The 1,153,433-nt window shown below is 45.7% G+C and overlaps 8 protein-coding genes, 3 long non-coding RNA genes, 1 other non-coding gene and 2 pseudogenes across 15 annotated transcripts; 7 read left to right on the forward strand and 7 right to left on the reverse strand.

The window, feature by feature from the left end:
* Nucleotides 1-13,207: 13,207 nt before the first annotated feature.
* On the reverse strand, nt 13,208-20,675 carry LOC119164597 (uncharacterized; annotated as a pseudogene).
* A 40,604-nt stretch (nt 20,676-61,279) lies between these two features.
* On the reverse strand, nt 61,280-243,044 carry Gdi (GDP dissociation inhibitor). Of its 2 annotated transcripts, none has more exons than XM_075882729.1 (7): nt 242,823-243,044; nt 150,515-151,056; nt 143,343-143,474; nt 126,847-127,006; nt 91,452-91,563; nt 88,673-88,872; nt 61,280-63,883 (listed from the first exon to the last, which is right to left on the reverse strand). In XM_075882729.1, the coding sequence occupies exons 1-7, from the start codon at nt 242,973-242,975 to the stop codon at nt 63,743-63,745; spliced, it is 1,440 nt and encodes a 479-aa protein (XP_075738844.1). In that variant the 5' UTR covers nt 242,976-243,044; the 3' UTR covers nt 61,280-63,742. The 2 variants fall into 2 exon arrangements, with proteins under 2 accessions (XP_075738844.1, XP_037270791.1); XM_037414894.2 differs by lacking the exon at nt 242,823-243,044 and adding an exon at nt 188,501-189,133.
* LOC142784063 (uncharacterized) lies at nt 117,421-118,679 on the forward strand (annotated as a pseudogene).
* Nucleotides 243,045-243,813: 769 nt separating the features above from the next.
* On the forward strand, nt 243,814-965,486 carry Cadps (calcium-dependent secretion activator 1). Its single transcript, XM_075882731.1, has 31 exons — nt 243,814-244,497; nt 258,188-258,462; nt 258,523-258,670; nt 268,758-268,838; nt 268,901-269,070; nt 288,811-288,819; nt 311,901-311,924; nt 319,831-319,921; nt 328,935-329,308; nt 345,299-345,365; nt 401,024-401,132; nt 401,189-401,380; nt 401,440-401,576; nt 401,643-401,830; nt 438,649-438,687; nt 478,564-478,665; nt 511,469-511,532; nt 540,128-540,251; nt 588,266-588,274; nt 591,796-591,822; nt 626,344-626,447; nt 682,193-682,349; nt 696,362-696,503; nt 706,847-707,002; nt 759,545-759,695; nt 789,791-789,865; nt 807,970-808,053; nt 851,807-851,932; nt 888,250-888,354; nt 904,398-904,543; nt 959,856-965,486. The coding sequence occupies exons 1-31, from the start codon at nt 244,105-244,107 to the stop codon at nt 960,046-960,048; spliced, it is 4,062 nt and encodes a 1,353-aa protein (XP_075738846.1). The 5' UTR covers nt 243,814-244,104; the 3' UTR covers nt 960,049-965,486.
* LOC142784064 (uncharacterized) lies at nt 431,729-559,049 on the reverse strand. The gene is made up of 4 exons (XR_012888589.1): nt 558,817-559,049; nt 553,659-553,740; nt 539,726-539,883; nt 431,729-431,926 (listed from the first exon to the last, which is right to left on the reverse strand). It is a non-coding gene; the product is annotated as an uncharacterized LOC142784064 (long non-coding RNA).
* Nucleotides 860,830-861,615, reverse strand: LOC119169744 (uncharacterized). Its single transcript, XM_075882598.1, has one exon. It carries the CDS (start codon nt 861,457-861,459, stop codon nt 860,830-860,832), a length of 630 nt encoding a protein of 209 aa, XP_075738713.1. The 5' UTR covers nt 861,460-861,615.
* An 8,206-nt stretch (nt 965,487-973,692) lies between the features above and the next one.
* Nucleotides 973,693-979,815, forward strand: LOC119177264 (putative nuclease HARBI1). Of its 2 annotated transcripts, XM_037428708.2 has the most exons (4): nt 973,693-974,134; nt 974,210-974,349; nt 974,802-974,970; nt 977,440-979,815. In XM_037428708.2, exons 1-4 carry the CDS (start codon nt 973,925-973,927, stop codon nt 978,115-978,117), a joined length of 1,197 nt encoding a protein of 398 aa, XP_037284605.1. In that variant the 5' UTR covers nt 973,693-973,924; the 3' UTR covers nt 978,118-979,815. The 2 variants fall into 2 exon arrangements, with proteins under 2 accessions (XP_037284605.1, XP_037284604.1); XM_037428707.2 differs by having other exon boundaries at nt 973,693-974,349.
* On the reverse strand, nt 979,800-983,224 carry LOC119177265 (uncharacterized). Its single transcript, XM_075882730.1, has 5 exons — nt 982,822-983,224; nt 981,661-982,727; nt 981,184-981,246; nt 980,948-981,010; nt 979,800-980,480 (listed from the first exon to the last, which is right to left on the reverse strand). The coding sequence occupies exons 2-5, from the start codon at nt 981,740-981,742 to the stop codon at nt 979,813-979,815; spliced, it is 876 nt and encodes a 291-aa protein (XP_075738845.1). The 5' UTR covers nt 981,743-982,727; nt 982,822-983,224; the 3' UTR covers nt 979,800-979,812.
* Nucleotides 983,225-987,790: 4,566 nt separating this feature from the next.
* LOC142784066 (uncharacterized) lies at nt 987,791-991,641 on the forward strand. The gene is made up of 2 exons (XR_012888590.1): nt 987,791-988,096; nt 990,298-991,641. It is a non-coding gene; the product is annotated as an uncharacterized LOC142784066 (long non-coding RNA).
* A 6,979-nt stretch (nt 991,642-998,620) lies between these two features.
* Nucleotides 998,621-1,008,536, forward strand: LOC119166657 (uncharacterized). 2 transcript variants are annotated; one of them, XM_075882733.1, is made up of 3 exons: nt 998,621-1,000,136; nt 1,003,939-1,004,231; nt 1,008,115-1,008,536. In XM_075882733.1, exons 1-3 carry the CDS (start codon nt 999,656-999,658, stop codon nt 1,008,325-1,008,327), a joined length of 987 nt encoding a protein of 328 aa, XP_075738848.1. In that variant the 5' UTR covers nt 998,621-999,655; the 3' UTR covers nt 1,008,328-1,008,536. The 2 variants fall into 2 exon arrangements, with proteins under 2 accessions (XP_075738848.1, XP_075738849.1); XM_075882734.1 differs by lacking the exon at nt 1,008,115-1,008,536 and adding an exon at nt 1,006,568-1,006,704.
* Nucleotides 1,008,537-1,009,659: 1,123 nt separating this feature from the next.
* On the forward strand, nt 1,009,660-1,017,240 carry LOC142784065 (uncharacterized). Its single transcript, XM_075882732.1, has 2 exons — nt 1,009,660-1,010,751; nt 1,011,177-1,017,240. The coding sequence occupies exons 1-2, from the start codon at nt 1,009,957-1,009,959 to the stop codon at nt 1,011,402-1,011,404; spliced, it is 1,023 nt and encodes a 340-aa protein (XP_075738847.1). The 5' UTR covers nt 1,009,660-1,009,956; the 3' UTR covers nt 1,011,405-1,017,240.
* A 4,021-nt stretch (nt 1,017,241-1,021,261) lies between these two features.
* Nucleotides 1,021,262-1,026,267, reverse strand: LOC142784067 (uncharacterized). The gene is made up of 2 exons (XM_075882735.1): nt 1,026,104-1,026,267; nt 1,021,262-1,026,015 (listed from the first exon to the last, which is right to left on the reverse strand). The coding sequence occupies exon 2, from the start codon at nt 1,026,005-1,026,007 to the stop codon at nt 1,024,664-1,024,666; it is 1,344 nt and encodes a 447-aa protein (XP_075738850.1). The 5' UTR covers nt 1,026,008-1,026,015; nt 1,026,104-1,026,267; the 3' UTR covers nt 1,021,262-1,024,663.
* Nucleotides 1,026,268-1,040,447: 14,180 nt separating this feature from the next.
* On the reverse strand, nt 1,040,448-1,041,807 carry LOC119183504 (uncharacterized). The gene is made up of 4 exons (XR_012888546.1): nt 1,041,243-1,041,807; nt 1,041,086-1,041,162; nt 1,040,852-1,041,029; nt 1,040,448-1,040,693 (listed from the first exon to the last, which is right to left on the reverse strand). It is a non-coding gene; the product is annotated as an uncharacterized LOC119183504 (long non-coding RNA).
* A 60,925-nt stretch (nt 1,041,808-1,102,732) lies between these two features.
* On the forward strand, nt 1,102,733-1,102,805 carry TRNAK-CUU (transfer RNA lysine (anticodon CUU)). Its single transcript has one exon. It is a non-coding gene; the product is annotated as a tRNA-Lys (tRNA).
* Nucleotides 1,102,806-1,153,433: the final 50,628 nt, after the last annotated feature.

Below are 1,153,433 nucleotides of genomic sequence, written 5' to 3' on the forward strand. Positions count from 1 at the left end.
AGGATTCCTGCAGGTTGTCCCGGTTATAGTTTACTCGGCCACGGGCGAAGGTGAGATCGGGGCAAGTGTCCCTGCACACACTGTTGCCGATCCGGGTAGGGAACGCGGGATCCGTAAGCAGTTCAAGCTGAAATTTTTCAGTGGCAGCCGCAAGCTGTTTGCCTTTGACATCCAAACGGTTGTAACCCCAGCGTTCGTCGAGAGCGTTGAAGTCGCCGAGCAGTAAGAGTTCTTTTCCCTGGGCCAATCGGCAGGCACCTTGGACGAGGGCATGGAAATCAGTGTTTTTTTGCTTTGGGGCGCTATATACGTTGACAATGATGATACTTCGCTTTTCTCCTTTCTTTTTTTTCCTGAGAACTAGCTCCACAATCACATGTTCTATGTTGGTGTCTGGGATATTGTCTAAGCCAACTGCGGTTAGCGCTTTGTCAATCAGGATGGCCGCTTTGCCCTTTGTTTGACTATTATAGGACTCATAACCTGAAAATATGGGTGGCGTTCCGGGCTGCTGAAGCGCTATGACATCAGGCCGAGCAAGGTGTGTGTTAATGTACTGTTGGAGGAGGCTCCGCTTTCTGCGGAAGCCGCGGCAGTTCCATTGCCAGACTTTAAATGTTCACCAATGAGTGGGGCTGTGCTGCCCATGGTTAATTCGTTGAGTGGAAAGGCGTGGGTATCAGAATCTCGGCTTGCGACGCCGATGTAGGAGTGAGGGTGAGGGCGCTGGGTGTCAATGCGGGGGTAGCGAGGATTTCGGATGCACGTGATTCCAATCCTAGTCTATGGTAACCTTGATCTGTCGTGGCGTGCGAGCTACGAGTGGCCCTCTTCCTGCGTATGTTTTCGCCTGTTTCAGCAATTTGCGCCTCGAAGCGTGTCTCGAGAGAGTCGAGGCGTTCTCCGAACTGCGTGAATACGGCACTGAATTGTTGCGATAGCTGCTGCGCGAGCGTTGAGAGCATTTCGCGTAACTCTTCGCGTGTGACTGTGGTGCCCGACGCAGCAGGAATTGATAGCGCCGTTTTAGGGGTCTTCTGTCTCTTGGGGGAGGTTGGGGGGTTTTTTTCGGGGGAGTCGGGCGGCGATCCAAGACGTGCCATTAGGGCATGAAGTTGAGAACTGTCCTTTGCTTGACGTGCCCTGACGGCCGCCAGCTCCTGTTTGAGTTTTATGTTTTCCGCGAGAAGGTGTTCGTATGCGGTGGACAGGGTATTGAGTGGAGCGATGGGAGGATCTACATTTGCTGACCAGCCCACCTTATTGTCGGCACCGGCTGATGGAGTGGGATTGGGCTTCTCATTATGCTTGCTGGAGGCGTGCTGGGACTGTTGACAGGTGGGTTGCTGCTGCTGCTGCTGCCCCTTGGTCATCTGGTTCTTCGGATGTTGTCGCTGCTGTGGTTGCTGCTGTTGGCCAGGTTCCACAGAAGGGAGGGGCGGGAAGGACTGTGACCTCGAGCGTGAGCGGGAGTGGCTGCATGAGGTCTCGTTTTCCTTGCTGAACCACCTACGTTTGGGAGTGGGTGAGTTACGATGGGGGTTGCGACCCCTGGCTGGTGCTGCTGGTTGAGGAGGTGGCCGTGGGCGCGGGGCCTTCAGTCTCTGAGAGCACTCTTTCGCGCCCGTTAAGTGGGCATCTCCACACAAGTGACATTTGGGAGCACAGGGGTGACCGTCAACGCGGTTGAGGATACCACACTGCCGACACACGGGAGTGTTTGGCGTGGGGCATACGTCTGAGCGGTGCCCCGGTTGTAAGAAGACTTGGCAGGCTTGTCGCGTCGGCTTGTACGGATGGCAGGCCACCTCCCCACCGTAATACAGTACATATCGGGGCAGAAGGGGGCCTTCAAAAGTGATCATGGCAGATTTGGTAGCACCAAGCATTCGTGCACTGTGCACTGTCACTCCCTGCGTGCGCACGCGGAGGTTGGCGGTGAGTTCTTCCGGAGTTGTGCCAGGTGGTGGTGGTGGTAAAAAACATTTATTTCAGAAAAAGTTTACTAGAGAGTGCCGACGTGGCCCATCGGCGTGCTAGAGTGGCAAGACCCTATTCCGGGACGCCAGTGGAGCTGGAAGCTGCCCGTGCGCGCTCCACCAAGGAGCGTTGTGCAGCCAAGGTAGAGCAGCCGAGCAGGTGCTCCTCCCAAGCCTCTCTAGTTGGGATAGGAAAAGGGGATGAGAAAGGGACGGGATTAACTGGGCACGATCCTACGACGTGATATGTGTCGGCGAGCACATGACAGGTCGAGCAGGTGCCATTGATTTCCGGCAAAAAGTGCCTGGCGACCGCCGGACTGATAAAGGTGTTCGTCTGCAGGCGGCGTAGCAGTCGTTCGTCCGCTTTCTCCAAACCGCGTGCGGGGTCCGGGTAGAGGCGGCGCGAAGCCCGGTAATAAGCCAAAATTTCGCGAAAGCGCGTCAGGTTGGTATTGCCAGATTCCGTCTCGGGACATGGAGGGGCAACGGCCCGGACAGAAGAAGCGCAGGCAGCGGCATTTGCCGCCTCGTTGCCGGGCAGGCCCGAGTGGCCTGGGGTCCACACTATACGAATGGGATGAGGGTTAAAGCGCCAAGAGGCTGCCTGTAGTAGGCTAGCCGCCAGCGGAGCAATGGAACCCTGAAGGTACTGAGAACAGGCCGAGCGCGAGTCCGTCAGGATGGTGCGTGAGGCAGGGTGAGAGGCGGCCAAAGCTATGGCAACCTCTTCAGCGTGCGTTACTGTGTCTGCTCGAAAGGAGAGGCCATCTACGTGTTTGCCCTCTGTAATCACGGCAGCCGTGAAGTGACCCGAGGGGGAGGGACCCGAGACGTCCACGTAGAAAACACCAGGACGATCGGAGTGTCGCGTATGAAGGGCCGCGGCGCGTGCTAGTCTACGGCCAGGATGGAGGTCAGGGTTCATATTACGGGGTAGAGGTTCTACCCATAGCTTTTGACGCCAGAGCTCTGGTACCGGCTGCAGAGGGTCTTGGTCAGATATCGGGTTAAGGCCAAGTCTGTGTAGAAGACGGCGCCCTGAAGGCGTCTGTGACAGTCGATTGATTTGGTTAACGCGATGAGCTTCGCGCATCTCTGCAAAGGTGTTGTGTACACCCAGAGCCGTGAATCGGCTGTTGGAAGTTGCAATAGGTAGGTCCAGAGCGCGTTTGTATACTGAACGAAGAAGGACGTCCAGCTGGTGCTCGTGTCGACGACGCAGGCGAAGGTAAGGCAAGGCGTAGAGGACGCGACTGGTCACAAACGCGTGGGCCAAGCGGAGGGACTGAGACCCGCGGAGGCCGCCGCGCTTGGTAGAAACTCGCCGTATCATGCGGCTCACCTGTTCGCTGGTGCGTCTGAGGCCTGCTATTGTGCCCTTTGGATCCAAGGACGATGTGAGGTGAAGGCCAAGAACCCGAATATTTTGCAGTGACGGGACGGGCCCGGACGGAAGAAAAATTTGAGGCGGCGGTAGCGGAGAGACTGAAAGAAGGGCCGATTTAGCTGGAGAGCACTCCAGGCCGCATGAACCTGCGTAGGTGTCCACCAGAAGGGCAGCATTTTGCAGGCGTTCTTCGATTTGCGCTAAGGAGCCGGTGTTGGTCCAGATTGTGATATCGTCCGCATATAGTGCGTGTTGTATTCCCTCGACCTCGCTTAGAAGAGAGGGGAGGTTCATCATCGCCAGGTTAAAAAGCAGAGGAGACAGGACTGCCCCTTGAGGTGTACCCCGCGTGCCTAATAAGTACGGGCCGTGTTCGGTAGAATTAAGGCGAATGAAGGCGGTGCGATGTGATAGAAAGGCGCGAATGTAGTTGAAAGTCTTCTGCCCGCAGTTAGTGGTAGACAGGTTAGTGAGTATAGTGCTGTGTTTGACGTTGTCGAACGCCCCGCGGAGATCGAGAGCGAGCACGGCTTTATCGTTATGGCGCATAGTAGTCGGCTCTATGATATCGTGTTGAAGCTGGAGCAGGACGTCCTGCGCCGACAGATGCGGGCGAAAGCCAAACATCGTGTCGGCAAAGGTGCTCCTGGCCTCCAAGTAGGCGGAAAGGCGTTCGCGAACCATGGTTTCCATGAGTTTGCCTGCGCAAGACGTAAGTGATATAGGTCTCAGTGCCTCAATACTAACGGACTTTGCCGATTTGGGAATGAATGTCACGACCGATGTGGTCCATTCTGTTGGAAGCGGAGAACCGTCCCATATCGAATTTATAAGCTGGAGTAGCGAGAGGTGTGCTTGGTCGGGAAGATTTGCCAGGAGCGATACTGTGATTCCGTCGCGTCCAGGGGCCGTGCCCCGTCGCATTTTCATGAGTGCAAATCGTAAATCAGAAAGCGTGTATGGGGCGTCGAGGTCGGTGTTAGGGGCGCCGGCATACGTATATGCTGGGCCTACGGGATCAATTGTGCGGCAGATGTAGCGGTCACAAAGTTCTCGCGCGAGTTCATCCGTAGTGCCCTGAAATGCATGCAGAACACGGTGGAGCTGGCGTTGCGTTTCTCCCCTGGTGGTGGAGGGATCGAGAAGGCTTCTAAAGAGTCGCCACGCACTCTTAGAGCTCATCTGGTTTGCAGCCTTCGAACAGGTGTCTGCCCAGTTAGCATCAGAAAGTTGTGCGGAGTATGCGGCCGCCTCTGCAGTGAGCGCCTCAATGCGAGAGCGAAGTTTCCGATTAAGTTTGTTGCGTTTCCAGCGCCTTATGAGCCCGCGGCGAGCGTGCCAAAGATGTAGGAGGTGTGGATCGATTGCAGGAGTCAAATTGGAGGTTGCAAGGGTGCGAGTGTTCGCTTGTTTCATATGAAGAGCGTATGATGCCCACGCTGCATATTCGGTCGAGGAGAGGCCGGCGGGGAATGGTTGCATTCTGAACTGAGTCCAATCGGTGAGACGGGCTTGGCCCCAGTGTTGGCGCATTTTCTGCCGCGGTGTGAACGAAATGCGGAGTAAAAAGTGATCGCTGCCTAGGTTTTCGCCTAAATTTTCCCATGTAGCATCGCGGATGTGACGGGTGAGGGAGAGGTCGGGGCATGTGTCTCGCGTGACCGAGTTGCCGGAACGTGTGGGTTGTGCCGGATCGGTAAGAAGCGTCAGGCTCAGCGACGAAATGAGCTCCTTGAGCTCTCTGCCCCGGGCCTTCTCGTAGTGGTAACCCCAGTGAGGGCTGGGGGCATTAAAGTCCCCGACAATCACCAGTGGTTGTCGGGCCGCTATACGCAGTGCCCGATGGAAGAGATGCGCAAACGAAGCCCTCGAAAGGCGAGGGGGACAGTACACGTTTAAGATATGTATTGATGGTTGGCCCCTCCGCTGAGACAGCACTGATATCATGCAGTAGTCGTAAGGAAGATCCAGATCGAGGTCGATCTGTATCGCCGTGTAAGCTTTATGCACGAGGAGGCATGTGGTGGTGCCGCCTACATAGGAGCAGTATCCAGAAAGGGATGGAGCAGGGCCAGATTCTTGGAGCGCCAAGACGGCCGGCTGAGAGCCAAGTGAGCTGAGGAAAAGGGAAAGATGTGAACGCTTTCGCCTGTTCCCGAAGCCTCCAGGGTTCCACTGTATGATCTCGAATTTAGACGCAATGTTTGAACGAGACGTACGATTGGTAGCCATCTTGACTGTCCTAGGTTTTATATTTGGTCCTCCATGTCCCGCTCGGAATCCTCAGAGGCAGGGAGGGGCACGGAGGCCGGATTGTCCGACGGCGGGGTGGTGGTAGCCACCTTACGACGACGCCGTGGAGCTGTACCCTCACTGCTCACCGAGCAGGAGCGGGAACGCGATGCCTTGGGTTGAAGCTGGGTGATTGCCCAGGCTTGAATAGCCTGGGTAACCTCTACTACTATGCGTTGAACCGAGAAACTGGTGAGGAGGTGATTAATCGAAGCTTCGACGCGCGTGAGGCGTTCCTCTACGCGCGGGGTGTGCTCTTCGCTAGGGAGAGTTTGGTTAGCGGGCAAGAGAACCTGAGGTGCCCCAGGAGCCTCAAGAGCTTCTGGAGTAGATGTGGCACCGGTTCCGAGTGCTGCTGTAGTACACATGGCTGCTTGAACCGGCGGTTTAATGGGAGTGGACTTAGCGCGAGGACTAAGCTTGGACGTAGCTGGCGTAGCCGCCTGGACAGAGGAGGCAATACCGGATGGCCTTGCAGTACACTGTTGTTGGGGTTGAAGTCGCTTATTTAAGAGTTCGAGTTGTTTAGTTAAAAGAGAATTTTGCTTTTGAAGTGCCGCAACTTGCTGGCGAAGGGCCGCAAGTTCGGGAGAAGGAGGATCGACAGAAGGGGGTGAGAGAGGCTTAGAAGCAGCTTTCCCTGCCCAACTGCTCACCTGAGGTACCGCCGCCGGTGCTTCGAGCGGTGGGAATGCTTGAGAGTCGGCGTGGAGTGGTGGAGCCGAATGATGCAGGTTTGTGCTGCTGTCTGGCTGTGACGAACATGAGGTGGTCCCTCGAGGAGATGTTGAGGGCTGCTTGCGTTTCCGATGTTTTCGGTATTTTGCCGTGCAGCCACTGGTCCCAGTCTCATGGGCGCCGTGGCAGAGGAGGCACTTGGGGTGGCAGTCGTGGGCATTGAGACCTGCAGGTGCGGGGGTTCCACATTTAGCACACTGGGTTGGTGCGGCGTGAGGGCACTGAGGTGGTCGATGACCGATGGTACCGCACTTGGTGCATACAGGGACCGTTTTCTTGTAAGCGCGGATATACGTCGCCACGCAGTGGTAGAAGAGGAAGCGGGGTAACTTCGTGCCCTCGAAGGTCACCACCGCCGCCGCGGAATCTCCGAGTTTGCGGACCGCAAGGATAGTACCTTGAGGCCAATACAGTTCAGACTTTATCTTTTCCGGGCTTTCAGCAGGGTTTACATTGATGACGCCCTTGCATGTATCCCCTGGTGCCTTGGCGTGGCCTCGAACGGGCAGCTGCTGATCCCCCACTTGCAGCTGGAAGTCCCCGAGGAGTCGCTGTGCCATAGGCAAAATGGTGGTGCTACAGACCAAGATGTTCTGTTCCCAGATTGGCCACACTTGAATTTGCGTGGTAGTCCGGTCGCCGAGGTAGCTGCGGATGGCGTCGCCCGCGCGATCGGCCGGGACAAATGTGCGTAGCTCGCAGGGAACGCGAGGTTTCAGTACTACGATGTAGTCGTCGCGAGAGAGGCGAGGAGTTTGACGCGGACGCCACTTGCGTTGCTTCGCTGGCTGCGAGGACGGAGCAGAGGTAGGCACACCACCGGAGGGATGGCGCGCCGGCGTTCCTTGCAAGGCCGAGGAATGGTGGCCCGCTGTGGCGTCTCGTTGTTGTTGAGACGCAGACTTCGATTTCGCTTGCTTGCGTTGCCACAGTTTCACCATGTCGTCGAGGTATTCATCTTCTGATGGCATAGTGTTTTCGGAGGATGAAATCTCCATGGACAGCATTTGGCTTGAGGTAGGATCATAGCCCGTAACCACGTTAGCGGCCGCCATCGCCGGGCTGAGAGCCCTTAGCGAGGCGGCGTTGTAGCCGGGAGTGAAGGACGTCCCTCAAGTTGTCAAAACTGGACCCACCTGGACGAAGGTGTTGTCTAGGCGAAGCGGAGAACTTGGCGGTGACGATAAATCCAAGTTTCAGGGGTACCAAGGTGGATGTCCGCAGAAATAGCAGAAAATCTACGGAGGCGATGTGGAGTGCGTCCGTCACCATCGAGCGCTCCAGTTGTGCCAGGGTCTATCCCATGAATAACTCCCCGCAAGGTGCCCTCAGGGGCCGCCACATAGGTATTGAATTCGTAGGTCTTCCTCTCAAGCGTGAGGGTGGTGATTCGACGAAGAATTTCGGCCGTCTCAACATGTGGTGTGCTGGCAATGATGATGTTCGACCCGGGGCGAGTACGTATAATGAAATGATCACCAGTACAATGTTGTCGTGAATTGCCCGCCAGTGCTACGGCTCGGGAGATTTGATGCGTAGTGAAGTTCCGAATGGCCAGGCCCTTTTTCGGGCGCATGATGATCTTTATGTCCGTGCGTGGAAGCGGCGGCAGCTTCCGTCGTAGCTGGCGCGGCTTCGTTACGGGTGGTGGTGTTCGCGCCGGTGCGACGCCGGCCGCGTCTGCCTGCGCAGCAGGAGCGCTCGCACCCGCAGCTGCCCCGGCGTTGACGTGGCTGGGCGGAGTGCTTGCAGGGCCGGCCGGCTGCATCAATTCCGCTCGAGCTTTGTCGAATTTTTTCTGGCGTTGACGCTGGCGACGGGAAATCGCCAGTTTCCAGTTGGCGTCGGTGTCGCTCGCCGGTCCCAGCGATGCAGACGATGTAGGATGGTGCACGGCAACTTCATCTTCGCTTCCCGAGGTGAGCTCGTCGAGGTCGAGAGATTCCGTGTTAACATGGGTGTCGTTGGGGCTGAATGCAGGTTCAACGCATCCGGTAGTAGTCACGTCAGCAGTTGGCGTAGTGCTAGCGTCCATATTGTTGTGGAAGGGGTCCCGCCGTTAGGCCTAGTCACCCGTACTCGCACAGGCGAGCTGGGTCGACGCTTAGGCCCAGCGCTCACATGGGTTCTTCTGAAGGCGATAGAGCAAAATGGAGATGCTCTACAGCCTCGGGAAGGGTGTGCGGTTCCCAGGACAGTTAAAACTTGATGATCCGACACAGTGCCGGCGACGATATTGAAGTAATTCGGTCAACGAGAGCACACGTTCGGCGGAGCGCATGCGACGCGCGTCCGCTCGCTCCGGCGTCCAAGCGCGTCTCCAGGAGTCGCCGTAGCGCCAGACGCTACGGCGACTGTATCTCGGATGGTGAACGCGCCTTGCGTTCCAGTGGGACATTCTGTTCCCCGACGGCCGTCGAACGCGCTGTTCGCCACCCGCTAAGCCGGCGCGTCTGTTTTCCTTTAGTGGGCGCAAGTCCGCCAAATAAACGGATCTCCTTCTATTTCTACTAACCTCCCGGTCTCCTGTCTTCGGGCTACCCTCACTCTTACGTGACAATACGAAGGGGTAGACACGGTATGCAGTGCGCGTGGAGAGGAAGAAGAAACTGACGAACACTTGATAATGTTCTGTAAAGGGCTCAGGATAATGGCGCAGAGTTTTTCAAAGCACTGAGGCTTAGGGACAGGGAGGGCAAAATAGACTTTAAGCGGGTAGAAATAACTAGAAGGAGGTCATCTGATTGGTGGCTAAAGTCAAGGCACGTGTGAAAATTAAACCCTTCACTGCAAAGTACGAATCCTCAACTTCACTATATAAAGGGAAAAAAAATATATCTAGTTTTTGATTCATTAAGTATTACGTCTTAGTGGCACTAGCCACCGCCCAATTTAAAGGGCACAGCTATATTCATCCATCTATCTAGGTAAATCCCCTATCATTTACGTTACAAAGGAAGGAAAGCTTTCCTTCCTCCGTGATTTACGCAGACACACAAACTGTGACACAGCACTGTGTGTGTGTGCGCGTCTCTTTTTGTGTCCTTGTGGTGGTGTGCTATTCCCTTATAAATGATGAACCCCAACCAACTAGCCCGGCAACGTATCTTAGTAAATCTCTTAAAACTTCATAGAGTAGCAACACTCTCCTCCTCCGCTATCGTTTCTCCTCAGTCTCCTCTCCTTAGCACTTCTTGTTTCGAACGTGGCGCTACCTGCATTGCTCTTGCGTAGCAGACGCTCTATCACGGCGAGAGCACTTACTCGGCAGGCAGCGTGCTGAGGGCGTTCGCGCCAGCCATCTAACTCACCCTAAAAATATCTTAATGAGTGTAACGTTGGCCCATGACAGCACTGCTTAGTGCCATGCGCTACGCCAACGCCTCCTCTAGAAGATGCCTGCCGCATGAGAAGAAAAACGACTGCCACACCCTTTCTCTCCTTCATTTTAGAATGTTCTCGGTCGCTAGCGTCACCTGTGGTGGACGGTGCAACAACGCAACACTTTTGCATAGCCTCTGAAATAGTGGTGTACAAATGCAGGTCTCAAACAACTCTCGACTGGCGCGCCCCTATGGGCCGCCAGTGAAAAATGCTTAGCAGACGACGTTCGCGCAGCGCGCAGAAAAAAGCGCGCGGCGTGCGGCTCCGCTTGATAATTTTTTTTACTTAATCCGAGTAAATGAGCCCTCATTGTTTTCCCGCTGCAATACCCTGTGAACATCTCTCTGTCTTACCATCATGAGGATATACCACAGGTGGAATCTGTTAAATACCTTGGAGTAATTTATCACACATCGCTTAACTGGCGACCTCATATCGAATATATCACCGGAAAAGGTGTGCGGGCCATTGGCATATTACGTAGGCTAAGCAACTACCGCATAGGTATGAGAAGAGACACATTGGTGTCTATCGCATGTACGTTCGTCTCATTTTGGAATTTGGTTGTGTACTTTTCTCTGGAGTTCCAGCTTACAAGTTGCGGCGTCTAATTCTTCTGGAAAGAGAAGCTTTGCGCTTATGCCTTGGCCTTCCCAAAACAGTTGCCAACAATGTGTTGTATCTCGAATCGAGGGTCCCTCCGCTTTCTTGTAGAATTCACCTTCTGACTGTTCAGACATTCTTAAGAATTTATGAATCACCATTACGAAATTCAGAAACGGCCTTTATTTCCACTCCGGAATCATTGTTTGCTACTAGATGGCCGCTATTTCACACGCCACAAATTATATTTGTGCAAAATTTACTGGAGCCTCTAAACGTACGTATATGCGACATCATGCCGAGTCATGATAATTTAGCCCCGGTGGAAATTCAATTCGACGACATTTTTCCTAATAATGCCAAATTACTTCCCCATAATATTTTGGATGGTTTACTACAAGATCACCTGCGCCGTATTACAACGAACGTTATTATTGCTACAGACGCATCTCAATACGACGAAAAGTCAGGGGTTGGTATTTTCAGCCCGATTTTAAATTGGATTTATTTCCTTCGACTACCCGATTTCATACCCGTTTTTGTGGCTGAGTTTCTGGCAATGGTGCTCGCCTTACGCAAGTTAGATACAGCAATTACATCAGCTGTCATAATAACAGATTCCCTATCTCTCTGGGCGGCACTTTCTGTTGGTGCCGATAATCACGTAACAAAGGCGTTCCGTGCACTGGTACATGCGCATTTGAGAAAAGTACGATTAGTTTGGGTGCCTGGACATAAAAGTTTGTTTTTAAATGAAATAGCCGATTCCTTAGCTAAGTCGTCAATCAGCGAACCAATTCTACCGCTCTGTCCATCATCCGCTTATGTGACTGCTGCTCGATTCCGCAGACGTACGCTTATGCAAGTCTTTAAAGGTTGTGGTGTACACGTATCCCGAAGGAGTACGGCCACCAGCGTGGGTGCGGTCTTAGCGAGCCGCAGGGCACGCGTTAACCGTCGCCGTGGCGAGAACACGATACTGCTCAAAGTCGCAACACTATATTGTGGCAACACCAAACGCAGTACAGCCCGTCGCAAAAAGGCGCGGCGGGAAAGCAAGTAGGCTTATCCACGCCACGGGCACAAAGTACTACACAGGGTGCCACGAGCACGTCTACACGGTAAAGGTGATCCACGGAGACACCGGGACCAAGGCCCGGTTGCTCGAGCGAGGGCAAAGGCGCTCGCGTTGGCTTCGAAGGGAGACGGGTCGGCGTAGCGAGGCCACGCGCTAGGACACCGTACCGCCCTTCGGCCGTGCGTACGCAGCGGGGCAACAAATGGTGAGCGTTCGAATCGGGCGCGAGGCGCCGTCAGCGAAGCCCGACGAGCCCCGAGTGACGGGAGTCGGCGGACGGAAAAGAATGCGTGGCTCACCATTTGCTGTCTCGGAGAGTATCTGACCGCTCCCGACGCAGAGCGCGAAAACCTCTCGGGAGTCCCCGCGCGCGGCGCCACAGTCAACATCCGCTTCCGGGTGAGGGAGTTAAACGTCACTCTGCTCTCCCACTACGGCAGACAGCAAAGGAGGGCAGACATGTCGGGACATGAGAACGCGCAAAGCCCGCGCAAAGGCAGCGGGCTCGCCTCAATTCCCACACCCCCCCTCTCCTAAATTTGCCCCTTACCGGTCTGCAAAAGGCAGCCGGACGTCACCCATGCAGTTAAAATGACACTGCTTTGAGCGACAGCTTACCTCAGTCCAGCCCTGCTACTGCTGCTAAAAAATGATTACCAAGGAGAAACAAAACATAAATAACGAAATAAACGCATGACACTATAAAAATAACTGCGGAAGGGAGCACAGAAAAGTGGGACTAGTGTTCGGGGTGCTGAAGCGGGATAGCGTCCACTGCGCGGAGGGGTCAGAGGTACGGGAGGGGGCTCACTGATGGCTTGTTGCTGCTCTTGATAAGCCGCGAGTCCGACGAAAAGCCGCTTCGGTTGTTCGGAGGCCCCGCATTTCTGGCTCGATGACGGAGCTGGACGTTGCGGGAAGCCGGGCCTCTCCAGTGGTCAGGGAGGCCGAACCAAAATTGGCTGCGAGGCGCCCTGGCGTTGGCCGGTAGCATATAGCTGCTTTCAGCTGGCTTCGCGCAGGAGCCATGGTGGGAAAGGCAGCAGGGATTCTTCGACGACGGCAGAGAGCAGAGCATAGCGAACACCACCTAGACTTTTTTTCAGGCCTCCGCAAGACTACGTGACGTCATCAGTGTGAGATCTGCCTGGAAGCTGGCTTCACTCAAATGACCGGCACACGTTTACGTTTTGTCGTTCCGCGGCCCAGTTGCACTCGTAGCATTTTTTTTCTCTCAGAGATGTACACCTAGAAGCAGGCCCGTGGCCAGGGGGGAGGGGTTAGGATGCCCCCTTCCCTCCCCCCCACGAAATCCGGATGGAGGGGGCTGTTTTACTGAGAATAAATAGTGAAAATAGGAGTTTGTCAAGGACTTCAACAGGTGCCCCACCATCCGAAAAATTAATTTTTGGCTACGGGCCTGCCTAGAAGGAATTTTTGTTAGCAACAGGTGTAAATGTTATAGACCCCGAAACGTTTTTGATATTTACACCTATATTTACAATTGAAGCAGAACCTTGTGATGAGCTCATCGTGCAATGGACAAGTTCACACCTAGCAGCAGAGCAGTGGTAACAGGAAACGAAAATAAGTCTATTGGCTATAATATCACACGTGAGAAAGTGTGCCTCAGTGAGTTATGATTATACTGAAGTAAGGCGCGTTATCTGACTCGTTGGTTTATGTAACGTTTTTGAAGGCATTGGAGGGTCTATTTTGCATTTCAGTAAATGGACCAGAAGATTTGTGTGAAAACAAGACAGCATGTTTTATTATATAAAATGCTTTTAAAAACAAACCAACAATAAAATAAAACCATTGAACGAGGATTCATGCGAAGTTTTTCACATACGATATTTTCATAAAAAGTAAAATAAAGCAAACATGACATTACCTGTAAAATCTTTTCGACACTTAGTTGACTTATTTTCAGTAGATGTAATTGAACACACACGAAATGGGTTAGATATGATCTATTTAAATCTTCAAATGATTCTTCCACATAACAGCTCAAGAGCCAAAAGAAAGGCAATGTTCACAGCAAAAGGAAAAAAGGTGACAATACTTTAAAAGAATTGTGGAGATGAAGCTTTTAACATATTTAAAATAATCTTGTAGAAGGTGTTGAAACTGGGAGCTCAAACGATTTGGCTTTATAAACACAAAAAACAAATCATCAGTCATGTGCGAGAGATTACGCCTGGAGTGTCTTCAGTTTCCCTTTAGCTGCTTTGGCTTCAGACAGCTTGTTGTTTTCTCGTTTGCAAAGGTTGTTTGACAAAGTGTTGGCTGCTGCACTAAGTATGTTCCCCATCACAACATGTGGCGTATGGCCCTTGTCACAAACATCAAAGTCTTCATTCCACTCAAGGAAGAGTGTTGTAATTGAAACAAGCAGTTCTTTCTGCTTTTCACAGGCATAAAATTTGTCTGCATGTTTTTCACTTGTCAGTTTCTCGAGAACAATATTCATCATCAGTACGGTGTTCACAACGATGGCTAGGGGAAACTTAAGTCCACCTCTTGTGATACTCGTTATGAGCTCGTCTGCCTCAATTGTAAGAGTCCTACTCTCAACAACTAGATTCTCTTTACAGAATGCACATTTAAGCTTCTTGAGTGCAGCATGTACGCAATAACCAGCGACATAAGTTGTAGCTGGAAGTGAGTGCTGCTTTGCAGCAATGTCCTCTTCTCCAACTACTATCTGGAATTGCTTTAGAGCATCACGAAATTCATCAGTGGAGGCACATAGAGGAATCTCGTCACTCTCTGGCAGCTCGAGGACCTTCCGCAGCCTCAATTTGTGCTCCGCTTCATACATCTGCCATATGGAGATATGGTACTGTGCGCCACTTAACTGTCGGTACCTGCCAAACCTGTCTTCAAGGCAGTCCGACTGGAATTTCCCCAGTAAGACGTACCTGAATCCAAGCTTTTCAAAACAGTAGCTTGTCACCTGAACAAGAGCAAGAGACGTGTGACGCAATGCATTGTGCGTCTCATGACTGAAATGACCAGTGTCATGCTTGAGGCTTTTCCAGTAGTCGAGCCGACTGACTATTTTGTTCAAAAACTCAACTTGGGGGCAACAAACTGCCTTTATGGGCTCTTGTAAGTCATCTCGAAGGTGCCTCCCTTTATCCGGCGTCTTAACATTCACTATGCGCCACCACATTACGACAGTGCTGATAAAATTGGCCGTGCTTTTGGCATGCTGCAGTTCTGCTGCTTGTGCACTGTTGAGAGCTGCGATTGTGAAACTGTTGAACATCTTGAGAACAAGTTTCATGTTTTGTCGCTTTAAGTTCGAAGGTTTCAGTGCCTTCAAAGACAATGTTGGAGCAAGTCGTACAAGCTCATTTCTTTGTCTTTCATGGAGCTCTAGCAGCGTGTTGAATGAAGCTGTTAGCACGCACGGCTTGTCAGATAGTTCATTGATGTCTGGAAAAAAACATACATTTACCACTGTCACGCTGGTTAAGCCAATTGTTTCGTATGCATTTTAAAACATTAACAGAATCTAAAATAAAAAAACAGTGGTCCTGATTGGTCTGATGGATGCTTGTAGACCGTATCAACCTTCCGTGGCTCTGAAAAAAATGACATTGCTTTCCCATTGATGGAGTTGTTGTCTGAAACAACCGCGATTACTCGAAAGCATGTTGCCTCCAGCCCATTAATGAGCTCACGAAGAAATTGATGCAGCTGTATTGCATCTATTTTCGCCACTGGAAGGATGTGCACTACGTCTTTGCTTGACGACAGGAGGCTTTGAATCATAAACACATATGCAGTTTTTGCTGCGTTTTGACTGTTTGTAGCCATTCCTACTAGACCACCACCTTTGTAGTCAATGTAGGGCTGCAGATGAATTTCGTCCATGACAAGCGTCACAGTTTTTTCATGGTCATCCATTCCTACGGCCAGCCTCTTTGCATACGACATAAATAAAGCATCTTGTTGCCGAGAGCATGGGTTCACACGGTATGACCCACAAGCATCGTCTAATTGTGTCTGGATGTGGAAGTTTCAACTTTGATGTGGACCTAATAAATCTGTACGCATGTGGAGATATTGTGAACGCAAGGCTAGCAAATACCAGCAAGTCCACAGGGTATCTCGAAGTTCTGCTCAGTAAAATGCCGACTTGCTGTTTTACGAACTTGACAACTTCCACTTTCCACTCATGTGGGAAACTTTGTGACGCTAGTTCATCCAGTGTTTTCACTGTCTTCTTCATGACAATCTGCAAGCGTTCTTCGCTGTCGGAGAAGTTTCCTGCCAAACTTTGCACAGCAATAAGGACCTTGTCGATTTCCCGCAGATCACACAAATAAACAGGAAGCACGAGGGTCCCAAGCTTGTTAAGCTGCACGTCACCAACGAACACTTTCACAATCAAATCAGCTGACACTGTCACAGAAAAACGTACAGTTGGAGCTTCTTGAGAATCGAAATTTAGGAAGAGGACTTTGTCGTGAGTAACAAGTTTTGTCCAGAAGGTGTTTGTCTGGAAACTTGTCAAAGCGGTGAGCAAGTCTTCAAAAGTTCTGATGTTATTCTTTTTCTTCTCTTTGTGAGCTTCAGCGGACTGCCTTATTGCCTTCTGTAGCGATTCTCCCTCTAGACGAAGTCGCTTCTCTTCAGGACCTTCCCGGACAACAGTAGTAGGACGAGAAAGATACGAAGGGCAGTTTGAAAATAGGCTCGGGATAGCACCAGGCTTGAGTGGTCTCAGCTGGAGAGGAACTTCAAGTACTCGTCCGGTTTTCTCATCTTGATAGGTCCACGTGGTCACAAAATCACTTGTATGAAAGCGCTTCTCACACACCTGAAAAAAAAAGAAAAATTAAACAGAGCTTATAGCACAAAAATCAAGCAAGAAAAAGTTAGTGGACATTCGTCAACTACAAATCAGAAAATGTGGCTGTATTATTAGGCATTATCATAGTAGCAATGCCTTGTTAGGCGGCCCAACAGGCGAGCGCTGTTTAATAAATCCAACTCTCATAGGATTTGATCAGGCGCTGCAGTCCATTTAGAGCGACTCGGGTCATCAGCTAGGCGCGAGATTGCGAGGAAAGTACCTGTTTGTCAAAACTGGTCACGCGAAAATAAAAATTAGGCAAACAGCACGAATACTAATACTGCGTGTCTCATGTCCTTCGTAATATATGCTGGAAGTGCCCCGAAGGCATAGCTCACAAATAATGAAAATTGAAAGGTTTTTAGTTGCATAGCTGAGTGAGTTTACACATGCGTATAGGCACCTGCGACAAGTGAAAGAACGCACTTACCACAGTGTAGTTTGTGGGCGCAAAATCCTTGCGAGGGATCGCTCTCGTCCATGCGGTTCTTTGGTCGGCGTCCATCGGAAACCGATAGACGCGCGCTTTAGGTCCATGAGCATAGTTAGAGTTGCACACCGGTGCACAGCAGCATCCAGGCATATTGCGTAGTTTACCCAACCATGCTCACACAGCACAAGAAAAAGAAAAAACAGCGTGAGCGGTAACAAAATGCAACTAGCCTACAACCACATCCTGTGCTGCTCTGCAGACCAGGATTGCGTCCGAGAGCTTCTGAATTGCTCTGAATTTGCTGCACAGCCGGTGAGCCCGTTTATTCCAGCTCATCTTGCATGTACGAAGGGCATAGTCCGTGGGGTGGATACGAGTCTGGCACCTCGAGAAATTCTTGACTTATTTGCTGTAGCTGGGGCAGTTTCAGTCTATCGATGCACCCGAACGACCGATAAAACGAAATCGCCTACTGAAGCAGTTATAGTAACCTTTGCAGGAAGAGTTAGGCCAACAGAAATTAAGGCATGACCACTAATCTACAAAGTAGAACCACTTTCCCCGAAACCTTTGCAGTGCTCAAAATGTTGGCGATTCGGCCACAGCATGAAGGATGCAGATCACAGGCTAGATGTCGTCTGTGCGGAGAGAGTCATGACAGCTACGATTGCAAATCCGATGACCAGATGTGCTGCTTGTGTAATGGAGCGCACCCTGCAGACTCTGCTGAATCTGGCGCAAAAGAAAGAGAAATAGGTGTTCTAGAAATCATAGAACGCAGGCGTTGCTCTAGGAGGGAGGTGGTAGCAGAAATGCATGAAAGATCGAAAGGTTACGCAGGCATAACATCCCGGCACACAGCGGCAATGGATGCATCGCTCGCAAAGTCGATAACTGAGGCTATTGAAAAGTCCACTGAAGAGGCAATGCAGCGACTGGCAGCTACTCTTTTTGAAGCCTTGGCTGATATGTTAACACAACAGCTGACACAAATCATTGGTACAGTTTCAGGGCAAAATCGGGATTCGCACGCTCTGTTGATTTCAAGGGGTACAGAGGAGGAAAATCAGACAGTCAATCATAGATCTATCTCTCCGAAAGCAGGACCTTCAAAAAAATAGAGTTCAGGCTGAGTCAGAACCTGTAACAGATGATTCAGGAGACTTTACAGATATGGACACAGAATCTCTAAGAACTTTGAAACGTAACAGATCTCCCCCTTCTAAAAAGTCTTCTCAGAACCCAAAATCCAAGAAATACTTGTCAAAGAAAGACTTCTTTGAGAACCTTTGGAAAAATGATTTCTTGAAAAAAGATATTCTCGATCAGGCAGTTTCTTCTGCCGGTATAGCATCAAAATAGGTTCCCTAAAAATTCTGCAGTGGAACTGCCGGTCTATTTGGTCGGCAACTACAGATTTACAATATATTTCTTCGCAAATTTCTCCCGACATAATTGCCATTCAGGAAACCTGGCTTGGTAACGGTAAAAAATTTTACATAAAAAATTGTCGATTAATACGACTGGATCGGCCGAGTGAGGTGGCGATCTGGCTTTCTTAATATCAACTAAATTTAGTCACAGAGCCAAGATATCGTATCAGTGTATGGATACGAATTACGAAATTCTGGTGTTAGACATAACACTGCCAGACTGCACGCCTTTCTCTTTTGCAAATGTATACTTTCCTGCGGGATTTCAAGACACGAGGTGCCTCGATGTTATGGTAGCTTCATGCAGAAAAGAAATGGTACTGTGTGGTGATTTCAATTCACACCATGTGTCTTGGGGCTTCAAATCTGATGTATGCGGAAGACGTTTGTGGGAATGGACGCTCGATAATAACTTTTTCTGCTTGAACTCACACGTTGCTACATTTGTAAGAGGTAACTCTAAATCGACTATTGATTTAACATTTTCCAGCTCCACTTTAAGCATATCCTCGTGGAATATATTAGATTGGGCTACAAACAGTGACCACCTTCCCATTACGTTTGAAATTAAGTTCCCGAGGTTTAGTTTGGCAGGGAAAGTTGGCTCATTCGTAAATTATGCTAAACTACAAAAAGACTTAAAATCTACGTTAACATTGCGCGAGGAAATGCAGGAAGACCTCAGAGCTATGAGTCTATGTGCGGTGTTGAAACGATCACTAAAAAATTCAACGTTTACTGTAAACTCGAACACAGTGGGATTTTTTAGCCCGTGGTGGAATCTAGAATGTGTCAGGGGGTATAGAAAGCGAAAAGCAGCTTGGAAAAAGCTGTTAATTAACCAATGCCCCAAAAATTGGAGTGATTATAAATTCATGGCCGCCGATTTTAAGCGTCTAGTGCACAAAACAAAAGAAGACTATGATATGAATAAATTTTATTATCTGTCTAAGTCTAAAAATAAGAAAATGCTTTTCAGGTTTTTACATGCGAGAAAAATGATTCCACATACAGAAAGCAGTCATTCCAACATTATGTCTCCTCGCGAACTCTCTGAATTCTTGGAAAATATTGCTAAAGGCTTGCAAACCAGGTTTACGACAATTATGCCAAAGTCCATGGTGAAATTAAGGGTGGATTGTTATTTCCAGGAGGTATCATTAGCTGTACTGGCGGATGTGATGAAGAGCTTACCGCCCGCTGCTCCCGGACCTGATGGGGTGACCTCTACAATGATTAAAGTGCTATACGAAATATCGCCACATGAAATCCATAATATAGTTAATTATTCACTGAAAAATTCTTGGATTCCGGCCGATTGGAAGCTTTCCAAAATAATTCCGATACTTAAGAAACAGGGAATGGAGTTTACTCTGGAAAACATGAGGCCTATTTCATTGACATATAACCTGGTCGAGCTTGTAGAGAGAGTCTTAAATGCCCGCATATTAAATTACATCAATGAACATACAATACTAAACCCTAGACAAATTGGCTTTAGATCGGGATACTCCATTTGGTGTGCACATGTGGATTTGGAAAGTCGCATACAGCTGGCTCGGCATCGCCGCGAATAATGTGCACTAGGCACTCTAGACTTAGCTAAAGCGTACGGCAAAGTGAAATATCCTATCCTAATCCAGCAGATGCAAGACTATCGCTTTCCAAAATATATAACAGCATGGATTACAGAGTTTGTGAAAGACAGAGAATTTTATTGCTTCTTGGATGGATGCTCTTCTAAAAAATATAAGCAGACACGAGGTGTACCTCAGGGCTCAGTATTATCTCCGGTGTTATTCAACATATTACTAAGTTCCATTCCAGCTCATCAGGATATCCAAATTTACGTATATGCAGATGATATTGCTTTCTTCGCAACAAACAGTGATCTGAACTCATTGTATCAGGCATTACAGAATTACATGAACATGCTAGAAGGATGGCTTGACAATATCCATCCCTATCGGAAAAAAACGAATGGTGGGCATGGTGGAAACCACCACCCACCATTATAGTGGATTAATGTAGTGGGTGAATGGTGGGAAACGCCCACCATGGTGCATGGTGGGTATGGTGGGTGCTGCAGTGTCGGCAACACTTGAGCGCGAAATGACGTCAGAATCACCGTGACGAGCTGCCACAAAAAATAAAAAAGAATTCTATAAAAACGGTATAAAAAAACACCCGTCCCGTAAAAAAAAAAAAAAACAAGGCACCACGGAGGATCGAACGTGCAACCTGCGGATTCCCATTCAAAGACGCTGACCACTGCGCCACACCAACATGACGATTATTGTGTGTTAAATACTTAGTTAGCATACAAACCTAAGGCTCAACTTGAGTTATGTTTGTCGTGTACACAACATAGACAAGATCTACACCTGCTACTCAAAATTGCACATTTATTAAACACAAGCAACTGCGGCCTGTAACGATTGCCACTATGTTAATGGCACTAGTGCTATTTTTTTACAATTCACAACTTCAAGAAAAAAAAAACAAGTTGGACTGGGGAGCAGCAACAGTTTGCCGGCGGAGTCTGCCAAGTTTAATATCCGTTTCGCGCTCGTTCTAAAGGGCGACATCTGCTCACGCTTTATGACGCTTCTAGGCTCATTCTATAGATACGCCCGCCTAATTTATTTGATTGAGTATTGGGATGCTTTTCGCACAGTGTAGAGGGCGGTCGCGCCAGCGCAATGCTGTAGCTCTTTGGCTAAAGTAACAACTACATAACGGCTTGGCCAAAACGAATGCAGTGTGCCAGAAACATTACGCTATCATATTGGTTCACCAAGCACACGAATTGCCACGTCTGAGTTCTCGTACAAGAGCTAGAGAAGTGCCGGCGAGTGCGACCGGCGGCTGTCGGTGAGAAGACACTTAATTACGTTCTCTGGGAGTGCTTTAATCGCGTCGCATCGATGTTTATTGCTTCTTGAGTGGACACCACACACAATGAAAAATGCTTCATTTAGGTTAATTGATGTCATACTGCTGCGCTGTACTGTCGTACTTAATCGTCGTAATCGTGTATTCTGAAACCCGGAAGCACGGAAAACACAATTGTACGGGCCCGGTCAGTAGGCCCAACCTTTGGTGGAAATCATGGTGGTAGAACATGTAGTGTACAGATCCCAGCTTGGTACACTATATGAATTGCCCGCTGTATAAGCCCACCCATTATCTGCTTACTGCTTCCCAGCATTATCGCGATGGTGGGCAGAGCTTCTCAGCTTGGTACAGCATGTGGCCCACCGTAACAAGCAGCACCCATCATCTGCTTAGTGCTTCCCACCATTATCGCAATGGTGGGAAGAGTTTCTCAGCTTGGTACACCATGTAGCCCACCATAATAAGCACCACCCACAATATGTATAGGGCTTCCCAGCATTATCGCAATGGTGGGCAGAGTGTCCCATTATTGCCCACTATCTAGCCTCTGCTTTCCACCATCATTTTCACTTTACCCATCATCTGTACACCATGCCACCCAGTATGTCCCGGCATAACCACCATATTTTCCACTACGTCCCACCATAGCCATCATAATTTCCACCATGCCCACTATTATTTCCACTACTCCCACCATGTTTTCCAGTATCCACCATGGCAATTTTTCCGATAGGGATATGTCATTGAACGTCAAAAAAGTGCGCTTTTGCTATTCTCTTTTAAGAATCGTGTCAACATTTCCCTGATGCATCGTACCGAGCTCATTCCCCAAGTCAATTTCCTGAAATACCTAGGCATCGTATATAATAGGACGCTAAATTGGAAAAGCCATATAGACGAGGTTGGCTGTAAAGCGTCACGTGCCTTGGGGTGGTTACGCAAATGGGGAAACAGAAAAATAGGATTGCGTAAGAGTTCATTGATAATGATTTACAACATGTATGTGTGGCCTATTATAGAATTCGGGTGTGTATTATTTTCAGGCAGCGCGGCTTACAAGATGATACAATTAATATTATTAGAAAGAGAAGCTTTGCGCTTGTGTCTTGGACTCCCAAAATTTGTGGCAAATAATGTTTTGTATGTGGAAGCGCGCCTTCCACCTTTGTTAACTCGGTTTAGAATACTTACCGTTCAAACTTTCTTAAAAATATACAACTCGCCTCTGCGACAAGCTTCATACGTTTTTATTCAAGAACCAACCGCATTCTTTGGAACACAGTGGTCTATACTACACTCCCCTCAGATTAGGTTCGTCCAAGCGTTGCTAGAGCCTCCCAATGTAAATATTTATCAGATTTGCATAACGAAGACACCTAATTCAAAACTTGAAATTAAATTTGATGATGTATTCCCCTCTAATGCGAAACAACTGCCCCTTCAATATTTAAATATTCGGTTAAAAGATTACTTGACTCATCTGTCCATAAACAACATTATTGCGACGGGTGCATCCGTATTGAACGAAAAGGCTGGAATAAGCATCTTCTGTACTTCTCTCGACTGGTCTTTCTCAGTTAGATTACCAGATTACACGCCTATATTCCTCGCTGAATTATTTGCTATAATTCTAGCACTCCGTAAACTTCCTGCAAGCGAATCAGAAGCGGTCATACTTACCGATTCTCTGTCACTATGCACTGCACTATCTACAGCAAAAAATTTGACATTATTGAGTATGATTAGCAGTTTATTACCAGAAAACCTGAAAAAATTTCACTTGCTATGGATACCCGGCCACTGCGGGATTTATCCAAATGAGATGGCAGACTCGTTAGCCAAAGCATCTTTAAGCGGACCATTTTTACCTATTTTACCTGATTTCGCCTACGTAACAGCACTCAGATATAGAAAGGCTTGTTTGCACAAAGAAATAGAAAAATTATCATTGGATAAAGTCAGAGACTTCGTACATCTAAGATATTGCTGGAACAAACAGTGGTGTGTATCTCGGCAGTTAGAAATTACAATCACCAGATTACGATGCAGAATTCCGCATCTGAATTACTATTTACATAAAGCTGGACTAACAGCATCTCCGTTGTGTCTCTTTTGCAAGGAATCGGAATCAATAGATCATTTCTTTTTATCCTGTCAACGTTATGCTTATCAAAGGAAAAGATACCTGGTCGAACCAATTGAGAAGCTAGGTTTAAAAATAAGCGTGGAACTGATTTTATCCTTCGGAGGGATTAAATTAGGTTATAGCCACAAGGAGGTTTTCTCTGCTGTGTGCGAGTACATAAGGGCAACAAAGAGATTACCCTCTTAGCCTATTGTTATTATTTACGGCTACGAGACTACCTGAATTAGCACATTTGATGATCCTGCCACCCGGTTCTTGGCCGATCCCCCTTTGTGGGCGAGTGCAAGCAAAGCTGAAGGTTCATCATCATCATCATCAACCACAACAGCCAGCAGAGCAAGCGAGCACGTAAGATCAATGTGGCCAGACGCACTGTCATGCGCTGCCAACTTCGCTCGGCTGTGCACAAAAATGTTCAAAACGTGAATAAATTAAGTAAATAAGTACACCATTTGAAAGATAGAATATTGCTAAGCTTTTTTTGTTAGACAGTAGGTAATAATTTTCTACAGTTTGCCTACTGAAAACTTGTTTCGAAGCAAAAAAGATTGTCTGTCTATTTGGCGAACAGAATCCGCAAGCCATTCCGACCTCAGCCAGTCGAGCGTTGCTTTCTCACAGATCTCACAGCAGTGACGTCACGTTGACGAGACGGAGGCTAGCCGAGGCCTTGAAAAAAAGTCTAGGTGGTGTTGGCATAGCCAGATGGTCTGACATCAGAGGGTCAATGCCACCCCCCCCCCCCCAGCACCTCCAGTGTCCGCGTCGATGGGGGAAAAGCCATGACGCACTCTTCGCGGGCTCGCACCGAAGCGTCACGCACCCACACACGCACAGAAACACGCACACACACACTGCCGACAGCTGCGCCAGCGTAGGCGCAAAGCGTCCTTCGTCTCTCTCTTCCGGCCAGCACCGACACTCAAGGTCACACACAGCTCCCTTCGCGGTAGACGAAATGAACACGGAAAAAAAAGTAACAACAGAGCAAAATGACACTCAACATCTGGCAAAAAAACATAAAATACAAATAACACTTATTATTAGACAAAAGAAACATAAAATACACATAAACACTTAAAAAAACACTAACAGCAGACAGGGCGGGGTCAACTTCTTTACGAGAAAAGGCCGTAAAGAAGCTAACCTATACCAGAGTCCCTATACTGAGGCTAGACAGTAAACTGAGGGCCTTCGGTTGCGGAGAAGTCCGCCGTCCGGCGCGAAATCACAAAGGTGACCGCTTCCTCAGATTATACCGGTGCGGGGTCCGAATGCGGTCCGCCGCTCCGGGTGTGCCTCGTTGCTGGCGCGAAGTGACGCAGGGCTCTGGCGCGAGCTCGTCAGACCGTGACACACAGGGTTTCAGGTCTGCGATATGGGCACGACTGAGTTTTCCCGTATGGGGATCTTTCAGCAAGTACGCGAGTGGAGTGCAAGCTTTCTCCACTCGGTACAGACCAAGCCACTTAGGAGCGAGCGAGGTTGAGAACCCCTTACTGGCATCGCTAAGAGCGTGGTTGCGCTTCAGGACAAGATCGCCCACTTCAAAAACTAGGTCGCGATGCTTGCGCTCATATTGGGCCTTCTGCTGAGCCCTGGCCGACGCCAAACTTTGCTTTGCTTTGCAAAAAGCTCGACAAAGTCTGTCCCGAAGTGCCGACGCGTAAGCAGAGCAGTCTGCCGGCGCCTCCTCGTCCACGAGCTGGCATTGAGTGGCGCTAGTCACCGGATTTGCCAACTCCCTTCCAAAATTTAAGAAGGCGGGCGAGAAACCAGTTGAGCGACTCTCGGATGTTCGAATAGCGAACGCGAGCTCACTCAAATGGTCTGCCCAGTCCCTTTGACTTTCGGCAAAGGCCGACAACATCGGTTTGAGCGTACGATTGACGCGCTCCGTCAAATTGGACTGGGGATGGTACGGTGAAGTGGTGCAGTGATCAATTCCGAGGGAACGGCACGTGCCACCAAACACCCAAGCGGTAAAATACGAAGCATTGTCAGTGATGAGCCTTTCCGGGAAGCCGAACCGGCAAAACACTTCCTGCAGCTTCTCAAGCACCGCTCGCGCTGTCACCTTTCGAAGTGGGAAAAGTTCCACCCCTTTCGAAAAGTGATCAACGACTACCATCAGGTGAATGAACCCCTACTAGCTTACTTCTGGGAAATGGTCCCATTAGATCGCAGATGGCCACTTGCCACGGACGCTCACTGACAATCGGTTTCATCAGACCGGGCGGTTTGCCACCCCTTGATTTCACCGTTTGACAGACGCGGCAAGAACGGCAATAGCGAAAATTGTCTCGCTTCATGCCGGGCCAGGTCACAACGCGGCTCAGTTTTGCAAAAACTTTCGAGCCACTCAGGTGACCGGCCATGGGTTCGTCGTGAGAGGATCGCAACAGTGCGGCTCTCAGACTTTTGGGCATAACCACCTTAAACGGGTCTATGGACTCGTCAGTAGTGGCTTTATAATTCAGCAGGAGCCCGTCATGGTCCAGCAAATATGAAGATGCCGGGGACTCAGCGACGCACGCTGGTTCGAGCCCCATATTCGCGCCCGCTGCAGGACAAGCAGCGTCACGGCGCTCCATCTCTCTGAGACCGTCGCACATTTCGCGACAAAACGGGTCACTTTGCTGGGTCTTCAGAAGCTCTTATCTGCTGAAAGCGATGCCCATTCTCCCAAAATGGGGGTGTCTGGTATCGCGCCCACTCAGGACCGCAGCAACAACCACTTGAGTCGGCGTTACGGGTTCGCTCTCGGCCTTGTGGCCTTCGAAAAGCTCCCCCGCTCGGCCGCTTCGCGGTGCGCCGCTTACCTGGTTAGCAGCCAAGGTTTGTCCGCATGGGGACTCACCCTTCACGCCGAATGGCGGCGAAGCTGCTGTTTCACCCCCGACGCTTGCAAGTGCTAAGGCACCGCTAGCCGTGATATGAGCACGCTAGCGGCTGCCCATATCACGGCTAGCGGCTGTCGCACCGGGATCAAGGTCCATCGCATATCACGCTGGCGGCTGTCGCACCGGGATCAAGGTCCTCGGCCGACAGTGGGGCACGAGATAGCGCATCAGCTACCACGTTGGTGCTCCCCTTTCGATACTGCACCGAAAAGTCATAGTGCTGTATCAGGAGAGCCCAGCGCGCCAGCCTGCCGGCAGGCTCACGGAGCCGCATCAGCCAGCTGAGTGCACTGTGATCCGTTTGCACTACGAATTTCGTCCCATCAAGATAGACGTCAAACTTCCGCAGTGCAAACACGATGGCGAGGCACTCCTTTTCGGTCACGGAATAATTTTTCTCCGCAGAGACCAAGGAGCGGCTGGCAAAGGCCAACGGCAGCAACACGCCATCGTATTCCTGTAGGGGAACAGCTCCTAAACCCAGATCGCTAGCATCAGTTTGTACAACGAACGCTCTGGTCAGGTCGAAGAGCTTGAGCTGCGCTGTCTCCGCTATGGCGTTAGACAGTCGGCAAAACGCCTCCTGCTGCTCAAGTCCCCATTACCACTCAGCAGACTTACCCAAGAGTTTGATCAAGGGCGCCTGCAGTCGGGCACAGGACGGAATGAAAGAACGGTAAAAGTTGATCATTCCTAGAAAGCGGCGAAGGCCACGTACGTCCTTGGGCACGGGAAATTCGAGAATAGCTCGAAGTTTATCCCGATCCGGCTGTATGGAGCCTTCGCCCAGCATAAACCCGAGCAACTGAACACGGGTCTGCGCTAATTGAAGCTTAGCGGGGTTTAATGTCATCCCGGCGGTCCTCACCCTCTTGAGTACATCGGCAACATGGGCCAAGTGCTCTTCGAAGGTTCGTGAATAAATCACGATGTCGTCGAGATAGCACATGCAGTATGACCACTTTGCTTCCCCGAGGACGCGGTCCATGAGTCTTTGAAACGTCGCAGGAGCATTGCAAAGACCAAAGGGCATACGAGTAAACTCGAACAACCCTCTGTGGGACGTGAACGCAGTTTTACACTGGTCACGGTTACCCATCCGGATCTGTAGGTAACCTTTAGAGGCGTCAAGCGTGGTAAAGTACCGTGCACCACCCAGACGTTACTTACGATGGAGTTTATCGTGGGGAGCGGATAGGCATCCTTACGAGTCACTCCATTGAGAAGGTGATAGTCGACGCACAGACGATGACTGCCATCTTTCTTAGGCACCAACACAATTGGAGACGCCCAGGAGCTAGACGAGCGGCGAATAATGCCAGCCGCAAGCATGTCATCTAGCAACCCATCGATAATCTGCCTTTTGGTGAGACTGACGGGCCTGGGGTTACACTTCAAGGGAAGCGCGTCACCAGTTTCGATCACATGGCTCACTAAATCGGTGCAGCCAGGTTGATCGGTGAAGAGCTCGTCGTACTGACATAACAGTGTCGACAGACGAGCCTTCTGTGCCTCATCCAACTGAGTCGCGCAAGCGACCATAGGATGTAGTGCCTCTTCGTGTCGTGTTGGTCGATCCACGCAGGAGTTTCGAGCCGACGAGCACGGAACGCCAGGCTACGACCCCGGAGTTGGCGCACGACACGGTTCGTGCCGCACCTCTCGTTACCGAAGGGGACTGTGAGAGGGCAAATGCGTTGAGCGGGGGCTTGACCCCGAACTCTGCGCAGGGCACGTTTCCGACGCTTCTGCCGCAAAGGCGACGGTAAGCGCCGGCGGGCTGATGAACAGCTTGAGTTGGCAAAATGGGCCACCACGATAGTCGCCATTCGCAATGTCCACAACGATACCGGTTTTAAGGAGAAAGTTCCGACCGAGAATCACTGGAACATTGAGCCCTGGAAGATGAACAAGACGGCAGTGTCTCATTCGATCTCCCCATCGGACAGTCAACCTTGCAGCGCCTGCCGAATGGGCCACGCCTTTCGCAAGGGTGAATGTCGTTCGGCTGTCCCGCAAGGGCACTGAATGCTTCTGCAAGTGGGACAACACCTGTTCGTCAAACAACGAGGTGCTAGCGCCCGTGTCCAGCAACGCCGAAAATTCACGGCCGGCAATGGTGACCGGAATGAACGGCGCGTGCTTATCAGCAAGAAAAGTGCTTGCCCTGCACGCAGAGGGAAGAAGCAAAGGTTGGGTCGGTCGTGCATTCACGAACGACCCGGAAGCACGTTTCCCTGCCTCGCAGGAGGCCTGGATCCGGTGCATTCCCTTGCTATGTGCCCTCTTTCACGGCAGCGGTAACAGCGCACTCCATCACGGTCTGTATTCCCAGACGGAGCAGCTTCAAGCTGTCGTGATCGGCTCGCTACGTTATCGTAAGATACGTTTCTGCGAGCCGCACCTCCTACATTACGTTGGGTCGGAAAGCGTCCCTGTATGGAGGTTTAAGGTGGTGCAGCACAGACTGCCTGCCTTTCATGTGTGTAGGGATCAAGAGCGCGATCGCACAACTCCCACGCACAGCCGGCTGCAGCCGCAAAGGCGGCGCCGAGAGGCTGTTGCCGTTGGGGGAAGGGTCATGACCCCTCTCCAAGCGCAGCGTGGCTCAAGGGCGTCGCTGGCTGGCGGCGGCGGGCGATAGGCACGCGCGGCGAGAATGTCGCCTTGGATGCGCTTCGCCTCGGCGGCCAACTCTTCCAAGTCCCGGAAGCGGCCGCCGCGCAGGTATGCCGAAAAAGTCGGATGTACCTGCCGTATCACCCGTTCGACGCGTTTCTCGTTCGAGGCTCAGCGATAGAAATAAGTTCATCCATCGCACGTACATACTCCTGTAAAGACTCCTCAGGAGCTTGTGTACGGAGCTCGAGCTCTCGCCGCATCCTACTTTCGTAGTCAGCGGGTAGGAATTCGCGCAAAAAGACCGCACGAAACTCCTCGAGGGTTGCTGCATGGTAACCGGTAAGCCGATACCATCTCGCCGCCGTGTCAGTCAGTGCAGCTGGAACAACACGTTCGAGCACCACCTTATTATCCAAACCCATCGCTCTCTGATAACGTGACAGAGAGTCGAGGTAATCTCGGGCGGTGAGCTGATCACCGCATCCGCTGTAGGTTGGCAAAGGCAACATAACAGCGGGGTGACCGCTTTTCGGACCAGCCGAAAGCGTTTGCACAGCTCCCGAGAGTGCTTGGATCATCTGCACGGCGTTTTGCAGCAACGTCTGCGTCATCGCACCGACTTCGTAGAGAACCGTTGGTGCGTTAGGGGCGCGGTCGAGCGAAGGCGAGCAGTCGCCCAGCTCGATCAGTGGGGCGGTTTCAAACAGACCACCGCCCTGAGCGCCATTCCCAGAGCAAAATAGGCTCCTTGTGGGATTGGCCTGTTGTCGAAACAAAGGCGCACTTGGTGCGGCCACCATCGACAATTCAGGCGCCTGCTCAGCGTGCGTTCGAAGTGTCGGTTGCACGGCTAATAGCGGGCAAAAGTCGGCGAGGGCCAAGGCCTGCGCCCCGTCAATTCCGCAGGGAACCGACTGCGAGCGCTGTGCCGACGAACTGCCATGCATGCCGAAGGGCGCATTAGCAGTCGGAGGCGCTTGTGCGTAACGTTCGGGTAGGGCAAGAGGCCCATTCCGAAGGGACGCGCCATCTCCAAAGGGAGCAGCTAGGCGCCTCGTGTCGTCACCGCAATAGGGGGTGCCGACACGGACGGGTGCAGAAGGGTTCCCGTCAATAGAGGCAATGGCCTCCTTGTGCAACGCGGCATCCGCTAAAAGGGACAACGGACAAAAATCCCGCGAAGCAGCCATGTTGCGACGAGCCCGAATCGCGCAGGCGAACTGATTCGCTAAGAGCAGTCAAAAGCTAGAGCTTTTGATACCCCGTTGGGCGCCAGGGTGGTGTACACGTATCCCGAAGGAGTACGGCCACCAGCGTGGGTCCGGTCTTAGCGAGCCGCAGGGCACGCGTTAACCGTCGCCGTGGCGGGAAACACGATACTGCTCAAAGTCGCAACACTATATTGTGGCAACACCAAACGCAGTACAGCCCGTCGCAAAAAGGCGCGGCGGGAAAGCAAGTAGGCTTATCCACGCCACGGGCACAAAGTACTACACAGGGTGCCACGAGCACGTCTACACGGTAAAGGTGATCCACGGAGACACCGGGACCAAGGCCCGGTTGCTCGAGCGAGGGCAAAGGCGCTCGCGTTGGCTTCGAAGGGAGACGGGTCGGCGCAGCGAGGCCACGCACTAGGACACCGTACCGCCCTTCGGCCGTGCGTACGCAGCGGGGCAACAAAAGGTGAGCGTTCGAATCGGGCGCGAGGCGCCGTCAGCGAAGCCCGACGAGCCCCGAGTGACGGGAGTCGACGGACGGAGAAGAATGCGTGGCTCACCGTTCGCTGTCCCGGAGAGTATCTGACCACTCCCGACGCAGCGCGCGAAAACCTCTCGGGAGTCCCCGCGCGTGGCGCCACAGTCAACATCCGCTTCCGGGTGAGGGAGTTAAACGTCACTCCGCTCTCCCACCACGGCAGACAGCAAAAAAGGGCAGACATGTCGGGACATGAGAACGGCAGAAAAGGCGGCAAAGCCCGCGCAAAGGCAGCGGGCTAGCCTCAATTCCCACAAGGTTCAGCACTAACAAACTCTACAGATAATCGCCGTTTATTATATCCCTGGCGAAGAGACTTTTGCCGCACTCGAAAACAAGAAGTAGCTATCACAAGGCTGCGTTGCCGGGTACCAAATCTAAATTGCTATAAACACAGGTCTGCTCAGGCACCTTCGTCACTGTGTGCATTCTGTGATGAACTGGAAACAATAGACCATTTTTTTTTACCTGCAGGCGGTTTAACACATTACGAAAAACCCTATTAGAAATACCTTTACGTGGTATTGGTATGGACGTATCTCTGCCTGTCATTTTGTCTTTTGGAGCTTCTATTTCTGGTTTCTCTAATGCGACAGTATGCGCGGCCGTACGGGACTGTATTGATGAAACTAATAGGTTGACTAATTAACTAGTTTCATTAACCCTAACAGGTCCACATAATTATATACGTATAAAATCAGATTATTGCTCTATTCTAAGAATAAATTCGTTTATGTAAATATTTGTATGCATTACATTAAGCACCACACTTTCCTAGGCTATCAGTAATCTTTCTGTTAAACCTCCATCATTCCAAATCTGAACAGTAAATTTTGAAACCACTCGATTCTTGGCCGATCCCCCACAGTGGGTATGCGCCACTAACAATAAGAGAACAACAACAACTACTGCAGACAAACATGCAAATAACTCGTATTATAGCGAAATTGAACGCAATAATGATAAATAATAGTTTTAAGACAGTGTAAAGTATTTTACATCGTCTTTTCAACTGTTTTTGTCGTTTCGTGCGAGAAATCACGACAGCTAGCAGACGTACATTGCATTGCAGGGCGAGCGCTAGGGGTGCGCACGCTTGCATTACTGGTAGTACTTGCATTTTTTTTATTTCGAAAGGTTTGTGCCTACTACTTGTGTTGTGCGTGCGTCCGGTTCAACCATATACACTCGGACATGCGCTATTGTTGCGTGCCAAAGTGCAGGTCTCGTCAGCGGCGAAAACAAGACGGTGTATCTTTTCATGAGATACCGGCTGAGAGCACATCACGCGAGCTATGGTTAACGGCCATTTCAAGAGAAGAGTGGGTGCCAAACAGTACCTCAAACTACTCAGTGGTATGTAGTCTGCACTTTCTTCCATCTGACTTCAAAGACGGTTGCACAAGACGACTTCTAAAACCGGGTGCTGTTCTAAGCGTGTTTTACGACCCGACTGGCGAGACTGTGGACATCGAAAGGGTCGCAGTAAAGCGGGATAGAAGAATACGGAAAAGAAAGCGTGAGCCTTCTCTGAGCAACGCCGGCAGCCACGACGACAATGATACCGCAGCCTTGTCGACAGGAGGAAGCGAGATGTAGGCAAGTTGTCCTAAAGCTAACGAGTCTCCAACAAGCGAGAACACGAACCTGAGTGACCCCGTGCAAGAAAGTACCAGTTTATTGAGTGGCAACCACGATGTAGGTTTGCTCGCCATGGCAGGGCCTGTAGTGGTGACGAATTTAACATGCACCCAGGATGCAAACAAGCAAGATGTGCTTGTCGTGGTTGGCACAAAAAAGAGCGCCAAAAAATAGTGACCCTGCCCTACAAGCGCTCTGTGAAGACTCAAACAGCCTCAAGCACGTCTTCATCGCATTTTTTTGTTCAGCGCAAGCGATGGCGCGAAAAGGAACACGCTCTGAAAGCTAAAATTGAAAGTCTGCGAAAAACTACGCCCACAAGAACGAGCTTCAAAAACTTAAAGAAGAGTGCTCTGTAAGCGCATTTTTGGAAGTTGTGGCCGATGCCGAAGAGGGAAGCACAAAAGCTGTGTTACTGTTAGATCAAATGAAGAATTATAAAAGAAAGAGACCGCCGTGGTCAGAAACAACGATTAGACACTGCATTGTCATTCGACATTTTTCTGCCAAAGCATATCAATACATTATGTCCGAGAAATTACTAACTTTGCCATGTCACACTACTCTTCAAAAATATATGGGCAGCAGCTCTGGAGAAGTCGGTTTCAGCGAGCTCGTTCACCTGCGCCTCCAAACAGAACTGGAACGTTTAGACACGCCCCAGTCAAAGGTTTGCAGCCTCATTGTTGATGACATGAGGATACAGCAAAAACTGCTGTATCACAAGCAGCGGGATGACTTTGTTGGCGACGTGGACATGGGTCCTGGATTGGAACAACTAACTCCCAAATCAGGAGAATATCTGGCGAACTCGCTTTTGTGTTTCCTTCTGTGTGGCCTATGCGCCAGGTTCAAGATACCGGTTGGGTATTTTTTTACAAAGGGCTACACTGGTCAGCAACTTGCTCTTGTCATAAGCCACATGCTAAAAAAGAAAGCAGACGCCGGTTTTCACGTTGTCCGCCTTGTGACAGATAATCGAAAGATCAAGGTGGCAGCCATGGACATCATGTGCAATGGCGAGGCAGCTATAAGGCCGCGTTCACACTGAGCATTCCGGCCGCCGAAAGTGCTCCGAATCCGGTTCGGCGGCGGCGAGATCCGCCGAAAGGGCCCTTTCCGCGCCGATCGCTCTCGGACTGATTTTCGCGGCGTCTGCTGCCGAATCGGTCACCGCGGACCAGTAGGAGCGCTAGTCAAGGAATTTTGAAAAATGGCGGCGAAGCCCTACTCACTTGTTATGCTGCAGTGCACGTAACTGAATGTTGAAACCAACGGGAGTTTAACCTACTCTGTGCCTACTTCGCCTCGGTATTTCGTGAAAGAGGTGACCGAGCTTGCTGTTGGCGCGACCGACCTTGTTGCGGTCTTGGAAAACAAAACGAATTCACCCCGCGTTCGCCCTGTCGTAGATGGCATATACGGCGGCGCGGGGCGCGTCCAGTGCGAACGACGCTGCATTTCGGCGGCAGGGGAATTTCGGTCGCTGTAGAAAGCGGATGTTTCAGTGTGAACTAGGCTTAAGAGCTCCACATACCGCCGATTCTTCTGAAAAAATCTACCTCTCCTTTGACCAGAGACATATCATAAAAAATGTCAGATCTCAGTTCTTGGCAAAGGACTTCGGTAAAAATAAGCAGGTGTCATCAAAGTATGTTAAACAATTGTATAGGATGCAGAAGCATTCTTCAATGAGGCCGGTGAGATTTTTAACCCGCAAGTGTCTACTCTTCAAATATCGAGAAAATGAGCGTTAGGCATGCTCTTCAGTTGTTCTCGGCAGCAGTGACCGCAGCTGTCAGCTATCATAAAGACCAGGCCGGACACATCTGTGACTTGGAGTTCGCGTCAGCGGGCCCTACCATCGAGTTCATGAAAATGATGCAAAAATGGTTCGCCCTCATGGACGTGAGCAACTTCCAAAAGTATATTCACTGCAACAACGAAGACTCTCGGCCGTTCACAGACGTCGAAGACCCGAGGCTTGAATGGATGGCTGTCTTCCTCGATTACATCGAAGATTTGAAGAATGAAAGTTTGGCAGGAAACTTTTTCAGTAAAGAGACGCATCATGCCATTGTCTTCGCAACTAAATCAAACGTGGACTGCATACGCCGACGTGGTGTGCTACCGCCCGCTGCCGTGGATGGATGGATGGATGGATGGATGGATGGATGGATGGATGGATGGATGGATGGATGGATGGATGGATGGATGGATGGATGGATGGATGGATGGATGGATGGATGGATGGATGGATGGATGGATGGATGGATGGATGAATGGATGGACGGACGGACGGATGGACGGACTGACGGATGCGGCTGTACCCTTTAGATCGGGCGGTGGCTAGCACCATCAAGCCGTAATACTTAATGAACCAAAAACTAGATTTATTTTTTTCTTAAATAGTGAGGTTGAGGATTCGTACTTTGCAGCGACGGGCTCAATTTTCACTCGTGCCTTGACCTTAGCCTGTAGCGAGAGAGGAAGATGGGACGGCGGCCAACGTGGTCGTGTCGTTCTCTCGCCACTTTATTCCACGCCTGAAGCGGAGCCGCGTGGCTTTCCACGTCCGACACACCAAGGTCGCTAGCTTGTTCTAATCCTCGCGCAGCTCGAGCTAGCATCAGCTGCACGAGAGGCGCGGCGCGGTCATTGAGAAATGATGATGATGATCATGCACTACAGGGCTCTCCCCTAGCGCTTTGCGCGATTTGAAGTGTATATAACAAAGAAAGAGAGAGACTATATACATGAACGACAATCCGCAAGGTGTCCGTTTGGGAAGTCCAGTTTGTCAACGTGTAGTGACCATCGGGAACCAGTGGGTCTCTGGTGGGCGACACTGGGAGTTGCGCAGTGGACGAAGAAGGAAGCGTTCGGAAACTGTGTTTGCACGCAAGTGGGTGACAGGATGACCAGCTGGGGCTAGCTGGGAGCGCACAGGGTGCCGCGAGTGAGCATTGCAGGTAGAGAGGCGTTCAGGGTGAGGAGACGACGGGTGCACAAAAGCCGATTTGGCCCCTGCGCGCGAAGCAATTAGAAGTGGCGTAGTGAAGTCTTGCAGATCACCCATCGACAAGCAACGGCTTTGACAGTGCTTTCGCGGGCGTGCACAGCACTGGTGCCGATGTCGGTACGCAGGTGTCGTGACGTGAGTGGTATTTGAATATGAGTGGACTTGACCGCTTACGTTGGCAGTAAGTAAGTAGCATTGTACACGTTATGTAGAGGTGAATGACGTATGCGGCTTGTAAAAGGGTGTGCCTACAGTCCAGTTATACGCCAGCTCACCTACGGTTTCCGTCAAAAACTCAGTAGGAGGCGTGTCATGGGATCCAGCAGATATGGACTCTGGAGGAGGCTTAGCGGGCATACCTTGACTTGGGGAAACACCTTCAGTAGTCGGCGCATGTCGGTTCGTGCGCAGGTCGGTACGGAAGATGGGTGCCTGTATGCCAGGCGTGAGATGTTCGGTCTGCTTTGACATAGGCAGACCAGGCACGTCGTCCTCGGGAGCGTCGGTCATAGTCGCAACATCTCGGAAGTTTGGCCGTGGTTGAAAGCTCGTGGCTTCAACTTCGCCTGCGAGAGACCGCGAGGGCGAGGATGGTTGCTGCTGGCAGGACACGCAGATCATTGAGGTGAGTGGAGAGGCACCTTCGGACATTGTCGACACTGAAGCCTTTGCGACCGGGGGGTGAATAGCAGGTGTGACGATGTCCGTAGTCATGGTAGACACCAGGGCGTTCGGTGATGTTGCCGTCATAGAACCTGACGTGTCAACCGTGTTGTAAGCCATGGAGGTCGGCCGAGACGAGCCGGTGGTAAGCATGCCTGCAGTGTCATCGGCCGAGAACGATGAAAACACAAACCTCATGGCTGACTGGTTGCATACAGCCCAAATGTCGAGAACCTTGGCGGATGGGCAGTCGGGCGCAGGACACGCGTCGCTAGTGGCCAGACGAGAGGTTAAGTCTCGTTTATCGGACGTTGTTGAAGGCGAAAGCTTCGAGGTCGGGAAGTCAATAACGGGCGAAAGGTCACCTGTGCCAGGCTCCGAGGCGGGCGGCAAGGTGGTCGTCATGGAGTCTGGTGGGGCCATGGTTGGTAGCACACGTTGCGACGCAGTGACAGCCCCAAAGTCGCGGGTCCCTGGAAGCGGTCGGTACGTGAGGCCGTTGCGGGCGAGCACCACAGTGCAGAGGGCATCGTAAGGCTGTGGGCTGGTGCTTGAAGTGGCAGCGAGATGATGCAACTCTACCGGAAGGGCATCATGAAGAATGGCGTGCATCAGCGGCTGGTCCGTGACGCAATTCAACGCAAGAACGGCATCGAGCTGCATGAACCATACCTTGGGGGTCGATTGGAACGGCGGCACTGGCGGGCAGAGTTGCGGGAACATGGCAGCGGGCCGCTCGGCGAAGGGCGTGTTCTCCGGGTCACCAATGTAGCGAGAGAGAAAGACGGGACGGCGGCCAACGTGGTCGTGTCGTTCTCTCGCCACTTTATTCCACGCCTGAAGCGGAGCCGCGTGGCTTTCCACGTCCGACACACCAAGGTCGCTAGCTTGTTCTAATCCTCGCGCAGCTCGAGCTAGCATCAGCTGCACGAGAGGCGTGGCGCGGTCATTTTGAAATGATGATGATGATCATGCACTACACGCCACCAATCAGATAATCTCCTTCTAGTTAATTCTACCCGCTTAAAGTCTATTTTGCCCTCACTGTCCCTAAACCCCAGTGCTTTGAGAAACTCTGTGCCATCAACCTGAACTACAGGGTGAAGCCCTTTACAGAACATTATAAAGTGTTCAACAGTTTCTTCTTCCTCTCCACACGCACTGCATACCGTGTCTACCCCTTCATATTTGGCCCGATATGTCTTTGTTCGCAGTACTCCCATCCTGGCCTCAAACAGTAGAGAACTACCCCGAGTATTATCATAGATCCTTTCCTTGGCTATTTCCTGCTTAAATGTTTGATAGATCTCTAGTGCGGACTTCTTGATCATGCCAATTCTCCAAATATCGGTCTCAGCTTCCTTCACCTTCTTCTTAAGCGATAATTCTTTTTGGTTTGGCCCCCTGCTGTTTTCCAAGTATTTACCAGTCAATTTTCTGGTTCGCTTCCGCCATTTTGTATCGACATTCTTCATGTACAAGTAGCTGAATACCTTCCTAGCCCAACGCTCCTCCCCACTTCTCTCAATCGATTCTCAAATTTTATCTTGCTGCTAGCTTCCCTGCCCTCAAATGATGTCTATCCCATGTCACCTTGTACTCCCTGATTTGGTGTATTCCCGTGAGCTCCTAAAGCAAGCTACCTATTCCACGTTGCTTGCTTAATTTCTTATCTTGCTTGAACTTCTGATCTCATGCACAAGACCGCATTGCCGAACGTCAGACCAGGAACCATGACCCCTTTCCATATTCCTCTCACAACATCATACCTATTGTAATTCTACAGTGCCCTGTTTTTCATTACCGCTGCATTCCTGTTACCTTTAGTCGACACGTATATTTCGTGTTCCCTTAGGTACTCGGCCCCATTGTTTATCCATACGCCCAGATATTTGTATTGATCTGTTATCTCTAGCGTTACCTCCTGTATTCTAAGCTTACTACCTTCATTGTCATTAAAATCATGACTGCTGATTTTTCCTTACTGAATCTGAAATCTAACCTATCTCCCTCATTACCACAGATGTCCACCAATCTCTGCAAATCTTCCTTGTCGGCCGTTAGCACTATATCATCTGCGTACATCAATGCTGGTAGTGCCTGTTCAATCAGTTTTCCTTGTTTGGCGAAAGAGAGGTTGAAGCCCAGTCCACTTCCTTCTAATTTGGCCTCTAATCCTTGTAGGTACATCATGAATAACAAGGGTGACAGAGGACACCCCTGCCTAAGCCCCCGTTTCACCTCTGAGGGCTTAGATACCTGTTTTTCCCACTTTATAACTATTTTGTTACTTTCATGAATATTCTTTGAAAAATTTGTGACTACATCTTCCACGCCTAGTGTGTCCAGTATTCCCCACGATTCCTCTTGGACCACGCAATCGTACGCTCCCTTGATATCCAAAAATGCTAGCCATAGTGGCCTGTGTTCCTTTTCTGCTAATAGTGTCGGTCGTGAGCGCCACCGCATGGCGCTTGCTCAAAACTAAAGGCCGGCCAACTCCACTGGGAGCGCGAGCCATTCCTCAGGCATCTTTCTAGAGGATGCGCTGGCTACGCGTACGTGTGATCACGATCGAGTCACTTAGCGTTGCAGTGACCAGATGTTAACTTAGTGCGCATCGCCCCTTAGTATGTATGTTCTTACACGTGAAATTGTGATCATTAGTGAGAACCCCCGTTTTTTTCTTGGCCCATCGTTTAGGGTATCTTTGAATAAGTTTTACACTGTAAATAACATCGCTAATACGTTCATGCGCAGCGGCTATGGCTTACCTTTCTGTTAGCTGGCGCGATAGCACCCGATGGGACAGTGAGTCTGTCTTTGCTTACTGAGCGCATGGGTGGTGCAAGCTTCACCGTATATAGGGTACACAATATGTGCAGAGAGCATTCACAGTGACTCATGCAGTGGAAGCAACAACTCGCGTTGGAGACGGCGATGTCGCTGACGGCCAATTTTAGCATTTGGTGAGGCATCTAAGGCCTTAATAATGCGATTACTTCGCGAGAGCTCCACTCGCAGATATAATTTTTTACACGAAATGACAAATAAACTATCACGCGAAATGACACGTATGTGTAAGGTTTCTAAACGACGCACCCAATGACTCGAAGGCATGCACGCTGTACATAGCTGCAGGCCCTTGCATCGCCAGGTCCCCGGATGATCGGTCAACGTAAAAAGGCCAGATAGAGAAAATCGCTCTGAAACATACGAGCGCGCAACAAAATCCAACGGAAAGTACCAATCTAAATGTGAGTAGCCGCCCTCCAGTTGTGTTTATTCAAAACAGCAACGCGAAATCTCTGAAGTTCCGCAATTACAATTTCGAGCGTCTTTCCGCGTACATTCTAAGCGCACAAAGCAGTACCATGAATTCAAACCAGTCGGCGCATAATGACGAGCAGTACACGTAAGCATGTATTGTTGACAAAGAAAAAAAAACAGCCCCCGCAGAAACATGAATGAAACCTGAGTGAGAGATCGCGACGTCCTGCGCAATTAACTGCGACTTGTCCACGGCGTTAGAGCAGGCATTTAATTGAGCATACATCAAACCATACTCATAATGAAAGACGCGCCACTTACTTCGCAAAGTGGATTCAAAAATTACCACCTGAAATCCTAATTTTCGATTCTACGTAACCACGTCTTTCATCGCAACTTGTTGCGCTTAACGGGCAGTTTGAAAAAGGACTTTCGGCCATCAGTAGACATTCTGGCAGCACAAGGCGCAACAACCGTTCACGGCAACGAACAGCGACGTGATTTTTGGATTGAAAGTATTTCCCAGCACAGCGCACACGGAAGGGCTAGTTCGTATCCGTCAAAACAGATGCGCTGCTCACCAAGGAGTCCACGCCTCCAAAGCAACTCGCGAGCGATTGTAAACAAACGATGTCTGCGAGCGGTACCAAGTAAGGGCATCTGGCCAATACCGACGCGGCGCCGGCTTCGGAGAAGTCAGAGGAGGGGCAATAGAGAGAGGGCGCGTGATTAACCACGTACGTCCGTACTTTACGAAGTTTTCGGGGCTTTAACATAAGGCTCAGCTCAGTCGCGCATTCCGTCTCCATGTTTTCCGTGCACGTGTAGCGTGGTTCGCCGTGTCACTGCTCTTGGTTGACGGTAGCCCTGCTTCCCACCAGTACCCCAGAGAACACTTTTTTCTTATTGGCAGCCATAAATAGGCGGTGAAAGGTTTGCACCAGGTCCAAGGAATGGCTTCCTAATCCGGAAATTGCAACCCTTGCTTTGATTAGAGGCTACCTAGCCCGAGTCATGGCAGAAAAATTAAACTTCCAGGGCTGCATAGCAGCACAGAAACCGAAAGGAAACACGCCTGTTGATAGACTGATCGCATATCAGGACAGGGGAGGACTCAAGTACCCCACACAAAAAAAACTCGTAGCCCTGTTAATAATAAGCCTCAGCAATTAAGTTTGTAAACATCGTTCTTGACTATAGGAAACAAAGTGTAAGGCCACTGGAGACCAGTGTGGAGCAAGCTGTAAACGTTTTGATAGACCTCTCTGGGCCAGTGGGAGCTAGCAAACGCATGTCACATCGGCTCCGTCGATTTGTGAATGTTTCCGGAAGTTTTTCGAACTCTACCCTTGAAAGTGACACACCATCGGACAGATCAAGTCATCGCGAACCCACGGATACCAGCTTTTTGGGTGAGCGTGAGCTTTACGAGCTATAAGGCTCGTAAACTGCAAGAACTATACGAGTGAACGTCTAGGCCTAACGGTGGTTGGGCCTGGCGCATACCGCGTCTAACTCGAAGACTGAAAGAACAGCCGAGATGGATGTAGACGAGGCAGGGACAGGGGAAGCCACGGACCACAGAACTGAACAAACAATAAGCGTTTCCACGTGTGAAGACGAAGACGCTGACAGCGTTGCAGATGGCTGGATTGAAGTTACACGAAAAAAAAAGAACGCGCAAGCCAAAAGAAGGCGGTGAGACAAGAAGACGCCCATTCACCAAGCCCGATGCGCCAAGGCCACCGAAGCATTGTCAGCAAGGTTCTACGAGCAAGCAAGATGCCCAGACTGCCCAGAGACGATATCAAGGTAATTGTTCGACCGAGGGACGGGCTGAATATAAGGAGCACGTGCGGCGCGAGTCTTGATGAGGCGATACGCAACAGAGCAGGAGTGGGCGACGACGAGATGGTCACGAACTGCCCCAACCCCACGCAAAACATTTTGGTGATAAGCACACCAGAGGAAAGCACAGCGACGAAAATCGCCAAGATGAAGGTTTTCACTATCAAAGGAAAGAGGTACGAAACGAACGCGTATGTATCGGTGCCTGAGAATATGGCAAAAGGAATCATACGCAATGTACCTCTTAAATATAATCACGATAGCTCGTGGAAGCACTGGTGAACACAAGAAACCCCTCTCTAACGAATGCGAAGAGGCTCGGTAGTACGAAAAACGTGATACTGCTCTTTGAAGGAAACCGAGTTCCTTCGTGGGTTTGCTTCAACAGCGTTATGATAAGAGTATCTCTGTACCGGAAACAGATAGACTTCTTCAAGAAATGTGGCAGGCTCGGCCACAGACCTGACGTGCGCCCAAGACCAGATATCAAACTGTGCCCAATTTGTGGATTAAACAACCCCATCAATGGACACGAGTGTACGCCCCAGTTCTGAATATGTGGTGAGGCGCTGACCCACGGCTGACCGGATGTGCAAGGCCAAATACAAGGTGCCGCACATAGTGAAGCAGAGAAGGTGGAAGGCCAGGTTCAGAGACTTTCAAGAGCGTACCCCGTCACCATCGGATAGCAATGCTGGTGCGGTGGAAGGAGGCCACCCTAGTCGCTCGAGATCCAGAACCCGCTCCCAACAGGTCATGGGTCGTTCAACCAGATCCGGATCCCCCTCGCAGGTAAAAAGACGGAGCAAAAGTCGTAGTACGAGCAGAAGTCGAAGTCGGAGCAGAAGCCACAGCGAGAACCGACACCACCCCCAACAAGACATAGCCTTGAGGGGCCACACCTGGCGGGAAACAGAAAGGGCCGCGCAAAATCACCTGGCGTGACATAGACACGGGAACAAAGGCGGACTCCGCACAGGGGCACCCTCTCTCTGGCCGCCCGTGGGCAGCCGCCAACCCCGGCCTGGCAGCGAGGATGGAGAACATGGAGAAAGAGCATAGGGAGCTTAAACACGAGTTGGCCAAGGGCAGAAAGCAGAATAAAAAATCAACGCGGAAAATTGAGGAGCTACAACAGACGCTGAACGAAATCCTCAAGGAATGGGAGGACACCCGCAGAGACCCCATCCTCTGGCGCCTCCTCGTCCCATGGAGCTGCCGATGAACGCGACACAACTTCAGGAGTAGGAGACAGGGACACGGTCATGGGCTGTGGAGGTGAATATGAAGCGCCGGTGGCGGTCGGCTTTAAACGTAAAAGCCCAAGCGATTCTCAACAGTTTGAAGGCGCTGAAAATCACACGCAAGAACCGAAGCGGGCACGACCGGCACGCCGAAAGATAGACGTTATCGAATAAATGGTAGACAAACTAACCAACAAGACAAAGCGACTGTTTGAGACGCTCCTCATTCGGCTGAACGAGTCTGACGCCGAAAAGAACAAACAGTATGCCGCGGTCAATAACCAACTTGTGGCCGTGAATAAGCGCATCGAATATCTGGAACGCGGGATGGCGCAGTTGCAGCAACAGGGACAAGGTTACGACAAATTGGGAGGGGACGCATCGACCATTCTCAACAGAAGCAGCAATGTCAACACCACCCACACTGAAAAAGCAGGGACGCACGGACAGTCGCGTTCCCGCAACGCCTTTGAATAGCAACCATGGCTGCGTCCCGCAAGTTTGTCAGCAGACGCACCGTCTGGATATGGAACTGTAAGGGCTTCAATAACAAAAAAGCTACAATGGTGCAATATATGAAAACTCTCTCGAAAAGCAAACTTCACGACGTGATTGCTTTGCAAGAACCTTTCGACCGGGCTCAGCTACCAGGCTATGTGACATGTGGCTCTCCGTGTGAATGCACGCGGAATGACGTAAAGGTATGTACCCTAATTTAGAGAAGGACGGCCTTTATCGACCATTCACTTGATATCAGCGAGGAGTCGGACATAGACCACAACCTGATTGAGGTCGTGCCCTGCATTGGAAGCAGGAAGACCGGCCTATTCGTGCTTAACGTGTACAGCCCCCCTTCAAAAAGGGGCCTCACGCATAACTTTGGCGCCCTTTTTCGTGAAGCGATGGCGAAGGCCGCCTCCAGTCCCCTCTTTATCTGCGGAGACTTCAATGCACCGCACACGCAATGGGGATATGGAGCCGACTCACCCAAAGGGAAGAGGCTAGCCGAACTGATGGACGACCTTGGCTTGGTTCTACTCAATGAACCGGCATCGCACACCCGGATTGGACAGGGCGCGTGCCGCGACACGTCCCCTGATCTCTCCATTTGGTCAGACACAGGCGCGATCCCCTGGTCGAACACCTTTAAGAATCTGGGGAGTGACCACAGAGTCCTGTGCACGACAATGGGAGAGGATAGAGGCAAAATGGACGGCTGCCAAAAAGCTAGTCATGGACTGGAACAAGTTTCGAGAGCAAAGAGAACGAGAGAAGCAGGAAGGGCCGATCGAGGATATCGGGGAATGGTGCAGGTAACTACTCGCGGACGTAGAAAAGGCTACAAAAGAAATAGAATGGCCAGATAGGCGAAAAGAGCCTGAAGGTGGCGACAGGGCCTGCGGAAGCGTCGACGACAGCGTTCCCGAGCCGTCCAGGGTGGACAGCCGGCTTGCGCATCTTGTAGAGGCCAAGAAATCTATGCAGTGAAGAGCGAGTCAGCAGAAACTGAACAGGAAGATACGCAAGAAGACTGCCGAGATCAACCGAGAGATTGAGGCCCACTGCTTTCGACTGTGCGAACAGGAATGGCAGGAGCTGTGTGATACGATGGACGGAAACATGAGTGCAGGGCGCACATGGAAGATTCTCAGGCACCTGCTGGATCCAACCAGCACTAGAACGGCGACTCGTGTCCAGATGGCCAAGCTGCGACACAAGTACAAAGACGACCCGCAGGCCTTCGTGGAGGAGTTCATCCAGACGCACCTCACTCGCCCGGCAGGCGAGAGTCACATGGAATACTGTGGGGCTCCCAACGAGGAACTAGACGCGAAATTTTCCATGCAGGATATTAGAGCAGTCCTCCAGCTACTGAAGACTAAATCGGCGCCCGCTCCTGACAAGATCACTAACCAAATTCTGAGGAACCTGATTGATGACGCCATCGAGAAGCTACGTCAGTATATTAACGCATGCTGGAAGAAAGGCCGTATTCCACAAGAATGGAAGACAGCGGGTGTCATACTAATACCCAAGCCAGGTAAACCGCTTGAGGTTCGAAATATGAGGCCGATATCTCTGATGTCCTGCGTCGGGAAAGTCATGGAGCACGCGTGCCTCAACAGGGTGACGACGATTCTCGAGAAGCGGGATGCCTTCGGCACTCACATCATCGGCTTCCGCAGAGGACTTTCAACGCAGGATGCTATGCTGCAAATCAAGGAACAGGTCATTAACGCACCAAGCACGCACGTGCGTGCCCTGCTCGGGTTAGACCTCAAAAGCGCCTTCGATACAGGAAAACATGCTGCCATTTTGGATAAGATCAGCCAACTAGGTCTTGGTTCAAGGTTCCACCGGTACGTGAGCAGCTTCCTTACCGGACGCAAGGCGACGGTGAAGGTCGACGGTGCCCCACCACGAACAGTTGACATGGGGGTGCGGGTACGCCACAGGGCTCAGTGCACTCTCCTATGCTTTTCAACCTCATCATGATCGGACTACCGGAGCATCTCGACGCAATAGAGGACAAAAATCACACGATCTACGCAGACGACGTGACCATGTGGACCACAGCGAATACGAGCGTTGGTGAAATGAAAGAGAGAATGCAGCAGGCCGTCCGGGCCGTGGAGCGGCACCTCGAAGGCACGGGACTCGTCGCTCTCCTGATAAATCAGAAATACTCCAGCATAGACCACGCAAGAAAGGACCTCACCCGCAGGCTGTACTGGACGCCCGTCTTTTGGGCATCCGCGTCATGACGAAGGAGGGGACCCAAATACCAACGGTGTCCAAAATACGAGTGATCGGCCTGTGGCTAGAAGAGAATGGTGCGAACCACGAGCTGGTAGCACGACTGCAAAAGAAAGTGGCCGCCGCAACGCACATTGTGCGTCGGGTAGCGAAAAAAAAAGAAAAGGGCTAAAGGAACGCAACGTGGCGAAGTTAATACATGCGTACGCGCTGAGCCACATAGCGTATGTCACCGCGTATGCCGACTGGAACAGAAGTGAAACTGAGAAGCAGAACGCAGCGATTCGTCGAGCGTTCAAAGTAGCCCTGGGTGGGCCCCAGTACACGAAAACCCGTAGGCTTCTGGAGCTGGGTGTGCACAACACCCTCGACGAGATAGCAGAAGCGCAGAGGATCGCGCAGCTCGAGAGGTTGTCTGGCACAAGAACGGGAAGACGCATTCTCGATCTGCTCGGGATTCGATATCATGATGCGCGTGGACTGAAGGAAGCATTGCTACCGGAAGTCAGGGACGCCATACTGACAGAAAACATCCCCAGGAACATGCACCCCGTTCACGACTTGCAACGATGCAAATGCAGAGCTGCAGCAATCCTGAAGGCGCATGGAAGCCAAGAGGGTGTCCTCTTCGTCGATGCGGCCAGGTAGCCGGCGGCGGCGATGGGGGACACTCGGAACCCCCGCCGCTACCCTGAACGAGCGAGGCGAAGTCGAGGCGCTAACACTACCACCACTGCTACTGCTACGACAACGACTGCAGCGACAGCGGCAACATCAACAGCGAGTCCGGTCAGTGGCGGCGGGACCTGCTTTCTCTATGGCAGTCCTGGATACAACAGGAAAGGTTCGGGTCACGGCATCAGCACGGCTGCCATTATTCGAAGCTGCAGAAGAAATGGCCATAGCTTTAGCGGTACTCCACAGCGGTGCAGACGACAGCCTGATTAGAAGCGATTCTAAATCAGCAATTTGGAGCTATATTAGAGGCTGGGTGTCCGAGGAGGTGGCACGCATGCTTAACGCCAGAGCTGGGGACTTCGCGTCAAGCAAGATTACTGACAAGGCCCTCAAGTGGTTTCCCGCTCACATGGGGGACAGTGGAACTATCAACAACAGCCGTAAAACTAGCAGCAACAACGCCAACAGCCAAAGAATAACCGGCATCCCGCCCAACCATATCGAGCGCGCCCACCTCGTCGCGAGGCAACTTACCCGCCGCGACGCAGCCACCCAGGGAGCAGCCACCAGCGTGGTTGGGAGGAGCACCGGCCGAGGCACTGTGGTGGCCACAGGCACTGGCAATGCAAAAATTTCCCCCCCCCCCACGTCCGTTGCTGCAGCAACTGAAGTTGGTGCAGAAGAGGCGAGACAACAGAGGTGTGCCGACTGCTATGGAGAAGAATTTCCTGCCACGTACCACGACGTGCTTGCGCACTATAGGAAAGACCGGAAGAAATTTCCGCAACCCCACGCGCGCCTGGACAGGTCGCAGGCGGTGGACCTGAGAAGGCTGCAGACGGGCACGTTCACCAACCCCTACCATCTGCACCGCTTATGGCCCACGCTGCACCCGTCGCCTGGCTGCCGCCCGTGGTGCGCGCACGAACGGGCCGATATGGCACATATACTTTGGCGATGCGAAAGAGATGAAGATAGGCCACGAGAAAGAATGATGTCAACTGAGGGACCCACCGAAATTGGGCACCTTGTTGAGCGATGGCAAGCCGCCTTTCTCAGCGAGGTCCTCGAAGACCAGGTGTGGGCCGTCCAGCGGACCAGGACCGTCGCCGAGGACCTCGAAAGATGTTCCTTGAACGATGTGTCCCTGGCAGCCTAGCCCCGGGCACAGCAACAACCGTTGGGCGAATAAAGTTTATTCAACTCAACTCAACAAGACCTCCCTGTCCTGAAATGCGATAATGAAGACCGTGCCCACAGGAAAGACTTTCTTGAACTTCTCTGCAGGAAGGTCATCAAGCTACTCTTAATTAATCATGCAACGAACATTACTGACAAAACTGTGTGATCAAAATGTATGCTAAAAGCAAATGTCGCGAAAAGTTGACAAATTTTAGTGTGGAATGTTGTGTATTTGTTTTGTCACTGTTATTTTTTTGTGAACCGAGAAAATATATGAAATCATTTGGTTGACTATGCATATTTTTTCGATGCCACTCAGTACGGTAGCTCAGCTAGGTTTTGTCATTTCCGTCAATCGTATGGGTTCTATTATCAATGCTGCGTCAGTTAGGGACTCAACTCCCTCAAGAGCCGTACAGTTGGCTGTAGCCCTTGCCCTTTTGAATGACAGTAGATCGCTAATCTTCACCGACTCAAGGTCAGCAGTCAAGACTTTCGCCTCTGGTTCCGTCTGTACTGAAGTATTTAAACTACTTGAAAATAGGACACTTTCTCCACATACCATTACCTGGTTTCCTGAAAATCTCGAACCCCCACTGGACTTTCAAGTAAACCTGAATGACATTGCTCACTCCCGGGCGCGCGCACTAACCCTCCACGCTCTGGAGGACGTAGGTCCGCAGGTAGGCAGTGAGATGTTCAGGGACGCTTTACTTACATTCAGTGAAGTGGCTAAACACTACCAATTGAGTAGGCGGTCATTTGCTCCTCCGCACAACAACTTGTCTAGACCTCAGGCCATCACGTTTAGAATGCTCCAGACCAGGTCCTATCCAAGCCTATTTTTCCTCAGCGTAGTCTCCTCAGAGGTTCTTGACTCTATGTTAGTGACTTAGCACATATGCTCTGGCAGTGCCCCTCGTTACGGGGCCCAAGTCGGCTTACAGAAGAAGATTGGGACTCTGCTTTACGAAATTCAGAGTTGCTACCATAACTACGGGCTGTCCAGAGAGCCCACGATGCGGCGGTGAGGTTAGGCCTCCCCGTTCCTACGTGGAAGCGGCCCGCGACGTTGCTCTAAAGGAGCAGCGTTTCTCAGGATCCAATAAAGTTCTTTGTCTGTCTGTCTGCCTATCACAAATTAGAGAAATAGAGAAGCATTATTACGGGAAACAGCATGGAGGTTTGCCTTCAGCAGCACACGTTGGGTGCTAATATAAGATTCGTGATAATAAAGCGCCAGTTTTCAAAATTCGCAGCTAGATTGATTGAAATGTTAACTTCTAGGAGGCATCTTCAGCACCTAACATGAAACGTAAAGAACATCGAATGAAGAAAAAATGTTGGACTTGCCTGTCCCAACTATTCTTGAGCTCGTAGGTACTGCTGGAATGAAATATGCCGAAGGAATCTCTCAACGCATGATCACAACGACACTATTTCTTGCGTCAGGAGGGCAATAGCTTCGTTGTAATTCCTCACACGGTTTTCAAACGAACGCTACAACAAATCGCAGAATGATCGCAATCAAATACATCACAGACATACACAGCCTCACAGGTGAAGTCTCACGCAATCCCAAAGTCGTAGTCCTAAAATCCACTTGCGAGACACAAAATGGCATAGTTTCTGCTACTCGAGCACATTAGCATTAACACGTGAAAACTGTGCGTTGTTTACAAATTTCAAATCTCTAATTGGCACAGCCAGAGCATCACCGCACCTCCGTCCAGAGCAGACGACAGGCCAGCGATAGTGTCAGCCGGTGGCGCTACACCACGGCAAGCATGCGAAGCGCGGCGTCCCGCGGGCTTCCATTGTTCGGCATATGAACTGAGTAGCATCTAAAAATAGAGGAGGCGCTGGCCTGACGAGTCTGTCGAGGAAACAGTGCACAACTTTTAGGGGCGAAGCTCCTTAAGGCGTGGGTCTATCCATCCTCCGTCGTTGTCGTACGTAGCCACCGGGATGCGAGATGGCGGTACTTGGAGTGTTTGGTTGGTTATATAGTGGTTGGTTATATTCTGAGCATTTCTCTCTTACCCGATTGTATGAATGTGGTCGATTGTTGAGTAGCCTGTTCGAAATCCTGCTTGTTCCTTTGGTTGATTGAATTCTAATGTTTTCTTTACTCTGTTAGCGATTACCTTTGTAAATAGCTTGTATACTACAGAGAGCAAGCTGATCGGCCTGTAATTCTTCTAGTCCTTGTCATCTCCTTTCTTATGTATTAAGATGATGTTAGCGTTCTTCCAAGAATCTGGTACTCTTCCCGTCACGAGACACCTCGTAAACGTACAGGGTGGCTAGTTTTTCTAACACAATCTGTCCTCCATCTTTCAGCAGATCTGATTTTACCTGATCCTCACCAGCAGCTTTGCCTCTCTGCATGCTCTCCAAAGCTTTTCTGACTTCTTTTATCATTACTGGTGCAGTTTCATCTGGGTTAGTACTGCTAGTTCTTATAATATTAAGATCGTGGTTGTCCGGCTACTGTGCTGATCTCTGTAAAACTCCTCCGCTATTTCAACTATCCTATCCATATTGGTAGTTATTTTGCCTTCTTTGTCCCTTAGTTTATACATCCGATTTTTGCTTATCCCAAGTTTCCTCTTCACTGCTTTGACGCTTCCTTCGTTTTTCAGAGAGTGTTCAATTCGCTTCATGTTATTCCTTCTTACATCAAATACCTTACGCCTATTAATCAACTTCGAAAACTCTGCCAGTTCTATTTTGTCTGTTGTACTCGAGACTTTCGTGATTTGAGGCTTCTTAACGAGATTCTTCGTTTCCTGAGAAAGCTTGCCAGTGTACTGCCTAACTACCCTGCCTCCAACTTCCACTGCACGCACTGTAATGATTCTCGTCAGATTATCATTCATTGTATCTACGCTAAGGTTGGTTTCCTCACTAAGAGCCGAGTACCCGTTCTGAAGCGAGACTGAATTCTTGTACTTTCTCTCTTAGTGCTAGTTCATTGATTGGCTTCTTGCGTATCAGTTTCTGTCGTTCCTTCTTCAAGTTTAGGCAAATTCGAGACCGTACCATTTTATGATCACTGCATCGTACCTTGCCAACCACTTCCACGTCCTGCACGATGCCTGGGTGTGCACTAATTATAAAGTCTATTTCATTCTTATTTTCGCCATCAGGGCTCCTCCATGTCCACTTGCAGTTTCCCTGTTTTCGGTAAAAGGTATTCAAAATCTGTAAATGATTGCGTTCTGCGAATTCTACTAGCAGCTCTCCTCTGGCGTTTCTAGTACCGATGCCATAATCTCCTACTGCGTGCTTCTTCCCTACCTTTGCATTAAAGTCTCCCATGAGTATAGTATACTGTGTTTTTACCTTACTCATTGCCGATTCCATGTCTTCATAGAAGCTTTCAACTGAAGAGTCATCACGGCTTGATGTAGGCGCGTAAGCCTGTACTACATTTTGTATCTCTTGTTCAATTTAATTAAGATACCTACCACCCTTTCATTAATGCTATAGTATTCCTCTATGTTGCCAGCTGTTTCTGTGAATTAGGAACCCCACTCCCAGTTCTCTTCGTCAGCCAAGCCCTGGTAGCAAAGGACGTGCCCATTCTGTAGCACCTTATATGCCTCATCTGTCCTAACTTCACTGAGCCCTATTATATACCATTTAACACCCTCTAGCTCCTCGAATAGTACAGCTACACTTCCCTCACTAGGTAAGGTTTTAGCTAATGTTCCCAATCCGCCCGATTGTCCATTTTACAACGTCGCCTCTGAACAAGCTTTCGGCTTACCTACACAGGACCCTCTCGGCGCTCGTTGGAAAAAGTGAAACGCACTTAAGGAATTCCAGTAATTTCATTGATAAGGTACGCGACATGGTACTAGATGACAATGATGTTCTAGCATCTTTTGACGATTGGTCGCTTTTTACAAGTGTACCTGTTGGTCTGGCAATCGACGTGTGCAAGACAGCCCTTGAGTCAGACCAATCATCGTCGGACAGAACGCCCATCGATGTTCCTGATCTGTTACGGTTGCTTAAGTTCTGCTTAGAGAACACCTTTATATTCAGGAGCAAATACTACAAGCAGGTGCATGGCACTGCAATGGGATCTTCTGTGTCCGTCACAGTCGCAAACCTTACCATGGAGGCTGTTGAAAACCGGGCTCTCACTTCATTTGCTGCCCTGCCCAAGACTTTCCTTCGATATGTGGATGATTGTTTCTGTGTTTTGCAACGGGATGCCCTGCCAGTATTCTTGGAACAGCTAAATTCCGTGGAAGCCGCGATACAGTTTACCGTGGAAGAATCAAACGGCTGCCTTCCGTTCCTTGACGTCCTCGTGAAACGAGACGGTAGGCGCCTGACTTTCAGCCTGTACAGAAAAGAAGCACACACCGGTCGTTTTCTAAGCTTCAATTCTGTGCACCCATTCTGCCATAAACATTCTGTTGTGTCTACACTCATAAAGTGCGCTTGGAGGATTTGTTCTAAGGAAGAAGACGCAGTAGAAGATGAAAGAAAGCATTCTAGAGAAAGCTATAGCGGAAGCAGCTCTTTCGAAACCATAGGGTCACTTAAGATTCTCCATTGGAATTGCCGATCAATCCATTCTGCATCTACGGATTTGGTATACTTGACTTCTAAATTCGCTCCTGATATTATAGCATTACAAGAGACATGGCTATCTGTACATAATTTGTTCCATTTAAATAACTTCCAATCTTTTCGATTAGACCGTCCATCGAGAGGTGGGGGTCTAGCTCTCTTTATTAGTAATAGAATTAGTATGAAAGTCAAATGCTCATACAAACATATGTCGCCAGAATGCGAAATTTTGGCAGTAGACATTACACTGCCCAACTGCACTCCTTTCACTTTAGTTAATATGTATTTTCCGGATGGAGTACAAGACACACGAAGTTTGGATCTAGCTACAAAATCGTGGTGCAAAGACAAAGTTTTAGTTGGAGACTAATTCCCACCACACGAGTTGGGGTTTTAGAACTGATCTTAGTGGGAAACGCTTGTGGGAGTGGACAATGGCCAATGACCTGAAGTGCCTCAACGTCAGAACCCCCACATTTATTCGTAATCACTCCAGGTCGGCCTTAGATTTAAGTTTTGTCAGTTCAGCCATTACTACTTCTTCTTGGAAAGCGCTGGACTGTGGCACCAACAGTGACCACTTACCGATAAGTTTTGAAATTTCTTGTCCGATAATTCCATCTTGTTCAAATGTAAGAGTATTTGTAAATTACACTGAATTTAGGAATGACCTGAAGTCAGCACTGGCTTTTCACTCGGAAGAGAGCGATGATAAAAAAGCACTGAAAATAAACGCAGTCATTAAACGATCCTACAAAAGAGCCGAATTTACTGTTGAATCCACAAAAAGAGTATATAGCCGTTGGTGGAATGATGAATGTACAAGAGAGCACCGACGACGTCAGGCAGCTTGGAAGCAGCTCTTACATAATCAATCCCCACAAAACTGGGCCGATTATAAATTCATTGCTGCGGGCTTTAAAAGAACGGTAGCTCAGGCTAAACAAGATTATGACAGAAGACATTATGAATACCTGTCGAAGCCTAAACATATGAAAGCACTGTTCCGATATATGAGAGCTCGGAAAATCTTGCCATCACCAGTTAATGTAGCTTGTGATAATCTGTCGGCACAAGAAATGACCACTACCTTAGAGGCAATCGGTAAAGGTCTGGAAAGCAGATTCACTTCAGTAGTGCCAAACAACTGGCACAAGTCTACGACAAAGTCTGACTTTGAAGAAGTGACACAGACTGAAGTATCCAACGTGATTAAACATTTACCCTGTGCATCTCCTGGCCCAGATAGAATCACAGTACCCACGATTAAAATTCTGTTCAATTTATCGCCTCGAGACGTCGCCAATGTTATTAACTACTCCTTAAAAAACTCATGGGTGCCGCAGGATTGGAGGATAGCAAAGGTGATTCCTATACTAAAAAATCCGGGTGGAGGATTTAACAGTCGATAATATCAGACCAATCTCTCTAACATCTAACATGGTCAAACTAGTAGAGAGGGTCCTACATAGCCGAGTAAGTATCTGGATGGCAGACAATTTAGTAATAAAACCGAACCAAATCGGCTTTCGTAGTGATTTCTCAATTTGGTGTGCCCATGCTGATTTAGAGAGCCGAATACAGCTCGCGCGTAAAAGAAGGCAATACGCTGCTTTAGTAACGCTTGACATAGCCAAGGCGTATGACAGTGTAGAGCACTTCATATTGTTAAATACGCTAGAGAGATTGAACTTCCCACAATATTTTATTGAGTGGGTGACAGAATTCTTAAAATCAAGAGAATTCTACTGCGTCAAGGATGGATGTTCCTCATCTAGATTTAAACAAACGCACGGAGTTCCCCAAGGAGCAGTCTTATCTCCAATATTATTTAATGCTTTAATGAGCACAATTCCAACAGATCAAGAAGTTACTGTCTACATTTATGCTGATGACATCGCACTCTTTGCTGCTGACTGTGGTATTTACTCATTACAACTTAAATTACAAAGATATATTAACATGTTAGAAATTTGGTTGCAGTCGATTTCGTTATCGTTAAATGTCAACAAAAGCGCGCTCATGGCGTTTCCGCTTGCAGAACCAATTTCAATTTCAATTCTATATAAACAGGAACCCATCAAGCAAGTAGACTCTATAAAATATTTGGGAATCATTTATAATGACAAACTTAACTGGAGTCCACACATAGAGTATATAACTACCAAAGCACAGCGGGCTTCAGGCTTACTACACAAGCTAAGTAACCGGAAATATGGGTTACGGAGGCACACCTTGATAACGTTGTACAAGATGTACATGCGCCCCATCATGGAATTCGGCTGCATATTATTCTCGGGTGGCCCTGCTTATAAAACGACACCTCTAGTTCTCTTGGAGCGAGAAGCACTGCGAATGTGTCTGGGACTCCCTAGATTTGTGGCTATCAACGTACTGTACCAGGAAGCGCGCCTGCCTACACTACTTTGTCGATTTCGAATTTTGACCGTACAAGCATTTTTAAAATTTTATAGCTTACCGGCAAGATCATCTCAATATGCTTTTATCGCAAACCCAGACGCCTTCTTTCTTGCTCATTGGCCACGGTTTCACACACCTCAGATAATGTTTGTACAAAAAAATCTACAAAGTATAAATGTGAACATTAGAAATTTAATTGAGACTAATGACTCGAATTGTCATGTTATTATTGAGTATGATGATATATTCCCCCAAAACGCCAAATTACAATCCCTCAAATTTTTAAATAACATATTATTAGATTACTTGGAGCATGCAAAAACTAAAAATATAATAGCCACAGATGCTTCCGTAAATAATCAAAAGGCAGGTGTAGGCATTGCCTCTGATCTGCTTGACTGGTTCTTTTCAGTGAGACTGCCTGATTTTACTCCAGTTTTTGAAGCGGAGCTCTTGGCGATTATTTTAGCTCTTCGAAAACTTCCATCAAATCAAAACAATGCAATAATAATGACGGATTCTCTTTCAGTTTGTGCAGCTCTGACAGCTTCAGAGAACTCTCGAATTCTAAGCACATTCAAAACATTAGTACCGCCGCAGTTGAGACTCCCGGGATTACTATGCGTTCCGGGTCACTGTGGATTAAGATTAAATGAATTGGCCGATTCCTTAGCACGAGCCGCACTTGATGGGCCAGTTTTGTCCATACTGCCAGATGTAGAATATGCTAGATGTAGAATGGCTTATGACTCTCAACTCTAACAAATCTAAATGCATGTCAATAACCCGGCGATCTATTTCTCCCCCCTGTACCTACAGAATTAACGCCGTTCCCCTCCAGCATGTCTCTTCATATAAGTACCTCGGCGTTTACATTACCAACAATCTATCTTGGCACACGCATGTTACCTACATCTGTAATAACGCTAACCGAACGCTAGGATACTTACGCCGCAACTTTTCTCGCGCTCCGCTGTCCCTCAAAATTCTATTATACCGATCACTAATTCGCCCAAAGCTTGAGTACGCGTCCGCTATATGGGATCCCGTGCAGCAAAATTTAATTAACGCGTTAGAATCTGTTCAGAACCGCTCAGTTCGGTTCATTTGTTCTAATTATTCCCGTACTGCTAGCATATCAGAAATGAAATCTAACCTTGACCTACCCAATTTAACTGTCCGGAGGAAACTGGCGCGACTGCATTTTTTTCATAAGATATTTTTTCACAATCCATCAATGAAGCGAGACCTCATTTCACAACCGTCATACCACTCATCGCACATTGATCATCAGCATAAGGTTGCCATTCCGTTTTGCCGCACCAAATTCTTTTCAGCAGCCTTCTTACCGAAAACAGCCGCTGATTGGAACCACCTTCCCTCTTCCGTTGTATCAATAACAGACCCTTTGTTATTCAAGACTGCAATTTCTCAGCAATGCTTGTAACTATACGCAGTTTCCATTATCTATCTTTGTCTTGTATGTGCTTGAATTCTTATACATTTTTAGTTGACTTATGTTGCCTTCCTGATTTGTGCATCTGATACTTGTTTCTTTATTTTGTCTTTTTTCTTGTGTGTCATATATGTTGTACCCACCCCCTCTGTAATGCCCTACGGGCCCTGAGGGTATTCTAATAAATAAATAAATAAATATCACGGCTATAAGATATCGAAAATCAGCAATCTCCACTGATACGATAGAAAAAGTAATTACATGGACAGACTATAACCACCTCATGTTTCCATGGCAACCCCACTGGAGTCAGTCCAGAAAGCTCGAAGTCTTAATTACTAAATTTCGATGTCGTGTCCCCCCCCTAAACCTGTATCTACACAGAGCTGGTCAGACAACAACACCCCTCTGCGCATTCTGCGGAGAAATGGAATCATCATCATCATCATCATCATCAGCCTGACTACGTCCACTGCAGGACAAAGGCCTCTCCCATGTTCCGCCAGTTAACCCGGTCCTGTGCTTGCTGCTGCCAATTTATACCCGCAAACTTCTTAATCTCATCTGCCCACCTAACCTTCTGTCTCCCCCTAACCCGCTTCCCTTCTCTGGGAATCCAGTCAGTTACCCTTAATGACCAGCGGTTATCCTGTCTACGCGCTACATGCCCTGCCCATGTCCATTTCTTCTTCTTGATTTCAGCTATGATATCCTTAACCCCCGTTTGTTCCCTAATCCACTCTGCTCTCTTCTTGTCTCTTAAGGTTACACCTACCATTTTTCTTTCCATTGCTCGCTGCGTCGTCCTCAATTTAAGCTGAACCCTCTTTGTAAGTCTCCAGGTTTCTGCTCCGTAGCTAAGAACCGGCAAGATACAGCTGTTATATACCTTCCTCTTGAGGGATAGTGGCAAACTACCTGTCATAATTTGAGAGTGCTTGCCAAATGTGCTCCACCCCATTCTTATTCTTCTAGTTACTTCAGTCTCGTGGTTCGGCTCTGCGGTTATTACCTGCCCTAAGTAGACATAGTCTTTTACAACTTCAAGTGCACTATTACCTATCTCGAAGCGCTGCTCCTTGCCGAGGTTGTTGTACATTACTTTCGTTTTCTGCAGATTAATTTTAAGACCCACCTTTCTGCTCTCCTTGTCTAGCTCCGTAATCATGAGTTGCAATTCGTCCGCCGAGTTACTCAGCAATGCAATGTCATCGGCGAAGCGCAGGTTACTAAGCATTAATGCTTAGTAACCTGCGCTTCGCCGATGACATTGCATTGCAAATGGAATCACTAGATCATTTTTTGTATTGTCGCCGCTACGAGATACTTAGAAAAAGGTTACTAGTTATGCCATTTCGGAAAATAGGCCTTAGATTGACGGCGGAAACGGCGCTAAGCTTTGGCGCCTCAGCTTTGGGACATTGCCACAGGGATGCTTTCAATGCCGTTTGCGATTATATTCAGGCAACCAAGCGTATACCTTTGTGATCTTCAATCAAAAAAAAAAAATATTTATTACTCTCAAGGGCAGAGTGAAGTAAACGCAGCTGAGTGGTAAACATAACACCTCAAATCTCAAAATTGCTCAACTTGATTTTTTTTTTCGTTTGCTCTTTTTTGTTGTTTTTATTTTTACATTAGTCTTATTATAATACCAATTCATTGCACATAGTTAAAATGATCTCAGAAAAACTGCACTACACTTTCTTGGCCAATCCCCCTGAGTGGGTATGAGCCAAACCTTCCAGGGAAACAAAACAAAACAAATGTTGAGTCCGTTCGACGGGAGCTGGCTACTTGCGGATACCCGCTTTCCTTCATGAACTCGGTGCAGCGACAACTGCAGCGTCCGGCTCAGTCACACACCATTGCTTCAAGAAAACGCGCATCGGTGCCTTACGTCCCAGGCTTCAGCGAGACCCTCGCTCGGGTATTGCGCGGCTACGGCGTCCAAGTGGCTCACGTTCCGACACGAAAGCTCCGAGGCCGTCTTACAAATGTCAAGGATAAGTTGGACAGACATGATTTTCCCGGCGTGGTGTATAAAATTCCTTGCAAAGACTGCGAATACGGATACATTGGCGAAACGGGCAATTACAAAAAAAAAGAGGGCTCCGGGAACATTTTAATGACGTCAAGAACAAGAAAGTAGCTTCTAACGCCCTCGCAGAACATGTTGCGTCTACTGGGCACGCTATTGACTGGGATAAAGCCTGCATCACTGCCACGGAAGAAAAGTTGTTACCACGATTGTACATGGAATCTCTGGCCATTCGAACTACTGCGCACACGTACAGAAATATTGGGACACTCCGCCCCGTGTACGCGCGATGTCTGCAACACGTGATGAAACATGCATAAGTAGAGCGCACTATGCCATTCGCGGTCACTGTGAACAAGGCTTCCGTGTGGGGAGCCGAAACGTCTTTTTAAGTTTTGTGTATTTCACCTTGGTCGGCGTTTCTTGTTATTTTGCACTACATAAGGTTCTAGCGTTAAACGTTCCAGAGATTCTTAACACCTTCTCCTGCATTGCAGATCTGACCGCCGCCGTGGTCAGTTGCTTTGCAGCTGCTGTGGACTGAGGGCCTGGAGATACCACACGCCAGTTACGGCCCTCTTCAAGCGATGCAGCAGCCTCCCCCCCCCCCCCCCTCAAAACGAAGCAATGGATGCGATGCCGTGATGTCCAATTTCCGAGTGAAATTTTTCTTGCCATGGTCGACACAATCCTTGAAGAAAAACTTTGGAAAAGATTTGGTACAAACCTCCTTCAGATATGTGGACGAATATTTAATTTTTCTGCAGCTTTCCGTGAAAAATAGAAAAAAAACCGGCAGAACTATATGGGTGTGGGCTAGACTTCACCTGCGAAGTTCCGCAACAGAGATCGTTGAGGTTCTCAGTAATATTAATGTTTTCAAATCATGTTTGCTGGGAATACTAACCACGAAGTCTTAAACCCTTGTTAAACTATGCTTCCTGCCACACAAAATTGGTTAAGAGAGCGATTGCTCGGTCAAGTGTAAGTGCTAGCTTATCTAAGTCAAGCCTACATAAGATGACTGACAGTGTAAGAACGCAGATTAACAGACTTCGTTCAGCGGGATTTCCAAAATCTGTCATTTCTTCAGTGTGCAAAACATTGCTGCAGACAATCAAACAAAAGCAAGAGAAGCCAGGAGAAACAAAAAAGCAAAAGAGTGGCTGTCATTCCAATACCTCCTCAATATATCTCATGGTTTGAAAAAAGTGGGCTCGAGATATGGTGTGGATGTGCTATTATCAGCCCCGTGCAAAGTAAGCCAGATTTGCAAATTGACAGGTGAATGCCTCTGTGGAATTACCATAAAGAGTTGGACATGCGTAATAAAACAGGTACAAAATAAATTTATAGAATGCGCAGTTGGTGTTGTCTACATGTTTCCTTTAACGTGTGGTCATTGTTATATAATTCAAACTGAACAATGCATAATAAAGGGTTGGGAGAGCACATGAACGATTTATGCAAAGGGATAAGTTAAAACCTTGTATTGCACTGTAAAAGTGAAGTAAAGGGTGACATTTTGATAAAGGAAGGATATAAAAAGCACGATGGGAATATGTGGTGCGCAGTTTTTTTGGACACGCTCCGACAAGGGAATGTCTTATGCGTTTCACGAATGAATAATGTATGAATATGGTTCTTTCCCTCGGCCGAGCAAACTGAGACAAGAGAGAGGCGGCAAGATTATTTCGCAGATGGCACCCAGGAATTAGTTCGACATCGGTGCAAAATTACGAAACCTTCAAGGAGACAGGCACGTTCAGAAAGCAGCGTCGGTGCACAAAAGGTGTTACCGAGTCTTTTAAAACAGACATTTTTGCTTACATGGTAGTGCATCCCCAGGCAAGCGTGTGCGCCGCGAGTGCTGAGACCAGCGTTTCCAGCAGTAGGTTTTGGCGCGTACTCGAGAGCGGAGAACTTCACCCACACCATGTTGACCTGCATCACAGCTGGAAGACGGATTTACAAAGCCGTCTTGACTTCTGTAACTGGATACTCATACAGGAAGAAAGTAAACCCGGGGACTCGCTCTCTGGATTTCGTGCTGACCGGTTGTGCCCCCGCGATCTCCGTTGACAGTGCAGCTCTGGCCGACTGGCTCACCCTACGCCATCTCCTGCCGCCGACAAGCGCTCTCTCGGAGTGGTGCCTTGGACTCCCGCGATCGTGTCCATCTATCCTATCTTCTCCTTACTTCCGTATGTTGCTGTCCCTGCACCCCGCTCTCTCCTTCCGACTATCCCGCGTGAGCTACTGTTGAGGTGTCACACTCTGATGCAGACAGTAACCAGGCTCACTTTTCTTTAATAATCACATAAAGGTAACCCTGGCTTCCTAAAGAACATTATCTGGTTTGATAAAGCTTGCTTCTCGCGCAATGCCCAAGTCAATGTTCACAATGGTCATTACTGGAGCGCTACAAATCCACACTGGCTGTTGCAGTCACAACACCAGGTGCAGTGATCTTGCAGTGTTTGGTGCGGCATTAACGAAGGAAAAATTATTGGCCGGATTTTTTTCGATGGGACACTCACCGCAAAATGCTATATCAGCGAAATACTAAATGGCCCACTGAGTGACTTCACCTGCAACCTCCCTCTAGCACAGCTTGGGAATATCTGGTTCCAGCAAGACGGAGCTCCTCCACACAGCTGCACGTGGACTCGAATGTGGCTTGATCAAAAATTTCCTGAGAAATGAATCGGCTGTCTTCAACTTGTAGAGTGGCCCGCAAGATCCCTAGGTTTGACTCTGCTAGATGTCTTTCTATGGGGGATATATTAAAGACCACGTCTACGCCGAAGCGACAACGCCCGCAAGAGTGATGTCTAAAATAACAGATGTGTGTCGCTTTATAACTGCACGAATGCTACGAAATGCGAGAGAAAATGTCCTGACTCGATGTGGATTGTGTATAGGGGCTGATGGAGGGCTGTTAGAGCACGCTATGCAGCTGTCCACGTCGTCTCAATAAAAGCAATTTGCCATTACGCTGATCCCTTTCCAACACTTCGCTTTCCTACATTACAAAAGTTAGCTATAAGAGCACAGAACAATTTTTTATTCATTCTGTTTATTTGTATGCACTGCACTCTAACAGAAGAGTACTAAACATGAATTTTTAAATGGAGACGAAGTACGAGCAATAAACTTTTGAACCCACAGTCAATCGTGCCGTATTCCTTGTAAGTATCCAGTTGAGAAATCACACATAATCGATCCAGATATGACCGGAAAAAAAAAACTTCTAGAATAACTACCCTTGAAGTTTTTATATCCTTCTTTTATCAAAAATGTCACCCTCTGCCCCACCATCAGGTTTATCTTTGGCTTGAAAAGAAAAAAAAATGTCTGCAATGCGCTGAATGCTGCCTCAAGCCTCGTAGCGCAATGCACGTGGCAGCCACCTTTTCGTCGAAGTTTAATTTCTTTGTTTCTTTCACCCCCCCTTCCTTTTAATCGTACCATCCAACCATAGCTTAATGTCCATCGTAGTGACCAACAGCTTGTTCAAGCGACCTTTGTGCGTGAGAAGCCTTTGCTAATTCTTTCAACTTACATTTGAAGGCACTCAAAGAACCGTGCGTTGGGCGGCAATCACATGATATTTTTTTTAATTTTGGCGTATTTAAACAAACCCCGAAAAAAAATTAACCAGCGTTGTTATCTTACCGTGACATGAAAATTTTTTTATTTCTGGATGAGAGCTGCAAGTTTTGTATGAATTTTTTTCTCTAGCCGGTAGTAAAAAGTTAATTGAGCAATCTTTATTAATTACCATGCTTAGAGGATAAAAAAATATTCTGACGTGCTGCATACAGCTGAGACCAATACTGCGCTAGCTGGAGATGCGTAGCACTCATATTAAATTTTTTTATTGCTTGGTACTTTTTAGCTGAAACACCCTGTATACAAATTAATACTCTTCTGGGGTAATCGACCATGGGAAAAATTTATTCATCAGGTGTAAAACTGGTACTTACAAGCGTGACAGTACAGTTGCTAGGAAGCTGCATGTAAACACTATCTGAAAACAGTGGCAGTTTCTGCAAACCTTCAACATGTTTTTCTATTGAAACTGAGCGCCGACATTATTCCTCAAAACATGAAGCTAAATAACGCGATAAAATATGAGCAACTACACAAAAGGAAATTTAACAGAACAGCTGCGGCGGTATTCTCGGGCGAGCGCATTCGAGATATTTTGCGACACTTTATACTAACTTAAGCATGCGCCCACAGGAAAAACAGGCTGCCAGCAGTTATCCCGATGCGTCCGATAGAAATTCCAATTGTGGAGGCGAAACAATCATATCTGTTGAAAGGAATCGCTTGAGAATGCAACACGAAATGCAAGTACGCTGTTGTATACGTTTCAGAAGCGGGACATGCTTGCGAGGAATGCTGCAGAGTAATTGTGGCCACTTGGAATTTTTTTAACCTCCTGCACATGCATTGTCTTGCTCTTCACTTCTGTCGGAGTGCGGGTACCGTGACCGAGAATCGAACCATCTTCGAAGTAAGCAGCGTGACACAACAACAAACCTCATCAAAACGTGTACGCTGGAACGCAGGCATGGCGTTGGCGATTCTATTTAAAAAGGTCATTTTTTAATTGCTTTACGAACATCATTGATGCTGCTTCCGTCATTTACTTTTCAAGTGTGAGACAAGCAAAAAGTGAATGCTGGCAGCGCAACAGCATTCGAAGCGAGCGCGTGTTACGTATACGTGTGCCACAGCAAGATTTGAAGAGTCCGTGCCGCGACGTCATTCTAGCCTCCCACCAGGCGGCGCCACTCCCACTTCTCAGGGCTAATGAGCGGTTATGTTATAGGTGGTCTACACTGTACATGAGCCTCAGCTATTTTCGCTTCCATCGAAAATGCAGCCACCGCAGCCGGAATTCGATCCTGTGACCTTCGGGTTAGCAGTCGAGCACCTTGACCACTAGACCACCGTGGCGGGGCTTTTCAAGGTTTACAAGGAGTACCCTAGTATTCAAAAAGTTTCAAGGGGCTGTGCGAACCCAGAGTGTCTTTAGGCACGCTGAGACATTAGCCACACAAGCATCATTGAAATGTGGTTTCAGTACACTAATCAGTGGAAAAAGTACATGAGATATTCGCAGCAACTGTGTTCTTAACTTAGGTGAATGTACATCTTCAAGATTCTTTATTCTTCATAATAACTCTCCTCTAGTGCTTAACCCCCGAAGGTACAATGAAAAACAAATTTACAAAGCATACTTCTGCTGGCTGCTATGTTCAGTATGTGTTACAAGCCACTTGCAAATGGCAGCAATGCCTGCAAATGTCGCAACAGCAGGTGATGGAACTTCCGTGACTTATACCTCATATGTTTAGTCCTAAGATGCCTGAGAATACTTCTGCATGCACATCCAAAAAAACTATTTCACCAGGAATTCAATAAGCAGGCTTGAAAGTTGCACATATTTGGAAGCATAACAAACAGAGTTGAAGGCATTCAATGTGCTGTATTAACCAGACCAATATGGCACTGCGTGACAAATGCCATGAGGTTGATCAAGCCATTCAAATTAGCTTTGTATCATAAGATGCATTGCAGAGGAAGTTTATAGACCTTATCCGCTGACCATTGCGTACATGGAAAGTTTGAAGCAATGCAACTATAGACTTCACTAAAGTGCATTGCTATGGTACATTGTTAAAGCCAGCTATTGTAACATAAACCAGACCCAAGTACAAGGAATGTTTTTTTTTTGTTTAATTTTTTGCTTCATACTTGTTCCGCTGTCTGAAACAAAAAAGAGAGAGAGAGAGAGAGAGTAGGCTGGTGCCCATACCAACATAGGAACTACAATCACATGACACAAGGTAAAAAAAAAAAAAAAGAAGGGGGGGGGGGGAGCAGCGGAGATGGAATAATAGTACAAAAACTTAAATTAGAGCGCAAAAATAAACATGCCAGTAGCCCTGACCCAGAGCAGCGAGCAGTGAGCAACGACGACATTGCCAGACCACTGTCCCTTACTTCCAGACCAGTCGAGTTGTAAAACGCGAAATTCGAAAAAAAAAAAAAAAAAACAGAGGGCAGTGTGGCTCTTTTTCACACAAGAAGACAGAAGGGCAACTGAACTAAAAATCACAGGTGACGCTGAGGCCCTTGCGAAAAGTACCCCGACCATTTTAGCTGGAAAAGCCTGATGAGCAAGAGTTCTAGTGGCTGCAAAAACAGCTGCACATGGGTGTGCTGTTCCTGCATGGTGCACACTGTGCAGAAGCAAGCACTGTGCGCACTGCTCACCATATGCAAGCTACACATTCACACACTTTAGGAAGGGTCTGAAGGCAAAACTAAGAGACTGGTTGTCCAAGCGGTGCCTGCAGTAGTGGCGGCCATCTTCTCTTGTATCTACTCTTGCTCGTCGCCAAGGTCGTGTTTCACCTTGGAGAAGTCAAAGTCCTCACCCGTGCCACGGCGGAAAATGTCCAGGACATCGAGGCAGGTCGTCTCAAAGTGGGTTGTCGCATCGTATGACTGTGAGATAAAGATCTGAAAAAGACAACGAACCCAATCACAAAGCAGGAAGACTTGCACATTCCAGCCAATAAGTCACAGTGTCACATCCAGGTTTGACGAGTACTTCCGGCATACTAGAGGCTTTTACAATGAAATGTAAAGATGAAACCTGTTGGCGTTCCCTCAATAAATGTAACAGACAATGAGTGCAGCTATCTATGAAACTAATCTCTTATGACTAATGTACCACTCTCTCCGCAGGCTCCGGCAGAAGATTAACATGTTTCCCGGCCCAGAGTTTCAGTGTCTATATACCTCGGTAATATGAATCTCTCAGGTGTGACTGAAAAAAACGAAACTATGGACCATCTCCCCAAAGGGAACACCAATGGGATGCGAAGCAGCAGCGGTGCCTACGGAGTTGACCCGGTTTAAACGGGTTCTCAACGCGAGTGCTGGATTTGATTGATATGTGGGGTTTAATGTCCCAAAACCACTATATGATTATGAGAGACGCCGTAGTGGAGGGCTCCGTAAATTTCGACCACCTGGGGTTCTTTAACGTGCACCCAAATCTGAGTACACGGGCCTACAACATTTCCGCCTCCATCGGAAATGCAGCCGCCGCAGCCGGGATTTGAACCCCCGACCTGCGGGTCAGCAGCCGAGTACTTTAGCCACTAGACCACCGCGGCGGGGCGACGCAAGTGCTGGAAGAACGGTTTGAAGCGAAACTCGGTGTAGCGTTTACTCGAGTAAACGTTTGTTTGAAATGCAAAGACACGAAAGGTGAGACACGTTGAAGACGCTTGCGCTCTGCTTCCTTGGCTTGCATCTCGTCGGTGTTACTCGCCCGCCGTCTGTATTCTTGAGCGCGATCTGCGTCCTCGACTCGCACCTCAATGGTGCCGCTGGTCTTTCAGTGCCAATGCTTGCGTTCAGCTTCCCGCGCTCAAACCTTGTCGGAGTTGACTTTGCTAAGTCTGGCAACAGCTAGAAAAGGTAAGCGCACACTAGCAGGAAGCATGCCACGACAGTGTTCCCTCCCCCGTCGGCGCTGAAAGATTCTCGAGGCGACCGCAGCGCGTGCACCCGCGGCTTCTCGCCGACAGATGGAGAGAAGTGGCCGGGTAAGACTATGCCCATGTGACAAGTGGGCTCGAGCGTTGAGAGCAGTGGACAGGGTGAAGCGAGCGAGATGACACGTGGTGAGCGGCAACAAGCTAGGGAGAGAGTGACGTCAACGTGCGCGAACTACGAGGGAAGGCGTGACGTACTTGGCACCACCCTAACACCTGCAGCCAGCAGAGAGCGATGCGGATAAAAAGACAGCATTACACAGGCTAGTCAAAGAGCTGCTTCACATCTAATATTCATACCTGAAATTCGTATCAGAAAAATATGAAATATTAGCATGCGACAAAAGAAAGCTGGTGCATGTTTCCATTCATTGTTTCTCAGGGCCGCAGCAACCACCATATAAATTTTGCATGCTACTTGCTGTGTCAAGCCAATCAAACGCGAGTGGCATCATAAGCATGGTGTAAAAATTAGTTAGGTGAGCACACTGCGCCTGGCGGTGCATCTAGATTGTGTTTGTTGCCTGGGCTGCTTCGGCTTGATGCAACAGATGGCGCTCACGGAGGGTGGGTCAAGGTGCTTGCTGGGGAGCAACTCCGATCTGCATGGAGGTTATTCCTGCGGCGCCTCGTTGTTTATTACGCTCAATATACACATGTACACAGAAGTCAATAAATTAATACACTGTGATTCTGCTGCAATGAAATTGATTTCCTAGTTTGGTACGTAGCTTATTTGCTAACAGTGTTTTTGTAATATAAATGCTCCGACAGCAGCAAGCGTTGGCCTGGAGAGCGGTCTTATTTTGATGCGACAGCACTAAAAAGAGTCTTTCGCTGAAATTCTAGTGTCGGTGTCGGCATCTTTAATTCGAAACAGAAAAGCAGCATTGTATGTGAGTGAAAATTGCAGGTGTTTGCAATAAGGACACCAGCCTGTGTGCAAAGGCATGCCATAACTATTAGTAAAGCGATGGTCTGCATGCGTTTGGGCATGTATGTGAGTGCATGTGGGCCTGCGTGTGTGTGTACGCGTGCCGACATCGCTGTTGCATTCTGTTTGTTTAGCAAAATGAACGAAAAACTTCGCCTTGACAACAAAATCGACATGTTACCCTTGCCAGTCTTGCTGTTAGCGTCACCCAGATGACTCCACTTCGGCCTCTGGCAGTGTATGCTGCATGGTATTGTGGGAAGAACTTCACTGGGTCCTGAAGGTCGACCCTGGGTTAACCCGTACCACACCCATGTTGGTATTGTCGGGCCAGAGCCAGCAGCCATAGTCCGCGCTATTTTATTAAGTCACGCAAACAGGCACTTGATGAAGTGCTCCTCAGATTGAAAGTGAGCGCACTACCTAGAACAGTATATTTTGTGCAGCTCGTCCCTTACGCCGCTGACGCGGGATGCAGACATTCATATTTTACGTTCGCTGAGGCATCTAAGGCTTTCTAAGGCCTTCGCCTTGAAAATGGTGTTGTGTCGCAAGTACTGTGCTCGGAAATGCTCCTGCAATGTACCAAGACAGTGACGATGAAGTGCTAGAAATATCTAAAAACGAGAAAATCTGGCCTGATGGCATCAAGCATGCCAAACTAATTATATTCACATGAATATAATGAATGTATAAAAACACAGCTGCATCACAGAAATAGTAAGCACAATGATTTCTCTTCAACATTTAATTTTTCTTGTCCTAAAAGGCATAGATGAGGACGTTGAAGAAATGGCATCTGAATAAGAAACAAGAAATTACTTTTTCGACATGATGACAAAGCAACAGCAGCACATGGGCCCACACTATAAGCATCCTCCTCTTCACATGGAGGAGGCCTGTTGCGGCTGAAGTCGAATAGCTGCATGCGTGCCTGTTCATTCATCGTCGCCATGCTGTGGAGCCCCTGTCTCCACGCGCAATGAATTTGCCGTGCTTTCAGTAGTCATGCCAGGCACTTCAGATGACGAGTTGAACCTTTTGGCACCCATCGCTTTCGAGAAGTCTGCAGTAAAGCCAGTCGTTCTCGCAGAACTTTCCCGATTTATCACTGATCGGTCAGGTATTTTGGGCAGCCCCAGTGAAATGGCAGGCACAGCATCCCAAGTGAGTAGAGGTTTCTTTGGTGCATGCAACAAGTCGTTTCCTTTGTATTCTGCATGACATGTGGCAGAGATTGCTTCTCCCGGGAAATGGTTCGCGCTAGGCTTGTGCGAATATTCGAATGCTTCGAACGAATCGTTGGGTGTTCGAATTCACTTTCATTCGAATTTAATATTTTCGAAGTATTTGTAATGAACGAATAGGTGTATATTAATCCGCATGCCACCGCCTGTAACAGTGGTTTTACTGCAATGTAGAAATGCGAAACCGTGAAGCACCTATACAGGAGAAACTTGCTTTGCCGCAAAGCCCCCTTTAAATTTAAAGGTGCTTTGCAACACTTGGTGAATATGGTCAGAAAACGGTGCCGATTGGTAGTCAAGGCTACGGAGAATACGTGAGGCAAATAATATTATAGCGCAGCACGCAGCCTGTAATTCACAAAAAATTTTCAAAGCTAAAAATTGCTTTCTTCCCTTGGCAAATGACACTATAAGCTCGAAAATCACTTGTCACAGCCATTAACTGATTTGAGCATGGTGCGCTAGTCGTTACCAGGGCTGCAGCTTGTCCATGAGTACGTACGCGGTCACACTGAAAAGCCGCGTATCCGAAAAAAAAAAAAAAAGAGGTGCTCAAGGTCACAGAGTGCGTGTGACGTATTTTATTTCACGGTGACATTCCACTCTGCTGAACTTCCAGCTATTTTGTCGGGACGAAAAGCGAGAATGCAATTGCAGCACGCAACAAATTTTTGAAACTCCGCTCGTACTGAATTTATTTTAGATACTTTGAGGCGGTAAGTTTGTGAGGCAATAAACATGTTTTCTGGCTCTGGGCTACTTGAAAAAGTGTTCATCCACATATGTTCTGTGCAGCCCAGTAGATTTCTCTCCCACTGCGTATCCAAACATACAAAAAGCTCAAGCCTCCTCCTTTTTGGTCACCACCCTGGTGATTAAGGCCCTCCCGCGCAAAAATAGTATGTGTAGGGAGGTATTTGTCATTTCGTAGGTGGGTCTCCATTATGCCGGCTATTTAGAACTCTATGAAATCTTGTCCTTTGTCCAAGATTTCATAGTTCCTACCATTTCTGTTCTCGTCTGCCCCCCCTGCATGTTCAGGTAATACAGTGACTTATCGTTCCCTTTGTTCCACCGTTGTCTTCTTTTTTTTGCTCGACTGTGGTTATCGACTGTGTGAGGATGAGATTCAAGTTCCCTCCTCATTAGTGTTCTCTTACCTTGTTTTCTTTCTAGTCCTTTCGATCCCCCGTCACCTCCCCACTCTACACAATGTAGGATGTGGGCGTTTAGTTTCTCTTCATTGCATTGTGCCTCCGCCAAGGTCTCCCCGAGTTTTGTGCCCATGCCATGTGAGTGATGGTTTGCTCCAAAGCTTTCATAAGCAGGGTGGCCGCATTTGCGCCCCTGTTTCTCCCACTCCTCGTGTAAATAGCATGGGCTGGTCCTAAAAAAGCGCCGATTTTATGCCCGAGTCGCTGTCCCAAGGCCGCCACCACTGTCTCTCCACTGTCGAGATCATTGTACAACTCTTTGTTCGGTACCCAGTTGGTGCTGCCAAATTCCACATAGTTCCTTCATTTTTGCATTCCATTTCGTGCACTCGCTTGTAGGGATGAGTTCTCCGAGGTCCATTCTGGGACACAAGGAACCTGTGTTTGTCATTTCCTTGCAGCCATGTATGTAGCCTGTCATGTAGACTCTGGGCTAGGCTTTCTGTAGGGGCATTGGCTGTGTTTAGCTCTTAGGTGCCTGTATGCAACACAATCATTATCTGCGCCAGTGTTGCCAGATGCCATCGAGCAAGCAAGCGAATATTCTCCACAAAAGAAGCGAGAACATGATGAATTTTTTTGTTTTTGAAAACTTTAAATAGTAAATATCATTAAAATAAGAAGGAGCATTCAAAAGATCACCTAATGTTTTTTACAGTAAAAACATCTGCAGCTGTAAACAAAAGCAGATAGTTAATTCTTAACATTGTCTTCCGGGTAGCCTCCATTCAGTTGAAGGCACGCTTGCCAATGCATGATTAATGTTACTTGTCGATTCCCCCAACATATGCTCGAGTTCAACACTCAACCGTACATGTGGACACGTGCGCGGCCAAATCCTCTAGTCACCTAAAGAACGGGGGCACTAAATTTGCCCCATACATTGGCTTAGTAGGACAGGGAGGCGTTGCAAGGAATCTGTGCCCCTTAATGGGGAACACGACAAGCGGCTGAATTCTCGAAGCTATTAAGCAAACACACAAGCAGAACCTTCTCTGCACAGGGCACTCAAAGAAAATGAGAACACCCTGCGAGTGTCTGTGATGAACAAACTAATTGACCTTAACTCATCGCGGTAAGACTACTTACAAGACGACGACAAAAATATATGAAAAGGTGCACCTTATCCTTAAGTGCAGCTACGTCCAAATATTATAAGCACACCACGCAAAATATGTTTGGCAAGAAAAGAAAGTCAGCACATTACAACTTCATAAAGCGCTCTGACGATCCTACTGAAGAACTCAGCGTGCTGGCATCCTCAAGCGAAGGCCGCGGCGACTTTGGACGACAGTGAGCCTCAGAAGAGCGAGCTAGGACGTCGCCTGCCGATAGTGATTGGAGAAGCACTGTTCGGCATGACACAAGGATCGTTCCGCAAGCAGAATCCCTTCACCGGCAGAAATGATCTGGGGGGAAACTAACAATTTGCACAAACATCAGCACTGAAGAGGAAATCGCACATGTCAGCGAGCATCAGCAATGTTGCGGCGGAGATGGAGTTGTGCCTTTTTATTGTCAGTGACGTGCACTTTTTTCTCGGGCATAAAGCACACACTGTGTGGCGGCTACACGTATTTGCAAATACGTCTTGCACTCAAAGTTCACGATGGTGGAGCAGGTACCAGATGAAACAATTAAGTAGCTTGGGCATTGACAAACGAAAATTCGCTTCAGGTGATAGATCTGGTGTGCAACGATGATTCAATGGGGTACTTCTTTTCTGTCGATGTGGAGGACCACTAGGGGGCGTCGAGATGAGCGGACGCCTACGCATCGGCTCCGCCTTCTGCTATACTTCTTGCTGGTCTGCTGAGTTCAATCTTCCCTAATTTTTCACCAACGTTTTCACTAAGTTTAGGGGAACACCCGGATGCCAATTTTGGCCCGGGCCGCCCCACTTTTCTCCCTTTTCAACCAACGTTTCGCCTTCACTCACTAAGCCTCGAGTAGGCCCAACACGGCTACGAACCCCTGTGCTGGCGCGTCCCGCCCCTGCGCTGTCATCATACCCGAAGCCATGTTGGAAGGAGAAACGATCACTGAAGAGGAAGCCAGTGTGCCTGGCTGGATCGACGATATCCGACGTCGAGCAAAGTCTTCAACTACTACCACCGGCAAGCCAGCCGGCGCCCGCATTGGTGCCCGGCGAACCGGAGCTGTGACGAGGGTTGCAGCCGCCAGCCGACTCCCCCCGCTCCCAACGGATCACCAACGTGTCATCGTCCACCCCGGAGGTGGCCTGGATGTTAGCAGGTGCAACAAGCTTAAGTTCTTGCAAGCTCTACTACTCGCTGCACGACTCCCGCCAACGGCGGCAGAGGAAGTTATTGTTTGCACTAACGACACACAGAATATCTTTGTGATCAGCACGCCGAACCTACAAACGGCCGAAGCGTACGCCAAAGTGCAAGGAATTATTCTCATGGAGCGAGAACATCCAGTATCCGCTTACGTAGTGGCGTCTGGCACCACCAGCCGAGGCGTAGTCCGAGGGGTCGACACTGACCTCTCAGACTCAGAGCTACAACGCCTGTTCGTCTCATCACATAACCCCACGTTAATGGGGGTACGATGAATCAAGGATACAACAACCATCATCCTTCTCTTCGATGGACTTAAAATCCCCAATTATGTGCGCTGCGGCATGCTCCTGCTGCGTTGCACGCTCTACAAGCGACAGATCGACACCTGTCGCAACTGCGGCCGCGTCGGGCATCGACAAGACGTCTGCCCTACCCCATCTGAGAAAGTCTGTGAACACTGTGGTATCAAACCCACCGGACCTGACCATGAGTGTGTGACATTCGAGTGTGCACTGTGCGGCCAGGCCCACATTACGGGCAACCGCACATGCCCAAATCGCTATCAAGTCTCTTACGTCATTCGACGTCGTCGCCGCCGCAGACGCTGGCGTAACAACAACCAACAGACCCAGGGAGACTCGGCCACGCAACAGCCGACGCCCAAGCAACCATCCCCGACTCCACCGACGAAGCACCTGCCTACCACCACCAAGAACCCGACTGCAACGCCTACTTGGGCCGATCGAGTCACCGGTAAAGGTGAGACTCGCGGTTATGCGCGGTCGGGTAACTTGCCACAGCATGAAAACGATGAGATTAGTGAGCTTAAATGCGAGCTAGCGTTGCTGCGCAAAGAAAACGAAGAATTCAAAGCACTCATTAGAAACATGCAGCAGCCGAGTGAACGCGCTGTCGAGACGCCGACGCCCGCCACTCCGGTCGTTGAATGCGCTTCCGCTAACTCGTCGAATGCTAATGGCGCTGCGAAGCGTCGCGCGGCCGAGGACCCCCCGGACGAGCCCGTTACGATGTCTAATTTCATGGAGGCACTTGCCCGCCTACGCGCAGACATTGCAGCAGACCGCGTTGCTGATATGACTCCACACACCCTCCGGCTCACCGAGCTTCATGCGCGGTTACAAATACTAGAACAGCACGCGGCGGTTCGTGCGACAACCCCTATGCAGTAATCATGGCTAGCACAAGCAATCTTGTAATTTGGCAGTGGAATTGCTTTAGCTTTCCCAAATGGAAGGCAGCCTTGCAACAATTCATTCAATCTAGTGCCAATCGGCCTGCCGTAATTCTATTACAAGAAACGCTAACCGCCAAGCCCGTTTTGCGTACCTATCACACTGAAGCGGACCATCGAGCGGGGACGCGTGAGATAGCCACGCTCATCTCCAAAAGTATGCATATGTTCGCCATGAGCTTCGCCCCGATCTCAAAGACGAACACATTATGATAGAGTTAATTCCAAACTCAATGCTTAAACAGTCAGTCTTTATTCTCAATGTATATAGTACAGCCAAAAACAAACTACATTTCAGGGCCTCTTTCAGCGAGCGAGCAAAATTGCAGGAGACCATATGTTGATAATCGCTGGAGACTTTAATGCCACGCATGCCGACTTTGGGTACCCCGGCTCTTCCCGTAAGGGCAATGCCCTGGTAGAGCAAATGCACACATATAGACTCACTCTCTTAACCGATCCCGATTCCGCTACACGGGTAGGTAACTCGATTACGTGTGATAGCACCCCGGACCTTACTATGGTTAGGTGCGCGGGAAAATCCCCGTGGACTAACCTGGGTGAGAATCTGGGAAGTGATCACTATATTATACAGACGATCATAAACGTATCTACACACAAACTGCGGCAGTTTCGCATAACAGACTGGGATCGCTTTCGAGAGCTTAGGAAACGCGACGACACTCAGTACGAAACCCTATCAGAACTCCTTGCACAAATAAAAGAGGACGTTGCAAGTTCGACTAAAGACGTTGAAACCGAACTGGAGGTCGAGCGCTTGGATAGCCGGCTAGCTCACCTACTCGAAGCTAAGAAATCACTACACGCAAAATGGCGCACGCAAAAGCTCAATCGCAACCTTCGTAAAAAGATAGCTGAGCTTAATCGTCCAATCGAGGAACATTGCCGTAACCTAGAGCGTCAGCAATGGGACGAAGTGTGTAACTCGGTTGATGGTCAAATGCGAAACGGGGCCAAATTGAACCTGTTGAAACACCTACTGAATGACAAACCGTCGAAAGCATCTCAACAATTCACGATAGCCAGACTAATACACAGACTCAAAGTCTCGGGTAAGACCGACACTCAAATCCCCGACAAGCTAGCTACGCGTTACCTATGTACCGAACCCAGCTCCCCACCCGATTACCCGCCTGCCCCGGATGATACGGAGGAGGATCCCTTTGCATTCCCCTTCACTTGCGCTGAAGTTCGGGCTGTCATCTCCGAACTCAACTGCCGCTCAGCCCCTGGCCCGGATGGCATAAAGAGTAAGCTTCTCAAAAACTTTGCCGAGGAGGACACAAAAGTTCTGACCGAGCACATTAACATAATGTGGGAGACTGGCAACGTTCCGCCTGAATGGCGTGAGGCAACCGTCATACTTATCCCTAAGCCGGGTAAACCGTTAGCGCTAGGTTCACTTCGTCCCATCTCGCTCACGTCCTGCGTGGGTAAGGTGGCCAAACACGTGATACTCAATCGAGTCACAAAATTTGTTGAGGAGCGCCAGATTCTACTGATCAACCAAATTGGCTTTCGTTTGTCCCTCTCCACGCAGGATGTTATGCTGATGCTCAACTATGAGCTCATGGATAAGATCACCAGAGACACTAGAGCCATTCTAGCACTCGACCTCGAGAAGGCATTCGACCGCGTCAAGGACTCTCATATCCTCGACTCGATTCGCGAAGCAGGATTAGGCACGCGTTTATACAATTATGTTAGATCGTTCTTGCGCAACAGGACGGCTACAATCCAACTCGGCTCGATGGGCTCCAAGAAATTCAAACTGGGACCAAGGGGCACACCCCAAGGGGCCGTGATCTCTCCGTTCCTGTTCAACCTCTCCATGTGTGCTCTGTCGCAACAACTCTCACAGATCGACGGCATCAGTCACGCCTTCTACGCAGACATCATCGTGTGGTGTACGAGCGGCAGTGACGGCCATATCGAGGAGCGACTGCAAGACGCGGTAAACATGATACAAATATTCTTACGGCAGGCCGGTCTTTCGCTATCAGCAGAGAAATCAGAATTACTTCTATACCGCCCAAAATACAAGGCGCGCAGAGACGCATGCACGGGGATCAATGTCCTGACGGCGGATGGTACACCCATCCCCACGGTGGACCAAGTTCGCATACTAGGCATGGTAATTCAGGCCAACGGCCATAATGACGTCAGTATTTCTCATATTTCCAGGAAGGCCGAAGCAATGGCTAAATTAATTAACAGAGTAGCTAACAGGCATCTGAGGAGAATCTCCGTAGACTGTTTCACGCTTTCCTCACGAGCCACATCAACTATGTGGCTCCCACCCACCTGTGGCAAAAAGGAGACATACGCCGTCCCGACGTGATCATCCGCGGGTCCGTTAAACAGGTGCTCGGGTTACCTGGCAGCACCCGTACGGTCAAGCTCATTGAGCTAGGCATTCATAACACATTCAACGAAATCGTAGAAGCTCAAAAAGTATCTCAAATTGTAAGGCTGTCTTCCACTGCAGCTGGGCGACTGTTACTAGCCCACCTAGGGCTCAAACCTCCCGTATCCCAAGAATGTCCGCAGCAGCTCCCCAAAGACCTGCGCGCAAAATTAACAGTGTTCCCGATACCCCGTAACATGCATCCCACATATAATGTTGGGAGACGTCAGGCACGGACGCGAGCCCTACTCAGTACCGCAGCCGCTATGGAGGATAACGTGGCCTTCGTAGACACAACGCAGTACAGCTCTATGAACCACTTTGTCTCGGTGGTTACAACACTCAAAGGCGGACACTTGTCGTCTAAGACTTTATTAAATTCAAACGCTGATCGCGCCGAGCAGCTCGCTGTGGCACTAGCTCTCGCTGCCACCGATCGCATCGCCATTTACAAGGATTCGCGCGCAGCCGCATGGGCCTTCATGATGGGCTCAGTTTGTCGGGAAGCCACGCGCGTTTTCTCTGCTGCCAATTGGCCAGGCAAAAAACACATAATCTGGTTCCCGGCACACGTTGGCCGAGACGTACACGGAACAATCCGTAATGCCAACAAGTTGGCTCACTCCCGGGCGCGAGGTCTCGCATTCCACGCCGGGAAGAACCTCTCGAAGGCTGAGGACGTCACTTGTTTCATCAGAGACCCGTTGCTAACTTTGAATGAAATTTGCAAACACTACCAGTTGGAGCGGCGGAAATACTCACTCCCGCACACACACTTAACAAGACCTCAGTCCATAACTCTAAGACTCTTACAGACAGAGGCGTATGCATCGCCTCTAACTTGCTCTAAATACATAGATGGCATAGATCGGGGTGCCAGTGCTGTGGTCATCCCAAATGTACTCTCCAACACATGCTGTGGCAATGCCCTGCGTTGCGCGAGAACAGCCAGTCTCCCTCTACGGAGGCGGACTGGACCTGTCTCTTCACAAGCCACGACAAAAGAGACCAGCTTAGGGCCATCCAGAGGGCCCAAGACATAGCCGCGGAGTTTAACGTCCCCGTCCCGTCGTGGGAGTGGCCCACCGGTGTCGCCCACTAAGGGGGATTGAGCTCCGCCTCCGGATAATAATAAAGTTCTTTGCCTGCCTGCCTGCCTGCCTGCCTGCCTGTCGATGTGGACGATTTGTTTGATGCTATCTCACATCAGAAATTGTTCATTGCGGTGAAAAAATGCTTTGAAAGAAGAAATGGGGAAGTGCTGTTTCAAAATAGAGCTGAGATTACTTGAGAACTTCATGTCCCTTTTAGAATTTTATTTACACCACAGTTCTGAACTTTGACAGCAAGATGTATTTGCAAAAACGAGGGATATGCACTTGTTCGTACGCAGCACCGGTCCTTTGCATTATCTTTTTGTCAGCCTTGGACACGCATTTGAAGAGTGCTTTTCATAGTAACAAGGCGCTTGCCATGTGTAGGTACGTTGACGACTCTTTAGCGGTTCTGAGGAAGCAGGAAGGTATTGGGGCGCATGGTGTTGACCTTAGTGCATTTAGCACCGACGTGCACGAGATCTTAGAATATTTGAATTTGTTGGGACAAGGGTTGTCATTCACACATCTTCAGCAGAAGGGCAGTTTCTGGATGTGAAGCTTACAACGCCTCATTCGCACGTATGTGGGGCTGCGCTCCTGCAAACCATTAACAAATTTACTCGCGTAATCCTTGCACTCGAATAATTCTTCCACCCCCCCCCCCCCACATCGGCAACAAAAATATGATTTTTTTTCCCTTGAGTAATTATCGCACCCCCGAAAACTGCCGCAATAATATCGTCTGCTCGTTCCAGCCGCTGATGATGATAGCGCATACCATTTCTTAAGCATCAAGCGTACTATTATTGCACGGAGATTCAATCCAATCCAAGCCAAGCCAAAATGGCAAGTGCGCGTTGCGGCATGTTTTGTATGTTGTGTTGGTAATCTTGCCACGTTATGGGGCGATACTCAAGCTACACGGCTGCTTTCAAGCTGAAAGTGATAACTAAACAACGGCAACAGGGCCGCCGCCGGTAGGCCTTTTGGAGTCTGCGAGTTTTGTGTTCGCTACTGGTGACGGCAGCTGAAAGCAACCAGGACGCGTTGGGCCTGCCGTGTGCCTAAAACTGGGATTGATGGTAAACTGTTTCTTCAGAAGGAAACTGAATGCTACCGCTATGCCCGTAACGCCCACAAGCTTTGCATATGGTATTCTAATTCTCAACTATTTGCTAGCACTTTTTGTGTCTCAAACCTTGCTTTGTGTTGAACCTGTGCTTTTATTGTTAAGGTAAATTTTTAATTAGTACTTCACAAGGCTTGCTGTTAGTTGCTGGCATGAGAATCCCAATTTGCGGCCACTTCGTTTTCTTTTTTGCTCTGTACGTTTTCATGGAAAGTTTTCACCGCGAAATTCTCGCACCTCCCAACTTTGCATCGGTTTTCCGCCAAAAAAAAGTGCGAGGATTATGCGAGTAAATACGGTACTCTGGTTTGACTTGGCTCATTCAAAGACTGTGAAGCATGCATTGCTTCCACAGCCTAGAATCCCCCCTCCAAAAGTGATGCCCACATGCAGTCACCGACAGTTTTTTATCAGCAAGTGCAACGGTTGCAGTCGATGATTTGTGGGGTTTAACGTCCCAAAACCACCATACGATTATGAGAGACGCCGTAGTGGAGGGCTCCGGAAATTTTGACCACCTGGGGTTCTTTAACGTGCACCCAAATCTAAGCACACGGGCCTACAACATTTCCGCCTCCATCGGAAATGCAGCTGCCGCAGCCGGGATTCGATCCCGCGACTTGCGGGTCAGCAGCCGAGTACCTTAACCACTAGACCACCGCGGCGAGGTAACGGTTACAGTCGTCAGGTTGTTATGACGCTATTTGGGTGGCCCTGGCATTTTACAGAAGGTAAAATTCCAGGGCCGGGAGAAAAAAAGACACACCAGCGCAAACACGAGGTCTGAGGTGACCCTCTACATCCACAAAGTAGCATATAACCTCAATAAAATTGTGACAAAGCACAATGTGTCAATCGTCTTTTCGGTGCCGTGCAAGCTGTCCAAGCTGTGTACTTTCATTCTTGATGAATGTACACAGAAGACAAATTGTACACAGAAGACAAAGCACACTAGACATTAAGATGATTGTGCGGTGGGAGTAGCATATAAATCGCCATTGAGCTGTGGCAAATCATATATCGACCAAAGTGGCAGGTGTGTTAACCAGGTGTCAGAGAGCATGAGCTGACGCTCTCAAAGTGCGCACATCTTTCTGCGCACTGTGCAGTGTTTGGCTGTGTGTCTTTCATTGATAAACTGAAGGTGCTGAGATGCAGCAGGGAAACTGTTGCCCTTGAACTGTTAGAGGCGTTTCACATAAAATTGAAGGGTGAAGATTGCATCTGCCAGACGTCAGTGTGTTTGCGGGAGTGCGAATTTCAATTGTATGTCATAATATTGATATGAGCAGCCTTATGATGTGTGCAGCCACGGTTGTGACAAACGATCTGTATGTTTTCTTACAATTCTTTCGTGATTAGATACGTTGGTAGTGAGCATGTCTACTTGTTTCCTGTGCCTCGTAGTTTTTTTCGCGCTCGACTTTTATGTTTAAGATACTACATCCCTGGTGGCTGTTCGTTACTTGGCTACATGAATGTGCAACTCTTTCTTGTTACATCTACCGTAAAAACCCGCGTATAGCCCGGGGTTTTTTTCTAGATTTTAGGGTGCGAAATTTCGGCCCCGTACTATATGCGGGTCCCAAGAATTTTCGGCCCAAATTCAGTTTCGGTTTCGGCATAGCGCGGTGCTATCATCATCATCAGCTGTCTGCGCGCTTCTGCGCTAGGTAGTGTTAGCGGCGTTAGTCTTAACTGGTCAGTTGGTCAGTGGCCTTTGCTTCAACTTGGTGCCCATAATGACGGCCTCGATTTTGCTCCTGTGATTTTACGCCATGTCAGGACCGCGCAGGCAGTACTCTGCTGCTTTTAAAAGAAAAGTTATCGCTGCTGCCGAAACCATCGGCAACTGTGCCGCGGAGCGGCAGTTCGGAGTCAACGAGCGGAGCATTCGCGGTTGGCGGAAGCAGAAGGAAGCCCTCTTTGCATGCAGCGGCCAGCGAAAAAGTTTCCGCGGACCAAAAAATGGAGCATTTCCTGACGTGGAACGAGAACTCACAGACTTTGTGCGGGAGCAGCGAGCTGCACATCTCGCTGTCAACATCGAGCTGCTACAAGCGAAGGCAAGGGAGATCGCTCGAGACAAAGGCATTCAGCCGGAGGATTTCAAAGCGAGCAAGCATTGGGTGTCTCGCTTCATGCGCCGCGCTGGGTTCTCCCTACGTCGGCGTACGTCGATCTCCCAGAAGCTACCAGAGAGCTACGAAGAGCACCTCGTGGCTTTTCAAAGGTACATAATTGTGTTGCGAAAGGCAGTCCCCTTTCAGCTGGGCCAGATCGGCAACGCGGATCAGACGCCGGTCTACCTGGATATGCCCTCGGCGCTGACGGTGCATCAAAAAGGCTCCAGGCAAGTTATCGTGCGGTCGACTGGAAACGAAAAAACGCGGGTGACTGTAATGTTATCCTGCACGGCTGACGGTCGCAAGCTGCCACCCTACGTGGTGTTCAAACGAAAGACGCTGCCGAAGGGGGAGAAGTTCCCGAAAAATGTCGTCGTCCGCTGCCAGGACAAGGGGTGGATGGACGAATCGTTAGTCCTTGACTGGATAAAGTCCGTGTGGTGTCGACGGCCCGGAGCACTGCTGGGGCTCCCTTCGATGCTTGTGCTCGACGCGTTTCGGTGTCACCTGGCCGACTCCGTAAAGCGACTGCTGCGCGACTCCCGCACCGAGCTCGTCGTCATCCCGGGAGGGATGACATCACAGCTGCAGCCGCTTGATGTGTGCCTTAATAAGCCATTTAAGGACCATGTCAAGCGCCTGTACGTGGAGTGGATGAGGTCCGGAGAACCAGAAGTGACCCCTGCCGGACGGCTGAAACGGGCCTCGCCAGCGATGCTCTGCTCGTGGATAGTCGAGGCTTGGGCCTGCATTCCAGAGGCGCTCGTTTGCCGCGCCTTCAAAAAGTGCTCCATCTCCAACGCGCTTGATGGCACTGAGGATGATGTGCTGTGGGAGAACATTTCCGACAAGGGAGCTTCGGAAGAGAGTGCGTCCGACGACGAGGATGAATGAAATGTCAATAAATGCATTTTTTCCATTTTCCTCGGACTATATTCGGGTGAAAACTTTTTTTCTCACGTTTGCTATCCCCGAATTACACCCCGGACTATATGCGGGTCCGAGCTATATGCGGGTTTTTACGGTAAATAAGTATGACCCTTGTTTGTTTGTGAGGATTTCTTTTCAAATCTTGAATTCTTGAAGCGATTTCTCAGTAACCAGAGCTTATAGAGTTGTCTGTCTCGTCGCAGTGCAAAGCCACATGAGTGGTTTCCACGAGGGTAGAAGCTAATTTCAGCATTTCTGTGTCACATGTTTTTTATTGTCCATTTATTAAACAATTATTAATGAGCTGTACAATCTGTACAATGAGCTGTACAAACAATTTAATGAGCTGTACAATCGCTCATAGTTGTCATTTCAAAAAGGTATTCCTACCCTTGTGAAGCCTATGCTTTCTAGTATTCAGCCAGCCATGTGTGTAAACAATATTTTCATGCATAGTTTTTTAACTGTTGTAGCTGGAAACTAAGTAATTTTCAATCTCATGTAATTTGGTAACAAAAATCAAGAGATATAATCAATAGAACACTTCCCCCTTAAGGGGGGACATGGGTCTTGGGGTTTTCTCATCTATCTTTGAACCAAATGTGGCAAAAGTTGGCATGCTTACTCACTTTGTTCTCCAGATTCTAAATAGGTTATTTTATTTTTTCTATAGCTTCATTAGTTCATTATTTAATTAGGATAACAATATATATTGTTTCCACTACAATAGAAAAATAACCACCAGTCCGAAATTTACAAATAGCATAGGGATCAACACTAGAAAGCACAAGCTACACAACATAGGAAGCACTTTTTTGATTGGGTCATTATCTTTTTTTTTTTACTTTACAGTACACTAACCTTCATAACTCTGAATGTGGCCATTGTGTGGCCACACAAAAGACTAATTTAAAAACTTGCATAAAGAGAAATCAAAATCTGCTTCCTATGTTGTGTGCTCCAAACATACCATATTGGGGGTGCGATAATTACCCGAGGAAAAAAAAAATCGTATTTTTGTTGGGCGATGTGGGGGGGGGAGGGGGGGGCGAATTATGCGAGTGCGAGGATTACGCGAGTAAATACGGTATAGCTTCATGCTTGTGGGAATTGAGGCTGGCCCGCTGCCTTTGCGCGGACTTTCCCGCCTTTTCTGCCATTCTCATGTCCCGACATGTCTGCCCTCCTTTGCCGTCAGCCGCGCTGGGAAGGGCGGAGTGACGTTTAACTCCCTCACCCGGTAGCGGATGTTGACTGTGGCGCCGCTCGCGGGGACCCCCGAGAGGTTTTCGCGCGCTGCGTCGGGAGCGGTGAGTACAGTCCGGGACTTCAAACGGTGAGCCACGCATTCTTTTCCGTCCGTCGAGTCCCGTCGCTCGGGGCTCGTCGGACTTCGCTGACGGCGCCTCGCGCCCGATGCGAACGCTCATCTTTTGTTGCCCCGCTGCGTACTCACGGCCGAAGGGCAGTACGGTGTCCTAGTGCGTGGCCTAGCTACGCCGACCCGTCTCCCTTCGAAGCCAACGCGAGCGCCTTTGCCCTCGCTCGAGCAACCGGGCCCCTTTGTCCCGGTGTCTCCGTGGATTACCTTTACCGCGGAGACGTGCTCGTGGCACCCTGTGTAGTACTTTGTGCCCGTGGCGTGGATAAGCCTACTTGCTTTCCCGCCGCGCCTTTTTGCAACGGGCTGTACTGCGTTTGGTGTTGCCACAATAAAGTGTTGCGACTTGAGCAGTATCGTGTTTCCCGCCACGGCGACGGTTAACGCGTGCCCTGCGGCTCGCTAAGACCGGACCCACGCTGGTGGCCGTACTCCTTCGGGATACGTGTACACCACATGCTGCAAAAAAAATCATTCTGCTATCTGTAATAGTTTCCGATACATTGCAGGAATTTTCTATGCTCGTCTGCCGCAAGGCCGCTTATCAGTTAGGTGACTGTACTGACGGCGACTTGCGACCGTCATCCGTGATCCGTCGAATAACACGATGTTTTGCGGCTGGTTCAGAATGAAATACCCTTAAATGTCACGAACCAAAGTTGCTCCCTCGCTCATCAATTCCGAGGCTACACGAGTGCTGAGGTTTTACAGTCGAGCCCGTCTATATCGAACCCGTTTATATCAAATTATCCCGTATATCGAACAATTCCTAAACACGGTAAGTTTACATTAAGAATATATAACAAAAGTTACTGTTTTATCGAACGAAAATAGCAACGACAACTGATATATCAAACTCCACGTGCCTCAAAAGTGCCCCAGCAAAATGGCTTTCCCTCGCGGTGACGGGAAAAACTGCCGGTGCCATTCTAGAAAAAGTTGGTTAGACCCGGTTATGCGCGGGCGAACACCCCCCTCCAAGAAATGATCCTGGTCCGCTCGCAGCGCTTACAGCCAATCAGAGGCCGTAGTGCTTACTCCGAGGCATGGAGGCGGTAGAAGTGAGCGCCATTTTTTCTTTCTTTATGCTTGTGTGCCTGCTGCTGCCGTTTCAGCGCGGTCTGTGGTGTTGCCTGTTGGTGCTCTGTGAACTGTATGGCACGCTGTCATCATGGCTTGCGCAAAGAGGCAAAATCTGCAGTTCGCCGCAAAACTCGAAATCACCAATCGGGTTGAGCGCGATGAAAAGAAATCCGACGTCGCCGCCGCGTACAAAATTCCAAGGAGCACCTTGAGTACTATCCTGAAGAACAAGGCAGACAACAGGGACAAGTTGGACAAAAGGCCAGGTGCCCGTGGCGCCCGACGTGTGCGCGCTGCTGTGTACGAAGATGTTGAAGCGGCCGTTTACAAGTGGTTTGTGGGCGTTCGGTCGCGAAACATCCGGCCTTGTGATCGAGCAGAAAGCCAGGGACCTTGCTTTTCTGCCTAGCAGGAATGATTTCCAAGGCGGTTCAAGCTGGCTTCAGCGGTTCGAAGAACGGCGCGACATCATTGGCAAAGCTGTTACAGGTGAAAGCAGAGCGGCGGACCTGGACAGCGTAGAAAAATGGCTTGAGGAAAACTGGCGAGATATCGCAGCAAGATATAGAGCCCAAGATATTTTCGATGCGGCTGAAACCGTCCTATATTGGCAAATGTTGCCAAACAAGACACTTGTGTGTTGTGGCGACGATGCAAGCGGCGGCAAGGCAAACAAAGCTCGTGTGTCCGTGCGGTTGGCAGCTAATTTAGACGGATCGAAAAAGCTTCGACTTCTGGTAATTGGGAAAAGCACGGCACCGCGGTGTTTTCGAAATGCGCTGTCGCTTCCAGTTACCCACCGAGCAAACTCAAAAGCGTGGATGACTGGGGAGCTTTTCAGCAGATGGCTATCGTCGTGGAATGATGATTTGGTAGGCGAAAATCACAAGGTGTGCCTGCTGTGATGAATTGTTCATCGCACCTACTCCATACGACCTTCAGCAACAACGAGCCGAGTTTTTTGCCCCTCGAACACTACGTCTGTACTGCAACCACTGGATCAAGGCGTTATACGCGCAATGAAAGCCGGCTATCGGAAGCGCCTGGTGGAGAGGCTGCTGCAGAACCTTCATGCCGGCAGGGAGCTTAAGATCGACTTGCTCGGAGCTATTTCTATGTTGAGTAGATCGTGGGCAGATGTTAAGAAGGAGACGATCCAGAACTGCTTTAGGCATGCCAGCTTCCGCATGCCCGGTGGTGACACCCCAAATTCTGACAGCACTGAAGACACCACAGGTGTTTCCGCCGAAGTTTGGAACGAGCTGGCCGAGTTCCCGGGTGCTATCAACGGATCGACACTCGACGAGTTCGTCAGTGCGGACGATGATGTCCCCATCATGGGCCAATTACAGGATGAGAATTACATTGCAGACGTCGTGCCGACCACGAGTCAAAGCGACAGCAATATGGAAATCGATGACGGCCCATTGCCTACATCCTCCGAAGTGATTAGTGCACTTGTGTTGGTCCGGCGCTATTGCTTGAATGTGGAAGGTTGCAGCCTCAGCTGCTCCGACTCGACAACGTGGAGGCGTGCGTGCTGTCGCAGGCATAGTCGTAGACACAGAAAAAAACCCGGGACTATTTTGTTCCACAGTAGGGCACGCAAGTAAGCCACCATACTAATAAAGTACTTTTCTTATGGATTGTTATGTGTCTTTGTGTCAAACCTATATCGGGCCTATATCTAATTATGCCATATATCGAACAAATAAACGTTTTTTTGGCGAGTTCGACATACCGTAAAAACCCGCATATAGCTCGGACCCGCATATAGTCCGGGGTGTAATTCGGGGATAGCAAACGTGAGAAAAAAAGTTTTCACCCGAATATAGTCCGAGGAAAATGGAAAAAATGCATTTATTGACATTTCATTCATCCTCGTCGTCGGACGCACTCTCTTCCGAAGCTCCCTTGTCGGAAATGTTCTCCCACAGCACATCATCCTCAGTGCCATCAAGCGCGTTGGAGATGGAGCACTTTTTGAAGGCGCGGCAAACGAGCGCCTCTGGAATGCAGGCCCAAGCCTCGACTATCCACGAGCAGAGCATCGCTGGCGAGGCCCGTTTCAGCCGTCCGGCAGGGGTCACTTCTGGTTCTCCGGACCTCATCCACTCCACGTACAGGCGCTTGACATGGTCCTTAAATGGCTTATTAAGGCACACATCAAGCGGCTGCAGCTGTGATGTCATCCCTCCCGGGATGACGACGAGCTCGGTGCGGGAGTCGCGCAGCAGTCGCTTTACGGAGTCGGCCAGGTGACACCGAAACGCGTCGAGCACAAGCATCGAAGGGAGCCCCAGCAGTGCTCCGGGCCGTCGACACCACACGGACTTTATCCAGTCAAGGACTAACGATTCGTCCATCCACCCCTTGTCCTGGCAGCGGACGACGACATTTTTCGGGAACTTCTCCCCCTTCGGCAGCGTCTTTCGTTTGAACACCACGTAGGGTGGCAGCTTGCGACCGTCAGCCGTGCAGGATAACATTACAGTCACCCGCGTTTTTTCGTTTCCAGTCGACCGCACGATAACTTGCCTGGAGCCTTTTTGATGCACCGTCAGCGCCGAGGGCATATCCAGGTAGACCGGCGTCTGATCCGCGTTGCCGATCTGGCCCAGCTGAAAGGGGACTGCCTTTCGCAACACAATTATGTACCTTTGAAAAGCCACGAGGTGCTCTTCGTAGCTCTCTGGTAGCTTCTGGGAGATCGACGTACGCCGACGTAGGGAGAACCCAGCGCGGCGCATGAAGCGAGACACCCAATGCTTGCTCGCTTTGAAATCCTCCGGCTGAATGCCTTTGTCTCGAGCGATCTCCCTTGCCTTCGCTTGTAGCAGCTCGATGTTGACAGCGAGATGTGCAGCTCGCTGCTCCCGCACAAAGTCTGTGAGTTCTCGTTCCACGTCAGGAAATGCTCCATTTTTTGGTCCGCGGAAACTTTTTCGCTGGCCGCTGCATGCAAAGAGGGCTTCCTTCTGCTTCCGCCAACCGCGAATGCTCCGCTCGTTGACTCCGAACTGCCGCTCCGCGGCACAGTTGCCGATGGTTTCGGCAGCAGCGATAACTTTTCTTTTAAAAGCAGCAGAGTACTGCCTGCGCGGTCCTGACATGGCGTAAAATCACAGGAGCAAAATCGAGGCCGTCATTATGGGCACCAAGTTGAAGCAAAGGCCACTGACCAACTGACCAGTTAAGACTAACGCCGCTAACACTACCTAGCGCAGAAGCGCGCAGACAGCTGATGATGATGATAGCACCGCGCTATGCCGAAACCGAAACTGAATTTGGGCCGAAAATTCTTGGGACCCGCATATAGTACGGGGCCGAAATTTCGCACCCTAAAATCTAGAAAAAAACCCCGGGCTATACGCGGGTTTTTACGGTACCCGGGTTCAACTGTAGTTTCCTTTTCACGTAAGAGTGCCACTTTTTCGAGCAGAGACTGCGACAACGTTGCGAATACGTCGTTAAAAGCAGTGTACGAGTTGCCAGTAGCCTCTGTTGTGGGGGCGGTGAGCACGTTCACCGCGAACGGATTGACTTTTTGTTGTTGATCGACGCGCGGCATACTCTTTTCTGACGACCCGTTGCGCAGTTCAAGGTCCTTTCATCAGGCCGGGGAGAGGGGGGGGGGGAACCACGGCATTGGCGCGTTTAGCAATAAGACTGCGCTTCCGTTCTGCCCCTACAAAGATTGATATCTCTTGTAGAGCTTCACTTCTGCTTTTTACTTGCCGTCCTCTGATGAGGCTGCAAAACACAGCCTTTTTCAGTAACACTGCCGGCAACCAACGGGCTCGTACACGAGTTAGGCCTACACCGGTGACCGTGGCGAGTTCATTATCCTTGTCCTGAGGCATAGCGAGACTCTCTCTGAAGTTCACAGCGAACGAACTACTGCCACACCCGCTTCACAAATTACTGTAGCACGGAACTTTACTGCCGCAGGCAGTCAGTAGCACCATGAAAAAACGACGCAGGTCCGTGCGCGTCACGATGGTGAAGCAGACGCCGGAAATGCCGCTTGGCCAATCGGATGCCTAGGTTTTGTTACGTGCCCCACGCAGCCAATAGATTCATGCGCTGGTGCTTCTCGATGACGCGTTTTTGCTAAAAAACCATAGAGCAAGGCGAGCCATCGGTGGCGGGAAATTGAAGATGAAGAACGACCCTTCCAAAAGAGACCAAGATGAACACGATAGCTTGTAAGTAACGGCAACAGTTAGGCGTGGAAAAAGCGCAATTTTAGCGTCAGTTTGCGCTCTCATTCATTTCACAGTGATGTTATAAATTGATTTTGTGCCAGAAATAATGATGCAAGGAGCTAGAAACTTCTCAAATAGGTGCAAAAAAAGGCACAGATTCTGAAATTGTCAGATTCAAAAAGTAGATTTTTTTTTAGATTTTTCGCCTTCCAAAACCAGAGTCCCCCTTTAAAAAATGCATGGCCTCGGCTAAACATTATTGGATGCAACACTTTCAGTGGAAACCAGTCAGAAGAAAAAAACAACATTAAATGCAGCTTTGCCTGAAAGAAGTGCAGAGCTTTTCTTTCATTCCTTCTCTTACTTGCTCCCTCTTACAATTTGTATGCAGTCGAGCCCACATATAACGGCCCCACTTAAAACAAACAATATCCGCGTGACCGTGAAAATGCACATTGGTTCAATGGCACAAAATCGCACTTACAACAACCCGAGTCGGCGCTCTGCGGACTTACCGGGAAATCACTTTCGACCACAGACCAGGCATCAGCGAGGTGCCCGTATATTCTTATTCTTGAACGCTGACCCTGCCTCAGCGCCCCTCTAGTTGCCACTCTCCCCGACCGCTTTTTGTTACACACCCCTTTGTCCCCCCCCCCCCCCCCCCTCTACTCTGAGCACCCGCCATCGCCAGACGAGGCCCGAGCGAGTTTTCACGCTGCCACCGATCTTTCGAAGATCGGTCGGCCATCTACCCTGTTTTCGATCGCTGGTACTGTCGCTGGCACTGCCGGCTTAGAGTGACTAGACCCACCATCGTCGGCCACCGACTGTATATGATCATCTGCGCTAGTGCATGCGCATATGCTACCCCACTAACTCTGATAATTTGCGATTCGTTTCCTGTTTAGCACTTGTTCTCGCTCACTTCGCACTCTGCTCAGCATGCCCTCCACACGCGTGCGGAAGCGCGAAAACTGCTGTTAATTTGTGCGGTTCGAATCGTGAAATATCAAAGTTGGTGAGGCCACGCATACCCGCCAGCGCAACAGAACAATTTTTTGACCACGGCCGCCGATTCTTTGAACACCGCCGTGCGCACCGATCCAGGAGGCCGTGCTTGACTTCTGCGCGTGCAGGCACTCGAATTTCGAGTTTTTCTATGTGCCAGTTGCGTGTTTCACGGACCTTTCAAGCAAGCTACCCAACCTGCCTCTTTCCTGTATATTTTGGTTTTCAAGGTCGCTCTCCCACCGCATCCTCCCCTCTCTTCACTCTGTCGCAACTCCTTGCTCTTCTGCTTTCGCAAATCTGCGCTCCTCTTGATCACAACCCCGTCGCCCGTCTCCGCCGCTCCGCGACGCCCGCCACGCTCGCTCGAATTAGTTTCGTTTTCTAACTGGAAACGGGCCCAGAGCTGTCTTGCTCGCTCTTGGTGTGCGTGTGTGGTCATGATGGCCGACGGGAGGACTAGCACGCTTTTTCCTGCTGCTCAACAAAACGTCGAAAGTGTGACCGCTTGGCTTGAGCGTAATCCGCGTGTTGGGTGCCGTGTTGCAGAGTGCTTGCTCATAGCTGCTGACCACCTGGCAGCCAACTTGCCGCTGCGGGGGTCCTGGTATTCAGCAGAGATGGTGAAAATTTCGTGGGTGGTGGTGACAACTACAGGTACGCAAAACTTTTTGCGAGGAAGACTTCGATGTCGGGCTCGATGCCAAGTCTGAACCTTCCGAACAGGATCACTCCAGCAGCGATTTGTGGCAGGGCGTCTTCGACTCCAACCTGGAGAGTGGGTGGGACATCTGTTGCGATGGTTTAATTACGGCCGATGATGATGCCGACACTGCGGAACGGTGCTTGGATTAGGGCATTGCGAATGAAGTACGTGGCGAGAGCGGTTTGGCGGAATTAGATTGCGAGAAGGACAAGAACTTTGGAGCCAGTGCCTCATGCAGCTCATGCCACGGGCCTCGGCGAACAAGCACCTTGCCGTTTTAAATGAACTCGAGACTGCCCTTATTGCTTCTGCTCTTCGAAACATGAGCATCACAAACTTTTGAGCAAAAAATGTTTGTGTTTTCACTTGCAACGTTTTTAAAAGATGTGTTTCATTTACTAAGAATTTCGAGATACAGCGAACGAATGCCACGTCAGGCTCAGGTTCGTTATAAGCGGGCTCGACTGTATGTGGTTTGTGTTGTCGTGTTAGAAATAGCAGTAATGTCCGCACTTAATGACATCATCAAAGTGCTTGAACAACGAGAGGAAGGAAGACCTCTTTGTCGCAAGAGTCTGCATTAATGTCGCTCGAAGAAGACTTCTCCATGGCATGAGTGCACTAAGCAGCAACGACCGTTAGGCTTAGTGCAGTAAAAAAAACTGATGTACGAGCCAAAAGTGATCATCACCTGACTGTCGGCACCCAGGTCAGTGGGTCGGTAAACGTCACTGACGCTGACAAACTTCTGCGCCACGGGTCCCAGAAGGTCAAGGCCCGGCTTGATCTCTGCCTCTGGGTTGTCCGTCTCAACTGTGGTGCTCACCATAGCAATGAACCAGCCCTTTGCAGCCACTTGGTGCGTGTGCGACACCAGTGACACGTAGATGTCTGCAGACAAAGAGTTTTCGCAGCCTCATCAAAAGAAAGGCACACATTCAATGCAACCACAAGAACAATGAATACAATCGAATTGGAAAGTCCCCGCTTCGAAAGGCTTCTTCCGAACAACCCCACCTGTTTGCCTCCCTTCCATCCCATACACCGGGAGAATGCATGCTTGCATCACTGACGACCGCATGCTAAGGCCAATCGCGACAGCTGTATTTGGTTCATTTCACAAGTTGAGGTTTCGACATCTATCTGTCGTGTTTTCAGTGTGCCCTTGTGATGGGCTACAGAAGTTATACACACGACAAAATTCAAGTTTGATATGACCGCAGATACAGCACGAGAACAGAACGACGACAAAGGGACAAGAAGGAGACGTCTCGGTCTTGTCCCTTTGTCGTCGTTTTGTTCTCACGCTATATCTATTGTCATGTCATACCAACTAGCCCAAACTGCCACACTTCAAGCTTGATGTTACAATAAAGTCCGTCAAAAAAAAAACAAAAAAAAAAAAACACCACAGCGAGGCAAGTGCATGAAGTTATTTCAACATGTGACAATCGGTATGGCAGAAAGCAGAAAGGTGCACCTTTGCTAATAAAAGTTTCTTGCCATTGAAGAAGACCTTTTCAATTGTGAGGAAAAGCTTAGGTCCTCCGGTATCACTGTGTCGTGGGACCTCCTCTCTGGCAGCCTTGCCAATAAGAGCTTCAAAAAAAATGGGGCATTCAAACACGCTCTACAAAATAAAAAACGGCGTGCTTTCGGAGGGTGGCAACAGTGGCCGCAACGATGATTCTCATTTGAACCTGTCGATCAGAAATTTTGACAAGATGCGCGTAACCGGATCTGGCTGATAAAGAGGAGACATAGTCTTGAAAATAAAATTGAGGTATTGCAATGAAGTGGGGTGTGTACGTGTCTTTACCACTCCCGCTTTCAAAAATGTAAGTAGTTTTATTCAACTCAACTATTTATGAGATTATAAGAACATAGGTGTAATTAAGTAATTTATTATGTCTCATTAAAAATACTTTCCCTCAATATTTCTTAGTTCTGCTTAAAATATAACTGTAGCAATATAAATATGCTATTAATATTGTTATTGACACACATCTAAAGACTTGCCATTGCTGCATAAATGATGCATAATTGCAAAATGTAATTAGCTCACATGTTTTTTCACAGACATTGATACGTCCAATGTGGTCACTAAAATGTGGCTACTAACAACTAAAATAGGCCATTGCTTAGAGTCACCTGGAAATTGTCCCTTGGCTGCTTGCCACTCCAGTTTGCATGAGCAGTTCACTAAGGCCACAGGCTCAAAATAACTATGATTCCCAAGCTCTCATTATAAAAGAAATCACATTAAAAAACACATCCTTGCCGCATATATGAGCTTTCACTTATACCATTAAAATGCACGTTCCTCAAGATAAAATTATGAACAACTTCTTGAGTTTACACATCATGTTTTTGGTACTTCTGACAGCCAGATTGAGACGAAATTTTGCCCAGATAGTCTGTATTTGAAACATGTTACCTATAAAATTATTATGAAAAGTAATTAGGCACTCAGTGCTTAATTACTACAGTTAATTGCTACCCTCTCACATTTTTCACGCAGATCCTGCTACTAGGTTTAATAAAGTGGAATGCTGGGCCAGTAGGCACAACATGACTTGAAAATATACCAGTGCACAAGGTGGAAGGAAAGAAGCACTTGACAGGAAAGACACTCAACGCTAGTGTTTCCACCTTCAGCGGTAGGGTGGGTGTGGGGGAGGAGGATCATGATTCAAGAGTTGGGGGAGATAGAAACTTGTCCCTTGATTTAAAAAAAAAAAGTTTCCAAAAAGGGTGAAGCAGTTAACGCAGCATGCCTTAATTCTTATTTATGCACCAGTACTGCTTTCTCTATTTTCGAAACATAGCAGGTGTTAATACAAATCCTCAGCACCTTGAAAGAATGCAATTTAACAAAATACATATTTATGCAATTCTTTGTTCCTATTTCTCAGCACCAAGTCGGAAGATACCCATCAAACTCATTTCAAAAATGCACGTTCTGCAGAAAAAAAAAATGAAAATTCTGAATTGATCCAAGGGGCACAAAGCTTAGCAGATCAAATCACCGGGTATGATGTACAGAAATTGCAACCAAAGATATGGGTTCTAGAACACTGGAACCGCATGGTGAACTATATTTATTTATGAAGGAGCATGACACGATTGCAAGTGCGCCGATGTCTGAGAGGGGTTGCAGCGATAAAACATGCGCATGCGAAGAAAATGAGAAACCTGGGTCATAGTGACACAATAAAAGCAGCAGTGCTTAAAAAAAAAAAAACTGATTCTAACATAGCTATGCCAAACAGCCAACACATATTCGAGACAAATGAAATGAACAAACATGACGCAACAACACTCACCTTCATGTCAGCACAGAATACAACAAAGCGGCACTTAAAATATTTATAAACAGTCAGCTGACTGATATGGGCAGTGTTTTCTTTCGCATACTGTGAGTACATTACCAGCATCAAATAGATATGACCTGTGCAAGTGAGCCTCACCAGAGTTTCGATTGACCTGCTTCTGGGGGATGATGATCTGGCAGGAAAGCGAGTCCTTCGTGTTGGGAATGGCATGATTCAGCAGGCAGATGCACCTCACCACCTGGCCCACCTGAGCAATGGAAGAACTCTTTTGTTCACTCCATAGGGAGTTGACCTTAAACTCCTTTTCAACTTTTCAAGTTGAGCCCTTTTGCTGAAAGTCCCCGAAAACTCTCATGTCCAAATGGGCAGAGGCGATTTTGCACGATGATCTCTTTAGTATTGACCTTACAAAAATAAAAAAATTGGCAATCCAATTTGGATACAACAGAAAACAGTTAAACATCGATATACCTATGTCCAGAAATGTGGTTCGTTGGGCTAGTTGGTCAAACATTGTAAAAGGCAAAAACAGCGCGAAATAAGGGGCATTACTCGTATAAGTGAACAGTCTGTCACGCTAAGTGAAAACGAGTAACTAGTATCTGTAGAGTTTGTTATTGATTTGCATGATATGTGGGGTTTAACGTCCCAAAACCACCATACGAGCATGACAGACGCCGTGGTGGAGGTCTTTGGAAATTTCGACTACCTGGGGTTCTTTAGCGTGCGCCCAAATCTGAGCACACAAGCGTACAGCATTTTCGCCTTCACCGAAAATGCAGCCGCCACAGCCGAGATTCGATACCGCAACCTGCGCCAGCAGAGTACCTTAGCCACTAGACCACCGTGGCAGGGCTGCCAAGTTCATTATGCATTTGAACAATTGTGACCTTTTCGATTGACAGCTTTTGCTTATTGTACATGATAAAAAACAGGTTTCATGCATCATGTTTTCCTGTCCACTTTCTTTACATTGCATTCATGCAATAAAACATTCAGTTACTAGCACTTGTTTCGTGTATTCCTTCGGTGTGTGTAGTTGATTTCACCCTGTTCTTACTTGGGGTGTGCGAATATTTGAAATTTTGAATATTTTTTTCAAAAGTGCTTGCTATTCGATTCACACTGCAATTGTACTGTTCGTACTTCCCAAAGCCCAATACAATCGACGTTCAACAAGGTGTATTAGAAGAATTTCAAGTATTAGAAAAATATTCTAAATATAGTGAAGAAACATTAGAAAAACACTTAGATTCACAGTCCAACTTCAATATTTGAATTCTTTACACCCAAAATTTTGCTATCCTCAAAGCTCTATTTTTTACTTTTTACAATAGTCAAGTCAATAAAATCCCCAATTCAGTTCATTATAGCAAAACCACATTAAAGGAACCCTGAAATGGTTTTGAAGATTTTTCAAACACACATTGGGCCGGTAAACCAAGTTCCAAGGATAATTTATAGACCGATTTGAGCTCTCTGCGTAAACTGTGTAATTTATTACAGTGCTTTAAAGCTGTGAATCGCTGCAGATCGCTTCAGATCGCTGAGGCTCGGCCTGATGCGTTTTCAACCACCCATACACGAAGTGCCATGCTCCGCCCCACTGACATCGATTGGCTGTGGAACGTGCAGCACAGACTACCGGTATCGGATCGGCGGCGGGATTTACGTGTGTGCTGTCTCACGCCACATCGTGATGCAGGCGCTGTGAAGGTGAAGCTTAGCCCCGGGCACTCAAAGGAAGAGTTGAGGGGCAGTTGAGGGTGAAAGGCGGAGCGGAGGAGGTGATACTTTCTTAGTACTCGTAGCTCCCTTAATAATGGGTGTTTCGATTGAACTCTGGTGCCAATGATTTGCTCCAGTACTGGTCTTGGTCTAATCAAAAACGGAATGGGAAAAAACCGTTTCAGGAACCCTTTAAAGTGAAATACACCTTTTCATGCAAGGTGATTACCGAGTAGGAATACTTCGGTAATTAACCAAAGGATTCCTTTTTCTAACTGAAAATATTGAAAGAATGTTTGACCGATTTGGCAGCCTTTTTTAAAAAAATTGAAATTTTTTTATGTGAAAGAAGGTCAATTTTGTTGAGCCTGACACTATTTGATGCAGCGTGGGTGCGTCACACGTAAATATGAAATAAAATTCTAACTGAGAAATAACCCAGGAAGTTTTTTTTCTTTTTCAAACTCGCTCTTTGTGCTGCACTAGAAGCTTCAAAAGCGAAGTCAGCAAGACTGTAACATTACGAAACGGAGTGGCTAATTACTTGCCTGCTCCTTGAGATATCGAGCCTCGCTACTTATAGGCTGGTGTTAAAGGTGAACATACTGCTACTGCCAACATCTTCACGCCTTAAACAAATAAATAAAAAGACTGTCCTGATAATTTGGGTTCAATAAGGTTGCGCTCAGCAGCATTGGTTGTTGTGCTAGAGGAAGGCCGGTCATGAGTTCGTCCACTTGATTGATAGACCTGTTTGAAAGCTGCGTTTTCATTTTCCAAATGGCTTTTTCTCCAAAAACTGTGGCCCCAATGACCAGCTTTCTTATTAGTAGTCTAGCATAATTTTCGGTGAAGCCTCGTTGGTTTCATACATTTCTCCTGTTTTTTTTTTCCTTGTGCTTCGCATGGTGGGCATAAGCCTTCCCGGGACAGCCCGAAAGTGCTCTCTTCCACCCATCCCGGATCTTCAGAGATGATGTTGCGGTCAAAATGGAAGGGAATAGGCTGCTGTGACTTACCATCTGCAAGCTCATGAGTTTTAGCTGGCTTCCCAAACCATGTGTAGTGTCGAAAGCCTACATTAGGTAACTTTAGTTATGTTCCACAGTCATCAAGAGATGGCAGCACCTCTGACATACTGTCACCAGAATAAAGGAGCTCTTGTGTGGCACGGGTTGAGTGTGTTCGTTGTTCTCAGTCATGCCGTGTTGCCGACACTACAGTAAAGAGTACAAGCTTTTCCCTAGAATTGAGGACAAAGGTGAAGTCTTTTGTTGCCACCACTGCCTTGTCAATTTCGACAGTACTTTTCTTTTGAACAACTTTGAAAAAGAACTTCTTGGATGAGCTCGACATTCCAGGTTGGGAACTTTCTTCGGTCTTGTAATGCAGGCAACCAAGCTGAAACCTCACATCCTCTGGATTGGAGGGGACGCCAGTAGCTCTGTCAACATCAATGTTCTCCATGTTATCAGACACGTCACTACCAGTTCCTGACACACGGGCCTCGAAATTCACGGTTTCTCCAAGTTTCAAAGGTTCCCTTTAGCGCTGTAATGCCCCTGGTTCAAACAAGTGTGCAGGAATATTCGGGAAAATTCGAGGAATAGCACCGGCTTTGGTGTCCACCTACCCACTTAAAGCGAACTTCTCGGATAATTCTAGCAACAATCCAAGGAGTTTGTGTATGAAAGGCATCTTCACATGAATATTATACAATTTATATCAGCTGTGCCAGCTTTGAGGCTTGTAAGCTCACCGATTGAAAAGCATAGCAGGATTGTGGCTTTAATTCCCGCAAGACTTCCCGTGTAGGCTGTCTATTTTCCTTTAGCTATTCAAAAAGAAGCAAAACAGTTTATTATACAATCGAGCCCACATATAACGGCCCCACTTAAAACGAACTTTCCCTTAAAACGAACAGTATGTGCGTAACCGTGAAAATATAAATTGGTTTAATTGCACGAAATCGCACTTACAACGAACGCTCCCAGCGCCGCTGATCGGTTACAGCAAACAGAGTCGGCGCTCTGCCGACTTCCAGGGAAACCACTTTCAACCACCCATCAGGCATCAGCAGGGTGCCCATTACATTCTTATTGCTAAACGACGACCCTGCCTTTGCGCCCCTTTAGTCGATCCTCTCCTCGACCGCTTTTTGTAACCCACCCCTCCGTCCTTTGTCTCCCCGCTACTCTGAGCACCCCGCATCGTCAGACGAGGCCAGTGTTTTTACACTGCCACCGATCTTTCGAAGACCGGTCGGCCATCTCATCTGTTTTTGACTGCTGGTACTGCCGTTGGCATCACCAGTCTGGAGTGACCAGACCATTTGCCAACATTGTCAGCCACAGACTGTATTCGATCGTCTGCGCCTAGTGCACGCACATACGCTACCCCACTGACTCTGATAATTTACGATTCGTTTCCTGTTTAGCACTTGTTCTCTCTCACTTCGCACTCGGCTCAACATGCTCTCCCCCGCACGCGTGTGGAAGTGCAAAAATGGCTGTTAATTTGCGCAAAACAGATCGCGAAATATCTAACTTGGTGAGGCCTTGCAAACTAGCTGGCCCAACAAAAAATTTTTTTTACCACGGCCGCTGATTCTTTTAACACTGCTGCGTGCACAGATCCAGACGGCCGTGCTTTGACTTCTGAGCGCGCAAGGACTCTCAAGTTTTTCTACGTGCGAGTTGCGCGTTTCGCGAACCTTTCAAGCAATCTACCCAACCTGCTTTCTTGCCGTGTGTTTTGGTTTTCAAGGTCACCCTCCCACCACATCCTCCCCTCTCTTTACTCTATCGCAACTTCTTGGCCTTCTCTCGCAAATGTGTTCTCCTCTATCGATCACAATCCCCTTGCCCGTCTCCACCACTCTGCGACGCCAGCGTGGCTGGCTCGAATGAGTTCTCTGACTGGAAATGGGCCCAGAGCTGTTCCACGCGTTCTGGCACGTGTGCGTGTGTGGTAAGGATGGCAGACAGGAGGACTTGCACGCTTTTTCCTGCTGCACAACAAAACGTCAAAAGTGTGATTGCTTGTCTCGAGCGTAATCCGCGTGTTAGGTGCCGCGTTGTCGAGCGCTCACTCATAGCTGTTGCCCACCTGGCAGCCAACTTGCCGCTTTGGGGGTCCCGGTATTCAGCTGTGGAGATGGTGAAAATTTCGTGGGTGGTGGCGAGGGCTATATGCGCGCGAAACTGTCTTCACAAGGCTGACTTCGTCGAGGTCAGGCCCAATGCCAAACCTGAAGCTTCGAAACAGGATCACTCCGGCAGCGATTTGTGTTGCCCACCTGGCAACACAAATCTGTTTGCTAGCTTTCGTGGATGCCAGTCTTGCAACTTGGGCGACCTTTTGTTCTTCTATTTCTCCAAAGGTGTTGTGGCCAGCCAGTGAAAATATTTTCTGTACTGGTGTTTTGTGGGAAACCCAGTACCTTTTTCATGCTCTTGCGAATCATTGATTCTAATCTGGCTTCGTCCCATCTGCTCCACTTGTGAGCCAGGGCAATGTAGTTGATGTAGCTCATTATGAGGGCGTGGAAGTGTCTCCGAATGTTCTCCTCGGATAACCCCCCTATTTGTTCGCCACCCTCGTGATTATGTTGTCATGGCATTAGCCTTGGCTGTGATGCGTTTTAAAGTGTAGGCGTTACTGCCATCCTCCTCAGGGAACATAACGAGGATTCTAACTTTCTTTACAATCAGGATAATGAGGTTGTTCGCTGTGGTTACAGTCGAAACCCGCAATAACGAAATCGCCGGGGAAACCGAAAAAATTTCGTTTTCGTGAGTGTGAGACATAAAAACAGTGATACGGCCAGCAGAACGAAAATTTATTGCCAGAAGTCGGTAAACTTACTTTGCCGACCCTTGCCATGCAACAACTTCAAAGCTCTCCCTTCGCACTGAAAAAAGTGGTCCATTACTACTCCGTCGTCACGTGCGCCGAAGAAGGAGTGAAGGGTGCCCAGCACATCCAAAACAACCCGCGGGTTTGGTTTCTTTGCGTGCGTCTCTTCTTGGTCCTCGGCGTCGTCAGCTTCGCGCACGCTTTCCGAAAGATAATGGCCTTGTCGGTCACTTCCTCGTACACGACTACGTCGTCATCGGCGCGAATGAACGCATCAACGGTGAGTTCATCTGGGATGTAGATGGCTCGAAATTCCCCCCAGGCTTTGGTCAGGGAGAGAGGCACTGCACTGCCACCACTCTCGCCATCAAGTGCGCCTTCGTCCAAATCTTCGTCTAGTGAGGCCGAAGCGCAATTCGTGCGTGATGCTTGCACTATGGTGGTGAAACAGGCGTGATCATTTGCCATGGCCTGCTGCAGTGTCGCTAGGCATGTTGCGGGACACAGACCCCATCGCCGATTTAAGGGGGGATGTGGGGATCGTTTGCAATTTTTTTTTGTTTCTTGGCCTAGGTTCATGACATTTGGTATACACACTAAAAATCACATTAAAAACATGAATGCGAAATTTCATAAAGATATCTTTACTACTTCTCATTTTGTATAATATTCTTGAATTTGTCACTCGTGGAGAGTCTGGCGCTGCAAGGAAGCAAGTTTAAGTGCTGGAACAACTTTTAATGTATGTGTACATAATGCTTGTAGCCGAAAACAGTTCCAGGTTTTTTTTTTTAATGCCCTAACAATATTCTGTTGAACATTATTTGCTTATGCATATGCTTCATCAAGTCACGCCTTTCAGTAATTGTGAAATTAAAAAAAATGGGAGCCTAAACTAATATTCGAAGACTGCCTTCAGTAATGGCAAAGTCTACGAGTTACAATAAAACAAACAATAAAAATCGGTCCGGCCTTAGTTGTCCAATGCTTTCTACGAGCAAGGTGGTAGGAAAAAAAAAAACATCACGAAAAATGGCTTTTAAAGTTTTGCAAATGTTGCACCTTTATTAAAATGCCCCAGGGCTATAGTCTTTGGCATCACTGTGAAGAGGCATCTTCTTGGACCTCTGTCCCTTGGTTTCTTCACTTTTACGCGCTTTTTTGAGATGCAGGCAGTCTTTTTCTTGAGCCCTCTGGAGGGCCATGGAACCAGAACGCACACCCAATGTAACACACGTTTCCGAGTACATACGCATGCAACCTGAATTATATTTCATTACTACCTTGTTTACCGCTGTCTCTACAGCAAAAAGGGAGGCATGCTGTTGGTCCTTGGATAGTAGAGACCAAATCACAGAATGCAAGCTCTCAGCTGCATTCTGCGTCTTCCCTCCTTTACACCGCTCAAGCAGCTGTGTGTCTGCAAGGCGTTCATACACTGGCAATAGTGCTTTGGCAACTCTGCTGGAAAGCTTGTACTTGGCTGGTTATGCATGTCCTTGTGCCTCTGCAACTCTGTGTACACCAGCTCGTAGGACCAAGAGGGCATAGCTCATGGTGGGGACCGCGCTAAGAGAGTCTCGAACGCTCGATGCTTGCGCCTCCACCGCTCCCGCTGATACGTAGTGAGTCTCCAAGTGTGCCTGAATGGTGCAATGATCGGTTTACAATGATCGGTTTGCCGTAAGGAGGCTTCCGCTTTCGTTTTCCAAATGCGTGAGTCGTCGAAAACTTCTTTTTGAACGAGCGAGATTTCATAACAGCGTGCGTGCAACAAGTGTAAAAAAACGTGCACGAAACGTGGTTTTCAATGCAGAAAACCGTGGCGGCTCCTCCTTGTAGCGTGCCAGCCAATAGGAGGCCTCTTTCAGAAAACGCCCCTCGGATTGCCCGTGTAACCACATGCTTTTTTTTTTGCACGTTTCTTCTTATCTGGTGACATTTGGAATGCGTGAAAGCGGGAAGGCGAAGCGTCGACGTTTCGAAGGATACCATGATGGCGGCGATCGGTGGCGCAAGAGATGAACACTTGCTTTGTGAACATTGGTGTTTTTGTGCGATTTTGAGCCTCTTCTCGCCGACAAACTTATTTTTTTCGGGCATTTGAGGATGATTTTCAGCCAAATCGGTTTAGTACGGCATAGAATAGGCACTGCAGATGCCGAAATGAGCGATTACCAAAAAATCAATTTTTTTTTCACGATTTTCGCAATCTCATCCTCCTTAAGTAAACAAGAATGGCGATACCCATGCTAGCGCAGCAAAAGCAGACGTTTACAAATTTTGAGTGCGCATGACACGCATACGAGCATATTTTCGACAGTTAGCCTTTGGTGGGAGGGTAAAATAAGGCCCGCACCGTGGTAGAAAATTCGTTTGCGGGATCGCTGTCCAAAAACATTTCGTTGCCGCGAGATACGAAATACATGGGCTTCTATGTACGTTCGCCGGGGATCTGGAAATATTTTGTTGCCGCGGGGATTTCGTACTCGCGGGGTTTCGTTATTGCGGGTTTCGACTGTATTGAGATATTGGGAAAACCTGCACCGATTGTGGGCTGGTAAAGGAGCAGTTCTGATTTGATAGCCTACAAGCAGAATCCTGCCTTGTGAAGAAAATCATGAACAACCCTGATCGCTGTTTGTAATTGCTCTTCGAACTGAGTGCAAAATTCCCACTTCTCATACCTAGTAGATAGCACAGTAGAATCCCACGCATCATTGGACAAATATTTAGGCATTCATTTGTGGGAATCTTGAGGCTAGCCCGCCGCCTTTGCGCAGGCTTTGCCGCCTATTTCTGCCATTATAATGTCCCGACACGACTCTCCCCTCTTGCGTAGTCTGCCGCGCTGGGGGAGCGGGGAGTGACGTCTAACCCATCTCACCCGGTAGCGAATGTCGACTGTGGCGCCGTGCGCAAAGTCTCTCGGGACGTATCGCGCACACGCGTCATGAGTCAGTAAGATTTTTCCGGGACAGCTTACAGAGAGCACGCATTACTTTTCCGTCCATAGGCTCCTATTGTCTGGGGCTCATCGAACTTTGCCAACAGCGCCTCATGCCCGCGGCAAACGCTCACCTTTTGTTGCCCCTTGCGAATGCTAGGCTGAGGAGCGAAGCGCTGTCCTAGTGCGTAGTCAGACTACGTTGACCCATATCTCTTCGAAGCAAACGCGAGCGCATTTTTTCCCTTGCTCGAGCAACTGGGCCCTTTGTCCCGGGGTCACCGTGAATCACTTTTGCCCACGGAGACGTGCTTGCGGCACCCCTGAGTAGTACTTCTCGCCCATGGCGCGGATAAGCACATTCGCTTTCCCGTCACGTCTTTTGCAACGGGCTCTGCACTGCATTTTGGTGTTGCCGCAGACAACAAAGTGTTGCGACCTTGAGCAGTACAGTGTTCTCGCATCGGCAACGGTCAAGGCGTGCCCTGCGGCACAGCGCTCACAGTCGGTTCCCGGGGCGCAGGCTTTGGCCCTCGTCGACTTTTGCCTGCCGTAAGCCGTGCAACTGACACTTCGAATTTACACTAAGAAAGGCGCCTGAATTGTCGATGGTAGCCACATAAGGTGCGCATTATGCTGGACAGCAGGCAAATCCCACAAGGAGCCTCTTTTGCTCTGAGAGTGGTGCGCCAGGTGGTGGTCTATTTGAAACTACCCCACTGATCGAGCTGGGAGGCTGCTCACCTTCGCTCGACTGTGCTGCGAACACACCAACGGTTTTCTACGAAGCCGGTGCGACGACGTAGACGTTGCTGCAAAACTTCGTGCAGATGAGCCAAGCACTCTCGGGATCTATGCAAATGTTTTCGGCTAGACCGAAAAGCGGTCACCCTGGTGTCATGTTGTCTGTGTGAATGTGCAGTGGATACGGTGATCTGCTCACCGCCTGAGATTAGTTCGACCCTCTGTCACCTTATCAGAGAGCAATGGGTTTGGATGATCAGGTGGTGCTCGAACAAGTTGTTCAAGCTGCACTGACTGACACGGCGGCAAGATGGTATTGGCTTAATGGTTACTGTGCAGCAACCCTCGAGGAGCTTCACGCAAGCTATTGGGCGAATTCCTACCCACTGACTACGAAAGTAAGATGTGGCGAGAGCTCGAGCTTCGTTCACAGGCTCCTGATGAGTCTTTACAAGAGTATGCACGTGCGATGGAGGAACTTTACTCTATCGCTGAGCCCTGAGCCTCGAACGAAGAGTGCGTTGAACGGCTAATATGGCAGGCACGTCCGACTTTTTCAGCATACCTGTGTGGCGGCGGCCGCTTCCGTGATTTAGAGGAATTGGCCGCTGAGGCGAAGCGTATTCAAAGCGAATATCTCCCTGCACATGCCTATCGCCCGCCGCCGTCAGCCAGCGATGCCCTTGAGCCGCGCTGCACTTGGAGAGGGGTCATGACCCTTCCCCAACGGTGACAGCCTCATGGCGCCGCCTTTGCAGCTGAAACCAGCTGTGCAAAGGGCGCTGAGCAATCGCGCTCTTGATCCCTACACACATGAAAGGCAGGCAGTCTGTGCTGCACCACCTTAAACCTCCACACAGGGACACTCTCCGACCCACCGTAATGTGGGAGGTGACGCTCGCAGAAACGTATCCTGCGATAACGTAGCGAGCCAATCACGACAACTAGAGGCTACTCCGTCTGGGAAAATGAACCGTGATGAAGCGCACTGTTACCGCTGCCATGAACGAGGGCACATAGCAAAAAGAGTGCACCAGATCCAGGCCTCCTGGGAGGCAGGGAAACGGGTTGGCGGGTTGTTCGTGAAGGCATGAGCGACCGAACTTTTGCTGCTTTCCTCGGCGTGCATGGCAAGCACGTTTCTTGCAGATGCGCACGCGCCATTCATTCCAGTCAGTATTGCCGGCCGTGAATTTTCGGCGTTGCTGGAAATGAGCGCTAGCGCCTCGTTGTTCGGCAAACAGGTGTTGTCCCACTTGCAGAAGCACTCAGTGCGCTTGCGGACGACATTCACCCTTGTGAAAGGGGTGGCCCATTCGGCAGGCGCTGCAAGGTCGACTGTCAGATGGGGAGATCGAATGAGACGCTGCCGTCTTGTTCATCTTCCAGAGCTCAATGTTCCAGTGATTATCGATCGGGACTTTCCCCTTAAAACCAGGATCGTTGTGGACATTGCAAATAGCGGCTATCGAGATGGCTTATTTTGCCAGCTCAAGCCGTTCAATAGCCCGCCGGCGCTTACCGTTGCCTTTGCCGCAGAAGCGTCGGAAATGTGCTCTGCGCAGAGTTCGGGATCAAGGCACTGCTCAACGCATTCGCCCTCTCACAGTCCCCTTCAGGAACGAGAGGCACAGCGCGAACCGTGTCGCATGCAAACTTCGTGGTTGTACCTTGGCGTTATGCGCTCGTCGGCTCGAAACCTCTGTTTGGATCGACCAACACGACACGAAGATGCACTACATCCTTTGGTCGCCTGTGCGACTCAGTTGGATGATACACAAAAGGCTCGCCTGCCGACACTGTTACGTCAGTACAACGAGCTCTTCACTGATCAGTCGGGCTGTACCGGTTTTGGGAGCTACGTGATCGAAACTGGCGACGCGCTTCCGTTGAAGTGTAACCCCAGGCCCATCAGTCTCGCCAAAAGGCAGATTATCGGTTGTTTGCCAGACGACATGCTTGCGGCTGCCATTATTCGCCGCTCGTTTAGCTCCTGGGCATCTCCAATTGTGTTTGTGCCTAAGGAAGATGGCAGTCATCGGCTTTGCGTACACTATTGCCGTCTGAATGAAGTGACTCGTAAGGATGCCTATCCGCTCTCCACGATAAAACTCCTTCGTAGGAAACCTTGGTGATGTACGGTACTTTACCACGCTTGATGCCTCTAAAGGTTACCTACAGGTCCGGATGGGTGAATTGTCAGCAGTGTAAAACTGCGTTCACAACCTACAGAGGGTTGTTCGAGTTTACTCGTATGCCCTTTGGTCTTTGCAATGCTCCTGCGAGGTTTCTAAGACACATGGACCGTGTCCTCGAAAAAGCAAAGTGGTCATACTGCATGTGCCACCTCGACGACATCGTGATTTATTCACGAACCTTCGAAGAGCACTTGGCCCATGTTGCCGATGTACTCGAGAGGGTGAGGACCGCCGGGATGACGTTAAATCTCTCAAGGTCCAATTAGTGCAGACCCATATTCAGTTACTCTGGTTTACGCTGGGCAAAGGCTTCATTGAGTCGGATCGGAAAAAACTACAAGCCATTCTCGATTTTTCCCGTGCCCAAAAAGGTAAGTGGCTTTCGCTGCTTTTTAGGAATGATTAACGTTTCCCGTTCCTTCATTCCGTCCTGTGCTCTACTGCAGGCGCCCTTGCGCAAGCTCTTGGATAAGTCTGCTGAGTGGCAATGGGGACCTGAGCAGCAGGAGGTGTTTTGCTGTCTTAAAGCTATAGCGAAGACAGCGCAGCTCAAGCTTCCACAGACCTGACCAGACCGTTCGTTGTACAAACTGATGCGAACGATCTGGGTTTAGGAGCTGTTCTCCTACAGGAATACGATGACGTGTTGCAGCCGTTGGCCTTTGCCAGTCGCTCCTTGGTCCCTGCGGAGAAAAATTATTCCGTGACCGAAAAGGGGTGCCTCGCCATCCTGTTTGCACTGCGGAAGTTTGACATCTATCTTAATGGGACGAAATTCGTGGTGCAAACGGATCACAGTGCACCCAGCTGGCTCCCTGAGCCTGCTGGCAGGCTGGCGCGCTGGGCTCTCCTGATACAGCACTGTAACTTTGCAGTGGAGTATCGAAAGGGGAGCGCCAACGTGGTAGCCGATGCGCTGTCCCATACCCCATTGTCTGCCGTGGGCCTTGATCCCAGTGCTACAGCCACTAGCAGTGCCTTTTCACATGCAAGTGTCGAGGGCGAAACAGCAGCTTTGCCGCCATTCGGCAAGAAAGGAGAGTCCCCATGCGGACGAACCTTGGCTGCTATTCAGGTAAGCGGCGCACCGCGAAGCGGCCGAGCGGGGGCGCTTTCTGAAGGCCACGATGCCGAGAGTGAACCCGTGACGCTGACGCAAGCCGTTGATGCTGCGGTCCTGAGTGGGCAGGATACCAGACCACCCATTTCGGGAGAATAGAAATCGCTTTCAGTAGAGAAGAGCTTCTGAAGGCTCAGCAAAGTGATCTGTTTTGTCGCGAAATGGGCGAAGGTCTCAAAGAGATGGAGCACCGTGATGCTGCTTGTCCTGCGGCGAGCGCGAATAGGGGGCTGGAACAGCGTGTGTCACCGAGTCCCCGGTGGATTCATTTTGCTAGACCATGACTGGCTTCTGCTGAACTATATAGCCATCGGCGAGAACTCTGCGAATACGTTTAACGTGGCTATGCCCAAGATGTCTGAGAGCCGCAGTGTTGCGATCTTCTCGTGACGAACTCATGGCCGGTCACTTGAGTGGCTCGAAAGATTGCGCAAACTGAGCAACGTTGTGGCCTGGCCCGGCTCGAAGCGCGACATTTATCGCTATTCACGTGCCTGCCACGCCTGACAAACGGTGGAACCAAGGGTTGGGAAGCCCGGTCTTATGAACCGATTGTCAGCGAGCGTCCGTGGCCCATACTTGATGAAAGATCGCCTTTTTAGGAAAACTCAGCTGTGCCCGATTTGCAGACCTGAAGTTCTTTGTCACGGTTTGACAAGCTCGCGCCAGTACCCTGCGGCACTTCGCGCAAGCAACAAGGCACACCCAAGGCGGCGGACGGCATTCGGACCCTGTACAGGTATAATGTGAGCGAGCGGTCACCTTTGTGATTACACGCCGGACAGCCGACTTCTCCACAACCGACAGCCCTCAGTTTACTGTCTAGCCTCAGCATGGTCAGCGACTTTACGGCCTGTTCTCGTAATGAAGTCGACCCCGCCCGGTTTTCTGCCTGCATTTATTTTTTTAAGTGTTCATGTGTTGTTTATCTTATTATTATGTGTTCATTTGTATTTTATGCTTTATGTTTCTTTCTGCCTAATATTGAGTGTCATTTTTGCTCTGTTTAACTTTTTGTGTTTTATTCGGTCTACCAGCGAAGATAGTTCTGAACGTTGGTGCTTATGCGTGGAGAGAGGGACGAAGGACGCTTTGCACCTTTGCTTGTGCAGCCATCAGCGGTGTGTGTGTCGTGTGTACGTGCACGATGCTTCTGTGCGTGCCCAGAAAGAAGAGTGCCCGTCGACGCTTCATTCCATCGACGTGGACAATGCAGGTGCTTGGGCCCTGACCTGCTGACGTCAGACAGTCCGACTGTGCCCTGCTATTGGCAGTCGCCGAAAAACCCTGCTGCCCCTTCCACCTTGGCTTCTGCACGAGGCCAGCTGACAGCAGCTAAATGCTGCCTGAGAACGCCAGGATGCCTGCAAGCCGATTCCTGGTTGCTTCCCTAATCCCTGGGAAGGCCCGGCTTTTCAGCGAGGTTCCCTCGTTCGTCCATCGAGAAATGCGAGGCCTCCGAACCACCACTGACACGGCGTTTGTCGGACTCGCAGTCCAATTGTCCTCGTGAGCCAAGAGCCATCAGTGAGCCCCTTCCGTGCCTCTGACCTCTCACACGAGCATCACACCCAGCGGACATTGTCACGCTCTTCCGCCCCTCTGCGCGGTAGACGCTATCCCGCCTCAGCATTACGAACTCTAGCCTTATTTCCTTCGCTTTTTTTTTCTTCCACAAAAAATTTTATAGTGTCATGTGTTTATTTTTTCTTTTTATCCTTTCATAATTTTTTTAGCAGCAGTTACAGGGCTGGACTGAGGTTAGCTGTTGCTCATAGCAATGTCATTTTAACTGCATGGGTGACGTTCGGCTGCCTTTGCAGACCGGTAAAGGGCAAATTTAGGAGAGCTGGATGTGAAAATTGAGGCTAGCCCACCCCCTTTGCACGGGCTTTGCTGCCTATTTTTGCCATTATCATGTCCCGACATGACTCTCCCCTCCTTCGTGGTCTGCCGCGCTGGGGGAGCGGGGAGTGACGATTAACCCCTCTCACCAGGTAGCGGATGTCGACTGGTGCCGTGCGCAAAGTCTCTCGGGATGTTTGGCGTACACGAGTCGGGAGTGAGTCTAGTTTCTCGGGGACAGCTTACGGTGAGCACGCATTTCTTTTCCGTCCGTCGGCTCCTATTGTCCGGGTCTCGTCGGACTTCGCCAATGGCGCCTTGCGCCGGCGGCGAACGCTCACTTTTTGTTGCCCCTTGCGAATGCTAGGCTGATGAGCGGTGCGGTGTCCTAGTGTGTGGTCAGACTACGTCAACCCATATCTCTCCGCAGCCAACATGAGCGCACTTTTGCCCTCGCTCAAGTAATCGGGCCCTTTGTCCCGGTGTTACCGTGAATTACTTTTGCCCACGGAGACATGCTCGCGGCACCCCTCTGTAGTACTTCTCGCCTGTGGTGTAGATAAGCCAATTGCGCCTTTCGCAACGGCCTCTGTACTGCGTTTTGGTGTTGCCGCAGACAATAAAGTGTTGCGACCTTGAGCAGTCGTGTTCTCGGACTGTTAATGCATGCCCTGTGGCTCGGTAAGATCCGACCCACGCTAGTGACCATACTCCTTCAAGATACGTGTACACTACACATTTCAAGCCTAATCTTTCATGGGACCTGCACATCAACTCCCGTTACTGCCAAGGCTTTCAGGTCACTTTGATATCTGTGCCAGAACTAGCGGTACTTGCCAAGAAATGTAGGACAACTCTCCTACAAAACCATTGTTCATCTGCAGTTAGAATACACTTCGTCATTGTGGTCTCCTCATCAAATAAGCTTGAGTCTGTACAAAACAGAGCTACTCATTTTATCACCTCCAACTATCACCCCCATTTCAGCATAACGCAGATCAAACATGACGTAGCGCTTGTGCAATTGAATGTACATCGTTCCATTGCTTTTTATCATTCTTCTATAAATACCACTACCGCATCAGGCCATCCCTCTTTCCATTGGAAGCGCCCACACTAATGTCACGTCGCTTACATATCAATATAGCAATAAACACATAAATGGACAAACTAGCGCTATCGATTCATCTGCACTTCCCCGAGCCATTGTTTTATAGAATGGTCTCCCAAATGAAATCGCATCTAATAGTAACCATCAAGCATTTCTTGATTGGTTGCATAAATGTTTTTTTGAAATAGCATCATATCATCACCAAGTCATACTGCACTTTTATTTTTTGTACTTTTTTGCTAGCATGTGCCATAGGTGTGTTTTTTTCTTCTATAAGTCATGCTGTTGCTCTGTAGAAACATGCTTTTTCCTGTATGTATGCATATATATATATATATATATATATATATATAGAGGCAGTGGCCGTAGCGTTGCATATAGTCCAGTAGATCCTCCGTGAGCGGTCACAACGTGGTTTATTTCGACGTTTCGGCCTAGAGTCTGGCCTTCATCAGGATAAAGGCCAGACTCTAGGCCGAAACGTCCAAATAAACCACGTTGTGACCGCTCACAAAGGATCTACTGGACTATATATATATATATACATATATAGTAGCGAAGCCTCCGAACTCTGAAATGGGTCAAACTCTTGAGTACCTCCTAGTGGGGCTACCCAACAAGGACGCCGCTCGCGCTCTGAGAGCCCGTGCTTGGCCGTGACTGTCGCCATGGTATATTCTCGCTCGTTGCCGGCTAATAAACGCCTTAACAATTTGGTGGAGGTGCTGCGATCATCGTCTATGTCTTTGGAGCTACGATCACGTACCCTGCCATCGACTATGTACCACGACGCTTCTCAGCAAACGCCTCCTCCAATGCCACCCCCTTGTCCCGGTGTCCCCAGAATCCGCGATCCACCCATCTTTACTGGCGCTGATGGCACTGACGTGGAGGACTGGCTCGCCATTTACGAGCGCGTGAGCGTCCCCAACAAATGGGACGAGGACGGCAAGCTGACCAACTTGGTATTTTACCTTACGGGTGTTGCCAGTTTGTGGTACAACAACCACGCGTCCGATTTGGCCACCTGGTCCGATTTTAAGACCGCAATCATCGTCTTCGGCCGCCCTGCTGTTCGCAAGCTGCAAGCCGAGCAGCGCTTGCGTGAATGTGCTCAGGAGGCTGGTGAGTCATTCACCAGCTATATTGAAGACGTCCTGGACCTACGCAACAAATCTAATCACACCATGTCTGAGTCTGACAAGATCCGAAACATCATGAAAGGCATTGACGATGATGCCTTCACGATGCTGCTCGCCAAAAACCCCGGCACAGTGGCTGAGGTCATTACACTGTGCCAGAGCTACGAGGAGCTCCGCCGGCAGCGTTCGATGACCCGACGCTCCCCACCCCGAGCTGCAACGCTTGCTGGCTTGGAGGCCAGTTGTGACCAAGTGGCGTTGATGGCAGACCTAAAGTCCTTCATCCTTAAGGAAATCGCGCGTCAGTTCTTGCTCCTGCCCTTTGCCCACCAACCGGCTGTTCAACAATTGCCTACTACCCTTCCCCCCCCCCATCCGTCCAGCGATTGAACAGGAAATAGCGGAGGTAATGCCTGCGTACCACACCCCACAGCCTCCGGCTCCTGCGCCCCTGAGTTACGCGCAAGTGGTCGCCAGGCCGCCCCAAGTCGTTCCAGCACCCGCCCCTCTGACTTATGCCGAAGCTGCCGCTCGACCACCGTCCTTTGCAGCGGGTATGCCCGCTACGTATGTTGACGTAACCCCTCAGCCTCAGCCTCAGTCCACCATGCAGCCACCGTTCCGTCCAGCGGCCCTTGCGACATGGGTGAGACCTACCCCGGTGAACAGATGGCGCACACCCGACAACCGGCCCATCTGCTTTGCCTGCGGTTACGCCGGTCACGTGGCCCGTTATTGCCCTCGCGTACAGCTGGCGCCAATTTCTTCACCTGTTGCTGACCAACTCAGCCGTCCTTATCACGAAGAACCGCCGTCTATGCCACCTCGATCTCGACAAGGTCCATCTCGACGATCGCCGTCTCCACGACGTCGTTCCCTGTCCCCCATGCGGCCAAGTGCGACTGCTCATGAGCGGGAAAACTAGTCGTCACAGTCCCCGAGGCAAGGACTGCGACGCTATCGCAATGTGAAAGCCCTCAGAGCAGCCTCTCGAATGTCATTGACGTGCTTGTGGACGGTGTTTGTGCATCGGCTATTATTGACACTGGAGCTGCCGTATCAGTTATGGACGAAAAACTCTGCCGCTTACTTCGAAAAGTGACAACGCCACTTTCAGGGTTGTCCCTCCGTACTGCAAGTTTGCATCGTATTCATCCTACAGCAGGGTGCACAGCTCGCGTTGTCATCCAGGACGTTCTGTATGTCGTCCAGTTCATCATCATTCCGGCATGCTCTCATGATATCATCCTGGGATGGGACTTTCTCTCCCGCCATGACGCCGTCATCCATTGTGCCGCCGGCGAAATTGAGCTCTCACCCTTCTGGCATTTGACGCCAGAAGACAGTCCCTCGACACTGAGCAAGATTCCAACGAAAGACGATACAATAGTGCCTCCAAACTCGACGACGGCTGTTATACTGCGCCGGTCTCTCCGACACCACTGCACTCGTTTCGCCATCTGACCGCGCTTGCAGCAGGAAAGGGTTGCTAGTACCTTTCGCGACCGTGCAGGTCAACCAGGGCAATGCTGCTATTTTTGTAACCAACCCGTCCCCGTACACTGTTACCTTGCTTCGAGGGGAATGTCTCGGCAGAGTGAAACCAGTCGACGACGCACAAGTCCTGGACGTACCCGATGACACGCGCTGCCCCAGGTCGCGTACCATCAATGCTGTTTCCACTTCTGATTCGTCATCTGCTGATGTATTTGGCCCCTCCATCGCTGACAACCTTACGGCCGTACAGCGTTCCCAACTTCTGGACCTGTTGCAAGAATATCATTCTTCTATCGATGTCGGGCGAAATTCTCTCGGTCGCACGTCCGTTGTTACGCATCGCATCGACACTGGTGCCCATCCACCTTTACGGCAACGTCCATATCGCGTGTCGCCTCCTGAACGTCGAGTAATTAATGATCAGGTTGACGATATGCTCCGACACGACGTTATTCGGCTCTCGGACAGTCCATGGGCATCTTCTGTTGTTCTTGTTGCGAAGAAAGACTGTTCTGTGCGGTTCTGTGTGGACTACAGACTGCTCGATAAGATCAATCGCAAGGATGTTTATCCACTGCCACGCATCGATGACGCGATTGACAGCCTTCATGGAGCCCCTTTTTTTTTCTTCTCTCGATCTGCGCTCGGGGTACTGGCAAGTACCCATGGCTGACGACGCTCGACTAAAGACCGCCTTCGTCACGCCAGACAGCTTGTACGAGTTCAACGTCATGCCGTTTGGTCTATGTAATGCACCTGCGACCTTTGAGCTCATGATGGACACCGTTCTACGCAACTTGAAATGGTACACGTGCTTGTGTTACCTCGACGATGTCGTCTTTGCTCCGGATTTCTCCACGCATCTCCAACGTCTGAAAGAAGTTTTCGCACGTGTGAGCAACGCTGGCTTGCAACTAAATCTGAAAAAGTGCCGCGTTGCGGCACGGCAACTCACCATACTTGGGTACGTCGTGTCCGAAGATGGCATTCTTCCTGATCCTGCCAAGCTTCACTTCGTAGCCGAATTCCCCAAACCTGCATCTGTCAAAGAACTGCGTAGTTTCGTGGGCCTGTGCTCATACTTCCGACGCTTCATACGAAACTTTGCCACGATCATATCACCGCTGACGAAGCTCCTTCGAAGTAACGGGCCCCTCAATTCGTGGTCATCCGAGTGCGACGACGCGTTCGCGAAGCTCCGCCATTTGTCGACGTTGCCTCCCATTATACGCCACTACGACCCTACAGCCCCAACGGAGGTGCACACGAACGCCAGCGGAGTAGGCCTAGGCGCTGTCCTGGCGCAGCGAAAACCCGGATTCCCTGAATATGTCGTAGCATATGCAAGCCGTAGGCTCACGAGAGCCGAGACAAACTACACCGTCACAGAAAAAGAGTGCCTGGCGATAGTCTGGGCCCTTACAAAGTTTCGACCTTATTTGTATGGTCGCCCATTCGATGTCGTCACCGACCATCATGCACTATGCTGGCTTTCATCATTGAAGTATCCCCCAAGCCGTCTCGCCTGTTGGGCTCTTCGCTTACAAGACTACGACATCCGTGTGCTATACCGTAACGGGCGCCAGCATGCTGACGCTGATGCCCTCTCAGGCTCCCCTCTACCTCAAGACAGCGTGCCCTGCTCAGTAACCTCCATTGCTGTATCTGCCATCGATGTTGACATCCTCGCTACCGAACAGCGAAAGGATAATTGGATCGCCCCGCTGATCGACTTGCTCTTTGATCCGTCTGCAACACCATCCACGCGTGCCTTGCATCGTCGAGCTCACCATTTCGCCATCCGTGACGGCCTCCTACACCGACGCAATTATGACTCCGATGGCCGGCAGTGGTTACTCGTCATACCCCGCAGTCTGCTGTTGGAGATATGTGAATCTTCCATTCTGATCCACAATGTGCGCACTATGGGGTATTCAAAACTTACCACCGCATTCGACAACGCTACTTCTGGAGCGGGATGCGAGCTTGCCAAGACTTTTACGACACAAGAGCAAGAGCGGCAGAAGAATATTCGTGATGGCTCCACCACTTCTGAGCCCACGTTCCTTCCTGATGCGCTTGTATGGCTCTCGATCCCGACCTCTGTAGCTGGCCTCTCTTCCAAACTACTTCCCAAATACGAAGGCCCTTACCGTGTCATCGAGCGCACCTCACCCGTCAACTATCTGATCGAACCCGTTGAAAAATCTTCGGACATGCGCCGCCGTGGGCGAGACATCGTCAACGTGGAGCGCCTGAAGGCTTACTATGACCCGCTAATAGTAACAAGCTATTAGGTCGCCAGGCGGCTCCCTCTTCGACCCCGGGGTAATTGTAGCGAAGCCTCCGAACTCTGAAATGGGTCGAACTCTTGAGTACCTTCTAGTGGGGCTACCCAACAAGGACGCCGCTCGCGCTGAGAGCCCGTGCTTGGCCGTGACTGTTGCTATTGTATATTCTCGCTCGTTGCCGGCTAATAAACGCCTTAACAAAATGTGTGTGTGTGTGTGTGTGTGTGTGTGTGTGTGTGTGTGTGTGTGTGTGTGTGTGTGTGTGTGTGTGTGTGTGTGTGTGTGTGTGTACATGTTTCCCTTTCGTCATTAGTTTTTTGTGTGCTTTTTTGCGAGTTAAAATTTTTTTCTCCAACTTAATTCACTGATCACTTCTTATTTGTTTCCTTGTATTTATTGATGTATTTCTTTCTATTTCCTTTGCATTTGCTCTCCTGACTCAAAGCCCTTTGGGCTCTGTAAGGCATAATGAATAAATAAATTAGGGCAAAGTTCACACTACCATTAAAAAAAACTACATAGTTTTCCCTATGTTTTGTTTGGCTAGATTGTCTGCTGGCTTAATTGGTTTCAGCAAAGAACTGAGCCTCGCAAACTACTATTCACCTTATGTTGTACTTATTTGCTTGAAAGCATGTCAACTTCTTTTCGAATACAGTCGAATCTCATTATTTCGAACTTCCGGTTAATTCGAACCCTCGATGAGGTCCCGTCAAAGCTATGCATATTCCAATGGGCGAAAACACCAGTTAATTCGAACGCCCAACCACTTCCGATGGTTAATTTGAACATACTACGCTCCGAAACTTCTCTCCGCACCCTGCCCAATCCCACCGCGGCACCTGCGAGACCTCAACGCTGCCCGTGAAGGAAATGAAAAGGAAAGAAAAGACTGCGGTGGAACGTTTGCTGTCTCTCAAATGCCGATCTGCGACGCGCCAGTGTCGCGCTTCTCCCTTTTCCGTCCCTGTCACGTAAAGCCGTCGCTGGGTTGAATGATTGCGTGGTTGAAGGAAAGAAAAAAGGCACTATCTTCTGCAGCCCTTGCCCTTGCAGGAGCACGGCTCTGCACCTTGAGGGGGGGGGGGGGTCTCTCACGTGCTGGTGCCACCCTTCCCCTTTCCCTTCCCCGCCACGTAACCTTTCTCTGAAATTCTCTCCACGTGGAGAAGCTCCTCCTTTCTCGCCACGTGCTGGCCATGCTGCGGCTGTGTAGCGGAGAGCGGGAAGCTCTGCTACGCAGCAGTCACTATTGCAGTCTTTAGAAAGTGTCGGTGCTGGACATTTTCGCGCGCCACTTCTTTTGCCAGGAGGATGCTGAAGTTGAAGAAAAAAAGGTTTGCAAGCTGCGTGCGAAATTGATTGACTCATTGCAAGGCAAACGTGTGCAGATGCGCGTCACCGACTACTTCAATTAATAACATATGTCTTGTGAATTGTGAATAAATGTAAGTCTCCTAAAACTTCCTCCTCGTGTGTTAGCTCAATGCACATGCGCCACTGCATGGAGAGCCCTCCATTTATGTAGCTTTCCTTAATTCAAACTTTTTTTATTTCAAACAAATTTTTGGGCCCCTTCGTGTTCGAATTATCGAGATTCGACTAACTTGGTCTGGTGCTTCAAAGCCTTGTTGGCTGATCTCATGGTGACTTTTCTTGTATTTATTGTATTTCTTGTATTTGCCGGCTGTCTAATGAAAAATCATGTTAGTGCATCAATGCAGGACGTCTGCAATGTTGTACAAAAATGGCTGGTCGAATCCCAGGTCGAAGAAGGCGTTTGATCGCGCAGATGTCAGGAAAAGAGCATCTACGACTCGCCATGAGCGGTCGTGCGAAGAATTTGTGTAAAAAGTTTTAGGTCCATGTCCCTTTGACCTGAGCTTTATTGGTGCTCCTATAGTTCACAGTTTGTATGAACTAGAGTGGCTTCTACTGGCGTGACCTGAAATTTCATTTGTGTATGTGTGTGTGTGAGTGCAGGTACTTAGCTACGGAGAAAAAACCTGGAGACTTACAAAGAGGGCTCAGCTTAAATTGAGGACAATGCAGCGAGCAATGAAAGAAAATTGTTAGGTGTAACCTTAAGAGACAAGAAGAGAGCAGAGTGGATTAGGGAACAAACGGGGGTAAAGAATATAATACTTGAAATCAAGAAGAGGAAATGAACATGGGCCGGGCATGTAGCGCTTAGACAGGACAATCGCTGGTCATTAAGGGTAACTAACTGGATTCCTAGAGAAGGCAAGCAGGTTAGGGGGAGACAGAAGGTTAGGTGGGCAGATGAGATTAAGAAGTTTGCGGGTATAAATTGGCAGCAGCAAGCACAGGACCGAGTTAAAGGGGCACGACGCGGGGATCAGATCGCGAAAATTGCAAAAAAAAATCTATTTTTGGAAATCACTCATTCAGGCATCTGCAGTGCCTATTCTATGCCGTACCAAACAGATTTGCTGAAAACCAACCTTAAATGCCCCCCAAAAAATAAGTTTGTCAGCGCGATCGGCGAGAAAGAGGCTCAAAATCGCACAAAGACACCGATGTTCACAAAGCAAGTATTCATCTCTCGCGCTATCAATCGCCGCCATCTTGGTATCCTTCGAAGCGTCTATGCTTCGCCTTCCCGCTTTCACGCATTCCAAACGTCACCGGCAAAGAAGAAACGTGCAAAAAGCAAAAAAAGCATGTGGTCATACGGGCAGTCCGAGGACCGTTTTATAGAACGGGACATCCTACGGCAAACCGATCATTGCACCATTCAGGCGCACTTGGAGACTCGCTAAGTATTAGCGGGAGCAGTGGAGGCGCAAGTATCGAGCGATCGAGACTCTCTTCGCGCGGTGTCCGCCACTCAGCGGAAGCTGTCCTTGGTGGGCCGGCAAAGTGAAAAATTTCCGGGACACCTGGAGATAAATTTATACTTATGCAAGTTGTTGCTATCAACACAATGCTGGCTGACACTCTCTGCCTGAAATGCCGAAAACATTCTCTGGGCGTGAATATTGAGACAAGGCTGGGTCTGGCAGTGAAAATCGCACTGTCATGATGTACTTGTGGCAGCATATCCCACTGGTCTCCTCAAAGGATGGTGACTCCAGAGCGTTTGATGTGAACATTAGCTCAATGCAAGCAATACAAACCATTGGCAAGGGACAGACTGCTCTGAATGACTTGTGGGCCACCATGAACATTTCTCACCGCAGCTTACATCATAAAACCTACCATGGTCATTTGAAAAGGTTATTCAAGCCTACAGCTGAGGTGGCTTCAGACAACGTATTTGCAGATGCTGTTCGTGCTGTCAAAAGAGTGTACACAGAGATGGACGTTGGTTTTTCTAAAAATGTCACTGTTGTTTACGACGGCACCTGGATGACAAGTGGTGATCGATCACATATTGGAGTTTGCTGCATAACCGAATTCCATAGAGGGCTTGTGCTCGACAGAGTTGTTTTATCTAATTTCTGCCTCTGATACGATCTAGGACCAGCAGAGGACGACCCTGTGTATCCCCAGTGGAGGCAGCACCATCAGTGCCAAAAAAACAGACGTTGGATCTGGTCGGATGGAAGCGGAGGCCGCGCTACAGCTTTTTGGCCGCTCGTTGGCCAAGAATGGTCTAAGGTACTGCAGCAGTGTGGCCTGTGATGGAGACAGCCGAGTTTTTCAGGCATTGAGTGAGGAGCAGCCCTATGATTTACACGAATAACTAAGGAGGACTGTATAAATCATGTGAAGAAGAGAATGGGCACAGCGCTCTGCACTCTTGTCAGCAAGGCAAGAAAAGGGGAGCCACAAGGTGGAAAAGGAGGCCTCACACAAGACCTCATCAAGAGGCTTACCAATTATTATGGAATATCCCTCCGCAACAACAGCAACGATGTGGTGGCAATGCACATTGCCGTAATGGCGACGTACCACCCCGTCACATCCACAGATGAGAGTCCTCACCATGAGCTATGCCCCCCTGGTCCTACGAGCTGGTGTACACACCGAGTTGCCGAGGCACAAGGACATGCACAACCAGCCCTCAAGGACAAGCTTTCCAGCAGAGTTGCCACAGCGCTGTTGCCGGTGTATGAACGCCTTCCAGACACACAGCTGCTTGAGCGGTGTAAAGGAGGGAAGACACAGAATGCAGCTGAGAGCTTGCATTCTGTGATTTGGTCTCAACTATCCAAGGACCAACATGCGTCTCTTTTCAGCGGTAAACAAGGCAGTAAAAAAATATAATTCAGGTAGCGTGAGTATGTACTAGGAAACGTGTGTTACATTGGATGTGCGTCCTGGTTCCATGGACCTCCAGAGGGATCAAGAAAAAACTGCCTGCGTCTCAAAAAAGTGCATAAAAGTGAAGAAACCAAGGGACAGAGGTCCAAGTAGATGCCTCTTCGCAGTGATGCCAAAAACTATAGCCCTGGGGCATTTTAATAAAGGTGCAACATTTGCAAAACTTTAAGGGGAGACGCGGGTCGAAAAATCGGTATTATTTTTATAATTTTCGATTTTCTGTTCTTGCTTGTTTTATTATCATTGAACATCCTAGTTTCATGCAGCAAAATATAAGAACAAGATTTGTGCAAGAAGTTTTAAAAAAACGCGTCTGAATGACTCGTGGTGACGGCAAAAATCACGAATGCAGCCACATTTTGGCCATTTTCGAACTGCCGCTACTCAAAGCACGGGCGCCGGCCGCCATTGTTGATATTTGCAAAAATTGCACAAAGCCTTCCTCTTTCGGCAGCTACGTCAGTCGGTTTCGTATTTGCATGTGAAAATATAATAAAAACGTTTTTCCGCGCGTCTTCCGAGCGCTCCCGCTGTCACGTGACGTGAAACCAAGACTGCCATTGGCTACCGCCATGCTGTCAGACCCGGCAAGCCCCCTACGCCAGCAGAAGGCAGCACCCCTCCCAGCGCAGCACAGGCAAGCGCGTCTGATTTTATCAGCGACGCTTTCAACTTCGTGAGCGCCTCAGAAAGAAAGTTGGCAGCGTTCCAAGATGAAGAGATTGCCGAGGGCGGGACCGGTGCAGGCCTCGTTATCTGTGAAATTGAAGCGCTGACCCGGCTCGGTTCGTGAGCAGAGGGTGCGGAACGTGCGGGAAATGCGAACTTGTGGTGGTGGAGGTCGCAAGCAAGCGCAAGGGCCTTGCTTCCCTTCTAGAGCTCCGTTGCACAAACGGGGCGTGCCCAGCAGCAGCAGTTTCGGCTGTGTATTCGTCGGAACGCACTGGTGCCAATGGCTGTGAAGGGTCTGACGCGGAGCGGTGCCGTGGAAGCCCTCGCGATAGTTTCGCCATCAATGTGAAAGTAGTGCTTGCTGCGCGTTCGATTGGTGTCGGACACGGCGAGCTGACAAGGTTTTGTGGCATTCTTGGCTTACCAAAGCCACTTCACCATAAGACATTTTACAACATTGCCAAGAAAGTGCACACTGCTGCCACCAAAGCAGCCTCAGACAACCTAGCAGAAGCAAGACAAATAACCGCACTACAAACTGATCGGACTGACGTTGCTGTCATGTTTGATGGGACTTGGCAGAAGCGTGGGCACAAGAGCCATAATGGTGTTGGCAGTGCAATTTCGTTGGACACTGGCCTCTGTCTGGACTATGAAGTGTTGGCAAACTACTGTCAAGGCTGTAGCAGCCACAAAGCCCTTGACAACGAAGAGGAAGAAGTATGGCAGGCCTTCCATTCTCCTGTGTGTGAAAAAAATGTGGACTGCACATCACATGCCATGGAAACACAAGCTGCACTACGCATCTGGAGCAGGACGCAGTCCTGTAACATGCAGTTCACCACATTTCTGAGCGACGGCGACAGCAAGGCATATGCTGCAGTCTGTGAAGCACAGGTTTATGGGTCGAAGGCAGTGACGAAAGAAGACTGCGCAAACCATGTTGCCAAACGTCTTGGTACTGCGCTTAGAAAGCTGAAAACACCACTGCCCCGTGGGCAGAAGCTCAGTGACAAGACCATTCAAAGGCTGCAGAACTATTATCAGATCGCAATAACCAGCAACCGGGGCAGCGTAAGAGGCATGTTCTGTGCGATTTGGGCCTCGTATTTCCATTCGTGCTCCAGCAATGAGGCAAACAGCCACAAGTATTGCCCCGATGGGAAAGAGTCATGGTGCAAACAAAAGAGAGCCCTAGCTCTGGGAGAACCTGCTCCTGAACACACACCCCCTGACCAAAGCACAAGGCAAAGCACTGCTGCCAATTTATAAACGTTTGACAGATGCCAAACTGCTTGTCCGCTGTTTGCAAGGGAAGACACAAAACGCCGCTGAATCCTTGAATGGCAAGATTTGGATGTTGTGCCCGAAGAGTCGTTTCGCATCACGCACTGCAGTGGAGACTGCCACTGCCATTGCAGTGCTGTGGTTCAACAGGGGCCACTCCAGCTTCGAAAAAGTGCTGGAAGAACTGGGAGTCCTTCCTTCAAAGCAGCTGGTCAGACTCAGCCTGGAAAGTGATCAGAAAAGAATCCGGAAGATGTCTGTGAAGCTGACTGCTGAAGCCAAGTCCCATCGCCGCAGCCAGGTGAAACGAGCCCGTACCAAGGACTCTGTTCGCAAGAACCGTGAGGGCGAAACTTATGCAGCAGGAGTGTTCTAGTGTTCCAAGTCTAGTAATAGACATGTTGAAGTACATTTAAACCAAGTTTGATTTAATTTCAGCAAGAATTTCGGCATCCAATGTTCAAATAAACTTTCATTTGAGGTTTTCTCAAATTGGTGTTTTTGCTCATTTTTAAAGTTTGTGCACACAATTTTTGCCTCTTCTACTTCTTGGATCCCAATGAAATTTTGCACAGATGTTCTTTGGGGTGCATAGAGTGCGGGAATCTTGTTTATATGTCTAGTCTCACAACATATTTATTATAGTTCGAAAACAGAATGCCAACAGACAAAAGAGAATGACACCCTAATTTTCATTATTTTTTTTTTAATAAGAAAATGCAGATAAAATTATTTCACCTAGATATCAGCATTTTGTGGCTTGTAATGAACTACCGAGTGTGTTTTAAAATGCTCTGGCATAATAATTACTAAGAAAAATTGTGTGCACAAGAAAGGCATTATTTCACACTAAAATATATTATAAAAATCGAACTACTATAGCTGTAAAAAAAGTGATTACATATATCATAACAAGAGCTCAATTTACACCAACTGTGCAAATTTCAGCCCTCTAACTTCATTATTAAATTTTTTTTTTTCGAGGAGCGTCTCCCCTTAAAAGCCATTTTTTGTGATGTTTTTTTTTTTTCTACCACCTTGCTCGTGGAAAGCATTGCGCGACTATGGCCGGACCGATTTTCATTCTGTTTGTTTTATTGTAACTCGTAGACTTTGCCATAACTGAAGGCAGTCTTCAAATATTAGTTTGGGCTTCTATTTTTTTTAAATTTCACAATTACTGAAAGGCAGGACTTGATGAAGCACATGCATATGCAAATAATGCTCAGCAGATATATTGTTAGGGCATTAAAAAAATCTGGCACTGTCTTCGGCTACAAGCAATATGTACACATACATTAAAAGCTATTCCAGCACTTAAGCAAGTTTCCTCGCTGTGCCAGGCTCTCCACGAGCGACAAACTTAAGAATTTTTTATACAATTTATTAAAATTTGCATTCATCTCTTCAATGTGATTTTTAGTGTGGGTATACGAAATTTCATGAACCTAGTCAAAGAAACAAAAAAGTTACAAATGATCCCCACATCCCCCCTTAACTGGCGGAACATGGGAGAGGCCTTTGTCCTGCAGTGATGATGATGAGTAGATTTTAGTGGCGCAAGGGCCAATTGATGGCCAAAGAGCGCCATTTCAATTGACTACAGATATGAACAATGATATGGTGCGTGGCTGTAAAGGGGCCTTAAAATTCCTCGCTCTAACGCGGGTTAAAACATGAAAGTAATAAAATTATGACAGTGGCGTGACATATGTGTGGTGATAGCTGATGGCAAAATTGTCTTGATAATCAAACCATGATGAAGATATAGTCACCGCAGCGACGACCACACTATAGAGGTCGTGCTATGGATGACCTCGAAATATCGGGTGAAAGCTTTGCACATCTTTTAAAAACCTAAAAAGTGTATGCAGTTTAAAAAGCGGATCCCTACCGATGAGCATCCCAGGGTGTAGAGGGAGCTGCTGTCGGTAGGGCAGTAAAAAGTGCTTTTTTCTTAGAGCATCTAGCTCATTGCACTGGACGAGAATGTGGAGAACCGTAAGGGGGTCTCCACATCTCTCACAATATGGTGGATCACCGGTGGACAGAAGAAATGAGTGTGTGGAATGTGTGTGTCCTGTTCTAAGCCTTGTTAGTATTACTTCTGTGTGTCGTGATTTTGATAGTGGCGGCCAATAACCTAGTTGCGGCTTAATAGCATGTAGTTTATTATCTGTGTGATTATCCCACATCCTCTGCCAATACTCCCTGAGCTTTCGTTTTATGAAAGGTTTTAAGTCAAGTGCAGGGACTGGTGTTGATGCATTGGCAGTTGTGACATTGGCGCAAGCAGCCAGATTGTCGGCCAAAACGTTTCCTTGTATTTCACGGTGCCCTGGAACCCAGCAGACAACGACATGCTGTTTTGATGTGTAAAGTGTGCACAGAAGTGAGTAGAGTGACACCAGCACGGGGTTCTTGTGTTTTTTAGGAGTTTTCAGGGCTTTGACCACGCTTAGGGAATCTGTGTATATTACCGCCTTTTGTAATTTTATCTGTTTAATGTGTTTTACGACCGCCAGTATTGCGTAAGCTTCTCCTGTGAAAATGCTTGCATTAGGATGAAGAACGCCAGCCTCGGAAAAGGATTGGCCTACCGCTGCATATGACACAGAAGTGTTTGACTTTGACGCATCGGTAAAGAACTCGGGGCATGTGTATTTATGTTGTAGTTCTAGGAAAAATGTATGTATGTGTGCAAGTGGTGCGTGCTTTGTGACATCAACAAAAGAGATATCACAGTCTATAAGCTGCCACTGCCACGGTGGCAGATATGTTGCAGGAGCCATCAAACTGGGTTCAAGAAGAGGCACACCCGTTTCTTCGGCCAGGCTCCTTACACGCAGCGCGTAGGGCTGCCTAAACGAAGGACGGTTCTCGAACAAGCCAGAACAAGACAAATCATTAATTATGAAATGGGAAGGGTGTTTCTTGTCTGCCTTCACCTTCAAAAAGTACAGAAAGGACAAGGAACATCTTTGTAGGTGGAGCGACCATTCATTCGAATCCACGTACAGGCTCTCCACAGGGCTGGTGCGGAAAGCACCCGTAGAGAGGCGAATGCCTAAATGGTGGACAGGGTCGAGAATTTTCAAGGCTGATGGTGTTGCCGACTGATAAATTATAGCACCGTAATCTAGGCGTGTGCGTACGAGGCTTTTATATAAGTTAATTAAACATTTCCTGTCGCTACCCCATGTAGTGCGTGACAACACTTTCAAAATGTTCATTGTTTTTAAGCACCTGTCCCTTAAATACTTGATGTGTGGGATGAAGGTTAGCTTAGTGTCTAATATGAGACCAAGAAACTTGTGCTCGGTCTTCACTGACAGAGGTTGACCATGCAGGTCAATGTCTGGGTCAGGATGGAGGCCCCTCTTTCGGCTGAACAAGACACAAGTGCTCTTTTGCGCGTTGAGTATAAAACCATTCTCGTTTGCCCATTGAGATACCTTGTTCAACCCTAGTTGAACTTGGCGTTGGCACATTGAGATGTTGCACGATTTGTAACCAATCTGCACATCATCGACATATATGCAGTAAAAAATATTTCGTGGGAGAGACAGGTGCAAGGAATTCATTTTAACTATGAAAAGTGTGCAGCTCAATACACCTCCTTGTGGCACTCCTGTTTCTTGGACAAATACTCGAGAGAAGACGGTGCCAACTTGGACACGGAATGTACGATTGGACAGGTAGCTTTCGATAACTGTCAGCATTCTACCCCGCACACCTAAATGTGACAGGTCTCGCAATATGCCGAAGCGCCATGCAGTGTCATATGCTTTTTCCATATCGAGGAACACAGACAGAAAAAATTGCTTATGAACAAAAGCATCGCGAATTTGTGCTTCGATACGGACAAGGTGGTCAGTGGTGGACCGAGCCTCTCGAAATCCACACTGGTATGGGTCAAGTAGGCCATTAATTTCAAGGAAGTGCATCAGGCGCCTGTTAATCATTTTTTCAAAGACTTTGCAAATACAGCTGGTTAATGCTATTGGCCTGTAGCTGGAAATTGAGGCCGGGTCCTTGCCTTGTTTTAGAATTGGGATAATGATAGCTTCCTTCCAGGCTGAGGGTAGCTCGCCAGAAGACCATATCGCATTATAGAGAGAGAGGAGAGCTTTCTGGGTTTCAGTGGGCAGGTGTTTCAACATTTCATATGCCACACGGTCCGGGCCTGGGGCAGATTTATTGCAGCAGGCAAGTGAGGCCTGCAGTTCAGCCAAACAGAAAGGTTCGTTGTATGCCTCATGTGTTGTGGGCTTGCGCTCTAATCTCTGTTTTTCTATTGCGGTTTTGTATCGTCGGAACGCTTCACTATAGTGTGTTGAGCTGGAGACCTGTTCAAAGTGTGCTCCGAGAGTGTTTGCCTGGTCTTCCAAACTCTCGCCTTGGGTGTTCACTAGAGGAAGAGAATGTGCTCCTCGTCCTGCCACCTTACCAACCATACTCCAGACTCTCGACTCATCTGTGTATGAGTTAATGCCCGACACAAATTTGTGCCAACTTTCTCTTTTCGCCTGTCGGCGCGTCCTCCTTGCTTGCGACATAACGTTTTTAAAGTTTACAAGATTCTCGGCTGTGGGCGAGTATCTAAGCAACCTCCATGCCTTATTTTGTTTTTTTCGAGCATCACGGCACTCATTATTCCACCATGGTACTCGTCGTTTGCTTGACGGTCCACATGTTTGGGGAATACATTTTGTTGCTGCATCAACCAAGAAAGCTGTGAAGTAGCATACAGCATCCTCTATGCTCAATGTCGCCATGTCAGTCCAAGATAATAAAGTCATTTTTTGAAACTTTTCCCAATTGGCTTTGTCGGTGAGCCATTTGGGAACCTGTGCAGGACATGTATTTGTTATTGATGTGCTAATAACGATAGGAAAATGGTCACTACCATATGGATCATTAATGACTTCCCATTTAAGTAGAGGCAGGAGTGATGGGGATATTATGCTGAGGTCTATTGCTGAGTACGTATTGTTAGCGATGTTGTAATATGTTGGCTCTTTCCGATTCAGCAGGCACGCACCGGAAGAAAACAGGACCTGTTCAATCAGGCGACCTCGAGCATCGCAGCGAGAGTCACCCCATAGATTGCTATGTGCATTGAAATCTCCCAGGAGAATATAAGGTTCTGGAAGTTCCTCTATGAGGGACTCGAATTCATGCTTTTCAAGACGGTGTTGCGGAGGTATGTAGAGAGAGCAGATGGTGACGAGCTTATTTAAAAGAACTGCTCGAACAGCCACCGCCTCAAGGGATGTTTGTAGTGGTAGGTGTGTGCATGCAATCCCTTGATTAACTATAATGGCAACACCACCGGATGGCACTATGGCATCATTCCGGTCTTTCCGAAAGATAACGTAATGACGTAAAAAGTTGGTGTGTTTAGGTTTCAGGTGTGTCTCTTGTACGCACAGCACCTTAGGTGTATGTTTGTGTAAAAGTTCATGGATATCGTCGAGGTTTCTCAACAGTCCTCTGACGTTCCACTGTAGTATTTGTGTCATTTTAATGTAGTGTGGTGCTGTGTGTACAGAGGTGTTGCGTTAGTTTACAGGGCCTTTTGAGGGCCCCGTGATTTGAGGTTTTTCTTTTTTGGCGCGCTCTAAGGAGTTGCGCCTATCCTTCGGCGTCTGAGGCGCCGGAGGAGTGGGACTTGTATCCATCACCTCTTGTGAGGTGGTGGATGGTGCCTGCTGGGCAGGCACATTCACTGAACTTTTGGACCTAACTGCCCCTGCAGTGGTCCCAGGTTCGGCAGACACCGGGGTCTGCCGGCCCTGTTTGTCAGGTGGCGGAGCAGTACAGGCTGCTCCAGCCGGGGGCGCTGGCGGCACGACCGCGGCCACACACTGTGTGACATTCGCGGGTGCCGAGGCATGTGGCGCGGCGCCCCGGCGCGTCACATCTGCAAAGGAGGGATAAGATGGGTTGTGTATTGCGAAACGTTGGCGTGCTTCTTGGAATGTGAGATTGAATTTAACCTTGAGTTCTACTATTTGTTTTTCTTTTTTCCATGCGGGGCATGATCGTGAGTAGGCAGCGTGATCTCCTTCACAGTTCGAACAATGAGATGTTTCTGAGGTGCAGTTGTCTGATATGTGTTGAATGGATGCGCACTTTGCGCAAGTGGCACGCCCTCTGCAACTCTGCGATCCATGACCGAAACGTTGGCACTTGAAACATCGACGAGGGTTGGGAATGTATGGTCTTACACGAAGCTTACAATAGCCGGTTTCGATTGATTCTGGTAGGTCACTTGTTCCGAAGGTAATTATTACGTGTTTTGTAGGGGTAAGTTTGTTGTTGCGCCTTATTGTTATTCGTTGGACTTTGACCACGTTCTGGTCCTGCCAACCTTCGAGCAGCTCACTTTCAGAAAGCTCAGTAAGGTCATCATCAGAAACTACGCCACGGACAGTGTTCATGGACCTGTGTGGGCCCACCGAAACAGGGGTTTCCCCAAAGGCTACTAGCTTAGACAGCTTTTCATACTGGGCTTTGTCACGTACCTCTAAAAGAAGATCGCCACTTCCCATCTTTGTCACTTTATAACCTGGGCCTATTGCTTCTGTGAGAGTTTTGGAAACGAGGAAAGGTGAAATGGCTCGGACTGTCTTGTTTTCGTTTTGACTGTGGATTACATGGTACTTTGGGAATGTCGGCTTTGGTGTGTTTAGCAGGAAAGTATCATCGGTGCGCCACCTTTTTAGGGAGCGATCAGGAAGGAGGGGAAAAGCTTTTGCCATAAAAATACTATAAAGTTCGGCGGCGATGGTGGCCACCCACCACCGAGCCCAACAAGGGGACGCTACAAGGTTAACTAGTGAACACTTGGAGACGCCAGCCATGCATCGCCGCTATAACCGAATATAACTACCCAAGGTTGGGTAACTACACAGGGTTAACCCTCGCCGCCAGGAAATTCGGAAGTAAACGGAAAAGAGAAGATGACAGGACAGATAAAAAGTGAGAGATAAAGACGAAGATGTAGGAAGAGAGATAGGAAAAGGCGACTGCCGATTTCCCCTGGGTGGGTCAGCCCAGGGGTGCCGTCTACGTGAAGCCGGGGCCAAAGGGGTGTGTTGCCTCTGCCGGGGGGCCTTAAAGGTCCAATCACCCAGCGTCAGCTCAACCCCCAAGATCCCCTTTTCCCCGGACACGGCAAAGCCACGCACGGCTAGGCGTGGGAGGGAGCCGAAACTCCCCCGTTAGCTCGGGTCCGTGGTGTCGCTACACACCAAACGCCTACTTGTGCAGGCGCCCCTGCGGGGGTTTGTCCTGCAGTGCCAATTTTCACTGGGCCGAACGCAAACGACGCGCGTGGACGGCGTGGTCGGCATGCTTACGAGAACTGTAAAAACGCTAAACCACTAAGCTACACGTACTGCAGTGCACACAGTACATGATTTAGATTGACTAAGAAGTTTATCGTTGGTAGCCGTCATCCCGCTCCCATGAATTTCGATGCAGACATCATCGCACTCCCGCCAAATTCTTAGTAATCACTGCATGACCTACTGAGGCTCTTAACGCAAATGCGCAAAATCCTAAGTTTTTTCACAGTGACATACGTGAACGAATAATTTTGAACATCGAATATTTGAGGAATAATCAAGTTAGTTTGAACATTCGAAATTTCCGAATATGCAGTTATTGAATTGAATACGAATATTTTAAAGTTTCCCATATTCGTACACCCCTACTCGTTAGCGTGAATGCGCGCTGCTGAACGGTTCAGACAGCGACAGATCGGCGAGTGGCAATGACGATATCACACAAGAGTGATATCGTCAGAAACGAAAAATTGGTGAACACAAGCTTTATAAAATGCGTTGCTGGACGAGTTGGTGCACGTGTAAACATAAAAGTTGAGCAAAAAAAAAACGACGAAGCGCAGGAAAGCAAATAGACAGGATAGAGCGTGCAGCCATAGATTGTGATTTTGTCAAACCTGCCCGTTAGACGGCACACATTACAATATGGCGGCCCCCTGTAGTGAAATTTTGAAAATGTGTATATAAGGCACATATGTAGCAGAAATTGCTTGAACAACAATTGACATGGTAGTTGAATGCCATAAGCTCAGCATTTGTTAGTTGGTTTGATCGTGAATACAGGTCACTAGCTTGTTTCAACAACATTTACAAAAAAACAAAATAAAGGTCGACCTATATTGGAATAAATACGATACCATAATTCGTTGAAACAAATCTATCAAATTCACATTACAGTCAGAGTAACAGACTTGGCGCTCTAAAAAATATACCAGCCAAATTTAAACCGGCTTGAATCTTCAAAAGACACCCAATCATGCCTAAAGCACTAGTGGCAAATCGGCAAGCTTCATCAGAGAGCGGGCTGTCAGTACCGTGCCAAACTTAACTTTGCTGGGATACCGAAGACAGCCTCCTAAAGAAGCATTCCTGCTCCGTGCTCTGGCCTCCCATCAACCACTCATGCTGTGCACCAAACTGTCTGATCCATGCACATTGCAATCGCTCAAGTGATTCAGTCAGTTGTGCAAAAAGCAAGCAGTGGAATCTTCAAGCAACGAAAATATCAAGCATACAACCACCTTAACTCCACCGTCAGTTTGGGCAATGTTTTAAACTGAATGCCTTAATTCTCAGATACATGGATCTTTTCTGTATTGCACATCTGTGGCCTTTGAAAGATATTCCTTTAGTTGCAATGCATAGACACCAAAGATTCTAAGCATACCCCAAAATGAGCACCATAGGCGGGTTCCATATCTCACATATGTTTGAAAACAGCCTACCTTTTCCACTCGGTCTGGCACATAGGAGGGGTCACAGTAGACCTGCTTGCAGCGTGCCGTCTCACTCCCGGACCGCACGCCCACTACACGGCCATTTTCCAGTACAATTTCGTCTATGGGCTTGTCCAGCATGTACGTGCCCCCATAGATGGCACTCAGCCTGCAGAGAACAGCCAGGTGAGCATCAAAAGAAAGCAAGGGGTTCTAAACGAGTTAAATTTGAAATGCTTCACCAGTTGATTGCTTTGACTTTCCGTTAAGGCTGCCAATTCAAAACTGCAATAATCAGAGTCACCACAGCTGAATCGCTCGTATCACAGCTTCTAACTATAGGGTTTCATATGCCGATCAGCATACAGCCACAACCGAAAGTCTGCATTGCACAATGTGAAGTTATTGAGCAGTGAAGCATCTTAAAAAAAAAAAAGTTTTCTTGCAAAGCCAATGCACTGAATCTGAATGCCATATAAAGCAGCTACAGTCGAATCGCGATAATTCGTACTCGAAAGGGCCCGAAAATTTGTTCGAATAAAAAGAAGTTTGAATTAATAAACAACAAACAGAGGGCTTTCCATGCAGTGGAGCACGTAGATTGAGCTAACACACGAGGGGGAAGTTTCAGAAGACTTACATCTATTCACAAATCACAGGACATCCGTTATCAATTGAAGTAATCGGTGATGCGCGTCTGCACACGTTTGCGTTGCAGCAAGTCAATTTCGCACGCAGCTTGCAAAGCATTTCTACTTTGGCTTCAGCATTCTCCTGGCAAGAGAAGTTGCGCGTGGAAATGTCGAGTGCCCACACTTTCTAAAGACAACGACAACGAATGCGCAGCGAAGCGGCCGCAGCATGGCCAGCACGCGACGAGAACGGAGGAGCCTCTCCACGTGGAGAGAAGCAGATCAGCAATTGCGATAAAACCAACACTCCACAGCAGCTTTTTGTTTTTGCTATCTTCGCGTGTGTTGTTGAAAGGAGAAGGGTTACGTGGCAGGGACAAGAAAGAGAGAAGCATGGCACCAGCGCGTGATTGACTCCCCTCCCTCAAGGCCAGAGCCTTACTCCCGCAAGGGGCGAGGGCTGTAGAATATAGTGCCTTTTCCCTTTCCTTCAACCACACATTCATTCAACCCAGCGACAGCTTTCTTTTTTTTTTTCCTCTCTTTGGTGGCGTGCGGCGTTGGAAGGAGAAGGGTCTTTATGTGGCAGGGACGGAAAAGGGAGAAGCGTGAAGCGTGACACGGGCGCAGCGTGACACGGGCGCATCGCAGATCAGCATTTGAGAGACAGCAAACACTCCACTGCAGCCTTTTCTTTCCTTTTCATTTCCTTTGCACGCAGCGTTGAGGTGTCGCAGGTGGTGCCACGGGATTGGGCGGGGCTTTGACGGGACCTCTTCGTGACTTTGAATTAACCGAAAGTTCGAATTAAGAGTGTTCAAATAATGAGATTCGACTGTAACTATCTTGCATCTGATCGCGCATAACTGCAATATGCTTATGTAAGGAAATATCAGAAAGTAAAGCAGTTTTGGAGATTGATGAAGTACGTACAGCGTAAACTCGAGACGGGAATACTAAAGAAGAGACAGACAAGTGTTGATCCCCATCTTGAGTTCGCCCTGTACTTATTTCATTATGCAAAACCAACTAGCTCACAGTTTCACTCTACCAACTTCTTGAGCTGTCTCATTTCAAGCAAATCTATGATGTCTGTTCAAAGCACACACACCAGTGCTTGCCATTCCAAATTTGCACTAGCTATTCAAATGATGCAGCACCCCTTTCTTGCTCTTGAGCTATTCGATATGCGTTCATTTTCGGCCTGATGTAGTGCACACGGAATGAATAATTAGAAGCATGGGACAAACGCTGTTCTTTCATGCTTCTTCGCACTACGAAAGCCTAATGTAGTTTGCTCTCTGCCTGAGAAGCCATTGACAGCATAATACTGCACGTGCCTATTGTGCACAAAAAGTCACGACGTCACATACGACTGAGTGAGTGCCTGAGTATGAACTTTATTGAGGTCCCATGAAATAAAAAAGCTGTGCCGAAAGCCCCGCCAATCAATCCGGCGGCTCCGCCTAGGTCGGGACCGATAGACAGATTACTTCGGCGACGGCCCTCTGTACAGCCTTGAGCCGAGCGATGAGCTCAAGGCTTCGAAGAGACCCAGGAGGACTGGTCGAAAAAAGTCTGTACCCACGTTGGCAGGGCACAGCCATAGAATGTGGTCGAAATTGTCATATTCGTGACCACGGTGTCAGCATACAGTAGAGAAGTTAAAATTGATCCTGCTAAGTGCCGTTGGTGTAATTTATGTACGAGTCAGCAATGTCTGTAAGTGATTGCTTGTGCTCTGTTGAGCTTTCTGTGAGGAGGAAAAGTTCATTGTTCCAACCTATGATGAGAGGCGAGTTTGTGATATGCGGTAGAGATTCCTGCAGGCTGAATTGAAATGAGGGGACGGACCACAGACACGGAAAGTGAGTTCCCACGCCAGGTGGTGTGCCCGCCCGTTTGGGTTGCAGCCAGAAATGCCAGAAATGTTTCCTATGTGAGCCTGGAACCATGTAATGTGAGAGAATGAAAAACTTTCTTCCTTCTCATGGTCCGAGATTAACAACTATAGCTCTCTTCGAAGAGACTAGGGCCGCTGAAAAGCTTCTTATAGCTGTTCTAGAGTCAGAGTAAACGGCTAATATCTGCAAACGTGCAAATAGCAGAAAGAAACGGAGGCAGAAAATCTTGTTTGTGCATGCCAATGCAACAGGCAAGTCTATCAGTCTGGCACGCGTGTATGTAGGCAAGTCTATCTGTCTGGCACGCGTGTATGTCTACATGGTAGATTACATTTCTCCTTTAGGAAAGTTATTCAGTGGTTGACTCATACATACATTACCGCTATTATCGACATATACCATGCCTCAATCATCAGACACGTTTCTTCACTCCTGAGGGGATACAAAAGTTCGCATTCATCGAACTTCAGTCTGCACTTACACTTTTGACAATGTAAACAAAGATTAGAAGATGAGCCAACGATTAGTAATCTCTCATACCCTTATAATCTCCTATTAACAGTTAATTGGTCTGTCCTACATAGAAGCGGCTGCACCTAAGAGGAACCCTATACACGTATCTGATACGTATATGTGCTTTTGCAAGCAGGCTTTTATGCTCTGACCCCTCTTAATGAGGTTATTCGTCTCCTGGGATAGCTTGCCAATATCCTCTCTCACTACCGTACCTCCAACTTCCCCTGCACTCTGCATAATGATACTCGTCAGATTATCATTCATTGCGTCAACGCTAAGGCTGGTTTCCTCGATAAGAGCAGAGTACCTGTTCTGGAGCGAGACTTTGAATTCCTGTACTTTCCCTCTCAGTGCTGACTCATTGATTGGCTTCTCATGTATCAGTTTCTGTCGTTCCTTCTTCAAGTCCAGGCTAACTCGAGACCGTACCATTCTATGGTCACTGCATCGTACTTTGCCAAGCACTTCCACATTCTGCATGATGCCTGGGTGTGCACTCAGAATGAAGTCTATTACAGCAAAAGCTGTTGTGAGATCACTTTTCAGGTCACGCGCAGTTGCATGTTGCCTGCCGCCGCTGCTGCCAGTGTCCGTAACCACATCGCGCAAAATTTGAAAAAAAAAAAAAAAAACTTGCAATAATGACACAGTGGGGCTTGAACCCAGGTCCGCGGGGTGTGAGCCCAATATTCTACTATTGAGTTATACACTTGTCCCACGGGCGTCCGCAAACACCGTTCAACTCCCTCGCCCTTACGACAAGGAAGGTGCGGCCCGTGACACACCGTCACCCTTAGGCAAACGAAGCATTTCGCAAAAGACGTTCGACAATCTCCCTTTGCAGCGAAACGAGGTACTCTCGTCCCCAGTATATGCAGGTCAAAAAAATGTTTTGAGCACTAAATTGCCACAGTGAGAACAATGATACATTTTGGCAATATTAAACATTCTTTTGTTACAGTACTCATTCATAACATGTGTTTCTTTACATATATATACGCCCACCAGAGTGCAACTGCTCTTCACACTGATGCCTTCCACACCGTGCCTCGCTTGTCGGGCGCTGCCATATAGAAATATTTCGTCTGTGCGTGCGTTTGTTGTCGTCACCGTGCTTGTGTTTGCCCGTGGAAGGAATGACTGACAGCGTTGCATCATCGTCACATGCTTCAACGGCTGCAGGGGTAATGAGACCTGACCTAATTCAAGGGTAACTTATTGGCTAGAAAAACTAGTCATCGAGCACGGTGCAATTGTTAACATAGCGTTAGGCACAAGGTGGCCGGCATCACTATTTTTAGCCAATGCATATTCATTTGAAATAAGTTTTATTGCCATCTTTGCATCAGGCCTACTTAATGTTGTGTTTTTTTTTTAAACTACGTAACGAATATTCCACCCCCCAAAAAAAAGCAACTAGAGGTGGCATTAGGATACTTCTGCGAAAATCAACAGTGCTGGCAGAGCACCCTCGCTACAACTATTGACAACGTTGCCATTGCTGTGTGACACTGCCACAACTCCATCTCCGTCGAACTACCTAGGGGAGATTTACGTTGACGGAGTTTAACAGGCCGTGTGACAGGGGTATTACGCCTGTGCTTGTAACTTGTTGTCAAACTTGCCTTCGGCAGGCATGACCTAGCACCAATGGCACAGTGGCACCAATGGCATGACCCAGCACCAATGGGTCTGCTGAGTGCCAGCCCAGTATTCTACCACTAAGCTACTCTGGTGCTTGTGACTTGTTGTCAAACTCGCCTTTGGCAAGCTTGATGTCGGGAAAGCAATCGCGTTAATACGACTTGTAAAGCATTTTACAACCGTGAAAGAACAACCAGTCGTCACACAATACGAATAGCGTAACGAGTGGGCCGTCCAATGCTCCAACCCATTACAAAAGCTTGTTCTTGTTTCCCTATCAACTGTGGCGCACACCCACTTCAGCCATAATTCCTCATCGTCGAGAGCCACTGCATGGACAATTGGAACGAAATTCCTTGCAAGTGTTTAGTGGGTACCACGCTTCTCAGAAGAATGATGAAAAATAGCAGAGCGAATGCCAGCCTACTACCTAAAAGTTTATTATTAATGCCCTAGTGGGTATCAAGCAAGTGTGCTTACAGTAGTTATTAAATTAGTGTTTTGAAAAAGCTCTGAAAGGCCGCTCTTCTAGCTTTCGCTGCGACTGCGCTGCGCCTACCGCGCAGGCCTGGCATTTGTTTTTTTTTCGTTCTTACTTTCACCATTAGGGCTCCTTCATGTCCACTTACGGTTCCCTCGTTTGCAGTAGAAAGTATTTAAGATCTGTAAGTTATTGCCTTCTGCAAATTTTACTAATAACTCCCCTCTGGCATTTCCAGTACTATGCCGTAATCTCCTACTGCCTGGTCTCCAGCCTGCTTCTTTCCTACCTTGGCACTGAAGTCTCCCATCAGTACAGTATACTGTGTTTTTACCTTACACAGCTTATTGTCGATTCGACGTCTTCATAGAAGTTGTTTGTAATGCCAGCGGTTGCCGAAGTGGACGCAGAACAGAACGTGCATGCGTCTTCTCTCTCTCTTTGTTCCCTCTCTGCCCCTTTTCCCCCCTCCCATGATACAAGTTTCAAGCGGTCAATAAACTCGTCTTCTGCCTGGTGAAACTGACAAGTTCATGTCTCCGGCGGCGTCTCTGGCCCAACATAACAGTGGCGACGAGTATAAGCAACCCACCGAAAACGCTTATGCCGACGCTGGCCCGGCGTCCCTGGCCCTTCAGCGCTGACTATACGACAGGAGCTCTGCAACGCAGACTCAGCACGGAACCCAGTGACAACTATGGCGCATAGGCTCCAGAGTTTGACCAAGAAACAGATAAGTGGAATGCTCATCTTGTTAAAGTTGATGCGTATTTTGAGGCCATTGAAGTTACCAATGAAGCTAAAAAGAGGGCATTGTTGATCGCTGTGTTGGGTCAAAGACGATAGAAGTCCTAAGCAGAAGAGTGGCACCGCATCTGCTGAATGCTCTTAGCTACAGCGAAATAGTAGCAACGCTGAATAACTTTTATGCCTCAATGCCTAACAAGATCCCGGAGAGCTTCAAATTTTTTTGACTGTAAGCAAGAGAAAGTGGAGTCCGTCAAAGTGTTTATTGTTGAAATTAGAAAGATTGCCCAGAACTGCAATTTTTCGTTTATATTAGACCGAATGTTCAGAGACAGGATCCTATGTGGCATTCGCTCGAAAAGTTTGCAAAAACAGTTACTAGCAAAAAGCGACTTGACTCTTGAAGAAGCAGAAGCCCTTTCTTTGGCTGCGAAAAGCGCAGAAAACGGATAGTTCACAGCAGATAGATAAGCACACTAATACTTCGACAGTTCTGAATGCTAGCCAACGGTGCGCGACCATAAGAAAGGAGCAAAGGAACGCACCACAGCAATGCAAATGCTGTGGCAAGTACGGTCACAAAGCTGCTACATGCTTTCAAAAGAGCCGTCGATGCTACAGTTGCGGTAGACGAGGGCACCTGGCTCGCATGTGTACAAATACAGGCGGCACCAGAAAAATGCTAGCTCTGACTACAGGAAATGCAGAACAAAGTGATGAGAGTGACCCTAGCGCATCGCAAATCTGGTCTGTCACTGGCACTGAGCCCCTGGTTTCGCCCAAAAGGAAGTTCGTCGGATGGAATGGTGTCACCATAAAGATGGACGTGTACACAGGTTCTCCTGTCTGCATAGTTCCTAAAGGAACGTATGAGGCACATCGCAACCTTTGGCCCCAGCTGCAGAATACCCATTTAAAGCTTTCTTGTTACTTGGGCAAACTGCCAGTGTTAGACACATTGGCAATGAAGGCAAATTATATGTCGGCGGAGGTCGACTGTAACCTTACCATGTTAGATAGTGAAGGTCCCAGCCTTTGTGAATGGGACTTATCGGAGAAGCTTGCAGCAGAAGGAACGAGGGTTCTGCACGTCACTATGCCACCGAGTGTGGCAAGCCAACAGAAGCCAGCAGAAACTGGTGCCATAATGGCAGAATATGCAGACTTATTCACAGAAAGTCCTGGATCAGTAAAGGCCCACCAGCTAAGCTTTACATCAAGAACACGGCAGTCCCAAAATTTTGCAAAGCTAGAAAGGTTCCTTTTGCGCTGCTAGAGAAGGTATCTGCTGAGCTAGATAAACTAGTCGAATCTAACATAATATTGCGGGTACCATTTGCAGAATGGGCCACACCAACACTACCGGTATTGAAGAGAAACGGCACTGTGCGCATTTGTAGAGATTTTAAGGTAACATTAAACCTTGTGTGTGAAATGGAGCGATACCCTTTGCCAGTCATTGATGACATTTTCGCGGTTTCGCGAGGCGGAGAAAAATTCAGCATCTTGGATCTACGAGACGCTTACAGCCAGACTGCATTGGACGAGGATTCGCGGGAGCTGGCTGTCATAAACACACAAAGGGTTGTTTTGCTACAACCGGTTGCCCTTCGGAATTGCCCCTGGAATTGCTTCAGCACCGGCAATATTCCAGAGAACGATAGAGTCCATACTACAAGGAATACCCAGGGTGCAAGCATACTTGCACGATGTTTTGATTGCGGAGACTGCTGACAAGCCCTACGTAAAGCTTCCGACAGGTTTTGGAATGATTCAGAGAATACGGCATTAAACTTCGCGCCGACAAGTGCCGGATAAACGAGGCCTTGGTGGTTTATCTAGGTCACCAAATCGACGCCACAGGGTTGCACGAAAAAGAAAAGTTCTCGCAATCCGATTGCTCCAAATTGCTCTCGCCACGTACTTCAATCACAATGCCCTAATCCTTGCACTGTTCCGCAGTGTCGGCATCATTATCGGCCGTAATTGAACCATTGCAACATATGTCCCACCCGCTATCCCATGTCCGAGTCGACGACGCACTGCCACAAATCGCCGCTGCAGTGGTCCTGTTCGGAAGCTTCAGGCTCGGCATCAGGCCCGAAGTTGGCCTCGCGAAAACAGTTTCGCGCGCATGTATCCCTAACCGCCGCCCACAAAATATTCATCATCTTCACAGCAGAATACCGAGATGCCCAAAGCGGCAAGTTGGCTGCCAGGTGGTCAACAGCTATGAGCAAGCGCTCCACAACGCGGCACCTAACGCGCGGATTACGCTCAAGCCAAGCGGTCACACTTTAGATGTTTTGTTGAGCAGCAGGAAAAAAAAAAGCGTGCTAGTCTTCCCGTCGGCCATCATGACCACACAGGCACACCAAGAGCGAGCAAGACGCGCACACGTGACACACATGCCAGAATGCGTGGAACAGCTCTGGGCCCGTTTCCAGTCAGAAAACGAAACTAACTCGAGCCAGAGTGGCGGGCGTTGTGGAGCGGTGGAGACGGGTGAAGGGGTTGTGATCAAGAGAGCAGAGCAGACTTGCGAGAGAAGGGCAAGGAGTTGCGATAAAGAGAGGGGAGGATGCCGCGGGAGGGCGACCTTGAAAACCAAAACACACGGGAAGGAGGCAGGTTGGGTAGCTTGCTTGAAAGGTCCGCGAAACTCGTACGTAGAAAAACTTGGAAGGAGTGCATGGCCGCCTGAATCGGTGCGCGAGACGGTGTTCAAAGAATCTGCGGCCGTGGTCAAAAAATCGTTTTGTTGCGCCGGCGGGTTTGCGTGGTCTCACGAACTTGCGATTCGTTCTGCGCAAATTAGCGGCCGTTTTCGCACTTCCGCACGTGTGCGAAGGCACGCTGAGTTGAGTGCGAAGTGAGCGAGAACAAGCCCTGAACACAAAACAAGTCGCAAATTATCAGAGTCGGTGGGGTAGTGTACGCGCGTGCACTAGAAGACGCAGAAAATTGGATACAGTCGGTGGCCGACGATGTTGGCAAATCGTCTAGTCACTCCAGGCCGGCGACGTCAACGACAGTACCACCGATCAAAAACGGGATAGATTGCCAACCAGTCTTCGAAAGATCGGTGGCAGTGTGAAAACACAGGCCTCGTCTGGCGATGCAGAATGCTCAGAGTAGTGAGGGGACAAAGGACGGAGGGGTGCATAACAAAAGCAGTCGGGGAGAGCAACAACTAGAGGGTCGCAGAAGCAGGGTCGGGCTTAAGGGGGGTCACGGGTTGTGGAGACCAAAAAATTGCAAAAAAACTCGTCTTTTTTTTTATTGCATTTTTGAAATCTACAGCTACTAGTGCACTTATATTGTGAATTTCATGCCTATAATATCAGTTTAGCCGCTAGGACCCTTTATATGGCGCTTTCTAGCTAAATCTGAGCCGAAATCGACGTTGAAATCGCACATTTTCCGTGAAGCGCCCCTGCCCTTTCATGTGTGCCAGCGCTTGGTCTCATTTGAGAGAGCTGTCTTTCGCCTGCAAATTCCCGCCAAAATGGGTCCAATTCAACCATTGGCAGCTTGTAAAATGAGCGGCAAAAAGATGTATCAGAGTGCCTTCCTATTCGCTACTTCGCGCACGTGACTTGAGCTTGCCTCCCTATTGGTGGAGGCTCCTGGCTTCGTCTGCTCCGGGTATTGAGGCGCGAGTCTATGCGCGCCATTTTGCCTCAGTGTCAGCAGAGAAGTTTCACGATGTCAAATCCTGAGCGCTAATTCAACACGCGGCACAAGTTTGGTGCGAAAAAGGTGCGAAGGCCAAGGAGGAGCCCATTCCCAAACATCGTCGAAAGCTGCCTCCGCATGTCTGCCAAGCCTTACTTCCCATTTATGAGGCTTGTCAGACAGAAAGCTGTTGCAACGATGCCAGCGAGGAAAAACCCAAAATCACAACGAATGCCTGCATACAATGATCTGGGCACTGGCACCAAAGGAGCGACATGCTTCGCTATTTACGGTGGAGGCAGCTGTGGCAGAAGCTGTGCTTAAGTTCAATGCAGGCAATAAAAAGGCATCAGAGGCCATTATGAAAAAGCTGAGACCCCAGCTGGCAAAGCCGCAGCCGCATGGTTGAAAAGGATCGACGGCGCACGGCAGCATCAGTCAAGAAGCAACAAGCAACGGAGAACCAGCACCACTCCCTGAAAAAGCGCCACACAGGGACTCATAGTCCAAAGGACTACATGCCTGGAGCATACTGAGCATTTTCAAGTGCAGTTATGTAAATGAATGAGCTTTATTTTTTTTTCTCAGTTTTCTGAAAACATGCTTTTTGGTGACTTTGTTAGTTTGTCGGGTTGATATCATGCAATCTAGAACAGCTAGAGCAATAATTTTTTCACTGAGGTAAAGCCCAATCTGTGTATTACAAAGTGCTGAAAGCAGAATTTCCATTTGCTGCCCATATAAATTTAGAAGGTATTAAATTTCTTTGTATGTGATAGCCATGACATGACTCCTCAACTTTCATCATCTGCAGAATCACTAGTTTTTCTTTAACTTGAAATCTGCTTGCATCATTGCACTTATTGTTAATTGCACTGTCTAGCTATGCAATAATATTTACTTTTCGACAAGTACTTTCTTTTCTATTTCTCCAAAAACAATAGAGTGCCAGCATTGTGTATCATCTAAATTAATTGACCTACAATAGATATTTTTGCATATTTGAAATCAGCAGGAGAAACTACACAAGCATGTATCATGTTCGGTCCACAAATACAGAAAATATCTCCACACACCATGTCCCCCTTAACAATAAGAATGTATGGGCACCTCGCTGATGCCTGATCGGTGGTCGAAATTGGTTTCCCGGGAAGTTGGCAGACCGCTGACTCCGTTCGCTGTAACCAATCAGCGGCGCTCGAAGACGTTCGTTGTAAGTGCGATTTGGTGCCATTGAACCAATGTATATTTTCACGGTCACCCGGATATTGTTCGTTTTAGGCGAAAGTTCGTTTTTAGTGGGGCCGTTATATGTGGGCTCGACTGTAGCAGAGCCCTGAACAGTGTAAGTGTACGCGGATACAAGATATACGCTTATCAGAGGGCAAAGGAATCGTTTCATTTCGAATTTGTGGTCATGGCGCCAATGTTTTGCACCGTGAACAGCAAAATACTGGGCGAAATTTCACTCACGCAAGTGAAACAGGCGGCAATAGGCGCAAGTTCTGGTATATTTCCGTTCAATCCGGCTCCGAGACAAGCGTGAGCGGATTTTGTGGGCTGCGGCCGAGGCGGAGACTGAACGCCAACCAGGAGGAGTTAACTCTGATCATGGCACTTAACGGGGGATGCGGGTCCTAGAATGGTGAAAAATGGCCAAAAAATCCATTTTTTTTAAATCCTATTTTTAGAATTCTTATACCTATACGCATGTGTTCTCAATTTGTGAACGCAAAATTAGATCAGTAAATGGGTTAAAATTGGTTATAAAGTCGCCAAGGGAGTCGCGAAACGCTCCTCGAAAGGTAAAATTTCTTCGAATTTCCCAAGCGCGCCACCAGCGAAGGAGCTGGCCAATCGCTGCCACCTTGAGCCTGTTTTGAAGCTGATTTCATTGTGCACATTTTGCCGCCCTTCAAAATGGCGCCTCTTCAATGGCATGGCTTCCCTCGCCTTTTTTTCTGAAGCTCCCTTCCCAACCACTTATTTGACGGAGTGCGCACGCCAGACGAGCCCCCTGTTTCTCGCTTTCCATTGGTTGATGTAGCCAAGGTTGCTCGCGCTTTTTTTTTCTGTAATTTGCTTGTCGGCCACCGGCTCCCATTCCGCGCGCGTTGTTCGTCTGCTTCCTGCTTGTGCTATGCGACCGACACACCGACTTTCCGTCTTTTGCTGGCATGACTGGAGACACTCGCCTAAAGAAGAAGACGCCCCAAGCGTACGGCAAGAAATGAAGACGTCCGTGGAACGCGCCGCAGAAGAAAGCGGACATTGTGCGGCCGAAGCGGTGCAGTCCGACGATTGCGTGCAGCCGCGGGCACGTGTTGTGTCTAAAACGGTGCACTCTCCAGGGCTTAGCTGCAGAACCTCCTCGGATAGTTACGTCGTCGGACCATCTGGCACTTCCAGCAACATCGAAGAACGCAACTTGCTGCCAAGTTTGCCCGATGAGGTCGAAGCGGTGCATTCTGACGATGGCACGCAGCTGCGGGCACCTGTTGCGTCCAAAACGGTGCACTCCCCAGGGCTCAGCTGCAGCACCTTCTCGGATTGTTACATCGTCGGATCATCTGGCACTTCGAGCAACACCCAAGACCGCATTGACACGGCATTTTATTCCGTGGACAAGTCTGCTCAGTGCGCCAGGAATGCGGCGAGCTTGAAGGCATCTCTCGAATCGCAGTGCGCGACAGAACGCAAGTTCAAGCGGCTAGATGTTGATCTGGCGGATGACGGAAAAGGAAACTGGACAAAATTTGGCATTGTTGACCTGGCAATGATAAACTCGTCATTTCGGCTTGTCGTCTGCCTCAAGTGCGGTGAAAAAAGCGTGATGTTTTCGAAGGGCAAGAAAGAGTACGGGCTGTGTTCGAAGCTCGTCACATGCAGCAGTTGCGATTTTCGTGAAGAGCGGTTTTCGTCCCCCCATGTAGCCGACGAGACCGACGCCAAAATAAGGCCATTCGAAGTGAATTTGCGTGCCATGAAGGCCATCAATAGCATCGGCAAGAGGGCAACGGCTCTGTCAGACTTCTTTGCCGTGATGAACATTTTGCATCGAGGGCTCCCCCACAAGACCTATCAAAGCCACATGGCGTTAATGAAGGAAGCCTGCAGTGCGACAGCTGCCGAGTGCAAAGTAGCGAGCATTGCTCATGTCAAAGAGCTCTATGCAGAGTTCGGCAACGCGCCCGGCAACATCGACGTTATATATGATGGCACTTTGCTCACACGCGGACATAAGTCACATATATGCGTTAGCTGCATTATTGAAATGTACAGTGGTCTACTAGAGTTATAGACCATATCGTACTGTCGAACTTTTGCCTCGCTTGCACCAAAGGACCCAAGGAAGGAGAGGCAGGACATTCTGCATGGCTCATCCAGCACGCCCCCGCTGTGCCAGAAGAATGTTGACTGCAACGCTGGCCAGATGGAAGTGGAGGCAGCGCTACGCTTGTTTGTGCGGTCACTTGAAAAGCACAAGCTTCGGTATAGTACAACCATGCTGTCGGACGGTGACAGCAAAACATTTCATGCTCTTACCGAAAATGAAGTCTACGGTTATATCAAGGTAGCCAAAAAAGAGTGCATCAATCATGTGCACAAGCGTATGGGAGCTGTTTTACATACACTTGTGAAAAAAAAAATAAAAATAAGGCTCAAGGTGGCTCGCTAGGCGGTAAGGGCAGGCTCACGAAACACAAAATCAAGATCACCTCTTACTATGGCTATGCCTTGATAAGTCACAGGAACAACGTTCCAGGCATGCAGAAAGCTGTGCTTGTGACTCTGCAGCACATGTCATCTACAGACAAAGCACCAAAGCATGACCTCTTTCCTGAAGGCCCAGACTCATGGTGCAAGTACCAGAGAGCTGTGGCGAAGAATTAGAAGCCCCCACCACACAAAGACAGCTTGTCTGATTTTGTGAGCGAGGCACTACAGCTCGTGTTCAGGCAGCTGAGCGACAAAGCGCTCCTGGAAAGGTGCAGTGATAGGATCACTCAGAACTCAAGTGAAAGCCTGCACTCTGTGATTTGGCAGCAGCCCCCTAAAACCCCGCATGCATCTTTGCGGAGCATTGAGAGGGCTGTTGCAGAAGCCATAAGCCGCTTCAACCAAGGCATAACGAAGAGCTACGTAGAAATTGCCAAGAAGCTAGGCTACAGCATGGGCTACAACCTGGTTCTTCGCGGCCGCGAAAAAGACAAAAACAGGCTGCAAAAATCCCAGAGAAAGCATCTCGGCAGCAACACAACCAAGACGAGGCTTGCACGGCGTCACAAGCCAGCAGGGGACCTTGCTTATAGCCCCGGTATGCTGTAGCATGGTCCTCATGCAAACGGTGACAATTTCTTGTAAAATAAATATTGTGTGTTTTCAGCCTGAACATTGTGTAGGTGTACTGTATATGCAAGGACAACATTATTGTTCAATTTTTGGGCATTCCTTTCACTTACAACTCACTGTACTGACCAAAATGTAAAAAAAAAAAAAATCTCCTGCTGCATCAATGACCATGTCATAGTTTTGGAACAAGCTGTGACCAATATTTTGGGAGGCTACAGTCATAAATTTAGCATGGTCATTATCGTATAACATAGAGCTACAAAACGGTGTGATTTATATTGCCATAGCTTCACTTTAGCAAAAGTTACAGTAGCTGGAAACTTCGAAAGCATTTTTCTCAGTTCGTTGTTTTTGCACATTTCACTCAGCCTTACGAGGGTTTTTCCCATGTTATATTTTAGTGAAACTAACAAAGTTGGTATCATTTTGTTCATCTTGAAATGATCCCTGGGGTGATGCTGTTTTCATTTCTCTTGAGACACTTTACAAATTACAATTAAAGATAATTATGAGAGAAAATCAGGGTAAAATATTCATAAGTGTTTGTCCATTTTCATGCTTATAAAATGCCTTCAAATGGAAAAAAATAGTATCACCCCTACAGCAAGTCTTCAGCATTGGAGTTATGCATTTGCTTGTTCATTTTTCTAAAAGTAAATTGCCAAAAAGCCCCGTAAGAGATAGGCAATTAATTAAAAATCAAACAATAATATTACACTAGGCAATATTAAGGGTTGAATTTTAATTAATTATTAATTAATTAATTAATTAATTAATTAACCAATATAGCTATCATGAAACAAATCATAGATTTGAAATAAGTGTGAAAAACTACCTTAGATAGTGAAGTTTCGTTGAGATTGAGCCAAAAGTAAAGAAAGTTTTTAGGACCCACATCCCCCCTTAACTCCGGACACATACACGCACAACCTACGATTGCTGACCAACTTCATCTTGTCTTAAATGTGATGCCATACCAACGTTGTGCCCCCCCCCCCCCCCCCCCGTCCCTCCCTCGCCCCAACAGATGCCACACATGTGGCGCAAAGCAGACGAAGCTAACGATCGAAGAGTTGATGTACGGACGAGCATATACGTCACGAAAACTCGAGTGTGCACATACTACCACCTAGTGGAGCTGCTCATAACATGTCGTAGTGTCAGGGTACAGTAGGAACCGAAACTAGCTTTTAAAAACACGCCGTAATTAATTTTTCAGGGCGCACTCACTCTTACCAGTACATTTCCTACGCACGGCCTATGCAAAACCATGATAAGGGGAAAATTCCGTGTCTTAACAAGCCGATATAATAATGAGGCACACCGTCCTATTATAGGAGGCTTTGACCACCTACGGTTCTTCAACATGCACCGACATCACACACAGTACACAGGCCTCCAGCATTTTACTGCCCCTGATTTGCAATCGCTGCGGCCAGGATCGAACCAGAGACCTTCGGGCCAGCACCTGGGCACCGCAGCGGATCCCATAAAAGTGGACGGGGCCAAAACAGATACCCCGCTTTCAACCAGCAACGCACTGAGGGTCATTGCTAGGTACAAGTCGAACCCCTTTATGAATGTCACCTTCATTGACATAGAAGTTGGTAGGAAAATGCATACTGCATGCGTGACTATATAAGAGACTACCTACATAGAAGTTGGTAGGAAAATGCTTACTGCATACGTGGTTATATAAGAGACTACCTAGCTTAAAAGAGGCACCTGATACAAAAGACGAGGATACCTCCCTGCTGCTAGTCTTTTTATAATTGTACCTGTATCCCGAGAAGTAGAGAATACTTTGCCATTAATTGCCGAAAGACTGTCTGCTGTGGCTTGAATCTTATGTTGAATTCCAATGGCGGAGTCGGTGCAGCCGACCGACTTCGCGAGCGAGCACTCGACTCTGGCGTAGAGCAAATCCTCCAAATCCGCCATCGGAACACAACCCGCCCTGCTGGAGCAAGGCGGAAGCTGCCGCGTCACCCAGGATACCTTGCGCGTGGTCTTTTCCGCTGTCTGTTTCCCACGTGGTTTACCAGCATCGCCGCATCGTTCGTTTGCTTGTTCAGCGCTAATCACCTGTGTGGAATGGATATCACGCCAAGCGCGCAACAGCTATTGTCCACGACGTCTGCTGTCGCTATCGAGTAGCAGAAGCATTGCCGCACGCTTTGCCGAGGTAGCCGAGCCGTCCACCATTATCAACACAACTCGCGCCACGCCAGACGCGCCCCCAAGCAGACAAACGTGTTAAAGGAAATGCGTCACGCTGAGTTCCGGTCCACTCCACCGATTTCGGCGGAGCAGTTTTTTCTGCTCCACGGAGGGACTCCCGCTCTGAATCCCCTCCGGCTCTCTCATTGGAACTTTTGACTCTCGCTCTCACTCTGTCATTGGAACACACTTGCTCTTAAAGGAGCAGAAAAACTTGCTCCGACTCCGCCATTGGAATTCAACATTACATTAGAGTGAAGCGGCGGACTGTTGCCAAAAAATCCCTTCCCACAAACAGCCACCTTTGTGCAAATAAAAGCCACTGCTTACCTGGCAAAGCCTTGCGGCAGCTCCCCCAGGCCGTAAAGCGGGTAGAGGTAAGGGGACTTGCCATACCGGGCCAGGGAGTCGCTGTACAGCTTGATCCTCCGTATCAACTCCCCACAGGGCCTTTGCAGGTAGCTGAAACACATTCACACCACTCAACGAACTGGGATAATGCACAGCAATCAGCCAAGATCTGCTGCATACACTATTGAACTGTCTGGCTTTTGAGATAAATCAAGAGTCCTCACATATCACTGACTTGCCATGCATAATTAGACATATAGCATGCTAATGAAACATACATTCTGGTATGCATATATGAATTCCCGACCCACCATTTATGTCAGCCTTTACCATGTCATGCTATACAGATTTTCGTAATATACAGAGTTAATGAAACTGTTACGAGCACACCAAGACTGTGGCGCATAAATCATACCATATGCGCCATGTATATCATGATTTTCATGGTACAAACAGTCATTTACGCCCACCATACAGCCATGTTGTGCCATACCGATTCAGGCATACAGTCAAATAGTGTTTCAGTGAAAATGGCAGAAAAAAAAAAAAAAGAAGTTTGTCGTGGAATTTCACTGTAGCGAAATTTTATGTATAGGCTACAAAATTTTAGAATATTTGATTACCACGTGGCTTCCGATCCGTGCAAGCGTGCCCATTTTTTATGGCATGATCCATCTAATGAAATTGCCTTGAAAGGCCTTAGACTTTCACTTGTTAATCATAGTGGGATAGTCAGAGGTGAAGTGGAAGTGCCTCAGACAGGCTGGCCGACGTTTTGATAGGAGGACCTATCTTTGTCAAAGGCACCTTGTCATCCTTGGCATGTTAGTTTTAAGGAAGTTAATAGTGATGTGATCTCTTGCTGGTGGCAGATGCCCTGGTGGTGGCACATGTCCCCTGAAAAGAAAAAACTATAAAGCAGAGGAGTGCAGTCCTCGCTTCAAGTTGGGTGGTAGTGATTCAAAATGTTCTCAAAGGGAAAAAAAAAAGAGGGCAGAGGAAAGGAAAAAAAGGGGGAAGAAAGAAGAAAAACTCAAAGTAGGTGCAACGTGCTGCAAAGCTGTGTCCGCTAAAGACACAAAAAAAAGCAAAGACCTTGAAAGTTCAAAGCCTGCAGACTGTCGCCGCGCCCGGCTACCACAAAGGGTTGCCGACGATAGCCGCTTATGCTTGTTCCCGAACAACTATGAGTGGGACGCATTACAAGAAAGCGGTTACAAAAAGGGGGGAGAAGCAGGCAACGTCCTTTTAAATGCCAAGACATCGAAGGTAAGTGATACCGGATGGGGTCAGAAGAGCACGTGTCTAACGGGGAAGGTCTTTGGCGATAATATGCTTTCCGTATCCTCGCAGGTTGGCCGCTCAGCGGAATTGCCTCAATAATTTGGCAGCATGTTGGCTGAGAAAAGGGGAAATTGAGAATGCAAAGGAAATGAGCATTGACAAGAGAAACACAAGAAGAAAGGGGGAAAAAAAGACAGGGTGGGGTAGATGGGAAGTTAGGGCTAACAGACGAGAAAAGAAAAGAAGAAAAAAAAAAAAGAATTACGGAGGAGACTCTGGGAAGTTTCTGGGTTGACAATGACCGATGCACGGCAGGAGTGTTTTAGAAGTGATGAAAGAGGAAAGAAAGCTGTGGTTGAAAGGTTCCAGAAAATAAAAACTTCGTAGTTGTATATAGACACAAGCATATCTATAATTAACCCATATACCGTATTTACTCGCATAATCCTTGCACTCTTTTTCGCAATCCGATGCAAAGTATGCGGGTGCGAGAATTATGCGGGGAAAACTTTTCACGGAAACGTACAGAGCGAAAAAGACGCCGCAACTCGCGATTCTTATGCCAGAACAATAAAAGCACAGGTTCAATACAAGGCAAGATTTATTTGAGACACAAAAGATGCAGTCAAATAGTTGAGAATAAGAATACCATATGCAAAGCTTGTGGGTGTTGCGAGAGAAGTGGTAGCGTTCGCTGCTCAACAGGAGTCCGCAAAAAGCAAGAGAAGGACGTCAGTATTGGGATGATGGCTGTTTAACAGAACTGTCAGTTGCCTTCTGAAGAAATAAAGTTAATTATCAATCCCAGTCTTAGGCACACGGAAGGCCCAACACGTCTTGGTGACTTTCAGCTGCCGCCACCAGTAGTGAACACAAAACTCGTCTAGTCTGAAGGCCTACCGGCGGCCCTGTTGCCGTTGTTTAGAGCATGATCAATCACTTTCAACTTGAAAGCAGCCGTGTAGCTTTTGTATCACCCCATAACGTAACAAAAGTACAGTATCACCCCATAACCTAACAAGAGTACAGACACAACATACAAATCACGCCGCAACGCACCCTTGCCACTTTGGCTTAGATTGGATTGAGTTTCGGTGCAATAATAGTACGTTCTATGCTTAGCAGATGGAGCCAGATGGCGCACGCTATCATTATCAGCAGACAACATTATTGTTGCAATTTTTGGGGATTCGATAATTACTCGACGAAAAAAAAATATTTTTGTCGGGCGATGTCGGGGGTGCGATAAATATGCGAGTGCGAGGATTACGCGGGTAAATACGGTATGCCTTGTGTCCTACATGTAGGACGCTGAAACTTTTTAGTGTAACTCCGTTTTTCTTTTTTTTTTGTAAAAAAAAGCTAGCGCCTTCAAAGGTGTGTTTATGATGCCCTGTACTCGTCACATGCAAGCCTAGATGACCGCAGGGCTACAAATAGCCACAGGCTTGCAGTCACAAAACGGCTGTTTCATGTGCGTGTAGCTGAGCACCATACCACGGAAAAAACATATGTGATAAAGAGACAAAGTGTTCTCGATGCTGCTGATACTTTTGTCGATTGTCAGTTGTTGGGTGTGCAGCAACTTTCGTATGATAGTGATAGGCGCTAATGCTTTTTGCTCACGGTGTGTCAAACAATGGTGCCCTACATATAGGACAGCTCCAAAACCATTGTTCGAATCAGATTTCTTAAAAATAAAAGTCTTATTCTGTTTTCTGGGGTCCTCAAAGCAATCATTCTGGGGAAATAAATTAGCTTTGTTAATTTTTCTCAGTTTAGGCATATATGGGTTAAAATTGAAAGAGAATATTAGTATAGTACGATATGTAGGTTAGGAGCGATTTCATGTAATACCAGTTGTGCATTTTGAAGGCTGAAGGTATCTTGCCCCTGTGAATATTGCCGCAATTATGTTATGGCTATCAGCGATTCCAAATTTACACGTGCTACATTGATTCTTGATTGGTGTAGAGACACATTTCTGTATCAAATATGATTCCATGTATTTCCTCTCTCGTGGTCAGGGCACGCCTTGTGCCCCCGCAGCCGATGGGGGCTTCTGTGGGCTGTGCTTTTAACACAAAAAAACGGTGCCAAGAGTGTACCTGGAGCGGCCGTGTTCTTTCTCTTACACCAGTGTTTTGTAGTGTTACGCAAGATCGGGTCTGAATGAGTTGGCTGCAAGCCTCACTTGCAATTTGTCCATTGCAACATTGCAATTTGTCCTTATCACATTCATTGCTTCACCTTTTCCGTGAAATTGATTTTGTGCAATCATCCCTGCCACCGACTTAAAGTGCACTTGACAACATGTGCATGAGTATACATAGCCACAAAGCTTCTTGAGACACAGCTGGATATCTAGCGGCTAAGCAAGTTTAGCAGGTTCTGTACCGTTTGTTATAAGTTATTTGCGTTCATCTGTACCTGTGATTACGTTTCGTGCATCATTTGTGTGTGAGAAACACGGAGCACGTTTCGATCTACTTGCCACTCTTTGCATGACATTCCGTGACCTTTGTGTGACCTTTGATCACTGGTTTTGCAACACTATCATTGGTGTCACTAGCCTGGAGTGATCAGACCATTTGCCAATGCCAACGGCCATCAACTGTACCCAATCGTCTGCAGATCTGCATCTGCGTCTTGTCTAGATCAATGTCGTATCATTCCAGTGGACGCACTTGCAATACCCCACCGACTTTGATAACTGGCGATTCGTTTCAAGTTTAGGACCTGTTCTGACTCACTTCGCACTCGATTCAAAATGTCCTCCGCATGCGCTCTGAGCGTAAAAACAGCGTTTACATGGAACGAATCACGAATTATCTAAAGTCAGGTGGGCTGCGCAAATCCACCAGTGCCACAATGCGATTTGTGGTGCCTCACTCTGCCTGTGACGTCCGGAGCTCCATCGGCTTATGCTCTTATTTTCGTCGTTTTGTGGAAAACTTCGCCGACGTTGCTAGGCCACTCATAGACCTACTGAAAAAGGATACCACATTCTTATAAGCCCCTCAACAGGCTGAAGCGTTCACCGCTCTTATCACCTACCTAACTACGCCGACCATACTTGCCCATTTAAAACCATTTGCTGCCACAGAGGTTTCCACCGTAGCCAGTGACCACGGTATCGGCGTAGTTCTCGCTCAGCGGCGCCGCAGTAGGCAGTGCGTTATAGCTTACACCGGTCGCCTGCTTTCTCCGCCCGAGAGGAATTATTCCATCACCGAGAGAGTGTTTAGCTTTAGTTTGGGCCGTCCCGAAGTTCCGGCCATATTTATATGGCCGCATGTTCTTAGTCGTTATGGACCATCACGCCCTCTGCTGGCTCACCTCTCTGAAGGACCCGAGTGGACGTCTTCGGCGCTGGGCTTTGAGGCTGCAGGAATGTTCGTTCAGCATCAGTTACAGGTCTGACTGTTTGCACAAGGACGCAGACTGTATTTCTTGTCATCCGGTGGATCTTCCTGATCCCATTACGCCTGATTCGAGCAGCTGCGTAATGGCGTTTACCGACATCAGTGATATGCACACGGAATAACGTCGGGATGAGTCGGTATGCACTATCATAGACGCCATCCAGTCTGACAGCAGTGACGCTGAATTCCGTATGTTCGTGCTGCATGAGGGCATCCTCTACCGCCACGTCAGCACTGAAGGCCCTGAGCTTCTGCTTGCCGTTCCTCGTCATCTACAACCTGCCATACTTGAACAACTATATGACACACCAACGGCAGGACACCTCGGCGTTTCCCGCACAAACGACCGCGTGCGACGTCTGTTCTTCTGGCCAGGACCGTACTGCAGCGTGCGTCGATATGTCACGCCGGAAAAGACCTTCGTTGCTGTCAGCTGGATATCTTCACGCAATTGAGGTCCCCTCAAGACCACTCCATGGTGTCGGGACTTGACCTTAGCCATTTTCGACACTGAGAAATAAATGGGTCGCCTTCGCCACAGATTATGCGACCCGTTACGCGATAACAAAGGCCATGCCAACCAGTTGTGCCACTGACGTCGCAGATTTTCTTCTTCACGATGTCATCCTATACCACAGTGCACCCCGACAGCTGCTTACAAGCCGAGGTCGCTCTTTCTTGTCCAGAGTTGTGCCAAACATGTGCCACAGAGCACAAGCTAGCTACCGCCTGCCATCCACAAACTAATGACCAAACTGAGCGTCTCAACCGCATGCTCACAGAAACGCTTTCCACGTTGGCCTATGCGACTTTCGCTTATAAATCCTCTTGCATGACTGCACGCGATTTTCACCTTTTTGTTTTTTGTATGGTCGCGACCCATATTGCCATTTGAAACCACCTTGCCTCACGTGCCATCTGCTACCACGTACACTCGCGAAGCCATTGATCGGGCTCACATGGCTCGTCAAGTTGCCCATTCTCATCTCGCCAGGTCACAGGATGTGCAAAGAGCCCACTACCACCATCGGCATCATGATATAAAGTTCGCCCCTGGTGACCACGTGCTCCTGTGGTCACCGTGTAGGTCTCTCCGAAAAACCTTTGTTTTTCGCAGGATCCTACCTAGTCTTATGTCAAGTTAGCGACGGGAACTACGAGATAGCGCCATTGCACTCAGATACGTCACCAAGTTCATCACCTGTTGACATTGTCCATGTTTCCCACATGAAGCCCTACTTCTTTCGCACTTCTCCAGGCGCAAAGGTCCTGTTATGGCGATGAAGTAAAGGAAGACGAAGGGCAGAAGTAGCCGACAGGCGCACGAGTCTACCAATCAGCCGTTGTGACTCTTCCCTGTGGTTTTCCCCTATAAGTGCATCTTGTGCAGAAGCTACCAACCCCGTAACAATATCAGCATTTGAAGAAGATATTTGCACTCCTCATGTCAAGGATTATATGGGAAAAATTTCATCCTGATCTGGCCATCAAGAGCACCAAAAACACACGAACTTGCCCGAAATTGCAATCAAAAATTTTAAAGGGGCCATGACACTAGATTTTCAATTGAGATTTGTGTTATATGAGTTATTCCTTGAGCATTCACAAATGAAATGGGGATATTTTAGTGCATTTGGTTGAGCACTTCATTTATTATCGAATATTTTTACAAACATGGGAGTGGGCTGAGAGTTGGACAACACTGGCGCACTCGCAAACTGCGACTTAACAAGTGGCTGGCTGAGCGACCATCTGCATTTTGGCTAACAATATTATTCCCTCGTTACCTGCCTGTGAAAGCGAGATATTTGGGCTTTCTTCTGCTTAGCATTGAATTTGCAGTGGCTGCAAATGTTGCATAAGACTTGTTGCACGTAGCGGTGAAGATGGTCACGTGCAGCTGGTCACATGAATGCTTTAAACAATATGAAACTGCGACAAGGAGACAAAGAAGGCATGTCATCAGCCTTTGTATCGTGATAAGGACCACAATACACGAGAGCTCTACGAGGCCAATGCGATTAAAAAAAAATATCTTTATGTCAGCTATCCATCAGTGCTGCTCAGGAGTTGAGAAGTGCAATATCTGGACACTAGATTGTGGATGATTGTTTGAAGCATTTACGTGACCATCTTTGTCAATGAGCTTATGCTGTCTTTTCATCCTTGCTGTATTATATGTCGTCTTTCACTCCATAAAATTTTAGTCGAGAGTCTGTGCACGTGCGCTCTATAATATTGTATGCTGTCTTGCAGCTTAACCATTGCAGAAGTTACGTCAAACAACTAGCCTAACTTGTTTCAATATGTGCTAGAGAAGGCTGCAGTGAAGTAGGAAGTGCCACAACAACCTGCAAGCCTGTAACCACTCTGTTCGTAGAAAACCTATCGATGTATATGACAAGTGCGGCACTCTACAAAAGGGTAATAATATTAGCTCACTCGTCATCCCGGTACAAGGCCAGCGCATGTCCTGTGAAATCGGCAGTGTCCTTGTCTAGGCCAAACTTGTCGTACAGCTGGCATGCAGTGGTGCTCTGGTGGTCCACGTCTTTCCATGTCTTGGGATCGTCAAAAGCGTAGTCCTGCACGGCCACAAGGAAGTTGCGGAAGCGGCGCTTCTCAAACATGCCCATCAGGCTGGACGCGAGGGCCTCCTTCTCGTCGGCCGGCACCTTGTGGATCTTGCCCGCTTTATAGACGTAGCTGCCCTCGACCGACTTGAACTCGAGGTAACGCGTCACACCCGTGTGAATAAGCAGCTTGACCAGTTGGCCGTTGGCCATCAGGAACTTCGGCACCAGGTCCACGTTCCAGTCGCGAGAGCGGCCATACTCGTCCAGCTGGCTCGCTGGTAGGTTGAACTTGGTGAACAGCTCCTCCAGTGGGGTGATAGAGGCAGACTCGCCCCCGTAGTACTTGTTGCGATCCATGTGCAGCACTTTCTTGCCACTCACCGACAGCATGCCACTCAGGATACACTCCTGCACAAGGACATGGTGCAAGATCTTAATTGTGAAGTGTTTCGATTATGGTGTATGCCATAGTAGAGTGCTCAAAAGTACAAGGGTCTAAAGTGCGCACCTCCAAGATGCATTCGTCAGGATTTGATCCTGCCACTTCTGGTTCAACCACTAGACCACTGTGGCGGGTTATCCAAGTTACGGCAGATAATCTAATTTATTATTAATTCAATACTGTGGGCCTTTTCAGGCCTATACAGTAGAGGACGTACAAAACAAATAAGACTTCATATTGCAAAATAGAAAAAGGAAGATAAAATGATGATTAGATAAAAGTTGATGATTTTATTGTTTTTCTTAGTATTGGGGGAGTGATTTATTCTAATTGATTGATTGATGTGTGGGGTTTAACGCCCCAAAACCACAATATGATTATGAGAGACGCCGTAGTGAAGGGCTCCGGAAATTTCGACCACCTGGGGTTCTTTAACGTGCACCCAAATCTGAGCACACGGGCCTACATTTCCGCCTCCATCGGAAATGCAGTCGCCGCAGCCGGGATTCGAACCCGCGAGTGATTGTATTCTAGATATCATTGGCCACATCATTTCAGTGTTTCGAGCACGCTGCTCCCATTTCATTTCACACATGAAGTTCCCCAGGAAAATTTCATTAGGTCTCTAGACCTCACACTTTCGTTTCATCTACATGTTCACGTGTGCGGGAAGTAGAGTCCAAGTACTAAAAAGAACCTTACGCCTTATGATTCCTCCCACTCCAAGCTGGTCAAAAGAGGTATTGCCAATCTTTGTCGAATGCTGTTACTAAGTGTTGTAATCATAAAATGCAAGACAGCATGGTCGAGCAGCAAAATATACTTTTGTTCGCTGGCTCCCCGAAATCATTGATAACCTCTGTTGCTGAATATGTGTTTAAGCACCTCAAAGTAAAACAAAAAAGTGATGGTGGTGTTCGAGGAAAGAAGAACTTTGTGGTTATGTTGTATGTACATGGCGTATTACACAGATTGAAAAAGGTAGCGGCCAGGGTTGATGTAAAACTGGCACAAAAATGAGTATTTGCGACATAAAACATGTCAAGTACTGCGAGTGTAACAAATGTGGTGTATTGCATCCCTTTAAGTTTTGACAAGTTTTACGTTGGACAATCTGGTCGATGTGACAATGCTTGGTCGAGGGAGCATGAAAATCTTCTACTCTCGGGCATGGTGGTAACTTGCCGTTGCCTTACAAGTTGTGTGGGTGTACGCCGTTGTTCGATAAGGTTACAATTTTAGGTAAAGCTAAGACGAAGCGAGAACGGGAAATCATTGAGGCATTTCATATCTGGAAACTCGGTCCGGACAAATGTGTTAGTGCAACTTCGCTTTGTCTCGCCAGGAAAGAATGTTTGTTTCTAGCACCGAGGTGATCTGCTTAGATTAGCTGGTTTTGTTTGTTTTTTTCTTATCTGTGCATGCATCGCTTGTATTTCGGAGGAAGGGTTTTTTCGTAATAAACGTCAGTTGTTAGAGCCACGCCTCTGCCCTCTCTTTCTACCGCTCTGCTTTTCCCCCGCTTTCGACGTTTTGTGGTTTCATTTGTAGCTAACTAAAAAACCTGACCGCGGCAAGAAGTCACAATGGTTAGTCCTTGAGGGACGTCTGCACAGATGTGATACTAGAGAGGCATGCTCAAGGTAGGGCAATATCAGCAGTGCAGCTGCGTCTCAAAGTGCACAGGTGCTAGCTAAAGAGGTGGGCGTCGATTTTTTTGGTGGGCCGTCGCGGTGCTCCCGACTTATGCACTAGAAAGCACTAGCGATGATGATGATGAAAAACATTTATTATAAAAGAGAGAGGTACGGGGCCAAAGCATGACCCCGCTACATGGTTGGCATCCTTAGTCCGGGACACCCCATGACGAGGCCCCTACTCGCGCCCGTCTCACCAGAGCCCGTTGAGACTCTAGTGATGAGCAGTTGAGAAGGGCAGTCTCCCATGCCTCTCGGGAAGGGGTAGGGGAAGGGGGTAGGTGGGGATTTTTCGGACATGCCCATGTCATGTGGAAGATATCACACGTCTCCCCACAGTGTGGGCACCGCCCATCTGTGTTCGCATCGAAAAGGTTTAGGATTGCAGGACAGAGTAGAGTACCTGTCTGCAGGCGCCTTAGAGTTCGCTCTTCCGCCTTACTCAGCTTCTTTGCAGGTGCCGGGTAAAGGCGGTGAGTGTCGCGATAATAGCTCAGACTTTCTTTGAACCGCAGCAGCGGTGTATTGGCCTCCGAGTCATAAGAGCCAAGGTGAAGAGCCCGGTGGGTAAGCGCTCGGGCGGCCGCGTCAGCGGCCTCATTACCTCGTAAGCCCTGATGGCCAGAAGCCCATACAATGCGATTCGGGGCTTGATCAGCGAGGGCCCGTTTTAGAATTTGGCTGGCTAGGGGGGATATCTCTCCTACCAAGTAATGAGCACATGCTTTCCGGGAGTCCGTGATGATAACTTTCGAGTTGGGGCCCGCAGCAGCAAGCGCTATCGCGACTTCCTCAGCGCGCTCTGGATTTTGTGCTCGGAACAAGAGCCCATTGACATTCTTTTTCCGGTGAACTACACAGGCCGTGTAAAATCCCGTGGGCGAAGGAAGGCCCTGCTATATCTACGTAGAATACACCAGGTCGGGAGCCGTGTTGCCTCCCAAGCGTCCGAGCCCGCGCCTGTCTTCTGCTTTCGTGCGTGTGCTTATCCATGTTACTGGGGAGTGGAGAGACCGAGAGCATATGCCGCCACAGTTCTGGAATACGCTTCGCCTCCTCTGCAGTGCAAGTGTGCTGTATATGTAAGCGGTTCAGCAGGCGGCGCCCGGGAGCCGTCTGCACGAGCCGCGTATTCTGATTCATAAGGTGGGCCTCCCGCAACTCCTGGTAGGAGTTGAGCACACCTAACGCCCTCAGTTTGGCGTTGGAAGTGGCCACCGGGAGATCCAGAGCTCGTTTAGTAGCCTTACGAATGATGGCATCTATTCTTTCGCCTTCTTGCTTGTTAGTGCGAAGGTATGGGACGGCATAGAGGATCCGGCTAGTCACGAAGGCATGGGCGATGAGGGCCCATGCAAGCAGTGCCAGAATTTGCCAGCAGATTTCAAGGACAAGCTTGAAAGGTTTTTGCGAAGAAAGCCTTTGAAGACGATGGCATAGGTGACAGCCATATAATAAATATGGATGAGGTGCCACTTACGTTTGACATCCCAATGGAGAGGAGTGTGACACCAAAAGGTGACAAGGCCATCAAGATTACCGCCATGAAAAAGCGCACTTCACGGTGGACTGCCACTTTAAAGACTTATTGTAACCCCCAGCTACTTTACGATACTTACGTGCTTGATGTCTGCCCCATAGAAGGTGTACTTAAAGTGAAGCAGTCTCTTTCCATGGGCAATTGTAATGCACATGGTTTATTTGTATTAATTTGCACACAGTGCCTTTCACACCATTTTTGAATATTCTCTAAAGATTTGCCAAGTGTCACCTGGTCTTCCTCTGTGCTAGCAGAAGAGTATATTACGCATTCATCTGCCAAGAGCCTCATTGTAATGCCCGGTTCCATAGCTGCGTAGGTGCCATTGATGTAAACAAGGAGTGTGCTGATCCGCACAGTTGAACTCGGCATTATTAAGAGAAACATACTGCTTGCGATTGGCGAGATAAGCAGCAATCCCAATCCCGTGGACTATTTTCAAGTCAACACCAAATGACTGGTCAATGAAAGGACTACAATATTTTTGGCATACCAAGACATCTTTGCCATCCTAGAACTTCAGATATCGGGATATTTGCCACGAATACACCACAAGTCTTGATCTCGAATAGTCACATAAAAAGGGACTGAAACGCTTTTTAAGCTACCCATTGAGTGCTACCGTTTTAAATGTCAAGGCTCCTGTGAACATGCAAGCCAAATACAGTTGATATGCACTTAAATTGTTTTGTGAAGTAAGCAAGTTTGTTGCATCGAGATATTTTTCGATCCTTGCAACACAAAGACTTGAAAAGCTATCACAGTGCTGCTAGGCCCACACCTCTGAGAAGTCCATGGGTGCGGACCAAGGGCAGTCTGGACATGGTACTTAGAATGCTGCATCAGGTGACTTAGATTTCCGAGCAGCCCAAAGGAAGTGCTGAGCTGAGCAGCATTCTTGTTTTCCTTCGATTTTCTTGTTCTCCACAAGAAAGTGAAAAGGAAAAAAGGCACACACAGAGGAATTACAAGGAAAGAAGGCAGGCACAAGTGAATGCTCTACGACGAAATCACAGCCAAATATCTTGGTAGAGACGCCTACGCTTTGAGCGTCATTGATACTCGGGGCGTCCAGCTCGCATCTGCCACAGTACGCACTTGAAGCCCAGAAACTGCAGAGGAGGTGGCAATTGCCCTAGCTACCACAACGTGCTTGGATGCAGCTGTGATATTCCTAGACTCTCAAGCAGCCATGCGAAACTACAGCAAAGGTCGTGTGTCTACCCAAGCAATGCAGATACTAAAGCGCCGAAGCACTCCGATGCCGTTCACCTGTGTGACATGGGTTCCTGGGCATGAAGGGCTGGAGGGAAACGAGGCAGCTCATGCCCCGGCCCGCGATCACGCCTATCGGGCTACCCCTTCCCGCTTTGACGCCAGGACTGTGTCCGCTGAGGCCGAGTGTGTACCTGACAATTACTTTACAATACTGCAACACCATAGGCTGGAACGTAGAGAGTACGCACCACTACACTGGAAGCCGAACAAAGAGGACAGCACCATACTGAGAAGACTGCAGAGCAACACATACACACACAGCATACTAATGCACCGATTGCACCCTACATTACATGAATATGTTTGCCCGATTTGCACCGTACCTGACACGTTGGCCCACCTGATCCTCGTGTGACCATGCAATACAAATACAGATCTATCGCCTGCGCCGAACACCTGCAACACTGGTAAAAAAAACGAACACCTTCTCAAAACGTGGGATGCCAAGCTCGCTTTGGGGGACCTGAACCAACAACGACGTGTCGTCGCCAGGGCCAAGGAGGCAGCGAGGGCCAGAGGGTTCCTGGAATGAGGAGACTTCCCACCTAAGATGAACGCGGAACCTACACCGCTATACCGTTTCGAAAATAAATGTTTATTCCTTCCTTCCTTTCAGCTGACACTCCAGGTGTGGAACACCATTACTTGAAGTTCCTACCTTTGCAACGTCTATGACCTTGTAGACTTAAACGAGCACTTTTAAGAGTTGTTCGGCGTCACAGCAATGCCCAAAAGTTGGCTTTGGCACAGTGGGGTGCTATGGGGTGAAGCAGATAAATATTCAAAGGGGCCGATATAACAGCACAATGAGGTGATATATCTAACGAATAAGCACCACAAATGCTCAAAGGCATAATGGCGGCAATGAAGCAAACACGCCACGAAGACTTAATCGCTTTATGATAAAAATCTTGAGCTAACTGCCTGTGGCGCAGCTGATGTACTGCACGCTTTTAATCACTCACGCGTGCTGCCGTTCGCGCTGCCTTTCTGTGCGACGGTGCCTTCACGAATGAAAACAGCTCGCCATCGCCGCACCAATGTGCAATCAGGAACAGAGTGGGCATCAAGAACACTTATTTAAAACAAACACGTGCGTATGAAAGCGCTCCGGTAGGAACGGCGTCAGCTGTGTAGGCAATGTGCGACACACAACTAGAAACGATCGGTCTCATGAGGCAGGAAGTGCTACTTTTTGCCGGAGACTTTCGTACAGCGGAGCATCCTCTAAGTGCAAGTGCAAACAAGCATCGCGGAGGTGCGGACAAGTATTCCTCTATACTGCTACATCTTGTATGTTCTGCATCAACATTTACACACGCTCCATGCAATAAATCCGCACTTATTCCGCGTTTTGCTGGTACTGACAGCGCTCATCACGCGACACATATTTGCAAATGGACGTTGGCAGGCCCTGAATGTATTTACGACAGCGTGGTGTGCATCGAAATGCCTGATAAGTGTACTCTAGGAGGCATTGAACTTATTTCAAGCGGGGCTGTGGCGATTTGATTACTTGAGCGGAATAAAAAGTCATGAATCTTTTTCTCGGACGATTTTCCGGTCCCTAAAAAGTTAAAAAAATCTGGCATTCACTGCATACCAACCATCCATGGTCCCAACAGTGACATTTGGCCCAGTTTTGCTTGGCTTGGCTCTGGTTGTGCCTTACGCAGGTGCACCGCACGATGTCATTTTCAACAGGAGAACCACAAGTAGTTTAGTTTCAGAAAGTTGGAACATATCCTTTGGAGTAGGTTGAGCACAGACTCGCTGAATTTTGAAGATATATAGCAGCCTGTAGCAGCCAGGACAATTTGGCGCAGTTTGGAGCAATCGGAGCAGTTGCACCAGGTGTCAATACCAGCTGCACATTTTGTATGTGGTGCACTTTTCTTGAATCAAGCATCAAAATGAATTTGAATCTAGTTCCGGGAGTAAAACGCATAAATAATCAATGGTGTTGAAAAGCATGCTCGAACAAAACTTGATATCAAAATCAGATAGAAATCGGCGCTTTTGTAACTCGGCCTTTTACGAAAAACTTGGTTAAATAATGTCTGACGGCTAAGTTAACCATTCATTAGGCATGACAATAATTTGTGCCCTATGGGTTTCCCTGTGCCAGGGAAAGATCAGGTTTCATTACATCGTTTAACTGCACATACAGCCCTTCTTGAACACTCAAATGCCATTCAAGCTCCTGTGAACATGCCAGCCAAATACGTACAGCACTGCATGCTGAAGGAAATTTGCATTTTGAAGACGGCCAAAAATCACTTCTAGTTTGTGGGACATTAACAGCCACACGATCGCAAATGCATCTGGATAGAATTCATATTCACTGCTTTGAGTTCAATAACACGAAGAAACTCTTCCAAGTACTTGCCATTCCAATCAGCCATAGTGTGCTTACTGCTCGCTTTTCCAATCAGCCATAGTGTGCTTACTGCTCGCTTTTCTCTATGTTCATGAAAGACAGCATGTGGTCTACAACACCAGCGCTATTTTAAAGAGTATGCGCTCGGGTGGGTCTCATACTGAACTTACTATGATAGCATTTGCCAATACAGATCATTAACAATTCAATGGTGTGCTGGTTAGTGCAAACTTGCTTTCTTTCATGTGCATCACAATCTAGATGTTTAGACATTTTTTTTTAAAGCATGGCCTCCTGAGATGGCATGCTCCTGTTGAGTTTCTCTTTAGTCGTCTTAATCACTGTGCTTTCCAGCAAAACCAACGAGTATTGCCTCGCGCGCTCAGCTACCACGAAAGGGTGCATTCACTGCGGATTTTGGTGGCGGTAGAGACCGCGGCAGACAGCAGAGTGCACGGGATTTCAGCATGCTCAAGGTTATTTTTTCTTTGTACGAGCAATAATCACTGCCAGAATCTTCTGGCTGCAGTGAAGACAAGTATTTTTTTTACTGCATTCCTTTTGGTCCACTTAACAAAGAAACACATGGCAACTGCTCAGTTTTCCCGATATGAAGAAGGTATCACTTTGTGGCAGCATTACTCGTTTTCATTACGGTCTGTTTTGTCTCGGTGCTAAATACCCCTCCCTATTTTGTCAATGTATGAGGCTGTGTTTGCACACCCCCTCCATAGGAGACTATGTGAGCAGCGGGCCTCCTCCCATGCGCACGCCTATAGTAGTGAGGTGAGTGACCTTGAGAGACCTCCGCCACCTACGTATCGGCAAAGCATCATGGCTACTACATGTTCCCTTTTCAGGTGCTTGTGCGGCCCGGCGAGAGCAGACGATTATCAGCGTGACGTGTGTCACAGCCTTGCGTCTCCATGTGACCAAGCTACACTGCTACGTCACAGGCCAACTTGGTGCTTAAAAACCGAGAACTGTCCACATAAAAAAAGACAATTTTAATTTATTTTTTGAGAGAATAAATTAATCTTGGTGCATGTATTATGCTTCCTGGTACTACATAGCCAGGCGCAAATGTTGATGCCACAGCTAACACTGGAGAGCCCTTTCATTGCCCCGAGAGAAGAAAGAATTGTTCTTTAAAGCACTATTGTTGTTCACGACTGTCTTCTGAACTCAAAGCGAGTGTTTACATGAAATGTTCATATGAAATTATGAGGTAACTTAAAGGCCCTTTAGCCCTTCGAGTCCACCTGAGCGAACTCTGATGGATTCAGTGTGAATCTGCTTACGGCTATCGTAAAGTGGCTATGCTGTGCAACTTTTTGAATAGATATAGTTTCTTCTGCGGCAACTGCATTTCCGATGGAGGCGGAAATGTAGGCCCGTGTGCTCAGACTTGGGAGCACGTTAAAGAACCCCAGGTGGTCAAAATTTGCGGAGCCCTCCACTACGGCATCTCTCAAAGTCATATGGTGGTTTTGGGACGTTAAACCCCACATATCAATCAATCAATATAGTTTCTTTTATTATTATTTTTTCAATTACAACTCGAGACAGCTTATTGGGGCCCATGCTTTGTGATTGCCAGTCTCTAGGTGAGGTCGCTTGGTAAAGGAAACGTTTCCGCAAGTAAGAAATTCACTTTTTCATGGTGCCATGGTACAAACTGGTGGTAGTCTATTTTCTTTTCGTTTCAATTCTATGGCTGTTTCATAAGAGTTTGAAAGCATATGGCCCGTGTGTGGGGCAAAAATGGCAACACAAATATGCACATGCTATATACAGAAAAAAGGAAGGACAAAAAACACCCTGAATGTGGTATTCGAAAGACCACTGTTCTTTCAATCTGTGCATTACAAAGCTTTTTTTTTTTTTTATGCCAATGAAGTCGTACGTTCATCACGTGACAGCACTGATTGACGAAGGTGCCAACTACTCAATTATGCAGCCGTGGTGGTCTAGTGGCTAAGGTACTCGGCTGCTGACCCGCAGGTCGCGGGTTGAAATCCCGGCTGCGGCGGCTGCATTTCCGATGGAGGCGGAAATGTTGTAGGCTCGTGTGCTCAGATTTGGGTGCACGTTAAAGAACCCCAGGTGGTCGAAATTTTTGGAGCCCTCCACTACGGCGTCTCTCATAATCATATAGTGGTTTTGGGACGTTAAACCCCACATATCAATCAATCAATCAATCAATCAATCAATTATGCAGCAAGAGCTCACCAACTGCCTTCCGAAGGTTAAGATGCCATGGACAGGATGCACATGAAAAACGCCAGGCCTGCGCGGTAGGCGCAGCAGAGTCACAGCAAAAGCTAGAAGAGTGGCCTTTCAGAGCCCTTTCAAAACACTCATTGGGTAACTACTGCAAACACACCTGCTTGGTACCCACTAGGGCATTAATAATAAACATTGGGGTAGTAGGTGGGCATCCGCTATGCTATTTTTCGTCATTCTTGTGAGAAGTGTGGCATTTGATAAACACTTGCTCAGCCACGCAGTGGCTGACGAAGACGAGGAATTAAGGCTGTAGTGGGCATGCACCACAGTTATAGGGAAACAAGAACAAGCTTTTGTATTGAGTTGGAACATTGGACAGCCCACTCGTTATGCTAATCGCACTGTACGACGACTGGTTGTTCTTTTATTGCTTTAAAACGCTTTACAAGTCATATTAATACGATTGCTTTTCCGACATCAAGCCTGTTTAAGGCACGCTTGACAACAAGTCACAAGCACCAGTGTAGCTCAGTGGTAGGTTACTGGCCTGGCATCCAGCGGACCCGAGCCACACTGTCGTGTAAGTTTTTTTTTTCCCCAATTTCGCGCGATGTTAGGGACACCAGTGGCGGCAGCGGACAACATGCAACTGCACGTGACCCGAAAAGTGTTCTCATAACAGCTGTCACTGTTAAAGTAAAAGGCTCCCATGGGTAAATGCACTGCTCGGCTCTTCATCTAAATGTCATCCCTTTTGTCCTTTATTCCCTCTATACACAGCATACGCACATTTGTACTGGCTTTCATGCAGTATGCATGCGGCAATATAATTTTGAGCAATGCCGTAGTGGAGTGACCACTTGGAGCACCTGCACCTGAATCTATGTACACAGGCCTACAGCATTTCACCTCCATAAAAGTGCGGCCTTCATGGACAAGATCAACAGTCGTCTGCAGTGGCCGCTGTTGTTTCAACAGATGATGACCGCATGGGGTGCCTTCCCAGAAAAGCATGACATTTGAGCTTTGCCTTCAAGAGTAGAATACACCGAATGCCTCCTCAATTGCTGGCTCTTAAAGAAACAAACAATTGTGAAGGTAACATTGGCCATCTAAAACTATCGTAGAATGTTTACTGCCAGAACAGTTAGTTAAGTGCCCACTATGTCATTATGCTCCCTTTCTGAGAAACAGCAAACTTTGCATCCGTAGGGAAACACTTGAAACTATGTTTGAGTGCTTCATAGTGCATAGGTCTCTAAAACACCCACTTGCGGTGTATTCAAATATTTTGATACCTGGTGCGATTCTACGCTTCTATCGCGCATTATTACACACGTTAAAGACATGTGTCATGCCTGCGTTACGACACATTTATGACACGCGTCAAGGAGAGTACTTCGGCAACATGACATGCCTATAGTGTTCTTTACCTATGAAGTCTCGCGCACAGTGGGGCTCTGTGGTAGAACACTCGCCACATAGACAGCCTGGTTTTGATTCTCACTGAAATCGGAGTTCTCTTTCATTTCTTTCTTGATTTTTCGGTTACAAACAAGATAATTTTTCACTCATAACCAACGATGCCGATGTTAACACCAAGACCAAAATTTCAGCAAATCAAGCTTTTGCGTTAAAAAATGGTGCATGGACAGTCGTATGCAGCCCAGGGCACCAGCGAAAGACAGATGTGGTGTGAGCAACTACATCGCAGGCCTTGACCGAAAAATAGAATTGCCCAACTAGGTGCAACTTGTCATTAGAGAGAAGAACAAAACCCTGCCATAACTCCTCCACCGCATGCGCTCTTTCCAGTGCCAGAGAGTTACCAGCAACCATTAATGAAGTCAATTATCAAACATATGAGAATTTCGCAAGCCTCATTTTCCTCAAAAGTAGTGGATCTGGGCGAGTCTTTCATTGTGGCTATAAGCAAAACTGAGCGAAATGAACAAGCACTGAGAGTGGACACAACACAAGGGCTCACTAACCTTTACTCTTTTGTTACCGCAAGAAAATTAATACTTTTCACATGTCTCGGGAATCAAGTTTTCACCAGCTAGCAAAGTACAACAGCACACATTGCAGCATACCAAATTATGCATAATGAAATGCTCTTTCCAAAAGATATAACTTCTAGCATAACAAAACTAGTGTGACATGTATTTGTAAAATGTGATTTTTGTTGCCACACAACAATACAAAACATATATAGGAAGATAAATGACCTAGTAATAGAATTAAAAATGTTCTTCACAACATTCCCTTTACTGTAGACAAAAGAAAATCTGAACCAAGGTCTAGCTTCCATGCTGATAACATGCGATTTTCATGCCCTTTCTGAAACAATGGTCTTGCGCGATCACTTAAGCTCGATGGCAAGTTGTGTTCCACAAGAAATCCCGTCAATAGGCATTTCGTGCTGATTGTGTTGTCATCATAGGTTTTTTGGAAGAAACTACCGATGTTGTCCTGCCCTTCCACAGCCCGAATGCATTTCTGATGCGTTTGTGAGGTAATATGTCGGCTCTGCCACCGTACAAAATGCTTACACCACAGGCGGGTGTGATATGCAGAATCCATACAAGCCACTTTCCGCGAAATCACGAAGCACGGAAACTCAGTTGTGTGAGAGTCCAGAAACACTTGCAAGTATTTCTTTGCTTTTGAAACCACCATCAACCACATAACTTCCAAAGCAACGTAACAAACACAACTGACGACTAGGGGAGTGGCGTAGGCCTAGCGTATCCCACAAGGCAGACAGAAGCATAAGTTGTGGTCGCCTTGTTTCGATACGGTGGTGACCGAATCTCGCGACCACTGACCTTCACCCAGATGGGCGGTACTACAGTGACTAGAATATACTAAGCGGTACTCTATGGTATGGTTACAATGAACTAGAAGTGAAGCGGCGAGTACTGTTTCGTAGCACCGCAACTATCGCAGCAGAAAAGGCTGACGTATGCGCGTGATTAAAAAAAAACTGCTCTCCTGTGCTGGTCCCTTTTCAGGAGATTTCAGACAGCATTCGTACAATCTAGAGATTAGCTCAAAATTTGGGAGTCTCCTAGACAATTCGGCAGAGTTGGCAACTACGGAAATGTGAAACCGATCACTCCTTGCTCGTCGTCATCCGCTCGAGCTTAAGAGGTTTCATAACTTTCCTTTTTGAGCACCAATTCACATAAATCTTGTTTCACTCATTACTACACACTTTCCAGTGCTAAATAAGGCAGTCACAAAGGGCCCTTAAAGACACTAGGTCTTACAAGGGCCAAGAACAACTCCCGACAACACTGGGCTGCCAATAATTCAACGTCCCAAAACCACTATATGATTATGAGAGATGCCATAGTGGAGGGCTCCGGAAATTTCGACCGCCTGGCATTCTTTAACATTCACCTAATTCTAAGCTCACGGGCCTCAAGCATTTCCGCCTCCATCGAAAATGCAGCCGCCGCGGCTGAGATTAAATCTCGTGGCCTGTGGGTCGGCAGCAGAGTGCCTTAGCCGCTAGGCCGCTGTGGTAGGTTCGAATGATTAAAGTCGTCTAAAAAGAAATTTTGCTAACCTGGCGTGTGATTGCAGGTTGAACAATGATGCAGTTACAAGCTGCCTTCTGTACACCATGAAAACTTTTCAGCCATGAATTGGTCATGGTACTGCAGAAGAAAAAAATCCCACAGTGTCTTGCAAAGTGCCTTTTCAACCCTCTGGTCTGCAATAACCAAGTCATGTGAGCACAAGATGGTAGAGAGTTAAATCACACATGTCTAGACTAAACGAAGCCATCCAGAAAGAGTGCTGTTGCTGGCCCGTTAAAAGCTTACGTGCGAGTTAGCCTGATGATTCTTCACCAGAGAGAGAAAACCAATGGAAAGGCTAAAATAGGTGTGATTGCGCTATGGCATTGGATGTGGTTTCTGCAGCAAATAAAGTAGGCGATCTCTGCACAGCAGTGAGAAAATGTGCAGAAAAGGTCTATTGACTGTCTCAAATGCAGCATACTAATCTATTTGTGCCACTCAATGTCTTGTACAGCATGATGTGTGGAAGTGTCTACTTAAAATAATCAGAGTAATATGTAAAGTCATGTTTCAGAGAGCATAATGAGAGGCCATGTCTGCTTGATGCACATAGCAGTTCATTGCAGACAAGACTGCAGGTGCACCAGGACATTTTCTCAGACCAAACTTTTCTTTTAGCACCGCCCCAACCAATTGGCTGCAAAGGCATACAGACACAGCCAGTCATGGGCACATTACCAGCAAAAAGTAACACTGTTACAGTTACCTAAGCCAAAAAAGTAACTCTGTTACAACAGAATCGAGAGTTGGGCTAGTTGAATATACATGGTATAACTGTCGTTTCAGTGCACAAAGAAACTGTTGCAATTCATTTCTAGTACACATGGCATTAAATCTTTTGCTCACGTCAATGTATCGAACCCGGCCACGCTAGCTCCAATGATTGCTTTATGCGTTTGCAAGGCAAGGGCAGCTTCTTGGCACATTAGCTATGGAACCTGTCCTCCTGATCTGCAAGCCACGTGTAGATGGCTCCAACCCCATAGGACATTCAAGAAGTATGTGCCAGATTCTACGGTCCGAATAACTGTGGCAAGTAAGGAACTACAAGGACTGGCTGAAGGTGTCGTGCAGCACGATGCATGGTACTCGCTGGCAGCCGTTTTACAGGGACTGGTGCGTCACCGACGACACGGCAGAGTATCTGGCGACAAGTTCTTCCTCAACTTTCAAAAAAAAGGAAGTCGTGTGCGCAAGCTGAAAAAGTCTTGAACCTTAGCGAGACAACACTTCCTGACAAGCGCCTTGATGTTCTTGGCCTCGGTCCCAACTTTCGCTTCAAGCAGTCACTCAAGCGGGTGGACAAGTTGGTGTTAACACGGACCGTTTCCAGGCAAGTGGCGGAAGAGGAGCGGCTCAGGTGCATTTCAGAGTGTGTTGATACCATTGCTAAGACTGAGGAATGTACATGGTAGGAACAGAATTTGCCCAATTTGTAAATTTCTGGTATGTACCAACCAACAACTTCTTGTAGCTGACAAGGAAGATTCCTTGGTAATTATGGACAAGGGCAACTTTTCGGAGGCTGCCTTGAAAGCGCTCGACAAGAATTTTGTACATGCAAATTGCAAGAGTTCACAGGTCAAGAAAAGTGCTTGTTCTTTCCTTTTGACATGAATTTTGAGCGGTTAGCTTCTGCAATCAAATCTGCTAAGCGATCTGAACTTGATATTTTTTTTCTGTCAAGACACACAAGCCAGATATGCCTTTCAGAGCGACTGTCTGAAAAAGATGTGACAAAACTTTTCTAGATACCTGCAAAATGATTTGGAGAGTCTTTCTGTCCTGGATCCCTTTCATGTCAGTAATTCCAAAGCAGTGGTTCAGTTTCTGAGCACGGATAGCTAAAACTGCCATAGCGCTTTTAGTATAGACATTGAGAAAGCGCTTGTCCTCTGTGTTTCTTTATGCGCTTAAACGACAGTTACAGCAACTCTGTTACAGTTAGATTTTTCTAAAGTAACTTGTTACAGCTACCATGAAAAATTCATAACGCACCAAATTATAGAACTTTAGACATACACAAAGCAACAGAGGGTGTGTGATGAGTGAAGACAGTGTCCATGAAGTCTATTCCTTATATTTTTCAAGTTTAATCAGCCCACCCTTTTTTCGCCGCCGTACCTTCACACACATGATCACGAAATCCAAGGACAGCATACATTGGAGAATCGGTGCGGGATCACCCACAAGTATGATGCAGGGCGGCCAAATGGGCAGGAAGGGACCACGAAAAGAAGGGTTGTTCAAATCCACCATGCGATAGGTTCTTACGAAGCTCGAACACTGTTGGACTGAGCATAACTGTGACCCAAACGAAGCGACGATGCCTGTTCGCGTACAAAAGCGAGCAGTGAAGAAACTTCTGGATAACGTTCATTCGCTATGACGCATCAGCTTGCAAGAACAACCAAGGCCCTATACTCCAAGGACATGTGGGAACGGTCTGATGGACATCCACTCGTTATTTTTGTTGTTGTTGCTAGCGTATACTGAGGATGCCACAGGTTTATGGTGAAAAGTCCAAAAATTTGAGAAGAAGGTTTGACACTTTTGGCTTTCAGCCATTTCGCGCTTCTGTTTTCAGCACTGTGTGAAACAGCATTTGCTCGAAGAAGCAATACTTCACCGACACACCAACAACAAAGCGGCAAGCTCAAGTTACAAGGAGGTCAGATAGCCTCTTCTCTAAAAGAAAAAATAAGAAACGTGAATTTGGCAAGCTGATCAGTAGCAATATGATTAATTTACCACATATTGCTTACAAGTAAACTTCAAACACCGTCTTCTGCATGAAAGATACTGACCTTTTCTTCCAAACTGCGAGTACAGCCCTTTAGTGGAAAATTGAAAGGTTGACAGAATATTCTATTGAAGACAGTTAAAAAAAGTGAGGAGCATCAACCATCAGTCTTCAATGAGTGCTGTTGCTGGATAATTGTTTATACAAAACCGGAAGTAACTACCTACTTTCTGCTACAGTTACTCAGCAAAAAAAAAAAAGACAAGCTCCTCTAATTTTAAGGTAACTATTCTTTGGGACAAGCTTCTGTGGCAATGAAGGGAAAGCTATGGGGATGGAGCTACTGCACATGTACTACTCCGCGGCTAGACTCTTTTAGAATGATGGTCATGTTCGAATAATACCACAGTATAAAACTTGCTAAATCTATTTACACAGCTATTCATGAGTGAATTCTACACAAGCTCCTTCAGCAAGTCGTCGGAATAGCTGGAGGGCAACGCACACTCACCTAAACGTGAAGACGCCATTTTGACTATGAGGTGCAACTTTCAGATGTGCGAAACGTTAAATTGCACTTCAGAAAACAAAAAAAATTATATCTCCTTGGTTCGTTCAGCGTCCCTTTATAAACAGCATCACATAGAAAATAAAAGCATCACATAGAAAATAAAGTTTATAATTTTCGCGCTGAAAACAAACACATTTGTGGGACTGAATTCTTTAGCGGTAGCACACGCCCACTTTGGTTCCATAGCGTTCCCTTCATTGCCACAGAAAGCTACAGTCACAAACTACTGAGAAAGGTAACTAGTTATTCGTAAAGCATTACCGTTAACTAGTTACTGTCCAAGACTGGAAACAGCAACTAGATTTTAAAAAAAGAAAGGTGCAGTGGTTGCATCATTCTGAAACACACGGGCACGAGCCAGAACGCTGTTTTGAGAGTTTTAATTTCATTTTCCAGAGATAGATCATTCAGTGAATACATGAATAACATCTGGGTTGATAGCATTAAGGTAGTTTGGATCCAAGTTCACGGATATACATATACAAAACCGCAACCGTTTACCTTTCTTTTTTGTCTATTTTGGGACTAGTAAATATACAACTATGTGCGATTAAAACACATAAGAATAAAACACATAAGAAAAGAAACTGAGGATCGTACTATATCTGAGCATGCCAAGGCACCACTGCATTTTGTGGTGTCTTTGTAAAACAAGAAAGGATGTCAGGGTCCGTGACCGTGAATTTTCATATGGCACTGACCGGTGTTAAATGTCCGAAATAGATCTTTGTTTCTGATGTAAATATTGCATACCGAGGAGTGTTGGCCTGATCGCAAGTAATTTTTTTCCTGGATTTCAAGGCTTCTCAACAAAAACCTGCAACACAAAGACCAACAACTTTGGTGCGATTTGTCTTGTGGCACCACCATCTTAACTAGAAGGCTACTTCTAGGGGCCCCTACAACACGCCACACTTTTTTTTCATCAATCAGCCATGGTACCAAATACATATGGCAGGCCATAAATTCATTAGTCAATTGCCCTGTAGTATAAGAAAATTTCCTCTTGTCCACATCAGTTTTTTCGTCTCTAACCAAGAGCGTCATCATGTGCCTTGCAAGATCACACACAGATATTTTATGGTGCTTGAATAAAAAAAGTTTCAGCTGAAAGTCGGTCGACGTGTTATGGCCACTCATTATCTAAGGGACCCCGAAGTAGTTTTCAAGTTTTGCCAACGTTTAGACTACAGCATCGTCAAACAATTCCCAGGACAAGTTTTGCAACACGCCGGGTACCAAGGCCACTACCGACAATTATCATAGCCTCCTTCTCCCCTCTGCCTAGCCTCCTCAACTCATTGATTGATTGATTTGTGAGGTTTAACGTACCAAAACCACCATATGATTATGAAAGACGCTGTAGTGGAGAGCTCTGGAAGTTTTGACCACCTGGGGTTCTTTAACGTGCATCCAAATATGAGCACACGGGCCTCAACTCCGAAGCAGTGTTGTGGAATGGGCACTTCCATTCCATACCGGGGAAATGAAGCTTGCCATAACTCCATTCTTTTCAATTCCTCGGAATTAAAAAACTTAGCCTATTCCCACTTTGCGAATGACCAGGCAGGTCGATTCGGTACCTACAATTCGTCAACACAGGGGAGGCATATCTTGATAGCATTAAAGAGCTAAGAATGATTGTCGCAACATAAAGCTGATGTCATAAGATGCATAAGAACTGCAAAACTACGCTAAACACGTTACCACGGTCGAGAGATAGTGGCTAGCTGAACTATTTCGTGCAGTACAACCACACTACAAGTTCCTGTAGGGGCCTTTCTCCTACTACCTATGGCAGTTGCATGGTCAGCGCAATTTTACAAAAAAAAATATTCAATTTATAGAAAATGCACTTATTTACCTATTTCGAGTGTGTTTTACTCCCTCGCAGCTAGCAAAGCTTGAAACTTTTGCCATTACTAACTAGGAATGCTTCTTTAGTCTTTTTAACTAGCTAATTGCTAAGCCACATACGTTGCCAGATCTCTCATAAATACCACCGTATATCTTGCAGTAATAGTGACATTCTTAAGAAAAATTTATACCAATCCTAATTTTGTCTATTACTTTGGAATAAAAATTTCATGCTAAGTGATGACACATATATAAAGGGCAGACCATGATGTCTACAAAATGTTCATTATTTTTCTAAATTATATGGCTGCTAAGCAGTACGCAGAGCACAAGTTGCCTTCAAAAGGCTGCTACAGTATATATAATACTGGCCAAGTCTTGATATTCTATGTGTGAATTAGCATGTATGCGCTCTTCTGCGATTTGTTCATGCCTTTACGTGATGTGGTGTGTACTTTCCAGGGTAATTACAAAAATTAATGGCCCCTAATTAGCCAGCATGTACACTTGCACTTCGCTCATTACCTATATAACATCTGTAATTGAATTATCTTGACGTGGCCATGTACACTCCTCGTAAAAAAAGTTTCCGCGCCACACTTCCATACATATACATAGGATAGAGGCCTTGCAACTTTTGACCCTACCCCCTTCCCACCATCCCCCTGTACATGTACATATAAACACCCGTTCACTAAAAATTCAGTACTTTATTCAGTTTGAGTCAGCACTATCTACGTAATACTTTGCAAACTTACTAGGTGGTTAGTGCTTTTTCTGACAAGTAAATGGTTAAGATTTAGTTAAAGAATAAGCAGGCCTTTTTTCTAAAGATGCATGTTTAAACAAATCATGTTTTAATAATATTTAAGCTTAAATGCGTTAATGCTAGAATGACGACTTGGCAAATCGTCCGCGTAAGGAATCAGAGAGGCAACCACCTTCGTTACATGGATCGCCTGCTTTGACTGGCTACCCGTACCAATGATTTCAAAAGTCTATTCACTCTCTGTACAGTTCATCTTGTACAACAGTTCATCACACACACAGCTCACAGTTAATCGTGTACGAATGAGTTTCAGGCAAAGGCACCCATATGTGTAGGCATGGGGAACAGTATTGCAAAGAGAAAAAAAAGGGGGGGGGATTAATTTGTGGACGGGCTGTGCGGAAGCTCGTATATAAATGCTTGCAGTAAACACAATCATCGCACCAGCGTCAATATGCATCACAACATAGATAAGCACTTTTTCGAATATGCGTCCGAGCCGCCAAGAACAAAGTGAACGATGGGGAGACAGCAGGCGGCTGAGGCGCCACCGACGAGGGGCAAAACAGCACAAGGTGCAAGGTGTGTATGCTGCCACCGTATAGTAGAAGTGTGCACGGGCTTTGGGTAGTCCGAAAGTCCGAGCCCGGCCCGCAGGCTAGGTTTGGGCAGCCCGACATCTTTTCACCTCGAGCCCAGGTTGGGCTCAGGCTTCCTTGTTTATTCATCGGACTAGGCTAGGGCCTGGTAAAAAGCCAGAGTCAAGGCAAAATTATAGATAATGTGCCGGATTTGTGCTTCTTTATTTGTGTGCTTTCTTTAGAGGGTAGAAGTACACTTTTTTTTTGCGTCCTGCGAAAATTCGGCGCATCACATCACATCACATCACTTTAATACCTTAAAGACCCCCATGTAGGGGGTATTACATAAGGGGTGGGTTACAGGTAAATGTACACAGGTTTTCAAATGAAAATGTGCGTGGTGACCTTCTCTTTAAATGTTGATGGACACGTGATGGCTGGAAAATATTCAGCGAGCGATGCGACATTGATCACGGTACGCCTAACCAGGAGGAAGATAGCAAGAACATGTGTATACACTGAATAACCAGGCGCATTCTCTGAAACAATTTCGCGATTTTGGAAAAGAAAAGAAAACAACTCTCCAAAACATGCCAAACTAGCAAGAAAGATCTTGGCGATACCAGCTACAAGCACCAGCAGTGGGTGCAGCTTGCAGTGCTGCAGTATACCTTATGCAAGAATGACTCTCTCGATCGCAACCCGAATCCATGGACAACTTTAGTTTCTGCTCCATAATTTGTGAATGTTTTGTACTCAGGCAGGCTCCACATTTCGTAACAGTGAAAAAAACCACAGCATGTCCACCGAGTGAATGATGATGAGTGGGGCGAAGCGTCTGTCAGTGCATGCGTCTGATCGCTTTCGAGAGTGCAGACGGCATACGGGTAACACTGACGAGACGCGAGCCAAGGAAGCTGAGCGCAAGCATCTTCGCACGCACGCCGCTCTGCTTCCTCCATAGCCCACCAAATATCCGCCACGTATGGCGACTATCGAGGAGACAGAGAGGCACTCGTTCTCCGTGCACTCAGGCAAAGAGCACTCCAATCGGAGAGTAGCAGTACTTCAGAGTAACACCACAGAGTAACAGACAGAGTAACGCCATTTTGGAAATGATACGAGAAATGGTCATCCATTTCTTTTGCCTTCTTTTCTTTCTCAACTTTTCTCTGTTACACGTGATCAGTGACAAGGTTATACTAAGAGGAACTTTGCCCCTATGAAAAGCAGCTGCATGGAAGGACGGCACATTTTTTTCATTTTTCTGTTGCCAAGGGCTTTCTGCGTCACTGATCGAGTCGAGCCGGACCTTGGATACGACACGCCGGGCCAGGCTGCCTCTTCTCCGGCAAGCATCGAGCCCAGGCCGGGCCGAGCAGCGATAATGCGACCTGTGCACATCTCTACCGTATAGTTCCACAAGACGGATAACATGGAATAGAGCCGTGGTTAAGCAAAGGCTAGAGAAAAAATTTGGAGCAACACAGTCTATACAAGGACAGAATTGTACCTCTTGAGTTGCTTATAAATGTACCCTGCTTGTAATCAGCCAAGCCATTTTAAACTATTGCTTTATTGCTAAATTCCAGGGTCTGACCAACTAATGTTCGAAGCTTGAAAAGCAAGACATGAACGAAAATGTGCTCTGCTTTGAGAAAAAGGCGTACTTCCATTCCCATTCCATTTCGTGGAAAATGCACTTAATTTCTTTGATATGCCATTCCTCAAGCTTTGTAGCCATACCATTCCCAGATTGTGAAAATGCAGAACGACCACGGATTCATTACGATTCCGGAGTGGCAACTCCGCAACACTGCTCATGAGACACGCTGGCAATCGCAGTGCTCTCATGAGTACACTCGACAATTCTAATTTCGCCTAGTCTAGACGCCCACGGGCGGCGAGCAATCGCGGAGGCCATCACACCGCGCTCGGTAGCATGCACACCGTCTGGCAATAGAGAAGATCATGGAGTGATTGATATTTGCTCGGACCGGTGTAGCCACCCTACCAGCAGATTTTATTCCACAGTCAGCTGCCAAGGTGACGTCGCATTATCAAAGCATGTCGTTCTGTGAATAGACTGCTGAGAACGCATTTGGATGAGTTGCAGCAATGTGCAGTGACTTGCAGCTATAAAGCATTGTAATAAATTATATAGTTTCAGTGATGGCATGGACAACTTTCTTCTTGGAGCAGAGTGTGGAGCAGAAAAAAATGCCATCTTAAAACAGCTGTTGATGCTTTCAAAGCAGTTAGCAAAATATTCCTATCAAATTCTGGAATTTAAAGCCCAATTTCTAAGTATCGTAAATATTTATTAAACATAGTGCATACATATAAAGTTGCTCCAAATTTTAATACGCATATTGCCACATGGTTTGCTTGGGTGAGATCGAAGAGTGAAAGAGGACAAAGACGATCTCTCTGAGCCGCTGCTTGGCTAGTCGACTCAACGAGCCCATTGTATCAAGTTTGTCGTGAGTAACGTGACAAGACTGGTGGAGGTGCGGGGTACAACGTCTCACGATCCACCCGATGCACAAGACCCCGCCCAGCAGCTAAAACACAAGCCCTGCACCCGTAAAAACACTGCTGTTCATAGAATAAGCCGCCGCCAACGAGGCCTACCGCCTGAGACACCAACCACTGACGCAGCGACTATGACTTCGACACAAGATCCCGTGCAAGCTCCGACACCTTCCACGCCGATCTACTGCACCGTCCAGAACCCGCTCATGCCTAGCCCCTTTCACGGAGAGCAGCATGAAGATGTCAACGACTGGCTGAGTGAGTTCGAAAATGTCGCAGCGATCAATTACTGGGATGATGCCGCGAAGCTCCGGAACGTGTACACTTGCCTAAAAGACAATGCCAAGATGTGGTTTTTAAACAGGGATGATGTTCTGACATCTTGGCGCGAGTTCCAGCGTCGCCTCCTGGAGACCTACAGGAGTCCCGACCGCCGCGAACGGGCGGAGCGTGCACTACAATCACGCATCCAGATGCCCAACGAGACCACCTCGATTTACGTCGAGGACATGAAACGGCTTTTCAAGCGAGCGGATCCTGCTATGGCAGAAGAAAAAAAGTTGCGTCACCTCATGCGTGGTGTGAAGGAACAACTTTTTTTGCTGGTTTGGCGCGTAGTCCCCCCCAAAAGTGTTGCTGAGTTCCTTACTGACTGAAGCAGCAACAATGCAGCGAGTACTGCACCAACGGTCTGCCCTGTTTGACCGTCAAGTGAATGCTGCCTCAACTACCGAAATTTTCGCTACCCCTGGGAGCAAGAGCCCCGAATGAATTCGCGAGATCATCCGATCTGTCGTCCGGGAAGAAATGGAAAAGATGTACGGGACAAGGCAAATCGATGTTGGTTCTATCACCAGTGTCATCCGTGACGAGGTCCAGCAGGTCCTGCATGCCCATCGTTTTCCACCCACATTGGTTGATCCGGAAACGGCTCCTGTGTCTACTGACAGTCGCCTTCGTACGTACGCGGAAGCCTTGCGATCTGCCACTCCTCTTTCTGGTCAAGGAGTCCCGATCCCTCCAGTGCCGCACGTCCCGATCCAGACGGTGCCGCACGTCCCGATCCAGACAATGATGCCGTCAGTCGCGATTCAGTCAGCACACGCTGATTTGGACATCGATAGTCGCCGTGCACCTACGCGCAAGTCTGATTTTTGGCGTACACCAGACAGACGATCCCTCTGCTATCATTGCCGTGAGGTTGGTCACATTTACCGCGAATGCCCATACCGGCAACTTGGACTGCGCGGATTTTTTCCGTCCCCCCTCGTCCCCGAATTGGTCAAAGGCCAAGGAATATCGAAGGGTATCTCGCCCAACAGCGTGCACCCTTTACACGACGACAATCGCGGTCACCATTTTCAAGGAGACCCGCAGCCACTGGGCTACGTTTCGGGGTGACGGCATGGGAACGCTCCTTGAGCCCTTGTCGGGAAAACTGAAGGCAGCGGCCTTCGGGGGCAAGGTCGCTGGGACTCAAAGTGCGGAAGACCTCCCATCGACGCTTGCACGCAACGCCGAAGGCATTTCGTCAGAGAATAATTGCAGTACCGAAGAAACGCCGACATCCACATCTGAACCTAGTGACCGTGTGTGACTCGACATACCTGTGCTGATTGATGGTCTTCAGGTCAGTGCATTGGTAGACACCGGTGCAGACTATTCGATTATCAGCGGGAGGCTAGCGAAAGATCTCAGGAAAGTGATCACGCCGTGGAATGGAACGCGAATTCGAACAGCTGGAGAACACGTTGTAACACCGCTGGGTCGCTGTACCGCAAGAGTGAAAATTTGTGCGTCAACGTTTGTGCTCAGCTGCCTCGTTCTTCGCGACTGTTCGTGTCAGCTGATTATCGGCATGGGCTTCCTTCAGGAATACGGTGCCATCATAAATCTCCGTGAGCGCATCGTGACCTTCTCGACTCAAGGTGCAACAGATCGAGACGCTGATAACTGCCGTAGACCTGCGCTGTGTGTTGCAGACGACAGTGTGACGCTGCCACCTCGAGCAACTGTTCCCATTGAAGTCACTTGTGAAGACTTCTAAGACGGCGACGTGGTGGCTGAAAGCAACCTATCACTTCTGCTGCTCCGAGGTGTATGCGCCACCCGAAGTGTTGTGCGCGTCGGTGACGGACAGTCAACGATACTAGTTACGAACTTCAATTACAAGCACCGGCATCTTTTCCGCGGAACCACCCTAGCTTATGGAGACCCTGTTGCCTACGTCACGGAGCGCTTCGCGTCCGAGTAAACGCATGAGGATGAGGAATTTCTAGACCGCATCGACATTAATTCAACGCTGTCAGACGAGAGAAAAGCTGCACTTCATGACCTTTTAAGTGAGTTTCGATCTTGCTTCGCCTCTTCTTCTAAAGTCCGTCAAACACACCTCACGAAGCATCGAATTATTACCGACGATGACGTCCGCCCCATCCGGCAGCAGCCTTATCGCGTTTCTGCCAAAGAACGCGAGGCTATTCAGACACAAGTAAAAGAGATGCTCGATGACGGGATTATTCAACCATCCAGCAGCGCTTGGTACTCGCCAGTCGTTCTAGTAAAGAAAAAAGACTGAACGCTGCGATTCTGTATTGACTAATGAAGCTTAATAGCGTCACAAAAAAGGACGTCTACCCGCTTCCATGGGTCGACGACTCCCTCGACAGCTTACGACGCGCGAAGTATTTTTCGTCCATCGATCTAAAGAGTGGCTATTGGCAAATTGAAGTGGATGAACGATACCGAAAAAAAACGCTTTTGTGACTTCAGACGGACTTTACGAATTCCGAGTTCTTCCCTTCTGCCTCTGTTCTGCACCAGCCACTTTTCAGAGGATGATGGACACAGTTCTCGCTGGCTTGAAGTGGCAAAGCTGTCTTGTCTACCTCGATGATGTGGTCATCTTTTCCGAGAGCTTCGAAGAACATCTGAAGCGTCTGGGAAAGGTTCTGGAAGCCATTCGCACAGCTGAACTCACGCTGAAACCTCAATAATGCCATTTCGGCTATGAAGAGCTGAAATTTCTGGGACATGTCATTAGTGCGGATGGAGTGCGACCTGATCCAGACAAAACTGCTGCTGTCGCCGCCTTCCCTGTTCCATCAGATAAAAAAGCAGTACGCCGTTTCCTCGGCTTGTGCGCGTATTATCGCCGGTTTATCGCCAACTTCTCGAAGATAGCTGAACCTCTTACGCGACTCACCCGAGATGACGTGCCCTTTACTTGGGGTGCAGAACAAGATACAGCGTTCACAGAGTTACGACAGAGAATGCAAGCAGCCCCTGTTCTTGCCCATTTTGATGAGGACGCTGCTACAGAAATTCATACAGATGTCAGCAACGTCGGACTTGGCGCTGTCCCTGTGCAACGAGATGGCGGCGTTGAGCACGTGATAGCTTACGCCAGTCGTACTCTTTCTCGAGCTGAGACCAACTATTCTACGTCAGAAAAAGAATGCCTCGCAGTCGTGTGAGCGACGACCAAATTTCGGCCTTATCTCTACGGTCGTCCCTTCAAAGTAGTGACTGACCACCACTCGCTCTGCTGGCTGGCAAATCTCAGAGATGCATTCGGCCGTTTCGCACGGTGGAGTTTGCGTTTGCAGGAGTTCGATATTACGATTGTGTACAGGTCAGGGCGCAAACACGAAGATGCCAACGCCCTTTCTCGAGCACCTGTGGGGAACGCTGTCAGGGGCTCCAAAGATGATGCCTTTTTCGGAGCAGTTAGCGACTCCGAATTTATGTCAAAGCAGCGGGCAGACGACGAATTACACCCAGTCATTGATTCCCTGGAAGGCTGCAACTCTCAGGTCCCTCAACACATTGCTCGCGAACTGTCCTCTTTTTGTCTAAGAAGAGGCATTCTTTACAAGAAAAACGCCCTTGGTAGCGACAAAGTCTTCCTACTCGTTGTTCCTACCGACATGCGTGATGAAATCCTCTTTGCGTGCCATGACGAACCCAGGTCAGGACATTTGGGCTTTTCGCAAACTCTCGCCAGAGTACGCCAACAGTATTACTGGCCGCGACTATCAACTAGTGTACATCAATATGTGAAAGGCTGCCGTGAGTGCCAGCGCCGCAAGACTCCGCCTGTGAGACCCGTGGGCATGCTCCAACCGATCGCACCACCACGGACACCGTTTGACCTCGTGAGAATGGACCTTCTCGGGCCCATCCCTTTGTCGTCCTCTGGGAACAAATGGATTTGCGACAGATTATCTTACTCGTTATGCTGAAACAAAAGCATTACCCCGTGGCACGGCCTCTGAAGTCGCGCAGTTCTTCGCGCACCAAATCGTCCTACGGCATGGTGCCCCGTCATGCATGATTACGGACAGAGGGACGTCGTTTACAGCACGAATGATGGAGGACATTTTTAAACTGAGCTGCACAAGTCATCGAAAAACAACTGCTTATCACCCGCAATCCAATGGACTGACAGGATTAACAAGACCATAGTGGACATGCTGTCAATGTAGTGGACGTACAACACAAAACCTGGGACTAGATTCTTCCATACATCACGTTTGCTTACAATACGGCAACGCAAGAAACAACGCGATTTCCGCCTTTCCGACTTGTTTACGGGCACAACGTGCGAACCATGCTCGATGCTATGCTTCCGTGCGACCAAAGCAATGAACTTGCTCAAGACGCTGAGCAATACACTCAATACGCCGAAGAAGCTCGTCAGCTAGCTCGCATAAACACCAGTCACCAACAAGATGCAGACGCACGACGTTACAACCTCCGCCATCGAAATGTCACCTACCACCCTGAGGACCGAGTGTGGGTGTGGATCCCTGTCCGGCGACCAGGCTTATACGATGATGATGATGATATATGGTGTTTTTTGGTGCAAGGGCCATTTGATGGCCAAAGAGCGCCAGTTCATGAGACAAGGAATGTGGATAATGATTGTGATTAGCAGCTGTATAAAGGCCATAAAATTCCCCGCAGTGAGGCGGGTAAAAACATACAAGTAATAAAACCATGACCATGCCGTGAAATGTGTGTGTGGTGTGAATAGGTGACAAAAGTTGGTGATAATGTAAAACGATGGTGGACATGTATGGCATTAGCACAAGTACCTCACTCGTTCATACCCTTGCGTCCAAGGGCAAGTACCTCACTCGTTCATACCCTTGCGTCCAAGGGCCGTGAGGCAAGTGCTTTCCTGTGTAGTCACCGCAGCAAAAACCTCCCTGGAGAGGTCGTGCTACGGGATGCCCGGGTATATGATATGAAAATTATGAATTTCTTTTAAAAACGCTAACAATGATTTATGACTAAAAAGCGGTTCCCTACAAACGAACATTGCAGGGTATAAAGGTATATGTTGTCGGTAGGGTAATGGAAAATGCTGTTTTCTTAGAGTTTCTAATTGTTTACATTGGATTAAAACGTGAAGGACTTTTGATGCCTCACCATGTTTGTCACACAATGGTGGATCGCCACCGGACAAAAGATGTATGTGTGTCGTGTATGTGTGTCCTATCCTGAGTCTCGTAAGTATTACCTCTGTATGACGCGATTTTGATACTGACAGCCAATGACCAAGGTGTGGCTTAATAACGTGTAGTTTGTTTTGTGTGTGTGTTTCCCACTTGCTCTGCCAGTAGTCCCTGAGGTTTCGTTTCAGAGACGGCTTAAGATCAAGGGCCGGGATTAATATGGGTGTAGGGGTAGTGCTTTTGTGGACGGATGCAGCGAGCTGATCCGCCCTCACGTTGCCTTGGATCTCACGGTGCCCTGGCACCCAGCACACTACAACATGTTGTTTGAGTGTGTAGAGTGTGCACAAAATGGAGTAAAGTGAGACAAGGACCGGGTTTTTTTGTTTTTTAAGACTGTGCAGAGCCGTTACCACACTGAGGGAGTCTGTATATATTACTGCTTTTTGTATTTGTAATTGTTTGATGTGTTTAGCTGCCACAAGTATCGCGTAAGCTTCCGCTGTGAAGATACTTGTGCGTGGATATAGAGGGCCAGCATCCGAAAAAGATGGGCCGACAGGCCTGTTTTGAAACAGAATGTAGGTCGACATATCATTAATAGTAGAGTATGTGAGGTGCTTCTTGTCTGCTTTCACCTTAAGAAAATATACAAAGGACATGTAAGTTTTCTGTAGATGAAGCGACCATTCATTTGACTCAACGTAAAGGCTTTCTACAGGGCTGGTGCGAAAAGCACCCGTAGAAAGGCGGATGCCCAAATGGTGCACGGGGTCCAGCATCAAAGCACTTTGAGTTGCAGACTGATAAACTGCCCCATAATCTAAGCGGGTGCGAATGAGGCTTCGATACAGATTCATGAGGCATTGCCTATCACTACCCCAAGTAGTAAGTGACAACACTTTTATAACATTCATGGCTTTTAAACATTTTGTTTTTAAATACTTGATGTGCAGTACGAAGGTCAACTTGTTGTCCAAGATTAAGCCTAAGAATTTATGCTCGGCTTTGACAGACAGACGTTGCCCATTCAGTCGAATGTCAGGTTGAGAGTGCATGCCTCTCTTTCGAGAGAACAAGACACACATGCTTTTTTGTGGGTTAAGTCGGAATCCGTTTTCATCTGCCCATTTGGAGACCTTGTTTAAACCCAGCTGAACCTGCCGCTCACACATTGCCAAGTTGCATGACTTGAAGCCAAGCTGGACGTCGTCGACATATGTACAATAGAACATATTGCGAAGGATGGACAAGTGCAAGGAATTCATTTTGATGAGAAAAAGTGTGCAGCTAGGTACACCACCTTGTGGCACGCCTGTTTCCTGGACAAATGTTTGGGAAAGAACCGTGCCCACTCGGACACGGAATGTCCGGTTTGACAGGTAACTTTCGATTATGTGAAACATTCTTCCGCGCACGCCAAGATGGGACAGGTCTCTTAGAATTCCAAAACCCCATGTTGTATCATAAGCCTTTTCGATATCGAGGAACACGGAGAGAAAATATTGTTTATGGACGAAGGCGTCTCTGATCTGTGTCTGGTTACGAACAAGGTGGTCTGTGGTGGATCTACTTTCTCGAAACCCGCACTGAAATGGGTCGAGCAAATTGTTTGTTTCAAGGATATGTACAAGTCGGCAGTTTATCATTTTTTCGAAGACTTTGCACAAGCAGCTTGTAAGTGCAATAGGCCTATAACTTGAAGCTAAAGAAGGGTCCTTGCCCTCTTTCAAAATTGGAATAATAATAGCCTCTTTCCAGGAGGTAGGGATAGTGCCAGAAGACCAGATAGCATTGTACAAACAAGGTAAGGTTTTTCGTATTTCGGCTGGTAGGTTTTTTAACATTCCATACACCACACGGTCAGAACCTGGGGCAGTACTGCAGGAGTTTAGAGATGTTCGGAGCTCAGCTAGACTGAAAGCTTGGTTATACGCCTCGTATCTAGTGGAATTGTGTTCGAGTTTCTGCTTTTCTATTCTTGTTCTGTATTTTTGGAAAGTGTCAGTATATTGGGACGAGCTGGATACTTGTTCAAAGTGTGCACCGAGGAAGTTTGCCTGATCTTCCAAGGTATCACCCTGAGTGTTTACGAGTGGAAGTGTGTGTACTTGTTTTCCTGCTATCCTACCGACCATGTTCCAGACTTTAGCCTCCTGTGTGTATGAAGTGATCCCTGACAAAAACTTCTGCCAGCTTTCTCTTCTGGCCCGCCGACGCGTTCTCCTGCCTTGAGACTTTATTTTCTTAAAGCTCTCAAGGTTTTCCGCTGTCGGCGAGTTGCGCAGCAACCTCCATGCCCTGTTCTGTTCCTTTCGCGCATTATGACACTCTGTGTTCCACCATGGGACGTGTCGTTTGCCGGGCATTCCAGATGTTTGCGGTATGCACTTGGCTGCTACGTCAGTTAGAAAAGCTGTGAAGTACTGCACAGCTTCATCTATGTTTAACCTACATATGTCTGTCCAACTCAAACGTGTAGTGTTGTGGAACTGTTCCCAGTCTTCTTTGTTTATCAGCCATTTGGGAACATGTAGAGGACATTCATATGTTGTTTGCGAACTCAACACTACAGGAAAATGGTCACTACCATATAGATTATTTATGATTTTCCATTTCAGTAGAGGTAGGAGTGAAGGTGATACGATGCCGAGGTCTATAGACGAGTAAGTTTTGTTGGCAACGTTATAGTATGTTGGCTCTTTCCTATTCAACAAACAGGCACCGGAAGAGAAATTGTTCAATGAGACGACCTCGTGCATCACAGCGAGAATCGCCTCACAGTCCACTATGTGCATTTCGGTCTCCAAGAAGCAAATAAGGTTCGGGCAGTTCGTCTATTAAAGACTGGAATTCACGTCTTTCAAGACGGTGGTGGGGAGGTACATACAAAGAGCAGATGGTGACGAGTTTGTCTAAAAGTACCACTCGAACAGCCACCGCCTCGAGGGATGTCTGGAGTGGTAAATGCGTACACGCTACTCCTTGGTTAATAATAATGGCTACGCCACCGGATGACGCTACAGCATCATCTCGGTCCTTTGGGTATGTGACGTAAGCACGTAAAAAAATTGTATTAGAGGATTTTAGGTGTGTTTCCTGTACACACAGCACTTGAGGTGAGTGTTTGTATGAAAGCTCTCGGACGTCGTCGAGGTTTTCAAGCAGTCCTCTGACGTTCCAATGTATAATTTGTGTTTCCATATTGGAAGTAAAGTAGTGCTGTGTATACGTTAAGGGAGTGACTTGTTTAAGCTTAAAGGTCGAGCTCAAATAACAGGGCTACTATCAGGCCCTGTTATGAGCTTTTTAGTTCTCTTGGCGCGCTCCAGAGAGCCGCGCCGCTCTTTTGGCACCAGGGGTGCCGCCGTATCCATTGCCTCCTCGGAGGCACTCGATGGCCGCTCATGCGAGCTGGTTTTCGAAGCTTGGGCCTCGCCTGGCGAGGTGAGGCCTTGAGACCCGAGGACCCTGGAGTCTCTGGTCTCTGTTCAATAGTAGGCGGAGTACACTCAACTACTGCCGCCTTGGGGGCAGGCGCCACAGCCAATGGCTCGCTCTGCGCAGGCCGAAGGAGTGGCGAGGGCTGGTGCGACGCTTCCCCCTGGCGCGCCGCATCAGCATATGTGGGGCCATAAAATGGCGACTCTTTTTCTTGCTTCTTTAAATGTAATGTTTTCTTTTATCTTTAAAGTGATGATCTCTTTTTCTTTTTTCTAGAAAGAACAGGAACGTGAGTACGCGGCATGATTACCGCCACAGTTCACACAGTGTGCAGGTGCTTCGCAGTTGTCGGGCGCATGGCCCACGACTCCACACAGAGCACAAGTTTTCCGGCCACGACAGCTTTGCGAGCCGTGGCCATATCTCTGACATTGGAAGCAACGGCGGGGGTTGGGAATATATGGCCTCAAGGTTGTCTTTGTGTACCCAGTCTGGTTTCCGGCAAATCGCTCGAAGCAAAGGTCAGTACTAAGTGTTTGGTTGGGATTTCCTTTTGATCTCTTCTGATCTTAATACGCTGTACGTTTGTCACGTTCTGGCTCTTGCATCCTTCCAGAAGTTCAGGTTCGGTCAGGTCAAGCAAATTTACGTGCGATACGACCCCGCGAGATGAGTTCATGGACCTGTGTGGCGTAATACTGATGGGTGTGTCTCCAAACGTTGTGAGTATGTTCAGTTTATCGAATTGGTCTTTGTCACATATCTCAAGGAGTAGATCTCCGCTGGCCATTTTGGTAACCTTGTACCCGGCACCGAGAGTTTCGGTTAAGCACCTAGCCACTATGAAGGGGGATACAGTTCTGGCTTGCTTATTAGTTTTTTCGCAGTGTATAACGTGGAAATGAGGAAATATCTGTCTTGGCCGGATGAAAAAAATTGATATCTTCGGTGCGTACCCGCTTTGAGGAGGCACGATCACTAAGTAAAGGGAATGCTTTGTGCATGCTAATTGTATGTTGTTCAGAAGCGTTGGCGGCCACCCACCACGGAGCCCAACAAGGGGACGCTGCAAGTTTGCGGATGCTGAAAGCTTGCAGACGTCAGCCGTACAACTCTGCTATAACCCAATGCGCCTAGGCCAAGGTAGGCTATTTGCACAGGGTTAACCCTTGCCGCCGAGAAAATTGGAAGTAAGCAGAAGAGAGAAGTAGACAGGAAAGCTAAAAAAGTAAGAAAGACGAAGATGTAGGGAGAGAGAGATAGGAAAAGGCGACTGCCGATTTCCCCTGGGTGGGTCAGCCCAGGGGTGCCGTCTACGTGAAGCCGGGGCCAAAGGGGCGTGTTGCCTCTGCCACAGGGGGGGGGGGGGGGGGGGGGCTTAATGGTCTAATCACCCAGCGTCGGCTCAACTCCCAGGATCCCCTTTTCCCCGGACACGGCAAAGCCACGCACGGCTGGCTAAGCGTGGGAGGGAGTAGAAACTCCCCCGTTAGCTGGGGTCCGTGGCGTCGCTACACACCAAACGCCTACTTGCACAGGCGCCCCTGCGGGGTGACCAGGCTTACCCGAAAAACTCCAAAGCCGTTATTTTGGACCTTACAAGGTTCTTAGACGAGTCACAGTTGTTACCTACGAGGTATTTCCGGACGGCGCAGCGTCTTCTCGTCGACAGCTTCGACCCGAAACCGTGCATGTCGTTCGGCTGAAGCCCTACTTCACACAGTAGCCCTTGTGGTTTCACATGCTACGACATGCCTTGACTTTGCGTTGCTGCTGCTGTTTGCGTTCTCCTGTGTTTTTATGCCTTTTCTTTTTGCGCTTGGCGCAAGCGTTGACGAAACTTCCTCATTTGCGCTGCGAGTACTGGCACTCTCCCTCCTTTGGTTCTCTATATCTGCGTGTGTATGCCTTCATTTTTTTTTACTTACGAGCATCGAGTCGATGCTTTCAAAGGGGGGGGGGGGGGGGACTATTGCCACATGGTTTGCTTGGGTGAGATCGAAGAGTGAAAGAGGACAAAGACGATCTCTCTGAGCCGCTGCTTGGCTAGTTGACTCAACAAGCCCATTGTATAAGTTTGTTGTGAGTAACGTGACAATTAAGCTAGTGGATGATCAATGAACACTTAAGAAGAGCTACATGTATTTAAAATACCAGCAATTGTGGTAGAAGTAATACAAAAGTGATAAATCTGGGCACTACACAAAGGTACTACATGCAATTGCCACCAAAGCAGCAAATGTGTAATCGATACAATATCAAAGCAATGTTATTTTCATATTTCACCACAATAGCCACCATCAAAAATTTCAAAAAAAAAAAAACATCTAAACATGCGCTTCATATGCCAGTTCTTATGGCACAAGTAAGGTCAAAGCAGTGGTCAATGTATTAAACTGCACATCAAGGCTGTCATAGTTAGTAATCAGTAAGCTATTGAACTAATCTTGTACCCCTGTCACACGGGCACTTAAAAGTCTTAAGTAAGCGGTCTTTTTCCGAAAAGGAGTTCCTGACAGCAGACACACGGCACAGAGCGAACTCTTTTTCAGAAGCGGTCTTTTTCGTAAACGAAGTTCGTCGATCTCTTTTACGTCTCCGAATGAGTAGCCTCGAAACCAGTGGGCGCCAGCAATTTTCGAGTGGTGCAAAAAAAAAGAGCGAATGCTTATTTTTCTGTCACCAAAACTCTTTGTAAAAACAAATTTCATATCCTGCAGAAGGTGTAATGAACTCTTTTAATGGTTATTTCCTTTTCTACTCTCGTAAGCAGCTACAACGCGTCGGCAATATCACGTGGCGACGCTCGGTCTCGCACCGCGCCATTTTGCACAAGCGAGGAAAGCGTGGCAGTCGTGTGTTTGCCCGTCATTCAAGTGGTCAAGCTTGTATAGGGTAATGCCGACTCGCTTGTCAGGAGTGATGGTTTCACGCATGCTGGTGCACTGTCTTGCGAGCTCACTGCGCAAGCTCTCCACAATGAAACGAAAGGTGGACGGGTACACTCGTCGAAAAGATTGCATGAAGTTCTGCTCAGCGAGGTACAGTTCCCTCGAACCACCTCTCGTTTCGTCTGAAGGCCCAGATCGATCGATCGCAGGCCTTCTCCGACAGCTCCAGTGCGCACAGCAACGAATTGAACAGCAGTTGCTGCTTGATCCTCTCCTTGGCGGCTTTTGCAGGGTCTGCCTCGCTTTCCAAAGAGAGAAGGCAGGCCGTGAGGCTTGCAATCCTCACTTTTTCTTCTGTACGGTCGCCCATAACGTGTCGAGAGCAGCGAAAAACAAATACGGTAAATAAAAGCCCAGTGGTGCCAGACGGACTTGTGCACGTCGCTAGTTATGGGAATGCTTCCTTAACTAGTGCAACAAACTTTCACGTTGGTGTTTCTTCATCTCTTACTCTTAAATTTATTTGAAGAAACGAGCAGTGCAACAAGCCTTTAATTTGTACATCGTGATACACCGTTTAATTTTCATTGCTTTCTCTTTTAACTACTAGCGCCATGCTTTTGCTAGCGTCTTCGAACGAAAACTCTAAAAGGAGATCGTTGCTGCCGTGTGTCTGCATCGTAACACCTTTTTGTTAAAAGTCTTTCAACTTCGTAAAAAGACCGCTTACTTAAAAGACTTTTTGCGCGCCCGTGTGACACAGGTACTGCATGCATTTCGCCAAAATAGTCTGCCTGTAAGACACAAATACAAAACTAAACCAGACATATATCGACAATGCTAGTACGTGTGCAATTATCAAAATATCCTAGCAACCTCTAGTATACATAGCATTCTGTGATGCCACTTCTGCCGTTGTTGCCCTCTCCCACCATGCCCAGGTACCTACCTGGGTATCTACAGCAGTTTGTGTGCTGCAGCACTGTTTGTTGCAGGCTTGTCGTCTGTTGCTGTGCGTAATGTTGGAAGGGAAGCAGTGTGGTTTTTTGTTGTCACACTTTAACATGCTCAACAGATCAGGAAGGTTTCGCTCGACAAGATGTGCGACACGTCGACCTATACAGAGTTTTCATCAACAGCGATGCCACCGCGCAGTCCGGGAGCCCACCACAACCTACAAGGGCATATTATCTCGCTTTCGCTACAAATAGCGTGGCCTAAGAACAACTGACAGCTTTGAAGTATCTCAAGCTGCAGTTTTAAGAGTAGATGAGCAAAGCAAAGCTGCTCTCATCGAAAATGAGTCATCGCGCAGAGCTAAGCAAGTTAACAAGATATATAATACCAATAATAATAATTTTATTATAATTCTCCAACCCACCACACCGAAATAGCTCGTTCAGCGCAGCTCCCAAAGAGTTTTAAACAACACTGATGTTGAGGCTCTTCGATTGGAATTTGTGGAAGCAGCCAAGGGAAAAAAAGTTGTGATGTAAAGACTTGGGCAAGATGCGTACTGTGGTAATGCCAGTCACTTTTTATTTTACTTTACAGTGCAGCTATTTTACTGTACAGTGGAGTCCCTGAAAATGATGGAGACTGTTTTAGGGAATCAATCGACCAATGTACCAATAGAACCTGACCCCCCAACTTGAACCGATCAGAATGTTAATCTACTGGAGACTTATTTGCGCTATGCTTCAAACCGCGAATGAGCAAAAATTTGTTCCACATCTGTTTTCACAGTTTGTTTCAATGCAGTAGCCAAATTCCCACGATCATCATCATGATTTCAATTACCTCCCTGCCGCGCTAATTGTGAATGCAGTGGTCGCGGACAAGTTTTGTAGGTAGAGTAATCATGGTAAAATATCTGTTTTCAGGTATGCGCTTGAATATAGCCCTTACCCTTGGTGAAGTTACATCTGAAGATGTAAATATCATTAAGGTTTTCCAAGTCGTTTTTTTTTTTTTTAAATCGGCGCCAGCCAAACACGTGGGTGCTTTTCGGAAAATCACGGTGTGAGTTCTCAATTTTATGTAATAACTTTTGGCAGAGATACTTTAAACACCCAACGTACTGCTGCCTCTTTGTCAGCTGCTAAATCAACTTGCCTCACCAGCAGCTAACAATTGCTCAAACTTGCACCGCAAGGCAAAACTGAACGGGCACAAGCACGAAGAAAATATGGCAGTGGTCGGCAACATAAGCAGTATAGGAACGTGGGCATGACGGTGCCACATTCCAGAAGTGACAAAGGGGTTCTTCATGACGTACGTGCACACCATGTATACAAGCTGCATACTAAATGTTGGCATAGATTGTTTTTGTTTTCATTTAGGCTCACTGGATGATCACACCACAATTAAAGTTCACTGTTTTCAGTATTGCAGTGTCATTTGGAACAGGTTCAGAGCAGTTACTAACGAATATTACACTTTGGAGCAGCATTTCTCTTTTGGAGCAGTTTGGAGTGGAGTAGCACGTCCATCACTGCAGTTAACGCAGAGCTCAAATCAGTCTGTAAATGACCCTTTTAAGACTTGGTCCAACCAGCCGAATGTGTTGGTACAGAAAGATCTAAACTGGGTCCTTTTAATTGTCACTTGTTTTCAGCTGTTTTGGTGATATTCACTGTGGATGGGTGCAGTGTTCCAAGAAAATTATTCCTCAACCTAAGCCTCAGTCAAATGCCATACATGCAGATTTTCCGTAGGTTAGCATGCCTCTTTCTCTCAAGAAATCAGCAGCACGTTTTTTTTTTTTGTGTGTGTGTGTGTGTGTGTGTGTGTGTGTGTGTGTGCGTGCGTGTGTGTGTGTGCAAGTGTAGAAGCATCGGCGAGTTTGGTTTCATTCACGACAGCTTATTTCACTGCGCGCGACCATAGAACAAAAAAAAATAAAGTAAAGTAGAAAAAGTCCTCCGACTGATCTTTATTTCGCTAAATATACTACAAATAGAGAGAGAGGCAAGGGGTTAACACGGGTCCACGATTGTTCTACAACCCGGTCAGTGCAAGGGACACAGCTGTCGCCGAATCTGTCTTTTCAGCTTGCGACCTGTGCCTTGCGTCACACGTACTACAGACTGCAGTCCTGCAATGAATGCCCCTGCATCACATCGCGCACGTTATTTTGGCGCTCACGCAGACGGTCGCTAACACACCCGCCAGTCTAACCGATATATCCACACGTCAGTGGCATCGAATAACGCCGCCTTTTTTTCTACCAGTCTTTACCATGCTCGCATGCTGTTAAATAGGCCTTATTTTTTTTTTTTTTTTTTTGCAGGTGGGCCTTTGAAGCCGCATACATATGGCACGCAACCGACCCAATGACCACTGAGTATAAGAATGCGTGCCCGAAACGCGAGTGCGTCCAGAACAGCCACGGAGCACGAGCGCATCTGTCACGCCGCGTCCCGTCAGCTTAGCGAGGCGGCGAGAGGCCCCGTGTGGCCGTCGACTCGATCGTTGGGAGAGAGCCGCTCCAATGGCCTGTCTCCAAGCAGCTGTCAAATAGTCAGTCGACGATCGCGCTAGGCCTACGCACTCGCAGCTGCCAGCCGGCACACCTGACAAATGTCGGTCAAGCTACGTGGAGCACTCAGAGAGGCGCTATCGTATTTCAGAGTAGCCTGCCAAACGAGCGCCTCTTCGGGTCTGCTCGGACGGTATTCTTTGTCCGACACGACGGCAGCATTTGAAGCTAACCGCACGGCCCCGCCGTCAGTGGCTAGGTCTGCAAAGGGGTGTAGCACAGCCTCCTAGGCCTAACGAGGGGAGCCGGCACCTCGGGAAGCAGGAAAACACCCCACCGATTTAACATCACACGGAGCTCACCTTCAGCCCAGTGCCTAGAACAATGGCGTCATACTCTTCATCCATGGTTACAAGAAGGGCGGGCGGCGCACGAAAAACAAACACTGGGCACACGCTCGACGACGACAACCACTACCTGCGACTACTGCGCCTCGGACAACGACGACGACGGACGGTCACAGACGGCGTTGAGGAGCGAGGGCACTAACTGTCGCCACTGCTCATAGCACCTGCTGCGACAAGTCGTTCATCCGCGCGCATCACGAAAGTAGTTCGAGCATTCACTTTGATTTTTACCTACCATACAAGAGTTTCGGAGCGCACAAAGAATGTATATGCGTGATATTTCTGGCACAGAGAAAAATCCCACCCGCCATATTTTGTAGTTCTTTGTTTGTGTGTGGTTTTGTATTGTATCTTCACCAGCTGTTGTGAGAGCAACGTCGGCCTGTGAACATATGAACACCGGTAGTTTTGTAGCACTGCGCTCAAGCGGCATCGTCACAGAACACCTACCAGTTTGGCATCGTCACAGTCGTCATGTTTGGCGAGGCCCAGAGTATCCTAAGCGTTACGTTGTTTATTAAATGCAGCAACGCGTGTATGCTTGCTAGCCAGTATTTGTGCACAACCTAATAGATGATTGATAATATTTCCTCCCTCTGACGCACTGGTAGGAGTGTGGCAGCTTGGGCTAGTTGGTATGGCATGACGATAGTTATAGCGCGAGAACAAAACGACGACACAGAGACAAGAAGGACGTCTTTCATGTCCTTCTTGTCTCTGTGTCGTCGTTTTGTTCTCGCGCTATAACTATCGGCACTGGTGGGGTCACGGTAGATACTGCGAAACGTGCGCTTGTGGGAACGTCGCTCGCAAAAGACAGAAATAGTGAATTAAAATATTGTCAACGTTACATGTAGTGGTGCCAAGCAGAAAACACCCAGCTGCGCAAAGCCTGAAGGTTCAGCGGAGCTGGGTGGCCTTCCTTGCTCCTATTTTTTTTCTTTGTCTCTCTGTTTAATGTTGTGCTTATTTCTTGATGTCCTTACGTATTTCTGTTACACGGTCGATTGATCTTTTATCTACAGTAATGAAGTCAAAAGAACATAACCAGTCAAGAAGATCAGGAACGAAGCTTGGTGCGAAATCTACTACCGGCGCCATCATCTAGAGCATGCAGTTTCATATCCGTTGTTCCACACTGCGTTGTTTATACAATAATACCGAGAGACAAGAAGAAAAGAAAAACTATTCCATGCCTTGAGAGGCATCTGGCGCTGATATATCACAGAATGCTGCGATCGTGAACCCCCCATCATGGCCTCCGAGATGGCGAACGCGCAGCGGGTTTGTCTTCGGTCATCCCATTGTGTGAAACAAGAAACTCTGGCTGTGTTCCAATTCTTAGACAGCACGTAGACAGTCTATGCAGACTGCTCAGAAAACAGCACCGAGCAGGTGTTCTGTGACTGGTACTTTGCAGTGAATGGTTTAATTTTCCATCGTGCCTTCACTTTAGCCACCAATCAGATAACCTCCTTCTAGTTAATTCTACCCGCTTCAAGTCTATTTTGCCCTCCCTATCTCTAAACATCAGTACTTTGAAAAACTCTGCACCATCATCCTGAAGAGAAAGAAGAATCCGAAGTGTGCGAACGCTTCCACTGCGGCTGTCGCAAGTGTTAGCTAACTAGCCATCAGCGGCTCCGGGCCCTGACGGTGTTAACTCGTTCATGTTGAAAATGGTGCATAAAGGGTGCCAAGAATACCTATTGGTATTCACACTGAAGCCCCGGAAGCCCCACACAAAAGTGGCTCCTGCGCTGCACGGAAGTGACGTCACTTCAAATATTGTTACCTAAAGCTAGGTAAATGTGTAAATTGTTTAAGTGTAATGCGTTAAACCTACAAACATTTTACTAAACAAGTGTTTAATGACTCGTTAGCCTAGGTTTGTTATTCAAATACATATTACAAGTATCTTAAATACAGGGGGCGCCATGGACGCTGCGGCTGCGAAATGTAAACACTGCGAGATAGTACCCGCCGGGCCGCCACTGATCTCCAGCACCCGCCTGCGATGTGTTAGGTGGTGAAAACTCCGACGAAATCGTGGCCATGGCCTAGGCCACTCCCAAGGAGGACTGGAGTGTCGTCGTTGCTTCATGTGATTGCTGGAAGCTTAGTTGAACCTGGTGGTTGCAGCTAGCGCGGCCGTCCACAGCGCTGCAGCTTCATCAGTATGATGTGCGGATTACAGTTGTTGGACTTACTACTGAAGTGGTTCTTAAGAGAAAGGAAGAGAAAAGTGATGCCCGTTATTGTCTGCTTCAGTGAGCGACACCGCCACAGAGCTCACAAAGGGATGGGGGTAAGGAGGGATAAAAGGGTAGAAGTAAAGGTATAGGAAAGAGGAAGAAGAAGCAACAACAAACTGAGGGGATAGGAGAGACAGGAAAGATGGAAGAACGGTCACTGGAGTCCGAGGACGGGGTACACTTGCGAGAGATGTTGTCGGCGTCTGTAGATGGCGTAGAGCAGGTCCAGTAGGTCAGAGCTGCGCTGTCACCGAAGACAGCCGGCGACAGGAGGTGACGTAGGGCCAGCCCAGTCGGCCAGAGCTACGATGACGCCGAAGGTCGCGAGCGCGCGGGCGCACAACCGGTCGGCACGAAATCCAGGGAGCGACTCGACCAAAAAGTTACTACATTTTCTAGATTGCAATGCCAAGCGTGGTGTTGTCAAAGGTGAAAGTGTTTTGCTGCCTTGTTTTGCTTGTCGCGAAGGACAAGGTCGACGATGAAATAAATGCTTTCGCACAGTTCACGTGTGACTGACCGGACGCACATGCGTGAAACCCCAGTGCGTCGGCGAAGTGTTCATACGATGGATGGAAACAACTTTATTGTAATGTTCTTACGAAGCCTGTGATCTCCGAAGGCCAGAGCTACTGCATTGCCGTCTGTTTTGTCAAGTTCATTCGTTCAAGCTCATTCGTTGCTACGTGAATGCTCCCGTGCTGTCACAGGCCGCGCGTGTTATTGAGCAAGGCAGACAAGCTGTTTTGTAGTTAGATAGGCTAACGCCGTCGGCACTTGCCCTTGGGCATTGTTTATCAAGTGCTGATCGCCTAGAACATTGCGGTGACACGTCAGTATTTTTAAAGAAAGCGTCCTGCCGGTTACCTCGTCAGGTGATGGTACACTGAGCGACATAAAAAAGTTGCCCGAGACTGCGTTGCAGTGCACCTTTCTGTCATCAAAACTTTGATAAACCGTGGAAATCAACATTCCTGACACCTGTGCCGAAGAAACCAATGGAGCCAGCTGCATTCGAGTTTTTTTTTGCGTCTCGCCGATTAAGAGCACTAATTCGCAAAACACTTCATCATAATAAATATAGTCAAACCTGCAAGAGTCATCGAAGATCCAATATTAAAGCGCCTGTGGACAGGACCACCACCAGCAGCAAGTCGGGCTAATGAGGAGGCGCAAATGGTAAAACAATACATGCGTGAACAAAAAAAAAGAGAAAGTATCGATAACTGCACTGGGACTTGAACGACCGACCTCACCAATTGATGTGTTGCTTTACCAACTACGCCACAGCTGCCCTTTTTTCTTTTTTTTTTCTTTAATGAATGACATTATTACCAGTAAAGTACACAGAACATACTTCATCAGAAGTCAGGCAAACACACACAAGCGTCAAGAACGGGAAGCCACTCCGGAACGGGGTCAAAAGTCTCGACAACACTGCGCACTTGAGCAGCTGCTTCTCGGAAGACAGATCTCGTCGACCGTGGTGGCTCGGCGTGTCTATCGATCATGCGACTTTTCCATAATGAATAAAGTGTAGTGGGGAATTCGCAAGGCACTGACTAGTGGGACCATCTCTCTCGGAGTGCGAAGCGGGAGTGTGTGCACGAGCTGTAGACGCTGGACGGCTCGAGCATTTCTGTTCCTACCGGCTGCCTGGCGTCTCTATTAAACTCCCTTGCAAAGTGGTGGAAGTGTGCTGGGTACGCAAACCTGGAACTTCGAAGCCGGAAGCTGCCCACTGCATCAACAATGCCTGATCAGACGACCGAGCAAGGCACCCCCCTGCAGAGCACGGCCCAATCTCAACTGGTCATCGTACCTACCACCCTGCGCCAACGGGATCCCCCCTTCTTCAGCGGCACCGAGGCACCGAGGACCAAGATGTGGAAAACTGGTTGCAGCTGTTTGAAAAGGTGAGCGCCGCAAACAAGTGGGACGACCCCTCGAAATTGGAGTACGTCCCATTTTATCTCAAAGACGTCGCCAGCCTGTGGTTCACAAACCACCGTACGGAATTTACCACTTGGGCCGCGTTCAAGACCACCCTTGCAGCTGTGTTCGATCGCCCCGCAGTGCGCAAGCTGCGTGCTGAACAGCGCCTACGCGGACGAGCGCAAAGGCAGGGCGAAAACTTCACTAGCTACATTGAAGATGTTATCGATTTATGCCGGCGCTTTAACCCTGAGATGACCGAGCAAGAAAAGATCAGGCATACCTTGAAAGGAATAGACGATGATGCCTTTCAAATGTTGCTGGCAAAGGGCCCAAGTACCGTATCCGAACTTGTAACCTTGTGCCAGAACTTGGAAGAGATTCGCAAGCAACGTGCATTAGTTCGGAGGTCAACGACAGCAGACGACTCTCTCGCTTCCCTGGCCGTCAGTGGTGACAGCACCCTGCTGGAGCAGATAAAAGTATATGTACGTGAAGAGGTCGCACGACAGCTTTCGTGTCTCTCGTATCTGCCGACCACCGAAGCACCAACGAACCGTCTAACGCCGACAATCAGACAGGCTATTCAGGAGCAGGTCTCCGAGGCGTTGCCATTACCTACGCCTGCCTCTCCATCAACACCTGTTGCCGCACCACTGACTTATGCGGCCGTCGCGACAATGCCTCCGCCTCGTCTGCCATTGTACACGCCACAACCTGTGCGACCTTCTACCGCGCCGTTTCCAGCTACACAGCAGCATGCTGGAAATCCTTGGCGCACTGCTGACAACCGGCCGATATGCTACTTTTGCGGGATTCCAGGTCACGTTGCGCGTCTATGTCGTCGGCGCTTCGCAGCTAATACACCAAGATACCCTGACTACTCGTTTCGGCCTTCATGCCACGCGCCTCACGTGTCACCTGAAGTCCACGAACGCGATGCGCAAGCTGCTTCCGGCACCCGAACCTCCGCTTCTCGATGTTCTACTTCCCGCTCACCTTCCCCTTCACCAAGTCGTCGTTCCGTGTCGCCTATGCGTCGACGACCCACCTCCATTGAGACGGAAAACTAACTGCCGCAGCTCCGGAGGCTCGAGCTGCGTCATCGTGTAATTGTTTAAGTCCTCGCCTGTCTCCCGCCAATCTTATCGATGTAATCGTCGAAGGTGTACGAACACTTGCACTCATCGATACCGGTGCCGCGATATCTGTGATTAGCCAAAGACTCTGCCGCTCTCTTCGTAAAGTGACGATGCGTTCTCCCGTAGTTTCTTTGAGCACTGCGAGCGCCCAACAAATTGAGCCCGTCGCGGCTTGTACGACAAAAGTGGTTATTCGAGACGTGTTGTACATCATTGAATTTCACGTGTTGGCTTCATGTTCCCACGATGTCATCCTAGGATGGGATATCCTATCACGTCATCACGCCGTCGTGGACTGCGCTCGGCCCGGAGTGGAGCTGTTACCGCTTCGTGATGCGCCTTCTGTTGATGCGGCCGTATCTAGTGTGGCTAACCTTGTCGTCGCGACGGACATAGACCTTCCTCCTTTCAGCGCCCAGTTTGTCCCTGCCTGCTGCACTTCACTTTCTGACGCTACCGTCCTATTCACGCCATCTCACATCTTTGGTAGCCGCCATCACACATCGCTGCCATTCGCCGTTCTTGCGCTTTGTAAAGACACTACCGGAATATTTATTTCCAATCCGAACTCGTGCCCCCTCAGTTTGCGCTGCAACGAGACGCTCGGCCACATTCAGCTTATCGATGAAGGTACTATCGTGCCTGCCGATTTCTTTGACACCAAGCCGAATATGGAACTGAACGCGTTGGTTCCTCACTTTGCCTCGAACAGTGTGTCCTCCGATGCATTTCATCGTTCTATTGACTGCCATCTAGCCCCGGCTCAACGAGAGCAGCTTCTTACCCTGTTACACGAATTCAGGCGTTCGTTCGACTTTCCCCAAGCGGTTCTAGGAAGAACGAACGCAATTGTGCACACAATTGACACAGGAATGAGTACTCCTTTGCGCCAGCGCCCCTATCGTGTGTCTCCGGCAGAGCGTCGCGTAATTGCAGAACAAGTAGACGACATGCTACAGCGTGGAGTCATTAAGCCTTCTTGTAGTCCTTGGTCTTCACCAGTTGTACTCGTCAGAAAAAAGGACGGTTCGATACGGTTCTGCGTAGACTACAGGCGCCTAAACAACATTACGAGGAAGGATGTTTACCCTCTTCCCCGCATAGACGACGCTCTCGATTGTCTCCTAGGTGCAGAATTCTTTTCCTCGCTTGACCTTCGCTCAGGCTATTGGCAGGTCCCAATGGCTGAGTTTGATCGTCCAAAAAACGGCGTTCGTCACACCAGATGGTCTCTATGAATTCACCGTAATGCCGTTCGGACTCTGCAATGCGCCCACCACATTCGAGCGAATGATGGACAGCATTTTACGCGGTCTCAAATGGAACATCTGCTTGTGCTATCTTGATGACGTTGTGGTCTTTTCACCCGATTTCACTTCGCATCTCACTCGTCTGCGTAAGATTCTACAGTGCCTTACAAACGCCAGGCTTCAGCTTAACCTGAAGAAGTGTCACTTCGGGGCTAAACAACTCACCATACTTGGTCATGTCGTCTCGAAAGCCGGCATTCTTCCCGACCCTGACAAGCTTCGTGCTGTTGCCGAATTTGCTAAGCCGACTACTGCTAAAGAACTACGGAGCTTTGTGGGCCTGTGCTCCTATTTTCGTCGTTTTGTCCGGAACTTTGCATCCATCATCGCTCCACTCACCAAACTCCTTGCTGGCCCTGCAGATCTTTTGAATTGGACAGAAGCCTGTGACGAATCCTTCACAACACTGTGCCAACTCCTTACCTCACCACCCGTACTGCGTCATTACGACCCTACTGCGCCGACCGAAGTACACACGGATGCAAGTGGCGTCGGCCTTGGTGCAGTACTCGCGCAACGCAAACCAGGTTTTACGGAGTATGTGGTCGCCTATGCCAGCCGCGCCCTCACTAAGGCAGAAGCCAACTATTCTGTTACTGAAAAAGGGTGCCTGGCGATTGTGTGGGCGTTAAACAAGTTTCGCCCCTATTTGTACGGCCAAACTTTTGAAGTAGTAACAGACCATCACGCACTCTGTTGGTTGGCTTCACTGAAGATCCTTCTGGTCACCTCGGACGTTGGGCACTACGCCTCCAGGAATTCGACATACGCGTCGTCTACCGATCGGGGCGAAAGCACTCTGACGCAGATGCGCTTTCACGATCCCCCGTGAAATCTGATGAATCAGAAATATCAGCCCTTGACCTTCCCCTCTCCTCCGTCAGCGTCACAGACATGCCATCCGAACAGCGGAAAGACCCTTGGATTGTCTCGCTCTTGAATATGCTTTCTGACACATCAACTTCCGGTTACCCTCGTGCTCTTTGCCGCCAAGCAACGCATTTCGCCATACTAGATGGCCTGTTATACCGTCGCAACTATCAAGTGGTGGGTCGTAAATGGCTGCTAGTCATACCCAGCCATATGCGCTCTGATATCTGCGAATATTTTCATGCTGAGCCTCAACACGCACACGCCGGTGCGCTAAAGACGTATGAACGGATCCGCCAACGTTACTACTGGCGGGGTATGTACACGTTTGTACGCAAACACATTCGCTCATGTTCCCTGTGTCAGCAGCGCAAGACATTCCCTCATTCACCCGGTCAACTGCAGCCTTTACCATGTCCTGCACGCCCATTTGAACGTGTTGGGATTGACCTATACGGCCCGCTACCGTGCTCTGTTGGCGGTAATCGATGGGTGATTGTGGCTGCCGACCATCTGACAAGGTACGCCGAAACGGCAGCGCTACCTTCGGCTGCATGGTGCTCGTGACGTTGCAGCCTTCATCTTGCATCGGTTTGTTCTTCGTCATGGTGCACCACGGGAGCTCCTGAGTGACAGGGGCCGTGTATTCTTGTCCGAAGTTCTGCAGCAGCTCTTACATTCATGCCGCACGGTACACCGCACATCAACAGCCTACCACCCTCAGACGAACGGCCTGACGGAACGTTTCAATACAACTCTCGGAGACATGCTCGCTATGTATATTGATTCGGACCACTCCAATTGGGACGTTGTCCTTCCTTTCGTGACGTATGCCTACAATACGGCGATTCAATCAACAACGGGCTTTTCTCCATTTTTTCTTTTATATGGTCGTGACCCATGCAGCACACTCGACACAATTCTGCCATACAATCCTGATGCCTCCGAGTTCAGCCCAGTTTCTGAAATGGCAGAACATGCCGAAGAGTGTCGTCAGCTTGCACGGTCCTTCACAGCCGATAATCAAGCCCTCCAAAAAGATCGCCACGACCGTGATCTTGTTCAGGACACATTCCCCGTCGGTTCTCTCGTGTGGCTCCGACTGCCTTTCCACTCTCCTGGACTGACTCCCAAGTTTGCACCGAAGTATACGGGCCCTTACCGCGTCATACAGCACCCTTCTTCTGTGACCTATGTGATTGAACCGCTCAAGCCATCCACGGACAAGCGCCGCCTTGGTCGTGAGACGGTCCACGTCAGTCGCCTCAAGCCCTGCTACGACCCTCCTGTTCTCTCGTCACCTTGAGTCGCCAGGATGGCTCGTCTTGGTCGCCGGGGTATTGTAGTGGGGAATTCGCAAGGCACTGACTAGTGGGACCATCTCTCTCGGAGTGCGAAGCGGGAGTGTGTGCACGAGCTGTAGACGCTGGACGGCTCGAGCATTTCTGTTCCTACCGGCTGCGTGCCTACTACCTGGCGTCGCTATTAAACTCCCTTGCAATAGTCCTAACAACATAAACAGGTCGTAAGGAGCACTATCAGTCAGACTCTTTTTGAACGGAAGGAACCTGAAACCATGGGCTGTGATTGGAAGTTCTTTTCTTAACGTTCTTTTTAGAATGTCCCAAAAATAAAAAGCATCACGACAATGAATAAAACAATGCTCTATAGTCTCAGGTTGGTTGCAGAGTCTACAATTCACTGTCCAGGGTACGTATATTGATTTTTCATTCAGCCACGTTTTCACTGGCAGCGTGGAAGTGTGCAGTTTAAAGAAAAATGTTTTCGCTGAAGGAGATATACACATTCTACGTACACGAAATAATACATCGTGACCAGACAGAAGCGAATATGGCTTTCGATAAACAGGTTCGGGGAAAAGATTACTCACAAGCGCAGCGGTTAAATTTGTTCTGTCAATAGTATACAAATACTCTAAGGTAAACCTGGCTTTCAAAAAACTGACAGTATCAACAATTTCTTTTAGGAATCCCCGCAACGGCAATTCCTTAGCAACGCTTGTTGTGACATGAATAAAAGGAAGGTGGTAACATAGACGGTTACGAAGAACCGCTAATAGAAATGGGTGGCACACATCCTTGAGGTAGAAAAATCTTTCTTTATTGCGCCACAGCTGCTGATCAGTTTGAGATGGCAAACATGCCGGTTTTGTATTGTTGTCACGCTAAACCTAACTAACATTTTTGTTCATTTTTTTTGTTTGGATGTAATTTTAACGGCTTTTATCGTTATGTCTAGACGTACTGCTAGACTCTCCCGACTATTCAAACAAAGCGCCTGACTGGAAAATGCATGACGTCACTTCCGTGTGGCGCAGCAGTCTCTGCCTATAATAAAGTATTCTTTAAGTACGGCATGGCTCCCATTTGAGTGGAAAATAGCAAAGGTGATACCAATACTGAAAGCTCCGGGTAAAGGATACGTTTTGGATAACATTAGGCTCATTGCGTTAACCTCAAACTTGAGGTAATTGAGAGAATCCTGAACGTTCAAATAACAAATTTCATCAATGAGAGAGAAATTCTGAATCCATCCCAAATTGGCTTCAGATCCGGATGATCCATATGGCAGGCCCATATAGACCTTGAATGTCGCATAAAATTAGCTAAGCGTGAAGGAAAATATGCGGCGCTCGCCACTCTCGATATAGCAAAGGCGTACGACAGCATTGAGCATATAGTGTTAATCAACCAGCTGCACATCCTTAACTTCCCAAACTATATACAGTCATGGATAGCAGAATTTTTGCGCGACAGAACGTTTTATTGTTACAAAAACGGCATCTCGTCTTCTAAATATGTCCGCCCTTTCCCCGGTGTTGTTCAATATCTTGATGAGCAGTGTACCTCGGCACCAGGACGTCCACACTTATGTATATGCGGACGACATCGCATTCTTTTCAGCAGCAGAGGACATTCATAGGCTATTTAAAATATTACAGACATACCCATATCGGCCATAGAAATGTGGCTTGATAGCTTACATCTGTATTCTGGTTATACAGTGCTTACATCTGTATACCCCAAATTCTGGTTATACAGTGCTTTCTAGATGATTTAGATGTTCAAATTGATGCTGTTCCTTTAATCAGTACCATTCACAATGCTATTAAATTACAGTTTGATGTGTAGTGACAAATACGGGCTCTAAGAACGACGAAGAAGACGTTTGTTGTGGTGTCCTCACATAGAAATCATGGCATCTAAAGCACAAAGCGCCTTAGGAATTCTTCGTAGACTGAGCAGCCGCCGATATGGTCTACGCAGAAGCACAATGGTGATGATCTATAAAATGTACATGCGACCAATCCTAGAATTCGGGTGCGTATTGTTCTCAGGTGGCCCTGCCTATAAAATAAAGCATCTGGTTATGCTGGAACGAGAAGCCTTGAGATTGTGTCTAGGACTTCCGAGGTTTGTAAGAAACAATGTTTTGTATCAGGAAGCACGATTACCTACATTACCTTGCCGTTTTCGTATCCTAACGGTTCTGACGTTTCTGAAATTTTATAGCTATGCGCCAAGACGATCTGAGTATGATTTTATAAATGACCCAGACAGCTTTTTTCTTGCCCATTGGCCACGCTTTCGAACACCTCAAATTGCTTTTGTCCAGAAACAACTATAGATAGGTTAAATGTAAAAATTCGAGATGTGATTGCTGCGCAGGATACAAATCAAATTCTTAAGATTGAATTCGATGAGATTTTTCCCTCTAAGCCCAAATTACAATCCTATAGGGTCTTAAATAGCTGACTGCAGGATTATCTTGCACACGCGGAAACGAATAATATTATAGCCACAGATGCTTCAGTATTGGATGAAAAGACAGGTGTAGGTATATACTCACATTCGCTTGACTGGTCTTTTTCATTAAGATTACCGGATTTCACCCCAGTTTTTGAAGCTGAGCTGTTGGCGATAGTTCTAGCGCTGCGAAAGCTACCTTTGAATGCCGCTAATGCGATCATAATAACAGATTCCCTGTCAGTATGTACGTCGATTACGGCGTCAACAAAATCGATGGCCTTAAAGACGCTCCTTATGCTAGTTCCTCCTCAGCTGCAGCTACTGAAATTAGTATGGGTACCCGGTCATTGCGGCTTAGAAGTAAATGAAATCGCCGACTCTCTAGCACGAGCAGCATTGGAAGGGCCAGTACTATCAGTCCTTCCCGAAGTGGCCACTGTAACGGCGACAAGATACAGAAAGCTTGCGCTCAGTGCAGACGCTATGGAAGCAATATTGTCAACACCAGAATTTACTCACTTAAGATTTCCATGGAAAAGTCATTGGTGTCCTACAAAACAGTTGGAAACCATAATAACCAGATTTCGATGTCGTGTCCCCCCGTTAAATTTCTATTCACATAGGGCTGGTCTGGCGATATCACCACTATGCAACTTTTCTTCAGAATTGGAAACAATAGAGCACTATTTTTTATCATGTCGCCGATACAAATTGCTCAGGAAAACATTCTTAGCCCTCCCATTCGCTAGCCTGGGATTGAATTTCACTATAGAAAACATACTTTCCTTTGGTGCTTATGATCTGGGCTTCAGCCACGAGAACGTTTTCTACGCAGTTTGCAAGTACCTGAATGAAAGTAAAAGAATTAAGCTTTTAATTGCGTGATTTTTAATCATGCAAAAAAAATAATTCCAACGAACACAAGAGCATTGTTTAACCATGCTGATTCTTATTGAAGGTAATGAATAATTGTCTTATCTGCACGAGTGACAAGCAACAATTGCACTCCTTTCATTCTGACTAGGGTGTCTTTTCTTTTTTCTTTCTTTTTTCTGGTGGGTGGTTTCGATATTAAAAAAAAACTTACTTAAGTCATCGATTCTTGGCCAATCCCCCGGAATGGGTACGAGCCATGTCTCTGGATTCATCATCATGATCATCATCATCATCGGAGGCTCATGCTGCTGCAGCTGCTGCTGAAACCGCTGGTTGCTGTCTCGATGCTGTTAGGCCCAATAAACGGTTGCTCTCGTGCGTCTAGCAGTATTCTTACATTTGGTGAAGGTGCTGGTTGTCTCAAACTGGAACTCCGTTCCCGGACTCTACCTCAGCCCCTCGCCTCGCCAATGCCTGACAACATGACCCAGCCCCCTGCAGTGATAATCCCATCTGTCACCTGTTCCGGAATGCCACGACAGCGAGATCCAGTGATTTTCAACGCGACCGACGACCAAGACGCCGAAGACTGGCTGTCGCAGTATGAAGCGGTAAGCGCCCACATTAAGTGGGATGTGTACCAGGCGGGCCACCGCTTAATAAATCGGGATGATCCCACCTCACCTGGCCACCTTGAGAGAGGGCGCGCGCGCGGCGCGGCAGCCATCAATAAACAGTCCCTTGCTAGCTAGCGTCTCGTGTGGTTGTGTCTTGCTGAGCGCGTAAAGCAGAACATGGTGTCAGAAGTGTAACAGTCGAACCCTGCGCTGAAGATGGACTGCCTACCACCACCCGAGCCACTTGTACTGACAAATACTCCGGCCGACAACTGGAAAAAGTTCCGCCAACGAATCGAACTCTACTTCAAAGCTACTGAGACCAACAAGAAACGGACGCCAGCACAGAAGGCTGCCATCTTTCTACACGTCGCGGGCCCAGAGGCAATTGAAGTGTTTAACACCCTACCTCTATCAGCAGAACAACGAGAGGACTATGACTCGATCGTCAAAGCCTTCGAAGACTACTGCACGCCTCGGTGCAACGAGACATTCGAGAGGTACGTTCTGCGCAGTCGGCAACAACAGGATGGTGAACCTTTCGAACAGTTTTTGCGCGACATTCAGTTGAAAGCACAGACTTGTAATTTTGGCGAACTTAGGGACTCGATGGTGAGGGACCAGATAGTGTGCGGTATCGTCGACAAGAAGCTACGTGCACGCCTGCTTCAGGAGAAGGACTTAACCCTAGAATCAGCTGTAGAAATCTGCAAAGCCGCGGAACTGGCCGCAACGCAGAACCGGGCTCTTGAAAGCGAAGCGAAAGTGCAGAGAGTCGAAAAAATTGCAAACGCTGCCGGACAGTCTCGTACGAGCGGACAACGTCGACGCTGTGGCTACTGTGGCAAGATTCACGGACCAAGACGCTGCCCAGCGTTTGGAAAAACGTGCACGCTGTGCAACAAAAGAAACCATTTTGCAGCTTGCTGCAGGAGTAGACGCGGCGTTCATGAGTTAGGCGTCGCTGCAACAGAAGATGCACTGGAGGAGTCCTCGGACGCTACCGATGAAGACATTCAAGTTCTCACGGTACAAATCAGAAACGTGTCCAAAAATCAGGATTGGACGGTGGCAGGGGACCTTGCCGGGCACCCGACAGAACTGAAAGTGGATACAGGAGCGCAAGCGAACATATTGCCGTACTCGTACTTTCGCAGGATGCGTTTGCCGACCATGGTGCGGCCATCGACCACAGTACTTACTAACTACGAAGGAAGCAAAATACATCATTTGGGCGTTATCAGTCTGCCACTACGTCTAGGAGAGCAGCAAGAGAATATCAGTTTTTTTGTGGTCAAGAGAGGCAAGCAAGTCCTACTCGGATTGAATGCAGCAGAACGTTTCGGGCTGATTTCCCGCGTTCACGATGTATCTTCAAGAAGTGACGTTAGCACCGACTGGGTCACCGAGTTCCCGGAGTTATTCCACGGTCTGGGCTGCATCCGTAGACCATATTCGCTGGCAATGAAGGATGATGCGCGCCCCACGATCATGCCGCCGAGGAAAGTGCCACACGCACTGCGAGCGCCACTTAAGCAGGAGTTGGCCCGGATGGTCTCGCAGGGCATCATATGCAAAATGGAAGAGCCGTCAGACTGGGTGAGTCCACTTGTTCTTATTATGAAGAAGAATGGCCGCATGCGAATATGCCTAGACCCGCGGTACATTAATCGAAGCCTTAAACGCGAGCATTATCAGCTACCCTCACGTGAAGAAATAGAAGCAGAGCTGGCAGGAGCGGTGATGTTCACCAAGCTTGATGCCAATAGCGGGTTTCACCAGATCCCCTTAGACGAAGACACTTCAAAGATCTGCACCTTTAGCACGCCGTTCGGAAGATACCGATTTTTGCGCCTGCCATTTGGTATCGCGTCCGCCCCCGAAGTATTTCAGAAGGCAATGACGGAAGTGTTTGAAAACCTGCCGGGCACACGCGTATATGTCGATGATATTTTAATTTGGGGTGCATCAAAAGAGCAGCATGATCAACGCCTGCGTGCAGCACTGATGGCAGCGAGAAAGGCTGGCCTGACACTGAACAAAGAAAAGTGTCTGTTCGCGAAGGCCGAAGTTAAATTCCTGGGAGATTGTATCAGCAAAGAAGGAATAAAACCCGATGCTAGTCTCATTGAATGCGTTGCCAACATGCAAAAGCCGTCGAGTAAACAGGAAGTTCAAAGGTTTTTAGGTATTATGAATTACTTTGGCAAATTCATACCTAATCTCTCAAAAAGAACTGACGCCCTTAGGTCATTGATAAAGAATGATGTTGAATTCATATGGGAAGTTCACCATGACAAAGAATGGAAAGATCTTATTAAGGCTTTGACATCGGCTCCAGTGATCGCAGTTTTTGACCCATTGAAGCAAACGAAACTCTCAGCTGATGCATCAAGCTTTGCAGTAGGTGCTGCTCTTCTTCAACTCCATGACCAAGATTGGCGCCCAGTGGGTTATGCTTCAAGGGTGCTCTCAAAGGCTGAAACAAAATATGCCCAAATTGAAAAGGAAGCGCTGGCCGTGACGTTTGCTTGTGAGCGTTTCCGGGAGTTCGTACTGGGGTTATCAGTGACAGTCGAAACAGACCACCGACCTTTGCTTGCTATTTCACAAAAGAACCTGAGTGAAATGCCGCCACGATTGCAGCGCTATTTCTTGAGGCTAATGCCTTTTGATATCAAATTGCAATATGTTCCTGGGAAGCATCTGCTAGTGGCGGACACACTGTCCCGAATTCCAGGAACCCAACCGAGTGACGGAGAAAGCGAACAAGACGTATGCATCCATGCGACTCGCGTGCTAGCCAGCATCGTAAGTGAGAACACGAAGACTGAACTGACCTCTGCAATCCTGGCGGACCCATACCTCAAGCAAGTGGTGGAGGCACTCCAGGAAGGACGACCAGTCTCAGGCGAACTAGCTCCATGTTTGTCAGAACTGTCATATGTTGATGGAGTGCTTTTGCGGGGCAGCAGGGTGGTAATCCCAAAGAGTCTGAGGCGATCCATGCTGCAACGTCTTCATGAAGGCCATTTGGGAATGAGCAAGTGCAAAGCCAGAGCACGCCTTCTGATGTACTGGCCTGGGATGAATGCTGACATCAAGTCACTCATTAGCAAGTGTGCCACATGTCAGCACTTTGCCTACCGGCAACCTTCAGAGCCACTGTTATCGAGGGAAATCCCAACGCGGCCGTGGCAGCGAATTGGTGTCGACCTATTTGACCATGGGGGCAAGCGTTACCTGGTTGCGTACTGTGCCTACTCCAACTACCCAGAAGTGGAACAGTTGCCTCAGTCAACAAGTCAGGTCGTAGTGGACACACTAGGGACCATGTTTGCTCGCCACGGTATACCCATTGAAGTCTGTACCGATGGAGGACCACAGTTCACATCGCGAGAGTTTAGACAGTTTGCAGTAAAATACGATTTTACTCATACCATATCCAGTCCACACTTCCCCAGGGCCAATGGTCTAGCTGAGAAAGGGGTACAGGTCGTAAAGCGCCTCTTGAAGAAAAGTGAGTACGCTGGCGAGGAGTTCTGGGTTGCACTGCTCAATTATCGAATCTCGCCCCTGATAGACGGACGCACACCAAGTCAGCTCCTTATGGGACGGATGCTTCGGGGACGACTTCCAGACTTCTCATCGGCTTCGACATCGTCAGTGCGGAAACATCCACAGGATCACGGCAAAGGCATACCTCTCACACCTCTCTCCGAAGGGGACGTCGTCAGAATAAGAAACGACAAGGGGTGGTTTCCGAAAGCCCGAGTAGAGAAACTTGCTGGCCCTAGATCTTACATAGTCTGTACAGATGAAGGCCGGCGTTATCGAAGGAATCGTCAGCATCTAAAAAGGACGCCCGAACACTTAGACCCACTGGATGACAAGGATCTCGCACCGATAATCCCGTCGCCTATACAGCATAGACAACATTCAACATCAGATACAGCGCCCGATTTGACAACAGCATCCGCATCACGAAAGGAACGACATCCGTCACAACAGGCGCCTGCATCGGATGCTCTACTGAACCAGTCAGCTGCACGTGCACCACCCATTGCAAGTCAACCATCAAGGGACCCCGACGTGGTCCCGTCCCAGCATAAGGTCACTTGCCAGGCACAAGAAGCAGCCGACTCGAGTCTCAGAAGATCAACTAGGCCACGTAGAGCACCGACGCGCTTTGCCGACTACATCACCTAAAGAAAAAGGAGGATGTACCAGGCGGGCCACCGCTTAATAAATCGGGATGATCCCACCTCACCTGGCCACCTTGAGAGAGGGCGCGCGCGCGGCGCGGCAGCCATCAATAAACAGTCCCTTGCTAGCTAGCGTCTCGTGTGGTTGTGTCTTGCTGAGCGCGTAAAGCAGAACAGGATGACACAGACAAGCTCGCTTACCTCAATTTCTATCTCGCGGGTGTGGCAGAACTGTGGTTTAACAACCACAAAGTGGAAATACCTTCTTGGCCTACCTTCAAGACGCGCTGCGTAGAAGTCTTTGGGCGACCCACTGTTCGCAAGCTCCGCGCCGAACAGCGCCTGCGCTGCCGCGCGCAGCGCTCAGGCGAGACCTTTACCTCGTATATTGAGGATGTTTTGGACCTCTGCCGTCGTATCGATTCAGAAATGTCTGACACTGACAAAATACAGCACATCGTGAAAGGTATCGAGGACGATGCCTTTCACATGTTCGTTGCGAAAAACCCGCAAACCGTCGCCCAGCTCATTCAGCACTGTCAGAGTTTCGATGAGCTGCGGAGAGAGCGGATTTCTACTCGACGTCCAACCCTCGACACGACCTCTACATCTGGGTTAACCATTGGCGCTGTTTCCTCCGAACAAACCACGTTAATGCAGCAAATCCAGCAGTTTGTCCGAGAAGAAGTTTCGCGCCAATTGTCTCTTGTGCCGTACGCCCCGACTAGTGAGCACATGCTGACCCCAACGCTCTTCAAGGCAATCGAAGAGCAAGTTTCTGGCGCCCTGTCTCTCACACACAATCCTCCGCCTATCTCCGCCCCTCTCATTTAGGCTGAGGCCGCCAGACGATCGCCGCCGTCGCTACCAACCGTCACGGATCTTGCTAGACAGCCCCGTCCCCTCTTCGCAGCAAGTCCTTCCTACCCGTCGCCACCCACCTCCTGTTCGCCACCCCACACCACCATCAACAAACCCTTGGCGCACTCCAGACAATAGGCCAATTTGCTATTTCTGCCAGCTTCCTGGTCATGTAGCACGCTACTGCCGTCGTCGAGATTACAACTCAACTGCATGCTGGTGAGGCGACTTGCGACTCCTATCGTCCAGAGCCACCACAGCCGTCTTCATTCCACCCCACGTCGTATCAGTCGCCGCCACGTCGCCGCGGCTTCGCCAGAAATCGGTCGCCTTCACCACGGCGCCACTCTATTTCTCCGATGCTTCCTCGATCACCACCCGTCCAAACGGAAAACTGACCATCGCAGTTCCCGAGGCAAGAGCTGCGCATATATCGAAACCTTCAAGGCCCCCGTTTTTACCTGCTAATGAAATAACTGTGCATATTGATGGTGTACCTGCGAAAGCGCTCGTTGATACTGGTGCTGCCGTGTCTGTGTTAAGAGGTGAACTGTGCCGCAAGTTGAAGAAGCTTACGCTGCCACTTTCCGATGTCTCTCTCCGCACAGCCACTGCGCATCACATACAACCTTCTGCGGCGTGTACAGCTCGACTGGTCATCCAAAATATTTTGTATGTAGCCGAATTCGTTGTGTTTTCCCCATGTTCACACGATATCATCTTAGGCTGGGACTTCCTCTGCGCTCATCATGCCGTCGTTCACTGTGCGCGTGCCGAACTTGAGTTGTCGCCGATGTGTGAACTGCCCCTGTGTGAAGCGCCGACGTCTGAAGGACCTTCTTTCAAGTCGCTATTTTCCCGAGTCATCGTAGCCGTGAACCACCTTACGACCTACGCCGAAACTTCGGCGCTTCCCGAGGCCACTTCGCGTGAAGTCGGCCTGTTCATTCAGCACAACCTCGTCCTTCGGCATGGTGCACACCGCGAGCTTCTCAGTGACCGTGGGCGTTCTTTCTTGTCGGAAGCTGTAGAAGCCCTCCTACGCGAATGTAACATCGTGCACCGAACAACGACCGCATACCACCCCCCAAACCAACGGGATGACCGAGCGATTTAATCGCACGCTGGGTGACATGCTCTCCATGTATGTTTCTGATGACCATACGAACTGGGACCACATACTGCCATTCGTTACTTACGCTTACAATAGCGCAATTCAATCGACAACTGGATTCTCCCCATTCTTCCTTCTTTATGGTCGGGAACCTTCACCGTTCTTGGACACTATCCTTCTGTATCGCCCAGACCCTTCAGAATCGACAACATTGGCCAAAGCCGCCACATATGCCGAAGAATGTCGGCAGCTAGCACGTTCGCTAACAACGCACGATCAGGCGCGCCAGAAGCACTCGCATGACCGACGCTCATCCCCTTCGTCATACGCGCCTGGGGCAATCGTGTGGCTCCGCGTGCCATCGTCTGCCCCAGGCCTTTGCTCAAAGTTGATACCCAAGTATGACGGTCCGTACCGGATCCTGCGCCAGACTTCACCCGTCAACTACATAGTAGAACCTATTCAGCCACCTACAGATCAACGGCGCCGCGGGCGCGAGACTGTGCACGTCGAGCGTCTAAAACCTCACTACGACCCACCAGTCCTGTCTGTGCCAGGATGGCTCCTTTCGCACCGGGGAGTCAATATAGTGACAAATACGGGCTCTAAGGACGACGAAGAAGACGTTTGTTGTGGCGGAGGCTCGTGCTGCTGCAGCTGCTGCTGAAACCGCTGGTTACTGTCTCGGTGCTGTTAGGCCCAGTAAACGGTTGCTCTACCCCTTTCTATATTTCCGAAAAATTCAAAATTGATGCCGCTCAGTTTTTTAGAAGCTACATTAAGAGATTACCTGGAACGCCGCCAATACAAGCAGTCATAGCAACTGATGCGTCACAAAGGGAAGAAAAATGTGGAATTGGTATTTTTAGGGGCGAAGCTCCTTAGGGCGTGGGCTGTGCGTCCCCTGTAGCCTGTATGTAGCCACCTCTAGTTTAGTTCTTGCAGTGTTCACTAGATGGCGGTACCGTCCCCTGTATGTAGCCACCTCTAGTTTAGTTCTTGCAGTGTTCACTAGATGGCGGTACCGTCTCCTGTATGTAGCCACCTCTCGTTTAGTTCTTGTAGTGTTTACTAGATGGTGGTACTTGTAGCTGATGATGAAAAGGTGCAAGATGTTATAAACTAGAAAGCGGTACTTGTAGTTGATGAAAGACGCGAGATCTTATAAAATAGGAATGATGTCACATATGGCGCGTGTCATTGGCTGAAGGCAATCGTTCGATTTAGTGCGGCGACGTACGCTAAAGGGAGCGTTGTAATAAAATCCGTTCGCTGTTGGCGCGCGCTTGGAGTCGCCGGATGGATAAGGCTGCACAGCGGAGAGAGCGCAAGGCGGCAGCAGCGCGCGCTCGCAGACAGAATCCCGATGTGCGAGCGCGCGAGGAAAGGGACATCGCAAGCCATCCATCGTCTAAGAACAAATAAAAGTTGATTTGTGTATATACACACACAGCGTTTCTCACGTCTTTACATGATGATCGACTGGGCGAATTACACGGAAGATTCACAGTTTACCGATGAATCCCTCCGGAGCTTCGCCCATTCATCATCATTCACCCCGTGAATCTGCCGTAATTTTTTCTCCTGCCCTAGACTGGTCCTTTTCGCTTCGCCTTCCCGATTTTGTGCCCATATTTGAACCAGAATTTTTGCGATAATTCTAGCTCTCCGTAAAATAACTGCTTCAGTAAGAGCCGCAATAATTTCAACACATTCACTATCACTATGTGCCTCCCTTACTGCAGATGAGAACTCGCATGCTGAGAATGCTTTCAAAGCATTACTTCCCTCGCATCTCAATCTGATCAAACTGGTCTGGGTTACTGGACATAAGGGCATTTATATTGTTACGCATGCCTGGGAAGAAAACGAAGATGGGTGAACATGCTGGCTGCCCCAAGCTGCAGGAAGAAAGAAGACGACGACACTGCGATCATCAACCTGTCGGCCGCTCCGGCGCTTCTCTTCGCGACCAAAATAAACGGACCCCTTCAACCGTATAAGTCCTGGTCCTCCTTGTGCGTAACAATATGAATGAAATTGCAGATGCGTTGGCCAAGTCATCTTTAAATGGGCCTGTTATTGATGTATTACCGGCATCTAAATTCTTGATAGGCGCTAGATTAAGAAGGAAAGTACTGTTAGAGGAATTTTCCACGCCTTCACTAACAGCCACACCAGAATTCAAGCACTTGTTATACCATTGGAATAGTAAAATATGTCAAACGCGAGAAACGGAAGTTGCAATCACTAGACTGCGCTGTCAAATTCCACAGCTGAATTTATATTTACACAGAGCTGGTCTGGCAACCTCCCCTCATTGTCGTGTTTGTGGAGTAAATGAGTCAACTGAACATTATCTCATTTATTGTAATAGATTCTCTGCCTTACGTAAAACACTTTAGGTACCGTTTGCCGCCTTCTCGGAATAGATTTAAATGCTGAAAATGTGCTTTCTTTCGGGGCTTTGTGTATAGGCCACAGCGACGGGAAGATGGTTGACGCATTGCAGGAGTTCGTCAAAAGTTCAAAGAGGTTTAAGTGTTGAAATTGTTGATCGGTAGATTTTGAAATTTCCAAATTCATATTAAATCAAATACGACACTTTATTGCATTACACTACAGATTATTTACAATTCAACCATCAAATTCGTCTTGTTGCATCTTTCTTTTATTTCTCGTCAATGGATTAATTATAATCTGTTATTAAAAAAGAAATTTACGAAAACTATCTGGTTCTTGGCCAATCCCCCAGCGTGGGTATGCACCACATCGCCAAGGATTTTGACTTGACTTGACTTGGCTCCTGCTTTATTCAACGTTTTCATGACGCCACTTTGCGATTTAAACGTGCAACGACTTCCAGAAGACACAAGGACTCTGCCGACACGATTTGGGCGCAGTGAGTGCTTGCTTCTTGCATTTTATTTCGCCTTCGCCATGGTCGCTCGCCCGCCGACAGCTATAGCCCTCACGAGTGTCTTCTTTGCTCCAACGTGCGCGTGCTCGCTCGCGCACCCCGTAGCTGTACTGTCTCGCTGAGCGATGGAGTACCAAGTGACAGGGGAAGACATTGGTCCTAAGGAAATCACGCCAGACCAAGGCTGCCAGACCGCCTCGTGTCGCCGAGCCCAAAATGAAGGCTCCAAACGTGTGCCGTAATATAGCGCTTTGAAACGCAACAAGCACAAGCCCCGCAAAAGAGAAAATGTGAAGAACAAAATTATTCGAGCAAGCCGAATGCCTCAACTCCCAAAGAACGACATCCACATTATCATTAGGCATAGATGGGGTCTTAACATCGCTAGGGTTGGCCCAACGACAATCGCTGAAGCCATTTCGACTTCGGCAGGTATCAGCCAATTGGAACAGCAAGCTGATACGCTCTGCCCCAACATTAAACAGAATATCTTAGTAGGAAGCACGCCGAAGTGAGAAAACGCTAATCGCTACGTGCGCGTTAAAGAAATCCGCATCGCTAACGCGCGCTCTATGCGATTGGGAAGGCTATCTGGGTGTGTTCCAATACTCATCGTAGACGGCTGAATAGACAGCTAAATGTACGGCGGCCATCTTAAGTCCCATTTCAATTTCCACGTTGCCGGCTACGGTAAAGGCTACTTTGCTGTCTAAACAAGATGGCGACTAAGCGAATTGCTCAGGTATACCAAATCTCGCCATAATGGTCGTCTGCACACAAGCAGACGCTTCTCCAGAAGCTCAATGTGAGCAACGTTTAATTTTTTCAGACTTTAACACAAATTAAGCCAGAAAATACAGCTGTTACGTTTGTTTATTTTGGCTTTCTCTTCTCGACGCGAGATGGCGCAGCGTCGCGTAAAAGCCGTGAACAGGCACTACCAGCATTGATGTACGCAGATGATATAGTGCTAATGGCCGACAACAAGGAAGATTTGCAGAGATTGATGGACATCTGCGGTAGTGAGGGAGATAGGTTAGATTTTAGATTCAGTAAGAAAAAATCAGCAGTCATAATTTTTAATGATAACGAAGGTAGTGAGCTTAGAATACAGGAAGTCACGCTAGAGGTGACAGATAAATATAAATATCTGGGCGTATGGATAAGCAATGGGGCCGAGTACCTATGGGAACATGAAATATACGTGACGACTAAAGGTAACAGGAATGCAGCAGTGATGAAAAATGAGGCACTGTGGAATTACAATAGGTATGATGTTGTGAGAGGAATATAGAATGGGGTCATGGTTCCTGGGCTGACGTTCGGCAATGCGGTCTTGTGCATGAGGTCAGAAGTTCAAGCAAGATTAGAAATTAAGCAACGTGGAATAGGTAGGCTTGCTTTAGGAGCTCACGGGAATACACCAAATCATGGAGTACAAGGTTATATGGGATGGACATCATTTGAGGGCAGGGAAGCTAGCAGCAAGATAAAGTATAGAAGCGATTGAGAGAAATAGGGGGAGGAGCGTTGGGCTAGGAAGGTTTCCAGCTACTTGTACATGAAGAATGGCGATACAAAATGGAGAAAGCGAACCAGGAAATTGACTGGTAAATACTTAGAAAACAGCAGGTGGCCAAACCAAAAAGAACTATCGATTAAGAGGAAAGTGAAGGAAATGGAGACTGACATGTGGAGAATGGGCATGATTAAGAAGTCCGCACTAGAGATCTATCGAACTTTTAAGCAGGAAATTGCCAAGAAAGGGATCTATGATAATACTCGGGGTAGTTCTCTACTGTTTGAGGCAAGGACGGAAGCACTGCGAACCAAGACATATCGGGCCAAATACGAAGGGGTAGACACAGTATGCAGTGCGTCTGGAGAAGAAGAAGAAACTGCCGAACACCTGATAATGTTCTGTAAAGGGCTTCACCCTATAGTTCAGGATGATGGCGCAGAGTTTTTCAAAGCACTGGGGTTTAGGAACCGGGAGGGCAAAATAGACTTTAAGCAAGTAGACTTAACTAGAAGGAGGTTATCTGATTGGTGGCTAAAGTCAAGGCACGAGTGAAAATTAAACGCTTCACTGCAAAGTATCCCTCCAACCTTACTATTTAAAGAAAAAAAAAAGAGATAAATCTAGTGGTTTGTTCACTAAGTATTACGGCTAGGTGCCGTTAGCCGCCGCCCGATCTATAGGGTACAGTCACATACATCCATCCATCCATCCATGCATTTGCGTTCAATCCTTGCGCTCCGCAAGCGCTGCGAAGCCTGTAGGAGGCCGAACCGCGCGAGGCCAACTATCATTTTTCTGCATTTTCGGAGAGTTTCTTTACATAATGCTTCATTGTATAAGAACTACTCGATTGCTTTCACAGTACTGGCGCTCTGTAATACCAAATGAAGATAATTTCGTACCATACATTTCACCATCCACTACTGCACGCAAAAAAAAGAAAAAAAAGACGCAGACCCCACGTAGCTTGGGAATCAATGCTATTCAAGGTGACTCTTGTATTTTTTATCAAGTGAGACATTATGAAGTGGCACTAAATATAGTGCCACAAGACAGTAGTGGGATTTGGGCATAAAGCGGTAGAGGGTTCCTGGCTGAAAGAAAAGACTACGAAGTTGATAGAGACTAGTTCCAGCCCGCCAGTGCGCCAGGAATTGTCATCGCGTGTAATCGTTGTAAATATCTGTAAATATACGTTTTCTTGTAAGATTATTGGTGGAGGTGCTGGGTACGCCTACCTGGCTTTTCCGGCAAACCAACACGGAACTTCGGAGTGGTCGCCACCTTCATTTTTCTGCAATGGCTCAACAGGCTCACCCACAAGAGCAACAGCAGCCGCAGCAGCAGCAGCACCAGCACCAGCAGCACCAGCAGCAGCAGCTGCCTCCTCTGATTCTCCTGCCTCCGCGAGACCCCGGAACCTTCTCGGGCACAGGCAAGGACAAGGTGAATGTTGAACATTGGGTCGCTTTGTACGAGCGCGTGAGCGAATACTACAGGTGGGACCCTACGTTGATGCTGGCCAACGTTGTATTTTACTTGCGGGATACGGCGCTCCTCTGGTATGAGACGCATGAGTCGGAGTTGACCAGCTGGGACGTTTGCAAATTGAAGCTTCTCGAGTTATTCAGCAGGCCATTTGGGCGACAGCAGGCCGCGAGGAAAGACCTGGAATGTCGCGTGCAGACATCGACAGAATCGTATTGGGCCTCTGTCGAAAGGTGGACGAGAACATGAGCGAAACTGACAAAATCGCTCACATATTGAAGGGAATTGCCGACGACGCCTTCAATCTGTTGATCGTTAAAGATTGCGCCACCGTCGACGCGGTTGTGAAGGAGTGTCAGCGCTTCGAACACGCCAAAAACCGTCGCATAACCAGCCAGTTTGCGCGTCTGCCTAATACTGCAGCCACTTCGACCTGTGAAGACAGCCCCAAGTTCACGCAAGCTACATCGTCCGAAAATGTCACCCGAATCGTTCGTCGCGAACTCGAAGCAATGGCTCCGGCAGCCATCGCCTCTGACGGTCCTCAAGACAACGCATCCACCGTCTCCCTCATCCAAGCCGTCGTTCGCCAAGAAATAGCAAATCTCGGCATCCCACCTGTTTGCGCTGTTCGCACCACCGAGAGCTCGACTTCTGTTAACCAGATTCCGGTGTACCCTTCCCGCTACCGGAACCCTGCTGAATGGAGAACGTCGGATGATAGACCGATCTGTTTTCACTGCTCTCGCGCCGGCCACATTGCACGCTACTGTCGCAATCGTTGGTCATCCAATTCATCTTGGAACACTGGGACATGGCGTCGCTTTGAAGGCACTTCTCGCCGCTTTTCGACTCCGTACGATCCACAGCCTGCTCCTACTAACGTTCAGGGCCGAAGGTTCAGCCGGTCACCATCACCCCAAGGCCGCCGATCTCTCTCGCCGATGATTTCTCGATCCAGGTCCCCTGCACGACCTGGGCCCTCAACCTCGGGAAACTAGACCATGCAGCTCCCGGAGGTGACGCTGCATTAACGACCCATTCTGCAAATCCTCTGTTGACGATTCCTACACGCCGCAATATTTTGGACCTTTTGGTGGATGACGTTACCGTTACAGCCCTCATAGACACTGGTGCACAAATTTCAGTCATGAGCGCTGCTCTCTGTATTAAACTGCGAAAAGTGATCACGCCTCCTAATAAGCGTGCAGTAATGCTTGCCGATGGGAGCACATCTGCCGTTCTCGGCATGTGTACCTCTCGCGTGTGTATTGCTGGGCGCCAGACCGCCGTATTGTTCACCGTGCTTGAGCAGTGCCCACATAACGTGATTCTTGGTCTCGACTTTCTCTCTGCGCACTCCGCCCTTATCGACTGCTCGACGGGTCTTCTTCAGTTGGAACTGCCTTTTGACGCCGCTGTTGCCCATGACGCTCAAAGTCGCCTTTGTACCACCGAGTTCCTGCATCTTCCGCCGCAAGCCGCGACTTACGTGCAGCTCGTGTGTGATCCGCCTGTGCGCGATGGTGAATATGTCGTTTCACCTATTACCGACGTTGTGCTAAAGCACTCCATTGCTGTCCCGCGCACCGTGGTGAGAGTATGCCACAATCAGACCCATCTGTCTCTTTTGAACTTTGGTTTCTCCACGCATGCGCTGCCTGCTGGTATTAAACTAGGCATCATGTCGTCGTTGCAAGAGTGTGATATTTCTGAACTGTCGGCTCAGCAACCTACTCCGCACGTCAACTTGCTCACTGCGCCCAACCTGTCAAGCATTGACATTGCCAAAATGATAGTGCCAGATCTTTCGCCCTCCGAAGCACAAGACCTCCACCGTCTGTTGACATCCTATGCGGACATATTCGATCTTGACAACCGCCCTTTAGGCCAGACATCAGTTGTGACCCATCACATCAACACCGGCGATGCCAACCCAATTCATCGCCGCCCTTACCGCGTCTCCGCTACCGAACGCTCTGTCATCCAGAAAGAGGTCGAGAAAATGCTCGCCAAAGGCATCGTCGAACACTCATCTAGTCCGTGGGCATCCCCGGTCGTGCTTGTCAAGAAGAAGGACAACACATGGCGGTTTTGCGTCGACTATAGACATCTCAACAAGGTCACTAAGAAGGACGTTTACCCTTTACCAAGAATAGATGACGCCCTTGACTGCCTTCATGGCGCAAAGTTTTTCTCGTCCATTGACCTTCGATCTGGTTATTGGCAGATCGCTGTTGACCCACGGGACCGAGAAAAAACAGCATTTGTAACCCCCGATGGGTTATACCAATTTAAAGTAATGCCGTTTGGGCTTTGTAATGCGCCGGCCACCTTTGAGCGCATGATGGACTCCCTTCTGCGCGGCTTCAAATGGTCGACTTGCTTATGCTACTTAGATGATATAATTGTTTTTTCACCGACGTTCGCAAGCCATCTAGAGCGACTGTCCAGTATTCTCCAAGTATTTCGCAACGCTGGTCTCCAGCTGAACTCCTCCAAATGCCGTTTCGGCCGTCGCGAAATGACTGTACTTGGTCACCTCGTTAACGCATCTGGGGTACAGCCCGATCCGGACAAAATTCGCGCATTGACTCAATTTCCCGTGCCCTCTTCTCATAAGGATGTCCGGAGCTTCCTTGGTTTGTGCTCCTATTTTCGCCGCTTCATCCGAAATTTCGCCGCTATTGCGCAGCCTCTCACCGAGCTTCTTAAAAAAGACGTCCCATTTACTTGGAATTCGCCTCAGAGTGCTGCATTTTCGGCGCTCATTGCAGCCCTCACGACTACGCCAATATTAGCCCACTTCGATCAGACTGCCCCGACAGAAGTTCGTACGGACGCGAGTGGCCACGGAATTGGTGCTGTTTTAGCTCAGCGTCAGCATGGACGTGACTGTGTCATCGCCTACGCCAGCCGCCTTTTATCCCCTTCCGAGAGGAACTATTCCATCACCGAAAGAGAGTGTCTTGCTCTTGTTTGGGCTGTCGCTAAATTTCGCCCGTACCTCTTCGGCCGCAGTTTTACTGTTGTAACTGATCATCATGCACTCTGCTGGCTTTCCTCGCTAAAGGATCCCACGGGACGTCTCGGTCGTTGGTCTCTCCGCCTCCAAGAATACACCTTCTCGGTCGTGTATAAATCTGGTCACCTCCATCAAGACGCCGACTGCCTGTCACGGTATCCAGTGGATCCACCAGACGCCACAGAGAGAGCTACGGAGGCTTTCGTCTTATCAATATCAGACTTTCTTGATATCGCTTCTGAGCAACGCCGCGACCCGGATTTACTTCCCATCATAGAAAGCCTCAGTTCCGCTACTCCACCCACTTCTCTGAACTTGTATTTCCTTCATGAAGGAGTTCTCTACCGCCACAACATGCGCCCTAATGGTCCTGACCGCCTTCTCGTCGTGCCTTCCCATTTGCGTGTAGATGTTCTCCGACAGCTTCACGATGAACCTGCCGCTGGTCACCTGGGAGTCACCCGCACTTATGATCGCGTCCGGCGCCGTTTTTTCTGGCCACGCCTATATCGCTCTGTGCAAAAGTATGTCGCCAGCTGCGACCTTTGTCAACGTCGAAAACGACCAACATCGCTTCCAGCTGGCCTTCTTAACCCTATTGAGATCCCTGCTGAACCATTCTACCGCGTAGGGCTCGACCTTCTCGGGCCATTTCCCACTTCTGCATCCGGGAACAAATGGGTTGCTGTGGCGACTGACTACGCGACACGTTACGCGATCACCCGCGCTCTTCCAACCAGCTGCGCTACCGATGTCGCCGACTTTCTGCTACATGACATCATATTGCATCACGGCGCTCCTCGACAGCTCGTTACTGACCAAGGCCGATACTTTTTATCTCGCGTCGTCCAGGATATCGTACGTTCCTGCTCCACGAACCACAAGTTCACAACGGCATACCATCCACAAACTAATGGACTTACAGAGCGCCTGAATCGCACTATCACGGACATGTTGTCAATGTATGTTTCTCCAGACCACCGTGACTGGGACGCAACGTTACCCTACGTCACCTTCGCTTACAACTCCTCCAGACATGACACCGCAGGCTATTCCCCGTTCTACCTTCTTTATGGACGGGAACCCTCTCTGCCTCTTGATACACTCCTTCCCGCTGGTTCAAGCTCCCCTGTCACATACGTCCGCGATGCAATAGAGCGAGCCGACGCAGCACGACAGATTGCCCGAGAACGACTCATGCTTTCTCAAGCCTCTCAGAAAGATCGATACGATCGTCACCACCGCGAAGTTTCGTATGCACCAGGTTCTCTCGTACTCTTGTGGACCCCATGTCGTCACATCGGCCTCTCAGAAAAACTTTTATTTCGCTATGACGGACCATACAAAGTCCTTCGCAAGATCACCAACCTCACCTACGAGATACAGCGAGTCGTCGACGAAGCGCACTCAATGCCACCACCATCCACTGTTGTGCACGTCGTCAGACTGAAGCCTTATGTGTCACCCAACACTCCCCTTTCGTGACAAGCGCCGGGTCGGCGCTTTAACGCCGCGGGGTAGTGCCACAAGACAGTAGTGGGATTTGGGCATAAAGCGGTAGAGGGTTCCTGGCTGAAAGAAAAGACTAAGAAGTGGATAGAGACTGGTTCCAGCCCGCCAGTGCGCCAGGCATTGTCATCGCGTGTAATCGTTGTAAATATCTGTAAATATCCGTTTTCTTGTAAGAATATGCAAAAAATTGGATAGTCGACATTAAAACCAACATTGGCGTTTCACGAACATTTTGGCTCTTCTTACAAACTATTTCGAAGACTCTAAGTTAAGGGGGTGATCGTGAGGGCACCCAGACGTAAGTGATTAGATAGATAGATAGATAGATAGATAGATAGATAGATAGATAGATAGATAGATAGATAGATAGATAGATAGATAGATAGATAGATAGATAGACAGACAGACAGACAGACAGACAGACAGACAGACAGACAGACAGATAGATAGATAGATAGATAGATAGATAGATAGATAGATAGATAGATAGATAGATAGATAGATAGATAGATAGATAGATAGATAGATAGATAGATAGATTAATAGATAGACAGACAGACAGACAGACAGACAGGCAGGCAGGCAAGCAGGCAGGCAGGCAGGCAGGCAGGTGGACAGATAGACGGACGGACGTACGGATGGATAGACGGACGGATGGACGGGCGGACAGACAGACAGACAGACAGACAGACAGACAGACAGACAGACAGACAGACAGACAGACAGACAGACAGATGAATGGACAGGCAGACAGACAGAGGGACGGACGGACGGATGGACGGATAGACAGACGAACGGACGGATGGACAGACGAACGGATAGATGGACAGACAGACAGACGGACGGACGGATGAATGAACAGACAGACAGACGGACGGACAGATGGACGGAGAGACAGACAGATGGACAGACGGACAGACAGATGGATGGACAGATAGATAGACAGAGACAGACAGATAGATAGATAGATACAGACGGACGGACAGATGGACGGAGAGACAGACAGATGGACAGACGGACAGACAGATGGATGGACAGATAGATAGACAGAGACAGACAGACAGATAGATAGATAGATAGATAGATAGATAGATAGATAGATAGATAGATAGATGCTCAAAGTGGTTGCAGTACGCAAAGAAATTAATTTTAAAAACCATTGACAGTATAACCACCAGAGTTATTTTTTAAAATGTGCTTTGTTCTTGAGAGCAAGACTTATCACAGAAGACCCTAAAACCTTTACCTCTTAGCCTGCATTCCATTAGGATTCGAGTGAAAACAAAGAATGATAGCATGCCGATGAATAATCTGACACTCGCCGCATAGGATACTCATAACGTTGTTGTGCGATGATGTTTATTCAAACAGCGAAGTCGTAACGAGGTCGCGACGGAAAATGGGCGTACGGCAAGAGAGAGAATAAAATGAGGGAAAGGCCGGGTGGTTAACAACCAGAAAATGGAACATCCGGTTTGCTACACTGCACTATGGCAAGGGGGAATGGGGAAGAAAGATGGGAAAGTGAAGAGGGAAATAGACGCGCGCAAGAAAAAGGGGGGGGGGGGTGGCTGGGGTGCTATAGTCTATACAATAGACCACTGCCACGCAAAAAGTTCAGTAAGGCCTTCACTGATTTTCTGTGAGCACACAAATCATGTCGCCTTTCAAGCACTGATTGTTCATACAAAGGTCTGTCGTCTAGGCGAGCTAACGTAGCAGCTAGTACGGCAAGACTGGCAAAGGTGGCACAGGTTCTCGTGCAATCAGAGCAGGGGGTTTTGGCTCTCTTTGGAAGGCGCATAAGCGTTAGTGCGTATGCTCCACTACAATACCCCCGAGGTGAAGAGTAGCCATCCTGGCAGCTCAGGGAGTAGGCACAATGAGGGGGTCTTAGTAAGGCTTGAGATGGTCGACGTGCACGGTCTCGCGTCCTCGACGGCGCAAATCTGGCGATTGTGTTAGGGGCTCAGCGTAGCGTGTCAGATGATCGACGCCGACAATAATCCACCGGTTCCCAGAGCCACTATATGGGAGGGGGCCATAGAGGTTGATACCCACGCGGTAGAATGGGTGAGCCGGGCACGGGAGCGGCTGTAACATGCCAGTAAGGTGCCGCGGAGGTGTGTTGTTCTGTTGGCAAGTGGTGCAACATTGAACGTATTTCTGCACAAAGCGATACATTCCTCGCCAGTAGTATCGTTGGCGCAGCCTTTCGTAGGTTTTCACGACACCTGCGTAAGCACTTTGGGGATCTGCATGTAAATTCGTGCAGATGTCAGAACGCAAAGGAGTTGGGACAGCAAGGAGCTACTTCCGACCACCAGGCATGTAATTGCGGCGGTACAAAATGTTGTCTCGCACGGAAAAGTGGGCTGCTTGTCGGCGTAGCGCTCTCGTGGAAGGGACAGCAGACGGATCGGTAAGGTAGTCGAGTAACAATGCAAGGCATGGGTCTTTACGCTGCTCCGAAAGCATGTAAGTGGTGTCGATTGGTGACAAGGTTGTAAAAAGGGGTGACAGAGAAGCCACATCTGGTGTTAATGGCGATCGCGAAAGTGCATCGGCATCCGCATGCTTGCGACCGGAACGATATACGACACGGATGTCGTATTCCTGCAATCGAAGTGCTCAACGGCGCAGGCATCCTGACAAGTCTTTCAAGGAGAAAAGGCAACATAGAGCGCAGTAGTCTGTGACCAGGTCAGAAGGACGGCCGTGTCATGATATGCGCGGTAGGTTCATCTGGTGCGCGATGTTTGTGAGTTTGTGCTGTGCCGTACGCCGACGAAGATGACGATGAGACAAGGAAAAGGCGGAATCGTGTCGTCAAAGTCAAGCCAAGCCATGGAGAGAGGGAAGAGGAAGACGACGTCGAGAAGAAGGATCGGAACGAAACAGTGCCAGGCTGAAGCGCTCGTCAGGTCGTGGTCCCGAAGCCTACCTGTGCCTGCGGTCCGCACGAGCCTGGCTCCCTTCTACCGTGTGATCCAGCAGCCGGCGCCGGTCCGTTGTACTCGGATCCGGGCGGTTTCCAGACCTGGGCCTACTACTGGCTGTCCGGGACGTGCTTGCCACACATCGACTCTGCCTCACGCTCCGCTCCGACCATGCCTGAGGCATCGCTGATGTCGGCGTAAGACGCAACGCAACGCATCGACTCATCTGCCTTCGACGTCACACGGTGAAGTGTTTCAAACCTTGTGTAGTGCAGTGGGGGACTACGCTAAGCGTCAGACCTTGTCTTTCGAGAACGTGTGTCGTGCTCGTACTAAAGGCAGTTCTTCGCTGTTGCCATGTAACACGCCAAGCTTCTTTATCGTTTTTTTTTCTTTTTTCGTGGCATTAAAGCCTTATAACTCAAGTTGCAAATGTCTTCGTCAGTCTCGACAACGATTATTTAAGTTGCCGTGATTGCCCGAACCTTATCCCTCACAATTGGCGTCCGCGTGACAGGACGAAGCCGTTTGCACTGGGTTGAAATCTATAGGGAAGATGAGTGAGCAAAAGCTTATAACGCTAGCGGAACGCATGGGGCTTCAAGGAGCCGAGCTAAAGACGTGGGTAGACGCGCGGTTAGAGCGGGCTCATGAGGAATCTGTGCAAGCGCGTGAAGAGCGTTCCGCGGAAAGGCAGGCGGCGAAGGAACGTTTGGAGATAGAAGAGAGAACTCTTCAACTGCGAATTCGACTAGCTGAGGTTGAAGGTAGCCGAGAGCCAACAGCGCGGGACCACGAACCTGAGAGGAGTCAAAGCCGCCCGTGCTTGATCAATCCTCACAACCTGATCCCAGTGTTTGACGAGGGGCGTGACGATCTCGATGCGTATCTCAAGAGGTTCGAACGCGTAGCAGTTGGTCAAGAGTGGCCTGAGGAGAAGTGGGCGACAGCGCTTAGTTTATGCCTCAGTGGGGAAGCATTGAAAGTCTTCGGTCGTCTGTCGCCAGAAGACTCAATGGATTACCAGAGTACGAAAGTGGCCTTGCTCCAGAGGTTTCGTTTCACAGCCGAAGGCTATCGCGAAAAGTTTCGGCAAAGCAAGCCTGAAGACGGCGAAACTGGTAAACAGTACGCCACGAGATTACAGAGTTACTTCGATAGATGGCTGGAAATGTCGGAAACGGACGAGGACTTTGCATCCGTGCGCGACCTCATTGTAGCTGAGCAGTTTCTGAATAACTGCCACGATCGCCTGGCACTTTTTCTAAGGGAGAAGAAATGCAGGACGGTAAAAGAAATGGCAGAAGCAGCTGATACCTTCTTGGAAGCCCAGCGGCAAACAAACTTGTTGGTATTTCGTACCAAGTCTGCAAACAACATTCCCAAGGAGCAAGAAGGATTTACTTATACCCAGCCTCCTCTTAGATGTTTCGTCTGTGATCGACCCGGCCACAGAGCATCTGATTGCCGCACGAAACCCCAACGAGTCTTCTGTGGGCACTGTCGGAAGCCCGGCCACGATGCAAGAGCATGCCCAAGCAACGGCGGGTCAAAGAAAATGACATCTTGCATCGTGTCTACTGACCAGAAGTCCGAGACGCCCCGATGTGCCGATGATTCATCACAGGATGAATATGTTGCTAGTGCACTCCGAACGCGCACCGCAACAGCTACACGAAACTTGCCGGTGTTACAGGGAGAAGTGTTTGGACATACTGTATCAGTCTTGAGGGATACTGGAAGCAACACCCTGGTCGTGCGACGTTCCCTCGTTCCCGATGATGCGCTGACGGGTACTACCGCCACTATTTTATTGGCCGATGGTAGTTGCATCGAGGTACCGGAAGCAGAAGTACGGATTCTATCGCCCTATTTCACCGGAAATGCGATAGTCAAATGCATGACGTCGCCACTTTACGATGTCATTGTAGGAAATGTTCCCGGCGCCCGTGACGCTAATGACCCCGACTCAACGTGGAAGGAGTCAGCGAGCCTGAAGTCGGAAACTAATCAGGCATTGAATTCTGAAGAGAAATCCAAGGATGGATGCGGGACGAAGAGCACAGTCATGGTTGGTGTTTCAAGCAAAGGACATCGCCGGAAGCTCACGACTGCTAAATTTGGAAACTTAGAGGTGACACAGGAGTCATTTCGCCAAAAACAAGAGGAAGACCGGTCGCTGGATGTTTGTAGGGCGAAAGTCGACACCCTCATCCGCGGTAAAGGAGCCACATACCACTCATTTATGTTCGAGAAAGGAATCTTGTACCGCGTTTACCACTTGACTCCGGGTAAATCAGTTCAACAAGCGGTGGTTCCAAAGGCGTTGCGTGTCCATGTGTTGCACTGGGCACATGAATCACCGATATCTGGTCACCAGGGTATCAAGAAGACGAAGGACCGAGTTTTGGAGTCGTTTTATTGGCCCGGTGTACAGGAGGAGGTACGAAGATTCGTAAAATCATGCGACGCATGCCAAAGGACATATCCCAAAGGCAAAGTAGGCAAGGCGCCTCTTGGACGAATGCCTTTGATTGACACGCCATTCGAACGTGTGGCCGTTGATATCATTGGACCTCTGACGCCGATTTCAAAGAAGGGTAATCGGTACATTCTTACCCTTGTGGATTTCGCCACTCGGTACCCGGACGCGGTGGCTTTGCCCGCAATTGATTCGGCAACAGTAGCAGATGGACTACTGGAGATGTTCTCTCGAATAGGATTTCCACGGGAGATCCTCTGTGATCAAGCATCTTGCTTCACGTCAGGCCTGATGGAAGAGGTGAATGCTCTGCTTGCTAGTCGACATTTGAGCTCGATGCCTTACCACCCGATATGCAATGGCTTGGTCGAAAGGTTCAACGGCACTTTGAAACAGATGTTGCGCAGGTTGTGCCAAGAGAAGCCGAAGTCATGGGACCGATTTCTTGCGCCTCTGTTATTCGCCTATCGAGAAGTACCTCAGGCCAGTATGGGCTTCTCGCCGTTTGAACTGATCTACGGCCGGCACGTCCGAGGACCCCTGGATATATTGAAGGAACTCTGGACAGGGGAAGACCTAGAGGAAGATATCAAGACTACTTACGGATACGTGCTTGATCTGAGAGAACGTCTTGAACGCACCTTGAAGCTGGCTCAAGAGAATCTCTCCCGAGCTCAACACTCGCAAAAGAAGTATTATGACCGAACCTCCAAAACCCGACAGCTCAAAGTTGGTGACCGGGCTCTTATATTGCTCCCAACCAGGGAAAACAAGCTTCTTATGCACTGGAAGGGGCCATTTCCGGTTACAGGAAAAAAGAATGACCACGACTATTGGTTGGACCTTGGGCACACCACGAAAATGTTTCACATAAACATGCTCAAGCGCTACGAAGAACGTAGGTGCTGATTATATGAGCAGGCTACAGGTGTAGGTGCTAGCTATACAACATTAATGTAATAATGTACTATATGCCTAGGGACTCTCACATACAGACTATTCTCGTGGTGCAACAGTTCTGTACATTTGTTTGTCGTAAGTCCTGTCTCCCGCGCACTTTGGACAGTTTTTTTAAAAAAAAGAAAAAAAAAACTTTTGAAAGGGGGGACTTTTGTCATGATATGCGCGGTAGGTTCATCTGGTGCGCGATGTTTGTGAGTTTGTGCTGTGCCGTACGCCGACGAAGATGACGATGAGACAAGGAAAAGGCGGAATCGTGTCGTCAAAGTCAAGCCAAGCCATGGAGAGAGGGAAGAGGAAGACGACGACGGGGCGTTCGAGAAGAAGGATCGGAACGAAACAGTGGCAGGCTGAAGCGCTCGTCGGGTCGTGGTCCCGAAGCCTACCTGTGCCTGTGGTCCGCACGAGCCTGGCTCCCTTCTACCGTGTGATCCAGCAGCCGACGCCGGTCCGTTGTACTCGGATCCGGGCGGTTTCCAGACCTGGGCCTACTACTGGCTGTCCGGGACGTGCTTGCCACACATCGACTCTGCCTCACGCTCCGCTCCGACCATGCCTGAGGCATCGCTGATGTCGGCGTAAGACGCAACGCAACGCATCGACTCATCTGCCTTCGACGTCACACGGTGAAGTGTTTCAAACCTTGTGTAGTGCAGTGGGGGACTACGCTAAGCGTCAGACCTTGTCTTTCGAGAACGTGTGTCGTGCTCGTACTAAAGGCAGTTCTTCGCTGTTGCCATGTAACACGCCAAGCTTCTTTATCGTTTTTTTTCTTTTTTCGTGGCATTAAAGCCTTATAACTCAAGTTGCAAATGTCTTCGTCAGTCTCGACAACGATTATTTAAGTTGCCGTGATTGCCCGAACCTTATCCCTCACAGGCCGTAAAGGTACGGGCGAAACTTCGTCAACGCCCAGATTATCACCAAGCACTCCTTCTCTGTCACTAAGTAATTTAATTCAGCCGTCTTGAGAGCATGACTTGTGTATGCGAAGACATATTCAGCTTGGGTGTCTTTTCGTTGTGCCAAAACTGCACCAAGACCGATGCCACCTGGATCGATGCGAATTTCTGTAAGAGCTGTGGGGTCGTAGGGATGAAAGATAGGTGGAGACGTCAACAGGCGACTCAGCTGACGAAATGCTGGCGTCACATGCAGATGACCCTGCAGAGATGCCTTTGCTGGTGGAAAGCAGACTCATCAGAGGTGCGATGATGGACGCAAAGTTATGCACGAAGGGACGATAGTAGGAGCAGAGGCTGACGAAACTTCTCAGGGCTACAGCAATGCAGGCTTTGGGAATTCGGTAACAGCTCAACGCTTGTCGGGATCTGGAAGAACGCCGTATTTTGAGATGACGTGTCCTAAGATGGTTAGCTTCCGTGCTGCAAAGTGGCATTTCTTGGTGTTAAGTTGTAGGCCTACAGAAGTTAGACAAGTCAGAATCTCGTAGAGACGAACAAGGTGTGTCGGGAAATCAGATAAAAAGACTACGATGTCGTCCAGGTAGCACAAGCAAATTTTCCACTAGTGGGCACGCAAGATGGTATCGATCATGCGCTCAAATGTGGCAGGCGCTTTGCAGAACCCAAACGGCGTGACTTTGAACTCATATAGGCCATCCGGCGTTACAAAGGCTGTTTTAGGGCGATCACATTCAGCCATTGGCACCTGCCAATACCCAGAACGCAGATCCAAGGATGTAAAGTACTCGGCGCCTTGTAAACAGTCAAGAGCATCGTCTATTCGTGGTAGCGGGTAAACATGTTCTAAGTTCCCAGATGCGCATTGAGCCACGCAGCCTCCTATCTGAGTATCCCTTTCCACTCCTTCGTCCAGCAAAAAACAGACAGGGCTTCCTTTCCGGTCTAGGAACAATCGGCGGTATATAAGCATCGCACGCGGAGTGATGTTATGACATGCGCTGTCCATGTGGTGAAGATGGCCAGCTTGTTTCGTCTATGCTTCAGCAGTGTGCTTCGCTATAGCACTCATGAACTTTTTTTCGCGGAAACAGGATATGTTGTGCGTACAAAAGTACTTAATTTGGACTTTATGTGGAGAATGACCGGATTGATGAAAGCCTGTAGAACGCGTCCATATAATTTATTTATTTATTTATTTATTTAATACTGCCAACTTGCTTTACAAGCCATAGGCAGGAGTGGATTGTACACAAAAGAAAATGATGAACAATCTGTGAGAACGGTTCCAAACAAATCTGTGGAATAAAACTAAAAACAGTGTTGAACAATCTTTTCAGTATGTGAAACAAGAAACAACAGGTTCCAGTAAAACACACACGATAATACAGTTGAAAATACTGGTAAGAAAATACATGGACCACAGGGTGAAAAAATGTTTCAGTTTAGGACAAATAAAATAACTACAAGGGGAAAAAAAAAAAAAAAGAGAAGAATGTGCAAAAGAGCGCATGTTCACGCAGTAGTCTGCTCGACAATGATAAGAAGGGTGTAATGATTTTTGTTTCAATGTCGCACGCCATCTGGAAAGCGACAGACGCCACAGGAAACATGTCGGTCATAGATGAGCGAGAGCGTGCATAAACGACGACATGGTTGGGCTGACATGGTTGGGTAATTCTTCTCGCAATAAAAAATATACAAATACCATTTATGCAGGCTGGTCTTTGTTATGGAGAGCTGGGTTTTCTTCGCTGTAAAGAGTTCGTCCATTCAGAGAATAAAATTTCGGAGCCTTTTCCTTTGCTTTCGTCCTGAATTAGACCGGACTACTCTCTGTTTACTGCAACTCTTGCACTCTCTTTGACATTTCTACCTTCATAAAAGATGTGGAGCAATGCAAGCGTTAAGCATTGAATCTATCAGAATTTCGAGCTTATTGCCTACACACTTCTCGTTTACACTTGTGCAATCGGAAACGCACACAATGCAGCGAAATCACAAGTTGATCACTCATAATAATCCTGTGAGACGCGAGGCAGAACTGGGGTGGCGGGTGGCGAGTGAATGGCAAAGCAGGGTAGAAAACAATTTACAACTCATATTTCTCGTATATAAACCATTCTTGTGTATGTGCCCTAACCATGTCACGTGAATCATTATTCTGGCGTCAAGAAGGGCGCTTAAAGAACGAGAATTGCCAAGAGAGAATAACACGCTCGACTGTGTATCTTCAGAAGCTGTTTTATGGCTCCTACATCGACAGCGCATGTAAACACGTAAACAAGAGGGCAGTCCCGACACCGTGAATGTCACTCTCACAAATCTTAAACCTGCACGCTTTTCGAAAAATTAATTTTGGAATACCAGAAAGATCGAGTTTCACACCAAAAAGCGACGAAGGCCCTTCTTAAGATTTGCGTTCGACTCACGTCGTCGAACGTTTGTGATGTTTTAGTGTGTTTGTGTGTTTTCGCTCCTGCCAGTCCCGCTCTCTTTCTCTAATTCTCTTTTCCTTACTTTTCTGTCTCCCGTTTCCCCTTCCCCAGTGCAGCGTAGCAAACCAGACACTTGCTTTCTGGTTAACCTCCTGCCTTTCTTCATACAATCTCTCTTTCTCTCTTAAACTTGCAGAAAAGAAGCTGAAGTGATGCATTTTATGCCGAAATTCTGCGCTCGGGCAAAAGTAGGACAAACGGTGGCGCACCGCAAAATATTGTGCGGCGGCGGCGGGGGCGGCGACGTGGTCTCTCTTGGAACTTCGGCGGCGGTGCGAACGGCGTGAGCGAATATGGGCGATGGCGACGGCGTGGCGCGGCGGCGCACAGCTCTAGTCCCAACAAAATCCCCCTTGAGAAAGTACCGCCCACAACATCGGTCGAAAAAACTTCGTTCCAACAAAGAACAGCGTTCTTTGCGAGGCAAGGCATCTTTCGCCGAATACTGCATTTGAAATATTGTTTCGGCCTGCTAATCAACATAAGTGTTCTTTAGGGGCGAAACTCCTTTCGCCGTGGGTCGTATGTACCGTGTCGACGTAGTTGTCGTAGTAGCCATTTGCATTGCATTGGATGTTAATAAAAACGGTGTCATACCATATGAACGGAGTGAATGATGAGTGGACAAAGCGTCCGTCAGTCTGTCCATGCTTCCATGCGTCTATCCGTCCATCCTTGTGTGCATACATCCGTCCGTCCATGCGTCCGTTCGTCCACACGCTTTGCCCACTCATCATCATTCACCTCGGGGATATGCTGTGATTTTTATCGGCTATTTGTGCGATGCTTCAAACTGGAGTTGTCATCAATATGCTGAATTCTTTTGTTAGAAACAAGAAAGTTTATTTGTTTAACATTTCTATACAAAGTTATGGGAGGGAAAGTTGCCTTAAATGTACCTTGTTGCGTTCAGCCAGCCACTACTAAGAATACCCGCCTAAAACATGATCAATCCTCTGCACCCATATTTGCACGAAATAATGCTTACAAATGCAGTTATTTTCCCAGAATAGTTGATGACGGAAATTTACTGCCCCGTGAGATTTTTGGGCTGACAATTTTTCTATATCGCTGTGTCCAAATCTGTTCTCCAACATGCGGAAGACAGAAGGCTTCGGGAAACGAAACAGAGGTCGAGACAGCTGCTGTAGGATGTGCCACGAACAAATGTGATCCGTCGTTGAGTACGCTTAGTCCATAGTTGCATATAAAATTGGCCAAATCCCTTCCGCGATAATTCGTTGTAGTGCTACCCCAGAGAGGATGATGTGAATTAAAATCGCCAATCACAATATGTGGCCTTTGTGCTGCTTGAAGAATGGTCCCCAGGTGGAAGCAGTCCATCTGTGCGCTTGGGTGTATGTATCCTCCTATTACTGTGAATGTCCGCTTTTTATGTGTTATAGTCAGGCTCACGTAATCATTGCTGGTATGCGACGTGACTTCATGTCTCAAGAACGTCAAATCACGGCTTATACAAACGAGAACTTTGCTCGTGCGTTGATCACTGCGGGACCAAATCTGGATATATCCAGATATACGAAAAGTTGAAACCATATTCGGTTCACATATAACGATAACAGGAAATCGATATTTAAAAACCCATTGTCTGAAGTCTGACAGACGGCCACGTAGGCCACGAGCATTCCATTGCATAACAAGCGACTGGCGCATGCGTTCTTCGAACATCAATGAAATGTTCACTCACTGAAGAACCAGTAGAAGAGGCTCCAAAACCTCAAGTAGCTGCACAGCCACCTTAGCAGCGGGAGTGTTTAGGCTGCTGAGGATCTTGCGCATCAAACCCATCAAATTTTTAAGCATATCCTTGGCATCCACGTTGTCCATCTTCTTGTTTTCTTCATTGGGGGTTGGGGCACTATGTGATGATGGCGCTACCGTAGGTCTTGACGTTAGTGAAGGCCACTGAGTCTCCGACGTGGTGAGAGCCAATGAGTGGTTTTATTGTACTTGCGTGGAGTGTATTGGCATTTCAGTTTGGCGTGCAGTGTATTGGCATAGCCTAAAGTGGCACACACATATTGATAATATTTGCTCTAGGGCCTCACAAAAATTGTACATATTAAGAAAAAAACTGCAGGGTGCTAGTATGGAGGTAAAACTTCTTGCTTTTAAAACTTTCATACGGCCGATACTGGAATAAGCCAGTATTGTCTGGAGTCCCCACCAACAAGTGCTTGTAAATAAACTTGAACACATACAACGACTTGCAGCTCGCTTTATATGCTCGAGATATAAGCAGAACGATTCAGTCACAGAAATGCTACAACTATATGATCTAAAGACGCTCCACAAGCGCAGACGCAAAAATATATTAAAGTTTCTTTTTAAATTGTTAGAAAGTGAGTTTAAATATAACAGAAATGACTACATAGAACAACCTGGGTAACGAAGCGAGAGGGCAAACCATACACGAGTACTGCAACCTTATTTTGCCCGAACAAAGGCGTACAGTCATACTTTCTTCCCCGATGTCATTGAAGGTTGGAGTGGGTTACCGAGTAATATAGGCAATGCGGGTGATGTTAATGAATTTGTGCATTTACTTCATTTACGTTTATGTGATTTATTGTAAATATTATTACGATTGTTATTCGTTGAATTGCGAATCAGGGTGTGTTTTTCGTTTGGAATGCAGAGCTTTCACGGATTTGTATATATGTATACCTGCTTTATCATTGGGGGATGTATAGTTATATCCCCAATTTGTTTGTAATGTGTCGTACCTTTCCTGTAATGACCATCATAGAGGGTTGACAGTATTTCTAAATAAATAAATAAATATCTAATAGACAATATTGTCCAGGAATGTATAGGAGAAATAATTTACCGAATTGTATAGTAAATGTGAAGAAAGAAAAGTGGATGAAGAGATAACTTGGCAGGAGCAGGAAACAAACCTTCGGTTTTCGAATAACGCGTTCGATGCTCTACCACTGAGCTACCACGGCGGCTATCCCCTCAGCCACTTTATTGGGTATACATGTGAATTTAAACATGGATGGATGGATATGGCTGTACTCTTTAGATCGGGTAGTGGCTAGTGCCACCAAGCCGTAATACTTAATTAACCCAAAACTATATTTATTTTTTTTTCCTTAAAAAGTGAGTTTGAGGATTCGTACTTTGCAGTGAAGAGTTTAATTTTCACTCTTGTCTTGACTTTAGCCACCAATCAGATAACCTCCTTCTAGTTAAGTCTACTTGCTTAAAGTCTATTTTGCCCTCCCGGTTCCTAAACCCCAGTGCTTTGAAAAACTCTGCGCCATCATCCTGAACTATAGGGTGAAGCCCTTTACAGAACATTATCAGGTGTTCGGCAGTTTCTTCTTCTTCTCCAGACGCACTGCATACTGTGTCTACCCCTTCGTATTTGGCCCGATATGTCTTGGTTCGCAGTACTTCCGTCCTTGCCTCAAACAGTAGAGAACTACCCCGAGTATTATCATAGATCCTTTCCTTGGCAATTTCCTGCTTAAAAGCTCGATAGATCTCTAGTGCGGACTTCTTAATCATGCCCATTCTCCACATGTCAGTCTCCATTTCCTTCACTTTCTTCTTAACCGATAGTTCTTTTTGGTTTGGCCTCCTGCTGTTTTCTAAGTATTTACCAGTCAACTTCCTGGTTCGCTTCCTCCATTTTGTACCGACATTCTTCATGTACAAGTAGCTGAAAACCTTCCTAGCCCAATGCTCCTCCTTCATTTCTCTCAATCGCTTCTCAAATTTTATCTTGCTGCTAGCTTCCCTGCTCTCAAATGATGTCCATCCCATATCACCTTGTACTCCCTGATTTGGTGTATTCCCGTGAGCTCCTAAAGCAAGCCTACCTATCCCACGTTGCTTAATTTCTAATCTTGCTTGAACTTCTGATCTCATGCACAAGACCGCATTGCCGAACGTCAGCCCAGGAACCATGACCCCTTTCCATATTCCTCTCACAACATCATACCTATTGTAATTCCACAGTGCCCTATTTTTCATCACTGCTGCATTCCTGTTACCTTTAGTCGTCATGTATATTTCGTGTTCCCTCAGGTACTCGGTCCCATTGCTTATCCATACGCCCAGATATTTGTATTTATCTGTTATCTCAAGCGTGACCTCCTGTATCCTAAGCTCACTACCTTCGTTGTCATTGAAACTCATGACTGCTGATTTTTCCTTACTGAATCTAAAATCTAACCTATCTCCCTCATTACCGCAGATGTCCATCAATCTCTGCAAATCTTCCTTGTTGTTGGCCATTAGCACTATATCATCTGCGTACATTAATGCTGGTAGTGCCTGATCAATAAGTTTTCCTTGTTTGACTAAAGAGAGGTTGAAGCCCAGCCCACTTCCTTCTAATTTTGCCTCTAATCCTTGTAGGTACATCATGAATAATAAGTGTGACAGGGGGCACCCCTGCCTAAGCCCCCACACGTGGGAGCCTAAGCCCCCACGTGGGAGTGTCAAACAGCGACACCAGTAGCCATGGCGGCGAGTTTGGCACACTCTTCATTGGCCTGTTTGGCGTCACTTAGCATGTGAACATAATCCGAGCTGGCAGCTGACCAATAGTCCCTCATATATAACCTAAAGACACCAAGTCTACTAACACGAGACCCTCGTTAATGAATAAAGGAAAGACGTACTTTCCTAAGGGATCGCTTTTTGTGTTTTCACACCATAATAATGACATCTAACCGCCAATAATGCAAAGAAAAGTATAGAGGGAATTATTATACCGTATTGCAATATAAACGGGAATAAACATAAGTGGGTGGAAAGATAACTTGCCGTGAGCAAGGAGCCAAGCCTGTGACCTTCGAATAACCCCTTCGATGCTTTACTACTGAGCTACCACGGCGGCTTTCCCCTGAGCTACTATATATTTTATTTTTTTTATTTATTTTATTTATAAATACTGCGATCCTTCAGCTGAAAGATCATGGCAGGGTGGGAAAAAAAATGTTCGAGAATCGGTACATACAAAAAAATAATGAAAACACAATAAATCGTACGATTTGAATATACAAGGCGAAGGTTCACAAACGCTTATTTCAACAAATTTTTCGAGTAACATAACACATAATAACGTAACACGTAGAATACGGGTTATAGACTAACACAATAATTACAATAAAACAAATAATACAATGCAATGTGTAGTGATGGTTTAGGCGATGCTGTTTTCAAACAATGACAGTTTCTTCTGTAAAACGACATCATTTGTCAGGCTATTCCAGTCATTAATAGTTCTAGGGAAGAACGAATACTTGTGGCAGTTAATCCGTGAAGGTAAAGGAGTTATCGTTTTACTATGTCGCTTGCGAGTTGCGTAACCGGAAGAATACCGAAGAATGCCTGCATTGTCAACATTTAAATGACCATTTATTAATTGATAGAAAAACTTAAGCCGGCAAGTGCGGTTTCTGTCCACAACGGGTTGCAGACCGCTTTTTACCAATAATTCAGATACGGATGTTCTACCGTAGGAGTTATAAATAAAACGTAAGCCCTTGTTCTGCACTTTTTCTAATTGATTAATGTTACGTTTAGTGAATGGATCCCATATTATTACAGCATATTCCAACATTGGACGAATGAGTGTTTTATATGCCAACATGCGTACAGACGGGGTAGAATATTTTAAGGATCGCTTTAGAAAAAAAAGTTTCCGTAGACATTTACCTGTAGTTATATCGACGTGTTTGTTCCAGTTTAGATCATTAGTTATCCATACTCCAAGGTACTTGTATTCTACAACTTCTGTAAGATTGACGCTATTTGTGCCGTACTGATAACATAAAGGATTTTTCTTTAGTGTTATTTTCATATAAACAGTTTTGTTGTAATTAATTGACATTTGCCATTCCTGGCACCAAGAGACGACCTTGTTGAATTGATTATTGAGCCTTATCTGATCTCCAGCAGTTGATACCTTCGTGTATAATACACAATCATCAGCATAAAGCTTTACACTTACAGAAAGGTCATTCATTATATCATTTATATATAATAGAAAAAAAAGAGGTCCGAGGACCGAGCCCTGAGGTACGCCGGAATCCACAGGTAGTTTGCTGGAACAACTGTCATTAAATGAAACAAATTGTTGCCTGTTTTCAAGATACGCTCGTATCCATACTATAAGTTTCGGATTTTTCAAGATATATTGCAATTTATGAAGTAATTTTTTATGTGAAACTTTATCAAAGGCCTTTTGGAAGTCCATAAAAATGGCATCTAGCTGTTCACCTTCATTTAGTGCGGTAGCAAAATCATGGATGGTTTCAACCAGCTGTGTAGTGGTAGAATATCCACGTCTAAATCCATGCTGCGCTTTTGTTAGTACTTTGTGTTCATCAAGAAATGTAACAATCTGTTTGTGAATTATGTGCTCGAGAATTTTACAAGCTGTAGAGGTTAACGAAACTGGTCGATAATTCTTTATTTGAGTTTTATCACCTGCTTTGTGTAGAGGCTTAATTCGGGCAATCTTCCAGTCCTCGGGGAGTACACCTTCGTTCAAAGACCTAGTATATAACACACACAAATATTTCGCGCACCACTCTGCGTACCGTTTTAAGAAGGCATTCGGTATCTCATCTGGTCCAACAGATTTCTTGACATCCAGATTTAGCAATAAATTAAAGATACCCTCTTCAGAAATAGTGACATCTGATATTGGTGGTAGGTTCGCATCGAAAGGTGGGAGATGATTATTATCTTTTGTATAGACGCTGTTGAAATAGTTATTAAAGGCCGTACAGACAGCTTTTTCATCACTCTCTAATTTTCCATCTAAAAGAAATACATCGGTAGAGCACGTGCCCGGAGTGACCTCTTTCCAAAATTTTCTTGGACACGTTTTAATAAATGACGGCAATTTTTCGTTAAAATACTTTTCTTTGTCACGAAAAGATTTTTCTTTAATTTCTTCACGTATATTGCAAATAGTTGTTTTTAAATTAGGACTGTTAGCCTTGTTCGACCTTTTTTTTAACCGTTTCAACTTTCGCTTCAGCTGTAACGTCTCTCTTGTTATCCAGGGATTGTGATTCTCTACTTTCTTTGTAATTAAAGGGATAAAACGCTGCACACAATCTTCAATCATTCTCTTAAAGCAAAGCCACAGATCTTCAACGCTACGATTACTTACATTGAAATGATCATATTCAAAGGCCAGAACATCAATTATAGATTCATCATCTGCTTTTGAAAAATTGGGAAATTTCTTCACCATCCTCTGCTGACTAAGTTCAACTCCCTTTAGCTTTAGTACCACAGCCTTGTGATCCGATATGCCATTTGTGACGCTGCACAACATGCTTTCTTTTATATTGCCACTTACAAGATATATATCTAGGATAGATTTCGTCCCCTGATCTATTCTGGTAGGGTCGGTGACTATTTGCGTCAAATCATATTGAAACATGATATCGGATATTTGAGTATCCGCAGCTTGACATGGGTCTGATATAAACGTTTCCCAATTCATATTTGGCATATTAAAATCTCCCGCTATGATTAATTTATCTTCGGTTTTTACGTGACAATGAAGGTAATCCTTAAGCTTTGCGATAACATCAAGGGAAGCATTTGGTGGCCTGTAAACGACACCAAGAAGATATTTAATATTGCCAATATACACTTTACAGAAGATGCTTTCTATGTCTTGAACGTCTGGCATTTTTACGACACGTGTATTATTCCTAAAAAGAATAGCAACGCCCCCTCCCCTCCCATTTCGATCCTTACGGAACACTCTGTAATTTTTCGGCACAAACTCACTATCAAAAACATCATCTCGTAGCCATGTCTCAGTTAGTAATACAATATCTGGGTCATGTGCTAAAAGCATGCCTTCCAACTTCTCAGCCTTATTAACAATACTGCGGCAATTTACATTTAACACCACTAAGCATCGTTCATCTAGTTTCCCCGAACCTTAATTTGGTTAGATAACTTATATCTTGTATTCTTATTATCATCCCAGCAAAAAAACTTTCCATCAATGCTTATTTTGTCAAAAACTAACTTCACTTTAGATCCACTTGCACGCTCGCGCGACGAACTTTGCCACAACTTTTTTCTGATATCACGTACACGAGCGGAAAAGTCTTCACTTATCGACAGCTCGGTGCCCTTCAGCTTGGAACACCTCTGCAGAATAGCTACCTTGTCTCGGTAATCGAGTATTTTTATAATTACTGGGCGTTTTTTGCCATTCTTTTTTCCCAATCTGTGACATCTTTCTATGCCCCTGACATTCACTCCCAGCTTTCCCTCAAACAAGTCCTTTTTTATTGTTTCAGTAAGGTCAGCAGTCGTTTCATTAGCTTCTTCCCCTAGGCCAAAAACAATCAAGTTATTTCGTCGACTTCTGTTCTCTAACTCGTCAATTTTTTTGACCACGAATTCAAAGTCTTTCTCAAGCTGTGTTGCTCTTTGCTTTAAGTCGTTTACATCTGTTTTCAGTTCAATCAAAGGTTTTGTCTGTATTTCGACGGAACTCATCCTTTCAGTCAAGCTAGCAACTTCTTTTTCGATTTTTTCTTGTTTTGATAAGACACTGTTCATCATATCAGTGATGTGTTTTCGTCCTGAAAGAAGCTGCTGCAGTATTTCTTTATCTGAAGGGCCTGGGTTTGCTTCAATATCCCCGCAAACTAACAAATCCACGCCAAAAGCACAAATGCATGAAAAAAAGCTACCAAGTGGGCGTGGCAGCAACACTAAAAAGCGGTTTTCACTGCGGTAACATGGCGCAGGCAAGTAGGAACTAACCTGCACCACAAAGACGAATGGTTTGGTGAGCATTTCGCCCTGAGTGCCGCTGCCTGGCCCACTGAAGTTCGACGGAGGTACGTGGCTTCTTATAGCCGTTGGAAGGTCCGAGGTTGCTGACGTCACCATATATTCACATGTATGGTATATATGTGAATTTAAACGTGGAAGTGTCAGTCAGCGTCGGCAGTAGCCATGACGACACTCGTTAGCATCGAACGCGTTATTCCAAGGCCGTAGGTTCGGTTCCTGCTCACGGCAAGTTATCTTTTCACGCACTTTTCTTTCTTCACATTTACTGTACAGTTCGGTCTAATAATTTACCCTATACTCTCCTTTGCATTATTGTCTGGTACATGTCATTATTATGGTGTGAAAACGAAAGAAACAATTCCTTAGGTATACACTTCTTTCCCCTAATAATTAACGAGGGTCTCGTAGTGGCAGACTTCGTTTCTTTAGGTTGCATACGAGAAACTATTGGTCAGATACCAGCTCGTAATAAGTTCACGTGCTACGTGACGCCAAACAGGCTCCTAAAAAGTGTGCCACACTCGCCGCCATGGCTACTGGTGGCGCTGACTGAATGGAATGGAATGAAAAAACTTTATTTGAATGAAAAAACTTCACTTGCGCTGACTGACACTCTTACGTTTAAATTCACATACCCAAAAAATGGATGGTGGGAAATACCACCCTGGTAGCTCGGTGGTAGAGCTTCGAACACGTTATTCGAAGCCAGCAGGTTAGGTTGCTGCTCACGACAAGCTATATTTCCATCCACTTTTCTTTCTTCATATTTACTTTACAATATGGTGTAATAATTTCCTCTATACTTTCCTTGGCATTATTGTCTGTTAGATGTCATTACCATGGAGAGAAAACACGGAAAACGAGCCCTTAAGTATATACACTTCTTCTCCTTATTCATTAACAAGGGTCTCGTACTGGCAGACTTCATGTCTTTTGGTTGCATATGAGGGACTATTGGTCAGCTGACAGCTCTTAATGAGTTCACGTGCTACGTGACGCCGAAGAGGCTCAAAAAGAGTGTGCCACACTCGTCGCCATGGCTACTGGTGGCGATGGCTGAGTAAATTCACATATACACCAAAGCATTGGCTGGGGGGATAGCCGCCATAGTAGCTCAGTGGTAGATCATCGAACGCGTTATTCGAAGGCCACAGGTTTGGTTCCCGCTCACGGCAAGTTATCTTTTCTCCCACTCTTCTTTCTCCACATTTACTATACAGTTTGGTGTCATAATTTCCCCTATACTTTCCTTGGCATTATTTTATGTTAGATGTCATTACTATGGTGCTAAAACACGAAAATACGAGCGCCTAATTATACTCTATTTTCTATTATTTATTAACGAGGGTCTCGTACTGGCAGACTTGGTGTCTTTTGGTTGCATACGAGGGACTATTAATCAGCTGCCGGCTCGTTATAAGTTCACTTGCTACGTGATGCCAAACAGGCTCATAAAGAGTGTGCCACACTCGTCGCCATGGCTAATGGTGGCGCTGACTGACACTCCCTCGTGTAAATTCACATGTATACCCAAAGCATTGGCTGAGGGGATAGCCGCCGTAGTAGCTCAGTGGTAGAGCATCGAACGCTTTATTCGAAGGCCGCAGGTTTGGTCGCTGCTCATGACAAGTTATTTTTTCACCCACTTTTCTTTCTTCAAATTTATCAAACAATTCAGTCAATTATTTTGCCTTATATGCTTTCCTTGGCATCATTGGTTGTTAAATATCATTAATATGGTGTAAAAACAGGAAAAAGCGAGCCATATATACTTCTTTCCCTTAATAAATAATCAGGGTCTCGTAGAGAGAGAGAGAGAAATAGACTTTATTGGGCTATCCTGCGTGGGGAGGGTTCCGCACCCTCCTGTCTATTTAGACCTCAACGACGGCAGGCCCAGCGCGAGCTACTAGGAGTTTGCTCCGTTCGCTTTTGCTGAGCCAGGGCCGCGTCAAGCCGCTGGATGGCGTTAAGCTGCGCCTCGTGATCGGGCGAGGCTATGTGGTTCACAATGTCCGGTGGTAGTACGTCGGTGATCACTCCCCCTGCACACGCGTCACACCCCCACAGCACATGTGTCAGCGTTGCCAGTTCTCGCGCACAGATACTGCACTTCGCACTTTCGTAGAGTCCGGGGCACACGTGTCGGGCCAGGGCGGGCGTGAGCACCGTGCCGGTCTGTAGTTGTCTCAGGAGGACCCCCTCGCGCCGCCCCAGCCTCGGGTGAGGCCCGGGAAGCGTTCGGCGGCCCTCTCGGTACCACTGAAGGATGCTGCCGTAGTCGAGTAGTGGGTCCGAGTCCGGGGGTACGGCTTCTTCCGCGTCCGAGGGGCGTGGGGGCGCCGCACGGTGCGCGAGCTCGCGTGCGACGGCGTCCGCCCTTTCGTTGCGGTTGGCTGCTCCGCCCGGGATGGCTCCGACGTGGGCCGGGAACCACCGTAGATGTGTCGTGGTCGACTTGCTTCTCGGCAGCAGGCTTGCTGCCGGGGTCCCAATGCTCCCGCGGCCGAAATCGGCGATGGCCGTGCGGGAGTCGCTCAGGATGGTGGTGACTTGGGGAGTGCCGTTTAGCGCCAGGGCGATGGCGGCTTCCTCCGCTTGCTCCGCAGACGTTGCTCGGACGCTGCAGGCGTTAAGCAGTTTGCCGTCCATGGCTCGGACAACCACCGCTACGTAGGTGTGCGGTCGGTATTGATGCTTGGCGGCGTCTACGTACACCGCCGTCGAGTCACTGGCGTGAGTCTCTGCCAGCGCTCTCGCTCTTAGAGGCAGCCTTGCTGTCTTTAGGTTGTACACGAGGGACTATATATTGGTCAGCTGCCAGCTCGTGTATATTTCACGCGCTACGTGTCGCCAAACAGGCTCATAAAAAGTGCTGCCATGGCTACTGGTGGCGCTGACTGATACTGCCATGTTAAAATTCACATATATACGCAATACATCTGCTGGGGGGATAGCCGCACTGGTAGCTCATTGATAGAGCGTCGAACGCGTTATTCGAATGTCGCAGGTTCGGTAACTGCTCTCGGCAAGTTATCTTTTCACCCACTATCTTTCGTCACATTTACTATACCATTAATATAATTTCCCCTCTACATTCCTTGTCTATTAGATGTCATTATTATGTTGGGAAAACACGAACACGTCTTTTCCTTATTCATTCAAGAGGGACTCGTTCTGGCAGACTTGGTGTCTTTAGGTTGCGAACAAGGGACTATTGGTCAGCTGACAGCTCGTAATAAGTTCACGTGCTGCGTGACGCCAAACCAAACGCCAAACAGGCTCATATGTGCCCCACTAGCCGCCATGGCTACTGGTGGCGCTGACTGACACTCCCACGTTTCAATTCAGATATATACGAAATAATGTGGCTGAGAGGATAACCGCCATGATAGCTCAGGGGTAGAGCATCGAACGCGTTATTCGAAGGTCGTATTTTAGGTTGCTGCTCAAGGCAAGGTATTTTATCACCCACTATTTTTTCTCCACATTTACTATACAATTTGGTCAAGTAATTCCCTATACTTTCCTTGTTATAATTATCTGTTAGACGTGATTAATATGGTGTGAGAACAGGAAAAAACAAGCCTTTAAGGATACACTTCTTTCACATAATATTTAACGAGGGTCTCGTACTGCCAGCCTTGTACGTGTCTTTAGGTTGCATACGAGAGACTACTGGTCAGCTGCCACCTATCGTAATAACTTCATGTGCTATGTGACGCCAAACAGGCTTATAAAGAGTGTGCCACACTCATCGCCATGGCTACTGGTAGCGCTGACTTACACTCCCACGTAGGGAGCCTACATGAACGGCCGTTTTTAGGGTGGAGACATCTTAATAAGTGCCTTCAAGAAACTCAGCCAAAACCAGCGGGCAACGGGGCACGCTGTTGCCAGCTTCCACCAAATTCAGCATAGTTTTCTGTGCGCCGCCACTTTGGAGCCAGCAAACACACAACACCTGGGCTTTTTACAGCGGCGGTTCTCAGGGTCGTGTAAGCGACCCAGTTCTCAAAGTGAACAGTGAACAGTGAACTTTATTGACATCATGTACATAGTACACAATGCCGGAGGCCGGCAGAAAAAGCCATCGCAAGGATAGCTTGACGAAGCTGCGGGCCCCTGTTTTGGCACCAGCGTACAACGGTGTTCTCAGTACATAAACAGACAACAACAATAACAACAACAACAATAACAACAAGAAAAAAAATATGTACTGAACAGATAAATCACTTAGTACAGGACCCGAAGGAAAATGTGAGCCCACTACAAATAACCACGTCTTGCGTACAAACCATACACAAAAGAAAATATACACCAACGGATGTACTAAATAGCTCAGTACATATAGATTACCTTCATAATACATGCATACAGATTAACATAACTTTTTAATTTACATAGAGTACACTATATATATATATATAATTGCACAAATCATTCAATACACGACCGAAAGAAAATATGAGAAAATATGAGGTGGTTACAAATCGCCATGCCTAGCGTACACCGACATATTCTCTATAGCTGACACTAATAGGCATGCGCGAGATATTATATAGTGTCAATGTAATTATTTGCAAGAAAGGAACGTATTGCATTGAAAGTGTTGGTTTCCAGCTGAAAGTTAAATTCATATAAAGCATTTAGTAGCCTCGAAAGTCTGTTTCCTAACGTATGTCGCCCATATGTTGTTCTACAAGTTTTAACAGTCCAAATTTTGCAGTTTCGCGTTTTATAAGGCTGACAATTTCTTTTAAGGTTGGCAAGTTCAGTCAAGAATACATGTTTCCCCTTTAATTCTTGTTTATAGGCTTTCGTTAATCTAAAGTTGTAGATCTTCTTAAAAGGCATTACATTATACTTTTCAAACAACGGGTAGGTGTGAAAATGTGAAGGCACGTCCTCTACAGCACGTAGAAATCTTTTTTGCAGACAATACAATTTTTGTATGTTTTATTGACTAGTGGATGCCCAAACTAGATGGCAATAGTTAATTCTTGAGGAAAATAAAGAGTTGTAAATTAATATCATTACATGTCTCGGAAGGATCAGGTGATTCCGGTAGACTAGTCCCACTATTTGATATAACTTACTTGATATTGTGTCGATGTGCTCGTTCCAAGAAAGGTTTTCCTGGAAGACCACTCCTAGTGTTTTAATGTTGGGTACAATATCAACCGGGGTCGAATTCAGCAGTATTTGTTGCGTCAATGTTACCTTCTTATTTTTACTTCTGAATATTACAGATTTGGTTTTGCTCGTGTTTATTTTAAAATGGTTTTTCTCAGTCCAGCTATTTAGGTTTTACAATACAAAATTTGCTTCACCAACTAATTTGTCCGCCGAATTTCCTCGTAAAAATATGCTGGTGTCATCAGCATAAATAATAAATTCAGCGCTAGGGCTAATGCTGACCACGTCATTAATATAGATATTAAAAAGAAATGGTCCCAAGATGCTCCCCTGTGGTACACCAGAAGATAAAGGCAATAGATCGGAAAAACAGTCGTCGATATGAACCCTTTGTTTCCGATGTTCCAGATAAGACGTAATTAGGTGCGCAGCATTCCCTCGAAAACCGTAACGGTCAAGCTTTTTAATTAGAATTTGGTGATTTATGTGATCTAAAGCCTTAGAGTAATAAATAAACAGCCCAAGAACCAATTCTCCTTGTTCTAGCGCTGCCAAAAGTGACTCTTTTTGTTTTAGCAATGCGAACTCCGTACTAAGTCCTTTGCGGAAGCCAAACTGTGAGGTGTTTAAGAGACTGTGCTTCTCTTCAAAATCTGTAAGACGATTTAAAATAACTTTTTCTAACACCTTTGACATGACTGGCAGTATAGACAGGGGACGGTAATCTGCCATGTCGTTTTTGTTTCCTTTTTTGTGTAAGGCTGTTACACGGGCTACTTGCATTTTACGGGGGAAAACAGCCTGGCACAAACATAGGTTAAAAAAAGTGAGCACACGAAGAAATTCGCAGCCCACACACAAACACTTGCGACATAATACTGAGGTTACGCTGACACAAACGCAAGCGTGGCAACAGCTCAGACTAGCGAGCGCGTCTCCGTACGAACGCGCGGACGCGTCCCGTTTGTGGGCTTCCTACTCGCAATGCGTGGACGCAGCAACGACAACTTCGGTTATCTACTCATTCACGAACACCGCGAAACACATATACGCAGGAAAAAACAGTGAACCAAATACGCAGTACTCACAGAGCAAATACGAGACGCACTGGTGGGCTCCCAGCCATCTCGCTTCACTTGAGCCAGCCATAGTTGTCGTCGGCCAGGGCTTGCTGGGAAGCGGAACATTCGCACCCCCTTTCTGTTGTGGTTAGTGCAGAGCGGTACGCAGCATCCAGGCATTGTAAGGCTTCACCGGCAGCGTTTAACACGCTACCGCAACGTTCGACGCCGTATAATTGAGAACTAAACGCAACCGGGCGTAGACGCAGTGCGGGCACCAAGATGGGGCGACAGCGCGGCGTTGCTGTCTGGCAACATTGTGTTTTGACGGGCGGCGGTGCGTTGGCGGCATGTAGTGGGTCAAAGGCTGACATCACCCTAAAAACGGCCGTTCATGTAGGCTCCCTACTCCCAAGTGCGAAGTGCATGAAAAAATAAAAAAAAACTTTTATTTACTACTGGACGATGTCTCTATATATATATATGGAATGTCCATTCAGTGTTCATGTGTAACGTCCTGCAACCTTACTCGGCTGAGCTTTTTATAGTTGCGGGTACATCTAATCTTTGTTTTTCGGATTTATATGGATATCTTAGAGATATTTACAATGTCGACGAGGAACATACTATCGATTTCTACGCAATATTTATGGTTCTTTTGGATGCTTGCAGCTGGGAAAATGTGTAGATAAGGATCCAGCTGGAGCTGTAAACTTTTGTTATTTTGGAAATAAATGGATGGACAGTGAGGTCCTAAATACTTATTTTTCGCGCGTGAGAAATGCACGTGATATATGTCCTCGCCCTCCTCCTCCCTTACCAAGATTAAAAGGAGATCGAGAACACATAAGAAAATCGCAGAAGGGCACCTAAAGGTGAACTTCTACGCGGTAGCACCAAATTATTTCAATAACGTGCGAATAAAAACTCTGTCGCATTGCGCGCGTCGTCTAAATACAGCGCTGCACGCGCGCGACCCAGAAACGCATGAGCGCAGAGCGCATGCGCGCACATCTGCGCGCGACGTCGTCGCTGGCGTGAGGGGGTGCGCGGTGCGCTCGTCGATACAGCCGTCTTGGGTTGAAAAACAAAAAGAGCGGCAATAAAGGAAGTTCGCTGGAAGAATTACCCGTGGCGCCGGTGCACCCTTCGGCAGGCGTCGCAGTACGAGGTAAAACACCAGCAGCAGTGCTGCGCGCAAACAAATGCGCCGCTAAGCCTTGCCCGGAGGACGCGCTAACGCCCCTGCGAAGCGCGCTTCCACCCAAGGAACGGGTGCTGCGGCGAAGCCGACCTCCTGCCGCACAACATGTTGGAGCCGTCGTCGTCGGAAGACGAAGGCGGCAGCGACAACGAACCGGTCGAGGATGAGGTCTCGTCGGAGGCGGCCGCCGTGGTTCTCGAGCTGCCGCGCAGCGTGAGCGCCTCTCGGAGCCTGTCGCCGGCCGCCGAAGCGTCGCCGTCGGCCCAGTCGCGCTCCAACAGTCTGGCGCGGCCGTCCAGCCCGAGCCCGTCGCTGGTGAGCGAGAAAGACGAGACCGCCGAGCGAGAGGAGGAGCTGCGCAAGAAGAGGCTCCAGCTGTACGTGTTCGTGCTCAGATGCGTCGCGTATCCGTTCAACGCCAAGCAGCCGACCGACATGACCCGACGTCAGACCAAGATCACCAAGCAGCAGCTGGACACTATCCAGGCCAGATTCCAGGTAAGCTCCACATGGTCTACGTTTGCAGAAAGCGACCTATGCAGCGCTCGCCAGCTGACTGGAAATGTGAAATCCCTTATACTGCGCTGTTTCCGAAGGAGAAACGAATGTACATGCTTGCCGGTCGCACCAATGTGTGCTCGTTTTATTGAGAATGCTTTCAGGGCTGTTTCGTAACTTGAAGCATGTAAGCTGCCACAGGCCACTTCGATCCATTCTCCGACCCCACAGTGAACCGGTTCGCGGCTCGAGAAGTTTTGAAATTGCATGATGTATAGGCACACCACCAAAGTAACAATGAAGAGCAGTGACTATAGGTTTTACCTGAAAGGATGTTTGCAACAGACGTCCGTTTTGAAAAAAAAAAAAAAAACTGCTGGATTGGTAATTAATTATGAGGCATAAGCACAGCCCACATTATGTAGTCACAGCATGTATATGTGGGGAACCACACGAGAACGTTGTGGTTCAGTATATTTGTGGAGGAGGAAGATGGAGTCTAATAAATTTACATCGATCTTCGTACAGCCATCACATTTTCCTGCGTTATACGATATATGTGCTCGACATATATATGTACTCGACAGTTCCTATGCCCGTGTGAATCTGCAGATTTAATTGCACCTGTAGCCATTTAATTAATTCAATTTTCATTTATTAATTTATTTGCAACAAATGCTGCTGGAGACCAGAGGAAAAAAGCCAATCAATCAGGTTGAGGATGTTCTGGCCACCTTACACGAATGCAGGCAGCATAAACGGTGCTTACAAACAAAAGAAAAAAATTCCCACATATAATATTGCACCTGGCTCAGCTGCACGCAAGAAAGAAATGTGGTTGAATATACAACGTAAAGAAACTTGCAAAATTTTTTATTTTGACAAACAATGGTAACAAATAGACACAGTGTTTGAAAACAAATTTATGGTAAGAATTTTGGGAGAAACGGTTTCTGGAGTTTTTTAAATGAGATTTGTGTCAGAATAAAGAGCTGCTCTTCACAACTCGTCGAGGGGCTAAATGATCCAATGAAGCATGGCAGCAAACCACCTTGGCAACTAGGTTCTCCCACGCGTGCCTTTAGACTTTTGAGGAAGACTTCTAAAGTTGTGTCTCTACATTGGCTATCATGTGCAGGAAAATGTGGACCAGCTTTTCAAAAAGACTTTCCTCTTGAAATGAATAACATATGGTTTGGAGGATGCCACTGCTGTGCCCTTGATTCGAATGCTAAGTTGCAGCAGCTCACTCGTGAGCCGATGAAGCCAAGCTTAATGGTCATCGGCTATGCCCCGTCCCCTTATTCTAAAGACAAATCATATATGCCTAACCTGTTGGAAAGCACCATGGTTTACCATGTGTTTGTTTCGCTTCAAATACTTGTTTACTAGCAAAGCCTTTTTTCTTTTTTTGAAGGCCTGAGATGCTTATTTTTTATATTTGGACTGTTAGGTATATATAAACACCCAAATTTTTAAATAGTAGTGGGAAAGCAGCAGATGATGGAGTTTGAGTTAACGGGCTTTTAAATACATTGAAAGAATAGAGGACCAACCAAAAAATTGAATTTTGTTTGAATTAATCAAAACTGGATAATCAAAGGTTGAATTATCATGAGTCTACTGTAGTAGAAGTTATCATTCACATTGCATCTGACCAAAAAAACTTGGCCTTATGTTTACACTTCTTGCATTCATGTAGTAGATGGAATCTCTTTAACGCATGCATTATTAAGTGGTAGAAGCGTAAGATTGCACCAGGCGCCCGAATATGTGAAATGCGCAACAAGTGGGTATTTTAAAGGCCCACCGATTACAGAGTGCTCAAACATATGTTTGCGTGTGGACTTAAGCACGCATAGAGAGCCCTTTGTGAATTGGCGTAGTTGGCGCTTAAAAATTGTACTTTATAGTTTTAATTGGCACTTTCGATAGACATTCTACAATAGTTTGAAAAGCCCACTGTTGCACGCACAGTCGTTCGTTACCTCACGGCATGGTTGAGACATACATCGAGACCGAAGCTAGTCTAGATATTGAGAAGATGGTTTAGACAAGGCCCAGTTACGCTATCGCGGTCTACTCTTGAAGGCGAAGCTCAAGCGTCGTCCAAGTTCTGTAATTGATGTGTTCGTAACGGTTGTGTAAGTTTTTCACACAATATATACACAATACTCAATGTCGTCACCTTGTTCATATCCGCCAACTGTTTCTGCATGTAATAATAACAATATAAGCGAATAAATAAATAAATAAATAAATAAATATGGAATCGAATGATAATTTTCATTTGCACAACAATTTGAACTCTCCTGTAACGGGCAAGGCTAGAGAGGAAATTTTCTCATGATCGTCCGTCTGCTAATCCATCACCGCAGGGCGGAAGAGACTGGTAGCTGTTAGCTTCTCAAACTGCCTGTGGTAGTTTTTTATCTTGGTCCTGCCACTGTGTAACCATGTTTACAAAGAAAAAAAAGTGAATAAATAAGAAAATGGACAAGTTGTGTGAAGCGGAGTCGCCAGTCGTCGCCGTCGGAGCCCGGCGCAAAGCAAATCAGCGTTCCTCACTGTAAATAAGTGTGATCCTCCTCGGTGTGCTTCATACATGACAAATGCGTTTTCGTACAAGAAACTAGGCTGTGTCAGAAACAGCCCGAGAAGTTACGTGTGAATATAGCGCACCATTTGCTGTAACTGCTGTGATCCTCCTCGGTATGCTTCATACATGACAAACGCGTTTTTGTACAAGAAACTAGGCTGTGTCAGGAACAGCCAGAGAAGTTACGTGTGAATATAGCGCACCATTTGCTGTAACTGCTGTGTTGGGGCTGGCTGGTCCCGACGAAGCAGAAGAAGAACACGGCCGACGGAGACGTACGCGGCCGGCGGGGACGCCGACCAGCCCGAACACGCGGGTTGGCGCGAAACGCTGAAGGAAAGAACAACACCGCACTCCACGGTTACCCAACACACACTGACTTTATTTACAGTCGCCATGAAATCCTAGATGCCAGAGCGGCGCCCCCTGGCACCCTCACATGTCATTTCGAAACCGAAACCGAAAACCCAGAATACAACAGTAACTGCTTGCCATCGCCGCCAGTGATCACAACACGCGCGCCCCAGGCCGCGGAAGCAAAATTGGACTGCAGCGCCACTAGTTCTTGCGACCGCCACCCGGCCCGCCTCTTTGGCGGAGCTTTCAGACTGAGGTTATTCTAGGAATGTTGGGATACGTGGTGCTAAGCTTTTCTCGATGCATTCGTGGATGAACTGACATTGTTTCAATGGCAGTAACAATTCACGTCCGAAGTCCAGTCCAGCTCACAGTCACTTTGCGTCTATGCTTATGTGAAGCTCCGCATCGTTGGTAAATGTCCAGCACCACTGACGGAACTCCAAAAAGTTGAATACCTCTTGCACAGAATTTGGTGCGCTAATACTGCCATGAGCAAAATAGCGCGTCTTTCGACAGTGTCCAGCATATGCACTCAGCTGGACAGGGCGACGCAGCACAGACAAGTGGCAAAGGAGTTGCACGATCATCTTGAGCAGCCTTTTCGTGGTCGAAGTAGCGAGAGTACACATGCCAGGCCCTTCAGCAATACCTCCAGCTCTTTATAGTTCAAGACTCTACCATGGGTCTCAGCCTTGTCCTACCAGTACTCCCCGTAGACATTGCGTAGCAGATCTACCACCTGCAGGAAAGGAAACTCAGTATTCAGCTTTGTCTGAGTGTTACGGTGTCACCCCTGCCTTCCATTCTGGACAGTTATTGAGTGAAGCTGTTTGCTTCAACTGTCATGAAAAGTGTTATTCAGCATCGTAGTGCCTAGCAAACTGAAAAGCTGTTATACAGCAGCCAGTCATGACTTCCACATCACATTTTGCAGCCACTCCTGTATTGCATGTCAGCTCCTTGGAAACCATCCAAGGCTTCCAACTGGAGTACTCATTCTTCACAGCTAACATTTCATCCTTAGGCTCCTATGATGCCTACCCAGACACAGGATCCCAGATAAGCTTGCTGTCCAAGTCCACCATTAAGAACCTTCCACTCATGCCCTGGACACATGAGCTCTTAGCAGTTGTTGGCGGTTCAAGCGTGCATCTTGAAGGCACAGTCTACCTCAAGATCTCAGTGGGCCCAATCACGAGTCTAGTAGGAGCAGCTCTAATCAGCGACAATGTCTTACTGTTAATATACGGTAAGGATTGTTTTTTTGACAGTAATACAGGACTAGTGTTTGAACCTCCCAATCCTTCTGAACTCCGCCATCCAGCCACGAGTACAGTCCTACCTAAAGCTGTATTCACGTGCCTACTGTGTAGTGATTCTTTGCTAGACTTTCCTTGCTCGATGTACTGAAATGCCATGTTAATTGTTGCTGCAGAAGGCTCCTGCGAACCTTTGAGCCAGAGCCAGCCCTCACAGCACAGCTACAGAAAATCGCTCGGAATGCCCCCGAGTGAAGCGTATGTTACTCACCTCATCATCGACTATTCACTGTTTGAGAATGACGACAGCTCATGTCTCTTAGTGCAACATGGGAAGGGCACAAAGAAAAAAACATTTTCACAGGAAAAGCCGTCAAGTGATCTTCTGCCAGTGCCCCAGACTACAGAGGTGGCCTTCCACGTGTCCATCATTATCCCACCCAAAAACATTTCAGTCCCTAAAGGTCTGCGAGATGTGACTCAATGGCACCACAGTTGCTCAGTATTCTATTCTGCCCAGCAAAGATGCTGCAGTGCTGTCAAACTGTTGCACGATGCCGACATTGCCACAGCCAACACCTGCCCCTGTGCCCCTGTCATCTGCTGTGGCTGTCACAGTAATGTCCACCATGGAACCATCGCCGGCATACGTGCCACCACAGCAAGTTCCTTCCTTAACTTGCTCCTTTGCAGCTTGCCCAAAAACGCCGGAGCCGACCTCTGTCGCTGCGCCCCCTAAGGTACAAAAGGACACCAAAAAAAAGTGGTCAACAAAGTTGTCTAATGCCTGGAAGTCTATTTCCAAGTCTCACTCTTCGAATGGTGGTGAGAGTGCCTCAAAGGCTGAGAAGAGTAGCACAAAGTTGGGCTCTTCGAACCGCAGGGAATGACGCAATAACCTTGAGCGCCACAAAGACTGGGAGATGCACAGTCACAAATATAGCTCCGAGAAAGCAAGCGCACACACCGAACCCCCGGAAAAGAAACTGGAGATTTTGAGCAGTAGGATAGCAAAGTCATCTGAACATAGCAAGAAAATTTAAGAGCAACCCTGGTAGAACAAAACATTGCTGCAACATTGTCATATTGTTGCCTTTCAATGTTGCTAAAATGTGGATAATGTCCGTCTTTAGCAGCATTCCCACAACATTTGCACGAAATATTGCTGAATTATTCTATAAACATTGATAAAACATTAAGTAATATATCAACAATGTTGGGACATGTTTTGCACACCACTCGGGCAAGATTGCTGAAACAAATAATTTTACAAAAACACTTGTGTACAGACATCCTGCATCTGATTGAATGTAGTAGTCATGTTGGACCATTAGGTATCCCTGCATTGGCTGTCTTTTAGCAATCAATCAAAGATTAGCAGGAAAAGACATTGCATGGAACACTTTGTCTCCGAAATGAAGGTCACTAGTAATCTAGATAGTCCAGTGAATTTTCCCTGGTGAGCTCATCTAGTGACTGTTCTCTGGCGGGCACATTTGCAGGATCTAATGTCTTTCGGGTGCTAAAAAAAAATATTTGTGCCCCATTAACATGTCCATGTTTTTGTTTTTAAAGAATACCTCCATAAAAGGTAGCTAGGCATCGCGCATTTTTCAATCAACTATTAATATCGCTCGTGGGAGGGTAGCGCTAGTGAACATGGACTAAAAGAAAGCACATGGAGAAAAGTGCTCTAGCAACTGGTTTTTATTGAAGATCCGCCTTACATATATACATAGATTTTTTGGCTATGTGACAATTTCATCACACTGAAGAACAACACAACCACACATTTTGCCCCTTTGATGACAATGGTTTTGGCTACTGTGATTTTCTCAGTGCACTTTTCTCTGTGGCAGCTGATTATGCTACATAATAAACAACAAAAAGTGTAGTGTGTGGAGAGGTGCCCATTTCTGACTGAGCTACATTTTGTTTGTGCTCCCGCAAGCGATCATTGATGCATTGGCCCATTTGGCTCACATATTTCCGGCCACGTCAGTGGTAAACTGTCTACCATGCCTTCAGTACATGGCAATAAAAAGATTTGGGTGCTTTTTCAGGCACTCTTTTGGCTTTTGAATGGCAGGCTCGTCCAGCTTATGCAGGTAACTTAGCTTGTCGGGTACTGGAAAAAAAAAAAAAACACTGTTATGGCAACTTGATCTGCTACTTGCTACTTTGTTCATCCCATGCAAGACCTCAATTATTAGATACAGGATTTCCGCCACCTTCTTTATCCTGGATGTGGTGGCAGGTTCACCATCTGAGTGCACGAAAGCACATCAAAGTGCGCTACCCAAAAGAGTGCAACCCGGATGGTGAACTTCCTACTGGATCCAGGAAAAAGGAGAATGTGTCAGTAGGTCCGTACGTACACAAAGTCTCACACGGGCTAAAGAAGCTAGATGGTCAGAGTGGTGTAAAGGTTGTTTTTTTTTCAGCACACGATAAGCTAAGCCACCTGTGTAAATTGACCGACCCTGCCATTTAAAAGCTGAAAGGGTGCCAAAAAAAGCACCAAGATCCTTTCGTACCATGCACAGAAGGCCTGTTATTTACTTTACTACTGATATGTTACGGTAAATGCATTGGCCAAATGGGCTGATCTATTAATGATCACTTACGGGAGCACAACAATTCGTTGCTTGGTACGGAAATGGGCACCTCTTCATACTCTGGAATGATTGTGATTGTTAACTTGTTAACTCAAAATGTAGCGTAATCAGCCCACAAAGAAAAATACACGCAGAAAATCGCAGAAACAAAAACCATAGTCAACGAAGGGGCGAAATGTGTCAGCACACCACTGATTGTGTTGTGAGAAAAAGAATTGGCAATCTTAAATTTCTTTGGGCACTGAAATTGTCTCATGCCCAAAAAAGCGCTGCATATATGTACGGCGAATTTTCAATAATAGCCAGTCCCTACAGCGTTTCAGTCTGTGTGTCCATATCCCTTCTTTTAGTCTGTGTTTCGTGGCGTTACCCTTCCAAGAATGATTTTTTATCTCGCCAAAGAAATGTCACCTTTACAATGCAAACATATATCTTTTCGAAAAGTTGTGTACAATTCATAGCCCTATTCAATGTGCACCCAGAGCAGTGTAGCTCTTGGCATGAACGATACTCATGTCACCAGAAGTTATGTTCGGGCGCCTCTTGTACATGTTCAGCAAGCCCCACCGTCTCTCACGAGAGGAGACTTCCCTAATCAAACTTCTCACCCTCGACCTCTTCATATTCCCGCAAGACATGTCACTGCGATGCTGCCAACGAAGCAGGATCACAGAACAATGCACCAGTGTTGCGGAGTTGCCACTCTGGAATCGGAATGATTGTGGAATCATTCCACATTTTGCGACTACAGAATGGAATTTGGAATGGAGTGGGGACAACGCTTGAAGAAATGGAGTTGGAATTAAAAGCATTTTGCTTGGAATGGAATGGGAATAGAATGAAGTCTTTTTCGAAAATAGACCACGTTTTTGCCCATGAAGTTTTTTCAAGCGTCATAAATTAGTAAATGAAAGGCTCAAATCTAACAATAAAGCAGCATTTTTAAAATGGCTTGGTTGATTACAAGCACAGAACATCTATAAGCAACAAGCCTACCACAACTCTGTCCTTATAACGACCGTGTTACTCCAAAGTTTGTCTTTATTCTTCGCGTAAACGCGGTCGAGGAGAACTACAGTGGCAGCATGCACCCCCCCTCTTCACCTTTTACGCCGTGTCATTTTTTTTTTCTCTTGGCAGCGCCCCAGCCGCCTGCGGTCTCCCCACCCTTCACTCCTTTGAGCTATGTCTTTGTTGGAAACTCTGATGCATATTATAACCAACACTTATTTAAGTTGTGATGCATATTAACACTGGCGCAATGCTTTCGTTCACTGCAAGCTTTCGTATACCAACCTGCGTGCCTTCTTACCTCATACTCCCCCCCCCCCCCCCCTCCGCTTTTGCAATACTGCCCCGCCTGTCTAGACACATCAGTGCATTCGGCCAAAACTCTGTCGGTGAAGGTCTGTAGGACAGCTCAGCGCACAGTCATACATGATGAAATGTATGCCCTGCTGCTTTGTAGACACAGAGAGAGAGAGAGAGAATAAACTTTTGAAAGCATCAGCAAACCGCCTGAATTAGGAAAGCCCACGTAAGCACGGCCAGGGTGGCACCTCCTTGAGTCCTGACATGACGATTCGAGTCGAAGAGAACCCACGTTTGATTTATAGGGTGGAGGAAGGCCTGCGTGGAAAGCTGCCACCGCCACCGCACCTTTTGGCTGGAGCAGCAGCACTACCATAATTCACTACCACACAGGCTCTTGCGTCCAGTGATACGCGCTCGAGCAGCTCATTTTGTGCAGGGCAACACATAGTTAGGTAGACAGCAATTGTTTTACCTAATTTTTTAGAAGCAACCGTTCAAAAAGCTGTAATTCGCAATTGTGGTTCTGAAAACATTCAATGAGGCAAGCCTGGTCACCAAAGAACTATAGTTAACAATTGCAGAACGTGTTCGTAAGATGAGGCATTCGGGAGATCAAGCCGAGGAGATGAGGCGTTCCTGAATCTCGAGCAAATAGCTGGCCATCCTGCATTCTCACTGCTCTTGCGTGGGATCATTTCATTATTATCGATATTTTTTATCTTTTTTTCACAACTTCGCTCTGTTCCTACGAGTCGGCATATATCCGTGTTTGCATTGCCAAACAAAGAGGACATTGGGGAGGAACGTATTTTGGTACACCCTTAATTGCTACTGCTGTAATATCACATTCAAAAGTAGTCATGTAGGCCTTAGTGCATGTTCTATCGAAGTGAAAGGCCACAACACAATCTCTAGGTTCATCTTTAGTTAGCCAAAGCCAAGGGTTGGCGTGGTGTAAAAGTGGGAACAATCTGCCAATTTGTAACAGAGAAGCCAAAGCATAATTTAGTGTACAAACAAATGAATTATCCCAGCAATTACTGAAGGGAGAAACAAATTATCTCTGCAAGTTGGTTGACATTGACATCTCACACGAAAGTGGAAATACCGAATGTACTGCCTGCTTTTTATCTCACAAGTCGTTTATGACCTGACACACGTAAATAACCTTTGCGACAAGAAAGACATTGCATATGCGTGTGCAGGCAAACACAGAAGGTCCTCCTCGCCCCACCCATGTTTGCGAGGCGCGCTCTTTACAAGCGTGACTGCTGACGAGCAGTGCAGCTCATAGTTTTGGATTCGATGCAAAGGCAGAAGCGGTGGTGCACTGTTTCTTCTAATACTAGCAGATCTAGAGGGTGTCGTGCCCCACTAAATGAATTTTAATAAATCCAAATTTTTTTTTCATATTCACGACCACTCCACATGCTTTACAAAACAGGTCAGCCTTCTTGAACATTACTTTTGTCAGCGCAAATATATGCTATCGTCATTTCAGCATTAGCACATTTAAGTTTAAACATTACTAAAACATCACATTTTTTTCAAACATGCTCACCATGCAAATACTAATATGCAGCGGGACAACCACTCCTATGGAAAGCAGTTAGTGGGTTTTACAATACGAGATATGATACCAAGCTACTATCTCTCTGCTTTTTAACATGTTTTGCGTACTTCTGCAGTTCTTGATGCATCTCGTGACACCAGCTTTATTATTACCTCAAAAAACTATCAAGATGCATTTCCTACATTGATGAATTATAGGAATGGAATTGAGCTGCCTGGCCATTCTTGTAATAGGAATAGGCTAAGTTTTTTTTTTAATTCTGAGGAATTAAAAGGAATGGAATCGCAATAAGCCCTAATTTCCCAGAATGGAACTGGAATGGAATTACGGTGCCACTCTGCAACATTGCACTACACACACTTAATAAAGGTGCTGCATCAACACGTGCAACGAACTCGCTTGGTGGATTCCGTGCTGTACGGTTGTGTCGTCCGCAGTCTCTAACGTCGATCCGTGCACCGTCCGCGAACTTCTGGTGCCGTGTAGCTCACGTCGAGTGGTGCCTCATCCTCGGGCTACTTCAATTGTGTCCCAATCTTTTCTTTTACTCAATCTTTTCGTCTCGCTCTATTCTTTTTAATTCCTCCTTATCCTTGTGAGCTACTGCTGAGGTAGATGTAGATGTAGAGCCTAGATTTGTGGCTCACAACCGCCCTGGTGGATCGGCCAAGAATCGGGTAGCTTAACAAAAAAAGGTATGTATATATTTATATACTATCAAAAAGAATAATAACGCAAATATTGATTTTTTTGCAAATTATTCATGAGAAAAAAGTTGGATGAATTAGTTCTCACTGAAATAACAATAAATGATTGATATCAAAGAGAATTTTCCTGTAGCCTACATTGGTTAACTGAGAACCTTTTGGTATTGAGGTTATTCAGTAAATATCTTCTACTGTTCAATTAAATCTTGCACGGCCTTGCACACTTTTTCATTGCTGTGCCCAAGAGTATGTGCACCTAGAGATAGTAAATTTGATGTTGTCAAAGCTAATCCAAGAATTCGTAATGGCATTTCTAGAGATATCTTTTTTAATGTTCAAAACTTTTGACAAGAGGTTTCGACTGCTGAAGTGTCGCACTTAGCTGCAGACAGTTGCAGGGGTCACTTTTCTCTCCTTTCTCCTATTTTAAAACCACTCCCCCCCAACGCGTGCTAGACAGGTACGTGAATGAACCTCAAAAACCTCAACGCATGCGGTAGCGAACTGGGTCAGCGATTTATATACATACATATATATAGTTGCACTGTTAAGAGCATTTCCTTGACACAATCATGCCCCCATTTCAAGTTTTTCAGGTATACATGCGGGTATCGATTCACGGTGCACAAAGTCGAATTGTGTCCGCACGACGTCGGTGTTTTCGGTGTCTGTTTAGCCTAAGCAGCTGCCCTTAACCGGGTCACAATTTTTTTGTGTAACTACCTGTTCGCGGAGTATGAATAACAGCTCGGCGCTCTGCGAGCTGCATGGCACTCAAGGAGTTCGTGAAAGTTCAGACAGTCAACTGAGAGAACTATAAAATACACCAAAATGAGGACTTACCACCCTCCCCATGCTGCAGGAAGCTATCATAGAAGACCATCACAAAGGTCGTACTTGCACAGAATGAGAAAAGTAGCCAGCACTGCGGGCGCTTCACAAAAGAGCTGAAAAACGTGTTTTTGAGCGGCGGGCGTACTGGTCAGCCCTGTCGGTGTAGTAGCTGACGCCAGAGTGGCGTTGGGTTGTGCTGCTTTATTAGTTTGGTGCAACGTTTAATGTGGGCATTTGCTTGAAATATGTGCTCATGGAAAATTTTAGATAAAAATTAATGCTCAGCAGTTGCTTTTTACTTGAGAAGCATGGCCTGCTGGGCGAGTTGGTAATCTATCTTAACTAAGTTATGCAAAAAAAAATTAAGTACAAAAGGTAGACACCTGGACACAGCGCACAGTACGCTGTGTCCAGGTGCCTTCTTTTTGTACTTTAAATTTCTTCACGCAACTCAGTTAAGTTGCTTTTGTTGGCTTGAGCTAGTTTGTTCTTAGTTGGCTGTACATTCGCCTCACGTCATATCCGAGATGGTGTCACAAACTTTTGCTGCGCGCAAACAGCACAACAATGTCCTCTACGATGTTCGTAAGCTGATTAAAAAAAATGTCATTCAACAAATTACACGAACAAATTATTCTCAAATGAACACGTTATAAAATATGTTTATGCTTTATGACGCATAGCGGATAGTTTGCTTAGTTGTCAATTAATAAATCATTGAATATAAAAACAAATCTCAGAGGCAGTGCTACATTGGGAAGGCATTTGTGTTTTCACATCACAAATGCCACAACAGGCTATAATAATTTAGGAAAAAAAAAACCATGGCCTCAATTTTTTGCATGCTGTGCCTTTTAAGTGATGAACCTGAGGATACAATCACAGTTGCATCGTGTGCCGTATCACGAGCTCGAATCAGGGAAGTCAGCATGCTAACTCGTGGTGCTGCGGTTAATTTGGCAAATAGTTATCTCATTAATTAATCGCTTCTGCTTGAGTACATGTTCGTGAGTGATGGCAAGTCAGGAAAGTTGAAAGATAAAAAAAAATGCATGCGATGCACTTGAAGAAAATATTGTGATTGCGGCAGAGAAATTGTGAACCTTTTTTCGCAGCTTAAAGACACAACTTGCTGTTTTAACATATCGTGCAGCATTTCTGTGTGCATACCTTTCTTGCTAACTGCATAGGCACATGTTTCGATGTGATTTTTCAAGGTTCGTTGACTGAATAATGTTGCCGTAGTATCTATTACCGACATTACGTTAACATTGCTTAGTAACATTTCATCAACATTGGCAGAAAGAAATGTCAACTTTTTGACAGTTATGACTGTTACAGCAATGTTAATTACTTGTCCAACGTTGTGCAGCAAAACACAACATTCGAAGCATTGCTCTTATGTAGTAGCAAAATGTTGTGCTATCAGGGAAGGAGGATTGGCTTTCACATGAAATACAACCACCACCCTGATGACTCGCTTTCTTGCTCCCAGCCATATGAACATTGCCATTGCGGGCCAACATTGTACATTCTTCACTTTATATCTCCCAATCAAACAGGAGTTTGATCTAAAAAGTGGGGCCAGATGGGAGCGTACAGCCTCTCCAAGGCAGTCCTTACTTTGCTAGCTGCCTGATACATGGCAGCGCCTCATTGGCATTTCCTTTTCTCGCATCTTCGTCTCCTAGCCAGAGTGAATGCAAGAGCTGGGGCCAACTGTGAGCTCCTTGGACACGCGAATGTGTGTTACCTTGCCAGCCCTTGTATAGCACTCTCACGCACAGGTTCTTCGTGTTCAGTCGATAATCTGTCTCATCCGCCATGCCTCTGTCTTCGGCCTTGGCCCAGGCCAGCTCTCACAATGTATTGTTGAATAGCATTAATTCTATCATATTTGGCCACAATGCAGTTAATTCGAACAATCTTAAGAGGGCGCCAAGATTGAATCACCACTATAGTGTGATGCAAACGAGCAAAAGCGATGTTTGTGGACCTTTGAAACAAGGTGTCGCTATCTATGTCACAATCATCATCAGTGCAAACCTTACAGTAATGCCGGTAACAACTTTCGGGTAAGGCTAGCGTGTTTCAGGTTAGTTAAGACAAGGAAGTCTTTAGCCATGGTCACAATAGCGACTTTTGCAATTCCACTTATGCAAAATACAGAATTGATGTACTTGAAAGTGTATTGAAATGAAAGTGTATTGATGCAATAGACAATTGTTTAAAGTTTTCTCATTAACTTTTCATAATTTTGCATTGAGTTATTTAGGCCTCATGAAATTCTAGGAGCTTTAACTGTATCTTTTCTAAGGCACTCTATATAGCTCCTTGCCGGGACCGCCACATAGTGTTGTTTGTCGACTCAGTTTTGACACCAATTTCCTCATCTATTTTGTTGAGTCAGCTGAACTTCTGTGCAGGCATTCCTCAAAGGGGAGACGCAGATAGCGGCGGACGAGGCATTCCAGAATGCGGTGCACAGCTACGTGGAAGTGTTCCTCAAAAGTGAACGAGTCCAGCGCATGGTGGCCAGTGGGGCCTGCTCCGCGCACGATTTTCGCGAGGTCTTCCGTGCCAACGTTGACAAGCGTGTGCGCAGCCTGCCTGAAATGGATGGTCTCTCCAAGGAGACCGTCTTGGGTTCCTGGATGACCAAGTTTGACGCCATCTTTCGCGGGGATGAAGACACCCGCAGGTAAGCTTGCGCGCAGTGCTGGTGCATTTCCTGCTCCTCACAAGTGTCCCTTAAATGCAGCCGAACGCAGCAGGGTCGTGCGGGCACCCTGCTACCACACGGCCTGGCCTCTGAGCTGCTGCTGTCCAAAGAACAGCTGTACGAGATGTTTCAGGGGGTGCTCAACATCAAAAAGTTTGAGCACCAGCTACTCTACAATGCTCTACAGGTATATCTAATTGCTGCTCTCACTTTGGCTTTTGGGTCTTTTTTTTTTTATTGTGCCAACTTGTCTTACAGCAGGGAAAGACAGAGCAACAAGCGTTTGAAATGCTGTTATTTTTCATCTTTTGCCCACTTTTTCGAGTTGGCAAGTCAGTGGCAAGTTTTACTTCGCAATGATTCACATCTAATTGTATGCTGGGGTGTACAGCAGTGCTGTAAAGTAAAATCTTGAAAAGAAATAGTTGACAACCACCCATTTGGAGCACGAAGCCATCGGGACGCATTTGTCTTTACTCTGCCGAACCTTCTTAGTGTGATCTCGCCGCCTCCGTATCAGTTTTATTCACTCCATCTACCAATAGAGCAAATCTTGGTGCTAGAAATGGGGCACTGAATGTTACAAATAAGTTCTGCTATCTTGCAAGGTCTTGGAAGTGTTATTAAAGGAATAGTTGGCGACCACTTGTCCAGTGCGACACGACAAACAAATAGTTCTGTATTTGGGAATGCAAACGATGCAAATATACATGAGGGCGAAAAGAAAACAACACGGACAACTGCTGACTTTAAAATGAAATTTCCATGCACACAGCAGGTATATATTGCCATGCGCATTTCTTATTTTATCTTTTGATCGATTTTGTTTTCGACCCCAAAGTATGGGTCAGGAATGCTCAACGCAAACTTCGCATTATTGTTCGAGAATGTTCGCGATCATGTAGATCATCCTGTTAAGATTGCCCGCTAGACGCGAACACTCGAGGTTATTCCGTAACGCGAGGACCAGTGATAAGGCTAGAATATTCGACGACACATGTATAAATGCCGTCGCACATCACTGCATGTCAGTTGATTGACGGCCAACGCTTTGTTCACCACTATCAGTGCCCGTGTGCTGCTGTAATCTGACCTACAGTGTCCTGGCCACAGCTATGGCCGAATAAACAGTTTCATCTAAATATGAGTCTGCTCCCTTTGTCCACGTCATGACAATATGTCCTGTGAAAGTTCATCAAAACAGGCAATAAAGCATTGCATGAATTTTCGGCATAAACATGTGCTTCTCTAGAAATGACAATTCTTTTTGTGACACAGACAAATGCCGTGCTGATACGTGATGGCCTTCATGCGCTCTCTGGGTGGCTATTCTTACTGTATCGCTTGCTTGTTCTTGCTGTCTGCAACCATGGGTCTGTGAACCAAACCTGAATCAACCAGCCTGAATGTGTTTGTGTTTGCGTGCCTTATACCGATGTCACTCTTTTGATTCCTCTCAGACTATTGCAGTTACTTGGTCGCTGCTACATAAGCCATATTGCCATCACAGAGTAGGATCACCAAGAGGAGGGAGCGATCGCCTTGATCACAATCAGGCCTAATCGCAAATAAAAGTGAACTTAAAGCAGCACTTGATCTGGATCGGCACCGATCACGATTCAAAGTGCTTGTCGGACAGTGGTATTGCCTTTTAGGATGAATTATCACCGGAAAGTTGAGCTTTCGTTCACTCTGTGCAGAAGAAAAAGCCCAAGTTTGTTGCCAGTGCAGCATGGGCATAGTTGGTTTTTTGCTCAAGAACCTGTTTTCAGGGGTGGAAGTGGACCTCAGTGTTTTGGAGCAGCTGAGGGAGCAGGAATAATGCCGTTTTGGAGCAGCTTTGGCGCAGTAAAAGGGGAGTTTTGAAGCACGCTCGCAGCACCAAAAGTTGTGTTTTGGAACAGCGCGAGTTACTTTTTAAGCTGCTTTCTAGGGTCAAACTTCATTTTCAATCAAAACTATTGCTGGTAAAAAAAATTCCCATTGTTTTTACTAAACATTCAGTACTAATGAGCTTTCCAGACTTCTCACATGTGTGTGTGTGCGTGTGTGTGTGATAAAAAACATGCCCATTTCATACTCAGCCAGACACTAAAGGAAAGATGTATTCTGGGCAGTAAAAAAGGCAGAGCTTTTACCGCAAAGGCAAAGCAATGAATGTGATAGCAAGAAATTGGAATGTTGCACGAAAAATGGCTAGCAGATCAAAACGTTGCTCACTCACAAATGACGCACGAAACGTATTCACATGTACAGATGAACGCGAATAAGTGTGTCAGTTGTTACTTCCCTGTGTCTGAAAAGTGTGCCCTTTCCGCAAACGGAGACTGTGCAACGAGTGCTGTAATCTTTGTGCACCCGGTAACTACAACAGAATCGTTCTGGGGAAAGTCGAGGCATACGATTCTCCCCACCAGGAGGTAAGGGATCGGACACGTAAACGTCTACCCCCACCCTTGCATCAGATGAACGCACCATCGTGACCCGGTGGCGCAACGGTAGCACGTTTGACTCCAGATCAGATGAACGCACCAGCGCGCGTTGCCGCGTTGTGACGATCTGGCGATGCACGCTCATTGCGCCATCTCACTGGTAATGCTGAAAAAACAACAGTTTTCCCGAGATCACCAGTGGCAAGTGGTAGATATTGCCGCGTGCATAGCTGCATTTAGCGGCGAGATAGCGACGACAACGAAGAACGCAGATTTGCTCGAGAGGTGCAGCGCAGCAGAGTGAAGAAGACGACAATCTTAGCGGCCTTCTCTGAGAGCGTCTCGTACAAGTCCCACTGTTCGTGTTTTTAAATAAGCCCCCTGTAATTTATAACCCGCGACACTGGTGGAAGTGCTGGGTACTACCACCTCATGATCAGCGCCCCTGTGAGAAGTCCCGAGTCCAGCCCTACGAGACAGCCACGCGTGGAGACGCCTGTGCACCGCTCAAGCCGTCGCCTTCAAGGTCTTGAACCAGAATTTGGCCTTTTAAAGGGAACAACACTTCCGACAACCACCCCTACTCAAGAAATGGCAAGGAGTCCTGCACAGGTGACGGTCCAGAATATGCGCATTCCTGAACCATTTCATGGCCGGCCGAACAAAGATGCGCAAGACTGGCTTGAGCAGTTCGAACGGGTAGCTAAATCGAACTACTGGAGTCTCGATGGAAAGCTCTTCCACGTATACTTCGCCCTTGAAGACGGCGCGAAGACGTGGTTTATAAACCGGGAGGCAACATTGACGACATGGGAGGAGTTTTGTCGCCAGTTTCTTGACACCTTCGGTAACGCGGACCGACGCGAAAACGCACAACGCCTTCTTGAAGGACGCACCCAACAGCTGCATGAAAGCGTCGCAATGTTTGCTGAGGATATGGTGCGCTTGTGCCACCGCGCAGACCCCAACATGCCCGAGGCTCGAAAGCTAAGCCATCTCATGAGGGGCGTCAAAGAGCAGCTATTTGTTGGTCTTGTGCGCAATCCGCCGACAACAGCGGACGAGTTCACCAGGGAGGCCACCGCAATAGAGCGTGCGCTACAGCAACGGTACCGACAGTCTGATCGCCCGGCCACCGGCGCCACCGCACTTACCGAAAACGACGAGTTTTCTCTACGCCACCTGATTAGACAGATTGTGCGTGAGGAGATCGCAAAGGAGAACGCAAAATACACATTGCAGTTACAGGCGCCCCCGCAGCAGGAGTCCACGGTAGCCTCCGTCGCTGAAGTCGTTCGCCATGAACTTCGACAAGCGTTTGCCTCTCCTCAGCAATATTCCGCTCCACCGCACCGTCCAAACTCGTGTACCTATGCAGACGCTGTGCGTCGTCCATTGGCTCCAGAAGTATCATACCAGCTGAACGAATACAGCTATGCAGACGCTGTTGGTCGACCCACGCCCATGCCAGCGCCGCAGTACCTCGAACCGTATCCTGTGGCAGTCTGGGCTCAGCAGGATTCTGTCAGACCCTATATGCGGAAGACCGCCATATGGCGCACTGCGGATCATCGACCACTCTGCTACAACTGTGGAGAGCCAGGGCACATTTACCGTTTTCGCCCTCATCGCCGAGCTGAATACCAGGGTAGTGCACCTACAGCTACGCGCCGACAGTTCGACGAAAGCTGTGCCCCCATCGACGACGACCAGGCTGGCAGGCGGGAAGGCTCTTCTACCTTCCGGACGCGGTCACCATCACCGGCTCGCTTTGGTTCACCAAGTCGCCGTAGTTTTGCTGACGTCGTCAGAGGTCGGTCTCCCAGCCCACGGCGGGGAAACTGAAAGCAGCGACCTCTGGGGGGAAGGTTCCAAGCCGTCGAACTGCCGAAAATCCCCCACTGCTGCCGAAACACATGAGAGACGACGATGAAGACTTCGCTGAGAAAACTGTGACTGCCGACCTCGCTGTGACGATTGACGGCGTTGAAGTGACGGCCTTAGTCGATACGGGTGCAGACTTCTCCATAATGAGTGAACGATTGGCAGATGAACTGAAGAAAGTCGGGATGGAATGGACGGGCCCTTATATCCGAAGTGCTGGAGGCCAGATAATGACTCCCACGGGAAAATGTACAGCAAGACTCACTGTTGAGAATGTGGCTTTTGTAGCCACATTTCTGATCCTACTGCAGTGTTGCAAACCTATGATACTGGGAATGGACTTCTTAAGAAAGTACGGTGCTGTGGTCAACATACGCGACGGTGTGATCACATTCGCCGCTGACAAGTCTGTGACCACTGATCCAGATCAAGAACCCAGGGTGTTACGTGTGGTCGACGACGACGTCTGCGTACCACCACTGTCATGTAGTCTTGTTTCCGTGTGTTGCGCCGTGCATTGTAATGAAGACGCCATAGGGGAACGCATCACTGACCTTCTTTTTCACCAAGGCATCGCCATCGCTCGCGGTATCGTCAGCTTAGTGGATGGGCGCGCAGACGTGCTTCTAACCAACTTCACGAATTAGCGCCGGCACATCGGTAAAGGCACGGCTGTGGCGTACCTCGAAGAGCTCGACTACTCTCACGACTGTCTTCTAATGCAAGGGGAAGCCACAGCTCAATCACCTCCACATACACCACCAGTTGATGTCGGTCCGAGTCTAACACCGACTGAAAGATGCCGTCTTATGGAGCTGCTCGACCAGTTCAAGGACTGCTTCTCATCGACATCACGAGTAGGTCGAACGCCTCTGACTAAGCATCGCATAATTACGAAAGACACAGCAAGACCGATCCGACAGAACCCATATCGCGTCGCTCAGAAAGAACGTGAGGTAATCCAGCAGCAAGTCAAGAAGATGCTAGAGCCCCGCCGCGATGGTCTAGTGGCTAAGGTACTCGGCTGCTGACCCGCAGGTCGCGGGTTCGATTCCCGGCTGCGGCGGCTGCATTTCCGATGGAGGCGGAAATGTTGTAGGCCCGTGTACTCAGATTTGGGTGCACGTTAAAGAACCCCAGGTGGTCAAAATTTCCGGAGCCCTCCACTACGGCGTCTCTCATAATCAAATGGTGGTTTTGGGACGTTAAACCCCACAAATCAATCAATCAAGAAGATGCTAGAGGATGACGTTATCCAACCATCAAAGAGTCCTTGGGCATCGCTAGTGGTACTCGTGAAAAAGAAAGACGGCAGCTTGCGTTTCTGCATCGATTATCGTAAGCTGAACCATGTTACAAAAAAAGATGTTTATCCATTACCACGGATCGATGACTCTTTGGACAGGCTACAGCATGCGCGCTACTTCTCGTCAATGGACCTTAAAAGTGGATACTGGCAAATAGAAGTAGATGAGCGCGACCGAGAAAAGACCGCCTTCGTGACGCCAGACGGGCTTTATGAATTCAAAGTCCTCCCTTTCGGTCTATGCTCAGCCCCAGCCACGTTTCAGAGACTAATGGATACCATTCTGTCCGGCCTGAAATGGAAAACATGCCTTGTGTACCTCGACGACGTGATCGTTTTTTCGGCCACGTTTGAAGAGCATCTAAAGCGGCTACTGTCAGTCCTTCAAGCCATACGGTCCGCTGGACTCACACTCAAACCGGAAAAAGGCCAGTTCGGCTTCGAAGAACTCCAGTTTCTGGGACACGTGACCAGTCGCGAAGGTGTGAAGCCTGACCCAGATAAAACAGCAGCCGTCGCAAAGTTCGCAAGGCCTGTTGATAAGAAAGCGGTCAGGCGTTTTCTGGGTCTCTGCGCCTACTACCGGCGATTTATAGCAGGCTTCGCACACATCGCCTCTCCACTCACCCGCCTTACAAGGGAAGACATCGCATTTGTATGGGGTGAAGAGCAAGAAGCTTCATTCAACGAGCTGCGACAGCGTCTACAAACTCCACCTGTCCTCGCTCACTTCTACGAGAATGCACCAACAGCCATCCATACAGACGCCAGCAATGTGGGCCTAGGTGCTGTTCTTGTCCAATGCCAAGATGGTGTGGAGAGAGTGGTTGCCTACGCCAGCAGAACATTGACACGCGCCGAGTCCAACTACTCAACAACGGAGAAGGAGTATCTGGCCGTCGTTTGGGCAGTTGCGAAGTTCCGCCCGTACTTATATGGCCGCGCTTTCCAAGTCGTAAGCAACCTTCACTCTCTTTGTTGGTTGACCAACATGAAAGACCCATCTGGACGTTTAGCACAATGGTGCTTACGGCTCCAAGAGTACGACATGGCCGTAGTTTACAAGTCCGGAAGGCAACATTTAGACGCCGACTGTTTGTCAAGGTCACCGATTGAATCACTGGCTATAGAGGATGATGATTTCCCAGGTTATTTAGGATGATGCAGCTATCATTTCTCGGCAACAACAAGATGATCGGGAGCTCAACTCGCTTATAGAATTCTTGAACGGACGAGCTGCCAGTGCACCAAGAGTGTTTTCGAAGAACTTATCGTCATTCTGTTTACGGGACGGAATGCTGTACAAAAAGAACTTTTCATCAACAGGTAGAAGCTATCTGATGGTAGTTCCTGGAGCTCTCCGCAGCGAAATTTTACGAGCCTGCCATGACGAAGCCACTGCGGGCCACCTCGGTTACACAAGAACACTGACACGCATCAAAGAAAAATATTACTGGCCAAGAATCGCAGCAGAGGTTAAACATTACGTCCGAACATGCATTGACTGTCAGCGGCGCAAGGTACCACCTGTCAAACACGCTGGGCTATTACATCCTGTGCCCGTGCCAGAAACCCCGTTTTCTCAAATCGGAATGGATTTGCTGGGCTTATTCCAAACATCGGACAGCGGCAACAAATGGGTTATAGTGGCGACGGACTACCTCACCCGATACGCGGAGACCAAGGCAATCGCGAGTGGCACTGCAGCTGAAGCAGTCCAGTTCTTCATTGAGAACATTGTTCTGAGACATGGTGTTCCAGCTGTCGTCATAACAGACAAAGGTACCGCGTTTACAGCCGAGCTTTTGCGCACTGTGCTTACGCTCAGTGGCACAGCGCATAGGAAGACGACAGCTTACCACCCACAAACTAATGGGCTTACAGAAAGACTTAACAAGACAATCGCTGACATACTTTGCATGTACGTCGACGTAGAACACAAGAATTGGGACCGAATATTGCCGTACATCACATTCGCGTATAATACGGCGCGCCAGGAAACAACAAAAATGACGCCGTTCACACTAATTCATAGCAGAGAAGTTACGACAATGCTTGACGCCATGCTGCCTTACGATTGCAATGACTCAGGGACAGACGCCGCAGACTTCACCGAGCGTGCCGAAGAAGCAAGACAGCTTGCCCGCGTCAGAATAATGAACCAGCAGCAACTTGACGCCCAACGATACAACCTTCGCCATCGATTCGTTATTTATCAACCAGGAGATAGAGTCTGGGTTTAGTTTCCTGTACGACGACGAGGCCTCTCAGAGAAACTTCTACGCCGATACTTTGGACCCTACAAGGTTCTGCGCCCTCTTAGCGACGTGACGTACGAAGTCGTGCCCGACGCCTCCTCCTGTTTCAAACGTCGCCAGCATCTGCCTGAAACAGTGCACGTGGTCCGCATGAAACTTTACCACTCTCAGTGATGTAAACACTCGATGGCCGCATCACTACCTGTTGAGCGTCGAGACGACGCTCACTCTGGCGGGAGGGTAATGCCGCGTGCATAGCTGCATTTAGCGGCGAGATAGCGACGACAACGAAGAACGCGGATTTGCTCGAGAGGCGCAGCGCAGCAGAGTGAAGAAGACGACAATCTTAGCGGCCTTCTCTGAGAGCGTCTCTTTAAGTCCCACTGTCCGTGTTTTTAAATAACCCCCCTGTAATTTATAACCCGCGACAATATAAATAGCTTGCTGTTTTAACTTTGACGGATGTACTCCTTCGTGGCTCAGTGGCTAGCGCCTTGCACTCACAAGCAAGAGGTTAGACGCTCGATTCCACGTGCCGGAGTCTTTTTCTGAAATATATTTCAATCGTGCGTTTTCATATATATATATATGAAACCTGTAATAGTTTCAAAATGTAAAGTTTCAGACCCTGTAATAGTTTCAAAATGCTCCTTGGCGTCGCCACTGCGCAAATTAAGACAATAGTGCGAGAGTGGCAGCCCCGTGTGATATTTTTCGCACTCTGGCAAAAAGGAAGAAAATAAATTCTGTTAGGTACTTTGGCGGACATCTGTTGCGGTACTGTATTCGTTTTGTGGTGGTGTTTGGGCAAGTCAGGAAATGCGCATTTGCACTTGTAAACGCACATTGCCGTTTAGTGCACGATCGTGTCGTGCTCCCACCTGGCATAAATCATCCGAAGTTTTACTGTATTACACTCAAACCTCGATAAAGTGAATGGGGTTATAACAAAATATTGTTTATAACGAAATAAATACAAAATTGTTTTGCAATAGATATATTGTTAGGAATAGACCTTTAGGCCGAATTTTGGCATATAAGGAAAATATTTTCATGTAAGATGCAACTTTGTTACAATGAGGTTTGAGTGTACTAGATAATGAACGGTTACTCACGCTGGTGCCACCACGTTCGCAGGGTAACCACGGCGATCACAGCAATAAGAGCTCTTTGAATGAACAAAATTACAATGTGATCGCACTCCACTGGATATGAATGCAACTGCGTCCTTGGTGTATCCAACACTCAGTGTTGCTCATACAACGATAATAATTGGCTAAATTTGGCCTTTTACACTTCTAATTGACAATTATCACGGAAATTGCCATTTATGCGCAGCAGGTCAGATGGGTGCAGAATGGTGCAATTGGCGTAGCACTTGTACCCCTGCGTTTTAGATCCGTAGCATAACTTGCGTTGAGGTGCTTTTTCCCAATTGTTGTTAAGGAATCAATGTTGCTACCCGTGTTGAAACTTCTACACACCCAAAGCAGGCGAAGTATAAATGCATCTCCACTACACAGTTCTGTTTAAAAGATCTCTTGTCTTGGAAAACTTCCAAGTGGCATTACAGACTGTGAGCATAAGTCAAGACTGCTCGGCACATACACACAGGGTGCGCAAATGATTGCTTGTAAAGGTGCATATTTGCCACATCCTAAGTACAAAGTATATTAATTTTCTCGTTTAGTAAACTATGGCAGGAGGTTAGATCAGGTTAGATTCTATAAATCCCTGATGGATTTATGGAACCCCTAGTATTTGGTCAGTGCAGGCAAAGACCTTTGCTTTTCCTGTAAGGCTGAATCTGCCAAAATGTCAGACCAGGCAACCATGCAGCCAGCAAGTGTATCAAATGCCTTTGTGTGTGCACGCACTTATACTGCTGCAAGTGGAAGCAAAGCTATGAAGTTAATTTGTCTAAGCTGATAGTAGAGCCATGGTTGCACATGAATCAGCAATCATGGTACAAAAGGCAAGACTGATAGGCTAGTTGGTAGTGTATAATTTAGGCAGTAGTGCAAACATGAACAGATGGGGTGCAGTGTTAACAGCTCACTCATACTTAAATCTACATATAGTGTTTGTGTGTGAGGTATACAGTGAGAGAGAGAAAGATCATTTGTAATAAACACTAAGTTAGCACTTTGTGTTATCTTGCTTTAGCCATCCGTGGGATTGTTTGAGCTACTGCCTGAATTCTGATAATGATATGCACTGGAAATGCACCCCCAGATTTGATCATAGTCACTTTGGTGGATGAGCAAGACCGAAGCACCGAATTACTAATTTTTTTACAGCCTCGGTATGTGTTTTTCTGTTCCACATAATTAGAACTGACAAGTGATCGAAGTGCAGTTTAAACAAAAATTCTACGTAAATCTTTCCTTTCAGTTGGATTCCGCTGATGAGCAGGCTGCTGCCATCCGGAGGGAACTGGACGGCCGCGTGCAGAAAGTGAACGAGATGGAGAAGGTTTGAGAATGGCTGCTGTGGGGGGGCCCAGTGAGTACAAGCTGCTCTGCTACTCTGTGCAGAACCGCAAACTGATGCCCAAGTTTGTGCTCAAGGAGATGGAGAGCCTGCACGTTGAGGAGCTGCGCTCATCTATCAACCAACTGATGCTGAACTTAGAAAGCCTTCCCGTCTCTAAAGGAAGCGCCGAGAGCAAGTATGGCCTCCAGAAGCTGAAGCGCTACAACCACAGGTAAGAACACTTCCAGTTTCTTCTATTTCAGGTCCACATGCAAGTTGCTTGGCACTTCTTCTGGGCCTCCCTCAGTGTGACACTCTCTAAATAACGTGTAAACACCGACTCATAATGACATACCTGCCAACTCTTCCAATTTTCCTACAAAATGTATGAATTTGGATTGCGCTTACAATTTTACGAGTCTTGCCTGAAATTTTATGGAAAATATTTTATTTCCTATAAAAAAATTAAATTATAAAAACGGCGTGGCATCCGCGATTAGCTACAGCGCATTTCCATAGCTAGTCACAGAGGCACAAAAACAGCATTGTGCTATATTCCGCTACCAGGAGAGAACAATATGTATTCGTGTTATCATCGTCACATACCTGTCAAATCTCCCACATTACCCGAAAGACTCCCGGATATCGATTGTTTCTTTCGTTTGTACGGTTGCCATGAAAATCTCTTGGAAATCAAAATTTCTGTGCAAGATCTAGCCGCGTTTGTCAAAAATGCTGGTCAGTCTGTTCCAGGTGTTTTGCGAGCCCACCGCATTTTGATATAAACGAATTTGAAAGGCGTTCATCTAAACGTAATGCAGAGTTATAGTGCCTAGGCACTATAGTAGAGTCTCAGTGATGTAAAATTGTAGCATATACGAATTCGTGAAATTTCCAGCCAAATTCATGTGTCCATTGGGCCAAAATTAAAATGTTACAAACAATTTTCCTAATCGGGGGGTGTGATATGAACTTCGGTACTGAAACCATCAAACGAAGGCCGATCGAGAGCAGTGTGCACGAAGCTTCGAAAGTACATGTGCCACCACATGCACTCTCTTCCACAGTGCGTGTGGTTGTCGTTGCCACAACCGCTTTAGACGAAACCGCGGTCGTTCCCAACGATCATGTATGGCGACGTCGCTACTGACGTAACTACGAAAGTGTGCACGCGACCAACGCTCGACAAGTCAAAGCAACGCTGCTTTCCGCAAACTCTGTGGACAAAATCGCAGCAGTTGCCATCATTGACAGCATAAAACGACTTGGTTTTGAAGGCACGTGGATTGAAAATGCCGCAACCGCCGTGCACAAAACCGCAGTCGCGGCTACGCGATCGCGATCTACGAGCTTCGAGGGCATGCGAATGACGCAGCGGAGGATTAAAGGCGGTAAAGACGTAAAAAAGGCTGAAAGTGTTTTGGAATCTCTGTCCAAAAGAGTCTAGTAGCGAGCAAAGCCAAAGCTTTGACCCGCGCTTTCGCGGCAGCCAGCTGCGTTGTCCTGTTCGTTCACATGTGATGACATTCGCGAGTTATTTTGCAGAAATAGTTTTTTTGCTAGTTGTTTTGATGACGCGAAATTTCGGGAGCATTTGTGCTTCCCCTTTGAAAAACTCACCTTAGTGGGAAACCCTACCCTTGTGAGTTCAGCCACTCCAAGCCATCATGAGACCGCAACACCGCTGTTTGCGCTTGCATTTGGGACCTCCCCCCCCCTCTTGTTTTTTGTGATGTGTTTTTTTTTTTTGCAGCTAAAGTTTTTTTTGTGCCGAAAGGGGGGGAAGTATGGCGGCAAAATAGGATTATGCTAAAGGCAAATCCATCACAGCTACAAATAAAAAAAAAATCGGTAGCCCCCACCCCCCTTCCTCGCTCGGGGTGTTTCACAAATTTCTCTGTTGACAGGTTGGCAGGTATGCAATGAATGCAGTGTTGTGCTACGAGCAAGGTTGGTAACCCTCTCCCGGTGTGAGGCTAATGTTTTGCCTCTTGTAGATCTCATCAGCATGGTGTGGAACGACATTACAGTAAGCAAGAGCGGCACTTCATGACTGGCGCGAGCTCGGCTAGCGCGAAGCAGAGAAAGACGAAGGCTGAGTGAGAGCAGCCGGCCACCAGCTAGGGCGTTGTGTCTCCTTTCTCTCTCCTTACGTGACAAGGGCGCAGTTGTTGAAAGGCATTGACGAACCCGAGCTCTGACACGTCTTTCTCACAAACACCGTGCCACTTTTTCGCTGATGGAGTCCGCCAGACAGCTGTCGAGGCAAGTGTCAATCTCAGCAGCAGCAGATGGCATCCAGGCCTCCATCATGGTTTCAGGAAACTTGTCCGGCGTCGCGATACTTGCGCCAACCATGCGCACAGGCTCCTCTTGCCTAGGAGTGATGTACATGCCTCCTTGACACCTGGCAACCTGTTGGCGCTTTAAGCACCATCTGTGGATGGCATCCAGGCCTCCTTGAGAGTTCAACACCGCTTCACCAATGTCACTGTTCACGAGACAACACGCAGGTGCCGCTCCTCTAGGAACGCCATTTACAGTTTTGGTTCTGTCTCTCCAGCCGGATCATCAAACAGCGCTGGGGAGCGGCAGCACACCATCGCGCAATTCCGCATCATGACCAGCACCTTAATAGCGTTGAGCTTCCACCTCTGATTTGCAGCCTTTTCTGAATTGTATGCCATCGATGCCATGCTGGGTGGAGTCGCAACACATGCCTTCGAGGCCAGCTCACCTGAGAAACGATGCGAGCTCCGGCGTTCCCTCACAGAGCTCTGAGAGCAACTGTGCTGCTTGGCATGGGCACAATCGGGATTCTCGCCCGCCGTCCTGCCATCACTGGCTATTTGGGCAATACCAGAGTTTCATGGTTTTCACGATGACGTATCCGGAGGGATTGAAAAAGCGAACTCACTCGGCACTCTCTATGCCTGGCCAAAAAACTGAAGATGGGTTACTGTATTTACTCGCATAATTCTCGCACTTTTTTTGGCGGAAAACCGATGCAAAGTTGGGGGGTGCGAGAATTACGCGGGAAAACTTTACACGAAACCTACAGAGCAAAAAAGAAAACGAAGTGGCCGCAAATTGGGATTCTCACACCAGCAAGTAACATCAAGCTTTGAGAAGTACTAATTAAAATTTACCTCAACAATAAAAGAGGTTCAACACAAGGCAAGATTTATTTGAGACAGAAAAAGTGCAAGCAAATAGTCGAGGATTAGGATACCATACTCAAAGCTTGTGAGCATTGCGGGCATAGCGGTAGCGTTCGTGACTCAACAGGAGCCCTCAAACGGTAAGGGTAGGATGCCAGTATTGGGCTGATGGCTATTCAACAGAATCGTCCGCAGTTTCCTTCTGAAGAAATAAAGTTTACCATCAATCCCAGTCTTAGGCACAGTGCAGGCCCAATGCGTCTTGATGGCTTTCAGCTGCCATCCCCCGTAGCGAACACAAAACTCCTCGACTCTGAAGGGCCTACCGGCGGCCCTGTTGCCGTTGTTTAGTGCATGATCAATCACTTTATACTTGAAATCAGCCGTGTAGCTTCAGTATCGCCCCATAACTTGACAACATTACCGACACAACATAGAAAACACGCCGCAAGGCACACTTGCCGCTTTGGCTTGGATTGGATTGAATCTCCGTGCAATAATAGTAGGCTTGATGCTTAAGAGATGGCATCAGATGGCGCGTGCTATCATCAACAGCTGGAATGAGCAGGCGAGACTATTGCGGCAATTTTTGGGGGTGTGATAATTACTTTAGGAAAAAAAATCGTATTTTTGTAGGGCGATGTGGGAGTGCGAGAATTATGCGAGTGCGAGGATCACGCGAGTAAATACAGTATTGCCATCGACTGCCTTCGCGGTGCCGCCAAGGCATGGCATGGTTATAAAGGCATACGGCAGCAATCTTGGTTGGAATGCTGTGCCAAGTAGTAGTAGTAGTAGTAGTAGTAGTAGTAGTAGTAGTAGTAGTAGTAGCAGTAGTAGCAGCAGCAGCAGCAGCAGCAGCAGCAGCAGCAGCAGCAGCAGCAGCAGCAGCAGCAGCGGCAGCGGCGGCGGCGGCGGCGGCGGCGGCGTGTGAGTGTGATAAATGTGTGATAAATGTGTGATAAATGTGTGATAAGGCTATCACACATTTGAATAGGGCGGGCTCGTAGAAAAGTATGCATGTGTTGTGATGATGGTGATAGTGGCAGCTCACAGCTGGGCATTATTTTCGCTGCTAAGTGTAACTTTTCAAAAACCCTATTCGTTATTTTGAAGTGTTGTGGAGATATGAGGGGTTATTCTAAATCATTTGGTATTTTGAAATTTGTAGTAGTGAAGCATTTTGACATCAACTGATGAACATTTGGAGGGGTATTTCTGAAAAAGTTGTTAATCTGAAGAAAATCGTTGATCTGAGGTTCAATATAAGGAGATTTGACTGTACTTGGTACATGCTTAAGTTCGTACTTACTTTAACTCAAAGAGGGCCACTGAAATGTCAAAAAGGAAGAAATCGAGAGGCACAAGTGCAGATGGTGACGCAAGGATGGCTACCAACAACCGACATTTAATATTAAAAAAATGCCTTCTCCTAAATGCGTGTTCAGCATGTGAAAAAGCACCCTACGAGATCTCTTCGTCCATTTGCAATAGCCTCCAAACTGCAATAGACTGCAATCTGCAATAGACAGTCTACCATAGCATCGGGGCAGCGCAATTGTTCACATTTTGTTGCACCCTAGTTATCACAGGTGTTTGTAGATTTGGGATGTATACAGCGTGTCTGTAGCGGCAATTTCCAGCAATGAGATTCATTGGTGCCGAATAGGGGGCGTGATGTTGAAGCCAGTTGTACAAACATTATTTTACGATAGGATATTAGGGCGAGAGTTGGCAAGTCTCCTAGTCCAAAGCCTCACTGACCTGTGCCAGAACAGTGACTGTCTTGCCTAGCGTGGTTACTTCCACGTAGTGATTGTGTAATGCAGTGAACTGGGTTTCAAATTTTTCATGGTCTTGCTTGTGAAGTTAGGCTAGTTGTAATGATAAAAAAATTAAGTTTTCGCTTTGAGCCATGGCTAATAGGGTGAGTTTTTACAGGCCCATGCCCATGTACTGTATTCACCGATTGAAACGGAACGATTTAGGGCTAAGTAACTCATGTATTTTCATTTCCACCATGATCAGTTCAGGTCATATTAGTGCAATTCCTACTCGAACGCATCTGTGGGATGCTGAGTCAGTGAAGGATGGATCCCAACATAAAACGTAACGATGTTTATTAACGTAGTAGCAACAGCAGGACAAGCATGCCGATGTTGCGCTTCGAATGGTTGGAGAAACAAACATGAAACCTAGCTAGGTAGCATGGTGATGTAAGCCTCCGGTGAAAATGCGTGGCGCTGTCTTTTATCGGAAGCGTGTTGCAGCAAGTTGCTGTGTCACGCCGGGCTAATCAGTGATGAGACAGAGGCTGTGTAGGTCTGTGCGCAGTGGTCGCCACACATTTTTCAAGACCAGATTCACTGTGGCATGATTTCTAGCACTAGCTCATACCAGTCGTTATGCAGTCGAACAAAGATATCCAAGACCAGATTCGCTGTGGCATGATTTCTAGCACTAGCTCATACCAGTCGTTATGCAGTCGAACACAGATATCCAAGACCAGATTCGCTGTGGCATAGTTTCTAGCACTAGCTCATACCAGTCATTATACAGTGGAACACAGATATATCGAACTCGAAGGCGATCGAAAATTAGTTCGATATATGAAAAATTCGATATAAAAAAATACAGGCCCCGAGAGCTTACCTGTAGCAAACCATCACCTATAACAGACGCATTCCAGAATGACAACTAATTCCGCACACATGCCACAACAGAATGATTTATTTGTGTGAAAAAAATCGCTTATCTTGGCCTGCATCTTCGTTTTTGAAATGAAGTTCAAGATGCTACTCTTATCAAGGCTCAGGTGCGACAGCCCGGTTCCCTCCATGTGGCCGATACAATGGCGAATGACACTGAACACTGCCGCCACTTCAGCGGCAGAGTACGTGTGTGTAGCCAGCCCCTTGTTTAGACGATCTTTTTTGTCACATGAGCTGTCGGCCTGGGCATCCTGCATCCTAGGTCCCTGCAGCCGGAGCTACTATGTCCTTGTCATCGAGGCTGGCAATGACCTGGACATTGGAGTCCGCTTCCACGAAATTGTCTGCAGACACTTGGTGTAGAACTGCTGCCGGGAAGCAGGACGACAACTTACAAAACGCATCGTCATGCGCTCGTGTCGACCTCTTCACCGGTTTTCGCAAGTTCCACCATCTCGAAGCCTGCCTTATGGAAGCAGTTGACCACTGTGTCAGTCTTTACGTCTCGCCAGGCATTGAAGATCTCCGCGGGAGAAAACATTGCGGAGATTTCTGGCCACTTCCTCGTTATCCATTGAGTTTCCTCGATTTCCAGGTCCCGGACTTGCGCCCGGACCACTCGCTGGCGGCCGGCGGACGCCTTGGTTCATAGGTGGCTACATCACGTGCACGTGATCCAGAAGTCCTGAGTCAGCACGAGCAGCCTCGGGCCATCTGCGCGCTTGATGCTGTCTGCATCCGCTGTGACGTCTGTGATGCCGTCTGCTCCCTCCATGATTGTGACACAGGCCACAACGCCCTACCCAATTTCAACCTTAACAGCGATTACGTAGTGAACTATACTGATTTCCGTTGTGATGCAACTTACTGTAAGTGAACTACTCGAGCGCGCACGCATCATAGACCCGCGTGGTCATTCCACTGCTCTTTCCCCTAGCGAGTATAACGCGTGTTTGCCCGACCTTCGAGAAAACGTAGATGCTCGATGTGGCTCAGGACATCGATGACAAGAACTGGGTGCGCAAACAATGTGAAATCCAGAAATATGCATGAAGCCAATAGAAAAACAAAGAGAGAGCAAGAGTGCATCCTAAATTTTTCGTGTCTAACATGATGGCTGTGCAGGCATGCGCACCACACTGTCGTCTGTCTGCTGCCCGAAAGAAATCGTTCAGACAGTGCGAGGCCACCTGCAGGCTGCCAGCCACGCAAAAAACTAACATGCGTCCGAGTGATCTCGGACCAGTGGGTGGGGCTTCCGGTTGGTCCCTGAGAAAAACTAATGTATTGCCGCCGTCCGGGGCCGTCCAGAGCTGCCCGGGATGTGTAAATCGATCAAGCTCACTGCTGGATGTCCTGGCTGCTGGCAGCTTCGCTTTCACCAGAAATGGCTTTGCCAACAATGTTGTAGCACTGCTTAAATCAATGAAGCCACCCGGTGTTGTCGGTGAAGTTGTTTCACCAAGTGCAGCGGCAAACCATTTGGCCTTGGCCATCAGTATCCGGCCATCCACCAGAATGTTCTTCGCACGCACTTCTAAAAAACCAGGCATAGAGTGCTTTTTCTACTATCTCGTGGGCAGAAGCGCACACATGACAGGCTCCTGACGTTCGCTGCCCCGCCGTCTTTCCCTGCTTTGTTCTTCAACAAAGTACTCAAAGTGATCCATGGTGTACCAAAGTCGTCCATGACGGTCGAGCATTTCTCACCCGCCTCCACACGCTAATAGCCTTCAACTTCGCTGCAAAGTCAAGGGTCTTGCGCTTCTTGACGCTGGCCATAGCTACACAAGAAGTCAACGATTCAAGGAGTCCGCAGCAGCCTCGCACACCACACACGAAAATAGAAATGCTGAACTTGTGGTAGTACATAGGCGGCGCGACAACAGTGGTAGTGGTTAGAAGAGGAAGAAGGCACCTAGTTACCGTAGCCAGGTAGGGAGCTTGGAAGCAACAAAGCTCTCGCGAGGCAATGGCCACCTGCGAGAGCAACAGCGAGAGGCGGGAACTGTGGTTGGCTGATCAAAACTCGCAGAACAGAAACAAAAAAATGAAAGAAAAGGCGAAAAGAGGTGGACGTTGGCTCCTTCGTTCCTGCTCTCTGAGCCAACGGGTACGCGGAGAAAGCATGAGTGAGAAAAAGAGAAACGAAAAAAAAAAAGCCATTCCGTAAATTCGAGATTGTGCAGTCTGAGTCCTCTCACCCTTACCTTTGTTCGAGCGTTTCGGGTTTTGGAGGAGGCAAGGGGCCGCGCAAAGGTTGCCTGGTGCTGTGAGTGCTAAAACGCGCCTTCCAACTCTCGTGCGAAGCCGTGCTGCCCCGGATATTGCAGGGTACGGCGAGTGCCGAAGCGCACCTTCCAGTTTGTGTGGCTTTCGATATATCCGAAGGTGGGTAAAAATACCGTTCGATATAAACATGCCAATTTCTATACATTTACAAAGGAATTTCAAGGAGATGACTTACGAGTTCGATATATCCGAAAATTCGATATATGTGGGTTCGAAATATCTGTGTTCCACTGTACTCCTAAAAAGTTTGTTGTGTTGTTTGAATGCGTGGGTACCACTATACAGTACAGTTTTTTTCTAGCATGCTGTCGTCCAGCCATTTCTAGGGGGAAGTTACAAAGAATCTTCATACAGATTTCTTCCTTGGAGAGGGAAAACAATCCTGGCTCGAGATTGAAGGTACAGCAGATCCAAAGGAGGTCCTATCCCTAACCAGGATGAAAACTCTGAAGCTTATCTTTGTGCTGCAGTTCTTTTTTCATTTCACTTGCTTTACTTCATTCTTGCTCAGAACTGGCGTGCTATAAGTAAGTAAAGTGTGGGATTGGGCTAGTTGGTATTTTACATTTGAACTGCTCAGCGCAAAAATTTAGACTACGCATGCTGAAGTGGTCTTCGTCTTTTCTATGTGCGTTGTCTAAATTTTGGCGCTGAGCAGTTTAATTGTGCTGTAAATACTTTTTGTATTTACATAAAAAACGAAAGGAAACTGTTTCTGTCAGCGTGCCTTTCTTCAAGGCTTCTCTAGTTTTAAAGAATGTCACTTTTTGTCTTTTGACTGTGGTAGTGGAAGAACCCTAGCAAAAATCACCTATAAGGGGTGAACCAATAGCCTATCCAATTATCCAACGTATTGGTCTATTGGTATCCTATGGGTCTATAAATGGCATTGTGGTCTATTAGACCTCTATTTGTCTCTTGGTGTATTTGTCTATTGGCTCTCTATTAGCCTATTGCATATTGTTCTATTGGCGTATTGGTCCTGTATATGTCTATTGGCATTTTATTTGTCTATTAGGGCTGTATTTGTGTATTGGAAATTTATCGCAGCCTGCTCCTTAGTTGGGAACTCTTAGCTTTGGAATAAAAATATAGGGCATTTGAGGACTGAAATACAGCAGCGCCTCTATAAAACAAAACAGACCCAATCGAAGTAAGGCCTGTACCACATTTCTACTTAATAGAAGAAAATTTCATCAAATCGGCAATCTTTCCTGAAACAAGCTTTCCGAGCATGCTGTTATTTTTTGCCGAATGTATGCCACTGCACCACTTCTCCAGGTAGTGCCTGAAAAGAAAAACGGATATAAAATGCCAGGAAGAAGGGAGGAAATATTTTATAAGTGCTACTCAAAAGAATTGTGCATTAAAAAAGTAGAACCAGGATGAGGGAAGTTCCGGTGAGCTTGCAGTAGCTAACAGCTTCACACAGAAGGAACAAATATTTGTCACATCTGTGCAGTGGATTTGATTATGCTTGTGTCCCAGAAACAAAACCTAAGTCGCTTAGGTGGACCCTTGACACTTCTGGGCAAGGCGAAACGGTACTAGCACTAAACCGATTCCAGCGTCTGAGCTTGGGAGTCACACAAAAAACTTCACTGAATAAGCGCCTCTCTACTGAAACCATGTATGCTACAGAATAGAGTTCAGTGAGCATGAATGCTAATTAATTATGGAAGAGCCGCACCGGATTTTTGTTGGTAATAAGCTTAGCTTATTCCCTATTCCAGAAGTGTACTATTATGATTGAACAAAAACATTGCATATTTTATTCTTTTTGAATTATAATGAAAACAATGCGCTAGTCAATAACGTGCATTTATGCCAGGGTCTGTATATGCTAACAGCCCACACACACAATGTTCAAAAGTGTTGTACTGGAGAGCGGAAAAACTACTGGAACAAATAACGCACTTTGATGGCTGACAAATACACGAATCAGAAGCACAAGAAAAGCAACTTCTGCTGGCTGACAAATATATAAAAGAGTTCACTTACCTAACAGCCGCAGGGTATGCGCTCGGAAGAACACACCTTTGTGGGCATCATAGATTGGCACCGGTACCATTCATTGCTCTTTAAGTCTGAGGCGCTGCTTTTAGTACTGTTACTCCTTTGACGTTCATGACTAATCTAGCATCGCTGTGGCGATTCCATATGTGCCTATTTAACTTTAACATACTTTTAAATCTATACAAGCACCCAGCACGACCACGCCGTCTGACACACTTGGCTCACAACAGCTGTGGCTGTGGCTGGCTGTAGTCAGCTCCTACGCATGCTTGCTGGCTTGGACACTCGTGCCCTGGTCATGCCACAAAGACAAGAGTTTGTTTTCTCACTTTTTATTGCAATATTTTTCTTTCATCAAATATACTCAGCTGCAGACAAATTAAAAGATTGTAAAAAGCATAGCAAAGTGAAATGTCGGTGGCACAAATAAAAATAAAAAGTAAGACATACAGCACCTTCTAGCGACATTGTAGTCTTTTTTTTATTTCTTCAAGCCTGTATCACATTGCAGCATCTTTCGAATGTTCGACATTTCCTGTTTTAATTTGTGCTGAGGTCTGAATAATGATTTCTGCATAACTATCCCATGCACCGGTGACATTAGTTTGTCTAACTGTAGGGAATTCGTGCACCCCTGCGGTACACGAATTCGCGGGCCTCTGCAGCGATCGTGAACATCGATGTTCACTTTTCAAGTGCTCGAACGAGCTCGTCTACGAAATTACAATGTACAGGGGCGATGGGAAGGTACATGAACAGCGCTGGTCGCATTTGTCTTCACCGTGCTCTTAGCTTGGTCACGCTAGTCTCGTTATTATGCATCATGAATGGCTTGTCTTTTCATTACCACAAAGGCTACAAGTGTTCAAGAAGTAACATGACCAGCAGAGCCGGGATACATACTGTGCGCATTAAAATGTTTTTTATTATTATTTTTCAAAGAACGGTACCCGCCCACCGGCTGAAATGGATGTTGTATACATTATGGGTATACACATTCAAGCAGGCCGTGAGAATTTTTACTACACACTTCGACTTCGGCTATTTGGTGAATAGTCGATTTTTCTACCCCGTTTGCACTTTGAAGGAAAGCAGTACACTGCTGCTTCTGCACGAACATCGTGATCCCCTGCGGAAACATTACCTGCAGTCACGTTCTTTTTTCTACTCTATGATATAGCTTTCCCTTCTGTGAAAACCTATTTTGTGGGTTTATATGGCCCGCAAACATTATACTCATATTCTTGAGCGCAGAATGAAATTATGCAAATTCACTTTTTCAACTCTATAATATAGCTTTGCCTTCTGTGAACACTTATTTTGTGGGCTTATATAGCTCACAAACATTATAATCATATTCTTGAGTGCAGAATGAAATTACTCAATTTCACTAGGTGTCAAATTATTTTGGTTATATTTATGAAAATACAGTGCGATATTTTGGATTACACATATATTTGACACTTAATTTTGGTCATATATTGAACATATCAAAAACTCCCTTTTGATTGAATTGGCCACTTAGTGAAATACATATGAATGGCCTCTTAATACCATGCATATAACCTTACATTTAATTGATTCTGGTGGCAATTCACACCAGCTAGTTTTATAAATCACAAATAGCTGCTATTTGTTAGTTATATACGCAACAAATATGTCTCACCTATTATAGCCTACGAGTACCAATACGCACCAATAGCTGTTGCCTATAGGTACCAATACATATTTATTGGTCGGATAGGGGACAAATAGCTGTTTCCTATTCAACCCTAATGGCCCCAGTACTTGTCTATTGGTTCTATAGGTGACAAATATCTATAACCTATAGGCACCTTGTTGGTCTTATCGGTGACAAATAGATGTGGTCAATTGGTATTTATTGGTGCCAATAGAGATATAACAGGACGAATAAAGTACCAGTACAGCTCGCATAGAACCAATAAGATTTTTCTATAGAACCAACATATTTCTCTATTGGCATTTTTGCTAGGGAAGGTAAAATGAACTGTTTGTGAGAATGCCGTTGAACAGAAGTGTGCTTTCCTTGTGCAGAGTGGTTTCTTTCGGCTCTTGACAGCTTGTCCAAGCATCCTAAATCTTTAAGGAATAAGCTTCTGTTGAAACGAATGATTTGAGCATTAATGGTGGTTAAGAGATTATATGTTCCCAGCTGGGGACAACTTATAATCGCAGGTGCATCTTGCTGTTGCTGTAAAACAAGTCTCATATAGCTTGTGTTACAACATACCTGTATTACCTCCCCGCAGGGGCGCCTGCGCAAGTAGGCGTTTGGTGTGTAGCGACACCACGGACCCGAGCTAACGGGGGAGTTTTGACTCCCTCCCACGCCTAGCCGTGCGTGGCTTTGCCATGTCCGGGGAAAAGGGGATCCTGGGGGTTGAGCCTACGCTGGGTGATTGGACCTTTAAGGCCCCCCGGCAGAGGCAACACACCCCTTTGGCCCCGGCTTCACGTAGACGGCACCCCTGGGCTGACCCACCCAGCAGAAATCGGCAGTCGCCTTTTCCTATTTCTCTCTCCCTACATCTTCGTCTTTTGTTCTCACATTACATCTTTCCTGTATTCTCCTCACTTCATTTCACTTCCAATTTTTTCTGGTGGCAAGGGTTAACCTAGTGTAAATATCCAACCTTGGGTAGATATATTAGGTTATAGCGGCCATGTACGGCTGGCGCCTGCGCCTCCTTCGCGTCTCGCAGCGTCCCCTTGTTGGGCTCGGTGGTGGGTGGCTGGCATGGCCGCCGAATAAGCTATCAAATTTATGGGAACCCCTAGCCTTCTCACAACTAATCGCCCCTCCAAGAGGTGGCGCACCGATGCAATTTTTGAATTTATTCCAAACAAAAAAGATAACTTCCCGAAGTACCACATTATCCGCTGTGAAAGTACAGAAAAGAAAGCTAGAAGCATTTCACCTTTCCTTGTGTCCAGATGCCTTATAGAAACGCTGGGCGCAGGCTACAAGGCCACAAAGACCGCCAGTGGTGACCTGTTACTTGAAATAAAAGACAACGCACAGTACCAGAGACTACATAAACTCACAGCATTTGGGGATCTACCTATCACAATCACACCGCATCGAACCATGAACACAGTGAAGGGTGTTGTATCAGATGGAGACCTGATGGACCTCTCTGATGATGAACTTCTAACAGGCTGGAAAGAGGAAAATGTCATTCAGGTGCAGCGTATCAAAATAGGAAGAGAAAATAAGGAAATCCCAACGAAGCACATCATACTAACTTTCGCATCTAGCACCCTCCCCACTGAAATAGTAACAGGATATCTTAAACTGCCAGTTAGACCATACATATCCAACCCGCGGCGCTGCTTTAAGTGTCAGAGGTTCGGGCACGGCTCCCAGAGCTGCCGAGGACAGCTTACCTGCGCGAAATGCGGCACCAAAGGTCATACCGCTGACGATGACTATCAGCTACAAGTCCACTGCGCAAACTTTGAGGGTGACCATCCTGCATATTCCAGGTCATGCGTGGCGTGGAAAATGGAAAAAGAAATTATTAATACAAAGTTTAAATTGAACATAAGCTTCCGTGAAGCGCGGCAGCGCGTTTCCCCGCATTTTGCTGGGAACACATCGTATGCCGAAGTGGTGCGAGGGGAGTCAGCACCACTTCAGTTTTCGGCAATGCTTTGGACCACGCCCAGCGTGCCGAGGCAAACGCCACAAGCCCCCATGGGGGGAGCAGCCTCGGCTGCCCCACCCTCCTTGAATACAGCCCCACCGAAGGCCCCTGTGAACCTTGGCAGCAGCCAGGGCACCACACAAACTAAAGAGGTCCCCTCGACCTCCAGCCCGGTGGGGTTTAAGGCTCCGTCTGTCACGTCGAAGCCTACAACGAAAACAACAGTATCTGTTGTCTCTCCTGAGGCGATGGACACATCAACTTCACCGGCGCAGACTGCGCCAAAGGAGCGGCGGGGTTCCCTCGACCGCTCTAAAAAAGACTAAACGGTAATTACAGGGCCTTCTAAAGGCTCTGTAAGATAAGTCACTTCTCTCTTTAGACACCAGCCACACTCATTTCGTACACACAGCACTTCTTTACTCCTATAATGGAGACACAAATTATACAATGGAACGTCAGAGGACTACTTCGAAACCTCGACGATGTCCAAGAGCTTCTACACAAACATTCTCCAAAAGTGCTGTGTGTACAGGAAACACACTTAAAATCCAAGAATACAAATTTTTTGCGTCAATATGTTGTCTTCCGAAAGGACAGAGATGATGCTGTGTCGTCTGGTGGTGTAGCCATTATTGTTAATCGAGGAGTAGCATGTAGTCATCTACCACTACTAACATCCCTAGAGGCAGGGGCTGTTCGAGCAGTTCTATTGAATAAGCTCGTCACCATCTGCTCTCTATACATACCGCCACAACACCGCCTGGAAAAACATGATTTCCAGTCTTTAATAGATGAGTTGCCAGAACCTTATTTGGTTCTAGGGGACCTGAATGCGCACAGCAGTTTATGGGGTGACTGTCGATGTGATGCACGAGGTCGTCTCATTGAACTGTTCCTCTTTTCATCAGGGGCTTGTCTGTTGAATAGAAAAGAGGCAACATATTATAACCTTGCAAACAATACTTACTCCTCCATAGACCTCAGTATCGCATCTCCTTCACTTGTACCATTACTTCAGTGGAAAGTCATAAATAATCCATACGGAAGTGACCATTTTCCTTTAGTTTTGAGTACACCAATAATATATGAATGTCAGCCACATGTTCCCAAATGGCTGGTAAACAAAGCCGACTGGGAACAATTTCAAAAGATTACACACTTAAGTTGGACCGACATATGCGGATTAGGCATAGATGAAGCTGTGCAGTACTTCACGGCTTTTCTTACTGACGCAGCAGCCAAGTGCATTCCACAAACATCTGGACTGCCCGGCAAACGCCACGTCCCGTGGTGGAACACTGAGTGTCAGAATGCGCGAGAGGAACAGAATAGGGCATGGAGGTTGCTGCGCAACTCGCCGATAGCGGAAAACCTTGAGAGCTTTAAGAAAATAAAATCTCGAGGCAGGAGATTGGTCAGCAGGCCAGAAGAGAAAGCTGGCACAAGTTTTTATCAGGGATAAATTCATATACACAAGAGGCTAAGGTCTGGGACATGGTTCGTAGGGTAGCCGGAAGACAAGTACACTCACTCCCACTCGTAAACACACAGGGTGACAGCCTGGAAGATCAGGCGAACTTCCTCGGTGCACACTACGAGCAAATGTCTAGCTCGTCACACTATACTGAAGTTTTCCAAAGATATAAAGCAAGGATAGAAAAACAGAAACTAGAATATAAGTGCACAAAACACGAGGCATACAACGAACCTTTCAACTTAGCTGAGCTACAAACATCACTAAACTCTAGCAGTAATTCTGCACCAGGCTACGACCGTGTCACGTATGAAATGTTGAAAAACCTGCCGCCTAAAACGCGAAAAACTTTACTCTCTCTATACAATGCTATCTGGCTTTCTGGCACCATCCCTGCTTTCTGGAAAGAGGCTATTGTTATCCCTATTTTGAAACAGGGCAAGGACCCTTCCTCAGTTTCAAGTTATAGGCTCATTGCACTAACCAGCTGCCTTTGTAAACTTTTTGAAAAAATGATAAACCGCCGACTTTTACATTTCATTGAAACACACAATCTGCTTGACCAGTTCCAGTGTGGGTTTCGAGAGGGTAGATCCACCACCGACCATCTGGTGCGTATCGAGGCACAGATCCGAGATGCTTTTGTCCACAAACAATACTTCCTCTCAGTGTTTCTCGATATCGAGAAGGCTTACGACACAACATGGCGTTTTGGCATATTAAGAAACTTGTCTCACTTGGGTGTGCGCGGTAGAATGCTTTCCATAATCGAGAGTTACTTGTCCAATCGGAAATTCCGTGTCCGTGTGGGCAGTATTCTCTCCCAAACATTTGTGCAAGAAACGGGAGTACCGCAAGGTGGTGTACTTAGTTGTACACTTTTTATTATTAAAATGAATTTCTTGCACCTGTCCATCCCCCGCAACATGTTCTATTCCACATATGTCGATGACGTCCAGCTTGGCTTTAAGTCATGTAACCTAGCAATGTGTGAGCGGCAGGTTCAGTTAGGTTTAAACAAGCTCTCCAAATGGGCAGAGGAAAACGGATTCCGGCTGAACCCAGAAAAAAGCACGTGTGTCTTGTTCTCCCGAAAGAGAGGCATGCACTCAAAACCCAACATTGAACTGAACGGTCATCGTCTGTCTGTTAATGCGGAGCATAAATTCTTAGGCTTAATCTTGGACAACAAGTTGACAATTGTACCACACATCAAGTATTTAAAAACAAAATGTTTAAAAGCCATGAGTGTTATAAAAGTGTTGTCACGTACTACGTGGGGTAGTGACAGGCAATGCCTCATGACCCTGTATAGAAGCCTCATTCGCACCCGCTTAGATTATGGGGCCGTTGTCTATCAGTCTGCTACTCAAAGTGCCTTGAAGATGCTGGACCCCGTGCACCATTTGGGCATCCGCCTTTCTATGGGTGCTTTTCGCACCAGCCCCGTAGAAAGCCTTTATGTTGAGTCAAATGAGTGGTCGCTTCATCTGCAGAGAACTTACATGTCCTTTGTTTATTTCTTTAAGGTGAAAGCAGACAAGAAGCACCCCTCATACTCTACAATTAATGATTTGTCGAGCTCAACTCTGTTTCAAAACAGGCCTTCGATGAGGCAGCCCTTCTCAGTTCGCCTGAAGAGTCTAGCTGAGGAAACTGGAGCCTCACTTCAACACAGTTTAATGGCTCCTGTAGCATACCCGCCACCGTGTCAATGGCAGACTATAGACTGCGATGTGTCTTTTCTAGAAGTTACAAAACATGCGCCTACTGCCCATATCCGAAAATACTTCCTGGAACTTCAACACAAATACACACGTCCTGAGTTCTTTACAGATGCCTCTAAGTCCAACTCCTCTGTGTCCTACGCTGCTGTTGGCCCTTCTTTTTCGGATGCGGGCCCTCTACATCCAGGCACAAGTATCTTCACAGCGGAAGCTTATGCGATACTTGTGGCAGCTAAACACATCAAACAATTACAAATACAAAAAGCAGTAATTTATACAGGCTCCCTCAATGTGGTAACGGCTCTGCACAGTCTTAAAAAACAAAAAAACCCTGTCCTCGTCTCACTCTACTTCATTTTATGCACACTCTACACACTCAACCAACATGTTGTAGTGTGCTGGGTGCCAGGGCACCGTGAGATTCAAGGCAACGTGATGGCGGATCAGCTTGCTGCATCCATCCACGAAATCAGTGCCACTACACCCATATCGATCCCGCCCCTTGATCTTAAGCCGTCTCTCAAACGAAAGCTCAGGGACTACTGGCAGAGCAAGTGGGATAGACACACACAAGACAAGCTACACGTTATCAAGCCAGACCTTGGCCATTGGCCACCAGTATCAAAATCACGTCTAACAGAGGTAACACTAACAAGACTCAGGATAGGACACACATACACAACACACACACATCTTTTGTCCGGTGGCGATCCACCATTGTGTGACAAATGGGGTGAGGCATTAACAGTCCTTCACGTTTTAATCCAATGTAAGCAATTAGACACTCTAAGAAGACAACACTTTCCATTACCCTACCGACAACATATACCATTACACCCCGCAATGTTTGTTGGTAGGGAACCACTTTTCACCCATAAATCATTGCTAGTTTTTTTAAAAGATGTCTGTTTTTACCATGTAATATACCCAGGCATTGCGTAACGTGACCTCTCAAGAGAGGTTGCTGCTGCAGTGACTACGTTTGAAAGCACTTGCCTCGCAGCCCTTGGACACAAGGGTGCTGATGAGGCACTTGTGCTAGTGCCAAATATTTTTACATATTTTTATTATCAAACCTTTGTCACCCTTTTTACTATGCATATCACGCCACTGTCATGATCTTAATACTTATGTTTGTACCCGCATTATCGCGAGGAATTGTAAGGCCCCTATACAGCCACGCAACTTATCATTGTCCGCATCTCTACTCATCGAAATGGCGCTCTTTGGCCATCAATTGGCCCTTGCGCCACAAAGCGCCACACATCATCATCATACCTGTATTACCTCTCATTTTTTTTCTGACATTTCAAGTAAACGTGGGCACTGAGTTTGGAATGCTGCCAAACGCGGCAGTGCTGTGCTGCGAAATAATATTAATAAAATGCAGCCCTCTCCAGTCCTGCCAGTAGCCCCATTGTTGGTATCACCAGGATTGTCATGTGAACAGCAAAAGGTGTCTCGTCTGCTGCATTTTTGCATGGTGTGGTGGAACACTCTGCTAGGAAGGGGGACAAGCTAGCGAAGGAAAAAGAAAAATGAGCGAGGGCCACGTATCGATCATATAAGTCTATTATGGCTCCACATGAAAAAAAAAACACCAGGCCTGCACAGAAAGTGCAGCGCAGTCACAGTGAAAGCTAGAAGAGCGGCTTTTCATAGCCTTTTCTAAACACTCATTGGGTAACTGCTGCAAGCACACTTGCTTGATGCCCATTACAGCATTTATAATAAAAATTTTAGGGTAGTAGGCCAGCATTCGATATGCTATTCTTCGTCATTCTTTTGAGAAGCGTGGTATCCGCTAAATTGTTGCGAGAAATTTTGTGCCAATTGTTCATGCAGTGGCTGACGGCAATGAGGAATTATGCCTGAAGTGATATGCACCACAGATAATAGCTGAACAAAAACAAGCTTTTGTAATGGGTTGGAACATTGCACGACCGACTCATTACGCTATTCGCATTGTGTGACAAGGGCTTGTTTTTTGTTGTTTTAAAATGTTTTATAAGTCGTAATAATGTGATTGCTTTCCTGACATCTAACTAAGGCACGTTTGCCAACAAGTCACAAGCACCAGCGTAGCTCAGTGATAGAATACTGGGCTGGCGCCCAGCGGACTCGCGTTCGAGCCACATTGTGTCATTGGTACTATGTTTTTTTCCTAATTTCGCGCGATGTGGTTACAGACACTGGCGGCGGCGGACAACTACGACACTGAGTGAGACCCGAGCTGTGATCTCGTAACAGTTTTTGCTGTAATTATCATCCCTCTTGTGCAATGCAGTGTTTGGTTTTGAGCTCTGGGTGGTTTCGGGGCTCCTGAAGTTGTCCTTGTGCACGTTTTGAATGGGCACCGCAAGAAGTTGTTTCCGTTCGTTTTCTCTGCATTTTATTGTTTGAACAAAGTGTGTGATTTGTGGCATCATGGGTTCACTTTTACTTCACCAGTAATACTGTGAAAGCTGCATCTTGTCGGTTGCACTTGACATGCTATGCCATGTTCTGTTCAGAAGCAGAAAGACTTATCACTCCAGCATTTCATTTGAACGCTGTCTCGAGGTTCGTGAAATACGGCATCCATTTCAGGGTACTAATGCCAGCTGAATGTATTTCCCCTGGCAGCACAGCAAAAAAGCCAAAGAAAGCATCCATTGCTTGTGTTAAGAAGCTACAGTATGCCCAGTAATGCAGAGCATGGATGTTTGATGAAGGCTGTGCACAGTGAGGAAGGTGTGTACCGATTAGTTATCTAAAGGGATGCATTTTATTATTTGGTTAGATATTTTGCTGCAGTGATGATTGTTCAATAACTTCTCTGTGTAGTGTAGCTTAGCATTCTGCTAATGAATGAGATGAATGCTCATATTTTAATTCTTTCTCTCTTCTTCTCGGGCGGCCAATGGTAACAACGCTACAGCCGACAAAGGTAAGCCCATCTCATTTTTACTTGTCACCTTTGAGGATTGTAAATTGAGTGCACAAATTTTTCTCTTCAGGCAACAGAGCACCAACACTGTAGCTTATGATTCCATTGCAACTACTTGACGTTTCAGCTGTTTTGTTGTTGCATGCAGACATGAAGGGTTTATCAACTTGTTCCTTGATTGAAGCTGTTGTGTATCCTTAATCTCTGCTTTCTTTATGTTGTTCTTCGCAGCCATCTAGTCTAACCTGAGTGCTTCCCTCTGTTTCTTGACAAGTGTTCGTGCCCTGTAATGTGATCGCAAACTTGGTTCCGACATTCGGAGCTTCCTGTCTGCAATTTCTTGCATGGCAATACTCTCTCAAAGCCAAAGGAGAAGCAATACAGGAGAGATGGAAAAAAAAAGGGACACAAGTTCTGAGAAACACAGAAATGCCCCAAATTATAGGAGTAAAATTAGGGCAGCTTCCCACTAGTGATGCCAAGCATACCTAGAGATAGCCTAGATATAACCTTATGAGCCCATGAAAGTCAAGTTGAGCCTGTATTTGCCTTTCTCTTTCTTTCTATTCACTATTTCTTTTCTGTCTCTGCCATTGAACATATTTATTCTTTAATCAATGAATGAATGAATTTATTTATTCAGATACTTAAAAGGCCAAGAAGGTATTACGAGATTTTGCAATGAATGGTGTACATAAAAGAGAAAAAAATATAAACACTAAGCAATAAAATAAGAATAGATGAACCAAAGTAAGTAGCAGCAAGACCCTTTGACAGTATTACATGCAATGGCTGAAAAAACAAAGCAGTTACAGCTTCATAAAAGGCAAGGCTTGAAGCACTCAACTAAAAAGATCATCAGCAGTATGAAATGAAACAGGGCTACTAAGCTAAACAAAGCAAGAGAATAAGCACACATGACACAGCATAAAACAAATTGCAGAATAAACTGCTACACAAAGAGACACAAGTGTGAACCAGCTCCAGTGAGGCCAGCATAGAATTAATCTTTTGGTTTCGGTTTTCATGACACTAGCTTATTTTTGTTAGAAAGGAGGCACACACGTCTCGATAACCAGGAGTGACTTTAGACTTTTTACAGATGAGTCATGATTCACAGTGTCTGTGTTGTCAGCAGGGTGAACATTCAATTCAAGAATGGCTTCAATTTTGTGCTGGTGATTGAGTCGCAAAGGTATGTGACCGGCTGGCCTGATATTAAAGGTATTGTGGGACGTCTGATTGAAAATAAGCTGTTTACAAAAGAAAGTTCCTTTAAACACTTGTTCTACCAGCGTGCCTGAATATTTGAGTGGTTACAGTGCTCCCACGCAGATCGTGGGTACCTTTGTTCGAATTTTATTTTGTTTAATTTTTTTCCGCTTGCTTCATCCAATGTGTTATTAGAAAATGCATGGCGACGCCATCACTCGGCAAGGTTTTTCCATGAACTGTTTGACCTCTGGATTCGCTATTGAAAGAGAAGTTGGTCAATTCCACGGAAGATCGAAAGACGTGGTATACTTCATGTCTCCGGTTTTCCTTGTAATTTTGTATATTATGCCCCTATGACCGAATAACGCCAAACCACATTTTGTTTTCAAATAAAAAATGTTTTAACCAAGGAAAATCTGAGAAGCATAGCCAGCTGAGAACGGCTGTCTTACGAAGAGTGCGTTTTCGCAATTTCGCGATCATGCTAACTGCAACGCAAGTTACTATATATCACAAATATATTTCTGCGTAGCACATGAATAGCTCACTTAATGTTTTCTAATTCTGGCCACTTAAGTATTTTTAAATATTCACGAAAATTGCAGTGCTGTAGGCGCGATTTCTGCTTCTGTGAATGCCATAACTTGTTCATATTTACAGAATTGATAGTTCTTTTTGTCAATAAATACAGTTAAACCTCGTTATTTCGTTATAGCCGTAGCGGGAATTTACCGCAAATATTATGCACTGTACTTACCCCAAAAAAATAGCGGGCGAAATAGCATCCTGCCGCACGGTAGTATGCAACAAAATAACCGCATTCCCAAATAAAAAGTAAAAAGTCATGCACCTGTTTTAATGCACTTCAAAATACACAGCTTGCATTTCAGGCAGACTTAGCTGCAAAGAAGTCCGTAATTGGACGTTGATGCATCTTTCTGATGCGAACGATGGCTCGCTCAGCTGCGGCCGCAATGTTCAAGCCATCTTCGCTGTCCTCGTGAGCGCCGAAGTAGCGGCGTAGTACGTGCACCGCGTCTAATGCCTCCGACGCCGTCGGCACGTTTGTCTCCTGTTCGTCGACAGAGTCATCGTCACTGGTTTCGTTACGATCACTGACAGCACGCACAATATCGTCATCCAGGAGCTGCTCCGTTGCCACCACTTCCGAGTCCGCACTCACATAGTCGCAAAACAACTCGCTGTCAGGCACGACACCGGCGTCACAAAGTGCCGTCCATGATGCAGCGACTTCGTCTGATGTGGCCAAACCGTCCGGCACAGGGCTCGTCTGATGGCTCATCGCTGGCGTCTGGTGCGGCGGCAAATGAGGCGTGTCGAAAGCAGTTTGCGATCGTGGTCGCTGTCACACTCATCCACGCCGCCTGAAGCATTTCGAGCGCAGCGTACAAGTCAACATCGGTGTCTCGCTTCATCCTCATGTTGAGCAGGAGCTTGCCTATCACACGCTTGCGGTAACTTGCCTTCAGCGACATAATCACGCCTTGGTCAAGCGGCTGTATTTTTGCTGTGCAGTTGGCAGGAAGGAACAGCAGCTCGATGTTTTGAAGCACGGCAGCGGTATGGTGGGCGGTGCAGTTATCTAAAACAAGGCACACCTTGCGGTTCGCCTTTGCCAGCTTCTCGTCCCATTCGCAAAGCCATTTTGAAAAAATCTCCCTGGTCATCCAGGCTTTGCGATTGGCTACGTACTTGACTGGGAGCTGCCTCTTCCCCTTAAAGCAGCGAGGGGATGCACTTTTGCCATCTACGAAAATTGGCAGCTTCTCAGAGCTGGTCATGTTTGCACAAAGTAGCGCAGTGATCCGCAGCTTACTTTGTTTGCCGCCATGGCACGGCACGCCTTTGAGGGCTAACGTCTTGTGCGGCAACATCTTGAAGAAGAGAGCGGTTTCGTCTGTGTTAAAAATATCCTCCGCGCTGTGTTTTTCTAGCAGCCGTGCGATGTTTTCTTTCGCCCACTTGGTAGCCTCTGCTTCGTCGACAGATTGCGATTCGCCGCAGACCGCTCTCCCGACAATGTCGTGGCACTCTTTGAAGCGTTGGAGCCAACCTGAACTTGCTACGAAGTTGTCATAGCCCATGATGCAGGCAAAGTCTCTCGCTTTTCTTTGCAGCAAGGCGCCGCTCACCGGCAGATTCTCGGCCCGCGTGTCCAAGAACCATTTAAAAACGGCCCTTTTGACCGCTTCAAAGGCAGGTGCCCTCATCCTCTTAGCGCTTCCTTTCACGCCACGTGCAACAGCGTCGATGATGGACTCCTGCTTGCTCAAGATGGTTGACAGTGGGCTCGTCGATACGCAAAAGTCTCTTGCCATGCTGCCTTTCTTGGTTCCCGATTTGACGGCTCTTATCATAACCGCCTTCTTATCTAGCGTTATGCGCTTTCGCTTCCCGCCTGGCGCATTCATGTTGCTGGAATCACGAGCGCAGCATGTTAAAAGATAAGGCGGAAGCGGTCGAAAAAGAGAAGAAACACGCACGCAAAAGCAACGGGGCTCACGTTGGCGAGCGACAACACTTGCAGAGAAAGTGACTGTGAAGAGGAAGGGGCACAGGGGCTCTCTTTTGCGCTGCCCTCTAGGAACCGGTTACTCAAGGGGAAGGGCGTATGTAAGATTAGAAATCGCCTCAGCGCCATGAGAAAGGGGAGAGGGAGAATATAAAGAAGACACAAAAGAAAAGAAAAGGACGAGACGTTCGCGGAGCTGCGGAGCGCTCCGCTGTCGGTGGTAGCCAAGCGGTGCACGTGCAGCGACCTCTCCTCCGGAAACAGCGCGTGCCGTCTTCTTGGCGCGCGTTGCTGGAGGGCGCGTGGCGGGAGTTTTGAACTGCTAAATACAGTTCTCGCGTTGCGCACCGTCTCAAATTCGCGTTGTGCACTGTCGTGGCATCGGCTGAAAATTTTACTTCCTAACAAAATTTGTTCGTTATATCCCATAACAGGCAAATTTTGCCTCATTGAAATGAGGTTTTGAATATATTGGTTTGTATGGGGACTTTCAAGGAGAATTAGGATTTGCTCGTTATATCCATTATTTCGTTATAGCCCGTCTCGTTGTAACGAGGTTTAACTGTCCCCTTCATTTGCATTCATGTAGTATTTTTTGAAGTAATAAATTTTGCTGCTCAAAACATCAAGAAAACAAAACTGTTGGTCAATTTAAAAATTTGTATTAAAAAACCTTAATTCTTAGTGATGCGAAAATTCATTTAGATTGTTCTCAGAGGACTGTACTATTATATTGTGAAAAAAAAAAAAAAAAACTTGTTGCATCATTTTCATTAGAACAAACTTACTTACTTTTATTGTGTTCTCAGAGCTTGTTCTCGTACGAATAAATGACACCTCACAATAACACGCTTTTTTGTTCTCTGATTTTCTGAAATAACAGGAATAAGGTATTGTCCACTGGTGTGAAGTGTTTCCTAAAAAAAGGAAAACGACCGCTTGAATGAAATGCATTTGAGTATACTTCTTAACAAATATGCAAAAAAAAATAATACGAAAAAATCGGGGACAGGAAACAACACAAACACGAGCACAACCAATAACTCCTCTGTGGGTATTTTTTATCCCCATGTTTTTACATGAAATCGTTAAAACGGAAGTTTTCCAACTTGGCCGACGCGTTGTTTTGTTTAAGTGCATTTTAGTTCGTGACATTGTTGCAATGCTGATAGACGTGCAGCATACACCATTTCATGTTTATCTATTTGCCTTTTGTTTCAGTAAATGTGCTAATACAAAACTAATGAAGCTTCACGAAAAACCGTATAGATGAGGGTTACCTTCTGACACTGTTATAAATTACGAATCCACAAATGGTAACAGTGTCGGCCCGCAAACACAGCAGCCCAACTTGAGGACTACCGCCACGCATGCATCATCCTGATTTGCCGCTCTGCAGCACAGAATGCTTGGGCTTAGGTTGTGTAGGTTACATGATACATTATATTCTTTGGGCATCGTAGCCCGATCAGTTCCCCGGTTTCGCACCGTATTTATACAAATCGTGTGGGAGATCGAGGGCCTGCGCTCCGTGCTGGCTTTAAGTAGAGTAGTGTGCATTGTGCGCGAGCACGCCACGCTCGACAGCTTAATACGGTCAGCAATCGGAGTGATTATGCAATTACAAGGCATGTCGAAGAAAACTGATGGAATCGGTGGACCTGCCTGTGAGGTTGACTGCTTCTGAAAATAAAAAAACTCTTTACACCTGTGAAAGGTATCTTGTGAAGGTATGTTTGACTATGCAAAGCAGGAGATATTCACATAAATCATGCTTCGTTCATTGCCAGGACTACTTTCATTAAAGTTTATGTAATTAGCATGTTTTGAGCACTGCTAAAGGCTTATGGTTTGAAAATGTACAATTTTGTGCTAGCAAAACTCAACTTCTTGACAACTACTTTATAGAAGCTAGTTTCCTTTCCTGCAGAGACCTTGCATTTTATACCAACCTTTTTGAATTCAGGGACAGCACAACATATGACAAAAACATCCCAGGGATAAATAATTCTGTTCTAGACGAGCAAAAAAGAAAAAAGGGCACGACTGGAGGGGCTGCCTTTGGACTGAATGGAAGGAACACGAGCGAAGACGCAGACTATTCAAATGCATTTTATTCAAGGGCTGGTTTTTTCTAGAGAATGCTTAACGCTAGCAGACAATACATTATTACTGTTATTTCGTAAAATGGGAGGCAAAAAAAGCATACTGCAGTCAAGCCCGCTTATAACAAACCTGAGCGTGACGTGGCATCCGTTCGCGGTATCCCGAAGTTTGTAGTAAATGAAACACAGCTTTTAAAAAAAGTTGCGAGCGAAAACACAAACTTTTTCTTGCCCCAAAAAGTCCGTGATGCACATGTTTCAAATAGCAGAAGCTATAAGGGCGGTCTCGAGTTCATTTAAAACGGCAGGGCGCTCATTCGTCAAGGCCCGTGGCATAAGCTGCATGAGGCACTGGCTCCAAAGTTTTGTCGTTCTCGCAATCTGATTCCTCCAAATAGCTCTCGCCACGTACTTCATTCACAATGCCCTAATCCGTGTACGGTTCCGCAGTGTCGGCATCATCATCGGCCGTGATTAAACCATCGCAACATATGTCCCACCCACTCTCCCAGGTCGGAGTCGGGGACGCACTGCGACTAATCGCCGCCGCAGTGGTCCTGTTCGGAAGCTTCAGGCTCGGCATCGGGCCCGACTTCGACGAAGTCGGCCTCGCGAAAACAGTTTCGCGGGCACGTAGCCGTCACCGCTGCCCACGAAATATTCGCCATCTCCACAGCTGAATACCGGGACGACTGAAGCGGCAAGTTGGCTACCAGGTGGTCAACAGCTATGAGCAAGCGCTCTGCAACACGGCACCCAACACGCGGATTACGCTCAAGCCAAGCGGTCACACTTTCGACGTTTTGTTGAGCAGCAGGAAAAAGCGTGCTAGTCCTCCCGTCGGCCATCATGACCACACACGCACACCAAGAGCGAGCAAGACAGCTCTGGGCCCGTTTCCAGTTAGAAAACGAAACTAATTCGAGCGAGCGTGGCGGGCGTCGCGGAGCGGCGGAGACGGGCGACGGGGTTGTGATCAAGAGAAGAGAGCAGACCTGCGAGAGAAGGGCAAGGAGTTGAGATAAAGAGAGGGGAGGATGCGGTGGGAGGGCGACCTTGAAAACCAAACACACGGGAAGGAGGCAGGTTAGTTAGCTTACCTTTACTCGCACGTAGAAAAACTTGGAAAGAGTTGCATGGCCGCCTGAATCGGTGCACGTAACGGTGTTCGAAAAATCGGCGGCCATTGTCAAAAAATGGTTTTGTTGCGCTGGCGGGTTCGCCTGGCCTCACAAACTTCGATATTTCGCGATTCGTTCCGCGCAAATCAACAGCCGTGGAAGGCATGCTGAGCCGAGTGCGAAGTGAGCGAGAACAAGTCCTAAACACGAAACTAATCTCAAATTATCAGAGTCGGTAAGGTAGCGTACACGCGCGCACTAGACGCAGACTATTGGATACAGTCGGACTATCGGATACAGAGGCAGGGTCGGTGTTTAACAATAAGAATGTATGTGCACCTCGCCAATGCCTGATCGGTGGTCGAAATTGGTTCGCCGAGAAGTCGGCAGGCCGCTGACTCTGTTCGCTGTAACCGATCAGCGGCGCTCGGAGACGTTCGTTGTAAGTGCGATTTTGTGCCATTGAACCAATGTATATTTTCACGATCATGAATATTGTTCGTTTTGAGTGAAACTTCGCTTTAAGTGGGGCTGTTATATGTGGGCTCGTCTGTATTGTATTTTCTTTGTACTGAAGGTGTCATTTACACTGTTAAAAACACGCTCCGAAAACACAATGAAAATTTGTGAGTTTGTTTTGATGAAAATGATGCAACATTTTTATCCAGAATGTGATAGCGCAGTCCTCTGAGAAAAATGAAATAATTTTGAGCAATATTGAGAGTGGGTTTTCTTGATGATAGATTTTTAAATTGACTGACATTTGTTTTCTTATGATTCGAGCAAAAAAATTTATCACTTCAAAAATTACTGGACCAATGCGAATGCAAGGGACAATTACTCACATAAAGTGCTATCTGTGCTGTAAATATGAACTAAGTGTATGCCACTCACAGAAGCACAAATCGCGCCCCAAAAAACGAGTGTTTTTCAGAAACACAGCATTATTCGATTATTTAAGTATACTTAGGTTGCCCAAAATTAGAAAACATAAAGTGAGCTATTTCTTCATCACTTCTGTTTCTGCTATGCAGAAATATATTTGTGATGTACAGTTTGTGTTGCTGTGATTGTGGTAGAAACATTTGGTAAAAAAAACAAAACAAAAAAAACAAGGGACGTGTCCAGCGACCACATCATAAGAGGATGGCACCCACAAATAATAGATTGGGATCCCTAGTACGGGACCCCATTGGCGTCGAACCAAGGTCTTTTGAACCTGAAGGTTAGAGAAGCCAAGCAGGATTGCCTCCCACTCCTCCCGGGTAGGGTTGGGTATAGGAGGCATAGCAGGGTTGCATGGGCAGGCCCACACCATGTGGTGTCTGAATATGCCTCCCCACAGTGTGAGCAGCTGCCGGAAAAGGCAGGATCGAAATGTCTGAAGGCTGCCAGGCACAGTACAGTGTTTGTGAAGAGTCCAAGTAAGAGCCCCTCCTCTGCTTCATTTAGGCCTTTGCATGGGCGTGGATAAAGGCTGTGATCGAATTGGTAATAGTCCACAATTTCACGGAACGAATACAGCGAATCGAATTCAAGGCCGTCTTGATCGGGGGAGGTGAGTGGAAACGCTCGGTGAGAGAGCATGCGGGCGGCGTCGTCGGCTGCCTCATTTCTTTCGAGCCCCATGTGAGCAGGCACCCAGACTATATGGCGGGGTGCAGGGATTCCCTGATAGTCCAAATGTTGCAATAAGCGGTAAGCCAGGTTCGCGACACAGCTGTTCATGAGTTTTCGACAGGCTCCTCGAGAGTCGTAGATGATGGTTTGGGACCTGGGGTAACAAGCAGCCAATGCAATGGCGACTTCCTTCGCGTGGATTATATCCCGGACTAGAAATGTGAGCCGCTTAGCTGTTTGGTTCTCATGTACGACAGCGGCTGTGTACCAGCCCCCATGGTGTGGGATGGAGGCGCCCACGTAGAACACACCAGGTTTCAATCCATAATAGCGGGCCAGGGCTTACACTCGCACCAGGCGCCTGTCATTGTGGTCTTCTTTTGTCATATTGTTTGGAAGAGGATGCACGTGGAGGGCACATCTCCATTCGAATGGGAGTTGAACGCGATCTTCCAGGATGTGAATGTGTTGAATGTGTAGGCCGGCTAATGGGCGTCAACCCGCTACCGTCTGTGAAAGTCGAGTGTACTGATTTGTGAGGTGGGCCTCTCGAAGCTCCTGAAACGTATTCATCATGCCCAGGCCTAGAAGGCGCTGGTTAGAGGTGTTCATGGGGAGGTGGAGGGCTTGCTTCACAATTTTGCGAAGGATGACTTCAAGTACATCCTCGTCTTGCTCCCGCAGGGTATGTGAGAGAGTAAAAGATTATACTGGTTACAAATGCATGTACCAGCCGCAAGGCATCTCTGCACCGTAGCCCCCCACGTTTGTTAGAGACTTGGTGAACCACGTGGCCCACCTGGTCGCCCACCTTTTAGAGTTTGGCAAATGTGGTGTCTGGCCGTCTGTTTTGATTAATAAAGAGCCCCAGTACCCAGACTTAGTTTTGTTCAGGGATTAGACCTGTCTCCAGTGGGAGTTCAGTTTTGGCCGTGCACTTGGGGGAGGGGCGTATGTGCACGAATTTGGATGGCGAGCACTGAAGGCCACACTGGCGGGCGTAGTGGTCGACTATGCTCCCGACTTGCTGCAGGTTCGCCTCAATGTCTCCGTGTGCCCCCTGCGTAGCCCAGATGGTGATGTCATCAGCATACAGCGCATGTTGTACACATAGCGGCAGTTTCACCGTGGCCAGACTGAATAATAAAAGACAAGCACAAGGAACTAACCTGTAGCTGCAGAATACCACTGCTAGTGGCTGAGCAAGTAGTATAGATGTACCCGTTTTCTGTGCACTACATTTTGAAGGAAAAAATGGTTGCACGCAAATGAGATAAAAAGGACAACTTTTTACTAACTTTACTTTTCGGCCACGTATAAGTTTATTCACTCTCCTGGTAACAACAGTAATCATGGTGTCATGCTCGACAGATTACAACAGGGCACACAAGAACATTGTTTTGCAATTCAATGAAGAAGCTCAAGTTTGGCTCTTGGCTTGGCTTTCATCAGTTGCTATCATTACTTTTGACCAAAATTTTGATGGCTTGGAAATTTGCAGCCCACATGCTATGCTGGATGTGTGCATTCTGTTTGTTGATTATCGATAATTCATGTTCCTTGCACAAACGGTGATGCACCGTCTGGTTCGCACTACATAGGACTTTCCACACGAAAGCGTAGCTTATAGACAGTGCCAACCGCACATAAGGCAGTTCACACCTTCTTTCACATCTTTCGGTTTCCTTTCAGCCGAAATTTTTTCCCGCAGAGCCTTGCTAGCTTGCACTGGGCAGGAAAAAAAAAAAAAAACCACCAGCACGTTGTGCCTGCTCGCTATCTCCTTCAAATCGTGAGACGTGCAGTGCACGTAAAGCAACACTTCGGTGGGGCTCTTGTATTGCAGCCCAGGTGTCTCGCCTGAATGTGGAGCTCTTGATTTGCACCCCGCCGCGGTGGTCTAGTTGCTAAGGTACTCGGCTGCTGACCCGCAGGTCGCGGGTTCGTATCTCGGCTGCGGCGGCTGCATTTCTGATGGAGGCGGAAATGTTGTAGGCCCGTGGGCTCAGATTTGGGTGCACGTTAAAGAACCCCAGGTGGTTGCAATTTCCGGAGCCCTCCACTACGGCGTCTCTCATAATCATATGGTGGTCTTGGGACGTTAAACCGCACATATCAATCATCGAGCTCTTCATTTGCGGGGCTCTCATTATTGAGCTTTGTGAGCATTATTTTATATCTTGCATTAGTGACTTTCATCTGTGGCCGGTTGGTTTTTGACTGCATTTTTTGTGGTTTAGGAAAGAGCATGCAACCTCACTTGTTTCTTCTCATGTTCATTCATTTCATCAATTGGTAGGTCCTTCTTCCTGTTGTAGAAGTTTGTATTTGTTTTCAAGAGTGGGTCTGTTTTTATTCTGGCTACTTCTGGGATGGCCCTTTTTTCTTCTGTGGTTGTTCTCAGATTCTTGTGTTTGCTGGCTTGTGAGAAGTACATTCCAGTTTTTTTGTTATTTAAGAGAGATTGGCATATTTTTATAGCGTTAGTTACTCCTTTTCACAGAGAGTAGAATTCGTTAAAATGGCATCAATGAAAAAAAAAAAAAAATGTCGAAGAGCACAAGTGCACATCTCCGATCAAGTCTATCTTGGACTATGCCCGCATCTTTGCATAGTAACAAAGCTACGACATCATGACAGCTAAAATCTAATCTATATTTATTGAAAGTAAAGGGAGTGTCTTTAAGCCACTTCATGTCTATACAGTAAAACCTCTATAATTTGAAGTCACTGAGACCATCATAAATTTTCAAATTAAGCGGATTTTCGACTTGTCAGAATATTCAAAAAGTGGGACTCAAAAAGTTTGAAATTATTTGAAGTATAATAAGGGCTGCAGACGTTTGCTGCGCTGGCTAGTTTGCAGCTCCAAGGGTTATTTTTTCCGGCAATACAAAGTCACTGTCTTGCCACAAAAGTAGAGGGGGAACGTGCCTCGCTGCTGAAATCGCAAACAAACAAACAAACGCTATCGTGATCAACTAAATGCGTTCCTGAAAAAAAAATAAGACATCTTCACTGCAATGCAGTAGTGACACGAGGGCAGCATGTCGCTTGCTCCTCGCTGCTTCAGCATGTCATTATGCGTCCATTCGCCCATTTTTTCTAGTGAAATGTAGAGTTTAATCATGAAAAGTGAGACGAAATTCGCGATGTCCTGGCAGGAAAATGTGATCATTAAAGCTTTTGAACCAAGTTTCCAAAGTAGGCGTAGCGGGGAAGAACTCCGCCAGCAGTGCAGGTGCACAAATTGCTGGAGCAACTAGCAATCGGAGGTTTGTCTACATTTCGAATTTTGCCAGGCTGTTCTTTATTATTTTTTATCTTCCCTGAAAGAATGAATAAATCGATGCGCTTATGCTGCAAGAAGCATGCGACATGCTGCTTGCGTGTCACCACTGTGTTGCAGTGAAGCACATCTTGTCTTCCGCAGGTGCACATTTTAGTTGATCATGAGACCATTTATTTTATTTTTGTTGTTGTTTTCTTATAATTTTGCTTTTCGTGCTGGAAGTATCGAGGCTGTGGTATTTTAGCTGCCACTCAGTAGTATCGCTATAGTACGTTGCCTAATGGCTCTTAAGGGCTGTTGTTTCCGTAGTTTTGCAGCGAGAGTGGGATCGGCAATTGGTACACTGCACCCAAAGTTTTCGAATTAACCGGACTGGTGCTGACTGCCACTTTAAATTATGCGCTCATACTTACATTGCAAAATATGGGACTGCTGAAATACTTTGAAGTAAGTGGGATTTCGAAATAACCGAGTTCGAGTTAACGAAGTTTCACTGTATTTGTCTTCTTAAGAGGAAAGAGCCCTGTCATGTTCTGCATGAGTATTGAAACTTTGGCAAAATGTACTACAAGGACTGTTTTTAACTCGTGCTTTAAGGAAAGCATGTATAGTCTATGTTATATTACTGTACTTACTCGTGTAACGAACCCACTCGCATAATGAAGCCACCCCCACCTTCTTCCTTAAAAAAGGAAGACAAAAAATCATTTTTAATGTATCAGTTTATTTTATTTCGGTATGATAGCCAGTGCCATTGACGATCGAAAAAAATGGTAAATCAAGCCATTATATAATATAAGGATGCAATAAAAGTCAAGACATACTCCCGCAACCATGCTAAATGGTCGCAAGCAACAAGAGCGCGAACGTCAATCAAAATTTGAATGTTTCGCCTTTGCGGCAAAGCACCATCTGTCGAAGGCAGGAGAAACCTCTTTGCTGATAGCGCCACGCAAGCACAGCGGCACAAAAACAAAGAAAAAAACAAAGGGCGTAACCTCCAAAATGGGCGCGGTGCAGACTGTGCGCCAGCCATCTCGGAGGCCATGCAAAGCAGAACTCCACCCACTGTGCAGACTGAGCATCGTGCACTCGCAATGTCTACTGTAACCTTTGTGCGCCGTCATCCAACGCTGCGTTCTTGTTGGGTTTGTCGTAAACTTAGTTGAGACACCCGCTGCGCAGGACGCGTTTGGTCGGTACGCTAGGTACACGACTGGTTACAAACAGCATGCGCTGGAGCATTGAAACCGAGTGGCTAGACGACACTTGGGCATGGATCCGTGCGCTTTAGTTACGGGAGGAAACAAAAAGAACTTGGGCTACAAAAAAAAGATTCATGACACGAAATTTTCACTGTTACAACTGCCGTGACTTTTTTCTCCCACTTAGTGAACCCTCCTCCCAAATTGGCATCAAATGTTTTGAAAAAAAAAAAAAAGGCGGGTTCATCGTGCGAGTAAGTACGATAAGTTGTTTCTGAATGGTCACTCTCAAATATTTATATGCACTTACTTCCTTCTGTTGGCATTGAGAGGCTCTCTCATTTAATGGTGGCCATCACAACTAAACTGAACCAGGTTGTCATGAGCCACCTGCGAGACTCTGGAACCCTCTCTGGTACCGATACCGTGAAGGTGCAATGCTGGCTTACTAAACTTGCACCGTAGCAACCAGGGAGACGCAGCCATTATTCAGGCTAGCATGGCCTCAAGGACCTGTATGTATTTCCAAACACAGGTGGAGGAATTCACAGTTAGAAAGCTTGCCAGATTATGCCTTGATTAGCCGAAGGTTTTGTGAATTGTGCCTCGGAAGGGGCGCACGACGCACCACTCAAATGTGCAAGAATTTACATGGGACAACTGAGGCAACAAGCGTGCTTGTTAATTGAAGATGGAGAAGATGCCTGCTCGTTGCAGTTGATGCTAAAAAAGGAGCAGGGTAGTGTGCGAACCTTCAGAAGCTTCTTTCATTAAAAAGAAAAAAAAGTGTAAGCAGCACTTGTGTTCCTGTATGTTGGAAGGTAGATGTCTGTGCCAGCTTTTTTAACACGAAAGTGTTCTATGCTGGGGCCCACCAAGACTTCAGTGACTTATTTCTGTCTTGGAAATGATGTCGAAAAAATACGCATAATCAGAAGACAGAAAAAAACGCCAAGCCTGTGCGGAATGCACAGGACAATCACAGTGAAAGGTAGAAGTGCGGCCTTTCTGAGCCTTTTTAAACACTCTTGGGGTAACTGCTGTTTTGTGGGTTACAGATCAAGGTCCTGATTCATTTATCAAAGCATGTGCTGCTGGTGCTAATTTAGAACATGTCAGGATTAGAGTTTATGAAAAAGGTAAATAAATCGTGCATTGATTTGCAGGAGCTTTTTGAACGGGTTTGAATTGTGCTGCTTCTATTTTGCTTTGAGGGTGCTTTGTTTTGCTGAGCACAGGATGATCGCTGAATAAGAGGTGCGATACTTTTGGCTTTGTGAGAGACAACATGATGTAGCGTAGGGATCATTATTTAGTTTTTACTTGGAGTGCAGTTTCTATGACATGAATGGAAGTGGACTGAACATTTGAATATTGTGCCTGATCATTATGGTATCTAAGTGGCATGCCATTTATGTTTACTGCTTGTTGTGCAAAGCAGGATTGGAGGCTGTACAATACTTGAATATTCCCACAGTAGGCAAGCACCTGATTCATGAAATGCTATAAGGAAGAAAGAGAGTGCCCGTTTGTTGTTCTTATTAGTGTGCCTCCTTCGAGCTGTGTCATCACATAGCAGCAAATGGGCCTGTTGTGTGTATATAACCATGAACCAGCTCACACGGCTTCTACATATGGTGAGCCTGAGAAGATGAAGTGGGTGGCCCAAAGGGGATTAGCATAAATCACGGGGTCCACTCCCCTCCCCTTTTCAGGCATGGTATGTTTAAATTAGTTGACAGTTCAGTATAGGCGATTCAACTTCTTTATAGCCTGTTTATTTTGTAGTGCATTGATTTGCCTCCTAAACCGTGTAAGGTTTTCACACCTGTTGCTCATCCAGAAAACTATACAATTACACCGTTTAGGAGCCCATGCTCATTTTTATTGGTACTACAATTAGAGGCAAAACAAAAAAGGCAAGATTGGATTCACCATGCATAGCATAGAAAGCCAGGACCATCTCTACTGTCCTTGCATGAATTTGTGCTCTGGTCATTTTCTGTAGGATGAAACCGCTAAAACCTTTAGTGCACTCATCTGAGCTCATCTTGCCACAACCTCCAACACAGAACCAAATAGTATTTCTTTTCTTTTTCTTCTCACAATGCCTCTTTGATGTAGCTCAGTTGTGCTTTGCATGGCCCAACTCAATTGGTTCAGGATTGCGACTTGGTATAACTATTCAAGAACTGAGAATTTTTCTTCAAGGTAGACAACAGGGTTCCATTTCGCACAGCCAGTACTTCAAGATGAATGTCTCCTTTTTATTACCCATTCAACATTTCAGGAAGATGCAATATTGCTCATTTGAGCATTGTCACAGCATTCCTTTGCCTGGTATGTCGCAGACAGGGACAACATTTCAACTTGACACAGATGAGCCCACTATGGAGGTGCCTTGACTTTTCATTGAATGCAGCATTGTGAACTTGCACGGTGTAGTTCGTTCTGCATGTCTCCCCACACCAGTGTAGATATTTCATTGCAGTTGGCAAGGTTGAAACTAGTGGCATCCTGTAGCATGACAACATGCTGCTTTGATGGTTGCATGAAAATGTGGCCATTGAACTTGCTGACCATGTTCACCAGAGTGAGAAGCTTTGCTCAAGCGTGCTTTCGCTGATGCACTTCCTGCGCTTAAAAAGAGATGCCTTGAAATTATGCTGGACGTCTAGTTTGCTGGTTGGCACAAAAATACCAGTGAATAAGATAACGTTTGTACTAAATGTGGCTGAGATCTTGGATATTGCTCTGACATGTGGTCATATATAAAAATCTCTTCTTTAAACCTGCATCCGGCAAATATACATTAAAAGGTATACAATTCATACGCCACAATGTATCGATTGGAAAACACGGGGTGGCTGCTGGACTTGTATATTTCAAGGCTAGAAAAAAAAAAAAAGAAGATAAACTTGCTTGTCAGAACATCAGCTCCATCCAGCAGTGTTTTCCAATTTCTCCTCTTCCCCTTCTTGCCTTTGTTTTATCATGAGATGCATTCACACACAGCTCTATACAGGTATTCTGCCCAAACTGGTTGACAAATAATGTAAATGTTTTATTTATTGACAACAAATATTTATCTTCATAGTTGTCGAATCGATACTTTAAGAAGAAAAAGTAGTATGATAGCGAAAGAACTGGCCATTGTTTAGAGCAGACTGGCAATGAAAAGCTGTTGTAAAAAAAAAAAGCAACTGGGACAGTGTAAAACTGTAGAGGTGGCAGCCCTACTTGAATACAAGAATTCAATACCATTGGAAGCACAATATTTAATTATAGCTTGTATTGTCTTCTTTTTTTTAATATGAGAAATAGCACTTGAACGAAAACTATAGAAACATAACTTAAGAAGTTCATGCATTTTCACAAAAAATGGTTATTTCAGTTTCGTGAACTGCGTCTCTTTGAACATCTAAAGCAGACAAACTGGGTATGTGATATTTTCAGCATACATTTACATATGTAGGAGTATTTACAAGAGTGTTACAAAAGTCTCGGCCATGAGTTAATAAGGCTGTGCATTATAAATAAATTTTGTCTGCCTTAAATTTTTTTACTAAACTCGGGGCAACTCTCTGTGGCAATGAAGAGAAAGCTATGGGGGCGGAGCTACTGCTCATGTACTCTTCTGCCAAGTAGCCTGGTTTGGTTCGCGTTTTGAATCACGGCCTAAGCCATCCCACTACACACAATTTTATAGTCTGCTTACACAGCCTTTTGTGAGTGAAATTACACACAAGCTCCTTCGGCGAGTTGTCGGAATAGGTTGATGGCGACGCACACTCACCTGAAGACGAAGATGCCATTTCGACTTTGTGGTGCGTGTAAAACATGAGAAATTTTCAGACGTACAAAAAGGCGAAATGACTCTTCATAAAGCAACAACAAATACGAATATCTCCTCAGTGCATGCAGCGTCTTTTTATAAATATACAGTAAAAAATAATGTTTTTTTTTATTATTTTCAAGCATAAAACACGGACGCATTTGTGGCACTCTACACTGGTGGCACACACCCACTTTGGGTTCGTAGCCTTCCCTTCATTGCCACAGAAAGTTGTCCTCGAGTGCACTTATCTTGCATTACTGCATTGCAGAGTTGATGGGCTTTCAGAGAATATTAAACTGTGCGAAGGCACAAGTGGGAAACATGCAGAACAGCATGAGTGCAGGACTACTTATTCTGGTAAGCAAGGAAAACCTGGAAATCTTGCACAAACTTCACGAATGGTTGGACCGATTTCACTGAGTCTCATGCATGTGCAAGGAGCCAAAAAAGTCGAATGTCAAATTCCTGAGTAGAGGGAAATATGAGTGTGCAACATGGCTTGAAGAAAACTTAACAGATTGACTGATCAGTAAATATAAAGGTGAATATGCCATAAAACCACATGAAAACCAAAAATTGGTAACTTTCTTTAATTGAACCTGAAAATATTACAGTTGACAAAGTCCCTTTCTGGGTCCGATTTTCAACAGAAATTGGCAGCCTCCTGCAAATGGGTCTTCCAATGCCCACTGCAGGGTTTTTGATCGACATTGAAAACATGTCTTACTCAACCGTGCATGTTGGTTTGTATGCCACTATTGGGCAGAAGGACCTTTCAGGATGCAGTAGGGGTGAGCACGGAACATTTACTTTCACTGTTTCGCTTGAATTGTACAGCTAATGAAAAACATGCGCACACTGCTAGAAATAATATATATCTGTCGGTACCTGGTCAGCAGGTTGAGCATGTAATCTTTGGGCAACATGTGAAAATTAACAGTTACATTTATGATTACCTAGTTATACTTTCTATTTGCACTTGATTAACTTTGTGATGTAGGTAGATTGCATACTAAAAGTGTTTTAATTAGTTACGGGAGATTGTTCACGGGGATAATTGTTTGTTCATATTACAGTGGAATATCGGTAATTCAAACTCGAAATTGCCTGAAAATTTGTCTGAAATAAAAGAATTTCGAAATAGTGAAAGCTAAATGAACAGAGGACTCTTCATGCAGTGATGCATGTGCATTGAGCTAACACACGAGGGGGAAGTTTAGGAAAACTTGCATTTATTCACAAATCACAGGACATCCGTTATTAATCGAAGTAATCGGTGATGCGCATGTGCACACGTTTGCCGTGCAGTGAGTCAATCAATTTCACACGCAGCTTGCAAAGCATTTTTTCTTCGGCTTCAGCATTCTCCTGGCAAGAGAAGTTGCGCGCGGAAATGTCCAGCGCCGACACTTTCTAAAGACGACGACAACAACAGCTGCTGCGTAGCGGAGCCTCCCGCTCTCCACTACGCAGCCGCAGCATGGCCAGCACGTGACGAGAAGAAGCAGATCGGTATTTGAGAGAAAACCAACACGTCGTCGCAGCTTTTTTTTTTTGCTCTCCTTGCGCGCATCGTTGAAAGGAGAAGGGTCAAGCTCCAACCACTTGCACGCGTAGGCACGCGTACAACCTCAGTACCGAGCAGCTCCACTGCTTCTATCGCGGTAACGACACTGGTTTTCGTGATCTTCGCAGTTTGAAGCCCCAACGCACAGTGACATATCATCCTCGGGGATTTCCCATTACGACTCGGGTCACATGCCACGAGCCTTTCTTCGACCAATCTCGTACGTGAACGTGGCGTGTCAATGCACCATCGGGGGTCTCACACACAGATGTCGCATCCCAGTGCCTGGCACGAGTATCGTGCCCACTTGTGGCAGGGAAGGGAAGAGAGAGTGTGGCACTGGCACGGGAGAGACCCCCCCCTTTCAAGGTGCAGAACCGTGCTTCCGCAAGGGGTGAGGGCTGCGGAAGATAGTGCCTTTTTCTTTTCCTTCAACCACACATTCATTCAACCCAGCGACGGTGTTCTTTTTTTTTCCCTCTCTCTCTTGGGCACAGCATTGGAAGGAGGAGGGTCTTTACGTGGCAGGGACGGAAAAAGGAAAAGCGTGACACAGGTGTTCTGTGGTGACACGGGCGCGTCGCAGATCGGCATTTGAGAGAGAGCAAACATTGCACCGCAGCCTTTTCTTTGCTTTTCATTCCTTCCGCCGGCAGTTTTGAGGTGTCGCAGGTGCCACGGCAAGATTGGGCGGGGTGCTGAGAGCATTTTCGGAGCGCGGTATGTTCGAATTAACTATCAGAGTGCTTTGGGCGTTCGAATTACCGGGCGTTTGCGCCCATTGAAATACACATAGCTTTGACGGAACCTCATCGTGAGTTCGAATTAACCGGAAGTTCCAATTAAGCCTGGTTGAAATAACGAGATTCGACTGTGCAACCCAAAGACAAAAAAAAAATGTGGTTTGTTTAAAAGTGCACTTTCTAAACTTCTTAAAGGGACCATAACATTGTCACCCGCCAAAATTAGGGTTTTCAGGGAAATATAGAAGAATATATATTGTGCCTGTACTTGTCCTTAAAATGGACTGTAAAAAGATATGTCATTGTGAAATGAGCCCTCGAAATCGCCGGCTCTAAACCCCGCTCACTGCCGTCAACCGCCAATATGCTATGGAATGTGTGATACATGCTCCATGGAGTGGAGCTGTCATCTTCTACCTTCAGCAGCTGCAAACCATTCAGTTTTTGATGTTGAACTTTAGAAAGCTTTAATAGCTTCATTGCACATTCAGCTGACCACGAAATAATATCGTTGAGCACAATACAAATGCTAGCAAAACAAGCAGCTTGTTATGTCACGGCTCCCACCGGTGTTGTCACACTCTAGAGTTGCTCGCGTGTGTTTATAAAAATGCTTGTTACAAATGATCAAGTTCTCAACTAAATGCACTGGAACATTACCAGCTTGTTTGTGAACACATCAGGATAATCAGGATAATGCACAATATGAACAGGGATGCAACAGCTGCGCCGATTGCGCCAATTTGATATAATTTCCCATTTTGGCTCCGAGCTGTGCCAAAACAATGAAATTTGCCAAAAATGCGCCACATTGCCCCAAAGTGCCCGACCAGCCTCAAAATTTTCTTCGCTGCGCTAATTTCAGGGAGAAATGGAGACCACATTGGCCACCTGTAGTTCAGGCGTGCGCACCCTAACCCTAAACCACGGTTCGGCCAGGACACTCGCAATGTGCGATTGACCAGATCAAGTAACAATGCCGCGGGCCCATCGGTCCGGTGATCGTAGCAGATATCTGTCGACGTGACGACACAACTTCAAGACAAAAGTGCATTGCTGTAGCCAGCAACATGTTGCGAGAAATACGAGTTTCCTAGTCAGCAAGCGTGCCTATGGCATGTTAAAAACTGAAGCTGGATGCATATGCTGCTGTTAGGCACTCGAACCAACTCGGATGTGCGGCAAACGCCAGCGTTTAGCGGCCACATAGTTGCCATAGCGACGGCGCATGCGATAAGTATCTTGTGCTAGATATCCGATAGATATCTAGTCAAACGCGCCTTGCAAGTGAGCCAAGAAGTTGTGCCCAAAACTTAACCCCATGGCGAAAAGAAAGGGGGGGAAGTGTAGTGGTTCGAAATTTTTTGGCCTTGTTCTAACTTGTGCAGAATGCCACTGAAGTCACCTTCACCTATACATCGGTGGCCTGCGGAAAAGCGTTATGAGATTTGGAAGGGGCTGTTAGCACTAGTCACAGGACACATCACAGTTTCTTCAGTTACTGATACGTGTATATGCCACATACTTGTGAGTAGAGATATGATCAAGTCAAGTTTATTACATATTTCAGATTTGGTTACATGGTTATAATAGAACAGAAGGAGGTATCAAAGTTTCAGAGCAACTGTTGCCATAGGAGGTCCCCATGGCAACATGAATGGGGTAATTACAAAAAAAAAATGGCCCTGTATCTGCATGTTAATCTGCAAATGTCGTCGAAAGACTATAGTCTTGCGTCTGGAGAGATTGCACAAAATGTTTATTTGATGTTCTGCGCAAGAAAATCGGTGAATGGTATTCTGGAGGCGCTGCGTTTGAGTGCCTCGAGCGCGCAGCGGAGGCAAACGAGCGCACCAAGTCATGTCACACGTGAGACATGAGCGCTATGTAGCAGTTATCTTAGAAAACGAAGCGTGTAGCTCTAAGACGGGCGTGCACGCCCGTCTCAGATGTGATAAGGTATAGAACGCAAGGCGACGGGTAGGTGCCACCACCGTGTCATCTTAGCAAAGCATAGGAAACACTTCCCTTTTCGTGCAAGCGTTACATGGTCAGCGCTGAGTGATCAACGCTAAGGCCCTTAGAATAACTTATGTATGCCTTTTTTAGTAAAAGACGCACATACAGAATATATACGTGTTGTTATGGTGCCTCAGATGTGTGCGATAATTTCTTTTTAATTGACAATCACACAAGTATGAACGCTCAACCTTGAGCAACATCTGTGGGCGCTGCTGATGGAGTCGGCCGTTTAGGGTATCCATCCGCTGGTGCCATTTAGAGTGCCTAGTACCGTTAAGGGTGAACAAAGTGACAAATGGACAGACAGACAGACAAACCAAAGTTTTTCCTCGAGGGTCCCCAAGAAAGATCTTCTTTAAAAAAAAGTACAGCAAAGGGTGCGAATTTGTGAGCAATGACCAACGAGCCTAATTAACAGTGAAAATGTCTAAAAAAGTTACTGGCAATCATTTGGAGCATTGTATGATATTTCTGCAGCCCTAAGAAGTCAAATAAAACTATGCGCCAGTTTTTCCTCAGTTTTACGAATCTCCCGAGTCTGTCAAAGGGTTTGACAAGCGTGGGAAATGGCCATGTTGACTTTATCATTGTTTTGCTGAGTGAGGTGGTATAGCAGTGCTAATATTCACTCTGCATGACTTAGGTGATGTTAAATCGTTTCCACTTATTTTTTTTCTCTGTACATACTTCTTTTTTATGCTGTTCGTGATTTGGTCTTTCTTGATAAAAAATGAATGAGTTTTTTTTCTCTGTAACCTGCTCCAAATTCTATTTCGGCTGTTGCACCCCTGTATGAATGAAAATTTGGTGTCATGGTTCCTTCAGGAGGGCAAATGTAACAGAAGCTTGCAAGTCTGCACTTGATAAATCATATGAACATAGAGTAGAAACCAGCTTCAATAATCAAGTTAGGCATTTTCTTTCATCTGGTTATCCTTATAGCTTATTGGGATGTGTGTCTGTTATGGAAACTGAAAGTCATGAAACGAGAATTCTCAGAATGATGAGATGAAAGTTTTGCTTTACCTGTAAAGAAAAGTTAGAGCAGAAGTTAGAGAAAGCAGTAAGTGGTTTTCAAGAAGCAAATTATACAGAGCATGTTTGTCATGTGGGGTGTTCAGTTCTCTAGAGGCTTGTACATTGAACAGATGGGAAGAAGAAGGGAACAACAGAGGTGTGCAATGGAGGCACTTTGGCTCAGCATTGTAACACATGCAGAGGAAAAGATGATGGCAGAAAAAAGCGTCCTGTAAATTCTGAAAGCAGAATGTCGTTGAGGGACGATATAGATATCTCACATGCGCAAAGATAAATGAGATTGGTCTCACAATTTGGGGTGTTTGTGTGGCCGCTATCTTGGCCTTTTATAGCAGTGTTCTTATATTTATCAGCACATGCAAGGTTCACAGCTTGGCCACGTATCCATGGTCCTTATTGTTTTTTTCTGACCAGAAATGTACAGTTATGCATGTGTGGTGTTTCTTACTTCTGCGTTTGCATGTCTCTTGGTGAAGTTTAATAATTTTGAAAAGCTGTGAACCAGCTAGCCTGTCAAAGCTTTACTGAATTGAACAGCAAAAAAAACTAACAATTTTTGAGAATGCAGCGAAGGCACTCACAGTATAGGTCTCGTGTTCCTTCTTCACTGCAAACGACATGGATCGACATCATTGAACACTGCCTCTGATGGGGTCAATATTTCATGCAAGTTTGAACAAATCTTATTAGAAAAATGGAAATGCATCAAAAGTAGCACCCCCTCAACAATTAATTGGCGCGCACTTTTCTCTCTCTCTTATTGCTCAACTCTTGATGAGCAGTCATCGAAGGTCTTCAGTCCTAAGGCAGGTAGAATCTTTCTGAGAGTTCTCTGCAAAGGCATGCATGTGCAATGAGACACAGGGCCGTGTGTAAATGAACATTGCTGCGACCTGTTTGCCTGCCGACAATCACATATTTCTGGATAATCACTCACATGTACGACATTAAGCCAAGTTTGTATGCTTGCTTTAGCCATCATATAAAAGTTTTTGCGCCATGGAATGTGCTTTGATTTTGCTTGCCTTGCTTGATTGTGTGCAGCGCAACCCAGGTGGAAGTGATGCGTGACTGCTTGACGAAGTACCTGCAGGCACCGCTCTGGATGGTCGTCTATGATGCTGTGCTGCTTGCATGTTCTGCTACGTATGCATGCCTCCTCCTGTCCGTTTTTAATTTTTTATTATTTATTTTGCTCTGGCAAGCCAGCTTCTGCCAAGGTCATTGAGATGTGGCCAATTGAACGTAGGCATTAGTCAGTGTATCAAAACAGAATAGGCAGCACGGCACACACTGAAACATCAGTATAACAGTCACTTGACCATATTTTAACTCAGCGCACGACTACGCAGACACAAGAGAAGAAGGGACAAACCACAGTGCTGACTCGCAACTGAATTTTTGTTGGAAAACATGAACAAAAAAAAAAGAAACACTTGAACCTTCAGAAGGGTTTTTCTCTTTTTCTCTTATCTCCAAGTACTCGTGCGCTGAGTTAAAATATGTTCAAGTACTGTCGCCACCTGGCACAGCTTTCAATCCTTCTGCAGTATAAGAGTCGTATTTGCCACAAAAATAACTTGGTTATATTCAGTGTACCGCCTGTTTGGCTGATAAACAGGCTGATAAAAAGTGTTCTACGCTCGCAGCCATGGCTGCGGCTGGCGCTGACTGACACTCCTCCCATGTTTAATGCACATATAAACCCTATAAAGTGGATGAGGGGATAGCCACCGTGGTAGCTCAGTCGGTAGAACATTATCCGAAGGTCGCAGGTTTGGTCCCTGCCCACGGCAAGTTATCTTCTCATCCACTTTTCTTTCTTCACATTTACATTACAATTACCTCATATATAACATCCCCTGTACTTTCCTTGGCATTACTGTTTGTTAGATCTCACTAGTATTGGTTATATTTGAAAATTCATTATAAACACTTATCAGTAACATTGTATCGATGACAAGACTGTTCTTCATTGACCTCGTTATAACCGATGAATTGGTATATTATTTGTGTTCGTTATATTGAAATTTTAGTGTATGTTATTCTGACCCCATGAATCCTATGTAGCAGCACCTTAGATTTGCATGAGATACTTCTGATACATGAGAAGTTTTTAACTTCTTTCTCAGTCGGTGAATAGGGGGCACAAGTTTTCTCCCTTCCTTCGAGAGGAAGCTCCCGTAGTTACTTGCACGTTGGAGCGAGCTGCCACACAGCTTCCTCCCAATGTAAGGGACGAAGCTTGCGCACACGCTATCGGTGTTCTGTCGAAGTGGCGTTACACAACTCTCGGGCCCGGTCTTCACCGACTGAGAAAGAAGCCATCAAGGACCTTTGAAACAATACCTCTATTGCCATGCTTCCTGCGGACAAGGAAGACGCAGTCATGATACTAAAAAAAAGTGAGTACGATCAGATACGTGGCGATACGGAAAGATCCCACGACAAGCCTTCCAACCAAACTGCAGAAGGTACTCTAGAATATTTTCCAATTCATATCGCCTCAGCAGAAGCATCTTTACTCGCGTAATAATCTTTTCTGTGCACTAACGTATCTGCACCCGCAATTTATGGTCTATATAATATACACAAACCAGGAATTGTGCTATGGCCCATTGTCAACTTTACATGGTCACCACTGCACCGACTTTCGGGTTACCTTCACGAAGTGTTAAGCCCACTCACTGGAAAAACAGCTGCACACATTGCCAATGCCTCAGCTTTTGTGGAAAGAGTGCGCGGCATTGCCATTGACAAAGACGACATAATGGTTTCCTTCAATGTTACATCGCTCTGTGCTTCAATCCCTGTCGACTTGGCCGTAGCAACATGCCAAGATGTCCTGTTGGCGGACGAAACTTGCACGGAGTGCACACTTTTGGAGGTAGTGGGCTTCTGCGAGGTAATAGAATTTTGTTTAAACAGCACATGCTTCAGTTACCACGGAACTGCCATGAGGGGCTTCCGTCTCTATTACTACGGCAAATTTGGTCATGGAGGTCACTGAACAGAAGGCACACGCCGACTTTGCTCCCAAGCCCGAGATATTTGTTTGCTATGCCTCTGCATTGTCAAGAAAAATGACACCCCACGGCTCCTACGTTTTCTCAACTCTATGCAGTGTACTAGAAAATATGAACGTGACGGCAGGCTCTTTTTTCTCGATGCTGTACCTGAACTGGTCTTTCGTTTGCTGCGCACAGGAAAGCAACACATACCGGATACTACCTGAATTTCAAATGGTGCCACCCAGCCTGCCACAAACAATTCATTGTTTCTAAAAAAATGCGAACACATGACACGATCACAATCGGGCTGCTGGGTTTTCTCGATCGGTCATTACGGTCATTGCTGAATCACTTCGGCAGAAGTTTAAATGCGGAACACGGGAAGCAATGACTGCTACCCAGCCCTTAAAAATTAGGCCACAAGTTGTGCCATATATCCATAAGTTCTCACACAATCTCAAGAGAGTCGCGGCCAGGCACGGCGTACCGATGGTGTTTTTCGCACCCGAAAAAATAGGAAGACTATGCCAACGTGTGTGCGATAGGAAGAAGTGCGGCTGCGAGAAGAAACATGAGAGGGCCTTTGTCAAGTGTTTTACGAGGGTCGTGTACTCTGTACCCTTATCCCGCGGAAAAGTGAACATTGGACAAACCGAGCGGTATATTAATGACGATTAAGGGAACACGCTCAAAAATGAACAAAACGAGATGACAAGTATGCGCACCTGGTTGCGCATGTCATCTCATGTGGTTGTGACACATGATTCTCTGAGACGAAGATTCTATGCAGAAGCGCAAGTAAAACTGCACGTGAAGTGTTAGAGGCCTTTTTCATTGAAAAAATTAAAGATCACTGTGTAAGCGCCCCTTCGCTATCGTTGTTACCAAGCGAATTCCAGTTTATCGCTCTGAGGCAATGACATTAACAAACTGTACGTATTGATAATGTATGCTGTTGGCCTTCTATGGTGTTAGTGCGCACATGTGTCTTGTATATATTTAAGCCTTCGAGCTATGAATGAATCAGTTGGAAGTGAGTGCTGTGTGTGTTTGATACCTGAGTGGGTGCGTGTGTGAATGATTGTGTCATGTGTTCGCACTCGAATTAACTTTTAGAAATGTTGTACCAGCTAGCCCAACAACAAGTTCTTTTACAATCCGCTGTCTCTTCTCTGGTGTGCTCAAGTGTCGATGTAATGACGAAAGAGCGCCAAACAGTACACCGAGAACTAATGACAAATAGGTACCCAAAAAGTTTTATTAATAAGATTGTGCCCTCCATCCCAAGCCATCCCAGGGTGGGTCGTTTTGAAGACCCGCCGGCATTCCGTATGTTCCTGGGGTCAGCAAAGCACTAAACCGTATCTTTTCAAGATATGGACTTTTGCGTTGTGCACATGCCATAAGACAAGCTTAGGAATTGGCTTGTGAACGTGAAGGATCACCTAGACAGCAAGCGATAACCCGGTGTTGTCTACAAGGTGACATGCGCGGACTGCAGCTGCAGTAACATTCGTGCAACTGGCAACTTCACTATGAGATTAAAAGAGCACCCAAAGGACGTGGGCAACAAGAAGAAAGCGTCAAACGCCTTGGCCGAGCAGGCCTATAATTGCAGTCATTTTATCGATTGGGGCAACGCTGCTATTATAGCCAAGGAAAAGAATTAGACCACGAGACTACTTTTGGAATCTGCTTTTATCCAGGCGATTGAGAACACTATCAACAGGACAGACGGAAATGTACCTGCCAGCTACACCCTTTCATCAAGTCACATTTTAGCATAAAAAGCGACATACAGCTCTTGCCTGAACAGGGAATCCGTATGGGTTCCGAAACGTCTCGGTGTTTTTTACCTTGACTTGGTCCGTGACCGCATATACATCCTTGTAAGCACATCATATATCATCTTGATTTTTGTACATGCATTAAAGGGACACTAAAGTCAAATAACAATTTACGTCAGAGTGAAAGCTCAATGTATGACAAGATCTAAAATGACAATATTTTCAACAACAGTGCCCTACTTACCGAGAAATTAAGGTACATGCACAAGAACATAAGCACCGCAGTAGGACACTTTCAAAATGATCCTGATGATATCAGATGGGCCGCCTACAATTAATCTCTAATAATCGATCTAACTGCACTAAATAAAGAACCTTCCATGCATCAGGAGATGCAATAAAATGCTGCTTGTTCATTTATGTTTGATTCATAGAAAAAAAAGAACCGCCAGACGTTACTATGGGGAATGGTGCGAGTGGTTCAAAAATTCAATTTCGTGCGGTTGCACGGAACAGGTAGTGCCATCTACCGGGGTGCAGTTGAAACAAAAGCGTCTGCAATCTCTAAGCCAATGGCGGGAAATTGATCAACGGACGTTGTTGCTGCTGTGGCTCCTGCTACTTCCGGTCTGCTGCTACTAGCGCAGTAAAGCCGGGCAACGTTGTGCATGGCAACAGTGACGTGAGTCGGTCCGGTCGGTCCGCTTCTTGAGGTGGGTAATTTGAAGTGTGCTAACCCGATGCGGAGCACTCAAACGTGATTTTATTTCAAAATAAGCCCTTCCTTGGCACGAAAGTAACACTACAAAGTTTCTGGACTGTCATTTCAACAATCAACGTTGACTTAATAGTTGGCTCTAGTGTCCCTTTAGAGAGCAGTGTGCAGCTGTAGGATTTGCTATAAATCGCTATCATCCACACCGGCCATTTTATGTGCTTCGTCTAAGTGAACTTTTTTTTTTAAGAAATTAATCATATGGTCATGTCATGCCTTTCCTCGGGTTATGTAAGTAAGCGGGTGTGGCAATAAACATTACGTCGTCCTGTTGGGTTCAGTGCTATATTTTGTGCTCCTAGGACACGGGCATGTGTTTTGTATTGATTCGTGGCAAAGGTGACAGCATGTGAGTGAAGCACATGGAGAGAAGGCTTCCAACAAGAACGGTCCGGGTCACCAAGTGCTGCCATCAAAGCAAAATGAACGAAGGATGTTACACGTCAAAGGCTACCCAAGCGACACTACCACATGTTTTTCATAACAATCAGTTCACCCTACTTAGACTGCCTCAAACATTTCCGAGGGGGATTATTTAGTTACTAGTGCCACTGACGATGCTCTTACCCAGTGAAAGCCCACAGCTTCTACAGTGCTGACTTAGGTGACCAGTGGAAGTATCTTTAAAGCTAATATTTAGATGCCATGTATTTCTTCCCACATGATGGCGAGAAAAAATAGACAACTCCTTTGCCATATGGAATGAATGAATTCCTGTGCTTCGTATCAAAAAAGGCTGGAGAGCTTGTTGGGTGCAAAATATAATGCAGCCTTTGCCTGCTGTAACTTGGTGCGACACACTGTGTGGCACCTCTTCCATGGCTGCAGAAAGCGTGCGAGTGGTTTGAGGAAACTAACTTTGCTACATGCAGACTAAAGGTGAGAGCTAATTACAATCTCTCAGTGTGCTGCACGTTCATTTTATACGATTCCTTATTTTTATCCCAGAACTGGAAAACTTGTTGAAATTTAACCACTTTGTGCCAAGATGGCTGACTAGCCTCAAGTTGTTTTCATTTACAAAAAATATTAGCAAGAAATAGAGGCTGCTTTGGCCTACTGCTATGTGGGCACTGTCATCCAATCTAATCAAAAAGCACAGACTTCACTACGAAAAAAAAAAAAAGGACATGAGTTCTAAAATTTTGTGGCTTCCTTCTATCATGTGCAGAGTGCCCGTTAAGCAATGTTCGCCACTGTCAACCGGTTTGTTATGAAAAAACTTGGAAAAGGCAATTAGTGCTGGCTGTCATGGGACACAGTGCATTGGGTTCCTTAATTACCTATACATGCATGTGCTGTGTATGATCGTGGAGGTCGAACAGATAGCTGGCAATCTTTCAAAGCTCTGTATGACAATTCTGTGTTCCCAAGAAATAAGAAGCAAAAACAATAAAATCTGCCACTTTTTTTATTGCCACCTCGGCTCTCTAAAGTTTAACATTAAAACTGGTTAATTTAAAGATCTAACACTACATGACTGCACAGAGCCCAGTCATATGTTGTGTTAGAGCTTTAAATTCACGTATAGTGTTAGTGTAGCATCACATGTAGTCCTATGTGTGTCAAATGTGCGTCATATGTAGCGAGTTTTTTTCTGGTGATTTGCGGAGGACTTTCAAGGTTTGTAAACACTGTGTAAAGGCACCTACCTGCACCACAGAAGACTTGAAGGAAGTTTTCATAAGCAAGGTGATGGAAAAAACCTGTCCGAATTTATAGTGCACCAGAGTTAGGAAGTCGACATTGCACTACTGTTGTTTTGTGCGAGAATAATGTCACTCAAAACTGATGCGATCAGAAGAACAACATACACAAGATTCCTTTGGTGATCCCAGGTTGAGGATAGGGATTCGAGGTAAAGGAATTTTTCACCTTGTCTCTTTTTTGCTATGTGCCTCATTACTGGGCTGCTACCTTGGTCATTTTGCCTAGGACTTAAAAAAAAAAACTGAGTGAATGTCACATGCGCTGTGCTTCCATATTGCTCTCTGCTAACTTCATCACATGTGGCAAAGACTGATGAGGCACATGTCTGCTGTGTACAGTATTCATAGATTGGAACGCTGTCAAACCTTTTTGTAGTCGGTCGACTGCTGTGAGCAGTTGCTTGTGACATCAGTGTCGAAGTCACTGTGAGTGTGGTGTTTAAAGGCAATGCTGGCTTTGATGTTTCGAGTTAAAGTTATGCAAATATTATGCAGACTGTAGGTGCTGGATGCCAAAATATAAGTATTACCGACCCTAAATTTTTTAGTTTTTTTCTGTGAGTACCGTACACTTACTTAGGAGGTTTGGACATTGCATTGTACATCTTCTGTGGATAGGATACACATGCTAGATTTTAATGGGTAACGAAACCATCAGCTTTCACATCATTGAACTTTGAAAGCACAGGTACACAAAAAGTGTTACATGTGAATTTAAAATTTAGCATGGTTCTAGCACTGTCGCGAAGCTGTAAGTCAATCATTGATAAAACATTCCGAGGCAAAACATCGTTGGTATGCTGTCACGAGCTGGCTTGCCTGCATGCATAAATGTTATTGCATCTTGGATCACATGATTGTGTAGCCCTGTATAGCAATTATTGTGACAGTTGAGTGTTAGTGCTTTTCACTCTCGAAAATTCAGTTTTTTGCCTGAATTCAATCAAATGCTTGTGTTTATCTTGTGATGCTTGACATTTTGCGGGCAATTTTTTATGAATGGAGGCCATGCACTCTAATTTTACATGTTAGGCAAGTAGAATGTAAACTTTGCTCAGACGAGTTTTTATAAAGCTTTTGATTGAGTGATTTGTTTTTATTGCTGCATGCTAACAACAACTTGAAACATTCCATGTGCACTGCGTGTCTTTTATTATCATGAATCATCAAAAAATGCATAATGAGATATGCAGTTCAATGCCGAGCAGTGGTGCGGGCCGTAACAGGTGCTGGAAAGGTGTATGTAATACAACGTCAGCTCAAATGCACCTTGCCACTGCTATATCTACATGCTACTCTTTAATTATGCTGTAAAGCGTGACTCAGGGTGAAAGAGGACACACACACAGCTCAGCAGCACTTGCAGCAAGTGTACCTAGCTTTTATTCGTACTACGAAAGTGTGGACTAACCTGGGTGCCCCTGTCGCAGGAGCCAGGCCTCCCTTTCGAAAGAAGGTCTGGCAGAGGACACTGAGACGACCTTGTCAAAACTGGACATTGTGCTCTCGTTCACACTCGAGGTAAGTGGTGCTCCTGATGAATATACGCCATCTTGATGATGGCCTTTTAAATTTTGTAACGAGCAGGCTAAGTAGGGCAATCGGGAACAACTGATAAAAGCTATTGTGATTTTATTTAATAAAACTTATAAAAAGTTGCTAGCACTAGGCTGATGTGATTTAACTGTGTGAAATGCAGGGACAGATTCAAGCATATCTTCATTGTCATCCGAGGGAAATTTTATCTGCAAAAATTTTTGGATGCGAGGTAGTGCAAGCAGAAATGATGATCATCATCAAACTACCATAAGATGCTGACATTGGGCAGAACACTGGCATCTACTTCCTCACCTCCATATACATGTGACCGCCACGACACACATTCGAATCCGCGGCGTTAGGGTCAGCAGGGGAGCACCTATAGCCACTGGTCCACCGAAGTGGAGGCGAAATGAGGACCGATTAGTGAATAGCACTTCGAGGCTATTCAAAACAAAAATAAAAATAACAACAAGCTCTGATTCCGTTTGCATGTTTCATTATTTTTTTCAGCTTTCAATCATTACACTGATTTTGAAAGGGCAGTGCAAAGACACAGGGAAAAGAAAAATAGAGACAAAGAGCGCCATCTTTCTTTTCCCTTTGTCTTTGTGCTTCTCTTTCAAAGTGATATGAAGCAGCCAGCCCAAACCAAAGTACTCTTCATTCATACTACACAACAGAACACACAAATTGCACATGCCAAGTAGAGTAATGTCACATGCAACGCCCTTAATGAGGTACCGTTTAAAATGCAGGATACAATCAGGAGACGGGACATCTTTCATCAGTTTTTCTAGATATGACTAGCATTTAACGGAAGTTCTGATGAAGAACGTATGGTATGCGACGTCAGCCCACCAATTTGAACATAAAAGAGTGGCGTTCGTTGCTGTACGTCACTCCCTAAATATTGGGGCGCACACAGGCGAGAAGGGTAAGGCATTCATTGGAAATTGAGCGTTTTTCCACGACATGTAATTTTGCAAAATAACAGGAATGATCCGGAGTGCCCAGTGCACAATTACACTTGTCAGCTCAAAATGCCCGAACCTGGTGAGGGACCCTTTAAGGTGTTTACCGATAGGGGAGAAATTGGTCCTACACGATTAGACCTAGCATCCTCTCTTCTGGGGTATCAGTGGTCTGTTTATTTGCTCCTGCGCTGCCCTTCTCAGCCGCAACTAAACGAAAGAGACCCAAGAGAGTGTTAATTGAAGGGTGGACACTTGACGCACAATGCTAGACAATAAAACGAAAGACCACATACTGCGAATAGCGCGGAAAATGCATGCCCATGTTCAATCATTGGTACTTTTCTGCAGTCTTAAACAATATCATTTCTTGCTTCTTGCCATTGATACAAGTCACCGACGTCGTTGTATTGGTATATTTTAATTTTTGTAGAAGTTTATTGTGCTTATAATCTTGAATTTGGGGGCCTAAAACAGTGTTTTACCTGCCTGTCTTTGGCGCCTAAAACACACTTATTTAGTGCCTAAAAATCCAGCCTCTAATCATCATACCCTAGGTTATAATTCAGACTAGCTTTATTTGTTTACATGTAACCTGCACTAAAAATTGGGAAAATGTGCCTTTTTTATTGTTTAAAAATTGGAGTGCAGGTATATGCAGAAGTTATTATATGCATTTTAAAATTTTTCCGGGGTTAAAGTTGAAGTGTGGGTTACATGCAGGGGTGGGTTATATGCAAGAATATGCAGTATTTTGGGCCTTCATTATTCGATAGGGAAACCCATGGAACATGTCGAAAACAATGTGCTAAATAAAGCACATTGAACAAGGGAGGAAAGAATTGAAAGTTTAGGAGCTCTTTTGTCTTATATAGACCCAATATAAATGAGAACTAAGATGTCAAAGGTATGTTATCAGAGTTACTTCTAATGATACCCCTATACTTTCTTTGGCATTGTTGTCTGCTACTTGTTTGTGTTGTATAAAACAAGAGAGTAAGAGAAGCTCTCGAAGCCTAACAGGAAAGCCTGAAGGCTTTTATTACCATAGTGATTATATAGACAGTCTTAGCTGGTTTTTGCCATCACCACTGCTGTCATTCATTGTATAGGTATCTAAATATATGAAAACTCGAGAAAGAAAAAAAAAAGACACCTGCACTCGGCACTCAGCTCTTGGATGCGTAGGAGATAAGCATGGGTTCATGCACAGATATGCGCTTATCTCCCACGCATACTTTGCCCTGTGAATGGGGGGGGTGGTGGTTAGATGCTAGTGCATGCGCGCTTATCCTTAGGTGAGGAAAATTGTGTGCTTTCGACTTTCACCCAAACAATTTCGTTAGTTGCTGGGTCCACAAAGGTCACTTTGCTCGCTGCACAGGCTCTGTTTGTGAAAATAGTGCGCTTATCATACACAGCGAAGTACTATAACAACTGGGACGCTTGTTAGTTTGCACTCATTTGTACTTGTGATTACGTTTTGTGCATCGTTTTTGTTTAAACAGTACGTTAAGTTTCATGCGGTAAACATTGTTATTTCGCTCTTGCCTTGTGTATGTTGTTTTTTAATGACATTTTTGCGTGAACAGCATGCTGCATGTTTCGATCTGCTTGCCGTTCTCAGCGTTACATTCCAAGTTGTTGCTATTGCACTCATTGGTTCGCCTTTGTGGCGAAACTGTGACTTTTCATTTATTTTGAATGTTTCATGGCATTTCACAGGATCCTTGCTTTAAAATGCACCATAGTGGTGTACCATTTGGGAACTGCACCAAGAACGATTGGTGGCCGCATTTTCAATGAAGCCGAAAATGTGCGAGGCCCGTGTGCTTCGATTTAGGTGCACCTTAAAGAACCCCAGGTGGTCAAAATTTCCGAAGCCCTCTACTACGGTGTTTCTCATGATGATGTGGTGTTTTTGAGACGTCAACAATTATTGTATTATACTATGAAATGATGAGTGATCTAAACCTAGCCGCATACTTTGTTGCTATTGTCGCGGGGTCGTGACGTGAACGAAGGGAGCAGACTTCACGTCAAAGAAGAAACTGTTTATTCAGGCTGAACTTGTGTCCACGCAAAAGAAAAGTAAGACACCCGCACTGATAGTGGCGAACAGAGCGTCGGCCTTGGATCAACTGGCAAGCGGCGAAGCGTGTCGGCATTTATACACTTGCCATCGAACAATCTTGCAATAAAGCTACCAGAGACGTAGGTTTCACAATAATCTGAAAGGTTCACGAAGTGGGCATAATCTTAACAAAACGATCTACTACAACCTCGAAGCTTCTCTAACACCGTAGGCGTGGTTTGCGCTGAAGATAGTGTAACGGTACGATAACGAAAGTTGAGGAAAGGAACATGGCATTGCCCCACTCTGAAAAAGGTATCGTCCCGATGCTTTAACAGAAGATGAAAATACAAAAAATAATGCAAGAAAGAACAAGCAATAAGTTGCGATACAGCAATAACTGTTGGAGATCATTAACGCGCATGAAAGCGCGCGACATGGACGACTTTAGGTCGCGATCAGTGTTGTTGAGAATTTGTGATGCCGTTGAGGACAACCTCGTAATCGAGTAGGCCGAGACGTCGAGTTATGCTGTATGGTCCAAAAACCGTCGCAGAAGTTTTTCACTCAGTCTACGTTGGCTTATCGGCGTCCATACACAAACACGTTCACCGGGCTGGTATTCCGGGAAGCGTCGTTGAAGATTGTAACGGCGGCAATCCGTCGTCTGTTGGTTCTTGATGCGGAGGTGGGGACTTTGTCGAACCTCTTCAGTGCTGAAGGTACTCGCTCACATCGAGGTCTTCTTTGTCGGTGACATTGGGTAACATGGCGTCGAGCGTCGTTGCCGGGGTCCTTCCATAGACCAACTTATACGGCGTGATCTGCGTCATTTCTTATACGACGGTGTTGTATACGGTGGTCGCATAGGGAAGGATTTCATCCCACATTTTGTGTTCGACATTGACGTACATGGCCAGCATGTCGGTGATGGTCTTGTTTAGGTGCTCGGTGAGTCTATTGGTCTGTGTGTGGTATGCTGTCATATGGCAGTGGCTTGCCTGGCTGTATGCTAAAATCGCTTTGGTTAGCTCAGCGGTTATTACCATACCACTGTCGGTGATAAGGACCTCCGGAGCACCGTGACGCAAGACAATGTTTTCGATGAAGAATTTGGCTACCTCAGATGCACTACCTTTGGGCAGGGCTTTTGTCTTGGCTTCGTGGGTAGTCAGTAGCTACGAGGATTCATTTGTTTCCGCAATTCGACGTCGGAAAGGGCCTCAGTATGGCCATCCCAATTTGTTGTAACGGTCGGCGAGGTGGTTCGATTGGCTGAAGAAAGCCTGCTGGCCTTGTCTGTGGTGTTTTGCATCGCTGACAGTCTCAGCAAGTCGTCACGTAACAATCGACATCGGTAGTAAGGCCTGGCCAGTAGTACCTTTCTTGTATCCTCGCAAGCGTGCGGGAAACACCGAGTTTTCCTGTCGTCGGGTCGTCGTGTAGGGCCTCAAGTACTTCTGGTCTCGCCGCTGACGTAACTACGAGGAGGTGGTCGGCTCGAAAAGGCGAGAAGTTCTTTAAGAAAACTCTGTTTCACAAGAAGAACGACTCCTGTCCTCTCTTGAAAACATTCAGAACATTCGTACTGCTGCCCTCGAGGTATTCCACAAGGCTTCTGAGTTCCAGATCAGCTTGCTGTTGCTCGGCACGTTGTCGGCAGTTATTGTTCCTAAGAAGCTGTCCTCATCCAGGCCGTCAGGCGGCGGTAATTCGACCGGGGCATGATACAAGCAGTCGGCGTCGGAGTGTTTTCTTCCAGATTTGTAAACGACGGTCACGTCGAATTCTTGAAGCCTGAGGCTTCACCGTACGAGGCAACCCGAAGGATCTTTCAAGTTAGCTAGATAACACAAGGCGTGGTGGTCTCTCACAACTTTGAAAGGCCTGCCGTAGAGATAGGGGCGAAACTTTGACGCTGCCCATATGATGACAAGGCACTCCTTTTCTGTTGTGAAATAGTTGGCTTCGACTTTGGATAGCGACCAGCTAGCATAACTGATAACTCTTTTCATGCAGTCAGTCCTCTGCGCAAGGACGGGGCCGAGTCCTACGCTGCTTGCGTTGATGTGTACTTCTGTTATGGCATGTTCGTCGAAATGCGCAAGTGTCGGTGGTGTCTAAAGGTGCCGTTTAAGTTCCTGAAATGCTTCCTGTTGTGCCGCTTCCCACCTGAATACGACGTTGCTTTTTGTGAGGTGAGTTAGCGGCGCGGTGATCTGTGAAAAATGTTTGACAAAACGCGTGTAATAGGCGCACAATCCGAGAAATCAGCGTACAGCCTTCTTGTCAGTGGGCTGCGGGAAATCACCGATGGCGTATGTTTTTCGTAGGTCGAGACGGGCTCCAGACTTGCTAATCACATGTCCTAGGAACAACAGCTCCTTGTATGTAAAGCAGCCCTTTTCTGGCTTCAGGGTTAGTCCAGAGTTGTTGATAGGTCAAAGTACCTCTTCAAGGCGCTGGAGATGCTCGTTGAAGTTCGAGGAAAACACGTTGGCGTCATCCAAGTACACGAGGCAAGTCTGCCATTTCAATATCCAGCCAGCACGGTGCCCATAACGTGCTGAAAATCACAGGTGCTGAGCAAAGACCAAATGGCATGACCTTAAACTCGAAGAGGCCATCTGGTGTTATAATTGATTGATATGTGGGGTTTAACGTCCCAAAACCACTATATGATTATGAGAGACGCCATCTGGTGTTATAAAGACCGTCTTCTCTCGATCAATCTCAATATGCCAATAGCTCGTCTTGAGATCCATCGAAGAAGGGTATTTCGCGTTGTTGAGTCGGTTTAGGGGACCGTCTATACGTGGAAAAGGGTACGCGTCCTCCTTCTTTGTGATTTTGTTCAGGCAGTGGTAATCGATGTGAAAACGTAGGAGGGTCCCGCTCTTCTGCTTCACTAATACTTCGGGTGACGCCCACGGACTCTTGGACGGCTGAATGATGTTGTCACGTAGCATTTTGTCGACTTGTTTTTTCCCGGTGTTGCGTTCGTGCGTTGGGACTTGGCACGGGCTTTGTTGAACTGGTCGGGCACTTTCTTCTGTTATGATGCAATGTTTCGTGACTGGGGTTTGTTGAATTCTCGATGACGAGAAGCAGTCCTTGAATCGCAAGAGCAGGGACTTGAGCTGGTGTTGCTTGCACTTCGAAAGACTCAGGCTGGCGTCAAAATTTGATTGGGGTCCTCGATTCATCGAAGCAGCGTAGGCAGCATCGAAAAGAGCGAATCAATTCCTGGTCTCCATGAATTCATCGATGTAGGCGACCGTCTTACCACGGTTGAGGTGCCTGTATTCGTGGTTGAAGTTTGTCAGCACCACGTTTGCTTTGCTGTCACGCAGCGCAGCCATACCTCTTTCGACGCAAATATTACGGTTTAGAAGAAGCTGCTGATAACCCTCGACGACACTTCAAGGCTTTTGGCCTTTTCGCTGCCAACGGAAATGACGACGCTGGAGAAAGGTGGCACGGTCACCTGCTCTTTTAGCACGTTCAATGCGTGATTCCTCGGTGTTGTAGTGTTTCATAGCATGTTTTCTGAGCTTAGTGTGATTGACTCAGATCTCAGGTTGAGGAGAGCGCCGTGTTGACTTAAAAAGTCCATCCCCAGTATCACCTCCCTGGAGCAATTTTGCAAGATTACAAAGCTTGCAGGATAAGTCTGGTTATTGATGGTGACTTTTGCTGTGCACACTCCGATCAACGCTTTTAAGTGACCTCCAGCGATCCGAATTTCAGGGCCTTGCCATGCAGTCCTCACATTTTTCAGCTTCGTCGCGAAAGGCCCACTGACGATGGAATAGTTGACTCCAGTATCGACGTGAGCATTGACGAGGTGGCCATCAAATATTACGTCGAGATTGCTGGTTCGTCGTCGTGCGCTGCGGTTGGGTCGTGGTGTTGGATGATGGCTACACTTATTTGTTCCGCTGCTTCCATATTGCGTCGTGACGTCTTCATGTTGCGAAGGTTCGACATCAAGACCCTTTTCGTCTTACGGCAGGCGCTTTCGATTTTGTTGCGGCGTCATCGTCGTTGGCGGCAGAGGATCTTCGATAGTTCGTTCTAGAGCAACTGCACCTTCATCGGTTGCTGCCCTTAGTTTTTTGGGTAAGGGCTCAGAGATCGGCCCAGAGCAGGGCCGGTGTAGTGCCCGTGGTGCGGTGAGGCGCAGCGGCTTTGTTGGAATGTCAACTGCCCTCCCGTGCGGTAGTCGGCGATGTCATCCGGTCGTTTGTCGCATTGGGGACATGGTGTGTTGATGCTGAAGCCCCGTAGACCATTATGTCGGTACTGGCAACGACGGTAGGTGTGCCCGGCCTCGCCGCAGTGGTAGCAAAGCGAGCGGTTGTTGGGTGCACGCCAAACATCGGTTTTCCCGCTGGTGAATATCGGTGCGCTGTCCCGCTGGGGAACGTCAGGACTTCGGTGGTGATAGTTGCGGCGGTAGCGTCTGGCGACGGAAGTGCGACGGAGCGGCATCCTGGCATGGGCGTGGAGGAGGGGGGTGACGGCGGGCTGCAGCAGCAAAGCTCATTACTTGCAGCTGCGGCTCGGGAGACTGAGAAATGCTCAGTGATTGCTGGATCTCCTGGCTTACAACGTCCGCTATGAAGTCCACGTGAGGGTTCGCTGAAGGAAGCAATTTTCGTAGCTGTTCTTGCACGATCGCTAGGATCGTCTCATGCAAGTTGGTGGTTCCTAGCACTTGGATGTCGGCGTAGCCTTAGACGAGAAGCTACAGTTGTATTGCCGTGTCCGCATTTCGAGCGTCTTCTTTGTCGTAGATGTTTTGGAAATGAATTTGGCGACCGTCTTTGGAGGGTTCCTGGTCTGCCCAGCAAAGAGTTCTTGCTTGACTCCTCGCATGAGCAGACGGATCTTCTTCTCCTCGGATATGTTGGGGTCAGCGTGCGCGAAAAGGTGGTTCATTTCTTCTGTGAAAATGGTGACATTTTCATTGGGCAGCTGCACCCATGTCTCCAGCACCGCAGCAGCCTCTTCTTTGCGAGTGCCACCACTCGGTCATAGCTCTCTAGCTATGACCTCCGGGACTTCAAACGATGACCCTTGGAAAATCGGTGGTTCCCTCGGTGGCTGCATCACGATTGCGGGCTGTGACGCAGCAGTCGTCATCATTGCCGCGATCAAGGTCATGGCCTTGGTCTTCCGAGCCTTGTCTTGTAGAGGCCCGTACTCCGGAGGTAAACCTTGCTGCCTGTGGCTTGTTCGGTGCTCGGCTCACGACGTGGGCTCGGTTCATGGCTTGACAGGGGTGTCCGGTACATGAACGAAGCAGCACCTCAACCAGATGTCGCGGGGTCGTGACGTGAACAAAGGGAGCAGATTTCATGTTAAAGAAGAAACTGTTTATTTGGGCCGAACTTGTCGCCACGCTAAAGGAAATCAAGACACTGGCACTGATAGCAGCGAACAGAGCGTCGGCCGTCGATGAACTGACAAGTGGCGAATCGTGTCGGCATTTATACCCTTGCCATCGAATATTCTAGTATTATTGCTAACGGCAACGTAGGTTCCAGAATAATCTGAAAGGTTAACGAAGTGGGCGTAATCTTAACAAAATGATCTACTAGAGCCTTGAAGCTTCTCTAACACTGTAGGTGCGGTTTTTGCTGAACATAGTGTAACGGGGTGATAACGAAATTTAGGGAAAGAAACGTGGCACTATTCTTTTGGTGGGTACTTGACTACCGTAAGATCTTCAGCCAAAGAAACCTCTATGACGATTCAACCAGATTCGGAAGGGGTCCTTGCTCGATCACGGAGAAAAAGAAATTCTAGATGGCGGAGCCATTAAAAATGAAAGATGTACAGCAGTGGTTCTAGTGAAATGCTTTAATGCTTGCATTCACAAGTTAGCGAGCGAAAATGGTAGGAGGGTGCTTGCTTTGTCACCTCTCGTTTTGTCTTGCAGGTGGTGGTGATGGAGGTGAAAGGGCTTAAGTCGTTGGCTCCGAACCGCATCGTCTACTGCACCATGGAGGTGGAGGGGGGTGAGAAGCTGCAGACGGACCACGCTGAGGCCTCCAAGCCAATGTGGGACACCCAGGGGGACTTCACCACGGGACAGCCGCTGCCTTTGGTCAAGGTGAAGCTGTACACCGAAAGCCCGGGCTTGCTGTCCCTGGACGACAAGGAGCTGGGCAAAGTGCTGTTGCACCCAAACCCCCTGAGCACCAAGGCACCTGAGTGGTACCGCATGGTGGTGCCCAAGAACGCCCAGGATCAGGACCTGCGCATCAAGATCGCCCTGCGGATGGACAAGCCCCAGAACATGAAGCACTGCGGGTAAGCTCCTTGTCTCACTTGCTAGTTCATATTATGCAAACTCTCGTGCCCGTTTTAATTGTCTGCAGTGCAGACCAGTAGCCTGTTGCATGCTCAACACTGTTGTATAGTTGACAACATGGTCAGGGTAACTATCGTGAGCTTGACAGCGCAACACTAGAAACACAGGACAGAGAAGGAGCAAAAGAGAAAGAAAAAATGGTGCTTGCTCACAACTGTTCTTTATTGCAAAAAAAGTGAAACATATATATATATATATATATATATATATATATATATATATATATATATATATATATATATATATATATATATATATATATATTAAAATAGAGGTGTTGTATGTTGAAAAATGTTGAGACGCAGCTTGGCAAAATATGCTTTATCAGGCAGGTCTGGCTAATGGCGAGCGGCGTGCGCGAGCTACTACTGCAGCCACCGATCATCGTCGTCTTCTTCATTGCCAGCAGAGCGTCCGTTATTCAGATTCATTAATTCATTACAACTACTCCCCGCGAAATAAGGAGCCATCCTGGCGACCTATGGACAAGTAAACACGGGAGGGTCATAGCAGGGCTTAAGTCTCGAGACGTGGACAATTTCCTGGCCACGACGACGTTGGTCAGAAGATGGTTCCAGTGGCTCAATGAGGTAATTCACTGGTGACGTTTTTTGTAGCACACGATATGGGCCGTGATACTTGGGGACCAACTTGGTAGAAAGGCCAGGTGTAGCAGAAGGGACATGCAGCCAGACGAGTGAACCTGGATCGTAGGAAGTAGTGTTACTTGATGCGTCATGGTGGTGCTTTTGGCGTCCTTGGTCTTGGGTTGTGAATGATCTGGCCAGTTGGCGGCATTCTTCAGCGTATGTAGCGGCTTGAGACAAAGTCGTGGACTCTGAGGAGTCAGGTTTGTACGAAAGAATGGTGTCCATAGTGCAAGAAGGTTCGCGTCCGTAAAGGAGGAAAAAAGGAGAGAACCCAGTAGTGCTTTGAATGGCGGTATTATAGGCGAACGTGATAAATGGGAGCACTCGGTCCCAATTGGAGTGATCTGACGAGATATACATAGACAGCATGTCACCAAGGGTGCGGTTGAAGCGCTCTGTCATTCCATTGGTCTGGGGATGATAGGCGCTTATAGTGCGGTGAACGACGTGGCACTCACGCAGCAATGCTGTGATGACGTCTGACAAGAATACGCGACCACGATCGCTCAGTAACTCCCGAGGTGCTCCATGACGTAATACGATGTTGTGAAGTACGAAAGTCGCAACGTCTTTTGCTGTAGACGAGGGAAGGGATGAAGTTTCGGCATACCGCGTGAGATGGTCGACGGCAACTATGATCCAGCGGTTACCGTCAGCAGTGTTGGGAAGGGGACCATAGATATCGATGCCGACGCGGTCGAATGATCGGGATGGGCATGGTAAGGGTAACAAGGTACTGCTGGCGTGATAAGGGGGAGTTTTTCGTCTCTGGCATGTCGAGCAGGCCCGAACGTATTGTCGTATAAAACGGTACATGCCACGCCAGTAATATCGGAGACGTATGCGAGAATAAGTCTTCAGGAAACCTGCGTGTCCACATTGGGGGTCGTCATGAAACGTGGAACAAATTTCGGATCGCAGATCACGAGTAGCCACTGACGTCCACCGGGTGCGTAGTTGCGTCGGTACAGCACGTCGTCGCGAGTGGCGAAGTGCTCGACTTGCCGACGCAACGAGCGAGAAGGGGGGGAAGCCGTCCGCCCAGCCAGGATGTCTGGAATCGAAGCAACCCACGGGTCCTTGCGTTGCTCTGATGGCATGTCGGCGATGGTGACGGCAGTGGCATCACAGGTTAGCCTTTCGCAGCAGTCCGGGTCAGGGAGTAGAAGCGAACGGGATAGAGCGTCTGCGTCCGATTGTTTCCGGCCGGAGCGATAGACCACGCGAATATTATATTCTTGGAGGCGTAATGCCCATCGGGCGAGGCGACCGCTTGAATCTTTCAGTGACGACAACCAGCAGAGGGCGTGGTGGTCAGTCACGACGTCAAAAGGGCGTCCGTACAAGTAAGGTCGAAATTTCTCTATCGCCCAAATAATGGCCAGGCATTCCTTTTCAGTGACGGAATGGTTGATTTCGGCTTTGCTAAGAGTTCGGCTTGCGTAGGCAACGACGTACTCTTGGAAGCCGTCTTTCTTCTGTGCAAGAATAGCGCCTAGCCCGACACCACTAGCGTCTGTGTGGATCTCTGTGGGTGCCGATGGGTCGTAGTGTCGCAGAATAGGCGGCGACGTGAGTAGGCGGCGCAGTTCATTGAAAGAATCGTCACAGGTGGCAGACCAGGCTGAAAGGTCTCTAGAGCCGGCGAGGAGCTTGGTCAAAGGAGCGATGATCGTCGCGAAATTGCGAACGAAGCGCCGAAAGTAAGAGCACAGGCCTATGGAGCTTCGGAGCTCTTTCATGGTGGTCAGTTTGGGAAACGCTGAAACGGCTGTAAGTTTGGCGGGATCAGGATGAATGCCGTCTTTTGAAACCACGTGGCCAAGGATCGTAAGCTTTCGAGCGGCGAAATGGCACTTCTTCAGATTCAGTTGCAGCCCCGCGGCAGAAATACACGCGAGGACTTTCTCGAGGCGGGTTAAATGGGTTGCGAAATCAGTTGAAAAGACGACAATGTCATCTAAATAACAAAGGCAAACATTCCATTTGAGGCCTCGAAGGATAGAGTCCATCATTCGCTCGAAAGTAGCCGGCGCGTTGCAGAGGCCGAAGGGCATGACTGTGAATTCGTAAAGCCCGTCGGGCGTGATGAAAGCTGTTTTCTCGCGATGGGCCTCTGCCATGGGTACCTGCCAGTATCCAGAGCGCAGATCTAAAGAAGAGAAAAATTCGGCTCCCTGTAGGCAGTCCAAGGCATCGTCAATGCGTGGCAGCGGATAGACATCTTTGCGCGTGATTCGGTTGAGACGTCGGTAGTCCACGCAAAACCTGATGAATCCGTCCTTCTTCTTCACCAACACAACTGGAGAGGCCCAGGGACTGCTTGACGGTTCGATTATGCCACGTGTCAGCATGTCGTCAACCTGTTCATTAATGGCACAGCGTTCGGTAGTTGACACACGATATGGACGCTGCCGTAATGGCGTCTCTTGACCGGTATCTATACGATGAACAACAGATGACGCTCAACCTAAGGAAGGCTGATTGTGGTCAAACGAGGCCCGAAAACGCTGTAGGAGCTTGATCAGCTGTTCCTGCTGCCCAGGCGTGAGGTTGCAATCAATGGACTTGCGGAATACATCCATAGGTTCATTAGCGTCAGCTGCGGGTGTAATGGCACAAGTCAGTAAGAATGGCTTGTCTGGACAGATCGGGTCTTCGAAAATACAATTTAAGGTCTCGAGGCTCCCCAGACACTCGCCGCGTAGCAGGATGTATGGGCAAGCAGAAACATTGCACGCATAAAGTACCGCCGAACCATTGGAAAAGTTGATGATGGCAAACGGGAGGACGATGGTTCGGTGTTGCACACTAGCTATAGTTGGTTGGAACAGGAGCGTCGAGTTAGTGGCAGCAGGGGAAAACACAGGCACTAGGACGGCGGACAACGGCGCGATGTGGACGTCAGCTGCGGCAAACACTTTCGAGGGACTTTGGTGGTCGATGTCAAGGCACGGATTCGTCAACGTGAGTTCAGCACGAGCGCAGTCGACGAGGGCCTGATGGGTAGAAAGGAAATCCCATCCTAGTATGACGTCGTAAGATGAACGTGGGAGAACAACAAAGTTGACGGCGTACCAAACATCTTGAATAAGAACGTGTGCTGTGCACTGAGCTGTCGGCGCGATGAAATGGGAGGTGGCTGTACGCAGAGCAAGATTCGTAAGCGGCGTTGTAACTTTTCTCAAATCGCGACACAGTTTTTCACTAATTACAGAAACGACGGCGCCTGTGTGGACAAGTGCACGTACAGCAACACGTTCTACTAGCACATCAATTTCGTTGGGCGGACAAAGAGGAGGTCTTGGAAAGTTCGACGACGACGCAGTTCTTGCCTCCGGAACTGCGGCTGTCAGTTTTCCTCTCGAGCGGGGCTCGTGCGCCGAAGCATCGGGGAGACAGATCGGCGACGGGGTGGTAATGACCGGCGAGAATCGACAGGGCGTCGTGGGGACAATGAGTTGGTGATAGGAGAAGATGGTCGCTGGGGATTCTGGGCAGCTTTGTAATTTGCAGAATTCCCATGATCTGGAGGCTGGAAGTTGCGACGGCGACAGTAGCGTGCTATATGTCCCACGAAACCGCATGCGAAACAGATGGGTCGGTTATCCAAGGTGCGCCATGGGTTAACGACAGAAGGTGCAGGTGGTGAAACGGGATGGGGTGCCGTGTATGTAGGCAGCGTCGTAGGGTAGGAGGACCCGGTGCCCCGGTATGCGCCAGAGACAGGTGGGGCTGGGGGTCTAGCAACGACGGCAGCGTAGGTCAACGGCGTAGGGACGGGTGGCGATGGAGGCAGTGCCTGCGTGACCTGTGTCTCAATGACCTGGCATAAACGTGGGTCTAACGAGGTCACTGGCGCGGATGTTTCGGCCACAAGAGAAAGCTGACGCGCAACTTCTTCACGAATGAATTGTTTTATGTGGGGCAGTAAGACGGTGTGATCAGGAGTGACGTCGTGTGCGAGGGCGGAAACTTCAGCCGTATCTTCTGCGGCCCTGCGCGTCGAGACACGCTGCTTACGCAACTCGTCGTACTCCTGACAGAGCTGGACAACATCGGTGACGGTCTGTGGGTTCCTAGCGACGAGCATCTGGAAGATGTCGTCATCAACTCCTTTGATGATGTGCTTGATTTTGTCGCGTTCGGTTAGAGATTCGTCGACGCGCTTGCAAAGAGACAAGACATCTTCAATGTAACTTGTAAAGGTCTCATCTCTGCGCTGGACTCGACTACGGAGACGCTGTTCCGCGCGAAGCCGGCGCACTGCGGGACGACCGAAGACCGCGGCGATAGTGGTCTTGAAGACGGACCAGTTGGTGATTTCGCCTTCGTGGTTCTTGTACCAGAGGCTGGCCACATCAGCGAGGTAAAAGCGCACGTTTGTGAGCTGGTCGCAGGCGTTCCACTTGTTGGAAGCACTTACGATTTCGTACTCCACGAGCCAGTCCTCGACGTCTTGTTCGTCGTTGCCGCGAAAAATTGGTGGGTCGCGTTGCCGAGGTACGCCAGTACAGTAGACTGTCGTTGGTAAGGCAGCTTGAGAAGGGCCAGGAGCAGTCATGGTGAACGGTGAGGGTAGCGTCCGATTGCGAAGTTCCAGGTTGATGGGAACCCCGGCACCTCCACCACTTAAAATAGAGGTGTTGTACGTCGAAAAAGTTCAGACGCAGCTTGGCAAAATATGCTTTATCAGGCAGGTCTGGCTAATGGCGAGCGGCGTGCGCGAGTTACTACTGCAGCCACCGATCATCGTCGTCTTCTTCATTGCCAGCAGAGCGTCCGTTATTCAGATTCATTAATTCATTACAATATATATATATATATATATATGCATGTATTCCCTGACGAAGGCCGGTCCCCAGCCGTAACGTTGGCAATAAAGCATCGTTTTTCATTTGCTCGTCCGCTTCATCTGATTGCTTATAACTTAACCGAATCCAGGAAGACTTTCAAGAAATATATATATATATATATATATATATATACACACGTACTGGCAGCTTACGTCACAACATGCGCAGAACAAGAGGTGCACAAAGGCAGCTTTGTCACACTTATGGCGATAATCAAGAGTGGCCTAAATAACTAAATTATTTTTCATGCAGTGGGACGGATGGTTCGCTTATGCACATGCTACCCCTAATCATTATGTGATAGGCCTCAGCGATTTCTCTTGTCAGTTGGTTAGGATGCTTGAAGATGACGGTGGTTTTCTAAAAAATGGGACTACAACCACATGACCTGCAATGTTCTGGTAAATGAAGTCGTGCCACCTTTCGAAGAAATAGCTCATGCTCTCTTAAACGAACATTCACACATCGTTTGTTTGTCCCACGTACTCTCTACCACAGGATAATGGAGTCAAATACACAGCTTTTTTCATGCATGCGATGTACTTATTTTTATGATTCACAACATATTTTTCTTTGGCCTGTTTGTTCTTCAGCGCATTATCAACCATGGGGCAAATGCGAACTACCTTATTTTTGGCGGAAAACAGAACGTCGATGCCACACCTGAAACGTACATTTTTACTCTATGCGCCAATTTGTGTACATAAGGAAAAACCGCTATTTTTATTTTTTCATCACGTATTGTTTGAACTCCTGTGTGTTTCACGAGCTTAACGCTCTGAACCATTGACTCACACACCTTGTCAGGATACCCAGCATCTACTAAGCGTTTGACCTGGTTATGAAAAGCGGAATTCAACACATGCACACAGGATTTTTTTGAGCGAGGCATTTAAGATTGTCTTTGAAATCGCTTTCTTTACAATCTTAGAGTGGCCAGACTTGTAGTTTAAGATGGGTTTCACGGGTCTGGGGTCATATTTCCCACACACTTGATTTTTACCAAAGGTTAGCTTTAAGTCCAGAAACTGTAGCTTACAGATTCTTGATGATTGATATGTGGGGTTTAACGTCCCAAAACCACCATATGATTATGAGAGACGCCGTAGTGGAGGGCTCCGGAAATTTCGACCACCTGGGGTTCTTTAACGTGCATCCAAATCTGAGCACACGGGCCTACAACATTTCCGCCTCCATCGTAAATGCAGCCGCCGCAGCTGGGATTTGAACCCGCGACCTGCAGGTCAGCAGCCGAGTACCTTAGCCACTAGACCACCGCGGCGGGGCAGCTTACAGATTCTTACCGACTTCATGAGCAAAGGCGAGGTTTATACCATGCTAACTGAACAACTTGAGAATTTTATCAATGTCCTTATGGTGAATGTCATTGTGGAAAAAAAAACACAAGATCATCGACATAATGAAAAGTGGCACTGCAGCACTTACTGAGGTGACCTAAAACAATGTCACTAATGATAGGGGCCACGCACGACCCTATGCAGATGCCAGACTTTTGTACATTAAGACCCCCCTGCCAGGACACAAAGGTACTCTCTATGTAATACGACAAAAGTTCAAGAAATGATGCTAAAGAAATACCGCAATCATCAATGAAAGATTTTTTATCGTTGTAAAACACTATGCAGTCTTTTATGCATTTTATAATCTGGCATTGCAGAAGGGAATAAGATAAATTTTCAACATCTATGCTGAAGGCACTTCATAAGCTCATCGAGTTATTTTTCAGGTACTCGCACACAGAATCAGAATTCGAAACGTGGAAAGGGTCAAAAGGGTGTTCAAAAGCGTGCAAGGTTCTTCTGCAGAAAATGCGAAACATCTAACTGCCAGCTACCTTTTTCTGAAACTATAGCCCGGAAAGACATGTCTTCGTTGTGCGATTTCACCAAAAAGAAAACCTGTAACTCCAGGTTTTTCGCCCTCTTTACCCTGGCCGCCAAATGGTGCAGATTCATGCCTTCTAACATAGAAACCGCTTGGTGTTTTACTTCTGTGGCCTTAACAGTGACATGCCTGAAGTTTTTCTTAATTGCTGCCTCGCTCTTCTGTGAATACGCTTTAGAATTCATAACGGCGAAATATCCTTTTTTGTTGGCTACTAGTACATGCAGTACGAACTTCGGGATGCAGAGAACGGATGCTGCGTCACGCTCAGGTTCGTTATAAGCGGGCTCGACTGTATTTGAGCCTGACGTTAATCGGGCGTTAAGCGCGGGCGCGGCACGTGTGCGCCGGGAAGGCTCTCTCCTTCGTTTGTCGGTGCCTGGTAAGCACGTGTTTCCTTCGTCCGCATCCCCTTTGGAAATTCCCGGACTGTAGCCTGCCTGGGGGTCTTGGCATCTCAGCAGGCGTGTTTACTTAAGTGCTAGCTTCGGTACCGTACGCTAAGCCAACAGCGGTGCCTAGTGTTTGAAGTGGTCGCACCACACCAAGCCGCACTTGCTGTGGGCCTACGCATACGAGCTTTGCCCTAACTCTCGTGACCAGGCCCAGTGGCCATCGTGAGAGTGCGCAGCATAGCCGCGAGGGACCTTTTCCCGACCAGCGTGTCAAAGCTCGCCATTGCCAGCTGTGACGTGCTCGTGGTTTCCTCTTATTCTGAGCGTCCGCAGCCTTTGCTCTCCACGTCCCGGGAGCGAACGTTGTACTGTTGTTCGGGGTGCTGCCAAAGGCAATGAAGTGTGTGTATTTCTGTTATCGAACAATGTCTGTTTTGCCACGCCGCGCTCAACAGCTTGTTAGTTGAGCGCGTTCGGAGTGGTGCTCTGCACGCGAGTAGGTGACGGAGTCGCGACCCTGTGGCTCGCTAAGCGTGAACCCGCGGTGATCATCCGCTGCGGTGAGTAGCAAGGTCACCACACTGGCGCCCAACGCATGACCGAACCCGCGACTCTGAGATTAAGAGTCTCATGCTCTACTGACTGAGCTAGCTGGGCTGCCTAATGACTGCGGGTCTCCGAACACCTCCAGAGTCTAAGGTGGTGTAGGGGTCGGTGACTTCTTAAGTTGTCGTCACCACAACGCATGTGCACACGCACACACACCTCTGATGATCGGGTCCCTCCAAACGCGCCCCGCAAAGGAAGACGCAGAGCGTCCTTTGTCCCTCCCCACGCTAAAGCACTAATTCACGGTCCCCTCCTCCAGCGAGCAGAAAAAAAACAACACAAAAAACATCAAGTAACATGAACACTCAAATGAATAAACAGCAGCAACTGGGCGGGGCTGACTTCCTTGCAAGCACTGGCTGTAAAGAAGTTAACTAACTGAGAAAAGACAGTAAAAATGAGGGCATTCGGTGGCAGAAATAAGCCCACCGTTGGCGCGAAATTACTAAGGTGACCGCTTCCTCAAATTATACCGGTGCGTGGTCTGAATGCGGTCCGCCGTGCCGGGTGTGCGCCGTTGCTTGCGCAAAGAGCCACTGGGCGCCGGCGCAGGCTCGTCAGGCCTCGACACAAAGGCTTTCAGGTCTGCGATGTGGGCACGGCTGAGTTTTCCCGAAAGCGGGTCTTTTAGCAAGTACGCGAGCGGAGTCCAAGCTTTCTCCACTCGGTACGGATCAAGCCACTTAGGAGTGAGCGAAGGTGAGAAACAATTGCTCGCGTCCTTAAGAGCGTGATTGCACTTCAGGACAAGGTCACCTACCTTAAGTGGAGAAGCGTGTCTTTGAGACCGAAAACCGCTAAAAAATACGATTTTTTGAAAATACTGCATTTGAAGTCAATATCCGAAGTTAATATCAGGAATGAAAGAAGCCTCCACACGTATCCTCAAAGAACTTCAGCTAGAGCAAAACTCTATGAGCGATTGACGGGCAGAAGAGAAGGATTCTCGTCGGATCATGTGTGTCGAGCGAAAGCGTTCAGCATCTTCCTGGTTCCTGCAACAAGTAAAGCGGCGGCAACGACAAAAGTGTGACAAAGACTACCGCCCTGGTGCTTTCTGAGGCATTTATGTGCGAAGAGAAGCATTTTTTTTGTGTAGAATTCCTTGAATACACAAAGCTTTTGTTTTTTGCCATTTTCTCAGTTTCAGTTTTTTGACCACCTTTCATTCTTCTTACAAGCGCTTCTCAGCTTTGGTACACTGGAATTCGATAACCTTTGTCTTGCTGAAAAGCTGGATGCTTAGTGAGTGCAAGAAAGTGCCACATGCAACTATAGGCCACCATACATTTTTAGAAAAAGTAAGTTACAAAAATTATTATTCCTTGATAATGGAAGGATGAACTTCTAAACTTCGTAACTTTTGTTGTAGGAAAGCTTGAGCCATGAAACTTGCTTTTTGCACTCTTTGCTGATTGTAGAATGCAGTGACATTTAGTTTAGCAAGATCTGTACTGCCAATTTACTGAAAAAGGTGATCAAAAGAACTCTTAATTAATGACTAATTAAAAACAAAATGGTAAGAGGTACATAAAAACAACTGAGTTCATATTTGACATCTGCACATGTAAATTTACTATCTCATAAGTTTTCATCACCCTAGCTTAAATAATAAGATGCCTGATGCCTAAGTGCCTCTTCCCCCCTTAAATGAAAGGTGGTGATGTTTTTGGACATACTGGGCTTTTTGCTCGGCACTGGCCAATGCCAAACACTGCCTCGCCCTACTGAGAGCTCGACAAAGCCTGTCCCGAAGTGTTGAAGCGTAAGAAAAACAGTCTGCCGGTTCTTTCTCGTCCCCGAGCTGGCATTGTCTGACACTGGTCACCGAATTTGCCAACTCCCTTAAGTTAAATAAAGCGGGAGAGAAACCGTTAGAGCGACTTTCGGAGGTTCGGATTGCAAACACGAGTTTACTCAAATGGTCTGCCCAGTCCTTTTGACTTTTGGCAAAGACCGCCAACATCGGTTTGAGCATACGATTGGTTCGCTCCGTCAAATTGGACTGGGGATGGAAGGGTGAAGTGGTGCAGTGATCTATTCCATCTATTCCTAGGGAACGGCACGCATCACCAAACACCAGACGGGTGAAATACGACGCGTTGTCCGTGATAAATCTTTTCAGAAAGCCGAACTGACAAAACATTTCCTATAGCCTCTCTAGCACCGCTCGCGTTGTCACTTTCCGTAGCGGAAACAACTCCACCCATTTGGAAAAATGATCGACTACTATCAGATGTATGAACCCCTGCTTACTCCTGGGGAACGGCCCCATTAGATCGCAGTTGGCTTCTTGCCACGGATGTTCACTGATAATCGGTTTCATCAAGCCGGGCGGCTTGCCACTTCTTGATTTCGCCGCTTGATAGACGTGGCAGGAACGGCAATAGCGAAAAATGTCACGCTTCATGCCAAGCCAAGTCACAACCTTGCCCAGTTTCGCAAAAAATTTGGAGCCACTTAGGCGACTGGCCATGGGCTGGTTGTGAGAGGTTCGCAACAGTGCGCCTCTCAGACTTTTGGGCACAACCACCTTTAAACAAGTCCTCGGACTCCTCTTCGATGGCTATGTATTTCAGCAGAAGTCCATCATAGTCCAGCAAGTATGCATCCGTGGGGCACCGAGCAACACACGCCGGTTCCCGTCCCCCTGCGCCCACCTCACTACCAGCAGCGTCTCGGCGCTCCATCTCCCTGAGACCGTCGCGACAAACCGAATCATCTTGCTGGGCCTTCAGTAACTCTTGCCTGTTGAAAGTGATTCCCCTTCTCCCTCAGAACCGCAGCCATCGCATCCGCTCGCGTTGGCGTCATGGGTTCTTTTCTCTTCGCTCCCCCTCTCGCCCACTTTGCGCCGCGCTGCTTTCCTGGCCTGCGGAATGGGTTTGCTCGTCGGCACACTCACCCCTTTCTCCACTCGGTGGCTTTGTCGCCGTTTCGCCCACGTCACTCTCTTGCGCAAAGACACCGCTAACGGTTGTCGAACCGATATCTAGGCTCCCGGTAGACACTGAGGCACGAGATAGCACGTCAGCTACCACGTTAGTGCTCCCCTTTCGATACTGCACTGAAAAGTCATAATGCTGTATTAGGAGAGCCCAGCGCGCTAGCCTGCCTGCAAACTTATGGAGCCGCATCAGCCAGATAAGCATTCTGTGACCTGTTTGCACGACAAATTTCGTCCCATCAAGATTGACACCAAACTTTCGCAGCGGAGAGGAAGATCTCCCAGTTCACGCCAGGGAAACTAAAAGCAGCGACCTTAGGGGGGAAGGTTGCGAATTGCCGAAGAGTCGAAAATTCCCCATTACCGCTGCATGAAGCGCCGCACATTTCGAATGAATTGACTAAAGACGAGATCGTCACCGCCAACATTACACTTTCAATTGACGGTCACGACGTGACGACACTGGTCGACACTGGTGCAGACTTTTCAATAATGAGTGTGAATCTGGCCGACCAACTCAAGAAGGGAAAAATGGAATGGACGGGGCCGCAAAGTAGAGGAGCCGGAGGCCAGCTTCGGTATCAATGAGTGGCCGGCAAAGGCCAACGTCTGCAACACACCATCGTATTCCTGTAGGGGAACTGCTCCTAATCCCAGATAGCTTGCGCCAGTCTGGACAACAAAGGGTCTGGTCAGGTCGGGGAGCTTGAGCTGTGCTGTCTCTGCAATGGCGCTAGACAGACAGCAAAATGCCTCTTGCTGCGCAGGTCCCTACTGTCACTCAGCTGACTTACCCAAGAGCTTGGTCAAGGGAGCCTGCACTCGTGCACAGGACGGAATGAACGACCAGTAAAAATTGGCCATTCTGAAAAAGCGGCGCAGGCCGCGTACGTCCTTGGGCGCGAGGAAATCGAGGATTTCTAGAAGTTTCTCCCGGTCTGGCTCAATAAAGCCTTCGCCCAGCGTAAAGCCAAGTAACTGAACTCGGGTTTGCGCTAGTTGGGCCTTTGTGGGATTTAGCGTCATCCCGGTGGCTTTCACTCTCTCGAGCACATCGGCAATGTGGGCCAAGTGTTCTTCGAAGGTCCGTGAACAAATCACGATGTCGTCGAGGTAGCACATGCAGTAAGACCACTTTGCTTCCCTGAGGACGTGGTCCATGAGTCTCTGAAAAGTCGCAGGAGCATTGCAAAGACCAAAGGGCATACGAGGGAACTCAAATATAACCCTCTGTGAGACGCGAGCGCAGTCTTGCACCGGTAACGCTCATCCATCCGGACCTGTACAACACTTTTGGAGGCATCTAATGTGGTAAAGTACCGTGCATTGCCGAGGTTTCCTACAATGGAGCTAATCGTGGGGAGCAGATAGGTATCCTTACAAGTCACTGCATTCAGGCAGCGGTAGCCTACGCACAGGCGATGACTGCCATCTTTCTTAGGCACCAACACAATTGGAGATGCCCAGGCGCTGGACGAACGGTGAACAATACCAGCTTAGAGCATCTCATCCAGCAAGCCGTCTATTACCTGCCTGGTGGCGATTACCACTTCTAGACCCCACAATACGTAGTAAAATGTTCACAGCATGTGGTAAAACACTTGTGAACACACACAAAGTAGAAATTAAATTCCTCATAATAGCTCTCGCATGGCTGAGCAGCGAAGCTGGGGCTTAATGGTGGTGTGTCTCAACTGCGTTGTTGATGCGGGCTAGCTGGTTTCAGCCGTCCCGCATTCTCCACTTGCAGCACGCGACGCTCTCCCATAGAGTTTTGGCAGTCACGACCAGTAAAAGTATTCATTGACTCTGACAGGAATATTCTTTTATAACTGATAACTCGTTATATTAAGGTTTGAATTATGCGGTTTGATAGCAGGGTGTGCTTACAGTGGGTCACTACTTTTAGGTTTGTGTTCTGCTCTTGAGCTGTATGATGCACCACATTTTTGTCCTGCTACTGTGTTTTTGGCAAAAGGAGATGGCAGTAAGACCATTGTCATTGAGACCATCATCATGATGGCAATTACATTTGGGAAAGAGCAGTGCTTCTCTAGTGAATGAGCTCAAAGACAAAGCTCATATTGTCACCATTGAATGAATGCATATTGACACGTTCATTCATTGTATTACCATGACAATATTGTATTGGGAACCACGTGGGCTAATTATTATCAGATTTGCTTGCTCCTCTGGCTTCATGCCAACCTCCTATAATGCACTTCGAGCTGCATATGGCAACTATTACTATGTGCACAAGCTGACCTGACCACAAAGCTAGTCTTCTGCAAATATTTGAGCACTTCATATATTGCAGTATTCAAATTCACTTTGATTCAAATTTAAATTATTAGAAAATTATTGCAAATTTCAAAGGATTCGAAATGAACAAATATGTGCATATTAGTCTGCAAGTATCCCCCCTGTAAAGGTGGTGTACTGCTGTTGAGAGGTGCTGTACCGTGAATTATGGGGAAATCTGCTCAGCCACGAAGCCCCATTTTAAGGTTACGTGACCATATTGCGCTCACATTGATTAATCGATTCTTAGGTTTAAAAGCTTGCTACCTGTGCTTATATGCTCTAAGTAAATTTTAAAGCACAATGTATTCTTCAGCCTATCATCTCCATTCTACCAAAAGTTGCTTCCAGAATTCCTTTGAACCAAAAAGAATAACATTTGCGCATGTCTTGTTTCACTTAAGAAAGAGCATTGTGCAGGTTGTCATGACAAATATGATCATTTTTCCTGACAATATGTGATATATATATTTTAGGGGCGAAGCTCCTTAAAGCGTAGGTCTGTCCAGCCTTCGTTGTTGTCGTACGTAGCCACCGGGATGTGAGATGGGAGATGGCGGTACACTAGATGGACGCATAGATGGATGGACAGACAGGCTAGCAGACGGACGGACGGACGGACGGACAGATGCGCATAGTGGGTATGTGCCACAGGGGATGCGAGATGACTGTACTTAGAGTGTTCACTAGATGGACGCATAGATAGACTGACAGAGAGGCTAGAAGACTGACAGACAGATGGACAGACGCGTGGACGTACCGACGGAGGGACGCATCTATGGACGGAAGCAAGAACGAACGGAAGGACGGAAGCAAGGATGGGCTGACGGACGCTTCTCCCTACTCATCATCATTCACTCTGTGGATATGCTGTGATTTTTTTATTCGAAATGTCAGAGTTTGCTGATGGAAAGGAAAATGATAGGTGTAACCTTAAGAGACAAGAAGAGAGCAGAGTGGGTCAGTGAACAAACCGGTGTTAAGGATATAATAGTCAAAATCAAGAAGAAATGGACATGGGCCAGGCAGGTAGGCTGGATGACCGCTAGTCATTAAGAGTAGCTGAATGGATTACCAGAGAAAGTAAACACACGAAGGGGAGACAGAAAGTTAGGTGGTTCATTGAGATTTTAAAAATTTTGGCAGATCTCACATACCTGGGAATCGGCGTTTGCGAAGGATGTGGAGGGAGGTGACCGTATTGCAATTTTTTTATTGAGCGACACGTCATGAAATGATGCTAAATGTCATTAAATAATGCACAGGCATATGTTGAAGAGTTGCATATGTTTATATAACCAGTTGTTTGCCTTGTGCAATAATGCCAACTGGAACATGCGTATTAGCAACACCAGAAGCTGACATGAAGTGCTGATTCTTGCAAAGGTGCTGGCCCTGTACACTACAACATAAATCAACTTCAGCGCATGGCAACTAACTACAATTGACGTTAACCCGACGTGACGGCGGTATCAAAGGAGTACATATGCAATGTTTATAAAATTGGGTAGGCAGCACTGTCACCGCTATTGACGTTTCATGAAGATTAGTGTCTATTCGAAAAGTACTTCTGAGACCTGGTGTAGCTCTGTGGCAAAATGTTTCATTGCCACGCAGAATGCTTGCGTTTGATTCCAGCTGGGAGCCTGACATTTATTCTTTGCATTCGTCGGATCGACACTACCGATGTCAGGTATTTCTTAACGCTCTTGGGTTAAAATTGCCCATGTGTGTTCTCGTCGTTCCTGGGTAGATTCTAAGTGTCTATCACCTATGGCACATACCCCCATACAAGTGGCACATACTCGCTTGTGGGTATGTGCCACTGCCTGGCTGGAAGTGCTTGACAAGGTACGCGACCGGATTGTGACATTACTCATGTCTTGACCAGCGTGTGATATTCGTCAAACCATTTTACCCTCCCTTGCCGATTTTGGTTCATGCCAAGTTAAGGGGTGACCACGAGAGCACCCAAACGTAAGCAGCTAGATAGATAGATACGCTCAATGTCGCTGAAGTTTGCTAAGAAATTCTTTGCATTTAAAAGTTCGCAGGTATAACATGGCAACGGAAAGCACAAGACCAATTTGATAGATGTATCATGGGAGAGGCCTTTGCTCTGCAGTGGGCCTAGTCAGGCTGATGATGATGATGGTCTAACCGAATTTCCATTCACTTAGTGTTTGAGCCAAACCTAAAATATTCAATTTGCACAAGCCTACAGTAAACAATTGATGGTTGTGATGCTTTCTTCTCCTTCCTCCAGCTACCTGTATGCACAAGGCAAGCAAGTGTGGAAGAAGTGGAAGAAGCGCTACTTTGTTCTCGTCCAAGTGAGTGGCTGGATTTAATATTGACAATATAGGACCAATAGCATTAACATCAAATGTAGTGAAACTTATTGAAAGGGTCCTTCATGGTTGTGTAATAAGATTTGTAAATGACCAACAGCTGTTTAGCCCCAGCCAAATTGGCTTTAGATCTGGACATTTAATCTGGAATGCGCACGTAGACCTCGAAAGTCCGGTTCACATTGCCCGGCATAAAAAACAGTACGCTGCATTAGTTACCTTAAACATCAATAAAGCATATGATAGTGTCGAACATTCTGTGTCAATAAATTGTTTACGGTGCCATGGACTTCCTCCTTATATTGTAGCATGGGTGACAGAATTTTTTAAAGGAAAGGGAGTTTTACTGCATCAAAAGTGGCTTTTCTTCCTGTAAGCACAAGCAGACCCGAGGCGTGCCATAGGAATCAGTACTTTCACTAGTATTATTCAACATCTTGATGTGTACTATTCCTATTCGATGAGGGGTGCAGACTTATGTTTATGTGGACAACATTGCTGTTTTTGGTATGGCTGCTGATATAGATCGCCTTTACAAAACTTTACAGTCGTATTTCAGTGAACTCGAGAAGTGGCTAGATGGACTGCAGTTAAGTCTTAATACCAATAAGTGTGCTATTCTAGTTTTTCTGGTTAATGACCCGGTGAGAATATCTCTGACTTACAAGCTGTAGGATATCCCACAAGTGTAATCATTAAAATACCTCGGAGTAATATATAACGAACAACTAAACTGGCAAGCTTATATTAAATATATCACAATAAAAGAAGCATGGGCAATGGGTGTATTGCACAGGCTGAGCAGCCGCAGATCGGGTATGAGAAGAAAAGCACTTTTGATGGTCTACAAAATGTACGTACGACTGGTATTGGAATTTGGCTGTGTTCTTTTTTCCGGTGTGCCAGCATATCAGCTTCCGCCACAAGTGCTATTGGAGCAAGAGGCTTTACGGCTGTGCTTAGGCCTTCCAAAATATGTGGCGAATGCAGTATTATGCTTGGAAGTGAGAACACCACCCCTGTTAAACCGATTTAATCTACTTACAATGCAGACTTTCTTACGATTGTACGAAACACTGTCTAACCATACTCAAATAATTTTCATCTCCAATCCCGATGTATCTTTCTCCGAGCACTGGCCTAGATTCCGCAAGCCACAAATCATATTTGCACAAACATCACTCGATTCCCTGAATGTATAAATTCATTATGTGCGTCCTTTGACCATGGAACCCAAATTCACAGACATTGTCTACCACAATATTTTTCCGAACCATGCGAAATTATTACCTAACGGAATTTTAAATGGAATATTAAAAGAGCATCTAAGTAATCTGCCGACGTATGTGGATATTGCAACATCATCATCATCATCATCAGCAGCCTGACTACGTCCACTGCGGGACAAAGGCCTCTCCCAGGTTCCACCAGTTACCCCGTCCTGTGCTTGCTGCTGCCAATTTGTACCCGCAAACTTCTTAATCTCATCTGCCCACCTAACCTTCTGTCTCCCCCTAACCCGCTTCCCTTCTCTGGGAATCCAGTTAGTTACCCTTAAGGGGAGATGCGGGTCGAAAAATCGCGTTTTTTGCGAAAATTTCCACTTTTGAGATATTGCTTCTAAAATCACTTTTGATCATTCAACTATCATTTCCCCAAAGGTCATAGCTGAATTCAAACGAGAAAGTGGTAAAAAGTCGATCTGCGCTAGTGAAGGTAGCTGCCGAAGTCGCGAATTCACGCATCCGACGGCTATTTTTGAAAATCCGCCACTCGGCAACACGATGACGTCCGCCATCGGGGTTTGTTCGGTGGTGTAGATCAAAGGAATCTTCGATTTGGCTTGCACTAGTTCAGAAAAGTGCAGGTGCAGAAAAAGCGGTGCCAAGCGGTGCAGTGAGCGTGCAGCGCCGGTCGAGCAAGTGCAGGTGCAGCCTCAACCACGCCTCGGCACTAGCCGACACTAGCGCGCGACGGCTACAGCCAAAACGAAGGCGTGAGTTGACGTGAGTGCAGGCCGGAGAACACCTTGTAGTGTAAGCCTAAAATAGCCGCCTCCGCCGCCTTGTCCGATCAATACACGGCCGTGATGGCACTTCTTGTGACTGCGATGGAATTGCTGGACTCGAGCAGCGACGACGATTCCGTCAGCGGTGCCGTTTGCAGTGACTGCGACGATGAGTACGACGATGCGTGCATCTTGGTCGCGTGCGCGTTGGTGCGCGACGATGCCAACCGTGTACCCGGGTACGAAAGCATTATCGGCAGGTACCATGAGTATGAATTCAAGCGCCTCTTCAGGCTGTCCAGGGAGACTTTTGATAGTTTCAGGGCCAAGTTCAAGACTTCAGCCTTCTACCCAAGGGCAGTGCAAGGCCGCCAACAAATCAGTGCCGAAAAAACATGCCTCATAGCGCTTGTGTACCTAGGCTCACAAATATCTATGTACGCCATAGGCGACAAATTCGATGTTACCGAGTCGTCTGTTCATGTTTGTGTGACACGGGTCGTTCACTTCTTACACGCTATTAGCGATGAGATAATTTGCTGGCCTAGTAGCGCGGAAGTGACCCGCATAAAGAACGGCTTCCTCGCCAAAAGTAAAGGCAAGGGCCCAAGAAACACCATCGGCTGTATCGATGGATCACACATCGGGATACTCACTCCAAGCGAATCTACGCAGTCTTACTTCAACCGGAAAAAGTGGCCTTCGATAATCCTGCAAGGAATCTGCGACGACAGGAACAAGTTGCTGAACGTGTTTATTGGGTTTCCAGGTTCGGTTCACGACGCCCGTGTCCTGAGGGAGAGCCCCTTCTTTGCACGCGCAATTCAGGAATGTGAAGACAATTATATACTGGGTGACAGTGCATATCCACTGATGCCATGGCTCATGACCCCATTCAAGGACAATGGAAGTTCTTTTCCTACGTGGAAAAAGAGCTTCAATAAACGACACAGTCAACAACGAGTGCTTATTGAGAACACCTTCGGCCTGCTTAAACAGCGTTTTAGGAGGCTCTACCTTGTTGATGCAAAAAGTGTGCAACAGTGCTGCTATATAGTTATGGCTGCGTGTGTGCTACACAACATGTGCAACGATGAAAGGGACTTCCTTGAGGAACTTGCAACGCTTCCCCAAGAAGAAGATGTGGGCAATGATGAAAGTGCAGGAGATTTTGATTGCAGTCTGCCAGGCTACAGTCAGTCTCTGCGAGAGTTCATTGCAAAGGAACAGTGCTAGAAGTTCATCTTTGCTTCGCGATTTATTCAGTGTGCAAATGTTTTGCGAAGTGGGGTGCCGCGTCTAGAAGCAATGTTTTTTTTTAACAAATTAGATGGAGTAGACACTGCTAGTGTTATAAAAGTTTATTGCCCATATTATAACCCGTCCTTATTTGAGAGTACGTCGATCAACCGATCGAATCGCTGCATGCGCTCATCATGCCGCTTTGCCTTTGCCTCTTCCCATTTTTTTCTTTCCTCCAGTTGTTTCACTGCTGCCTCCTCTTGCTTAGCTCTCGAAGCTTGCATTTTTTCTAATGCCTCCAAGAGCGGCGTGACTTGGGACCTACTCTGGCGCTTCCTTTTTGGCGTTGTGCTGCTCCGAACTTTGGATGCTGTGTTGCACTCGACTGGGACTGCTGCATCTTGAGGTGCTTCAGTGATGCTGGTGCTGTTGAAAGTAATTGTACAGGTGCCATGTCATTTCCAGGCTACAGCACAAATTAAGTAATTTTTACTTACTCTGGACTTGCACTAGGCAGGATTGTTTTTCCAGGCTCCAAGAGCAGCCTTGGATTTACACTATGTTCTTTTTCCAAGACTTCTGCCAGCTCTCTGTAATGCCCCTGACACACGGGCACCCTGAAGTCCTTTAGACAAGGGGACATCTTTCGGAAAGGCGTTCGGGCGCAGTGACACACGACAAAGGAGTAACTACTTTCTGGCAAAGATCCTTTTCGCAAAAGCAGATCCCGCATCTACTTTTCTGGCAGGAAGGGAGTATTCTCGCATACAGTGTGCACAATTTATCAATAGAAGAAAACGTGTCGCAACACTGCGGTGCCCTGTCAGTATTTTTTTGCGCTGAGAAAATGTTTTCATTTTCAGCAGCAGTGCGATTTGTTGAAAAGTGAAGGCCTATAGTCTGTCCATACTCTCAAACGCCTGCATTACGTCACTAGCACGATCATGTCAGGGTTGGCAGCGGCAGTTGCTGTGTCGGCGACGTAGTATCTTGTAACAATAGAGTCTGCTCAGTCGGTGAAGAATAAACCGCGCGTCCAGTGGACTGAAAAGGAGACCTGGGCGCTGACAAAGCTATGGGAGGACCAGTTGGACGCCTTGCGAGGGCGAAAGCACAACGGTGGAGTGTACCAGGCGATTGCTGAGAGCCTCACCGACGCCGGTATTCCGCGTACACGGGCGCAAGTTCACAGCAACATTGACAACTTGACACAGACATTCAGATAAGAAGGTCACTCACGCTACGCGTTGTCGCACGCGTCCCGCTTGCTTGTTTAGTGTGTGTTAAGATCGGGCCTGTAAAATCCGACATGCATGGGCACCTCGCATATCGAGGAACGAAAACAAAAACAGCAAAACACCGACTGTTCATAGTTGCCAGACGAACTTAGGTTGCTGCTAAAAACGCAAAAAAAAGCGAAAGAAAATTACAGGTAGCCACCAGACAATAAAAAAAAAACGATTTTATGCTCCGGCGTCACTGAATGTGATGTACATGCGCAGATTCTTTTAAGTATTTCCAACCTTGCTGCTTCCACAAACAGCGCCATTTTTTCTGCAGCGTTCTTCTGAGGTACTGCTTAAAGCAGTAGTCCGGTGCCGTGTGTCATCAGCACCACTCCTTTCTGCAAATGGTCCCCTTAGGCGACAAAAGGGGTTTACTTCAAAGTACTTTACTTTTGCCCGTGTGTCACGGGTATAATAGACACTATGAGAATCACTGAAGATATGAAGACACAATCGTAACTTACTCTTCATATTCACAGTTCACACGGTGGTGACCTGAAGAATTGTTGTCTTTTTTTGACTTTTTATATGCTCTGTCCAGCGACTTCCATTTGTTTTCCACTTGTGTGGCAGTCACGTTGCACAAGAACTCCGTATTGATGGCCTCAGCCAACTTCTTCCACAGAAGCCTTCTTGTGCTAAACAAAAAAGCAAAGCACAGTTAGTAGGAAAGAAGGAAGCGACGTAACGTGACCCAAGTCTTGCAGTAGCACATGAACCTTTCCTTAGTACTTCATATGTGTAGCTTTCAGGGATAATTGCTAGGGATGTTCGATTATTCGAAAATTTTGGATAATGAATCAAACAGCACTGTATTCGGTTCCTAAGTCGAATCGAATTGCACATATTCTAAGTAACAAATATTCTTTTAATAATCGGCACTGGCGGGAGAACCCCAAAACAACGAAACAGCTACAAGTCATTCTTTCAATCCCTAATGTGACCTGTACGCAGCCCAAGCTTTTGCAAGACTACCTACACTATATTGATTGTCGAATGAATGCGCTTCTGAAAGCTCCATTCTTGCTCAATTTTTACTGCACTTTAGCTGTATCGCATTTATCAGCTCCTGTCTTCGTCTTGTAATAACCAAAGGTGGGAACTACGAGTGCTTGCAGCTTCACGACTAGCAACAGATACAAGTTTTGCGTTTGCGTAAATTGTTCTTGCAGATGTAAATTTCAACGCCCATTGTTATCCGCTTTTAGTGCGCAGGCCATGTTGTGATGACGGGTTGATCTGCTCCGTTACATATTTAGTTGTATCTGCAATGTTTGGTTGTAAATTGTTTTGTTTTTGTGTCCCAATTTTATTTAAAGTGAGGTGACAAAGTCTCACGTTGATAACGCTAGTCAATGCCGTAGTTGAACCTACAATTACAAAATGTTACGAATATTCTAGTTCCTGCTGCATACGAGATTACCTTAGTTTTCGTAATTGTGGTATTTTGAGTAGATTCAAACTGACTGTAATGGCCTTTGTCGAAAGTTTGTGACTATTTGTTTCAAATAAAATGTTCTGTTCTAAGGCTGTTTTGAAAATGGTCTACTTACTATTCAAACAGTATTCAATTACTATTTGTATTCTATTTGGTGCCATTACTATTTGACTCTTACTTGATTAGGTTCCGAAATTCACTATTCACACACTTCTGATAACTGCGAACGTTCTTTTTGTGCGGGAAGCATTATGTTGGAGAAGTTGAACATTGTGTAAATCACTCTTTTGGATCATAAAGCTTCACTAAGGAGACAGCCATATTCTAACCTGTCTTTGCATTGTAAAACATGCAGCTGCGCAACCTTGTTTGCTGACACGACGGCGCAGTCTAGGTTCAAAGATAGGGTAGCACGTGTCAAGAAGCATATCTCTTTTAACAATGAGCTGCACCATCTTGAAAAGTGGCAGTGCGAGAGAAATGCGGACAGACAGTGAAGACACAAGGACTGCAGGGCGAGACTTGCTAGAGATGTGCCTCAGAATAACAACATGCAATTCCCTCTAGTGCAAATTCTCAAGGCAGCACTACACTTGCAACATGGCTTGAGCTTGGAGGTGCTGCACCTTTTCGGCAAGACAGCGGTTGTGCAATGCCCAACACAAAAGCACCGTCGCTGTTTTTGAAGATCACTTGACTTAATGAAACATTACGAATGCCTTCGTTGTGTATATATGTGCGTGACTATACATACTGTTTGTGTGTATATGTAAACGTATATGTCACAGTCAGGCGCATAGCCAAAATTTTTTTTCAGTGGGGGGGGGGCAGTAAAATGTAAATTGCTGGCAGTAAAATGTAGGCAACAATAACCATCGCCATTGTGAACTTCATGCGCCCTTATCTTGTTGGTGCTTGCCTAGAGTGAAACGGAATAATAAAAAGCTGCAAATAATTTTGGACATAGGATGACATACCGAAGTGCCCTGGTTTTTCCCACCAAGTCCTTCATTTCCGAGTATTTGGCGATGAAGAACCTTGTTTTTCGGGCGCTCCAAAGCTCTTCCACATCTTCAGCCGACGCGGCTGCTGCTGGAAATGCGGCTAAAGCCCCATCGCTGTCAACGTCGCCGTCGCAGGCAGGAGAAGGCGTCGGCGGTTGTGCCGGAGGGGGGTCATTTTCACGATTCCCTGCCATGAACCGCAACGTAACGCGCTTGCCGTCTGCAAGGGCGAAAACCAAGATTAAAAATACCGACATAGCATAAGCAATGCTACGAGGCTGTTTGCTGACCGACTACGACTCCTGGCCGCTAACCACGTTTTTTGGCAATGCATGCAGCCTGACTTACCTGATGCCTCATAGACGTAACCGTTGGCGTCCGTCATAAATGACCCGTCGGGATTGTGAAGTGCCTTAACTTCCTTTTGAACGCCCTGAACAACTATTTGCAACGTCGTCTGCTCTGGCCTTGGGGGGACGCCCGCCATGCTGCACTACTCTGCACCTGCTTTGGAGTGCGTGCACGCCGGTACAGAACTCGTCAGGAACTAGGCTTACACCTAGACAAAACGAGGGACCCAGTGCAGAGGGTGCGACAGAGGGCGCGCGCTGCTCCGGCAAAACGAGGACGAAGGTGCTGCACCCTTTGTACCGAGATCACAGGGCCACACTTGATGGCCCTGTGATCTCGGTACTACCAGAATCGGAACACATAGTGTCGATCAGATATAGAAAATGGGCTATTTATACGGATATTATGGAAAATATTACTAAATATACGGACTATCAGCACCTAACATACCCCTGGAAACCTCAGTGGAGTCAATCTAAAAAGTTAGAAGTTATTTTAACCAAATTTCGATGTCGTGTCCCTCCATTAAACTTTTACTTGCACAGAGCTGGTCTGGCGATATCCCCCCTGTGTCCATTCTGTGAAGAAACGGAAACAATAGAGCATTACTTTATAACATGTAAAAACTATTCATTAATTAGGAAAAGACTTTTAATTGTTCCGTTTCAAGCAGTAGGTTTAAATTTAACTGCAGATAATGTTCTAAGTTTCGGTGCCTTTAGCTTGGGACATTGCCACAGGAGCGTATTCGATGCTGTATGCAATTTCATTCGAGAATCAAAGCGCATGTCATAATAATGCCTGCTTATATATATTTCTGAAGACACTTGTCTAATTTTGAATGAAATTTGCATATTCATTTGATTGTGACCGGGTGAGATAAGCTCGATTGTCTGGTCTACTCAAAATTTCTGTCTTCCACTGTAGTATTACCTCACCTTTTCTCTTCTTGATTCAATCTTCAATTATTTGTTTAGTTTAATATTCCTTTTTAGTTAATTATTATTTTCTATTACATCATTAGTTTTTTCATTAAGGATAAACCTTTTAATATATCTCATATAGGATACTTCTAGATTTCATGGCCAATCCCCCATAGTGGGTATGTGCCAGTGCGAAGGGGCAACAACAACAACAACTTTGAACTGGTTCAGCCGGTGCAGCCAAAACGAAGAGACCACAAGGCTCCTTCTAGTGTACAGGCGTCCCCCTAGTTTCGTATTTTAGTGAGGAATTTCACAAAACAGTCGTTTCCAAGTCGGTTTGCAGCCAAGCTGCAGCCGCTTCGCGCATCTCTACCGGTCACATGGTACGCTACCGAGGCCGCCATTGGCTACATCTGATCGGCCTCGCTCGCTGAGCGCTTGCGACGATCGGCACTTGCCGTGCGTTTCTACGTTTTTCCGAGTTCACCATGGATAACTCGAAGAAGCGAGACTTCCGAGCACGAAAGTTTGCAAGCAAGAACAAGTACCAAGGGCGTCGACGTAAACCGAAGCGCAAAGCAGCGGTAGAAGAATGCGAGCCGCGGGCCACTAGGCCTAATCAAGGCAGCGGGGATACGGCGGCTTGCGGGAACTTTGACGAAATCGACGCCGCGATCAAGTTCATCAGCGCATCAGAAAAAAAGATTGAACAGTTCGAAAGCGAAAGAACGAAGAGTGTTTGTGGCTCTGTGAGCGGAGTATTTTGTGACATCGGCGCACTGACATCGATGGTAAGCCGTGCTGTTTGTCCAACATGCCACACCGCTGGACTCGTCGTTCGCGACACCGCAAGTAAACGTAAGGGCCTCTCTTCGTTCCTCGAGCTGCACTGTGATAACAGTGAGTGTCCTGAGTCAGTGGTTTCTGCCGCGCATAGTTCGCGGCGTGTTCTGCCGGAAAGACAGCCCACCGATGCCGGTGATGACTGGAGCTACCGAAGCGGCAGCTCGCGTGACAGCTTCGCTGTCAATGTGAAGGTAGTTGTGGCTGCGCGTGCAATAGGCATTGGGCATGAACAGCTGTCGCGTTTTTGCGCTATTCTTGGACTGCCAATACCTATGCATCATAAGACTTTTATTGCAATTGGCAAAAAAGTTCATGCTGCAGCTACCAAAGCTGTGCAAGAAAACCTGGCGAAAGCGCGGATGATAACTAAAGAGAAAGTGGATGGGGCTGATGTTGCTGTCATGTATGATGGCACATGGCAAAAAAGAGGGCACAAGAGCCACAATGGCATCGGCACTGCTGTGTCTGTGGACACTGGTTTGTGCCTAGATTTTGAAGTGCTATCGAATTACTGCCTTGCCTGTAGCCGGCACCAGGACTTGGGTGATGAGGAAGAAATATGGCAAGCATTCCACACACCTGTCTGCGAAAAAAATACAGAGTGCTCCTCTCATGCCATGGAGACTGAGGCAGCTTTGCGCATATGGGGCAGGACATCCTCATACACAACACCATTGCGCTTCACCAAGTTCCTCAGTGATGGGGACAGCAAAGCTTATACCGCTGTCGCTGAGGCCAAGGTATATGGTGAAGCTGTTGTGGACAAGGAGGAGTGCACAAACCATGTGGCCAAGCGTCTAGGCACTGCACTTCGGAAACTGCCAACAAGACTTCCACGAGGGGAAAAGCTGACAGATGGCACAATTCAGAAGCTGCAGAACTATTACCGTATTGCAATCACAAACAACAGAGGTGATATTCTGAAAATGCATCGTGCCATCTGGGCCTCATATTTCCATTCATCATCGAGCAACACAGCAGGCAGCCACCGATACTGTCCAGAAGGGGCGACTTCCTGGTGCAAGCATAGGCGAGCTGAAGCGCTTGGGGAGGCCCCACCCGACCACACACCAATCTTGACCAAGGCTCAAGGATTGGCTGTGCTTCCCATTTACAAGCGGCTCACAGATGAAAAGTTGCTGGTGCGTTGTATCCAAGGGAAGACCCAAAACGCTGCAGAATCTTTGAACAGCAAAATCTGGTTGTTGTGTCCGAAGACTAAGTTTGCCTCCCGGACAACAGTGGAAACTGCAGCTGCTATGGCCGTGTTGTGGTTCAATAAAGGACATTCAAGCTTTGAACACGTGCTAGAGGAGCTTGGTGTAGTCCCACCAGATCAACTGATCACCCTGGGCCAATCCCGCGACCAGAGGAGAATCGAAAGAATGTCTGCGTGTGAAACAGCCGAGGCAAGGGCCCATCGGCGGAACGTGGCAAAGAAAGCGCGCCTTGATGACTCCCTTCTCAAGCGGCGAGAAGGATCCACATATGGAGCAGGACAATTTTAGGTGCTCTAGCTGTGTCCCTTCTATGATATCACCAAGTTTTGTGCAAATCGCACTGTGTAATCATGAGTAAACATATTTACAACTTTCAAATGCATTTTTCTCGATTTCCATTTTGAGGTAATTCTCTCATCTTGTGCACAATCTTTTTTAGGCATAAAATAGTCCTATCTTGATGAAATTTTGCACAGAGCTTAATCAGCCACTCTAGAATACAAGTATCTACTTTAGGTTGCATTATACATCACAGATTTTTTGTTACACAACTTGATACACTGATAGAGAGATGTAAAATATGCATTTAGTACTTTTAATTTTTTTTTTTTAATGTAGCAAATAAATTTTCTGTTTGAGGTACTTTTCTGTATTGTACTGCTCAAGTGCAGCAGAATGAGCCATTTTGCAATTCTGTGTGAAAATTTTTAGTAAGCTTTATTATGTGCACAAAAAACACTATATTTTGATATCAAAGTTGTAGTAACTCCGGAACTACTATAGCTATCAAACAAATAATTGCAGTTATGAAATCAGCACTGCAAGCTTTACTAACACCTAAAATTTCAAGGAGCTGGGTTATGAAATAAAAAAAAACCTTTTTCGAGTAGCATCTCCCCTTAATGACCAGTGGTTATCCTGTCTACGCACTACATGCCCGGCCCATGTCCATTTCCTCTTTTTTTATTTCAACTATGATATCCTTAACCCCCGTTTGTCCTCTAATCCACTCTGCTCTCTTCTTGTCTCTTAAGGTTACACCTACCATTTTTCTTTCCATTGCTTGCTGCGTCGTCCTCAATTTAAGCTGAACCCTCTTAGTAAGTCTCCAGGTTTCTGCTCCGTAGCTAAGTACCGGCAAGATACAGCTGTTATATACCTTCCTCTTGAGGGATAGTGGCAATCTACCTGTCATAATTTGAGAGTGCCTGTTGAATGTGCTCCACCCCATTCTTATTCTTCTAGTTACTTCAATCTCCTAATTCGGCTCTGCGGTTATTACCTGCCCTAAGTAGACATAGTCTTTTACAACTTGAAGTGTACTATTACCTATCTCGAAGCGCTGCTCTTTTCCGAGGTTGTTGTACATTACTTTCGTTTTCTGCAGATTAATTTTAAGACCAACCTTTCTGCTCTCCTTGTCTAACTCCATAATCATGAGTTGCAATTCGTCCCCTGAGTTACTCAGCAACGCAATGTAATTGGCGAAGCGCAGGTTACTGAGGTATTCTCGATTAACTCTTATCCCTAACTGTTCCCATTCTAGGCTTCTTGCAACAGATGCATCGCAAACTGAGGAAAAGCTGGCATAAGAATATTCTGCCCTCAACTTGATTGGTATTTCTCGTTATGACTGCCGGATTTTATCCCAGTTTTTATAGCTGAATTTATCGCCATAATATTAGCTCTCCTAAAGTTACCCAGTTTAAATAGAGCAGTAGCAATCATCACTGACTCATTATCTGTGTGTTCTTCTCTCTCTGCATATGGTGAAACGTCTCTCTTAAAGCTTTTCAGAATACCAGTTCCCGCACACCTACAATGTCTCCACTTATTTTGGGTACCAGGACACTAGGGTTTGCTTTTAAACGAAAGCGCTGATTCATAACAAAGGCGACGCTTTTGATGCCAATCATACCGGTTTTCCCACAGACAACATACATTACAATTGCACGATTCCACACCTTAACTTTCAAAAAATGCTTATCGGATCCCGTCATGACAGCTTCTCCAGAATATAAGCACCTATTATTTCCCTGGAAAAGTGAGTTATCACGGTCGGAAATATCGGAAGTGGCCATAACCAAACTTCGCTGCTGGGATACCTCCCTAAACATTTACCTGCGTAGAGCATGTCAAGCGTTGTCTCCCCTGTGTATCTTCTGTAAGGAGGAGGAAACAATCAGTCATTACTTTCACTTCTGTCACCGCTATACGTCATTGAGAAGAGAATTCATAGCACAACCTCTTCGAAACTGGGGTCTGTAAATATCCAAATCAGTTGTTCTATTATTCGGCCCCTCTACTCTGGGCTACAGTCACACGGATGTTTACTACGCAATAAAGGAATTTATCAGTCAGACTAAAAGAATATAGAGCTAAATTCTTCATTTTTTTAAACGTTTAAATATTATTATTCAGTAATTATTTGTTGTGAAACCTATCCCTAGCATATACGAGTAGTATTGCGAAGAAACAAAGAAAAAAACACCTAACAATCGGCCAATCCCCTGCATTGGGTAAGAGCCATGAGATGAGGGAAAAAAGAAGATGAAGAGTCTGTTCCCACAGTGCCGTCATGTGAAGTTGATTCCTTATTGCGGCGATGCAACAGATCATTTTCAAGCAATCCCAGAGCTATCTGTCTATGGGCGCGAAGCAGTATGTAAGCTGACCAACGAGCAGCCGTTGCCCACTGCTCGTTGACACTGTGGGAGCGCAAAAAAAAAAAAAAAAAGCGTCACCTCTTGTTGACTATTAATAAATCTTGAATAGTACACATGTCCTAACTCATCTGCATGTATCTCTAGGCATGATATGCAAAAGAAATGATGTAGTCAGTGCAGATATTACTAAGCGAATGTATGCAGAATGCAAAATGTCCTATCGCGAACAACTTAACATTGATTTTAACTATTACTTCTTCACAAGCCACTGCAGAGAGGTGTTAAATGATAATAATAATAATATCTGTGGTTTTACGTCCCAAAACCACGATATGATTATGACAGACAGCGTAGTGGAGGGCTCCAGTAATTTCGATGATCTGGTGTTTTTTTTTAAGGCGCCAATCAACAGGTCTGGACTTATTCTCACACTTTCCAAAGAAGCTTGGCAATTCGTAGAGTAGACCACAGTGATCACGTTTTTCAAGTATTATGGCACTGCGTGCTGCTCAGAGCCTCCATTTTGAAAAACAATGCCTGCGCTCCTTTCCCACGCCTCACCGATCCTCTTTTCACGTGCAGTGATGCAAAGTTTCCGAATGGTGACGTTATGTAGCACGCAGCTCGTCAATTGGTCTAAACCAGTCACGACGATAAGCTACGCCTTCCCATCCCTGTGAGAAAGAAGGGTGGCAAGTTCACACGGAAATTTGAAATTGATGTTCTAACCCCTGTAACTTCCTTAATATAGCACGTACTTGCAAAATTTTTGCAGCAGCATGTTTTCAAAGCAATAGTGCACATAGTTGTTTTTATAACAATTCTTCGACTTTAGGGTTGTGTACTGGCCCTTTAACATGCACTGACATTGCACACTACATGGATCTCTACCGTTTTGCATCTATCAAAATGCCACTAATGCGGCTGGAATCGAACCCACAAGCTGCCGAATATTGTTCCACCGAGAGGTACTGCAGGGGGTTGTTACAGGGTTTAGGTACAGAATGAATTACTTGATTTAATTGATAAGTCGCACTGTATAAAGAACTGAGCATATTCTAAATGTGTTTTAACAAAAAGTGATGGGACTAGAACTCATTCGCGAGGTGCCCTACTCTGATAATTTGCAGTTTCTTGGTACATGAATTGCAAGCATGTTTGAGAGCAGTATAGTCTGGGCATAGCGAAACTGTTGTTTAATTTTGTGTTGGTGCTTTATTGTGATGTCATGCTTCCGCATGAAAATGAAAAACAACAAAGAAAAATCATGCTTGATCCCTCTATGTTAGATATCGGTCTAACACAAAAGTAAAACATCTGCTTACAGAAGTAGTTTAGTGCTTGCTGTACCACATTGATATAAGGGAGCCTGTGCGATTGGTGTTCGACAGGTAAGCACCGTTTTTCGTAAATGCATCCACGTTGACACTGAGTGATACATCTATATACCAACGACTAGCTTCCATTATTAATCATTGATTACTAATTAAACGTGCCCTCGGGGTCATGGATGCCTGTAACTCTGGTAGTAGTTATTAGTTGGAGTGGAACCAAAGAATGCCAGAAGAGTGTGGCTGATTGGACGCAAAACTTGGGTCGCCTTCTAGTGGCATGTCAGAGTTATTGAACGCCACTGCCATATTAGAGGGAAATGTAACCTGCGTTCTGTCTTCCTTCTTGGCTGGCCACAATTTTTCGTATGGCGAGTTTAAGCGGAGTACGCGCAGTTACATCCAGATGAAGCAAGCACATTGCTCTATGCATTGCAGTACTAGCTTTGGTATGGATAGATTCTATGACAAACGCCGACGCTTTGGTTAAGGTCGCCACCTGGCTGTGTGTTGAAGCATTGACAAAATTGCACTTCTCCGATGGGAGACTCGCCAAATAGGACAGACCCGTAGAAACGACGCATTGAAGGAATTCATCGTGAAATTCTACAGTCATGATGCATTATTACGTTTTGTGAAGGGTACTATGAGAGGGCTGTGGTAGATATAAATGGCATGTTTTTAAAGCCCACAAAGTGTGTAACTGTGCTGCAGTCGACAGCATGCCCGGCAGCTATTGTGGCCGACCGAGAGGTCGTTGGTTTGATTCCCGTTGATGGAACTTTTTTCTTAGTCTTCTTTTAAGTCATTTTTTTTACTGATGCCATTTTCATGATGGACGTACGTTACTGAAATCTTGGTGGACCTCGGCATAAAACACTTTAGTTTTAAAAAAACATCAGATGAGCTGTAGATTCCAACTGCAAATTGCGATGTCTTGTACCCATAATTAATGAAGAAATTATAAGTACTACAATTATAAATACACATGGATATAAGAAATCGCATGGGTTGAGGAAGGAAGGAACCACGTGGTTTGTGTTTGCTGCCTCAAACAACCTTAATCACTTTTGTTCCGTATAGTGGACAAAATGTTGCAAACATGGCAGAGAAAAATGTGGTCAGAGGCATGCCATTTTTTTGTTAGTTGTTGTGTAGGAGTTAAATGCAAATTTCTCTTTCTTATTTTGTCCCCATGTACATCGGCCAGACTTGTGGATATATTTATTCAGCGAGCATCGAAATTCATTGAATGAAGCATGTCTCATCTCACCTCACTATGTCACATGCGAATATAATCCCAGCTTTGGAAGCACAGTAATTTTGTTCAATCACTCTAATGAAACAATGCAAGAAGTTTTGGAGGCATATCATGCCACAAAAAAGAATGCCGCACCATGTGTAAGCCTACCTTCTTCGTCATTACAAGACAAGGAATTGAACTTTATCAATCGAATGTAAACACACGCCTTGGTTGTTTTAACTTTTTGTGCCTCTTTATGACATGCGCGCATAACCTCCGTTCTTGCACTAATGTTTTTTTGTTTTTTTTCAAGCATCCAGTAAGATTTTATCAATAGGAAACAGTGCGAAAAACGAAGAGACACCTGCAACTGTGTTTCTTTTTGTCTTCTTGTTTTTCACGCTCTTTGACAAAGATGAAGCTGTATCAACAAGCTTGAACCCAATAATCGGCTTTCGGCTGTTCGTGGGCGTTAGGTGGTGTGTGCATGTATTCTCTTCCTATTTGTGCTTCTTTCATTTTTGTTGTAAGTATTGGTCCAATCTGTATGGTGCCAACGAAGGTTAGCAGATTGTTCAAGAGTGGAAGCTTGGGCTACTTGGTGCGTAGTCATACTGGCAAGTTTTTTTAGCATGCGAACAAAAAGACAGTGTTTCCATTTCCTCTGTTCTTTTTTCCTATGTTCGTACGCTGAAAACAAACTTGCCAGTATGACTCATTGCATATATGGTGCAAGGGACACGCACGCTGTTTAGTGATTGTATTCTATTTTACTAAATTTTGAATCGTGAAATTTCTGAAAATCAGAACCTCACATTGTACTCGTCGACAGTGTCAGTGGTTGAATCCTGATTCATTCATGATTGATACACTGCTTTTGCACTTCATAGACAACAGAACTGTATTCTTTTAATAGGCACTGCGGCAAAAAAAAAATAAAGAAAGAGAAAAAGAAAAGAACAAAAATGTGGCGCTTCTGAGCCACTCAGCTGCTCCAACAAAGGTATGGGTAGAAATCGTTGTGAGGCTGTTGCAGCTAAGCACCGAAGTTTAGAAGCAAGCGATCCCGCATTAATATGTGTCATTTTGCCAAATTCACTGTGCCTAGGAAGTCTTGGCATGGGGCAAGTAGAAAGCCAAAGCGTGAAGCCCAAGTGTTAATCATGGTGTCTGCTGCAGCCTACGCACTTTTGCCATGACCGCTTGCGCACCTGTTGGTGCCGCTTTTATGCTTGAAAATATTTACTCAGTAGGTGCATTTAGTTTAAATTGTTCTGACTTTTCTAGTGAATTTAACATTTGTCGCAGTATTGTTTCCATGGCACCAATGAAAAAAAATACACAGGGCAAACATTACCTTTGGCAGAGGGGCGCTGCAGGGCCTCTTCCAGCTTTGTCCCGTAAAAGGGCTTGTCGGTAATTCATCGCACTGGAAAGCATACTGGAATGTGTTGGTTTATTGCTGCAGCTGTTTTGTGCACTTACGAGGGTGCAGGAGACGGGGGTAGAAGAGGAAACGAAAAGAAGGCGTTCACACTACACATGTGACTTGTCGGGACTTGTCCACAAAAGTAACCATAGTGACTTGTCCATAAAGGTAATTTCACTAAGGATGTGAGCAACAGAGGGACAGCTGACTTGAGCACTGCCAGTTGTCTAATGTGACCAGCTTCAATGATTACGATCGTGCCAACGTATGGGCATACAGCTTTAATCCCTGCAATATACAGGATTGAAACAAGACAGTTTAGAGCAGAGTAATGCACTTACTTTCATTTACACTGTCTCCAGTTTGGGTCATACAGTCGAGCTTACATATAACGGCCCCACTTAAAACGAACTTTCACTTAAAACGAACAATATCTGCTTGGCCGTGAAAATATACATTGGTTCAATGGCACAAAATCGCACTTACAACGAACGTCTCCGAGCGCCGCTGATCGGTTACAGTGAACGGAGTCAGCGGTCTGCCGACTTCCCGCTAAACCAATTTCGACCACCGATCAGGCATCCGCGAGGTGCCCATACATTCTTATTGTTAAACGCCGACCCTGCTTCCACGACCCTCTAGTTGCCGCTCTCCCCAACCCATGGAGGAAGGAAAGTTGTTTCCTTCCTCCATGCCTCCACTGCTTTTTGTAACGCACCCCTCCGTCTTTTGTCCCCCCGCTACTCTGAACACCCCGCATTGCCAGACGAGGCCCGTGTTTTCACACTGCCACTGATCTTTCGAAGATCGGTCGGCCATCTAACCTGTTTTTGATTGCTGGTACTGTCGTTGGCGTCGCCGGCCTGGAGTGACCAGACCATTTGCCAACATCGCTGGCCACCGACTGTATTCGATCATCTGCGTGTAGTGCACGCACATACGCTACCCCACTGACTCTGATAATCCGGAATTCGTTTCCTGTTTAGCACTTGTTCTCTCTCACTTCGCACTCAACTCAGCATGCCTTCCGTGCGCGTGCGAAAGCGCAAAAACGGCTGTTAATTTGCACGGAACGAATCGCGAAATGTCGAAGTTCGTGAGGCCATGCAAACCGGCCGGTGCAACAGAACGATTTTTTGACCACGGCCGCCGATTCTTCTAGCACCGCCGCACAAACCGATCCAAGCGGCCATGCTTTGACTTCTTCACGCGCAGGCACTCTTTCCAAGTTCTTTTTACGTGCGAGTTTCGTGGACCTTTCAAGCAAGCTAACCAACCTGCCTCCTTCCCGTGTGTTTTGGTTTTCAAGATCGCCCTCCCACGGCATCCTCCCCTCTCTTTATCGCAACTCCTTGCCCTTTTCTCGCAAGTCTGCTCTCCTCTCTTGATCACAACCCCTTCGCCTGTCTCCTCTGCTCCGCGGCGCCCGCCACACTGGTTCAAATTAGTTTCGTTTTCTGACTGGAAACGGGTCCAGAGCTGTTTCACGCGTTCAGGCATGTGTGTCGCGTGTGCGCGTCTTGCTCGCTCTTGGTGTGCGCGTGTGGTCATGATGGCCGACGGGAGGACTTGCACACTTTTTCCTGCTGCTCAACAAAACATCCAAAGTGTGACCGCTTGGCTTGAGCGTAATCTGCGCGTTAGGTGCCGCGTTGCGGAGCGCTTGCTTATAGATGTTAACCACCTGGCAGGCAACTTGCCGCTTCGGGGGTCCCGGTATTCATCTGTGGAGATGGTTAATATTTCGTGGGTGGCGGTGACAGCTACATGCCCGCGAAACTGTTTTCGCGAGGCCGTCTTCGTCGACGTCAGGCCCGATGCCGAGCCTGAAGCTTCCGAACTGTGGCGGGGATTTGTGGCAGCGCATCGTCGACTCCTACCTGGGAAAGTGGGTGGGACATCTGTTGCGATGGTTTAATTATGTCTGATGATGATGCCGACACTGTGGAACCGTGCACGGATTGGGGCATTGTGAATGAAGTACGTGGCGAGAGCGATGTAGAGGAATCGGATTGTGAGAACAACGAAACTTTGGAACCAATGCCTCACGCAGCTTATGCCACGGGCCTCAGCGAACGAGCACCCTGCCGTTTTAAATGAACTCGAGACCGCCCTTATCGCTTGTGCTCTTTGAAACAGGTGCATCACGGACTTTTTGGAGCAAGAAAAGTTTGTGTTTTCACTCTCAACTTTTTTTAAAAGCTGTTTTTCATTTACTACGAACTTCGGGATACAGCGAACGGATGCCGCGTCACGCTCAGGTTCGTTATAAGCGGGCTTGACTGTATTGGCATAATTTTTGTTCAAACGTGTCGATCAATGTCGACATGGAGAGACTATATTGCTCGCATTACTTGAATCTGCGAGTACCATACACCTAACATAATATTGCCACTTGGTGTTCTGTGCCAGGGAACAATATGTGTATAAGTTGAAGAGAACACAATTTTTTTAAGGCTTAGTTTAGGACCTGCGAAGTGACAGGCTTGAAAATATCGTAACTAGTAAAAAAACAAATAAGAAATATCTACAAGCCCACATATTTTGTTTGCTGGGTGCTGGATATCTGAGCAATTCTATATATGGCTGTCATGATGAGAAAGATAAATGTCGCTTATTAGTAGCACTAGGCATAAATCTATGCAGACTTTGAATGAAAATCTTATTGTGCCATGATGCGAACAATGATTTTAAAAAGAAGACTAGCAATTCTATGAAGGAACGACAATTGGACGAGTTGTCGGTAGGTAGGCCAGACAAAAAGGTGTGTTAATATTAAGATAAGAGAACATAATACGGGTGTATGTAGCAGTGTCCTATCGTGTATGGCTGTGCATTGTGAGCAGTCTAGATGTAAACACCAGTTCAGTGTAAGTAGCATAGTGTCGCAACATCATAACCAGAGAACTCGTGAGATTATCGAGACTTGGCCCTTACAGAAAGAAATAGTCATGCATCGGCTTCTCATCTGTACTTTTAGAAAATAAAGAAATCCTATTCTTGAATGGGAAGATGAATTGTTGTTTTTGTGTATTTTCATAGGTGGCTCACACCGGTTGTCATGCGTTTACATGTGGTTTTCTTATCTGTGTGACGTCACGCATGAGTATTTTCAGTCAACTCCCAGTAATATGAAGTTTATGGGAACCGCAAGAAGCTTCGAGTTAACAAACTTCAAATAAGGCAAAATGGACAAAAAAACTGCACTTTTATTGATTTAAACCTGACAGTTCTCAAAGAAAATAGTCTGTCATCTTCTCTTGCTGAACGTGGCTGTGACTAGCAAGATTTCCAAGCACTACACATGTCGAAGTGCTTTTTCAGCATTGTCCACTTCAACAAAACATAAAAACTGCAGTGCAAGTGTCAGACCCGCAACAACATCGGTAGTGCTCGGTGGCGGTTTGTTTTTACGTTGTCGTCTGCTAGCCAAACTATTTGCACAATTTTTCTGTTCGTCAGTGCATGACGAGTGACTGCATGTATCAACGTTGCGGTCCTTGGCAACGAATTTTTAAAATCTGATATCACTAACATTGGCCCCAAAACAACCGTGGTCGAGTTCACCTGCTCGCACTTGATGGAATTTGAAAGTGAGTTATGGCGTACTTTTGCGTGATGTCTTGCTTGGCGGTGCCTCCCTGATCAACTTCTTTCAAGACTTTCGACTTTTGTAACCAGGTGAAACGTTCGGTAGCTGCCAAGAGTTGCCATTATCCAATCTCGCCACTACAACGCTCAAAATCAGCTGTGGAAACATGTGCGGAATCAACCCGCATGTGCGTCAGCGGGCAGTTGGTTTATCATGCTATGTTTGACCAGCGTAACTAGAAGGAAATGGAGCGAAACATGCTAACACACCAGTGCTGTGCATGTGTTTGAGCGTTCTTTTCCATCAGTGTCCAGTCGCGCAGTTCTAACTTCAACCAGACTTAACCCAGCATGCGGCTGAAGCACTCGACACGTCACAACAAAAGACTGAGTTACCTGATTCCATCAATTCGATGCCTGGCATTGACTAAACAAGATGGCCACTTCATGAACCGTGGTGCTGTGGGCGGTGGTGATAGCGACAACAGCGCGGTCTGACAGCTCTCTTGGTGGCATTTGTACATGAAAAATTGCCATGTCTATTGAAAAATATGGTTGCCTCGAGGCTCTCAAATGAAAAATTTCTGATTAACCAACATTATAGGCTTTTAACTTCAAATTATCGAGCATTTTTCCCTATAGGTGTGCATACAAAATTGATGGGACCACTTGTTTACTTCTAATTAACTGAAAATTCCAATTAAGCGACCAAGTTATCAGGAGTCGACTGTATTGATGTTCTGTGCATGTGTGTAAAAGTTCAGTTGACAGTCGGCGCTTGTGTTTCATGTTTGTCATGAGTAAGGAAAAGATGAAGACGACGAAGTGGGAGGAGAAGCTCGCGGAACAGGCACGAGCGCATGACAGAAGTCGTAATGCAAGAGGAATACGCGATGAGCTGGCATTGCTTGCATGGCTAAAGAAGACGACGGTTGCATCGGTAGCTACGTTCTACCAACAGGTGCAGTGGACGTTTGACTTCAGAGGCCGCGACACTGGCACTGCGTGGCGTGGCCGTTGACTTCGGTGACTCTTGGGCGAGGCTTCTCAGAGATGCTGCTGCATCTTTCAGCTGGTCCGGACTCACTCGTCGCAGTCCCCCTTCGAACATCCACCCGAAGCAATCCCCAGGATACTACGTTGTCACTTCAAGAGGACCAATCTCATCCTAGAACTAACGGACCACGACAAGGTGCCACGTCACCGACTGCGACATAGGACAGGCTTACGGCAGTGCAACATGACCATGATACAACGTAGCGACGATTTCAACAGGATCGTCGGCAAAAATGGCGTCGAACAAAGCAGTGTGGATGTAACCATCGACAGAGCCAAGTAAGACGCTTCCATTAGGCCTACAATTAGACGATGAGGCCTAGGTGGCCAGACTGAAGTTAGGGAAAGCAGTTAAGACTGCAGTTAGGTGCAGCTGAAACTGTTCAGTTTACTTTTAGAGATCTTGTCAGTAGTATTCTTGGTTTTTCACTGTTTGTTGTTTGTTCATTCAGTGTTAAGATTTGTCTTCTAGTTTTTGTCCTTGGTAGTTAATAAACTATGTTAGCTGTGCCGACTAGCATCCTCACGATCTATCTCCACTAACACTCGCCTCCGAGAACGTGACACTTGTGTGCATCCACCTTACCTTGTGGGACTGATTCTGTAGTATCAATTCTATGAAGTCATTAACTGAAACACCTACTGCATTTTGAAAAAACAGCTGACCCGACACTGTCAGTGCATTTTTCACTTCATTGAAACTTAAAAAGTGCCTTACCATGGTGAAAATGATTCCCATTCCCAGCTGGATTATGGAACCTGGAAATCATTCCAGGCTGAAAACTTTAGCTGGGAATGGAAAATTTTTCCAGCCTGGAAACATTTCCAGGTTTCATAATCAAGCAGGGAAGGGAAATATTCCCAGCTGGGAGGGGAAACTCCTCCGGTTAGGAATGGAAAATTTTCCAGGTTCCATAATGCAGCTTAGAATGGAAATATTCTCAGCTGGGAAAGGAAACTTTTTAAGCAGAAAATGGCTTGTTGCAAGCCTTGAAAGAATGTCCAGATTTTTACCTCACTGCTATTGCATACGTATTAGCATATAGTTCCTACAGGACCTGTTCATCCAGATCACTGAACGCACAAAGAGAAAATGGCTCTGTAACTTCAAATTCGCCAGATCCCATCTACCTGAGAATCGACTCTATGCGAAGCATGCAGAGGGACGGTGACGATGTTGCAATTTTTTTATTGAGCAACACATCATGAAATGACGCTAAATATATGTACAAATGTTACACGCACAGAAAGATGTTTATAAGAGTTAAAAATGCTGATATAACCAGCTGTTTGCCCTTGCACAACGATGCCAACTGGAACATGCGTATTAGCAACACCAGAAGCTGATATGAAGTGCTGATGCTCGCGAAGATGCTGGTCCTAGACACTGCTACATAAATCAACTTCAGCGCATGGCACCTAAACACAATTCATGTTAACCCAATGTGAGGGCTATATCAAAGGAGTACATATGTAATGTTTAGAAGATTGGGTAAGCAGCACTGCAACCACTATTGATGTTTGACGAAAATCAGCATCTATTTGAAAAGTATTTCCGAGACGGGGCGTAGCTCTGTGGTAGAATGTTTCATTGCCACGCAGAATTCTTTGTTTCAATTCCAGGTGGAACCCTGACTTTTATTCTATGCCTTCTTTGGGTCGACGCTACCTATGTCGGGTATTGCTTAACGCTCATGCGTTAAAATTGCCCATGTGTGTTCACGTCGTTCCTGGGTAGATACTAAGTGTCCATCACCTGTAGCACATACCCGCATACCAGCAGCACATACCTTCTCGTGGGTATGTGCTGCGAGAGCACAAGAGCACCCAAACGTAAGCAGCTAGATGATAGATAGATAGATACGCTCAAAGTTGTCAAAGTTCACTAAAGAATGCTTTGCATTTAAAAACATTCATTTGAACGCTTGTAGCAAGTGCTGAAACCTATCTCGAGATGTGGAATAAGTTGCTTACATCCTTGTACGTCACCTGAAAAATATATTCATGCATAGTGAGCGCACATTAAAACCACAGTGACAGAACGCTATTCTAGCAAAAGTATAACTTCACCAACCCACATGAACAGCATCAATAGAGCTTTGCAAAGCAGTACAATACAGCTTTATCATACACCCGAAACAACAGCCTGTAAAGCAAAGGTTTTCTTTAGGAAAGATCTGATAGGCTTTGCGGTTTAAACTGCAGGTGCTAAGCAACAATTATCTTTTATCGACCCTAAACTACTCTGAGCTTCAAATAATTCACGGGCACATATGTAATTACTGGTGATAGTTGAAAAGACGCATGCACACCATATGGCACAAGCCTTGAACGATGATTGATTGATATGTGGGGTTTAACGTCTCAAAACCACCATTTGATTATGAGAGACGCCGTAGTGGAGGGCTCCGGAGATTTCGACCACCTGGGGTTCTTTAACGATACATGGATATTTGTGACAAAGTCGCTTTGCCCAAACCCGCCTGTAATTCATTTTGCGCAAATAGAAAGATTGCACACAAACATTTGGGACAAACGTGCATTTATACTTGAAATATATAGGTGCAAAACTTACCTTCAAATGATAGAATCACAGTTGACATAATTCATGTCTTTCGATCAGCGCTCAATGCAATACATCGCACACAGTACAGCCGTAAAAATCACTTGAACATACACTCACCACTCATAGCACTTTCCAGAGATAAAACTGAACTATTTCATACAACCACCACACGGGTATTCCTCTAGGAAAATCACTAGACTAGCAGACACCGAGTGCACACATGTGCAAATTGCTCTACGACTAGCCGCCATTTGTAATGATTCATTCAGTGTACTGGACCACTGTCGCTGATGATGTTGTGTTTAAAAAGAGAATATTACTTTTCGGGAGTCGGACGCGACGCACGAAGAACACGACACGGCGCTGAAGCACCGGCCGACAAGAATCTTAATTTCTTGTCAGAGAGGCGCATGTAAATAGGCCGCAAGGCATCAACCACATACTCCGGCAGGTTGTAGCGATGATTCGGAGGAGTCCCCTGCTTGGCAACAGCCTTGTTGTACTTGCACCATGGCTCTTCACCAGTTGGGCAGTGAGAGTGCTGAGGGCTTGCATCAGTAGATTCTATGTGATAAAAGGTTGCCCAGACAGCATTATTCATGGACTCAATGCTTCCTTCCTTGGTTGCTTTGTAAAGGTGGTGGTAGTGGTTAGAAGATGTGAAAAGGCACCTAATTTCTGCAACCCGGTCGGGAGCACGGCGCAGTGCCTGTTTATAAAGCCCATCCATAATATGACGTGAGCTTTGTGACCAGCTCGCCTGTCAGTTTGCCCTTGCCGCCAAGGCTTGGCTTTCCTTCGGCCCTTTGTTTTTGCACGAGGTTTCGAAGTGCTGTGCCCATGCGCTTATGCACATGGTTGACACAGTCCTCTTTTTCTATTGGCACGAAGCCACATACCTGTGCCTCCTGCAGACTGTTGAAGGCCCGGCTGTCTCCATCACACAACATGGTTGTGTAGCGGAGCCCATGTCTCTTCAATGAGCGACCAAATGAAATTTGTGCTGCTTCCACCTCCATTTGTCCTGGCTTACTGGAGGTATTCTTTTGGCAAATGTGACCAGCTAGCCACTCGGCATACCTTGGGTTGTCCTCCTTCGGCCCTAGCTGGCAGCCCAAACAAAAGTTCGATAGGACGACGAAGTCGAGCACATCACCCGTGAATAGTTCAATCACGGTCCCTACACAAATATGGGATGAGTGGCCCCTGGTCAGCCAAGTCCCATCAAAGGAAACGGCGATATTTCCAGGATTTCCATAGTTTCAGAATACACCGTTTTCACGGTGCTTGCGCAGTCGTCAATAACGCGCGCGGCAGCCTTCTGCGCGGCAGGGTGCATTTTCAATTTCACATAATCCTGGTATGTCTTGGTGTGCAGGCCTTCTCCGTGAAAAATTTAGGGCGGAAAAAATATCGTTGAGCGCAGTTTGCCCGTTTCCTGTGCTCATTGCCGCGCGAACCGCGAGCACGTTAATTTCGAAGGGGCCGTGCGCTGCGTCCCCCCCTGCTTTCGGCGAGCTCCATACGGTCCTCAGTTTACTGCACTCGTCACATGTGAGAACAAGTTTCGCGGCTATGCCATATTCGCGGTCTTCCTTGGAGATTCTGCCAGGCCCACCAAACACACCGTACTTCATACTGAAGAAGTTCGTTGACCAACTCTAAGCTAACGACGGTGAACGGCGTACCAGGCGTTGCGGCTCCATCCGAGTCTCGAAAAAAAGACCGCTTGCGTTTTGTGGCAGACTTCGATGAAAGATCTTGCAGAACATCGCTCGCACGACAGTCGATGGCCACTTTTTCAGCGTCGGAAACCAGGGGAGTACCGACGCGCACAGCTCTCGTGTGATCTTGGGACGCGGCTATCGCGTCCGCGATCGCGGGTGCCGCGGCGGTGATAGCGCTGGTACAGCCTGCTTCTTCAGAGTTCTCGGCGGCAGAAAGTCTCGCTGGTGATAAGGTGCGGGCTCTCGGACGCCGTTTTCGCCTTTTTCCGAACGCATGAGCACTCAGGAACTTCCGATGACCGCCTGTCATTGCACCGAATGCACAGCCGTTGTTAGGCCTTCGCAGCTGAATCTTCCAGGGTCCATCCACAATGCCCCCTCACTGGGTCCGAAGTTCGTGGTTGAAAAGAGGAGGCCGCCGGAAAAACTGTTGTCCATGGTGAAGCAGCTTGCTGAACTCTTCCCTGAAGAGGAAGCTTCCTGTGTTGTATTCAAAGGTGTAGATGTCATGGTATCCCGCGTCCTAAACTTTGTAAAATGTGTTTTGGAGTATTTCACGAGTAATTCTTTGTGCATTGCCTGCCAAAAAGAAAGAAGGTTTCGCTGTTTTGCCTACAGCCACAGTTTGTGCTAAGGTAGACGAAGCCATCTCCAGTGTTTTTAAAATACATGATCAGGTCGCTCCACCCAAGGTTAAGACGCAGGCCAAGAAACTATGTAGTAGGCTGAATCTGAAGTTAAGGGAAAGTATTAATGACAGCAGACGATGTCACCTTGAAGTTCTCTTCAGCGCTAAAACCCACAAACCAGATGGTTCCTTTAAGGGTAATTATACCAGAGAATGATACATGGCAGAAGTCAGTCCCTTTGTTTTTTCAAGCCAAGCTTGCCTGTGTGCCCGTGGATGTTTCTTTCTTGTTTAGGAACTCCACAATCAAGTAATTGAATTCTTCAATTACCACGCCCATGACAGCTACGAAGCCTTTTCAGTTGACATAAGAGACATATTACTCGATCCCTCATGGTTCTCTGTTGACTACTATTGAATGTGCCATAGATGATTACGGTGCCACGTGATTTTAAAATGTAGCATTTTTGTCAACAGGTTAGTTTATACAGTCGAACCTCGATATATCGAACGGCGCGGCGATCAAGAAATAGTTCGATATATCCAGAATTCGATATTAAAAAATCACCAAAAGATGCGTCAACAGCTTGCTGAAAACGACCAACGAACCGTTCGAGCGTGATGCAGTAAATACTCACTTGAAGATTCAAACATAGTATTTATTGTGTTGGTTTAAAATATTGAAAAAGAGTAGCCTGCTTTTTGTTGGCCATGGCGTGTTTGACGATTGCGTCCTCAATATAGTCCAGGCGATCCATAAGTGATAGGCCGGTGCCTTCAATCGCGCCGCACAAGGCCCAAGGCAGCTACGACCTCAGCTGATGTCAGGAGCGGGGCACCATCAGCGCTTGCGGGATTCACCTCGGCAGAGTCTTCATTTGGCTGCTCAGCAGTAGCTTCGGCGACAATCTCCACATCCGTGAGCTCCGCTGTTCGGAGTTAGGCCTGTCGCGCACCACAGCGCGCGACAGGCCCAACTCCGAACAGTGCGCCACAGGCCTAACTTCAAACGCACGAACACTGCGAGCACAACGACCGATGCCTGCCAATGCTACGGGGGAGGAGCTTGCGACAAGAGCGCAGTGTGCCGTTGGCACCATTGAGACTGCAACGACTGCAAGCTGCAAGGCTGCGGCGTAAATCCGGGTGTAAGCGCGCACATGGCGCGCCCATGCCGGCTCGCCTGACTGCTTTCCCTTTCCCGGCGGCAGCGCGAGCCAACGTTTCTAGACTAGGTAAGTTGCAAAACTGAGCGATGTTGCGCGGCGCCGCCGCTGCGAGCGACAAATATGGCGCTGCTGTCGCATCCAGATTCACTCACTGCATGCTCGCTCACAGAACATCTAGCTCGCTCGTGTCACTCCCGTAACCTCCATCGCTGTGCATGTTGCAGTGCGTCGATATCTGTGGAGGCTTCTTTCTGCGTTAACATTTTTGTGCTTCAGAGTGCCCTGTTCTGCTTTGTATGTGTTGCGTGTTTTCATCATGCCCGGATGTTGCGTTCTCGGCTGTAGACTAGCTACAGAAAATAAGAGACGCCACGACATTTCTTTTGTGCCCACGTGTACTTGAGCAGCGAGAGGTATGGGACCACGCTATTCCTCGTGCAGATAAGAAACTGCCTCAGCACCTCACGTGTGTGTGATATGCACTTTCATGAAAAGGACATTGTGAAGACTTTCACTCACGTCATATGATAAGAAGGTACAAATCGCAAGAGAAAAGTGGGACCTCGTCGAAGGATGCGTTCCACGAATATTCCCGAATTTGCCCGCTTACCTTTGTCGCGGGGCCCGCGACAAAAAAGCGAAAGTTGGGTATTTTCCGGAATATCATCGGCGAAAAAGAATAGACTATCTCCGAGCACTGAGCTCGAATACAGTGAAATAAGTATCGACATGCCGTCAACTAGTGGCGTCATTTTGCTTCAAGACATAGAAAATGTTATGTTGCATGCTGGCGGAAAGTTGTTGAGAATGGCGAGACAAGACGTCTTGTGGTGTTTCTAGGGCTCAAAGAAAAAAAAAAGAGCGCTATTTGTGGATAAAAGCATTGTCGTCGCAGAAGACATGACAGTCACCATTAGCAGCCGTCACCATCACTTAGCCAAGTCGCCTGGTAATGCAGATACCATCACCCAATGGGCCGAACTTCTGGAGGACATAGAAAAGCTGCAAGTGTGTTCATGTTGTCCCAATTGATTGATATGTGGGGTTTAACGTCCCAAAACCACCATATGATTATGAGAGACGCCGTAGTGGAGAGCTCCGGAAATTTGGACCACCTGGGGTTCTTCAACGCGCACCCAAATCTGAGCACACGGGCCTACAGCATTTCCACCTCCATCGGAAATGCAGCCGCTGCAGACGGGATTCGATCCTGCGACCTGCGGGTCAGCAGCCTTAGCCACTAGACCACCGCGGCGGGGCATGTTGTCCCAATGCGCCAGCAGGCAGAATCGTGAGTAATTACTACGAAGTGCTCACCGATACCCCAAAGTGCGGTCTCTGCTCGAAGCTTTGGCTGCAGCTGTGTTAACAGGTTTCATTAGAGGAACTCCAGAAAAAGTAGAGGGAAGACATGCTCAAGAAAATGGCCGCACGCGTAGCTTTTTGACGGTCTAAGTTGCTAAAGAATGAGCCTGACATGAAAAAAAAAAAGCTGACTACATAACCAGACAAAAGCCACAAGATTGCGCCACATTGTTGTAATTTAGTTTCAAGCCCAAAAAACACAGCCACAAAAGAGGATGCCAGACATTGTAATTGGGTTTTTCGCGTCTAAAAATCTATTGCGAACATACACCAACTAGCAACTAACCGACAGAATCGTATGTTATGCTATATATATCAAGCATTGTTTATTGTGGGCAGTTCAGAAAACCATAATTATACTGTATTTGCCTTACACCACTAATATTACGCAGTATTAAGTTTCTGCGGCAGCACAGCAAATCTCGATAATATACTGTTGGTAAGCTCTTTCAGAACAGCCGCCACGGCGTCTTGCCAGGACGACTATGCGTTTTCGTCTGCTAGCGGAAGCTTGTTGCGCCGCCAGCGCCACCAAACCGGAAGCTGTCCCGGCGCCGTGTGCCGAGTAGTCTGACGCGGGGAGTTTTGCAACTTACCTAGTCTAGAAACGTTGGCGCGGGCCGCGTCCGAGGAACACCTCCTGAAAATTCTTCAGGCCTGCGCCCTCCACCGTGACGTCACCACCAGCCGTCCTACCAGTCCAATACTTCCTGACTGGTTCCGTCGCACATTCCCGAACTTCCACTTGCTGCAGTGGTAACGGCCGTGCTGCACGTGTTTTTTTCGCGAGTCTGCCGAGCCATTTTCTTTGCGTTGTGCGCAGTGAATTTTACTGCCGGAATTTTATTGCACGAAGCTTCTGACATGCCCAATAAGTGCTGTGTGCCGGCATGTTCAAGTAATTACAAGACCGGGAAGAAAGTTCAAGTATTTTTATTCCCCAAGGATGAAGTGCTAAGGAAGAAGTGGCTCAGTGCTATTCCAAGAAAGGATTTCTTCCCTACAGAAAACCACAAGGTAAGAGCAAACTGGATGTCACCATTGCATCACACTGATGGTGAAATTATACTCATTGTAACCGTTCGCGAAGTGCTTGTGCAATGTTTAGACGCATTCCGAGGTTCGCTGACACTCTGCGACTGCTGTTGGTATGCAGGTATGCGCATTGCATTTCACCGAGTCATGCCTTCAGAACAAGTCGTCCTACACGGATCCTATGACAGGAAGAGTGCTATAGGTCTCACTGAAAGTACCACGCCTGCGTTCAGGATCAGTGCCCACACTGTTCCCAGGATGTCCTTCGTACTTGTCGAAGGATGACCCTTCTCCGAGAGAATGCCCGGAAACGGAAAAAATGCGCCGAGAAGCGGCCGACCTCGCTCGTGCCATCGCAGAATCGGAGGCTTCTTATCGTGATGAAGAAACGAAATGCTGTTTTTCCTCGCTTCTAGAGCTTATGGAATGTTTGAAAAGTGCACCTGTGCCAAATGAGTGGATTGTAATTCACCGCACAAACTGTGCCCTGTTTTTAAATATTGTTGATGAGAGCATGCCGATGTTGCGGTTGTCTGTTACTGTTTTCAGCGACCTGAGTATCAGTGTATGTTTTCATGGTACCAAATTAAGCCGTATAGGTGATTATGTCGTGCCAGGAAGCATTGGGAATGTGAATGTCCTGTCTGCCATCCTGAGTAGGCTTCAAAGCATCCTCGATGAAAAATGCTTCTCAGAAGGTCTTTGTGACGTAGTCGTTAGCCTTCTTGAGCAACTTGAACGAGATTCCATTGACAGCAAGAAACGTATCAGTCGGTTCTTGCGAGAACAAGTGGCGTTGCTTGGAAAACAACGATTGCAGTATTCCTCCGAAAGTATGGTAATTGCTTGCATATTGCATACCCTATCTCCACACGCCTACAAATTTCTGAGGGGTTCAGGTTTTTTTGCCAAGCGACATCCCAGTACTTGTCGAAATGTCTGCTTTTCGTTTCACTTGTCACCTGACACTGAGTCAGCCAGTGAAAATTTTCTCAGGTACATAAAGCACAGATTCAAGCAATTGCAGCCGCATGAAAGTGCCGTGGGTCTCATGCTCGACGAAATTCACACCCAGCCTTTCTTCCATTTTAAAGGTGGAAAAATTTTAGGGGCAGCAGGAAACAGTGAAGAGGCCGCTACTTCTGCTCATGTGTTTATGGTGCAAAGCATGCTGAGTTCTTTTCGCGAGGTGGTGCACATTCTGCCTGCACGAACAACGAATGCTCACTCTCTTCATGCTGTCTTGAAAAATGTAATCATTGGCCTTGAGGAAATAGGTTTTAAAGTTCTTGCAGTAGTTTCAGACAACGACGCAATCAATCGCAAGGCACTCAGTACGTTTTCAGATCCGCCAAAGCTGAGCATCGTTTACCCAAATCCAAAAGACGCAACAAGACCTATGTTTTATGTTGTGGATTCTGTGCACTTGTTGAAATGCATTCGAAACAACTGGATAAATCAAAAGAATCTCGAGACAAACCTATATTTTCCTATGTTTGATCTCTCAAACAACAGTGTCCATCCCGACTGCATACAGCGGGCATCATTCAAAGATCTTCGGGAGCTGCACAAGCTAGAGGCTTCTCAGCTTTTGAAATACAGCTATCGCCTTTCGTCAAAGGCCCTAAATCCTAGCAACTTCGAAAGGCAGAATGTTAAGCTAGTACTACAAATATTCAATGCTTTTGTAGCTGAGGCACTGGATCACCACTGGAACTTTCATGCTTTATGGCATGCCAAAGAAACTGCAAATTTTATCAGGATAGTTCTCCGCTGGTGGAAGATTGTAAACGTTAAAACACCTCACAAAGGCCATCACCACAGAGATGTTTATGAAGAGCCAGTTTCGTGCCTGAGTGGTGACCATAAGCTGAAATTTCTCGATGCATTTGTCACTTGGCTGGATGTGTGGGAATCCTACAAACACGACAACGGCATTCTCACGCGAGAAACTCAATCTGCTCTAAGGCATTCCACCTATGCAATACTTGAATTCACCAAGTATTGCCTTGCTGAGCTTCGTTATAAATATGTCCTGCTCGGCAAGCTGCAGACAGACGGCCTCGAAAACCGATTTGGCCAGTACAGGCTGGTGGTCATTACCACATCAGCATTAGGCAGCTGTACGAGAGTGAAGGCAGGATTCGCCTACAAAATACTCTTCCTATATTGAGCAGTGACGATTTCATTGATGAGGCTCTTCCATCGGCAACAGCCACAAATCAACAGGACTTCAGAGTTACTGTCAAACCTGAAGACCTTGACAGCTTAAGCCCATGCGTCGCTGTTTTTGCTTATGTTGGAGGCTTTTGCACTAACTCTGTGGTAAAAACGTTGAAGTGCAACTACTGTCAAGAGAATCTTGTTGCTGACAGCTGCGAGGCTGAGTGCGATGGTGATGCTAATTCTTTAATAGCAAGTCTCAATCGAGGTGGCTTGAAATTTCCGAATGCGTGTGTTGTGACAGTAGTGATGCACACTGAAGTTGTTGTTGCAAAGTTGCTGCAGAATGAAGAAAATGCCGCGTACTTTCTACAGGCACGAAATCACAGATGCATTGTTCAACAGCTTGTGAAGGAAAGCTTGCCAGCCTTTGAGGGACTGGTGACTTGTGCGAATGGGCACGAACCAGATTTGGTGATAAATATGTTGATAAAATGTGCGACAAATGTTCTGCTAAATAATTATTGCAAAGAGAGGAATGACGCAGCCGCCGTTGCTAAAGCCGATGCCAAAGCTGTTGCAAAAGCACGGAAATTGAAAACTGTTGCTCCAAAATAAAGTGCTCATGTATCATTTGTAATTTTCATTAGTATGTTCATTTATTTGTGTTTTTGATCATTACTTCATGCCCCTGTTTCGTGTGTACATGTTGAATAAACTAACTCTTACTACAGGAAGTTTCCACGTTTGACAAGTTTCTTATAATTAACAGTACCCTTTGAAGGCATTCAGACGCGAGAGAAAACAATATTGCTGAGATACAACTGGTTCACTGCGAGAGGAGTGCCGGAAGCTGCGCGCTCCCGCAGGACCGGTCGGACGGCAAGTGATGACGTAGCTGACGTCATGTCACGTGAGGCGCAGGCCTGAAGAATTTTAGGAGGCGTTGGTCCGAGACAGTTGTCTGCGTCTTTTTCCTTATATACTTTCCTCCTCAATCTTTACCTCCCACTCCCCCTTCCCCCGCACAAAGCCATGTAACAGCTCCGCGCTTTTCTCTTCACTTTCCTCATTCAAGAACCTCTACCGCAAGGCTGCGGCTCGCGTACGCCGCAACGTTAAAGTGGCGCTCTCGGCGCCATCGATGTGTGCAGCATTCGTAAACGCCCGCCGCTGTACCGCTACTTTCGAGAGTTGCGGGAAAGCTCGCCACCTGTCAATGAAGCGCGGGCGGTTTGGGGTGGCTGAGTTCGATATATCCATTATATGTCAAACTTTGTTCGAAATAAAAAATCAATAATGCATACGATTTCCCGTGTGATATAGGAACCGTTCGATATAGGCAATAATTCGATATATCCGTGTTCGATATATTGAGGTTTGACTGTAGAAGTTTCATCTTTTTACCTTTCGTCCACTTTTATCTCTTGGGACAACTTGTAGTACTTGCAAAAAAAGGCGTGTGCATCAGCTCGTGCATAGCACCCATTCTTAGCAATTTGTTTTTATCTGGTCTTAGCATTGCCTTGTCTACAACCTTAAATAACACCCCAGAGTACAAAGCATTTCGTTTTATCGATGACTTCTTGTTTTAATTTGACTGTACGCTTGATGACAGTAAAACAATGGTTGACAAAGTGTTACCTGCGATTAAGGAATGTCTTGCACCCCTTGAATTTACTTGCGAACTTCCCGAAGAGGGCTCTACCCGGTTTTTGGACATCCAGTTGTTTTTGTCAGAAAAGCACACATGCTGGTAGTATGAGCCATGGGCAAATAAGCCTCTTTTTTCTTTTGTCTTGGCGCACTCAAAGCTTATAGAGAGAGGAATCCCAAACTTGCATTTTAGAAATGCCTTGACCAAATCATGTCACCACAAAATGGCATCCAGTTTCGAGACTCAGAGCAAGCGTCTCCCCCGAAGCAGGGTACCCAGGTATGCTGCAAGCTTCTGTAGCCAAACGCGTCTTGAAAGTTTTGAACCAAGAAGACAGGCAAAAAGTTTTGGAATGTTTGGGCAGCGGAATAGGTGTGATCCCGTATATGCACACTATCACGCATAACTTGAAGAAAGTGGCCCAGCGGGCTAACGTATGCGTAGTGTTTTCAGCCCCCAAAAAACTAGGAGAGCTTTGCAAGTTGGCTAGCCGAAGTAATGTCATATGCTTAGTCTGTGATGCAGTTTTTCACTTCTGTGTGATCATTCGCCATGCTGGTCGTTGTCACTGGCTGCACTTGCTGCTGCTGCTTAGCCTCGGTATGGAAAACATTATATTCTGACTTTGTCTTGAATCATACGTGCACCCTGGGTTTGTTGTTGAGTCCTTCTTGCCATGTCAGGAGTTGGTGTGCATAATAACACGACTGATGATTGAAAAGAAACGATTTAGTAACAATTCAAATTGATTAGATTACTGGTTCTTCGTGAGCATGGCCTCACGTGTCTTCTCCTGTTGCCTTCTGGTGGCTGCTCTCAAAAACTGCTAATACTTCCATAAAATCATTATAGGTGGCACTAGCTGTCCCTAGCGAGTGTCTCACAAAAGCCAAACATATTTCGAAATGCAGGCTGCGAGGTACCACTAACAACAACTGGTTGCTGTCAGAGTTGCACTCGCGGAACATTGAGTCTGACGGTGCTTCGCTCAAGCGGTTTGTAGTATTGCATTTTGAAACAGCCCAAATATGACAGAAGGACACAAGCAACCTTACTACTGCACTGTTTGGTAGTGTCGATGGATCAAAGAGCAAGCCTTTCATCAAGGCAATCCAAGGGTCCTTGCACTACTCGGAGACGATGCTGTCAAAATCAACAGATAACACAGCAAAGTGAAACAACGAGCAAGGTTGAGTGTCCTCATCCAAGGCAGAGAGCCAGAGGGCGACGCCATCCAAAAGTTGTCATCTGCTGCTGTACAGCACGCAGATATCGTAGTCCTGCAGGCTAAATGACCAATGGTCATTACAGCTGGAGGGACCTTTCAATGGTAACAGCTAAAGGAGCGCGTAGTGTCCCACGACAACATTAAATGAAATACCAAACAAATACAGCAGGACCTCAGTATGAGTCTAAATGATCGTGAGACATTTCTTTTTCTAGTGGAGTAATTGCTCTTGGCTTTGGTAAGCCTTTGTTTTGCATAAACCTCAACATAAACAGGAAAACCTGGCTTGTGCTGCACAAGAACAGCACCGCGTTTAACACCACTGACTGCGGTAAAGGTTCGCTCTCAGTGGAACAAAATTAGGGGAGATGCCAGCAGGCGACTGAGTAATGTGGGGTCGGGGATATATATGTCCTAGCAAGTGATCCTTCAACACCACGAATTTGTGGGCTAGTTCATGTAAACTCATAGGGCTTTTTCAGTGCATAATATGACACCACAAGAAAGAAGACGGGACAAGCACTACTGTCAAATGACATCATTTACTGCGTCACTCCACTCTTTATACCAACCAGAGCGTACACCATGCGCTACACATGATAGCACATCCAAAAAACTAAATTCAGTGCTAAACAAGGTTATGGAAGGCACATTAATGCACTGCCGACACAAGGACTATGTGAAATGCTTCCGATAGTTCTCAAGTGGAGGTGGAACGGCTTTTGTTCAAGATAGTAATCAGTCTAAACAAAGCTTGATAATTGTACTTTTCACACTGCTGAGCCAAACCGAAGCCTATCTCAGTCGGCAGAAATTTCTCATGTTCATGAGCTTATTAATGCAATGACCTGACTGACCCACATACACTTTGGTACACGAAAGTGGAATTTGGTAAACCACACCTGTGCTGATCTACAAACTTGATGTGTTTGTTTTCATTCATATGCCATGCCTCAATCATCAGACACCTTTCCTTATTCCTATGTTGGTACAAAACTGCACATTTATCAAACTTCAGTGCTTGCTTACCAAAAGCTTAGAAGGTGTGCATGTGGTTATCGACCTCTGATATTTCAATAACCTGTGGTTAACTCAGCTGCCCATCTGTCCTACAGGACAGATGAGCAGCTGAGGCAGCTGAGGACAGTCGCCGACTAGTGGCATCGGAGAAGAAACATGAGAATGCTGAAAACTTCAAGAATGCTATGAAAAGAAAGTGCACCAAGGAGAATGATGATGACTACATTCCTGGTGGCTTCTAACATGGTTAATACACCGATTCACACCTTTTCTTGTTAAATATAAGTGCTGAGCATGTTCCTAAACTTCTTTTCTCGTTTTCTCAAAACAACATTTTTCATCACACCCTAAGTCATTGCCCACAGTATCTTTTGATGTAGCAGTCGGGTTTTGATAATTCTTGCAGCATTTGAAAGCTTATACATTGATTAGTGCAAGAAAACAAAAAAAATGTAATATTTTTATTTATAATAGTGATTTAATTAACAACAAACTTAAGCAACAGTTTCAGATTTCTAATGAGTATACTTGTCAAGGCCATAACTCTGGTACCAATGAAGCTAAAAATAAAATTATGGTTTTGTTGCACTCCCTGGCCTTCATAGAACGCTGTCATATCAAATTTGTAGCAATATTTTATGAGGAAGATGTCAAAAGGCTGGGCAGAATGCAAGTTTATGTAACAGTCAGTATTTTAAAATCTAAAAGTGATAGCAAAAAAACTAATTGCATATTCGTTTTCAGCTGTGAAAAATACATATTGTATTAAAATTTAAGCTGGAAATACTGAAAATTAAAACAACATTTTTCAGACCAGTGTCTCCCCTTAAGCGTACTTGGCGTGTTAGCATTTGGTTTTGGGAGGCACTTCGGATAAGACAAACTCATGATTGTGGTCCCTTCGAGTTCATTTTAAAGGGGTTCACTGTATTTGAAATTTTTTGATTGGAACATAAATTGTTGAAAATTTCCAAGTATTTGAAATGAACGAATAAGTGCATACAAATCCACATGGAAGCTCTTGTGAAGGTGGTTTCACTGCAGTAGAGAACTGCTAAGCTGTGAAAACACCTTTTCTGGAAAAATCCACTCTGCAGCGAAGCCCCAATTCAAAAATAACCTTTTGTGGTTCGTCGTCAGGCAGCGCCGACAACGCCGCACGGTTGTAGCAGTCCGCTGTAGGGCAACACCTGACGAGTGTGTTCCTTGTTTAAATTTTGCGATTTACTTTCTGCAAGTCGCGCGCATTTTTTTAAATAGATGAAATGCCATCTCTCGAGAAATGAGTGAGCTTTGTTTGTTGATGTTTACTTTTTTTTACATTAGGATACAGCACTATGTTCAGCACGGAACCTAGAGCGCATCCACTCGCACGTGGTTCGTTGAGGAACATGTTCACGTTTTCACCGCGTGCGTTTTACGGTGGCGCTTTTAGCAATAGCGAAGATGACTTTAGTGAGGAAGAAAGTTACGTGTCCCCGTCAGACAGTGATGACAGTGATTCTACTAAAGTGAGCGACGAAAAAGACGATGCCGGCGGCGGAGACAACACGTCTGTTTACACACAGGGGAACAGTGCGCGACTACGTGCTGCAGACTGGAAAGTTCACTTAGATAATTCACTGCCTGATTTCACTCATTTTTTCTTCACTGTCATGAACCCAGGATCACAAGTAAGCGCTTCCAATCACAACAATGAACTTGATTATTTTCAGCTGTTTTTTTACCGACCAGCTGATAGACAATATTGTGCGCAAAACAAACCGTTATGCGCGTGAAAAAGTTTAGAGTGCCGGTGAGCTTCCAAAAGAGTCAATTTGAAAGCACTGGGAAGTTGTGACTTTGACAGAATTCAAAGCTTTTTTTGGTGTAATTATAAATATGGCCTTGAATCCAAAAGCGGAGCTGAAGGAGTATTTTTGTCATGATATTGTAAACAAAGATGCCCTTCTTCCCGCACGTCTTCTGCCAGAAGAGATTTCTGCAAATTTATTGGATGTTGCACGTTGCCCCATGCCATGATGCCTCTTCAGGCTGGCCGCCAACTCGTGGAAGCAAAATCAGGGACATTGTGCAATACATCGACGCGAAATGCAGAGATCATTTCAGAGCCGGCCCCAAGATTTGCATCATCGAGAACACTGTTGGATTCAAGAGCCGTGTCTCTTTCAAATGCTACAAATCCACAGAAGCCAGCTTAATGGGGCATGCGTATTTACGCACTTGCCGGCTACCAAACAGGGTACATTTTGGCATTTGAGCCCTACTACGGCAGCACAACAACTGACAGTCTCAGCCGCCCCGAGGTGCCCTTCACCTGCCGGATTGCTCTGCACCGGCTTTAGAAAGTGCAGCAAAATATGCCGGGGAGTGGCTACCACCTCTACACCGACAGATTTTACACTTCGCCAATGCTTGCCGAGGAGTTACTAAGACAGAAAATATTGATACATAACAGCCGCTAAACACGGCTTCATGAAAGAGGAGGACGAAGTGAGTTTTCGACAAGGTCTTTGTTCCAAGGCCGGCCAGTGCATGTTGGAAGACGAAAAGGTTAACCACGTCTTGAAAGGCATTGCTGACGATGCTTTCAACCTGCTCGTTTTTAACAACGTCTTGAGCATCGACACCATTCTTAAAGAATGCCGACGTCTCGAACAAGCTAAAGCCCGCCGGGTAGCCCAAAGCATCGTGCGCCTTCCGAACACAGCGGCCACTTCTTCGTGTGATAACGCCTTCCACCAGGCCCCTCGATGTGACAACCTTACACGCATCATTCGTCGAAAGGTCGAACACGCATCATTCGTCGAGAGGTCGAGGCAGCACAACCGGTAGCCACGCCATTACCGACGCCTGCGCCTTCCCCGACCACGATCTCTTTGATACAAGCAGTCGTTGGTCAAGAGCTATCGAATGTCGGCCTACATCCTGTTCTTGCTGTATGCTCTGCTCAGCCTTCTTATCGTCCCCCTTCTGCTCCTCGCATACAGCGCAATTCGTCCGAATGGCGTACTCTTAATGACAGGCCCATATGTTTTAACTGTCGACGCGTTAGTCATATCGCTCGTCACTGCCACAGCCGCTGGGCTCCACTGTCCCATTATGCATCTCAGTATCACGCCACTTCGGTTCACCAGTTGTCCCCATCACTTTTTCCATCAACGCCGACCACATTTTCCCGCTCCTGCAGCACCTCTGAGCACACCTCGCTACGACCGGTCACCGTCCCCTGCTCGTGGTCAGTCCCGGTCGCCCCCACAATGCCGTGCTGCCTCCCTGACCCATTCTTTGCTCCTCCGACCGGAAAACTAGGCCGTGCAGCTTCTGGAGGTGGAGCTGCGTTGACGACTTTCGTAAGAAATCCTCGCTTAACGTTAACGACGAACTGGAACTTTTTGGACGTTACTGTCGACAATGTTCGTGTCAGTGCATTGATAGATACTGGCGCGCATGTGTCCATTATGAGTGCTAACTTTCGCCGCCGACTTAAAAAAGTTGTCACGCCCGCCCTCAACCGAGCTGTACAAGTCGCCGATGAAGGAACTGCCGCAATTCTTGGCATGTGCTATGCGCAAGTGTCTATTGGGGAGCGAAGCACTGCGCTCATGAACTCATTCTCGGTATGGATTTTCTAGCCACGCACTCTGCCCTCATAGACTGTTCAGCTGGTTCTCTTCATCTCGATTTACCCCTCTTTTCCGACCCGACCAGCCCACCGCAAACCAGCTTCTGCTGCATTGATTTCACGCGCCTCCCGCCTAACTCTGTCACACATGTAGACTTATCCTTCACACCGCCAGTACCTGGTGGTGATTACATGATGGCCCCGATTCCTGCCGTGATGCTTACGCATGGGGTTGCTGTGCCGCATATGGTTCTGACGATTGTGAAAAACCGCACCTTCCTTCCGCTGGTCAACTTTTCACTCACCACCCAAGTTCTACCACAGTGTATCCCCCGGCCTAAATTACCGCTCTTCAAGATGACCATGTCGAGCCTTTCAGAGTTGACTATTGCTGCAGCTCAGTCAGTGGTGAAACTCCATTACGTTCTTGGGGCGCCGACATCGAGCGAATGGTGTCATCGGACCTCACGTCTGAGCAAGCTGCAGCACTTTGCCACGTTCTTGAGGGCTATCGTAGCATTTTCTACTTTGCCAGCAACTCTTTAAGCCAAACGACCGTTGTCACCCATCGCATAAATACTGGCTATGCAACTCCCATTCACCGACGCCCCTACTGTGTCTCTGCATCGGAGCATGCAATATTACAACATGAAGTCGGCAAAATGCTTGTGATAAACATTATCGAGCCTTCATGCAGCCCCTGGGCTTCTCCAGTCGTCCTTGTTAAAAAGAATGATGGAACATGGCGCTTTTGTGTTGATTACCGTGACCTCAACAAAATTACAAAAAAAAGACGTTTATCCTTTACCTCGCATCGACGACGCCCTCGACTGCCTGTACGGTGCTACTTATTTTTCAACTATTGACCTTCGGTCAGGGTACCTGCAGATAGCCGTCGACGAGATGGACCGCGAGAAGACCGCATTCATCACTCCTGATGGCCTTTATCAGTTTAAGGTGATGCCCTTTGGTCTTTGCAATGCACCAGCCACATTTGAAAGAATGATGGACTCATTGCTCCAAGGGTTGAAATTGTCCACCTGCTTGTGTTACTTTGACGATGTTATTGTCTTATCGCCCACATCTGACTCGCATCTCGATCGTCTGTCAGCTATTATGGACGTTTTTGTCGAGCCGGACTCCAGCTTAACGTCTCCAAGTGCCACTTCACTCGTCGTCAAATTTCCGTGCTCGGTCACCTTGTCGATGCCCAAGGCGTGCGTCCAGACTGAGAGAAAATTCGCGCAGTCACAAACTTTCTCGTTCCGAGGACCATAAAGGATGTCCGCAGTTCTGTAGGGTTGTGCTCATATTTCAGACACTTTGTTAAGGACTTTGCGACCATTGCACACCCCCTCACAGACCTCTTGAAGAAAGACGCCTCGTTTAACTGGGGCCATGACCAAGCATCATCGTTTTCACAACTTACAACACTGCTTACAATGCCACCAATCTTGGCTCCCTTTAATCCATTAGCCCCAACCGAGGTTCACATGGACGCCAGTGGACATGGCATAGGAGCTGTGCTATTTCAGCAACAACGGGGACACGACCGTGTTATAGCCTACGCAAGTCGACTGCTATCTCCAGCCGAGCGCAACTATTCCATCACGGAGCGCGAGTGCCTCGCCCTTGTATGGGCAGTCGCCAAGTTTCGTCTATACCTGTACGGGCGCTCATTCCGTGTTGTCACGGATCATCACACGCTCTGCTGGCTAGCCTCCCTGAAGGACACCTCGAAATGTCTCGCTTGTTGGGCTCTACGCCTTCAAGAGTACTTTCTCTGTAATGTACAAAACAGGGCGATTACATCAGGATGCGGATTGTTTATCCCGCTATCCTGTTGACGAAGCAACCGATACTGACGCTATCACGGACGTTTTTTCCGTGTCGCAGCTTTTGAACATTGGCGAAGAGCAACGTCGGGATGCTTCTTTACGAGCCATCATTGACAAACTGGAGTCAATGCCTCGCGACCAGTCCCTGCGAATGCTTTTAATGAAAGACGGGATCCTATATTGCCGTAACCTTGATCCCTTCGGATCAGACTTACTTCCTGTCATCCCAGCCCACACCTGCTTTCCACTGTCCTGTATCAACTTTATGACGCTCCTATGACGGGCCATTTGGGCGTTTCTCACACATACGATTGGGTATGACGTCGGTTTTTTTGGCCTGGACTTGCCCGCTCTGTTCGACGCTGTGTCGCCGCTTGTGAGCCCTGTCAGCGTCGTAAAACGCCATCTGCCCTCCCAGCCAGCAACCTTCAGCCGATCGACGTTCCCAATGAACCTTTCTTTCGAGTTGGTCTCGACTTGTTGGGCCCTTTTCCACTTTCCGCCGCCGGAAATAAATGGATTGCTGTTGCTACAGACTACGCGACGCGGTACGCAATCACACGAGCACTCCCGACCAGCTGCACTACCGACGTTGCAGACTTTCTGCTGTACGACATAATATTAATGCACGGTGCTCCACGCCAACTTCTCACCGACCGTGGCCATACGTTCTTATCAGCTGTCGTTCATGAAATTTTGAGGTCTTGCCATACCAAGCACAAATTTACTACTTCGTACCATCCCCACTCAAATGGCCTCACGGAGCACCTTAACAGGACCCTAACCAATATGCTTGCCAAGTACGTTGCGCCAGACTACCAGGATTGGGACATTCATTTGTCGTATGTGACGTTCGCCTACAATTCATCTCACCACACTGTTGGCTATTCGCCCTTCTATCTCCTATATGGCCGGGACCCAACTCTACCCTTAGACACTTTACAACCTGCGGCCACTGACTATGCCGGGGAAGCCATTGCCCACGCCGACCACTTGCACCAAGTCGCCCGTAACTGTCTACAGGCCACACAGGCGCACCAACAACAGCTCTACAATTCTCACCATAGGGACGTGCACTTTTCCCCGGGTTCTCTCGTGCTTCTCTGGTCCCCTACTCGGCGTGTGGGACTGTCTGAAAAACCGTTGTCTCCCTACACTGGACCATTCCGTATCGTTCACCAAGTGACAGGTGTCACGTATGAGATTGTTCCAACCGATCCAACAAAGTCATCGTCAGCTTTGAGCGACACCATTCACGTGGCTCGGCTAAAGCCCTATTGCCCCCCTTTCGACATCATCTGCGTAGATTTAGCACCGGGACGGTGCTTCTACCGCCGGGGGTTATGATACATAACAGCCGCTAAACACAGCTGCATGAAAGAAGAGGACGAAGTGAGTTTTTATTTGATGCTGGACTGGCGCTATCTTGCTTATTGAGTTCTGTGCGCTGTAAATAGATCATTGAACAAGTTACTCGTAACAATATTATTGACATGTACCGTGATGTCGAATCGCAAGCAAATGCCACAGTAGGTCAAGAAGAAGCTAAAGGAAGGTGAAGTGGCAGCTTAGAGGAAATGAGACTCCTGCATGGTGCTTGCTTCGAGATACAAACATCAAGTCACCATGCTTAGTTCTGCCCACAATGTATCTATGAAAGAAGTCACAAGAACACAAGCAGTAGGAAAGAAAGTGACGATGAAGAAACCAGTGGTTATATGCGACTACACAGAAAACATGGGTGCAGTTGACTGTGTGGATCATTACTGTGCGAGCTACGCATTATGTCGCAAGAGGATGAAATGGTGGCGCAAGCTTTTTTTCTGAATTCTGGAAGTTTTTGTTGTCAGCAGTTTTATTTTGAGGTGCATACAGCTGCAGATACATGGCCAACACAAACAGCGACACCTGCAGTATCGTCGCAACCTCATTCAACAGCTTGTGGGTGACGTGAGGGCTGGAGCGCGAAAGCGGGGCCCCTCTGCCTGGAACGATTGTGAAGAAAGGCTAGGTGGAAATAGCCCCTTTATCTACAAGCTCCCAGGGCGAAGCAGCAAGGACTGCGTCGTTTGTAGCGATAGGCAAACAAAAGGAGGCAGGAGTGAAACTGTGTTTTTCTGCAAAACCTGCAGTAACAACTCTGGCCTGCACCCAAGAAAATGCTTTGAGCGGTATCACACACTGCCTAAATATTGCTAAGGGAGTTGCCTGCAGAATGCAAGAGCAAAAATAATTATCCTGTGAGTTTCTCTTCCGCAGTTTGTGTTTTTCTTTGCGGCGCCAGAAACTGGCTAAATAGTTTTGAAACGGTAGAGACGGAAAGTGAGTGAGGGTTTGGGACTACAATGGGTTAACTGAACATATATTACCCCCACATTGATTTCAATATCTTTCAAGCTTAAGGGGTCCCTCACCAGGTCCCGTAAGAAATTTTAGTTAGACTGTGGCAGTTTTTGTGTGTCCGATGAAGAGCATTATTCTACAAGAATTTCTTTAATCGTTTCATTACGAGCTGAGAAAACTGTTATTTTAAAGTGGCGTGATACTATGAAGGGAGCAGGCGAACTCGAAACCTTTGCCACTCACCCCACATAGCCTTTGCAAGCCAAATACTTTCCCTAGCCTCTCCAGCATCTGAGAGAGAGGAACATATATGTGCACGTCGGGGAATATGCGCATTACGAGCACGAGCAAGCTTGAGCCCTTGAGCATGTTGGCAGCATTGTTTTGCTGAACAGCATTATTATTGCAATAGCAATTATATGGACACTCTCGACTAGATTTTGCCGCCGGCGTCGGCGTCACCGTCACTTATCGTATATGTATATGTATCTATATATATGAAAACGCAAGAAAGAAAAATAATCCAGAAAAAGACTCCAGCACGGGGAATCGAATGTGGGACCTCTGAATCGTGAGTGCGAGGCCTTAACCACTGAGCCACAAAGGAGCACTTTCTTTAACATTGAAACGGCAAGCTATTTAGATCTACCACTTACCGCTGGTGACGGGTATCTCGGGGGTAACTATTATGTTTTCAGCATTACCAGCAAGAAGGCGCAATGAGCGCACGTCGCCACATCGTCAGGATGCAGCGGCATGCGCTCTCATCTCTCACGCGTACTTTGCTTCGTGGGGAGGGGGCAAAGTGGACCTCACACGTGCACTCATCTCGTGGTGGGGACAATTGTACGTCTTGGCTGGCCTTGGCACCTTTCACTGGAACGATTGCATTTACCTGGCGCACAAAGGTCACAGCAACCGTTGCACAGTCTCCGTTTGCGAAAAGGGCGCGCTAATCAGGCACAGCCAAATAACAACAAAGAATCTTGTTCGCGTTCATCTGTACGTATGAGTACGTTTTGTGCATCCATTTATGCGGGAGACACGCCGGGCACGTTTCTGATCTGCTTGCCATCCTGCGCGTGACCTTCCAATTTTTGCTATCGCGTTCATTGCCTTTGCCTTTGCGGCAAAGCTGACTTTTTTGTGGTCTATTGTCTTGCCGATCAACAGGCTTGCAACTTATTATTGAGCACGAAGACTGCGACATGTCATTGGCACGAGTGTGGCGGTATTGTGAGCCAGTGTTGCATCAATGTGTACTTGGATGTGCCAGAATAAATGAGTATAGTGATTGCTCGAACGCGGCAGAACATTGCTTTCATTTTCAGGGCAGTGCATGCTCGATCTGTAATGGTGCATTCAGACGACGGACCGAATCCGAATTTGTCGTGCACGCGGACGGCTAATCCGCGGATGATCCGCCTGCAGGCGCATCCACACGACGGACGGTGTCCTAGGAGAAAACAGCCGGATTACCCTCGACAGCAGGTTCGGCGTTCACCTGCGCCCGCTGAAAGCAGACCGGTTTGAGAGTATTCAACATGGATGCCCGCAAGAAGCGACGCTTGACTGCGATGTCTGTCGCGTTGTGACAAATGAACGAGGAGTGTTATTCTTTCAGGAGGAAAGGTAGATGATGGCAGAATGTTCTTTCAACTACATTGTTCCTCACTTGTAGAACTTTTGAACGCGTCCCCCATCCTTTTTTAGAAGCGGCACGCCGCCGGTTGCAAAAGTTAGAATATTTCACCACGATGACGGCTAAGAATTTCGCGTGTCAAACGACGGCGGCGACATTTCCCGAACCACCAAAAGTGATTTCTGCGTATTTAATCACCTGAGAACAAAGCCCCCGGAAACTAAGTAAACCATGCTCAAGCGTAGATGATGCCGACTAGTCATGCAGCTATCCGCGAGCCATGGAGGACATGCCACGAGCAGACGAAAAGTGTACTGGTTGCCAGAAACCCCGAGCTAATCCGCTGAAGTATCGGCTTTCTCCCGCCAAAATCCCGATGTGAGAAACAGGTCGGGTTCATCCGTTCGCGAGCCGCGCGGACGAGTCGCAGACGAGGGGAATCGCTGATTTGAGGTCACGTGACGCGCCGTCTGCCCCGCCACATCCGGATTCGGTCCGTCGTCTGAATGCACCATAATCGTGGGGTAGTGCATGGACATGAACTAGGCGTGTGGGAATATCAAAATTTTCGAATACGAATCGAATACAAATACATAGCTTTGAATATGAGTTGAATATCGAATAATGGAGAGGTGCAATCTTTTTTCAACCAGTAATATTAAAATTCTTTATTTCTGCCTTGAAAGGGTACAGATAGTGGAGATGCAGAAAAAGTTGTCAGAGACAGCTGGACGGTGCCGCGACACTCTTTTGCTCAGCAGCAGCTTAAAGCAAGGTTCACTAAACAACAGTATTAACATAGTGTGATGGGAAATTCCAGAGAAAACTTGAATTTGCCATTCTTGAAAACTTGAAGTGATTATAAATTATAGTGTAAATATTATTCACACTAAACACACACAGAGATGTTTAAAAAGAATAAAAAGAGAGAATAGCTGAGAGAAACAAAATCTACATGGTAACATACATAGCAGGCCATGCACTTTTTGACGAACTGAAAAGATCGAAACCACTTTGTAGATATGATTGAGTAATCTTTTACTGAATCATATATTTATACTATAAACAGTAAAATTGCTAATATAGTTAGTTATTGTGCACAGAAATAATAAAAAATATCACTATCTGTACTTCCCAGAAAGCATAAGACTGTAATAATTGAGCTTGTGACCGAGATGTCTTGGTTTCAATCTCCATGCTGAACAAACCTTTTGTATCATTTTTTTATCTATGGTACCTTATTACAAAAAAAAGAAAGAAAAGCTTTCATACTTGCTACTATGACTAGTGATTATGAGGCCACTGGTTTGATTGTGTAATAGTTAACACTCGTGTATTTAAGTCTAAGCAATTATTAAAACAGCCTAGGTGGTCACAATTCATCAAGGTTCCCACTTTATCAGTGATGGCTTGAAAGACCCTGATTTTATAGTTTTCTTTTCAATTTTCTTCTCTGTTTTCATATCCTGTCAAGCCACTAACAGAAATAGGAGTACTTGGGGCATTTTTCAACTAAACAGCAATACTCGTTATCTCGCTTGCTTCCGTTGCCTTTCTCGAAGACTGCTCGTTTGCCGTGTTTCGATCAAGAATGCTGTGTTGTGCTGATAGCTGCACGATCGTGACCGAGGTGTACCGGGTGCACAGCGATTACGCAAAGTAAGAGCGTGAGATAGATTAAATATAGATATGTGGGTGATATAAAGGTGCCCCAAATGCACCTTTTTGTTACAACTCCTGGCGGCTAGGGCACTACTTCACCACGTCACGACCCTTTTCGGTGCACTAGCTGCCGACAGCAGTAAACTAACATTGGCAAAAGAGCAAGATCACAGCAACGATTTAACAGAGGGTCGATTGCAGAAGACATTACCGCGTGAGCGCAATGTGCATGCAACAGATTTTCAAAGGCGCTGTCTGGAATGCAGAGAAGCTACGCATACATTAATCTCTCCTTCACGTTAAGTGCGCTGCCATTACCAACAAAGAACTATATGTGATGACACTATCGTAATATTACCGAAAGTGCATGGTCTTTTCTATGTGTGCCATGGCATGGAAAAACACTTCAGTTCATTCGCATGACCATATCTGCTACCATGAAATCATTCCTGAACTATGAAGAGAGTATACATGCTGAAGTGGTGGCACAGCTGACAGATGACTCGTCAGGCTTTGACATGTGTGCGTATGTTTGTACGCATTGGTTACTTAGAGAAAACTGGCGCGGCTATACGTGAAACGCGTTCCCATCGTACGTCAAGCTGAGCGCACCCCTAGCTGGTTGCGGCAGTGCATCCTCTACTAAGCTCACTCCAGCAGCGCCGTGCCCTGTAACATATATATGTGCATTTGCCCTTGCTCACCGAAATTTTTTCTTCGTGCTCGCTCAGCACGGGACTGAGCAAAAGTTTGAAGACTGAAGAAGTGTGAACACTGAAGGCACTAGGGCGCGGCAGTACGCTTACATGAACCGTAACAGTGCTATACTGCTAGGCCATACGTACTGGCATGGAAGCAATACATGATTTAGATCGATTGACATGTTTATCATTGATAGGTTTGTTGCGATAACAAGCCGCCGCATTTGTCGATAGCCATCATCAAGCTCTTGCAAATTTCCATGCAGGCATTATCGCACTTACCCTGAAGCCGTAGTAATCACTGCATGATCTACTGAGGGTCTTATTGCAAATGCACAAAATCGTTAGTTATTCACTGTGACATATGCAAATGAATATTTGTAAACATTGAATATTCGAGTTAGTTCGAATATTCAAAATTTTCAAATATGTGGTTGTCGAATCGAATACGAATATTACAAATGTAATATTTAACGAATATTCAAAACTTTTGAATATTCCGTGTCCATAATATGAATGCATGCGAAATGGAGGCACATTAGCCCCTTATATCGCTGCTATTCCTGAATAAAAAAAAAAAGAATTCCTGAATAAAAAAAAAAAGAACACACGAAAAATGCGCACATATTGTCACGGGGTCCTAACAGACTCCACGTCGAAGAAGAAACTGTTTATTCGGGCCGTACTTGTGGCCACGCAAAAGGAAAGTAAGCCATTGGTACTGATAGCGGCGAACAGAGCATCAGTCGTTGGTCAACTGACCAGGGGCGAAGCGTGTCGGCACTTATACACTTTCCATCTAACATTCTAGCATTATCGCTAGCGGCGGCGTAGGTTCCAGAATAATCTGAAACGTTCACAAAGTGGGCGTAATCTTAACAAAACGATCTACTACAGCCTCGAAGCTTCTCTAACACCGTAGGCGTGGTTTGTGCTAAACATAGTGTAACGGGGCGATAACAAAACCTGAGAAAAGGAACGTGGCATTGCCCTGCCTCTGAAAAAGGCATTGTCGCAATGCTTTCACAGAAGATGAAAATACAAAAAATAATGCAAGAAAGAACAAGCAATAAGTTGCGATATAGCAATAACTGTTTGAGATCATTAACGCGCATGAAAGCACGCGACATGGACGACTTTAGGTCGCGATCAGTGTTGTTGAGAGTTTGTGATGCCGTTGAGGACAACCTCGTAATCGAGTAGGCCGAGACGTCGAGTTACGCTGTATGGTCCAAAAACCGTCGCAGAAGTTTTTCACTCAGTCTACGTTACGTTGGCGTATCGGCGTCCATACCCAAACACGTTCACCGGGCTGGTATTCCGGGAAGCGTCGTTGAAGATTGTAACGGCGGCAATCCGTCGTCTGTTGGTTCTTGATGCGGAGGTGGGCACGTTGTCGAACCTCTTCAGTGCTGAAGGTACTCGCTCACATCGAGGTCTTCTTTGTCAATGACATTGGGTAACATGGCGTCGAGCGTCGTTGCCGGGGTCCTTCCATAGACCAACTTATACGGCGTGATCTGCGTCATTTCTTATACGACGGTGTTGTATACGGTGGTCGCATAGGGAAGGATTGCATCCCACATTTTGTGTTCGACATCGACGTACATGGCCAGCATGTCGGTGATGGTCTTGTTTAGGTGCTCGGTGAGTCTATTGGTCTGTGTGTGGTATGCTGTCGTATGGCAGTGGCTTGCCTGGCTGCATGCTAAAATCGCTTTGGTTAGCTCAGCGGTTAATACAATACCACTGTCGGTGATGAGGACCTTCGGAGCACCGTGACGCAAGACAATGTTTTCGATGAAGAATTTGGCTACCTCAGATGCACTACCTTTGGGCAGGGCTTTTGTCTTGGCTTCGTGGGTAGTCAGTAGCTACGAGGATTCATTTGTTTCCGCAATTCGACGTCGGAAATGGCCTCAGTATGGCCATCCCAATTTGTTGTAACGGTCGGCGAGGTGGTTCGATTGGCTGAAGAAAGCCTGCTGGCCTTGTCTGTGGTGTTTTGCATCGCTGACAGTCTCAGCAAGTCGTCACGTAACAATCGACATCGGTGGTAAGGCCTGGCCAGTAGTACCTTTCTTGTATCCTCGCAAGCGTGCGGGAAACACCGAGTTGTCCTGCCGTCGGGTCGTCATGTAGGGCCTCAAGTACTTCTGGTCTCACCGCTGATGGAACCACGAGGAGGTGGTCGGCTCGAAGGGACGAGAAGTTCTTTAAGAAAACTTCGTTTCCCAAGAAGAACGACTCCTGTCCTCTCTTGAAAACATTCAGAACATTCGTACTGCTGCCCTCGAGGTATTCCACAAGGCTTCTGAGTTCCAGATCAGCTTGCTGTTGCTCGGCGACGTTGTCGGCAGTTATTGTTCCTAAGAAGCTGTCCTCATCCAGGCCGTCAGGCGGCGGTGGTTTGACCGAGGCATGATACAAGCAGTCGGCGTCAGTGTTTCCTTCCAGTTTTGTAAACGACCGTCACGTCGAATTCTTGAAGTCTGAGGCTTCACTGTTGGAGGCGACCCGATGGAGCTTTCAAGTTAGCTGGATAACAGAAGGCGTGGTGGTCGCTCACAACTTTAAAAGGCCTGCCATAGAGGTAGGGGCAGAACTTTGACGCTGCCCATTTGATGGCGAGGCACTGCTTTTCTTTTTTGTGAAATAGTTGGCTTCCGCTTTGGATAGCGACCAGCTAGTATAACTGATAACCCCTTCTACGCAGTCAGTCCTCTGCACAAGGGCGGCGTCGAGTCTTACGCTGCTTGCATCGGTGTGTACTTTTGTTTCAGCATGTTCATCGATATGCGCAAGTGTCGGTGATGTCTGGAGGCGTCGTTTAAGTTCTTGAAATGCTTCCTCTTGTGCAGCTTCCCACCTGAATTTGACGTTGCTTTCCGTGAGGTGAGTTAGCGACTCGGCGATTTGTGAAAAATGCTTGACGAAGCGTCTGTAATAGGCGCACAATCCGAGGAATCAGCGTACAGCCTTCTTGTCAGTCGGTTGCGGGAAATGAGTGATGGCGGCTGTTTTCCCGCGGGTCCAGATGGACTCCAGAGTTGCTAATTTTGTGTCCCAGAAACAACAGCTCCTCGTACGCAAAGCGGCACATTTCTGGCTTCAGGCTTAGCCCAGATGTTCCGATAACTTGAAGTACCTCTTCAAGGCGCCATATATGCTCGTCGAAGCTCGAGGAAAGCATGACGACGTCATCCCAAGTACACGAGGCAAGTCTACCATTTCCATATCCAGCTAGCACGGTATCCATAACGTGCTGAAACGTCATAGACGCCGAGCAAAGACCAAATGGCATGACCTTAAACTCGAAGAGGCCGTCTGGAGAGATAAAAGCCCTCTTCTCTCGATCTCTCTCGTCAATCTAAGTTTGCCAATAGCCCGTTTTGAGGTCCATTGAAGAAAAGTATTTCCCGCTGTGGAGTTGGTGCAGGGCGCCGTCTCTATGTGGAAAAGGGTACACGCCCCTCTTTGCAATTTTGTTTAGGCGTCGGTAATTGACACAAAAACGTCCGGTCTTTCTTCTTCACTTATGCCATGGGTGACACTCACGGACGCTTGGACGGCTGAATGCTGTCGTCGCGTAGCATTTCGTCGACTTGTTTCTTCACGGCGTAGCGTTCACGCATCAAGACGCGGTACGGCTTTTGTCGAACTGGTTTTGATATGGGGGGTTTAACGTCCCAAAACCACCATATGATTATGAGGAACACCGTAGTGGAGGGCTCCGGAAATTTCGACCACCTGGGGTTCTTTAACGTGCACCCAAATCTGAGCACACGGGCCTACATCATTTCCGCCTCCATCGGAAATGCAGCCGCCGCAGCCGGGATTCGAACCCGCGACCTGCGGGTCAGGAGCCGAGTACCTTAGCCACTAGACCACCGCGGCGGGGCTGTCGAACTGGTCGGGCACTTTGTTCTGTTATGATGAGATGTTTAGCGATTGGGTTTGTCGAATTCTCGATGATGACAAGAAGCAGTCCTTGATTTGCAAGGTACTTGAGCTGATCTTGCTTGCACTTTGAAAGACTCGGGTTGACGTAGAAATTTGGTTCGAGACCTCGATTAGTCAAAGCAGGGTCGGCAGCATCGAAGAAGGCAAATGAATTGCTCGCCTCCACGAATTCGTCGATGTGGCCAACTGTCATACCACGATGGTGCCTGTATCTGTGACCGAAGTTTGTCAGCACCACCTCTGCTTTGCTGTCACGCAGCTTAGCTATGTCTCTTGCGACGCGAATCTGACAGTTTAGAAGAAGGTGTTGATAACCTTCGATAATGCCTTCAAGGTTTTCGGCTTTTTCGATTCCTATGGAAATGACGACGCTGGAGAATGGCGGCATGGTGACCTGCTCTTCTAGCACATTCAATGCGTGATCCCTTGGCTTTTGTAGGGGTCAGCAGCGTGTTTTCTGAGGTTACTGTGATTGACTCAGACCTCGGGTCGATTACAGCGCCATGTTGACTTAGAAAGTCCATTCAAGTATCACATCCCTGGAGCAATTTTGTAAGATTCCAAAGCTCGCATTATAAGTCTGGTTATTTAAGGTGACCCTTGCTATGCACACTCCAGTCGGCATTATTAAGTGACCTCCAGCGGTTCGAATTTCTGGGCCTTGCCATGCAGTTTTCGCTTCTTTCAACTTTGTCGCGAAAGGTCCACTGATGACAGAATAGGCGGCTCCAGTATCAACGAGAACATTGACAAGGTGGCCGTCGAATATTATGTCAAGGTCGCTGGTTCCTCGTCGTGCGTTGCAGTTTGGTCGTGACGTTGGATTACGGCTACGCCTATTTGTTCCAATTCTTCCACGTTGCTGCGCCGTGACGTCTTCATGTTGCGAAGATTCGACGTCAATACGCTTTTTGTCTTGCAGCGGGGGCTTTCGATTTTGTTGTAGCGTAACCGTCAGCGGTGGCGGCGAATCTTCTTTAGTTCATTGTACAGCAACCACACCTCCATGGGTTACTGCCCTTAGTTTTCCGGTTAAAGGCTTGGAGAGCGGCCCAGAGCAGGGCCGGTGTAGTGCCCGCGGCGCGGTGAGGAGAGCGGCCTGGTGGCGGCAAACCATAAGTCGTGGTGTCGTCTGCACTCCCGCGAGATAGTCGACAATGTCATGTGGTCGTTCGTTTCGTTGTGGGCACGGTGCGTTGATCTCGAAGCCCCGTAGGCCCATCTGTCGGTACTGGCAAAGGCGGTAGGTGTGCTCGGCCTCGCTGCAGTGGTAGCAGAGTGGGCGATTGTCAGGTGCACGTCAAACATCGGTCTTCCTTGGTGCGCTGTGCTGTCCTGCTAGTGAAAAGTAAGACATCGGTGTTGGTGGTGGCGGCAGTGGTGTCTGGCAACGGAAGTGCGATGGGGCAGCATCCTGGTGTGGGCGTGGAGGAGGGGCGTTACGGTGGGCTGCAGCAGCATAGCTCATTACTTGCAGCTGCGGTTCTGGAGGCTGAGGAAGGCGCAGCTATTTCTGGGTCTCCTGGCGTACTGCGTCTGCGATGTAGTCCACGCAAGGCTGCGCAGAAGGAAGCAATTTTCACAGCTCTTCTTGTGTGATCACTCGGATTGTCTCACGCAAGTCTGTGGTTTCTAGCGCTTGGATATCGGCCTAGCTTGTAGACGAGAAGCTACGGTTGTATTGCCATGGCCGTATCTCAAGCGTCTTCTCTAGCGTAGATGCTTCAAAAATGAATTCAGTGACTGTCTTTGGGGGGTTCCTGATCAGCCTAGCGAAGAGTTTTTGCTTGACTCCTCGCATAAGCAGACGGACCTTCTTATCCTCAATTATCTTGGGGTCAGTGTGGCAGAAGAGGTGGTTCATTTCTTCAGTGAAAATGGTGACATTTCTACTAAGCGGCGCCATCCGGGTCTCCAGTAACACAGTAGCCTGCTCTTTACGAGTGACGCTGGCGAACGTTTGCAAGAATGCGTCGCAGAAAAGATCCCACGTTTGAAGTGCAGACTCCCTATTCTCGAACCATGTCCTTGCTGCGTCTTCCAGATAAAAGTAGACGCGACGGAGCTTCTCTTCCGCGTCCCAGTCGTTGAGGGCGGCCACTTGGTCATAGGCCTTTAGCCAGGTCTCCGGGACTTCAAACGATGAACCACGAAAAATCGGTGGTGCCCTTGGCTGCCGCATCACTACCGCTGGCTGTGGCGCAGCAGTCGTCATCGTTGTCGCGGTCGAGGTCATGGCCTTGTTCTTCAGAGCCTTGTCCTATAGAAGCCCGTACTCCGGAGGTAAACCCTGCTGCCTGCAGCTTGTTCGGTGCTCATGGCTAGCGTTGGTGTCTTCTTCGCGACGTGGGCTGGGTTCATGGCTTGACGGGTATGTCCGGTACATGAACGAAGCAGCACCTCTGCCAGATGTCACAGGGTCGTGACGTGAACGAAGGGAGCAGACTCCATGTCGAAGAAAAAACTGTTTATTCGAGCCAAACTTGTGGCCACGCAAAAGGAAAGACACTGGTACTGATAGCGGTAAACAGAGCATTGGCCGTCGATCAACTGAAAAGCAGCGAAGCGTGTTGGCATTTATACATTTGCCATAGAACATTGTAGCATTATTGCTAGTGGCGATGTAGGTGCCAGAATAATCTGAAAGGTTCACGAAGTGGGCAAAACCTTAACAAAACGATCTGCTACAGCCTCGAAGCTTCTCTAACACCGCAAATGCGGTTTGCACAGAACATAGTGTAACGGGGCGTAACAAAAGCTGAGGAAAGAAACGTGGCAATATTTTCTTTGTGTGTCTCATTGTTTCTGTCAAGTTCCATTAACCTATTCAAGCAACGAATTGCACAAACTACTCATGTGTTGAATACTTTTCGCGTGTCACGTGCTACTATTGGCGATGTCAGAGCTCAGTCGATGTAGAGGGCTGACGTCATAGTACTACCGTCTACGTAGCTATGCCATCCCCTCATTCTCTAGGTGCGAGCACACGAGAAGGAGGGAAAGCTATGCTCAGCTTAAATCCGACCGATTTTGGAGGCGTGCAGCATTGTCAGTTTTGGCAGACATGATTGTGAGCTCAAAATAGTCAACTCAATATTGTCAAATCTTGTGAGAAACCCTTTAAAAGCTTTTTATACCGGCTCATATGCTCTAAGTATCATATATTTTAAAAATGAACATATTTTACGGGTTATCACTTGCATTCTACCAAATGTCAAATCTTGCTACTATTCAAAGGCCTTTGCACTTCCTTTAAATATAAAAGAATGGTATTTGCACTAGCCTTGTTTCAAATGAAAAGAATATATATATTGTGTAGGCTAGTTAGGTCATAACAATTATGTTAATTTTTTTTAATTTTTGGAATTTATCTAGATTTTTCTCAGGAAAAATTATTGGACCAAAATCACTATTTGCTTCAAACCTAAAATTCATTATTCGCACAAGCTTAGTCATGGTGAGTTTTGATAGATTGTAGTACTTTTACTGCTGATTGTTTTGCCAGCGCATTCAATGAAAAATCTTTATTAACAGTTTTTAACCAATGGCAAGTTGTGAACATGAGGAAGCATCGCACATTTTTGAAAAATGTGAAGCAACGCTCTTTGCACTTTTTATGTCAATGTGCTCCTGTTCTGTCAGTTGATGATTGACTTCTCCCATGTTTCCAGGTTTCACAGTACACGTTTGCCATGTGTAGCTTCAGAGAAAAAACATCCGTGCCCACTGAGCTGCTTCAACTGGATGGCTACACAGTCGACTACACGGAGGCACTCACAGGTGGGCATTGCATGTCCAGCCAACCAGGTAGGAGCAGTTGTTTCATCCCTGTGCAGAGCTGGAGGGTGGCCGCTTCTTCTTCAATGCTGTGCGGGAAGGGGACAGCGTGGCTTTTGCGAGTGAGGATGAAAACGAGTGCCACCTCTGGGTAATGGCCATGTACCGGGCCACGGGCCAGTCGCACAAGCCCACACCCCTCATCCAGCCACTGGCCAGCAAGAACTCCACCATTTCACGAATGCAAGGGGGTAAGCGTCACCTGGCTGCTGCCCCTTCTCCCTCCCGCTCACTCCCCCTCCCGATGCAGACACGGAGCGGGCGCGCAAGCACGGTATGGACGAGTTCATCTCGGCCGACCCAAACCGCTTCGACCACCACGGCCTGTTCCGCATGCTGCAGACTCTGACCCTGGACTACCGACTGGGCGACCCCTACTGCTCCCTGGTGCGCTCGCCCCTCGCTTGCTGCCGCTCTTCCATGGATGCAGCTCTGTTTCCTCTTCTGCTGCAGGGTTGGTTTAGCCCTGGCCAGGTGTTTGTGCTGGACGAGTATGCAGCGCGCTACTGCGTGCGCAGCTGCTTCCGCCACCTATGCTACCTGCAGGACCTGCTCACTCGTGCCGAGAAGGGCCTCATGATTGACCCCACACTCATACACTATAGCTTCGCCTTCTGCTCCTCACACGTCCACGGAAACAGGTGGGTGTCACGCAGAGAAGAGCTTGGCCTTAGGTCCCATGGCATGGTCCTATTGTTTTGTGGTTTTTTTCCTCAGCCGCCCCTTGTACCTTTTGTGATTGCGGCCTCCTTTTTTGCTTAAGCTGTGCACACTGCACTTATGTGTGTCCCTGCCGCCGCAGCAGCACTTGTCTTCTCAGGCTGGTGACAATGCGCAGATACTGCAGTCCGGTAGAAAAGAAGGTCTCTCTAGGCATGGGTAGTGATGACATGCATGATCACACGGCTTGCACGAGGCATGAATGTAGGCCCAGTTGTAATGCCAAGCAGAGCTTTAATTGCTACCCTTGTGTGGCAGTTGCACGGCAAAATAATATAGTGGTTTTCCTCCTATCTAATGGTGATTTTATTTAAAAAGAATGGAAATGTTTGGGAGATGGTTTTCAAGAACTTCTATCGAGTGCTGGAAGAAGACACTGCCGAGATGGAAGGAAGACAAAGAAACACAAGATTGAAAAGTGTGATTTTATTTTCATGCAAAGCAACCTAAGCCTAGCATTTGCTGTCATTTTTCCTAATGCCTCTGCAATTGCCTGCCTTGTTTTTCTTTATGGCAGTCTAACACATATGCAGCCTGAAGCAAAGGTTGGCACCAATAAATACCTGATTTTCGTGCAGTCACAAATAGAAATGAAAATGACCTGTCTGAACATTTCATTGGCACTACCTTTGATAAGGGGGTTGACTTTCACGTGTGAGGTTCCTGAACAAAACATATTATTTCCAAATTATTTTGGTCAGAAGCACCAGCTAGGGAGTGTTAAACTGCCTGTGCTAAATTATGTCTCCAGTCATTAAAAAAGAGCAGCTGCTTCACCTGTCTTTTTGGCAGCCAACAATGTGAAAGTGCTAGCAGACCGGTTCTTCATAGCGGGTGTTCCGAATTTCGCCATTTCATCAGTGTGTGAAAAGTGCTTGCAGAGAGTGAAACAACAGAGCCAGGAGAAACAAGTAAGACAGGAAAAAAAGCAAAGAGTGGTTTTATTTCATATTTGCGACATATATCTCATGGATTAAAGAAAATTGGGCCTAGATTGTGTTGAAATGGTTTTATCAACCTCGTTCAAGGTTTTTTAACTTGGTAGACTGACGGACAAGTGCCTTAATTAGTGAGATGTCGAGTATAAACAAACAGGCATGTGTGGTAAAAAGCGAAAGTAATCTTGTAGAATGCTTAATGGGTGTTGTCTACAGATTGCCTTTAACGTGCGAGTGCAGTTACATAGGACAAACAGGATGTTGCCTAAATAAGGTTAGGTGATTAACTCATCAGTGTGTGTGTGTGTGTGCATGTATAACATTTGTACATATCTTCAGTGTCATTTCATGATATGTCTTATTCAAAAGAAGAATTATGCGGCAGTCATCTTTCTGCTGCATGGCTTGCATACTATTAATTACCAGCCCAACCACACATCCACTACCCAACAGAGGTGGAAGAGCGCTTTCGTATCCTAGAAGTCTAGAGATATGCTCTGCACTTTCGCCCTGTTCTGGCCAACATGACATGTAACCACCACAGTGGCATGTGCCTTGCGTGGGTGGAGGCACCGGCCTGCCACTATGGGAACAAACACGGATTATTTTACGTGAATGCCTGTAGCCCTCACCAAGGGGGGATACACGGTCATCCACAAAAAAGTTGCAGTGAATGGCGTCAGATTCAGAGCACTAGACATAACACATGTGGAGGAGGTCACCATCACGCTAGCTGCCTCAGACCAGGACTCGCGCGTCATCATTACAAACATGAGAAGGGCTTGCAGAAATATGTTCAACACAGGTTTGTCCTACACCTGGCGTTCCGCATCAGTACTAAACAGCAGTTACGTTGGGGCCCCCATATTCCAGAGTGACACTTCACAACCTTGTTTTCTGTTATTATTATGTATCTTGCTCACCTTGCTTGGACTTTTCATCTGTAGTATTTTAAAAATAAATTAAATATAGAATAAAAATATTATTAAGACAGTTGCAGAGCATGAAAGGTACAGCGGTGGTTTAACTGCGTCAATTTGCTAGAAATGCCTTTGTCGTGCTGCACACATTCGAGCACAACTTGTGCCAACTGCGCCGAATTTCATTGGTCCATCTGTTAACATGGAATTGGACCGCTGATGACCCAAAAATAGTCTTGGTTGCAACAAACATTTTTGCAGCTTTTTCGTAATGCCGCCAATGCCCTCTACTCTAACCATTCCAGCGATGCGCTTTTTGTCATTTTATTCAAAGTAACCAAAGTCTCTGCACCGCCCCGTGTGTCTCTGTTGTTTAAAGTTTGCCATGTCGTAATAGCCTCTCTCATTTGTTAGGGAACTGGCGATAACTCATAGCAGTGATTTTTTTCGTTTGCAAGTTGCCCTGCGTACCGAAATGTACCCACTGCGGCCAAGCCACAACAGTTGTCGTCAAGTACTGCAGATTGGGGGAGTTGCTGCATTATAATATCGTACAGTTAAACCTGCTTATAACGAACCTCTATATAATGACTTCCTCGATATAACAAAGTTTTTCTATTCCCTACCGTTATTCCAAAGAAGCACCTGTATTTGCAATGTTTACGTAACAAAAGTAACAGCGAGAGACATCTTTGATATAACGAATTTTCTCCTCCGACAATATTGGAATTTCGTGCCAGATTTTGTCATTTTCGCCCGAGCATGCATTTTTTGTGGTTGTCTTGTGGCGGCAAAGCGCAAATCAGCGGCGGCGTGAACGGCGTGCTCGTGGCCTTGACGACTCGCGGTCAAGAACGAGCGCTCCTTATTGCACGCGGGTGTGCGTGAGATGAGCAGCCAGGCTTGCGCCCCTCGAGCCGGCTTTTCCGCTGTTTTTGCCGACGTGGGCGCATGAGCAAATGTGCCTCTCCCTCCCTCCAAACCAAAAACATAAAAAAAAACTACTTTTGCGTTGGCAGTGCTTTTACTTAGTGTGACATATGTGGCGCCGCGCTGCCTGTGAGGGCGCTTTACCGAATAGTTTTCCACAGTGCCCATGTCGTTCACTTTTCGTTTTCGACGTCGTACACGCGTGCATGATGCTGTCGCCAACAAGGTTCAGCCTTGCTTTTTTTTTTTCTTTTTCTTCTTTTAAAGCGGACAACCGTGTCATGGATACTGATGGATACTCTGATATCACAGTGACGACAGACCTTCGGAGGTCGACTCGTCACGTGCTTTTGTCTTGCGCCACGCCGCGAGTTTGCGGGACTGTAGGTTTCCCGATTAGCTTCGGTACGAACAATATGGGGTGTTGAATGTAATTTAATGAATGCGGTAGGAACAAATTGTAATGTTATACGGAGTAAGGATGGCAGCCAACTCTTTTGGAACCGGTACCACGGAAATTCTACAAAACCTACAAAATGCTGGTGTAAGCAAATACTGCTGCTCCTGGGAGAGGTGCTCTTTTCACATAGTCTCCTCACGTTGAAAGCGTACTAATATTTGCTGAGATAGCACATGCGCCAGCAATCACCACTGCGCTCTTGAAATCAAAGTTCACTGTTGCTATTTGAGCAACATGTTGTGTAGGGGTTGATGTGGCCACGACGACGACAAAGAAAAAGAGCAAAGCATCACAGTACGGCAATGCTGCCTGCGGCAGCCACCCATGACTTGGGCACGGGGCGCTAAAAATAGGAAAGTTTCGCCTCGAACAACTGTTCGTCACCAGCTGATGTATTTACAACTATTTACACATACGCCTCATATGCACTCTATCGGTGCACACCACAATACATTGCTGCGTGGGAGGTGCCACCTCGCAACGATAACCAAAAATGAAACTAAACCAAACAGTACAACACAACACCATCTGCCCCTCGAAAGAAACACAAGAAAATACAATAAACCAGTATACCCAGCATAGCACATCGAAGAATACACAGTACATAGAACAAGCACTTTGGTCAAGAAAGTTACACTTTATACAAGAACTTCCAATTAGTCTAAAACATAGTCCGCAAAGCGGCTAGGTGTGAACATGGATGCCACATACAATTGTCTACCGAGTACTGCGAAGGGATGTAAAAGTGATGAGCAGAAGTTTGAGGCGTTGAAGCTGAATCCGTATGAAAAATGATGATACGAGAGGCATTCTATATGTTGCCATCACTCAACTGAAAGGCAGTTGGGCTAACCTGTTCCAAGACTTTGTACCTGCCTCAATATTTGGGATGCTTGCCTGGCACACGAACTTTGACTGTGTCACTGACTCGAACTTTCGGAGGCTTAGCACCACGACGATTGTCCACATAAAGTTTCATTGCTTGTTGATGGAAAAGACTCTGGTCAAAGTTGGTGACTCGGGGGGAACTGGAGTGTCGCGATGTAAGGAAACTTTGTTGAGAGCAACTCGAGGTAGTCTACCATCAAGAAGTTGAGCAGGAGACACTCCTGTGGTCTTTGCGGTGAAAACCTGTACGAAGCCAAGCATTCAGTGAAGACTTGCTTGAGGGGCGCTTTCCATATAGTGCAATGTGAATGTGTTCCTAATACACGATTGAATTTGTTCATTCGATTGAGGCTAGAAGAACGACGAATTCACATGTTGAATGTGTCATTGTGAAAGAAAAGTCGCAAACTGGAGAAACTGAAACTGCGGGCCATTGTCTTTGACAATCAAGAATACCTTCTCTGTTGAAAATAGAAGACAGAAACTCGATAAAAACTTCAGAAGTTACAATATGCGTGTAACAGATTTTAGGCCACTTGGAGAGCGAGTCAGTGAGGGAAATAACGAATTGAGCATTTTATGGAACATTATGCAAGGGACCAATGCTGTCCATACCAAGCTTTTGCCAAGGCCGATCAGGCCACGGAACAGGCTGCAAAGGAACAAATGAAGGTTTGGCAGGCTTATCTGCCACCTGACATATGTGGCAGTTGTACACAGCATGTTCAACCTGTTTCTCACAAAGGGTCTGTTTAGTGCAAACACTGCCAGGTTGTGACTCATGGGCAAGCTGAATAAGCTTGTGCCAGAGAAAAGCTGGTAGAATCACCGACTCACCATAAAAAAGCCAGTCTTCAACACAAGACAATGCATGTCTGACACTGAAAAAAGGCAACAATTCAGATGAAAGAGCACTTTTAAAGGCCATCCTTCATGTACTTACTGTAAGAACTTGAGACAATGTCGAATCAGCAGCAGTGACAGCCTTAAGGTCAGCTTTGGTAATGCAAGAAGTAACTGAAGAAATAATTTCTTCATCCCGCTCTTCAGTAACCGGTATCTGAAGAGGGAGACACAACAAGGAAAAACAAGGCATCTGGAATGACCTTATTTGCACCCTGGCTATGCTATACACTGAAGTCGTAATACATGAGTCTTTAACATCGCCAAGAAATGGGAAGGGGGCGGCGGTCTTCGGATCCCGCAGATAGAATAGCAACGAGTGCTTGATGATCTGTACACAAAGTGAGGTCCTGACCCCACAAATGAACGTGCCATTTTTCACAAGCAAAGAGACACGTAAGAGATTCCCACTCTCCGGTTGAGTACCCTCACTCGGCGAGGCACAATGTGCGAGATGCAAAAGCAATTGTGATCAGCTCATCACTTAACTGTTGTTGAAACATGGCTCCTAGTCCAACATAGTGTGCATCTGTTGTGATGATGATAGCAGTGATCCCACTCCTGCGCCAACTGTGGCAAAGTGCACCAAATCAGATTTACTGTGTCATTCTGATAATACCAACGGAAATTGTGCCAAACAGTGCCAAAGTCGCATTTGAGAGCGTCTATCATTGGCAATAGCCACACGGGCGTGTCAATTCATCTGCACCTTGTTCTCGGGGCCAACAGAGTCACAATCATGTACCTGTTTTCTTATGCTAAATAAGCAGCGGTCGTGCGTTTCTTCAGATCCTAGATGTTACGCTTGGTGCCGACGCAATTCTGTTGTGCAAGTCTGCTTAACAGCGCAACACACTCTTCGCTGGGGCTCTTGATATCTAGTCCAATTGCTAGCGTGAAACTATGTTGGCAATTTATTGGCGTACGTCGTCCGTTCCAGGAACGCTGATGATAGCTCATTTGAAGAGTTGTGCGGCATGTAATAAAGCATTCTTCACAAATAACTGCTAGCTTGTCACCAGAATGTCTGTCATGTCTATGTCTGGACATCGCGGTCTAATTTACTGAGTTTCGCGTCCGCAGAAGAACATATGAATGGTGAGAACCCATTGACACTTTTCCTCTAATAAATTTTATCTATGGATCAGCCTACAGAATAGCTTTTTCGTCATTCCTTCTATCAGCATATCCGTGTTTTTAATCGCTGTGGTGGTAAAAGCCCCTAAACGAACCTGCCCTTTCGAACTCGAAGTTGCTAGGGTCAGAATTGAAAATCCTCGCGTGCTTTCTTTTTAAGTGTCATCTCTATAATAAAAACATGCCTCCTAGTTGTAGCAGAGGCAATTCGGTTTTAATACGTGCAGCTTTCAGAAGTGAGGCCATCCCTGGTGTCTCTGGTGTCGGAAGGCCTATAAAGCTACACCTTGTTACGCGTCCGTCTCTGGCTTTCCAGGGTCAATAGCTGGGGATAAAAAAAAGAAAAAATTGAACACCACGACATCGCATTCATTGCTTCGTTTTGAAGAGAGCGGGAGGGGAGGCTGCTGGGTCGCTTGAAGGGTGCAGTTGCTGGCGCGCGCTATCTCGAGGCATAATGAGACTGCTCGTGAACTTTCTGTGTGACTAACAGCTACCTCGTGTTCAGATAACTGACAGAACAAAAGCATCGGCAATTATAGAGTGATCATTGTCCTTTTAGCCAGCGTTCTTTTGAGTCACGCGATATCAGATCTAAAAGATATAATTTGTTAGTTTCACTTACACTCTTAGTAATGAATGCGATACCAACAAATTGTATTGTTATACCATATAAATGCCTGATGTAATCTTTGAGAAGCGCTAGCGGCAGGGTTTCCATTTCCAAGGTCTGCGCAATCACAGAAACTAGCTGCACGTGTGGTTTCGATATCCGCGACTTGGGTGACTATAGACGCCCGGAACATCTCTTGCACGCCGATGCACGTGCAGATGAAATCAGACATGCCTAGAGCACCTGGCCGGCCACTCCAGCTTGCGTTTTCTTCAAAAATATGTAAAGAAAGACGCCGTAATAATATCAAACATGGTCATACTGGGGGTTGAGATCTTGTCCTATAATGTAAGCATTAACAGAAGCTTGTAGGTAACGTGAGATAGAAGCCGCAGCCAACAACAGTGTCGACAGGCACGCGCTCCGCTGCTCTAGACCAGTGTGATTCTATCTGTACAGCACGAACGGCACGTACGAATGGATCTCTGAAATGACACGATGATGGTGTGGCTGCCTTGTGATCAAGGCTCAGTGCATACCCTTATATGGTCGCTCTAGAAAGCAAAGCACTTTTCGCACAGTCTGTTCGTGTTGAGAGTAGAAGGTAGGAGGGTATACCAGCCGTAACGCATGCGCCAGCGATCACTCCTTTAAAGTCAAAGTTTATAACAATGCTCCCCCCCCCCCCCCCCCCATCGCAATCCTAGCTCGGTCCTTCCTGTCTCTTGGACATGGGCGGTGCATTCTCTGCTTAAGTAACAATTGATGAGAGGCCTTACATGCAGGATGATTTTATCGTATCCGCCTTCAGTGGAAAGGAGATAGATCGGCTGTAATTTATCTCTGCTTATTTCTGCTTTAGCTGTGTTCTCTTCTTTAGACGCGTTCGTAGCCCACGCTTGTGCGCTTTTACCCGCGTGTAAAACACGAAGCGCTGGGAGATATTATCTATTGGGACAGTACACAAAACATGATGGCCAATGGCATAGCCAGGGGAAGGGCCCATCGGCAACGTGCTCCCCCTCCCCCAAACCTCCGAAATTTTTTCGCCATGGCATATATAGCGCAAAATGACCTTTTGCCTGCTACCCCTTAAGAGCAAAGTGCAACCCCTCCCCCCCCAATAAATGTTTTTTTAAAATTCTGGCTACACCCCTGGAAATGGCAAAAACCAGCAGAGAATATCCATATAGTAATCGCTATTTCATTAAAAACAAAATGGATCTTGCCTTTGAGTTGTCATAGATGTATGCAATAAGGTACCTTGTGAGATTTTTTTTTATGCACAGCTTTCTAGAGAACACAGTAGGGGGTTTTTGGAGTATAAACAGAACGCCCTAGCCACATAAAATATTTCTGGAAAAAGAAAATGAAGTTTATTAAATTGTGTAATTGTAGCACAGAGAGAGAAGACTGCCGGAGGAGGTTGGCTTTCTGAGACTAGCTGAATGACGTCATATTACACCCAGCAGTCTAATCAGTCATGAAGAAAAAGGAGCTTTTTTATTCTTGAAGTCATCATGGGGAAATGCACTTGGGACTGTGTGAGTCTCTAGCATTGTACGTCACAGCATTTGTCTACGATATCTGCTGATAACCACATAGGTGTATTTATATTATTATGGCGTGAAGTACAAAAATTTTATTCAATGAGTATTCTGTTTATTTGCTACGGAAATAATCACTGAACGAGTTTTTCTAGAATGTTCAACAGCGTGACGCCATTATTCTTGCATCATCAACTGAAATAGAGAGTGCTTCTAAGATTGGCTAAGATTGGCTCCTTCAAATTTGCAATTGATCTAAATATTTCTAGTTCTTCACAAGAGCCTCAGAATAATTTTTTATGTCCTTGAGTGTAAATGCAACTTGCTTCTTCCCTAGGATTTGAAGTTAGCTGCTCTAGATTGCTACAAAATGAGAAATTTTGCTGGTTTAAAGTGTACCATAACAGAAAATTTTGCTGCTTTAAAGTGCTCCAAAGGAAAAGTTTTGCTACTTCAAAGTGCTCCAAACTGATAATTTTGCTGCTTCAAAAATTGCTCCAAATCAGAAGACCTGGGTGGCATCACTGTGATAAGCAGCTTCTGATTGAAAACACTGATAACTGGCTTGGAGGCCAGGATTGACCTGATTCTAATGAAGCTCTGTTAAGGCTCAGCCGACCAAGCTGTCCTTGCCTAGGTAGAAGGTGCAGTGGTTCAACCACATCTGCATAATGTGGCACAAACTTTGCATAGTAACCAATAAGACCAAGAAATGACTGCAACGATTTGGCACTAGTAGAACGGGGTGCATTCAAAATGGCCTGAACTTTTGAATCAACAGGAGTTAAGCTGCGGGAACCCGAAAATTGCAATTCACTCACAGCAGGAATACATTTGTTATTAGGTTCATACCGCATTCACTTTTTTTTTTTCACTAATAGGGGAAAGAACTGCATGTAAGTTTGCATCGTGTTTTTCGTGATTTCGATATGTCGTCTAAGTAGCACAGTGCACCTTTTCAACCTTTAAGTGTTATAGACATCATTTTCTGAAACACAGCAGGTACAGACGCGAGCTAGCCCAAAGAACACGTGGCGAAAATGAAACAACCCATCGTGATAAACAAATGTCTCTACTGCAATAAGTTCCACTTGATGATAAGTGGACGCAAGGTCCAACTTTGAAAAGCATGCCACTCCAGACAGCTGTTGAAGAAGCTCTTCGATGTGTGGGAGCGAGAACCCGTCAACGAAGATTGCCTTGTTTGGTTCCCATAAGTCCACGTAAGTCTAAGGCAGAGGGAATCATTCTTTTTCTTTACCACGACAAGTGGAGACACCCTGTTGGAAGCGAAGACAGGCTTGATGATTCCGCTCGCTTGAAGATGGGACATTTCTTCAGAAACTTGCTCACGGAGCAGAAGAAGAAGGCGTTGAAGCTTGGCATGAACGGGACACACATTAGGTCGATGCATCACTTTATGCACAAAGCCGTGCACACAACCCAGTTCAGTGGTGAACACTTGACGGAATTCACTGGGTGCATTGGCTGGAAGATCAGGTTGCACGTCGACTTGGGCACAAGTCATGGAAGCACTGAGAATGTTTATGGATAATGCATTGATAGCATCACGACCAAGAAGGGAGTTGCCATGTGAAGTGACGTAGAAAGTGACAGATGCAGTATGACTGCAATACTCGATTTGCATTGTGAAAGATTCAAAATTAATTATTGTTTCTTTGGGATACTTCTACGGAACAATGTGTGAAGCGGAAAGCCTAACGTCTGAAAAATGTCTATAAAAATCAGCGACGCCAATGAAAGAGACGGATGCACCATTGTTCAGGAGAAAAGTCAGGGGAATATTGCCTACGATTGCTAGAATGGAAGGCACAAACATTGTGTGGCAACCAGCCACACTTAGGACGGTGACCGTATTTGCTTGGCCGTTGCAGGAAGTCAGAAAACGGCTGCATCTTGACGTCAGGCCGAATTGCATACGGCTTGATGACGTCCGCGTTTACCGCACGCCAGACAAATTCGGTTCCGAGCCGGACATTGAGCGAAACTTCCTAAGTGGCGAACTGATCCACAATGGAAGTTAAAGGCAGGCAGCAACTGTGCAGAAGAATGTTGCATTGAGGTAGGAGCTCGCTGTTGGCTTTGAAAAGGCAAAGTTGAAGGCGCGGACGCGCCATTTTCAAGGCTTCCTCGCGGCACGAGGCGGAAGGGCAGCCATGTTGTGCGCCGCGTTGAAGCTGGGACGAAGGGGAGCCATCTTGGCTTTCTCACCAAGACGAAGAAGGGCCTCCATGTAGGTGCGACCCGGGAAATGAATGGGCACCATGAGGTTATGCAGCAGAAATTCGCTGCACAGAACGCGGAGTGAACTGCTCCAACTGATTGCACAAGTTCATCGTCTCGTGCAATTGAGAGGGCTTCTGAGAGGGTAATGGACGAGCCTTTTTGAAGGAGCCTGCAATGGACATTTTGTGAAGCGATGCAAATAAAGAGTTGCTGCCTGATCATGTCATTTTCGAGCGTGCCGAACCCGCAGGACATGGCTAGCGACCGGAGACTAGCTACAAAGTCTACAACGACTTCACCAGGGAGATGACGCCGCTCTTGGAAGCGGAGGTGCATAACCTAATCGCAGGACGCATCTTTTAAATGGTTGTTGAACAATGCGACTGCGACTTGGAATACATCAGCCGATGCAGGCATCCCTGACGCCTTGGCAAAACTCAAAGTCTGAAAGAATTTCAGGCTGGTGGGGCCAAACACGTTAAGCATCAGGGCTTTCCCCCGCTCTGACTTGTGGGCGTCTTCACAGACAGCATCCACGTATGCTTAGAAAATGAACTTCCAATCAGCCCAAAGGATCAGGGGATTCCCGAACGTGGAGAGAAAAAGTGGTAGGTATGGGAGACATCATTGTGACCAGGAAAACTCTACACCAGTGGTTCTCAGCCACGGATGTGTTGGAGACCCCTTGTGGACTGGTGGAAGTGATAGGGGACTTCTTGCAGCGAAGGGGAGGAAGGGGGGAGTACGTAGGTAAATAACACAACTGGAGCGTGAAACAGATGCCTTTTATCGCTACCAAAAACATCAAACAAATGTGCCACATGACTTTATTTTGGACAGTTCATCAAAACGTGGCGCAGTCACGTTTAAAGAAAAATGTGGTTGAGTGTTTCCCTGATCATAGAAATGGCTTCGCTGACCCTCTAGGGTCTGCGGACCCCATTTGAGAACCACTGCTCTACACCAAAGAGAAAAAAAGCCCAACATGAAATGAGAAACGCCAACGTGAAAAGAAAAAGAATGTTCGCAGCATTCATGAATAAACGCGGAGTTGCTCGACGAGGAAAAGACAAAAAAAAAAAAGGTGCGAAACGGCGACAGCTATGGAGAACGAAGGAGCGATGGTGGGAAACATCGAAACAGCGTCGCAGCAGAATGGGGTTATTGAGGCAGACGGGAAAAAATCAATCAATCAATCAAAGAACTTTATTTTCACCAAAAAAGCAAATATTTGTGGTGAAAAAAGGTCACCGGGAAGAAAGCTGTTCAATAACAGCTTGACAGACAAAGCCTTAGCAACCCATCAGCAGTAAAACGTCAGTATTTAATCTTAGAGAATCAAAGAAAAATGCTAAACACTTCAAGTATGCGTTACAAAGTACAATGTGCAAACCAATACAAATATGCACGCACGTGTTATAGACATAGACATATATGCAGAGTATATGAATAATGAAAGAAAAACAACTTGCAAAATACGTGTATATTCCAATGTTATGAAAGGCAGGTTAGAATGATTTCATAAACAGGCCTCTTATTTTTTGGTGCGGAAAAAATTATCTGTTCGTTGCATTTCCAAGTAATTTAATGTTGTTGGGGTGGTGTGTCGGATGCGTTGCGTTCTATAGTACGTGTGTGAGAATGGAACGTCTTAAGGTGGTTGATATCGGACGTGATAAAAAACTTCGTTTTGTTTCAGGTTCGCGAGTTGAAGAAATGCGTCCGATTTTTCAAGTGCTGCCTTTTTATAGCAGCTGAGCAATTTGAAAGTATAAAGATCTGATATTTTAACGGTCCGATACTGTTTGAAAAGAGGGGTGGTGTATTCTAGATAGGGAGCATGTGAAATCATTCGAACCATTTTCTTTTATTACACACTCAGTTTTGACATGTTACGGGCTGTAGTTTTACCCCACACCAGGAAGCAGTAACTTAGATTGGACTTAAAAAGTGCATCATGAAGAAACCTTTCCATTGTAGATGGTAGTATGTGTCGATGATGGTTAATTAGTCCTACGTACCTAACCAATTTCAATGTAACTGCATTTACTTGGTCATTCTATGACATGTGCTCGTGGAAGACGACGCCAAGTATTTTAACGCATTTTTCAATGTGAATAGCGAACGGACCTAGGACAAGCTCCTCAGGTACTACAGCCAGTGTTCCGCAAGCACGATATACAACATACTTAGTTTTGGCTTCATATAATACAAGGCTGTTCGCCTTGCACCAGTAATTCAGCTTCGCGCTGAACGTGCTTGCTTCAGCTTGAATGCTACAGAGTTCCTGGCCTTTAAAAAATACGTACGGTGTAATCATCAGCGTAAATGATGAACTGACAAGTGATGTTTAATTTTATGATATCATTTATGTAAAAGAAAAGTATTCGGCCTAAAGTGCTCCCTTGTGGTACTCCACAAGAGATACGCCTCATGTGTGATTTGTGAGTGCCTGATTCGGTAAATTGAAGTCTACCGTGTAGGCAAGAGGGAAGAAGTTGTGATGGGACTCCCCGAAATCCATAGCATTTCATTTTCTGTAAGAGAATATTATTATTGACACGGTCAAAGGCTTTGCTAAAATTGAGATACAGTCCAATTGTCAACATTTTCTTTTCTATGTTTGCTAATATGAGCTCTTTTTGAAGCAAGAGTGCATTCTCTGAGGAGCGATTTTTTTCTAAATCCGAACTGATAGGTAGTTAAAAAGATTGTATCTTTCACTAAAGCTCTCGGCGTGGGTGTCAATAACTTTCTCAAGGCCTTTCAAAAACACTGGCAATATTGAGGCTGGACAATTGCTTGAGAGACTATTTCTGTCTTCGCCTTTATGAATTACTTTGACTCTAGCAATTCGCATGCGACTTGAAAAAACGCCGCTTGGCATAGCCTTGTCAAATATGTTTGCAATGACAGGAGCGATTAAATCTAGTACATACTTAACAGGTTTATTTACTAATCCGTCTGCATCAGGGCTACGGCTGTTCCGAAGGCCGGAAAAAAGAGTAATCACCTCAGAAACAAAAGTAGGCTGAAAAAAGGAAGACTGTGGTCACCTTGGAACATCTACTGAGGTAACTGGGCAAGTACCAGTGCTTCCTATCTCTACAAAAAAGTTATTGAAACTGTTCGCAAGTGTTTCCCTGCTTAGTGTCACATTGTCAACCACCATTCAATCAACGGTACCTGATACTGGCTTTCTATTCAAAAGATTATTTTTTTTTTTCCAGACCAGCTCACTCTTTCGTAGGCAGTCCTTATAAAAAATTGTTCTAAAATATTCTTTCTTTGGTTTCGAAATGGCTTTGTTCGATTTGTTTCTAAAATTTTTAAATTCATGCAGCTTTTCGCTGTTGCGCATCATAAGAAACGCCTCAAACAACCTGTTTTTGTCGTTGATTAATTTAAGCAAGTCTCTGGTGATCCATGGTTTGCGATCCTTTTGGCACTGGAAAGTAAGCGTAGTAACACTGCTTAAATATGTTCAGAAACTTATTGTACATATTATATACATTTACATTTACCTCACTCCAATCAATGAGCAAAAGTCTTTGTCTAAAATTTTCGAGTGTATGTGTTGATATATCTCGGTACGTTTTCTTTTCATTTCGTTTTTTTAGGCGTTGATTGCTTTTGAAGTGATTGGCAAATTGATTGTTTTGCATGATTGGCAAATGATCGCTGAAGTTGGAAACTATGACGTGGGAAATTACTTTTTCAGTGACAGTGTTTGTGATGAAGAGGTCAAGCAAAGATGTAGATGCAGTGGTAACACGAGTTGGCGTAGTGATTTCATTGCGGAAACCATTACATTGCAGTGTGAGTAGCAAGTCAATCGCAGACACTGAGTTTTTTAACATATCAATGTTCAAATTCCCACCTATAGTTGGGCTATATGCATTGCTGCTCGCAAACAAGAGCAGTTTGTCGAAAAAAACTAAGAAATTCGCGTATGTTACCATGTGGTGGTCAATAAACAAACGGCAACATTTGGGAGTTTTTCCTAATGCACAAAATCTTGTAGTTTCCCGTGGTAATTGTGTAGTCATGAACCAACTGAAATCCAGAAAAACTAGTTTGCAAGGTTACACCACCACCTCTAGTTTATTTTTCTGATTTAAAAAAAAATGTTTGTACTCGGGTAACACAAAATGCTTAGTTGCATTATCGTACCATGTTGCGGTAAACATAACTACATCAAACGTCGTATTACACGAATAGATAAATGTCAATATGTCATCACTTTTTGATCTAATTGATTTAGCGTTGATGTGTAAAAGTTTAACCAAGTTATTGGGTTTTATTTCTGCTGTAATTTGCACACTGTGCACTGGGAGAATCGCACTGTTCATCATCGTTCAGACACAGCAGTAATGCTTAGAAAAGGTTGGAATGTTACGTGGTGATCTTATCAATATTGCTTTCACGCTGAACTAGCAGGACAGGTGACGTGTCAGTTTGACGAGCGTAAATGGATCCGTTTGTAGACCATGCCTATTTCCACCCACATTTGTGCTAGCACGCGGTCATCTCTCCCAAACGTTTCTTGAGATGTGGGCAGAGGTGCTTAATAATTTAAATTGGTGGGTCTTCGGGAGCTTCTCCTGTGGATGACAGGCCAAGATGATTGTTAGTTAATCGTTTCTTTCGTGCTTTTTACAGCACTTGATCACGCTTGCTCCACCTTTGAAATTGTACGATAGTGTTCATGTTCTTTTTGTCACGGGTGTTCACTTGGTGGTATACCTCTATATCAGCACTTGTGACAGCTTCGCCAACGGTGTCACCTAATCTCTTCGGGAGTTTTGGAGTGCTTTCATTGGGACTTTGCAACACGCCCTTTATTTCCTAATTTCTGTTTCTAGAATACTGTTAGACTTCGACCAGATTTTCCTGGCATTCACCAAGATTCTTCTCAAGGAGGCTTACTCTAATGCAGTCCTTCATTTTCTTTTACCATAGCTTTGTTTTCAGCAACAACAGTTGCAACCAGACAATTGGATTCCTCAAGGCTTTTATTAGGGAAATCCAAACTTTTTTTTAATTTCCTGCAGCTCCCCATGAACTTTGCGTTTGTCTGTGCACATACTTCTTTTGATAGTTTCTTTAAACGTCCTAAATTCAGTTTTGAGCTCGTCCTTGAACCCCTGAAGAAGTCTTAAATATTCTTTCGACATAGTGGCAATACAGTAGCGCTAATTCAGTACGATAGTACACGGTACACTAACACAATACACTGATACAGCAGTAGTGGCAGTGGTGGCAGTGGCACAACATCAAGAAAGCAACCATACAAGTGAAAACAGTATGGTTCTAACCTTCCAAGAAAGAGATTACAAAGGAAACTGTTCGTACTTCACCTCGACGCTATTGTTGTGTCGGGGTTGATGTGGCCATGACGCTGATGAAAAAGAAGAACGAAGCGCCACAGCACGCCGATGCTGCTGGCAGCAGCCACCCACGACTTGTGTGTGAAGCGCCGAGGGAAGAAAACGTCTGCCTCGAACAAATGCTCGTCACCAACTGATTTATTTACAACTATCCACACACGCCTCATATGCACCTTAGCGATGCACATCACAATACATTGCTACCGTGTGCGGTGCCACCTCGCAGCTGAAACCGAAAAGGAAACTGAACAGAACAGCACAACACTACACAACAGCTCCCCCCTACCCGCGTTTTAAATGTGAAGCATTTCTTTCAGAACTTCGGCGACTTTTAGCGTACCTGTCTGCCTGCCTGCCTGCCTGCCTGCTTGCCTGCGGTTGGTCTGTCTGTCAATAAATCAAGCCGTCTACGACTCTTAGCTCTCCTGGCCGCTTCGATAATGGGATCTATACCAAAATTGGTATGGCATAACAAATTGGAATGGTGAGTGTTATGTCGCTGTCCAGATACTACAAGGAAGCCAGATAACGCAACAAGAATGATGGTTTGTTGAGCAGCTTGTATATATACTAAATGCCTGTGACGTTGTTATGACGTGCCTTGATAACACTGCATCGCGCTGACACATCATCTCTCCCCTTTTAAAAGCCATAGTGTTCAGGTGGTTTCCGTGGCCAACTTGATCTTTGCAGGAGTGGTGGTGTTGGGAAGGCTGATCCTGTCACCGTTTTTTTCGGGCTTTCTTGCACAGCTTTGGCGGTACCTTCGACTGGTTCCTGCTTTTGTTTTCTGCCACGGTCACTGTCCACCGATTCTGCTCGATGTCTCAGTTTATCTAGATGCCATCGGTGCAGTTCTTGAGCACAATCCACAGTCACCATTCTTGAACCTTGGTGGTCTTGCACTACTCCTGGAATCCACCTTCGACTTCTTCCAAAACTGCGCATCCAAATCGGGTCACCTTCATTGAACTTTCTTGTCCTTGTTGTTGCAAACAATCAGCATGCTTTTCTTTGGGCTTGATGCTGTCTATCTTTGTTCTGATCTGGTAACCCAGCAAACGTTTTGCCGGTGACTTCCCATCTTCTTGCAGAGTTCGGCGGTATCTGCACAAAAATTGATCCAATCTTGTTATCAAGTCAAATCCCGGATTTTTTTTTAATCCTTCCTTGAGCGTGCGCACCTCTCTCTCGGCTAAGCCACTTGATTGCGGATGATAGGGTGCTGTTGTTATTTGCTGTATATTGTTACGTGCCAAGAACTCCCGCAAAGACGAGCTCACGAACTGTGGTTCATTGTCTGACATGAACGTTTTTGGAAGCCCGAACCAAGCATATATTGAACGAAGAGCTCTGATGGTAATTTCAAATGTGGTAGTTTTCATTGGCACCGCTTCAATTTATTTCGTTTCCGAGTCTACGATGACCAAGACCATGTGGTCGTCCACTGGCCTGGGGAAATCGGCATGCAGCCAGCTCCAGCTCTCGCCGGTTGCTGGCCAGGATACAGGCACCTGAGCAGGCGGCGTCGCGGAAGCCTATGCACAAACATCACATGATTTGACCAGTCGCTGAATGTCAGAGTCTAGTCCCGGGTACCAGAATAGCGTCCTGGTGATACTCTTCATGGCAACTATACCGGGATGAGTTTCATGCAGCAGGCTTAGTGAGCGTCTTCTTTCCGCTACGGGTACAACAATGCGATGGTCCCAGTACACCAAATTGTGACTTACGGTCAGATCCGTCCTTCTGTTGAAGTATGGCCGGCACTGCTCGTGGTGTTGGGGTCGGAACCGCGGCCATCCCTGTAAAATCCACTCTCTGACCTGTTGAAGAGTAGGGTCTCGATCGATCATTTGTTTCATCTCTCGGACGCACATAGCTGTTTACTTTATCGATTGGGCAAACAAAACATACTCCCGTTCATCGGAATGGCCTTCCCGTGGCTTTGTAACCGGCAGAGGCAACCGGCTGAGGGCATCTGCGTTTGAATGTTCACTGCCCTTACGATACTGCACTGTATAGCTGTAGTTAGAGAGAAACAAGGCCTAACGATGAATCTGAGTGGCTGCCATCGGTGGTATCGACTTTCTTGGATTTAATAACCCAGTAAGAGGTTTATGGTCAGTCACCAAGACAAACTTATGACCGTACAAGTAGTCTTTAAACCGTGAAACCCTGAACACAAGTGCTGGGGCCTCTTTTTACAACTTTGAAGAATTACATTCTGCCTTTGTAAGTGTTTTCTGGAACGGAAGCCAATCGGGTAATTAACACCATTGACACGATGGGACAAAACTGCTCCAACACCTACTGGGGACGTGTCGCACTCTAGCTTCAACGGCTTATCAGGATCAAAATGGGCCAAAAAAACTTGGACGCTTCTATTGCCTCTTTAACTTTTCGAAACCATTCTTTGTGCTCCTGCTTCCACTACCATCTGGCCCCTTTTTGGAGAAGCATGTACAATGGTGCCAGTGTGGTCACTAGGTTCAGCAAGAATTTGCCGTAATAGTTCACAAGACCCAAAAATGCTTTCAGCTCACTCACTGATGTCGGCTCCGGCGCTTCGCGATTGGCCTTGATGTTCTCGTCTTTCGGTCGAAGTTCGTTAGCGTTGATACGATGGCCTAGAAAAGGAATCTCGCCTTGTCGAAACCTGGATTTTTTCCTTGTGCAACCGCAGGCCATATTCCCATAATCTCTGAAAGACTTGACGCAGCCGCGACATGTCACTTCGTTTTTCCCCGACATTGATATCATCCAGATACACCTGTACTCCTGGAATATTGCTCAGAAATGCATTCATCCATCTATGAAACATGGCTGGTGCGAAACTCACACCAAAAGGCAACTGTTTGAAACAGAAAAGACCATTTCGCATGTTCAATGCTGCTATTTTATGGAGTCTTCATTCAACGGTAACTGGTTGTAAGCCTGGCGTTGGTCCAACGTTGTGAAAACGTGCCCGCCGTTCAGCTTTGCAAAAATGTCGTTCACTCGCGGCAACAGGTACTGCTCCGTCACATTGGCCACGTTGACAGTCATCCGAAAATCTCCGCAGATTCTGAGCGACCCATCCTTCTTTAGTGTTGCCCACTGGTGTTGCCCACTCGGCAGTTTTCACGGGTGTAATGACGTCTTGGGCTACTAGCTGATCCAGTGCTTCTGACATCTTGTCCCGCAAAGCGTAAGGTACGGTGCGGGCCTTGAAAAACCACGGAACTACTTTGTCACCGGCGGTCCCTTACAAAGTCGAACAAAGACAGCAGCATATTTGCTGAGCAGGGCCTTTAGTTACGTGTTGGCTTCATTCAATTTAATTGGGTGCACGCTCAAGACGACGTTTGTCAGCATGGAAACTCCAATTTCATTAAAAGCCTTTATCGTGTCTCTGCCTCATAACGATAGTCCCGTGCTGTCAACCACTATGTGTCACCGGCGGTCCCTTACAAAGTTCAAGACCGCGAACAAAGACAGCAGCATATTTGCTGAGCAGGGCCTTTAGTTACGTGTTGGCTTCATTCAATTTAATTGGGTGCACGCTCGAGACGACGTTTGTCAGCATGGAAACTCCGATTTCATTAAAAGCCTTTATCGTGTCTCTGCCTCATAATGATAGTCCCGTGCTGTCAACCACTATGACTGTGCCTTGCATATATTTGTCGTCGCATCTGGCTGTCATGAGTAGCTGTCCAAGCACTGGAAGTTCGCCCAATAGGCAGGACAGTTTTAGCTGCATTTTTCGCAATGGCGGCCACTTCGTTTTGTACTTCCGAAACACCGATGCTGAAATGATGCTTGCAGGTGATCCAGTGACCACCAGCATTGTCAGAGGAACGCTATCCCAGGTTACTACTTTGTAAATGGGTTTCACCTTGCCGATGCTTGCTTCTTAATGACAAAGCCTCACTATCATCCGAAGCCTGAAAGCCTCACTATCATCCGAAGTTGAGCAGTCTTCCGCTGTCACTGCTTACACCCCTTGCCGTCGTACATCCGCATGTGAGCTCTGTCGGTGACCCGACGTGACTGACTGACACGTTCGTTTCAAGTGGCCTCGTTTGCCGCACCTGTGGCACACCGTGCGCAGGTGTTTACAAGCCTCTGCTACATGTTTCTCGCTACCACACCAACCACAGCGGCTGCGAGTATTCAGTTTCGGTCGCAATTTCTTAGTACGGTTCCTCTGGCGTGCGAAATTTACCGCACCTTGGTCGGTAGAATGCATTATTTTGGGCGTTTTCTGTGGTGTCTCAAGCCGAAATAGCAAAGCATTCTGCCTGTTTTAGCGTGAGCTTTCGTTGCATCAATAAATGTCGCCTGACGTCTTCATCGTGCACGCCACACACAATTCGGTCCCTCAGCATGCGCTCTAACAATGTCCCGAAATTGCACTTCTCCGCCAGCCGCCTGATTTCGACAATGAAGTCCTGAACAGACTCACCAGCCTTTTTTGTTCGCATGAAGAAGGCATACCTTGCCGCGGTCTCGTTGACATGCGGGGTGTAATGTTCTTCCAAATACCCGGCAACTTCGTCGTAGCTGAGCTCGTTGACTTTCTTCGGGTGGCAACGCCCCTGAATGACTCCCACTGCACTGTTCGTTAGTGGCGATATCAAGAGTGCCCGTTTCTTTGCTTCGCCTGCGATGTTATGAGCTTTAAAGTAAACCTCCAAACGAACACGATATGATGGCCTGGTATCATCCACCCGTCCTAATTCGGCCGGCTGCCCGGCACTCATGATTGCGTGGGTCTGCTCGTAGCCATTGTTATGTCGCTGTCCAGATACTACAAGGAAGCTAGATTATGCAACAAGAACGATGGTTTATTGAGCAGCTTGTATATATACTAAACGCCTGTGACGTTGCCGTGACGTGTCTTGATAACACTGCATCGCGCTGACACATCAATGAGCATAAATGACTAATCATAACATGAAAATCATGACATGTATGTCATGATTGACATGTCATGGTCTTGCTGCTCTTGTGGTGGTTTTGTTTACATGACATATTGCAAAACTGGTACGGTTTGACATGACTGCATGGTGAACGTAAGTGACAGGCCCTAAGAAGGAAATCATGACATTCACGTCATGTAAGTCAGGACTTCACGCCACGCTTATGGTGCACTCGTGGTCATTTCGCTAGCTTCACATATACGATATTCGGTATTACGAGGCATGAATGGATGACAAAGGTATCTGACTGGTGCAAACATGATAATCATGAGATGCTTGTCATGTAGAGAATGACTACATGACACGCTCATGATGCACTCACGGCTGTTTCCCTGGCTTTACATATACCAAATTTGGTATCACGTGACGTGAATGGATGACAAAGGTATATGGCTGGTGCAAACATGATAATCATGACATGCTGTCACGTACTTATCTTGGGAATGCTTGCATCGGATGGAATTGAGAAAGTCGAAAGACTGGCGTGGCACAAACAACACACACTTTATAACCCAAATGATAAAAGGCAAAGATTGAAAGTGAAAACGAAACAAACACTCGCTGACAAAATTATCCCATTAACAATAGGTGGTATTCACCTCCGAGCAACCCTGTGCTCCTACAGCCTACGCCTAGGCATATACGCACAGCATGCAGATAATGCAGGGAAGGCACTACTTCCTGCTGCCATGACTAGGGCCGTGTACACTGTGTGTGCCTCTGCGTGATACTAAAGTTGAGCCATTTTTTTTGCGCTCATTATTCGTTATCATGTTTGATTGTACCATGTTTGTGTGAAGCCATCACTCAAAATTGAAGGGTGACGAGCCTAAAAATGCAGCAAAGCCGGTTATATTTTATTCCTTGCCGAACATTATTCGTGATCATGTAGCTATACGCTGGAGGTTGCGGCGAAGCGTCATGGCGAGTGATTCAGCCCTCTTCACCAGGCTGATTTTAACAAGGCTGTTGGGTGAGTTCTTGAGAGTGGTTCACCTGCGAATGGAAACTCTGTTGAGTTTGGATTCTCACAGCTATGAGTAATTCAGACGCGTACGAAACGCGAGAATAACGAAATCACAATAACACAGTAAGTGCAGTCAGTTTTAATGCTGTGGCAGAGACGTCTGCGAAAAGTACAACACATCGGAGTACTTAATGTTGGACTACCCATATTAATACATGCACTGTACACTGCGAGCTTGGTGTCTCTTCTCTTAGTAGAAGAAATGTGGAATTATATGGATGATGACGAGGAAGACAATCAAAGACTTCCATCTGATGCACTAGAAGTATCTATAGTTCATGCATCGTACACTGCTGAGCGGCGGACAGTCGCCTTGTATGGTATGTGGCAGGCTATGTTGCGAGAAAGCTTTCACTTAGTAATAATCGTGATGAGTTTGAAAACACTTGTCTTGTTTCCTGGGTTTGCGGTAATGCCTTACAAGTAACACCGTTACTGTATATTAGCACGTTACTTTTTCCTGGTAATTTAGCAACTAAAGTACTCATTTCCATGTAGGTATAGAGCTGTTGTCTAAAATCTACAAGTGTTAGTTGTCAGGAAGCCATCACTGTGGTAGTGCTATTTATTTGTCAGTCCTGTTTTCAAAATGATATGTGCTTCTGCTGCTTTGTACAGGTCACGGAAAAGTTGTTGAATACTTGAGAAAGCGAAACTCACCCGAACGCCTGCCTTCGCATAAACGTGGCAATTTTCGGGACACCTAGATGAAAGGAGCAAAAATTATTTATGCTGCAAATATAGTTTTCTGAGGGACTAAATAGTTTAAGAATTTCTTTATTTGTACAAGAATGTATGCTGCCAAGATTACTGTGAATTTGTTGAGAGATCACGGATGATTTTTTTTTCGGAGAGGGTTGATGATGAAATCTCATTTTCTGCTTGCTGTGAAAATGAGAAATTAATTTCACATGTGCCACAATGTTCGTTATAAACCGTTATAAACCTACGGTAAACATCATGCCACTGCATGCATTATATAGGTCGGGCATCTTGTTCTAAGTTTCCTAGTTATATCAGTAATTCACCTGAAATATTTGTTTTGTGCAGAGCCTTCATCTGAAGTGTAAACACGAGGTGTATGTAATTGTGATTTTGGCTCCCGCAGCGAGGGCACAGAAAAGTAACGTGCATTATTTTTCTCATGATAACGGTATCGCGTAACCTTTTTTTGTAGATAATGTAGTGTGGTAATTCGATTCTTTTTCGTAAGCATTAGAAGCAACATATTAATTTACTTTTCAAATGTAACTCATTGTGATGAGTAAAGGAGAGGCACAAGGTGCGTGCTGAATATGGAGGCGTGGCCACGGTGTGCGAGGAGAAAAGAGTCGCCCGAGTGCACGCGCACCAGACACGTAGGTGGAGGAGATTGGTCAGAGACAGGCTCATGGCATGTGACCCGAGCCGAGAAGAAAAATCCCAAGGGGTGAATTGGCACTGGGTGTTGGGACGCCAAGCTGCGAAGATGTGGGAAACGAGCGTAGCCACCGCGACGGAAATAGTAGAACCACCCAGTTCTGAGGATGTGAACGAAGAGGCTCGGGGAGAGGTCGTAGATATTGGAAAAGTCGAGTGAGGCTGCCCGGGCTTGCCACAACCTGTCACAGCAGTTTCTGGGTGGACTACAGCTCCTCCGCTTCGAGACAGAACGTATGTAGCCCGCACCACAGTCAAGACGCCATTAACGAGTTAGGCATAGTCTAACTGAGCCAGAGAACGCAACGAAAACCAGAACTAACCGGCAATGAGGTCGAGTCGCTCGTTCAGCGAAAAAGGATGACGGCTGTAGGCACTTTGGAAGACGTCGACGACAGAAGCGACGATCCGTCAACATAGCAAGGGGCAACGAGTTCCAACGAGTTGCAACGCGACGAGCCGTAAGAACACTTTATTGTTGACGCCATATTAGGTTAGAGCTAGCAGCTAGGGCTAGTAATGGATTGGGATCGAGCCACAGACGATTTAGGTTTGCCCATGTGTGCGAATGGTTATTGAGAATTATTAAGCTATTGATGACTATTGGGTTTTTAAATAATATTGAGTGTTTTTTAATGCAAATTTTATGTATCTTTCTTCTCCATTTTGGGTGATAAAGTGTGCTTGTATTGCTACACTCGTGTCTCCCGTCTTTCAAATCCATCCTTCGCAAGCGCTCTTCAGATAAAATTAATCATGACATGCTGAAGCGTGTTGTTCATAGTTATTTTCAAATTGCAGTTTAACGCCGTAGCTAGGTGATGACATCATTGCTATGTGATGACATCATATGGTCATCCAAGAGTCCGTGGGCGTCTTCTGTGGTGTTAATGAAGAAGAAGGATGAAACATTACACTTTTGCTTCGACTATCACCACCTCAACAAGATTATAAAGAAGGGACCCTCTCCCAAGGATAGTCGGTGCCCTTGGTCAACTCCACAATGCGAAATACTTTTCATCTATAAACTTCAAGACGGGCTTCTGGGAAACCGAAATAGACGAGAGAGACTGAGAAAAGACTGTCTTCATAACACCAGACGGCCTCTTCAAGTTGAAGGTCATGCCCTTTGGTCTTTGTGCGACACCTGCGACATTTTAGCATGTTATGGACATCGTGCTAGCTGAATTGAAGTGGCACACTTGCTCCGTGTACTTGGACTATGTCGCCGTGTTTTCATTAAGCTTCGACAAGCATCGCCGGAGCCTTGAAGCTTGTGGGATCTCAACAGAGGCACGCTCTCGGAGCACGCGAGCACAGTAGACGCGATCGAACCAATTCAAACAACACATTCATTTAACTGTTTTTGAAATGACAATATCATCAGCCAAATCGAAATACATCACTCAACATGCTAGAACAATTTTACACAATACTCCAATACACTTAACCAAACATAAGAAAAATACACAAGGTACGACGAAGGCGGCACCGCCAACACTAGACTCACCACAAAGGCCCACAGCAGACGACCTCACTACGAGGGCCATCGGCAGACGACTCGCGGTGCCGTCCGCCTATCGACCTATCGTGGGAGATAACCGTTTGCGCCAACCGCCACATGCCAAAGGGCACTGCAGATATTTTGCCTCCAGCCAGCCTCGCGCCAGGCATCACTGCGAGCACTACTGCACTAACCATGATGATGATAATAGTGGTGATAAATGTCCGCGAGTTCAACGCCACCTACCGCTCGCTAGTTGTGAACCCTAAATGCGGCCTACTCGCGGGCCATGTGGACACCATAAGGCGCAAACGACCTTATAGGGGGTAATAGTGCTCTTACAAGCTGTACTTCAAGCAATAAAGACCTCCAGACTCATCCTGAAGCCAAAAAATGCCACTTAGCATACGAGAAACTCTTGTTCTTGGGTCACGTGCTAAGCAAGTCAGAAGTACACCCCGACCCACAGAAAACAACTGCCATCGCTGCATTCTCGCCACCTGCCAACAATAAAGCCGTAAGTCGTTTTCTTGGCCTATGCATCTCTTACTGGTATTTCTTACAAAACTTTGCCCATATCGCCGAGCCACTTACAAAACTAACAATAAAGTGGGAAATGCCCTAGGAGAAAGCATTTCAAGAACTAAAACGACACCTGCAGCTGCTGCCGATACTTGCGCACTTAGAAAAATGCAGTGACACGAAAATCCACACTGACGCAAGCAGTGTAGGGCTCAAAGACGTCCTAGTGCAGAAGATTGATGGACTTGAAAGGGTCATTAGTTATGCAAGCTGGTCGCTATCTTAGTCGCGAGTCAACTTGTCCACAACAGAAAAGGTGTGTCTTGCCATCATTTGTGTTACAACTAAGTTAAGCGGCAGGCCTTTCAAAGTTGTGAGCGACCACCATATTCTATATTGACTAGCTAACTTGAAGGGCTCTTCAGGTCACATGGTATGATGAAGTCTACGACTTCAGGAATCCAACATCACCGTTGTTTAGAAGAAGTCGGGACGAAAGCACTCTGATGCTGACTGCCTGTCCCGTGCGCCCGTTGACCCACCTCCACAGGAAAACGAGGACGGCCACTGCTTCTTGGGAAACCTAAGTGTCGATGATTTTGCCAAATGACAGCAAGCCGACCCTTAAATCAAGGGCTTAGTAAATTGTTTCGAGGGCAAGACTGCCATTATTTCAAAGGTATTGAAGCGAAGACTGGTGCCATTTTTTTTTTCACAAAACAGCATCCTCGTTAGAAAAAAAGAACTCACCACATTGGGCCAACTACCTCATTATAGCGCCTTCGAAATTACGTGCAGAAGTTCTATTTGCTCTGATGGCTGGACGCCCTAAACTTTTGCGTACCCTGGCGAGGATACAGAAAAAGTACTAATGGCCCTGCCTCTCGCTGCGAACGCTTCTCGCTACGTAAAAATCTGCTGACATCATCAGCGATGAAACACACCTGTTGTAGGGGTGCCCGCCGCTGTCAGTCGGTGATCGGTGAAAGAAAGGAGGCGACGGCAGTCCAGGCGATCGGCAAGCAAAAAAAGCCCCGCCGTTAATTTTTTAGCGGTTTAAGTAGCAACTGTGACGTCAGTACCACGTGTTTCCATACAAGGGCCAGGCACGGTGAATCGGCACGTCATGTAGGATCGCGCTTTCAGCACACGGGAAACACATTCCAGCACATCTCCCTTTTGCAAAATAACAATGGTTTTGCCCGTCGAATATAGAAAATTCATACACGAACAAAACCCAGTACCCTTAGCGGTAATGAACCACGAACAAAAGCTTATTCATCAATACCGTAGCGAACCGGTCGCTTAATCACTCTGCCAGACCTGGTCACAGTCACGGAAGCGGAAGGTACTGACGTCGAAATCACGGCCTCAGAATCTGTAGGCACTGAAGCACACGTTGAGGCGGCGGGTGGCGCCCTTTCCATCGAAACAAGTTGGCTGACTCGCTTTCGTTTGGGAACTCGTAGCTGCCTTCACGCTTCCCCTGTTGTGGCATGCGGTTCAGCATTCGTCTGTTACGCCACAGCGTAACCCCATCCTCTGTTCGTATTATGTAGGAACGGGGAGTAGCGGCTGTCGCTAGCACAGTTCTTCTGGCTTTCATATCCATTACTCAAACAGAATCACCTGGTGTTAGTTTATTCAACTTCCTGCCTCGGTGGCGTTTGTTGTAGTACTGTGCTTGCAACTTTTTGTTGGCTCTGTCTTGGTCGCAAGAGTAAGCAGTGGTGGCTGCACTGGATCACGGAGCTGCGGTGCCATTGGAACTCTTGTTCGAAGATGCCGGCCCATAAGGATTTCCGCCGGGCTAGAGCCGAGGACGCCTGGAGTTGCCCTGTAGGCAAGCAGAGCCAAGTATGGGTCCTTGGATTTGAGTATCAGGCGCTTAATCGTTTGAACCATGCGTTCTACTTCCCCATTAGCCTGAGGGTACCCAGGGCTTGCAGTGACGTGACCAAACCCGTAATTATGGGCAAACCTCTCAAACACGGTACAAGAAAACTGTGGTCCATTATCTGTCATCACCGTCTCCGGAATGTCATGACGTGCAAAAATGCTTTTTAGCATTTTTATAACCACACCAGTTTTCGTTGAGGGAAGAAGAGCTACTTCCAGATAACGCAACAGATAGTCGACCACGATAAGGTAGTGACAGTTGTTGACAAAACACAAGTTGAACCCAACTCGTTCTCACGCGAAACTTGGCGTTAAGGTTGAGATAAACGGCTCACAGTTCTGGGTGACGAACCACGCACAAGTAACACATTCATTTACTTGCTGTGCGAGTTGTTCGCCGAGGCCTGGCCACCAGACTAGTTCTTTCGCCAAAGCTCTTGTTTTTGAGATGCCCTGATGCCCATCATGGAGCTTGGTTAGTACTTCTTTTCTTAGGCATTGAGGTACTACCAATCTAGTCCCTTTAGCAACATGCCATTGCATTCGGCAATTACGGCACGTTCCTGCCAGTACGGAGCTAGGTAGCAAGGAAGTTTTGGTTTTTCTGGCCAGCCTTAGTGACACAACTTCAGCAAGGCCTGACAAACAATCGTCTTTTGAGGATCACGTACTCTGTTGACAAAATTGTCGCCCGTTTGAAGCCCTTGAACACAAGATTTAACAAATGACGAGACTTCTGAGACGGTCAGTTCACCGGCAAGTTTATTTGTTTTCATCGGCGGTCGTGAAAGAGTGTCCACCGTAATCAAGCTTTTGCTGGGAACGTACATAATTTCAAATTGATACCGTGTCAACCGCATTCTGAAGCGCTGCACTCTTGGCGTCAACAAATCGATAGGCATTTTACCGAGCAACGAGACAAGAGGTTTGTCGTCTGTTTCGAACGTCAAATCAACACCTTGTATTTATTCGTCAAATCTTTCGGCAGCCCATGTTAATGCTAGTGCCTCCTTTTCGACTTGCGCATAGCGCTGCTCGGTCTTGGTCAATGACCTTGAAGTGAACGCTATTGAGCGGCGCTCACCATTACGTTGTTTTTGGAAAAGAACGGCCCCAAGACCAAATAAGGAGTCATCCGCTGAAAAAATTGTGGGAAGTCGTGGATCATTCATGGCCATACACTTTGCCGACCAGATAAGAGCTTTTAAGCTATCGAAAGCTGTGTTCTGAGATGGACCCCAACATCATTCAGTCTCTTTCTGCAAAAGTGCCCGTAGTAGGGCAGTGATTTGCGCTAAGTTCGGCAAAAAGTGGCCTAGGTGATTGGCCATGCCGAGAACACTGCGCAATTGTGAAATATTCGAGGGCGGATTCAGCTCTCTGATGGCTCTGAGTTTAGCCAGATCAGGCTGTATGCCTTCTTCACTTAGAAAGTGACCCAAAAAGCTCATGCTTCGTGCTCCAAATACACACTTTGCTTTGTTAAGCGTAACATTAGATTGGACCAACCTAGCTAAGACATTCGATAGCCTAGAATCATGTTGCTCTTTGCTGTTGCCAGATATGAAAATATCGTCCATCAGGTTAACGATACCAGGAAGACCTGCCAGTATTTCAGACATTCTTCTTCGAAAGTACTCTGGGGCAGAAGTAATACCAAACGGCAACCAAGTGAAAGAGTACCGCCCAAACCAATGAATGTGGTCAGTAGTTCTGAGGCCTTGCTGAGTCGCACCTAGTGGAATTGTGAATTTGCGTCTAGTTTGAAAAACCATTTCGTGCCGGCAAGTGAGCCTAGTGCTTGGTCTATAGTAGGCAACGTATACCTTTCTCTTAGGACAAACTTGTTCAACTGCGTACGGTCGACCCAGATCCTTACGTCTCCCGAGGGCTTTTGTACGGGAACAACGCTGGTACACTATTTGGCTGGCTCTTCGACTGGCTGAATTATGTGCCTTTGTTCCATCTTATCCAGTTTCCGCTTCACAGGTTCCTGAAGCAGTATAGGAATCCTGCGTGAGGCGCTTGCTGCAAATGGAACTGCGCCTAGTTTTAGCCTGATTGTATACTCCCCGGGCATACAGCCTAGGTCGTGAAAAACCTGAGGGCACAAAACCTCGTATTCAGACTTTTTCTCAGCGACAGAGTCAGCGAACTTAAAAACTCCTAATGCTTCCTGAGCTGGGAACCCTAGCAGTACATGGCGCAAAGGACTGATGACATAACATGTTTGGTGAGAAGTTTGCCCCTTCCAAACTATATCTGCCTGAAACTTGCCCAGAACATTTGGTTTGAGTTGTAGTGAATTGCAGCATGATTGTCAATGCACAAATTCATCTGTAGAACCAACAATAGGATTTTAATGCGTTCCACTGCATTTCTTGTGCAGAATCTAAAGCAGACTTCAGGCAGGTAGCGGCACTGGCTCTTTTTTGTTCACCTTGTTTTGCCACCCAGGAGTTGTGCTTACATGGAAAGGACAAAATGATTGCAACCAGAGTATTTACCCGACTGCAGTGATCTGTGTCATGATGAGAGTGTCAGTTCACCATAAGCCTGAGAAAGAAGACAAGTTCTTTTTGCTGCCACACTTGGAACATAGCTGTTTTCTTGAACGGTGAGTCTGGACTTGAATGACTTGTGCGTAGATTTGACTGTCCTATTGCTGAAACCAAGTTGCAGTAGATGAACACCCTTGAACAGTCAAACCTGGATATATCGAAAGAAATATGCCTGCCTTATTTTTTCCAGCCATGTTTGCTCCTTGCAGAAAGAAGGAACTTCTTCCATGCAAATAAAGTATCACTATTGTCCATTCTTTAAGCATGTCAGAGGAACGTATTCGTGCTCCTCTTTCTAGTGACAAACTTTGCTGCTGGTATCCTTGCTCTTTCTGAACCATTTAAAATTTGATATGACTTGCCCATTACATTGATTGGCCTGCAGGAAAACATTTGCCGGATCATTCTGTATACTCCCGAAAGGCAAAGAAAAGATTAGCTGTAAGTTCATCAGCCCATTGCACTTATTAAGAAGAAAACATTCCGATAGAATGTTTCGTGTGCGGGATAACTCAATATGTCCTTGTTTGACTGTACTACTTAACTTTGATGCAACACATGATGCACATTACAGCTCAAGCTGACAAATGTTAAAAAAGAAAAGCTTGCCACTGTATTTCTTAATTTAGAACCACAATCGAGAATGAAGTGCTTGTGATTAACATGATATTCCTTGCGTTAATGAAAACCTTTGCTCTATTGGTTCACTTTGCCAGCAGGGTGTTTACTTGCACAATGAACGCAACCCCTTGTCTACAAACAAGTCGAGTTCACAAAGAATCTGCCGAGCCACACGAATGTTTCCTCACAAAAGCATTATTCTCTTCACTCACATTCTATTGTGAAAAAGCTTCAGGCAATTTGGATGTTTTTTTAGTACACTTACTGCTCTTTACAAAGACTTAATGGCTGTGAAATAAACTCGGCTAGGAAAAGATTTACTACATGGGCACTCTTTTTTTTTGCTGCGTTAACAGTGATGTTTGCTGCACTGGCAGAAAAAAGGAGGAAGGGAGGCAAACTGTTTATTTTGTGTTCAAGGTATAGGCATGCATATCACAATGCGCACGACACCAATATTCTTTTAATATCGGTCACCATGGACCTATAAAACATACACTGTAATCACAAAGTGTAATCTTCTCAGGCAGAATTTTTTTCTTACTTTTTTTACATTCTTTTAGTGCTACAAGAGCCGACAATGGCTGGGACAAACACTTCAGGTGGCAATACTATAATGAATTGATAAAGGCAAAGGATAACAACAAAAAAAAAGTGCTTCTTACATAATCCAAAGCCAAGTGACAAATGAACACCATGGAAGTCAAGGACCTTAAGAATGCTACATGTGATTAGAGGCCACAAAAGAACATAAACATGCACTTTTGGTTGCCACCAGTGGAAACACAGGCTTCGTCACTGCCATAGTCAAACTCCATGTATGCCTTTCTATGTGCTGCTACGGCATCATTGCTGCTTTTATGGACGAGCTGTAGAAGTGGGCAAGCTGTCAATGAAGCTGATCTAACGTTCTAGGTGCAGGAAACACTACATCAACACTGTACCTTTTCTGCGCTTAGAATGTTTCATCAGATCTATTCGTTAACCACCAAACAAAAAAGGCGGAATGCTCAAAATGTCATACAAATGTGTTGACCCAATGGGTTTCAGCTGTTGCTTATCACATCCCTTTATTATGTGGGAGAGTATACAAAAGCCAGGTGGAACAATGCCTCAGTGAACACATGCACAGTCCAGCTGTAAAAAAAAAAAAAAATGATGGTCATTTGGATTTTTATTGTATGACATGTGGCTGTACTGGCCGATTTGAGAATGTAAAATTCATGGCAAAGGCACGTTAAATGACTGAAAAGGAAATTATTGAAGTGTATTTTATAAGGCAATACAATGACAAATACATGCCATCGATCAAACCCGAACACCATGTGTATACACCTTAGAATTACACCTTGTTTGTACACATTGTGGTTTTGTAGTTCTAGATTGTGGTGTTTGCCAGAAATGAAGTGTTGTTTATGGCTGTGCCTGCGGTACCTTTGTAAAGGGTTAATGGTTTTGTGCATATCGTGATTGTGCAGTGTCGCAGGCTTGTATATATTGGCTTCGGGAAGTGACAATAAGCAGTAGGTAGTTGCGATTATGTTGTGAACTCAGGCCTTGCACACACAATGATGACTAGACGAATACATAGAAGGCTTTAATACAGACGTGGGATCGGACTGACGGGCAAGTACACATTCGAATTAAATACACTCGAATGTAGCATCTTGCTATAGTTCACTCACTGCATGTTGGGAAGCACAACGACGATGTTGTTGCGGTAGATCCAGGTGGTAGCCAGGATGGAAGCCCAGCACCTTAGGGTCCCGGGCATTGCCTAGCTCAGGACAGACTGAGCCATGGCTCGGTCACACCAGAGCACACCAATACCAGATAAACAGTTGTCGGTAAAGTCAGTTGGCTGGCTTTACCGGCCGAGAATGCAGGTCTTGCCCATGCAGCTCACTCGAGTGCCATGGCCGATTCTCTAGCACAAGCCCCATGCATCAGCTTCTTCTTTGCCGTCTCGCCCTACACTCACGCGCAATTTCCTGCGCACTTTGTATAGGCTTAATTCCTATCAGAGTAGCCTGCACTCTTTCCTGTCTCTCCTCTCATTTCGCATTCAGCTCGTGCAGCAAGTTCAGTTTTCAAGTATGAACCAACTAGTCTGCAAAAAATATTTTGTCAAAATAGCCTTTTCTTTGCTTTTGTGCATTCTTTTATTCGACTGAGTTGTTGGTTCCTGGGCTTGTATTGCCTTCTGAGCTCTCTCGATAGCATGACGTGTCTGGGACATTGCTTTAATTTTATTGCCAGTGTATGCTGAGTATATCTCATGTGATAGGCTGGACATCAACTACTTGCACAGCTCGGCAAATCGTCTGTGTAGCTTACTTCCACCTGTAGCAGGAATCTTTTTTTTCAGGTCTCCTGGTTGCCATGGTGACAAGGTGCCTGCGTAGCTGTCATTCGTTACCTCCACATATTTGAATGGCTGTCATGGCAGATGCCAGTATCCCCAGCAACCGTTTTGTCACTGTTTGGCTCTATTTAGGTCAGGAGTCAGTGTGTAAGCTTCTTGACCTCTCCCGATCATTGAAAATGTTCAATCGTTGTGATTAAGGGCTCGCAACGTCAGGTTGACAATTTCTTTAATCTCTTGCTTTTGAAAGCAGAACGGCCGTTTTCATGGTTGGGACAGATCATGGGCTCATTGCAGCTTTATTTGTGCTCAGAAAATATCCAAAGCTTAGCGTAGCTGCCGTATTTACTCGAGTCTAGGGAGACCTTGATTTTAAGCCAACCCCCCAAAAGTTCTAATCCGTAAAAAAAAAAAATTATCTCTAATGCAGGCTGACCGAAACAGCAATGACAGCATTCACAAAGAGATAACATTTATTGAACATTAAGATGAAGCAAAGCAGTTGGTTCATGATGCAAATAGCTCGAGAAACATACAGCCGCTTGTCCTGTTCTGTGGGTATTGTCGCCGTTTTTTTTTTTCGTTACTTCTACTTATTTGCATCATAAAAGATGCCGCGCTTGCCGATGCCATGCTCATTTCGACTCGTTGTCGCTGCTTCCCTCGTTGCTGACTTCTTTGTCGCTGTCTTCAAAAAGTGCCATCAAGCGCATTGGATATGCCGCACTTCTTAAAAGGGCACACAATCAAAGTTACTACGATGTCGTTTAACACTGCAGCAGCAGCCCCTCCAGCGATGCACATTTTTTTTGTTCACTCCAAAGTCTCGCCCGGCTTGAATGTTGGACGACGACTACGGGGCTAGGACAGCTTTCCTTCTATAAGCGGCATTTAATGACACCTGTTGACACCTGTTTGCTGCCATTGAGCTACGCCGCAGACGACCCACTCAAAGTGTGACTAGAAATGTTGGTGGTGGTTGTGGTTAGAAGGAGAAGAAGGGGCCTAATTTCTGCAGTGCAGTAGAGAACACAGCGCAGTGTCTTAGAAATTTATTTACTTATTTATTTACAAATACTTTACAGGCCTTGCAGAGGCATTGTGTAAGGGGGGTCAATACGAACTAAGAACAATTTAGTATGACATCAAAAACAGAGTTGGTACACAGAAGTAGGAACAATGTAGAATAACACAAAAAACAAGCGGTGATAAGTGCTGCAAAATAATTTCTATACACAAATGAATAAATTTTCTAGTCTGTTAATTTCTAGTCAAATGATTTAGTTCTTCTAGTCAAATAATTTCTAGTACAACAAAACATAAAAACAACAGTATCACTTTTCTGATGAAATGAAATTGAAAAAAGAAAAAGAAAATGGTGTTGCAGAAACCATGACAGAAAATGGACCAGCTAAGATTCATCAGAGAAATGGATGATGAGACGCTCGTAAAATATGTTCTGATTATGCTGAAGGACGATACTATTGAGAAGATCGTTCCACAGTTGTATGGCACGCAATGACGAACGGCTCACCTCAACACTTGCCAAAAGGATCAAAATGGCGGCCTTAAGTGTGTACTTTTATTGGCTCTCTTGAAAACATTGGTGTTGGCTGCATGGCTCGAGTGGCGCTCGCCATAACTATTGCAAGCGGAAATCACAATGGAGGGTGCAGACCTGTGCTCGGATAAATGTAAGAATACATGTTATCACGGAATTGCATCAAAATAGGCATTAATATTGTGTTTGTTTTTTTTCTTTACTATGGTCCTTCACTGAACGCGGTGGAGAAATGTAGCTCAGGGACTTTTTCAGCTTGAAAACTGCAATGCCGATCAAAGAATGCTCCGAACATCACGATGCTGGAGGAAACATGCTGGGGACGCTCCAGGCACAGTTGTTAGATTGATATGTGCGGTTTGATGTCCCAAAAGCACCATATGAATAAGAGACACTCTGTAGTGGAGGGCTCCAGAAATTTCGACCATCTGGGGTTCTTTAGCGTGCACCCAAATCTGAGCACACCGGCCTACAGCATTTTTTCCTCCATTGAAAATGCAGCCGCTGCAGCCAGGATTCGATCCTGTCACCTGCAGGTCAGAAACCGAGTACCTTAGCATCTAGACCACTGTGGCGGGGCACTATTGTTTGAAGATGCTAAAAAAAAAAAATCTAAGAGCATTGATATATATAATGCCATCGCAAAAAGAAAGATCAGTAAGGCTACAAAACATTATAAGAAGCGTTCGCGAGCTGCCTCGATTCGCACGTGCCATTTCCTCTTCAAACACCACATTATTTGTTACCATCGCAATGGCGTCCTCAATACATTGGACATAATGAGTAATATGCATGCAAGCTTCCTTTATGGTAGGGCTTTCAGTTCATTTCATTGGGCAACCTTCTGACGTCACAGAGTGAGGGAAGCATGATCAGGTGAGCCCGCGAAAATTGAGTTGAGGGTAAGCATTCATTTTATTGTATTTTGCTATATCTACGCTGAATAACTTTGCATTGCGTGCCCTTGTCGCTGCCGTTCTTGTGGCATTGATTTCTTAAGCCTTCAGTGTACGCAAACAGCTAGAAAAAGATGTAAAACAATGAGGCCGTGAAAAGTGTTGAAGAGCTCCTTTAAGATGGTACTTAAAAGTCAGGTGTTGGCTCAGCTACCAACAGCTACAATACCGTCTAGGTGGTACTATTTGTGCACTACTTTTCTCAATGAAAAATGGCGTGTTTTTTGAAATTCTTGAATCTAAGCCAACCTCAGAGTTTGATACAAGGAAGTTTGAAAGGACTGTCGGCCTAGATTTGAATAAATACGTACTTGCCTGGTTTCACCATAAAAAAAAGAGGGGGGGGGGACATGTCTTAGTTGGCATATTGCCAACACTCTCAAACAGTGGTGAAAACACATTGAAAGATGCTGACCAGACTTGAATATTTTGGCTCTCACATGGGGCCTTGTTCACAATGCTTCATTGTCAAAAAGGTTCTCGTGTGGGTGTGGGAATGTCAAAGCAATTTGTGCTTCACCAGTGTTGCATCCCAACCATATCAGATTTCATCAAAACCTTGACATGAACTCCCAATTCGAGCTAGAACACCATCCTCGACAGCTGGTGTCTCAGTATCTCTGCAGTATGTCGAAGACTTTACTTCAATGCAAATGCACGAATGTATAATAATGATGTCGAAATTTGCATCCACTTTGCATACAATGGTTTGCATCATTCGGTGTGTAAAAAAAATTCTGCTCAATAATGTCATGCTTAATTTTGGAACCCAGCCAGTTTTCATGCCAGTATAGTGCAGCCTCGATTCACCTTTTCTCTTATCCTGCCCCTTGTGAAACGTTCATTAAATGCCCGCTAAAGGTTCAAGAGCACTCATATGATCACTGGCGGAGATATCCTAAAATCTCGTTGAAAAAAATTTCGCTCGATGCCTTCACATTTCTGTGGACTGCATGCCTTCCCATCACACTAGAAGAGAGTGCAGAGCTACATGTTTGTCCATTGATGGTAGGATGTTGTCAAGAATGCTTTAGATGAGTGGCATTACTGCTATTCTGTAGCGATAAACCAAGTTTACCTAGTTTATTAAATGAATTTCTCTTGTGGCTTATAATTTTGAGGCAGTTGTTGAGTTTCTTGCAACACAGCATATATCGATATAAAGAAATAATTTCACCCCATCACAACATTAGTCTTTGGCAGATCACACAGGAATAGTGGATATATGTGTAGTAAACTGAGATGTGGCGTTCATTGTGCGAGTAAATATGCCGACTAAACAAAAAAGAGCTGCGTGTGGTGCATTTGTGAAAGTGTGAGTGTAATCAGAGGACTGACGTTGGCTTCACGTTGTTGCCGGCATAAAGTATCGCCCCACCAGCTGGCCTGGTCGTTACAGACGTGAGGTATGTCACTGTTTGGCTTTTTCCTGGTGCATGTATGTTTGTTGGTCAGCAAGGAAGCTTGACATGACCGGAATAACGCCCTCAATATTTTAATGCTTGTCGAGAAGTAAATTTATGTTGAAAACGGTGAAGCAAGCCATTATAATATATGAATAATGGCCTGGAGATGACATGTTGGAAGAGGGCATGCATGTGTGTTTTGTGTATCCTGCCAGTGCCTGAAATTTTCAACAGCAAAGATGCCAAGCGAGCTGGCATGTAACAGCAAAGTCACTTGGTGCACCAGTGAACCCCTGCACCGTCTTCTCTGTCATTATACACAAGTGAGATTTGGTCCTCTCATGCCGCCAAAAAACGCCGAGCTACTGAGAAGCAAGAACCATGCCAGGATAATTTCAGCCAATGCCCACCATTTTTTGAGCACGTGGCAAAACTATCGTTGAGGAACGAATTCGGAAACCAGAAGTTGAATCCCTCTTGATTGCGCTGTTCCTAGCCAATCATGTTTAGGCAAAACACACTCTACAGTGAAACTCGCGACACAGGAATGCATGGCATAGACTTCAAACAAAATAAGTCTGCTTCTGAGCCAGTGCTCAATTTTCATGATGAAAAACGAAATGAATGAACGCCAACCAAATTGAAAAACTGACATGTCATTTCTTGGTATTTTAAGCCATTTCAATCAGTTTAGCGTTAATTCATTTCTTTTTTTATCTTGCCTTTTCTTGACTAGATGACTAATTTTCAGACTATCGACACCAATTTTCAAAGAAAAAGAAAGAGTAGAGAAGCTAGGGGATATTTGTGCCACAGAAGAATAATTGCCTCCTTGTTTCCCTTCTTAAAAATTATCATACTATCATGAACGCTGTGTCTTGCTGATAGTGCACACGCTGTTCATGACCATCACGGTGACGATGCAAGATAACGATACTTGAGCATTATAATTGCATGGCAAAGATACACCCAAAACACTAGACTTTTTCTTTGAGTATAGGATACCACAAACCAAGCCAGAAAGCACAGTGATTCGGCAGAGAAATATTATAACATTGACCAGGGTTCAACTGTCTACTAAAACTGTTATACCGAAGAATTCTGCTGTAGAGCTGTGAAATCCCTGCGAACATAAATATTCGTGGTGCGTGTCCACAATGACTGGCATGCGCTGTTGCTATGTGTATGCTGTATGTATAGGTTAAACAGGTAGCCTGCAGTCTTAAGTTGGAAACATTATTTCTTCATAGATGCAATTTCAAGGTCTATTGGCATTGTTAAACACTGCCTCTTTGCTGCAAATTGCATGATGGGTGTCTCGCAGTAGTTCTTTATACCATTATTGTGTTATAGCTCTGTGAATACCTTTTTTTTTTCCTTCCAAGTCATTCTGTCAAACAGCACATGAAAAGTTGGCAATACGTCGGTTAAATGCAGCTAATTTTTTTGTTCACTAGCAATGCCAGTGTTTACTTTCTTGCCCAACTGACAGGATAGTGCAGTGTGCTCAGAAAAAGTTCATTTGTAAGGCAATAATTTCTGGGTATAGCTGAGCTAGTTGGTAGTGTGTGTTTGCATGTACATGAAAGCCTACTTGTTGCATTATATACTCCGGTGTAGAGTTGTGGTTTAGCTCTCTTGCGTGCCTCCTTGCAAGAAAGAAAGAATACGTACTCACTCATTTGTGTAGCCAGTATATTGGAGAATAAAAAGTGCCAGCAGTACAACTACAGACAGTTTCCAAAACCAAATAAGAACATTGCTTTCACCCTAAGTGCATGAAAAGATTGATATCATCAAGCAGCGCATGTACTGCACAATTTGCAGTTAGTCTTTTCAGTGGCCGAGAATGCGAGGTCACAAATTATGCTTGTTCCTGCAAGCTGCTGCTCATCAAGTCCTTTACCCTCTCTCTTTTTCGGGAGATCTCAAATAAACTCTGAATAAGCACCACTGACTGGTCCACGACTGAGCAAGCGCCCCTCTACCAAATCTGGTCAGATTATCTTTCACCATAGAGGGGATGCTTGCTCAGCATTTTACAGTATGCTTGCATACAAGAAGTGCGTGAGTCTAGGAGTATCTAGCAGCCATCATCAATGGCCGCCTTAATAGGCGGCCATTGATGATTATGGCACGCTTGATGATTAATTATGGCACGCTAAGGTGCATGCCCACATGCTTTGTTCCTCGGTCTGCGTGCGCCGAGGTTAGAAGAAAATAAAGCTCAGTTCTCCTCTGGCCGTCGGCCTGGACAAGTTCCTTGATGTTCGCTCGCAACCACACGCATGGTTATAGAGGACCTAACCTTGGTCTCTACAGGTATTTTTATGACACTGTGAGAGTGTAGAACAGGTATCAGTTAAAGGCCAACTGCACCGCTGTGTTGGCCTAGTTGCTAAGGTACTTGGCTGCTGACTTGCAGGTCGCTGGATCGAATCCCGGCTGCGGCGGCTGTATTTTTGATGGAGGCGAAAATGCTGTAGGCCCGTGTGCTCAGATTTGGATGCACGTTAAAGAACCCCGGGTGGTTGAAATTTCCGGGGCCCTCCACTACTGTGTCTCTCATTATCATGTTGCGGTTTTGAGATGTTAACACTTTTGTGACCGTGAGAAATTTGGCTGTTCTTAGGTAGTCCAGAAAACTTTATTTTTTTATGGCACCCAAAGTTACTGATGTTATAGTTTATGTTGTCAAATTGTACAGCTACGAGTTATCTTTCAAACACGGTTAGTTTGAAACCACAAATTTATTAACATTAGTACCAAAAAAATCATCAAATCAAAAACATTGTAAACATGAACAAAGAAATTTTATAGAACCATCTACACTACTCCGAAAAGGCTAAGCATAAAAAGAAATCGAAATATACATTTTAAGCACTAGGAGCACACATAATTATCCTGTAAATAAAAGCGCTGTAAATACAAAAGCTTTTGTGTACATAAAATAGCATTGCATATAGTGTCTTCTATGCCGCTGCGCAAAGCAGTTTGGCGATGCGGTAAAACACAGGTTTGCTATGCATGTTTCACAGAAACCACTTGCTTTCTGTTCAACTTCTCTTTGTTCATACCATAACTTACAGTTCTTGATATACATATATATATTTTTTGGCTGATGTCGTTAGCTTTGAGGAGCTTTTCATGCAGGAGCATCAAGATTGACTGTGGGGCCTCCAAGAACCGTCTCTCTCGCTGTACGTCGGCTTCTCAAAAGTATGCGTCCAAGCACATATTTGTGCTTTCGCATAGCTCTCCAATAACTTGAAAAGTAAAAAACAAAAAGTCGACAGTGCTCGCGGAGCGCCGCGCGGCACTACGTGACACGGTTCCAGGGTTCACTCCCGGCTGCCTCCACGCACGAAACTGCACTCTCTGCGCTTTTATTGTGCTTGCCACAAGGCGACAGCGGCGGTGTTCGGCTGTGTCTTTCCTTTCTCCTGGATGTCTGGCTGGCATTTTGCTGGTTTGGCACACGATTTCCTGTTCCCTGTGGATGAGTATGCGATGGATGTTAGTTGGTGTTGCTTTGTGGGCTGCACAAACCTCTCACACAAGACGCAGAGTGTTTGCTATAACGACTTTCCACATTACAATGCCCTTCGTGAGAAGTGGATCAGTGCAATCAGGCGGGACAGCTGGTAACCGAGCAAAATGGCACGCGTGTGTTCTGATCATTTCCCGTCGGAGTCCTATTAGGGCAGCGTTTGGCCAGCATTTTACCAGCGTCTGTCCGTCCGTCCATCCGATCGTCCGCCCATGTGTCACTCAGTCCGTGTGTCGGTCGTGTCTGTCTGTCCATCCGCCCGTGCGTCTGTCCGTCCATCCATCTGTCTGCTTGTCTGTCTCTTCATCCGTCCATCTAGTGAACACTCCAAGTATCGCCATCTCATATCTTTTCATCATATATTCATCATATACGAGTACCGCCATCCAGCAGACATTCCAAGGACTAAACGAGACGTGGATACCAACTACTACTACTAATACTACATTGTAGTGTACACGTATCCCGAAAGGGTATGACCACTAGCGTGGGGTCGGTCTTAGCGAGCCGCAGGGCACGCCTTAACCGTGGCCTCTGCACGTGCACGTTCGAACAGCTATGGTGCCGAGGGCAGCGTAGCAACAACACAGTACTGCTCTCAACAGGTTGCAACACTTTATTGCCTGCGGCAATCAAAAATGCAGTACAGAGCCCATTGCAACAGGGGTGGCAGGAAAGCAAATGGGCCTATCCACGCCACAGGCTACACAGGGTGCCGCGAGCACGTCTCCATGGGCAAAGGTGATTCATGGGGACACCCGGGACAAGCGGCCTGTTCGCTCGAGAGACTCCAAAACTCTGCTCACGTTGGCTTCGAAAAGTACGGGTTGGTGTAGTACGGCCATGCGCACAGACACCGCACCGCTCTTCGGCATAGCGTTGAAAAGGGGCAACGAAAGGCAAGTGTTCGCCATGGGCAGAAGGCACCGTTGGCGAAGTCCGGATGAGCTCCAAACAAAAAAAGCCAACGGTTGGTAAAGAACTGCGTCCTTACCCTTCCTTGTTCTGGAGAGATCTCAATCACTTCCGAGACGTGCGTGACACGTCCCGAGAGAATTCCCACACAACGCCACACTTGACATCCGCTACTGAGTGAGAGGGGTTAATCATCACTCCCGCTCCCCTACTGCAACAGACCGCGGAGGAGGGGAGAGTCATGTCAGGACATGAGCACGACAGAAATAGGTGGCAAAGCCCACGCAATGTGGCAGGCTAGCCTCGATTCCCACAGGTGCACGACCCACGACATAAGTAGCTTTGCCCCCAAAAAGGCGAGGTAACAGCATCATTTGCGTCAGAGTTGCCGCTCTCGGACAGTTTTGATGCACTGTCAGTCTCGGACATGTTAGTTGACGCTCGGTGCGTTGACCTCTGCTCTGAGCTAAACTCCGAGCGTCTCTTCGGCCCGGCATTCACAGTTTTCATACTCCACACAGGCAGGACCAGCATGCCTTGTACGGTGTCCAGTTCCAGGTTCCTAGCAAACGTTACGTCATACGTAGACTTGCGCTTGGCTGGGTTTCTGTATTGGTATTGCGCCTTTTTGCTTATTAAAATTTATTGTTACGCTTGCTGAGCATTTCAGCTATCGAGCGCGTGACAAGAGTGTCTCTGGAACTCAGAACCTGACATGGTCAAAAATTTCCGGAGTTGCCCCTTAAACAATCTTTTACTGTGTGAACGTGTGCCAAATAACAATGTAATGACAGTGGCTGCTGCTGTCTCAAATATGCTAGTTGTTTATGCGTGTGAACATTCAATCATAATTGGTAGTGCTCATCTGCATTACAAAATTTGCATAAAGACTCGTTATACATGCAATCTGACAACAGATTTTTAGAAATGTGGAGGTATGTCTGCATACTCTTCCAGTTCAGATATGCTTTGTGGCATCCTTTTGCATGCGAGGCCAAGTTGGCCTATCAAGTGTCTCTCACAGAGACCCACGAGAAGGCCGCCTAAGCAACGCGCCGACAGCATCCAACAGTGACCCACAGGTATGCATGTTGGTGATGCTGCAATTTTTTTATTAAAAAGTTTTTTGTTTATGGCAAAGCTGGGCCAATACCTTCTAACAACAGCACTGCATGCTGGCACAGCTTTTTGTAATGGTAGCTTCATAAAGGCACACAATAAAGAAAAAGTACTTTTCTTCTCATATTAGTATCAATGCCATGACGTCAATTTTAGTACCAAATGCCATGGCGTCATTGATTTTGATAGTCTGGTGTGGTTTCTGATCGGTAAACGAAGTACATTGTGCCTTGAAGTTGTTCTAGACCTAACATGTCAAGTTACAGGAAACTATTATTGACATTACAGTTCTCAGACTGGAAATAATCAATCTAAATCAATTCACTGCCTAACTCTAGTGTCCCTTCAATGAAACAAGTGGCATTTCCTAGTTTCTGTGGCATCGGGTGCAGCTGCACCCATCAAACGTACAGGCATGCTGTTTCTTGGGCGAGTTGTAAACTAGGTTACATCAATCAGCTTCAAAAATGATGTAGGCTCATGCTTCCTTAGCACACATTTACCATCATTGGGCTGCATACTGTCATGTGAGAGCACTTTGCTAAAGACACTACATTCGATGAGCCAGTTCCTACTTGACAAGCCTTACGAAAATTATTATTTTTGTTTGCTCTGAATGAGTATAACTGCAGGCTAATAATTAGCCCATGTGTTGTGAACCGGGTAGTTGATTATTTTTGTATAAAAGTAGAGCATGACTGACTTGTGATAAATAAATGTCTATAGATATAGATTATAAACTAAGAGTAAGTACTAAAGAGCGTTAAAATCAACACACCGCTACCATCCCTCATGAAATAGAATGTCAAGTGCATCGGAATGATATTGTGCTCATTGGACACATTTATAGACAGTCCATCATAATTTGCACCTGAAGTGTATATATGCGCTTCCCTAGGCATAAATGCATCTTGATAAATGTACAGCAGACTCTCAGTAAACGGAACTACTGCTTAAACGAAACCATTATCTGTGCACTGCTAGGTTTTGGGCTTGTATTCTGCATCTAGGTTCACCTCTTAGTAAACGGAACTCCTGGTAAATGGAACATATTTTGCTGGTCCCTTCAGGTTCCGTTTACTGAGAGTCTACTGGATATGCATTGCGACCAGATTGTAACACAGTTAAATAACACATGATGGTCAGGGAAATATAAAATGTTATACTGTCAATATGCCCTCCAATAAAAGCAGTAATAAACGAATGTGTGGAGATACTGGACTGGAATATGTCGGTGCTCCTCCCTGGAGCAGCACCTCCAATCGGATGCCGCGACCATTCCTGTCCTGGATACTCCTGGTCATTGTTCTCATTGGGAAGCCTAAGACCCAAGGCCTTGGAACTTCTTCAGCCAAGGACCCTGTTTGAAGGTTGAGCAGCCTCAGATTTAATTTAATTTAATTTAATTGAGTTTATTGTGTAACAAGGTTGGGAGGAAACCAGACAAAAAAAGCTGCACTGAGCAGCTAGAGGGCAACCTGGCCACCTCACACACTGAGCAGTTACAGCAGTTGAAAGCATGCCCTATACCTAATGCATTGAAAGCATGCCCTATACCTAATGCATCAACAGAACAGCAAGAACAGTAAACAAACACGGTAAGAAATACTGAACAGAGGTGTCGTGTAAACATTTGAAAAAAAAAAAACTAAGAAAAAATAATACCTGTAGTGTTGAAGACTGCAAAAAACAAGAAAAAACAACAACAGATGGCCCTATGGCAGCACAAGCAATCATACAAATATTTCATGTAGGCTTTTTAGCGACAGAGTGGATACATTGAGACCATTTTCTTTGTGTAACTGATATAAATTGATCGGTGAACAAAACTGTAACATTTGGCCACCGTATGCAGTTCTGTATTTGTTGACAATCCAAGGTTCTTATTGACGACATTTATAAAAATAATTATGTTGCTCTAAGGATGCCAGTTGTATTAGAGAGCCATGATTCTTAATTTTTCTCAGTTTATACATGCGACAAAGCCTATATGTGTACAAGATTCAGTTTTTATGGTACTAAGCTTTGTGAACAAAGGAGCAGTATGCGAAAGATATGGCTCCCTGGAAACAAGGCATATGGCGCTGTTTTGTAGTACCACGAGTCGGTGAATTTTTTCAGCTGTAGTGGTCCCCCAGACTAGTGTTCCTGAAACTTACCACAGTGATGACTTTAGTGCTAACGAGGAGGGACCCAGCTCTGGTGCTAACAACTGCATAAATACAGGAATGGGCTGCATACTAGCACCAGCCCCCGTAGAGCTATATATTAATTAATTAATTTAATATCTGGGGTTTCACGTCCCAAACCACGATATGAATGGGGAGGACTCCATAAATTATTCGACCAACTGGTGTTCTTTGATGTGCACTGATATTGTGCAGTGCATGGGCCTCTACCGTTCCGCCTCTACCGAATGCGCGACCTTCGAGTCAGCAGCCAAGCACTGTAACCACTGATCCACCACGGTGCCGCTTCGGAATCGGCATGACCGGAATAATTCCACATTTTAGCAACACCAGAATGGAATTGAAGCAATGCTTGAAGGAATGGAAATGGGAATACGCTCGGACCTCATTATGACAAAGTTGCATCTTACGTGAAAATAAGTTTGTTATATAAAAAAATTTGTTATAAAGGTATATTTCTAACACTTTATCTATTGCAAGACTACTTTTTATTTTCTTTATTATAACCATTATTTTGTTATAACCATTATTTCGTTATATCCGGGTGCATTATATCATGGTTTGCGTGTAGAGCTCATTTTCGTCTACACACTATTTTCCAAACTTGATACATTAGTAAGCCAGAGCCTCGAATCTAATAATATAGCAATATTTTTAAAAATAGCTTGGCTGATTACAGGCACTGTACATTTATAAGCAATGTGCTGACTACAATTCTGGCCTTATAGAGATTGTGTTGCTCCAAAGTTCATCTTCATTCTTCGCATAACCATGGCTATATGTTGTTAGTGTCCGTAGTGCGGAACTATGGCGGCTGCATATCCCCCCTTAGGCCTTGGCCGCCCGCTGCCTCCTCAAGCATAACTTGTGTGTTTTTGCATCTTTCGTCGTTGGCGGCTCGGACACATAATTTTCAAAACAGTTCTTCATATTCTGATGTGTATATTGGCGCTGGCATGATGCTTCTTTTCACTGCAAGCTTTCCTATGCCAGCTTGCTTGCCGCCTCACTTCATACTCCCCCTCCAACCCTGTTGCAATATTGGTCCATCATTCGTTTTATTTATTTATTTATATATTTTGTTTATAAATACTACAGACCTATACAGGGCTATAGCAGAAATACTAGAAGCAGGAAAGAACATTCAAGAAAATAGCACAATTGGTAAAGCAAGAACACTCATAAGAAATCTGTACTTATTTATTTATTTATATAATTTGTTTATAAGTACTACAGCCCTATACAGGGCTATAGCAGAAATACTAGAAGCAGGAAAGAACATTCAAGAAAATAACACAATTAGTAAAGCAAGAACACTCATAAGAAATCAGTACTGAAGAGGAAGTTGGTTATACGTTGAGAATATATGCATTAGTTGCAACATAAAGTCTTTTAGTGGCAAGCCACGAATGCTACCAGGCATGGCATTCCAAAAGGCTATCGCACGTGGAAAAAAAAACTGTATTTAAAAGCCTTGGTACGTGCAAAGGAAGTCGTTAGGTTCAAAGCATGAAAACTGCGTGTACACTCTTCATCAGAAAATGTGATACGGTGAACATCAAACAGGCCGGAGTTAATTATTGCGTATAAAAATTTCAAAGCTTCATATTGGTATCCTGAGGGTTGTGATGGAGTGTTCAATGATTGAAGAGTTAAGGTCAGTGAAAAGTTGCGACTGTAGTTGTCATAAATGAAGCTGATATATTTCTGTTGATTATTATCAAGTGAGCCTATTTCACATTGTTTGTAAGGGTTTACAGTGTTTGTGTGGAACTACATGATTGTCGAGGGTGAAAACAGATTGGAAGTTGGATTGAAGGCATTTGAAATAACAACAGGGTCATTAGTTACAGAATAAATAATTCTAAAACAGGTACTGCCAGTCGTGCTCGGAGGTACCGATGTCCAGAACTTACGTGGATTTGATCTGAGCAGTAGGGGAAGCTGCACTGAAAAATAGAAGTTCTTAGCATTTTTAGTGGTAGTGTGAAGTTCTTGCTTGGCTTGTTCAAAAAAGGCACGAACCTTGGGATTAGATTTTTTAGACTTGCATAGTCGACAAACACATCGAGATAAGTGCAAGATATCGTGGTTAAACCGAAGAAGCTTCTTATTTATCTTTTTGGTCTTCAACAGAATATAACGACTGATGCATAAACTCATTAGTGAGTCAAAACAATCAACAAGCACATCAACATGACACTCAGTGCTGATTAATACAATGTAATCAAAGTTTTGTGCTAGGGTGTCAGTGATACACGTGTCATCAGCCTTAGTGAAATCGCGTTAAGTAGTATAATTGCAACATTCATGCAGAGCAGAACAGTTAACGTGCACAAGAACTGCGTTGCGATCAGAAGTACCTTCTAAGACTTCATCCGAAATCTAAATGAGCAAGACTCTCACTAATATAAACTAAATCAAGAATGGAGCTTTGTTTCATGCACTACTTGTATTATATTGATACAAGCCATCATTAACATCAAGGAATGCACCATAAGGGCGATAAAGATGACGATTGAACAAACTTTCGTGTTCTTGCCACTACACCATCTTGGTTCAAGAACACTGTCTACTCGGTGTATACTCTGTAAATATATTTCTACCCTCTGTCTACTCTCACCCCATGACATTTTGGTGGAGGTGCTGGATAACAAGACGGAGCTACGCAGCGGCCGACGCTTGGTTTCTTTCGTGATGGCACAAGATGGTCTGGCTCCAGCTCCTGCAGCGGCCATCGCAACGACGACAGTTGTTCTGCCCCAGCTGAAAAACCCTGGCACGTTCTGCGGGACCGACAATGTCGACATTCAAGAATGGTTGCCACTGTACGAGCGAACAAGCAGGAATTATCGCTGGAACGAAAGGCTCATGCTAGTGAACATCCTATTTTACCTGAAGGGGACAGCGAAAGTATGGTTTGAGAACCAAGAAGCGGAAATTGGCAGCTGGGATGCGTGCAAGAAAAAGATTCGTGCACTGTTCGGCAAATTGACTGGCAGAAAGACAGCGGCCAAGAAGGGGCCGGCATCTCGCGCTCAAACGTCATCGGAGTCGTACCTGTCTTACATACAGGACGTGCTCACTCTTTGCCGCAAAGCAGACGACGGCATGGACAAGTCCAAGAAAGTAGCGCACATATTAAAAGGCATAGCCGATGACGCGTTCAATTCGCTAATTTGCAAGGACTGTGACACAGTAGATGCCATTATCCGAAAGTGCCAGCGTTTTGGGGTGGCCAAAAGCCGACGTATTTCCCATCAGTACCGCAGCAACATGGTTATGCGAAGACATGCCTGTACCACAGGCACCGCTGAATGCAGAGCACGTCACAAAGACCATTCGTCGAGAACTTGAAGCTATGTCTCCTGCTTCAACTTTCTCTCGTGCCTGTGAGTTCAGCTCCCAAATGGTGCCTTTAGTGTATGCCATCGTTCGCCAAGAGCTTTCGAACGTTGGCCTGGAATCTGTGTGCACCGCCACGACCTACCGACCGACTGACCGCCGTCCTCCAGTTTCCTACGCCCAAGGCCAGAGGCTCCCAGCGCGCTCTCGCAATCCGCTGAGTGGAGGACTGCTGATGACTGACCCATTTGCTTTTACTGCCATCGTATTGGTCACGTGGCCCATTATTGCAATAGCAGGTAGTATTGGCGTCAGCCTTCCTATGGCTACAACCGTCGTGCAGAGGCAGATGATGGCCACTTCGGAACTCGCCACGAGTCGCCTCGGCCAATCGGTGCGGATGGTTCGTCGACGGTGCTTTGTCGGTCACCATCCCCTCCCGACCACCAGTCCCGCTCAGCGCTGTCTCGTCACCCATTGTCACGCTCACCCCGATTTCGCCGTCCTCCTTCGCCGACTGCACATCTGGCTAAGGAAAGCTAGACGATGCAGCTCCCAGAGGTCATGCTGCATCGACGATTCGCCAACCAAATCCTCTGACTATGCCGACACGACGCAACCTCATAAACGTTAAAGTAGACAATGCACTTGTTGTTGCCCTTGTAGACACAGAGTCCCAAACTTGGATGATGAACTCAGAGCTTTGCCACCACCTTAAAAAGATTTTAACACCGCCCACAGTGCCGCTCATCCAAGTCGCCGACGGGGGAACTTTTTCTTTGCTTGGAATGTGCTCCGCATGTGTTAGTGTTGCCGACCGCTCCACAACTGTGCTTTTTGTCATGCTTGAGAAGTGCTCTTATGAACTCATCCTGTGCATGGACTTTCTTTCCGAGCACTCCGCCTTAATTGACTGTGGAATAGGCTTGCTTCAGCTTGACCTACCTTATTGCTATGACACTCCAACGACACCTCAACCATGTTTGTGTTCTGTCGAGTACGTTCGCCCAGCGCCCCAAGCCGTTACATATGTAACCATGAGGTCTTTTCCTCCGGTACCTGACAGCAATTATGTGCTGGCACCGATTTTGGATGTGTTATTAGACAGAAATGTTGCCCTTCCTCATACTCTGTTGACGATTACAAATAATGTGGCGTCACTTCCGATACTAAACTTTAGCTGGTGCGCTCAAGTTGTTCCAGATGGCATGACTTTAGCCAACGTCTCTTCCATCAGTGAACATTCTGTTTCTGCATTTATTGCAAGCGCTCGTTTGCCCGCTACAGCATCCTCCTCACAGAGCTCCACTGATGCCGACCTTGACAAGATTTTTTATTATTTATTTATTTCATCATACTGCGGGCCGAGTGCCGGCCCAAAGCAGGAGGTGCATACATATCACCGACATCAACGTGAACAAGCGTATCCAGAATTTACACACTCAAAAAAAGGTTGAATAGACAGACGAACAATTGCATGTGCAAGCGGCACTACAATAACGCGTTCATAAGTAAGGTTACAAAGTGGACGCAAATGAAAAGGCGCATAAAACAACCAACACATCAGACAAAAAAAAAAAAAAATACACTGGAATCATATATTCACTAACAAATATTCCTCTAGACAGTGATGAAAGTCGTGTGCTTGAACGGCGAACTCTGGTAGACTATTCCATTCCGATATAGTTCTCGGAAAAAAACTATTATAAAAAGCAACAGTACGAGCAAATATAGGCTTCAATGCATGGGTCGACGTGTGACGCGTTCTTGATGTCAACTGCCCTAGAAATGACGGTGGCGTTATATTCATCCTTTTGCACAGAATGCTCTGCAGGAAAAATAAATGGGCTATCTTCCTACGTGTTTCCAGGGGCGTAATCTGATTATTCTGCATTAGCTCTGAGATAGCCTCGTGTCTCTTATACTTTCCAAAAATAAAGCGAACTGCTTTCCTTTGAATTCTCTCGAGCTGGTGAATGTCTTTTTTTGTATATGGGTCCCAAAGCGCACATGCGTATTCCAGTTTTGGCCTTACTAACGCTAAATACGCCAAAAGCTTGATATTAGAAGGCGTGTCCTTAATTTTGCGTCTAAGAACGCATAGTTTACGAAACGCCGAGGAGCTAATATCTGTTATATGAGCCGTCCACGTTAAATCGTTGGTCAGTGTGACGCCTAAATACCGGTATTGCGTAACCTGCGGAATCACTGACTGATTTAGGCGGTATTCGAATACGCTTGGTTGCTGTTTTCTTGAGATGCGGAGTAGCACTGACTTTGAAGCATTTAATTGCATTTTAGAGTCCCCACACCACTGATCTATTTTCAACAGTGATTCCTGGAGAACTTCGTGATCGTTAATTGAATTTATTTCTTTGAATATAATGCAGTCATCTGCAAATAACCTTATGCTAACTGATTCCGGTAATATTTCTGTTATATCGTTTATGAAAATAAGAAATAGCAACGGACCGAGCACACTGCCCTGTGGTACTCCAGACAGAACTGCCAAAGTAGGTGATAAACAGCCATTTATGTCTACAAATTGTGATCTTTTTCGCAGATATGCAGTAATCCAATTAACAAGGTATTGAGGAAGCCCAAGAACACTTAGTTTGTGAAGCAATTTCGCATGTGAAACTTTATCGAATGCCTTACAGAAATCTAGTAGGAGCACATCTACCTGTCCAGATCTGTCTAGTATTGCTGCGAATTCGTGGACTGTAGTTACGAGCTGAGTAACAGTCGACATTCCTCGCCTAAAACCGTGCTGATGCTGAGACAGAATGTTATTCATTGTTAAAAAATCAAGAATTTCACTGGCTACAATGTGCTCAAGAGACTTGCATGATGTACATGTGACAGACACTGGTCGATAGTTTCCTACAATGCATTTGTCACCTTTTTTGTGGATAAGCACTACTCTGGCATTGAGCCAATCCTCTGGTACATCCCCAGACTGTAATGACACTTGGAATATTCTCGTCATGTATTCTGCTATTTGATCAGCATAACGGTTTAGAAATACATTAGAAAGACCATCTGGTCCAGCACTTTTTCTAATTTTTAGATTACGTAGCATTTTCAGAACACCCTCCACCGACACCACGGGAACATCTCCGATAGAAGAATTGGACACAGATGTCGCTGTAGTGTCGCTATCGTTAATAAATACGCTCTGAAAATATTCGTTAAAGCACTTGGCTATTACCGTCTCATCCGTCACTAGTTCTCCATCAAGTTTAACTTCTTTTACGCAATCTTTACGGTTGGAAAGAAAACGCCAGAACTTCTGTGGATCGTTCTTAATGTACTGTGGGAGTGTGGTCTTGAAATACTTTCCCTTTGTTAGGGCAATCTTAGCGGTTAAGGAATGTTTAAGCTCTCGAAATGTTTGTGTTCCGGTCTTATGCTGCTTACAGAGTCTTTTTAATTTTCGTTTGATCTGAATGATCTCGCGGCTGATCCAAGGGTTGCGACACCCTTTTCTGACTCTTTTCATGGGTACAAAGTGTTCCGTACAATGATTTACAACTTCCTTAAACCTCTTCCACAAAAAATGAACATCTTCAAAGTCATGGTATACTAATTTTCTTTCCATATAATCAATAATACTTTCATCATCAGCACGTACATAGTCACGTATGTACGCTAATGAGGCAATTCTAGCACTAGCAGCATGTGGAGCACTCCAGGAAAATAACAGTAACCTATGGTCTGAAATGCCGGGCTCTATGGTAAGTGTTCCGTTTGAAAACTTTTGACTAATAAAGAAAAGATCTAGTACTGCGTTTTCTCGAGTTGGTTCCTGTACAACTTGGTCGAGGTTCATTGCTAAAAGTATATCTAATACAACATTGCAGGTTGCATATTTTTCCGATCTAAATTGCTTCCAATCTATGTCGGGCAGATTAAAATCACCAGTAATAATAACATTACGATTTCGATGCGGCAACAGGAAATCATACAATTCTTCAAGAAATGAATCAGCGGCATCAGGTGGCCGATAAACTGCGCAAAGCAGGAATGTGAAACCCAATATTTTTACATTTAAAAATAAACTTTCATGGTTTGGAATCTGGTCCATGAAAGTAACAGCTATATTTTCTTTCGCTACAACCGCAACACCACCACCTCTTGAAACTCGATCTCGTCTGTACAACTTGTAACCTGGTGGTACAATTTCGTCACTACTTATTTTGTCTGAAAGCCACGTTTCAGAGATTACAACAAGTTGTGCATTGTAACTAAGCAGCAGCAATTCTAGTTCATCTATTTTATTTACAATACTTCTTGCATTCAGAGAGAGGATGCGCAGTTGCTGTGGCACCTGGCATAGCTATCTGTCATCCTGTACATCAGCCATTTGCTTTAACAAAACACGTCCGTTTGAGGCATCGCTCCAGACATAGAATGAATTATCAATACGCAGCCTGTCGTTCACTAAGGAAACCTTCTTTCCGTTCTCTTTATCTGTTTTAGCACTTTGCCACAAGTTCTTTCGTTTCCTTTGCGTTTCAACAGAGAAGTCGTTTTGAAGGAATATACGACTTCCTTTCAACTTCCCTGATTTACGTAAGACTTCTTGTTTTTCCAAGTAATTTTGAAAGTACAAGATGACTGGACGGTTTGATGACGCCTTTCCTAGTCTATGTATTCGCGCGACAGACGAACAGCAAACCCCAAGCTTGTCTTCAATTATTTCCTTAATAACTTTCTGCCTGAGCGTCTCGGGTGTTTCGTCTTTGGTTTCTTAATTCCAAACACTACAAGATTAGATCTTCTACTCCGGTCTTCCAGTTCCACCAACTTTTTTTGGTGCGCTCTCATAGTTTCTTGAATTTCCCCTAGGTTTACATTGGAGCTAGCCATAGCATTAGTCTTCTTTGTTACTTCCTTAATTTCTTTTTCCACTTGCGACATTCTGTCCATCAGGGACTCTATGTTTTTATCAGTTTCATCTAGTCTTTTTATGACGTCAGCCAAGTCGTTTCGTATAGCCTTCTGTCCGTCTATAAGCGTTTGAAGCATCTTAGCGACATCAGGACCAGGGTTTTCTTCAACGTCCCCGCAGAGCAAAAGTTTACAGACATGAAAACACTGCAATAAAATTCTCAGAAGACTATGTGGGCACAGCACAATCAAAATGCATCGATCGTCACTCTTGTATGAACAGTAATAACTAACCTGAAAGCACAATAAAGAACGCATGTTCAGAGCTCTGCCGACTGCGGTTTCGCCGGGCCCACTGAAGTTTTCGGTCATCAGCGTCGGGTATATAAGCAGCTTCACTGGTGACGTCACTCCCCAGGCTCCCGTGGTGGCGCTGACTGGATCCAGTGTTATGCGGCGGTAGCTGTAACCTGCACTGTCAGTCGCTGTCGTGATAGCCTCTGTAGCTGGTCGTTGCGTGTCCGAAGTTGGTGCCGCCGATACGACGGATAGCAGTAGTGCCTGAAAGCACAATAAAGAACGCATGTTCAGAGCTCTGCCGACTGCGGTTTCGCCGGGCCCACTGAAGTTTTCGGTCATCAGCGTCGGGTAAATAAGCAGCTTCACTGGTGACGTCACTCCCCAGGCTCCCGTGGTGGCGCTGACTGGATCCAGTGTTATGCGGCGATAGCTGTAATCTGCACTGTCAGTCGCTGTCGTGATAGCCTCTGTAGCTGGTCGTTGCGTGTCCAAAGTTGGTGCCGCCGATACGACGGATAGCAGTAGTGCCTGAAAGCACAATAAAGAACGCATGTTCAGAGCTCTGCCGACTGCGGTTTCGCCGGGCCCACTGATGATCGCGCCAGATGATCGAAGAGATGATCGCGCCAGACCTCGTCCTATTACAGGCAGCCGATCTCCGGCATATCTTGGCATCCTTCAGGGACATCTTCGGCTTTGGCGACAGCCCTTTAGGTCAGACGTCAGTTGTTATTCACAGGATCAACACTGGAGACGCCAGCCCAATCCGACGACGTCCTTATTGCATGTCACATGTAGAGCGACAAGTCATCCAACATGAAGTTAATAAAATTCTCACAAAAGACGTCATTGAAACATCTTGCAGTCTATGGGCCTCACCAGTCGTTCTAGTAAAAAAGAAAAATGGCAGCTGGCGCTTCTGCGTCAACTTCCGTCACTTAAACAAGGTCACGTGCAAGGATGTCTACCCGCTGCCACGGATTGACGATGCCCTCGACTGCTTGCACGGGTCTGCCTACTTCTCTTCTGTCGACCTGCGTTCAGGATACTAGCAGATTTCCGTCGACGAATCAGACCGTGAAAAGACTGCATTTGTTACGCCGGATGGATTTTTCCAGTTTAAGCTTGTGCCCTTTGGCTTATGCAATGCTCCCGCTACATTTGAGAAAATGATGGACTCCCTGCTAAGGGGTTACAAAGTGGTCAACGTGCCTCTGTTATCTCGATGACATCATTGTATTCTCACCATCATTCGAAAGTTACCTTAGCCGTCTGTCAGCTGTTCTGGAAGTTTTCAGAAGGGCAGGCCTACAGCTCAACTCCTCCAAATGCCGTTTCGGCCACCAAACAATCACTGTGCTAGGCCATCTTGTCAGTGCTAAAGGCATGCAACCTGATCCTGACAAAATTCACGTCATCAAAGATTTCCCCACACCACGTTCTCCGAAAGATGTACGGAGCTTTGTAGGCCTCTGTTCCTATTTCCGGCGTTTCGTCCACAACTTCGCCGACATTGCCTGTCCCTTGACACAGCTACTGAAGAAGGACACGCCGTTTTCTTGGGGTCCCCAGCAAGCCAATTTGTTTCACCGACTTACTGCGTTGCTCATTTCCCCGCCCATCTTGGGTCATTTCGATCCTTCAGCGCCCACTGAAGTTTGCACCGACGCCAGCGGACACGGTATTAGCTCTGTCCTCGCCCAGCGGCAACAAAGTCAAAATCGTGTAATCGCCTACGCAAGTCGCCTCCTCTCCCCATCCGAGAGCAAGTTTTTCATCACTGAGCGCGAGTGCCTTGCTCTTGTGTGGGCAGTTAGAAAATTCCGACTATACTTGTTCGACCGCCACTTTTTGGTCATCGCGGACCACCACGCCCTGTGCTGGTTGTCCTCCCTCAAAGATCCTTTTGGATGCCTGGGTCGTTGGGCTTTAAAGCTACAGGAATATAGCTTTGACGTGGCCTACAGGTCTGGCCGAATGCACCAGGATGCCGACTGTCTATCTGGCCGTCCCATCGATCCCCCTGATCTGTCAGCGCACGATTCTGATGCCTGTGTCTTCGCCATTTTTGATTTCACTGACATACGTAGGGAACAACTCAGTGACGCCAATTTGCGATTTCTCATACGCCGTCTAGCTTTTGACACCTCGGATCCTTCCTTTCGCTTGTTCACGCGTCATGACAGAATTCTCTATTGGCACAATAAGCACCGAAGGCCCAGAACTTCTTCTGGTAGTTCCTGCAATGCTCTATTCCACTGTGCTCGAACAACTTCATGATGCCCCAACTGCTGGGCATTTCAGAGCAGCCCGCACGTATCACCGCCTACGGCGTCTATTCTTCTGGCATGGCCTTTACCGCTCTGTGCGCCTATACGTTGCATCTTGTGAGTTCTGCCAGCGCTGCAAGCATTTTTCATTAGCACCACTTGGCCCACTTCAGCCTATCGACATTTCAGGAGACCTGTTCTACCGTGTCGGCCTCGATCTCATTGGACCATTTCCAACGTCTCTGAGTGAGAATAACTGGGTAGTGGTGGCTACAAACTACGCGACACTGTTGCCATCACGCGAGCGCTACCAACAAGCTGTGCTACTGATGTGGACTTTCTCCTTCATGACGTTATTCTCCACCATGGAGCGCCGCGATAACTGCTGACCGACCGTGATCGTTCATTTCTCTCTAAGATTGTGGACGACATTCTTCGCTCATGTTCCACATGTCATAAGCTCACCACTGCCTACCAACCGCAAACAAATGGACTCGCTGAGCGCCTTAACCGCACACTGACAAAAATGCTGTCCACGTATGTCTCCGCAGATGATCATGATTGGGATGCCACTTTGCCTTACGTGACGTTTGCCTACAACTCGTCGCGACACGATACCACTGGCTTTTCTCCCTTCTATCTCTTGTACGGCCGTCACCCCACTTTGCCTTTTGGCATTTTTCTGCCTTCGCATACTGACACTCCTTTCAAGTACACTCGCCATGCAACTACTCGGGCTCGAGCGGCCCGCCAGATTGCCCGGGATCACCTTTCTGCCTCGCAGATCTCTCTTAGAATCGCTACGGCAGCCGTCACAGAGCTGTCTCTTACTCCCCAGGATTGTTGGTCTTGCTCTGAACTCTCTCCCGTCACGTTGGTCTGTCCTCGAAGTTCCTCACTCGCTACAACAGGCCTTAAAAAGTCTTGCGCCAACTGACCAAGGTCACCTATGAGATCGCCCCCTTGGACACTTCATCCTCATCGTCTCTGCCGTTTACTGATATTGTACACGTCTCTCGCCTCAAGCCGTACTTCTCTGCGCAAAACCGCATGCTTTCTTAAGCGCCGAGACGGCGCTTTCACCGGCGGCGGCTGTATAATACAAGCCATCATTGACATGAAGGAATCCAGCATAAAGGCGATGAAGTTGACGATTAAACAAAAGCTCGTGTTGTTGTTGCCACTCCGTCATCTTGGTTCAAGGACACTGTGTACTCCGTGTACAATCTGTAAATTTATTTCTACCCTCTGCCTACTCCACGGTGTAGGAAGGGGCAATGACTGATCGTCTTGAAGGCGCAGCAGAGCAGCTTCATGGAGAACTTGTTCGGGTTCGCCTTTTTCCTACCAGAGGGCGCTAGGAGTACCGGGGCCATGCGAGTCGCGAACTGCTAACGGCCACTTCAGTTCGCTTCGACACGAGGCCGTCTTTTATATTGAACGTCTCAGTTTTTTGTAAACTATCCGCAATCTTTGAAAGTTTTGGTTAACCCTATGAGCTTATACGACGTGCGTGTGGCCATGTAAAAGCGATGGGGAAGAAGTGTTTTGCCCCACGCTGCAACATCAGGATACAAGTCCTGTACCGAGAAACTTTCGCTGTTTTCTGCGCATAGAGATGAAGAACGTCTTCGGGTTTGGAGGAATGCCATTCCACCTAAGGATCGAATCCTACAGTCAACATACCACCTCTGCGAACGGCACTTCGAGCCTCATTTGGTGAGCAAAACCTGGGAAGCGGTCTACAACGGCAATATTTCATGTCGAGCACCCCGGAAAGCATCCCTCTCCAAAGATGCAGTGCCCAGTATTTTTCCGCACTGCCCAAGCTTTCTCTCAAAAGAGAGAAAACAACGCAAGAGGCCAGCCGAGAGACATTACGTCAACGAGACTTTCAAGAAGCACCAAAAGCAAAGTCAGGAACTCGGTGGCTCACTTTCTCAATGCTTTCTTGCGGATCCCCACGAAAGTGGTGCCACTGCTTCGGACATGCTCTTGCATGATTGTACCTCGGCACCCCTCGCAGCGCTGTCAACTTTTGATGAACTGTTTGAAAGCCCAGCATGCGTTGAGCTTCCGTTCACAACTTCGGGTTTTCACCGTCTGCAGGTTAACGAGCTTCGCAATGTTGTGTTTTCTGAATTGCGGCGCGTTCGGGAACCGCAGTGCGCTGCTGACACAAGCCACCTAGTGCCGTGGAAACTGCTTGACATTAATCAAGACATGCAACTCAGTGTTGTTTTGATGGGCAAGCCGGTTTCTCACGAAGTACTGGGTTTCAGCCTTGAGGTGTCAATCATTGACGACGTCACAATTCTACTGAAGAACCTGGAGAGCTTCCACCTTTGCGGTGGCGGTCTAACGGCAAAGGAGTATCCCCATGCACAACTGGAATGCGGATTTGTTGATGTTTGTGGATGGTAGAGGCACAGGAAGTGTGCGCAGGTTCTTTCTGCCAACGGTGCCTGCCAGAGGTGTGCTGGCCTGCCGGACACTCTGCCGGTTCACCAAAGGAGGGCACTGCTCAGGAAGCAAAGAAAAGGAGCCCGCACAAATTTTTGGATGTCTAACTTCCGTAATTATGAGAAGGTGAGAGTTTTTTCACTAGCACAGTATGCGCTAAAATGAGCCAAGGATCGCTTGACAAAAAAGGTAAAGGGGCTGCAGCAAGCACTGGAGACAATGCAGGACAAGTTTGTTGCCACTTCTAATGAATTCCTGCAAGAGGAGTTGGACAAACTGCTTGTCTCAAATGCACAGCTCATGGTCATTCAGGAGTGCATCGCAGCTCCTAAAGCAGCAGGCAAGAAAAACCGCCGATACACGGAGAGTTGGCTTCTGTTGTGCCTGCTTTGCATATTCGGAGTCCATCTACGTACGCCTTTTTAAGGAATAATGACATCCTACCATTGCTGTGCGTTTCCACCTTGCGAAAGTACTTGTCAGCCATCTGTGTGAAGTCTGGGTTTAACACCAGCTTCTTTGCAGCATTCAAAAATAAAGTGTTGACTAAGGACACATTCCAGCGACACGGTGTGTTGATCTTTGATGAGATACAGGTGCGAAAAGAGATGCGTGTGAACTCAAAGACAATGACACACACTGGGTTTTCAGACTTCGGCTACATCCAACCGGCTGGTGAGGAACTTGCCGACCACCGACTTGTTTTTACATTTCGTTCATTTGGGGATAAGTTCTCGCAACCAATCGCAGTTTTTGCGAGCAAGGAACCCAGAAAAGCAACCGTGCTTGCTCAGCTTGTCCTGAAAGCCGTAATTCTTCTAAAAGAATCGGGTGCGTATGTTGGTGCAATTGTTTCTGATGGCGCAACTACGAACAGATCTATGTGAAAGCACTTTGCAGTGAGCGGTTCTCTAGAAAACTTTAGGAACTCGTTTGAGCACCCGTTGGATGAATAAAGAAGAGTGTACGTTTTTTCAGATGCTCCACACTTAAGTTTGCCAGGAACCGCCGTCACGCCCAGAAGGTGTTGACCACTCCCAAGGGGAAAGGGGAAAGTGCATTGGGCACATTAAGACACCTTGTTTGTTGAAGACGGAAACAACCCTGCCTACTTGAAGGTGTGCCCTAAACTGACGTATGCTTATGTCAACCCGAAGAACACTTTTAAAATGAGAGTGAAGTTTGCTACACAGGTGTTCAGCTGCGGCGTTGCTAAGGGTTTAGAGTTTTACTCAAGTAGGGCTGTCCCAGGCCTACATGACGTCACAGCAACAGTGGACTTCATTCAGCGCACAAACAGCCTGTTTGATGCATTGAACAGGCAGGTGCCAAAGGAAGGTCTTAAGCGTGGCTGCAAGGACTTCAGTGTCCTGGAATCGTCATTGAAGTGGCTGAATGAGTGGGAGCAAATGATTGTTGATGGCAAAATACCTAACACTAGTTTCCTGACGCAGTCGACAGCTGACAGCTTTCGCATGTCAATCATGTCTGCTCTAGGTCTTTCGAACTACCTGCTAAATGAGTGCGTATTTACATATGTGCTCAATGGCAAAATGAATCAAGATGTCTTTGAAAGATTTTTTGGCATCATTCGGCAAGCCGAAGGCCAAAATGAGCACCTTACAATGCCGACCTTTTTACAGCTCTACAATATGCTCAGTGTGTATAGTCTGCTTAAACCACCCAAGTTCGGCAACTGTCAAACTGAGCTTGGGAAAGAGGCTCCATGCTTAACAGTAGTAGAGCTCACTACAACCTTCAAAGATGAGTCTCCGGGGGAAAGCAAGCTCCAAGAACTTAGGAAGAGACTTAATGGGTATGTTAGTGAGGAGCTAGAGTGGGAAGCTATTTATGACCACTCCTATGCCTTGGCTGAAGTTGTGGACTGCATAGTTTACTATGTTACAAGGTTTGTGTGCCAGAAGTTTCTGAACAGCACAACGTGCGAAACATGCAAACTTGACCTTGCGAGACCTATTGCTCACTCGCAGATGCCTGAAGCAGCCCTCGTGAACTGTAAGAGCCTTGGAAAGCTCATTCATCCCACAACTAACATATTTGTCTTACTTCGCGCAGTAGAAGTAAAGTTTCAAAGAAATTGCATGCAAAGGAATGCTTATGAGCTGACCATTAATCATAAATTAGATAACAACTGGCTCTCATTCCCTTGCATCACCCACGCATTATTATGTGGGCCTTCGGATGAGGCAGTATTGTAGGCAGAGAAAAGAAAAGAAAAACAAGACAGACAAGCTGTGAAAACTGTCAATATTCTGACTGCACAAGCGTCCTAAACAGAGTATTTGGCTTGGTGTTTGAATGTGTGTGATTTCCTTAATGTTTCTTGTAGGGTACATTTTTCTGTAAAACAGTGCAATAAACATGTAGATGTGCGAACAAGCGTATTAGGCATGAATAACTGTAAAAACATGTTTAAAAAAATAACAACGCAAAACTGAAGTAGATATCTGATTCATGTGTGTGCCCGAGTTCTGCGAAATTCGAATTTCCTTCGTATGCTGAACTAACCGTGACCGTGGTAGATAGCATTGGTGCATTGCAACATTTAATTGCCACTATTGCAGTTTAAATTACTTGCAAAGGTGGTTGCGTCTTTGCGAAGAATTGTTGAAGCTACAGTCGCTGTCGCATCCCAAATAGCATGCATGCGCTTCTGCCTTGAAATTCACATACCAAGTCGAGACGTCCCTAAGAGCGTCGGTTCTTTCGAAACAGCATTTTCGTTTGAGGCGATCCTAAATTCATGCCACCGAAATTCAAGCGCGCGCTTTATACGGAACAGTGCGAGGCGCATTTCATGCCTGTGGCAACTGAAGACTTGCAGTACATAGCCCCTGTTCGCGCAGCGCCACCTACGAGCGCACACATTCGCGCCCAACCAAGTTTCGCCGCGCTCGCTCACCGCGTTGAGTCACCTCTCCTTGCTATACCGTGGCCCACTCTCACCCCGTGACAATATTATGCGAAAACGAAAAAGTAGCCAAATCTCTGCAGGCATGGTACTAGAGGTGGAATGCGTAAATGACGGCCAGTGAATACCAGAAGCATTGAAGTCGCCTAGAAGGATTAAATTTGTATTGTCAAGGTGATGTTTGGGCATAAAATGTGAAATATTGTTACGTAAAAATGACACGTGGCGTGTCTATTTAGAACATATATTGACACTGATGCGTATAGCATCAACTAAGATGGAGGACAGCACGCTCAATCGACAGACCACTTCCTCGTTGTTGTCTTCTGACGGCTGATATGTCAGCTTCGTAGCATTACCCCCCCCCCCCAAGTGCTGAAAGCGCGGTCTAGGTGCACAATAATAATGGTTTTCAGTAGGCAGGTGGTAAGGTTTTTACCTGCTGACGTGCACAACATCACTGGGTGTGGTTGCAGGCAGGCTTGTCGTCTCAGATGCAGGAATTATCTCATAGGTGACGTTGGTTTCCTGGCGGATAATACGGTAAGGACCCATGTAGCGAGACAACAACTTCTCTGATAAGCCAACTCGACGAACTGGGCACCACAGGAGAACGAGAGAACCGGGTGAGAAGCGAACGTCAACATGCCGGCTGTCGTAGATGGCTTTCTGGGTGGCTTGCGAAGCCGAAAGTCTAGAGCGGGCGATTTGACGTGGGTAGTCAGCACGAGCAATAGCGTTGCGAGCATATTCGGTTGACGGCGTTGTAGTGATTGGAAGTAGGATGTTGAGTGGTAACGTCGGACCACGGGGCAAATAAAAGGTTGAATAACCAGTAGTGTCGTGGCGCGAAGAATTGTACGCGAAGGTCACGTGAGGTAGCGCCAGGTCCCAGTCATGGTGGTCGGAGGACACATACATCGCAAGCATGTCCGTGTGGGTGCGATTTAGCCGTTCGGTAAGGCCATTTGTTTGGAGATGGTAGGAAGTGGTCAACATGTGCTGCGTCGAGGAAGAGCGCAGAAGATCGTCGATTACTCGGGACAAAAATGCGCAGCCGTGATCCGTTAGTAATTGGCGAGGAGCGCCATGGTGTAGGATGACATCGTGGAGCAAAAAGTCCGCAACGTCAGTAGCGGTGCTGGTGGGGAGCGCTCGAGTGATAGCATTCCTAGTCGCATAGTCTACAGCAACGGTGACCCACTCGCTGCCCGATTTCGACTCAGGAAAAGGACCGAGAAGATCTATACCAACACGGAAGAAAGGTTCAGTTGGGATGGAGATCGGTAGAAGAAGTCCAGCCGAAGGGTGCTGTAGGTCGCTTCCTACGTTGGCATTTATCACAAGAGGACACATAACGGCGAACGAACCTGGCGAGACCGCGTCAAAAGAAGCAGCGACACACACGGTCATACGTCCGAGATACATCCAGATGACCAGCAGTTGGTTCATCGTGAAGCTCGTGCAGCACGGTTGAACGCAGATGTTTCGGTACGACAAGAAGGAGCTCAGGGCCATCTGGCTGGAGGCTACTACGGTACAGCGTGCCATTCAGAACGACGTAAATGCGAAGCGACGCGTCGTTCGGAGCAGATTCGAGACGGTCAATAAGTTGTCGCAGGGAAGCATCACGACGTTGTTTATCACCAATCTGAAGAAACTGTGACATTGGCGTGACGCAGAGGCTAGGCTCGATGTCTGATTCGTCGGGCTGATCAACATGGTAGCGGGATGAGCAATCGGTGTCCAGATGTAGATGTCCAAACTTATAAGCAACCGAGTAGGAATACCCCTGTAGGCGTAATGCCTAACGGCCAAGTCGTCCAGTGGGGTGCTTCAGAGAAGAAAGCCAACACAGCGCGTGATCATCTGTGATGACACGGAAAGGGCGGTCATACAAGTAAGGACGGAATTTCAAAACCGCCCAGACAAGGGCGAGACATTCCCGTTCTGTTATAGAGTAATTGCGTTCAGACTTTGAAAGCAGACGGCTTGCATACACCATTACACGGTCGTTGTCTCGTTGAATTAGCGCCAAAACTGCACCGATTCCGTGACCATTGGCGTCTGTTCGCACCTCTGTGGGAGCATCGGGGTTGAAATGTGCAAGAATAAAAGGTGTCGTTAGAGCGGTGATTATCTGAGAGAAGGCGTCAGCTTGAAGAGGGCCCCCAAAAAATGGGACATCTTGTTTGAGAAGGTTGGTGAGTGGCCGTGCGAGTGCCGCAAAGTTTTTCACGAACCGGCAAAAGTAGGAGCAGAGGGCCACAAAACTGCGAACATCATGGACAGAACTGGGACTGGAAAGTGTTATAGCGTGTACTTTTGCCGGGTCTGGTCGTACGCTGGCAGTGTCAAGAAGGTGACCCAACACGGTAATCTGTCGAAGACCGAAGTGGCACTTGTAGGAATTGAGCTGCAGGCCGGCCCGTCGAAATATCGGTAGAATGGTCGAAAGGCATTCAAGGTGAGTTGCCAACGTAGTTGAGAAAATGATCACGTCGTCCAAGTAACACAAGCATGTGGACCATTTAAATCTTTGTAGGAGCATGTCCATCATTCTCTCGAAGGTCGCTGGAACGTTGCAGAGACCGAAGGGCATGACCTTGAATGGGTAAAGGCTCTCAGGGGTAATGAAGGTGGTCTTTTCTTGATCTGGCTACAGCAATTTGCCAGTAGCCAGATCGGAGGTCGAGAGATGAAAAGGTGGTGCCATGGAGGCAACCGAGGGCATCGTCAATGCGTGGTAGAGGGTACACGTCTTTTTTAGTAATTTTGTTGAGGTGGCGATAATCAACGCAGAAATGCCATAAGCCATCTTTCTTCTTTACTTATATCATGGGAGATGCCCAAGGGCTCGATGATTGTTCGATTACGTTTTTTGTAAGTATTTTGTCTCGAACCATCAGAGGGTGGTATAGACTACATGTAATTAAAGTATTCTTGTTTATCAGAAGCTTGCACTAAACTGATTCAACTCCAGGGGGACCAGTGGGGATTGAAATGGTGAAATCTGAGTGTGAAAACAAGGCAACACCACCTCAGTGATCCCACTCTCAGTGAGCCACGCCGGCGCATCAATAGATATGCACCTTGTTCTCGGGACCACCGAAGTCACAACCATGTACCTATTTTATTATGCTGAAAAAAACGGTGGTCGCACGTTCGTCTTAAAATCCACGATGCTATGTCTGGTGCCGACGCAACTTTGTTGTGCAAGTCCGCTTAATGGCAAAATGCGTTCTCCATAGGGGCTCATGACGTCTAGTCCAATCGGTAGCGTGAGACTGTGGCAGCGGTGATTCATTGGCGGACGTTGTCCTTTCAAGGAATGCTGCTGATAGCTCGATTGAAGAGTTCTGCGGCATGTAATAAAGCATTCTTCACAACTAATTGCTTGCTTGTTGCCGGAATGTCTATCACGTCCATGTCTGAACATCGCGATCTAATTTACCGTGCATCGCGGCTGCAGAAGAACACGTGAATGGTGGGAAGGCATTGACATTTTTCCTCTAATATACTTTATCTATGCATTATAATACAGAAAAGCTGTTTCGTAATTGCTTTGATTAGCACATCCCCATTTATAATCGTTGTGGCAGTAAAAGACCCTAAAAACACTGCACTTTCAAACTCGAGTTTAGGTTGCTAGGTTCTGAATTGAAAATTCTGACGTACTTTCTTTTTAAATGTCATCAAATAATAAAAGCATGCCTCCTGGCCAGAGCAGCCGAAATTCTGTTTTAATGCGCACAGCTTATATTGAGGCCATAAACATGCCTCCTAGTTGTAGCAGGGGCAATTCGGTTTTAATACGTGCAGCTTTCAGAAGTGAGGCCATCCCTGGTGTCTCTGGCGTCGGAAGGCCTATAAAGCTATACCTTGTTACGCGTCCACCTCTGGCTTTCCAGGGTCAATAGCTGAGAGTTGAAAAAAAAAAAAAATGTGAAAATTGGACTTTAAGGCATCACATTCATTGTTTCATTTTTAAGGGAGGGGAGACTGCTGCGTCGCTTGAAGGTTGCAGTTGCTGGCATGTGCTATCTTGAGGCATGATGAGATTGCTCGTGAACTTTCTGTGCGACTAGCGTCTACCTCGCGTTCAGATAACTGACAGCACGAAAGTATCGGCACTTATAGAGTGATTATTGTCCCTTTAGCCAGCGTTCTTTTGAGTCACGCGATGTAGGATCTAAAGGATACAGTTTGTTAGTTTCACTTACACTCTTATCAATGAATGGGATACCAACAATTTGTATTATTATACCAAATAATATGGCTTGACGTCATCCTTGAGAAGTGCTAGCGGTAGGGTTGCCATTTGTAAGGTCTGCACAATCGCAGAAACTTGCGGCACGTGTGGTGTTTGATATCCGCAATTTGGGTGACTAGAGACCTCCGGAGCATCTCTTGCTCTCAGATGCATGTACAGATGAAATAAGACTTGTCTGGAGCACCTGGCCGGCTGCTCCGGCTGGTGTTTTATTCAGAAATACGTAAAGAGAGATGCCATAATGCTATCAAACATGTTCATACTGAGTGTTAGGCCCTTGTGCTGTACTGTGAGCATCAACGGGTGCTTGTAGCTAACGTGAAATAGAAGCCACAACCAACAACCCTGTCGACAGGCACGTGCTTCTCTGCTCTAGACCAGTGTGATTCTATCTGTACAGCATGAACGGCCCGTAGCAGTGAATCTCTGAAATGGCACGATGATGGTGTGGCCGCCTTACGATCAAGGCTCTGTGCGTGTCCTTATATCGCCGCTCTAGAAAGCGAAGCACTTTTCGCACAGTCTGTTCGCGTTGAGAACACAAAGTAGAAGGGTATACCAGCCGTGAACATCGCGCGTGCCAGTGGTCAGGTTCATAACAACGCCTCCTGCCCTCGCGTTCGGACCTCCTTCCTGCTCCTTGGACACTGGCGGCACATTCCTCCCTGCTTCAGTAACAATCGATGGGAGGCCTGGCACGCGGGGTGATGTTATCACATTCGTCCTCAGTGCAAAAGAGATAGGTAGTTTTTTTATCTCTGCTTTAGCCGCGTTCGTCGCCCCCGCCCGTGCTATTTTATCCGCGCGTGAAGCACACATTGCGCCGTGGGATGCTATCGATTGGTACATTACACAAATTATGACGACCAGTGACGTAGCCAGGGCGGGAGGGTACATCGAGAATGTACCCTCTCTACCTCTGAAATTTATTAGGGGTGAAGCTCCTTATGGCGTGGCTTGTGCGTCCCCGTTGTGGGTAACCGCCCCTGATTAATTCTGGAACTAGCCATAAAAAGCGGTACTTGTACTATATGCTGAAAAATGCAAATAGTACGCCACTAGAAGGCGTTACTTGTAGAAAAAAAGGATTGACGTCACAAGTAGGAAAGAGGAGAAAGACGATCGGGTGACTATGATCGCGTGGTATTGGGTGGCTCCGTACGCCAGGGCGCGCTCTATAATACAATAAAAGCACCGTTATGGCGTGCACACCCATTCAGACGCTCGGCAAGGGAAGATGAACAAGGCTGCTGAGCAGCGCGCTTATGGTGGCGGCGGCTTGCGCTCGAAGAAGGGGCTTTGACGTGCAGGTGCGCGAGGCAGAAGCACGCCGCGAGGACTCTGCAGTTCAACAACAGGAGGCCGAAATGGCAGGAGGAGAGTAGCAGCTTCGCCCCACTCTCCATCATTCACCCTGTAGATATGCTGTTATTTTTTTTCTTTATCATGGCATATATAGCGCACAATGACCTTTTGCCTGCACCTTCCTCCGACCCTTCAAATCCAGGTGCAACCCCCCCCCCCCCCTCTCACAATTCTTTTTTTAATTTATGGCTACACCCATGGCGATGGGAAAAAGCAGTAGAGAATGTCCATATAATGGCTATCTCTTTAAAAACAAAATAGCTCTTGCTCTTAAGTTGTCTCAGGCGCATGTATAAGGTACCCTGTGAGTCTTTTTAAGCACAGCTTTCTAGAGGACATGGTATGGGGTTTTCTGAGTATATACAGAACGCCCTAGCCACGTAAAATATCGCTGGGAAAAGAAATGAAGTTTGTTAAATTCTGTAGTTTTAGCACAGAGATGAGTTATGAAGTAGGTTGGCTTTCTGAGACTAGCTGAATGATGTCTTGTTATGTCCAACACTCGGATCGGTCGTAAAGAAAAAGAACCTTTCTTATTCTTGAAATCATCTTAGAGAAATGCAGTTCGAACTGTGTGAGTCTCTAGCATTGTGCGTCACAGCGTTTTTTGTACCATATTTTGGTACCAATTAGCTAGAGCCAAGGGTGGGCATGGTGTAAAAGTGTGAACGGTCTGCCAATTTGTAAAAGAGATACTGAGGCATGAGTTTATGTACAAACAAACGCATTATCCCAGCAGATGCTGAAGGCAGAAACAAATTATTCCTGCACGTTAGTTCTCACTGATCGCCCTGTACAACTCTATGCACAGCGTGGTCTTTGTTTCACAAGCAGTTTAGTACGTGCCACATTTAAATAATTTTTGTGACAAGGAGGACATTGCATGCCTGCGCAAAGGCAAACATGGAAGGTTCACTCCATCCATGCTTGTGAGACGCACTAGACAAGCCGGAGTGCTGACAAGCGGCGCATCTCAGTGTTCCGCATTTGATGCAAAGTCACAAGGCACCCGAGCGGAGCGCTGTTTCAACCAGTTCTAAGAGATGTCTTTTTTCTCGATAACGAAATCTTAGCAGCAATGCTGACTATAGAGGTAGTTGGGGCTGCTTCATGACATTTTCGTGCAACACACTGACCAGAAAGAAATAGACACCATGAATGCTAACCCACAACTATTTTACTAGAAAGTGTGAAATGCACTTTTATCTCCGAGAAATGCAGACGCCCCTGCGGTGAACCCGAATACCAACGAGATAAAATTAAGTACCCATATTCAAGAACATGTCATCAAATAAACAGGAAAAATAAAAAACGACAAGCAAGCTTGAGACTGACCTCGCACACCTACAGCAAGATTACAACACCTGCTTTTATAGTAGTCAAATTCCTTACTTAACATCGTGATCGAACCTTGGCTTATATACTTTTCTCTCATGTTTATTGTATGGAATGTTTTAATGAATGTTTCTCACTGTCGGCACTCTACAAAGCAACTCGAGGAAGTGCTTTAGGACGTTTATATATGCACTTTTGAAGCTATATATGTCGGCATCTTTTACTGTTTAAATAATAATTTTTGACAAACAGAAAGCACAATGTAGTTGACGTTTCTCACTGTCGGCACTCTACAAAGCAACTCGAGGAAGTGCTTTAGGACGTTTATATATGCACTTTTGAAGCTATATATGTCGGCATCTTTTACTGTTTATATAATAATTTTTGACAAACAGAAAGCACAATGTAGTTGACAGTTGCTGTCTCTTTCCAGAAAAAAGAGTGCTCACTCCCCGTGGTGGAGAGCCCTAATCTGGCTTTTTGCTTGAAGTGTAGTCAGTGCTAAGTGCAAACTATGCGAAATATCTTTTTAAGCCTGTGGGATGTCGCATTGATGGTACGATGCATCTCAACAGGAAACATAACAATTGTCAATAGTATGGTAACAGTAGCGCGGCGAGCATGCTGACGCTGCGCTCGAACAGTTAAAAACCAATTATTTTCCGAGCTTGCCAGCTTGGGTTTATAGCCACCAGTGACGACGTCAGCCTGTAGTAGTACTACTTGTTATCGGACGTGCGTTGGGGCATGCGGCCTAGTCACGCCGGTTTGTGTGCAGTGTGTCGCCACATCAACCCCCCCCCCCCCCCCCCCGCCCCCGCGTGTCCAGAGTCCTCAAGGTTTGTAGAAATTTGGTAAAAGGAGTGGGCTGCGACCTCGGCAGCTGTGGATAGATGCCTGTGGATAGAGTGGCGCTGCCCGGTTTGTTTGCAGCAATGTATCAAGCTTGAGCTGGTCAATCGCGATGCGGACGTTGTTTTCGTTCAGGCATAGAGTGAAGTTTTTGTCGTCGCACTGCAACACCAGGTAGGGTCCTCTATAGGGTGGCTGAAACGGCCTGCAGATTGTGTCGTCGTAGAGAAAAGCATGTGTGCTTGATAATAGCTGCTTGAACACACAAGGTGTTGGTATTTGCTATGATGGGCTGCAGGTGATGGACGTAAGGCGGTGATGGTGCGTCGGTGCCAGGCAATGAAGTCTGTGGGATCAGACGTTGTAGTGCCGGATGGCAGTGCTACGAGAAATTTTTCGGGAGATAGAGTGGTTCTTTGTAGACTGGTTCTCCTGGTGTAGGGCGGATGTCCGACTTGAAGGTGGTGTGGAGACCGAGGATGACAGCTAGGGTGGCCTCGAGTCAGCTTGAGACCGGGTGGCACTTAATGACGGATTTGAACTGTCGGTGGAAATGCTCGATCGTTCCGTTGGCGCAGGAGTGACAGCTGGTGGTCCTCAAGCGTTTGAAGCCCGAGGAGCCTGAATTGGTGAGACTGAAACTATCATCCTTGGTCGGTGGTTACGCATCTGGGGCCACCGAAACAGGCAATCCAGCCGCTGAAAAAGGCAGAGGCGATGTCTTCTGCGGAGATTTCCTCGAGGGGCCATGTTTTTGGCCATCGATCGTAACAGTTAATGGCGGTGAGGCAGTAGCGGTAGGGTTGAGCCGAAGAAAAGGGCCCTATGATGTCGAGGTGGACATGCTTGAACAGACCAGAAGGCTGAGGGAATATTCCAAAAGGTGACGTTAAGTGCCTGGTATTTTAGCTCATTGGCAGTGAATGTAGGAGCGCGCCCAGGTTCGACAATCACGCTGCATGATAGGCCAGACATAGCGGTCAGCCACGAGGCGTGTAGAGGCGCATATGCTTGGATCACCGAGGTTGTGGAGCTGGTTTAAAAGACAATGGCGATGAGACAGGGGTGCGTAGGGCCTGCTTTGTCCTTTTGACATGTTGGAACAAATTGTTGTTGACGATCCTGGAATGGAGACTTGTTACAGCTGTAATGAAGACGTGTCCTTGAGAAGTTCCTGTAGTTTGGCATCTGTGGTCTGAGCACTGGCGAGAACGTTCACTGTTATCTGCACTGGGCTGATGGCTGCTACATGTGAAAGCTTGTCTGGGACCACGTTGTCTTTTCCGCTGACATGTTGGATATCAGTGGTTAATTGTGATGAACGACAGTTAGTTTTGCTGAACATGCGAAAGTTTGTTGCGACGTTGAGAAGGCGTAAGTAAGAGGCTTGTGGTTGCAGTTCTGTGTTTCGAGAATATGGCAAAAGTGTTGCAGTGCTTCATATGTCACCAGAAGTTCTCTGTAGTAGGCTGGAAAACTTGTCATGGTGGTGGTCATAGTTTCATCAAGGGAATCGGTGGTTGAAGGGCTAGTTTTTGGAGTTGCGAGTTTTTTGTAGAAGAAAGTCAAGGGATGCCTAGTGTTGTCCACACGTTGCATGAGGGCGGCGCCGATTGAGAAGCTAGATGTGTTCGGGACGAGTCCCAAGGGAGTGTAGCGACGTGACGGCTTCTTACGTAAACGTACCGTCGTCTCAGGTTTAATGAAAGAATGAAGGCATACGACTCAGGGAGGAAGTGAGCTGCCGAAGTAGAGCAGCGGCCGTGGCATTCCGCCAGCCAGAAGCATGCGAACATTCTAGGCGCCATGAGCCTAGGGCACTTGTCATCTTTTTTCTCAGCCGGCTGGCTGCCACTGATGCTGTGCTACAGGAGCGTCTGGAGAGGGATGGGTAAGAGCGTGGCAATGCAGAGGGGGCTTTGCATTCTTCTAAGGTTTCCACTAATGCCGGTGTCCACGTGACGGGATGGTTTTCTCATAGCCCAGCTGAAACATTGAGGAGAGGAGCCTGGTGTTCGACTGCATGGGGCAACAAACGCCTGTAGAAGCTCAGCATGCCGAGGAAACAGCGAAGGTCTTTAGCGGTGGTGGGGGGAAGGTAATTTTGCAGATCAGAGATGCGTTGGGGCAAAGGCCGCGTTCCCTCAAATCAAACTTTGTTGCCAAGCAAGCGGATTATGGAAGTGCCCAGTGTTCTTTTTGGGATATTAATGGGTATACCGTGGTCATGGCTTGGCAATGTTGGCAATGAAAAATTCCAGTGAAGGTCGCGGCGTAGGCTCTTGAGCTGGATGCGCAGGCGCTGCGAGCCATAGGTCTTGATTGTGGACTGGTTCGCCGCGCTGAGTTCGAAAAATGTTGGTGGGTGAGGACCTTGAAGGTGGGATTTCGGGTAGCAGCAAATGTCCGAACCGCTGCTGACCAGGTGACGCTGCTTCGTGATTTGGTCGGTTACGAAGATGCGACGGCTTCCAGGTTGGTGGCTTGCAGTTGTCTCCAACAGCTGCCATTAGTGTATCTTTTTGGCTGAGCAGGGTGGTCAATATTGCCGGGCTCTGTAACCAAAGTGCCAATGGTAGTAGCACCACTCGTGCTCAGAAGGCGGCTGTGACGAGGCGGTGTTACATTCACTGCTTTGTGATTGGTATCACTGATTTGTTAAAAGTTGTTCACTGACGCATTGCTAAGTGCAGCTGAGTTGTCGATTGATATCGTCAATACTGTGCACAAGCTCCGTGGTGCTCAGGGGAACGGCGATAGCCTGGATGGTGGGTGACAACTGCGGCAGAAAGACATTGATGACGCAATCAGCGATCTCTGCAAGGTCATCGAGAGGTAGCCTAAGTCGAGCCTGCATAACTGTCTGGACATGTGGTTAAAGTCGTTGAAGCCAGAGTGCTTGCAGAAAAGAATCCTCAAACTTTCATGTTGCCCGTGAGAGCACGCATGTGACGGAAGAGCTGTAAAGGTTTGTGCTCAGCAAGCTATGCGATCACCAGCTGTCACACGTTCTGTACATCTGTGGTTGAAATGCGAAGTATGAGCTGTCTTGAGGCGTTCGTAAACGTTGGCCAACGGTGGGTTGATAAGATATGACTGACCTCGTTGCTCTAGTGGGCATCCAGGTTTGCGATGACGTAATTGTGGCGGGTCCGATCGTGTGTTATGCCTGCCAAGGAGAACTGGGCTTCAACTTGGGCGAACCATACTTAGGGCGATTCCGCCCAGAATAGGGGCAGCTTGACAGTGACATGGCCGACGTCCAGGTTGGCAACAGCCGTGGTAGCAGCAGTGCCTGTGTTGACAGCAACCGCTGGAATGGAGCTTTGGAGGGTATGGCCTAAGTCGTTTGCAGCAAAATCATGGTGCGAATATAACTCAGTGGTAACGCACTGCTGCTCAAGCACCTGTTGCTAGGCCTGCAGTTGCTGTGCAAATTGTTGTACTTGCTCTCTCAGAGCAGAGAGGACTTGGTGGTGCGGTTAAATTGATTTACGAGTCACCAGATGTGGGATGCTGCGATGATGGAAGGACGTATCCTAATAGAAACATAACTGTTTATTAGTGCGGTGAGCATGCCGATGTTGCGCTCGAATGGTCAGAAAACGAGCTTGGCACCTTGGATTTATAGCCTCCGATGATGACGTCAGTCTTTGGTGACGCTGTGGTGGTGCTGTCTCTTATCGGACGTGTGTTGCAGCATGAGGCTGAGTCGTGCCGGTTTGTGTGCACTGTGTCGCCACAAGCCTGTTTCACATGCGAGCGACTGAGCGGCGATGTTCGCAGCAATGAGCGACAGAAGGACGCGCAGAAGCGTGTTCGTCTCACATGCACCGCTTTTGAGAGGCGTGCACTGCTTCAGTACACCGCGATAGATGGGGAAAACACGTGAAATGCGGGTTCCCTTTTTCTCAGTCGCTCTTAGTTGCTCCAGCCTTCTACATTTGTGCTCGATTTTTGTGCGCCTAAATCTTGAAATATGAAGATGTACGGCGTATTGAAGTGTGATTATAAACAACTTCAGTAATCAGGTTTATGAAAGACGATAGTCTTTCTTGGGGTACTCAGACGCAAATATTTTGGTCTGTCCATCTGTACATTTGTCTTTTTGTCTGTCGTAACGATACCTCAAACTGCACCAAAGGATGCCCCAAACGGCCAGCCCCATTCGCAGCGCCTACCAATATTGCTCAAGTTTCAAGTTTCATACGTTTGCGATTGTAAATTAAAAAGCAATTATTGCACAAATCTGAGGGACCATAACAACATGCCAATATTTTCTATGCATATCTTTATACTAGAGAAGGCATACATAAGTAATTTTAAGGACCAAAGCGTTTATCACAATGCAACTCGATGCTCAAAAAAGGTAAGTGTTTTCAACGCTTTGCAAAGACGACATGGAGGTGGCGCCTGCCCGTCGCTTTGCGTTCTACACCTTATCGCCTCCAAGATGGGCGCACACGTCTTCCTTCGTTTTCGAAGATAACTGCTGGATAGCGCTCGTGTCTAACGTGCCTCAATGCGCTCATTCGTCTTCACTGCACAGGTCGCGACTAACGCAGCACGTCAAGAATACAATTTACCAATTTGCTCACGCAGAACATCAAATAAACGCTTTGTTCACTCTCTTCAGATCCAAGACTCGTCTTTTTGACGACATTTGCAATGAAACATGCAGATACGGGGCCAATTTTTTCGTGTCCATCTATTTACCACCTAAATGTTGCGGCACGCTCGTAAACGTGACCAGGTAAAAGCAAACTAAAGAGTCAGCTTTTGAGGTTCACAGGACTGTCGGTGGCCTTTGTTCTCAAAGGCTCGAAAGTGGCGGTGCACCGTCCGGACAGGCGTGCTATTGTGGGTTGGAGAAGGTCTCTGTTTTTAAGAGCACTCCAGTAAAGAAGTGATGGCATTTTTGTCATGTGGCCATACAGAGGAAGAAAACTGTGAAGGCGTTGGGCGAGAGTAGTAAACAAAGACAGCAACATGTGCGTAGTGCTGTAGTGTCCCCCTGTCCGAACCTATATTGGTGCCGTCGCGGTTCGACGAGAATATAACAGAACAAAATGATATGTGCGAACAACTTGTTTGCTTTGATAGAAGCACCGTTGAGAACGATAGGCACAGAATAAGGGAGAACAGCTCGATGCAGCAGATGTCATCTGCTATCCCTGCAGTCACGTGCTCTCCACGTCACTGCTTCCCCATTGGTTGTTCTTGGGCAGACGCTCTGCCACAAGTAATTTTTTCCAACCCTCGCTCAACCCTCCAACCCAGGTCTAGAGAACGCCATGTTCCAGCCTGCCCGAGCCCGGCTTGGTGTTTTTAAATATAGCCTGTACCTGGTGCGGGCCAAAAAGGTTTGGGCCCGGCTTGTTTCAGCCAGTCATTCCTTCAGCATAAATGAGGCACTGTTCAATCTTTGGTTATTGAGAACATACCTGCCGCACACAAAATGTCACCTAATATATTTTGGACGATCTTTTGTCATAAGGAATTCGTAAATATGTTCAGGAATTCCTTTTAAAAGATGATTAACTTTGTCCCTTATTTGTCATCTGAGGATCCAGGGTTTTGCATAAGTTGAGTACTTCCTTGGTGTAAATGTCTCCCTGTGAACTTTCCTTGTGAGAGAGAGCGAGGGCTATCCTGCCTGTATTTGTCGCGCTACAGAAGTGAATGCCAACTATCACAACAAACAAGCTCGCTATATCAATCACCTTGATATATTTAATTATAAATGCACCCAATGCGATCTTGTCACTGGTACATTCACTGCTGGGACTGGGCCAAGCCAACTGAAAACCAACAAGTTACCTGCTGGTTCCAGCAGCATGTCAAGAGAAAACCACTAACCTTCTGAAAGCAACACAGAAAACCTGTAAGCACTCGACTGGGACCAGTACAGTCAATGGGTTTCCTGCTGGGACCAGCATAAAACCATTAGGCACCCTGCTGGAACCAGCGGAAGACCAGTAAGCACACTGCTAAAACCAGTACGACCACCTAGAAACCAGCAGGTTAGTTGCTGATTCCACCAGAAACCAGTACAAACCAGCAGCTCTCAGCAGATGGCCAGGGACCGTAGTGCTTAATAAAGAAAGCAACAGAATACCAATAAAAAGGGTGTAAGACAAAGAGATGCGATCTCTCCAATACTATTTACCGTGAGCTTACAGTAATCTTCTGAGACCTAGAATTGGAAGAGTTAGGGATAAGAATCAATGGAGAATACCTTAGTGACGTGCGCTTCGCCGATGACATTGCATTTCTGAGTAACTCGGAGGACGATTTGCAATTCATGATAATTGAACTTGACAAGAAGAGCAGAAAGGTAGGTCTTAAAGTTAATCTGTAGAAAACGAAAGTAATGTACAACAACCTCGGAAGAGACCAGTGCCTCGAGATAGGTAGCAGTGCACTGAAGTTGTAAAAGGGTACGTCTACTTAGGACGGGTAGCAACCGTGGAGCGGATCTGCGAGATTGAAGTAACTAGAATAATAAGAATGGGGTGGAGCACATTCAGGAAGCATTCTGAAATTATGAATGGTAACCTACAACTAACCCTCAGGAGAAAGGTATATAACGGCTGCATCTTGCCGGTACTTCACCATGCAGCAGAAATATGGAGGCTAACAAAGAGGGTTCAGTTTAAATTGAGGACCATGCAGCGAGCGATGGAAAGGAAAATCATAGGTGTAACCCGAAGAGACAAGAAGAGAGCAGAGTGTATCAGGGAACAAACGATTGTTAAGTACATCATAATCGAAATCCAGAAGAAGAAATGGACATTGTCCGGGCACATAGCACATAGGCAGGATAACAGCTGGTCATTAAGGGTAGCTGACCGGATTTCCGGGAAAGGAAGCAGGTGAAGTGGAGACAGAAAGAGGGGCAGATAAGATAGCGGGTTTGAAGTGGCAGGAGCAAGCACTTGACATAGTTGACTGGTGGAACATGGGAGAGGCCTTTGCACTGCAATGGGCGTAGTCAGGCTGATGATGATGATTATTATGATAATGAAAAAGGGAGAAGGGTTGCGATTTTGACATCAAGCTGTGCCGAAAACAAAAATTTTTTTTTGCCCGATTTGTTGCTTTAGCATAGCAATATGTTTTATTAATTGCAGAAAAAATAAGTGTTTTTAAATCTTGTGACATTCAGTGTACAAAAGCAGCATGTTTTATGACATGCAGTAACAGCCTTGTTACTTGTGTGCATGATGACAGCATGAACACTGTGCTTAGTGAGGGCAGCATTCTGCATTCACTGCTGGCATGAGTTTCGCATGCATGCACACTAGAAGTGCCCTAGTGTTATCACTGGATGACACCCGCGAGGCTGCTTTTCTTGTCAGCGCTGCAAGATTCCTTCAGGATAGCAGGATTCGTCTGCGGCATCTCATCAGCTTGTCACACCTACTTTATATGAACACTTGGTCTAGCTGATTTTTCATTGAATACTAAAGAAGAGACATAGGGATTGCATTTATTTTTTTTCTGTTCAGTGATGCTTATCTTAGGAGTTTATATTCAATGCTAAACTTTGTTGTCACTACTAGCGCCTTGCTTACGTCTTGCACCCAAGAACAATGTATACCTGGTCCACCTGAACATTTACTTGCAGAGTACATCAATGTAGCAGTAGCCTTTGCATAAGCTTGGTACAACCTTTTCTATGTAAACAATTCAGTTAATTAAAATGACATTCGAAGCACCATTGCATCCAGGCTTTTAATTCTGTTGGTGGTAATCTGTTTGGCGGTAATCTAATTTATAAAGACAACAAAAACATCTGTGATTCTCTTGATGTATGGGGCACAATGTGAGCTACCTTGTTTGATTGCTGTAAAGTGTTGTGCAAAGTACTTGAGATGTGGAATAACGTACTGACTGCAAGGTCAACAAAGGCAGATATCTTAATTATGAATGGGCAGCTATAGATGTGAAAGCAGCCTGCACTTACATCTGTGTGGTCACAGCATGCTGAATGGAACATGTGCTATTGGGTGTGCAGCGAAGGCATATTGCACAAACGAAATGTTTGATCATTGAATGCCTCCAATCCTCAGGCCAGATGGCATCGGAACCGTCACTGTCGAGGAGAAGGACATGTTCGCTCAGGTCAGGGAGCGATTGCGCATTCTTCTGGAGCACCAGATTACCCACTTCCGGTGAGTGCTCACTTTATTCAGTAGGCCATGTCTTTTGCTATGTTCCAGAAATGAACATTGCACAGATGCTCAAAGTAGCCTTGTTGTGTTGCATTGAATCTTAAGGTGATTAACATACTGTGCTGGTGGCAGCAGTGCAACACTAGTTGGCCGATGTGATTTGCTTATTAAGTATGCTTAGACCACTAGCTCGCCTAAAAAGAAGTCCTTCTGGCCACAGCGAATACAAAAGCATTTGCTCCTCGCTTTAAGCAAATGTCTCATGTTGTAAACGTCTTTAGATATTATGTTCCTATAAAGTGAGAACTTTACTTATGATTTTTAATGCACGGGCAGCATTTTCCTTGGCCTCCACTTAAGGCAGCTGCAGACAAAACACAAGAATTAAAGCTTTATTTACCTCCCAAAATGCTAATGTACACGAGTGTTGGTGGGGCAGCTGCATAATGGCAACGAAACCAGGCGACATGTTTATGCAGCATCTTGCACTCAGTAAGAGGTGCAACTTTGATGCAAGGATTTTTTTCAGGCAATATAAGTGTGTAAATTGGCCTTGTTGGTTACTAATAATTGCAGTGGGTTGTGCAAATGATGCACGCACACAAATCCACAGCACGGTTCTTGTGTCTTTATTTTGCATATTCATCATTTGAGCTTTCTATTAATACAAAAAAAAAGGGTGTTGACAAAAGGGTGTGAAACATTTATGGTATGCGGAGTGTCTTTAGGTGCATGACAGTAATCTTGATTGACGCCATGGGTATTGAGAAGTTTTTTGTTGAGATGTTTTTGTGAGTAGTTGTCGGTCCAAGCGCCCTCAGGTTTCAGAGCACTAATCATTTGCGTGCAAAAACAGGAAGTGACATTCGTTGGACACCATGTGCTCCGAGAAATACTTTTTGTAATGACGAGAAGTAAGAGACAACGCCTGTTCAGCAGCTGTTCTTATTCTGACCTTCGTCGTTCTCTTCCTTCAGTCTGCCTAGCGCGTGCCCTGGCAGTAGTGGGGCTATCTTCTTTACACTCAGCCACGCTGCAGCACTGCATGGCAATCAAGCTCCAGAATTGTTTCTGGTGGGTGAAATTGACACCTCGGTGGTCTGTGCCAATCATACTGCGACTTCATTTCGAGATTGATCAGAAGTGTCTCTGGTGGGTGACTTAGGATGCGACGTAATGGACGTAGGACGCTTCCTAGACACCTACACCGCCTGAGTGCAGCGATGTGGTATTTATGCATGTGTGCGTGCCGAGCTGGAAAATACATGCACAACACAGAATGTGTGTGAGCGCGGAAAGACTGCAAGATGTGATCATGGTGCGACACGGCTGCATCTTGCTTGCTGTCCTCGCTCTCCATTGTTCTGCGATCAGGGCGGCGGAAAATGATGTTTCCTGGCTTCGTACAATGCCTGTATGTGTGAACGCAAATATTGCTCAAACTCACTCCGACGTCGTTGAGTATTCAATTAGAATGCCGTTGTTTTGGTGAAGCTGGTCACTGTCCGAACAATTCGTGGTGATCTGTGTAGTGACAACAGGTTGGTTGTGACCCGTGCGGTGTTCAGGTGGTACGCCGGCAGCCGGAATGGCACTCTTGCCATTCTCAGAAAGTTCGCACGACATGTCAAAATGGCCAATGTTGGCTCTATTGGCCCAGGGCACAATGATGGAGCTCGCACTCTTGGCCAATGACGGCCGCGAAGTCTGCAAAAGTGGCATCAACTGGTGTGAAAGGGTCTCCCTGTTACCCACTGTCAAATCTGGTTGCAATGGCTGAAGGTCTATGCGGTTATTGAAATTCACTTGGAAGTCTGATGCCTGGTGTGGTATTAATATAGGGGTTCGGATCATCATGTCTCGATGCAAAGACGAGCTGTGGGCCTGCAACTTTGAGAGCTCTGACTTGGAGGTAGTGTTGATCGATGGCAAGAAAGCTTGTGAGATGGTTCTCAATGTGAAATATGATATCGGTACTGCAGTAAGTATTTTGTTGCCTGTTTCCATGCTCACCGCAGGTTGTTTTATCAATAGGTCATCAGATGTATTGCAGGGTACAGCTGCACAGTTGAGGTGAATTTCTGGAGCCCGTCCTCGATAGTGGCGAGGTTGTAATGGGCGGTGGCAGTGAGATCGGAGTCAATAAACGCAGTGATGAGCTTGGTGCTCCTGTCTGCCCAGGACTGCTGCTTCATGCCTTCATATCTGTGTCACGCTGTGGCAGCACTTCGGAGGCAATCTGTGGCCATGCCCCACTTCTGCTTTTTAGTCCATGCGTCCATGCGTTGCGAGCTCTGAGAGCGTTGGTGGTGGTGATCGAGTTGTTGGCGTCGTTCTGGAAGCCGCGGAAGTGTGGGAGTTCAAAGGCAGCCAGTGATGGCAGTACGGCTGACGAAACTCTGAAGCATGTCAACGCAAGCCAGCTGAGTTGGTGGGAAACCTCTGTGAGGGTGTACCAGAGCTTTCTGCAGTTATCTGGTGAGCCTTCTTCATGTTCTTGTGAGGCGGCTGCAGCCAACGCCTCATCGATCACGCGCAGTGCTGGCAAGGCTGCTGGGAAGAGCACTGAGGTCGACGCTGTGAAGATGTTGATTGTGACGCGGAGTCACGCGATGGTTCGGAAAAGCTTGGCAGGGCTCTCAGGCAAACCGAATGCGGGGTCGACGTCAAAAGACATGGAGTACTCTTTCATTAGCGTATCACTGCGGCGATATCCTTGGCCGAGAGTACTTAGATGGGCTGGCACCCCTGAGCGACTGATGTGCCAATAAAGTACCGAGTGTGACGTCGCGTGCCAATAAAGTACCGAGTGTGACGTCGCGGCGGGAAGTGTGGGCATTGGTGCCTGGCAACAGGACGCTGCATCTTGTGTTGGCAGCGGCACTAAATGCAAAGGAAGCCTGAATGACATCCGTTGAAGGCTCACTCTTTGGAAGGGTCTTGCGACCGATATCTGTGTCAAGCATACGTGACGTTCCCGAACAAATGGAGCCCGTACGCCGTCTCAGATGCAAGGGGTAGGGAGGTTCCTGTCAGGTTGAAGAGGCATTGATGCCGTTCGCAGATGGTTCGATGGGTAGGTTCTGCAGCAGTCAGGCCGTGGAGTCCATAATGGAGGAAGGGTTGATGGCATTCCAGGTTGGAGAGACCCACGCTGCCGAGGACCCCCGAGGACACGTACTGGTGGTTTCAGCCGCAAGGTTTAGTTGTCGGACTGCGCCATTGTAATGGCGAGAAGTAAAATATGTAGTGAAGAGGAATGCCCACTACCACAGCGACATTGAAACATTGGCGCGAGACGCGAGATGGGGCTGTCTGGTTGCTGCTGCGACGCTGCCCGTACACTCAGCTTGCTCTTGCTACTTCTGTACCGACGCTGCTACTGCTTTTGACCTTGCACTTACATTATATTTTGATAGAGAGTGCTGCGGTCTTCCCCAGTCCTGGTACTGCGTAGCCGAAAGCTGCCGTTCGTCATGCCTGACGACGCTGTCTTCACAACCCCACCGGCTTCGCCACGCAGGGGCTGTCCCGGTGCCCAGCTCTTGCGAGAACCCGACAGCTTCGGCGGCACCGATGAGAAAGACGTTCAGGATTGGCTGGAATCTTATGAATGAGCCAATGCTACTAACAAATGAGACGGTCCCGCGAAGCTTGGTACTGTGATGTTGTATTTAACGGATGTTGCCAAGCTATGGTACAGAAACCATGAGGCGGATATTCTCACATGGACGACCTTCAAAGCCTGCATTGCAGATGTTTTTGGACGCCCTGGTGTGCGCAAACTTCGCGAACAACGCCTACGAAGCTGGTCCCAACAAACTAGTGAGACATTCATTAGCTACATCGATGACATCCTCGACCTCTGCCGGCGTGTCGACCCGACGATGGCAGAACTGACAAGGTACGACATATCATGAAAGGCATTTCCGACGACACCTTTGCTGCTCTCAAAGAACCCTGTCACTGTCTTTGAGCTCATCGAGTTGTGTCAGAGTTTCGACGAGCTCCGACGACAGCGTCTTCTCGAGCGACGCCCCAACGTCTCGGACGACACACTCTCAAGCCTAACCACCAACTCTGACCTTGAGCCCCTGCTATCGCAGATCAAGGAGTTTGTTCGTGCTGGAGTCGCTCGTCAGCTATCGCTGCTATCAACAGCCGGCCAACCATCATCACCTCTGCCAGCAAACATTCGCCAGGTCATCCCCAGGAGCAAGTCTGCGCAGCTCTGCCATCTGCCCGTGACACTTCACCGTTGCCGACCCCTGTTACTTGTGCCGAGGTAAATGCACCTCTAAGCTATGCTGAAGTGGCCGCTCGACCACCTCTTCAGACTTTTACGTCACTGCCATCAACCATGCCGCCGCGACCCAATCTTCAGTTCGCTCAGCCAAGGTCGCTGCAGAGTAGTGAACAATGGCGTACACTCGACAGTCGGCCAATATGCTGTGCCTGGGGCCTACCTGTCCACATAGCGCGACACTGCCGTCAACGCGTCCCTGTCTACCACCAGAGCTACCACCAGAGCTTCGAACCTGCCCCTTATGTGCCACAGCGCCCTTCGTTAACAGGCTCTCAGCCCCCCGACCAGTTGTCATCGTACGCCGACCACCGCTCTCCTGTTGACCGCCGCTCGTCATCACCTCTACGCCGCTCGCCATCACCGATGCGTCGTCGTCCTTCATCGTCGGAGCGGGAAAACTAATCGCCGCAGTTCCAGGGGCAGGAACTGCGACACCCGCAAAAAGGCCAAGGCCTCTCTCTTCACCGACGAATGTACTGGACGTATATGTGGACGGCGTTGCCGCACTCGCTCTTGTCGACACTGGTGCTACAGTTTCAGTGATTAGTGCCAGATTTTGCCGCTTGCTCAAAGAAGTTATGATGCCACAAGCAAGTATGTCGCTTCGTACAGCAAGCGCAGAGCACGTCACGTCAGCCGCTGCCTGTACTGTTTGCATTGAGATTGACGGCCTCATCTATGTCGTCGAATTACTAGTTTTGGATTCCTGCTCCTATGACCTCATTTTGGGCTGGGACTTCCTCTCCACCAATAGGGCCGTTATCGACTGCTTGTGCGCTGAGGTTGCATTTGAAGTGTTTAGTGACGCTACTTTACATGACGCTGGTGAAACACAGGACGAACTATTTGTTGCTGAAGACGTTATCATACCGCCGCACTCTTTTGCCTTTGCCATGGTGTCTTGCAACGCGCTCGCTGAGTCAAGTGCCCTTTTCACGCCATCTGCCATTTTCTTTCGTCGCAAGTCTTCGCCGCTACCTCATGCCCTTTTGGAACTTCATGACGGTGTCAGCAGACTGCTGATCTCAAATCTTCTGTCATGTACTGTAACGCTACTTCGGGACGAGTGCGTCGGGCGTGTGTACAGTCTCGACCCTTCTGCAATTATTGACATGTCGTCTGGTTCTTTCGCCAAACACAAAGTCGCTGGATTGACCTGTGCCTCTTCGCCGCAGACTACTAGACCTGACATACTGAGCAGCTCCATCGCCGACACGTTAACCGTTTCGCAACGTGCTGAGCGTCTACGACTCCTGAACAAGTTCCGTTCTTTCTTTGACTGCCAGCATAGTCCCCTCGGCCGCTGCACATCAGCTGTGTGTCACCGCATCGACACGGGCACCAATGCACCACTGCATCAAAGACCCTATCGCGTGTCCGCGACAGAGCGGCAGGTTATCGGTGACCAAGTAGCAGACATGCTCAAGCGTGGCGTCATCCAGCCTTCGAATAGCCCTTGGGCATCTCCAGTTGTTATCGTTAAGAAGAAGAACGGCTCAATTCGCTTCTGTGTTACAAAGTAACTCGAAAGGACGTTTACCGCTTACCAAGAATCGATGACGCCCTTGACAGCCTCCAAGGTGCGGAGTTCTTCTCTTCTATTGACTTACGGAGCGGCTCCTGGCAAGTCTCCATGGCGCCTGAAGATCAGCTTAAAACGGCCTTTGTCACACCTGATGGCCTTTACGAATTCTGTGTCATGCCTTTCGATCTTTGCAACGCGCCCGCAACATTCGAGTGGATGATGGGCAATCTTTTGCGTGGCCTGAAGGGGAAAACATGCCTGTGCTACTTAGATGATGTGGTTATATTTTTGCCAGATTTTCCCACGCATTTCCACAGGCTAGATGAAGTACTACAGTGCCTAACTGACGCCGGCCTTCAGCTGAAACTGAAAAAATGCCGCTTCGGCACAAGTCAGCTTACGATCCTCGGCCATGTTGTCTCTAAAGACGGTATTCTTCCTGACACCGCCAAGCTTCAGGCAGTTGCAGAGTTCTCTAAACCCTCATCTCTGAAGGATAAGCGCAGCTTCTTTGGCCTCTGCTCGTATTTCCGCCGCTTTATTCGGAATTTTGCAATGATCACCGCCCCATTGACTGAACTTTTACGGAATGACTCGAAAAGTTATGCTTGGTCACCCACCTGTGATGATGCCTTCAAAAAGTTGCGCCACCTGTTAACCTCACCGCCAATCTTGCGTCACTTTGACACCACTGCTCCGATTGAGGTACACACCGATGCAAGCGGTGTCGGACTCGGCTCCATGCTCGCGCAGCGCAAATCGGGATTCCAGGAGTACGTAGTCGCTTACGCAAGCCGTACCCTCAGCAAAGCGGAGAAGAATTATTCTGTTATAGAGAAGGAGTGTCTGGCCATTATTTGGGCCCAAGGTAAATTTAGACCGTATCTTTATGGTAACTCTTTCGACGTAATCACTGATCACCATGCACTTTGTTGGTTATCCATGTTGAAGGATCCCTCCGGCCGTTTAGCTCGCTGGGCTTTGCGGTTGCAAGAGTTTGACATGCGTGTTGTCTACAGGCCTGGCCGACGTCACACTGATGCCGACGCCCTATCGCGTTCACCTGTATCATCGGAAAGCTCTGCCTGTCTATCTGCCATGGACAAAACGGTTGCATTTCCAGCAAACTGCGACATGGCATCTGAACAACGTAAGGATGACTGGATCAACGCTCTTCGGCGATTCCTTTCAGACCCGTCGACTTCTCCATCTTCTTGAACATTGCGCCGTCAAGCGGTTCACTTTGAGATCCGCGATGACCTCCTTTATCGCAGGAATTACAAGTCTGACGGCCGGAAGTGGTTACTGGTTATACCTCGCCATCTTCGTGCTGCAATATGTTCAGCTTTCCACGCTGACCCTGAGTGCGCACATGCGGGCATCTTCAAAACATACGCTCGCCTTTTCTCCTGGTTTTATTGGCGAGGCATGTGCACCTTTGTGTGCAAGTACATTCAGTCATGCCCGCAGTGCCAACGACGGAAACCACTGCCTCATCACACCTCTGGTCCGATCCAGCCAATCCTTTGCCCAGCCAGGCTTTTCGACTGCATTGGAATGGATCTGTACGGGCCTCTTCCATTCGCGGCTTCCGGAAACCGTTGGATCGTTGTCGCTGTCGACTACATGACGCGACACGCAAAAACAGCCGCTTTGCCTGCTGCCACAGCACGTGACGTATCATCTTTTCTCCTGCGGAACTTCATTCTCCGTCACGGCACACCACGTGAACTTCTCAGCGACAGAGGACGTGTGTTCCTTTCTGAAGTCGTCAACGCACTCCTTGTCGAATGCCGTATCATTCACCGGACTACCACCGCCTATCATTCCCAAACAAATGGCTTGACGGAAAGATTCAACCGTACCCTTGGCGACATGATATCTAAGTCGATTCCACTCCGATATCCACTCCGATTGGGACCTCATTCTGCCTTTTGTGACATACGCCTACAATACTGCTCCACAAGCGAATACAGACTTTTCGTCATTTTTCCTGTTATATAACCGAGACCCTTTTACCACACTAGATACCATTCTGCCCAACCACCCCGATTCCTGCGAGTCCACACCCATCTCTGAAGCTGCCCGCTGCGCTGAGGAATGCCGTAAGCTCGCCCAGTCGTTCACAACCATCGACCAATGGACACAAAAATCTCGGCGTGACGATAACCACCCGTACGCTAACTTTGTTCCGGACACCCTTGTGTGGCTTTGGGTTCCAGCTGTCCCTACAGACCTTTCTTCGAAACTTGTTTCAACATACCAGGGACCCTACCGCGTTGTCTCGCAGACTTCACCTGTTAACTACATCATCGAACCCGTGATGCCATCCACAGACCAGCGCTTTCGGGGTCGTGAAACCGTTCACGTACAGCGGTTGAAGCCATATTACGATCCACTCGTACTTTGTTCTCCGTGAGTCGCTGTTTTTCTGACGGGGGACTATATGTAGTAAAGAAGAACGCCCACTATCGCAGCGACATTGACACGTTGGCGCAAAGCGCGAGCTGGGACTGCCTGGTTGCTGCTGCGACGCTGCCCGTATACTCCTCTTGCTCTTGCTGCTTCTGTACCGACACTCCTACCGCTTTTGACCTTGCATTTACATTATAGATACAACGCCTGTTCAGTAGGCCAGCTGTTCTTATTCTGACCTTCTTTGTTCTCTTCCTCCAGCTTACCTAGCACGTGCCCTGGCAGTAGTGGCGCTATCTTTTTTACATTATATAAAGAAAACAAGACTGTAATACTGCTAGTTTTTTTAAGCTTCAGGAGCTCTATGGGACTGCCGTAAAAGTGTGGATGGTGTCTGCTGTTCTGCCTACATTGAGACACTGATAATAGGCGGCCGGATGATAATGACAAGACACATATTGCCATGATATTTTCTCATTTTATTTATTTATTTATTAGTTCCTCAAATGCCCCATAAGGGGTATAACATGAGGGGTGGGTATAACTAGTACATGGTGGTTTCTATTGATGCCTTGAAGAATGTATGGCTGGAGTGGTGCACCACGTAGGCAGGAAAGTGATTCCAGTTCTTTGCAGTCTGAACGAAAAATGGTTTTGTGTGGGCGGTAGTGCAGGCTGCTGGGGGATGAACTGCTTTTGCGTGGTCAAAGCGGGATGACGAACGATGCAAGGGTACGATACTAGCCTGTTGACAGAGAAGGTGATAGACCTTATGGTAAAGACATAATCTTGCAGTTTTGCGGTGCTGCTGAAGGGTTTGAATACGACGACTTGACTTGAGTTCGGTGACTTTGGTGTGATAAGTATAGTCCAAAAAAAACAAACCTCTCCGCATGATTTTGTATGGATTCCAGTGCGGATGAGAGGTTAGTTTGATGTGAGTCCCAAATTGAGCAAGTGTACTCAAGTTTTGGTCGAACAAGTGTCAAGTATGCTAGTAGTTTTACCTGAGGAGGAACGAAGCGCAGAGTATGACGTGGATAGCCAAGTGCGCAATTAGCCAAGTTTGTGATGTTAGAGATATGAACAAAACAAGGAAGGTTATGGCAGAAGTTAACACCAAGGTATTTGCATGATGAAACTGTTCTTATTTCTGAGCCACTTATAATGTATTTAGTAGAAATGAATGATTGACGACAATGAAAAGTTAGAAGAGATGTTTTGCTTACGCTTAGAGACATTAGCCATTTGTTACACCAAGATTTTATGAGAGAGTTCAGACTGTAGGGTGAGGATGTCAGTGTTGTTAATTATAGGACGATAAATTACACAGTCATCAGCAAAAAAAAAAAAGGTTTTTAAAAGTACAACCATTAGGTAAGTCGTTAATATATATTAGAAAATGTAATCAGTGCCTTGTGGCACGCCAGAGACAACAGGAGATAAGAAAGATGTGTGTTGGTTAGTGTATGCGAATTGTTGACGGTTAGATAAGAAGTCGCTGAGCTAATTCTAAATAGGAGGGCTGAAATTTAACTGGAGAAGTTTTAGAAACAGCCGTTCATGAGGAATCTTGTCAAATGCCTTGTGAAAATCTAGGAAGAGGGAATCAATGGATATGTTTGGATCAAGGTGAAAAGATATGTCATTTATTTTATTTATTTTATTTTCAATACTGTTAGCCTTATCCGGCTGTTACAGCGTGGGACAGTTTACTATACAGAAAAAGTAAACGAGAACAGCATGCGAATATACAAACAGCACAGCACAAACAGCTCAGTGCAAAAAAAAAAAACAATTCAAGTATACACGGCCTGAAAAACATCTATGCAGCAGCTTTGCAGTTATACATAAGAATATCGATATTACACACCCAGCGACTGCAGTTTTTTGTCAAAACTCTCAAGCAAAACTACACCATGAAATATTGCCGGGCTTAGTTTATTTCAGTCTTCAATTGTCTACACCAAGAAAAAATGCTTGCAGACATCAACTCTGGATACTAGGGTCGCACAACATAAGGGTGAGAGAATCGAGGCGATACTCGGCATGAGGCCTCAAGTAGAGTCCGGAATCGATGTTTAGCATGCCATGATACAGTTGATAAAAAAATTTTAGTCTTGCTATTTTTCTGCGAGAAGCTAAACTTGGAAGGTTTGCCATATTAATCAATGCAGTGACGGATTCAGTCCTTCTGTACTTGTAAAATATAAAGCGTGCTGCAAGAATCTGCACTCGCTTGATCTGATTTATTAGAGTTAGTCGGTACGGATCCCACACTCTACCCGCGTACTCCAGGGTGGTTTTAACAACCGTAGTATAAAAGCCTTAACTCTTTCAAGCACTGAAGTTGGTATTGCTTCAAATTTGGAATTTCATTGCAAAAGTTATGATAAAAGGTCACAAATAACACATCGCACACAGAAAAAAAAAAATTACGACTTGTAACAAAGTTCCTAAAAGGTGGTCACCGCTGATGACCACCGTGCTGGAGGGGTCTATGCTCCGCACATATGTAACAAGTGGCCGTTTTCATTGTAGCAGCATACTTTGCGGTTTGTACAGAGGTAGTCACTGTTTCACGGAAAGAAAAAAGTTTTTTTTCTTTCCGAAAGCAGAGTGGCATGCTGCATGTCTGACACATTCAAGTTGTTCAAGATGGGTGTGCTTTCGTGCTACAGTTTGCACACCTTCGTGGTGAACATCTTGTTGGCTGATGGTTAGATGCTGTTGTACGAATGGTGATGTCTACAAAGGGTTTGAATTTCTTTAGTTTGGCCCCTGTACCAACAGATGACTCACGTTTATCTCTAGGATCTATAAGAGCTTCGGCAGTTGTCTGTCGGACTAATTTCTTCTAAAGTCTTTCAAGGTCATTTTTTCGGAACCAGCATGCTCCTGAAAAATAATGTATGTGTTGACAACACTGCGGTCAAGAAAGTGAAAAATTATCTGGTGCCACCACTTGCGTGATTTCAGATCCGTGTCATACTGCACCTTCATCTGATCAAACTTGTCAACAAAATTCATGTTCTTGTTGTATTCTTGAAGTGCTGCAGGGCAGTTCACTTGGTGATGGCTCGGCCTTCCTTTTTTCTGTTTACTTGAACTTCGTCAGCTGGGTCGTGGAACTTTTACAACAGGTGAACTGTTCGCTTGTCTCGCCACTTTAAACAGCAGAGTTTGTCATTGCTCACTGAGTAGTCAGTGTCTCCCCTCTTCATCATCTTATCGGATTTTAGATTAGGCAAGTGCTTCCTGCTGGCATTTACTGTGCCGCAAGCATGTATCTCGGCTTCTGCGAGATCATGTATCTCGGCTTCTGCGAGATCTTTCAGCAGGTAGTAACTGGTGAAATAGTTGGCGAAGAATGCGTGGTGGCGCTTTCCACCCACATCATCAAGCAGTGTCTTTACAACACCTGCACCCAAGTCTCTTTTAACACTGTTGTTAGACTTGCCGGTATAAATATGAAATTTGAGATTGTAGCCTGTACTAGCACAGAGCATCCAAACTTTTTAGCCTCTTTTCACCGGCTTTTTTGGTATATACTGCTTCAGAGAACTTTGACCTTTGAATTTTATCATAGATTCGTTGATTGTCAAATTGTGTCGGCAGGTAGTGCTGAGCAAATGTAGAAATTTCCGACAAAAGTGGGCGTACCTTGTACAGCTTGTCAAAAGCTGGATCGTCCCTCTCTGGCTGCAAACAGTTGTCATTTAGGTGAAGATGGGGCAGCAGCCATTCAAATCTGTTCTCAGTCATGACTTTTGAAATGAATGGGTGATTCAAATCAGGTCCGCTGCTCCAGTAGTCACGATAGCTGGGACTCCTTTTCAATACCATCAGCAAGTTGAGGCACAAGAAAGCATGCATTTCTTTGTCCGTTGTGGGAACATAGCGCTTCTTTTTTTTTGCTGTGCATAAATATTCGTCTCAAACAATCTTGTCAATTCACCCAGGCGTCCACAAAGGGCTGAAAATGCCAAATGGGGTAATATTATTGATAGCGAGTATGTCAGGTGGAAGTCTGAAGTCACGTGAAAACATCAGCAGTGGAGACATCTGATACTTAGTGCTCCACACGAGAAATTTTTGAAGTGCGAGGGTAGTTTCTTTATCTGTTTTGGTGTCTGATGAGTCACCACACATTCAGTTACTTGTGTAGTCACAGATTCTTTTTCAGGAGAATTATTGTGGTTATCCTTTTCCGGGTTGAATTCATCGTCACTTCAGCTGTCACCTCCAGCATAGCTGTCATTGTCGGACAGAATATTTTCATATTGAACTGAAAGAAACGTTTTGAGCGAAAAAAGTTATTCTATTTTGAATTTTCTTTGCTTAGCCAGAGAGCTCTCCTCCCATAGCCCTTTCATGCATGGTGGTCATCATAGATAACCACCCTGAATAAAGTCGATGTACAAAATTATACTGATCTGCAGTGCATTTTTACTAGCACAGCCAGTAAAGAGTACCCTTCCTCTGCGTATTACACTAAAAAAAAGTTCATCTGCAAGCTAACATACCTTTGCACCAGTAGAATCTTTCAGGGTCCAGCACAAAAAACGGCATTATCAAACACCTTAGATAAACTTTATCAAACACCTTAGATAAGTCTAAGGCAATAACATCAACTTGTTCTTTCTGGTTTATAGCATTTGCGGAATAATGTATTGTTTCAAAGAGTTGTGTAATGATCAATAAGCATTTGCAAAGACCATGTTTCTTGGAATAAAAAATATTCTCTTCTGCATACTGGACCAAATATTTGGTAATGATAAGTTGAAGTAGCTTACATGCAGTGCATGTTATAAAGATAGGATGGTAATTATTTACTTTTAGTTTGTCTCCAGCTTTTAAGATCGGAACGATGCGGCCTATCACAAGGGCGTTTTAAGAAAGGCATTCAGTTTTCTATCGGGACCAGAACTTTTCCTCACATCTAGATTAAGCAGGAGTGCTACAATTCCTTCTTTAGAAATTATCACATCACTTGTTCGTTCTTTGTTTACTTGAGTGTCTTTAACAGGACATTCACGTTTGGTGGAAAACACAGTGACAAAGTAGTTGTTAAATGCCTTAGCCATTCTTACTGGTTCACTACAAACTGCGCCATTGACTACTACGCTTTCTATCTTTGATATTACACTTTCTATCTTTGATTTTGAAGAAGACAAGTACCTCCCAAACTTTTTGGGATTGTGAACCATGTAATCAGCCAGCATAGTTGAAAAGAAATGAGTTCGTGCATGTTTCAACTCTTTCCGTATTTGCACGCTAAGGCCTGAAATCGTTTCAGCTATGCGAGGAATCTTTTTGCCTGCGCGCCGCAGTCAGCCCTTTAAATGAATAATATTGCGGGTTACCGACGAGTTGTGCCGCTCAACTTTTTTTATTTTTCTAGGAACGAAGCGCGATAAGCAGTCTGATACAAAAGATTTAAGGTACTGCCACATTATGTTGGCGTCTTTATCCCTCGGAAGCATGTCGAAACCTACTTCCAGGGCATTCAAAATTGACGTGTCATCAGCGCATTGAAAATCGTACACGGAGGCAGTCCGAGCTTTGTTTAGTGTTTCATTCATCACTCTGAAAGCAGCTACTACTGATTTGTGGTCTGATATCGCGAGTTCAATTGTGACGTCATGCCTGAAAGTTTGTCTGACAAAAATATTAAGTTTAGAGTTGACTGACAAAGGTCCTGTATTCGGGTTGGACTATCGATTACTTAAACAAGACTACAAATAACCATTAATTTCAGCATTAGTTCCGCATGCGAGCGATTTGAAGAACCTGGAATTCTATTACGCCAATCATTACCCGGTAAATTAAAATCACCCATAAAAATTATTCTGCTTCTTAAATTTGTGTTTGCATTTAAATAGGCATCAATTTTACCAAAAAAGTCTAATGAACTTCTTGGTGCTCTGTATACAACACCTATAAGTATTGTAGCCTCGCTAAGGAATAACCTACACCAAATACTTTCATGTTCATCGATGTGCGGTAGCTATTCATACTTCAATGTGTTTTTTATCAGCACAGCAACACCACCGCCTTTGCTCCTCCTGTCCTTGCGAACAACGTTGTAGCGTATGGAGTATACTTCCTCGCTGCTAATGTTGCCGTGCAACGAAGTTTCTGTTATTCCTATTAAATGAGGGCCATGTAGTAAGGATAAGTATTCTGGTTACTCCTAATTATGAACAACTGGCACGTTTATGCTTTTGGCATTAACATTTATGAGCCTTATTTCACGTGGATTTTTATGTCATGCACTGTCGCGAGATAATGAAGGGGAATTTTTAGGTAATCGCTCACGTGCCTGGGCGTGCAGATCCTATGTGAAGGCCGTTTCATTGATATATAGTTTGTGGTTAACAAGCTTGACTTTCGTGCCAGCCTGTTTATCTGATTGAGCAGAGCGCCACAGTTCTTTTTTTTTTACCTTGCGTTTCAGATGAATAGCAAGTGAAATACATATGCCAGTTTTTTTCAGTTTTCAGCAGTTATGAAAAATTACTTCTTTTTCCTTGTGGTTATAAAGCTTCAAAATAACCAGTCTATCTCGATTCTTCCTCTTTTTTACCAGTCTGAATTCTTTCAACTGAGGTTACGCGGACGCCGAGAGGATATAAAAAAGTGCCCTTCACTACTGAGTCTCTAATTATTTCTTTTGTTTAATTAGGACTTTCTGGCACTCCATAAACAATAACGTTGTTTCTCTTAGTCCTCTCCTTTAAGTCAACAATTCTTCTTATTTTGCTGTTTAATTGTATCTTCCATGTTGCGTACTGTGGCTTCGAGGCCCTCTAATCTTGCACCCGTCACGGACACTTTGTCAAGTTTTTGTTAAAGTTACCAAAGTTTAGAATTCATTTGGGTCTATGATTCGAAAATTTGCTGTAGTACTTCTGTGGAAGTGCCTGAATCAGTCTCAATATCTCTGCAAAGAAAGACTCTCAAGCAAGGCCACGGTGGGCTTGTCATATCAGCACAGTTCATTGGGAGTGGCAGCATAATTAAACACAGAGAGTTAGATTTAAATGAAACAGGGGAGATAAAACCAACCTGTAAAACAATCCATGCGAGTTTAGGCGACATGAATGCAGAGCTGCTGCCGCTCCCACTGAAGATGAAATGCCACGGTGGCTACTTTATAGGGTCCGGAAGGTCAGGTGATGTGCCTCCGCCCGACAACGCCCACTTTCTTGGCCATGTGACAACATCCACTCGGAATCGCAATGCTGAAGAGCTGCTGCAGGGCACGCTGCTTTGTCCGCTTGACACATTGAATGGGATGATTAGCGGCAGGATATGTAAAACATTTAATGCGAGTTTAGGCGACATGACTGCAGAGCTGCTGCCGCTCCCACTGCAGATGAAACGCCACGGTGGCTGCTTTATAGGGTCCGGAAGGTCAGGTGATGTGCCTCCGCTCGACAATGCCTACTTTCTTGGCCATGAATGAATAAAAAAAGCGAGTTGAGTTTCGTAAGACATGCCCTTTTGAAACTCGTACTGGTCAGGATTGAAGAAATGGCAAGAGACTAAAAAATTTCCCGCTTCAGAAAAAATTATATGCTCCATAAGTTTGGAAGAAACACTGGTGAGGGAAATAGGACAATAGGTTAATACATGAAGAATGCTTCATTGTGAATGCTTTATTGTGAGAGCCTGGTTTTTTTATAGCGGTAGCTCGGCAAAGAAAAGCTACGTGGGGTAACATCACGATACAAAAATTTTAGGCTAACAACAACGTCGGGCTACAACAGTGTCATATTTGGCTTAAATGAGGCCGTTATGGCTGTGCCATGGACACAGAAGCACACAGAGGTTATGCCTGTGCACGCACAAATGCAGGCCGGACATACCAGTTCGTGTTATAAACATTGTAAAGGCCGCATGGTAGGAGGATTTGCTTCATTGCTGTGAAGCTGTGCACAAAACATTATCTGTTATACAGTCGAACCCTGCTGCAACAAAACTGAAGGGACACGGAAAAAATTTCGGGGAAGCGAAAATTTCGTTATAGTGAAATCGAAAAAATTAGCTGATCTGAACTAGCAAAACAAGGAAATGTTTATTCTCAAAATTGAAAAAGTGTCTGCTGCTTTTTATTCTATTCCAGCAGCGTCACGATGAGATTCTCACTCATGAATAGAGAGGCCATGGTGAAAAGTACGCTGAAACAATGACTACAACCACTTCAGTGAACGAACCAAACAGTTGCATTAACATGTTAACAGCAGCAGCCGTCCGCCGTCAAAACGCCGAGATGGCAGCAGGGTATCGTGGAGCAGCGACTTTTGCCCTATTTTATGCCATTCTTATCATCCATCACTCGCGACTAGCTGATTTTGTTGATAATGCGGACGAACAGTCGCTCTGATTAGTTACCACACTGGCTAAGTGAGAACAATATGATAAGCATTGGAATCGGAAAAGGTTTCGTTCCACGGTTGCACACAGTAGCTGCGTAAGAAAAAAAATCATGAACTGAGCGACTGAGCTTCAGCTTCGGATCGCCTGCAGCTATACAATAAACCCAATCTTTAACATTTCGATTCATTTTCAGAACCTGCCAATACGTCGACGAAGCCTAAAACACGCGTTGGCACCACCAGAAAGCACTGCTATTCAGCAAGCATGGGCGCTGTTATTGCTTGATAGCATAATTTACATCTGCCTCGTAACATTGTGCTCATTTTAATGTGACAATTCAACCACCTTCCTTATTTGTGCTTCACATATAATTGATCTCTATCTTATTTTACGTGGGATCTATAAAAATTTTCTTAATGGCTGGACTTCAAGTTTGTCGCCTGAAGCTCACTCAAGGTTCTCTTTTTTGTTTCTGAATGTTTGGCATGATGCGATACAATTGAATTCTGGTGTCCATTCTACTGGACATAAAAACATTCTCGCATTGCGAGCAAAATACTGGTTACAAAAGCTACCAATTTGCCTTATATTTTCTAGAGGACATCAGTCAGCTCGCACAATTCAAATTATTTGAATTGCACGTAGAGATTTCCTAAAATTTTGTATACGTAACCGGATGACGCTCATTATTATGTGAAACGAATGATGCTCATGTTCTAAGGTGCCCCCATCAACAAGTTGGGCTGACGGAGGAAAAACATTCACAATTATATTGCTCGCCTGTTACAGAATTGCAAAAGTGGTTTCAGTTCCAATTGTGGCTCCGCATGCTTTTCTGTACCGCCTTTTTTGGTATGTCCAGTACACTGGTCGCTAGGACGGAAAGAGATTTAATGATGTAGTACTATGATAAGCATTTAAGCTTAAAAAATTAACCCATGTGAGGGCAATATCTTCATTTAACATTGAAGGGCACTTTGCAGCAGTACAGATTTTTTCCTTTATATGTTTTCCTGGTCTAGCACTACTTTATTGCAGTTAAACCATCTTTACTAGAAATACATGCAAACTAATTTACATGTAAATGGGTGCTTTCAGGGCTTAGAAGTTCTCTACTGCAGTGAAATTGCCTTTGCAGGAATTTACATGTAGATTAATACACATGTATTTGTTCATCTCGAATACATAGAAATTTTTAATAATTTAAATTGGAATCCAAGTGAACTCAAATACAGTATAACCTCATTACAACAGACCTCCACAGTGAAGAAGATTTTGTTCTGCTGTAAAAGGAATATGTAAAGCTTAATTACTGTTACAATAGACATTTTGGAAAAACTGAATGGGCCTTTTATAACCGGAGAGGATCATGCGTCTTGTCGAATTATCAATGGGGAATAAAAAAGTTGATTTTTGAAAATTATTCTTCTGTGTCTGTGGCTTTTTTTCTATATGATTTCAAGTTATTTTCACTGAAATTTGCGTATAAGTGCTGTAAAAAATTCTTGCGCCTGCTGAGGTAATGAAAATCATTGTGGAAGTAAAAAAAAAAAAAAGGCATCTGTCATAAATTTATAGCTTTGCGACGGCCCAACCGCCCACCACCATTCTGGACTCATCCTAAATGTACTTTGTAAGAAGCATTCCGAGGTACTAAAAGCAGATGTTAGAAATTGTTCAAATTTATGCTCATTCTGGATACGCCTACAGAATAGCGTCGTCTGCTTCTTGTGGATCACGAGGTCGCGGCTGTCGAAAATCACACTACTTCGTGACATTTTAGCGCTAGTTTTGTGTTCACGGGTTAAGGCAGCTTCAAGCGGAAGTTTAGTCGTCCTATTACGATCCTGCGCAGTACTCATCGCGAACATCGCACGGGCACATCTTGAACCGATTGTCATATTGTTGGCTCATTGGTGAGAAGGTTCTGCTTATTAGCCTTTCAGACCTTGCTACGAAAACCACCATGGGACAGATTTTTGTGCTTGTGATTGAGTATGTCGTACTTAGAAACATCGGGCACTGCGGCCATGCACATCGCAGCCGTGCTTTCTGCTCGAAGTCGTCACTAGGCACAACTGCGCCCCGAACTTGGCAGAAGAAACCATCGCACTAGCGGATTTGTGAAAGTTAAAAAGCGATAATGTGTTTCGTCGCAAGCAACAAATCACATCGGCCGCTGGCTCTTTAGAACCACGAATCTTGAGCATTGGTAGCGTACCCCATCTATGCTCGCCAAGCACCAACGGCGAAGAACAGTGGTAGCAGTGGCCACCACTGTTTGTCTGCGCCGCAACACTCAAAATCAAGCACACTGCGCACCAATTTTTCATTGCCATAGCTAGGCATAACTCATCGTAAACGGATCAGAGATATGTGGCCTTCCTTCTTTAATCAGTACGTCAATGTCCACGACCTTATTCCAGTTTCAAAAGTATGGCAAGGGATGTTTGAAGTCAGAGGTTATTGAATTTGGGATGTTTTCGGTAGAAAAGTCCACTGTAAAGGTGTCCTGACCATCTTGCTGGCCTCACATTTTAGTCAATTATATCCGAATGTCTGTTGTACCAGAATTCGTAGTAAATGAAGCTCAATCAACGATACAAATAGGGAGGTCGGCATAATGCCACTAATTAGTATGTAGTAACCGAATGTCTGTTGTAGACGGATTTATGGTACCGAAGTTATACTGGACACAATAAAGAACCAATAGGCACCCTGCTGGAACCAGCAGAAAACCAGTAGGCACACTGCTGGAACCAGTACAACCAGCAAGAAACCAGCAGCCTAACTCCTGGTTCCATCAAAAACCAGCAACTCCCAGCAGAGAACCAGCAGAAATTTTCACCTGGGTGTATTGTAATATTCGTTCGAATATTCAAAGCATTCAAATATTCGCACAAGCCTACTACTTGCACAACTGCATCCAATGGCTATGAGATACAAAGGGTTCATTCCTTAATAATTTTTTGCAAGTCTTGCTATGTTCAGCTAGACTTCGACGAAATGTGAATAGAGGTTAACAGAGAACTGCTCAACAACCTGTGATTTGCAGATTACATAAATGGGCAGGCAACTTTTTTTTAAGTACCCCTTGAATTTTTGGTTGGCAGTACTGTGGTGAAATGCCGAAAGCTTGAAAACACACCAACATCATCGGCCACACGCAGGCACCTTTGGCCTGGAGAATCTGTCGGCCCACTTGCATGACATAGGTGAGCAGATTGGCAGGTTCTGTGGCTGAGTTGCCTTTTAAAGATAATATCTGTCTGTCTGTCAGTGTCTGTCCCACAATTCAGCCACTTGGCGAAAGTTAAAGCCTGTGCTCAACCCCCCCCCCCCATCTTGATCTGCTGGCTGCATTCACACGTGTGAACATTGTCAATCAAAAAGCAAATATTACAAATATTTCAGGTGCAACATAAATACCAAGTGTTAGGCAGTGTGTCTTATTATTTACAAAATACATAGATACATAATTCCAAAGATCAAAGTGTTTAGTACACCGCACTGAAAGTGTGACACTGGGAATGAAAATGTGGGTGTTTCTTATGCTTTACTGAAAAATTTAGGGGCTTACCAGTAGCTCTGCATTCTAAAAAAAAAAACATTAGTTTCGGCATATTACTGCCAGATGATGCCATTTCTCACATGGCTCCTCTAGACTCTAGACAAGCGCCCCACAGAACAATGGGCTGCAAGCCTAAGTGACGCTCCTAAGCTTAAGGTACTCCCTTTTTTTTTACGAGAAGATGCTCGCTCCTTGTGGAGTGCCTTATGTAAAAACGCAAATGGGTGAGCAGAGAGCAGAGAAAAAGTTACTTAAAAAAAATTGAGAAACTAACAGTGACGCACTCCTCAGAAAAATCTTTCGCTTTTGAAGGTGGACTGACACAAAATTTCGTGGCCTGCGAAAGTGGACTCACTGAATGGAACCTGAAGGGACCGGGAAAATGTGTTCCGTTTACCAGGAGTTCCATTTACTGAGAGGTGAATTGGGGTGCAGTATGCGGGGATTTAACCAATCATATCAGAGGCAGTTGTTTCACTTAAGGAGCAGTTCCGTTTAACAGATTGCCGTTTACTGAGAGTCTACTGTATATGCATCATCTGCAAAATGTCAACAGCGAATAAAGCTTAGACAGTGTTTTACAGCAATTTTGAAGTTTGAATTTTGACGGTGTTGACATCATCTAAAGGGACCCCTTCACGCTGCAGTCAATAAAAGAAGTTAGTGATGTCATAGCTTCCATTTTATTGCAATAGCAATCATATAGACAGTCTCGGCTGGATTTTTGTCGTTGCCACTGCCGCCGTCATTCAACGTATATGTATACGTACGCATATATATAGGTACATATACGAAAACTCAAGTTAAGAAAGAAAAAGCCGCCCGAGCTTGGCCCTGAGCTAGTCATGATGCGTGCTTATCTCCCACGCGTACTTACGGGAGGGGGGGGGGATAGATGCTTGTTTGCTCATGCTCATCCTTCGATTGGGAGAATCGTATGCCTTTGGCTTTCACCGGAATGATTGCGGTGGTTGCCGGGCCCACAAAGGTCATTTCGCTCACTCTACAGGCCCCGTTTGCAAAGAGAGCGCGCTTTTTATACACAGCCAAGTATAGCGACTGGGACACTCGTTAGTTTGCACTCATCTGTACTTGTGATAGTGTTTCGTGTGTCATTTCTGTTTAAACAGCGCATTAAGTGTCAAGCAGTAAACATGGTTAGTTCGCTCTCGTCTTGTGTATGTTGTTTTCGTGCGTCATTTGTGCGTGAGCATCGTGCTGCACGTTTCGATCTGCTTGCCCTTCTCAACATTACATTCCAAGTTGTTGCTATCGCATTCATTGCTTTGCCCTTGCTGGAAAACTGACTTTTTTTTTGCTGTGTTTGTTCCTGCTGTCTACACTTTTCGGCAACTGATCGTGAATGCGTGGCCGTGGCACATGCGTTTAAAGTATTGCGTTCTGTGGCACTGCAGTTTAATTTACTATTCAAAAAGAATTGTTAATGCAGACCGTGCGGAAGTGCATCACAGTTTTGTATCCTGATGTGGTCGAGATCTCCACACGCTAGGCGGCGAAAATTGCTTATGGCGGCTTGCGTATTTTATAGCTTTTGTAGCTCAAATCAAAACTGAAACTGGTCGATAAAGAGGGTCTTGTAATTAATTATCTGTCGCGTGCTGCAGCAAAGGGTGTGCCGTGTTAAGACTAACAGGTCCCCAGCAACAAATTGTAGTGAAAAAAAAAATGTGATGTCAAAGTTTTTGTGTCAGTACTTCTTTAAGTAAATAAGAAGTGTACATGTAGAGCTTGTTTTTTTTTTTTGTTAGACACAACACTGATGAGATCCAACAGACAATCATGCCAAGGAAAGTATAGGGGATGCTATTGGAAATGTATTGTAAACGTGAAGAAAGGAAAGCGGACGAAAAGATAACTTGCTGTAGGCAGGGACCAAAACTGCGATCTTTGAATAACACGTCCAATGCTCTTCTAACTGAGCTACCACGGCGACTATTCCTTCTTCCACTTTATGGGGTGTATATGTGCATTAAACGTGGGAGCGTTAGTCAGCGCTACTAGTAACTATGACTGCAAGTGTGGAACATCTACCTGTTTGGCGCCATGTAGTAGATAAATTTATTACGATCTGGCAGCTTGCCAATAATCCCCTGTATACAAGGCACCTAGTCTGCCAGAACGAAAGCCTTGCTATGAATGAAGGAAAGAAATGTACGTTTAAGTGCTCATTTTCTTTGTTAGACACAATACTTATGAGATCTATTTTTTATCATAAAAATTTTTATCATCTCGACATCAATTTACTGTGATTAATAATTGTGCTTCTCCCTTTGCTGATGTAACATCCGGAGTCCCCCAAGGCAGTCTTTAGGCCCTTTACTCTTTTTTATTTGCCATAATGACCTACCCAATAATATTTCCTCAAGTATAAGACTATCCACTGATTACTGTATCATTTATAGTAAAAAAAAACATCTCCTGATGATCTTGATATCCTGCAAAATGACATTATCCTTATAAATATGTGGTGTAAAAAAAGTTGATGGTATTGAACTCTGAAAAATTTACTCATTTCTTTCAGTCGCAAACAATCGAACTGAGACTTCTCCTACGTCACTAACAACTCTGCCATATCTCGTGTTCAGTCATTCAAGCATCTAGGGATAAACCTAACTCACAATCTCTCATCACGCTCCCACATTACTGCCATCTGTGCTAGGGCATCACAAACCCTTCGGTACATTTGCCGTAAGTTAGCATTCGGTACATTTGCAAGTTAGCATACCTGACGTTCATTCGCCCACAGTTAGAACTTGCGTCATCTATTCGGTCCACTCACTAAGATTTCTTATTTGTTAACTAAAAGCTTGTACAAAACCATGCCATTCATTTTGTTACTAGATAGTATGAGCACAAGTCTAGTGTTACGAAAATAAAACTCGAGCATTCGTTGCACCCTCTTCAGTTTCATTAGGGCGTCTCCTTTTTGTGTCTGTTTCAGAAATATATTCATAGCACCAGGCCACATTCCCTTCCTTTGAGAACCGCACTGTGTATGTCTAGGCATAATCAGGAAGGTTTCGAGCGCATCTTTGGCAATACAAGAGCATTTAATGATTCTGTGCTACCACATGCCGTAAAATTTGGAACGATATCCCTGGCGATATCATTTTGATCTCTAATTGCAAAGCCTTCCACGACAGTACTACCGGCTCGGAAGATGCGTATACCCTCCTGCACACTATGATTTAACAAGACGTGAGGTCATACAATGGCGCAAACTACAGACTGGCAGCTTCCCACTCCCCCTCTTATACAGTAGAATTTTTCTGAAACAGATAGCGCCAAGGTGCAAACATTGCTCATATCCGGCGATACTCACACATATGGCGTTAACGTGCACTCATTACAACACAGACAACACAAACACCCTAGAGGCATGGGAGTCTCTCTTGCATGCTACCAAGCCAGAAGACCAACGCCGGCTCATCCAGCGCGCGATGGAGGCTGCGGTATCCAAGGAGAACCCTGCAAACCTCCTCTGAAATAGCGCAACCAATCTCTGTACTTGTACCATCCATTTTTTAGTTTTTTTTTCTGAGAGATATAGATATCACCATCACCACCATTGCCTATAAGAAGATTTCATGCCTAAATAGTCATTTCTGAATTTTTTTTTTTCAGAAGTGTTACCTCATACTGTCATGATGAATCAGATGTACCAGGAGGGTTTATTAAGCCACAGAGTAGCTAGCTCCAGGACGATGCGTCAGTCGTGGCTGGCTCTCAAGCAAAGAAGAAGCACTCGATCTTCTTTTCTCCTCCAGATTGAGAGCGCTCTTGCTGTCTACCCACTAGGTGTGGGTGGCATTATCCCCCTTTCGAAAAGAAAAAAGTGCCAAAAGAGGGAAAGAAAAGTACATAGTACCACCCCGATGCTGCAACATAGGCATATGAAAAAAGAAATTGGAGATTCGGATAAAGCAAAAGTAAAAATTAAAGAGCGTGCCAATATAGGAAAAGCCAATAAATGAAGGATAAAGTTCACAAAAATAAATAAAAAGCACAAAGAGCGGTATACGGTAGAGAAAAAGTTACAAACAACGCCCAGTAAATGTTTTCATGTGCAACACATGAACGACGTCCGGCCTCGGTTGTGTCCTGCTCCCTGCCTGCGGTATTGAGTCCAGAACCACTTCATAGTTCAACACTTTATATATATGGGCCAAAGTACTGCCTTAGCAACTTTTCACTAACGCTATGGTGGCGGACGGGCGTCCACACCCAAACTTGGTCTCCGGGGTTGTAGAACACTTCTCTGTGGCAGGTGTTATAGCCTCGTGCATCTGCCTGCTGTTGCTGGCCGATGCTGTCGCGCGAGCTGCCGGGCTTCCTCAGCACGCTCTGCGAATTCTTTAGCGTCAGTTGCCAACTCGTCGTCGTCTTGACACGGTAGCGTAGAGTTCAGCTTGGTCTGCACTTCGCGGCCATAGAGAAGCCGAAATGGCGTGAATCGCGTGGTCTCTTGCAAGATGGTATTATATGCGAAGGTCACGTAAGGTAAGATCCGGTTCCATGTTTTGTACTGTACGTCGATGTACATTGAGATCGTGTGTGCGAGGCTCTTATTCAGTCGCTCGGTAAGTCCGTTGGTTTGCGGGTGACGCAGTTGTCTTTCGGTGTCTGGTGTTGCTTAGTTTGAAAACTTCATCCGTAAGCTGCGCCGTGAATGCCATCCCTCTGTCAGTTGTTATACTGGAAGGAGCACCACGTCATAACACGATGTGGCGCATGAAAAATCGTGCTACCTCAGAAGCCGTAACTGATGGGATCGCCTGCGTCTCAGCGTAGCGTGTCAAATAGTCGGTCGCAACGATCGCCCATTTGTTGCTGTCCGCAGACAGGGAAAATGGCCCAAGAATGTCCATGCGAACGGCGTGCAAGGTGCTTCAATGGGCTGAAGCAAACCAGGTGGCTTCACAGATGGTTGCTTTCGGCAATGACTTTCCCGACAGCCCTTGACATACTTCTTGACGCTTGCCAAAAATCCTAGCCAATAGTACTTCTCGCTCACTCTGGCAAGTGTCCGTGAGTAGCCCAGATGACCGGATGTGGGTTGGTCATGGCAAGCGAAGAGGACATCGTCTCGCATGTCTCCAGGAACTACCAGGAGGTAAGCACGTTCCTTCGAACAAGCGTTCTTCTTGTACAGCACACTGTCTCGCAAGCTGAACGATGTCAGTGAGCGAGATTGATGACGTGGTATGATTGCGCCCTGGCCTATAAATGATCGATGATTGGACGAATCTCTGCGTCATCTCACTGCCGTTTGCTCAAGTCTGATGAGCTAATAGCGCCCAGGAAGCCTACGTCTTCCTCTTCGTTCTGACTGACGACATAAAGGGGTGCGCATGACAGTGTGTCAGCGTCTTCATGTTATGGACAATGGTTTCGTCAAATATCTGAAGTCGCAAGCTCCACTGTGCTAGTCGTCCTGAAAGGTCACGCAGGCTTGCCAACCAACAGAGGGCGTGGTGGTCTGTCCCTATCTTGAAGGAACGGCCATACAGGAACGGGCGAAACTTGGTGATTGCTCACACGACTGCGAGGCACTCTTTCTCTGTAGTAGAATGATTTGCCTTGGCACGAGATAGAGAGCGGCTGGCGTAGGCTATCACTCTTTCGATGTCATCTTGAGGCTGAACGAGCACTGCACCGAGACCTGAACTCAAACAAAGGCGCTCGCAGCGCAGTCTTGTTATCGGTGGACAAATCAGGATTGATATCATCATTGACGTGTCTGTGGTATCCACTAGTTTTGATGTGAGACAGTTGGTGACGTTTGCTACTTCGTGGGCAAACGCTATCAAAGTGCCATGGAAAAGGTGTCGATGCTCGTTGGTAAAGTTGGTAACGAGCAGTTCAGATCGGCCATCACGAAGGTGTATTACACTTATAGCAGCACAAATGCTCTGGTGCAGGAGGTGATCTAAGTTTGTCTCGGCCACCACATCGCCATTGCCCAAACCGCAGCATGTTACGTTGACTAGAACACCTGCTCGTGGAGGAAGCGTGACGCTCTGTACAGAAATACGGAGTACGTCGACACGCCTTCCGTCATCCTGCACGTTGATTGCTCGCTGGGCTGAGAACGTGAGGCGGCACTCTTTCAGATCAATGATAGCTCCATTTTTCTGTAGAAAGTCAACTCCCAGATTGACGTCAGGGGAGCATTCGCCTAGAACAAGGCAGCTTGCTGCGGATGTATATTCTTGAATCTGTACTCTAGTTGTGCAGGCGCCCAGTGGAGAAAGGACGTGGCCACCAGCTGTCCGAATCTGCGAGTTATGCCATGGCATGATTACTTTCTTCAGCTGCATTGTCAGTTTCCCACTCAATATGGAATAGTGCGCGCCAGTGTCCACTAACGCATTAACTGCACAACCATCAATTGTAACTGCTATGTCGAGTGAAAGCGGGATATCTTTGCAGCAGCAGGTGATGTCGGAACAGTTTCTGTACGGTTCTGCGTGAATAGGAGATCTTCACCGCTTTGACCTTCAGCGTCCCCGCTCCCAGGTGTCGCTTTGGCTAGTTTTTACGGCATGGGCTGGGAGACCGTGCGGTAGAATACCGCTGGGGCGGTGATGAAAATCGCCTCGGTGATGGCGAGCGTGACTGGCACCCGGCAGACAGTGGTGCATGCTGCTGGGAGAGGTAGTTTTCGATGTCGTGTGGTTGCTGGCCATAACGGGGTGGTGGCAAGTATGCAGAGAAGCCGCGATGCCCAAGACGGCGATATGGGCACTGGCGGTACAAATGATCAGCTTCTCCGCAGTGAAAGCACGGAGGCCGGCGATCAGGTGTGCGCCAAACATTAGACTTCCGAGGAGACGTGTGCCGATCGTCAATGTACTGGACCGGTTTCACCGAACGATGGGCGACAGAAGCGCCACGGACAAAGGGCAAGGGCGGTGACGTGTACGTGTCTTCGTAGCACGGTATGTGCTGCGCTGACTGAAGTGAAACAGTAGGAACAGGATGAACGAACAGTGACAGCGATGCAGCAGGGAGTTTCAAGACTTCCGCGTAGGTTTTCCCATGGCGATATTCAGTAGGAGCTGGCGCAGCTGTATCAGGAGGCAAGGTGTCCCGGAGGGCCTGACGCAGCTCATCCTTGATCACAGTTGCAATAGAGCTAACCGTAGGAGGAGGTGTTGCACCAGTCTTTTGCAACTCTTCACAGACTATATTACGGATGAGTTCATGCTGGCAGTCATTGCTGGTTCCAGTGGCGGTGAAAATGTCGGCAGTGGACATGCCACTGACTTGCCTGTCGTATTGGTTGGATCGCTGCTGTAGCATTTTTTTAATTGTCAGGGCCTCGGACAAGAACTCTGCGACCAACTTCACAGGGCTTCGCACGCAGCCGGCAAAAAGCTGCTCCTTGACTTAGGGCGCATCAAGTGACGCAACTTCTTGTACTTCGTCATTCTCGAATTGGCCTGTCAGAAGAGGGGCGTCATGTCTTTGACGTACGTGGTCACAGTTTCGTTTGGCAACTGGATCGGGCCAGAATAGTTCGTTCTTGGCGATCAGCGCTGGCATAGGCCTGCAGAAGTCTAAGAGAGCCTTTGGGCCATGTTGTCAGCTGCTCCTCTCAATTTTGATACCACATACGTGCCCTGTCTTTGAGATAAAAATAGACACGACCCAGTTTCACCGCGTCGTCCCACAGATTCAAGGTGGCTACTTGCTTGAAGTCTGCCAACCAGTCCTCAACGTCCCCTCACTCTGTGCCATGGAACGTTGCTGGTACCCAAGGGCATTCCAACGTATAGCGGTTCGACGTCAAGCTTACCGTGCCAGTTGGCGAGGTTTGCACCGAAGTGGTGGTCATATTTATCGACGTGGTGGGAGCAGTGTCGTCAACTTCCGGAGGCAATCCCCTGATTCGGTGGCTGGTCTGATGCACGGGGGTGTGGACTGGCACTGGACTCGTATCACGGCTCCCTGGGGGGTCCGCATCATCTCCACCCAGCACCCAGACTCCACCCAGACTACTCAGCATCTCCACCAGTTTGTCACGATGAGTCAGAAGTACTAGGGGGTTTATTAAAGCACCGAGTAGCTAGCTCCAGGACGATGTGTCAGTCGTGGCTGGCTCTCGAGCAGAGAAGAAGCAGGCGATCTTTTTTCCTCCAGATTGAGAGCCGCTCTTGCTGTTGACCCACTACGTGCAAGTGGCATTATGTTGCGTAAATATTGTGTAACGCTGTATTATATCACATTTTAATATTGTAAACATTGCCAATTTTTGCTTTGTTTTTCAATCATTGAGTATTAATGTTAATTCAGTTTGCTTTTTTGCCACTTCATGCATGCTTCTTCTCAATTTATTTATTTTTAATACTTCGGTGTTACTCTCCCTTTTCTGGCACTCGATTAAATTGCAGTATGTCTGTGCACCTTTCAGAATGTATAGTTGAGGTTTCGTATTTTTCTATATTTATCATATGTCATACGTAACCATGTATCGCCCCCTTACACAATGCTCTGATAAGGAGCCTGCAAGGTATTGTGAACAAATAAATAAATAGATGCTCGACAAAATATTAATGGGGTACCCGCCACAGTAGCTCAGTTGGTACAGCATCGGATGTGTTATTTGAAGGTTGCAGGTTCGGTCCCTGCCCACAACAAGTTATCTTTTCGTCCACTTTTCATTGTCCACATTTACATTACAATTACTTCTAATAACATCCCCTATACTTTCCTTGGCATGATTGTCTGCTAGATCTCATTAGTATTGTGTCTATCAAAGAAAACAAGCACTTAAATGTACAATTCTTTCCTTCATTCATAGCTAGAGTCTTGTTCTGGCACCTTGTATACAAAGAATTATTGGTCAGCTGCCAAATCGTAATAAGTTCATGTGCTATGTGATGCCAAACAGGCAGATAAAGAGTGTTCACTCGTCGTCATGGCATCTGGTGACGCTGAGTATTTGCTGCCACGTTTAATGCTCATATACACCCCTTAAATTCGATGGGGGGATAGTCGCTATGGTAGCTGAGTTGGTAGAGCATCGGACGCGTTCGAAAATCGCAGGTTCGGTCCCAGCCTTGGGCAAGTTACCTTTCTGTCCACTTTTCTTTCTTCATATTTACATTACAATTACTTCTAATAACATCCCTTTCTCTTTCATTGACATGATTGTCTGTTAGATCTCATTTTAGTCTTACCCCTTTAAAAGTAATGTAATATTATCTCGAGTTTTACTTACAAAAATTATGATATGATTATGAGGGACTCCAAATGGGGAAGGGCTCCTTATATGTTTTGACCATCCGGTGTTCTTGAACGCACACTTACATACAGTAAACTTCCGTTGAAACGAGCTCTGTTAAATTGAATTCTTGCTTAAAATGAGCAACACGGGATCAAGTCTGCGTTTGGTTTCCCATCGACTCAACGAACGTTATAGTCTTGATGGGGGCATTCAGGTGAACAAGAAAAAGCAAAGTAAAAATGCAACCTTTGTGGCACAAACACTCAAGACATATTGAAACCAAATTTTGACTTCGACGGAGAAAGTGAAATAAGTGGAAAAGAAAAGTCAGTGCATAAAGCTGGTTTCTCCCTCACCCCTAGCCTGTAGGTGGAGAAAGTGCCGGCTTCATCAGCAAAGAAAGCAACAAAAAGCGTTCATCCTTTTGTGTTCTCCTCGAATTCTTCAGTTCCCCTACTGAAGTACAGGGGAGAACAGGGGAAAATGCAAGATAAGAGGTGGGGGGGGGGGGGGTGAAAAAGGCCAAATGAAAGTGAGAACGGGAACAAACATTTTCTGTGCATTACAATCCCATGGAACCAAAACTACATATGGGGCACTAGAATTCCCATCAGAGGAGTTAGATGCATTGTCATCACCATCACACAATGGTGCCGGAGCACATGTGGTGGTTTTCCAGGAAATGCAGCAAATTGTGATGCTCCATTTTCATTATTAGAGTGCGCAATCAAGGAAGGTAATATTTCACACTAAATATAACTGCATCGTTGTCTTTCTTGTGTGCCCGAGGCTTGTGATTGTGAGTAGCATAAAAAGAGATCTTCAGATGCATGTCGTTCAGAAAAAGTTACTGCGGGCTGAAAATAAGAAAATCTTTTGCTTGGGCATATAGTAAATTTTAGGTTTCAAGCGAATTTAAAGCAAATAGTAGTTTTGGTCGTATAACTTCAAACCAGATTTGAATACTGTATATATCACATATTATATAGAAACAGGTGCATATTTGTCATGACTAAACTAAGCTGCGCAATATTTTTTGAAAGTTCAAACAAGGCCTGTGTAAATGCCATTTTTTATGTATTAAAGGAAATGGAAACAACTTTGAATAGTAGCAGGATTTGACTTTCCATAAAATGTAAGTGATAGCCTGTGAAATAGGTTGACTTTTAAAATTTGCTATACTTGCTATAGTATATGAGTCAGTATAAGGAGCTTTTCAACTGAAAAAAATTAATTGGTGAGAGGGTGACATCTTCATGTAACCTTGAAGTACAGCTTTGCGGCAATTCAGATTTCTCCTGATTATGTGTTTTCACGGCTTAGGTCCACTTCAGAGCAGTGAAGTCATTTTTGCAAAATGTTATATGTGAATTAAATTCAACTAATATGTGCTTAGATAGGTGCTTTCGCTGTTTAGTACTTTTCTAGCGCAGTGAAACCACCTCTTTACAGAGTGTGACATGTTGGTTGATGCATTCATTTGTTCGCCTCGAATAATTTGAAATTTTTAATCATTTCGATTCGAAGCGAATTCAAATACTTCATTGTTTGTTCGTACTTTCAGAGCATTCAAATATTCGCCCAAGCCTAGAAAACATCCAAAGCTCAAGAATAGCTTGCAGACTTGCCTGAGCGACTTGGCATATATTGGCTTTGTCAAGGTAGCAGTATGCAATAGAGGTGTATCCAAAAGCAATAGCAAGAAGGTGAACAGCCAGAAGAATAAATTTTCCATTCTTTGAAGGAAAGTTGTGCTGTTTCTCTTTCTTTATCTTTTTCTGATCAACGAAATAGGGTCGTGCTATAGTTTTAATGTTAAAATGTGGGAGCAATTTATTCATGAACATATTTATTAGGAACTCATGCGATTGAGTACTTGTTAAATTAGTCTAATTACTCTACTCGTAAGCATAGTTGTTGTCAAGTCGAGCCAAACAAATGCTTTTTTTTTTATCCTCTCCTCCCCTTTGTAAATATACTTTATTAAGTGTTTTCAAGCAACATATTTTGTTGTACTTGGCATGTTAACGTTTGGTTTTGAGGAGCACTTCTGATAACATGAGGTCGGGCTATGATTAGCAAATGATCATGGTTTCTTGGAGTTTGCTTTAAAGAGAGTATACTGTACACTGCTTTTAAGAGTGTGTCTGCAAGAATTATTGTTGGACCATGTTCGAAAAAATTCGATCTGGAGGGGGTACATATGTTCCAATGTGCGCTGATTGAAGTCGGCGTCGTGTTGTGGGGTGAAAGCATTTTAGAAGGAGGTGATTCCGGTTATACTCTACACCTAAATATGTGACGTGCATTTTGAAGCATCTGCTGTGAGCACATCCTTGATGAGAACACTTGGGAATTTCACGTTGTAGGTGGGCACTATTAAGTCTGGGTGCTGTTTCTCCAATAAACTAAGGACTCCTAACGCCAGAAAGGAGCCCTTGAAAGTGAGAGGCACAGAACACGTTGGGCAGTGGTGCGTGCTGTAAACATGCAAAACAAGGATGCTGGTGAAGCTTCTGGTGTTTCTTGCAATCCAGAGTTATCTTCAGAGGAAGGAGCTTGATGCCCTGCATTCAAGGAGTGCTCGGAGTTTTGTAAAGTCGAGCTTATGATCAAAGAAGTGATCTTCTTGAAAGCTGATGAAATTCCGGAGCCCTCCACTACGGCGTCTCTCATTGGTGGTTTTGGGACGTTAAACCCCACATATCGATAAATCAATCATGATCGACAGGGACGTGGTTTTGATGAAAGCACTGTTGCGCTCATCTCAAAGAGAGGGCCTGTTCTGTGAATATTGAATGGAAATGGTTCAGGAAACCAACACTTACAAGCTGAAAAAAGTACCACATTCCCCAGCTACATTGATAACCTAAAAATGTGCATGGACAGTCATAGTAGTCTTTTATTACTTCTACTTTCAACGAACGTCACTATGCCTCTCAACTTCAATGTCTTGTGGTTCATCAAGTACTGCCAAGTTTTAATTACAGTATTTCTCATCCTGAAGTGGGTTTTAGCACCACTAAAAAAGTGATATAGCAGTCTAAAAACTTTCATTAGGAAATAGGCAAGCCATAGAGCTGCTCAGCTATCAAAGCACTGATGGAAATAGCTATGATGCACCTTTCACATCTACGAACTGTTAGCACGTACTGATAGGCTGTTAATTCAGCTCTTACCTATCAAGCAATGACTGGCAAACTTGAAGGCCCCAGTCTAGGAAATACTTTGACTCATTCGTAGTGTATTCATAAGACGCAACAAGTGTTCTACCTCATGCCGTACTATGGTATGAAGTGACCTTTGGATGGCAGGATGCAGATTGAGGTTCGCAAATGTTTTGTGCAGATACTGTTTTCCCTTCGGGAGGCCGGAGGGTGCCCTCAAGGCCACTTTGTCCCTGCTAGAAAGGGTGAGTACTTCAAGTTATAATATTGCACACATAACACTCCAACAATCCACAAAAGCAGGGATGTTGATGATCTCGAAGAAGGTCAAGTATTTTTCTAGATTATTCTGCTTTATATCGTCGGAGGTGCTGCCAGATATTATTTTCATTGTGTGTCTGAATGTACTCAAATAGAAAACAAAGCAAAAGCAATAGTTTATTGATTCTAATTTCACAGTGCCACAGTATGCTTTTATCTGCTTCAGTGTTACATGAAAGTACTGCTTGCATGATGTCAAGGGTTGCCTCTCATCCTTCAGCCTACTCTATAGTAAGAAAAAGAGAAGTTTGCTTCCTTGCTACACTTGCCGCCCATGTAGCAGGAAGTAAATCAGTTTATAGACTCTCATCTCGAAAATATTTAAAGAGAAAGAATGAAAAGAAGCAAAGGTGGCACATGTGCATCTGTCATGTGCAGGTTTGGCTGACGTAATGATGATAACATTCCTTTCTTCTTAATAATCCTTGGGCTCTGCCAGATTCTCCGTGCGAGAAGAAAAGCTGTAGCTGGTGTGGGACTTCTGCTTCGTCCAGTGTGACATTCTGCGACCTATTCTCATGCAGTGAGCATGGCCAATTGGTATGAACCCATGGCAGTAAGCAGTGGGAAAAACTAGATGACGCACACTGGAAGGAAATGGCAGGAAGTGATGACACTCAACTGAGCTTTTTAATTGAAGGTAAGGCATACAGTGCCTAGCCATATGATGCATACACAAAGAAAATATCAGACCCTCTTTTCATTCATACACCAAAGCACACACATGCCACATATGAAATTTTCTTATCGTGATGTGTCACTGAGGCAGGACCAACAGTTAGTGTGGCCTCAACAATTTCTCATGCTTTTTGGCTTCTGTGTTTGCCAAAGTGGGCCAGTTGGTGATTCATGATCAATGTATACTGCGCTTGTTGTTATCTATTTATTGTCTGTGTATTTATGGTCCGTGTTCTCTACCGTGCAGTATACATTGATCTATGTTTCTACAAGCATGATGTAGAACCAAGAACAGGAGCGCACCCACACTGGCAGCAATTTAGTGATAAATGTGAACTTTGATGTGCCTTTCGGGGAATCGTGATGCTCCCTTAATCCAGTTGCTCATAAGAGCACTGCTCCATCAACACCTGAACAAAGCAGTAGCGGCAAGATATGTAGCAACGGACATCTTCACAGTACAATCAAGGTTTTTGAATTCTGTAAGAAGTTGGGTAAGCGCGCCCGGTCGCAGCGATGGGAAGCAGGCCCTTCTCGTACCCCGCGCAGCAGGGGCGCTGCGGTCACATTGAGATGGGTGAGTGAGCGTCGTCTGCTATGTCTGTCATACGGAACATCGGGAAAGCTATTCTCGCATCAATTAAGTTTCGCTGAAGCGTCTATAGAGTAAACTTTTATCAACTGAGCAATACTTAATTGTAAGGAGGAGCTGCACCTGTACCTAATCAATATTACATTATTCTGTGGATTCATTAAATAAGATTCATCCATGCATGTTGTTTAGGATGAATCCCCGCAGGGGCGCCTGCGCAAGTAGGCGTTTGGTGTGTAGCGACACCACGGACCCGAGCTAACGGGGGAGTTTCTACTCCCTCCCACGCCTAGCCGTTCGTGGCTTTGCCGTGTCCGGGGTAAAGGGGATCCTGGGGGTTGAGTCGACGCTGGGTGATTGGACCGTTAAGGCCCCCCGGCAGAGGCAACACACCCCTTTGGCCCTGGCTTCACGTAGACGGCACCCCTGGGCTGACCCACCCAGGGGAAATCGGCAGTCGCCTTTTCCTATCTCTCTATTCCTACATCTTAGTCTTTTCTCGTCTTTAAATCTGTCCTGTCTTCTTCTCCCTTCCATTTACTTCCGATTTTTCCTGGCGGCAAGGGTTAACCTTGTGTAATTACTCAACCTTGAGTAGTTATATTTGGTTATAGTGGCAATGTACGGCTGGCGTCTGCAGCCTTATGCTATTAAGTGCTTCAGCGTCCCCTGGTTGGACTCCATGGTGGGTGGTCGCCATTGCTGCCGAAAAAAAAGTACACTACTATGGGAACACCTGCATTTCCCCGTCTCCTAGATCGTCTTCCGCCTAAGAGGGGACGCACAGATGACATATCAATTTTCAGCCAACCCAGACGATGCTTTCCCAAATTCCATGTTGTGCACAGCAAAAACCCAACAAAACAAGCCAGAGCCATATCTTCATTTCTTGTTGCTAAATCTCTGACTGAAGCCTTTGGCCCAGGATACAAGGTTACAAAGATGGCTAGCGGAGACCTCCTTGAGCTGCCTGAAAAACACCACTATGAAAAACTTGGCAGTCTCGTAGCATTTGGTAATATCCCAGTATCCGTTTCACCTCACAGATCAATGAACACCTCACGCGGAGTTGTTTCAGAAGCAGACCTTCTTGAAATGTCTGAACAGGAACTGCTTGAAGGGTGGAAAGAGCAAAATGTCACAGATGTGAAAAGAATTGTCATCAGACGAGACAACAAAGAAATACCTACCAAACATTTAATACTCACCTTCGCATCTAGCACACTGCCTTCATCTATAGACACAGGCTACATCAAACTATCTGTCCGTCCCTACATTCCCAATCCAAGACGGTGTTATAAATGTCAACGATTTGGTCATGGCTCGCAGAACTGCCGGGGTCAGGAAACTTGTGCAAGATGTGGTAGCCACGGCCACCCATCTGATAACTGTGTTACTACGCCCCACTGCGTGAATTGTGATGGGGAACACGCCGCGTATTCGCGTTCGTGTCCTAACTGGAAGAAAGAAAAAGAAATCATCACTCTTAAAGTCAAAGAAAACATCACATTCAAAGAAGCAAGACGAAGAGTGTCGCCATTTTACGGCGCAACATATGCTGATGCGGTGCGTCAGGGGGCAACGCCGCACCAGTCCTCGCCACTCCTTCGGCCAGCGTAGAGCGAGCCGACGGCTGTGGCGCCTGCCCCCAAGGCGGCAGTAGTTCAGTCTACTCCGCCTCCTAGCGAATTGAGGCCGGAGACTCCAGGATCCTCTGGTCTCAAGGCCTCACCGCACCAGGCGAGGCCTAAAATCCGAACCACCAGCTCGCATGTGCGGGCACCCAGTGCCTCTGAGGAGGCAATGGATACAACGGTACCCTTGGTACCGAAAGAGCGGCGCGGCTTCTTGGAGCGCATCAAGAAAAATAAAGAACCAACAATGGGGCCGGACGACCGTCCTGCCACCTTAATTAACAAGCTCACTCCAACACAGGATACTCTCTGTACACACAGCAGCATCTCTTTTTTTAATATGCAGACAGAAATATTACAGTGGAACATCCGAGGCTTTCTTCGAAACCTCGATGACTTACAAGAACTCCTCCATGAACACAATCCTAGAGTGCTGTGTGTACAAGAGACACACTTAAAACGAACAAACACAAACTTTTTACATAACTACGTAATCTTCCGAAAGGATAGAGATGATGCCATGCCACCATCTGGTGGTGTAGCAGTTTAGTTAGTTAAGGTATAGCATGTACACAATTACCCCTTCAGACTTCCCTCGAGGCGGTGGCTGTTCGAGCAGTTATTTTTAAACAAACTCGTCACCGTCTGCTCTTTGTATATACCTCCACACCACCGTCTTGAAAAACTTCAATTCCAGTCTTTAATAGACGAACTACCTGAACCTTATCTGGTCCTTGGGGACCTGAACGCGCATAACGGTCTGTGGGGTGACTCTCGCTGTGATACACGAGGTCGTCTCATTGAACACTTTCTCGTTCCATCAGATGCTTGTCTGTTGAATAGGAAAGAGGCAACATACTATAACCTTGCAACAAAACTTACTCTTCCATAGACCTCAGTATCGCATCTCCTTCACTTGTACCATTACTTCAGTGGAAAGTCATAAATAATCCATACGGAAGTGACCATTTCCCTTTAGTTTTGAGTACACCAATAATAAATGAATGTCCTCCTCATGTTTCCAAATGGTTGGTTAACAAAGCCGGCTGGGAACAATTTCAAAAGATTACACACTTAAGTTGGACCGACATATGCGGATTAGGCATAGATGAAGCTGTGCAGTACTTCACGGCTTTTCTTACTGACGCAGCAGCCAAGTGCATTCCACAAACATCTGGACTGCCCGGCAAACGACACGTTCCGTGGTGGAACACTGAGTGTCAGAATGCGCGAAAGGAACAGAACAGGGCATGGAGGTTGCTGTGGAACTCGCCGACAGCGGAAAACCTTGAGAGCTTTAAGAAAATAAAATCTCGAGGCAGGAGAATGCGTCGGCAGGCCAGAAAAGAAAGCTGGCACAAGTTTTTATCAGGGATAAATTCATATACACAAGAGGCTAAAGTCTGGAACATGGTTCGTAGGGTAGCGGGAAGACAAGTACACTCACTCCCACTCGTAAACACACAGGGTGACAGCCTGGAAGATCAAGCGAAGTTCCTCGGTGCACACTACGAGCAGGTGTCTAGCTCGTCACACTACACTGAAGCTTTCCAAAGACACAAAACAAAGATAGAAAAGCAGAAACTAGAATCCAAGTGCACAAATTACGAGGAATACAACCAACCTTTCAGCCCCGCCACAGTGGTCTTGTGGCTAAGGTACTCGGCTGCTGACCCGCAGGTCGCGGGTTCGAATCCCGGCTGCGGCGGCTGCATTTCCGATGGAGGCGGAAATGTTGTAGGCCCGTGTGCTCAGATTTGGGTGCACGTTAAAGAACCCCAGGTGGTCGAAATTTCCGGAGCCCTCCACTACGGCGTCTCTCATAATCATATGGTGGTTTTGGGACGTTAAACCCCACAAATCAATCAATCATCAATCAACCAACCTTTCAACTTAGCTGAGCTACAAACATCACTAAACTCTTGCAATAATTCCGCTCCAGGCTACGACCGTGTCACATATGAAATGTTGAAAAACCTGCCCCTCGAAACGCGAAAAACTTAAAAGAAGTAATTATTACTTTGAAACATGTTTCACATAATTTGTTCAAATTTTAGGCCAGCTGCAGTCTCCATTTGTCTCCTTTTCTAACAAAACAAGAACCACTGCGATAGAATAAGTATGACCAGAGATATTGTCACTCCAAAACTACACCATGATCGAAAATTCAGTTTTGAAAAAAATTAGAAAAAAAGCATTTCAAGTCAAGTTAAAAATAATTATGGAAATCTTTTTAACACTGCAGTAATCGAGGATGATACACGGGTTCAATCAGGCAACATGAATATTTTACAGCAATCTCAAATAAAATTAGGGCATCTCAAAATTTACTTGTAAAACCCAATAATGACTTCAAAAAACATTTTTTATAAATGTTCCTTAATACTATGTAACTATATACTAGTCCTACTGCACTTGTCAATTCACCACCTTTCAGACAAAAAAGGATTATTCGGACTGGTTGACCAGAACCAGAGATATTGTTGCTCCAATATGACACCATTAGAAATGCCATCTTGGGGAAACAGAAAAAAAAAATGCTGTTGAAACGTTTTATTGTGCTGCCCCTGCTGCGACAGTCCCATCAGCGGGAAAATATCGTTCATGGCTTACTGGTCGTTCCCACTGTAGAGAATAGTACGCGTTAAAGAATTGTTTATCTCAAATGCATTGCACGACTTTTCATCATCGACTCTGCGCGAGTTCTATGCCGTCGTTACTCTGCCTCAACAGACGCACTTCACTATCAGTTTCTTAGCGAGGCTGTAGTCATGGTCACCTGTGACTAGTTTCACGCACCGGCCACATGGGGAAGCAGCGAGCAGCCCATTCACGATCTCCAAGTCTACCATCACATACGAAGCTGCAGTGTCCGCGGTGGTGACCGATGAGGCGTAGCGTCAGTCAGAACTGTGGTCTTTTGCGCTGTCGATTCAAGTTGATCAAGCATGACCTGCTCATGAGCTCTCACTTTGGCTATGTCGGTGCTCGCGACAGCTCTTGTGTGAACTCACACACGGCTACAGTCGGTGCAAAGAATGCCGTTGTTCTCGGGCAGATAGCTGCCAGCTGCATCATTGCGGGTCGCTTGATGATCGCTTGTAGAGTCAAGCGATGGCATGCCCTTATATTGTGTACCGCTATCACCTGTGACGACTATGTCAGATGCCCTAGCACCGCAAGCCGCTTGCTCATCTGCAAAGAATGCCGTTGTTCTCGGGCAGATAGCTGCCAGCTGCATCATTGTGGGTCGCTTGATGATCGCTTGTAGAGTCAAGCGATGGCATGCCCTTATATTGCATACCGCTATCACTTGTGACGACTATGTCAGATGCCCTAGCACCGCAAGCCGCTTGCTCATCAGTTACAGAGCGGACCGCAGTCACCTCCATCGCTGTTATTGGGCGCCCAAGTAACGCAGTCACTTGCTGATCAGTTGCACGAACCCGTGATATTGTGCGGGAAGCTCGTTTTCTAATTATGGCTCGCCTTAGGCCTAACTGATACACCGAGTGGCAAGGTTCTGTTTGTCATTGCAGATAGAGTTACAATTTTGTGAGAAACTCTATGGGGTTGCATAGAAGTGTGCGCCAAGGAGTCAATGCATGGCTGCCGACAGTTTTCGCAGTGCCGCTGCCGCCGATGTGTTCTGTCGGCCCGATCAGCGCGCCATTATTTTTTTTCATGTTTGATTAACCTTTTTATGAGCAAACCTGCCTTTCTATGACACTTTATTCTCAGCAGTACATAGTCAGCTTTTTTTCGATTCTGCCCGCTTGGCAAATTCATCATAATTGATTCGCTTGCAGGTTCATGTTAAATAACTGGACGAGAAAAACTTTAGTGCTTCTAATGAAGTAGAAAAGTAATGTTGCACTCATAACAAATGTTAATTTTAAGCTAGTTTCTAGCTCTTGTAGTTGAGCGAATTTAGGTTGGTGACAGCACTAACGGAGTTGTTTGGCAAGGACCACCAACATATCATGGCTGACGACTGAGTCTATGTACTCCATCTCACACTATACGTGTGAATAAAAGGGGTGAAGAGTCAGTATTGGAATAACAGTCAATATGGCTGTGAAAACGAGTCAATGCTTAGCAGCAGCTCAAAAGTGAAAAGGGCGCTAGTTATTGCACAAGCGCTTCCATGGGTTATGGAAACAGTACTTCTTATATATTGCTAAGCACTCTAAACGAGCAAGAGCTAGCAAATTCTTTGCATATGTATTCATAAAAGGTTAGTTAAGGAACTAGAACACAGCCTTTAATGAAGACAGAGGACAACACAACAGATGAAATATGCTCTATCAAACAAACGATTCAATCAATAGGGACGAGATGGTGATCACCATAAACGTGTGAAGTACTGCGCAGGACATGAATGCAGGTGGAAAAAACTCTGAATGTGAGGGTATAATGTCTTGTTTTTCTTTTGCTTTGCCATGCACTCGCCAGACAATCAAACCAAGTAATCTGCGTTTTTACTTCGCCTGTTTTCTACCTCGGACTAAATTCGACCAACTATATAAAGAAGCCGATTCGTCACAACCGTGTTTGAAACAGGACATCACCAACGTAGCTTGTCGTGCGAGTTGCTTCATAATATTCGGAAGAGGAAACTAGCGACAGGCACGAAGACAGCGAAGGAAAACAACCGCTGGACTTCAAACACAATGTTTATTGCAGAAAGCCCTTCACACACGCAACCCAGCAATGCATTTCTGAGTTATTTCACAGTTGCACAGATAACAGTGCACCAGTGTCGAAGAGTTACTAGCAGCACACTTTCATTAAACACCAAAATATCAATGTGCACCCACTATATATGTAGCGACGCGAATTCTTTGTCTGTAAAGAAAATTTTAGGGATTATTTATCAGTACATGGCACTTTGCCATGTTTTGTCTAATATTGAAGGCTTTAAAAACTTTGAGTCTTGTCTATTCCTTTGCTAATGACGCTTACTGATTTGAAATCGGGGGTACTGAGCCTTTGCAGCACAGAGGTAAGTATCCACCAGTGCCTGTAGGGAGTAGGTAGATTGTGGTGTTTACGCAGCCTTTCATTGAAGCTGATCAGATCGTCTAATCACTGCAGACACGGCCGCATATATAACAAAGAAATTTGGAAACTTACGTATGATCTGCGTTGTAAAGGCTGTAGCTGCGCTGCTGATTTCAAATCAGCGTATAATAGCAAAGGAATTGAAAAATGAGATTAAGCATAAAAGTTGCGAAGTCTCTTGCAATAATAAAAGAAGGGGCAAAGTTGCATATGTATAATATCTAATTTCTCAATTTGCCTCACAGGTAAAAAATTATGGGTCTAGTCAATGGGTGCACTAGGCGTTTGTATTTCGGAGTATTATGGAAATCGGCGGTTTGCAACATCTTGACATGCTCCTTGGCATTGTATTGTTAATTCTGCAACATTACTTGGCTCAGATAGCCTATTTATGCATGTACTGACTGTCCATTCATGTGCAGTTTTTTTTTAATAAACATTTAGTTTATTAAGGTTTATTATTATTCAGCAGTTGTTCTGCCTGGTTCTTTTGCTGTTTTCTGTATTTTTTGTTGTTTTATTGTCATGCGAGTGTAGCAACCATCCTCACAACCTTCCTCTTCTCCAGATGACTTGCCATTACGCGCATGTGCAGAATGTCTCCATCAACAAGTGGCATGATCTATTGCACTAAATTTTATTGCCCAAGATCTATTGCACCATTCACCCACGAATTATACAGACAGATCAACCTATCCTTTCAGCATGTTGTACGAGAAAGACAATTTGAATTGTATTTAGGGTAGTTAATCTTACGAGCAATTGAATAGTTCATAATACTGCTGAATAAAAAGGAAACCTCGTATATGGCATACATTACGAAACGGCATTCGACCCTGTTGAGATATGTGAGTGATTCTGGTCTAGAGTTTGTTGAAGTGTTGTGTCTAGCTGTTCTGGCATCGAAGACTCTGAAAGACTGGATCGTGGCAGCTGGTAGACTGAAGGAAACTTTAAGTTTATTTACAATAATTACAGGGCAAGCATTTCACTACATGATGAACATCTCATGAAACCAGACGAAGATTTCGTGTCCACATAGCCCACGCCCGCCAAGGTCAACGTCATTGACTAGGGCGTGGCCACCACACTTCACCCGTAGCACCTGGTGCCTCTTGATCTAAGAAGGCGGGTGGGTCATGGGTCTCACGCTCGTTGTACCGGGCCGAGTACTAGGAAGACCGCTGCTCGCCATGCTTAATAAGCAGGGATGGTTGTCATCCCCAGTGATGCCACTCTCGTCAAAAAGGGTGTTGTGGGCGGCAACCATTGCAGCAAGTAGTTTTTGTCTAACACCTTACGGTGTCAAGCTGCATGGTGCCTCACTTCCTGTGTCCGAAAGACAATGCACATTCTTGGGCGGCTGGCTGTCAGCAGGTCTGCAGTTTTTTGGCAACCTGTTTGCAGAACAGGTGACACCACTTTGTTCTTGACTCAGGTGCCGTTTCTAACGAGTTGTTTTGTTGACAATTACATCTGTGCAATAACAGCTACTCCACTTAAAAAAAAAAAAGCTGTAAAATTCTTCCTGACACACTGGCATTATAAATATACTGTTCAGTAACCCCCTCCCCTCTATTTTTTTACTCCGAAGAACCCTTAGTAGAAAGAAGGTGCATTTTTGGGGTTCACGCATACCTACAACATCACGGAGGGATTAGGTGGCACTTGGGGAGCCTTTGTTTAAAGGCTGCTGTGTTGAGTGGAAACGACATATAAGAAGTTAAAAAAAAGAAACAGGTGGGACATCAGGTACCCGTGAAAGAGGGTACAGCAGTAGGTGAGTGGCAGTACACAATCTCTTATAGTGTGAAAAAAAGCTGCCAAATTCTCACGCCATGCAATGCTTTCATGATTTTGTTGTCAAAAATCGGAAATCAAGGAGCAGTTGCACTACTAGCCGTTTAATAGATTGGCCGAATCACTCGCAAATTTCAGGAAAGAAGTATAAATTTAAGGGCTCATTATTTTGTTAGATGTCATATGTACACATACCATTTCCTAGTGGTAGGAGGAAGAGGAAAGGAAAGACAGGAAGGTTAGCCATTCCTTGCGGTAGAGTCTGCATAGGATAGCCGAAACGCTCAAATAACATGAAACGTCTGTCACATACGTGGGGGAGACTCGACTGCAGAGTGAGCGGTTGCTCACCCGTTTTTAATGATGCCCAGAAATGAAATAAATGCGAGAGGGAACTTGTGGAATCATATCAAATGCCACGAAATGGGAGATGAAACTTACTGAAGCATATAAAATGCAAATAAAGAAACATATAGTCCTGATCGCATACCTTTTATAGTGTTATCATGAAAAGAGGCTGATCACTTTTTTAGAGAAATGTAATTTAGGATGTATCATGCTCTGTGTTAATTTTAAGGTCTTTACGGTGCACGAGCGTGTTGGTTATTATCGAATTGTGTCATGCGCAGTGTTTTCATCTGTACTAGCTGCATCACGGGCAGCACATGTGTGTCTTGGGCATTTCCTTTCAAACCGTGCTGCTTCATTAAAGTGTTAATAGTCTCAGCTTGTGTGTGCGTGCGTCCTTCTAGGCTGGGTTCGTCGTTCTTTCAAACGATATGGCAGCAGCTTACCTACATGAATCTTGTGAAACATATGCTAACATGTTATAAAAAAAAAAGTTATGCACTCTTGTGGAATTAAGCAATAAACACACATTCAACATAGTCGCGTACCGTGGTGGCATGGTGTTTTCATGCGTGCTCGATCCCGATCGCGGTAATCGCATTTTGATGGACACTAACTGGGTGGTCAAAACTTCCCCAGAAATTAATAATATACTGTGTATGACTTGAGATAAGCGCCCCCTCTTCCTTTGCCCAATTTCTTTCTTCAAATTTTCAATATGCATGCTCAAAAACAAAGCAGTTATCAAACATTTGCCAGTTCTCTTCTAGTAATATCATAAGTCATATCCTGCTGTTAGTGTTAAACGCACTGAATTTCAGGTAAATAACCAAAGGAGACATAGTAAAGAGCTCTTTGAACTTGTATTTTCGGTTTCCATGCCACTGGCGCCGGTGCCTTGTGACGAAAATTGGCCGTGCGCCGCCGCTGATTGTTTTTTTTCGGCGTGTGCTACCGCCGCCGACTTGGAGTGACATCCCACGCCACCACCGGTCCAACCCGCCTCGGCGCACAGCTCTAGCGTTACACAAGTCAATGCCAGACTTGGGGACCAGTGTTGTCAGACTGCTGCTATGTTTACTGGTAGAGTTTAAGCTTTCCTGTAATGTTTTCCCATCGGCTCTTGCTGTTTTTCAAGAGTACGTGGTGTTCTCGTGTCACTAGGGTGCCAGCAACGTACGTGCCGCTTCGGGGTTGTCACTATATTGCCAGTGTCCGTGATGAGCACGAGTTGGCTGGGTTACCGCACAGCTACGGACAGCTGCACACAGCAACGAAGGTATTCGTACTGCGGTGATAATGATGTATGCTGTCCATGCTTTGTGTGTAGTTTTGTGACACCGTTTAGTTTCTCCTGTTAAATCTGTCGTTGCGCATGGGTATGGTGGCTAGAAGGGGACCAACACAGCCAGCAGGGGACAGCAGAGGGCGGAGCAGTTATTTATGTCAACAAGGGGTGGCACATGTGTAGCTTCTTAGATCGCTCTCTCCGGTCAGAAGTCTCCTAGCACGTGTATGGCACGCGTACCGTGTGCGTCTCTGTTGCTAGGTTTGCGTTAGTTCGCACTGTTGTTGGTGAAATTGTAAAGCATTGCTAAGGCGTGATTAACGATGAGCAAGCCTACGAAGCCTGCGACGAGCAAGCCTGCAAAGTTGGAAGGCTCATTCACACACTACTGCAGCTTCAACAAACTGAGAGCAAATAGCATAATGGACTTGATTTGAGTGCTAACGAAATCTAAACTGATCTGTGTTTGCTGCGAGCAACATTCCACAGATTTAACTGATAGCCTGATCAAGTTTTATATAATGACAAGGCTGCATTTTATAGTAAAGGTGGAAAACGTGGCATGAGAAAGCAAGTGGTGGCGCTATTTAAAGCTTCTTGCGTTCCTTATGTTTTATTACATGAGTGGATTTTTTATTACCCTTGATTGTTTCAAAACTGCCTCTTGCACAATGTTTGTGATGTACAAGAATGAACACGTAATTTTGAAGCCTTTGCACTGTGTCACTCGAGATGAAGAAAATGCATCAAACATGAATTATTCATATGAAAGATGAGAAGTAAACAGCCCCAAAGTTAGTAAAATGATATGCTGTCCTTAAAAGCTACATGGTGTTTAAACGGTTCACATAGACTACGTCCTTTCATAATTAAGAACCTTTTCTGACTCCTGCACCTATGTTTGATACGGCACACATAAATTAACACACAGTATAAACACAAAGTATGCTGCCTCCTACGTTTGCGTGGCAGTAGAAATCGCTCATTGTTTTGGCTTTGCTGAAATCTGTGCAAAGTTTACTGCACCTATTAGAATGCGCAGCCGGATTCAGATCCTTAAGCAATCACCTTTAAGATTTGAACGTGATAGCTAATCATCCTGTACATAGCGGGTACTTCAACAACTTCGTGAATTATTTTTATCGTATTATCTTATGCGAGAAGTTTAAAGTGTAAATTACGATGTAATTGTTAAAGTTGAAACTGATTTGTTTCAATGAAGCTTTTGCATATGACTGTATATGTGTAATGGATAGCATGCTTTAAACAACGAGTGATTATGTGCATGAAATCATTTCGAACTTGCTACGCACCCACTACGTGTGCTTAAGAGAATACGCGCAGTAGTGAGTGTGCCTTTTGTAATGGTGGTCGACTTCAATTCACGAAGCTTAAACTGTACAAAGTTCTTATGATAATCACATGTCCTGACGCCCGATGGCAATGTACACTTGTGCCAGGTAATATATACATGTTGTATTGTGAAGCCTGACGTGTGCAGAATGCATGGGTTTTTAAAGCGTGAACGTTATTTTCACTGCATTCCGAAGCAGACGCATGGCTGTGTGGTATGACCCCTACTTGCCACGCAAACGGCCCGGGTTCAACTCTCACTGGGACCCGGTAATTATTATTTGCATCTTTCATGATTTTTTGTTCACACACACAATGATTATTTTTCACTCACAAGCACTGATACTGACTCCAACGTCGACACCGATGTTGAAATTTCTGCTAAGTGAGCTCTTTAGTGCTATCACATTAAAATTCATTGTTTGAACGCTCTTGAGGTTCCTACCATCTCGATCGCCGTGCGCTTGGAAGCTTGGCAGAAGGGAATCCGCAGCTGCCGACCAATCTAAGCTGCGACGGCAGTGCCGCCGCTGCTGACAAGATTCACTGGTGCAGCCCGCAGCCACTGTTGCTCCCACCTCCCCTTCTAGCCACCATAGCCAGGGTTCCACACTTTGCCGATTCCCTGCTTTTGAGTTATGATCGAGTCTGATCTGTTAATATGTACTATAATGGAATGTACAGTGAAAAAAAGGGGCTCACACTTCAACAACACACACAATCAAATGACCGTGTCAACGGACCACACAGACACAATGGACTGCACAGGAACCATATGGGAAAGCTGGAACTGCAGGGGAAAATACCCCTAAGTCTGGCAACTGAATGATGCAACACCAAACAGAACCTTGCCCAGAGTTCTCCAGTCCTTTAGGCACGTTCGTCATACAGCTATGGTTCGTAATCTGATGTGCACGTTTGAGCTGCTGCACGAAATAAGACCATCTGATGTAAGTCTCAACACCTCTGAAATGTACATTTTTCATTATGCAGTTGTGGCACCTGATGGCAGTTCAGTGGCATAGTTGCTTGAGCTGTTGTGCCTGACACCCCTCCCTAACTTTTCTGTATGAAAGCTCCGTGGTATCTTCTTATATCAGAAGCAGAAGTACTGTGTTATTCTCAACACTAGTATGTTGGCGGGGTCAGAACATGTCATCGAGTTTTGAAAGCTGACAGCTTTGCTAGATTTTCTGTTCCCAGTATTGTCATGGTTCACTTGCTGCCAGTGCAGTGTATGAAGCCTTGAGAAGGCTCCACAGGAGTATGCCAAAAAGTGACCAGCTGAAATGCTCCGTTGCACAGTTGCTTTCATGACAACTATAGGGCTGCATGTTTTTGGATAAATCCGAAAAATGCCTATAAACTCTTGCTGGTAATATTTCTGACAAGAGTCATCTGATTTTCAAAGCTGAGAATTATCAGCTGAAAGGAGCGCACCTCCATCAGTAACATCGATCTGGTAATATATGACTGCATCTATTACAACAAGCTTCAGGGTTGTAAACTGATCAAATGTATGTGTTTTGTATTTAAGTATACAATGAAATTTTGGTAGAACGAACCCCACATTAATGAACTTCAGATTAACAAACTCTTAAAAAATCCTGCACTGACTGCTAATAGTTTCAATGTAAAATTATTTCAGAACTACATACTCCAGAATACCGAACTAATGTGAATAACGAGTGTTAATTTAGTTCCGGGATATATTAGCAACGCCTTAGTACTATGAACTAATGTTCTGAAATCTGTTGCTACCAGCAGAGCAATACGCAAGCTGACGACAAAGCGAATGAACGCCTTGCTTCTTAAAAGATGCGCGACGGTGCGGAGGGGAAATAAAAAAAACGAAAGAGCCACTTACTTTTCTTTCAATTTATTGAAGCGGCGACGCCGCAGGTTTAAAAACGCATAGGCGAGGGCAACACGGGAGGCCAAGGTCAGCAAGGTAGAGGGCAGAGTGGGAGTCAGGCCCGTGGCATGTTGCGAGCTTCGCGTTCGTGCCGTGAGGTGTCGCCACCATCAAAACGACAGGCCGGTGATGGCAAATGACTGCCATGTAAGCCTTTTTTTTTGACAATTTTAAACTTCAGAACGGTATGCACAAAAAACTGTTTTCATTCAATTTTAGGCATTTAGAAGCACGCGTGGTGCGAACGTTTGGAAAATTGGAAAGTGACACACTTTAGGTGGCAGCGCAGACCAGAAAACTAACAGTCGGGCCGCATTGCTCGTGAAAAAGCACATGAATATATTAATTACAAAAAGTTGCCAAATACTGTTTTTGAGGTACTACGACATCTTCAGCTAGGGAAGTCTGGAACGTTATCAGTGTACCTTTACTTACGGCAGCGAACGTTTTGTGGATTGCGATAGATATAACAGCCAGTGCTGGACAGCTGTGCTCCTGGCATCTGTGTTGGAGCTATGCGTAGTACGTACCTTGTTTAAACGCTGATGCAGGCATATTGTTCACTGCTGTACATTCCAAAATGTTACTACATGGCCTTTATTTCATGTATACATCAATTGACTTCCAATAAAGCTATTTATTGCTGCAAGTTTGTGTGATCAGCGTTGTCAGTTCGCTCGGCCTGTATGCGGCATCACTCACTTATTAAAGTGGGTAGGCAAGATACATGTAAGCTTCTAGTAAGTAGTTTACTGCATTGTACTATATGTAAACGAGAAATTGAGACAGGGAGCTGCTCCAACGAGCGCGGGACAGCTATGACGCAGAAGCAAGAAGCAGACGATGACGGTGTCGTTTGCTATGCGAGCGGCCAGTTGCCATATCAAAACGCCCTGGTGCTTTGAAACCCATTTTGTTTTATACGCAATATAAGTTATACAAACAATATTTTTGGTTAATATTTGTTCAAGAAAGCTATTTGAGTGCACAAGATAATAAAAACTTGTTCAGTTGTCAGTAAAATAGTGATTTTTAATATTTGTACAACTGCCGCTGCAATCCAGACTTCGCCATCAACGCGTCTAATTTTCGTCTCCATTGGCTCTATGAACATGTCACTCCACTGTGGGAGTTGTGGAGCAGGAAGCATGGGTGCGGAAAACCTGAGGCAGTCCAAACTAGCCCAAATCGCCATTCTTCCTGAGACAGTGAGGGAGCAGGAAACGAAACTCGAGGAATTTTCTTTTGGAAGAGGTGATGACAGCCGCGACGCTTCGGGCTGTTCTTTTTTTGTCACTTCTAAATTTGCTCTAGGACTAGGAGGACTTGTTTGTCAGTTGTGTTCAACGCTTTTCAGTGATTACTTATCGTGTTCAGAAAGCAAGTTGGCGTTCGCGCTGCGGTGCTACTACGAATGAGTTCATTTTTGCTTGCGACAAAGAAGCGGAATCAGTTTTTGCAAAGCGAGAAAGTGGGTATTATTTGGCAACTGGAAGGCAGAAAGCAGGCTGTTGTGACCAAAGAACCAAACTGCACCACAGGAATGTGGATGAGCTGGGGGCCTTCGTGCTGCAAAATTCGTGTTGCACGCGTAAAAAAAAAAAAAAAAACACAGACTCTTTAAAGTAAATGTGCATTTTCTGGTGTTCAATTGTGCATTAGTTTTTTTTCTCATTAAAAACAAGTTCAAAGACCCATCGTTCAAACGGTAAGTGGTTTTGGTCAGTGGAAAATAAGTATTTATGGTTAATTTTTCGGCTTTCAAATAACGACCTTTCAAAATAACGAACCAATTGCTGCGGCCTCCTAAAGTTCGTTATCACGAGATTTCACTGTATGTGCTTTTATGTATTTATTCTTTTACAATCAAACCTTCCTGACATAACGGAATGAGTTCTGAGTGTCCGAAACAGGGACAGACGAAAAAAGAGAGAGCACACCACGAATGCTGACTTGGAACTGAATTTATCTGAAAAAAAAGTAACCCCATTAGATGGCGCACATGAGGGCACACTTGTGCAGATGACTCGCAAAAACCCATGAAAAAAAAATTACGAACAGATATGACACCAGCTTTCTGCAAAAGATCAAGTTCACTATCTAGCAGATTAAGGGAAGGTTGGATTACACAAGCCCTACCTTTTTTTTTAGACAAGCTCTGACAATTTTTCGATTTAGTTTATCGTTATGTCTAAAATGACAAAAGTGTCTGAAAGCGTCCGCATTCACGGCAATGTACCACACTTCAAGTATACTTAGTTAGTTCAGCTATGGTTTTTTTAATAAGATTTTGAAGTATTATGAAGATATAATAGTAATAATTTCTTCATTTTTTTTGTCAGGGAGGTTAAGGAAGCTGGCAAAAAAAAGCTGAGATGCAGTAAAGCATATTCGTTGAAAATAAAAGTATAAGAACACATTGAAACAACTTATAATCCAAAATTAAACACCAAATTTCGTAGAATTGGAGGTTTCGATCAAATAAACTCTTGATAGATGCTGGACGTTTCCACCCCCCCAAAAAAAACACTGCATTAAATGAATTAATAAAACAGGTTTATTGTGAAATCCGGCTAGTTGCTGGTCTGGGCCAGACCATTCATATGGAGGATGAGACTTTGTCTTCCAATAGCCTTCCTGGCCTGCTCGATAGTCCAGGTTTGGTCTTCTAGTTCGGAGCTGAGCAGCATTGTACGCCAGTGATCCCGGAAAGGTTCTGGGGAGTCTGTTTGCTTTTCGGGACATCCCCAGAGCATGTGACTTGGGGAGGCCGCTTCTACTTTACATGCTTTACATATCGAGTCTGGGTAATTTGCTGGAAACATTCTGTGTAGCAGAGCCGGGCTGGGAAAAGAATGCAGGGCTCGGAAAAGAATGAGTTATTAGTTTGCGCTAGTCTGTTGCCTGTTTTTGATCTAATTTTGGGTGAGGTGGAGGGAAAATATGCCTTAACTCACGATAATACTTGGTATGTTCTGTGTAGCTGGCGATTCTGCTTTTTAATACAGGTTCAATTTCGGCAACAGCATCTCTCGACGAGGGTACCCCTTGGGCTGTGCGGCGGGTTTAATTTCGTGACAGTGCATGGACAGTCTCATTCGGGTTGTTGGTGGCCGCGTTTGTGTGGGCCGGGAACTAGATTAAATATTTACATTCCTCTGAACTCAGCAGTTTTTGGTTCCTCGCAAGAATTTTCAGGGCACTTTACGAAATGCATTCGTACCAAAAATTTCTAATTGCAAACTCTGAATCGCTCAGAATGAAGGTATGTTATGTGGAAGTGAGAGCCATGGTGATGGCCACCTTTTCAGCTTCCTCAATTTGTGTCGTAAAAACAGTAGAGGCATTAATGCAGTTTCCGGTCACGTCTACAGCCGCTGCAACATGCGCTCTCTTCTTGTACAAGCTCGCATCTACGAACAGAGACTTTTCACTAGTTCTGTGTGTCTTCAGCAGCGCTTTTGCTCTGTGGTGTCTGCGTTCTGCATTCGTAGTGGAGATCATATTTCTAGGTAGCGGGTTTATCACGATTTTTAATTGGATGTAGGTGGGAATGTCGCTTTTCTCACCATGCTGGACGTGGTATGTGATACCCAATTTCACTAATATGTTCCTGCTCGTTTTCGTTGCTGACAGCCTTTATAATTGTGAGACGTGCTGGGCTTCGGCAATCTCATCTAGCGTGTTGTGAAGGCCTAGTTTCAGGAGTAGCTCATTACTTGCATATTCTAGGACGCCCGAGGCTTGTTTGTACACTTTTATGATCAGGGCATTAATTTTGTTGCTCTCTGCGGTGTGCTAATTATTGAAAGCTACTACGTAAACAACATGGCTAATTACAAATGCCTGTATTAGGCACATGACGCTGGCTTCGCCCATGCCTCGGTGTCTATTTGTAACCCTGCGCACTAACTTCATAGCGTTGGCGACATTGGTTTGTCATTCAATAAAGTGGAATGCTGGGCCAGTTGGTCGTTGTTTAAATGATCGACTCCAAGAACATGCGACGTCCTTGAAGGTTCTTGTAGGTGTCACGCACTTGTCAGTGTACTGCAGGGATTGTAGGTGCAATCTGCCGTTTGGCAGCACAAGAATTCTGGGCAAATCTAAACACAGATTGACCAGAGAAATCATGGAAGCAGAATAGATTAGGGCGAACGCAAGTACGTGTATCAGTGTTCCTGCGGTAGCAATAAATGAAAAAGAGGTAACTTTTTTAAGCTGTTGAAGTAGATAAACGTGTACCTTCTCTTCTTTTGAGGGACGAGGGTGTGGGTTGCGGCACCTTGAAGTGATAGTTGGTCGCGCCTGCGCATTTGTGTTCTCGTGAAATGAATGTTTTCTAATAAGAGTTCAGTTGTAAGTTGAGCGTCTTTCTTGTCAAGTGCTTTTCCTTCTACCTTGTGCGCTCATATATTTTCACCTTTTGGTTTGTAGCTTGTGGATGGTTTTCCTATTAATTTCCTTAGACTCAATGACCAATCCAAGGACTCTTATATGCTGAACTATAGGTATGATTTCGCCATCGGCCGTGCTGACTCTAATCTCTTCGTATTCGCGACTACCTGCGTACGATTTTGGCGGTCTGCCTCTAAGCGTGGGTCTATAGAGAAGGAGCGCCGACTTTTCTGGCAAAGATCAAAGGCCGCATTATCAAAGGCTTTTTTGAGATCCTGCCTAAAGATGGCCCGGGTCGATCTGGATTTATGGCTGAGTACTTGTTGCTTAAGCCAGGATTGCGTAGTGGTTAGAACATCAGCCTTGCATGCAAGAGGTCCGTGGTTCGAATCCCGATGCCACGCAGTTCCCAACCGGATTAAAAAAAAAAGTCTGCGTGGTGATGGAACTGCATTAAAAGACCTGGGGTGCGGCCTCACCGGTGACCACCGCCGGTAATGCACTCCCTCACCAGAGAAAGATTGACCAACCTGGTGCAGTATCTGGCCACTACCTTCCACGTGCATACTTCAATTAACTCACGGCCCTCAGTCCCCAGCGGCTACGAAGCAACTGACCATGGCGGCGGTCAGATCTGCAACGCAGCAGGGGGTGCTAAGAATCTCTGGATCTGGACAGGCCGCCATTGGAATCTCAACTTGGCAAAGTTTATCGCTAGAACCTTATCTAAAGAGGCAAGTCGAGCTGTACTATTCGAGGAGCTAGAGGGTATTAAATGGAATGTAATAGGGCTCAGTGAGGTTAGGAGGACCGATGACGTCTATACAGTGCTACAGAATGGGCACGTTTTTTGCTATTGGGGCTTGGCTGACAGACAAGAACTAGGAGTGGGGTTCCTTATCCACAGAAACTTAGCTGGCAGCATAGAGGAATACTATAGCATTAATGAAAGGTTGGTAGGTATCATGATTAAACTCAATAAGAGATACAAGATGAAGGTGGTACAGGCTTATTCACCTACGTCCAGTCATGATGACGCGTCCGTTGAAAGCTTCTATGAAGATGTGGAATTGGCAATGAGTAAGGTATACTATACTATACTGATGGGAAACTTCAATGCAAAAGTAGGAAAGAAACAGACTGGAGACCAGACAGTAGGAGATTATGTCATTGGTACTAGAAATGCCAGAGGGAAGCTGCTAGTATAATTTGCAGAACGCAATAATTTACGGATTTTGGACACCTTCTACCGAAAGCGAGGGAACCGTAAGTGCACATGGAGGAGTCCTAACGGCGAAAATAAGAACGAAATCGACTTTATACTGAGTGCACACGCAGCCATTGTGCAAGATGTGGAAGTGCTTTGCAAGGTACGATACAGTGACCATAGATTGGTACGGTCTCGAATTTGCCTAGACTTGAAGAAGGAACAACAGAAACTAACATGCGAGAAGCCAGTCAATGAGCTAGCACTGAGAGGGAAAGTACAGGAATGCAGAGCCTCGCTTCAGAACAGGTACTCAGCTCTTATCGAGGAAAACAGCCTTAGCGTTGACGCAATGAATGATAATCTGACGAGTATCATTACGGAGTGTGCAGTGGAAGTTGGAGCTTCTGTAGTTAGACAGGACACTGGCAAGCTGTCCCAGGAAACAAAGAATCTCATTGAAAAGCATCAAAGCATGAATGCTATAAGTATAACAGACAAAGTAGAGTTGTTAGAGCTTTCAAAGTTCATTAATAAGCGAAAGATATAGATTGTAAGAATGTATACCATGGAGAGAATCAAACACGCTCTGAATAATAGAGAAAGCGTCAAAGCAGGGGAGAGAAAACTTGGGATAGGCAAAAACCAGATGTATGCACTAAAGGACAAGGAAGGGGAAGTAACTATCAATATAGATAGGATAGTGAAATAAGTGGAGGAGTTTTACAGAGATCTGTAAAGTAGCCAGCACTACCATGACCTTAATATAAGAACCAGCAGCAACCCAGATGACACCCCACCAGTAATGATAGAAGTCAGAAAAGCCTTGGAGAGCATGCAAAGAGCCAAAGCTGCTGGTGTGGATCCAGTAGAATCAGATCTGCTGAAAGATGGAGGACAGATTGTGTTAGAAAAACTAGCGACCCTGTTTACGAGGTGTCTCCTAATGGGAAGAGTACCAGAATCTTGGAGGAATGCTAACATCTTCATAATACATAAGAAAGGATATCACAAGACTTGAAAAAAAAAAAAAAATACAAGCCCCGCCGCGGTGGCCTAGTGGTTAAGGTACTCGTCTGCTGACCCGCAGGTCGCGGGTTCGAATCCCGGCTGCGGCGGCTGCATTTCCGATGGAGGCGGAAATGTTGTAGGCCCGTGTGCTCAGATTTGTGTGCACGTTAAAGAACCCCAGGTGGTTGAAATTTCCGGAGCCCTCCACTACGGCGTCTCTCATAATCATATGGTGGTTTTGGGACGTTAAACCCCACATATCAATCAATTGAAAAATTATAAGCCGATCAGCTTGCTTTCCATAGCATACAAGCTATTTACAAAGGTAATTGCTAACAGAATTAAGACAACATTAGAATTCAAGCACTCAAAGGAACAAGCAGGATTTCGAACAGGCTACTCAACAATCGACCACATTCACACCATCAATTAAGTAATAGAGAAATGCTCAGAATATAGCCAACCACTATACATAGCCTTCATAGATTACGTGAAGGCATTTGATTCAGTAGAAACATCAGCATTCATGCAGACACTGCAAAATCAGGGCTCCGACGAAGCATATATAAACATCCTGGAAGAGATCTACAGGGGATCATCTGCTATCATAGTGCTTCATAAAGAAAGCAACAGAATACCAATGAAGAAGGGTGTTAGGCAGGGGATAAAATCTCCCCAATGCTATTTACCGCGTGCTTACAGGAGGTTTTCAGAAACCTAGAATGGGAACAGTTAGGGATAAGAGTTAATGAAGAGTACCTTAGTAACCTGCGCTTCGCGGATGACATTGCATTGCTGAGTAACTCGAGGGACGAATTGCAACTCATGATTACAGAGCTTATAAGCCTAGAATGGGAACAGTTAGAAATAAAAGTTAATGGACAGTACCTTAGTAACCTGCGCTTCGCCGATGACATTGCATTGCTGAGTAGCTCGGGGGACGAATTGCAACTCATGATTACGGAGTTAGACAAGGAGAGCAGAAAGGTGGGTCTTAAAATTGTTCTGCAGAAAAGGAAAGTTATGTACAACAACCTCGAAAGAGAAAAGCACTTCAAGATATGTAATAGTGCACTTGAAGTTGTAAAAGACTATGTCTACTTAGGACAGGTAATAACCACGGTGCCGAACTATGAGACTGAAGTAACTAGAAGAATAAGAGTGGGGTGGAGCATATTTGGCAAGCACTCTCAAATCATGACAGGTAGATTGCCACTATCCCTCAAGAGGAAGGTATATAACAGCTGCATCTTGCCGGTACTTAGCTACAGAGTCGAAACCCGGAGACTCACAAAGGGGGTTCAGCTTAAATTGAGGACGACACAGCGAGAAATGGAAAGGAAAATGGTAGGTGTAACTTTGAGAGACAGGAAGAGAGCAGAGTGGATTAGGGAGCAAAGCAGGGTTAAGGATTTCATAGTCGAAATCAAGAAGAGGAAATGGACATGGGCCGGGCATGTAGCACGTAGACAGGATAACCGCTGCTCATTAAGGGTAACTAACTGGATTCTTAAAGAATGCAAGGGGGTTGGGTGGAAACAGAAGGTTAGGTGGGTAGATGAGACTAAGAAGTTTACGAGTATAAATTGGCAGCAGCAAGCACAGGACCGAGTTGAATGGCGGAACATGGGAGAGGCATTTTTCTTGCTGTGGAAATAGTCAGGCTGATGATGATGATGACTTGGTGCTTAATTTGCAGCATGGCGTCTTGTGTAGACAAGTGCCATTTAAAGCCTAGCATTGTATCTAAGTAGTGACCATTATCCTCTAGGTAGTTGTTCACTCTACAGAGCAGGGCCTGCTCTATTAGCTTTCCAATGCACGACATCAACGAGATAGGCCTGAGGTTCATTATGTTGATTGGTTTGCCTGGTTTAGGAATTAAGATTGTTGTGGCTTCTTTCCATGACTCGGGTATCTCGCTGCTCATCCAGCACTTGTTTATATACTCGGTCAAAAATTCTATATAGTGTCCTCGTCTAAGTTTTGGAGTATTTTGGTTCGTTACATTGTCTGGCTCTAAAGCTGATTTAAGATATAATTTGTGAAATACCGCTCCTATCTCCACCGTGCTGGTCTAGCGTTGGATTGGCGTCTCCTGAGTAATCTGGGAGTTGCACAGATGGGGTCTGTGGAACGTATAGAGCCTTTAGATCCTCGATTAACTGCTCCTCGTTTTCTTAGTGATTGTGTGTTGATTTGCGAATGGTGTGCCTCTGTTCCATATTGGTATTTGTCGGGTCCAAAGGGAATTGAAGCAACTTCCACGTTTGGGAACCTCCAAGTTTCCTGCCCATGTCTCTACGCATCTCTTCCCACTTGTAGTGTAGCCGAGCTAAGACGTCCCAAAATCCAATGGCTAGCCAAGCCAAGGACGGAAAGGGAAAGTAAAGACAGTGTGGTTTTCAAGCTCATGGCGGCGTCCACGGCCTTTGTCATTCGTCAATATTCAAGACACAACAAATGGCAACGAAGATGTTCCGACCAAGACACAATATCACTGTTGCTCGTTTAGTTGCCTGCAATAAGCCTCAATATCTCTGTTTAGTTGCGCGATCTTTTTTTGTAACCCTCTTTTGTGGCTCTGTTTCCTCTATCTCACCTGAAGTGATTCTTTCGCCTGCCATAGGTGTATAAGTTTGCTGTATAGCCTGTCGATGGGAAGGTCCATTTGCACTTCCTGCGTGGCCTGTAGAGCGCTCCTTATTCTGTTTTAACATCAGCTCTTTATACCCGATGTGGGTGGGGAACACGACTGTCGTCTTATCTCTCTGAATTTGTCCCAGTCAACAAGCTATTTCGTTAAATTGGATGACCGAGTTGCATCGTTTTCACGTAGTATGCTCGTTACGAGGATTCTATGGTCACTACCCAGATCGTTGAAAGTGTTATGCCACATCGCAGCCTAGGCGTTTTTAGTCATAGTAAGATCTCACGTCGCGTCCCTTTGGGCACTCGTACCTATTCGCGTGTCTGTACTGGGCTCAGTGATCAACGTTAAGTTCTCGTTTCGTATGCTTTGCCGTAGATATTTGCCCTTGGGGCCATTGAAGCCGTAGCCCCAAGCTTTGTGTGGAGCATTGAAGTCTCCGCCCACCAAAAGTGCAGCGTTTCCCGCTACCACAACCCCTTTCCTGAAGGGATTATTGAATTTTTGTCACCAATTTGACGGGTTGCTATATATGTTTAATATAAAAATACTTGTTGCCATTGAATTTCGAGGAATGACTTCTGACATTATGTGATCATTATGTGGTTATAAGTTATAACCTTCAGTTCTCTGCTAACTAATGTTGTGAGAATTCTATCATTGTCGACCCGTCTTGTGCCTATGGATTGGTAACCCACCAGTTAGGCAAGCCCATGTGTTTCCTGAAGCAAAAGAACGTCCGGTTGATTGCCCTGCTATATATATTGTTGGAGAATGTATCTTTTGTTCCCGTATCCCCTACAATTCTATCGCCATAATTTGAACGGTCCCTCACCTCGTCTGCCCATACCTTCAGTCGTGTGTGACGGAGGGATAAAAGTAGCTTTCCGTAGAATAGCTATCGGTGTCGCCCCGGTTGGATTATCCAAGGAGTGCTGTTGCTGTGGTTGCACATTGGCTCCTGCATGTACAGTAGGTGTTTTTGTCATTACACTATCAGTACATCGTTTTATAGTTTTGACTCTGGCGGTGAGTGCTGCAATATTGATGAATGCTTTGGTCGTGGCCTCGACTAATGATTGGATCATGTCTGGTATTTGATCTACCTTCCTCTCAATAGTATCTAATCTTTTCTGTTCAGCGAGATCTTGTCTGGGGACTTGCAATTCCACTGTCTTTTGGCTTTCGGCCTTTCGTTTGAGCAGGGGGGTTGTTACCTCCATGTGATCATCCTCCCCTATCAAAATTTCACTATTTGCTATTATGATAGGAGTGGATTTTTCGAGTTGCCCCGCCGCGGTGGTCTAGTGGCTAAGGTACTCGGCTGCTGACCCGCAGGTCGCGGGTTCGATTCCCGGCTGCGGCGGCTGCATTTCCGATGGAGGCGGAAATGTTGTAGGCCCGTGTACTCAGATTTGGGTGCACGTTAAAGAACCCCAGGTGGTCAAAATTTCCGGAGCCCTCCACTACGGCGTCTCTCATAATCAAATGGTGGTTTTGGGACGTTAAACCCCACAAATCAATCAATGGATTTTTCGAGTTTCTCGGTTCTACTCTCACGCGAAAGTTGCTCAATTTTGGCATTTAACTGTGCGATCATCTCTCTCAATTGGTTATTTTCTGCTTTGAGTTTCTCGAGTTTCTCGTTGGTGTGTTAACTCCCCAGTCTCAGCCAGTCACGACCTGCGTACTTTATTTGCTGAGCTCACTAGCTGTGCATGGTGAATCCCTTGACTTCAATCCGGACCTGAACCGCAACCTAGCAGGGGTGGAGCCTGTAGAAGTGGACCCATCCCTCATCGTTCTCTTGATCTTAATCTCGACCTCGAGCGAGAATTTTACTCTGCTGGAGAAGTCGCTTGTCTCCGGTTTTCTTGTGCCTTGGCCCACTGTCTTTTTTTCACGATGAAGAGCTTCTTATACTTGGCTTTGCAGTTTCTGACCGTGGGGGCATGATCCTTGCCACACATCCGGCATTTGGGTTTGCACATGTGGTCTTTGTGTGGATTGAAGGCACCACACCCAGGGCAGAGTCTATTCGTCGGGTTGGGGCATACATCCCCCCTGTGGCCAATCCTGTTACACTGCCTGCAAAAGTCTATTCGTTTCCCACAGAGCATACAGCGTGTGATGACCCCGGCATAGCACACGATAGTCGGGACTCTGTTACCGCTGAAGAGCACTATGACATTCTTGGTGTTTCCCAGCCTCTTAGCAGTGATGACCATGGAGTTTTTAGCCGTAACAAGAGCCAATACAATATTTCTTGGCATTTTCTCCAGAGGAATCCCTCTGATGACTCCCTTGAATGTATCCTCAAGTGCTGTCTCGTACGCCCCCACATTGTATACCTTGCCTATGGATAATAAGGGTTGCAGCGCGAGCACGAATGTGCTAGAAGAAACAGATGAAAGTCGAGGTACGGAAGGCAAAGAGGACAACACGAGCGCTCGTGTTGTCCTCTTTGCCTTCCGTACCTCGACTTTCGTCTGTTTCTTCTAGTACATTCGTGCTCACGCTGCAACCCTTATTATCATGAATTCAAACCAACTTGCCCAAATCGCCATTCTTCTTCTTGCCTATGGAGTTGATCTGCTTGATTCGTCTGTACTGGTCAGCCCTATCAGGATCAAGAGTGCTCACCACTAAGGTTTTGTAAATCTTGTTGGGACAGATGACGTCGTACTCTCTGTCCTCGAATGTTATGCCAGCTGCTTCGTAGACGCAACTGTTGATTTCCGTCGGGCTGAGCTGGGGAGCCACGCATAGTCCTCCTCTGGGTCTAATAACCACCTTATAGTCACCAGCAGGTTAGCCTAGGCATCCTGCTCCTCTTCTCGATTCGGCCGAGCTCTTGGGTTTTGGTTTGCGTCTTGCCCGTATTCACAGCATCAGCGTTGCCATCGCGTTCGTTATCGAAGCCGCGTTTCTTGTTCTAGGAGCGAAGCTCCTTAGGGCGTGGGTCTGTCTATCCTCCATCATTGTCGTACATAGCCACGAGGATGCCAGATGGGAGATGGCGATATTTGGAGTGTTCACTAGATGGGCGCACGGACGGACGGAGAGACAAATGGACGGGCGCAAGGACAGACAGAAGAACGCATGGATGGACGCATGGATGGTCGCGCAGACGAACGAAAGCAATAACGTTAGGACGGGCTGATGGACGCATCGCCCCACTCATCATCATTCACTGCGTGCATATGCTGTGATTTTTTGTCCTCACCGCGACGGCGTCACCTTTTGACAGTATGCCATCCCTTTTCATCTGCCGATTCGTCATGCATTTCAACATTTCCTTCTTGAGAATTGATTTCACTTGCCTTAGCGTCGACGCCAGATGCTCTGGCTGCCCGCGAAACCCTATCCATAGTGTTTAGTGCGGCCCCCCGCATTGGGAGCCCGTCTTGGCCTTGCGCCTCTCTGTGTAGCACGAGGCACAAGAAAGTGGTCGTAAAGTGGTGAAAAAATTGGCCTCGTATCTGCATGTAATCTGCAAATGTCGTCAAAAGACGATAGTTTTGCGTGTGGAGATACTGAACAAAACATTTATTTGATGTTCCGCACTAGAAAATTGGTGTATGGTATTCCGGAGGCACTGCGTTAGAGTGCCTCGAGCGTGCAGCGGAGGCAAACGAGCGCATGAAGTCACGTCACACGTAAGACATGAGCGCCATCTGGCAGTTATTTTTGGAAAACAAAGCGCGTGGCCCTGAGACGGGCGGGCACACCCATCCCAGAGGTGATAAGGTGTAGAACGCAAGGCGACGGGTAGGTGCCACCACCGTGTCGTCTTAGCAAAGCGTTGGAAACACTCGCTTCTTCGTGCAAGCGTTGCATGTTCAGTGCAGCGTGATAAGCGCTACGGTCTTTAGAATTACTTATGTATGCCTTTCCTAGTAAAAGACGAACATGCAGAATATACATGTGTTCTTATGGTGCCTCAGATATGTGCAATAATTGCTTTTAATTGACAATCACACACGTATGAACGCTGATCCTTTAGCAACATTGGTGGGCGCTGCGGATGGGGTCGGCCGTTCGGGGTATCGGCTAGTGCTGTTTCAAGTACCCGGTTCGCAGTAACGGTAGACAAACAGACCAATGTACAGACAGACCAAAGTTTTTGCGTGGAAGGTCCCCAAGAAAGAGTATCGTCTTTAAAAAGGGTCGGCCCACCTGGATGTTAGTATCTGCTGATTCCTGATGAGGAGGCGGTTCCGTTGAGACCAAATTTATGTGGTTGCATGATGATTATTGCTGCGAAATCATTCGTAGACACAGGAGCCGACGTGAAGTGCATCTGCACCTTCCGGTGACCACATTGTCTCCTCCCACTGCAATAAACGTCCTTTGAATTAAATAAAGATAGACTCTGAAAACATGAAGCTCTTATAACACCCAGGGAGGGATGTTAGATAACACTTGCAGCATTGTCAACAGATGATGCTCTAGATTTTGTATATACGATCCATCAGTAAAAGTCAAGAGGGCACTCCTTGTGAAAGCAGCCTTACTGTTTCTATAGTGTCCATCACTGCATGTGGATAGCATGTGTTCAATGGTATTCAACTCATGCAGGTGTTGATGAAGGACGTGATGACTCCAGCACCTCCTGAGGAGGTGCGTGCCATCATTAAAAAGTGCCTGGAGAATGCGGCCCTCGTCAACTATACCCGCATCTCAGAGCAGGCCAAGCTTCAAGGTGAGCACTTCGCAACTTGAAAGAAACATGCTACACCAACAAGTACAGCTTGCAATACTTTCTTCCAGTGTAATGATCTCTGTAGCTGAAATCAACAGGTTCTGTGATAGTGGAGATGTTGTGGCCGTAAACATTTTTTGCACAGTATTTGGATTGGTTGGTTCATGATTACTAGCAGAAAAAGACTATACGAGAAAACGACACAGGAACACTGATTGTCAGTGGGTCATTTGGCACATACTGACCATGAAAAAGAAAAGCATGCTGAGACGGGACAAAGAAAACTTAAAGGGGCACACAGCCCTGACTCACAGTTTATTATCATCTGAGAAGAAATAAAAGAAAAAACTTGTGTGATGTCACAGCAAAGCGATCCCACTGACAGGTTTGTCACCAGGGAGCACACTCGCACTAAGCACATGAGGATTCCTTTCTGTGAAAGGGCGGGGATCTCAAGCTGACGCATTCTTGATCTCATTTCGAAGTTCTAGTCTCATCCTGCCTGGTGTTGCGACTCCGGGTCCTGCGGGTCTCAGTTTGGTAGTGGGCTCTGTCCTAGGAACCATGGTCGAACAAGTCAGATGAGGCGCTCGTAAGAACGACAACAATTTAATTTACATGGTTAGTAACTGAGAATTTGAAAGGAGGTGATCAAGTGATCAAGTAGAACGAGAAGTCAAGAACTGTGCGGGAGAACTGTTGAACTGTAAAACTTTGAATATACAAAAGTCTTCCGCTTATATAGCGCCGTGTTGCCAATCCTGGGCGCATTGTTCGCGGCTTCAGCCTATCTAGGTGCTCCACCCATGAAGGCGAGAAAAGATACCACACAATGCACGTGGATAAGGCACAGTCTACATGATGCCCAAATGTGGTCACAAACGCACTGCACCGACATTTCACACATGTCTCCAATATTTTTCGCACGTCCGATGATCTTAGATGACTTTGGTTTCCAGAACTTTTCTGTCAGTTGGGTGAGGTTCGAAAAACCGGCTCCTGGTACACGTGCCAAACTTGCCTGACTGCGTTCGGGTAAGACAATGTAGTGGTCCGCCAATTTATCATCAAAACATGCCATCAAACATGCCATCAAACATGCCATCAAAACATTCAGCCGATCCTATGGAGAAAGAGGGAAGGAGGAGTGGTCAACTGATCCCTCGTTGTCGGGGCGCTGAGGCGGGCTCCCGCAAGGGCTGCAGCAGATAGTGCCTTTTTTCTTTCTTTCAACCACACATTCTATTCCTCGTTGTTTGCTAGAAGGTGCGGCGTAGCTGCGAATTTCCGGGACATCGCTTCTCCTAGCATGGTGCAGCCACAACCAGTTTGGTTTTAGCTTTCAGCCCAAACTGCAAATACCACGCTGGTTCTGGTCTTTCCAGATTCATGGTGACCTCGAAAATGGCCCAGCTGCTTCCTTGTTTGCCTCGAAAGCCTTGCATAGAGTTAGCTCACAATGGCCTTTCTCGGCTCATGCGTTTTCTTTTTGCGAACCGGTCCTGGAACCCCTTATTAATGGTTTGCTGACAGGAAATCAACCCATCTTAACGGCACATCCTTGCTTGGAATGTGTTGAAATATTTTTGTCCAGTCCGCAAAGGCTGAAAGACTTCAGTATTGATGACGGTCTTAACACTGAGTACTGGTCTATCACTTTGCCCGAATCGAATGAACGTCAACATACGCAATCTGCAAAATGCACGGCAAAGGTGCTCCTGGAAGAATTTCGATCGTCGCATGCCTGTTCATGTAGGTGACCATTAGGCATCGCCCCATCTATACTATATACGAGCATGTACAAGACAACAATATTTCACAAACCACCTCACTCTTACGTGCATGTTGAGATGTCAGTCGGGTGGCATATGCATGCTCTCAAGCTACTGCTGGCTGCGCATGCGCCGAGATAACATGTGTACATATACTGCCCAGAGTATTATCAGGGGTGTTATTTCTGTTCTGTACTTCTTGCGTTGAGGCTGCTAGTGTGCAGCTAGAGAATAGAGAATTTTTACCCATTCTGGGTGTTTTGCAACAGCAATGCACTAAATGTCTTCCCGTGCTAATTGGTGAGTGGTTTTCGTGCACTGACTGTAATTCACCAGTTAAAATTTTATTATTACAGTAAACCCTCGTTAACTCGAACTCGCATATCTCGAAATCTCGATTAAGTTTAAACTTTTTTTCATCTTGTATTAATTAACCCACCATAGGAGCCATGTTTTTGCCCCTTCTTATCTCGAAACGTTTTTCAGAGGGGACAGTGTACATCTCGGAATTTTGACCGGGAGGGAAGAAGGCAGAGCCCACTCCCAACAGGAAGCGAGGGCGTTGTGCAAGCGCTTAGCTCTTGCTATACGTGCCGAATGCGGTCGTGAAGGGTGAATTTGAAATTTCCGCCAACGCATCCGTTTGCTCTCCGCCTTGTCAAGCAACTATGAAAGTGATCATGTGTGTGCACCAGCACGCAACTGTTGCACGGTGTGCAGCGCACGGTGCGCCATCAGCACCGTCAGTACGTAAGCTAGCCCTTGTGTGTGCGAGGTGACTGTCTGTGTTCCCTGCGATTTGCGTGCGACGAATCTTCAGTGCGTGGCCTGTGCAACGCAACAGACGCTTCTGAATAGTATCGACAAAGATGTCCCGCCCAAAGCAGTGCAAATAGCTAACATTCGAGAAAAAAGTCAAAGAAGTGGAAAAAGCATGTCAAAGCAAGTCATGCATTGCCAAAGAATTTGGCATTCCTTTGTCAACCCTTTCTACAGTGCTTGAGAACAAGCATACAGTTCGGAAGGCTTCGAGCAAAGCTTATTGAGCAAATGGAAGCACGTTCGAGCTTCCAAATTACTGAACCTCGAAGCAGCACTTATGCTGTCGCTCCACAAAGTTTGAGCAGCCCATCTTTCAATGACAACCCAAGTAATAATGCAAAAAGTAGATGCTTTGGCACTGCAGATGGGTCACGCGAACTTAAGCTGCAGCAATGCCTGGTTCGAGAGGTTTAAAAAAGAGAAACAGCGTGTCATCGAAGCCTCTTCACGGCGAAAACAGCATTGTCGACGAACAGGCTGCGGATGCATGGCGCAACCTATGCCTCCACGCACTGCGAAATGAGTACGCAGACAAGGACATTTTCAACCTCGATGAAGCTGCTCTCTTTTATAAGATGTTGCCTAACCGCACTTACACACCAAAAAGCAAACCGTGCTCAGGCGCCAAGCAACCCAAAGACAGAATTATCATTCTTTTCGGTGCCAACGCTACCGGCAATAAAAAGCTGCCGCTCCTCATAATTGGCAAGTCGCTTAATCCCCGGTGTTTTCCAAATGCACGGCTCCCGAGGGATGGGACCTACCGTGCAAATAAAATGGCCTGGATAACGCGGCACTTTTCGAAGAGTATGTCTGTGCATTTGACCGGAAGAGGGCTAAGGACGGCCAAAAAGTGTTGTTTGTTGTCGATAACTGCCCCGGTCATGGAAAAATCGACAACTTGGCGGCTGTTACGCTGCAGTTCTTGCCCCCCAAGTATGACGTCCGTTCTCTAGCCTATGGATCAGGGAGTCATTGAGATGGCCCAGAAATATTATAGGAAAAGCCTGCTGCACCGTATTCTTCTGTCATACAAGGGGAGGATGATACAAGGGGAGGATGATACAAGGGGAGTATGAGATCAATCTGCTGGGTGCAGTCAGTCTGATGGTCGAAGCCTGGTGCCAACTACGCGCGCTGGCAATTGCCAACTGCTTCGCTCATGCAGGGGTTTCTCGCACTCCGGCATCGATAGAAGAAGACATTGGTGGGGAATTTAGCAGCTGTGATGAGCTGTGCAGTGTAGTGCACAAGGCAATCGGCTGCGTGAGCAATACTGAAGACGGCGAGATTGTCTTTGAGGAGTACACTCTCTATGGGGTGAACGTCCCCATTATCGGTGTGCTGTCGGACGCGGATATCATTGAGATGGCAGTGAATAATGCGGGTGACCACTCAGAAGAGGAAGAGCCCCGAGAAGTGCCTACGACGACAGAAACACGTAGCATGCTGTGCTTGCTCCGCAACCATTTCGAATGCAGCAGTGGCGACCAACGACTCATGCGATGTGTTGAGTAACTGGAAAACGCCTTTCTCGGATCGAACGCGAATGCGACACAGGCGAGCATCATGCAGTTTTTTGGTCCTCGCTAATAAATTCTTTTTCCCTGCGAATTTTTGTGCCTTTACTACAGTAGCTCTCTTGTGCAGTGGGGCTTTTCCCGACAACTCTGGGTTTTCTTTTGCAGTGACTTGGGCAAACATTTTCGGCGTTTTGCTTATAACTCTAAATACCGCTTATCTCGAAATTTTCCCCAGATTTGACGGCTTCGAGTTAAAGAGGGTTTACTGTATAATATTGCATACCACTTAAAAGATGAAGACATGGGAGATGCACTCCATAAGCACAAGCGCAGACGTTCAGCTTAATTTTTTAGACGAACGCATGATGCTTTTATACGAATGTGTTTCATGGTTACAATAAAATGTTTGAAAAAAATGATTTGTGAAAAATATCAACAGTACAATACCAAAAACCACTCATGCCATGGAAGCACGCAGCTATCACACACCCTGTATTATGAATTAGATACATTATACACTCAAACCTCATTAAAACAAAGTTGCATCTTACATGGAAATAAGCTTGTTATAAAGGTGTATTCCTAACACTATTGCATGACTACTTTTAATTTACTTTGTTATAACCAATACTTTGTTATATCTGAGCTCGTTATATTGAGGTTTTACTGTATTTCTTTCTGTGTTAGTCCCAAAGAAGCCATACTGAAGCAGTCATTTTCTCGAATGCCTGATTGATTTCGCGTGTCATTTGATTATTGTCCCTAGCGACCACTTTGGTTTCACAGAACTTCAGCTACCGTTCACAATCTCGACAATGCAAGCCTAGGTCGCCTTGTACTGATTTATGCACATTGTTGTTGTGCCCTCGGAGTCTCATTTAGGCTCCTGCCGATCTGGACGACGTATTTTTTTCCACATGTGAAGTAGAATTAGGTGCACGATTTTTTCGACACAATTCACGAATTCGTTGCTGTGGTTAGTTGTGCAAGAACTTGTTGCCAGCACATTTTTTTTTCTCACATCGCAAAGTGGCTACAACTTAAGAGGTGCCGTAAACAGCACTTGCACTCTGACTCAGGCCCCAATATTTTTCTGGGAATGGGAGGAGGAGGAGGTAAAACTTTATTAGACCAAGGGATTTGGGCACTTACGTCCCAGGGTCCCCGCACGACCCCACTGCGCTATGCGTTCATGAGTTCGTGCAGTTCCATGACGTGGGCGGCCCGGTCAGTGGCGATTTTCTGCTAATGGGAGACGTCGTGAAAGTATGGCATCGCAGCGGTCCTACAAAAATTTCTGGCTTGTGCGAATAGTGAATTTTTGGTTCGAAGGGAATAGTGGTTTTGATCAAATAACTTCGAATCGAATTCGAATGGAATGTATGACATATAAAAAAAAAGAATATTTATCATGACCCAACTAACCTGCACAATATTTCTTTTGAATTGAAATAGGAACTCTATGCAAATGCCATTTATTTTTTCGTTCAAAAGAAGTCAGAACAACCTTGAGTAGTAGTTTCGGTAGGATGCGAGTGAGAACCTGTAAGATACTTAATGTTATAAAATTTATTATAATTGGATCATATAAGCTGTCATAAGAATTATAAAATGGAGAATCGATATGAGGGTAACATGTTTCTTTAAAGGGGCCCTGCAACACTTTTTCAGGTAGCCATGGAGCCGGTAAACATGCTTGTTGCCTCACAAATTTACTGCCGCAAAGTTTTGAGAATCACTCTACTACGAGCGGAGTTCCAAAAATTTCTTGCACGCTGCAATTGCATTCTCTCTTCTCGTCGTGATGAAGAGCTGGAAGCTAAGTAGGGAGGAATGGCACGGCGAAAGAAAATACTCCGGACGCACCTCGTGACCTTGAGCACCTCCTTTTTTTTATTAGAACACGTGGCTTTTCAGTGCGATCGCACACATACTCGTGGACAAGCTGCGGCGCCGGTAAAGACGAGTGCACCATGCTCAAATGAGCCAGTGCCTGTGACCAGAGCTGTATATTTCTTCTTGGCTGTGACAACAGATTTTTGAGCTTGTCGTGTCATTTGCCGGAGAAAGAAAGCAATTTTTAGCTTTGAAAATTTATTGTGAATGACAGGCCATGTGCTGCGCTACAATATTTGCCTCGCGTGTTTTCGGTAGCCTCGACTTTTCTGACCATGTTCAGTTAGTGTTGCAAAACCCTTTTAAATTTGGATGGGGGCTTCACCGCAAAGCAAATTTTTTTTTTTTGGGGGGGGGGATAGGTGTTTTCGTTGTTTAGCACTTCTACATTGCAGTGAAACCACCATTACAAGCAGTGACTTGTTAATTAATAAGTTTTAATTCGTTCAATGCGAATACTTTGAAAATATTTGATAATTTAAATTCTAATGAAGCGAATTCGAATACTCAACTATTCGCTCGAATATTTGAAGCATTGGAATATTCACACAAGCCTAAAAAATTCCCATTCTCGCTCTGGGATTTTCGCTTAACTTTCTCCTTCTGGGATTTCTTGACTGCCTGCAATAGACAGTTAGCCTCTGACATACTGTTATAACTCAGATACACAGCCAGCTGAAATTGACCAAGTTGGGCTTGAGAGCTTTTCTGTACTAAATACTAATGGCAAGAGTGCTGCAAAGCATTCTTTAGGCTCATGCTTACAACCTCTTTTTTCACAAGTTTTTAGTGCCCGGAAGAGAAGGGCAGCCAAGGCTTACTGGCGTGCGACTCATATTTCCAGCACACATGAGAACTTGAAAAGCTTAGCTGCAAGTCTGTAAACCTGACGGTTCCTTTTTCTGCCAGCTCTTGGGTCAGCGTCAAAGAACTGAGCGCTGCCTTAAAGGTTTCCTGCTCATAGGCAGCCTTGTTCATACCACTCCCTGATGTCACTTGGTTTACTCGCATCATATCCGCGTCGCATGGCTACAACGTTTTAGAGCAGCCTTTCCAAGAGAATGGGCCTCGACAGGAAACACCGTACACACTTTAGAAGAGGTCAGTCTGCCGAAATATGTTGGGGGAGCAAAGTACGCACTCGAGTCCAAAAGACATGCCTCAGAGCTGCTGACCTCTGTTCGACAAATTTCAAAGCAACCTGCGGACATTGAAGCTGACAGGTGTGTCATAGAACGAGTAGATCTGTTGTTAGGAAGCAAGGTGCCTGCAGCTAATTTTGCAGACAGGCGAGTAGTTTCCTTTCTCAGAGACAGTGACCTATGTGTGTTACCTGCCGATAAGGAAGGTGGTTGGTTTTATGGTCATGCCCACTGGCACATTTAATGCAAACGCCTTGAATGCTGTCGACTTGAACTTTAAGGAGTTTATCGATTGGTATTTCAATGTCAGAAGAGAAAACAAAATAAAAAATTGTGTGATTGTAGAGGTCGCCACCTTTCAGGGCTTTGATTAGGCTGACACCGGAGCATGGCGCCACCTGTACCTTCTGTGTACGTCTTTATATTTCGGTCCCAATAAAGACGAAGAACCCAGTTTTGTCTGGGGAGCCAGCTTGTGCGTGTCGGTTCTTGCATGCCTGTGCGCCTTCGCGGCAATAACCACACAACATGGTGTCAGAAGTGGGATAGCGAACAAACAACACCCCCAGCCTTAAGCCTCGCCACTACTGAACCACAACATGATGTCCTTCAACGAGACAAGCGAGCCACCGCAGCTGTACGGCGTCAACCTCCAGCCACCGGCTCCATTTGACTTCGCGAACCAGGCAACATGGGCGACATTGCTTCGCGGCACAGAAGATTACGTAGTGGTTTCAGTGCTCACAAAGCATCGGAAGACGTGCAGGTACGCTAGTTACTGTACTGCATAGGCCCGGATGCCCGCCCAACCACGTTGATGCAGTTGTCTGCTGTTTATATAACTGTCAATTTCGCTGCTTAGCTTTGCAAACAACAACTAAGCTTTCACAAAAGCCTTTTCAACTCGTAGACAAAACTATTTATAAAAATAAACAAGAAATCACTTTTATGCCGATCTTAGGCTCGAGCCTGCCAGACGCGTTTGCAGCCTCATCAGCAGAAGAAACCAATTATCTTCACTTTATCGCCGCCGTAATTCAATAAAATGGCACGGCTCTAAAAAAAAAAAGAAGAAAAGAAAAAGAAGTGTGCTGTCATGTAAACTGCAGCATCTGTTTTTCTGTACCAGCACAACCAGTTTCAATTTTGTCCACTACTATGGGCAATAAACAAGCGAGTTATAAGGGTTCACTAAAGGACGAGCAAAAGATAGACAACAGCTTGTGAGCAACAAAACAAATGCTATCATCGCCATGAAATCGTACCTGTGCGCTCACGCACATTCGCATGTATAGCTAGTTGCTGCGACAGCACAAACTGCAAGTGATAAAAAAAATAAACGTGGTACACTCCAGCAAAAAAATAATTGTATCTTCAAAGGATGCCAGCATTTGCTTGCCCTGCTTGTACGGGTTGAATTATTTTCACCTTTTTCCAACAGAAAGAGTGCCGAAAACTTACGGCACCAACCACATGCAAAACGTTCGCATTGTCACAAATTATCGTATGTATTTGACCCCGAACAGACTCTTTCAAGACGTCTTACAAACTCATTTTTTAACCATACTGCACCCTTTGAGATGAAATTCAGCATTCCAGAACCAAAAAAAACCGACTGCAAATGCAACCGTACGAGTACCTTCCATAGAAACGTGGAGCTACGCACGCTCCCGTGTGTTGCTTGACAAGGTACAGTGCCGCCCGCTAGGCAACATGGCGGCACTCACGTTAAAAAGGTTTATACAAAATAACAACAGTGCTACCAGTGTTGCTAGACTATGCATTGAAACCTAAACTAGTGACACAACCAGCTCGGAGCCTCGGACGAAAAATACTATAAACATGGTGAGCTTAATGGTCCGCCAGTACACTAGCTCTGGTAATAATAAGGAGGATGACACTTTTACTGTCGAGTGCCTCGATGTGCGCACCCTGCTGACACGTGGGCATCAAGGCATCCTATTCTACTGCATTGGCGCGCCCGACATTGCAGCGTTTCGCTAAGACATCTCCCGTAGGTGTGCTGCCGCGCATAGTGTCCCCAGTCACTGGACAGGAGGGGCCTGCTCGTGGGGTTACTTTGCCTTGTTTAAATTCTGTTGGGCGCATTGATCAGTTGCGAAAATCTGCAAGACTGCTTTCCTGCAAGATTCTTTTCAAACCAAACCTCTCGTTCAGAAACTTCTTTTCTCGATCATTGTGTTCTTGCTTACCCCTCCACCCCCTTCTTTACGATTGACAGGTGCCTCGTCCACCATGCGATCCTAGGCTGAGGGTTTGTGCGAGGTGGAACAATCCCGCAGTAATTGTTGAGGAAGAGGAAGAAGGTTTTGTCAGACTCGCATGCCTTCACAGGAATTAGGAGTGGTTAAAGCAGAATGAGCAAGAAAAACAGGCTGTGTACGAGAGTTCTTGGTCCTGCGACCAACAACTTTTCAGGAAAGTGGTCTTGCAGATTTTTGCAAAAGGTCAACTGACCGTTGGCTTTTGCGCGTTTGGTCTAAAGGCCCTGTCCCTGGTTTTGCACATTTATTCGGTGCTCTGTATGATTCGGGCGTCAGTGATTAGTTTCTTCTTAATCCTGTTATCTCTCTAAGTGACCGTCAAATTGTTTTTGTGTGTGCAATAAATTCCGCCTGACGTGTAAACATATTTTGTTTACAACTGTACCGTATTGGCAGTAGTATCTGCACAGGAAATTTTCGGCCGCCATTTTAATATAAGAGAAACAGGAGACTTTTTGGAATATTTCAGAGAATCAGCTCTCTTTTTTGCGTGCCATAGTCCTGGCACAGCAACTCGAACAGGCTGCTCAGCAAGTTGATGAGCTTCTTCCCATGCACATTCAGCAAATGACTTCAGGAAGCGGTTGTTTTTCAAGATGTGTAATGTCACGAACTTTATCTTGGGAGCACTTATGAAGGGTTAGATTAAGAGAGGGACGCGAGTCGACGATAACATGGCAAATCTATTTTAATATTACAGAAAAAATGGCAAAAAAATTGGAAACTCAAAGTTCACTCCCCAAAATATGTGTACATAATAACAGGTTATAAAGCAAAATCGGAACTAATACACCACCAAGACTAGTTCTGTCTTAAACCTTAACTGTCCCTAGCCAAAATGGCGTCTCGGTGACTGCTCTCATGCGCTCTCGCAATAATAAAACATTCTCACCGTTCACATGCCACCCTCGAAGCTACGACGAGGTGGTACCGCCTCGCCGTCATCGTCGTCGGCGCATCCGCTTGACGATCCACTCGTCTACATTGCCGGTGTCTCGATCCTTGTCTCCATCTTCGGCATCACTAGGCCCCCACACTGATGGGGCTACTCGGCTGACTGGTGTGGGCTGCTACCTTCCTGTTGCGATGTGGGGAGAGCTGCAAGTCGACCAGGAACTGTTGGGCAGGATGCGGCAAGTCCGGGCAGCCTCACTCCGGACCATCTCTGAGGTCGACGGCCACTTCCCGAGCTCTTCGTGCTGATATCCTCAGAACCGGGCGGTCGTGCTGCTCCCATCGTGGTAGCGATGCTTATTTTCCACGTCTTCGCAGCTCGACGTCCCAACACACAATGCCAGCTCATCCTCTGAGATTTTTTCTCCCGGCCCGGGCCGCGTCTCGCGAGTCTTTCTGCGACCAATCTCTTGCGTCTACGTGCCTGCTGCGCATGCTCTCAGGTGACTCCTTTTCTCCTCCCGCACCATTGCGGCACTTCCACGTTCAGCCCGCGTCTGGTGCCTCTCCTTTACTCATGACACCGCGCTCGTCTTTCCTTTGGTTATCATCACCGCAGTGAAGCCCTTGTCGAGAGTTGCACAATGACTCAGTGTCCCCTGAGCATTTCAGCGGCTTGAACAATGCGCCCTTCTGCTGTTATTGCTGTGGTTCTGGCGAGCACCATGCCTCACTGTCCGCCTGTCTTGCACAAGGTCAGCGCTGTTTTCACTGAGGTCACATTTGGCACTTCCGCTCAGTTTCCAACAGATGACAGCGTCATTCTACAGTTTCCATCTATTAATTCGACTGCCAGGACTTCTCCCATGTTGCTGAAATGTTTAGCGTTCTCGCCGAGGCTGGTCCTGCAAGAGCCGGAATTTTCGTTGACGTTTTCTTCGCTGACAAGTCTTTGAAGTTTCTTGTTGACTCGGGATTGCCGGTTTTCATCTTGGAAGGGAGCACTTCCAAGCAAAATTTTGCTGAGTTGCTTCTTTCCCTTCTGTGAGTGAAGCTGCTCAATTACTCCAAGGGCTGAATTCTTCTACATAGTTGCTTTTTCACGGAGGCGACATTCAAAAGTGTTGAGGTAAAAAGAACTGGATGCCATCGAGCACATTAATGCTCGGAGTCGGTGTCTCCCATCATTGTAGTAAGGAAGAAGGATGGTGGCATTCAACTCTGTGTCAATCTTTGGGAACTTAACAAAGCTGTCATCACTTTGAACAGCCTCGAACAGCTCTTGAACAGCATCGTCAGTGCAACAATTTTCTCCAAGTTGGATCTTGCATCCACCTACCACCAGGTTCTGCTGCATCCAGAGAGCTGAAACTTGACTGCATTCGTGACTCATGACGGCCTGTCTTGTTTCAAGCGCATCTGCTTGAAACAAAACATAAGCTTCTGGCACCTACCCCTGCAGCCTTCCAGTAGCTTATGGCACAGATTCTGAAGGGGTGTTTTGGGGTTTTGTTTTACATAGCAATATTATTGTGTTCGGCTGCACCAAACAAGAGCACTTAATCAATTTAGCCACTGTTCACCGCATTAAGGCCGCTGGATTCGAGCTCAACCGCAAGTGTAGCTTTTGTGTCAGTGAATGGACCTTCGTGGGCTAAGGTCACAACTTAAGGCATTTCACCACTGCCTGAAAAAGTGGAACTATCTTGCATTCCCGCGCTCTCACAGATGCTGCTGATCTGCTTTTGTTTCTCTGCTTAGTTGAGTACTATGCCAAGTTTGTTTCCTGCCTTCCTGATGTCGTGGATCTAATGCGTGCACTGCTATGCAAGAGTCAAGTCTTTACGTAGAGTGATGTCATTGATGCTACTTTCCAGAAGGTCAAGTTTTTGCTTCTATCCAGCAGAGTACTTCAGATATTTGATCACACTCTTCTGGTGGTTGTCGACACAAATGCGTTTGACTGCGACCTTGGGGCTAATCTTAAACAAGTGGATGGGCACCAGCTACAAACAGTGGCCTCTGTATCGCGCACTTTGTTATCAGCAGAAAGGATGTATGCACTTGATGAACGGGAAGCAATTGCCTGCGTCTGGGCCTGCGAGCGTTAGCACACATAGCTTTGGGGACTGCGCTTCACACTTTGTACAGACCACCAAGCCTTCGTCACCCTTTTTGTCATCTCAGGGCTCAAGAAGACATCCCTCTCGCATTGTATGCCGGTGAGAACGCCTTATGTGCTATAATTATATGGTGGAGTGCTGCCAACGCTCGGAAAATCAGGAGTTTGATACAGCTTTGTGCCTGCCAGGAGTGTGATACAGCTTCGTGACGGCCAGTCTCTGTTGCTGGTTACGAATTTGATCAACGAACATCGCCACCTATTCCGCGGCACTTCGTTAGCATTTGCAGACGAAATAGCAAACGTTCGAAACTGCTTCACATCTGAAGTAGCGGAGACAGCAGACATGCCACTGGGCACTGTCGATACAAATGCTGATGTCCTGATGACGTCTCCTGATGTCCAAACAGCATTGCCGTAGCTATTGTTTGCATTCTAGTTGTGTTTCACCAGTTCTTCGAGGCTATATCAGACTTCCATCGCCAGGCACAGGATCATCACTTACGACAACGCACGCGCTATACACCAGCAGCCTTACCGTGTGTCAACAAAAGAATGCGAAGTAATTTGTACGCAAGTTCGAGAAATGCTAGACGACGGCATTATTCAACCTTCACATAGCGCGTGGTCATCTCTGATCGTTCTGGTTTTAAAAAAAAAAAAGGTGAAGCGCTGCTCTTTTGCGTAGACTACCTTAAGATGAACAACATGACTAAAAAAAGACATCTACCCGCTGCCACACATCGACGACTCATTAGATCGGCTACGCTGCAACCAGTATTTTTCGTCCGTGGATTTAAAAAGTGAGTATTGGCAGATTCAGGTAGATGAGCAAGACCGCGAGAAAACAACCTTTGTGACCCCTGACAGCCATTGTGAATTCTAAGTTCTTCCTTTTGGTTTGCGTTCAGCCCCGGCAACCTTTTAGCACATGATGGACACTGTACTCACTGGGTTAAAGTAGCAGACTTGTCTCGTTTACCTTGATGATGTAGTCACTTTCTCTCGCACTTTTGAGCAACATCTGCACCACCTGCAAAGTGTGATTAAAGCTATTTGATCAGGGGATCTAACTCTAAAACCAGAAAAGTGTTACTTCGGTTACAAAGAGCTGAAGTTTCTCGGCCACGTTTTGAGCTCCAGAGGGGTCCATCCCGATCCTGACAAGCTTGCCACTGTCGCTGCATTTTCATTTCCTACTGATAAAAAAAGCTGACCAGCACTTTCTAGGCTTGTGCACCTATTATGGATGATATATTCAAGACTTTTCAAATATCACGGAACCCTTGACTTGGCTTACGAGAGACGACACATTGTTTGCTTGGGCTACTGAGCAGCAGGCTGATTTTGCTGAATTAAGACTGTGCATGCAGTCAGCCCCAGTTCTTGCACATTTTGACGGCAATGCTGACATAGAGGTGCATAGTGACGCCAGTAACATTGGCCTCGGCGCAGTGCTTGTCCAGGATCAACACGTAGAAGAACGAGTAATAGCCCATGCCAGCTGCTCACTGCCTCGTGCCAAAGCAAATTACTCTACCGCAGAGAAAGAATGCCTCGCAGTCATATGGGCAATCGCCAAGTTTCACCATTACCTCCATGGTCATCCATTCAAAGTGGTGACGGACCATCATGCCCTCTGTTGGATGGTGAACATACATAATCCCTCAGTCCGACTTGGCCAGCGAAGCGTGCAGCTACAGGAATTCAATGTAACCATCGCCTACTAGTCTGGCCGAAGGCACGAAGATGTCGACACATTTTCACGTGTGCCAATTCATTACGTTAGTCAGGAAGCAGGAGACGACGATGGTTTTAGAGGATCGATTATTTAGAGGGTCGCACGGCGATTATACCATGCCAAATATCCCACGTGTTGACTTCTTTGTGCCTTCAAGATAACGTCCTGTATAAGAAGAACATCCGTTCTTCAAGCTGCACCTACCTCCTCAAAGTTTCGAGGAATATAGGAATGAGGTCGTCTTCACTGACTATGATGAGCCGACATCTGACCACCTTGGCTTCTCACGAACACTCGCCAGAGTACGTGAGGTGTATTATTGGCCCGGGCTTTCGACAAGCGTCAAGCAGTAGGCAAAGGGCTTGTCGGGAATGCCAGTGCTGGAAGACATCATCCGGTAAGCCGGCAGGGCTTCTCCAACCGATTGACCCACCTCGCAAGCCTTTTGATTAAGTCGGCATAGATATCACAGCCCTTTTCATCTGTGAACAGATGGTAACAAATAGGAATCGTCGCAACTGACTATTTGACATGCTACGCCGAAATGGAGGCGATGCCATGAGGTTGCGCAGTTCTTCATGTCTCAAAAGCTACGGCGTCACGGCACTCTCTCTTTGTAGTAATAACAGACAAAGGTACAGCGTTCACTGCCCAGCTTGTGAATTAAATTTTTCAGCTGAGCAACACCAGGTATCGAAAGATGACTGCTTACCATCCCGAGACCAATGGATTTACCGAAAGACTAAACAAGGCAGTCACAGACTTCAACATAAAACATGGGATCAGATCCTGCCATATGTGACGTTCTCATATGACACCGCCTTTCAAGAGACAACGCAATTCACACCGTTCTGCCTTCTCTACAGCCGCAAAGTTCAGACAATGTTAGACACTATGATTCCTTGTGAACACTGTTGAGCTAACAACTGACGCTGAAGAATTTGCAGCACGTGCCAGGGAGGCTCAAGCTCGCCAGCTCACGCAGCAGCACATCGGTCGACAACACCAGCATATGCATGGAGCTATAACACCCACCACAGAGAGATGTCCTACTGCCCAGAAGACCAAGTTTGAGTCTGGAACCCTGTTCATCACCGCGGTCTCTCTGAAAAATTGCTTAGTCTGTACTGGGGCTATAAAGTGCTGGGCCTAACTTACGAAGTGGTTCTGGACATTGTGTCGCCAACGGGAACACAAAGAAAACAACCGAGCTCTGACATTGTTCATGTCATGCACATGAAGCCCCATTTTGTGCATTTATAATTGCTCATTCGTTTCTTTTTCTTTTATTTGTGTTAGTGACATTGCCTCACCATTATTTGATTCAGTGTGTGGGATATTTTTCTATTCTTGTACCTTTGCTTTGTCTAAGCCGTGTAATGTCTATCTTGTTTTTTTTCCTCACACCTTTTTTGAGCATTGAGATGCTGCCCTATTTTGTGAAGGAGGGAATAATGCCACCTGTAGTAGTGGTTCAAATGCATGGCTTGTGGCAAATGTTGCGAGATAAAGAAATGCGCACACTGTCCTCTTCAGGAACGAGCTCAACCGACGCGTTTTGTTAAAAGCCCTGCTGCTCTACGATGAATAAACTTTGCATGGACCTCCGTGGTGACGTGACAATGTGTGTAGGGACCAACAGGCAGGGTTTACTTCTGAAACATATGCGCTAAATATTCGCTCATGACATATTTACATTTATATTCTGATGATTCTATGTAATGTAAGGCAAGAACCCTCTGCACGCTCCAATCACTTGCACCTAAAAAAATACGGCTCCTCATTGTGGAAGACATACCGAGAATCGTCACATAGGCAAAGTGGCTTTGGTTGATTGAGGAACGCTTCGCATTTAAAAAGAAATAAACTGGCATATCTGTGTGGTAAAGTACGACTGCCATGCAAAATTTCCCATTTGGTATTTTAGCTATTATCCTGTTTTTTATTAATTGCATTCATTCGTATTTCATTCGCATTTCATTCATTCGTATATGAAAAATGGCACTGAATTTTTTGCGACGCAGGCCCTTTGATGCTGCCGCATCAGCATGTGCAGCTTTGGGAAACATTTTCATGCAGCTACTTGTCAAACCAAAGGGGCATTTTTGTTTTTCAAGCCTGTTAACATGGTTTCAGCACATCAGCTCTCATTCTTGTTAAGCATGTCTGTACAAGATTTTAAAGCATAAAAAAAAAGAAACTCAATGTGAAAGCAGTCTGATAACTTTTTTGCGATGGTGGTGGGGCAGCTGTTCACATGATTACAGGTTTAGTGCGTGGAGTGAAACCCAAGGTGAACACATTATAAAACATCTGACAAAACTGTCTTGTTACGTTACTACTTACCCTAATATTTTGTGTACCTGAAAGCACTAGATTAACACCTTGCTTAGTGAAAAAAAAAAATCAATTTTTAAGCACCTGAACGGTTTCTGCAACGGCTTTTGTCATCATCATCAACGGAGAGGGTGGGAGTACTCTTTTATGCTAATGTGAGACTGTGAAATGTACCGCAAACAGCAGATGATTGCAATGAATACTTTTTCTTGTGCCCTAGGACACTACCAGGGAGCTGCACAGCTGCAAGGTGTGTGTACCGCTTTTTCTCATTTGTGTTGTGCACAAGTCAGCATGCCCCTGTGAAGTTCTCCTTAGCATCTGCAGAGTTAAAGAGCATATGCAGGGCTTGTGCATGCTGATCTTGTGTCTGTGAGTGTTCTCGTGTCCATGTCTTGTGTGCTCTTCAACTAAGCAGACGTCGCACCAAGTTGCCCAAACCAAGGCATTCCTCTTAGTAGCTATTTGTATTCCATGTTACTTGACATCACAATCGAAGCCAGGATTCCGGCTCACGACCACGTGCCGCATGAAGTTAAACCTTTCCCCCCGTTTGCTCTTTTCTCCTCCCACCACGACGCTGACGAGTTCTCTACGGAAATGGCTTCGCTCTTCAACCTGTTCTCGCTCGCCCCTTATTGCAGGAACCAAAAATTAGCGCCTCGCTGCCAGCTCATTCTTACTCACACCTGTTAAGAGCCGGCCGGTGTAGAGTACGCGAACATGTTACGAACCGGCCATGAACTGTTTTTCAGACTAAGGACTTCTGTCTTTCTTTAACTCGGTTGAATTCGAGTCCTCACAGTTTTAATATATAGTCATAGATAATTTATATATGGAGAAGCTACGACCAACTGCATTACATTCTTTAGTTTTTTTTTTCGTCGTATCTAGGTAATCTATTGTATTCGTAATATCAGGTTTAATACTTAATTTGTGGCTAAGCCATATCCTTTTCCGACCCAAATATTTTGTAGGGCAGAACAAAGTTTTTTAATCTTCATTTTTAGCTAATAAGCTATTGAAAAGCATGCCAAAAATTAAGAAAGGTGTTAGTACAACGATTTTCACACGAGAACCATGTCCACTATACTGGACACTGGGATTCATTTGTTGAACATATATGTACACACATTCTGCTATTCTCTTCGAAAGAGCACTGCTTTTGACTCTGTTAGGTTAATAGTCTTATAAAACACAAGCGGGGTTTCTTTTGACCCTCGAAAACGTTTCTCATGGGTGGCTGTAGCACATAGCATTCAGCACCACAAAGGAAACAATACGTAGAAAAGAACGTGCCTATGTTGTCCACAATTCAACTTCATCAGACGCTGATCCCCCTTGTGCTTTATGGTGTTGATTGATTCCCAGCATGCCGCAGTTTCATTTTTCTATGACTGGGCTTGAAGAGTGTCGCGTCAAGCCATCTCTTGTTTTTTGTTTTCCTTCTATATTGAGCACGATGTGCACTACCGTATTTACTCGCATAATCCTCGCACTCGCATAATTCTCGCACCCCACACATCGCCCAAGAAAAATACGAAAAAATTTTTTCCTCCAGTAATTATCGCACCCCCGAAAACTGCCGCAATAATGTCGTCTGCTCGTTCCAGCCACTGATGATGATAGCGCGCCCTATTTGGCGCCATCTCTTAATCGTCAAGCGTACTATTGCACGGTGATTCAATCCAATCCAAGCCAAGCCAAAGTGGTCAGTGTGCGCTGCGGCGTGTTTTGTATGTTGTGTTGGTTATCTTGAAACGTTATGGGGCGATACTGAAGCCACACGGCTGCTTCAAGTTGCAAGTGATAGATCGTACGCTAAACAACGGCAACAAGGCCGCCGGTAGGCCCTTCGGAGCCTACGAGTTTTGTGTTCGCTACTGGTGACGGCAGGTGAAAGCCACCAAAACGCGTTGGGCCTGCCGTGTGCCTAAAACTGGGATTGATGGTAAACTTCATTTTTCAGAAGGAAACTGCGGACGATTCTTTTAAATAGCCATCAGCCCAATACTGACTCCCTACGCTTACCTTTTGAGGGCTCCTGTTGAGCGCCGACCGCTACCGCTACGCCCGCAATGCCCACAAGCTTCGCGTATGGTATTCTAATGCTCGACTATTTGCTTCCACTTTTTATGTCTCAAATAAATCTTGCCTTGTGTGGAACCTCTGCTTTTATTGTTGAGGTAAGTTCTAATTAGTACTTTGTAAAGCGTGCTGTAAGTTGCTAGTGTGAGAATCCCGATTTGCGGCCACTTCGTTTTTTTTTTTTTTTCGCTCTTTGCATTTTTGTGGAAAGTTTTCCCCGCGTAATTCTCGCACCCCCCAACTATGCATCAGGTTTCCGGCAAAAAATGTGCGAAAATTATGCGAGTAAATACGGTAATCGCATCTTGGTGTCGAGTGTACTGAACATAAGTGATTCTCGCATTATTAGGAAAGTTTTGATTACAAAGGCTCCTATTTTTGCAACAATGTATCGAAAAGGCATAACAGAGCTTGTACAATTTAAATGATTTCAATGGTGCAAAGATATCTCCTGAAGTACTTTTGTATACTTGACTGCATCGTGCACACGCATTTTCACGTGGATTACGCACTTACTTCTGGTGCCCAATAAGTAGATGGGGCTGAAGGATGAGCTATACTTAAGAACATGTTACTCGACTCTTAAGCTACCAAAGTGGTTTCAGTTCCGACTGTAGCTCTGCTTACTTTTCTGTATCACTTTTTTGTCATGTTTTTGTCAACACTAAGTATATGTACCACCCTGCTGAAATCCCCAAATGGTGATTGCAGTAACTGTAAATAAATAGTAATAATAAATAAATAGTAATAATAAATAATGTGTTCAATACGCTAGACATGGGGTAGGAAAGGAATATGCTTGGCAACCACATAGTAAATGCTCCGATATTGTACTGTCCAGTTATCTCTTGCGGAGGCTATTTAGCTTACTTATTTCTTCGTAGCGCCTATTCTTTGTGTCAATGTATACACAAGAAGCTAAGTATAGTTCCATAGAAAAAAAAAAAAAAAACACCAGACGCTCGGGACTGACAGCACAGTTACAGTGTACGCTGAAGGAGCGGTATTTGTAGACCTTTCTGTAATTTAGTGTTAGCATCTCATTTGCTGGCATCTCATAGCAAGCGTCTTATTTTATAAAGTATACCCAGCATATTTCCATAAACTGCACACTTCAAACAACGGCTGCTTCAAGGGACAGCGTGCCCCTGATTGTTTTTGCACTACTCATCATCATCATCATCAGCCTGACTACGTCCACTGCAGGACAAAGGCCTCTCCCATGTTCCGCCAGTTAACCCGGTCCTGTGCTTGCTGCTGCCAATTTATACCTGCAAACTTCTTAATCTCATCTGCCCACCTAACCTTCTGTCTCCCCCTAACCCGCTTCCCTTCTCTGGGAATCCAGTCAGTTACCCTTAATGACCAGCGGTTATCCTGTCTACGCGCTACATGCCCTGCCCATGTCCATTTCTTCATCTTGATTTCAGCTATGATATCCTTAACCCCCGTTTGTTCCCTAATCCACTCTGCTCTCTTCTTGTCTCTTAAGGTTACACCTACCATTTTTCTTTCCATTGCTCGCTGCGTCGTCCTCAATTTAAGCTGAACCCTCTTTGTAAGTCTCCAGGTTTCTGCTCCGTAGCTAAGTACCGGCAAGATACAGCTGTTATATACCTTCCTCTTGAGGGATAGTGGCAATCTACCTGTCATAATTTGAGAGTGCTTGCCGAATGTGCTCCACCCCATTCTTATTCTTCTAGTTACTTCAATCTCGTGGTTCGGCTCTGCGGTTATTACCTGCCCTAAGTAGACATAGTCTTTTACAACTTCAAGTGCACTATTACCTATCTCGAAGCGCTGCTCCTTGCCGAGGTTGTTGTACATTACTTTCGTTTTCTGCAGATTAATTTTAAGACCCACCTTTCTGCTCTCCTTGTCTAACTCCGTAATCATGAGTTGCAATTCGTCCCCCGAGTTACTCAGCAATGCAATGTCATCGGCGAAGCGCAGGTTACTAAGGTATTCTCCATTGACTCTTATCCCTAACTGCTCCCATTCTAGGCTTCTGAAAACCTCGTGTAAGCACGCGGTAAATAGCATTGGGGAAATTGTGTCCCCCTGCCTTACACCCTTCTTGATTGGTATTCTGTTGCTTTCTTTATGAAGCACTATGGTAGCAGTTGATCCCCTGTAGATTTCTTCCAGAATGTTTATATATACTTCATCTACGCCCTGATTCCGCAGTGTTTGCATGACGGCTGATATTTCTACTGAATCAAACGCCTTCTCGTAATCTATGAAGGCTATGTATAGTGGTTGGTTATACTCTGAGCATTTCTCTATTACCTGATTGATAGTATGAATGTGGTCAATTGTTGAGTAGCCTGTTCGAAATCCTGCTTGTTCCTTTGGTTGATTGAATTCTAATGTTTTCTTTACTCTGTTAGCAATTACCTTTGTAAATAGCTTGTATACTACAGAGAGCAAGCTGATCGGCCTGTAGTTCTTGAAGTCCTTGTCGTCTCCTTTCTTATGTATTAAGATGATGTTAGCGTTCTTCCAAGACTCTGGTACCCTTCCCGTCAGGAGACACCTCGTAAACAGGGTGGCTAGTTTTTCTAACACAATCTGTCCTCCATCTTTCAGCAAATCTGATGTTACCTGATCCTCACCAGCAGCTTTGCCCCTTTGCATGCTCTCCAAAGCTTTTCTGACTTCTTCTATCATTACTGGTGGGGTGTAATTTGGGTTACTGCTAGTTCTTATAGTATTAAGGTCGTGGTTGTCTCGGCTACTGTACAGATCTCTGTAAAACTCCTCCGCTATTTTAACTATCCTGTCCATATTGGTAGTTATTTTGCCTTCTTTGTCCCTTAGTGCATACATCCGACTTTTGCCTATCCCAAGTTTCCTCTTCAATGCTTTGACACTTCCTCCGTTTTTCAGAGCGTGTTCAATTCTCTCCATGTTATACCTTCATTCTCTCCATGTTATACCTTCACTACTTTGCACTACTACTTGACAGCATTTAATTAACGAGCTTTGCAACTCCAGATTATGCAGCATCGCGTGTTTGACAAAAGATTTGCTACACCTGGAACTATTGTGCCTTTATCTATGTTTTTGGCACATTTCAATCGCAGTCGAAACCCGCAATAATGAAACCCCGTGAGTACAAAATTCCCGCGGCAACGAAATACTTCCGGATCCCCGGCGAACATTCATAGAAGCCCATGTATTACGTATTTCGCGGCAACGAAATGTTTTTGGACAGCGATCCCGCAATAAGAAATTTTCTACCACGGTGCGGGCCTTATTTTACCTTCCCGCCATAGGTTAACTGTCGAAAATATGCTGGTATGTGTTATGCGCACTCAAAATTTGTAAACGTCTGCTTTTGCTGCGCTAGCGTGGGTACCGCCATTTTTGTTTACTCAAATCGGCAATGGGGTCTGTGTCCGGCAACATGCCTGGCCACACTGCAGCAGGCAATGGCAAATGATCGTGCTGCGATAGCAAATGATCACGCGGGCTTCACAACCACCGTGCAAGCATCACACACGGATTGCGCTTTGGCCTCACCAGACGAAGATTTGGACGAAGGCGCACTTCACAGCAAGAGTGGTAGCAGTGCAGTGCTTCTATCCCTGACCAACGCCTGGGGGGAACTTCGAGCTATCGACACCGACATCCCAGATGAACTCGCCGTTGATGCTTTCATTCACGCCGATGTCGACGTGGTCATGTACGAGGAAAAGACCGACGAGGCCATTATCGAAAGCGTGCGCGAAGCTGACGACACCGAGGACCAAGAAAAGACGCACGCAGAGAAACCCAACCCACGGGTTGTTTTGGATGCGCTGGACACCCTTCGCTCCTTCTTCAAAGCACATGATGACGACGCAGCAATGGACCACTTTTTCCAGTGCGAAGGGAGAGCTTTGAAGTTGTTGCATGGCAAGGGTCGGCAAAGTAAGTTGACCTACTTATGGCAATAAATTATTTTTCTGCTGGCCGTATCACTGTTTTTATATCTCATCTTCGCGGCAACGAAATTCTCGCGAAAACGAAATTTTTCGGATTCCCCAGCAATTTCGTTATTGCGGGTTTCGACTGTAATAAAAATAGTAATAGATAAATTATTTATGTAACATTTCATCTGGCGAGATTTCATTGCGACATGTGAAAGGAAATTTCATAGTGTTATTGCGCACATTACAAGTGCTTTATGCAACAGATAGTCGAATGTGCAATAATCTCCGCGTTGTTGATATATGTGTTGAAGGCCTGTGCACCATTAAGGCAGCTGTCGAATGGGGTTCTTGACGTACGCTGTAAGGGCTAACATGCTTAACTTAAAAGAAATTTTCAACCCACACTGTTTATTTAGGTGTACACCTCAAGCACGTAGTGCTTCCTCTCGCGCCAGCAGGTTGTCAGAATTCAGAGCTTGATTTTGCGATTGAAAAGTGAATGCACCATAATTATTGCCCATATTAGATTGGAAAATATTGATGATAATCCACCTTTTTACTCAATGGTCTCGCTGATGTATGTGTAAATGTGGCAATGGCAGGAACTCTAATCATGCTGTAGCCAAGAAAAAAAAAAGTGATGCTGAATATTTTGTATTAGTCTATAAAGCAGTTATCGATTGATAATATTCCATTAGTTGCTAATGTGAAGTCATTGCTGGCAGCGATATGCTTTTATTTTTCCTCCAGGAAAGAGAAAACTGGTGTTCACTTGTGGTGCCATCGTATACAGTGTTACACCTTCAATCCTCTCACAGCTCAGGCAAGAGTGTAGGATGAAAATCTAGGTGAATTAAACACTTGATACATGTAGCATTTTATTTTCACCAGCAAAGTGTTTAAGCTTCGTTTCCAGCCTGTCCGACGGCCACTCCGAACTCTGAACACATGTGTCAAGTTAAGTGGAAAGAAAGTATAGACATATGATTGTTACTTGAATGACGAGTTGATAGACTGTTTTTATTATTGTCCCTGTATAGCACAGCAAAAAGGGAAAAAGTAAACTGAGGAAGAGGTAAAGGAAAGGATTCGGGGTAGACCACCAGCACCATTGCTTCCACAGTCTTCTCTTGTGTGCCAGTTAAATCTGCCTTTTCTTTCCTTAGCTCAGCAATAAAATTTGTTTATATAATAATGCTATATAATTCTCATTTCTTCTCACAGTGCTAAAGCGCCCGAAGTGGTCTAGTTTGTATATGTTACAAAGGGAAGCGACAATAAAATGCATCATGGAACTAGAATAGCATTCTGTTGATAAGCCTGCCGTTTTTTTATTTTAAACTGTTCACCGTATAGGTAGGTTTGTTTCATGGAATCGGTCGTTGTCATCTTATGAGTCTTCAGTCACCAGAGCCCCCTCTAGTTTACCTGCCCTAATAAGAAGACTAGTGTATTTGCAAAGTACCAGAGCTTTTGCGAAAAACAATAAAGAGTTTAAGTGGCTTTTGCCACACTAAATGCTCATATTAAATTATTCAACACAGATGGTAGGGTTACGTTCTTGGTGCTGAGGTGTACGTGACGAACTACTTACTGGAGCAACAGCTGAGTTTTAGTGCCAGAAAGCAACACAGTAACACAATATTTACTTACGGCATTTTTTGAATTATGGTATACAACAGCATAAATCACTCCCAACATGTTTTTTTTTTCAGTTAGCTTATCACTTTTAATACATCTCAGCAACCAGGTTCTACATTTATCAACAGAAACGTTCTCTCTTTACACTTTTGTGAAGCCCCCTAGAGACGTACAGACTGACAAAAATATTGCCCAGCGTTGTGCATTTAGATGGCTTTTGTTTTCTTTCCGTTTGTGCCTGTGTTTTTACTATTATAAGCGAGCGTCACCATGTGTATTGGGAGAACGATCACTACCGTGTAGGGGGACCCGTGAAAGACACACTATGCAACAACCTTTCCTCGCTGGTCACCCCACTGGCAAAAAATAGTTCAAGCCAGCCAAGTGCATTGTCATCCCATATGTGCCTGGCGCCACTGAAGAGCTCTCCGCGATTCTCGGAAAATCAAGATTCGACTGGTTCGCAAGCCTGCTTCGATGCTCACCTGCTTACTACCACGGCCAAAGGAAGAAGCAACGCTAGCGAGTAGTCTGCAAGTTGCTGTGTTCAGAGTGTCCAGCCAGCTACGTAGGCAAAAGCGAATGTTTTCGTTCAGAAAGCCCGTGGAGTGGCCGAAAGGCTTGGACTGGCGTTCATGACGTGGGAGTCAGCCGCTGAGCGCTAACGTGCGTCTTGCCGGGCAGCAATAAACTTTCGCGCTCACTTGTTAAGATTACACCAACTTAAGAACGACGTCAGGAAGGCTGAAGTGCAATGCAGTGCTTTCGCAGAGCCCTTGAGCAGCCCCACCATATGATCGATATGTACGGCTTTTCTGTTCTAGAAACAGAGAGGAATTTCGGAAGGAAGTCCTTGCGCGAATCCTGGTACATTTAAAATACGCCAACAAACTTGAACGGCTCTTTAGGAACAATCTCCTCAGTATATGTTCAGGGCTTTTGAAACGTGTCGGAAATGGAAAGCCGCAGCTTTGGCAAAACAAGACACGGAGATGCTTTTGTGACAAACACAGACAGATCCTGTGGAAGTTACCAAGTTGCTCTTGACACCCGAGGCCCTCTACGAACTTCCAAACTTCTTAAATTTTCTTTCGAGCCCAACAGATGTCAGTCAAAATGCTTACATTTAAGCTTATAGAATTCACTCTCCACAAATTAGCGACCCCCAAAAGAAAAGCAAAAATAAATAAAAAAAACATTCTATGTAGGGCTGAATATTAAAATGCTGCTTGTACTGTGCAGGTCATGGAGCTTGGTGACCATGACTTTCACAATCGATTTCTATAAACGTCGTATATATATATATATATATATATATATATATATATCTCTGTGTGTGTGTGTGTGAGAGCAGATTTATACTATGTGTAATTGAATTGCTGCTTTGATCTGCGTTCGTGCCATCATCAATCATGGAGCGTGCTTGTCTTGGCAGTTGATACTACGAAGAAATGATTGAAGGAATTCAAGCAATCCCACCTGGGTTCTTGTAATTGGCTAACTTTGGCAAGAGTGGTCGATGTGAAGGCATGGAGATACTTTTGTATCACCCGAAAAGCTAAAGCATTACAAAAAATCTGGTGGGGGTCAGAACCCCCTCATCCAAATATAGTTACCATCCTGAACGTCACCAAAGTGCACGTTAAAGGCCTTGAGACATCTACTAGAGCACTGTGTGCTTAGTAAAACTCTTAGTGCACACAAAATATCCTAGGTGTTAAGGTGTCATCACTCAGCGTGGAAATGCAGTTTATCTAAACCATGTATCCTTCTTTTACCGATATTGTCCAAGTTCCGTCCCTCTGAGGCTATGCTTCTAGATCATGGTGCAGTGTATAATACTGTGCAAACACTTGTACTCGAGCAAATATAGGAATGAGAAAGGCAGTGATGTCGTCATTCGTATATTTTTATGAGCTTTTCTGTTCTCGGAGTTTTATAGCTGCCACCACAAACCGAATCACAGTTACCCGATTTGTAGTACTAATTGAGTCATGTAAAATATTCTAAAAATATTGAGACTGTAAAATATTCCGAGAAAAGTGAAATATTTGTCATTGATGGAGTGGTTGCCTATAGCAAGAAGCATACCTGCAAAATACGACACAGTGCATTTGTAATCAAACATTATCTGCTAATTTATATTATGATATATTTTGTAATGTGTCTAAAAATATAAACATCTTTAGATACTTATTGTGTGCTCTTAAGGAATCAATAAGGAAAAAGTTTTTTTAAAAAATAACACGAACACCTAATAGAATGTGTGAAACGTAAGTGCATGACCTGGTTCAAATGTACAAAATTATGCTGTGCAAATCTGCAAACTTTACCTGCAAACAAATGCAGATGTCAAGATCATAACAATACAGGCACATATATGCATGCACAATATAAAGCTATATTCATTGTGGAGATATTCAAAACAAAGATAAAAAAAAATTACATTTCAAGTGCTTTTGTTTTTTGTCCTTATCAAGCCTCAACAACAATTTTTATGGTGTGAGAAAGATCCTATCACCGTTTCGGGACCATAAATTAATAAAGCTACATCTTTCAGTTCTCTCAAGCATAATACCATGGTAGTGCTATGAACACCTCATTACTATCAAAATTAACTACAGCTGCGAAAATAGTGCAGACCTCTGGCCAAGGCAGGAGTGTGTGGATGCATGTGTTTATGTACATGCACACATACAAACTACACGCATGAACATAATGAAGTATGGTTAAACACCTGCTCCCCCCTCCCCTTCTAGAAAAAAGTTCGTATATTGCACTGCCCCACACAAATTGAAAAAAAAAAAAAAAACAACCTATAAAGAAACACGAACATTCACATATAAGCAGACGCTTACGGCAACGACATAAGTACCAATATGATAAAAGAAAGTGTCATCAGCAATACTCATTATCGTAGTAGCCTAGGCTACGTAACAGTTTATTACGTGCTTCTAAACGGTTCCACAACCACCATATGCCTCAAGAAAAGGAAGAAAATCAGTTTCAGTTTCAGTTTTATTGAGCATTTTCTTCACAGAGTTGCAAAAAAGAAAACACAAGGATAAGAGCAAAAAGCTGCTATGTTAGCAGCTTGACGAGGCTCCTACCTCTTTTCAATTGGCATTACAAAATCCGCAGAGCACAAACATGAAAAAACAATTTGACGTCGATTTTCAAAACTTCAAGAAATTAGGAAATAAAAAGAAAATGCATCAAAGTTACATCAGTTTCAGGTTTACATAAAATAAGCAAACCACAAAGAGAGAAAAACAATAAATAAAACAAGAAAACAGCGTACGGTCAGTCATGAAACAATGCACACGTTGCTAAACGGCTACCAAAGTATTACAAAATGATTATACGACGTTTACAACACTGGGAATGCGAAAAGCACAAGTTTTGATGCACAAGGGAAGTACTGACGAGTGAAATGTTGCATGTTTTGCTCGTAAAAAAAAGCAACGAAAAAAATGTCAAAGAAAGCAAACATCATACGATGCCATGTTACACACAAGCACTATTATAGGGTGTTTCTTGATGGGTAGTGCACTCAGTAAGCGTTAGAATCTTTTAATTTGGATTCGCGGGACTTTCTTAATAATAAAGAAGTAGAACGAAAACAAAATAATAAGGCTTAACGTATATTCTTTGTTGTTTCAGTTCTGCGGACAATATCGTGCTTTTTAGTAATGCAAGCAATGATTTACGGAAAAAAAATCTGGAGATGTAAAAGAAAGACATGTTAAAGTATGATTAAAGAGAGGCCCGAAGAAAACAATGATAATGTTAGGCGGCCTGGCAAAACACAGAATTAAGGGTACTAACAGTAAAGCCACCTATCCCCCTATGTTTCTTGCATTCACCAAAAAATAAGGTCATGTTTATTCGCAATTAAATGTTAATCATTTATAACACATGACCGGCAATCACAATGCCGATAAGCTTCAAGCATAAATTCAAAATATTTCAGTAATAACTTAGGGGCCTAAAACACGAATAAACTACTGCATGCGGCCTGAAAAACATCACGAGGCTTGAGTGGTACGACAAGATCCAATAAATTATACATATAGAGAGGGTAGACAGGCCCATACGCACGCATTGCTCATCTCACGATATTATTGTAATGAAATAAATCATGTAGGAAAACCTCTCCCGTGTGCTTGTTTCATCGGTTAAAACACGAGTGAATAGAAAATCCAAGCACACCATAGAAAGAGAATACACAAAAAAGAATGTTCAATAGCAAATGTGCAGTAAAACCAGAACCGAAATATGATGAGACGTAGAGCAGCCAACATAAGGCCTTATATGAAGTGAGCAAGTCCAAAATGGAAGCACTAGGTCACTGGCTGCATGCTGTGGTTATCTCTGCCGAAAGCAGTGCCGGAATCCTGCCGCATATCCGACTTGGACACGATTTTGACTCCTCCACACTTGTCCACACACCGGCACTTCAGCAAGAAAAACCTGCTCCTGCAGTAATGATTATTCCTCCATCAAGCAGACTACTGAGCAGAAAAAAAAAGGGGGGAGGGGGTGGACTTTGCAGACAGAAAAATGTTCATTCTTTCTCGTTGGGAGCTCGGCTGAGCCTCCGACCATGGTTGGTGTCCATCTTACCCCCCCTCCCCCAGTGTGTCGTTTGTGTGCATGTGGTTTGAGGAAGGCGTTCGTGGAATTTTTATTGTGTGGGCGACGACGCCAGAGGACCATGCTGCCTCCGCAGTCCGCCTACCTCGAGACGAAACCCTTGCTCGCGTTCAACGAGATAACAAAAAACTTTTTTCTGTCAAGATAAGTATTCCCCTCCCACACCCTGGCTTGAGTAGGGCACCGGGCAGTCACCATTGCACTATTACAAGCCCATGCGTATAGTAAGATTGGATGTGATATGAATTTCCAAGTATTGTATGAGGTTACTTGATCTCAAGGGCGAATATTTAAGTAGTATACCCGAGAAGAATTAGGTGACCTCAATATATGCTTAACTTCACATATGGAAATATTTAGTTCCATTAGCCACAAACTGCACCAGTTAGATATATTTAAATCGCAATTTAGACGAATATTATAGCCGACTGAAGTAATTTCTGTGAAAGTATCGCAATCATCAGCAAAAAAGTGGATACTAGAAGTAACTTGATAGGCTAGGCCAATAATATATATTAAAAACAACAAAGGACCAAGGACCAACTCTTGTGCCGCTCCTGAGATAACATGGCACATTTATGAATTGTAGCCGTTAGCGGTAACATACTGTAAGCAATTAGAAAGGAAGCATTTGACCTACTTTAATAGGTTAATGTCAAGATTTAAGTTCCATAACTTGTGGGTGAGAAGTCTATGACACACTTTATCGAATGCTTTTGCAAAATCTAAAACAAATGCAGTCAGCAGATGATAAACGATCAAGAATTAGATAAGTGAAAGGTACGAGTTAAGTCTCACATGATTATGATTTCCAAAAACCATGTTGTGAAGGCAAAAAGAAGCTGTTATTTTCAAGAAAATTGAGGATGTTTCTGATTACGAAGTATTGTATAGTAGTTAGAAGCAGGTGCTGGTAAGAGAAATGGGGCGATAGTTCGTTGTTAAGCTTTTCTAACCTGATTTGAGAAGTGGAACTACCTCCCCTACCTTTCACTAATAAGGTAAAGTACTGGTGTGGAGTGATAGGCTCGATAGAGCTGTAGCCTGTAGTAAAAATTGCACATGCAAAATACAATGTAGCTTGTTTGTTATAAGAAATTATGTTCTATATCTGTATTATGATCTATTTCCACAATGTGCCTAACAAATGCAAAGATTGTTAGACATTCATTGTGCACACATTTGAAATGAATGTACGAAAAATCAAACAGAAAAGCCACCAAAAAATGTGTCCAATCCATATACATATCCCCGTACAAATATAAAAAAAATATGGCACGCACAAATTTACAAATATACCTACAAACAGATTTGAATGCCAAGATCATAACACTAGGTAGGCACATATGTTCAAGCACAATATTCAGTAATAATGCAGTTTGTCTACATTCAAACAAAAGATAAAAAATTGCAGCATATCCACGGGGTGGATGATGGAGAGTGGGGCGAAGCATCCATCCGTGTATTCGTTCTTGCTTCCGTCCGTCCATGCGTCCATCTATGCGTCCACCCATGTGTCTATCCGCCCGTCCGTGCGTGCATCTGTACGTGCGTCCGCACGTCCATCCATGCGTCCGTCCATGCGCTCGTCCATGCATCCACCCTGCGTCCATCCGTTCGTGCAGCCATCCGTGCATCCGTCCATGCATCTGTCTGTGTGTCCATTCGTCCATCTAGTCAACACTCCAAGTACAACAATCTCGCATCTTTTCATTATATATTCCGCATATAGAAGCACCGCCATGCAGCAGACATTCCAAGGACTAAACGAGAGGTGGCACACGCACACTTTCTTATGGCTGGCACTTCGTGTCTACTTCCCACCTTTAACCACCTCGTGTTCATGGTATATACTAGTTTACTGTATTCATGGCACTGCGGCCCAACGCCCGCTAAACCTTTCTGAAACAAAGGAGGTTACGTCCAGCAAGTATAACGTAGCAACCTTTTCTTGTCAGATACTGCTTAATGTACATGCAAATGGCTGCTAATGGGGAATGAAAAACAGAAGAATTTGGCTTTTAGTTAGCGCAAACGCTGCGATTTTTTTATTGTTCAACAACGCACAGGAGAAATCTCCCACCGACACCCCCTTGGAGGTCAAAGCGTAAGACATGTTACGTACTACAAGGGACGAACGGGTGCCGCTTTAAGGAGCTTCGCCCCTAAAAATAAAGTATTCACAAGTACTTTAATTTCTTGTCCTTATCAAGCCCCAGAAACAATTTTCTCTTCATGAGATAGAGCCCATCACAGACCAAACATTATCACTGCAGTAGCTTCTTTCAGTTCTTCAAAGCATAAAAGCATAGGAATGCTCAATTTGGGCATCTTAATAGTGTCGAAACTCACTTCAGCTGCAAAAATCGCACAGACCCCTGGCGTAGGCAGTGCTGGGGTAAGGGGAGGGGGGAGGGGGCTTGTGTACACGTGCACATGCAAAGAGATGTACCAGCATGCATAGGGAACGGTAAAGCCTCCACTCAAAAGAAGTTTCTGGCTACGCTGCTGGCACAGCGAACAAACAAAAAAGAAACCAATAAATAAATATGAATCATTGGGAACTGAATGCTTAAGGTAGCTACAATATGAAGAAAGCTTCATGAACATTACTTGTGTTTTTAGAAGCCTAGGCTTTGTTACAGAAATTTATTATAAAAGCTTTCAAGAACATGCATAGGGAACGGTAAAGCCTCTACTCGAAAGACGTTTCTGGCTATGCTGCTGGCACAGCGAACAAACAAAAAAGAAACCAATAAATGAATATGAACCATTGGGAACTAAATGCTTAAGGCAGCTACAATATGAAGAAAGCTTCATGAACATTACTTGTGTTTTTAGAAGCTTAGGCTTTATTACATTAATTTATTATAAAAGCTTTCAAGAACTTGAGCGAACACTTGGACACCACGTGAAATGAGATTGTACATTTGTCAGGAAATTCGAATATTTTTTTTTTTTCAAAAAAAGACACTCAGGTATAATCGCCCACGTGTAGTCACTGGTCAAGTGATTATCCCAGGAGATAGTGGCATGCCCAGTCACTCGTACGTTCGCAAGTTTTGCGCTGCTGTCCTATTCTTGTGCCTACAGTAAATGGGTTGAAAGTCGCCATGTGAACAAAACAATATCAACAGCTGCCATCGACTTCCTGTGCTTGTTGTTCGAAACTTTCAGATTACACCACAAAGTGGTTTCAAACAACGGAATGGCATTCGTGTCAGCCAAAATACAGAAATCCTACGAGTGACAACTGCATTAAAGTGGTGAAATCTGCACCGAACTACCCAGCCACAAACAGACAGGCCAAATGCTTCGTGGTAGAGCTAAAACATGCTCTTGTAAGATACTCTACGGGGTCATTACAGCGACGCATTGTACGTTTTTTTTTTGTTTTTTTTTTCAAGCAACTCACAACGGGCCAGACGGGCCAGGTACCGGAGAATCTCATGTTTTCTTGCGAGTTGCGAACACACATCTCAGCCATTCTGCCAAAACCGCCTTGAAAGGTTACACCAGATAAGGAAGACGCCTCGCATTGCCGGTAACTCCACAAAGGACAACCATTGGTCGCCCGCCAGTTTCACAGAGTGCCCGAATGGACGGCGGCCATCGTAAAAAAAAAGTTTCAGCCGGAGTTTTGGTTTGTTGAAGTTAAAGCCCCTTCATCGCGTCTTCTACCGGAAAATGCATGGAGAGGCTTTAAACCGAGCATTGCTGCTTCCAGCCAGCTGCAGGGATGCGCGCTGCCCTCCACCTCTACCTCCCCCCACGATACTTGACGCCGCGCGCCCGAGGACTGACAGGACTGTCAGGGCAAACAGTGCGTCCGCGCACTGGTTGCCTGTCCATTGTGCTCCTCGCCCTTTTTATGGCCAACAGCGCACTCGAAAGCCAGTGTTCAGACCTTTTAGACTGTGCTGTGCGCAAATGGCTTTCTTGAAAGTAATAAACTCCATTCGCTGTTACGTACGCTCTGTATTATGGCTACCGTGGACATAACACAGTGCAAATAGGGTTATTTGTTTCTAAAAAATTCAACCTCCCCGCTTTTCACCACTATATCTCTCTCTTTTAACTTACTTCTCTTGATATTTTTAATTTCTATCAATAAATTAGAGAGTTACGTAATAAAAAAGAGAAAGGGGATTTCTTTATTTGTAGATTTCTTATTTATCTTAGAGAAAAACTGCAAGTCCAGTGCTGCACTTCGGGCAGGGGTGTGTGGCGCAGTGGACGCAACAGTGTGTAGGAGGTACAGCAGTATAGATAGTGTAGAACAAAAGCGCAATGATTCAAAACGCAACAAAGAAGAGAAGCGACATGAAATTTGGTCCAAAATTGCAAGAATGGCCATAATACACTAAACAAAACAAAAACTATAAGAACAGTTTCCACTAGGTTATGTTGTTTAGGTAAAAAGTAAAAATAACTCAAATATCAACTGTAGCAAAAATAAAGTCGCCAACATTAAGAAGCGAGACATTGCAGGATCGAAGCATTGAAGAATCGTGCAGAAGTGAGGCATTGAATCTCAAGCAATCAGTCTGATCAAGATGGGTAATAAAATGAAGCGCACTGTAATATATATGAAGGTGTAGTTATGAGCCATGTGAAACAGCTTGCGCACGAAGAAACTAGTTGAGATCGACACTTTCAAGAATCTCTGGTGGCAAATTGTTCCACTCTCTGCTTGTTTGGAAAAAAAAAAAAGGTACCTGTATATAGGGGCTCAGTCACTCTTTTAAGATTGGAGGCATGCGTTTTGTAGCGCAAATTTGGTTCGATATAGTTAGTATTTTTTGTATTGCCTGTTTATTATTTTGTATGAGATAAAACAGCTTAGTTATTTTGCGATAACGTCTCCATTTCAGGGTTTCTAGTTTAGCGTCTTCCAGAAGAACTGACGAAAATGTGTTATTTTTAGGTATTGAATATGAATTTCACAGCTTCTCACTTTATTAATTCAAGTTTATTGGTGTTAGCTTGCGTGTGCGGGTCCCAGACAGTATTGGTAATAGGTGCGTTTCACATGCAGTCATTTAGGTTTGCCGGATGCTTTAGCAAGTGCCCGTCTTAGGTAGACTTGTATTTTCAAAGCCTTATATATAACACACATGTTCGTTCCATCCTAAATCGGACGTGATGACAAGACGAAGCTGCGTGTACTGCGGGACAAAGGACAAGAATTGATTGCCTAGATTGTATTGCAATTTGAATGGATCTTTTTCGCGGGTTATGGTTATTGCCATAGTTTTTCTCGCGTTAAGGGTCGTCTGTCATTTTGCACACCAATATTTAATCTTATATAAAAAGTTATTTAAAAGAACCTGGTCGCTGGAAGTGTCAACTACTTTAAAGCACTCGGGCATCTGTGTAAAGCTTCAGATTTTCTAGAATATTACGGGTGGCATTATTGATATAAACCGAAAAGAGGCCCGAGGACGGATCCCTCCACCATCCGTAATATCGTGCTTGGTGAATAATACTTGCAAATTCGAAACGTAACCTGGGATGCATGTGTTAATTAGCGCTAATTAACCAATTAGTATATATTTAAATCTACCATACAACCTGTAATACTCGAGAATGTGCTGTAAATTTAGGGGTCGATGTGGTACATACACTGGATGTTCGGAAACGTGCACTTCGTTATTTTTAACAATACTCTATTGCTGTGCTATACTACAAATATTTACCTCAACGAACTCTAAATATTGTTTCATGGGGTCATAAAAGTGCCTTCCACAAGAATCTTCTCTTTTTACGTGCACCCTATTTCAATTTTTACGTGGCACTGTAGAGTACACCATCTCAACGCTAGATGGAGCTACGAGGGCTCGACGGCTGTCGCACCCTGAACAAAACTGGCCAGCGAACTTTTTTTTACCACACAATTCTAACACGCTCTATACCATCATGAACTAGACATATGCCAGTTCCTAAATCCCAGAAAGAAATTAGATATCTTCAAGCACGTCTCCACAGTAGCGGTTCAAATGCTGTAAAACAGTTGATATTTTCAAGAGCGCCCTGCCGCGGTGGTATAGTGGCTAAGGTACTCGGCTGCTGACCCGCAAGTCGCGGGATCGAATCCCGGCTGCGGCGGCTGCATTTCCAATGGAGGCAGAAATGTTGTAGGCCCGTGTGCTCAGATTTGGGCGCCCGTTAAAGAACCCCAGGTGGCCGAAATTTCCGGAGCCCTCCACTACGGTGTCTCTCATAATCATATGGTGGTTTTGGGACGTCAAACCCCATGAATCAAATCATCAAGAGCGCCCATAGGTGCTCTGCATTATCACTTAATAAGCTAGAAAACTCGCACTATTGCAACCACGATACTGCAACCCCGACAAAAGAAAGGTTCGTACAGTAGCTACTTGAAACTGTGAAAGCAATGAGAAAATCAGAAAGGGAGAGAAGTTATTATCGTTTTGCTCTCCAAACGCATAGAGTGACTCGGAGCCCCATCACCATCATGCGGGTAAGTGCGCCTTCTGCTTGTGAGCTGGAATCCTGGGAACGCTTGACTTCATGTCGTATCTCCCAGGGAAACATTGTGAGCATCATGGCATCACAGATTCTTATGATGAGGTGTGCTTATTTAAGAATGAATAGCAAAGGGTAGTTGCATCAACATCAAAATGTTTGCAAGACATACCTCTTCATTTTCCTCTTCCTTCATGCAGCGGTTGCCACTTCAGTGTAACCATTATGAAAATCTCATGTATGCACATAGCTTGTATTAGTGTGGCACATATGAAAAAAGAAAGAGACAACACAGACATCAAGAAAAGTAGGCGCTAAACTAGATGCTGGGAGTTTAGTGCCCACCTTTGTTGGAGGTCTGTGTTCTTTTCCTTTTTTCATATTTGCTGCGCTAAACAAGCTATGTCCATAGATAACCTACTCGCCCAAGCCACAACAGTTCTGAAGCCATGTATGGACTTATATAAATATTCCAATATATGGCTACACCAAGAATTGGGCAAAGCATATTAGGTTTCTATGAATGCTCACCATATATATGAGCCATATATGACCTGGTATGCCCACTCCTGATAAACCCATATATGGAAGATGGTATATACATAGCTTTATATAGCAGTCATCTATATATGGCTGTATACATAAGCATTCATAAAAAGCTTTATATGGCTTCAAAAGGATACCTTTATAAATGGCCATGTATAGATGATTGCTATATGTGAATTCAGCTTGTGTCACTGGCTTAAGTTGTAGCTCCACAATTCATTCTACGGCTAGAAATATTGTAGCTTTACAATTCATTCTACAGCTTGACATATTGACTGTTTGTCAAAAGATCTGCAGTCCCTGTCGTCTCCAAAATGAAGGTTGTATCCTTAAAACATTCTTATTCAAGTTATTCTCATTGTTTCTCAAATTAATCTCGAAACATTATTGCTAAAATATAATTTGGCTGTTTATTTGATTAAAGTTCGTGATGAGCACATGTCACTGTTAGCTAATTTTTTCTGTAGAGACACATTGTGTTTAAACTTATTACTTATCGGTAGAGCTTTTTTATTGAGTTGAGTTTTGTAAAGAGATTGTCCACATGTTTTAGTTAAAATATTTTCTAGCGCGTCAATTGAGCAATCTTTGAGACTCGTATGAACTTATTGACTTGCTATTGACTATATGAACTGCGTGTGCATTGAATAATTTAAAGGACTTGATATTCAACCATAATGAAGTTCCATCAAAAGCAATTGGTATGCAAGCTTGTCATGTGCAAGTATTGTGACTAGGAATGCACAATAGTGAGACTGCTAAACCTGATGGCTTTAGTCTGCGCACGTAGGAACAAAGGTTATTAGTGATATTTCTTGGACACAAAAAAATTGTCTTTTAGAAGCTTTTCAGACTACCAATAATGCAATAATAATTCAATAGCGTTGAAGAGCTCATTCCGCAGAAATTCCTGTGTCGGCATCATTGGTTACAAGCAAAAAGTTATCTTGTCCGTGACTGAAAAACCGAGAAAGATGCAAATAAAATAAGCGTTAAAAATTTCCGGGTCCGAGTTAGGATAGAACCCATGTAGTTTGCATAGCAATCAGGTGTTCTATTACACAGACATGAGTCATCTTAGAAGTACAGTGAAAATAACTTGCTCTGCAGTGAAATTAACTGTTACCCTTCACAAACACACTCACCCTGCAAACAGGCTTCACAGTACAACATATAATATCGCAGTGATATTGCGTGGTACAAGCATACATTGCCATCGAGCATATAACCATAACCGTATCAGCTGTTGGGGCAAGGGGGGTGCAAAACCCCCCACACTGAGAAAAGTTAGGGGGGCTGAGCCCCCTCTCTATTTTGACAGTGGGCATCATTGGCTGCACTCTAGAAAAACAACTACGGCAAATTTTTCTTTCACCACAGTAATTAAGAATAAAGTCAAGGGTTCGATGGAAGCTAATCTGGTCGGGAAAATTCGTGAGGGAAATTAGTGAGCACCAACCAGTCGTTTAAATAAAAACAGAAATTATGTTTCTACTCCACTACGAAGGCCTTGTTCACAAATAATTAATGTTTTTTGGGGGCGTGGATAATATGGGATTGATGATGTGATGTAAGCATTAAGTGTATATTGGGGCAGATTACCTAAGTTGCGATTGAGCGTATATCGGTTGTCTGTATATAAAGGGATTCTAGATGAAGCTTCGCTGTCTACTTCTTTGCTTTTTTTATTACTCTCGTGTTATTCTAGTCGATTTCAAGGCCAGGGATACTGCGTGTTCAGCTAGTACGTTTGTTGTCACATTGTTGGTCTTCACATCATAGCTGTGCAGCGTGATTTGTTATACATAGTTGCCAGTTTCATCGATGTAGACTTTGTTATAGTCGGTGCAAGGAATCCTGTACGAGATGCCAGGGAACTATTTTTTTCGAGTTTGTCTCTCATCATCCAGCTAGTCTTAGCTTGCACGTTAGCACTTCAGCAAGTAAATGCGAAGCTCAGTTCGTAGAGCATCCAACATTTTATTCGAAGGTCGCATGTTTGGTACCGTCCCCATGGCAAGTTGTTTTTTCATCCACTTTTCTTTCATCACATTTACATTACAATTACTTCTAATAATATTTCCTATACTTTTTTGGTATATTGTCTCTCAGGTCTCATCAATATTGCTTTTAACAAACAAAACAAGCCCCTAAGTTTATCCTTTTTTCCTTCATTCATAGCGAGGGTCTTGTTGTGGCAGACATAGTGCCTTCAAGTGTTATGTGAGGGATTTTCGGTCAGCTGTCGGTTCTTAATAAGATCACGGGCTACGTGACGCAAATAGGCAAGAAATGAGTGTCCCACACTCAGTGCAATGGCACCAGGCGGCACTGACTGACACTCCCATTTTTAATACACATACATATCCAATAAAGTGGATGGAGGGATAGCCGTTGTGTTAGCTCAGTTGGTAGAGCATTGGACGCGTTATTTGAAGTTCGAAGGTGCGGTTCCTGCCAACGGCAAGTTGTCTTTTCATCCACTTTTCTTTCTTCACATTTACATTACAATTACTTATAATATCACCTGCACTGTTTTTGGCCTAATTGTGTCTCGGTTCTCAGTAATATTGTTACTAACGAAGAAAACGGGCTCTAGCTTAAGTTTACCTTTTTTTTTTTTCAGTGATACTTAACTGATGCTTTCAAATCCTTACGTCAAATTATTTCTTTATTAGTGCACTCATGAAATTCACGTTAGGTTTATGATCTGCACAGCCAAGAACTTTATACATAGCCAAATGAAATCAGAACAGCTTCAGTCATGAATTTCGGCATGAAACCTGTGAGTTTTACTAAGAATTTTTTTTTGAAGATACTCCTTCAAACATCGCACTGTGCATACTGTTATGGTAAATGGCAGCTGGAAGTACTTGTAGATATGAGTAAACAACATTTACAGAAATCTCGTGAAAGCATGTAGCCATCACAAACTTCGAATGTTCAGCCATCTTCCTCACTGATATGCAAGATAAAAATGTATTTAAACTAATATAAAATTGTATTTAAACTACTATTTCTTTAACTATGCATTCTGTGAACAATGTAAGGTGCCTGGTTGGTGTATTTTATATAGCACACCTGTATAGAATTGCCTAACCATAATAGTAGGGTTTGGGAGCTTCCATATATTATATGTGACGACAAGATTCTGCCCTTATAAAATTAAATCTCGTATATGTACTATGTTGTAATAAATACAGCCTATTGTTGCAAACCTGAAGTACATTAAAAACTCGTACAAGTTATATATTGATGCAACTGTCTCGTATACTAAGCTGAACTAATATTTTGTCTTTTAAGATTGTATTGCAACAAACATCTACACTTTATACTCTTGTTGGTGTAGATAATAAGTAGGTCACCTTTCTGCACGGATTGTCGTATTTGAAAATCCGCATATAAGTCAGTGACTGCAGCCCTTTATATTGTCAAGGGGTTCGTGACCTCGACTTGTCCAAAATGAAACTGTTTGTTTGGCCGAACTTGTGGCTGGTATACGGAAAGTCAGCTTACAGCGATACACACTGGCACTGATAGTGGCGAACAGCGAGTCGGCTGTTGATCAACTGACAAATGATGATGCAAGTTGGCATTTACACATGGGCCGTCAAATACTCCAGTGCTATCACTAGCAGCCACGTAAATTCTAGAAGACTCTAATGTCCCCGTTGTGCGTGTGTGGTGAGAGCACACTAAAATCGAAACTGAAAGAGGGAACTGGAAGTGTTGACGCAAACGAAGGCGATGAAGTGTGTACGCGAAAAGCGAGCGTGGGGCGCATGAGCCTTCGAACGTCGACTGGTAGAGGATGCATTGCCATGTTGAGGCCATCGGAGCAGCTGGGACGTGCCTGGCATTTCCTGCGGTGAGCGGTTAACTTTAAGACTGGGCCTTGCAGCGCGTTTATATGGTGAACGTGTGAGTGAGCCAGGACGGGCTGCTGGTCGATGCCAGATAATGTCCGAGAGCAACCAGCTACAGTCGGTCCGTGGTGCTGAGTCTGCTGGGGTCCAGCACAACCACATGCTGAGGGCGTGGCCTTGGCGCCACGGGTAGCACGTGTAGACTGCGGCGTGGTCTCGGCGCTAGGCGGATTCATCGTGCTTCGAAGCGTTTTCGAGCCGGACGGGTCAGCGCATCTCTCTTTCTCTCCTGCTTCAAGCGTGCGTTGACTACGCAGTTATCGGCACCGTGAGTGTCTGCTACGAATGTGAGTTACCGAACGTGTCAGGGCATGTATAGATACACGTAGGCTATGGAATAGCTAAGACTGGGGGTCAGAGGCATCGTAATCGTGTTGTACTGTTCGGCCATGTATTGAAAGTGTTTGTATTTGAGCTTGAATTGTCTTTTGCATAAATGTTTTATGATTACCAATTTATGAGGGCTGCAGACTTCTGAAATACTTGTAGTAGTCATGCTAGATCCTCTTTGTACCTCAGCCTCAGTTGACTGTAGCCTGCCCGTACTTTCCTGAAGTTGAAGCTTCTATTCTAGAATCTCCAGCTTCTGTTCTTCTGCTCTCTGCTGCTGTTCAGCATTTTATTTTGTGAACTCCCGATCCTTAGCACGTTCATCGTAGGCTTCAACACACGCTCGCTTAAACCCTTCTTTTTAGCTCCTCATCCTCCAACCCGAACTGTCAACCAAGTGCAATAAATTTTATCTATTCATGACCATGCTGTATCTGAGTATGGCTTCAGATGTTAATTAGCCATCCTGGCAGAGGCTCGCCAGTTGTAGTGGTTCTTGGGACCTCAGACACAGGCAAGTTCACGGAAAAGAAAACATTTATGCGCAACACGATTCAAGCACAAATACATGAATTTTCAATGCATGCCTGAACAGTACAACATGGTTACCATCCCTCTGACGTCCAGTTATAGTTTCCTAGCCTACTCGCATCTACACATGCCCTGACACGTTCAGTAACTATTGTTTGTAGGAGACACTCACAGCGCCGATAACTATGCAGTCAACACAAGCTTGAAGCTGGAGAAAAAAAAACACGCTGACCCGTCCAGCTTAGGAACGCTCCAAAGTACAACGAATCTGTGTAGCGCCAAGGCCACGCCCTCAGCATGGGGTTGTGCCAAACCACAGCAGACTCAGCTTCGTGAACTGGCTCTGTAGCTGGTTAGTTTCGGACATCATCTGGCCACGATCAGCAGCTCTTCCAGGCCTGGTCTGGGAGCCACCCTCTCACTGCAAAAAACACCAGGCTCGTCCCGACTGGTCCGATGGCCTCAATGTGCCAACGCGCACACTTCGTCGTCTTCGTTTGCGTCAACACTTCTGGTTCGCACTTTCAATTTCAGTTTTGGTGCGCTCTTACCACAGCGTGTAATTGCGTCGAAAGTTCTACGATTATCTCAATCATTTCTTTTTCAATCGTTATGATATTGCAAAGCAGCACTTAGACATGTGATGGGGCAATAACAAAACTTGAGGAAAGAGCGTAGGGATATATATTGTGAGAACTCACGTAATCTGGCAGCCCGGTGCTCTATGTCGAGCTAGTCGGGACACGATTTCGTAGAGCTGTTCTTAGGCGCGCGCGTTCTCCATGCTTGCATTGATGCCGTAGCTCCTATTTATTAAAGTCATTTTCGCTTTATTCTCGCCTTGTCTCTGTTTCCGAGTCTTCACACATTTGGCGTAGTTGACGAAGAACCATGCGGTGGAAGCCCAAGTTACTCGTTTATTTTGTGTGAGTTAGTGGTTCGTACCAGCGGCCCGCATCTTTGTCATTTTCCTCCGTTAAGCCTCATTCAAGCTTGCCCGCCAGTCAATCAACCACAATGCCGCTGATTAACTGGAATGAGGCCATTGTGGAAGACCTCCACGGGTTCACAGCGGACTTCATACGCCATGAACTTTCGCGCCGTAACCTGGAGACGACTGGCTTGAAGGAAGACATGATTGAACACTTGCTTTATGACATCGCCTGGAACCATGAACCGTCTGGTAGACCCGACTCAACAGCTGCGCAGTCGGTTTTAAGTACGCAAGTGCTGAGTGACCTAGTGCAGCAGTTTTTGACGTTTTCACAATGGCCGATGTTTCCCGTTCAAGTCACTACTTTGCCCAACCTTTCGGCCTCGCTGCCAACCTTTAGTGGTGATGGTGGCATTTCAGCTCACCAGTGGCTTGAAGAACTCGAGCGTACTCAAGGCTTAGCGTCATGAACACCATCTACTCTCTTAACCGTAGCGCTTGGTAAGCTCCGTGGCACTGCTGCAGATTGGAAAAGTGTGGCAGGAAACCAGGACACGTGGGGGAATTTCAAAGCTGCATTTGAGAACCAGTTTGGAGACAAACTTATGCTTTTGCAGTGGTAGCACATAGTCACCAGGCGTGTCCAGTCACCCAGTGAGAGCTTCGTTGACTGCTCTTTGGCAAAACTGCATGTAGTTTCAAGATGTCCGGTCTAATTAACAAATCCTCAGCGCATTGAATATGCCTTACAGGGTTTGCGCGATGCACACTTGGCAAGAATTATCACTGCACAATGACCACCAACTGTGAGCGCATTTCTTGCCATCGCCACCCAACTCAACCGAACTACAAAGCATGCTTCTGCTTTTCCAAGTCAGTCGTCCTTCACAGCCTCAACATCAATGTCACGAGCACCTCCCGTGCCTGTGCTGCAGATTACTATTATGAATGACATATCTTCTTCACCAATCAATCTGGCTCAGTCACCAGTTTCGTGTAGAATTTCGTCGTTACTCTTAGATGAATAAGACACTCGTTATCTTGAAATTAGTTCCCAAAATGGCACACCTGCTTATCGCCCTAGGGAAGATATAAGCAAAGCCATATGTTACAACTGTCGCCAACTGGGCTATCTTGTATCGAAGTGCCCCCATTCCTGAACCAGTGCCCCGTTACCCAGCCAGCAAACAAGTTTTCTCTCCCTGGCGTGCCTTCAACCTGCAAAATCATTCGAAGGATCTCTTGTGCAGTGCGCTGTGATTCAAGCAGACATTCCACTTATCGGCCATGTAGCCATAAATTTATATGGTGTAGTAAGTTTTGCCAGTAAATTTACTACACCATGTACTCTCGGCACAAGAAATGCCTTCGCATTTCCACACAATTTCCTTTGGGGAGGTGGGGCCGGTTTCTTGCTTTCTGTTTTTTAGGGGTGATAAAGTGTTTGTATGGCCACTCCAGTCTCTCTAAATTCCATCTACTGCAAGCACTCTCTAGATAAATCGTGAAAATATATCGAACGCCGTGGCTGTTGGCAGAACTTTGGTTTCCGCATACGCAGACGATAATCCAGCGGTTGTTGTTTGATGAGCGTGAAACAGGGCTGAGAAGATCCGCTCCAACCGTTTCGAAAGATATGAGGTTGACGTCGCAGGGTGGAGGAGACCGACTGAAGCAGTACTTGGTCCCTTGAATTGCTGGCATTTATACCAGCTGATCGCATGTATTGCCTTGCACACTAGGCCAGTAGAAGCGAGCGTATAGGCGGTGGTACGTTTGGGTGAACCCTAGGTGCCCCGCAGAGGCGTCATCATGCATAGCATGAACTACGTGTGTTCTAAAATTTCTAGGGACCGCCAAATGAAGGCGGGCATCATTAGCTGCGTATTTTTTTTTTTGTAATGCAAGCCACCTTGAGTGATGGCTTGCTTTCCAAAATCCATGGCTACCTGTCGGCTGAGTAGCTGAGTTGAAGAGATAATCCAAGTTGTGGTCATTGTTTTTTTTTTTTGCTTCTGGAAGGTGGCGAAGTCAGCAAAAGTGGTATTGCTGATGGCAGATAGAAAATCATCAAAAATAATTGTTGCCGTTACATGCAGTTGTTGGTAGCGGGAGCCTCGAGAGACTTTCAGCATCTGCATGATGACAGCCATTCTTGTAACATATTGTACTGCAAACGTAGCGGCCAATTTGCAAAGCAGCTAGAGGGGTCACGGAGACCAAACAACTCAAGTACCACCCGTATAGATAGGGACAGAACTTATAGACAGCAAGAGCTACAGCCGAGCAATGTTGTTCAGTGACGGTGCAATTCTTCTCGGCCTTGCTCAACAAACGACTAATGTAGGTGATGGCATGCTTGGGGTTATCGAAGCGCTGGATAAAGACTACACTGAGATCGATGCCACTCGATCGCATCAATGTGCATCTCTGCTGTAGCATAAGGGTGAAAATGGCACAGTGTGGGTCCAGATGACAGAAAGAACCTAAATTCACAAAACGAGGAATCAAATTTCGCTGTCAAGGTGAACTCTTTATTCTTGTACAGCAATGAAGTCAATTGGTAGGCAGTATCAGCAAACTTGGGCACAAACTGTCAAAAGTATGAGCAGACGAAGATCCAAGAAAGTTCTTAGTTCGTATTATGACTGTGGTTGTTTAAAACTGCTAACTGCAGCAGTCTTCTGAGGGTCTGGATGCACACGATGTTTGTTCACAAGATGTCCAAGTAGAAGTGAGTGTCGTTGGCTAAAGTGACATTTCTTGGAGTTTAAGGTAGGGGCAGCTTGTTCAAGGCATGTCAAAACAACCTTAAGCCAGTGATTGTGTTTAGAAAAAGTGTGACCAAATATGACAATGTCGTCAAAGTCGCATAAACAAGCTTCTTATCCTAGACGGCACAGTATTGTGCCTATAAACCTTTCAAATATTGCAGGGGTGTTGCACAAACCAAACAGCATGACATTGAATTCAAACAAGCTGTTTTGTGTGACAGAAACAATTTTTTTTTTTGTGAACAAAATGCTTGTGTATCTATCTGCCTATAGCACGACTGCAGGTCCACAGACGAGAAGTAGGATGCTGAATGAAGATAGTCGATAACATAGTCTATATGGGAAGTGGATACATCGTTTCTGTCACCGAATTCAGGGGTCTGTATTTAATGCATGACCTTCAGGACCCCTCTTTTTTTTTTTATACGAGGATAACCAGCACAGTCCACGGGCCAGAAGAACCTTTAGCCAGCATGTCTTCTACCTGTTCAGCGATTACCTTGCGCTCCGATGCGGACACACAGTATGGCTTCTGCCTTATGGGATGCGGGGACCCCGTGTTGTTCCTTTGGGGAGCCCGTGTGCTGGGAACACGAATTTTGGTAGGGCCCTAGGCGAAATCGAACAATGAAGTATGCCCTCTGAGGATGCTGACTAGGGCTTGACGCTTGTCGGAGGGTAGTGCCTTGTTTACCATATTCAGAACTAGCAGAGTCTCCAGGGACACTTGGGCTAGCTTCGTGCATGCGAGCTTTGTGCGAAGTGTCATTACTTAAAGGGACCAACAACTGGCCAGAATGTGCGATTAGATCACAGTATAAATGAAAAGAGCTTGAAATATAGCGAAATATTCCAGCGTTAACCTTGCATTGTGACTAGGATTGATATTTTTAAATCATGCTTGAAATTATCAAAAACCGTCTTGTAGCACAGCCTGCTGGAAGAGCCTTGAAGCTGGATTATGGAATATAGAGTCGATCACTTTGCTGAATTTGTTCGCGTAGTCCGATGCTGTCATGTTTGCCAGTCCTCAAAATTAGAGTATGTATATTATTATGTAGTCCCGATCTTTTCTATGCTGCCTATGCCATGAACGTAAAAGGAGCAGCACAGTGAAAAGCGGTGCTGCCGTTGCAGCCGTCTGTGGACCTAGTCAAGCTGTGGCACATGCGCGTGGAGTGCATGTGTGTGCAGTAAACCATCCAGTTCGAACACGAACTGCTCGCGCGCTTACTGTTTGTAGCATGTGAGCTAGAGCTGTGCATCGATACCGAAATCGCCAGCGGTGGTGTTTCCACCTTCGGTGACGATGCGTCAACAGCGCAGGGAGGGGAGAGGGTTCAGATCAAGCTTTCTTGGTGAGATCAAGTAATTTTTTGCAATATTTTCATGCTGTGACTGATGACGATGAAGGATTCTGCCTGATTCTTTTGTAATGAATTTGTGCATTTGAGGACCTACTCATTACACAATTAGTATTCTGTGAAACCTGGGAGTTTTTTTTTTTCTGTTCTAAAAAGCTTTATTACTCACCTTAATGAGATTCTTTTCCCAACATAAGGTGTGCCCACAGTCAGCTTGCAGAGGAAATTCAAGTACTGGCATGGCTCAGTTGTAGAATAGGGGACTGGCGCACAGGGGGCTTGGGTTGGAATTTCAATTTGGTGCTGTTTTTTTTTTATTTTGTTAGTTGATTTTCCTATTTCGCTCAACAGCGGTTACAGACAACGGCGGTTGCAACAGGCAGCTAGGGTGTTGAAAATGACCTTTGTTGTGATCCTATAACAGATTTCACTGTTATAACAATAGCGAAAAAAAAAGAGGCATGGTTTATAACTTATAAGCACTTGCAGTTGGTGGTTCGTTACTATAGATTAAAGATTGCATGACATAGTAGTGGTACTTTAAAACTTGTACTCTGCCAGGCTACATAAATGCCATAGTACAGTGAAAATTATTTCAGTGATGTACACATTAGTAAGATAAATCTGTGTTGTTGGGCACCATTACAACTGCCAACTGCATACTCTAATTTAATTGGATTACTGGATGCTCTAGCGAATGCCCTAGTCGTTTGCTCACATAGCTGCAAATTTTATTGAAGCCTGGTCAAAGCACATTTGCAAACTAAAGTGACACTGCCTCCATTCGGCCATTTCTGTGCGGCACGATGCTGTATTGTTCTTGTTCACCTTCTCTTGTTCTCTGAGACGAGCTTGGTTAGCCTCCCTGCCTTTCCTCTCTGTTTCTCTATCTTGTGGCTCATACTTACTGTGGGGGACTGGCCATGAATTGAGTGGTCTTTTAATTCTTATAGAGCTTTAGAGTAATGAAGGTTATAGAATAAAAATATTACATATTTTAGAATTACACTTTGACGCTCACTGAAATATGAAAAATATAAAGCTTTTTTATTTAGCAATAGATAATAAATAAATCAACATGCTAAATTAAAAAAATTAATAAATAACATAAAATTATAGATGTGTCGACACAGAAGGATCATAAGATAGATTAGTTTGTTAGTCTTTTGGTCCTATTTAGACACGCAAACTTTCGCACTGGCAAACCCAGAAATAGAAGCTCCAGAAGACAGAGTCACGGGCAGAAATAAATTTCTTCCAATTGCATATGAAAGACTTTCTAACTTGGATTATTGAGCTGTAGTAAATCGTTTACAGGTCTTAAAAAAATGATGTGTAGTTTCTGGCTTGCCACAGAAAGTGCACATTGGAGAAAGAGCCAGGTCAGACATGTGTTGGTAGAAATTTAGTTTTAGCACCCGACAGCACAGCCTTGTAGTTGTCACTTCTCGTTTACGTGATGGATGGCAGGGATATAATAAGTACTGATCTTCTGTGGAATTTTTCAGTGCTGTTCCTGCAAAGCTTTCCATAATGTTACGCCTGTGAAAACGTGCAGCCATCACATACGTAAGTGAATGGTGGAGAACACAGTAAAATTGGCCCACTTATTGATGACTTCGCTGAAGAACTGGCCATTTCATTTTGAGGGCAGCCATTTTCGACCAGGCATCCAAACTACATTATAACTTTTCTCAAAGCAGGGGTAATAATGCCCTAAACACTTTTATTCGGTGTGAGTCAGCGTTAACAGAAAGTACAGTGCAAAGAGACAAAGAATCCGTAATTATAACAGCCAATGTAATTTGCATGTTTAACTTTTGTAAGGCGAGTATCATTGCCAGGAACTCAGCCACGAAAACAGGTGTGAAATCAGGCAGTCGAAAGGAATAGGACGATTCCAAGTTCAGGCTAAATATACCAACACCTGACTTTTCATCACACTGCCGTGAATCTCTAGCAATAATTACGCTTGTTTTGATGCTATGCTGTATTGCTTTGTTGTCCGCAAACATGCGTAGCTTTTTCTTCCCAAGGTCACCACCTAATATTTCACTGCGCTTCAATTTTTTAAGGACGACACATTTGAGGTCTTTCAGAAACAATTTTATTTGTCTGAAGGTGACTTTAAAAAAAAAGCTTTTCACTAATGCTTGTCGATTGGATTGTTTGTTTGGTAACATTTTAATGAAAAAACAGCTCAAGAAGACAGTGTAAGCAAGGCATCACTAGCGCTGACCGAGAAAGAGGAGCAGTTTCTAGATATGTACTATAGTTCGATCAGTTGGTGGTGGTTGAAATGTATGCACAAGTGCACGATATAGTAGACAGTTTTTTATTATTTTTTTGCATGTGTATGGTATAAATTTTAAGCACATGTTGCAAGTATAATCAGTTGTGAGTTAGCGCTCTTGTGTATGCCCTTTGCATAGCTGTCTTCTCGCACTGCCTTGTTGCCAATATCACTCCTAAACTTTTGTCTCACTTTTTTTTCTCCTTGACCCAGCAGACCAGGATTATCGTAAGTTCCTTCATTTTCCTTTGCCTGTGTCAACTATCTTTTTTTTTAAATATACATTCAATAAAACACGAAAAGAAACTATTTAACGTCGAATAACCGTCTAAATTTAGAGAATTGAAGAAGGTGTTTTTGTGCAGTACGGGCTGCAGTAGAAAAATTCTGTCTCATGCTGTATTCTGTTCCCTTGAATTTACCACTACAGGAAAGGATTGCGGATTTAGTTTTGTGAAAGGTAAACTTAACTATAATAGGTCGAAGTTTGTTTTAGCTGAGTTTACCTAATGGTGTGCACAGTCAATTATCTTAGTATCTATATTAGCGTCTATATGATTGCGAGAGATGTCAATAATTAGTTGCTTTGACTGAGTGAAACTTTCTTTTGAGCTCGTTTCAGAAATAAAAAAAAATTAATTTGGGTTGTTTCAGCGCGAGCCATTTTGCGCTTCATCCAGGCGGGCTTCAATTTTATTTATTTATTTGTTTTATTTGTACATACTGCAGGCCCTAGTCGGGCCCATGCAGGAGTGGATACATAGAGGTAACATGAGGCATAATAACGCTCCACAAAAAGAAAAGAAAGTATTGATACACATAGGATCATGGTTCACATGTATACATTTTTAGAAAAATCAATCTCTTCTAGACAGTTGACAAAAGATTCCAGCGTCGAACAATTCACAGCATTGACTGGCAGCCTATTCCAAAAACGTCCATTTCAATATTGCCAACTAAGCCGGCTGTTTGCGTAAAGTCATCCCTCAAGCTATCAATGTTGGTCCTGATTGATAGGAGGTTTTGGTAACGATTTTCCAAGTCAGTTAGGTGTTGGCTTACGATACATAGCATTTGTTCGGTAGATAATAGCTGGTATTCGAGGTTCTCAACCTCCAAGATTATTTGAGACTGCCCAGTAGTTAATTTTCCCAATTCAGACAGTATGGCAGATGTATCAGGAACAAAGTTAGATTCGATATCTCCAGCAAGTAACATCAAACATGGGATTGCATGAGCAACTTCAACAGCAATAGCGACATAACACCGTGGGCCCGATAGCTGAACTAAAAAAAACACAGCCTATCCACGGGGTGCATGACGGAGAATGGGGCGTAGCTGGGTTCGCACGCTGCTGCCACGCTGCTTCGGCCTCCCGTTGTCGTACTGCAGGATTCTCGCGGTGCCGCCGCACAGCTTTGCAACATGCTTCTGTCTTGCGCCCACACACGTGGGGGTCTCTTTCTCGAGCCACCGCCACTCAGCAGCCTTGTCCATCCTCTGTCGCCAGGCCTCTGAATGCGCGCTCTCGCCAAAACAGTACTCTTATTGTACTATAGAGCGCCTCCTGCCTTATGCCGCTGCCAAAGAACGCGCGATCGTAGTCGCGTGATCGTCTCTCTCTACTTTAGTATGTGTGACACCAATCTTTCTTTTCTACAAGTAACGCCCTCTAGTGTTGTATTATTTGCAATTATCAGCGTATAATAAATGTACTGTCCTCTATGGCCAGTTCAAGAATCAACGAGGGGTGGGTATGTGGCACCGCAGTGGTTACTACAAAGGACAATCAGGTGGTGCTTTGAGGAGCTTTGCCCCTAAAAGTAATTGCTCGTTCGTTTAGAGAACGGGGAATATTGATACAGACCTAGCTGTGTGGCGAAAACAAAAGGATTAGTGGTCATCGTTTTGGCGCAGTCACTGAGCTCACGAAGTGTTGAGCGTGGGTGGCATTCTTCTATAGGTGACGGAACGATGAGTGTTGATGACGATGGCACCTCTCAAGCAGGACCGAGGGGCGGATGTTCAAAAGGCTGCTACACTAGGAGGCCAAATGCAGATGAGGAGAATTCTGTGTCGCGTGCACTGTATAGTAGCAGGCTCGTTGAATTGCGGGTCAGGCAGAAATCGCCAAGAGATAGCAAAATGATCTGAGTGATTACGAGAACGATCTCGTGTGTGCCCAAGACGAAAGGATTTTTTCATTTATTTATAACATACTGCAGACCAGAATTCCGTCCTTGACCTAATTCTGGTTAATTACTGGTTATCATTATGGTGCAGCCACCGAGCCTACTTTCAACAGCGCTTAGAGATGGTGCGCACTGCAGTTGTCAACCAAAAGCAGCATTTTCTGACGAACTTCATTCAAAACGGCACGTTTCACATTGAGGGAGAGCACCTATGGTTTGGTCGTCGATGAGGTCGATGTTCTAGGTATCCATGGACTCAACATTGTCGAAGAGTTCATCGGTGCACAGGGCAGGCCAAGCTGTTACCACGGGAAAGTCTAAATGGGCTGCGATGACCCGCTTTTCACCAGTGAACAGAGCTGAACAAGCATACGAGGGCTATTGTTGTTGTACGAGCGTTCGCTGGGGTCGTAGCCTGTGTGGTAATTGGTTTGCACAAAAAACTGAGACAGAGACTCGGAGTAACAACACTCCAGGTGTGTTGTGTCGCCCGATGCAAGTGCTCCACGTCTCTTTATTGAGGCTCCCAGACCGTTTAATTCCAGATGGCTCTTTCCCCAAGTGGAAGAATCAGTCATTTCCAATACCTGACGGGCTTCACAATGCGTTGAACATCTCTCAGTCATGTTAATGCTCACAAACATTCCCTTTTTCTTTCAGCTATCCACCACTGGAACAGACTAGATAGTAATATTGTGTGCCGTAACACCAATAAATAATTTATGAACTTATTTCAGTGTGTTCATATTGAAAATTGAGCTGTTGACATTGTATCTTCTTTCTTCTTGTTTCGTGTATTTTTTTTTCGATGTTTAGTATGTAGTTTCTTGTACCCACTCCTGCATGGGCCGTGAAAAGCCTGCAGTAAATTAAAAAAAAAAAAAACCTCTTTTTTTCACTGAAGTGGGGATTGACGCTAGAATCTTCATCTCTTGATGTAGACATCGCTCCTGGTGTTTCTTGCTCTTGTGAGGGCTTGATTCCACTTATTCGCTAACTTTCATGTCTCCATAATCTTCCTTAGCTGCTGGGACCAGAATAAAAGGGTGTGTGTTCTGAACGAGTTGTTTTCGTGGAGTATCGACGACCCATGATGTTGGACTGTTGTTCTTCTTCAAGAGCTGTCATGTAGTTCCAGGTTGATAAACACTGAATAGGACAATGCAGCGCAGTGCACATGCGACATGTGTTTAGAATAGAGCGGCTAGAGCAGAAGAAAAAAGTAGTTGCGTTCTATGAATAAACCGTTACAGAACGCATGTCAGTCTCTCTCTTCTACATAGTTTGGTGCCATGAAACTAGGGAGAAGACTGAGGTCCTGCACCAAAGATGGACCGCCTGCGCTGCAACAAAAGAGTGATTCGAAGTGCTGCTGCAAGGCTCATTGCCTCCACCACTGAAGTTCCGCAAGTAGAGTATCCTCCTCCGGCCGATCTGCAAGTCATCTTGGATGACCTCCAGGACAAAGGCATGACCCTTGCAGATATCAACAAAAAGATTGCTGACCTCATAACCAACGACACTGAGCAAGACGATGAATTCATGGCATCTCTCGGATATCACGACAAGATTTGCAACATTATGAGCCGTGTCCTCAACCTTCTCAACTTAGCTTCAAGGCCCGCTGACAGCAGTGCACCTGTCTTCGCTACCGTAACTGAGCCCCAAAGGAGTCCTGATCGGCGCTGCGAGTTGCTCTACCGAAGTTACAGGTACCCGTTTTTTCTGGGAAACTTCGCGAGTGGCAGGACTTCTAGGAGCATTTTGAGGTCACAATCTACAACAATCATGAGCTTTCGGACATAGAGAAGTTCGGTTATTTGAGGTCGTAGATAACTCGACCAGCAAAACGTGTGATCGATGGTGTTCGACTAGAGCAAGCGAACTGTGCGGTAGCGGTCAAGGTGCTTCAAGAGAGGTTGGGCTATCATACAGCTAGCCCTCGTGGACGAACACATCGACAGCTTGCTTGCCATAGCTACTGTGAACCGTTTCTCCAACATATCACTGCTGCACGAATTGTACGAAGAAATACTTTTGCACTAGCTGCCTGGATAGCCTCGGAGTTTAAGCATCCGAGTACATGCTTATACTTCAGCATGTGCTCATGCGATCGCTACCCGAAGACATCACTGTTCTGTACCAGCAGCGCGTGAAGGAGACCGAGGCGAACAATGGGGCTACCTTAAAATCACATCAAGAAGAGGTGCGCAACGTGATGAAGTTTCTTTAATTTCAGATCGAGAGCAGAAAAGAGAGCTCCTGTTCAAAGTGCCCACAAAAATCCAGCTCCGCGGCACTCTAGCGAAGTCATTCTCACTTTCAGCCGCCGGTAGGCTCAGCATCTGCAAGATATGCAACCAACGACCATGCCTGTTGCATACTATGCGGTCATCGTGAAAACGCTCTAAAGAACTATCAGACTATCATGACAGCCGACGAGATTCAGATGCAGCTAACCGAGAACTGCTCCTTCAAGTGTGCGAGAATGGGACACTTCACATGACAATGTGGCAACACAGCATGGCCTTAGTGCAAGCACTGTGCAGACCATCATCTTAGCACTCTTCGCGAAATACGGAAATTGTACAACTGACCGAACGCTGACAAGAATGACACGGCAAAAACCGACAATATGCCACTGATCACTAGTGCTGCTTCAAGCAGCTTTACGTCTCTATCACCAGCGGTTCTCATGCAAAAGGCCACAGTATGGGCATTGGGAAGGTACAATTTTGTGCTGGTTCATCCGAAGGGAAGAACTCAGAATTCGTAAACTACTTGGCACTGGCAGCCAAAGAACATTTATGCAACTTGACTTGTCCACGAGACTAGATTTACCTTCCGTCAGCACAGAAAACCTGTCTCTGCTAACGTTTTGAAGTTCCAAACATTACCGCACCTACCGATTTCGAACCGTGTCATTCAAGCTGCAGAGTCGCTTCGATGCACATGAAATCACGTTAGATGCTCTGTAGGTGCCAGAAGTATGCACGGTGAACAAACCAGCAATCGGGCAAGACCTTCTAATGTAGTTGTGCGAACTCAAGATGCTTGTGGTCGATGAACAGCGACTCAAAGACCGACCTATAGAAACCATTAGTGTCATCAAATCAAACGCCTGAGTATTGACCAATGCGCCGTAGAGATGATCTTTGGTTGGCTGGTGCTAGGCGTGTACAAAGTAGACACTGCGAACGGCTTGTGTCAAGAGAACAGCACAGCGGCTCTATTCCTTTTGTGTGAGCGCCATGGCCAAGCCAGATTGTGCATGACTGACCCGACAGAGATGTGGCCACTTGATGTGATAGATATCGCCAAGCCTCCGTGAGCGGCCAGCCCATCGACGCGCAAGACACTGTGATGGGCCGGTTATTCGGAATTGTTGCAGCATCATTCCCAATGGGCCTTCTCAGATTTCTTCCACTTTCTCAACAGATGCTACTCATGAGGAAATCGGTGAAGTGACATCAGCATGCCACACCGCCGTGTTCAAGCCCTCTACGCGCCTCTGCTTGAAGTTTCGAGTTATGAACGTCTTTCTTTGCAATTCCGAGTGACTGCTTGGATCATAGAATTCTGCCGCAATGCCTCATCGAGGAACCATCGTCAACAGGACCACTGAGGGCGCCAGAGTTGAACGAGGCAGAGATGTATTGCATGAAGATGTATTGGAACACACCGCATATTCAAGCGAAATTATGACCATGGAAAAGGAACTACGAGTTCCAAGGTCTCTCTGTGTACGTACATTACAACCGCTTCTCGGCTATTATCTACCACTTCAAGTAGGAGGCAAGCTTCAGCTGTTTGATGACACCGAAGAGGTGAAGCATGCGATGTTCCATCCTGCTGATCAACGGTTCATCCATCTTTTGATTGACAAAGCGCACAAACGACTGCTGCATGGTAGAATTTAGCACATCACGCTGGCGAAAGTAGAGGCGTCAGTAATTGTCATCCGGCACGTACTTAGAGGTCATATCAACAAATGCTCTGATACCATCTCACTTCTCAGGGGGCAGTCCCCTCACAGGACGAAAATATCTTGCTACCAGTGTCACTGCTTCTGACCTTCGAAAGGGAGCGCTGCATCAGGTACATCTGCTGCGGAACTTGTGGTAGCGGCGAAGGAAGGAATATCTGTTGTTTCTGCTTGCCGCTCCTTATACAGAAAGCCTGCACCGTCTCTCAACACAGAGCCTGATGACCTTGTCCTAGCAGACGCTATCTCTCACGTAGAAGATGGATCGTGTGGTTAAGGCGTTTCTGGGAAACAACAGTACTGCGCATTTATTCTTGATACCACTGACAAACTGTTACTAAGTGTGATGTCCTGTGCAGCGACCCTTACCTCCTGGTGGTGCATTCATGCAACGCGGTCACGGTAGTGTCATAAAAATTAAATGAGACGGTGCAGTGCAGTGCATGTGCGACGGGTGCTTCGGACAGAGCTGCTAGAGAGGGAAAAAGAGGTTGCGCATCATTAATAAACCGTTACTGAGTGAACATCAGTCTCTGTCTTCTACACAGGTATTGTCACCCATACTGGACTTCCTGCAGTCATTTTGCTTCGATTGCTGGCTTTGTGCCTAATGTTGTAGCTTTGGGTTTGCTTCCGCTTCTCTTCTTTTGGCGGAATACCTCATGGTAGGGCAATTTAGGTATCAGCTGGGATGGCAGTGTAGGTAAAGTCATCGTGAGCTGTCTTCCTGTTAGGAGCTGAGCTTGAGTATATCCACTGTACGCAGGAGTCCTGTACATGAGCAGTCCTATACTTGGGTCTTCAGCTTGTTCGGGGAGGTCTTTATCAACTTTTATCAATCTTCTGCTTTACTGTTGCTCTTGGGATTGTGCGGACTGCTTGTGGCATGCTTTATTTGATATTTCTTTGTGAAGTTCGTTAACTTCCCTGAAGGGAACAGGGGCCTATTGTCTGACCTAAACGTCTCTGGTATTTCTTGACTGGCAAACAACAACTTCAACAGAACTAGCACCGTATCTGCAGTTGTGTTCTGCAGATAACATACTTCTATATAACGGGAATAGTAGTCTTAGACGACCAAATAATGCTTGTCTTTAAGTTCGTGGAGGTCAGCAGCAACTTTCTGCCATGGATAGTCTAGTAGCTCTGACTCAATCATGGGCTCCACTCTTGGAGTCCGTTTTTCAATAAAGCTAGTGCAGTTTGCAACTATCTCTTGAATTTGAGCACTTAGGCCAGGCCACCACACTGACAGTTTTCCCCTTTCAGTACACTTGGACACCTCCTGATATCATGCGTGCAGTTAACAAAGCACTTTCTTCCATAGAAACTTTGGAATAACTAACCTGTTGTCTTTCACAAGTAATTTTTGTAGCCCCGCTGTGGTGGCTTAGTGGCTAAGGTACTCAGCTGCTGACTCGCAGGTTGCGGGATCGTATCCCGACTGCGGCGACTGCATTTTCGATGAAGGCGAAAATGCTGAAGGCCTGTGTACTCAGATTTGGGTGCATGTTAAGAAACCCCTAGTGGTCAAAATTTTTGAAGGCCTCCATGACAGTGTCTCTCTGGTGGTTTTGGGAAGTTAAACTCCTCATATCAATCAAGAAGTAACTTCTGTTGCACCATGAGGCTTTCTCTGTATTGGAAGTAGGAGACAATGTCAGGTGGAACTTTGTGCTTGCCTGACCAGCATCTAGTGCAATAATCTTTTACTTGTCGGCACATTGTCATCAGTCTGCACAAGTTCTATTTCTTTTATGTAGTCTCTCGACGCTGGCAGCAGACTTGTCACTAATAAGAGATATGCTTTGACATCTTCTTCCATGCTCTCTGCAGTTTTGACTGGGGCTCTCAAGAGTGCATCTGCAATCCACCTCTCTTTACCCGGAACATGCTTGATGGAGTAGTCGAAGCACATGAGTCTCGGCTTGAATCTCTGAATTCTTGCCCAAATTTTGTCTAGCTCTCGATTGCCCAGCAGTGAGATCAGAGGTCTGTGGTCAGTCTGGACTTGAAACTTTGTCCCTACAAAAAAGTTTTCAAAAGGTTTGCATGCTCGTACATTAAGGCATGCCTCTTTCTAAATCTGAACATATCTTCTCTCCGTTTCATTCAGTTCTTTAGACAAAATTGCAGCTGGCCTTTCACGACCGTCCTTGTCTCTCTGCAACAACACAGCACCAAGATTGAAAGAAGATGCATCTGTGGAGGCTATCAGTTGTTGTTTGGGGTCACGCACTGTCGCTGCTTCTTGGATGTCTCTCTTCACCTGGTCGAAGGCTTGCTGTTGAGCATCCCATCTCCACTCCATGTCCTTTCTGAGAAGTCCCCCGAGGTTCAGTATGAACCTTCCCATTTGGTTTGCCATGCCAATAACGTCTGTTAGTGTGCATGGTACAGGAAAATCTATTATTACTCTCACTCTTACTTGAAGAGGTTGAATGCTCTTCTCACTGAGGATGTGGCCCGAGAATTTCACTGACATTTTTGCGAGCTCTCATTTTTCATTCACAGTCACCCCTGCAGCTCTCAGCTTTGACAGAACTTCCTCCAGCCACCTGTCAACCATTGCTCTTAAAACCAAGATATCATTCATATGACACAGAACTCCTGTCATGCCTTTAAGTATCTGAGTCATCTTCCTTTGGTTCAGGCGCTGATGTTGGTTTAGGCACTGGTGGCTGAGTTGGCAAATTGATGGCAAGTTTGTTCAGGCACTGATGTTATTCCAAAAGGTAACCTTTAAAAGTAGAATTTTTCAAATGGTGTTAGGAAAGTTGTGAGCAACTGTGAATCTTTGAAAAGCTTCACCTGCCAAAATCTGGCCTTTGTATCCAGTTTTGTAATGAAATTGGCTCCTGATAGTCTTCTTAGTGTTTTTTCCTGTGAAGGAAGTACCCTTTCAATGGCTTTGCTAAAGTTAGTCAGATTTACACAAATTTTGACTTCGCCATTCGACTTGGGTACAACTATCATTGCTGAACACCACAAAGTTGGCTCTTCCACTTTTTCTAATGATGCCATTTCTCTCCATTTTCTTCAACTAAGGCCTCCATCTTTCCAAGAAGCAGCAAGGGAACTCTACAGGAAGTACTGATGGATACTGGTCTGGCCTTAGACTTGAGCTTGATACGGTACTCTTTGCATTTATCCTATGGTGACGAACAATTCAGAGAACTTTACCTGGTACTTTTCTCGGGCATCTTTGGTGACTGGCTGCAGAAGTTGCACAAGTTTCAAGCCTAAACTTGCTCAACGTCCAAGGAGAGCCTCCTCTAAGTCCTCTACAATGTAAAGCTCTTTACAGAAGGTGTTTTCATTACACTTCATGGCGAATTCAATTGGGAGAGCAGGAGCACTCCAAAGCACGCTGAATGTGCTCTTTTCAGAGCTGGCGTGTTTCAGTGGTCGAATAAGTAGAGGAGCACTGTCATCTATTTGTAGAGCAAGAGCGCTTTCGCTGTGCACAAAGCAGCCAGGAGCAGATTGTAGTGCTCTCGCCTGAAAAGCGGAGTAGGCACAGTAAGTATGATGAGTCACGTGGGCCTTGAATGTCACAGTTTTCAAATTCTTCTTCAGCCGGCCAGTGCAGCGGCAATGGTATCGACCATGTGTAGCTTGACCCGCTGTTTTCTTTGGAAGGCTACGATGACAGCTGGACGTCTGCCGAATGCGTCATTGCACAAACATAGACTAGGTATTAGGATAATCAAGAACATGTGGCTGACCGATTTCAAGCGTCTTGTGCTGCTGCCTCACGAAGAATATGCCAATGCTTGAGATGTTTGGATCACATGGTCTCCCCACTCATCACGCCCTTCATTTGCCCTCCGGGAGTGCGCAACATTCCAGTGGCAGGTTCAGTGACCCTGCTCTCAGTGCTCTGCCTTCCACTCCTCTCTGCCCTGCCTCTCCACTCCTGTTTTCTCAGTGGAATTGGCCATTAGTACCGCGTGTAGCTTGCTGACCACTTTAAGTGGATGTCGCCCGGCGCCATAGAGTTTTGTCGTAGTGGGAGTAACAATTTTAATACCAAGCACACTTCTTGCTGGCATTGCACTTAACATTTGTTCCAGTGTCTCTCTTGAAGCTGATCTGTTTTCTACCGACATCAATAGTTTTTCTCCATGCCTCAGCTGTTTTGTTTATACACAGGGCTCCTAAAGTCCACTCCTGCTGTGCCGCAGCACCTTTGTTTACATCTCAGAGCGTTTTTGATCAGTAAATTTTTTGCAGTGCCCTTTCTTAGCAGAAGAATGGCATTTCTTCTTAGAAGCCGGACAGCGGATGCAGTCATGTTGCTCACGTCCACCACATCTGCTACACACATGGTGCCTTTTCTTTGTGTTGAAGGACGTTTTCACTTCTGCAGCTCTGGAGGAGCTCCTTTATCGGCCTTTTGCAGGGTGTCAACAGACGCTTCTTTGGGTAAGAGTTCTTGTTTTACCACGGCTGGCTGCTTTCGAACCGCTTCTACCTGCCGGGCTTTTTGTACGTCCGTCTACAATGTGAGATCTGGATAGCTTTGTAGCATTTTCAACAGCTTTGCATCCTGTAAGTCCACAATTACCCTGCCGCGCACGATTTCATCTTTCAGGGCTCCGTATCTGCAGTAAGCTACTAATCTGTGCAAAGCAGTTACGAAAGCTTCTACTGTCTCTCCAGGCTTTTGCTGTTACGAATAAAGGAGGAAGAAGGGGCAGTGGCCCTGAGCAAGAGCTACGGGAGCTGGCTCATTCAGTTGTTCGGTTGTCCTTTGATGTAGCCAGACGTTTGGGTCTCTTTTTTCATTTTCTACACTTCGTTCTGGTGCCGAAACCCCCCGGTCATTTGGTCGTGGACTCTTGCCTATAAATCGACTCATCACCAAGCGCCGCTTTTATCAAACTGCCTTCACAAAGGCAACCTCAAAGCTCAGCACCCTACTGCCCGCCTTGATAACTCCTGCTCACAGTCTCTAGGAGCTCCTCAACATCAATGTGGCGAAGAACGCTCACCTCATCACATTCAACAAAAAGGTTCAAGCTACGCTAGGTGTTGAGGCATTGAAGGCAGACTTGACCACCACCAACGAATATGAAGATCGTGTTATCTGCGCTCAAGCAAGGGTTTGCCGTGCATCCGCACCGCGAACGCTGAACCCACCGGCACCCGTCGCCGTCACAATCACTCCATGCAATGACCCTCTTGCATGCACATCACAGCCATGCGTGACCTTGCTTTCGCCCGGCCTTCAGACTACAACTGTGCCGTCTCGCATCGCACTGCCTAAGCTGCATATCCTGAGCTTCTCTGGAGGATGACCCGTGTGGCAAGGATTTTGGGACCAGTTCAAAGCCAGCATCCACAACAATGACTGCATTCCAAAACTCGATAAGTTCAAATATTCATTGACCTTTCTGACTGGGGCAGCGAAGGCAGCCATTCAAAATATTCGCCTGGACGAAGTGAACTGTGACGTCGCCATTCAGATCCTGTCGAACCGCTTCGGCCGTCACAACATGATAGTCGATGACAATCTAGACAGTTTGCTGGCAGTTGCACCAGTCTGAAGTTCCGCCGACGTGACCAAGCTAAGAAATTTACATAATGAAGCCACCTTCCACATCAATGCCCTACTTCTGAAAGAAGGTCTCGGTTTGTACGCAGAACACAACATCGTGCACTCGCTTCTTGCACCTTCTTTGAACATTGCACCTTTGAACATTGTAGATGTTGCATGTCAATTCGTGTCTCAGTGTCTGTTTCCTGCAAGAACCCAACGCCACACAAGTTACGACATGGTGTCGGAAGTGGTCTGCAAGTGGTGAGATCGGGAAAGTTGAAAGAGAGACCTTGCTGCAGGAGGCTTCATTGACTGGACTCAAGGCAAAATCGAAAGGTGGACGCAGAAGAAGCAACATGATGGCCAAGCAGCAGCCAAGCCAAACCTGCGTCGGTCTCGCGCCGGTGGCATATTTTCGTTTACTCTTCAAATTTATATTATTATTACAAATGTAACGAGGGCAGTGGGCATGGAGCTCGAGTATAGAAAAGGAAGAAGACTTGCTGTGATCGCAGGCTTGCGTTCAGTTAGCCCTCGCGCTAAATAAAGCTCTCGTTCGCCGAGTCAACTCCTGCTTGTTCAACAACCCGTTTCAAGTGGTGGAGGTGCGGGGTACATCTGGTCCTCACCCTGGAACTTCGCAGCCGCACGCTCCAACGACCTCCTACAATGACTGATCCGGGGCCATCTCAGGCCGCTACTTCAGATCTCGCACTTGTGCCTGTCTTCTGCTCTGGCGCTCTCCGGCAGCGCGACCCCCCCATATTTGGTGGCACAGAGGACCAAGATGTGGACAACTGGATTGCCGAGTATGAACTGGTGAGCACATACAATAAGTGGAACGCAGCTGATAAGCTCACAAATGTGAGTTTTTACTTGACCGACGTGGCAAAACTATGGTACAGAAATCATCAAAGTGATTTCAGTACCTGGTCAGCATTGGCAAAAACCCTCTCGGAAGTCCTTGGCCGTCCTGCTGTCCGCCGTCTTCGTGCTGAACAGCGCTTGCGGGGCAGAGTACAGAAAGCAGATGAAACTTTCACGAGCTACATCGAAGATGTGCTATTTCTCTGCAAGCTCGTCGATTCAACTCTGGACGAGGCAGGCAAGATCAAGAACATCATGAAAGGAATCGACGACGGTGCATTCCAAATGCTGGCTGCGAAGAGTCCCCAAACGGTCGCCGAGGTGATTCAGCTCTGCCAAAGCTATGATGAGCTGCGTAGGCAGCGCGCTTCTACACGTTGCGCTGCTCAAGACACCGCGGACATCTCATCCCTCGACTATTGCCATGACACCGCCGACCACTCTGCGTTGATGCCCCTCATAAAGGAATTCATACGCGAGGAGGTCGTCCGGCAGCTATCTATAATCACAAGAACTACTGAGCCGATGGCACCCTTGTCGCCTTCGCTTCGCCAGGTCATTCAATCGCAAGTTGCCGAAGCATTTCCGCCAGCTCAGGCTCCACCAACTGTTACCGCACCACTAACGTATGCAGCCGCAGTTGCTCGGCCACGTGCGCCAGCGTCTCCGGCCATATACCAAGCTACTCGCCCTCTTTATTTGTCGACGCCACCTTCCCGCTTGCTAACCGTCCCGTCTCCGGCTGTATACGAAACAGCCCAGAACTTTCATATGACAATGCCGCCAGCACGACCATTGACGATACCTTATTCAGCGAACAGTGCCCCTACCGTCAGCCAATGGCGCACTCCGGATGATCGGCCGATATGTTTTTATGTGGCATTCCAAGCCACGTAGCTCGTCACTGCCGTCGTTACAGCTTTCCTTCTCACGACATTGCAGGGGCCTCACATTACATGCCCACCATGCCCACTCAGCCGCGATATCCCGTTCCTGCCGATCCACCTCTAGACGTACGTCCCGGTCGCCGACCATCCGGCTCAAGCTGTTCACCTTCTCCTCGTCGTCGATCGATTTCTCCAATGTTACGTCGCAACAGCCCACGGCGAGGGGAAAACTGACGGGCGCAGTTCAGAAGGCAAGAACTGCGTTTGCAGCGAAAATTTCAAGACCTAACTGCTGTCCCCTGAACGAAATTGAACTCTATATTGATGGCATTAGGGTGCACAGACTTGTTGACACTGGTGCTGCCGTATCTGTAATTAGCGAGAAACTGTGCCGAAACTTGAAGAAAGTGACCACGCAACTTACCGACCTATCTTTCCAGACAGCTACGTCCCATCATATTCAGCCCTCAGCTTTGTGCACTGCACGAGTCCTCATTCAAGGTGCTATGTACGTCGTCACATTTGTAGTTTTATTCCGTTCTTCGCATGACGTTATCCTTGGGTGGGACTTTCTTTCATAAAATTCTGCTTTGGTCGACTGTGCTCGTTCCGAACTGGCGTTATCTGTGCCGTGCTATGACCCCGACGATGGCGCTTCGTGTAGAGTGTTTGCTGCTTCTGACGTTGACATTGCGCCTTTCTCAGCTGTTGTTGTCTCGGTGTCATGTGCCTCCCATCCGAAATTGCCTGTGTTGTTTATGCCATCGGTCCCATCTGCGTGCCAACGAAACGTCATGCTTCCGTTTGCCGTTGTCATTTTTCGCAACGGTCACGCTGCCATTTATGTGTGCAATCCCTCGGGCAGCCCGTCATCCCTACTACGTGGACAATGCCTGGGAAGCTACAAACCTTATGAGTGCATTCTTCCGGCTACCATACCCGATTCTACGGTTTCGCTCTCAATTTGTGCTGTCACTCCTACCAACGCGCCTAATGATGTTCTGGACGTATTCTCGGATGTCATCGTCTCCAAGCTCGCACCAACTCAGCGCGAAGAGATTATGAATCTTCTACTCTGCTTTCGCTCTTCATTCGATCGTGACCAGTCAGGCTTAGGCCGAATCTCTGCGGTCGTTCACCGTATTGACACCGGTCAACAAGCCCCGCTAAGACAGCGTCCGTACTGTGTGTCATCTGCTGAACACTGTGTCATCGATGAACAAGTGGACGACATGTTGAAACGTGGCATGATCGAGCCCTCCAACAGTCCCTGGGCTTCACCGGTTGTTCTCGTCAAGAAAAAATGAAGTACACTGTAATTTGGGGGTACCATAAACTTTGCATACGAAGTTTCCGAAAATTTCATCGAGCCAATGTCATGAAAATACAAAAGTGCCGCCATATCCACGAATTGAATGATGATGAGTGGGCGAAGCTCCGGAGGTAAACCTGGTAAACCATGAATCCTCTGTACATTTTGCCCACTCGATTTTATTACATCGCTCCCCCTAGCGTACGTCGCCGCACTAAATCGAACGGTTGCCTTCAACCAATGACACGCGCCATATGTGACATCATTCCTATTTTATAAGATCTCGCGTCTTTCATCAACTATAAGTACCGCTTTCTAGTTTATAACATCTTGCATCTTTTCATCATCAGCTACAAGTACCACCATCTAGTAAACTCTACAAGAACTAAACGAGAGGTGGCTACATACAGGAGACGGTACCGCCATCTAGTGAACACTGCAAGAACTAAACTAGAGGTGGCTACATACAGGGGACGGTACCGCCATCTAGTGAACACTGCTAGAACTAAACTAGAGGTGGCTACATACAGGGGACGCACAGCCCACGCCCTAAGGAGCTTCGCCCCTAAAAAGACGGATCCATCCGGTTCTGCGTTGACTATCGCCGACTCAACAAGATAACGCGCAAAGACTATACCCTCTGCACCGCATCGATGACGCTTTGGACTGCCTACAAGGGGCAGAGTTTTTTTCTTCCTTAGATTTACGCTCCGGCTACTGGCAGGTGCCCATGGCAGAAGGTGACCGCCCAAAGACAGCCTTTGTAACACCGGATGGACTATATGAATTCACCGTTATGCCCTTTGGCCTCTGCAATGCGCCTGCCACTTTCGAAAGGATGATGGATACCGTCTTGCGAGGTCTGAAATGGAACAACAGTACTGAAATGGAATAACAGTACTGAACAACAGTACTGAACAACAGTACTGAAATGGAAAACGTGCCTCTGTTATTTGGACGACATTGTGGTATTTTAAAGCGACTTTGCGACCCACCTCAGCCGCCTCGAGCAAGTTCTTACGTGCCTTTCCACGGCAAGACCCTTTCCACGGCGAGACTTCAACTCAACTTGAAGAAATGCCACTTCGGCGCTCGCAAGCTTGTGATTCTCGGCCATGTGGTTTCTAAGGACGGCATTCTCCCAGACCCTACGAAACTTAATGCAGTCAGGGCGTTCCCAAAGGCAACCACCATCAAAAAGCTTCGAAGCTTCATCGGCCTATGTTCTAACTTCCGGCGCTACATCCGCAATTTCGCCTCCATTATCGCCCCTTGACCAATCTTCTTGCCGGAAGTTCTGATTTGTCAGCGTGGCCGCAGGCGTGTGATGATGCATTTCAGGAACTCCGACGGCTCCTCACCACGCCTCCCATACTCTGACATTTCGATCTGTCTGCTCCAACGGAGCTTCGTACGGACGCTAGTGGTATCGGGCTAGGGGCCATACTGGCCCAACGCAAGGATGGCTTTGACGAGTACGTCGTTGCCTATGCCAGCCGCGCCCTCAGTAAAGCCGAGAAGAATTACAGTGTAACTGAAAAGGAGTGTCTCGCCATTATTTGGGCAATCGGAAAATTTCGGCCTTATTTATATGGACGTCCGTTTGATATTGTAACAGACCACCATGCGCTTTGCTGGTTATCTTCACTAAAAGATCCTAATGGTCGGCTCGCTCGTTGGGCATTGCGGTTACAGGAGTTTGATATCCGTGTTATCTGCCATTCTGGCCGGAAGCATTCCGACGCCGATGCCCTGTCACGTTCGCCATTGGCTTCAGAGCATGTCGGCTCGCCTATCTCCACCAGTGATGCCTTGGCCATCAGCATTTCGGACATGCCTTCCGAGCAACGCAAAGATGCTTGGATTTCTTCTCTTTTGGACTTTCTTTCTAACCGGACGCCCACTCCAGTTTCCAGGACGCTTCGCCGTCAAGTAGGACACTTCGCTATTCGGGATAATCTGCTTTACCGCCGAAACTACAGCACGATCGGCCGTAAGGGGTTGCTCGTTATTTCCCGACATCTGCGCTCTGACATCTGTGCCACGTTTCACGATGATCCGCAATGTGGCCACACTGGTGTGTTAAAAACATACATTCGCTTGCAGCTGCGGTACTACTGGCGCGGTATGTACCGCTTCGTTCACCGTTACGTAAGGTTTTGCTTTACGTGCCAGCGACGCCAAATGCCCACTCAACATGCCACAGGTCTTTTGCAGCCGTTGCGATGTCCAGCACGAGCTTTCGATCGTGTCGGAATCAATCTTTACGGTCCGCTTCCCTATACTTCGAGTAGCAACCGTTGGGTCATTGTCGCTATCGACCACCTAACGCGGTACGCTGAAACAGCTGCGTTACCTTCTGCTACCGCAAAAGACGTTGCATGTTTTATACTGCAAAACCTGGTTTTAAGGCATGGAGCACCTTGGGAGTTACTAAGCGACCGCGGCCGCGTTTTTCTCTCCGATGCCATCAAAGCGTTGTTGAGCGAGTGTCGCATCATACACCGCACTGCACAGCCTATCACCCGCAAACTAAATGGATGACAGAGCGTTTTAATCGTACACTTGGGGATATGCTGGCCAAGTACGCTTCATCCGACCAGTCAAATTGGGATAGCATACTGCTTTTTGTGACATATGCTTACAACACTGCAACGCAAAGCACCACTGGATTTTCGCCTTTCTTTCTTCTTTATGGACGCGAGCCATCATCAACAATTGATACCATTCTTCCTTATCGACCGGACACTTTAGAGATAACTACCGTTTTCCGAGCAGCAGCACACGCTGAAGAATGTTGGAAGCTTGCTCGTGCGTTCACGTCACATGACCAGACGTGCCAAAAACATCGACACGACGCGTCAGCCACGCCTATGAGCTTTGCTCCGAACTCACTGGTGTGGTTATGGATTCCTTCTACTCCTCCAGGACTCTCCCACAAGCTTTCTTCCAGGTACCATGGCCCTTATCGAGTTGTACGCCAAACATCGCCTGTCAACTACCTTGTCGAGCCGCTGGATGCATCTCCGGACAAGCGCCGTCGGGGACAAGAAATCATACACATCTCTCGGCTCAAGCCATACCATGACCCTTCTGTGTAAACCTGTCCTTAGGTCGCCAGGATGGCTCCCTCATTGCCCGGGGGTGATTGTAATGAGGGCAGTGGGCATGGAGCTCGAGTATAGAAAAGGAAGAATACTTGCTGTGATCACAGGCTTGCATTCAGTTAGCCCTTGCGCTAAATAAAGCTCTCGTTCACTGAGTCAACTCCTGCTTGTTCAACAACCCGTTTCACAAAGAACATGCCCCATTCTTTCCTTGGCATTGTTGTCTGTTAGGTCTCATCAATAATAGCTTTTAGACTTGAAGCATTTCATAGCGGAGTACAGGATGTTTGAGCGTTTCTATCTACCTATTTATGTAGTCGCGTGTATCTGGTTTCTCTCGTGATCACCTGATTAAAGGCCAACTCGGGCAATTTTTCGACCATGTCAAAGTGATAGTGCTTTTATGTTCCCCAGACACTCCTGTCATGGGCCTATACACACAATGTTGCCAATAATTGTTGGAAGCCAGCTGAGAGATTTGGGGCAATCTTTAAAATAAGTTTGTAAAAAGTCTGTGTATCTCTTCAGTCTGTAATTGGGGACGAATGATGGAAACGTGCAAATGAACGTGCGTAGTGAACTTCATTGAGATATATTGACGTTGAATAATCTCCTGAGTAGGCCTTTAAGTTGGGGGAGACCGAAATTAGTATGGGAGGGTATGAGGGTTTGACAAATAATAACGTGCCGAACATCCTCAAACTCTTTCCTTCAAACACGTGTGGCACATTACCCATATATATTGGGCTGCTGTATTTGGGTATGTGCCATAAGTGTTCACAGTTTACAGTAGACTTCTAAAAAACAATACTCTCCTAAATGAAATTGCTGCTTAAATGGAAGAACTGCCACTAATATGTTTGGTTTCCTACTTGAATATTGTTCCCTTGTTAATTTCTCACTAAGCGAAACACTTTTTAATGTAACCATGGAATGAATTCACTGGAAGAGCTTATTTCCTTACGAATTAAAAAAAATTTTAAGAATCTGTCCAGTACGAGCCAAATTATAAGAATTTGTTGAACGCTGCCATCGCGTTCTCTCTTCACTTGTCCCAACGAAAGCGCTGGAAGCTATACAGAGAGGGATGGTAGGGGCAAAGAAAAACACGTCACCCGTGTCTCGTGACCTTAAGCACCTTTTTCTTTTTTTTTCTTCGAATGCGCGGCTTTTTCACTGTCATCGCGCCCGCACGCATGGACAAGTCGCGGCCTCCCGCGGTGATCTCTGCAACAACCGAACGCGCCATGTTCAAATCAGTCAATGGCTGATAGATGGGTTTGGTCCGATTTAGCGTCTTCTGTCATTTATCGCGAGAAGAAAAAGCAATTTTTAGCTTACTTTGATAATTTATTGTGAATTTCAGGCTGCGTGCTGCGCTGTAATATTTGGCTCGGGTTTTGTCGGTAGCCTCTACTACCGATCGGCAGCATTTTCTGACCATGCTCAAAAAGTGTTGCAGGGCCCCTTTCATGTTCGTTTAAAAGGAGTCTACTGTATATATCTCTACCCAGCAACAGAGAGAATAGTTACTGGCAATTTAAATGCGAGAGCGCTAACAAAAATTCACATTGGCAGCGTTGGTTCCATGAATGCAAACCATAGATATCACAGTCCCAGCACAAATTGAACTAAAGCATTCTGCGTGACAATCAAGAGTTCTACTACAGAACCACACCAGGTCTTGGAACTGCTTTGAAAGGTAACCCTGTACAGGCGTAATGTTGACAAAATGTGAATTGTGATTGCGGTACTGGCTATTTAATTTTATAAACATTACAAATGCACTCCTATGGTACATGTCACTTCAGGTTAACATCAATTGTTGTTGAGTGCCATCCAGTGAAGTTGGTCTACGCAACATTATCCAGGGCGGTCATCCTCGCTAGCACAAGTGATATAAAGCTGCTTATTACGCCTGGTGTTGCTAATACTCATGTTGCTGTTTGGTATCGTAATGCAACTGTAAACAACTGGTAATATGAAACATATGTGAGGAAGATGGACAATGCAGAAGCGCATAGCCATCGGCTGACTCGCTCGGCTGTTCGCTTCCTGTCGACGCTTTCGCCTGCTGGTATCGTCTCGGTCGCCGTGTACTTGATTAAACCCCATAACAAGAGATGGAGCTACTGGGTAGCGAAAACATGGAACTTCACATACGAATACTCAAGCTAGCCTCTGCAATGCCGGATGAAGTACCAACTCAACCACAGCAACAACATGCTGTCCCAATGCCTACATTGGTCTGCCCTGGTCCATCGCGTCAACGCAACTCACCAATCTTCAGCGGTACAGAAGAGGAGGATGTTGAAGACTGGCTTGCTGAATACAAACATATAAGCCTGATCAACCACTAGGACGACACCGTGAAACTCAACTGTGTGTTGTTTTACTTAAGTGGCATCGCCAGCACGTGGCATCGAAACCACCTACGTGACTTCCCGACATGGGCTGTTTTCAAAACCCACGTGATGGAGGTATCTGGTTGCCCCACTGTTCGCAAGCTTCGAGCCGAAAAACGGTTGCGTGGGCATGTGCAGCAGAAGGGTGAAACAGTCAGAAGCTACATTGAAGACGTTGTCGACCTATGTAACCGCATTTATGTCGGAATGGCCGATGCCGACAAGGTCAGGCATATCTTGAAAGGAATGGAAGACTAGGCCTTTCAGATGCTGCTGGCAAACAACTCGTTCATAGTGTCTAAACTGTTAGTCTTTGCCAGAGTATTGATGAACTGCGCAAACAACGCGCAGCCACCCGCCACTGTCATTCACAGGTGACTTCGATTTCACGATTGCCTGTTGCTACTGACAACTCAATTCTGCTGCTACATATCAAGGAAATCACAGTTTCTGATGACACCGTTGTGCCTGCCCAGTCTACTGTTCTTGTCTGCATCTCTTGTAACTCTGAAAATAATGGCTCAGTGCTTTTCGTACCGTCTGAACTTCTAGTTCGCCACTGATCACTACCATTGCAATTTGCCATCCTCGAGTTCAATTCTGGCACCTCTGTCATGTACATATCAAATCCATCAACCGAGCCAATTACTTCGCTCCGCCGGAAAACCCTCGACAAAGCTGAGCCGCTGGCGTATGTTCGATTTTTGACACCGCGTGGACGACTCCACTGATATGGCCACCGTCGAGACATCAACTTCGCGGGCACTATCGCGATCTTTCACACCAACTAAAGCCAGCGACCTTACAACGACACAATGAGACCAACCTCTTCACTTGCTCGATGATTTCTGTTCCTCTTCGGACTGCCAAGCAAGAGCACTCAGCCGCACAACGTCCATTCCGCATACTATTGATACTGGAAGACATGTGCCCATTCGACAACGCCCCTACTGAGTATCGGTGGGCGAAAGGCGCATAATCAATGACCAGATGAATGACGTGCTTTATTGCAGTGTCATTCAGTCTTCCAACCGTCTCTGGGCATCAGCTGTCGTCCTTGTTCGGAAGAAAGATGGCACAATACGACTTTGCATCGTTAATTGCCAGCCTAACGATATTACCCGAAAGGATGTGTACCCGTTGCCACGAAGTGACAACGCACTCAATTGTTTGCAAGGAGCGGAGTTTTTTTTTTTTTTTTTTTGATTTCCGCTCAGGCTACTGGCAAGTGCCCATGGCTGAGACTAACTGCCTTAAAACTACGTTTCTAACATCAGATGAATTGTATGAATTCATTGTAATGCCATTCGGTCTCTGTAATGCGTCCGCCACCTTTGAAGACATGATAAATGGCATCTTATGTGGCATGAAGTGGTGCACTTGTTTTTGGTATCTAGATGATATTGTAATCTTTTCACTAGATTTCTCCATCCACCTACGTCGATTACATCAAGTTTTGACCTGTCTTCAAAATGCCGGTCTCCAGCTTAACTTGAAAAAGTGCCTACTCGCCGCTTGCAAATGAACCATGTTAGGCCACGTCGTCTAAAATGAAGGCATTCTCCCTGATCCTGCTAAACTTCGCACAGTACCAGAGTTCCTAAAGCTTACTAACCTGAAAGCACTATGCAGCTTCAATGGCCTATGCTCATATTTTCGAAGCACTGTTTAAATTTTGCTGCTGTCATCGCACCCCTCAATGCACTCCTTCAAGGCGAGAATGAACTATCTACTTGGTCAGAAGCTTGTGACGATGCATTTACGACACTTACGGCTGCCTGCGCCTACGTCTCCACCAGTATTGCATCACTTTTATCCAAGCGCAAGCACAGAAATTCACAACACTGGTGTCACTGATGTTGGCCTTGGTGGTTTGCTCACCCGTGATGATGCCAGCACCAAATACGTGGTTGCATATGCCAGTCATGTACTCACAAAACTCAAGACCAGTTATACCCTAATTAAGAAGGAGTGCCTGGTCATCATAACGGTTTTTCAGAAATTTGGCCCCTATCTTTAAAGTTGTCCTTTTGACGTGGTAACAAGGCCACCGCGCTTTGTTTTAGTTGTCATACCTCAAGCCCCTCTCAGGTGGCCTCGCACGATAGGGCTTCAGACTCCAGGAATACGACATCTGCGTCGTATATCGTTCTAGTCACCGACACTCTGATGATGACACCCTGTCACACTTCTCATTCGTTTCAGACTCGAACGCACCTCGTCACAATCAAGATATTTCGCCACTTGACTTCTTGCACATAATCTCGAAGCAACAGAATCACCTATGGATCACCACAATTCTGAACTTTTTCTTAAGCCCCCTGATTGCACCTGTGCCATGAGCGCTACACTGCTAGGTGCAGCATTACGCTATCCGCGATGGCCTTTTATACCGCCATAACTTCAATAACGATGACTGCACATGGTTATTGGTCGTGTCCCGCCATCTTCGTCGGGACTTATGCTTTTCTGCCCACAATGACTCGCAGTGCGGTCATGGCAGCATGTTCAAGACATACACGCGCCTTCGTCTACGCTGTTATTGGCCCGTTATATAAAGCTTCGTCTGCAAATACATCCACTCTTGCTTCGCCTGCCAACGACGCAAACCAGTTTCGCACCTCCCCAGCTGCTTCACTACCCAGCCAAGCCCACCCATTTTATCATGTCAGCATTTATTGGTATGGTCCTCTCCCATGCACTGGCACTGGCAACCGCTGGATTGTCATCGCCGTGGACCATTTAACAAGACACGCCGAAAGCGCTCCATTACCTGCCGAAACAGCAAAAGACGCCTTGTTTATTTTATGTAGTCTTGTTCTTCGCCATGGCGGCTCTCGTGAACTGCTCAGTGATTGGGGCCATGTATTTCTGTTAGACATGTTGCAGTAACTCCTATTCAAATGCAGAATTATTCGCCGCACCACTACTTTTAGACAAACAGCTTAACGAAAGGATTTAATTGCCCCGCCGTGGTGGTCTAGTGGCTAAGGTACTCATCTGCTCACCCGCAGGTCGCGGATTTGAATCCCGGCTGCAGCGGCTGCATTTCCGATGGAGGCGGAATTGTTGTAGGCCCATGTGCTCAGATTTGGGTGCACGTTAAAGAACCGCAGGTGGTCGAAATTTACAGAGCCCTCCACTACGGCGTCTCTCATAATCATACGGTGGTTTTGGGACGTTGAACCCCACATATCAATCAATCAATCAAGGATTTAATCAAACTCTTGTTGTCAATGTACATTGCGTCAGACCACTGCTATTGGGATCTTGTTCTTCCATATGTCACATTCCAGTAAAACACTGGCTCCCAAGCCACCACAGGATTCTTGCCATTCATTTTGCTATACGGCCGTGAAGCCTCCAGCACCATTGATACGATTCTGCCATACCATTGGGACCATAGGTCGGCACTTTGAGAGACTACTCACTCATGCTCACTCACCACAATTTTTTAAGCCTTCACCCTCACTCACATTCATACTCACGTCTACTCCCACTCATAGGCCATCACTCACATTCATACTCATGCCTACTCGCACTCATGAGTACTCACTAACGTTCATACTCCCTCCTTGTCACACTCAGAGTACTCACTCACGTTCATACTCACTCCTTCTCACACTCAAAGTACTCACTCACGTTCATACTCACTCCTTGTCACACTCAGAGTACTCACTCACGTTCATACTAACTCCTACTCACACTCATGAGTACTCACTCACGTTCAAACTCACTTCTACTCACACTGAAAGTACTCATTCACGTTCATACTCACTCTTACTCATACTCATGAGTACTCACTCACGTTCATAGTCACTCTCATGAGTATTCACTCACGTTCAAACTTACGCCAACTCACACTCTAGGCCCTCACTCACGTTCATACTCACGACTACTCACACTGATGAGTACTCACTCATTTCATACTCACGATTACTCACACTTGTGAGTACTCACTCACGTTCATACTCACACCAGCTAGCACTGATAGGCCCTCACTCACGTTCATTCATACTCATGACTACTCACGCTGATGAGTACTCACTCACGTTCATACTCACGCCTACTCACAGTCACTCACGTTCATACTCACACCTACTCACACTCAATGTTCATGGCTCTCTTTCATACTTACGACTACTCACACTCCTAGAGAAACACGGACTGCTGGGCGAGTTGGTAATTCATTTCAACTGAGGTGCGCGAAAAATTGAAGTACAAAAGGAAGACACCTCGAGACAGTGTGCCGTGTCCAGGTGTCTCCTTTTTGTACTTCAATTTTTCGTGTACATCAATTAAGACACATAGTTACTCACTCACCTTCATACTCACGCCTGCTCAAGATCATAGGCCCTCACTCACCTCCGCACTCACATAAGAATTCACCTTCATACTTACGCCTACCCATACTCAGGCCCACTCATCCACGTACTTTTAAATTCACATACTCATCATCATCACAGCAGGACAAAGGCCTCTCTCCTGTTCCGCCAGTCAGCTCGGTCCTTTGTGCTTGGTGATGCTACTTCATACCCGCAAACTTTCTAATCTCATCTGCCCACCAAACTTTGTCTCCCCTTTTCCAGCTTTTCTTCTCTTGGAATCTACAATATAACCGGCAGAAAACTTAAGTAATGAACAACCTCGAAATAAAACAGCGCTTCGAGATAGGTGGCAAGTGCATTTGAAGTTGGAAAAGGTATATACGTCTAATTAGGACAGGTAGTACCTGCGGAGCCGAGCCACGAGACTGAAGTAACTAGAAGAATAAGAGTGGGGTGGAGAAGATTCAGCAAACATTCTCAGCTCATGGCTGGTAGATTGTCACTATCCCTTCAAGACGAAGGTATATAACAGCTGTATCTTGCCGGTACTTACCTACTGAGCAGAAACCTGGAGGCTTACAAAGCGGGTTCAGCTTAAATTGTGGACGACGCAGAGAGCGATGGAAAGGAAAATAGTAGTTGCAACCTTAAGAGTCGAGAAGAGAGCCGAGTGGATCAGGGAACAAACCGGGGTTAAGTATATCATAGATGAAATCAAGAAGAAGAAATGGACATGGGCCGGGCATGTAGCGTGTAGGCAGGATAACAGCTGGTCATGAAGCATAACTGACCAGATTTCCAGAGAAAGCAAACGGGTTAGGGGGATACAGTAAGTTAGGTGGGCAGATGAGATTAGGAAGTTTGCAGGTACATAATGGCAGCAGCAAGCACAGGACCGAGTTGAGTGGCGGATCATAAGAGAGGCTTTTGTCCTGCAGTGGACGTTGTCAGGCCGATGATGAATGTTAACATTGAGGTAGCGTTACGTGTACTCAGGTTACTCAAGAAACAATCGAGCTGAACAGTTGTTGCTTTCTTTAAGGGTTGGTAGGCTCCACAAACAGGCAATGACTCAGTGCAATTATGACGCACCTGCACATTCATTTGTGTGCCATGACGCCTAGGAGACGCTGAGACATCGTTTAGAATCTCAGGAATGTGTTACAAGCACTCAAAACGCGCTTTCGTAGGCTACGATGCACGCGCGCGAAATAGAGACACTCTCGACAGCTTCAGTATACTACACAGCCCCCGCTATGATTACCCGCCAGAACCCAAGACGTTGCCATGCCATCCGGCTCGGCCGCTTCGTTTGTTCCACTGCCCCTAGCCCCTTCTGACTGCACTAGCGGGACAGGTGGGCGCCGGGGCCTCGCCGCAGCGTCGACGCCATGGCCACCCCGGCCGCCTGGCCACTGGTAGGTGCTCTGTGGCCCGGCGCGACCGTCATGACGGCGCCTCCCTTCTCTGCTTCGCCATCAGATGGAATACGTTGCATACGGCAGTTTTGAATTCGAGAAATTGTGCGCATCTTCAGAGATGTTTTCCTTCCTCTGTGGGTCGCGCTCACGCAGAGACTTTGTTGGCTCCATGCCGGCACTGACGATTGCAGGGGGCCTTATTTATGGACCTGCGGACGCGGATAACGTTCATTGGCATTGTGCGTACGCAGGGTTATTGCAGACAGCCGAATGAAATGGTAATTAACGAGTTGCGTTATGTGTGTTTTTGTACTAGCCCGCGTTATGTGAATGATAGAATAAATTATCAAGGGTGATTGGGCGCTTATTACACATTGTGTCTGCACTGTTGAAGGCATAATAAGCCGTCGAAAAGTGAAGAGAGGGTAGAGATTGAAACGGTGATGCGAACAGGGTCCGATTACGCTATCGCATACTATACTATTGACGGCAAAGCTCAACCGACCTCCAAGCTTTCCTTTTTTTTTTCTTAATGGGGCACTGAGAAGGCGAAGTTTGCACACAGCTTCGCGCTTGAGAGGTCATGAGATCACTTAAGGTTTTCGTTCAAGGCAACCTTCACTTGAGGGACAACACAGAGATAGAAACTGCAAAATCGATGCGTACAATGTGCATCGCGCACACAATGTGCTTTCTCTCGCGGGCCATTTCAGCATTTTTTTTCGTCACTTGCGCAGTGCATTTCTTTTTTCTGAACAGGCTCGCGCGGCGATTTTCGTTAAAGGGCTTTTCAAGACCTTGTTGTTTTACATGTATTATCAGCGGGTTGCATAGACTGAAGGCGCAAGAGCTAAGTGCAGCAAGAACGCTAGCTATAGGGACAGGCAGTTCAAAGTTATTCAGCCTAGAAAATTCAAAATACAATAAAATGGACGGCTACCCTCAACTCGAGTTTTGCGCAGTCACCTCGCCCCCCCCCCTTCCCCATCTGATGTAGGATGGCTCTCCCAGTTTCCAAACTAACTGAAGGCTTTTACGTACAGAAAGCTTGCGTGCCATAGTGCCTGTTATTTCCAATGTATTGAGGACACCGTTGCGGTGGTTACAAATATTTATCACACTCATAGTAACTCACTTATGTTCCTACTCGTTGCTACTCACACTCACAGCAACTCACTCACCTTCACAGTCAAGTCTACTCACACTCATGAGTACTCACCCACGTTCGTGCTTACTCCTACTCACACTCATGAGCTCTCACTCACTCCTAATCACACTCATGAATACTCACTCATGTTCAAACTCCTACTCACACTCATGAGCACTCACTCACGTTCATACTCTCTCCTTTTCACACTCAGAGTACTCACTCACGTTCATACTCACTCCTACTCACACTCACAAGCTCTCACTCATTCCTGCTCACACTGATGAATACTCACTCACGTTCATACTCATGGATAATCACACTGATGAGTACTCACTCACGTTCAAATTCACATCTACTCACACTCATGAGTACTCACTCACGTTCATACTCACTCACGTTCATACTCACTCTTACTCACACTCACAATACTCACTCACGTTCATACTCAATTCTACTCTCGCTCAGAGTACTCAGTCACATTCATACTCACTTATACTCACACTCAGAGTAGTCACTCAGGTTCATACTCACTCCTATTCACACTCAGAATACTCATTCACGTTCATACTCAGTCCTACTCACACTCATGAGCACCCACTCACGTTCGTACTCACTTCTACTCACACTGAAAGTACTCATTCACGTGCATACTCACTCTTACTCATACTCATAAGTACTCACGTTCTACTCACTCCTACTAATACTCATCAGTACTCACTCATACTCACACTCACCACGTTCAAATGAGTATGAATGAGTGTGAGTCAGTGTACTCATGAGTGAGTATGCCGAGCTATGATTGGGACACTAAGGGCTACCGGCCCGTGTCTGCAGTGGCTCACTACGGTGAGAAATGCCGACAACTGGCCTGTTCTTTCACCTATAACCAACAGTGTCGCCAAAAACAGCATCATGAGTGCGACATCTGTCCTGACTCGTTCCCCATTGACTTTCTTTTGTGGCTTTGGGTCCCACCATTTGCTGCTCCCAGCCTTTTGTCTAAGCGCCTCCCAAAGTACCACAGGCACTACCGCGTGATTGCACAGACCTTCTTTGTTATTTATGTGGTTAAACCCGTTCCGCCATTTTCGGACCTTCAACCTCGGGGGTGAGAAATAGCCCACATCAACAGTCTCAAGTCTTATTATGATCCTCTGACCTCTCTCTGGGTCGCCAGGATGGCTACCTCTCAATACCAGGGGTGATTGTGAGGAAAAAGATCGACACGTGTAGAAGTGCATTGCCATCGGCTCGATCACTCGGCTGTTTGCTCCCTGGCTATGCATTGCCTGCCGTTGCTGCTATCGTCTTGGTCACCGCAAACCTTATTAAACCCCCATAACACATATGCTACTTTTCAACATATGTCTGTATGTACAACGTTTCTTCATCCTCTCGAGCATAAGCGATCCAAAGCAGCTTACCACGTCTGGTGTTACTAATACCCATGTTGCTGTTTGCTTTTGTAACGCAACTATAAACAACTGGTGATATAAAACATATGCTACTTTTCAACATATGTCTGTGTGTACAACATTTCTATATAGCATATTTTGCTTAATAAAAAATAACTCCAGTCGCCTTCTCTCCACATGCTTCGCATAAGACCGATGCACATGTAAGGTGGAATCTGACAAATTTTTTCGCCAGGTATTTCCGAGGCTTCCTCTTGTATCGCCGCCGGATGCACCGTCCGGTGGAGACAATGGGCACGTTAGCGCCGGAGCGCTGTAAGAAGCAATAAGCAAGGCCGAGAATGGGGAGAAGACATTTTATTAGGAGAGTGCGCATCAACGTGCAATAGTACTAGTTACAGAATATTGCCGTTGAGTGGTGCTATGAGACACATCACGCGAAACCAGAACTGATTGGAAGTTCATGTCTCAAAGATTAGTAATTTGAATTTAGGTGATGAAATGGCCGACACCACATCATCTCCATATATAAAAGAAAGGAGACCTAAACTCTTGCATACTTGTACGAGAGAAGGTAAATAAATTATACAAAACTAAAGCCACAGTAAGCAATTGAAGTTGTTCTGTGTATAGAACATTATACAGTGGCAAAGCACTAAACCTTTGGCCTACGGTCATGTGTGTAAGATCGACTAGTAACAATGCATTGATTCTTTGGTGCACATGACAATTTGGTTCAACCATTAAAAAATACCTTCTCGAAAATCACAAAATAAAACATTATACAGTAGTTGTCGCATGTGAGAATGTACTCTTTATTAGGACAGTTCTATGTGACCAGAGTTGCGTAGTTTGTCTGAAACATTGGGTAATGAATTCCTTTTATTGCACGAGCCCGTAAGAACCTGTATGCAGTAATTAGAAACTTACTGTCAGTCATGTTTCCCAAACTGAGTAATATGCAATAAACAAGATATGCAAAAATATATCATAAGTGGTATATGAAAAGTTGCAATAATATAGAAACAAAACGAGTATGCTCAAAGAAAAAATCCTTCTAATGCGCCGGTTTTTTACGGCGTGGGTTGGGACGAAGGCATGCAGGAGAATGAAATGGAAGGTTCACTGATAGAGCTTTATGTAGCACACAGGAATTCAAGCCTTGGGGCTTGAATTATTGCGTCAAAGAGCAAAGGTGTTAGCAATTCTGGAGTGTCAGTACATGACAAATCGATGCCTGAGACATCTTTCCCTGCTTCAATAAAATCTGCACTGGGGGTGGGCACATCAGACGCTTGTGTGAAAGTGCCTACAAGGTGGTTAGTGGAAGAGTGACTAACTGCGGCACTGCAGAAGAACATGGAGGTGGGAGTGATTCTGTTGCATGAATGAAGATTTAGGTAGAGAACGTGAATTCTACTGTGAAGTTCAGTTTTGCTCACCATGAACCAGTGCGAGCTTTGAAGCATTCCATACATTGCCATCACTCAAACGGAATGAATTCTGTCCAAGTTGACTAGTAATTGTACATAGACGCTTGCACTTATTCTGCTTTTCTAAAAGACGTACCTTAATTCTGTGGCCTACCTGTAGCTTAGAAGGTTTAGCTGTACGCTTTGAATCAATGCGTTGTTTAGTTGCCTGTTGCCTACGGAATACTCCTGTTACAGTATTCAACTTTGCTGGAGGAGCAGAAACTTTGGGTGCAACCCTGTAATGTTGATTCCAGAATGCGGTTGGTGAATATGCAGAAGTTGTGCAGGCAAAAATTCTGCAGTAGCTTGAGGCATAAAGTGATGCATGCCTAGTACTCTGTAATAGCTTGTTTTAGTGGGTGGCGTTCAAGTTGAGCAAGGTGATTTTGCTGTTTCAGAGCTCTGTTGAAACATTCAACTTGTCCATTGGCTTGTGTATAGTAGTTCGATAAGCAAAGATGCTGAATGCCTCTGTCTGAGAGGAAAGTTTCAAATAGTTGCGACTTGAACTGAGGACCGTTGTCTATAACAATTGCCTCAAGGAAGCCTTCCCTACTAAAAAGTGTTGTCAAGCATGTTATTACTGCTTCGGAAGTGACTGCATGAGTAAAACAGACTTTCGGCCGCTTAGAGTTGTAATCAACTTATGTAATTGCAAATCTGCAGTCGCATGCAGTATGTTCAAATGGACCGACAATGTCCACGCCTAGCTTTTCCTACGGTTTACTTGGCCACGGGACAGGCTGTAGGGGTGCAAAAACATGTTTAGCAGATTTATAAGCTGTTTGACATACAATGCAGTTGCGAACTGCACGTTCAACTTGGCTATCCAAGCCAGGCCACCAGTATCTTTCTTTAAGACATTGCTTCGTCCTGACAATTCCTGGGTGGATTTCATGAGCCAATCACAAGTCTGTCGCACATTGATGTAGGAATGGTGACTCTGTCTGCGAGAAACCTAAGTTTTCTTCCCAGGAAAGCTCAAATCTCACTGCAAAGTAGGGCAGTAGTTCTGGTGGCAAAGATTTCTTATCTGGCCAGCCATTAGCAATGAATACAAGCACATGCTGCAACGGAGCATCTTCAGCAGTTGCTGCCTGTAGGTCAGCTTTATTGCTTATGCAAGGAGTAATGAGAGACATTATTTCTTCTTTCAGCTCTGTACAGACTAGAAGCTGTAAAGGAAAATGAGAAAGTGCATCCCCCACAACATTATGAGAACTCTTGCGGTACTGTACAGTGAAGTTGTAGTATAACAGTCTGGCACACCAGCATGAAATGCATAGCAGGCATTGGCCCTCTGATTCAGCAGAAAGTAATGTAACAAGAGCTTGATGATCAGTGCATAATATAAAATGTCTACATCATAAGTACCTATTTCTCACAAGCAAAGAGGCAGGCTAGGGCTTCATGCTCACCAGCAGAGTATCTGCATTCAGCAGGAGACAAAGTTCTCGAAGCAAAAGCAATTGTAATTAACTGGTCACCTTTGAGTTGTTGAAACACGTCACGCAATCCTATGTTGGACGCATCAGTCGTTATGACTATTGGAAGCTTCTCGTCTCAGAGTTGAATGACGGGGTTTGCAGCTAGTACTTCTTTAACATAGTTGAAGGCTGAATTGGCTTTATTGGACTAATTGAATGTTTGGCCTTTACACAACATGTTTGGCCTTTACGCACCAGCATGTGGCGAGTGCACCATTCGCTCCCCGTGTTCATGGCCATAGCTTTCCTCGTCATTCCAGAGCGCTGTTATATAAACTAATAGTGGGCTCTGTGCTGGTGCGTGAATGATTACACCGTCAAGGGTGTGTTGACAGTCTATTGTGCTCTGCTTGTGGCTCCGCGAAACACTTGAGCATTTCATGGGGGACTGTCCCACATTTGGTTCACAGTGAGCATTGCCGATTAAGGAGTATAAATTCCTGGGTCTTAAGTGAACAACCCTAGACAATTATCTCTTTTCGAGAGGTTGTGCTTCCTGACGTAACCAGGCCCATCGAGCTCTTCTCTCTTATGGACCAAACAGGCCAGGCCACCCGTTTATTGACACTTTTTTTTATTTATACTTGTCTAAGTGTTAGTCATTTTTCTTTACTTCCCTCTCTTCTTTTTCCTTTCTCCCCTGCTATCTTCCTTTGTTCTGTTTATTCTTTCCTCCTGAAAGAGTGCATAGGCGTTGTGCCCCTCTAGGTGGCAGTTGCCAGCTTGCTCTCTCCCTCTTTCCTCTGTGTAATTTTGTATCCGTGGATGTAAGTCAAATAAATAAATAACCGATGTATTTCTATCAGATACACAAGCAGACTGCAACACCTCAACGCCACGATCCACCTAGTTGTGCCACGTGTGACAGGCGGCTGCGAAAGCCTTAGGCCTAATGAGTCGCTTGACAACAACCGGCATCCACCCAACCTGGGCGCAAAAGAGGCAGCCGCAAGGAGACATCCACTCTGTAAAGTGGCCCCATCGTTCGCCGCACACAGCAGCTTACCGAGCGATCGGCTTCCACTGTCCCAGACGGTGTCAAGATGCCCCGCCGTCAAGCCTCGATACCAGACGGCAATGACGTCCGGCTCCCTCAGCCCAAAAGAGAAGGTATTTACAGAAAATCGGACCACCCACGAGGCTTCTGTACTCACTCACTTCGGACCTGGCCTACAAACCACGTGTTCTAAGCCTTGCTCACCCCAGGGTGCAGACCACATGGCTCTCGTCCCAACTCAACAACGTTCATGGAAATCAACAACAACATAGTAAAAAAAACACTTGCGAGCAGAAAAAAAATACTCAACATACCGACAAGTTCAAACACGTCGCAAAAACTGATCTTCTCGCTCTCAACAAAGCACACCGCCGAGGCTATCAAAGAAGTCCTCCTAGGCCTACACTACCCCGGTTCTAACAAAAGCTTGTACCGAACCGCGAGAACTGTCGTCCAATGCTCCAAAAGCTCCACGTTCGGTAGCCAGTGTGGGATCTGGAATGGGCGAGTGACATGTTTTTGGAGTGAACAGACACAGCAGACGCGGTCGTTACAAACCAAAACAACAACCATTTATTTAGGTACTTTTTGATTTACGATATCACCAGCCGAATTATTATACAACAATGTTAATTAGCACACTAAGACATCCTTACACAATATTACACAACACTCAACAACATGACAAACAAGGCAGTGTAGCTAACGCCTGACTCACCACATGGGCCCACCGCAGGCGGCCCGCAGTGCCGCCCATGGCAGACCCACCGCTGAAGGCAACCGTCCGCACTACCGCCCCACGCCACAAGAGACTCGCTCAACTATCTCCGCCGCCACCAAGGCCTGCCTGCCGCCAGGGGTCACCGCCGGCGCTAATGTTTTCTTAACCATGATGATGATGACAGTGATGGTCAACCCTCGCGAACACAATGCCACCTATCACTCGATAGTTGCGACCCCTGAATGCGGCTCTTACTCGAGACACGTGCACCACGAGGTGCAAATAACTTTACAGGAAGTGTCAGCACCCCCATAAGGCACATGCAAGAAGGCGCAAGTACGGCCAAGGCATTCCCTGACACGTCAAATGGAAATGGCAGACTGGTATCGGTGCTCCACGCATCAGCGGTTGGCAGTGCGTCGACTACATAGTGCACCCCAACGTTACTAGATAGCTAACGTTGGTGCACCCCACCACCTACGGTACGCGTCGTGATAAAAATACTATACAGTTAAACCTGGGTATAACGACACCACCTACGGTACGCGTCGTGATAAAAATACTATACAGTTAAACCTGGGTATAACGAAATTGATAAAATCCCGGAAAAATTCGTTATAAGGAGGATTTTGTTATATGCAAGTTCAGTACGAAAATTTGGAAAATAAATGCGCAAATGAAACAAAAGGAGGACTGAAGGCAAAGCTAACGCAAAACACTTATTTTGCACAAAAAAAAAAACTGCGTTATTTAATTGTGATAGCACTTATATGGGCACTCTCAGCGGGTTTTTGCCGTCGCCGCCATGTTCCTTAACAAGTCCAGATTGATAACGTGCCCCCGCGCATCGTAACTTTCTTTCACGAGCGGGTAAAAGCGCAAGAATGCCGCAGAGAACAAATGAGTCGGCCCATCCCTATCGTCAGGAAAGTGGATAAGGTAACATCTTCCGTGTGCTAAAACTGCCGTCGGATGCTCAAAGTAAACCACCCGCCTTGAACAAGCGTGAAACAACGCGGGGAGGGGGGGGGGGGGGAATCGCTCGAGTAGCCATAATGAACTTGGATTTTAAGGGTGGTCGCGATCGCTGGCGCCCTTGCTATCTCGGCGAGTATCAGTGCGGTTTTTATGCGAAGGGATGTTGTGAAAAGAGCACTTCACCCTGGAGCGGCCTTATTTTCTTCCGAAAGAGTTGGCTGCTAGCCTTACTTTTTATTATATATATATATATATATATATATATATATATATATATATATATATATATATATATATATATATATATATATATATATATATGCTATCGCGTTCATTGCATTGCATTCAATGCACCGTCGTGTTGCTAGATCTAACCGACTAATAGCGAAAGCTACCAGCCTGTGAACTCGCAGGGAAAGACAGAAGCGCGTGACGAGTCGACTTCTGAAGATCCATCGTCACCGTGGTCTCGGCGAGTTTCCATCAGTGCATAATCTGGCAACCCGTCCATCGGTGATAACGACACGGTTTTCCGAAATTAAGTAAAATCATAGTTTCGCCACAAGGGCGAAGCAATGACAACGTGAAATGTAACGCTGAGAACGGCAAGCAGATCGAAGCATGCAGTGAGCTGCTCAAGCAAAAAACAAAAAACGACGCATGAAACGTAATCACAGGTGCAAATATAAGTGCAAACTAACAAATACCCCAGTCGTTTCTTCGCTGTGTTTGAAAAGCGCACTCTTTTTGCAAACGCGCCTGTCTATCGAGCAAAGTAAGCTTTGTGCGCCTTGCCTCTAAACGCAATCGTTCCGGCCAAGGTCGAAGGCGCACGATTGTCCCCGCTGAAAGATAAGCGCAGCACACAAGCATCAACCCCCCCCCCCCCCCCTTTGGGCAAAATACCTACACGTGGGTGATAAGCGCGCGCCGGCGCAACGTGACAAGCTGGCGGGCGGCTTTTTTTTTGTTTTCATATATATAGATACTTATACATATACAGTGAATGACGGCTGCGGCGCCGGTAAAAAACCAGCCGAGACTGCCCATATAATTGCTATATCGTAAAAAAAAAAAAGCAAAGGTGAACGTCGTCGGGGGCCACACCATGCGCGTGCAGTGAAAATATACACGCACGCACGGCAACGAAAATGAAGAGCGAACGACACGGACACAGACATGGATGCCACGGAAAACTATTCGGTTAATTTTACTATTTTTTATTTTGGTTTAGAACGTGAGGGGCGAAGGGGAAGGCTCGCGCGCGTGCGCCCGAGGCGACGAGTGTGGCGGCAATGCTGGCTGGTGGTGGGCAGTCCCGCCTGCCCGCATCGCAATAACGAGCGCTTGCTCTCTTCTGGTGCGCTGTGGGCGCCGTTCGTCGGCGACGGGGCAGCCGTGGAAGATGCATGCTTTTACCAAAATGACAAAATGCGGAGCGAAATTTCTAGATTGTCCGTTGAGAAAATTCGTTATACCGAGGTTGTCTCCTGCTGTTACTTTGTTACATAGAGTTCGCAAATACATGTGTTTTTATGGAGCAACGGCGGGGAATAGATAAACTTCGTTACATAGAGGAATTCGTTATATGAAGGTTCGTTGTAAGCAGGTTTAACTGAATGCCACGTTCCAGCAAATGTCGGCCTGTGTCCGCGTGCCAGCAGCATGGATGCTACGCAACGCACAATTTGGCGTCAGGTCATCGCTGCAAGTCCTGCCTGCGTCGTGGACTTGTGTCACTCGCTTTTACGGATGACCACCATTGCTTCCAGCAGTCTCCATCCCTTTCAACCTTCGTCCACTCTGCTGCTCCCAGCGCTGCCCACCGGAACTGTTAGAGACGCAACGTTTTTCACGATGACAACTCAGACTTCGCCAGGGACAATCCATGGACTGCTGCTCATGTACATACTATCTGTCTCTTTTGCTTTTCCTTTTGTACACATGCTTCAAATCGCAAAAACTGCTAGAGGTGTAGCCGGTGTAGCGTCGCATCAATCTCGGCCAGCTGCTGCGCTAAAGAAGAAGTGAGCCACGTGGCACGTGATGTGCGAGCCACATGCAGGGGAGAACGGCCTAGCTCCTGGCCTGGCTGGTTGCTGCAGCTGCGACCTCATCTACGCCGGCGTCTCAAATAAAAGCTGCGACCACGGCACAGTCTCATCACCGCTTTCTCGTTTCTTAACATCCTTTTTGCGCCTGTTGTGCAGCAAGTCTGCTGAACAGCTGATCACGGACGATAAAATTGGTGGAAGCGCTGAAGTTGCATCTGCTCGCCATTGCTTGTAAAGCAGCAATATAGTCACTAACTGATTCCCCCGGTACCTGCTTGCGCATTTTCGAGTAGTGACGCTCTAAAACTTCATTGCCTAGAGCCTTGCAATGGTTTTCTAGTGCTGTGATGGAGTCATCCTGCGTGCCTTTGTCCAGAGTTCAGTTTCCACTTTCTGCCTGGTCCTGTGCATTTCTTAGTGTCCAGTATACCTCCAGGCCTTCAACTTCTAGTGCGTTCTTGAGAGTGGGCCAGGCAGTGTCTCCGAAATCAACGTCGACGTACATTTGAAAGACACATTGCCAATTAGCCCAAGGCACAGGAAGAGTGCCCGCAGTTTGTAAAAACAGCAGAGGAGCAACAGCAGATGTCATGCTGGAATGATGAGGCACCGTGAAGTTGCATTCGCTAGTATGCGTTAACGAGTCACTGGTGCCAGCAAGCATAGACCAAACGTGCAGGTCATGGCCACAGTAATGCGGTGGCATTTCATGCAGCGTGCAAGTAGGTTAAAGCAGGGCCCTGTAATGCTCCCAAAAAGGTGGAAATCCGCATAGAAAATCGGCTGAGAATGCTGATGAAGTACATAAGATGCTTACTTCTGCTTCATCTCGTCGCTAGTTTGCTGTATCATTGCTGAATGCACCGTCTCGCAGAGACAATGGCCTGTAAGGAGCGTTAAGAAAGGTCGAGAACTGGGAGTGGACTGTTTATTCAGCGTGTAACAATGGTTACAGAATATTGCCGTTGCGTAGCGCTATGTGACACTTCACGCGAAACCGAAACTGATCGGAAGTCCATTACTTCGAGATCAGTAATTTGAGTTTAGGACATGAGATTCCCAACATCGGACTTACATCTTGTTGATTGCTGCAGCCACTGGGCATCCTTTCCTAAGTCGCTTCGAGGTCATTGCTGTGCTCTAGCTATAGTTTCTAGGCTATTGGCTATTTTGTTAAACTTGAGTATCGTTTTGTGCACCTTTGTGAGAGATTTGCCTTATTTTTTTATCACTTTTTTCCATCTCTTTTCCTTTGATGGAGCAGAGCTTCTTTAAATGCTCGCACCTGCTGCATTAGTTCCAGTGGCACATACCCACGTAATGAAGCACAACTATGTACAGCTGAGTCAGCTTCGCTCTAGACTATGATAGCTTAGAAGAGCTTCACTGTAAAAAACATGACAGTTCATGTTAGTTATATTCTTTTGTACATTGATATTGTGTGCACATTACTAATTACAATAGTCTTTTCGTGGGTTCATGGACTTGTGCAAGTTATCATCACATGGATGAAACGAATGTGCCTTGGCAAACATTCGTGGCTGTAATGGGGCTACTTCACATTTGTTAACACTGACAATATTTCTCTCAGTTGGTTCTTCTGCATATCTTGATTGTTCGGAGGACAAGGGGGGAGGCATTGATTTTTGCATTGAGAATTTTGCATTGATAGCTAGTGGTTGATTACGCCAATTTCCTATTAATGCTGGGTTAAGTTTTACCTGTTGCTTGTTCAATGCCCAGACTCGGGTCTTGAGGAGCCTTCCAACCGGAAGCTGAAAGAGCTGATTCATCTGGCTGAACTGTGTGTGGACCTGCTTCAGCAGAACAACGAGCACTACTCCGAGGTGAGCACTGATTTATTGCACAATGTTGCTCTTGGGTTGAACTTGGGGCACGATGATGATCACAATGTTTGCTTCGCCGGTTCTTTTGCAACCATGCCTGTCTACTGTGACTTGAATCTGATAAATGTCATGAATTTGTTTGAGAAGATTTATCGGGGAACGTCTATGAGAACTTGTGGTGGCTGTTGCCAGTGCAACACTAAGGAATTTTTCATTAGCCCAGTTCATAGCAACCACATTCAAGATTAAGTGCTTATCCCAATTGTGGCCTCCAAGCTATTTTTCAAAAGTCCTAGTAACCAGTGAATAATTTATGTTTCAAATTATCATTATTTTAATAGAATTACAGTTGTAAAATAGATGATTTTGCTTGGTGCCCATAACACAGCCAGTGCTTGGTGTGGACACAGCGAAGCGAGAGTTTCTGTGGGAACTTAGTCCCTATACAAACATCAAACATTTTTGAACTGTTTGCATGGAATTCAGATTTGCGAAAATATAGGGTTCCAAGGCTTCTTTTTTTTTGAGCATTGATATAAATTTTCAGAAATTCTTTTTGTCAGCCTTCACAATCTTTAGAATCCCTTTGACATCGCGACAAGAATGGACGGCCACTTCTTTAGGGTGTCACACCATTGTCATAATCAAGGACGTCTGCACAGTGGCCAGTTATGATAAAGTATTGTAAGAAAAAAATAATTATTTGGCATTGTTACTGATGCAGCAAATCCACTGTAGTGGTGCAGGACAGTCTTTCAGAGAACGGTAGTTTCCTAGCACACGAAAAAACATGGACAGACAAAGATGGGACCGGCGCTGTCTCCTCTTTATCTTTCCGTGTTTTTTTTTATGCGCTAGGAAGCTACGGTATGACGTACCAACATGCCTAAAACGCTGCGTTACTTTCAGAAATAATGGTTTTAAGCTTCTATTGTTTGTCAAGAATAATATCTGCGCATTTTCTACCACAGCAACATCTGGCACTTTGTGCATGTGCATGCATTAAGGTTGAATTCGCTAAGATCTGGCAGGGTTAGAACTTTTCTGTCAAGCTGTTTTATTCACTGGGTGTGAACTATGTAGAATCATGATTTTGACTGACTGTAATACGTGGCTTCAGTGCTACAAGTGATGTGCAGAAACGAAATGTCATCTTCTGTCATCACTCACTGTGTGGCTTGTGTGATGTGTGGGCACAGTCTGCCTGCGCAGTTATATTGCACTTTTAGTGGCTTACTTTGGTAATAGCAGCTGACTGACACTGGCTTTTGCAGCATGGCTTAGGGCAGCACACCTAGATCAGCACGTGCCTGCTCATATGGCTGAATATTTTCCCCTAATGCATTACCAGTGCCCGGCCTCTATAATAGCCTGCCTGTAGGTGCTCTATGATCCTGGACTCACATCACCCTAAAACAAACAGGAGAATCATTCATGTGAATCTTGATTCCTGCAGAAGCACCTCAGTCGACTATGTTGTGCAATCATGATTTTACTCACATCATCAGCCACACCACTGTATGTGCGGGATGGACAAAATATGACTCGAACTCTTTGAAACACATGATAAATATGAATGCAGACATGAACGTGAATCAGTTACAAGCGTGCCATTCAATGTTATCTCAAGGCCTAGTAAAAACACTCTTTTGAAACATTTCGTCACTATGGAGGAAAGGATTTCTCATTACATCTGATGATTTCAAGCTAACGTTGATGCACTTCCAGCAGCATTTATCATGTGTGCATCCTTTTAATGTGTCTGTGATTGAGTCTGCATCAGAATGCTAATGTAATTTGGTTGTAGTATTCGTGATTTTTGAGAAATTGACTGATTTCTCTGTAAAACGAATTTCTCTGTAAAACGAATTCTCTGTAAAAGAAGAAGCTGTTGGATCAATAGAGCACCACGTCCACTGACTGTGTTCGCCAACATAGCTAGGGTTGGTAACATCAGTTCAAATGAAACTACTGCATACTTCGTAGCCCATTCTACTAATGCCTGGCCCACAACCATGTGAATTTTTATGTTGAAGCTATACCGACTGAACAGTTGATAGCATCGTGCCCGAAAAAAAGTGAGGACCGAAAACGCTCACACTGGCCACTACAGTTGACGGCCTAAATGACAAGAATTGCTTCGTGCTATGAAAAAAACCCAACACACAAGAAAAACGCTCAAGGGACAAAAACGCACAGGGCGTGTCTTTCTTAATTTTTCTTGCAATTATTTTCAATATGCACCAAAAGGTCCCTTTGTTTTACATTTTCGACTGCAGAAATAATGAAACATGTGCTTTTTGAAAAACTGACTGTGTACTTTGGGACGCCAGTGAATACATACAGCTTTTTTTTATTGAAAAACCTATAGTGCCAACTGTTTTATTTTGGAAGGTGGTGGCTGCGTTTACTTAAAGGACACCTAACTACCAACAAAACTTACTGAATACAGTGCATAGCGATGCGGATTTGTTCTTCGAAGGGCAGATATTGAAGCTTTTGAGAAAAGTTATACCTGATTTTTTGTGTCCTTTACTCTAATGATACTTCAGCTAAACGGAGCACTCTTTTACATTTTCATTTGGCCTTTAAACAAAATTGATTGTATATTTTTGTATTCTAGCATGGCCGTGCTATATTTTTGGTACATGAGTATCTTTGTGCCATGGGTACAGTAAGACAAAATCTCGTCATTAGATAAACAAATAGTTAGAGTTGCGTGACTAGCACAAGTAAAATTTTTTTGTGTTTGAATATAATCAAATATGACTAATTAAAATTAGGGGTAACCTAAGATGATTATCTCTAAATGACTTCTTGCTCTGCAGCATATGCATTTCTAAAGAAGAAAACAATGTTGCTTTGTTTGTGGGAAAGAGTGCATGTGCATCTGTTGCTCATAAGCTGCATGACTGACGCAGTTATGACGCTCTGCAGAAGTGAATTGCGGAAAAAGCAATCCGGCATTGCACTCTGCAGCCAAGTGCGCATGCCACTCACTTGATCAATGTGCAGGGTGTAGCACACGCATGCTTACTGCTGCTCACCTGCCTTGTGTGCTCATTGACTGTGGTCCAGGTAAGGCCTATTCTAGTGGTACCACGCACTATGCCCGAGAACTATTAAGGACCACATGAAGATAAATGAGCACCAGAAATGAAGGGCCACGAGTCATAAATAATTCATAGTTTTTTTAAGACCCACGGGTAGTCATGTCTTACAACATTTTAAAAAACACCATATTTATTCTTTCTAACAATTATCATAAAAAAAAATAAGGGACATTTTATTAGATGCACAACCAATTAAATAGCTTTAATTAAAATAATTATTTTTGTTTTTCATTATACGTTCTTTATTCAAACATGCTAAATGCCCAGTAACTGCTTTTTCATAAACCTTTGAGGGCTTGATTACTTTTTCTTAGACATAATATTTATTGTATCAAACATGAATTATACGATACAGTGGGTGTTACAGGTTTTATTGTTGTTAGGGTGCCATCTTCAGGGATATGTCTGCTGTTTCAAAAATGTGTAAAATTCTTGCTTGTCATGACTTTGCTGCTTGTTTTATTAATGGATTTATAAATGGTTTATTAGTAGATTACTTAATAAAATAAGGTGGGTGTCACAAAAGTATACTTCACATTGTGCTTCAGAAACATACTATGAAGCTTGTTCTTATGTATGTGTTTGCCAACAATTTGCAGAACTATTTGTTTATATAGAGAAATTTGTTTTTTCTGCGTAATACAAAATATAAGCGGTTTCCGTTCACCGAGAATTCACTGCATTAGAATTGACTCTGCTACGTTATAACTCTGTTTTATTAAATACAACTTTTTCTCCGCGTGGGATTCACGATAGGTCTTGTTTTGGCACTGCACAGGCAGACGCCGCATTGAATTCTTTTTTCCCAATTTGACCGTCGCTAATTTTGCATGATCTCAATGGGCGAAAAATGGTGTCCACCCAAGTGCAGTTCTTTATCTGCCAGAGATGTTGTATTTCTGAAGCATTCGATCTTCTCAGAACATCTTAAAGTGTTGAGGCAGGATTTTGCAGCGTTGAGTTGCCTCAATACTGAACTAAATGCATTTCATCTGCACATCGCTGTGACTGTACCATTGGGACAGAGCTTTGGCAGATGGTTCACTTGAGCACTTGCAGAGTGCTGCAGTGAGGATTATGCATGGGGCACATTCCTTGAGCACTCATTGACCGTGATGCCATGTTCACACCTGATCTGACTGTGTTGAATCAGCAAAATCACTCTGTAATGAGGTTTATTGAACCGGAGAAGTCGCAACGAGGTCGCAACGGAAAAGGACCGCACGTACGACAAGGCTGGCAAAGGCAGCACAGGTTTTCTCACAATCAGAACGTGGGGCTTTTTATCCTCTTCCGAAGGCACATACATGTTGCTACATATGCTCCACTACAATACCCCCGGGGTGAAGCATACACATCTTGAGGACTCAAGGGGCTAGTAGAGCTGTCGACGGTACGGTCTCCCGGCCTCGACGGCGGGGCTTGATGATGTAATTCACTGGCGAGGTGGCATCAATGACACGGTACAGACCGTGGTAAATTTAGAAGAAAGGCCAGGGACGTGCGAGGGTAGCCAAAGCCAAACAAGGGAGCCAGCAGGAAACGTAGGAGCTGGGTGATGAACATCATGTTGAGTCTTTTGTCGAACTTGAGCTTCACTTGTCAGAAAACGAGCCAACTGACGGCAGTCTTCGGTGTATCTGGGCTCTTCGGAAATAGGAGAGCACTCAGATACATCCCGGCGGTAAGTAGCGTGGTGTCTCGTGGGTAGGAAGGTTCGTGGCTGTAGAGCAGAAAGAACGGAGAAAAGCCGGAAGTCGATTGTGTCGTGGTGTTGTAAGCGAACGTAACAAAAGGTAGTACAGCGTCTCAGTTAGTGTAATCAGAGGAGGTATACATCCCAAGCATGTTGCCTTGCTTGTTCAGTGTGTGAATGAACTGCTCAATGAGGCCATTTGTCTATGGATGGTACACGGTGAATTTTCGGTAGATGATGTTGCATTCAACAAGGATAGCTTGGATGACCACCGACAAGAACATGCGACCTCTACCACTGAGTAGTTCCCACGGAGCCCCATGGCGTAGAATGAAGCTGCGAAGAATGCAACTTGGCAGGTGGTCGCTGCCGGTAGATCTGCAGTTTCAGAGTAGCGTGTCAGATGATCGACTCCGGCAATAATCTACCGGCTTTCAGAGTCACTATACGGGAGGGGGCCGTATAGGTTGTTGCCCATGCGGTCAAATGGGCAAGCCGGGCACAGGAGCAGCTGCAACATGCCAGTAAGGTGCTGCGGAGGTGTCTTCTTTTGTTGCCATGTAGTGCAAGACTGAACACATTTCTGCACAAAGCAATACATTGCTCGCCAATAATACCGCTGACGCAACGTTTTGTAGGTTTTCAGGGTGCCAGCATAAGTGCTTTGGGGATCTACATGAAAATTCAGGCAGATGTCAAAGTGCATATGACTAGGGACTGCAAGAAGCCACTTCTGACCACCTGGGATGTAGTTGCCGCGATAGAGAATGTTGTGTCGCACAAAAAAGTGAGCTGCTTGATGGCGTAGCGCTCTTATTGAAGGGACAGCAGATGGATTGATAAGGGAGTCGAATAACAAGGCAAGGTACGGGTCTTTGCACTGCTTCGAAAGCTTGTCAATGGTGCAGAGTGGTGACAAGGTGGTAAAAAGGGGGGACAAAGAAGCCACATTGGTGTTATTGGTGAGTGGGACAGCGCACCAGCATCTGCAGGCTTTCAACTGGTATGATATACGACACGAATATCTTTTTCCTGTAATAGAAGTGCTCAACAGCGCAGGCATCCTGATGAGTCTTTCAAGGAGGAAAGTCAACATAGAGCAGCGCAGTGGTCTGTGACCAGGTCAGAAGGACGGCCGTAAAGGTACGGGCGAAACTTCTTCAACGCCCAGATTATCACAAAACACTCCTTCTAAAGAACCCCAGGTGGTCAAAATTTCCGGAGCCCTCCACTACGGCGTCTCTCATAATCAAATGGTGGTTTTGGGACGTTAAACCCCACAAATCAATCAATCAAATCAATCAAACACTCCTTCTCTGTCACTAAGTAATTTAATTCAGCCTTCTTGAGAGCATGACCTGTGTATGCGAAGACATATTCAGCTTGGGTGTCTTTTCGGTGTGCCAAAACTGCACCAAGACCGATGCCACCTGGATCGATGCGAATTTCTGTAAGAGCTGTGGGGTCGTAGTGATAAAAGATAGGTGGTGACGTCAACAGGCGGCTCAGCTGACGAAATGCTGGCGTCACATGCAGATGACCCTGCAGAGATGCCTTTGCTGGTGGTAAGCAGACTCATCAGAGGTGCGATGATGGACGCAAAGTTATGCACGAAGTGACGATAGTAGGAGCAGAGGCTGACGAAACTTCTCAGGGCTACAGCAATGTAGGCTTTGAGAATTTGGCAACAGCTCAACGCTTGTCGGGATCTGGAAGAACGCCGTATTTTGAGATGACGTGTCCTAAGATGGTTAGCTTCCGTGCTGCAAAGTGGCATTTCTTGGTGTTAAGTTCTAGGCCTGCACAAGGTAAGCACATGAAAATTTCGTGGAGACGTGCAAGGTACGTTGGGAAATCAGCTGAAAAAAGTATGATTGGTTCAGGTAATAAAAGCAAGTCTTCCACTTCTGGCCTCGCGAAATGGTATCGATCATGCACTAGAATGTCGCAGGTGCATTGCAAAGTACAGATGGCATGACATTGAGCTCATATATAAGCCATTGGGTGTTAAAAAGGCTGTTTTATGGTGATCACATTCAGCTATTGACACCTGCCAATACCCGTAATGCAGATCCAAGGATGTAAAGTACTTGGCGTCTTGCAAACATTCAAGAGCATCATTTATTCGTGGTAGCAAGTATACGTCTTTTTTCGTAATCTTGTTTAAGCGGCGATAGTTAACGCAAAATCGAATGGTGCCGCCTTTTTTCTTTACCAATACCTCAGGTGATGACCAAGGGCTTTGAGAAGGCTGTATGACTCCACGTTGAAGCATGTCATATACTTGCTTCGTAATGACGTGAGGCTCTTCGGCGGAAACGCGGTAAGGTCACTGTTATCAGGGGCGAGTGTGAACAGGTATCAATGGCATGACTGATAGTTGTGGTGCGGCCTAACGAAGGTTGTTGAAAGTCGAAAGGAGAAACTTGTTAAGGAGATCAACAAGTTGGCGTTGATGAGAGGAGAGAAGGTTTGCATCAATGCCATTGTCGAAAGCTGACGAACTTGATGGCTGAGATGCCGGAGTGATTGTGGCGCTGTGACAACATGCGGTGTCATTGGGAATATCAAGATCATCTATATGGTCGACAGGTTGCACATATCCTAGAGTTTCACTACAGAGTAAGGCAGTGGGGTAGCTGCAGTGGTTTGTAACCAGCAATATGGTTGATCCAGATGCAATTGTGAGAACGCTAAATGAAAGAATGATGCTGTTGCATTCAGTAAACACTGTAGATAGCATAAACACCACCGTGGTGTCAGGTTGAGCAACACATGAAAGCGTAAGGAACTGAAGCTTCCAGAGCCAAGTTGGTGTCATCATCAACGATGAGTTTGCAGGGCAGAAGAGAACAATCGGGTGATAAAAATACACATGCTGGCACAAGGGACACTCCTGCACGTGAACAATCGATGATAGCTTCATGACGTTAAATGAAATCCCAACCCAGAATAAGGTCATGAGTGCAAAATGAGAGCAAGTCACACACACGCACGTTTCAGTGCGTATGGCCTACTCCAGCGTTGGGGGCAGGCTTGCGGTGGGCATGTCGCTATGAGACAGCAGGGAGAGCTGTCGAGCCACTTTTTCTGTGATAAAGTCCTTGATGTGGTGAGACAGAGTTTCCTGGGAATGTTGCCATTCGTTACTGCAACGGCCGAGATCAAATCTGGTGGTGGGACACTTTGCTGGGCAATGGAATGCTAATGGCGCAATCCTTCAGAGCTCTGGCACAGGCTTACGAGGACTGCCACAGTGGTCCGGCTTTTTTGCCAGCAACATCTAGAATGTGCCATCCTCGATACCCTTGAGAATGTGTCGGATCTTCTCTTCTTCAGGCAGAGATGAGTTAACCTGCCTGTAGAGGTTGAGCAGTTCCTCAATATGACTTAAAAACATCTCACCAGGCTGCTGTGCTGGGTGATGTAGGTGCTGATTAGCGTGGAGCTTGCGGAACTCAGGCCAGCTTAAGCCAAACGGTTCAGTCATGAGGGTCTTGAACGTAGACCAGTTGGCCATGGCGGTTTCACAGTTGGTGAACCAAAGCTTGGCGACGTCAGCCACGTAAAAGATAACGTAGCCGAGCTTAGAGTCGTGGTCTCTCATGTTGCTGGCGCTTACATGTTCGTACAGGGAGAGCCAGTCTTTGATGTCTGGCTCATCACTGCCGCTGAAGATGGGCGAGTCCCGTTAACGGGTAGCGCCGTGGCAGGGAGACTAGGCAGCTGGTGATGCTGCCTGGGCTGGGCTGGGAGGTGACTGCGTCAGTCATGTTGTGCGGTGGTCACTCGGCCGACTTGCGAAAGTGGAGCTCCAGGTCTATTTGGGGATGTCAGCAACATCCACAAATGTGATGAGGTTTATTGAAGCAGAGAAGTTGCAGCGAGGTCGCAACAAAAAAGAACCGTATGACAAGGCTGGCAAAGGCAGCGCCGGTTCTCGTGCAATCAGAAGGTAGGGCTTTTCATCCTCTTACGAAGGCACATACATATTGGTGCATATGCTCCACTACAATTGTAATAATACCCGTGTCATGCATGAATTGAGAAGGCTATTAAACTGATGCTCTATTTTTAAAAAATACCGCAGGCCATGTGGCCCATGCAGGAGGGGCAGGGTACAACATAAATACATCTACAAAGCTCAATTGAATGTCATAAACAAGTCAGGCAACAATAAAAAACAACTCTAAATAAAATATAATTTGGAAATAGTGAAGAAGTAATTCGGTATTGATCAGTCGAGTCCAGATGATCAATAGGTATTAGGTTCCATTACTCTATGCTGCGGGGAAAAAAAGAATATTTAAAGAGTTTATATCTGGCAACATAAGGGGAGAGTGTGAGGGGATGAGAATGACGGGTTTTCTTAGTCTCAGAAAGGGTTATGTAAGGACTGGGATCTATAAAAAATTTACGATTTAACAAAGAATGGAGGAACTTCAGTCGGGATATTTTGCGCCTCATTTGAAGTGTGTGAAAACCGTTAGAACGTATAAGATCCATTACAGAATCCTCACGGCTGTATTTAGAAAAAATGAATCGCATGGCTTTTCTCTGTATTCTTTCAAGACAATTATTATTGGTTGTGAAAGGATCCCAAATACTGGAGGCGTATTCTAACTTGGGTCTGATAAAAGTTATATAGGCTAAAGTTTTCACGTCATGAGATGCATGTTTAAGCTTGTGTCGAAGTAGACATAATTTGAAAGCAGAAGAGGCGGTGTTAGAAATATGGGTGCTCCAGTTGAGGTTGTTAGTAATGGTAACTCCAAGATATTTGTACTCCTTAACTTCAATCAATGGGTCTTGGCCAATGGAGTATGAAAATATCAGGGGTACTGTTTTTTTAGTTATACACAGGAGCGCAGGCTTAGAAGAATTTAGCTTCATGCCCCATTTATTGCTCCAGTGAAATATACTGTTTAAGGCTGCACTAGGCAAGAATTGGTCTTCAACACTTTTGATTTCATTAAAAATAATGCAGAAGACGAATATTTACTGGGGCTTGTATGATATCTGTCATGTCGTTGCAATAACGTGGGCCAAGTACACTTCCCTGAGGGACCCCTGAGGTTACCGGAAAAGAGTCAGATTGTTGTCCGTCAAGGATAACACACTGTTGCCGATGCATTAAATAAGCAGATAACCATGATAGGATGAAGCCAAGAAAACCAAGGAACTGTAATTTGCAGATTAATTTGTCATGAGGAACTACATCAAAAGCCTTTTGAAAATCTAGAAAGATAACGTTCATTTGTCCACCTCTGTCAAGAGCAGAAGTGAAAGAATGTATGACCGTACTTAATTGGGTAATTGTCGAAAGACCCTTCAAAGCCATGTTGAAAAGGAGTTAGAATGTCATGCTCATTTAAGAAGTTATTACTGTAATCTGAAACGATATGCTCAATCATTTTGCAAGAAGATGATAAAATAGAAATCAGGCGGTAATTTAAGACTGAAGATGAGTCGCCCTTTTTTAAAATTGGTACAATGCGTGCAATTTTCCAGTCGGGTGGAAGTATTGCAGATTCTAGAGAGACCTGAAAGATTGTGACGAGAAATTTGCTTAGTGGTTCAGCGTAACGCCGGAGGAAGGAGTTGGGAATGCCATCAGGACCGACGGAAGATTTCGTCTTCAATCGTAGAAGCATGTTAAGCACACCTTGTTGAGAAATATTGATATCCGAAAAGGAGGGCCGTGAAATTTGAAAAGAAGGGTGAGTAGGCGGGGAGAAGACACCGTGAAAGTGGGCATTTAAAAGGTTAGCAATGCTTTTGGGGTCAGTTATTGCAGTACCGTCATGGGTAATGGTCGTTATTGATTTCTTTGCTTCTTAATAAAGTTCCAAAACTTCTGTGGATCTTCCCTTATAAAGTTAGGTAAAGTGTTGCTGAAATAAAACTTCTGTAATAGATTCCGACAGAGCTGTACGAACAGTGGTTAAATTAACGGCAGCAGCTCCTTTTTTTTCGTAGTTGTTTGGCTTTAGGTTTTAGCTAAATGGTCCGCCTGTTCATCCAAGGTGTGTGTTTAGTTGGTTTTACACGTTTGTTCAGTATGAACTGATCTATGCAGAATAAGCACATGGCTTTAAACTTGGTCCAAAGCTCAAGGACTTCACTTGCACGAAATTCACAAAAGCAAGATTCAAGATATTCTATTACACTGATATCGTCAGCCCGTGCAAAATCTTTCACAAACACAGCTGCATGCGTGTCAGGCGTATGTTTAACATTCAACGAAAAGTATACAGACACAATATCATGGTCAGATAGGCCAGGCTCGACAGATACATGATAATTAGAAAAGGAACGATCAAGAAAGACCAGATCAAGGAGCGAATCGATACTGGTTCTATGGCTAGTAGGCTCGCGAACTACTTGTTCAAGATTGTGTACAAGCATCAAATCAAAAAGAACGTTTGCATCACGCACAGAACCGGCACCCGATTTCATACGATCCCAGTCAATGCCTGATAGGTTAAAATCACCAACCATCAGAAGTTTACTTTTATTGAATTGTGAAATGTGGTCACTAATTTTCAATAAGTAATCAGGGGCTGAGTTAGGTGGCCTGTAAACGGCACATAAGACATAGACATGACCATAAATGTTTAGTTTAACACAGAGGCTTTCAGTGTCCTTCGATTGAATCAACGAAATTACCTGAACAAACCACTTAGCAGCAATGACCACACCACCACCCCTAGAGGTTCTATCTCTTTGAATTATTTTGTAGCCAGGTGGGATTAAGTCCTTGTCACTAACTTCATCGTGTAGCCAGGTTTCCGTTAAAACAATAACATGTGGGGAGTGCGACAAAAGAACCGATTCTAATTGATTAGTTTTATTCACTATACTGCGTGCGTTAATGTTCGGTAATCTGACAAGCCTTTCCTTGACTTGTCAAGTAGAATGTACATTGGCACAAAAACCAGAAGTTATCTCACGTTGGTTTGTTGTTTCATTCCAGATGAATACATCATTATCAATTCCTAGCTTACCGTGCTGAAGTGAAACTTTCTTTCCGAGCGACTTGTCATGCTTCGCACTTTCCCATAATAGCTTACGTTTCTTCAAAGTGACTTAGGAATAGTCATTCTGAACAAAAATGTTTGATCCTTTCAGCTTTGAAACATTCTTAAAAATTGCTACTTTATTGTTATAATCCTGTAGAAACATTATTACTGGTCTTTTAGATCCAGTCCTTCCAAATCTGTGAATACGGCTTATAGAGATGCACTTAACACCTAGCCTATTTTCGAGTGTTTCAGTAATAACTTTACGCTTCAGATCAGTTTCTGTCTCGTTTGGCTCTTCAAGAATACCATGAATAACTACGTTCGAGCGCCTACTTCTGTTTTCGATATCGATGAGTTTGCTAGCGGGATTTTTCACAGACTCCTGAAACGTTTTTACCGAGTTTTCAAGACAACCTAAGCCAGCCATATTAGATTTCAGATCTGAGACCTGGACCTTAAGCTGCCTAAACAACTCTCTCGTCTTAGCTATCATATTTTCCGTTTTAGTTTTCAAGTCGGCTAACTCATTTTGCAGCAGACTCTGATTATCAAGAATTTTGTGCAATAATTCAGCGTTAGTGGGTCCCGGATTTTCTTCATTACACTAACTACTAAGTAACAGTTTTAGTGCACAAAAACACTCATAACAAATTTCACAACACTGTCGTGGCACGGCAGAACTAGCAACAAACGACAGTCGCTAGTAAACGTAGAAGAGCTAGAACAAACCTGCAAAAAGCAGAAGAACGGCTTGGTGAAAGACATGCTTTGGCCAGGCCCACTGTGCCCACTGAAGATAAACTGATGAACTGATTCTTTTATGCGGGTGACACTAGATGACGTCACGTATCCAGGGGGCGTTGTAGCTTCCTTGAGATGGGTGGCGATTTCCGTTGGATTAAAATTGTTTCATGTCGGCGCCTCAAAATGGTCCTTCGGCTGATGAAGGAATGCTGATAAAGGGATGCCGGTATTTCACCATGGGTTTGGCAAAGAACTGATGGCCCAGTGACCCAGAGAAGCAGGCACTGCAAAAAGCAGAATAACGGCTTGGGGAGTGACATGCTTCAGCCAAGCCCACCGTGCCCACTCCCAACTGTCAAGCACTCAACTGTCAAGCACGGGCTGTCACACGGACGATTTCGAAGGCCATTGAGTCAGTAGTCTATCGATTCAACGGAGCACCCCACACATACATTGAAACCTTGATGCAAGCGGAGCTGCGCCAACGTACCCAAAAGCTCCTTTGCCACGTTTTCGCAGCTCAGTGTCCCAACGCACACTGCTAGCTCATCCTCTGGGATTTTTCTTTTCGGCTCGGGTCGTGTGCCATGAGCTTTTCTCCAACTTTATACCCAAACTTTAGCTGCCGCTCAAGAAAAACCGAACATGCATTCATAATTATGTATAAACAATTTATTGAAATGTTTAAACAAGATAAGAGACGCATACCTGCCAACCTCGCAGCATCGAAATTCGGGAGACCGCAGTGGGGGGGGGGGGGTTGCATAGCGGAAGTTACTGAGACTGGAGACTGACATCAGGGAGGAGTAGGGATGTTTATTTTAGCTGCTGCTTGAAGCAAACTTCTTTACTTGTGAAGGTACCTGGCAGTTGCGTACTTCGCAAGCCTCAAAAAGTTGTCAGAATCCACCTGCTCAAAACAACGTCCAGTTTGATGACTCTTCACCATGAGGAGGTCACCTAGAGTCTTGTTTGAAAGCGAAGACCGAAATTCAGTTCTCGTATTCTTAACCATGCTAAATATCCTCTCACATTCAGCGTTGCTGTGTGGAATGGCAAGCAGCTGCAGCATCACCTTTGACACTCTACCAAATTTCACTTCTCCATCAATGCTAGTGATTCTTCCCACTTCTGACCACTGAACATCAATCCTCTCTTCACTTAGAATGTCCTCAGAAATACGGTGTACCTGCAGTTCTGCAAATTCCACTTCAAGAGCATCGAAGGCTTCTACTCTTGACTCATTCTTCCCCTGGGGCAGAATTTGCGGGAAGGACTCAACGAAGAAGCGAAGGCTTGTGAAAGATGCGTCGTTCAAAAACTTCAAATTAGCGACTTCCGCTTTATTCAAGGTTTCATTCTTCAGTGGAAATTTGTGCCGTATATAGTCACATGTGACAGTAAAGTACTTCCGAACAGTAGAAAAAAACTCCTGCTTCTCACTGGCACGCAGTCCTTCCACAACAGACAATGTGCGGCTCCCGAGGACAAGATCTTCGTTGGCTTTTTGGTTCTTTAGATCTTGATAGGGAACCTCCTGTGGCAAAGAGCAGGCCTTAATGGCAGAGGGATTGACAAATCTAGCCAAAAGGTCCCTTAGGAACTGCATCAAGAGGGACTGGAGCAGATGAATTTGAGGTGCCTGTGACTGAAGTTGGGCGTTGACGTTGTCAAACACAGGGATGACACTCTTCAAGAAAAGTCCATAAGAGAAGTTTACATCAGAGGTCAGGAAGTACGAAAGACGTTCCTCACAGGTCAAACTGGCACGTCCGGTACTTTCAGATGAAAGCTTCACTTTCTTTGCCGGGGTTGCATCAATCTTGCCTCTTGGCTCCTTCCGTTTTTGGTGATCTCGCTGGACTTCGTCACGCACATCTGCCGAAGCTGCAGCTGTCTTGGGGATCTGGTACGACCACAGAAAGCTTGGGTGCTGCTGGCTTTTCGGCTTTGTCTCATTCAAAAAGAAGCTGACCAAGGGCTGTCACTGCTCCAGCAATCTGGTGAGACACCTTCCAAGCGATAGCCATCGCGTTGGCCTGTGTTTCAAAATCTTCCGCACCTCCGTGTTGTGCATCCCTTGAAATTCAACAAGCCTGTCTTTCCGTTTGGCGCTCTTCTCAAGGTAGTAGAAGATGTCCACGAGCACCTCGTCGAATTTTGCAAGTAAGCATGCGGCTCCTTTCTCGGCCGCAAGATTTATAAGGTGGTACGGGCAGCCAACGACTATCAAATTATCTTGGGCTTCTTTTAGCACAGCTGCCACGCTATTTTTTTTTTTTGCCGATCATCACATTGGCATTGTCGGCAGAAAATGCGATGCAGTTCTCAATCGGTATACCACGCGATTTGAGCGCGTCTAGAACGAGGTTTCTAATCTTTCGTCCGGTGGCCTCTTCATGGAGTTCCTGCAAACAAAGCAGTCGGCTTTCCACGTTTCGCGATTCCTCGACGTAGTACATTGCCACGATTTGTACATTCGCGACTCGCTGTCGTTGCTTCCGTCCACTGCGATTGCGAAAGCACGGCGTTTCAGAGCCTCCACCATTGTGTTTCCGGTATATGCAGCCATTTCTCCGATGATGGCAGTGGTTTTCGTACGTCCGCACCCGTACCGCTTCGCGTCCTCACACTTCGGGAACATTTTCCGAAACAACGGCCCTGCGTGATCACTAACGCTTAGCGGCAAGTTGTGTTCCACAAGGAATCCCGTGAATAGGCATTCTGCGCGGATCGCACTGTCTTCGCAGCTCTTTAAGAAAAAGCTACTGATGTTGCCTTGCCCTTCCGCAGCACGAACGTAGTTCTAATGCTTCTGTGAAGCGATACGCACCTTTATATCGGCCTTCCCGCCGTGCGACACGCTCACATCACAGGCGCACATGGTACAGAATCCGTACTTGTCACCTTTCCGCGAAGTTACAAAGCACGGAAACTCAGCTGTGTATGAGTCCAGAAACACTTGCAAGTACTTCTTCTTTGATTTTGACGCCGCCGTCGACCTTCTAACTGAACTCTGGAAACACCCAACCCCCACAACCACGGCAGACGGCGTAGGCGAAGCGTACAAAATGCGGGGGCCAAGACGGAGAAGAAGTTCTGGCTAGGCACAACAGAAGCAAGTGAACTGAACGGTGGCCGGAGCGACAATAACGCGACACGCGGCGCTGTCGACGCCGTTTCTCTGAAGCACGCCGATATGGAGAGTGCAAAGCACATTGGGGTCCGCCTACCGCCGGTCTACCGGCCACTCCTCCTTTGGAAAATGGAATGTGCTCGACAGTCTCGCCGTCTCGTTATCGGAGCACTTGTGAACATACAGCGCCGCAATATTTTTCCTTTGAGACTACCTTTTCCCTCGCCTTCTTTCGGTACGGCAGCGAGCGCTTCTCGCGGCCAGCCTTCGTCAAGATGCGCAGTGCCGAGAATGTACTCAGCGGTACTCTACAATATGGTTACAATGAAATAGAAGTGTGGTGGCGAGTGCTCTTCCGCAGCACCGCCACTGCCACAGCAGAAAAGTCTGACGTACGCGCATGATCTTAAAAAGAGAGCAAAAAAAAAAAACAGCCTCTGCTGTGGTGGCCACTTTTCGGGAGATTCGAGATGACATTCGTACAATCGGGAGATTAGGTCCAAATTGGGGAGTCTTCCGGAAAATTCGGGAGAGTTGGCAGGTATGCAGACGCATGTGTGCTTTTAAGTATATTTACATTATTTCACTTATGATATGCATGAAAACGAAAAAAAAAAAAAAGATTGCAGTGCCGCAGAGCTTTTGTGAGAAACGCTTGCTACACGGCTGTTGTAAACTGCCATGTAGCTCAATAAAGTCGATGGAGTTGCACAGTTTCAACGGCATACAGCGTACTCATTACAACGACAACGGCGTACTCATTACCCATCGTTTTGAATGCTAGCTACGCTGATCTCACTGTATTTGTTTACATCTCATCAAGCCAACTTTCCCAGACTGCGTCCTGTTTTTCTCTGCATCCAAATCTCTGAAATCTACTTTATGCATTCTTGCAACATTCCTTCCTTTTATTCTTGCACGTCTACCACTCACCACATTACCGAACTTTCTCGCGTCTTGATAACTGCCTCGGCTTTGCAATGTCTTTGGAGCTTTCTGCGTTCCCTTTACTTTTTCGCGTTTTGCCCCATGCTTCTTGGCATTCTTTTCATCACACTCCTTTCTGGCGTATTCCTCTCTCGTGCTGTCTCTCGGACTTTCGCCATGCTTCTTTCTTTAATATGCGCATTCATCACCGAAGCGCTATGCCCTGTCTTTCTGTTGTCTGTAGGTGTCACTTTCTCTCTCTGTGCTCTCTTCCACAACAGTGGCATAGACTTCCTTAACTGGTGCCTTGTTACCACTATCTGCCGCGTCTGCACTTGTTCCCTTCAGTTCATCACCTACAAACCTTGTCTCATTTGCATAACACGCCTGATCAATGCCCTTCGGCTCAACTGAATTGCCACGGTTTACGTCGGGTACCCTAACTACTCTCTGTTCAACCTCTGCGTGTTTTCTTTCATCCTGCGTAATGCCCCCGTTGGCTTGTGTTAATCGCAGTTGGTGCTCGAGTTCTTGCTTTTCTCGTGCATAAGCTTCAAGCGTTACTGCATGCTCTGCTTCAAATCTTACTTCTTGTTCAGCACGTCTTATCTCGAACACCTGTTTGAGTCGTTCTTTCTCCTCTTCAATGAATTTTAAGCCCTCGTCCTTATTGAGCTTTTGCCACGAATGACGGGTCAGTATCTTTTCCCAATCGATCCCTGAAACCCCTGATGATAATGTGACTGGGCCACACAAGAGGAAAATCCTGGCAGAGGCCCGCCAATTAAGTGTCACAAACTTATCTCGGGAGCGCTTGCAAAAGATAGATTTGAGAGAGAGACGAGAGAGAGACGTGGGTGTGGCAAGACAAACACACTTTATCACACCAAACAAAACAGAAAACAGTAATCTGACACCCAGAGCTCACTCCCAAAAAGAAACAAGCACGTACGCAATAATAGGCTATACATTGATACCGTAACTAACACTTATTCCAGTAAAGTTCAGTACTAAGCCTTAAATTGTCTCTAGCCAAAATGGTGTCTCAATGGCTACTCTCATGCGCTCTCGCAATGATAGAACAATCTTGCTGTTCTGATGCCATCCTCGGAGCTACAACGAAGTGGTACCGCTTCGCTGTCATCGGCGAAGGCACGCATCCGCTTGACGATCCACTCGTCTGCATTGCCGGTATCTCGATCACATTTGTCATCTTCGATCCGCTTTGTCGAAGCCAACTCGTCTATAGCCTTGATGATGCACTTTGATGAGTGGTGTGGGCTGCTTCCTTCCTAGCACGATGTGGAGAAGCCACAAGGCCACCAGGAACTGCTGGGAAGGGTTGCGGCAAGTTCGGGCAGCCTCATTCGGTACCATCTCCGAGGTCGACAGCCACTTCTCGGGCATCTTCTCGACGACAGCCTCAGAACCTGGCGGTCATGCTACTCCCGTCGTGGTAGCTACGCTAATTTTGCATGTCGTCGCAGCTCGACGTCCCAATACACAGTGCCAGCTCATCCTCCGAGATTTTTCTTCTCAGCTTGGGTCACATGCCACAAGCCTTTCTCCAAACATTCTCTTGCATATACGTGGCTGGTGTGCGTGCACTCAGGTGACTCTCCTCTTCTTGTGCATCGCCACCATCCTTCCGCGTTTGGCACGTGCCTTGTGCCTCTCCTTTACTCATCACAGATACAAGGTCTCTAGTGTAGTTCTATGACCTATCCTTCCATAGCTCCACATTGATATCGAATGCATAGTTAGGACGATAGACAACAGAAAAACAGGAAGTCAACAATGGAAACATTTTTTTACTCCACCTGTAGTGTCTTTTTTTTTTGTAATATACAGATTTTTAAATGAAAATCCTCTTAGAGTAATCCTTCTGTAGTTTCCGTGCACGAACTCCACGTTGAGAAAGATAGCGACAATAAACTTTTATTTTGAGCAAGCGCACTGTGTGCTCAAGGTGGGTGGCCTCTTTATTCCAGGTAGCTGTGGGCCTTTGCCATCTCCCGCAAAGCCGTGGACTTTTGCCATCTCTTATTTCATCTCCCTTGAACCAGGCTTCACTAATTCTTCAGGCCTCGGTCCGATAATTTAGCCTCCCACTGCTCTTTGGTTAGTGTAGTGGTTCCAGGGCATTGTCTGCATCCCCATGCCATATGACAGAGGCTGTCCAGGGCATCACAGTACTTGCAGTGATATGCGGTGAAGTAGCATACTGTGAATGTAGCTAGGTGTTAGTTTGCTGGTCAGGCTAGAGTGAGCTGGAGGATAAATTATTCTGGTTAGCCTGTAGTGCTGCAGTATATCGTACTTTTTAAGTACATTTTCTTTTCTCCTCAGTGTGTCCTCAGTGTGCCCTGTGAACATGAGCTCGGGCGAAAGTGTTGGCTGCCTCATTTCCCATTAGGCACTCGTGACCTGGAGTACAAACAATGCACGTTTCAGGTAGATTCTTTTTCGCTGCCGTGGCAAAAATTTATTATCTGTTTCGAAATTTTTTCTTTCTGAAAATTGCGACAAGCTGTTGGGAATGCGTTATAGTACTATTATTGCTGTCTACGCACAGCTGGAGACTGCTAGGGGGATCGCTATTTCTCCTGCCGTATCAATTTCTGCAGTTAAAATGCTAGCTGCCGTTCTATCTTTGCCTTCGTTGTCGACTATGCGGACAGCAAGGACTGGAATTTCTAGATATTTCGCTGCAGCATTGTATCTTGTGTTTGGATGGCAGCCGTAGTCTTGTCAGAGCTTGTTTATTCAAGATTTTCTTCTTTGAGATGGTAGGTAGAATGCATATTTCGTGGGACATGGGCTACTGAGATGTACTGTCTATGTGTTGCTGGGATAATTATTTTCCCATCACATTGTCACAAGATTTCAGAATAGCCCAATCTTCAAAGCGTCGCTCGCCCTGTTTTAGTAAATATAAGCCGTTCAATTTGATTTATTTTGTGTGCTTCTGTGAGCTCCTTCCAGCTGTTGTGGAGACCTAAGCGTAGCAGTCTCCACAACACCTGGGAACACGTTCATAGATTCCTATGGCAGTTTTGATGGCCTTTCATATGAGGATGTTCTGTTTTTATTTCGGCGATCTTGAGGTCCAAGTAAGGGGTCCCATAAGTGATTCTGATGATGATGAGTGCTTGAATAATTTTGATTGTCTCGTGTTCTTTTAATCTGTGCCTTTTGTTGGCTACCCGTTGTACTAAGTGCGCAATTCGCATTACTCTTTCTTGAAGTTTGAGTAATGTGGCTGCGCTCGATCCATTTTTTGTGGATGTGTAGACCAAGGACTTTGAGTGATTCTATTTAAGGGATTTTCACTCCATTCAACCAAACCTTTGGTTTTGGAATTTCACATGTTGGTGGCCGCCCCCTTGTTCTGGCTCTTAGCAGAAGCAGCTCCGGCTTTTCTTGTGCACATATGAGCCCGCAAGCATTGAAGTAGTTTCCTCTATGGTCCACTGCCTTTCGAAGTGCCTCCTGCCGAGTTCCTAGAGATTCACCGGTTGTGGTTAAGTCATCTGCATGCAGGGTGTGGCTGTATTTCTTTCAATATGTTTGGCAGTTTCATAATGACAATATTAAATAGGAGTGGCGAGAAGGCAGAACCTTGAGGGCTTCCTTTGCCATTTCAAGCTGATATGATTTCAGATTGAGAAGGCACAATTCGTTGTGTTTCTGTTCTGCTGGAAAGAAAGTCTTGTGCATAGCAGTACGTTCTTTCGTCACAGTGCATGCCCTGGAGGTTTTCTAGTATACTGTGCTATGAGAAGCACTGTCAAACATTCCTTTCAGGTACAATGTCAAGACTGTCCTTTTACTGTATCTGCCTAGGTGATTGATGACGTCCTCTTTCAGCTGTAACAAGATGTCTTTCACTGACAAATGAAGGCAGAATCCATATATTGTGTCAGGGAAGTATCGTTTTTTTTCAAAGTATGGAGTTAGGTTCTTTGTGTCAGGTTCTTTCAATGTCAGGTTCTTTCTAGAGTTTGTTTATGATCGCTGTTGTGCTCAACAGCGACTTGAGGATGTTCCAGGTTTTCCAAGTGCTTGAAGTTCCTTCGAGGTTGGCACACATCTAGTTCCAGTCCTGCTTTGCTGATTCGTCAGCATATTTGTGAGCTTGCCGGGTCTGTTCTGCAATTTGTTTTTTTTAAGACCCTTTTTTTTAAGACCCTGTTCCGCTTCTGTTGCTGATGAAGGATGAGGCTTTTATGAGCATTTCATAGATGGAGAAGGTGGTGGGCCACCGTAGCTGGTTTTCCTACTGTCAGCTGAATACCCTTCTTGTACGTCTGTGCTTTTTCTGTCATAAGTTTGTTCCACTCCTCAGGGTCTTGAATACTTGATGTGAGCTCTTTTTTACGGAAATCGGTTCGGTCCATGATCTTCACCTTACTACTCTTGGGGGTTGCTTTTGTAGGTTATATTCATTTGCGCCAAGTAGTGGTTGCTTTCCCGGGTTTTTATTCGAGTCTTGTCTATTCCACTTGGGCTATTCCCGCTTGGAATGTGAGATCCAGATTGGTGTCTCTTGACACACTGTTGTTCCCTATTCTTGTAGGTGTACGTGGCCCTCCACAAAGTTGACTGATGGTGTTGTACTATGTCATGAATATTGGGTCCTTTCTTATCTCTTTTGTGATAACCTCAAGCAGTGTCAACGCGTTGCAATCCTCCACCACCACGAGCTTGTGTCCTTTTGCGTACTTCTAGCAGCAGCTAAAACAAGGTGTTTCCTGCATAACCAGCTGGCTGAAAATCACTCAAGTAGTAATGCACACCAGTCACAGAAATAAACCTTTCATACTATGTTCCCTTCTTTCAAACCAATTTAATATATCAAAGCCAGACAGCCATGTATTTTCAAGGAAACATTTATGACTCCGTGAGCACTACTTTTAAACCTCGATATAAGGAAACCGGATATAACGAATCATTGGTTACAACGAAATAAATGAAAAGTAGGTCTGTCACAGATACAGCACTGCAAATATGTATTTATAACGAATTTTCGAATACAACGAAGTACTTTCGTGGCAGGTGTGATTTTGTTATGATGAGGTTTGAGTGTATATGAAGCACCTGACAACAGTGTACAGTGAAAACTTCATGAAGACGTGAGCATTACTGTGTGCATTTCCTTAAAACCTCGTCATTTGGCCCTGCAAAAACGCTCTTGAAAACATGTGTGTTCAGCTTGCCCATTCATACTTAAGTAATTTACATGTGCAGTCGAAAAGACAAAGCATGAGCAAGTGGGTACTAAATAGTATCCACATACGTAGTCTAAATGATGGTGGTATTTTTTTGCCAAATGAGTTTTTTTTTGCCAACTGATGATTTTGGCAAAAAAATGATTTTTGGTAAAAAAGTGATTTTTGGTAAAAAAATGATGAGTTGGCAAAAAAATGATTTTTTGCCAACTGATGAGACAATGCATTTATGGAAGTCACTTCCATCTTGCAGCTGTTGAGCTATAATTATTCCAGTCTTGTCAGTTCATCCACCCATAACAGCAATTTGGAAAGGTTGTTTATGGTCTTTTGGGTTGTAATTAAAATTTTGCTACCATTTCTATTGGGTGAAACAAGGTCTGTGATGCACCACTCAGCACTGCTTGCTCTCGTCAGCTGCCGTTTTATGTGTGAAGTACACTTGCCACCCACAACTGACAATCAAAATGAACTTGTGCACCGGTACCAAAATTGTCCGCAGTGGCACGCCGGTGCTTTCACCTCTGGCGGCAGCGCGGGACTGGCGCGGGGCTCATCTGATCGGCGGCGGCGTGGCGGGGAAGGAGGGTGGTTATACTCTAGAGTAGGAGAAGAAAGCAAAGAGTCGTTTGAGTTGAGAAAATTACAAAGAAATTTACCAATACCATGGAAATATGGACTGTCTCCTTGAACAAAGCTCTGTATTTCTAGATTCCGCTTCGGTTCTGCGCAGCACGTCGGTGGTGTTTTGTGGCTCCGGAGTATGACGGTGGAAGCCGTGTTCGTTTTCCTGTGCTGCCCTTTGCCCTTTTTGGTGGGAATTTTATAAGGGCCAGGAAAACTGCCATCGCCAGGATATACGCATCCGATATAAAGAAGTGCCTCGCCAGCTTCCCGTTAGGAAAGGGAGCATGCGCTGTCGCACCGAGAAGGGGCAGATTGAACCCACCGATGCCTGTTATTATTATTGTCTGTGAGATCTCATTATTGTTGTGTAAAACACGAAAAAAAGAGCCCTTAGGTATACACTTTTTTCCTTATTGATTAACGAGGGTCTCGTACTGGCAGACTTAGTGCCTTTAGGTTGTATACGAGGGCGAGGGACTATTGGTCAGCTGCCCACTCGTAACAAGTTCACGTGCTACGTGATGCCAAACAGGCTCAAAAAGAGTGTGCCACACTTGCCGCCATGGCTACTGGTGGCGCTGACTGACACTCCCACGTTTAATTCGTATATAAACCCTACAAAGTGGCTGGGGGGATAGCTGTCGTAGTAGCTCAGTGGTAGAGCATCGAACGCGTCATTCGAAGGTCGCAGGTTCGGATCCTGCCCACGGCAAGTTATCTTTTCACCCACTTTTCTACATATTTACATTAAAATTTGGTCTAATATCTTCCCCTATACTTTCCTTGGCATTATTGTCTGTTAAATCTCATTATTATTGTGTAAAAACACGGAAAAACGAGCCCTTAGGTATACACTTCTTTCCTTATAAGTATGTGTGTATATATATATATATATATATATATATATATATATATATATATATATATATATAGTCAAGTAGATCCTCCGTGAGCGGTCGCTCAAGGAGGATCTACTGCAGGAGGCTATACATCATGAGCAATTTTTATTACAAGTCATGACTTACGTATTTAGAGTGCCGACATTTTTTGGCGAAATTTGAAGAAAAATCACGACTTTTACGACGTTTCGCTCGTCATTTGGCGAATTTCGCTGGAAAGTTAGTGGCGACCCTGCTTGAGATGCCAGTTTCTTTCTTTTGTAGTTGTTAGAACAATCAAAAGCGGCACAGTGGTTTCCTGTTAACCTTTCACTGGCTGGCACCGCAGTAGAACAGACCAAAATCAGAAGGCTGACCTAAAACACGCAAAAATTGTTCGACAACGTCACTAATTCACCCACCAAGCCATTGTGCATAAGTCAGAAAGGATGAAAGCACTGGTTGCCAGACTGCTGGCCCGATGCAAAGGTCTATTGAAGTACTTTTTTCAACAACAGCTGCTGCAGTTAATTTCATTCACTGTTGCATTCAGAAGAATTGTTCCAGGAACCATAGGGATCAGATCTCTTACTTAGATAGGCGATCCCTGAATAAAAATGATGCAAGCTTCCACAAATTTAAACCAATAAGGTTAAGCTTCACAAGGTTAGTGAGCTAATTAATTGGTTCACATATATTAGGGCAGAACAGTGCGGGCAATGTGGCAAGTACAAGTTTCTTCTTACAGATTCTTTTGTTAATTATTTTTACTCATTCACAAGGTGGCTTATCTTAATCCTTTCTTGCATTTGCGGTAGCCTTTATTGTTACAGTTTTTGCACCTCCAAAAGTTTATGTCGGTAAAACTCATGAGGTTAGAGGGAAATGTCAACGATTCATCGATATTTAAAGGATTGCTAGCCGAAATTTACTTTCCCATGCAAGTAGGCACTTTTTGCGGCCCTTTGTCTTCTCCCACTATATGACAGGTTTTGTCGTATGTGTATACTGCCTACGTAATTATCAGAAAACACGATTTCACTATTTTTTAATCTGCACGTGCTAATACATCGATGCATACTAAACTAATGAATTGTACACTACTGAGAACATGCTACGGATGTATAGGTATGACATCAGAAAAACGCTCGTGATTGCAGTTATTTCATATAACCAAAGTATCATCCTTGTCTACTTTGATCATTTACTGAATCTGGCTGTCAATTGTAATATTGTGCTTTCAGTGGAGATGTGTACACATTCTATGGTTCCAAACTTCTTGGTCCACTATTACACTTCCTAAATGAAAACTGGGCAAACACTTGCAGTTTCTTTCAAATATGGCAAATTGAACTGCACTTGAAAAATATTTCTGCCTTCTGCATCTGGATTGCACCCTACGGGCACAGCGAGCCCTTCTTTGTTGCCTAATAGATGGGAGAAAGGTCTAGCATGACCTGGTCTGCACTGTCTCACGCTGTAACGGAAAAAGGTGTGTAGAAAGTTGTCATTGCAGCTTGTCCTTCTTCCCACCTCACTGGATGTGGTCAAGATGTTGTGTACACCACAAAGAAAATCTTTGTGCTCTCATGGATGTTTATTGCACAACCTCCAAGCAAGGTAGGTGCATTTCACCTTGCAGCATGTGCCTGCTTCAAACACTCGCTGCTGGCCCACCGTAGCGTGTGTGTGTGTGTCTGTGTGTGTGTGTGTGTGTGCATGTGTCTGTCTCTTCTGTCACGTGTAACTTTCTCTCTCTCTCTTTCTTCCTTTCCTCGTGAAAACCCTCGTTGACGAGCAGGGCTTTCGGGCGGTGAGTGCATGTCTCTACACTCTCTCGCTGTTGCTAAGTGTTTGTTTGCCTTCCATATCATAATTTACACACACACACACACACACACACATATATATATATATATATATATATATATATATATATATATATATATATATATATATATATATATATATATATATATATATATATATATATATATATATATTTGAAGATGGCAGGGCAAAATTTGTTGCTGAGAGTGGCTTGCTAGTGGAGACAGTTCAAAAGCAAGCAATTGATGGTACGCAGTGCGCTTCTTTTTCTAGTTTCATTATGAATTGCCTTTGTTTTTAGCTATGCAATCTGACGTCACTTTATTATATGTGCACATGTACGGGTGTTCAACTTTGTGAGTTAGCTCTGCATTGGGAAAAGGCTCACAAGCCTCTGTGCAGTGATGCTATTGGGCAGGATTTCACATTGCAACACAAGAGAGTGCATGTGGTATTTAACATTTGATCCAATGAATACTTGTAGTACAGCTGTACTTGGTATTTAACAATCTCTCTGTGCATAGTAGCTGCAAATTGTTTTCAGAAAAAAAGTTCTTCCTTGGTTTTGGGCAGAGTCATGATGTCATAATAACCATTCAGTGTTTAGAGAGCTGATGATATGGAGAGGGAAACGAAAAAAAAAAAACACTTCATATTTATAGTGTAGACATGACTGGGCCACTAGATCAGTTATTTATTATGCCTATGGCATTACAAGTTCATCTTTGAAGCTTCTGCACAGTTACATGATCCCTAACAACAGGTCTGCATTTCAGGATTAGTGTCTCAAAAAAAAAAAAAAAGATACAAGAGTTCCACAGGGATCCATACTCAGATTGCTCTGATTGCTCATATATATAAATGAATTTCCAAACAGCCTCACTTACACATCTTGTCTTTTCGTGAATGATACCACTGTTCACACTTCTGATAATGACATAAGCACACCAACACTGATAATGACATAAGCACACCAACAGATAAATTGAATAATGAACTAAATGGTATTAGTTTATAGTGTTAAAAAATAAGTTGCTCATGAACCCACAAAAGACGAAATGCATGATTTTAAGTTTGCACAATAAACCTCGATCTCGTTTTGCTCCATTGTACATAGGATCTCACCTCATACCAGCATCTAACGAATGTTCATCCTTAGGTATTCAACTTGATTCATTTTTGAAATTCAACATTCACATCAACATCTTAAAAAGGAAAATAGCATATGGCATCAAGGTGCTCTCAAAAGCAAAACACTACTTTCAAAGACACAATCTTTTTACAATATACTTTGCCTTCATCTTCAGTCACATAAATTACGGTATAGCATCATGGGGCTCACATATCACTGTCGTATAACCCCTTTGGAACACATCCAAAGTAATGCTGTTTGCATTATCACATTGGCTCCTTTTAAGGCTCATGTTACATTCATTTTCACTGAGTTAAATCTTCTCACATTAAGTAAGCCTATCTCCTACAATCATGGCATCATCATTTATTGCATTCTTAAAAATTCACAATTAGTTTTTGTTACTGGTCGAAACAGTCTTGCTAATCCAAATAATACTAGGTTCTCTTCCAAGAACAACATTTTACCTTAGAGTCCTGACGCAACTACGTAAAACTAACTGTAGGTTTTGCAAGTGTCAAAGTTTGGAATGATCTACCAGTTCATTAAAATCTTCACTTACGCTGTCGTCATACCAGGGATTATTAAAAGCATATATGGTTTTTTTGTAAACTCTACCGATTCTTTGTTTTAACTTCTTGCTAGTTTTTTTCATCATTTCTTTGTTAATTCAATCTTTTCGTGTATTTTTTTCCCTCTCAGACGTCTTATGCAGTGAATTGTTGTGCTACCACATGCTTCTTTATAACTGTGCAAAATATGTTGCTCTCATATAACTTTATCTTGAAGATAAATATGTTTAGTTTGGTTGTGTAATTATCAACAAGAGGTCCCGGTCTAGGTTCTTAACTGTAGGACTGTATACTTAACTGTGGGACTGTATACTGTATACTCTTTGTATACTCTTTTTTGTAATGAGAAATAATAAGCTAGAACTTGAAACTTGGCAAAGAGTGAACTTTTCTGATCTCAGTAAAGATCATAACTTGCTGGCTTTTACGCGACCTGATTTGGTTTTAATTCTATGAAGCAGTGAGCCATTTTCAAGTAAATTACTTTTGAATCTGGTACATTTCTATGTAATGTTCTGATGCGCACAGCTGAATGCTGCCAAAAAAATTATAGTTTGTTTTCTTTGTGTACACACAGTGATAGGGCCTGCTGTTTCACGGCACTAGCATTTTGTGAAACAGCTTTTTGGTGCTGTGAAGTGTGCGGGAAGTATGGGTGCTCTGTAACTATACTCGTAGTTCTTGTAACAAGTACTAATCCTCAGCGGGCATCTTTCCTGTTTGGTGCTTTGGTGGTCTAAATGTCTGCTATTTGTGTTGCTGCAATGGTACTCTGCTGACTTGGTAGTGTGTGCATTTTGCCTCGCGGGGCTGCGTTACTACGAGTGACACGTGTTAAGACATAGTTGTGTTACGGTCTTGCTCATTTTTTTATATACGTTCTTATTACAAAGGTGGCTTACAAGCTGCCTTTATTACTGAATGGTGGTATAATTAACTGAGGATGTAACCAATGCATACAGTTTTTTTTTTTTTTGCATAAATGCAGCACCTACTTGATGCTCATCAAGGGGGTCATGTGTACGTCATACTTGCACAATTAGAAGTGAAATTCTTAGGAAAGGAACAAAAACAGCACAGTGCCTGAGCAGGAAACAACTTCGGTGTAGCTGCGAAACCAGAATCACTGCTCTCTCCATAAGTGTAGGATATGACCAAATACCCCCACTTGCGGTATTACACAAAGGTTTGGCATTTAATGAAGTTATGCATGGGTGATTCTAATAGCTTCAGATAGCATAGATGGCTTACTGATAACAGAAATGGCGTGAGGAAGGCCGTTCTAGTCTATTGCTGTTCGCATAAAAGAAAACGTAGAATATCAGAGTACGTGGTTGTGGGACTTGATGCGGATGACCAGTGCGATGAGATATGCGTAGAGAGGGCGTAATGTACGGTGAATAATTCAGTTAATAACTGAAATAAAACATATCAAAAAGAGAGATGACGTCAACATGCAGGCGGGAAGCGAGTCTCTCTAATCCCAATTGTGTCTTCAAAAATGAGATGTTGCTATTGCCATACTCTTTTGTTAAGTTTCATCACCCCATTACACGTGAGGGCTGCCTTGCGCAAAGTGCACCATGAACTAAGAAACACTGAGATAATCTTAGAACCTTACAATGCCATTACGCTCACAACGCGAACACCACAGATTGTTCCAAAATGTACGTGGCTGCTAGCGATAACACTGAAACATTCGATGCACATCTATAAGTGCTGACACACGTCACTGCTTGTCGATTGATCGACGACCGACGCTCAGTTCGCCGCGATCAGTGCCAGTGTGTATTGGTGTGTTTTGTCTTTCTGTTCACCAGGCACAAGTTCAGCCAAATAAGCAGTTTCGTCTTGAACATTTTTCTATATTTTTGATTGACATGATGTATGAAGATGTTTGCACCAATGAGGCACCGGCTACTCCTTATCCTTTAGAGGTATCAGAGTCCTTCAGTGTATTGTAGTTACAAAACTCCTCCGTCACACTATGGGGAGGGCTTGCTATCTCACTCCCAGCAGCGGCCGCGCTGCAATGCTAGAAGTGGACAGGGGGCATTGAGGAGAGCTTCGCCACAAAGAGAAAGCTGGGGGTCTGAAAATTGCGGTGGAATCATCGTTAAGTTTTCCTTGTTTTTCTGCATTTGTGCGACTGGCAACTGTGCTGATTCTAGGCAAGGACACGGATAGTGTACGTGAATGATTATCCCCAAGGCACGCTGTGTATAAGGTTGTCGCTCTGACTACTGGTGTATGAGCGAAAAGGGGTCGTTTAGGCTGCCTAGGATAATGGCAATGGGAAAGGGGAATACCACGACAGAAAGGTTTTGGATTTACCATCGATTCTGTACACATTAGAGTGTGTGAGAAAGATTTTGACGTCACCGAGGTTATTCGGACTGACTTTGTAATCTTTGTAATGATGGGAAGAAGGCAAGTTGTTGGCCTAAGCTCTTCCTATCGCACATTGCTTATTGTTATATTCTTTCCAGTTTATTAGGTACTTTGCATTCTTTTTCTTGTGTGCGGTCATTGAAAATTGTGTTTTTTTTATTTGCATTGACTAAAAATAATAATTGTTGGAGTTAAATGTCCCAAAATCATTATATGATTATGAAAGATGTCGTGGAGGGCTCCGGAAATTTAGACCACCTGTGGTTGAATGTGCACTTAAATCTCTGTACGCAAGCCTGAAGCATTTTCGCCTCCATCAAAAATGCGACTGCCACGACCGGGATTGGGACCCACGACCTGCGGGTCAGCAGCTGATCGCCTTAGCTTCTAGAACTCCATGGAGGGTGTATTTCCATTGACTCAATGCTAATCAAGCTAATGTATTTCTTTTAAATTTACATTAGTCTATTTTTTTTTTTTTCAATAGCTTCCTGTCTTCTTTTACTGGCCTTGCACTGAGTTTTTCTATGCTAGAAAAAGTTTCAAGCACATATTTCCTCGTTTTCTGAGGTAATTTCGCAGTATTTTTTTCCTCTTTCAATCGTACCATTCTTGCTTTGTTTGTGCTAAATTATTGGCTCTACAGTGTGTTTCTAAACAAATGCCTGTGTTGCGTTTTTCATGTTTTGAATAAATTGAAAGTGCAACAGAGCTCTGCTTGTGAACACATATGCTTATTTCCTATAAATTTGAGAAACACGGCTTCATTTAATATCATCAAGTCTACCCTGTGAGCAGTCTTCATCAAGGTATTGAACCCCAGGTGGTCAAACTTTCCGGAGCCCTCCGCTATGGCTTCTCTCATTATTGTATGGTGGTTTTGGGACATTAAATCCCACATAATATTATTATTCATAAAAAAATTTATTGCATTAGGGGGTAAAGATGTAGTACATCTAAGCAGTCAAAATAACGCACAGGAATTGTTAAGGTGAGACCATTTTCAAGTGCGCTTGTGACCACGAAGCATGTGGTTGTGAAAGTTACTTGTCCGGAATGAACAGCTCGTGTTTGCAAGCTTGGAGTTTAAACTAGGTTATAGTCTCAAGAGATCAGCATGTATGGAGGCTGCACACAGACGTAACGCTGTGAAAGCTTAGTAAATTCCGATTTCAAGTGCTACCAAATCTATGTGTGTCATGGGGCAGTGGTACTGTGAACACAGGAATGTAGTTCCTCGTTTTTGTAATGCAGCCATGTACCGTGGCCTAGGTGGTCTGATTGTAAATAGCATGATTGGCACAGACTCAACTCTTGCTGTGATACTGTATTTTGCGAGTTGTGTGGTGGGTTTATAAGGCTCGTGCAGAGTCATAAGTCTAACTAAATATTATGTGCTTGAGTAAATACTCAGGCACATCACTGCATGAAGCAAGAAACTGCGCTGGAACAACATATGCAGTGAATATTGCCTCCAACACAACTGGATTTATCGCAGCCTTGATATCTGAATACACGCCAAATTGTATGTGAGGTGAAGTATGAGTCGTAGTTGAATTGAATGATACCTCTCAGGCCTTGGAAGAGGCAGTTTGGTATTGAGGTTTGGTGCTAGATAAAGCATTGCCTCGAATCGGCCCAGCATTCAGCCGTGAGCATCGCGCGGGTTGATCGCGGCGACAATAGCAGCGGCTTCTGTCTTTGCTTGAAACTACAGGCAGAGTGCCGTGACCGAAAAAGCATTGAAGGACTCGGGAGGTAACAGCATGTAGGGTTAAAGTCGCAAAGTGTAACAAGTCCCCTGTACATACACTATACAATTATAACAGGACGCGAGATTTCAAAACAACGCATTCAACAATCAAAACAATGTTGTTCATAGGAGCATGTTAGAATCCAGATTTAGGATCTAGAGGCGACGATTTTGCTACTGAAGTACATTTTTCATTTGCCAAAATAGCCACCATCAACTCCATTAACTGTTTTAATAGCACGGAGATAGCAGAATCGAATCTCGGCTGCGGCAGCTGCCTTTTCAATGGAGGCGGAAATGCTGGGGCCCATTAGCTTTGGCTTAAGTGTGCATTAAAGAACACCGGGTGGTCGAAATTTTCATAGCCCTCCACTGTACGGCATCTCTCACATCTTGATTTTGGGATGTTACACCACAGCTATTATATGTTTTGGTAATTCTAAAAGCCGCATATATTTCAGCCACTAAAAGCTTGTTCTTGAAAGAACACGACTCCATCATGTAGGAATCATTGTCAGACAAAGTGAAACGCGTCCTTACAGAAGCAGTTGAATGTTTGTTGTATATAACACAGCTTGCACTACTTCTGTTGATGTTTGGCAGCTATAGCGCTTGTGAGGAAGAATATGACGTTGATACACCTAAGCTGACATTTGGTCGTGCATCTCAATACCGAAGACTTATGTCTGTGATCAGTGAGTTAAAAAACCAGTGGTAGCTGTAGTAGTAAGAGGGTAGAGCGTGATCATAGAATGTTGTGTGACAGAAGAGGGTCGCTGATCGGGCGCAGAAGGTCGACATCCCTTCGCATGTTAGCCAGTTGAATACCACGGCCAGACTAAATAATCCCAATACAGTCGAATCGCGATAATTCGAACACGAAGGGGCCCGAAAATTTTTTGAATTAAAAGAAGTGGGAATTAATGAAAGCTAAATAAACAGAGGGCTCTCTATGCAGTGGCACATGTGCATTGAGCTAGCACATGAGGGGGAAGTTTCCGAAGACTTACATTGATTCACAAATCACAGGACATCCGTTAGTAATTGAAGTAATCGGTGATGCGCGTCTGCACGCAGCTTGCAAAGCATTTCTACTTTGTCTTCAATATTCTCCTGGCAAGAGAAGTTGCGCGCTGTAATGTCCAGTGCTGACACTTTCTAAAGATGACGACAAGGACTGCGTAGCGCAGCGGAGCCTCTCCGCTATGCAGCCGCAGCATGGCCAGCACGTGACGAGAAAGGAGTAGCGTCTTCACACGGAGAAGCAGATCGGCATTTGAGAGAACATCAACACTCCGTGGCAGTTTTTTTTTTTTTGCTCTCTTCGTGCGCGTCGATGAAAGAAGGGTTACGTGGCAGGGACAAGAAAGGGGGAAGTGTGGCGCCGGCACGTGAGAGACCCCTCCCCCCCTCAAGGCACAGAGCCGTGCTCCTGCAAAAGGCAAGGGCTGCAGAAAATAGTGCCTTTTTCCTTTCCTTAAACAACGCATTCATTCAACCCAGCGACAGCTTTTTTTTTTTCCTCTCTCTCTTCGCGCAGGGTGTTGGAAGGAGAAGGGTCTTTACGTGGCAGGGAAAGAAAAGGGAGAAGCGTGACACAGGCGCGTCGCAGATCGGCATTTGAGATAGAGCAAACATTCCCCCGCAGCTTTTTCTTTTCTTTTCATTTCCTTTGCGCACAGCGTTGAGGTGTCGCAGGTGCGGCCGCGGGATTGAGCGGGGTGCTGAGAGCATTTCTGGAGTGCGGTATGTTCGAATTAACCGTCGCATGTGCTTGCGCGTTAATGGGCATTTTCACCTGTTGGAATACACATACCTTTGATGGGACCTCATTGTGAGTGAATTAACTGGAAGTTTGAATTATGCGTGTTCGAATTAACTAGATTCGACTGTATGTGGTGTTTTACGCCACAAAATCGCGACATGAATATAAGAGACGTAGTAGGGGAGCGATCCAGATATTTTGACAATTTGACACTATTTAAGTGCATAGACACGCATCTCTAGCATTTGACCTCCATCGAAATGCGACCACTGCGGCCGGTCTCGACCTTCGGGTCAGCAGCCACGCCCCTTAGCCACTGATCCACCGGGACTAAAAAAACGCTACCATGTTCGTCTGCCCTAAAACCACGCCTCGATTTTCTCAAGCTAGCGTAAGTGCAGAACGCAGTGTCACAGCCCGGATAGGGAAGTGTACATCACAGAGGTATTTTAGTATTCACAATACTCATGAACTATAGGTGGCGCTCTGTACCATTGAAGATTAAAGTCCCTCTACTTCGTAAAAGTAGCGCCAACTGCTCTCCCCTCTGCCGCCTCCTTTCCTATGCGCCTTTCGCGAGCGACGGTGGCGCCCCCTCGAATGCTCCATGTGGATGCGTGAAGCTTTGAGGCCGGTTGCGCTCTGGCGCTGCCACTTTAGCCACAGCCTTTTTAGTCCAGCCGTGGCTGCGTGCCATGTCTCGCATATGGCTGTGTGTAATGATTCTTTTTATTTCTGCGTTCATTTTCCCAGTTGGTGTGAGTGTGCACACCATCTAACTTCCTTATAGTGCCCCAGGACAGCTGCAAACGATGTATAATTTGTAGCAAGCTGCACGCCGTTCTTGGTTCTTTTCGAAGCGTAGCGTTTTTCTGTATATCTGGCGCGAATATCGGTAACTGGGTTTACTTAAAAAAGGGTGAGATAAAATACTGTAAACACAACGCGCTATTTATTGCATCGGTAAGAAATATTTACGTGGCAGCTGTGATGTCAAGCCACGCCGTTTGGGAAGGAATAGTTCGTGTAAACTATCTTTATCATATATAACTGCAGCAATGTCTGCAATTCCCATGAAGGTGTTCCATCAAAACTTCATGACGTTTCACATATATTATTTCTCCTCGGCCTGCCCGCTGCGGTGATGTAGCGGTTTCGGCGCTCGCCTGTTGACCCGAAGGTCGCGTGTTCGGTCCCGGCCACGGCAATTCAATAGAGGTGAAATGCTAAAGGCCCGCGTACTGTGCGATGTCAGTGCACGTTAAAGAACACCAGATGGTCAACGTTCTAAGCATGAACGAACGTTTATTAAAATAAGCGCATGGCTGCACTTTAATTGGTTATTTATTGCTTTCATCTACTGCACGTCAAAGAGGCATCTGCTGCAACTACTGTAGCGTTTTGAAACTTATGCGCTGAATGTTTGACGCGCTAATTCATGATGACACGACGGCCGATGAGCCGCGGTCCGCTGAAATAAAGCCCCGCTCATGTTCCGAATTTGCAGAAAGTTCGTACTGTCAACCAGAAGTGGTTCGTGAAATTACACAGTATGATGGAGGAGCTGCACGTAAATGCACGGCCTTCGATGAACTCTGCGCGCAGTTTTTTTTTTTTTTTTTGCTATCGCATTTTCATTCTGACGCTTGCTCTGTCTTCGCCCTTCCATCCGCATATCACAGTGAAAGGTTAGTAGAATGTGTGAAACACAACCTAGTCTTGCAGTGCATGACACTCGTTCTTTCAGAGTTAATAATATGCGGGCCAAAATCGCGATATGATTATGAGGCACGCCATAGTTGGGGGCTCCGGAAATTTCGACCATCTGGTGTTCAAGACAGTCCCTTGCTCGAGCAAGTGACTGTCTTGGTGCATGACAAATTTCACAAACTTTTCCGTGACATAGAATAAGTAATACACCACATATGTCACACGGCAAAGCAAGGCGCCTGTCAAGAGTAAAAATGCACGAGCACTTGCCTCACAAAGCCCCGAAGATCTCGGCTCGAAGTTTACTCGAACTATTCAGTAGAGCCAGACTTTGCGACGACCTGCATTCTCTTTTCCGCGCGAAATGGCAAAAATCTTTTTCTCTTGGGTGTCACGGTTATGGCAGCCAAATGCACAGCAACCCGGCATCGCGACAAAGCGAGCGAGACGCACACATGCGCTTCACAATTCGTGCGCTTCACATCGGGCGAATACACAGCAAATGGCATGTTGGAGCCTTCAACATGGCGCCGAGAGGCGAAGCAAACAAAATACCGAGAAAAGGGGAGCACGCTACCACGTGACCGTAGCCGCCCTATCAGAGGTGTGGAGAGGAGGAAGCGGCATAGATCAAGAAAATGCTGTATTTTTCCGAAAGTACAGGGACTTTATTGAAGGTGGCGCGCCGAGAGGGGTCAACCCTTTTGCTTGCATAGGAACAGGTAGGAGGTGCGGACGTACCTGTTTCATTTTCACTGAATAAAGCCATGTGCTGCGCTGGAATGTATAGGAGGTATTCACTGAGGCCGGCCAGCTGGTTGACAGCGAGTGGCTACTTCTGGCCACCATTGGTGTGGTCTTTCAGCTGGTTCAACGGTGCGGCGTATGGTAGTCGGGTGTTCGGCAGCCACTGTGTCGTGCTTGGAAACACATTTTTTTCTTTAAACTTCGCTTTTCCTTGCACAATGATAAACTTCGCTGTGTATAGATGCAGTTCTCGCTCGAGAAAAAGTGGGGGTGGCGAAAACGCGGCGGAGCTCAGTTTTTCTGCATTTCTAAACTGATTACCCGTGAGTATGTGTGGGCAAAGGAATTGTCTGTTCGGAGGAGTACTCAATGGCTTCTTCAGATCAGTCGCAAGGACATCCACCACAGTGCAGACCACTACAGAGTGTGCGGAAAGCACTTCATTCCAGGCAAGTTCTAAAAGTTCGCAGATCCTAGTAAAAACGTTCTTTGCGGTTCCCGTTCGCAACCGTAAGTAGCCGTTTGGTGTTTAGGAGATAGTTCTTTGCGGCTTCACTACTTCATGCAGGTCGTCCAGCATACCTGCATGGTGGACTACTCTATTCTCGACTGGGCGCCGTCGCTTCTAAAAGTCGGCACATCAGCACTGCCACATATGCCACAATGCAGTCATGGAATTGTTCAAGCAACGCGGCAATTGAAAAAAAAAAAAAAACATCGCTGCTCGAGTTCACGTCAACATTCTCTTGCACAAACACGGTGGTCTTGCAAAGAAATAAATGAGCTTGCCTTGTCAACAATGACCACTCAGTTGTCAGTGAGTGTTTTGAAGCGTGGTTGCTGTATCTAATTGTTAGTAAAGTAATTGTGAGCTTCCAAAGCGTTGTAAGACTTCACCTGCTCTCGTGTTATGAAGCTTGTTGCGTGGACAAAGTAATCTTTGATCTCTGTAAAATCCACATGTGGCAGAAGATTCATGTCGCACTTCACATCTGCTTCGTTCAAGTCAAGGGGGTTAACACCGACGCACCTTTTCCTTGTAGCGTGACTTTTCAAGCTTTTTCAGCCCACGTGTGTAAGCGCCTAAATGTATGCTAATATAAGCAAGTCCTCTGAACACCTTACTGCATCGTATTCTAGAAAAAACTTTCAAAACAACATGCAAAGCCAGGCTTTTTTCTTGAAATTCTACAATGGCATATGCTCCCGAGACCACGAGAATGGTGACTGGTGAGTCGACCACTAGCACACCTTGCGGATGATGTCATGTGAATACCTCCTATATGAAACCAAGGTACTGTCTCAAACCATGTAAGCTCGCCACCTGATTATTTGCATGGTGCGAAATGTTATATTACAGTTCTGTTACTGTGCATTAAGGGAATTTTGCGATGTCCTGTGCGTGCTACAGAAAACTGCATGAACTAGACTCGTGAAATGAACGGCACTCCGAGGTTAAATGTACTGAGCCTGCCCCAGAGATTTGCCGCAGTAATGGGCAGCTAGCGAGTAGTGCCATGGCTGCTGCTCCAGATGGAATCTTCAACATGGTGATGGTTTCCAAATATATTATGCCATTGTGATTACTTATGCTGTCAGGAACATGTAGTTACTTCTTCAACAGGACACAAGCATTTAATGTCTCATTAGGTAGCACTTCTGTTATACGCTTCATTTTTCCTCATTCACTCGCGGTAGAATGAAGAGGAATTTTCTGCTTGTACGTCTTGGCCGGAAAGAAAATGTTCAAGCAGTCAATCTTGCTTCTGTGTACAATGGTAGCCAGTTTGATCAGTTTGAGCTGCCTGCACATGGCTACAGTCTTTGCTTTTACCCCTGTGGCCTTCACTGAGGCTGGTTTGAAGATCTTTTGAACAGCTACAGTTACTGTGGGCGCGGAACATCTCAGAGGGTATAACAGCAACACCTCCTTCCTTGTCATGCTTCAGCAACCAGAAGTTGTGGCATCTGAAATACAGGATGACACCTGTAGTAGAGTCTTTCCTGTCAGGTGCATTATAAGTGTTCTTTCAGTGTCTTGGAAAGACAATCCGCGCAATCCAACAGACACCTTTGTTGGTCCTCTGTATTGGCTTTCTTCATGAGGTTCATGTTGAGGTACAATCATTTATGGGCTTCCAGAGTAGTTTCAACACTGTACTTGGATCCTTTCCTGAACATGTTATGTTGAAGTGCCGATTGTCAGCAGTATGCAGTTGTTAGATCTAGCGGTTCCGATTCCGATCTGGTCGGGAAAGGAATCGCAACTATATGAGTAATAAAGTGCTTTAGAACATCAAAGGAATAGCAAGGCATCACACAATGTGAATTGCATAACGAGTAGTTTTCCAACGTTCCAACCCATTAGAAAACTTGTTCATAATCACCTATTAACTGTGGTGGATACCCACTTTAGGCATAATTCTTTATTGTCGTCAGCCACTGCATAAAATATTGCACAAAATTCCCAACAAATGTGCAGCAGATACCACGCTTCTCCAAATAATGACGAAGGATAGCATAGTGAGCGCTGGCCTACTACACAAAAATTATTAGTTATGGCATTGTGTGTACCCAGCAGTGTGCTCTTAAAGGCTTTTTAAAGCTGCTCTTCTAGCTTTTGCTGTGACTGTGCTGCATGACAGCACAGGCCTGGCATTTTCTTTTTTTTTTTTAATCATCATCCTTATTTATTTAACGTCATTTCTATGATGAAAATACATCACTGAAGTCTTGGTGGGCCCCTGCATAAAACACTTTCGTGTTAAAGAGACTTTTGAGCCTAGTCGGTAAGACGCCGGGAACTTATCGTCATGGACCGAGAGGTCGGTCCCCGAATTTCCACCAAATCTGTGACAGTTTTTTTATTATTTATTTTATTCACAAATACTGTCGGTCCGCATCAGGACCAAGACAGGACTGGTAACAATACATCAACATACAGCGAGCAGTCAACGGAACAATAGAATACAGCGATACAGTGATATACGCCCTATTGTTGTAAATATTCGGACACAAGTACAGAAAACTGTAACGAGTCTCTGCGTTTACAATGTTTGCAAGGAGACAATTCCAGTCACGTGCTGTCGAAAGGAAGAATGAGTATTTGTAGCGATTCTTGTGAAATCTATTTTCCTTAACTTGCCTACTATATTTGTTTCGCACTATGCAGGTCTTAGATTCATTGATGTAGCGAGACTTATCAACAAGTAGCAGCTCATTTATGATTGAATAGAAAAAGCTAAGTCATTTCTCCTTCCTCCTGATGTTAAGTAGGGGCAGGTTTGCTCTCGCATAGAGTGGTGTCTGGCCGACGGTATCTGGAATAAATAAACTGCAATGCACATCTTTGAACTTGCTCTAGTTCTCACTCTGAATCTTTCAAATACGGATCCCACACTTCACATGCATATTCTAATATTGGGCGCATGAGCACTTTATGAGCAGTCAATTTCATGGCTGGAGAAGCCAGTTTTAAGGACACGTTGAATATAATCTAATCTCTGGTTGGCTTTTCCTACTACTTTTTTAATGTGTGGTGTCCAACGAAGGTCAGATGTTATTAAAATTCCGAGATATTTGTACTCTGTTATGCGATGAAGTGATTCTCCTTGTAGAGTGTATGTGAATGACAGAGGTTCATGTTTGTGTGTGATGGTCATGCATACTGTCTTTGCAGGGTTAAGAGACATCTGCCACATGTCGCACCATTGTTGAACTTTTCTTAAGAAGTTATTTAAGAGTATCTGTTCACTAATAAATTTCACCTCTGTATATATGACACAGTCATCTGCGAATAACCTTGCTGTAATTGTGGCCGATTCTTCGATCAGGTTGTTAATGTATACAAGGAACAACACAGGCCCAAGAACTGAACCTTGAGGCACCCCTGATCTCACATCACAGACCCCGGACTTATTTTCATCAATACTGATAAACTGCCGGCGATCAGTAAGAAAGTCTTCCACCCATTTGACTATATCTGTATCTCCTAAAATAGCCTTTAATTTAATTAACAGTTTTTTGTTATTAGCCTTGTTGAAGGTCTTCTTGAAGTCGAAAAAGATCAGATATATTTGTCCCTTGCCATCAATAACGTTACTAAAATCGTGAACACTTTTCAGTAGTTGTGTAACAGTTGACAAACTCTCGCGAAACCCATGTTGATAGTTACTAAGAATTTTGTTCTGTGACAAAAACAGCCGAATGTACTTAGAAACAAAATGTTCCAACGCCTTACAGCAGCCTGAAATTAGTGCAATGGGCCTATAATTGGCAGTAGACGTGGTGTCACCGTTTTTAAATACGGGTATAACTGTACTCTTTTTCCATCCTTCAGGATGTGTACCAGACCGTAGTGACTTCGTGAAGATAATGAAGAGGTACTTTGCAGCTATTCTGCAAACAAATTTGGTATCTCATCAGGATCTGCCGATTTCATTGTATTTAGGTTCAACAGCAAATTTAATACTCCTTCATATGTTAACCACAATTCCTCTGCAACTGGAAGCTGTTGGTGTACCTCAAATTTTGACTGCTTTCCATTATCATTGGTGAAGACACTAGCAAAAAATTTATTGAAGGCGTCTGCTATATTAGGGGGTCCAGAACAATGGATTCAGGGAATCCAGCTCAATGAACTCAGTCAAGATTCAGTTGTGAGCTAGAACAACACATTTATGAAATAAACACAGCATCATAACATACAAATCGCACACATCAATACAAAGGCACACATCGAGCGGAGGTTACGAAACTGCCCGTGCCAACCTACGGTCGCTTCCTGCAAATACAAAACTTTAAGGCCCAACGACGTGCATGCGATTTTCCAGTGATGGCGACAGGATTTGCTGTCGTGAAGAGTCATTCGTCGCTAGCGTGTCGCAGGTTTCTAGAAAACAAAAAAAGATCGCTTGTCACCCAGAAAAAATCGCGGTGATTTCTGCAACATGGTAGCACCTCAAATTTTCACTTCGCTTGTTCTCCTTGTGTACAGGAACTTCTCGTGTAGAAGTGAGGTGGCGGCCATATTTTGTCGTTATTTTGTTATTGACGGTTTGCTTTGATGCTTCGGGGGTAGCTTGCTGCAATGTTGGTTACATGCTACAATGTCAACAGCGCCATCGCAGTCATCCTGCGAGGTTGCCACGAAGTTGGCAAAGTGCGTCGGGTACCGCATACGGGTACCGCATCGCATGGTAACTATGTAGGAGATAGCGTAAAGTTATGGTCTGGCCTGATTAATCTATAGCTTTAAAAAGAGGCAGGAAATAATTTGGAGCCAGCTACAAATAAATACCTTCCCGAATGCTTTTTTTCAATCATGCATTAACCCTTCAGTTTATTCAAGCTGTTCTAAATTCTGTCCAAGAGAAGGTGCAGGTCTGTACCATATCATTTGGGGTTGTCCTAAAACGCAGAAACATCATAATACTTAATTTGCACATATCCCTCAACTGTGGGAGACCTTGCTGCTCAGCTCCGGCCCGCAAACACAGAGCAGCCAGAGGCAGCAGCCGCCAGGGACTCCTGGCCACCTGACCAACAGTGGACTCCCGCATGCAGAACATCAGCTCCATGTCATCATCATCATCATCATCAGCCTGACTACGTCCACTCGAAGACAAAGGCCTCTCTCATGTTCCGCCAGTCAACTCGGTCCTGTGCTTGCTGCTGCCTCTTTATACCCGCAAACTTCTTAATCTGATCTGCCCATCTAACTTTCTGTTTCCCTCTAACCCTCTTGCCCTCTCCGGGAATCCAGTCAGTTACCCTTAATGACCAGCGGTTATCTGGCCTACGCGCTAAATGCCTGGCCCATGTCCATTTACTCTTCTTGATTTCAACTATGATATCTTTAACTCCGGTTTGTTCTCTGATCCACTCGGCTTACTTCTTGTCTCTTAAAGTTACACTTATTTTCCTTTCCATCGCTCCCTGTGTTGTCCTCAATTTAAGCTGAATCCTCTTTGTAAGTCTCCAGGTTGGTGCTCCATAGCTAAGTACCGGCAAGATGCAGCTGCTATGTACCTTCCTCTTCAGGGATAGTGGCAATCCACCAGTCATGATTTGAGGGTGCTTGCCAAATCTGCTCCACCTAATTCTTATACTTCTAGTTACTTCAGTCTCGTGGTTCGACTCAGCGGTTGTAATATTACTTGTCCCAAGTAGACATAGCCTTTACAACTTCAAGTGCACCATTACCTATCTCGAAGCGCTGCTCTTTTCTGAGGTTATTGTACATTACTTTCGTTTTCTGCAGATTAATTTTAAGACCCACCTTTCTGCTGTCCTTGTCTAACTCCGTAACTGTGAGCTGCAATTCGGCCCCTGAGTTACTCGGCAATGCAATGTCATCAGCGAAGCGTAGGTTACTAAGGTACTCTTCATTAACTTTTATCTTTAACTCTTTTCATTCTTGGCTTTTGAAAACCTCCTGTAAGCTAGCGGTAAATAGCATTGGGGAGATTGTATTCCCCTGCCTTACATCCTTCTTAATTGGTATTTTGTCGCTATCTTTATGGAGCACTATGGTGGCAGTTGATGATCCCCTGTAAGTTTCTTCCAGGAAGTTAATATGTGCTTCGTTGACGCGCTGATTCCGCAGTGTCCGCATGACTGCTGATATTGTCACGTAATACAAGAGGGGAAACACACACACAATATTTTATTGAGAGTGAACTTGTGCCCAGAAAAGTAGCTATGTCACAAAGAAGAGTCTGCTAAAAGCGTTACACCTGCGTGTCCCTTTCTGAACAACAACTAGGTCAGTCTTCCCGGCTCGTGCTTGTGCACCAGAGGCATGCGCTACTCTGCGCCAAGATGCGTGAGCACGCGCGAGACACTGTAGACGCCCACATAGCGTCTTTTTGGTTGCGAAGCACTGTAGACGCCCACATAGCGTCTTGTTGGTTGTGACGCCTATACAGTGTCTCGTTGGTAGCGAGGCACTGTAGACACTTACATAGCGTCCCGTTGATTGTCTTCGTAAATTGATTCGTAGGAGCAATCTTTGTGGCAATATTTATTTATGTTATTTATTTAGTCAATACTGCCGACTTCTATGCGAAGTCATAGGCAGGAGTGGGTATATATTTCTACTGAATCAAATGCCTTTTCGTAATCTATGAAAGCTATGTACAGTTGTTGGCTGAATTCTGAGCATTTCTATATTACCTGACTTGTAGTATGAATGTGGTCGATGGTTGAGTATAGCCTGTCCGAAATCCTGCTTGTTCCTTTGGTTGATTGAATTTTAATGTTGTCCTAAATCTGTTAGTAATTAACTTTGTAAATAGCTTGTATACGACCAAGAGCAAGCTGATCTACCTGTAATTCTTCAAGTCCTTGTCATCCCCTTTCTTATGTATTAAGATGATCTTAGCATTCTTCCTAGATTTTGTACTCTTTCCGTCAAGAGACACTTCATAAACAGGGTAGCTAGTTTTTCTAATGCAATCTGTCCTCCGTCTTTTATCAGATCTGATGTTATCTGATCCTTACCAGCAGCTTTGCCTCTTTGCATTCCTTCCTACGTTTTTCTGACTTCTTCTATCATTACTGGTAAGATGCCATATTGGTTACTGCTAGTTCTTATATTGACGTCGTGGTTGTTCCGGCTACTGTACAAATCTCCGTAAAACTTCTACGCTATTTCAACTATCCTATCCATATTGGTAGTTACTTTGCTTTCCTCCTCCCTTAGTGCATACATCTGGTTTTTGCCTATCCCAAGTTTCCTCTTCACTGCTTCGACGCTTCCACCATTCTTCAGAGCGCGTTCAATTTTCTCCATGTTATACCTTCCTACATCAGATACGTTACGCTTAATAATCAACATCAAAAGCTCTGCCAATTCTATTTTGTATGTTGTATTTGAGGTTTTCATGCTTTGGCACTTCTTAATAAAGTTTTTAGTCTCCTGGGACAGCCTGCCAGTGTCTTGTCTAAGTGCCATGCCTCCAACTTCCACTGGACACTCCGTAGTGATACTCGTCAGATTACTATTCATTGCGTCAACGCTAAGACTGGTTTCTTTGATAAGAGACGAGTACCTGTTCTGAAGCGAGACTCTGAATTCTTGTACTTTCCCTGTCAGTGCTAGTTGCCAATCTTCTCGTCCATCTCGACAGCCAATCTTCTACGTCCTGCTCATCGGTACCGTCGAAAAAAGGTGGATCGTGCACGCATAGCGCAGTGGGCACGATGGCCATCGGAGGCTGAGTCGTACCTTGCTGGGTGTTTTCTTCAGCCATTTCCGGGATGGCAGGTAGTTTCCTGTTGCGGGGTCACTGGAACGTTGCATTCACACACCATTTAATAGTCCTTATGTTTGGGAGGACGCCAAGAACATTTAACGATGTGCTTGAAGCAGTAAGCAGCACCCACTCTAACATAATAATAAATTCTGGAGAATGGCGGATACGATGACAATCTTAACCATCTTATTACAATGCATTAGCAGCCGAACAAGAACAAATGTTGGGTACGTCATTCCAGGCATACGTACAAGCATTTTATTTACACTCGCGCTGAGACAACCGGGCAAACCACCCTTTGAGAACATGCTGTCGTATGCTCATATCGAAACGCGACGCGGCTAGCAGACGACACACGGAGTAATTCACACTTGAGCGCTTCAGCCAGTTGCCGCCAGGCGGCGACTCTGCTCGATCTCACGGCCAATAGGCCGGGTATGCTCCTGGACAGATCGCAGTGATCGAAGTCCGCAACTACCGCAAGATGTCGCGCTGTTGAGCAAGGCCACCTGCCCGCGCGCTGCTATTCGCAATGTTCATAGACTGCTACACCACCAAACAGAATTCAGGAGCATCCTCTTGAGAATGGTCAGCAAGCAGACGCTCCCTTGTTCGGCTGTACTAGCCTCAGAGGTAACACGTTTGCAAGAAATGAACACAAACCACGTTGTATTTTTTTTTGCATCAGAGAATAAACCGGATCGTCTGTGGCACGATAAATATGATTCGTTTTTGTGAGACGCCAAGTTTTTGTGCAAATACGTGGCAACTCGCACTTTTGATTACAGCCCGCAGAGTACGCACATCAGCCTCGATAAATATTCTGCAGCCATGTTGGATAATAAATGTTATCGTCTGACCTTTGCAGTTGAAAATCACCTTGTTTTGCTTGCGGATAGCATTTGTCCGTGCTTTTTAGTTCATGAACCCCATAACATTAATTGTACGTGGAAAGTAGCGCAGGCTCGTGATTTGATTTTCCAAACCTAGTCCAACGCTGTGCCACTTTTTTGTAGATTCGTTGATAGATGACAGCCCTCTGCAAGCGATTCGTTTGTTGCCAGTTTTTAAAAGCTAAATGTTCCTCAAGCACAGATAAACGGGGTGAGTCACACGTTGTTGGTGTTGTCTAAACTTTTCTGAGGAGAGAATTCCTCATATTACTTTCAGCACTGATGTTTAAAGATTCCATCTTGATGCTGAGAATTTTTCACAGGACATAGATGATTGTCAACGCACTGAGAGCGACAGCGACAATGAACGATCAGATGCTAACTCACGAGCAGCGAGTTGCACTTCATGTCTACCTCGTGCGTTAGATGTTTTTTCATGCTCGTAAGTCACTTTGATTGTATTTAGTGTATAATATTCTTCAGCAAGGTCAAAATAAAAGCATAGATTTTGGAGTGAAGCTCCTCTTAGTCTAACTTTGTCTTGCATTAGGCATAACCAGCAGTATTAGACAGACAAGTAAACAGACAGACGGACAGATGTACGGATGACCGGACAGATGGAAGCATGGATGGAAGCCTGGATGGACACATGCACAAACGGGTGGACGGACTGATGCCGTTAACATGCTTGAGCTCAACCAGCAAACCGAAATGGTTATAGCAATGAAACATGCAGTTACGACTAAAATTCACACCTCTCTGGTTCTCGTACGTTTTACCGGTAGGTTCCGAACGACATTGTTGTTCGACGAATTTTCGTAATTTCAATGTAAAAAGCATACGTGCATGTGTATTCTTTTTGATCTTCTTGTTTCTATTGCGCTGATAAAACCTTCAACATCCGACTGCCGTGAATTGCGCACGGTTAGAGTATGACCATGGCTGTGACAGAAGCGCTATATAATGATAAGTTCTTAGGTTCAGTTACCAATCATCTCGGAGTGCTGTTCAATTCATACAAAAATTCTAGTTCATGCAGTTTTTTACAGGACACACAGGATTACGCAAGGCATCATAATGCTTGGTCAATCAGCTGACGCCACCACCCTTTGCACTGCGGCGAAAAATCAGGTAGCAAACATTTAGCAGTTTCTATCGTTTAGGAAATTATTTTGGCCCAATATACATTCCTTTGACGATCAAGAGTTCATTTGGTGAAAGTGGCAAAGGGCGTACGTCCGTGCATCCTAACTCTTCCTATGCGAGTTGACGGGTTGACCCTCCTCCCGCAGCCATCTTCGATATTACGGCGTGCCACCTACAACTCTTGGGCATTGTTAATACAGAGACGCAGCTGTAAAGAGCACCAGCGATCATGATTTAATGTAGGCTTGTATGAGCTGGTGTCTTTATTACAGATGCAGATTCTTGTCACTGTGCAGCTGCGATATAAGGCTATCTTGTGTAACAGGACGCTAATTTCCCCAATTGCATTTTCCCCCATCTCGTGGTGATTCTTCTGTGGTTTCTCATTGAACTTTGATGCAAGCCATGGATGCCGGCTTAGACACGAACCTTTTCCACCGCAGCGGTGGTGACGGACCAGAGGAAGGTTCCTCGGGATTTTGATGCACACCAACGGCTATGACAGCATGACTACTGCTTTGTGTTTCAGACTTAGACCACTATGTTTTTTGGTGAACACAGGACAGCTTAAAAAAGCATGTGTCATGGTAGTGGAGATTATCAGCATTTGTTATTTGCAAATTACTGTGAAGCAATGTAGTTCATACAATTTTGCACGTAAGCAAAAAGCTTCGATCACTTTTACAATAGAGCTGAAGCAGCACTTGAGACAGGGCAACAGACAGGGTGTCTCCACAGCCCTGTCTAGTTTATTTTGCTGTTCATTTCCGTTTAAATAATATATCAACAAGCCTCGGTTAGTGCACTCCTACACTATGCAGTGTTGGTATTTCTGTGGTCGTGATGGCTGTACCAAATGTGTTTATTGGTCTTTTTATGGACATGATCGATCATCAAGTGCCTGTTTTTAAGTTGTAGAGTGCACATGCTAGACCCATTGCTTCATTATTAAAAGAAAATAAAGTTGCTTGAGATCATCTGGCACAATGCATTCAGCGATTCCAGATTTATTGGTTTGTGCCATGCATTACGTATGTGGTCGGTGAGCGATTTGTGTAGTTGAGTGGCCCTACCAGGGGCAAAGCTTATGCTCTGGCGTAACGTCCGCACCTTAGCAGACTCGAGTGCGGTCCCATGAAGTGCATACAGCGGTTCTTTGATGTGCATATATATCACCGCGGTGAACGTACGCATGTTTGTGCAACACTTAATCATATCTTATAGTACAACAGAAATATGGAATGTAGAATGATTTGCATCTGGACTAGCTGGTGATCTCTCGTGTAGAGTGGTTACAGCATTATGCATGGGAGGAGCAAAGAAACGCGGAGACACTGCTGACTAACGTTTTAGTTAAGCCCTTTGCAGGTAAATGCTTTCGATGTGTGTCTGCTGTTGTGCACCACTGCAGAACAAAGAGTTCACTAGGCGAGTAGACTGCAATGTTGTGGGTTATTACATGCAGCGCCAAGGAGAGGCTGTTACATGTAAGTGGGGAAGTGTAGAGAGCTCCTCCTCACAAGGTTGATCACAATTCAGCGTATGCGCAACTTGCATCACCGACAGGGAGGCGAGCTGTGCGAGTCATTGTTAGGGCCATTTACATGCGGGGGGGGGACGGACAAAAAAGCGTCGCCGATTCGCTCATTTGTTCCTTGCTTGGGTGCAGCAGCTGTCCCAGCATGTGTGTTGCGGCTGTGCGGCTAGCACATGGAACGGCCCTTACCAATGTTGTATGTGCTACGCGGCACTGCCACCGACATCCGATAGACGAGCTGAAAAAGCGAAACTTTTGCGCAGATTAAGAGCAAAAGTACTCCGACGCTTTCTTGTAGAGTGCCTGTGTGCCACTCTCAACAACATTACGGCCTATACTGTGCACTAAACTTGCACCTTTGCGCTTCGCGTTTAATTCACTCAATGCAAGAGAGCAACAGTGAGAATTGGCCGGATAAATGCTACGGACAGGCTGTTTTCATCTTCAGATAAAATGCCAGGCCTGCCTGGAAGGGGAAGCACAGTCACAATGATGGATAGAAAAGCGGCCTTTCAGAGCCTTTTCTAAACACAAATCTGGTAACTGCTGCAAGCAGACTTGTTTCATGCCCGCTACGGCATTAATAATAAGAAGTTTGGGGTATTTGGCCGGCATTCCTTATGCTATTTTTCGTTATTCTTCTGAGAAGCGTGGTATCCGCTAAACTATTGAAAAGAATTTTGTGCCAATTGTTCATGCAGTGGCTGATGACGATGAGGAATTAAGCCTGAAGTGGGATGGGTCACAGTTAATAGCTGAACGAAAACAAGCTTTTGTAATGGGTTGAAGCATTGGACGCCCCACCAGTTACGCAATTCGCATTGTGCGACGACTGCTTGTTCTTTCGCTGTTTTAAGACGTTTTATAAGTCGTATTAACGCGATTGTTTTCCCGACATCAAGCTTGCCTAAGGCAAGTTTGCGAAGAAGTTTCAAGCACCGGCGTGACTCAGTGGTAGAATACTGGGCTGGCACACAGCGGATCTGGGTTCGAGTGACACTGTGTCATTGGTACTAGGTTGTTTTTGCTAATTACGCGGGATGTGGTTACGGACACTGGCAGCGGCGGTGGACAACTACGGCGCTGCGTGAGACCAGAGTTGTGATCTCGCAACAGTGTGTGCACGATAGGTGGGCACGAGTATCATTCGCAGCTGCGCAGGTCGGCCTACGGTGACCATATCGGAAAAAAAAAAAAAAAACTTGGCTACAGATACTCTTACCCCAGCCCGGTCGTCTTACGCCACTGCTACCCGCACTTACACATTACCGATCTATGTAAAGCATGCGGGCACAGAGCAACGCTGCGCCACATGCTCTGGGAATGCGCCGATAACAATGGTCGAGAAACGGCCGCGGTTCGCGATGCGCCTATGGCGGCTGCCAATACCAGGCAACAGGAAGCCTCGAGCTCACTCGTTCCCGCCGCCGTCCCGTCTGCGGGAGCCGCGGGGGACCTTCTCCGTCGGCGCCGCCGCCGCTGGGAGGCGGCGCTCAGAAGCTCGGAGCTCAACGACCAGCTCTGGGCTGTCCGGCAGGCCGAAGATGCCGCCCGAGTTCAGGGACTCAGCGCCGCCATCTGAGGCCACCAAGACCAAGCTGCCGGCCAAGTTCTAACAAGGTTTCCTCTCTCTCTCTCTTATCTACAGATAAGGTTACCGCGCACAGAAGGTAAACAGGATGTCATAATTAAAACAATAAACTGCCCTGGTGTCTCAACCACGTCTGTAATTCTTGACTTTGCAAGCTCACTGTCATGGGCCACTGCTTTTTGATAGTTGTGACCGTTGTATGCGGGAATGCATCACTCCCGCATCTCACATTAAGAGCCGTAGGCACTGCTGTTCTCGTTTTGGAACTCCAGCCTTCCGTCGCTCAGGCACGCTTTCCCACAGTGCCGAAGGAGAACAGGGAAGCTGGGGTGCGAATCATTTCGCGAAAACAGTCGTGAGGTTTGAAAAGAACCCTCTTCAACAGCAAGCGATGTGAACTTGACTCGCAACTGTGAAGACCAGCGCTCACTGTAGGCTTCTAATACATTTCATTATCTTTGAAGTGCAGCAGCTTCATAAAAATCTGCATTAGGAACTCCAGCCTGCTCTCTCAAGAACGCATTCATATGGTTGGTAAGGCAGATGACACGAGCTGACGGAGCAACCAAGGAATCCAACAAGCCCTTGCAAAAGCATGTCACTTCCGCCGCGCTCGGATAGTTAGGGCCTCTCCTTAGCTTTGTTTGCTTTATTAGTTATTAACGTATTACAAACCTGAGGGATACAGCCGCTTTGAGAGTAGTAAACGTGGTGAGATTTCCCGATGGTAATTTTGGAGACAGAAAGAAATAGTAATGAAATATTGTCAGAGCTGAGTTTTCTAATAGAGCTGGAATCAATAATTGTCAATCTGATGAAATAACTTAGAAAAACTACCCTAGCTTGCTCATGAGGAAACAAATTGAAACACAAGAAAAGACGGTCTATTCTTCTGCTTCGTATTCCTTCTCGTGGTTCCTAGGCATTTATGTTTTTCTGAAAATTATTGAAAGAATTTTAACATTCTCACATTTCAAGTTTACTTTGGTTATATTATGAGGAGCTCTTCTTTGAGAACGTGAATGAAGTGTTGGGAAGAGATGTGTGGTTCACTCGAATGTCGCAAGAGCGCCTTCTTCACTGTTCACTCATGAAGAAGAAGTTTGCCGCATTTTAACTCCAGTTTCAGTGTTGTGCAGCATTGTGTGTGGGTCAAGTCATAAAAGGTATCTGCATTCACTAGTATATGGACACACACATCAGTGTTTTTGTTGTTCCACGCAACTGCGAAGGCCTGTTACTATAGTTTACCATGGATAGTGTGAGTCCGTGCTGCTAAGCTCTGGTTCGAGTGCCGCTTATAGGCTGCAAGGGGCGAATGGAAAGAATACATAGACACGCAATAAAGAGCTTGGGAAGTCTAATCTAAAGATTGTGATGCGCCTCAGAACTATATCTTGGTTTTCATCCCTGAAACTGCATGAAAAAGCGGAAAGTTTGTTTATGTGTTAGCTGACCAAACTGAGTCGGCAAGTACTGTGTGTCAATCGCTTTTTTTTTGCATGTTCTCATTTTGCACACCAATGTCCGTCCTTGAAAGTATGCCTTCCCTGCCATAAATTGGCCCTTCCTTGACACACAATTTCTGTGTCACTAAAGAAGTTGTACGAGGTAAGGGCGAATCGAAGAGATGAAAAACTAAGTTCAAAAAGAGCACCTGGCGATGCATGAGCACGAGTGTTTCCCTCAATGTGACCTACTTCTCTGCCTCCTCTCTCTCTGTCTTCCTTGGGGACTCTGGCCTCTCCAGGATCGGGTAAGTGTGCCATTTTCAGCTGAAAAATTCTGATTAATGGTTTCATCGCTACTAATTCATCTACAGATTCTTCAGAAGAATGTGTTGCTGGGTGAGTTAGCACTTGCAAGCAGAGATTTTTCCAGTGCTTAATTAAGCACAATCACGGAAGAAAAAAACAGATGACGTAACGCCTGTCCAGTCTTCATGTGTTTCTATTGGGATCGTGCTTATAGATACACAAAAGAGGAACTATGACTTGATTTAGATTGACAAGCTGCACTATGAGAACTCTAATGCCATGTGTTACACTATCATGATGCCATTATTATCTGACAAAATCGACGTCGAAGTTTTATTTTTAAATATTGTGCCAAAATCTCCGTTTGTGACGTAAGAAACTATAAAAGTGTGTTTTTGTATTTTTGCGACATTGGCTTGAATAAATTTTATGATGCTTCATATGCTAAGTCTACAACACCCACAGATTATAATGTACTTTATTTTTGTCATTTGAAAGCTATGTAGGACTCAATAGACACCTGCAAACTTTCGTGCGTCACAGTGTTTGGTGCGAGAATCAGGGGATGGCGTCGCTACCTGCATTTTCTTTTCGCATGTTTTCTTGCTAACTAAGCATCGTGTCACGTTAAGAGTGAAGTTGTAATTTACAAATACGCAAAAAATCATTTTGTCCCTTAGTGTCCCTTTAAGTACAGCAAAAACGCTTGTCACAATTATTTGTGGTTTTTCTTTTCTCGTACAAGCTGGATCATTTTCCTCAGTTGTTAACATGAGGGGAAACATGCAAGTTAAATCACATTCAGTTCATTCTTGCTGGTATGTGTCTAGCCAACTCTAGCCATGCTTAGTACAGTATTAGCAAAAAAGTAGCACCTCTAGAAGAAGCTTGGAATTACTAGGAAATCTTTATTCGAACACTAGCTGTGCTGATAGTTGCAGACTTGTACCACTAGTGCAAGCTGCGCACATCTATTTTGTGTCTGTTGATATTCCTTTCTCTCTCTTTGTTTGCCTTCTAGCTATCTCTTAGCATACGTCATTGCACCCTGCGGGTGCACATGTCCTAGATGCGAAGAAAATTAGGAGGAGGAAGAGCGCGTGTCAGTTGATGTCTTTTCGGTCCGCAAAATTAAATGTTTCACAGGTCGGATGTAAAGCACAAAATGACAGTTATTGGAGAACATCTCACTAACTGATGGTTTGCAGGTTTCAGTGGGCTCTTGAGCAATAGTGCCAACTAGTCTGCATCAAATTATTAGCGACTTGAACCAGGAAAGTAGTAAAGATAACTTTAACGCAGATATATGCAGTAATATAAAGCTAAATGGCCTCGTGACCAGCAGGTTTCGCTATCTTGAGCCAAATTTTGGCTACATTTTAGCAGCATAACTGTTAAAGCGAGAGTTTCAGCTATGCATAGTGTCCTAAATGTGGGCCAAGGGGGGGGGACAAACAAGAAGAGAAAACAGCAAGACATACGAAGAGGCCGTGTTTGGATGCGAGAATAGCATCTGTCGCCCCTCGGTTCATTGCTGCTTCACTCTCTACTCTAAGACTTATGTAGTGAAAATTACGGACAGGTTCTTTTTAAACATCATATTCAACAGCCGGCAGCATGCAGCTCTGTTCAATTTGGAGATGAGGCAGCAATTTTGTCCGCATGTAGAGGGGATTTGTGGCGGAGTGTGTGGCAGAGTGAGGGCGAGAGAGAGTGGGAGCTACTCCATGGAGCAGGCGAAGCTGCTCCGCCAAAATCATTTGAGTGGACCAGAACTCGGGGTGGCACGTTTGCATGCTTGGGGCACTGCTGGTAGTCGCTTGTTTTGGTGGTGGCGTATGGCGTGGACCAGTTGGCGGCAAACTGTGCGGCACTGCTGGGTAGCGAGTCTCATGTGCACAATCGAACAGCAGAATGAAATAACTCGTCCCTCGAAAAATAGACAAGCTTCCGCCTTGCTCCAGTGCCACGTGTTGTGTTCCAATAACAGATATAGAGGAGTTGCTCTACGTGGAAACTTGCTCGTGGGGTCCTCCAGAATCCTTGAAGGCCCCCTTCCGCAGTCTGCATGCAGACCTCAAGCCCTTGCTGCTGCTGCTTCTTCTCAAGGCCGACTTCCTCCCAATGTGTATTCAATGATATTTCAGTCAAGTTTTTTTGCTCTCTAAACGGCGTGGCGTGTTTTTTGCCGCCTATGTCAAGCTTTTTGTTGCTTACGTTCACACGCTGTACGTAGGGCCAGGCCTCCAATATACTGTAAAACCTCGGTGATGCAAATCTCGCGAGCTCACTAAAAATATAATCCGAAGCTCGTGCCACCAGAAAGCATGAAATATTAGCATGCAAGAAAAAAAAGATGCTGGCCTACGTTTCCATTGATTGTTTTTCAGTGCTGCAACAATGCCACAAACAGCTCTAAATGTCATCCAGTAAAGTTTTAGTCGTCAACAATTGCACTTTCACTTGCACTCGTAAATATAGGGCCCGTGTGCGCGTGATTAATTACTGAACCAGGTGCATTGCGACTTATGACAAAATACAAGTAGTTGCCCCTTCCTAATTTTAGTAGGCTTTTCACGTGGCATCGTAGTAGTGCTGCGAAAATGACTTAAGAAGTAATTTGCACAAGATAGACAATTTTAGAACCATTGTTTTTGTTATTATTTCCTGATTGCAGTGGTGCTGGGAGCGTTTTTCGGGACGTTTACGGCCACGCCCGCTCAATCGGAGAGTGGGCAAGTGTTTGGGTTTCTGATAACAGCGCACGTTGATGTTGTGAGGCTCTTTTACCCAACGTTACTAGAATAAATTCAGTTGTCGAAGTCTCCACCGTGCTCCGTAGATGGAACTTTTTGTATGCTCTCCACCAGATGGCAGGACTGTCGCAGTGGGCTCTAGCCGGCACGGTGTGTTCTGCTCAGCGCACGCCTGTTTGTTCACTTGATAGCACTATCTAAGAGTTTCTAAACATGGTTTCAGACACTTATTTGTTCCTGGCCTCAAAAATACTATGTTTTATTGCAGTAAGCAAGGGTGACATGTTTATAGGCCCGTGTATTGTGCGATGTCAGTGCACATTAAGGAACACTAGATGGTCAAAATTTCTAGAGCCCTCCACTACGGCGTCTTGTAACCATATCGTGGTTTTTGAATGTACAACCAGACATGTAACTAATAATAAGGGTGACATGCAATAAATTTTTTCTGGTGCTCATTAGCTGGTTTCAAAGCAGACTGAAAGGTATTACTTTACTCCTTTAACCGTTATATATCACAGTAATTATCTAAGCGATGCTTCAGAGCGGCATGGCACAGTTTGCGGCCATAGGTTATTCCACTTGGTTGTAGTGTGTGAGAAAAACGAGTTCTAAAGGACGTTTGTTCTACAAATAATTTCCCTTGTTTTTGCAGTGACGGGATAAAAGGTAGGTTTTGCTACCTATTTTACCCATACCGAAAATAAAAAAATTGGAAATGATTTCTAATCTCCTGGTTTTTTACTAGTACTCAAAAATTCCCGGATTTAATAAACCCATAATTACCACAGATAAATTGGGCGGCATGGTTCTGTGTTTGAGCGTGCCAGACGGAATTTGTTTCCAAGTCCCATGCAGGCGTGTTTTGAATGGGTCTTACTTTTTGAACGTATATCTACAGTAAAACTTATAATTGTCGGAATTTAAGGGCATAATGGGAATCATTGTTTTGAAGACACAAGCTTGTAATTATTGAACTTATATGAATTTTACACGCAGGTTTCGTGAATAAAACGTGTAGTTATGGAATGATATTGCTGAGTAAGATGTCAAAACTGTGACACCAAGTGCCCTCAATGTTGTTGCTAATGTGCGGAAATACAAACTCGCACCTGCTGTTGTGCCATGTATATATCGGGAATTCAAGCCTGCAGCCAGATTAACGAGCGTTTGCGAATGAAAAAAGGCGACTTTAGACATAACAGACCGAATGCGTGGTTAGCTCACGCATATCACGTGTTGCACGAGAACTTTTAGACAACGTGCTAATAAAAGTCAATTTGTAAATTGAGCCAATCGTCATGGTTTGGCTTACTAAAACCACAGTGCTTAAACCACCAGTTATGTACAATAAAAGTGACCTCAATTGTTTTATTGCACAAAAGACTATTGACGACGAATGAATAGACGACTTGTGATCAGACAACAGTACCTGCGAAAGGGTGACTGGACTACGGCACATTGCCAGAAAACACCATCACTTCTGTTGCAGCAGCGTGTCAGGTGCATTGCTTCGGGCGACTGCTGCGCCAGCACCTAGCAAGTGCGATGGTGGTTCCACGCAGTACAAGCGAGTTTGAAAACTGAATCTATTCTAGCAACGTTGCCTTCGCCAAGACTGTCCGCTTCAACTTTCAGTCTCGTGCATCGTTGTGAAAAGCACCCATTAATACAGTACAATGACAGCATCACGCATCCACACGTTAAATAAGAGTGCCAAGTCAAGGCCACCTGCAATGTAAAGGCACACGAAGGTGCATTGGGACCTCTAATATTCTTGGAGGCTAGGACACCTCACTCAAGGTCTAGTGCAATGATTTGGAGGCGCGCGTGCCTGTGTTTGGGTTTCTGCACGTGCTATAGGGGCACCTTTCGTGGTTGCAGCACTCATACCTTCGCAGTAGCGTACGTTCGTATCAAATGTCACGAGGTGAAGATCTGTTCCCAACAACCGCAATGCATTACATTGAGGGTCACTGGGCCTCAGCTGGTTTCCACTTCTGCGAGTATCCTGCACTCGTTGAAAATGGGCCAGCACTGCCGGTGGCAGTGGAGTGCAGCGTTGATAAAGGCATGCTCACAGCGTTTTTCGGCACCCTTGAAATTTCTTCGCGTGAAATTATTGGAAGCTGTTTTTCATGATCAACATCACCTCAGTGAACACAGCGCACTTATTCAGTTTTGCCTGGCAACTGCCTGCAGCATCGTCATGCGCGCCACCATGTTTTCAGACAAAGTCATGTACGATTCAATGAACATACAGCTTACGAGAGCGTCGTAAGGGTACCTGGCGCAGTGCTTTGGGGGGGGGGGGGGGGGTCTATCTGCTCGCCTTTGTAATGTCGGAGCCGGGACCATAAGAAAATTTAAATCACCCAGAAATAGGCGCTAGGGATGATCATTTCACTGAGGTTTCCACTGTATATACAACACACACACTGCTGTGGAACATATATGCATACATATTTTTCTACATATATATTAATTTTTTTTACTACCGTGGAATAGCTGGACACTTGCTATGCTGCAGGCGTTTGCGTGGTTCAGCGACCTGCTGGTGGAACATGCCGAGATCTTCTGGTCGCTGTTCGCGGTTGACATGGACGCGGTGCTCGCGGAGCAACCGCCTGACACCTGGGATAGCTTCCCTCTGCTGCAAGTGCTCAATGATTACCTGCGCATTGATGGTAGGTATATTTTGCTTATCTTCGTGTACTACATGGTATGCCGGTGCAAATTGTTTTTATGTGTAAGAGGTGTACGAATGCAGACGCACGCTTGGAGCGCCCCTTCCAGTGGTGTTTATTCAGAGTGAACACAGAGATCTTATTTCAGCATGATCTTCTTCAGCATGAAAGGAGCGCTTGTTCATTACCACTTGTGAGATTGTGCAGAGGGCCAATTGACTATTAATTTTTGATGTGCCTGTTTTTTTTTTAGTGCAATGAAAGTCTTAACGGTCAGAGCTTCTCACGAAATATTAGCGCGAGAAATGCCAATAGCATTTATAATCTGATTTTTTGATCTGCAGTGATTATGAAGTAAAAACACATGCTACAAGCAGTGGCAGATGAGTGTGATAGCGATTATACGTCAGCAATGAAGAAAAGTGAATTCCAAGGTACAACAAATTATTGCCATGCGTGATTGCAATGTTATGGGGCTCAGTGTTTGCCCCCTGAAAAATCGACGCAGGTGAACAAGCACACATAAAACTTATTTACGAAAGGACTTGTACGAATAGCAGAATACATTGTATATGCTGTCCACGGCACGCGAGAGTCAAGCGTTCTCGTACTGTTCAGCATCATTTCGCCGAGTTGAAGGCACCGAGCGTCCGATGCCATAGCTGGATGAGCGATGCAGTCGAGTATAGGCGCAGTCATTGACCCGGGAATTCTGTGCTCACGGGAACTGCTTCACAAAAGACGTACTCAGCTTTTGCGTGCTCGTTGCCAAACTCGAGTGTACTGATTGGCACAAAGCGGCAAGGCTTTGTGCCTGGCCGCATTTTCCCCTCGTGGCGGGAGCGCTTCGGTTACGCTGAAGCTACAGGCAGTAGGGCTGCGGATTTTCCCATGGACTGAATGCCCAGTGAAGGAGGCAGTCCTGAAAAGCACATCCTTGCACACTGCTCAAGCACTAGCACCAGGTCAGGGGGAAAGCCCCATTCTCTCCGAAGTTTAAACAGAGGGGAGTGTTTCACTAATAAGAAATAATTAAAATAGGCGTTCTTGAAGGCTTTCAGCAAGTGCCTCCCACGAAAAAAAATTCCTGGCTACAGGGCTGACTGAAACCCTTGCTTGTTACCATGGATGTGTTTTACGTCGTGGCCCACCACAACCTCTTTGACATGTTTTGGTCACCGAAGTTACGTCGAAAAAGTATGCACGATCAGACGACAAAGAAAAAGTTACGTCATCAGGAATCAAACCCGTGACCTCCGGGTCTGTAGCAACAGATGCGGGCACGCTATCCACTGCGCCATTGTCACATACATTGCACCCTTACAAAATACGCCTTTACTACAGTCCTCTTAGCATTCTTGGCAAAGTGCCATTTTGTATCATGACCGCGGCATCCATGATTACTTCCTCTCACGCGTCGTTTCTAAGCGTTCGTCTCATTCAGTACAATTGTAGTAGGAGTATGCGCAATTTTGCAGTGATCCCACTCCTGCACCAACTGCGCCAAAATATGCCAAATCAAATTTACTGTGCCATCCTGATAATATCAATGAAAATTGTGCCGAACTGCACCAAAGACAAATTTGAAAGCTCCCCCCCTCCCCCCCTTGCGGTCCTAGTTCGTTCCTGCTCCTTGAAAAAGGGCGGCGTGTTCCTCTGCTTGAGTATCGATGGCAGGCCTGATAGGGGGGGTAATTGTATCGCATCCGTCCTCCATGCAAAGGAGATACGTCGGCTCTTTTATATCTGCTTTAGTCGCGTTCGTCACACCCGCTCACATACTTTTAGCCGCATGCAAAACACCATGTGCGGGAGGGTGTTATTAATTTGGACAGTACTTAAAACAGAACGGTGACGGCCAGTGGCGTAGCCAGAGTGAGGGAGGACATTGAGAACGCCCCCCCCCCCCCCCTCACCAAATTTTTTTTCGCTATTGTAAATATTGCACAAAATGACCATTTGCCTGCCTGCCCCCCTTCAAATCAAGGTGCCCCCCCACCCTAAAAATGAAAAATATTTCTTCCTACTGCCCTGGTGATGCCAAAATCTAGTCGAGAATGTCGATATAATTGCTATTGCAATAAAATTAAAATGGCTCTCGCTTTCAAATTGTCTTAGGCAAATGCATAAGGCATTCCTTCAGGTTGTCTTTTTTCTTTTTGCACTGCTTTCTAGGGGACACTACAGGGGTTTTTTGGTGTATACACAGAACATTCTAGCCACAGAAAGCATCACTGCAAAGGGAAAATAAAGTTTATTAAATCCTTCAGTTTCAGCATAGAGAAATAAATGCCAGAGGATGTTGGCTTTATGAGACTAGCTAAATGACGGCATGTTACGCCCAGTAATATAATCAGTTGTGAAGAAAAAGAACCTTTTTTTATCCTTGAATTCATCTTAGAGAAACGCAGTGGGGCTGCGTGAGTCTCTAGTGTTTGTCTACTGAATCTGCTGATAACCACATAGGTGCATTCTGAATGGTATTTCATGAAGTACTATTTTATTCAAACAGTATTCAGTTTTTTCGCTGCAAAAATAATCACTGAAGTTTTTTAGAATGCTCAACAGCAGGACGACATTATTTTTGCGTCATTAACTGATATAGAGAGTGTTTCTGAGATCTCTGGCGTCTTGAGGTTTGCAAATAATCAAAATATTTCTAGCTCTTTACAAGAATGCAAAAATATTTATTCATGTCCTTGAATGTAAATGTTACTTGGTTCTTCTTCAGGATGTAAAATTAGCAGCTTAGGATTGCTCCAGAATGGAAAATTTTGATGCTCCAAAGTGCTTCAAAATAGGAAATTTTGCCGCTCCAAAGTGCTCCAAAATGCAAATTTTACTGCTATGAAATTTTCCCCATATCAGCAGACCTCAATAGCATCACTCACTGCTCATGGCATGTGCCGCGATTATGCTTCGTAAACAGCTTTGCTAGCGCGCACAGCAATGGCCCTCTTCTTCGCTTCCTGGCTCCCACCTGTCTATGCTCAACAAACAGCTGTGGTCGCAGGTGCTGCGTGCACATTCGTCTAATTCTAGATGGCTCTGTCGATCCATGTCCAGTCAGCATTCCACTGCTCCAAAATGGAAAATGAAAAGTGCTCTAATATAGAAAATTTTTCTGCTTTAAGGTGATCCAAAATGCAAATTTCATTGCGACAAAAATTGCTCCAAATCAGCAGAGCACACTCGGTAACATCACTGCTCATGGTATGTGTTGCGACAATGGCCCTCTTCCTCACTTCCCGGCACCCACTTGTCTACGCACAGCAAAAAGCTGTGGGTGCACAAATGCTGCATGCACACGCATCGAATTCTTGCTGGCGCTCTCGATCCATGTGCGGTCAGCATTGTCCCGATTCCAAAATGGAAAATTTTACAGCTCCAAAAATTTCTCCAAATCAGCAGACCTCAGTAGCACCACTGAATTTTGTCAATGCCAAACACCCCCAGGTAGAGATCTTACCCCGAGCATTGGTGTGGCTCACAGCATTCATTTTTACAAAAAAAATACCTCTGTAACACATAGAGCAATGCGCCTGCTTCATCTGGAGGTACTAACTCTGTGTTCACAGCTTACGTTCGCATCGCGAAAAATCATGGCCGCCCAACAGACAAAACACAATGTGCAATGCGTTTCTCTCTCACCAGGCTGTGGTGTTCAATAACTCCAACATGCCATAAGTAGGCAACCTTAGCTCAAGTTTGGCATCCAATCAGTTGCGTTCATCTGTCTGTCACATCACTTTCTCTGGTTTCGGTCTCACCTATGACCACAAGGGTTTGTTTAATCATTATTGATGAATGTTATACGTCGGGATTGAGATGTATGACTAAGCGTTAGCGTGGATTCATCCACGTTAAACGATGTTATAGCTGTCAAACACCTATTGATACTGCACAAGCTCACTTATATTAATGTATAGTTAACATTTAACTCCAGTAAGACCTCGTTAATTCGAAGTCACCGGAGCGGCGAGAAAGCTTTGAATCAATTGGATTTTCGAATTAACAGAACATAGAAAAAGTGTGATGCAAGGAACTTAGAACTATTCAAAGTAATCTGTGCTCGTCGTTTGCTGTGCTGGCTAGCTTGTGGCTCCAAAGGTTATGTTTTCCAGTAATACCTGGTCTTTATTTTGCCCCAAAAATGGAGGAACGATGGGCCTCATTGCTGCCACCGAAAAAGAAAAAGAAAACGTGGTCGTGATCGCCTAAAATGTGCACCTGCAGAAAACAAGACATCTTCAGTGCAATACAGTAGTGACACGCGGGCAGCATGTTGCCTGCTCCTCGCTGCGTCAGCACGTCATGGTGCGACCATTTGCACATTCTTTTTATTATAGTTATGAATTTATTAATGGCCAGTATGACGAAGGTCACGATATGTTTTGGCTGGAAAAAATTATATTTGACACTTTCGAACTTAGTTTTCGAAGTAGGTGTTGCTGGCAAGAACTCCGCCAGCACACAGATATGCACACACAGGAAGAAAAATGAACTGGACTTGACGGAAAGTGCTGAAAGCATGCAAGGACACATACTTTAGTGGCTCAAAGTAAACATGCTTACTCATGTTATTTGCATCTTGATCTTGCGGTCACGAACGGCATAAATTTTTAATTACAATCAAAAACTCCGATTGATTGATCGATTGATTGAATGATTGATATGTGAGGTATAACATTCCAAAACCACCATATGATTATGAGAAATGCCGTAGTGGAGGGCTCCGAAAATTTTGACCACCTGGGTTTCTTTCACCTGCACCCAAATCTGAGCACATGGGCCTACAGAATTTTCGCCTCCATTGAAAATGCAGCTGCCAAAACCTGGATTTCATCCCACGACCTGCAGGTCAGGAACCGAGCACCCTATCCACTAGAGCACCGCGAATGTCAGCATTTCTGCGAAAATAGCTTTTGAACGTTGTCGTATTAAAATTTGGAGCTAGCAAGTACGCTCCGGAACATATCCACTTGGGTACAAGTGGCAATGGGGCGCGTAGTCGCCTTGAACAAGAGCATGGTGAGGGCGGCGCGCCCTTTTTCCTTCTTCACTAGTGGAGCATCCCGACAAAGGGCATGTGACTGCTGTGCCCAATTTCGTGATATTTTCAGGATGCCCGAACGAGAGCAGTTTTGCCTCCTCAAATATTCTTGCTCCGTGGCCTAAATAAATGTTGAATAAAAGAACATGGCTTTTAAGTTGGGTCAAAATACCGTATTTACTTGCGTAATGAACTCTCTTTTTATCTCGAAAAATCGGAGCAAGGTTGGAGGTGCGTTTATTATGCGGGGCAAATTTTATTAAAACTTTTTTGGAATGAGTGAAAAATGTGGTCAAGAAAAAAAAAGTAAGGTCACTTAGCCTCTCACAATGGACATACGCATACACTGTTTGAAAACAGCTTCTTTGTTGCACTTTACTCATCTTTGGTGGTTGATGGCAGCTATCTTCTGCAAGCTGTCCCCGCGCTGCCTGTGCACGCCTTGAGGCGTTTTATGGCTATCTTTTCTCGCAATAATTTAATCACAACAGCGGTATCTACTGTGATCTCGACGGGCACCCAGAAGCGTGCGCTATGACGCACTTTGCCAACCAACATTGCAGCCAACATTGTAATTTGTAACCAACATTGCAGCATGCTACCCCCGAAGCATCAAAGCGGACCGTCGATAAGAAGAATAACAGCAAAATACAGCCACCACCTCGTTTCCACATTAGAAGTTCCCATACGCACCGAGAACAAGCGAAGCGAAAATTGGGGTGATACCGTGTTGGGAAAATCATCGCGCTTTTTTCTGGTTTTCCAGAAACCTGCGACACGCTAGCGACAAATGACCCTTCGTGACAGCAAATCCTGTCGTCGTCGCTCGAAAATTGCGTGCACATCTTAAAGTTTCGTATTTGCAGGAAGCGTTGGTTGATTGGCACGGGAAGTTTCGTGACCTTCACTCACTGTGTGCTCATCATCTGTGACATCTCTACACTCGCATCATTCGTGAACCCCGCTGTAATGCACAGATAAAAAATAAGGGGAACGTGCCCTGCACAGATAGAAAGAAAAACAATACGGTATGCGGCAACGGCGAAGGAGGGGGAGGTGGCAGCGAGTCGAGGTGACCAGGGGGGGGGGGGGGGGGGGCAGCATAATAATTGGAAGAGATCCAACGGGTAAGGAGGCGCCAGGGGTCGGTTAGTGGGACTGCAGGGGATGAATGTAGGGGCTGCGTTTATTATGCAAGGAAAAAGAAAACCCGAATTTTGACCACTGAGGTTGGGCGTGTGTTTATTATGCGAGTGCATTTATTACGCGAGTAAATAGGGTAACTTCAAACACTTGAGCTTGACTCTACTGAGGTTTCTACAAAAATCTGAGGTGCTGATAATTTGGTTATTCAGTAATACTCTCCGTCATGTCTGTACAAATTACTAATTTTCTTTATATGATCAATACTATGTATAGTTTCTGGAAGTGCCAAAATTATGGGTCCATCAAGCAAAGTTTGGGCTAACGAATTGGCCAGTTCATTTAACTGTATGCCACAGTGTCCTGACACCCATATTAATTTCATGAGTTTCAGTTGCGGTGGTACTAATGTGTGCAAACTCAACAGTGCAATTCTGAAGCTGTAAAAGCTGTACCCACTGAAAGAAAATCTATTATGATGATTGCACGGATCTCGTTCAATAACAGTTTTGGAAGTGTCAAAATAATAGCCATGAGCTGAGCTTCAATAAGAGAACTGAAATATGTCAGTCTCATTGAGAATGACCACCTGAGGTAGTCGGAGCCAACTTTCAACCAAGCTTTATTACGAAATGCAGGCAGTAGTGCCAATGACAACAGAAAGAATAAATGCAGACACGTGTCAAACGAGCATCGCTAGAATGACCAGCGTCACTGCAGACATGGCAGAGCCACAACCATTGAAGAAAAAAGAAACCCGAAAATAATGAGGGCGGCGTCACCGCATGCGGTAAAGGGCCCCACCAATAATTTTGAAGCAGCTATTTCTTATTTCTGCATGGCTGGGGTAACTGTAGCATTGGTCGGAGTTTCAATATCAAAGGATTTAGTATTTTATTCATGACAGGAAACCACTGCATCTCTGCTGACTGCATCAGCACATAGGGGCGCTCGCCAGAACTTTTGCAGGTGGAAATGACACTCTATGGCTGCAAGTCTATCATTGGGTAAATGTAACCTTAAAGAAGATTGTGGCGTGCCATCAGAACTGAGATTAGTTGTGTGTTTCATTTTTCATTTCTGTGCTTTTTCATTGAACCTCGAACAGACACGGCCGCAACAAAACGTATCGTTGTGTGATGAGTAAAGGAAAGGCACGTGGTGCGTGCCGAATGCGGTAGCGCAGTGACGGTGCACGAGCAAAGGAGAATCATCCGAGTGCACACGCACCAGCCACGTAGATGCAAGAGATTGGTCAGAGAAAGGCTCATGGCACGTGACCCGAGCCGAGAAGGAAAATCCCAGAGGATGAGCTGGCACTGTGCGTTGGGGCTTCAAACTGCGAAGATGGAAGGTTAGCATTGCTACTGCAATTGAATGTAAAACCACCCGGTTCCTAGGCTGTCAGCGAAGAGGCTCGGGGAGTGGCCCTCGATATTGAAAGAATCGAGTGAGACTGTTGGGACTTTCCGCAACCTGTCACCGCAGTTCCTGGGTGGACTGCAGCTCCTCTGCTTCGATCCAGAACGCATGCTGCCCGCACCACAGTCAAGACGCCGTTGACGAGCTAGGCGCAGCCTAACTGAGCCTCAGAACACGATGAGGACAGGGATACTGGTGATGAGGACGAGCTGTTCGAGCGGCGGCAGCAACCGATGGTGACCGTAAAGAAGTAGAGCTGCCCATCAACGACAGAGGACTCGATGAAGCGTTGACACAGCAAGGAGTAGCGATTCGTTACGTGACAAGCTGTAAGGACATTCTATTGTTGACGCCATATTGGTTTAGGGCTAGCAGCTAGGTTTAGCAGTAGGTTAACTGCAGCCAGTTTGTGTTTGCCCATGTACACGATTTGTTATTTAGGTATTTATAGTTTTGAGTGTTATTGAGTGCTTTAGTGCGAGTTTTATGCATTTGCATCACTCGTCCTTTATATAAAGTGTGTTGGTTTTGCCATGGCTGTCTCCCGTCAGTCTCAAATCCATCCTACGCAAGCGCTTCTGGGATAAGTTCATGACAAATTGCGACTACAGAGCCCGACAGAGACACTCGTTACCAATCCGCCTCTAGATTTTGGTCTTGTGCAAGTCAGATGCCCATACTGAAGACTTCCCTTTTGTTGCTTTTGTGAGTTTGCAAAATGTCTTTTCCCGCACGTGCGGTAGGCTCTTAATTGTTGTTGAAAAGGTGCAGTGCACCCTTGTAATTCCTGGGGTGGCTCACCTAACAGCTCGCGAAGGGTCAGCAGTTCTTCACTGCCCTTGTCGTTCCACAGATTCCCTTTTCAGTTGCGAATTTTCTGCTGTTCTTTGTAACATTCCATGTACTCCCTACATGGAATGTTACAAAGAACAGCAGAAAATTCGCAACGCCCACGGGCTATGTGTGGCGCGCCATGCAATCCAACATGGCCGGGCGAGGAGGGTCAACCCTCTGAATTCGCATAAGAAAAGATAGTACCGTATTTACTCGCATAATCCTCACACTTTTTTTGGCGGGAAACCGATGCAAAGTTGGGTGGTGAGAGAATTACGCGAGGAAAACTTTCCACGAAAATGTACCGATCGAAAAAGAAAACGAAGTGGCTGCAAATCGAGATTCTCACGCCAGCAACTAACAGCAAGCCTTGAGAAGTACGAATTAAAACTTACCTCAACAATAAAAAGCACAGGTTCAAAAGAAGGCAAGATTTTGAGATACAAAAAGTGCGAGCAAATAGAATTAGAATACCATACGCAAAGCTTGTGGCTGTTGCAGGCATAGTGATAGCGTTCCTCGCTCAATGAAAGCACTCAAAAGATGTGCGTAGGACGTCAGTATTGGGCTGATGGATATTTAACAGAATCGTTCGCAGTTTTCTTCTGAAGAAATAAAGTTTGCCATCAATCCTAGTTTTATACACACACGGCAGGCCCAGCTTGTCTTGGTGGCTTTCAGCTGCCGTCACCAGTAGCGAACACAAAACTCCTAGACTCCGAAGGGCCTTCCGGCGGCCCTTTTGCCGTTGTTTAGTGCATGATCTATCACTTTCAACCTAAACGCAACCGTGTAGCTTCAGTATCGCCCCATAATGTGACACATAATGTGACATAATGTGATTACCGACACAACATATAAAACACGCCCCAACGTGCACTTGCCACTTTGGCTTGGCGTGGATTGGATTGAATCTCTGTGCAATAATAGTATGCTTGATGCTTAAGAGATGGCGCCAGACGGTGCGCTATCATTATCAGTGGTTGTAGCGAGCAGACGACATTATTGCGGCAGTTTTCGGGGGTGGATAATTACTCGAGGAAAAGAAGAAATCGTATTTTTGTGTGGCGATGTGGGGGGTGCGAGGATTATGCGAGTAAATACGGTAAACACGTATGTACACCCCATGCCATATTCACCGGATGAACTTTTGATGTCAAACGAATTATATCGGACCAAAGTATTTTCCAAGCAGTAGGAGTTGCTAAATGTTTGCTACCTTATTTGCTGCCACAGTGCGAAGCGTGGTGGTGTCAGCTTATTGATAGTGCATCAACGATGCCTTGCATAATCCGTTGCATGCTACAGAAATTAGTTCCAACTAGAATTGACATATTAACTGAACGGCACTTCGAGGTAATTGGTACCAAGCGTGCCTGACGAATTTGCCGCAGTAGTAGGCCGCTAGCAGGAAGTGCGCCATTCTGGCTACACAGGACCGAATGTTTCACATGGCGATGATTGGTAAACATATTATGCCATCTTCATTACTTGCGCTGTCAGCAACATGGAGTTGCTCTGTCAACAGAACACAAGCATTTTACTTCCCATTAAGTAGCGCTTGTGTTGCAGTCATGATCAGACTCTAACAGTGCACAATTAACTGCAATCGGGTGTCGCAGGTTCTATCAGCGGGATCGAAGCAAGGATATTGAAAAGAGTACATGCGCATGCTTTTCGCAACATCGAAATTGAAAAAACTTGTCGAACAACAACACTGTTCGGAAGGTACTGGTGAAGTGCTGGAGACGTTAACAGAGAGGCGTTAATCGTTGTCGTAACTGCACGTTTCATTGCTCTAACCATTTGGCTTCGATGGTCGAGCTCGAGCGTGTTGGCGGCATGCAATATTCAGTAATCCACTGTAATGGGACTACATGTAATGCACAAAAAAACTATGCTTTTATTTTTACCTTGCTGAAAGTTTTTATACATGAAGTACAATGTGACTGACGAGCATAAAAAAACAGCAATTCACAAGGGGGCATAAAAGTGCAACTCGCTCCTCGTGAGTTAGTAGCTGATTGTTCATTGTCGCTGTCACTCTTGGTGCGATGACAACCTTCTACGTCTAGTAAAAAATGCTCGTTTTTGCAATGGTTTCTTTGAACGTGACTGCCAAAAACAATCTGAAAAATTCTTATCTGCCACTTGACTTCGACAAAACCATCGCCGCGTCACTCGCCACATTTATCTGGGTGTCGAGAGCATTTTGCTCTGAAACCCATTCTCAATCGAATTGTTTGCAGTGTGCTGCCATCTATCAACAAACGCACAAAAACAAGCAGCGCAGTGCTGGCCATGTTTTCGAGAGCGAATCACGAGCCCATGCGGCTTTCCGCGTTCAATGAATGTTATGGGATTCATGCACTACAAGAGCATTGACGAATTTTATACGCACGTGAAACAAGGCGAGTTTTAGCTACAAAAATTAGACTATAACATTTAAACTACATGGCCACAGAAAATCTCATGAAGCAGATATATGTGTACTCTGTGAGCTATAATCGACAGTGCGAGTTGCCACATTTTTCACTTCACGTAATCTTTACGTCTTGCAAGAAAAAATCAGATTTGTAGTCTCATGGATGATCTAGCTTATTCACTGATGCTCGAAACATTCAAAATGATTAGTGTTCGTTCCTTGCTAACGTATTAAGGCTAGCACCACCCCACAAGGGAGCGTCTGCCTACTGACCATCCTTGAGATTACGCCCCTGAGTTCCTTTTGGGGGCTCAACAGTCTATAGGCATTGTGAATTCCTCGCTTGGAAACAGTCGTGCCCACTCACGTTATGACAAATTAGGCATCAGGCACCACGTTTGTTACTATGGTGACGAGGTTAACATTACCTTGGAAAGAACAAGCAACAATTGGTGTGTGAGGTTCTCCTACGTTGGCAACAACAGCCTATTTTAATGAGGAAGCCATCCAACGTCACCTAGCTAGTTAGGGCTAAATGTGATCAGGCGACCCCGCGAAAATCAAGTTGAAGGTAAGTCTTTTTATTGTACTTTAAATTTTCGAAATCGTATACCTTAGGACTGCGTGGGGTTATCACTGTTGTTCTTGCTGCATTAACTATCATCAAAACATGATGCGATTCGGCATCCGATCGGGCATGCGACCCCACACGGCCCGTACGATAATTCATGAGCCATTAGCGCTCAGGCTCCGCTCACATACGAATCCTCAGCTTGCACGCTCAGAAAACATCATATCCTCCTTATTAAGCAGAAAACAAAGCTCATGCAGTCATGCTTCGCTCTCTAATAACATTGTCAACAAAGCTTCGCCTACATGAACAATAAACATCGATCGTCGCAGCTCACGTTCGTTCATGTGTAGGCCCAACAAAGCCCATGTTCTCGGCAGCGCCACTCACTTTTCAACATGAGCTCATTGTCAAGCACTTATTTTGCACAACACGATAAAAACTTGTACACTTATGTGACTCTTTCAGACGTGCAACTGGTTTTCTCAACAACCTTGATATAAAGAGCAAAGGTGAGAACGAAGCTGGGCAGTTCGCCGAGATGGCCGATGCCTCTGTTTGTTTATCTGTGAAATGGCCTTCTATAACGGTCGATATCTCGTTGGTGGTTCGGCAATGAATGTTGCCTTGCAGAAATGACACACATCAAGCATCACTTATTTATTCAACCATGAGTTTTTTTACGTCAGAAACAGTTTATCTAATGTCTTTCATGCCACGGGCAACGGTGATATCCACAAATTCCAGGGCGATCTGGGCCATCAAAGTGGCGAGGAAGAACCCTGGACGGGCGCCCACCAGCGGCGCCCCTTGTGGTGTTTCTGCGCAGCTAAATTCAGCAAGTTGGATGCTCGTGCGACACGCAAATCGTTGCTGCATGCTGTTAGAACCTGTTGTACGTCTGTAGGATGCGGCTGTTGGAAGAGCCGTACGGCAAATCGCATTTGAATCGGCACCATGTGTCGAGCACTTTAGTCAGTGTGCACTTGAATCGACCCATAAGTAAAAAAATGGGGGGTTGAATAGTGCTAGAGCGCCTCTTTAACCTGCGCCTTCCAAAAATGCCTTTTTTTGTCATATTGATAGCTTGCTCACGCAGATGCATCCCTCCCGCTTCAACAATGATGCGGGTGCGTTCATCTCTGAGCTGGCAGAAAACTAAATGCTATCAAGCACTAGACAACAACCACAGGGATTGCAATATAAAGCCAGAAAACCATCCCTCTTGTTCCAGACGTTGTTTTCATGGTCACGAAGTCGGTCTTATACGTGGAGGCATGTGCCAGCAAATGTGGAACTCACTAAGACTCTCTCAAAAAATATATCTTTGCATCCCTCCGGCTCAGACTCACCAAACTTTGCCTGAGCCAGATTCCCTTGAGCTTATCCTCACGACAATTTTCTTTAAGCAGGCTCACTCGGGCTCAAACACACCAAAATTTTACTCACCCAGACTAGCTGGGACTCGTGGCTCGATCTGAATCTGAGTGAGTTTGAGTGAGTCGACGCAAAAGTGAGTTCGCTGACCTATGCCTGCCAGTCTGTCTGACGTATGTACCTTTTCATAAGAGGGAAAAAACGCAACCTTGTTGAGCTGCGCATGGTGCCAGTACAAAGGTCACAGCCTCACATTTTTGGGAGGGCTCACGCCAGTCTGCACAGCTGTTTTTAAAAAGCTTGTCTGCGTTCCTTCTTTTTTCTTGTGTCATGATTACGTTCAAGGATGTAATTACTGTGTCCTATGGCGCCATCATAAATATTTCACAACCCACATCTGTGCTCAATGCTGTTAACATACTTGGGGTTTCAATTTTCATCTAGTCACTGTTTGGTTCATTTGTAAATGTAAAACTACTGAGCTCGCTATATTGTCACCGCAGTTCTTCCAAGTGATTTCAAGAAGAGCACATAATGGTGGCACACGAAGATGACGCAAGTGCTGAGTTTTATCATTTGTGTATGTTGTGTTGCTTTCCGTGCCCAAGTGTGCACACCTACACATGCAGCAGCTGTGTCTCGGCCTCTTGTGATGTCTTAAACACTTCTATATGTTTCGAATGGCGGAGAGTTGAGATAGTTCGTAGGTATTTATGTGAAAGAAAGTGAATGTGCAAATACGAAAGGCAAGTATTATAATCCATCTAGCTCTGTATTGTGTTTCTTCACGATTCGACCCTGAAATCAAAATTACCTTGTGTGTGGCAAACAAGGAGTTACTCGGATCGCCTTGTTGCCTCCGTCGGAGCAATCTAAGAACCGGCTGCCTTCAAAATTGTAGTTATTGTTAAATTGTTGTCACACAACTCCTCCTTGCAGTACCTTCGGGCCCTGAGATTATGAAAATAATGAATGAATGCATAAATCAATAAAATAAATTCAGGAAACCACATACAGTGACTGCAAAAGCACACAACAACAGAAAAAAAAACAAGACGCAAAAACTTACCTGTGCATAATCTGGAACGCGTTTGGATTTTATTTGTATGTGCGCGCATTCCAGATGTATGAGTGAGAAGTTGCTTCCGAGGTCGGAAGGTGACAAGGGCGAGATGCTTTTCGTGCAGAGAACCTGTGTGGAGGCCGCTTCCACCAGCATCTGCGAGACACATTTGCCCCTCAAGTTGTTCGCTATGTGGACCTCATGGAGTCCTCTATCGCCCAGTCGTTACACAAGGGATTTGAAAAGGAGCACTGGGAAATCAAAGGGTGAGTGCATGGCTTTGCTCAGATGCTCTCAGCAACTTTTACAGCAGAGTGTTGCTGTAGGGGTCACAGATAATACAAAAATGATGATAATCCTGAACCAGCACATGCTGTCTTTGTTCTCGCCTTCTTCCTCTTCTGCATCACTCTGATAGAGGTGAGAGAATCAGTTCGCAGAGAGAATGAGAATATTTCTGCTTCAAGCTGGCGATTATGATGTGAGTGTATTCACCACTCGGCTTCGCAGGCTTTTTTTTTCGTGATATCGATTACACAATGCGTATTCGAGCACACTGGCAGAACAGAGCATAGCCTTGTTTACATTATACAAGGGGGCAAAAAACTGGAATTCTGAAGGTGCGCAAGAGAGATGTGAGGGCTATGAGGAGGGAAAGATGTATTGAAGAACCAGTGCAAAAGCAGAGAGAAAGGAATACGAAGAAGAATGAAAAAGAGTAGCAACAGAGAAAAAGATAGAGACCGACCACATATTGAAGAACAAATGCACAAAAAGAAATAAAAAAACATGGCTCATTCCCCTATATAGAAATCGGTATAACACGAAAGTGAACGTGCCTGTAGAAAGGTAGTTGAGTGTTTATTGTGCATTGTTTCAGCACCATTAAATTGCCAAGTCCCGTGAGGAACGGAAAGCAGCTCAAAACTTGCAGCGCACACCTCAAGCAGGAAGAATGCACAAAATTAGCATGCACAGGACGAGCGCAGACTAACAACTGTCACAGTGCGACACTTAAAGTGCACTGTTCTAGCAGAAAGACGCATGAAAGGAGTGCACAAGTATATACAATTCTTTCTGCCCCGAGTGTCACCCGCGTGCTTCTTTTGTAAACGCGGTCGTGGCAGCGTGCGAAGTGACTTTCGTCTTTTTCCGGATTACGAGCCTGATAAGTGTGCGCCCAATAGAGAGCACGCTTCGCGGAGGCAACGACCTTTAGAGCGTGCCCAACACGAGCCTGTCGTGCCATTTTGCCACTGATAACGATAACGCGCTAAAGTTTCAAAAGTCTGAGGACTGCGAAACAGTGTATGGTGTATATAAATGGCTTGCATTTAGCATTTCAGAAAACGTACACTTTGTGGCATAGTGGTTAGCACCTTGTGCTACGAATCAAGAGGTTCATGCTTTCTGTTTCTTTTTTTCTTTGCAATCTCTTAGTACATATTTTTCAATGTCACTTCCGTGACGGAAGTATGTCAGCGGAGCCGTGGTGGACCCTGGCATATAACAGTTTGGTGCTAAAAAGAGAAACATTAGAAAAATGCAGAAAATAAATTGACGGAGAAATAGCTAGAAAGCTATGAATAAACAAGACATATAAATAGCAGAAAAAAAGCAAGTCTGAAAAATGAATGAAAAGATCAAAATAAAAACTTGTTGTTGGGCGAGTTGGTGAATGCATGACAGGGTTAGTTTAGGGCTACAAAAGATCTACATGTGTGAAAAATGGAGGGCAGACGAGCACTACTAACAACAAGTGACATGGGTGCTGTGAGCGTTACCCCCTCGGAAAAAAAAAAGCATTCCTGGCTTAGGCCGCCAAGACGACCATGAGACCAGCTGACAACTTTGCAAGTGGTGTGACGAACAATAGTCCTGGCCGGGTGCCAGCCGCAAATATTCTCTTACGCCATGCAATACTTGCTTGACCTTTGCAATGTCTCGAACCTGCGAACCGCATAAAATGTCGATGGCACTTGAATACAGTGAAATGTTGGTGTAACAGCCGTGGCAATTTGTTCATTATTTTGAAAGGTAGTTAGTTATAGGGAAAGTTATAAAATTAACCATAAATACTTAATTTCCACTGACCAAAAGGACTTGCCTTTATAACGATGTGTCCTTGAACTCGTTTTTTACGAGAAAAAACAAATGCACACGTGAACACAAAAATGTGCATGCTTAGTTAATGAAGTCTGTGATTCTTTTTTTTTTACGCATGCAGCACAAAGTCCTCCAGCTAATCCACCTTCCTGCCATGCGATTTGGTCGCTTCAACGTTTTTCGCTAGGAAAATGGTGCTTTCGGCATGATATTCATCACATCTGCAACCGTCACGACCTCATAACAGTTTTCAGGTTGGGACGAGGTCGCATCTTTATTTTCAGCGGCATCGTCCTCACCATCATTGCTGCCTTCATTTTGTATAGTCTGAAGGATGTCTTCTGTAGTCAGCTCTACTGTTGTTGTGGTTACTTCATCGCACAGCACATAATTGTCAAATGAGATCGAATCCATGGCCAACAGATTGGTCACCTCACTTCAAAGCTTGCCAGGATTGTCCTCCTCCGCCTGGTCATCGTTGCATGGCTGCCCGGTGTCTTCTGGCTGCTCACTCGTGCACATGAGCCCGGCCTTCCACCAGCGGTTCTCAACAGTTGTTGAAGAGACGCTCCACCGTGCGTTGGTGAGCATTTCCGCCGCCTGTCGTACTTGATGACAGTCAACTGCTGAAATCGCAGGTTGATAAGCACGCGCTGAACAAGGCACTTGTGAAAGTGCACCTTGACACTTCTAATTATTCCCTGATCGAGAGGCTGAAGCACAGATGTGCAATTGGGCGGAAGGAACTCAAGGCACACATTTGTCAGTTGTACGTTTTGTCCTTCCTTTTTCATCTTCTTGTCCACGGTCAAAAGCCACTGCGTAAAGAGCTCTAGAGTCATTCAGGCTTGTTTGTTTGCCCTGTAATCGCATAGAAGGGACACTACATTCTTCATGCAGCACTGTTGTGCAAACCTTCCAAGGACGAGAGGCTTAAGCTTTTCTGTGCCGGTTGCATTGCAACAATACAGAACAGTAACGCCAACCTTCGATTTTTTGCCACCCTAGCACTCTTCCAAAGTGCATCGTCTTGTCCGGCAGAAGTTGGTAGGAGCAGGCCATCTCATTGGCATTGAATATACTGGCCGCACTGTATGAATCCATGATTTCCCTAAACTTCTATTCCCGCTACGTGGACGCTGCCGCTTCGTGTGCTGTCTTCTCTTCACCGGACACAGTCGGCCAGGTGATTGCATTATGCTGGCAAAAACAGTGAAGCCAACTAGAAAATGGTTCAAAGTTTGTTACATTCAAAATTGCAGCAGACTGTGGCGCCTTCTCCTGAGTCAGTGGGCTGGGCACGTTCTGGGCTCTTATGTTTTTAAACCTTGTGAGCACCGCACTAATGGTAATGGCACACTGGTGTCTCTTATACCCATTTGTCTCTTACATCAGTGTCTTTTATAAAGGGGTTCAACTGTGCACCTATTTGTTTATTTCGAATATTTCGAAAAGCAATATAAATTCTAATCAAAGTGATTTTGAGCACACTACTATTTATTCGAATATTCGTACAAGCCTAGTTTTGTACTGTCATAAATACTGCAATACTTGAAAGCTCTATGAGGCCTATGTGGTTAAGAAAACACGGAGATGTGTCAGCGATCTGTCAGTGGTGCTTGCAGACTGTGAAATTAAATATCTATCCTCTAGATTGCGACTCATTGTTTGAAGCATTCACATGAGTGTATTCGGCAAATGAGTTTATGCTGTCTTTTTTATCCTCAGTGCATATGTGTCCTCTTCTAATGAATAAAATTTTAGTTGCGAGCCCGCACATGCTTTTACTTTTTCTGTTGTCCTTGTACAGCTTATAATGTAAGTCGCGAATAAGTGGCACTATAAGTAGTCCCACACTACAGTGGAATCTCGGTATAAAGAACTTCAGGGGGCTGTGGCAGTTTGTTCGTTATTTTGAAAGGTCATTATAGTGAAAGACAAACTACTAACTACAAAATACTAACTGTGAATACTTATTTTTCACCGACTAAAATGACTTGCCTTAACAACGGTGGGTCCTTGAACTCGTTTTTCATGAAAAAAAACAAATCACAAGGAAACACTAAAAAATGCACATTTACTTTAAAGAAGTCTGCAATTTTCTTTTTGACGTGTGCAACACAAACTTTGCAGCGCAAAGGCCTCCAGCTCATCCACCTTCCTGTGGTGTGATTCAATTCTTTGTTCACAACAGCCTTCCGATTGCCGAAGAATATCCACATTCTCGCTTGGCAAAAATTTCTTCCGCTTGTTCGTCGCAAGCAGAGATGAACTCATTTGTAGCAGCAACGTCGTGCGAACACCAACTTGCTTTGCGGACACGATAAGTAATCACCGAAAAGAGATGAACATGACTGACAAACAACGCCTCCTAGAGCACATATAGAAATGACAAAGAAAGAAAAACCCGATGCGTCGCGGCTGTCATCGTATCTTCCGGAAAAAAAAAAGTGAAAAAATAGAAAATTTCTCGCATTTCAATTTCTGCTCCCTCACCGTCTCATGTTTTTCGCACCCATGCTTCCTGCTTCGCAACTCCCACTCTGCCTCGCTGACCTTGCCCTCCCTTGTTGCCCTCCTTCTCGCTTATGCGCTTGTAAACCAGCATCGGGGCTTCAACAAAAAGAAAGAAAAAAGTCGCTATTTAATTTTTTTTCTTCCGCACTTTCACGCGTCTTCCGAGAAGCAAGGCGTCTGTTTGTAATGTCGTCTGCTTGCATACTGCTCCGGTGGTCGCGACGGATTTCAGAACATGAGTTCATAGCACTGAGGCATTATTAATATTAGAGGGAACTTAGTTAACGCTTGTTATTCTGAAAAGTTTGGTATTCTAAAGTACATAGTATTGAAATAATTTTACATTAAAACTATTATCAGTCGGCGTGGGATTTTTTAAAAGTTTGTTAATCTGAAAAGTTCGTTAATGTGGGCTTCTTTCTACCGAGATTTCACTGTATAACCAAAACAACGTTTTGTATAGGCTGGCTTTGCACAAAACGTGTTAAGCATACAGCCTTGCGTGTTTGAGCATCGGGGCATGCAATGTGAGGTGCTTACCAACATTAAAATTTCTGAATGTTCAAAAGTTAACGTAGGAAGACCCACATAGCAAACAAAATAAATGTGTGTAAAAAAAATTAAGAAGAGAGAAAGCACCATCACAGAAATTCGTCTTTCAGACAGCCTCGATTATACGCATTTCACTGAAACTATGCAAACCATGGCAGAAACTTTATGTGCCAAACGGTACCAACGTTCGATATCACAGGCACTCAGTCCGATTTCAAGACGATGCAATTGAATTGCAAACTCATATATGCCATATGTTGCAATGTTAACACATGCCACATATGGCATTGTCCTTATTAATCATAGGTATCCCTTCCTTCCGAGTGCAGCTGCCACAATGAGCTTTTTTTTATTCCATACCAAACCCAACATTAATAACCTGCTACTGAAAAGCAACCAATGCTGAGTAGGCATAACCTGCCGTTCGGCATGTTGTCGCGAAAAGTTTGTCCAAGACAACATCGAAGTTTGGGCATTGCAAATATCGCACTCAAGCTGCTCAAGCACTGAACCAAAAGCAGTGCACGTGATACGAAGGCTGCGTTTGCCACCGAGAGATTGGCGACAAGAAAAGCCCACCAGGCTTACCTTACTTTCGCGCGTATAACCCGCACCAAAAACCCAAAAATTTCAGTGGCAAAGTGGAGGTGCGGATGATACGCGGGGTATTTTCTATAGTGCTGCTTCACAACAATGCATGTTGTGCTGTGAAGCTCCTTAAAAGTTAAGCGAAGGCTACGGAGGCGGTTTCTGCAAATTCGTGTTTCTCCGCAAGTAGCACGGCAGCTTGCGGCTGATTTTGGCTTCGCTTGCTTGCATCGTAGAAGCGTTTAAAAAAACATTTGGGGAGAGACAATTAGATTGTTCAGTGTAAAATCTCACTGTCACACCACGCCCCGCCGCGGTGGTCTAGTGGCTGAGGTACTCGTCTGCTGACCCGCAGGTCGCGGGTTCAAATCCCGGCTGCTGCTGCTGCGGCTGCATTTCCGATGGAGGCAGAAATGTCGTAGGCCCGTGTGCTCAGATTTGGGTGCACGTTAAAAAACCCCAGGTGGTCAAAATTTCTGGAGCCCTCCACTACGGCATCTTTCATAATCATATGGTGGTTTTGGGACGTTAAACCCCACAAATCAATCAGCTGTCACACCACAAGTATATTTTTTGGACGTTCGTGGCCGCTCAGTGACCCTCCACATGTCCCTACGTCACAAATGCCATGTTTACTTTTGGAAAGGGCTTGCTGAAAAGGTGGTGCTGTCTAAGAAAGTTCCGTAATAAATAAAGTAAGTTCCATAATAAATAAAGCAGTATTTATTTCAGCAAGGCAAATGAGATGTTATAGTGCCTATACAGATATTATCAGTACATTAATGTATTTTTGACGCGGTAGCAGGCATGCATTTCGGTTCTGTTGTTTCCAGAGTGCTGTCACAGTGTACTAGAAAGGGTAGTGCTGTCAAGTTGTCGCCGAGTGTGAGCGCTCTTTACCTCGCTGATACCGCTAGTTCTCCAGATCTCGACCCATTCGCCAAGCCTAAGTCGATCTGTTCTCTCACCATGAGTAGCGTACGGCGGCAGGCCTTCATGGCACTGCAAAAGCTTAAGATCATCGCCGTCGCCGTGGAATTTGGAAATCGCGTAGCGGGAAGACGGCACGATGTGGACGAGTCCTGCGTGCGACTGTGGAGAAAGAAGAAAGAGAGCCTACAAGCCGCGCACCGCGACCGTAGGTCATTTCGTGACCCCAAGACCGGTGCCTACCCTGAGCTGGAGGCGGAGCTAGTAAAGTTCATCGAAGATGTGAGAAGCAGGGGTCACGCCGTATCGACCGAGATGGCCCAAGTGGAAGCGCGGCGACTTTCGAGGGAGCTAGGCCTACCTCACGAGTTCCGTGCGAGCCGCGGATGGCTGCACCACTTTATGAAGCGGCAAGGGCTCTCCATCAGACGGCGGACTACAATATGTCAACGCTTGCCGGCTTCTTATGAGGAGAAGCTGCTCAAGTACCAGAGATGTGTAATTGGCCTGCGAAAGCAGCACAATTACATTTTCTCGCAAATCGGCAATGCGGATGAAACTCCTGTTTATTTTGAAATGCCGTTGGACACAACGATTGAGAAGACGGGCAGCAGTTTGGTGAGCTTGCTGACCGGCGGGAACACGAAAGTGCGCATCACAGTCTTGCTTTGTGCGCTCGCCGACAGCACGCAACTGCGACCGTACGTCATCTTGAAAAGGAAAACTCTACCAAAGGTTCATTTGCCTGCCGGTGTAGTGGTGCACGCACACGAGAACGCGTGGATGAACAGTGACTTGTTCGTAGACTGGATCAAGACGGTATGGGAGAAGAGGCCCGGTGCGATGCTCGCAAAGAGGTCCATGCTCGTTCTTGACTCGTTCTGCGGCCACACAACTAAGGAAGTGAAGGACCGCCTTTCACGCAACGGCACCGACTTAGTTGTTATACCCGGTGGAATGACGACAATGTTGCAGCCTCTAGATGTGTCGCTTAACAAGCCCTTCAAAGCGCATGTCAAGCGCTATTACGCTGAGTGGATGGCCGAAGGCTGCTACGATTTGACGCCGACAGAACGAGTCCAAAGGCTTGATATTGCCCTATTCTGCAAGTGGATTGTTGAGGCATGGAAGGCCATTCCAGGTGAGATGGTGCGAAAAAGTTTCAAGAAATGCTGCATCACAAACAACATGGATGGAAACGAAGATGACCTTGTGCATAATAGTGAGGACTGCGGCTCAAGTGATAGCTCTAGCGAGAGCAGCGACAGTGAGTGAATTGTGACTGGCCTTGCAGACAGCGTATTCTGCTTGCTAAATGAAGCTTTTTCTGTCTACATATGTGCTATGTTGCTTGAGCAGTAGCTTTTGTGCAGCCTTTTCTGTATATCAACTGTGCGGGCAATATGCGAGGATTTTTTTTTCTTTCTCGGTGAGCTGAAAGTGGGGGTGCAGATAATATGCAGGGACGGGTTATACGCGCAAAAATACGGTATGCACTGGCAGCAAAAACAAAAGTTCATGGCAAAAAACCATAGATTTTAAAAATGAGAATGCAATCGCACGCACCATGCGAAGTGCGCACTTTTGGTAAGCAGCTGGAGCCACGTTAATGGCAGTACATAGCTTTTCTTCGTTCATCTAGGCATTCTAAAGAAGATAGCTTTTTCATCTGATTACTCAAAAATTGTGAAAAGTGGCATAAGTGTTGCATGCATTCAGTGTTCATTGTTCAAAACTTGTCACCACAAAATGCAACTGAGCTTCGCAAAGCAGGTTTCACGATTTAACGAAGCAGGTTATCCTGAATGGGTTATCACAAGGGCCTGCAAAAATGTGGCAAAGAAAATAAAGAGTGTGCAGAAGGAAACAGGAGTTAGTCGTTCCACAACTATAAATAATATAGCCGTGATTTTTTATGTGCATAGGTTGTCGCATGAGCTTAAAAACGTGGGCAGTAGATACAAAGTTAATGTTGTTTTCAGCGTTGGCCAGAAATTGCGGCAAGTTTGTCCAACTGTGCAAATTAAATTAAACGAAGAAAATTGCGACAAGAGGAACGAATGCCTAGTAAAACATACGAGTAAATTCATTGAGTGTCGAACCAATGTAGTATACAATATACCATGTTCTTGCAACAAGGTTAACATTGGGCAAACTAGTCGATGTGGGAATATAAAAGTCCAGGAGCATGCGCATAATGTAAAAAATGGCACAGGTTCTCATTTGGCCATTCATTGTCACCGAAATGGGTGTAATCCTTATTTTGAGAAGAGTGAAGTTTTGCGTTGCCACAGAGACCAACTGTCCCAAGAAATCATGGAAGCTTTTTATTTGTCACTGGAAGGTGATAATTGCATCAGCCAGCCTTCCATGACACTATCAGGTGCAGGAGTTTCATATCTCATAGATAGCTTGCACGTTTCATCAGACACATAGCAATTTAGAGTTTTGTCACTTTGAGCTTGCGCGATGGTTTTTTTCTGATCTTTGCTTTGCTTTTTTCAAATGTCATATATTCCGCTTCTTTTAGGAATAAACTTTAGTTGCGAGGCAGCGCTGCAGTTTGACTTTTGTTTTCCGTCTCTGTTTTCGTCACGCTAACGTTCGTTTGAAATGGAAGTGCACCAACCCGCCCAATGGTCCCCTCTTATGTTTCAAATTGTTTGTTCATTACTTTGTCAGACCTAGGTGCCCCTCTAAAAATGCAACTCTGTTTGTATGTTGGGGCTCGATCATATGCCTATAGGGCCTCCATGTGGATTTCAGCACTCGTAGTTGTAAAACGACTTATTCAGGAAACGCAACAGTATGACTTGCCTCTGTTTGAAATAAGTTACTTAGCGCAGATTGTATTTTGCGGCCTCATGTTGCACAGCCACGATGTTGAATAATTGGGATTCTTTCTTGGCTTTTTTTTCTCGTCACACGGAACTTATTTTTCGTGTGGTGTTTGGGCAAACTCGCATTGGTGGTGGATTCGTGTTCTCATCTGTGCCTGTTCACTGCCTGCTTCTTGGTGTGCAATTCTTGCTTTGCTTGCTACACAGTCGTCAGTGTCTCGCGCATGAACTTGTCTGCTATTCTCGTTACGGCAGAAGCACGGCTTAACCCTGCACTGCAGCTAAGTTCTAAATGCAACTGCATTTCAAGTTTTTTGTAATGTAGGCTTGTAGAAACCGTGTTTTAGATAGAGCGGTGGCCCTGCTGCTTCCTTGGGTTGCTCCCACTCATCTGTCGAGCCGTGTCTTGCCATTGCGGCATCCTTTCTGCTTGGCCATCTTTATGACTTCTGGTGGTGTCCAAGATGGAAGCTGTTCCCTCGTGACGGTCTGCGCAAAGAAGAATGAAATGCAAGAAAGTACATGACACTACTTAGCCCTATTAGCTGCATTACTTAAGGAGGAAAGAAGTGCAAATTTTATGGGCTTGGCTTTTTCTTTGTTAGACACAATATTACGGGAACTAATGTATAATAATGCCAAGAATAGTATAGGGGATGTCATTAGTAGTAAATATAATGTGAATGCAAAGGAAGAAGTGGATAGAAACTTAGCTTGCCATCTGCATGGACCGAGCCTGCTACCTTCGAATAACGGCTTCAGTCCCGCGGTGTCCCCCCCCCCCCCCCCATACACTTCATGAGATATAAATGTGTATTTAGACGCGACCAGTGCTAACTGATGCTTCCGCGTTTTATTGTGAGCACCTTCAAGCATCTCAGTTGTTTTTGATTACATTGTATCAGGTATCTTCTATCTTCTATCATGATGAGTAAAAAATATATTGAGCGCAAAGAAAGGATGAGCAGACGCAGGCTCTCATGTCTTGTCGTGCTTTTTGTGCTCAACTCTATTCTATGATGTGTGAGTTGTTTTGAGTGCATCAGGGTTGCATTTATTTGTGTTTGGGCTTGCAGCAATGGTTGCCCATCATCTGAGGAGTTGTTCTGGAAGCTGGACGCTCTGCAGTGTTTCATTCGAGACTTACACTGGCCCGACGAGGTGTTTGCCAAGCACCTTGAGCAGCGGCTAAAGCTCATGGCCTGCGACATGGTGGAGTCTTGTGTTACTAGGTGAGTCGTGATTATAAGGGCATGAAGCAACACACATAGTTATTCACATCGCATCGCTGCTAGAACACATAGATGACACCTGAACACTTTCAGGCTTGGTGCAGTTGCTCGCAAGTGTTTGTACAGTCAACATGGCTAAAAAGGGTAAAATTTGGGCAGTACATCAGTGGCAAAGCAGTGGTAGCATATCGTCACTCCTAAAAGTTTTAGTGCCTGCACTACTTTCTCCTCATCAGTGTATATCATTTCTGATAAAATTTGGAGCTGTTATTCCTTCAGCTAACGTCACCAGATGAAAAATTCGAAGCACGGGTGCCTCGTGATGAACCTGATATGTGCCTGGCTGCACATTTCAGGTTCACCTACCTGCACAAGTACTTTGAGAAGCGAAGCTGTTCTTAGTCAAGGGTCTAGAGGGCGTTGCAAATGGGCTTCTACTCATTACTGTAATACTCCTCCTGCTTCATGCACGCCACCAGCGTCACTGCTTCATCAGTGTCCGCCAAGTAAACATCTGGTGCAATAGAGTGGAAGTAGGCATTTATTCGACAGTTCTTCGTCATTGCCATTGTTCTTCGTCTTCTTTTTTGTGTGTCCATGCACGGGCTCGCGATTTTGTGCACTAAAGAAATAATCAACATTCTCCACCCCCCAAAAAGGCGCGTAGTTCCAGTCTTCTAAGACAGTGAAAGCTCAATGGGGTAGAGATGCTGGACAGCTCTTCGTATGACAGATCCGTTGGCTAGCTTCACTGAACAGGCTCTGACTATCCCATTCCGTCCTTGGTGTAGCTCTATGATCCTTCCCGTCCTCCAAAGTTGCCGCGGTGCTTTATCTTCAATGATGAGCACTAGTTCCCCTTCTTTAAGATGGTTCGAATCTTGAGCTTGAATACTGGCATGGTGCGCAGTACCGAGGCTCAGCAGATACTCTTTTCTCCATCTTCTCCAAAAGTGTTCAATTAACTGTGCGCAATGCATCCATCTTCTTATAAGTGAGGCTTTCGAGCTTGCAAGGTTGACTTCTTGGTGGTTGTAAGGAATACTAGTCATTGTTTTACCAGTCAAGAAATGGGCCGGTGTCAGTACTTCGATTTCTTCTGTTGACAACGATATGTGAAGGGCCTCGAATTTACCACGGCTTCTACCTCGTATAGCACTGTGGTCAGCTCTTCAGACGTGAGCCTTTGCTGGCCAAGAATCTTCCGTAGAGTAGACTTCACTGTCCTGACCATTCTTTCCCAGAAGCCTCCCCACCATGCCTTTTCTGCAATGAACTTCCATTCGAGCCTTCTTTGAGAGCAATATTCTTAAAATTTAGTGTTGAATAACAGAGTTGATAAGGATGTGATTTGCTTCGAAGTGTTCTTGGAGGTTTGTGCATTGTCCCTAATTATAGCAGCCGGCAAGGAGGTGAACCTACGAAAAGCCAGCATGAAACTGTCAGCTGATACATCCGAGATCAACTCTAGGTGTATAGTTCTTGTGATCACGCACGTGAACAAAGCTATGTAACTTTTAAAAAATGAATTGACGTTTTTCACGTTCAGCAGACCGGCAAAATCTATTCCCACAGTTTAAAAAGGATCGGAACGACACACTCTTTCTTGTGGTAACGGTGCTACAGAGGCACTCACTGGTTTGGCTCTGTACTTTGCACGTAAGTTGCATCCCCCAATAACTTTCTTCATGAACTGTCGGCCTCGGGGTATCCAAAAGTTTTCTCTAATTTCAGTTGGCGTGTCTTGTACACTTTCATAAGGAATGCGCCGATGACATTCACGAACGAGAAGCTTAGTGAAGTCATGATGCAGAGGCAAAAGAACAAGATGTTTCACCATTTCAGTTTTCTAGTGCTAGTTGTAGCCTGCCTCTTATACGCGGTCGTCTTTCTGCATCCAGGAAAGGATGGAGTGTCTTGACACTGGAACATGGATTTAACAATTTCCCTTTGCCAAGTTTGTTAATCTCTTGCAAGTATACTTCTTCCTGCGTTACCTTAATCCAATAGTATTCAGCCTTATTCATGTCCTTGTCTGTTATGCTTGATGATTTCTCCCGATGGCGCGGGTTCCTACAACTCTCAATGAATATAAAGACCTATGCTGTGATTCGCGGGACTTGTGTAAGACTGGAGTATCTTCCCAGGTCCAATATTGGAGAAAACGTCTTCACATGTAGAACTTGCACGACGCTCGGATCGCAGAAGTCTGTTTCTCCACCCGGCGCATTCAGTGTGTTCGTTGGCTATGCTTCTTCCACCTCTCTTAACCATGATGGACCCTGCCACCATAGTTGGTCGCAGCTCAGTGATTGCGACGATCTGCACCATGTGAGATTATCTGTGGGGCTATCATTCCCAGGACGCTATCGATTTTTGTCAAAGCTACATTGAATTTCTGACACCCTGTTGCCTACAAGCTGTTGCCGTTGCGATGGCGCTCCTCGGATCCAATGTAGGGCGAAGGTAGAATCGGTCCAGGAGGTCACGTTTATATTCTGTTGAAATGACTTGAGGGTCTTAATAAGGGACGTTGCCAGTTTAGTTGCAAGCACCACACCAAGGAGTTCGAGTCTGGACAGCATAACTGTCTGTAAAGGTGCAACCCTTGATTTGGCCATGAGAAGGGCCGTAGCGACACCTTTTTTCTATCCAACATATCTGAAATAAGCGTAGGCTTCATAAGCTTTCTGACTGGCATCACAAAATAGGTGTAGTTGTGCAGTTCCATCTCCTGTCAAAGCATCCACCCAACGGTTGACGGTCGTCTCATGAATATGTGTTAATTCCGAGCACCAGTTACTTCGTCGTATATCAAGATCTTGTGGTAGCTCATCATCCTAATCAACGTTCCTTTTCCATAGTTCTTGAAAAAGTATCTCAGCTTGGATCATGAAAAGTGCTATCACCCTCATAGGCTCGAATATTCTTGATATCGTCTATAACACAGACCTCTTGCACGGCTTTCTTTCTGTCCGCAAATATCTAAGTGCTGACTTTGAAGCAACTGTCATAACATCTGTGGATGGGTTCCATATAAGGCCTAGCACTTTGACGGAGCCCGAAGAAATGTCAAGTTCTTCGGTCTCAGAAAACAGTTGACGTAGAGCCATCGAGTTTGACACCCATTTCCCTAGGCGCATACCTGCAGACTTCATCAAGAGGTGGGCTTCTCTGTTAATTTGTTGTGCTTCTTTCTCTGTTCTAGCTCTGATGAGAAGATCGTCTATGTAGAAAGATTCAGTTACTTTCTTGGCTGTGGACTGTAGTTTGCCCTTTACAGACATCAGGTGTTGTCGCAAAATGGCATTCAAAAGAAAGGGACTCGCTGCAGTCCCGAAGGGAACTCTGGTCATCCTCTATTCTTCTATTTCAGGTTCTAGATTCTCTGTAGTTGGAATGTCTTTGAACCAGAGGAACCGCAGAGCGTCTCGGTCTTCTTTTCTGATGCTGATCTGTAGAAAGGCTTTTTCTATATCGGCCGTCAAAACGATTGGATTCACCCTGAACCGTATGAGAAGAGCCCCCATGTCAGTCAGCAGATTGGGTCCTTTTTCTAAGCAGTCGTTCAGTGAAGAATAGTTAGGTCGATGTGCTGACGCATCGAAGACCACACGTACTCTTGTAGTCGTAGATTCACTTCGGACGACGGCATGATGCGGCATGTAATAAATCCTAGATGATACCTTGTAACTTTCGTCAGGCTCTGTGGACGCCCGTTCAGCGTGTCCTATCTTCATATAATTGGTTATAGTCGATACACATTCCACTGCGAAATCTCAATTTCGCTTCAATTTTTTTTTCCGAGCGATAACAATCTTTTTAAAGCTTCCGCTCGATTACTGTCAAGTTTTGTGCTTTCGTCTTTCCATGGGAGACTGACCTCATAGCGACCATCTACAAATGAGAGTCTTCTCTGAAACTCTTCCAGGACTGATATGCATTGCGCTTGGCTATGCTGTCATCGTCTGGTAGGATTCCAATGCTCTCAAAATCTCGGAACTTTCGTAGAACCTTGTCAGTCGCTTCAGTCGAAGTGTTCACCCTTAGTACCTTAACTGGGCTGACTAAGTTGATCAATGTATTAAAAAAAAGTGGTCCTTGAACATCCATCCAAAGGTAGAACCAAGGGAGACAAAGTCGCTGTTAGCAGAGTAACGCTGACTCTCTCCAGTCAGAAACTTCCACAAGTGATCCGCGCCAAGTAAGAAACTTACTCCGGGTACAGCGGTCATTCCAGGTGAAAATAGCTTATCAGTAGTTGGGCACCCACTGTCTTCTATCTCCCTTATGAATTCATGGTGCACTGGTACCTGAACTGCGTCATCGCAAATGAATGGAATTTTTATAGCTTGGATGAAGTGCTCCAGATTGTCGTAATGATTACGCAGACGAAGTTCTACGACGCCGTGCAGCCTTGAAAACGATCCTGTCTGTGCAAAGGTGTTGAGACTCAGGCTTATTTTACCTAGCTCTTTCAACCCGAGAGTCTTCTTAACATCTTCAAGTATAAATGTGCGTTGGCTGCCACTGTCTGCTATTCCTCCGATGTAGCATAACGCACTATCGGAAGGTTTGCAGCAAAACTTCTGTGCCTATACTTGTGTTGAACTTGTATAAAGGCTGTTCATTGTGACAATACTTGGGTCTTGTAAGTTCAGCCTTCTTGGGCTTCCATGTCGGGTCACACATTGCAGAGACATGTCTTCCTTTGCATTTTCCGCATTGTATTTTTCGGCGGCAGGTTTTGGCGTGGTGACCTTCCATGGTGCAACGAAAGCAGCACTTTTTGGCCGTGAGCTTCTTCAGCTTTGCCTCCCTGCTTATCTTGCCGGTACACTTTTCAGTAATGTGGTTCAATGAACTGCTAAAGATGCACACCTTGTTATCTATTTTCGAGGACGCGCATAGAGCTGCTGTTGTTGTTGGCTGAAACGAGGAAGCATTTTTCACTCCATGTCGGGTGTATCTCTTTTCCATACTTTTATTGCTTCTGCTTTGCTCATGACTTTCTACGTCTACTTCAAGGTACTTGAGTAGATCTTGCAAGTCATCGTCTGCGCAAATGTCCCGGCTGCTTTCACGTGCCTCGTTACAAGATGATGTACTCCTGGCCATATACCGGTGGTATTCAACAACGATGTCTGTTGGCAGGGCTCTGAGTAATATGTGGATCATCATAGTCGCGCAAGTAGAAGAACTAACGTCGAGGCCTTTCAGTCCATGTATGTGACACTGGACAAAATCGTACAAGGTCCTTAACCCCTGGACATCATTGGAGCGTGTGACATTCGGTAGTTCTCGTAAGCGTCGCAGGTGCTCCTGAACGATGAGACGCTGGTCCCCAAAACAGCTTTTGAGGATGTCAACGGCATCATCATAACACTCTTCAGTCGCTCTAAGGCCTTCAGTCGCGGTTGCCGCTATACCACTCAGTAGGTTTCTTAAGTAATGACACTTCTTTCCCTTCGTGAGCCCATCATTCTGGTGAACCGATGCCTTAAATTGTCCCCAGAATCCAGGCCACTTGCAAATTACTCCGGAGAATGCTTGTAACTCAAACGCTGGTAGCCTTATGGATCGTTGGGCACATGTCTCGTCCCACTGCTGAACCATAGGCGTTGCTATCAGTGGCGCGGAGATAGACGGAGACCGATAAAGTTGCAGTTGCACCTGTCTAGCCTTTGATTCTCCGAGCGTTCTTCTGGCAGCATCTTGATACCTCATGACTGCTTCCAATTCCGCAGCGAATTCATCGTCGGTGACGTACTCCTCTACCAGCTCATTCAACTCGTCTGATTCCGCGTTGTTTGCTTCCAGTCGTTCAACTAGGGACGCTATGGAACCGATGTTGTCGCTTTTGGAAACCCTCTTAGCTTCGTTGATGAGGCGCGTATTCTTCTGTCGACGCGACGTGCACTTTATTTTTTTAGGCGGTTCATTGTCTCTGTTGCGGTACTGATTTTTGGTGGTCACCTTCTCATTCGTAGCGTGGAACTAGCGTTCACTTGCATAGGTGGGGCTACTAGGAATCACAGTTTCTGCCTGGCTTTCTGTTGCACAGGTGAACGTGTCGGCATATCTTTCACTGGCGGCATTCGGCAAAGTCCTCCGCTTGCTTTCCGAAAAGCTTTCTTCCAGTGGGGGGTTCCTGGCGCGAACTCCCGAAGGGGTTTCGGCACCACTTGTAAAATAAACCACACCAGTTGAGGATTAAAGAATATATTTGCGGCACAGATTAATTACTGTCATAGTGTTCCTGGCGAACGCTATCGTTGTTCTTCGTCTTCTTTTTTGTGTGTCCATGCACAGGCTCGCGCTTTTGCGCACTATAGAAATAATCAACAGGGCCCCTGACTGTGAAAGTTTTGTGTGTGACTTTCTTACAGCAATTTGCAGCTATTGCATCTGGTATTCCGAAAATTGAATCGCACATGCTCAGACGCATCGAATAATTATTGCTAGCGTCGTCAATTCAGAATGATTTTGCATCAGTTGGAAAAGCCTACTGCGCTTAAGACTGCGTGAGCTCAAGCAAGGCCGCCTAGATTAGCCGGCGGCACACCACCAGCTAATCTAGGAGGCTATGTGCTAGACATCGAGGATGCTGAACCCATCGTTTTAAAATCCTAGGATGCGCATGTGGTGAAAAATGAAACGATGCGAGTGCTTTGAGCATGTCTCCCTAAAAAAAATTGCCTGCGTATCTGCGTGCTTCCCTGCAAACGAAGAGAAAGAATGAAACGTTTATTAGACGTTCTGCGTGGAAATATCGAGAGTGCTGCGTGAGATTTGGCACCATCTGGCAACAATGTGAAATGTAGTAAACACCCGCTTTTTCATTCGTAGCGTCGCATAGTCAGGGTGCTGTAGTAAGCACTGCGGTTTAGAATTACATATATATACATTTTATAAATAAGAGACACACTACCTAATACTTACGTGTTGATGTTGTGCCTTAAATATTGACGCGCGTATGTGCCAATGGCGGCGACAACGAAGCAGCCCGGGTGTCCTTGGCCGAGGGCAGAAATGAAGAAGTCGTTGCAGTCTTTGTCCTGTGATCGATAAAGCGTATTTGTTCGAGGTGCTTTGTTGTGTGCTCGTCAATCCCTCGTCGTCACACTGGTGGAGGTGCTGGGTAGTATTCATGCTTGGCACCTCTTCACGAACCCGACATTCGAGCCCGGAATCGCTACCACGCGTCGACACAGCAGTCCACCGTTTTAGTCGCCGTCTGCTAGGCCTGGCTCCCGAGCTCAATCTCTTGCGAGAAACTGCCAGCAATCACTTGCCTCCTTCACCCACCATAGCTACTGCAGCTCCAGTGCACATGACACTACCGAATCCCATGATTCCTGATTGTTTTCATGGCGATCGAGACTTATGAAGACGCTCAAGACTGGCTGGACCAGTTTGAACGCTGTGCGAAGTACAAATAGTGGGCCACCCACAAATCAAGTTCGCGAATGTGTACTTCTACCTGAAAGACAACGCCCACACGTGGTACATCAACAGGGAAAGAAGCTTTGCTACGTGGGACGGCTTCCACAACCAGCTGGTTGACACCTTTACCAGTCTCGACAGAAAGGAGAATGTGCAACGCCTTTTGGAAGTTCGAATTCAAAAACCAAATGAGAGTGTTGCTATGTTCGCCGAGGACAAGACCCGTCTTTTCGGCAGAGCAGATCCCGAGATGCCGGAAGACAGGAAGCTGCGGTATCTAATGCGAGGCGTGAAGGAGCAACTGTTTGCTGGGCTTGTGAGAAATCCACCAACCACAGTAGCTGAGTTCACGAAAGGAGCCACAGCTATTGAACGGGCCCTACAGCAACGGTACCGCCAGCAGAATCCGGTCAACTTTTGAGTGAGTAGTCCTGTTACGGCTGTGGCGAGCCTCTCTGACAACGACAGGCCTCTGCGGGAAGTCATCCGGCAGATTTTGAGGGAGGAGCTTCGGCAGCTTGGTTTAATTCCAGCAACCGAACCGACACCGGCATTGTCTTTTGTCGCCGATGTTGTCCGGAATGAAGTCTGTCAGGCTCTCTCTCTTCATCTGGCTATAATGATGTGCGACGGCATCTTGCTTATGCTGATGCAGTCTAACGCCCCGCCATCGCGCCTTCGGCACAGCGGACTCCAATGACTGGACCACCGCCAACCCTGCAAACAACGCCGACGACTTTCCCAGCGCCGACGACTTTCCCAACCTCGTCGATTTCTCCAACAAGACGAATGCCATATAGCCAACATGTGAACCTCACAACATGGCCCAGTAGTGAGTCCCCGCCTACCTACCAGCGTCGGAAAACCAATTTATGGCGTACCGCTGACCGTCGACCGGTATGCTTTCATTGTGGTGAAGCTGGGCAGGTTTACAGAGTTTGCCGTTATTGCGACGCTCAGTACTCGAAATTTCCTCGCTACCCTAATTACGTTACAACGATGATTGACGCATGTACAACGACACTCCAGTGAATACACCGCCGCAGAATCCAGTAATGCCCAGATCACGTTCTCCATCTCCTGCGTGGGCCAGTTCACCTAATTGTCGCAGTTTTGCCGACGTCACCAGAGGCAGGTCCCCTAGCCCGCGACAAGGAAACTAGACGCAGCGACCTCGGGGGGTGGAGTTGCCAATAATCGAAATTCTGAACAGCCCCCATTGCAGAGAAAAGACAGCTCGAAACCACCGATGCCGAAGAAGATGACAAAAACGTCTAATCCCACGAACAGACAACGGCTGACCTAATCAATGTTGTCAGCGCTGACCTCATCGTTCACATTGACGGCGACCAAGTGACGTCTCTCGTGGACACTGGCTGCAACTTTTCTATAATAAGCTTACAGCTAGCGGAAAGAGGAAGGAAAGTGAAGATGCCATGGCACGAACCCCATATAAGAACTGCAGAAGGTCAGTTGATGACACCGATTGGAAAGCGCACGGCCCGACTCTTCATCGCTGGTGCCATCTTTGTCGCCACCCTCGTCATTCTTCACGGGTGCTGTAAACAGCTCATATTGGGAATGGATTTCTTGCCCGAATACGGAGCTGTGATTGACCTCCGCGGCAGAAGCGTAACGTTCGCTATAAGCTCGCACACTGCTTCTGATGAGGAACACCAGCCACCTCGCTTTTGTATTGCCAAAGACGACGTCATACTGCCGCCACGAAGTTGCTCCCTCGTATCCGTGCACTGCGACATCTTACAAAATGGTACTGATATCGCTGAACACATCAAGGAGCTCGCATTTACTAGCCGCATTTCTACTGCCAGGGCTGTCATCACTGTTATTGACAGATGCGCCGAACTCTTGTTGACAAATTTCAGCAGAGAACGCCGATTCTCATTCACATCAAGAGTTGATCAAACGTCACTGACGAAACACCCCATCATCACGGATTCTGACGCCATACCCATCCGACAAAATCCTTATCGCGTCACCCCAAAAGAGTGTGAAGCAATTCAAAAACAGGTGAAAACAATTCTGGAAGATGGTGTTATTCAGCCATCTAACAGTCCTTGGGCATCACCAGTAGTACTCGTCAAAAAAAAAAAAAAGGACGGCAGCTTGCGTTTCTGCGTCGACTACCGGAACCTAAATCAGATCACAAAGAAAGACGTCTGTCCTTTGCCGCGTATTGACGATTCATTGGATAGACTACGAAATGCATGCTACTTTTTGTTCATAGACTTGAAAAGCGGCTACTGGCAAATATAACTGGATGAGAGAGATCGTGAGAAGACCGCCTTTGTGATGCCCAATGGACTTTATGAATTTCAGGCACTTCTTTTTTGGTTTCTGTTCGGCGCCAGCATTATTCCAGCATCTGATGGACACAATTCTGTCGGGATTTAAGTGGCAAACCTGCTTGGTGTACCTCAACGAGGTGGTTGTTTTTTCGTTGACTTTTGAGGAACACTTATGAAGGCTCAAAGCAGTTTTTGAAGTGATACGCTTAGCCGGTCTTACTCTTAAACCCAAAGTGCCACTTCGGCTTCCACGAACTTCAATTCCTCAGTCGCGTCGTTAACAGCGAAGAAATCCAACCTGACCCGGATAAAATTGCTGCTGTGGGGAATTTCCCGACGCCATCAGACCAAAAAATCAGTGCGATGTTTTTTGGAATTCTTGCCTATTACGGGCGGTTTATTGCAAATTTTTCGCTCATCGCATGGCCATTGAAACAGCTTACTCGAAAAGATGTCCCCTTCACATGGGGGGAAGACCAGCAGCAAGCATTTCACAAGCTTCGTCAGCGCATGTAAACACCGCCCGTGTTTGCCCACTTCCAAGAAGATGCGCCAATAATACTACAGTCAAATCTCAATAATTTGAACTCAGAGGGGCCCGAAAATTTGTTTGAATTAAAAAAGTTCGAATTAATGAAAGGTGAGTAAACAGAGGACTCCTCATGCAGTGGAGCATGTGCATTGAGCTAATACACGAGGGGGAAATTTCAGATAACTTACATTTATTCACAAATCACAGGACATCCATCATTAATTGAAGTAATCAGGGATGCCTTGCAGCGAGTCAATCAATTTCCCATGCAGCTTGCAAAGCATGTCTACTTTGTTTTCAGTCTTCTCTTTGCAAGAGAAGTTGCGTGCGGCTATGTCCAGCACCGACACTCTTTAAAGACGACACGAAACGACTGCATCTCCACTACTACCTTCCGCGCCATTGCCGCAGCGTGGCCAGCACGTGACAAGAAAGGAGCAGCGTCTCCATGCAAAGAGAAGCAGATCGGCATTTAAGATAAACCAGCACTCCACGGCAGCTTTTTTTTTTTTTGCTCTTTTCGCATGCCTCGTTAAAAGGAGAAAGGTTACGTGGCAGGGACAAAAAAAAGAAAGCATCGCACAGGCGCGTAAGAAAGAGCCACACTCCGCGACAGTTTTTTTTCTCTCTCTCTTTGCGCACAGTATTGGAAGGAGAAGGGTCTTTACATGGCAGGGGTGGGGGAAATGGGAGAAGCATGGCAAAGGCGCTTCACAGATCGGAATTTGAGAAAGAGCAAAACTTCCAGCGCAGCTTTTTCTTTCCTTTTTTCGCGCAGCGTTGAGGCGTCGGAGGTGCCGCCGCGAGATTGCTCAGGGTGCTGAGAGCATTTTACGAGCGCGGTATGTTCGAATTAACCATCGCAAGTGCTTGCGCATTCGAATCACCGGATGTTTTCGCCCATTGAAATACACATAGCTTTGACGGGACCTCATCGTGAGTTCGAAATAACCGAAAGTGTGAATTAAGCGTGTTCAAATTAATGAGAATTGGCTGTACATACAGACGCTAGTAATGTGGGTCTTGGAGCAGTGCTCGTACAATCGAAAGACAACATGGAAAAGGTGATCACCTACGCTCTCAGGTCGCTGTCCTGGTCAAAAGCTAACTATACTATGACAGAGAAAGAATGTCTTGCAATGGTGTGGGCAGTCCTGAAGTTTCGTCTTTATTTGTACGGCCGCCCATTCACCGTTATCAGCGATCACCACTCGCTCTGTTGGTTAATCAACTTGAAAGATCCGTCTGGCTGTCTTGCACGCTGGAGTCTTCGGATCCAAGAATTTGACTTCACTGTTACCTACAAGTCAGGAAAACGATACACCGATGCCGACTGTCTTTCTCGATTTCCTGTTGAAATGGCATCGCCAGATGACGACGACGACACGGCCTTTTTGAAAATTGTGCACACTGCCGCCTTTTCTCAACAGCAGTGCAACGGCCCTGAACTGCTACCACTCATAAATTACCTACCAGGGCGAAGGAATTGCGTGCCGAAGTTATTTTCGAGAGGGCTGCCGCCGTACTGCTTGCGGAATGACATTCTTTATAAAAACTTTTCATCCTCCCGCACCAGCTACTTGCTCGTCGTTCCTTCTTCGCTTCGCCGTCAGGTACTGCAAGCCTGTCACAACGAACCTACCGCTGGTCACTTGGGTTACGCAAGAACATTAGCGAGGATAAGGCAAACTATTACTGGCCGAGACTTGCCGGAGTTGTCAAAACTTACGTGCAGGTATGTCTAGATTGCCAGCATCGCAAGCCATCAAACCAGCCGGCCTGCTGCAGCCTGTCCAAGTGCCGGCGACATCGTTCGCACAAATTGGCATGTATTTTTTGGACCCCTTCTTTTTTTTTGAACCACAGGAAACAGGTGGATAGTTGTCGCTGCAGATTACCTGACCCGATACGCAGAGACAGGTGCTCTGCCATGCGCAACGACAGCTGAAGCGGCGCAATTTTTTATCGAAGCCATCGTTTTAAGACACGATGCTCCTGCAATAGTCAACACCGACAGAGGTACTGCGTTCATGGCCGAGCTTTTGGACACGAAGTGGAACAGCTCACAGCAAGACAACGACGTATCATCCCTAGACCAACGGGCTCACCGAACGTCTCATCAAGAACCTGGCTGACATGATAAGCATGTACGTAGATGTAGAGCACAAGAACTGGGACGACATATTGCCCTGCGTCACGTCCGCGTACAACACGGCTCGTCAGGAAACCACTCGGAAGACACCCTTCAGTCTCCTTTACGAACGCAAAGTTACGACATTAGATGCGATGCTCCCTCATGAAAATGATGGTAATGAGACGGATGCCAAAGAGCTTACTAATTGAGCAGAGGAAGCCAGACAACTTGCTATGTTGTGAATCACCAAACAACAAGACAATGACGCGAAACATTACAACCTCCGGCACTGAACCATCATATACAACGTGGGCCACAAAGTGTCTGTCTGAACACCTATTTGTCAGCACGGGCTCCCCGAAAGCTGTTGAGAAGGTAATTCGGACCCTACAAGGTTCTGCGACGCATCAGTGACGTCAATTGCGAGGTTGTTCCAGATGGCGTTCATTGTTGGAAGCACTGCAGACATTCACCAGAGATTGTCCACGTGCTTCTGATGAAGCCTTACTTTCAGTGACTAATTGTGAAGTTTTGGATTTGCAATTGCTTCTCGAACGTTTAACATCAGGGCAATGTTTTTTTTTTAAAGTTGGGAATAATGACGCGCGTATGTGCCAGTGGTGGCGACAACGAAGCAGCGCGAGTGTCCTTGGTCGAGGGCAGAGACGAAGAAGACGTTGCAGTCTTTGTACTGTGATCGATAAAGCATATTTGTTCAAGGTGGTTTGTGTGCTCGTCGACCCCGCTTCGTCTCAATATGGTTCTTGACTGACGATGTCCCTGCGGCAGAGCCGAAGCTTTGAAGGATATGGATTCGCCCTGTACGTCCATTTCAGCAAAGGTGGGTGCTTTGAAAGCATCACATTTTGTACTCTGAACACTTCAAAGATTATGGCTATTGGCGAATTCTATTGAGATAACAGGTGTAGAGGGGTAGCGCAGTGAGGAGTGGGTGGCACAGCAGTGACAGCAGGGCAGTGTTGCAGAATGGGCACCCCATTCCATTCCAGCTCCATTCCAGGTAATTAGAACTTGCTGCAATTCCAGTCCTTTGAATTCCTCTGAAACTTAGTTCATTGCCACTTCGGGAATGGCCAGGCAGTGCAATTCCATTCTTTTAATTCTGCAATATAGAAAAAGCTTCTTGATAGTTTCATTGAGTTAAGAAGGAATGCCCCATAAAGCTGATGGGATCAGATGCATTAGGAACTGCAAAAGTATGCAAGACTGTTACTAATCTCGAGGAATAGTAGTTTGGTGGCATCTATCATGTAGTAAAACCATAAATCTAATTCCAATAGGAGTAGTTCTCCCACTACATATAATATTTGCATGGTCAGTATGTTTGAACAAATCGTGTTGTTTCAATTGTTTAATTTCAAATGTGTTAGTTAAACTGATGAAATACAGTGCAGTCCACTTATAACGATATCGAGAAAACCTAAAAATATGATCGTTATAACCGGTGATCGTTATATCTGGACTGCCGCCATAAAATCGTCGCCGGACGTACCTTTTGTAGCTCCAGGCTTCATTTCGCTATTTTCACCAATTAATAAATATTGTAGATAGTAGGATGTCAAAAACAAGACTTTATTTCTTACTCCGAAGAACGCATAACGGGTTCGCTGAGGAAGAGAGACTGAGCGACGGCGGGGTGGGAGCAGTGGGAGGAAGAAAGCACAGCCAGAGGTACACAGCCGGAATGCCAACGAGGCCCCGCCCCGATGCCGCCGCGCCGCTTTGATTTTCGCTTTTTTTATTTTCTCTCTCTTTCCCGCTTTCGTTCGGCAATCTACGAGTAGCTTGCCGTTGTAGAAGGCGGGGAGCCGCGGAGCGCGGCACTTTGCTTTTCGCATTTTTTTTTTAAATTCTCTCGGCCTCTCCGCGGTCGACGCGCGGCGAGGCGCAAAACGTGACACAGCTGGCGCCATCTGTAGCGCGTCGCGCCAACTCGCGATGCTCTCCTCGGCTTTTTGAACGGCCGGGAGGCGCTGCCGGCGCTGTGCTGCAGTGGCGGCAGATACGTACTCGCCTACGCTAACATTTCGTCTTGTCTCGGCATAAATCGTTTCAGAGGAACTTATCAATCTAAATGTTACGATTATTCTGAATGAAACATGCCGTCCGCGGCAAACTTTTCATCGTTGTATCCGATATGCGGTGGATAACATATCGTTATATATGGTTTTTTTCCCCATAGCCCCAATGCATAAAATGAGACTGTTAAGTCGACCCATCGTTATAACCGATATATCGTTATATGTGGTATCGTTATAAGTGGACTGCACTGTAGTGCATTTTTGGGCTGACAAAAGTTCAGCAAACCTGCTGGTATTAGTCGGAACAGTGCACCACTGCTCGGGCACCTTGTGCCTTTGCATTGAATACGGAACACACTGCTCTTCGGCACTCACACTTGTCAAGTGGGCGTCACATGCAAGCCTGGATGGGGTGAGGAGAAATTTGTGTGTTCGCCTGTGTGCAATGTCTTTTTGTCACAAAGGTTATTTACGTTTGTCAGGTATTAGACTGCTCATGAGAGAAAGATCAGGCTGTGCGTAGAGTATATTCACCATTTCCATGTGGGGAAATCACTGCAAACCAACGTGCAGGGATAATTTGTTTCTCCCTTCAGTACCTGGTCGGATAATACATTTGTTTGAACACTGATCTATGCCTCGGTTTCTATTTTACAAATTGTTAGATCGTTCGCTTTTACGCTACACCTATCCTTTGCTCTGGCTAACTAAAGGTGGACATAGAGAATGCGTTGTAGCCTTCGATGATGCATCACAGTCTTCGATAGAACATGTACTCAGGCTTAAATGACTAAAATGAAGGTGATATTACTGTAGTAGCAATGAAAGCTGCAGAAAAATATGTTTTTCCCTAATGTCCTCTTTGTTTGACCATTCGAACACGGATATGCGCCGAGTCGTAGAAACTGAGTGAAGAAAACATACAAGGAAAAAGGAAAACAATAATGAGGAAATGATGCCATCCTGTGGAGTAGTGACAGTGCTGGCTGACCAGCTCTCAGCTCAAGGCTCGGTAACCCCTGATCTCCTGGCCTAGATCTCCCAAACACATGCGGCAATTGGCCACTGGTTCTTTGGTCACTAGCTCTACTTTATTTAGTGTGCTTAGGTGCCCCTGTGATTTTTAAATGCTGCGATGAAGGTCGCAAGCAGCCCGAAGTGCAAAAGAAGCTTTATTTTGGTTTTCTTCATTAAAATTTTGCAACATAATTAGCCAAATGGGCACTTCGCTATTTGGTTGTTGCATCCGAAGTGTTAATGATGGCTATCTGAACGATTGGTTTAAAAGGAAAAGAAGGTGAGATAAAACAATTGCCATCTACCTGTTTTGTGTATCACACACATGAGCTGCTTGATCCATTCGATGGAAGGGCGTGTGTGGTAGTGCATTATGGAAGGCCTTTTTTAGCTGCCAACAGGTGCCAATGCCACCCGCGCCTCCCTTGCTCTGGAACCAAGTGAACGTGGGTTTTATTCACCGCAAATCGTCCTGTCAAAACTAGACGCGAGGTGCGAAAAAAAACTGGAAAATATGTTTTTATTTGGAACAATTGGCCAGTTGGAAGTTGGAAAAATTGGCCAAAATTATTGGGGGGTATAAACCCAGAAATTAAGGTTAGGCAACACCCAGAGTTGAGCATGAAACCGAAGCATCACACGTCGTACCAAAACACCAAACGACGGCTGGCTGTTTACCATCGACATCGCATAAAATGCACTCCAGCATCACCGTAGCGACACTATAGTTCACATAGCTAAAGTCTAGCCTATAGTTTCATCGTTCTGGTGTGGTCGTGGTTTGGTGCCCATTATTGTTCCGTTTTGACTTTGCTTCGTACACTTCCGTGACCTTTGGGTGGAAGTCCGCAAGTAGAGCAATGTACAGGCAGATTCTGCAGTGGTAGCGCGCATTTCCTATGTATGGATGCCCTGCACGGTCAGGGAGACCATTGGCATGAATTGGGGACTCGCTATGTGTAAGCACTGTAACAACGGCTACAGTTTTCCCTCTGCGACATCTTGACATGACGAAGAAAGCTACAAATAATGCCAGTGATACTGACTCTTCAGTCATACTGAAGTTTGAACTTTATCTTTTTACTACCTTGATCAATGTTTCCATAGTCGAAGCCCTGACGAAATAGACATTTCTGGGTTGTTTATTCTAACTGCTGTAACAATTTGAGGAGGGCTAAATGAGTTTGTGGTGATGCTTCTGGTCTTCCTTCTATCTGTTACATTCTGTATCCTATTGTAAAAAGACAAAAAGCATTTCACTTTCATTATTCACCTAATGAAAGTTATTGCTTTTAACATTGGGCTGTAACCTATCCCCAAATGCTGAAAAAAAGGTTATTTTCCATTTTTTTGCAAATTTTGGGAAAAAAGTTTGTTTTCAAGTCTTTTTTCGATTGTCCAAAATTTTCGAAAATTTTGCTTCTCTAATCAGGACTTGGGAAAGTGCCAGCTTGGCCATGCTTCCATTGGCTTTTCCCCTTTTGGTGTCTTCCCAAACCAATGCTTTCAAAACTTCATTCTCTCTCTGTGTACGGAAAGGGAGCAGTTCATCATGTACAATTGTGTGTTGCGCTGACCTGCGGACCTTCGCCAGCACAGTTGGGGCGAAGGCGCCCGTGGGTTGGGACACAGGGGATAGTATTGCAAAAGGGGGGGGGGGGGAGTATGATGTGAGACTGCGCGCAAGCTGGTATATGAAAGCTTGCAGTGAACAAAAGCATCATGCCAGCGGTAATACCTATCACAATCACAACTTCGAGAAGCGCTATTTGGAATATGCATTCGAGCCGCCGACGGTGACAGAAGCAAAAACAAAGTGAAGAGTGGGGAGACAGCATGTGGCTGGGGCGCCTTCGAGGGAAGAAACATCACAAGGCTTAAGTGGCGAGGGGGATACCACCCCTATAGATCCACTCGAAGATTACCAACGGCATAGAACCATGGTTACGCGAAGACTCACAATCTATATAATGACAGAGTTGTAGTAAGCACGTTGTTTATAAATGTACCATGCTTGTAATAAGCCAAGCGATTTAAAAAAATGCTGCTCTATTGTTACATCCGAGGCTATGTTTAGTAATGATTGAAGTTTGAAAATAGAATTCAGAAAAAAAGTGCTCTATTTTCGAAAAAAGACAAAATTCTATTCCCATTCCATTCCTCCAAGTGTTGCCCCATTCAATTCTGTGGTGGCGAAAATGTGGAACGATTCTGAAATCATTCCAATTTCGGAGTGGCAACACCAGCAACACTGGGGCAGGGCCACTCCATCTGCCACAAAAATGCAACACGCTCCCGGACAGCCGGTGCGAGAATGACTTAAAAAAATTGCGGAATAAAAAGAAACGGTTGTTCCGTCAGGCAAAGCAGACTAATTCGTTAGCCCGTTGGCACGTGTACAAATCTGTCCTTTCCGAATACAGAGCAGCTATCAAGGAAGCCAAGCGCGTTTTTTTTAATAATACCCTTCCCTCAATTCTTGTAACCAACCCTTCTAAGTTTTGGAAAACTGTTAAACCTAGGGAAAAGAAAAACATTTCGCTTACGAACTCAGACGGACAGCCAGTTCGCTGTGAAGAGTGTTGCATTGCATTAAATGATTTTTTTGTTACTTCTTTTTCAAGTTGTTCTGCTTTTGCGTTGCCGCAAATGCCTAGTCGTGATTTTTTACCCATGTATCCTGTTACCGTTGATGCCGTTGGAGTGCAAAATTTAATTCACAAGCTTAAGTTATCCTCTTCTTGTGGCGTAGATGAAATCAACTCAAAGTTTCTAAAAAACACTGCATTGTATTCATCAATTTACTTGTCCTTAATCTTTTCGCAATCTCTTCAGACCTCCACTTTGCCGCTTGACTGGAAAGTGGGGAAGGTGGTCCCTCTGCACAAATCTGGTAACACACAGTCTCCTCTCAATTACAGACCAATTTCCCTAACCAGTTTTCCTTGTAAAATGTTAGAACATATAATTTACTCCAACCTTGTCTCATTCCTAGAATCAAATTCTTTTTTTACTCCCTACCAGCACGGATTCCGGAAAAGTTACTCATGTGAAACCCAACTTCTTTATTTTACTAATGACATAGCATCGGCTTTAGATCGCGGCTCACTTGTGCATTGCATTTTTCTTGACTTTCAAAAAGCTTTCAATAAAGTACCTCACCAATTACTCCTCCTGAAAATTAGTGCCTTAAACATTGACCCGAACATTCTTAAATGGATTGAATGCTTTCTGACTAATCGCACTCAGTTTGTAACAACTAATGGCTATAACTCACCTCTTTCTAAAGTAACATCCGGCGTACCCCAAGGTTCCGCATTAGGCCCTTTACTTTTCCTTATATATATTAATGATCTCCCAGACAGCATTAACTCCGCTATAAGGTTATTTGCAGATGATTGTGTAATTTACCGCGAAATAAACAATGAATATGATAACCAATTTCTACAGTCAGACCTTGACACTGTCTCAACCTGGTGCAATAAATGGCTTATGACTCTCAACTCTAACAAATCTAAATGCATGTCAATAACCCGGCGATCTATTTCTCCCCCCTGTACCTACAGAATTAACGCCGTTCCCCTCCAGCATGTCTCTTCATATAAGTACCTCGGCGTTTACATTACCAACAATCTATCTTGGCGCACGCATGTTACCTACATCTGTAATAACGCTAACCGAACGCTAGGATACTTACGCCGCAACTTTTCTCGCGCTCCGCTGTCCCTCAAAATTCTATTATACCGATCACTAATTCGCCCAAAGCTTGAGTACGCGTCCGCTATATGGGATCCCGTGCAGCAAAATTTAATTAACACGTTAGAATCTGTTCAGAACCGCTCAGTTCGGTTCATTTGTTCTAATTATTCCCGTACTGCTAGCATATCAGAAATGAAATCTAACCTTGACCTACCCAATTTAACTGTCCGGAAGAAACTGGCGCGACTGCATTTTTTTCATAAGATATTTTTTCACAATCCATCAATGAAGCGAGACCTCATTTCACAACCGTCATACCACTCATCGCGCATTGATCACCAGCATAAGGTTGCCATTCCGTTTTGCCGCACCAAATTCTTTTCAGCAGCCTTCTTACCGAAAACAGCCGCCGATTGGAACCACCTTCCCTCTTCCGTTGTAACAATAACAGACCCTGTGTTATTCAAGACTGCAATTTCTCAGCAATGCTTGTAACTATACGCAGTTTCCATTATCTATCTTTCTCTTGTATGTGCTTGAATTCTTACTTATAAATTTTTAGTTGACTTATGTTGCCTTCCTCATTTGCGCATCTGACACTTGTTTCTTTATTTTGTTTTTTTTTCTTGTGTGTTATAAATGTTGTATCCACCTCCTCTGTAATGCCCTACGGGCCCTGAGGGTATTCTAATAAATAAATGAATAAATAAATGATGAGTGGGGAGACCATGTGATCAGAATATTCCAAGCCCCAGCAAGATATGCGTGATTGATTTGTGACGTGCTCTTCATTATCGTAATACGTAGTCTGTTTGTGCATTCGGCTGACGGCTAGCTGTCACCACCGCTACCCGTACAGAATGGTTGTGACACAGCGGTGTCAAACTACATTTGGTTGCTACCACTAACGCCGCACTCAGTGTTTCTAAATGTCGGAGCGCAAGAATAGCTAGACGACAGCGTAAAAGTAGCTAGATAGCTAAAAAAACCTAACAAGAAGCTAAAAAGCTGCTAAATTATTTCTTCAAGCCTTTTTAGGCTTACTCTAGAACTGCAGCCAATATACTGACAGCATGTGCTGTCTTACAGTTTAAACAGAACGATCAAGTGACGTCTTTCTTGCACGCAACTACGCACAACATGTATACATGCATGAATGAAAAGAAAGGCGTTCCCAGTTTGATTACAATAATTGAGAAAAAGTGTGGTTTTTAGAAAAGCGTCCAGGCTTCGTACTCATCAAAGTCGAGCTGCGTATTCACAGAGCTCTGTAAACATTAAGGGTGTAAAAATATTCGAAAATTTTCGACGAGTAGGGCATAACTGAACACCCAAATATCTTTTTCGGATCGTTTTAAATGCGAAGCATTTCTTAGCGAACTTCGGCGACTTACTTCGAGGAACTTCGGCGTACTTTGGCGACAATTAGCATTGGAAGGTAAGATGGTTTGATGAATATGACGCGCTGGCCAAGACATCATTAATGTCGCAATCCTATCACGTGCGTCAACAAGCACTTCCATCCAGACAGTGGCACATACGTACGGCTGGGTATGTGCCGCTAGTATGCGGATATGTGCCACAGGTGGTTGACACTTAGTATCTTCCCAGAAATGACGAGAACACACGTGGGCACTTTTAACGCGTGAGCGTTAAGCTGTGCCCGGCATCAGTAGCGTCGACCCAACAAAGGCATAGAATAAATGTAAGTGTTAAGAAAAACCTGACATAGTATCTGCGTGGCAGTTGAGAATTCTACCACAGAGCTATGCCAGGTATCGGAACTACTTTTAAAATAGATGCTAATCTTCGTGAAACGTCAGTGGTGGTTGCAGTGTCCTGATGAGTACATATGTACTCGTTTGATACAGCCGTCACGTCGTGTTAAGGTCAATTATTTAGGTGCCATGCACTGAAGTTGATTTATGTAGCAGTGTCCAGGGCCAGCATCGTCACAAGCACGAGCGCTTCATATCAGCTTCTGGTGTTGCTAATACGCATGTTCCAGTTGACATCATTGTGCAAGTGCAAAAAACTGGTTATATAAACATCTGCAACTCTTCATCATATGTCTGTGCGTGCAACGTTTGTCCATATATTTAGCCATATATTCAATAAAAAAAATTGCAACACCGTCACTTTCCCTCTGCATGCTTCGAATAACGTCAATTCTCAGGTACGTGGAATCTGTCGTAATTTTTTTGAATGATGACCACTGAAGAGGACAATGCGTGAAAGGAGCAAACGATCATTTTTGTATTTTTTTAACGTGGTAGCGTTAAAAAGCTTGTTTTGCAGAAATTTTGGCTTCGGTGTTGACGCCGTCGATTGTGCATAAAAAATCATCATCTCGTGCGTGACTGAAAAAATAGATAATGATGGAAACAGAATAATACAAATTTCCGGGTTCGACTGAGGATCTAACGCAGAACGTTTGCCAGGCAAGCAGGTGTTCTATCACGCATCCACGCGTCTGCTTGGAAATAGAGTTAAAATAGCTTCCTTTGCTTGGAAAGGCAGTGTAAATTACAACAACAAGGTGCTTGATTGAGCACTATGAACTAACTAGCCCAAACCAAAGTACTTCTCGTGTTTGATTGGGCTGGTTGGTGCTGCATGGTAGACGAAGAAAGTGCTTAACAGCGCAAACGACAGGAGGGGATAGAAGAGACGAGAACAGAGCGCTGAACTAACAACCAAAGTTTATTGCAATCCAACTCCAATATGTAGGAAAACAGAATCTGCCCATAACCACGCAACATCAGCAAAATCGAACATACATGTGTCGAACGGCCTACCTTGAATTGCACGACGCGCTTAACATGATCACTGTATGTTTTCCCAACACTCCTATCCTCTTGGCCGGGGATTTCAACTACCCCTCGATTGTGTGGAATAATGCATCGCCTTATCCTGGCCCTTTCTCGACTGAATGTAACAAGTTTTTGATGACTTGTCTGGACTTCAACCTGTCACAACTTGTCTCTGAACCTACTCGAACTACCTCAGCCACATCCAGCATTTTAGATCTTGTTCTAATTAACGTACCGCATCTTATCTCTTCACACGTGTATCTGCCTGGTCTCAGTGATCATTCGTTACTCCATTATGATCTTGAAACTCCTGTATGTAAACACATCAATCAGAAAAAAATATATTAGAGATTATAAACGTGCTGACTACAACACGATGAATCGTGAGCTAGCTCTTTTTCTCGATGATTACTTGCGGGAGTTTTCACTGCACTCTGTGGACACTAATTGGGAATTGTTTAAGGGCATTGTTGAGCGTCTTATTGACGCTTTTGTGCCGCTCAAATCTTTGAGGTGTGAGAGAGAATCACCTTGGTTTAATAAGTATTTGAAAAGACTGTCCAATAAAAAGAAACGTTTGTTTCGCTCTGCAAAGGTTATGAATTCCGAGGTGCAATGGGAATCCTATTTTTTCGTGGCTGCTGAGTACAAAGCTGCGTTAAAGAGCGCCAAGGACACGTTCAACAACCACACTTTGCCTGCTATGCTTATTAACAATCCTAAACAATTTTGGAATGTAGTAAACAAGAAATACACCACCACATTGTTACTTACATCTACTGATGGTGTTGCAGTCCCGTCACACGAATGTGCTTCTGTTCTTAACAATGTTTTTGCGGCGGCTTTTTCTAATGAAGTTTCTTGCAATAATTTTAACTACCCTGTTTTTGAAGTTCCTCTTATGGACCCTGTTATTTTTGACGTATCCGGCATTCAGAAGATTATAGAAAATCTTAAAATTTCTTCTTCTTGTGGCATTGACAACGTCAATTCCAAATTCTTGATTAATACAAATTTGTATTGTTCCATAATTATTAATAAACTGTTTGAACAATCCCTTGAAACAGGTTGTATTCCCAATGATTGGAAAGTTGGGAAGGTGATTCCTCTGCACAAGTCTGGAAATACACATTGCCCTGACAACTTTCGTCCCATTTCTCTCACCAGTATACCTTGTAAAATCATGGAGCACGTCATATACTCTCATCTCGTCTCTTTCTTAGAATCGAATTCTTTTTTCACTATAGCCCAACACGGATTCCGTAAGTCATTTTCATGCGAAACCCAACCCATATGTTTCACGCATGAACTTCATTGCATCCTTGATCACGGATCTCTACAGTCTGTATATATTCGGATTTTTCGAAAGCCTTTGACAAAGTTTCGCATGAACTTCCATTTCTTGAACTACGTAATCTTAACATTGACCCTAATGTACTTGCATGGTTGATCTGTTTTCTTTCAAACCGCTCACAATTCGTAACAGCAAACAACTTTGACTCACATCTTTTACCAGTCCGTTCTGGTGTACCTCAGGGGTCCGTTCTCGGGCCCATTCTGTTTCTAATCTATATAAATGACTTACCGACTAATATTTCTTCTTCAATTAATCTTTTTGCAGATGATTGTGTTATTTATTGCGAAATTAACGACAATAACGATGTCTCTTGCCTTCAATCTGACATTAACAAGGTCATGGACTGGTGCAACACTTGGAACATGAAACTAAACATTAATAAGTGTAAGCACATGCACATTTCTTGAAATCCTAGCCTAGCTTCCACTTACCACATTAACAATGTCTTTCTTGAAACTGTACTCTCTTATAAGTACCTAGGTGTTCACATTTCTTCTAACCTGTCTTGGAAAACTCTTATTCATTATATCATAAATAGTGCCGACCGCATGCTTGGGTATATTCGCAGGAACTTCTCTCATTCATCCAGTTGAATAAAACTATTACTTTATAAAACACTGGTTCGCTCAAAATTAGAGTATTCTGCATCTGTCTGGAGCCCTGGCATTGAATCGCTCATTTCCGATTTAGAAGCTGTGCAGAACTGTGCCTGCCGTTTTATACTCTCCAACTATCACCGAACAAGCAGCGTAACCGCCATGAAATTAAGTTTGTCACTCCCTCTTCTTTCTCATCGCAAGTCAGTAGCTTCATTATGTCTTTTTCACAAAATTTTTTACAACAGCTATCTGAAACAGAAATTATTAACAAGGCCATCATACATATCAGCTCGAATTGATCACCGCAATAAAGTTGGAGTTCCATCATGTCACACCAAATGTTTTCATGACTCATTCATACCCAGAACTTGTGTCATTTGGAATGATCTTCCACATGATATCGCTTATATAACTGATAAAAGTATGTTTCGTGAAACTATTAATCTTCTCTAAATGTTTGTATATATATATATGTTTGTATATATGTAGTATATATGTGTGTATATATAAGGTTATTATTGTTAGTATACGTTTTTCCTTATAAATTGTTGTCATTTATGCCTACTTTATTTCACTTACTTATCTGCTGTGAGTTTTTTTCTTGGCTGTTTTACATAGCTTCTGTTATGTACGTATATCTCCACTCCCCTCTGTAATGCCCTCGGGCCCTGAGGGTAGAATAAATAAATAAATAAATAAATAAATAAATAAATAAATAAATAATCAAGAGCCAGTCATATCAGGGGGCCCCAGATAACGAAATTCACAGCCGTGAAGAAAAATCTAAGGTACGCTAACACAGGAAGCACCAAATTGTTGAATGTGGAAGGCTTCGCTAATCTCGCGCTCGCGCTGATTTTTAAATCGCCCCATAATCACACACTTGTCAAAAATTGGCTGGAAGCCACACTTTTTACAATGGTCTGCCAAGTGGCTGGGAACAGAGCCTTTTAGAGAGTAAGTGTGCTTCCTCAAGCGATCATTAATGCATCAGCCTGTTTGGCCAATGTAACAAAGCCCGCAGAACCCGTGCTTTTATCTACTTTTGACCTTTGTACTTCACAAGGACACCTTCTACACTCAGTGGGAAGGAGTGTGCATTGGCTCTTGTTTAGCTCCGGTTCTTAGTGACCATTACTCGCGTGGTATGACAGAAGTTTCATGGCTAACCTTCATCGGACAAGCACAGTTATAGTGTTCCGCTACGTTGACGACTTTTTAAGTGTTTTACCCCATCGACCAATTTGAGCCTGGACGAACCACCGGTGGGATTTTCGACGTATTTCAGCATAAAATGAAGCAACTTGAATTAACGTCGGAACTTATTTTTAATGACAAGCTACGATTTGTAGACTTAGAAATGCTTTTTTTTGGTCTGTTGGCGGTACGAACCACGCTCAAAGAAAAGCCTTCTTTTTTTTATGTCTGCCCATTCTAAGCTAGTCAAGCGCGGCATCGCTTTTTCTTGCCTAAAGGCAGCTCTAACTCGCTCTTGTCACCATCAGGTAGAATGTAGTTTTTAAACCAAGTTTATCGCCTTCAACAAGCAGGTTTTCCTAATCCCCTGCTAACTTCCATCACCGAGACTCTCCTTACCTCACTAAGAGTGCCTGATAAGGGACACAGCAACAGCCTACTCAACAAACCACATTCCAGCATGGCGGTTATTCTCTTCGTACACGAGGTTTCCCATAGGCTAAAGAAGGTTGCTGGCAAAATAGGTGTACGAGTTTTGTTCTGTGCACGCGACAAGCTCGCTGGGCTATGTCGCAGAGTTAATATTGAAGGACCTAAGAAAGAAGCATGTGGTACAAAAACATGCTATGCACTATGTTGAATGTGTTTCAGCAATTGTATACAAGATACTGTTTACATGCGGGCTCTGTTACATTGGCCAAACAGGTCGATGCATTAATGATCGCTTGAGGGAGCACACTTACTCTCTTAAGAACTCTGTTCCCAGCCACTTGGCGGACCATTGTAAAAAGTGTGGCTGCCAGCCAATTTTTGACAAGTGTGTGATTATGGGGCGATATAAAAATCAGCACGAGCGCGAGATTAGCGAAGCCTTCCACATTCGACAATTTGGTGCTTCCTGTATTAGCGTACCTTCGATTTTTCTTCACGGCTGTGAATTTCATTATCTAGGGCCCCCTGATATGACTGGCTCTTGATTAGGTAGGCCGTTCGGCACATGCATGTTCGATTTGGCTGATGTTCCGTGGTTATGCACAGATTCTGTTTTCCTATATATTGCAGTTGGATTGCAATAAACTTTGGTTATTAGTTCAGTGCTCTGTTCTCGTCTCTTCTATCCCCTCCTGTCGTTTGCACTCTTAGCCACTTTTTTCGTCTACCAGTATAAATTACGTTCTAGCTTTACAAACACACGTGTCCCTTTATGCAAACTTGACAGTACAACACAAAAGGGTACTGATACGATATTTTTCACTTATTGTTTTCTAGCGTCAAATGATAGGCCAAGCCTCCAGAGCGTAGCAAATATACCAGTAAACAAGAGTGTGCCTGAAAATAATGACACATACTTTTGAAAGCTAGTTTTGGTTCCTACTGTACCCTGACATCACGTCAGGGTACATGGTATGAGCAGAGCCACCAAGTAGTAGAATTTGCACGCACATGTTTTCATGATGTCTCCTCGTCTGTGCGTCACTTGTTCGATGGGCTGTTTCGTCGGCTGCGCGCCACACGTGTCTGCTGTCGCACAGTCAATCATGGATGAACCGCATGACCCCACGGCCCAAGTAGACAATCAAGAAGGTGACGTCCAAACCGCCATTATTTGTGTTTTCGTACTTCACGTCATGACAACTAGCAATATCGCTATAATATTGCGCGGTATCTGAGTGCATTGCCATCAGGCATCAGAACATTTGATTATCAAAATGACTGTGTTGTTTAAGCTGGCCACCCATTACTAAAGGCCCACACGTTACTACAGTAGACTCTTGGTAAACAGAAGCTGAAGGGATCAGGAAAATATGTTCCATTTAACAGGAGTTCCGTTTACTGAGAGGTGATCATGTGTGCAGAATACTAGCCCAAAACCAACTATTGCTGAGGTAATAGTTCTGTTTAAGGAGTAGTTTCATTTAACAGATTTCTGTTTACTGAGAGTCTACTGTACACGTATGCTTTTAAGACCACGCAGCGGGTGCTCAGCAAAGTTAAGAGGATTTCACGCCCATAATTTTAAAGCATGTTACCCATTACATAGAATGTAGCAATATGGGAAAGCTTTACTGTCAGCAAGAGCCACCTTCAAGTTTATAGATTTAATTGCGGTAATTCAAATTTTAAACTTCTCGCGTAGCATCTTGCACAAAATAAAAAAATATGCACTTAGTGGTTGAAGTATGAGCAGTGGACAGGATATCACTATCGCGTGCAACTCTTAAAGGCAGAGCATAGGGGTCCCCCAAATTCTTATTAGTGCATTATTCAGAGGCCTAAGTGCATACAAAATGCATGCAGGTGAAGCAACATCAAGGTCAAGCTTTTACGGGAATATCAAAACTTTGCTTACCACAGTGTGAAAGAATGTATTGCTTTATGCTCTTGTGTCTCAGAAGTGAATGTGTTTGCAATCCCTTACCATCTCTACAATCTTCATGAGATTCATATCAATATTCGTGAGATAATATTTACCGTGCTCATCTTACCTGGTGACAAATTTGTGCATGTATGAAGCTGTGGTGGTAAAGTACATATTTGACGATATCTGCCACACTGTCCTTTTATGCTGTTGTGCTAATTTCTGAGCCAATCACTTGGCAAGCACTTTGTCCTTCTTGTGTATGTGCCATGGCATTTTTGATTCAAATTGAAAGGAAATCATTCCGTTGGTGGGATCTTACCAATGGAAATGGCAATTTTTTCATCCCCTGTGCTTTCCTTGAATGAATCGCCTGTACAAGCATTTCTTGAATATGTTATAACACTGCAGCTAGAGACATCTAAAATAACTAGAATAGGGGCTAAATTTCAAATAAAAAACTAAGATAACTACTCATCACTAAATCAAATCTTTAGTCGCTAGTAGAGACCAAAAGTAGCTTGATCTAGCTACAATATAGCTAAAGTGGCAACACTGGTCGCACTTGGTGGCTGTGATGTTCAAAGCAACGTGACTATAATAAACTCAGTTTCAAAGCTCCATATCTCTGCTGGTGGAGCAGGGTGGGCTGAACGGCAGTTGCGAGAACTAGCGGTGCTGCAGTCGGATTTTGCGCTATTCTTGGCACATCGTCTGCTATGACGGCGTGCCACGGCAGCCCGCCGCGCTATTGCTCACAGCGGCTTTCTTGTTATACTATTATCAAACTTAACCATTCATTGTGCTTCCAGTTGACATTCTCGCGTCGCAATTGTTGACTGCTTATGTGGATATGCACAAGATCGCCTGTTTAGATTTGCCTGGATGCATTGCCTATTGCAAGTTGACTGATAATCGATGTCCTGCCTATACTTGAGCTGTCTGCATAGCGTTTAACCTCAAAGTACTTGTGGTTCTACGTGAATGAGCATTTTCAGCAAAGTTTTTATGAAAAGTGCTATCACTTTAATTAGAGCCATCTTGCCTAGATGAAAAATGGCCCAAAACGTCTGTAAAAGCCTCAAACAAGCAGACGTACTAGAATATAAAAATGCTCTAGAGAACTATTACTCATGTTTTCTACTACCATATATACTCGCATAATGATCGCACTTTTTTTTTTTAATTGACTCCAACTTCGTGATGCGATCATTATGCGGAGTAAATCTTCCGTGAAAAAATATTCTGAGCACCGGAATTGCAAAAAATTCAGTAATCAGAATTCTTGTGATAGCTATCATGAACATAATCAAAAATAAAAGTAAATTAAGAATTATCCTTGGAAAAAAAATGCACGCATTACGCAGGAGCTACATGCATGGCGCTCTGCCCTTTTATTTTTTACCTCTCTGACCCCCTAACGTTCATTCAGACTCCGAAGCATCACTGGCATCAGTGTCGTCGCCGCAGGATTCCCGGTCGGAACCGCAGTGTCTTCACTGTCCCACAGAGGGTCATCTTCCATTCCGTCGACCGCGTTGGAGATGCCAGCGACAGTCCATTCCACCGCATGAAGCGTGTTGTCCAGCCGGAACTGGCGCGGAAGTCCTTTGTGGCTATTCCCAGCCTCCGAAAAACTGGGCACGTCTGCGTCCGTATCATGTTTAATGACACTGCATAACCGTCCTCGCGCATGTCCGTCACGTATTCGAGGACTGCCTTTTCAATGTCAGGGAACTTGCCAGATTTGCAACCGGGAAAAGCCCATCGCGTGCTGTTAGTAGCCATGAGCATGTCGCGCTGTTTTTTTCTATATCGTATCCGGATTTCGTCGACGCCGAAATGTCTGCCGGCAGCGCGGTTGCCGTGCTCTAGCGCGTAGTCAAGCACCTTCAGCTTGAACGCGGAAGTAAAGCTCGCATATCGCCCCATGGTGAAACAGTGCTTCAACAGACGATCACAAAGCACACACACACACAAAAAAAAACGTGTTCTCAGGAAAGAAAAACATTGCTGCGGAATGAACACAGGTCGACCAACAGGCGGCCGTCGCTGTAACAGTGCGGGATGTCAAAACAAACATGGCGGCTGACGGATTTAAGCGCTCCGTGGAGCAAAGCCACCACGTTTTTTTTTTCTTTGCGTCAGCTATGAAGGTTGTGAGTACGTCATGCACGTCAAAACACTTTCTTCCATATAAATAAGGAATGCTTTCATTGAAATCAGTAAATTTACGGCATTAGCATAGTGATGCCCGCTTTCAGATCTCAGAAACAATGATAGGCGCGTTCAGCTAGACTTGGCACATGGCATGTCGATGTGGCAAGTTCAGGGTGCGATCAGTACGCGGAAAAAAAAAAGTCGAACTTTGATGACAAAATCTAAGGGTGTAATAATTGTGTGAGTGCGATCATTACGTGATTAAATACGGTAGTTACAAGAAAGGCGTTCTCGAAAAAATAGTACCCATTCTTACACTGTTCTCCAGACAAGTATTCATGACGGCTATCAATCGACAGCAGAGGGCGGAAGGTTACAGCAACGTCACCTTCTTTCGTCCATTTTCCACCTTTTTAGAAAGCTCCTGATTGATTTTCTTGCAAAAAAAAAAGGTATTCTCATCACAATATGAAACATTACTACTTTAGCCATCAAGTTCTCATCATGAGCGGTATAAGTCTAAAGTTCCCGTGGCAACCGCTCCAACTTTTCAAGCACAATCCAATGCAGGTCACCAACTAAGGGGTTTTTGTGAAATGCCTCTAGACAGCTTTCTCAAATGCTTTCAGTGTAGAAAGAAAGCCGCATAAGGGGTGATGTAAGCAGCTTTCTTGAAAACAGCTCATCTGAGGAAGTACACTTTTGTGTGGTTTGGGCACTGCAGCCCCAGAAGTAGTTGGGAGAGATGCTAGGCGCTCTTTGCACGTTGTCACTTATTCAATTTTTCTGCATACCTACCCACAGATGTAGTACACTCACAGTGAGTTAGTGGTGGACTACACTGCACCGGGCAGAAGTGACACCGACACCTGCAAACCTCATGACCTACTATAAGATCGAGAAATGAGAACGCTGCGATTGAGAAAAATATCTATGTAATAGGCAGCAAACGTACAAAGCACGGTCACTGGTAAAATATGGCTACCTATATAGACGGTTTTGGTGTTTGTAAACAAACTGGCTCGCGCTGAACGGCCTATCCTAGCAGACTTCTGGTGCGGCACTTCCGGCAATGCTTTTTCAATGGTTCCGGCAGTGTTTTCATGGTGTGTTTCAGTTTGCTGCTCTGTTATTTCTGGCGCATTCTTTAGGATGTGTTTGCAGCAACGTCTAGCGGCTACATGAAGGGGCTCACTGCTCGCGTGGTCGATGGGCGCCGTGCAAAATATTCATCGTGGCGTTCCGATGAGCGTGGCCCCCTGCTCCGTGTTACCTTCGATAGTGGTCGGGGCTATACAAACAGAAACTGCATAAACTGCAGAGAAGTTTGTTAGAGAACTTAATTAGGTCAGTTGGTTCTGCATGTCGACGATGTGGATCCACTTTGGAGACACGGACGGGGAATCGACAGCACGCACCTGTCTTTTCTCTGTCCGCGTCTTCAAAGCGGACCCACATCGCCGACATGCAGAAAAAGAGTCGCTCGACTCATTGTGAGGTTGTTCAATTCAGCTTTTCGACTAGAACTGGAAACCTTCCTCCTGTTAAACCCCAAACATATTTGTGTTTTCGTCTAAGCATACAACCTCAAGATAAAACGCCTATTTCTGTGCCTGTGTCACACTGGGCTCTTTTAAAGAGATCAGCGGCGATCGGAATTGCTCGCGAAATGAAGTATTCATGTGACTGAGAAATTATAAAATGTGCTGATGTGATGACGTCAACTGTGGCTGCAGGGTCACGCGAACTATTATGGTTTACTCACGTAAGCTATTCAAGAATCAAACTTTCAAGTTGAACCTGCCTAAATTTACAGTCTATGTTCACACCCAAAAGATACATTAGCGAGAATGCAACGATGTTCATTACTGGCAGAAAAACAGGCGATGAGTCATTTGCTCGAACAGATGAGAGCCCAATCGCCTGTGTCATTTTAAAAAAATCAAATGCAACGACAACGGAACATGGACACCACGACGTACACTGTGCGGCGGTTCATGTTAAGGGCGGGTACTTTGCATTCCAAGTTGTTTCGAACAGTGCACATAATTGATATCGCTTAAACTATAAAATAAACAACTTTGCGATGGATTTTCAGCGTTAGCTTTCACGTTTTGCTGCCCATTTCAGGCGTCAGTACAGTACACTTATGTGCCACAGGTGGAACACGACAGGGGCTGCATGATGTATTTCAGTAACTTGGTGCCTTTGACTAGTCTAACGTATGAGTATCGCCTCTGTGCCATGAGTCTGCCCTGAGCTTTACATTGCCTTTGATGAAGTACAGAACAAACCTACGCGCTCTTAGTGGGAATCCAGTTTTCTCGCGTGATCGCTAGAATGCAGACGCTCTTTCTATCGTCATCGGTCAGAAAACAGAACGTTTTGACTAGCATAACCAATTAATTTAGGCATTTAGATTGCATCTCGTCTTGACATAGCTGTGCTCGAGTTGCCGGCGCTTCATCAGAATAATTTTATCCGCATAAAACATCGGAACACGAGCAGCTACGGCCAGCAACAAACACTAAAATCGCGCAAAAACAAGCGAAGCCGGAAGTTTCCAGGGGTGGTTTTTCGGTGAACCCACAATGTTTCTAGAAACCGGCAGGCTCTGGCGAAACCGTCTATACGATTGTGTTGATTTATGAGGTATATATATTAAAGCAAAAATATTCACTGCTTTGAAGGCAGCGTGACAGTTGACAATTGATCAAATGTCATTGTGATGCAACTCTCTAAGCATCCAGAGCGTTGCTCATCATGTGCCTTTCATATCGCTCTTCTACTTCTGGTGGCTCCTCCAAACTGAAACTGGGTATTCGAGTGGCACTATGAGTTTTAGAGGGTACAGTCGCCGACCGATTTTTGGACTCCGAAAATTCGGACTTGTTGGATATTTCAGACTTCAAAAGTGCACCACCAGGTTTCCAATAGGGATAATGCATTTTTTTTACCGATTTTTCGGACGAATTTGCCCCCTAAAGTAGGATTTTTCAGACTAAATCGCTTGTTTTGAGCCGCGCCACGCCCCTGTATTGATGCCGCCATATTGGATTTTCTTCCGGCTTGACTAAGCTTAGTGGCTTAATTTTAAAATGGCTTTCCTGCCTCCAAGATTGGAAAGGAAAGCAAATGTCATATTTTAAGTTTCAGAGGCCGTGTCTGCTTTAGAAAACGTGGCACGGGACCATTTTCTCGTCTTCGGTCAGCCGTAGTGGTCAGCACCGTCGTCATCACACCGTACAGGGAGAAGGCGGAGCTGCGCAGTAGCGGAGTGAATGTGCCTGCCACAATGGCATTAGGGAGTTTTGGAATAGCGCACCGCGAGCCCTTGCAGTGCGGTCGCTGCCACTGCGCATGCGTTGTAACACGAGTCGTCGTTCGCGGTCTGCCCGCAGAAAATCCGAAATAGCGTGCTGTGATTGCGGCCCGCGAGGCCTGCGAAATGTTGTGTGTAGCTTCCGTGCATTTGAGTTTGCGGTCAGGGCGAATGTCTCTAGACCTTTCCTTAGGGAGAGCAAACTCTATTCTAGAACTCATAATGTGTCCGCTATACCTGCAGTGCCTGCAAACGTTGTTACAGGGGCTAGAATAGGAAAGTGTGATGAGCGACAAGCGGCGCCTATGGAGCGCACTGAAGCCTCTGAGGAGGAGCCGCGTGGGGGTGCGCGCAGTTGTTTATACTCGACGGGAGGCGAATCATCTACACAGAAAAGCGGTAAGGACACTCCTTCCATGCCAGTGTGCAGGTCTATGGCAGAGGTACCTGGAGTGCAAAAGAGCTATGCAAGCAATAGTACAACGCAAGATTGCCGAGCACAATGACAAGCAGCTGAAAGCCTTAATTGAAGACAGGCGAAACGGTTCCCGGCGGTTTTGCACATATGTGTCATCGCTTGACAGGAGGGCAGCCATGCGGCGTATTCGAAATGAAAAGACGGATTTGGCCATCTGTGATCTTTCAGAACATCTTACAGAACATATGCATCGTCTGTATCAACCCACCCAGTCAACATGCGTGTCTGCAGAAGAGAATGAAGCAGAAATCCACTGCCCCGAAGATGACATCATGAAATGGCAAGTGACATGAAGACCGGTGGACAGGGCAATCGCACGCATCTATGCACACACGGCGAAAGGACTCGATGGCATACCCGCTGGTGTTGTAAAACACCTGAGGGATGCTGCCCGAGATCACCTTGCCAAGATCTTCTCTGGAATCGTGGTGGGTGACACAGTCCCTACAGCCTGGCAAACAGGAAGGATGTGCCTGGTGAGAAAAAAAAGTGGAGACGCTGGGCTTCTAGGAGACTACAGGTTTTTGACTGTAACAAGTGTCCTATACCGTGTCTTCGCACAGGTATTGAAGGCGTGGATGAGTGGGTGGGCAGAGAACAACGTGCTCACAGACTTGCAGAACGGGTTCCGAGCTGACCGACACCTGGAAGACAACCTCTTCGTGCTGATACAAGCCATAGAAATGGCTCGAAAGGAGTCCAGAAACCTGTATGGTTGCTTTCTTGACGTGGCTAAGGCATATGACAGTGTCCCACATGAATCCCTATTCCAGCGGATGGCGGAATCTCAGAGGTGTGGGTCGGCTTAATGCGTCGGCTGTACAAAGATAATTCAGTTATAGCGTGCTTTGACGGAGCCTAGTCTTGACCTGTAATGGTAACACGGGGACTTAAGCAGGGCTGCCCCTCTCACCCCTGCTGTACATGATTTAGGTTTCTGGACTGGAACATATGCTCCTAGCATCGGGTATCGGTTTCTTATTCACCCACCTGTACGATGGAATGCCCGTGACTTGGAAGCTGCCGGGTTTAGTCTATGCTGACGACCTGGTCCTGCTAGCCGAAAGCGCAACAGACCTGCAACAACTGGTTACCCTCGCTGCGACCCATCTGTACCACCTGGACCTGGCCTTCAATGCAAAGAAGTCTGCTACATTACAGTTATCAGGCTGCCACCCTAATGCCAACATATACCTGCCAGGAGGAGATCAGATACAGTGGGCAACTGAATATCGATTCCTCGGGGTAATATTGCCCACCTGCGGTGACTTGTTGGGGGCGCATGAAATAAATCTGCGCAAGACTTCACAGAGAGCAGCAAACGTGCTGCGCCGAAAAAGCCTATAACGATGCAGCCATTTCCGGCGACTTTTCAGATATGCGAGTCTAACCGGCATGCAAAACGCAGTGGTGCAGGTGCTTGGGCAGCTTGAAAAGAAAGTTTGGCTTCTAGGCAAACCCTGTGATTGAGGACAAGATGTACAAGTGGGCCCATGCAGTGAAGACGCAGGTGTGTGAGGAAGAGACAAAGCAGTGGCGGGGTGCCGTGGAAGATAAATCCGCATTGCTCACATGCCGCACTCACAAGGCCGACATGGGCATGGAGCCCCTTTACGATAACAGCGGTGGCAGTGCACTCCTTTTTGAGGCACATGCAGGAGCGCTGTGTACGTTGGCATACCGTTACAGGTTCGACACACCTGCGGACGTGGCCCGGGCCATATGCCGAATATTCGGCACTGAAGAGAAGACCACAAAACACATCGTCCTCCGCTGCGCTGACTTGTGCCCGGGTCACCTAGAGGGCACCACCTTCCCGCTGGCACTGGGATTCCGAGAAGATACAGAGAAGAGCACAGCTGTGGCCAGAGCGGTCCATGTCACAAAACAGGGATTGGTGCAGTGGTGGCGCAGATCGCTCAAACAGTGCCGACGCGCAGACAGTGTAGACGTTTAGACAATGTGGCCGGTCTGCAACGAGACACTGGCTGGCTGTTGCAAACGTGATAACTCATATGTGTGTGTGTGTGCCTGTATGTGTGTGTGTCACATTTTGTTTTTCTCTGTCTCTCTCTCTTTTCTGTACGTCTCCCTTATTTTCTTTTTTTTTTTTCTGGTTAAGGCAGTTGAGAGCTGTCTACCCGTTAAAAAGGGAAGGACCACAATCCACCATCATCATCATCACGTCGTTTGCACGTTCCCGGTAGTTTTGTCGGGCACATTCGTCCTCGTTTTTTGTATTGTGGTGGCACCCTCACACCAATGCTTCTATATGTTCTCTCACGGCGCGAAAACAACGTCATTGCTTCTTCCCGGGTTGCACTACAGGCTACAAGTCAAGTTGTTTGGCGTTCCAAAGGACGAAGCTTCGCGCAGTGGCGGAGAGCGATCCCGCGTGCTGACAAGCTGCTTCAAGAAAACTTGGCTGTGTGCAAGCTCACTTCGACGAGTAGTACATCTACCGGCACTTCGAGCTCACCGAGAATGGTGAAATTGTCCACATTGAAAGGGGTAGGCTCATAGGCGTGCTTGCCATTCAGCGTGGGGGAGATGCAAAGGCTCATTGCAGGGCGCCCACTTTCTATTAATTCAGTGTACGAGGCAAATTTTGTGCCCCCCTTTTAGGGGACTAAAAGAGTGCCCCGCTGCCTGGTCAATGTATAGAGCAGATTTAGCGCCCCCCTCCCAGGTGACTAGGGGGGGGGGGGGGGGCACCCACCCTCTTTGCCCGCCTCGCGCAGACGACTATATATATAGGCCTTTTGAAGAAGCGCTTCGCATAATTAGATGCCCTTGAAATCCCGTTTTCAAAGTGGTTTAGCAACAATGAGCTTCACAGTGACAGCTTGAAAAAACTTGTATTCTCACTGGAAAAAAAAAAAATGTCATACTGGGCTGTGCACAACATGGTCCGAGCCTCACCAATCAAGTGAACAAGTTTTTTCTGCCCACCTGTTTGCGTCTTTACACAAAAGCACTCCACAAGGAGCGAGCATTTTCTCGAAGTACTTGAAGCTCAGGCGCGTCACCTAGGCTCTCAGCCCAAGGGAAACAATGTTCTGTGGGGCGCTTGTGGACTATGAAACTTCTTTCTTGGGGGGAAGGGGGGATAAAAAAGAGACACGCGACCAATTATTGAGAATGCATTGTTGTAAACAGATTGCGAGTCACTATTCGGAATTGCGTTGTATGACCAAAGTGCACATAATAAAAGGTCTTCATCCAGATAATGCTCGTGATTCTCGTCTCTGCATGACTTTGACGCTACGAATGATGGGGCTTAATTTTATTTACAGATTAGTGCTTGAGGAAATGATGGTTCGCCGTTGAAGTTGTTTCAAGCAATGGCTCACAACTTGGTTCATCGTTCCACTCTTCTACCACTTCACATCGATAAAATGTTACAGTGCCGTCACTCGCTCACTTTCGGCACCCTGTCGATATTTCTGTTTAGTCACGCACCCGCATAGGCGTCCTGTAATTCCAGAAGCTAATTATCGTATTTTCTCTGTCGCCATTTGAAACCATGCACGAGCTACAAATATATTTGAACTCTTTCACATTGCCCACGCGTGGCTGATTCCCGTCTCTGCGCAGCGCATCACCGACTTGGGTGACGTGCAAACGTTTGCCAGCGCCACCTGGCGGTTTTCTTCCATGGCGTTACGCGCTAGCCGGTGCGTTTATCACACTTCTCTATTCTAGGCACTGTAACGTTATTCTAAAACTCCCTATTTAAAGACTTCGCTCATGGAGACGATGACAATTTCGTGTGCGGAGCCCACAGTCGAAAAAATTATTCGCCAGGTTGGGCCGCATACAGAGAGCGGTTCGGATTATGGCGACGATAGCCTGCAGCTGTGGGCAGTGGAGATCGCCACCGCGGTGACGCTTTTGTGGAGCATTTACAGTGACGATGTCACCTTGGCGCAAATATGGGCGAACTAAATTGCTTCTAAGCGTAGTAGTATGAGGCAAGGCAGAATCATTGACTTTTCTTAGCCTGTCTGGTGCAATAAAGTTCATAGTTCTGACAAAAACAAATTTTTCATACTGTTCAATTTTTCGGACTTCTTTTCGGTCCCAGCCAGGCCCGAAAAAATCGGTCGGCTACTGTATTGGCACCTCTATTATAAACATTTTGGCTTCAATATATGGAGCGGGATCGCTTGGAACAAGCACAGAAGGGTACGAGGTGTGTGCCTCCACTTTCCGAGTGAGATCAAAACTTCTTGTCTAGAATAATATGATGTTAGTGCAATACCATGTCATTATTCTCTAATTGAATATCATAGACCTTGTGTTTGGCAGTGAGCTTTCTTTTTTTTGAAGCAAAGCTTGCTTTCACCTTTTGAATTGCATCAGACTTCTTTGGAAGTTTGCCATTGTCAACAATAATTGGTTTATACCCCAACAAAAAACCAATTATGACATGCAAATGATTTACTTCACGATGCCTTCTTTAAAAACTTGGCTATAGTAACATGGTCTCAACTTGTTTTGCTTGTCCGCACTCTTTTCTGTGGTATTTTCGTTGTAGGTTACAACTACCGTACAGTGTGTGCCTTAATCACGCCTTCAAATTATGTTGTCGAATAAAGGATTCCCTCTTCACCAATACTTATACAGTATCTCAGTAAACGGAAATCTGTTAAACCGAACTCGTACTGCTTAAACATAACTATTTCCTCTACAATACTTGGTTTCGTGTTTGTATTCTGCACCCTCTCAGTAAACAGAACTCCTGTTGAATGGAGCATATTTTCCCGGTTCGTTCAGGTTCCATTTACTAAGAGTCTGCTGTATTTATGATATTGGTGCACTGTATATTATTTTAATGTGGTAGTGCTAAAGAGCCCCTTTCGCAAATATTTCTATGTTGGCGTCTCTGATTGTGAGCGAGAAAACATCATCTTATTCATGACAAAAAAAAAACAATTAAGAAGCCTGTCAATGGAATATTTATTTATTTATTTATTTATTTATTTACATACCATAAGGACCCGGGTGGGCATTACATAGGGGGGGATTAGGAAGATTTTCAACATGTGTAAAATACATTAAATATTCAGAAGCATCATTATATAAAGCCTAAATGGGAAAAAAAATTGAAAGAGTACACACAACAGTGGTGATAAGGATAATAATAAACATATATATAAACTCTGCAGAAGAAAAGGTACGTTAACAAAATACAATAGGCTCCAGGTAACAAGTGTAGGCACAAATAACACACACAAAATATTCAAGTAATTCACATAAACAACACCACCACATAACTACATTAATCGATTGGAACTTCTAAGAACACTTTTGCCGCTTTCAGAAAGGATGATGATTCTGTTAGAGTGGCTACATCAGCTGGCAAGGAATTCCAGTTGGTTATTAACAAGGCTAAAGGCGAGTTTTGGTATGTTTCTGCTCTCGGGAAGATGGGATTAACTTTGTTAGGGTGATCAACACGGGCTGAAATGTGTGATGGCGGGAGGATATGCTTGCGCGCAAACTGGGAGTTGCTGTGGAAGAGTGAGTGAAAATTAGATAGCCTTGCAAGTTTACGGCGCGTGGCAAGGGAGGGCAGATTAAGAGATTTCAGTATGGAACTTACTGTTTCATACGGTGAGTATGACGACGTTATGAAGCGCGCAGCTTTGTTTTTAACTGATTCAACCAGGTAAGTTAAATTTTCCGTGTGAGGGTGCCATATTATTGAAGCATACTCTAGCGTTAGTCTTATCAGGGAAACGTATGCATGCAGTCTGGTTTCTTTGTTGGCAAGGTATAATCGCCTTTTGAGGATGCCAAGTTTTTTTATTGCTTTAGTAGTGATATGTTCAATGTGAGTGGTCCAGTTTAGATTGGGTGTGAAAAATACCCCAAGATATTTAAAGGATTGTACTGAATCAATTCGAATGTCATTTATGGTGTATGACTTATGCAAAGGGATTAGAGCAGAACTAAATTCCAATTGCTTAGTTTTCCCTATATTAATTTCCATCTGCCACGTGTCGCACCACTCGGCCAGCCTATCGAGGTCAGATTGTAAAATGGTATTATCAGTTGGGCAAGTTATTTCTTTGTAAATAACACAGTCGTCTGCAAATAGCCGAATTTGCAAACTTATGTTACATGCTATGTCATTAATGTAAATTAAGAACAAAAGAGGACCAAGAACTGAGCCTTGGGGGACACCGGATAAAACGCTAGTAGGGTTTGAGATGTAGCTATTTAGCTTTACAGATTGGAAGCGGTTAGTAAGAAATTCCAGTATCCATTGTGTTGTATTGTTTTAAAGCTTCAGATTGCGAATTTTTAGTTCTAAACGTTTGTAGGGGACCCTATCAAATGCCTTTGAGAAATCGATAAATATGGCATTGACATGACGGGAAGAGTTAAGCGCAGAATGAAGGTCAGTAATTAATTCAAAAAGTTGCGATTGACATGAGGAATTTTGACGAAAACCGTGTTGGTGGTTTAGGAGCAAGTTATTTAAAATAAGATAAGCCATTATATTTGTGAATAGGATATGTTCGAGAAGTTTGCAACATATGGACGTCAAAGAGATTGGTCTGTAGTTATTGGGCTGAGTATTATCACCAGATTTGAATATTGGGATTATGTAAGCAGATTTCCAGTCCTCTGGTAAGCAACCGGTATCTAAAGATTGTTGAAAAATTAACGCGAGCAAAGAGGCTGAGAAGAGGCTGGTTAGTTTTAAAAGCTTAGCGCTAATATCATCAGGGCCGGGGCTGGTTTTAAGAGCTAAACGATCTATTGCACAAGCTACTCCATGTGCAGTAATTGTGATGGGAGAAAATTGATTAGAGATAGTTAGCTGCGGCAAATTTAGGTTGCTATCGAGTGGTCTCTCGATTGTGTGAACTTCAGAAAAAAAAAAAGGTTAAGTTTTTCAGCACAGCCGGCTAAGCTCAGGGTGTTGCCATCCTCTCCACAGAGTGCTGGCACTGACTCTCTTTTCTTGGGATTTACAGTGCTCCAGAACTTCTTAGGGTCAGTTTTGAACATGTTAGCTAGCGTGTCATTGTAGTACTTATTTTTCGCTTCAGAAATTGCAGTTTCTGTTTGTTTGGAAACGTTTTTATATTTCTGCCAGTCCTCCGACGCGTTCGTTCTCGACGCTTTGGTGTACGCTCTCTTTTTTCTATTAAGCCATATGGATCATTTGCTCTTTCAGTTATTGTTATCACCGGCACACAAAGACGTTCTATTTCTTTTAATTTGTCATGAAATAAGCGCCAGTTTTGTTCAGTAGACTGATTGGGAAAGTTAGATATAAATTCATCCGAAAAGGATTCTAGCAATCTGTTAAGCTTATCAGTGTCTGCGCATGCGTAGTTAAGTATATTTTTTCGGACGTTTGTTTTCTTGGCATGCGGAAGAGGCAGAGAGCAGTGAACTGTCCTATGATCACTTATTTCTTCTAAGATCTCAACTTTAGTGCTGTCGGGATGATTGGTTATTATAAGGTCTAAAATATTACTGTCACGTGTTGGTTTTTGCACAATCTGTTGTAGATTGTGATAATGAAGAAGGCGCAGAAAGTTAAGTTGTTCATGGCGATTAGGATGAGCAGGGACAGATAAAGTGGACCAGTTGACTGAAGGATAGTTAAAGTCGCCACCAAGTATTAGAAAACAATTAGGAAACTTGAGGAGAATGGAATCAATGGCTTCCTGAAGAAGCTCAACAAAATCCTGCCGGCAATCAGGGGGTCAGTAACAGGCACCAATTATGCAATGAATGTGATCGAAATATGATGAAACCCAGACAATATTAAGGGGGGAATCTGAGGGAAGAAGCGATGGCTGATAGATTTCTTTTATGGCAATAATAACGCCACCACCTCGACAACCCATTCTATCTTTACGAAACAGAACAAACGATGATGGAAACGAAAGTTCACTGTTTGTTACGTCCTCGGTCAACCATGATTCTGTACCTACAACTATATCAGCTGAGCACGTGTACACGAGGGCGTTTATTGCATCAAGCTTTTTGTAAACGCTGCGAATATTAAATAAAAGTAGCGAGGCCGATTTTGACAAGTTTGGCGTGTGGTGACGTGTTTTACAGGGTCATTCAGGAGGGCTTTGTTTATTTTTTGACACCATGACCACGCAATCTTTTACCAAGTCGTAACAGAATGTAGAACCATGCATCTGAAGCTTGTTAAAATGCACCGTATATTTTTCATCGCCTTTACGTTGAGCCTTAGCGTAGTCGCATAACTTCTTTCTGGCAAGTTGGACTTTTGGCGAGAAATCTTCCTCAAGCCAGACTTTGGGCTTTTGTAGGTCTTTCAACTTTGGGGCACTAGACAGAGCTTCTAATTTTGATTTGAAGTTCAAAAACTTCACTATGATAGGGCGGTTAAAGTCAGGTCGGGGTTTTCCTAATCTATGAGCACGTTCGATGTCACCAGCCTCAATTTTCAGATGTGTTGAAAAGAATTTTTTTACTATTGTTTCAGACTCCGCATACCCTTCGTGCTCTTCTTCTGGAAGGCCTTTGATTATAAGGTTATTTCGCCTCATTCGATTGTTCATATCGTCCACGACGTCAGCAAGACCTTCGTTCGTCTTGCAAACATTTTCTTTTACTTCCTGAACAGTGTCGATGACAGTTTCAACGTTTCCCGTCAGGTCCGATACTTTGTGAATGGTGTTTTCTAGGCTTGAGAGGCGGCACTCAACACTTGTGGTCTGCTGTTTGATTTCAGTTAAGCTGGACGTGGTTTCATAATGACACTTTTTTAGCAAGCTGAGAACATCCTCGATCTTAGGACCGGGATTGGCCTCCACGTCGCCAGCACAAAGCAGTAGCAATGCAAGACACATTGACAGCAAGAGAGTCGAGGGCCTAGGGCTGAGTACACGAATAAGACCTGATCCAGCAGAGAAACGGCTGCCGAAGAAACATTTAGGCGTTCGGCAAGCAAAGAACAAACCAATGCGAGCACGATAACTACACACATCAATACCCATGTTCAAAAAGAGGGATCTGCAGGCCACATAAAATTCAGTAACAGCTATAACAATAAAAATTCATACCTAAAACGGTAGAAAGCAATGGTTAGACAGTTGCCACTTGTGGCCGCAAATCCCGGTGGTTTGTCGCTTCACTTCGGTTTTATGGGTCTGAAGGCGCTGTGGTCGCTGACATCACGTGGTTGGTCAGCGTTACGGAGATGGCACGGTCACGATTGCTTCGGTCTTCTATCTTTGATAAGCAGCCAGGCGGCAGTCAGCACGAGGCGAACTTTGCAATGCTAAAACGGAAGAAAGCAATGGTTAGACAGCTGCCACTTGTGGCCCCAAATCCTTAATAACTAATAAAGAACTTTATTACGAGTACAAATCGAACCGAGGTTCTCTGCGTGGCAATCAGGTGTTCTACCACAGAGGCACGCCAGTGGTCAAAAGTGATTCTAATGGAGGCGGAAATGTTGTAGGCCCGTGTGCTCAAATTTGGTTGCACGTTAAAGAACCCCAGGTGGTCGAAATTTCCGGAGCCCTCCACTACGGTGTCTCTCATAATGATATAGTGGTTTTGGGACGTTAAACCTCACATATTAATCAATCGAAAGTGATTCTAACAAAAAACTGTCAATGTCATGTAGTGGGATTTCTCATTTATATTGTGTCTAACAAAAAAAAAAACGAAGCGTATTGTTTATACTTTTTTCGTTCATATACTAGAAGAAAACTCTTCAAGGCACGTAATATTAAATGCCAGAAGTATAGAATTGCGCCAGGCGTCAAAACATGTGAAATGTGCAGCGAGCGGTTGTTTTAAAAGCCCCCTCATTAGAGAGGGCTCAAACGCATCTTTGTGTGTTGTCGCACGCACGCGTAGAGGGCCCTTCACGGATTGACGTAATTTGCACATAACAATTGTACTTGCAGTATAATTCTACGGTAGTCTGAAAAGCCCAATATTGCTCGCACAGTCAATCGTTCCCTCACGGCATGGTTGACGCATACACCGAGACCGAAGCTAGGCGAGTACAGTAGAATCTTGATGATACGAATTCGTAGGGAGAACACAAAATATTCTTATCACACCGAATTTGTATGAACCAAAACAAGTTAAAGCTGATCATGAAGATAAACAAGAACTTTATTCAAGTCAACTATTTTTTGCTGAATAAGTCCAGGATGTTTTTTCGAACTTTTTTACCTTTGCTGTCCCTCAAGAAAGCCGCCTGAAAGGCATAAAACTGTGCCGCGGTTTCTTCACTCACGCTGCCGGCACTTACGATGCGGCGCAGGGCATCGAGGGCATAGTGGTTATCAGACGTCGCACACGTTGGCGTCTTCATCGTCACTGTCGGACTTGGTCTCCTTTGCCTCATCAAATTGTTCTTCGACAGATCGCAGCCCACAGGTCGCAACATTGTCATCCGCGGTGATGAAGTCTTGCGCCGAAGCTGGAGTCCGTAGTGTCTCCCAACCTTCGATATTCAAATCACCTTCCAGCCCTTGGTCTTCTTTCATCGGAGCCGCATCGTGTCCTGCAAAAAAGAAACACACTTGCGAAAACAGTTCCCAATTGTGTCCTGGATGACATTGTCCCAGGACATGGCCAGAAAATGTAATGCGTCAAGCAGACTAATCCGGAAGTTTTTGTCTTTGCACTCAATTTTCCCCAGGAGGCTTCGCACAAGCAACCGTTTGAAATGGTGCTTGACATTTTGAATCATTTCGGCGTCCAGGGGCTGCAGAGGGCTCGTAGTATTTGCAGGCAGGAACCTTACGGTGAAATTGGTGAAGTTTCACTCTCTCGGATGGGCTGAAGACTGATCGACAAAAAGCAAAAATTTTTTCTTTAATTTTTGGCTGCCATTTTCTGGTCCAAAGTAATCAAAAACTCTGGGAAAGAATGAGTAGTCATCCAAGCTTTCTTATTTCTTTTGTACAGGCAAGGCAAGCGTCCTGCCTATTGAAAGCACCTTGGCTGTTTCAATTTGCCAATGACAGTCAGGTGAATTTTTTTCCAAACTGTCAGCATTTGTGCAAAATAGCACGATCATCCATTCTTTACTTTTCTGGCAGGCCTGGCCTTTCATGCACAAGCTTTTCTCTGGCTGGAGGTTGAAGAAAAGTCCAGCCTCATCGGCGTTGAACATGTCACACAGAGCGTAATCCGAAATGAGCTCCGGCAGCGTGTTCACCCTGTTGCTGACCTGTGATTCCTCCACTCTCTTACCTTCACCACTACAAACTTTGTACACTAGGCCGTGCTGTTTTTTAAAAGGGTGCAGCCACCTGCCAGAAGCTTGAAAGTCCTCGATGCCAAGAGAAAGCGCAATGTTATCCGCCTTTTCATGTATCACCTTGCCGTCTATGTTGATGCCAGCTGCTGCGAAACCATGTCAGCAAGACCTCTTCCAGATTCATGTGGGTAGCCGTCTTTGCCTGCTTCACATTAGCGCCGAAGTGCTGTGCATTCTTCAACACGACGTCTCGCCGCCCAACATTGGTGCAGAGCGTCAACGGTGCTATGCATAACTCCTTTACCAAGCTGGCGCGTTTCCACTTGGGGTTTTCCTCAGTATTTAAATTTTCTCCTGAAAGGAAAGGGCCTTCCGCTTCCGAGACATGTCCTCTTTTGCTTTGGTTTCCCCGTATTCGAGCAGAAACTCACACGGATTATGCAGCAGCGGAGGCACGAGTGACGAGAACGAGAGCCTCTATGCGCGCCTGCACCACGCCCACCTGAAGTCGAGGTCACGCGGCGTAGTAACGTAGGAATAAAACACACACACACACAACAGCCAATGATCTGCGAGAAAATAGCTGATGTACCAAGCTTGTCAGGCACATGACCTAGCCTGAAATGAGGTGGGAGGGCCCGCTCTGCCATGCCGCATAGCTCAGCGCAACTCTCCTCCTCGCAGGCTCGTATCTCAAGCAAGTGTGCCCAAGCTAGAGATGTTTTTTTTTTTAGCGGTGGGCGTAGCCATTTCCATGGGGAGCAGGCGAGGCGAGGTGAGATTTCGGCGCTTCTTTGCACTGCTGAGAGGCTCGAGCAGCTCAGGAGGGGAAGGCAATCGAGGTGGAAAAAAAAAAAAAAAAAAAAAACTCCATCAGCCGCAATGGCCTCTCGCCCACTTTGAGATCAACCGCGTTGCTTCGCTCGTGTGCAGCGCTCACTCGTGCGTTCATATCCGAATTGGCTTGGGAAACTGTTCGTATAACACCGGAATATGGCATATTTTAAATAGCGTAGTCTGTCCGACACAACCTCAAAATTCGTATCATCGCGAAATTTATATTGTGAGTGAATATCAATATATCAATATCAAGGGTAATCGTATTATTGAGATTTTAGTGTAATTAAACGGAGATTCTCACAGGGCTCGCTTACGCTATCATGGTCTAACTCTTGAAGGCGAAGCTCAAGCGTCATCAAGTTTTTTAATTGCTGTGTTTGTAACTGCTGTGTAATTGTTTCACACCATACAGTTGAGCACGATCGTTCGAACCCACCTATATCGAATTTTCGGGTATATCGAACTCGCAAGTTATCCCCTTAAAATTGCTTTGTAAAAGTATAGAAAGTCGCACATTTATATCGAACAATATTTTTAGACACCTTTGGATATATCAACTGCCGCGCGAGCTGGAAGGTGGGCTTTAGCACTCTCTGCCCCTACCCCCCCACCCACCCCCCTGCGATCTCCGCATCATCGCGGCTCCGCATGCTAGTTGGAAGGCTGGCTTTAGCACTCACAGCACTCGGCGACCTCTTCGCAGCACCACACCTCCGCAAAAACTTGAAACGCTCAAAAAAGGTAAGTTTCGGAGGGCTCGTACTGCACAATCTCTAACTTGCGGAACAACTTTTTTTCTTTCGTTTCTCTTTCTCTCTTTCATGCTTTCTCCGCGCACCCATCGGCTCAGAGAGCAGAAATGAAAAAGCCGATGTCCTCCTCCTTTCACATTTTCTTTTATTTATTGTTGCTGTTTTGCGAGTTTTGATCAGCCAACTACAGCTCATGCCTTTTGCTGTTGCTCTCGCAGGTGGCCGTTTTCTCGCGAGCTTTGTGTTGCTTTCGTACGTGCGTGGCCTACGTACCACCGCATGTGCAGCATTTCTTTTTAGTGTGCGTGGTGTGCAACCCTGCTGTAGACTCTTTGAATTGTCGATTTCTCGTGTAGCTATGACCAGCGTCAAGAAGCGCCTAATTTTTAGAAGTGCACGCAAAGAAAATTCTGTGGATGGCCAGATGCTGATTACTTAGGCCAAATGGTTTGCCGCTGCACTCGGTAAAACAGCTTTGCCGGCAATAGCGGGTGGCTTCACCGATTTAAGCAGCGCTACAACATCATTGGCAAAACCAATTTTGCTGAAAGCGAAGCTGTCAGCAGCCAGGACATCCAGCAGTGGATGACGAAGGAGTGGCCAGAAGTCTTTGCAAAATTTTCTGCCGCAGTGATCTTCAGTGCATGGCGAGACGTGAAAACGAACACAGTGGTCAACTGCTTTCGCAAGGCAGGTTTCGAGACGGCGGAATTCGCGGGAACCGGTGATGACGACGAGCGCATAAGCGACGCGTTTCGCGAGTTGTCGTCCCGCTTGCTGGCAGCAGTTCCACACGATGTGTCTGCTATGTCCAGGCTGACAGCTCATATGACGAGGAGGATGGTCTGGATGAGGCGCTAGCTACACGCGGCTATTTCGCCACTGAAATAGCAGCAGCTTTCAGCCTTATTTGCCGTTGTATTGGCCACATGGAGGGAACCAGGCTGTCGCACCTGGATGGCCTTGATAAGATTGAGAATAGCGTGTTCAACATTTCAAATGCAAAGAATCAGGCCAAGATTAGCAATTTTTTTCACGAAAACAAATCATTCTGTTGCGGCTTGTGTGTGGCATTAGTTGTCATTCTTGAATGAACCTATTGTAGGTGGTGATGCCCTACAGGTAAGCTCTCATGGTCTTTATTTTTTATGTCGAATTTATCATATATCAAATTAATTCCTGATCCCCTTCGAATTCGATATATCCATATTCCACTGTATATACATAATACTTCACGGCGTCACCTCTGCTATATCTGTCATTGCTGCTGCATGTATTATTAATAATAATAATAATAATAATAATAATAATAATAATAATAATAATATATGAAGTCACGGGTAATGCGCAAAACTAGAGAGGACATTTTCTTACGATCGTGTGTCTGCTAGACCGTCGTAGATAAATCTGTTTCTTTTCGGTACGTTTCGTATAAGACAAACGGGTTTTCGTGCAATAATCTATGCCGTGTCAAGAACAGCCGTAGAAATGAGGTGTGAATACAGTGCATCATTCGCAATAACTCCTTGCCATCGATATCGCCGATCACAACACGCACGCCCCGGGTCGCGGGAGCAAAATTAGACTGCAGCACCACTAGTTTTCGTGACCACCACCTGGCCCGTCTCTCCGGAGAGCTTTCAAACGGATTATAGGCAAATGGCCATTTTGTTTCTTTTGTTCCTGTCCTGCCACTTTGTTCATATATGAGCATGAATTAGAGGTTAACAAGAGCTTTTATAGCGTTTTTATAGTGCCTCTAAATACCTCTTTTTAATTCTGTAAGTGACTCTAAATGCCTATTCTTAAAATCGTTGGCTATATGAATGCTATTTAACTTCAAGTTTCGCTAGTGAGTATAGTTGAAGACAGGTATTTGTTACAGGACAAAATTGAGCTTTTGGAACTCTATATCAGGTGTAACCTATACTACACCTTTTAAGTTTTTTTCAGCACAGTCAAAGTTACAAGGCCTTTTAGCCAATAGGAAGGCCGATCAGACTTTACACATGTTTTCACCTGTATTGCGTCATCTGCTGCGTCTGCTCGCATGGAGCAAATAGAAGGTGCTTCTGCACAACCACAGAATGATGAAGAACGAATGCGAAACCGTGGAGTGTCATCAAGGAAAAGTAGAGTGTAGGTAGAAAAACAAAACAAAAAACGAAGGAGTTGTCTTGGGGGGCTTTTGTTTTGTTTGTCATTTGCTTTTTGAATGGCACTTTGCTAGGTACGTCACATGAGAAATTTTTATGCGACACCGGAAGTTGTTGTGGGTCCAATGGAAAGCTTTGAAATACTAGAATTTTTTAATTGGTTCATTAGAACCCACAAAAGCATGACGCGAAGAGGCGAGTTTGAAATCATTGCCACTCGCTCGGTGTAGACTTCACAAGCAAAATTCCTTACCTGCCCTCTTCGGTATCGAAGCAAGTCGAAGCTAGAAGGTCACACGACTCAGGCGCATCAAGACATGTGCACGCAAGGTTACATTCGCATGACATGTCCATGCCAGGTGATGCACGCAAGCGGTGTTGTGTCGCTTCCACGTTCTCTGTATTCTCTGCCTGTTTCTGTGGGATAGATTTCTCTGTGCGCGCACATTTGGAGAGGCCAGCATGGATGATGTATCCTTACCACGATACGCAGCGTTACACCACCGGAACTGCTCTAAGGGACTGTGCAAACATGCCAAGCGTTGTGAATGCTGGCACCAGCACGATGTGAAGATGGTGAGAACACCAATGCAAACGAAATGAAGGCAGCATAGTCTCACATCTCGCTCGATACAAAGTTAGGAAAAAAATGATGTGCATAGATTCCGTTCGTATGTTTTAATATTTCTGTCAATCTTCATACTTCTATTCAGACAACAGACTGCACAAATTGCACACGTTGCCTCGAATAATTCTCACAGTGTCACGTACTGCTTTGATATACACAAGACCATCCTTTGTTGTATACGTCACCTCCACCACGTTGGGGTACGCACCCATGAGATGAAGGTCAAGCGGCATTCGGTCTGACATTTCACTTTTTTCCAGCGTGTGTAGCATTCAAAACCTTGGCAGTTGAGATTTTGAGTGCCCAGTGCATGCATTCCTGTTGCCTGCAAACTGGTGAAGGGCCCTTTAAAGGAACATGAAGAGGAACAATGACTTGTTTTAAATAAATACAGTGCACTTTGAGAACTCTGATGCCATAAGTTTCATCGTGATAAGTCCATTTTTAGCAGAAAAAAATTACGCTTGAACTTTCTCTTCTAAATTTCGGGCTGAAATCTCTGCACGTGACGTAACAAATTTTGAAATGTATGTTTTGTATTTTTGTGACATTGGATTAAATTTTCTGAATCTCTGTATGCTAGGTCTATGTCACCCACAGGTGATGATGTACTTCGATCATTTCTATCGATTAGAGGCTGTGTAGGACTTGGTAGATGCCTTCAAAGTTTAAGACGTCACGGTGTTTGTTGTGGGAATCTCAAGGTGACGTCTCCACTAGTATTCTCTTTTCTCACATTCTTTTCACTTACCAAGCTTCGTATCATAGGAATAGTAGTGTTTTTAGTTTGTGAAATTGTACTTTACTAATCCACGAAAAATTGTTTTGCTCTTTAGTATCCCTTTAAGGTGTTTACAGACAGTATAAAAGAATAGAAATTGATTTTTTGTGATTATACCAATTTAATACGAGGTAAAAAAACCCTTCTGCCCTATTAGCGCTCTAGCTATTCGCTCCTGTGTTGCCCTTCTCAACCACTCCGTGAAGAGAGCTAGGAGCATGTTCTTCTGAGGGTGGATACTTAAGTCACCATGCTGGACTAGAAAAGGAAAGACTGTATTCTGTGAACCCCGAAGGGAAAAAATTATATGGCTATGCTAAACCATTGGTGCCTTTGTACCACCATAAACAAAAGCATTTCTGTCTGTTTTCCTGCCATAGACACAGATTCCACAAGTATTACTTTAAAAACTTAAATTTTGTCAAAGTTTATTGTGCCTATATTTACGATTTTGGGGGCCTAGAACAGTTTTTTGCCCGCCTTTTTTTGGCTCCTAAAACCTGATTTTTTAGTGCCTCTAAATCTGATCTCTAGTCATGTGACTCATTGACTGCGCCTACTCCGCTTTTCAGGTACGAGCACTACTGAGCACAGCTAAATCGCTCTCGCTCTACCAATGGATGACAGTGCTCTTTCCCTTATTTGACCACTGAAACACACTAGCTCTTGTTGTTCAGCGCTTGAGCCGAAAAGGGAGAGAGGTTCCTTGTTCTTTGAAAGAGTCTCCGAGGGGGCTGGTGAAAGCCGTTCCAGCTCAGATATTGTACTTCCGAGCCGGGAATTGAGGCACTCTACAGTACGCCATCGCATGGTGTTTGACAAGTTGACCACAATGTTGATTGTGACATCTTTTCTTGAAGGAACAGCGGCGTCGCTACGGATGACAACTCGTCCCACTAATTGAATGGGGTAATCGGCAGTCCCTTGGATGCGTCAATACATGCGTGGGACCCATCACTTGAGCGAGGGGCATCGTGGTGCCACAGGTGAAGTGTGATTGCTTCGCCCGAGTCAATGACATTGACGTGGACGGGTGGTGTGTTTCCTGGGGTTAGACAGTGTAGTTTGGGGCCTTTTTCCTCACCCATGAATCTGAAGAAACATGACCCTTTATAACCCGCCATCCCGGGCTGGTTCAAGAGATTTTGCGGCGTAGAGCTTTCGACGCGAGATTGATATAATGTAGCTCCCTTCCCGGTTTCTCCTCTATGTAAATAAACATCTGTAATATATGGCCCTCATAATGCGCCTTCCTTCATGAAATATGGTCTAAACGAGTCTTGTAGCGGGGGCCAGCAACCTGTGACGAAAGCCACTGGACCCGAGCCGCAACAACTGCTAGAGGAGACTTTAACAAGGTGCTTGATTGGGCTGGTTCATGCTGCATGGTAGACGAAGAAAGTGCTATCCCCTCCTGTCAATTGCGCTGTTAAGCACTTTCTTCGTCTACCATGCTAGAAGAGGCATCTTTTTAACCCCAGTCCTAACACTCTGAAGAGAGAAATTTCAGCATGTTTTTGAGTGCTGCTGCTCTCCCACGCTTTATTGCTAAAATTCGGCATGTAAGTGAAACGGCAGTACAAAAAGCCTGGTGCTGTCCCCTCCATTTTCTCCAAAAAGCGGAATCGTGTCCTTATCCTGATGGGTCTACCTTTGACCTGGGCTGACAAGGTCAAGCGCGGACCCATCACTGGCCGAACGTGTGAGCAGAGCCAAGAGCATGTGTGTGGTAATTAGGATAAGGACGGGATTCCCTCTTTTGTCACATAAAATGTGACAGCAGCAGTGATATAATTGTACTGAATGTTTGTAGAGAAGTATCCAAGGTTGGGAATGCATTTTTTCGAATAGTCTTGAAGAACAACGTACGAGTCAACTAGTCTGGTCCTCGAAAAATACTTCTTGATACGGTCGCATTGGTGTTGAGGAAAGGAATCTTGACTTGACCAACTTGAACAGTAATCTTTAGCGGCGAAGGATGGCTGGAGCGTTCAATAATGTTAAAGATTGTAACTGTGTTTGTTACAGCAGTATCTTGTACTTCAGCTACGTTACATTCAACTCATAACCACTGAACTTGCACAAGGACGTCCATCCACAGAGTAACATTGACTAATAAAAATTCAGCATAGGCCGCTGATTGCTTCACATGGAACCGAGTCCCATAATGAGTGAAATCTGCTCATTTTAATTTTTGTTGTTTTCTTTTCTCCTATGTTCTACTATTGATACTTCGTTGTTGTTGGTGCTCTATTCATTTTAAAACGTTTTTATCTTTTATAATGCTAAGCAAGAATATTTGTTTTACTAGCATATTATGCAATCAACTGCCTACACCTTTTACCTGTGTCCTTTTACTTGATTATGACTTGATTGACTGTGCCACTTCATACTCAGGGTGGTGATAATGACTACTGATTACTCACTGTAGTTTCCAGCTATTGTATGTTAACTTTCAGCTTTTCCATGTCACTCGTAAAATATAATCAGTTCTCTTAAATAACCCTGATACCTATTAACACTATAGTAATTACTGCTAATACTACTGTCATGGTTCTACTATGTAATAGCATAATAATACGTACAAATATTATGTACATCTCTATTCATGTTGTGATCCAAACATCCAAGCGGCTGCAGTGACGATAATTCCTCAATGGATTTTGCTTGCTCAATATTGTGCAGGACGCTGCAGGCATTCCAGCAGCTGCAGAAAAAGAGTAAGTGGAACACGACCGACTACATCGTGCCCTCGGAGATGTGCGCCATGATAAACGTGGTACTCGAGGCGCGCATTCAGTCGCTGAAGCTCTGCACCGTCGACGGGGCTGACGTGGTTAGTGGTTTTCTCCGCAATCGCAATGCACATTGTCATGAAACCCCTTTCACTGTGTTCGCAATGTGAAGAAACCTTGTTGACTAGTCACATAGAATCTTAATCAAAACAGGTTAATATCATGTTTTAAAGCAATGAGAAATTGCCGAAGGAATACCAGTATTTTAATCAGCAGATTTCTTTTCATGAGGGAAGCAACTACTTGCTTTTAGCAGAGTGTTTGTCATGCCCTGCTCCTAATGTGCATATTAGGTAGAAAAAAAAAAAAAAAGGCAACGGTCTTGGAAGGACGAAAGTACTCTGGGTGACCCATTGACGCAATATAAAAGTTAATGATATGAGAGTGGATGCATGTGTATCTGAAAGCAGAAGAACGATGCTGCTACACTGGATTACAAAAATCAACAAATTTTATTTCATGGCTCCCGCTTGCACGTATCCCTCAACTTCGTTGTCGTCGCTGCGTTGGCACACCAGTATACGACGGGGCTGCCTGCCGTATAGGCACTGTACACTGACCAGAGGGAGCTGCGTTCCTCGCATTAGCTCATCCCAAAATTGCTTATGTTGGCCGTTAGGAGCACGTGCAAAATAGTCGCACACACGCATCCCGCGTGTAGCCCTGTTACAATGCGCCCGCTCATGCCAGGGAAGGAGAAGTGCACATCACATTCCATTTTGGCAAACTACGTCCCATCATTGCATTTTTTCTCCACTAGGCATTGCATTTGCCACTGCAGTCATGCTGGAAAAGTCAACTGCATGGTATCTGTAGGTGGAGTCAAAGTAAAGGTATCTCCATTTGACAGTCATGACCGAGGAGGCGGTGTGGCAAACGGGTGCTCAATTTTTCTCTATAGGTCGGGGCTAGGAGTGGCGCAGAAGACGGGTAGAGCATGGGAGCTTTCCCTAATAACAGGCAGGTGAGGCTGTTCCCTGTAACACTCTAGACGGTTACCCGCAAATCTGGTCTGACTTTTGCATCAAAGCATTGTGATGGTGAGCGTCTCAACATGCGATTGGGTGTACATCGGCAAGTGCCCCCGACAGTAGAAGGTGACTTGTGTTGAAATCTATTGCATTGATTGAATCACGAGCAAGATGGTTGACGACGCAGGAGAAAAGCTGCTATGCATGACCCACATTAACACGCTACCTTGCGTTATTTTTTACTTGTAAACAGGGGCTTCGCAGCAGTGGTGTAGGGCAGCGCTTATGTTGCTGGATCGACCTTTTGTTCAAACATGGGTGCATGAGGTGACAAAGTGCTGGCTGACGGTACGATCTTCGGCCAACGGCAGCGTTAGAAATAGTTGTCCGATCAGCCAATGTTTCTGGTAGGAGCTGACAGGCACGATGAGCTAACAGCGACATTGGTAATACTTCTTAAAAGCCAATGTTTCTGGTAGGATCTGATAGGCATGCTGGGCTAGGGGTAACGTTGATAATAGTTGTTTCTCCTGCCAATGCTTCTAGTAGTAGCCGACACACATGGTGGACTAAAGGCAATGTTGGTAACGTTTCTTCTGTAAAGAATGCTTATGGTAGGAGCTGAGAGATGTGGTGGGCTAACAGTAACATTATATAGTTGTCTCTTCTGCCAATTCTTCTAATAGTGCCTGACAGGCATGGTGGGCTAACAACGACATTAGTAATAGTTCCTCTTCAGTCAATGCTTCTGCAATGCTTCTGGCAGGAGCTCAGAAACATGGTGGGCTTACGGCAATGTTGATAATAGTTGTCTCTTCTGCTAATGCTTCTAGAAAAAGCGGGCAGTCATGCTGGGCTAATAGTGACATTTTTAATAGTTCCTCTTCAGGCAATGCGTCTAGTAGGAGCTGAGAGGCATGGTGAGCTAACGGTAACATTATAATAGTTGTCTCTTCTGCCAATGCTTCTAGTAGGAGCTGACATGCATAGTGGGCTAACGGCGACGTTGGTAATAGCTCCTCTTCAGGTAATGCTTCTGGTACGAGCTGACAGGCATGGTGGGCTGATGATAACGTTGATAATAGTTGTTTTTTTGGAATGGTTGTGGTAGGAGCTGACAGGCATGATGGGCTAACCGCGACATTGGTAATAGTTCCTCTTCAGGCAATTCTTCTGGTTGGAGCTGAAAGGCATGGTGAGGCTAACGACGATGTTGGTAATAGTTCCTCTTCAGGCAATACCTCTGGTAAGAGCTGAGAGGTATGGTGGGCTAACGGCAACATTGGTAATAATTCCACTTCAGGCAATGCTTCTGTTAAGAGCTGACCGGCATGGTGGGCTGACGGCAACGTTGTTAGTAGTTCCTCTTCAGGCAATGTTTCTGGTAGTAGCGGGGACGCATGGTTTGCTAACAGCAACATTGGTAATAGCTCCTATTCAGGCAATGCTTCTAGTAGGAGGAAATAGGCATGGTGGTCTAACAGTGATGTTGGTAATAGTTCCTCTTCAGGCAATGCTTCTGGTAGGAGCTGATCGGCAAAGTGGGCTAACAACGACGCTGTTCATAGTTTCTCTTCAGGCAATGCTTTTGGTAGAAGCTGACAGGCATGGTGGCCTAACTGCGATGTTGGTAATAGTTCATCTTCAGGCATTGCTTCCAGTAGGAGCTGACTGGCAAGGTGGCCTAACGACAATGCTGGTAATAGTTCCCTTTCAGCAATGCTTCTGGTAGAAGCTAAGGGGCACGCCCTGCCATGGTGGTCTAGTGGCTAAGGTACTCAGCTGCTGACCCGCAGGTCACGGGATTAAATCCCGGCTGCGGCGGCTGCGTTTCCGATGGAGGCAGAAATGTTGTAGGCCCGTGTGCTCAGATTCGGGTGCACGTTAATGAGCCCCAGGTGGTCGAGATTTACGGAGCCCTCCACTAAGGTGTCTCTCATAATCCTATGGTGGTTTTGGGACGAAGCGCACAAATCAATCATGTTGAAAGGCATAGTGGCCTAACAGTAACGTTGGTAATAGTTCCACTTCAGGCAATGCTTATGGTAAGAGCTGACAAGCTTGGTGGGCTGACGGCAATATTATTAATACTTCCTCTTCTGGCAATGTGTCTGGGAGGAGCTGAACGGCATAGTGGGCTAACAGCGACATTGGTAATAGTTCATCTTCAAGTAATGCTTCTGGTAGGAGCTGACCGGCAAGGTGGGCTAACAATGACGTTGGTAATGGTTTTTCTTCAGCAATGCTTCTGGTAGGAGCTGGGAGGCATGGTGGGCTAAGGGTGACATTGTTAATAGTTCCTCTTCAGGCAATGTTTCTGGTAGAAGCAGACTGGCATGGTGGGCTAACGGTGACATTGGTATTAGTTCCTATTACCAATGGGCACGTCTGCTGGTCATCTTGTAGCACCATGTTCAAGCCGCTTCTTTTGTGTGAGCAGATATTCCTGTGCAGTGCAACAGCAATGGCCAGCGCACATCAAGATGCGACCAACTTTGTTATTGAAGAACGTGATGCTACTTTCGCGCAAGTGTCAGCCATCATCGACGAAGGTTGACAACGCTGCTTGCAGCGTCATCAACATAAATTCAAGTGAATAAAAGACTCCCCCCATCCCCGGATTCCTTCAGTGGGCAGCTCGGCTGGTCATCTTGTAGCATCATGTTCAAGCCGCTTCTTTTCTTTGTGCAGGTTAATAACGAAGTATCATCTGTTAAAACTAGCGATCGTTATCTCTTCCAGCTGATGTACTCACGTAGCTTGTATACTTTGTATTGTAATGTTAAGCAAGTGTTTTTGTCCCTACTGTTGCTAGACGAGGACGTTGAATCCAATCCAGGACCCTCCACTGCGGAATTGTTGTCACAGTTGATTGAAGGTCAAAACAACATCCAAAAAAGGCTTGGTGATATCGAGCTGAAATTAAAAACTGTGGAGGAAACTTCTCAGATAATTAAAGGATTCAGCAAAAAACAGCCTGGAAAATACGGTTCAAGACTTAGAACGTGAGCTCGTTGATTTAGAGAACAGAAGCAGGTGTAACAACCTTGTTGTGTTCGGCATACTGGAAAAGAATGATGATGCCTCTGACGACCTCATGGATAGCGTAGTTTACGATGTGTTCAGGCATGCTTTAGACGTGAACGTAAACTCAGTCGAGCTAATTCATAGGCTAGGGCGAAGGCAGCATGGTAAAAACCGTCCAGTGATCGTGCGTGAAGTTTTTCGACCACAGGGAAAAAGTTAACGTTCGCAAAGGTTGCTTCAAATTAAAAGAGAAGGGAATCTCAGCCTCGGAGGATTTCTCTGCAAGCACTCGGCTCGTCAGGAAGTTTCTTTGGAACAGCACTTCAGATATTAGGAAATCGGGCACAAAGGTGAAACTTGTACATGGCAAAATTAAGATTGACAATCGATTGCTAACATTAGATGAAGTTCAGCATGGAATGGTCTCTGTGAGCAGACCGCTTACCAGAGGAACTCGTAACAAATGAAACGACAAGAACGGGGGACTTTTCCGATGCCTAAATATTAACGCCCGTAGTATTATTCTACGCGACGATTTATACAGTGTTGGGTTAATATATCACCCTCATCTTTTGACAATTCCTGAAACCTGGCTTCACACTGACATTACTGACGACGAGATCATGCCCCAAGGTTGCCGCATCTATCGCAAAGATAGGAGTAGTCGAGGCGGCGGAGTTGCAATCATATTTAAGGGAACCTTACAAGTTGAAAGATTAGCCGATATACCAGATCTTGAGTGCGTAATCGTGAAAGTAGACACAGGCAATCTTAACTTCATAGTCGGCGCTTTTTGCCGCCCCCAGGCACAGACGAAGCATTCTTTGATAAGCTTAATGAATTTTTTTGCATGGTCCACGGTGACCCAGTAATATAATAGTTGGCGGTGATTTTTACATTCCTTCAGTTATATGGGATACTGATTTTCCTGTACCGTCTTCAGATGCAGTGAAACGTTTAGCCGATATAGTTCTTTTTTATGATTTAACTCAACTAGTTAAGCAACCAACCCGCGTACAGCATGCTGCGTCGTGTAGCGACACCAATGTGCTTGATGGAATATCCGATCACAAATTGGTTTACATGAGCGTTAATCTTAATGACGTTCAAAAAGGCAAAAGGGAAGAACGCTTGGTGTCTGTCTTCCCGCGTGCAAAAGATGTAGAAAGACTGGACACATTAGACTTACATTTTTCTCGATTCACTTTACTTTCTGAATTTAGTACTTGTACTGTTAACAACTTTTGGTGTTTCTTCAAAAACCTTGTGTTGCAGTGCGTTCATGATTTTGTGCCAGAAAAAGTGAAAATAATAAAAAATGTTAGCCCATGGATTACTATGCCAGTTGTTCGTTTTGGGCAAAAGGCAAAGATGATAAGAAAACAACATCGTTAGAACCCCACTCCGTCGACCATGCATAAACTCGCCAACATTCGCAAAGAATTAAAAGACAGTATCAAGAAAGCAAAAGATCAGTACTATAACGTCACTTTAGAAAACTTCTTGCTGTCATCCCCAGCGAAGTTCCGGCAGCATTTTGCCCCACAAAAGAAGCGTTTTCATAATATATGTGTAAATGGGGCTATTGTAACTAACAAAAAAACTATCGCAGAATCATTTAACACGTTATTTTGTTCAGTGTTTACTGATGACGATAAGAGAAGGCCATGTTCAAAAACATTTCATGATATCCCACCAATAAGTGAAGGAATCTTATCTCTGCTTTTTAACATAAATCCCAAAAAGACGCCTGGTATTGATAGCATACCTAACTCGTTCCTTGTGAGGTATGCTGAATGGTGCTCGAAGTTTTTATGCATTATTTTTCAGAAGTCACTGTCACAGCGCGCACTTCCAGATGACTGAAAATTCAGCAAAATTATCCCGATACCCAAATCGTAAAAGATGTCGCGACCAACATTGTGGTCACGACATTAGTGTAAAAAAAAGCTCATGAACAAATCTACTCATAATAATTATGATGAGTAGTTTTGTTCATGAGCTCTTGTGGGTTTACCTTCCCAAAACCACCCAAACTTCCTAATACTGATGTTGTCCAATGTACACCTAAATCTAAGTGCACAGGTATCATCTTCTCCTCCATTGTAATTGCGGTTGCTGTGGCCGTAATTCGATACCTTTATCTGTGGGTCAGCAGTCAAGCACCATAACCGCAAAACCGCCATAACGTGTAGCAAAACTACTACTATAAGAGGCGCGCACGTTATGTTCTGGCAACAAAACGTTTACATAAGATACTCGATGTCTGATTGGTACACACGTAGATCAATGAAAAGAATATTGGTAATTCTCGCCTCAATCGAATCCTAATAAATTCACGTCAAAAAGCTTGCAATGTTTTATTTATAAAATCCATACCTGTGTCACTGGAGAAAACTTCTGGAGTGCGCAAGAGGGCAATATAACTGAGTGAAAGAAGACAAGAAGCATCGCCGATAAAATCCAACCATTGATTTAGCCAACATTGCTTCAAGAGCGGTAACAACACATAAAAAAGGAATAATACTAGTTGTGAAAGCCGTCAGCTGAGGATTCTTACACACGACCATCCCAGCACACAGCAGAGTAACAGTAAGTTTGGTCTAATGTTACCAGCAAAACTCGTCAGCTAAACCGATATCAGCGAAAGTATGGCGGAACAGCAGCAAACTTGGCCCCGTGTTGCCAGGGAAAGCCACCTGCTAGGTCAATGTCGGGACTGCGAGACAGCGGCAAACCCGGCCCATTGTTGCCGGTGAAACCCATCGGCAAAGGCAATATTAGCGAAAGTAGGGCCATTGGCTCATCTATTTTATCAATGCCAGCCAGATGCACCCGATCCTCCTGTTCACCAACTCCCCCCTAACCCATTACTCCTCTCGTCCATCACCTAGCTTCGCCTCTGCTTTGCGGTCATGGGAAAGAGAGCCCTTCATGCAGCATCTTAGAACAAGAATAATATAAAGTAATTTTTTGTTCAGTTGTGTACAGATACGTTGGGGGGTGTCTTTCATTCCTCGTTATCACAATGTTGGCAGTCACGCTGCCTCCGTAATGATACGGTGTTTTCAGATAGCATGTCACCGTTCGTGACTCTAAGCGGGCAATCAATTGGGCGCGTCGCAGTGACGTCGCTTCATAACCAGTACTGTGAGGTGGCAGTGGCATTGCTTCCAACCACAAAGAAGGAGCGCAAAGAAACAAATCTGGCAGACGTGTGATATTGGGGAGGAACACATATGTATGACATTTCCGTCGAAAAGCGCTCGGAAGCGTGGGTCATGCAAGCAGCTGTATTCCTCTGATGGTGTTGCATTACGACCCCTCTCTCAATTAAGGTGGACCGACGGCTCCCGTTCAAGAGCGCGTGTTTACACTGGCATTGAATGAAATAAAGGAGGTGTTAATGCTGTGGCAAACTCGGCCCAATGTTGCCAGTGAAAACCCAACATCCGCTGAAGGGCAGCTAAGCCAGCCCAATTATTCCGGCGAAAGTCGATAGCTCTCCCGATACTGGTGCCACGCCAGCAACGCCGACCCTACTTTGGGCCACACAAGGCCACCTTAATACCGATATTGGCCCGACGTTGTGTGCTGCTTGGGTTGACAGCCATGCTTGTACTAGTTCCTCTTCAGGCAATGCTTTTGGTAGGAGCTGACAAGCATGGTAGCATAACGGCGACATTGGTAATAGTTCCTTCTTGGGCAATGCTTCTGGTAGGAGCTGAGAGGCATGGTGGGCTAATGGCAACTTTGTTAATAGTTCCTCTTCAGGCAATGTTTTTGGCAGGAGCTGAGAGGCATACTGGGCTAACGGCAACGTTGGTATTAGTTTCTATTCAGGCAATGCTTCTAATAGGAGCAGAGAGGCATGTTGGGTTAACGGCAATATATATCGCTTACAGTTGTCTCTTCAGGCAATGGTTCTGGTAGGAGCTGACAGGCATCTTGGGCTAAGGGTAATGTTGGTAATAGTTCTTATTCAGGCAATGCTTCTAGTAGGAGCAGAGAGGCATGGTGGGCTAATGGTAACATGTATTGCTAACAGTTGTCTCTTCTGGCAATGCTTCTGGTAGGAGCTGACAGGCATGGTAGGCTAATGGCAATATTGGTAATACAGTCGAATCTTGATAATTCGAACTCAAAGGGGCCCGAAAGTTTGTTCGAATTAAAAGAAGTTCAAATTAGTGAAAGCTAAATAAACGGAGGGCTCTCCGTACAGTGGTGCATGAGCATTGAGCTGACACACGAGGGGGAAGTTTCAGAAGACTTACATTTATTCACAAATTGCAGGACATCCGTTATTAACTGAAGTAATCAGTGATGCACGTCTGCACATGTTTGCCTTGCAGCGAGTCAATTTCGCACGCAGCTTGCAAAGCATTTTTACTTTGGCTTCAGCATTCTCCTGGCAAGAGAAGTTGCGCGCGGAAATGTGCCCTTGTCAGATGCACGTCTGCACACGTTTGCCTTGCAGCGAGTCAATTTCGCACGCAGCTTGCAAACCATTTTTACTTTGGCTTCAGCATTCTCCTGGCAAGAGAAGTTGCGAACGGAAATGTGCCCTTGTCAGATAGGAAGGAGATGCGCCGTGAAGCGCTTTGTCCCAGAGTCTCGCATAACTCATCAACCTATCATCATCCGTACATCTGTCCCGGCTCTTCCTCCCCCCCTTCCCGGCGCCGACACTTTCTGAAGACGTCGACAACAACGACTGCGTAGCGAAAAGCCACAGCATGGCCAGTATTAAGACAGGGCACGGCGCTAAACACAGCGCCAGAGAACACAGGCACGGCGCTGAAGCATCAGCCGCCAAGAAGTAAGCAGCAGCCGGTAGCCAAGCAGAAACACTTTTTATATACACAAGCATCACTATATATTCACATGTACAACGTCCCCTAGGGGCCAGCCAACCAGTTCTGAAACTGGAACTGAAACCACGACACCACATCATCCCCCTCTGAAATGAAGATGAAGTGGGGTCCTCCACGCAATCAATGCCACACACTGCACGTAGCACAAAGTAGCTCAACGTAGCAATAGCACAACGTAGCACGTAGCACACACTGCAAGTAGCAGTACAAAGGATACGAATGTACGGCACACTATAAAAGCAAGCAAGCTACATGAAAGCAAGGCACAGCGCACAACATACAGCCCATCATCCCCTCCCCCGAGAGAGAATGTCCACATAGTTGCTCTCCTGTTTGTGTGTACGGCGCTGATGCCTGTACCAGTGCAATTTCCACAGGAGGTAGCTGGTATGTTGCTGCCCACAGCAGTCCGGTGGACCAACACAATAGGCCCATGGCTCTGCATCCAGGGTACCTTCGGCATAGTCGGGGCCGGAACAGGCAGGTAACGACCCTCCGATGATGCATGGCTTGGCGCCACCAATGTAGAACCGTGCCGAGAGCAGGAACGGGCACGGGAGGCGTAGACCGGACCAGCGGAGGAACTTTGGCAGCACGTAGAATAGGAACTGACTCTGGAATCATGGCGGGAACGCTTGGTGGATGCACCTCTGGTGGACGGCAAACAGAAACAGTATCTCGGAGATTATCCCCAGTCTGAAGAAGTACAGCCGTGTCAGGAGAAGCAGCATGCAGAACGAGAGCAGGCACAAGCGAAGGATGGACAACTAATGCAGGAAAAGTATGGTCAGCAGCGGCAGGCCCGTCCGGAACAGCCATCCTCACAACAGCACTCTCATTCGAAGCATGTGCAGTCAGGATATGCTCAACTGCATGACACAAGGCAGCAGCAGGCGCCTCAGGAGCATGGCCAGCTTGGACACTAACTTGCAGGACAGTAGCTGTATTGGTCACTGTCGATGTGCCTTGATGACCAGTCGACTCCGTAGTAGTGCGGCAGACCCGCGTGAAGTGTCCACGACATCCGCACTGCAAACACATCTGGCTCCTGGCAAAGCAAGCGGCGGAATCAGCCCAATGCCACATCGAGCCACAGCAGTAACAGGCACCCATGCGAGCCGGCGGCGAAGCTGGAGAGGAGGTGTCAGCAGCAGCGGAGGGGGAGACGGTGCACGCAGGAGAAGTCCTGCCGGCGCCATCTTGCGGCAAAGCTTCGGGAGGACGGCGACCATTTGGCCTGGCATCTCGAATAATTCGGCGAGCTGAGCCGCCATCTTATAACTGTTGTAAGAGTTCCTCGATGTGAGGTAGAGGTAACCTGTTCACCACAATAAACTTGTTCGGCTCAAGGAGATCGACGCACAGTCGGATGGAATTGTCCTTCTTGCGAACGATTAACAAGGGAGACACCCAGTCCGAAGCATCCTTCCTCTCAGTGATGCCAATGTACTCTAGTCGTTGCAGCTCGTCTGCAACTTGTTGCCTCAGCAAGACGGAGAGACGACGACGTTTGGCCGCCACGGCTGCACACGAGGTCGACGCTTGACAAGGTGAATGAAATTCCGGACGGTGCGGATGTCCAATGAAAACAGGTGGTGATACTCTGGTGGCGCATTCCCCGAAACCGCCGAGGAGTTGACGAGAGAACAAGTCAAGGTCTCACCTCTGATAAATATTTTCAGAGCTCGGATGGCATCAAATCCCAGCAGCGAGGTGCCTCTTTTCCATGATATAGAAAGGAATCGTGGCGCAGTTGCTGTTGTATGAAACTGCTGTTTTGAAACAGCCATGAATATTTATGGCTTGCTCTGAATAATTCTGTAGAAGAAGGTGCAAAGGTAGCTACTTGATATGCGAAAAGTTTCTTTTATAATCTTGAATGTTGAGTAATGACACAGCTGCTCCAGTGTTGACGAACATGTTTAAAGTGAATCCATTGATCCGTATGGGAAGAAGGAGAAGTCCAATAGTGGTGGCCGTTTCGTCCACTTGCAGGACAGTAACTGTACTGATCACCGTCAATGTGCCTTGATGATCGGTCGACTCCATAGTAGTGCAGCAGACCTGCGCGATGTGTCCACGACGTCCACACCGTGAACATGTCTGGTACCTGGCAGGGCAAGCAGCGAAGTTGGCCCAATGCCGAGGTGCAGCGGTAACAGGCACCCGCGTGAGCTGGCGGCGAAGCTGGAGAGGAGGTGTCCGCAACAGCGGAGGGTGAGGAGGTGCAGGCAGAAGAAGTCCCGCCGGCGCCATATTTCACTGAAGCTTAAGGAGGACGGACGCCATTTGGCCTGGCATATTGAATCGCTCAAAGAGCTGAGCTGCCATCTTGAATTAAACGTGACGACATGGTGTCGACTTGCGCTCCAGAGCATCGCGCGGCCAACCTGCTCCTTCTCTCTCGCTATGTCGAGCACCTTCTGTAGAAGTCCTTGCCCATCTTGAAAAAAATTCTTCCAATGTGCGGTGACGCGATGCCAGAGACAATCTGGTCGAAAGCGAGGATATTGCCCGCTGCGCTTAATTCACAAAGCTTGGCTATTGGCGTACTTCCTGAATAAATTTGACCGGCGACTGGTTTGGTCCCTAATGCAGCGCTTTGAAGTAGGCACGCAGACACCACGCCGCGTCCGGTTGCGGATCAAATAGTTCATTAAGCAGCCCAAGAGCTGTGTCGTAAACACTCAGTGTCGTCTCCTTAGTTGGCCGGTTGGCTCCTGGCTGTTGATCATCTTTGGCGGCAAGCAAGTAGGTGTTGAGTCCCTCGACGCCCTAGGCGCCGGGATATCCGTATTTATGATTGCCGAAGAGACAGTTGAGAAGACAGTTCAGAAGAGACGCGCATGTCGTTAGCCCTCGTGATTGGACTGGCACGCAAAGTGTAGAAGAGTAGAAATGGATGCAGGAAATACAGTACCAATGAGAGAGCTTTCACGGGTGCTGAGTCGACAGCATGAGGAAGAAGGCTGGATGCCCACTTTATTGCCCGATGCTCCTGGATTGCAGATCCTCATCACCGAAATGTTTTATCCTGTGGCGGACTTGCCGCACGGAGAAAACAGGGCATGGCGCTGAAGCACCGGCCGACAAGAAGTACGCAGCAGCCGGTACCCAAGCAGGAACTCCTTTTATGTATGCAAGCATCACTATATTGCAAAGGGCGGCATGATGCACTTGTACCGCTGTCACTCCGCCGAGCAGGTATCTGCAGGTGACTGTGCTAAGGTTGCTTGCGACGAGTCAAAATGGCCCGCTCATCGCCACTGGCCATCTCACCATCGCTGTTTTCTGATGTTTATTCAATAAGGCTCTGCTGCAAACGCGTGGAAGTTATTTTCACTAATCGCCGCCGTTACCGAAAGAAGGAAAACATTTGGCGGCACTTCGTGATGTCGGCGGGCTGAGCGTAGCTGTGAAGTATTAGGCGATAAAATGTCATCTCTTCTTTCTTGATTTTATGGCTTTTTGTGTTCAAAGGCGTTGTTGGTTAATAGTCGGCGGTCATAGATGCCAAGGACGGTGTCAGAGAAGTTCAAAATTAGGTATTGCGTGACATGAACAGACGACGAAGGTAAATGACACGTCCAGATATAATCATGACATGCGTGTAATGTAAAACATGACTACATGCTATGCTCATAGTGCGCTCGCGGCCGTTTCGTTAGCTCACATATACCAAATTTGGTATTACATGACGTGAATGGTTAATGAAGGTAAATGATTGGTGGAAACATGATAATCATGACATGCATGTCATATAAGAGCATGACTACATAACAAGACAATAGTTATAGCGTGAGAACAGAATGACGACAAAGAGACAGGAAGGACACGAGTGCTCGTGTACTTCCTGTCTCTTTGTCATTGTTCCGGTCACGCGCTCTAACTATCGTCATGTCATGCCACTACATACCAAGCTCATGATGTGTTCATGTACAGTCGTTTCTCTAGCTTTATGTATACTAAATTGGGTATTGCGTGACGTGAATGAAGGATGAAGGTAAATGACACGTCCAATCATCATCTTCATCATAATGTGCGTGTCTTGTAAAAGATGACTACATGACACGATCATAGCGCCCTTGCGGTTGTTTCGCTAGTTTCACATATACCAAATTTAGTATTCCGTTAGGTGAATAGCTGAAGGTAAATGATACCTTCATACGTGATAACCATGACATGCATGTCATGTAAAACATGATTGCATGTTATGCTCATAGCCTGCTTGTGGCCATTGCATAACATGAATGGACAACGAACACAAATGCCAGGTGCAAACATCATAATTATGGCATAGAAGTCATGTATGGCATAATTTACGTGCCTACCACTGCTGGTGCTGATATTGGAAATGTTTGTGGTACCGTCATTGCAGGACTAGAACAACAAGCTTCTATTTTATCTTTTTACGTAAGTGCGCATAACATTTGTACTTCAGTTTACTGTGTACTTCGTCCGTCTGCCTCATAAGGTTGTGCTGATTTTAAAGTGACATTAACTTTCCTCATTCGTGCTTCACATATCATCGATTTCCGCTGTACGTGGGATCTGCCAATTTTATTCTTGTTTTTCTCACTTCCCTTCGGCCAGTGACAAAACGCCTGAAAAGTGAGCAACCTCGCACGGCGAGCTTTTTCTGTAATGATTAGAAGCTCCTCTGTTGGGCTGAGGTGAATGCCCACTAGGTTTTCGCATTTAGAAGAGCGTTCATAGGGCAGGTCATTTCTGCATGCGGGGGAAAAACTTAATCAAGCAGTTTGCATAAATCTTTTCAGTTCCTGAGTGTTTGAAAAGGGTCTCATTTCATTATACCTTGTACTTTTGATGGGTCAGCATAGATTTTTTTTGTTATCAACAATATGCCCAACAACTTTACCCTTTGTACATTGAATTTGCATTTCTGGTGGTTCAATATGACACCATGTTTCTGTAATCTTTGCAGAACCGTTTTGAGATGGGTATTGCACTTTGCTTGCATCATGCCATACATCAGCATGTCCTTCGTGTTACACACAACGCCTTCTAGATTGTTCAGAAACTGTGGCATCTTCCTATGTAAGAACTATGGTCCAGAACTGATTTCAAAAAAGTAATCTCTTAAGTACCTGGCAAATGGCAGTATAAATGTGGTCATGCTTCAAGACTCCTCCGGCAGCTCGAACTGCAAAAATCCTGAATTGGCATCATCTTTGGAAAATGTTGAGGTTCAGCAGGTTGCGCCAGCACATGTTTACTCACAGGCAGAGGGTGAACCTCAACAAACTTGTTTAGCCTGGTCGGGTACACGCATTTGTGCACATCTCCATTAGGCCGTTGAACAATGGCCATTACAGAACAGCACTGTGTTTGCTCCTCAACTGGCTCAATGACTCGGAACTCAACCTTCTCTTCCAGTTTTGTGTTTGCTGGCGACATTGAAAGTATGAGAACTTTTCGAGGAGTGGTAAAAGTACCGGTACAGCATCTTCTTTAGGGTATAAGGCCTAGTGGAAAAAGCAAACTTTTTCTCAATATGTCGTTTTCCAGTATTTGGTTGTGTTAAATCCCCAATTTATTGCCCCTCATATTGCTAAATAAAGTTTCTGTCTGTGTAGTTTCTTCCCAAAGGTACAAGCAAAAATGTTTGACCACTCACCACATATGAAACCGATACTGAAAGTGCTAATTGTGTGTCATTCATAAGATTAGCTTGATATGTAGTACTTTGTTGGTGATTTGGCACCTATATTAAGAGCGAACATATAACAATACTCTAACGATGCTGTCAACACATCATTTTTAGTCAGAAAATTCATAACCTTCTCACCAGGTGAACGTGTAATGTAATATAGATGTGCTTTTCACGTTCAAGGGCACTTATGCGAGCATGTAAACTACCACATTTACTTTGGATGATGATGTGCATGATTTAAATAATGGCAACAAAACCACATTTGATGTTTTTAAGCAAATTAGGATCAAGCTTGACCACTACACTGGAAAAGTGTGCCTCACAAATGATCAGCACTGTAGCGTCAAAGCACCTCGTCATGTCACTGTTGCTGCAAAATGAGCCTGAAAAAAATTTGAGTTGCCGCTAATTGGCACACAATAGTATAGTCTACGATAAAACTGCGACAAATATTGAGAGCTTTAGCCCTCCCAATTGCCTTGTGTAAGCGCTGCACCTGTTTTGATTATTTTTTTTCGTCGATTTTTTCATAACATATATTTGTGACATTTTTCCTATGCAAACAGTCTTAGCTCTTTTGCTAATTAACTATTTTCAATAATACTTTGCATACTTTCTTATCACAATAAAAGGCATGCAATGAACCTAATTGAGCAAAATTATGCCACAAGATTTATAATTGCTGCCTGTTACATGAAGGTGTTCATCAGATCTATTTATCAGATCATCAGATCTGATGAAAAGAGATCTATTCATCAGATCTCTTTTTTTTTTTTTTGCTCATTGCACAGGCCAAAACACTTTATATGCAGTGAAAAATCTTTAACGAGCGCAACTTGAGTTAGAAGGGTTCACGCAAGGCATACCTTAAAAATGAAAAATTAACACAAAATATCAGTTGCTTTATAATTCTCAAATGTGCCTTAAAAGGTGTGATTTATATTGCAGACAAGTAGTCTCTAGTAATTATAACTTCTTTAAAAAATTCACAGCTTTGCCGCAAAGGCGAAGCAATGAAGGCGATAGGAACAAATTGGAAGGTCATGCGCAGGATGGCAAGCAGATCAAAATCTTCCCCACATTTTTCACGCACAAAGGACGCACAAAACGTACTCACAGGTGCAAATTAACGTGAATAAGGGTCTCTGTTCTTACTTCGCTGTGTCTGAAAAGTGCGCCCTTTTTGCAAATGAAGGCTGTGCATTGAGTGCAGTTACCTTTATGCACCCAGTAAAATAACAACGTTCAATTGCACGTAAACAAATTTGTTTTGCTGGTTGCAGTAACTGGTTCTAAGTTATCAAAGTGTGTATTTTTCTGGTGTATTGTTTCCAGTGCTCTTAAGTTTGTGTACAACAAGTGTTGTATTGTCTTTTTACTAGTGGTTATATTTTGGAATAAATGTTCGCGTGTGATTGCACGTAAACGAATTTTGTTTTGCTGGGTGCAGTAACTGGTTCGAAGTTTCCTAAGTGTGTATTTTTCTGGTGTATTGTTCCTAGTGCTCTTGTGTTTGTGTACAACTAGTGTTGTATTGTCTTCTAGACAAGAACTGTCTTCTATGCCATCTTTAAGTATGTACCGATTACTCAGGGTTTGTATACAATTGACGCCATTTTTTCAAAATGTACCTTATGAGTTTTGCCTCGAGACCCCTACAGGCATTTCTGCCTCCAGCCACTCTTAGACGTTCTGACAAATATGCCTCCGTACAAACATGAAACTGAAAACTGTATTGTGTATCTAAGAATTGATGCCCTTCTGCTTTGGTCTCGTATGAGACTGGTAGTATCGAAAATAAATAAATAAATAAAACAGAATAGTTCCGATGAAACTCAAAGGCTAGCCAAAACGGTTCTCTGGACTGCAAGATAAGGGCGCGTGATCGAGCGTACACCCTCTTATTCTCTATGCGGGCCAAAGTAGGCGTGAGAGATGAGAGCTGATAATGCTGAAAACACGATAGTTTCCCCCCGAGATGTCCGCAACAGAGGTAAGTGATAGATATGAATAGCTTGCCGTTTGAACATTGAAGGAGGTACCTCTCAGTGGCTCTGTGGTTAACGCCTCGCATCGACGACGTGGAAGTCCCACATTCGATTCCGCACTCCAAAGTCTTTTTTCTGGGCTTTTTTTCTTTCTTGCATTTTCATATATATATAGATACGTATACATATACGGTGCAGACATGACGCCAACGCCGGCGGGGAAATCTAGCTGGGAGTGTCCAGATAATTGCTATCGCACTAAATATTTTCTGTAATTTGGCCTCATACCTTAAAGCTTGATTTAACCTACACTGGTAAAGAGTTGGGGAAGCTCTGGGTTGACAGCTTTACTTTTCTGACTGATAACTTGATCAAGGCGTCTTTGACAAGAGTGGCACCTGAAGACCGTCCACAATGTATATCGCTATACCGCGAACTCAGAATGACAGCAGAGGACGAGAACATGTGCGCCAACTGAGTTTATTGCTCAGAGCAGGAAAACATACAAAAAGACCGTGTGAAAGCAAAAAAAAATATTTTAAAAATTAAAAAAACAATGGAAGAAGTCTAAGGAAAGAAAGACTAAAAGACTATAGTCGGTGACAAGCTAAGAATAAAAAGTGAAGTGTACCACTGTCCATTTGCATTATGTACGTGTAACTGCAGTTGCTCATTACTATGACGTAAGACGTAAGAGTCACGATGAACCTATGAAAATTCAGCATTGCGCCATTCGTAACGAGAGGCGATGTGCCGCTGCACAGTTTTCTGTGGTGTTTTCTTCATCAAGAAGTGTGCTCAGATTTGCGTGCTCGTTAAAGAACCCCAGGTGGTCTAAATTTCCAGAGTCATCCACTACGGAGTCTCTCATAATCATATAGTGGTTTTGGGACGTTAAACCCCACATATCAATCAAGTCATTTCTTTGTCAAGAAGCTATTTCGTCCAATCTTCCTCGGCATCATCCTCATTGGCCGTCGTTCGATGCTGGCGTTTATGATTTTGCAGCGTTTCAACTGAACCGAAGCAGCAGAGCTTCATCACGTTTTGTCCGTTTGGCAGCGTGAAGCAGCAACACGGCGTTTATTCTCTGCGTCGCCAGGATGACCACTTTCGACGATTGTCGTCGTGCTCATTCGTGTGCAGTAAGGTGAAGGTGAAGTCTGAATGTGAGCGTGTGTGTTATGTAGAATGTACGCGTCTGTAATTTACCGCTTGCAAAAGGTGTGACATCAGCGTTGCTGCGCGTGTCGCAACGTAGGAATCTTGGTGATCATTTGCGATATGCGCTGTGTGGTGCACTCATATGTGTGTTGTGAGTGCGGGCGAGGTGTGAGAAAAAAGCAACCGACAGGGCATGCCAGCGTCACACAGTACGAGAGTAAACAAACCAGGTGGGAAAAATATGCATCGGTGTATGCAATAAAAAGTGAATTGTGGTCATCGTGTGTAATTATTTTTACGTGTAACAATTGGTGCAGCTGCGTCATTTTAACGGAATCTATCGCCACCGGCTCATAATTACATGCCAGATTGAAGTGTTCATTGCCGAAGCACTTGTCTCATGCTCAAAGTACAAATGCTTTGCATGAAAAACACCGTGCGAGGTTCTTCAAACCGGGAAATGATGCGAGCTATATAATATCGCTGCATCGATCAGTATCGATGCAGTGATCGAGATAAATCAGGATCAGTTACATTGATCGTGATCGTCACTGAAAAGACACCGCTGAAAGTATTGTTGAGTGAAAAAAAAAGAGAAACATTTCGTTTTTTAAAACATTGTATCATCCTTAATGATATCATATTAGGAAGTCCTACTTTTTCACATTTTTTTTTTTCATTTTGCCTGAATTGCGTGCTTGTATTACACATGGAGGTAACTTGCTTATATTAAATTAGAGTCCCATGAAAGAAAAGATGGATAAATAGAACTGTCTTGTGAGGCAAAGTTCGGCACGCAATTCACTCGCATTCGCCGGAGAGAAAAAACCTCCTTGCCTGCACAGATACACCTTTTCACCGACACATTCAATAAAGGTAGTGGCCCCTGTGACAGCAAAACTGGGCCCCGCCTTGAAAATGTTTAATATTCAAGGGCTGGTGTGTTCATGTCAAATCATCGAGTGCAAGTGGTCAGACGAAGAATATAAAAAATCACCTACAGATTTTAGTCACTGTCATTTAGCTGTATACACCACCTTGGCATGAACTTAACGAGAATGTATGCAATGGCTCCCACTGTTAAACACAATGTGCGCTACGCGCTTTTATTTTGTTGAAAGAAGTCGTGAAATAAATCATTGGCATTTACCTGAAACACGATGACAAGCACCGAAATTCTAGATGCACATTCGGTATTTACGGCACCACAAGAACCAAAATTCACGAAGTCAATTCCAGATCACTTATTTATTCTTTATTTTGAGTCATAGTAGTAATAGTTACAGCAGATAGCAAAGAAACCTGGTAGCGAAAGTTTCAAAAAACACATGAAAATTGCAAACAACCTTTTGAAATTGCATTTAGGCCCCAGTGTCATTTTTTGAAAGTGCAGAAAGAATATTTTATTTCATAACTTCACTTTAACTGGGACACTGTTTGTTTTAGTACCACTGTAGGTACCGCAGAGAAACGCCGTCTTCGAGAGATCTTGCACTGCTTCTTTGTGGACTTTGAGATAAGTGCAGTGGGTGGTGCGATATAAACAATAGATATATTGCAAAGCTGACGCGGAAGTCCGCACCTTCTCAAGTTTTTTTTTTTTTGAGCTTCGGATTCTGTATTTCAATACCAATCAAGTATTGTAAGGTAATGGTTGTATGCGTGAAAATTATGGCCACTGTTTGGGAACTGGTTCCTTTGTAGTGCGGTGGCATGGAAAATAAAGAAGGACAATGAGGCTTAGTGGGTGGAGCTTATATGTGTTCTTAGGTTGCCACCGACTACAGCTGTGCACACCGATACTTTCAAGGAACCTTAATTCCTTCTCGGATAGAGACAATTGCCAACGCATGAGTCTTGTTCACATGTCATCTGCGCAGCCTCGAGAATGATTCAGGTGCGATCATCTCTGCGCTTATACAGCCTCACTTTGTCTTCAAAAAGAGATGCACAGATACAGCAGCACTTTTTCGGTTTCAGGGTGAGTCCGAAAGTCTTCATTACTTGAAGTACAGCTTCAAGGCGCCGAAGGTGCTCGTCGAAGCTTGAGGACAACATGACGATGTCGTTTAAGCAAACAAGACAAGTCTGTCACTTCAATCCTGCCAGCACCATGTCCATAACGCGTTGAAAAGTCGCAGGTGCCGAGCAAAGACTGAAGGGCATGACCTTGAACTAGAAAAGGCCGTCTGGTGTTATAAACACAGTTTTTTCTCGGTCTCTCTCATCTACATCGATCTGCCAATAGCCTGTCTTGAGGTCCATTGATGAAAAGTATTTGGTGCTGTGGAGTTGATCAAGGGTGTCGTCTATTCAGGGGAGGGGGTATACGTTCTTTTTACTGTTGTCTTGTTGAGCCAGCGATAGTCAACGCGGAAGCGTAGTGTTTCAGTCTTTTTCTTCACTAACACCACCGGTGACACCCATGGACTTGAAGGCTGGATAACGTCGTCGCGGAGCATTTTGTCGACCTGTTTCTTTATGGCCTCGCGTTCTCTCACGTCGAAACTCTGTACGGACTCTGATGAAGTAGCCTGGCATTTTTCTTCTATTACGATTCAATGTTTCGTGGCAGGGGTCTGTCGAATTATCTATGATGAGGAAAAACAGTTCTTGTATTTCAAGAGCAGTTATTTCAAGAGCAGGTTTTAGAGCTGCTCTTGTTTATGCGTCGGAAGGCTCGTATTAACGCCAAATGTTGGTTGAAGGGTTTGAGTCGTCGGAGTAGATTCGGCGGAATCGTTAAGGGCGAAAGCATTGCTGGCTTCCAGTATTTCTTAGGTAACGTAGGTAACTGTCGTGCCTTTGCTCACGTGTTTGTACTCGTTGCTGAAGTTCGTGAGCATCACTCTTGCGTTTCGTTCTCGCAGCTCGGCTATTCCTCTGGCGACGGAAATTTTGCGATTGATCAAGAGGTGTTGGTCTCCTTCAACGACGCCTTGCATGTCTGTCGATTCTTGAGTGCCGACGGAAATGCTGACGCTGGAACGAGGAAGAATGGTGACTTGGTCTTCCAGCACATTCAGGGGTGCCTTCCTGACGACGTGTGCGGCAGCAGTGCCTTTTCTGTTCATAGTGTTATGAACTTGATATGACTTGATATGATAGTGTTATGATAGTGTTATGTCGATGACGGCACCATGGAGGCTTAAGAAGTCCATACCAAAGATGACATCTCTTGAGCAATGCTGCAGTACGATGAAGCTTGCAGGATAAATCTTACGGTTAATGCTCACTCTGGCTGTGCAAGTTCCTGCCGGCGTAAGTAGGTGGTCTTCAGCTGTATGGATTTTGGGGCCTTCCGAAGTTGTCCTAACTTTTTTAACTTCGCGGCGATTGTCTCACTGATGACGGTATAGTTGGCTCCGGTGTCGACGAAAGCTGTGACGCTATGGCCAGTCGATAAGGATGTCGAGGTCGCTAGTTCGTCTCCTCGCGATGCAGTTTGATCGCGGCATCGAATTTCGGCTACCACGATTTTTACTGCTGCTTCGACGTTGCATCATGAAGTCGTCTTCTGGCCCGGAAGTTTCGATGTCAGGGCAAGGTTCATGTTACGGTGGGTTCTTGAAGTTTCTTCGCAACGTCGGTGGCGGCGGTTGATTTTCGGCAGTTCGTCATACATCAACCGCACCTCCAGTGGTTGCTGCCCTTAGTTTTCTGAATAAGGGCTAGGAGACCAGCTTTGGGTCGGGCCAGCGTACGGGCGGCGGTGAGGCGACATGTAGCGACCAGGTGACAGTGAACGAAAAGATCCTCGGGGTGTCCACTGCGCTGCTGCAAGATAGTCGCCACGCAGTCTCATCTGATGGTACCAACAGCGGCGATAGGTATGGTCAGCTTCTCCGCAGTGATAGCAGAGAGGTCGGTGGTAGGGGCACGCAACACTTCGGTTTTCCTCGAAGCGTTGCGCTGACCGGCAGATGGATGGTATGACGTCGGCGGTGGCGGTAGTGGACGACGAAACTGTAACAGTGCGGCCTCTTGACATGGGCGGGAAGGGGAAGCGTAGCGTCGGGCTGCAGCAGCGCAGCTCATTGCTTGCGACTGAGGATGCGGAGCTTCGGACATTCCATGCAAATGCCGAACTTCTTCACGGACGGTGGCAGCAATCGAATCCACTTGGGGCTGCGACGAAGGCCACAGTTTCCTTAGCTCTTCCCGCATGATCTGTCGGATGGTCTCACGCAGGTTGTCCGTGCTAAGGGCATGAGCTTCGGCGTAGTTCGTGGTCGAAGAGCGATGGTCATACTGCCTTGTGTGCATCTCAAGGGCCTCCTTTAGTGTAGAGGCTTTAGGGAGGAATTCTTTAACCGTTTTGGGTGGGTTGCGAATGAGTCCTGCAAACAACTCTTGCTTCATGCTCCACATGAGAAAGCGGAGCTTTTTGTCCTCAGCCATGGTAGGATCGGCGTGCCAAAACAGTTTCGTCTTCTTTTCTGTGAAGATAGTGGCATTTTCGTTGGGTCGCTGCATTGGGTCTCATGCAAAGCAGCGGCTCTTCTTTTGCAAGTGACAATCGTGAAAGTTTCCAGGAATGTGCCGTGAAAAAGAGGATTGCAGTGCTCACTCCCGATTTTCATACCAGGGCCTCGCTGCGTCTTTCTGATAGAAGTAGACGCAGCGCAACTTTTCTTCGGAGTCCCACTGGTTCAAGGCGGCCACTCGTTTGTACGTTTCCAGCCAGTTCTCAGGTTCTTCAAATGAGGATCCGTGGAAGATCGGTGGCTCTTTTGGCTGCTGCATTACGACCACGGTGGGCGTCGGTACAGGGGCTGTCATAGTGGTCACTGTAGTGGTAGTGGCCTTCAGCTTGTGAGTATTATCCAGTAGAGCCCTGTACTTTGGAGGTAGCCGCTGTTGTCGGCGGCTTGCTCGCAGGTCGAGGTTTGCGGGGGTGTGTGCTTCATGGTTGGGGCTTGGCTCTCGACTGGAGGGGGGCGTTCGGTACACGGGTGGCAAGCACCTCCACCACATGTCTAGGAGTCGTGACGTGGACGAAGGCAGCAGACTGTAGGTAGAATAATAAACTGTTTATTCGGGCCGAACTTGTGGCCACGTTAAAAGAAAGTCAGCGTTCACCAAGACACTTGCACTGATAGCGGCAAGCACAGCATCGGCCATCGATCTAATGACAAGCGGCGAAGTGTGTCGGCATTTATACATTCGCCAGCGAACACTCTAGTGTTATCGCTAGCGTCGACGTAGCTTCCAGAATAATCTGAAATGCTCATGACGTGGGCGTAATCACAACAAAATGATCTACGGCAGCCCTGAATCTTCTCAAACTGTACTGAGAATTGCATACAGCGTATTGGAGGGATAAGAAAACTTGAGGAAGGAACGTCGCACTATCAAGGAACTGCGTATAAAACGTTTTGATGGTCAAGGAAATTGTAATGTGAGAATTCTTAGATTCATCAGCATATACAAATTGTTTACTTAAGTTAAATAATAACGTGGCAACAAAAGTATAGGGGATGTTTTATGAGTTAATTGTACTGTATATGTGAATAAAGAAAAGTGGACGGAAAAATAACTTGCCGTGGACGGGGACCGAACCTGCAACCTTCGAATAACGTGTCCGATTCTCTACCAATGCTCTACATTGCTTGAGTTCGTAATAATTATACAGGCGATATCAAGTTTTAACGAAGTTGCTTGCGCCCTTCACATGCTAAAAAATATGTGCACACAATTTTATACCGATTGGTTTATCAGAAGTACCAAAATCATGGTGTCTGAACTCTAGAAGTTGCCAAAAAATGGACCTTGAGAAAAACGCATTTCGAAGGTATGAGTAAAAGCTCACGCATGCAGAAAATATATGCTTCTTAAGATGATTTATTTCATCATGAGAGCTTGGGATTTACGATTATTTTGAGCATGTGGCTTTAGTAAACTTCTCATTCGAAATGCAATGGCAAGCAGCCTGGTGACAATTTCCAGGGGACTCTAGACAATGAACTCTTCTTAGTTTTTAATCGCCACCTTGTGCTTTTCAAGACCAATTTTAAATTACCCCGAGCTTAATCAGAATGCTCACTTTTTGTTGTCCTTAAATTAGAGAAACTGAACTTCTGAAAGAAAATAAAAATGAAGAATATAAAAGCTTGAAAAAGAAAAACAAGCATTATTCAAGTCGCCTCTTCTTAAGAACCGAACTTGTTACCCTTGTTACGTGGGTTTATTTAGGTACGGAGCAACTGGGAAGATAGCAGCAACAGCAGGCAAAGCATAGCCAGGGAGCGAACAGCCGAGCAAGCCAGGCGATAGCAACGTGCTTCCGCATGTGTCTATCTTCTTCCTCACAATAAGCCCCGGTATTGAGAGGTAGCCATCCTGGCGACCTAGAGAGAGGTCAGAGGTTCATAATACGGCTTGAGACGGTTAATGTGGACTGTTTATGCCCCCGACGACAAAGATCGGAAGATGGCATAACGGGTTCAACCACATACGTAACACGAGAGGTCTGCACAATCAGGCGGTAGGGTCCGGGATACTTCGGAAAAAGCTTAGACGAAAGGCTGGGAGCGGCAACTGGCGAGACCCAAAGCCACACGAGAGAGTCGATGGTGAAAGAGTCAGCAAAGATGTCGGCGTCGTGACACTGTTTTTGGCAACGCTGTTGGTCATAGGTGAAATAATGGGCCAGTTGTCGGCATTTCTCAGCGTGATGAGCCACTGCAGACACAGGCTGGTAGTCGTCAACGTCTGAATAGTATGGTAGAATTGTATAAATGGTGCTAGAGGGTTTACGGCCATGTAGCAAAAAAAAATGGTGTGAATCTGGTGGTGGTCCTGGGAGGCGGTGTTGTAGGCGAACCTGACAAATGGAAGAACAAGATCCCAATCGCAGTGGCCTGACGCAGCGTACATCGAGAACATGCCACCCAGAGTTCGGTTAAAGCGTTCCATTAATCTGTTTGTCTGTGGGTGATATGCGATAGTGGTGTGGTGAATAATTCTGCATTCAGATAGGAGTGATTGCAGCACGCCTGAGAGAAACACACGGCCCTGATCACTGAGCAGTTTACGAGGGGCGCCTTGGTGGAGAACAAAGCTGCGTAGAATAAACAATGAAACGTCTTTGGCTGTTGCAGCAGGTAAGGCAGAGGTTTCAGCGTATCTTGTCAAGTGATCTACGGCAACAACGATCCAGCGGTTGCCAGTGTCAGTGCATGGGAGAGGCCCATACAGGTCAATGCCGATGCGATCATATGGGTGGGCTGGGCAGGGAAGCGGCTGGAGGGGTGCTGTGGAGAGCTGTGAGACTGGTTGGCATCGTTGGCAGGCGAGGCATGAGTGGACGTATTTGCAGACAAAGCTGTACATGCCGCTTCAATAATAGCACAGGCAAAGGCGTGTGTACATCTTGAACACGCCGCTGTGGCCACACTGAGGGCCATTGTAGAAAGCGGAGCATAGATCGCGATGAAGATGCCGGGACACGACCACTAACCATGTGAGGCCATCATTGCGGTAGTTACAGCGGTATAAAAGACCATTGCGGATGTACCTGGCGGTGTAGCGCTAGTGGAGCCGGGGTGGTCAGGGGGCTTGACAAAAAGTTTAGAAGTGTGGTGATTCATGCGTCATTTCGTTACTCAGATGCCATGTCCAAGATGTCAAGTGGCAAAATACTGTGATTGTGACTAGATGCGTTAGTGTCTGAAATGAGTGGGAAGCGTGACAAGGCGTCAGCATCAGAGTGTTGTTGGCCAGAACGATATACGACACGGATGTCGTATTCCTGGAGTCGGAGGGCCTACTGAGTGAGTCAACCTGACGGATTCTTGAGGTTTGACAACCGACACAAAGCGTGGTGATCTGTTACGACGTCAAAAGTACGACCATAAAGATAGAGGCGAAACTTCCGTAGAGCCCATATGATGGCCAGGCACTCTTTTTGGGTTACGGTGTAATTGGTCTCAGGTTTTGTGAGCGCGCGACTGGCATATGCAACCACATATTCGTCGTTGGCATCGTCACGTTGTGCAAGCACAGCACCAAGGCCAACACCACCAGCATCAGTGTGAATTTCTATGCGTGCGCTCGGAGCGAAGTGATGCAAAATTGGTGGAGACGTAAGCAGGAGTCGAATTGTCGTAAGCGCATTGTCACAAGCTTCTGACCAGGTAGATAGTTCGCTGTCGCCTTGCATTGAGAGGTGTGATGACAGTAGTAAAATTTTAAACGAAGCGCCGAAAATAGGAGCATAGACCAAGGGAGGTGCGTAGTGTTTTCAAGTTAGTAGGCTTCAGGAACTCGGATGCGACGTGATGTTCAGCAGGATCGGGAAGAATGTCTTTTTTGGAGACGACATGGGCTAGTATAGTTAGTTTTCTAGCGGCGAATAGGCACTTTTTCAAGTTCAGCTGAAGACTGGCATTTTGGACACATGTCAAAACTTGATGCAATCATTGTATATGGGTGGGGAAATCTGGCGCAAAGACAACAATATCATCTAAATAGCAGAGGCAAGTGTGCCACTTCAGGCCGCATAAAATGCAGTCTATCATGCATTCAAAGGTGGCAGGCGCGTTACAGAGACCGAATGGCATTACAGTAAATTCGTACAATTCATCTGGTGTTACGAACTCGGTTTTCGAGTGGTCAATTTCAGCCATGGGCACTTGCCAGTAGCCAGAGTGGAGATCCAAGAAACAAAAAGAACTCACCTGCTTGCAAGCAGTCCAGTGTGTCATCAATTCATGGCAACGGGTACACATCCTCTCGGGTAATTTGGTTAAGCCGGCAGTGATCGACGCGAAATTGTATTGTGCGATCTTTCTTCCAAACAAAGATGACATGTGATGCCCAGGGACTGTTGGAAGGTTGAATGACATCGTGTTTAAGCATGTCATTCACCTGTTCATCGGTAAGGCGCCTTTCACTTGCCGATACTCGGTAGAGACGCTGCCGAATGGGTGCATGGCTTTTGGTGTCGATAGTATGCGAAACAGTCGCTGTGCGGCCGAGTGCGTTTGCTTGGCAGTCAAAGAGGAAGAGAAATCGTCGAGCAAGCGAAGAAGTTGGTCTCATTGTGTCTTCGTAAGGTCGCTGGCTATGGCTGGTGTGAAAGATCGTGGTAGGGGCCAACGAGTTTCTTGAGGGTGGCCATAATTGTGGGGTCATTCATGGTGTCAAACATCGAAGATGACGCCAGTGGCTTGGCTTTGCCGAGGGTTTCCTGGCGGCACAAAGTGATTGCCTCGGTGGATGGATTGGTGATGTACATCACAGAGGTGCCTGAATGGAACTCGAGAACAGCAAATGGCAATGGCAGTGATCGGCGACAAACTAGAAGTGCAGATGGTGCGAAAAGCACTGAGCCGTCGTCTTCAGAGTCACAAGAAATAGAAACAAGAACAGTAGACTGGGCAGGTGCAATGGTGTCGTCACAAACTGCAATTTTGCGACAAGTGTCTTTGTCTTCGATGATGTCTGTCAAAAATGGGAACAACTCGAATTCAGCGCGGGCGCAATTGATGATCGCACATTGTGTAGGGAAAAATTCCACCCTAATATGACGTCGTGAGAACAAGATGGCAACATGGTGAATTCGATCACATAAAGAACATCCTGGATGACGACATGGACTGTGCAGGCACTGGACGGCTCAACGTGCTGCCCGTTGGCTGTATGAAGGGATAGTCCAAAAACAGGCGTCGTGACTTTTCTGATATAGTGGCAAATGCCGGCATCAATCGCTGAAAGCACAGCGTAGGTGTTGACAAGGGCTAGCGTCTATGTTCTTTTTATAGCGACTTCAATAACGTTTTAGGGAGAAGTTTGAGGCCTTATGCATTTCGCCGGAACCGCAGTTCTCGCCTCCTGAGCTGCACTACTTAGTTTTCCTGGCGCACAGGGCTCCACCGTCGGTGCATGGGGGAAAGGGAGCGGCGCTGAGGAGAAGGTGAGCGGCGAGAGGAGGGTGGGGTCCGGGAGGTAAGATCAGATTTGTAGTCGTTTGAATAACTGCGGCGGGGCTGACGTGGCGCATATGTGACCCATGGTGGACCTACACTGTTGGAGATAGGTGGTGCACGAAAGCGACCGTAACGGGCCACATGTCCAACAAGGCTACAATGAAAACAAATAGGACGGTTGTCTTCCGTGCGCCAGGGGTCATCGGCTCGTGCGTATTGTACGACTGGGCTGGTGGGAGGCGATACTTACGGTCGAATAGGCGAACTACGTGCGCTGTAACCTTGCATCACAGGCCTGGAATTGACTGCGGCGTACGTCAGCGGAGCAGCAGTCGGAGCAGCAGTCGGAGCCTGATGGAGAGGAGGCGGAACTTCTTCGGCGACCTGGTTCATGATGATGTTTTGGAGAGCAGGCGCCAACGGAAAATTTGACCGGTCGTGAACAAGTGGTATCAGGGAAAACTGGGCAGCGACCTCTTTACGGACGAAATCCTTAATCTGTAGCATCAGAAATGAGTTGTCAGGAGCAACAATCAATCTCGACATTGAAGTCGCCTGTGGATGAGAGTGGCGCATGGCTGTGCGTTGTTTGCGCAGCTCATCAAAAATTTGGCAAAGACAAGTTCAGATACTGTGGATGGGGTCTTTGCCAGCAGCATCTGAAAGGTGTCGTCTTTAATCCCTTTCAAAATATGCCTGATCTTATTAGCATCGGCCATTGCGACATCAACGCGGTTACACAGGTCGACAACGTCTTCAATGTAGCTAGTGAATGTTTCACCATTCTGCTGCGCACGGCCACGCAACCATTGCTCGGCTTTAAGCTTGCAAACAGCGGGGAGCCTGAATACTTCTGTCACGTGCGTTTTAAAAGCAGCCCACGTTGGAAAGTCGCGTAGGTGGTTTCGATGCCACACGCTGGTGACGTTGCTCAAATAAAATGACAGTTGAGCTTCGTGGTGTCATCCCAGGGGTTGGTCGCTCTTACCTGTTCATATTCAGTAAGCCAGTCTTCAACATCCTTCTCTTCTGTACCGCTGAAGATTGGTGAGTCGGGTTGACGTGATGGGCCAGGGTAGACCAATTTAGGCATTGGGACAGCAGGTTGTTGCTGCGGTTGATTTGGTACTTCATTCGGCATTGCAGAGGCTGGCTTGAGTTTCTGGCTGCAAGTTCCAGGTTGTCGTTACCCAGCAGCTCCATCACTTGTTACGTTGGTTTATTTAGGCACACAGCGACTGGGAAGATAGCAGCAACAGCAGGCAAAGCTTACCCAGGGAGCGAACAGCCGAGCGAGCCAGGTGATGGCAATGCACTTCCGCGTGTGACCATCTTCTCCCTCATTAGAGTTAAAGTAGAAGCTGGCTCATAATAATAATAATAATAAAATTTGGGGTTGACGCCCCAAAACAACGGTATGATTACGTGAGAGATGCTGTAGGGGAGTGCTCCGGAAATTTTTTTCACCTGCTGTTTTTTACCTGTGCTGACATTGCACAGTCTGTAACATTTAACGTGCATCGAAATATGACCTCCGCGACCGGGATCAAAGCCACGACCTTCGGGTAAGCAGCCGGGCACCATAACCCACCATGGTGGACTAAAGCTGGCCAAAGTTGGTTCATGATGTCTGACAGCTCAAGGGACACCAGATAAGATGTCAACCTCTTTCTTGGGCTCGTCTTTATTGGCTCTGTTAAACTTCATGTCTCGCTACCATCGCCACTTCAACCGGCCTTGATGACGTTTTTGGTAAGAAACATTCCGTAAACTATCTATCTCGCTGGTTATGGCGCTCAACTGCTGACCCGCAGGTCGCGGGATTGAATACCGGCTGATGGAGGCGGAAATGTTAGGGGCTTACGAAGTGTTCGTGGATATCATTGAAGCGCATCTTTCACCTTGAGATAGTATGTGATGCGGAATACTTGTTACAGTTGTATTTTGGGATGTTGAATTTCCTCAAACTATGTTTCATATATTGCTGTGCAAATTACTTTATTGAGAATCACTACCACGGTAATATTACTATTTTACGTCCTGAAAGCATGATATAAATATGAGAGATGCTGTAGTGGAGGGCTCCAGAAATTTTGACCACCATGTGGTGTTCTTCAATAACGTGTCCTGACATCGCATAGTACACGGGCTTCCACCGAAATACGACGACAGCGGCCGGGATCGAACCTGCGATATTCATGTCTGCAGCCAAGCACAACTAATCCAATGTGGTGCACCACTTCAATGGTGTTTATGTTGGCAATACAGCCATAGAAATTGGCATATTAGATACATTTTTGCATTTTTTGTGTGTGTGCCCTGCATATATCTTCACTACCTGTTATATTTCTCAACCCCCTTTTACGTTGTGCCTTAACAGACTGTTGATTCACGTATAAGTGAATAAATGAACCTAACAGATATGCACAGTTCTTAGGTTGTCAAATGAGACTACCGTGTGATTACAAAACCAGAGGATTAATTGTGCACATTTGTTGTTCTACAGCACCAGTACCACAGCAAAATTGATGGCCTTGTCGATGGAACTCTTCAGGAGATGCAGACAGGACTCATTACAAAGGTGAGCTCAGCTTGCATGGCCAGCAACTCAAGGAAGAAGTCATTTTGCCACATGATGACGAATTGATGAGACCTAACGGACAATAATACCGAGGATATTATAGGCGGTGGTATTTGTAGCAAATGTAATGTAAATGTGAAGAAAGAAAAGTTGACAAAAAGATAACTTGCCGCGGGCGGGGATCGAACTTGCGACCTTTGAATAACACCTCCGATGCCCTACCAACTAGCTACTGTGGCTGTCAACCGCTTGATGTGCATATATAGGCACAATAAATGCAAAATACATGTTCTAATGTGCAGTACATGTGCATATAAAGGAGAAAGCATTAGTCGCTTTAGCCTTGTAGCCATGATGGGGAACACTTTTCATCTGCCAGTTGTTGTGACCTATCATTACGAGCTCGCAGCTGACCATTCCTCCCATACTTCCTGAAAGCTCTAAGAACAAGACATTCGCTATATCAATGAAGGAAGCGAAAATTTTGAGGGCTGTATTTTTTTTTGTTAGACACTATATAAACAGAACTAACAATTAATAGACAATAATACCAAGGACTTTATAGGGGATGTTACCGTATTTACTCACATAATTTGGGCACTCAAAGTATTTTGCCAGTTTTACAAAAAAAAAAAAACAGAATTTTTATTCGCATATTTTGTGCACCCCTTCCCGCTCGCGCCTGCTCACCGGCACATGCACGGAGACTTTGGACCTTTGGATGCTATAGATGGGCGCGCAGCGCCTCGTCAAGCAAGCGAGTGCAGTCCAATGGCCTGCAAGTGCAAAGTCTCTTCATCCGAGGACCTCGCCCGAACGTACCTCATGCTGTACTTGAATGCTCACACCTGTTGACGGGTCGCCGGAACTGCTCAAGTGTTTGCCTCTCTCTATCTCCCCATCTCTACTACCTGTCTACTACCACCTGCTACCATGAGAATGCACGCTCACATCATGGTTCAGACAACCTTCAGCACCAAAGGAGTGCGAGGGCCAACTGTTCCACTCGTTCTCTGCATCAGTGCTTTAACCCACGCTTAGTTAATTTTGGCAGTTTAGGTTCTGCCATCAGTCTGTCGATTATTATTTCCTTGTGATGGGCTACAGCAAATATATATAAAAAATTCAAGCTCGTGGTTAAAGAGTTTGCCAAAAAAAAAAGGAACATTTCAGCATGAAATTCAACGTGTGACGATTGGTGCGTTCGGTATGGGAGGAAGCAAAAGAATGCGTGCTTGCTAATACACGTTTCCTGCCATTGAAAAAGGCCTTTTCAATCATGCGCGAATGCTTAGGTCATCCGGTATTGCCGTATTGTAAGATCCACTTTCTCCCAGCAATGCCGAGAAGAGCCTTCAGAAAATGGGGCATTCGAAGAGGCTCGACAAAACCGAGGACGATACACTTTGGGTGAGCAAGAGTAGTGAAGCGGCCGCGACGATGATTCTCAATCAGGCGATCGATCAGTGGTTCCGATTAGACCGCACTTAACCGGATCTGACCGGTTATAGTACGAGCTAATTGTGTTAAATTAGGAAGTACACTTTGCTTGTGCTCAAATTTACTATTTTTTTTTTCCAAATGGATATACTGCCTGCTTTAGGACTATTGCACAGTACTTAATATGCGTACGCGAAATCCCCACGTAATTTCGCACCCTCTTGTCAGAGCCCCGAAATTGCGAAAAAAAGTGCGTAAATAATGCAAGTAAATACGGTATTTGCAGTAAATGCAGTTATTTCACTCCTGCGCATAGTGCTTGAAATCAGATTTAGTACGCCATCCTGATAAGATGATTACGCCAAACTGGGCCAAACTCTCGAAGTTGGGGGCGTGTACACTGTTAACACGAAGTAGCCCAGCCATAGGGGTGGGCATTTTAGCATGTTATATACCCTTTTACCACCCAACCCCGAGATACGCCCTTCCTTGGCAGTGGGTAAAATGGATTGAAAGGGCTATTTTACCCTGATCATCAAAATTCAGAAAATATAGGAGTTGAGCCACTGTAAGATGGTAGTAAGCAAGAGAAAAAATTGGCGTGAGGCAGAAGTGCCTATCCAAGTATGCCCACTTGGTCAAGAACAAACAAGCGAGCGTTCTCAGCGTGCCATTGTTCGGCCTATCATGTCTCCATCAAATTTGGTGAACAACACTACTCACCACTGGTTCACTAAGAAATTTAAACTTCTCAAGAAGTTTAAATTGTGGATTACTACAATGTAATCTATAAATTTTATAGTGGCTTCTGTCAGTAAAGCTTTCACATATGGCTGCATTCCGTGTAATTAGTTGCATGCTCTAAACCATGAGCACGTGAAATGTTTATGAACTTCTTATGCACCAACTACGTAGTCTTATAGGGGCTTTGCAACACGTTTTGAGCATAGTCAGAAAACGCTACCTATCCGTAGTCTAGGCTCCCAAAAACACACAAGCCAAATATTATAGCGCAGCATGCAGCCCGGAATTTGGAATAAATCTTTATTAAAGTCAGCCAAAAATCATTTCTTGTTTCAACAAATGACGCTACAAGCTCAAAAATCACTCGTCACAGCCTTTGCATCAGCCATTGACTGATTCCAGCATGGCGTACTCGGTTCCTAAAATGTTACAAGAATTTTCTCTGCCGTCCATATTGAAGACCATGGAGTTGCAACATCTAACTCATTACTGGAATGATACCTAAATTTTGTGGCACGTATGCAGTTGAAGTCGCAATAACAAGGCTGCGGTGTCAAACTCTTATCTCAATTCTTATTTGCCCAGAGCTGGTCTAGCTGCTTCCCTTAATGATTGGTTTTTGTTTGGGGTCCCATTATCTACTACTGTGAAATCTTGGTACAATAAACTTCGGAGGGCGGCGGCAATTCGTTCATTATTTTAAAAGGTCATTATAGTAAAGCCCAAAAATTAACCATAAATGCTTATTTTCGATCGACCAAAATGACTTACCTTTAAAACGTTGGGTCCTTGAACTTGTTTTTCGCGAGAAAAAACAAATGCACAAGTGAACACTAAAAAGCGCACATTTACTTCAAAAAGTTCGTCTTGTTTTGTTTTTTGATGCATACAGCACAAACTATGCAGGACGAAGGCCTCCAGCTTATTCACATTCATGTGTCGGGATTCGATGGTGCGATCCAGTTTCTCGCTTAGTGAAAAGCGCTTTCGCTTTTTTGTCGCAAGCAGAGATGAACTCATTATGAAGCTTTAGAATAGCGCACCGCGAGCCCTTACGGTGCGGCCGCTGCCACTCTGCATATGTCGTAACCCGAGTAGCCGGTACAAATCGCGGCCTTCCTGCAGAAAATCCGAAATAGCGGTCGCGTGTGTGACCGAAAAGCGCTGGTTTCAAGGCTATGGTGTCGCTGCGGTTGTGCGATGCGGTTGCAGGATGGCCAACGCTATTTCAAAGCTCCTATGGTGCTCGCTATGCCAGCGACACCTTCAGCGCCTGCAAACGTTACTCTAATGCTTCCTATAGTAGTAGCACCGCAGCATGAATGCCGACTTGTTTTGCGGACTTGATACGTAATTACCAAAAAGAAATTAGCATGACTGACAAGGCCTCCTGGAGCACATGTAGGAGTGACAAAGACAGAAAAAAAGCTGAAGCCTGTGGCTGTCATCCCCTCTTCCTTAAAAAAAAAGAGCTAAAAAAGAAAATTCCTCGCATTTCATTTTCTGCTCTCTCGCTGTCTCAGGTTTTCCACGCCCATGCTTCCTGCTCTGCAACTCTTACTCTATCTCGCCAACCTTCGAAATGTACTTTTTGGGGGGCTTTGTCTCTAGGATTCAGTGAAGGGAAATTGGCCGATGCATTTCAGGAGTTTATTAAGGTTAAAAAGAGATTCAGGCTGTAGAAGCAATTACTTCTAGATTACTTGTTTCCTAATTGCTTTACTTATTTAGTTATTATTTTATTTATCATTGCTGAAATTATCTGTTTCATTTTCTATATTGATAATTTATATTTGTGAATTTCTGATTCTTCATCTTCTAATGGAGCTGCAGTGTTGCTGACGTATTTTTTTCCCCGTGCCCCCATCGAGAATGCAATTGCAGCTTCTCCTCATACTGGATGGATTCCGAAAATTTTTGCGATGGAAAGTTGGTGAGCAAATAAGCTCCTTCAGTGAAACCATTTTATGGCTACTTTATCACTATCACGTTAAAATGAAGCTTAAAACTTGTCATATTGCGATTATGTGCAACGATGTTGCACATACTTCCACATTATTAATATAGATATTATTATAAGAGACGCTGATAATATTATAAAAGACGCCGAAGCAAAGGGCTCCGGAAATCTTGACCATATGGTGTTCCTTAACCCGCACTGACATTGCACAGTACACAAGCCTCTATCAACTCGCCTCTATCAAAATGCTGCCGCCATGGCCGGGATTGAGCCTACGACTTTCAGGTTGGCAGCCGAGCACCGTATACCCACTGTTCCACTGAGGTGGGCTACATGTTTTTTCATAGCTGTCACCTTCGCACTCATGCGCTTGCATACAACACGGGGTGAGGGAGAGCCAATGATTTATAGCACGACAGTTGAAACTGAAGTCGCCGCAAGTCGCCACTCGTGGCGCTGGCGGTGTATTGTATTGTAGTGAACTATAGTTCACTATAGCAGTATCAGGGGGCTTTATGGGGCAGTGGACTGTTGCACCTCCTGTAAATGCTGTAGGTTCTGTGAATAATTGAGGTGTATTAAGAAATGCATTCAATACCATTTAAATATCAGGAAAAGGCAGTATTCACTCGTTGTTTTCGCACTTACCTTTTCTATAGCGGCCGGCATCTTAAAAAAAATGAACACATAACTTGGGACAGAAATAATAAATTTAAATTATTAACTTTTTCATCACCAGAGTTAGGCAGTTAGGTGGAATGAAGGACTCATGAAAAATGCAGCTTGGAGATTCCGAAAAAGCGGTCTCTATAGTAATAATTGTGAAGTGATGACATCCTCCTAAATTCTGCGGCACAGCCGCAGGCGAAGCACCGATAAGCACTATAGCTGCATTCTGTGCAATGGGCAGGATGCTGTAAAGCACGAGCTATTATGCGCGTGATATCTTTTCCAACTTCCTCAGTGTAACCACTATGGGGTTTTGAGGGCAGTAATATGTGTGCCTTTTTCTAATAGGTGGCTGGCTTTAAACCACAAAGTCGTTATGATCCTAGCTTGTTCTGACACCCAATGGCAATGTACACTTGTACCACGCGATATTACTGCAATAATACAGGTTTTATTATGAAGCTCACAGGACGCGCGTTTGTGAAGCATAAATGTTATTTTCACTGAATTCACAGTGAGGGGAAGTTACTTTCACTGTATTTCTAAGCAGACGCAGGGCTGTGTGGTGGAACAGCTCTTTGCCAGGCAAATGACCTGGGTCCTCACTCAAATCCCGAAAATCTTACTATTTTTTAATGCATTTTTCTCAATTTTTCAGTCACGCACAAGATGATTTCTCACCCACAACTAGTGATGCCTTCGCAGATGCCCGAATTTATGCTAAATGAGCTCTTCAACACTATCGCGTGAACAGATAATGTGACCTTCTTGCCAAGCTATGTATTCAACCATGTTAGGATGCCTGCCTCTGCAGAAACCGCAATTAGGAAGAAAGTGAGCAAATACCACATTCTCCTTATATTGGGGGGACATCAAACATACTTCTTGCAGGAAGAATTCAAGGGTGCAAAGAGCGCGAAGAACTTTCACATCAGCCAGCTTTGTTATTGAGGTCTAGTGTTGCCTAGCGTCGTTGTTTCCAACTCAAGTCTAGATGAGGGCTTGCCCTGTGATGAGCTCGTTCAATTTTTTTCAAATGCGGAGCAAATTAGGGCCTGTTGTTGTTGCCGCTTGACGTAATGCAGGCAGAACCACATATAGCAAAGCCAGTTGTAGCTCACCTGTTTAAAGAATCTGTTTACTAGAACGCGTTCTTTGGGCTAGTTGGTTCATCGTGAACAAATCTGACGGACGCAGACGAAACAATGGAAGCGTTCTGTCCTTTTTTTTTTCGTCAACGTGGGTTGTGTCCTTTCATTTATTTTGTGCAGGCACGTTGGGCCTGAATTATGTCATTCACTGAGCATTTCATCATCTTTTTGCAGGTCAGGTCTACATTTAATAGCAACTGTTATTTTTTCTATAGTCCTGCACAAGAGTGTTGTACGACTTGTTACACGTACGCATGTTTTTGTTTAGTGTGATGCTGAAGAAAATTGGGAACCCACGAACGGTGAATTATTGCATTAAATTCTTGAGAGTCAGAATTTGCTATAAGAAGAATTAGTTGACTTGAAAACTAAAACACAGGACATTATAGCTGAGACGAGAGATTTGTTTAAACATATTCAGACTAACATCTAGAATCTTGAATCTAATACAGCTCACTTAGGTTGTCTTGCAAAATCGGTAAAAATGTTCCAGCAGTTTGTCAACAATCATGTTTGTCAACAGTCTGTTAACAATCAAACAGCACAGATTATCACGTAACTGGCTAATGGCGCGAGTCGTACCAGTACACAAAACAGGTGATAAACATAAAGTACAAAATTATAGACTAATATTCATTACATGTGCATGCTGTAAAATATCCGAGCATATACTATCAAAAAGCTTGTTTAGTTATCTCAAAAACTCACAGGTTTAATCCTAACCAGCATGGGTTTAGGAGCCGCTTATCCATAATCACCCAACTTGCAGAGACAGTGCACCATTTTGCTCAGGTAATTAATGAAACAGATCGACGGAATTCGTTCAGACTTATCGAAAGCTTTTGACCGCATCTCGCACTCATACTTGCTTGGTAAACTACTTGATCTCAGAGTAAATTCAAATATAGCTAAGGGAATTCATTCATATTTAACTAATAGGGCGCTATACTTGGAAATCAGAAACTTTAAATATAACATACGGCATTCCTCGGGGGTTGGTTTTAGGGCCTTTTTTATTTCTTTGTTATATAAATGACATTACAAATGACCTTAGAAGCAAAAATCACTGTTTGCCTATTTGTGGACGATTACCTGATATATTCTAAAATATCATGTCATGAGGATCAGTTAGCGTTCGCTTCAGCACTACAATCTATTACTAATTGGTGTACACAATGGAAAATAAAAATAAACCAAAAGAACACAGTATGCGTGTGTACAACTAGGAAAACAAAAAATGTGTTAGTTTATAATCATATGCCTTTATAATCATATGCCAGATAGTAAGCCATTAACACAAGTAAGGTACTTCAAGTATTTAGTCATTACGACATCTAAAGTTTGCCTCCCAAAATGTTAAACTAAGTGCACACACGACTTTCATACAACCCACCCTTGAATACGGTAGCATAATATAAGATCCCCATCCAAAGAAGGAAATAAAAAAAATTTAAAAAAACACAGACAGGCAGCAAAATTTATTATGTCGAAATATAGGTACACAGGATCATTGACCGAAATGCTCACTCAGCTATACTTGCCTGAGCTTTCATTGCGACGAAAAGTGGCTAGATTGAAATTCATTCACTTAATGAAACACGGTTGCTTCAACTTTAACCCTCACAGATACATACAAAACAGAATGTCATGTATTTCTTGGTCTATCAGATCGAGCCATCAGGATCGATTTGTGCACATACCCGCAAAGGGTGACACCTTTAAGTACTCCCTTTTTTCAAAAACGATTGAAAAGTGAAACGTGCTACTGAATAATATAACTAAAATTACCTATTCAGAGGAATTTGAAAAAATTATACCACCCTATTATTCTTCAAGGTAACTGTATATAAGCACTTTTACCTTCCTTCTTTTTCTATTGAAAAGTGGCTTGTATGCTTTGACATCAGTTCAAATAATTAGACCTAATTATAAGAAAAGTTCCCGATTTCCATGATTATAATGTTGAAGCATGTGGAACAGTGTATGTTCAGTGTAGTGTCTGCGATTGTGTTGCTTTTTGCTCAATGGTGGTCACTACTGTGTAAAACTTGAATACTTTTGCACGTTGTACTTTGGTTAGATTTGCTTTTCGTTTGCATTATGATTTGTATGGTCTGTATGGTCTATAGTTGTGTTTAAAGCTGCCAGATGCACTGTCTGTCTTGATTCACTGTGTAATACTTGTGTCTTTGAACAATATGTGAAGATTATTTCAGTACTCCACCCTGTCTCGGCCTTTGGATAACAGTATAAATAAATAAATAAATAAATAAATAGTTTGCAAACTGATTGGCCTAAAAGTAGGTTGAGCGAAGTTATTCATGGTATCCTTGAAAAGCCGAATGAGACAGAAAGCGTTCTTAAGCAGAAAGTATTTACTGAAACACTCGAAAATAGGTTCAGTGTTTGGTGCGTCTCTATTGGCCAACTTGGAAGGACTGGATCTAAAAATACCAAGAATGTTTTTACAGCATAACGAGAAAGTAGCAAATATTTTTAAACTGAAGTAATCTAGCACTTTTCTTCAAAATTACTATTCTCCAGCCACTTTAAAGAAACGTAAGCTGCTATAGAAAAGTGGGAAGTCGCTTGGAAAGAAAGTTTCACTTCAGCTGCCGAATGGTGCTTACCTGGAATGAAACTAACACGAGATAACTTCTGGTTCTTTCACTTGACAGGTCAAGAAAAAGCTTATTAGATTACTAAACATTGAAGCATGCACTATAATGAATAAAACTAATCAATTTGAATCGGTGTAACGAAAACCTGGCCAAATGCTGAAGTTAGCAACAAACACTTGACCATCCCACGTAGCTACCAAATAATCCGATGGGGTACAACTTGTAGGGATGGTGGTATTGTGACGTGGTCTGTTCTGGTCATTCTATTGAACCAATGAAAGGTCTTCGTGAGCCGCGTTAGTGGCTCGGCGTTCTGTGAAAAGTTCTTGATGAAGTCCTGTAATAGGTGCACAATACGAGAAATCTGCCTCCGGCTATCTTGTCGGTGGGTCTTGTCAGGGTGATGGCAGCTGTTTTATGCGGGTCTGGGCGCACTCCCATCTTGCTTATCACGTGGCCCAAAAATAGAAGCTCCTCGTAGGCGAAGTGACATTTCTCTGGCTTTAAGGTGAGTGCAGAGCTCCTAATTGCTTGAAGTACAGATTCAAAGCACTGAAGGTGTTCGTCAAAGCCTGAGGAAAACACAGCGATGTCGTCCAAGTAAACGAGGCAAGTCTGCCACTTCAAGCCAGCCAGGACAGTATCTATGACTCGTTGCAAAGTTGCAGGTGCTGAGCAAAAGCCGAAGAGCACGACTCTTTCCTTACCTCGCCACTAGGCATCGTTTACCGGTGAACGACGATTTTATGCCCCTATTTTTCAACAAACACCGTGCGTATGAACTTGCAGCGCCATCTAGGCAATTATACACACACTAGAATTTCTGTTTCTGTACGGTTCTCATTTTTATCGCGTGGCGGTGATTTTTAAAGGGCGCGCCCATTCAAAGGTTGAAACGCACGTGATCCGCGTGATGGCGTCAACATCCGAAACCACGCGCGCTCGGAAAAAAGCGATTTAGCTCGATGCCCACCCCTCGACGAGCGATCTTTTGGATTTCTCGAGCAGTGAGGAATCGGACAACGATGTGGTGACATCGGATTTCACTTCCAATGAAGAAATTTTATCAGATCAGCCGGGAACGTCAGCTGTTAGTCGCGAGTAAGTTTGGTTTTCACCTTCTGTTTTCTTTATCGTTTTCTGGAGCTGGCTGACTTGCTCTGTATGTGTCCGACATATTATTATTATTTCTAGCGTGTCTACTTCATTTGGGCGCGATGTGCTGCCTCCAGCACAAAGACACATGGACTTCCCACCCCAGAGGGATCCGGGCATCGACCTCGGCATGACGCTCCGCAGTAGTGCACAATTTATAGCTCGAGAAGTTCTTGAGCTATAACTTTCATTTTTTCAATCCTACTCCAATACGCTGTTTTAAATATTTTGCATCTCTCATAACTTTTCCATAATTTTTTACTCGAAAGATATAAGTATATCATTACGATGTTTGTTGTGAACAAACCTAATTATTTGTGTTTGTCAATTTTTGTTACCTATTTAAATCTGCCAGTTCTTTCGTCAAATGTACCTTTCAAACCCTACATTTAGTACTTGCATTTTGGTATGAAATATTCTGCTGAAAAATTTTTTTTCTTGAAAAAAAAAATCTCGCGTAGGACCAACTCAGAACTTCACTATTTCGCTATGCATCAGGCAATTTTTTTGTAACTCAAAAACAGCTTCGTAAATTTTAACAATTCTTCTAAATAATGTTGCCCTGTGATTACTAAACATTTTGTATATTTCAGAATTCCTCAGAAAAATTTTGTGTCGGAGATATCGCTTCGTTTTTAAAAAAAATTCATGAAAATTTTATAATTTTTTGTATACGAATTTTTTGCGCCAAATAAATTTTTTTTATTGCTTCAAAATAAAAAGCATTCAAAAGTACGTTCATTCGTCTTTATTTTGATGTATTGCATGGCACTGTAAACCTAGTAGCAACGGCACAGAAAATTCCTAGCTGCAACATACAAAAATAGGCCAATTTTCCCGTGGTAAGGAAAGAGTTAAACTCAAACAGGCCGTCTGGTGTTATGAAAGCAGTCTTTTCACGGTCTCTCCCGTCGACTTCGATTTGCCAATAGCCGGTCTTGAGGTCCATCGAAGAAAAGCACCTCGTAGTGTGGAGCCGATCTAAGGCGTCATCTATCCGAGGGAGCAGATATGCGTCCTTCGTGATTTTGTTCACGTGGCGATAGTCTTTGCAGAATTGTAGAGTTTCGTCTTTCTTTTTCATTAAAATCACTGGTAACGTTCATGGGCTCTTTGACGGCCGGATGATGTCACCTAATATTCCATGGACTTGTTTCCTTATGGCCTTGCGTTCTCGCATTGAAATTCTGTACGGGCACTGACAAAGGGGCCTGGCACATACTTCTGTTACGATTCAATGTTTCGCGACAGGGGCCTGTTGATTTCTTGATGGTGATGCAAAGCACTTCTTGTATTCGAGGAGAAGGTTTCTGAGCTGTCCTTGTTTATTCATCAAAAGTCTATAATTAATGTCAAAAGCTGTTTGAAGGGCTTCAGTTATCGTAGGAGGTTTAGTAGACTCGGTGAACGGGAAAGCATTGCTGGCTTCTAATATTTCGTCGATGTAGGCAACCGTCATGCCTTTGCTCACCTGCTTGTACTCATTGGTGAAGTTCGTGAGCATCACTCTTGCGTTCTGTTCTTCAGCTCAGCTATTTTTCAAGCGACCCAAATTTCGCGGTTAATCAACAGGTGCTGGTTGCCTTCAACGATGCCTCACATGTCTCTTGATTCTTTAGTGTCGATGGAAATGCAGAAGTTTGAGCGAGGAGGAATGATGACGTGGTCTTTCAGCGTATTCAAGGTGGGCCTTCCTGATGGCGTGTGCAGCTGCAGAGCTTTTTCGATGGATAGCATTATTGACTCTGACCTCAGGTCGATAATAGCGCCGTGGCGACTTCGGAAGTCCATCTCAAGAATGACATTCCTAGAGCAATGTTGCAGAATTACAAAGCTTGCAGGATACGTTTGGTTACTGAGGCAGACTCTTTCTGTGCAAACTCCAATCGGCGTTATCAGGTGGCCTCAAGATATGCTGATTTCGGGTTCATTCCAAGCTTACTTTACTTGTCAGCTTTAATGTCAGCTTGGTGGCGAACAGCCCACTGATGACGGAATAGTCAGCCCCGGTATCGACGAGAGCGGTGGCCTAATGGCTATTGATCAGAAAATTGAGGTCGCTTGTTCATCGTTTGGCGTGGCGGTGTTGGATCACGGCTACGTCGGCTTGCTCTAATGTTTCTACGTGATTGTTTCCACGAATGTTTCCACGACTCGAATGTTTCCACGTCTTTTTCCGGCGGTCAAGTGTTGTCGTAGGGAACCCTTCGGCTTGCGGCTTGCTCTTAAACCTTCGTTGGGGTGCTATTGCCAGCGGCGGAGGGTATTCGGCATTTCATGGTGCAACAACTGCACCTTTATTGTTCGCTGCCCTTAGTTTTCCTGGTAAGGGCGTGGAGATCGGCCCCGAGCAGGGCTGGCGTTTCTGCAATATGGTGAGGTGTAGCGGCCAGGTGACGGCTTATGATAAGGTCATCAGGGTGACCACTAATCTCCTGCGAGCTAGTCAGCGATGTCGTGTGGTTGTTCAACCCGATGTGGACACGGTGCATTGACGTCGAAACCCCATAGTTCCATCTGTTGGTACTGGCAACAGCGGTAGGTGTGATCCGGCTCCCCACAGTGATAGCAGCGCGGGCAGTTGTCATGGGCACGACATACGTCGGATTTTTGTGGCGCGTAGCGCTGGCCTATGGGAGGGCAAATGGACGCCGATGATGGTAGCGGCAGCGGCGGTATGTGACTGCGCAACTGCGGTGCGCCAGCATCCTGATGTGGGATGAAAGGATCGTTGCGGTGCACTGCAGCGGCGTATGTCATAGTTTTCCGGCTCTGGCTGTGTTGACGCGGATGGAAGGAGCACCGTGGACATTGAGATTGAACTTTTTATTTGACCGAACTTGTGGCCTCGTAAAAAGAAAGTCAGATTACAGCTAGGCACTGGCACTGATAGCGGCAAGCAGAGCATCGGCCGTAGATCAAAAAACTGACAAAGAGTGGTGCGAGTCAGCATTTATACACGTGTCATGGAATAGTCCAGCGTTATCGCTAGCGGCCACACAGGTTCCAGAATAATCTGTACTCTTCGCTAAGTGGGCGTAATCTTAACAAAATCATCTACTGCAGTCCTGAAGCTTCTCGAACAGTGCATGCACAGTTTGCTCTGAGAATTATGTACAGTGCAACGGGGTGATAACAAAACTTGAGGAAGGAACGTGGCAATATGTCTGTTGAGCCTGGCCATTCTGAGCATAATATTGTCACTGTATAGTTTTCGCTCAATGTGAAACATACGCCTGACAAGCATGCAGCTGTGATTGTGAAGGATTCGGCACGGGCTGACGATGTTAGTATAAAAAACTATCTTGACTCTTGCTTTTGTGAATTTCGTGCCCGTGATGTTTCAGAGCTTTAGAACTAATTGAAAGCCATGTGCTTATGTGCATTCATCAGTTCATACCGAACAAATATGTAAAGCCAAATAAACATACACCTTGAATCAACAGCCGTACTATTCTGTTAAAGCGCAGACCCAACTGATTACGAAATAGGATCCCTTGCCGTCTACTTAACCAATGTTCACTGAAATGTTTCGGCCGTAAATAACACGCACACAATGCGTGTGTGTTATTTGTGGCGAAAGCATGTCAGTAAGCAAGTACCAACTAGGCCAACAATCAGTATTGTTACAATATTAACCAATGTTCATGTGGCTCTTTTGTAATCTATTGCAGAAGAAAGGATGTTTTTTGTTTCAGCAACACTTCAACTAATTTTGTTAGAGAATATTCACAAGAGTCCTGGAATTTATCAAGTATCGAAATAAATCGATAATGAGCATTATCCACGACAGTATTGCAATAATTGGTTCCAAGAACATTGCTAACCTTTCAAATGCCCACTTTTGCAGTATCTTCTTCCTGCCTACTCGGCCCTCTTTTCGAATTCCACCATTCTGCTCTTCGGATTATAATATTTCTGAACAGGTTGTGCTTAGCGTGCTTCTACAATTGAAAACGAAATCCTCCGGCATTACGCTGAACCTCCAAGTCAATGTTTTGTTGCAATCATTCAGGCCTCTAGAATATTTGGTACTTCTACTCGATTGGAAAATTGCTCGTGTTGGCCACTTTCTGAGCAGGTGCTATTACAACACCGTGCAAATTTCTCGACTGCCCACAAGACAGTAAAAATGCTTTTGTTTTTTTATATATAATATTTATATATATTTATATACTTTTTTTAAAATTTAGACGACGGGTTTGTGTGAACACCTCTGACTTGCGGTAGAGTTCTACACGCTACAGATAATTTACTGTCAGTCTCTCCTTTTTTTCCTTTTCTTCCCTCTTTCTCATTTATCTTGTCCCCTTCCCTGATCCCCTTGGGTAGACTAGCCAACCGGATGTCTTTCTTGTTAACCTCCCTGCCTTCTTTTTTTGTTTGCTTTCGTCTTTCCTTGTGCCGATTTGAAAAAAATAGTGACCCATCTTCATTCTTCAATTACCATTCAATTTTCATTTTATCCTCTTCGTGCAAAATGATTGAGCATATTTTTGCAGACTACATTAATAAAAAAGTACAAACAATGCAATATTTTACACGAGGGCACAAAAGAAGAGGCAGAGGCAAGCGCTGACTACCAACTGAATTTTCATTTACCACGAAATGAAAATATGTACGGGAAAAAAACATTACAAAAAATAAAGGCTGACAAGATTTATTTTAAGAGATGATTAAACATCATCAAGCTAACCCTTGTTATCACCTGCATGAAAGCAGAGGATGCTATGTAGGCCAAACATGCTTCTGCATATATACGATATTTTCCTTTCATGTTTAACCAAAATTCAGTTGCTCATCAGTGCTTGTCCATGTCTCTTTTTCTTGTGTCCCCATATAGAATATCGTACTCCATTATGCAAAACCAACCAGTCCAAAGCTTCACTCTACTAGATTGAAAACTTCTTAAAAGAACGCAACATGCCAACTCTCATTCGACGTGGCTTCAGAAAGGGTCAGTGAGCGCAGCCATTCACTGACAGAGCTGCTCTAACGGACGCTCTAGATTTTCGAAAGGTGTACTTCCTCATGACTACGAAGTACTGTTCTTTGGTTTCCTTCAGCTTTCAGCTTCATCATGTCATGGATATATACTTATATAATACATCGGAAAGAGAGCGCTGTCATTGATAGACAGAAATCTGATTCCTTCTCGGCAACTCCTGGTGTTCCTGGTATTTGGCCCAGTATTGTTCTTTTTATATTGTTACGACATAGTAGACATCATACATGCCCCTGTAATTATTAATCTTTTTGTGGACGACTGTGCCATTTTTGGGAATATTAATAGTAATACATTTAATGATGAATAGTTGCCTAGTTCAGCCTTACATAATGTTTTTAAGTGGAGCGAAAGATCGGGCATGAAGGTAAACTTTTTGAAAACTCTCTGTCTGCGTCTAACTAAAAAACGCTAGGCCTGTGCGGAAGGGGCAGCACAGTCACAGCAAAAGCTAGAAGATCGGTCTTTCAGAGCTTTTTCTAAACACTCATTGGGTAACTGCTGCGAGCACACTTGCTGGGTACCCACTGCGGCATTAATAATAACAATAATTTCTGGGTTGTAGATCAGCATTCGCTATGCTATTTTTCGTCATTCTTCTGAGAAGCATTGTATACACTGAGCACTTGCAAGGAATTTTGTGCCAATTGTTTATGCAGGGGCTGACGATGATGAGGATTTATGCCTTAAGTGGGTATGCGCCACTGTTAATAGGTGATCAAAAACAAGCTTTTGTGATGGGTTCGAGTGTTGAACAGCCCACTCATTACGCTATTGGCATTGTGTGCACCTCGTTGTTCCTTTGCTGTTCTAAAACACTTTATTGCTCATATTAATGCAATTCCTTTCCCAACATCAAGCCTGCCTAAGGCAAGTTTGCAAACAAGTCCCAAGCACCAGCATGGCTCAGTGATAGAATACTGGGCAGGCATGCAACGGACCCGGGTTTGAGCCCCTTGATACTAGTGTGAAGAGGTTTATTAGTCGTTAAGGACAGTGGTGAGGCAGCATGAAGAATTGTCCAGAGACCGGCACAGCAGCGAACCGAAGCACGAGTCGAGCGAGCCGGGCGTTGGCGATGCTACTCGCTGTAGGCGCATTTTCTTCCTTACACTGGGTTTTTTTTTCTTATTTCGAGATAGTGATTACGGACACCGGCAGCGGCGGCGGCGGACTACTACGGCCCCATGTGTGACCCATACTTTGATCTCATAACAGTTTTTCCTGTAAAAAACAGCACCTCTGATCAGAAGTTTTTGTACTCCATTGATCAAGACCATTTGATTAAAATTAACGAGTGTGAATATCTTGGAGTTATCATTACTAACAACCATAATTGGAATACCCACATTTTTTACACCGCCTTTTTAGCTTTTAGAAAATTACGCATACTTCAATTGCCTCAAGCTTAAACGTGCATCTGATGATGTGAAACTTGGTTCATGCTACTTTTATCAGACCCAAGTTAGAATATGCCCGCATCATTTGGGATTCCTTCATGAATACCAGTGTTCGAAAAAGAAGAGCCACGTGATTTATTTTTTTCTAAGTACACCCGCGATAAAAATGTAACCAGCCTTTCACCTTCTAACAGAGACTTCAAATGAGCCGTAAAGTATCCCGACCGACGAATATATTTCTCCATTCCTTAGTCGATCCTAATTTCTTTTTAGAGATTCTAGGCGAATCTTTTCTGAGACCAGGAAAACATGCCATTTTCGCTTCCTCACACTCTTTCCATATGTTGCCAGAACTAAACTTTTTAGGTATTATTTTTTTACCAGGACTAGTGAAGAACGAAACCTGATACATGTTCATCACCCGGACTCACCAATTACATCTTAACTATTTCCGAATCATGTTTGGTTTAGAGTTGTTCGTTTGGCTGATATCCTTTAAGGTTTTTCAGTTGCGCCTCGTACATGCATTTTTGTCTCACCTTGCCCCTCCTGCTTGGGCACCATGGCCTGCAGTTGGGTTCAAATAAAAAATAAGCGCCCATGCACTCCATACGAATGGTTAACCCGCTAAAGCTGAACCGTGCGACTCTGGGGTTTAGCGGTAGGTTCAACCCGATGTAACATTGAAGCCTTTCAAAATTATTGGGTACATGTTCGGGATTCTTGATGACGTTAGACACACGTTTGACTTGGGTGTACAAAAAGTGTTTATTTCACATGTGGCACATTGTGTCTTGCATGATCACAGTTATAGAGTAGTGTAATGAGCGGTTAAGTGTGTTTCACAATGCGTTAATCACAGTGATTGTTCTCGACCCACAGGCAGTCACAGACCTCGTAGCCGAAGCCAGTGCGTGGCTGGCAAAACTTCCGCCGAAAGTGGGCATTCATCCCACTAAACATGCTTCGCAATCATCACATTGATGCCCCAACGCTGCGTTGTTGCAAGCGTTTCACATCGGGAGCTAACTCGACAGCGTGGTTTGCAGGATTCATCCGTCACCGGCATTTGCGTTCCCATTCACGCTGTAGCGTGGCTTGGAAGGCTGCCGGATCATTGCTGCGCAGTTGGTGCTGGCACTCGGCGTTCCAGGCCTTTTTTTGTGCCCAGACTGCACGATCTGGCCTGCGAATGCGAGCTCAAGCTCTCACATTTCTGCTGTCGCTGCTCTTCTAGGGTTGTCCATGGCGTGTTCATGTGGAAGGTTTCAGTAGAAACTCTCGCGTGCTCGGCACCACAGCTACAATGGAATAAACGACCTACGTCTCTCACAATGCAGCACATGGCGCGCCTGTTATGTACAAGGCTGCGAATGACGCTGATAACACAACCAATGGCCGGAGACCGCTCGTGACACCGCTGCCGCATGGTTTTTCATTTTCCCTAGCCATATAGAGCTTTCATTGTAAAGATATTCTGCATGCACTCTTGCCAAAAAAGAGTGTTCTTTTTCTTGTTGGTCCAGCTCCTTTGAGATGATATTAAGGCAGGCAAATTTACCACGCATTGCATAGCCAGCTGTAGCATTTCTGCATATGCTAAAAATACGTCTTCTTACTCTTGAGCGGCTTGATGACAAGTGAAGACTACGGCTAGGCAAGCACCTAGAAAGAGCCTTCAAGCTTTGCACTTTGTGAAGGCATTTTGTTCATTAGCTGTATTTATTGATAAAGCACACATTGTGCATGCGCAGATGAACAGATTTTCTGGGCAAATCACGCAAGACCGCTTAGGAACAAGAAGCACGCAAACAACTCCTGTGCATAGTGTTAAACATGGCACTAAGTTTCTTATCAGTCACAATCTTGCAGTACACAATCTACATCATCTCGTAATGAATTACTCTAATGTTGAAAAGATTGCTTGGTGCGTATGCAGGAAGTGTGCTTTTTTTGCAGCTGACCAGCATGCTGGAAGTTACCTTGACGAAGCTGTCCCGCTACGACGAAGGCAGTCTGCTGGCACCGATCCTCTCCCTCACGGTGAGTGCTCATGCCTTACGCGAGGACCAACAAGGCCTGCCGCACGACTCGGAGAGGCTCGCAAAATGCTGGTTGGATAACAGTCTATGTTCCCGTGGTGCACCTTGCAGGCGACAGTGCGAGGTATGGTGGCCTCACGTAGCAGTCTGGCTAATCGTGATGATGCCAGGCACCAAGACTTCCAAAATTGCCGCTTGTGCATCACCAACTGGGAAAACATCACAATGTTTTGTGCGAGTTCTTGACGATGTGACGACAGCAGTAACTGAAAGTTGTTCTCAAAAACACTTTAATTATGTCTAAAGGGTATACTCACACTTAGTAGTACAATTTCTACACTCTTGAGAGCTTCGCCTTTGAATTGATGAGAGAAAAAAAAAATGTAACTGATAGTTTACATGTCAGAATCTCTTTTATTTTATTAGTTTCTGTCTTGAAACCGGTTTAAATGTAGTGCATTCATATGGCTTGGTTAAAGGACTCTGACGCTGTTGGGCCACATTACCAATATGTGTGGCCGGGAAAGGTTTTTCAATTCTTGAAGCACATGGCTTTCTTCTTTTCTTTTCACCAGCTACATATATAGTGGAATTTGGACGGCACAAGTGGTTAGGCTTCGGAATGTCCTCACCAAAAAACCATGACCATGCTGTGTTATTAAATCTAAACTTTCCGTGCAAGCCTCCGTTTTTATCTCTATCAGGCTGCTGATTCTTGTTGCCTTCATGGTAACAGTAAAGGTTCACCTGTTTACCAGCTGCAGGTGGAAGACCTGAGTGCCTGTCCCAAAATCAGGGGTGGTGGCGGCACAGAAGTCGGGTGGGGGTTACAGATTCAGGACTGGATAGTTATTGAGGCGACAGAATTATCTTCGAACAAATCCCCCCCAAAATTCGATAAACACTCGCCAGTGAAATTTCGACAGTCAGTATTTATCTAACAAACTACGACTTTAAAAGGGCTCTTTGAAGGTTCAAAGGGCATTTTGTATACTGAGAATCAAAATCATCAGTCGGAAAAAGCACCCTTCCGTCACGGGGAGCAAACTCGTAATGTATGCTTGCGTCTACAGCAACAGGCTACAACACCTACAACAATTGTAGGTGTTTTTCCAGGGTGGCGCCAGGATTTTTATTTTCTTGCCGTCATGGCGGCCGTCATTCACCGTATATCTATGCGTACATATATATATATGCATGTACATATATATATATATATATATATATATATATATATATATATATATATATATATATATTGTACCGAAGCATAGTGGTGCCAGCTCTGTGCCAGCGTGAAAGAAGACGTTGACGTTCGTGTGTGGCTCGTGCTTGCCGGGTTCCTGCCTGTACCAGCTTGTTGCGGCTAACGTTTCTGGAATAATAACCTGTGTTTTTATGCAACCTTGCTCGTTGCATTTGGTGGAAACGTGCTGGGTAACGTCCTGGAGCTCCGCAGCCGTAAGCTACCATCTCAGTCCACGATGACCGAGCGCGTCGATCCCCCACAAGGCTCTTCCACGCTGCCACCCGTCATGTGTTCTGGTGTACTTCGTCTGCGTGACCCACCAGTATACAACGGCGCTGAAGATCAAGATGTCGAGGACTGGCTGGCAGAGTACGAGCATGCCAGCGCGATTAACAAGTGGGATGACCCTGCGAAGCTGATTCACGTCATCTTCTACTTGACGGATTTGGCCAACCTATGGTTCACCAACCACCAAGCCGACATCCCCACCTGGTCGGTTTTCAAAGAGGCCGTCACCTCGTTTTTCGGTCGTCCAGCCATGCGTAAGCTTCGCGCTGAACTGGGACTGCGGGGACGATTTCAGCGAAATGGTGAGAGCCTCACAAGCTACATTGAGGATGTGATCAGCCTCTGTAGGCGAGTTGATGACAGGATGACGGAGGCTGACAGAATAAAGAACATAATGAAAGGCATTGATGACGACGCTTTTCATATGCTTGTGGCCAAAGACCCACACACCGTCACGGCCTTGATTCAGTTATGTCAAAGTTTCGATGAGCTGCGCAAGCAACGAGTTTCTACACGTCGCGCTAATACGCAGACAGCTGATATTTCGGCCTTGGAGTGCAAAAGCAGTGGCCCCGACTACAGCGTGTTAATGCCTCAAATTCAACAGTACATCCGGGAGGAAGTTGCTCGACAGCTCTCTCTTGTTGCCACCATCAACGAGACCCCCACAACACTGGACCACTCACTTCGCCGTGCTATTCAGACGCAAGTTGCCGAGGCTCTCCCTTCGCCCACATCCCCAATATCAGTGGCTGCACCGCTGACTTATGCAGAAGCCGTCCGCCGACCTTCTGCCCAACCGCCGCTCCCTTCATACAGTCCAGCCACCAACTACTACAGGTCACCAGTTTCAGTTTATCCGGTAAATCGGCCCATTCCACCACCTCGAGCACCTGCCAACTCTTGGCGTACTCCGGATAACCGGCCCATCTGCTACAACTGTGGTATTCCAGGACATGTTGCGCGCTACTGTCGTCGCCGTGGATTCTATTTTAATGATGTGCAGCATTCCGGCAACATACCTCGGCCATCAGAATCGCATGTGACACCTGATTCGCATGACCCCCGCTCACGTCGACCAGACTTCAGCCGACGTCGATCTCCTTCACCCCGTCTTCGGTCTCCTTCCCCCATGCTTCGCCGTTCCAACCACGCCCAGGAGGAAAACTGACAGTCGCAGTTCCTGAGGCAAGAGCTGCGCCACCGACGAAATTTCCAAGGCCTCATCTATCGCCCCCTAACGAGATTGCCGTGTTTGTGGATGGTTTCGCCACAACTGCTCTTGTCGACACAGGTGCCGCTATTTGTATAATCAGTGAAGTGTTATGCCGCAAACTGAACAAAGTGACGACTCCACTGGTTGAAATTTCTTTACGCACGGCGAGTTCGCAACACGTCCAACCTTCTGCCACATGCACTGCTCGTGTTGTGATTCAAGGAGTGCTTTACATCGTAGAATTTGTCGTCCTTCCGCATGCGTCACATGAAATCATCCTGGGATGGAACTTTCTTTCCGCTAATCATGCGGTTGTCGACTGCGCTCGTGCTCAACTCGTTTTGTTTCCATTCAGCACGACATTCATAGATCTCCCTCGCTCACCCAAAAAGGTGATCGTCGCCGCTGACGTCGTCATTTCTGCTTTTTCGGTCACCGCGGTATCTCTTTTGTGCAACTCCGTTTCCGATTCAACTGCCCTATTTATGCCGTCACAAGAATGCGCTCGTCGCCGGAACCTTGTCGTCCCGTTTGCCGTCATAACACTTGCCGATGGCTCCAGTGCCGTGTACGTGTGCAATCCGTTCCCTTGTCCCGCTACCTTATTGCATGGCGAATGCATTGGGAGTCTTGACACTTATGATGACATCTTTCCCTTCGATGCCCGTTCTGATACGACACCGATGTCCGTGGATGCTGTCACAGCTGGCACCGCGCCCTCACTACCTGACGAAGACGTTCTGTTGCGCAGCGTAGACACCGGCCTTACGCAAGACCAGCGCAATCAGCTCATTCAACTACTTGACCGTTTCCGCGCCTCCTTCGACCACGGACAACCTCCCTTGGGACGCACGTCAGTTGTCGCTCACCATATCGACACCGGTCATCATACTCCACTTCGTCAGCGCCCCTACCGCGTCTCGCAGGCCGAGCGTGAAGTCATCACTCAACACGTCGACGAGATGCTGCAACGTGGTGTTATTCAGCACTCACACAGTCCTTGGGCTTCGCCAGTGGTCCTCGTGCGAAAAAAGGATGGCTCCATCAGGTTTTGCGTGGATTATCGTCGACTAAACAACATCACACGCAAGGATGTTTATCCCCTGCCACGCATTGATGACGCCTTGGATTGCCTTCAAGGTGCGGAGTTTTTCTCTTCACTGGATCTGCGCTCTGGATATTGGCAAGTACCAATGGCTGAACCAGACCGTCCAAAAACGGCGTTTGTGACCCCTGACGGCTTATATGAATTTAATGTAATGCCCTTCGGTCTTTGCAATGCGCCTGCGACTTTTGAAAGAATGATGGACAGTGTCCTCAGGGGACTTAAATGGCACATCTGTCTTTGCTATTTAGACGACATAGTTGTATTCTCGGCGAATTTCGAAACTCATCTTTCCCGTCTGGAACAAGTTCTCCAGTGCCTTACGGCAGCCGGGTTGCAACTTAACTTCAAGAAATGTCGTTTTGGCGCCCGCAGACTCACAATTCTTGGCCACGTCGTTTCAAAAAAAGGAATATCGCCAGATCCTGCCAGACTGCGTGCCGTTGCCGAGTACCCCAAGCCTACTACCCTAAAGGAGCTTCGTAGTTTCATAGGCTTGTGTTCCTATTTTCGGCGTTTCATTCGCAATTTTGCCTCTATAATTGCCCCTCTGACTCAGCTTCTCTCCCGTAGCACGGACCTCTCTGGCTGGAATTCCCACTGCGATGAGGCATTCACGGCGCTACGCCGGCTACTCATCCCTCCGCCAGTTCTCCGCCACTTCGATCCCAATGCACCCACTGAAATTCACACGGATGCAAGCGGTGTCGGCCTCGGTGCCATTCTCGTTCAACGCAAGGATGGCTGCGACGAGTACGTTGTCGCCTATGCCAGCCGTACACTAACGAAGGCAGAGTCCAACTATTCCGTCACGGAAAAGGAGTGCTTGGCTATCATTTGGGCTATAGGAAAATTTCGCACCTACCTTTACGGACGCCAGTTTGATGTTGTCCAGATCACCATGCCTTATGCTGGTTAGCGTCCATGAAAGATCCTACTGGCCGCCTCGCTCGTTGGGCTTTACGCCTTCAGGAATACGATATCCGTGTTGTTTATCGCTCAGGACGCAGATATTCAGACGCCGATGCACTATCCCGTTCTCCACTGCCTCCTGACCTTGCCTGCTTATCAACTCCCATTTGCGATTCGTCATCGTTGAGCATCACTGACATGCCATCCGAACAGCGCAAGGATCCCTGGATCAATTCTTTGCTCGACGTCCTCTCTCACAGTTCGTCAGAAACGACTTCACGCTCCCTCTCTCGTCAAGCAAGACACTTTGCTGTCCGTGAAGGCTTGTTGTATCGCCGCAATTACGTGACGGATGGCCGTAGGTGGCTCCTTGTCATCCCTCGTCATTTGCGTTCGGACATCTGCGCTGCCTTTCACGATGACCCCCAGTGTGGCCACGCTGGAGTATTTAAGACTTACTCTCGCCTTCGTCTAAGATACTACTGGCGCGGCATGTATCGGCACGCTCGCCAGTACGTTCGGTCATGCACCACGTGTCAACGACGCAAGACGCCTTCTCACAGCACTGCTGGCCCTTTGCAACCCTTACCCTGCCCAGCGAGACCATTCGACCGCGTTGGAATTGATATTTATGGTCCTCTACCCAACTCTCTTCGAGGCAACCGCTGGATTATCGTCGCCGTGGATCATTTAACACGCTACGCTGAAACATCTGCGCTGCCTGCTACCACTGCGAAAGACGTTGCGTCCTTTCTTCTTCACCATCTCATTTTGCGACACGGTGCACCTCGTGAATTACTCAGTGACCGTGGACGCGTGTTTCTCTCGAACGCCGTCGACGAGCTACTCAAGGCATGTCGCACTGTCCATAGGAAATCCTCGGCATACCATCCCCAAACCAATGGCATGACAGAACGCTTTAACCGTACCCTTGGAGATATGCTTGCCATGTACGCCTCTGACGACCACACTAATTGGGACCAAGTGCTCCCTTTTGTCACGTACGCGTACAACTCTGCGCCACAAACAACCACTGGCTTTTCTCCTTTCTTCCTTCTGTACGGACGTGAGCCATCATGCTCCATGGACACCATTCTCCCTTACAGGCCTGATGTTTCCGAAGCGACGCCTGTTTCCGAAGCAGCTGCTTTATGCCGAAGAGTGTCGTCAACTCGCTCGCTCATTTACCGCACAAGACCAATGACGCCAGAAAACTGACCACGATTCCTCTGCGTCTACTGTACACTATAACCCAGGAATGCTGGTTTGGCTCTGGGTCCCGTCTACCCCTCCCGGTCTTTCCCCGAAGCTTTCGTCGAAATACCATGGCCCCTACCGTGTGGTGCGGCAAACATCTCCTGTCAACTATGAAGTTGAGCCCATTGATCCACCCTCGGACCAACGCTGCCGTGGGCGTGAAACAGTACACGTATCACGCCTCAAACCGTGCTATGACCCCCTTGTCGTGTCCTTTCCCTAGGTCGCCAGGTTGGCTCCTTTCTGCGCGGGGAGTAATTGTACCGAAGCATAGTGGCGCCAGCTCTGTGCCAGCGTGAAAGAAGACGTTGACGTTCGTGTGTGGCTCGTGCTTGCTGGGTTCCTGCCTGTACCAGCTTGTTGCGGCTAACGTTTCTGGAATAATAACCTGTGTTTTTACGCAACCTTGCTCGTTGCAATATATATATATATATATAAAAATAAATACGTATACATATATATACATATACATACGCATATACGCATATATATATCTCCGATGGAGGCGGAAATGTTGTAGGCCCGTGGGCTCAGATTTGGGTGCACGTTAAAGAACCCCAGGTGGTCGAAATTTCCGGAGCCCTCCACTACGGCGTCTCTCATAATCATATGGTGGTTTTGGGACGTTAAACCCCACAAATCAATCATCAATCAACGCAAGACAGGATAAGCATTTGTCCCGTCTTTTTCCTTTCTTTTGGGTTACGGTGGCTAAAAGGAGAGATGTCAGTATCGGCATGCTGGAGAGGAAGCGAGAATTCATCCAGATGTGATGACGCTGCTGTCGGCTCTGAGATGCCTCCCTCGCATGCACACTTAGCAGGTGCTTTTTGCAGCAAATATTTCACGATACTGTGCGGATTACACCAGAGGCTAGCTGACACTTGTCTAGTAGCGTGTATTTGTCTAGCGGCAATGCGTGTATTTGCACTTTATAGTAATGTTTTTTGAACTTGCTTTTTTGTATACTAGCTGCGTGTGCCACTCTCACCCCGAGGCGCTGGAAGATAGACCTGTCGTGAGCTTAGAATCAAAACAACGTCTATGCAGTTCTCACTTTGATGCTGCAGTGTTTTTCGTGGTTTCTTAATTAAAGCCAGTTAGATAACGGTTTCTTTAGGAAAAATCACTATTTTGGCCTGTTTTTAGCCCCCCAATAAATAAAGAAAGCTTCTGCTGCATGGTGTCTTCAAGGGGCACCCTAAGCTATCAAAATATATAATGCTGGGATTCAGGGGCATTTTTTTTAAATGGCATAAATCAAATGTAATCGTCTGAATGCTTGACCATATGATGACATGGGTATTGAATGTAGAACGCTCAAAGTGCCTGCAGTAGTACGCCGCATTTAAAATCGTACAGAAGTGAAAAAGAAGGTAGAGGATTATATGGCTTTAGCGCACCACAACAAGGACATAAAAGAGAGATGTACATACAGCGCTAACCGGCAACTAATGTTACATTTGCGATCATACATGGTATTCATACAGTAACAGTAGATCAATAAAACATTATGTAAAAACTACAGCTCAGCTCATGCACACGTCATCACTGAATAGGACAATCTGCACTCGCCAACGTCAAAGTGAAGATTCTAGATTCTGTTTTTCTTTAGCTGACAGGGCAAGGAAGCCACACCCATACTTTTTTCTTTCATTTTATCAATTTTATAGGCTTCAATGATTTCACGAGTAGTTGAGAACACCGTTATTTTGAAACATAGGGGCGCAACCACACTGTTTAGCTTGGCGTAACCAAACATTTAGCTTGGGCCCACAAGCTCGCATCAAGTTTGTTACCTCCCCTAGTACTGATGCATGAAGTACCGAAAGACAACTTCATAAGATTTCTAGACCTCGGGCTGTATTTTTTGCCAGCAGGAGTGTGCTTGAAATAAACTGGTTCTTCCGTTCACGTCCGCTTATTCAAAATTGGTAGAACATGCGGTGGTAAATTCTTGTTTTCCAGATTCACTGGTGAAATCCTGTCACCACAAGATTAATGCAAGCTTGCGGGCCCAAGCAAAACCTTTAATAGACTCTGGTTATCTTATGCACCTGTTAACCACTGTTGTCGAAAATATAAGCAGCTAAGGAAGGGCAAACGCCAGAGAGCAGGCAGCTTTCACTAAGGCAACCAAGGTTTCTGTAGTACCCCACATGCGTACGATTTCGCATAACTTGCGAAAGATAGTGAGAAAGGCCGGTGCAGACGTAGTGTTTACCGCTCCCTAACGGTTACTAGGAATATGCAAAAAGGTTAATGCAGACAGTGGCTGGAAACGGAATTGTAAGATAAAGCAACGGGCAAAATTTGTGCATTGCAGTCGAAGCATTGTCTATTGTATTTTTTTGACTTGTGAATGCATTTACATAGGCCGAACTCAAACGTGTGTGAGCCAAAGACTCGGGGAACACAAGTTCAATGTAGAAAATGCTGTATCTGGTCATTTGCACATCCACTGTCAGGGGTGTGGTTGCACCTCTATGTTTCAAAACACGCATGTTCTCGATAGGGCCCATGACAGGACGACACGTGAAATCATTAAAGTCCATGAAATGAAACAAAAATGAAAAAAATGGTGTGAGTGTGGCTTCCTTAGCCCTGCCAGCTAAAGAAAAAGGGTATCTAGAATCTTCGCTTTTACGTTGGCGAGTGCAGATTGTCGTAATCAGTGCATGAGCTGTGCTGTATTTTTTACATATCTGCAGTTTTATGCACTGAAACCACGATATGAATATGAGGCATGCCGTATCGAAAGGCTCTGGAATTTTCGACAATGTGGGGTTCCTTAACCTCCACTGACATGGCAAAATGGTGTTTCACCTGTCTCGTCTTTCATTTTTTCGTGGTGTTTTTTCAATTTAAATACCATATTTACTCGCATAATTTGCGCACTTTTTCTCACGATTTGGGGGTGCATAAATTACGCGGGGATTTCACGAGCGCACAGAAGATATTGTGTCCTAATGCGCAGTATATGCATTATGCTCACAGTCCTAATGCTCACAGTCCTAATGCGCAGTATATACAATAATGAAAGAAGAAATAAATGGAGCACAAATAAAGCGTACTTGTTTCTTTTGAAAGAAGCAGTGCACACTTCAACCAGTCAGATCCGGTGACACGTGATCTAGCGGGAATCACTGATCGCGATTGGGAATCATCGTCGCGGCCGCTGCCACCGCTTTCCCGAGCCCCGTCGTGGTGGTCTAGTGGCTAAGGTACTCGGCTGCTGACCAGGAGGTCGCGGGTTCAAAGCCCGGCTGCGACGGCTGCATTTCCGATGGAGGCGGAAATGTCGTAGGCCCGTGTGCTCAGATTTGGATGCACGTTAAAGAACCCCAGGTGGTCGAAATTTCCGGAGCCCTCCACTACGGCGTGTCTCATAATCATATGGTGGTTTTGGGACGTTAAACCCCACAAATCAATCAATCACCATCCTCCCGAAGTGCATCGTCCTCGGTTTCGTCGAGCGCGTTCGAACGCCCCATTTTCTTGATGCTATTTCGACAATGCTGGAAGAAACTAGGTCTCACGACCCAACGATACCGGGAGAACTAATCATATGCACATAATTGAAAAGGCCTCATTAAATGGCAGGAAACTTGCATTAGGAAGGGCGCACTCTTTCTTCTTTTTTGCGTACCAATCGCGCCGGTCATCACGTTGAAGTGGGTCCCCTCGAAGTGCTTTGCGGTGGCACGCTTCCTGTTTTTTTTGGCCAAATTTACAACAGTGAGCTTTGATTTTGTCGTATATATATAATTACTTTAGCACATCACAAGGGAACTGTAAAAAAGGCGTTGGCCGGATGGTGAAACATAAGCTTCCGAAATAGACCAAGCGGGCATTGCAGTGCGGACGCAGAGAACAAAGGGAACAGTAGGCGTGACAGGCTCTGGCATGCCTCTGATGCAGAAAGTCATCGGTGCAGCGACGGGACCGTGCATTCTCTCCTTTATCGGGATGATAGAAATTGGGGGATAAGGGGAGACAAATGCTCGAGCAGTTTCGGCGGCCCCTCAACAGGTTAGTGTTCGGGTGCGGTATTCTAGGGGCCTTATAGTTCGGGAGAAGTCCTTGGAAGAAGGGACTTTGCACTCGCAGCCTGTTTGACTGCGCTTGTCTGCTCAGCGAAGCACGTACCGGACCGAAACACCGAAACATGCGTCGAAAGATTCAAAGGTGCGCGTGCCGGCGAGACGACTTCGGGGGGTCGGGAGCGCGAAATATGCGAGTGAAGACTTTTTTTTCCGAAAAGCTGGCAAAATATTAGGGGTGCACAAATTATGCCAGGGTGCAAATTATACCCGTAAATACGATATGTACGAACGAGCTCAAGTTCACACGCTTCTCATCACACAGCACTCTAGGTGGTCTTCATCAAAATGTGACCACCGGGACAAACATCAAAATTACCTTTTTTTACTGTAATACTTCGACTAGCAAGTTATTTTTGTTTAACTACTATATAAACATTAATTCAACAAAGAAGTAACTTTTATCATAACTACATGTCACTTTACCGTGCCATGTTTTAATTCACGATCTGATGTTTGTGAATACGAAAACATATGCTCCTATCACGAACTTTCGAGCTGATCAATTAAACATTTTCAACGGCTATCTACGCTGTATTGTCAAAATGTAGTAAATGTTTGAGACTTTTAATCATTTATTTACTTTTGCACTCGTTATCAAGCAAAGGCAGAATTTTTTTTTCTGAGTTGCTTTACGCGGCCTCGAAGCAACCTGCACCTGAGCCACGATCATTGTGGCACCATCTCAGGCCCTCTTTGCAAAACGAGGACAGAAGTTCTTCGCTTCTGGAGGCGCCGTCAGTCCACCTAAAATACTTCTAATGCCGTGGTCCCAGCATGTCTTCACATAACAACTGACGTCAGAAAAAGGCAGGGCCAGTAATACCTCTTGTATTCTTGCGAGTGTAGGGAAACACCAAGGTATCTAGCCGTCAGGTCCTCAAGTAGAGCATCCAAAACTTCTGGACGTAACGCTGAAGGTACTAAGGTACTACGATGAGGTAGTTGGCCCGAAGTGGCGAGAAGTTTTTCTTCAGGAGAATGTCGTTCCGCAAGAAAAATGACTCAACTTCTTGTTTGAATACTTTTGTAACAACACGGCCTTGCCCTCGAGGTATTTTACAAGGCTCCTGAGTTCCGGGTCAGCTTGTGGTCGCTCGGCAAAGTCGTCGATACTTATAGTTTCTAGGAAGCAGTCATCATCAGGGTCGTCCTTCAGCAGTGGTTCGACGTGGGTACCTGACAGGCAGTCGGCGCTAGACTTGTAAACGACGGTAACGTCCAATTCCTGATGTCTCAGGCTCCACCGTGCAAGGTGACCTGAAAGGTCCTTTAAGTTAACTAGCCAGGTGGTCCCTCACAACTTTGAAAGGCCTGCCATAGACGTAGGAGCGAAATTTGGTGGTAGCCCAGATAATGGCAAGAAACTCCTCTTCTAGTGTAGAATAGTTGGCTTCTGCCTTCGATAGCGACCAGCTAGCAACTGATGACTCTTTCCAGTTCGTTAGTCCCCTCCACTAGAACGGTGCCAAGTCCTACACTGCTTGCGTCGGTTCCTGTCTCAGCGAATTCGTAGAAATGAACAAGTAGCGGAGGCGTTTGCAAACATCGTTTCAGTTCCTGGAATGCTTACTCTTGCGGCATTTCCCCCTTAAACTCCAATTCAGTCCAGGTATTGTTATTGAGTGGCTCTGCACTACAGGCAAAGATTTTGACGAACCATCTGTAATAGGCGCATAGGCAAAGAAAGGCCTGTTTGTCGGTGGGCGGTGGGAAGTTGGCAATGGCAGCTGTTTTCTGTGGGTCGGCATGAATGCTGGACTTGCTGTTGACGTGGCCCAGGAACAAGAGCTCCTCGAATCCAAAGTGCCACTTTTCTACCTTCAGGGTGAGTCCAGAGTTCTTGTTTGCTTGCAGTACAGCTTCAAGGCGCCGGAGGCATTCGTCGAAGTTTGAGGAAAATGCTACAGCGTCTTCCAGGTACACAAGGCAAGTCTGCCACTTCAAGCCGGTCAGTACGAAATCCATAATGCATTGGAACGTCGCAGTTGCCGAGCAAAGACCAAAAGGCATGACGTTTAACTAGAATAAGTCGTCCGGTGTAATGAAGGCAGTTTTTTCTCGATCTCTCTCTTCGACTTTTATATGCCAATAGCCCGTCTTGAAGTCCATCGAAGAAAAGTACCTCCCATTGTGAAGTCGATCCAGGGCGTTGTCTATCCAGGAGAGATGATACATGTCCTTCGTCGTCATATTGTTCAGGCGGCGACAGTCAAGGCAGGAGCATAGGGTTCCGTCCTTGTTCTTGACTAACACAACAGGTCATGCTCACGTACGCTTTGAAGGTTGGATAATGTCGTCGCGTAGCGTTTCGTTGACTTGTTTCTTTCTGGCGTCACGTTCTCGTGTGGACACTCTGTACGGGCTTTGACAGTGTTGCCTGGCACTCTCTTCTGTCAGAATCCGATGTTTTGCGACCAGAGTCTGTCAAATTTTCGAAGAAGATGAAAAACACTCCTTGTATTGGTGGAGCAGAGTTATGTGCTGTTCTTGCTTATGCGTTACAAGGCTTGCGTTAACAACGAAAGCTAGTTGACAAGCTTGGTTCATCGTAAGAGTTTCAGTAGACTCGGTGAGGGCAAAAGTATTGCTGGCTTTCAGTATCTCTTTGATGTAGGGAACCTTGGTGCCTTTGCTCACGTGTTTGTATTCATTGCTGAAGTTCGAAAGAATCACTATAGCTTTCCCTCCTTGCACTTCGGCTATTCCTCTGGCGACACAAATTTCGGGTTTGATCAACAAGTACTGGTCGCCTTGCATATTTGTTGATATCTGTATGCTGACAGAAATGCTGACGCTAGAGCAGGGGGAAATGGTGACTTGTTTTTCCAGCACTTTATGGCATGTGCGAGGGCAGTGCTTTTTCTGTCGATAGCGCTATCGACTTTCATCTGAGGTTGATAACTGCCCCATGAAGGCCCAAGAAGTCCATATCGAGAATGATATGGTCTTCTTCAACCTTGTGGGGAACGCTCCGCTGATGACAGAACAGTCAGCTCCGGTGTCAACGAGAGCTGTCACATTGTGGCCGTCGATAAGAACGTCGAGGTCACTAGTTCATCGTCGCGCATTGCAGTTAGGCCATGGCGTCAGGGCACGACTGCGTCGGCTTGTTCTAATGCATCCGTGTTAGGTCATTAGGTCTTTGGTACATGAGATTGCGATGTCAGGGCTAGGCTGGCATACTGTTGTGTTCTGAAGGTTTTGTCGTGGCAGCAGCCAAGGATCATTGGTAGTTCGTCGTACAGCAACCGCCCCTCTATGACTTCCTGCCCTTAGTTTTCGGAAAGATGCAGGCTAGGTGACCAGCCACGGATTGGGCCAGTGTACGGCCGGCAGTGCGGCGAGTTGTAGCGGCTCGGCAATGGAAAACGGTATGGCCCTCGTTCTTGCCACCGTGTTCCAGCGATGTCGCTAGGCCTTTCACCCAGCTGCGAACGTGGCGCTTTGACAGCGAGTGTCCAGAGCCCTATCTGTTCATACTGCCAGCGGTGGTAGGTGGGGCCAGCCTCCCCCCAGTGGTAGCATAGCGGGTTATTGTCAGGGGCGTGCCAAATGTCCGTTTTTCTTGGTGCGTAGCACTGGCCGAGAGGAAAACAGTATTGCATCGGTGGTGGTGGTGGCGGCGGCGTCTACCATCGGAAGTTTGGCGGAGCGGCATCTCGGTGTGGGCACGGAGGGAGGACATAGCGTCGGGCCGCAGTAGCGTATCTCATTGCTCGCAGCTGAGACTAAGGTGCCAAGTGATTGCCGAAGTTCTTCGTGAACAATGTTGGAAATAAAGTCCTCTTGGGGCTACAAGGATGACAGCAGCTTCCATAGCTCCTCCTGCGCGATCTGTCGGATCGTTTCGCGTATGTTGTCCGAGCCGAGGGAGTGAACAGCTGCGCTGTATTGCATCAATCGGCTATCGTACTGCCGAGTACGCATTTTTAGTGTCTTCTGAACTGTCATAGTCTCCAAAACAAACTCTTGAACTGTTTTGGGTGGGTTCTGCACCAGCCCAGCGAAAAGGTGTTGCTTTATCCCTCGCATGAGCTAACGAACCTTCTTCTCCTTTCTCATGTCAGGGTCGGTGAGTCAGAACAGGCGAATCATCTCTTCTGCAAAGATTGCAATGCTTTCATTCGAAAGCTGCGCCCGACTTTCCAGCACAGCAGCAGCCCTTTCTTTTCGGACGACGCTCGTGAACGTTTTCAGGAATGCGCCGCATAACAGATCCCAGGTTTTAAGTGACGACTCCTGGTTCTCAAACCAGGTCCTCGCTGCGTCTTTCAGGTAAAGTACACGCGACGCAGTTTCTTTTTTTGAGTTCCAGTGGTTTAAGGCGGCCACTCGGTCATGTCTTCAGCCAGGTGTCCGCCTCTTCACATGATGATCCGTGGAAGGTCGGTGGCTCTCTCAGCTGCTACATTACAACCGTGGCGGGCGTTGGCACAGAAGTGGTCATAGTGGTTGATGTAGTGGTGGTGACCTAGGGCTTGCTAATGTTATCAAGTACAACCCCAAACTCTGGATGTAGCCCTCGCTGCCTGCGGCTAGCTCGCTGATCGAAGTTGGTTTCAACGTCCTCTTCATGGTGTGGACTTGGCTCATGGCTGGAGGGAGGCGTTTGGTACATGAGCCAGGCAGTACCTTCACCAGATGTCATGGGGTCATGACGCGGACGAAGGGAACAGAATGCAGATAGAATATTAAACTTTATTTGGAGCTGTACTTGCAGCCACGAAAAAGAAAAGTCAGATTACAGCAATACACTGGCACTGATAGTGGCGGGCAGAGCGTGGGTCGTCGATAAACTGACGAGCGATGAGGTGTGTCAGCAATTATACACTTGCCATCGAATGTTGTAGCGTTATCGCTAGCGGCGGCGTAGGTTGCACAATAAACTGTAATGTTCACGAAATCTTAACAAAATGATCTACTGCCGTTCTGAAGCTTCTCGAAGAGTGAAGGTGCGGTTTGCACTAACAATTACTGTCAGGCAAACGGGGCAATAAGGAAACATGAGGAGAGAATGTGGCAATATGTACAAAGCATGAAGTATGTGCACACACAAAATCAACAAGGAATACGCGCGTCATCCAGTCAATGAGGTGCTAATATGTTCATATTGTTATGGGAAAACAGACACTCAAGACACAAACTTGATGGAATAGCATATATGCATTCAAAACTGGTTAGGCGAGCTGCGCTGCCAATATGAAGAGCTCGCGCAAGTCTATCTTCCGTCGTCCTTTTTTTCGTCTTGTTGATTCCTATGTCACTGGTTCGTAGCATGACCCCCGGCGGCGAAGCACCGTTATGGAGCTTTAGAGGTCATTAGCACAAGCAGAGTTGTAAATCTTTAGCTGTCACACGTAAACAACATCACTCGACTAAATTCATGACAACAAAGAGACGTGGGTCATTTCATAAGTAACAGGCGTTTCCTGCCACAGTGCATGGTAACATAATGACACAAGCGTTTTTCAGATAGGCCCACTCGACTATGAGCAGACCAGACTAACACAAGAGTATGAGGCGCAAAATGTGCATCGTGATTCAAAGCATCATAACGACATTCTTGCTTGATCTGCAACGCCTTCACACAAGCACGTACGAGCTGACGGCATGATCGGCTCATGCAATAGCATCGCGAGCACACTCCCTGTTTTACGGGGTGCTTGAAGTGATATTGTCCAAGGCTAAAGTCGGCTGTCTTTCATACATTAGATAGAAAGGTAAAAAACCTGCTGTGCCATGTCGAGACAAGTTGTACGTGAAAGTCGTGTAGGGTAGGGCAAGATCTCAGCCTCATAATCTGTTGATACATACATAGCAAGCATATCTGTAAAAGTATGATCAAAACGTTTCGTGAGGCCATTGATTTTCGGGTGGTAAGCTGTGGTCACTTTGTGCTGCATGAAACAGGAATGCAGGATGTCAACTATCACTTGAGAGAGAAATGTACGGCTTCGGTTTGTGAGCAGCTGCTTTGGGGCACCGTGAATCAATATAACGTCGAGTAAGAGGAAGTCAGCAACGTCGGTCGCACAACACTTAGGTAGAGCTCGAGTAATAGTGTAGCGTGTGGCGCAATCGCTAGCCACGGCTGTACACTTGTTGACCAGTGTTTATTCGGGAAAAGGACCAAGCATGTCTAACCCAACGCGGTAAAGTGGTTCGGTGGGTATGCTGATTGATTGGAAATGGCCAGCGGGTAGCAGCGATGATGTTTTGCGACGTTGACATATCTCACACGTGGGGACGTATCGTCATATCAAGCGAGCAAGGCCTGGCCAGAAGAAACGATGCTAATGCGCTCGAGCGTGCGAGATACGCCAAGGTGTCCTGCTGTAGGTGCAATATGAAATTCAGCACAGACACTGCGCTGCAAATGCTTAGGCTCGACAACAAGGTCAGGCCCGCCAGGTTGGAAATTACGGTGGTACAGAATGGGCCCTCTTGAAACACAAAGTGACGAATGGAGGCGTCTCTTTGGGAAGTTTCTATGCGGCTGAAGATGTCAAGCAGCAGTGGATTCTTTACTGTTATTCCCCAATCTGCATGAAGTCGGACATTGGGAATATGGAGTGCACTGTGTTCATGTCCCAATCAGCACGATCGTCGACGGGTACCGTAAAAGGTAATCAGCATCCTGGTGCAGGCGGCCAGAGATTCGTACACGGCTGAGTTAGAAAATTATTGCAGGTGTAAAGCCCAGCCACCAAGGCACTGAAAGATCCCTGAGAGATCTTTAAAGAAGTTCAACCAGCGCGTAGTGGTCTGTAACCAGCGAAAATGGATTTCTGTATAGGTGTTGATTATTTTTCACGTTCTGGGCTGGGACAAGGAAACGAAGAAGAAGAAGAGCGCGAGCAAGGGACGCGGGGACGCTCAAGTGACAGCAGAGCGCTTCCGAACGCAGTTAAATAAACAAGTATTTTTGCCTTATACCTAAAAGACGGAGTTGAGTCTGATCGCAGTGTCTGGAACGCCATCGTCTCAACATTGGTGCCGAAGAACCGGGATTGAAAACCAGGGCCCTACGGACGGCTACCAGTCAACTGCAGCGGCATGGAGCGACTGAAGTCGAAGCGGACGTCGCGGCGAGCACAGAACACGAGGATTATAAACGAGGCAAGTGAGCTCCTCGCTAACGACTCTGCCTCCTATGACCAGCTCAACTCCATATATGAGAGGCTGAAGGCTAATAACGAAGAGCTTAAAAACCTGAACAACGAGATTGAGCCGCATATACCTGACGAGGAGTTCGAGGTCGAGTATAACGCTGTCTTACAATACGAGGACGTTGCTACGCGCATTCTCGCTGAGATTCTCAGCAAGAAAGATAGCATGCTAAGGACATCGACCGGAACTCAAGAAACAGTTGCCCAGACAGTCGTAGCACCATCAGACGGAACTGGAGTTAAATTGCCTAAACTGACAATAGCTCCTTTTTTTGGAGACCTATGCAAGTGGACCGAATTTTGGGAACAATTTTACCAAATTGTTCATAGTAACAATCGCATCACTGCCACAGAGAAGTTTCATTACCTGCGACTGTATCTTAAAGGAGACGCTGCATCAGTAATTGCGGGCCTTCCGACGACAGAAAGTTGCTACAGTGACGCCATCAAAATGCTACAGAAGCGATTTGGGGACAAGACGCGCCTGGAGCAAGAATATTTTGCCAAGCTACGGATGTTAAGCCCTGTCCGTTCATCGACTGACACCAAAGCGCTACGCAGCTTGTACGACCAAGTTCTCGTGAATATCCGAGGCTTAGAGACTTTGGGTGTGCACAAGTCGTCATTTTCGTCAATGCTCTGCGACATCCTACTGCGTGCTCTTCCACGGGATATAGTCGTGCAGTATCATCGATCATGTGCCGTCCAGTTGGCATATGACTCGAGAGCTGAAGCTACACCCGTGGGACTGGACCGTGTGCTCAACTTCCTGTGTATCGAGCTGGAAAGCCTGGAGAAGAGTGATTTTAAGGATGCCAAAGGACGAGAACATGGAACACTCCCCGTGGCCAGTCAGTCGACGTACTCTCGGCATGGGAAACCGACGTCATCTGTGCTTCACAGCAACTCGGTACGAGAGAAAAAGGACAACTGCGTATTCTGCTCGTCCAGCCATCACGGATCGGAAGCCTGCACAGCTGACTTGTCACTGACGCAGAAGAAGGAACTGCTTTCCAACGACAAAAGGTGTTTCCGCTGCACCACCAAAGGACATCGGGCACGAGACTGCAAAAAAAGGATTTCCTGCTCCAGATGCCAAGCTCGACACACTACAAGCATGTGCGATCCCGATAGGTGTTCGCGAAAGTCAGACTACGTTAACAAGAACTACGAAAAAACTTCGACAGTCTGTGCATCACTTGGAAGAAGACCCGTCAAGGAAGACTCTACCACTTCCGTTTTTCTTCAGACTTTCAGAGCATGGGCCATGAATGATGACACCTGCCGCTACATACGAGGCGTTTTCAATGGTGGCAGTCAGAGGACTTTCGTAACTGAAGATCTGTCCAAGCACCTCAAGCTGAAAAGCGTGGGAGCAACTCGAATAGCCTTCAATACTTTTGCAAATACATCGGACCAAGAGGCTAAGAGGCGTCGAATAGTAGAACTACGACTGCGAAGCCAGTTTTCCGACGCGGAAATAGTCTTAACTGCAATAGAGATCCCAAACATCTGCCAAGACATCGCAGAGACTGCAATGGACGTAGCCTTCGTTGCGTCTTTCAAGAAGCTGGGAAACGATGTTGCCGATGAGCTCCAACATCCATCTATCATAACTAAGAGTTGCATCAGCGTACTTATCAGGTTCGATCAGATGTGGAAAGTGTTGACCGGCGAAGTTTCACGGTGCGAAGGCAACAAATCATTGATCGCACTGAACTCCAAGCTTGGATGGACCTTCCAGGGAAGCACATCGCACTTGGTGTCCCACCCAACTACTTCACAAATGATGGTGTGCGTGCTAAAAGCTCAGGCTACCGATTCCGACGAGATATTGCGCTCCTTTTGGGAACTTGAAAACATAGGAATTACGGACGCGATAAACAAGCCACCTGAAATGAGCAACACCATGACGCATTTTGAGCAAACGATTAGCTTTAAAAACGGAAGATATGAGGTGACCCTCCCTTGGAAGGATAATTTCGAGCTTGCAAGCAACAGGCAAGTAGCCGTTACTCGACTGGACAAGCTTGTCAACCGTCTCAACTCCAGAAAAGGACTGCTCGAAACGTATGACCGTATCATAAGGGAGTACTTGAGGGCAGGACACGCCGAAGTAGTCAGTGACGTACCTGCAGAGGCGACGAAATTATATTACATGCCGCACAAAGAAGTCATGCGTGAACAAGCACTGACGACGAAAATGAGAGTGGTGTTTGACGCTTCGTCACATGCCAAAGGATGCAAGTCCCTTAATGACTGCCTTCAAAAGGGTGACAACTTATACCAAGACCTCGTGCAAATTCTGCTACGCTTCAGAACGCACCCGGTGGCAGTTATCGCGGACATAGAAAAGGCATTCCTTCAAATTGCGATTAGGGAGGACGACAGAGACGCTTTCCGCTTTCTCTGGTTTGCAGAAGGAGATTTATCCAAGGGCAAGCTGCAAGAGCGGAGGATGACACGAGTGCCTTTTGGAGCTACATGTAGCCCATTTTTGCTCACAGCTACTATTCTCTACCACGTGAAAAGAGCACCGGTTGTCATGGCACAAACAGCGCAAACTCTTGCCGAGTCGTTTTACGTGGATGACTTAGTCACTGGTGCCGACACAGAAGAGGAAGCCGCTAAACTATGCCGAGAAGCGCGCACAATAATGAAATCGGCCGGCATGACATTGCGAAAATGGACAACAAATTCAGCAAATTTGATGCGCACGCTTGAAAATCAAGTGGAATCTACTAGTAATGAGATGGTCGTTCTTCACGAAACGTCGGTCAAGGTCCTGGGTTTGGTTTGGAATCCTGCAAAGGATGAATTCAACTTTTCGGTTGAAAATCTACTCCGGTTTTTGACAGAACAGACGGGTACAAAACGATTTGTCTTGCAGTCAGCATCGAGAATATTTGACCCGTTGGGATTTGTAGGACCATATACTATTGCCATACGAATATTGTTTCAGAGACTGTGGATACGAGGAATTGGCTGGGATGAAGTCCTACCCAATGACCTGCAAAAAGAATGGAATGATTGGGTCATCCAGCTGCCGCAACTGCAAGACGTCGTCGTTCCTCGCTATCTGGGCGGCGGAGCAAGGAAGACCAATGTGCTTCAAGTACATGTTTTCTGCGATGCCAGTTCAGCGGCATACGGCACAGCGATATACGTCGTATTAAGTCCTGAGGAGCCGATACTGTTGATTGCGAAGTCCCGTGTAGCACCCATTAAAGAGACAACGCTGCCGCGATTGGAGCTGCTGGCTGCCTTAATCGGCTCAAGAATGTTGGCATACGTGAAAAGGGCTTTGAGGAATGTTCAAGTTGACTACACGATGTGGACAGATTCCGCCATTGTGTTGTCATGGATAAAAGGTGGCGTCAAAAAGTGGAAACAGTTCATAGCCAATAGTGTCAATGAAATTGGGTGCACTACAGATCCATCAAAGTGGAGATACTGTCCTGTAACGGAAAACCCGGCTGACCTACTCACACGTGGCGCGACGCCTAAAAGAGTGCTGTGCAGCTCAAAATGGTGGCATGGTCCCGAATGGCTAACTAAACCGATGTCTGAATGGCCCCTACAGTTCTGTGAACTAGACATAGCGGAAGCCACCCAAGGTGAAGTTACAACAGTCCACGTCGCACTGATGACACGCTTCTCAGTTCCGATAATTGATATTCAACGGTACAGCAGGCTTCAACAGCTACTCAGAGTCACTGCGTGGATTTTCAGATTTACTGACTGATGCAGAAAAAGAAGTAATCATACAGGACATCTCGTGGCAACAGAAATCCTGAACGCTGAACAGTATTGGATAAGATGTACACAAGAGCAAGGCTTTCTTGAAGAACTCACCACTTTGACCAACGGCCAACCAGTCGAGTCTACATCTCGAATCGCTGAACTACGCCCTTACATAGACAAAGACGGAAATCTTCGGGTTGGAGGCCGTTTATCCCTCATGCGTTCCACACAAGATGTCAAGCACCCAATCATAATGCCGTCAAGTCACCACTTTTCGACACTTTTGGCAAACAGAGCCCATCTTCAAGTCTTACATGGAGGAGTTAGAGATACACTTACGCAGCTTCGGGAACGCTACTGGATTTGTCGAGCTCGCTCTTTGGTAAAAAGAGTGCTGCATGGCTGCAATATATGCAAGCGTTTCAGTGCGGGCCCAGGAACTGCTGAGACTGCTCCGTTAACAAGTCATCGAGTGACACCAACGAACCCGTTCGAAGTTGTAGGAGTCGACTTCGCGGGCCCTCTGTATGCACGCACGGAGAAAGGGGACACGAAGTGCTACGTTGCACTTTTTACGTGCACCGTATCTAGAGCCGTGCATCTCGAGCTTGTCTCGGAAATGACATCCGAGGCTTTCCTGCTGTGCCTACGACGATTTGCAGCTCGGAGAGGATTACCTTGGGTGATATATTCTGACAACGCACGAAGCTTTCACAAGACATCGGCAGACATAAAGCGGCTAAACCGAATGTTCTCTGAAGAGGACGTCGCTGGTCACCTCAGCACCAACGGCATTTCGTGGAAGTTTATAGCACCAAATGCTCCTTGGTGGGGTGGATGGTGGGAGCGCCTTGTACGATCAGTGAAGCTTCCGCTGCGAAAAATTATCGGCAAAGTTCGTCTGAACTACGAAGAAATATCGACAGTGCTGGCGGAGGTCAAAGCAGTCGTAAACTCTAGGCCTCTGACTTTCATCGAGACAGATGCAGGAGAACCTTGCACTTTGACGCCAGCCGAACTTCTCCTTGGACGAAAATTGACTTCCATACTGTATGCGACCGCTGACGAAGTCAACAGTAATTCCAAACGATCAGACGCCATACGCAGACACAACTACAGGAAGCTGCTGGTTGAAAGTTTTTGGAAGCGTTGGCAAAAAGAATACCTGTTGCAATTACGATCTGCACACTTTGCCGACACGAAATCAAATACAGCATTGAAGCAAGGGGACATCGTTCTCGTGCATGCGGTGAACACTCCACGCCAGCTATGGAAGCTTGCAAGGGTCACGGAAGTCTCGCTTGCTGGATTTCGAGCTGACCGGTCGTGCGCTCGCGCGCTCCGCGCGCTTGCGATCTCCCGCGTCAGCGTGGCTCTGGCCGACTGGACTCGCCCTACGTCATCTCCTGCCGCCGACGACCTTCCACCTCCGACGACAGTGCAGCGCTGACTTACTGGACTTGTTCTACGCCATCCACCGACGCCGAAAGGAGCTCTCGCAGGTGCGCCCCGTCCTCGGACTCCAGTGACCGTGCTCAATCTTTCCTATCTCTTCCATCCCCTCGGTTTGTCCTCGCTCGCTGTGGCTTACCACCACACGTCTCTTCTTCTCTTCTCCTTCTTCGGCTTTCCCACATCTTTACTCCTATCCTTTTTTATCCCTCCTCACCCCCATCCCTCGTGAGCTACTGTGGCGGTGTCGCTTATTGAAGCAGACAATAACGGGGCTCGCTTTTCTCTTCTTTTCTCTCTTTTAATAGCCACTCCGGGTCACGGAAGTGTACCGCAGTGCAGACGGTGTCATTCGTTCTTGCAAGATCAAGTTGCAAGGCGGTCACCTTGTTATCAGGCCGATACAAAGACTGTACCCACTTGAACTATGTATTTAACTTTGCGCGGCCGGGAATGTTGATTATTTTTCACGTTCTGGGCTGGGACAAGGAAACGAAGAAGAAGAAGAGCGCGAGCGAGGGACGCGGGGACGTTCAAGTGACAGCAGAGCGCTTCCGAACGCAGTTAAATAAACAAGTACTTTTGCCTTATACCTAAAAGACGGAGTTGAGTCTGATCGCAGTGTCTGGAACGCCATCGTCTAAACATAGGTATGGCCTGAACTCAGAGCTTCATGACAATGTGACGTCTTGCTTGAGGAGCTACGTAATAGACCATGCCGTTTCGGCGAAATTCTTGGTGAAGTGATGTGAATATGAGCATAGTCCAAGGAAGCAGCGTACATTCTTTGAAGATCATGGCACAGGAAAATTTTTGACGGCGCTGATTTTTGTCGGGTCTGGTTGTACGCTGTTAGCATCCGCTAAATGGCCAAGAACTGCGATTCGGTGTTGCCTGAAGTGACACTTGAATGAGTTCAGCAGGATGAGTTCAGCTAATAATAAGTAAGCTTATTTATCTAAGATTGCTTATGGGGGGCTCTATATGGGTTTCAATTGTAGGTGAAAAAACTACATTGTTCAAATAGCACAATAAGGTGGACCATTTAAAGCCTCTGTACAAACAGTCCACCACTTGTTCAAACGTAGCTGGAGCATTACAAAGGCCGACGGGCATAGCCTTAATTTGAAATAACGCATCGGGTGTTATAAATTTTATTCATCTCCTTGCATCTCATCCACCTCAATCGTCTAATACTCAGAACGTCAGTCTGTGGAGCAAAATAGTGGGCACCATAGAGGCAATCGAGAGCATCATCTATTCGGGGCAGAGTGTACACATATTTTTTTGTAATTTTGTTTAAATATTGATAATGGACACAGAAACGCCATGTGCCATCTTTCTTGCGGACTAGCATGACAGTGGATGCTCACTGCAGGATGGGTCGATGATGTGCTTGACAGGCATTTGGACGACGACCCCAGTTTGAATAATTCACTGCTCAGTCGCCAAGCCACGATATAGACGCCTATGAATAGGAGGCTGATCACCATTGTTTATGCGGTGGGTCGCACCAATAGTTCTCCGCGATGGACGGCCGCCGAGTCTGATAACGTCGACGTAAGACAACAGAACCCAGTGGAGCTCGTCAGTATGCTGCACTGTTAAATTAGCAGCAATCATCGGCGTAATTGCACTAGCGGAGTAGCAAGTGGATAGGGCTGAGTTGAGGGGTCAGAAGGAGCGGCCGCCAGGAAAACATCCACTGAGTTGTCTTCTAAACCTGAGGAGTCCAACTGATATTGGCAACTGGGAGGCACGTAGCGTTCCTTGCGACAGAGAGTACGGTGTGGGTAACAGAATGCTATCGATGACGAGATTCAGTACATAGTAGCTGTCAGGAACTGGTGGGATTGATACGAACTCGGCATGTTTGAGGCGGAAGACGAGCATACCCAGCAGTGTAGAGGCGACTCGCTCATGGTTCAGCAGGGTCTGTTATGGGCAAGTGGAGACGGAGCAGTCAATGAGGGCAGAATGCACCTGCAGGAAGTAGAGGCCTAGGATAACTTTAAGCGGGCACTTTTTGAGTACGGTGAGCAGAACAACTGTGTGGTGATCAGCGATGCTTACATGAGCAGAGCGTATTTCGACGACACATGCAATTCTGTCGTCGGCAACACGGACGAACTCAGTCGTCGCAGGCGTGAGGGCTTTCTGGAGCTTGCGGCCAAAATAAGTGGTCATTACAGGAAGTTGAGCCGCTGTGTCCACCTGAGCAGTAGCTGGCACACTGTCGATTTGCACATCGATAAGGTTTTGTTTCGTCTGTAGCGTCAATAGAAGCTTTTCGGTCATGGATGGATGGATGAATGAATGTATCCAGCTGTGCCCTTTAGATTTGTCAGCGACTCACGTGCCTGGCCATGAAGTTAACTACTATCACTATGTGTTGAAAGATTGAATTTCACTCTTACCTTGACTGTAGACACCAATCAGTTGGCCTTTTCCTGGTTATTTCTACTCGTTTAAAGTCTTTTGCCTTCACTTTCCCTAAACCCCAATGCTTTGAAAAATTTCATGCCATTATCTTGGACTATTAGGGTGAAGCCCTTTGTAGAACATTATCAAATGTTCAGCCATTTCTTCCTCCTCTCCACATGCACTACATAATCTGTCTGTACCTTCGTATTTGGCTCGGTACGTCTTGGTCCGCAATACTCTCTTTCTGGCCTCGAACAACACAGAACTACCTTGAGAATTATCGTAGATCTTTCCTTTTGCAATTTCCTGCTTGTAAGTTCAGTAGGTCTCCAGCGATGATTTCGCAAGCATTCCACTTTTCCACATGGCCCCCTCTGTTTTCTTCACCTTCTTCTTAACCGATATTTCCTTTTTGCGTGGTATACTGCTGTTGTCTGAATACTTGCTTGACAATTTTAGAGTTTGCTTCCTCCATTTAGTATCAACAATCTTCATGTACAGGTAGCTGAAAACTTTCCTAGCCCAATGCTCCTCTCCCATTGCTCAAGTCCAATTGATGCAACGCCACCTCCAGGGGCTGCAAAATTCAGTGTTCTGTCGGGAAATGTCAACAGTAGGCGGGGGAAGGCGGTCAGCGTGGCTGGGGAGAATGAGACTCGCAACGTTGAGGTGATGGAGAGTGGGAGCAATGGCGATCACTCACAGGTTCTTGATGTCCTAAATAGTAGGGGCTGGTCTTCTGACGATAAATGGGTTGGGAATTGAAGGAGCGCGAGAACAGTTGTGCAGTAGGACCCCAAGAACTCCTGCAATGACAAGAATTGTGCCCAATACGGTGACAAAAGAAGCATATATGGGCTTGTCATCATGTGTTTGCCTTGCGGAAAGATCGCGGAACCTAAATGAAGAGGCTGACGGTAACGAACATGCAGTCATGAATTATTTCTGGCAGTCAGTACGGGAAGGCAGGGAAATAGAGCCTAGACCCATGCTGGCGATTTACTGTCATACGACTGCTCTGTTAAGCGGCAAGGGAATGGAAGGAGCAGAGTCGGGGGGATGCAGGTGGCACTGTGGCAGAGGCGGCTACTTCAAGTTCACGCTGGACTAGTCGAGTGAAGTTGTCACAGCTGTGAGGTGAATGATATGGGTCAAGGCATGAGGACGTTGCTGCTGTATTTTGAAGGTGCTGGATCTGATGAGAGATGCACTTGCTTTTACCCTGTTCGAGCTGGCGGCGTTCTTGAATCATGGCATCAACAGATGACAGGTTATTGAATACCAACATATTAAAAGCATCGTTGGCGATACCCTTGAGAATGTGCGCAACTTTTTCAGGCTCAGACATGTTTTCATCGGCGTTGCGACATAATGCGATGATATCCTGAGTTTAACTGATGTAGAACTCAGAGGAAGTTTGTGTTCGAGTTATCACCTCATTCTTCACGGCTTGCCATCGGCCATACCATGCTGAATGCGCCGGTTCTTCACGGCTTGACGATGACCAAAATGATTTCCCAAAAGCTTGTGGATCTTTTCCATCAAGCTGTCCTAGCTTGTAATGTTATGCTCGTGGTTGTAAAATGAGACACGAAGGGTTCCGTTTAGGTAAAAGGTGACACTGTGTGTGTGTGCGTCTCTCTTTTTGTGTCCTTGTCGTGGTGCGCAATACCCTTATAAATAATGGACACTTGCAAGCATGAGTGTGGGCTCCCACCTTTGATTGGCGATGACACGTTCGTAGAGGCGTAGGCCTTTATCGAAGTAAGAACTCTCGCTGCTTGAGGATATGCCAGGATTCTTCAAGACGGCAGGCATCACAATATTTGTCGTGACCGGTGCATTGGCAGGCAGGGCAGAAGGTTTGACTACTGGAAAGGATATAGTCAAGTCCTAAGAGGTCATGTTGAAAGCCGTGAGCGAGCGCCCGCTGTGAAGTTTCGTGGTGAGGACTGGGATCGCACAGCTCCCTCAAACATGTTACGGGAAGACAGACTTGCAAGACACAGACTTTACGTAACACGCATATTCACAACTGGTTTGGCGAGCAGCACTGCCGATATGAAAAACTCGCGCCAATCTATCTTCAGTCTCCCTTCTCTTTGTCTTGTTGATTGCTATGCCACTGGTGCATTGCAATATATACAGGGAAGCAACATTATAATGATTTTGCAGATTCAAGGGTTTGTATATGATACATTATTGATGCCAATAGGCCTTTCTTAAGCACACATGTGCTGCCAAAGGGCACTTAAGGGGAGATGTGGGTCGAAAAACGCGCGAGCTTTTTTCAAGAATACCGATTTTTTTTCCGTCTGTTTTGATAAGATTAGTACATCTACTGATATGAAAAAAATGATACAGTTCGAGACTTAACTGAAAATGCTTTAGAATCGCATCTAAAGAGCCCAAGGTGCCTGTTAAAAGGTTGAAAGTGCGCAGTCTTCGATTACCTTGCCGGCGATAATGCGCCGTTGCTCGCCATTGTTGATCGTATGAACCAAAGAGTCGAGCCTCACTCTTCAAATAACAACAGTTTCTCTCGCCGATGCAGCGAAAGAAATAATAAATAGAAGCACTCTTCTGCGCGTTTTTCGAGTGCCGGGACTGACTTATCACGTGGTACGAATCGGGGACCGCCATTGGTCGCTGCGCGCTTGTATGTGCTCTGAAACCTATTTGCGGTGTCCATGTCTTGTCGAGCAGCACAGCTGAACAATGCTTTTCTCGTGTAATTATTTCTGTTATGAATTAAAAAAGGCATTGCTCGCAAGTGAAAGCCATTGTGCAGCGCACTCTGTTGGAATAGGCTGCGAGCAGCTGGTCCGATTTGCGGCAGTTGTTGGCTTGCAAAAGCCGATGTATCAGAAGTCATTCACACTTGTCAGCTGTAAAGTTCGTGATGCGGCAATGGACTACGTCAGCGCCAATCTTGAGAGGTTGAAAAAGCTCGCAGTGAGAGAACTTAGCAGGGACGACATTGCCATTATGTACGACAGTATGTGGCACAAGCATGGCTGCAAAATGGCATGACACTGGACTTAGTTTGGATTTCGCAGTCCTGTCAAACTTCTTCCTAGCTTGCAGTTGGCACAAGGCCAGATGGAGCGGAAGTTTGGCAAGCGTTTTATGGCCCTGTCTGTGAGCGAAATGTCTCTGAGGAGTCGGTTCGAAAAAGCTGAGAGGGACAAACTCTTGGTGCTGGCATATTTTAGTCGCAGTGGCAACTACGAGAAGGATTGTTGTTTTTGGTGTGCAAATTTTATCTGATTTAATAATATGTTTCATAAATAACAACTCAATTTTAACTTTAAAGCTCGTTTTTCTCAAAACACAAATTTCGCCATTTTTTTCTATGTGCCCCTCCTTCTTCGGGCACTTCTAGTGCTCGGATTTGCATGAAATTTTGCCCAAATTTTTTCCAAAGTATGGCAAATGCAATTATCTAGTGTAAATTTCTATATTTTATTGTATAATAAAGAAATTCTATGTAAACCTTCACTAGGGTAAGAGAAATATGGAATTTTTACAACTATTATTATTCACGCATATTACATATTTTGTATGTGCTTCCTAATTAGTTATTTGCACTCTACACTTTATTTGAAGCATTATGAACTATGAATGGTAAAAACTTACAGAAGTTTAGGGATGAAAAGAGGGAGGGAAAAAGGGTTAAGGTTTTCACTTTGTCATGTTGCAGAGCTAAAAGTAGGTAACTTGCAAGAAAACTAATTACATATTTGAAATCAGCATAGAAAGTTCCATAAACAGCTCAAGTTTCATTGCTCTAGTGTGAATAATAAAAAGTGTCTTCGAGTAGCATCTCTCCTTAAGCACTCATGCAAAAAGGGTGCAGCTGCAGAAGCCACAGTGATGAGTGTGCTGGTTTCACGGTTAAACTTTCCTTTTGCGCTGTGCCAGTACTTCTCAAATAAAGTTAACTTGGCAAGGTGCGACATATTGTGATTCACTCACTAATTTTATTGTTTAGCTGCGATGGCCTGTTTATGATTTCCGCTTGTCTCGCTCATGAACCAGCCAAGTGGAACAAATACATCAGTTTTATTATTCTTCAGTGCCAGTACACCTTTGGCATAAATGAAAAAAAAAATACAATTTGGTTGGCTAAGAGATACAGGATCATATCATAATTCACGAAGCAGCAGGATATAATGTTCATCGACACTGTTGACAAGTAAGTTGTAACGATCTGGTATTTCAAAAGTGCCCTAAAAATTACCAGAATTATGTAAATTAATACAGGTTCACTGGAAAGCGTAAGGGTCGCTTGCACCATTTATAGATAACAAACAATACGCATCTTCCCACCTTTCTTGACACTGTGTTTACATGTTGGAAAAAAAACTTACAGGGCAAAAAGAAAGCAGTACAGTCGAACCCCGCTACAACGAAATTTCTGCTACAATGAAAAATTCACAATTTCCCGTCAGCAGTCCATAGGAGTCAATGCATAAATATTGTCACCTCAATGAACTAGGGGTGTGCGAATATTCGAAAGTTTCGAATATTCGTCGAATATTAAATTCGCACTATTCGTATTCGATTCGAAAAAAGTGTATTCGGAAAGTTCAAATATTCGAATCACTTCGAATATTTGACAATATCGAATATTTGATTGGATTATCATGCGGAAAATAACTCTTCTTTAATATTTCCGCTGGGTTCAGACATATTAAAACGTTGCCCAGAGGGGCGATAAGCGTCAGAAGTGCACGGAGGCACTATGTCGGCCAGCGACGGTCAACAATCAGCAGCAAAGTTGACGTTCGTGTAAACGTATTGCACGCTTTTCTTATGCCGCCGTAACGTGGTGCACTACCACACGTTCACTATCGCAACTGTGATAACTGTGATTAACTGTAACTATGCAACTGTGATAACTAGCGCAGACAAATACCCATCACTTTCCACTCAGATACCAATTTTTGGTATGCTAAACTGCCTCAGCAACTTTAGCGGCACAACAGGCTCTCATAAGGAACTGGCAAGGTCTCACAATACCAGATTCCCCTTATATACCGAGGACAAAGAAGCATGTATGGCTAAGTTTTTGGACCCACGCTTCAAGTCAACGGTATTCAGAAACAACAAACAAAAGTTAGTGTGGCTGAAAAATCTGGTGCTTCAGGATGTTGCCCTATGCCCTACTGTGGAAGTCGTGCAGCCAGCAGCAAAAGTGCAGGAGCCACAACAGTTTGTGCAGCCATAATCTGATGTTTGGAGTGCATTTGATAATCTTGCAAGTAGTCAAGTAGCAAGTACACCACTGTCTACTTCAGAATGGGAAATTAAAGCGTATTCTGAAGAAGCCCTACTGAAGAAAGACAGGGACCCATGTGACTGGTGGCGGACTGTGGGCACCTTCAGATACCCCATTCTGGCAAAGGTTTGCCCCAAGTACTTGCCCATACCAGCCACTTCAGTTCCAAGCGAGCGTGCCTTTTCAGTGGCAGGGGAGGTTGTTTCTGTTCGGAGGGAGCGCCTCCTGCCTGATCATGTGGAGCAACTCATATTCCTCCATGATAACATGTAGTCATTATGTTTCATGATAACAGCTAGTCATTACTTGCATTGTGTTCCAAATAACAGTGTATGTTGTGTTAACAGACAGGCTGTTGTGTATTTTTTTAGATAAATACATCTTAAATTATTGTTACTGTAGAGGCATTTGTCCTTTGATATTCGATATTCGATTCGATATTCGAACATAAATATTCGTATTCGATTCGTATTCGAAAAATTTCATATTCGCACACCCCTACAATGAACACTTTTTCTTTGATCGCCTTCCTTTAACAAAATTTTACGATGCAATTTCAGGCTCAGATACCCAATGCTATGCAGTAAACCCAATCTTTTACATTTCAATGCATTTTCAGAGCCTGAAAATGCGTCAACGAAGTCTAAAACACGCATTGGCACCATCAGAAATCGCCGCTGTTTAGCGAGCGTGGGCGCCGCTATTGCTCGATAGCGATGGCAGTGAGACTGCCCTGGCCCTGCTATTGCCGCTGGCTTGCTTTTGATCCGCAGACGATCCGAAGGTGAAGCTCAGTCATTCAGTTAATGGTTTCTGGCCGCCATTGCTGCAACCTGGTGAGAATAGCCGGAATTCTATAATTACCCTGTCGAAATAACGAAAACGCTATTTTCACCTAACTTGGCTTGGATACAGGTGGATTTTTGGAACATTACGGCTTTTCATCAAAGTTCACAATGCCAGTTCAGGCAACCTATGGAAGCTTTTCTTTTGATGAAGGCACATCGATCATATTTTTACAAACACTGTGATTGTGTTTGTTGTTGCAATGTGCTTTGCGAACGTGAACAGTTAGATTGTGTTCACGTTTGTAACCGCTGAATTTTGTGGTTCCCCTGAGCTTGCGTGAAGGCCACGATGTCTAGGATTCGTCAACCTGTTTCAGTGCTCTTTGATATCCGTAATATTTATTTCTGTTGTGTACATGGTGGTGACGTTGTGATAGTCCCTACGTGTTTCCAGTCTTGCTGGGCGCGCGTGTAGATTTGCGGTTTGCGCGGCTGTTTGGCAACCTGCTCTGGTTGTTGCGCTTGTTCATCACATACTTCATTTTACAGGCGTAGTAGCATCGAACTAGTATTAGCTGAGCTGTGAAATGCGTGGTACTTCAACCACTACATCATTCAGAAAAGCTGCCGACCACCCTGTTTTCAAAGTACAGGCATCACACGATGTAATTCCGATGGCTAACCAGTCCAAGTTTCTTCATTGCAATAGATGAGTCAATCATGGTCCAGAAATTCACTTTCGATAGAAAGTGCTCATGTGTCGCCCGCATGCTCAATCAGGCCTCGCTATTCGCTTTCATGGCTGCCTGAGCGATAAAAAAACATTCGACTTTGAGCGTGCGGCTATCACCCTATGGTTGCTGCGCATGGAGCAACATGGGACAGTGGACTACTTGGTATTCCATACTTCAAACTGCTCAGCGCTAAACACAGCAACACAAGTGAGACGAGGATTAGCACCGACATCCAATTGAAGTTTATCACAACTACCAAATGTGTTGCCCTACACCCGAGATCAAAACAACATGCTTATGTTGAAAACAAAAAAAAAATGAAGTGAAGCATAAAATCACAGAGACCGCAAAAAAAAAAAACGAAAAGCGGCGATATAGAGCTAGCCAATGAACCAGGTAAGCCAGTTCTTTGCAGTCAAAAGTATTGAAGGTTCTGGGTGCCATCATGATGATTGATTGATTTGTGGGGTTTAACATCCTAAAACCACCATATGATTATGGGAGACGCCGTAGTGGAAGGCTCCGGAATTATCGTCCACCTGGGGTTCTTTAACATGCACTCAAATGTGAGCACACAGGCCCACAACATATCCACCTCCATCGGAAATGCAGCCGCCGCAGCCGGGATTCGATCCCGCGACCTGCGGGTCAGCAGCTGGGTACCTTAGTCACTAGACCACCGTGGCTGGGCACAGGTGCCATCATGAGGATGAGTGGTAAGAACTTGTGTTTTCTGAGACAGGTGCCGGCAATAGTTTTCTAATTATTAGAAGCCAAACAAACGTTTCTACCTATGTATTTTACTTTTTGCAAATTTTTTGTAACTATTCGATTAGAAACTTTCCTGTTTGACGAACGCATTGAATAGGCAATCTCAGTTATGTGCTTGAACTAGTGTTGTTGAAAAACCTTTGAACCGTAGCCAAGCTATGCACGGCAAAACTTTGTTGACTGTGCAGTAGGTCAAAGAGATGGGTGCCTAAATATAGGGTTGCAGGAACATCGTCAAAAAGTAAAAACCATAGAGATGGTTCTTTGGCTTCTGATTGTTGACAATGTGGTTGCCAGCCTGTGTTCGAGAAAACACAAGCTCTTGCAGCTCACCTTTATGATAGCGCCAGGATTATCATTGAGGCTGCATGAACAGCTAAAGAAAGCTAGTGGCATTAAACGTTCAATGTTACTATCTGTTAAAGAACTGACTTACTTGTATTCATCGTCATGTGCTTTTTTGCCTTTGTTCTTTTTAACAGTTTGTTTCGCCTTCACTTAATATTTTTTTTCGTACCAGGTGCATGTTATTATTTTGGGTGGGGGCTATATATTGTATGTTGTATAAAATTTCAGTTTGAAGCCTGTGCTTGCCCTTGTGCCACTGGTGTTGCTTCATTGACTATTTTTTAATCTCTGCGCAGATGCATTGTATGCATGTTGAAATCAACACAGCAAGAAACTAAAACGCAAGAAGAACAAATACACACCACTGCGTCGTCTCGCAACTATACTTATAAGAAAGCACATCATTGGAATAAAACCAAAGGTATCAAACTCCCCTGATCTTGTGGACGACAATCACAAAGTTTAGTCCTGAAAGGCTAACACAGTGCAGAAGTTTGAAGTGGAAGAGGGGATGAAAAACGCCAAATAATGTAATTTAAAAGGCCTTTTTACTGCATCTTATATATGGGACATTTTAAAAAAAGATTTGTCATCAAAATTCAAGAAAGATGACGATGCCGACATTCAGAATAGCTAAAATATGGATGCTCATTACGAAATGAAAAACATTAACTCACATCATTAGAATGAAACCAAAGGTATCAAACTCCCCTGATCTTGTGGACGACAATCACAAAGTTTAGTCCTGAAAGGTTAGCACAGTGCAGAAGTTTTAAGTGGAAGAGGGGATGAAAAACGCCAAATAATGTAATTTAAAAGGTCTTTTTACTGCATCTTATATATGGGACATTTTAAAAAAAGATTTGTCATCAAAATTCAAGAAAGATGACGATGCCGACATTCAGAATAGCTAAAATATGGATGCTCATTACGAAATGAAAAACATTAACTTCATTATGTTCTGGCTGCACGGTGTGCTTGTGGAACAAAAGCTTGAGACCAGTTACATATGTGTAATTTACCTGAACACGTTATCAAGGGCAAGAGGCAAGAAATAAGTGCGAGTGACATTTAGAAAAGTGACACAACTTTCTAAACAGCTGCTGAAGTTCTGAACATGCTCGCTTGATGCCTTGGGAAATTTAGCAGCGACAAAAGAAGAAATGTTCGTATTAATTCTTCTGCAGAGACGATTCTCATGGTCGATCGCAGGGCCTCGTCAGTCATCCTTAACAAGAGAACTGACTTTAGTTAGGGTAAAAGTATCGGCTTCAGAGTCTTTTGTGCAGGCTTGGTCACTCAAGAAAGGTCGGCAGGACACGTGTTTCAAGCATCCGATTTAATCTGCAACCAGTGCAAAATGTTGTTCTCACGTGATAACAATGGGACAAAAAAAATTTGAAACAGATTTGCAATAGTGGTGCCAAGCCTCAAAGAAGTGATACTGAACAACCCTCATTGTTTCGTGTCATTAGTTTATTTTTTCCTCCTATTTTTTAGCTGTTATTCCTGTCTTCTTTTTTATAATTTATCTTATTGTATATTTATATTACATTCTATTTCCTTTCTTCACCTTTTTCCCTCACTTTTGTATTGTTTCTTCGTCATTCTTTCTATGCGACACCTTGCTCTCTCCCAACCTTTTTTTCTCTGTTCCTCACTCTCGCTTATCTTTCCAACCCCCTTGCCCACTATACTATAAAAAGCTATGATGAATTCTGCTGGCGTACCTGTATAGTCGAGTGGTTGTTTTCGGATTGTCAGTACATAGATTCGATTGCCATCTCGTTGAGAATGTTTTTTTTTTGCCAACATTTCATTCTCTTTCACTCATTCTCTAGTTCATCAGTCTTAATGCATCCCATGCGGGATGTATCGGCGCATGTGTACTGGGAGTGAAGCACAGCAGGACAAAGATGAACAAGAGGCCAAAGAGAGCATGTGCTTGTTCATAATGATAGTTATTTCTGTTCTCCCATCGCAAACCAATGCTCTGCTTAAACAGATCCACTCTTAAAAAATGAAAAAGGTTGCATGCACAATCTTTTACTATGTTCCAAATGATCTTCCGATTCGGTCTTGATAAGTGTGTGCACCATCCGAGTGTCAAAGCATTTTTTAGCAAAATAAAGGTATTTTGACCGTTTTAATATATCCATCTGGCTAGCTGGGTGCTCGCGTGATCACCTCCTTTACTAGTACGTACCAAAACTGGCATATAAGAGTATGCGTGTATGAGAAACATGACTGACGTGTCAGGACTTGAATGACATGAAATACCTGTCATGCAAATCATGAAACTCTTTCCCACACTTATCTGGTGCATACCCATGAAATGTGGGCATACCACGCTGGTTATGATCCCACAGTAAGGCTTTGCCTTCTCAAGTCTGGCTAAAACAGTCATCGGAAATCTTACCATGATAACATTGAAGAGCTTGTGTCAAAAAAAAAATCCACTGCCCATTTCAGTAGACCATAAAAAATTTGTAGATTATGAAGAATAAAAATCATAATTAAAGGCAAAGTTGAACCCAGGCATTCTGTGAAGCAGTCAATTTTTCAACCCCAGAGTTGTACGACTGCTTAAAGTTGCGTCCACCACGGAGGATCAGGGGCTAAGGTTCTCACCTGCCGATCCAAACTTCCGGAGTTTGATCCCGGCCACGACAATCGCATCTTTTAAACTTGTTACAATGGAACAAGTGAGTATGCCTACAAACACTTGTTACCCCGTCGCAGTGGTCTAGTGGCTAAGGTACTTGGCTGCTAACCCGCAGGTCACGAAATCGAATCCTGGCTGCGGTGGCTGCATTTTCGATAAAGGCGGAAATGGTGTAGGCCCGTGTGCTTCGATTTGGACGCACGTTAAAGAACCCCAGGTGCTTGAAATTTTTGAGCTCTCCACTACGGCATCTCTCATAACCATATGGTGGTTTCGGGACGTTAAACCCCACATATCAATCAATCAATTACAAACAGTTGTTATTATTGACGAAGTGTTAGCCTCGACGAGCTGGTTCAGGCAAAAACCCTGCAAGCATGAGCCACATGAACGTCGTCTTCTTTTACCCTGGCACATAGCTGGCGCCGCTTTTCTCCGGTACATACTATTTGCTTATATATGAAAGCAGTGTCGTACAACGTCTCGATTCAGAAAGCTTGATTACCACATGTATTCAACTTTAAAGAAAAGATATGCCTTATTTTTATGATGCTTCATCTTGTTGCAGAGAGCAGGAGAAAGTGCATTGTCATTTATACCATGGTATACACTGTATTTGATCCCAGATTGATTTATTGTCCTCTGTGGTCTCCAATGCACCCAAAAAACATTCATACATTTAACGCCTCCCATGTTAAGTGCTTTGTCTAGAACTGCATGCTTGCTATGGCAAAGGGGCTAAGAAAGCAAGGGTTCCTGGAAAACATCCATAAAGTGGCTTGTAACGAGCCTGTAATCAGTGTAACTTATTTCATATGACTACCATGTTGCACAAATCACTGGCTTTTGCCTTCTTGCTGAACGAGTTTGTAACAATGAAGAATCTGTTATTTGTCCACAGTATGAATGAAAAAAAGGTAGTTTCCTTGATCTCTTACCTGTCAGCAGATTGTGACATTCTTGTGTGCCTTAAAATAAACTGATATTCATAACTCTGTTTCCTGTGTGGGTTTGTTGATACCACACTTGCAAGCGCAGTCCATGTACAGTTCTAGCCATGTTTTATGCAATGCAGCAAATAAAAACAAACTTTCTGCTGCGCAGTAAATGTACAATGAAGCAAGCCTTGTGGGGATTACAACTCAGGTAACCAATTGCTAGCGGAGCTTTTGCCTCGTTATACAGAATTATGAGGTTGCATCAACAAAGAAACAGATGAAAACCATTTACAAGGTAACACACAATACTGCAATAATGCGCTGCTGAGTATAGTTATTTTCCATTGGTATGACTATTTTCTCCAATCATTTTTTATTGTGTGTCTATGCTGAGCATCTTTTGAAATACAATGAGGCAAAAACATCCTGCATCTTCAGCTTCAATCAAGCTCTTTTTTTTTTTTTTTGCAGCCCTGCTTGCTCTAAATAAATTTTGTACAGTAGCCTGCTTGAAAGTGGGACTGTGCTGCATTTCCCGAGACTGAATTATGCCATGCAGTTTCTTTATGTGAAATAAATCAAACAGCACCATAATTAGAAGATAAGGTGAAAATAGCAGACCTACGGTATGTTGTGTCTGTTGCCTTATCTCTAATTTATAGATAAATTAGAGATGCACGATTCTCCCCTAAAATAGATGTATTCAGTAGTACACCTTCAGAGTATGCTACTAAGCACGTTGTGAAAAAGTGCTCCACACAATAAATGAGGAAGTTATTCATTTAAGAGCTTAGTATAGAAGCAGAAGCTACACTTTGGTATGCATAGGTTCTATAACAAAAAAAAAAAAAACAGAAAATAAGTATACCACTCTTGCAGGAAGTTAAAAGCACACCAGCAATTCTAAAGCTGAAGAAGAAGGACAAAGGATTCCGAAAACCTAGCACTCATATGTAATAAGGTATCACAATCTTGTGCATTTGAAATAAAGCTATATTCATACCCTGATTTCATCTATGGCTTTGTTGATGCCAGGGGTGTATGCATTGTCCCTGTACTGCTGCAGCCACGTATGAAACACAGCAAAGAAAAACACTTTCTTCTATATAGTATAAGTACGTCCCAGGAACTAGCATGGATTTGGTGACTAATTACCAACAGAATTGAAAGTTGGGCTAGTTGGATATGCAGGGTATAACTGTTGTTCGAGCGCACAAATAAACGGAAAGGAAGAGAGGACAAGCGCTTGTCCTGTCTTTCTTTCTGTTTATTGGTGCATTTGAACGACAGTTAGACTAATTACCAATTGAGCTATTTTGAACAAAGAATTAACAGAGTATATGTGGTTGTTTTAACAGGGAAAGATAAAACCTGAGACCAAGGTTACAAGCAATGTTGCACCTATGCTGTCCTCATTGTAGTTATTTCCTTTTGTCATGATTTATATATCAGTCATTCTTTAGCATGTGTCTATGCCAAGCAATCTTATGACTCATAATAGAGTCAAAAGATTCCGCGTCAAGTTAGGGCAATGTTTTCTGGGTTACATTAACCAAGTGTCTCAATGATTAGGCTGCATTTGCATAGACTTGATTTAGCCACGAATTTATGAGGATGACAAAAATCAGCATTATAAATAAAGAAAGGGTGAGGTGAAAAATACAGACACAGCATGTGTGTTCATTGCCTGCTCTTTATTTCATCGATAGCGCTGTTATTCCTCCTAAAAAAGAAGTAGTATTCAACGCTACACCTGCATACACTGTGCATTTGCCACCAAGCACATTCCAAACAAGTGCTTCACAAAAACTGTGTGAGTCATTCCTTTCAGAGCCAATTACATCTGGTGCGTAATAAGTATCCCCCTTTTGCCAAAGAGTTATAAAAGCATATGCCAGCAATTCTAAAGCTTGACAGAAAGGAAATATCTTTCAAATGCTAGGTATTTAATTGACAAAAAACTTTGAATATAGCTTGCTGAAAGAATCAGATTTCCAAGGAACTGCAGGATTAGTACTGTTTAGCTAGTACTGCAGATGACTTCAAGTATGGTCACATATTCCTTGTTACGTACGTGTACTGTACACATACATGTGCATCGTCACTGCACAGTGAAAGTCATTGCAGTTGATGAATCAGGGAACGAAGTTTCTGAATTAATTACAGCTATATAAACTACTTAGTTCATCTTGGGTTCCAAGATACACTTTGCACCCGGACATATACATTGTTGCAAGAGATACTTGTACTGCAAATGAAACAAGTCGTGCAAGGAATAGGTACAGGCGATAATTAACAGCATAATGTTGTGAGACCAAGGTGACTATCACAACTGTATTAGTTATAACAGCCGAGTTTATTGCTACTAGTTAGCTACTTTCCCTCTTAACCATAAATGTTCCATGCATCCCTGCTTGACTCTTTGCCAACCCATACTTTTAAGTATGAATGCACCGATCCCACTCGCCTTTTTGCTGCCTTCTGTTCTATTGCAATATTCTCATAAGTAGCCTGGATTGCAAGGTGGTTGCTCCATGTCCAGAAGATGTGTCTCCACAACCCCCTATACCATCAGCTCCTCCTGCCTCAACTGCTTTTCTATCTCTTCCGACTTTAACCTATTCCTGCCACCCTGCATGTTAATATAGCCTATGTCTGACTTAACTCGGCGCCTGTGCTTACGTCGATTTCTTCTCCCACGGACTCCGTGTGGCTTGAATATTTGTGTCCCATTTAGAACCGTCTTTGGCTACACTGTTGGCCTCAGGGCTCTGGGTCCCACCAAAAAGCTATGGTATGATGACCCATTCTATTACTGACCCTCCTGCCTGTCGCACCACTGTAGTGAATGCCATCCTGTGCAAAGGGGCGAGCGCCGGGCTCGTACACGTCTTGGTTCACTTCCATTACGCTGTATCCGAGTTGCCAGCTCATACCCTTGATCACACAGTTGGCCTCCACTATTCTCCTTTCAATCCCACGAGACTGCCCCCAGACCTCTGGGACTGTGCATATGGTCACATGCTCTATCATCTGCTCCCGTTCTGCCCTAAGCTCCCCCTGAAGCCCCTCAATGCTAGCCTCCATGTGCTGCACGGCCGCTTTCAGTGCCTCGCACAGCCTGCACCAGAAGCTCACCTTCTGCGCGTCGGCCAAACTCGAGAATTCTATCTTGCCCAAGTAGCACCAGTGCTTGCATTCTTCGCAATGCACCAGCTCACTCTCGCCCGTGGTTTTCTTAGCCTCGTTAGCCATCGCCCGCCCGGCCATCGGACCGAGCGCCCGACAGCCCTAAGTTCAACCCTAATGTATTGATAGCGCTCCGGCGCCTTCTGAGACCCGCCTCCTCTCAGCGTTGTCGGATACACTTTGACGGCGGACAGCTGCAAGTGTTAATGTGTTAATGCAACTGTTTGGTATGTTCACGAAAGTAGTTGTTGGCATTGTTTCAGTGTGCTTTTCATCATGGCCTCGCGATGATGATGCATGACTGAGAATGGCGTCGTGATGCTGCTGGGAAGGAATAGGAAGCAGCGGACTCTCTGAATTTTGAAAATAATTGTTTCTTTGTTTTGCTAGCTCAGATCAGCTATATTTTTTTTTATTTCACTACAACGAAATTTTTGCTATATCTTGTCCTAGATGTCAGGCTCTACCCAGGGGGCCTTGCGAAAAACGCCGCCATCAGTTCCCCTATCACCGTGCCGCCATAAATGGATTGTGAAAAGAGAGCCGTCCGCATGTGAGCATTGTGGGGTCTCGAATCGGCGAGCGCAGGCCACACTCTTGGAGTGAACGGACACAGTTGACACGGTCCGTACAATACCAAACAACATACATACATTTATTTACCTACATTCGAACGACGATATCGTCCAGCGAATCGACACATCAATTGCAATTAACACGCTAGGACATCCTTACACAATAACACGACAAACACACAACTTGACAAACACAGTGACACACCCAACGCGGCGTCGCCAACGCTTGACTCACCACGAGGGCCCCCGGACGCGCAGGCCTGAGGTGCCATTCACCGAGGGCCCACGCTAGAGACAACCGTTCGCTGCAACCGCCACGCGCAGAAGAGAGTCGCTCAACTCTCGCTCGTCACTAAGGCTTGCTTCCCCCAAGGGTCACTGCCGGCGCTACCCCATGATGATGATGACGATAGTGGTGGCCAACTCCCGCGAACACAATGCCACCTACCGCCCGGTGGTTGTAACCCGAAATGCGGCTTTTGGGCGAGACACGTACGCCACGCAGCTTAAACAACTTTACAAAGGGTGTCGGCACTTTCATAGCATGCATAGGCCCTCCTTTTTCGTGTGCATTGAGGCACAGTTTCCTGAAAATCAAAGTCTTGGCAAGCCTCTTCCTTCAATCCAAGCTTGTTTAATTAAAATAAGAAGCTCATCAAAACAAACTGCAGGTACATTGCAAATGATGTTTGTTATTTTGGTGTGGTGCGAGTGAGCTTTGCATGACATCGAATTCGAGGCAAGCACTCCGACGAGCATTCTGTAATGCTTACGTACGTTAAACTTAGGCATACACAAGATGCCAAAGCGTTGAAGTGCATACACGAGCAATCTAACGATCAGGAGTAGGAAACTTGCTTTATCGGGCACGAATGGCCCTGGCGAGTTTTCCCCATTGCAGCTGCATTCTCCATCGAGCTCACGCTTCCTGTGCGTTGAAGTGTTTTATTACGCATACTATAATGTTCTGTTCATGGTTGTCTTCCATTTGTATGTACTGCAAAAAGGGATACAGGCGTGTTCACTTTCTTAGCATACAACAAAAAGCAAAACTGAGGCCTCCGAGATAGCTCCAGCAATTGCGAAGACCAACAGCAAGAAAAACCTGATTTTGGTCGCGATGTACGTGTTTGCATTTCGTAGTCGAAGCTAGAACTGGGAGCTTTCAAAGGCCTACATTTGTAATACTGCATAATAGCGACAACTTCAGACTATTCATGGTCGTGGTGTGTGCGATGTTTATTGCTTGCATCACCTGTCTACTCTTGCACGGCGCCCACCGCAGTCAGATGCTCTGTTACCTTCAAATGAATGTTACCACGGTTCTCCGTCATGGCTACTGAAAACACTAACAGGAGACCTACACTATCACACTTTATCATGCTACCGGTTGTGGAGAACGCGAGTAATTCGCTTACCCAACACGCTAGGAACAGCCCACATCCAGCGCTCTCATTGTTCTGCTCTTAGAAAGCTGCGAAAATTGGTGAAACTTAAATCGTTTACGTTTGTGGCAATTCACAACTCAACAGTAGGGCCGAGTGGGGTCTCCTTTCATAGAATGCAAAGCTGGTGTATCTGCTTTTGTTTTCGCCATCGTTCTGGTGAGTGAACCAGCAAGCATTTTATGGCCGTTCGGTGATGCGTTTGACTAGCGGAGAGAAATTCTCTTACCAAGTGTTCAACGCACAACAATGCCCAAATACACCTAATATTTAGCTGAATCGGTGTTCTGTGTGCTGTAGTTGCACCTGGTTGCGCAGCAAGTTGAGCAAGAAAGTCGGGCTTTGCCCTACTCAAAACTGCGTCGACAGGTGGCACTGCATGTTCACAAAACTCCAGAATCTGAAGTCTATAACGGGTGAGTGCATTTTAACTACGAGGATGTTTAATGTGCGTGTTAGGGCTCGTCGGTGTCTGCTGGTAGATACATAGATTTTTTATAGGAGAAAGGGAGAACTGAAGGTAACAAACGGGGAGACTGGAGGAGGGGAAGCAGTGATAACCACACATTAGAGCTCCGGAGTGGGCTATTGTGACATGCTGATGTGAATTATCGAAGATGTTTTTTAGTACCGCTTCAAAATCTGGATGTTACAAAATGGCGTTGTTCTTTCGATAATGATGTTGGCCAGGACAGTGTAGAATTAGGTGCTCCATGCTGATTGTGCATGAAGAATGGCATGCATGAAGATAGCTCCGGCAATCGTTAAGACCAACGGCAAGAAAAACCTGACTGTGGTCACGGTCATTTTGCAATTTACCTGTATGACGTGCTGCATGCAGTTTTGCATGGGTACTAAAACAGTTCAACGCACAGGAAGTGAGAGTTTGATGGAGAATGCAACTGCAAAGTTAAAAATTGCCAGGGCTATTCTTGTCAGATAAAGTGAGCTTCGTACCACTGATTACTGGAGTGACAAAAGAATGCAGGGTGTAAAGGTGTCCATTCCCTTCTTCCAGTGAACAAGAATGTGTCATTTGTAAATTATATAAGGTGCAGTGGCTGCGTTTGTGAGTACTTTGTTAAGAATATTTCCTGGAATTGGCTCAGGGCAAGATTCTGAAGGATACGAGGAAGAGTGACATCCTTGAGTCTCTCCTGGTTAATATACTTCAGGAAGCACTGCATGCATGCCATTTCAAAGTGATAGCTTGATGACATATTTACATTGGGGTGGCTACCAATATCAGGAGATGCACAAAGGAGAGGTTGGAGATAAAGTAGAAGTCCAGCATTTGAGGTGGCAAGACTGTGTGCCACCTCATTACCTCTCCCTTGGATCCCCTCATAACCCGGTGTACAGGTGACTGTAGTTTCAATACTATTCTTCTGTTTATGCAGAATTTTACGAATACGTAAAGTCACGACATATGTATTTCAATTTTCTGTTTCATTTAATGCCTGAACTGATACTCTGCGAATAGTTGACGGTGCTAAGTTATTCTGTAGGGTGGGCCAAATGGTTAAAAGTTCTTCTTGTTAGGCGTCGCGTAGTTCATTCTGCATGTATAGCAATTGACCTCACCAGTCAGTTTGTACCATGCTAAGACCAAGCTCTGTCCATCGAGAGCGGTGTCGTTAAAAATGGCATAGGTGGTATGCAAATTGTGCATGCCAAGTGACGATGTCACCATGCTTTGCCTAGGAATGTGCTGGAAGAAAGCGAGGAGAAGACATAAATAAAAACGAGGAAAAGTTTGTTTTTCTTTTTTTTTTTTTGCCCTCGGTCTGAGAGCGAGCATTGTAAGCACTCGGTATGCAGGTGCGCGAGCAGCAAAAACGTTTTTCGACAGACAGACAAGCCAGACAGACAGATAATGAGGGGAGAAACAAAGAGAGGGAGAAAATGAACTTTGGCTTAGCGATCTTTCATTGTGGCTATCACCTAGGCTTAGCGGCAGTAGGAAAGCCCCCTAGCTTCACTGTTTCTTCATGCCTTGCTCTAGTGATGCCCTAATTTTTACTGCTTCTTCTGTTCTAGCAGAACAAATAAATGGCATGACATTCAGAAATGTCTTTATGATCTACTGATGCAGTACCGGCAAGGCATGTCCAGTTCAGGCAAGGAAGTGGGCCAGCAGTACATCAACTCTGTGCGCAACAGCATGGAGCAGCTACGACAAAAGGTCAGCGACGAGCTCTGGGTGCTCGCCCTGTTTGAGGTAAGCTTGTATTGTGTCCCTTCAATACACCACTTGCGGCAAATCAATTTTGAGGTTGTGTCTCGACATCAGTTCATGAAATAGACTTTTTTTATTTATTCCTCATTGCTCCATTCATTAGTCCCTTCATCCTGCGAATAATAATTGATGGCGTTTCTTTGACGTCCCGAAACCAGCATGCATGATTTCGAGAGACCTCTTAGTGGAGAGCCTTTCCCACCTGGGGTTCTTTAACCCTTTAACTGCTCATTTTTCTGGAAAATTTCCGGTCAAAAAGTGCCTATTTTTTCTATTCCTGATTTCGAATCTGATTGTACTAAAGAGTAGCTAGTCGATGCTGAAAAAATATTTTGTCTACATAGTAAAATCAACAAAATAAAGTTTATTTCTGAACAATACTTAGGAAACCAACTACCTAGTGCTAATAAAATTTAAAAACCTTATAAACCAAACAGTTACACATGCCACGTCTTTCTTCATTTCTGTAGGCTAAGCACTCTTAGGATATTTCACTTGAGAAGCTTCGGGGCTTCGCGAAAAATTTCAAAATGCGGAATAATGCAAGACGGTTTCACTGGTGGGCACTCGACATGTTCGCGTCCGAGCTGTCTTCATCATCACCTGAGCAGCTACTCGATTCACCGTCATCGCTGTCTTCCGTTCTGGACACACGATAAATATCTTCACTCGAATCGCCATCACTCCGAGAATATCGCGAAAACAAATAGCATTTTTTTTTTTTATACACTGGCCAGCTATGCGTGTGTCACCACCACTGCATACTGTCTTTCCCTACAAAAACCACTCTCTTGCCGCAGTAGGAACCCAAATCCTCGAGAAAATGCTGCCATCTGGTGCATGACACGCAATGTAAGCCGTAAATGTGCGCTTCTCTGCCTAAGGCTATAGGGGTGTACCTATTCTGCTAGGACGACTCGCCCGAAGCAGTTTGGTGACAGTTTGGGCAGAGCTCGTTCAAAGCAGTTAAGGGGTTAACGTGCACATAAATCTGAATACACAGACTTCGAGCTCTGTTGCCTCCATTGAAATGGCTAACATGCCTGCCCACTACGCAGCCTGTGGATGTTAAGCACGAGATTCTGGGACATTGCAGAAGCACGTGTGCTGGTGAGGTTTTCGAAGCATTCTTCATCAACATGGGAAGTGGTTGCTGTTTAAAGTGAGGCCTTGATATCGCTCTGCAGTGCAGAAGTGCCCTTTTTAATGAATAAGGTGTGTTAGCATGTGATGTTTTTCGGGGCGTCTGCACAGCTACGTTTCGTTTCGCTACTTAACGAACGCTCTACAGTGTATAAAAACAGTTTGTAGTTCGTGTATGACTTGTTTAATTGTTCCTTCTTTGTGGCATCATTTTTTTTTTAGTGCAATTTTTTTCTGCATAGAATGGTTTGACAATAAAGTGGTTCGTTGAACGCGTTGGTATGGCATATTGGAAGGAAACAGCGCTGTTGCCCTCTAAGAAAAGGACATTGTCTTTTTATCTGGTTGATTACGCATGCTATGAGAATGGTTTTATGGTGATCATTTTTTTATTAATCTACAACTATCACTTTTGCTTCATTTCTTTTTGTTTCACTGTATAGATATATATGCGTGGTTTGAAGAATAAAATTTTTTTTGTACGTCAATGTTCTGTATATGTCCTTCTTTGTCTGTTTCTCATTTTGCGCCCTTTTTCTTTCTAATAAGATTCGACAAATATGACTCTCTGGTCATGACATGAATAATGTTACAATATTGTCCTGTAAGTTGTCAAACACATTCCCCCAAACAGTGGCACCTACCCGCGGGTGGGTATGTGCCACTGGTTTGCGGGTATGTGCCACAGATGATGACACCCCTTATCTACCCAGGAATGGTGAGAACACACGTGGGTAATTTTAGCGCGTGAGCTTTAGGAAAAAGCTGATGTCGGCTGCATGGACCCGACGATTGTAAAGAAACGATGTCAGGATCCCAGCTGTAATCTGCGTGCCAACCAAGTATTCTATCTAAGAACCACGCAAGGTCTCGCACCTCCTCTTTAGGTAGATCGCAATGTTCATGAAGTGTGGATTTGAGATTCAGTGATGGGTATCCATGGCTATCTTTATGTTATAATCATTGCATGCCACCATTGAAGAAAGAGCCGCTGTGGCTCATACACGTTTTTGAGTGTAAAGAGGAAGAGAGTAGCTTTTATAAGGTCTTAAACAGCCGACTGCAGGATTATCTTGCACATGCAGAAACGAATAATATTATAGCCACAGATGCTTCAGTAGGATGAAAAAACAGGTGTAGGTATATACTTCCATTCGCTTGGCTGGTCTTTTTCATTAAGACTACCGGATTTCACTCCCGTTTTTGAAGCTGAACTGTTGGCAATAGTTCTAGCGCTGTGAAAACTACCTTTGAATGCCTATAACGCGATCATAATCATGGATTCCCTGTCAGTATGTATGTCGATTACGGGGCCAACAAAAGCGATGGCCTCAAAGACCAGCTATGCCAAGCTTTCCAAAAATACAGCTACAAAAATACCCGAGTTAACGGGGGAGTTCTGACTCACTCCCACACCTAGCCGTGCGTGGCTCCGCCGTGTCCAGGGAAAAGGGGATCCTGAGGGTTGAGCCGACGCCGGGTGATCGGACCTTTAAGGCCCCCCAGCAGAGGCAACACACCCTTTTGGCCCCGGCTTCACGTAGACGGCACCCCTGGGCTGACCCACCCAGGGGAAATCAGCAGTCGCCTTTTCCTATCTTTCTCCCTACATCTTCGTCTTTATCTCTCACTTTTTTATCTATCCTGTCTTCTACTCTCTTCTGTTTACTTTCAAACTTCCTGGCAGCTAGGGTTAACTTTGTGCAAATAGCCTACGTTGGTCTAGGCGCATTGGGTTATAGTTGCATTGTACGGCTAGCGTCTGCAGGTTTTAGCATCCGCAAACTTGTTGCGTCCCCTCGTTGGGCTTCGTGGTGGGTGGCCGCCAACGCATCTGAAGAAAATTAAGCTGGCATGCATAGAGCGTTTTTCTTATTAAGTGATCGTACCGCCTTGAAGCACGTACGCATCGAAGACTTAGGCTTTTTCAACCGATCAAATGAAAACTTCCCCCATTTTCATGTTATACATAGTGAGATAAGTGGCAAGCAAGCCAGAACTGTATCCCCCTTTGTAGTAGCCAGATGTCTCACAGAAACTCTTGGGGCCGGGTACAAAGTTACCAAAATGGCCAGCGGAGACCTCCTTCTTGAAGTTCGAGAAAAAGAACAGTTTGAGAAGCTACAAAATCTTTCAACTTTTGGTAACACTCCGATCACTGTAACACCACACAGATCTATGAACACAACCCGTGGAGTAGTATCTGATGCTGATTTGCTCGGCTTGACCGAAGAGGAACTTCTGGAGGGGTGGAAAAGTCAGAATGTGACCAATGTACAAAGGATCATCATCAGAAGAGACAACAAGGTAACACCAACAAAACACCTAATACTCACGTTCGCTTTCAGTAATCTGCCAGAAAGTATTCAAACAGGGTACACGAAGACGTCGATCAGACCATACATACCTAACCCACGTCGTTGTTTTAATTGCCAGAGGTATGGCCACCGCTCACAAAGCTGTCGTGGTCACCAAACTTGTGCACAATGTGGAGTGTCAGGCCACAATTCAAACAACTGCGAAGAACCATCACACTGTGTGAACTGTGGCGGAAATCATGCCGCATACTCACGGTCTTGTTCATTTTGGAAAAAAGAAAAAGAAATCATCACATTGAAAATTAAAGAAAATATCACATTCATTCAAAAAAGCAAGATGAAGAGTGTCGCCATTTTATGGCGCTACATATGCTGATGCGGCGCATCAGGGGGCAACGCCGCAGCAGCCCTCGCCACTCCTTCGGCCAGCGCAGAGCGAGCCGACGGCTGTGACGCTTGCCCCCAAGGCGGCAGTAGTTCAGTCTACTCCGCCTCCTAGCGAATTGAGGCCGGAGACTCCAGGATCCTCTGGTCTCAAGGCCTCACCGCACCAGGCGAGGCCTAAAATCCGAACCACCAGCTCGCATGTGCGGGCACCCAGTGCCTCTGAGGAGGCAATGGATACAACGGTACCCTTGGTACCGAAAGAGCGGCGCGGCTTCTTGGAGCGCATCAAGAAAAATAAAGAACCAACAATGGGGCCGGACGACCGTCCTGCCACCTTAATTAACAAGCTCACTCCAACACAGGATACTCTCTGTACACACAGCAGCATCTCTTTTTTTAATATGCAGACAGAAATATTACAGTGGAACATCCGAGGCCTTCTTCGAAACCTCGATGACTTACAAGAACTCCTCCATGAACACAATCCTAGAGTGCTGTGTGTACAAGAGACACACTTAAAACGAACAAACACAAACTTTTTACATAACTACGTAATCTTCCGAAAGGATAGAGATGATGCCATGCCACCATCTGGTGGTGTAGCAGTTTAGTTAGTTAAGGTATAGCATGTACACAATTACCCCTTCAGACTTCCCTCGAGGCGGTGGCTGTTCGAGCAGTTATTTTTAAACAAACTCGTCGCCGTCTGCTCTTTGTATATACCTCCGCACCACCGTCTTGAAAAACTTCAATTCCAGTCTTTAATAGACGAACTACCTGAACCTTATCTGGTCCTTGGGGACCTGAACGCGCATAACGGTCTGTGGGGTGACTCTCGCTGTGATGCACGAGGTCGTCTCATTGAACACTTTCTCGTTCCATCAGATGCTTGTCTGTTGAATAGGAAAGAGGCAACATACTATAACCTTGCCAACAAAACTTACTCTTCCATAGACCTCAGTATCGCATCTCCTTCACTTGTACCATTACTTCAGTGGAAAGTCATAAATAATCCATACAGAAGTGACCATTTTCCTTTAGTTTTGAGTACACCAATATTATATAAATGTCCTCCACGTGTTCCCAAATGGCTGATAAACAAAGCCGACTGGGAACAATTTCGAAAGATTACTCACTTAAGTTGGACTGACATATGCGGATTAGGCATAGATGAAGCTGTGCAGTACTTCACGGCTTTTCTTACTGACGCAGCAGCCAAGTGCATCCCACAAACATCTGGACTGCCCGGCAAACGACACATCCTATGGTGGAACACTGAGTGTCGTAATGCGCGAAAGGAACATAACAGGGCATGGAGGTTGCTGTGGAACTTGCCGACAGCGGAAAACTTTGAGAACTTCAAGAAAATAAAATCTCGAGGCAGGAGAATGCATCGGCAGACCAGAGGAGAAAGCTGGCACAAGTTTCTATCAGAGATAAATTCATATACACAAGAGGCTGTTATATCCCGACACCGGGCACATGGTGTCACATCTTTATTACTGAGGCGCACACTGCCAGCCTCAACACAAGCAGTACAAAACAGAATAACACCCTCCAGATACTGTTGACAGTATATGTACACACTCTATCTCTCGGCGCATGCGCAACTGGCAGTAGCTTGAGAGCATGCATACAAACCCTGCGACTGACGTCACAACACTTCCTTCACGCACAATTTTAGAAACTATCATAAGTCAGGCGCTCAGGTGGGCGCCGTTGCCTTGTGCTACGTCGTAAGGGAACCGGCTGCTCACGATTTTCGGGAAGTGAGAGTCTCGTGGGTGACGACGAATCTGAGCTTTGGTTGGTCGTCGATGTAGCATTTGTGATGTCCGATGCATGTGGTAGTTCCACTTCCGGTGGTGGGTCCTGTTGTGCCGTCGGTTCGATGTCCGATGGTCGCAAGTGGTCCGCGTGCACAAACCGCACTTTGTTTCGCACATGCACTAAATACGTCGAAGAAGATTTCACACACGTCACTTCTCCAGGCCACCAGTTCACAAGTTGCCCACGCACAGAACGCACCAGTACACGATCACCTACAGCAAACACTCGAGGTGAACCTCGGAGCCTGTCAGCAGACTTTTTTATTTCTGCGGTCTTAGCTCTCATCTGATTTGTTACGTCCGGGTGCAGCAGCGACAATCGGGTCCGCAGCTTCCTTCTCACAAATAATTCAGCAGGGGTTCTTCCCGTGAAAGTGTGAGGTGTGGTTCGATAACAAAACACGAAGTTATCTATCCTGTGTTGCAGTGTTCTGTTTGTGCCCTTTTCCGAGTCTTCTAGCACTTGTTTGAGCAGTGCTTTTTTTGTTGTCTGAACTGCGCGCTCCGCCGCACCGTTAGACTGCGGATGGTACGGCGGCGTTAGTGTGTGCCTCACACCATTAGCTTGAAGGAATTCTTTGAACTCAGTTGCCCGAAACTGCGGCCCGTTGTCCGTCACTACCTCCAGCAAAAGGCCATGCGCCGCGAACCATGAACGCACTACTTCAACGGTCTTCGCCACGGTGGTTACACTCATTATCTTAATTTCAAGCCATTTGGAATAGGTGTCGATAGCGAGGAGAAACATCCTTCCCTTTTCTTCAGCGAAGTCTAAATGCACACGCTCCCACGGATTCTGGCATATTTGCCACGAGGACAAGGGTACGGGTTGAGCTGCAGGGAGAACCGTTTGGCATATTGCACATTTGCGCACTGTGTTTTCGAGGGCTTTGTCCATTCCCGGCCACCATACTACTGACCTCGCTAATGCTTTCATTCGGGTTATACCTAAGTGCTGCTCGTACAGCAACTGCAAAACATTCTTGTGCAATGATTCCGGTACTACCACTCTGTTTGTCCATATAACGCACCCGTTGTCTACACTGAGCTCGAGCCGGCGTACCCAGAACGGCTTTAGCTGCTCCGACACGGTCTTGGGCCATCCATGCCAGATCATGTCGCGTACAGCCCTCAGCACTTTATCGCATCCTGTTTCTCGACTGACATCATTTGACGTTAAAGGCAAGTCGTTTAGTGCTGAAAAGTAGATTTCTTCGCACTTGCTACCTGTGTCAGGTAACGGTAAACGGGACAATGCGTCTGCATGCTGGATAGCTGATCCTGGTTTGTGTTTGATTCTATAGGTGTAGTCGGCCAAAAATGTCAGCCAACGATGCACTCGTGCCGTGGCTACTGCACTGCCCTGCCGTTTAGGGTCAAACAAAATTGTCAAAGGTTGGTGATCTGTTATTATGTTAAAGGGCCGTCCGTAAAGGTACTTATGAAATTTTTTTACAGCAAACACAATACTAAGTGCTTCTTTCTCAATCTGCCCATAGTTACGTTCGGCCGCTGATAATGACCGCGAAGCAAAAGAAACCGGCTTTTCCTCACCGTTCACCAAGTGCGATAGCACAGCCCCTAACCCGTAATCAGAAGCATCACATGTGATCCAGATTTCTTTTTTTACGTCATACAACTGCAACACAGTCTTATCAGTCAACAATTCTTTGCATCTTTCGAATGCTTCATTACATTCGCGTGACCAGTGCCATGTAGTTTCTTTTCGCAACAAGTTGTGCAGTGGTTCCAAGATCGATGCTAAATTTGGCAAAAATTTTCCGTAGTAATTAATCAAACCTAAAAAGGCCTTCAACTGACTCACGTTAGTGGGCCTTGGCGCTTTTCTGATAGCTTCAACTTTTTCCGCTGTTGGGTGTAAGCCGTGCTTGTCGATCTCGTGTCCCAAGTATGTGACGCGTTGCTGAAAGAAGCTGCATTTCCTTGCGTTCACTTTTACGCCGTGTTTACTTAGGCGTTGAAGAACTTGCTCCACCCTTTCATAACACTGCCCGTCGTTCTCACCAGCGATGACTACATCATCAATGTAGCACGCGGTTCCAGGCAGATTACGCAGTATCTGGTCCATGACCGCCTGGAAAATAGCTGGTGCGCACGCTACGCCATACGGCAAGCGGCGGAATCTAAACAGACCTAGGTGGGTGTTAATAGTGAGCTGTTCCTGCGCTTGTTTGTTTAGTTCGAGTTGCAAGTACGCTTTTGAGAAGTCTATGATAGAAAACACAGTTCCACCCTGAAGATTTGCGAATATGTCTTCAGGAAGTGGCAAGGGATAGTGATCGACCTTGATGGCTGGGTTTACTGTGACGCGATAGTCGCCACATAATCTCAGTTCTTGATTGTTCTTTTTTGGAACAATCACAAGAGGCGTTGTCCATGGACTATGTCTGACCTTATATATGACTCCAGCTTTTTCTAGCTTGACCAATTCTTGTTCAACGCGCTCGCGCAAAGCGTATGGCACTGGTCGCGCTTTCATAAAGACAGGGCGCGCGTCATCCTTCAATTCAATGCTGCATTCGAATCCCTTAATTGTACCAAAACCCGCGCCAAACACTTCGGGAAATTTCTCAGCAAGCAATGCCTCCTTAGCCACCACATTTACTGAAAATACTTCCTGCCAATTTATTTTGATTTTAGAAAGCCAATCTCGGCCAAACAACGTGGGCATTCTAGCACCCTGCGTTTATTTCGCTATGACAAGTGGCAGTTCGAAACACTGGTCTTGGTATTGCACCTTTACATCCATAATACCAACAGTAGGGACCGTCGTGCCATTGTACATGGCTAGTTTGACATTTGCTTGCCTGCAAGAGGCGTTTGGGAAGTGTTTAGCACACTCTGTTTCTGACATTATTGACACCGCTGCGCCCGCGTCAAGTTCCATGGGTATCACTTTATCATTTATGCAAACCTTGATTGCAATGGCGGGCATACCTTCTTTGTGGTTCGTATTATACAGAGATAGCAGTTCGTTAGTATTTTCTTTCTCGCATTCTTCGCTCTCTACTCTATTTACAAGCTTAGATTTGCACATTTTAGCAACATGACCCCTTTTTGTACACCTATAACAGGTACTGTTCAGAAATCGGCAACTCACGGGTGAATGCTGTCCTCCGCAACGATGACACATTCTTTTCGTTTGTTCTTTCGCTGCCCCATTTTCCTTGTCCCAGCTGGACTACGTCGGCGCTTCCCTCGAAGGTGCTTTACTCGGTTGTGAGATTTTCCGTTGCCAGTAGATGTCCTCCGTTTCTACAGCTGCTCCTTTCGAACTGGTTTGCAGCATTTCTTTCGTGTCTTGTGTTGCCGCTTCCATGGCCATGGCTACGCTGCATGCGCGTTCCCACGTTACTTCCTCGTCTGGCATTGCCAATAGCCTGCACCGTACTCCCTCGGTACGTATTCCAGCGACGAGCCGGTCACGCAATGCTTCGGTCAAAAAGGCACCGAATTCGCATGTTGCCGCGAGTTTCTTCAATTCGACTATAAAGTCTGCGACAGTCTCATGCGGCTCTTGCTTTCGCTGGTGAAAACGATACCTTTCGGTGACCACGGAGCGCTTGGGAGCGTAATGCTTCTTCAGAACGTCAACAACTTCCGTGAATGACGTCTTAGCTGGTGTTTTAAGCAGCAGCAAGCTCCGAAGCGTGACGTAGGCCTTCTCACCTATAGCCGTGAGAAAGATTGGAAGCTTCTTGTCTTCCGCGATGTCATTGGCCGCGGCAAATACTTCGAACCGCTCCAGGTATACCTCGAAGTTACCGTCCTCTTGTTGGAACTCGGGTAACTTACCGACAGTGGTCGCCATACTCAGTTCAAGCTGGTTAGAGTGGGATTCCTAGAAGCCTGCGGCGGATCCCATCCTCGTCGCCAGTTGTTATATCCCGACACCGGGCACATGGTATCACATCTTTATTACTGAGGCGCACACTGCCAGCCTCAACACAAGCAGTACAAAACAGAATAACACCCTCCAGATACTGTTGACAGTATATGTACACACGCTATCTCTCGGCGCATGCGCAACTGGCAGTAGCTTGAGAGCATGCATACAAACCCCGCGACTGACGTCACAACAGAGGCTAAAGTCTGGAACATGGTTGATAGGGTAGCAGGAAGACAAGTACACTCACTCCCACTCGTAAATACACAGGGTGACAGCCTGGAAGATCAGCTTAACTTCCTCGGTGCATACTACGAGAAGGTGTCGAGCTCGTCACACTATACAGAAGCTTTCCAAAGATACAAAGCAAGGATAGAAAAACAGAAACTAGAATACAAGTGCACAAATTACGAGGCATACAACCAACCTTTCAACTTAGCTGAGCTACAAACATCACTAAACTCCTGCAGTAATGCTGCCCCAGGCTACGACCGTGTCACATATGAAATGTTGAAAAACCTGCCGCTCAAAACGCGAAAAGCTTTACTCTCCCTATACAATGCTATCTGGCTTTCTGACACCATCCCTTCTTCCTGGAAAGAGGCTATTATTGTTCCTATTTTGAAACAGGGCAAGGACCCTTCCTCAGTTGCGAGTTATAGGCCCATTGCACTTACAAGCTGCCTTTGTAAACTTCTTGAAAAGATGATAAACCGCCGACATTTACATTTCCTCGAAACACACAATCTGCTCGACCGATTCTAGTGCGGATTTCGAGAGGGTAGATCCACCACCGACCATCTGGTGCGCATTGAGGCAGAAATCCGAGACGCTTTCGTCCACAAACAATACTTTCTCTCTGTGTTTCACAATATCGAGAAGGCATACAACACAACATGGCGTCTTGGCATATTAAGAGACCTGTCTCACTTGGGTGTGCAGGTAGAATGCTTTCCATAATCGAGAGTTACTTGTCCAATCGGACATTCCGTGTCCGTGTGGGCAGTATTCTCTCCCAAACATTTGTCCAAGAAACGGGAGTACCGCAAAGTGGTGTACTTAGTTGTACACTTTTTATTATCAAAATGAATTCCTTGCACCTGTCCATCCCCCGCAACATGTTCTACTGTACATATGTCGATGACGTCCAGCTTGGCTTTAAGTCATCTAACCTGGCAATGTGTGAGGGGCAGGTTCAGTTAGGTTTAAACAAGGTCTCCAAATGGGCAGCGGAAAACGGATTCCGACTGAACCCACAAAAAAGCACGTGTGTCTTGTTCTCCCGAAAGAGAGGCATGCACTCAAGACCCGACATTGAACTGAACGGTCAACGTCTGTCTGTTAATGCGGAGCATAAATTCTTGGGCTTAATCTTGAACAACAAGTTGACTTTGTACCGCACATCAAGTATTTAAAAACAAAATGTTTAAAAGCCATGAATGTCCTAAAAGTGTTGTCACATACTACGTGGGGTAGTGACAATGTCTCATGAACCTGTATAGAAGCCTCATTCGCACCTGCTTAAATTATGGGGCAGTTGTTTATCAGTCTGCGACTCAAAGTGCTTTGAAGATGCTGGACCTCGTGCACCATTTGGGCATTTGCCTTTCTACGGGTGCTTTTCGCACGAGCCCTGTAGAAAGCCTTTACGTTGAGTCAAATGAGTGGTTGCTTCATCTGCAGAGAACTTACATGTCCTTTGTATATTTGCTTAAGTTGAAAGAAGACAAGGAGCACCCCTCATACTCCACTATTAATGATTTGTCGAGCTCCATACTGTTTCAAAACAGGCCTTCGATGAGGCCGCCCTACTCAGTTTGCCTCACGGGTCTATCTGAGGAAACTGGTGTCTCACTGGAACACAGTTTATTGGCTCCTGTAGCATACCCGCCACCTTGGCAGTGGCAGACTATAGAATGCGATGTGTCTTTCCGAGAAATTACAAAACACGCGCCCATTGCTCATATCCGAAGATACTTCCTGGAACTTCAACACAAATACACACGTCCTGAGTTCTTTACAGATGCCTTCAAGTCTATCTCCTTTGTGTCCTACGCTGCTGTTGGCCCATCCTTTTCGGATGCTGGCCCTCTGCATCCAGGCACAAGTATCTTCACAGCGGAAGCTTACGCGATACTTGTGGCAGCTAAACACATCAAACAATTACAAATACAAAAAGCAGTAATTTTTACGGACTCCCTCAGTGTGGTAACGGCTCTGCAAAGTCTTAAAAAACAAAAAAACCTTGTCCTCGTTTCGCTTTACTCCATTTTATGCACACTCTACACACTCAACCAACATGTTGTAGTGTGCTGGGTGCCAGGGCACCGTGAGATTCAAGGCAACGTGAGGGCGGATCAGCTCGCTGCATCCGTCCACAAAAGCACTGCCCCTACACCCATATCAATCCCGGCCCTTGATCTTAAGCCGTCTCTTTAATGAAACCTCAGGGACTACTGGCAGAGCAAGTGGGATTGACACACACAAAACAATCTACACATTATTAAGCCACACCTTGGCCATTGGCGGCCAGTATCAAAATCGCGTCATACAGAGGTAATACTAACGAGGCTCAGGATAGGACACACATACACGACACACACATATCTTTTGTCCGGTGGCGATCCACCATTGTGTGACAGATGTGGTGAAGCATTAACAGTTCACATGTTAATCCAGTGCAAACAGTTAGAAACTCAAAGAAAACAACACTTTCCATTACCCTACCGACAACATATACCTTTACACCCAGCAATGTTCGTTGGTAGGGAACCACTTTTTAGTTATAAATCATTGTTAGCGTTTTCAAAGGAAATTTGTAGTTTTCATATCATATACCCAGGCAATGCGTAGCACGACCTCTTAAGAGAGGTTGCTGCTGCAGTGACTACATTGAAAAGCACTTGCCTCGCAGCCCTTGGACACAAGGGCGCTGATGAGGCACTTGTGCTAGTGCAAAATATTTTTACACATGTTTTTATTATCAAAACAATTTGTCACCAATTTTTACTATTCATATCATGCCACAGTCATGATTTTAATACTTATGTTTTTACCCGCATTATAGCGAGGAATTTTAAGGCCCCTATACAGCCACGCAACATATCATTGCTAACATCTCTACTCATTGAAATGGCACTCTTTGGCCATCGATTGGCCCTTGCGCCGTAAAGTGCCACACTTCATCATCAATATAAAAAAAAAAGTCTCGCTGAATCAAATCATCGATTGTTGGCCGATCTCCCTGAGTGGGTACGAGTCATGGCTGTGGAATCATCATTATCATCATCATGCTCAAGTTTGGATCAACTCCTGCTTATGTAACAGCAGCAAGGTTCAGAAACCTTTCCCTTCTTGAAGACTCATCAAAAATTACAATACCGAATCCAGATTTCTCCCACCTGCACTTCGCATGGCATAATGGCACGCGTATTGGAAGTCTCCATAACAAAATTTCGTTGCCGTCTACCACCTCTTAATTTCGACTTAAACAGGTCTGGTTCTGGTGCCATCCCCTCTGTGGTTAAGCTGTAATGAATCCGAAAACATCGATCATTTTCTTCTCACATGTCATCATTTTAAAAATCAAAGAAAAAATAGTTTCAAAATTTTAATAAAAAAAACTAGGAATATCACTTACTACTTTTAATATTTTGTCTTTTGTGGGGCTGCTTCATTAGGACTCGGCGACAGGAACATCTGAAGGGCTCTCTGCGTATTCCTATGTAACACAAGAAGATTACCTTGCTGAGCCATTGATCAGCTCTCGATTTTTACTAGCCAATCTGACATTTAATATTTAGCTATTACACTTTAATGACTTAACCTTCAGAAGAATTTTATATAACAATTACACCTCAGATATTCAACAAATCCTATTATTTCTCTTCTCTTTTTTTTTGCGTTGTGCCAAACTAATTCCACCAAGTCAAAATAAAGTAATCCTATTTCCCTAGCCTGGATAATCTAAAGGTATTGACTTGCATTAACCGCCGGCTTCGTGGCCAATCCCCATTAATGGGTGAGAGCCACAAAAAAAAGGGATCAAGCAAGCAACTTCCTGCTGTCAGTCTAGTTTTTGCTCACAACATTACTGGGAGAGATTCTGGGTACGTGTATTTTGGCTGTGTCAGCCATCACTTCTAGCACCTTAAAGACAGCTACATCTCCCAGAGCAAGAAGCAGCCGCTGCCTGTGTGGGTTGACCCTTGAATTTGGTCACTTGGCGACGACACCCAAAAATATGACAACTCCGATGACAAGCCGGGTGTTCCAAACCAGCAACGCCCATGGTTCTCCTCTCGCGCATGTTTTTCATGCACCACAGACACCAAAATTGTTCCATGGAGACTTCTTTCAGGATGTTGATGACCGGCTTAACCACTTTGATCGGGTTGCCAGTATCAACAAATTGGACGATGTTCTCAAGTTGCACCGAGTATACTTGGAAGATTCTGTGAAGATGTAGTACGAGAACCAAGAGGGCTCTTTTGTTGCATGGCGAAAGTTTAGCCGTCAGCTCTGCAATGCCTACCGCAACGCCGAAAGAAAGGAGAGGGCTGAACAAGCCATATTCTGCAGGGACCAGTGGCCAAAATAACGAGTCTTTATGTTTGTCGTGGACATGCTTCGGTTCTTCAGACGCGCAGATCGTGCCATGTCAGAAGAAAAGAAGGTACGACATTTGATGCGTGCAGTATAAGAACAGCTATTGGCTGGACTCGTGCGCAGTCAATTGATGAAAGTCACTGAGTTCATCAGTGAGGGAACCACTGTGGAGCGTACTCTGCAGCAGCGGCTGTCACAATACGAAGCCACATCCTGGCCACCGCATGCTCTATCGGCTTAGATAGCGAGAGACAAGCCCTCTCAGACTTCATTCGAAGTATTGTGCGGTACAATATGCGACAGCTTCATGCAGTGGGATCCCATCCACCTGTGCTAGCCCTCGCGGATGTAATCAGATACGGAGTTCGGCAGGCAGTCGCACCACCAATACCCGAGGCCCCAGTCCTAACTCATGCGGCGGCATAGCGATCCCCTGTGCCACCAACTACAGGTCCCGCTATGCGGACAATGGACCAGGCTATGCTCCCATTCCAGGATACTGCTTTGAGTCTGCCTCTCGGCTCAAGGTTTTTGAGTGTACCCTGTTATCTGCCGTCTACCTCAAGATTAAGTGCTAGCAAAGCAAGCACATGGCGTACCTCGAATAACCATCTGCTCTGCTATCACTGCGGCGAAGCGGGTCACGTGTACCGTAACTGTCAGTACTGCCATCTAGGTCTCCGTCGCTTTCACTCTGATGCTCGATGCCCACGCTACGATGAGCACTCCCGCAAAGTCGAAGTGTATCCCACGGGCCATTCAACTTCTTCAACTGTTCAGCACCACTAATCGAGATTGCCATCACTGCACCGGTCTACGTCACCCAATTTTCCCTCGTCATTTTCTGCTCCTTTCAAGAGCCGGTCACCAAGTCCCCGTAGAGGAAACTAGGAACGGCGACTTCTGGGGGTGAAGTCATGATCTGGCGAACTGTTAGAGAACCTTCTTCGACGCAACGACTCAATGATGACCATTTTGGTTTTTCCGTGTTCTCCGACAGCAGAAGAATGATCATTTCTACTGTAATCGCTGTTTTCGTCGACAATCATGCTGTCAGTGCCTTCGTCAACATCGGCGCCGGCTAAACCGTAATGAGTGCCGCACCGGCCTCTGAACTAAGGAAGGATATTACACCTTGGCAAAGACCCCAGCTGCGCATGGCAAGTGGTCATCTGAGGATACCTACTGGTATGTGCACGGCACACATTCCAATCCGTACGTCGACATTTGAGGGGTCTTTCCTCGTATTTCGCCTAAGCTTTTGGCTAATCATCCTGGAAACGGGCTTTTTTCATGAATGCGGTGTAGCCGTTCATGCGGTAATTGCAGAGGCCAATTTGTCTCCCCTTATTTCACGCCAAATCTGTGTTGCCTGAGGAATCATTCAACCTAGCAACAGGCATGTTCACCTGCTGGTCACAAACTTCAGCGACGAATATTGCCACTTCACGAGGCACACTGCCATTGCATATTGTGAAGGACTTGCCGATGCCGAAGGTTCATCCACGTTAGCTTCATTTTCATCGAATGGCCACCCTGACGAGGCCTTTGCAAGCACTCTCGACGTAAACGAGAGTCTACCTTCAGCTCAACGAGAAAGCCTTTTGTGTATACTCGGCTCATTTCAAGACTGCTTTGCCACTACGTTGAAGTTGAACAGACACCACTCTCTCAGCATCGTATCATCACGAAACACACCGAGAGACCCATTCGACAACATGCCTAGGGTGTCGCAAAATGAACAAGACGCTATGTGTGACCAAGTCCAGCAGATACTTCAGGACGATGTCATCCAGCCATCGACGAGCCCCTGGGCTTCGCCAGTTGGGCTAGTAAAAAAGAAGGATGGTACGTTGCGCTTTTGCGTTAATTACCGTAAACTGAACAAGGTCACCAAAAAGGACATTTATTCTCTACCCCGGATATACGACTTGCTAGACCGTATACGCAATGCTAAATATTTTTTCTTCAGTGATTTGCGTAGCGGCTACTGGCAAATCGCAGTAGATCAGCGCGACCGCGAAAAGACAGCTTTTATTACTCTCGACGGCCTGTACGAGTTTAAAGTGTTGCCTTTCCGTCTATGCTCAGCGCCAGCTACTTTCCAAGAATGATGGTCTATGCTCAGCGCCAGCTACTTCCCAAGAATGATGACAGGTGTATGTATGCGCGGATGCACGGTTTCAGATTTTTCAGATTTTTATTGGTACGAATACAAGAATGTGACATGTGTTTAGTATACAAAAGGAGGTCCAAAGTCAGAGACTGTATCGGGACCTCCTAGACTGTAGCAGGACCTCCATTGGATGCATGGACAGATAGATGGATGAATGGATAGATGTACGTGCAGACGGATAAACAGACAGACAGATGCATAAGTGGTCGGACAGACGAATGACGCAGACGATCATGTCTTGTGCTGTCGTATAGTTGATTATTGTAAAGTCGGTTGTTTACACATATTCCCGAAGTGTGTTTCCTTGGGCTAGTTGGGCAAATATGGTAAAAGGTAAAAACCGCACGAACTATAAAAGACCAGGAAATAACAGACAGGGCGAGTTCTCGTCCTGTCTCTTATTTTTTTATACATTGTCTCTTCTAGCTAGCGCAGTTTTTACCAATTACAAATATTTTTTCGTTTTTTGTTGTGCAGGTGTTCAGCTTCAGTTTTGGTTTTGGGGGACGTGATGGACGCTAACTAGGTTGGCCCTAAGGAGCTTCGCCCCTAAAAGCTGATATCAGCAGCCTTGACCCAACAAATGCATAGAATAAATATTGTAGTCCTAGCAGGAATCAAACCCCAGCAGTCTGCCTGGCAGTCAAGTATTCTTCCCCACAACCATGCCAGATCTCAGAACTACTTTTTAAGTAGACCTTAATGTTTTTGAAACATTAATTGTCGTGAAGCGCCATCCGCTGAAGCTCATTTTTCTAGCAGTGTCTGGGACCGCCATCCTCGCTAGCGCACAGACTAATATCAGCTTACCGCCTATGGTGTTGCTAATACCCATCTTGCTGTTTGCATGCTTACGCAACAGTAAACATGCGGCTGTTTGACATATGTCTGTGCATACAACATTTATACATAATTTTAGTGTCATTTCATAACATTTCACAGAATGAAAAAATTACTACACACTCTGCACACTTCACATAGCATCAATTCCCAAAGTACGTGGGATCTGCCGATTTTTTATTTTTTTTACTGGCGACTTTGCGCAATGAGTAGGGAGGGTGCACTTTGAAAGTCGTTGCCCTGCCCCTTGCGATGCGCATGTGCTTCAACTCCTCGTGTGCCCATGACCTTGATTGGGGCACTTTTTCAGTTTGTCACCGCAAGTGTACGTTAAAGAGAGCGCAAAGGTCACTTGGTCCGCTTCTGTGGCCGGGCTTGTGAGAGGAACATTCCGCCCACACTTAAGCAACATTTGTTACAAGTAGGATTTTTAGTAGGGCTAGTTGATGCATATTTAATGGAAGGAATAAGGCGCAAATGCGACGGACACAAGTAGAGACTGAGCCAAAGCCAGTCCTTGCTTGTATCCGGCTTGTTAGTGCTCGTCTTGTATACTTTTATGCGCTCAGTCGGTGCGTCCTTCTTTGTGTTTGACCAAAGTCATTTAAAGAAACAGGCTTTTTCTTTATTAGTTTATCTAGAACAATTTTTTAAATTCTTCAGAAACACACATATAAAGGCAAACATTACCTGACTGAGATTCAGCACAGGAACGCGTGTAGCAATGATTGTCGAGACGACTGCAACAAAAATGGTGCAATCAATGTGCCAAAAGTCAAGTTATGAGTCATGGAAATTCACAACTTATGCAAACAAGGATGACAAACCTTCACTTTGGCAATTCACACACCTGCTCAAGTCAAAGACCACTTCTATTTACAACGTTCGTCTCATAAAGACATACCGGAAATGTCACTTTATAGTGGCTTTTACACACTATCTCGCTACCTCTGTTTTGAAGGGCTTCGTTAGCTTAATTACAACAAACCGCGTGCGTCAGGTAGCAGATGCTGCGATCATCCCACTGTGTGAGATTTCGCAGGTGGCCTTCTCGGTTTGCATGCAAAACGCATTCTACAGCAACACCGGCATGCGGCGCATGTCGTATTTTTGGCTGGCTAAAAAGGGGGTATGCGTTTGCACCTTTAGTGGCTGGAGTAACGACGGCCTCGTTCGCCTACTAAGTATCGATCCTGTTCCTTATTCTGAAAATTCTTTATTGGAAACAAATATTTCATTGCAATAGGAATTATATGAACAGTCTCGGCTGGTGTTTGCTGTCTCCGCTGCTGTAATTCACGCACACACACACACACACACACACACACACACACACACACACACACACACACACACACACACACACACACACACACACACACACACATATATATATATATATATATATATATATATATATATGAAAGTAGATGCGCTTTCACATAACAACTGTTTATTGTGCCGTTGTTTCGACGGGAACCCCGTCTTTTTCAAGGCATAATACTATTTACACATGTTCCGTGTCTTCTTATATCCTGTCGAGACAGGAGGGGAGGGGTCAAAAGAGAGAGAGAAGAAAAAAAAAAAGAAACAGCGAAACGGGAGGACATACATTAAATAGAAGAAGCAAGACCGACACGGCGTAATTAGAAAGGGGCAGCATTTCAACAGAGTAAAGCAGAGGTAGATAAGCAATGTCATCATTGTCAACAATACCTTCCCCGCACCCACTCTTCCCCAAGTGGGCAAGGAGCCGCCGTTCTTGTATTTAACCTTTCCGTGTAGTCCGCTGGCGGCTCGTTCCTCTTTGAAGTGTATGACAAGTTAATGGGGAGGGCTTAAGCGCTTTGAGTGCGTGCTGGTGGCGTCGGGAGGAGCGAAAAAACCGGTGAATGAGGCACCGCCATCGATATTCATTATATGCATTGGCTCCTTGTCAGTGAAGGAACAGAATTTGCGTTAAAAATTAAAGAAGGAAAAAAAAAAAGACCAGGGGGGGGGGGGGGGGGAGGGGGAGACTGTACGACATCCGAGACAGTCACCACACAGTTGCGGCTCACTGGGAAGACATGCGCGCATGTATGAAAAAGGTAACGAAACCACCTAGCTGTCAGCTCCTTGTCAGTGAAGGAACAGAATGTGCGTTGAAACTTGAAAAAGAGAAAGAAAAAAAAAGAAAAAAGAAAAAAAGAAGGGGGGGGGGGGGGGACCGTACGACATCCGGGACAACTTATCTGTGCGTTCCGGCTGTGCTTGATGAGGCAAATCATTTCTATGTTGTCAGATGCATAGGCCAAAAGCTTTGTTAGCGGGTAATATTATTGTCGTAATGAAACCGGACTGATTAGAGAGAAGCGTTTGCGTCTTTTAGCGGTCGTAACGCAGACAGAGTGTCTGGGTGTTCATTTATTCCATATTTTATCGTGTTAAATTTGTAGATAAAATAAGATTCTTGTTGTTCCCGTTCTCTGATTGTTCGAAAGTTGTGTTCTAGTAGTGTAACCCTGATGTCATCAAAGCTGTGGTCTTTTAATGTGCAGTGTTTTGAAAGTGGAAGGCCTGGCAGAGATCGTACATGTGCCCAATGGTTGTTGAATCTAATTTTAAACGGAGTGTCTGTCTGGCCGACGTATTACTTGTTACATACCCCACATTCTAGGAGGTATATGACGTTGTCTGAGTCACAGTCTAGTGCACCTCTTATCCTGTGCTTAAAATCCGAGTGGGTGCTTTTCGCCACTGTCGTTGTCTGCATGTGTTTGCATACCCTGCATCTGCTTTTTCCGCAAGGGTGACACCCAATTTGAGGTTTCACACCTATCTTTGAATTTATTAAATGATCCTTTATATTTTTCGGCCTTCTGTATACAACACAAGGAGGAGAAGTGAAAATTTTGGATAGTCGCATAGTCACACGCTCTGTTCCAATATGTTAAAGTGTTTTCTTAGGACCGTGTTTATGTTCGGTGGGTTGCTCGTGAAAGTTAATAGCAAGTTTTTGTTGCGGTGTTGGTCGGCGTTTCTCTGGTGGTTGAGAAGAATCTGGCGGTCCAGATTTTCAGCTTTTTTGATGGCGTTATCGATGACGCCATCAAAAAAGCTGAAAGCCTTTTTTATTGAGCCGACCCCGACATGGCAGAAGAAAAGAAGGTCCGTCATTTAATGCGAGGAGTGAAGGAGCAGCTTTTGGCTGGCCTCGTTTGCTGTCCCCCAAAGACCGTGGCGGAATTCTTGACCGAAGTCACAACCATAGAGCAAGTGCTTCAGCAGCGCTCTACTGTGTACGATCGGCAAGTGAGTGCCGCTTCGTCAATAGGTCAGATCGGAGGTGCGGCAAGCAACATCAACATCGAGTCTCTCTCTCTGCGACCTCATTCGATTGGTGGTGCGCGACAAACTACGAAAGATTCAGTGTCAGTCCCAACCTACTGCAGGGTCTATTTGCAGCCTTGTCAGAAACGAAGCACGACAGGCTCTCCAAGTGCTGCCTTTCAGCTATGTCCCGCTTGTCCCGGCGGAGCCACATCGTGCATGATACCCAGAAGCTGTAAGCCGATATATTCCTGCTTCACCGCGCTTCATTAATTCTATGCCTCAGGATGCACTTCCTTCGTTGCAGCCAGTTCAGCACTTGGAAAATCGACAGCCGCTTACCAGAAAATCCGACATATGGCGCACACCGGGCAGACAACCACTGTGTTATCACTGTGGTGAAGCTAGACATGTGTACCAGGAATGTCCCTATCGTCGCCTCGGACTACTGGGTTTTGCCGTCGGCGCACCACGGCCGAGATTTGGCGAAAGACGGAGAGCTATTGAAGGTTATCTCTCACAGCAGTGCACGCCACTGCGGCGGCAGTCGTGGTCCCCATCCCCAAGGCGATCTTCTTCGAATTTTCGGAGCCTCCCAGAAGTGGCACCAGCATGCTCGCCAAGCCCTAGGCGGGAAAACTAACGACAGCAACCTTCGGGAGCGAGGCCGCTGATACTCGACGCAAGCAAGGCCTCCCACCGACGCAAGCACGGACACGGAGTGATTCTCTGACAACAGCGACGAAAGCCAGAAGCAGATTTTCTTTGGATATACATGTGGTAGTCAACGGTCACCACGACGTTGGTGCATTATTTGACACAGGTGCGGACTACTCGATCGTAAGTGGGAAACTAGCAGCGCACATAAAGAAAGTTGTTACGCCTTGGTTCGAAGCACAAATTCGTACTACCGGCAGACACGTAGTCATCCCAATCGGCATGTGCCCTATCAGAGTGAGCATTCGGGGACGTACGTTTTTTACCAGATGCCTCATAACTCGTGGCTGTTCCCGAGACCTAATCCTGGCAGTCGACTTTTTGTGGGAGCACGGCGCTATTATCGATCTTCGATAGCGTACTGTGATGTTCTCGACAGCTGGATCCTTCGACAAATCTGACGACATCCGTGACAGCACGCTGCGCATCACGTTGCCTCCGCGTTCAAGCGTCCTAGTTGATGTGGTGTCTGACAAGTTACGGGATGGTGAGGTTGTCGCCGAAGGCAACTTGACGCTTTTGTTCGCGCTAGGTGTCTGCGCTGCACGCAGCCTTGTCGCGCTTTCTGACGGACACTCTGCCATAGTTGTGACTAATTTCAGTAACGAGTACCGGCACCTGTTTCGTGACACCGCCATCGCTTTCGCCTACCCCATCGCAGATATTTCTGAATGCTTCGCACCTACATCAGCTGACGACGGGCTTCGACCGACACCAAGGAATGTGACTTTATTACTTGCAAAAGTTGATGTCAACTCGACCCTCTCGGAACAACAACAGACCGAGCTACGTGAACTGCTATATCAATTTAAAGAGTGCTTTGCGTCCACCTGGAAGGTTCGTCAGACACCGATCGCCAAACACCGAATAATTATTTATAGCGACGCCTCGCCCATAAAACAACATCCTTACAGCGTTTTGGCAAAGCAACGTGACGTGATAAATGCTCAAGTCGAAGAGACGTTGCAAGATGACGTTATTCAACCTTCAAAGAGTGCCTGATCATCTCCCGTCGTGCTCGTGAAGAAAAAAGATGGATAACTGCGCTTCTGCGTGGACTACAGGAAACTCAACAGCGTGACTAAAAAAGACGTCTATCCGCGGCCCCGCATCGACGATTCCCTCGACAGACTGCCGCGGGCCAAGTATTCTAATCGATAGACTTGAAAAGTGGCTACTGGCAGATCGAAGTTGATGGACGAGATGGTGAAAAAACCGCCTTCGTTACACCGGATGGCCTATATGAATTCAAAGTGCTTCCCTTCGGCCTCTGTTCTGCACCTGCGATATTCCAGAGAATAATGGACACTATTCTTACCGGTCTAAAGTGGCACACGTGCCTAGTTTATCTGGATGATGTTGACGTGTTTTCTGCCACCTTTGAGGAGCACCTGAAGCGTCTGCAGAATGTGCTGGAAGCGCTCCGCTCTGCTAACCTGACACTGAAGCCAGAAAAATGCCACTTTGGTTACAAGGAACTTAAGTTTCTCGGCCATGTTGTCAGTGAGGATGGTATTTGACCAGACCCTGACAGAAGTACCTTTGTGGCCTCGTTTCCTGTTCCACGTGATAAGAAGGCAGTACGTCGCTTCCTAGGGCTCTGCGCGTACTATCGCCACTTTATAGCCAATTTTTCTAGGATTGCTGAACCGCTCACTCGACTCACTCATGAAGATGTTCCATTCGTCTGGGAGGAAGAACAGGACGCAGCTTTCTCTGAGCTACGGGAGCGTTTGCAGACACCACCAGTCCTCGCTCACTTTGATCAAGACGCTGATACTGAAATTCATACTGATGCCAGCAATGTGGCTCTTGGTGCTGTCCTCGCACAACAACAAGAGAGCACAGAGTGAGTGATAGCGTACGCTAGCCGCACTCTTTTTCACGCTGAGGTCAACTACTCCACGTCAGAGAAAGAGTGCCTCGCTGTTGTATGGGCCACGATGAAATTTAGGCCTTACCTTTACGAACGCCACTTCAAGGTAGTGACCGACCATCATTCGTCGTGCTGGTTAGCCAACCTACGGGGCCCGTGCGGGCCACTTGCGCGATGGAGTCTTCCTCTGCAGCAATACGATTTCACGATCGCTTACAAACTGGGCCGCAAGCACGAAGATACTGATTCATTATCCCATGCACCTGTCGCCTGTCGAAGTTTGTAAGCACGACACCGAGAATGACGGTGGTTTTCTTGGGGCCCTTACTACAACAGATCTGAATAAACGACAGCGCGCGGACGATGAAATTCGAGCAGTTATCGAAAACCTTGAAGGACGCAACTTGTCCATACCTCGATGTATTTCTCAAAGTCTGTCGTCGTTCCGTCTGCGAGATGGGGTCCTGTATAAGAAAAACTCCAACGGCAATGAGAGAACTTATCTTCTAGTTGTGCCAACTGACATGCGTGACATTCACGGCCCAGCTCATTCATGATGTATTCAAGCTCTGCTACACGAGCCATCGCAAGACCACGGCATATCATCCGCAGAGCAACGGCTTGACAGAGCGACTCAACAAGACCATCACTGACATGTTATCCATGTACGTAGATGTCCAACATAAGACCTAGGACCAGGTGCAACCAAACGACACATTCGCGTACAATACTGCTGTCCAGGAAACTACGCAATTCACGCCTTTCTGTCTTGTCTATGGACGTGAGGTCCAGACCATGCTGGATGCAACGCTTCCACACAATTGCGACGCTTTGATCACTCCTGATGCTGTGCAGCTTACCCAGTACGCCGAAGAAGCACGCCAGTTAGCACGCCTACACATTACGCACCAGCAGAGTATAGACACATGCCACTACAGCGCTCACCATCGACAAGTTGAATACCACCCAGGCGATCAAGTTTGGGTGTGGACTCCAGTCCGACGCCAGGGATTGTCAGAAAAACTGCTCAGTCGCTACTTCGGACCATACAAAGTGTTGCGACGCGTGAGCGATGTGAACTACGAGGTAGTGCCTGACGGCAATTTCTCGCCACGGCGGCGAAGGCATTCCTCGGAGATCGTGCACGTCGTGGGACTGAAGCCGTACTTCACGCGGCAGTGCGACTGCGCATGAGCCTTATCGCTGTTTCTGTGTATGCGCATATTTTCTGTTGGTTTGCCCCGACTTTGCCTTTGTACTTTCCGAGCATCAGAGCGATGCCTTTTTTTTTTCAGAGGTGGAATAATGCCACTTGGCCGTTAGTTACGGCGAGCGCAAGCCAAGACAGCCCGCGAGCACGAAAGACGATGCTCAGGGGCAGCGCGTGTTTTGGCTAGTTGTTGATTATCAAGGCAGCCATCTTGCCAGTTTTTGGTGCGTCTCTCCGCCGGCTCAGTTCTTCCTAGTTTAAGACCTTTTGTAGCACGTGACAACTGGTGGAGGTGCTGGGTAAACCCCAGCCGATGTTCCAAACGCCTCCAGGTAGCCCTGTACCTGCAGTGACAACACCTGTTCATCGCTCAAGCCGAAGACTTTGACGACTACCTCCTGAGCGTGGACCTCTTCCCGAGATGACGTCTGTCATACCCCCGAACGCTACGGAAGGCGCTGCAGCCTCCAACGCTCAGGAAAGCGCTGCAGCCACGCCTCATACGCTGTGGAAGCCATGTGTGGTGTAGTATAGTGACAAGGTGGTGTTTGTGAAGTGTGGTGGCATCGTGTTGTTATGTACAACCTGCTCGGAGGCAACGGCAGCGGTGCTTCTCTTTTGAGCGGCGGGAGGACGATGATGACGTTGGCGCGAAACGTCACGCATGAAACTGCGGCCCGCCAAAAGGAAGAGGAAGTTTGCGCGAAAGGTGGCAGTGCCAATGCACGAGAGCGAAGAAGAGGAAGACCAGTTGGGGGCAGAACGAGATCGAGCTGGCTGGAGTGCAGATCCTGGGTGTCGCGCAACTGCGGTGTCGGGTTCCGGACTTGACCGCGTGAAGTCAGGCAACGCCAGGTCGCTCCAGCTGCCCAAGGTGTACTCGGAGGTACGCAGCCTTCCAGAGTTCCAGCCATGACTGTCCAAGGTCCCGTCCCAGGTGTTCGTTCCCGTCGTGACTGTTCAGGATCACATCCCAGGTGTCCGGGCTTCGACTCCAATTCTTCCAAGCTTCGACTCTATTCCAAGCTTCGACTCTAATCGCTATCACTGGCGCGGCATGTATAATTTTGTACGCAAATTCGTGCAGTGCTGTCCTGACTGCCAGCGATGCAAATCAACATGGCTACGTGCGACTGGCGCATTGCAGCCACTTCCATGCCCTGCCAAGCCATTTAATCGCGTTGGCGTTGACCTCTTTGGCTTCCTTCTATTGACACCAGATGACAATCAGTGGATTATAGTGGTGGTCGACTATTTAACACGCTACGCCGAATCAGCCGCTTTGCCAAGCGCTAACGCTTAGGATCTCTCCTCTTTCATTTTACGTCGCTTTATCTTTCGACATGGCACATATCGAGAGCTCCTTAGTGACAGAGGCCGCTCTTTCCTCTTCGAGGTCGCCGAAGCTCTGCTTTCGGAATGCCACGTCATTCATCGAAAAACGACAGCATACCAGCCGCAGACTAACCGGCTAACAGAAGGGTTTAACCGCACGCTTGGTGATATGCTCTCAATCTACGTGGCATCTGATCATAGCAACTGGGACCGTGTTCTCCCATACGTGGCATTCGCATATAATACTGCAATACAAACAACCATGGGATTTTCACCTTTCTTTCTTTTTTACGAACGCGAGCCTTCCCATACAATCGATACTCTACTTCCCTACCATCCTGATGCTTCTGAGTGTCCACCTATCTCCGATGCTGCTCGACAAGCCGAAGAGTGCCGCCAGCTTGCCGGTACGTTCACCTCGGATGAGCAGCAACGCCAGGAAAGAAAACTGTAGCACCTCTCTTCTGGATCCCAGCTATGCCCCAGGGTCTTTTGTGTGGCTTGCCATCATATACCAAACTCCGGAACTCTCATCGAAACTTGTGCCCCGGTACGAGGGGCCTTACACCGTTTCAGAGAAAACCTCTCCGGTTAATTTCCTAATTGAGCCAGTTTCCCGATTGGACGGCATGCGCCATCGTGCACGTGACAGCGTTCATGTTTTCGCCTGAAACCGTATTTTGAGCCTCTGCCTGAAACTTCTTAGGTCGCCAGGATGGTTCCTTGTTTAGCGGGGGCGATTGTGAAGAAGAAGATGTGCCTGCAGCAAGCAGCATCGCCAACGCACGGCTCTCTCGGCTCGTGCTTCGGTTCGTTGCTGTGCCGATCCCTGGACGGTTCTTCATGCTTCCTCGTTGCTGTCTTTAACGTCTGATAGATCTCTTCACAATATATATATATTGATACACAACAGCCGGCACAGCCTGGCTGCAAGAAAGAGAAAGACCACGTTGGGGGCTGGTTGTGGATGAACTGTCGCCATCTTGTTCGTCGAGCACGATGCATTGTATTTAATTTATTAAATAAGTTATCCGTAACATTATTGGTGGAGGTAGACAACTCCTGTACCTCGATGGAGACGCGCAGCGGTCGAAACACCGGGGACTCTTCGGCTACTTCAACTGCCAGTGCCTCATCACCACCGGTTTCTCGATCCGAGTCGACAACCTACGTCACCCTGCCACCCCTGCGGGATCCTGGAACTTTCTCTGCTGACGGTACCATCGACGTTGACACCTCGCTGCATCGGTGCGAGTGAGTCAGTGCTACCCACTGCTGGGATCCCACGCTCATGCTCGCCAATGTTGTGTTCTACCTCGACGGCACGCCGCGGACATGGTTTGAAACCCGCGAAGCTGAGATCACAAGCTGGGATCTTTTCAAATCGAAGATCCGTGATCTTTTCGGCGATTCATCTGGTCGTCAGCTCGCTGCCAAGAAGACTCTCGCCACTCGCGCCCAGACGTCTACTGAATCGTACGTCTCATACATTCTTCACGTCTTGGCGCTTTGTAGCAAGGTCGACCAGCGCATGTCAGAAGAAGAAAAAGTTAATCACGTCCTCAAAGGGATTGCTGACGATGCCTTCAACCTGCTGGTTTTTAATAATGTCACGAGCATCGACACGATCCTGACAGAAAGCCCGCCGCGTCACCCACGGCATCACGTGCCTGCCGAACACAGCTGCTACTTCCTCTTGTGATGACACCGTCCGCCCAGTTCCCCGATGTGACAACCTCACCCGCATCATTGGTCGCAAGGTCGAGGCAGCCCAACCAGTAGCTTCTCCATTTCCAACGCCTGATCCTTCACCAACCACTATCTCACTGATACAAGCCGTCGTTCGTCAAGAATCATCGGACGTCGGCCTACATCACATTCAACCAGTCTACTCTGCCGAGCCTTTTTATCGTCGTTCCTCCGCTCCTCGATTCGGTTCCAAGTACTCTCAACAGCGCAATTTGTTCGAATGGCGTACACTGGACGTCAAGCCCATATGCTTCAACTGCCGACGTGTCGGTCATATTGCTCGCCACTGCCACAATCACTGGGCTCCGCCGGCACACTATGGGTCTCCTACCCAGGCCACTTCTGTCCACCAGTCGTCATCGACATTTGATTTTGATTCCCCTATGCCGACCACATTCTCTGATTCTGCCGCACCTCTGACGAGACCTCGCTACGCCCGCTCACTATCCCCTGCTTGCCGTCAATCTCGTTCGCCCCCACAATGCCGTCCTGCCTCTCCGACATATTTGCAGCGCCCCCGACCGGAAAACTAGGCAGTGCAGCTTCTGGAGGTGAAGCTGCATTGACGACAACCTCTGCAAGAAATCCTCGTGCAACATTACCGACCACCCGGAATCTGTTGAACGTTACTTTAGACAATGTACCTGTGCGCGCGTTGATCGATACTGGTGCGCATGTGTTCATAATGAGTGCTGCTTTTCGTTGTCGCCTAAAGAAAGTTATCGCACCGGCCTTGAACTGAGCCGTTCGAGTCGCCGACGGGGGAACTGCCGCGATTATCGGCATGTGCTCTGCCCGTGTGACTATCGCCGATAGAAGCACTGCTGTTCTTTTCACCGTTATAGAAAATTGCCCTCACTAAGTAATTTTAGGCATGGATTTTCTAACCGCTCGGCCCTTATAGATTGTTCAGCCGGCTGTCTTGACCTTAAAATGCCTCTACTTTCTGATCTGACCAACCCGCCCCAAAGTCGCCTTTGCTGCATTGATTTTGCACGCCTTCCGCCTAACTGTGTCACACATATCGACCTCTTCTCTACACCACCTGTACCTGACGACGATTACATGATGGCCCCGATTCATGCCGTGATGCTTACGCATGGCGTCACTGTTCCGCACACCATTTTGACAATCCTTGAAAACCGCACATGCCTTCCTATTGTCAATTTTCCCTCACTGCCCAAATTCTTCCACAAGGTATCTCACTGGCCGAAATCGCTGCTCTACAAGACCATACGGTTGAACCCTTCAGAGTGGATGATTGCTGCACCTCAGACCATGAACTAACTCTATCACGTTCATCGGGCGTCGCTGTTGACCACATGGTACCATTAGACCTTGCTCCTGATCAAGCAGAAGCCCTTCGTCACGTCCTGGAGTCCTATAGTGACATTTTTTACTTCACTAGCACGGCTTTAAGCTGAACGAGTGTTGTTACTCATCGCATCAATACTGGTGACGCGAGTCCCATTCACTGACGTCCATACCGTTTTTCCGCGTCCGAGCGCACAGCCATACAACAGGAAGTCGAAAAGATGCTTGCAAAAGACATAATCGAGCCCTCTTGTAGCCCCTGGGCTTCTCCTGTCGTCCTGATGAGAAAGAAGGATGGACATGGCCCTTTTGTGTAGATTATAGGCATCTCAACAAAATTACGACAAAAGATGTTTACCCGATGCCTAGAATCGACGATGCCTTGTACTGCCTTTACGGTGCTACGTATTTTTCCACTATCGACCTTCGATCTGGCTATTGGCAGATCGCTGTGGACGAGATGGACCGTGAGAAGATCGCATTCGTCACTCCTGACGGGCTTTATCACTTCAAAGTTATGCCCTTTAGTCTCTGTAATGCGCCGGCCACATTCAAAAGAATGATGGACTCATTGCTCCAAGGGTTTAAATGGTCAACCTGCTTATGTTATTTAGATGACGTTATCGTTTTCTTGCCCACATTCGACTTCGATCTCAAGCGTTTATTGGCGATTCTTGAAGTTTTTCGTCGAGCCGGACTTCAACTGAACTCGTCGAAATGCTACTTTGCTCGTCGTCAAATAACCGTACTTGGCCACATCGTCGATGCCGCAGGAGTCCGTCCGGATCCCGAGAAAGTTCGCGCCGTCACGGACTTTCCTGTTCTGAAGTCAACAAAGGACATTCGCAGTTTTGTGGGCTTGTGCTCCCACTTTCGACGGTTTGTTAAGGACTTCGCCATCATTGCATGCTCACTCACAAACCACCTGAAGAAGGACACCCCGTTTTTCTGGGGCGCTGATCAAGCCTCATCTTTTTCCTAGCTCACGGCGCTCCTTACAATGCCAATTTTGGCTCATTTCGATCCATCAGTTCCAACCGAGGTTCGAACTGACGCTAGTGAGCATGGCATCGGGGCAATGCTATTGCAACACCAACGCGGACATGACCGTGTTATAGGATATGCAAGCCGACTGCTATCTACAGCCGAGCACAACTATTCAATCACGGAGCGTGAGTGTCTCGCTCTTGTGTGGGCAGTCGCCAAGTTACGCCCATACTTATACGGGTGTCCATTCCGGGTAGTCACTGACCACCACGCGCTCTGCTGGCTGGCCTCACTCAAGGATCCCACAGGACGCCTCGCTCGTTGGAATCAATACACGTTTACCGTATCGTACAAAACAGGGCGGTCACATCAAGATGCGGATTGTTTATCACGCTACCTTGTGGAAGAGGCTGCCCATACTGACACCTTTCCAGACCTTCTGTCTGTGACGCAGCTACTCAACCTTGGCCACGAACAATGCCGGGATGCTTCCCTGCGAACCATCATTGACGAGCTTGAGTCAATGTCTCGCGACTCATCTCTACAAATGTTCCTGGTAAAAGACGGCACCCTGTATTGCCGTAACTTCGATCGATATAGCCATGACTTGCTCCCCGTCATACCAGCACATCTTCGTGCGTCTGTTCTCAACCAATTTCATGATGCTTCTTTGGCGGGCCACTTGGGCGTCTCTCGCACATACCATGTACGTCGTCGTTTCTTTCGGCCTGGTCTTGCCCACTCTGTTCGACGTTACGTCGCCGCTTGTGAGCCCTGCCAGCGCCGCAAAAAGCCATCTTCCCTACCAGCTGGATTCCTTCAGCCGATCGACATTCCCATTGAACCTTTTTTTCGAGTTGGCCTCGACCTGCTTGGCCCATTCCCGATCTCCAACTCAGGCAACAAATGGATCGCTGTCGCCACTGACTATGCGACACAGTACGCTATCACACGAGCACTTCCGACGAGCTGCGCAACCGATGTGGCGGACTTTCTAGTATATGATATTATTTTAGTACACGGAGCTCCATGCCAACTTCTCACTGACCGGAGCCTGACCTTCCTATCAGCTGTCGTTGATGAAATCCTGTGCTCTTGCTCTGCCAAGCACAAGTTTGCCACTTTGTATCATCTGCAAACGAACGGTCTTACGGAGCGCCTCAACCGCACCATAACCGACGTGCTTTCTAAATACATAGCTGCCGACCGCCAGAACTGGGATGTTTATTTGCCATTTGTGACGTTCGCATATAATTCGTCACGTCTCGACACTACCGGCTATTCACCATTCTATCTTCTATACGGCCGAGAACCCGCCCTACCCTTTGACACCTTGTGTCCCTTGGTCACTGAGTATGCCGGCGAAGCCATTGCGCGAGCCAGCCAAGCACGCCAACTCGCCCGCAGCCGTCTGCAGACCTCACAGGAGCACCAAAGACAGCTCTACGATTCCCATCATCGAAATGTGCACTTTTCACCGGGTTTCTTTGTCCTCCTCTGGGCCCCCACTCGGCGTGTAGGGCTTTCTGAAAAACTGCTGTCACGCTACACTGGACCATACCGCGTCGTTCGCCAGGTGACTGACGTTACATATGAGATCGTTCCAGCCGATTCAACGTCATTATCGTCACCTTTGAGTGACATCGTGCACATAGCTCGACTCAAGCCTTATCACCCTCCTTCTACCGCATCCGAATTGCTCAAGCACCGAGACGGTGCTTCTACCGCCGGGGGGTTATGATACACAACAGCCGGCACAGCCTGGCTGCAAGAAAGAGAAAGACGACGTTGGTGGCTGGTTGTGGATGAACTGTTGCCATCTTGTTCGCCGAGCACGGTGCATTGTATTTAATTTATTAAATAAGTTACCCGTAACAATATATATATATATATATATATATATATATATATATATATATATATATATATATATATATATACACACGGTGATTGAAGCGCTAGCCTCCTTTTTCTGTGGAGTGAACATCGCCTTTTTGGCCAGGGTCGGCTGCGCGCGGGCTTATCTCGTGAGCGAACCAAGGAAAGGGGTGCTTATGGTTGCGCTCTATCGTGGCAACAATCAGCACGTGGCTTGTGCTGCCACAGCAGGCAGGAGCTTTTACGGGTTGCATTCTCAACACGAAAAAAGGGTGCCAAAAGTGTACCTGGAGTGGCCGTGTTCTGTTACATCGGCGTTTTGTAGAGGTACGTGATATCGGATCTAAGTGAGTTGACTACCAGCCTCACTATGTAAACATTGCAATTTGTCGTAAAGATCACATCACAGAAAACTTGGTTACTTAGCAGGCCCATGCTTAATACAAATAATATTGCTCCTAAGTATGCTAGCCTTACTTTGTAGAACATTCTAATATGTTGCTATCACATTCCTTGCTTCGCTTTTTGGCGAAACTTTGACTTTCTTTGTGAGAAAGCAGAAAAAATGTTGCACGCATTGGTCGTGTCAAGCCAATCAAAAACGAATGGCCTTTGTCGTCATTGTTACGTGATACTATGTCACTTCACATAACAAAAATAGCCTATATGTGTCGCTATAGTTGAAAATCACGGTAGTTTATCGCGTGAATAACGATCTAACGGCAGCTTCGCCTTCGGCCTTACCACCTGCGCAAGGAAATCAGCACACTCCTCAGCACCAGAATAATCTATAAAAAATACACGTTGAAATTGTGTCACAGCGCCCCTCTAAATGTCGAACTGTGACAGTTGCTAGTTCGAACTTGTCTTCTGTATGTTCTTCGGGCACATCTTTTCGGCTTGAAGAACGAGCGGCAAGTTTCGAGTGATTGGTTATTCTTTGCGTGACGTTACAATTTCTTCCTATAGCATTCGATTCTTCGACCTTTTGGCAAACAAGGCACAACTACGTCTATGAAGACAGGTCTCACTTTCTCGTTATTTTTATTTTTATGACAGAAGCATCAGTATTTTTTTTTTTCAAGTTTTATTTTGCGTCTTTTTGGCCAAATGGTTGTGATAGGCTTAGATATTAAATGTTTCCTTTTCAAAAAAAGCAGTTGAACGTTCGTGGTTAATCCAGCTTACTTCTGTCCTTTCATTTATTGTTGCCATGCACATTGCACTTTGGGCATGACGAAAAAATATCTGGGAATTAGGTGGGGGAGGACTCATAGAGTTTTCTAAAATTAACTAGAGGGGACGGTGGCACTGCGATTGTAAGTCACCATGGGAATAATGGGTAGTGCACAAATATGCCTAGTCTTTGTGCTTGCGGGCTTAGAACGCATGTATGGGTTCATTTATTGCTGTGTTTTGGTATTGTTTCAAATAAAAGAACGGACCATTGTGAAATTCGTGAGCAAATTTTAATCTGTGGTCCTGCGACAAAGCAAATGCAAGCCACGTGTAGTCCAACGGAACCGAAAAAAAATGAAGACTAGGCAATTTTGTGTTTTAACCATCAATTCCATGCATGCTAAAGTGCTGTTCGTTGCAGCTTTCATAAACGCCAGAATTGCTCCTAATGAACTTGTTTATAGAGAACCCTATTGATGCTCGCACTAAGAACCCTATCACTCGTCTTCTAACTCAGCACGTCCACGACAGGGATTTTATATTCTGACTTTTATATTCTGATTTTCAAGGGTGTTCTTGTAGTAGTAATAAATGAATAATCTCGAAAAAACTTAAATATTTGATTGTTCTTTAATACCACCATTCTTAAGAATGGAAGCTTGAGCGAGTTGGTATGCATTCATATTGGTTGAACAGCGCAGCATGAGATGATAACAAAGTAAAAGAACATAGACAGACGCTGACTCACAACTAAAATTTATTTGGGAAAGAACAGCTGACATATAGGTGAAGTGCAACTTAACGGAAAATTTAAAAAAAACAGCGTAGTCAATTTCATTGAGCGATGCAGAATTTAGCTACCTTTCCTGCACCTGCAGAAGATTATGCCAATATATTTTTTTTTCTCTTGCTTGTGGGGTGTTTGGATGTATTGCTGTTTGGTTTCTTTTTTGCATTTTCTGTTAGGTTGCACTTCATCATCAGCTGCTCTTTTCCAAATAAATTTTAGTTGCGAGTCAACGCCTGTCTGTGTTCTTTTATCATATATACTCGCATAATAGACCCATCTTTTCTTTAGAAGAGTTGACGCCAATTTGAGGGAGGGTTCATTACGTAGGATAAAAAAAGTCACGGGAGTTATAAATGTGAAAATATCGCACGGTTGTGTTGGCCCGCGAAATGCGTGACGAATTTTTTTTGTAGCCTAAAGCTCGTCCAGTTTTCTCCCATAATGAACGCGCACAGATTGGCGCCAAAGTGTCATGCCCCAGTGCATGCAGCTGTGTAGCTAGCGAACAGGCTGAAGGTGTCCAACTAAATTCACTACGACAAACCTGACAACAAAAACGCAGTTTAGGATGGCGGCGCACAAACATTGTGAATGCACAGCGTGCGGTCGGCGCAGTTTGCACTTTGCATGGCCTCCGAAATGGAGGACATGCGGCGTGTTTTTACGCAGTGCACCCGTCATCTCGGAAGCCATGTGCTTTGTTTTTGTATCGCTGTGCTTGCGTGGCACTAGAAGCAAAAAGGTTTCTTCTACATTCAACGGATGGCGCTCTACCGCAAAAGGCATGACTTAAAATTTTTGTTGACGTCATCCGTGCTCGCCCTGCTTGCAACTGTTAAGCATGGTTGCCTCACTATATTTTCTCTTTTATTTAATCATTATTTTGTGATATAACAGCTTGATTTAACATTGTTTCGATTTTCAATGACACAGGCTATCACATCAAAATGATATGAAGAGATCCATTAAAAAATTACCTTTTTTCTTTCTTCAAGGACCAAGATGGGGTTGGGTTCATTATGCGAGTAAATATGGTAGTTTGTCGACGTCTCTTGTGCGCTGTTCAGCCAAGATGAACTCTAGCTTTTCTTGAGGATAACGATTTAGCTTCATGGTCTTATTGTAGAAGCATAGAAGTATTGCACCTTCTCCTTCTTTTTTCTTTGATTTTCTGTGTAATCATAATGTAGTATTGGAAATATTCTTGAGGGTTTCATATGAGCATTTCTTGGCTCATCCATCAGCTACGTATGAGAATAACATCATCATCAAAAACAAGACAACATGTTTTAACAAGATTGTTTGCTGGCCTAGTTGGTACTGAAAGACGTGATTTGGCTGCGAAATACTGCATTGTAAAACCTGCAAGTGTCAGCCACATTATAAAGAGACAATACTTTTAAGCAGAAGCAAGTACCAGACAACGTGTGAGTTGATGGAAGGCTCACCACATAAAAAAGAAAGTTCTATCAGAGATATGTCTTTCACGTTGTATGCATGGGAAATAAAATTGTTTGATCGCTGGATAGCATAAGTTGGGATGAGACTGCGCATGTATGTTGCTCATGTATTTTCAAATTAGTGCCCAAAATAGTTCAGTTGAAAATGTTGTTTGCCCTTTCATCGGGTCTCTCCTTTCCTGTGGGTTCTGATTCATGGCTGAATTATGTGAACAGGCTCCTGTCAGGCATGTATGTGGTTACTCACATGTAATATTTAAGAGGGACACATGCGTATGCTTTCCGCAAATCATTTTTATTCTCGCAGTGTTAACAAGACGCACACTACATGGGGCTTAAATCAACATTGCATGTTTGGGTCAGATGATGTGTATAGCCAACGTAGTGCCTGCATGTTGGTACACATTTGTTATGCCTGTCCTGTTCAATTTTACTTACTCTTTGCTATAGATTTTTTTTGTTGCAATTAATGAATCTGCTTGATTTCGTGGCAACAGCACTGCCTTAAAAGCCACTCTGGGAATTGCGTGAATAGGTCATACATATAAGCTGTTCCTCCAAATCATGCAGCAATTTGAACAGGGAACATTTCTTTAAAACAAGCTATAACTTCAGATGTATTTGGTACCTGTACCACATATTAAAACAAAATACGGTCAACGAAAACTTGCGGTGCTGATTCCTAGCCTTCTCAACGACTATACTTGAACAGCAGATTTCCTCAATGCTGGAATTACCAAGCGAGCAATTCATAAAATGATAAGAAAAATTAACAATAAGAGAATCATTACTTTCAGAGGGCTAAAACTAAAGTTACTAAACTACGAAGACTTATTCCGCATCAATGTTTTGTTTTTTTTTCGCAAGTGGCTCATGAGCCCTGTGATGTTGTTCCTAATTGCCATTCATTCATTTGTTTTTTGGTTTCGTTTCTTTTTTCTCGACAGTTATATGTGTATTTTTTGTTGTATATTTGAACTGCTCCTTTTGTACTGCTGAATAACTGTCAAACTGTATAGTGTTGTTGTTCTTGTGTTTTTCCTTTATTACCTTTAATTTTTATGAATTGTAAATTTAATCTTGTAAATCAAGTATAGTGATTGATTTTTGTCCATGCCTTAATATATTGTATATTTTTGTGCTGCTACTGTATGGGTGGTATGCCCAGTCAGGCAATGTTTGCCTTGTCCCGTAGGACAATTTCAATATTGTTGTAAATGAACCAATAAGGAAATAAATAAAGGAAGAGATAGTGCTGACCTGCATCACGTGTTGCCGTTCCAGCAATGGTATGCTGCCCAAATGAGCTTGCTGTGTTCTTGGCTTTCGGAGCGCCTGGATCACGGACTCCACTCAATCCAGCTATCGGCACTACTCCACATTGCTCGGGTAAGGCATTACAAAAAAGATATATCGTATATTACGTTCCTTCTTCTGCATGCTCATCTGCAATGTTAAGGTTTTGGCTCCTTTTGTGCACTGCAGTTTTCTCGTGAAAATTAATAATGCAGCATCTACATGTAAAATATATTTTTTTGGTACACAGCGTCTGATCTTGCTAGCAAAACGAGTGTAGCTGTTCATGCCACTATTCCTTGTTTGAATTAATTTTTGTGGTTTCTTCTATTTGCTTTTGTTAAAATTACTTCATCATTTACATTTTTGATTGTCTTGGTTGGCTTTTTAGTTTTTATCATTTATGAATATTTTATCCTTTATTACAAAAGCTATAGAAATTATTTAAAATAAATGACTCATGGTTCGCCTAGTTTCCTGAAAACCCCCGTTTATGTTTTGTTAGGAGGTCCCCCACGACAGTTTTCACTCCGGGACCTCTGAAGTTGCGCTTGTTGTCCACCTTGTATTCTCGTCAAATTTTATCAAATAAGTGTCACTTTAAATACAGGTACTCAACTCATTTCACCACTACCATTCAGCACTACCAAGGCTACAAGGTGTAAGTGAGCTGCGCGTTTGTACAGGAAAGTATATAGTAGTAGTAGTAGTAATAATAATAATAATAATAATAATAATAATGTTTATTTTCAACATGTTACATCTCGACATGTTCCATGTGAATGAATGATACGGCTAAAGGCAGATTAACTGCCTGAAAATGGCCCTACCACCCATGCACTGTTCATCAGGCTTTTGAACATATATAAATTATACAATTACTTAGAAAGCGGAAGCACCAAGAGAAAAAAAGACATGAGTGTACTATCAAGAACAGCTCATGACATACATGAAATAAATTAAAGTACTATTTTAATACAAATGTCATACACCACATAACGCTTGAGGCCCCGGCTCATACTATGAAGGCACACAGGACCAGAAGTAAGACTTGACGACAAGCCTAAACACAAATTTTGACATGGTTTTATTCACAAAATGTAGAACTTACAGATTTTGATTTCAAAAAGAAGGTATCAAGTATTCAAGTTGCTTAGTTCCGTATTTAGTTCTACAAAGCAGAAGTACGAAGTGGCTTTATCTTGGACTAGAATGCTCACGTGTGGCTAGGAACATTTGTAAAAATGTTGATTTATCTTCTCGTATGTCTATGTGTATGTATTTGCAAGTCTGAGGTTATATAACAGATCAACTTTTAATATCTCATTTTTTTGAGTAGAATGGTGCTGTGCGATCAAGCCATTCAAGGTTTTCTATGTGTCAGACAGCTTGCTTTTGAAGGACTGTCAGCCTACCTAAGTTTGTTTTGCTTGTAGTGCCCCAGATTAGTAAGCAACAACGTAGCTGAGAATGTATCATCGAATAATACAGCTGACATTTTAGCCAAGTTGGAAACACATGCCGGATTTGAGGAAGCTTTCCATTAGATGTGGAAATGCTAGTACGTAATTTGTTTACATGATGAGTTCAGTTGAAATGTTCGAATAACACTCCCAGACATTTCACCGGTACCCAGTCAATAACACAAGCATCAAAAGAAAGAGAAATGTCCGCATCATCAGGTTTGTTCCTAGGTTTTGACACATTTAGCTGAAGTTGGTTGAGAGATTTCCAAATCGCAGGTCATGCAACCAATATTTCACTGCTGTTTCCAAGTGCGCTAAACTTTTACCAGAGAAAAATAAACTAGTATCATCGGAGCAGAGGATCATTTTAGGTGTATGCAGTATATTCACGATATCATCAATATAAATGATAAAAAATAGGGTACCCATAATGAACCCCTCAGGTACGCCACACTTTATTTCTTTCAAGTCTGTGTATACGCTGTTATGGCTCACTAATTGAAATCTGTCTGTAAAATACCTATTAATACAATTTAAGGCAATGACTCTAATTCCACATATAGGTAGCTTTTGAAATAAAGTGTGATGCTTTTTTCAATCAAAAGCTTTTTTTGAAATCAAGGAGAACTCCGAAAGTTTACAGCTTATTTTCAAAGTTATCTAGTATATTTGGCGCTCAGGCTTGGCGGGATGAAGAAGAGTGTTGCGACAATTCATGGTCGATTCCTACGAGTGGATATGAGCCATGTTTGAGGAATCATCATCATTTTGCTTCGCAAGTGGCATAAGAGTGGTGCACTGTTCGGTCCTTTTCTGGCGGTTTCTCGTCAGTACAGTGACTAGACTAGGGAAGTGCGATGAACGCGCCGGATAGCGCGTAACGCGTTGGGAGGAAACCACCAGGTAGCGCTGGCAAACGTTTGCACGTCACCCTAGCCGACGATGACCATGCTCAATAAGTGTGGCAGGACCTCTTTAAATTGGAAGGAAGGGTTCGCGGCAGAGCGGATTTTTTTTTTTTTTTTGATAGGTGCTTTTACTGTTTAGCATCCGTACCCTGCAGCGAAACCACCTTTTCAAGCAGTTGCATGCGGATCAATGTACACCTATTCATTCACTGCGAATACTTCAAATTTTCAATAATTTAAATTTGAATTAAAGCAGATTCAAGTATTCTACTATTTGTTATGAGCCTAAAAAACAGAAGTTGGCCAAGGATGAGGCCTTTTGTTATCCTGGAGTTTACTGGTGTTAGGGTGGATCTTTCGTCTTCTACGAAACACATTGGTCCCTGAGGGAAAGGTGTGCCCAAATCCATGCTAGCAAGATTCATTTTTTTAGGGTTGGTTTTAATTTTATAAGCAACTCTTGATGGGAAACGCGATAGAATGGTTTTTTGAAATCAAGGACAATCAAGTCAATTTAACTATGGTTACCTAGAGCTCATGCGAGGTCATCAATTGTCGCAAGCAATTGCGTCATCGTTGAGAGCCCTTTCTGGAAACCGTGCTGCTGCGGGTTGATGATGTTATTAGCTTCAAAGAACGCCGAGATGTGTTTAAATATTATGTGTTCAAGTAATTTTGCACATGCACATAAGCACGAAATAGCCTTGCATGATGGCACTAGCGACTTGTTGTTGGATTTAAGTAAGTAGCCCCGCCGCAGTGGTCTAGTGGCTAAGGTACTCGGCTGCTGACCCGCAAGTCGCGGGATCGAATTCCGGCTGCGGCGGCTGCATTTCCGATAGAGGCAGAAATGTTGTAGGCCCGTGTGCTCAAGTTTAGATGCACGTTAAAGAACCCCAGGTGGTCGAAATTTCCGGAGCCCTCCACTACGGCGTCTCTCATAATCATATGGTGGTTTTGGGACGTTAAACCCCACATATCAATCAATCAAAGATTTAATCAAACTCTTGTTGTCATTGTACGTTGCGTCAGACCACTGCAATTGGGATCTTGTCCTTCCATATGTGACATTCAAGTACAACACTCGCACCCAAGCCACCACCGGATTGTCGCCATTCTGCGAAGGATAAGGTCATTGAAGTGTTGACTGTGCTCTTGCGAGGTAGTCGGCGATGTCATGCGATCAGTCACCTCGTTATGGGCACAACGCGTTGATGTCGAAGCCCCATAGACCCATCTGTTGCTACTGGCAACAGCGGTATGTGTGCCCGGCCTCGTCGCCATGGTAGCAGAGCGGGCGGTTGTCAGGTGCTTGCGAAACGTCAGTTTTCTTCGATGCACTGCGCTGACCCGCTGGTGAACAGTAGGGCCTCGGAGGTGGTGGTGGCGGCGGTGGTGTCTGGCGACGGAAATGCAACGGGGCGGCGTTTTGGCGTGGGCATGAAGGAAGGGCTTGACGGTGGGCTGCAGCAGCATAGCTCACGGCTTGTGGCTCAGGCTGTGCTGGTTCGGGTGTCCGGAAAAATTGCTGGACTCTCTGCCGTACAACGTTGGTGATCGGGTCGACGAAATGCTGTGAAGCTGGCAGCGATTTACGCAGCTCTTCCCATACGATCGCTCGTATCGTTTCGCGAAGGTTATCAGAGGCGAGAGCATGAAGAGCTGCGCTGTATTCCATCGTTAGCCAATTGTACTGGCGGGTTCGCATTTCCAGCGTGTTCTCGATAGATTTTGCTTCCAACAGGAATTTCTGGATGGTCATCGGGGGGTTTGGAATCAGTCCAGCGAAGAGTTCTTGCTTGACCCCTCGCATGAAAAAACGAACTTTTTTCTCCTCGAGCATGTCGGGGTCAGAGTGGTGGAAAAGTTGCGTAATTTTTTTGCATTATTACATTTTACAGATTATTACATTTTCATTCGAGAGTCACACACTCATTTCCAGCAACGTCGTGGCTCCTACCTTGCAGGCAATGCTCCTGAACGTATCCAAGAATACCCCGCAGAAGAGATCCCATGTTTGAAGGGCAGACTCCCCATTCTCGAACCAGGTCCTAGCCGCATCCTTCAAATAAAAGTAGCTTCTCTTCTGTGATCCAGCTGTTCAGGACGGCAACCCGGTCATAGGTCTTTGGCCAGGTCTCTGGATCTTCAAATCATGACCCACCGAAAATTGGTGGTTCCTTTGGCCGCTGCATCACGATCGCGGGCTGTGGCGCAGCAGTTGTCATCAATGCCGCGGTCGATATCATGGTCTTGGTCTTCCGAGTCTTGTCCGGTAAAACCCTATACTCCGGCGACAGACCTTGTTGCCTGCTGCTAACTCGCTGCTTGTTGCTGGGGTCGGTGTATTCTTCGCGGCATGGGCTGGGTTCACAACTTGATAGGGATGTCTGGTACATGGAAGAAACAGCACCTCCACCAGATGTCACGGGGTCGTGACTTGGATGAATAGAGCACACTGCGAGTCAAACAATAAACTTTATTTGGGCGAACCTGTGCCCAGTGAATGGAAAGTCAGATCACAGTAGCAGTCTTACACTGATAGCGGCGTACAGAGCGTCGGCCGTCGATTGGTAGTGATAAGCAGCGAAGCGTCTCGACATGTATATTCTTGCCATCGAATATTCTAGCCTTATTGCTAGTGGCAATGTAAGTTCTCAAGTAATCTGTGACGCTCCCGAAGTGGCCGTAATCTTGACAAAACGTTCTACTAAAGCCTCGAACCTTCTCGAATATCGTTAGCACATTTTGGGCTGAACGTAGTGAAACGGGGGGCTAATAAAATTTGAGGAAAGTAACATGGCGATAGTATACATCAGGAGGTCACATAGACAAGAGACTGCATATGGATCTTCTGTACAAAGGCGAATAGGGTAGCATAACATTCCAAGGCAACAATAGCGAAATATAATAGTCAAGCGGAAAATACACTGGTGATTACGTAAAATAGCATGGTTTTAACATATAACTGAAGAAGTTGCAATAAAGTAATTTAAAGAGCAAGCATACAACTGTTACAAAATGGGAAACGATTCGAAATCCAACTAAAAAGTATGTGAAGATAGGTAAACCCGACAGTTCGGAACCGACTTGGTTCCTTCTTCAGGGGGGACTGGGGCTACGTGGCAGCGGCATCTTCAGAGCACTCGTGGGGTGGTTAATGACCCTGTCTTTCTCTTTCATCCCGTTTCGCCGAGGAGCGAGGTCCATGTGTGTTTACCGGGGAAAGGGTTCCGAGAGAACGATTGATATTCTGGGCCGTTCGCTGTATATGCCATAACTTGAGCAGTAACCTTCTCCTCCAGTTAGTCTTACTTTCAAGAATGGCCATTGCCAGTGCAACGACTATTCTTGAAATGCAATGACTTGATTGATTTGATTTATTTGTAGGGTTTAACGTCCCAAAGCCACGATATGATTATGAGAGACGCCGTAGTGGAGGGCTTCGGAAATTTCGACCACCTGGGGTTCTTTAACGTGCATTTAAACTTGAGCACACGGGCCTACAACATTTCCGCCTCTATGTAAAATGTAGCCGCCGCAGCCGGGATTCGATCCCTCGACCTGCGGGTCAGCAGCCGCGTCCCTTAGCCACTAGACCATTGCGGTGGGGATGAAACGCGACTATCACTGGTAAACTACCTCATCAAGCCCCTGGAACTGTCTTCAAACTATTCTCGTTGTGGCCAAGAAATTCTCCAAGTGTCCAGACTGAAGCAATGCAACGACCCACCCGTGTTTAGTTATCCAAAGGTCGCCAGGATGACCCCTTATTTCGCAGGGGATAATTGTAATGAATTTAAATGATGGACGCTCTGCTGTTGCAGAAGGCGACGATGATGATCCGTGGCTGTAGTTCCCACTCGCACATTCTCATCGCCAGTAGCCTGACCTGCTCGATAAAGCGCCTTTTGCTCAGGAACGTCTAAACTTTTCTTGATATACAACACCCCTATTTTAATGTGTGTGTGTGTGTGTGTGTGTGTGTATATATATATATACATATATATATATATATATATATATATATATATATATATATATATATATATATATATATATATTGTAGTGACAATTAGGGGCACAGCTAGAGCAACGACGAAGATGGCGTTTGTTGTGGCTGAGGATCGTGCTGCTGCTGCTGCTGCTGCTGCTGCTGCTAAAACAACTGGCTGCTGTCTCGCTGCTGTTTGGCCCATTAAACGGGTGCCTTACCTGGCCATCTAGAAGCATTCTTACATTTGGTGGAGAGTGCTGCTTTCCTCAGCCTGGATCTTCGTTTTCAGACTCTACCTCAAGCCCTCGCCTCACCAATGCCTGATGACATGACCCAGCCACCTGCAGTCCTAATCTCATCTGTTACCAGTACCAAAACGCCATGACAGCGAGATCCGGTGATTTTTAACGGGAGCGATGACCAAGATGCTGAAGGCTGGTTGTTCCAGTATGAAGTGGTAAGCACTCACAATAAGTGGGAGGACCCAGACAAGCTCAGCTACCTTAATTTCTGTCTCGCGGGTGTGGCACAGCTATGGTTTAACAACCATAAAGCTAAAGTTTCCTCTTGGTCAACCTTTAACACGCGCTTTGCGGAAGTCTTCGGTTGACTCGCTGTTCGCAAGCTCTGCGTAGTAGTGCACAGCGCTCTGGTGAAACCTTCACCTCATATATGGAAAATGTTATGGACTTCTGCCGTCGCATCGATCTCGACATGTTCGGTACTGACAAAATACGGCACATCATGAAAGGTATCGAGGGCGACAATGCTTGTTGCGAAAAAACCCCGAATTGTCATCACTGTCAGAGTTACGACGAGCTTCGGAGAGAGCGCATTTCTACATGACTTCCAAACCTTGACACGACCACCACATCTGCGTTAATCATTGGCACTGTTACCTCTGAACAATGCACGGCAATGCAGCAAATCCAGCAGTTCCTCCGAGAAGAAGTGGCGCGCCAATTGTCTTTTGTGCCGGATGTTCCAACCAGTGTGCACACGCTGACCCCAACGCTCCACTAGGCAATTGAAGAGCAAATTTCTGACGCTCTGCCTCCCACATACAATCCTTCACCTATCTCTGCACCTGTACGCTGAGGCCGCAAGACGATCATTGCCGTCGCTACCACCCGTCACGGATCCTGCTCAACAGCCCCATCCCCTCTAGACAGTGAGTCTGCCTATCCATCCACACCCACCTCCTTTTTGCCGCTCAACACCACCGTCGACTAACCCTTGGCACACACCGGACAACAGGCCACCTTGCTACTTCTGACATCTCCCCGGCCACGTAGAATGCTACTGCCATCATCGTGATTACAACGCAAGCGCTGGTGAGGCGAGTTACAGCTCCTATCGTCCCGAGCCACCACAGTCATCTTCGTTACCCCAATCGTCGGATCAGTCGCCGCCACGTCGACGTGGCTTCGACAGGAATCAGTCGCCTTGACCACGATGCCGCTTTGTTTCTCCGATGCTTCTTTGATCGTCACCCGCCCCAGCGGAAAACTGACCGTCGCAGTTCTCGAGGCAAGAGCTGCGCACATACCAAAAACTTCAAGGCCTCCATTTTTTCTGCTATTAAAATAACTGTGCATATTGATGGTGTACCTGCGCAAGCACTCGTTGATACTGGTACTGCCGTATTCATGCTCAATGGTGAACTTTGTCGCAGATTGAAGAAGCTTACGCTGCTGCTTTCCAACGTCTCTCTCCACACGGCAACTGCACATCACAACCAACCTTCCGTAGTGTGCACAGCTTGACTGGTAATCTAGAATATTTTGTATGCAGTTGAATTCATTGTGTTTTTTCCATGTTTACACGACGTCATTTTGGTCTGGCACTTTCTTTACGCTCATCATGCCATCGTTCACTGTGTGTGTGCCAAACTAAAGTTGTCAACGATGTGTGAACTGTCCCTGTGTGAAAAGCCGATGTCTGACAGACCCCCTTTTCAGTCGTTATCATCTCGAGTCGTCGTAACTGCAGACTCTCGCATTTCTTCTCTATCTTGTCTTTTTGTGCCACTCTCCAGGGATGATGTGCCCTCTGTCGATGCCCTCTTTATCCTCTTCGACACCTTCAGCTCTCGCAAAAGCTTCCTTCTCCCATTTGCAGTTGTCACCATAGAAACTCGTTTGGCTCCATCTACATAACGAACTCGCTTCTTTGCCCAGCCACCTTACTTCATGGCGATGTCATTGGTCACCTTAGGGCATTGATTCTGTTTCTTTTAGTCACTTACCTGATGGCTTGCCATCATCTCACGTAAACACCATTACTCCTGCTACCTCTCCCACTTCATCTCCTGAGGCATTTTTTTTATCAATTGACCCTGAACTTTCAGCTGCTCAGCATACCCAGCTCCTGGTTCTACTCGATCGCTTCAATATAACCATAGCCAACCTTCTTTGGGTCGCACGTCTGCCATCGTTCACCACATCCACATCGGTAGTTCACCTTCGCGCCAGCGCTCATATCAAGCTTCTCATGCTGAAGGCCGTGTCAATGATGCTCAGGTGAACGATATGCTTCAGCCTGGCATGACAAATTGAACCAAGTTGAGACAAGTTGAACCACGTGACGGCGAATATAAAGACTGTGGTGAAACAAGCTCAAGATATCTTTTTCTACTTTTCATACAAGGCTCAAAGATCGGCCTAAAGAATTTCGGAGTGTTATCAAAATCAATAAAAAACACGAGATAACTATACCTTCTTTGTTACACGATGGTATTGTTCACGATAGCCACCCTAAGACGAAGTGCTTTAACTCACTTTTGGCTTAGTGTTAGTCTGCTGTGACACCAGGGATGACAAGCTAGTATCCCGCTATGATAAATTATGCCCAGTATGAATGTATGACATCATTTTTTTCCAGCATGGAATTGAATTTCTACTAAATGATTTAGATAGGGCAGCAGGATCCCAGGACTTGTTGCCACAACTGCTTTCCTTATGCGCTATCAATCTCTAGGTACTCGTGTATTTTATTAAAAAAATCTATTGATGAAGGTGTATTGCCCAATGATTGGAAAATGGCAAACGTAGTTCCGTTGCACAAGTCAGGTCCTCGCAACAACATTCAATATTGCAGACCAATTTCACTCACTAGTGTTGTGTGTAAATTATTTGAACATGTCCTGTTCACTAGCAATATGACCCACCTAATTGCGCACTCATTACTGATCCCCCATGGTTTCCGTAGCGGTCACTCTCGTGTGACTTAACAAAACAGGTACACAAAATATCAAGCGCCCTTGATAAGGGACTGGTAGTAGACGCGGTCTTCATATATTTCAAGAAAGCTTTTGATTTCATGTCCCACTCCTGGTTGATTGAAAAATTAGAATGGTATAACATAGACACATCAGTTATTACTTGAATCAAACATTACCTAAGTGCACATAGTCAGAGGGTTATTGTTAACAACACAAGCTCTCACGAGGTTGGAGTGACATCTGGAGTTGTGCAAGGTTATGTTCTTGGCCCTTTGTTGTTTTTAAATTTTTAAATGATATCAGTGATGGTCTCTCGTCTTCTGTGCGATTATTCGCAGATGATTGCATGTTGTACATAATAACCCATGGTACAAGTGATTGTGCTTCATTCATTGCAAGACAATTTGAACAGGTTATTTAATTGGTGCGATGTTTGGAAAATGTGCATAAATTATGATAACATGGTAAAGATGTTAGTTACAAGAAAGCAGATGACTAACAAGTTTAATTATTACCTAAATGGCAACCACATAACGTCAGTGAGAGAATTTAAGTATTTAGGAGTATTCTTAACAGAAACTTTATCTTGGCCTTGTCATATTCGATACGCAATTGCTAAAGCCTGTAAAATGTTTGGCTTCCTGTGTAGGTACGCAAGACACTTTCCGATAGAATCAAAACAACAACTGTATCAAATGAACGACTGGCCTATAATCGAGTATGCTTGCACAGCTCGGATCTGTGGTTAAAACAGGACATCAAGGCACTAGAAAGGGTATAATATTTAGCTGTAAGGTTTGTTCTCAATCATTATAGATTGATATTTCACATATTTCTTGCGAAAGAGAGTTTAGAGTGGTAAACTTTGGAAATGTAGAGGAAAAATTCAAGATTAAAAATGTTTTATAGCATATTTCATTCCAAAACAAGTATAGATAGAAATAAGTACATATTTCAACCACATTACATCTCAACAGGAGTTGACCATTCTGACAAAGTTAGAGAATACAAGTGCAGAACTGAGTCATTTAAAAACACATTTTTCCCCCACACAATTTCTCAATAGAATCATCTTACTAATGATGTTGCCATCATCACCTCTAACTCTGCCTTCTACTCTTTGTTATAATGTTATGTGCACTTTAGTTTTGTTGTCATTAATTTTTGAGTGTGGAGTCCAATGCCTCATACATTATTATCTTTTTTTTCTGTTGTGTTACAAAACCTGTAATTATGTATTTATTATCAATTATGTATTGTGTGACCCCCCTCTGTAATGCTTTTTGGCGCTGAGGTTACTCTGATAAATAAATAAATACAACCCTCAAATAGCCCTTCAGCTTCTCTGGTTGTACTAGTGAAAAAAAAAAGGACGGCAGCATCAGATTTCGTGTTGATTGTAGGCGTCTTAATAAGATCACGCAAGATAACGTTTATCCGCTGCCCAGAATCATTGACGCCCTCGATCACCTGCAAGGAGCAGAGTTCTTTTCTTCTTTAGACCTTCGATCGGGCTATTGGTAGGTCCCTATGAATGAAGCCAGCCGTTCAAAGACTACATTTGTAATGCCTGATGAATTGTATGAGTTCAACGTGATGCCGTTTGGCCTTTGTAATGCACCTGCCAACTTCGAACATCTCATAAACGACAACCCCAGATGCTTTAAATGGAACACATGCTTATGCTATTTGGATGGCGTCATGATTTTCTCGAACAACTTCGAATCCCACCTCAGCCGCCTCGCAAGCATCTTGACTTGTATTACGGATGCTGGACTGCAGCTGAGTTTGGAGAAATGCCACTTCACCACCCGCCAGCTTACCAACTTAGGGCATGTTGTTAGCAAGCATCGTGTCTGTCCTAATCCAGCCACGCTTCACGCTGTCACCGACTTTCCCAGGCTGGCTTCAATAAAATAACTTCAAAGCTTCATAGACCTATGTTCATATTTTTGCCGTTTTGTGCGCAATTTTGCCATCATAATTGCACCCCTGACACAGCTACTTGCCGACAACCAAGACATCACGGCGTGTTCCCCCGCACGTGACGGGCATTCGCTTCTTTACGCCATCTTCTGAGATCGCCATCTATTCTATGCTACTTTTATCCAGACGCTCCCGAAATCTATACGGACGCCAGTGGAGTAGGCCTCAGCACTATTCTTGCCCAGTGTAAATCTAGTTTTGATGAGTATGTAGTATCCTATGCAAGTCACACCCTCACTAAAGCAGAAAAGAGGTACTCAGTAACGGGAAAAGGATGTCTTGTCATCGTTTGGTCAATCAAAAAATTTCGACCTTGCATATATGGCCGCCCATTCGATGTCGTGACTGATCACCACGCATTGTGTTGTTTATCGACATTAAAAGATCCATCAGGTCACATTGTTTGCTGGGTGCTAATTCTTCAAGATTAGGACACTCGTGTAGTCTATCGGTTAGGCTGCAAGGATTCAGATGCTGACACTCTTTCTTCTTCGCCACTTCCCCGCAATTATGTTACAGCATCTGTTTCAAGCTGCGAATGTTCTTCACTTAAACATGCTGACATGTCCTCTTGAGCAACACCAGGATCTATGGATAGTGTCTCTCCTAGAGTACCTGTCTCAGACGTCTTCATGTACTGACAACTCTTCACTTCGACGGCTTGCCCACCATTTTACTATCCGTGATGGCCTTCTGTACCGGTCAAACTACTTATCTGATGGGCGCAAATGGTTGCTGGTAATTTTTTGCCACCTACATTTTGACATCTGTGCCTTTTTCCATGCAGATTCGCAATGCGTTCATGCTGATATAGTGAAGACCTATGCTTGCCTATGGATTCGATACTACTGGCGCAGAATGTACCGCTTTGTTTGGCGGTACGTCCGTTCATGTTCCTTGTGCCAATGCCAGAAGAGCTCCTCTCACACAACCACAGGGCCACTGCACCCACTGCCTTGTCCTTCTCGGCTTTTCGAGTGCATCAAAATCAACTTTTACGATCCCCTTGTGCACCAAACGGAAATCGCTGGGTCATCGTAGCCGTGGACCACCTTACGCACTACGCGGAAACTTCAGAACTTCCCGAGGCCACTGCTTGTAAAGTCGGCTTGTTTATTCTACGCAATCTCGTCCTTCGACGTGGTGCACTTCGCGAGCTTCTCAGTGACTTTGGGCATTCCTTCTTGTCTAAAGCTGTAAAAGCCCTCTTGCACGAATGCAACATCGGGCATCGAAAAACGACGCATATCGTCCCCAAACCTATAGGATGACCGAGCGATTTAATCGCACGCTACGTGATAAGCTCTCCATGTATGTTACCGATGACCACACGAATTGGGACCGCATACTGCTATTCATCACTTACACTTAGACCAGCGCCATTCAATCTACAACTAGATTCTCCCCGTTTTTCCTTTTTTACGTGTCGGGAACTTCCCTCGTTCCTGGACATTATCCTTCTGTACCGCCCAGACCCGTCAGAATCGATGACTTTAGCCGAAGCCCCCACTTCTGCCGAAGAATGTCAGCAGCTCGCACGTTCACTTACCACGCACAATCAGGCTCGCCAGAAGCACACTCATGACTGACACTCATTCCGTTCGTCATACGCCCCTGGAAAAATTGTGTGGCTTCGCGTGCCATTGTCTGCCCCAGCTTTTCCTAAAAGTTTACACCCAAGTATGACGGTCCATACCGGGCCCTGTGCCAAACATCACCAGTCAACTACATTGTTGAACCCATTCAGCCAACTACAGATCAAAGGTGCCGCGGGCGCTAAACTGTGCACATCCACTGTTTGAAACCTCATTACGAGCCACCAGTCCTGCCTGTGTCATAGGTCGCAGGGATGGCTCGTTTTCTACCGGGGAGTCTTTGTAGTGATAAATACGGGCACACCTAGAGCAACGACAAAGACGACATTTGTTGTGGCTGAGGCTCGTGCTGCTGCTGCTGCTGCTGCTAAATTGACTGGCTGCTGTCTTGCTGCTGCTCGGCATATTAAACGGTTTTCTTACCGGGGTGTCTAAAGGTATTCTTAGAATATATATATATATATATATATATATATATATATATATATATATAAAAATAAAAGGGAAAGAAGTGTATACCTATGGGCTCGTTTTTCCGTGTTTTGGCACAATATTAATGAGATCTAACAGACAGTAATGCCAAGGAATGTATAGGGGAAGTTATCAGAACAAATGGAATGTAAATAAGAAGAAAGAAAAGTGGGTGAAAAAATAACCAGCCGTCAGCAGGAATCGAACCTACGACCTTCAAATAACGCGTTCGATGCTCTAACCACTGAGCTATCACAGCGGCCTTCCCTCCATTCATTTTTTTTTGGGGTAATATGTGAATTTAGAAGTAGGAGTGTCAGTCAGCGCCATCTATAAGCCAAGCGGCGAGTGTTAAACACACTTTTATGCGCATGTGTGGCGTCACGTAGTACGTAAACTTATTACGAGCGGGCAGCTGACCAATAGTCCCTCATATACAACCTAATGACACCAAGTCTGCTAGTACGAGACCCTCGTTAATGAATAAGGGAAAGAAGTGTATACCTAAGGGCTCGTTTTTCCGTGTTTTGACACAATATTAATGAGATCTAACAGACAGTAACGCCAAGGAATGTATAGGGGAAGTTATTAGAACAAATGGAATGTAAATAAGAAGAAAGAAAAGTGGGTGAAAAAATAACCAGCCGTCAGCAGGAATCGAATCTATGACCTTCGAATAACGCGTTCGATACTCTAACCACTGAGCTATCACAGCGGCCTTCCCTCCATCCACTTTTATTTTCTTTTTATTTACATTCCATTTGTTTCAATAACTTCCCGTATACATTCCTTGGCATTACTGTCTGTTAGATCTCATTAATATTGTGTCAAAACACGGAAAAATGAGCCCTTAGGTATAAACTTCTTTCCCTTAATCATTAACGAGGGACTATTGGTCAGCTGCCCGCTTGTAATAAGTTCGCGTGCTACGTGACGCCACACATGCGCATAAAAGGGTGTTTCACTCTCGCCGCTTGGCTTATAGATGGCGCTGACTCACACTCATACTTCTAAATTCTTATACAAACCGAAAAAAAGTGGATGGAGGGAAGGTTGCTGTGATAGCTCAGTGGTTAGAGCATCGAACGTGTTATTCGAAGGGTTTCGATTCCTGCTGACGGCTGGTTATTTTTTCACCCACTTTTCTTTCTTATTTACATTCCATTTGTTCTAATAACTTCCCCTATACATTCCTTGGCATTACTGTCTGTTAGATCTCATTATATATATACATCTATATATATATATATATATATATATGCGTGCTTGTGTGTGTGTGTGACAAGCAGGCAAATGAAAAGGTTAGAATTTAACAAAAAACAAAACCCGTACTTCGAAAACTAAATGTTTCACCTGGCTCTTGTGCCCAAGTACGCAGGCATTGTTGGGCGCATAGCTATCATAAGACAGGGCATCCAAAAAAAGTGGGTATTGCCTGCTTAGAGCTACGAAGTTCATTTTATAATGATTACTACACTAGAGTCATTTAAATGAGCACATATAACGTGCCCTTTACAATCGTTGACTTCGTTGTCTGTTTGTTTTAGTAGGCTTTCCTGGTGGAGACGTGTGTCCAGCCCTGCATAATTGTTCCTCTTTATTATCGGTTATTTGGTTTAGGTGTCTGCGTTGTGCTTTTTCGTTTATTGAAACAAGTCATGTCATGTATATCGTACACGACTTTGTCAACTTCAATTGATGAAGGGCGTTTGTTTAAGTGCGTAGCACTTTAGGAGCCCGTCCATTCGTAGATATCATGTGGCCTGATCTCGTTTAAAGTCAAATGCCTGAAACATTGCTAATGATGCTCAAAATTATCTTAAAATCAACAAAAAAGGTCCAAAGTAAAGCAAATAAGTGAAGTAGTGAAGAAGCGATTGCAATAAGTAACTTCAAATGGCTAAAACTTCACCACCTCGCGAAGTATGATTGCTCTTCCCAAGGGAAAAGATTCGCTGGACCGCAACTTAACCGCACCGCAACGAGCACTAAGTCGATAAAGTGCAACAAAAAGTCTGTCTTACACAGAGTTTGTGAATTTCTGTGCAGAGATAAAACTCACATAAAACATTGACCTCATCTACAGTTTTGTGAATGGATCAAAGGGAAACGTAGCGGTGGAGCTGCATTTAACGGAGAATTTATAATATCAACAATTGCTGAGTTTGAATGTCCTGAAAGCATGGCATGATTATGAGAGCTGCCGTAGTAGAAAGCTCCGGAAATTTCCAACAGTTTGAGTTCTTTAGTATGCACCCTAATCAATGTAAACGGACCCCAAGCATTTTTGTCTGCATCAAAAATGCCACGCCGCAGCGGAAATTCGATGCTGGGGCCGACGGGCCAGCAGTTGAGCACAGCGCAGGATTTAGAACTCCACCAATCAATACCCAAGAAGTTTTTAATATGAGCACAACCTAAAGAAAAGGCTAGCAGTGTTGTGCAGGACGAGTAATCTGGTTAATCGGTTGATTTGTGTATTTTCCACAGAAGCTGTACTCTGATTTCGAGCTACAAGGCATTGAGGAGGAGAAACTCAACTCGAAGGTGTACCAAACTGTCTGCAGTCGACTGCAGTTAGAGGAAGCAGCTGCCTCAGTATCGGATGCCAATAGCCGTGAGAAGGATGACTCAGAGTAAGTGAAATTTACAAAATAATTATTTTCACAGTGCAGACCTCTGTATTTGTGCTTGGGCTCTCATAATTACCTGGTAAGCCAAACATGCCAGAATAATATGTAACAACGAAAACATGCTAGATGTTCCACGTAGAAAAGGCACAGCACTCGTGTGTGTTTTGTTTTCTATGTGGGGTGTCTTGTGTACTTGCACTGTTAAATTTAATTCTAGAATATGTATGCACCAATTAGGCCCATACGACGTTTTATTAGAACACATCTGGCTTTGCCTACAATGTCTTATTCTGTAGTATTACTGAATGCGTAGAGACAATGTGCATTTACAAAATGTGCATAACACATGGAACTTCACTGCCAAAAGCTGCATGGCAAATGCAGGCTGGTTATATAGGAAATGCGTAAATTTCGCCTCGCTTGCAGCTGTGCCGGACTTCCTGACTCTGTGATTGCTTGAAAATACACGTCTGCTGTCTTTGGTCTTGTATGGCGAAGGATTCACTTCATTGAGATATATATAAAATTTTTTAGCCCTAGTACACTCGCCACACTGTCACGAACTTATCTCAGGAGCGCTTGCATTGGATAGAATTGAGAGAGTCAGAAGACAGGCATGGCAAAAACACACTTTATGAACCAAAGGATAAAAGGCAAAAAATTAAAAGCAAAAACAAAATCAACCCTTGCAGACTTAAAATTACCCCAATAACAGCACAAGCAAAACTGTCTGCAAACCAGTCTAAATTCATTGTTAGCCCTAGCCACTGCTCCTAATCTAATATGGCGTCTCAACAATCGAGCGATCTTACAGTTCACGTCGGCTTCTCTTTGTTACTGTGTCGAGGTTTGTCAAGCACGTCGTTGACTTTGTCCTCAACCTCCTACTGTTGCCGTCGGTTGGTCACGTCGAACGAGCCGCTCATTGCCGTGGCCAGTGTCCCAGACTTTGTCGCCTTCTTTGGCCCCGCTAGGCTAGGCTTAGCCTCTTCATGGGCTTCTTTGAAGGCAAGTCCGCTCTGCTGACTGGTATGGGCTGTTGCCGTCCTGCCGCAAAGTGGGAGAGCTGCAAGTCGACCAGTAACTGCTGTGCAAGGGTGCAGCAAGTCCGGGCAGCCTCACTCTAAAACTCCGAGGTCGACAGCCAGTCCCCGGGCCTCTCGCGCTGACACCCCTCAGAACCAGGTGGCTATACTGCTTCCGTCATGGTAGCGATGCTCGTTTTCCATGTCTTTGCAGCTCGGGGTCCCAACGCACACTGTCAGCTCATCGTCTGAGATTTTTGCTCCCGGTTTGGGTCGCGTGCCACAAGCCTTTTTCTGACCAATCTCTTGTGTTTACGTGGCTGGTGCACGTGCTCTCTGGTGACTCTTTTCTCCCTGTGCACCTTCGCCGCGCTTCCAGATTCAGCATGTGCCTCATGCCTCTCCTTTACTCATGACACATGCACTTTTTCTGTAACTGCGTACTTCCCCCAATGCACCTGTGAGATGGTCTCAAATTTATGGACTTGATGCTGGGCGTTATTCATTCGTGGGACAGTAAACACATCCTTTGTGGTGATTTTGTTTGGGGAACGGTAATCGACGCTGGGTTACATCTTTCGCAGTGAAATAGCTTGAACTAAACAACAGACCGGATGAGAAGGAACACAGGGTGCACCAACGGGAAGTTTATTTACTATTTACGCAGATTAAATACAGTCGACTCCTCTTAAATGGAACTCGAAGGGGATTCATAAAACTGTTTCATTTATCACAAGTTTCATTTAAGCAAAGTACACTTATTTAGTGAACCAAGACCTTTATTCAAATTGCACAAACCTCACCTTACTTATGAGGATGAGTAGGAGAAAAAAAGGAGTGAAGAGTGGTTTGTTTGGCAAGCTTGAGTTGTTTTTTACAAGGTATGCATTCATGCCTGACAAACTCGCTAGAATTTCTGGACAACCTTCATGCTCAAAATAGCGCTGCAAAACCTCACCAGCCTATTTAGCTGATCGGTCTGGTGGCACCACTGCACTGGCAGTATTGTCATCACATTCATCACTGAAGGGTTGATCCTCATCATGTACTTCGGCAATCATTTCCTCGACAGTCTCTTCACGACAGGTGTGAATATTTTCATCAATTGATTTGTAGTCCTGCAGCGTGAAAGGGGCAGAGGGTACGACTTGACTGAATACTGTCTCAATGTCGGCATCAGCAGGGCTTTCTTCCTCATCAGGTACTGCTTTCTTGCGCTTGAAAGCCAGCATGGTGAAAGCATCTGTGTATTGTTGTGGCCTTCACTTGCTCTCAGGCATGAGCCAAAATGTGGATTGCTGCCAATAAATCTATGCTGTAGCATTTCCCGCTGTCTGCTCTACGTAGCATTTGATAGAGCAATTGTCTGCAGTAATGAACTTTAATGTTCTGAATAACCCCTTGATCCATAGGCTGGATCACTGCCGTTGCATTGGCTGGCAAGAACTCCAGAGTGATTGCTTGGAATACTTGAAACTGACTGAGGGCTTGGCAATTACCCACAATGAAGACAACCTTCCTGCCTTGCCTCATAAATCTTGCGTCTTCCTCCCGAAGCCAGTTTTTGAAAATGGCCATGGTCATCCACGCTTTTCTGTTCCTATGGTACACAACGGGAAGGTGTCGAATGCCTTTGAAACTACATGGGTGCCTTGATTTTTCTGTTACCAACAGCTTCAATTCCTCAACTCCTGCCATATTTGCACCCACCAGCACAGTGATGCGATCTTTACAGCGTTTTCCTCCACTACAGGCTTCGCCTTTGAAGGTGAGAGTCCTTGATGGAAGGGCCTTATAAAAAAGTCCCACCTCGTCGACAGTGAAGACGTCTCGTGGCTCAAAGCTCATCAAAATTTCCTTGAACCGCCCCTGTTGCTAGTCGGTGCCAATGTCTCTGTTGACCACTCTCACCTGTGATTGCTTTGAAGACTAGGCCATGGCATGTTTTGAAGCAGCTTAGCCATCCGTCGCTTAGGACAAAGTTCTTAACGCCCATTTGCGTGGCGATCTCTCAAGCTTTCTGCTCGAGAATTGGTCCGCTTACGGGCAAATTGGAAATCCATGCACGCTTGAACCACAGAAAAAGAACTTTTCTAGTTGTTCATAAGGCGTCGTCCGCATCCGTTTAGATGTAAAGGTCCCGTTATTAACTGTGCCTTCAATCTTTTCTCCGTCTTTCCATATCCGCAGCAGCGTCGATTTCGGGATGTACTTTTTCGCCACCTCCATCTTGGGCAGGCCGCTTCGATCGAGCTCCTGTAGAATTTGCAGCTTTTTTTCAAGCGAGAGTATATGGCGCGGCCGCTTCCTTTCCATCAGGCTGAAGTAACATCGTGATGCACCGCACTTTGCCGCACAAATAGGCCTAACCCACAATTGACTCGCGGACTTTGCTCCCACAGCCACAAGCGAGAATGGCTGCTAGATTGGCATGTCTTGATCTCAAGGTGTTGCCATAGTTGTGAGACTACCTCTGGCATGAGCGAGTCTATGCTGTGCTTAGAGTTTGTTCCGTTTAACCGTAGGTGACCAATAAGCACCGTTTCCCAATAACTGATGAGTTTTACTGTGCAACACATAGAAATCCAGCTATGTGAGCCCGTTTAGTTTCATTAATGAGGCATTTTCGTTTAAATAAGTTTCTTTATTGGTAGTCCACTGTACTTCCTTCAGATCAACAAATAGAAGAAATACGGATTCAGGAGTGATCACTCTTACTGCATGTGCAAAACTACTACTGCAAAAAATTTGACCTCCTTCTCCGGAAGCATGACAGGAGGCAAGCTGATGGCATGGCAGATTTCTGGCAGGAACTGTTTTACATGCACAGTAGGACTGATATCACATGGGGCACTCTCATACCTCTTTTGTTTATTGATGTGAAGGCAGTATTTATCTCCTGTGAAAATACTGAATGACCTTTAGTGTGCCTTGTGACCTCGTCTGGTTTATTGTTTTCACTGGCGCTGTGTGAATACGTACCAACTAAGCAGACCCTGACAAGTCCCATCCTTCTACTCTACTAACACACACCAACAAGCGAAAATGCATTAGGCCTGTGCTGGGTCATGTCTTCTGTCTTGTTGGCGGGTGTTCCTGCTGTGAACCAACGTTCCCTAAAAGAGGTTTTCATGCTTCACAGGAGATGCCCATGGACTCAAGAACAGGTGTCGTCCTTTCGTCTACTTCTTTATTTACAACCTCGCATTAAAACTCTGTAATGACTTTGACGTCTAGGCTTGTGTAAATATTTGAATGCTTCCATTATTCAAATGAACAATAGGGCACTTTAATTTGCTTCTATTTCAATTTAAATTGCTGAAAATATGAAGTATTTGCAAGCAACAAATACGTTCATATTAATCCGAATGTACCGCCTGTAAAAGTGGTTTCGCTGCAGGGTAGAGGTGCTGAATGGTGAAAGCACCTATTCAAAAGAAATTCACTCTGCCGCAAAGCCCCCCTTCAAATTTAAAGAGGCCCTGCAAGATTTTTTAGCATTATCAGAAAATGCTGACGATTGGTAGTCGAAGCTACCGAGGACACGCAAGCCAAATAATATAGCACAGCACGCGGCGTACGATTCACAACAAATTCTCAAAGTCAGCTAAAAATAGTTCTTTTCTCTGGGCATATGGTTCCAAGCATGTGTGACAAATTTTCTTTCCTCGTGCCATCGCTTCCTGCTTAGCTTTCAGCACTTTCGTCAGGACGAGAAGAGAGAATGAGCTTGCAGCGTGTGAGAAATATTTGCAACTCCGGGCATACTGAACGGATTCTAAAAATATGTGTTGCGGTGAATTCATGAGGCAAGGTGAGGCAACATTTTGAGAGCAACATCACATACTGCGATGGAAAATATAAAGTGGCATTACCTTTGAAAGACCGATTTGAGCTTTTGGACAACAAGCAAGTTACTGTGACAAGGCTTCGTTAGCTACTCATGCGTCTAGCAAAACAGAAAGGATTACTAGAGATATATGATGACACCATACGCGAGTACATATCAGCAGGACATGCCGAAATTGTTGATGATGTTCTCCCGAGCCAAGCAAGTTGTACTACATGCCACACAAGAAAGTCATCAGAGAGCAGACGTTGACTGCTAAAGTACAGGTGGTTCTCGATGCATCTTCTCATGACAAAAGATGCAAGTCTCTCAAAGAGTGCCTTGAAAATGGAGACAACCTCTACCAAGATCTTGGGAAGATACTTCTGCATTTCGGGACACATCCCATAGCGGTAATCCCTGACATAGAGAAGGCGTTTCTACAGATATCTGTACATGAACAAGACAAAGACACCTTTCGCTTCCTGTGGTTAGCCGAAGGGGACTTAATGGGTAGTCAGCTTCAAGAATGGAGAATGACGCCTGCACCGTTTAGAGCTACATGCAGCCCATTCCTGCTCACGGCAACGATTCTTCACCATGTGAGGAGAACGCAAGGTGCCAAAGCAAAAACAGCAAACAGATTGGCAGAGTTGTTTTACATAGATGACCTGGTCACGGGCACTGCATGGAAGACAACGCTGAAGAATTTTGTCACGAGGTGCAAGAAATGAAATCAGCAAGAATGGTCCTATGCAAGTGGACCATAAGCTCACCGAATGTGATGGTTGCCCTAGAATGGAAAAAGGAATTTGCCAGCAAAGAACTGGTAGTCCTTCATGAGCAATCTGTTAGTGTCCTTGGCATTGCCTGGAATCCCACAAAAGATGAGTTCAGCTTTTCTTTTGAAAAACTGTGGATTTTATGAAAGAAAAACTTGACACTAAATGGTTCGTTCTGCAGGCAATGTCGAAAATATTTGACCCACTCAGAATCGTTGGACCATTCACCATTGCCATACGAATACTATTCCAAAAACTGTGGATACGTGGAATGAGCTGGGATGAGCAACTGCCTGATGACCTGCGACACAAATGGCAAAGCCTAGTCCAGCAGCTTTCACAACTGCAGGAAATATCGATTCCTCACTATCTCGGTGGAGGAAGCAAGTTGCCAAGTTAAATGCAACTGCATGTCTTCTGCGATGCCAGCCCAGCTGTGTACGGAGCCGTAATCCATGCCGTCACTGATATTGCTGAACGACTCATCTCGCTGATCTCCAAGGCACGGGTGGCTACCATTAAAAAAACGACGCACGCCTGGAGCTTTTGAGTGCATTGGTTGGTGCAAGATTGCTGACATACATGAGTAGTGCACTCAACGGCGTTCATATTGAATACACTATGTGGACAGACTACACAATTGTATTGTCCTGGATACGAGGAGACTGTATTAAGTGGAAGCAATTCATGGATAAATGCATCACTGATATCAAGTGCCAAATAGAACAATCCCAGTGAAGATATTTCCCAGGTCGGAGAATCAATCTGATCTACTCACGAGGGAGGCGGCATTGGACAAAGTTTGGTCTAGCTCAGTGTGGTGGCATGTTCCTGTCTGGCTACATGACTCAGCAGACAAGTGGCCTCTTCAACCTATAATTTCGCCTGACATCGGTGAAGCTACCAGAACCAAGGTAGCAGCAATTCAAGTAGCAACACCAGAGCATATCCTCAGTCTAATTGTAGACATTGAGCATTTCAGCCAATTTCAGCACCTGTTGCAAATAACAGCTTAGATGTTTTGATAAACAGACCACTGCCAATGCAAAAAAAAAAAAACTAGCCACAGTTTGGTGCCGATCGACCCGGGATTGACCAACCAATGGCTACGAGTGGCCTAGAAGACATGGAAAAGATCAAGGCAAAGCAGACATTGTGACAAGCTCTAAACAGCTGGGTAATCAATGAGGCAAGTGTCCTACTTTGCAATTACTCTGCAACACAAAAAACAGCTCGTTTTCATATACAAGATGGCTAAAGACAAATAACGATGAGCTGAACAAGATCGACTCTGTATTGGAGAGTCTCATCTCGGACGAGGGCTTCCAAGCCAAGTACGATACCATACTCGAATAAGAGGACAATGCGACTCGAATCCTGGCCGAGATTCTAAGCAGGCGAAAACCCATTTCAAGGGCACAAGCAGAAAATGAATAAGTGACGGCTACCTATACAATCGCTATACCATCTGACAGAATGGGAGCCAAGCTACCGCAGCTCACGATTGCGCCCTTTTCTGGGGACGTGTGTAAATGAATGGAGTTTTGGGAGCAATTTATTCAGATTGTCCACAACAATACCACTCTGACAACGACGAAGAAATTCCATTGTTTGAGGCAGTTTTTGAAAGAAAAGGCTGCTTCAGCGGTGGCTGGTCTTCCAACGAGAGAAGCATGTTACAAGGACACTGCCAGGAGCAGGAGTACTTTGCAGGATTGTGTCATCTGACTCCTGTACAAGCATCTGGTGACACAAGAGCCCTTTGGAAACTGTATCATCACGTCTTAGTGAACATCCAAGGGATGGAGTTACTGAGCTTCATCGATTTACACATCTCGAACTGCTCCGGACGGCCCTGGACGCCAGCGCCACATTTGTTTTTCTCAGGAACCACCTGAAAACTCTGCCCAATGGTTCCGGATTTCTTGGAAGCATGTTGGTTTTTCGCGTGCCTGGCGGCCTGCAGCCTGGGACTGTCCGACACAGGCATGTGGTGCGCATGCCTGTGTCGGACAATCCCGGGCTGCAGGCCGCCACGCACGCGAAAAACCAACATGCTTCCAAGCAATCCGGAACCAGTGGGCAGAGTTTTCTGGTGGTTCCTGAGAAAAACGAATGTGGCGCTGGCGCCCAGGGCCGTCCGGAGCAGTTCGAGATGTGTAAATCGATGAAGCTCAGTAACTCCATCCCTTGGATGTTCACTAGGACGTGATCATACAGTTTCCAAAGGGCTCTTGTGTCACCAGATGCTTGTACAGGAGTCAGATGACACAATCCTGCAAAGTACTCCTGCTCCTGGCAGTGTCCTTGTAACATGCTTCTCTCGTTGGAAGACCAGCCACCGCTGAAGCAGCCTTTTCTTTCAAAAACTGCCTCAAATAATGGAATTTCTTCGTCGTTGTCAGAGTGTGTGGCCATCTTAAGTTAGGCACGGAAAGTTTTCGATGCACTCTTGTTCTCCTTTTGCTTTTCTGTTCGCTTCTCGCATGTTTCTGGATTTCGCATTGTTGGCGCACCCAGTTCTTATCATCGGTGTTCTGAGGTCGAGCATGTGCGTATTGGCGAAGGCCGGGCAAGTACACGTTATACTCGCTAGGAGAAACAGCGGTAGAACGCCCGCTCTGGTCTATAATGTGCACACACTCGAGTAGTTCACTTACAGTAAGTTGCATCATAATAGAAATAGATATGCAGTTAAACCTGGATATAACGAAATTGATAAATTCTCAGAAAAATTTGTTATAAAGAGGTTTTCTTATATGCAGGTTGGATACGAAAATTCGGAAAATAAACGTGCAAATTAAACAAAAGAGGAATCGAAGGCAGACTTAACCCCGAACACTCATTTTACAGTAAAAAACTGCGTTATTATTGCGATAGCAATTAAATGGACACTCTCGGCGGGTTCTTGCTGTCGCCGCCATGTTCCGCAACAAGTCTAAATTGACAACATGACCCCACGCATTGGAACTTTCACAAGCGAGTAAAAGCGCGCGAGCGCTGCTGAAGCAGAGATCAAATGAGTCGGCCCATCCCTATCATCTGGAAAGTGCATAACATCTCCCGCGTGTTGGAACTGCCATCGAATGCTCAAATACAAAAAAAACCACCTGTCCTAAACGAGCATGAAACAACGTGGGGAGGAGGGGGAATCGCTAGAGTACCAATAATGAACTTGGATTTTAAGGGCGGTCGCGATCGCTGGCGCGTTTGCTGTCTCTGCGAGTATTAGTGCAGTCTCAACGCGAAGGGACTGTGTGAAAAGAGCAAACACAATCGTTTCGGTCAAAGTCAAAGGTGCGCGATATTCCCCACCGAAGGATAGGCGTGCGCACACAAGCATCTAACCCCCCTCTCCCCCCTCCGCATTCGCAGAGCAAAGTTCGCGTGGGAGATGAGCGCCCGTCGGCACATCATGACGAGCTGAGCTCCAAACGCGGGCGGCTTTTTTTTTTTCTTGAGTTTTCATATATATCTAGGTACATATACATATACTATACATATACGATGAAGGAAGGCGGCGGCAAACAGCCAGCTGAAACTGTCCATGTATATAATTTCTATTGCAATATAAAGCAAATTTGTCGGGGAGCACATCATGCACGCACACTGAAACTGTGCACGCACACACAGCATCAAAAACAAAGAGCGAATGACACGGACACAGACACGGTTACCGCAGAAACTATTCGGTAAAGCGCCCTCCACATGCAGCGCGACCCCACATATCTGACGCTAACTAAAAGCATGGCACTACCAACGCGCATAAGTAGTTTTTATTGTGATAGCAATTCTGTGGACACTCTTGGCTGGATTTCACCGCCGGCTTCGATGTGGGCGTCGGCGTCGATGTCATGCACCATATATGTATACGTATCTATATATATAAAAATGCAAGAAAGGAAAAAAATCCAGAAAAGACACTCCGGTGCGGGGAATCGAACGTGGGACCTTTGCATCGTGGAAGCGAGGCGTTAACCATTGAGCCACCCCGGAGCACATCCTTTACCGCTCAAACAGCTAGCTACTTGTATCTACCACTTATCCCTGCTCACGAGCATCTCGGTGGGAATTGTGTTTTCAGCATTACCAGCAAGATGGCGCAATGAGAGTGCGTCCCCTCCTACACGTACTTTGCCCGGCTTATAGAAGGGGAGCGACGTTCCCTCATGCGCCCTTATCTTGAGGCGGCGAGGAGGGGAAATCATACGCCTTGGCCGGCCTAGCGCTTGACCTGGAAGGATTCTGCTGTAGTTATCGTGTGCACAAAAGTCACTACAATCATTGCAGTCTCCGTTTGCGAAAAGCGTGCGCTTTTCAGACACAGCAAAGTAACAAATGAGACGCTTATTCGCGTGCATCCGTACCTGTGAGTAGGTTTTGTGCGTGATTTGTGCATGAGGAATGCGGGGCATGTTTCGATCTGCTTTCCATTCTTCGTGTGACCTTTCAATTTGTTGCTATCGCGTTCATTGCTTTGCCTTTTCGGTAAAGCTGTGTTTTTTTTATTTTGGTTTAGAGGCGGTGGGGGGCATACCCGCGCATGCGACCGCGGCGGTGAGAAAGAGGGCAACGCTGGCTTGTAAGGTGCAGGCTCACCTGCCTGCCCGCCTCACGCGCACGCGTGCCCGCCACCATCGCTTTGCGCTTCGGCGGCGGCGGGGCAGCGGCGGAAAATGCATGGTCGTGCCGAAATGCGGAGTGAAATTTCAAGATTGTTCGTAAGAAAAATTCGTTATATCAAGGTTGTCTCCCGTAGTTACTTTGTTACATAGAGGTCACATGTGCTTCTATGGAGCAATGGCGGGGAAGAGAAAAAGCTCATTATATCCAAGAATTTGTTATATGGAGGATCGTTAAGCAGGTTTAACTGTAATTCACTACCTAACTTTTGTTTAGGTTGGAATTGGGTCGGCGTTGTGGCCTGTGTCACAGCTATGGAGGGAGCAGATAGCATAGCCTGGCATAGGAGACGCCACAGCAGATGCAGCCAGCATCAAGCGCGCAGGTGGCCCAAGGCCGCTCGGGCTGGCGTGGGACTTTTAGATCACGTGCATGTGCATAACCGCCTATGAGCCGAGGCCTCCGCGTGCCGCCAGCGACTAATTTGGGACTTGGTAAATCGATAAAGCTCACTGGGTGTGCAGTGGTCTTGATTTTTGTCAATGCTCTGTGACATCGTACGGTGGGCACTATCAATAGACATTGTGGTTCTGTACCACCGTACTTGTGCCGCACAATGGGCTACGGACAATGCTGCTGGTAAATCGATAAAGCTCACTGGGTGTGCAGTGGTCTTCATTTTTGTCAATGCTCTGTGACATCGTACGGAGGGCACTATCAATAGACATTGTGGTTCTGTACCACCGTACCTGTGCCGCACAATGGGCTACGGACAATGCTGCTGATCATTCGGGGCTTAATGGTCTACTGACCTTCCTTTCAATGGAACTAGAGAGTCTCGAGAAAAGTAATTACAAGGATAGCAGTGGACGAGACAGTGGTGGTCAACATTTTTCAAAAGAACCAGCCCGAAGCCACAACTGGGACCACCCGACTTCATCTGTTCTGCTGACGAATTCTTCTGGAGGTTTCGAAGGTGAAAGAAAGATTAGTGTGTTCTGCACATTAAAGCAGCACTTCACTAAAGCGTGTCCGACTGACATGTCCTTAACACAGAAGAAGCAAGTGCTGTCCAATAATGAGCGTTGCTTCACGTTTACAACGAAAGGCCACAGGGTGTGTGACTGCAAATGAGGAGTCTCTTGCTTGAGGTGCAAAGGCTGACATGCCTCAAGCATGTGTAATCCACAGGGAGTTTCTTGGACCTCGCATCAATGCCTAACCAAAAAAAATTGGCAGATACCACATACAGTGGGAATTGATGATATGTGAAGCACGAATGAGAAAAATTTATATGTCACTTTGAAATCTGCACAATGTTAGGAGGTGGAGGTAAATGATGTCTTACGTGACTTATGTGTCAAGATTATCATTTTTTGATGTGTCGCTTACCTTTGTCATCTATTCACGTCACGTGATACCAAATTCAGTATTTGTGAAGCTAGCGAAATGGCCGTGAGTGCGCTATGAGCGTGGTATGTTGTTTTTTACATGACACGCTTGTTAGAATTGTCATATTTGCACCAGTCATATACTTTCGTCATTCATTGACATCACGTAACACCAAATTTGCTGTATGTGAAGCTAGAAAAACGGCCCCGAGCGCATCATGAAGGGCCCGATGTACTCGAATGTAGCGTTGACACGCGCGCACGCTGGGCGTGCATTGGGCACAGCGACGCTACGTTAACAAAAGGCGAGCACTCTATAGTCTGACGCCCAGCGTGACCAGCGTCTGTCGGCATGGCCCGACGGTAGCCAGCGCGAAAGGCGACTTGCTGCATTTCGCGGTGATGCGTTACGCAGACAACACTGCGACGCCTCTTTTCGTAGCGGAGGAACGCCAGACGCGCTAAAACGTGCATGCATCAAAGCAACACAGCACGGCACGCGCCTGCGAGTGTACGGCAGTACCGGTGCCTGGTGTGGAAACGCCGGCGTTAAGCGATGACATGAACGCCCGTGAGCATGCGCCCGCGTCACGTCCAATTGTATTGGCGTCGTGACTGTGGCATGTAGTCATGTTCTCACATTACACGCATGTCGTAATAATCACGTTTGCACCAGTCACATACCTTCTAATCCATTGGCGTCACGTTATACAATATTTGGTATATGTGAAGCTAGAGAAATGGCCGTGAGTGCATCATAAGTGTGGCATGTAGCCATGTTGTTACATGACACACATGTCGTGATTATCATGTTTGGATGTGTCATTTACTGATGTCATCCATTCGCGTAGCGTAATACCGAGTTTGGTACTTGTGAAGCTAGCAAAACGGCTGCGAGTGCATCATGAACGTAGCATGTAGTCATGTTGTTGCATGACATGGATTTCATGATTATCATGTTTGCACCAGTCACATACCTTCGTAATTCATTCACATATTGTAATGCCGAATCTGATATATGTGATGCTAGCGAAACGGCCGTGAGCACATCTTGAGCGTGGCATGTAGTCATGTTGTTACATGACACACATGTCATAATTTTTATGTTAGGGTCTGTCGTTTGTGTTAGCCATGCAATCGTGTCATACCATACCAGTTTTGCAACATGCCATGTGAACGAAACCCCCGCAAGAGCTGCAGGACCATGAAATGTAAATAATGACATTCTTGACATATGTCATGATTTTCTTGCTATGACTAGTCAAATATGTTTTCCATACAGTCATGTTATGCCATGCCAAGTTTGGTATCGATACCATTATCGAAACGGTCAGGAGAGCTAAAAGTCGTAGGTGGGTGGATGGACGGACGGACGGACAGACGGACGGACGGACGGGCAAGCGGGCGGGCGGGCGGGCGAACGGGCGAGTGGGCGGGCGGGCGGGCGTTTTTTAGTGAATTCATTCCATGGCTTTTTGAAAACGTGTCGCACGGCCTTTTTAAATGAAAATATTATCTCAAACCAATTTGATTTATTAAGCTTAATAGCTAGTTTCATTAGTCCTCTGCAGACACCAAGAAAAAATAAGCTAACTGTGTGCAATCTGTATATGTTAATTTTTTTGCTAGAGTAGAGCCTCATATCTCAAGTATTGATGTGTGTTACTTATTCGTTATATCCAAAGATAGCAGAAATTGGGGAACAAGTTTGAAAGAACTCTGGGTGCCTCAGTAGCCGTCAGACATTTATGTGGTAAAAGGTGTCAATACACTCGTGGCTATACTCCACCCTGTTTCAAAACGTACAACAGGAAATAAAAACCATAATCATGACCTTTTTTATGTAGAGCTCTTGCTTCGTCCGTGGGACTGCTTCCATGTTGTTTTGAGTGCCATGATAACACGTGCACTTCTACAAACGAGGAGGCTTATCAATTATGGCCGAAATACGAAAAAGGCGAAGGTGGCCGTAAAAATAAGCAAAAATTTGTTCTATACGTTGGTCATTCCAGGTAAATGCTAAACATTTTTGGCTAATTGCGAAGTGCTAAATATTTGCAACTGCCTCTCTAGCACGAAAAATTGGCCACATTTGCATCGATTGGCACGCCTCTGCATCTTCATCTCGCTTGAAGTGCACCAACAACAGCTCCGGAGATATTCATAGCTCACGAATTGCATTGAAAAGTCTACCAAGCACGCAGGCAGAAAAAGGTGTGGCGGACATCGGAGCGTGTCTGCATAGTTGAATGTTTTTCCTGGATACTAGGGCGCACATATAATGTCAGCAGTGTACCGTTGCTGTTGCAGCAGTACCACCTAGTAAACGTCTTCTTAAGGTATGCAAGAGGGCCTTTAACTCAATATAGTGGTGCAAAATTATATTACACTATAAAAAGTAAAGAAGGAATAGCGGTATCGAGGTTGCTCCTTTAGAGGAGTAACTGACTTGCCACACGTATTGCTCCATTTTAAGGGTAACTGTGGAGTTTGTCCGCCTTGTTTCGGTTACTCCTCAAGGAAGCAAGTTATTTTTCGCAAATGAAAAATCATACTTTGGTTCATTGAACCAGCATTTTTAAGTGTGTGCAGGCATATGATTAGATGTACAATCAATGTGCAAGCATCGCATTTAGAAATAAATTCAAAAATACTGGATTCGAACTCACGACCACTGAATCAGCTTACACGTACACTAGCCACTATACCACGCCACACGCCCCGCCGCGGTGGTCTAGTGGCTAAGGTACTCGGCTGCTGACCCGCAGGTCGCGGGTTCGAATCCCAGCGGCGGCGGCTGCATTTTCGATGGAGACGGAAATGTTGTAGGCCCGTGTGCTCATATTTGGGTGCACGTTAAAGAACTCTAGGTGGTCGAAATTTCCACAGCCCTCCACTACAGCGTCTTTTGTAATCATACGGTGGTTTTGGGACGTTGAACCCCACATATCAATCAACGCCACACCATGCTATGTCACCCCCAGGAAGGAAAGAGGTTTATATATGTGCTGACGGGTCATTTGCACACGGTGCGAACATTTCTGCAGTTACTCCAAAAACAGGGCGCTTTCCTTCACTTGAAGAAAAGCGCCCCTCCTTGCTGTGCCGTGTACAAACATTCGCATTCATTTCGCCTTTTGGAGGAACAAAGCACCCTTTTCGGGGTAATTGCGCAGTTGCTTCGGAAAGCTTCCAGAGTGTGCGAGTTTCTTGAAATGATGTATAGCATATACTGACAGAGCAAAATGTCAGACATCTTGTACTTCCCATTTTCAGTGCATACTAAAGCACTCCAGGGGATCGAACTTAGCCGAAACCCTCAACTACGCGATCTTACGTAACCTGGGTTGCTTAGCGATTATAAACCCCACAAAAAAAAAACTAAAGCAAACAGAGTATACACGCGATTATATTGATATGCAGGGTGTTCCAAGAAAGGTATCCAATATTATTTAAAAATTTTGCGTCCTATATCAGGAGCGTTTCCTTTCTTTGGCAGAAGGCATCTTCAGATGTCAAAAAACATTATTTTGGAAATAATTATAGGAATCAAAACAGTTAATTTTTTAACCAGTGGAAATGGCCGGTCAAATAACATGAGCAAATTAAAGTTCTTCTTATGAATAGTGTTTAGGCACTTGAAAATTTTGGAAAAGTGGCCTCTGGTAATCACCAGGAAGCGATGAAATCTGGCTAATTAAGCTGGCAAAACCTAAACCGGTGCACTAAACAGTACATCTATTATTCTCTTCAAAAATTACCTTAATGAAAAGAATTTTTTTAATTATTAGCAAGTTGATTGTTTTAGTTCTATATTTACAGTGGCAATTAATGTTTGTACCGATCTAAAAATGCTTTCGGCCAAATTAAATGGAACGCCACAGGTGGCACGCAAATGCCTCCTTTCTGTAACATGAATAATATTGTTACGATAAAAGATGTTTATTTGAAGATAGGCTGATGGAAAAGGGCTGAATGGCTGCCGCTCGGCACAGATCAACTCGCAAGACAAGCACTCTTCGTCATCCTCTTCTCTTCGTCCTCCCTGTCGCGTTAGCGTAGCAATATTATACACATTTCTTGAAACACCCTGAATATGAAACCCAGGCCTAATACAGGCCTGACTCGAGCCCAAGCCCAGCCCGGGCCCAATCCAACAATGTTTTACCCGGCTCAGCCCGACGCCCGGGCCCATGCAGTGCTGTAGTTTGAATATGCACCTTTACAAGTCTATCAAGACAGTATAGTTCAGTCCAGGCACTGTGCGTTATAGCAATCGAAGCCCCACTGACTGTTTACTTTATGCCACAGCCTCGTATATTATGCCGAAAAATTTCTTTGCTGGCATTATTAGTAAAACTACATTTTAGCAATCACTTTATCGAGTCACCTACTTAGTCGCTTAAAGCGCTGTGTCAAAAACTACGTGAAACCAGCGATTTATAGAGCAAAATTTGTCAAGAATTGTACACAGTTCTCGACAAATAAAGATAAAGTTCTCCTGTTTCCTTTTTTGGAACATAAATATAACTTACTATGGTGACTGTCATCGAAAAAGCTATAATCTCAGTAGTATCTGAAGCCATTTTTGTTCGAGTTTTGCTTTTTTTTTTCTTGAAAGTAAATGTGATTTCGGCAGCAACGGGTGATAAATGAGCAAGAAAGCACACGGAGCCGCTGGGCTGCGTCGGCTTCTACATTCAGAAGGGGGAGTGGCTTTTCTGCATGACACAGATGCCTCAGCTAGCAAGATGATGGACCTATGCGCAACTCAGCTACCGAAAGGTAGCATATACAGTACCATTAAGTACGCTTCCGCATGCTGACAGAAATGGCTCACCGGTGCACACTACTTATTTTGCGGTGCGAGTAGATGATGCTCTCGTTCTGCGCCTTTTGGCAATGGGGCACACATGCACTGTAAGTAAGAAACATGATTCAGCTAAGACACTGTGCCTTACGTGACACTATGAACATATACCTTCATCATTTATTCACGTAACGTAACACCAAATTCGGTATATGTGAAGCTAGCAAAGCGGCCGCAAGCACACTGAGCATAGGATTAGTCATGTTTTACATGACTCGCATGTCATGATTAATATGTTTGGACGTGACATTTACCTTCGTTGTCTAATGGCGCCACGTAAAACCAAATTTGGCATATGGGAAGCTAGCGAAACGTCCATGAACATGCTATGAGCGTAGCATGTAGTCATGTTTTGCATGACACGCATATCTTGATTATCATGTTTGGACATGTCATTTAGTTCGCCGTTCATTCACGTCTTGTAATACCAAGTTTAGTATGTGTCAAGATAGTGAAACGACCGGGAGTGCACCATGAGCGTGGCGTGTAGTCATGACTTACATGACATGCATGTCATAAATTCCACTTTAAGGCCATCACCTATGTTTTCCATGCAGTCACGGCATACCATACTAGTTTTGCAATATGTCATGTGAACGAAACCACCCCATAGCGGCAAGGCATTGACATGTAAATAATAACACTCATGACATACATGTAATGATTTTCCTGTTATGACTAGTCATAGTCATTTATGCTCGTCAAACAATCATGTTATACCGTACCAATTTTGGTATAGATCCCATTATCGAAACGGCCAGGAGAGCTGAAAGTCGTAGGCGGTTAGATTGACAGACGGACAGACTGATTGATTGATACAGCTTGAGTCGCCGAAATTCGCCAGGAAATGTTTTGCATTTAAAAACATAAAAGCATGGGTAGTTTTAGCTGCTGCTCATGTAAATATAACAGTACTTCTTTTATACAGGACAAAATTAATTTCATATTCTATACACAATTGAGTCATTTTGAAAGACGATTATGTCACGACGTCTGACAACGTGTTGTTGTACATTTGTACTGATGTGTTTGAGTGGCTGGTGTTGTGCAATTGTTTCCAGAGCCAGCAAAAGGGGCAAGTCGCTGCAGGTTAACACTGCCATTTCTGTGAGTAGTGTACTCTACTTTGTAAAGGGTTTCTCTTCCTGCCTGGGTGGTGGACCTCCTGCTTTTTACTGCTTTATCTTTTTTGAATTGTTTATTTGTTTGTGAGTCGTTTTAGTTATTTCAAAGGTATTTTAATGCCACGCAAGAATTTCAGAATTTCAGCAGGCGTGAGCCCAAATACGAAGCCTATGCGATCATTTATGATTATGGTTCATATATGGAAAAACAAAAGGTTCAAGGATTTGTGGTTAGTTCACGGAAAAATATGTGCTTTTTTTGCTTTTATAAGCTTTGGTGCATTTGCTTCTGTGACGGTTACCTGATTGAGAGCATTTCATCTTTTCTGGAATTTCAGGAGAGTGGATAGAGAGTGCACCTCAAAAAAGATAGAGAATAAAAATGTCAACATGAGTTCAGGTGTCCCATGAATCGGTCGTATGGCTAGCCCGGCTCTGTGATGCAGTGAGCTCAAATCTGTATGCTGCACAAACTCTTGTACACTTTGTATGTCAAGGAACTGTGGCACTGCTACGGCGGGAAAGATGAAAGACATTGACGATATACAGAACACTGCAGATATACCTAGTCACCATCATTGCAGTTTCTGTTGTGGATTAAGACTAAGCATGCTGTAGACAAATAGTAACCGGTAAGGCAGAAAAAAATAGATTCCTACTGTCTAAGCTCAGTTTACTGAACCCTTATGGTTTTCATTTCATCTTGAATGCCCTAAAGAGCCCATCAATATTACCGTATTGTAGCCCATATCTTATGTAATGACCCCCATCAGGGGTGTTTTTGATACTACCTACACGATTAATATGGTTGTAAAAACTATCAGTCAACTTACATTTCATATGATGAAATTTGTAGTTTAGTCACATCGGGTTCACAAATAAATAAGTATACCAAGCATTACATGAATATCTGTGTAAACTGAGTAGTCTTTCCAGGCAGGCCAACTACACTGGCGTTGCGAGCGGTTATGTTATTGTTCGGGCCCGCCGAAGTCTCTGCCAATGAGATGGAAAGTGAAAAAGCGCCAAGAACTGGTAGTGTCCAGAAGGGTAACTCTGGTCTCACGTAACATTGTCACTTGCGTTACAGCATTGTGGTGAATTGGGCATTATTCTTTGGGTACCTGAAATGATTTGTGCAGCAGGAAATACAGACCTAAAACAAAACAGGAGATGACATACAAGTGCTAATTACCAACGAAAGTTTATTGAACATTGCTCATGTATATACTGCTCTCATTACCGTTGCACATGCGCGCACGGCTTTCTAAGAAAGTGGGGCTCTTTACCAAGAATGTGTACAAATGGTGAGGTGACCCAAGTTCATCAATAGAAAAGTTTTCTATATATAGTGAACTTCATGAGATGGATTCGAGTCTTCGCTTCCAGTCTGAGAATGGCTGGCTACCCTTTGCATGCATACAGTGTTTCGTTGCGCGACCCTTGCTCTCACATATGCACGTGCAAGGTATCAGCATGTGACCTCATCATGCAAACTCCTCACTAGAAATTCAAGAAGAGAATGCTCAGGGCAGCGACACATGTTGTTTTAGTCTGCTGTGGAAGAGGTGAAGAATTTGCGAGACAGCATGAAGGTTAAATTTAAAAACTGCAAATTGTCAATGAAAGGGAGCTCAAGCGTAAAGAAAGCTCTTTGTCATGTTGTCTGAACGAAAAAACGTCATCTGCAGCATGAGTGGTCGTTTTACAGCAAGGTTATATTTTAAGATGACTCAAAAAAACAGAAACATATCTAAAATTGTGTATCTTTAGGGCATCATCAAGAATCAAAGACAACTCTCGGGCTATAGCAGTGAAATGCAAATGCCATAAAACTGGCACGACAAACGACCCAATGCAAATACCTTGACACTGGATATAGTACTAGTCCTTGTAAGAAATGAAGTCCACGAGCCTAATGCATTTCGCCTTGATCAAAATGCTGCCGCCGCTTCCGGGATTCGCTTCTGCGACCTTAGGGTTGAACTTCCTTAGGCATATATGTCAGTAAAACAGTGTTCATGAATATTTTATGCATATCCACTTTTAATACCTAAATAGAGGTGTGCACTCAATATCCACTGAATATCCACAAATAACATAGGATATTCAGACCATTTGTGGACATCTTCTAAATATTGATGGTTTGCTGGGTACATACATACATACATACATACATACTCTCATACATACATACACACACACACATACATACAAACATACATACATACATACATACATACATACATACATACATACATACATACATACATACATACATACATACATACATACATGCATGCATGCATGCATGCATGCATACATGCATGCATACATATATCTGTAATATCAGAGTTAAATCGACCTTTAATAGGACCCAAGGCACAGATCACAAGCAAGCTCAGTTCCCACAACAGATGAAGACATTGAACACTCATGATGATGAACATGTATGAAGAACATAGATGTGCCTAATGAATGCGCACAATACATACATACATATATACATACACACACACACATACATATGTACGTACGTACATAAGAACTGTCGTAAGTGCACTTGATATCGACTATCATAGACAAGGGGATATTATCTTTCCAATTACAGCAGGTTTTCAGAGCCCTACACTGAGAAGAGTTAAGATGAGAGTTAATGGAGAGCACCTTAAAAACCTGTGCTTCACTGATGACATTGCATTGCTGAATAACTCAGGGGACTAATTACAGTCCTTGATTATAGAAGTAGACAACGAGAGCATAAAGGTATGCCTTAAAATTAATCTGCAGAAAAAGAAAGTGTCTACACAACCTTGGAAAACAACAGCGCTTCGAGATAGGTAGCAGTGCACTTGTAGTTGTGAAAGAGTACATTTACTTAAGACAGGTAGTCACTGTGGAGCCGAATCATGAGATTGAAGTAACTAGAAGAATAAGAATGGGGTGGAGCACATTTGGAAAGCACTTTCAAATCATGACTGGTAGATTGCCACTATTCCTCAAGAGGAAGGTATATAACAGCTGCATCTTTCTGGTACTTACTTATAGAGCAGAAACTTGGAGACATAAAAAGAGAGTTCAGCCTAAATTGAGGACGACACAGTGAGCGATGAAAAGGAAAATGATAGGTGTAACCCTAAGAGACAAGAAAAGAGAGTGGGTCAGGGAACAAACCGGAATGAAGGATATCATAGTTGAAATAAAGAAGAAATGGTATGGGCAGGGCTCGTAGCTCGAAGGCAAGATAACCGCTGGCCATTAAAATTCACAGACTGGTTCCCAAGAGAAGGCAAGTGGGTGAGGGGGATACAGAAAGTTGGGTGGGCAGCTGAAATAAGGAAGTTCGCAGGTATAAAGTACAAGCAGCAACCACAGGACCGAATTGACTGGCGGGACATGGGAGAGGCCTTTGTCCTGCAGTGGGCGTACTCAGGTTGATGATGATTATTGTTTGTATGATGATGGTGATGATCATACAAATACGATTATGCTTGTTGACGTAGATGTCTTTTGCCTAAATTTTGGGTACATACCATGGCTTCAGTATCAAATTATAAACTTGGTTGCCCTTGGCCCTTGATTAGTAATAATAGTATCTGTTGTTTAATGTTACAAAAGGGCCCTTGTGTGGGATAATAGCTGCTTTTAGCAACATCGGAGCTGTTTAGGCTCGACAAACCGCTGGCTCTGGTTCTTGGAAACTATCATCATGAAAGCTCGCTGCTACTTTATGTGGTCTCTGGCTTGGCCTAAAATATGGCACACCAAGCGGGTTCAACACTAACTCAGCCGGCGTGTGCTCTTTTCGTCATCTTCTTCATCCTTCATGTAAACATGCATCTGGTGTGCATGCACCCTTTGGTTGTGCCGATTTGTGCAATATAGGACGCTCTAACACAAATAAGCGAGTGAACAGAAAGAAATAGAAAGAAATCGATAATAAAAATAATTGAAAGCTTATATATGAAAGAAAAATACATAGACAGAAGGAAATAGTGAGAAGATGTGGAAAGAAGCAGACAAAAAAATAAAACTAAGCAAGAGAAAAAGAGAGGGTGCAGGAATCATGACATGGTTCATCCAAAATCACATAGCAGCTGCTGAAGCAACATGTTTCTGTCAAAATCATGTGACAGCTAGCAACACTTGGCTTTTTTTTAGCAAAACTTAGCCAACCCAGCGGAACCTGGAAGATGCTAGGTCAATCAGAACGTTGTTACGAAGGCGAGACGCCAACATGGTGTCGAAGGCGCCACTTCTACGAACTCCGCCGCCAAGGTCACCAGCCGTTTGGTAGCGTGTGTTACTCAGCTCGCGACTGCTTCTGCGCAGAGCTGATTGACGAGCGGACAAGACGACGGTGAGTTAAACAAGGTTTATGTACAGCATAGATACAGAGGCGTTACAAATTCGGCACTGGGGCCGACAGCTTAGAGACTCGAAGAGCCGAGATGTCTTCTCTCACGCGCATCCGTCAGCTTCTCTCTGCCGCATAAGTCAACTGCTGTTACGAAGCGCACCGTCGACGAGGTTACGAAGGGCGCCACAAAACTTACCGCTTACAAGGACACTGGCCGCGCCAACAGCGAAAGAGCTCGAACCGACGAGAGGCTTCTCTGACACATAGGTCAGCTGCTGGCGATGCGCCGCAGGGCTTTTTTTATAGGCACTGGGTGGATCCTTTGAGTCACCAACGTCCACGTAAGAAGCGTTGCTGGCCGTGATGTCAGAATCCTCCAATGGGGCCTGCAGCTGGGTTGCGTCATGCTCATCAAATCTGGAGCCGCTGCGCGTGGTTGCAGCCAAGGATGAGTGACAGTCCCACGCATTGCGTAAGACTCGCCAGACTGGAAGGCGGCGATCGCTTCAACGGGCTCATGAGCTGAGGGAGCTCGCTATGCATTGCGTGACAGACCGGCACCGCCGCTTGATGACGTCGTTGAGTCGATCGTGTCAGGTGGGCTTGATTGCTGGCCTTGACACAGATTGCTTTTGCAGAGGCATTGACATTCGGTGTGGACTCCCAGGCATAACAACGTGGACTGTTTGCTTTGACCTCGTGTACGCTTTTTTATTTTGTTTAGCTTTACTTGTTTATTTTGCCAAAATTAACCTCTTCAGTACGATTACTTATGTTATGTGACTTTTTCTTATGTTGGTGCGTCAGACGGCCTAACTGTCTGGCTTCCTCGGTGCACTGAAGATAGACTATGACATCAGAGCTTTCGTCATCGGTGACATCAGAAAGCATGGCTTCATTGTGGGGCTCGTTCCTTAAACTAGCTTAAAAGGCACTGAGGTTTCTTGTGTCATCAGTATGCATCATCGAATAATGAAGCATCCTGAAAGAAGCAGAAGGGGTTGTCACCATTTTTGTGCATGGTTTGACTTTATCCTTTCACCCTCGGTGGGCCAACAAGACGCCGCGTGAAAACTTCCCGGACTGAGTGCCTTACTGATACAAACTTCCTTTATCAAACCCTTTGGTGTACGCAACTGCTGCAGTGGTTAGAACCTATCGTCATGAGCTTTGTGTTCGTCCAAGTGTGCCAAGCCAAATGAGTGATACTATGAAACAAAATGAAAAGCCTGGGGACTTGCAGGCACGACAAAACATCATAAACCTGGCCCTAATATTCGCTAACAATTGTGAGGTGGCTTCACCGAGCTCGGCAGGAATTCATGGAGATGAAACCAAGAGTGAAAAGCCTTGCTTAGAGGAGAATTTTTTTGGCAAGGAAAGGTCACCTTATTTCCTAAATGAAAAAGAAGACATGGGCAAAGGTGAGCCATTTACCTTGGTTACGTATAAGAGAGAGAGAGCAGAGCTTTTCCCAGTTGTCTTTCAACCAACAGTTAAAGTTTTCTGGCAAGTGAACCACAATGAAGTGTCAGTCAAAGTAGTTTCCACTGGTAAACACAAAGTGCAGTCTATCAGAATGACCAGAGATGGAAGCTTCAGTGTCAGGGTTGCTTCCTTAGCTTCAGCACAGCGTCTTTCGATGCTTTCGAAAGTCGGTGTATGGAAGTCAAGCCTTTCATTCCAGAGTCGTACATGCGAAATGTGAAAATAAAGCATGTGCCTCTGCAGTATTCAGACAAAGAATTCCTAAAATACTTGAGATATGCATGTGTTATATCGGCGTGGCGTCAAATGAAGTATTACCTTAGAAGTACTTGTTGCTGGGCTAGTTGGTTCGTCATACTGAGGAAACTTCTAGACGCGTAAAAAACACCACAAGAAGAAAGACACACAGAGACAGAGTGTCAACTCGCAACTGATTTATTCACAGGAGAAACACAAGAAATATATAGCCGCACCACACATGTGCAAAGTACACTGCATCACCTAGTCACATGACCACTAATAAAAAACTGACGACATTCGATAGGCATATCTAATCAAGCAACGAAGTGCAAAAATCAAACTCGGACATGCGCAAAACCACTGACGTGTCACTTATACGCAAGTCACCTTTTTTCTTTATCTAGAACTCTTCCATTATTTCACGGGCCAGAGCATCCAAGCTTTTGCGGGGACAGAAATGCTTGAAAACTTCGCCTCACAAGAACAGGAACGGCAATGTGCAGGCAAATGTGGTCATGCATTATTTCTAATTGAAAGCTCGTGTTTCCTATTTCTGAGATTCGAACACCGTTCAGTTTGGCTGAAGTAAACCTGTCCACAACTAAGTGGGATTTCATACACCATGCTCACTGATCAAACCACGTACTTCAATGCGTGTATCTTCCCACAGGTGGAGTCGCTCGGTGATTTAAAAATTCGTGGGCATAGGCCAGCCAGCTTTCATGGCCCAGAAAAAACAATAGGCATGTTGTACCTGTAAGCCACTTTCTTAAGGTTGTGGGCTACCTTATGAACATAGGCTACAAGCATAGATCGTTTATCCCTCAGCTGCCTACAATTTCGTCCTTCAGCTTTTAGAGGATGGTTTCGGAAACAGATACAATGACAGAGTTTGGATAGCCAGCTGAATGTAGTTGCCTAACCTGATTCAAGTAACTATCCTGCATCCTGTGATGGAAATATCTCACCACCGCTCCCTCAAGACACATGGTCGCAATGGCTCTTTTAACAGGAAACGGAACCGCCAGAAAGATGTAGCAGTGACATCGTGCCCACTATACACAGTGATTCTGACTTTCCGTGACAACTGCACCACTCCAGGAAGAATCCATTTGGGATTCGTCAGTCACTCAGGGGAGGAAAATCTTGATCTAGCACTTCGGTGCTATAACTGCCAGTGATTCAGATGCATGGAAAAAAGTGGCCGTCATGCACGCTGACGCAAGATCTGATCAGAATAACATGACCTTAAAGAGTGCAAGTCAGTTCTCCTGCGCAAATGTACGAACTGTGCAAGTAATCACGCCGCCTCCTATTCAGGCTGCCCGTGAAGCAAAGCTGCTGCAAAATTGCGCTGGCATGAGCTTATCCTTGGAAGGAAACCGTGCCTCGATGAACCCTCTCCTACCCTTGATCCTGTGCATGATCCGCCGCTGCGAACACCAGAACAACAACAGCCGAAAGAACCGCCAAGAGTACACTCGCTAAAGTAAGGCATGTGCTTGTATCACCATTACTTATGTATAATTTTTCTTGCTTTTATGCTGCACCCATAATTTTGTTTATTATACACATTGTCACTTCGTTATATTTTTACCACTTGTTACATTATTGCATTCTTATTTCAGTTTTCCCTTTTGCATGCCTTCTTGATCACCTTTTATATTTCGGTATTAGGATTTACTATTATTAATCATGTACTATTACATTTTCTCCTTTATCTTGTTAATTCCTAATGTCCTCTTTGCTTATATATGAATGTCTTATATATGCATTGTTATATTGTAAAAAGTCAATACGCCCTTCCTGTAATGACATCTGATAGTATTGACAATATAAAAAAAATGGGCCACTCAAGGGCATACATGTAAAAGCTGGGTCATTTCAGGCCAAACAGGCCAGCCATTTGGCGACCATGTGAAATGTATTGGAAAAAAAGTCGTGCTGATTTTTAACATTGAAAATTTAACAGTGTCATACTATTTCGGGGAGATAGTTTTTGGTCACGTGGAAGCCTTCCGAACATCCCAGGATGTCGTCTGGGTCAATAAGGTTGAGAGCTGGGCTAGCTGGTAACTAATAGTTTTCGGTAAAGTATAGTACATTTTTAACATGAACAGCACAAACAAAAAGACACGACACACAACTAAATTTATTTCAGAAAACTCCATCATATATATTTATTTATTTACAATACTGCCAGTTTTATGTCGAGACAATAGCAGGTGGCTGTATTGTTTACAAAAATCCAAGTTTTATTACAAAGGGCATAAAAAATACAGCACTTTTTCATTGTAAAGATACAACAAACAAATGCAACATGAGATGCACTGAAACTGAAGTCTAGAACACTTTATATGAATAAAAAATGCGACACGATTGCACAATGAACTAAAATATGCAAATAAAAAAACAGAAAAAACAATTACGTTCGGTGAAGGAAAGTGGAAGTTGAACAAGTGTTAGTACAAAAAAGTTGCTTCAGATAATGGAAATTGAAAGACATTGTTACACAAAGGCTGTTTACTAATTGCTTATAACATCTTCTTATAACCTAGTAAAATCTAACTGTGATACAGTGTTATCTATGGGTGGATCTAGGCTAGTCCACTAACGGACAATATGCGGAAAAAAAGAAAACTGAAAGGTATCATTATTACAAAATCGCTCTCTCGGTTTTTATGAATGATTATGGTGGCAATGCATTATTGATGAAAGGTAATGTATTTTGAAGCGTCTAGTTTACATGTTTGTGTATCATCTGATGGAGAAAATTTCAAACGAGCTTTTATTGCTCTATAGCCTAGGTTGAAATCCCTGACTCTGTTGTAGAAAAGTAGGCGAGCAATGACTCCGGTATTTCTTATGAATAAATGTAATTGCCTTTCTCTGAATGCTTTTAAATTTACACATACAGTAGAGTCACAATACTTCAAACTCTGATAATTCATATATTCAGTTGATTCAAACAAAATTCAATTTTTGGTCGGCCTTCTATTCTTTTAATGTATTTAAAAGCCTCTTAATTCAAACATTATTTTTACTCATCAAGCATCAAACATCATAGTTTATACTTTTTGCAAGTCCATACCAGGATATATCAGCTGCTTTCTCACTACTATTTAAAAATTTGTGTGCTTTTATAATCCTAACATTCTAACAATAAAAAATAAGCACCTCAGGCCTTCAAGGGAAAAGCCTTTACAAGTAAACGAATGTTTGAAACGAAGTACACTCTTACAAGCTGCCACTTTAGTGTCGCCAGCGCGAAGTCGGCGACGGGAATGACAGCAGGTTGGTTCGTTCCGTACGCAAGCAGAGACAGTGAAGAGATCAGAGACGTAAGAAAACAAAAACTTTACTCTAGTGATATTGCAGCACACGGGATCTAGTACAACACTTGATACAACTAAAAAACATATAAAAACAATAAATCGACTTGCGCGAGGGAACTATTACAAACTACACAAACTAACAACAATAGAACTACGGAGAAGAAAGTTCAAAGATATAAACAGGTGAAGGCATACGTGTGATGACCGGCAGCGTTGCGTCCCCGACGATCGGATGCGAGAAGTCGAAGAGAGTTGTGGCACGACTGCGATGTCGGCGGTGTTGCAACGCTGGTGGCTCCGGGAGGCTAGTGCTTGCAGGTGACTTCGAGCAGGTTGAGCTAACTCGAGGCGAAGTCCCGATGTCTACGTTGCAGACGTTAGTATCGCGTCACAACTAGACGAACGGCTAAGTTTAGGTGGCCAGCCGATACAGAGCCACACTAAAAACTTCTAGAAGAGATGCTTGTTGATCTGTTTCTACACCATGTTGGTCAGCGACTAGTCTGCCTAGCAGGGCAAAATCCTGCGCTTAAATCCCCCACGTGTCTCCTCGCTCTCTTCTTTGGGGACAAGAGACCTCTACATGGGTCCAATCATGCGCGTTTAGTTGATGGAACTCCGCCTCAAAAATATATTGACTCCACGACTTTTTAATTGGGAGAGGGCCCTCAACTAGCGAGAGTGACAACCTGTTGGGTTGTTGTCATACGGCTTGGCCACCAGAGGGTTTCCCACACTTTTTCCTGTGGGAAACGGTCAGACTGTTTGGCTCTCAGCCGGTGCGTCCCGTAGCCTAATCCTTGTTCGGGGCACATCGCGGCCTTCCACGACCTTGCAGACGCCGCCGCAGTTACAAAAGGATCAATCGTCGACGGCGACGTTCCAAGAAGAGCACCCCATTCTGCACTTCTCGGCTCCCTTTCATGCGCCCGCCGTTCCCACGGTCAGTGGGGAAGTACGGCGCCCGTTAATTGCCGTGACGCGGGGCCGCCGAAAATGGCCGTCCGCGACCTATCTCCCCACTTTCAGAATGTTATTCATAACATTGGCTCACACGGAGGGGAATTTTTCGGCAACAAGGAACAAAACACCACCAACAAGGGAGACATGAGGACAGTCCCTCTCATACACAACATAAATAGGCAGAGTGCATCAAAGTAACAACAAAAAAAAAAAACAATTGTTAGAGTACCAGGTTCAGTTACACGCAACAATATCAATGCGCCATGCAAACAAGAAAAAGAAATCCGTGTACAACAGCCATCAATACAGAATACGATGCACGAATGTATACTACGAACAAAACGGAACAGGTGCGCTCCTCTACTGTATTGAAATCCTTCAATGTGCATTACAACATGTAAAAACAACCAATGCACCAAGCAAAAAGAAAATAACTCAAAATACACTTCTTGTACAATGAAATATGTACATACAAACAGAAAACAAACGACGAAAGGAAAAAAAAGAAAAAAAAATAACATGCTCATAGACCCCAAGAACTATATCCGGCTCAAGTAATCGGCTCCCACGTTTTCGCTACCCTTAATATGCGAAATGGTGAACTGGTACTCTTGGAGTAGTAAACTCCATCGAAGTACTCAAGCGTTCAGCTGTTTTGCCTGTTGAATATAACTCAGAGGCTGGTGGTCTGTCTGGACACAAAAATGTACTCCATATAAGTACAAGGAGAATTTCTGAATTCCCCATACCAACGCGAGACATTTGCGTTCGATGGTACTATAGGAAGCCTCCCAGGGAAGCAGCTTTCGGCTGGCATAAGCTGTGAGGTAGAGCTTGCCTTCGTGGGCCTGCATGAGCGCGGCTCCGAGACTTGTGTCCGATGCGTCCGTTCGAAGTACGAATGGTTGGTGAAAATTTGGTAGCCGTAGTATCGGCTCCGCAGAGACATGTTGTTTGAGACTTCGAAAAGCCTCCTCGTGGGCTGCTGTCCATTTCACTGAGTTAGCTTTGCCCTTCCGGGTTATATCTGTAAGGGGAGCGCTGACTTCTGCGTAATTCGGGATAAATTCCCGATAGCACCCGGTCAAACCGAGGAAGGCGCGCACTTGTCGCTTGGTTGAAGGACGTGGTGGAGCTTCGATCTTGTCGAGTGTTTTCCCCAGTGGTCGCAATCTGCCCCTGCCAACTCGGTGTGCCAAGAAGTCGATTTCTTCCACACCAAGTTTGAATTTACTGGGGCGCACTGTAAGCCCGGCCCTCTGTATGCGCTCAAAAAGCAGTCTTAGAGACCTCAGGTGCTCTTTCCATGCCTCGGTGGCTACCAGTACATCATCGTAGTAGTGGTCCACACCGGGTATACCTTCTGCAACCTTCCGCATCAACTGTGCAGCTCTATCACCACGCTGTCCGCACGGTTCTCGTTCACCCCTCACTGTCTTACTCTTGTACGAAACGTTCTGTCGCGGACGCCAGTTTTGTTACAAGCTGCCACTCTAGCGTCGCCAGTGCGAAGTCGGCGACGGGAATGACAGCAGGTTGGTTCGTTTCGTACGCAAGCAGAGACAGTGAAGAGATCAGAGACGTAAGAAGACAAAACAAACTTTACTCTAGTGATATTGCAGCACACGGGCACTGGTACAACACTTCAATACAACTAACCAAAATACATCAACACTGGATACGACTAAAAAACATATAAAAACAATAAATCAGCTTACGCGAGGGAACTATTACAAACTACACAAACTAACAACAATAGAACTACGGAGAAGAAAGTTCAAAGATATAAACAGGTGAAGGCATACGTGTGATGACCGGCAGCGTTGCGTCCCCGACGATCGGATGCGAGAAGTCGAAGAGAGTTGTGGCACGACTGCGATGTCGGCGGTGTTGCATAGCTGGTGGCTCCGGGAGGCTAGTGCTTGCAGGTGACTTCGAGCAGGTTGAGCTAACTCGAGGCGTAGTCCCGATGTCTACGTTGCAGACGTTAATATCGCGTCACAACTAGACAAACGGCTAAGTTTAGGTAGCCAGCCGATACAGAGCCACACTAAATACTTCTAGAAGAGATGCTTGTTGATCTGTTTCTACACCATGTTGGTCAGCGACTAGTCTGCCTAGCAGGGCAAAATCCTGCGCTTAAATCCCCCTCGTGTCTCCTCGCTCTCTTCCTTGGAGACAAGAGACCTCTACATGGGTCCAATCATGCGCGTTTAGTTGATGGAACTCCGCCTCAAAAATATATTGACCCCACCCCTTTTTAATTGGGAGAGGGCCCTCAACTAGCGAGAGTGACAACCTGTTGGGTTGTTGTCATACGGCTTGGCCACCAGAGGGTTTCCCACGCTTTTTCCCGTGGGAAACGGTCAGACTGTTTGGCTCTCAGCCGGTGCGTCCCGTAGCCTAATCCTTGTTCGGGGTACATTGCGGCCTTCCACGACCTTGCAGACGCCGCCGCAGTTACAAAAGGATCAATCGTCGACGGCGACGTTCCAAGAAGAGCACCCCATTCTGCACTTCTCGGCTCCCTTTCATGCGCCCCCCGTTCCCACGGTCAGTGGGGAAGTACGGCGCCCGTTAATTGCCATGACGCGGGGCCGCCAAAAATGGCCGTCCGTGACATACACGCATGGTAAACCGTGGTGCTTCTCAACTGGTATAGAAATATTTGTGTTGAAGGCACATATGTATAGAAATGAAGCAGTCAAAAATTCATGATTTCTTTAAAAGGTCTGGTCAGAAGTAAATGGCCGATAAACGTATGGACTTAACACCTCTGCTTTCTGTTCACGGCATGCAGTTAGGGCATAAAGACACTTACAGATTTTTTAAATGTAATAAAATCAATCCCTAATCATAATGTGTGGTGTCACTTCACCCAGAGCCATCTATCTGAGAACCTCTGATAATTCAAACTTCTTGATAGTACAAACAAACCTCGAAGATTCCTTTGAGTTTGAATTAACAAGAGCCGACTGTATGATCTTTAATGTGCAGAAATCGTACGCCATTAGCACATTCAAGAACAGGTCTAATAAATTTCGTATCAGCCAAAAGTTTCACGTTGGTGCCAGTTGTAGACACCTTTCAAAAAACAGTTTTTTCAATACTTTAGAAGTGACATTGTTAATGTGTGATGTCCAGTTAAGATCAAATATTATTGTTATGTCGAGGTACTTGAGCTTTTCCACACTAGTTACGAGGCCATGGTTAAGTTCGTATGGAAAGAGTGACGGGCATGAGTTCTGTGTTCCTGTCATGCTGACAGTTTTTTTTTTTTTATTGAGGGTCATTTGCCATGTACCACACCATTTGGTTATTTTCGTTAGTGTGCTATTGAGCAGAATGTGATCTTCTATTGCATATCTCTCTATATATAATACAGTCATGTATGAAGAGTTTAATTATACAATCAATGTCACTTGCTTTGTCATTGATAAAAATAATAGCAGTAGGCCATTACTGAGCTTTGTGGGACACCCGAAGTCACTGGCACAGGAGCACATGAAGCATTGTCGATAGTGACAAATTGTGATCGATCGATCACAATCATATATTCACTCATGCTGACCCCAAGTGATGCAGAAATGAAATAATGGGCAATAAAAACTTATTCGATTTCAAGTTTAGAGCACTTAAGGATAAAATAATTGTGCCACATCTGCTTTCTAATCCACACACACACAGGCTGCACATGCTTCATTTTTATTGCTTGAGTTTGCGCACATTGTGTTTGGTGGATAAGAAAACAAGCTGGCACAAGCAGTTGGCATGGGCTGCAAGTACATCCTCGCAGCCAATGCCTGAATAATAAAGCAGAAAGGGCTGAACATCTCGTGGCACCCACCACTTGCTTTGCTGCCATGCTCACTCAAAAATATATGTCATAGTCATGTACAGTAAGACAACAGGAAGAGGAAGTCAGGGGAAGGGGGGACCATAAAAAGAAGAAAAAATAAAGCACTGCATAACAAGGTATGGGAATACAGTGAATACCATATTCATATAGAGCAAAGGAACAGAGAATAAATGTGAGAGGACGATAGAAATAAAAAAAATGTGCAGCACTGCATAGCATGGTATGGCATTAAGCAGGAAATACAATGAATACCATAGTTATGTACAGCAAAGGAAAGGAAAAAGGAAGTGAGGGAGGACAGAAAGAAGAAAAGTGTAAAGCACTGCATAGCAATGTATGGCATCAAGCAGAAAATACAATGAATACTATAGTCATGTACAGCAAAAGAACAGAAAAAGGAAATGAGGGGGCAACCAAAAAAAAGAAAAACGTAAAACACTGCATAGCAACGTTCGGCATTAAGCAGGGAATACAATGAGTACCATAGTCATGTACAGCAAGGGAACGGAAAAAGGAAGTGAGGAGGGGATAGAAAGAAGAAAAATGTAAAGCACTGCATAACAAGATATGGCATTAAACAGGGAATACAATGAATACCATAATCATGTGCAGCAAAGGAACAAGATAAGGAATTCATGGGGGGGATAGAAAGAAGAAAAACATAAAGGGCTGCACAGCAAGGTATGACGTTAAGGAGGGAATACAATGAGTACCATAGCCATGCACAGCAAGAAAACGGGAAAAGGAAGTGAGGAGAGATAGAAAAAAGGAGAACGTAAAGCACTGCATAGCAAGGTACGGCTCCAAGCAGGGAATACAATCAGTGTGATACTCATGTACAGCAAGGGAACGGGAAAAGGAGGGGATGGCGGGATAGAAAGAAGAAAATATTAGGCACTGCATAGCATGGTATGATATTAAGCAGGGAATACAATGAGTACCATAGTCATGAACAGCAAGGGAATGAACAAAAGTAAGTGAGAGGGGATAGAAAGAAGAAAAACGTAAAGCACTGCAGAGCAAGGTATGGCATTAAGCAGGGAATACAATGAATACCATAGTCAAATACAGCAAGGGCATGGGAAAAGGAAGTGAGGGGCAGCAAAGAAGAAAAAAACAAAGCACTGCATAGTAAGGTATGGCGTTAAGTAGGAAATGCAATGAATACAATACTCATGTACAGCAAAGAACACAAAAGCTAGTGAAATGAGATGGGGCAGAAAAAAAAACGTAAAGCACTGCATAGCAAGGTATGGCATTAAGCAGAGAATACGATGAATACCATACTCATGTACAGAAAAGGAATGGGAAAAAAAAGTGAGGGGCAATAAATTGAAGAAAAACATAAAGTATCTCATGGTACAGTATGGTGTTAAGCAGGGAATACAATGAATGCCATAGTCATGTACAGCAAAGGAATGGGAAAAAAGGGGAGAATAGAAAGAAGGCATAATTAACACTGCATAGCAAGGTATGGCATTAAGCAGTGAATTCGTTGAATACCGTACTCATGTACAGCAAAAGAACACAAAAAGAAATGAGGGGGGGAACAGGAAAAAGAAAAACATGAAGCACTACTTAGCATGGTATGACATTAAGCAGGGAATACAATGAATACCATAGTTATGTACAGCAAAGGAACGGGAAAAGGAAGTGAGGGAGGACAGAAAAAAGTAAAATGTAAAGCACTGCATAGCAATGTATGGCGTCAAGCAGGGAATACAATGAATACCATACTCATGTACAGAAAGGGAATGGGAAAAAGAAGTGAGTGGGATAGAAAGAAGAAAGTGTATAGCACTGCATAGCAAGGTATGGAGTTAAGTAGGAAATGCAATGAATACCGTACTCATGTACAACAAAGAACACAAAAGCAAGTGAAATGAGATTCGGCAGAAAAAAAAACGTAAAGCACTGCATAGCCAGGTGTGGCATTAAGCAGGGAATACGATAAATACCATATTCAAGTACAGAAAGGGAATGGGAAAAAAAGTGAGAGACAATAGAAAGAAGAAAAACATAAAGTACCTCATGGTACAGTATGACGTTCAGCAGGGAATACAATGAATGCCGTAGTCATGTACAGCAAAGGAATGGAAAAAAGAGGGGACAATAGAAAAAAGAAAACATAATTGGCACTGCATAGCAAGGTATGGCATTAAGCAGGGAATACAATGAATACCACACTCATGTACAGCAAAAAAAAACAGAAAAAAAACTGAGAGGGGAGAATAGAAAAAGAAAAAACGTGAAGCATTGTGTAGCATGGTATGGCATAAGCAGGGAATACAATGAATACAATAGTTATGTACAGCGAAGGAAGGAGAAAAGAACGTGAGGGGGATAGAAAGAAAAAAAACGTATAGCACTGCATATCAGGGTATGCCGCCAAGCGGGAAATAAAATGAATATCATTGTCATCTACAGCAAGGCAACGGGAAAAGGAGGTGAGGGGGATAAAAAGGAGAAAACATAAAGCAATCCATAACAAGGTATGGTGCCAAGCAAGGAATAAAATGAATATCATTGTCATGTACAGCAAGGCAATGGGAAAAGGAGGTGAGGGGGATAAAAAGGAGAAAACGTAAAGCACTCCATAACAAGGTATGGCGCCAAGCAGGGAATACAATGAACGCCATACTCATGTACAGGAGGGGAATGGGAAAAAGAAGTGAGGGGGATAAAAAAAAAGAAAAACGTATAGCACTGCATATCAAGGTGGGGGGCCAAGCAGGGAATACAATGAATACCATGATCATGTACAGCAAGGAAACTTGAAAAGGAATTGATGAGGGAAATACAAAAAAGAAGAACGTAGAGCATCGTATAGCAAGGTATCAGGTTAAGCAAGGAATACAATGAATACCACAATCATGTACAGCAAGGAAGTGGGAAAAGAAGGTGAGGGAGGGATAGAAAGAAGAAAACACAATGCACTGCATATTAAGGTATGGCATCAAGCAGAGAATACAATGACTATCATTGTCATGTACAGCAAGAGAGTGGGAAAAGGAAGTGAGGGAGGGATAGAAAGAAGAAAGCATAAGGCACTGCATAGCAATGTGTGGCGTTAAGCAGGGAACACAATGTATATCATTGTCATGTACAGCAAGGGAATGGGAAAATGATTGATTGATATGTAGGGTTTAATGTCCCAAAACCACCATATGATTATGAGAGACGCTGTAGTGGAGGGTTCCCGAAATTTCGACCACCTGGGGTTCTTTAACGTGCACACAAATCTGATCACAAGGGCCTACAACATTTCCGCCTCCATCAGAAATTCAGCCGCCGCAGCCGGGATTCGATCCTGCAACCTGCTGGTCAGCAAGCGAGTACCTTGGCCACTAGACCAGCGCGGCGGAGCGAACGGGAAAAAGAAGTGAGGGGAGATAGAAAGAAGAAAACGAATAGCACTGCATATCAAGGTATGGCGTCGAGCAGGGACTACAATGAATATCATTGTCATGTACAGCAAGGGAACGAGAAAAGTAGGTGAGGGGCGATAGAAAAAAGCAAATGTAAAGCTTTGCATATCAAGGTACGGCGCGAAGCCGAGAATGCAATGAATACTATAGTCATGTACAGCAAGGTAATGGGAAGAGGACGTGATGGGGGGCTAGAAAGAAGAAAAGGTGAAACACTTCATAGCAAGGTATAGCAATAAGCAGAGAATACAATGAATACCATAATCATGTACAGCAAGAAAATGGGAAAAGGAAGTGATGGGGGGTCTAGAAAGAAGAAAAGGTAAAGCACTGCATAGCAAGGTATGGCATTAAGCAGGGAATACAATGAACACCTTAGTAATGTACAGCAAGGGAACAGGAAAAGAAAGTGAGGGGGATAGAAAGAGGAAAAACGTAAAGCACTGCGTAGCAAGGTTCGGCATTAAGCAGGGAAATAAGTACCATACTCATGTACAGCAAGGGAACGGAAAAAGGAAGTGATGGGGAATAGAAAGTAGAAAAACGTAAAGCACTGCATAGCAAGATATTGCATCAAGCAGAAAATACAATAAATACCATATTCATGTATAGCAAAGAAACAGAAAAAAGAAATGAGAGGTGGACAGAAAAAAGAAAAACGTGAAGCACTGCATAGCATGGTATGGTTGTAAGCAGGGAATACAATGAGTACCGTAGTCATGTACAGTAATGGAACCGAAAAATGCAGTGAGTGGGGTATAGAAAGAAGGAAAACGTAAAGCACTGCAGAGCAAGGTATGGCGTTAAGCAGGGAATACAATGAATACCATAGTCATGTATAGCAAGGGCATGGGAAAAGGAAGTGATGATTGATTGATTTGTGGAGTTTAACGTCCCAAAACCACCATATGATTATGAGAGACGCCGTAGTGGAGGACTCCGGAAATTTTGACCACCTGGGGTTTTTTAACGTGCACCCAAATCTGAGCACACGGGCCTATGACATTTCCGCCTCCATCGGAAATGCAGCCGCCGCAGCCGTTATTCGAACCCGCGCCCTGCGGGTCAGCAGCCGAGTACCTTAGCCACTAGACCACTGCGGCGGGAAGAAAAGGAAGTGAGGGGGAGCAAAGAAGAAAAACAAAGCATTGCATTGCAAGGTATGGAGTTAAGCAGGGAATTGAGTTAGTAGCATTGTCATGTACAGTAAGGGAACGAGAAAAGAGAATGAGGGGGGATAGAAAGAAGCAAACATATAAAGCACTGCAAAGCAAGATATTGCATTAAGCAGGAATACAATGAATACCATACTCATGTACAGAAAGGGAATGGGAAAAAAGTGAGGGGCAATAGAAAGAAGAAAAACATAAAGTACTGTGTCGTACGGTATGGCGTTAAGCAGGGAATACAATGAATGCCATAGTCATGTACAGCAAAGGAATAGGAAAAAGGGGGAGAATAGAAAGAAGGCATAATTGGCACTGCATATCAAGGTATGACATTAAGCAGTGAATTCGTTGAATACCGTACTCATGTACAGCAAAAGCACAGAAAAAAATGAGGGGGGAACAGGAAAAAGAAAAACGTGAAGCACTACTTAGCATGGTATGGTATTAAGCAGGGAATACAATGAATACCATAGTTATGTACAGCAAAGGAACGGGAAAAGGAAGTGAGGGAGGACAGAAAAAAGAAAAATGTAAAGCACTGCATAGCAATGTATGGCGTCAAGCAGGGAATACAATGAATACCATACTCATGTACAGAAAGGGAGTGGGAAAAAGAAGTGAGGGGGATAGAAAGAAGAAAGTGTATAGCACTGCATTTCAAGGTAAGGCGTCAAGCAGGGAATGAAATGAATATCATTGTCATTTACAGCAAGGCCATGGGAAAAGGAGGTGAGAAGGGATAAAAAGGAGAAAACAAAAAGCACTCCATAACAAGGTACGGCGTTGAGCAGGGACCATAATGAATGCCATACTCATGTACAGGAAGAGAATGGGAAAAAGAAGTGAGGGGGGATAAAAAGAAGAAAAACGTGAAGCACATTATAGCAAGGTAAGGTGTTAAGCAGGGAATACAATGAATACCATAGTCATTTACAGCAAGGAAGTGGGAAAAGAAAGTGAGGGAGAGATAGAAAGAAGAAAACATAATGCACTGCATAGGAAGGTGTGGCGTTAAGCAGGGAACACAATGAATACCATTGTAATGTACAGCAAGAGAATGGGAAAAAGAAGTGAGGGGAGAAAGGAAGAAGAAAACGTATAGTACTGCATATCAAGGTATGGCATCAAGCAGGGAATACAATAAATATCATTGCCATGTATAGCAAGCGAACGAGAAAAGGAGCTAAGGGGGGATAGAAAGGAGAAAATTTATAGTACTTCATAGCAAGATACGGCACCAAGCCGAGAATGCAATGAATACCATAGTCATGTACAGCAAGGTAATGGGAAAAGGACGTGATGGGGGGCTAGAAAAAAGAAAAGGTGAAACACTGCATAGCAAGGTATGGCGTTAAGCAGGGAATACAATGCACACCATAGTAATGTACAGCAAAGGAACGGGAAAAAGACGTGAGGGGGGGATAGATGGAAGAAAACGTATAGCACTACATATCAAGGTATGGTGCCAAGCAGGGAATAAAATGAATATCATTGTCATGTACAGCAAAGCAATGGGAAAAGGAGGTGACGGGGATAAAAAGGAGAAAACATAAAGCAATCCATAACAAGGTATGGCGCCAAGCAAGGAATAAAATAAATATCATTGTCATGTACAGCAAGGCAATCGGAAAAAGAGATGAGGGAGGATAAAAAGGAGAAAACATAAAGCACTCCATAACAATGTATGGCGTCAAGCAGGGAATACAATGAATACCATGATCATGTACAGCAAGGAAACTTGAAGAGGAATTCATGAGGGGGATAGAAAAAAGAACGTAGAGCATCGTATAGCAAGGTATCAGGTTAAGCAAGGAATACAATGAATACCATAATCATGTTCAGCAAGGAAGTGGGAAAAGAAGGTTAGGGAAAAATAGAAAGAAGAAAACATAATGCACTACATAGGAAGGTATGGCGTTAAGCAGGGAATAGAATGAATACCATTGTCATGGACAGCAAGAGAACGGGAAAAAGAAGTGAGGGAAGAAAGAAGAAAATGTATAGCACTGCATTTCAAGGTAAGGTGTCAAGCAGGGAATAAAATGAATATCATTGTCATGTACTGCAAAGCAATGGGAAAAGGAGGTGAGGGGGGATAAAAAGGAGAAAACGTAAAGCACTCCATAACAAGGTATGGCGTTAAGCAGGGAATACAATGAATACCATTGTCATGTACAGCAAGAGAATGGGAAAAAGAAGAGAGGGGAGGAAGAAAGAAGAAAACGTATAGTACTGCATATAAAGGTATGGCATCAAGCAGGGAATACAATGAATATCATTGCCATGTACAGCAAGCGAACGAGAAAAAGAAGTAAGAGGGGGATAAAGATAAGAAAAATGTAAAGCACAGAATTTCAATATATGGTTTCAAGCAGGAAATTAAATGAATATCAAATCATGTACAGCAAGGGAACGAGAAAAAGAATATATGGGGGATAGAAAAAAGAAAAACAAAAAGCACTGCATAGCAAGTATGGCGTTAAGCAGGAAATACAATCAATATTATACTCATGTACAGCAATGGAACGGGAAAAGGAAATGGTGGGGGATAGAAAGAAAAGAAACAAAAGGCACAGCATAGCAAGGTATGCCATTAAGCAGAGAATACAATGAATACCATACTCATGTACATCAAGGGAAAGGGAAAAGGAAGTGATGGAAATAGAAAGAATAGAAGTGTAAAGCACTGTATGGCACGATACAGCGTTAAGCAGGAAATACATTGAATACCATATTCATGTGCAACAAAGGTACCAGAAAAGGTGGTGAGGGGGATAGAAAGAAGAGAAAATTAAAGCACTGCATAGCAAGGTATGGCGTCAAGCAGGGAATACAATAAATATCATAATCCAGTACAGCAAGGGAATGAGTAAAGGAATGAGTAAAGCAAAGATCGAGGGATAGAAAGAAAAAGATTGTAAAGCATTGCATAGCAAGGTATGGCGTTAAGCAGGAAATACAATGAATACTATAGTCATGTGCAGCATGGGAACGAGAAAAAGAAGAGAGGGGAGGGGAAACATGAAGCACTGCATAGCAAGGTATGACGTTAAGGCAATACGTCATAATCATGATCAGCGTGGCTACGTCCACTGCAGGACAAAGGCCTCTCCCATGTTCTGCCAGTCAACTTGGTCTTGTGCTTCCTGCTGCCACTTTACTTTCTGTCTCCGCCTAACCAGCTTGTCTTTTCGGGAATCCAGTCTGTTCTCCTAATGACCATAGATTATCTTGCCTATGTGCTACATCCCCGGCCCATGTCCATTTTCTCTTCTTTTTTTCAACTATGATATCCTTAACTCTGGTTTGTTCCCTGATCCACTCTCTCTTCTTGAGTTTTAAGGTTACACCTATCATTTTCCTTTTGATCGCTCACTGTGTTGTCCTGAATTTAAGCTGAACTCTCTTTGTAATTCTCCATGCAGCAAGATGCAGCCGTTATATACCTTCTTCTGGATGGATAGTGGCAATCTACCAGTTATGATGTGAGAGTGTTTGCCAAATGTGCTCCACCCCATTTTTATTCTTCTAGTTACTTCAATGTCGTAGTTCGGCTGCATGGTTAGTACCTGGCCTTAGAAGACGTAATCTTTTACAACTCCAGGAGCACTATTACTAGTGCGGAATGTTGTTTTCTTCCGAAATTGTTGTACATCACTTTCATGTTTTGCAGATTAATTTTAACACGCACATTTCAGCTCTCCTTGTCTAACTCCGTAATCGTGAGTTGCAATGCTTCCCCTGAGTTACTCAGCAATGCAATGTCATCTGCAATGCGCACGTTACTTAGGTACTCTCTATTAACTCTTATCGTTAACTCTTCCCATTCTAGGCCTCTGAAAACCTCCTGTAAGCACGTGGTAAATAGTATCGGGGAGATTGTATGCCCATGTCTTACACGCTTCTTGAGTGGTTTTCTATTGCTTTCTTTATGGAGCACCGTGGTGGCTGTTGATCCTCTGCATATTTCTTTCAGGATTTTTATATATGCTTTGTTTATGTCCTGATTCCGCAGTGTTTGTGTGACTGCTGATACTTCTACTGAATTTGCTTTGTCGTAATCAATGAAGGCTATGTACAGGGGTTGGCTTTATTCTGAGCATTTCTCTATTCTCTGATTGATAGGCAATACAATGAATACCATATTCATGTATACCAGGGGAGCGGGAAAAGGAAGTGAGGGGGAGGGCATAGAAAGAAGAAAAATGTTAAGTGCTGCATAGCAAGGTATGGTGTTAAGCAGGCAATACAATAAATACCATAGTCTTGTATAGCAAGGGTAGGGGAATGGGAAATGAGGGGGGAGGGGTAGAAATAAGAAACACAGTATAGCAAAGTATGGTAATAAATTGTAATAAAATGGAAAGTTGGGCGAGTTGGTTTTACGACATTCTTGTTTGCACTTGTTTGTCTTCTAGCCTTCTGTTCTCCCATCTACTGTGTGCATGCCAGAATGTTACCAAGAATATTCACAAAGTATGGTGTTCTGTAGACAAAACAATCTATACCATAGTCATGGATTGCAATGGAATGGAAAAGGGAAGTGAGGTGGAAGGGGATAGCGAGAATAAAAAATAAAGCACAGCATAGCTAAGTATGGCATTAATGAGGCAGAACAATGTATACCATAGTGATGTATAACAATGGGTGGGAAAGGGAAGTGAGGGTGAGGGGTAGAAAGAAGAAAAACAGTACAGCAAAGTATGGTGTTCTGCAGACAAAACAATCTGTATCATGGTCATTGATAGCAAGGGAATGAGAAAGGGAGCTGACGGGAAGGGGATAGCAAGAAGAAAAAGATAAAGCACTGCATAGCTAAGTAGGCCGCGTTACGCTCTGGGGAAGTCATCACGCCGTCCAAATGGGAGGGTGCTAATACAAGCTCGATGACAGTTATGGGCAGTCCAACAGGCCAGTGATGCAGCAGAGGCTCGGTCTTTCAGCGGCGGTAGGTGTGGCCGGCCTCCCCACAGTGATAGCGTAGCGGGCGGTTGTCAGGGGCGCGCTAAACGCCCGTTTTTCTTGGTGTGAGGCGCTGGCCTAGAGGAGAATGGGCAATCCAACGGGCCAGTGACGCAGCAGAGAGACTTGGTCTTTCTGTTTTGATGTGGGAGCAACCTGCAGTGTGCTAAAGCGCATTCCAAATGACTAAATAAAGTTCATCCATCTATTTATAGCTAAGTATGGTGTTAATCAGGCAGAACAATGTATACTATAGTGTCGTATAACAAGGATGGGAAAGGGAAGTGAGGGTGAGAAGTAGGAAGAAGAAAAACAGTAAAGCATAGTATGGTGTTCTGCAGACAAAACATTCTGTACCACAGTCATGGATAGCAAGGGAAGGGAATGTGAGGGGGAAAGGGATAGCAAGAAAAAAATGAATCACAGCATAGCTAAGTATTGTGTTAACCATGCAAAACAATATATACCATAGTTATGTATATCAAGGGTCGAGAATGGGAAGTGAGGGTTAGGAGAATAGAGAGGAGCAAAGGAGAGGGCATTGATAGCTTAGCTATGAAGAGTGCGACACAAGCAAAACCATGTATTGCGCAGGTCGGCAACCTGCGACTATGGAGGCAGTGTTACCTATATGGCTCCAGGCACGACGTAGAACTTTTTCCTCATCACTTCCTGTCTGAGAGCTGACATGACTGCTTGTCCTAAAATGGTAGTTCTATCCTCTGTTTGATAGCAACATTGTGGCATGTGTGGTGGAGATCAACATCTCTTTTGCAGTTAAATAAATTATTGACACTGAGCTGAATTGTCTCTTTGTCTGCAAACACCTATCACCTGATCTGACCACCTGTGTGTCGGCTTCATGCAACTTGGCTCTCCGTCTCAGAACCTTGATGACCCCGTGACTTATAGCAAGGGGTGGGAAAAGGAAATCAGAATTAGGAGGATGGAAAGGAGGGAGGGTAAGGCATACCATAGTCATGTATCACATTATGTAGGTGGAACCAAGTATAGCAGAGCTGTGTATGACAAGATGGCAAGAAAACTGGGGTAAGGAGGATGGAAAGGAACTGGGGAAAGGCATAGCCATTTATGGCAGTAGGTAGGCAAAACCCATAATGCATAGCAAGGGGTCGCGAAAGAGGAGGCGGGTAAGGGAAATGGTGTAGCAAAGCATCGGCATGTCTGACGTCAGGCAGAGGTCATGAAAGAAAAAAAAGAGTGAGGAGAGACTGTGCACCTTAACATAGTCATGCATGGCATTAGGCGGGTGTTGCACAGCCGCATATATTAAAGGAAGTTGAGGGCAGGGAGGAAGCAGAAGAGGAGGGGAGAGTGCAAAACAGCTTAGCCATGTATGCCGTTAGGCATGCAGAATTATTAATAGGGTGTACAGTAAGGGAAGTTATACTTCCTTTTTATACACGCTATAGTAAGGGATGCTATACTTGTTTCCAGCTCCCTAATGCCTTGCATGAATATGATAGTCATGTATGATGTTAGGCAGGCAGAACCATGTATAGTACAGCCACTTATAGAATAGTCATATGGCTATTCAATAAGTGGCTATAATTAGAAGGGGGCTGAAAGTAGAAGTGAGGGTAAGGAGGAAGGACGTATGCTGTAATTTCATGTTGTCGCTTGGCGTCAAGCCGACAAAATATGTATACCATAGCTAATTATAGCTAGTTTGTCGCTGAAAGACAGGCGAATCACTGCTCTGCAATTCCTACTGCCTTCACATCAGTGCAATGGCATAAGTTTTTTAACTCCAAAGAGTTTCATGCCGGGGTTCATCATGGCTCCGATGACGTACTTCCGTCACTGATATGGCATTGTAAAATACATACTCATCATCATCATAATTATCAGCCTGACTACACCCACTGCAGGACTAAGGTCTCTCCCATGATCTGCCAATCAACGCGATCTTGTGCTTTTCGTTTCCACATTATAATTGCAAACTTTTTAATCTCACCAGCCCACGTAACTTTCTGTCTCCCCTACATGCGTTTGCCTTCTCTGGAAATCCAGTCAGTTACCCTTAATCGCTAGCGGTTATCCTGCCTACGTGCCTGACCCATGTCCATTACTTCTTGATTTCAACTATGATACCCTTAACCCCGGTTTGTTCCCTGGCTCACTCTGCTCTCTTCTGGTCTCTTAAGGTCACACCTAACATTTTCCTTTCCATCGCTCGCTTTGTCATCCTCAATTTAAGCTAACCCCTTTTTGTAAGCCTCGATATTTCTGCTCCGTAGGTAAGTACTGGCAAGATGCAGCTGTTATATACCTTCCTTTTAAGGGTTAGTGGCAGACAACCATTAATGATTTGAGAACGCTTGCTGAATGTGATAAACCCCATCTTTATTCTTTCATGGTTCAGCTACGCAGCTACTACCTGTCATAAGTAGACATATTCCTTTACAATTTTCAGCATCTCTCCACTTGTCGCAAAGTGCAGTTTTCCACCAAGACTGCTGCACATTAATTTTTAGTCTTGTGCATGTTAATTTTCAGACCTATTTTTCTGCTGTCCCGCTGCAGTGGTCTAGTGGCTAAGGTACTCGGCTGCTGACCCGCAGGTCGCGGGATCGAATCCTTGCTGCAGCGGCTGCATTTTCGATGGAGGCTAAAATGCCGTAAGCCTGTGTGCTCAGATTTGGGTGCACGTTTAAGAACCCCAGGTGGTCGAAATTTCCGGAGCCCTCCACTACGGCGTGTCTCATAATCATATGGTGGTTTTGGGACGTTAAAACCCACATATCAGTCAATCAATCAACTTCTCTGCTTTACGTGTCCAGTTCAGTAATCATGAGCCGTAATTCATCCCCTGAGTCATCAAGGTAATGTCATCAGCAATCCACAGGTCACAAAGATACTCTCAATTAACTCTTATCCTTAACTGTTCCTAGGGTCCTGAAATGCAGTGAATAGCATTGCAGAGATCATGTCTCCCTACCTTACATCCTTGTTTATTGGGATGCTGTCGCTTTCTTCATGAAAAACTATGGTGGCTGTGAATCCACTGTAGATTTCTTTGAGTATGCTTATGTAGGGTTATTCAGTGCTCCGATTTCGTAGTGCCTGCATTACTGCTGACGTCTCGACTGAGTCAAACGCCTTCCCGTAATCTATGAAGGCTATGTATAGGGGTTGGTTGTATGTTGTGCATTTCTCTTTTACTTAATTGATAGTAGGAATATGGTCTACTGTCTGTACAAAATCCTGCTTGTTCCTTTGGTGTGTTGAACTCTAATTTCATCTTAATTTTATTAGCTATGATTTTTGTAAACAGTTTGTAGAGAACTGAGAGTAAGCTCATCAGCCAGTAATTTTCCAACTCCTTGACGTATCCTTTTTTATGGATTAAGATGACGTTGGCATTTTTCCAAGACTCTGGTACCCTTCCTGTCAAAATACACTTCATATATAAGGTGGCCAGTTTTTCTAAGAAAATTTTTCCGCCATCTTTCAAGAGGTTCGTTGTTAACCAGTGGCTTTGCCTCTTTGCATTCCTTATAGGGCTTTCCTTATTTCCTCTGTAGTACTGGTAGGATGTCGAATTCATCTGGACTATTATTCTTTCTCACGATAGCATCTTCAGGTGTGGCAGTGGACTTCAGTGTTTTGGAGCAGCTTTGGCGCAGTAATAGGGGAGTTTTGGAGCAGGTTCAAAGCACCAAAAGGTGCATTTTGGAGCATTGCAAGTTAGTTTTGAAGCAGCTTTCTACGGTCAAACATCATCGTCAATCAAAATTATTTTTGGTAAAAAAAATTGCAATGGTTTTCACTGAACATTCATTAGTAATGAGCCTACCATATGACTTAACACCTACAAGTGTTTAGATGCATGTGTGCACATGCATGTGTATGAAATACAAAACATGCCCATTACACACTCAGCCTGAAGCGAAAAGAAAAATATAGAATGGGTGGTAACAATATGTAACTATTTCTTTACGCGGAAGCACCTACTGCAAGGAGCCTCACTAGCCTCCGCAGTGTTGCACCTCATTCGTGAAACGGCATAGAGATGATCGTTGCGCATTTCACTTTGTGGAAGTTTGTTATCCCCGCGCTAATTAAACATAGTACTTTGCTCATCTGTGCTCAGTCTAGAGCAGAGTGGGGACAAGGAACTCACACAGCAAATCTGTGGGCGCGGTACACCAAGCCGCCTGGCAGCGACAGCATGGGCAGCGTAGGCGCCGCGCTGCACGCAAGTAACCAGGAGATGATCCGAGTTCACCCGACTGCTCCATGTTTCCAAAAAACTGTCAGTCGTCGCTTAGTATCAGATCGCAGAAAAGAAGCACACATATGTATGCCAGAAAGCTGATAGTGTCCGTTATGTTGCTATTTCAGTCGCTGCATATGCTTTATATAGTTTTGAAATGCTTCTTGGCATCTTCACTGCGCACTATAAAATGTTCGTGCACAAGTGCCGGCCCATTGAAATGCTTCTTAGCATCTTCACTGCGCACTATAAAATGTTTGTGCACAAGTGCCAGCCCAGTATCTTTTTCCACACCCTGATAAAAAACAAGAAAACACTTTCTGGTGGGTACTTTGATAAACATATGCTGTAGTAGTGTATTTGTTTACTGGTGGCGATAGGGCATATTAGGAGATGTAGATTTGCACTTGTAAACGCGCTGTGCCGTTTATTGGAAGATCTTGCCGCATTACCAGCTGGTAAAAATTATTGAGGTTTCACTGTATTACTAGATAATTAACATGAGAAATCTGTAAACAGAGGTTGTGTCGAGCCTCTTTTTACGAATTTTTTATCATAAGCTTCCATCTTTTACTTCACTCGTTTTTTAGATAATTCACAGTTACTCATGTTGGTGCCACCATGTTTGCTGCGATAGCACAGCAATAACAGCGATGAGATGAGCACTAGCAAGCTCCATGAATGAACCGAATTTCGAGATCGAACTATACTGGATATGGATGCTGCCTTTGGAGCTAACGACCAGTGTTGCTCAGTTGATAATAATAATCGGCAGAATTCGGCAGTTTACGCTTCCAATCGACAATTATCGAGGAAATTGCAATTTATGCGCATTCATGTGCAGCAGGTCACATTGACGCAGTATGGCGCAATAGGTGCAGCACATTCCACCCCTGCATTTTGGTTGTTTTGGCTTCTGTACAGCTCTCTGTAGAACTTCTCCGCAAATTCCGCTATCCTATTTATATGGGTTATGACATTGCCTTCCTTGTTTCTTAATGTATACATTCCGATTTCTGCCTATGCACAAGGTTGCCTTCGCAGCTTTTAGGCATCTGCCACTTTTTACAGCCTGCTTCATTTTCTCCATGTTATACTTTCCCATGTCGGCTACCTTGCGCATATTGATTAAGTTCGAAAGCTCCACTAGCTCTATTTTGTCAGTTGCAGTTGGGGCCTTCATGGTTTGTTGTCTCTTAATAAGATTTTTCGTCTCCAGAGATAGTTTGCCAGTGTCCTGTCTAGTGACTGTACTTCTTACTTTCATTGCATATTCTTTGGTAATAGTAGTAAGATTATTGCTCATAGTGTCAACGCTAACGTCGGTTACCTTGTTTATTGCCTCATTGATGATTGATTGATTTGTGGGGTTTAACGTCCCAAAACCACGATATGATTATGAGAGACGCCGTAGTGGAGGGCTCCGGAAATTTTGACCACCTGGGGTTCTTTAACGTGCACCCAAATCTGAGCACACGGGCCTACAACATTTCCGCCTCCATCGGAAATGCAGCCGCCGCAGCCGGGATTCGAACCCGCGCCCTGCGGGTCAGCAGCCGAGTACCTTAGCCATTGTTTATTGCCTCAAATCTATCCCATAGCGAAACACTGAATTCCTGTACTTTCCCTTGCTTTTTGTGTATCAGCTTTTGTCTTTGTTTTTTTAAAAATCTAGGTGAATACGAGTTCTTATCATTCTATAGTTACTGCATCGGATCTTGCCAACTACTTATACATCCTGTACTATGCCTTGATGTGCACACAGAATGAAGTCTGTGTCATTTTTAGTTTTGCCATTAGTACTTTGCCACATCCACTTAGAGTTAACCCGTTTTCTGAAGAAAGTATTCAAGATCCGTAAATTATTACGTTCTGTGAACTCTACTAAAAACTCCCCTCTGGCATTTCTAGAGCCGATGGTAGTTGGCTTTTTTTTTTTCGACATTGGCATAAAAGTTGCCCATCAGATTTATATACTCTGACTATATTTTACTAATGGCTGACTCTACGTCTTCATCGAAGTGTTCAAACAAATTATTATCATGGCTCGATTTAGGCGTGTATGCTTGTACCACGTTCATCTTCTTTTGTTAAACTTACTTATGATACTCACCACCTTTTCACTGATGCTATAGTATTCCTCTATGTTGCCAGCCGTATTCTTGTATATAAAAAGCCCCATCCCTAGTTCTTTCTTGTCAACTAATCTACGGTAGCATAGAACATGTCCGTTTTTCAGCACTGTATAAGCCTCACGTGTCCTTCTAACTTCGCTAAACCCTGTTACATCCCATTGAACACCCTCTAATTTCTCGAATAGGACAGCCAGACTAGCCTCACCAGATAGCATTCTAGCGTAGTAGGTAGCCAAGTTCAGATTTAAGTGGTGGCCTATTGGAGCCAGAAACTGTTAGCACCCTCCAATGCGTCACGGGTCTGACCGCCGCCTTAGACAGTTGCATCGCAGCTGCTGAGAATTGGGGGCCAAGGGTTATTGTTGTATTCATGGAAGATTTTGGCCAGGAAATGCGCTACGGTGGCCAGTCCTGCTCTTGTTGGGGAGTGCATTACTGGCAGCTAGTCGCCAGTGAGGTCGCACTCCAGACCTTTTGTTTATTTTCTTTCTTAACGATTTCTTTGTCACGCATTTTAAGTAAATATGCGGTCATTAAAGGCATCTAATGGCAAGTAACGAGGGTATACAATATACATTGCTTCAAATTAATACAAGAAGACATTTATAAATTGGTTCCATTTGCACGACATCAACGTGGTGATGACGCAAGACAATTTACCTAGTAATGCTCAAGAGACAGTTTATTCTATACTACAATGTTGTAGGACAGTCTGCACTGTATATTGTTTGATCAGCCTCCATATCTTGGTGCCCCTTGGATGCGTGGAATGGTTTGGGCTATGTCTACCACAATTTGTTCCGGTTTTGCAGCGCTCCTTCAGGCGTCCATAATCAGGCGACAACGCATCAGTCGTACTGCGTATTCTCCAGGGGCATCGGCTCATTTCACAAAGAACACTTTTGACACGCCCCACTGACGGATTGCCTAGAAAGAGCTATTTGCAGTCGGAGCTGTGGCCACCTCTGTGCTGCTTGGTTCTTCAAAGTATACTGGAGAATGAGCTGAGCATCTAGGATACGTTATCGGGAATGTTCCTCACGTTCCTTTGTGCTTTCATGTCTTCATTTTCTGCACACCGCGGCCTCCCCTGCACCTATGCAACATCAATGAGTCAATTCTGTGCATAGGACTCCACGTCATAACACTGTGCTATGTCGGGCCGTACAATCGCTTTGAGTTTGGTTCTACATGTCTCCCTCGTTGTTGGACATACTGGGCACGGCTCTTCCCTCTTTTCTAGTTGAGAGGGACGCGGTGTTTGACTTTCCCTCTTTGGAGGCAGAGATGAAGACAACAATTTTATTAAAGTGTCTTCAGAGAATCCTGGGAAGAGCCACGCTTTGAAATGCGAGTGCGAGACGCACCAGTCGTGCTTCAACATGTAAATTTTGTAAATAAACGTTCCTGTTACCAGCTCCGGCTCATCTGCTTGTCTTTGCCCTGATGCTTGGTTGGCTTCGGTTCCGAACCAATTCCCCCAGTTGCAACGATATATACGAGTGACATCAGATTACGAGCGCCAATAAAAACGCTCCCACGTCAGGGTGCACGTGCTGCTATATATTTGAATTCAAACACTGCTATGTTGTTTGAATTCAAACGCTGCTATGACAATTCATTCCCTCTAAAGCTTTGCAAGACACCAAAAGGGGCGATAAGAAAACCTAGGCTTACTCATGCTCTACACCACAGAATAAAATAAAAAATAAAATGTATCATGCTTTTGTGGTTTGTAGAAACCCTGAACTTTTTTCAGATTACAAGAAGGTGCGAAACAAGCTTAACTCAGATTTAAAAAAGGCGAAGGATAACTACTGTCAAAATCTATTCGCGCATTGCCAAACAAATCCGAAGAAAGTGTGGCGATCAGTCAATGAAATCGCCGGGAGGATTACAACACCAACGCTTCTTCAAGAACTACTGATTAATGGTCGTGTCGTAACAGGTGAAGCTTTGGTTGACACAGTAAATGAATATTTCGTGAATGCAGGAAAACATGTTAATGCAAATGTAGATAGTGAGTTGTCATTGTAGGCTAGTAATCCTTTATCAAACACTATATTTTTTGAGGCAGTTACTACTCTAGAGGTGGAAATACTGCTTAGCAAACTGTCAAATGATGTCTCAGCAGGATGCGTTGAAATAAAAGCGGAACCAGTCAAGCATGTCGCTAGTACGATAGCACTGATCCTGGCTTACATAATGAACTTGATGTTTGAAAAAGGCATATTCCCAGATTGTTTAAATATTGCAAGGGTGACTCCAATCTACAAAGGAGGCAATAAAAATCAGGTTGCCAATTATAGACCTATTTCAGTCTTACCACTATTTTCAAAAATATTTGAATGGGCCATAAACGAGAAACTGATGAAGTTTCTACACAAATTTAACATCATATCTAGCTCGCAGAATGGGGTTGTAAAAGAAAAATCCACAGAGCAGGCACTGCTTCATGTAAAAGAAAAAAATTATTGAAGCAATCGAGCAAAAGTATTACACCCAAGGATTATTTTTAGACTTACAAAAGGCCTTCGATTCTGTCCACCTCGAAGTGCTGTTGTTGAAGCTTCAACACTATAGGATAAGGGGCATTCCACTAGAACTCATGACAGATTATTTACGTCATCGGTGCCAATTTACAGCAATAAATAACTTTTCATCCAGTCGGTCAAATGTCACAACTGGAGTACCACAAGGCTGAATACTTGGGCCAACTTTATTCCTGCTGTATATCAATGACATAGCGGGCATAGGTATTAAACAAGACATCGTAATGTATGCAGATGACACCAACGTATATTTTACCACAAAAGAAATGAACCTGTTAGAAACAATGACAAACTCCTATCTAGGAGAGTTAACCATATGGCTTCATCATAATAAGTTACAGTTAAATGCAATTAAGACACAGTACATATTATTTGCACCACCAAATAAGCGGAATGTAGGTGACATAATAATTAAATATGGATCCACACAAATTACACAAACGAAGGAACAGAAATTTTTTGGAGTCTGGCGCCACGAAAACATGACATGGGATACACACATTTCACACTTGACAGCAGACATAGCCAAAACCATTGGTTGCATTCGGAGAATTAGTTCTTTATTACCACTGTAATTAAAAAGACAACTTTACTATTCATTAGTGCATTAAAAATTGACATACTGCACTCTAGTTTGGGGAACAACTACGGACACTAATTACAATAAGTTGTTAGTTTTACAAAAAAGGGTGCTGTGTATATTTGAAAACTATATGGGAGACATACGCGACTTACACACACGAGAACTGTTTATAAAGCACAGCATATTAAAGCCCAATCAGATATACTTCTTTAAATTAATGAAGTATATACACAATAATAATGTCTTTAAAGAAAACAGTTATACTGAAACAGACAGATATAAGTTCAGGAATATTCAGCGTCGATTGCCTAAAGTGAGGACGAATTACGGAAGGCAGACATTACATTACCAAATTGCACATTTCCTGAACAAATACAAAGGCATTGTCTGCTGGACTGATTCCACAAAAAAAAAATGAAACATAAATTCAAGACACATCTCATTACCACTGAAGTCGGTGATTAACTGCTTATATACTATTTTTAGTTGCTCTCTATTTGCTTTCAGTAAATTCATATGTGTTCTACGCTTCTGTAATTTTTCTGTAAACATTATGGCTTTGTAGCATTGTATTTATGTAACACTGTACAATCACTACTGTCGTAGCGTTTCATTCCCGCTTCTTCTAGTACATAATTTATTTCTGTATATGTGTGATTTTTGGTGTTACTGTTTGCTTTATGTATTGTGTACCTGCTCCGAACTCCGGGGGGGGGGGGGGGGGGGGCAGAGGCCACCGTCAGGCGATCAAAGCCTTTAGCCTCTGTCTCCTCAGGGTATACCTGAAATAAAGCTGAATTGAATATATGGTTATAGCAATACGTTATACAGATGCCAACCAAACTATCTATCTATCTATCTATCTGTCTGTCTGTCTGTCTGTCTGTCTGTATGTCTGTCCGCCCGTCCGTCGTCAATTATGAAGCCAGTAGATGACGCTACGAGCGTACGTAGATAGCATGCATAGTCCCTGTTGTTCTATTCATTGTAGCTGACATTGACTGGATAGAGCTGACACTGACTTGATAGAGATTCTAGGAGCCGGCGGGATGACATGTTATTTTCCTAGCGATGACAGCAGGATTTTCCCAGTTGAATGGTTTGATTGTGTTCATAGGCATGCTCAGCATTGACATTTGTTGTGTAACCGTTATTAGTGACGTCGCATTTATGTTTCTTGAGGTGCCGGGAGAACTTTTTTGTTTCGCCAATGTACACTTGACGGCAATCAGTGCACGGTATCTTGTACATGACTTCTGGGAATGGCTCACTTGGCCGCCTATCTTTCATATTAACAAGCTAGTTTCTGACCTTCTTGGTTGGCACTAGTGCAATGCCCAAATCATATCTTGAAAATACATGTGAAAGCGTCTCACTCATTCTTTCGATGTAAGCTATGGCCATACGTGCACAGGTTGTCATGTTGCCCTTTGAGTTTGGCTGCAATACCTGCTTTCTCATGGTAGTCTTTCTTCTCTAACAAGACGGTAGCATTTCCTTTGTTGGAGGGTACATTGTCTATGCTTCTATTACTGCAGGCTTCGAATTGCTTCCTTCTGTGCTACCTATGAGCGTGAGCAATGTATGGTGATGAGCAATGTATGGCTTGCCTACAGTTCACAAGCCTGGCATCCCACTTCGACTTCACCAGATTTTCGCTCTACCAACTATCAGGCCACCTTCACGAAGTGTTGAGTCTTCTAGCTGGCAAGACTTCGACGCACGTCGATAATTCCGCATTCGTTTCAAAGGTAAAGGACGTTACACTGAGTAAGGACGACGCTATGGTCTCATTCGACGTCGCATCACTTTTTACAAGTGTTCCAGTGGACTTGACCGTAACCACGTGCGAAGAAGCCCTAAAAGAAGACAGTGGTCTTCCTGATTGCACCCCCTTTGTCGCTCCCCAACTGGTCGAGCTGCTGCGGTTTTGCTTCAGCAACACATAAACGGTGGCATCATTTATCAGCAAGTCCACAGTACGGTGATGAGAGCATCGATATCTGTCACCACGGCTAGTTTTGTAATGAAGCCTTGAAAGAAAAGGTCCTGAAAACGTTCTCTACGGGGCCTAAAGTGTTCTACGGGTACATTGATGACTGCTTTTTCATTCTGAAAAAGCAAGACATTCAACGTTTTTTGGACTGCCTGAATGTCCAGAATAAAAGCTACAGTTTACTGTTGAATATGAGAAGGAAAACGTGCTGCCTTATTTAGACGTTGAGGTTCGCCGAGATGGAAACGCCCTCGCCTTCTTTGTGTATTGGAAGCCTATGCACTCAGTTTAAATTGGGATCATCCTATCGGCCACACGACATCCATCGTGTAATCCTTGACAACATAGGCTGTATGAGTCTGTTAAGATAATGATGCTTTAAAGCAATAATTACGAACGGTTTGTCAGTAACTAAGCCACAACGGCTATCCTGATCATTTCATTGCTAAAACTAAAAAGGGTATTACAGCCAAGCTCACAGGCCAACGCGACAACTTGAGAACTAGCACCTTACGTCGAAGCAATGACTGAAGCGCATTCACGTGTATTTTCAAGCTATGGTTTGCCTATTGCACATGTGCCTACCAACAAGCTCCGAAATTAGGTTGTTAATGTGAAAGATAGGCAGCCGAGTAAGTCATTCCCAGAGTCGTGTACAAGATATTGTGCGCTGATTGCCATCAAGTGTACATTAAGAAAACAGGAAAGTTCTCCCGAAGCCTCAAGGAACACAAACGCGACGTCACTAGTAACAATTACGCGACAAATGACATTGCTGAGCATGTGCATGAACATAATCACGTCATTGACTGGTACAATGCCACTGTTATCGCGAAGGAAAGACCATGTGATCCCGTCGGCTCCTAGAATCTCCAATCATCCATTCAACGCCAGCTACAATGAATAGTGACAGCAAGGGCTATGTCTGCTATATACGCACGCTATTTGCATCTCCTACTGGATTTATAATTGACGAAGACTTCTGGTCAAGCTCAGTGAACAAAGAACTTGTATGCTGTTTTGAAACGTCAAATCTTCATAAGACTTGGTCAGTGACCCTGTTTTATCCCATTGAATGCCTGATCTGATGAGCTTTCGTCGAACCTTTGACTATACCTTGTCGTTTCGTTTCATAATAGTAGAAAGGCATAGGACAAAGTACAAAGGTAAAGCTTTCTTTTTGCAAAGGCTGTGAAATTAATGTGCTGCGCTGCCGGTCAAGCTATTTTTCAGGCTTTTTAAGAATAATAACCCTTGACAAAAAAAGATCAGCCTGCTCATGTGGGATATCATGTGAGGTCCTTGCATTACTGAAATGCACATGTTCCAAAGATCCAGATTATGTCAACGATCGATTAACAGAAGAAATTGACAATACCTGCCATGGCCACGCGGGCATCTTCGTATGCGTTACATATGCACAATGTTTTTCATCGTTTCGGAGGTTGCTGTTTCAAAATCCGCGCTCAGGGCCCGATGGCTTCAGCTGAAACAAACGAGATGAAATATTTTACTTTATCTTAGTGTACCTTATGCGTACTTCACACTTATTCTATGTTTATCCTCGCATAAAATGCACGTGGGAGAGAACCACCTGTAGTTGGACTGTAGGCCAAGCCAAGCACTGAAACTAAGGCATTGTTGAATTTCGGGAAAGTAACGATATATATGTTTATTTAGTTTTTTGTTTATTTCTTTCACAATACTGTCAACTTTCTTGCGAGATTCATTATAGAGGGTAACTAAATAAAGCACAGAAAAGAACATCATTCACAGATGCACTAATACAAGTTACATCAAGATCGGGTCATCCAAGGTCTTTAACTTCTGACAATTCGTTTTGGTACACGACACATATTGGCAATTCATTCCACATTTTAAATATGCCAGGAAAGAAAGACTATCTGATCATGTGGGCGATGGATTGACCTGTTACGAGCTTTGCTTACTTTTTTGCTGATATTTAGTGCACCATTCAGTATTTTCAAGTAATAGTATCGGATGTTTTTTTTTTCTGCCCGCACGTCGTTGAGAGATGCAGGGCAGAAGAACGGAGCATTTTTATAACTTAATCTGTTTTTCAATTCCAGGAGCGTAGAAATCGCACCGCGTTCCTCTTTTTTCTAGTTGTTTTTTAGATAATTTGGTGAGAGCACCATACCACCGATGCGCAATAGGTAGTGAAGCAACATCTAGTTTCGCTGGCATCTATGAGTATTGGTGTTGACATGAGCCTGAAGTATTATATTAGAATATGCAGAATCTTGTCCGGCTCATTATCTTCTTGGGGAGGTCATTCAGCCATTGTGGCAGATGCCTCTTTTGCAAGTACGTCTTGTAAGCACAATGTTCTCTGCGCAGGGACTACCCAGAAACGGGGACTGAAAGCGAGGCCTCACCGCGACGCAAAATCGTGGCCTCGCTCGCAGGCGATGGCGCCGAAGGTTATGTTCGCAGCATCCAGAACGTCACGCAGTCCGTCACTGAGCACCTGTCGTCGCTCAAGCGCAACGTGGGTGGCATGGCGAGCAAGTTCGGCTTCTTCAACCTGTGAACACTTCCTCGTGACATGCGATTTGGTCAGGGCTGGCCGCCGCTTGTGCGCGCTGTTCGACCACCAGCGGCTAAAGCAATGTCTTCCAGTGCGGATGGGCCGCCTCATGTGACCAACATTTAGCTGCTGCTGCAGTGCGCTTAGGTTAGGGCAGCACACCGATTGCACGTTGTCAGTGGCCGTGCACGAACCTATGCAAGGTGGGGGCAGCCCCTGCATTAGTTTGCACTGAGAGCAGTGCACGTAACGGTAAGGTGAACTGGGTAGTGATCACACTGCCGCACTTTGCTTGCTTCGTCGCTGAGGCTGTACCGCACCGTATACTTTGTCTAGTACACTGTCGACGAGGGACGCGATCCAAACAACGAACATTATTTTTTTCACATCTCCACAATAGCCAAGGAGTGTACATTTGCTCACTTCTGAGTTCAAGCGTAGCATGTAAGCAGCTTACTTGCACATTCCCTCTAACCAGTGTGCAAATGAGGCGTACAGTATGGCTGAATATTTGTGCTCCTCTCTTGCATCGGGTAGCCTAGTCACAACACTTTTAGTGTTATGGTTCAGTTAGTGCAAGAGGCAGTATCGTCTTTTGTTGTCCTGGCGGGTCTGTGAGTGCCCACTTTCTAGAACACGACAAAGAAGCTGCTTTCCTTCAAGAATGACATTCTTGCACAACCGCTGTTTTCCGTGTTCTATTGAATTTTCTCATTGGTGTGTCGCGTGCAAATTATGTGAACGCGAAATCAGTGCAAGCACACAAGGATAGCAGTATGTGTTCTTTTGCCTCTTTTTAATATAGCTCTTTCAAGGGAATCTTGTTGATGTCATTAATTTTATGATCAATTTTAGTGCATACTAAACTAATGCACATACTTAAGTGTAATTATCCCAGCCACTTGACCCTCATGTTGCAAACTGTAATTTGTTCCAACTATGTAAATGTAAATACTTGCATTGGCTGTTTAACTGACTAAGCCTTGCATAACATGAAACAAAATAATTTTAGTAAATGAGACAACTTATTATGATGCTTGTGTCTTTTGCACACTTTCCGCTTCTCTTCAGAATGAGCTGGCAGCAGTATTTGAATGATATGATTGCGATCAGAATAACAATGCGGGCCTTTTTGCTCACGTAGCTGCACATCAGTCATAACTAAATAGCACAGCAGGCAAGGTGAAGAAATCAGGGAGAACACCGCACCATACTTCAACTAAGCATTTATTCGTAGAATGGCAAGATGAGGGGCAACCCGGAAAACATCACTCTCGAAACACCCCCCTATCACCGCTAATCTTCTTGCGCATGCCGTGTACTCGTGCCTTTGTATAACGAAATGGTTCCCTGCGCAGATTAAGGTATGCGCATTTTTTTATTGGTGAGAGCCACACCCACGGGGCACTGTAGCAATCGGCCAAGTTCCCGTTGACCAAATTCTACACAGGGACACATGCACGGCTCGATCCTACAGGGGACGAGCAGCTTCATTCTACTGAGTCAAGTGGCATCTGCCATTGGGGCGGTGAACTCAGTGACGCTACGGTTTGACGGCCCTCTCCCATTAGAGCATGTGAGCCTCTTCAAGCTGTAATTATGGGTGCACCATATCAGGCCGTGCCCATTGCAACGCCTGCAGTGCGGTCGTCTGTAATGGGAGCCATCCCTCACCAGACTCTGGGGCTGCAGCGCCCAAGCTCTATGTGTAAGGTGCGGTCGCTACATCATCATCATCATCATCATCAGCCTGACTATGTCCACTGCAGGACAAAGGCCTCTGCCATGTTCCACCAGTTGACCCGGTCCTGTGCTTGCTGCTGCCAATTTACATCAGCAAACTTCTTAATCTTATCTGCCCACCTAACCTTCTGTCTCCCCCTAACCTTCTTGCCTTCTCTAGCAATCCAGTCAGTTACACTTAATGACCAGCCGTTATCCTGCCTACGTGCTAAATGCCTGGTTCATGTCCATTTCCTCTTCTTGATTTCAACTATGATATCCTTAACCCCCGTTTGTTCCCTAATCCACTCTGCTGTCTTCTTGTCTTTTAAGGTTACACCTACCATTTTTCTTTCCATTGCTCGCGGCGTCGTCCTCAATTTAAGCTGAACCCTCTTTGCAAGTCTCCAGGTTTCTGCTCCGTAGCCGAGTACCGGCAAGATACAGCTGTTATATACTTTCCTCTTGAGGGATAGTGGCAATCTACCTGTCATAATTTGAGAGTGCTTGCCAAATGTGCTTCACCCCATTTTCACCCCTAACCAGGAGGAGAACCACCCCACTTTTCAGGCCCTCCTGCTGCCAGCAAAGCCATCAGCATGCCCTGGTTGCCTTTAATGCACTACGTCCTGTACCATCACTTGTCAACCATCCCAATCGTGTTTCCAAAGCATCCCCTGTTGCTGTGAGGCAGTCTGCTGAGCCCGTGGCGACACTGCAATGTGATCCGCGATACGCCATCGCTGACGTGTCGATGAACTGCTTCCACCGGACAGTCCACTGAAGGCCTCCAGTCATTATAGCTATCTGGCACGAGCCCAGCCGCCGCCCATGTGTTGTTCACCTATCCACGGCTGCATAGAAGGAGCTCCTCTCCCTTGCCCACCACCCCACCCAGGTCTTCAAGGCATTTCTTCACGTCTTTTATAGACACTGGTCTGTAGAAACCACCAGCTGCATCATCTATCATGGATGCCACACTCTTCTTTTCCTCTCCTCTTTCCATCTTTACTTCCCTCTCGATCATTCCACTGCAGACGCTCAGTGCCTGCTGTCATTGAGAGTTGAAGAAGTAACGTCTTTTCATCTCCTCAACATCTCCTCTTCCTCCTTCACTTGGCTTCATCTGACTACTTTCCGTGTTTGCAAGCGATTAGCCCCTCCGTGGTCCTTTATCATGGGGCCAGTTTATTTTAATTGGTTTCACTGCATTTTCTGTACGTTCTTCTTTTTACATTTGGCTATGTCCTTGTTCTCTGCTTTGTTTTCTTTGTGGCATGTGCTTTTCAAGAGCGCATGCACTCTGTAAACGTTCGCCACATTGAGACTATAGGAAACCAAAGCTCAAGTTTGTGGAGCGACGACAATGCCGCGCCTGGCTCTGGCAGTGAGCTCCGGAAAACTTGAGGATAGGCATGAAAGAGGGCGCAGGCGAGTTTGTGTGTTTTGCCTAAATGGGAGTACGTGCAACACACGCAGAAGTTGATCCGTTGAACTTCAATGCCGTCTCGTCAGCTTGGCACTTAAACGAGACGCTCGCTGCGCGCTTTCAGCAATGGAAGAAGCGATCCCACAGAAGCGTCAGCGAAATTCGAAGTATTGGTGTGGGCTGCCACAATAATGCAGACAACACCAAGGGACGTTCTCCATGTGTAAAGCTATATCAGTTTTCCACCAAGGCACAGCCAGCGAACACAGTCGCATTCATGAAAGATAGAACAAGCCTGACACCAGAGCCGGAAAAAAAAAAACGAGGCGAATGCTTCAACTTCACTCGCTGTGGTTAAAGCTCAGCTTGCTGCTTCGTGGAGAGGTCAGTGAGTCATGCTCCCGCGGCATGAAGGACATGGCTCTAAAACTTCTCGGACATTTCAATGCCATGACCGTATAACTTTAGTTTTTATTTTTGTAGCACGCCGCAAACGTTTGCACGTGACATTACCCAGCTGCTACTGCTAGATACCACATCAAAACAACAATTGTATGGTTTTTCAATAAAGTCAACGCAGCACATCGATAGAGTAGGCGGCTTCATGTCGGCAGAATGTCACTTACTTCGAGGCATACGAAGATTGATATATGGGGTTTGATGTCCCAAAACTACCATATGATTATGAGAGGCACCGTAGAGGAAGGCTCAGGAAACTTCAACCATCTGGGGTTCTTTAACGTGCGCCCAAATCTGAGCTCATGGGCCTACAGCATTTTCGACTCCATCGAAAATGCAGCCGCCGCAGCCGGGATTCGATCCCACGACCTGCGGGTCAGCAGCCGAGTACCTTAGCCACTAGACCACCGCGGCGGGGCAAGAGGCATACGTCGTACACAGTATTGTCACGAACCTGAGAAATGCATTTCGCAGTGACTTTGGTGTCTTCGTCTTCCGTCGTCTGCTCCACATCATAAACTTGACTAACGAGCTTTGCTCCTTTTGTTAGAGTCACTTCTCAAAAGTGCTTGTCAGCTCTGAAATCTTTATGAAGCCCCACTGCAGGCTGTACATTAAGAGGTGACTCGAACTCACTGCGCGCTCTCTGTGCGAGCACATAAGCGAGCAACAGCGTATTGGCGGGAAGGGAAGACACGCAATATACATCCGCGACTTGTACTTTTCTACCAGAGATGGCATTGCCTGTCCAGAGTCGCAGCGCCACCTTGCGTTGCTTCGGCTTCCTATAAGACCCGGAAAACGTTCAAGAACTTCACATTAAAAAACGGTTCATTATCATCGTTATCAACCTGACTACGCCCACTGCGAGGCAAAGGCCTCTCTCATGTTCCGCCAGTTAACCCTTTCCTGTGCTTTTAAACAATATTACAGCATATGGGTGCTTAAATGCGTTGCTGGCTCTCGCCAAAAAGAAAGTGCATACATTCAAGAAAGTTTATGCACAGAACCATTTAGTCAGATGCGGTATAAGGAGGTTGTTTAGGCAAGCAAAAAGTTGAAGTGGCTTTAGGGGGCGTCTTTAGAGACTTGTTTTTTCTTCATCTTGCACAGCTTCTTGCACAATTTGTGAATTATTGTACTTCAAGTCGTGTCCAGTCTGTTCTTTTTAGCGCTAATTAGTTATGCCGGCTCTTAGCAGCCATCTCAGCTTTGAAAAGTTCGGGTGCTTTTGGTTTACTCCACTGCTTGATTAGATATGACAAGTGTCAGCTTGCGGGCACACTATGAATGATGGCGCAAGCAAGACTCCCTGTGCGTGTGGACAATTCATGCTGTTATTTTAGCCGAAATTGCACGATTTGCATTGTTTTATTTAACCCACAATTCACCTTGAGTGGGCTGCTCAGGCAATTCAGGCCACTGTACATGTAGCTTTCGGGAGAGTTTCGTTGTCAGATATCATTTTCTTGTGGTAATACTTGTCACGAGTTTGGTGACCAATGTTTTATTTCAGCATCTTGCGAGGTCATAGTTTGTTCATAATGATGTAAATCAATTTACTAGTGTGATTATACAAGTTAAGTGGATGTATAATAATGTTTCGTCATAAGATAGCAAAGTTCAAATAAGGTTCCTTCTTTTCTGTGCGCATAACTTGGGCTAGCTGCTGGAAAAACGGATCAGGACTGTGCTGTGTTCGTCCTCATCCGTTTTTAGGGCTCTTTTTTCATGTCATCTTGTCTTTCAATAACAGCTTATCATTTAAATTTTTGTTGTCACGAGCATTTACTCAATGTGAACTTGTAATAAATGCTGAACTCTCCGAGAATATGATGTGGCGTTTTTTGTTTCAAAACGCTGGATTTAGGATGACAGCCAGTTGGGCGTGTTGGTAAAGGTTCATGATGAAACAAGTGCTAAAAAAAGAGGACACAGACAATCACTTACTAGCAACTGAAAATTTTATTTCGAAACAAACTATAATAAATACATAACACGTATGTACGTCATTCCCAATCTCTCCCTGTCATCATCAACAACGTGATATACCAAAATAATCACTTCCATCATCGATGGCAAACAACCCGAAACAAACACATGTCAAAAGCTAAAAAAACGTAAAAAATGAAAAGAAAAGGAAAAAAAGAAAAAAAGAAAAGAAAAATGAAAGGCAGCATCTTTTGCGCCATGCAGCGCAGCAGCCAGCCCCACACAGAATTGGCTCCTGCGTCGCACAGAAGGGACGTCATCTGAAAAATTATTACCTAAAGCGATTTAAACGTATAAATTATTAATGTATAACGTGTTAAACCTACAAAAATTTTACTAAACAGGTGTTTGACGAGTCAATCAGCCTGTATTTGTTAATTGAACAGATATTACAAGTGCAAGGGGTGCCATGGGCGCTGCGGCTGCGAAAGGTAAACAGTGCGAGATGGTAGTTGCCTGTAATGTGTGTTGGTGGTGAAAACTCGGCAAAATTGTGGTCTGGGCCTAGGCAGTGCCCAAGGAGGACCGGAGACCCTGTGTCGTCGCTGCTTCATATGATTGCTGGATGCCCAGTTGAACCTGAGGTTGGACCTAGCCCAGCCGTCCATCGCGCCGCAGCTTCATCCGAGTGTGTGCGCCATAAAGTTTCTCAGTATGAAGTGCGCGTTATTGTTGTTGGGCGTACGGTATTTTCTAGATTGCAATGCCAACCCAAGAAACACGAAACGTCATATAAACTTCTCTAAATAACTAGAAAGATATACGGACATCTAAATATATTATGTGACGTTGAATAAACGTTTTTCACAGGAAGTTTTTAGAAGACTTCGAGAAAAGTTTTTGACAAGAAGTCTTTTTCAAAACGTTTACTAAAAGTTATTTTCTAGAACTTTGGCAGAATACTTATCTTTAGCAAGTATATAATTAGGTACATTTGACCTTGTAGTGCACCTGCGCCTGTAGTGAATGCACTATGATATCAATTTGAAACTGTTTAGCGACTATTATTATGCATTTTTCTCCCACATTTATCAGGTGCTGTACCCTGTCGTTTCGCCACCGATGGGTGGCTGGGGCTTTGTCAAGCTGTCATTGGACAGCTTTTTTCCCGGCCACCTTTTTTCATCGTAAATGTTTTTTGTTTTTGGTGAAAATAAAGTTCTTTGATTGATTCGCGGAAGTCTCAATTGCACATGCAATATATGCAGGGTGTTTTCTACATTTCTTTCTTTTTTATAAATCAAAAGACTATTCGCTTTTTGTATTTTTGTAGTATATATATTTACATATTTAAATGTAATAATTGAGCTTTCTGAACAGCACTAATAAATTGAGATGCGCAAATGCGGTGTGCGCCTGCACGACTAGAAAAGTTTTACTTGTCTCGACGCATTTACCCGCCGCTCAGTCGCCTCATGAAGGAGCGGATATGAGTCGATTTCTCTCATGTTTTAAAAGTGTGCTTGTGCTTTGTGTTCGGGTTTTGTGTTCTGCAAGTGCTGCTGATTACGAAGATGCACTATACTCAAGTGAAGACGTGTGGCTTCGCATCGTGGAGCACTCGCCAGGTATGTACCACACTGCTGCTGTCGGCGCTTTGTTACCACTGCATTCACCACGTTTTTCCTATCATGTGCACGATAAGTGCGCTTTTGTTTACGTTGGGACCCAGCTTTTTTGTAGTATTTAAGCAGTCTAAAAGCAAAGTTGTACGAAGTTAAGCGCGGACAAGTTTTTTCTTTCGTGTGGATTGTGAAGCATGCACGCGTCGCGGGAATTTGGCAGCAGATTCAAGCAGAGTTGTGGTGGCTGTCCTCCTGTGTTGGCAGTGGTGTTGGAGGGGGGCCTTGCTCGCGAGGGACCACTATTTTTGTCTATTAAATTTGGGCCATTTTTTAGCTCAGTTCAGTTTATTTCCTTAAAGGCCCTGTTTATAGGGGTGTTACATAAGGGGTGGGGACAACATGTAATGGGTAAATCCAAATAAAAATAAAAACCAATAGAACTTTGGAAAAAGAGGAGAAAGTAAAAGAAAGAAATATTGATACACTGTGAAAACGAGAACACGCGCTAAGTAATTAATTTGGTAACATTACAAGAAACAAGATGATCTGGCAATATAACGTAATAATCATTGAAAATCTTGCACAAAGATAACACTGTACAATTAAGTACAACAATAACAAACAACGAACACTGTAGAAATAAAGACTTGCGTTAAGTACAATCAATGGCAACTAATTTGGTATAACAGAAGACACAGCAGCATAGAACATGTGACGGTTATTTGCAGATACATTATGGTGCAGAAGGGCATTCCACTCTGACGCTGTACGAGAAAAAAATGAAGTAGAGAAGGTAGTAGTGTGTGTGCGCTGTTTTGAAACCTGTAGCGGGTGACCAAAGCGTTGCGATATTCTTGATGGTGGGGTGATGTACGACATGCGGTTAAGTAAACTGTAAAGAAACTTATAGAAAAGACCAAAGCTGGATATCGTACGACGGTGTAAGAGGGATTGTAGTTTAGATTTTTCTTTCAGGGCGGATATGCTTACGTCATATGAGTAGGATGAATGAATGAATCTTGTTGCACGATTTTGAAGAGACTCAAGTGCGTTGATGAGGTATTTTTGATATGGGTCCCAGATTGGTGAAACATATTCAACTTTAGGCCTGATTAGGGTTATGTACGCTAGTAATCTTATGTTGCGTGGGGCGTGACGTAAGTGGCGCCTCAAGAAGCCGAGTGATTGGTTCGCCGATAACAGAATGCTATTTATATGTGTGCCCCAGTTAAGATGAAATGAAATTAGGACGACTCCTACGTACTTGAATGATAAGACTGTGTCAATGAGACTATTGGCTATCATGTAAGGAGAAGTAATGGGGCTTGGACTACAGGTAAATGATATATGTTTGCATTTTTTTGGATTGAGAGTCATTAGCCACCGGGTACACCAAAACTGCACGTAGTTAAGATTTTGCTGTAATATATCTGGGTCAGTAATATTGTTAATGGTATGATAAATCACGCAGTCGTCTGCGAACATACATATTTTACGAGTTACATGAAGGGTAAGTCATTGATATATACCAGAAAAAGAAGTGGGACAAGAACAGACCCCTGGGGGACACCTGAGGTAACCGGAAGTGGGACGGAGGACTGATCACTGACGCTGACGAATTGCGAACGGTTGACCAAGAACGCTTCAAATCATTTTAGTACGTCGGAGTTTAAGTTTAAGAAGGAAAGTTTACGTGACAAGTGTCGGTGAGAAACCTTGTCAAAAGCTTTTTCATAGTCGCGGAAGATAGCGTCAGTTTGTCTGTTACTGTAAAGATTGGTATAAAGGTCGTGAATGAAAAGAGCTAGCTGCGTTTCGCAAGAAAGGCTCTTGCAGAATCCATGTTGTGCAGGATGAAAGAAATGAATGGCATCCAAATGGTCCATAATGAGTGAGTAAATGACGTGCTCTATGATTTTACTTGGCAGACTCGGGGGGGGGGGGGGGGGGGGATGGGGCAATAATTTAGCGGGTGAAGCCTATTACCTGCTTTATAGATGGGAATGACTTTTCCCACTTTCCAGTCGTGAGGAATGCAACCTACCGAAAGCGACTGAGCAAACAACAGACACAAAAATGACGAGGATATATCTTTAGTGTTTCTTAACAGTTTTGAGTTAATACCATCGATACCGGCACAGGATGAAAGTTTTAGGTTATCAATCACATTTGAAATACCATCTACGCTGAACGTAATGGCCGGCATACTGGATACTATATAGCTAGACAGTAAAGGTAGAGGAGCACTAGTATCCTTAGTAAAAACTGAGACAAAGGCATTGTTGAAAGCTGTGGCGCAGTCGGTATCAGACATAATATTCCCCGAATCATCAGCAAGTGTTAAGGCGCTAACATGACTTGGGTTTATTACTTGCCAGAATTTCTTTGTGTTTTCTCTAAGTATTTTGGGCAAGTCATTGTTAAAAAAAGCATGCTTGGCACCACGAACAGCAGATAGATACATTTTTTCAGCAGAATAATATTTTGCCCAAGTGTTAGCATTCGTACCCTGTTTAGCAGCTCGGAAAAGTTTTTTCTTCTTATTTTCTAAACGCTTTAAGTGATTTGTGAACCACGGCATCTGCCGATTCTCACGGAAGGTAATTTTCAGTATATGTTCCTCTGCTAATTGAATCATTTTACTTTGAAAGAGCACCCAGTTATCATCAATAGATTGCTCGTGAAATCGAGACTCAAAGTTAGGTATAAAGGCAGCTAATTCGTCATTAATGGCTCTGAAGTTTCCTCTATCGTATAGGCTGATTGTTTTGCTACATTTTGCACGTGGTGGTGCGGAAAATCGGTGGTGCGGAAATTGCACGTGGTGGTGCGGAAAATGCGGAAGAACTTTGTGGTCACTGGTAAGAGGAAGAAAGGTTAAAGATTATAAGCTGCCTGGTTGATTAGTTAGTATAAGGTCTAAGACGTTCGGGCAGTCATGCGAAACACGTGTTGGTTCGGAAACAAGCTGTGAAAGATCAAAGTTTAAACAGACGTCGATGAAGTCTCTAGCCTCAGCGTTAGTTGACGCTCCAGAAGATAGGTTACGCCAGTTGATACAGGGGAAGTTAAAGTCGCCGAATAAAAGAATATGAGCATTAGGATGCGCAGCTGTAACCTGGCACAAAACGCTGTTTAACTTGCTAGGAAAATCGGGGCTGTTAACAGGGGGTAGATACAAGACTCCCAGCAGGACAGCCTGTGGAAATGAGCGGAGAAGTAGCCAGGCTATCTCGAGGCCAGCAGGAGGCGCAATTGTTGTGCAAGGTAATTGCTTGCTGAATGCTATAAAAACTCCCCCACCTCGTGTTCTTAGGCGGTCATGACGATGAACTTTGACGTTTGGCAAGTCTGATAATACCTCATCGTCAGTGATGTCGCCCGTGAGCCACGTTTCTGTTATGATGAGTAAATTACTGCTAGATGAAGAAACAAGACTTGATATATCTTCACGCTTTGGAAGGAAACTGCAGGCGTTAGTGAAAATAACAGATAAAGAAAGATTATTCACTGTGGCAATGGGGCGAGGGTTTCATGAACCTCTGTTGCGCTTTGATTGCTAGTGACTCTCTTTAACAATATTGGATGATTCATCATATTCATAACGTTTCGATCCTATAACAAGTGTCTTGAAACGTAGTTTGAAGGGCGTTCCTATTCTTTTGCCGAAAGCAGTAAGATGTTTGCAGGCATTCCGAACGGCTGGTGAAAAATCTTCGCCAATTGCACAATTACTCCCCTTTAACTTACGACCGCCAACCAGGACTAATTCTTTAGTTTTGTAGAGCGCAAATTTAACTATGATGGGGTGGTTACGGCCAGGTGAGTACCGTCCCAGCCGGTGTGCAAGCTCTGTTTCCTTATCATCAAGGCTTATGTGCATGTGCTCACGAATCTTATCAATGAATAATTTTTGGACTGCGTAAATGTTTCAGAAGGGTTGGAATCAGGAATGCCATACAATATTAAGTTATTTCTACGAGACCGGTTGTCAGCGTCGTCTATGCGGCTCTCGAGAATAGACACCAGGCGACCAGTTACACCAGTAGCAGCATGCACTGCTTCTAATTCGTTGCGTAAGGGCATGAGTGCCTGGTAGTGTTGCCCAAGTTCCGTCATTCACTTACCTAGATCCGTCAGTGTTTTATCGGTACTCATAACTTGATTCTTTAGGCTTTGCACCTCAGTGATTAGTTTGCTTTGCCCAGCTGTCAGCTTCTGCAACTCGGCGAGAACATAGCTCATACTAGGCCCTAGATTGGTTTCCATATCTCCTGATAGCAACAGAAAAGACTGGATGACATGTATACATTCACCAAGCAGAGCACGGCAGCACTGGGGGCTCGGGAGCTACACCAAACAGTAATCACTAGATTTATTATTAAATAGGCTGTATTTTGCACTAACCTGCACGGCGAAAACCAGCGTGTTAGAAGACAGCGTTGTGGCGCAGCCACCGAGCCCACAAAGCGGTCGCGATGGTCGCTGCTCTTTTATAGTTGGTGGACTTGACAGTGTCCCTTTCGATGCGGAATCCCACGATGGCTATAGGCGTTGATGCCTGAGCATCAATGCACAGGCGTTGATGCCTGTGCGTTGATGCACTATAGGCGTTGATGCCTGTTCATATTGTGCGCTATTGAAGTGAATGTGTCTAAGGCAGTTTCATCTGCTGTACGTTCCATTTTAAACAGCTACAGTATTGTTATACGTTATCACTACTATCAGAGAAGTTTTTTCCTTGCGGGTGGCCGATTGTATGCCGGTGTGTGCATCCGCGCCGGCACGCGCCTTTATAAACTACCGTGATGCTCGAGTGTATGCGTGTTCGTGAGCAGCGTGTTGCATCATTTTAAATAGGGCTCGCAAAGGTTGCACTTACACTTAAGTGTTCATGCAGCTCGTTTAATAAAATTCCAACTTTCGGTATACACCAGCAACATAGGTTGCCTTATGGGGCCTGAATCCGTGTATTTTAAGCCATTCGTTTATCCTGAACTGTATTTTAGAACAAATATTTGATGGCTAAATGGGGCCAAAATGCTGTACCTTACTTGCGAGCACTTATTCAGTCATTAGTCCATGCGTTCGAGCACCATTGATTTTACTCAATTTTACTCTGCTCGTTTCCGCTATGTTTGTATTTTGTTTTGGTTTACTAAATATTTTATGCACCTCGCCCAACCTTGGTGTTGAAACTTTACTAAACACTTTTACGTGTACGAACATTAAGAATAGTTTATAGCATTACCTCCAATGAAATTGCCTGATTAATGCCAAGCTTAACAGTATATTGGATAAAGTAAACTTTCTAGGCATGCGCTACAGATGTTGACGGAATGTGTGGTATGTGCAGAATGAATATTTTATTTGTCACTCAGAACTCGCGATAATGTTATACATCATGATAAGCACGCATGAGTCATGTGCGTATTGCTGTTAAAATTCGGAAATCAGTTTCATCAAATCTTATTGCTAAATCACGGTCAATAGCTTCCAAGATTCTGGTTCCCGAAGATTGTTGCAGAAGCTTGCATGCTTTATTGGGATGGTGTGTGGTTCAAGGTGGGTGCCTCGTATGTCTTAGTATTTCCACTTTTTTTTTTTCTTTCATTAGACTGCCTGTGATGTTTGAGTGAAGGGTACTGTCTTTTTAGCTAAACAGAATTATTGAAACTGATGACCATAATTAGGCAGCACTGAATAGGAATTCAAGGACACCAATTTCTTACATTATAAGTATAGTCATTCTAGTGTGAGCAGCCTGGAAGTAGCTACATTAGTTGTATCTGAAATCAAGTTCGTGTTCAATAATGTAGGTTACCTGCAATGGATACTTGATGAAAGTGCATACCATCATGTATGTGTTGTGGTAAGATTCAATAATGAACTTATTAGTGACTGCAACAGGTGGCCATGCACGTATTAAAATTTTGAGCCAGTCACATTTCGACATATTTCCGAAAAATTCTGGCATGCCTGTGCTCAGATATTCCGCTGGAAAGTTTAGTTGTGGCTTGTATCATTATGCATGCAGGACAGTGAGCACTAGCACACAGCTGCTACTCTCTGAGGTGCTGCATATAATCTGACCATGGATCGAAGCCATAGACAGGCATTATAATGGCTACCTTTTTACTACCGGCTGGTGGTAGCAAGCACTGACTGCTCATTCTACCAGGGAGTAATGTTTTGCTGATCCTCACTGCCTTGCATGCGTAATCATGAAAAGCACAATAAACTTTCGAATGGAATACCTCAGAGCATAGACATGCTCGAAGAATTTTTCCAAGTGGGAGTGGGTAGAAACAAGACTGCCACAAAGTGATAGTTCTATGCAAACATGCCCGCTTATTGTAGGCACCAAAATATCGGTATTCTTAGTTGATTGGGCAGCTGACAGCATTATTGTCTTACTTTGTGTCCCCCTGGACACATAACTTATCTACAAAGGCAGTTTTCTGTTCCTCGGGCTGAATTTTATGCTGTTTTTCACTGGTAGATTCGGAGCAGGTTTTTTTGCTCCGTGGCGACGAAACCGCATTTCACTGGTAGATTCAGAGTGGATCCGCGCTTTTCACTGGTAGTTTCAGAGCAGCTCGCTCCGAGGCGGATTGCTCGCACTGCTCCGCCGACAAGTCGCAGATTCGGGCGGAAACACGACGAGCAGCATACGTCACTTCCGTCGTTGTACGTTGCTGAGTTTTGCAAAATGGCTGCGTTCGCTGCCTTGGCGGAACTTCTGTCTAGCGACGAAAGCACTTCAAGCAGCAGCTCGTCCAGCTCAGACGACGAAGACTTCGAGGAAAGACAAGCGCTATGCGAAGCCTTCTTTCGGGAAACTTTTTCGGAGTCCCACCGCGAACGTCCCAAAATTTTGGGGTTCATCGAGAACGTTGCGCGGCTGTACACAGACGAGCAGGTAAGCGCGGAGCTCCCTCTTTTCATAATACTACATGAACCTAATTTCATCTTTTTATCATTTCCTTCTCTGCAGTTCCGTCAAGACTTCAGGGTGTCGAGGCGTGTCGCGGAAACGTTGATCCGTGGTTTTGAAGGCTCGCGTCACTACCCATGCAGTGATCGTGGTGGGTCCCCCTCGAAAACCGCGGAAGAGCACATTCTGGTCTTTCTGTGGTAAGTCTGCACGCTGTTTTAAAAGTCATGCCTACCAGTGTGTATAATCTTAATGCTTTCAAGTGCTTCGGCGTAGAAGTACGTTTTTTCGTTGCGTGCGCAGAATTTTGACGGGGAGTCCAACCATTATAAATTTTTGTTCGTGTGTTTATGTGCGCGTGTGTAGAGAATATACACATGTGAAATTTAACAATTTCGGCGGCGTTAAATCTCCCTAGTAGCCTTCCCGTGGCTACGCCGCTTGTGCTTTTTGTCCTTGAAAGTTGCTAAGTGTGATGCAATGGAAACCAATGAAATATGACCGCTTGCAACTGCACAGCCAGAGAGAACAGTGTTAAGAGCTTCTACTTTTCTTACGGCTGCTAATTTTGATGCAAATATTTCATGCCTTTATTTCACAAAGCAGGCTTTACTTGATCACTTTCTTCCATAATGTGTGTTTGCTGTGTCAGGTTTGCTGCAAACAAGGCGTGCCTGAGGGACGTTGCTGGACGCTTTGGCATGGCAACTGCGACAGCATTTAGAGTCGTGGAGCGCACGCTCGAATATTTCCTTGATATAGCCGAAGAGGTAATATCATTTCCAGGAGATCTTGATCAGCTGTCAGCGGACTTCGAACAAGTAAGAATTTTAGGTATTTCACTGTTCCATGGCAAACACAACAAATGAGTTGTCTAATTGAAGCTTACTTTAGAGAATAGTCACATAATACATTGATTGTAGCAGGTTAAGCTGCCGTTGGGGCACAGGGGATGTGGTACTAAGTTGCGCTTGAAAGATGGGGTTATTGTCAAGCAGTCTCACTATCAAATGAGAAATGCTAGTGAAACATGTATTGTTCATTTACAGTGCACATAAAAGCAGGGTGTCTCCCAACGTGGAAAAGTCAGGGAATTTCAAAAAAACCAGGCCAGGTCATGAAAACTGACAGCAGTTCTGTGGGACCGTCACAAAAATAAGCATCGCCATTCATCAAAGCTTAAAAAGTCTCTCAGCTGCAACTACAGTGGGCTGCTGGAAGGTGTGTGAAAAAAAAAAAAGGACAGTGCATAACTCTTGCTTCTGAGTGTAAACGCGAAAGGGACCCATAGAACACAAAGTTTACTGACATTTCAGTACCTCATATGGGAGAGAGCCTTGTTTAAAAGTCATGAAAAAGGCACAGTGTACTTCAGTACGCCTAAATACGTGACGTAAGCAGAGAGAGTACATTGTCAGAAGCCTCCCATCACTCCTGTGCAGCGTATGTACAGTTGTCTGTATCTGGATTCGAGAGTTTTACAAGTCTATTTGGTGGTCTGTGATTCCGTGTGTTCAGGGAGGGCAGTCGAGGCCACGCCTCGTTTTGTGGTATCATATTTGTGTTGTTTAACTTTTACCAGTTTCACCGATGTACTGGTCACAATTATGTCAGCCTATGGCATAAACTAGACTAAGGAAATTTCTGCTCGGCAACTTGTCCTTCACATTGGCTAAAGCATTCTTTAACATCCATGTTGGTATATCCACTCTTTTGGTGCCTGTTGCTTCTACATATCACACGGCATATCTGACTCACGTCTGTAGATTTATGCATGTTTTGTCTATGCCACGATTTCGGCCCGGCTTGAAGGCCGTCTGGTTTTTCTAGGCTAGAACTGCTATCAGCTGAAGCTTGCTGGGCTACTCATGTCTTTTAATAATAATAATAATAATAATAATAATAATAATAATAATAATAATATTATTATTATTATTATTATTATTATTATTATTATTATTATTATTATTATTATTATTATTGGTGGTGCAACACCAAACGTCTTCAGCTACACACTTATGCTGGTAGCTCGTGTTTCAAGGGTAGAACTTGGGTAACTTCAGCTAAATTTTTCATTTCAGTTTTGTGAGATTGTGTAAATAAATCTGCAATTATTTTTCAGTGTCACGTCTACAGCAGAGTACGTAAATCAAGGTAACATGCGGACATTCATGATTCATCTATAGAATCAAGGAAACTGTTCCACCTTGACAAATTCATTCTCACCACCACATATTCAAATGTCAGCACTTTAAACGTTGACCCCAGCTTTCATTTCACTTCAAGTATGACAGCCCAGATAAATGCATGTGCTTGTCGTAAACAAAAAAAAACATTTTGCAGTATGGCTATGTTCTTGCAACGTTGTCGTTACTCGTTGTCAAGGCAAGATACATAGAATATGCGAGTAGTAGTTATTTACTTTTTTTGTTGAAAAGTATACTTTATAGGTGTGCAAATTAGGCGGCGGCGCAAATCAATAGTAAATACATCAATCTAGGTCGAATCAGTTCTAATCTAATCTACATATAAATAGGTGAGTCAGTAAATACAGTAGTTCAGGTCGATCTAATTAAATCCAATCCACATCCTAACCGGCGTGGGCTACAGCCATTATAGTAAAATAGATTTTACTCCAGTGGCAGAACCGGCCAGGCTCCTGTGTTTTCATTTTACACGAATGCCACCAAATGGCACCACTTCTAAGTTTCTCAGCAGCTTTGACTGCGATGTCAAACGATCGCAGACACCTTCAAACTTCATCTGCGGTTACTCTTAACTTGTGTGTTTTCTTCCTGGTTCTTCGGAACATCAAACAGCTGACTTGCTCACTGCCTAGCTCAGGGGTTTTATTTTGGCCAGATTTACATGTTTTTTCACAATTGTCGCATGCCCTGAGAACATTTTGAGTGCGTCTGGTAATTATGTTTACCTTTATAGAGCGCCCGGTTTTTTTTTTCTACTCGGGTTTGTTTGCAGTGTACAGTGTTTTCCATGCAAACGTGGCAGTCATGGAATTTGCTTTGAATCATGATGGAAAACCTGGGAAATTCAAGGAATTTAGAAATATGAAATTGGTAGACACCCTGAAAGGGACCCCTGGCACTTAAAATTTCTAATGCCTTTTGCTGTGGTGTTCCGTACAATGATTCCATAGTTCTGGCATGTAAAAGACTTGTGTCACCTAAAGTTAACTCCGCTAAGACCAACAAAACTACTGCATCAAGTGTTAAGATTATTTACTTCAAGAAGTTCACTACAGGTGTGTTCTTTTTCTCTCACTGTCACAGGTGTCAGGAGTGCCCAACACGATCGGTTGCATTGACGGATCCTACATAAGCATCCGCTGCCCTGCAAAAAAAGTGCGTTCAACCTATGTGAACAGGCACAGTTATCCGTCACTGACACTGCAAGCTCTGTGTGATCACAAAAAGAAGTTTCTCGATGTGACTACTGGACACCCCAGCAAGATTCACGATTCGAGAATCTTCAGGACATCGAGGCTTTCTTCAAAGTTGCCGCATGTGTGCTGTTCCGGGAAGTACCACGTTCTCGGGGACGCTGCCTACCCGCTTCGAGATTACCTCATAACCCCATTCAGGAATTATGGTCACCTTGACGCGAGGCAGCGCGCCTTCAATTATCACTTTTCGGCAACGAGAGTGAAGATTGAGAATGCCTTTGGAGACCTCAAGGCCAGGTTCCGCCAGCTGCTGCACCTGGACTTTCTGTTTGTAGACAAAATGAACAAGTTCATTATAGCTTGTTGTGTTTTGCACAATATGTGCATTAATTGTGGTGATGTGGATGTGCCGCCGTACATCGATGATGAACATGCACCGTGGGAATGGGAGGCACAACCGGATGATGTTCCCCCCAACAATGGCCCGCTTGCATCAACTGAAGATGCACTGCGTCGCCAAGGCGAGGAGAAGCGTGAGCGCTTAATGCAAGCGATGCGCATTTGATTTAAAGTTAGGACTGCCTACGTGTACACAAAACAAGAAACGTTAAGGTGTTGTAAATTTTGTTTCGTGTTGTAGAGATTTCTAGCAGAAAATAACACTAAAAGACGGGACGAAGCAAGGACACAAACTACGGCGCTGACTAACAAGCAAATTCGTTTTATTCTTCTAATCCGCGTATATATACTTTACCACAATCTCAAGGAAACAAAAAAAAATAGAATCATGATAAATGCATGCCCCTCATTTCTGAAGCGTATCATTTACAACGGCGGCGAAACATGCATCAGTTTCCCTTATATTTCCCTCTCTCTGAAGGAGTTACCTCTCCTGTCTTATTGAGCATTTCTTTCCTCCTGAGTCAGCCAACATTTGTGTGTGTCTTTTTTTTGCTTTTTCTCACCCTTCAGATTAGTGGTGGAGTGTATATACCTAGACTGGAAGAATAAGACACATTTGGCTGTTAGTCAGTGCCATGGTTGTGTCTCTGCCATGGTTGTGTCCCTGCTTTGTCCCATCCTTTAGCACTGTTTTCTACAGGAAACACTGTACTAACCAGCTAAAATGCATGCCGCACTGTGTTGTAGTGACTCATCTTGCTAGGGCGCAGCCTGATTTTTTTGTTTCTTAGCTTTGTGACACGTAGCAGCTTCCACATAGCGTGAGTCAACCCAAGATGTTTGCAGGAATCTGACTGGATCAGTGTAATTGTTTCCTATGCGAAGCCATCAGCATGCTTATTGCTGACTAGTGCTAACGCCGCAGCGTGTTGGTCGGTATGGCTACTGCAGCTGAAGATAGCTGGTGATATTGATAGTAACTGCACTCTTCGTGCTGGTGAGACACGAGAAAGTGACAAAGTCAACCGGCCAAACATAGCTGGGCTCCAGCTCTCGTCAGCCACCACAAACATTCTGAGAAACATGTAGTGACATTGGCATAAGTCCAAGCTAGTGCAGGCTACACTGAGGAGCATTTGTGTTAATGGAACAATGTCACCAAAATTACGAGCTTGAAATGTTTGTGTTGTTTGTCTTGCAGTTGGGGCACTATGCTTGTCAGTTAAACCTGTCGCTTCGAGGAATATTCGTAATGAACACCCATCCCGACTCATTGTTTCCCACGCATGGTGCCCAAATTCAAAAAGTGCGCTCTGAACGTCACAAAAGCCCGAGTCTACATAGTCTTATGACTCCTGAGATTGTTCGCTGTGTAATTTTTTGTGATTCCAGTAGTAGTTTTACAGTGATGCCAAAATTAGTCACAAGGAGCCATTCTTGCATTAATTACACAGTACATTGCAATATTTATGATCAAAGTTTGGGGACTACCGGACACAATGCTCTTAATTAAAGCATTCAAGTCAAAACAAAAATTTGTCAGGGGTCCTTTAGGCATGGTGACTGCTGCTGTGAGAAATGGCTTCTTTGTCATGCAATTTGGTTATTGCTTGTGCATTAACATTTCATTTGCCTGATGAAAATTTGCATGGACAAACGTTCTGCATTTCTTAGTCTTTGTTCAGCTTTTCTTACCATCAAAACGGCGTGAAATTATAATGATCATTGCAACTTTGTCTTGTAAAAGGGCCCTGGAACCCTTATTTCACCTCAACAACAAACATTGTCAATCTGTTATCAATGCGCCTGCCAACGTGCACATGTGTACAATGCTTACAATAAACATGCTTTTCACATTTTATTCATTTTTCTTCAAGTTGAAAATTTCACGGAGAAGATTCATCTTTTCTTTGTGCATTTCTTCTCGTCGCTGTGTTTTAGCAAGTCGTCGCTCTTCCCTCTTGCTGTCTCTTTCAGCCTTTCGCTCTGCTCGCCGTTCATCTAACTCCTTCATTTTTTCAAAGAAGGTTTGCAGGTGGAGCTCGCGTGCTGAATTCGGGCGTTTTCTTTTTGAATCAGGAGTGTCGTCCTGCCCAACGGAGCTGGATGGAGAGTGTGACGTTGACGAGCTTGAACCAGCAAGTGGAACAGACTCGGTGGATGACTGTGGACATGTCTTTTTTGATACCACTCCACTTGCGTCGCGTACCACTTCTGGTTCCAAGCTGTCGTCCAGCCACTTGATTTTTTCAAGCTCGGCCTCGTAGGGGACTTCTTGTGGGGAACAGCCAGACGTATTATTTTTCCCAGCTGCCACATTTTTTCTTTTCAGTACGGTTTTGTACCGAGAGCAGCACTGCTCACCAGTTCTCATTACACCCAGTTTATTATTAATGTCTGTTGCAATTTTTTCAAACATGGCCTTTTTGTTGCGAAATTTTTTCAGAGGGCCAACTTGAGGGAAATATGAGGCGTAGAGGTCCAGCAGCAGCTTCGTCTCGCCACTCGTCCACTCACACCCTGCAGCTGAAATATGCATTATACACACATAAAATACATATAAACTGGCATTAATAGACTTTTTTGATACAGGGCACGAAGCTATATGCTCTCTGAGCCATAGAACACTTACTGTAAAGCATTAGTACTGTCACACTGTTTTGGCACAGCAAATATTGGGTGCTGTGGGGATCGCTTTGCATATCAGAACAGACAATCATGCAAATTCATAATATTACTATACATAACTTATTCACAGCATAATTTTCTTAGAGAGTAAATTTGAAAACACTGCATAATAAATATGGGGCCTCTTCGTGCAGCTGACTATTCGTTGAATTCAATTTTATTATTTAAGCACCCAATATTGAGAAGCGTGAGCAAGAAGCCATTAAATGGTTTTGCGTAATTCGTGGTTTTTTTGAGAGGGTTTGCAATCTGCTGGACCTATCTTCATCCTAATGCCACTAGCATGTTTGTGTATGCATGCTTACCACGTGCAGGAGTCCCTGGCTGACAAGCCCGACTTGGTGACGCACCAGTAGACGCTGCAGAATCTGTGTTTGATAATTGAAAAGCATTGTAGTATGTTAATATGTGTTAATTTTAAGCAGGTACACAATTTTCTTCAAGTAGTCCTTACACGTTGCTCGTCAAGGCATTGTCCTCTACATATATAGACGACTGTATACAAAACTAGTTCTACAGAGACACATGTAGACCAATTTACCATTTCCTAAAAATGCGCCCTGTGTATGTGACAAAGCGTCGGTGGCGTCACACTGTGTAGCACCTTCAAATAGAGAAAAAGAAAAGACATTTGCGGGTTAACACCAAAAGAGTAGAGGTCAAGAATCACCAAGAAAACGTTACTTCTCTAGTAAATTTTTCATGCATGTATTCATGCGCGAATACAGAGATCGCCATGCATTTTTATTAAAGGTAATACAGCAGCTTGGTGAGCGCTGCGAAAATTCCGGCGCTTGTGATATTCTAAATAGTAGGACTGTAAGGTGTTGGGTAAGCAACTGCTCTGATTAAAAAAAAAAGCCTGCTCACAACATGCCGTATTTTTGCGAGCGCCGATTGCGGCCGTTACCACGTGTACCCGCATGCTTTACAATTATCTGACCAGTCTTCATGCGGAGCTATCAAAGTTAGCATTCCGTGCAGAGTTTATTATCAGCGTCAAGTACGTCGCACTTACCGTTCAGATCGTTGCCGCTGTTTCTGAAAACGCCCAGCAACAGCCGACGCACAGCCGGTGTCAATTCCGCGTGCTCGTCCATACTTGCTACACAACTGCTGTTCGCGACTGCGTTAAAGTGTTCTACAAAGCTTTAACTGCGTGGTCGAAATGCGCGCCCTGCAGTGGCGGCCAAAGTTGCCAAGGAAACGAAGAGAGCGGAAAAATAAACTGTTTCCGGAACCGGTTTGCGTGACGTATGCATAATCAACTTCCGGGGCACCTCTCACGGAGCATTCTCGTGTTTCACTGGCAGAGGTGGCTTCGTGCGATCCGAGTGCTCGCTCCGGGATTTCGGCGGTCGCTCTGAATCTCCCAGTGAAAAACACCATAAGGTTTTATGTCATATTCAATTTTTGTGTAATCTACAGTTAGTCACTTAAAATTGAACTTTTTGCATTGAAATATGACTGTAACACATCAATGGTTTTATTTTCACTGTAATATTGACTGAATATTTTGTTTTAATGTTTTTGTAACTTTATTTCGTTGTCTTCTTGAATTTAATGCTGTAAGTGCAATCAAGTGATTTTCTACAGTCATACTTAATCATAACTAACTTTGCCAATACCTAACCATGTGTGATATATTACCCAGACAACACAAACACAACCTCAGGTCATCCTCAGTATGCCTCAGTGAGGGCAATATGACGCCCTCAGAATGTTCTCTTATTGTACTAGGACACTAATCCCGTCCCATTGTCCATACACATAACAACATCAGCACATCCTCACAACAACACTTCAGGACTTTTTCAGTATCTTTTCAGAACTATCATAGCGTGGCCGGTTCGGTACTGTGGGCAGTGATACTACTTGGGATTTACTTCTTTTCATAATGTTTTGATACATCAAAAGACGAACACCTGTGAGGTCTCGTATATATATACTGTATCAATCAACAGAGAGGTGACAGTGCTGGACTATTACAGTTAAGCAAACAAAGCTTGTTGACTGAAATTTATTTATTTAACAGTAATTAATCACAACTGGCAGCTTTGTTAGGCATACGAGTCCGCTTGTAGTCTGCAAAAAAGAAAAGCAGTATCAAAGCAGTCAACACAGCTCAATCAACCACGTTTGTAATCTTCACCACGTGTATTATGCCCAATGCACTCACTAGTGTTAGAGGCTCCGCTCTGACATCCTACCAGTACACTCAACACGGGCGTTGACTTCACTTGCCCGAGGTTGGGCCATGTGTCAGATGCAGAAGTCGATCCTTTCACGTCGGGACCAGGCTGTCTCGAAGCACAATTGATCGCGATCGGCTGGTGTTCCAGGCAGCTTCGAACCACACCTCGCCGCTGTCGGGTGGTGACAGTACATCCATGATCAGTCTGAACGTTGGGCAGCCCAGTACACCCATCAACACGGCAATTCATCTCCCGTCGTCACCTACGACTTACACTTTCACACACACCTTTAACCATGCACACAAAGGACACGAACCTTCACTAGTACACTGCACCTTCTCTGACAGACTCCATTTTGACAGTCAGTTGGCCTGGCTACTGGACTGTCTAGAATAGTGGCCGCGGGAGAAGTTCTTTGCAGTACGTTCCACATGGGTCTCCTTTGCGCATGCGTGGCCGTCGCCTAGCAACGGAGACGCGCTTAGCGAGCGTAGCGGAGCCGAATGGTGTTGGGCGAGCACAGGCATGTCGGGCGTGTAATAGCGCGATAGCGCCGCTTGGCCGCTGTGACTACGCTCACCACTTGTTGAGAGCAGATTCCGTGCAGCAAGTTTACAAAGGCGAGCGGATAGAGCCACCCAAAATGCACCGCGGCCCGGCGCTCTTGGAGGCTATGCATTTTCGCCGGCCTTACTGTGTCATCGCGCTGTCGCTCCCCGCGAAACCCCTCAAGGCTTTTGGACCTGCGGCGAGTTGAGTTGGATACTCGCGAAGAAATCGTGTGCGCCCACCTGTCGCCTCTCGCAACCGAAAGCTGGCTCGTTCATGACGCAAGTGGGCACTGGAACGATGTGATCAAGAAAAGGAAAACCCTCTACGATTGACATCTCGCAATCGTTCATGTTTCAAGCAGTGCGCGCGCCTTGTATCGCCGCTGCGCGGCGCTCCTCGCTCTGCCCAACGCAAGCGAGGAGCGTTCCCAGGACGCAAGCTGGAAGCAGTCATGAAGCAAGCGAGCGCAAAGCTCAAAACGACAGCTGATAGACGCAACCTCGTGATAATTTCAGGCGGTTTAAACGATGTCCTAAATGAAGATGCAGCAGGACTAGCAGCCACACTGGCGAAAGGCGTCGATGACATGCGCGCCACTTCTCCTAAGGTGCAGGTAGTGATCTGCACGATACCGGAGGTACCGGTGGGTGATAGCAACCTGCAAAGAGCGGTGGTAAACGCAAACAAAGAGATATGGCGAATGAGTCGAGAGAAAGGCTTTGAGGTGGTGGAAATAAACAGAGAGGTGCATAGGTGGGGGGGTTTTCAACGAGACAGAATTCACTTCGATGGGCGGCTAGGTCGTGAGGTGGGTTGGCGACTTGCAGGACGCACAGTAGCTTTTTTGGGGGGCAAGCGAGCCCTTCGGGGTGCAGGATAGCTAGTAACGAGGAAAACAACCAGGGAGACTCTTCGACAGGTGGTATGGACAGATACGATTCCAAAGTGGCACCAATATCTAAGATACGTAGAGTCCGGGGCATAAATAGACGTAGCCACGAGCGCCGAGCCAATTCAGACATAGGGTATATTAACATGCAGGGTGGTAGGAACAGGCTGGAGTGGGAAGAGATAGAAGAACAGCTAAGGGAAGAGAGGCCGATGGTATACGGTTTTGTAGAAACACATCTCAGGGACATGGAACAACCTCCGAACAATCCGGACTACGCGTGGGAGTATTGTAATAGAACAGAAGGCAGCAGAAAGGGGGGTGGTATTGGGGCATTCATTCATAAAAGTACAGACTGGCAAAGGGTCAAGCAGGAGTGCAAGGAACATTTATGGCTAAAAGGGAAAGTGGCAGATCAAATGACACTCCTTGGTTTCGTGTACTTGTGGACGAGAGCAAAGGCCAGAGAGGAAAACCAGGCAATGGTAGAGTGTATATCAAAGGACATTCAGGGGTTAGGAAGAGAGTGCGAGATAATTATACTAGGAGACATGAATGCGCACATAGAAGATATAGATGGGTATACCGACCCAACAGGCAAAATGATCATGGATATGTGTGAAAGGCTTGATTTGATCATTTGCAACAGTACCGAGAAGTGTGAAGGGCAAAAACATGGGAGGTAGGAAGGCTTCAGTCGACGATAGATTATGCACTGATGTCACATAGGATGTATGATAAGCTCAGGGAAATGCACATAGATGAAGGTGGCTCCAGAAGTCTGGATAGCGATCACAAACGTATCAAGCTAAGTTTTGGAAGAGCAGTGAAAGTGGGAAGGAGACAAGATGAGCAACTACAGGAAAATTTTTATCCAGAAAGGCAAATTGAAATAGCCACTAAACAAATTGAGAAAGTAATCACGGAGGATAATAAGACAGTGTGGACATACACGAATCTAATTAGACTCTTTGAGATAGAGCTTGCTAAGACGCGTGACAAGTCGCCCCGGAAAAGAAGACACAAACACAAAAGTTGGTGGGATGAGGAAGTTAAGAGAGCCATAACAAAACGTCAGGAAGCCTCTAGGGAACACAGACATGCTAAGCAGCGGGGTGAACCGACAGATGATGTGGAAAGAAAATGGGCAACCTTTCTAAGCTGTAGAAGGGATGCATCCCTTCTGATCAATGAAAAGATTAGAAGGAAGGGAGCTCAGTGGCTGGCAGAAGTACATAAAAAAGATAGAAAGGCAGCTGCGAAATTTTGGAACCATCTAAACTCCCTAAGAGGTGAGACGAGCCTAGAGCAGAACTTTATAACTACAGCCCAAGGTGCTAGGCTAGAAGGGGACGAAGCTATTGAATATATAAGAACAAGGGTGACAGAAAAATTTCAACAAAGAAGTACTTTATGCACCACAATAGACAAAGACGAATCAAGTGGTGCAATGGCTCCATTTTCACAACAAGAGTGGGAAAGGGCTGAGAAAAGGGTTCCTAGTAGTACATCAACAGGCCCAGATGGCATTCCAATTAGGCTGATAAAAACATTAGGTTCGAAGTCTAAGCAGGCTTTGAGAGAGGCAGTGAGTACAATATTAATCGATGGTGAAGTTCCCGATGGATGGAAACTTAGCAGGATGAGCATGATCTATAAAGGAAAGGGGGACAAAGCTGACATAAACAACTACCGTCCTATAACAGTGACATCAGTGGTCTACAGGCTGGCGATGCAGATTATAAAGGAACGACTGCAGGCGTGGATAGAGGATGAGGGGGTGCTGGGGGAACTGCAGAATGGGTTTCGGAAACACAGGAGGTTGGAAGACAATCTGTTCTCACTGACGCAGTGCATCGAAATAGCAGAAAAAGAACACAGGCCCCTGTGGCTAGCATTTTTGGATATCAATGGAGCGTACGATAGCGTGGTTCAAGAGGAATTGTGGGGAATACTGGACACACTAGGCGTGGAACATGTAGTCACTAATCTTTTAAAGGGTGTCTATAAAGGTAACAAGGTAGTTATAAAGTGGGAAAAACAGGTATACAAGCCTGCAGATGTAAAACGGGGGCTTAGGCAGGGGTGCCCCCTGTCACCCTTATTATTCATGATGTACCTACAAGGATTAGAGGCAAAATTAGAGGGAAGTGGACTTGGCTTCAACCTCTCTTTAGTCAAACAAGGAAAACTTATTGATCAGGCACTACCGGCATTAATGTACGCAGATGATATAGTGCTAATGGCCAACAACAAGGAAGATTTGCAGAGATTGATGGACATCTGCGGTAATGAGGGAGATAGGTTAGATTTTAGATTCAGTAGGGAAAAATCAGCAGTCATGATTTTCAATGACAACGAAGGTAGTGAGCTTAGAATACAGGAAGTCACGCTAGAGATGACAGATAAATACAAATATCTGGGCGTATGGATAAGCAATGGGACCGAGTATCTGAGGGAACACGAAATATACATGACGACTAAAGGTAACAGGAATGCAGCAGTCATGAAAAATAGGGCACTGTGGAATTACAATAGGTATGATGTTGTGAGAGGAATATGGAAAGGGGTCATGGTTCCTGGGCTGACGTTCAGCAATGCGGTCTTGTGCATGAGATCAGAAGTTCAAGCAAGATTAGAAATTAAGCAACGTGGAATAGGTAGGCTTGCTTTAGGAGCTCACGGGAATACACCAAATCAGGGAGTACAAGGTGATATGGGATGGACATCATTTGAGGGCAGGGAGGCTAGCAGCAAGATAAAATTTGAGAAGCGATTGAGAGAAATGGGGGAAGAGCGTTGGGCTAGGAAGGTTTTCAGCTACTTGTACATGAAGAATGTCGATACAAAATGGAGGAAGCGAACCAGGAAGTTGACTGGTAAATACTTAGAAAACAGCAGGTGGCCAAACCAAAAAGAACTATCGGTTAAGAAAAAAGTGAAGGAAACGGAGACTGACATGTGGAGAATGGGCATGATTAAGAAGTCCGCACTAGAGATCTATCGAACTTTTAAGCAGGAAATTGCCAAGGAAAGGATCTATGATAATACTCGGGGTAGTTCTCTACTGTTTGAGGCCAGGACGGGAGTACTGCGAACCAAGACATATCGGGCCAAATACGAAGGGGTCGACACAATATGCAGTGCGTGTGGAGAGGAAGAAGAAACTGCCGAACACTTGATAATGTTCTGCAAAGGGCTTCACCCTATAGTTCAGGATGATGGCGCAGAGTTTTTCAAAGCACTGGGATTTAGGGACAGCGAGGGCAAAATAGACTTTTAGCGGGTAGACTTAACTAGAAGGAGGTTATCTGATTGGTGGCTAAAGTCAAGGCACGAGTGAAAATTAAACCCTTCACTGCGAAGTACGAATCCTCAACTTCATTATTTAAAGGAAAAAAAGATAAATGTAATGGTTAGTTCACTAAGTATTACGGCTAGGTGGCGTTAGCCGCCGCCCGATCTAAAGGGTACAGCCACATCCATCCATCCATCCATCCATCCATCCAACGTTCAGGATGATGGCGCAGAGTTTTTCAAAGCACTGGGGTTTAGGGACCGGGAGAGCAAAATAAACTTTAAGCGGGTAGACTTAACTAAAAGGAGGTTATCTGATTGGTGGCTAAAGTCAAGGCACGAGTGAAAATTAAACTCTTCACTGCAAAGTACGAATCCTCAAACTCTTTTTTTTTAAGGAAAAAAAAAATATAGTTTTTGGTTCATTAGGGATTACGGCTTGGTGGCGCTAGCCACCGCCCGATCTAAAGGGTACAGCCATATCCATCCATCCAACGTTTTGCCGGCCTGTTATCAACGATGTAAGTTTGGATGTTTACTAAGTCGTATGCAATCAACACAAAACGACGCGATCACGTACTTGTGCAAGCCTTGCCTCGTCGCTGGTCAGAAAGGGGGTTTCGGAAAAATCACACTCCGCTACGTTGCGGTCGTCACCTCAGGGTTAATTAGCTTTAGCTGATGCTCAGCACTGACTTCTAAGCTACGCATTATGAATAGGAACGTGCTATGCCACACGAAGACCTTCCAAACACCATTGTGCGGCTTAAAAAAAGTAAAGCTTCCGGCCTCGCCCGTTCATATATTCAACGCCTCCTTGATATATTACGCGGACAAGCTAATACGCCATCGTTAAGGCAAAAGAACGCCGCTGCTTAAATATTGCCTATCGGCGCAAGTAAGGTTCGAACAAAAACAAAATTTTTCTGGTGCGTCCTGCAGAAAAAAGCGCCCGTGTTTTCTTTTCTTTTTTGGCGCTTCAGTGCAGCATGCATGTGTAATGCGGTGAAGCTGTGAGGGCACGCGCAACTTTATAATATGCGACCGAGCACCTCGACATGATGTTTTTCTCTTTTTTTTCCTACAACCCGCCCTTGTCCAACAAGCAGTCGTGCAAACTTGATGGCAAGTAAAAAAAAAAACATACCTGGCCACAAGTGCCACATAGCCGTCACATGAAATTGAAATAAAAGCAGGAGTGCAGACCATGCATAGAGATACACTGGAGGATGTTCTAAAGCATAGAGCATGCTCAGAATGAAACATAGAGAACTTTGATGCTAGTGTCTGTGGCAGCTGCAATGCACAACACTTCAGCTAGCATGGCAGGGATGGGTAGTACACGAATGTGTCTAATGTTCGTTCTTTTAGCTCTGTGTGGCCTGAATTTGCTTTGCCACAAGACAAAGTTTAGCAAAGGTTTAAAATCAATGCATAGCTATAAACACAGCCACAAGTGCATGGGAAGCCTGCAAACACGAAAACTAGGCAAATCTGTGAAGTACCCATCATTCCCATGGCAACTAAACGACTGCAGTGCCAGAGTTACCTTTAGGAAACTATGAGACCATAAAAGTCACCCAGGATCTTGCAATTACACCTTGTTTTATTTTTGCATCATTTAAAAACAACGCTTTGCTGGTGAAATGCCATTCGAAGTATTACAGGATCATTGCTTGCTTAGACCCCTCATGGAAATTGTTTTGCAAAGCCTTCACAGGCATGGTGGCAAATATATCGGTTAATGCCAGCAATGTCTATTTTCTGCGAAGCTCTGAAAGCTCTTGCACGAGATGTCTAAAATGCCTATACACCTCTTCAGCCTATGAACTTGGCGTTTCACTGCAATGTAATGTTAAATCAGAGGAAATAGTAAACCGCCTGTAAGACTTATAAGCTGTTGTAAAAAAAAAGCAATATATTTATTAATTTTGAAGAAGCATTCTGAACAAAATTACACCAACCGAGGCTGCCACAAGTGGCCTTTTTAAATACTTGCCAACATAAGCTGCTGGTCTAATGTGGAGGCCACGCATTTCAGTCAGCTGTACACATCGATGCTAAGTCTTTGTAATGCTATGAAAATATTCATAATAGCACCTATAGACACAGCATAATACACCCAGTTTATTATGTCTTTTGGCATTGAGGATAAAAGATAGCTTATTCCTTTGCATACATTTCTAATATTTTTGCAGTTATGAAGATTAGAAGCTTGACGACTGCTGGCATACTAGTTTATGTTTCTCAAAGAGATGTGGACATCTATAAATCCAGAAGCCCGAAATATAAATTTCGAAAAGTGCGAGGATATCCAAATGCAGAGCTGTGAAATGTTATGCTCACACCTCTTATTTAATCTCTATACGATGTTTCGATTCAGCAAGGCATTATACAAGTATCGATATTCATATGCCTCATGACTGGCATGTGTATTTGCAAAATTTTTTAACTGCCATTCAGAGTTGTTGCAAGTACTGTACTGAGCATGTGTTCCTCTCTCCCCCTAAAATATCCCTGGTGACAGCACTGTTGCCAGCACCATAAATGAAGCAATGCAGGCAGTGACTACAGTGCCAAATGCATGAAACACCTCGACATTGAGGTCTTGTCATACAAACTAGCTAATCTCAAACTTTGCGAATGATTGGGCTACGGCCCAAATGGTGCAAGGGTTTCTTGCGAGAAGAAAAAAAGTAATAAAAGTGAACTTCTCTGTTAGCCCTTTCAGATACCACCTACGAAGAACTGTATGTACTTGTGTGAAACTGACATTTCAAGGCACTCGATATTCTATTGCAACAAAAATAGCGGCGTAACACGAGGTGCATTCAAAAAGAAACCGAACTTGTGCTTTACTGTAGTCTTTGACTTTGTTTCTCGGCCACAAGTATGGCCAAACAAAAAATTTCATCTTGGAAGTGCCACCTGCTGCTTTAGTCCATATCACAACTATGCGACATCTGGTGGAGGTGGTTTCTTTTATGTTCTGGGCGCCCCCATCAAGCCATGAACCCAGCTCCAGTGCCAAAAAAGATACCCGACGCCGACCTTGAGCCTGTAATCTTCAACTTCTTCAAACATTAATGTTTTTTAGATTACTGCGTAATTTTCAATAAAATAACTAGTGGTAATGGCAATTCACTTCTCCAATCTTACCTCAACACTGTAGCAGCTTGGTGCAGCACATGGCAAATAGATTTAAACATGCGTAACTGTAAGCAAACGTGCATAAGAAGATATGCAGACATCTTGCTAACATACTAGGTAAATGTCCTACGCAATCGGGTCAACTCATATAAATAATTAGGTGTTATTATCTCATTGAACTTACCTCAGGCACCTCACACTGAATATGTTACTAATAATGCCGATTACAAGTTAGGCTACCTACATTGCACCTTCTCAAAACCCCGATATACACTAAAACTACTCCTATATGAAACATTATTACGTCCCAAACTTGAATATGCCTCTTCTGTGCGAGACCCTTGCGTCGACAACTTGATTCACTTGTTTGTACAGAATAACTCCATCCGCTTGAAACCTTCTTACTGTAATTGCATTGCTGGTTTAACTTCAATGAAATCCAGCCGAAGCCTTGCTTCTTTTGCACCCCCTTGGAAAATATCCTATTTGGCTTCATTTCACGAATTATTCTGTCATACCACCCCGCATGACCAACTAATCCTGAATCCTCAGTACATATTCCATTGCAGTGACCTCGTCATAAGGTTGGCATCGCATTATGCAACACCCAGTGTTTTCATCTTGTACATTGGTACATTGAAACCAACTACCTGAAGACATGTCACTATTAGCAATTGTTTTCCAATAAACTTTACTCAGTATTCTGTAATTATCCAAAATAGACTAACTAACATTCTGTATTTACAGGCTGAATTATGTATTGTGTTTGTTGTCCTTACACAGCTAACATTGTGTAATGATGAGTTTATTCTTTGTTTAGCAACTTTTCATGCTGCATTTTCCTTGTCTACTTTGTAACCAGTCCCGTCTATTAATACCGTAAGGATTTCGAGAGTAAATAAAATAAAAATAAATATGCAACTGTATGCTGCAAATTGAAGTTAGATAAAGAGATTAGAAAGTCAATATATTTTGATGTTTCTTAGCCCCTACATATATAAATAGAAAAATCAAGACGTGTACACAATTGTGTACATAGCGTGTCAAACGGTTGACATTCACCCAGCATTCCTTGCAAGCACTGAAAGCCGATGATTCAGTCCTTTTTATGTCAACTTAGTCGGACATCAGGGGTTAGCACTCCTTTAAAAAGTGGAGTTCGCTTGTTTGGGATTAAACAAAACCAACTTCATGCTTCAAAAACTAACATTTTTCAGGCAAAGTAACATGAAGTATCAACATTTTTAGGCTTGCTCTTGTAATTACTACAGTTCATTTATAATTTTAGTGAAGTAAAAGGTTAAACTATGTGACAGCTTTGTGTTAGTAACAACAACAAAGCATTCAGAAATACTACACAAAGGCAGTTGCTGTCCCTATCACAGTACATGTCTACAATGAGGAGAACGTTAGTATACCTTGTGTAGCACATGTGAGAAGAAGACTCGGCAGGTTTTCACACAACCAATGTTTTCTTTATTTTCTGTCCCCCTCGCGCCAGTATTGCTGCTGCATCGCACGTGATCACGCGCATCCCCTTCTTCCATCACGGCGCGATCCCCTTGCTGTTGGTGGCACTACAACCCAGTGGCATTCAAGCCCTTAGCACCGAGGTTCACACTGTTTTTGGTGGCCAGCCTGCAAGTAGGAAAGATACCAAAGTGTTTTTAAGTATCAAGTTCTGTGACCTGCTTTCAAGTCAATTTTTATTCTAGTTTCTCAGAACTTTGCAAGGAAATATGAGGAAATGGAAACAGTCAGCAATCCTAGATGTATCAGAACTATAGTACAAGTCAAAAAGAAGGCAGGAAATTGAACACACAGAGAAGCACACAAGCAGCACAATAAAGAGGACCCCAAGACATAATGCATACAACACCATGAGAAGTGCATTGTCGATGACACATTTTGATCACTAAGCTTACCAGATATATTTTCGGCAAGCAGCACACCTATAGGGTACTGCACATGGAGATGCATGTCAACTGTGGGCACACAGTATTGAGTTAACATGGCTCACATTTTTCTATGCTTCATGGGCATGTAGGACTATCTTGTGGGGGTGTGCGGCAATGGATGGTGGAGCTTGTGCGCTGAGAAGCAGCAAAGGTGGCCCAATAAGGAATGAAAGCACTATTTGCAAGAAAAAAAAAAAGAGAGTTCAATTATTTTGTATTAACGGCGTGTTGCTATTATGTCCTTATTGTACCAAACTCATGAAAATGAACATTGGTGATTTTATTATTTACAAGTAAGCAAATACACAAGTGAAATAAAAACTGTCTGTTTGCATCATTTTTCACACACCCCACAGGCATCGAGAGGCTAGACGAGACCATCTGAAGCTTCTGGTGGGTAGGGTACAATGACGATAAATCTATTCTAGCTTTATTTAGCGCTCATAAGTATGTAGGATGACTGCCAGTTGGGCGTGTTGGTAAATGTTCATGATGAAACAAGCGCAAACAAGTGCAGTGTCCTCTACGAGTCTGGGCTCATAAGTAATTTAGTCATTCAAATGCAAGCTCTGAAGGCCAGAATGCAAGGCAGCACCCCAAGTCAGTCTTTCACTTTCAAGTGACTATGATACTCCTCCACTGCTTTGCTGTTTTGTATCGCAATAAAAAGCATACGTCTGAAGTGTCCAACATTCCAACGGCTTCTCTGGCGAGTGTGTAGAAATCCTCAAAAAAAATTTTTTATTCTGCGTTCAGTCTTCTTCCATCGGAGTGATGAACGCCCGGAACGATGGCTGGTGGACGTGATCACAGTGGCGTGAAAGTCTAAAACTGAAACCGTGTGCAGTTTTTGCAAGGCCTTCACCAATCATACTACATACACCGTTCTGGTCGTATAAAGCATGGAAATTGTCAGATAATGTATTACCGAAGTTTCTCCAGCTTTGTTTAGTTAGCCTCAAAAACCACCACAGTTGAGGGGAAGAGTTTGTTCCAGCAACACTGGTATTCCAGCATTGTGAAACGAACTGTAGTGGTTTTACTCCTGCCAAGTGTGCATGCAACTAAAACAAACATGAAATGTCCTTCACAAAACAGCAGAATGTCCCCGCTGTCTTGCAGTTGTGTTTAGGTGTTCTGCGTTGCATATGGGATGAGAGCCAGCATGGGCAACATGATTAAGCGAAATGTGATGGCAAAATGTTCTCTAATGTTAGAACTTTGGTAAGTACTGTTGTGCACTTTAAGCAGAAACGCTCGCGCAACACTACTAGATGACACTGGACCCACGGGCATGGTTCGAAAATTTACTGAAATCAGTTGTGCTAATACTTGCCAAAGACTTTTTTTTTGTTGTTGTTGTTGAGAGTGGCACCAGACGCAGCACTCGCTTTTCTCTGCCGTAGGCAAGCACGTGACCGTCTCGCCGGCAGTGCCACGGTGCCTCTTTGAACGCGTGATAAAACAAGCAAAAGTACTCTCTTGGGCAGTCTAAAGTTGCCTCAAGGAAATGAAATGCAATTTCAAGTTAAACATGTTTGTTTTTAAGCAAAATCAGCCTACTTGCGAGCACTTCTGTGTGGATAAATAGAACCACATAGCTGCTGGGTGATGCCAGCAGTTGCTTTGTAGATTTTCAACATCAAAATTACTCCTTTTATATGGTACAAAAACATGCTCATTGGTGCTGATGAGATTAACAATCTTCTCATTTTCACCATAATAAGCAAAAAGTTCTGTGCAGTAGACAGTCCCTTTAAAAAAATTGTACCACAATATTACAGCTTCATTGCAATAGAAATACTGCAAATTGATTACATATAACGAGCTCTCCTCGCAGCAAATTCCGAATATGCATGAAACCTGACAAGACAGCTTGTATATGCTTGGTAATCTTCAGTTCTACCATTCAACATGATTGAAAAATATAGGCGTCCAACAGTTCGCCCTGTCAGAAAACATGCATGTGATTTTCGGCCACAACTTCTTCCACGCACCTGTCCAAAACAGCCAGAAGAAGCAAGAACTGCAAGGTTTAGTGATGGGCAAATAGTTATGTGAGGTTGAAAAAGTAGTAACTTGGTTGAATCATTTAAATGAAGCATTCTTATTATGATCCAATAACCTTAAAAATTTTACGAATAAGAATTAGGCTTGTACGAATATCACATGCGCTTGTGTAATTTCCTCGCCTCTTAGCAGTGTCCTTTTTTGCTCTTATACCAGGAATGTCTCTTTCTTGTAGATATTAGTGAACTGACTTCAGAGTCTACTCAGTCTAACTCGGATCGAGACGCTAGTCTCAGAATGAGTTAACATTTCTGTGAGTGTGCGTCTAAATGAGTCTGTCTCTGGAAAATTTTGGTGTTTCTGAGTCCGAGCGAGTCCAAAGTGCAAGATACATTTCCTGAGGGAATCTGAGTTCGATTTTTGTTTGCCAAGCTATGGTCATACCTACTCGTCTTCAGTATTACTATCTGCTTTACCTAGATCAGCGTTCATACTCGCGTCAATGCTCACATATTTCAAAGCCGTGTCTTTTATATACCATTTGAATATTTATTGATCAGTGGCATGAATTACATGGTGGAAGGCCTCGACCTTTCCCTAACCATTGACAACTAAAGGAAGTTGGTGATAACCTCTCCTTGGTTACATTTAATACAAAAAAAAAGCTGGTGATGAATATATATTGCGCTGTCATCTCTTTCAAGAAAAACGACCTTACTGGTTTACGAGCACTCGTAACTCGTATTCGAAGGCACCATATGAAAAGGTGCCAAGAAGAGCATCGATTACGTGAAATTTCGGTGTTAAAAAGCACTGGCATTGTGGTCGAAAAAGACAGTGAGTCCGAGCGAGTCCAGCTGAACAAATTTTTGTGATAGTGAGTACGGCTCCCAAAAATGTTTATTGAATCCGAGTCTGAGCAAGCTCCACAAGTTTTTCTGACTTACGCTACCTTGGGTTGAAGCAAAGTGGAAGCAAGTTTCTATTAAATGTATGATTTAAATATGACTACATTGCAAGTTGTACACAGTGAAATATTTGTGTTTAAAGGTTTCCTACTTGGCCCATATAACAAGCTTTTAAACTTAATAGGGCACTCCAACACTTCGAAAAGTGCACTGTTGTAGCCAAACACCGTCAGCAGCTAACACGAGAGATTATGGAGGCCAATGAAATGCAAATGCTGGGTGATTGATGTATCAGCATACCTTCGCTTGCTCTGACTAAAAAAGAAAGCGAGTTTCTGGCTTTGACACAATTGATTATGAACTTGTGCTGAGCTGTGGCGTTGTAACCATATAATGAGATGATGATTGTCTTGCTGTGATGCAGTACATTGCGCGGTGGTGTTCCGTCATGAGTATATATTTCCAGCATTTTCGTTAATGAAATTTCAGTTGAAGTCAGCGCTCTTTCTGTCCTTGTCTCTTTTTCTGTAGTTACGTCGTAACTACTCGTAGTCTTGCGCTGTACAAATATGTTGATTCCCTATCACTAACTAGCCCAAGCATCTGTCTTATCAAGTTACGAAATAAAAACACTGTATACCCAAAATTTCCAAAACAAAGAAAATTCAGAAAATTCATTGAGAATTGCGATGACCCAAGAACAGTACAACAAATTTATAAATGATGCGCATGATGGTTCTATTCAAATAGACAAAGAAAATTGGAAGCGAGGTGCCACCTCATTGCTAGTGCCGTGCGGTATAAAGCATTGCTTGATTTTTTTTTTTTTGTAGCACACATGAACTCAGTTTTCTCAATAAATTTTTGTTCTTATTGCGATAAGAGCCCACAAGTGTTTTAATATAGATGGATGTTATGATATGATCCCACTATAAATACAAATGTCCAATGAACTTCGCTGTTTAAAATTAACAGGGTTGCAGGCACTATAACCTAACTCAGTCTTGAAAGGTCGCTTCACGGCATTGCGAATATCCCCAAAGTGGTTGGTTTCACCGCACAGAGAACCTATGCGGCAGTGAAACCACGGTGAAGTATGTCTCACAGGCGCAGCCACTCAGTGATGTTCCGTGCAGGAAAATTTTGTTTTATCGGAGAATATTCGCCTGTCATTTTGAGCCAAAAGAAATCTTCGCAATATTGCAGGGTATTTCAGGAATGGTTAAATTCTCATTTGACGACCGATAATTAGCGGTCACAGTGCGCCTTCATCTGCTGTTATCGGTTCTGGTGCATGCACCACGCTAGCAGAACCCTTGAGATTTGATATACGCGGAGCGATTTCTAGTTCATTATTGGTGTTAGACTTGAAGCCCGCAATGTGCAGTGTACTCTCACTATATGAATGAATATGCCATGGCTTTGTTGTGCGGCAGCGGGTGTGCTAGTCATGATTTCAAAAGTGGCCAGTACGTCATACACGTGTAATTATAGTGTTTGCGTAGATGAGGGCGGAAATGAGTACTGTTATGCAGGGAAATATGCTCAAACTTTCGTCAATGTTAACAGGAAAAAATTCCCGAAATAGGGAATTTTCATGTCTATGACCGTGAATTCTTCAGCGTAGAACGAAACATCACTGGCCACAGTGTACATGCTGAATCGGCGGTGACGTCAGACCACTGGGGCGTGTCCACGTGGTGTCCACGAAGGCGATCGCTCCACGAAGTTCGTCCTACCACTGTGGTTGTGACCGTCAAGTTTGTACGAATGCCGATCGCGTTGTTGCACAATATCGAGTCACAATGGAGGAGATGCGTCAGCCACTTGAGGTCGTAAGAGATGACCAGCAGTCTACTGAACACGAGTCCGTGTTCCGAGCGAACTTGGTCGACGAAGACGCCGTCAATGAATGGATGGAAGCGTACAGCGTACGGACCAACACTTCTTGGATTGTCTGGCGCGTCCAGAGTGCTGGGGAAAGGTGGGTTTGCCTTGTCGATGCCATTTACTGCACTACAGCCGTTTGAGCGATCATTTACACAGGGCTTACAGCTGAAATCATAGTTTCGAAATTCCGCGCCGTGCTACAAGGCGATTTTATTGGTGTCATGGCGGCAGCTCCATTTGCGGTGATGAGGTTGCTGCGGCAATTGCGCTGAGATGTGAAAACTGCTACATACTGAAACATTTCGACAGAAGAGGCACAATTAACGCTGAGCGTGCGCCAAGACGTTTTCACGGTCTTTCGGCGAAAAAAAAAAAAGTGGTAGGCGATCGAAACACGAGTGCTCGACCATTTTTCACCATGGCGAAAAAACACGCTCTGTCCCGTGTCCTCTACGCGCCTACTTGCGCATCATATTGAATTGTGTGCCAATCGGTAGTCTAGGCTCCTCAGGGCATGTGAGCCAAACATAGCGCAGCACGTGAAACAGAATTTACAATTCTTAAACACCTTTAAATCGTTCGCTCTTCTCTCCCCCCAATGATGCCGTCAACCTAACCGTGCCATAAACTCAAAGTGGACGGCCACTGGCTGATTTGACACCCCGTGATGGGCAATGTTACCGCGGCCGTCACAAAATGCGGCGATGTTCGCTCGCTCGCGCTGCAAGTAGCTTAGCATTCCCAGAAAAAAAAAAAAAGGCGATGCGCGCTGGCGAACAGGTGTGCCTAATCTTGCCTTTTTTTTTATACATGCTTGTGTAGCTTTCAGCCCGCTCGCTAGTACAGAAATCACTTAAAAACGCGACCAACCCCATTAACTCTGGCCATACTTGACGCTGAAAATTGTTGCGGCAGTCGATTCGTACGAAAATGAACTCCTTTAAATAGCCATTAGATGACTACTTGAAAAATGTAGCAGGGTCTCTAAGTTACTGCTGTAAATTTTAGTGCTCATTGAACAACACAGATAAGAGCTGCATAGTCCTAAAATCTCTCCAGGCCAATAACATCTAGGTGGGAATACCAACAGTGTAGTAGACACGCCACTTGGCAGCCTAGCGTCCTTCCTGTCCCTGTCTTTTTTTGCCTTGGTTGCTTCTGCATTCTGTTGATGCAGCTGGGGTTCAACCCACCAAGACTATATAACAACTTGCCCAACAAGCCATCTTAACTCAATAACTGAATACTCAACAGAGATTATTTGCTTGAGCTAATGATAATAAAGAGGCAGTTGACAAAAGCCACCTAGCTCTTGCTTGAGCTCACAATATTCATGTATAACCACCATCTGTTCGGAAACTTTGCCTGCTGCAACCGGTCTTGCACTACTGCAATGACATGTGCACACTGCAGCATCCTGAATGTGGCAACTTCAGCACCGAAGCATGTGCCCTACCATAAAACTTTGCTTGGTGCATATAGATTGCAACATGATGTGTTATTTCACCTAGCAGGCTCTGCAAAAGCTACAAGTATTGGCCTAACCAGCGATGCTGAAAAGGGTGGTAGCTGAACTTGCCATGTGTTGTAGCAGGCTCTTGGTATAAATACCCAACTTGATGTTAATGTCACGTTCATATAGTGCCCATCTCTATGCAATTCTGCCACAAATTTTAGATGCCTCTTTTTTTTTTTTTCTGGCTCGGGAGGGGAAGAGGGGACCGTCGCAAACAATACCAACTACAACTTATTTAACACATTGCCAATTCAGGCAAAAAAATATTCACTAAGTTGTGGAGTCCAAAATGTGTCATAATTGGTGAAGTTAAAGGTTATTGTCAGTATTGAATAATTCTTTGTTGCTTTCAGTCAACAGTCTGTACGGACAGAGTCCTTTCCTGGCGTTCCCCAGTGAGATGTGCGACAACCACTCATATGGTGCTCATACAATCGTACGGTGCCATGCCATTGCACAGAATACATTGCACAGAATACAACATACGAGCAGCCAGCTGCAAATGTGATAAAAGCATAGCTATTATAGCAGTGCAACTGTGAAAAGAGTTTTGTACTTCTAGTTATTCTTACTTAGATAATTATATTTTACAAAGCAGTGCATTATGAAAGAGCTTATCCCCATTTGCACCCATGTGTGTCATGCAGGATGGCTTTTCACAAAATTTGGCGCTGCCAGCATCACACAAAGAACAAGAAGAGTGGCAATGCCAAGTGCATGGCCAAAGTTGATGTAAAAATAAAGCTTGCCACATTTGACACCAAACGCAGGGACAAGTATCTGCAGAGAGAGGTGCCTCTTTCTGCAGTGATACGAATCGACGACAGGCACCGCCACAGCACCGACTCAGCGGATGCTCTGCGGCTTTTTCGCGGCACCAGGTCAACAAGGCAAACATTCCTGTGTTACTTCAGCGAAGGCGTGACCCCTAGTGAAGCAAGGAGACTGCATGAGAGCAAGCTCTCTATGGAAGATGATGGCCCTGCAAAGCTGGCCAATGCGGCTTTAAATCCGCCTCAAAGAATGGTCTACCACTGGCACAGCCTTTGGAGGGAGGCTTGTTTTGGTGGTACTTACATCGACCCAGTGCTGAAACTGGAGGAAAAGGCTTCTTTGTATGCAGCTCAAGGTATGTCTAAACTTGTGGGAGAATCTGTCCTCTACGTAAAACAGTATTCATAAGCACTCATTTTCAACGTGTGAATGGTGAAGTTGTAGCTATGACAAATTACAGACACATTCAGCACAAAGCCTCATCTACTTGTGATTCATGCCAGTGGCTTGGTTGTACACTGCACCTGCCAGTCAGAGCATACATTTACCATTATTTTCTTGGGAAGTAAGAAATGATGTATTTACTTTGAAACCCACAACTTTTTGATGAATTTATGTTCCTGTGAAATCAGAAACATCAAATACTTGGAGTAACCTTGAGTATGGCAAACTTAAAGCCCAAGAGGTGCACAGGTGGTCGGAGTTTCAAGTGGCAAAACCAGAAAACCAGATCAGATTGATAGAAAAACCAAAATGATGAAAAAGAAAGGGGGGAAGAAGAACATATACATGACCAGATAAAAGAAATAACAAAAACGTTATTTATTTTCTTTGAAAGTGACACTGACTTATTTTTAAAAGGTTTTTGGTTCAAGGCATAAGTTGGCAATCTAGACCAACTGACACGTTGCATCAGCATCAATTCACAGGGAACCAGCATTATTGAAGCTCGCGAGTCAGCCCATGGAAACAAATTGTGAAATATAAAACATGAAAAAAAGAGATGAGATGCCTCATACTGGCCGGCCTATGTTTCAATGTAAGTATTTATCTTTGTCAAAGGCATTTTGTCCTTCTTGGCTGTTACTTGAAAGGATTAGTTGTAAATGTCATTAAAGGAAGTGTTGAAATTTCGGAAAGCATGACAGCAGCAGCAACCAGAGCTGTACAGTGTGTCAGCCACACAGGTCAATCTAGAGAGGCCATTTAAACTTGGGAGAAAACAAAAAAAGAAAAGAAGCGTAAAGCGCAAGAACGGGACAAAGGAAGGCGATACAAAAATGGGCGCTGACTGCCGACTGAAATTTTAATCAACCAAATCAAGGATACACGGATACAAAAAAAAAATGGTTAGATTACAAATCTTCAGTCATGTGCGTCGCATCAAATTGATTTTTTTTTTTTCAAACAGATTAAGTAGCGGAGCGCTCACACATCTATGGCCCCTTTGGTGGATGGCAAAAGCCTCAAATATCTCCTGTGCAAGCCTTTGACAACAGCATTTTAGGACTGTAACATCCGACAGACGAAGGCATGCTGCAGCCATGCCTAGCACAATGTGTGGCTAAATTACTACAAACACCAATCTTTACATGAATTGACACGTTTGCAAGGCCTATAACTGATGCACCGCCCAGTCTGTACCACAGACACACAGCCGCACGAACACTGAATTATGACATATATTGATCACTGGATGAACGGCTTGATATGTTTTTTTGAACAGCTTGCTCTGCTTCCTTCCTGTTCGTTCGCATGGCAGCACATTCCGCCTAGCTTGGTGGCACCGATTGCTCTCACTGTTCAGGAAGATGGTCAGGTATCTTAAACCTATCTTATCCTGGTCCTGGCGCCATACCATTGAAGACTGAGAAGTAGAGCCGAAACAGAGAACACCTTATTTGACAGATGCGAAACTAACAAAAAAAAATTCAGCAGATCCCATATACTTTGGGACTTCACATTATGTGAAGCATGCGGAGGGAAGGTGGCCGTGTTGTAATTTTTTTTTATTCAGCGACATGTTATGAAATGATGCTAAATATTTGTACAAATGTTACAGGAACAGATGCATATTGAACAGTTGCAGATGTTTCTATAACCAGTTGTTTGCACTTGCACAATGGTGCCATCAGTAACATGAGTATTAGCAACACCAGAAGTGATAAGCTGATATGAAGGGTTTGTGCTTGCAAGGATGGTAGCCCTGGACACTGGTACATAAATCCACTTCTGCGCATGGCACCTAACTACAATGCACGTTTACACAACATAAAGGTTGTAGTATAGGAGTAAATATGTAATCTTTATGAGATTGCATAGCCAGCACTGCAACCACATTTGACGTTTTACGGACATTACGGTCTATTTGAAAAATAGTTCCGAGATCTAGCATGGCTCTGTAATAGAATTCTTGATTGCCTCGCATTATGCTTGGGTTCGACTCCTGCTGGCACCCTGATAGATTAATATGTGGAGTTTAACGTCCCAAAACCACCATATGATTATGAGAGACGCTGTAGTGGAGGGCTTCGCAAATTCCAACCACCTGGGGTTCTTTAACGTGCACCCTAATCTGAGCACACGAGCCTACAACATTTTTGCCTGCATCGAAAATGCAGCCGCCGCAGCCAGAATTTGATTCCGCGACGTGCAAGTCAGCAGCCGAGTACCTTAGCCACTAGACCACCGCGGCGGGGCCCTGCTCGCACCCTGACATTTTTCTTTGTGTTTGTCGAGTAAACGCAGCCGCTGTCAGTTTTGTCTTTAAGAGGCCCTGCAACACTTTTTGAGCATGGCCAGAAAATGTTGCCATTTGGTAGAAGAGGCTCCCGAGAACACACAGGCCAAATATTATAGTGCAGCACGCGGCTTGGAATTTGCAATAAATAAATGACCAAAGTCAACTAAAAATTGCTTTCTCTCGTTTCAACAAATGACGGAGGAAGCTGAAAAATCATTCAAAGGCCATCTATGAGCCATTCGCTGATTTTAACATGGCGCGTTCGGTCCTTACAGGGATCGCCGTGAGAGGCCGCAACTTGTCCCCACGCACGCTCGCGATCACACAGAAAAGACCATGTATTCAAAGCGAAAAAAAAAAAAAAAAACAAAGAGAAAGTTTTTAATGACAAAAGGCACGTGTGACAAAAGGCTTAGCTCCCAGGGCTTTCGCCGGGATGAGAGCAGAGCGAATGCGATTGCAGCATGACAAATCTTTGCGAGTCCGCTCATACTGGACGTATTCTTAAAATTTTTGCAGCGTTGAATTCGTGAGGCAATAAGCTCTTTTAGTGAATCCATTCCATGGTTACTTAAAAAGGTGTTTCAGAGTCCCTTTAACGTTCATGCGTTACAATGGCCCATGTGTGTTCTCGTCGTTTTTGGGTAGATACCAAGTGTCAAACAGCTATGGCAAGGTATGTGCCACTGTTTAACTGTTTAACAAGAAGCGTTTAACAATGCATATAATGTTATTTGTGTTCTGACCAGCATGTCATAATCATCAAACCCTCTCGTATTAATTTAGGTTCCCACCAAGTTAAGGAGATTATCACGAGAGCACCCAGACGTAAGCGGCTAGATAGATAGATAGAGATAGACAGACAGATAGACGCCACCACCGCAACCAGGATTCGATCCCGCACCCTGTGGGACAGCAGCCGAGTACCTTAGCCACTAGACCACCGCGGCAGGGCTTAGATAGATAGATAAATATACAGGTAGATAGATACCGAAAGTGCATGCAGTACGCAGAGAAATGCTCCGCATTCATAAGGGAATGCGGGCACCTGCACCGGTCTATGCTCTCTTGGTTTTGCTCATCTTCCCTGCTCTATCTGATACTAATATGTAACAATGCTCGCTGATGTAGCCTCTTTCCCTTTGTCATTATTTGCTGTGTAGCTGACAGTGTGCTCGCGGAGAATCAACAAATGAAGTACAAAAAGATTGAAGTAAACCTGAACTCCACTCGTACTTCAAGGAGTCAAAATATTTTTGCTGCAATTGATTTGTGAGGCAACAAACTCCGACAATGAGGTAAACTTACTTTGCAGGAACACTTTGCACTGTACAGAGAGCAAAATGGCCATTAAAAGTAATGCGCCTGAAGATTGTTCTTAAAAGACCACCTGCCATTCCACATAACTTTCCAGGCACTCACATAAGTGTGACTCGTGGTGGCAGCAGTGCCTCCTGGGCAGTGGTCGTGGTTGCCCCCATCATGCGACGAGCTCATAACCTCGAGCTGGCAAGGGAGATCGTCTTTGTTGATTCGACTGCCTCATGCGACACCACCAAATGCACAGTAACAGTGGTGCTGACTGCGACCAAGGCTGGTGCTGTACCACTCGCAGTACTAATTCACAAGGAGCAGAGCACCGATGGCTACCTGGCTGCTTTCAAGCTCCTCAAGGAAGCCCATCCTCTCTGCTTTGGAGGCCAACCAGTAAGTAAGGAAGAAGGCACAAAATTGTAAATTTTGTGCACAGTGAATTGCTATATATTAATGCCATCCCAATTCTCTACAATAGCATTGTTAACACAAATTTACTAGAGCAACTAGTAAAGAAAATGTAGAGGCCAGCGCTCAATGCGTGGCTTGAATATAATTCAGTATCTCAACTACAGGTTTACCCGCCCACTTTAATCCAAGTGCCAGCTTAAATAATCTGCTTGTCATTGAAATAATCTGAGCGCCGAGCTATTTAATCCATGTGCCAAACGTTTAATCCAAGCGCCAACTCAATGAGGCCGCATGTCAGTGAGTTTAATCCAATTGCCAATGACTAATTAAAGTGCCAGTCATTTTAATCCACGCGCTAGAAACACTAGTTTGCCGCTTTATACAGTATAAATGTGAAAATAACGTAAACATGAAGTCACAGGAAGAACTTTTCCTTCACCTATACATGCTTGCGCTTATGAAATGAAGTGCGCATTGCTATTTCCTCCTAACATTTTGGTGTCATAGCTTCAAAATAAAAAAAGAACAGTGTGTGTTAATTGCATTTATGGGTACTAAGAGTATTTGCTCATAGAGTCAGTGTATGGTTCGTCGCTACTGCATTATTCTGGCTAACCATGTACACCATCCCATATGCATAGATTCGTGTCGTCTGTTAGGCAGACGTCTTTCGGCTACTTATTCGCTGAGGCATTCGCAGTCGTCTGCTCAGCCCGGTGATAACGGTGATAGACAGATGGTCACCAGGGCCTTTGTCAAGCCCTTCTCGAGGCTTTTAGCCTTGGCGACCCTCCAGTTTTTGTCTGGTAAATAAATAAAGTTTGATTTGATTTGATACTCATTCGTTCTTGAAATCAGAAACAACCATTTAAAACTCAAGTTGCATTTGTTTCGGTTCACTTGGAATTAAGTTTTTTATAAAAGCATCAAAAGAGAAACTCCTGTTTTCATATAAAAAGACAACGCTAGTATTCCTGAAGCGTGTTTGCTTGAAACACGCATTCATCGAATACCGGTACACATAATTTTGTTTGAATAAAAGATAACTAATATGAATATAAAATATGACTTCTGTTTTCCACATCAGGGTCACGAGTTTGCGTCTTATGTGCCCTGCAGGACGAAAGCCTCTTAAATGATTTCTAATTTGCTTTGCCCTAATTTATTGAGCATGTACCTGTTTCTGACTCATCACTGCCCACAGTCAAGTTCTTCATATCTTGTTATGCATCCCGGCACTCCAATAACAATATTATGTCTGCCGCATTACATTACCTGGCCCAGACATGTAATGCTATACAAATCTAATTATGAGCTTTGTTGACGAACACAAAATATCCTTGCTTTTTTCTTTCATTGCTATTAAAATGACTCCACCCGGGCCAAGCACTCATCTACAAACTTGTACATAGCACAGTATAAGCACTGCAAATATGGCTCAAGCGAACCACGGAATTTTTGTTTCCTTGAATACTAGCGGCGAATACTAATAATAATGATTTATTCTACTTTCCGACTATAGTATTTTATATTGTAGAAACTGCATTTCAAACGCATTGCCATTTTTACGCCCCGTATTGTGCTTTTTGTGCATGGATTGAACTGACTGGCACCTGAATTCAAGCCATTGGCGATTGGATTAAACATGGTGGCACTTGGATTAAAATCACTGGCACGCGGCCTGAGTGAGTTGGCACTTGGATTAAATATGTTGGGGCTTGGATTAAATGTTTGGCACATGGATTAAAGAGGTTGGCGCTCAGATTATTTCAATGGCGTGCAGATTATCTAAGCTGCCATTTGGATCAAATTGAGCGGGAAAACCTGTAGTTTTCTATAGAACTTCTGTAACTACTTTTGAAGACATTTCTGAATTCGCATAGTGTAAGTAATGACACAATAGCAAATAGCTCCATTAAGCTGGACCAAAAAAAAAAAAAAGTTGTACCAGGACCGAAATTATTTGTGACAAAAACAAAAGTAAACAATACTGCACAGACTAAGCCACAGGAGAGGGCCTTTGTGGTTCTTGTGGGCATTTATAGAAATCACCTACATGCTCTCATCATCATCACACATATGGCTATGAATTCTAATCTTTCTTATGTGACACCATCATTGTGGGTGAAGTGTGCCTGTTCTGTGCATTTCACTCAGGCTAGATAAGCGTTTCTCAAGCTAAAACATGTGCCCACACCATAGGTCGACATAGCTTGTGGAACTCTCTCAGGCTCATTCATGAAATATATCAGTCTGTTCAATTTGCCTGCACCACGTGAACCAGTTCACGATGTTCTGCGTCTTGCCATTCGTTTCAGCGGTGCAGCATTGACAACCTCTGAACCCTGCCATTCATTTCTAAAGGTGCAGAAGAGGTACAGCGCTGGTTCACGATTTTCCCGCCCCTCCCACACTGACAGTGCCGGCTTGGTGCAGCCGCGCGTGCAGCTGAGCAGACGACGCAATACTTTGGTGTAGGCACCGTACCTGCCTCCACTAACACGATGTGTTTTTTGCTAAGAAGTTTGTGCCTCATAAACTGTATGCATAATCATTTGGCCATCGGTCAGTGTTACCTTAACAGTGTTAACTAAGTGAACAGAAATAAGGCCTGCATCAGCACATCGTCATTCGTTTTGGGTGTTGCACTGTGCCTGCACCACTGAACTTGCGCTTATCAATTTCTGAACTTTGCATGCACAGCCGTGAACCAGTTTCAATTGGTGCAGGTAAATCAAATGCACCTTGTATATTGAACTTTCCACTCATTGTACTCAGACTCACAAAATTTTTTCTGAGCTGAACTCACCCGAACTCTCATTCACACATATTTATTTATTTAACAATACTGTAGGCCTTTGTACAGGCCCATACAGGTTCTTAAGCCGGACTCACTCAGACTCAAATGCACCAAAACATTACTCAACCACACACACTCAGCCTCAGACTCACGGCTGGACCTGAGTGTGAGTACTACTGAGTCAACTCATGAGTTCATCAGAATGGAATTAGCTTCTTTGATTGTGGTGTCAATGCTCCTTAACACCAATATCTGATGTAATCGGTGCTCTTCTTGGTGCCGCTTCACACAGCATCTTCGAAAACGAGTTCCGAGTGCTTCCAAACCAGTAAAGTCATTTTTCTTGGAGGAGATGTTAAAATATAATAGTCGAGAAATTCCCTGGAAGACTTAGTTTGGGACTGCCAAGGCGCCCCCTTGTATAATTCAAACGTCTAATTAATAAATATTGAAACGGTGTATGAAAAACACTGCTTTGGAATACCTATGAATAGATGTGAGTATAAATGTGAATCTAGGTAAGGCTGAGTAATGCTGAAAATGTCTAGGTGGAACCTCAAGTCGGCAAAAGAAAGTGGAACTCACTCAAGAAATATCTTTTGCGCTTTAGACACACTCGGACTCAGACTCTCCAAAATTTTGCTTAGCCGAACCCGCTGGGACTCACACTCACTAAAATTTTCTTCAAACAAACTCTCTCGGACTTCAACTCACAAAAATAGTGCTTATTCAGACTCAGACTCATAATGTGAGTCTGAGTGAGTCTGTGTGAGTTGGCCAATGAGTGAGTTCGTGGACCTATTGCCCGAACTCTCTCCTCTTTTTAAAATACTGGTAACAGATGCGAACTTACACTTGTCTTTAACCTTGAAACTTACCATAAATGTTACTGCTCTCTATAGTTTATTAAAAAGCAAATAGCGAACTCAAATTCAATAGAAAATTATTAGCCAAGGCTATTTATATTTTTAGATTCACCCACGAAAATTGTTCTCACAACATCCACGACTTTTCTATGCCTTTATAACTATGGACAGCTTTCAACTTTATCGCATTGTCTGCCAGGCCCCACAGGTACTCATGAGTGACAATTCGAGTGCTGAGAAGGCTGCCCTGCAGCAGACATGGCCGTCAGCAAGGCAGCTTTTGTGCCATTTTCATGTGGCACAAGCGGAGTGGCGCTGCCTGACGACATCACACAACTCTGTCGACAAAGACCAGAGGAAACGATTCATGTCTGCCTTCCAACTGGCAAGTTTTTTTGCAATCTCGTTGTAACTCTAGCTCTAAGATACGAGGTGCATTCGTTGCATCTGCACTTAATGAACAAATTCACAATGATCTGCTATTCTGGCATTCGTTTCGTGCTTCCAACATGATGGCGCGGCGCTGGCATTGCAGCATAGGTGTATAAAAGGCACAGCTGTCATGCAAGGCTAGTTCATGAATTACCTTCACTTCCTCGTGATATAATTTGGAGTGTATGCCGCACAAGATGCCCTAATCTGCAGATGACAATGCTGACAGCATTTGTGTCCATTTTAATCACATTTAAAAAGTACACCAGTAAACGTCTGGTGGTTTCAAATGATTTCAAATGCCATAAAATTAGGCTTGTACAAATATTCAAATATTCAAACGAATAATGCAGTAATCAAATTTGCTTTGAATCGAAGCTAAATTGTTGAAAATTTTGAATTATTTGAAACGAACAAATAGGTGCATATTAGTCCACATGTAACACTCTGTAAAGGTGGTTTTACGGCAGTGGAGGGATGCTAAACCATGAAAGCAGTTACCCAAGCATATTAGACCACATGTAAAAGTGGTTTCACTGCAGTGAATTGGTGCTAAGCCGTGAAAACACGTAATCAAGAGAAATTCGCACTGCAGCAAAGCCCCACTTCAAGGTTTTAATAAAGAATTACAATGACATCGATTCTGCTTTTTTTTTTTGTTTTCAGTTTAAAAGCTCGTTACACAGATTTATATGCTCTAAGTAAAAAAAAATATTGAAACGCAGCATATTTTACTGGCTATTACTTGGACTGCACCAAAAGTCGAATGCTGCTACAATTCGAAGTTATTGCCACTTCCTTTGATGAAAAAAAAATGGCCTTTGCATAGGCCCTGTTTCAATTTTTAAAGATCTGTGCAAGTTTGTTTGGCCATGACAAATATGCCCTTTTTTGTTTATAATATGCAATATATATACTATTACAATTCAATTAGATATTATTCGACCAAAATCACTATTCGCTTCGAATTCACTTCGAACCTAAAATTCCCTATTCGCACAAGCGTACAGAAAATGTCAGCAGCATCAACTTTTATGGACCACCGCTTGGCAATTCGTAGAGCAGACCGCGCCAATCAATTTCCAGATTACAGCGCTGCGCACCGTGCACAGCCTCCATTTCGAAAAACAATTCCCGCGCTCCTTTCCTACACCTGACCAATCCTCCTTTCATGAGCAGTGACACAAATTCGCCGATCGGCGACTTGACGAAGCACGCAGCTCATCGATTGGGAAGCGAAGCCTGCCGTCGTGAACTAGTCACGACGGCAGGCTTCGCTTTTTCCTCCCTTTGAAAGAGAAGGGTGGCGAGACCGCACGAAAATTTGAAACTAGCTGAAACCAATGTTCTAACCCCTGTGAATTCCTTAATGTATTTGCAAAATCCTTGAGGAGGCAGCATGTTCACAGAGCAAAGGTGCACATATTTTTTATTTTTGGTCCTTGGGGGTTGTTTACTGGCCCTTTGAACTGGGGCAAGCATGTGCAGATCACAAAGTGACTTCAATGCAGACAGTGAAGCATGAATCTGTATTATGGTGCAGTTTAAAAAAAGTGAAAATATCCAAATACGAGCACCTCATTGAAAAATTTCCTGCTATCTGCAGGTCATGTATGCAGACACAGCAGAAAAACTTGAAGCTGCCACTGCCGAAGTGAAGGCCCCACAACACGATGTCTTCGTGTCTAGAGTTCTGACATTCTTGCGCCGACAAGAAGAGTGGGTGCAGCTCTACCGTTTGGACGTGTTGACAAGGGGCCACAACACCAACAATTTTGCGGAGGCAACCATACGCGTGCTCAAAGACATTATCCTGAACAGAGTCGAAGCATTCAATGCAGTCGCACTCGTAGACTCGGTGGCTCTGGTGCGGGAGAAATACTTTGAAAGCCGTATCCTCCGCCACGCCTACAGCCGTGTTGCAGCCCATCAACTGCTGTACAAGCGGCTGCTGTCGAGAATGCCGAAAGACGCAGCCGAGGCCATCCAAGTGGTAGGCCAGGGACAGGACATTGTGCCTAGTGCGACCCACCCCAGCTCCAGTTATGAGGTCTATGCTGACATAGGACTATGTACGTGTCTCTTTGGTAAACAAGGTGCATTTTGTAAGCACCAGGCTTCAGTGCAGAAAAAGTACGGAGGACTGTTTCCGAATGCTCCGGCACTGAGTACTCACGACCGGTACCAACTGGGACAGCTGGCCCTGGACGAGAAGTGTTCCCCCAGGATATTTTTCGAACCCTTCCAGGAGGAGGAGCCCAGCAGTAGTTCCAGAACCACGGCAGGTACCAGTGCCCAGCAGGAGGAGCCAGACGAACTCCAAGCAATGCAAGGCACCAGCACGCAAGAGGCCACACACCTCGCACCTGTACCGTCGGTGCCTGATGCAGCCCAACTTGCCCAGGTAGGACAAGCCCCTTGAAAGAGCCCTGAAGTACTTTTCAATTAAACATAGGGAATGCTACTGAACAGTAGTCAAGGCTTCTTTTATTCTTGTAAGCATATTATTGTGCTCCACCGCACTCACGAATTTACAATTTCATATTGATGGATGTCATCATTCTGAGGGCGATTTCAAGATTTCAACACTATTGGTGTCGTATTGTTCCATGTTTGGGACTACAGGTCACCAATTGTTGGTATTAGCAGCACTTCCACTAACAGAATAGTCAAAACTGGTGACAGGAAAACCTTAACTTAAACTGACTCCTCAGCTTGAACTTTATTCTCGAGCAGTTGTCTGCAGTTAGAGAGGAGCAAAATAAATGTGCAGTTCTTGTTGGTGTGCTGTACACTTGAAGTATATTTCTTTCATCACTTTTGGTGCAGGCCCAAGAACATGAATATGAGTTCCTGGAGGTCCAGTTGCGGCGTGTGCATTCTATGAATGCACACAATTCAGCTTACCTTGATATCGTGAAGGGCCTTGGAGAGGAGCTTGCTCGTGTTCAGAACAGCAGCGATGGGACAGGACTGATGCTGGCATTCAAGGCTACCGCTGCAGCAAAGACGTCGCCGGGCCCGTCACATAAGGGTGCAACCGACCAGCACTGCTAGGCGTAGGCCAGGGCTACAAGGGGGTCCAAGAGGGTCCCTACAGGGTGCCCAGCAGTTGAGCCAGCTGCCAAGAGAGCAAAGAAGAGGCCCCATTCTTTGAGCCACAGCATAGAGAAAAATGTGCCTGGTGCAAGGCTGCACTGAATGGCAGCTGCCTCCCACCAACTGGGCTCACGACAGTTCTAGGCACAGAGCCAACTTGGTTTCAAACATCATTTCTAGGGTTTTATGTGGCGAAACGATGATATGATTGTGAAGCACACCACAGTGGGCGACTAATGATATGTGGAGTTTAACGTCCCAAAACCACCATATGATTATGAGAGACGCCGTAGTGGAGGGCTTCGGAAATTTCGACCACCTGGGGTTCTTTAACGGGCTCCCAAATCTGGGCACACTGGCCTACACCATTTCCACCTCCATCGGAAATGTGGTCACCACAGCTGGGATTCAATGCCACGGCCTGCGGGTCAGCAGCCAAGTATTTTAGCCAGTAGACCACCGCGACGGGGCCCACAGTGGATGACTTCGGATAAAATTAGGCCATGTGGGATTCTTTAAAGTGAACCTAAATCTATGCGAAGGAGCAGCTCATCGCCACCGCTGCACTTGATGCTTCATCTTTGATTGAACCAAAGCGAGAACGACTCCTCGCATTAGCTGTAATATCATAACCTTACAATTGGTCACCTTAGCCACAGGCAGAAGCATTTGGCTCTGCACTACTACCTCAGTATCATGCATACAGCCTTGTCAAAGCTGATGTTAAAGAATGGTGCTCACTAATCCCACTAGTCCCTTGGATCCACCAGGTGTGGCCCTTACAAGTCACAATCAGATACTCATGAATGTTCTGCAGTAACATTGTGCTATTTCACCATGAGTGACTTTTGTTTCCCCTTACCGTCAGGAGTTATGAGGTCTTCAATTGCGTTTTTTTGAGGGGCGGGGGGGGGGTTAATGTCCAAAAACCACGACACTGACAGTATCGTTATGGGCCACTTACCTAGAAAACGAAGAAGTGAGAAGACTAGGTGGTGCCTGTCCTGGCCATCGTGGTTGTTTTTACCCGCAGTACTGTTACTGTGAATATTGTAAATACACTTGTTTTCTGTCATCTCTTCATAACATCTTTGGTGGAGGTGCTGGGCACATCAGGAGCACACAACGGAACTTCGCAGCAGGCGTATTCTTGGACAGTCCATCATGCCCGCAGACAATTCTGCTGATCCAGCCCCCGCTATGCCGAATGCACCCAGTCACATTGTCGTGACCCACCTCCGAGGCCCAGGCCCCTTCTGCGGGACTGATAACAGTCAGGTGGAGAAGTGGCTGGCCAACTAAGAGTGCAGCAGCAAGACCAATCGCTGGGATTCGACTTTGATGCTTGCAAACGTCAGGTACTACCTCAGGGGTAGGGCCACCGTGTGGTTCGACACACACGAGGAGAGTTTAAACGTACGTAACAAAAAAAAAAAGACGTATGTAAACAAAAAAAAAATGAAACACCTTTTTGGAAAGCCCATTGCATGCCCAGAGAAAGAACTCTCGTGCCGTGCCCAAACCTCAAAGGAGCTGCACATGGTTTACATACAAGATGTCTTAGCCTTGTGCCGGCAAGTTGATAGCCAAATGGTCGAAGCCAACAGTCACCGACATTAATGAAGGCATCGCTCACGACGCCCTTCACTTGCTCGTGTACAAAGACTGCTCCACCATTTACGACATTATCAGGGAGTGCTGAAGTTTCAAAGAAGCAAAAAGCCGACATGTTACGCAACAATTTGTTCAGCTCCCTACCACTGCTGCCACGTCGTCGTGCAAAGACGTCTAGATCCAGCCACCGCCGTGTACCAAAAACTTCCTGCGTCTCGTGCGGCGTAATATCGAGGCAGCAACTCCATCTGCTCCCCAGGCTAATTCTCACGAGACGGCCCGCCCGACAGTGTCATTAATTCAGGCCGCCGTGCGCGAAGAACTGGCGAATGCAGGCATGCAGCCTGTATGTGCCCAAAGTCATTCTACGTCAGCCCTGCTCCATACTACCAGCCACAACTGACTTATTCCGGGTACCATGATTCGAACCAGTGGCGCACGCGAGAAGACGGATCGATATGCTTCAACTGCAATGGCGCCGGTCACATTTCCCTCTATTGTCGCTATCGTCGGCCATCGTCTCCTCGTGCACCTTACCGTCCAGACGACACTTCATCCTCCCCTTTGCACGGCAATCCAGTGAACACTAATGCCCGAACATCGACCCCACATTATGAGCTGTCGCCGTCTCCCCAGACCCAACGACTTTCTCGGTTGCTTATGTCCCGTCGCTCCCCCTCACCATCCTTCCTCGGGAAAACAGACCAGTGCAGCTCCAGGAAGGTGATGCTGCCTTGACTGATCGACTCGGAAATCCTCTGTTAACTCTGGCATCTCGACAAAAGCTTATGGATGTAGATGTAGAGGGCATGCCTGTTTCAGCGCTCATCCACACAAGGGCCCAATAATCATTGATGAGCGCTCACCTTTCTCGTTGTCTTCGTAAAGTCGTTACACGCGCCTCATCACCTGTTGTTCGCGAAGCCAATAGCCGCACACCTACCGTCCTTTGAATGCGCTTTGCGCATGTGAGCTTCGATGACCACAACACCTCAGTTCTCTTTGCTGTTCTGGACGTTGCTCCTTGGACGTTCTACTGACGCGAAGATTAGTTTTGCCTCACTATCTTGTGACTGTTTCTGCGAACAACTTTTGCACACCTGTCCTGAACTTTGGACGCTGCGCACAACTGCTTCCTGAAGGTATCTCGCTGGGCACAATATCACCTTTAGACGCAAACAACCCTGTTGCTCTGGCCATTGATGCCCCACAGTCGCCTCCAGGCAGCCCTGCTGCTGGCCCGACACCTGATGACACATTCGAAAACATGATTGCCCCGAATCCTGACCCTTCTAAAAGCCAGGACCTACGCCTTTCCTAGGAGTCATACCACGACTTTTGATTTTGCCTCACCCAAACTTGGACAAACATATCTAGTGAGGCATCGAATTGACAACGCGGACACAGCACCCATTTATCGACACCCTTAGCATGTCTTGGCGACCGATCGCAGCGTCATTCAAACGGAAGATGATGAAATACTCTCTAAGGACATCATGGAGCCATTTTCGAGCCCTTGAGCGTCACCCGTAGTATTTGTAAAAAACAAAGACAACACCTGGCAGTTCTGCGTCGACTACCGGCATTTCACCGGCACTTCAACAAAATCAAAAAATACTTCTGCCTATTGCTGCAAATAGACGACGCCATTGAATCCCTTTTGGTGCACGATACTTTTCTTCCATCGACCTTCGTTTGGGCTATTGACAAATAGCTGTCGATGAAAATGATTGGGAGCTAAGTCATGCCCTTTGGGTTGTGTAATGCGCCAGCAACATTTTGAGCGTGTGATGGACTCTCTACTGAGGGGTTTCAAGTGGTCCACATGCCTCTCTGCTGCCTGGACAATATCGTAGTTTTATCCCTTTACATTCATTAGTCACCTGCAAAACTTGTCGGCCATATTGCAAGTCTTTCACATTGCTGATCTTCAACTCAACTCTTCAAAATGCTGCTTTTTGCGCCTGGAGATCGCCGTGCTTGGCCATCTTGTTGACGCTGCAAGTAAACAAGCTGATCCAGCAAAAATACGCGCCGTCATCAACTTCCCTATTACACGTTCTTCCAAAGAGGTTCGCTCGTTTTTTTTTTTGGCTCGTGCTTCATCCAATGTGCTTCAAAAAATAAAAAAACCTTTTTGGAAAGCCCGTTGCACGCCAACATAAAGAACTCTCGTGCCTTGCCCGAACCTCAGCGGAGCCGTACATGGTTTACATACAAGCTGTCTTAGTCTTGTGCAACATATACGTCGTAACACGAGGCAGCTGGCTGTTCGCCTTTATTTTATTTGACTGAAATCCAATGTTGCCTATGGACACCAATGATGCCTCCTTCAACATGCCCACCCACTGAATACGCTCGATAAGCTATAGCCCATGCCGACCATACACGTCAACTTGTGTGCGTTCGGCTAACCGACTCGCAAGCGGGCCAACGATTTCGTTACGAGAGCAGTCATATAAACACTCACTTTCCTCCAGGATTCCTGTGCTGTGGTCTCCAGCACGCTGTATTGGGCTTTTTACAAAGCTACTGTTCCCGCCCTCCGAACCGTACCCTATGCACCGCCAAGTGACCGTCGTGACATAAGAAATTGAATTGTCTTTGTCCTCGTCGACTCAACCCCGTACCAATATCGTTTACGTTGTACGTCTGAAGCCATGTCATACACCGGGCTGCCGCAACGCACATGTATAATAACCACCTTTATACCGTCTTTCTCTGACTGCACCGAGTCGGTGCCTTCACCACCGGAGGGTAACGTTATGTGCCGCTCACATAGAGAGGACGAAAAAGTGAAGGACTAGGTGGTGCCTGCTCTCGCTACCGCAGTTGTTTTTACCCGCATTACTGTGACTGTATATATTGTAAATATACCTGTTTTCAGTCATCTACCAGTAACAATATCATTTATGAAACACCCGTTGGGGCACAGACATACTTTCGAAGAAGGTTTCTGGGCTATGATTCTATTTCGGGCCTTACAAGGTTTTACAGCGAAATACTGAAGTACCCTATGAGGTTCTCCCAGAAGGCACCTCAAGAAACTGCTATTAGCTTCCAGAAAGCGTAGTCGCACGCGTTTCTAGACTTTAACCGTACTTTTCTTGCTCCGACTCGTCTAATTAGCAACATTACAGTGTATTGACAACTTAGCATGGTTTCTTTTAATTCATCTTCTCCATTTTGTTGTTTGCTGTTTATTCTTATTTGATACCTTTCTTGATAGCGGCCGATTGAGCTATTTTGCGTTATGACATGCCGTCCCATTGTATAGGGCACTCATCCTTTTTCTTTCATTCCAATGTGCTGCATCGAGACTGCCACCGCGGCCGGGATTTCAATGCCGTAACCTGCAGGTCATCACTAGATGTGGTGGGTTGGTCCTCAGTGCTGTCGGCCCACATCACTCAATGTATAAAACGGTACCAGAACACCACTTGTCACCACCAAGTTCCCTGCAATGCACACTTATGTGTTAACCCGGCAAACTACCTGTGCTGTCAGCAATAGTATGCCCTTCTGTGAACACCACATCATCCAGTGCATCATTATATGATGGCCAACTACCGAGCCCACATTTTTAGTACCGATGTGCCACTTGCATTTTCAATTTTAGCTCAAAACAACAGAGCCCTACTCTAGTCTCAAGATGGCTGAGCCTAAGTGCAGTATAGTGCTTTCTGGTCAACAGAAAGTCAAATTGATATTGCCTGTGTATGCACCATGCTTCATCTGTGTACTTTACACACATTGGCATGACAGCATCGTGTCGATAGTGTCCATTTAATATACGTGCCTGCTATGCCGCTTCCACTGAAATTCTAACAAAGAATTTGTGCTTTTTGAATCAATACTTCTTTGCAGACTAGTTGGTTTCATACTTGAAAACTCTGCTTGCAGTGCAAGCTGATGGAAAAACGAGAAGGGGGACAGGAAAGAGTACGCTCTATCCTGTCTCCCTTCTCATTTTTCCTTCAGCTTGCACTGCAAGCGGAGTTCATTTTGCTTTTCAAGGTTATTACCATGACTCTTCATACATGAACTCACCAATGTGTACATTCACGTATGTCTATGCTTGACGCATAAAGTGTTATCTTTGTTGTGCCATTCTCCTGTAAATACCTTCAGTGTTCTCTCATGGGACAGTTTTCATGTTAATAAATTATTATCTCATGTATTGCATATTTATTTTTGCATGGGTATAGTGGTTACAGCAGTTGGCAGCTGTTTTTTAGTAAGTTTTGCCCTAATACATTCTTTTATTGAAGAAGCCTCTCAAAGGAGACATCATGCAGAGTAGAGCCGCATGGAGTGCACTCGACAGTTTCGTAGAGAAGGGTGACAGATTATTTTCAGATCACATAATACACAGGGGGGCGAAAAAAAAAAAGTGACAACCACAAACGGGCGAGGATAACTGCGAGTCTAACTTGCCTTCACCTGAACACGGGGCCGTATTGCAGTGAAGCCATGAAAAAAAAAAAAAACATCCGCGAAGAGCTCTCCAATAAGTTTAATTCTCTTGTATCAAATTAGTTCGACTAAAGACAATGTCTTGAGGCTGCATGCTTTACTTTTAGCTTCGACATTGTGGTAGTGACGCACGACAAAGTTTTGCGCGCAGGCTTTCAAGGATTTTACGATGTATCACCACTACATTTCTGTCCTTGCTGCCCGAACTCAGTTCGTAGCCTTATTTAAAACGACAGTATCAGAAACGCGCTTTCAATAACAGCATGCTGAGAATCGACAAAAACTCACCAAGTGGAGTTCAGTAATCTCCGGTGCGGCGTTTTGCGCAGCAGGCCTAGGTGTATCAGGCGCAGTCAGTCGACTCGGCTTCAATGCATCCTGAACGGCGCGGCTTTGCGACTCGGCAGTGAAAGGTGGGGCACACGCTTTCTTCATGAGTATCCAACTCGGCGTAGGGCGTTCGTTCAGTGGGAGGTGGGCGCACACGCTTCTTTCGCGAGTATCCTACTCGGCGCAGGGCTTCCTTCCGAGCACTTTGGCAACAGGCGTAGTTGGCGACTCGGCTTTATTGCGTCCTGAATAACGCGGCTTTGCGACAGTCAGAGGTAGGGGCACACGCTTTATTCACGAGTATCTAACTCAGCGCAGCACGTTTGGTCAGACGAGCCGCACAGGATTACTTCGCGAGCATCCGATTGCAGGGCCATATGCCTTGGCAGGGCTTCCTTCCGCGAGCGCGACCCCCCGCTAGGCTGCAGCAGCAGCCTCCGGCAGCATTCATTCATTCATTCATTCATTCATTTCATTTATTTATACTGTTAGCCCAGAAGTGGGCCGTTACAGGGTGGAAGTACAAACAATTATTTGCAAAAAAGAAGTACCGTACAGGTCTCGAGATAATTTCTCGGTATTATTGTGACCAGCAACTCGAAGTTATACATAACATACATAAATGGAACACACATGCGATGCAATACATACGCGCAGAACAGCACATGACGCATTTGAGGCGGCACTTTTGCACCGCGCTGAAGATTTGAAAGACAACTACCGCAGGATCATGCAACCAACAAAAAGTACACACACACGCAAAAAAAAAAACATATGTCACTGTTATTCGGAAAATAAACGTTTTAGATTCTGTTCAAATGATGTAAGCGAGGAACAACCAATTATAGACTCTGGCAGCATATTCCAATCTTCAATAGCACGTGGAAAGTAACTGAACTTAAAGCAATCGTTACGTGGGACTAGGGGTGGTATATACATATTATGGCGATGTCTGGAGTGTTCTTGTGTGTTGACCTGGAAGTAATCTGAATAGTTTAGTTTAAATTGATTATGAATTAACTGGAAGAGGAATTTCAGACGCTCAATCCTCGTCCTAAGTTCAGGACTATCCAGTCCAGCTTTTTTACAGAGTTCAGTAGGAGAATGATGTCGGCTATATTTATTAAAAATAAATCTCGCACCAAGTCGCTGTATTTTTGTTATTTTATTGCAGTTTGTCTTTGTGTAAGGGTCCCAGACAATTTTAGAATATTCGATAATAGGTCTGACAAGAGTTTTGTAAGCAAGACACTTTATATCAGATGGGGCGGTATAAAGGTTACGTCTAAGGCTATACAATGCCTTGGTAGCTCTGGAGCATACATTATCAATATGAGTGTTCCACCGGAGGTCGGGCGTGAACCATAACCCAAGATATTTATAGTTTTGTACACGCTTGAGGAAAGCATTGCCAATCTGGTAGTTGTAATCTAGAGGTGCTTTCTTTCTAGTTATAGTCATAAAGACTGTTTTTTCTGTGTTCAAACTCATTTGCCAATCTTCGCACCAATCCTTTATTCTTTGAAGATTGTTGTTTAGATTAACTTGGTCATGTTCAGTCTCGATTCTACTATAAACAACACAGTCATCGGCAAACAACCTTATCGGGACCGTAACGCGGTTTGGTAGGTCATTTATATATAACAAAAATAAAAGGGGACCCAGCACGCTCCCCTGGGGAACTCCAGAATTCACTGCAACTGCTCTAGACTGTTTATTTTTTATTTGAACAAACTGCTGACGGCAGCTGAGATAGGATGAAAACCATTTTGTCAAGTGATTATTTTGAAACGTTTTGTCAATTTTAAACAGGAGCTTTGAGTGCGACACTTTATCAAATGCCTTTGCGAAATCCAAATATACCACATCAGTTTGACCACGCAAATTGATTGTTTTTGAAAGATCATGAACAAATCCGATTAACTGAGTTGTTGTAGATAAGCCTCGGCGGAAGCCATGCTGCTTCGAAGATAATAGATTGTGCGTATCAAGATAGGACATCAAGTGTTTGTTAATAATGTGCTCGAGTATCTTTGAACATGTACTGATAAGCGAAATAGGACGGTAGTTGCGCTCGTCTCGAGAGGAGCCACTTTTGTGAACAGGGGTAATTTTAGCCTGCTTCCACGCTAATGGGAAAGAGCCACTGCGCAGGGACGACTGAAATATTTTTGTAAGGAAGCATTATACGAAAGTGCGGGGAGCGACAGCGCGATGACACAATTAGACTGGCGGAAATGCATAGCCTCCAAGAGTGCTGGGCCGCGGTGCATTCTGGGTGGCTCTATCCGCTCGCCTTTGTAAACTCGCTTCCGTGCCATTTTTCCTGCGGCACGGGGCTCTATGGAGCCTGCAGTGGCGACAGCACCCGAAGATGTATTAAGGAGGCACCTACGGGACTTGAAGAAGTGTGGAAACACGTGGACCGGCAATGCTGACTGCAGAGAGGCATACGAAGAGCTTTTAAGGGAACTCGCCGCTGTCAATGTGTGCTTCCAGACTGAGCACTCCGTGAAGCCAAAAAGTATGTTCATCGCAAATACGTAGCGCGTACGTGCCGCCTCAGGATGGTGCATGATGGATGGATGGATGGATGGATGGTCAAACTTTTATATTAACCCAAGCAACCACGGATATCCGTTAGGAATACGTCGGGACGTCCGTCTCGGATATTCCGGACATCCATCAGATATCCCCGGACGTACAATGTACGTCCAATGGACATACTGTGAATGTACAAAGGTAACAAATTTGTACGTTCGCTCGTCATCCGTTTCGGACAGCCGACACGGACATTAAAAGGACCATCAGGGGATATATTATACATATACACAGGTACATATATGTTCATAATAGATATGTATATTGATTTCTTATTCATTGTGCATAAATAATCTACCCCCTAATGGTCCTTTGAATGTCCATGCGGCCTGTCCGAGGCTGATGTTGAGTGAGCACAAATACCTAGCTATATATATGTGTGTGTGTGTGTGGCAATATCGAGGGTCCTTGAGGTTTTGTGCACTCTCGCAATTGATGCTTGAACGTCTTTCACAAGAACCCTTTTGCTGCAGATTAAATATCAAAGCGCTAAAATTATTTCTGGTGCAATGCTAAATTAAAACAAGATTCATGGACACAAATAAGGTGACGACTAGGGATCCGGAGTGCCAATTACCAGCTGTTTATTGATGGTATAAGCTAGAAAAAACAATCATGCACAGCGACGTGAAAGAGTACAGCGAACTTTCTTGCCACTGTGCATGCTTAGAAGCTTATTTGTTTTCAAGCTTTTACCATCGATAAAACAGAATAACATATGTTTGGCAAACTTAGGCATCAACTTGCCCAGGAACAAGTGCTAAAGCGTAAGAAGATTGGGCTCACACAAGGTCTCAGATGCAATAAAATGTTTATTATCATTAGGTCAAATCATGTACTCTAGTAATAATGAATAAATAAATTAAGCAAACACTAATTAAATCAAGTACGATGTTCAAGTTGAAGTGTGAACACAATGATGAGAATAGAAGCACAGCTCCACACAATTCTAGCAGTGAAGGTAATACAATGAAAGAAGTTAACTGTGATTATTTCATTTTGTAATATCAAAATTAAAACTTACAGGGTCATAAAGACACAAGCTTTGGTACAAACAAAAAATGTCAAGAACATTTAGCAAGAAATAAAAAAGGTTTAAGTTAAAAACTGACAAAATCCAGTATGATGCAAAACACCATTCCAATACAATACTGCAGAACAGGCGACAAATATGACTGTTGCAAAAATACAAAAACAAACATGAAAAGGGAAATACCAAAAAAATGTATAAGACAAATTCACATCATGGAAAGCACAGGGCTCAATTCCATCACATGCTGAAAATGGATGACACAGTTTTATTGTTTATTAAGTACAATAAACATTAATCATACATAAAACTGTCATTCGCCCAGAAGCATTTTAGAGCTCTACATAGAACAATGCAATGGGACAATTAAGATACCCTTATGACATGGATATCTCTTAAACACTATGAACAGTCCTCACATAGACATCAGTTTTAATTCAAGCACAACCAATACACCTGTTTATCTTTGGAGAATGTGAATGTTTATTGCACAATAGTGGCTGTTTCGTTTCACTGCTAGCACAATATGGTGACAAAATAACTGTCATATTAAAGGGGTAGTGCCACCATTTTTTTTGAAGGACAGTTTACTCTGCCCTACAAATCTCCTGGGTATAGAGATAGCTCGGAGCAAGTGTTAAGTACAGCAAATGCCGAGATAGATTATTTTGGAATTAAAGCCAGAAGGGTGTCTTGAAGGGCCAGTTGATACACGATTTGCATGAGCGCATGACTCAAACTATGTACCTAAGAGACGACAAAAATTTATTGTCTTTCCTGTGCTGAGCAAAGCACCAGGAAATACCCAGCACAAGACAAAAAATTTCCGCCATCCCTTACGCACGCGGTGCGAGCCATGCACTCAAGATCGTTAGCAAAGCAGGCGTAAGGCTTTCTCGGCAGCCTATGCGAAAAAGTAAAGTAACCCCAAAGAGCATGCGTGCATAAAGAAGCACAGGACACAGTACGAGGAATGCATTAACAATGTATTACAACATTCCGTTGTCATGTGGCTACACCTATGCTGGACAGACCAGTCAATGTTTGAACAATCACCTGAATGAGCACCCGTTCAATCTCAAGACTTCAACAAGCAGCACCTTAGCAGCCCATTGTTCCTCGTGCAGCTGCACCCAGCTCTTCCATAATTTAAAGATGCTTTCACGATATCGTAACAAGATCGAGTGCGAAATCAACGAAGCCTTCCATATTAGGAAGAAAGGACACGTGTTTCAGTGAGCCTCCACTTGCCCTCCTCGAAAAAGAGAACATGTTTCTGAGCTGTTAACTTTGGACATTTTGACTCGTGAGAGATTCATCTTGCTTTTCATCTTTATGAGCAAGTGTTGTAGTCCTATTTGTTTTTGCAGCTCTATATTTTCCCGTGTAATAAACACACACACAGTTGTTCCTCAGTTCCATTGTTCCTCAGTGTTGTGCGGTCATTCTTTCTTCGTCCCAATTTAGTGCCATTTTTCCCTCAGTACTAGTAAAGCCAATTTTCCCAAGGTGCACCTCGCGACATCGACACTAGCTTGACGTCAGGCTACAGTACTAATTCTGGCGACATCATACAGGATACTCGCCTGGCCATGGGAACATCAATTTCTTGCTCCAGCATGTGAAGAGCTCATATCGCGACTTGAGAGTACAGTAGGAACCAAGACTAGTTTTTAATAACATGTTGTAATTACTTTTTCAGGGAGCACTTACACTTATTTTCTAGGATCAGCAGGGCTTGGCTTAACATTTAACGCAACGGTGGTATAGTGTCTAAGGTACTCAGCTGCTGACCCGCACGTCGCGGGATCAAATCCCGGCTGTGGCTGCTGCATTTCCGATGGAAGCGGAAATGTACGCCCGTGTGCTCAGATTTGGGGGCACGTTAATGAATCCCAGGTGGTCGAAATTTCCGGAGCCCTCCACTACGGCGTCTCTCATAATCATATGGTGGTTTCGGGATGTTAAAGCCCACATATCATTTAACGCAAGAAAACAACAAATGAAAACTTTCATGTAACAACCACTTAAAGGGGAACTCCGGCGTTTTTTCAATATTAACTGATTTCAATAAAACTTTAAACATGTGTTTTCATTGGTACCGTGATAATATGTGCCAAATTATGCACCCTACGTCATTCAGTTTCTTGGAAAACAACTTTTAAAATTAGTAGCCAATTCTGCAATCACACTAGTAAACGCAGGCCACCCTGTGCATGTGACGTAAGGGCCTACTCTTTTTGGAAAACCCTGCATTCCCCGGCAGACAGATGCAACGTGCGCTTTCTTCTACGAGGTGACAACGCTGGCACAGTTCAGTTTTGTCAGCTGTATACAACGTGTTCGTCATCGTTGATGTCGGTCTTACAATATTGAGCAACAAGAAAATCGATTCGGGGCATGTCAGATGCTTCACGCGCCGGCGGGTCGAAATCAAAAAGCGATGCTTCTGCGCTGAGATAGTAGCTGCAATCATTGCTGAACTTGTCACTAGTAAGTTCAGACGCTCTGGCACAGCTTGCTTCTGCGTCGATATCGCCAACTTGCTTTTCGCGCATCAGAAGAGGAATGTGAGCTATGTGTGCACTCTAGCAAGCCGTGGCGGGGTGTAGCCGATCTCTTGACGTCATCAGCGACGAATTCTCGAGACGTCATCTGATACCCACCATGAATGACAGAGCAGCTTCCCATTTTGGTCTTTGTTTTGACTTGTCGCTTATTGCTTAATTAAAATTACTGACGAGTACCTGGGCAAAATTAACCACCTTAGCCTTTGCAGGATTGTCAATACTATTTGAAAACAGCATTATCTCAGTATGGTCGAAAATGCACCGGAGTTCCCCTTTAAGAAAACAAAGCATCTCTTCATAGCAAAGCGGTGTGTCAAAAACTGTTGAAGGGTAATCTATCCTAAATGCAATCAATTCTTCTTTTAGTGCCCTCAAGACAGATGAAGCAGTGGAATAGTAACAAATTTTCCGTGCCAGGGTAACCTAGCAACCTTGCGTACATTTATTAATGGCCAACATTTAACACCAGAAAGCTGTGAAACCACAAAAACATCAATGGTGCCAGAAATAAATGGCTTCTCATACAAGTTTTCTTTTACTTTGAATTCACGGCCAATGATGCAGGGCACCTTTCGTTACATATGGTGCTAACAACATTAAGGTGAGAGAATTGTCTGCGCTTTGCAGGACCAAGGCGTTATGTCTAAAGGACTACTTAGCCAAGCATTATGCAGCTTTTTCGCAATCCCCAAACACAACAGGTGCATATAGTCCAGTGGTGCAGAGGTCACAGAGTATATGGGCAGTGATGTTAATACTGATGCGCCCCGGTGATGGTCAGAGTCAATCTGACGCCTGAAAGAATCATTCGTACGCAAAGTGGATGACGTAGTAGGGAAGCTGAGTCGACTGTTTCTGTATGTACCCTCAGCTGTGCACTTAGGACACCCAGAATAACCTGTATGTCCTTTAATCTGAAACACAAATGATCGTGCTGGGGCATCCAAAACAAAACACTTCAAAGAAGCATCAATTAGGTGCCCATGAAAAATCATTCCTTGGGAAAGAAGCTGTTGCAGGTCACTGACAAGTTTGTTGAGAAACTCATTGGCTGAAGCAGGCTTTCCTGGGCCTGTGAAAATTCCAACTACAAAGGGTGGTATTCTTCGATCTTCACGAATAATGCACTGTATGGGCCACAACTGCATGGTGGAGCGTTTGGAAATTGGCAGCCCGTCAATGTTAAAGGCAAGAGAAACATGACTGCCTTCATAACGTGCTTTTGACAAAGCATTCTCGAGGCTTTTCTGTAGCCCAAAGTGGCAGTAATGTCCCGGTACCATTGAACTGACAACAGGTGCACGCTGTGTATCTCTAGGCATGGCGAGAAGAGTATGAGCGTCGCTAGGCAGAGATGAAGAATCGAAAGTACTGACCTTGAGAATTTTTAGAAGAGCGGACAAAGCTGTATGAGTAACATTTTCTTTGATGACCCAACTGCGCAATGACACAACAAAATCTTTGTGCTTTGACAATGCATCAGTGGAAGATGAACAAACAGGTACCTCCGGGACTCCGCTTAAGGGAGAAGGCACATCGCTGAGTTGCATTGGCGAGCCTTCGGGTTCAGTGTGCGATGCTCCGGTGGACGAACAGGGTGAACATTTTGTAGGCGATGTGTCCGTTGAGTCACTTTCGGTGACGCAAGGCGAACTGCCCTCAGGGGGCGCCGAGCTGCAGCAATCCGCCTGAGTAGCTGCTGATGTAGCCGCAGTGTTTTCGTCAGCCCCAGGCACGCAAATGCTCACACACTCACTGGCACAGCATGTGTTACTGCATGCGCGTAGTGTACCACACGCACTACTGCATTGTTCGAAGTTCCCGATTCCTTTAGACGTTGACGGCTGGCTGCCGGCTTGAAATCCGAAATCCCGAAATATTGCCTTTGTTTGCAATGACGCTTTCTTGCGCGTGTAAGACTTTTCCTTCGCTTTAGGCATGCTCGCACCTGCGACGGAAACACATTGTAGTACTCATACGAAGTTCTGAAGTCTTTGACTGTAATCTTAATAAATAAATAAGTGTAGCTGTCTTACCTCCGTAGCTGGGGAAGAAAATACAATCGTATCTGCACTGGCACTACAAGCACGCCGCCATTATCCACAGGACTAACAGAACAAATCCAGTGGCTTGGCTTGACTGGGCGATGGCTCGCCAAACGAAACTTTTTTTTTCTCCGCTGTTTGGATAGATCACCGTCAATATAAACAACGTCGTTAAAGTAGCTTTATAATATTTAACAATTAGGCGGTGTATTAGAACCGTTTTTGATGATAATTATTATCAAATAATCTAAATTGGAAACGCCATTTTTGTGACATGTTTCAGTTTTTGAGAGAGACATTTGCGACGCAGGAGCAGTGTCATCGCTAGCACCGTGTGTATCACCTTCCTCCGTGGTGTACCGCATGTAACTATTACATTTGTCGGGTTGTCGGGTTGCGCTCGCTCCGTGGTATTTATTTCACTAAAGTATTCTTACACGTGATTTGTAATAAACGTTCAGCAGTGAAAAGTTAGTCTATTCAGTGATAGATTGAGTGTATGGTTTCATTGTATATCTTTTGCTATAGTGGTCAACGGGATAAAAAAATTTTATTGATTTCATGGAACAATTATTTTTAAAACTGTTGGTCACTTTCGACTGACAAAAACTAGTAAGATAAGTGCACGATATACTACAAGCAATGCACAGTATACAACATAAATTATACGAGCACATATATTTTTAACCCTGACAAAACGTGCACATGCCTTAAAAACCCTGAACTAGATGCTATATTTTTTTACGTTTCAAAATAGGATTGATATGTGGGGTTAACGTCCCAAAACCACCATATGATTATGAGAGACGCCTACGTAGTGGTGGGTTCCGGAAATTTCTACCACCTGGGGTTCTTTAACGTGACCCAAATCTGACCACACGGGCCGACATTTCTGCCTCCATCGGAAATGCAGTCGCCGCCACCGGGATTTGATCCCGCGACCTTTACGTTTCAACTAACCGTCGCATTCAGTTCAGAATGCCGTGAAAATTAAAAAAAAACAATACCTCATCCTTGAAGGGTTTCCCCAGCGTGTGTGTTGGCCTGGGAATCGGCATTCGAGTAAGCTCATGCCATCCACGGAAACTGTCTGCTCACAGATACACACATTCGCCACTACTCCGGCCGCTATACAAGGAGATATGAGCTCGTCTAGATCTGAAAGCAGATCACTTGTGGATCACCATACGCAATTAAGGCCCCACTATTATCACAAGATTTAGAAAATTTCTGATGACTGCGAGCATAGGATATGCTCATGCACTGCAGTACTCCTAAACTAATTTCAATTCTCATGTGTTCTTTGGGGCCCTTTGATGGATAGCCAGTGGACATTCGCAACTGGCTGTCCGACTGAAATCCTGTTCGGATATCCACCAGAAAGCCACCTAGTACATCCAGTCAATGGACCTTCCTTGTACGTCCAGCGAATGTCCGTGCTGTGTCCGCTCTGGATATCCGAATTTTTCGACCTTTGGATTCATAGCGGACAGCCGACGGATATCCGTGGTTACTTGGGAAGAGTCCTGAGAGATGCGACTAGCGCACAGTGGGCTCCTTCCACGTTGGGACGGATGATGTAAAGATTTATTTTATCTGTGCAGGCAGGCTGATGTTCAGCACTCAACATGGACTTGTGGTCATAAATGAAGACATCCCTTTTAAGGTTGTCCAGACCACGGACAGAGGCTGCCTCTTTGGGAGAGACCTGCACAAGGTGTAGAATTCAAGAAATCGAGAGGTAACATTTGCACGGACACATCGATCGAGCCGATACGGATAGTTTAATTTGTCACATGCACTCATATCTTTTTCGCATTGAAGCGTGCAAGTATTGGTACGTCGCATAAAATCCTGCTGATGCGCATTCACAGTGACATGCCTTCACGACTACATCACTGTAGAGAAACAAAAGAGCAAACCCGCGCTGATCGACATCGTTAACGTTTATTAATTATTTGGCAGATTTTATTTCTATTTAGTTCTTATAGAGGACATAAAAGTTTCATCTGTTTATCGACCGATTAACGCTTTTATGGCGATCGAGGTACGTATTATTAGATATTAGTGAAAAACGCTTGCCTAAAATGTGACATACTCTGATACTGAAACCAAGTGAGCCGTATTCTAACAGCTGGACTTCCAGTGCTGTCTGTCATTGCTGAATTCACGTAAAATTGTAACAGCGAAACTCGTACAACAGCTGCAGTTGCAGAGCGACACGAAATCCATAAATGAGTAGCACATGGGGCATCGAATAATGTTAAAGTGAACATCTTTGAAAATAATCTGTCTTTGGCAAATAACTATCAATGCAGTTTTTTTTTCTTTTTCGGTAATACACCTGTTCATCAATAAAGCTAGATAAAACAGTAATTACTTAAGGGAGGGTAATATTCAGGTTAAAATGATTAAACATACAGCCCTATTAGCATTTTTTGTGGTATGCACTTTTATATTTGTTATAAAACTCAGGGGATTTATTTTATGGGGAGGGGACAAGGGAGGGTTAAGCCATAATGCTAATTTAAATGTGAGCCAAATACTGTGGCACCTGTACCCAAGTGGAGACGAGTGCTGCTCCTAAGTGAATTTATAATGCCAAAACACAAGCTACTTCCCCTAATTCATGTATGATTGCCATTATTTGTTGCATACTGATGTTCCATATCTCATTTCATGCAATAGGAGAAGCATGCCGACCGGTCAGCACAGGGGCGGTGCCAGGGGGGGGCAAGGGTGGGCTGGAGCCCCCCCAAAACTCTCGCCTGCCCCCCCTATGCCCACCCAAGTGCCCGGAAGCATATATTGAAAACCTAGTAGGAGCAGAGCTAGCTTGCCCCCCCGGAGGAACTCACTTTTCGTGGTTGCCCCCCCAGTAAAAACATCCTGGCGCCGCCCCTGGGTCAGCAGCTACCTTCCAGCGAAAAAAGGTGAAGCTACAGGGGACAAAGAATAAGGGGTGCACTGCAACGATGCATGTGAAACAAGTGGAGCTGTATCCGGAATTCAGGGTAAACAGAAAAACGAATGCATATAGTCTGATATATTACTTGTTGGCTTTAATCAATACTGAAGTTAAAACTGGAGACATCCACAAAGTAGTAGTAGTTTGCGTTAAATTAGTGAAAGTAATCTGTGGCTTGAATCTGCAGCGCTGTGTGTGTGTGTGTCTCTTCCTTTGTCCTTGTGGTTGCGCACTACACCAGTTTCATGGATCAAAACCAACTAGCCCAACAACGCACCTTGTGGCTTGAAACATGCACCATGATATACATGTTTTTGATAATGTATGTGCATTGCACAGGTAATACTGAATTACACTTTTTGCTCCTCGTTCTGTGCAGAAATGTGTCTTTCATTGATTGTGGCCAAAATGGCTGAATAAAGTCTACGAGTATGAGCACCTTTAAATTTTATGCACACCTGTTTTGATGATGCATACGTAGTGTTGAAACTTAAAATTACAGAGAGCTGAGCTAGTTGGTAAGCATTCATTATAGTGGTAAGTATTCATTATAATATTGATAAGTTTGCGGTGTCCTGACTTTTTTCTTGTGTCCGTGTTTGCACGCCCTGTATTTTTGAAAACGCTGTGTGGACAATTATTCAACCTACAAGTTTTACAGCTTGAACTGTTAACTCTTTTTGAAATCACTGCAAGAAACGTTATTTAGTTTGTGAATGTAAGTACTTATTTTATAAATCATTCTTCATGCCGTGAAAATCACTCTATAATCCCAAGAATGCTCGTTGAAGTGGGTTATATCTTTAACCACACTTGTTTTGACACACTAGGTCTGTGCAAGAGTTACATTTTGCAGCACAATTGCTTGCGCATGTTACTAGGACCAAGAAGCAACAAGAGTGTTGCGCACACATCTTGCAATACTTCTTGACAAACAGGCTTGTTGGTTTCGTGAGCAGTCATCACTTTATAATTCACTCGATTGGTGCGTGAATGTGCAAAATTTTTCTTGTTACTGTTGTTTGGTGTGTTTTACTTAGATCTCTTTATGTATTGATACTGCAATCATTGCTGCAAGGTTTTAGCACTTCATGCTACCTATGAAAGTGTCAGTCGAGCGCCATTGAAAAATTTAACTGCTCTTTAGTGTTTACAGCACTGAAGTGCAGTATTCATGGGTAAAGTATGCATGGCAGCGCATATATTTCTGGCAAATGCAGCTAAAGCTGAAAAAAGGTTGTGTATTTAATATCATTTTAGTATTATTGTATTGAGGGTATTGTGTAATGTCACCGTTATAAAACACAGCTTTCTAATGCCTACGTGCTTCAATTGTCATGTCTTAATTCTCTGCTTTCATATGTCAAATGCACCTCTATTTTCTAACACTGAAAGAGGTTCCCATTTTTGCAGCCAATTTTGGGAACAACCTAATTTCTTTTACGCTGTTTATCATTTGCTCTTTTCTTTTATTTTTAGATCAACATCCCACAACCATGTACCAAATTGCAGCGCGAAACAGCTTCAAAGGAAATGATCTCTCGACTGAGGTTGGCATTGCAAGAAGCTAGTGGTAAACCTGTTCTGCACCAGCATTGCTTCTATGTCTGTATGTCCGACAGGGAAAGCCACTCTAATCATGACATTGATGCTCGCTGGGCAGGCTACGCACAGCCGATAAATTCAGAAGTGTCCAAAAAAATTTGTGAGCTTGTACGACAAGGTGTGACATCTGTAAAAACTGTTGAGAGCTGCCTAAGGTTTTTTGTCCGAGATGTACTGTTCTCAAACAAGCAGTGCCCCCCATCTACTTGCAGAGACTTTTACCCTATGAAGACAGACATAAAAAATCATATTCAGAAGGCACTTCGTAAGGACAGATTTAGTTCACTTGATCAAGAGAATGTGGCAGTGTATGTAGAACAAATGAAAGAGAAAGCACCTGAAACAAGATGTTTTTTCCTAGCCTATCATGCCATGTCTCTGGAAAATGATCCTGATGGGCAAAAGGAACCGCAGGCCGAGTTACTTGATTGTGACGCTTTAGAAACTGTGGCACAGGAATGCGAGCAGACACTGCTGCTTTGCATTCAGACTGAGTTCATGAAGGAGTTGATACTTAAGTACAGTGATGTTGTCGTATGTCTTGATGCTACATACAAAACAATGGATTATGCACTTCCGCTCTTCCTTATTCTGGTGAAAACTTCAAGTTGCTATGCTGTTGCAGGTGCTTTCATTGTTCAATTTGAAACAGCTCTCTGCATCGAAGAGGCACTAAACATCTTTAAGGCCTGGAATCCAACCCTAAGTCCTAAGTTTTGGATGGTGGACTATAGCCAGGCAGAGATCAGTGCACTTTTTGTTGCCTTCCCGAAGAGTAGGCCAGTCCTATGTGACTTTCACCGAGAGCAGGCTTGGCACAGGTGGCTTTCGAAAAAAGAAAATTAAGTACAAGATGTTGACGATATTAATAAAATTCTGAGGCAAGTAGCAGCAAGTACAAACGAGGGCGACTTGACCAAAGCAATTGAAGCTTTGAAGGAGTCACAACAATGTAAGGGAAACAAGAAGCTGCAAGCCTGTCTAAGTAGTAAGTGGCTTTCAGTAAAAGAAATGTGGGTGAAAAAGTACAGGTTGGACCTCCCTTTAGCACAAACAACGAAACAGAATAAAAAAACAAGGAGCTCAAGGCATACTTGGCTGGAAACAGTGGTCGTCGTAGCCTGCAAGGGCTTTTGAAAGTCTTAGTTGAAAGCTTTTTTCCAGAAAAAGAGGTGCAGTTCTTGCAAGCAAATCTGAGTTTTTCAACTTCATACCGCCTTTATCATCATGATGTGCCCGATTTCCTCCATGGGAGGCCCCCTGTTGTAGCTAAGCATATTATGGAGCGGCTCACAAGAGCATCTGATTATAGGTCGGAGGACGTAGAAGTCGGCAGTGAACAAGGAACATTTCGCATTCGTTCTGTCACTCAGGGTGCTGGCTTTCATGAAGTTACTTCAGTGATCCAAGCTGTACATGCTTCGACTACAAGAAGTCAAAATTGCCATGCAAACACTTCGCTGCCATTTTTTTGCTTGTTGATGGGTGGGGCTTTTTACGTCTACCTGTGGAATACAGGGAACGGCCTAACATGACTGCCCATTCTGTCACAAGCTGCATATCTGCTGACACAGAAGACACTGAAGTGCTAGCTGATCTGGTCACTGAAGAGTTTCAGTGTGGTTTGCAGAAAACATCTGAACAAAGTAGGCGCAACTTAAGATCAAAAATAAGGGCCGAAACCGATTGTCTGCTCTCTTCTCTACACTACATTCACAGTGACACAGTGTTGCAACACTTGTTTGGCACACTACATGAGGCGAGAATCCTCGCTGAAGAAAATGTTACCACAAGCAGCGGAATCGCTGTACGAGGCTCACCAACAAAAGGGTGCTCAGGAGTGGCAGCAAAAAAAAGAGCACAAGCATCACCAGCAACTGGAGCTGCAGTGAAGAAACTGCAGTTACATAAGGACCATCTGCCTCAGAAGGAGCACTGGGTCTCAAGGGGAAGGGTAGGCCGAAAGGCTGAAGTTATGAGGGAATGTTACAAGTCGCCGTTCTGATTTGTAAGCCAGCAGGTAATGTTTGGTGCTTTTGAGCAAGGATACTAAAATAAAAACTGTATTTTCAATATGCACACCCCATAGCTTATATGTCAAGGAACCCTTTCTTTTAGATAGACTGATCCAATATTCTTTACTCCTGTCAGGTTGTGTAATATCTTTTGCTGGTTCATACTACCAGAGTTTGTGAAAGGCTGCGTGCTGGCAGACTATGGTCCTTTGTATTAGCGAGACACTTTGCATGACATCTTTTTTTTTTTCGTCGCACTCTATTAACAATGTTCTCTTATGGTGCTCTTCTTCACTGTGGTCTAGTGGAGTCTGCCACACATGCTATCAGTGTTTATTTTTAGTTCTTGTTATTAGTTCCTGAAATGATGTTTGTGCGCTATTCTTTTATGACTAATATTCATTTCTGTGCCACCAATGTGTATTTACCTTGTGTATAACACTCATTGCTTTCAATTTTTATTTTTATAGTGTTTGTGCAGTATTGTTTTATGACACATATTCATTTCTGTACCAGCAATGTGTACTTACCTCATGTATGTGACTCATTACTTTTAAATGTTATTTTTATGCTGATTGAGCAATTGACATGCATTTGTAATATTGAATATGATGTATATTCTGCCTCTGATGCATCTCTTGTGGCAGCATTAGTCTTGCTGCTTGGTACAGCAAGCCCTCAAACATCAGACCTTCTTCTGTGTACCATGTTTATTAGTAAATAATTAAGCGCTAACAAAAATAAACTGTATTCTGATTTTGATGCACCGTGGTCAGCAGTTCACATTTTCTCATTCTTGCATGCCTATTACTACGACAAACAACGAGCGAAACAGCTGAAGTGTTCGTGGATTTCGCAAGAAAACAGGCGAGCTTGTCTTGGGTCTGCCAACGTTCATAAAGTGGTCAGCACGGCTGCTAATGGTGCTTTTTTTTTTTTCAAGATATTTTGCTTCTACACGCGTGGCCGTCTTGCATGCTTAGCATTCGGTGTCCATCTACATGCCACGCAGTACATGCGCTATTTAGTGAACCCGCAACCATAGGTCGGCCTACTTACTCGTGAGTTGACTCACTCAGGCTCGGATCGAGCCACCAGTCTTAATATGTGTGAGTCCAGGTGAGTGATATTTTGGTGAGTTTGAGTCCGAGCGAGTCCGGTCGAAGAAAATTTTTGTGAGTGTTAGTCTGAGTGAGCTCCACAAGTTTTGCCGACCTATGCCCACAGCCGCCCCAGCATCGCACTGTAGCTGAAACCCAGTATCAGCCGAGCCGGACAGACATGCGGTAAGTACCGTCATAGAGGTGTGTGCAGGGTTCTCCATCATTCAATGCAGCGCCCCCCACCCTCTTGGGTGACTTGGGTGTCAATGTATGGGGCAGATTTTGCGCCCTCCCCTCCTAGGTAGCTAGGAGAGCCCCCCCCCCCCCCCCCCCCCAGGCGCACGCCTATGAGTACCGTAACGTGTCGCCTTAGACAGGCGTCCGACATTTGCGTGCGGTCGATGCCGTATTTTCGGCGTTTACCGTACGGAGGTGCTAAGATGCCCCAATGAAATGGCCTGTACTGAAGTACAATAAAAACTCGGGCTCCCTTATGCATTTGCCTGAGACGACTGGAAGGTAAAAGCCATCAATACGATGTTCTAGATGAATTACCCGTTCAAACGCTCACCGTTAATGGGCCTAATTGCTGCATAACTTTGCAGGTAAGAACTTCAGCACAAACGAGGACTAATTACAGAGAGATGAGACGAGCCCTGGCGCAGTGCGCGTTTTCCGTCCTGATTAGCGCTAAAGTTTTCACCTTCAAAATGTACTGAAGTAACATTTGTATCAGAAGGAGAAAGTAGCACAAGCACAGACCAGGAGCGTAGACAGGAGGGGGGGGGGTTACCCCCCTTCAAAATTTTTCAATTTTGCATATGTATATATACACACACACATACAAACGCACGCACGAACATACACGAAGTATGATCAACCCCCCCCCCCCCAAAAAAAAAAAAATATGGCTACGCTCCTGGCACATGCCTGCGTGCAGTGCATATAATCGCCCATCGTAGCAGCTGCACGCCCAATACTTCTTTCAAATGTGCCCGCGTGGGAGCCTTCGTCTGTTTTTCTTATTCTTCTAAGCTTGATTTGACCTGTTGTAGAGTGACATTTTTAGCTCGGTCCTCGTAGGCGTCTGCTAGGGACGCGAGCGAGCACTGCCCATGGTTGCCAGGCGTGGCCACGCATGCGCATACTGTGTCTGCATACTGTGTCTACTCCTTCGTATTTGGCCCGATATGTCTTGGTTCGCAGTACTCCCGTCCTGGCCCCAAACAGTAGAGAACTACCCCGAGTATTATCATAGATCCTTTCCTTGGCAGTTTCCTGCTTAAAAGTTCGATAGATCTCTAGTGCGGACTTCTTAATCATGCCCATTCTCCACATCTCAGTTTCCGTTACCTTCACTTTCTTCTTAACCGATAGTTCTTTTTGGTTTGGCCACCTTCTCTTCTCTAAGTATTTACCAGTCAACTTCCTGGTTCGCTTCCTCCATTTTGTATCGACATTCTTTATGTACAAGTAGCTGAAAACCTTCCTAGCCCAACGCTCCTCCCCCATTTATCTCAATCGCTTCTCAAATTTTATCTTGCTGCTAGCTTCCCTGCCCTCAAATGATGTCCATCCCATATCGCCTTGTACTCCCTGATTTGGTGTATTGCCGTGAGCTCCTAAAGCAAGCCTACCTATTCCACGTTGCTTAATTTCTAATCTTGCTTGAACTTCTGATCTCAAGCACAAGACCGCATTGCCGAACGTCAGCCCAGGAACCATGACCCCTTTCCATATTCCTCTCACAACATCATACCCATTGTAATTCCACAGTGCCCTATTTTTCATGACCGCTGCATTCCTGTTACCTTTAGTCGTCACGTATATTTTGTGTTCCCTCAGATACTCGGTCCCATTGCTTATCCATACGCCCAGATATTTGTATTTATCTGTTATCTCTAGCGTGACCTCCTGTATTCTAAGCTCACTACCTTCGTTGTCAATCAAAATCATGACTGCTGATTTTTCCTTACTGAATCTAAAATCTAACTTATCTCCCTCATTACCGCAGATGTCCATCAATCTCTGCAAATCTTCCTTGTTGTTGGCCATTAGCACTATATCATCTGCGTACATTAATGCTGGTAGTACCTGATCAAGAAGTTTTCCTTGTGTGACTAAAGAGAGGTTGAAGCCCAGTCCACTTCCCTCTAATTTTGCCTCTAATCCTTGTAGGTACATCATGAATAATAAGGGTAAAGAGCCTTTCCTAGTTAGGGTGGCTAGAATAAGAAGGTGTGAAAAGCGGCCGCTGAAACCGGTCACCAACGTGCGCCGATGCCGCTTGGAGCGCTGCACGCAGAGGCGCTGCACTCAGAGGCACGCAGAATTGTGGGGAATACTGGACACACTAGGCGTGGAACATGTAGTCACTAATCTTTTAAAGGGTATTTATAAAGGTAACAAGGTAGTTATAAAGTGGGAAAAACAGGTATCCAAGCCTTCAGAGGTAAAACGGGGGCTTAGGCAGGGGTGCCCCCTGTCACCCTTATTATTCATGATGTACCTACAAGGATTAGAGGCAAAATTAGAGGGAAGTGGGCTGGGCTTCAACCTCTCTTTAGTCAAACAAGGAAAACTTATTGATCAGGCACTACCAGCATTAATGTACGCAGATGATATAGTGCTAATGGCCAACAACAAGGAAGATTTGCAGAGATTGATGAACATCTGCGGTAATGAGGGAGATAGGATAGATTTTAGATTCAGTAAGGAAAAATCAGCAGTCATGATTTTCAATGACAACGAATGTAGTGAGCTTAGGATACAGGACGTCACGCTAGAGATAACAGCTAAATACAAATATCTGGGCGTATGGATAAGCAATGGGACCGAGTACCTGAGGGAACACGAAATATACGTGACGACTAAAGGTAACAGGAATGCAGCAGTGATGAAAAATGGAGCACTGTGGAATTAATATAGGTATGATGTTGTGAGAGGAATATGGAAAGGGGTCATGGTTCCTGGGCTGACGTTCGGCAATGCGGTCTTGTGCATGAGATCAGAAGTTCAAGCAAGATTAGAAATTAAACAACGTGGAATAGGTAGGCTTGCTTTAGGAGCTCACGGGAATACACCAAATCAGGGAGTACACGGTGATATGGGATGGACATCATTTGAGGGCAGGGAAGCTAGCAGCAAGATAAAATTTGAGAAGCGATTGAGAAAAATGAAGGAGGAGCGTTGGGCTAGGAAGGTTTTCAGCTACTTGTACATGAAAAATGTCGATACAAAATGGAGGAAGCGAACCAGGAAGTTGACTGGTAAATACTTAGAAAACAGCAGGTGGCCAGACCAAAAAGAACTATCGGTTAAGAAGAAAGTGAAGGAAACGGAGACTGACGTGTGGAAAATGGGCATGATTAAGAAGTCCGCACTAGAGATCTATCAAACTTTTAAGCAGGAAATTGCCAAGGAAAGGATCTATGATAATACTCGGGGTAGTTCTCTACTGTTTGAGGCAAGGACGGGAGTACTGCGAACCAAGACATATCGGGCCAAATACGAAGGCGTAGACACAGTATGCAGTGCGTGTGGAGAGGAAGAAGAAACGGCCGAACACTTGATAATGTTCTGTAAAGGGCTTCACCCTATAGTTCAAGATGATGGCGCAGAGTTTTTCAAAGCACTGGGGTTTAGGGACCGGGAGGGCAAAATAGACTTTAAGCAAGTAGACTTAACTAGAAGGAGGTTATCTGATTGATGGCTAAAGTCAATCATGAGTGAAAATTAAACTATTCATTGCAAAGTACGAATCCTCAAACTCACTTTTTAAGGGAAAAAAATAAATATAGTTTTGGGTTCATTAAGTATTACGACTTGGTGGCGCTAGCCACCGCCCGATCTAAAGGGTACAACCATATTCATCCATCCATCCATCCATCCATCCATCCATCCATCCATCCATCCATCCATCCATCCATCCATCCATCCATCCATCCATCCATCCATCCATCCATCCATCCATCCATCCATCCATCCATCCATCCATCCATCCATCCATCCATCCATCCATCCATCCATCCATCCATCCATCCATCCGAGAGGAGGAAAGAGACGAACATTACGTGGCCGCGCCGTCGGGTGGAGTGTCCACACCTAAATTATTTTTCTTACACCATGTTCAGACTGAACATACCGACAAGGGCCACAACATCAACAGGATAACTTACATTAAAAAAAAAAACGCGCGAACTGTGCGCTAAAGCTGTCACTCATTTTGAGCTTCTGAGGGCCGACTTAAGGCAAGATTGTTTTATTGCGATAGCAGTTATATGAACGATTTCGGCAGTTTTTCTGCCGTCGCCGCCGTCATTCAAGTATATGTATATGTATGTATTTACAGGGAAGGATGCGCTAGCCTTCTCTTCTGCGGATCCACGATCGCATCGCCATTCTGGCCATGGTCGTCTGCGCGTGCGCTTATCTCGTGAGCGAACAAGAGGGGGCGGGGGGGGGGGCTTAATGGTTGCCGTGCTATCGTGGCGATGATCAGCGCGCGCCTTGTGCCCCTCAGCAGGCGCGAGCTTCTACGGGCTGCGCTCTCAACACGGAAAACGGTGTCAAGAGTGCACCTGAGTGGCCGTGTTCTCTTTCACCAGCATTTGTACAGTTACGTTAGATCGGATCTGAATATGAGTTGACTGCCAGCCTCACTTCGTATAACATTGCATTTTGTCGATATCGCATTCATTGCTTTGATCACCTTTTCGGCGAAACTGATTTTGTGCCCTCATTCCTGCCACAGTCGTGAACTGCACTTGACAATATGCGCACGAGCATGCTACTTGAGATACAGCTAGGTATCGAACGAATACGCGCGTTTTGCAGAAGAATGCATAGCTGAGCAAGCTGGTACTGATTCAGAAAATGGACAGAAACACGAAGTAGAGAAAAAGAACAGACAAGCGCAGACTATCAACTGAAGCTTTATTGCAAGACCGAGGCAATATATAAAGGAAAGGATAAAAAGCAAGGGAGGGCAAAGGGGGACGAGAAAAAAGGCACGAGGAACCAGACCAACAAGACCTAGGCCACATCACGAATAGCACGCACGTCAAACAAAACCTAGAAAGCTCAACTCCTTATCATGTGTGGCCATAGATGTAACACTGACGCACGACTCGAAAATCTTGTGAATATCGCAGCCTCATTAAGTTCGCACACTGTTTGGTTTTTATGCCGACACAACACAGAAGTATCATCAAAGAGCGGAACGTAGCGGCATTCCCTACAGTGGCCTGCCAGATAAAGGCCGGAATGGCCTTTCAGAGAATTAAAATGTTCTCCAAGTCTAACATTATGACAGTGACCTGTCTGACCCACGTATACACGATTGCATGACAAGGGTGGTGATTCATGCTACATAATTATGAATATAAATAACGTTGCATGTATCTTGCTGGCCACATATCTGATCCGCGATTCGTCTATCTACTTCGGCACCTAAAGTTGATAACTTGTTCCTGGCATAAATAACCACTCGGACGTCATACCTTGAGGCCACCTTTTTTGGGCGGTGGGTAAAACCGTGAACATATAGAATAACAACGAATTTCTTACGCTGCGCCTTCTCGTCCAAGTTGCAACCAACACCAGGACCTCTTTTTATTTTCCTAATTAACTTCTCGCAGACCTTTAACAAAACATCCCGTTAGTCATAACTCGGCACATCGTTTTTTGCTGCAGCATGCGACAGATAAATATTTACAGTCTCCTCATTATAATTTCAGTTTCGGTCTTACAGAGCTCCGAAAAACGACAAGCCGCCGGGTGCAGCTATCGGGCGCGAGGCCCACCACTGGAGGCACGAGCGCTGCAATCGCTGTGACGTGCAGGGTTGGATCACATGATCTCTCCTCGCTCTGGCGAAGGAAAGCCGGCGGTTGGATGCATTGTGTTTGACCGCGGCTTCGCGGTGTTTTCATTTTTCTCATCGTTATATTGCTCTGACTTCATGTGCGCGGACTTCTGCAGACCACACGATGCGAAAAGTCGCAGTAAAAATTACCGGTGGCGTGCCACAGTTTGCTGCGTATGCGATGCCACTGTCACAGCCGCTGGCAGTGCCACTGTCACCTCTCTCCTTTTTCGTTGTGGTTGTTATTTCAAGCCCATGGGGTTACAATAAGCACAGACCATGAATGTTCACGTAAAAGCAGATCGTTTCAATTTCAGCATGAAAGCCTCATGTGCAAACGGTACGATTATGTATATTTCATAATAGGACGTAGGAGCGTACATGTAAAGTAAGTTCTTAAGCAACAATTTGTCTTCCGCAAGAGCTCGGCGAGAGGTCTGTGACTGACTGCGAAGGGGTTTGACCGACCTTGACAACCAACGTAGGGCCGGTCTTGGGGATTGGCCTCACGCCGGCCGACGTCGGAACACAACGCAGGCCCGGCCGCGTTGGCCGACGAGCCCGAGTGCGTGCCGCACGCGGGTCGACCATGGCCCGACCTTACATCTATTTATCGGCGGCTGTGGGTCGGCTGCGAACGTTCCTTGCTCACCTTTTGTTTTGCATTTTTTGCACATGGCATTGGCTTAGTGCGCATGTAAAACGAAATTAAGCGCCTCTAAAGCCTGCACTTCTTATCGTGTGTGTAACACGCAATAAAAGAAAGACGGACCTAAGCTTCCTCACTTTATATGTTTATTGCACAGTTGAATAATTGCACTATGTTTTCATGCCACATTGTTCGCATGGAACGATTTGCAGTAGGCCTTGTGCAACCCAACTATACAACCGATGGAGTGGTAATGCTGCTAGATCAGTTTTCTCTTTCGGTCAATTTTCGTGCTCTTGGCAGTGAATACGTATTCGGTGTGCAACGTTTTACTACCGAGATGTGAGTCTTGTATCGTTCTTTTGCTGGGAAGAGCTGAAAAGAACAAACCTAACAATTAATACTTAGAGATAGACAGATGATATGCATGACTAGTTGCACAGTCGCATGCGTGAAACGCATGCGACTGTACACGCACAATTCGGCAAAAAAATGTGGGTATACACACAAATAAGAAAAAATTGTGCACTTACAATAATTATGTCAGTCCGTTGATATTCTGAAACGTGCTTGAAGCCCCAGAGCACAAAGTTCCTCGTAATATGTCGTTGAAAACAAACAGTACAACAAATAAATTAACGACAACACATCTTACCTTCAAGGCGGGCCATGCAGATATTTTCCAGTCTTCGTTTGCAGCTCATTTGCGACCTAATGTAAGGTGAAAAAAATTGCGTGGGACTTTCGCAACCAAGCATGCATCTTACCAAACTTCCTTTCAGTATGGCGTGAGACCAGTGCATCACGCTATACACCCTTTTTGCAGTCCTTGTTGCAGTGCTTCCTAATGGAAAAAATATCAATATTTGTCATGCTCTTGCAATATAAACAAACGAACAAAAAACACGAAAGGCGTGTATTTACCCGAAAACGATCAACGACGACTGATGCAGTAGCCGTTCATCCGAATCACTCTTATCCGGCTTCTAGAGGAGACTAACAGATTGACATATCAGTTGCTCAGATCAAAGTGAATTTTTCCAAAAGACAAAACTGGCAATGCGTCAGCAAACATTGCCACTTACGAGTACGCATAAAATCTTCGGCGGCGGGACGCGGCTGCCTCTAGGAACATGGCAAATAAAATGCTGCTCAATGCATGTGCATGGTATGACTTTGCATGGTTGCGCTGCAGTAACTCGTCGGCGCTCCGAGCGTTTCGCCAACACTTGCGTCTAGCGCAAAAAGAAAAGGCATATAAACACACGAGAACACAAACAGCAGCAGCAACGCAAAGTCGTGGGTCTTCGTAACACGTACAAAGGCTACTGTGTGAAGTAGGGCTTCAGTCGAATGACATGCATGGTTTCAGGCCGAAGCTGTCGACAAGAAGACACTGCGCCGACCGGAAATACCTCGTAGGTAACATCTGTGACACGTGTAAGAACCTTGTACGGTCCAAAATAACGGCCTAAAAGTTTTTCGTATAAGCCTGGTCACCGGAAAGGGATCCACACCCACACTCTGTCCCCAGGGTGGTAGGCGACGTTTTGACGGTGGAGGTTGTAACGCCGTGCGTCTGCATCTTGTTGGTGACTGGTGTTTATGCGGGCTAGCTCATGAGCTTCTTCGGCGTACTGAGTGTATTGCTCAGCGTCTGAGGCAAGTTCATCGCTTTGGTCGCACGGAAGCATTGCATAGAGCATATTGGTTCGCACGTTGAGTCCGTAAACAAGGCGGAAAGGCGGAAATCGCGTTATTTCTTGCGTTGCCGTATTGTACGCAAACGTGATGTATGGAAGAATCTCGTCCCAAGTTTTGTGTTGTACGTCCACGTACATTGACAGCATGTCTGCTATGGTCTTGTTAAGCCTCTCTGTCAGTCCATCGGATTGCGAGTGATAAGCCGTCATTTTTCAATGAGTTGTGCAGCTCAACTTCAAAATATCCTCCATAATTTGCACTGTAAACGACGTCACTCTGTCCGTAATAACGCCTGACGGGGCACCATGCATGCCGTAAGACGATTTGGTGCACGAATAACTTCGTGACTTCAGAGGCCGTTCCACGGGGCAACGCTTTTGTTTCAGCATAACGAGTAAGATAATCGGCCGCAACTATAATCCATTTGTTCCTGGAGGATGACAAAGGGCAAAGGGAAGGGTACGAGAAGGTTCATTTCCACGAGGTCAAACGGTGTCCACTGTGGTGCGATCGGCTGGAGCAGGCCCGCGGGTCTCACAGGTGGAGTCTTGCGACGCTGGAACTCACGGCAGCCTTTCACATAGCGATGTACACTAGTTGGTTGTCGCAGCCAGTAATGATGTGGGCATACTCGGGCGAGAGTTCACGTATAGCCCAAAGGTCCTGGAGTGGATTCGTCGTGGCACGCAAGGAGGATGTCATTACGCATGTCGGTAGGAACAACGAGTAGGAAGGCTTTGTCGCTACCACGAGCGTTTTTCTTGCAAAGAATGCCTCTTTTTAGACAAAAGCAGAATAGATAGCGAGCAATGCGTTGAAAAACCTGAGAATTCCGGCTTTCCAGGGAATCAATAACTGGGCGTAATTTTTCGTCTGCCCGCTGTCTTGACATGAATTCGGAATCGCTAACTGCTTCGAGAAAGCCGTCTTCATTTTCGGAGTTCATGACAGCGTGTCCCACAGGTGCTTGAGAAAGTGCGTCGGCATGCATCCTCGTGTTTACGCCCTGACATATACACAATCGGAATGTTGAACTCCTGCGAGCGCAAACTGCACTGAGAGAGACGGCCAGATGGATCTCTGAGATTGGTCAGCCAGCAGAGCGAGTTGAAGAGACGACCAGCAGACCATTTTGAAGAGACGACCATAGAGCTATGTAAGGCCGAAATTCGGTTGTCGCCCACACGACTAAGAGGCTTTCCTTTCAGGTGTAGAATAGTTGAACTCGGCTCGAGAAAGAGTACGACTAGCGTAAGCTATTACATGCTCAACGCCAACATGTCTTTTTTCAAGGACAGTGCCAAGTCTGACGTTGCTGGCATCTGTGTGAATTTCTGTAGCAGCGTCCTTATCGAAATGGGCAAGAACAGGACTGTTTGCATTCTCTGCCGTAGCTCTGTGAACGCTGTATCTTGTTCTGCCCTCCAAGTAAAGGGCACTTCATCTCGGGTGAGTCGCGTAAGAGGCTCAGCTATCTTTCAGCGATAAAGCGGCGATAACACGTGCACAAGCCGAGGAAATGGCGTACTGCTCTTATATCTGACGAAACAGGGAAGGTGGTGACGGCAGCAGTTTTGTCTGGATCAGGTCGCACTCCAACTGCACTAACGACATGTCCCAGAAATTTTAGCTCTTCATAGCCGAAATGGCATTTTTTTGGGGTTTCAGCGTGTGTTCAGATGTGCGATTGGCTTCCAGAACCTTTCCCAGGAGCTTCAGATGTTCTTCGAAGCTCTTGGAGAAGATGCCCACATCATCGAGGTAGACAAGGCAACTTTGCCACTTCAAGCCTGCGAGAACAGAATCCATCATCCTCTGAAAAGTGGCTGGGGCAGAACAGATGCCAAAGGGAAGAACTCAGAATTCGTAAAGTCGGTCTAGAGTCACAATTAAACGCGGTTTTTTTCTCGGTCTCATTCATCCGCTTCGATCTGCCAATAGCCACTATTTAGATCGATGGACGAAAAATACTTCGCACGTCGTAAGCTGTCGAGAGAGTCATCGACGCGTAGAAGCGGGTATACGTATTTTTTTCGGGACGCTATTAAGCTTTCGGTAGTCAATACAGAATCACAGCGTTCCGTCTTTTTTCTTCACTAGAACGACTGGCGAGGACCGAGGGCTGCTGTATGGTTGAATAATCCCGTCATCGAGCATCTCTTTTACTTGTGTCTGAATAGCCTCGCGTTTTTTGGCAGAAACGCAATAAGTCTGCTGCCGTATGGAGTGGACATCATCATCGGTAATAATTCGATGCTTCGTGAGGTGTGTTTGACGGACTTTGGAAGAAGAGGCGAAGCAAGATTGAAACTTCCTCAAAAGGTCATAAAGTGCAGCGTTCCTCTCATCTGACAGTGTCGAATTAATGTCAATGTGGTCTAGAAATTTCTTATCCTCATGCGTTTCCTCGGACGCGAAGCACTCTGTGACGTCGGCAACAGGGTCTCCATAGGCTACGGTGGTTCCGCAAAAAAGATGCCGGTGTTTGTAGTTGAAGTTCGTAACTAGTATCTGTGACTGACTGTCACGCACATGCACTACACTTTGGGCGGCGCATACACCTTGAAGCAGCAGGAGTGATAGGTTGCTTTCGGCCACCACATCACTGTCTCGGAAGTCTTCACAAGTGACTTCGATGGCAACAGTCGCTCAAGGCGACAGCGTCACACTGTCGTCAGCAACATGCAGCGCAGACCTACGGCAGTTATCTGCGTCTCGATCTGTCGCGCCTTGAGTCGAAAAAGTCACGATGCGCTCACGGAGATTTATGATGGCACCATATTCGCGAAGGAAGTTCATGCCGATAATTAGCTAGCATGAACAGTTGCGAAGAACGAGGCAGGTGACTACAAACGTTGACACATGAATTTTCACTCTTGCCGTACAGCGACCCAGAGGTGTTACAACATGTCCTCCAGCTGTCCGAATTCACGTTTCATTCCACGGCGTAATCACTTTCCTGAGAACTTTTCCTAGCCTTCCGCTGATAATCGAATAGTCTGCGCCGGTGTCTACCAAGGCATTGACCTGAAAACCGTCAATCAGCACAGGTATGTCAAGTGACTCGCGGTCACTGTGTTCAGATGTATGTGTCGGCGTTTTTTTTATTTTCAATACTGCCAGTCTCATACGAGACCAAAGGAGAAGGGCAGCAGTTCTTCGATACACAGTACAGTTTTCAGGTTCACATTTCTACAACAGCGTATTTGGGAGAACTTCTAAGAGGACGCAGCAGCAGAAATGCCTGAAGGGGCCTTTACGAAATTCAATAAGTACATTTTGAAAAAAAATGGCATCACTTGCAATAAAAACACAGAACAATCAGTACATAATTAAAGACGGCATACAAGACGGTTCTTATCCAGTAGACAATACAACACTAGTTGTACACAAACACAATAGCACTGTAAACAATACACCAGAAAAATACGCACTTTGATAACTCAGAACCAGTTACTGCAATCAGCAAAGCATTCGTTCACGCGCAATTGAACGCGAACATTTATTCCACAAAAATAACCGCTTGAAAAAACGATAATACGGCTCATTAAAAGAGAAAAAGACTGGGAAATTATTTGCAGAACATATCCCCAATTTTTGAGGTGAACTGTGACAATGATTGTATACTGGTAATCGACGAATCTAGGCTATTCCTTTCTCTTATTGACAGGGGAAAAATGAATGTTTGAAGCAATCGTTGTTCAAGGTGTATTCTGTAATGGTGAACACATGTTTGTGTCTTAGTTCTCTGGGTTCTGCTAGGAGATGTATTTTGATAAACCGATGCGGCTGCGGTTATGAAGCAGGTTGTGTAGAAACTTTATTTGTGCCAGTTTTGCTCTTGTCGCTAGCGTAGGAAGACCGCAAGATTCTAAAAGGTTAGTGAGTGAGTCGGTGCATTTATACTTGTTGTAGATAAACCTTACGGCCTTCCTTTGTACGCGTTCTAACCTTGCGATATGAGTGGCATATTGAGGGAACCAAACAGTGTTGGCGTACTCTAAAATTGGACGAACGAATGTTGTGTAGGTTAAGAGCCTAGTTTGTGTCTGTGCTAGAGGGAGATACCTTCTTAAGAAAAACAGCTTGCGCAAAGCGGCAGCTGTGACGTTATTTATGTGCGCTTCCCATCTCAGATCAGAAGTTAATGCGACACCGAGATATTTCTGCAGCGTGACTCTTTGTAAAGGTGTGTTGCTTATTGTGTAAGTAAACTCAGAGGGTGCCTTTTTTCTGGTCACCATCATACTGACTGTTTTTGTTAACTTTATCGACATTTGCCATTCCTCACACCAGTGAGCAATTTTTTCCAATGGACTATTTAGGGTCTTGTGGTCATCGCTGTCTTAAATTTTTCTGTAAATAACGTCGTCATCAGCAAAAAATGGCAGCATATCCACGGAGTGAATGATGGAGAGTGGGGCGAAGCATTCGTCCGTCCATGCGTCCGTCTGTGTGACCGTCCATGCGTCTGTTCATGCTCCTGTCTCTCATTCCCCATTAGCAGCCATTAGCATGTACATTGAGCACTATTTTTTATTGTTAAGCAACGCACAGAAGAAATCTCTCACCGGCACCACCTTGGAGGTCGAATGTTATACCTATTTCGGGTATGTGCCACTGATGGTTACGTACTACGAGAGACGCACAAGCCACGCCTTAAGGAGCTTCGGCCCTAAAAGCTTAATTTTGCAGTCTATGTCGGCTGTATTGTCATTTATATAGATAAGAAATAATAATAGCCCAAAGACGGAGCCTTGGGGCACACCTGACTTTACAGGAGCCGTCCCTGATAATGCGCCTTCGTGAACCACAAACTGTTGGTGGTCGCTAATGAAATCTTTTACCCAATTCGTATTCTCTCCACCCCCTATTATGTTTTCCAGTTTTTAAATCAGTTTGTAATAACAGACACGATCGAACGCTTTCGATAAATCAAGCAGTACTATATAGGTTTGGGAACGGTTATTTATACAAAGGGCAAGATCGTGAACAACTTCAGTAAGCTGGGTTACAGTTGATAACTCTTTCCGAAAGCCGTGCTGGTGGGGAGACAGAAGAGTGTTATTTTTTAGAAAGACGGTTAAATGTTTTAGGATTATATGTTCGAGCAATTTGTATGACGTACTGGTGAGCGATATTGGTCTGAAATTAGAGGGAACAGCTGTATCTCCCGTTTTGTGTATTGTGTTTTGTGTATTCGGTACTTTACTTCGGATAGCAGTTTGAACAGATCTGCGATATATAATTCCCAGGTATTTACTGCACCACTCTGCATATCGTAAAAGAAAATCGTTGGCGATATCATCAAGGCCGCATGCTTTTTTGGAGTCTAGCTAAGTTCAGAAGAAGGTTAAAGATACCTTCATCACTCATTACTAATAGTTCAACTAGGTTTGTGACAAGCGGAATGATTGTAGGAGTGATACGGTTGTCATCAGTGAAAACAGATTGAAAATATTTGTTGAACATAGTTATTTATTTATTTATTTATTTATTTATTTATTTATTTATTTATTTATTAACCTCAGGGCTTACAAGAAGCATTACAAAGGGGAAGGGCTACATAAATAGTGGATCATAAGGCACGTAAAAATGGGGAGCTCGAAGAAATAAACCAACAGCAAAAAGGCATGAGCCAAGACACGCATGTTACGGTACAATACCAAGTATAGGGTGAAAACAACTGAAAACTGATTTGATTTGTGGGATTTAACGTCCCAAAACCATCATTTGATTATGAGAGACGCCGTAGTGGAGGGCTCCGGGAATTTAGACCACCTGGGATTCTTCAACGTGCACCCAAATCTGAGCACACGGGCCTACAACATTTCCGCCTCCATCGGAAATGCAGCCGCCGCAGCTGGGAATCGAACCCGCGACCTGCGGGTCAGCAGCCGAGAACAACTGAAAACTACACTGCTAAGAAGCAATACGAATAAACAATATGAATATAAAGTGAACATAGGCAAGAACTCAAAAGTAGATTGCAGTGGAAAAATTCGGAGTTGACTTTGGCACACGCACCTTCTTATCACCAGCATAAAAGAAAAAAAAAGATAAGCAGGTAAGGCATAGGGGTGTACGTTCTAGGTAAGGTTTGTAAGTGCACCGCGAAAAAGATGAGTGTACGCGAGAGCCACCAATGAGGCAGGGAGGTGATTCCAATCAGCGCACGTCTTCGGAAGAAATGAGTTACTGTATGTTGTGGTACGCTGAAATGGAATGCGAATTTTATGATGGTGGTCAACACAAGCAGAATTATAGCAAGGTGATGCGATGAAACGGGATCAAAGCAGATGATTGTGATAATATATCTTTTAAAAGAGGATTAGTCGAAAAAGCTTTCTGCGAGAGGCAAGAGAGGAAATGTTAAGTGTGGCCTTCATATTAGTAATGCTTGCTGTGTGGCGGTAGTCGGAAAGAATGAGGTGAACTGAGCGGTTTGGAACACTTTCTAAACTATTTATAAAGGGTACGAAAGCGGGGTCCCAAACAAAAGATGCGTATTCTAGGTTAGATCGAACGTAAGTGAAATACAATTGTTTTTTGAGTGAAGGCGGAGCAAGGTGGAAGCTTCGTTTTAGATAACTAAGCATACGGTTCGATTTTGAAACTATGTACTCGATATGCTGTTTCCAAGAAAGATTATTAGAAATATGTACTCCAAGGTATTTGTATGAAACTACGGATTCAAGGGGAACATTGTTAAGAAAATTGTTTGAAAAGGACGATTGGTTGCGCGAAATTTTCATTGATTTACATTTGGAAATGTTAAGATTCATATGCCAGAGCGCTCACCAAGAAGTGATATTATTGAGATCAGTCAGTAGTGCAGCAATATCTGAGTTAGTAGTTTGCTTGCGGTACACAACACAATCATCTGCGGAAAGACAGATAGAACAGGATATATTACTAGGAAGGTCATTGATGTAGATTAGCAAGAGCAATGGTGCTGAAACAGAACCTTGAGGCACACCAGAACTGACGGGAGTTGAAGGCGAGTTTGTTCCATTAGTGAGCACATACTGGGTTCGGTTAGTTAGGAAAGCAATAATCCACCTCAAGACTTGAGTATTGATGTTTAGCCGACTAAGCTTTAATATTAAAAGTTGATGGTTAACCATGTCGAAAGCTTTAGCGAAGTCTAAAAACACACAGTCGGTTTCGAATCCGGAGTCGAGAAATGAGTGCAAGTCGTTAAAGAAGGTCAGAAGCTGCGTTTCACACGAATAATGCTTTCGAAATCCATGCTGAGATGGATGGGAAAAATTATTCGATTCAAGAAAGTTAACCAGGTGCGTAAAAATGATATGTTCCGGAATTTTGCATGACATAGATGTCTGTGAGATTGGCCGGTAGTTACATGAGTTTTGCGTGTCTCTTGATTTGTGAAGTGGAACTACTTTGCCTGTTTTCCAATCAGTAGGTAAGCATCCATCGTTAAGAGATTTGTTGAATATGCACTGCAGTATTATTGAAGTGTATTCTAAAGTACTTTCAAATAATTTTGAAGTGATTCCATCATTGCCACAGGAAGATGACCGCTCAAGTCCCTTAATAATACTTCTAATCCCAGCATAGTCAATAACAACAAAATTCATGCTAAGAAAACTGGCTTGGGGGGGGGGGGAGACAGTCTGATCAAAAAGTTTCGGATAGTTGTTACTGTTGATGGCGATGATTCTGGTACTGCGCTCAATCTCTGACGAAATGCTTTCGCGGTGTTGCGTGCAAGCGTTGATGGGAGATCTTCAGCACTTTGAGTGCCAGCGATCTTGCCCTCGAAGGCCACTGGCATCACTTTTCCCGACGAGGGCTCGGGGAGCTTCCCCGTGCCGTCACCTCGAAACGTCAACTCGAAACGGGGCCCTGTGGCTGCGGGTCTCCTCGGAGATGGGGACCGTGATTGGCGCCGTGTACAGGGTGCACGCTGATGCACGAGATACTCTTCGATATTCCTTGGCCTTTGACCAATTTTGGGACGAGGTGAATTGACAGAAAACCCGTGCAGCCCAAGTTTCTGGTATGGATATTTGCGGCAAATGTGACCAGGCTCACCGCAATGATAGCAGAGGGGTCGTCTTTTCAACGTACGCCAGAGCTCAGACTTGTGCGTCGGTGCGCGGTGACCATCGAAGTCCAAACCAGCGTGCGCTGACTGAATCACGATGGACGGCATCATTGTCTGGATCGGGACGTGCGGCATTGTTTGAGTCAGGACTCCTTGACCTGAAAGAGGCATGGTAGATCGCAAGGCTTCCGCGTACTTATATGACGGCGACTGTCAGTAGACGCATGAGATGTTTCAGATCAACCGACATCAGTGGAAAACGATGGGCGTGCAGCACCTGCTGGGCCTCGTCACGGTTGACACTGGTGATAGAACCGACATCCATTTGCCTTGTCCCGTACATATTTTCCATTTCTTCGCGGACAACAGACCGGATGACCTTGCGAATTCATTCGGGGCTCTTGCTCTCAGGGGTGGCGAAAAATTCGGGAACTGAGACAGCATTCTCTTGGCGTTCAAACAGGGCAGACCATTGGTGCAGTACTTACTCCATTGTTGCCGCTTCAGTAAGGTACTCAGCAACACTCTTGGGAGGACTGCGCACCAAACCAGAAAAAAATTGTTCCTTCACACCACCCATGAGGTGGTGCAACTTTTTTTCTTCTGAATAGAAGGATCCGCTCGCTTGAAAAGCCATGTCATGTCCTCGACGTACATCGAGACGGTCTCGTTTGGCATTTGGATGCGTGATTGTGGTGCATGCTCCGCCCGTTCGCAGCGGTTGGGAATGCTGTAGGTCTCCAGAAAGCGACGCTAAAACTCGCGCCAAATTAGATTTGAGAACATCATCCCTGTTCAGAAACAACGTCTTGACATTGTCCTTTAGGCAAGTGTACACGTTCCGGAGCTCCGCAGCATCATCCCAGTAACTGATTGCTGCGACACGTCCAAACTCACCCAGCCAGACGTCAACATCTTCATGGTACTCTTCATGAAAGCGGCTAGGCATGAGTGGGCTCTGGACGATTCAGTATATCGGCGTAGAAGGTGTCGGAGCTTGCACGGCATCATGTGTCGAAGTCAGAGTCGCTGTGTCAGTAGTCGGTGTCTCAGGTGCTAGGCCTCGCTGGTGGTGGCTTGCTCTGTGAACAGGAGTGTCTATGGGTGCAGGGCTTGTGTTCCGGCTGCTGGGTGGAGTCTTGTGTATCAGGAGAACCGTGAGTCATTGTATCCAGTTCTTCCACCAGTCTTGTCACGTTTCTGACGACAAACTTGATTTAATGGGCTCGTAGAGTCGACCAGCCTAACAGCAGCTTGATGACGATGATGATGATGGTTCCACAGCCATGGCTCGTACCCACTCAGAGGGATCGGCCAAGAATCGATGACTTAATTAAGATTTTTTTTTCAATATCGAAACCACCCACCAGAAAAAAAGAAAAAAAAAAGAAAAGACACCCTAGGCAGAATAAAAAGAGTGCAATAGTTGTTTGTCACTCGTTCAGATAAGACAACTACTATTCATTACCTTGAATAGGAATCAGCATAGTTAAAGAATGCTCTTGTGTATGTTGGATTTTTTTTGCACGAATAATAATCACGCAATTAAAACCTTAATTCTTTTACTTTCATTAAGGTACTTGCAAACTGCATAGAGAACGTTCTCGTGGCTGAAGCACAGATCGTAAGCACCGAAGGAAAGTATATTTTCTATAGTGAAATTCAGCCCTAGGCTAGCGAATGGGAGGACTAAGAATGTTTTCCTGAGCAATTTGTATCGGCGACATGATAAAAAATAGTGCTCTATTGTTTCCAATTCTGAAGAAAAGTTGCATAGTAGTGATATCGCCAGAGCAGCCCTATGTGAATAGAAATTTAACGGGGGGACACGACATCGAAATCTGGTTATTATGGTTTCCAACTGTCTTGTAGGACACCAATGAATTTTCCATGGAAATCTTAAGTGAGTAAATACTGGTGTTGACAATATTGCTTGCATAGCGTCTGCACTAAGCGCAAGTTTTCGGTATCTTGTCGCAGTTATAGTGGCCACTTCGGGAAGGACTGATACTACTGGCTCTTCCAATGCTGCTCGTGCTAGAGAGTCGGCGATTTCATTTACTTCTAAGCCGCAATGACCGGGTACACATACTAATTTCAGTTGCTGCAGCTGAGGAGGAACTAGCATAAGGAGCGTCTTTAAGGCCATCGGTTTAGTTGACGCCGTAATCGACGTACATACTGACAGGGAATCCGTGATCGCGGATGATCGCGTTAGCGGCATTCAAAGGTAGCTTTCGCAGCGCTAGAACTATTGCCAACAGTTCAGCTTCAAAAACTGGGGTGAAATCCGGTAATCTTAATGAAAAAGACCAGTCAAGCGAATGGGAGTATATACCTACACCTGTCTTTTCATCTATTAGTGAAGCATCTGTGGCGATAATATTATTCGTTTCTGCGTGTGCAATATAATCCTGCAGTCGGCTATTTAAGACCCAATAGGATTGTAATTTGGACTTAGAGGGAAAAATCTCATCGAATTCTATCTTAAAAAAAATTGCCCGCAGCTTCCCTCGGGGGAACACTGAGGAGGATGCGGACCATATAATTGGTTAACGGGGTGTTAAAGTGCGACTTACTTGGGTCGATGGCTAAATTGGTTAACGTGGTTGTGAAATGGGGTGTTAAATTGCGACTTACTTGGGTCGATGGCTAAATTGGTTAACGTGGTTGTAGGAGGGGGTGTTAAATGAGTGAACACGTACACACGTGTGCGAAAGGGCGGCGCTGGTCGAAGGGACGTCGATCATTGTGTTTGTGGATTCGTTGGAATTCATTTCACCGCGACCTTGGACGTCGACGCGCCGTACAAACCAACCGACGAGCGGCAACTGAGCGAGCGAGCGCCGACCTTGAGTATATATACAGCACGACGGCGCATGCACTGTCAGCTGTTGAATGTTCTCGAAGCGCGACGCCACATGCGCGTCCACTGGAGAATCAGGAGAATTGTAGATGTCGAACGCGGTGTGTAGAGGAGGAAGGGTGCACAGATGGTGGAGGAGTGAAGCGCGCGCGGTGTGGAGAGGAGGAAGGGATGCACAGATGGTGGAAGAGTGGGCGACGGCGCGACGGCGCATGCGCGCGCGTCAGCTGTCGAATGTTCGAGAAGCGGTGCGGACGGCGCGGACGGCGCACTACAAGGCGCGAGTATAAGATGCTCCGCATCTAAAATTTATTTGTAACCTGCGCCGCAATCACATCTCGAATTTTTACATTTAACCTATCTAGTTGTTTCTGGACAAAAGCAATTTGAGGTGTTCGAAACCGTCGCCAATGGGCAAGAAAAAAGCTGTCTGGGTCATTTATAAAATCATATTGAGATCGTCTTGGCGCATAGCTATAAAATTTCAGAAACGTCTGAACTGTTAGGATACGAAAACGGCAAGGCAATGTAGGTAATCGTGCTTCCTGATACAAAACATTGTTTGTTACAAACCTAGGAAGTCCTAGACACAACCTCAAGGCTTCTCGTTCCAGCGTAACCAGAGGCTTTATTTTATAAGCAGGGCCACCTAGAACAATACGCACCCAAATTCTAGGATTGGTCGCATATACATTTTATATATCACCACCATTGTGCTTCTTCGTAGACCATATCAGCGGCTGCTCAGTCTACGAAGAATTCCTAAGGCGCGTTGTGCTTTAGATGCCATGCTTTCTATGTGGGGAGTCCAGTTTAGGTTGGCATTATAAATTACTCCCAAATATTCAAGAGATTCCACATGCGGAATGGGCTCTTGTTTGTAACATATTGAAATTGAGATGGGATCGGATAACGGGAATATCAATACTGCACTCTTATTTACGTTTAAGGTGATGCAGGCTGCACCTAGCCATCTCTCCAGCATATTGACATATCTCTGTAGCTTTTGATATAAAGAATATATGTCACTATGTGCCGTGAAAAATGCAATATCATCAGCATATACAAACACCTTCACGTCCTGGCAATGCGGTATAGTGCTCATTAAGATGTTAAATAGAACTGGCGATAATACAGCGCCTTGAGGAACACCACGTGTTTGTTTGCACTTTGACGATGTGCAACCATCCTTAAAACAATAGAACTCTATTCCTCTCAAAAATTCCCTCACCCACGCCAATATATATTTTGGGAGATTGTGGCTCTCTAATATGTCTAATAAAACTGAGTGTTCTACACTATCGTATGCCTTAGCTATATCCAATGTCACTAGTGCCGCATGTTGTCTTTTTTTGCGAGCAAGCTGAATGTGGCTTTCTAAATCTGCGTGTGCACACCAGATTGAGCAATCTGTTCTGAAGCCTTTGATTTGAATTTAATATCGAATTTTCCTCCATCCATATTAGAATTCTTTTATTGAGCACTCTTTCGATGAGCTTCACCATATTAGATGTGGGAGAAATGGGTCGAGTGTTTTCTATGACATATCCGAATGCTTGTCTTTTTTTGTATCGGCACTATTTTAGCTAATTTCCACTCATACGGAATCCAGACATACTTTAACGAATAATTTACAGTGTTTAGTAGGTCACATGGTGATAATTTGAATAATATTTTTATCATAGCAGTTGTGATTCCATCCAGACCAGGAGCTGACGAGGGCAAACCTTGTATCACTTGTGCTAACTCTTCCTCTGTAACTTCAGTAACTTCAATCGTTAAAGCTGGTTTTTGTGGATTGTAAGGCTTAGTTGATGTAAATCTACACTCCAGGCCTTTAGCCATGGTTTCTAAGGATTTCTTTGTTTCTTCCAAGGACATAATTTCAAACCCTATATTATTTGGAGATGGCATCATTTTACGTAATTTCATGAACCTGAACAGCGCCTTTTTGTTCCAAGCTTTTGAAAGGTGATCATAAAGTTTTCTATCATATTGTTCCTAAGCTAAAAAGACTGTGCGTTTAAAACTTGCAGCGTGATACTTGTAATCAGACCAGTTTTGGGGGCACTGGTTATACATAAGTTTTTCCCAAGCTGCCTTTCTTCGTCGGAAATCCCGGGCACAGTCCGAGTTCCACCATGGACTATGGGTTGTGCTCTTTGCGGATTCAACAACAAATTCTGCATTTTTATAGGTTCTGTTGATCAGTGCACTTAGTCTCATGGCTTTGGTACCTTCTTGCTCTTCAGAAGAGGTTGCTAAAGCAGATTCTAAATATTTGCTAAATTTGGTGTAATTAATAAACACTCGAGTCTGAGAGCCTGACATTATAACTTGGCAAGCAATCTCGAATAATATAGGCAAATAATCGCCGTTAGTTGCACAATCACACGCACTCCACGACAAACCACTGAGTGGTGAACTCACAAAGCTTAGACCTAAGGCTGAACGAGACCTATCACTAATGTAAGTGGGTGTTCTTGAATTCAGACAACACAAGTTATTATCCGCTGTCCACTCCCACAATTTCTTACCGCATTGATCAGTTCGGAAACCCCAGCACGTATGATGAGAATTGAAATCACCGATTAGAATTTTATTTTGATAACTAGAAGTCACTGCAGCGTCTAAACATCGATTATCTATTACACTTTTAGGAAAGTATGCATTCACCACCAAAAAAGGCATGCAGCCTGGTAAGGTTATTTCTAAGGCGAGATTTTCACTGTCAGGTGACATGACCTTATACGCAATTTTTGTTTTGAGACTTATTCTATTATTAATATAAAATACCAAACCTCCACCTTTCGATGGACGGTCTAGACAGAAAGATTTGAATCTATTTAATTGAAAAGACTGATGCATGGAAAGCCAAATTTCTTGTAGTGCAATAATATCTGGAGAAAAGTTTGATGACAAATATATAAGATCAGTTGTTGCAGAGTGAATCGATCGGCAATTCCAATGAAGGATTTTAAGTGACCCTATTGTTGCTCTAAAATAGCCTCAGCGATGGCCTTGTTTAGAATATTTTCTTTAAGAAAATCAGCTTTAGACAGGGTGTTCTTCTGGTACTTCTTGGTTTTTGAATTGACAGGTGCGATGCCTTTTTTATATAAAGGGGATCTCGAGCGCTTTAGCGGTCGGGGATCCATCTCCATTTCGTCTGAGTCCTCCACTTTCCTTGTAAGCTCGCATCGAGATACGCTACCTTCCTCTACTGAATCTGCAGCTACCGTAGGTTGCTTTGGCGTATCGAAGCCATACTCCTTTGAAATCTCAGGGGAGTCACAAATGTGAAGGGCTTCCGTAGCCTGCTGTGGCGTATCAGAGTCTTACTGCTTTGCAAACTCCGAGGAGTCACTAATATTACGTGGTGCACTGAGGTTGTTTTCCGCTGTACCCAACATTTGAGCCACCTGGTGCGATAGAATCTGGGCCAAGGCCTCACAAAGATTCCCGGCGATGCGCTCCATTGCCTTCTCCACTGCTTTCTCAATCGCTTCCGCAATAGGGACAGAGAGAGCTTCCATTGTTGGCATATTACGAGCTGTAACACCGGCGTAGCCTTGTGTTCATGCTTGTATTTCAAGTGCTGCTTCCTTACGTGAACACCGTCTTCGTTCTACTATCTCTAGAATTTGCAGTTTATTTACCTTTGCCGAACAACTGGAGCTATCGGCCGCATGAGCTTCGTTACATAGGCAACACTTTTCTTTATCACTCTGACAGTCGCTAGAATTGTGACCTTCCCCGCATACCGTACACCTGACCGCTGACCTACAGCCTTTGATTGTGTGACCATAACGCCAACACTTTATGCATTGGAGCGGACGAGGAGAGAGTGGCTCTACTCTGTAAATTAAAGGCCAATCCTTAATTTCTGATGGTCGGTCTGATCCCGCAAAGGTCACAATTACAGATTTAGTTGGTATTTTGTTCTTATTAACCACCCGTCCACACCGATAGACTGAAATAGCACCTGCTGGCGAAAACAGCTCTAGTACTTCGGAGGGTGGTATGTTGGCAACGACGCCACGCACTAGACCTCGGGTACATGCGAAGTGTGAAGGTATGAACCCGCTCACCGGCTGGGATGCAAACATCGAGTACTTCAGTAGATCTAGGACACAGGACTGGTCTGGCGAAAAGCACAGTATGCTTCCTCTGCCGAACTGGCGGACCTCCGTTATGGACTGGAAATGGGCCGTCACTGACCGTAATTCCGCCTGAATGATTTTCGGGTTTTTCATCCGAATGATGCCATCGTTGGTCGGGACTAGAGCCACTGAAACCGATGATATTCCCTTGAGCAAGAAAAGATCCACTGGCACCTCCTTTGGATCCGTAGAAGCAGACCAAAGAAACGTCCCTGGCCCTAGCGAAGATAAGGGCATCTTGTCTTGTCTGAACTACACAAAAACACTTATCAAACAACTATTGCAGTATAAGAAACGATGATAGATCAATTAACCAACAACAGCTATTTAATTCTTGGCCACACCCCGAGAGCAAGCTTCAACGTTCAACCGCACGTTCGAGAACAGCTTAGATAGATCTTCTTCGCCCTCTTTCACTCATGGATCTCGCACAAGCAGACCATGTGGCAGTATTATATATATATGCCATTATCACAAAACCTGGTCCTGAATGGTGGATGGTAAGTCCCATCGCCAGCAACGTCATCTACTTCGCTGGCTATAGAAGTGTGGCTTCACCGGCAGCGCATCGTGGGCTTGGTGGCTGCTTCGTTTCATCACCAACTAACCCACTGCTCTTCGCTATGCATGTGTTGTCAGCCGTCGTCGCGCCTCTGCTTCTTGTTGCCGGTGTGTCCACCCCTGCGGACACATCACCGGAATGTGGATTGCGACGCTTCGACATTGCTCTGAACATCGACCAAACAACCGGAAAATAGGATATAATCTCGCCTCTACTTACAGCCTGTCACCACTATCATAAATTCTGGTTCTGTATGGTGGATGGTCAGTCCCATCGCCAGCAACGTCAACCACTTCGCTGGCTATAAAATGTGTGCCCTCATCGGAAGCGCTTCGTGGGCTTGGTGGCTGCTTCGTTTCATCACCAACTAACCCACTGCTCTTCGCTATGCATGTGTTGTCAGCCGTCGTCGCGCCCCTGCTTCTTGTTGCCGGTGTGTCCACCCCTGCGGACACATCGCCGGAATGTGGATTGCGACGCTTCGACATTGCTCTGAACATCGACCAAACAACCGGAAAATAGGATTTAATCTCGCCTCTACTTACAGCCTGTCTCCACTATCACAAAGTCTGGTCCTGAATGGTGATTGGTCAGTCCCATCGCCAGCTACGTCATCTACTTCGCTGGCTATAAAAAGTGTGCCCTCACCGGCAGCGCTTCGTGGGCTTGGTGGCTGCTTAGTTTCATCACCAACTAACCCACTGCTCTTCGCTATGCATGTGTTGTCAGCCGTAGTCGCGCCCCTGCTTCTTGTTGCCGGTGTGTCCACCCCTGCGGACACATCACCGGAATGCGGATTGCGACGCTTCGACATTGCTCTGATCATCGACCAAACCACCGGAAAATCGGATTTAACCTCGCCTCTACTTACAGCCTTTCGCCACCATCACAAAGCCTGGTCCTGAATGGTGGATGGTCAGTCCCATCGCCAGCAACGTCATCTACTTCACTGGCTATAAAATGTGTGCCCTCATCGGAAGTGCTTCGTGGGCTTGGTGGCTGCTTCGTTTCATCACCAACTAACCCACTGCTCTTCGCTATGCATGTGTTGTCAGCCGTCGTCGCGCCCCTGCTTCTTGTTGCCGGTGTGTCCACCCCTGCGGACACATCGCCGGAATGTGGATTGCAACGCTTCGACATTGCTCTGAACATCGACCAAACAACCGGAAAATAGGATTTAATCTCGCCTCTACTTACAGCCTGTCTCCACTATCACAAAGCCTGGTCCTGAATGGTGATTGGTCAGTCCCATCGCCAGCTACGTCATCTACTTCGCTGGCTATAAAAAGTGTGCCCTCATCGGCAGCGCTTCGTGGGCTTGGTGGCTGCTTAGTTTCATCACCAACTAACCCACTGCTCTTCGCTATGCATGTGTTGTCAGCCGTAGTCGCGCCCCTGCTTCTTGTTGCCGGTGTGTCCACCCCTGCGGACACATCACCGGAATGTGGATTGCGACGCTTCGACATTGCTCTGAACATCGACCAAACCACCGGAAAATCGGATTTAATCTCGCCTCTACTTACAGCCTTTCGCCACCATCACAAAGCCTAGTCCTGAATGGTGGATGGTCAGTCCCATCGCCAGCAACGTCATCTACTTCGCTGGCTATAAAATGTGTGCCCTCATCGGAAGTGCTTCGTGGGCTTGGTGGCTGCTTCGTTTCATCACCAACTAACCCACTGCTCTTCGCTATGCATGTATTATGAGCCGTCGTCGCGGGTCTGCTTCTTGTTGCCGGTATGTCCCACCCTGCGGACTCATCGCCGGAATGTGAATTGCGACGCATCGACATTGCTCTGATCATCGACCAAACAACCGGAAAATCGGATTTCATCTCGCCTCTATTTACAGCCTGTCACCACTATCACAAAGCCTGGTCCTGAATGGTGGATGGTCAGTCCCATCGCCAGCAACGTCATCTACTTCGCTGGCTATAAAATGTGTGCCCTCATCGGCAGCGCTTCGTGGGCTTGGTGGCTGCTTTGTTTCGTCACCAACTAATCCACTGCTCTTCGCTATGCATGTGTTATCAGCCATCGTCGCGCCTCTGCTTCTTGTTGCCGGGGTGTCCAACCCTGCGGACTCATCGCCGGAATGTGAATTGCGACGCTTCGACATTGCTCTGATCATCGACCAAACAACCGGAAAATCGGATTTCATCTCGCCTCTATTTACAGCCTGTGACCACTATCACAAAGCCTGGTCCTGAATGGTGGATGGTCAGTCCCATCGCCAGCTACGTCATCTACTTCGCTGGCTATAAAAAGTGTGCCCTCACCGGCAGCGCTTCGTGGGCTTGGTGGCTGCTTAGTTTCATCCCCAACTAACCCACTGCTCTTCGCTATGCATGTGTTGTCAGCCGTAGTCGCGCCCCTGCTTCTTGTTGCCGGTGTGTCCACCCCTGCGGACACATCACCGGAATGTGGATTGCGACGCTTCGACATTGCTCTGAACATCGACCAAACAACCGAAAAATAGGATTTCATCTCGCCTCTACTTACAGCCTGTCACCACTATCATAAAGCCTGGTTCTGTATGGTGGATGGTCAGTCCCATCGCCAGCAACGTCATCTACTTCGCTGGCTATAAAATGTGTGCCCTCATCGGAAGCGCTTCGTGGGCTTGGTGGCTGCTTCGTTTCATCACCAACTAACCCACTGCTCTTCGCTATGCATGTATTATCAGCCATCGTCGCGGGTCTGCTTCTTGTTGCCGGTGTGTCCACCCCCGCGGACACATCGCCGGAATGTGGATTGCGACGCTTCGACATTGCTCTGAACATCGACCAAACAACCGAAAAATAGGATTTCATCTCGCCTCTACTTACAGCCTGTCACCACTATCTAAAGCCTGGTTCTGTATGGTGGATGGTCAGTCCCATCGCCAGCAACGTCATCTACTTCACTGGCTATAAAAAGTGTGCCCTCACCGGAAGCGCTTCGTGGGCTTGGTGGCTGCTTCGTTTCATCACCAACTAACCCACTGCTCTTCGCTATGCATGTATTATCAGCCATCGTCGCGGGTCTGCTTCTTGTTGCCGGTGTGTCCACCCCCGCGGACACATCGCCGGAATGTGGATTGCGACGCTTCGACATTGCTCTGAACATCGACCAAACAACCGAAAAATAGGATTTCATCTCGCCTCTACTTACAGCCTGTCACCACTATCATAAAGCCTGGTTCTGTATGGTGGATGGTCAGTCCCATCGCCAGCAACGTCATCTACTTCACTGGCTATAAAAAGTGTGCCCTCACCGGAAGCGCTTCGTGGGCTTGGTGGCTGCTTCTTTTCATCACCAACTAACCCACTGCTTTTTGCTATGCATGTGTTATCAGCCGTCGTCGCACCTCTGCTTCTTGTTGCCGGTGTGTCCACCCCCGCGGACACATCGCCGGAATGTGGATTGCGACGCTTCGACAGTGCTCTGAACATCGACCAAACAACCGGAAAATAGGATTTCATCTTGCCTCTACTTACAGCCTGTCACCACTATCATAAATTCTGGTTCTGTATGGTGGATGGTCAGTCCCATCGCCAGCAACGTCAACCACTTCGCTGGCTATAAAATGTGTGCCCTCATCGGAAGCGCTTCGTGGGCTTGGTGGCTGCTTCGTTTCATCACCAACTAACCCACTGCTCTTCTCTATGCATGTATTATCAGCCATCGTCGCGGGTCTGCTTCTTGTTGCCGGTGTGTCCACCCCCGCGGACACATCGCCGGAATGTGGATTGCGACGCTTCGACATTGCTCTGAACATCGACCAAACAACCGAAAAATAGGATTTCATCTCGCCTCTACTTACAGCCTGTCACCACTATCATAAATTCTGGTTCTGTATGGTGGATGGTCAGTCCTATCGCCAGCAACGTCAACCACTTCGCTGGCTATAAAATGTGTGCCCTCATCGGAAGCGCTTCGTGGGCTTGGTGGCTGCTTCGTTTCATCACCAACTAACCCACTGCTCTTCGCTATGCATGTATTATCAGCCATCGTCGCGGGTCTGCTTCTTGTTGCCGGTGTGTCCACCCCCGCGGACACATCGCCGGAATGTGGATTGCGACGCTTCGACATTGCTCTGAACATCGACCAAACAACCGAAAAATAGGATTTCATCTCGCCTCTACTTACAGCCTGTCACCACTATCATAAAGCCTGGTTCTGTATGGTGGATGGTCAGTCCCATCGCCAGCAACATCATCTACTTCACTGGCTATAAAAAGTGTGCCCTCACCGGAAGCGCTTCGTGGGCTTGGTGGCTGCTTCTTTTCATCACCAACTAACCCACTGCTCTTCGCTATGCATGTATTATCAGCCATCGTCGCGGGTCTGCTTCTTGTTGCCGGTGTGTCCACCCCCGCGGACACATCGCCGGAATGTGGATTGCGACGCTTCGACATTGCTCTGAACATCGACCAAACAACCGAAAAATAGGATTTCATCTCGCCTCTACTTACAGCCTGTCACCACTATCATAAAGCCTGGTTCTGTATGGTGGATGGTCAGTCCCATCGCCAGCAACATCATCTACTTCACTGGCTATAAAAAGTGTGCCCTCACCGGAAGCGCTTCGTGGGCTTGGTGGCTGCTTCTTTTCATCACCAACTAACCCACTGCTTTTTGCTATGCATGTGTTATCAGCCGTCGTCGCGCCTCTGCTTCTTGTTGCCGGTGTGTCCAACCCTGCGGACACATCGCCGGAATGTGGATTGCGACGCTTCGACATTGCTCTGATCATCGACCAAACAACCGGAAAATAGGATTTCATCTCGCCTCTACTTACAGCCTTTCGCCACTATCACAAAGTCTGGTCCTGAATGGTGGATGGTCAGTCCCATCGCCAGCAACGTCATCTACTTCGCTGGCTATAAAAAGTGTGCCCTCATTGGCAGCGCTTCGTGGGCTTGGTGGCTGCTTTGTTTCGTCACCAACTAATACACTGCTCTTCGCTATGTAGGTTAGTGTTCCGCAATCACTCTTCACAAAGAAGAACAGTAATTACTTTTTACTGCAGCTGCCAAGCCCACGTTGCTGCTGTACGACTGTGGTTGATGCGCCAGTGCCGTGATATTGTTATTGCTACTTGTATCGGGAGACACCGGGTCCCAATACTACTAGACTCATTGAACTGCAAAAGCTTCCGCTGGCCAGTTCCTGCACTTCCTCTTAGAGGAAGTGCAGGGACTGAAAAGTCAAGTACTATCAACAGAACACGCCCTCTCCGACCTAATAAAGCGAATCACTGATATGAAAAAGCATTACCAACTTCTGCTGCCCCTAAAAACAGGACTCGAATTAATTAAGAGCAGCACCGTTCATGCAGCACGCTAAACAGATGACCTCGAGGCACGTTTGGATGACGCAGAGAACAGATCATGGCGTAACAATTTAATTTTTATGGCCTACCAGATGCAAGTCTTTCTGAATCATACGCTGAATCTGAGGAACTAATCATTCGTAATAGTTATCACTACTTAAGCATAAATATTAACCCTAAAGAAATTGATCGCGTGCATCGCATGGGCCGCCACTCAGTCCACAAATGCAGGCCAATAATCGCGAAGCTCACTTTCCACAAGACAAAACACAAAATTCTTTCAAGCGGACGTAAGGTGAAAAGAACGACATACAGCATTGGAGAGGATTCCTCACGCCGTGTTCAAAGTGCTATAGAAGGCAGTTGGTCGAGTTTGCAAAAGCAGAAGTCCTGCCCATTTTCTTTGTGCTATAAAACACTAGACATAGGCCAGAAACGCTACTCGTTCAATGATACCTCAAAAACAGTACAATGAATTAAATAGCAATCATGTCGACGTCAGAATAAATCCACCGATTGTTACCCTAAATCAAAAGGTAACCTTTCTTTCTCAGTAATTTTCACGAACGCTCGAAGTTTCATGCCTAAACGCAATCAGCTGTATCATCTTGTCAAGTCATCAGATAGCAATATTTTTATACTAACGGAAACGTGGCTAACAAATTACGTCATCAACGCGGAAGTGCTCACTGATGTACCGGATTTCAATGCTTATCGGAAAGACTGCGCAGGCTTCTGTGGGGGTAGTGTCATCATTGCAATCAGTAATCAGTTACCATGTTTCATTATTAACATCGACTCAGATTTAGAAATTTTGTGGGTGTTGGTTCAGGCACTGCCACAATCTGTATTATTAGGTGTTTGCTATCGGTCTCCACATAACAATCCTAACTTTTCTCGCACACTTCATAGCATTTTAAACCAGCTTACATGAAAGTATCCTAAAGCTGAAATCGTTCTTTTCGGTGCTTTAAATTTTCCTGGTATAAACTGGGAAGACGACACTTTTACCGCTAACTCAGCAGAAACTAGTGATTTTCCTAGTGTTGTTCTTGACTAACCTAAATCAGTTAGTAACGGAGCCAACGCGTGTCACATGCGATTTCTCTAATATTTTGGGTGTAATACTAACAACTTGTCCTGATAACCTCTCTTCAATTCACAATCTCCGTGAGATCATTGACCTCAATGTTATACATGCAGACTTTTGTTTCAGCCCTGTCACATACACAAGAAAGTGATGACCTTATACGATAAGGGTAACTATGACGCTGTAAATATGTATAGCATCGTAGTTCATTAATAATGAACTTACTGTATTTTTTCCGACATTTCTGTCTCAAATGGAAGACTGCTATATTCAGAACTGGCTATTTTTCAAACAAAAGCTGACCGACCTAATAGCCAACTTCATCCTTAAAACCACTATTCGTGTTAACAGTCATAAGCCATGGTTTAATAAATCTTTGCACCGACTAGACAACAAGAAGAAGCGTACATTTCGGACTGCCAAGCTAAAAGGAGGCTATCACAACTTGGATAAGTACTACTAGGCTGAAAAACCTATCTGACGGCTATCCGTGACGATAAGTTCAAAATTTTTAACAGCGATTTGCCTAATATGTTAACTAATGATCCCCAAAAGTTCTGAGTGGTAGTTAACCCTAAAGCAGTTATTAGCTCCACTCTTACTAACGAATCTGGAGAGGTTCTTTCAGGTGCTGAGTGTGCTGATGCTTTCAATAACGCCTTCTCATCTGTATTCACTAACGCACCAAACGCACCCTTACCTGTATTTTCATCTCATATCAGTCTTGCCATGCCTAAAATCAGTTTTACTGCTGACGGTATCTAATCTTTCATTGAAAAGTTGAAGCTATCATCAGCATCTGGTCTAGATGGTATTAATGTCAAACGGTTGAAAAATATACGTCACATTGTGTCGGAGTATCTTGTTTTGTTATTTTCGCAATCTCTTTTAACAGGCATCATCCCAGACGATTGGAAAAGGGGAAAGGTCGTTCCTGTCTTCAGATATGGTGACAGGAACTCTCTACTAAACTAACGATCAATCTCTTTGACCAGCGTACCCTGTAAACTCATGGAACACGTCATTTATTCTTACATCATGAACTTTCTTGACTCCCATAACTTCTTTCATCATTCTCAACATGGGTTTCGTAGGGGCCACTCTTGCGAAACCCATGGCTTGCCATCTTTGTTCATGACCTCCATGCCAACCTCGACATTAACAAACAAACCGATTCTATATTCCTTGATTTTGTGAAAGCCTTTGATAAACTACCCCCCGAACGCTTAATATTAAAACTGTGTTCGTTAAACTTGCACCCGTATGTACTTAACTGAATAAAAGAATTTCTCACTAACCGTATGCAATCAGTGTTTACAAATGATAGCTTGTCTGTCCCTTTTCCGGTAACATCGGGTGTACCACAGGGCTCTGTCCTTGGTCCTCTTTTATTTTTAATTTACATCATAAAAACATTTCGTTTCATGTATCTTCAAACTGCCGCATTTTTGCTGACGACTGTGTAATTCATCGTACCGTCACTAACCCTTCTGACGAAATGTTATTAAACAAGACCTCAACCATATCCTACAATGGTATGATGACTGGCTTGTGACATTAAAGCCTACTAAATACAAACTAATCTAATTCATTCTCCGTCTAAACCCTCTTCGCTGTTCTTATAACATAGCTAACGTCCCTGTCGAATCAGTAACCACTTACAAATACCTTGGAGTCATCCTATCTTACAATTTGTCGTGGAACAGGGAAGAAGAAGAAGTGGCTCTGTTCAGTCGCTGTTTCGGAAGACGACGAAGACGAGACGCTCGAACACGCAAGTAGCTGGTCATGCTTGCTCTGGGGTTTTGGCCTAAGTTTGTGTAGTGGCTGTGGTTTCTTTGTCTATATTAGGTGTTCCTATAGTGCTTTTACAGCTAAGTAAGCGCTTTTAGCGCTAGAAAGTTCACTTAGATGCAGTTTTCTTCACCTGGACCAGGGGCTTGCCCCTGGTCTGCTTCACTTCCGCCACAGGAAATACCAGTGGATCAGTTTCTACGCAACGGCATTCCCACAGTTCCTGTGGCCCTCGTCCCTAGCAATGACGGCTTCATTCGGATGAAGAATCCGAAAGTGATCCAGGCGGAGCTTAGAGCTGTGACGTCTCACTTTCACAGCATCACAGAGGTCCGCCAGTTCGGCAGAGGTGGTATTCTATGTTTTTCATCTGATCAGCTCTGTGTCCAAGACCTATTGAAGTGCTCGAGTTTCGCGACCAATCCGGTGAGCGCCTTTATTCCCCCGCATCTGGCACGTGTGAAAGGTATTGTTCGCGGTGTCGATGTTAACTTGACCCCGTCTGAGGTATTAGAGATGTTTGCCGTGACTGGTGCTATTTCCGTTTATAGGTGTGCACGACTAGTAGAGAAGCAGAAGACGCCGACTGAGTCGGTAATTGTAACCTTTGCTGGAGCGAATCTCCCAAGCGAAATCAAGGCATGGCCACTAATATACAGAGTGGAACCGCTATCACCGCGACCACTCCAGTGTACGAAGTGCTGGCGATACGGTCACACTATTAAAGGATGTAGGTCAGAACTCAGATGCCGAGTGTGTGGTGACAACCACGAAACAAATTACTGCAAAGCTAAAGAAGAGAAATGTTGTCTCTGCAACAAACAACACTGTGCAGATAATCCTGATTGTTCTGCAAAGGCTCGAGAAATGCAAATTCTTGAAATTATAGGGCGTAGGCGCTGTTCTCGACGAGAAGCCCTAGCGGAAATACAGACTAGAACTCAGGGGTATGCCAGTGTTGCAGCACGACATCTCTCGGAAATAAATGGGTCGATTTCCCTGAATATAGCGGAGGCCATAGAAAAGGCTCTAAAAAAAGCCATGGAACGACTGACTTCTAACCTTTGCGATTCTCTATCTCAAATTTTGGCTAACCAGATGACTCGCATATTTGGTACAGCGGGAGAGTCAGGCCTAGTATCCCAACATGTTGAGAGTTCACGACCAATAGCTGACGGTGAATCTGAAACTGCGCCATCGTATCCCCACAAAACTGGGCCGATTATAAACTGGGCCCCACAATCCCCACAAAACTGGGCCGATTATAAATTCATTGCTGCGGGCTTTAAAAGAACGGTAACTCAGGCTAAACAAGATTATGACAGAAGACATTATGAATACCTGTCGAAATAAAGTACTCGCTACCCATCAACCTTTAGTTCTTGAATCAGTGCCGATTGATATTGTTGATAGCTACAAAATACTCGGAGTTTATTTTTCCTCCAATCTAGGCTGGGATACACATGTAAATTTTGTTTGTAAAAAGCTTTCTTCGGTAACAGGAGTGATGTCTCGTTGCCGGAACATTTTGCCGCTCAAAGTGAAACTTCAGATATATTATGCGCTATTTAATTCACATCTAATGTATTGCAGCCTTGTATGGGCCACGACAAGCAAAGCAAACATCAATAAAGTCATTACTTTGCAAAAAAAAATAGTCCGCCAGATTGGAAATATTGAACCGTTCGGAACGACGCGTGGAGCTTTCCAAGAATTTAATATAATACGAGCTGACAACCTTTACACATTTCGCTTATTGCACACACTTTATTTCTCGAATAAGGAGTTCTCCAACTTCATTAGATTACTGTCATGCCTACAGCGTCGTGTCATTACGTTTCCTACAAGAAATACAGATATTTGGTTCGTACCGCGTTTCCGCACTACATATAGACACCAAGCCTTGGCCTACAACGTTCCCACAACACTTAACACGCACGAAAGTACAATCTCCTGCAACAAAAAACAACTACACTCACATTTCTGCTCTCTGGCTCCATAGGAACATTCCTAGTCCAGTCCAGTGTAAATAAATTGTATCATGTTATATCTCGTTATCTTGCGTTGTATTAGCGATATGAATGTATGTGTTTTCACATAAATGTATATATGTTTCTTTTTAGGTTGATAAGTGTCAATGTATACGATTTGTCTGTGCATGGTGTATTTTGCTTATTGAAAACCCTTTTTTACACATTTTATAACAGGTATTGTAAAATAATCAGTTAAAAAATCATTTTTGAATTGTGTATTGTTCATATTTTTTTTTTTATTGTACTTGCATGTTATGTACTTGTAATCATTTCCGCACTACTGCCATGTGTATATTCAGGTCACCAGGGCCTTTGTCAAGCCGTTTCTCACGGCTTTTAGCCTTGGCGACCTTCCAGTTTGGTCTGGTAAATAAATAAAGAAATTGAAATTGAAATTGAAAATTGAAATTGTATTATGAGCCCGCAGGAGCCTCTGCAATAGGCGTCCACAGCCAAAATGAGGAATTTGAAACCGCACCATCGTATTCTCCGTCTACAGCACCCTCTGCAGTAGATATACAGAGTGTAAGTGAGGACAAAGCTGCATATACAATAGATTCCGATGACATGGATTTGGACCCTAGGTCCCTGAAGAGATCTAGATCCCCTGTGTCAAGGAAAACTAACTCACCGAAACAAACAAAGAACAAAAAGTATCTGAAAGAAAAGGAGAGCCTTTCAAAGAAGGATTTCTTGAAAGAAAGCATTCTAGAGAAAGCTATAGCGGAAGCAGCTCTTTCGAAACCATAGGGTCGCTTAAGATTCTCCATTGGTATTGCCGATCAATCCATTCTGCATCTACGGATTTGGTATACTTGACTTCTAAATTCGCTCCTGATATTTTAGCATTACAAGAGACTTGGCTATCTGTACATAATTTGTTCCATTTAAATAACTTCCAATCTTTTCGATTAGACGGTCCATCGAGAGGTGGGGGTCTAGCTCTCTTTATTAGTAATAGAATTAGTATGAAAGACAAATGCTCATACAAACATATGTCGCCAGAATGCAAAATTTTGGCAGCAGACATTACACTGCCCAACTGCACTCCTTTCACTTTAGTTAATATGTATTTTCCGGATGGAGTTCAAGACACACGAAGTTTGGATCTAGCTACAAAATTGTGGTGCAAAGACAAAGTTTTAGTTGGAGACTTTAATTCCCACCACACGAGTTGGAGTTTTAGAACTGATCTTAGTGGGAAACGCTTGTGGGAGTGGACAATGGCCAATGACCTGACGTGCCTCAACGTCAGAACCCCCACATTTATTCGTAATCACTCCAGGTCGGCCTTAGATTTAAGTTTTGTCAGTTCAGCCATTACTACTTCTTCTTGGAAAGCGCTGGACTGTGGCACCAACAGTGACCACTTACCGATAAGTTTTGAAATTTCTTGTCCGATAATTCCATCTTGTTCAAATGTAAGAGTATTTGTAAATTACACTAAATTTAGGAATGACCTGAAGTCAGCACTGGCTTTTCACTCGGAAGAGAGTGACGATAAAAAAAGCACTGAAAATAAACGCAGTCATTAAACGATCCTACAAAAGAGCCGAATTTACTGTTGAATCCACAAAAAGAGTATATAGCCATTGGTGGAATGATGAATGTACAAGAGAGCACCGACGACGTCAGGCAGCTTGGAAGCAGCTCTTACATAATCAATCCCCACAAAACTGGGCCGATTATAAATTCATTGCTGCGGGCTTTAAAAGAACGGTAACTCAGGCTAAACAAGATTATGACAGAAGACATTATGAATACCTGTCGAAGCCTAAACATATGAAAGCACTGTTCCGATATATGAGAGCTCGGAAAATCTTGCCATCACCAGTTAATGTAGCTTGTGATAATCTGTCGGCACAAGAAATGACCACTACCTTAGAGGCAATCGGTAAAGGTCTGGAAAGCAGATTCACTTCAGTAGTGCCAAACAACTGGCACAAGTATACGACAAAGTCTGACTTTGAAGAAGTGACACAGACTGAAGTATCCAACGTGATTAAACATTTACCCTGTGCATCTCCTGGCCCAGATGGTATCACAGTACTCATGATTAAAATTCTGTTCAATTTATCGCCTCGAGACGTCGCCAATGTTATTAACTACTCCTTAAAAAACTCATGGGTGCCGCAGGACTGGAGGATAGCAAAGGTGATTCCTATACTAAAAAATCCGGGTGGAGGATTAACAGTCGATAATATCAGACCAATCTCTCTAACATCTAACATGGTCAAACTAGTAGAGAAGGTCCTACATAGCCGAGTAAGTATCTGGATGGCAGACAATTTAGTAATAAAACCGAACCAAATCGGCTTTCGTAGTGATTTCTCAATTTGGTGTGCCCATGCTGATTTAGAGAGCCGAATACAGCTCGCGCGTAAAAGAAGGCAATACGCTGCTTTAGTAACGCTTGACATAGCCAAGGCGTATGACAGTGTGGAGCACTTCATATTGTTAAATACGCTAGAGAGATTGAACTTCCCACAATATTTTATTGAGTGGGTGGCAGAATTCTTAAAATCAAGAGAATTCTACTGCGTCAAGGATGGATGTTCCTCATCTAGATTTAAACAAACGCGCGGAGTTCCCCAAGGAGCAGTCTTATCTCCAATATTATTTAATGCTTTAATGAGCACAATTCCAACAGATCAAGAAGTTACTGTCTACATTTATGCTGATGACATCGCACTCTTTGCTGCTGACTGTGGTATTTACTCATTACAACTTAAATTACAAAGATATATTAACATGTTAGAAATTTGGTTGCAGTCGATTTCATTATCGTTAAATGTCAACAAAAGCGCGCTCATGGCGTTTCCGCTTGCAGAACCAATTTCAATTTCAATTCTATATAAACAGGAACCCATCCAGCAAGTAGACTCTATAAAATATTTGGGAATCATTTATAATGACAAACTTAACTGGAGTCCACACATAGAGTATATAACTACCAAAGCACAGCGGGCTTCAGGCTTACTACACAAGCTAAGTAACCGGAAATATGGGTTACGGAGGCACACCTTGATAACGTTGTACAAGATGTACATGCGCCCCATCATGGAATTCGGCTGCATGTTATTCTCGGGTGGCCCTGCTTATAAAACGAAACCTCTAGTTCTCTTGGAGCGAGAAGCACTTCGATTGTGTCTGGGACTCCCTAGATTTGTGGCTATCAACGTACTGTACCAGGAAGCGCGCCTGCCTACACTACTTTGTCGATTTCGAATTTTGACCGTACAAGCATTTTTAAAATTTTATAGCTTACCGGCAAGAAGATCTCAATATGCTTTTATCGCAAACCCAGACGCCTTCTTTCTTGCTCATTGGCCACGGTTTCACACACCTCAGATAATGTTTGTACAAAAAAATCTACAAAGCATAAATGTGAACATTAGAAATGTGATTGAGACTAATGACTCGAATTTTCATGTTATCATTGAGTATGATGATATATTCCCCCAAAACGCCAAATTACAATCCCTCAAATTTTTAAATAACATATTATTAGATACTTGGAGCATGCAAAAACTAAAAATATAATAGCCACAGATGCTTCCGTAAATAATCAAAAGGCAGGTGTAGGCATTGCCTCTGATTTGCTTGACTGGTTCTTTTCAGTGAGACTGCCTGATTTTACTCCAGTTTTTGAAGCGGAGCTCTTGGCGATTATTTTAGCTCTTCGAAAACTTCCATCAAATCAAAACAATGCAATAATAATGACGGATTCTCTTTCAGTTTGTGCAGCTCTGACAGCTTCAGAGAACTCTCGAATTCTAAGCACATTCAAAACATTAGTACCGCCGCAGTTGAGACTCCTGAGATTACTATGGGTTCCGGGTCACTGTGGATTAAGATTAAATGAATTGGCTTATTCCTTAGCACGAGCCGCACTTGATGGGCCAGTTTTGTCCATACTGCCAGATGTAGAATATATCACGGCTATAAGATATCGAATATCAGCAATCTCTACTGATACGATAGAAAAAGTAATTACATGGACAGACTATAACCACCTCATGTTTCCATGGCAACCCCACTGGAGTCAGTCCAGAAAGCTCGAAGTCTTAATTACTAAATTTCGATGTCGTGTCCCCCCCCCCCCTAAACCTGTATCTACACAGAGCTGGTCAGACAACATCACCCCTCTGCGCATTCTGCGGAGAAATGGAATCACTAGATCATTATTTTTTGTATTGTCGCCGCTACGAGATACTTAGAAAAAGGTTACTAGTTATGCCATTTCGGAAAATAGGCCTTAGATTGACGGCGGAAACGGCGCTAAGCTTTGGCGCCTCAGCTTTGGGACATTGCCACAGGGATGCTTTCAATGCCGTTTGCGATTATATTCAGGCAACCAAGCGTATACCTTTGTGATCTTCAATCAAAAAAATATTTATTACTCTCAAGGGCAGAGTGAAGTAAACGCAGCTGAGTGCATGGTAAACATAACACCTCAAATCTCAAAATTGCTCAACTTGATTTTTTTTCGTTTGCTCTTTTTATGTTGTTTTTATTTTTACATTAGTCTTATTATAATACCAATTCATTGCACATAGTTAAAATGATCACAGAAAAACTGCACTACACTTTCTTGGCCAATCCCCCTGAGTGGGTATGAGCCAACCTCCCAGGGAAACAAAACAAAACAAAACAGTCGCTGTTTTTGTGCAGCGTTCGATTTGTGCTCTTTTCTTGGACTATTACGCTGACATTCATTTCTCCGTGGTGTGCCAACAAGACGTCGGGTGAAGACTTCGAGAGCTCGGCGCCTTACAGGTTCGAGGTTCCTTTATCAAAGACTTGGCTAGTACGCGACCACTACGGTGGTTCGTAGCCATCGCCACGAGCCTTATGCTCGTCCTAGTGTGTTAACCCACATGAGTGATACTGCAGGACAAAATGAAAAGCCTGGGGGCTTACGGTTCCTTTATCAAAGACTTGGCTAGTACGCGACCACTACGGTGGTTCATAGCCATCGCAACGAGCCTTATGCTCGTCCTAGTGTGTTAACCCACATGAGTGATACTGCAGGACAAAATGAAAAGCCTGGGGGCTTACAGGCGCGCCCAAACATCATAAAGCCGGCCCGTTTGCTCATTCACAACCGCGAAATGGCTCCAGGGAGCACAGCAGCAATGGAAGACGATGAAGCTGAGAGCAAGAAGCTTCGCTTAGAAGAGAATCCTTTCGACGATAAAACGTCAACTTATTACCGAAATGATGAAGAAGACATGGGCAAAGGTGAACCATTTACCTTGGTTGCGTATAAGAAGAAACGAACAGAGAGCATCCCAGTCGTCTTTCGTTCAACAGCTGAAGGTGCTAGCTTCTGGAAAGTGAACCCCAATCGAGTGTCAGCCGAAGTAGTTTCCGCTACTAAAGAAAAGGTGCAGTCATTCAGAACGACCAGAGATGGAAGCTTCAGTGTCAGTGTTGCTTCCTTAGCTTCAGCCAAACGTCTTCTGATATTTTTGAATATAGGCGGCCTGGAAGTTAAGCCTTTCATCCCAGAGTCATACACTCGGAACGTTGCGAAAGTAAAACATGTTCCTCTGCCGTATTCAGACGAACAACTCCTAGAGTACTTGAGAGATGCAGGGGTTATATCGGCGCGACGGCAAATGAAATACTACCGCCAGGAAGATGAAGGAGTAACGTCGCGTCCACTTCACTCAGTGATTCTGACTTTTCGAGATGACCACCCGATTCCAGGAAGAATCTACTTAGAATTCACCAGTCACCCAGTGGAAGAATATCTTGGTCCAGCACTTCGGTGCTATAACTGCCAGCGATTCAAACACATAGCGAAGTGTTGCCATAACACACGCCGGTGTAACATCTGCTCAGAAGAACACCATCATAATGAGTGCAAATAAGTTCTTCAGCCTAAGTGTGCAAACTGTGCAGGTAATCACGGTGCCTCATATTCAGGCTGCCCGTAAAGTAAAGCTGCTGTAAAAATGCGTCGGCATGAGCTTATCCATGGAAGAAAACCACGCCCCAACGAACCCTCTCCAAACCTTGAGATTGTTCATCCTGTACGTGATCTACCTCAGCGCATACCGCAACAACAGTCAACAAACACGCCAAGAGAACCGCCAAAAGAACCGCCAAGAGCACACCCGAGAGACCGCTCACGAGAGGTACATTCAAGTAACCACACCTACGCTTCAAAGCTGCGAAAGCGCACGCGACCTCAGCCGGGAAGTAGCAGAACCGACAGTGCCAATGTTCGCCCCAACTACAACATCGAAACGTCACGTCGTTCTCAACAGGCCTCAGAAAATGAACCATTCAATGGAGGCCGTGCCTCTGCATCAGTCATGCAATTGATTCTACCAATGCTTTTCGCAGCACTTAAGGCAATCCTGTCTGCTCTACTGGAAGCAAACAACCTGCCAAAAGTAAAAGCCCTGCCGCCTCTGGAAGCACTATTGTGTCAACAATCCTGGTCAAACCTGCGACAAGTAACATATGAATAAGCGCTATAAAGATGTCTCCGTATACCAGTGGAATGCCAATCGTCTTCGAAAGAACTGTGCTGACTTCCGTAAACTTCTTTCGCAATATAACTTTCCAATACTTTGCATCCAAGAGGCAGGAATAAATGATTATTTCCGCCTCTCAAACTACGTGATATATAAGTCATCTCGTGGAAAGGTCCTAGCAGAGTGCATATGTGCGTCAGAAATGACCTACCTTCTCACCAAGTTCACTCAAGTAATTCGGACTTCCCGGAATTCGTCGCTTGCAAAGTATCCTTTGGTGAGCAGTGCGTAACAGTGATCAATTTTTACCTACAACCTTCAAGCCGAATTTCGGTGGAAGAGCTAAAAAGTATCTTCAATATTTCTAATCTATATACATTTATATGTGGAGACTTTAATGCGCCCAACATAATCTGGTGTAGTGATCGATGTGATGCACATGGGAACATTGTTGAGTGTGCCGCAGAGAAATGCAATTTGACAATTTTAAATAACGGCTTCCCAACTTTTGTCCGAGGGCATAATTACTCGAGTTGTATCGATGAAACCACGTGTTCCCAAGATCTAGTGAATGGTGTGGGATGGACAACGGATGTAGAAACACGTGGGAGTGACCATTTCCCCATCCTTATAAATCACCCCTAATTGCGAAATGACGACATCGGACGCTACAGCAAACTGATGAGCTGGAAAGCTTTTCGGTACCGCCTAACAAACCAAAATGGTGAACCCATGACAGTTGAAAGCTTTACTGATTTTTTGCAAGATAATGCGAATAAATATACAAAGAAAGTCCCGATTCCAGAAAACTATGCTGCAGTCGATGGAGAGTATGAACATCTAATAGCCGTCAGAAGATGTTCAGAAAAGGCATATCGACGCAGCGGAAGTTTAGAAGCATACAGAAATGCACAGAAAATCTACAGTGTTATGCGCAGACGAGAAAAGTGAGGTAAACGACGCTGGCGTGATTTTTGTGGCAGGCTCTCTCCCCACACACTTGTTCCAAGAATTTGGCTTGTGATTCGAGCATTTAGTGGCCCTGTATTACAGAGCTTCCTATTTCGTGCTCTTGTTATAGCCTTGGACAAACCAGAAGTTGTCGTAGCAGATGAATTTTGTCAACTTATCAGTTGGCCCGCCGCATCATAATGTGCCTTATTTGATAATTCTGTCGCGTTATCCAGCCAGAAAATTAATGCTTGCTTTTGGGCCCAGCATCCTCAACTAGACCCTGTATTTACGTTAAGAAAACTGCATTGTGCTATAACATCATGTCGTCAAAGATCGGCCTCTGGACCGGATGGCTTTACGTACAATATGCTAAGGAACCTTGGGCTCACAGACACAACTGTTCTCGTTGATATTGACAATAATTTATGGATGCAAGAAATTGTACCCGAGTCTTGGAAGTTAGTTTGCTTGCATCATTCCGATCTTAAAACCGGCTAAGACGCCATTGAACCTTGAATCCTTCCGCCCAATTAGTCTGACAAGCTGTCTGTGTAAGGTAATGAAAAAAAATTATTGATGCGCGACTTCAATGGTGGTAGTTAATTTCCTCCTCCTCAACTAGCTTCAACACTAGCTAAGGAGGGAAGATGTTTAAGGTTCGGAATGGGCCCCCTCGATGACTCAAGTGCACGGCGGCAGCGCGAAGGAAGAGCCGTAGTCTGCTGAAGAGACGCTTTATTGCAGCCTCAGGCTACTGCCCGAGTCCAAGCCCGAACATCCGCTCTCTATTTCAGATTCAAACACTCTTTTCAACCCTCAGTTGAACAAGGAGTCTTCACACAAACCAATCACATGTTGTGACTCGCATCATCACAACCAATCGCACAAACACTTTCATATTGGACACTCTATTGGTAAAAACCACGTTACCAAATATTACACGCAAAGGGATAGGTTCTCCTTGTGTCACACTCTCTCCCATGCCAGGCCGTGCTGTCTCCGTCGGCCGACTTCCATCGGCAGCCGTGGTCACGCTCGAGCCCCGTCAGTTCTCTCATTAATTGTTGCTTCGTCGAAGCCTTCCTAAGAGCGGTGGGTACAACATTGGGCTCCGTGCGCTTACCAGGTGTGCATGCGACAGCGAGGCGCCCCGACATCCTAGCAGCACTTGGTAATGACGTACAGCGGGGGAGGTTATGCTTGTCTCCCTGCCGCCACTATAGGGAGTTTAAGTGCTGGGCACGCATTCTCTTGGGGCCTTGCGGGCTTGGAAGCGCGCGGCCTTGCGTGCCCAACCCATACCCAACCGGAATACCTTTTAGTTGGCGCCACGGTGGCACGCATGCAAACGCAAGCCGCACGAAGTTAAGTCAGCCAAGTGGTCGCGTCCCCGCGTCATTCTGAATGGCACGCGTGCAGGCCAACAATGGCTTAAACTTAGACGGTGGCGCCTGACCTGCCTCTTGCCAGACGCTCTTCCGAGTAAGCCTTCCCCTTCTAGTCCCGAACAGGGGCGACCTTGACGGCTCCGCTCGTGAACCGTACGAACGAAGAAGTCTCCTTTCTTTCCCGTGCTCGGATCTTCCGCGTTCGCCTTCGCGGAACCGATAGGCTTCGTTGGTTGACGGGACGGAAGCTGGCTACGTGATCTACATCAGCCGCATTAATTGCGATACACCCAACACGCTGGTAATTGGTGCCTCATACTAACTCCTCCCCCCTCAAGAGTGTTACTGGATACTCGATGTCCAGTAACGCGATACAAAAAAAAATTGCTCAAAATAAACTCACTCTCGGTGCACACAAATGGCAGAACCAATTATCACTTCCATGTCAACAGGAGAACTTTCGCGTCCTTCTGCGAAATAGACACAGCAACACATATACAAAATGCTCTCAAATGGTCCCCCGAAGGAAAACACTCTCGTAATGCACAACACTGAATAACGCATTCAGAACGTTAAGTCCACAGCGCCAGTCAGTTCACATTAGCTTGTCACAGGGCACATGCACCGTGCATAGCCCGGCGGCACATTGTCTTTTAAACTCACAACACCACACGGTCAATGTCCCAACACGGGAGACCCACTCCATGCACGCTCCAGGCCCCGCATGACACACTCAAAGAAAGCGACGGACCCAGCGCTATAGGTATATCTTGGCCTCAGCTGATCGCACCAAGAAAAAAAATTATGGCAAACTCACTTCACAAACGCTACCTTATTTAATCTACAAAACTATTGCTACACAACACATCTAATAGACCTAAAAGCAGTTCTACCACTTGTATAGGCAAGCTCGTATCGTAAGAAGCAACTCAACAAGAAATGCACAACAAACAAGACATTTCCACATCACGCTGGAACTATTAGTCTGTTCGACCCACTTAAACATCACGCATAACACTTTAACGTGTGATGCAAACTCCTGTACAGTCATTCAATTCACAGAGAGTACTTGAGTTGCAATACAACAACAACAACAAAAAAAACTCAACCATGTGAGAAAAACGTCACTTTGCCACAAAGAGTTACAATCACGCAACCCAGTGATCATCCGAGACACGAAAGAGCACAAGCAGCCTCGTTCAGCGCGCCTTCAATACGAACAATTTATTTTTCTCATTCAACTGTGGACGCCTCCCGTTGCGACTGGTTCAGTCTATTACTGAAGAATGCGACTGATTGTTGCCATTCCCCTATCGTTTGGGAGAGGCAACCTCTCACTCCCCTTCCCGATGCGTCCGTAGCCAAATAAAAAGCTTCGCTGGGTTCGGTGCCGTCAACTCAGAAATCAACGCGAAGGCTTCTAACTCAATCAAACGATGCCTGTGCTTCTACGTTTCATGGCAGCGTGTTCACAACTCTCGAACTGCCGTTACCAATAAATAGCCGACTTTTCACTAAAATCCTTTCACGACGTCACCACCCGTTGGTAGCACTCCATACCTAAACAGTAAATAAAAACAAAAATTAATTACGAAAATAACTTCTCGCCACGGCTATCACGTAAAAAAACTGTTTCAGAACATAAGATAAACAACTCTAAAAATTACAAAAATTGCCTTCAACTAATTCGGTGGTTAAATTATACCCAAAGAGCTTACGGCTCCGCTTCATACTTGAGTCGCGCACGCGATAGTCCTAACCTAATGACTTTTCTTTTCGAACAGGGAACACGCCAGACGTAGAACCCTTTCGTTCGACCGCTCGACCCCAACGCTAGTCGTTTTTTAACGCAATTTCTCGTTTTCTTTTCAGGGAGGTTACCACCGCAAGAGCTTTCGCGCGCTGACACTTTTTTAGGCGCGACTCTGGCCCTACTGACTGCTGTGACTGCTTCCCGTCTAACTGCTTCCGATCAGTTACCTTGACGTGCGAACCCTTTTTCACCTGATGCCGCGCATCGGCAAGTGACTCATCCCGTTCCTTCTTTCCATCGAGAGCATTTAAATTTAATGAACTATGCCGCGCGCTGTCTACATTAATACATTCACGGCAACTTCTCAACTGCGCTTGCTGTACAAGTGACGCGAACTTAGTCGGTTTCGACTCTCTTGCTCGGCCGTCCTGTTTCTCCACTGTACTCTGCACGGCGTTAGCGCTAAGGCTAGAACCTCGAGGCACATAATCTGGCTCCCTCGTCGGTGAATACTGCTCCGGTGTAATGCCCTATCTTGAACAGCTGATCTCTCTCTTATTACCCTCATTTAGATCGCGCAGTGGCTTTTGCCGGTGATCACGAAGACACTCATAATCAACAGGACTGAGCGATACCGACACACTCGTATTCAACTGATCGGTCACTGCGCATCGCAATTTTACGGGCTGAGCAGCGCTTCCCGACGAGGTTGGAAGAGCTAGAGGTAAGTATAGCAGGTGTGCGGTAATACCATGCCCAGAAGCGTCAGTTAGCCTTATTGTGCCACTGCTCTCACGCAAAATCTCAGCGGATACCTCATTCGCCCGTATCACCGTTATATCCGCACCTGAATCAACTCGCGCGAAGCAGGGTTTGTCCTCCACGAAAATGTCAAGACGCGGGTCTCTCATGAGTAAGTTTTTCAGGATGGCAGGGTGTCGTGACGATGTAGCTCGGCTCTCAAATGACCGCTCATTCTGGGCAGTTACGCAAGAAACTTCTGCTTTATTAGCAGCCGTGTCACGTGAGAGCTCGAAATCTCTTTGGAAGTGACCCTGCCGTCCGCATCGAAAACATACTCCTCCTACTCCTCCATAGACCTAAGCATAGTGTCTTCATCTCTTGTGCCTCTACTCCAGTGGAAAGTCGTCAGTAATCTGTACGGAAGTGACCACTTCCCCGTAGTTTTGAGCATAACTACAGCAACGTGGCGCAAAGAAAAATTTTAACTGCAACATTGGCAAGCATTGGACGAACACCATTAAGTGAAAGCCACATATTGTCAGCAATGAACGACCAAACAGTGTCAAAAACTGCTACAAAGGTTGTTCTAGACTTTATAAAAAGCACTGGACTAGAAAATACACTGTAGGGTACTATACTAAGTGGCTACTGTACATACGCACCACCTCTTCTTGTCCCCATCACCACCCTTCATCCCTCTTTCCTTCCCTTTTCCCTTATCTCCTGTGTAGAGTAGCAGGCTAGAGCGAACTAGCTCAGGCCGACCTCTCTGCCTTCTAATAAATTCTCACTCACTCACTCTACTCCTGAACTAGGGCCGAAATTAGCACTAGCCGATGGTTTGGCTGGCGACTTATAATTAGAATTTCCTGGCCCATCATTGCGGTAAGCTACCCTGCCTGCCGCCCCGCAGGGGCGCCTGCGCAAGTAGGCGTTTGGTGCGTAGCGACACCACGAACCCGAGCTAATGGGGGAGTTTCGACTCCCTCCCACGCCTAGCCGTGCGTGGCTTTGCCGTGTCCGGGGAAAAAGGAACCCTGGGGGTTGAGCCGACGCTGGGTGAATGGACCTTTAAGGCCCCCCGGCAGAGGCAACACACCCCTTTGGCCCCGGCTTCACGTAGACGGCACCCCTGGGCTGAACCACCCAGGGGAAATCGGCAGTCGCCTTTTCCGATCTCTCTCCCCTACAACTTCGTCTTTATCTCTCACTTTTAGTCTGTCCTGTCTACTTATCTCTTTTGTTTACTTCCAATTTTCCTGGCGGCAAGGGTTAACCCAGTGCAAATAGCCTACCTTAGTCTAGGCGCATTGGGTTATGGCAGCTGTTGTACGGCTGACGTCTGCAAGCTTTCAGCACCTGCAAACTTGCAGCGTCCCGTTGTTGGGCTCCATGGTGGGTGGCCGCCAACGCTGCTGAACAAAAATAAGACCGGCATGCATGGAGCATTTCCCCTACTCTCTGATCGTACCGGCCTAAAGCGGGTACGCACCGATGACATAAATTTCTTCAACCAGCCAATAGAAACATTTCCCCACATCCACGTCATTCACTGTGAAAAAACCGGAAAGCAAGCCAGGACCGTATCTCCTTTCGTAGTTGCCAGGTGTCTTACTGATACTCTCGGGGCTGGATACAAAGTAACCAAAATGGCTAGCGGAGATCTTCTCCTCAAAATTCGGGACAAAGCACAATTTCTAAAGCTAGACAGCCTCTCAACGTTTGGTGACGTACCGATCACCGTAACACCACACAGATCTATGAACATCACTCGCGGAGTGGTATCTGATGCAGACTTACTTGACCTGACTGAAACTGAACTTTTGGAGGCGTGGAAGAGCCAAAATGTCACTAATGTACAGAGAATTATCATCAGAAGAGATAATAAGGAAACACCAACGAAACACTTGATACTCACGTTTGCATCCAGTAAACTACCAGAATCTATTCAAACAGAGTACACGAAGACATCTATCACGCCGTACATACCAAACCTTCGTCGTTGCTTCCAATGCCAGAGGTATGGCCATGGCTCTAAAACCTGTCGTGGTCGCCAGACTTGTGCACAATGTGGAGTCCTAGGCCACGTGTCTGAGAACTGCAAACAACCGCCACACTGTGTAAACTGCGAAGGAAACCATGCCGCATATTCACGCTCCTGCACATACTGAAAAAAAGAAAAAGAAATAATTACATTGAAGATGAAGGAGAACATTTCATTTAAGGAAGCACGGCGAAGAGTAGCGCCATTCTATGGACCTACATACGCTGATGCCGCGCGTAAGGGGGCACCGCCGCACCAGCCCTCGCCGCTCCTTCGGCCCGCGCATACCGAGCCGGTGGTTGTGGCACCTGCCCCCAAGGCGGCTCTAGTCCAGGCTACACCGCCTACCCCCAAACAGAGACCGGAGACTCCAGAGCCCTCAGGTCTCAAGGCCTAACCTCACGAGGCGAGGCCCAAAATTCGAACTAACAGCCCGCGGGCATCTAGTGCCTCCGAGGAGGCAATGGATACGTCGGTACCCTTGGTGCCGAAAGAGCAGCGTGGCTTCTTGGATTGCGCCAAGAAAACAAAAAAGCAGATAACAGGGCCTGGTGACCGCCCTGTTACGTGAACTCAAACTCCCTGTCTAAACAGCCACTCGCTTTTCGTACACACAGCGCTATTTTACATTCATCATGAACACTCAAATTATACAATGGAACGTCAGGGGCCTTCTCAGAAACCTTGACGACATCCAAGAACTTTTACACGAACACTCACCAAAAGTGCAATGTGTAGCAGGAACACAACTTGATTCAAAACACACAAATTTTCTTCGCAAATACACATTTTCCAAAAGGACCGTGATGATGCCATGACATCATACGGAGGTGTTGCCATCATAGTGAATCAAAGAATTGCATGCACACACTTACAACTCCAAACATCCCTTGAGGCAGTGGCTGTTCGAGCGATTCTTTTTGATAAACTGATCAAAATCTGCAATCAGCTGCAAAAACGTGACTTACACTCTTTAATTGATGAACTTCCGGAGCCCTATGTTCTCCTTTGAGACTTTAATGCACGCAGCAGGGTATGGGATGACCCTCGGCGCGACGCGCGAGGTCGACTGATTGAACAGTTCCTTATCTCGTCGAGCGCGTGTCTCCTAAATCGAAAAGAACCAACCTATTATAATCTCGCTAATAACACCTACTCCTCCATAGACCTAAGCATAGTGTCTTCATCTCTTGTGCCTCTACTCCAGTGGAAAGTCGTCAGTAATCTGTACGGAAGTGACCACTTCCCCGTAGTTTTGAGCACAACTACAGCAACTGAGTGTCCACCACGTGTTCCCAAATGGCTCATAAACAGAGCCGACTGGGAACAGTTTTATACCATCGCTCGTCTAGGTTGGAGTGACACATGTACTTTGAACATTGATGTTGCTGTTAACTACTTCACAGCGTTTTTGATTGATGCCGCAACAAAATGCATTCCACAAACAAATGGACACCGTGAAAAACGGCGTGTGCCATGGTGGAACTCTGAATGCCGAAACGCGCACAAACAGCAGAACAGAGCATGGAGGTTGCTTCGGAACTCACCGACAGCCGAAAATCTTGACACCTTCAAGAAAATAAAGTCTCAAGGCAGGAGAACGCGTCGGCAGGCCAGAAGAGAAAGCTGGCCGAAGTTTTTGTCGTGGATCAATTCATACACACAGGAGGCTAAAGTCTGGAACATGGTTGGTAGGATAGCAGGAAAACAAGTACACACACTTCCACTCGTGAACACTCAGGGTGATACCTTGGAAGATCAGGCAAACTTCCTCGGTGCACACTTAGAACGGGTGTCCACCTCGTCCCACTATGCTGACACTTTCCAAAAATACAGAAACAGAATAGAAAAGCAGAAACTCGAACACAAATGCACTAGATACGAGGCATATAACCAAGCTTTCAGTCTAGCTGAGCTCCGAACATCTCTAAACTCCTGCAGTACTTCTGCCCCAGGTTCTGACTGTGTGGTATATGAAATGTGTGTGGCACTCTTCTTCTGGGCACGAACTTACGTTGCTTCATGTATCAGGTGCTGCCCGGTATCCTTGTTGCTGCGGCGTTCATCGGCGGAGCGGCGGCTGAGTCTACCCCACAGTTTTCTTCGTTCAGCGAACTAGGAGCGCAGAGAAAACACAAAGGACGAAGCGAGGAACCACACAACACGAGCGAAGAAAATGAATTACCAACTGGCCCACATTTTGATCCTTTTGCAATGTATTTCTAGTACACAGGGCTCTTTTAACTGTTTGAGCGCTCGTGTTGTGTGGTTCCTCGCTTCGTCCTTTGTGTTTTCTCTGCGCTCCTAGTTCGCTGAACGAAGAAAATGAATTACCAACTGGCCCACATTTTGATCCTTCTACCCCACAGCCCTGGATGGCGGCTACGGCGCATGTGCAGTGCGCCCTTCCTTGCCATCCACTGATGCGAGCTCACACGCCTGATACCGTGCTTGAACTACGGACAGGCCACATGACTGCGTGGCGGGGAGCGCTTCCGGATCCGCCTTACGAGGCCGATAAAAGGTAGCATCTCGGCAGCCGTCGACTGGGGTGCGGCACTCTTCTTCTGGGCACGAACTTACGTTGCTTTTTGTATCAGGTTTGTTATTCTAATTACGCAAAATGTTATCGCACGAGTAATGTGATGCTTGTAAGAGTGTCGTGCCCCATTGATAGACAGAAGTAGTGCTTGTTCATTGACACTGTTTGCAAATACTTGGTTGACTCTGTTTGGGTGCTAATCTGCAATGATTGTTCTTTGTTGGGGGAGGCTCTATTGCTACTCTCAAGGGATGTAGAGCTTAACCCAAGCCCTATGAACTCAACCGAAAAATAGCAGATGGCGAACATTGAGAAGATCCTTTTGGATGTACAAAGCAGTCAGAAAACCATGCTTACTAAACTTGCAGAAATAGTGGCGAAGCAAGCCGACCTGGAACAGAAATCAGACAGCGTGATAGCAAAATCAAATGTGATCGAGGAGCGCATTAACATTGTTGAAATATCCGAAAGAAAGATAGAGGCTAAGCTTGACGATCCCGAAAACAGGAGCCGCCGGTTAAACTGAGTTTTCTTTGGTGTGCCAGACAATGAGAGCAAAGAAACATGGGAAAAATCTGAGAGCCTGGTTGAAGAGATTTGCAGTAACGTGCTCAAGCTTAGTAACATTCCGATAGAAAGAGCTCACCGGCTGGGGGCCTTCACAGAGGGGCGCATTAGGCCTATTGTCGCAGCCTTCTCAGGGTGGAAAGCCAGGGAAAGTGTAATGCGTAATGCTTACAAATTTAAGAACACCTCTTTTAGTGTATCGGAAGACTTCAGTCATGCTGTTCGCGAAAAACGACGGCTTCTTTGGAACTATGCCAGGGAAAAGAGAGATAGCAAGGGATGCCGAGTGCGCCTTAACTATGATAAGCTTGTTATCAACGGAAAGACGTTCGTGTGGGACAGTGAAATGAACCAACCTGTCCCACTGCATGCACATGCGCGATCACAAGAAACCGACTGACGTGACGTCAGTCCTCGCAGAACTGGGAGAAACGATACTTCAAACACGTGCGGGCGCATACCGCTGCTTCTTGTGAACTGTCGAAGTATTAATAATAAAGTTGACGTCTTTGCGTCCCTTGTGCTAACTACTCAAGCAAAAATTATTATGGGTACAGAATCTTGGCTGGACAGTGCGATACCTGATACTGAGGTCTTCCCACATGGCTTCACTGTATATAGGAAAGATAGAAATTGCCATGGTGGGGGCGTACTTATTCTTGCAGCGAACGAGTGGACTAGCGAGAAAGTTTCTTTCCACAATTCTGCCGAGGCAGTTTGGTGCCGTGTTTTTTTACCGAAGGGAAATACTGTCGTGTTTGGTTGTTTTTATCGACCACCAGACAGTGGTGATACTCCTATGACACTGCTTTTTGAAATGGTACAGTTAATTCCAGACAGTGTACTCCTGAGTGGAGATTTCAATCTACCAGATTTTGACTGGATAACCAGTGGTACACTAAACAGGTCGTCAGTGTATACTTTGTTCGGCGAATTCTTGAGAGTGGTTTTTGTCAATATGTGAATGTTCGAACGAGACATGATGCCATTCTGGATATAATATTATGTAATGACCCAAATATTGTGTCCACTGTGTCGGTGATTCCTGGTATAAGTGACCATAAAGCCATTGTGGCAGATTTAAAGATAGAATACTGCCAAGTAGCACAGGCAATACCCCGAAAAATTTTCCTGTATGAACAAGGTGACTACGATTCTGTTTCTGCAGAATTAGAGTCGCAGTATCCAACATTCTTGCTTTTGGCAGAAAGTCGTTGCTCTTTAGCTCTATGGTCTTATTTTCGTGATAAGCTACTTCACGCAGTTGAAGCTCATGTACCAAACAGAATTCTAAAGAAGAGAACAAAACAAAAGCCTTGGTTTAATAAAGACATTCGCAGGTTAATTAGGAAAGCACGAAGTTCGTACAGAAAATTTCGCGATAGGAGTACCACGTCTAATGAAGAAGAGCTTAGGCATGCAAACCTGACACTGAAATTGGCAATAAAAACAAGGAAGGATATTTTTTTGCCCAATTAAGCGATAGGTTAAAGCAAAACCCGAAAGAGTTCTCGGAGTATGTTAAACAAACTAGAAAAGACGATATAAGCATTCCTGCTCTGACTGTGGAGGGTGATACTTTGTGCACCGATGAAGAAAAAGCTGAAGCTTTCAACAACTATTTCCAATCAGTTTTTACTCAAAGCACACCTGGCGATGTGGGGGTGCTTCCAGTCACGTGGACTTCCTTGAAAGACGTGGAGGTTGACATTACTGGTGTTGATTGCTTGTTACGGCAGATAGATACAACTAAAGCAGTTAGACCAGATGGTTTATCACCATTTGTTCTTAAAAACTGTCACAGCGTTATTGCAAAGTATTTATGCGTTATATATGAAATTACACTAAATACTGGAGTTGTCCCACATGACTGGAAAGTTGCAAACGTTATCCAGGTTCATAAATCAGGTGATAAAAAGCTTGTCGAAAACTACAGACCCATCTCGCGAACAGCAATTTGCTGTAAGTTATTTGAGCACATCATATACAGCGAAACAGTTAAACACCTAGAGTCAATCAACTTCCTCACTCCATCTCAGCATGGTTTCAGAAATAGACGCTCATACGTAACTCAACTAGTCGAATTCCAGCATTACATCGCACAATCTATAGACAGTGGTGCTCAAGTAGATGCAGTGTTCCTTGACTTCCGGAAAACCTTCGACACCGTCCCACACAATCTGTTAGAATTCGCAATGCTCTCTGCAAACATAAACCTTAAAGTTATCAATTGGGTAAAGAACTATCTAAACGATCGACAGCAGAACGTAGTGCTTTACGGATCAAAATCATCTGCGGTAACCGTTACGTCCGGTGTACCACAGGAGAGCGTATTAGGACCTTTGCTTTTCCTGATGTATATTAAATAGCATAGTCATATGGTATTACCTCTCCCATTAAGTTATTCACACATGATTGTGTAGTGTTTAGAGTGATTAAATTGCACAAGGATGCTGAAATTCGGCAGCATGATCTGTACCAAATATCAACGTGGTGCCAAAATTGGAAAATGAGTCTAAACGTCCGTAAATGTTGCTGTGTATCATTCACCAACCGGATTAGTAAACTAGACACAACATACGAAATAAATACTTTAATAATTAGCAATGAATCCTATTATAAGTTCAGGACGTCTTGAGGGGCTAGTTGGTTCATTCTATTCAGGTAAAAATTGCGCTGAAATAGAAAGGACACCACAAAGAAGGAACACTTAAACAGATCGAGCGCAAACTACCAACTGTTTTTTATTGACTGTAGAACGTCGATAAATAGGGAACCCGTACATAGCTGCGCCGACGCGTCGAGGATCAACACGTGCTACTTAACGCACTTTATCAATCAAAAAGGACACTTCTGCACCGTAGAGCGATACCGAGGCCTCACTTACACAGCTATCACCTTTCATGTTGATGAAGAAAGCTTCCAACACCTCACGAGCACACGTATCTCTGCTATGTCCCAGTATCTTAGTCTCCTGAAATAGTGGTTCACATCCACATGCTGCGCAGTGAGCAGGCAAATTTCCCATTTCACTATTTTTGATTGACAGCTGGTGTTCACGTATGCGATCATTAACGCAGCGGCCTGTTTGGCCCACGTAAGATCTGCCGCAGGAAAACGGAGTCGCATATACCACTCCCACATCGCATTGCACCACCGGGTTGGCATGCTTCTTGTTACACAGGCTAGTGCGCTCATTGCCGCTCGAAATTCGCGCGCACAACCTCGAGAGCTTTTTTGGTGCAGAAAACACCATGTCAACTCCGTGCCGGTTAGCAACCTTCTTCAGGTTATGCGTCACCCGGTGTAAATAGGGTACCACTAACGGCCTCTCACGCCCCCTGGGCGCGTCTTTCAGGCACTGCTTCCGTGATCGCCCTTTTAGCTTCTTCAGGAGGGTTTCGGCCACCGCCGCCAGCACAGACTGCGGGAACGCGGCTGCCTTCAGTCGTTCAATCTGAGCACGGAAGCTGGCCTGCCTCTCATGCGAGCACGACCTCACCAGCGCAGACTCCAAACACATTGAAGCGATCGCCCTCTTTACTACCTTAGAATGTGATGATGTATATGGTAAAGGCTTCTTTCTAGCACGCGGACAGTACGCATAACAAGTATGTTGATGCTTGAATATGAGCTTAAGATCTAAAAACTGAAGCGTTCCTTCCTGCGGTAGCTCGTAAGTGAAACATAGACCCCTCCCATACTTGTTAAACTTCTTTACAACGTTGTGCACAACGTTGTGTGTGGTGTGCTATGGCAACTTCCCTGAGGGGGTGGCCGAAAGCAAGTTACGGTCAGCAAGAAGATTGGCAGCGGAAATGACAGAGCAGTGGTGGTGTTTCTACTTGAGGCAAGCCCTGTCAGCTTTAAGACCACGTGTTAGTAAAAAAGAATCGATCGACTCTGACTTGATAGTCATTGGTGATGTACAGCTTCCCGATAACATTTCAAAGGTTTTGCAGAAAGGTCCAAAGTTCTCTCACGAGCCTGCGGTACCTGCTTTCGAGCTTTTGGCTTATAACCGAAGGATGGCGGAAAAAGCAGGTCAAGAGAATCAGGAAAGATGCCTGCTGGAGGGGGTGGAAAGCCTTCAAAGGAGCACAATTCGACCGGCAAAAAGGACGACAAGAGACAACCTGGGAGATATTGTGAGATACTTCAAAGATAAAGGTCTCAGCTTGACTATGGCTGACAAAGAAGGTGGCTTCGTGATTATGCCGTCAGCTATCTACCAGGAGAAAGCACGCCAGGCCATCGAAAAGAACTTTGTCAAGGTAAAGCCTAGTGAGGCACGTGTTAAAACTAAAGCAGTGGCATTGTGTAGGGACATGAAGCTAACGAAACTTGCGAATGCAATTCAAGGAAGTAAATCCAGCACCTTGCAAGTGTTTTTTAGTGCAAAAACGCACAAAGTGGAAATTCCCTTTCGCACTATTGTGAGTGAAAAAGGCTCATGGCAGCACCAGGCTAGCATGTTTTTACAAAAATGCCTGAACAGGTTGTGTTTGAATGATCCGTACGCGACGAAGAATTCTATGGAAGTAGCGCGGTTTTTCGAAGGCAAAGTTTCACATGGGTTGACTTTCTCAGTGGATGTGCAAGATCTGTTTTATTCTGTTTCCCATGTTGAACTTTTTGAGTGTGTTATGGATTGCATTTTAGAGAATTCAGCTATTGGTTTTCAAAATTCCACGGGTCTGAGTGTTGATAATTTTATGTCGCTTTTGGAATTCTATCTGAAACACACTTTCATAGGTTTTGACAAGGGTTTGTACCTCCAAAGAAAAGGCATTTGTATTGGTTCCTGTGTTGCCCCTGTTTTGTGTAACATTTTCTTGGCCTACATTGACCGCGATCTGCTTGAGGTGTTTAGAAGTGACGGAGTGTTAAAAATTTTTAGGTACGTAGACGATTTCCTGGTAGTTTTGGACAAACAAACGAGTACTAACATTAATGTGCACAACGTTGTAAAGAAGTTTAACAAGTATGGGAGGGGTCTATGTTTCACTTACGAGCTACCGCAGGAAGGAACGCTTCAGTTTTTAGATCTTAAGCTCATATTCAAGCATCAACATACTTGTTATGCGTACTGTCCGCGTGCTAGAAAGAAGCCTTTACCATATACATCATCACATTCTAAGGTAGTAAAGAGGGCGATCGCTTCAATGTGTTTGGAGTCTGCGCTGGTGAGGTCGTGCTCGCATGAGAGGCAGGCCAGCTTCCGTGCTCAGATTGAACGACTGAAGGCAGCCGCGTTCCCGCAGTCTGTGCTGGCGGCGGTGGCCGAAACCCTCCTGAAGAAGCTAAAAGGGCGATCACGGAAGCAGTGCCTGAAAGACGCGCCCAGGGGGCGTGAGAGGCCGTTAGTGGTACCCTATTTACACCGGGTGACGCATAACCTGAAGAAGGTTGCTAACCGGCACGGAGTTGACATGGTGTTTTCTGCACCAAAAAAGCTCTCGAGGTTGTGCGCGCGAATTTCGAGCGGCAATGAGCGCACTAGCCTGTGTAACAAGAAGCATGCCAACCCGGTGGTGCAATGCGATGTGGGAGTGGTATATGCGACTCCGTTTTCCTGCGGCAGATCTTACGTGGGCCAAACAGGCCGCTGCGTTAATGATCGCATACGTGAACACCAGCTGTCAATCAAAAATAGTGAAATGGGAAATTTGCCTGCTCACTGCGCAGCATGTGGATGTGAACCACTATTTCAGGAGACTAAGATACTGGGACATAGCAGAGATACGTGTGCTCGTGAGGTGTTGGAAGCTTTCTTCATCAACATGAAAGGTGATAGCTGTGTAAGTGAGGCCTCGGTATCGCTCTACGGTGCAGAAGTGTCCTTTTTGATTGATAAAGTGCGTTAAGTAGCACGTGTTGATCCTCGACGCGTCGGCGCAGCTATGTACGGGTTCCCTATTTATCGACGTTCTACAGTCAATAAAAAACAGTTGGTAGTTTGCGCTCGATCTGTTTAAGTGTTCCTTCTTTGTGGTGTCCTTTCTATTTCAGCGCAATTTTTACCTGAATACCTATTATAAGTACCTGGGCGTCTATTTTTCCGACAATTTCAAGTGGAATAAACACATTGACATAACAGTGACCAAGGCAGGCCGGATGCTATACTTCATACGCAGAAATTTTAGGCAAGCTTCACAGACCGTGAAATAAACCCTTTCTCTCATGTACGTAAGACCTATATTAGAGTATGCTTGCGTAATCTGGGATCCCCATCAGCAATACTTGATTGACGCATTGGGAAAAGTTCAAAACCAAGCAGCCAGATTTGTTAGCAACAACTATAATTCCTTTGCAAGCATCACAGAAATGAAACGAGCATTGAAATGGGAGACACTGATGGTAAGGAGGCAGAAACTCAGGCTTAAATTTCTTCATTGTATATATTATAATGGAAATGCCATTAACCCTCTTCATTATCTGTTCACACCAACGTACGTCTCTAATCGTCAGGACTATTCACAAAAAATATTAGAATACCGTTACAAAACCCACTCATTCGGTAGTTCTTTTTTCGTAAAAACAATACAGGAATGGAACCGTCTACCGGATGATCTCGTCAATGAAACTGATAATGATTCCTTTTTTTCTTCACTGTAACAACTCATACATTATCACTGCTACTAAGAATGGTTTGCTGTCTCGAAGCGTGTGCGTGTTTTCAAATGCATGACTGTGACGTTGTTTTCACTCACCCATATTCGGGTGTTTTTTTTTCTCTCTTAAATTATTTTGAGTGCTGTTTTATTTGTTGAATCTATTGTTTTGGTTGAAACTTTGTAGTTAAATTATTATGTGTACCTCCCCTACGTAATGCCTCACGGCGATGTAGGTGAAATGTAAATAAATAAATAAAATAAATAAAATATTAAAAACCTACCAATCGAAACACGAAAAACTTTACTTTGTGTGTATAATGCTATCTGGTTTTCTGGCACTATCCCTACCTCCTGGAAAGAGGCTATTATTATTCCCATTTTGAAAGAGGGAAAGGACTCTTTTTTAGCTTCGAGTTATAGGCATATTGCACTTACAAGCTGCTTGTGCAAAGTCTTCGAAAAAATGATAAACTGCCGACTTGTACATTTCCTTGAAACAAACAATTTGCTCGACCCTTTTCAGTGCGGGTTTCGAGAGAGTAGATCCACTACAGACCACCTTGTTCTTATTGAGGCACAGACCAGAGACGCTTTCGTCCATAAACAATATTTTCTTTCTGTGTTCCTCAATATCGAAAAGGCTTATGATACAACATGGCGCTTTGGAATTCTAAGAGACCTGCCCCACCTTGGCGTGCGCGGAAGAATATTTCACATAATCGAAAGTTACCTGTCAAACCGGACATTCCGTGTCCGAGTGGGCAGCGTTCTTTCCCAAACATTTGTCCAGGAAACATGCGTGCCGCAAGGTGGTGTACTTAGCTGCACACTTTTTCTCATCAAAATGAATTTTTTGCGCTTGTCCATCCCTCGCAATATGTTTTGTTGTACATATGTCAATGACATCCAGCTTGGCTTTAGATCTTGCAATCTGGCAATGTGTGAGCGGCAGGTTCAGTTAGGTTTAAACAAGGTCTCCAAATGGACAGAGGAAAACGGATTCTGACTGAACCCACAAAAAAGCACGTGTGTCTTGTTCTCCCGAAAGAGAGGCATGCACTCAAAACCCGACATTGAACTGAACGGTCATCGTCTCTGTTAATGCGGAGCATAAACTCTTAGGCTTAATCTTGGACAACAAGTTCAACTTCGTACCGCACATCAAGTATTTAAAAACAAAATGTTTAAAAGCCATGAATATTTTAAAAGTGTTGTCACGTACTACGTGGGGTAGTGACAGGCAATGTCTCATGAATCTGTATCGAAGCCTCATTCGCACCCGCTTAGATTATGGGGCCGTTGTTTATCAGTCTGCGACTCAAAGTGATTTGAAGATGCTGGACCCCGTGCACCATTTGGACATCCGCCTTTCTACGGGTGCTTTTCGCACCAGCCCCGTAGAAAGCCTTCACGTTGAGTCAAATGAGTGGTCTCTTCTTCTGCAGAGAACTTACATGTCCTTTGTATATTTCCTTAAGGTGAAAGCAGACAAGAAGCACCCCTCATACTCTATACTATTATTGATTTGTCGAGCTCCATTCTGTTTCAAAACAGGCCTTCGATGAAGCAGCCCTTCTCAGTTCGCCTGAAGGGTCTATAGCTATGGAAACTGCAGTGTCACTTGAACACAGTTTAATGGCTCCTGTAGCATACTCGTAACCATGGCAGTGGCAGACTATAGACTGCGATATGTCTTTTCTAGAAGTTACAAAACATGCGTCAATCGCCCATATCCGAACATATTTCCTGAAACTTCAACACAAATACACACGTCCTGAGTTCTTTACAGATGCCTCCAAGTCTAACTTCTCTGTGTCCTACGCTGCTGCCGGCCCATTCTTTTCGGATGCTGGCCCTCTACATCCAGGCACAAGTATCTTCACAGCGGAAGCTTATGCGATACTTGTGGCGGCTAAACACATCAAACAATTACAAATACAAAAAGCGGTAATTTATACGCACTCCCTCAGTGTGGTAACGGCTCTGCAGACTCTTAAAAAACAAAAGAAAAACCCCTATCCTCGTCTCACTTTACTTAATTTTATGCACACTCTACACACTCAAACAATATGTTGTAATGTGCTGGGTGCCAGGGCACCGAGAAATCCAAGGCAACGTGATGGCGGATCAGCTTGCTGCATCCGTCCACGAAATCAGTGCCACTACACCCATATCGATCCCGCCCCTTGATCTTAAGCCGTCTCTCAAACGAAAGCTCAGGGACTACTGGCAAAGCAAGTGGGATAGACACACACAAAACAAGCTACACGTTATCAAGCCAGACCTTGGCCATTGGCCACCAGTATCAAAATCGCGTCATGCAGAGGTAATGCTAACGAGGCTCGGGATAGGACACACACATATCTTTTGTCCGGTGGCGATCCACCATTGTGTGACACATGTGGTGAAACATTAACAGTTCTTCACATGTTAATCAAGTGCAAACAGTTAGAAACTCACAGAAAACAACACTTTCCATTACCCTACCGACAACATATACCTTTACACCCAACAGTGTTCATCGGTAGGGAACCGCTTTTTAGTCATAAATCATTGTTAGCTTTTTGAAAAGAAATTCATAATTTTCATATCATATACCCGGACATTCCGTAGCACAAACTCTCCAGAGAGGTTTTTGCTGCGGTGGCTACACAGGAAAGCACTTGCCTCACGGTCCTTGGACGCAAGGGTATGAACGAGTGAGGTACTTGTGCTAATGCCATACATGTCCACCATCGTTTTTCGTTATCACCAACTTTTGTCACCTATTCACACCACACTTACCTTTCACGGCATGGTCATGATTTTATTACTTGTATGTTTTTACCCGCCTTACCGCGAGGAATTTTATGGCCCTTATACAGCCGCTTATCACAATCATTGTCCATATTTTTAGTAAGATAAACTGGCGCTATTTGGTCGTGAAATGGCCCTTGCGCCACAAAAAAGCAAACATCATCATACCCTGCCTGCCACTGCCGAGGCTTTCTTCTAAATTGATGGCTACTTCCACAATTTCCATGGGCCTCTACCATGCATCCCTGTACTTCCTGCTGAGTTACAAGCGAGCGGAGATCATCTGGCGTTAAATGTTTGAGCCTGTCAGCTATCAGCAGCTCCTGAAGACCTTCAAATGTCTCCACTTCTCTATTTCTAATGTAGTAAGAGAACATGTTTTCCAGACGCGCCATCACTTGGTTCCAAGACGCCTTCCTCTCTTTTGATTTCCACAAACATACGGCGGTACTCGCTCGGAGTCATACGCAGCTCCTTTACCGTTCTAGAGTTCAAATTCGCGTACGGCATCACCGCAGCATCTGCCTGATTGGCGCCGAACGTGCGCATCCTGTCACTTAAAAATGGCAGTATAATCGTACCCTGTATTCTCTCGGGTATGCTCAATGCCGCAAAGAGAGCGTCCACATGTTTGAGTCAAGCGGGAATCATAGGCTCATTAGTGGGCATAGGTGCTAAGACTGCGTTCAGCTATTTCGCGTACCGTGAGATACTAGAATGCTGGTTCCGGTTTTCCGGCTCCTCTGACAAGGTACGCGATCAGTTCACTTTCTGTAGCTCAAGATTGAGTTTTAACACTTCAATCTTAAGCAACAACTCGCGGGTGCGATCCGATTCATTCACTCTGTCACCTTCCATGATATTTCGCTCTGAATCCGCCATCTCCCAGAGTGTGCCTGAACGCAAGTGCATACAGTAAAAAAAATGGGGGCGCCGAGAGAGCACAAAGCAGGCCTCACCTTGCAGTGATGCGTCGCCCGATGCACTTGACAGCTGGAACTGCGTCCATCTCGTCACCAACGCTATGTGATGACTACTTCCAATGCAGCAGGTCTTCGCCCGATCACCCCTGTCACTGCTCTGCTCTCTGCTCCTGAAGCAGTGCCCTGCAGCGTCTCTCCGGTAAGTCCGTCGCTCAACGACGACCCTTGGCTCTTCTCTCGTTTAGTAACGCGCAGGGCTCTTGCGCTAGCCAACTCCAGGCTCCAATGTTGACCGGCAGGCTCGTACCGAATGGCAATGCTGCTTCTCGCAGCGCACCAGCGGTTCCCCTAGCAGCATGCGTCTTGTCAGCTTCCCGGACATCAGCACCTTCCTCGCACCGGGCTCTCCACTCCACGTCAACTGCGCCAGTTAATTTCCTCCTCCTCAACTAGCTTCAACACTAGCTAAGGAGGGAAGATGTTTGAGGTTCGGAATGGGTCCCCTCGACGACTCGAGTGCACGGTGGCATCACGAAGGAAGAGCCGTAGTCCGGTGAAGAGACGCTTTATTGCAGCCTCAGGCTACTGCCCGAGTCCAAGCTCGAACATCCGCTCTTTATTTCAGAATCAAACACTCTCTTTTCAACCCTCAGTGGAACAAGGAGTCTTCTCACCAATCACATGTTGGGACTTGCATCATCACAACCAATCGCACAAACACTTTCATAATGGACACTGCATTGGTAAAAATCACGTTACCAAATATTACACGCAAAGGGATAGGTTCGCCCTGTGTCACACTCTCTCTCATGCCAGGCCGTGCTGTCTTCGTCGGCCGACTTCCATCGGCAGCCGTTCTCACGCTCGAGCCCCGTCAGTTCTCTCATTAATTGTTGCTTCGTAGAAGCCTCCCTAAGAGCGGTGGGTACAATGTTGGGCTCCGCGCGCTTACCAGGTGTGCATGCGACAGCGAGACGCCCCGACATCCTAGCAGCACTTGGTAATGACGTACAGCGGGGAGGCTATGCTCGTCTTCCTGCCGCCACTATGTCTCGGTCAGCCAAGTAATCGCGTCCCCGCGTCATTCTCAATGGCACGCGTGCATGCCAACAATGGCTTAAACTCAGACGGTGGCGCCTGACCTGCCTCTTGCCAGACGCTCTTCCGAGTAAGCATTCCCCTTCTAGTCCCGAACAGGGGCGACCTTGACGGCTCCGCTCGTGAACCGTACGAACGAAGAAGTCTCCTTTCTTTCCCGTGCTCGGATCTTCCACGTTCGCCTTCGCGGAACCGATCAGCTTCGTTAGTTGACGGGACGGGAGTGGCTACGCGCTCTACATCAGCCGCATTAATTGCAATACACCCAACACGCTTGTAATTGGTGCCTCATACTAACTGTGGTGCAACAGAACTGGTGTATTCTCCAACTACTTAACAGGTTTTAGAGAACAGAGATGCACAATGGTTGCAATACTGGACTTAGTAACGTATGTGGAGCATGAACGCGCCTGTGGTAGTTTGACCGTCGCAGTGTTCTTAGACATCAAAAGGGCCTTTGACACAGTCAGTCACACTCATGTTCTGCTGAGTATGTTGGAACTCGGACTGTACGGCAGGTCTTTGCGGTGGGTATCTAAATTTTTATCAGGTCGCAGAATATTCATTCAGACGAGCGAAGGAAAAAGTGTGGAACACGACGTCAGACAGGTAGTGCCACAAGAAAGTGTACTCAGCCCTTTTCTTTTCAACTGTGTTATGGCTGATTTAGCTAAATGACTGCCTTCCAGGTTGAAAAACTCCTTATATGCAGATGATGTGTGCATTTGGGCATCTGGCACGGACATACGTTTAATTCAGATTGCATTGAAAGGCGGCATAAGTATTATCAACAACCTTTTAAAAGAAAGAGCAATGATTCTATCGCACGCAAAGACAGTTGTATTGCCCTTCACTCGTAAGAAGTTAAAGAACTTCAATCTCAATTTAGAAGGAGAACCACTAATAATTGTGACACAGCATCGGTTTCTCGGAGTATTACTTGATAGGCAGCTCTCATGGGCACCTCACATAAAGAAACTCGAAAACGAGGTAAATACGCTAGTGAATATACTCCGCAGAATTGCTGGGACATCATGGGGTGGATCTGTATCATCCATGCTCGCTGTTCAGAATGTTTTAATATGACAAAAAGCTGCATATTCTGTGACAGTCTTACACGGCATTTCCCGCACTTCAGAGGAGCGACTTCAAAGACTATTAGCTAGGGTACTGTGCGTCTGCATAGGTGTTCTACGAGTGACTTCCAGCAGCCTTGTCATAGCAGAGACTCGACAACCACCCTTTCCAGTCATGAAAACAATCGAAACATGCCGCTATTTTTTTAGCTTACAGACGCAACACAAGGACCACCCATTGGCACTGCAGATTTTACTAAGAGATAAAAGCAATGCTCATAAAGCTATACAGAGTTATGTACATATATTACCAAGAAATGAATTTTGAAGCTCTGAAATGAACTATCCTCCATGGCTGCTTGCAATACATAGCATTGAATTCTTAGTAGATGGCATTATCAGGAAGAGAGACATGTTCATCCTAGCTGCTCAACAACTAGCGCTTTATCAGATACACATGCGGTATCCAGGGTACATACACATTTACACAAATGGCTCAAGTATTACAATGTCTTCAACATCGGCATTTATCATACCACAGCTCAATATTCAGGAATCGTTTAAATTATGTCGTATGGCGTCATCTACTATAGCTGAGCTCTTCGCTTTCGTATATGCTCTAAAGTTTATAAACTCGGCAGCAGACGCTAGAAAATGGGTTCTTTTCAGTGACTCACAGGCCGCATTAAGATCACTCTCCAGTACAAACAAGACAGTAATAAGTGATAGTATGACATACGAAACGCTGAAAGAGCTCACCAAATCAAACAAGGCGCAACATGAGATCAAATTCCAGTGGATACTTGGCCATTGCAACATTACTGGAAACACAGCTGCCGATGAAGCAGCACGACAAGCACATCGTAAAGACGTTACTGTTTCTTTACCAATTTCGAAAAATGAATTGCGTAGTATTATAAAGACTACAACTTTCAGAATGAGCAAAACTGCTTGGTTTGACCAAAGTACAGATAGCTGCAATTTATATCACATCGATACATTTATTGAATTGAAAATTACGCTTGCTTAATATAGAAGTATGGAAAATCTAATTCACCGATTGAGGCTAGGCACCGCATACACAAAACATTTTTTTGCACAGAATCGGCAGAGCTGAAACTCTCGAATGTGAATGTGGATTTATAGATGAAGACGTATGTCACCTTCTCATAGACTGTCCACACCATAACACGCCGAGACGCCATCCTAAATCCGACCTGTTGGCATTAGACCGCAGACCGTTTAGCATGAAGAAACTTCTGGGCCCGTGACCAACTGGAGTTTTACAGTCGCACGCTTTAAGAGTATTAACACGTTTTTCACAAGACAGCGGAATTGCTGACAAGTGTTGAGAAATAACGAACTTTCATTTGTATAACACATGTACTTATTATGTGCAGTATCATGTGACACCCATCATGTGTGTGTTGTGAAGTGAATGAGGTGTCGACTATGATGTACACACGAGCGAATGCATCTTCTTAAGGACCAGACGTATGCTCTGCTGTTTTGTGCTGGGTGGGCCGAATATTAACGAGGGACATTATCAGAGACTTCACTCGTTGACTTTCGAATATTGCCTAATCATTATGTTGTGATATGTGCGTATAAGTGTGTCTTTGCATATCTGTGCCCGAGTGTTCTATTATCCATGCACTGCTTGGTATGTTTTACTTCAAGGTACGTGTTTAAGTTTCACTCAACGGCTAAGGAGTAGCCGGCGCCAGAATGGTGCGCCAACATCTTCTTATATATCATATCAATTGTCGTGGAACACTAACATTACTAAAATCGTATCAACATCTCAGAGAATCCTGGGCTTCTTAAAACGCCACTTATGCAGCGCTCCGAGTCATGTAAAACTATTCGCTTATATATCATTAGTTAGGTCTAAATTAGAATATGCATCTACCATCTGGAACCCGCCTGAAGCTGGTCTTACAAATTCCCTTGAATCCATTCAATATCGTGCAGCTATATTCATACTTCATTGGTGTCATATTTGGAAAATGGAACTAAACATTCAAAAATGCAAGTCTATGAGGATTTCTCGGTCGAGTACAACTTGTCCAACTTACTTTCTTCACAGTCACCCCCTTGAAACTGTAACATCTTACCGGTACCTCGGCGTCCACATAACTAACACTTTGTCCTGGAAATTACATACAGAACATATAGCGTCCAAAGCTAATAAAACACTAAGTTGCCTTCGAAGAAACTTCTTTCTTGCTCCATCGTCACTAAAGTTATTACTATATACCGCATACGTCCGTCCTCAAATGGAATACGCTTCATCTGTTTGGGACTCCGGTCAGGTAACATTATCACACATGTTGGAATCCGTTTAGAATCGTGCAGCTCGTTTCATTTTGGCTAACTACCATCGTTCAGCTAGTTTCACAAAATGAAGGCATCTCTAAACCTCATCCCACTATTTACCCATCGAAAGCGCACTCGCATTTGCCTGTTTCATAAAATATTCTATCATAATCCGAAACTCCGTTCCAGTTTAATCCAAGCTGCTCCCTTCATTTCTCTTCGCCGTAATCACCAACAAAAAGTCACAGTCCCCCATTGCAACACAGTAACATATGCACAATCATATCTCCCAGAAACTTGTAAAGAATGGAATTCCCTGCCTGCATCAAAACACACGCATCAATGAACCCATTCAATTTAAGAATGTCCTTAAAACAATGATTACCTAATTACCCCCTGTATGTTTGTTGAACAGTTTATTTGCCCCGCCGTGGTGGTCTAGTGGCTAAGGTACTCGGCTGCTGACCCGCAGGTCGCGGGTTCAAATCCCGGCTGCGGTGGCTGCATTTACGATGGAGGCGGAAATGTTGTAGGCCCATGTACTCAGATTTGGGTGCACGTTAAAGAACCCCAGGTGCTCAAAATTTCCGGAGCCCTCTACTACGGCGTCTCTCATAATCATATGGTGGTTTTGGGACGTTAAACCCCACAAATCTAATCTGAACAGTTTATTTGTATTGCTTTGTGCCTTCACCATGTAATAAAATAAAATTAGTGTTATCATTTGCTTTATTATCATGTGAGTTGTTAGGAGTAATAATCTTTGTACCCCAATTAGTGACAACAATTTAATGCCATTTGCTTTGTATTCCTTGTTTTTTTTTCATTGTTGTGCATGCCCTTCCCCTCTTAAATGTACTTTGTACCCTGACGGTAAAAATAAATAAAATAAAAATAAAAAATAAAATTCATACTTGATACTCATACATCAGCATTTGTCACACCTGTCCCGTTTATTAGGGAGGCGATCGCCGGGCTAATTCCAAGAGCCGAAGTATCGGCCCCCCGAACCGCACCACGAAAGCGTGGACAATTTAGAAGTGGTCCTTATTGGTGCGCCAGCGGACGCCGGCTGTGGCCCAAAGAACAAGACAGAGCCGAGAGTTGATAAACAAACAAAATTATATTCTCATTAACGGCAGATCAAAACAATACACACGTATGCACACTCCACAATAGTTACATACAATACGTCACCAAACAGACGATGTACTACACAGTACAATCAACCACACTTGAAACAACGGACACAGACAACAATACGCACTACAATGCAGTCACATGCATTGAACAACCAAGACACTTAAAGACTAAAGAGATATAAAACCTATTCAGTCCAAAGTCCTTGGAACAAAAGTCTGAATGATACTCTTCCGAGAATCACTCACTCAAAGTCCAGCGTTGTTGTCGTTCCGCAGCTCTCGAAGTCTCTCTTCCAGGAAACCTCGCCGGAGTTTCTCTTCCAGGAAAACTCCCGTCTTCAATAGGCCACTCTTCAAACTTCAACTTCTTCGCCGGAAATCCGTCGGCTTCACACACGCAGCTGTTGCCCGCGTCTTCGCTCGATAGCGGAAAACCCACGCTCTTGCCTGTAGCTCGAGCCGTCCCTACGGACCAAAACTTCGCCGACTACACGGCGGACTCTCTACGCACTCTGGCGCTTACTTCCGTCTCCTCCTGTTCTGTCACTACGGGCAGAACCTTCGCCGACTACACGGCGGAATTCCTACGCGCTCCGGCGCTAACGTTCCGTCTTCTCCTGTTCTGTCGTCTCGGCCGCTCGATTAAATACCTTCCGCGCCACCTTCCAGAAATTTCTGGTCATTTCGTCGGCGCGATACGCGGCGAAAGCTGGGAAGAGGGCGAGACAGTTGGAATGCCCTCTCCGGCCGGTGAGTCAACTCGGTATGGCCCCGCCCACTTCTTTCTGGAAAAATCGCGGGCTTGCTGGGCCGCCGATGTGGGGTGAGGAGGTTCGTCTGCGAAGCCGTGCTTCTGCGGGGAGAGCGCGCGCCCGGGAGCCCTGGATGTTTGCTTTCTTTTTTTTTCTCTTTTTACCTCGCGGCGTTTCTGCCGCCCGTTGTCGCAAGGATTTGGCGGCGCGCTCTTTTTTAGCGCTCGTTCTGTGACAGCATTTCATCCCTCAAAGCCGAGTGTAACTTGTCACCTTTATCATGTCGCCGACGTATTGCAACCCTCTCAATATTTCACAAGTTTTTCCACTCTCCACTTAATCACTCTCCTTACACAATCCCTGCAGCTCCCATATCTCATTGCACCGGCCATGCGCTTCAAGTTTTTTGCCCACGTGCCCATACTAAATAATTTTCCACATATTTTTTTCTCAGAGCAGCAAAAGACTGGAACGGCCTTTTTTCACGATATCGCTACAATCACCTCTCTATCAAGCTTCATGCATAATATTTCAAATGTACCTTCCCATTAATCATTGTGACAAAACTATCAATTAAATGATACTCACCCCTTACCTTACGTTATACCCTCTCGTGGGTAATTAAGAAAATAAAAAATGAATGAATGATGAAATGAATATATATATATATATATATATATATATATATATATATATATATATATATATATATATATATATACATATATATATATAAGGGAAAGAAGTGTATACCTAAAGGCTCGTTTTTCCGTGTTTTGACGCAATATTAATGAGATCTAACAGACAATAATGCCAAGGAATGTAGGAATGTGTAGCAGAAGTTATTAGAACAAATGGAATGCGAATAAGAAGAAAGAAAAGTGGGTGAAAAAATAACCAGCCGTGAGCAGAAATCTAACCTACGACCTTCGAATAACGCGTTCGATGCTCTAACCACTGAGCTATCACAGCGGCTTTCCCTCCACCCTCTTTTTGGAGTTTATAGTGAATGTAGAAGTGAGAGTGTCAGTCAGCGCCCTCTGTAGCCAAGCGGCGAGTGTAAAACACCCTTTTTGCGCATGTGTGGCGTCACGTAGCACGTGAACTTATTACGAGCGGGCAGCTGACCAATAGTCCCTCGTATACAACCTAATGACGCCAAGTCTGCCAGTACGAGACCCTCGTTAATGAATAAGGGAAAGAAGTGTATACCTAAGGGCTCGTTTTTCTGTGTTTTTTCACTCACTTTTATTTCTTCTTGTTTACAATCAGTTTGTTCTAATAACTTCCCCTGTACATTCCTTGGCATTATTGTCTGTTAGATCTCATTATTATTGTGTCAAAACTGGAAAAACGAGCCCTTAGGTATACACTTCTTTTCCTTATTCATTAACGAGGGTCTCCTACTGGCAGACTTGGTGTCATTAGGTTGCATACGAGGGACAATTGGTCAGCTGCCCGCTCGTAATAACTTCACGTGCTACGTGACGCCACACATGCGCATAAAAGGGTGTTTCACACTCGCCGCTTGGCTACAGAGGGCCCTGACTGACACTCCCACTTCTGAATTCACATATAAACCCAAAACGTGGGTGGGGGGAAGGCCGCTGTGATAGCTCAGTGGTTAGAGCATTGAACGCTTTATTCGAAGGTCGTAGGTTCGATTCCTGCTCACGGCTGGTTATTTTTTCTCTCACTTTTCTTTCTTCTTATATACATTCCATTTGTTTTAATCACTTCCCTTATACATTCCTTGGCATTATTGTCTGTTAGATCTCATTAATATTGTGTCAAAACACGGAAAAACAAGCCCTTAGGTATACTTTTCTTTCCCTTATTCAATAACGAGGGTCTCGTACTTGCAGATTTGGTGTCATTAGGTTGTATACGAGGGACTATTGGTCAGCTGCCCTCTCGTAATAAGTTCACGTGCTACGTGACGCCACACAGGCACATAAAAAGGTGTTTCACACTCGCCGCTAGGCTACAGATGGCGCTGACTGACACTCCCACTTCTAAATTCACATATAAACCCGAAAAGTGGGTGGAGGGAAGGCCCCTGTGATAGCTCAGTGGTTAGAGCATCCAACGCTTTATGCGAAGGTCATAGGTTCGATTCCTGCTCACGGCTGGTTATTTTTTCCCTCACTTTTCTTTCTTTTATTTACATTCCATTTGTTTTAATCACCTCCCTTATACATTCCTTCGCATTATTGTCTGTTAGATCTCATTAATATTGTGTCAAAACACGGAAAAATAAGCCTTTAGGTATACACGTCTCTCCCTTATTCATTAACGAGGGTCTCGTACTGGCAGACTTGGTGTCATTAGGTTGTATACGAGGGTATAATGGTCAGCTGCCCGCTCGTAATAAGTTCACGCGCTACGTGACGCCATACATGCGTATAAAAGGGTGTTTCACACTCACCACTTGTCTACAGAAGGCGCTGACTGACACTCCCACTTCTAAATTCACATATAAACCCAAAAAGTGAGTTGAGTGAAGGCCGCTGTAATAGCTCAGATTCCACTTCCGGTTGCGAAAGCGTTCGGACGTGTATATCATGAGCTCCGTAGGAGCGGTATAGGCGGCTCAGCTTAGCTGCGGTTCCAGGATTGAAATGCCCCAGGATTATGCTGTTATTTTGCCCCCTCTGCCGACTGGGTATGTGGTTCAGAACACTGTTTTTCTGCATGCGGATGTAAAAGGAAGACCTTATCACGCGGAAGACTTTCGCGAGCCACTTTTTCGACGTGTTCAGCCCACCGATGTTCTTGCGCTCGGCGCTTATCAAATGAACAACGCGTGGGCAGTGACGTGCAGAAGCACTGACGGTGTAAAGAAACTTTTAACTGCTCCGCAATTGACTGTGAAAGTCCTCAAATGCATTATAATTGACCCAAGCCACTGCAACGTCCGTCTGAAGCTGCATTGGTTGCTCTACCACGTACGAGAAGAGGACGTACGAAATGCACTGACCCCCTACGTGACGATGCTTGACGTACAAATAAGTGGCGAATTGATGGCTACACCCAGCAGAATACCATGACGAGAACCGTGACGCTCCGGCTAAAGGCTAACGTTACGCTGGACAATATACCTCACCAGTTACGAGTTGGAGAAGAGCTCGCACTTATTGTGGCAACCGGAAGAGCGCCGCGGTGTTTGCGCTGCCAGCAGATTGGCCACATTATGAGGGACTATCGAATCCCTTGGTGTGACATTTGCAAGCGTTTTGGACACGCCCCTGGGAACTGCACGAAGACGTATGCAGCAGCTACACAGAACACCTGGAGCATGGATAAATCCGAGCTCGCTATGGACGAGGTCGAAGCAGAAGAATCGGTGAAATCAAAAACGGCTTGTGAAGGAAAAACACCTAGTGCAGCAGGCATGACGCGATTGCAGAAAGAACCGCCAAGGTCAACTGACAGTGGGGGAGTGCAACCTATCGCGGATTCACTAGCACAATCACAGGTGACTTCGGCGAAAAAAAACATTCAGTACAGGAGGCGTGATGGATGTGAAAGCAGGAAAAACAAGCGAACCTGCGTGTATGCAAGCGGCCGCAGAATCATTGACGAGCGCAAAGGAGACTGATGTTCTAACCGAAGCAACCGCTGCAACAGATGAGAGCGAATCATCTACTCAAACTGTCCAGGAACCTGCCGAGGGTGGTGCCATGAAGTGGCACGACGCCGAGGAACCAGGTACGGGAGGGAAACGACCACGAGACGCAGCCTCAACAGAATCGAGTGACATGAGCAATCAAGAACCGCCACCGAAAGCAGCTCTCCTTCGGAGGCAGCGATTGGCGGTCAAACATAATATAACAGAAGGGAAAAAGAGGGCGGGAAAACCGGCCTCTTGACATCACATTACGTGTCGCCTTCTACCAAGAAGATGCACTGGACGACTAAATAGGCGGAGTTCGGCTAAGATGGTATGGTGAGCAGCTACTTGTATTTAAAAAAAATTGAGCCTGAAACTTAAAAGAGCAATGCGATTTGCCAGCTTAAATGTACGCGGATTAGCTTCAAGAAGGCGGCAGTACCAGTTGAGTAGGCTGTTTTCGGAGCATGACTTGGATGTGACTGCTGTGCAGGAAACTAAAATAGCGACAGAGAAAGATACCGATCATATGACGTTACCCTTTCGCTCAATGTATAACATCTGTGTATCCAATGCTGATGGCTTATCAGGAGGGTATGCGCTCTTCATACGACGATCGATAGGCGTTGTTGAAAGAAGTGTAGCAAGCAGCGATAAAGGAAGCTACGTAGTGTGTGATTTTTCTTTCTTGAATTTCGAATGGCATGTCATATGCGTTTATGCTCCGAACCGAGACAGTGAAAGGAAACTTTTCTTTGAAGAAATAAGTAACTTACTGGAATGTGACAAATATGTAGTTCTTTTTGGTGATTTTAACTGTGTTTGTAGAAAGGAGGACCGTGCCAAGCCGGCCCAGTCATTTGATAAAAGCGCAGTGTTCTTAAATGAGATGATTGCAGAAAATGGCCTGGAAGATGTTGGTTTATGTATGTCTAATTGCAGTGTTCAGTTTACACACTTTCAGGGTCTAAGCCACGCACGTTTAGACAAAGCGTACATATCACTGAACCTTATTATGTGCTGTGATGAATATGTTGTTACACCAGTGTCTTTCAGCGACCACTGTATGATTAGTTTCACCCTTGGCACTTTAGACAGGACTCCGAAATTTAACTGGCACTTGTGGAAACTAAACAACCATATCTTGAAAGATGAATCTTGTGGTAAAGGTGTAACCGATGCCTTCACGAAACTCTACGGTAATCAAAAAGATGACTGGGAAACAAAGTTGGAATTTTTCAAACAGGAGGTTAAAATGAATGCGATAGAACGATCTACAAAAAATAAACTCGAGAAGAAACAGGCGGAAAAGAATTTGCGAAGGCAATTACAAGTGCTCTTGCTGGAAGAAACTGTGAAACCCAGCTCCTTTACCAATGAAATAACAGATACTAAAAACAAACAGGAGATTTTAGATAAAGAGAAGTAAAAAGGCGCTATAATAAGAGCTAAAATTTAAAAACTTTGGATAGGTGAGACACCCACAAAACGAGCTTTGGGTGACGAAAAAAAAAATACGCGCAAAGAAATAAAATCGGAGGAATAGTACGCAATGACAGACTGACGAATGAAAAAGGTCAGATAATGGAGGCGTTTGCGGAACATTATCGCGATCTGCTCGGAAAACGAGTACCGATGGCCACGGGTTTTAGTGATGTCTTTCTTGATATGATGACCAAGCTTGACGCCGATACACGAGAATTATTAGGGGTTCCTTTCAGCGTACAGGAAATGAAAAAAGCTATTGATGACCTAAGTACAGACAAGACGCCCGGCCCAGATGGAATCGGGGCGGAGTTTTATAAAGTTTATAAAGAAGACGTAGCAGTGTCGCTATACGAAGTTATCGTAGAAGCGTAAAAAAAAACTGCCACGCTCTTACACGTAGGCGCATACTGCCTTGATTCCGAAGACAGATGATAGCAGCAAACTTCAATCTGTAACGTCATATCGACCTATCAGTCTTTTGAACACTGATTATAAAATATTCATAAAGATTTCAGCCAGGAGAATTCAGAACATCATTGAAAAGATTGTAGGGACACACAAGACATGCGGCATAAAAGGTCGCAGCATCACAACGAACATACATATAGTAAGATGTGTACTAAAGATTTGTGATGCCTTTGAAGAACGAACAGCAATCATGCAGATAGATTTACAGAAAGCTTTTGACCGTGTCTCCCATGAAGTATTGTTCAGTGTGTTGATTGATTGATTGATTGATTGATTGATTGATTTGTGGTGTTTACCGTCCCAAAACCACCATATGATTATGAGAGACGCCGTAGTTCCGTGTCTTGAAGCATGTGGAAGTCGGTGAAGTAATTTTTGATGGTTTGAAGATGGCATATTCAAAGTATGTAACGCAGTTGATAGTCAATAAGCAGCTCGGTGAAGAAATTGAAATACTAAGTTCTATCAGACAAGAATGCCCGACCTCAGCATTGTTATTCGCCATCTACCTAGAACCCTTTTGCTTATCAATCATTCAAAACTCAAATGTGCACGGCTTTCGGTTACAGAACACGGAGATAAATTTACTCGCATATGCTGACAATATGGCAGTACTCTGCCAAGATAGACAAAGTATATGTGAAGTCGTTTACATGGCAAATAAATTTTTGACATGACGGGCAGTGTAATTAACTGGCATAAAACAACTGCCTTTTGGTACGGCAATTGGGATGTAAGACCTGAGGTACACCTTAACGTAAAATGGGAAAGCAAACCCCTAAAGTACCTTGGTGTACCCTTGGACAGCTATCGCGACAACGCGGTTTACTAGAAAGGTGAAGCAGAAACCCTCAGGCAAAAAACAAATGCCTGGGGTAATCGGGATCTGTCTATATTCGCACGTGCGACTGTATGCAACATGTTTTTGATATCGAAAACCTGGTATGTCATGCAAGTTATTTGTATGTCACGCGTCAATGTACAGAAGCTTCACAGGTTTTTCGTTGTATTTGTGTGGAAATTGCCGTGGGAACGTACAAGCCGGTCTAATTATTTCCAGTGCGTTTGCAATGGCGGAGTCGGTTGATGTCATTTATTTATTAGACAAGTTGTCTCTCGGTTTATTTTCCTTCGCGATCAAAGAAACAAATTTCTGCAAACAGTGATAAAAGTAAGGCTGTCATCACGCATCCCAGATTTTGTTGTGTCTACAAACAGTGATATGTGTCGATATGTGACTGGTTTTTTGAGAGAAGTTATACAGTCTTTTGAGTTTTTGAAAGTGCGTTTTTCGCTGGCATATCTTGCCTCTGTTAAGCGAAAAAATCTGCACAGGGATCTCCGTGATGTCTCTCTCCCAACACCTTTGTACAGATCTATGTTCAATGGAGGACCAGGACAGGACGTTCTGAAAAGGGTCAAAAGGATGAAAGTAAGAGCAGGGGCAAAAACTGTCTTTTTTAAATTGCATTCCGGGACTCTCCCCGTAAAGCAGTGGCTAGCGGACAAGGGAATAGATGTACCATGGACAACCAATTTTCTACTTTGTAAAACACCTGAGATAATGGACCATGTGTTTATTCATTGCTGGTACGCTGTCATTCATTGGGATATTCTTCAAATAACATTGAAAAAAGATCTCCCCACTACAAGCCATGGCATTCGTTTTCTCCATGTGGATGATGACGACGGCATACCATACGACATGGTTATCTTAAGTAGCCTTCACAGCATCTGACAGACCACAATGGCTTACAGACATCTCGTCCAGAACATACGTCCTGTCCGGGAGAACTTCATTGCAAATATGCGGTATATCACTGAGGTGTATAAACAACAAGAACTTCCCAGCTGGCTGACAATGTTAGAGGAATTGTGCAACCTGAAAAAATTTTAATGTGAGCACTTCGGATGAAATATTGGTCCAAGTGTATTTTAGCATTCATGTTTCTGTGTGAACACCTGTGAAGCAAAACAGGTAATAAAGAAAAAAAAAGCTGTAATAGCTCAATGGGTAGAGCATCGAACGCGTTATTTGAAGGTGGTAGGTTCGATTCCTGCTCACGGCTAGTTATTTTTTCACCCACTTTTCTTTCTTCTTATTTAAGATCCATTTGTTCTAATAAATACCCCTATACATTCCTTGGCATTATTGTCTGTTAGATGTCATTATTATTGTGTCAAAACACAGAAAAACGAGCCCTTAGGTATACACTTCTTTCAGTTATTCATTAACGAGGGCCTCGTATTGGCAGACCTGGTGTCGTTAGGTTGTATTGAGGGACTATTGGCCAGCTGCCCACTGGTAATAACTTCACGTGCTACGTGACGCCACACATGCGCATAAAAGGGTGTTTCACACTCGCCGCATGGCTACAGAGGGCGCTGACTGACACGCCCACTTCTAAATTCACATATAAACCCAAAAAAGTGGGTGGAGGGAAGGACGCTGTAATAGCTCAGTGGTTAGAGCATCGAACGCGTTATTCGAAGGTGGTAGGTTCGATTCCTGCTTACGGCTGGTTATTTTTTCACCCACTTTTCTTTCTTCTTATATACATTCCATTTGTTCTAATAAATTCCCCTATACATTTCTTGGCATTATTGTCTGTTAGATCTCATTATATTGTGTCAAAACACGGAAAAACAAGCCCTTAGGTATACACTTCTTTCCCTTAATCATTAACGAGGGTCTCGTACTGGCAGACTTGGTGTCATTAGGTTGTATACGAGGGAATATTGGCCAGCTGCCCGCTCGTAATAAGTTCACGTGCTACGTGACGCCCCACCTGCGCACAAATGGGTGTTTCACACTCGCCGCATGCCTACAGAGGGTGCTGACTGACATGCCCATTTCTAAATTCACATATAAAGCCCAAAAAGTTGGTGGAGGGAAGGCCGCTGTGATAGCTCAGTCATTCTGTTTTCGGCCACGGTAGTGAACGGACGCAGGATGCAGGGCTCCGTGGGAGCGGCTTCAGCGGCCCTTGAGGGTCGCGGTAACAGGTCAACTGAAGAGTACCAAGTGATTCTGCCTCATCTGCCAACAGGACGCGTTGCCTTATATACTGTGTTTTTGCACGGAGACGTTCGAGCGAGACCCTACAGGGTTGAAGACTTCAGAGACGCGTTGGGCCCCACGGGAGTGCTAACGGACATCATAGCACTCGGAGCGTACCAGATTAATCACGTCTGGGCGGTTACTCTGAACGCAGAAGACGCGACGAAGAAACTGCTGGCCTTCAAGGAACTTCATGTGAAGGGACACCGGTGTCGCATCGTTGATCCCCAGGACCGGCAGATAAAACTGCGTCTTCATTGGCTGCTTTACGGAGTCGCCGATGAGGATATGCGGACGGCATTCGCAGCCTTCGGCAATGTTGTAGAAGTGAATCGAGAGCGCTGGAGAGTCGACGGCGTCAGCGACAAAGCGTCGACGACGAGAAACGTGCTACTCAAGTTAAAGAGGGGAGTTACGGTGGAGGACCTTCCGCACCCAGTGCGCGTTGAAGGGGAATTGGCCCTAGTTGTGGCGCCGGGCAGGCCTATGCAATGCTTGCGGTGCAAAGGGACAGGCCATGTACGGCGAGACTGCAGGGTGCCACGGTGTTCAATTTGTCGGCGATTTGGACATCGAGATGCTCAGTGCGTCCGGTCGTATGCAGCAGTTACGAGCGCTGCAACGTGCGATGAGATCCAAGAGCAGACAATGGACGCCGCTGAGGTGGAAGACGCGCCTAAGGGGGCAGGAGACGTGGCTAGTTCTCTGGTTGAACGCGGGCCGATTTCGCCTGAAGATTACGATACAGCGTCGAAACCCGAGGAGAAAGAAACGGCTAAGGCGGACACCAGCCAAGATAATTCCACTGAAGACGCACAAAGCCAATTGGTGGACATGTCGACGCAAGCGGCGAGAGGACGCGACATGCCAGCGCACGGAACGACCCGCGGGATCAACACGAGCTCGGCGGTCAAGCTTTCGCTGGAGCAATCTGCGGGCACTGCTCACGAGGGCAAAATTGAGGGACCACCAGCGAAGGCGACACCGGGGCGGTGCTTGGACCTCAGAGCGAGGTCCAATCTACCTGTGGACCGACCGGTTGACACTCCAAGGGACCAGCAGCTAACTGATGCTGGACCACCGGATAGCCCCGGAGACGTCTAGCAGGGAGCTAGACGTACACGGTAAGCCCCATGCTCCGGGCCTACCCCCTCCTTTTTTTAGCGAGTAACGATGGCTAGACACTGGGCATTGAGCTTTGCAACCTTAAATGTCCGAGGTTTGGCCTCCAGGAAAAAGCAGGCTCAAGTATATCGCCTGTTAATTGACCAAGATATTGACATGTTAGCCGTGCAGGAGACAAAAGTGGAAGGTGAGGAGGAGACCCGGAGCATGATGCTGCGGTTTACGTCTAAATATTATGCCATAGTTAGTCACGCGAATGGAACTTCGGCCGGTTGTGTTCTTTTTGTTAAAAAGATTCCGGAATTGATTGTTGAAAGTCACTTTTCTTGTGACTCTGGTAGAACAGTGACTTGTGATTTTAGTACTAGCGAAATCGAATGGCGCGTCATTTGTGTCTATGCGCCGAACGTGGAGGCAGACCGAGAAACTTTCTTTTCGTCAATTAAGCAACATTTACGGACACCAAAACAGCTTGCTTTATTGGGGGATTTGAATTGTGTATTGAGCGCGAAGGATAGAATTAATAACCGCCATGTGCGAGACAGAAGTGTTGAAGTGCTCTATGACTTGCTGAATGAATCTGACTTGGTTGTTGTTGTTGCGGAGTGCCTCGAAGCAGGTCGCGAAGTTCGATTTACGCATTTTCAGGGAACCAGTCACGCACGTCTTGATAGGATATACATGGCAGGGGAGACGCTAGCTAAAAGCAATAGTTACACAGTCTTACCTGTCTCTTTCTCTGACCATTGTCTTGTACAATGCAACGGGAGACTTAAACAAAAAGAAAAGAAATTTAGTTGGGATTTATGGAAGTTTAACGCTAAAATACTTCGGGATGACATTTTTAATAATTTTGTGACTGAGGGAATTAAGAACATTAAAGTGATCGGAGCCTGTAATGGAGCTTTTGAAGCAAAGCGTTAAAATGAAAGCCATATCGAGATCTAGTACTTTAAAATATCAAGAAAGAATGAAAGAAAATGAACTCAGAACAACGCTTAAGAAATTGTTAGCATTAGAAAGCAAGGAGCCCGGTGCACACAAAGAAGATATGCGAACGGTGAAACGACAGATTGAGCTAGTGGAGCAGGAACGCTACAGAGAAGCCCTTATTCGAGCGAGAGCAGAGGCGTGGGCTATGGGGGAGACTCCTACCAAGCGCGCACTTGGAATCGAGAAATCACGAGCGCGTCGTAATCACATCGACGAAATAGAGGAAAATGGAATTCTGCTAAATACTGACAGCACTATCGCTGAAACCCTCTTTCGGTATTACAAGGGTCCCTTCGCAGCCGAATTAGTGGATGTTACGAAGTTCAAGGACACTTTCTTGAGCCGGATGCCGCAATTGTCCCTCGAAACGAAAGAAGCGTTAGAGAGGCCTATAACCGTTTCTGAAATTGAATATGCAATAGATAGTCTCGCCGCTGGGAAGTCGCCGGGGCCTGACGGTCTCGGTGCGATGTGGTATAAAGCTTTTAAAACAGAAGTTTCACCAGTGTTATAAGCTGTGTTCAAGGAAGCCTACGCAATCAAAGCGTTACCACCTTCATTTGCCGAGACGCACACTATTCTAATACCTAAGACGTATGACAAAGCAAAATTAAAACTAGTTTCGTCATATAGGCCCATTTCGCTAACCAACACTGACTACAAAATACTCATGAAAGTATTGGGAGGTAGATTGCAGTCCGTAATCACCGGAATAGTTGGGGAGCACCAAACGTGTGGCATCAAGGGGCGCTCAATATTGATGAACACACACACAATGCGATGTGTCCTTGAGAGTTGCGATGCTTTTAATTCTCATGTTGCGATCCTCCAGCTTGATTTAGAAAAGGCTTTTGACTGCGTTCCGCAAGATGTGTTAGTCTCCATACTTGAACATGTCAATGTTGGATCGGTGATTACAGAGGGCATAGTTTTGGCGTATAAGAACTCTACTACACGACTAATTATTAATAAGATCCCGGGGTCTCCCATTAGGCTGGAACGTTCTGTACGCCAGGGATGTCCGGCAAGTCCACTCTTGTTTGCATTATACACAGAGAAGTTATGCTTGGCCATAATAGAAAACGAGACCATCCGTGGTTTCAGACTGCTTGACGCCGAGGTAATGGTTTTGGCATACGCTGATGATGTAGCAGTGTGTTGCACCACCAAAGAGAGTGTACAAGAGACAGTTGCCGTTGTTAAAAATTTTGGAGAAATTACAGGAAGTCGGGTGAATTGGGGGAAGTGTCTGGGTTTGTGGCACGGAGACTAGACATCAACCCCAGATACCTATGCCAGCGTTCACTGGTTTAATACTCCAGTAAAATATCTAGGCGTGCCTTTCCAGCACTACAAAGACACCAATGATTACTGGACTGAACAAATAAAAGAAACGCGCGAAAGGACAGCGCAGTGGAATGGCAACTGTCTCTCAATGTTTGCCAGAGCCACTGTATGCAACATATTTTCAATGAGCAAATTATGGTATGTGATGCAGGTTTTGTGTTGCTCACGGGTGCATGTGCAAAAGCTGCATAGGATATTTGCTGTGTTTATATGGGGGTCTACTTGGGAAAAATGTAGTAGGACAAATCTGTTCCGAAGAGTAAAACAGGGGGGACTAAACTAAGCCTGTCGCATCTGTTCGTGCGACAACTAGTTAATCGTTTTATTTTCTTTAGAGATGTTCAACACCCCTTCTTAAGAACAGTGCCAGTTACGCCTTTGTCGTGTTCTGCCTAACTTTGTAGTTAGCACCGCAAGCATGCCGGGAGCTACGCGAGGTTTCTTTAAGAAAGTTGCAGACAGTGTCCGGTTCTTGTCAGTTCGGTTTTCCAATAAATACCTTTCTTCGGTCGGGCGAAAGAAATTGCATAAAGACATATGCAACAGGATTTTTCCAGTTCCTATGTATAGGTTAATTATTAGCGGGGGAGAAGGCAATGATGTTCTTAGGCGTGTTAAGAAAATGCAAATTCAGCTTAGTGCAAAAAGCTTTTTCTTTAAATTACACTCCGGAACACTACCGGTTAAGACTTTTTTAGAAGATAGAGGAGTTCATATGCCATGGGGTTCGAACTGTTTGATCTGCCGAAAGCCGGAGTCAATAGATCACGTTTTTCTGCATTGTTGGGAAGGGGTTTACTTCTGGGATGTTTTACAGAGAACTCTAAAAAAGAAACTTCCCTTACATTCACTGGGTATCAGGTTTTTAACAGTAGGCAAAGAGGAGGGACTGCCTTTTGATCTTATAATGCTGCTTGGCCTCCATTGTCTATGGCGGGCAAGAATGGCCGGTTACTACTGTGACCCTGACAGGCGTCCGGCCCGTATGCTGTTCCGCGAAAGGATTGCTCAGTACATTGATATACTCAAACAACAAGATTTTGTTCCGGAATGGCTCTCCAGGGTCGAACCCCTGGTGAACCTGAAGGAATTTTAGCACTGTAATCACTAATAGTTCCGTGACTGTTTTGTCATCACTTCTGTTTGTATGTTACTGTTTACAGTGAATTGTATTGATGTGTGTACCTTGTGCGAAACCGGTAATAAAGGGAAAGAAAGCTGTGATAGCTCAGTGATTAGAGCATCGAACGCGTTATTCGAAGGTCGTAAGTTCGATTCCTGCTCACGGCTGGTTATTTTTTCACCCACTTTTCTTTCTCCGTATTTATATTCCATTTGTTCTAATAACTTCTTCCCCTATACATTCTTTGGCAATATTGTCTGTTAGATGTCATATATATATATATATATATATATATATATATATATATATATATATATATATATATATATATATATATATATATAATTTGCTGCGGTATAAGCCGGATTGTGGTATGTGCCGATGATGTGAAGACGACGCTGTCTGGTGCGGTCTGAGGGCTCCATTTTTACTTCTGATTGCCCAATCTCATCCTCACCCTGCAAATAAACCCAGTCATTCTTTATTCAATTTTAACAATACCTTTGTTGCCCTCTCGGCAAATGATAGTGCCGCAAAACTTCTGAAGGTGGATACGCTCACCCGGCAAAACCTTGTACGAAATAAATTACTAACATTTTTGTTACTTGGTCTCTGATGCAATCGGATTGTCGCACAAGCACTCTCTGCCAATTAGAGTTATCGAGCTTAAGACCACAAGTATATTGTATCTCACTGTCTTCTAGGTAATGTTTTTAAATGTTAAAGAAAACACAATGGTGTTTATATTGTTATGTGGAAATAACACTAACTCAGTCGTAAACTTGCACCCGAACGTCAACTTCTTTAACTCCCTCTTCGAGGCCTTTTTAGATCTGTGACAATGTTAGGTAAAATCACTCAACAATATGTATTAAGCCAGCCTAAATAAATGCACGCTGTTTTACTATATGCTCATTCGGCAACCAAGGCCAGCCTGATGTGTTGCCGACTGGTCATCCCGACGAGTGTTTGGCACGATCGGCGTTCACTCGGCCACCGACGCAGACCCGAACCACGCCACCGACCAAGTGCCGACGTAACCGGCAGTGCACCTCGGGGCGACCCCCAGTGAACTCGGCTGCCGACTACATGACAGCCATCCGCTAATGATTGGCAGTCGGCCAAGGCTGCTTGGGTTGCCGTTGCGTTAAAAAATGTGTGCCGTTCTCTGAATGGTCAGAGTCAAGATAGTCCGGAAGTCCATTCCTTTTTCGTTTGTTTTTGTTATTTTCACCCTATTTTGGTTTATTTAGTGGCCAGTTGCTTCTGCGTGTTCGGCCAGCAGGTTAGACGAAACCATCTTTCATACATCATACATGTGCCGCTCTAGTCTTTGCTAAAGTTTACTTTTCTCGCCGAGGTAACCTTTACCGCCGTCTGCGTCACTACCATCCTTTTCCCCTGGTGTCCATTCCCGCGTGTGTACTCTACTTGCACGGGTTTCCATCCGCCAGTGGCATAGCCAAGGTTTAGCGCACCAAGCCCGTGTCCCCCCCCCCCCCCCCCCAAATTTTTTTCCATGCTGTATGCGCACAAAACAATGGTCTACCATGCACCTCTGCCTGCCCGGAGTCAACTCCAATCCAGGTAGGTGCCCCCTCGAAAAAAAAAAAAAAAAACTTCTGACAACGCCCTTGCCGTCCGCGACTTCCGCTCACAGGTTTGATTCCTTGCTTATAGATTACGTCTGTGGAATGGGCCCATAGCCACTGTCACTTCCTATCAATGTTATTTTGATCTACAGGTGAAAACGGGGTCAGCTTCGAGAACTGAGTCCTAATAGCTGCCGTGAAATAAAACACAGCTTATGAATAAAGCTGTAAAAAATATTAAAACTGCACATTGGTCATTTTACTGTGACGTGAAATTGCCGTTTAGATCACGGTACGCAAGACCTCATGGCATTCAAGGGCGCAAAATGATATGGCTAGCTGATCGCATTTTTCGTCATGATTCACCCTTAGCTCTGGAACTGAACCAGTCATTCATAATTTTCACCAATGTGTGGCTCGATGGCGATTGATTGTGCAACATATGACCAACATAAAGATTTTGTGCAATAAATATTAGGATCGTGCCGCAGAGAAGAGTTAGCTCTGAATGAAGCACGCGCGTGCGTGATTCTCGTACTTGCCCGCAATAACAAGAGAAAGGTTGCGGCTGTATGTTGCTGTAAGAATACTGTGATGCTTTCCGCAAAGCGTGGAATGTGCTTACGCTGTGCTTCGCAGACGGCTATGTGGGCTAAATAAAAATGTAATTTGCGCATGCTTGTCATGTCTACCACGGACCCTCTTAGACGCATACCTATACAATAAATGAAGTAGCGCAGCTGCGCGCATATCTTGCAGCAAATATAAGTTTCTTTTGAGTTAATACCCATTTTAAGCTTCAACTTGACACGGCCCCGCCGTGGTGGGGTAGTGGTTAAGATACTCGGCTGCTGACCCCAGGTCACGGGTTCGAATGCCGGCTGCGGCGGCTGCATTTTCGATGGAGATGGAAATGTTTTCGGCCCGTGTGCTCAGATTTGGGTGAACGTTAAAGAACCCCAGGTGGTCCAAACTTCCGGAGCCCTCCAATACGGCGTTTCTCTGGATCATATGGTAGTTTTGGGACGCTAAACCCTACATATCAATCGAATCAATTCGACACGGAATGAGTTGCCACCTTTAACAGAGGCGATGCGCTTGGCCCCGTGGTTTTTAATGAAGTGCCATAGCAGACGACGCCTGCAGTCAGCCATAATGAGAAGCGTAAAACTTTTCCAGGGCAGTTATTTAACACTTAGTACAGTTAGGGAAGAAGCTGCAGCAGTAATTTCGTTGAGCGAAGTACAACAAGAAAATAATAATAAGAGGAGACGCGAAAGCGGCTGCCGGCCACGCGCGAGAGGGCAGAGGAGCAATCCAACAGGGACGCCTCCGCATGGTGGCACCATGGTATGTCCTCGCGTGTGCAGTTCTCGACCACCTCAGCCTACAGAACTGTGACTCACTTCCACAAGGTTCACATCAAGAAGTCCTTTCGAATAGGAAATAGGGCTGTAGTGTCGTCATACACAAAACTTTCAACGCGTGCCCCGTCGCCGAGACGTCTTAGGGACAGCAAAAAAAAAAAAAAAAGGCTCGCATCCTAACTTGTTTTCAAATCTTGCACATGACGCCACTGTTGCTGCGCTCCTACTGCAGCGGCCATATTTATAAACCGCTGCTCAGACTAGCTATAATGCCTAGAATATACAGGTATAATCTAGGCACTGAAGACTTGTCGGGCCGGCGAACCGTATTATTGATTGATTGATATGTGGGGTTAAACGTCCCAAAAGCACCATATGATTATGAGAGACGCCGTAGTGGAGGGCTCCTGAAATTTCGACCACCGGGGGTTTTTTAACGTGCACCCAAATATAAGCACACAGGCCTACAACATTTCCGCCTCCATTGGAAATGCAGCCGCTTCAGCCGAGTACCTTAACCACGAGACCACCGCGGCGGGCCACGAACCGTATTATTGCAGTTTTCAGTACGACGAAGCCGCACTGCCATTGTCTCTATCTTCCTGGCAATCGGTTTTTTTCCGTTTTTTTTGTGCACCATGCCGTTTGTTGACACAAGGCACCGTTAAATGCGGTGTACTACTCAGAGTTCTTAACAGCACGTTCTCGCTACGAGGAGAAGGTGCACTTGCGCATGCTTGTGCGACGGAGTGAATCCATACACACTTCGACCCAGAACGGACGCCAATTCAAATATCTCTGCCATCCCAGAAATGTCGCATAGCGATATCGGGAACTATTTGATTTTCAGCACCAATTTTGTAACTTAGTAGAATTGAAGGCTTTCGTATCAGTGGAAGTGCACAACAACTTCAGCAGCGGCTGGGGAAAAAAATGGCAGCATATCCACGGAGTGAATGATGGAGAATGGGGCGAAGCATCCGTCCGTTTATTCGTTCTTGCTTCCGTCCGTCCATCCGTCTCTGTGACCGTCCGTGCGTGCGTCTGTTCGGGCGTTCGCACGTCCATCTGTGCGTCCGTCTCTGCGTTCGTCCATGCATCCACCCCTGCGTCCGTCCATGCGTCCATCCATTGGTGCAGCCATCAGTGAGTCCGTCCATGCATCTGTCTGTGTGTCCGTTTGTCCATCTATTCAACACTCCAAGTACCACCATCTCGCATCTTTTCATCATATATTCCCGATATAGAAGCACCGCCATCCAGCGAACATTTCAAGGACTAAACGAGAGGTGGCACACACACACACTTTCTTAGGGCTTGCGCTTCGTGTCTACTTCCCACCTTTAACCACCTCGAGTTGATGGTATATACTAGTTCGCTGTATTCATGGCACTGCGGCCTAACGCTCGCTAAACCTTTCTGAAATCAAGGAGGTTACACCCAGCGAGTATAACGTAGCAACCCGTTCTTGCCAGATAGTGTTCAATGTACATGCCAATGGCTGGTAATGGGGAATGAGAGACAGGAGAATTCGGCTTTTAGTTAACGCGCACGCATCGAAGTTTTTACTGTTCAACAACGCACAGGAGAAATCTCCCAGCGGCACCACCTTGCTGGTCAAAACGTAAGGCTGGTTACACACTACAACCACGACTACGACTACGAGAGACGAACAGGTGCCGCTATAAGGAGCTTCACCCCTAAAGGCCTGTCGGCTAAGCTGCTTCACGACCGTACAGCAATCGTCGTTGCAGAGGTAAGTTTAATGATTCAACAAATTCATACATACGCCAGCCCCGAGTTACCAAATAGCGATGCATGGACGCTGCGTAATCAACAAATGCTGATGTTTGCGCTCAGTTCTCGTGGGAGTACGGCTAGGTGCTCACGCGGTGGTGCGTTTTTCGATTGCACCTCCCCGTTTGCGTGTTGCGGTTTTGTCATAAACAGATAGATGTAAGCATTAGCGAACCCAAGATTTTTCTCGGGGGAGGGGAGGTCGAATCTTGAGATAAAACTAAAGTACCACATACTATATATTTATTATAGGTTATATTACCTGCAACATTATTATTATTATTATTATTATTATTATTATTATTATTATTATTATTATTTACAGTGAGATGACGATGACAACGATTTCTAGGTGTTTTTACCGGGACACCTTGGAAAACCTTGAGAAGACCGAAAAACCGTTCGATGAAGCAGTGCACGTACAAAATAAACGAGAAATCGAAGAAAACAAGGCGTAACATGGTTCTCAACAGAGATGTCTGGCAAAAACTTGTTTTTTTTTTTCTAGCTTTACAGCTCCGTTTAGTGATTCTGGTGCTGACGTGTCGGCTGGCTGGCGGTCAAGCAATGCTGTTTAAAAAGAATATGACTTCTATGGTAGAGCAAAAAAATAAAGGAACGTAAGAAAGACACCTGGCGACACCTGGCGCACTGTGTCTTTGTTGTGTCTCAATTGTGTATTTTTCTTTTTTTACCTGAGTAATCAGCAAATGCGACACAAACAAGCCCCATTGGCAATTTTAGCAGTTAAACAACTGCAACTGAGGATTTTATGGAAAATGTGAACAGAATATTTTATATATTTAACTTCCTTTGAGCCTCGCTAAACTAGAAGTACGACAGTACGCCGTATATATTGATTATAATTTTTTGCAGTATTGATTATAAGGAGTATGTAAAGAACGCAGCGCACGTGTAGTAAAACTCTCAGCTTGCGAATAAACTGCATTGTAACTACGCTTACCGATTCGCAATGTCATTTGGGCACTCAAGTTTGGCGACTGGAGCATCCGCAGTGAGAACTAACCGATGGCGGTATCTGTCGAGTAATCGATCCTTTTTGGTGTTAATCGAGGATTCTGTTGCTGTTGCTGCGTGTCTTGAGTCTCAATGCGGAATCTTTTTCGGAAGGTAGGTGAGGGTCGTGTTCGACTGGCCCATCAGCAATGCCTGTGGTCTGGAAGCGCACTGCCGACGCACCTTCGCGCAGCAGACGCAGAGCGCAAGTTGCAGCGAGCGAACTTAACGTATGCATGCATGGGTGGCTTTCGTCTGATGTACCACGTGCAAGATTGAAGGGGTAAAATAAGCGACCGTGACACATATAGCCCCTGAAAAAAAATAAAAAAAAGTGAGCTCCACCAATATACCTTTCACAAGTTACCAAAGCCATTTTTGCTCATTATTATACCACCGCATCTTACTGCTCCCTTCTTCGCAACTGTAGGTTTCGCATGGCAGTCGTGCTTGCTTGGGGTCCTTGCATGTGTGCGGTACTGCGGGGTGGCTGGCAACCATGCGATCAGCGCACACGCTGTAAGGCTTGCTCAGAAATGCAGGAACCACAGTGTACGTATGTGCTTAAACTAATTTCGCGATGTGCTTCTGCTGCAGAGCCTCCGCGGTTTGCGGTCACTTTGACAAACAAAGTGTGGTAGCTTGAGCTAGTTGGTATGACATGACGATAGTTATAGCGCGAGCACAGAACGACGACACAGACAAGAAAGACACGAAGGACACGAGCGCTAACTTCCAACTGAGTTTATTTGCGCAGAGCGTGAAGATATATAGAGGAGATAGTAAACAATGTGACAAAACCCATGGGGCACCAGGAGCAATGCATGAGTAAGAGAAAAAAACAAAAACACAGAAAAAGCAAAGAAAGGTTTATAAGGAAACGAAACAGAAACGTAAGAGTAAAATGTAACGACTTGCGCGCACCGAAACCTTCGAGGAACCTTAGTTCCTACTCGGAAAGAGACACGGAGGGCTTGCTAATGCAAGGCACCTGTTCGCGTGTTATCTGCGCGGCCTCAATGATAATATCGGGTGCACTCATCCCTGCGCTTGTAGAGCGTCGCTGTGTCTTTGAAAAGGGGCACACAGTTGCACTCAGTGCAGTGCTGAGCAAGAAAACCATCTTGTATGAAATTGTATGAAAAACGATGCAGAAAGCACCCGCAAAGAAAAGGTGTGACAGCACGTAATCGAACCTGCCACCTTCGGATTCCCAACTGTGCACACTAACCACTGCACCACGCCGCCAGATGGCTAAGTCGGTTTTGAAAAAGTAGTCAACTCCCAAAGTCACCATTTAACATCAGTTCTGTATGTCGCTAACTCGAGATTGAGGGTATCTGCACCTGCTACTAAAATTTGCCTGTTTGATAAACACGAACAACTGCTGCCTTGATTGATATGTGGGGTTTAACGTCCCAAAACCACTATATGATTATGAGAGACGCCGTAGTGGAGGGCTCCGAAAATTTAGACCACCTGGGGTTTTTTAACGTGCACCCAAATCTGAGCACACGGGCCTACAACATTTCCGCCTCCATCGGAAATGCAGCCGCCGCAGCCGTGATTCGAACCCGCGACCTGCGGGTCAGCAGCCGAGTACCTTAGCCACTAGACCACCGCGGCGGGGCAAAAACAAGTGCTGCCTGTAACAATTGTCACTGCGATAATGGCAACAGCGCAATGTTTTGTTACAATTGACAACCGCAAGAAAAAACAACGACTGAGTGGACTGAGGTGCTGGTGGAGTTTATCGGTGGTTACTGCCAAGTTTAATATACGTTTCTCGTTCCTTCCAGAGGGCGATATCTGTTCAGGCTTTATGACGCTTCTTTGCTGATTCGACAGATACTCCCACACAATTGATTCTGATGTTTTTCGCGCAACGCACAGCGCAGTCGTGGCAGCGCACCGCTGTTGCCCTGTAGTTTAGAACAACTACATAAGGGCTTGGCCAAAACTAACGCAGTGCGCCAGAAATATCATGCTATCATAATGGTTCATTAAGCATACGAATTGACGTGTCTATGTTCTCGCATAAGAGCGAGAACATAGACACGTTCAACGGACAGCGAGTGCAACCGGCGGGTGTCGGAGAGGAAAAGCGTGCATTTGGTGGAAGTGCTGCAAGCGCGGCGCATCGATATTTGTCGCTTCTTGCGCGGATTCCGTACACAATAAAAAAAGCTCCATTTAGGTTGAATGATGCCACAGATGTGCTGTATTGTCATTTTTACTCGTCAAAATCGTGCATTCTGAAACTCAGAAGCACCGATAACACTTGTACAGTCTCTGTCAGTAGGATTAACTTTTGGTGGAAATCATGCATGGTGGTAGAACAGAAGGGTGAAAGTCGAATTCGCTGGGGCTCGTATCGACGCATGTCGAAAGTGAAAGTTTATGCATATTCGCACGCACGTTGTTAACTTAAAGGCACGGCTCAAGCAATAGAGTGTGTAAGAATTGCCCGAGTGGCATTTCTAGCGTGGCGACATCAAGTAACCGCTTGTGTTTTGCTCTCACATTGAAAGGGGCAATTGCGAACTAGAGCTCAATTATTTCTCGAAAACTGCGCCGATGTAAAAAATTTATTGTCACTGTAGACAGTGACACCTCTAGTCTTCTAAATATCACAACAAAGAAAAACATCGCGGATGTCAAACTGATGTAAGTACGTGCCCGAAATGTAAATGTTCACGGCCGCATGTTCTGTGCTCCAAAAAAAAAAAAAAATTAAACGTTCTTGACACCACCGGAATAAAAGAATAAGCGTGCTAGAAAGTGTAATGAGCAGTGTTGCTTTCTTTTGACCATCAACATACATCGCTTCGCATTCAAGAATGAAACACTAGAAATAAGTAATTTCACATAGTGTCATGTGCTTTTTCATCATGCCACCGTCATCTACCAAGCTTCCATCACGCCACCGTAATCCACCTTGCTCCTCAAGCCTTCCACTAAACGCGTTTTGCCTAACCACCATCAGCTGGCATTTCCCACCGTCACCACCATTGGCTCGCCACCACCACCACCACCACCTGCCATCATTTTTTTCACTCTTGCCACCATCAGCCATTATTCGCACTACAGTTTCCACCATATCCCCCAATATTTCCACAATATCCACTATTCTTTTCACCATGACGCTGCGCCATCCGCTTCATATGCACGAATTACCACCGGTTAGATTCTGTCACGCATATTTTGGAGTCCTGTGAACTAGAATCACTCGATGCACGAAGACAAAAGAACTGGTTGAAAGCTCTTTTCAGGATACTTCAAGGAGAACTAAAAATTAACAAATATTTGTACTTAAAAGTGCCGGAGAAACGAAGCAGTCGGGTTAATCACGACTGTGTTTTAGTACCGTACTCTTCTCGAAGTGATGTGTTTCATTATTTTTTTTCCAGCTGCGATTGAGCTTTGGAATGCGTTGCCAGGCATTGTAGTAAATGCAAGCGATCTTTGCCAATTCGAAAAATTGTTGGACTTGTATTTGAGTGATGAAGCTGCCAGATGATTAACCTGCATGTTTCCTTAATTTGAGTTTCTTTGTTTTCTTTCTCCAAGCTGTGTTTTACAGCGTATCGAGGCATTGCTGTAATTGCAGGCAGTGTTTGCCTATTTGAAATGTGTTACACATCACTTGATTGCGCTACTACCTGACATTGATGTATATTGGTTGGTTAGTATTTTGTTATACATTTCCTGTAAGAGCCCTAAAGAGCGGGCTGATAGTATTATGAAATAAATAAATAAAAATATATATCCACCAACGATTGCAGCATCCACCAGCCCAGGATTTTTAATAGTGTTGTGTTATCCGAGCGGTGAGATTATGAGCTCGCTCATATTTTGTGAAGAGGACTTTAAAAGAATCACGTCCTGCGCAGACAACCTGTTCACTCTGATGTCCCCTCTCAAAGCTGTTACTGAATATTCAATCAAAAAGGTGAAGTGAATCGTGCAGGCGTGCCAGAAATAGAAGGTTTCTCTGAAAAAAAAATGTTGATATCAAATTATGCACGAGTAAGCTGCGCATTCATATGCGCCAGCTCGAAACAACGAGAACCAGTGGAAGTGGAAGCAAGACATGCGCTGCGGTTAACTTGCAGTCAGTTATAGTGCTCGTTTTTGATGGTACAATAAATTTATCGCCCAAATAAAGATGTGGCATCAGAAATTGCGGCATGTCAAATGAAGTTTGCTTGCTCATTGTTGTAAAGCTGCGTGGTCGCTTCATTTTAGCGATATCAAAGCTTTACAAAAATTGCTAGGTTGCAATATATTCCCATAAAAACCACCCTAAACTTGGTTTGGCAGTCAATTTCTGTGTGCGTGCCATGATTTAATGCCATAAAAGCAACATGTAGATCACCAAATAGTATGATGTTTTCATAATTTTTTTGCCACTCTGCTGTTTGCAGTATAACATAAGATATCAAAACAACGACAATATACTGTGCGTTCCGGGGTGTGGTTGGTAAATGAGGTAGCTATTGAATAATTAAAAATAACATATGAAAACATGGTGCACAACCACAGTTCTAGGGGTGAAGGTTCCAGAGCCGTGGGCTTGTCAATGCATGTCTGTGACCGGTTCGTAACTACCTAGTTGTATGACTCCCTCAGCATGTGGCGCTAGTGTGAGTGACAGACAAACAAAGGAACAGACAGACACATGCATGGACGGTCTAAAGCAAAAACAGACGAACGGACGTACGCTTTGCCCCACTGTACATAAATGATGATGTGTGAAACGAAGCATTCGTCCGTCCGTGCTATGCTGTGCTCCGTGACTATGCTGTACGGACGAACGCATGAACGAACGCACGGACAGGAGCATGAACGGAAGCATGGATAAACGCTTCACCCCACACATCATCATTGACTGCGTGGATACGCCTAGTTTTTTCTTATTTCTCTCGACAGCACGCAATTTTTATTCTTTTTTTTCAGCCAGCTGGTAAATGGCAAACTATTTTTACACTTTCATGGAATGCACACAACAAAGAGACACATTGAAAAGTCATGTGCCTTAGGTGCGAGTGTTTCAGATCTTTAACCAATATATATAGTGACTAGTCCGAAAAGACGCTAATTGAAGGTGTTAACGCGGTTTGCGTCGACAGTATTTTTCTGCTGCAAGCAACTCCAGCTGAAATGAAAACCAGGCGAGATATCTAGGACCTTCACACTTCCGATGAAAAAGCTTTGTATATTTCTCATGTTGTTTGAGTACCACACGTTTTGACGCAACAAACTATGTATGCAGCCGCGCAACACTCGTTGGGTGGCTTGTGGAGAGGGCATCGTAATGGCAGACTCCATAGCAGGCGACGCGGTTGTCTCCACCCTCCAAAGCGGCGGAGGGAGGAGCACGTATCTAAGAACCCTAGCGCTTGAGTTTCCGCGACCACACTGGCGCCACTTCTCAGCTGCGCACCCGCAGACGAGAGTGGCGGCTGGTACAGGCGCTGCGTGCGCACATTGCCGTAACAAAACCAAAGGGCGCTGGCGGTACTGCTGCATTAGAGCTATTGTATATGCAACCTTTAGGTAGCATATACAGTAACTCCATGCTGCGTATTCTAGTGAATTAATATGGCACCGTAGTGAAACAATATGGCAATTGGTAGGTGTTCCGTGGCGCAGCAGCAGGGAGAAAGAAAAAAAAAAGTAGGGGAGGCCATGACGTCAAATTCGTGAAGCCGCCGCATCACAAACGCCCGCACCAGGCCCCGGAACCCTACAATGGCCCTAGAGGAAAAAAAAACAAAAAACAAAAACGACCACGGTGAGTTTTGTCGTGTGCGCGTATAGTGGAGCTACTATCTCCTCTTTTAGCGGTCAGATAAGTCAGTGTGCATTTTTCCTGTTAGGGGTGCTCCACGCGGCTAAAATTTTCATTTTAGAATGTATTATAATAGATAGTTAAAAAGTAGTTGCCACTTCGTTTTTCATAAAAAATAAAGACAGAACTTTTGTTCTACTTTTGCTATAAATACAAAGGTGTAAGTTGTTTGAATTCAAGTATTTAGATTTTGCAGACGCTCGAAAAGCAGCAGCCCATTGGCATCGCTTGCGTTTCACAGTGCATTCACAGTGCATTCCTAAACCCGACAGACACTCAAGAGATACAAAGCATGTTTCGCAGTATTCGGAATAGTAAAAGCTGCGATATCGATGACCTGCAGATTCGCCCAGCAAAGCATGTACTAGATCTAATCGGTCCTGTCTTGGAGCACGTGTACAATCTTTCGCTGGCGAACGGCACATTTCCAAGACGCATGCAAATCGCGAAGGTAACAGCACTTTTCAAATCTGGCGACAAAGACAAGTTCTCGAACTATAGACCAATATCAATTCTGCCTATTTTTTCTAAATGTCTCGAGAAGCTGATAAATGTAAGAATAACCTCATTCTGTAACAAGCACAATCTTCTTACAGATTTTCAATTTGGATTTAGAAAAGGTTGCTCAACTGAATTAGCATTATTGACCCAAAAAGAAATAATTCTGCAAGGCTTTGAAGAAAATTTGGTTACCCTTGGCATATTCATTGATTTTTCAAAGGCCTTCGATACCATCAATCACAACACTTTACTAACAAAACTTGATATTTACGGCTTTAGAGGAACATTTCTGAAATTAATTAGAAGTTATCTGCAGTATAGGTATCAAACTGTTGTTATAGGCAATCACTATTCAAAAAATTTACCGATACGTGCTGGGGTCCCGCAAGGGAGCATACTTGGACCACTATTGTTCAACATTTATATAAATGATTTAACGAATATTAAGACTACGGCGCGATTTGTTATCTATGCGGACGACACTAGTTTATTTATCACTTCTAGAAACGTTGCCGAACTCATCAGCACTGCCAATGATACTCTAGAACAAATAAACAAATAGAGTTTATCAAACTCGCTAACTATTAATGCTGCCAAAACAAAAGGCGTGCTTTTTCAACCAAAGAATAAAAAACAAGTGGTCCATGGATGTCTCCAGATAGGAACTTCCGGGATAGAAGTAGTACCTTCAGTCAAAAGTTTAGGCGTCATTTTTCAGGAAAACATGTTATGGAATGAACATGTCAACACTATTGCCAATAAGCTTGCTCGAGTCACAGGTATACTAGTAAGATTACGCCTCTTGCTGCCATTGAAAGTGAAGCTCTTACTTTATAATTCTCTTTTTCTATCACATATCAATTATTGTCATCTCGTATGGGGCAACACAACCAGCTCAAACATCAACATTTTATTCCTTTTGCAAAAGAAAGCCGTTCGAACGATTTTAAATGCTCCATTCGATGCACACACGGACCCTATTTTTGACCAGTTAAATATCATACCATTAAAGGCAGTGTACAATACAATTTTGCAAAAACGGTTTTTAATAGAAAGAAAGAATAGCATGGGTTTTCTAGAGCAATTGTCAAGGCTCACATTAAATTCAAGCACGTTCAGTACACGTCACAAAGAAACCTGGCGTGTTCCACATTGTAGAACAAATTATGGAAAACAAATGCTACGTCATGCCTTACCATCTTTGCTAAACTCTCTTCATTAACTGCCATAATTCCCCTCCCGAAGGATCTGGATGTGCCGATCATACATCTTATTCGCTATTGTGTTTTAAATGAACATGCATTTTATGTTAAAAGTACAAGGCAAAGCGTTTTTGAACTTTTGTATATTCATTAGTGCATACTTCTTATGCTCGTATGTTTACTATGTATTTTTGTGTATTTTTGTGTTGAAGGTGTATAGCGACGCGTTTAAAATTTTGTATATAAATTTGTTCATTGTTTTCGGATGCAAGTGCTTTAAATTATCTCTATTTCTTACTGTGCGTGTGTGTACATGAATCTGTTCTTGCATTGCATTTTTGATCTTGCCCGCCAACTGTTTGTTGCGAAAAAAAAAGGGGGGGGGGCACAGACCTCGTCAAGCCGTAATGTGGCTTTTTGTCTGTGTTCCTGTTATCTGTACAATGTATAGATGCGAAATAAAGTTCAAGTTCAAGTTCAAGTTCAAATTGTTCAAATTGTACCGCGGCTAGCCGCGGTACTTTTTGTCGATTGGCATTGCGAAGCTCCGTTTTAATTCAAGCTTTTATATATCAATGCGAGCTTGCGTGTCAGACTTTACGGGCCGCCATGACGAAGTGAACGTGTCTGAAGGTTGTCAACTATGTCAGCTGCTGTACTTCACCAACGTCCAGCTGCACAGCCTCCAGTGTGAAAATTCAATGCCGGCAAATCGCTCGCAGACAGCCTACGAAGACGGAATAATCTTTCACAATGTAAGGCGTGCTCGCCGTTGAGTGAAAATGCGCTACTTTGCATCTAATCATGGCACTTTTATTTTGCATGCGCTAAAATTTTTGCCATTTCATAAGGCTTTTTTCGACTTGTACAGCTAATGAAATGCACATTTTGTGAATGTTTGAGATTGTTTACTTCGTTGTCACATTTTCTGAAAATATTTTTAAAGCTAAAATTTATAGCACAGATCACCGCAGAATCTCTACTTATTTCTGCTCTAAATGAGCCTGCTGCAGTATATGCTCATAAAATAAATGCATAGTAGAGCCAAGTGAACCTTTAGTACATATACGCGCTTGTACATTTTTTGTAAGCTTACAATGAAGCATATTCCATTTGCATGAACCATATAATCCATCCAGTCGGGGAATTACCTAGCTTTGTCTTCTGAAGAATGTCACTAAGACAAATTCACTATAATGCCATCCACAAGACAAATTCACAAAAACAGCAATGTTATGTCCACAATACCTTTCTTGTATGCAGTGTTCCCATATACACTCTTCTTAGTCATGCATCACAAACCCGTTCACGCTTCTACCAGAGTAACCAACACTGTTTTCTTTTTTTTTCTTACAACATAACCGAAACCTCCAAGGAACTGCTCATATAAGTGTACGCTTGAATGCCTCATCACTCTGAATCCACCTCAAGTAAGTGGAGAAGAAGTCATCACCTAAAGCAAGCTCATGGGCCAGAATCGTCGAAGGTATGGTTAAAAACACTTTATTTATTGAAGATATTTTGTTCAACCATTGCTGTCTTACCATGCTCATCATTCTGTTCTTTTTCTTCTCGACAAACTGTGATAAAGAGAGACACTTGATTTCCAAGCTACCCACATCCAGTCGTAAGAAGCTCTACAGTTCTCTACAGCTCTATAGTGGCAAACCCATGCGCCACCAATATACCAGGTGGACAAATGGAAGCCTTATACGGCAAAGCAGTGATAGTGGACGGTATGTTCAAGATGTACGAAATAGGGTGCACGGATTGTTATTCCTTGCTCCATGAATTACTCAGTTTACAGAAGATGTGCAGGATTCAAAATTCTTGGACTGTGCATGCCATGGGGTGCACATACTGTACTTCACTCTGATTGATATGTGGGGTTTAACGTCTCAAAACGACCATATGATTATGAGAGACGCCGTAGTGGAGAGCTCCGGAAATTTTAACCACCTGGGGTTCTTTAACGTGCACCCAAACCTGAGCACACGGGCCTACAACATTTCCGCCTCCATCGTAAATGCAGCCGCCGCAGCTGGGATTCGATCCTGCGACCTGCGGGTCAGCAGCCGAGTACCTTAGCCACTAGACCACCGCGGTGGGTCTGTACTTCACTCTACGTGTCAAACTTTGCATAGAATATCACATACAACTAGGAAACAAATGAGCCTGTAGCAGTAAATATTTAGCAGCACTTCCTTTTCACATTGTGTATAGATTGCCGAGATGTCTCCTGATGAGAAGAGTACCAGAGTCTTGGAAGAGTGCTAACATCATCTTAATACATAAGAAAGGAGATGACAGGGACTTGAAGAATTACAGGCTGATCAGCTTGCTCTATGTAGTATACAAGCTATTTACAAAGGTAATTGCTAACAATGTAAAGAAAACATTATAGTTCAATCAACCAAAGGAACAAGCAGGATTTCGAACAGGCTACTCAACAATCGACCACATTCATACTATTATTCAGGTAATTGAGAAATGCTCAGAATATAACCAACCACTATACATAGTCTTCATAGATTACGAGAAGGCGTTTGATTCAGTAGAAATATCAGCCGTCATGCAGACACTGCGGAATCAGGGCGTCGATGAAGTATATATAAACATACTGGAAGAAATCTACAGGGGATCAACTGCTACCATAGTGCTTCATAAAGAAAGCAACAAAATACCACTCAAGAAGGGTGTAAGGCAGGGGGACACGATCTCCCCAATGCTATTTACCGCGTGCTTACAGGAGGTTTTCAGAAGCCTAGAATGGGAACAGTTAGGGATAAGAGTTAATGGAGATTACCTTAGTAACCTGCGCTTTGCCGATGACATTGCATTGCTGAGTAACTCAGGGGACGAATTGCAACTCATGATTGCGGAGTTAGACAAGGAGAGCAGAAAGGTGGGTCTTAAAATTAATCTGCAGAAAACGAAAGTAATGTACAACAACCTCGGAAAAGAGCAGCGCTTCGAGATAGATAATAGTGCACTTCAAGTGTTAAAAGACTATGTCTACTTAGGGCAGGTAATAACCACGGAGCCAAACCACGAGATTGAAGTACCTAGAAGAATAAGAATGGGGTGGAGCACATTTGGCAAGCACTCTCAAATTATGACAGGTATATTGCCACTATTTCTCAAGAGGAAGGTATATAACAGTTGTATCTTGCCTGTACTAAGCTACGGAGCAGAAACCCGGATACTTACAAAGGGGGTTCAGCTTAAATTGTGGACGACGCAGCGAGCAATGGAAAGAAAAAACAGTAGGTGTAAGCTTAAGAGACAAGAAGAGAGCAGAGTGGATTAGGGAACAAACGGGGGTTAAGGATATCATAGCTGAAATCAAGAAGAGGAAAGGGACATGGGCCAGACATGTAGTGCGTAGACAGGATAACCGCTGGTCAATAAGGGTAACTGACTGGATTCCCAGAGAAGGCAAGTGGGTTAGGGGGAGACAGAAGGTTAGGTGGGCAGATTAGATTAAGAAGTTTGCAGATATAAATTGGCAGCAGCAAGCACAGGACTGGGTTAACTGGCAGAACATGGGAGAGGCCTTTGTCCTGCAGTGGACGTAGTCAGGCTGTTGATGACGATGATAGGTTGCCGTGAATGTAAGGACTGCTGCAATGCAGTGGTGGGTACAGCTTTAGTAGTTTTGAAACAGTTAGTGATACCATGTGCATGTTGAGAGTGACACTACCAAAGTTTAAAAAAAACAAACTGTGCAAGAACTCGTCCCTTTATTAAGCAAGACATGTCTTGCAAAGGTAGCAACTGTGGAGCCGAACCATGAGAGTAAAATAACTAGAAGAATAAGGATGGGTGGATCACATTCGGCAAGCATTCTCAAATCATGAATGATAGTTTGTCACTAACCCTCAAGAGGAAGGTATATAACAGCTGCATGTTGCCCGTACTTCCTTACGGAGTAGAAACCTGAAGGCTTACAAAGAGGGTAAAGCTCAAATTGAGAACGACGCAACGAGCGATGGAAAGGAAAATAAAAGAGCAGAGTGGGCCAGGAAACAAATTGGTGTTGAGGATATCGTAGTTGATATCAAGAAGAAGAAATGGACATGGGCTGGCCACGTAGTAGGCAGACAGAATAACCACTGGTCATTAAAGGTAACTGACTGGATTCACAGAGAAGAAAAATGCACGAAGGTAAGGCAGAAGTTTAGGAGGACTGATCAGATTAAAAAGTTTGTACGTACAACGTGGCAGCAGAAAGCACAGGACTAGGTTGATTGGCCAATCATGGGAGAGGCCATTGCCCTGCAATGGGTGTAATCGGGCTGATGATACGCCAAAACAGGCACCGACATGCAGTTAATCACCGAGCCTTAGTGTTAAAACGTATGTCGATATTTGTACTTCGAAACATGTTTGTTCACATTACAGAGGTAATGCAATCAAAATAAGAAGTAATCAGTAATTCGCATTCGCTTTCATTTCTTCCACTGTGACTAGCTTGTCGTAGCTTGTCCAAGGGCTCCAGTTCACCATCCAAAATCTCATCTACTGAAAAACGCAGCTTTTTGGTTCTTTTCCTCCTCTAATAAATTAAGTTTGGTTTGTTTTTGCAAAATGTTGTGATCACTCTGTACAGACTTGTGTTAGGAGCGACGAAAACAAGGGGCTCCAAGTTTGAATTAGCTGTTGCGGATACAATTGTGTTCAAATATACGAGAGATTTCCCCCTTGGAAATACACAGGGCTGTGCGCTTTTACTTAACCAAGTTCAAATAACGACTTTTTACTGTAATATTATTTGTTCTATGTAAAATACCTGACACATGACAAGGCATTTGATTCATGTTCATGCTCTTGTGCATGCGGGAGCCGCTCTAGGTGCCGACCAGTGTGGACGCGCGAAGATCGGCTCCTGCTTTCAAGAATGCTTTCCTGTGGTATTCCCGAATTTGTCGCCGAGTTCTCAGTCCCATCGTGTGCCTAAGTTCTCAAGAACTCAGCAGATACCACCTTTGTGCTGGTGAGTGGACTTTTGAACCGTTTTTGGGGCATTTTTACACGGCAACGCCACCGGAGGATTTAAGCCTAACAACCAAGGAGGTGATTGTCGCCGATGCGCCGACCCGGCGCCAACGTGACGCAACGCTCTGCGCGTTCAAGAACCTGCAACTGAGAATGAAATACCAAGTAGATGGAGAGGACATCTCTCCAGAGGATTGCACGGAAGACATGGGTTGGAAGGAAGGCGAAACGAGACGCTCAAGGAATAAGCAAGCCACGGTTAGCGTTCCTGCTGCCAAGGGTTCGACCAAGGCTGGCGTTGCGGGAGACGCTCGAACCAGTCGTAGTAGGTATGATACCAAGCATACAATCGTGCGAGCTGGACGCATGCCGCCACTACCCAAGGACTTCAGCGAAATTGTGCTACGACCACGTGGAGGATTAAATATCTCGAGAATTGGCACTGGAGCCGTGGCAGACGCGATAGTACTGGCGGCCGGCATCAATGAGGAGGAGGCCATGCAGGACATCATCTGTTCCAACTTGCAGCAGAACATTATGGTGGCGAGCACTCCGGACGAAGAGAGAGCGTCAAGATACCTCAAGGTCAAGCAAATTGACATTGGAGGCAAAGTTTTCGAGGTTAGCGCGTACGCCACGGCACCCCACGATACTTGTAAAGGAGTGATTCGCGGGATCCCCGTAAGCGATACTCAGGACATTTTGACCCGAAAGATTGTGAACGCGAACAACTCGCTCGCGCTGCAGGCCAAGAGAATCAAGGACACCGGGACAATCATCATAGCGTTCGAAGGACACAAGGTGCCCAGATTCGTGAGATATGGACCTTCACTTTTGCAGTGCTCCCTTTACCGCAAGAACATCGATATTTGTTATGTCTGTGGAAAGCTGGGACATTGGTCTGACGTCTGTCCGAACCCAGCCAAAACCATCTGCAGAGGCTGCGAGATCAAGAACCCAGATAGCCTGCACCAGTGCAATCCAAGATGCAGGCTGTGTGACGGTCACTATCCAACGGCAGACAAAGAGTGCAAGAACAGGTTCTTAGTGCCATACGTCGTCAGACGCAGACGTTGGGAAAGATCGCGAGCAGCCGCAGAAGGCCGGGGCGCATCAATCACGTCGAGTCCAGACATCAACGACAAGCAGCTTATTCCAGCCTACGGGACCCAGAGCACCCAGACTACTCAAGAATAGCAAAGGCGGCCCCACTCCAGGGGGAGGTCGCGTTCCAGAAGAGGTTCTAGACCCAAGGCCCGCTCCCAATCACGGGGGCGCTCGAGTTCTCAAGGTCACCACCAGGGTCGGGATCAGCCTGGGAGGCACCCGAATGGCCAGCTGCTTGGCGTTCAGTTCGAGATCACGGCTTCACACCCCCGGGAGGACGCCTGCAGTTGCATCGAAAGGAAGCTGGGCTGAGCGCGTGCGCAACGGCGCAGCAAAGGTGATGACAGGTAAGCTGCCAGAGCATGATAGAATTGCACAGCTAGAGCAAGAAAACGCGAGACTTACAAAATCAAATGAGAGGCTATCAGCTGAGTTAAAGAAAATAAAAATTCTTCTCACTAAGCTAACCAGCGCGCAGTCTTCACAGCCAATGCCTCAGCCAGTCGATGTCCCTGTGGCTGAAAACGTGGGGGACTCGAGAACCACAAAAAAGAGGGCAGTCATGGCAGAACACGTGGAAGCCAACCAAACGAGCATGTCAGATATGAAAGAGGTCCTTGGCATGCTCAGAAAAGTAGTAGCCAATGTTAGCGAGCAGATGGGTAGGCTACAGTCAAGCGTGGCTGCACTGGAAGAGCATATGACTTTGCGCATTACAAAGGTCGAAGCATATCTGCACAATACAGCAAGGCCTCCTCATGCACCAAACTCACCCCTTCGGCCACTAATACTAGTGGTACCAAACCTGTCGACAGGTGCAGCATCAGGCTCTGGCCGCCCATGTAATAACCATGATGGCAGCACTACGTGAAGCATTTCATATCTGGTAATGAAACTGTAGAGGTTACCTTAAAAAGAAGGCAGCCCTACAGCAGTATATCAGAAGTAGCCAAGAAAAGCCTCATATTATGTTATTACAAGAAACCCTTTCACCGCAAGCAACGTTGCCGGGATTCCGGCCTGTAATAGGGGATACTGAAGGGAGGGGAGTCTGCACCTTCATATGCAACAAACTAACGCACGTAACCCACGACCTCAAGATAGAAGCAGGCCGGTTGGAACACGTCATGGTAGAGATCGTGCCAGGTACCAGCAATCGTCAGAGCATTTTCATTCTTAATATATACAGCAGTCCAAAGGAACAAAAGCAAGGGTTCAAGACAGTTCTAAAGAAAGCTGTTAATATCGCCGGGGAATGTCCACTCGTCATAGCAGGTGATTTCAACGCACCTCATCATACATGGGGTTACAAGTACAACAGTGGGAAAGGAAATCGACTTTGGCAAAGTTCCAGTGAACTTGATCTCACCCTAATCAGAGACCCCAGCCTACCAACAAGGCTTGGTACATCTTGCTGCAGGGATTCCACCCCGGACTTTACATTTGTAAGGAACATCAAGAAGGCCCAGTGGATGAACCTTGCTGTAGACCTAGGGAGTGACCACTGCATTCTTGCCACTACCTTCTCCGTGGAGCGTAAAAAGCAGAGAGAATTCCACTTCACAGACTGGGATAAGTTCAGGAAGATAAGGATGGAAAGGGAACAAGATGGCCACAGACAAGGCTTGGAGCAGTGGGTCAAACAGATTAAAGATGACATCAAATCCGTCTCCTCCACCATTACCACAGATTTTCCGGTTGAAAGAATGGATAGCCGGCCCGCTCATCTTCTTGAGGCAAAGCAAGCACTACTGAACCGTTGGAAGGGTCAGCGCCTGAACCGAAGACTGAAGAAGAAGATAGCTGAGGTAAACAGATCAGTCGAGAAACATTGTCGCGCACTATCCAGGCAGCATTGGGACGAAATGTGCCACTCTGTCGATGGTCAGATGCGCAATGGCAAGACATGGAATATGCTAAAGCATCTCCTCAACGAAAACACCACCAAAACAAATCAAAAGCATGTTATCGCTCGAATTTTGCATAGAGATAGGGCGCACTACAGAACAGCAAGTTGTGCAGCGGCTCGTGCATAAGTACCTCCCGATCAAAAGAGGATTGGCACCACCAAGTAGACAGTACCAGGGCAGGCCAAATCCAGGTCTTGAGGGCGACTTTAACATCGAGGAGATCAGAAGAGCCTTGCATGATCTCAACGGCAGGTCGGACCCTGGCCCGGACGGTATATCAAACAAGGCCCTTCGTAACCTTGATGATGATTCAATTGAAACCCTGAAGGATATGATCAATGCAGCATGGAAAGAAGGCAGGGTGCCAGAGCAGTGGAAGCTGGCCAGGACGATCCTTATTCCTAAGCCAGGAAAGCTCCCTAACTTGGACAACATGAGGCCAATATCCATGACATCATGTATCAGCAAGGTTGCAGAACATGCCATACTGCACAGGATAAACAGGTACTTGGAAGATAACGACATATATACAAACAATATGGTTGGATTCAGGGCAGGGCTATCCACACAAGATGCATTGAAGCTTATCAAACACCAGGTCATCGACAACGAAACGAGAGACGTGAGAGCCATTCTGTGCCTAGATCTAGAAAAAGCGTTTGACAACATCCACCACTCATTCATACTCGAAGCAATTTCCAAGCTTGGTCTGGGGAAAGCCTTCTATGACTACGTATGGTCTTTTCTTACAGATAGGAAAGCCGTAATGAAGATTGCAGATATCGAGACTGCAGCAATCGAACTAGAAGCAAGGGGCACACCGCAAAGGGCAGTGATTTCACCAATGCTGTTCAACATTGCCATGATTGGACTGTCAAAGAAATTATCGAGCATTGAAGGATTGAAGCACAGCATCTACGCAGATGACATTACCATCTGGTGCACAGGTGGAAGCGAGGGGCAGATTGAGAGTGCCCTGCAAGAGGCGATTGACACCGTAGAAGAGTACCTTCGTCCTTCTGGGCTCAAGTGCTCCTCGAGTAAGTCAGAACTTTTACTGTATAGGACTGCACGCCGGGGACCGAAACCCAGGGGATGGAAGCCGTTAAACCAGATAGACATCCACCTCCGTACAAATCAAGGGGATTCCATCCAGTGGATCGACTCCATCAAAGTCCTGGGCATGCTGATAGAGTCTACCGGCGCCAACAGCAAATCTATAGCCAACTTAACTTGGAAAACAGACAGTGCGGTGCACCTCATACGCAGAGTGGCCAACAAAAGAAATGGGATCAAGGAAGACAACCTCATCAGGTTGATGCATGCGTTTGTTCTAAGCCACTTCACGTACAAGGCAGCAATGCACAACTGGTCAAGAGCAGAGTCCGAGACACTGAATGTGCTCCTCAGGAAAGTTATCAAGAAGGTCCTGGGCCTACCCATACATACCAGCACCGAGCGTCTGCTTGAGCTTGGCATTCACAACACGCTCGAAGAAATAGCAGAAGCCCAAGAGAGAGCACAGTTTGCAAGGTTATTTACAACAAGGTCGGGGAGAATGATCCTACAGGAGCTGGGCCAACACCTAATGGCAATCAGGCACAATTACAATGATATCCCCGACAACATCAGGGAGAATATCACGGTGTCTCCTATACCAAGAAACATGCATCCAGAACACAACGTCGGAAGAAGAGTGGCGAGGGCCAGGACTATACTTCGTCAAGTCTCAAACGAGGAACGAGGGGTCGTATTTGTTGACGCGGCTTCCTACGCCAATGGGAAAGCGTTTGTGGCCGTGGTGTTCGATGGGGCTGGCCATGTCGTCAACTCAGTGACGGTCAAGACGAAAGACCCAATCATTGCGGAACAGGTGGCCATCGCCTTAGCACTCAAGATGGATAACATTGAAGTCGTCTACAGTGATTCCATGGCAGCACTACGGGCGTTCGCGAAGGGGACGGTCTCTGAACAAACTCTGAGAATACTGCAAGGCAAGAACATAACGCATCATCTTCTGAGTTGGTTCCCAGCTCACCCTAGGCAAATCAACGATTCCCCTCCCGATCTCAATGAAACAGCACACGAGGCGGCGCGAGAACTCTCCAACCGCGCCTCCCCGGGGATGCGTTCTACCGGTGAAGGGGATAACCGGGAAATTCTTACAACATATAACGAGCTCACTAAACATTTCTACCTGTCTCGAAGGATTTTCCCTCCACCTCACAAAAATCTAACCCGGCCCCAAGCACTTACATTAAGGCTTTTGCAAACGCGGATGTACCCTACTTTGAAAATGTTACACATCATGTACCCTGACCTATACCCAAGTAATCTTTGTCCACATTCTGGGGAAATAGCTTCATTAGAACACATGCTCTGGCAGTACACTAAATTCGCTCATATATTGAACATCACCTCTGCCAGATGGGAGGCGGCAATCCGCAGCTCATCCTTGGCAGATCAGCTCTGGGCTTTCCACCAAGCCCGCGAGGCGGCTGAGGAGCTTGGCATCTCAGTCCCCACGTGGGAGCTGCCCGCAACACAGTGATCTGTGTTTTGGAGGACCAAATAAAAGTTTATCCAATCCAATCCAATCCAATGACAAGGTATTTTTAAAGGTATGGTATTTTTAACAGAACAATCACTGAGTGCACTCAGTAGGTATAATCAGAGTTGACCAGTGTTTGGACATGTTGGTGGTTCGAATGTCTACTAACAGCTATTTCCTTGATATTGCTGTGAAATATGTAGTCCAAAGGACTAGTTTTGTATGATACCTTTGTTAAGTGTGAGGCAGACAGTTAGGAAGTAGTGAAGAATAAAAATGTGAATTCAGCTTCTGCCGTTGACCATCGTTTGAGGAGTGTCTTTGATGACTACGCCCCATTGGCCCACACACAGGAAAATTTACTTATTCATCTGTCAATGCAAAGCATAAAAACTTTGAAGGTCACTCAAGAAGTAAGGGCCATTTGGTTCCAAGCAAGCAAATATTCATTAGCAAACGTTTTTATTGGTGGGCTTAGTTTATCAAAAACCTACTTAACTTTTCTAAAGAATCACTGCTAACTTCTGAGTACTTGTCGTACTGTCGCGGTAGATTTTAGTGTTCCCTGCCAAAATATTTTATCTTACCATCGGTAGCAGTCCAAAAACGCTCATCCACTTGATGTCTTTTAGTGTTTGAGTTGGTCGGTAAGAATTTGTGGAACCTAGCTTTGTGATATCTCGGCAAATCGGCTACAATTGTGCAAATTGTAGTGATGCCAACAAAGGGAACTTTGTCTTAGAGACCACTATTTGTTAGTACTCAATCTATTGCAATATCCTGTACACTTGAACAGTTTGGTTGGTCTGGATGCTTGGCGTGGCGCTCTACTTGTTGTCGTACACATTTGTGCAGCCATTTAGGAAGTCTCAACACCATGTTCTGACACTTGTTTCACTCCTCACAGTTGGTCCATGAACTGTGCACAACTCGTAAATTGGAAAAGCTAGAGATTCTTTTGCATACAAAAATGTAAATATAGTGTACACCCCACAACAGGCAGGAACAAGAATATTCGCCAACATTGTTGTCTGCATTCCCTGTTAAGTAGATGACTACTGAGCCAGAACAAAGACAGAGAACTCTTTATTGAAATGCATAGAATTAGCCGGCGTGTAAAATTCGCTGACTTGCTAATCTTAGTGGGGAAGGGGATTGAGGATTGAAAGTACAAATAAGAAGAAAGAGAGAGAAAAAAGACAAATTGTAAATATGGATGTTAGAATAAAAAGATAAGAAACGAAAAGACCACCTCTTCGACCATCGAATGACGACATGTGTTAATATTTTTTTGTGGTGTCAAGCTACAGCTACAGCTTTTCTGGCTGACCGATGCTGTCCAAGTACGCAAACAAAAGTTTCATAGCACGCCTCTGTAAAGTGGGGCAGGTCAAAGGTCCCAATACACAGCCAAGGGAGAAAGTTATCTTGGTTATAGAATGCATGCAATGTACGTTCATAAAGCGCATGCTCCTCAGCATACGCTCTACACTCATACAATATATTTTCCACAGATTAAATCGAGCCACTGTTGTTGCAATACGGACTCGCCGACTGACCGACGCGGTTCCGTAGGCTGTTGACATAGGCACTGTTTAGACGTAGACGATGGTATAGCGTGTCCAGAGGGCGAGGAATTTCGAATGAGAGTCTTGTTCTCAGATAGGGATCGATTGAGTGAAGGAAGGCATAATGATGTGTCGGAAGGTTCTAGCGTCTCTTATTTTCTTCAATCGCAAGTGTTTTGCCCATCTGGGCTGCACCTAATTTAGTGAAATAACTTCGTCTGTAATTGCGGTGTCGAAGACACTTGCTTGCTGCTTCATTAGCTTTTTCGTTGGCGGAAATTCCACAATTAGCCGGTATCCACTGAAACGTGATAGAGTTCCCTGCGGTTACAACAAGGCGATGTAGATATGCTATGTCGAATGAAATGGGGTGAGAATTCGTTTTCTTTAGGAGGTTGAACAATACATGTAGTGCTCCTTTGGAGTCGGTGACAATTACGTATCGGTCCGGCGTTTGGCGCAAGATGTAAAGAACAGCTTTTTTATGCCATGAAGTTTTGCGGCTGTTGAGGATGCCTTCCGTTGCAGTCGACAGGATAGCATTTGTCTTGTAGAAGGGATATAAAGTCCATAAGCGGAAGTGTCCTGGGTGGTTGAGGCGTCGGTGTAAATTTGGGAGTGCTAAGCATAGTTCTCGGTTAAGAAGAGATGAATAGTCTGCATGAGCGCAGCCTGTGACATTCGTATCTTTGCCACATTGATGCCAGCTAGGTACAGCTTTTTATAATTAGAGGCGAAAGTGTCCAGGGCATGTTGCAGGCATTAATTTTTGTGGCTGAATAACAGGGGAGAGTCGAATCATTCGCACAACTTAGCCGAACGAAGAATTGCTGTGTGTTAGGTGAACTCGGTACAGGAAATGCTTTTTACCTTGTAAAACATGTCGAAGATGTGTACCCATGGTTTCTTGTATAGAGATGACATCCAGTGGGAGACATCCTGCTTCCGCTACAGTTCCCGATGTTGATGAGTTCTTCGGGAGTCCTAGACATATTTGTAGGCAGCTGTTGCGTGCGGCTTCCAAAATTCTCTCATTTGCTGGGGGTAATCGGTGAAGCAATGGTAGACAATAGCGTAATGTTCCTTCAATGAATGCTTTTTGAAGCAGTACCATTGAGCAGCAACTACATCCCCATCGTGTTCCAGCCATGAATTTGAAGAGTTGAGTGGCTGCTACTATTCTAGTTCGAAGTTTGTTCACCTGAGGAGACCAGGAAAAATTTCTGTCGATCATGATTCCCAGAAATCTTTGAGACCGTACCTAGGTCAGCTGCCGTCCACCGAGGAGCATTGATTACTTGCTCATTTTCTTTTTTGTGAAAGCAATGACTGGACTCTTTTCTGGTGAAAGGTGCATGCCTCGGGGCGCTAGATATGTGGAGATGTTCTGTAAAGCTTTTTGAAGTTGCTGTTTGGTGATGTAACGTGACCTTGAAGCGCTCCAGATGCACATGTCATCAGCGTAAATCGTGATGTGTACTCCTCGAGGAAGTGATTTCGGTATGTGTATCAGCAAGGTTGAAAAGGAGCGGGCTGAGCGCAGCACCCTGGAGTACACCCTTCTCTACTGTATAGAACTGTGTGGCACCATTTGGAGTGCTCATATATATTTTCCGCTTTTCTAAGTAGTTCTCAATCCATTTGTATAGATTCCCTCCTAGGTCAAGATCTTCCATGGTTGCGAGAATGGTATGGTGAAAGACTGAGTCGAAAGTTGCCGTGATGTCAAGGAATACGGCTGTCGGGATTCGACCTGCCGAGAGGTCCTTTTCAAAGGAAGAGACAAGTGGATGACATTGTCAATAGCCGACCTGCCTTGGCGGAACCCATTCATTTCTTTCGGAAACTCGCTGCGGCTTTCTAGGAACCATGTCAATCGTTTGTAAATCATTCGCTCCATGAGTTTGCCAACGCAACTCAGTAAGGCGACAGGTCGGAAAGAGGTGTAGCTTGTTGGCTGCTTACCAGGTTTCGGAATGGGCACTATTTTCACCAGCTTCCACTCAGCGGGGACCACTCCAGACATCCACGAGGAATTATAATATTCTAGGAGTCGTAGGCGGGACGCGTGGGGTAGCTTTGCAATGGCTTCATAGGTTACTTCGTAATGGCCAGTTGATGTGCGCCTGTTTGACTCACCGATAGCAGTGTTCAGTTCCTCAGTTGTAAAAGGTATGTCTAGTGCTGGCACTGCCACCCGTGAGTTGGCAGGCTGGTCCAAAGCATTCCACCCGTGAGTTGGCAGGCTGGTCCAAAGCAGATGAGGTCCAAAGCATTGAATTTGATAGCAGTGCGCAATATCCTTCTGAGAGCTGTTTAAGGGATTTTCGTCCGTGCAGGGAGAGTGCGGCGAAGGGTGAAGCTGCTGGAGAGGCACGCGCATGCCTCTAAAACCCCGCCAGATTTTGGACACAGGTTGACGGACATCTAATGTTGACCAAATGTCGCGCCATCTTTTCCAGCTACTTTTATTCAGGTAGCGCCGAATATGACGCTGTGTTTGTCGACAGGCTCGAAGGTCTTCTAAACTCTTTGTGCACAGAACTTTCCGTTCAGCTCGCCTGCGGATAGCACACAGTCTTTTAAACTCCTCATCATTTGACGGAAATCTCTCGTTTTTAGTTGGAACGTGTGTGCATCCTTTAAGGCAATGAGCCATCGTACCAAGTAATTCATCGTTGGTGTTGACGTCTTACGCTCGCTGCGGAGCGTAAAACGTCGACACCAACGGCCTCATTGTAAGAATTGCTTCTATTTCTGGAATATTTCTTGACGAAAGATTTGCGCGGACAAGTGCTTTGAGAGCTGCGAACAGCATCGGAATTAGTATGCGTGCAAAATCTTGGTCTGTGTTTCCGTGTTGTCGCCTTTCGCAGATCCCCCTGTCATGTTGCGGTGGCTGAGACTGGTGACGACTGTACTCGACCGATGAATCTTGTGAGACCCTTTGTGGTGCTTTTGAAAGATGCGATGTGCCAGTCGGCTTCCCACGTTTCTTTTTCGTCACATCAGCGTACGTGTCACCAGGTGCCATACGGCTTTGTGATGATCTTTCCTGGGAGAAGTCTTCCATATTCGTGAACACAACTTCTGGATTAGGCGGTGGATCATTGCGCCTTGGTGGTTTCCCTCGTGCTTGCTCCGGCGAGCGTGCAAGTGTAGCAGCCTTAATTTTAACGCACCCTCCATACGAAGCAGTGTGGGGACCACCACAGTTAGCACATTTAGGTTGTGCTCTTGAGGTACACTCTTTGTGCGAATGAGGACCAGCACAGACTTTGCAGCACACCGGGCCATTGCATTGTCTCGATATATGACCATGCCTCTGGCATTTATAACACTGTGTAGCTGCCCCGAAGTACTCGGCCACCGGGTAGCTACAGAACCCAAGCGTAACTCATTTAGGTAATGGTGAATCCTTGGCGCATTGCGAAATAACAGATCGACGACGTACCTCTTTCACCTTGCTGCCATCCTCGGGTGTGTATGTGGTGAGTCTTCTTGCCGACACGACGCTCTGATCACGTAGATAGTCTTGTAAGTCATCATTGAAGTAACTCAGAGGGTCATCTTGTATTTTTTCATAGTTCGCTGGATGAGAGTATGGGACCCGGGCTTCCATGGGTACGCCTGCTAGTTCAGTTACTGTTAGTAGACGGTTGGCGGCCGGCAGGGTCGACATTGTGGCCATCAGGCTTCCGTCTTTGTTGAGGCAATGGTTAAAAACTTTCTCTTGAGCCGACGTTAATACGGCCGATGCGACAGTGTTAGGGTTGACTTTCCGCAAGCTTCCTCTATCCGTGGTGGGCTTAAGACAACAGGGACGCAAGTAACACTTTTTTCTTGTAGGATACAGCTTGTAGGAACCCTATTAATCACTTCAATAGTTTCGCTGAGAAGTAAAAGATTGTGCTATTCACATAACTTTTCAGTCTGACGTGAAAATACTGAAAGATTAGGAAATGGCCTTTACTTTGTGAATAAACATCGTAGAAAATATAATTTTACAGATTTAACTGCAATGATTATTCACTGCCTCATTTTTAACATTGCTACCATGACTTCTAGCACTTATCCGCAGATCAGTGTTACTAGTGTTCTATATGTTCCTATTGTATGTGTATATGTCATGAGAAGCATATTGCGAGTGCTGTCCACTGGTGCATAACTTCTTTTTACGACTGAGTGCTTTTGGGAACACCAACAAGAATCCTCTATCTCGTGTGTCAGCTCATCAACAGTTGGCGAGCAAGGGCAAGGGTAGCTCATTCTCTTAACTTGTCATCCGTGACAACTTTCACAAGAATGTTGACTCGATGAAGTGTTTGACTCAGGCTTTCATAGTTCGCCAACTGCTACTCAATTAAAGTGCCTGTCACTGCAACCCTTTTACCTCTTTTGAAACGTAAACTAAGTTTCAATTTCAACATAATCCTGTAAATGGCATTTTCCCAGGATGCACGTGCTCATCACAACTGGAAGTTGATCTAGTTAGTCGTAAATAAATCGAATGTGCAGGTAAAAACACAGATTCTAAACACAATATCGAGAACAATGTTATATGCAGGATACCTAGCACAACAGCGTGGGGTCATTTCTTTTTATTCAATGCTATGTGCTTCTCGCCAATGTGTTGTCAAATATCATATTGAGGCTCAGGCTAATCATACTGACACTGCACTTTTGAGGGCATGTGTGGCGAGAAAGACAACGGGCAGCACGGTACCAAGTACTGTGCAAGGGGTTTCCATTGTAAATATTGTTTTCTGACTGAAAGAGACAAGAGACAAATTTGCACAATTTCATCGGATGATTTTATTAAACAGATGGCTATGACTGTTTTTTTGCATGCGTTGTTCAACTCTGTGAGAGACAGTCTTCCTTGTTTACATGTATACTGCTGCATTGACGATTGTCAATAAACAATGTAAGCTTACTTTCTTGGCGTATTTTTTGCCAGTTGAGGCCTCTCGGTGACCTGGTGGCGTAGCAGAGATATTTGTAGTAACGTTAGGGTGTCGTGTGCGCGAATACCACCCCACAATAGCAGCGAATAAACGCCCATAAACCGCGACTTCCCTCTACCAAAGCAGCCGCCATATTGACCTAGCACAGAGGTGATGATAGGCTTACCAGCGCTGTCTCTAGGTCAGATAAGTTAGTTTAGAACGTGTGACGTAGTGTCAGGTTTTGGGCCCAGGACCACTAGCCAAGAAACAATCAAGCCACGACTGCACACACACACACACACACACACACACACACACACACACACACACACACACACACACACACACACACACACACACACACAAAATATATTTACACAGGAAAAACAACTATTAATGGAGAATTTCTAAACATATTCTGTCACATGCAGTTCTATGGGAAATCTCTTACTAATTAAAAGTCTCTCGTCGTTTCTTGCTTGGGCATGGACGCTGATCGCTCGAAGTGACGTGCCGTCTGTCCCGTTGGCGTCTTCAACGTGAGTTGGCCCACGCCACCTCACGGCCTTCTGCCGCACTAGCAGCAGGATGGTAGCGGTCGCTCGGAAGCTCCACCCTTGAGCAACAGCTCTCAGCCGCCGCGTTCGTCTCAGTAGCACGCTTGGGTCGTGCCAGCCACCCAGAACGGCAGCAGGAACAGCGGCCCACAGCAAACATAAACTTCTAACCACTCGGGACGGCAGCCAGAACAGCGGAACCTTGCCTTGTCCCTGGGCCAGTCACCCAGCCCGAGTCGAGGCCTCGTTCACCGGATGTCCAGCTGTCAGGAACAGCAGCCGGAACAGCAGCGGATCGCCTGGTCCCTAGGCCAGTCACCCACCCGGAGTTTAGGACAGTACAGCACCTAGAGGACGCCTCCTAGTTCCCCAGACGGGTCGTCGAGCCAAGAACAGTCTGTCCTTGCCCGCTTCGCTGCTTCGAAGGCTGTCACGCGCTTCCCGATCCCGCGCGCTCTTATTTGTCGTCTTCCCTTTCTGCCCATATTATCACAATACCTCGAGTTTTAAGAAAATGTTTTCTGAGGGGCAGAAGTGAAGAGCAAATGTCACACATTTGTGGTATGAAAGTCAGTGGACATGAAGAGTTCACGAAAGGGAAATGTCCTGTTAGATGTGCACACAATGTCACGTCGCAACACGACACGTGGAAAACGTCTGTGTACTACACAACAAGATGTACAGCACCCATATACACGGCTTAAACAATCGGCGCCAACGTTATCACAGCCCTTGGTGTAGTCAACGGGAAAAGTGCGCTCTTGCAAGAGTAAACTCCAGCGGAATACTCTAATATTTAGACGTTTGGTTGAGTTTAGGTACTGCAAAGGTTGATAGTCCGTTTGTATGATAAATGGCTTGCCGTACAGGTAGAGGTGGAATTTCTGTACTGCCCATACAAGTGCCAAACATTTCCTTTCATTGGTGGAGTACCGTGTTTCTTTTGGCAAAAGGTTGCGGCTAACGTAAGCAACAGGGTGTAACAAGGTATCATTGCCTTGCTGTAGCAGTACAGCCCCAAGACTAACGTTTGAGGCATCGGTGCGTAGTACAAATTATTTTTTGATGTTAGGCGCTTGTAGGATGGGAGCTTCACCAAGCTTACTCTTCAATATGGCGAAAGCTTGTTCTTTATCCGGTCCCCATGCGATGTTTGTGTTTTGTCCTTTTCTCGTAAGATCCGTTAAAGGCTTCGTGATTTTGGCGTAGTTGGGTATAAACTTTCTGTATTATTCAGATAACCCCGAAAATGACTGAAGCGTCTTCTTAGTTTCTGGTCGCTTGGCGGCTATAATTTTATCGAGTGTCTTGAGTAGAGGTTCACCTTTGCCATCTCCAATTCGATGACCCAGGAAACAGATACTTCGTTCTCCTATTTTGCACTTACTTGCCTTGATAGTCAGACATGGTTTTTGAATTCTCTCAAACACTTGTCGTGGAGTTGTTAGATGTTCTCTCCATGTATTTGTGGCAATGACAACGTCATCGAAATAGTGGTAGACATTTGGAAGGTCACCAAGGACGGCTCGCATGATTCGTGCGAAAACAGCCGGGCTGTTTTGATTTCAAATGGCATATACAGGAAGTGGTAAAACCCAGATATACTGAAGAATGCTGTCTCTTTGCGGCTATCCGCAGCCATGGACACCTGCCAGTATCCTTTGGTAAAGTCAAACTTTGAAAAAAAAAACTTGCTTTGGCCTGCACGTGCAAGCACTACATCAATACGTGGTATGGGCTCGGCAATCAAAAGCTTGTTGAGCTCTCGAAAGTCGATGCACAACCGTATTGTGTTGTCTGGTTTTTTAACAACCACGATAGGTGCATGGTAAGGCAATTGCGATTTCTCAATTATGCCCAATCTTAACAATTCTTGCACCTCTTTTTCTACGTTTTCTCGTAAAGCTAATGGAACAGGATACTGTGGAACATGTATTGGGTTTTCCAAACTCAAGCGTAGTGCGCATTCAACGAGCTCTGTTTTTCCTGGCAGGTCAGAAAATATTTCTTCGTATTCTTGAAAGAGGTCATGAACTTGGGAGCATTGTTCGGCGTTCAGATCCGCCAATACCTTCACGTTAGCGACTGTTTGTGTACGGACAAGGCTGGGAGATGGAATCTCATGCGAAACATTGTCGCTGGATGACTCCTTTAGATACGCAGAATCTTGATTAACCTCAGTGACCACTGAGACCTGCTGCGGCGAATGGGCTCGCGTTCTTCATATTTCTTTAGCATGTTTATGTGGAATATCTCCATCTTCCCGCTTAAGTTCAATACATAGCCGACGTCATTTTTTCGCTCAATGACTTCGAATGAACCTTTCCATTGCATTAACAATTTGTTTGTGTCAGTAGGCAGCAAGATTAGCACTTTATCACCCACATTTAACTTGCGCGAACGGCTCTTTAGGTCATAGTAAAATTTCTGTTTTGCTCGCGCCTTGTCCAATTCCTCACGGCTAATATTGCACGTATCTTCAAGACGATTCCTCAGATCAAAGACGTACGTATACGTGGTGCGAATTTCGTCATCGATGTTTTCATTGGTCCGTAGTTCCTTCAGGACGGTCAGTCGACCTCGGACATGCTGACCGTAAATCAACTGGAAAGGTGAGAAGCCCAGACTCGCTTGCATTACCTCTCTGTAGGCGAAGAGTAGGGGTGCAAGGTATCTGTCCCAAGAACGAGGTTTCCCTTGGCACATCCTTTTCAACATTGTCATCAAGGTTCCGTTGACCTTTTCAACTAGTTCATTCGCCATTGCATGGTACGGTGTCGTCCGCAGAAACTTGATACCTAATAGGCGACCAACCTCTTTCATCAGCTTTCATGAAAAGCTCGTCCCTTGGTCTGTGACAATCTCTTTCGGCAGACAAACACGAGAAAAAATCTCGTTTAGTGCTTCTGCCACGTGCACTGCATCGATTGCAGGGAGTGCTATTGCTTCTGCATATCGAGTGGCAAAGTCTATGAGCGCGAGTACATATAGGTTTCCCCGTTCTAATTTTGGCAATAACAGACCGATAAGATCGACTGCCACACGCTCAAAAAGCGTACGTATGAGAGGCATATGGCACAATAGCGCAACACCAACTTTACCTTTTGGTGTTGTCTTCTGGCACAGATCGCAGGATTTCACAAATCCTTTGACGTCCCCATGTAGATCTGGCCAGTAAAAATCTGTCAAAATACAATCTGTTGTTCCCCGTATGCCTTGATGTCCAACCATAAGACAGACCTTCGTGCACAACTTCCAGTATTGATCTTCTGAAAAACGTTCGCACGACGAGCTGGTTGAAAGTCCTTCCTGTAGCAAGGTCATACTTGCGGTACAAAAGTCCACCTTTTTCAAAAAACGAATAAGATTGTTCTTTTTGCGACTTGAAGTTTCTGCCCACTTTAGCGAACAGTGACTTCAGCGTCCTGTCGCTCTGCTGTTGTTCAGTGAGCTTCTTCTTACTTACATCACCAATCTTTATGGTTGGTACACATAATGGAGTTATCTTGCCTTCTTGCGGCTTGATGGTGGCGGAAACGTTGTGCGGCATCTTTTCTACACGGAAGTTTGCCGATGTGTCGTCGCTTCCGTCGACCACAGCGCGTCTCCAATCGGGATCTGGCTCGAGCGGTTCTCTGACGCCAGGAAGGTTGCCTAAAATAACATCATAGAGAGGATTATCCATACACAATGTTTTCGTTTCTCTGCTAAAGTATGGTGCATGGATATTTATTCTCGCCTCCGGAACCTCTTTACCGGGTTCATCCGTTAACTCCACTCGGCTTAGTGTTCCAGTCAAGCAATGGTCTGGAACTAAGTCTCTTGGTATAATTGCTGTAGTGCTGCCTGTATCTCTGAGAACTCTTACTCTTCGACCCAAGACTTGTCCTTCGACCACTGGCATTCTCCCTAACAGGAAAACAGGTTTCCGTAACTTCACGTCACGTCTACTTTCTTGGCGTCGGACAACTTTTTCACGTGGAGGACGACTACGCTGGTTGGCTGTGGCCTCATGAACGCATGCAGAACTCTGCCCCTTTTGTGCCTTCGCGTGCCAACAGTTCTCGCTCTTATGACCACTTTTCGCGCATATGTTACACTTCGTCCCTTCCTTTGCTGGGCGGCGACATTCATGAGCTTGATGGCCGATACGGTCGCACAACATGCACCTTGGGGGTTGTCTTTTTTGTGCATCTGAAGTAGTCTTGTTGTACTCCTTCACGTCATCCAGTACTCTTCCCAGATAGGAGAGGTTCTGCTCTTGAATATAGCAGTCAGTAGCGTCAGCGAGCTCCTGAGAAACTTGCATTCGCGTTCCATAAGGAATACCGTCAGCTTCGGATGGCTACACTGAAGAAGCTGTTCAGCGATCACGTGGTCTCGGAGGTTGTCGAACGTTCTGTGGACATCGGCCATATCAATCCAGTGATCAAAGTATCCTGAAAGTCTTGCAGCTAGCTGTATTCCAGTTTTTCCATCCTCCGGTCGTGCCTTTCGGAATTTCTTACGATAGCCTTGCGCGGTAACCCGGAATCTTTGCAGTAATGCCTTTTTCACTTTGTCATAATCCAGAAAATCAGCTGCAGTCATGCGACCGATCACTGTTAGTGCTTCGCCAGTTAAGCACATGCATACGGCGAGAGCCCATTTATCTTGTGGCCATTCGTGCCCTGTTGCCACGCGCTCGAACCTTTGCAAATATGCACGCAGGTCATCGCGTCGCTCGTCAAACAATGGCAGTAGTTTTTTTGGGTTGAGAGCGGAAGAGGCATAATTCTGCAGAAGCATAGGCTCAGAGTTAGGTGCTGGAGCTCCACTAGCTCCTTCTTGAAGCTTTAGCTTCGGCTCAAGAATTTGTCGAGCGCTTTCATTCGCTTCCTTGCTTGCTTCTCTTTCGGCAGCACGTTCATCCCTTTGTCTTGCCTGTTCGCTCTCAATCCACCTACGCAATTCTGCGCCGGACAAGCCTAGCTGTAACCCTACCGCGGCTAATCTCGCAGTATCCATAACAGAGTGAATTCCTGCGAGAGTGCACTCGAGGGACGACATTTTCCTTAGATGCTTTTAACAGCGGTATGCTGGCAGGCTCGCCAGATTGTGACGTAGTGTCAGGTTTTAGGCCCAGGACCGCTAGCCAAGAAACAATCAAGCCACGAGTGCACACACACACACACACACACACACACACACACACACACACACACACACACACACACACACACACACACACACACACACACACACACACACACACACACACACACACACACACACACACACACACACACACACTATATTTACGCAGGAAAAGCAACTATTAATGGAGCATTTCTAAACATAGTCTGTCACATGCAGTTCTATGGGAAATCTCTCACTAATTAAAAGCCTCTCGCCGTTTTTTGCTTGGCTTGGACGCTGATCGCTCGGGGTGACGTGCCGTCTGTCCCATTGGCGTCTTCAACGTGAGTTGGCCCACGCCACCTCACGGCCTTCTGCCGCAGTAGCAGCATGACGGTAGTGGTCACTCGGAAGCTCCGCCCTTGAGCAACAGCTCTCAGCCGCCGCGTTCGTCTCAGTAGCACACCTGGGTCGTGCAAGCCACCCAGAACGGCAGCAGGAACAGCGGCCCACAGCAAACGGAAACTCCTGAACACTTCGGACCGCAGCCGGAACAGTGGAACCTCGCCTGGTCCCCGGGCACGTCACCCAGCCGGAGTCGAGGCTTCGTTCACCGGTTGTCCAGCTGTCAGGAACGGCAGCCGAAACAGCAGCAGATCACCTGGTCCCTAGGCCAGTCACCCAGCCGGAGTCCAGGACAGTAGAGCACCTAGAGGACGTCTCCTAGTTCCCCGGACCGGTCGTCCAGCCAAGAACCATGTGTCCTTGCCCGTGTGGCATACTTTTGCATCGCCCCGCTACATCATCATCGACATTCATCATCATCACTATTGCCATAGCCACCGTGCCGCGTCTCATGCATAGCTCGAGCTGCGCGAGGACAGAACGAGCTTCTGACCTGGCGGTTTGGACGCTGCAGCTGCTGCCGCTCCACTTCGGCAAATCGCCTTTGATAATAAAGTGGCGAGAGAACGACACGAACACGTTGGCCACCGTCCCGTCCTCCTCTTTCGGTACATTGGTGACACGGACTACGAACGCACCTTCCATGAAGCAGCATGAGCCTCTCGACAGCCCCAGCCCTGGTATCGCTGCCACTGCACCCGGCCATGTACCCTCTTCGTGTGTTGTTGGAGGTACTGCTACCATGACGCTCCCACAGCTGTGGCTTGCCGATCCCTCTTTATGGCTCATTCAAGTTGAGAACAAGTTCCGCATTCATCGCATCACGTCAGAAGTTCACAAGCATGAGCGCCTCGTTGAAGCGTTACCGCCACAGGCAAAGGCCGAAATACGTGACCTCCTTGTGGGCTCGCCTGGCGACACTCCATATACGACAGTCAAACAGGCTCTTCTTCACCGACTCATTCCGCCTAAGCATCGGCGCATTCAGCAACTTCTGTGCAACGAAGAGCTCGGGGACCGCCGTCCCACACAGTTTCTACGTCACCTGCAGCACCTGCTTAAGAACCAGCCGGACGGCTCGGAAACATTCATACTACGCGAGTTGTTTCTACAGCGTCTTCCACCTACCATGCGAATGGCTCTTGTCCCAGCTCAGGATTAGCCACTGTCGGAGCTGGCAGAAATGGCCGATGACATGATAGGCGTTGCTCCGGCAGTCAGAAACGCTGCCCACACCTCTCCGATTTCTGAAGCAGATTCCCTTCGAGAAACGGTAAAAGATCTCGCAGCTGAAGTCGCCAACTTGCGTCTGAAATTGCTGAGCATTCGCAACTTATATGGCCAGCCTCGTCCACATCGACCATCTCTCACGTCAGTTGCTCCGCAACGGCCCCTCCACCAGCCCGAGCACTGCTTTTCTCCGTAGAACACATGCTATTATCACCGGCGTTTGCGTGTCGCGGCTCGCAGATGTGTACCAACTTGCTCATGGCGCATGGGAAACGCTCCGGCCGATCGTCAATAACAGCGGAGGGCGATCAAGGCCAAGCATCAAGCCGCCTCTTCCACATCACAGACAGAACCACTGTCAGTGATGTGCTGTCGCACACTGGAGCAGATCTCAGCATAATTCCAGCGTCCAAAACTGACCGGCGTCTTCGCGAGAAGTAAATTCCTTTACAAACTATCAATTCTTCGGTCATCGCAACCTACGAACAGAAGTCTCTTACCCTTAATCTCGGTCTTAAGAGGAAACTGCAGTGGTTATTTTGGGTAGCAGACGTACGCTACGCAATCTTAGGCACCGATTTCTTAAGGCATTATTATCTGCTCGTGGATATGGACCGCTGTCGCCTGGTGGATAGCTATATCGGCTTATCGGTCAACAGTTTTCTGTCACGCGCCACGGCCCTAAACCCCACTTTCGTGAAACCGCCCACGTCACCATATACAGCTCTGCTCAACGAGTTTCCGGAGATTACAACGCAGTTTTCCGTGGATAAGACCGCCAAGCACACTGTGACCCACTACATCGTTACCACAGGCCCACCGGTTCACTGCCGCCCTCGCTGACTTGGCCCTTATGAACTTCGAATTGCTCGCAATGAGTTTGAGCGTATGTTACAGTTGCAAATCATTCGTCCGTCATCAAGCTCGTGGTCGTCGGCGCTACACATGGTTCCCAAGAAGAACAATGACTGGTGGCCCTGCGGTGATTATCGAGCTCTCAATGCAGTCACCGTTCCAGATCGATATCCGTTACCCAATATTCAGGAGTGTACTGCCTTTTTAACCAGCACAACTGTATACTCGAAGATTGATCTTGTGAAAGCTTATCACCAGATGCCCGTTGAGCCTTCTGCCATTCCCAAAACTGCAATAATTACCACATTTGGGCTCTATGAGTATATACAAATGCCTTTCGGTTTGAGAAACGCAGCTCAGACATTTCAGCGTTTTATAGACAAAGTCACAAGAGGCTTGCCGTTTTGTTTCGCCTATATCGACGATATTCTCGTTGCCAGCAAGGACGCTGAAACGCACAAGGCACATATACGTCAGATTTTTTCTCGACTGCGCGATTACGACCTTGTCA

Source organism: Rhipicephalus microplus, unplaced genomic scaffold (genome assembly GCF_043290135.1).
Source record: "Rhipicephalus microplus isolate Deutch F79 unplaced genomic scaffold, USDA_Rmic scaffold_13, whole genome shotgun sequence".
Classification (NCBI taxonomy): domain Eukaryota; kingdom Metazoa; phylum Arthropoda; class Arachnida; order Ixodida; family Ixodidae; genus Rhipicephalus; species Rhipicephalus microplus.

What these genes read in the sequence shown, in the direction of transcription:
- LOC119177264 (XM_037428707.2), top strand. Translation starts at nt 973,925, where the DNA reads ATGGCTGCGTTCGCTGCCTTGGCGGAACTTCTGTCTAGCGACGAAAGC. An exon ending in CACATTCTGGTCTTTCTGTG is followed by an intron (nt 974,350 to 974,801) that starts GTAAGTCTGCAC and finishes TTGCTGTGTCAG; the next exon opens with GTTTGCTGCAAACAAGGCGT. An exon ending in TGTCAGCGGACTTCGAACAA is followed by an intron (nt 974,971 to 977,439) that starts GTAAGAATTTTA and finishes TCACTGTCACAG; the next exon opens with GTGTCAGGAGTGCCCAACAC.
- LOC119169744 (XM_075882598.1), bottom strand. Translation starts at nt 861,459, where the DNA reads ATGGCGACCACTGTCGGTAAGTTACCCGAGTTCCAACAAGAGGACGGT.
- LOC142784067 (XM_075882735.1), bottom strand. Translation starts at nt 1,026,007, where the DNA reads ATGCCTAAAGCGAAGGAAAAGTCTTACACGCGCAAGAAAGCGTCATTG.
- Cadps (XM_075882731.1), top strand. Translation starts at nt 244,105, where the DNA reads ATGTTGGAGCCGTCGTCGTCGGAAGACGAAGGCGGCAGCGACAACGAA. An exon ending in TACTCTACAATGCTCTACAG is followed by an intron (nt 258,671 to 268,757) that starts GTATATCTAATT and finishes CTTTCCTTTCAG; the next exon opens with TTGGATTCCGCTGATGAGCA. An exon ending in CGAAGGTCTTCAGTCCTAAG is followed by an intron (nt 311,925 to 319,830) that starts GCAGGTAGAATC and finishes CCCCTGTCGCAG; the next exon opens with GAGCCAGGCCTCCCTTTCGA.
- Gdi (XM_075882729.1), bottom strand. Translation starts at nt 242,975, where the DNA reads ATGCCTGGATGCTGCGTACCGCTCTGCACTAACCACAACAGAAAGGGG. An exon ending in GCCTTGTACCGGGATGACGA is followed by an intron (nt 143,475 to 150,514) that starts GTGAGCTAATAT and finishes AATGTGTTTCAG; the next exon opens with CTACCTGCAAAGGCCCTGTG. An exon ending in CTGCCGCAAGGCTTTGCCAG is followed by an intron (nt 127,007 to 143,342) that starts GTAAGCAGTGGC and finishes TGTTCTCTGCAG; the next exon opens with GCTGAGTGCCATCTATGGGG.
- LOC119177265 (XM_075882730.1), bottom strand. Translation starts at nt 981,742, where the DNA reads ATGGACGAGCACGCGGAATTGACACCGGCTGTGCGTCGGCTGTTGCTG. An exon ending in CAGCGGCAACGATCTGAACG is followed by an intron (nt 981,247 to 981,660) that starts GTAAGTGCGACG and finishes CTCTATTTGAAG; the next exon opens with GTGCTACACAGTGTGACGCC. An exon ending in GCCAGGGACTCCTGCACGTG is followed by an intron (nt 980,481 to 980,947) that starts GTAAGCATGCAT and finishes TGCATATTTCAG; the next exon opens with CTGCAGGGTGTGAGTGGACG.
- LOC142784065 (XM_075882732.1), top strand. Translation starts at nt 1,009,957, where the DNA reads ATGTATGCAGACACAGCAGAAAAACTTGAAGCTGCCACTGCCGAAGTG. An exon ending in ATGCAGCCCAACTTGCCCAG is followed by an intron (nt 1,010,752 to 1,011,176) that starts GTAGGACAAGCC and finishes CTTTTGGTGCAG; the next exon opens with GCCCAAGAACATGAATATGA.
- LOC119166657 (XM_075882733.1), top strand. Translation starts at nt 999,656, where the DNA reads ATGGCTTTTCACAAAATTTGGCGCTGCCAGCATCACACAAAGAACAAG. An exon ending in TTCTTTGTATGCAGCTCAAG is followed by an intron (nt 1,000,137 to 1,003,938) that starts GTATGTCTAAAC and finishes ATAACTTTCCAG; the next exon opens with GCACTCACATAAGTGTGACT. An exon ending in TCTGCTTTGGAGGCCAACCA is followed by an intron (nt 1,004,232 to 1,008,114) that starts GTAAGTAAGGAA and finishes ATTGTCTGCCAG; the next exon opens with GCCCCACAGGTACTCATGAG.